Raw genomic sequence first — 942,766 nt, forward strand, 5'->3', positions numbered from 1 at the left:
ATAGTTTCAGCAGCTGCAGGTTTCCAACGACTAATCTTTTAAATTTTGGAATAGCGATCATATTCATCATATATCGTTAATAATCATGAACCAAATATGATTTGGTCGCCAAAATCTATAATATCATCGTTAGAACTTGTCGCTATTTTTAAACCTATCATTAACTTAACATAAGACAAACAAGACTTGGTTCTTGGTTACAACCACTAGTGATTGTAAAACGAATTATCTTAACTATGAAAGAGGTATCCTACAAATTAAAACCGCATCAAAACTTACCGTCAAACTTCTTTTAAATAATTATCGTCATTTACGCGTATCTAAAAAATGAATATATTATATCAACTTGAATAAGAATCCATCATTTGTAACAAGATCCCTTAAGCGAGACCCTATAAATACATCACATGCGTAGCACCAAACATTCACTAAAACTTCATTTACTTTCTTGAACTTGTCTTGTGCCCTCTTTCCAATACACTGAAATCCACTTCAAAATATTTATTTAATAAAAAGAAAAGAAAAGAAAAAAACTCTGCCAGGATGGCTTCTTTGATCACAACCAAAGCAATGATGAGTCATCATCATGTTTTGTCGTCAACTAGAATCACTACTCTTTATTCCGACAATTCCATCGGCGATCAACAAATAAAAACAAAACCTCAAGTCCCTCACCGGTTATTTGCTCGGAGGATCTTCGGTGTAACCAGAGCTGTAATTAATTCAGCGGCACCGTCTCCGTTGCCGGAGAAAGAGAAGGTGGAAGGTGAGAGACGGTGTCATGTTGCGTGGACAAGTGTACAACAAGAGAATTGGGAGGGTGAACTTACTGTCCAAGGAAAGATACCCACTTGGCTGGTTTGTCTTTTTATCATTTTTCTATATTGCTCCAAATATATAACTTATAGCTATATTCGTGGAAATTTTATACAAATATGTATCGTGCACACTAAACACACTCACACTGGCACATGCATATGTATATAATACAAGACAAACCCCATTCATCATGCATTATTTATAGTTATTCTATATATTACGTATACATTTTTCTTTCCTTATACATGATTTCATTACTAAGAAAGAGTAAGAGCTATTTGTCCAAAAAAAAAAAAAAAAAAGAAAGAAAGAGTAAGAGCTTAGGTTAGTACACCATGTTCGTATTTATATATCAATATATGCAGTGAGAATCAGAAGAAATAGAGAACAAAGGTTCAGATTTTAATAAAGAAGATATGCTAGTTTCCAAAAAGATATATATGCACATATATATTATTAGTCTAGGTTATATATGTTCTATTATTTCTACAAGTTTTGTTTTCTCTATTATTTTTACAAGACTACAAGTTCTAAACTGGTCATAGGCATGGTTGGTACTTCTACAAGTTGTACTCTTGACCATTGCAATCTAAAATCAGCATACAATCATGTTTCATAAAATACACCAACAATCATGTACCAAAAAATCTATTTTTTTTAGTTTTTGATAAATTAATAATATTTTTACTAAAACAAAACTCCATAAACAAAATCATCAAAATTTTTAAAAAAAGAAGTAAAAATGAGACAAGAAAACTAATGATTTAAAATGACATGCAGAATGGTACGTACCTAAGAAACGGTCCTGGTCTATGGAACATTGGAGACCACGATTTCCGGCATCTCTTCGACGGCTACTCCACACTCGTCAAGCTTCAATTCGATGGCGGTCGTATATTCGCCGCCCACCGTCTCCTTGAATCCGACGCTTACAAAGCCGCCAAGAAACACAATAGGCTTTGTTACCGTGAATTCTCCGAGACTCCAAAATCGGTGATCATAAACAAAAACCCTTTCTCCGGGATCGGAGAAATCGTCAGGCTTTTCTCCGGAGAGTCTTTAACGGACAACGCCAACACCGGAGTGATCAAACTCGGTGACGGGCGGGTCATGTGTCTGACGGAGACTCAAAAAGGATCGATTTTAGTCGACCATGAGACGCTAGAGACGATCGGGAAATTTGAGTACGACGACGTATTGTCCGATCATATGATCCAATCAGCGCATCCGATAGTGACGGAGACGGAGATGTGGACGTTGATACCGGATTTGGTTAAACCGGGTTATCGGGTCGTGAGGATGGAAGCCGGGTCGAATAAAAGAGAGGTTGTGGGGCGGGTGAGGTGTCGAAGTGGGTCGTGGGGACCCGGTTGGGTCCATTCGTTTGCGGTGACGGAGAATTATGTTGTAATACCGGAAATGCCCCTGAGATATTCGGTGAAGAATCTTCTTAGAGCTGAGCCGACGCCACTTTACAAGTTCGAGTGGTGTCCCCAAGACGGAGCTTTTATTCATGTCATGTCCAAACTCACCGGAGAAGTCGTAAGTGATACTTACTTTATACAGTCAATGGTCTTTCAAATTTTTAGGTTTTTATTGGTTATAGAGTTATATATATAGTACTATATATAGTAGATCATAGTTTATGGATGGTTTTTCTTTAGTTAACTATAACAACAAAATAATAGGATTCTTGATAATGTATATCATTGGAAATTAACCATGTAACAGAATATTGTTTGATGGTTTTTTTGGTCATTTGATTTGAATATACATAAAACCATAACGTTATATATGGTTAAAGGTGGCTAGCGTGGAGGTTCCAGCATACGTAACGTTTCACTTCATAAACGCGTATGAAGAAGATAAAAATGGCGATGGAAAAGCGACGGTCATCATTGCAGATTGTTGTGAACACAACGCCGATACTCGGATACTCGATATGCTCCGTCTCGATACCCTACGTTCTTCCCATGGTCACGACGTTTTACCCGATGCTAGGTAATGTATATAAGGGTTACTACTCAATACTCATCACCTACATTTTTCAGTTTTGATTATAGCTGGATTAATGTAATCTTATGTTAGGATCGGGAGATTCAGGATACCATTGGACGGGAGCAAATACGGGAAACTAGAGACAGCCGTGGAGGCAGAGAAGCATGGGAGAGCGATGGATATGTGCAGCATCAATCCTTTGTATTTGGGTCAAAAATACCGTTACGTTTATGCATGCGGTGCTCAACGACCTTGTAACTTCCCCAATGCTCTCTCCAAGGTAACTTACATACCCCAAACTATCGGTTTCCAATATTCAATCGTTTTGAATGAACCTTTTGATAATTGTATGAGACAGGTTGATATTGTGGAGAAGAAAGTGAAGAACTGGCACGAGCATGGTATGATACCATCTGAACCATTCTTCGTGCCTCGACCCGGTGCAACCCATGAGGATGATGGTTAGTTAAAAATTCTTTAGATCTTATTGGTCTTTCTTCGACGTGAGTTTAATAGTTTTGGTTTTGTGAAGGAGTGGTGATATCGATAGTAAGTGAAGAAAATGGAGGAAGCTTTGCAATCTTGCTTGATGGGAGCTCCTTTGAAGAAATAGCAAGAGCCAAGTTTCCCTATGGCCTTCCTTATGGCTTGCATGGTTGCTGGATCCCCAAAGATTAACTACAAAGTCTCAACAAAGATACCTTCATTATACAAAACACAACATATGTATAATTAATACCCTCTGTGCAGGTTTTGTAAATTGTTGTCCCTTATATATGCTTTTTGTCTATATATGTGATGTACAAAACCAAAATAAAAGGAACGGATTGTGGTGGATACAGTTATTAAAAATTGCACTAGACCGACCATTTCTTGCAATTCAATTAAATTACATCATCCTACGATACATCAATATACACCCAACTGAGAAACGCTATATTACAATTTACTCTATTTTCTTGTTTATTTCCCTAGGTGAAAACAAATTACAACAAAATGAAAAGAAAAAGTCAGAAAATTCAGACACTTCTCCTCTCTGCAGAAAATTCACCTTAGGTTATAATGGTGCTGCAGGTGTGGAGCCACAACTATCCCCACCCAGTGAATCGGGTATAATCACCTGCACAACCTTAGGAGCAGGTTCGGGTTCACTGGTTCCACCTATCAATTCGCAAATATGATTTTCAGTTTCATGGGGTTTGTTTTAGAACTTTAGAGTAAGAGAAAAAATGAAAACACTCTCTCTTAAGATTTTTTTTCACAAGGTTTTTCAAAACAAGTCCACAAGGATTGACTATGTATCCACTTACGAACATTCATTCTCTGCCATCAATAGGAAAATCCACACTGAGTAGCGTCGACATTTTTGCTATATAAGATGTTCCGAATCTTTCCATAGGATTCCCCCAAAAGTAATATCTTAACAAACCTTTGCAGAACGACCACAAGCACATAAACAAGGAGATAAAAGTTCCAGATAGATTAGAGTAACTAACCTGATTGAACCGAAGGAACCACTGATGAAGTTGAGGCTCCTCTCTTCATTTTTGGCTGCGATTGTCACAAACAATTTCTAAACGAATGAGTTTTAGCAACCTTCACTATCTAGCAACAGCCCTAAGAAAACAAGTTTGTAAATGAATGACTGTTGTAGTCTAGCAATCGTAACCTAGGTGAGTAAGTTTTACAAGTAGGTAGGTATAAACGATTCTTTGCAGGTAAAAGACTAAGACTAAAATAATGAGCAGACTGGTATTCCGTACCTTGGTATTTTCTTCCATATATTTCACGACCTGAGAGATGCTTCCACAATGTCCATGAAACAACGTGTAAGCCCACAAAAGAAGCTTCCTTGGGATGCTTACATCAATGACTTCAACTCCTTCATTGCCTGGAAGAAGTTCTCCAGCTGGTGCGAGTCGGGGCAGTGCGAAATAGAGGTTGATATCAGAAGGGAGTGTCACCGAAGCAGTTTCTCGGAAGAAATTGTAACAGCTTTTAAGTAGGGAATTAGCGATCTCCAAATTCCCCTCCACAACTTTATTAAAAATCAGTACGTTCTTAATCTTGGACAGAACAGGGCGCCATTTTGCCTCAAGCATTTGGGATTCTAAGGGATCCTCGAACGAAGAACTCCAGAATTCAGACTGGAGATCAACACAAAGCACCCGTCTGTTTTCCAGTAAACCAAATGATGGAGTTATTGCTTGACTTTCCTCCGAGGATACTGGCTGCAAGGGAGTTATCAGTGCCAAGCTTATAATCAGAGCTCGGCACCAAGCAAGAGAAGCATGTCTGCCAACTTTTGCCGAAAAACTATTAGACAACTTTGGATTCTTGAAACGCTTTCGAATCTTTTCATTTATGGTTTCCAGGGTCTCAACCTTGTTGTCTAGCTCAAGAGATACGATGTATTGATGTAGATATCTGCAAAAGGAAAAATCAATATCCGATAGCAAGAATCGAATGGTCAGGCTGAAACAAATTCATGCTTCATGCAAAATTGATCACCTGTATAAGCTGCTCTCTGAGGTTTCTGGACCTCTTGTTTCAGGAAAATTGCATATGTCTGGCCATATGCTTCCTTGTTCTATAAAGAGGGAAAATATTTTCTCTAGCTGGCTATCAGGGTTGATTATTGCTCCTGCAGACTCAACCCGACTCATCGAGGAAACCAGTGCTTTTACGTATCTTCCTATTGCAACTGGTACAAGGTCTTCAACGCATAGAGAGAACTGGGTTCAAAATTTGTAGAGTGCAACATTACCATTTAGCAAACTATATTCAGCTTATGACAATTTGATGATGACATAGCACGTAAAGAGCATCAAAACTTAATTCCTCTAATGCTACTGTAATTTAGGAGATGTTAGACACCAATGAAATAACTAAAATCTACCAAATTAAGCCTTCATAATACAACAATCCATTGCACAGGCTTTGACCACCCCCTTGGATCATCAGTCATCACCACAGTATCATGCAGTAGAAATCTAGAGGTTTCTATATGGTATTACCATCACCAAGTCAAAGCCTGACTTAGGGACGTTTATTTCCATAGAAACAGGATCAAATTTCATGTCATGTATGAAAAAGTGAGTACTAAGGGTACTAGCAAAGTATTTGATAGAAATGATCAAGTCCTTACCCTCTTATCTGATCGAAGAGAATTAAAGGCTCGTTCTAGTGTGTTGACATCTTCAGTTTCCTCCAATAGTCTCAAATAGAACAGTAAGTATTTGCGAATGCAAGTTATGAATTTCCGTGAACTTTCTGGCAGGTTAACTTCAAGAGCCTTCTTGTTCCCAGCCAAACCTGGAGTTTTTCGCCTAAATAGAAAGAGAGAAAAATGTACTTGAAATCGTCAGTGATTCATGATTGGTTCAGTTAGTGGAGCTAACTTTACATGATTGGTACCATTTAGTCATCCAATTTTATCATAATGTTTCTCAGAAGGTTATTCCAATCATCAGGGGATGATATCGTCAGTGTTACAGCCCCTCATAGTTCAAAGAATAACTCAAAAGTTTTCAGGCGTAAGAATGTGTCTGTACCTTCCCTTTTTAACCATGCCATCAATCTCCCACATATTGATCGTAAAACTTGACCGTGATGATTTGAAACAAAAGGAAAGTTCTTCCTTTGCTCTTTGCAGATCACTGCTCCCACCCCTTCTGTACAGACCTTGAGCAAGCATGTATCTCGCCTTATGAAAGTGTTTAAGATCTCCTTCTACACAAATTCCAAGTGCAGAGAGGCTGTCGTTGTAGAGCATATGCCATACCCCTTCCATCTGAATTGACCCCTCTCCAGATTTAGCATAACATGCTTCCAAGTTTCCATCTTGAGCTTCTTCCAGTGTACGAGAGGATCCAAAAGTCGTTGTGCCAATGATTGTCATAGCCGTATCCTTTATAGATTCATCAAAGCAATAAGAAGCGAGGACCTGAAAGGTTGAGACAGCGGAAATTATTAAGGACCACAATAGTGAACATCTTTAGCTGAAACTGAATTTTACACATGATTTTATTTTTGAAACCATGATGCGGTAGTTACAAGTTATATAAAAGACGCCTGTTTTTCTGCAAATGAGAAAGAGATTAACAGTAGAGCGTCAACTACGAACCTTTAAGGCTTCTAAGTTTTGTTTCCCGCATGCATTTAGCAGCTTCAAACGAGAAGCATGCATTCTATACACAGGATCTACGGCTGACGGATTCAATGTCATGGCTTGCTTATAATAGGATAAAGAAATTTCATACGAGTGCCCAAGCTTCTCACTGAGTTTTCCCATGTAGAATGCATGTGACCAATCTTGTCTGTACAGGATGGTTTAAGAAAAACAATTCTCAGCCTCATTAGTAATTGACCAAAGTAAAACACACTTTGAATGAAAAATAAACTATACCGATGTGAAAAGGCTTTGTTGAAATGCTTCATTGAGTTCTCACAAAATCTTGTCCATGTTGCATCCTTGGAGGGAAGCACAGACCGCTGATCATAAAACGGCACAACACTCTGAAGGCTGTCATAGTAGACCAGCGCCAAAAGCTCATGTATCTCAGACTACAATGGAAGATCAATACATAAACATCATCAACAACAGCAACATGTAGTTTTAATATACTACAGGAATAAAGCTGACAATTCTCTAACAACCCATTCCTCTATCAAAATACAAGCTGTACTAAGTTATTCCTGCAAGTTAAGCTCATTGTAATAACTTAAATGATATAATCAAGCTTATAATCTGTTCTCTCTATAGTAAGAAAGATTATCGATAACCTTAATCTTAACATCTATGGTCGACCAAATCTAAACATAACTGACAAATGGATGATATTACATCACATATCATTCTCACATATTAGCAATATCATCAAACTAATCGTCTATTAAGTGCTTTCCCTTTCAGTTTATTTTTAAATGTGATTTTCATGTCCCTATTGTATTCCCTTAAGTGGCACCACTCATAAGCATGGTAACTGGGGACATACTAAACAGCAACATCCAGTTTCTGTCATCCAGTGAGTAATTAAACCTGTTGATCTGGTGAATTTGCCAATGCCAAACTCATTAGCAGGCAACGTCTGCTTCTTCTTCTACTTGTCTCAACTCTTTGCGAAAGAGCGGAATTCTTCCTCCATCCTACAACATTTATGTGCTTACTCCCATCATTTAGTAACAAATCTACTTCCTGATTTAAGTGAAAAATAAAAACAAAAGGGAATGCAATTAATAATTAAAAATGATTAAAGACCCATTAATGATTTACTCCTTACTGCTATTTGAAGGTACATTTTCAAAATAACAGTAACAACAAGAACGAATGAAAGAACCTGCCTCGTCGTATATATTGCCAAGCTTTTCCCAACTCTCAAAGCGGAGAGGATTATAGAGCAGATCATATTTGAACAGATTTGTATTCTGCTGTTCAAACTCTTCTCCTTCCTTTGTCAGAACAAAACCGGGCCATTTATCACTAGCACTAACTTCTTCGGATTGAGCTAACAAAAAATACAAGTTGCGGTAGACATCCAGATAGGGGTCGGAACTGCAAGAAGTTTATATAACATCCTTATGTATTACAACTTCACATATATTCTAAAAATAATATATTCCGTTTTTGGTAGTGACCGAAGATTCTCTTTAGTGGTTCATCATTTTTAACGAGAACAAGAACAATATTCTAGGAAACTTATTCATCATACTTCTGCTTGTCACAAAAATCAAACATGTGAAATTTATAGACACATTTAGATCTAGAGATATACATAAACATTCATATCATCCTGCATGGTTATCTCTGCTAAACAATATATTCTTGATTATGCAAAAGAATCAGCTAAACGATATCAGACTATGGAAGGTATTTTTGGCAAGAGGAATCCATAACAAGAATGCTTTGACATACCTGTGAAGCAGTGATATCTTGTACTCACTTAGAGTTCTGCTGGGAATTAGACATTTAGTTATAGTTTCAAGGAAACCTTCAGAACCAGCCTCATATGAGAGTTTGTCTTCACATAATTCAGGGTCATCTAAGAATTTATCTATCACATTGCCAATTAGGAGATCATCTGGTGGTTGTGAAAAATGCTTTTTTATTGCTCTCAAGACTCTCCGGAGTTTAACTAGTCCAGTTCTCTGAGACAAGAAGGATATGCATAAGATTACCAGAGACTATCTTGAAAACACGACACATGTATTGAATACTGCTACGCAACACATTCTGTATTGAGTGCCCACGTGGTTTAAAGAGTGCATTCTTATAACTTACTCATTAAACCAAATATTTCTGCAATTTTAAGTTACATGAGTTACAATAGGTGTTTCGGAAACCAATGTCGGATATGTACTGAACACAACTGGCAACACATTATAATTTGTGTGTGCCATGTAGGTAGGCCATGCATGCTTAAATCTATATGCATTGATTGATAAACACCAGTAGACATGTGAGCCTAGTTACAGAAGTGAATAGCTGTTTTGGTAACTTGCAATACATTTTTTTTACTCGAATAGAAAAACCTTGAAAGCTACAAACTTGTGCTAATAGTTGTTACCTTCTCAGTGCTACCACTACAATTTAACTTTGATTCTATATAGATAAATGCACCAAGTACAAGAAACTAAACTTTGGCACGCACATATCACACACATGAAAATGAGCCTACCAAGTTAAGGAAAGATCACTCACAGATGAAGCTTTGGCATAGGGTAGTATGTACTGGAAGACATCAACACATTGTTCCTTGGTCTGATAATCTCCGCGGCTAGTGTTTTTGTGCACAGCAAGCTCATCTTCGTAGGAACCATCGACTCTCAGATTTAGACCATACAGGCAAAAAAAGCATTGATCTAAAGCGTTGTTGATTAACAACTCAAGTTCATCTTTTTCTTCTTCAGCAACTTCTTCTGTGTGTTCTGGAATCTGTTTGCTTTGTTGTTCTGACTGTTCTTTCTCCCTATAACCAACTTGTTCTTCAGAACCATCCTTCTTAGACTCAGTTTTGTTGTTTTCGTTTTTCTCAACATGCACCTCTTCGAGAAATGATTTTACTTCATTTCTGCATAATTTGTCAGGCAGTCCCATATCATGTCCAAGACCATCTGGGGAGTTAATACTGGATTTGACTTTCATGTCCACTGCCAATAAATGCTTAATCGCAAATCTAAGAAAAGCTCCTTCCTCCCCCGCACAATTTTTACCAGCACAGCAGAGCCCATATTCAGCAAGCAAATCATGGAGTCTTATGATCAACTCAACCTAAAAAATTAAAGAAATTCCAATATCACTAATCAGCAGACCAAAATAGCTCTAAATATCATGGCTGATAATCGTAGGCGATAACATTCTTAATTTGTCTCACCAAACAGACTCGCTTAACTATGTCAAACTGAGAGTCCCAAATTCCAATATCACCAAAAAAAAGGGAAAAACGAGCCCCAGTAAGCCATGTCTTACTTGGTATTTAGTAGATATAGTAGCATCAAGGTGCTGAAGTTTACAGAATCCAATAGCTGCATCGAGAAAGCAAGACTTCTTCTCTTCTTCAATCCCATCAGCATTTTGAGAATCTGAATATCTCTTAGAAAAAAAATGCCTCACGATATTTGACATAACTCTCAAAAGCAGAGCTTGTATACCAGCTACACAATCTCTTGGGGCAACCATGTCATCCTGCACATCAAACATACACATTGATAAACACGGCCACAATAATAATTTTTTCTAGGACCACCATAAAATGTTCTAATATTCATCCTTCTACATTTTACTGCCTAGTAATTAAACCATGCAAATCATATCTAAAACATTATACTCTTTGAGCTGTCTATAGTACAAGAGCCTGAAGATTGTCAAATTTTGAATTAGCATATCAAGCAAGGAATAAGCAGATAATGAATTTAAATGATTCAAACAAGCTCAATAACCTTCTGTATAATTTATCTTATACGCTTGTGCTAGCATGATCAGAATCACATATCCAAAGCAAACAAAGGTTATTAGCTTTTCAAATATTACTTGAGAACCATAACATATATGTCAGAAGAAGTTTCAGACTTACAGAGTTTCCTGACTGGTCAAGGGAGTTCTTCACTTGAGAGATACAGAGAAGAATTGCCTTGACTTCCTCCGCCACCAAGTGATCCCAACTCTCACTTGAATTTTTGGACGAGGTTTTAGGTGTCACAACAGATTCTCCCGTACCAGTTGAATCTAAGAGAACTTGCAACTTTCTTCTATGACAGTTCATATAAACCTCTACATCTATAGGCTTACTCTTCTGGCATGCTTTTATTAAAACCTCAAGTGCCGATAACTCAACAGAGGAGATCCCTTCTTCCGTTTTTACAGCGTATGCAGGCAAGATGTCTTTATCTGGAAACAAAAGAGGTGCCAGTAAATTTACACACTCCGAATAAAATTCTTTCTCCATCATCTCAGGTATGTTATTTTCCAACAGGAAATCAATCTTAAGCAGATTAATTTCATGAATGATTCTATTGATGGTCAGCTCTCGAACTCTTCTGCAATGAGGTCGCTGAATTAAGACAGGAGCTTCTCCGATACCTTCCCTGCCCAACAATGACAAACACCTGAGATATTCTTCAAGTGCTTTAGCTTTATTATCCTCCAAAATTGATAACCGTGCACTCAGCCAGAAATATCGAGCCCAGAAAGATCTTGTATCATAATCTAACACCTCCTTAGCAGCCTCATCACCTTGAAAACTCTTAAATGAGGAGTCAGAAAACATTTTCCCTCGAGAACTAGGTGTAGAGTCGATAGCATAATCAAGGGAAACAGATTCAATTATCTTAGAGAGATGGTATGTTACTTCTACCATGCATGATGGGGCATCAGGGATATCTGATCGTTTAGAGTCAAAGTCATGGTACAGCTCGGCGAGAAAAAGACTGCATTCAGGTTTCCGATCTCGGCCCCAATGTCTTGTAAGCTTTTCTAACTCCAAAATTTTCAAGGCAGTCTCACGACTCAATACATGTTCACATTTATTAGCAATATATTCTAGAAGCAAGTGACCCATATGATACGCACCATAATTTTCTAAATTTTCCTTCACAAAATTAGAAACGACGGCGTGTTCAGAAATTGGATCAGATTCTTCATTGCAGAAAGAACCAGCAGACTCTCTGTCAAAACCCCTTTTAAGGACAAATTTCTCAAGATATTGAAGGATGTCACTGCTAGGATCCTTACTGTTATCAAATTCTAACCCTTCCTTCTCAGGTTTCTGGTTCCGAAGCCGTTCAAGACGAGTACTCCGCCTCTCTTGGGGGTGTTCTTCAGAAAACACAGGCTCTTTTTCTTTTACAGAACCACCACTTTCTCTCTCGATGTTGCAATCCTTAACAGACACATTACTTGAATCTGAATCCACACAATGATCCTTCTTTTTCATACCTTGCATAACAGCCTCTGTACTAAGGGATAATTCAATGGTTATCGGTATATCAGCTGATATGCCCACAGTTTCACGCGAAGGATGCACTATCCCAATTAGAATATTTAGCAGTGCCACCCATGAAGCTTCAGGAAGTTTAAATTGCACTCTTTTTCTTAACTTCTTGGAGGTAGCATCCATGTCCTGATTCATGTCAGACACCTTTCTTTTGCCAAGAAATTTGAGCCGAACGTGCTGAGGTTCAAGTTTATCTATACCCTTGGGAGCAAAAGGAGCTGAATCTGTGTCTTCAATACAATGTTTAACATGCAAAGCACGAGAATGTGATGGCCAATGCCTTAAAATCAGATTTGCAACTGAAAGACAGGAAACTTCATCACCTACGGCAATGAGAACTTCTAGAAGTTTCTCCATGCAGTTCCCTGCACATTAGCCAATTCAATTTTCAAGAGGGAGGGAAGGGTAAATGCAATAGTCCATACCACATATGAGTAATGTGAACCCAAAAACAGAGAGAGAAAGAGGAGAACAGTGCGTACAGTTATTGGGGCTGCAGAGAAGTCCCTGTTCAAATGCCCATCGTGAAATACTCAGTAATCCCATAGAACATGATAGGGTTCCAAGATGGTTCCAGAGCACAGAATCTTTTGCATCTAAGTCTATAGCTTGAAGATAACAGTTTAGAGCATTCTCGTAGTGACTTGAACCAAGCTCAAGAAAGACAGTGGCAAGATTCTTCAGAGCCAAAAATCTGCAAACAGAAATTATTTATAGGCGAGACCACAGCACTAATGAACTAAAAATATATGAACTAGACAAAATCAATTAGTAGACATGTAACCAATAACTAGATGAATTAAAACGATGGAGCTTGACCTGAGATGATGGAGATGATTGTCGTTTGCAATAGTCTCCACCTGGACATAATGTCAATAAGAAGGTCATTCATCATCCAAAGAAATCATCAGAGTAAGTGAAGAAGATGATTTTACTTTGGAGTTGGTTATAATAGGATCTTTAAGGATAGATTCTAGCAGCTCCCGAGCCTTGTCATAGTCTTTAGCTTGCAGCTTGAGAAGACCATCATGATATGTTTGTGACAGATGAAACTCCTGAAGAGGGCAATTTAAAAAAAAAAACAGTTCAATATATTTTTCAACAATGAGCTAATCTAACTTCTTTATACCAAATTGAGAAGAAAGAAGCCCTGAATCAGAAGAAAACCTGAGCTTCTTTGCTAGGAGCTAAAGGTTCCCACTTCTCTGTGGACTCCGTATCATTGATCGCTGCAATCGAAAACTGAAAAAAAAAAAAGCGAAACAAATGCAAAAAAAATCAAAAACTAACCGATTAAAAGGGGGATCAAAATTAAATCTTTGCCCGAAATTATCATTACCATCTTGATACTCGAAGCTGGTAATGGTTGGGGTTTTCGAGTTCTTGGCGCGAAATTGGTCAATCTTCTTCTTCTTCTAACTAGGGTTGATGATGCACGTTAAACACATTACTAGAGTTTTAGATTTCACAGAATTCTTTTCTTTGTTTGGTCTGTTCGTCCTCTACTGTGTTTTTCTTTTGTTTTGGCTATTTTGCCGTCTGTTAAAAAATTGGGGTTTTCCGATAATGTATTGTATATGCCTGAATTATGGAAATATCACTAAAAACACTTTTTTGCACTTTTGTATATATTGCAATTAAGATTTAATTTTTCTATTTTGAAGACTTTTTGTTAAAAGAGAGATTTGCTAACTCAAAATTACCGGAGTTAATAAGTTCGTTCTCATCAGATTAGCAAAACATTCATCTTTAAAGAAATCTGTTTATCTCACGTAAAATTCTACTAATTGGCAGCAGCACACTACTTTAATGGGCCTATTACTATTTCAATATGCACTGAAAACTTCATTGGACTGTCCAATAACATTATAACATTATTAAAACTAAACTACATTTGTATTTGGGTTACAATTTTATAAAGAGTAAGACTCAAGATACTAATTGGGCTGCAGACAACTTTAAAAGCCTTACTACAAAAATCAAAACCATTCTTAATTAACTAACAACCAGGTAAAAATCTCAGTACAATATTTACACTAAAAATAGGTGCCACCCACTATGCAAAAGTTTAGGGCCACGAACAAAAAAACCTGTAAATTGTTATGTCTTCACAATATGTGTTTTAATACACATGAATTTTAGCTACGGTTAATGTAAATTTTGTAGTTAAATTAAGGCTAAACAATCTCAAATATAAATTGGTCAGGTCCACAGACAACAGCCTGGCAAGTGGCAAGCACTAAAAATTCGACCGTTATTTTTTGCCCCTTTTTTTAATATTTCGAAATTGTATCTTTTAGTTTTATTTTAAAGCTTTTTAGCCCGCTCCTCCTCCGCTCCACCTTTAATTTTTTCACCAATTGGATTTGGATCTGTCAAAAATATTGGCCTCTTTCTCTCTTTCTCTCTTGCTCTCTTTCTTTGTTGGGTTGATCTCTTCTTCCATGGCGATCCCTACGGAGACACAACACCAGGAGAAGGTACTCTTTCACCATTCCATGATTCCTTCGTGTCGTTTTTAGCCAAATCTTTTTTCCGTTTCTTTCGATTTTTCTTTGTTCTTCCTTTTCTTTTGCACGATTTTAGGGTTTGAAACTTTTGTGAATTTGAACAATCGATTTATGTTTGGAATAGAAAGAGAATCAATTAGGGCAGATGTTCAAAAATTGCTCAATTTCAAAGCAGATTCGTTTCTAGCGATGATCTGAAAATTGGTTTTTATCAGGAGGCTTCAGATGCTTCTGCAGCAGCTGCACAAAAGAGATGGACTTTAAGCGATTTCGACATCGGTAAGCCTCTTGGCAGAGGCAAATTCGGTCACGTCTATCTCGCCAGAGAAAAACGGGTCAGTATATAACAATCTATCATCTTCCACCATCTTTCAAATTTTTGTTGTTAAAATCCAAACTTAAGAAGCATTTGTTTTAGATCCTTGATTGTTTTTCCTTCCACCAATCTCACACATACATGCAAAATGTGAAACAGAGCAATCACGTTGTCGCTCTAAAGGTTCTTTTCAAGAGCCAGCTTCAACAATCCCAAGTTGAACATCAGCTCAGAAGAGAAGTTGAGATTCAGTCTCATCTTCGTCACCCCAACATACTCCGGCTTTATGGCTATTTCTATGATCAAGTAACTTTTCATTTTTCTCCTTTTTTATTCACAGATAATTGTTATCCAATCTACTCTTGAGCATGATTAAGTTCTTCATTTGTTGCAGAAAAGAGTTTATTTGATACTTGAGTATGCTGCTAGAGGCGAACTTTACAAGGATCTTCAGAAATGCAAATACTTCAGCGAAAGACGAGCTGCTACTGTTAGTCATTCCTTCCACATTTTGACCTCTCAAACTGATTTCTTGTATGAAAACTGATATCCTTTCTATGTTCATTGTGCCAGTATGTTGCCTCATTGGCGAGGGCTCTCATCTATTGCCATGGCAAGCATGTGATACACAGAGATATTAAACCAGAGAATCTGCTAATTGGTGCTCAGGTGATGATATAAGCTTTACCTTTTCCTTTACATCTATCCATTTGATTATGAAACTAGCTAATATTATTATTCATGGATCCTTAACTATTCAGGGTGAGCTCAAGATTGCAGACTTTGGTTGGTCGGTACACACATTTAACCGAAGAAGGACCATGTGTGGCACACTAGATTACCTTCCTCCTGAGATGGGTAAAGTTGAAGGCTTGCTAAAAAGTTAGTTCTGGTGGGATCTAAATTCTTTTTAACAGTGACCTTTTGGATTGTTTTACAGTCGAAAGCGTAGAACATGATGCTAGTGTAGATATCTGGAGCCTTGGGATTCTCTGTTACGAGTTTCTTTATGGTGTACCTCCTTTTGAAGCCATGGAGCACTCAGACACATACAGAAGGTAAACAGCATTTGAAATCTACAATTATAGTCTGTTTCTTGTGGGGTTTGTTTGATGATATTTGTTACCACCAATGATCTATATCAGGATTGTGCAAGTGGATCTCAAGTTCCCTCCCAAACCAATAATCTCTGCATCTGCAAAGGATCTTATTAGCCAGGTTATATTCTATACCTTCAATCTAACAGATACACTTTGATGCAAGTGCTAGTTATTGAATCTGAAGTCTCACATATTTTCTCAATTGTATGTATAGATGCTTGTCAAGGAGTCTTCGCAACGTCTGCCATTGCACAAGCTTCTGGAGCATCCGTGGATCGTGCAAAACGCTGATCCTTCTGGAATCTACAGAGTTTAAAAACAAAACGCTTACTGTTCTCGCCAATCTCGACCAAAACTGTTATCTAGAAACCCAAAACTGTATTCTTTCTTACTATTATTTTTCGCTAATTCATGTTCCAAATAATGTGTATTATGTAGTATGTACTAATACTATATGGCATTAACGGAAGAAGGAAACTCTATAAAGAGTTGTTAGCTGAAAAATGTTTCTAATTTCACCTATGACGATGAGAACTTCTAGAAGTTTCTCCATGCAGTTCCCTGCACATTAGCCAATTCAAGTTTCAAGAGGGAGGGAAGGATAAATGCAACAGTCCATACCACATATGAGTAATGTGAACCCAAAGACGGTGAGTTTGATGAAATGGTTTGCCTATTTGAAGGGTTATTTACAACCCGCGTGTTTATCCGTTTCCAGAGGCAAGATAATGACGATTTTTTACAAAACAATGTCAATGGCATTACTCTGTAACTTTTTACAAAACAATGTCAGATTTTGTTATAAACTTCTAAATTAATAGTAGGGATTAGTGCAGAATAGTAGAGATGAACTTCTCAGGCTTGGATAAGAGGTTACCAGAGACGAAGAAGATAACAAGACAGAATATCATTAATGGTGATGCAAAAAAAATCAAATGACGGAATGTAATTTTGCCAAAAAATTTTTGCTATTAGTCGGTAAACTCCGTGGTTCCTTTAGGAGGGTTCATGAAGCTGGGCTGGTTTGTAGATGACAACATTCGCGCCCACATTCTATCTGTAATCACAACTTTGTTCTGTCTTTCGGTTATTCGCTGCGCAGAGAAAAGGAAAGAAACAAAAAAAGGATTAAAGCTCGATGATCCAATGGCAAGGACATATACTTAGGCGAAGAGAAACTTACGTTAAAGGGAATGTAGGTGTGCCTTCCATTAACAAGACCAGAGACAAAGCCGGTATAGCCAGCCATTGCACCATGGACTGCGCTTTGGGCAAGGAGAGTTGAGTAGACGTTGTCAGATGCATTGGCTGGAATAGCTCGGATCATGTATGTCGGATCTGAAACATGGTTTGAGTCATATTTCTAATTCATGAATCTATGTAGCTCGACTTGAATTTGGGGAGGACAAACGTACCAATGTATTTAAGAGTAATGTCCATTACATTGTGCTTCGCAAAGTATTCCTGTAACAAGAGCCAGAGAAGGAAACAACTGTAATAAACCCACATAAATATCTTGTCTTTTAGGTGAAAATATGGGACTGAATCTCGTTGGCAATAATTTACCTTGATTTTAAGACTCATCCATAGTCCTACATCTTTAAGGAGCTTGTTTCCTGAAGCATCTTGTTGTTCAATGCTCTCTGCAACAAGATCCTGTCCTGCTCCTTCAGCAATCACTATAACCATGTGGCCATTTTCTCTGAGACGTTTTGCAATGAACTCATAGAGCCCTCCTTTGCCTTCAAGGTAAAAGGGTGACTCGGGAATCAGACAGCAGTCAACATCTCGGCTAGCCAGAGTAGCATACATTGCAATGAACCCTGCAGTGTAGAAGCTGTAAGATTAGATAAAAGCGTAGGGAGTAACATCATAAAGAAGATACTTCTGTGGTCTAATATTTGTATGCATTACTGCTCTCCTAGATTCTTCTGTGAACTTACCACTGTACCGACCCATTAGCTTGACAATTCCAATGCCGTTTTCCACACTGGTCGCTTCAACATGCGCTGCATTAATAGCACGTTGAGCCTCCTCAACCGCAGTATCAAATCCAAAGGACTTGTCAATGACCTAGATCAGAGATACTATCATCAAATTGAGCTTCTTGCGAACTAACCAGAATAGGAGAGGAGGTTAAGGTTGAGAGTGCAGACTACAATAATGATAATCTAGGACTTACTGGGATGTCGTTGTCAATGGTTTTTGGTATTCCTGCAACTGCAACTTTAAGTCCACGGCGCCTAATTTCCTGCAGCATCAGTCAAAAAAAATTTGCTTCACAAGATTAAAGTGCTTGTGACGTTTGCACACACAGAAATATCACGGTTTTACCCAGTCCATAAATTAAGAAAACTATTTTATGTCTTCAAGCAAATAAACGTTCATTTTCATAAGAGCAGAATGTCTTCACAGGAATTTAATTAGACAGTTCTCTTCAAAATATGTTTTAGATAGGTATATCCAACAATAATACACAACATTTCACTAACCTTATATATTGCATTTGCTCCCTTTTGGGTTCCATCACCTCCAATAATGTAAACCTATATCACAGATGCAGCAGACAAAGCAACTGACTCTTATTGGTATAACTATTCTCCATAGAACACAAACAAACTGAAACAACAAAACAAAATTTTTCTTGAATACCTGATTTATTTCACGATCTTGTATGTTGTCGACAATCTTTGATGTATCATGTCCCCCTCGGGAGGTTCCTAGTATGGTTCCCCCGCGCTTGTGGATGTCACTCACAGTCTTCGGCGTTAGTGCAACAGTGTTTTTAGAATAGAACCCGCGAAACCCGCACTGCGATATCAGAAACCAGATGAGTCAAAACAAATCCTACTCAATCAATAATGGCTAACATAGTATTTGCTTTCCATTGTAATTTGCTATTAAAACTGACATTGCTCTATTATGCTCTACTACAATATGCAATAGCAGCTATAGAACAAAGCATTCAGTCTACAAGTTGGGATACAATGAGATCATCATCCCTAGAAAATACAGTCTAAAAGCATAAATCGTAGGTACAAAAATTGAACTCACATCCACACCAATCACTTCTGTAACACCATACATAAAATGAAGACCACACACGATCTCCCTGATAACTGTATTAAGCCCGGGGCATAGGCCACCACAAGTGACAATACAGGCACGCACATCAGATGGCTTGAAGTACACCTAAACACAATATATAATCATATATCAGCAGTTTTTACATCATCAAATACAGAAGCTGCAGAGCAAAGGAAACTCATGGAGTAGATGAAGTACCTTTTGGCGCGGGCCTGCACGTCTAAAATGTGTCCCTCTAGGAGAATCCTTGTGAACAACAATCTATACATCACACGAAAGGGAAAATGAGCAATGTGCTAAACATATCACATGATCACTTACGAAGAGAACAAATGTAAGAAAGGAAAGCGTCAGTGAGTTTCACCTTTTCCTGGACTGTATCATCCTCATCAACAAAATACTGCCTGAAAATCACACAGAATATGAACCCTATTAACTAACCGTCATCTTTCAATCAATCAAGTTCATAAGTACAACATCAACTTACCTTACTACTGAATAAGCAGCATTTGATTGCAACGGGTTTGGATAAGTCTGTTAGAGAAGGTATCAGCAAAAGTGAATAAAGTATAAAATGAAACGAAGCTATAGCATGATTTGAAATATGAACCAAAAAGCTTTTTTTTTTCTCCATGGCAAGACTAATTTACAATCCAATTCTTCCATTACTCTACATGTATAAGAACCTCATTACATTAGCATCAAATTTAGAAAATAGTAAGTGATTAATAGATCTAATCAAACATTCGGTGACGAGTAAGCATATGTGCACCAATCAATTTCCACGTTGACATTGATTTAACATTTCACATTTGTATGCACTAATACGAATATAAATATTTATGTAATTCTCTCCCTGATAGAGACCAGGATCTCATCAACAGTCCGAATCAACATATAGGCTAAAAATAGGCGAAACCAATTATACAAACACAACTTTTGCATTTGCTATACACGAACCACCAAATCGGCAACAATATCAAATTCGTAAATCGTATAACCACCGATCCATGAAAATGTCGATTTCAAAGAATAATCGATGGAATCGTATAGAGATAGAGAGAGGAAGTAGTACGGGGAGATCGAGAATGTAATCGCTCAAATGAGGAACATCTTCGAGTACATAACCAGCAGGTCCTTCCACCAACTTAATCTGCTCGTCCACGCCATTAGAAGCCATCGAAGAAAACCTTATTCTTCTGAGTGTTTTTCTCTCCGGTGACGTAAAGCGACTGTGAATTTGAAGCGTATGTATGTATGTGAGTTTTAATTCTCAGAGCTCAGAGTGGTATAGAAGTAAGGAACGAGAAAGCGACGTCGTTTTGGCTCACCGTTACTTTATGATATACGGACATTACCGAAATACCAGCGTAAACGGCGGCTGGTTTTTCCTTTTGTCAATTTCCGGTTTTCAGATAATTGATTCGTGGATAAATGCAGAAGTATGGATAAAATCTCATTAATTATCTTTATTATACCTTTAAAGAAAATGACAAAAATTAAACGATAAGAATATCTTAATATTTACGAAATATATTCTTAGTAATTTCTCTATTTGGTGTCAAAAATATATAGGCAATTTTTCTATTCTTTAATTTCTTAAGATTTTTTTTTTTTAAAATCATTTTTTCTTAGTATATGGTATTGTTCATGACAAAGAGAGAAATATCATATCCTGTTGAGAAATAGCATTTATAAAAACTGATTTGTTTTGTAAAAATAATAATGTCAAGCTAATGTATAGATCGAATAGTTATTTTAGCTTAAAAATCAAATTTCTGAGAGGAGAAAATTTATCTTACAAATCTTTATAACGCTTAAGTATAAAAAAAAGATCTTAATACACAATTGTCCGAAAAAATCATTTTTAAACTATCAAATTATCGGTTTAAACTTTTTATTTGATTAACAAATCAATCTAAACTTTACAAATCTTCATGAATCAATTTAGGATTTAAATATCAAACAAGTGGATTCTAAAATAATAAAGTTTCCTCTCCAATTAGGAGTATAATGAATTACATATTTGGAAAGAAAAGATTCGAGTATTAATAAATTTTAGATGAATTTGATAAGTTTTAGACAGTTAGGAAAGTTGTTACTATTTGTTATTAAAAATATTTGCAATCTCCCTCACTAAAAAAAAATAATATTTGCAATCTCACAAAACCATGAGAATTGGGTCTTTGTAATTTTTAATCAAGGAAATCCATTATTACATCACTAATTGAAATTCATGTTTGTATATACAGCCTAAACTTTTGTATATACAGCCTAAACTTTTGTATCTTTTATTTAAAAACACTTTAATATGTTAAAATCCAATATAGTATCAAAATTATATCAAAATCTAATAAACAACACACCAGTTTTCAACTTTATCAATTAAAATTAACAGATGGTGATTTTAAATCAGTTGGTTTCCATCGACACATGATTTCTAGTTACCAATAATCCCACTAACCCCATTAAAATCTTTAAATTAAAAATCTGAACAAAATTATCTAATTTAGATTTGTTTTCAAAATGATTACAATGTTTTCTTGTTTTGAACGGAGACTTATCGGCTCCCTCCGTAAAATAATCATACACATTAATCCACTAATCAAAATTTAATTATAAAATCGAATCGCCGTGTACCTAATATCTTCCCCAACCTTTGCTCTCTCTCTCTCTCCATCTCCCTCATACCTCCTTCTTCTTCTTGATCCATCATCTCTCTCTCTTTCTCTCTTCTCTCTGTTCCTAGTCCATCGATTTAACCTCTTTCAGATTCTCCTTCTTCTTTGACTTTTTTTGACACCGTAGTCTCTTTCCCCTTCCATCGATTTAGGGTTTCCGATTTTCAAAATCTCCTTTTTATTTGTTTCCTCTCCTTGTGCAATTCCCGTCTCGAATCCATCTTGACCTGGGGGTCTGATCCGATCTCCCTCTAATCATATCGTGAAGCGAGATTATGTTTTTGTGCTGCGCTTCTGCTTTGATCGCTTAGGATTATCAATCGTGTTATGATGGTGGGTACTCAAAATTTAGGTGGTTCGTTGCCGCCGCTGAATTCTCCTAAAAGCTATGGAATTACGAAGCCGCTCTCTCTTGCTGGGCCTTCTTCGGCGGATATTAAGCGTAATGTGGAGCTGGAGAAGGTAAAGCTTTGTTTTTTTGTTTATACAAAAATTGTTCCACTGTTTAAAGGATTCGTTGATTTGGCTTATCTGATGTGTATTTTCTTATATGCTCAAGTACTTGGTTGATGAGGGACTCTACGAGAGCAAGGATGATACCATGCGGCGAGAGGAAGTTCTAGGACGCATCGATCAGGTGACTCAGCGTGTCTCGTTGATTGTTTGTTCTGTATATTTACAAGTGTTATCTTTTGATGGTTGTGCTAATTGGGTGTCTGAATCGACAAGAATAAAATTATTGTGTTTATAATGGTCTTTTAGGTTTCATTGTATTGGTTCTTACTCGTGTATGGTTGTTGATTTTGGGCTAAGCATAGATCATAGTTCAATATGAAATAGACTGGTCAGGCATATGTTCTTATGTCCATTGATTTACTTTGCTGTTTTTAAGTTTCTTCACATGCTGTTCATTGTGCTATTTGTCTGAAACTATCAATCTTATCTCCCACCTTTTTTTTTTAGATTGTAAAGCACTGGGTGAAACAGTTAACGCAGCAAAGAGGATATACTGATCAGATGGTGGAAGATGCAAATGCTGTCATTTTCACCTTTGGATCCTACCGACTTGGCGTAAGTGCTACTTGTTTACCGCTTCCTTGCTTTTATCTTGAAGCTAAAATGCGTATAATATGTTTTTTGCTATATGTTTGTGGATTACTCGAGAGATCGCTCTGTTTTTGTCTATGCAAATGCAATCTTAGTCTCTGAGGCTGAACCGACTTCAATTTTGTTCACTTTGCAGGTGCATGGTCCTGGGGCTGACATTGATACTTTGTGTGTTGGGCCATCTTATGTTAACCGGGAGGTGACTCTTGCTACCACTTATTGATGCAGAAGTTTGATTCTTTAGTTCTTAACACTTACTCTTTACAGGAGGATTTCTTCATCATCTTGCATGATATATTGGCTGAGATGGAAGAAGTGACTGAGCTCCATCCTGTTCCCGATGCCCATGTTCCGGTCATGAAATTTAAGTTTCAAGGAATACCGATTGATCTGCTCTATGCTAGCATATCACTTTTAGTTGTGCCACAGGTAATTTTCTGTGAATTTATTGTATCTTTCTTTGTTTTTGCTGAAGCTGTAGGGTCTGATAAATTTATATTAGCTTGTATATATTATGCTATATGTTGTGCTTGTTTGCATGTTGATGGAGACAGATAGTGTATTACTCATCCTCAATGGCTTATATAGTAAACAAATTTATTTTAGTAGTTTCTGGCTTGAGAGAGAGATCTGAAAAGTTTGCTGGCTATTTTGGTGCATCGGTTTTGATTTTTATATGAAAACTGAGCCCGTGAGCTGTCATGGTAGATTACAATCTCTTGCTGAATCAAATTTCTTGTTTTCATGGATTTGGTTTATCGACAGGATCTGGATATCTCCAGCTCTTCTGTGCTGTGTGAAGTTGATGAGCCAACCGTTCGAAGTCTTAATGGTTGTAGAGTTGCTGATCAGATTCTTAAACTCGTTCCAAATTTTGAGGTAAACTCACAGAATGCCAGTCATTATGTTAACATATGAATGAACTATGGTTACCTTCTCTTATCTTATGTGCAATTGTAGCACTTCCGGACAACCTTAAGATGCCTGAAGTACTGGGCTAAGAAGCGTGGGGTGTATTCAAATGTAAGATCATAGCTTTCTGAAATTCGTATTTATTGAAAACTTTCATGTCTAAGCTCTTGTCATATTTCTCATATTGGGCAGGTGACTGGATTTCTTGGCGGTGTAAACTGGGCACTTTTGGTTGCTCGTGTCTGCCAGCTTTATCCAAATGCAATTCCTAGTATGCTGGTTTCTCGTTTTTTTAGAGTATATACTCAATGGCGGTGGCCGAACCCAGTCATGCTTTGTGCAATAGAAGAGGATGAGCTTGGATTTCCTGTCTGGGACCGTCGTAAGAATCATCGCGACCGCTATCACCTTATGCCAATAATAACTCCAGCTTACCCATGCATGAATTCTAGTTACAATGTCTCTCAAAGCACTCTTCGCGTTATGACAGAGCAGTTCCAGTTTGGTAACAATATCTTGCAGGTAAGTGAGCAAAACTTTTGACTTGTTATCTCAACTATTTATTCAGGATCCTATACTTATGCATGATTTTTAATGCAGGAGATTGAATTAAATAAACAGCACTGGAGCTCTTTATTTGAACAATATATGTTTTTCGAGGCATACAAAAACTACCTTCAGGTTGATATAGTGGCAGCAGATGCAGAAGATTTATTGGCTTGGAAGGGTTGGGTGGAGTCGCGGTTCAGACAGCTGACCTTAAAGGTTGATAGCCTCCTCTTTTCATTTGATTTACAGTAATAAACCTGCTGTATATCAGTGTTTAATCATATTTGTTGTGGTAGAAAATATAAAATTATTAAATGTTTCTCGATTTTGTTTCTTTTCATTCAATAATGCAGATAGAAAGAGACACTAATGGGATGTTAATGTGCCATCCCCAACCAAATGAGTATGTAGACACGGCTAGGCAGTTTCTGCATTGTGCCTTTTTCATGGGCTTGCAGAGGGCAGAGGGAGTTGGGGGTCAAGAATGTCAACAGTTTGATATACGTGGTACTGTCGATGAGTTCAGACAAGAAGTAAACATGTATATGTTTTGGAAACCTGGGATGGATGTTTTCGTTTCTCATGTTCGTAGACGACAGCTTCCACCTTTTGTTTTCCCTAATGGATATCGAAGGCCTCGGCAGTCCAGGCACCAAAATCTACCGGGTGGAAAATCTGGTGAAGATGGCAGTGTTTCTCATTCCGGCTCTGTGGTGGAGAGGCATGCCAAGCGAAAGAACGATAGTGAAATGATGGATGTGAGGCCAGAGAAACCTGAGAAGCGTGCATCTCTTAGTCCACAGAGTCTAGATATAGTTTCTCCTGAAAATAGTGCTATCACAACTGGTTGGACTCCTCCTGTTTGCAACCTTAGAAGGCCACCAAGCGAGGAAATAGAAGCTGATAATTTGAACACTGAGTGTACTGAACTCACAGACTTAGCTCGAAATGAGTGTAACTCTGGCAGCGAGCAAGTTCTTGAAGTAGATAGTATGGCTGTAGTTCAAGAATGCTCTGATCCTGCTGAGCCTTTGGGAAAGTGTGTAACACCTGACTCTGTTGATGTGGTAGCATGTGTAAGTGGGCAGGAAGAAAACTTAGATCGTAATTTGAGGTCTGTATCCATCAGTGGTACTGACTCCCCACTTCTTCCGAGCAGATCCTGTGGGCAGAACCGTGATTATGAGGTTAGTTTTTTTTTTCTTTTTGTATATGTTTGGGGGTTCTGGTGTGTTATCAGAAATTGGCAATAATTGTTTGAACATACCGGGCATAGTAATGATGAGTTTTTACAGGGTTTCGGGTTTCCTGCTGCAAATTCAGATCCTATGGGAAAGAAAAACTTGTACTCTCAAAGCGGCATGTCGGAAGACCTTCAGGTTATTAAGCTACCTCACAGTAGTTATCATAAGATTAGTTCTGTTGAAAATATTTAATAGCTGGTTTAAAAATGAATGTCCAATGATATGCGAGCATCAATTCTCCACACTACATGGAATCTCATACTGGTTTCATAGTGTCAAGAAACATAGGATGGAGCTAAGTTTGAAATTTGATGGTTGTCCATAAACAGTACTACTTAAGAGGTCAATGTTTCTGCTGTGTTATAACTTGCCTTGTGTGATTTCTGCTGCATACCGCCTAACTAGTGCATATATATGATTGGCAGGTCCTGCACTGCAAAGCAACTCCGCTTGAAACTTATTGAATTAGACTTTTCTCTCTTTGATTAAGTTTTGTAAGGAATAAAACTAACTTATGTTGTTGCTCGTAATCTTGTCTTGTCTTAGTCAAACTCTTTGGTGAGCGGGATGGAGAAGTCGGAAGACAGAGCTAGGTCAGAATCTTTCCAGAAGTCACAGATAAGGCATGTGTGTTATGCAAAGTCATGATTTCTTTATGTTATTCTTGTTGTGTATTTGGTTTCATTGGTGCTTTTATAGCACAAGCAGGTTAAGCTTAAAGTCCACTGTGTGAACGTCCTCTAGGCTATTGACGTGAAGAAAACGGGGGATTTCAACTCAAATTGTTGCGTTGGACAGACGACAGAGTCCAGAAGCTTTTGGTAAGTGAATTTTTAATATGGAAAAAAGAAAAAAGAAAAAAAAAAGTTAAAAAATGACATTTGAAAAATTCAAAAAAAAAAAAAAGAATTAAGTTAAAAAAAAAAAGGTAACCAAAAGAGAAAAGAAGGTATAGGCAGAGAAAGCATTGGTGGTGGTATTTTGAGTGAGCTTGGATGATGACCAAAGCTCAATATGCGTCATCAGGATCATAACTTGAAGATTGAAATGATTTATATAATGTCTGGATGATGAATGCTTTTTTTTTTTTATTATTCGGCTGTTTCAGACTCTGGTCCTCTTAGGGCTTTGACTTGAATCGTTTGTGTTTTTTTAATTTTATTTTGCGGTTTATGTATATAAGATCTATGCCTCCTTGTCTCTCGTTTTTGGAGTTATGCTGTCAAAACTAAGTGAGAGTAGTTGCAATGAAAGGCTTTAAAATAAAGGTTTCTGATCTATATCAAAGTCAAAACACTGTTTCTTTTTTTCTTATGATGTAATATGATGGAAAATCTATAGAGGAATTGGAATAATTGGTGGTTGAACCGGGAAAGACAGATTCTCAAATTTAAATGTGTCGGATCTGCTAGTTCCAAATACAAGTTCAAAGCGTCACTTAAAATATAGAGGACCATGAATAAGTACAAGAGCTCTGTATTTGAAAACATGAATGGTTGGAATTCCTACCGAGACCAAACACTTTTTGTGGAGATATGTCTTGTTTGGTTGAATTATCTTTAATACAGCATGCCAAAGGTTTGAAGAGTAAGATGAAACAGTAGCCCTTTCAATGTTTTCAATATATATTGACTGAGTCGAAAATATGGGATTTTAACTTCTCGGGGCCAACAGATAAGAAATTTCTCGGTAGTGACCGATAGCACTACTAATATCTACCTTTTTAAGCATGGAAACCTTTTCAACTATCAAGAAAAAAACAACTTTAAAATTTTGATAGCCTAGTGGTTTGTATGTATGAAATAGTGATATTTGATAGCCTGATGGTTTGTATTAATATCGTCATTCTGTCACCTCCGGCGTTGAAACTAGTATAATGCATGTCCACAAAAGAAAAATAGAACTGAGCTGAGGCAAAAAAGAAAGAAAAAAAAAAATAGAATTTTAGGAAAGCGTCATTCTGAGCAAAACAACTAAATGAAAATCTAATTTTTTCGTTGGATTTTCCCAACATTTAGGACTGCAAATACTCTTTACACAGACGTAAGGTAAGTAACTAAGAAACAAAAAAAATTCTAAACTCATTCTTAAATAATCGCATTAGCGTCTCTATTTTGTTTGATCTAGATTATTTTTCTCTTTCTGTCTTCTCTTTTATATACAAGGGATACTGATAAGACAAAATCTAGACTTTTTAAGTTCCAGGCCTCTAGATTTTTAGTGGGATTTGGTGGAGAAATGCTATAATTCGTCGTATTTGCCTACAAATTTGGAGAAAGTTTTACGGAAACTTTTGACTTGTTCGACTACCAACCTATAAGTTACAATTGGTCTTAGCAGATATATAGTATTCCATCTTTTCTGTATTTTCAATGCATCGAAGTATAATTTTTATGATAAGTAGTTTTTAACGATGGGATATATGTTTCAAACATCGTTAGGTAACAACATATATAGGCTTTCACAACATTTTGTCGTTTTATGTCTATGCATAAACAGCCGGAGAATATTATACGACAAACAAATATCATAACATACATACATATTTACATATATATATATATATAATGCATATGGATATTTTCCCCAATCTCACCAATTAAGAAAAAAAATAACTAATTATTTATAGATGCATAATAATATATGAATACAACAAACGTACGTATCATACGTTAATAGATTACCAATAGAGGGTCAGGTCAATCAATTAGATCCATGTGTTTCGAGCCTGTAATTCCAACGTTAATATGATCATTAGATGGTAATATTTTATTTTTTTTGGCATACCTTTTTACAGTTTTTATGATTAACATAGAAATATAAAAGTTTATATACGCCCTCATATACACACAAAAAAAAACTATTTCGAAGATCGAATTTCCTACAATTTCATCCAAGCAGATCCCAAACACGATCATGGATTGCACAAAAAAAAAAAAAAAAAAAAAAAGAGAAAAGGGAAACAGAAAACTAAGGAGATATATACTACTACAAAGGAGAAATTAGAAAGTCAAAACAAGACTACCAAAGTTACCTAGAATACTTAATATTTTATTTTTCGATAAGATTTTTCGTAAAGTAAGTTACTGTTTTAAACCTCCTGAGCCATCATCCACTTCTGCAACCTCAGCTGTCTATAGAAACTCTGTATAAACTCCTCCGCAGCTCTGTCCACGTGGCAGCTTTCCATCGTACCGGTGCTGCTAGCTACGTCGGGAAATACTGCCGCCGCTACGTGTCGGTCCCAGATGGAGTCACGAACCTTGGGAAGTGTGTTGTAACGGATATACGCTTGGCGTTGGCGCTTGTTGATGAGCGGTCTGTTATGAGATCCGTTACTACGTCGTCCTTTGCTTACGGTGGTGGCGTAGGAACGTCTCGGTGGGGTGCTGCTGCAGCTGAACTCGTACTCTAGCTGGAGCGGGACAGGGGAGATGAAGGATGATCGCACATCTTGGTGGTCGGAAGGACGGCACGTGATGCGTGAGTGGGAGGTTGAAACGGCTTCGTTTAAGGATTTGCGTAGGATCTTGCCACGTTTCGCGAGTAGATGTGGATCGAGGGTTGTGAGGAGTTTGTGACGTGAGGCGTCTGAAACCTTCTGTATGGTGAAGAGAATTAGCTTGGCCAGGCTTGAGAGCTTCTTCGTTGTGACTGTTGAGCAAACCTCCATGTCGTCGTGTATTTGCATATGTGCGTGTGTGAGGGAGAGAGAGGGTTTGGCAATTAGGATTGTAGAGAGATGGGATTTAAAGAAAATAAAGTGGGATTAATGAAGAAACTGATGATAGTCTTTATATAACGGAAACATTATATTTATTCCGCCATATGAGTAATGGTGATATAATTAATTTATCATAAATTTATACAAAGTAGGAGAAAAGAAGTCGATGGGTCCAATAGTTTTTATCTCAACCGTTAAAAACATTCTCTGGATTTTATTAAAGTGGCTCTTGTTTGAGTCTCCCCACTATGGTATACTGGTATTGTAAAAACTAAAAAACCAAGTCAATGCTAATACTCAATAGTCTAGGGATAAAATTCCATGGTATACTGGTATTGTACTTTCAAACTATCTAGAGACAAATTCATGTTTTGTTGCCGTGGTTATAAATTCTTAAGTAACTATAGTTTGGATTTGATAATTTAAATTATCAATTCAAATTTATTGTTATCAAAGGATGGTATATTACCCAAGATTTCAAAAACTTTATATTAAAAAAGTTAGAATATGAAACCCAAAAGATTTTCATGTGTAAACGCAAATACAAACTATAATCCAAAATTATATTTTGAATCCCACTCATGAAATCTAGAAATGAGATCAACAATTTCATACATCAAAATTGAAAGACATCTCAAATATGCTTTGATATATTCTTATTGTAGTAAGTCCTCTAAAAATATAATTGATTAAATTCATAAACTCTAAATTTTATATAGTATAAATGTATAATTAATCCCTCGTAAATCACGTGTTGGACCATTGGAGGAGCAGATATCTGGTAAATACAGATACTGAAGATTGATCTAACCTTTTTATTATTATTTTAAAAAAAAAAGATTGATCTAACCATCAACAAAAGCGACTCGATTACTTGGAAAACAAATTTACATTTAAATTTAACCAATATTTAAATTATGTAATGATAACATCTGCATTATACAAGTTTTATTTGAACCGTGTCTGTCTTTATGGATTTTAATATTTGGTACCTTTTCTTTTTCTATGTCTTTACTTTAATTACATTTCTTTGTCAGGTCGAAAAATAAAGAAAGGAGAGATATATTAAACTAACTTTCTTTTTTGGTTATGTAATTGTATTACTCTCTATAAGTTGTTCGCATATGCAAAAAGTGTAATACGGGTAGGGATCCATTGGTCATATATTGTTCTATTCTAATCAAAAAGTTGATTTTGATTGCTTTATCGAAAGAGTTAAAATCTTATCGAGAAATAATTTAATTAACATTCTTTGTGGAAGAGAAAATCATGAACTGTTTTCTTTCAATCTTGGATGTCTCGGGCTACCAAGTTTCGTATAGATACTTCGAGGTCGACACTGACTTATATTAATAGAAACTTTGGGATATACCTATTTTTATTCGGAAACTCTGAAAAAATTAATTAATGAAGAATATAAGTGACCTACAAATATACTAATATATATATAAGAACGATTCATCGTGGGTTATGTAAAATGATGAATAAAAAAATGATATTCAAATTCTTGGTATTGTACTGTAATTGCAGAATTCAGTAAAAAAAGAGTTTTGAAATTTTTAAAAAATAATCAAAAAAACAAATCTTTAAAACAAATAAAAATAAAAAAATCTTAATTTAATTTAAAAGTTTATTTTATAAAAATAGGGAAACGGTGTTAACCTCCTTCTTTGGGTTCATCATCCAAAAAAAAAAATTGTGTAGAAATTTAACAGATGGATAATAGAATAATGACATTTTTTTACCTGACTGGATTTGTTAACTATGTTGACTTTTTGTTTCTAACTAATAAAACCTCATCACGTAAAGTTAAAAAGTAACTTTTTCTTCTTTTCACTTTCCCATGAAGTTACTTGTTCGGAGTACTATTTATCATCATTTTTGATATAATGACGAGATAATCATTACACCTAGAAGAAGTGTCAATGAGCTGGAGTTATAAAATTTCGCATTATTCGACCTAAAATTAGGCCTCGATATTGTAAATATTATGGCGGTGTTGAGCAATGAGTGCTTAATAATTTGCACACAAAAATGCCATGATTAGTTATTACAATTTCTCCTTTTTTTCTTAATAAAATAATGTAATTTAAGGTTTTGGGAATTGATGGGTTTGAGGACTGTGATGGATATGTTCAAAGGAAAGAAAATGGGTCCCTACGGTAATTGAAATAAACAAAGTAAGGCAAAGCTTTTTACATTTTCCAATTTGACAACTTCTTAAGCAAGGCTCTAAAGAATATCTATTAATTAATATAAAAGATGGATGGTATTTGCAAATATTAGAAGAGGATACAATGATTTAATTAAGTTTGTATAAGAGAGAAGAAGTGTACATATCATTTGTTTGATCCATCTTGGCCGATTTTAAAAACTGTTAGTCTCTATCATGATTGATTTCAAACATCATTTCTTCCGTACACCGTCAAAACGTTTGTGCAACATGGACGAATTGTTATCAGATGATGTAAATTTTGTGCTCACCTTTCTCGAAGCCATAAAGCATCAAGACATTTAGGACTTAAGCACAAAGATACAATCTTGTTTTCAAGAGTTTGGTATATGTCTAGATATTTCAATGCTATAATGTACTAATATCTCTATTACACTGCTTTCACCAATATATATGGATTAAATAAGGGAATGTTTGGTGATGTTTGGGAAAAGTTCATATAAATATCTCATAAGTTAGAGAGTACAATTCAAAGTGAAAACCTAACGCGTACGTAACTTTGAATTTGTTTGTCAGAATATTTAAATAGCAGTGTATTGAATTCATTTGTAGCAAGCCTGTAAATTAGGATTCGATATCTACGGACCGTGTACACGCATTCTTTAGTATTTTATAATGTCACAGCCACTTTTTGATGGGCTTCATTTCTATCAGTTTATTTATTTCCGTGAAACTCATGGTTCTCTCATCGGTCGATTTCTTACTGGGATAGTACAAAACGGTTTCGAATTACTCTGCAATACTATCAAAACAACCAATCCATGTTTTGTTCATACTTTCATGATATTTTAAATCAATACTTACAATCACTTTGTGTTAGCATTAAATCAATACTAACAATCACTTTGTGCTGCAATCCATGTTTCTTAATAAAATAAAAATCTCTTGAAAACTATTTATGTTTGACCCAAAAAAAAAGTTTTGCTATACTAATTATGGTACAAATGAAAATTAAAATGTATACGAAGATAAAAAGATTCCAATAACTCGCAGATTGACAAAGGAAAACTCATATTCACAAGTAAAGACGACTGATTGTGGTTGATATGTATAGAAAGAACTTCGATTTTTGATAGGTTGGTTCACAATCACGGAAATCCAAAATAAGTTTAACCGTTGTTGGATAGTCCTAGTATACTATAATTTTTTTGTACTTAGGCAAGCTAGTTCATATAGAATATTTTAGGTGAAATAAACGAGAACAACAAAACAATATGAAATAATCTAAATAAACACATAATCAGCGGTTGGTGAGTTCCTATGAACACCGGATAATACGCAAATTTATTGAATTGAATGATCGAGAAGCACTTTCCGTGGCCAACATTATCCTTTTATATTTTAATTAACAAAAGATTGGTTATAATTTCACTTTGTGATTATATATTTGTAAGGTTGCTGTAGACTTTGGTTAAGCTAATGATGACTAAACGATATAGGATCCGTAGCTACTTTGCTACTAGTATAATTTTAGTGGCTCGTTAATTTCTATATTAGTGGAGTATCTTTGCAGTGTCGGATAGTGGGTTTGAAAAGTTTTGGTTTGGAAAGAAATAGATTATACAATATACTATACAGTTTACTTTTAATTTATTGGTCATCCAAATAAAATATTTTGTTTTTTTGTCACCCATCGCATGGAAAAAGAAATAGACTTGAATTTTGTGCTGTTACCTTCATTAGTTATGAAAAAATAGTTCTTTCATAATCATAAGTTATATGTACTAATAATCAGATGACGAAATCCAAAAACTCAAAATTGTTGGAGATTTTGAGTTTTCACTAGGGTAAAAATATGCGGGATCTGATATATGATCCGATCCATTCCAATTTTGTTTTTTGATATCAATAATTTCTGCGCACGATACTTGGGGGACAAAAGTCATCTGAAAATGCATTTCTAGGCCCATCATCACAAATCGTCGATTAGCAACCATAAAAAAAATAGAGAAACAAATTATATTGCCTTTCATTTTGGGTTGCGTTGTGGATTTCACAAAGAAGTTTGGGCCATGCATTGTATTTGGGCTTGTATGGTTTATTGGATAGTAGTACTTTGTTGATTTCTAAAATATTGGTTATCTTTGTTAAGTATTAGAATATTGCTAGATTGAGGTACTTGTAAATACCAAATATATGTTACCTACCATTTCATAACAAGTGTGATTTCCTGATTAGTAAAAAAGTTAAACTATTAACATGTAAGCAGATCTAATTTAATACAGTATGATTCTTTTATGCAATATTTAGAAGTGTATCCAAAAGAAGTTGAATTTCAACATTTTAAAAGAAGTATAAATTTCTTTGACAAAAAAAAAAAAAAAAAAAGAAGTATCAATTTAGGTAATCATAGATATAAAGAGACAGTCCTATATCCAGAGAGTTAGACAAATGGAATAGATTTGGTTTTGACATTTTGTCCAATAAAGCGATAAAGATCAGTTGAACTTACACGTCGACAAATGTCAAGACGTGAGAACAAGAACGAGGGTAAAATTGTAATTATATCAAACCACACGCTCGCTTGCTTTGAGCATATAAATAGGTTCTTCTTCCTAGCAAACATTGCATCGAAGCAAAATCGTAGGCCAAATGGGAACGGAAACGGTGTCGTTTAAGTGGGAGGGTAAGAAAGTCGCTCAAGTCAACGGTGTCACGGCTGAGAAAGTTTGGTCGGTTTTTTCTGACTTCTGCAACGTCCAAGAGTGGTTCCCATCAGTCGATACGTGTTACCGAGTCCAAGGAACCGATGGTGTACCGGGTCTGATCCGATACTGCTCCACCACCAAAACCAAGGAAGAGGGAAGCAGGTGGGCTAAAGAGAAGCTGGTCAAGATCGATCCCATTGGACGGTGTTTGAGCTATGAGATCCTCGAGAATAACGTAGGGTTTAGATCTTACGTGGCGACAGTCCAAGTAACGCCAGTGGACGGTGAAGATCAAGTGTCTCGAATCGAGTGGTCGTTTGTTGCCGATCCTGTTGATGGTTGGAAGAAGGAAGACCTCGAATCATACGTTGACTTTTGCCTTCAACATATGGCCAACAAAATGGAACTCAATCTGTAATATCTTTTTCTTTCTTCGTTTGTGTGTTTTTACCGTACGTGTAAGACTAGTTGGTGGGTTTCATGTTAGTTGAAATTAAATAAAATTGGATTCGTACGTTATATTATTCTGCCATTACATTTTAGCTTCGATTTTTTTCGTCCGTTGCAGCTGATTTGCAAACAATAAAAGTAAAGTATTTGACAAATTTAAAATATATTCTAAAAGAATATCAACCATAAAAATATTCTAAAAGGATGTGAACCACGAAGAATTGTTCTCTAAAAATGTATTGGAAACGACAGCATTAATTACAAGCGTTATACGAATCAAATAGCTTTAAGAATTTATTATGTGAGTCTCGGGAATGGATTCTTCGGTCACGTGGCAGATATTGCCATACGTCAGTCTTCTTCCTTGTCGGGCTTATTTGGCCTTTGTTTGGGCCGTCATCTTTAACAACTTTTTTTTCCTTTTTTTGACATCAATATATTAACAACTTTTCAAACCATGAACATGAACAATGTGTTTAGAGGATTATGTAAAAGTTTCAAAGAAGAATTCACTTGAACTGTCTTGGGCTTTTCACTTGTTACTCTTAGGACGATACACAAAAAACCATTGTCGTCACGAACCAAATTGTCTTGGGCTTTTCACTTGTTATTTCTAACAGCCTTTAGGCTTGGCAAGACTAGTGGATTTGAAGTAAATGTTCCAATTTTAGAAAAAATATTGAATTTCCATACCAGAAAAAATGAATTTCCAAACGTAACTTGCCTTATCAACAACAGGCTAACACAAACTAGAGACTAGAGTGTTGCAAAGACCATAAAAGTAAGTAAATTCTTTCAAAATTAGAGATGATATAACTAAATACAAATTAACTAAGAGTAAGAGTATATATAAATATATCTCCGGAAAAAAAGGTCTGTGTTTTGATAATTAAGGAAAAACATGGAAAAAAGGTCATATAAAAGACCAGTTGAGGAACATGAAGCAGATACAATGAGGATCTTCGTCGTCGTTCAACACTTTCCACCCAACAGCCTTCTCGTACGTTACTGCTCTTCCCATGCTCGACATGCATATTCCTCCATCCATACACATAAACCCCTTCACATTTATTATTGCTAATTAGTATTTATGATTTCATCAATACCGTTACACAATTTCTTTTCTTTTTTTCTAACTTAAGCTAACTAAATGCATGACTCGGTTTAACGTACCTGTTGCATGATCTGAGGGAATTCGGAGGATAAAGTCTTCTTCCCGTTGTTGTTGTCGAAGATCTTGTCGAGAGTGATATCTTGAAGTGCCACCAACGTCGTCTCCAGCATGTCTAAACCAGCTTGGTTCGCAAATGTGAATACCGGAGATAAGGCCTGAAATGATCAAAACCAGTTCACTTTCCTTGTTATAGATTATGTATGAGCATAATCGATGTTCTTGAGTGAGTAGAAGTAAGAAAATTACCTTGAGTGAGCAACACATGACAGCGTCAGGATGGTGCCAAAGAGACTTGAGAAGATCAGTTCCATGAGGTTTGAGAAGATCAACGCCAAGGTAACATCTATAAGAGTGAGAGATCCAGCGAGCGAGAGTGTGAGCTTCGGGTGACGCGGGTGGAGGACGCAAGCCACTTAGCTGATGAGAAGAAGGAGAGAGAGCAAGTGCGACCCGTTGAACCGACGCGATCACACTTCTTACATACTGTCTAGCCATTGAGGCTACATTCTCTTGCATATGCATCTCAAAAGCTAGCTGAAACGCTATAGTCATAACGGACTTTGAGTTTCCTCTGCTTCCACATGAATCTCCGGCTGTTCTGCTCCCTACGTCTAGAGCCGACGCTAGGTCTAGCGTTCGGTTAGGACTCAACCCCTCCTATACATAATTCGATTTATAAATTAGTATTTGATTCAACTAAAGTTAATGATTTTGATTGTTATATGAATTGAACGTACTGATTTGGAATCTAGAGGAATGATGCGGAAACCGGAAGGAATGATTGGTGCATCATCAGAGAAAGATGCGTCGATTGGTGCAAATATAAGCTCTGCGCATGATTCAACTGCGTTCTCATCCACCCCACTGCACATCTATATCATCAAACAGTACAAAATTATATATATTAGAATCATAAAATTGAGTAGTTGCAACAAGACTAATAACGTCTCGCTATAGAGTCTATCAATGAGCAAAAATTATCAAAATAGATATAATCTTGAATTGGTGTTTGCCTTTAGAAATGTGTGTGTGTTTTTCAAATGAGACCACACAATCTTTGCGATTTTAAACACATTTCAAAACAGATGTCAAAAAATTGTTCTATTTATTTTTCACATGTTGGCACAAATGAAAATTAGGTCTTACTTGCAGAAGGAAGATATCAGCAGGCATCATCATGTCTTCTTGGTAGTGCCCCAAGCTCTCAAGCTTAATGACTTCCATAAACTGGAAAACAGAGGACATAAAAGGGCATTAGTTTACTTAGTTTATTCAAAAACGTAGTTACATTGATTTGACTTTGAGAATCTCTTAGTAGAGTACTTGCCTCTTCATTCTCTATAGTGTGAGCTAGAGGAAGAATGACTTGACCACCAAAGCTCCCTGGGCGAGGGATTGGTAAGCTACAAGGGCCTGCTTTGATGGCTGCGGCCGAATATGCATCGATGCTATTGTCTGCCCATTCTTGTCTATGTTCCCTCAAGAACCGCAGCAGAATCGAAGGTGGAACATTCTACACAAACAAAAATAATATTAGTGATGGATGAAAGGGAGTAAATTGAGAATCTCACTTTGAGATTTGATGAGCTTAATTACTTGTAATAACATGGAAGCTTTGGCACATAAGACCGCGCTAGGCATAGAAGTGTAGCCATTGGCAAATGGGAGACTTGAAGTCATCATCATCTTTGTGGGAGAGGAGTTCACAAGAAGAGTGACATCATCGATACCATCACTCTCTAGGATGGACCATCCTTCATCGCTGAACCCATTCACTGCTTCGTTGAATCCTCTGACATTAACAAAAACAATTTTAGGTTTTAGAAGACGTAATGTTTTTTTAAAAGTGTTTTTGAAGTGTGAGAAGCTCTAATTACTTGCTAAGCCTTTGGCTAAGTGCTCTAAGAGCCGCTGGTCTTCTTCCCCAACCTGTTACGTTAGGTTGTGAAATCTCTTGAGATATTTGCCTCAAATAGCGCAGAGCCTGCAAACACCATAAGTTATTTACACACAGTTTTTTTCTTTTCAAATACATGAAAAACAATGTGTCTTTAATTAGGAATCTTACGGCCATTGTAGTTCTTTGGGCGAGTAAAGTGGAGGACTCATAGAGAGAACGAAGAACTTCTGGCACACTCCATGGCTACAAACGATTTCAACCAGGTTATTTGAATATATATCATTGGCACCAAAAAGTATATAATAATGACTAGAGATAAAGAACGAATTGTGAAAACAGAGGAAACACTTCAGTTTTAGACCAAGAATTAGGTTTCTTGTGTAAGAAGAAAAAAATGATAAAACTTGTGAGGCTACCTCAAGATCGAAATGATCGACAATGTGAAGAATGGATCCACCTCCTTCGCAAGGTCTAATGAGGTAACCACTTGGTAAAATCTCTGCCCTAACGAAATGAGGAGACGGAGGCATACTTGGCCCGTTTTGTGTATTGTTCAGTGATCGTTCGCATATCTGCAATAACATCTTAAATTAGTATCATCGAATGATCAAAAGAGAAACAAAGCATCGATGTTAAGAGGATAATTACCACAAGGCTCCCGTCTTCCATTACAGATGTGTAACGTAGCATCCAGAAGTCACGAGCTGGTGCCAGTGTTGTCGGCGCATAAAGCTTTCATGAGAAAGAAAGAGAGGAAAATTTAGTTTTGTGTGATTCGATTATTTGGTTTGTGCTGAAGATAAAATCATCTTTAGGGTTCTTGATCATCAATACCTGCATGTAGATTAGTTCAAGGGTTCCACCATTTGCAGTGGATAGTACGTTAACTATATCCAGAGATCTGCAATCACGCAACCAACAAGGCTTATCCTTTAGGATCTCCGCGACCTGCGAAAAAAACAAAACAGAAATGTGATTTATGTTCTTGGTTGATCTATGAGGATGTACCTATTAGAAAGAAGTGAGAATAGTACTTACCCTTGTGGGATCAAGACCCACAAGGCCGCAAGCACGAGCAGCGATTCCCGTGCATCCATGAGAAATAGCAACGATTCCTATGGAATCCGGACCAGGCTGCAGATGAAATTAGTCAGTAAGGAAGTGAAAATGATTGAATCATAGATAAAAGAAGACGAGATAGACTTATGAGAATTACCTTCATCCCAGGCATTTGGACCCACTCGACAGCGGTTCCAGTCGCCTTGGAAATGAACTCTGTTAAAGTTTCATCCGCAATGGACAATAATCTGGAGATACACTCAAAGAGATTCATTGATTTAACAAAGATATATAGAAGCTTTAAATGGTGGCAGAGAACAAAAACTGACTCAAAAGTGTGTCATGTTATTTAAAGCCAAGAATTGTTGGTTCTAACTTACCCAGCAGGACTAGCATCACGAGGCTGATGTTGAGGGGTCAAGTGGTGTTGACCACTCGTCACCACTGACTCACAGCTAGTATCTGTGGTAGCCAAATTCCCCTGCTGAGAGCGACAGACTATTTCAATTCCTTAACTTATGTGTCAACTAATTAATGTGAATGAATCAAATAAATTAATCTATCTACGTTTTGAGGATGTTGGCGAAAATAGCTGTTCTCATAAACCAAGTGAGACACTTGCTTTTGCAAGCGGTCATTCTCTTCCATCAAAAGCTTGTTCATTGCCGTTAGCTTCCTATTCACAGCTTGAAGTCGTGACGCCTCTTTTCGCTGTTTTTCTCTACACCTGTATAAACTCACAGCGCCAAGAGTTATAAACCTAGAAAGTTTCTTGGGTGTCAAGAAATGATGAGAATTAAGAAGAAATTGAACCTGCGGTTCTGGAACCAGACTTTTATCTGTTTAGGCTCGATGTTGGAGAGGATAGGACATTCGCGGATTAGCTGTTGGCGGCGCATAGAGCTCGGTTTAGGACAGTCATTGTAGAGTCTCTCCAGAGCTTCCACTTGTTCAGGAGTGTACCTCACGTACTTCCCGTTGTCCATATTGTGACTATTATTGCTTCCTCCTCCCATCTTTGATCCTCTCCGATCTCTCTATTTAATTTTGTTCCTTTATTACAAAAGCAAATATTATTTAACACAACCTAAAAAGTTATGTATTCTTGAAAGTACTGATTTCTTTTGGTATATTTCAAAGAACTTTCTTGATATTCTCAAAAAGATCCGTGTTTTAACTTTCTTAGTGAAATTTGAAATGTAATCAATGAATGAACGTGACACTTGATGAAATCTTGAAAAATCTCAAAGATAAAATATAGATCTTGTTTAAGATTAATAACCTATATATGTGTAAATAGAAAGTGATTTATGAGCTTAGTATGATCTTGTCTCTTAATTAGGTCTTTAAAAGGTTCAACGACGGTACAAAAATTTTAACTTTCTTCTGCATATTTATTGGAACCTAAGAAAGATGCAAAAAAATTCTCTTTAAGGAAAAAGAAAAAGAGGGGAGGATTCTTATAGATACCGTAAAAATATTTGTTTTTGATCACGCTGGTCTCTGGAAGCAAAGGAAGATATAGGAGTTTCTTGCTCTTGCTGTGAATTCTCACAAACCCATCTGAGAAATTTCTTTCTCTATCTCCAAATCCCTCTTTCTCTCTCAGTGGATGAGTAACTTCCTTCGGAAAAAACGGTGAAGCATGCTTCAATGGGAACTACAAGATTCAAACCTCAGACTCTGCTACAGTTCAACCACTTTCTTCCTTACTCTTCCTCTCTCTTACTTATCTCTCTAGATAGATCCACAACGTGAAGAGTCAAGATTTGCGAAACTTGTATATAAGATTTGTAGTGGGATGAGAGAGAAAAGCTTTAGTTTATGGGTGGGTGTGCTTTTTGTTTTATAATTTTTATTTTAGGAAACTAATAAATAGAAATGTGTGTATGAAAAAAAAAAAAAGAGACATGTGTGTCGGGCTGTGTTGAAAAGGAGAGAAGTGAGTACCCTTAATACCAGACAACCACCACTTCTCACTTTTTCTCATTCTTTTTTTTCTTCATTTTAATTCAATTTTGAAGTGTTTCTTCTGTTACTTTTACTGCAAATTCGTTTAGCCTTCCTTTCAAAGTCACTATGAGAAACGCACAAATACGTCACATCAACATCATATATAACAAAACAAGTATTGAATTCAAAACCTTAATTCCTTTGTTTTCAGTATGGTAAATTCATAATTTTCATGGCTATTAGTTTGCTCCTTATTAGAACTTCTTTTGCCCTTCTAATCCAATGTGTATGTGGCAGCAGGCGCCGCCCCAACATCTTTATTACACAGAATTGGATAAATATATAGGTAATGTACATCTACACTCTACACTCCACACTCCACAAGTTAAAAAAATTCTCACTTAAAACCTATTTTAACACATGTATTAAAAATATACGACTTTCTTGGACGGTTATGCATCGCACAACCACAGGAAACGATTTATTAATATACAGATGGCTAATCCAGGAAATAATCTTATATGGGTACAGTTATAAAAAATCAATAAAAAGACATCAGCAAGGTTTAAACTTGGGTTAATGTGGGGCACCATTAAGTAAAAAACCACTAAACTAAATACATTTTTAATTACATAATGCAAACTTATATAAGATTTATAGAATTGAGTATCGGGCACATGCCCCACCCAAGACTAACGTGGGTCCGCCCCTGTATACAGAAACATTATATACAAATATTATCATTTGAAAATTGGTTTATCCGTACAGTTGCAGGCCATTTTAATACTTTGGCGCAAAGAAAATTTTGCATGCGTATTGTTATACATTTTTCGACCATTTTTAAAAATAACATATGAAATTAAGAAGTGGAAGTACATATCCAGTCCCATTTTTAATTAATTTCGGGACAAAGGAAGGTATATAATTTAAAGAACATACCTTATAATAAATGAAAATTCAAATGGTAGTTGAAGAAAGGACAGAATGATGAAAAAGTTGCATGCGTCCTTGATTTCTTGTAACGCAGATAAAATCCCATGTAGTTATCATCATTATCGTCAATCATCATTCCTGATATAAACTTAGAAATTTTTCATAATATGATCATTGTTACAGTCGTGATATTTATAATGAAATTTTTAGAACCAGATGAGACATGCATGCAAAATTTATCGACATTGTCCCCTGTGATAAGGCACACTATATTCAAGCCCATGCACGATTTTCTTATATTACTCATTATTCACATCTCTGGTTCCAAATTTTGAGGATATATTCTGCGTAAGGATAGATACTGTGTTAAAAAAAGAGATAGATACTGTTGATCTAATAACAGTTGAAACTCAAAATATAATATTTAACACACAAAAAATTAAGATCTTATATATGCTAGTAGTATTTGAAAACAAAAAACAAATAGTTAGCCTTTATAAAAAAAAAAAGTAAAAAAAAAAAAACATATATATATATATATCATAGCTCAAATATGACGATTACCTTGTCTTATTTTTTATTTTAGCGTTTGTGGGAATGTGATGTAGTTTTGTCGTGATTAACAAACAGGTTTTACAAAAACAAAAACAAAAAAACAAAAAACTCAAATATACTACTATCAGCTGTGTTTGAATATATTAAAAAAATGTTTGTTAATTTTTTATGCAGAGTTTGAAGATAGTTTCTACTATTCACTATCTTATAACAAAATGTTCAAGTACACTATGTATTTATTAGTTAAAGCTAGAATAAATATGCAAGAAAAGAGTGAAAATTAATAATGTAAAATATTGAGCGTTCCTCACTTATAAATTTCTCCAAGTGTTTTTTCTTTTGTTTTTATCATATAACAAATTAAATTATCGACTTTTCACTATAATTAATAAGTATATTTTTGATAGAGACATCTATTCAAGACTATAATGTGATGATGAGGAATATAATATCTGTGAATCTATTTCCTACCGTTTTAGTAAGCTGATGAATCTTCTTCTTTTCTTTCTTTACAAAAAATCTTATATGTGATTGATTACCTCAAGAACTTTCATCTCTTCATGCAATCTTAGGGAATATTCAATTAAAATATCAAGTTGAAGTCTCTTTCATAAGTAACATTATTTTGTTACGAAACTTAGCATTTAAAATAAACAATTTTTGTTCATTTATTTATGGTTTGATTAATTAGTTTAAAACGCTACATACTTTCAATAGTATATTTTAGGCTGTTCACTAAAATCTAGAATAAAGCACATACTTAGTTGTCACTCATCATAATTCTCTAATGGGTCTTTTCTTTTATCTTCGATCGGCATGTGATTATATGTCAACGGTGCCAAAGGACCGTTAGCTTTCTATAAAGAACAACGGGCGTATGTATAATGTATACATGTGTAAATATAATTTAAGCAATTATAGTTAAGAATGTATTATTTAAACAACACCTTTCTTAAAGAGTATACAAAAAAAAAAATAGTGGACCCTTTGATAATGAAATGTATGCATAAGAGTATAAAGCAAGCAAAGTCGAAAGTTTCCACTAATTTAGTGGACGTATGTTTTCTATTATTATTTTGCTCTCTTTTTTTTTATTGTAACGATGACATGAAACTATAATGACATATTTATATTAAAGAATGATATCTAATCTCTGCATTAATATTTTCTACTTGTTAAGTGTATATATGCTTCTAGCCCTAGGCATTCGTTTCTTACAGATCAATTGAGTCTTAATGATAACACTAAGTACTAATTAACTACACCAGAAAATTACTATAGATAATTATGGCGGGAGAACGTACGGCTTTTATAATCGCCAACCTAAAATCTACTTTACCATCTTCTAGAGAAAACATTAACAATTTTGATGCATTTTTATTAGATGTCTTTTGTCCTTTTATCAAAATACATAAATAAGACCTCCTAAAATATGAATTATCTAACTTCACTCTTCTTTCATTATAATAAGTTCAAGAGTACAGAAATTTCCGTTTTATTTAACTTTGGTTTAAATATCTTATTACAAAAAAAAAGTGAAAAACGAAAATGTTAGTAGTTTATAACCGAGTAGCTTTATAGTATGAAAAGATAATGGAGTACTACTTAGAAAATAAGAGAAAACGTTTTGGACTGGGATGTAAAATAAAATAAAATAAAAATTAGCAAAGGAGGAGTAATTTGAAAAAGGTGAAAATAAGAATGATAAACAGAAGGAATGTAACTTTTTGGGTGGGGGAAGATTAAAACAAAATTTATCGAAACGATGAGTAAATTGAAAGGATTAACCCCACACAGAAAGAAAAAAACAAAGGAAATCAACTTTTGTTTTTTTGGGTATCATTTTGTTTTCAACATTAAGGCAAAGAGTCAATGCCTCCCACCTGATTTGATTTTTGTCAGGTCAATGCTAAGTCACCTCACAACTACCATAATACTTTCACTTTTCATTTTAAGTTCTTTATTTTGTTTTCGTAAGAAATTTTTGATTATTTAAAAACAAATTAAACCATGCTATTTTGATAGTTGACGAAAACAATAAGGAAAAATGAACTTGATAAAGACGGTAATAATGGCAGACCAGGTTTGGTGGGTTTGCTTCTTTAACGAATCCAAGGTTAAGATAAAAGGGCTTTTATTACCCAAAGACTAGTTAATTGCATGATTTTAATTTTCTACTATTTAACCTTTTTATCTTGTTATATTATTTTTCCACATACATTAGAAAATTTATTAATAACATGGTTTGCATATATCTTTTACTGTTTTACTAACACAAGAAGAATGTTTCTTAAACATAACATTATTTCACATTATCTACATGTGACATATTAGATTTATATAAGAAATATATCAAATATACTTCAAATTTGTTACATATTCCGGAATTATGTAATTGAACTAAAAATCATAAGACACAATTAGTTCCGTACGTACCGGAGAGAACGATTAATTATATTTCTAAGGATGATGAATACTGAATAGGTTCTAAACTTTATTAATACTCTTAAGTCGTAAAAGATTGGAAAAAAAAAACTCAAAATAATACGAGATTGAATACATTCCTCGTTTATAATAAATAGATAGATACCAAATCCCAAGAAGTAAAAACGAGGAATGTATGTAACCATTAGGAAGAACACGAGCGCGTGAGAACAGTACACGTGTCTCATATTTTGGCGTGAAGAAGCTGGTAAAAAAAAAACTGGCTCCAGACACATTCCTTTCGACAGTCGTGTCGTCCGTTTGCTCCGTCACCGTAACGGATTACTAAAAACTACAGTATTCAATTCTATTTCCATATGAGGTAAGTTGATGACGATTCTCATGCTATTTTCCACTCGTTGGATCGCGATCATAATTAAGTAAAACTTTAAATGTTTCGGTTATTTAAAATGCTTGAAATAATCAAATAAAATTTGATACTAATAAATATGACTTCTTCTTTTTTAGTTTAATGTCATTAATCACTTTGTTGTGTCCATTCTATACTATTATTTATTTTATTTATTACACCTAATCATATTTGTTATGCACTATCGTTCAACCTTTAGTATCCTATCATTAGTTGGATTACAAAATAGGACTACTATAATAAGTTAATTTCTTAAAGTACTAAAATGTCTAGAGTCCAGATAGACATTGCAAAGAAAAAAACATGATAATTCATTTTTTCATAGAATAGAAAATAGAAGCCGTGAAACCAAAGATAAGAAAATAAAATTTAAATAGTAACAGAAACAGAAAGTTGAAAGAAAATAAAATAAAGAGGCACGCCAATATGCCAAAGGCGCACAAAGAAATAGAGCGGTGCTCAGCGTGGGCCGACAATTAAGTGGTGGGACCTTTTTTTAAGCTGCGTTCGAGGCTAAACGGGCCACCACGGCCCAGTACTGAATATTATTATTATTTTAAAATTGTATGAATTAATTTGTGGGTGATTCCGTAATTCTTTGATTTCTTTATCGATTTAAGAAAGTTTATGGAGAATATTCGGCGGCCGCACTTTTATGCCAAACCAAATCTCATCTTTAACAAAGTACTGTAGTGGTGAGATCTCGAATATTATATTTTAGCCGATTTAGCTATAAAGGCAATATCTGTATTGCACACTTATTCAATTTTCCTAAATACACTTAATAAGAAGATTACACATATAATGAATAATAAAACCTTTCATTTCATTGATAATGACAAAATTTTGAACCTTTCAACTTATCATTGATAAAATGATATGCATAAATAAAATTAAATGTTAAATTTTGTTTTGTTTTGTTTTGTAACTTAGACTTTGGGCTTTGCTCTAGACCATACATTTTTTTTTTTTTTTGAGAATTATGAGTTTGATGCCTATTGGGTTTATATTTTACATGTCCAGACTGAGTAAAACTCATAATACTCTTGCCCCCGTATAATTTGACAAAAAGGCCCATTTTATGTTTTGTTTTGAGAGCGAGATGGTTCCACTTTGGCATTTGGTTGCTCACTTCACAACTTAATTGTTTCTTGCATATGATGGCTTAAAACTGGTTGTGAAATATTTTGGTTTTGATCAGGATTCTATTTTATTTATTTATAATTATTGATCAGTATTCTAGTAAACACAAGTGTGTGATTTTGAAAATCATCATTTGCTTATTGAAGAACAATGTTCACTAATGAACCCAACACACACATTGATTCTAGGGTGTATTACATGATTTACATCGTAGATATTACATCTGAAGGCCGCAAGAAAAATAAAATGCTATTACATCTGAGATATTGAAGTCTTTAAGATTTCTAGTCGAAGATATTATGCATATATACTTACAAAATTATTCCATGTGAGTAAGTTGAATGCAACACTATACTCATTAGGAACCAACAAAGTTGTGATGTTGATGTTATGTACCACTAAAGTGAAGTTTTTCAGGAGGTTCTAATTCACAATAAACATCAAATACGAGGTCGATGTGGATGCTATAAAAAAGTGTTTTACGTGGACGATTAAGATCACATTGATAATGATGAGAGAAATTTACCAAACACTGAGTTCTGGTATGGTGATATAAAAGATCATTTTCAGCTCATGTAGAAAACATAGCTCATGGGGTTGTTAGCTTTTTTGTAACATTAAGTTTTTTCCAACATCTTCCTCATTTGAGATTTTCTTTTTAATAATTAGAAAATCCATAACACAATTGAGATAATGCGCTCTTCCGTCCCATCTCGCACCAAATCTCACTCTACAATATAGCATCTTTTATGGATCAAACTCGAGTTTTTATAATATGTTAAATTTCATAGTTTCTAACTCGATTAACCTACTATGACTCTGAATTATTAATCTAGTTTTCTTGCTATATGTATGATCTATCAGTCGTATCGGATTCATAGTATCGAAGTTGCAAATAAGAATCTTGTTTTTTTTTCTTTCTTTTCATTTTCTTTGGTTGTACGTAAAGGCGTAGACTCAAAGAGTACAAGTTCAAAATTCAAGATATAGTTAATTACAGAATTCAAGAGCTTGACCAAAAAGAATTGAAAATAGTTAAATGAATTAGTTATAAAATAATGAATAGTTTTTGGGATTCACCTCCCCTTGTTGTTAAGCAAATGTCTAACTTCGTTGGTTATAATTTTAGTAAATCCATTTAAGAATACAAGAAAAATAAAAAAGAGAGTAACACATAGTCAAAGCTCCTCTGTTTTAGCTGTCCTCTGTCTCGTTCTCATCTCTCACATGAACCATAACTTTCTCTAACATCACTCTCCTTTACACAACCCCAAAAATAGACCTCACCTCTCTCGTCTTCTCTATTCTCTCCGCTCCTTAATTTCCAATTCCAACCTTCTCTGTTTTGCCTTGATGGAAAAGATAGCTCCGGAGCTCTTCCTCGTCGCCGGTAACCCGGACTCTTTCGTCGTCGACGACCTCCTCGACTTCTCTAACGACGACGGCGAAGTTGACGACGGCTTAAACACTCTTCCCGATTCTTCAACACTCTCCACCGGCACTCTCACCGACAGTTCCAACTCCTCCTCGCTTTTCACCGACGGCACTGGCTTCTCCGACCTATATATTCCGGTAATTTTCCGTTATTATTTTCTCAAATCCACGCCAATATTTATGAAATAGTAACACTTTTTTCTTCTTCTTCTTCTTCTTATTTAATCAGAATGACGATATAGCAGAATTAGAATGGTTATCAAATTTTGTGGAAGAATCATTCGCAGGAGAAGACCAAGACAAGCTTCACTTATTTTCCGGTTTAAAAAACCCTCAAACCACCGGGTCGACCCTGACCCACTTAATTAAACCCGAACCCGAACTTGATCATCAATTCATCGACATCGATGAATCCAACGTCGCCGTTCCTGCCAAGGCCAGAAGCAAGAGATCACGTTCTGCAGCCTCCACGTGGGCTTCCCGTCTTTTATCCTTAGCCGATTCCGACGAAACCAATCCCAAGAAGAAACAACGAAGAGTGAAAGAACAAGACTTCGCCGGAGATATGGACGTGGATTGCGGAGAAAGCGGAGGAGGACGACGTTGTTTGCACTGCGCGACGGAGAAGACGCCGCAATGGAGGACGGGACCTATGGGTCCGAAGACGCTTTGTAACGCTTGCGGAGTGAGGTACAAATCAGGGAGGCTCGTGCCGGAGTATAGACCGGCGTCGAGTCCGACGTTCGTGATGGCGAGGCACTCGAACTCTCACCGGAAAGTGATGGAGCTCCGGCGACAGAAGGAGATGAGAGACGAGCATTTGCTGAGTCAGCTTAGGTGTGAGAATCTACTGATGGATATCAGATCCAACGGTGAAGATTTCTTAATGCATAATAATACTAACCACGTGGCTCCTGATTTTAGACACTTAATCTAGTTTTCTATTTCCACGTGGATAATTTCGCAATAATTTGTTCGTTTCGTTTAGCTTTATTTTTTTTTTTTTCCTTTTTAACATTTGTTTTTCATTTTCTGCAGACTACTTCTAGTACTATTGATATATTTGATAGCTTTTGTTTTTGCTCTTCGACTTCCCGAAATTTTAATTAGAAAGTTTATAAAATAAGAGAAATATGGTAGAAATAAAGGAGTTAATTAATGATATACATATCAATCTATTTCTGGTTTTTAATACTAGTCACGAAAATAATTGAATCCAACTAGAACCCAAAATAAAAAATTCCAAATAGTTGTTATTTCCCTTTCTCTACTGTTTTTATTTTCATAAAGTGTTAAGCGTGTTATGAATTTGGTTGCAATCGTCGTGTGTGATTAAGAACAATATATTCCATTCAATTTAAAATCAAATTCAAATAAAAAAGTAAAAAACGTTCTTATTCACCCAAAACACTGGGATCCGGAAGCTTAATAATTATTCACAGATGGGTTATTATAATTTATCAAACTTAATTATTCTCTGAATTTTAACTTCTTTCACGTTTTACATTCTGACAATATTCGAGGAAATCTGATGCTGTAATATTAATCTGAAATATATTTAGTATAGTAAAGGGACAAATACAAATTTGCACAGCACAAAAGTCATATAGAAATATTATTTAATTTAAATAAAGGGAAATGGAGCATAGATTGAGGTGCTCGTCACATGCATTCTCATGCAAACCTAACCAGCAAGTGGGCGAATTTATGATGTATAGTGTAGTATTATATAGCTATAATATCAAAATGGTCCTCTTCTTAACCAACATTCAATATTTTATTTTGATAGAGATATATAGGTAAAGGTCCACGGACTGTACTTGTAATGTCTAATTTCTTTTGGTTTAAGCGATCCTTATTATTAGATTTTTCTATGCACAAACAATTCTTATCACTCCATTCAACTTTACACGTTGAAAATTCAGTAATTTACCAAATGGTAGGCTGCCTTGAATTCCTTTTACAAAAGCCTATGCATTCCACTGTAAATGAGATATGTAATACTAAAACTCGTCGAAATTTCTCTCACTGTTTGTTCTTTTGTTTGTTAACTACCATCCAAACATAACTTAGAAACTGATAAACATTGATGATTATTTGGTTTTAAACATTAGATAATGTTGTTTATGTTGGTTTATATCATATCCAAAAAGAAAAGAAAAGAATACGTAAAAGCACACATATATCTAAATATTATGGAGTCATGTGAGTATGTTGCGTATACAGTATGCCATGTGATGCATATAGATATTTATATATAATAATGTGGAATCATAACGGTCCAACGTAGCGAGCTGAACTTTGGGGAAGACTTCGACGTCACTCAAAGAAAGTATCAAAAAGAAATCAATTCCAAAGTCACCCTATATGTTACATAAAAAAAAAGAAAGAATATAAAACTTAAAACATGAGAAGGACGATATAAGCTATATAAACACACATATATACTATATACAAAACGAAATAGACATAAGTAAAAACACTAATAAGAATCATTTCTAACAAAAGCACTGAGACATGTACGTACTAGAAATTGAGGTAGTACGACGGGAAAAAGGTGTCACCGTCACAGTACGTTTCTAGTAATGTCCGGAAGCTTTTTTCAATTACGAGAGAGTCAGAACAACTAGTATTGTTAGATTCTCTTAAAAATCATTACATATCAGTACAGGGAAAATATTAGATCTTTGATCGAAAGAAATTTGCCTATTACAAATAGAGTAGAAAATAAATGATATGACGATTTATTTAAGCTTTTTTAAAGATTAATATTAACGACCAAAATAATATATATACCACGATTATGATTTTTATTAACCTTTTATTTTGTAAAAAAAATACACTGTTAAAATTTTAACTTATTCAAGTTTTTGTGGAAGTCTACTATTGACTGCCGAGGGATCAATATAGCCCAGTGCTATCGGTTAGACCGATCAATCTTGGCACTCATGTATATGAGAATGTTTCCTTTATTAGTTAAAATATTGTTATTTTAACTATGAAATTCTGGTTGTTACTTTGGTTTTGGAAGCCAATACCCTATACTACAGCGGTAAAAACTTGAAAGTGTCAGAATGTAATCGAAATTTACATGAATTCAACTCCAAAAAACCGGTGGAAGAACTACTACAAGCAAATTAACCAACAACAAATCTAACATGTACCTTGAATAATCATTACACAACAACATTGCCTTGCCTGAATTAACCTTAATCCTGGAGAAATCAAAATCCCAGAGGAACTACGCCAAGAAAAAGCTCCTGAATCAGAGTAAAGCCAGCCTACCAGTTATGGAATCAACCAACTCCTTTGGTCCTGCACAAGAAAAGTAATGAACATGTTGAGGAACAACATCTTAGCTAAAACCGAATTTCAAAAAATTATTGTCTCTACCAGGTCCAACTGCAAGAACTGTTCTTGATCCAGCCGCAACCTGTTAAAGGAAGAGTTTTAGTTTCCAGAGAAACTTGTTAGCGTACTACTACCACAGAAAATTCACAAATAATTTTCATTCAAGAGCAGTCTTTTCGTGTTTCAATAGGTCGGATGGTGTTTATGTCTTCTATAGTTCTAACTATTTGATTAGTAGAAACTTTTAGATTTTCTTTTGAATAGGAGGAGCTCTGATTATACTTTCAGCCTCAATAATTGATCAAGCACGACAAACCTCAGTTCTTCCAGCATCAGCTACAACAAAAGTCGGGAGGCCAACGCTCTCAGCAGCCTCTGTGATCTTATTCCTGTGAGCAGAAAAGATAAATGTAGCTTTCAAATTTATTGAAGACAACTTATTAACATTTGTAGTAAAGTAATAATATGTCTTGAAGTGCGTTTTGTTTGTATCCCCCAAGATTTTCACCTGCTTACATTTCTTGCTGGTTTTTGCAAGTGACGACTATCTTTGGCTGCCCATTTTCCTCCCATCGCCGCAGAAGGTATCGGTCACTGAAAGAATTAAGATGAAAACAAAAAAAAACATAAACCCCGGACTGATGCATCATACAAAGCAAACAACTCATTTCAGACGAAATTACCTCTGCATCAACTCTGCATACATGCCGGTGGCAGCATCTGCGAATATTAAAAAGAAAGTCATTTTACTTCCAGTGTTCAAATTTCAAACACATTTCATAAGACACTTACGTGCACACTGTGACGCAATTTTGCCCGTTCTCATCTTCAAGTCTTGCCTAACTACCAGTACCTGTGATCAGAACAAGCTCAAATTAGTTACACAAATGTTCTGATTTTAACTTGTAATCTAAAAATCTGACATCATTGAAAACTCATCACCATCCTTGTATAGATTATGCAAGTCTCTTTTATGAAGCTAAAATTTCAATCATTTGATGGGTTTGGAACATAAATCAGCTTGCATTATCACTAGGTTTTGTTATAAGGATTTAAGTTATAATATTTTACTCCAAACCAATAAAATCTAGGGGCAGAGACAAGAGACTATCGTTACACTAGATGATAGACAAACCATTTTAAGCTCTTGGTCCTTGCCATTGCCTGGTACAGAACTCTGCTTCTGGACCTTGCTGGATAAAAGTCTGCTCCTTTTCACTGGGGAGGTCACTTGCTGTGATAAATCCAATATCATACCTATGATGAATCCTATCACAACCCCTGGTATGAGATTCTCTGCTCTAAAACTCACAGATATCGACTTCTTTTCTTGTCTCTGATCATATTCACCGGAAAAAAAAAAACAATGATACATTTTTAACTGTCCAACAAGAATGCTGGTTTAGTAAGCTACAAGAAAATTTCAGAACATGACCGAAACAACCGAGTAAATAAGCTCGTTTGTTGCAGTCTCAGTAAGATTTTAGAGACAAAAACATGATAAATTCTCGTTTGGGTGGTGAGAACTGAGAGGCAAACATTCAAATTTACACCACAAATCTCTCAATTTTATTTGCCAAATCAACCATAGACATACATATAAGAAACTTGTGCACTATAAAGCCAAACACTTACACTTAAAGCAAAGTACACTATTAAGAAAGAATCAGACTTTGACTCTTTGAGCTTAACTGATCTTACATCAATAACCAAAAGAAGAAAGAGCTCAGAATTTGTAATTTGTTTAGTTTCAAGTTTTCCAATTCACTAGCCAACTGATGCCATTCGGAAGTTTTGATCAAACTAGACTCAATTCCTCAGCCCGAGATAAATTTTGACAAAAAAGAAGCAACAAAACTAAGAACAAATTATCAACAGAAAAGACGGAAAATAAGTCGAAATCAATACCATAGCTTGAGGCTGCGAAGAGTTTCGAGACGAAGGCCACATGATACGCTTCTGGAGATTCTCCAAGGCGACAGAGGAACAAAGCTAAGCCTTTAAAATCGAATGCCCATGAGTATGATGAAGAAGGGAGATAAGAGCAGCCTTAGTAACCGTAAACGTCAGGGTGTTCATATCTCTGATTACAAAACGACGCGTTGTTTGGGGCTTAATGTACATTCTGGAAAAATACATGGTCCAATTAGAAAAGTTTTAACAGTATATAGCTACTAATGTAATTACTATAGAATATCTCTCGAACACACGGTGCGTTTTACTGTCGTCGCTCCTTTTTGTTGGTCTGTTTCCACTTCAGTTCTTCTCCCTCCGGAAAAGCTACAACCCCAATCTAAAACCCTAACGGCCATTTCTACCATCGGAGCTCCGAAAATGCCGGGTATGTCTTCGGAATCTGGCGGTGGAGAATTGGTTCTGTTTTCGACCAAGGAAAAAACTCCGGTGTTGTATCCTCTAAGCTATGGCCTCAAGTCTCCGGTTCACAGGCTCTCCATCTCCTGGGGTTGCGGAAACAACCTACGCGTCACGGTTTTAAGGAATCCAGAGTTACGCGATGATGACGACGGAGAAGTTGGTGGTAAGGTCGTAAACGTTAGGCTTAGCGGCGAGGATGGCGAAATCAGTGACCCACAGTGGCGAAGGATCGCTTATGGATCGGTATCTCCGTTCGCGCTTTTGCAGAGCAGAAGAAACTCAATTTCCAGTTTGTCTAAGATGGATATGAGTTCCTCTCTGTATCAGACTGCGTGGTGAGTATCTTCTTTGTAAATTCCCAGATTTTGCCCATTCAATACTGAAATACTGTTTTGGATTATCTTATGATTAGACTTCTAAAGCGTGTTTGAGCAATTCTGGATTGTCGTAATTTTAATCAGGTGGGAGTACGTAATGGAATACAGCAGAGATATTAAATCTCTCCTTAGTAATACAATATCTTTGCCCGCTCCTTTGATTGAAGACCCGAGATCAGTTATAAAGGTACGTTGGTCTTTCTGGTTCTACAATTGGTTAACTTTACTTGTAAATTTAACTCCTCCGCGAGTGAGGTATAGGTTTGAGTGTGGAGCTTTGTTAATGGATGTTCCTGTTAACATACATATGCAGAATGCTGAGGAACCAACTTCTTTAAAGGCTGCGTGGGAGTTGATGGAATTATTTTATGCAGATAAGACATGTCTGTCTTGGTTGCCAGAACGGCTCGTTGATTGGTTATCTGTAATTAGTTTTTACCTTCGACACTTGAGCTATCTTATTTTTTTAAACTTCTAGTGTTTTCTTACCTACCATTTATAACATGGCAGGAATACGATATACTCCTTTCTAGCTCACATCCAACAATCTACTCAAAGCTCCAGGATTTCCAAAAGGAACTTGTTGGCCTGCAGGTTTGCTCATCTCTAAGAAGTCGATAGTTCTCAGAAAATAAGTGATTGAAGAACCTGACTTTCTTAACGGGGTTATGTGCCATTGCAGGCCATCGAGGATGATCCAAGATACTGGGAAGTGATGGCTTCTGCTTTATCAGTTGGTTGGCTAGAAATAGTGGTTAGTACTTTTTTTTTGGGATTGGGGGTTCTTTGTAATTTGATCTTGAATGTTACAATTTGAGAAATGTTCTGCCCATACTTTTTATTTTCAGGTGAAGTTGTTACACCTACATGGTTCTTATCAACTAGACCAGCTGGGACATCGTGAGGTTAGAATGAAGTTGTTCATGTTTAGGTCCTTTGGGATTTATGTCATATGAAGTGACTAGCTACGTGCTAGTACTTTTGTATATGCACAGATTTCTGATTATTCATAATGTAATACAAATTTAATGAAATAGACAGAAAATGGTTTGGTAGAAGCGGTTGCTGTTCTCATTTCAAAAATGCCACGAATGCGGCCACAACTAGAAGATGGGAAATTTGGTGAATGCTCTGCAGCAAAGCCTGACTTTATGAAGGTATTTTAGAAACATGTATCATTCTAACTCTTTTTATTGTATCTGATTATGTGTCTAGACTCATCTTGCCGTTTTTGCCAGACACGAGAAAGATGGCAGTCTCAGATAACTAAACTAGAGTGCAGTGCCTTCTGGGTTCAATGTGCTCACCATCAGACCCGTGAGGGCTTGAGAAATATGTTGAAGATCATGATAGGAAATGCTGATTGCCTCAGAGCTGCGACATGTAACTGGATGGAGCTTTTTGTTTCACATCTTCTTTATCTCAGGCCATTTACGAAGGTGGATTGCTTTACCTGCTGTTTGTCTATTTAAATTCGAGTCTTGCTATCATTCTAATATTAAACTTGAAAATCAAATTAATACCATTTTGCATTGCAGGGATTAGATGGCATGCATAGCCTAGCCCAGAAGTGTGTTCAGTCAAAGCCAGTTAACACTTCCCATAAGCTTCTAAGACTGCTTATTGGAATTCTTGGAGAAAATACTGAGGTCAGTAGTACATCTTATACCTAGTCAGAGGTGCAACTGTTTCAGCTCTTCGCCACTTTCTAATCCAGCATGGTGTAATTAAATGATGCAGGTTGTTCTGGCAGAGTGTTCCAAAGAATTTGGCTCCTGGTAGGCAGGCGATGTTTGTTTCTGGTTACTAAGTTTATTGAGTACGCTATACTCTTATCTATATGAATCAGGACGAGACTTTTCATGTTTTTGTTAGGATGGTTGCACATGCCATGGAATTATTGACAGCTGGAAGCGAAGAAGGAGAAGTTCTTGTACATGAGGAACAGCGTAAGTTGGGTGGAATTAACATGGAAGAGCTCCATAGACTTGTTTATGCTCAAGTTCTTTCTTCTCATGCTTTGACTTGGCAGGTACCTTTCTTTTATGACTTATCAAGTACCTTCCCTGTAATCAAATCGGCACCTTTCTTATTGCGCTTCTTGTTATATCAAACTCTTCCATATTGTGTTTGAAATTTGCAGATAGCTCCTATTTATCTAGCATCGTGCGAGAAACAGGGATTAGGCTTATTAGAGCTGTTGTTCTACAGGCAGCCTGTTCAAGAGAATCAGATGCTTATTAAGGTTTCATTATTTCAGTTGCATTTGTACATCAATTCTAGTTCTGGTTTGTCGTTTACAATTCTAGGATCTTGTCAGAAGCCTTCACCTGGTACTTATGTTTCTCCTGTTGCAGAGCCTAGAGATTTGCCGTCTCTATGAACTCAGTAATGTCAGTGCTAAACTAATGAAGGTATTGATATATTGAGGCACTATTTTACGCTTGTATTCTCTAATCTCCAAATTGGGCGGAAAAAGGAAAAACAGATTTAATCTGAAGTTATGGTTTTCAGATTTCTGGAGTGCATCATTGGAAACATGGGAGGAAAGGCTCAGGGATTTTCTGGCTCCAGCAAGCTCGGGACGAAAATTGTCTCAGCGTGATTGCTCAACAGCTGTTTGATTCTGTTGGAAAATCATTGTCTGATGAAAGTCTCAAGGTATATATTCTCTAAGACATACTCAAAGCAAATTTCAGTATATAATTTCACTGTGGGTTCTTCTATCTGTGCCCTAGATGACGTTGTTTCATTTCATACATGCAGCAATGGGAAGGCCTAGTCGAGTTGCTGGGTTCGGAATCACAGATCTCTGGTGGTCTCGATTTTCTTCACAAGTAATTTGTCATCTCTTACTCTCTATGAAAATGACTTGTTTTTGTAAAAATCTACCCTACATTATTAATTGATTATTGATGCCATACATTCCAGGTATAGAGATTTCAAGAGATCGCTGAAGGTAGTCCATGATGGAAAAACTATAGATGCAGCTCATGAAGCCGTAGAGAGACTTGTATCGGTGTGTAGTACATCTTTCTTACACATTTTTCTCCACTGAATATTGTGAATTAATGCTATTTGAATTACTGCAGCTAATGAAGAGCCCTTCTACTCCTCAACGCTTCTGGCTTCCTCTTCTGCATGATTCAGTAGATAACCAAATCTTGTTTTCTTTCCTTTTATTTTCCAACTACGAGAATGCACCACTAAAAGAGTATTTGTTTGTGCAGTTGAAGCTGTTGAATTGGCCCGAACGTTCGCTGTTGAATGTAACACAGACCAACCTGATGTTGAACAAATTACAAGAGCTATCAATAGCAAGGTTAAGACCAGGCTTCATAGAATCTGAGTTGTCTGCTCAAGCTGTGGGTTCAGTGAGACTTGCTCTAGCAACAAATCTCGGACGTGCTTTTCTCGAAGAATGTTAGCGCGGGTTGAGGCTAATAAATCCATAGCTCGATATCTATTTGTGTGTATGGGTTTCGTACTACATTTAGTCTGTATTTTTCCATATCAAAATAGACTGATAGCACTCCAGTTTCCATCTTTCACTAGTTTGTAAGCTGATTGCAAAAGTAAAGCAGAAAAGAGAGGTGTTCTGACTGAAAACTGAAAAACAAAATTCGATTATTGTAAGTGGACCGGTTAAAACCGGTTTAGTTAGTCCTTGGAGAAAACGACACAGGCTGTGTCGTTTTAGAAATGTTTGTTATGAAGCTGGTCAATTCTATCTATTCATTCACAGGAGTCGAGAGAGAAATTAGCCATGGCGACCAGAGCTTTGCTCGCCGTTATATATGCGTCTCCGAATCGCTGCTACATCTCTCCGAGCAGGATCAAAATCCAATCTTTAACTTGTTCTTCTTCAAGTCATTATTACCAAAGACAGAGTAGAAAAAACCACAGAATAGCTCGAAGTTACTCGTCTGACTCGGATTCCTCCGTTCTTCAGCCGCCGGATGTGGCCCGTCTTGCTCAGACAGCTCGAATCTCTCTAACTCCGGCGGAGGTACTCGCTTTTTCTCTTTTATCGAATCTACTTTGTCCAGTTGAGTTCCGCTTCTTCGTCCATTGATCCTTTTCTTTTTTAGATAGAGGAATGTGAAACTAAAATTCGTCGAGTCATCGACTGGTAACTAATCTACCTCTTTCTGCACGAAATTGGCTTCCATGTTTATGTCATTGAACCAAAAGAGAAAGAATCAATGTGTTGTTGGATTGCTGAGAAATGCAGGTTTGGGCAGCTTCAACAAGTTGATGTTAACAGTGTGGAGCCAGCTATTAGAGCAGGTTAGAATCATAAACTTTTATCAATTATTACTCAACGTTCTTCTTTTATTTGGTCTACTGTATTTTTGATCTTATAAATTGGTTTCTGAAATCATTGGTAAAACTAGTTTGTAAGTAAGATTTGTTTGTTCTGTTTCAAGTAGAGAGACTCATGTCATGTGATACAGATTGGAGACTGTATAAGTCTTTCTAGTGTCTAGTCTAAGCACATTCTCTGACTAGGCAATATGGTTTTATACTAGTAAGAGGTCTAATTATCAATCTTGATCCGTTTTGGAAATCATGCTTATTTCAATATCTTGATGCCTTTATAAATCTCAAAAAACTTGTAGAAATGGATGGTGGAAATTTGCGAGAGGATGCTCCAGAAACATTTGACAACAGGTTTGATCTTTACACAATTTTCTTCATCTGCAATGATACCGGCTTTAAGATGAAAGCCATCTATTAAACTTAAGAGTTTTGATATTCCTCTAACAGGGACAGTATAAGAGCTTCCATTCCAAGCTTTGAGGACGCATATCTAAAAGTCCCTAAAATACTAAACAAAGAGTGACTTTTTCAGGTACTCTTCTTATCCATAGATGAGCAATCATAGTTTCCTGATTATGATCTAAGACCTGCCCATTGATTTTTTTTTTTTTGGGTGTATGTGTCTTTCATGTGCAGCTTCTTGGAATTGTTTGGCTGAAGAGATTCATTCTCAGATCCGGTTCTTGTTCCAGCATCTCTATGTTTTCTAAAATTGGTTAGCAGAAAACAAAATTGCCTCAAAATTGTTAAGTCTCACGTAGGCTATTATTCTACAACATTTTGTTCACAACTCACCACAACCTTGTGTGCATATGAAACTAAACTCAAACCAATTTTGAATAGTGTCTGTGATGGGCCGTTTTGATCCCAGCCTATTTTGAATCCTTTGCGTTTTTTTAAGCTCGATCCGTTATGAACTCGGACTGACCTATTGCTCTACACCATTCAAATTCATATCATTAGTAATTCCAAATGTCTTTCTTTTGTATTATGTTGCCCCCCGAATAGTTTTTTAAGTATTTGTTGAACACCGAACCAATAAGATTGAATTATAAATGGGCCCTAAGCCCAAAGTCCAAGCACACTTAAAAGTCAGCGAAACGCAGATAGTAATTAATTCCAGATCTGTGAAAAATATTACCACTGGCAATGAGAGCGCGTGCTAATAACTCGCTAAATTTATTTCAATTTCCGTGGTCTATATAGTCAGCCAAATCATCTAATTTTCCAAATATGCAAAAAATCAGCGCGTGAGGAGAATTTCACTGTTACAAACAGTTTGCGTCTTTTCTCTATTACCCCATTGTTTCAATTTTTGTTTTTTCTTTCACAAAATTAAAGTAATGCCAGAGTGATACTACGGGAAATTGCAGCATTTTCTGAGTTTCCTAACTGATCAAAAAAAAAAAAAAAAAAACTTACATTTGAGAGAGAAGAAGAGAAAGCTTGTAGAAATGGAAGGCCTTATTTGAGAAAGAAGTGAATAAAATTGACTCAAGATTGTAAAGTCTCACATAGGCATAGGCTATTATTCTCTACAACATTATAATTCAGTACCACAACCTTGCATATAGGGTGGTTGTGATAGGTCAGGCCGTTTTGAGCTTGGACCAAACTATTGCTCTGCAACATCCGAGTTCATACTTATCTCAAACCATGAGGTTAGTTAGTATAATGTGGACTAATGTATGTAGGAAGAAGGGAGACAACAAGAGTGCACCAACACAATCACCAAACCAGTAGAAGAGAGTATTCGTAGTGAAGAAGACATACAACATTTAAAACCGCAAAATAAACATCAAACTCCGGATCATCTGAGAGGTCCATCAATGTTACCAAAAAGAAAACAAGATGGATCTTGGCCTGGGAATCAAAATATAAGCGTGTGCTTTCCGGATTATTCTTTCCTTTTCCTACTTTCCTAAGAGTTAGCTATATTCACCTGAAAAATCTTTGAATCAGCTTGTGCACAAACCAGAAGACGCCTTTCAAATAAAAACGAGCTCCCTCCACCTTGCTTTGTATTAATTATAGTTTGGTTCGTGTCTCACGACTGCCAGAACAGCTCGGAATCATCGCTGTACAAGGAGTAATCTTGTATCTCGAGGTTTGCAACGTGCCAGTTTACGAGTTGGGATTGCAAGACTTTGCATAGAAACAAAGCGACTGGGAATATCCACCATTCGTTCTCGTCCCTGCAAAAGAAATATAAATAAGTTTTGATGATGCAAGAAGGAATCTGTAGTTTGGTTTGAGCTCAGAGTGAAGTTTGTTTTCTTCTCTCACATGCTAATGTTCCATGGCTGGAGATACGGGATCTTTTTCCCAGATGATGAGCCATGATAGTGAACATATCCACACACAAATGCCACAACCTGCAAAAACCCACCATGCACAAAGGATCTTTAATCAAGTAAGAGGAAGTTGCAGAAACTATAGAAGTCGAATTTTCAGATGTAGCTTTTGCATAAAGAGAGAAATACTTACGACATTGACCAAGGATGTGACATTCCACAATGCATAAACGCGTGTGCGACTAGCAGAGCGCCTTGGTCCGTGGCTAAACAAAGCGCTGACCCCAGCAGGGAATGGAAAAATGATGCTGAGAGGTAAAATAAACATAGCGAGAAAGACTTCCAGCAATGATATCGAGTAGAGTTGGAGTAGTGTGAGTAACGTTAGAGTTAAATCTCCTAGGAGTAGCACCGAGATAACCAAACCGACCAGATCCTGTTAACACCGCGGAAAATTACAGATTTCAAAACCCTCAATAGTAAAGGAAAATTACAGATTTCAAAGTCTCAGGGAGACTTTACCTGATGACCAACAGGTTTTGTGTTATGAATCAAGAAGGAGATGAGGGAAAGGACATCTTTTTCTTCTTTAAGAAATTGTAAGCTTCCAATGTCTATGATTTCTCCACACTCTTGATGCCTCACGTGGTTGATTTCGCTTCTTAGAGGTTGAAAATTCTCCCTGAAATCACCAGAGTGATTTTCAATTTGTGTCCCCCTGCATATTCAAAACTCAATGAACGTCTGGATGCTGCATATTCAAATAAACAACAGAGAGAATCAAAGTGACATTTCTTACCATGGATGCTGCTGTTCTGTTTCATCATCACTTCTTGTTGATGCGACTTCATCTGCAATGGTGTGAACAAGGATTCCATACTGGCAAGACGACGAAGACAATGCCTGAAACCTAGCTAGGTCAACACGTACACCATGTCTTTTCAAAGCAGGGTTTCCATGAGTTTCAATCCATCTCATAACAGAGCGAAACGTGGACCTCAGTTTCCCTTGCTGAACCAGACGTAGCTGAGCGTTCAGACCAGCGACAAAGCGGTACCAAGTGGTTGGTGGGACCAACTATAAAAGGGGATAAATTCATTACGTTCTTGCAGTCATAGGCAATAAACTATACATGTGAAGCAGTAAAATACCACGCCTCATTAATCAGTCTATATGAAACAAAAAACAGACCTGGCTCAGAAGACTGGTCAGAATATCGTCACTTTGGAGTGAGTAATAGGCCATGTAACTTCCGTCGCCTCCAAATATTAAAGGCATTGGAAGTCTTTGATGAACCTGAGGAGGAAGATCGCTTCTCTTTTCATCGCCACCAAGGAAGAAATCTAGATGAGCTAACATCAAATCAGGAGTAGCAGCTACCTGCACAGCACAAATTCTCATGATTCATATACTACAATCCTTTTTCTTGCCATCTGTAAACAATGAAATGGAGCCTTGTTTTCAAGAACACAAGCACCAACGTCTTGACTAAGATCCTATTAGAACTATGATGACTGCTCCACCAATTCTCACAAACTATGATTGGCCTTTTGTCTTTCTTGCTAAATATTTACAATGTTCTAAAGGTAGTCAGTTGAGAGCATAACTCAATAGATGAATATGTACCTTTAGCCCTTCATATAATGCCCTTGAACGACACGAGCGTAGACAAGAATGGTCATATTCTGATCTAACAAAGTCACGGAGTTTCTGAAATTTCAGCCTCCGGCGTGATTGCTGCCATGACCATGCAAGAGGATAGACTAGAACTGAAAGCATAATGTAAATCGCACCCTCCCACCACTGATATGCAGCTATAACATTGACTTCATCAACAAACCCATTAAACGCAGCCTCGTACCTAGAGAAAATTCAGGAGAGGCCTAAGTATTTCAAAAACTACGTTCAGAACATTTTATCACCAAAACAATCAACAGCTAATAACTTACACAATCTCTTTTATTTCCTCTGGGGGTGTATGAGAAAGATGCCAAGGTTCACTGAAAGTATTAGGACCTAAGAAATAGATCCTATGCATGTGGCCCTGTGACTCCTCCACTCTGCTCGTCTCCATCACCTGATACGATTAAACACAAAATTAATATTACAACAAAGACATCAACTATAAAAGGAGCACCTTAACAATTGTTTATAATCTACTGAAACAAGAGCGCAAACACAGGATAATAATTATGCATCGCAATCTATTTCAAAATTTCTCCTTCTTTCTTGTGAGTTCCGACGAGATATTTCAGATGTATCTGTTATTAGGACGACCATCTAATAGCAACAACAAAAAAATCTGGCGCTATTGTTATGTTTCCATTCACATGTTATCTTATCTCCCTTCAAAAACTTTCATCCAGACTCCGATAAAAGATAAAGACTAAGCAAACCTCATTCAACGACTCGAGGAATGGAAATGAGTGATCAATCTGAGAGCCATGCTGGGTCGGGGCAGACCCATGCAATTCGTCACCGCTCACAAATTTCATTCTGGCGACGCTGAAAACAAGTGCTAGTAGGAGGAGCACAACTACTAAAAGAACACCAAACAGCCAGGGTCCACCAAATGTGTATATTAACTCTTCAAGCGTAGTATAACAGTGTGGCATGTGGTATCTATCCGAAATGCATTTATATGGACAAGGCGTTTCTGCAACACCACCTGTCAAGAAACAAGTAAAACATAACAATAATTGTGTATCAGACACACTAAGGATAATATAAACAAAGACAGGGGAACACATTACAGCAAAAAATCATTATCCCTCAATCAGTGTTCCAAATAATTACCTCGAACAGTGACATATACAGCACGATGGGGAATATCATTAGCCGGACAAAGATGACAAAGAGCTTTATCAGATCCAGTAACGTTCTTATAAGTGCCAGATGGACATTCCTGTAGAATATTTAAATATGTAGATAGTTGAAGCATGTTTTCGTTTTTAAAAATTTTGGTCGACAATTAAAGCGTGTTAAACCAATGAAGTTGGAGAGCCATTGCTCGCAAGAAGGATGAACTACATTAATGTAATAGATATTGAAGTATCAATCTATCAACAAATAATCAAAAAGGACACTAAATACCTCTGGCCTAAGCAGGTCTGACATTATGTGGTTAATATACTTGCTATTGTTTGGTTAAAGAAAGAGATTGTAACATCACCTGAGACCATTTGAATAAAACCTAGTAGAGAGAGGAAAACTAGAACCCTAATCCATCCAAACATGTTTTAATGCAGAGAAACAATAACACATAAAGAAGTTTATCAGTACCTCGCAAAATAAACCATAGAGCCCTTCTGGACAAGCTTTGCCAGTCAAAGTTCCATTCCCTCCAATATTATCTTCAATGATACCCATCCCTCCTCTGTAAATCATTATTGAAATCACAGATTATATTCTAGAAACACATTAAGAAAAGAATCTAGAGTGCTTATATAACTAAGAAAGAATTGTGTTTCTCCAAAATAGAAATCGCAAATATGTTATCATAATATAATATAAAAGGTCGTTAAGTATGAACTTCTTATAACAAACCTTACATAAACTCTTCCCTTAACTATGGCAACGGGATGATAGACATCACCAGTGGGAATGTCTGACCAATGAAAATGAATCCTTCCACCACTTCCTCCTCCACCTCCCTTCAGGCTACCATTTCCTCCAATACTAGAGAGAATCGCAGACCTCCCTATCTCAAGTGTGCGCAAGAATAAAAGTACGGTTCCACCTGAACCACCACCAGGTCCTAGACTTGAATTACTTAGGCCTTTCAGCGTCTTCCTGGGACTTTCGCCATCAGTTGTTATTGAGCCTTCCAGTGACAAGCTTGAAAGTGGGTGCTCAAGTGAACCAAGCACTTCACAAATTGGTAGAAAACAAATTATTAGGAAGAGTTATATTTGAGAGACAGTCAGTATGTTGCAGGAAACAGGTCAAAGTGAACTAATCACTACACAAGTTTGTAGAAAAAAATATTATTCTAAAGAGATAAATTTCAGAAACAGTTGGTATATTGGTAGGAAACAGGTCGAAGTTAAACCAGTCACTTCTGTACAGAGATAGTGAAAAGATGCTGAAACCAGATTAGAAATAGTAAGCTTTACATGAGGTCAATAAATTACTTCAGTTTTCTCTTTTTAGAGTTCAAAATTAATCATGTTAGAACGAGGATTAAGTTGATACTATCTGAAATTTAAAACTTACCAATGATTCCTCCCCCAGCAACTGAATCCGTTGACTCTTCATTTCCACTTCCGCTGCCAAGTTCACATGGTAGGTCTGCATTTCCATAAGACTCGCCACCCTCAATGCAAGTATGATTGTAACATCCGCTTCCGCCTTTACCACCATGTCCACCACCACTCCCAATACCGCTTCTCAGAAACCTACCTGTCCCAACTCCACCTTTGCAGCCTGTGTGCATATTTAAATCTCTCAAAACTGGTTCACATTACATGTATGAAGGACAAAAAGTGAACACAAATCAGGAGAATCATCTTAAAAGAGTATGTGGCTTACCCATCCCGTCCGCGGATATTGTTCCAGAAGAGCGGACAAGTACCGTTCTTGCCAGATGGAATTGGATTACAGATCCTTTAATGAGACCTTCAACAGTAATATCCTCAACTCGGCAGATCTGCAACAGAGACCAGTTAGAACATGTAAAAACCTTCTTCGTAATGTTTTGTTTCCGCAAACAAGCACCTGAAGAGTGAATGGAAGGGATGAATTGACATTGCAATCCTCCGGTGGGTGGAGTAGTTCAACAGGGCAATCTTGGCGTTGACAGTAAAGCTTTGGAGTACTTTGAAATAAACCAACCATAAAGATTTTAGAGGTTCAATACAACAAAACAAAATAATAAAAGGAAAAATACTTTTGTGGAAGGATCGCTCGAACCTTCAGAACTTACAGGCCACCAGTTGATGCATTCTGCAAAGGACCACGCAAAACCGCTCCGGCTCCAACCTTCCCGAATCAAAGAAATAACTGTTAGCCAAGAATACTTTTTATCTTCCTACTGGTTCTCACCTATGTCTGAACTCACATATACTGATATAGAAAAGAGCTACATTTTTTCCTTCTTAAAGATAGTGAGGAAATCAAAATAGTTAATCCGACATAAATGATAATTTTAGCCCTGAACCGATTCACACAAAGTAGAACCACAACTTTCAGAACCTACACATCTCAGCCCACAGAAGGTAAAAAAAAGTCCCAAAAGCATGATATAGTTTCTTTTCCTTACCTGGATGCTATAAAATAGAGACAAAATCAGACGCTGTGCTTCAATTGTATCTCCTGTGCCTGTTAGATTCAACAGGCCCTGCCCATGTACTCCGAGGTTTCCATTGGATTGTATCACAGATGACTCCTAAATAAAAGTAAAGAGCATAGAATTGTACTTCAAAGTTGTCTATAATTCCACAGCACGACGAAGAACAAGTTACAGTATATTGATTAGGATACCTTGAGCACCAACAGATTACTAATTTCAAGCATTGAAGTTCCCAATATTGTCACACCACCGCCATCTATAAACATTCTTGACTTCAACATCAAGAACACCTTGACTGTCATACGTAAAGCCCCGTAAACCTGATACATAGCACAGAGGTTAACATAGTATGCAGAAGGAAGAAAAAATATACCTTTTCAAAATTAATCGAATACCTTGATTGCAGAATTACTCATCAAGAGTTCCTCAGCAAATAATTCAAATTCAGAGGAAGCATAACGTGGAAGACCAAAGTTCAACTCTCCACCATTTGACAAACTTATCAATCCTTGAACCTACACAACCGGGAAAATGAATAACTTGTTCACACTGATTACACTTGGCTTCAGTGGCCAAAAGATGATGCTTACAGTATCAAGAACCTATATTTACTTTCACAAACCTGAACACGGCTCCAACGCAAGGGAACAGCAACCTTTGCCATATTCCGGATATACAAATTAGTGAAAAGGCGGTGGTTAGGGAACTCCAGGAGAAGAGTGTCTGTATATGTTGTCTTATTGTGGTTGTCAATGGTTAAGCTCTCTGAAATAACATCATACAGAGTCCCAGCAGCTCCAGCATTTTCTGGACAACCAAAACTACGACCTCCTACAAAGAGTAAATTCGAATTGAACTGTCACAACCACAAATACTTAAACAAAAAAGGGAACTATCAAGATGAGTTGTTATCATCACAATATCTAATCAATTGAAAGCACAAATTTAGGGAATGATTGAAAGAACAAACTGGAGCTAACCATTGAAAAAGATTTTTGGATCAGAATGGCGGCTGTATATATCGACGGATACCCGTCCACCACCTCCACCAGCATACCCATCACCTCCAGATGCACTTAAACGACCATTTCCTGCCCTGTAGCATTAACCAACACAGTAGTTTCAGATATCTAATATTGAACCAAAGTTCAAACCCATTTTTGTGTCTTGGTAAAGCAAATTGTACTTCAAAAAGGCAAGATGCTAAATGCAATAATTAAGGATATCATTCATGGGCCACAACTCAAAGGAATTACAAAACTTAATTTCCTAGACAACCTAAGACCTTTCCATTATTAATTGACCAACAACCATCATCAAATATGGAACAAGAAGAGAAGAGTCAACACTTATTTTATTTCCAAACTTCAGAACACCAATGCAAAGCCTTAAGATATACCAAAACTCACTCACATAAAAGAAGGCAACCATTAGATGATTTAATTAAAGAGAAGAAAAGAAAGAGTGAAAATGACAAAAAGAGAAAGAAAAAAATATTTCGTTACATTTTATGAGCCATTACGAAGATGCTGCCGCCGGACCCACCACCACCTTTAACACCACCACTGGCCCCATCAGCTAAAACGCTGCCGTTTAAACTAATATACCCTAATATCTCTATCGCCACCGTTCCGCCGCCACCTCCACCGTAATCAACCTCATTACTCGTCGAACCACCTCTACTGCCATAAATCTCCGGCTTCTCCAAAGACGACCAACCATAAACATCACCACCGAACACATCTTCCGGAATCTTCGTAGTAGTATCCGACAAACAACATGCACCTCTTCCACCGTATCCACCACCGGCACCTTCCACTCCCTCCGGCGTACCGCTAGTATCCGGCGGAGGTTCTCCAGCCAATCCAGTGGTATCAACGGCCGAGCTTAGCCCAAATTCAGCGTTTTCCGCCGCGAGACGGAAAGTCCCGGCGATAACCGAAGAATTCTCAGCCAATGAGAAATTGCCGGAGATATTGACACTAATCGAACATCCCGGAAACTGGCAAACCAATCTAACACCAGGCAAAACGTGGAGATTACCTTTACCGGTGATGTTTAGGTCACGTGTGAGATTCAAATCAGCGACGAGCTTACACGTGGAATCTAAAGAGCCAACACCTCCTAGGTCATCTACACATGAAACCGACGAATCATCATCATCCGGGGAAGGCTCCGGCGCCGGAGAAGGTGACAGTGGTTCGAATCTAATCGCAGTCTCATCCCACGAATTGATTAATTTCGGATTTGCAGATACGAGGATGACGAACGCGAAACAGAGACAGAATCTCACCATTGGAATCGAAATCGAAATCATCTAGAGATGAGAATCCATGGTTACACAAAACAACGAAGACATTGGATTCGAAGAACAAAGAGGCTAAACAACAATATAACCGTTGCGTCTGTACGAGAATTCAAAATTAGAAGAAAAAAAACAGATTGAAGAAACAGAGATTACACGAAGAAACAGAACAGAGCTTTGAAAACAGAGCTCTGTGTGTAAAAAGACAGAGAGAAGAGAAAAAAAAAGATAAGTTTGGTCTTGTAGAGAGAGAGAGATGAGCAAAGAAGAGGTTGAAGGAAGGAAGCGAGAGGCGCGCTTTAGTTTGGTAAATGCTGAAGAAATTTTTTTAGAAAGGCTTTCGCGTTACACGTGAGACTTTTTTTTTTTGTCTACCAATTAGTTTTTGACACGTGCTAGTTTAATACCACCAAACTGATATTTATTTAGGCTTTGTTTTTAGTCTTTAAACTTTACTTTAATTGTTGTGATTAAGAGATCTTCTCTTTAATTTTGTTGAAACCTTCACTTGAACGAAAAACAAAAGGGGAAATGCTAATAAAATATCTTCTATCCAATTTTTACCAAATGAATCTCTATTTTTGTAAGAACTGTCATCACAACTCTTTCTTTAATTAAAAATTAGCTATATTTTAATTAACTCATTTTGACAAATTAATTTAGGGATTCAAAAAGGATATTTAGGGTTTTGGAACTAGAGGAAGAGATCAGGTTTTGGAAATGTAGGACTTATCTTATGAAATTCTATTTTATTATGATTTTTTTTTTTAGTTCAATCTTGGTTAACATGTTTCAATTCTAAATTGGTTTTTGTTTATGAGTTTAAGTTTTTGGTAATTTACAGAGACATTAACTTTTGTTTTTATAGTTACTTATCATCTAGATTGTCTTTTATGGATTTTTTTTTTTTGTCCTTTCCTTATCAATTTTGTTTTCTTTAGAGGTCCTAAGTGGTCTCTTAGAGAAGGATGGTTTGATCTTGATGTATCTGGCCATTTTCCATAAATCCATATTCACTTAACGGTTTCGATATATTTTTATAGCATCTCCTCAACTTCATTGTGGTGAAACTAATTTGAGATTAATCTTCTCGACATGTGATTTTTTGCTAACGTGAGCATCTCTCCAATATGTGAGACAGATCCAAAACAGAAGAGTTTTTCATTATTATTTTTCTGTTAAAGATGAGTTTATCAAGAATACTTATACGAGCTTCACGTCCCCAATTAACTCAATCGCGATTTTGAAGATCCTAAACCTTTGTCCCACATTCAGTTTCCAATCATCACATCTCCCAAATGTAAACCTCTCACGGACTTTAAGAGTTTCTCCAATATTTCCAACGTTCGAGCTCGTTTTCGTGTTGCCCACATTATGATTGCAAAACGACATGCAACTTTCAGTAGTTTCGTTTTTAAGTTCACCCAAAATCATGCAGGATTACATTATCAGTTATCACAGTAAAACAATGTTAACGTTGGAATGTAATTGTATGTTTTGTAACTTCATATATGTATCAAAATAAATCTTGCAAAATTTGGAAATCTGATATATATACCACTAAAACCTTCACGAGACAACGAAAATTCTTCACTTTAATTTGTTAAACAAAAATATTTAAAAGTATCCACATGCTGTTGACCGTAGAAAATACTGGGCGACAGTTTCACTTAAATTCATATTCACAACTCACAAGTCAAAGATTTTGATTGGAGTCACGTATCATATACTTCGTAGGAGTTATTTATCTTTTAAGTTATATGCGAACATAAGACGAAGAAAAAAAACTATTTTAGTACATATAAATATCAAAGTAATCACATGAAGTTTTTTGCGAAAGTGATAGTTTAACGGCTAATCATACAGGGGCCAAAGAGTACTCAATTTTATGATTATTTATTGAGTTCTGACTATTTTATGTGTTGGAGAATGAAGACAGTACTTGTCACGTTTAATGATAAAATACTGATTACAAAACAAAAAAGGATAATGGCGACAATAATGCAGAAGAAATGACGGAATTCAAAAGAAATAAATTGGGGATTGATTGGGGATGAAGCTACGTAGATGTACGTGTGGCTTTCTCTCAGTGTCGCGAAACCGACATGAAGCCAAATGGCAAGACACTAGATTGACTTTTGTACAACGTGTTTGGCTGTTGATGAGGATTCCTCTAATCCAGAGGTTGCGTGTTGGTGCGTTCCCACTACACCCACACGAGCTTTTACATTTTTTCTTTATGTTCTTTTTTTGGTTTTGTGCCATTTTGTGTCAACAATAGCGAACAAAGCGTAGCATTGGAGAAACCTTTTTCTATAAATAATTGTTTTCTTTAACATGTGTTTTCTTCTATCGTTAAAGAAGTTGATCTTTTTCCGTTGGTTTTTGCATTTTTTTGCCTATCTTGGTAGTTGGACTTAAGAGCAAATATTGGTTAATCATGGTTTGAATTCTTGATTGTGACTTACTAGGCTTGTAGTTTGCTAATGGTGTTTTTTTTAAAAAAAAATGTTGAGTCTAGTGCTATGATTTTGCTTTGAGAAATTAAGTTTAAATCCTAAGGTGTTTTATTTTAACCACTCAAAATCCTTAAGATTATTAAAAAACCTAAGAAATATCAAATGATACCAAATAGAAAACTTACAGGACATAAAACAACTAGATGTAAATAACTTGGGCTCAATTGCTTTCAAATTGGGCTTTTTCATATGTGTGCTTTTGGACTAAAAGACTCATAGGTCAAAAAAATTAAACGGGCTGAGACCAAATATTTGGTTTATAACGAAATATGAGTTTTTTGGGGGGCCATTCTGATAAATAATAAGAAGAAGAAGAATCGCGTCTGCAAAGCTTTAGTGCTTCCTAGAGCAAAGGAGAAAAAAAATGGTGAACTATGTGCTCAAAATCACCGCTGATCTCGAGAATCTCACTAATCTCCAGCCTTCCGGTGGCTGCGACGATTCCAACTTCCCTTACCTCTTCAAGGTTACCCGTTACCCTCCCTTTTCGCACCAGTTTTATGCTTTGGTTCCTCTCTTTTGATTTCCTTGGTTTCGTTTTAGCTGGGTACGATTGATTGGATTCCTTAGCTAGGCTCATGTTGAGAAATAAGTGACTTCCATGGATCTGAGGCTCATTAAAGCTTCTTAGGGTCTTCATTTCGCCTTGCGAATTAGAATTCTATGGAATTGAGTCTGACAGAATGGTATTATTAAGTGACTATCTAGGGTTGTGAGAAACAAAAACTCTTAGGGCTTATGTTTCTGCAAGTGTTCAAGATCAAATGTATTACTGCTCCTGCTTATTCTTGCTTGTTGTGTATGCGATTAAAAGTCGTTTAGTATTCTCCCTTCACATATATCAGTACGAAATATTAACAGAAATGTTTTTTCTTGCTATTAGTTGAAATGTGAAAGATGTGGAGAGGTGACTCCGAAAGAAACATGTGTGACTTTGAATGAGACTTTTACTCCTCCGGGAGGTAGGGGTACTTGTCATCTTGTTCAGAAGGTAATTTGTTCATCCTTACTCTTTAATATTGTATGTTTGAGAACACTCCTTGTGCTTTTGGGTTGAGTTCAGAAAAGATGTTAATGTCAAAATTCCAGAAAGCAAATATTGGCTCTGATTTGGTAGCAAAATTTCATAGTTTGCCAAGGAGTAGAGCTGTGTCGTAGCATTTGCATATTGAGTTCTATCTTCATTCTCCATTCTTAGCATATTGAATCTCATGATCTTTGGCATTAATTTTGATGGTTTGTCTCCATGAGTTCTTCTAGTGTAAGTTCTGTGGAAGGGAAGGGAATGTGACTATGATTCCGGGCAAAGGTCGACCTTTAACTCTGGAAGATTCTGAGGCTGGAGAACATGCCCCTCTTATGGTGTTTGACTGTCGTGGCTATGAACCCATTGATTTCGGATTTGGTGGATATTGGAAAGCTCAAGCTGTAAGTTTTAACAGTTGCACTTAGCTTTTCTGGTTAACTCATAGCTTCGTTTCCACTACTATTTGATGCTCAATACTACTTTAAGCTGTCGTGAATTGAGTTCTTTTGACCTTAACAGGAATCTGGAACCAAATTTGATGAGATTGATTTGTCGAGCGGGGAGGAATTCACAGAGTACGATGAGAAGGGAGAATGCCCAGTAATGATATCGAATTTCCGTGCAAGCTTCAGCGTCACCAAGTGAAGTTGGTCTCTGTTGTCTATTTTCTGATTCCCTACACACTTGGTGTATGTAAAAACCATGGGGATTATCATTTCTCAAGTTCTAATAAAATTCTCTTTTTACTATTTTCTTCTGCTGTTTCTGCTACAAAAAGTAAACCATCCATGAGATTGACAACTCCCAAGTTTACATCATAATATACAAACCTTCTATACATTCAACTTTAGTTCTACAAGCTTCTGTACATGGCAAATACATAATTTGAAATTACACACTGACGACGGAAATGATACTGAGATATACAGAGAGAATACTGATTTAATCATAACAAATCGAAATAGGAATATTTGGGGATTGGTGGTATAAACAAATGCGAAGACGGTTTAGGGTTTCTATGCACTGAATCCACGGTTAAGCGAGCTCCAAGGACCAGTTGGCAGTGTGGTACAAGCCTGTGAAGCTGCCTCCTCCATTTGCTCCATTTGAATCCCTGCATTGCAGATGTTTGCAAAAGACCTCATGTGCTTGATACCGTACTGAGACAGCGATCCACAGTGCCTCTCGAAAGCTCTCACCTGAACATACAATGAAGGTTATGCAGTTCTTCTCTATATGAAACATCAGTCAATGAGTTCATAATCTGAAACGTCCTAAAAGGATAAGAGTAAATAGAGTCCTGCGTCACAATCAGCCCCCTGCGTCCTAATAATAGAGTGCTGGGCTCCACAATCTATCTGAGATTTTTTTCCATCTTCCATTACGATGATTGATGTTATCCCATGAGGACATGACTATACCAATACGTTTTTCAATACTAACCACAAGGGCTGATGATAAGATTGACACAACAAAGTCTTAAGGGGCAAGTGGCCTATTTATTTACCTGATTTTTAAGGCAGTTCCAGTCATCGACTAGAGGTTGCCCAGCAGACCGTACTTTGTTTAGCACTTCAGGACCTCTCGAAATGCCAAACAAGATTTTTCCGACGAGTATCACGCTATTGTCAATATGAAGTCTGTGAGACATGGCTTCAAGTACTTGCTTCTGAGCTTCTGTTTTTCTTGCTGAACCTTCTGGTGCTTTTCGGTACTTCATGAAAACAATAACATGCAAACGAAATTGTATTTAGCAATCCAAGAAGCTATTAAGTATCCAAAAGATGCAAACAAGAAAGGAAAATAACCTTTTCCCAAAAATGAACAAGATCTGCATCACGCTGGTTTGTAACTCTTGAAGGTGGCTTTAGTGAATTCGCATCCGCAAAGGTAAAATTGTCATTGGCAGGGTTTGTTCCCATATAAAGATCGAGATTATCCTTGCTAATTCCTACATCGCCATATTGCATGACATGAGAACCATAAGAGTACCCAACAGGTGCAGTCCTCCTTTTCACCTGAAAACACAAAGACACACTTTATGATGCACATCTTTGCTAACAATCTAATTTACAGTTGAAAAAGTTTTAGCTCCATCATTACAGGCAAACCACAAAAACTAGAAACTTACAAGTTCATATTGCTGGTGCAGAGTCTCAGTCTGTAAATTGTGCATACCACTGTTGCATTTTAAACAAATCAGAATCAATATAAGGGACATCCATAGAGATTCATAAACATGAGAAACAGAACACTGCAACTCTTATTGGCGTATCTGGATTCTTTAGCTTACCTATCTTCCATCCAAGCAACACTGTACAAGTCACCTAAACAAGTTTCATACTCCGGTGGAGGACTGGGTTCCTCTCCAGGGCAATAGGTACCCCAACTGCTTTCTTCGGCGTTTGATGCAGTTGTGGCATAGATGTTCAAACCCTCAGGAAGAAGCCCTTCAAAGATACTTCCAGATTCGCAAGCTTCGAGATAAAACACCTGCAGGTTTGCCTTTTAGTATTACTCATAGGCAGCACCAACAACAAAAGTATTTCAGAGGAACCTTCACGATTTATACCAAGCTTTTATATGTTCCTAAAGCATGTTTCTTCTTCAAGACATCATTGAGATCATTTGCATATAGGTAAGGAGAAGTTGGCATCCCTGCAAATAAAAGACAGAATCATCAAAAAATGTTGGTCCAAAACCATTCAATTTCTGTGTGTATAACGGAACTCACCAAGAACTCCAGGACCACCATGGTCACTGTAGAATATGAAGATATGATCATTAGGACCACTATCCACAACCTTCCCACTTCCCCCTTTAACAGCAGTTTTGTCTCCAAGGATCACAGCAAATAGATTATCAACATTGACATCATCTCCAGTATAATCCTGCCATACGAAGAATAATCCCAACCAAATGAGTAAACACATATTGAGAGAATCAATCAAAAACGTAAGAAAGCAAAAGACCTTGGGAACTCCTTGATAGACATCTTTTCCATGAGGGCTGTTGATAATGGTTCCAGGCCTTGGATTCTCGTAATTGTTAGCAATATCATCATACATGAATACCACAATATTCTCCTCTTTCAATCCACCTTTCCTCAGAAGTTGATAGGCATGGCATATATCAGCCTAAAAAGTTAACAAACTCATTAGTATCTAATACAAAAACTCTACTACTATCCTTAGTTCATCAGATGCCAAACGTATCTAAACTCTACATGAAAAATTCAAAATATGAGTAGATTCAGCTGATCCTATCAAACTACACCGCAACTTTAGTATATAGAATCACACCAAAACACCACATAGCAGCAATCGGAGGCAAATTCAAAATTTCCGATTAGAGAAAAAGAGTCAAATAAACAGAGACTAGTCGTAACAGTACCTGATGCCTGTAATTCCAATATCCGCTAGATCCGGCGACTAGAACAGCCCACCTAGTACCGGAGTTAGAATCGTCGTCGTTTTCAGCAGGACGGAAGAAGCGAGAAGCCTGCGAAGGGAGTTTGATAACATCATCAGGACCGCTTCTCGCGGCGGAGACGGCAACCAGCGAGACTAAGAGAACAAAGAGGACGACGCCGACGGAGACACGTGTCATCGTTGTGGCCATTAGCCGGCGAGTGATGATGATAGGAATCTTTTTAATCGCCGGGCTATCAAATAAAATTGAATCTTTTTATCTGATTGGAGAGAACAGACACGTTGTTTATATAATGAACACGCAAAAGCTAGAATTGGATATTTACTTGTTTAGTTTTATAAATGGATATATTTGCACATTTAGACATTTCTTTGGAAATTTGGACAAAAGAAACCGAAAAGGACATATTTTGAAAATTCAGTTGCGTGATGTTGCTTCCTTCTTAAACATTGGTTCGTGAGTTATGGAGTATTATAAAGGAATTTGTCAAAAAAATGGACACATTATTGAATTCTTTCATTTGTTTCACAAATCCCATGAGTAAAAAAGACGAGTCTTTGAAAAGAAAAAAAAGAAAGAACATGAGAGAATCATGCCAAAGGAGAAAAATAAGCACTATTTCTTGTGATCATGTCAAGTGTGTTTAAGTTTGAACTTTGAACAATAAAAAGATGATTTAGTTTTGAAACTAAATTAATCTATAATGAAGTTTTTGGATTGACTATTTCTGTTTGGTTTAGATGGGATCAATTTGTTTTCGGACTAAATTCACTACTAAAAATAAAAAATATAGGAGCCTAATTTATTCCAAATTTTAGATAAATCCGAAAACTGAATATACTCTCTTAGTCAGAGATGGAATGCCAAAATTTGTGGGGGCAACAATATAGAATCTTTTTCTTTCACTCTATAGCAAACTTACAAAAATAATTATTTGTTTTGGATATTTCGGCAAATATCTATTTTTGTTTCTTTTTCTGCCTCTTGTTTTCTTCCACCATCTTAACTCTGATAAGCAATCAAACTCAAATAGATGCGTCATTAAATAATTTGGTTATAAACTATTGATCAAAATTATATCTTTTAACAACAACAAAAAAACATATTGATCAAAATCGATATTATTTCGTTATATGTTACTATTGTTTAACAAAAAAAAAATGTTATTATCAAATTTCTATAGCAATTACATAATCAATTTGAACTAGTCCAAACCAGTCCACACGACGTGTGTCCAAAATGTCATAATTCATTGTTGCTTTTATTCAACGACACACACCATTCCTAATTATAATCTATTGTTCTTCTTTTTCTTTTTTTTTCTTTCTAAATAATCACACGACTTAAGAATTAAGATACAACGGTATATATAGATTATATATATACAGTCACAATCACTTATAGGCAAAACACAAAAGTCTTGTGTGAGCTGTCGTGTCATGATTCTTTGATTAGAGCAAGTGGGTTTTGTTCATATTTGTGGCTGTGGATTATGCTTCTTGTTGAGAGAGAGACACACGACAGAGATATCGTCAATCTTAACCGTTGGAAATTTCTGGATCCACGCATTAGTCGCCGCCTCTGCCACCTCGTTGGCCGCTCCTGCCTCACTTGCTGACTTCATCACCACCGTTGCCACTTCCTCGTTACTAAGTACATCCCACACCTTTATACAAGAAACAAAAGAAAATCATTATTTAAGTGGGTCATTCAACTAAAACGAATTATTTTAAATGTGGGCTTTACTTTGGATTTGGTCGTATTATTTGGGCCCAGGTTGATTAATAAAAAGCCTTAAATGGGTGGGCCACAATTGAACATGGATTTTGGTTCGGTTTTAAATCAATAGTAACCAAAATACAAAAACATAGTCTCTCATATAAAATTAAAGTGTGGTGTGGCAGGTTTTTAGTTTATACTTAATAGGTTTAGATTTACGTACCCCGTCTGAAGCAAGGAGTAGAAATTGGTCGCTGGAAGTGATTTGATGCGTAGAGACTTGCGGAGTCGCAATGACACCGTAGCTTTTAAGGAGGAAATCACCAAAAGCCCGCGACATGGCTAGGCCTGGTCGGTTTTCGGTTGGAAGCCAAACTCTCAGAATGTGAGGTTCCGACTCCAAAGCTAACACCCTTCCGTTTCTTTTCCTTATTCTCTCCGCTTCGCCTACAAAATTAATTAACCCAAAAATGCTTAACCATAATGAAACCGGTACGTATCATTGTTTACAACATCACTTTATCCAATTAACTTCAAAAACTTACTTGGGACACTTGGCTTCAGGTCATTGGTCAACTGAGCCACCTTGGTTTCTCCATCCTCACTTGTTCCAATCATGACAGCCCTTGAATCCCCAAGATTTGCCACCATCACTTGATTTCCCTGTTCAAATTAATATTGTTGTTAATAATACACAATTTCGTAAAATGAACAATATTTTTGCAATGAAAAATAATAGATCCCCTAATATATAAAGCGGTATAAAACATTAAAGATATGAATAACTTACATGTTTAACGGCGAGAACAGCAGTAGTTCCAGAAGCAGAGCAATCATGAATCTTTTTAACTTTAAGAATCCTTTTGTCCATCTCCAAACACGATGTTTCGCATATGAGTTTCCAGTCTCGAGTCACTGAATGATTATTCATGTGGCCTAAGAGTATAGATGGCAATTGGTTCCTTACGTTCTTGCTCACAAACGCACCTCTCGGTCCATGCCCATCAAACACTCCACATAACGCTCCTTCTTCTGTTCCATATCCCTACAAATTTATCATTTCATTCCGTTAAAAACAAATTAATTGTTTTGAAGACAAACATATATATATTTTCAAAAGTATAAAGTACCAGGTGGAGAATGGCAGCATCTTGGTTCAAGCCCTTGCCTCCGGCTAAAGAAGAGACAGAGCCCAAGTTTTGAGGAACAACATGGTGGTCAGAGTATAAAACTGCATTTTCTTGTCCATAATCAGTTATCTCATAAATCTGACTTTTATCTGTTGATCCTCCTGAGGATAAACAAAAACAAAATCCCATAATTTTCTTTTCTTCTTTTGTGTTTTGCCTTTTTTTTTTTTTTTTTTTGGTTTGCTGTTTTCTGTATATGTAAGAGGGAGATGATACAACAAATGAAAAAGTTTGATACACGACTTTACTTATTGCATATACCAGTTATATAGCCCTTTGTGAATCTTATTTAGGAATATATTAATACATACTTTTATTTTCATCTCGATGACTTGTATCTTTAGGCATTTAAAAAGAATGATTTTTAATTCCGAGGCGGTCGATCAATATTTTTGTTTTTCATAACATTTTTTTAAAAAATTGAATCCTTTTGATAATTAGAATACTTGATTATAAATGAGTCGTTTCCGCCAATTATATTAGAAATAAAGAATATGTAAAATGTGTCGACTAGTGAGAAACCGAATTATTTGACATACTCCAGTAAATTAAGAAATTAATATAGCTTATGCTGTAATGTAAGGCAATTATGTGGCTCCTGGTGGCAGTGACAACGTATAACAATTTACAGTTAATTAGTTAAAAATATGATCTGGACCATCCCATCCCAATATTCATTTGAAAGGGCACATGACGTGGTGTGATTAGTATCTTGTTTAAACTACTAATTGATTTATTCCAGAATATAAATGAGAATTTGGAAGTTATCAATAGATTTTACCAACGGGATTCTTGTTCTTTGTCATTGCCAACAAGTTTAGACTCACCAAATATTTAATTATTTAAAGAAAAATTCATCCATCCGCTTGCTAACTAAGTATGTAATTTTAAAATAGAAAAAGAAAGAGAACTGATGAAATGGAGATTAATCTAGCAGACTAGTAGTCAGGGTATGCGTTTGATCTTGAAAGTTTGAGTACCTTAAACCAAAAAATAAAAAAAAACTTCTTTTATTTTTGATTTCGTGTAGTGGTTTTATCGTTAATAGAGTTTATTTTTGATCAATCTAATAACGTTTGATTCGGTTTTTAATCTGACAATAGACTATGTTGGGACACCAAGGTACATACATAGCACAAAACCATAGTTAATTTCCTCCAATAACCTTTTTTTTTCTATGTTAACTAACACTTACATAAAATTTACAGAAAATACTCCTCTTGCATTAATATAGTTTTACCAAAAATGTTTATGTAACACTTATTCTTATGTTGCAAAATGCTATGTAACAGTTATTGTTATGTTGCATATTAATGCAAGAGGAGTATACTTTTACAATTATTAAATAAATATTATTTTTTCTAAATTTTTGTAAACGAAAAGAAAAGAGTAATAATAAACAAATGTGACGTAAGTACTTTGTAATTACTAATTACTAATTAAGCCAGCTTTTCCTGACCTTTTGGACATATCAAACGATACAACAGGGTCAACTCTCACATCACATCCTTTTTATCAATAGTTTTCTGTACTTCTTTTAAAATATTGATGATCTAGTTGGTCTTTTATTCAGAAGTACAGAACTATATTATACATTTATTGTACTATACGTTATTTTGAAAAGACATATTTTAGTTTTAGTTTTCTTAGATTAGGTGTGAATTAATTTACCTACTCTTTATTATGTAGTTTTGGAATTTTTTAGTTAAGACTACTAATCATTGGTAAGATTCTAAGATTAATCAATATCGGCTCCAAAAATTAAACTAGTTGACTAAAAATTTTATGTACGTAAAATGTCAATACACATAGCAATTCGACATTAATTTTAAAATTAGTTTTATTCTTATAGACTACCCCGCTACTAAATTAGAAAGGCACATGATGTGTCATCTTGTAGGATTCCAATCTATGGATTCATAATTTAATAATTTAGTCAAACGTTATTAAATTCGTTTTTCATATTCTTCTATCAAAGTTAGGCCGTAATAATAATAAAAAGAAAAAGAGAAAAGAGAGAAGTTAGGCCGTACGAATGGGATCTAATATATATATAGAGAACGGATGCCGTACATGTTGCTGGCATCGTCATCTCCTAAACCCAAATGCATGGCAACATTTTGTTATTTTTATTTTGTTTTGAGATATATTTTAGGTTTTCCTAAAGTCGTGGTGACATCGTCCATTAGCTATTACCTATCCGAGAGGCATAATTTACGAACTAGACTGTTGCTTTAGCTATAAGGATAAACTTAAGGGAAAGCGAAACTAAATTACATGCATATATTTTCATGAAATCGTGAAGATTTTTCTTTTGGATAAGCCAATGGATTTTTGATGAATTTCTTCCCAAAGAAACATTGAAGATCATGCAATCACGATCTCGCCAATATGAATATCTACCCAATATATTAAAACATTGAATATCAACTTGATCGATGTATTGACTTTGCAACATTCAAAGCAATTTGTAATATTTCTTAGCTTCTCGTTCTCAAAGCCACACATTTCCATAAACTAAGATATCCATGTACACAATGACGTACTTTAATTTGTGCATTATCTATGTATTCATTCATATGAAAAGTTTGCTGATATGGTTATCGGGATAAAAGATAAGACTAGTTACATAATTCAATTTATTTAGCTCATATTAGACATTTAATTCATCATTAATAGCTGAAACAATATTGCAAATACCTTTTATTAGAGAGCCCTTGAGGACTTGATGAGGTATTTTCTCTTAAAATAAGAAAATCATTTATATTCATCTGGACATTTGAGTTTCTTACTTGATGGATCTAGAACAAGTTGTCACTACAGGTTTTGAGTATTTTTTTCACATGCGAAACTCACAACCATGTCATGACCAAAAGATACAAGAAAAAAAAAAAAGTGTTTCATTAGTTTATGATCTGAATATTGTTCCCATTGTGAGGATCTACAGCACTTGCCGCCTCAGTCACAGGCACTTTCTTTGCAAGAGACATGGGGATGTCAAGATCATCTTGAGCACATCTTTGTTGAGGATGAGTTAACAGCATTGACATTGGCTTGAAAACAGACCGTGCAAGCCCTTGACCGCTCTCAAATATGTAACCTTCATACTCTGAAACATGTTCTACTGCATCGACAAGAGAGTCATACACATCTTGTGGACAATTATCAGGACTTGGCTTGTCGTGCAGGTACATAACATCCAACGTGAAGAGCTTCTGGTTTAAGGGCCACTCATGGGTTGGTCTCATAGATGACCTACAGTATATGAGAATCTGCAGGGCGACATGAACAAAATCAGTAAAACATCGTTTATTTTTCAGGCTGTGGCTAGAGGAGATTGTAGTTTCACAAAATAAACCTTACCACCCTGAAAATTCGGTTCTGTGCTCTGGAAACTTTGGCTTCCTGAGCTGCTGCTCGGAAGAGAAGTGTGAGATCCGCTCGACTAGAGGATTTATTACCTGACAATCCTCTAAGGGAAGCAACAGCAGATTCAGCATCACTTGTGAACTCCTTTTTAAGCTGAAACATAAAAAGGCCTCAAGTTCAATTTTCAAATGAAACAATCAGCACAGATAATAGTGTAGAGAGGATCTAAACAAAAGTTTCATGAACCAAATTTGACATTATTTCCCACACAACATTCACCAGTGAAGCTTATGTTAAAGCATCAAATGTGATTCTCACAACACATCTAGAAGCTACAAACAGTAACAAGAACACCATTCTCAGGTGAAAAAACCATCAAGTTTCAATCAGGTAAAGAATGTTCAACAAATCATGCATCCATGAAAAACCAGGTTTAAGATTGAGGATTAGGTTCAGAATATGTTCAAAGCAAATTCAAATCTCCAAGATGCATACTGTATAGCTTATCATGAATTTCAAAATTTTCAACTAAAAATGCAAAATTGAGGAGCATAGTCAAAAATCAAAAGAAAGCCCCCAAATTGAATCACATAAAGAGAATCGGAGAGAAAAGTAATAGTATACCCAAGCGGCTGATTTGGCGAGCGTAGCGAAAGCAAAGCGATGATCAGGATTAATGGACAGCTTATTGTGAATGAAGAGAATAATGGCTTGCTTGACGCACTCCATCCTGATCAAAGGCCTACCATTAGTTCCAGTGGTCTTCATCTCCACCATCGATTCTGCATCTACATCGATACAGATGAGTATGTCCTCGCTTTTTATACGCCCCGGTTTAAGCGCGTATCGAGTCGTTCCTACTCCGGTCACGGCCACTCTCTCTTCCTCCATTCGCCGCCGATGTAGTGAATTCTCTCTTCTACTTTCTACAATTCTACTGGTTCGTCCGATATAAATAAAACGATGCGTTTTGGTGAAACTAAAACACGACGTCGTCGTTTAATGTTTTCTTTTTTTTTCTTTGTACAGAGAAAAAGTTTCAGCGTTTTGATTCTTTTGACTTTTTTGACGAATGGGAATGAGCAAAAATCGTTTCATTGAGTAGTTCCACTAGGACACAAGAGAGATTCTTTTACTTCTGTTATTGAGGCTATGCAGTTTCTTGGTGCTTTCTTTTGATTGAATCGATCAGTATTAGCAATTGCGGTAACTTCGAACTTTGTTAAATCATCAAAAAAGTGGTGCCTATAAGAACCACTATTGGTTTTTGACTTGACATTAAGAAAATCAACTGTCTTTAGACTTGAGCGAGTGATAACGCTATACAAAAAAATGACTTCTCTCTGGTTGTCAACTACGTTACTCAATCGTCCAACTAGTTTCAGGATACCAGTTGAGTTTGCAATCCACTTGATGATCTTCAGTTGAGGATTTTGTTGATTCCCGATATCTTCTCCCCTGTTTGTTCCAAACATCACATTATCAGAGAGACCTATAACCAAAAAGAAAAATAGACTCTTAAGTGTTCATCAGCATTCATATCACATACCTAACACATCGATTTCCAGGAGTGAAGCTTCTAGCATATCTTCCTTTTCCTCGATCTCAGATCGGAACTGTCGTACAATGCTTAAAGTGTCTGCAATGCTCTGTTCCTTTCTTTCCAGCTCACAGCGAAACTGTCTTACACTGGCTACAGTGTCTAAAATGCTCTGTTTGACCTTAGCCAGCTGTTGTGTGACAGAGCAAGGTTCAGGGAGGTTCTTAGGCTGCAAGTCTCCGGGCTCAGCACTCGATTTGTGGGACCGGCAAGAGGGTTCTCCTTCTGCAGCTTCCTTCTCCATCTCGCCATCAGCTTTATGAACGCTGGAGCTTTCGACTCGAGCTCGCTTGTATGTCTTAGTCTTAGTTTCTGCAAGATCCTCTTCTTCAGCCACTGGTTGTTGAACCATCTCAAGGATTTTGTGTCCATTCTCATTCATAGAAGAAATAGCTGATTTGACAGATGAATCATGAGGACAAACACTTAGTGACTGCTCCAGGTTCAGTCCCCTCTCAGGTACACAAGTTAGCTCAGGGGTAGAAACTTCTGCTGCTCTCTGTTGTTCCTGCTGATTGGAAAATAAGATTGCAATTAACTATCTACTTCCAACATAAGCGAGGATGACATTCATCTTCTTTTTACAAATGAAAGATTTCAGTGTTTCAATGCTGGTTTCAGGAAGAAAGAAGCATGCCTTTACTGCCGCTTCTCTTGGGCCTTGACGGTCCTGCAGAATACACAAATTTTTAGAACCGTAAGAGAACAAATGAAACTAGACGACTTGCATAACCATTGGTACTCAAAAACCACCTTCATCTGTATGAGACACATGATGCAAGTATATTATCTACAAACAATAAAGGTAGTTTGATACAGTGCACTAGTATATGTGAGAGAGCTTACTTCTTTTTCATTAGCAACAACATCTTCCTGCTTTAAAGCATCAAATGCCCTTCCACATATTGAATCCACTACATCACTGGGATTAGCTAAGGAGACGCTCGACAATTTCCCTGCTTCTGTCAGATACTTTTTAATCTGGCTAGCACAGTTACTGAGAACTTGTTCTGCCTGCCTCCTTGATATTTGGGGAACCTGAGGAAAATAAATGGAAAGAATTTAACAAAAGAGATTGGTTGCTGAAAACAAAATGGTAAGAACCTCTCTATATATGACCTCATCATCCTTTTTAACATTAGGTGGAAATGGTGAAAGCATCTTTGATTGCTTATTAGTTGACTGTTCCTTGCGTGTCTTAGCTTTCTTCTTCTGGGGCCTGCATGAAGAAACAGTAGCTATTCCAGTCTCATCCCAAGACATCGAGTTGATCTCATAAACAAAAATTCACATCGAGCTATTCCAGCACCACAAAAACACCAGAACTGGAGAAGTAATGCTTACATTGTGGAGGCTTCTTCATCACATCCCGTTTGATTAGCTTCTTTATCCTGCTAACAGAAAATGTGGAAGCATGAAACAAAATCCGGGGGATGAAACAAAACAAAAAACCAGAGATGAGAGATATAATTCCCCACCTTTGATGACTTTGATTCATTCAGAAAAATACCACTTTTCCTTTCTCATATTCAAGATTTCTTCATCTCCATCAATATAGCGAACCTGAAAACGACATAGCAGCAGCAGCATAAACAAATATAGCATATTATCAATGACCTGGATCAAATTAAAAATATGTATCACTTAGGAGAATAGACTAATGATTCACCAAAAACCAACGAAAATAGTTATGTAGAAGACTGATATATTTAGCTTTACCCGATGTCTCTCTTTAGCAGAACAATATGAAATGACCACAGCTTCATAATACCTGTGGTAAAAATCCAATACTCATTTACAGGCATGGTCGACAGAAATGCAACCAGCAACCATCCGAGGTGCTAGTCCAGATTCAGCTATTAAAGGAAAATACATAGCACAGAAAGAATAAATAAATTGAAGTAGTATATTAAAGCACAAACTACAAAATGCTTACGCGCGATCCAACGGCCACCAGATTTTAACCCTCGACCCAACTATCTTTTCATCATACTTTTTGAAATCAGATGTCTGTCAAGGAATTGATTCAGCATGAGTATACAAATTTTTCTTTTTATTTTACATTGTTCTTAGCAAATGAAACTAGTATATACAAAAGATAAAACAATGGATGTTCAAGAAAATAATATCTCCAACATGAAGAGAATAAGAAGCTGAAACCATGAATAGTTATTACTACAATTCGCAATTGGTAAGGTTCTTCCCAGAGTCTTTGATATGAGCAACAGTTATTAAACGTGAAAAGAACAAAAACATACTTTCTCTTTGCCTAGGCTGTGTATTCTCTTTGTGTTTGTCTTAGGTTTTTTTTCTAACGGTTGCTTCGCTCCTTTCGTTGAATCTGAGGCTGATTTATCACAGGAAACAGCTGGCTGAAACAAAATCAAAGAATGTCTGCATCAGCAAAAGAAGAGAAAAGTCATATAAGCATTTCTTAACCGCAGTCACCTTCTTTGCAGGAGGCTTGGGGAGATCAACTTGAGCACATCTTTGAGGAGGATGTGATAACAACGTTGACATACGCCTGAAAACAGACTGTGAAAGCCCATGACTGCCCTCAAAGATGTAACCTTCATACTCCGAAACACGCTCTATAGCATCAACAAGAGAGTCATACACATCGTGAGTACAATTATCAGGACCCGACTTGTCGTGCAGGTACATAACATCCAATGTGAAGAGCTTCTGGTTTATAGGCCAATCATGGGTTGGTCTCACGGATGACCTGCAGTACATGAGAATCTGAAGAGCAAAATATAAACGAAATCTGTAAAACAGATTCTTTTATCACGCTGTGGCTAGAAGAGATAGTATTTGCACAAAACAAAACTTACCACTCTCAAAATTCGATTTTGTGCTCTGGAAGTTTTGGCTTCCTGAGCCGCTTCCTGGAACAGAAATGTGAGATCCGCTGGACCAGAGGATCTAGTAGCTGACATTTCTCTTAAAGAAGCAGCAGCAGATTTAGCATCGTTGGAGAATTCCTTTTTAAGCTGAAACATAAAAGACCTCAACTTTAACAGTCACACTAGTGAAGCTTATGCAATACATCAAATATGACTCTCTCAACACATTTATAAGCTACCATAGTCCAATGAACATCACGAATTCAAAATTTGACATCTAAGGAGCATGCATACTCAAAAGCAAAAGCAACCTAACATAAAGAGAGCTGGGGGAGAAAGTAAGTCTTACCCAAGCGGCTGACTGGGAGAGGGTAGCGAAAGCAAAGCGATGATCGGAATTTCTGGAGAGCTTGTCGTGGATAAAGCGAGTAATGGCTAGCTTGAGGCACTCGAGCCTGTTCAAAGGCTTACCGTTAGTTCCAGTGGTCTTCATCTCCACCGTCGATTCCGCATCAACATCGACGCATATGAGTATGTCTTCGCTGGGTTCCACCGAGTCTCGAGTGGCTACAGCTCCGGTCATGGTGGCTCTGTCTTCCTCCATTCGCCGTAAAAGGCTCCGTCTTTACACTTTCTTCCTCAGTTTTAGCAAAGTGTCTTCCTTTTCCTACTTTCTATTTCTAATTGTGTCCGTACCAGATGAAAACGCTGCGTTTTTATTAGTTGACCGAAGATTCTCAAGTCAAACCAAAATACGACGTCGCTTGCTAGGAGATTTTCGTCATTATTCATTTCAGTTTTTGGAATAATAAAACTCACTTGTAAGAGAAAAAAAGTTAAATGCAAACGGTGAAATAAAACTTTAGGTTTGTATTTTGTAGTTTGTTTGAATAAATATGAAAATAAATCTTCAGTGGTTACATACTTTTTATATATTTTCATGAACTTAATTTTATTTTTACGTAAAAATGGTGATCATGAAGTTTAATGAGGATGATGATAATTATGATATAAGAATACAGGATAATAAAATGAAATAGTCAAAGATAAAGGAGTTGTATATACAATTATAACATACGTAATGATAGTCGTACATGGTTTAGGTTTTGGGCAATCATAGAGTAGCAATTGCCTAATTATCACAAAGTTGGTAAACACAATTGTTGTCTTATTTATGCATTGCTTGGCTCATCATAACAGATTTTGGCATTCGAAGAGTTGGTCCGTTGGGTTGAATGTGACTGTTATTGAGCTTCCTCTTGTTCATTTCCGCATACATCTCTTCTATCATCGGCTTCCATAGCCTAACCCGCGCATTTATAAACCAGTTTGATACCTTTAATCACACACAACAAAGAGACACACTCTATATCATTTGCCCGCTTTAACTTACTTCAGTAACAAAACATATGTGCGACTACAATCCTAGGACTTGAGTAACATTATTGTGAATTCAAGAATACATAATCTAGTCTCATTTGTAGTTCAAGAGAAAAGCTTGATTTTTTCCTAGCCCTAATCTCATCTTAAAATAACCAATACCGGTTTTTCAGACATGACTAGTATGTCAAGATATATATTACTCATTTGAATACCATATTTGCTATCATTGTGAGCAAAGATGTTATCAATAAGTCATTGCATAAGAAAACAAAGATCTTATCAATGAGTCATTGCATAAGAAAACAAAGCTTGTTATCAATGAGTCATTGCATAAGAAAACAAACATGAGACATTACCTGACTTCTTGTCAAGCCACTTCGTATAGCTAGAAGATGTTTCTCCGAATCTTTCGGGTAACTGCATTAAATAAAACATAACTTTGCTTATAAAATCGAGTTAACAATGTCATCATCATAAAGTAGATAGTTAAGAAGAGTAAGGATTGTTACGGGTGAAGGAAGTTTTGGAACATCCAATTCCGTAGAACCGAAACAGATTTCTCAGGCAAACCTCGTTGAGGTCTCCAAATCTGATGGTTCTTTCGTTTCAGCTGCTGAAGAAGGCAATGCTGGTGGAACATAGAGGTTTCTTGAGTCTTGTCTTTGCCTCTCTCCAATACAGATCCCATAGAGATTATCTTCTTGCAGATTCTCTCTCTCAGGTTCTTGTATAAGAAGGAAACGGTTTGGAGGGCAAACCGGGTGTGTAACTGTGGATCTAACTCGGTTGCAGCATGGAACGCTGATATAACCGTATGAATCTCATCTACGCAATGACTATATCGATCATCCACCTGAAGAGAAATATCAACTCATAAAACTTCATCATATATATCAAACCATTTTTTTAACTTATGCAAAAAAAGTGAATGAATATATTACATACCATTTGAAGAAGATCCAAGAGATGGGTTTTCTTTGCTTCTAATGCTCTCCTTTGAAATGTAGATCCGAAACCCGCCTCCGAGTTATTAGAATCACCATCAAGAAACTCAGTTATATTCTCAAAACGTGAAGTAAAGGCTGAACTAGCAGCTCCTGACTCGGTTCCTCGAGATGAATAATCGAGCGAGTATGCGGCGAAATGAGATAGTATTTCTTGAACAGAGTGAAGGTATTTTGAGCCAAATATAAGTTGAGAGAAACCTTGAGTAACAACGTTATTAGAAATGTCTTTGCTGCTGCAAGAAGCTTGCTCTGAGGCTAATCTTGTAGCTGCACAAAGACTTATCTCCGAGCATTCATCAGAAACATCTGATGCAAGACTCAATGAAAGCTCATTGTTTCTTTTATTCGAAATTAGAAACGGGAAATCTTCTTCACCGAATGTAGACATCATTGGTTCACTTGGACCAACTACACCTGAAAATGCCTGAAACTCACTATTTGCTTCAAAACCCCACATGTTGTTTGAGGAATCATCATAGTGTCTTAAATGATCCAAAGGATGAAGTGGAGGAGGATGAGGAGGAGGAGCCATGAACTCAACATTGCGGTTATCTTGAACATCGATAGACCGTGGAGAAGATGATAAGTATTTGTTAGTCAGCATAGAATTGAAAATATCAAAGCCACCCATTTGTAGAGGATCTGATCTGATGGTATTCCATGGAAGCATTGTTGAGAATGAAGTTGAATCTTCTCTTGAAGGTATAAAATCCATGAGAAGAGGATTTTGGTTAGTCATGACATTATCCAGAGAACTAAAAGTGTTGTTGTTGTTGTTGTTGTCCATTGGGTTTCTATGAAACTGCATTACCAAAGAAGACAAGTATTTAAGACTTAGACAAAAGATTTCAGAAAATCTAAGAAACCAAATCTTTGGAGAATAGTACTAAATGTAAAATGCTGCAAGAGACAGAGAACATCGCTCACTATGTCATTAAATATTTCATTAAAATATATAAAGAACCGAAACATGAGTTAATGAAGCCGTAACTAGGCTCAATGATACACAGACCAATAATATCTCAAAGCTATCTGTGATAAACAGTGAACTAATAAGTAAAAAAGAAAGCTTTAGATTACTACAAATGTCCATAGAACATTAAAAATGTTGAAACTTGCCTTTATCCTTCTTCTTCTGATAGAACCTTTGGGAAGATTTCAGACAACACAACGTTCCAAAGAGAATTTTTACATCAAAATTTCCAAAATGTGTGTTAAAAACTGAAGAAGAAGATAATGCTTATTTATCTTCTTTCTCCGTGAAAGAACAGTGTACTTTCATTCCGCAGCTTCTCTATGTTCCTAAAGAGAACCAAAAAGCAGAAATCAACAATAAAGTTAGTATTCATAAATTAAAGAGAACAAAATAATGCAACAAAACTGAAAAAGAGAAAAGTGGGTCTGATTAATCTCTTTTGCATGAACGCAAACACTTACAAAAAAAATTACTTACTTTTTCTTACAATAATTTCATGAAGAAATTCATAATCTTCATCATCTGCCTCACTAAAAGATTCAGAGCACTAGATCAACAAATAGCAACATTTTATAACTAAATAAACAAACCAAAAGTTGTATTATCGAGGGGAAAAATACAACTTTAATATTCAAGAAAGAAGAAGTTGAAAAGAAGGAGGGCCAAATCACGTACGGAGCTGCCTCTGTTTATGACACGAATCCATTTTCATATCTTTAAGATCTTCCGACCAAAAAAAAAGATAAATCAGAATCAAGAAAATCTTATATATAATCACTTTCTTAAAATGTCATTTATTTAAAATGTTGTTCATAGAGAAAGAGATGAATCTAGTAAAATTATCTAAAGAAAATATATGGTTGAAACAGAATCGAAATCCAAAAAAGAAATCCAAAGACATGAAGAAGACCGATGTGTTACTGTTTACTACAGAGAAGTGCACTCATTTCTGTTGCAGGCTTTAAATTAGGGAAGAGACCCTACATTTTACTATTTACATGTCTCTATATATATATATATGTATGTGTCTCTATTTATAAAATTTTATAAAGTTATAAGAAAATGGTGTTGTCTTCTTGTGCTGGTTTCAATTATCACAAATCAGAAAGAGGGAAAAAAGTAAAGAAGGGTGAGATCTTTTTTAGCCATTTAAGGAGAATTGATGAGATGTGTGATCCATTTGGGTTCTTGCTTTTTCTTCTTTCTTTTCTCACCACTCGTGTCTTTGTATTGTGCCATCAAATCTTATATCCATTTACGTATTTTTTTCATATAAGTTTTTTACGTAAGCTTTACAAAAATATCAATCAATTTGCTTGGCCTTTTCTTTGATTGTTCCTTTCTTATCATTTTTATTTATTTATTTATTTATTTTAAGTTCAATGTGTCGTTATGTGTTACGTCTTTATTATCATGGCTAATGATGATGGAATTGAACTCTATTACTCGTAGACTATATAGATTGCAACATCTGAAATTATGCTCTTCTTTATTACAACCAAAAGAAGAAGAAAATCTAATGGTACTTGATTTGATCTGTATTAGCGTGACTTGATCTGTATTTTAAATAATGTTAATGGTACTTGCCTAAACAATGACTTTCTAAGCTGGTATGAGACAAAGAAAAGGGTCAAGGACAAGTATCTTGCATGGCCACTCCAAGCAAAATTGGATATTGATTTGGTGAAACAGTTATTGTTGTTCGTATAGGACAAAATTATTTTCAATAGAAATCGATAATTATTGATATCATATCCTTATTATTGTTTGCTTACAAGTCTATATTATTTAATAGTTTGAAATTTTGATTTAGTAAAGCAGAATAGTATCAATAACACTAGGAACTATAGTACCGACTATTAACTGAAGCTGGAATGCATCTTTAATCATGCCTACGATCTTAATCAATAACACTTATTAATGTTAGACTATTAGACCCGTGCTCATAACTTTTGGGTCCTAGGCGAATTATAAAAGTTACTTTTTTTTGTTGTCTGATAGTCCAAACAAGAACTTGTAATGCTTTTTCTAAAATGAAACAAAATGTACGTTGGCTATGGAGCCTATCGACTCCAGCACCAGCAGATGCTTAATCTACTCCATAGACTAGAGCGCTTTTTATCTGAAGTCGTATAATTTCCCAAGTCATTTGGCTTAATTATTGTGTATCAACTTATACTATATGCTACTGATGTCTTGCTTAGAATATTATACAAGTTCATTGACTTAGAATTATATATAGGCAGACTAAGCAAAATGGGAATAAATGATCACAGAGGGCATTAACTAGTTCACTGAGGTTCAACAATCTACTTGATCTTAACTCCTTTCGAATTAATATAGAAGTCGAGCACTTGAGGATCAGAAAACACACATTCATTCTCAGTGTCTGAAGCACTTGAGGGTCAGAAAACACACATTCATTCTCAGAGCGGCGTATAATTTTAAGATGTCAATCGCTCTTACGTAAAGATCGATAGCCATCCACCTAAACATATGCAATACTCCTTCTGTGAACAAGAAATTTATTGATAAAACCAAGTGTGTTAGCAAGTTAATCTTTACATAGAAATCAAGGACTCACTCTTAATGACCAGCAAAGTGTGTTAGCAAGTTGAGTGACCAGCAAAATTCTAACCCTAAAAAAGTAATGTAGAAAGCAAGCCCTCATTATCACCTTTACCGTGACATTTGGATTTCCATCTCTATCACCACCCATCCAGGAACCAAACTTTAGTGGATTCATTGATGCAATGCAGATAGAAGAAGAATAGAAGATGATGCAATGCAAGAAAGACATCCCTTGAGAGAGCCCAAACCATTCACCTTATTCCAATACATTAAAAGGTGTGGTTTTTCCCAAAAAAAAATTAAAGTAAATTTTTACTTTTAGAAAATTGGAAAGAAAATTTACAAATCAGATAAATGAGAATTTACAGCTCAATATTTCCATATCTTCCAAATATTTTCCATAGATTTTATTTTATTGGAAAAAGTATCTTCTTAAAATACCTTGAGAGGTTGTTTAGACTTTCTAAAATTTATTGGAAATTAATCTTAACCATATGCTTTAACTTTTGTTATTTACCTCGACGGGCCGATATTATATATATAGCAAAATTTGATTTTCGTGGAACTTATAGGCTTCTCTGCTGATCCAGAAGGAGATGAAAGTGATGGATAAGAATTTAGGGTTAGAGGAGGTTCAGAAACTTGAAGGTCACACTGATCGTGTTTGGAACGTCGCCTGGAATCCCGCCGCTGACGGTGTTATTGCTTCCTGCAGTGCCGATAAGACCGTACGAATCTGGGAGCAGAGTTCTCTTACTCGTTCCTGGACCTGCAAGGTCTCTCTTCTCTCTTTCTTTCGAATTTGATGTTGTTAGATAATGTGTCACTAATGAACATGAAGCCTCGTGATTGGTCAGGCTGTTTTGGAAGGCGCGCACACAAGAAGTGTGAAGTCGTTAGCTTGGTCACCGTCTGGGAAGTTTCGATGGCAATACTTGCGTTTGGGAAAATTTTGCTACTGACTCCGAGTCTGTCTCTGTTTTACGGGTACTAAATGTACTATCTCAAAGGCCTATCCTTTATGTGTTTGTTGACAACTGAAATTTATTGTAGGGCTTTGATGTCCCTCTGGGTTTCTTGACTTTTTAAAATCTCGTGGAATTTTCTTAGGGACATGAAAGCGAAGTCAAAAGTGTATCATGGAATGCATCTGGTTCGTTGCTTGCAACTTGTGGTAGAGACAAGTCTGTCTGGATTTGGGAAATACAACCAGAGGAGGACGATGAATTTGATACTATTGCAGTGTTAACTGGTCATTCAGAAGATGTTAAGATGGTCTTGTGGCATCCCACCATGGATGTTTTGTTCTCTTGCAGTTATGATAACACTATCAAGGTTAAGAGAACAATGCTTCAAATGTGCTTTCATGAATTGGTGTCATATCTATGCATAAGCATTTAACTGCAATGCTTGTGTTTCTATTAACAGATTTGGTGCTCTGAGGATGAAGATGGTGATTATAATTGTGTACAAACCTTAAGTGAACTTAACAAGTATATCCTCTATTTGTCTCTTCTTTACTTCTCACATGTTGAAATTTTCCTACCTTGATGCTATTGTTTTCTTGATATTTCTTTTATGCGTTTAGTAATATATGTTGCCTTTAATCTTCACTCAGTGGTCATTCTTCTACCGTCTGGAGTATCTCTTTTAATGCTGCAGGGGACAAGATGGTCACTTGTAGGTTGGTGAATCTTCTCCCCATTGTTTCGGATAGGAGATTTCATCTCTGTTACCTGGTCTGTTAACATTTGGATTGTCTGAACTTTGCAGTGATGATCTAGCAGTGAAAATATGGAAGACAGATATTTCAAGGATGCAATCTGGTGAAGGATATGTACCCTGGTGAGGATATAATGGCATTCAATTATCACTTCATAGAGTTTAGCATATACATCTTTCCTCTTTTGAAGATGTATTTTTTGTTATTGTATGGTCTATAAGTTTGACATAAGATACATGCGGTTGAATATTCTTCATTTGCTAGGGATTTCATGTTCTAACTTGTAGCTAATGAAATATTTACGTGCTTGATTTTTGCAGGACTCATGTTTGTACACTCTCTGGTTTTCACGATCGTACCATATATTCAGTTCATTGGTCAAGGTATAGACTTGTTGTCACTTTTGAGGGATTTGAAAGAAACAATTGTAAAGTCCTACTATATTCCCATGCCAACCAAGAAGATGATTTCTTACACCTGATAAATGCACTTTTTTAATCTAGTTCATTGATCAAATAAAGCTAAATTAGTAATAAGCTTTGCTGACCAATATTAATTGTCTTCTATGTGTCCTACTGGATAGATCGACATAAGTTTATGATAAGATCTGATACCTTGATAGGGACGGTGTTATTGCTAGTGGAGCAGGCGATGATACTATACAGTTATTTGTGGACAGCGACAGTGACTCTGTATGCCCTTGTCCCTTTTACCTATAATCACAAATCCCTCTTTTAGTATCATTTAGAAAATATCATTAACCATATCTTGTCCGGTTTACTTCTTGGCATATGCTCTGTGTCATCATTGTAGCACAACACAAGAAACCAAAGCTCATGGTTTCTTGATTGAATTTTTCGTTTGCTTTAGACTCTAGCCAGTGATTTTTCATTACATACAATATACCTTGTGTACAGCCAAATTGAAAAGCTGGTCATCATTGTGTCAGGTTGATGGACCTTCATACAAACTTTTGGTTAAGAAGGAGAAAGCACATGAAATGGATGTAAATTCGGTCCAATGGGCACCTGATGTAAGTTCATTTCCTTTCCTAAGGAGTAATTGGCTAAATATGTAAACAAATGCAGGGTAATCTTACTCGTATGTTGGTACTGAGTTTGGTTCATAAAAAAAATTGAAAGCTTGATTTTCTTGTTTAAACTAGTTTTAGCATATACGGCGAATCATCTCTTGCTAAAGATTCTGAAATCGAGATTTGCATTGCAGAAGGAAAGCCGGTTGCTTGCCTCGGCCAGCGACGATAAAATGGTTAAGATTTGGAAACTTGCCTCGGAGCCATGACCAGACGGATACATATTCTTTTAATTTGTTGGTTTCTAACTTAGTTAGAATTTCTATTTCATTGTTTAAGTAGGAGGAATGTGTTCTCTTAGTTAGATTTTCCTTTAGTATACACAGAGATGCAGCTTTGCTTGTCAAAAACTAGAGAAAGGATATCTCTATTTAAATTAAAAAGGGTCGCCTGAATTTTCAGCCCTATACTAACATTCCACCCTAAATTTTTAGCCACTTGAAAAACCACCATAAACAATTTTAATCTCGATAAAACTACATGTACTTTCGGATTTGTTCTTAAAACTACGCCTCCAATTGAACCGACCAGTTAACCGATAATTATACATCCGGTTTGACTTACCCATAATTTATCCAAAACTAATCCGATTTTGACTCTATTTTAACCCAATTTATACCCAAAAAATATATTCTCTAGAAGAAAAATACTTTTTATTTATTTTTATTTATTTTTGATAAAAAATTAAAAATAAATTAATTAATTTTACCAAAATAATAAAATAACAAAATATACCGCAAAATAATATAACAAAATAGACAACAAATTCTTTTTATAAATACAATGGTGTTATATATATAAATGTATTTGGTATATACTCTAAATTTAATAATTCAAAAGCCATTTTCTTTTTAAAAACACCATAATCATATATAAATATATATATATATATATACATATATAACTCATCTTGAATATATAAAAAGAAAACTGAATCTATAAAGAAAAATAAATTTATAAATACCATAAGATATACTTTGATTGTGGTGTTTATGGATATCTATAAAAATAAATTTGGCATATATTTTGAATTTTATTACATATATAGAGTTCAAAGGTCATATATTATGATTTCAAGAAAAATGAATATTTTTGTTTAAAAAAAGACATAGCTTTAAATTTATAAAAAAATATAAATGATTGCCAAAAGGAAAATGTATATGTTTGTATATTATCAAAATTTTATAACAAAATGTAGCTCAAAATATAATTTGGGGTATATTTTGTCATATTAAGTTTTGCTAAAATTAAGTAATAATTTAATATTTTTAATTGTTTATCACAAATACAAATTAATAAAAATACTTTTACTTCTTAATAAGACAATTTATTTACATTTTGTGTGGGTCAAAATTAGGCTAAAATAGAGTCAAAATCAGATTAGTTTCGGTTAAATTAGGGGTAAATCAAATCGGATGTATAATTATCGGTTAACTGGTCGGTTCAATTGGAGGCGTAGTTTTAAGAATAAATCCGAAAGTACATGTAGTTTTATCGAGATTAAAATTGTTTATGGAGGTTTTTCAAGTGGCTAAAAGTTTAGGGTGGAAAGTTGAGATTCCAACTAGTATATGGCTGAAAATTCAGGCAACCCAATTAAAAAGAAAGATTATGAGTTTTGTTGAGAAGAAAACACGTGCAATAAAGAGCTTTTTGGTTTCTTCTTTTGTGTTCACTCTGGAAAAGATGTTTCAGAAACAGAGGAATTGCAGAGTGTAGCACACCCACTCTTATTAGCATCGTGCAAACCGCAAAAAAAAAAAGATCCTTAATCTTTTGCGTCGTCTAATCCACTTTGTGTATGGAAATATTGGAATGGCTAAAGTTGCTAAAATTAATCAATTAGCTCTTCAACTATAGAGTTTGATAAGACATGATCGTCATCGACTAAGTTGATCCATGACAACTGGCCGACCAAATAATATTTTAGCATTGAAAATTTCTACTGTATATGTATTTTCAAAATTACATTCAATGATAGGATAGTGACAAATATTAATCTGAAAATATAACATTGTCTATTGTTTTATTTCTAAGTTGAATGTAATTTTGAAAATACATATACGTAGAAAATAATATTTTAGCCAATAAAAACTAAAAAGCTCTATATTTATTCTTGTTCTTTTTTTTCTTCTTCACCAATATATATGTTTACCAGTTTAGCCATTCCATAATATATTATTTTGTTTAAAAAAAAAAAAAAAATCAAATGGGGACCACCAAGGACGGTACATTCATTTGATTTTAGAGAATGGTTCAAATGACGGATATATTAGCGTGACATTTTGATAAACTGAAAAAATAATAAGTGAAGCAGAATCAAAGTTGCCACTTAGTCCGGAAGACTGTGATTGTGATTTTGAATGAACTCATGGAACAAGTTTCCTCTGTAAATTTTTCTCACTACTTTGATTTCTCATTTCTTCTCTGATTTTGTCTTTTTGTAATGTTCTTGTTCTTGTTTTGTTTTGGTGAAACAGAGATCAAGCTCTCTCACTGTCGGAGAGCAATTCTGCGCCGTCTTTATACCTTTCTTTGCCATTATCGATGTCCTAGTTTCCTCCGTCGGACAATGCTTCGATTGCCGCAGCACATCGCCTCGGACATGTCAGCACGCGGATCTGGAACGTCTTGCTCGTGAATCTCAATGTTGGTTTTCTTTTTGTTTTTGCCTCTCTCTCTCTCTCTCTCTTTCATTTCATGTCCAATGTGTTGTATACGTTCTTGGATCAATGCGTCTTCGAAATGACTCTGTTTGGAAGTTGATAAGTTTGAAAAGTTTGTTTCTTTTTTGCAGTTTCAGTCAATGAAGTTGAAGCTTTGTATGAGCTATTCAAGAAATTGAGCTGTTCAATTATTGATGACGGCTTGATTCACAAGGTCTGTTTTTTCTCTCTCAGATATGTCTAGTTGGTGAATTTTTCATAGGTTGATGATCATCACTTGACTCCTTTTCCTTTATGTGTGTGATTCATTGCTTTCAAGGCATTAAGTTTGCTCTTTTTAGATGATAGTTATCTCTCATTATAATTTATGGTTATGAAGAAATTTGATATTTCTGGTTTCCTAGGAAGAGCTTAGACTGGCGCTGTTCCAAGCTCCATATGGTGAGAACCTCTTTCTTGATAGGGTGAGTGGCTTCTCATGGTTTCTTGGACTTGTTGAGATGAAAGTTTTTTTTACTTTATATTGATTGGTGTTTTGCAGGTTTTTGATTTGTTCGATGAAAAGAAGAATGGGGTTATTGAGTTTGAGGAATTCATCCATGCACTCAGTGTCTTTCATCCCTATGCATCAATCCAGGAGAAGACCGATTGTAAGGATCAATATTACTACTAATATAACTCCTTGGATGATCTCAAGCATATGCTTTTATTATCTGTGACAGTTGCATTTAGGCTCTATGATCTAAGACAAACTGGATTCATTGAGCGAGAAGAGGTAAATAATAATCTGCCATTGCAAGTTGCAACCCTTCTTTTCAGCTTCATAATAAGTTGGACTTGTTAGGTGCAACAAATGGTTTCTGCTATTCTCTTGGAATCTGATATGATGCTATCCGATGAACTTCTGACCATGATTATTGATAAAGTGAGTTCTTGAAATCCCATCTCTCTTAGTGTGATGTATAATATTTTGGTAAATTTAGTTAGCACATGCTTCTTTTCTTTCTCTACTTTGTTTTTGCTAGACATTTGCTGATGCAGATTCTGACAAAGACGGTAAAATTAGTAAGGATGAATGGAATGTCTATGTGCATAAACATCCTAGCTTGTTGAAGAATATGACTCTTCCTTACCTAAAGTACCAAATCCTCTCTCTTTTTTAGATTAGCCCTTCCATTTAGGATTTCCTTTACTTTATCATCAACCATATCTGTATTTGAATTTGAAGGGATGTGACGACAGCATTCCCAAGTTTTATATTCAACACTGAGGTTGAAGACTGAGGCACAACTGTCCATGCAACACCGGTCATCTTTTTTCTGCTTGGTCCTGTAATTCGAGTGAGATTGTCATAGCGCAAGAGCAGAACGAGGAAAGAAGGTTTTCCTTATTTTATTTTAAGCCAACGTAGTTGATGATTATTAGCTGTAAGTAAAATTGTCAAGCACTTTGCTTTGTTTTGATGACTTTACTGTAATTGTTCCATTGAAAGTAATGAAGCATTTTTCTTTTCATCTTGCGTCTATGGCAGTATAGTTGATTTAAGTCTTGATTCTACCAAAGTTTGTGTTTTGTTTTCGGTCAATTGTGGAATATATAATTTATAGAAGATGTATTCGAATGAAATAATAGAGTAAGAGACAGAAAGCGTATAATGAGAACACTATGGACAGAATGTGAAAGAGAAGAGTGCGTGGTGAGAGAAAGGGACACAACACAATGGGACAGAGCAGTAATCAAGCAGACACTGCAGCTGCGACTTGTTCTTCCTCTGGGAGGAGAGTGCACACCAGTTTCCTGTCTCCATATACATTGTCCACACGCCCTGTTCCACATTTCAATCATTTGTCACATATCAGAATTCCGAAACCAGAATAAACTGAATCGAAAACCAAATGTGCAATCTATATCTTGGATGGTCTAATACCTGTGGTGGGCCAGAACTTGGAGGAGCGGAGCCAAGGCGCAGGGAAAGCAGCATACTCTCGAGAATACGGCTTTTTCCATGTGTCTGCCATTAGCAACGATGGGGGATGTGGAGCTCCCTGAGAAAACAAACAACCACCAACGTATGAATCTCAACTTCTCCGAACAATATTATTATTGGATATAATTATGATAAGTCTTTGTTTTCCTAATTACCTTGAGAACGTTGTTCTGGACATCTGCATTTCCTTTTTCAATCTGTGCAATTTCTTCCCTGATTGAAATGAGAGCATCGCAGAACCTGTCTAGCTCCGCCTGCAAACGAATATTATTTAGTTTCATCAAGTTGATACACTGAGAGAAGAAAGAGTCAATGAGAGATCTGCATATATCCATATTTACCTTGCTTTCACTCTCGGTTGGCTCAATCATAAGAGTTCCAGGGACAGGCCAAGACATTGTGGGTCCATGGAATCCATAGTCCATTAGCCGTTTCGCCACATCCTCTGGTTCTATTCCAGCAGTGTTCTACAAATTCATATTTGAATCGGTCAGTGATATGCATACCCAAAACAACTACTTTAATTTCAGTTCACAACATTTTCATACCTTGAAGCCTCTCAAGTCTATGATGAATTCGTGTGCTACTGTTCCGTTAACACCACGGAAAAGAACTGGGTAGTGTTTCTGTAAAAACAAATCAAGAGGAAAATTAGACTCCTTTCATTCTCAAAAGATGAATAGGTAAATAGAAGACAAAGATGTTCTACTACCTCTAGGCGCTTTGCCATGTAATTGGCATTCAAAATTGCAATCTTAGAGGCATCAGTGAGCCCACCAGATCCCATCATGGCAATGTAAGTATAAGATATAGGCAAGATAAGCGCAGATCCCCATGGTGCAGCGGATATTGCACCCAAAGGTGCTGTCTTCTCGGGTTGTGGGATACCACCAGTCGGTATCTGTATACATGGAAATGGAAGAAACAAAAAATTAAGGAATTAATCATCAATCACCAAGAAACATAAAAGTGATGAAGGATAAAAGACTAACCACGGGGTGAGAAGGAAGAAATGGTGCCAAATGATTCTTCACACCAATGGGACCCATACCAGGACCACCACCTCCATGAGGAATACAGAAGGTCTTGTGGAGATTGAGATGGCACACATCCGCTCCAATAAAACCAGGGCTCGTCAAACCAACCTACACGTACCCAACACCATGCTCTTACAAATTAGAGAAAATTCAAGATCTCTGTGTTCTGTTTTAGTAAGATATTTCACCTGTGCATTCATGTTGGCACCATCCATGTACACTTGACCTCCATTTTCGTGTATTATGTTGCAAATCTCGTCGATGCCCTCTTCATAGACTCCATGAGTTGAAGGGTATGTAACCATAAGAGCAGCTAAGTTGTCTTTGTTGGCTTCTGCAGCTTTTCTCACCTCCTCAATGTTAATGTTTCCCTTAGCATCAGTTCCAACTGTAATAATTTTCATCCCGCACATAGCAGCACTTGCAGGGTTTGTACCGTGTGCAGAGACAGGTATGATACACACATTACGGTGATGATCTCCTCTTGACTGAAAAATGCATTCATTCATTCACTTTTCAGCTTAATACAATTGAATAGAAGATTGTTAGGTAGAATAAGATCCAAATTTAGGATAAAAGATGTTACCATGTGATATGCGCGGATAACCATAAGCCCGGCATACTCACCAGCAGCACCAGCATTAGGTTGCAACGAGAAAGAGTCAAACCCAGTGATCGTACACAAGAGGTCACCCAAATTTTCGAACATTTCCTACATACATGTGGACAAGATATCAGTTCATTGTTCAACTTTCTAAATCAGACCTCAGATGAATCAAGAAAGTCACTAACCTGATAACCTTGTGCTTGTTCAACAGGAGCAAAAGGGTGAATGTCAGTGAAACTTGGCCATGTGACTGGCATCATTTCAGTTGTTGCATTTAGTTTCATCGTACAAGATCCCAACGGAATCATGCTGTGGCACAGTGATAGATCCTTTGACTGTAACTTGTGGATGTACCTAAGCAACTCATGCTCTGTGTGGTACCTAATCATATTATCAAAATGGAAAACAAAAATGAGATACTGCCAATCCACAAGTAATAAGCCACTCAAGATTCAAAGAACAGAATAATACATGTTGAAGATTGGGTGGGTAAGATAAGGACTCTCTCTTGTTAGGCTAGAAGGAATGGAATTCTGAACCTCGGGTGCTAGAGATTCAGCCGTAAATGGAACCTGAAGCGAATTGAGATAGTCAAATTTCATGCAAGGATCCTAGAAATGATATATCAATAACAAAAAGAGGTATGAACAACACTCACAGGCTTGCCAGAAGCAAAAACTTTGAAAAGTTTATCGACATCATCCAAGGTGGTTGTTTCGTCAAAGGAAGCAGTAATCTGAATTAAGTAATCATATCCAAATATTCAAATCTGTATGATGCTATGAGAGTAAAAACCTTGAAAGGCCAAAGCAAAGGAGACTCACAGTGGTTGAGTCCACAACACGCAGATTAATTTCACTTTTGGAAGCTGCATCAGCAATTGCATGTGCATCCGAACACTTAATTTTAACAGTGTCAAAGAAAGGAAGTTCTTGAACTTCTGCAACCCCAAGCTTGTTCAACCCTAAGGAAAATATACCAGCGAGACCATGGACACGCTGGGCAATAGATTTTAGACCTGCAGGTCCATGGTAAACAGCATACATGGCAGCCATGTTGGCAAGCAACGCCTGCAGGAAAATGAAAAGATGAAGTACTCATCAACATGAATCAACATATCATCTAGTTATCTGAACGAACTAATAGTGAAAAGTGAAAAATGAGTAATCAGATACTAAGAAGTAATTACTTGAGCAGTACAGATGTTGCTAGTGGCTTTGTCCCTCCTAATATGCTGTTCTCTAGTCTGCATAGCCATACGCAGAGCTTGCTTTCCTGAAGAATCAACACTAATACCAATAATCCTCCCAGGCATCATTCTCTTATACTCTTGTGAAGTAGCCAAGAACGCAGCATGAGGACCACCATAACCCATCGGAACACCAAACCTTTGAGCAGAGCCAACAACAATATCCGCCCCAAATTCTCCAGGAGGTTTCAACACAGTCAAAGCCAGCAAATCCGTAGCCATCACAACCTTAACACCATTAGCATGAGCATTCTTAACAAACTCAGCATAATCCAAGACTTCACCTTCAGTACCAGGATACTGAACAAGAACCCCACAAACATCACCAGAGCTGTAATCTATATCCTTAAGATCAGAGGTGACAACTTTCAAATCAAACCCATCAGCTCTAGTCTTACAAACATCAATAGTCTGAGGGTGACAGTTACTAGCAATGACAAAGGTCTTCTTTTTACCCTTAAGAATGTTGTTACACATGGCCATTGCCTCCGCAGCAGCAGTGCCTTCATCCAGAAGCGACGCATTGGACATAGGAAGACCCGTGAGATCTGTGATCACGGTCTGGAAATTGAGGAGCGATTCGAGACGACCTTGAGAGATCTCAGCTTGATAAGGAGTGTATTGAGTGTACCAAGCTGGATTCTCCATGATGTTACGGAGAATGACAGTAGGGACATGAGTGTTGTAGTAACCCATCCCGATGAAGGATTTGAAAACCTTGTTCTTGGAAGCTAAATCAACCATGTGTTGAATCATTTGGCTCTCGGTTAAACCAGCGTCGAATTTGGAGAACTTCATGGAATCTAATCGAATCGATTTGGGCACCGTAGCATCGATGAGTGAATCGATATGGTCAAAGCCACAGAATTTAGCCATGTGGGTTTGTTCGTCTGGTGTTGCAGAGTTGTGACGACGAGGGAAAGTATCGCTGGGTTTAACAGCATCGACGGAGATGGAACGCGTCTGCTGGTGCCTCCCGAAAGCCGCCGTGTGGTTGACAGATCGAGGGGTGGAGATGAAAGGGGAAAGGGAAGAGACATACCTCGCCGGAGCGTGAGGAACAAGGTGAGGTGTTTCAGCGTTACGGTGTCGTTTTGTGTCGTTAACGAGACGTTTGACGATTCCTCTGTAAGCAAGTCTCCTTGCGCGCTCCATTGGGAAAAAAGGTTGCAGTCAGAAAACGAAGAGAGTAAGAGAGATGTTTTGAGAAAGATGGATGTCTTTTTTAGTTTTTCGCCATGAATGAAAGGAGGAGGTAGAAGCTAGCTACAAGGAGGGAATCTGAGAGAGAGTATATACAATATACACTCACGGACCGTTGAATATAAAATGTGTATATTCACGTCCCAAGAAATAGTTAGTTTATAAATACAGAGAAATTTTTGGGAAATAAATAAAAATCCTCAAATTTCGTGGTGTAGGCTCGGATGTGGTTGGTGAAAAGTTGCAGATTCCACGTGTATCGCATCTAAATCAGTAGTGCAATATTGTGCTAATCATTTTATTTTTATGATTAAATTGGATCTCCGACATCTCTTAATTATTTGTTTATTAGTAGCAGTTTCTCCAAACTATTTACATTTTTTCACAACAATATACAATATTTTTTATTGAGTACTAACTATTGTGATTTTAAAAGTAGGATTATTTAGTGTCTTTAGTTCGCAAATTTCTTATTTTCCTACAAAAACTGTAGTTCCCCTCTAATGGGACATACGTAAATTGTAAAGTTTAATCAATGTTAAGTTTTTTTGGTTCTGATTTACATATCCAACAAAAAAGTACGAAAAAATAGAATTTATGCACCAAATCCTTGAGATAATTTACAGGAATTGTGGGATATGCTGTAAAAGCACGAGATAAAATTTGAAAGGAAGGGAACTGAAGTGGAAGAGATTGGGTATCAGTGGACAAAAATGTTTGTCACCTTTATCACTCAGAAAGATAACAACAAATAAATATATATATGGCAAACAAATTTTAATTATTTTGGTTCACATGAAAATATATGATAAATTAGGTGGCGGAATGCGTTTCACAGAGAGTTTATCTCCACAAAGAAAATTTTAATTAAACAGATAAATATAGGGTTCGTCTTTTTCTTCATCATGCATGGGAACCATCGTCATCCATATATATATATATTCGACAGAAAATGAAATATTATAGTTTTCGACCTTCCAAGAATAATATATCTTAAAGATCGTGGAAAAGATTACTCATGAGTCATGACCTACTCTTTTTAAAAACACTTAGTTCATATATATGGTTCTATTATGGCGTTTCTTGAGCTAAATCAAAATGAAGGATTAGAATATGCTCGAAAAGGCGTCAAGAAAATCTTTGGATTTCAGTTGCATACTTGCTTGTAAAAACTAATTGTATTTGTTTTTGTTTTTTGTTCAAAAATTAATTATTTGTTTACCAGCTACAAAAATATATAACATGATTGATAAAGAGTGAATATCTAATAGAATTGATTACAAACATTATTTTGAAACAAATAGAGTGATAGGCATACCTATAATAATTCTGTCCAAAAGAAAAAAGAAAAAGGCATGCCTAAATTTATTACTTTCATAAACAAATAGTAATAATGAAAAGTGATCAAGCCCAAATTGCAAGAGCAGACATCATCCCAGCTCCAAGAAACAAAAAGCAATAAGAAACAACTTGAACTCTGAAATCAACACTCATCTTCTTGCTCAAGAAATCCGCAGCGATCAAATCCACAAGCGCCATGTACACAAGTATCCCCGCAGAGAGAGAATCGAGCACTCCTTCAGCCACCAATGCTGCAACGCTATAAGAGTTGTAAGATGAGGCAATGGCCGTTCCCACCGCTACACCGATCGGAGTAGTGATGGCGAAGAAGAAAGCCATCATGGCAGATCCACGCGGGGTTAGTCTGGCCTCTGCGACGCAGCCACCGAGGGCAAAACCTTCGAAGAATTGGTGGAAGGAAAGAGCGAGAAGGAGAGGACGTATGGTGCATGGGCTATGTGATACTCCAAGCGATATTCCTATGATTATTGAATGTGACACTATTCCCATTTCAAGTATCTGAATACAAAAATATAAGGGTATCATCAATTGATTTTGTGCATCGACACTATACAAGGAAATTATATAAACGGATTGGTTTGACTAAGTCACATAACGTCAAAATATATTAACACACACACACACACCAAAAAAAAAAAATGTTTCCACAATGCGTTTAAGTCGTCATTTGTATCTTTGGAAGAAAACTTAAATAATAGTATGATATTTTAGAATTATCTTATTTTTTCGTTTTCATATTAATAATGTTTTGGTAGAATGAACATGAAGTAGTACTATATATAATAGTTACGAAGATAACATTAAATAATTACTTAAACAAGCAATAAAATAAATTTTATTATTTTTTTCAATAACAAAATCTATATAGTGATTAGCAACTAACTAAACTTGGCATTGTAAAACTTTATAGTTGATTACTATAACAACTCTAAAACAGCTTATGCAAGTCATGTACAGTTATTAGAATTCATCCAATTGACTTGGCTACATTGTATATGAATGAAGTCAACTGCATTTGAAATAAATAAATCTTATTAGCATTAAAGAACTCAAAACTTAAAAGTCAGAGCTTACGAAAAACAAAGTCAAAGTCAAAAAACATATGAAGAAAAGAAAAAGGTCGTTTACCTGAGAAACAACAACGTGCCTCACACCACTGTCCAAGCCTACGTCCCCGTGGCCGTGGCTGTGGCCGTGTCCATGACCGGAAACACCACTTCTCTTAGAGAGAGCCTCAAAACCTTCGGCACCCATGGAGAGGCTATGACGGTGATGCTCCGCGTGAGCCCGCATCCCCACGATATGCAACGCCCCTCCATCTTCTTGATCTCTCAGAAAACCCGATTCAAGACCTGGGTCAGACATAACCGAAACTTGCGTACCAAGCGACTCGACGGACTGGTTCATCATCTTCTCCTGTTTCCTCTCGTAGTATCCCGTGATCATGAAATCCGCGAGCAGAGTAAGAAGCGCCGCGACCATGGCGAAGAATTCTGGAAAAGGGAACATTTTCCATGGAAACTCCGGCAGACATGGGTCGGACAAAGCTTTGGATCCGCCCGAGAGCATGTGAACGAACCCTGTTGCGAGGATAACTCCTGCTGCGAACGCTTTGGCTCCCCTCATTAAGCCACCGTTTAACGGAAGTAGGGTTCCAACTAGAGGAATCGAGACTCCGGCAGCTCCGGAGATAAGGATCGACGCCATAGCTGCGAACTTGAGGGTAAGAGCAGCTGCGTCATCTCGGCACGGGTCTGAGTCGCCCGAGTCACAGCTAGTTGTGAACGACTCTGTTTTGTTACATGCAAAAATAAATTGAGTTAACTTTGCTAAGAAAATCTCAAAATTTGCATTTAAGTGTGTTTAAGAGCGAAATGAAGTAATTGCTTTGAGATTTGAAGTGACAATACCTGTCAAACCAGATGATAATGGTCGAAGAAACTGCCAAAAATCCTGAAAACATTATGAGGCAAAATTATGTGAGGAAACAGGATTGAAGAAGCAAAATAACATTAAATAGATGAAGTGGAAGAAGTTTCAGACCTGTAAGAGAGACATTTACTAAATCCGATTAGGCGATTAAACTTGTAGAATTATATAAATTATTGCCAAGGAAACCAGCAAGCTAAGTATATATGGGTTATTAATATTATGGAGTTGTCTGTGTGTTTTATAAAGAAAGATTGGGAGAATGTCAATCAGTGCGAGGGTTTGTGTGTGCGTGCACGTACGTTAACAAGGTCACATGAGGTTCACGGGAATCAAATGACCATAGAATGTCGTCATTTTCATCTAGTACCCTCATTGACAAGAATATTAAAGTTTGGAAGATAATAACTACGAGAAAACAAATATAGAATTAGAGATGAGATGTATGAGAATGTTTTGTTATAATTGAAGTCTTTGTTCGTATCTTGCATCAGAAGTATGACTCTTGTTTGGTCAACTTGCAGAAAAATGACTATTACAATGCGAAATACTAGTAATGTTTTGCGTCTTAATAAAATTTCATTCAAAAGATTATGTAAGTTAGGTTTGCATTTTACAGTTGATTTTGTTTTTCTCCTATCTCATGATTCTCTGTTTTAATAATTAAAAGTTAAAATTTAGAAAATAGCCACAAACATATTCAAAAAGTATATATTTGGGCCAACCGGCCCAGTAAGGGAAGAATGTTCCTTAAGTTGCCTAAATGAGCGACTGAGAAACTGGCCCACAAAGGCCGGACCTGTATCATTCACAACCGGAAAACTTTAAAACTAATAAACCAACGTTCTTAAAAAAGCGACACTTTGGGCCATAATTTGTTGGGAAGGGAATAAGTAAGAATATGCTTTGGGCATATCTGATGATTTATATCTGTCTCATCTCATCTCTCATCGTTCCGGGAGAAGAGAAGAGAGACCCATCCCTCACTTCAAAGTTCAAAGTCTCGAAGGATCTTCTCCAACTCTCTCTAAACAAGATTCCAAATTTTCAAAGGTAAGCAATCGTTTCTTCTAATGAATTTCATTTCTCCGGTTTTGTAAGTTGAGTGATTTCGTTTTGAAGAAACTCTGAATATGATAGGAAATCAAAATTCACAGAGTTTTCATTCAGTTGGGTTTTCTCTGAATTTCATCAATGTACTTCTTTCTTACATTTACTTTAGTTGATCAAATAAATATCCAGTCTTTGACAATAGCTGATTTTCAGATTCGATAAAAGACTTCAAATTTCGTGTGTTTTGATTCTTCTCTTGTTATGGACGTAGCTGATTTAGGGGGGGGGGTGTGAAGATAAAGTTTCGATTTCTATTCATGTCTTTTTGGATTTTGATTTGAATTTGAAGTTAAACTAGAGAAAATCAGCTGAATCCTTACTTGTTATATGGTATGAAACATCTACTTGATATGTCTTGTTCTGCTGAACCAAATTATGTCTTGAAATCTTAGCTGCTTTTGTTTTTGCAGGTGAATTTGTTTGATAGAATCAAGAACAAACCTTTAAAATGGCGCATCTACTTTCAGCTTCATGCCCTTCAGTTATCTCACTTAGCAGCAGCAGCAGCAAGAATTCAGTTAAGCCGTTTGTTTCAGGGCAGACCTTCTTCAATGCTCAGCTTCTTTCAAGATCTTCTCTCAAAGGACTTCTCTTCCAAGAGAAGAAACCGAGAAAAAGCTGCGTTTTCAGAGCAACTGCTGTACCTATAACCCAACAAGCACCACCCGAAACATCTACCAATAACTCATCCTCTAAACCAAAGCGTGTTATGGTCATTGGTGGAGATGGTTATTGCGGTTGGGCTACTGCTCTCCACTTGTCCAAGAAGAATTACGAAGTTTGCATTGTTGACAACCTTGTAAGACGTCTTTTCGACCACCAGCTTGGACTTGAGTCATTGACTCCTATTGCCTCCATTCATGACCGAATCAGCCGATGGAAGGCTTTGACAGGGAAATCAATTGAGTTGTACGTTGGTGATATCTGTGATTTCGAATTCTTAGCTGAGTCTTTCAAGTCTTTTGAGCCGGATTCAGTTGTCCACTTTGGGGAACAGAGATCCGCTCCTTACTCGATGATTGACCGGTCCAGAGCAGTTTATACACAGCACAACAATGTGATTGGGACTCTCAACGTTCTCTTTGCTATAAAAGAGTTTGGAGAGGAGTGTCATCTTGTAAAACTTGGGACGATGGGTGAGTATGGAACTCCAAATATTGACATCGAGGAAGGTTATATAACCATAACCCACAACGGTAGAACTGACACTTTGCCATACCCCAAGCAAGCTAGCTCCTTTTATCATCTTAGCAAAGTTCATGATTCGCACAACATTGCTTTTACTTGCAAGGCTTGGGGTATTAGAGCCACTGATCTCAACCAAGGAGTTGTTTATGGAGTGAAGACTGATGAGACAGAGATGCATGAGGAACTCCGTAACCGACTGGATTACGATGCTGTGTTTGGTACAGCACTTAACCGGTTCTGTGTGCAAGCTGCTGTTGGTCACCCACTTACAGTTTATGGTAAAGGTGGTCAGGTAAATGACTTTCTTGATCTGTTTTCACATGAAATTTCAATCGAAAAATTTGAGGTTTTGATTGAAGTTTTTCCCTTTGCAGACGAGAGGCTACCTCGATATAAGAGACACGGTTCAATGTGTTGAGATCGCTATAGCAAACCCGGCAAAAGCTGGTGAGTTCCGGGTCTTCAACCAATTTACAGAACAGTTTTCAGTCAATGAACTGGCTTCACTCGTCACTAAAGCGGGTTCAAAGCTTGGGCTAGACGTGAAAAAGATGACGGTGCCTAACCCGAGAGTGGAGGCAGAAGAACATTACTACAACGCAAAGCACACTAAGCTGATGGAACTTGGACTTGAGCCTCACTATCTATCTGACTCACTTCTTGATTCGTTGCTCAACTTTGCTGTTCAGTTTAAAGATCGTGTGGACACGAAACAAATCATGCCTAGTGTTTCCTGGAAGAAGATTGGCGTCAAGACTAAGTCCATGACCACATAAAGTGCAGACCAATATTACACATAAGGAGAGATTATGAAAGAGATGATGTGTTGTTTGGTATCTTCAAACTTCATTTCTGCAAAAGACTTGCTAGGCTTAAGAGGTTTTGTCCATATTACATTGTGCAGGTTCTTTAATGTTAGATCTTAATTTCGATGAAAATGTTATAATGTTGCCTTAAATGTTATGTAATGAGAAAAACTATATTATATGAAAAATAAGAAAATGTTAAATAAGTAACAGAAAACCATCTTTTACTTCAGTTAAGAGAATCTGACGAATATCGATCAATGGTTGCAGAAAAATTTCTTCGAGATCTTAGACGAATAAAACTGTAATTAAATTTCTTCAATAAAATCTGGTTTAAAATTTATATAAGTTACGTAATACTTTTGGTGTATTAAATTTAAAATAATGGAGAGTGGTGTTGGTGGGTCATCGTCGTTGGCTATTTTTAAAAAATATTAATGTCTTTTCCAAATACGAAGGAAACTTGTGGGGTCAAACTCTAAGGAATAGAGTGGGTTTTGTATAATTATAATTGTAGCCCTAATGATTCTCTCGTTTTTTCGTATACTATTTTTCTAAAGAACAATAAACGATTCGATTACTACTATAGTTATAAAAAAAAAGAAACAGCTTACACATATTTTCACTTTCCCCATTTATTTTGTTTGACGAAAACCACATAACCAAAAGTAAGTCGATATCCCAATTGGCCAATTCCCATTTATTTTTTAATTGAAGAAAAATATGCAATATGATTTTATTTTTTTTCCGTCAAAATATGCAATATGATTATATGAATAAACTGCACTCTATCTGGACTCTGTGTTCCGCTTACGTACGTCTATGATTTTTTTTGCGTGCTTTTCTTTGAAACTATCAAATGAATCCTTAGTGGCCGAGCTGCCACCATATCTCAGAGTTACACGTAAAAGCGTATTGGGAAAATTTAATATTCATGTTGTGCGCCTCTTAACACATTTGTATCTACGATTTTGTCTCTGTTGTTTTTGCAGCATATCCGAAAATAGCACCAATGAGGAAAAGTGAGAGAGCTTGCTGTCCAAAAAGTGTATATATTTTTATTCAATTTTTTTAATGCTACTTACAAATGATATTGAAAAATAAAAGAAACTAGATATAAATAATAAAACAAGTGGATGGAATGATCAAATAATTGAACAAACAATTCTCCATAGTTAACACTTAACACTATTCAACTTAACTGAAATTAATAGTTTGAAAGCGTGGAGGCTTTTGGTGTGGAGGCACTGAGAGTTTTCTTTGCATTTTATTGCAAATATTAATATCATTATTTACTAAACATTTGTTGGAGAGATTGTTGGTTATGATTGATGAGCTCATCATCCTCGGCCTCCATCAGTATTCATCAACTTGCGAATTAAAAATATATACAAAATAGCATAACCTTAATTTCGAAGACATGTCACATGATCTCACACAAAATTCTTAATCCCACAAACTACCACCAAGTTGTATATAGGTCGGCAAGTTTTTTTCTTTTTTCAAGTTAATTTCGGATGTATGAACGTATGTGCATACACTTTACAGTATGGTTTTGAAACTTGAATATCAAAAATTTATCTATGGAAATTACTCCTTAGCAAATGATATCTGAGTAACAAAGAATAATAGTATTTTGTAACACGCACAAAAATATGAACTAGTGGAATATATTAAAAACGATGTCTCCGTTACTTCGCCTATACTGAAACTCGTTTGAGTTTTAACAAATTAAAGGTAAAAAATATATTACGCTTCGCACATGCAAAAAATAAAAATGACTGCATCCAGATCATCCGAAGCTCTCTCGGTAAACTAGCACTTTAGTGTGAGATCAGCACCTAACATTTATTTGACATAGGTCAACCTTGACCCTTGAAATGTGGAACTTGGACTTTTGACCTCATTTTCCTCAACCTACTAGAAAAATCGACCGGTATAAAGAAGCTACATATAGCATTCTATTCCAATTACCAACTCGAAAGAAGAAGAAGAAAAAAGAGAAATTCTTGGTCTTTTCTGAATCTTTGAAAAAGAAAATCAATAATTGTGGGGAGGACAAAAAAAGAGGGTTTGTTTTTGGAGATGCCACTTAAGCCCAGCGTCGCTGTCAAAACCCCCTCAATTATTGAAAGTGGGTCTTCTGATTCATTCATTTCCAAAACCCTTATGAATTTATAACCAAATAATTCAAAAATGTATATACAATTCCACAACTAACCTTTTTCTCAAACAAGATACGTTTGTTTAATTAAGGGAAAGATTAAGACATGGAAATTTCACTGAAACTTCTAATGCATAAACACTACCGACTTCGTACCTAAACGGGATCAAGAAACAATCACGAAATCGTCTGACGACTTAGGATAGTCATCTCCATTTTTTGAGAAAGATTTAGCTTTTGGTATTTTCAATTATACCGACGTTTATATTTGTTTTTTGTTTTTCTAAATAGAGAATATTTCCTTGAATAGGAAATTAACGTGATGCCGAGAGCTTGGAGACCTTACAAATAATAGTAGAATCTTCTTCCCTCGTTTTCTCTACTTTATTTTTCAGGAATATTAAAGAAAGAAACTTTGAAATTATCGACAAATCGTATTCATATCATCATCAGATTATAAAAGATTTCTAATTTACCAAAGAAATAATTACTCATAAGTCCGATTAAAATCACAACTACTCAGACGAATTATATATATCCAGATCCTATATATCAGAAGAAAAGAAAAGAAAAACAATTACCAATTCAAGTAAAAGGTTTCTGAGCTAAATTGTTAGATCGTTAGGTATAAACATCTTGCGTTTTATCAATAAACTTATATTTTGTATATGGTTCGAATCTCTTAGTCAAATATTGTGAAAAAAGGAATAAAGAAATTTCAATCATTAGATATACAACTAGATCATAGTTTAGTAGTCCTAATCAATCCGATTCATCATTAATGAGGCTGATGGATTCATACTTTATCAAAAGAAGCAAATCATATAAAATTTACTAATTACACATCTTTAATTATTCATAATTCATTTTCTACATGGGTGTTTAATTATGATCATCTGATGATAATCAGAATTTGGCTTTCATGACCAATTGAAGTGAAACCCTAATTTTTGTTTTCTTTTGATACTGCAAAAGCCTATTGATTTTAACACAAGTAAGAAGACGATGAAAATTACAATCATACCCAAAGAGCTCCAACTTGGACAAGCTTAGGAACAAGTTGACCACTTAAGTGAAGAGCGACAAGGGACTCAAGACCTCCGACGCACTCACGGCCAATGAAAACCGCCGGCGGAGGACCAACGACGGAGACGCCACCGGAATATTCATCTTGTAGAGCCGTGGGAAGAGAGGAAACCTCGTGATCATCGAGCTCGATGACGGTGGGGATTACGCCGATCGTTGCTAAGAGTCTCTTCATGACGTGGCACATGCAACATGAAGATCTACTGAAGATGATCACAGGATGCTCCGATATCAGCCGTCGGATCTTGGCTTCCGTTGATTCCTCTTCGTCGATGGAAAGAGAAGTAGATGAGGTTTGAGAAGGAGGAGTGAGGTCTAAGCGAACGACGTCGTTTGAGAAACGTTGTAAGCCTAATTCTTGCATCATAGCAGGCAATTAGAGAGAGAGAGAGAAACGTAAAGAGCTTTTTCAAGAAGAAGAGGAGATTTTGTATTTGTATATATAGAAAGAATCAAAAAGAAGTTTAAAACAAAAGAAGGAATCATAGAGGAAATAAATACAAGGGCCAATAAAATAAGAAGAGAATTATTGGGGAAAGAAAAAGAAAAGGACAAACAATGGGGAGGAGAAGAAGGGAGTGGTGTATGTGCTTGCTTACATCACAAAGTACTGTCTCGTGATGTGTTTCTTTTGCTTTCGTTTTTTTTTTTTGTAGTTTAGAAAATTTATTTATTCTGATGAGTTAAATGCATGGGAGTTCCAAACTTCCAATACCCACGCGCTAGATTTTATTGCCGATGTTGACCTTTTCAATAGCTAAAGTTAAAGGAAAAAGAGTATTCACAATTTGGAGCATAATAGGAGTTAGGACGACGTCTTACTCGCATCATGTATGGAGAATACATTTTGTCTAAGAGAAGTAAAGAATTTATCTTTTACATTAGAGTAGATGTATTTGAATACAAATGTTCATTAATTTAAATAATTCAATTTGTGTTCTTATAAATTACTAACATATGCATTAGAGGAGATGTATTTGAAAGTATTGCAATTACCGAATGATTTTGTTATTTTTCAAAAATTTACCGACTTGTATATTGGGTGCACAATTGATTGTTTTGCATTAGAGGGGAGTAGTTGCGACTTCTTTTGTAAGAGTACCGAATAATGTAATTAAAAGGATAAATTTTACAAAGAGAGAAACAAAAAAATGTGACTGGCCATTTTTAATATATCAGAAAGAATAAGAAAATGAAACTAGAATCTTTATTTATTTATTTATAATATTTTTTTATTTTTAGATTTCTCTTTATTTGAGGATTTAGTTAATTAATTTTTATTATTTTATTAGGTTTAACTGTATTTGAGATTATACTTTTTTAAGTGCTACAAAATGGTCATTGCATATTCTTTGAGCTTACACTTTTGCTATTATGACAAAGCATTAAGCAAATATGTTATCATGTGATTATATGAAAATATTAAAGTAATGGACCAATTCCAAGGCTTCTTATATTGAGATTCTGTTGCTGGCGATTCCGTCATTACGTAGCCCAGCCTGAGACTACTTTGTCGCCAAGAAAACTCCCAAATTTAGGATATCAACATATAAATATATGAACATATAATTAAGGCGTTCAGAAAAATTTTAGTCCACTTTCGTTTTCAAGTAGAATTACACCATTTAAGTTCTAAATGATAAGTTCTCCTGAAAACAACAGGACGAGTGAATAATAATCACAAAGAGTTACGAATCCATTTTTTTCATCTAAAATGAATAAACTCATATGGTCATGGAGTTTAATAGAAAAAGTTATCTCATGGGTGTGGATGGAAGGGTGGTTTTGTCCGCTTGTTCCAGTATATTTTGAAGGATATTTTAGCAGATGTGTCTCCCATTCAAGTATTCAACAATATAAAGTGTAAACTCATGTGAGCAATTTTAGAAAAATAATAACCAAATAAATAAATAAAAGTAAGGTAGAGGGTAATAACTTAATGAACTAAAGAAATGCATGGATCAAAATGCACAACAAATATATATGCCGTATAATAAAGGTTGCTGTTTATTTTTAATGTTTGAAATAACTAAAAAAAATCTGAATTATGTTACTAGTTAATTACCTTTATTCTAAGAATTTATTTTTTCAGAAAATATTGGTTGAAGTTATATCTTCACCACACTCAATATGATCAAAGATCATCATTTATTTGTTGTTCTCTTTGTTCTACAACATACAATATTAATATTTAAAAAGTAACTTAACATTGATAAATCAGCTAGTGTGTTCGAAAATTCAAGAAACGACAATGGTTTTTATTTTATTTTTAAACCGACAATAGGTTAGTCTCAAATTCATCGAGGTTATTGATCAAATTGCTTGATATAACAAAAGAAAATAAATAAAAGTATTGTTGAATATTATTTGGTTAAAACAATAAGTAAAAGTACCATGCACATACTATTCGAGTTTTCCACTGATGAGTAAAAATCTAAGGAAAAAAATTATAATATGATGTAAAAATGAAGAAGAGCAATTTTGGAGAAAATTAAGTAAAGACTTCAAAACAGAGTAAGGACAAGCATGAAGGGTGTGGAAATAAACGAAATGGAGCCCAATTTGAAACGGACTTTAGAGAGATGTGGTTGTAGGAGTACCGTCGATGGTGTTGTCTTCAACTTCGTGTCTGCCACATGTGCTCACGTAAGCCCATCTTTATTTTTAATTGTAATGACAAAAGTATTAGTTAACTAGTTTATTTATGTTTTCTCTTTTATCTTAGGTGGATCCATTTTCTTTTGTTGTGATATCTCTTCGAGTCTTTTTTTAATGTCCACCATGATCATGACGTATTCTTTTTATATTGGTCTCACCTAAAACATTATGTCCTAAGATTCTATATGTAAGATTCCATTTCCATCCATATTCTTATAAAATACAATAAAACGAATCTTTGTCAATGATTCGAATTGCGTTTGAGAAAGATCGTATACTTAGCTCCATTTACACCTACCCATAGAGTTCTCCCTAACTGGCTAAATAAATATGCTAGTGTTATTGGTTAAGAGGTTGTAATTACATATTGTATATGTAGATGCAAGTCTTAAGTCTAGAAATTTACATGTCTTGCTTTGCTTTGAATTTTAGAAAAGCTTCGGTAGAGGAGATTTCAAACCAGGATATCACACGGGCATTAATACAGTATCAAATATGATATATACCTTACAATATATAGAGTTGTTTCAAAAAGATGATTTTGGAAACACGCTAAAACCCCAAACAATGATCATGATTCAAAAGAAAGATATAAGGTATATACTCTGCATCAGTTTGAAATGTAAATAAAATTATCATAATGTTATAAGAAACAAGAAAAATAAAAGAAGAGAAGATGATCTAGACTACTAATTTAAGTGTATCGAAAGAGAAGAGAGACTGGAAGTAAGGAGCAAGGACCCAAGTTTGGAAGTAAGGCTCTGGCAAAAGTTTGATGGTCAGCGAGAAGCAAAGTCTTAGTACGAGGATCTTATTTGAGTAACCTTTCTTTCAAATCCCAGTGATTTGAATTATTTGGCCTCTTACCTTTAATTTTAAATATAGATAGACGTCTTATTGGTTAATAAGACTTAGCATAATCAAGTCATATCTAACAAGAGAATTTATCAAAAGAAAAATTCAAAACAACAAAATGTTGCAAATTCGAGAAATATACAAAAGGAATTAAAGTAGAAAGAGAAATGGAGGTTAGTTTCTCTTCTCTTCTTATAACCTCACTCTTTCTTGGATAACAAGTTTAAAAAATGTGTTTTAAATTTTAACACTTTACAGCCCTAGGGCTTGGGATTCCCATGTATGCCAAGCGTGGAGACACCCTCACTTTAGGACTAGGCCTTGGAGATGGAATTGGTCCGTAAGAATTAGCTGGTGAAACCCTAGGAGACAGACTGACTTGCTCCAGTGCTTGTGCTTGTAGCTCCATTGGATAATCTCTAACACACCCAATTCTTGGACCATATCCACTTGTCCATTTACAAGACAGTCTCTTTACAGGATCAAACACTGGTCTCGCTCTCTCTTCTTTCTCTGAAGGTATCTCAACTTCTTCTGAGACTTCCTTCCTTTCTTCTTCTTCATCTGCAGTCGATTTGAATGACGAATATTCCTCATTCACAGAACATCTCTGCAATTCAGTTCAACAACACTCGTGAATAAAAACATTCTCTTGATGCCAATAACACAAATACTAATCTCATAATATTTATTTCCTTACCTTAACATTGGTGAGATCAACATTGTGCTCCTCTAAGAAACTTATGAACTCCTTGAAGTTGTCTTCTGTTGGGAGATAATGTCCACTATATGGCCATATAGCCTGAAGAAACAGAAGGTAAATCAGACATTTTAGTTTACATAACATATTAAGAGAAGCAAAGACAGGTAGTTTCTTATTCAAGTACCTCAAGGATCCCATCGCGGGCGACTAACCTTCCTGCTGCGGTTGTGGCACCTCCAGATAAGAAACTAGAGTGCTGGAAAAGACCTTTCTTTTTAATCCCTACGTATAAGTTTCTAGTAGTACTAAGTACAAAAATCGACTTGGCTTCCTCTGTTGAATTGATCAGAGTCATGCCCTGTTTATACATTAGTCTCCCATCTTCTACTATCACTTCATATGCTTCTCTCTCCATCTGCAGGTTTCAAAGAAACACAGAGGTTAATGAGTAATCAACAAGGCAGAGCTAACTAATTAGTATAGTCGAGTCGAATCAGATAAAAAATCACACCGGTCCTAAGTATCTGATGCATTGTTTTTGCAGAACACTTCTAGGGTGTTTCTCAAGATTTACATCTTTGCCGTCTCCTATATCCAACCTTTAGTTTCAAATCAGTGAAAACAGAGTTTTAGAACACATTCAAAGACAGGAAGATCTTAAGATGGATTCTGGATTTAAGTCCTTACCAGTAAAAGAATGGTTGTGTGCTCTTGCTCGCTGACCAGACATCATAATAGAAGTGCAAGTTGTGGCCGTAACGATGACGTGGGTCAATCTGTAATTTCAAGAGATGGATCATTAGAGTATATTCAATGATAGCTTTGGATGTCAAGTAGGGTACTTGTCTTTGATATGAAGTTACAAAGATATTTAGGTTATGGGGACTTACAGCTTCAAGCCAATGCTGAAGAGCTAATTTCTGAGCCTTTTCATCTTTAGATAAGCCTTTCCCAACCTAAGAAAGTGAGACCCACGTTGGTTTTTCATATGAAAGAGAGATATTGAGTTCTACTAATAACACCTTGACTTATAAGTAAACAGAGATAAATTGATGTCAGACCTTAGCAGCTCGTTTTCTAGCTCGTGCCCATTTCGAAACAGCGGTCTCATGTTTTTCTTCTCCAAAGAAAGACACAGAGCTCAAATCCAAAGCTGCACCTTCCAAAGTCCTCCACCTACAACATTTCAAGCAATACAAAGGGTTAGTGTAAACATCTTTAAAAGACATTAAAAAAAAAGACGAAGATGAATCAAGTAACTCACCAGAGCTCCTCAACAACGACCGCACAATCTGCTAAGTTCCTTCTGGTCCTGTAACTCTTGTACACCTTTTGTAACGTAGTTGCAGCTGCATCAAGCTCGGTGACAGGTCTAGGAGAGAAGAACACAAATGGCTCTGGTGGAGTAACTGTAGGTTTCTTGATTTGGATTCTCTCACAGTTTCTTCCATTCAAAGTGTTAGGCGTTGACTTCTTTGTCTCCAAGACCTCAAAATCTGAATCAGTCTTGGTCTCTTTAGGAACCTCCCAGCTGTTGAAACTCAACGACCGCTCCATAGTACTCTTAGGAGAATTCTGGTGCCTATTAGTATCGTCTCTCTTGAAACTGTTGGTTCTTGATGTCAAGCCTCCGTCTTTAAGTTTGAAGCATAAGGACCCAACTTCAAGACCCATGACCACTAATATAACGAAAGGATAATTCCAAAGTATATTTAATATAGAAAATCCCCTGCACACATTAATTAAACAAACAGTAGTCGCATTAAAATTAGCTATACCAAACCAATTATTTGTCTCATTCAAACATTTTAACAAATAAAAGTACCTTGTGTGGGTATCAAACACAAAACAAACGTTCCTTGGTGTTTGTTTAGACAAGAAACAGAGAAGCTTGAAAGAATAAAGAATAAAAGAATGATTTTTGTTCTTTGGAGATAAAACTGAACTAGGGATATGAATATAATGATGACTAAGAGATCTTAACATAAATATAAGTAAGGGTAGGCAGTTGAAGACTATTGAGAGAGTAAGAAGTCTTCGTTTTTGCAAAATTGTTGAATATGGAAAAAATATTACGGAATATTCAAAGTTGGCGTGTTTGAATTGTTGAATATTACCAAAAGAGACAAAATAGTGAGAGGAGGCTAACTAGGAGACAGAGTATGTGGGGAGCCATAAGAGATGGAGGCTAACGAAGGTAAGTTCATGGAAGTTATTGAGATAAGGACAATTCACATAATCTTTTTCCAACATTAATTTTGTCGTTCTTATTTAATTATATAAATAACTACATATTTAGTACACAATAATTTTAAAGGGTTTACGTATTAATTATCTAACGGTGAAGTTTAGGTCACACAATGGTTCATGTAGAATTATTACACACGATGACACGAATGTCAAAATTTGCGAGGAGCATAAACGTTTTACATTTGAAAACTTTGTATGCACTTGTGTTGACAAATTAAATCTTCGGCATGTAGACATGTATGGTTGCTATAAAATTATCTGCTATTTCAGAGTTACTCAACGGGTTTACTTTTACATTTGAAAACAAAATTCTCTCAAATCCTTACACAAGGTCTATATCCAAGAAGAGGATTATGAAAGAATTGAACTAGGGTTTAATTCATCAAAAAGTCAAACGGTTCAAAGAAATACGTCAAGTTGTCAATTTGCGAATTGTCCAATATAAACATGTATTTTCTATCTTAGAAATACTAAAAATCAAATCGTGTTATTTCTTTTGTCAAAAACCTGTCTATCATTAACGTTCAGACGCAGTTTTATTTGTTCCAAAGTATAGTTTATGAGACTATTGAATACATTATCCTACAAATGGTCAAACATAACATATACATTTAAAATTGTAAAAGAATTTCTATTTCTACTGAAATTTTATATCTTTAAAGTTTCAATTGATAATTCAAGTCATACAAGTTCACACGATAGACAAAATTTTATTTTGTTAAGGAGTGATAAGGGTTACTTTTGGGTTTTATATGTCTTCATCGATATGAACATGTTCAACTCGTTTTATTTACATGGAATATGTCGTACGTACGTCCAAAATTTATAGAATTGTAGAAAATAAACTTCCAAAATTTTACCATTGACTTTCCTCGAAGCTATAGTAGTTCTGAAATTGGAGACTTTGAAAGATAAAAGTACAAAGATTGGAGTACCACTCAACTCTAGCTCGAAGACTTTCTTTAATTTCTGATCTTCCACGTAGTGATAGAGATGCATGGGATGTTTCCAGGAAATACTTCTACGGTTCTATTCTACCAAATCTGGAAAAAAATAAAATGAAAAACAAATCATCGGAAATACTTACAGATTTTAAGTTAATGGGCTGGGCTTAGATTGTTGAATTGGGCCTCGTGCTTTATCTATAATTAGGCTATTTACGAAACCCAGCCAATGAACCTGAGCTGAGACTGAGAGACATCTCGGTGAAGAAGTAGCAGAGATGTCGACGGTGTACGTGCTAGAGCCGCCGACAAAGGGAAAGGTCATTGTAAATACTACTCATGGTCCAATCGACGTCGAGCTTTGGCCTAAGGAAGCGCCCAAATCCGTACGGAACTTCGTTCAACTATGCCTCGAGGGTTACTTTGACAACACCATCTTCCATCGTGTCATTCCCGGTTTTCTCGTTCAAGGCGGCGATCCCACCGGCTCCGGAACCGGTAACTTCTACGCTTTCTGATTATTCTTAGGGTTTAAGACCTCTCATTTGTATCAAATTTTCTTCTGATTGCTCGCTGGATTAGGTCAATTGAGTTTTATGTGTGATATATGTAACAGGTGGAGATAGTATATATGGAGGTGTCTTTGCCGATGAGTTCCATTCAAGGCTGAGATTTAGCCACCGTGGGATTGTTGCCATGGCTAATGCGAGCTCACCTAATTCTAATGGAAGTCAGTTCTTTTTCACTTTGGATAAGTGTGATTGGCTTGATAAGAAGCACACTATCTTTGGCAAGGTAAAGCAAAATTACTTCTTTTGTTTTGTTTTTCTGCTTCGTGCAATTATTCTTTTCTAGTTCTTGATCATATTTAGCTGCAACTTGTTTTTAATTCTTTTAGGTAACGGGCGATTCAATCTACAATCTTTTAAGACTAGGAGAGGTTGACACGAGTAAGGATGATCGACCTCTGGATCCTGCTCCGAAAATATTATCTGTCGAGGTGAAGGATTGTTAATGCTTGATCTATTATAGTGTTCCATGTCTTCATATTGAGGACATTCTCTGATTGATACTGATTCTTTGGTGTGTCATTCTTGTGATTTACTTGATATTTTTTGATACTCTGTATATTTCTGTGACAGGTTTTGTGGAACCCTTTTGAAGATATTGTTCCTAGAGTGTTAGCAAAGACATCAGAAGAATCTGCTGCTGAAATCAAGGAACCCCCAACAAAGCCCGTGAAGTAAGATGTTATCCATGGTCGATTGATAGCTTTAGCTATAATTTTGCTTTGGCTGTTCTTTTGAGACTTTTTTGTTGTTGTCTTTGTGATAATTAGGAAATTGAATTTACTGTCATTCGGAGAAGAAGCTGAAGAAGAGGAAAAGGAACTGGCTGTTGTAAAGCAAAAGATTAAGAGCAGTCATGACGTATTGAATGATCCTCGACTTTTGAAGGCAGAAGCTTCAGATAAAGAGAGGGTAAGAATACAATTTATCTTGTTTGTGGTGTGAACTTTCCCATCTTTAATCTCCCCTTTTTTTCATGTGTGAAAGTGTAGGCTAAGCTGTATTAAAAAAACTGAGGCGACTTATTTTATCTGCCATATTGTGGAATACTAGTGGAGAGTTCCTCGTGGTTGCTATATGTAATGATGCGTACAGTTCTTTAACTTTCTTGCTGTGTAGTCTGCCTAGCAGTCTATCAGTGTGCATTAGATAGTTTTTTAACTTTATGGTTGTCGTTCTTTATTTTAACAAGCAATCTTGACTTTCTGATGTATTTTTATATTTCAGAACGCATCTGAGTCCAAGGAGGTACTATCTGTGCGAGAAGCTCTGAATGCTAAGAAAGAAGCGGCTCAAAAAGATAAAAGCTTTTCTGTATCTGATACAGTTGGAAATAGTGATGATGACGATGATGGTGAAGATGAGACTAAATTTGATGCAAAGATGAGGAATCAAGTGCTCAGCAGAAGGAAGGAGATTGGAGATACGCCTTCAAAGCCGACTCAGAAAAAAAGTAATTACGTTTTCCATCTCTCTATATCCTGATATCCTGAAATATTAAACTTATGGCAATTCTTGATTTGAATAATCAAATCTTCAATCATATTAAGCAATCATGTCTATGTTTAGGGATGTTATCTGTTTATCAACACGATTTGATGCTTTTAGGTTTGGCACCAAGTATTGCCAGAAATAATATACAGTTCTCTCCTCATGCGTGTTCTTTACATTATCTCTAGTTATGTCTGTATATTCTAATTATAATATACTTGTGGTTGTTTTCTTAACAGAGAGCTCTAGCCTGAAAGGCCGTGAAGAGTCTACGCAAAGGTAATGACACCCACAGTTATACGCTACGTCTCTGTATCATTTGTCTTCCAGTGTTTGTGGCTTAGTCAATATGTCTGATTCATTGTTCCTTAGAATACTATTAATCTATTCTAGCAATATCTCAGTGCAAGGCAAGCTCATACTTTGTGTGTTCAAAGTTAGGCTAACAGATACATACAGCACAGAGAAAGCTATAAACGCTTTTCAGTGACCTCTCCGTTTGAAAAAAACAACTATCAAATATGTCACGGATGCTCTCATCTGTACCTAATAACTTATTCTTGATTTATGATTTAGTAATAGAACCTTTCAGAAAAATCTACTTGCTTTTTTTGCATGAATGCTTGAATATGTTTTGCTTTGATTCATGATGGTGTAACCAGTGATGTAAGTCATTGACTCATTAGTTTTGCTATTCACAGGTCTGATGCTGTAAGTAGTGAAGATGAGAAACCAAGGATGGAAAAGTTGTCCTTGAAGAAAAAAGGAATAGGCTCAGAAGCCAAAGCCGAACATATGGAGAAAGGAGACACTGATTTACAGCTTTACAACGCTTCTGAACGCGCCCGGCAGTTGCATAAGTTGAAAAAGCGCAGACTGCAAGGAAATGAGGATTCTGTAAGTTGTTTACCAAATTTGTGGCTTAATTTTAAATTTATTTTCTGGCTTATTATATATTCCCCTTCTTCGTTTCCTAAACTTGTCCTTGCTTTATTGTGGCATACTTATTCCCTAAAAGTTAAATCTAATTTTGTCAGAGCAACTGTATTACTACTCATCTAATTCGATACTCTTTCAGTTGTTACTTGAACTGATCATCGTTTCCCTCCTGCGTTTTCTTCAGGTGTTAGCAAAACTCGAGAAGTTTAAGCAGTCTATCTCTGCAAAACCGTTTACCTCGAGTAATGAACCAGTAGTGTTGACCTCGAGTAGTGAACCAGTTGACAATAAAGAAGAAGATCTCTCTGATTGGAAGAATGTAAAGCTCAAGTTTGCTCCTGAGCGTGGCAAGGTAAATCTCTAAGGTTCCATCTCACTTGAGTGCGGATCTAATGGATTCATTACTACGTTGTTCTGTTTAGTTAACATTAAAATCGAAAATCCAGTAGTTCATAGGATAGTGCATGCTAATCACAAATGATTTCATCAGAAGGCTGAGCTATGTTTGTGTTTATAGTGTCCTGTGGAAGAACCTGACAGTGTGAAACTATCCTGCAGGATAAAATGTCACGCAGGGATGATCCAGATGCGTATATGGTGGTTGACCCTCTTCTTGAAAAGGGAAAAGAGAAGTTCAACAGAATGCAAGCCAAACAAAAACGAAGGGAGCGAGAATGGTCTGGAAAATCTCTTGCCTGAGTTTGGAAATCTTAACCATTTAATTTTGTTTTCTTATGTTGATCCTTAAGATGCCCGTTCACTGTCAAAATCTCTCCTGTTTAAACTTAGATACATTCAGAGACATGAATGAGCATCTTAAATAAGGTCACTAGCTCCAATGATACAGAACTAATGTGTTAATACATGTTATATGTAGGAAACTTAGCTATATAAGTGATATGATTTTAAGCCCTTCAACTGACATTTATCTTCAATAGATTGGTCATCCAGGTTGGATGGTATTCTTCACTAGGATATGTGGTTCAAAATTCTAGCAAAACATGGTTAGTTCGATTTTTTAGCAAGTTTAAATGCAAAAAAGATCATATGATATTAACCAAATTGATTTAGATTGAACCATTTGGATTTGTTCAATCTAATGAAACTGCAAAAGGAGCTTTACTTTATTCCATGATAAAGCGTACATGGAAAGAGATACTAATAAGTTTGAAACATGATTAAACCCAACGGTCGAAAAATCAACACTTATCAGAAAATGTCACTAAATTGGTAAGAAGCATTGAAGATTCTGTGTTGCTTCTTCTACTGAGGATTGGGAGGACGGCTGTTAGCAGCAGAGACGCGTGAGCCCCACTCAAGCAACTCTTTGCTCGTATCATCCTTGTGAAGAATCACTTCTATGAAACATAGACAATCTTTCTTCTCCGTCGTCGCTGTCGTAATCGCCTCCACTAACTCCTCTTCGTATCTCACCTGTCAAACACACCAAATTCATATGTTAGTTTATAACCAAAGTCTGGCTAAAACTCCATTGTCATCAATCTTTTTAATTACCTTTGCAGTCCAGCAATTGCCTTCACCGTTATGAATGGCGTCAACGAGACCAGTGTAGTTCCAGTTCTTAATCACGTTATAAGGACCGTCATGAATCTCTACTTCAATGGTGTAGCCACCATTGTTAATCAAGAAGATGATCGTCTTCTGTCCATTACGCAGCATTGTTGATATGTCCTGAACCGTGACTTGGAAACTCCCATCACCGATGAATGCCAACACTCGCTTCTCTGGTGATGCCTGTGCGTATCCTAGAGTTGCACCAACAGACCACCCAATCGATCCATACTGCATCTGAAACTCGTACCTACAATGAAGAAAGCAGGTTCAAATCTTGTGCCTACTTCACTATAATAAGTGTAAAGATTAGAGTCTCTTTTTTTTTCTGGACACTTACCCACATCCTTTTGGCAGCTTTAGTTTTTGGCAATTGAACCAAGAATCACCGGTTTCAGCAATCACAGCGGTTTCACTAGAGAGCATCTTCTGAATGTGCTGGAACATTGTGTTAACTCTCAATGGCTCTCTTGATTCACACTTCAATGGCTTACCTTCAGGGACAAAGATCCTATGGTAGTTCTCATATGCAGTCTCGTTACGCTTCACCCTCTTAGACAATTCCCTGAAGAAATCGCTCATCAAAATGCAACCAAAAGTAGGACCATTGGCCACAGTGATACGATCAGGTTGCACAACGATGGCTTTTTCTTTCTTGAGGAGAAGCGAGTAACCAACAGAGCTATAGTCGTTGAAGATTGGACCTGCAAAAATGTAAGCATCCGCAGATTCCACAATCTCAGAGCAAAAAGGAGTGCTCACTGCTCCCCAATAAGTTCCAATGAAATGAGGATGGTGCTCTGGTACAAAGCCTTTCGCAGAAGGCATCATCGCCAAAGCATAGCCTGAAGCATCAGCTAGCTCAACAAAGGCATCACAAGCTTTAGCCACACGCAACTTAGGACCACCAACCATAACTGGCTTCACAGCCTTATTCAGAAACTCCAATGTTGCTTCCACCGCAGCTTCTAAACCCATCTTGTTGCTCAATCTGATAAAACCATTTGTGAGTTTTAATTCTCGCAGAAACAGAGTATTGATCAGAGTTCAAGTATAAATTACCTTGGAGCTAGAGAAAAAGGGACAGGATCACGGCTAAATGTATGATGAGGAATCGCTGCTAAGTTACAGCTTACACTTATATACACAGGCTTGCTCTCTTTCAAAGCTGTTGATATTGCTTTATCAATCTGTTCATGAGCATCATCTAAATTGTTCACCACCGCCTGAGAAACAAAAACAGAACCAAAATCATTCATAATCCGACGCTAATTAATCTTCAAAATATTTCTAATTAGATCTGATTTTTTGTGATTACCTGATAACAAGTCACCGTTTGGAAGCACCTAAGCTCTTGGCTAAAATCAGGTAATCCAATGGTGTGATGAAGAATCCGGTTAGTGCCATAATCGTTAGAGTTAGGACCTCCGACGATACAGATAAGAGGAAGATTCTCGCTGTAAGCACCAGCGATCGCGTTTAAAACGCTGAGTCCACCAACGGTGAAGGTAACAACGCAAGCGCCGACTCCACGAGATCTAGCGTAACCGTCGGCAGCGTAACCGGCGTTTAGCTCGTTACAACATCCGATTAGGTTGAGGTCCGGCTCAGCCATGAGGTGATCAAGCAAAGTGAGGTTGAAATCTCCGGGAACAGAGAAAACATCCGTAACGCCGGCTTGGACGAGACGACGAGCTAAGTGACGGCCGAGAGTCGCGTCGCAGTAGTTGATGGTGATAGCGGAGGAAGGAACAGAGTTGTGGATTGTTGCGACGGTGCCGTTTGTTGGACTACAGACGTCGCCGTTCGTCGGCTTGCAATCATCGATCGATCCGATTTTGGTGTCCATGGAAATGGGAAGGTTTGAGTTCACTAACAGAGAAATTAAAAAACTGTCAAGTTTGTGTATGTGTGTGAGAGATATACTCTTTTTATTTTTGGGATGAGTAACAAAATGAGAATGGGAGAGGTTTTTATATAGTTGTTGGATTAGAGACTAGGAGGAATACATGGGTGGTTTTTTGACTAGTGGTTTTTGGTTTCTGTTTTCTTGTGCAAAAAGCAAAAAAATAATATCTAACTTTGAGATTTGACCCAAACATTCTTCTTCTTAATTATTGTTTATGTCGGTCTAAAATGCATTTACTGTTTTAGTATCATACTACTCCCAGTAAGGCTGTAACAGATTATTACCATTGGAAATATCTTAATTTTCCAAAATTGAACATCAATACATCAGTTATTTTTGTGATTCTCCTCTTAATTATGAACTAATTTGTTATACGTGGGAACAAAGTTATAATATCCCCATTCCAAATTTGAGTTAATTTCAGGTTTTTAGCCGGAAACAATAATTTGTATACTCATCAGTTATTATTGAGTTAATTCTTTGGGTTCACTTTTAAAGTTTCAATGAAGAAGTGTAATTGCTAGCGTCAAACGGCAAGAGACGTGATGCCATTTGCATTTGGTCAGCAAACTCTATTAGAAAAACATATTCGGACGATTATCGTCGTTGAGATGCAGATGGTTTTGGGGTTTGCTTCTTATAGTATAATCAGTTAAGTAAGAAATATCTACAAATTTTAAATTCACTTAATCGCTTTGGTTATATACTAATCACACAAAAGATACACGTAGATCTATGATGGAATCTTGTTTTTGTCGTCGTAACTTTCAAGATCAATAGTGATGTTACGGTAATTATATGATTAAGCTCACACATATATACTGTCACACATACATATAGTGTAATTCAAGGGAAATAGCTTACAATGTTTTTTTTTCTTTTTTTCTTTTCATATTGATATTTCCTAGAAAACTGTATATCAACATATCAATAATTTTTCATAATGTAATTATACATAAATTTATGCAATTTTCTTTTTTTTGGGTAGCAATATTAAGTATTTATGCAAAAATTATTTGACTATGATCACTTTTATTTTTTAGTTCTTATAGATTGAATATATATATATAAAATCCAAGCGTGCAATAATAGATTTTATAGTTTTGAGGATTGAGGTTAAAATAGTCATACCCAAAAACTTGTATAAAAGCAATATAAACAAAAGCTTTTACTAAATTAAATCATTTATGTATATAAGGGTACCTTATTTAAATAAAAAAAATTAAATCATTCAAAATAATATGAGCAGACCTAAAATATTGGGGCCACCGTCATTCTAAACCGTCTCATTGTTTGTTTCATAAACCAACGGAGTCGCCGGTAATCTCCTTTGCAACTTGATTTCTCAACAACTAATAATTAATTACTTTTCCTACCTTTTGGTTAAACACATGAAATTAATTACTATATCCCAAACCACTATGATCGTGGTTTTAAAGAACGTCGAAATAGGCCACAAAAGACCAAAAAAAAAAAAAAAAAAAGTACGTCGAAATAATTGAGCTGTAGCACTTTTTGTTTTAGTAAAGCTAATGGTAAGTGTTTCAATTGGTCAATTGATTGTTTTTATATGACCCGTTGTGTTGAGTGTTCTTCTACGTGACGAGACAAAACAGAAAATAATATTCTTATAAGCTTGAAATTGAAATACGGCGCATGTTCAATACTGAGAGGTGAAAACTTATGTGCTGCAACGGTGATACACGTGACCTTCATGCGTCTCCTAGTATTTCGTCTACGGCCCTAATGGTGACTCGTATGTCGTAACGTTAACGTATCCGATTCGACGACGACGACCAAGATTTCTTTTTCAATAGAATATTTAAATTTGTACAGAACTGAAGACGTTTCGAGAATCAAAATATATACTTCAAGAAGTAGCTTGCAACACAATAAAGTGCGTCAAATTTTATTTGTTCTGTTCCGAAAGCCCCACTTTTTCCCAGCGTTCAGGCTATTTGGACATTGGGCCTAATGGCCCTAGCTAGTTAAATGGCTAGGCAAATTTTCATTATGAATTAGATTTTGAAATGTTTTATAAGGCTTGATCATGATGAGCTTTCTGCTACAGAAGTCTCACATTATCAATTTCATTTCTTCGATAAGTGGAAAACTACATAATGCATTTGGTTGTCCCGTTGCATCCAGTTTATATAGCAGTAGGTTTTATAGCTAATTTGGGTTATAAAAAACGGATTGACTTTGGCATAGATTGATTAGAAACAAGGCCGTTTTTGTAGAGATATTCAAGATTCCTATCCAATCATGTAATCTTCTTCCCCATAAAACATTTTCAATCTTTAATATAAGAAAACAGTTCATATGGCATAAAAGTTTGTAAGTATACAATAGACAATGTAAATCGAAGACATATCGATTAAAAACTTAATGCTATCATCATTGTTTGCGCAAATTTAATCGGCTGTAAGATCTTAATGCTATCATCATTGTTCGAAATAAGCATTGAATAAATTACTGAATCCCTTTGTAGTTTAGTTTCCAAACGTTTCTGAAACGTTTTAATCCCTTTATAAGGGTGATTTATCCTACATCATAGGAAAAAATGCTAGACAATTCTAGTAAATAGTTTGCAAAACCCAAAGATCAGGCCTTACAATTTGACTACCATAGACAGAATACAACTGATGGATTATAGTCCATATGCCCTAATTATGATCATAGGCTTGTATTAACTAGAACTCGAGAGATGACCATTTTTCAGAAGTCAAATGAATAGTTGAGGGAACCTAGCTAGTTATATGTATTCGTGTCTGTGATATGTGATTGGGCTGTCAAATCTATGTCTATATGTAACGGTTCAATTCCCACGATTTTTTATGATAAAATATGTGATAGAAAAGGATGGCATGCCTTGCTATTAAAATTGATGTTTCATACTTCACCGCTGGTGTCGTCAATGGCTCTTTGCTAATAAACTACTACTAAAAGAAAATCATTGAGCTGGCATTTCTTCAATTGTCACGTAAAAGACAACAACAACAAAACACCAAAGCAATATTTTTTTCTCTATTCTATTTTCTTAAGCTCATTTTCTTTTATTTTTAAAGAGATTCCTTTCTCAAAATTGTACCGTATACATTACAGCTAACACGCAATCGATCATATTTAAATTTGAGTACTAATTCTAGGCTAGCTACAGCATGATAACAACTAAAAAAACTCAACTATGGTATTGAGTGTTATGGTTCGATTTCGTATACTATTTATTTTACTGTAATCGAAAATTTAATAGATAATTATGTGTTCGGAGTTAGGACCCATAACAAGAATTTACATAGATAATCATCATCATCGTTTGCTTAATGCTACGTTTTTTTTACATTATTTGCTTGGCTAATTATGCTCTTGACACGTTGTTTTAGCTTAACATTGAATTCTTACGAATATATGTTGAAAAAAGTTTTTATGTGGTGGGTCAGCACTCAGCAGCTTAGATATATATGCAATCACTTTGTGCATCATGCTATGTAGATTAGCTAACTCTCGGCAGCAATTCATGTAAAAGTAAAATACGAGTGATTGGTACATTAAAAACTTCACCATCCTCTTGCCCAATGTTGGATTTCTGCTTAGTCCTCAAATCAGTTGTTGGATATCCAGTATCCACATTTGAGTGCCATGTTTCTGCTTAATTAGTCCTCGAATTATTTTATTGATTTTGATGTTACACAATATTTTTAAAAATGAGGAAAAATACAAATTTCAAAAAATATCTGATATAACCTGGTTTCTCTTTTCTTTAATGTTTCATGGTTGTTTGTTTATTGCCTTTACAGAGAATAAACCAAAGAGTTTATTCCTGCAAATAATTAACGTTAGTTGTGTTATACACATTCATATGAATAGTGAATCTTCTGCAGTCGCATGTGTAACATTCAATTGCGCAACAAAGGTACAAAAGCCCACTTGCCCTTTTTAATCTCTTTTGAATTTTGATCGACCCTGGATTTTGATGAACTAAATTCCTAAAACCATTTGTGTTTAATAAATAATTTTCTGAAAATATATCAGCCATTGACGTAGTGACACGTGTAAGTGTGGAAATTGGACAAAACACTTTTTAACTTTTTTTTGATGTTTGTGAATTTCATTGTCTCTAATTATGATTACAACGCAGCATTCTGACGGTTTGCTCCCTCTTACAGCTAGACCACCACTACCTTTTCCTAAACGAAAAAAAAGAGATTACATTTTTCATTTTAAAAAAAAAATTTCCTCTGATTCATATAACCAAAAAAAGAAAAACATAAAAAACGTCTCTACCTAATTTTATTCCTAATAAATGACCTGAAATGCAATAGCTTTTTAAAGGCTATGATTGGTCAAACGATAACGGTTGACATTTTACGTTCTATGATTTCTTGAGTGGTTGGTAATGGACTAATGGTATATGTATCATCAGGTATTGAGTATATCTCTATATATATGCATCTTCATACCTGCATAGCATTGCAGAAAATGATACTAAATAAAACTATTAGCATAATTTTAAGCAAAAATTTAAGCCTTATTCACACCATCATTTTACTTTGAGACTCCAAATGATTCATTAAACTCAAACTCCTTTTTTTTTTGTCTTGAGTGTACAAGTTTAGCAAAAAACAAACAAACTTAAACTCATCTAATATCCTATGTTTTTGGAGAGTTAATGAAATTCTACCAAATTTTATATGAGATAACATTTACACAAAAAGTACAATATAGGAATATATAGTAGAAAATCCAGATACCATAGTTTAAGATATAATTAAAAAGGATAATTTTCTTGTCAAAAAACAGAAGGCATATATAAGCTGGATATTAATATACTAACTATCATCACACCCAACGAATCCTATGCGCGTGTGAAACCCACGATCCAATCACGAAGCTAAATTCTTCAGCTTCGTTGTATAATAAATTGTTAATCACGACCGTCATATTCCTATTATACCCTTTGACAGCGACACACTCTCTCTCCAACCAAACATATCTGGAAACTACAACCACGCGCACTCATAAGCGCGTGAGACTTCTATTTTTCTCTTTTATTCACTGACAATAATCGTTACAACTTTATCTGCTTATCAAATAAAAGCTAAATAATAATAAAAATATTTTTATATCTGAATACTTCCCAAATACAGAGAAGCCATTTCAACAGAAAATCGACACGTGTCCATCAGAGGTTCGTCTTCTGAGGGTAAAATTGTAAACTCACGTTGTCTCCTTCATCATCTCTCTCTTTTAAGAATTTCCAGAGCGAGAGAGTGAGAAAGAGAGAGAGGGAGAGGTGCTTTTTTAGTCGTTCTCGTCGAGAGACTTATTTATACACGAAAAAGGAAGAAGAAGACTGTTGAAAGCGAGAGAGAGAGAGAGAGAGAGAGAGAGAGAGAGAGAGAGAGAGAGATGGAGGATATACAGGAGGAAGAGAACGGTACGGACGAGGAGGTTCTGGGATCGAGCTTGACCATGGAGAAAGTGGCCGCAGCGAAGCAGTACATCGAGAATCACTACAAAGCTCAGAACAAGAACATTCAAGAGAGGAAAGAGAGGTACCAATCTCGCTTCTTCTTCTTCTTTCTTTCACTAAGAGAGATTTGAGATTTAGAATTTTGTTTTGATTTCGAGACATTGTTTAGGGTTTAATTAGTTGTTTGAGCTTGATTCTCTCTTAATCTCTTTCCTGCGAATCGTTTAGTTTTCTCTTTGATGATAAGCTTGCGTTGGTTACTTCCTTGTACTGTGAACGTTTTAGTCATTTGTGGCTATGGAAGAGCTCAGTTCTGTATTTAACCAACATTGTTTGATTTGTTATAGACGGTGGATCTTAGAAAGAAAGTTGGCGTCTTCTGGAGTGCCAAAAGAGGAGCAAATCAACATGATTAAAGACCTGGAGAGAAAAGAGACAGAGTTTATGAGGCTTAAAAGGAACAAGATTAGTGTCGATGACTTTGAGCTTTTGACTATCATTGGAAGAGGTGCTTTTGGTGAGGTTTGTACAACAGATTACTACCTCTCCCTTTTATTCTCACTTATTCTTGCAGCTCGAGCATTTACAACTTTACCGAGATTGGTTTCTGGGTCCTTTCTTAATGAGTATGGTACTTTTAATCTTAGAAATAACTTAATCTTATTTACAGGTTCGCTTATGTCGGGAGAGAAAGTCTGGAAATATTTATGCCATGAAGAAGTTAAAGAAATCTGAAATGGTCATGAGAGGACAGGTAAAATTCGTAAACAATTGGAATGATGTGCCACAGCTAAAACTGATTATATTTATGCTTGTCTCTGAGTTTACCTACATGTCTGTTTCTTCTAGTATAATATGACTAAAATGAGTGTACATTTTGCAGGTTGAGCATGTCAGAGCAGAGAGGAACCTGCTGGCTGAGGTTGAAAGCCATTATATTGTGAAGCTTTACTATTCATTTCAGGATCCCGAGTATCTGTATCTGATTATGGAATATCTCCCCGGTGGTGATATGATGACCTTGCTCATGAGGGAGGACACATTACGGGAAGATGTTGCCAGATTTTATATTGCTCAAAGTGTCCTGGCCATTGAATCCATACACAGATACAACTATATTCATAGGTGGCTTTTGGAACTTGCATGCTTCTGGTGTAAACTGTGATATTTACATACAATTTGATTGACGTTCTGTCTTCTCACTTTTGCAGGGATATCAAACCTGATAACCTACTTTTGGACAAAGATGGGCACATGAAACTCTCGGACTTTGGGCTCTGTAAGCCTCTTGATTGTAGAAATTTACCTTCAATTCAGGAGAATAGGGCCACGGATGATGAAACTATGTCAGAACCTATGGATGTTGATAGATGCTTTCCTGACACTGATAACAAGAGAAGCTGGCGCAGTCCCCAGGAACAACTTCAGCATTGGCAGATGAATCGCAGAAAACTAGTATGTTAATCTTTTGTTGGCGTATATAAAATTCTCCTCTCCCCTTCTTTTGTAGCTTTATCTCCATTTCTCTGATCCCTTTATATACCAAATGTGACTGGAGCATGTAGATAGATAAATCAAAAAGGGGAATAATGAAAACCAAACATGGTATTCTTCATATTGTAGGGGAGCGGAGAACACTTTTCAATTATCACCTGTACTGTCTGTTTATTAATTTGTGTGGCAAGTTGGCGACAACTGATGATAGTGCTCTCTGATTGGTTTCTCATTTTTTGAAAGGCATTTTCAACTGTGGGAACACCGGACTATATTGCTCCTGAAGTTTTGCTGAAGAAAGGATATGGCATGGAATGTGATTGGTTAGTCTTTTTCTTGAACGTTTATCATGTTTAGAATGAACTATAACCATGGTGCATGGTATTTTACTCTGTTGATAGTGCTTTAGCTATTTCAATCTCTCTGCTAGCAACCATTTCTACAGCTTGATAAAAATCTTTCATTTGTCATTATGCAATTGTTCCATAGCCTCCTGAGCTGTTTATTTGCCTTTGAAATCTTGTTTTTGTCTCTCAGGTGGTCATTAGGTGCAATTATGTACGAAATGCTCGTTGGGTATCCTCCTTTTTATGCTGATGACCCTATATCAACTTGCAGAAAGGTATAAAATCTTGCTTTTATGTTCACTATCCTAGTGAGTTTACTGTGTAGTATAAAACAGTGTGAGCAATTTGACTGGCGTCCTATGGAACTGAATATGACTGTTTGTATACAAAAGTGTTAGTCACATGGTAGGACCATAGGAGAGTGTTCAATTCTGTGACCAAATTTTGGATTATAAGGGTGTCAAGTTATGTAGAAAGGCCACAATTTTGCCAGTTTATGCGCGTCCAAGTTAGGAAAATGTTATAATATTATGTCCAGTCTTTTCATATAAATTTGACAACTATGCTTTGATATGTGGGTAAAATTTCCATTGTCAATTCCTTTTGTTTGTTCTTTGTGGATGCATAAAAGAAAAACAAGAGATTTTGTTTATAAGATTCACTGATCATGTTCATGAAGTCTTAATTCCTTCTGCTAGATCGTCCATTGGAGAAACCATTTGAAATTTCCTGAGGATGCGAAGTTTTCATCTGAGGCAAAAGATCTTATCTGCAGGTTGCTGTGCAACGTTGACCATAGGCTTGGTACTGGAGGAGGAGCCCAGCAAATCAAGGTAAGGATGCTCCATGAGAAGATTTAGTAGTATTTAAGATAACCTTTGTCATTTTTCTTTGTTAACTTGTACCTTAAATTTGCATCAGGATCATCCTTGGTTCAAGGATGTTGTGTGGGAAAAGCTCTATGAAATGGAGGCTGCGTACAAACCAGAAGTGAACGACGAGCTAGATACACAAAATTTTATGAAGTTTGATGAAGTATGCCGTAAATTCTTCTTTTTAATTTATCATGCTTTATTTAGAAAATGTTCTCTGAAAAAATAGACCTCCCTTATAATACTTTAAGATTTATCGTAAATTATACCAGTATCAAGGTCAACATATATTAGATTTTCCAAAATTCATTTTAATGTGTGTGGTTTATATCTTGCTGTGAATTGTACTGGTTATCCCGCACCCTTAGTTTCTGATATGCCACTGGTGATGATGGTGATACCTATCTGCCTTATATTCTGTTGGTCAGTATTTTGCAGAAATTTATATTGATAAAGGTCAACCACTCACTGATCCTTATTAGGGTCTTAGAGTAATAATTCAATTGAATTTGAGTAATTTTTGTATCATATAGGAGGCTTACTGAACTTCTTGATTTCATCTCAGGTGAATTCTCCTGCACCTGAAAGAACTAGATCAGGACTCTCCAGGAAGGTTTGTGATTATTATTTGTGTATACATACATTATCTAGCGCTTTTATTTGCAAGGATATGTAGTAATCGCAAACTGTAGTAATGTTGCTACTGAAGTGATAGACAGAAGTGCTCAATATGTATTATCGTCTGAGATGAAACCTTTTTTAGATGTTTCACTTTTGAACGAAACATGTTTTTTTTTTCATTGTGCAGATGCTTCTTGCTCCCAAGGATTTAAGTTTTGTTGGCTACACATACAAGAACTTTGACGCTGTAAAAGGATTGCGTCATTCACTTGGTAAATTCACATGACCCTACTATTATTAAATTATTTTTAATCTTGTACCTTGACTCGTGAATTCTCCTAGTCAATAAACAGTGCCTGATAATATGTTTTAAGTAAACGAGACGCAAGAATTTATTGTTGATGAAGACCTTAGGAAGAATTGACCCTTTTTTTCCAATTCTGTAGAGATGGCAAGAACTATGTCTCTAGATCGATCACCAGGTAACTTGTGTTTCAACATTGAAAACTTCCTTGCTTCGTTTATTTGCCTTTTTGCGTGTTCAGATCCATAAGCTTCTTTCACAGATATATATACATCCTGAGATTAGTTTTAAGTTCATGCGGTGTATAGTTTATACCACTTTGTATTCAAAAAGTGAACTGATATAATCAAAACTTTGATGCAGCTGAGGCGATGCCTGTGGAGCTGATAAGCGGGGAAGCAGCAGAGGCACAGATGGTATCATCGATGGATGATCCAATGATAATTTGAAAGAACCGATCAAAGATATAAGATCTTCCTCAGGTTTGGGATCTTAAAGCCTTCTAAAAAAAAATAACTGTACAGCAAGCCCAGAGGTTAAAGAGGAAGAAGATCAAAATGGTTTGTGTGGGAGATTGATTAACAATGTTAGCCTTTCCTGATTATTCTGTGTATTAGAAGAAGAAGACAAGAGAAGGGAGAAAAAGATTTAGAGGTATGAGTAAAAGTCTCAGTGTTATATAAAAGCTGCCCAGGTTGGCTGTAGTAATGTTGCCTTCTCTAGTGGCAGTTTTATTGCAACTTTTTTACTTTTTACCTTTATGTATGTGTGTGTGTGTATCAACTTCTATTTCTAAATTTGAAGACCCACCGAGGAGTGAGGACTTAGATTGTATATTTGAGTTTTGTTGGGAGTCCATTTCTAACCAAACTTGTATATTAAATTTAAAGGATCATTTTGCCTTAGGTTGATTTTAAGACTAAATTCTAATGTAGTTCTAGTGCCACATGAGAGATGATATTGTGAAGATAAGCAATTAAATTGGAAACTACAGACCTATTTATGTACATCTGAGTTTTCGATCCATAGTTCCATACAATGCACAGTGCACATCTCTTTCAGTGAGTATAAACGATCTTTTGACGATTGAGTTCTCTTTTTGAATAATTTACTCAATCACAATTTACAATGAAGTTACGGCTTGGTTGATATGGTTAAGATCGTTACAAAAGATATAATTGTTACCAAAAAAATTGCGTTTTTGTTAGCCAAATTGTATATGTTCGTTCGTTCACTAATTAAACAAGTACAAAAAAACTGTGACACAAGAAACTGTGTTTAATCGATCCGAAAAATGTTTGCATTATAAATTTGGATCATATCTCGATTTAAGCGTGTCATCCTTGCGCAGGGCACATGCTAATCTTCTCTGTATCGTTCCAATTTTATCGGATGTCCACGAAGGGACAATCATCTTAGCAACTCTAACTATATATATGTTCTTCCTCTTTCTACTGTATAACCGATGTGGGACTTATCTTATCGCTTCAGCTATAATGGGCCTTCCTTTCTACTTAGTTATGGCCCATTATAATATAGTATCTCACCGTATAAAAAAATCACTAGCGTTTTCCCCACTAAACCCATTTAAATGGAAAATTGACTGACCACAACAAAAAAAGGAAAGTCTGTTCATGGATTCTACTTCTTCTTCGTTATCTCGAAACTGGAGATTCCACGCCTTCCCGAGCTTTTGCGGAGAAGATCTTCGTAAAACCTTTCTAAGCTATTTCCTCAAGGAGTTGCAAAGGAAATGAATTCTTTTAAATAAGTCACTGTATCAGATTGTGTGTATTTTTAATTACTCACGAATAGTTATCAACTACAGTTAAGTTCTAGACTTTTATGATCCACTATACAATGAAGGTATCCCACGTTAGTAGTCCACGAGTCGGAGTCGGAACGGACCTCGAAAGGCAAACTTTATTGATGGCAAATCCAAAAGTTCGAAAAGTGCTTTTAAAATTCGGTGTTGAGAAGAAGAAACAACAGATGTTTTTGGCTTATAGAAAACATGAGCATCACGAGTCACAGATGATTAGTTAATTCTCGAGTAGCGGAGTTCTTTTAGTTTGAAGAGAGCTGAGCAACGAGCTGCGTGAGATTATCTTCCTTCTTGATACTCTCCACCCAATTGGCATTGATATGTACCCTTTCAATGCTCTGCTTCAAGGTTCTTGCCATCGAAGGCTTTGATCTTGTTGCAAAAAACTCCTCCACTTCTTTGGCTTTCTCAAACGACGCAAACTGAGACAATCAACATAAAGTGTAATCAATGGGAAAGGCCAGCGAGAGGATCAATAGCTATTTTATGGATATGCATAAAGGGGAGGAGGAACAAACCGGCGATACAACTGCACTTATGAAGCGTGTTATGAGAAATCCGGAGCCCCATGTGTTTCCTATATACTCCCACTTTTCCTGTAGCCATTTCCAAGCTACTTCACGTCCTTCCCAACTTACACCGGAAAGTCCATAAAGTGCATCTTGATTACGGACCTGGAAGAATAAGAACCTCACATCACATCAATTTTTTCAAGCGCAATGATATTGATTATTTACTAACTCTACAGAGTGGAAAGCAAAATCCATATAATCTACCTCATCAGACAATACGAAGTTAAGAACATCTTGAACTATAGTGGGGTCTGGGCAAGATGCTAAAGAACCTGCAAAGTCACAAAGGAAACATTACTACTTGAACCACAAATTTTTATTTATTTTATTTTTCAGGTACGAGACCAAAGTTTGCAGTCAAGTTACCTAAGATTCGTGTTTTCTCTTGGCTCAGGTCGGTTTCCCTATAAACTCTCAGAAGAGACTCATAACCAGATTTGTCTGATTTGTTAGCTCTCTGCATTACAGCAACATAAGCAGCCTGCAAACACAAAACCCATACAGAAATTAATAAAAAGGTTCACCATTCCAGTTTCAAAGTGTTATCGGGTTCTATGAAAAGAAACAAACCCTTCTAATGTCAGGAGGCAGAAGCGGAGTGTTCCTATCAGCCAAAAATGCATCAAATCTTCGAACTGCTTCCTTTAGTGTCTCATCATGCCCAAACACAGCAAGTGCAGTTAAGACTTCCCCTCTCAGCATAGCATCTAGATGGCTCTCGCCTTGCTTAGGATCCCAACCAAGTTTCCTGTAAGAACAATCAGCATTGTAACGACATTGTTTTTTTTTTGTTTAGTAAAACAGAACATTAGTCTAAATTCTGGAGATGCGTAAAACAGCTTACCCAGCAGCAAACTGGAAAACGCCAATGAAGAAATGTTTAATCCCAGACATCAGTTCTTGATTTGCATCTGCTCCAATCTTCACAACTTTGTAGCTTATCTGTATGGAAGAAGAGTAAGAGCCAGAAGCAAAAGCAAACTTATGGACCAGGGAATTTAAAGACAGAAAGGGGAGATCCTTACAGCAATAAGATTTGACAGCACAGTATAGTCAAGTTCCTTCTTGTAAGCACTACACAAAGTGAGCAATGAGGCCAGTGATTGCTGACGAGCCATAGTAAGTGCAAACGAATCATCCAAAATACCTGTGAAATACAAAGTAGGATATCTATCTCCAAAGAAATTTCATTCTGTCAACCAGAAAACAAAATTCTGCAAGGTTGAATTACCATATCTATCGATAGAAGTCAAGCTTTGGCTCTCTGTTGCATTTCTGAGTCCAGCCGCAAGGCTGTCATCATATTTCACCCTATAGAATCCAGCCTGATCAACATTGATTTTTATCCAAGAACATGTCCCATTAATTTTGTCGCTACCATCGGCAATGGAGCAGCCCAATAATTCCTTTAAATCATACGCTCCAGATTTGGATTCTAATAAGAAGTTTTTGCGCTTTTCATATGAACCACAACACAAGGTCACTGGTACAATCCATTGTCCTTCCCCAGGAGAACCACTTGACAAGAATCGAGACTGAAAATTTCAAATGAATTTCGTTACTTAATCATGCACAATATCCCAAAGTGGTATAAACAGAACATCCAGAAAGGGAAATAAGTCTAAGTACCTGCTCGAGTTCCAATTTTCCATCTTTTATTTTGGCTGAGACGACAGGATATCCTTTTTGCTTTGTCCAAGAACTCATAAGCTTGTTCACAGGTTCTCCGGATCCCGCTTCCAAAGCAGCCCATAAATCTTCTGTCTTCGCGTTTGAATAAGCGTGATTTTTAATGTATGCAGCAAGAGACTTCTGCTCACCAAAAGCCAAACAAGTAGGGTAAGATGTTTTGGAGACATTAGTGAAACTGGAACTAGAAGCCACCATATTTACATGCATAATATAAACGCTGCAATTCTTTTGTAACTGAAGAAATGGGCATGAGAGCGAACCTGAAAAACCTCAGCACCAAGATAGCTTTGTAGCATGCGGATGACAGATGCACCCTTTCTGTAGCTTATTGCATCAAATATTTCATCAATTTCAGCAGCATGATTAACCTCCACCTGGGGAAATTTATGGACTTATGACAAATAGGCAATAGGGTATCTCTGGGATCGATAGTGAAATTAAGGAAAACCGACATTATTCTGTGAAGACATATTGACAGCATTTTGGTTACCTCTATCGGGTGAGACTCCTCAAGCCCATCTAGCCTTAGACCCTCAGTAGATTCATCTAAAAACTGGGTCCAGATTTTCCATTCAGGGAACAAACTATCAGTAGCCAAGTAGCTGACCTGAAACAGATAAAGAGTAACAATATATTCACAACAAAACTCAAAATCATTGTTAATACTAAGACCTAAGTTTGCAATGTACCCAAGTAGCAAAACCCTCATTCAGCCATAGATGAGTCCACCACTCCATAGTAACAAGATTGCCAAACCACTGGTGGGCCAGTTCATGAGCAACTACAGTGGCAACCTAGCAGCAGAAATTTAACTGCTTTAGATAATTGCACAAGAGAGCACAAGACAATTTCCTCTAGAGAATAAATGGACATGTTTACAGTACCCTCTGTTTGTTAGAAGCAGCTGAATGTTGTTCATCATAGAGAAGAGCTGTTTCACGGTATGTAACTAAACCATAATTCTCCATAGCTCCGGCAGCAAAATCTGGTATTGCAATCATATCCATTTTGGGAAGGGGATATGGCACAGCAAAGTACCTACAAGAATGATTGGACTTATGCAATGAGATGATACATCCATTAAAGAAGCTCAGAAATATGCATGCACATAAAGTTTCAAATGTCAACGAAGGACCTACTCTTTGAACAGATCCAATGTCTTGGCACCAACATGCAATGCAAATTTCCCTTGGTCGGCTTTGCCCACTTGACAGTATACTCTGACTTTAATCCCTGAGAAAAAGATGAAACTTGATTTAGAGCTTCTCGACTTGACTAGACGGGAGATAATAATGGATAAAATTAATTTACCATCGGATGTATGATCTTCCACGTAGTCAAACAAACCAACAACAATTGCTACCAAATATGTAGACATGATTGGTGACTCTTGATAGGAGACAATCTTCAGATTCCCATTGACTTTCTCCTCCATTATTGGCATATTGGAGAGAGCCACCAAATCAGTTGGCACCTCTAATGTAATCTTGAAGGTAGCCTGTTGAACAATGTGTCAATATTGATAGATAAAGACAGAAGAAGAACAAAATCACCAACTTGATAAACTCATGCTGATAGAAAGAGGAGGGAATGAGAAAGAACAAGTGGAAACCTTGCAAGCAGGTTCATCCCAACATGGAAAGCATCTCCTAGCATCAGCTGGTTCAAACTGGGTAACTGCCATATTCTTCTTCTCACCGTTATGTTCATAAGTACTGCCACCAAGACAAATACAAGATCGTTCTAGAATTAATCTCGAGCTATCTAACAGTAAAAAAAGATCGAAACTCATTGCTTTACCTTCTGTAGAATCCCTTCATTTTGTCATTTAGTACTCCATTGAAACCAAGTTTCAGAACTCCCACTCCATGGGGAAGAATCTCACCAAACTCAAGCACGAGAATCTCATCCTCCTCAAACAAGACAACTTTTGGAGCTGCAAGCGCCTGCTTAACAAAACATAAGAAGCAACAACAAGCTAAATCTTTGCTGATTCCAGATTCAATTCCAATCCATGACAGTTTTCTAAAGTTGAGGATTGGTTTTTCAGTCGAACAGAAAAGTCTGGCTGAAACGTGATTGTATCTCTCTAGTTAATTTACCATTGGAATCAAAAATCATAGATGATGATATCCAAATACTCAGATCAAGAAGCTAATCATGAAAATGAATATCTCCAAGGCGCTAATTAGCTCAAAACCATAACTCCAATCACATTGCTAAAATCGGAATCCATAACAGCAAAAAAGAAACGCGATAGAGAGACCTTAGAGGAGGAAGGAGGAGTGAAGGAAACGGAGGCATCGTTGACGGAGAGATCAGCTGCGTTGAGAACGATGAAACGAGTATCGGCGACTATGTCGAGATCGATGGCTACAGTTCCAGTGAAGGTGCAGGCGATGAGATCGGGATTGAGGCGGAGATCGTAGCGCTTGGGGACGGCGAACTTGGGTAGACGAGGCTCACCTTTGAACTGATCCATTTTCTATTACTTGCAGATATGATTTTTTTTTGTTTTCTCTTGTTGGAGTTTTGTCTTTTATAATACGAGGGTTGTAAGCAATTGTTTTATGTTACGCCACGCGAGTGATTCGTTTCTAGTAGAGGACGCAACGTTAATAACATTTACAAAACATTCAATAATATCACTATCAAATTCAATGACGTTGGATTATCCATTAGCATCTCCAAGCTAGGCCGAATATGACAAAATGTGTTTTGACCAGTGAAGAAATGTTTAATCAGATTACACTTGTTCATAAGAAGATTCAATGTCACTACTACTCGTCAACTCAAAGTCCCGCGGATCTAGTTTGAACAACACACATTTAATCGTTCTATATCCTCAATCATCTCCTTGATCAGATTCCCAACATCCCCTGAGTCCCATGTTGTACTGATGACCAGGGTGATCTTCTTGGCTCGGCGTGTCCGTTTCTCGAGGAGCATCCGCCATGTTCCACGTAGCTTCATCAGGTTGTAGCCTCTGTCCCTTGGAGCTCGGCCATTATACTTAACAGTGAGATGAAGATGATCTTTATTCCCTTATTTATATCATCATAATAAGACTTTAAAATTTTGAATTGTATAGTTTCTCTTTTTTAATGTTAATTTCCTCTCTTTCTTTTTTTGGTCAACGAGACTAATTTAGTTTTCTTTCTTGCCTAGGGTTTTCGTCTTCTGAAACGACGTCGTTAGGATCTTTCCAATCGAGTTCTTCCCAAGCTTCGTCGTCGTCGTCGTCTAGGTCGGGTGTTTAAATTTACGGTTTCTGAGTTAGACGAGAGACTCTCAATCTCGGAGAATCTGAGGTTTTACGGGATATCCCGTTTTAATCAAATTCAGGGTAAATTTCAATTCTTTTTCCTTCTGAGATCTGATTTTTTTTCTTTTTTTTTTGGGTATTGAAATTCTATTATCCTTGAAAAGCTTCATACTTCTTAAAACTTTGCATTGTCTGAGTTTCATTTTTGATACAATCTCTCTATTTGATTCTTTCTGCAACTTTGGTTATGTTCATTTATATTTTTAGAGTATCAAAAATGAATCTTTTAGTTGTCTTTTGGTCATCTTGGATTATATTTCTCTGTTTGTGATGAATTCTGAAGCTTGTTGTTGTGTTAGATTCTTATTGTCTCACTGTTTACATTTTTATCCTTTTCTTAAGAGTGATGATATAGGTTTTTTTTTTTTCTGAATTATAGATAGATGGATTTTCAGAGTTGCTAAGGTGGGACAGAGTATTAGTGGTGATTGCAACGACAATGGGCTTATTGAAGAAAAAAGATTCAACTTCAGCTCGCTCCTCTACTTCTCCCTGCGCCGATTTGCGAAACGCTTACCACAATTGCTTCAACAAGTGAGTTTCGTTTGTTTCTCCTTTTGATGGATTTAGCTAGTTGCTGGGTTTAAGGGTTTAGCTTTGGTTAGCCAAATGGGTATTTTTTTCAGGGATTTCATTTCTGGTCTTTTGAAAGGTTTGGACCATTTGGATGGCATTGTCTTATTCCTTTTTCCTTTCTAATTCTTCCCTTTGGTTGGTGTATTTATCTGTCTGTCCAAAACGCTAAAAATTGCATCTTTTTTTCTTGATTTTTTTCTGCAGATGGTACTCGGAGAAGTTTGTTAAAGGCCAATGGGATAAAGAAGAGTGTGTTGCCGAGTGGAAAAAATACAGAGACTGTCTCTCGGTAACTCACTCTGCTTCTCTGCTTCATCAGCTCTATTCATGTTTCCTGTGATCTTTAATCAAATGATAAGCTTCTCGTTCCTGAGTTTTGATTTTCGGTTTTCATGTAATTAAACAGGAGAATTTAGATGGTAAGCTTCTCACTCGCATTTTGGAGGTAGATGGGGAGCTGAATCCAACAAAGCAAGCTACTGATTCAAAAGAATCCAGTTCATGATACTTGATCCCCATGTTTTTCGAGATAACATTGTCACTTTAAAAAGATTGAACAAACTCCTTTGGTATGAAACCATAACATCATAGAATACAAAGTAGAATGGGATTGTTGTATTCTTTATTGAAAAATTGGAAGAAAAATAAAGAAATCATCATCATTTCTTCTTGAAGAGGAAGTGTGCAACCATCCACTCTTCTCCATTGTTGTATCCGAAAAGCTCAGCAACCGCGATGAAGAAGGTTCTCCAGTAAACCATCCACTTCACTGCTTCTTCTTTCCCATAAGTCACTTCCATGATTTTTTTTACTGCAACTATCTCCTTATCCATTCTTTTTAGCCACTCTTCACTGCAAAATGTTGTTTAATTATAAAGTTACAAACATTACAAGATAATTCTCGTCTTCTCTAGCATTTTACAACAAATCTTCCGAGTTTTTTTACCTTGTTTTTGCATAATGCGTCCCGCTTACGAGCCAATGATCCACAATCGAAACATTTTCCTGAACAAAACAACAACATATTGATATATTTCAATTGATCATAATCTACTGAATCATACACAAGTTATAATGTATATTACTTGAAAATATAGCAGAAGATCTGCTGATGGCATTGTTCCTCCGCTGAAGAAGTGTCTTGTGATCCAGTCATCGTCATTCACATCCTATAGTGAATCAACACAATCTCAAGATTCCATTATTGCCAAGAAAACAAGAAGCTATCAAGTTAGACATTGATCCATACCTCAAAGTGGTAAGCAAATGTCTTATGGCAGAAATAGTGAACAAACAGAAGACTATCTTCCTTCATCCACTTTCCTATCTTCTTTAGTAGCTCTCCATAGTTTTTCATATGCTAATCACAATCCCAAGCCAAAGCTAAGATATAAACCTCTGATCTTTGACAGGCAAAAATATAATGAAGCACAGTACTTAAAGAAACAAATCCAAACCTCAAACATCTCGATGGAGAATATCCGATCGTATGTCCCTTCATGCTCAAAAGTGCTAATATCCGCGACAATGATTTCGATATTCTGAAGCCCGAGTTTCCTTCAAACCATTTGAGATTATATTAAGTTCCATTTGTAGCAGCTAGAACTCGAAGCTTAAGATGTATGAGAAACTTAGTTACCGGCATTTCTCATCGATAAATGCTTTCTGCGTTTTGGAGTTGCAGATACCGGTTAACTTGCATTTGCTGTACTTGCGTGCAATGTACAAAGACAAGGATCCCCAGCCACATCCGATATCAAGAACACTTTGACCATCTTCCACTTTAGCTCTTTCACAATAAAGAGCCAAAATTGCTTCCTCTGCATCTTCTAAGCTACTTGAATCGTTTGAGAAGTAACAAGAGCTGTACTTCATGTTTCTTCCAAGGACAAGTTCGAAGAAAGCTGTCGGTAATTCATAGTGTTGAGTCTTTGGCTTCTCGGTATGGATAGCTATAGGCATCTTCTTTATAGCTGAAGTATAGAACATCATTCATAAGAGATACTCGTTACATTTTGCAAATTTCTATAATGTGACAAACTATAAAATGTTCTAATTTTACAAATGTTTATAATTTTTCATTTGAATTAGTCTTATAGGCTTAGAGACGGGAGATCCAATGATCCAATGTAAATTTTTTAAAATTATACAAATATATTAAAAGAAGAAGAAATTTTGTTTTCGTGGATCTCTCAACAACAATATCTAAACTACTTTTTGTTTCACATTTCATTTTTACTCAAAAACTCAAACATCAACAAAAATTAATATTGTGCGGCGCTAAAGCCGTCATGTTAGTTGTTTGCGGACGAAGCCCCACAAGCGAAGTACGTGTAACAACTTGCAACACACACACACCAGATTGTTTCAAAATCGTCATAATAATCACTCAATAACACCAAAGCAAAATTAACAAAATCTAGTCTAAAATATAAATAAATTAAATCTAGATGTTGAAAAGAAAAGAAAAACGAGCTTTTAATTATATATGTGTCAGTGACACTTACAGTCAACAAAACGGAGGAGATCGGAGAGTTGCATCTCCGCCGTGGGTTTGTAACCGGAACGGAGACGACCGGCCAGAAGCAGACGTGTGAGCCGCCTAATGACAATATCCGGCAACAGATTCATCTCCAACAACGTCAAACCCACCTTCACTGATGCGCCATAAGCTACGTCAATAATCTTCTCCATCACTGACGCGCCTTCCTTTTTTTTTTGTCTCTTGAGTTTTTTTTCCCTAAGGTACGATCTTAATGAGTGTAACGTTAAACATATAAATAGACACGGACGTAAAGTAAATAAGAAACAAATCAAACTCGTGGCTTTATTTCTTAATTCAACGTTCAGCCCACTAAGGATTGTTAATTACCTATTTACCTGTATTACCTTATTCTTTTGTTTGACTTCCATGTGACCTAATTTTAGTTTATACGATTCGAAAAACGTATATCGCTATTAATTATAATTTTCTTATATTTAAAACTCTTAACAAAACCTTATCTTATCTTATCTTTTTGCAGTTGTCCGTGCTTAAAATCAGATATCGCCATTTTGCTATGCCAAAGAAAAGTTGGAACCGGGCCGGTTTACGACTTTGATGGGCCTTCTAGAATTTTATTTTTTGTTTTTTGGGGCCTTATATTATGTTTTTTAATCGGTAGTTAACCGATCATAACATAGATTAATTACTTTTATATCTTTTGTTATTCCAATTGTAGTTAATCAAAACCAACTCTGTAAGTTTTTTAAAATTTAATTCCGGATGACAACTACACACTAGTTCTTATTCTAATCAAAAATTATTATGATTCAAAACTTTAAAAACGGATACATAATATTCAATTGACGAAAATAGATATGTTCAATGTTCGACATTAACTAAAATATTTAAAAAATAATTTAGAATCGTATCATATATAAAATTAACATTAATAAAATAAAATGAGTTTTTTTGGTGGAATGAGTTTTTGATTAACATTAATAAAATATTAAAATATTATTATCTGGAAGTAGATGGTTAGCTGAATCCGACAAAGCAAGCTGCTGATTCAAAAGAATCCAGTTCATGATACTTGATCCCCATGTTTTTCGAGATAACATTGATAAATTGTCACTTTAAAGAAGATTGAACAACTCTTTTGGTAGGAAACCATAAAGCCATAAAATCACAGAATACAAAGTAGAACGAGATTGTTGTATTCTTTATTCAAAAAGTGGAAGGAAAATAAAGAAATCATCATTTCTTCTTGAAGAGGAAGTGTGCAATCATCCACTCGTCTCCATTGTTGTATGCGAAAAGCTCAGCAAGCGCGATGAAGAAGGTTCTCCAGTAAACCGTCCACTTCACTGCTTCTTCTTTCCCATAAGTCACTTCCATTATCTCTTTTACGGCAACTATCTCCTTATCCATTCCTTTCAGCCACTCTTCACTGCAAAATGTTGTATCATAAAAGTAACAAACATTACAAGATCATTATCATCTTCACTTGCTTTTTACAACAAATTCTTCAGAGTTTTTACCTTGTCTTTGCATAATGCGTCCCGTTAACGAGCCAATGATCCATAATCGAAACATTTTCCTGAACAAACACCAACATATTGATATATTTGGATTGATGATAATCTACCGAGTCATACACAAGTTATAATGTATATTACTTGGAAATATAGGAGAAGATCTGCTGATGGCATTGTTCCTCCGCTGAAGAAGTGTCTTGTGATCCAGTCATCGTCATTCACATCCTATAATGAATCAACACAATCCCAAGATTTAATTATTACCAAGAAAGCATGGTGAAGTAACTGACTAAACAAGAAGCTATCAAATTAGACATTAATTGATCCACACCTCAAAGTGGTAAGCATATGTCTTATGGCAGAGATAGTGAACAAACAGAAGACTATCTTCCTTCATCCAGTTTCCTATCTTCTTCAGTAGCTCTCCATAGTTTTTCATATGCTAATCACAATCCCAAGCCAAAGCTAAGATATAAACCTCTGATCTTTGACAGGCAAAAATATAATGAAATAAAAACCAATCCAAACCTCGAACATTTCGATGGAGAATATCCGATCGTATGTCCCTTCATGCTCAAAAGTGCTAATATCCGCAGCAATGATTTCGACATTCTGAAGCCCGAGTTTCCTTCAAATATGACATGTAAAACAAACCATTTTAGATTAAATTTAAGTTCCACTTACACTAGCTAGAACTTGAAGCTTATAAGATGTAATGAGAAACTTTGTTACCGGCATTTCTCATCGATAAATGCTTTCTGCGTTTTGGAGTTGCAGATACCGGTTAACTTGCATTTGCTGTACTTGCGTGCAATGTACAAAGTCAAAGATCCCCAGCCACATCCGATATCAAGAACACTTTGACCATCTTCCACTTTAGCTCTTTCACAAGAAAGAGCCAACATAGCTTCCCCTGCCTCTTCTAAGCTACTTGAATCGTTTGAATAGTAACAACAGCTGTATTTGATGTTTCTTCCAAGAGCATGTTCGAAGAAAGCTGTTGGTAATTCATAGTGTTGAGTCTTTGCCGTCTCGGTATTGATAGCTATAGGCATCTTCTTTAGAGCTGAAGTATACATCATTCACAAGACATTTATAAAACATTTCTTTACATTTTGCAAATTATATTATGTGACAAACTATAAAATGTTCTAATTATCCAAATGTATATATTTTTCATTTGAATTAGTCTTAGAGGCTTAGAGACCGGAGATCCAATTAACCCAAAAAAACTGACATCTAATTTTTTAAAAATTATACAAATATATTAAAAGAAGAAGAAATTTTGTTTTCGTGGATCACTCGACAACAATATCTCTAAACTACTTTTTGTTTCACAGTTGTGCGGCGCTAAGAGCATCTCTAATGTTCATCTCTATATGTTTTTCTATTTTAGAATTAACTATATTTTAGATATTTTTTGCTTTAATGTAAATTTCTAATATATAATTTCTTTTAAAATAGAGGAGAGACATTAGATTACTTTATAGAGATATACATTATCTTTCTCCTCTATTTTAGAGTAAACTCTATTTTAAAACATATATTAGAGTATTTTCAACTCTATTTTTATCTTTATACTATATTTTTGTATTTATTTCAGTTCAACTTATCTATATTTTTATTTCTAAAATAAAGATCCTTATTTTTTAATATATTTAGAAGAAAATAGAAACAACTATTAGAGATGATCTTAAAGTAAAATACCTTTAAAATATAATCGACTCTAAAGTAAGAAAAAATAGAGAAATAGACATTGGAGATGGTAAAAACGTCATGTTAAGTGTATACAGTCAAAACCCTACACAAACTATGTATGTGTAAGTGTAACAACTTGCAACACACACACCAGATGTTTAAAAATCGTCATAATAATCACTCAATAACACCAAAGCAAAATTAATAAAATCTGCTAGTTCTCTATAATAGCTTTGTAAACTATAATCTCAAATAAATAAATAAAATCTAGATGTTGAAAAGGAGCAACTATATATGTTTCAGTGTCACTTACAGTCAACAAAACGGAGGAGATCGGAGAGTTGCATCTCCGCCGTGGGTTTGTAAACGGAACGGAGACGACTGGCCAAAAGCAGACGTATGAGCCGCCTAATGACAAGATCCGGCAACAGATTCTTCTCCAACAACGTCAAACCCGCCTTCACTGATGCACCATAAGCTACGTCAATAATCTTCTCCATCACTGATGCGCCTTCCTTTTTTTTTTTGTCTGTTGAGTGTTTTTTCCCTAAGGTACGATCTTAATAAGTGTAACGTTAAACATATAAATAGAGAGAGACGTAAATTAAATAACAAGAAAACCAAACTCGTGGCTTTATTTCTTAATTCAACGTTCAGCCCACTAAGGATTGTTAATTACCTGTATTATCTTATTCTTTTGTTCGACACTTCCATGTGACCTGGTTTTAAAGATTCCAAAAACATACTATATATCGCTACTAATTATAACTTTTTTAAATATAATTTATACTACCATATATAAATTTTAACAATAAAACTTTAACAAAACCTTATCTTATCTTTTTAGTCCGTGCTTATAATCGGATATCACCATTTTGCTAAGCCAAAAAATTTGGAACAGGGCCGATTTAGGACATTAATGGGCTTTCAAAAATATTTTAGGACTTTGACTAACAAAATAGATAAAAGTTATTAATTTATATTATAATAATATAATCGGTAAACTACTGATTAAAAGACATAATAAGGCCCCAAAAACCAACTGTAATTAAAATTTAAAACCAACTCTTCAGTTTTAATTCCGGATGACAACTACACACTACTTCTTATTCTAAATTAACAATCATTTGTCAATTATCAGCACTTTCTTTGTTAATATTTTCAATGCAGCAATCACAATCTTCAGGTGTAATTTTATATTTTGGACAGGCCATAGTGTTTATCCATTAAGGCTCAATATAATTATAAACCTAACGCCTCACATTATCATTCTTTTAATTTAATCGGTAGTTAACCGATCATAATATAGATTAATTACTTTTATATCTTCTGTTAGTCCAATTGTAATTACAAAACCTACTCTTTAAGTTCTTAAAAATTTAGTTCCGGATGGCAACTACTAGTTCATGTTCTAATCAACAAGCATTAGTCCATTATCAACAGTTTCTTTGTTAATATTTTCAATGCAACAATTGTATGGTTGTTACAAATTTTAATAAGGTTATGATAAACTAATAGAGGAACCAAAAAATTAAAAATCTTACGTAATTTACTTTAAATCCAAGGGAGATGACTTTAACTTATACAACCAATAATCCCCTTAGTGATTATAAGCCTACCACAATGGATTCTATGCTTAGATGCAGAATACAATTAAGCTCCTCACTGCAGCTCCTCCTGCAGGGCATAACCCGTCCTATCAACCTTACCCCTTAGTGTATCTTTCTAAGATCTCAGAGTTCTTATTGAATAGATGCTCAGGGACCAGCTCGGTGAGTCTGAAAGGTGATTCTAAAATTAGAGGAGAAAGAGTTTGCCCATGGGTTGATCTCTCCAGCCAATATGGCTATCCCTAAGATCACATAATAACTCTTTGCTTCTTCATTCTACTTGCAAAGCTTCACTATCCAAAGAATCCACTTGTTTACTCTCTCTTTTCCTCGTCACCTGTCAAACCAGAAGGAATTATCTGTTTAGAAACTAGAACAAAAGAAGGCAGAAAACTTTGTAAAGAGAGTCATACCGACTTGTTAGGGAAATTTTGAGCATTAGTGAACTTTGAAGGAGCAGAATAATGAGACTTCTTTTGTAGAATCTCAGAGAGACGCCGCTCGTTTTTCTCTTGCCTAAGTAGATATCTCAAGGAAACTGATTCTTGCTCAAGCTTTGACACCGTGATTTCCAATATTGCTAAGCTATCCAAAAGCTCCTGTGCCTGAAAAAAATCTCTATAAAGTTATTAAAGAAACTCAATAGCAAAAACAACAAATAAGATTTTTATATGTCGGAGAAAGAGGATTGAGTACCTTATCAGGAAGTTCACAAGGCGAATCCATAAACGGTGAACTAGAATGCTCAACTGCGCTAGTTAGAGCTAACCGTAAGTTAATCTCCTCTTGTAACTGCTGCTGCAATCTCTTAATCTGTATCATCATCCCAAATATCATTAACCATTACCATTAGCAGTAGTAGTACAAACTTTTCAGTGGTTTCTTAAATGTGACTTAGTTCTATAAATAAGTACGACAAAGAGAAGCAAGTGAGGGATCTGAGTGACTTACATCTTGTTCAAGCTCACATTTGTACCATAGTTTGGTCTTTCCATCAAATCTACCACTAGTTTGATCAATCATCTTGCTTTCCTGCTTCCAAAAAAAAAACAAAAATGCAATTTCAAAACCTTTGGCGTGACCATAACCCCCTCAAAACCCTAGATTTACTAAATACATTCCAAGAAATCAGATAAGAATAAAAGGCAGAGATATATGAGAGAGAGAAAGAGGTACATTACATCGAGATCAGGAAAAAACAAAGAGCCATCACCAGAAGAGTAAGATCTTCTCGAGAATGTACCAGTCTTCTTCAGATATCTCCGGATCGAGCTTCCCCTGTATCAGAAAACATCAGCAAACCAAAAAAACAAAACAAATCGGGAGCATAGAGAGAAGGAAGAAGAAGTATAGATTTAGAGAGAGTATATATACCAATTGATGGGAAGACGAAAAGTGGCATTTCCGAAGGTGCGATCGGTGCTAGGAGAAGAAGAAGAGGAAGCAAGGTTTTGATCTTCATGAAGAGCTTCGGCTTTGATACAGAGCATCGTTTGTCACGGAGCAGAGAAGAAGAAGAAAGACTCTGAAGAAAGAAAGGTTCCAACTTTGAGGTTTTTTTATTATTGTATTGAAGACAGAAGAGTTTGGTTGGGTTCTCTCACTGCTCACACTTCACTCTCTTTCCTTTTTTTGGTCTGTCGCTTTTATGATTTTGTAACATAAAATTATAAGTAGAAAAAAGCTGAAAAGGGAAACGAAGGAATTTATTCGTGTCTCACACAATTTGACTAGGTGCTCCTCATTTTCATAATTTCATTTTACACACTTTTTTTTTTGGTCAAACATTTACATTGTCTCTATATTTTCTAGTAGTATATTATTTAATAGAAAAAGAGAAGAAATTTCGGTTTCATATTATTGCTTTTCATTTCATTATATTCCATTTCGGTATTTATTTTTCCATAAATTACGAAAAATGCTTCATGTGTTTTTGAGGACTCAATGTATCATGTGTAGGGTAAATGATGACGCAGATAAACAAACAGTGGAATATCTAACTTTAACATGTTCTTTTTCTGAATCGGACTCAAAAGAAAGACCTGATTGCAACATATGAGTCACACACTCACATAGAGAAAAAGATTCCAATCGTATCAAAGAGTGAACCGTATTATGGTTTAGTCAATTTGACACAAAACCGGATCAACCCAATCGAACCAGCCTCAATGACAATTTTGGGACCGACTTTTAAAGACGTGTGTCTCTTTATTGTCGCCGTTCAATTGGTAAGAGGCCACGGCGTAATCGTAGGACGACGACGAAACATATTTTTCTTTAGTGTTTATTTTATTTTTGTGTTGGGTTTCAGTTTCAAAGAGTCCCACCAATGACCAAAAAGTGCTCCAATGCATGATTATTACGTTGGAGCCTCTTCGATAGAGAGATTTTTGCTTTCTCAATTTATTATTTTTTGTGTCTCTCTCTCGCCCGATTTGGAGTTTTTAGGGTTTGATTTTTGTAATGTGAGAAAGGTTTCGTTATGTTAAAGAGGCACTCTATCGCCATTCTCTCCAGAATCGCAAGCTTCGATTCCCATAAAACCCTTATGTCTTCCTTTACCGATCCCCTTTTTCTGCGATCGCTTTACTCTCCTCGATCCATCGCCATCAGATTTCATGGAGATTTTGCTCATAGACTCTACAATCCCATTCAAATTTACAACAACAACAACAACAACAGTGGCTCTTGTAATGGTTTGTTCAAGGTTAAAGGTGGAGGAGGAAAGCCGAAAGGATTCACCTTGCGAAGTTGTTTTGATTCTCATAAGAAACCTGATCAAAAGGCTCGAGCTTTAACTCAACATCGCCGCTTTCTCCATGATCTGGGATCTGGGCCTAGTGAAGAACGCGCCGCTGCCGGAACTACCGACCTTGCCGATGGCCGTGGTGCATATCTGCGTACGAGGTTTCAAGGAAATGATAAGATTGTTGTGGCTGTTGACATAGATGAGGGTATGTTCTTTTAGTGTGATGTTTACAGGTTTGAAATGTCTTTGGGGAGATATCGTTTTATATGTTTTGTTGACTTGTTGAACTGTTGAATAGGTTCTAGAAAAGTTTAGAGTCAAAGAGTAATATAAATCATTAGCTGGGAAGTAGCTAAACATTCTGGATGGTATGTAGAGCCCATGCAATTGGGAAGATAGATCCCTGATTTGAGTAAAATATGTCTACTGATTCGAATCTGCGTAACTATACAATTGAATTTGCTAGTTTTAGACCAGGAACTATGTTGAACTGTTTCTTTAAAAAGGATTCCTTTTCATATGATGTGTGTTGAATAGTTTGGATTCTGTTTCCAACTCTAGTCTCAGTATTGTCTTGGTTAGATGGCTGATGCAAATGTTTAAGTTGCTTTGTTTTGCCGATACCCTCTATTCCTTTTCTTTCTTATATTGAGATCATATATTCTGTCTCTTCATTGAGCCATTAATTTAAGCATGCTTCATCATTTGGTCTTTTTATGTACGCAGTTCTTGGAAACTTTGTCTCGGCCCTTAACAGATTCATTGCGGACCGCTATTTGTCGAACCATTCAGTCTCAGAATACCATGTCTATGAGTTCTTCAAGGTATGAAGTCTAAGCTTCTTCTTGAACTTACATGAGAAACAAATTTTGCCTCTTCTTGCTCAACATGGAGGAATACCCTTTTGCTTTTAGCTGCTGGATTGTTTAGTTTTCTACTTCTAGGACCTCACATGCTTGGTTGAATGATTAAAATACTGAGTTAGCTTGGAATACGCCCTTTTAGGATAAGTTTGTATACTAGGTTGACAATTTTTAGTTGCTATCTTTAGCTTATGATAAGTAATGTTGTTCTTTGCCTCACTTATATAGCTCATTATACTGCCTGACACATGTTTACCTTCTATGTAAAAGTATTTTGAAACCCCATTGCTTTTAGAAATTTGAGTTGGTGAGGAAGTTTTCGTAAAGGTCTGCTACAATTTTTCTGTTACACTGATGTTTTCAAGCTATCACCAAAACATATTAAACTCAGGAGCTCCTCTTGCAATCAGGGTTTTGCGTTGCCTGTTACAATACAGATCTAACGTTGCTGGCTTCCCATTACAGATTTCTTGTTTATGATTTGCCCTTAAACTTGTGTCTTTTTTTTTGTGGCAGATATGGAACTGCTCTCGCAACGAAGGTATTTTCCCTCGCTTACTTGCAACTATGCATTAATTAAGGGACCAGCTGATCGCTCTAAAGAATTTTTGTGCATTCACAACTTTGGTGGATAAATTGAGACTAATGGGATATTAACTTTCTTGTTCTGCAGCCGACTTACGTGTTCATGAATTCTTTAAGACATCATATTTCAAGAAAGGGATCCATCCTCTTCCAGGTGCCCATAAGACTCTTCACAAGCTATCAAAATATTGCGACATGTCAGTTGTGACGTAAGTGGCTTAGGTTGTGATCTTCTCGTTGTTGAACGTTTCAAATTACCAGTTAGTTCTATAAAGTATAAACCGTATTTGAGTGGTTTTAATATCATTGGATAGGTCCCGGCAGAATGCGATAAAGGAGCACACACTTGAGTGGATCGAGATACATTTCCCGGGACTATTTAAACAGATTCATTTTGGGAACCATTTTGCTCTTCATGGAGAGTCTAGACCAAAGTCTGAAATCTGCAGGTGCATACAAAATCAACTGATGAATCTGACACATTGGCAATATTCTACTTGAAAACTAACAAAACACCACTTTCATATGATTTGATGGGCTAATCCAAGCATTGTAACTGCAGATCATTTGGAGCAGAGATATTGATTGACGATAACCCAAGATATGCCGAGGAATGCGCTAACATTGGAATGAAGGTTCTCCTCTTTGACTATGAAAATTCATACCCTTGGTCTAAGACAGAGTCTGTGGATCGGCATCCTTTGGTGACTAGAGTTCATAATTGGGAAGAGGTGGAGCAGCAGATTCTCTCATTGGCAGTGTCAAAGTGTTAAATATTTTCTGCAACAAGAAATGTTATTTTGCCAGTGCAGAATTATAGTATTGTACAAACTTGATGGGAGAAATAAGTAGCAAACAGAGATGGAATTAGCTTTAATTGTCCCTTTTTAGCATCATTTCAATCTATTTTTTTTTATAATTTAGTTTTGTTGTTGCAAATACATTTGATCTGATGTATATAAATTAAATAAAGTTTTTATTTCAAATTCATTTTGGTTTTCAAGTCAGTTATTCTCATAGGAAAAGAATAAACAGTTATATTTTCATATTTTGTTGGTTATATTTGGATCGATTAGTTACTAGGAAATTTCAAATTTGATATAATTACCTCTGCAAAATGTATAAATTTACAGATGTTCAAACTAACTACTAAGTCGTATATTTACTAGGAAAGTGACCAAGATAGATTATTGTTTGCTTAATAGAAGTAGTCTTAACTCTTAAGAGATACTCGGAGTAACTCAACGTATGTAAAAGTCAAAAAGAAGCAGAAGACAAATCATAAAAAGAGATAATTATCATTTATTTAAAGATAACGATTATTCGTAGGAGCATAAACAAACAAGTGTTTATGTCTTTAAGCACAACTAAAACACTCTTTTCACTTATTTGCCTTCTCCTTGGCATGAAGATTGTCAAAATAAGCCTTAGAGTTGGCCTCAAAAGCAGCTCTAGGGATCTGCGCAGAACCTCCAGAACCGGGCGCAACCATATTGCCTGCACCAGGAGCAGTGCCACTGCTTGAACCGCTGCTCTGAGCTACCGAACTAGCTTTTGCGCTGACATTCTTGTCCATTTTACGTTTTAACTCTTGAAAATGTGAGCTTGTTTAGAGTGAGTTTAAGACTAGATTATTTTTTGATTGGTAGTGAGAACAAATGTGGTGGAGAGGTGGGATGATTTTATAGATGAGATTTGTTCAAATGAGTCAAATTAACAATTCCCAAGGTATCACCATTTTGGTATAATATCATATCGTGAAGAGCAATTTAGTTAATTGCAAGGGAAATTGGAAAAGGGCAAGTGACTGTCTTGGAAAGCTACTTGGAATAACGTTTAGTAATTATTTTTGTTTATTCACTTTTTAAATTACTCCAGTTTGTATGCTACACATGATCACTTACTAGACATCTGACATCAATTGATATTTGTGGACACGACTTCTTCTGTACAACATAACATATAGTACATATAAACATATAGATACTCGTCACCCAAGGATCGAGGCTTATCTTCTTCCTTCTTCTTCTTTTTTTGCTGGTCTAATGTCTCTGTCTTCTTCAGCTTTGTCTCCAACTCCAAGTTATAGAGAGAAACAATATACAGAGTTCTTTGATCATTCTGCCTTCTCCATCAGCTTTATACCATATGCTTGCAATATATCCAAAGCTGTATGTATCACACCACATATCCCAAACACACAACAAATCAACATCATTGTCTTTATCTGCAACACACATCATTACTTTTGAAGCGGAATTCTAATTTACCTGGCAAATACACCTCTGCTTCGAGAGGCCTTAAGACTCCTCTTGTCTTGATCTTGTCTTCAATTAACAGCTGCAACACACAACATCATAAAACATACGCTTAAAACTTTCATTTTAGAGAAATATAGACAGGAAAAAGTGGTGATCAAAGTCTTAGTAAGGACCAGAGCTCCAATGGCTGCAGGGATCCCAACAGTCTTGGCCATAGCGGTTGTTGTTTGTCCATTCTTGATGTCCCCGAATTCCAAAAGAGTCGCAGTGTGCTTCTCTATACGTTTGCTTTCAAGGAATTCCACTTCTACTTCGTGATGCAAAAGCACCATGTCCTGAAAACATAATGCAAAAGATTGTCCAAAGTTTATGTCAGTAAGTAACACCAAATACAAGTGAGAGAAGAAAACTAATGCTTTCACATGAAACAGAGACCTGTTCATTTCCGGAATAAGCTAGTTTCTCTTCCATTAGGTAACAAGTTGCATCAAATACGCTTTTACACAGTGATGGAACCTCCCTCTCTTCGTTGAACCCCAAGAATCTAAGACACCACAAAAGAATTGGGGTTAGGAGTTTCGTAGAAGAATTGGAATCACACTGCAACATTCAGATTATATATCTTCATGGAGAAGCTTACACAATTGTTTTGGCAGCTTTGGCTGCAGTCTCCTTGGAATGTCCAAGCTTGATAATTCTCTTGCTTATCTCTTCTTCTCCCGCTAGGGGCTCTGATTCATTGTCTGCATCCTTATTTAGAATGTTACTTAAAAGAGCACCAAACGTAATCCTCTTTCCAGTGGAGAGTACTTGATTTGCTTCACTGTCAAAGAATCCAAGTTTCGAAAGTGTTGCCATTATCATACTAAACCCTGTACAAGCCAAAAGAAAACAAGTGTTAAGCCTTCAGATATGGAGAAGTGAGTCGTGAGTTGTGATTATGGAGTTCATGCCTTCATATCTGAGTGTTCCACGAAATATCGTTGTTGCTTCGCTCTCGATGCCATAATGTTCCCCGTAAACCAAGGAGTCACGATTTGGAAAACACTCCAATGCAAAAGCTGGAAGATTAGGTACTCGGAATCTTGCCGCGGAATCATAGAGATTCTTCCCTGCGATTTACATTGCTCGGTTAAACAAAAATGATGTGTAGTGAAGCTAAACTACTCCAACCTCTCCTGCATGTAGACATATTTTGTTTTTCATACCATCAACATGTATTATGTCGCCGTTGCTTTTGTATTTGGCGGGGTTTTGACCAGCTCGAATTGCTCCAGCAGGGTTCCAGCTGAAAATACCGAGATGTAATTGAGTAAGCGAAATTCTGAAAGGATGTCTAAATGAGTTAAACAAAACAAAATATGTTAATGGCGTAAAGGACTACCGTACCTAAATTTATATGCTAATGGATTATTTGCTGCAGCAGGAGAGGGAAGCCCTCCACAATAAGAGGTAAAAGACTTCACTTTCCCTTTTTTGATATGAGCATCGTTGATCATTTTCATCGCCATCATGTGATCTGAAAGATTCATTGTAGGATCACCTTCTCAGTTATCCGGGAAATATTTTGAAGATAAATGCACTTAAGTTAAATCAAGTGAACAAATGATCTTAAGAGATACTATGTTGTGAGATATCATACCGATTCCAGGGTCCAGTCCCATTTCGCCTAGAATCGTTATCCCAGCACTCTTAGCCTTCTCATGTAACATGGACGTTTCATCATCAACATAGCTAGCAGTGACGAGATGCTTCTTCAGCTGAGTGAATCAGAAAGAAGAAGCAGAGACATTTAGGAACCGGAAACTACTGAAAGAATGTGTTATGCAGAGGAAGTTTAACCTCTATGTCGAATAACATTTGCAAATTTCATAACTTCACTCGGAAAACGCATTAAACGTTAGGAATTTACCTCAATGCATGTCTTTGCTACAACAGCATGACAACTTGCAGGTAATAAACTTAGGACAACATCAACCTGCGTGCAATGAAAAAAAAATATAAGATCATGGAGAACAGTGGAGTTTGAAGTAAAGGTGATCTAAGAACAGAGAAGTTAGGAAAATACCTGAGAAACATACTTAAGGAGACTTTCACTATCAGATACATCTAGCCGAACTGCTTCTACATCTGAAATACCTTCAACCGTCTGCGGAAAATTTGATCATCAGTAAAACTTGAAAAGATTGATAGTTCATCGTATACACTGAATTACTCAGATGAAGCCCAAAGGCTTCTCCTACCTCTTTGGCATCCTTAAGATACAGAGACGCGACAATCACATGAACATCTGTTTTCTCTTCAGAGTCTGCTCCGAAATATGTTTTGTACCATTGCTGTGACGAAATGGTTCTAACTGAAGCTAGGAAATCAGCAGCTGGGCGACACACACGTCCAGCACCAAGAATCAAAACACCTGATTTTTTCGTCATTTCAGGCTTCTCTTTTATCTCATTTTCTTGCTGGACTTTACCAATCTTCAGTGAGATCTTATTTGCTTCTCTATGTGGGGATATATAATCTTCATTTGGATTAGCTAACCGAGTTAATGAATCAATGATTTGATCCAATACTCTCTTATCATCCGCACCAACCTACCAAGATAATGCAAGATGGGTTCTTTAACAAGTGGGAATAGGTTAATGTGGGGCCAGAATGTTTTTGGCTTGTAGTTTGTTTACTTGTTTTAAAAACTTACGAGACTTAGTGAAAAGGACATTGAACCTAAACGTGACATTAAAAACTCTTGACAGTTGTTCCATGTGAATGATTAGGTTTTATCCAGAAAGAAACTTACTTCAAGTTCTGAGTACGATTCAGCATCAGCGCTCTGCCCCAGTTCACATTTAGCCAAATGAAATGAGCCACCAGCCGCTTCGATCATATCAAGAGCTTCGTTTATCAGAAACTTATCAAATAGGTGTCCGCTCAGAGATACCTACAAATGATTTGTCTCAATCAAAATCATCACAAAATGCTGTGACAGATGTCGAAAAAGTATCAATCTTTGGTCAAAAAGTTGATAGAGATATGAATCATAAGTCTTGAACTATATATTTTCTTAATTCATTAGCTTAAATCATATGATTCGGAAACTAGTTATATATACTTTCTTCATCAAAACTAACCAATATGTTGAATGTTCTCTGGCTGGAAACCCCGTTGGCGATAATATTATCTTGTGCCTCTCTGCAGTTAAAGTGGGTAAAGATGAAAACATAGTTTAGAGAAGAGGCCTAAATATTTCAGATGAAGTAACGCTCGAAGCAGAACATACTCTGGATTTGACTTCCTCATACGTGGAATATACTCATACAAAGATGTCAATTCTCCCCTATAGCTTATGCAAGCCCTCTTCAGATGTGCTGGTAGATCTGAAATTTCAGTCATTGAAGCCAAACTACCGACAAATCCGGAAAGAATATCTCCAAAATGCTGGGATGCCTTTTTCAGGACACAAGAACTCCCACTCAATACAAGGTTTTTAACTTTAGATTTAATCTTAAGTACTATAACTGTAACCTTCATACATACCTCTTTTGCAAATTCTGTGGGTAAAATGTCAACAGCCATGCATAGTACGCCATCCCCATCCATGTCATCGTAGTATGAATTGTTCGAGGGATTAAACCTAGAGATAGTGTTTAGCTCGACGAGTTTCATCATAGTAAACGTAGATGACTCAAAAGAAAGCTCTTCCTAAGTATATATTACCTGAAGAAAGGGGAATCGATTAAAGTAGCTCGGTTAACAAATTCAATGGAGCCACCGATGTCACAAGTTATATCACATATGCCTACTAGTGGGAGTCCTTTTTTTGTTAAATCTTGAAGCTGTTTTGTGCTCAGAAGACAGGGAAACCTCTTCTCCCAGTACATACAGTTTACTGCACAGAAAGTCATAGGGGTTACACACTGGAACTAACCAAAATGAGATGGTCACAGTCACGGAGTGGACAGAGGATTTGCTTATATGTAAACTCTTGAGCTTTAAAGGTAAAACAGTGATCAGGATCTACCAAGAACAGACGTATATGGCGATATCTTTTCGTGGAAAACTGGATTGTAATGTTCCGGGTGTGCATAATAGTCGGCCTAAACATCATAAGCTTGAAGAATTAATAGGTATTCTACTTTAGCGTAGTGGAACAAAAGTCACAGCCAAGGAGCTAAGAAGGTAAGTGTTACTTTGTCGAATGACTTTGATGGATCTTTGTGTTCAACCATGTCTTGGCTGGTAATAATACAACCATATACTTGATAGACTCGCTTTGTTGAAATCCCATTTTGACTAATTCCTTTGTCCTGTGAGAAATATACATTTCAGAATCTTCAAAACTCTGAAACCAAATAAAAAGCAAAGCGTGACTTACTTTTACAAATAGTTCAGGAAGTTTGCTTGGTTCAACAAAAGTGTGAGGAAGAAGCTTGAAAATTTCTTGCGCCCCCAGAGAAACTGCGGATGAGAAATTTTTTAATGAGATGAAACATATGCAGAAGGATTCAAAGAACTCGCAGTAGAACTAAAGAAGATACCATTTCCTGTTCCGGTGAAGACAAATACAAGAGGGCAGATTCCTAATGGCAGTCCCTGGCTTGCAATTTCTTCACCAACAGAAATTACAGCGGCTTTTGCAGCAGCCAATGAGGAATACATATACGATGCACCGAGCGAGAGGAAAGGTGTTGAGTATCCTAGACTTAGATATCCTGCATCAAACATGGAAAATTACATCTCATCTTGTTCTGCACAGAAACATGTCCTGATCATCAGAATTATAACATGAGCTTACGCTGTCCAAGTCCGTGTAAGAAGTCAACAAGACCAGCTCTGCCTGCATATTTACCAAACGCCAATAATCGTTTCCCATGATCCCCAACAATGAGCTCATAATCACACAAAGTCACTCTCTCAGAAAGAATCTGCAATTGGATACCCCTTTTGTCAACATTCCTCAGTATCTTAGATAGGACTAAAAGGATAAATGAAAAGTGTAATACTTTATCCAACAAAGGCATGTTCTCTTTCTGTGCCTTATGAGTATGTGAAAAGAAAGCGTATGCTCTCTCTGGAAGAATCATTTCTAGCTGCAAACAGAATCAAATCTCATAAACTGATATATATATAGAAGAAAAAAAGGAACTCTTTTTAATGCAAATTCCCACACCTCAGGTTGTTTGATTCCAAGTATAAGCCCACAATCAGACAAATCATCAGAAATTTCACACCCAACATCTTCATACAAGGCATCATGATGGATACGCTTAGCAGATGGCTGAACCACAATGCGGGAAATGCCGGTTCTGTCTTTCCCACCGTGTAAAAGGCGAGCGCAATGCGATGGCGTCAATGGTGTTCGTCTCTCCCATTTGTTAACTGTTTCAGCTAGAATCCCCACAACTCCATTCCCCAACTTCTTCTCCTCCTCATGGCCATTTGAATTCATCTTTCATGTAAAAACATATAATCTCTGCAGATGAACAACAAACCCTTATTTTAAACACCCTGGAATAGATTCACAAACATTTCATATTTCGAGTTTCATCAACCAAACATCAAAAACCCAAACTTTAATGTGAAACTGTTGAAAATCGAACAAACTGGGAACAGAAATTTAACGAGTTGAGAAATAGCTTTTGCTCGAGCGATTAATTGAAAACTCAAATCAGAACAGAACAGAACAGAACAGAGCAGAGAGGAAGAGAGGAACGCAAATTATTAAATCCAAAGTGAAAAAATGAAGGCAGTGATTTAGCTAAAGCGCTCTCCAAATTTGCATTCCTCAAGATGGGAAAATTATGGAAGAAGGAATCAAAACGTACCTGATGAGTTTGATCATGCAATGCCTGTGAGCTGGTTTGTCAAGAAAAAATACAAGTTTTTTTTTTTCTTTGGAATTAGTGAGTTTTTTAGGCGCAGTAATAATCTCTTTCCGTCCTTTTTATAAGCTAAATTACGTATATGATTAATATATTGTGGGCGTGTTAGCGAAAGATTAAATTAATATAATATAATATTTCTTGTTATAATGTATGATGTGACAAGAATTCTTTTTGTTAATAATGATCTGTAATCAGCTATAATTATTTTCCCCTTTCTTCAGGTAATCATTTTTGTTAATAATGATCTGTCAAAAAAAAAAAAAAATCCTCGTGTTCATTTTTTTTTGAAACAGAACATAACTTAATTAAGCTCTTTCGAAAACTACTTTTAGTTATAACTTAATGTGGCTTTCACATAATGGATATGCTCCGAAACTATCTAATGCAATAGAGAGACATTAATTAAGTTTGTTGTATACACGAGAACAACGTGAGCCAGCCAATGTTGTAAAAATAATATATATAGTATATAATGCCATAGACAATAATAATGAAATCAAACGAAACAAATGAAATAAGTATTTTTACTATTTAAAGAAAGCAAAAACAAGAAAGGAACAAGCTCTTGTTTACGTGGATGGATACTTGGATAGGACCGAGGGAGGATCAATCCAATCGAAAATGTATTACGTGTATTCGAAGAGAAATAGACAGAGATGAGTGAAGACGTTTGCTCACGTAGCTACTATATCCTCGATGACGACGCTTACCAGTTACCACTTTCCGTGTTCTCTACGTCTCTCTCTTCTGAGACTTTTTTTAACATTATTAACTCTTTAATATGTTGGGTTACGTATATGATGATTTCAAGTTAGGGATATTAATAGATTCTTGGATGAAACGCACCGTTTTACTAAAAATTCCCAAGTATTATTTGCAGAGAGTGGGCTTGAGTTGTTGTCTTAATTTGGCCCAAGTTCCTTTTGCCTTGGCATTTGTAACCCAAAGAAGAATGAGAACAAGCTTCTTCAATTTAGGAATTAAGGAGTGCACAAAGGTGACTTCAAAATCAGTGTGTACGAACAATAGTATGGCCTAAAACGATTATGCTACCAACAGAGGATGCATGGGCCGCGGTGGGCAGACATACGATTCAACCTCGACAAGTGTTCTTCTTATGAAATATCTATGGGCCTTACCCAATAAACTATTTCAAGAAAAAACAATTTGAAAGTGAAACTTGAACATTGTTTTGGTATCAGTTCATCGATATCGCTGCAAGCTTAGATTTCGTTGACGGCTTTTCTTTTGTTTAATTTATTAGGTTTTCTTTTAAAAGTTTAATTAAATAGACGTAGTTAATTGGAGATGGCCTGGGAACAAGTTCTGGGCATTGACTTTGCAATGGCACAAAAGTCGAGATGCGAGAAGAGATTCCTCAACGAGGCTACAAAGTAACAGTGGTCCTATCCTTTTGCTTTTTACACCCATCTCTTTTTTTTTCATACATTTTTTCTCACAAATAAAGAACTTTTCTTCTTTCTTTTTTCTGCTATTTTTTTTAACGTTGTGCATGTGTAAATCTGAAACTCTCTAGTAAAACTTTTCTGTAATATCATTTGCTTACATAATTTGACTATGATTTTTTTGGTAAATGAAACATCATGCAACAACCTCGAGTTGAATGTGCATCTAGAAACATGATGTTGGATTTATAAATATTCACTTTCAACTCAACCTTTTACCAAAAAAAATAAAAAATATATTCACTTTCAAAGTGAGAGATTTCACAAACTCAAATAACCATAGAACAATAGCATTTGTATGACATGACCACAAAAGGTTGTTGTATTCTTGGATGGAGAATTCAACGCCAAGTTTGACAAAATGATAAAAGACAAATGTGACTTGATGCCCAAAAAAAAAAGAGAAAAGAGATTTGTTTGTTTTATGGAATTTTAATTTGATACGTATATATATAAGAGAAACACGAGCAAAAGAAAAAGTAGTTACTTTTAATTTATTATTCGAAAGGTAAAACTGTTTAAAATAAAAAAAGAAAAAGAAAAAGGAATGAAAAAAAAAGAAAGAAAGAAAGAAAGAAAGAAGAGAAGACAACCCACACGAATCGCCACTTTTGAAGAGAGAAGAGAAGAGAAGAGGCAGCTCCTAACTTTCTCTTTTGCTTTTGTCTCCATCTTTTATTTCACACCCGTGACCGTGCCATCTCCACACTCTCCGTGCGTTAATCCTGGTTTTATGATTTACTTTAATTCTCCTGTATGTGAACATCAATGGTGAAAAAACTTACGCCAACTAAAAAAGGTAGCTAGTTAGCGTTATTTCAGCTAACTCAAACAAAAGTTAGTTGGCCTAAGTTTTTCTTTTTGTTATTTTTTTAGTCAATTCCCTATTGAATAACTCCAAAAATGCTGTCATAAATTATTATTTTTGTTTTATGTACTTGTATTCTGTTTTGTCTCAATTATTTCTCCAATCAGACAAAGAATAGCAGTTTAAAGTCAATATTTATGTTCACAGGTTATAGTTTTGGTTTTGGGGATAGTAGTGAAGAAGAAGTTGCACAACACACAATCTTTCCCTTTTTACTTGTCTCTCTCTCCCCACAAGAGTATCTTCTTTGTAGGGGATTGTCAACGCTCTTCGATAGAGGTGCCCAAGAAGCTTCTCTTCTCTCTCTCTCTCTCTCTTCAATGCCCTCCTCTGCTACTAGCACATATCTCCTCTCTTTAAAACAAGTCTCTCTCACAGCTTCTTCACCACTCCTTCTCCAGCTCAAAGACCGTTTCTTTCACCAGCCAAAGCTCCTTAACATGGGATTCTCAACTGGGAAAAGAAAATCAAGAGATGAAGAAGAAGATAGAGTGAGCTTCTTCGCTTCTGAATTCCCCATGGATGACCTCAACGATGACGTTCTCGAGAGAGTCCTCTCATGGCTACCAACTTCTTGCTTCTTTCGTATGAGCTCTGTTTGCAAAAGATGGAAATCAAGCCAAACCTCGAAAAGCTTCAAGCTTGCTTGCTCTCAAATCCCTACTCGAGATCCTTGGTTCTTCATGATCGACAACGATTCCAATTCTTCCTCCTTCGTTTTCGACTCCACTGAGAACTCCTGGAAAAATCTCAACCGCCGCGATTTCCTCCACCACCACCGTCAAGATTTCATCCCCGTCGCTTCTTCCGGCGGCTTGCTCTGTTACCGCTGCTCCATCTCCGGCGACTTCCTCCTCCGTAATCCACTCACTGGATCTTCTCGTGACATTCCTTCTCAAGATAACAACAACAACAAACCTCTCCAAGCCGTAGCCATGACCACCACTACTGTTACTCCCTCCAGCTATACGCTCGTTACCATCTCCGGTGAAATCCCAAATCTCAGTTTCAAGATCTACGAATCAAACGCAGATTCTTGGAGCAAAGACCAAGAACTGGAATCAGTCAAGAACAATGATTCATCATTACATGATGATTATGATACTGACAGTGGCACAGTCTACTTTCTTAGCAAACAAGGAAACGTTGTCGTGGCGAGTAACAATCTTCAGAGAAGTCCGTCGAAGCAATACTCTTCCGTTATTACCGTTACAGATGAAGCCGAAATCGTCTATTTTCTCAGCTCTTACGGAACAATTGTAGCTTGTGATCTCACTAAACGATGCTTCACCGAGCTACCAAAGCTTCTTCCTCCGTTCCTAGAGTACTCCATCGACTTGGTGGAATGTGAAGGAACAATGTATGTGATTCTTCTCTCTGAGTTCTTTGAAAGCGCAAGTTTAAGGATCTGGAGACTTGACAATAACCGGGAATGGGTTCAAGTCGGGATGTTGCCTCCCGCGTTGTCTCATGAGTTATACGGTAAGAAAGGCGACATAAACTGCGTTGGAGGAGCTGGAAACAAGATACTCGTGTGCTTCAATGCTAGTCCTCCAGAAGTGTATTGTAGATACTTTGTGTATGATTTAGTTGCAGAAGAGTGGAACGAGTTGCCGAAATGCTTCAAGGATGGAGAAGCTGTGGATTTTGTTTCCGCTCTTTCTTTCCAGCCTAGGATCGAGGCTACAGTTTGAAATTTTTTAGCTTTTATTGTATGGATTGTGTGTATTCTTTCTATTCAGGAAAATGCAATGTAACTTGATTTGTAATCTGTTGACATTGGTTAGAACAGGAATGCTCTGTTTTATGCAAAAAAATATCAATGCTCTGTTGAAATTTAGCTTTACTTTCCAGATTCAAACTACCAATAATCACCACATGAGCAAATACCATCCTTGAACCGGTGAAACCGGTTTGCATCTCTAAGTACAATCTCTCTATTATACACCTTTGCTATATATTTCATCGCGTTGTGACAATCTCCACAGACGCGTAGATTCTTAATCACACGGATTGGTGTGGATGGAGGAGTGCTCAAAAGTCCGAAAGCAACTGCTAGCTTCTCACTGTGGTAGTACAGGGCACGCTCTTTCTCTTCTTCTTCCACATCTACAAGTGTGAAATCTGTCTCAGGAACATACCCTTCTTGTTTGATGTCTCTTATCATGTCTTTTACTTTCCTGTATATCAACTCGGTTTGCCGGTTTGACCTATCATCCACGACAAATATATGTATCTTGTTTTTCACCTCGATCCAACTGAAACCCGGGTCTTTTTTCACTTTGTGCCCTTTCATCATCGTCCGGGCAAGTTTCATCTCATCCCATTTGGAAGCAGCAGCATACATATTGGATAAAAGAACATAAGCTGATGAGTCCAGTGGCTCTAGCTCCAAAAGCTTAGTTGCCACTCTCTTCCCTGTTTCTGTGTCCCCTTGAACTCGGCAAGCTGCAAGCAAAGTTCTGTACATCGATGCTGAAGCTTCCATGGACATTGACTCGATCAAATTTTCAGCCTGTTTAACAAGTCCAGCACGGCCAAGCGCATCAGCCAAACAAGAGTAGTGTTCTATTTCAGGTTTAATGCCATAGTCTCCATGCATTGATCGCATATGCTTGTATGCCTCTGATACCAAGCCTGAGTGACTGCAAGCAGAAAGAACGCCGATAAATGTGACCTTATCAGGTTTTATACCCAGAGATTTCATCTGTTTGAAAAGCTGGAGCGTTTCTTTCCCTTCCCCATGTTGAGCTAATCCCACTAACATGGCATTCCAGGCAGTGATGTTCATCATCTCTATTCTTTTAAACAAACAATATGCATCGTCTATGCTTCCACACTTAGCATACATGTCCACAAGTGAAGTTCCAACGAAAGGGTCATTCGTACAATTCAACTTGAGGGCATTTGCATGAATTTGGCGCCCCTGTTCTAATGCCGTCAAACAAGAGCTTGCTTTCGCAAGTGTGGCTATTGTAAATTCATCAGGCAACACTCCCATGAGCCTCATCTGGCTAAAAACATGAAACGCTCTTTCTTCTTCTCCATTTTCTATGCATCCTGATATCATAGTCGTCCAAGCAACATCGTCAGGTACGGGAATACTATCAAAGGCAAATTGTGCTGCACTCATATCGCCACATTTTACATACATATCCAAAATCCCACTGCTGACCCATAGATCTAAGTCATATCCAGATTTGATTGCATAAGCATGGACTTGCTTTCCTTGATTTATGGCAAACAAGAAACCACATGTCTTAAACACTGTTGCGAGCGTGAAATCATCAGATCTCTCTCCCTGTTTATGCATCAAAGCAAAAAGCTTCAGAGTCTTATGACCGTCATGACTTTGGGTATAACCAGCCATCATGGCATTCCAAGCGACGAGATCAAAATTATGCCTCTCAAACAAAATCTCTGCCTCTTTCATACATCTGTTCCGAGAGTAGGCATCAATCAGAGCAGTAGAGACAAAACTATCAGAAACATTATTGATTTTAATTGCATGAACATGTACTTGTTTACTCAACGACAAGCCTTCAGGAAGAGAAGAAGCAGCCTTTAGAACACTCGTCATAGTATACTGGTCTGGTTTGAGGCCGCAACGTAACAGCTGCATAAACAGACACACTGCTTCTACTTCTAAGCCATTTTGAGCTATTCCGGCAATAACTGAATTCCACGAAATCAAATCTCGTTCACTCATATTGTCAAATACTGTCCTAGCGAAACCGAATTTTCTCAGTTTACAGTACATGTTTATTAGACTATTCGAAACAGTAAGCATCAAATCAAGTCCTAACTTCAATGCCATACAATGAACTTGCTGCCCTAATGCTAAACTATCTACTTTAACAGCTGTAGCTAACATTAAAATAAATGTGACTTGATCACATTCCACGTCGGACTCTACCATATCCGCAAAACATTTGAGAAGAGCTGAATACTGGCCTGAATGGAGATATTCACTCAATCCTTTGTTCCTGAATATTATTTCTGAAACAGAAGAAGCATCATTACCATTTGCAAAGGATTTCACTTGTCCTGCATCAGAATCATCACCTGAAATTCTAGCAAGTAAACGCAGAGTGATTTCATTGGGATTTAAACCACTTGAATGAAATGCAGAAGAGAGGTCTATTGCTTCTTCCTTAAAACCCATTTCCAGATAAGCCTTCAACATCAAGTTCCATAACACCACATCTCTATAAGGCATCTCCTCAAACAAAACCTTACCTTCCTTAACCTTACCAAACTTCAAATATATGTTAACAAGAGCTCCGGCAACAAATTCATCACCGTCCAAACCAATCTTGCAAGCATACCCATGAAATGACTCTGAAGCCCACACATACCCAGAATGCAAACAAAGTTTCAACATTGGAGACAGAGTCATTCGACTGGTATACACAACGTCCTGGCGTAATATCCTGAAAAGAAGAAAAGCTTGTTGAATGTTCTCGACAACGCATTCGGAAGACTGAGCATAGGCAGCTAAAATCGAGTTCCAGGAAACAAGATCTCTGTCAGGCATTTTATCGAACACTCGGCGAGCATAAGTGAGTGATCCACACTTGGAGTACATGGAGATGAGATTGTTAATCAGGAATCGTTCTGGGTTTTCCTCGAAGGTTAGGATACGTGCGTGTGTACATTTTCCGAGCATCAAGTCCGACGAGGTGATTGCATTCCGAAGAAAGCCGAACCATTGTGACGAAGACGAGGAAGATGAAGACGGCGAAGCAGCAGAAGTAAAACGCAGAGGACGGAGACATTGAACAATGAGAGATGTGTGAAAGGAGAAAGGGATGGCCTTGGAGGTTGATCGCATGATCGGGTTAAAAATGTAACCTTTTAAAGTTGAGAGGTGTTATCTTGCAAACCAAGCAACTCATGAGATGGTAACCGGTTTTTGCGTAATCTTGTCTCCGGAGATTCCAATTAGCATTTGACCAAATTAATTGGTTCAAAATTAAACCTAACAAACAAGTTTTCTTATTTAATCGACGCTTAGACAACCAATTAAAGTTTATTTAATCGGCGCCTATACAACCAATTAATTTTTCCATATGCCCGTTAACTTATATTCATGTGCTTTAAAAGGTTAAAAATACAACTATATTTTGATCAAAAGTTAATGTACGTGCCTAAAATAGTTTAAAAAACAACTGTAGTCGTTTGTGCTTTTGGTCCAATCCTTATAGCTTTTATACCTCTCTTTAAGTTGGGTTAGGTATCCCTTTATCGGGGTTGGGTCTTTTAAGTTTCAGTTTTTAAAAATATTTGGGCTTGACCCATTTTGTAATGTTCCATCTTATGATAAAAAGTCAATAAACAGATCTTTAGGCAAAAAAAAAGAAAAAAAAACTGTACAGTAGTGAACAATAAGTTACACAACAAATGAAATCTCGACCCACGCGCTGCAGGTCCTCTCAATTTTAAATTTATGAAAAAATCCCCAAAAAGGAGGGTTATAGTCCACGGATTATAGTCTCACGCGCTGCAACGCGCATGTGATGCGAGTGGTTTTGTATTTTTAATTCCTACACGCGTGTAGTTCTATTTGAATAAACTTCACCAATCACAACCATAATCGTTCTATGTTTCTTTTTGAATAAACACTTCGGATTTCCTATATTTCGGACTCCAATTCGGATTTTCATGGCTAAGGTTGTCTGAATAAATTAATTCCTATGAATTTAACACGAAAATAAAAATACAACTATATATTTGCTCGTATTAAAAACAAAAATATATAAAAGATTTTTTTAAAAAGATAGAAAACCCCTTAAACTAATACAATGTACGCTCAGGCAACCATGAAACACGTTTTAGGCTCCAACCACCTGAAAATCTGATCTTGGCCTAAGAATATTGGACATATCTAAACACAAGTTTTAAGATTTGACACGAATTTCGACATAAATAAGGCTTTAAATGGGGGAGATTTATCATTTGAGTATAGTTTTGTTTTTTTGGCAGCTGTAAAAATTTTGTTATTATATTTTTGGAATTTTGTTTTGAGACACAAAAATCGTAAAAACAGTTTTTGGATTCTCTACCAAAAAAAAACTCCTAGATTTTAGGAAAACAAAATCTTTAAGAAGTTGATTAGGTAATAAACTGTTTTTTTTTTAATAGTAAATCTAAGAACCGTTGTCTTTTTGTTTGGTTCAACTTCAAAAACCATTGTAATATCTAGTTTTTTTACATGGACTTTAGAAATCATTCTTGTACAGATTCAAGGAAAAACAATTATCGTGTATATTAAAGAATGGAAACAAATATAAAAATCACACCATTCCTTCAACGTTACATCCCTACACATTGAATACGATTATCTTCCATATTATGATCTTTTTAAAAAAAAAGATTTTGTCCATTTCTCACCCTTTCTCATACTCTCTTTTTTTCTCGGACAAGAAGGCTACAGAAAGATATGTCGCTGTCGTCTTACCTCAGCCCGACGCGCCTTCTAGAAGGCTACCTCCGCCGTTGTCTCAGGGCGGCAGGACTGACGTCGCAGACGCTTTCCATAGACTCTGAAACAACCATCCACTTCTGGGGCCCACCACCTCTAGACCACCGGAGCGACGATGACAGACCGGTTATGCTTCTCCTCCACGGCTTCGGTCCGTCGTCCATGTGGCAGTGGCGGCGACAGATGCAAGCCTTCTCTCCCTCCGCTTTCAGGGTTTATTCTCCCGATCTTGTCTTCTTCGGCGACTCTACCTCTTCCTCCACCAATCGCACCGAAGTCTTCCAGGTTTTATAAACCTATGTCTCTATCTCTCTATTTATTATAAGTATATGTTTGATTCCACAATTTTCCCATTAGATTTACCGATGATATTATTGTTTTTTTAAAACGAAACAGAATTGAGAATGATTACGAACGCTAGCATCATGACTCGGTGAAAAACAAATCAGATAAAGAACCAAAGAGCAAAAATATTTCAGAAATTTGTTTGTTAATTTGGATTTAGAATAAAGTATAGTATAAGAATTTCTTACAAGAAAAAGCTACTATATATATATATATATATATATATATATGTTCCTTTTTTGTTAAATATATAATCATTTGATTTCCTTGCTACAATGCTACTACATATTTTTAATATCTGAATCTCAAAACTGTGATCAGTATATTATGATCAATCCTTCATGCTCTCTAGAAAGTATCTCAAAAGTGAAATAAGCGATAGTCGTGTTTAAATAAAATATGTTTTGAACTCTTTTTAGTATTAAAACATATACGTAATATAAAACAATTAGGCGGAATGTATGGCAAAGCTAATGGCGAAAATAGGAATAGGGAAGTATAATGTGGCTGGAACAAGCTACGGGGGGTTTGTTGCGTACCACATGGCCAAAATGTGGCCGGAAAAAGTGGAGAAAGTGGTGATTGCAAGCTCCGGCATCAACATGCGAAAGTGTGACGGTGAAAGTTTATTGCAAAGATCCAATTGTGAGTGCATCGAGAAGGTTATGTTACCATCCACTGCAACTGAGTTTCGCACACTTATGGCTTTGGCATCTTCATGGCGGTTAGTTCGTATGTTTCCTGATGCTCTCTGGAACGACGTAATCAATGTAAGCAGCTAAGTCTTGACTGGTATCTTCTTCATCTACTTCTTCTTCTTTTGGCTTTAGGGTTAAAGAACAATTTTTTGTTTAACATTTTCTTCTCTAGCAAACTTTGAAACTAATGTAGACTTATGCAATGTAGAATTTGTATAAAAAGAATAGAAAAGAGAAGATAGAATTGTTGAAGGGAGTGACTTTCGGCCGGAGCGAAAATTTAAACATCGATTCTCTTTCTCAGGTATTATTCAAACATCACAACTTAAATGCGAAATGTTTTACGTAGTTTACTTCAACGTTAATTAATAAGAGTACTTAAAATGCGATTCATATGATATGATCTTAGGAGGTCCTAATTGTATGGGGAGACAAAGATCAGATATTTCCTGTGAAGATGGCTTACGAATTAAAAGAGTAAGTAAAAGTATATTTTTGTTCAAGTTAAATTGCTCCAACAAAATCGAAGCATAATATTAAAATGCTAGCTTTAATGGATGGTATACTTGTGTAGGATTCTTGGAGACAAAACGAAACTAGAAATCATTGACAACACTTCACATGTTCCTCAGATTGAATGTGCTCAAGAGTTCAACAATATTGTTTTGAGATTTTTGAAGGGTTCTTAAGAGCCGTAATTTTATTCCATGCTACATGATTCTTCAGTTTTTTTTAAGTGTTAAACTATTGGTTACGTAATTTTGCGACTTTACTTGCCATGCTTTCTCATTTTTCATGTAAGAACTTTATCCATTACTGTCATTGTAGAGAACTCTATTTATAGCAAAAAGCAATACTAATATGCAACTTAATTTTCGTGATACATGAAAATAATTAATATGCAGATTTATGATACAACTATTGGTATGAGTTAGTTAGAATGGAGTTATGAATTGGGCCACCAATACAATGACACAATTAAAGTGGTTCAACGTTGGTGGTTGCGAAACTGCCAAAACTATAAATCAGTCTCTCAAAAGTCAAAAAGTATCTGTTCAATTTTGTCGACGTTACCGAGTGAATCCCTCCCGGAAATGATGATGTAACAAACATATGTCGTTGTCTATTAACCTTTGAATAAAATCTGAGAGCATTTGGACAATTATGAATCTCAAAGAATGATGAGATCTCATTACTTAAATATTTACAAAGATGTTCTACCATTTACAGTCCAAACAAAAGAGAAAACTGACAAAGTTGCACAACTACAAACATTTGGCCATTATCATACAATATAATTCTACAACTACCAAGTCTAAGCTTCAATCGTTCAATCTCTTAAAGAGAAATTTGCAACACCAGATCATTTTCCAACTCTAATTGATGCATAATCAAGTTCAATCAAATGATCTGCTTTGAGGTTGAAGCTATGGAGGGTTTCTTCACAAGGGACTGTGCACAAGTATATTCTGATACGAATTTTGGAGGTTCTATTTCTGATGGGTCTAATACTGGAATAGCCTTGTCTATATCTTCTGCAGAGAAAGGAATGCTGCACACAACAACAACCAAAAAAGAGACTCATAAATGTTATGTAGATAACTTGTGAACTACATCTGAGTTAAGCAAGATTAACTTGATTAATGAGACTCTTAATCTTTCAACAAAACCCTAGAAATGTTAAAAGCTTTTCTCAATCTACAAGGATTTTCAGAACTTCTCATGCCATTTACCCTTCGTCAAGAGCTAGAGATATAACATTTCTGTTACTACCATATGAATCTATCTACCTACGTATAACTACACTTCAGAGTCGAGTAACTTTTGAGATATTTCATTTAGATGACACAGAAAAAAAACGGAAGAGAATAATAATACCTCATATCATCGTCCAGCAAGAACGAATTTGATGTTTGTTTTTGGTTATCCTTGTCCACAAGTACCCTCATTTGAGAAACCACCTACAGCACAAAGATATGTGTAAAGGTGTTTGAATAGACATTCAACCCAATCAAACCTCCCAGTAATAAGAGTTTAGACATTACTCACCTCACTTGAGACACTTTGAGTTCCATATTTATCATCCCAGTACATCGTACTTATTCGATATATTTGCCTTATAGTCAATACCTATAACAGAATTAAATAGTGCCAAGTTTTCATGAGATTGTAAAACTGCTTACAGCCTGGAATCGAATGGAACAAAATCGGAATTCAAACAATATATTAACGTACTGGGCATAGATCCTGCCTGATTTCATCCAATGATTTCTTTTTTTTCTGGTGTATAACCTAAGATGAAATTTTAAATTGCATAAAATACAAAGCAGTTAATGCAAGCTGAACTGAAAAAAAAGAAAGCAAACTTTTTTTTATCAGAGAAGAAGATGAGTTTTACCAAGAATCCAACAGCTTGTCTTATGTAATTTAACTCGTGCCAAGATGTTCCTGCAAACTGCATTCACAAAATTTTAGATCATTGATAGCATCTATATAAGATGCAACCAACGGGTATATAACATGGTGTACCTCCTCCTTCGCATTAGCTATCCACTTCTCCAATTCTGAAATCCCAGATTTCACATATTCCCCATTTGAAAATGTGCAACATTCACGACGAAGAAGAAGACTGAAGAAGAATTCAGATTATATATGCAGAAAACAAAAGTAATATGCGGTAAGTGATACAAAAAGAACTGAATTTTGGATCACATTTACCTGTTGAAAAGTGATAGGTTGATGAATGAGAAAACCTGAGTCACAAGTTTGCGAATGAAGAACGAGGGTACCTATCAATACAATAGTCTGGTTATAAAAAATAAAAATAGACATGGTACATGAGCAGTCAAATTCCTTATCCTCATATGTGGAGCAACAGGAAAATAACAAAGTAAGTACTATATCTAAGACAATAATTTAGAGCAATATAATCTACATAAACTCAGTAGAGTGAAAGTTTCTGTGGAAAAAAACAAGTCATATGAAGCAGAGCTGGTAGAAACGAACAGTATAATTGAAAGTATGGATGTGCATACATGATTTTCGCGTAGGCGAGACATGAGAGAATCCAAGAATTTGAGTATACTTTCCCATTGACTACTCGGTGATTGCTGCGGCACACCACCTGGTGATCTAGATTTTCCAGCAATCCCTCGTGAAGCTTTCGGTGCCTTGAGATTCATTAATGAAACTGTGAATATCCAATCAATAATCTAGAAAAGCAATATCAGTATCTACCTACTTTCAAATTCTCACCTGAATGCATGATCCCAGAAGCGGTGATAATTCTTTTTTCAAATTATCACGAATTAAACCATAAATCTTCTCCACACATGCTGTCAGCTGCTGTTTAAATAATAATGCTGGATATCTTGCTTCTATATGCGAAGCACCATCATCAGGTCCATGAAGTTTAAAAGGAGACTTTACTCCCTGGTACACAAAAAAACAAAAATTAGTTTTACTGAGGGAACGTTTTACAAAAATACTGAAACTCAATAACGATTTCAATTCCATAGAAATGAAACATGCAAACTACTCTCTAGTCTCAATTGAACTCACATATGCAGCCCTCCCAGAACGCTGAGCACTTGCATTTAGAAAACTATTTGACCGCAGATTTCTCTGCAAGAGGCATAGAAGTGCTGAAGCGTTTGAGAGCCAATATGGTAATACACCGTTCTCATCTCCGCCCTGAAATAAACATATAAAGCAAAGACGAAAATTATTACATGAAAGTGTTCCTATCAATTTATTTAAGGTAATCCAATTTGGAAGAAAGTAGTAACAAAATCCCTTTAAAAAAAAGGAGATTGGGTACTATATGTCACAACAAAAGGATCACCTTCAGGGCTTCATTGATTCCCTCAATAATGATGTTAAATATGGCTGTGCTCTCAGATTCAAAGGCACGCCAGTGCAGAAGACATTTGTATATTACACAGGCAGCCAGTGGCTTATCATCATTGAATCCCAAATTTTCCTTTATACACCTGGAGAGCAATTCGTAGTTCTCCTGCAATATAATGGTAGCTTATGTCAAAATTAAATATCCACTTTAGCCAACAATAAAAACGCATTATGTTACTATCACTACAGGAAAACAAGGTTCTTCCATCATAGTCAAACAAAATTGATAGCTCAATAAAAATCCAAGTGAATTTGTACCAGGTTTCTTTCTGCGGTTAATTTGGATCTACGCGACTCTGACAGGCTATGTGAAAATGGCATGATGTGCTTTGAAGGTGTTGGTGTCTCCTGTATATATTTATAACATTAGTAGAGTACTCGTTTCAAGTATTTACAAACTAGGAAGATACTGAAAAGATGGAGATAATGTAACAAATGAAGAAAAGATAAAGGTCAAAAAAAAAATGATGGCTTAGTTACTTACAAATACAGATCTCCTGTCATTTTGGGCTGGTACAACAGCACTAGAGTGTTTCTGCTGGGAGAAGGTTATAATAAACAGTTAGTAAAAAGTGAAGACCAAAGAAATCAGGATGACAAATTAGTGCTCAAAAAAAAATGAAAGCACATGTTTCCAAGTAATTTTATCTATTCCATAGGAGCTATGCTCGAAGGAAACCAGGAAAACTTCAATCAATTAACAAACAAGGTATTGGAACACATGGTTCAAATATAAAGGAAATTCCCAGGTGCAGTACTTCCGCACATGCATATATCAGAAAGTGCAGCAGAAAAAGTCAAAGATCACATACTTCACCAAGTATCTGTCCTATTCTCTCTGGGGATGTAATTAGCGTCTTTTGCATCAAGACCTGGTTCTCGTTTTCCAGATGAGAGAGTTTCTCCTCAAGACTGAATAAAAACAATTCAAAGCAATAAACAGATGCTTGTAGGAAAAATAAACTAGGCGTGACTTGAGAAGAGAACTGCAACTACAAACCTTTGAACACTCGTCTGGAGTTCAGAACACCTTTTTTCAGCTTCCTTCAACTTCTGTAGTGTATTATTGCAATTGGTTTTAGCATTGAGAAGCTCCTTCTCAAGAACCCGATTCTTCTTTTCCAAGGAGTTCATCGAATTCTGTGAATAAAAGGTGTTAGCAGATACACATGAACAACCAAGACGACAAGATTTGGGTCTCTAAACACAGAGGGAAAACATTATTAAAAAATCACCAATATGATGCTACATTGAAAAGCAGAGAGCAGTGAACAAAGAAAAGAAGAAGACAAGCTGATTGAAGATGTAGTCACTTTTGAGACCATTGCTCAGAATCTTTTACTACCCTTTCATAAACACAATCAATATATATCGAACTTCGCATTCTTCCGAACCTAGATCAAGTTAAAATAGTCGATGGGAATTTCTGTATAGCCAGAAATAAGAGGTGTCTATACTTCAAACTGCAGCCACCACTCTTTAAGCACAAACTGAGAACAAAGGAAGAGCATACAAGCATGAACAACCAGTAGATTAACTAAAGTATCATTGCAGTTCACCTAGGGGAAGAAACTCAAAGTGTCTTTATGACGAAGAAAGCTGAGATGCTATTAGTACACTTCCGGAAAGAAGTCCTGTATTTCTACATGCAATATCAGATTATCAGGTGTTTCAAAATTCTATAGACTTTCAGCAAAGTCTTTGCCAAAGAGAAAACCTAGGTAAATATCTAACTTAAAGAAAAATTAATGATGTAGAACAGAACCCTTAAACGTCCCTAGTCCCAAATCCTAAAACAACAAGCTGTTTAACATGTGTTCAATATAAAAGAGGAAAATTACCTTCAGCAAGGCGTTATCTTTTTTTAGTTCAACCATTCCATTAAGCTCTCTTTCAACAGCAGACTTCTCCTTCATGGATATGTCTAGTTGCTTTTCAAGTACCGCATTTTTATTGCACTCATTAATGGTAGCCAGCCTAGCTGCGTCTAGTTTGAGGCTGAAGGATTCCAATGTTTTCTGAAGCTTGGATATTTCACTTGACTTGGCCTCTTCACCACTTGTCTGTATTTAAAGCACTTTGTGGTTATATACTCTGTTTCAGGAGATCAATACAATATAAATGACAAAAATTGACAACATACTCTCAATCGTTTCTCAAGCTGCAACCGCCATTCAAGATCTTCTAACCGTTTTTCAAGTTTCGTTTTAGCTAATCGCAAAGCACCTGCTTCATTAGCAACCTGCAAGAGATTGATGTGCATCTTCATAGTTTGAGTGATAGGTTAACTACTTACTGAACTGAAATAATCCTGCTTTAGAACATAACTAAATCATACCTGTTTAAGTTTTCTAAACTCTCTCTTCGCAAGCTTCTGTCGCCAACGACACTGAATAGCAATAATAGATGACTGACGGTGCCTGAATGCTGAGCGAAACTTATGGATTCTCCAATGAGCCTAAAAGATTTATCATACACAATATTAAAGCACAAAAAATGAGTTAGAGACTGAAATCATGAATGAGAGGAAACTAGACGACTCTAGATTACCCTATATAAGAACTTAATTCAGTAACAGAAAAAGTCTTAATGCACATGTACCATACAAACTTGGAGATCGTATAAGTACCTGAATTAGAGAAGCAGCTCGATGCTCTTTCTGATGTGAAAACTTTAAGCGAGTTGAGTCAGCACGGATGCAAGACTGTAATACAATGGCAGCTGATACAAGTTTTACAAATGCACATCTTGACAGCCACCTGCGCACATGCTTTTGGACCAAGACAGCTGCCGCCGCATTCCTTCTGGTGGCATAAGCATTTCGAGACAGGCATCCTTGCCAACAGAGACTATTATTAGGCTTAGAAATAAAACACGGATAGGAAAAAAATACAATTGCATTAATTCAAAAGTGACAACGATTTGCATGGGTGATCATGTGAACATGTTTTTGGCAAAAGAAATCAATAAAAAAAAATCAGAGAATAGGGTGTTTGATAACTGAATATTTCTCAAGAATTGATAAAGACTACAAAAATTTCGACTGCAAGAGAAAATCACATGTACAATGAAAGAAGAAGAATAATAGTAAATAAGAAAGGAACCTCTACAGTATGCCTGAATTGAAATTGCAGAAGCCCGTGCAGAGATGAAGTTCTGATGCGTTACAAATGTTCTCAGTCTTCGCTGAATAAGTCTTGCAGAAGCATCAAGGACTTCAGCCCGCCTAGAGTCCAAAATGCCAATTTGACCAGCTCTTAGGAACACTTTTGTCCTTCCTAGCTGTGAAAGATATTCCAAGTATTAGCAAATCAATTAGAGTATCTAACAAGAGCCATGCAATAGCGAAAATCATTTGGTTTCTCAGCCCACCATACCTGATAATTCCCAAGACCTAATTTACTCAAGATTTTCTCAGTCAGTGCCTGCTCATCATTGCTGCATATAAATTATATATTAACAAATTACTCTTGCTTGACAATAAGGATTATCCCATGCAGGACACAAGAAATTAGAAACATGAATGAAATCCACGTCCAGGGTATTTGTCTTGTCTGGCCAAAAGCTATAAATAATGCTTATGTTTTCTAAATAAGTCACCTTGTTTTCCTTAATCACGCGGTCAGTGGTCACAGAAAAATGTCAAAGAACATTTGTACAGGTATCCAAATTTGCAATGACAAGTATAGGACGAATAACACTCTAACAATAATCTTAGGATCATCGATCAATAATCGTACCTCTCATCCATGAATTCTGGAGCTAGCAGACCAAAACGATCCACGAAGTCTGAATAATTCCTTCGAGTGGGATACCCTGCTAGACTAATCCGAACAGCTTCCAGTACACCCTATCCAAAGACATCATTAAAGTTAATAGACCAAACAAAGGAAATGGAAGATAAGGCAAGAACATGAAAAGACTAGTACAACCGGCTGAAGTGTAAGCCAAAATCACTTCAATTGGTGAACTATAAGGACACAATCAGGCAATTTAGAAAATGGGTATCGCAAAACATGTACTACAGCAGTTAAATAAGACAATGGCCTAGAGACGAGAACGCTAACATTACATTTTAATTACGTCAACGAATGTGCACAACGATAGTAATACCAACGATGTGTACAAACTCTATGTTTATATAGATGACCACGACCAAAAATTAATGAGCAAGAATATGAAGTTTATAGCCTGACATGACATACACATTCTACGACAAGAAAAGATATAAGCATGCTAGAAAAACTCGACACACATCAACGTTAAATATAAAAGAACAATGGAGACACCAGACTAGCTACAAAAAAGAAACAAATCAAAAAGCCTCTCTCATTATAGAAAGACCATGATTACCAAGGAAAATGAGAAGATGAATTAAGATCACGTAATCCACTAACCCCACAACGAAGTTGATGTAAAACACTAAGACTCTCAAACTTTTGAGGTCTGTTGAGTGAGTTTGGCTTCACACACCGAACATAGTGAGGCTCTGTTTTGCTGAGAGTTTCCATGAGGGCTTGAAGTTGTTGCTAAAATCAAAATTATATGATCAGATCGATGATTGGTTTTACGCTCAATAGTTCTTAATATACACAACTTACATGACAGAGGTCCTTGCAATGTGAAAAAAAAAATATAGCTGGAAAAATTCTCTACCTTAAATCTGGAAGATACAGAAGAAAATTTGTAAGAAGATCTGGTAGACTCCTCCGGGGCTGAGGGGAAAATTCCAGCAACAAAAGGGCATTTGGAGGAAGACAGCAGATTGCAATGCTCCACTATAGTATAATCACGGTTTTTATCCAAAAAGGCTTCAGTTTGATAAGTAACCTGCAGAAATGGCGTAGCACAAACTAATTGAGATCTTAACGAAACAAAATAACATTAAGCTATGTCCTCGAGCAAGACTTGCCTTGCCAGCATAATGAGAGAGAGTAAAATCCGTCTCTGAAAATTTTGGCTTCTCCAATCTCGGATGAAATCTAAAGTTCTGAAACAGCTTCATTGAAAATGACTCATGAGTTGATCTAGGAAACATGCTGCATAAAAGGCAAACAAATATAAGTCAGCGAGCGAAGAAAATACACGTATGTGGACAAACAAGATGAGACAGGAATATTGTACCAAGCTTCATCTAAGAGTGCAATCACCCCAATAGGCTTCTGCAGACAGCAAAAATAATAATAGTAGAATTAGAAGAAGATAGATCAATTTTACTGTCATGTCTGCTTGATTATAACAAAGCAAAAACATTAAAAAAAGGACACAATTCTTGAGGCTGGCAACTACAATAGAAAACTTGAAAAGAAGATACACTATTCTATGTTATCTCTGTTATCAAAGTCTACCATACCAGAATGCAATAAAACCATTGACCAAAAAGGGAAATGTCTTTCACAAAATTCTATCATTCTTGCATTTATAGACTGGGACCTTTATCATCCATATTCTATCATGGGAATAGCAATGGCAGCTTGAGTAACTTTAGACACGGTAAATGTATTGGCTACATTAACCAGCCCAACGTATGACACAGTACAATGTAACATTAGTGATACCGTTAATTTCAAAACTATGGAGTTGAGTAATGTCACAGGAGAAAAATTAACATTGAACCGCTCGAATTTTTTTGAGTTGACATGATTCAACAAATCCCCTGTTTAAAGGGTGGTGAACTCTTTACTCGACAATCTAAGTAAAACTATAATAAATAAATAAAACGACATGATATATTGACACCATGATCAAAATCCCATGTTAAAGGTCTGATACAATTTAAGCTGTTGCAAGTTTCAAAGATCACAAAAGGCGAAGGGGCAAGAAAGTAGAACAGAACAGGATCTAAAATCTTAATCTAATTAAAATAGAGAGAAACGTACCTTCTCAATAAGGTCCAAGACATCTTGGTTGTCAATAAACTCGATATAACTCCAATTAATTTCTTCTTTTCTGTACTCATCCTGCTCCATCTTGAATACATGCTGAAAACAGACCAGAGACCATAAGGAGAGGAAGCAATATACTAAATCTGGCAAAACATTTGAAAATGAGTTCCCTATATTACCTCGTTGAAATGTTGCTGCAGCTTTTCATTTGCAAAGTTGATGCAAAATTGTTCAAAACTGCAGAATGAATCAGCCCAGATAAAGTTTACACAGTTCACAGCTAAACATAGTGCACCATATATAACTAACAAAGAATTGGGGCTGAGAAAGGAAAGAACTATCATTTAATTAGTTCCATGGATCATCGCTAACCTGTTATTCTTAAAACATTCAAAGCCATAAATGTCCAGGACTCCTATTTGAAAACGAGATTCTGGATCTTGCCCAACAGACTTATTGATCTTATCAACCAGCCTGACAGAAGCATAAAACGAATAGTTCAAACATAAGTGTAGTACATCAACAAAACATCCATTAAATGAAAGGATTAAGAAAGTCGAAAGCAAACCAGTCAAATAGATGGGCGTAAACAGTCTTCGCGAGGGTATCCCGGCTAGTAACAGCAGCATTAGGGTCAAGTGCTTTGATAATGATACCTTCACGGGTCAGAATTGAACGTGTGCAGAGCGAAGCCAGCAAAAGATTTGCATCACACCTGATTAATTTTGCATGGATACAACAAAATAAACAAGCTATTTCTTCGTATGCATAATTAAAAATGAGTACTATCAGAAAATTTTATGTACTTGAAAAGATCAGCAGCCATCTGCAGATGATGTCTAGATTCCGGATCCTTTACCACTGAAGAGTCGTGCTCTCTCCCTGAGGAAAACTCAACATTTCCAAGATGTAGAATCGCAGCAAGTGTGCGAAATATCCCTTCCTGATAAATGATTTGTGCAGGAAACAAGCAAGGAATTTCAGAAGCTGGCAGAAGAAAAACATATGAAAATTCAATTAGAAGTCGTTATACCTGCTCATCCTGACTTATGCCCACAATATCCATTGCCCTCCTTGTATTCTTATACTCTTCTGCGCTGCTGACTCCTTCTAATTCATAGGTCTTGCTTTGATTTAGATAATGAAATTGACGAGGGTTGCTTAGTTTATATTTCTCAGCGTCCTAAGCAAAATAAGAACATTTACAGATTAGTAATTAGCGTAGGTAAATTGACAAACTCAGCGAGAAAAACCTGGCGTAGCTCAATCAGATAATAAGAAAACCAAAACCAATCTCTTATGACATGTATATAGAGCTGTAAAAAGAATTACATTCCCCGAAGCGCACAATTGATAAAAACAATGATAATTCCTCTCGGGGTCTGTTATCCGGACAACACGTGATCTCTCCAGAAGATAGGTTCTGATTGCGGCACCAGATATTCTACCATTTGTGTCAAACTGGATTTCGACAAACTTTCCAAAACGGCTGAACAGCAAAAGAAGATCAGTAGATTGGTCAGTAGATTCGTCTAAAAGCTAGGCACACAAAATTTCAACCAAAAGGTTTACTAAAACCATATCAACATCATAAAGTGCTGTTATCACTGGGTATTAAGGATACTATCATGAAAAATTTGTTGACAAATGACATAAGAGCAATTAAAGATACACCTCTCAATTTTCATTGAAAAAATAAACAGAAAGAAAAAAAAAAATCAATAACCCACCTGGAATTATCATTTCTAACTGTTTTTGCATTGCCAAATGCTTCCAAGAGAGGATTTGACTGCAGAACAAGAATACTTAAATTAGAATAGATAACTCGCAAATAAAGAAAGTCAAACATGATCACCCCTAAATATTTATCTGCAAACAAATACCAGGGGAGGAAAACAAAGGCATCTATCCAGTTCTTTTTTTCTCATTGAACAAGATAGAAGACACAAATTTTATAACCAAAATCTTACTTCAAGGACTTGCTGCTCAACACTTCTATCATCGTCAGTAGCACGTCCCCCAACAAATGTAAGATACTGCATGATTAGTTTGGTTGTCTCAGTTTTTCCAGCTCCACTTTCACCGCTAACAAGTATTGACTGACTTCGACTGTCGTCAATCATTGCTCTGGGTTATAAAGAATAACTATGGTTAATAGATTAACATGACTGATAGTAAGATTTTAAAAAATCAGAAACATTAGAGAAAAAAGAGTGGATCACCTGTATGCAACATCAGAAACTGCAAAAACATGAGGACTGAGCTCACCGAATGGTGCTCCCATGTACTGTTCCATCATGTGCCCATTGTAGAGATGTGGAAGCTTTTTGAATGGATTAACAGCGATCAGAATGCTTCCAGTGTATGTCTGAAAAAGAAGTCGAACGTATTTGTAAGAAGATAATGCAGTCATGAATGATTTACTATTGGAACTGCGTAAAAAGCTGACAGTTATGAGTGGCAAAAAGAATGATACAGGAATTATTACCACCAATACTTCCAACTAAATATTATCATCTCAATGGGGACATAAATAAATTAGACACCAAGCTGCCACCAAATGTTTTACAAAAGGGCAAGCCAGCTGAGTACAAAACTGTCTAAAAAATAGATACTTTCACCTACTAAATACGGAACAGAAGCTCTCCATAACTTTAGAAGGAATATTGAACCTACAAATAATTCACAGTCACAGGGCAGTCCAACAAACTAACAAAAAGTTGTTACGAATACACAAGGTTGATTATCCCGCTCCCGCCAATAATATTGTTAATATTGAAAAAAGCAATAGTTAGGGTTAGATCACAAGATGTTTGAAGTGCGATTAGATACCAAATAGGCAAGTAAATGCCTGTAATGATATATGCATTATGTCACAATAAATTTCTTCACTTCGATATCTATCTTTTTCGGCTAAATAATATATCAGGTCACATCTAGATGCATCCATCATAAAGAACCTGAATCCACTTCACATGGAAACATGTCTTACACCACATATTAATACACAAGAAACTCCAAAAGCAACAGTAACTCGTTCTAGAGGAAAACTCCGGCCAGTGAGTACACTAATACCACTACGAAAATGAGTAAACTTCCATACGGAATGAAATCCGACTCAATAAAGTACCCCCGGAAGTATAGAAACTAAAAATTCAAACTCCAAATATACTCAGAAAGACCTCTCAATAAACAATACCAAAGAAAAAAAGAGTGAAAAGAACTCACATAGATATCATTCAGAGCATATCTCCTCTGTAGATTATAAAGAACACCAGCTTCGTGCAAGTATGTCAGTTTGGTCATATCATCCACTCCATTATGCTCTTCATCGTCAGGATCCCTCCGAAATAGCTTTTCCGGGGAAACAAAAACCTAAAACCCCAGAAAAAAAATCGCACAACAGCAAAAATTAGCATGAATAAAGCATGAAGAAGAGGAAGAAGAAGAAACAGAGCTAATTCAGCAGAAATAACGGTTAATCAGACCTTCTTCCCAGTAGAAGTTTCAACATGGAGTTTGTTATCAAAAGAATCGAGGACATCAGCAGCAATCCAAGCCAAATCCTTATCTTCGACCCAAACCTTGTCGCCCTTGCGCAGATTCAATTCCATTGGAAGACAATTTCTCATGAACTCGTGAAGAGCTCGACGAGAAAACCCTAGAGAATTAGATTGGGGGAAGCAAGAGTCATAGAGAGAGAAAGAGAGTCCGTGAGGTTGCGCCAGAGAATTTTTCAAATTTCAAAATGAAGAAGAATTGAGAAACCCTAAGGAGATAGAGAGAGAAGGGGCGAAATTTTACTACTGTGGAGTTTTTTTTTTTTAAAGGTTCAAAGTTACTTAAACCGCTACCCAAAAAAGTTCCCAAAAGCAACAAAAAAAAAAAAGAGCATCAACAACAACAATTACTTCCCGCCCTCTCGGATTTTGCATTAAAAAACAAAAGAAGACTAGATCCAAAACAAAAACACAGAAGTTTTTAGGGATAAAAATTTACGTCACATTCCGGAGTAAATGCCAAGTTTATTATCTTTGATTCGAATCATTTATAGGGTTTAATCCTTACTCGCAAAATTGATTTCACATTAGTAAAACAAACTGTGTAGTTAATTTACTGACGCTAAAAACTTGTTATTTTTAGTAATTTAGCAAATTAAAAATAGTAAGTCAAAAATGTAGAAGGCAATATTTGAATATAACATTCTTAAACGATAGTTAGTGAGGTTTATTTATATTTATTATAATTACTAGATCTCTTTTATAGAGAAAATATTCCAAAATTTGTTGTCGATTATTGTTGTTGTAATTTCATATATGGTGATGAGAGTCCAAATAAGAGTTTGGGGGAAGAAGAAGTCCAAATTATTATCATCCAATACGCATGAGTCCAAATTTACATTCCAGATTTCTTCCTTCATTCATATTTTAGACTTTAGTTTCCAAAAAATATACTAAATTTTTCTTACCCCCTACTTATTCCAAAAGTTTTATTTAATTTTTATCTTTGTTATGTGAGTCAATGTGGATCAAAGCTTAAAAGGTAAATTGATAAGGTAAATATAAGATCTACATATAACAGTAGCAACAATATCATCAACCACGTACACAAAAAAAGTACTAATGTTGTTTAGGTTTGTGTCATCACACAAGCATCCTAAGAAGGCCACAGTACAAACTCCAGAGGCCTATATGCACTACTGAAACTTATGACTTGGAGCCATTTACAACCCAAACACCACACCACACAACACATTATTTCTATAATCTGCAGAAAAAGTTGTATATAATCAAACATTTGGCGCAAAACCCTAATCTTGCAAGAGATTTGGACTGCTGAAAACGCGTTTCAAACTAGGGCACACTGTTCGGAACTTTGACATGCTCACCGAGGATATCTGTTAATTCACCAAGACAAGGTTTTAATTGTTACATAAAAATGGATTACTTGCTAAGTTTTCAATATCGAAGTTAACACTCGTTTATTGTTAGTACCTTTGGACAGAAACGAAGATCCAATGTCTCGAGTGAGCTGCATCCTGATATAGCCGCTTCAACTCCTGCTTCGTCCATGTTACAAGACTACCAAAGACAAAAGGTACCAAAGTGTGTTTAGTGGTAACATATAGACCCAAGCTTAAGGTACCAAAGTGTGTTTAGTGGTAAAAGTTACGGAGCAAAAACATACCTGAAGAAAGAGACTAGCTAATCTTGGACAGCCGAGCTTCAATACTTCCAGAGAGCAACAGTTGCTAGACAATTCGAAATGGAATTAGCAATAGAATAAGACCACTCATTTCATGGAAGATAAAGAATATAAGTTATCTAGCAAATGCAAAAGCTCAAACCTTAAATTAAGTAAAACCAGGTTGGAACAGGTGAGATCAACCTCCTTCAGATTGACCGATAACGAAAGGTTCAGTGTTGATAAATGGTAAAAGCGAGCTGCAGGTGGTATCAGCACTTTTCTAATATTGGGGCAACCCACACAGTTTAGGTTTTGCAGTAACCGATTGGCTGTTTCAGCTGGTTCCTGGGTATTGTCACTAGAACTGTAGACCCCAAAGTAATCAAAAAGATGTACACTGGTTGAACCCCAATCCAGGTCATGCATGTTTACACATCCGTTCAAGCTCAAATGGGTCAAGTGTGTGCAGCACGCAAGTAGATCATCTATCGCAGTCTGACAGAGAGTTCCATATGACAGGTCCAACTCCTCAAGTGCCGGTAAAGCACCTTCTTTGTATAGAGGCTCCAATGATGAGTCAGTAAGATACTTACAGGCTTGTAATTTGAGTACCTAAACAATAAAAAGTCTCAAAGTAAGCCCAAAAGCAATATGAATCATGAATAGCTGATATACAAAGAATGCACACAACAACATAACTCAAGAAGTTTTCATTGGCAAGATAATGTATATGCTCTACTGCTGACGGAAAGGGAAACATCCAGCATCATACAAGTCTTAATGCCTTAATTACCTTAAGTTGAATACAGGACTTGAAGACGGGTTCCAAATTCATCAAGAAAGTGTACGATAAATCAAGAACAGTCAAATTTGGGAGCCCGTTCAAGGAAGACAAGCCATCAGAGCCAATAGACGGGCATGACATTAGCACCAATGACTCAATGAGTGGGCAAGAAGCAGTGGTTGCAGACAGACAGTCATCCCTCAGTTGACTGGAATGGGGGAAAATGATTAGCAGCACGATAATATCAGTCACATAAATAGAGAAAAAAACAAAAAAAAAAACAAATAATTACCTGCAGAAAGACGCATCTAAAGATGTTAATAAAGGACACATAATGGATGCTTCAGACAGTACACCACAACCTTTCAATTCAAGGGACACCATATAAGGTGCTTCGATATTGAGCACACTCAATTTTGGGCATATTCCTAAATTTAGAGACCGCAGAGCGACCTATTCACAACAAGAAGGAAGAAGCAAGAAATCCATCAGTTAAGATATGTTGGTTATTTGATATGAGAAAAGTAACACTCACAGGTTGGAAGAATGCAGTTTCAAGATGATCACATCCATCCAAACAGATCTGCTCTATGCGAGGGCACTTCAACTCAAGAGAAGTAACAGCACGACAGCCAACAAGGGAAAGACTTGCTAGCGATGAATTGCAGAACCGCACTGCTGTTAAACTCTACAAGATGATCAGAAAATTATAATCAATTAACCAACCAGCGAAATATCACCACCGCCGATTTTCATTTCAGTAACTGTTTCACTATAAATGGAAGAAACTGTATCACACCTCACAGTTGTCAAGAATCAATGACTTCAGCATTGGGCATCCACCATCATCACTAAATATTTTGCAAACACTGTTAGACAATGATTCACAATCAGAGAGATCCACTTCTTGCAAGGAATGGCATTGTAGAACTAATGTCGTCAAATTCTCCTGTTTCTGCAGGGCTAATCTCTGAAATCAAAACAAAGAATTATCAACAAGTTTATCAGATCAAAATTTTCAGCCAAATAGAACTGCAATAACAAAACCATCATAACTAAGTACATACTCGAAGGGCGTTGGAAGTGATTGTGATACGGCGAAGCGCTGGACAGTTTGAAACAGTGATCGACGAAAGCATGATGCTTTGCAAGTTCAGATCTGTAAATCTGTTAAACACAGCGAAAAGAAGATAACTGAGTGAAATAATAAGAAAGGTATGACTACTCATCACAATATCTGCAGGTTGAAAGGAAACCAAAGATGAGGACTATACTTGCGACAATGGACTAGGCTTATACTCTGCAAACGCGAGAGATGCAAAGATACAGTTGTCAACAGATTGCAATTATCAAGCTCCAAAACCTGCAACAGAATATATGTGGTTAACTCAACTGGAAACAGTGGTCTCTAGGTCAAGGTTGTAGAACAATATACATGTGTGTGGAAAACGGAAAAGCAATCACAAACCTCTAGTGCAGGGCTATTGGCAATCCAAGTCATAGACGCGGATGTTATACCCTCACAGCTATGAAGTTTGAGAACTGTCAACATGGGAAGGTGTACTGACTGCAAAGAGGAAAGGGCACACAAGTCAGAAATACAAGAATGAGACAGCACGAGAGGAAAGGGGGTGGAGAACGTTAGATAACAGGACCAACCTCAAGAGATATATTGGGGCAGTATGAAGCATTAAGAATATGGAGATTAGCACAAGCCTGGGCTATTTCACGCAAAGTTTCATCACTGACACAGGAACAGTTAGAAACGTCTAGCGACTCTAATTGAGGACACGAAATGGCTGCTGAACGGATAGCAGCATCCAAGAGCTTATGGCACGAGGCTATATCAAGAAGTTGGAGGAGTGGACAGTTCAGCATCGCCTGTGACATGTTGCTTCTTTTTAATGATAGAGACCTGAGCTGCGGACACCTAAAAGATAGAAAAATAATGATAATAATTAAGAATGAGATACACATAAATGAATGAGAATGAAAATGATTTATTGAAAATAACTTCACCTGATAGACAAACGCATAACGCGACATTTTGTAATTTTAAGTTCGCGTAGCCTATCATGACTCAGGTGTATTTCCTGCGCTCCATTTCCCAGAATAGCATCACTTACAGTCACACTCCTTAACATATTACACTCCCCCAATGCCTGGAAAAAGCTTTCACTGATATGACCCTTTCCTATTGTTAAGACCTCAAGATTCCTGAAACAGATCAAAAGCATTACGTTTGATATATAATAACTAAGTTATCGAAAGCATATCCGAGGGTAAACAAGACAGATACCTCAAAGTGGTAGCGGCTTTCATAGCCAGAGCATTAACAGCAGGAGCGCCATAAACATTAACTTCAGTAGCATTTGGATAGCGACTACACATGTTTTCAACTGCACATAAAGCACAGGAGGTTATATTGTATCCCACGTATATTTCCACAATTAGCAACTGTTTTTTTGTTTTCCTCAAACGGCAAATAACAGAAAAGACAGATTTAATGTATGTATGAAGAACAACTTACATTGTTCCATAGAAATCCTTATATTTTCAAAGTTCAAGACCCTCCAGAAATCCTCATGAGCACTAGCTACTCTCCACTGCCGACATACCATAGCAGAGCGACAGAGGTCGACATGATTCAAGAACGAGAATACCTGAAAGAAAGAAAATTTTTAAAAAAACAAAAAAAAGGATACTTACATGTATTTATCTTAAAATGCAAGAAAGAAAAAAAGAATACCATATGTAAGAGGTCATCAGTCAAATCAATATGAACTTCAAAATCTTCTGTGTCTGAAGAACCATTATCATCTCCATCATCCTTTTTCCCATCTTTCCGATTATAATTCAAGATGAAATTCTGGCAGAACATATCAGTATCCGTCCGGGAAGAAGAGGCAATGCCAAAACTAACAGTTCTCTCCACCGACGAAACAGAATTTCCAGCATCTGAAGATACCCCCGAAACTGACCTGCACTCACTGCAATTGAACTTCATAGTCAGAAACACATGAAATCAGACAGACGAATAAATGACAGATTAAGGATTGATGTCAACTAAAATATCACTCTTGATGACGCTGATAAGCCTTAAACAAAACAAAAATCCAAGAAATCGATTCTACACTAAAGTAATTGAACAAAACAGAGTTTACGAATCATGCATGATACAAAAGTAAGAGAGCTCACGCAAGCCCAGAGTAGACTTTGGCACGCTTGTGATACGAATCATGATCAGCTTCCTCCATCGTACAATCCTCTGCTTCTGCAACCACATTGCTACTACTCTCACCCTGAACCAACTGATTCAAGGGAATCTCAGAGGTCCAAAAGCGATCCAATTCAGCCCAAGCGGCTTCACTTTCCTCGGCACACAGCCTCAGCCTCCAACGTGGGACTCTTGGTGCCCTCTCGTTTTCACCGAAATTAACAAAATCACCATCGCCGTTACTGTTATCCATGGCCGTTGCTAAAGATTGTTTCTTCACTCTGCCGCCGTTATCGTCTTCCTCGTCTTCGTCTTCGTCGGTGAAGCAAGAAAAACACCAAATCCTCATGCAACCCCTAAGCCCACCTCCCCAAAAACGAAATCTTGTCTCTCGATCTACCACATTTATAGAAAACTTGCTCACAAAAACCAGAATTTGGGGAAAAGTAACGGAATTCGGAAAGCCCAGATAGAATTGAGAGGAAACAGAATTGAATCTCTAATTCTGGATTTAAAGTGACGGGAAGGAGAAGATCAAACGCTAATCTGATTCAGGATTAGGGTTTGAGAGAAATGAAAAGGTAGAATCGGATCAGATCTTGCGAGGGGCGAGTAGAGGCATATTGTGAGGTTTCTTTGGAAGAAAAGGTGGTCGATGATATAATCTGGATGCCGATTCGGAAGAAGAAGCAAAATAAAAATCGGCGAAAATGGAAAGGGAATGATAAAAATTAAAAAGACAAAACTAATCGCGAAACACAAGGGACTTTGGAAGTCTTTGGTTCTTGCTTCACCGTTGTTTTTGTTCAGAAAGGACGATGTAAAAACGGTGTCGTTTGACAATAAGTACTACTGTGTGTAAAGTAGATAGATAGATACTCTGAACTCTGAATACTAGGATATTATAACAATGTTTAGTTCGTACGATAAAATAATGGTTTAGACACAACCGTTTATGTTTGGGTCAAAGTTACAAAATTTGCGTCACGTGAGCAGTCGACTGAAAATCGAAGATAGTCAGGCGTCAGTAGGTAGACCGAGCCACAACTGTAGTATATTGTATTAGCAATTTAGCATACGTAACGTACAAATACTTGTTGTTTTAGTATTTTGGTGATGTTATCGTTTTGTGATTTAAATAAAAAAATTTTTGTTTTTATTCAATCAAAATTCTAAATTTTTTTATCAAAATTTGATATTACTAGTTTAAGATTTGTAAAAAATAATCTAAAATCTTCATAAATCTGAAGTTATTGGATTCATACTTTTATAAAATTATTTTGAAAAGTTTATATTATTTAATTAAAACAAAATAAAGTATGATTGCTAATTAATTAAAATTATTGTATTATTGATTTATGACTTTCTACCATTTTTTTGTGTTAAATTCTATCATTTTCTTCACAAAATAAAATCATCAAAATAAAGAAATTGATTGAAAAAGTTTCAAAATTATAAAAAACTAATCAACAATATTATATAAAACTCTGTGTTTAAAATAATTCATTTATTTACGTTCGATGATATTATTAAAGTTAATAAAGTTTGGGATCACTAATCAAAATTCATTTCCGAGTAAAAAACACAGACATCACATCACTGTAACTTTTGTACCAGCGAAACCCACATTAATATTGGGGTTGTTTCTCTTTATGGCCCAATGGCTATATCTTCGTTGTAACTAGGTCACGTGAGCCATTGACTTTTCGCCCAATATTTAAGCCCATTTAAAGGCCCAATATTTAAGCAACACTCATATACAACATGATGATAAAATTAAAACCGTTGAAGTATGTAATTAAGATTGAGATGACGGTGGATGTGTGAAACAGCTGCTTCCGGTGTGCTAGTGCCCCGATAGGACCAAAGCTGAGAATATAATTGAATATGTGGACGGTTGAGTTATAATTAGGAGAATCTCATAAATATTATTGAAATATCAACGATGAAGGAACGCAAATGTTGGGTGGGATAATGAAGTTAAGTCCCAATATTAAAGATTAGACTAACTGTTTAGAAGTGGACAGAGAGGTGGTTGGAATTTAATACATCTCCTTCTTTTATAGGTTCCACTGACTCGAGAAGATCTTCGATATCATCAAAAACCACAAAACTTTCTTTTCTTTTTCTAACTATTTTATTTATTATTCCTACAAAATGTCATGTTTGAAGTATTTCTTGATCTTATTGATGTTGGGACTGTGTGTCTCATCGGAGGAGAATTTTCAATATGACTACTTGAAAGTTCCGGCAAGCGAGTTTGTGAGCTCCATAAACACAATTGTGGTAGTGATAAGACAAGTGAGTTCAATTTTGTCTCAGTTCGCTGATTTCAGCGGAGATCGCCGGCTGCAGAATGCGGTTTCCGATTGCCTTGATCTGCTTGACTTTTCTTCAGAGGAGCTCACTTGGTCTGCTTCTGCTTCTGAGAATCCAAAAGGTACCTTAAAGGCTTAAACTCTAGTTTACAACATATATCAATCTCTCTAGTTTTATCACATCCTTATAGAGTTGGAAACTTTGAATGCATAAACCTTTTTTTAACTCTGATCACGAGGTCAAAATTACTGTTATGAGATTAAATCAATACATATTTTCTTGGGTGAAATTTGAAAAGATGATAATAACCAAATTTGAGTAATCGACAACTTAAATTAACAAAAAGAAACAAACAAACGGGATATAGATATGCTTATTGCCGGTATATGGAAAGTAGGATAAAATTGACGTTTGTGAAACTGGTTGCTATGTTTAGAAAGAGTGTGATTACTTGGTATATAACTTGTTGCCTTTTCCATTCCAACCAATTAAAAGAGAAAGATTTTTAAACTCAGTTGTTTATATTCAAATGCCATGATTTTTGATCAAATGACAAAGGAATGTTTGGTGCCCATTTAACAGTTAAGCGACTCATTAATCAGTCCAGATGTTCGGTTGATTTATTTGTAATAATTATATATACAAATCAGAATAATATAAAACAATTATACATATAAATACAAAATGTAATATAAAAATTTATAAATGTTTTTTTTTCTTCGATAAAAAAATTTAGATTATAAATGTTGTATTTTTTTGCTTTGATAAAGATTTTAGATTATAAATGTTATGTACATAAAACAGCAAAACAGCAATTACTGTATATTCTTGTAAAACAAGATATACGATGCACCTGTACAACAAACAACTCTATTGGTTTGGAATTTATTTAGTTAAACTCTCCACGACTCCAATAAAAGATGATGTACCATGCAAAAATAGAATAAATGATCGTTCATGGATCATGGTGTATCGTAGTAATATATAGTTATACAAGTTTATTTACATAGATATAGAAAAAGACTATTTATTTTGCACTTGCTGCATTAAATTTGAAAGCCGGCACAAAATTGATTGTGATACGGTTAGTAGGTGGTTCTTTGACCAATCATATTAGTATTATATTTTCAACTAATACAATTTTGCATCACAATTCACAACACAACAATATTGAATTTCGACCTGTATTTTCTTCATTTTTTTTTTTAATGTTATTTCAGCTTAGACAAAGTGAAATAAAAGAGCTGAAACAAAAATAAATCTGAATATGTGTGCTGGTGTGCAGGCTATATATTTAAAGTAGGAAATCTATTTATATCAAATCATTACCAAATGCATGTTTTTCTTTGAAAAAGCATTATTCGATTGCATATATCAGTCAATATAAATTTAGAAAAAAAAATTAATGTTAATTTCAATTTTAAATGATAATGTCAAGTGATAATGATATGTTACATCAACGTTGTGCATTCTCGTTAGTGAAATGAAAGCAAATCCTATAATCATTATTGTAAATGGCATGTGCGTGGTAGGGACACCGAACATGGATTTCAAAAAAATCTTAGATTTGTAATAAATGTAAGTGTGAATATATGAAAATGATAGTGTTGATTGATAAGAATAAAATCACGAGTATCATCAAGTGATTAATATAAGAGAATGCGTGTGATGATTTTTTGAATGGGACCACCAACCAGGTAAGGGCAACGGAACAGGGGACGTTGGATCGGACACAAGGACATGGTTAAGTGCTGCTCTCTCCAACCAAGCCACTTGTATGGAAGGCTTCGATGGTACCTCTGGTCTCGTAAAATCCCTTGTCGCTGGTAAATTAATCACTTCTTATTGTTATCTTACAAAATTTTGGTTCTGTTTATCCAAAAGAAGAATTAATTTATAATTTGGGTGACCATGCAATTTCGTTAGGGTTTCACGTTGATAACTTTCGGTTCAAGTCGGTATGATTTTTCTTTTTTTTTTAACGTTAATAATTTATCATTTCAGGCAGTCTCGATCAACTATATTCTATGCTTAGGGAATTGTTACCACTTGTGCAACCAGAGCAGAAACCCAAGGCTGTTTCTAAACCTGGCCCTATTGCTAAAGGACCGAAGGCACCACCTGGCCGTAAACTCAGAGACACCGACGAAGACGAAAGCCTTCAATTCCCAGACTGGGTCAGACCGGACGATCGTAAACTATTAGAATCAAACGGTAGGACTTACGACGTTAGTGTAGCATTGGATGGGACAGGCAACTTCACAAAGATAATGGACGCCATAAAGAAAGCTCCTGATTATAGCTCGACACGTTTCGTCATATACATTAAAAAAGGTTTATATTTGGAGAATGTTGAGATCAAGAAGAAGAAATGGAACATTGTAATGTTAGGTGATGGCATTGACGTGACTGTTATTTCCGGTAACCGCAGCTTCATCGATGGTTGGACCACTTTCCGATCAGCTACATTCGGTAATAAGATTTTCTAGTTGTTAATTCATGTTTTGATAACAATTGTTTTTTCTTTTCTTAATTCTAATGGTTTTGAAACATTGTGACACAAAAATTTCAGCGGTAAGCGGAAGAGGATTCTTAGCAAGAGATATAACGTTCCAGAACACAGCAGGGCCAGAGAAGCATCAGGCGGTAGCACTGAGATCAGACTCTGACCTCTCTGTGTTCTTCAGATGTGCGATGAGGGGTTATCAAGATACACTCTACACGCACACCATGCGTCAGTTCTACCGTGAGTGCACCATCACGGGAACAGTAGATTTTATATTTGGGGATGGGACTGTTGTGTTTCAAAACTGTCAAATTTTGGCTAAAAGAGGACTCCCTAACCAAAAGAACACCATCACTGCACAAGGCCGGAAAGATGTCAACCAACCCTCAGGTACATTAACAAAATCATAAATAGGGTTCCACTTTTAAGGTCTTGTTAGTGTGATAGTTTCTTGTCACTCAAGAAACTATCTAAACTGAAATAATTGATCTCTTGTGAATAGTACAAATTTACAATCAATCTATGTATTAACCATAATATAACGATTCTAACTTGGACCTTTTTCAATTTTGCTCACCTTCAGGATTCTCAATTCAATTCAGCAATATCTCGGCGGACGCAGATTTGGTCCCATACCTAAACACGACAAGGACGTATCTAGGAAGGCCATGGAAGCTATATTCGAGAACGGTTTTCATTAGGAACAATATGAGCGACGTTGTGAGACCCGAAGGATGGCTTGAGTGGAACGCTGATTTTGCGTTGGACACACTCTTCTACGGAGAGTTCATGAACTACGGGCCTGGTTCAGGACTCAGCAGCCGAGTCAAATGGCCTGGTTACCACGTCTTTAACAACTCGGATCAGGCTAACAACTTCACCGTTTCTCAGTTCATTAAAGGAAATCTTTGGCTGCCTTCTACGGGAGTAACGTTTAGTGATGGCTTGTATATCTAAACTGGCTCAGTGTTTCTATTGTGAATGTTCCTGTTTTTTGTTCCTTTTCATTTTGTTTTGCGTTTTCTTGTCATGTTCTTCTAAGTTGGTTTGTTGTGGTATTTCACGGTTTTGGAAAAATATTGATAAATGGGGAATTTAAGTCGATCGGCTGAAGTTGAACAAATCATATATTGCCCATAAAGGTTAATAGATTTTGTATGTTATAAAGAGATCAAAATTCAAATCTTACATGTTTTTCGCTATTATTGATTAGGAATATCATTCATTAATTACGAAAAGCCTTAAAACTTGTTTCGTGACAAAAGATTTGAGTAGAAATCAATCTTTAGAACAAAAAATTTAACTTTGCCTCAACTAAGTTTATGTTCTATTATCTTGTACTCCAAGGTGCAATTTGATCTTTACCCACATCAATTCAAAAAAAAAAAAAAAAACAAGGCACCACCTTACGTGTTTATTAAGCATCGTAAAGGCCAAGCTTAACCGGAGACCCTATCGCTTGGATCCATTCCCCTTGTAAGAATGGCCCCACCGTAAATTTCATCGCCTCTTCCTTGTTTAAAACCCTAAATCCAGGCCATTTAACCCTAGCAGCGGTTGCTCCGCTTGGACCATCATTCTTGTATTCCGCGTAAGACAATGTATCGATAGCAAAATCCGTCTCTTGCCATCTCAACCAACCAACAGGATCGATCACATCCTCGATCGTTGATTCCATCACGACTGTTCGAGAATGGGGTTTCCATGGCCGGCCGAGATAGCTCTTGAACTGGGCCTTTACGGGTTTAAGATCTTCGTTTGGAGCAACTGTACAGTTGTGGATCACAAAGCCTGTCGTCTGAAACTTATCCACTCGTCCTTGAGCCGTCACCGTGTTCTTCTGCCCCGGTAAACCTTTTCTGATAAAGATGTCACAGTTCTGGAAAATCGCGGCCGCATCACCGAAGATGAAATCAACTGTCCCGATAATGACACAACTTCTGTAATATTGGCGGTGAGTGTATGCGTATAACGTGTCTTGGTAGCCTTCAAATCGACAGTTAAGGAAAACAGATCGGTCGGATTGGACACGTATTGCGACCGCTTGGTGTCCCTCTGGCCCAGCAGTGTTCCGAAACCCCATGGATTGTGCCATGAATCCTTCTCCTTGTGCCACTATAAGTAAATCAAGCACAAATATGGTTATTGCACCTCAAATTCAAGCCCTAATTGTCTCTTTTCGTTCGTTAACACCTAGCACAAGCACTCTTAGGAAAACAGGATATACCAAATGTTGCTGTTAGGAACGTTCGAATTTTCTTTGCGTGGCTTTTGTTTCCCGTCACGATCGTCTTCTGTGATCCATCACCGACCATTGTAACATTAGGTTTCTTCTTATCAATAATCACAGATTCATCATAAATTCCATGTTTGATATAGATGGTGTACCTACAAAAACGAAATTTTACTAAGCAAAGATTTGGTAATATACTATGAAACCAAATAATTGAAGTACTGTGGTCAAATTTTAAGACCACCACTAAGCTCACTCTCTCTTTCTTTCGTTACTAAAAATTTCACATGATGGTTTCCGGGCCCAAGATGGATAAAGGGTCTCGAGGCGGGATCTATTGTTTATAAAATATGAAGAACTATGAGAATGGTTAGTACCTTCCTTGGTACTTGGCAGGCATTGCTTTAAGTGCAGCGTTGATGGTAGTAAAATTTCCACTGCCATCTTTAGCCACTGTAGCATTAGGTTTCAATGCTTTCACATCAACAGCTTTTAACATTCGTCTTTCCTTATTGCTTAGCCACGACGTAATATGATCTGTCTCTTTAGCAGAAGATCTTGCTTCAAGAAGAAGTCGCGTTTTAACCTTTGGAACCGAGGAAAGATATCCGTCTAAAGATTTTATCATCGCGAGTGAATTGCTTGTCAAAACTTGAGAAGAATTGAAATTCTTACGTATCTCCGTTTTGAGTTTCCCTTCTTCAAATCCATCGACACATGTTTCTTGATAAGACATGACTGCGCTTAGCCAACTGTCCAAATCGGGAACTATTTTTGCAAAGTTATTAACCTCTGAGTCGTTGATTCTTTTCATGGAGGTGCCAAGTTCTTCTTTAGCTTCATCCACAAGCAACTTACACTGGGCTATAGCGTCTTTGTCATCTTTGTTCTCTGTTTTCAGGCTCAAAACCCTTTTGAATACTTGGTCTAGATCGTCATTGACAGCTACAATGGCAGATTTTAACAGGCTCCTAGGATCAGTTTGAGGAGTATCTTTCTTTGTCTCATTTTTAAGAGTATTCTGGCAAGTTGGTTTGTAGAGAGTAGAATTGCAAAGTGTTTGGATAATCTTATCGACCTGGCCAGCTTTCACAGTTTGTGCTGCGGATGATGGCGGTTTCGGGCTCGGGCTCTCGCTTTTGGTGGGGCTATCCTTACTTTTGTTGTTTGTAGTTTTCCCTTGTTCTTGAGTTTTGTTTTCATATGTAACATAAGCAAAAGCACCTCCAATAATGGCAGCAGCAACAACAAGCACGGAGACGACTCCTAAGATGATTCTCTTCCTGAATTTACGTTTTCTCTCTGCATTTACGCGTTCTTGAATCTTGTCGAAGTCTTGAAAAGCCATTTTTGCTTAAAACTTTTTCTCTGTCTTTTTGTCACTTTGAGAGAAGAAAATTGAATTTTCCTCTGCCTTAGAAGCAAGCTAAGGCAGGGAGGTTAAAATGGAAGAAGATCAGTCTTTCTATTTTTTCTTGTGTTTATTTATTTTCCTCTGTTTTGATTGATGCATATTGTTTTGAGCCAATTTCACGCCTTCTAAGTTTAGCTTCCTATACGAAACTAAAATTTATGCGTTAAGACTTATAAGTGATGAGTCAAAATAAGTCCCTAAGATTCATTCGTTTGTTCAAGTTTCACTTAGGGTTTTTTGTTTAAGTAGAAATTAGAGAAACACTCTAAAGTTAGTTTAGTCCCCATGTGTGATGCATTTGGTTGGGACTATCTACAAAATTCAAGATGTAATTTTAGAACTCAATCTGATCAAACAACATATTTCTTCAAGGATCCCATCTTTAAACAAACGTTCGAGAAATTTAATAAAATGATTTGAGAGCATTTGAAAGACTAACCAAGAAGAATTGTTGATAAAAACATAAGTTACGACGAATAACAAACACTAAAAGATAGAAGCAGTGTCTGTACAATTGCATCTTTCTTTTATTAATTCTGATGCAAAGGCGATGGAAGAGGCATATGCCACACTTAAGGCCAAGGGTAATACATAAACACAAATTACCCAAAAGACCATTCCAACCAAAAAAAATAAAAACTATATTTGCTAACTGAATATTGTGTATGTTTGCTGAAAATACTTCAGGACTTGTTACCAACAGCTTGAGGATTGTCTTTCTCTTCTTCCTCCTTCACCTCTGCTGAAGAACTGTTGCTTGGCACAACCGCGGCAGGCGACCACTGGTCAGGAACCATCAGAAAATAAGCCGTCATCGCTTTCCTGAATCTTTTCTTGTATTGCTGCGGCGATATCACTGTGGGAGTTGAGTTCTTGGGTCCTCCAAGGAGCCCTGAAGTCTTGACCCAAGTCTCCAGATGTTTGTCCCAAGTGTATTGCCTCATGAAATCGATAATTCCTAGAACCAGCTCGTTTCTTTCCTCATCTACCCCGACTAGTAAGGAGTAATCCATTACGTGAATCGACTTCAGCCAGAAACAAACCAAGATCTTGCATCAGCATTACTATGTAAAGCTCAAGAACAAGTTCGGTATTTCAAAGCGGTTTAAAAGAAGAGTAACAACTGGAAACTTACAGCAAGAAATGATGTATCATTCCAGACTGCTCTTTCAAGAAGCCGTTTTGCCTTGCTCCCAACAAATATTGGAGATGTTGGCATTGCTTCGACAAGATTCTGATCCAGCAAAACTGTATTGCTACCACTTGTATCGGGATTGTAACGAGCCCGAGTGGAGCCTTTTAGGTCATAAAGCCTAGTGAAGTTTCGCTTGAACAGAAGATTCTCCATCACCAAGACGTCCATTTTGAACTCTTTTCCTCCTTTAAGGTGTTTGGATGAAACCTTTAAAGATTTAGCAAAGAATAACGGGTCTCGTCAAATGTCAACAAAAGAGATAACAAGAAAAATTATGTTTTGAGTCGAACAAAAGCATTCTCAATTATCATGTAGTTCAGAGAGATTGTTAGTTAAGTATTTTGTTATTTTTCGTACCTGATAGATTCCCAAGATCTTTGCAAGGCTTGTAGGGCTTTTAGTACTGATGGACTCAGTCAGGTATTTGAAGTAAGCTGGCCCAAATTTGATGAAGGACTCAAGCTCTGTCTTTGTAACTTGCTTGATGATAAAACGGTCATCCAAACTTTTTGCAAAGAAGACGTTGCTCTTTCCACCCTGGGCTCCCCATTTTCTACAACGACCAAGAGATCTAATGAAATCTGTTTCTGAAGGACAGCAAATCATCCTCAGGGCTTCAAACTCCTTAGCATAATAACACGTCACAGAGTACTTCACTTTCCCAGGAGGACCTTCATCTGTAAACGAAATCCTCGCATGCAGATCTTTCAAATACAGTGATGAATGTAGCAGCTGCGAGACTTGTTCATCAGCAGAGCTAAGACTTCTACTCATGTCGACCGACAAATCACTCAAAGAGTTCAATGAGAGAAGATTAACAGAATCAAAAAGTGAAAAGGAACCTCCACTATCCAAGCGATCTCTTGACTTATCTGATCCAGACATCTGAGCTTTATATTCTGATGATGTAAGGGCATAAGCTATGATACTAGTAGGTTCGTCATCATAAACTGGCAGTACTAAGTCATTACATCCCAGAGGAAGCAGCAGCCTTGCACCACTTCGCCATTCAAGCTCTCTATATGAAGAAACATAAACAGGCCGGTCTTCAGCCATGATATGCTTGCGAGAATTAAGCGAATAATTCTTGTTGAGTGAATAGTAGAAACTAGGAGAAGGCAACTGAACTTGTGTTGTATGTTCATCATTGGTAGGGCCTCCTTTAAAGTTCAGCTCACTTTCTGAACCCAACAGCCTTAAATCAGGGATCTGAGTTCCATTTGTTGAAGCAGCTCTGCTAGGCGGACGGAAAATACCATTCTCTGAAGTAGTTTGTTCACCTATCCATGCTGCATCAAGAGTATCAGATAAGTCTGTTGCTTGAAACTGGCTCTCGGTGTGTGCTGGTTTAACCACCTGCGAAGACTCTACAAAATTATCTTTACCACCTTCACTAGGGTCGAACTCCATCCTACAATCTGGGGGTCTGTCTGAGCCTACATCTTCAGGAATAGCAAATTTGCCACTAGTATCAGCAAATGATTTACCTTGGTTAAGACACGTTTCGTAGTCTGCATCCTGGAGAAGAGAGTCATTACAAATTGCAACATGGGTCGGTATCGACTTTACTTTTTCATCACTGAGCTTCTCTAAGGAGACGTTACGACCCATAACTTTTGGGGCTGAATTCTTCGGAGCTTCCAAATAGTTATTTCTTACCATATTGGCCGCCCCTGCTAGGCATTCATCCCAAGCATATGAATCGAAAATTATCAGCCTTCGAAGTTTATTTATCAGAAGGATATCAATAGTAGGTTGTCCATCCTTAACCACATTTAACATTTGCTGCAATGAATCCTGAAAACCAGCGACAGCCTTAATCGGTATTGCATACAGAGAAAACTGAAAAATCATCCTACAGTGAAGAAAGGACTCTAGGTACAGAGGCTATGTAAAAGACTCGTTCCTATAAAGGCCAGCAGATTATGAGACAAGCTTCTACAATTATTTATAAGAAAAAGTTTTGACTCTGTCTATATTTTACACACATGATTCGTGAGAAGTATGAACGTGGTGGGGGTGTGTATGAGTGTAGGTATGTGTGAATGTGTGTGTAGTGTGCAGGTGGGTGGGTTCTGTCTGCGTGAGTTAGAGTGAGTGTGAGTGATGTAATGCGCCAAATGCAACTCTATTTCTTCTTAATTCTAATGGTGTGTAAGTTACATGACAGGCTACCTTATATTCCTTTTTACGTTGCTCAAGAAGTCCTGCAAGTTCTTCAAGAGAAAGCTTGATCTTGTTGGGAGTGCTGCCCTTGGAACCTGCGCCCATAGTTTTCGCTGAAATTTGACTAAGAGCCTCCTGAACCTCATTAAAAAGGACTTCCGCTTTTTTAATCACCTATAGTATACAGACCATGACAATTAAGTAAAATAAGACTCCTGGCTTTGTTGAATATGTACAAATATTCGATTAAAAATGTGGGAAACTTGTAACCTCTTTTGATTCCTTTTGGAGCCATTCCTGGTTCTCATAGTTAAAATAAAGCTTTGCTGGTGGCAGAGTCACTGCGTAAATATTGATTGAAGCATAGCGGAAGCAAGCAACCATTCTCCCAAAACTGCATTAAGAAAAATTTAAGTGATACTCATTACTGGCGTGGTCATGGTTGTTTAATACAAGGCCACAACCGTCAAACATAGACTGACACTTGCCGTATAGATGACAATTAGAGAAGTGAATGACCAACACTACAGTACTACTTATGCAGAGCCTATCTAGACAGTACATCTGATGTAATATATACTAAGTGCTAAGCCTGATTGCATTACGCAAGATGCTACTTGAGAATCAGACATATTGGACGAGGGAAAATCAGTAATGTGTAATAACAAGTGAAACAATCCGCAGAAAATATTTATATTAGGAAGCATCTATTTATACCCGTAGAACCGGAGACAGTCTCTGTGAAGGGAATGACCACAGTTGGCCACACGACTAGCCGCTGCATGGTTAGAAAAGCTCAGCTCCAAAAATTTGCCAAAAGACAGGCCCCACGCAGCATCTGACATTACAATTCTGCGTGTGGCTGGAGGAAAGCCATTGATCCGAGGACATTTCAGGCACCGATGCCACATCCAAATCTTCCCTTCACGTTGCCCAGGTAGCAATTCAGGCAGTTTCTTAACAGATATTGTCAGACTACCTTGCCTATGAGTATAACAATGAATGTGTGCTTCCGCTGGCATCGTACATGACGGGCAGCACTGATCCTGAACAGGAGATTAATGCAAGGAAATTAATGCAAGCCTCAGCTATTAATAACCAGAGGCTAATTACAACATGATAGGCTTCATTAACTTTTGATCTTACAAACTTAATTATCCTGGAATCTTTAAACCATATTAATGCCATTTTTCTGCTTTTCCTTCCAGTCGTTCTCTTTCTTAAACTTACCCTCCGACTATTTCATGGATTGCTTTTATGACTCTAAATACCTATTTAATTACTTCCACAATTATTCATGTCAAAAAAATGGGAAAAAGTGCGTAACCATAAAATTTTAATTGGATTAGTTGGTCCACCTGGTTCCATCAGGAGTTCAGTTTCCTCACCATTGGCTAAAAGGAGAATGGTGTGCTACAGATTAAGAGATAAAAAAACACACTTAAAATGAATGGTACCTGATCAAAGAGATTATCCCTTAAAAACCGTCCTAAAGGCTTGTCAAAGCTCCCATAGTATTTGATACGGAGTAGATGAGCCCGCTCACACACAGATCCTTTCCATACGCATCTTGTTGATAAGGAAACCAATATACTTTGATGGTCAGAAGCTGACGGATGAAAGTCTCCTTTTGAAGATTCCATTTGTTCCTGTCTATTAAAATTTTGATTTCCTATTACTGCGGAGTCATTCGTGTAACCACCATCTGTTACTTGTTCTGTGGCACCGGATAAAACAGACCACTGATCTTTTTGAACAGAAGGTTCTTCCACGTGAAATGATAGCTGCCTGGATTCTAGAGTAGGAACTAACCCATCGTCCTTAGAGGTAATAGTTTCTGGAGGCTTACAGTAAACAGTATCCAAGTTGTGAAGCAGTCTTTCAGATGGGTCAATCCTGTCGTTTCCATCCAATTTCCCTTGGAAATGAGTCTTACTAGAAGTGAAATTACCAGTAAGGTCGCCATTGGCTTTATGTGGCTCACCCCTTAACTCAGTAGTTGGAGACTTTTCAGCACTTGACACAGTAAAACCAGGTATTGTGGATATTGATCTGTTAACCATTGATGGTTTATCAGGTAACGCCACAGTAATTGGGGTCTGCAGAGGAAGTTCGTGAATGGAAGCACCTTCATCTGCTAGGAAGGATGTCTCAAGAGCCAAGTGATATGCTGCAAAAACTCCATACTGAATCACATGTTTCACCTTCTTTAGCTCATCTTCATGTGCCCCCTTGAGCAATATCTGAGAAAGACAGATCAAGCACCATACTTAAGATTATTTCCTGATCAGACATACAATATGCATAGTCATAATAACAGGTCAAGGATCTAATGTCTTAAAACACCTTAAAATGTTGTGGAACTTACTGTACAACCCAAAGGTTTCGGGCAGCCATCAAAAAACATTAAAGTCTTGGCCATTTTCTTCGCAACTTGACAAGGACTAACATGTGTCTCCACAAACTTTTCCACATGGAACAGGTCACAATAACCTAGCTTTGGTGATGTGAGCTGGTCGATCGAAGGGACAATCTGCGCACCAGTACAGCGGGATATGCGCTCTAGAAGGGACCTTTTAATATTTAACACGAGAGATATGTCCTTCGCGAGAAGATATTCCTGCGCAAACCGCGAGACAGATTTCTCCACCAAGAGAATGTCAGGATTGTGAGAATCAATTTTGGCAACAGCCATCTTCAAATGGTCCATTTCCTGAAACACCAGAGATAGCCTTCAATAATGCAGAAAATTTAACCGCCTAAACCTCTGATGTGACAGAATTATGCTTTTCCTTTCCTTTCAGTCGAAGGATTCATGTCCATGGTTATTGGGAAAAATAAAGAAGATGAGAAACGATTCAGACCTGTTGCAACAAAGTGTCAAAACTAGACAGCTGGTTAGAGATGCGCTGATACTCCAGAGCTCCTCCAAGGATTAGCAGACGCGGCTTCTCGATCTTTGAAGTCATTCGCCGATGAGCCACATTTTTCTTACAAACAACTCCTTTCACGACCATACTAAAAAAATACCATCCCAGTTCAATCAGTAATACAGTGTTTACCAGCCAATCGACAGAGATATAAATCCTCACGGAATATTCACAACAAAAACATGAAGCTAATATGAAAGTAGAACAGTATGATTTCAACTAGACTTTATAGTGAAACTACCAATAACGGAGAACAAGGAGATAAAGCTCCAAATCATCCTGTAAGCTTTCGGAAAATTTAGTTGGCATACTTTCCTCATTGGGTACAGACAAAAAAATGAAAACAAATCTAAATAAAAGTAACCACTTTTCACTTTTAACGTTCATAATTGGAATCTGAATAGAAGTGTTAAACATTCGTTCTGCTACATATAGAAATTGTGAGCAATGAGATTATGATAATTGATGAAGGCAAATCCAGGACCACTGTCATTCTAGTTAATCCTAAAGGAGAATAAATGAACTTGTCAACTATAATGTTATTGCGTAGAATATCAATAGTACAGTTCACAAGCATGAATACTATTTGAAAACCCAAATGTACCACTGTATCTAGAACAAACATCAAGCACAATAAAAAAAATCCCATATAAAGGGTTCAAAAAAGTCACCTCTCACTGCGACGTCCACAAGGGATGCATTTAACCTTCACGTATCCTCCTGGATCCATTCCTCCACTTTTACTTGTATCTGGCTTGAGAAGCGTTGCAGCCTCCCAAGATAATGATGTAATTATATCAAGCCAGCCCTCTTCATCACCTTCGTTGACCATAGGTAGATTATCAACCTCCAAAAGTTGTGCTACCAAAGCCCTAAAGTGCCCTTCAACAACATTTTTCATAGCACCACTGGACTTGTCCTTAGAGTGGAAATCCTTCTCGTTAAAGCTATTTGATGGGCGAAGGTACCCCCAATCACCTCTATCACCTTCATCACCGTCATCATCAGATAGCACTGCTTCTCTTTCATCTTCTTCGTTCTCTGGCTCTGGTGGTAGCCATAAGAGCCCATCACTCTCAAAATCAACAACTTCGGGCTCAAAGGACTCTTCACAAGGAGGGCTTCCCTCCTTTACATCGTTCCATCCATTTTCTTGTTGTCTGGTTTTATCTATCGTCTCTGTATTCAGTGAGTCAAGATCTTGATCAGGGGGAAAGCCACTTATGTTTGGTTCTATTTTTACACCAACGTCATGAGCTTCATGTGACCCATAGATATGGTCTACTTCATCGAGGTTGATGGCACCATAGTAGTCATTTCCTTGAGCGTAAGATTGTGCAAAATCAGATTGATAATCGTCATCGTCATCAGCTTCACCATCACTCCTGCCACTACTAATCACGAAAATGAGCAACTCAACTAATAAATTCAAATTGAGACAATAGTGAATCATTTGAAAAGACCCAGTATAACACAAACAGTTGGTGATGGACATCATGCAAATCTCTTAAGCAATAGAAGCTACCCGGTCGTTTATATATATACACACACAAAAAGAAAAAAGTTACCTGTTGACAAAGAATTCAACTTGATTATCAGAAGAATCTAACACATGCCCATAATGATCTGAGCTCCTACGCGATTTTGCATTCTGCTGCTCAGACTTTTCAGAATCCATGTTTGACGAGACACGACGGCTAGCTCGGGGATTCATTTTGGGTCTAGGGGAAGGTCCAGCAGTTGAATCAATGGTGCAGTTGCTACTATTAGAGGTAGTACTTGCGACGCTTCTAGCAGAAGGCGATGAACTAAAATGAAGGCTAATAATAGAAGCCCCATTATCAGGGGGAACTATCCCCTGTTCCCACTGTTTGTAGCAGTAATTACACACCCTAATCCTTTCTGGTTCCTCATGACTATCCTTTGTTTCATCTGATGGAGATGGAATGGAATTTGCAGCGCATTTGGCACAAAAAACTCGACCACAAAGGCGGCAATGATGTCTTCGATTAAACACAGTGAACTGAGCATCACACTCATAACACACAGGACAGCTTTGGTCAGGCATCCAAAAATCCCTCGACATATTTGAGGACTCACTCTTTCTAGGGATCCAAGATTTGACTATGTCAACAAAGCCAGGTGCTTTGTGATCTTGTGAGTCCATTTATTGAATCTCCCCAACAACAAGGAGAGTCATCGTGAAAAACCCATTTGCTTAATCGCATTAAGTCTAATCCTTGATCCCTGAAGATGAATGGTAACCACGAAAATCAACATAAACTTCTCTTAAAAGAAGAAAGGAGCTTGAGAGAGAGAGAGAGAGATGTTAATGGATTTTACCTGGAATAAGATACCTCCGAGATTCAGACCAAAGTCACTGGGTCACTCTCAAACTTCAAAATCCAGAATTTATGCTTGATTCAAGATCAAAAGATCTCAAATTTCAATCTTCCAAGCTCGAATTCTTCTGTTGTGACCCCAGAAAACGAGCAACTCTCGCTGTCAGGAAACTCCAAATGCGAAAACTAACACGAGCAAGAAACGAATTTTTTAATAGAAAACAAAATAAGAAACAAAAATTAAACACGGAAACTCTAGAAAATTTGTTTAAAAACAGAAGGCACCAAATTTCTTCTGGATAAGATTTGAAATCAATTTCCAAAAGGGAACCAATTAACCATAATCTCAAAGAAAAGTGCCAAGCTGAGAACATAGAAAGGGGAAAACAGTTTTCCTCAATTTCTCTCAGATTAATACCCAACAAAGAAAGAAAAAAAAGCCACCTTTGAAATTGAAGAAATACAAGAGAGAGACGGTAAGAAGATTTACATAAACGAAGATTTGCAGTTTCTTTTTTGGTGCTCGTCTGGCTTTCTTTTGTTTTTCCTGTCTCTCCCGTTTTTATGTTCACGACTTGTCTGTCTGATCGTTTGCCTTTGTTTATTTCACTTTTTATTCACGTATTTATCACCCTTCTTTATATCCTCCACGTATCTTAATTAAATCTAACTTGTTCACTTCAATCACATATTGTATCTTCATTAGTCTTCATTATGTCGACTAAATAAAATAGAAAAAACAAATCATTAGGTTCATGATTGTCAAAAAAACAATTATAAATAAAACACCGTTCATTGTTGTCGATCAAATTGAAAATTTATATATTATATTCATAAAATTCAATTATTTATTCTGTTAAGCAATTCAAAAAAGTCTCATATATGTACAAAATTACAAAACTAGTTACATCAAAATCAAAAGTTATGATCTTGGGAATAACCTAGTTGTTAGTAGAATAATAGTATTGTTTTAAGCAATCATCTTAGATACGAGATGATCTAACTAATTATAGTTTAATCAGTCAAATTTATCACATAGGGAGCAGTCAAAATATGCATGGGAAAAGAGAAAATTGTGCACGTGACATGATTTGGTGTCAACATGTGAGCTTCCAAATGGATGGCTGTCAATCTTCGTATGTGATCTGTGTAGAGAGGACGACAAGACATAGACAGTCTCTTTGTATTTCAAACTTTCTCAATACAAATTTGCCGTGTCAGTTTCTATATTCCAAGAAACCTAAACAAAAGTTTTTTTTTTCCTTTGCTTTTTAAAGAAGACAATTGTTTGGGTTGTCTGAAGATTCGTTTAGTTTATTTAGATGTAATGAAGTAAACAGAAGATAATCAATCAGAAACGAGCCAATTCCAACACTTGTTGAGAAACCAGTATTGGAATCCATGGAAGGTAAAAAAAAAGGTAAGAAGCAGAGCTCAGACTATGAAGATCTACTAATTATGGCAAAGTCTCGGTCTACTAGATTTTTAAGAAAATCTGTCAAATTGCAAAGAGGAAGGCCATTGCCAAAATTCACATTACGGTGTCTTAAAAGTGTACATCACAAGATAACAAGAGACAAAAGGAAAATTTGCAGTGTTCTCATGAATTGGTTCAACCAAGGATGGGGAAGATGCGGGCAATGTGTTCCAAGGGAACATTCTCACCTGTATTTTTCTTGAGCTCCGGATGGTTAAATTCATTTTGTGGTAAGACAATACTTCCACCCTCTTTCTCAACAATCCATCCACTGTTAGTCACTTGCTGCTCGATGAATTTGTCTAGAGATGCACCATCCATGTTAACAGCCTGTGAAAATTGTCATTTATTGACAAATAAAAGGTCAACAAATTAGATTTCCAGAACTATGATGTGGAATATTCGTAACAGAAAATTATATGAGAAAGTAAAAGATTTCACATCCGAAGTTCTACTATTTTGATGACTTAAGCTATCCGTGGTGAAAACGAGATCATAAACCAAACATCATACCTCAGCCAGCACTGATCTTGGAACCTTTTGGTAGCTTAAGCTAAGAAGGTGACTTGCATATGCTTGAATAGCTTGCTCAAAACCTGCATTTAATCTCTCGCATATAAGACATCTACACTAGACACAATCATAAAATGAATAGACAGTACCATAAACCACTACTGAGGACTTTGTTCGTACCATAAGACATCTACACACAAATATCCTTAAGTAACAAATCTACATCTAGAAATTTGTTATTAGTAGACGATTTATTTATGATTCAGAAGTTAGTTACCTGGAACAGCCTCGAGAATGTGACGGTTCTTGGCAGCTTCATCCCAGAACTGTTGGAACCTCCCAGTCTGCAAAAGAAAAACAAGTGCTTTAAATACTCAATGCACACCTTTTCAACTCTCAACTAACTAATACTGATGTTTGCGTACCTCAAGGTAGTGTGATAGAACAATTAGTGACTTGAACTGCTCCTCCATTTGCTGAAACACACAATCCAAACAAGTACATTTATTAGTCCTCAAGAATCCAACACATTGAAACTCACACTTTATCATGAATGCTCAGTACACAGACTGAACTGACAGAAATAACTTGGAATGGCATAATAACTTGAGTCAGAAACATTTGAACAATCGTTTCTTCTGTATCTACGATAAGCTATATATGTAAGAAAGCAAAACATTGTGAAGTTAAGAGGAAAGAAGAATACCACTCTTTCGGGAATCAAGAAGAGGCAAAGGCTGAAGTCTGGAGTTGGCATAGCCATAAGAGCCTTGACCAAGATTCGAGCCACGATATGAGTGTTCATGCGCTCAGGCTCAAACTGCATAAAAGCAACAATACCAATTAACGAAAAGAGACACTAAAACTCTTGAATTTGGTATCAAAAGGTCCAGCTTAAGAACAACTAGAGCACCTGATAGAGCCGAAGCAAGCATAGGTTTACTTCCAGACTATACGTTTGCGATGTAACCTGAAAATCATAACGAAACCAACAACAATCAATGGAACACGATTTCTACAACAGAATCCGGCTTGAGAGAAAAGGGAAAGGAAACTGCACGTTAACGTAGTTTTCGAGATCAGGCAGGATTTCAGGGTTGAAAGGATTAAGGGCGACGAGCTGCTCAACGGTGTAAGAGCTCTGTTCCTGCGGCGATTGGATCTCTACTCCCATCTCTGCCTCTTTCTCCTTCTCCGTTTCTGTCCCTTTTGCGTCGGTCTCTTCGAACTTTGATAGATCACTGAGGAATGTGCAGAGGAGATTCGCTGATAAGACGAATCTAGGGTTTAAAAGCCAAAACGACAAAGCTTTGTCGTTTGGGCTAATGGTGCAATTGACAAAACGTTTGGGTTAAATTAGGATGACAGAGAAACTACAAAGGGTTGTTTAGTAAATAACTATTTTTAAGCCATTTTGATGCCACAGACTCGGTAAATAAATATTTTCTCAGTTTGCTTTTAAAGATTGATACTACACTAGAGTTTGCATTCGATTAACCATGGTCCAAAAGTTCACCAGTGAACATCTTTTCAAACAAAACTGTCAGCATCTACGAGTTCTCTGATCACAACTTCATGAAGTCTCACTTTGTTTCCAGTAGAATAATAAATGTGGATATCCTTCAAGAGTATAAAATCATAATCTTTCTTTTTTCAAATTTCAATATATACAAGTAATCTTTATATTCACGAAGAATGAATCCTTTGGTAATAAAATAAAAATAAAAATATATAGTTTCTTTTTGTAACAATCAATGGGTTTTCCTTGTTGTTTTAGTCTTCAACAGCTTCATCGAATACGATTCACATGAGAAAATGGCTCGGCAACTGCTTTTGGTGCAGCTTTTTTTGCAGTCTCTGGTACTCCAAAAACGTTCCAAAACCTCAGGGTCTCGTCTCCTGCTGCTGAAGCTACAGTACAACCATCTGGACTCTGTAGAAAACACAACAAACAACACAAGTTTAAGGACTGAATGACCTCAAAGACTCAAACTACTTCACCACTTAAAGAAATTGATGACGTTACCTGGGCCATATATAGAACTCTTGATGTATGACCAGTGAGCTCAGCCATTTTCACCATGGATGGGTACTTCCAAAGTGTAAGCTGATTCTGTGTAAACCCATGTGAGCTAAGCAACTCTCTTTCATTCTTGCTCCATAACAACGAACAAACTTGGGAACCAGTGTCTACTGAATTCAAGCAAGCCCCAGTGTGAGTATTCCAGAACTTTATCGTCCTGTCTCCTCCACCACCACCAGTTGCAAGCAAATTCGCTTGGAAAGGGCACCACGCAAGAGCCTTCACAGCAGATGTATGTTCCTCAAGCCTGTGCAGCCATTGTGTGGTTGAGTTTGAGGAAGCGACAGAACGATCCCAGATGTGTACCACATTGTCGTTGCCACCACTTGCTAGTTGTTGTCCAGATCCTGACCACTTGAGCCCACAAACTTCTTGAGTGTGACCTCTGTAAGTTTCCACAATGGGTGATCTGATCCTCACATCATTGTTGATGATCAGTCCATCCATTCCTCCAGTAGTAAGGATATGATTGTTCCATGCCAGTGATCCTACTCTTGACTGGTGACCACCCTTTAATGTTCTCAGCTGCAGAAATATGAGAAACACATCAGACTAAGAACACCGGATATTATATCTCAACATAAAAGAGAGAGAGTAGTAATTACTTGACGGTTGGATGCAGAATCCCACAGCTGGACTTCAGAGTTGTTGAGTCCAACTGCAACATGACGACCATCAGGAGCCCAGTTGATACTTGTGACAGGTCCCTTCTCCTCATCAATGGTCACAAGCTCAGATGTAGAACCAGTGGAAGCATCCCACAAGTAGACAGTGTGGTCCAACGCTATGGCTAAGACATTTGCACTTCCCCAGTCCAGCAAGTTGAGGTAGAAATCGTCAACAATGTCAGGTGCATCCAAGGTTCTCTCAGAAGTCTGTTAATCACAACAGAAAGTTTAGCAACAGATCAATACAACTCTAATGCAGCAACCAGTAAGTGAGCTTTAAGGATCAAACGCAATAAATACAGTACATACCTGAGGAATGTATCGACGAGGCTTTACAGATTTGGGTTGTTGGTGAAGAGAAGCAGAGTGATTGCTCGGAAGCAGTTCGACAGGAGCCTGAGGTTTGTTTCTGAAGGCGAGAATCCTTGTGTGGTTCAAGTTCATGGTCTCAGCCAATTGCTTCCTGTAGGCCTCTTTGGATGGTGAACTTACCGTTGCAGATTGATCCTTACCTTTTCTTTCTTCAGTGAGGGCAAAGTGAGCATAGTCAAAATTCATCGCTGATCTATTCGGTATGAACCTGTCCAGCTGGTAGAAGATAAAAGCAAATCAGTACAATTCATTCGATATCACAAATCCAATTTATGCAAGAAACAATCAATCAATTGGAAAGACATGATTTTTCTTATAACAAAACCAACAATTCGTTCATACAGTATCTGAATAAAGATTCATCAATGATATGGGTCAAACAATTTTGGATTCAGATGAACAAGTTGTTAATCAAAACACTAATTCTGTATCATAAACATGGTATTGAATCTGAAAAATTAAAGAGCACCCACACAATTCGAATCCTGATTCTCAACAGAGTACGGAAACAGGTCAAATCTGAATGATTGAAGAAGGATACTTACATTTTCCTTGGAATTTTTTCTGGGAAGAAAGTGTTCTTGAAGTGGGCACCGATTCAAACCTGCATCCATTATCACTAAACACAAAGAAAATCCCAAAATACAAACAAACAGAAAACAAGAATAGCGATAGTATACGAAACGGATTAGAAGATATAATGAGTAAACGAAATTAGATAAAGATGAGCCTGCAGAGAAGGGATCGTTAGTAAATTCGAGCAGAGAGATCAGAGCAGAGAGAGCGAAGAATTGTTGGTGGCTGATGATTGATGAGAGATGAGAGAGCAGATTGATGAAGTGAGTGAAAAGGTACGAAATTTTGGGTTGCTTATAAAGGGGTAGAGCCAATTTAGGGTTTTGGAGGACTCTAATTTCTATAATCGGAAAGTCGGTAACGGCTATATTTCTGAGAGAGCCGTTGATCAATTACGGAAAATGCCCTCTTTCCCTGAAACAATTAGCTTTTTTATGTCTCATTTTAACATTTGTCTATTAGACAAAAACAGAGACATGTAACAAAAATAAAAAAACATTAAAATACTTATAGATATTATACAAAACAAATAAAACACTGCTTACCACTCACTCAAAAAAGATACTGAAATAACTATTGGTACAAAAAAGAGGTTAACACTCACATAAATACCACAATTACCTTTAATCTAGAATTATTACTGAAAAAAAACAAATACAATAGTGAAAAAGTTTCATACGGTAAATAGACCATAATAACAATTTATCATCTACCTAATACCATCCAAAATTAGTTTCAAATTGTATACGAGAACCATCCAACGTATTTCGATGTATGGTCCTTGTAAATAATAATTTTTGTATTAACCTCGATAATATTTGGTTAGGTTATTGTGTGATTGAATATTTGCTTTATGGTTAAATAATGGTTATTGTGTGATCGGTATTTTTCACCTATAATATTGTTTTAGTATTATTTTAATCATATAAAAAATTTATATCCAAAAAAAGCATTTGTTAATCAATTCATTAACCTGAAAACATAACAAGTGGTTTAAAAACATAAAACCAAAATCTTCTAAAATCCCTGAAATTACATAAGCTAGCGGAAAAAATAAAATCTTCCAAAATCCCTAATCGAACACATGTTTCTACACACTAATGTGATTAGGTTAGTGTGGTTTCAATGTCTATTTTGATGTAGTTACAATTATCATCTTACAGTTTACAGTACTTAATGCTCCTGCTTCTTGTATCATCTGACATATATAATCAAGATCTTTCTTTCTATTCAAATGCAAGCAAATAAGTTTGACTCAACAATATATATCATTTACATATATATAATTGTACAATATGCACTTTTCTTGTCACTACAATTCATGAAGAATGAATCAGATGCAAAAAAAATGAATATTTTGCATCTGTATCATGGGTTTCCTTGTCCGTCAGTCTTCACAGCTTCAACGAATACGATTCACGTGAGAAAATGGCTCGGAAACTGCTTTTGGAGCAGCTTTTTTGGCGGTCTCTGGTACTCCAAAAACATTCCAGAACCTCAGAGTCTCATCTCCTGCTGCTGAAGCTACGGTACAACCATCTGGACTCTGTAAGAAATACAACACAAACAACACAAGTTTTAGGACTAAAGACCTCAAACATCTCCAACTACTTTCAACAGTTAAAAATTGATTTAGTTGTTTTCCTTTACCTGGGCCATATATAGAACTCTTGATGTATGACCAGTGAGCTCAGCCATTTTCACCATGGATGGATACTTCCAAAGTGTGAGCTGATTCTGTGTAAACCCGTGTGAGCTAAGCAACTCTCTTTCATTCTTGCTCCATAACAACGAACAAACTTGGGAACCAGTGTCTACTGAATTCAAGCAAGCCCCAGTGTGAGTATTCCAGAACTTGATCGTCCTGTCTCCTCCACCACCACCAGTTGCAAGCAAATTCGCTTGGAAAGGGCACCACGCAAGAGCCTTCACAGCAGATGTATGTTCCTCAAGCCTGTGCAGCCATTGTGTGGTTGAGTTTGAGGAAGCGACAGAACGATCCCAGATGTGTACCACATTGTCGTTGCCACCACTTGCTAGTTGTTGTCCAGATCCTGACCACTTGAGCCCACAAACTTCTTGAGTGTGACCTCTGTAAGTTTCCACAATGGGTGATCTGATCCTCACATCATTGTTGATGATCAGTCCATCCATTCCTCCAGTAGTAAGGATGTGATTGTTCCATGCCAGTGATCCTACTCGTGACTGGTGACCACCCTTCAATGTTCTCAGCTGCAAGTATATGATAAAACACATGAGACTAAGAACACCGGATATTATATCTCAACATAAAAGAGAGAGAGTAGTAATTACTTGACGGTTGGATGCAGAATCCCACAGCTGGACTTCAGAGTTGTTGAGTCCAACTGCAACATGACGACCATCAGGAGCCCAGTTGATACTTGTGACAGGTCCCTTCTCCTCATCAATGGTCACAAGCTCAGATGTAGAACCAGTGGAAGCATCCCACAAGTAGACAGTGTGGTCCAACGCTATGGCTAAGACATTTGCACTTCCCCAGTCCAGCAAGTTGAGGTAGAAATCGTCAACAATGTCAGGTGCATCCAAGGTCCTCTCAGAAGTCTGTTAATCACAACAGAAAGTTTAGCAACAGATCAATACAACTCAAAAGCAGCAACCAGTAAGTGAGCTTTAAGGATCAAACGCATTAAATACAGTACATACCTGAGGAATGTATCGACGAGGCTTTACAGATTTGGGCTGTTGGTGAAGAGAAGCAGAGTGATTGCTGGGAAGCAGTTCGACAGGAGCCTGAGGTTTGTTTCTGAAGGCGAGAATCCTTGTGTGGTTCAAGTTCATGGTCTCAGCCAATTGCTTCCTGTAGGCCTCTTTGGATGGTGAACTTACCGCTGCAGTCTGATCCTTACCTTTTCTTCCTTCAGTGAGGGCAAAGTGAGCATAGTCAAAATTCATCGCTGATCTGTTCGGTATGAACCTGTCCAGCTGGTGGAAGAGAAAAGCAAGGCAATCAGTACAACGTATTCAATATCACAAATCAAATCTATGCAAGAAACAACCAATCAATTGAAAAGACATGATTTTTCTTAACCAACAGAATCAACAATTGTTTAATCTAGTATCCAAATCAAGGGGAAGTTTATGGGACAGACAAATGTTAATGCAAAAAGAAGAACAACCCACAAATCGAAATCCCTAATTTGTCAGAAAGGAATCACTTTTAACGATCCTGACGAATTAACCAGCTAATGAAAACCCTAATTTTTAAATAGAAGAACTGAATCCTATAATGATAATCGATTCTGATGAAAACTAATAAAGAGCACCGGCAAATCGAAACCCTAATTCTTAATGACAGAATTAGACTTACGTTTTCCTTAGAAGGTTTCCTGGGAAGAAAGTGTTCTTGAAGAGGGCAACGAGCCTGCGTCTTGTAGTGAGAAGAAGTGTTGTTCATACCTGCATCCATTATCACCAAACAAAAACAAGAAAACAGAGCAAAACACACAAAAGCGATGATAAAAGAAACGAATATTAAAAGATCTAGAAGATTAAACGAAATCAGACAAATACGAATCAAATAAAGCTAGCGAAGAGGGAATCGTTCCGAGCAGAGAGAGAGCGAGTGATGAATTTCGTCGCAGATGATGAGAATCGAGAGTAGATTGGGTGATCGAGAATGTACGAAATTAGGGATCTTATAAAGCAGTGGAGTCAATTTTTAGGGTTTGCTCTAAATCTTACAATTGGAAACTGTAACGGCTATATTTCGGAGAGAGACGTTGTAAAATTTGGTTTTACGGTAATGCCCCTGGCGCTAATGTACACTCTTCGTTTATTTGCGGAATAAATCTGCAATTCTTAGGCTAAGTATAGCAACAGATCAGACCAATTTTACACACAGACTAGTAAATACTAATAAAATTACTGGTTATACTCCTCTCAAATCTTACAAACCAAAGCAAAAAAACACTTGGTATTACTTATATGATTTAACAAGACTAAACCAAAAGACAAAAAAAGAGTTGGTTTAAATATTGTGGCAAGCCCCAACACAAGAAAATAGGCATTACCAGAACCAGAAGAGTTCCGTTATATGCACCCAAAAAAAAGAGGCATCGTGAGTGAGAGATAGATTACACACATTCTTACGTTTACCTTTATATACAAGTTTTCATCTACGCTACATATACTTTACACTACAGGGTTGAGGAAAACGTTGTAGCCTTGCTTAGTTATTCACTTATTGTGTAAACCGGGTCAACATTGTTGGTTCTTTCCGTTTCTTCACCACGGAATATATAGACATTGAGATGAAGCGGTTTTGTTTCAGAATTGGCTGGCTCAAACACACAGACATCACCTTCGCGCAAGTTGTTGTCTTGTACAAATTTCTTCCACCCGGTTGAAATCCCACCACTACCACGAGCTCCGAAAATGTTAAACTTCATCTCCCATTTCGTTTGATCCACCTGCATCACCACTTCTTGACGTGTGATAAGCATGTTCTTCACGCACCATTTGTATGGGATTGTCTGTATCAAAAGAAAAATGTGACCTCTTCTATTTTTTTCAATAATCGAAGCTTCAAGGACTATACACAAAGCGATGCAAAAGTCTTACCAGAAAACACTTTGATACCACATGAGAGCGTTTCATGAACACCAAGAAACCATCCGGCGAAATGGCTCTCTTGGCCAGAGATAAGGCTTTCTTATTGCTTCCAGCTGAAATCATCTCCACGTCTTACGACAGTTGATAAGGTATATTAGTATTTTAGATGCATGATAAATGAGATAGAAACTGATAAATATATGGACTCACTCCATTATATAAAGTTATAAACTTTGAAGACAAATGGATCAAAGCCTATGGGTAGTAAGAAGTTAATAAAGTTTCGGAACAAGAAACTTTCTCTACTGAATGAGAAAGATGAGACAATTCTATAATCTCCACACCTAATATCCAGAATCATATAATATCCAAGACTAAGGAATCAGTTACTCCAAGCTGTTAGCAACATTCTCAAAACCTGAAACTTTAATCCCAACAGTTGCATGCAAAACAGAGTCTACAGAGTACAGACAGGGCTTATCAGATGAATACCAAGAAACAAGTGCACTGTGTAATCACTAAGTAAGAAGATTTTCATACCAGCTTTTTGATCGAGATTGTCATTACTTAATTCTCTTCGCATCTTCTTAAAACCGCTAAGGGGATACTTCCCTTCACTGACTCGTACTGTACTAGTTGGAGATATAACAGGAAGCTGGGCAGATGCTGTATCAATGTCAGAGTTAATATGTTCTTCTTGCTCATAACCGGTGTGAGATGCTACAAGAAGCGGATTTAGTATTTTATCAATATCAAAATCAAGATCAATGTCAATGAGGTCTTCTAGCTCATTATCAACTGGAGGAGATATAACAAGTTGCTGGTTTGGTGTAGTTTCAACATCATCAGGGTTAAAGTGTCTCTTAGGAGACCTCGAAGAGGTTGCATTAAAATCAATAATACCTTTAGTCTTCTCTGCATGCCCACATTTCCTGACGAAATAAGAAGTAGGTTTCTCACATAAAGTCTGTCCATCGAAAACAAGCACTTCAAACTCAGACACTCCATGGAACTTGAAGACCAATAGATCATTCTCCTCTAGCGAATGATCTTTCACAAACTTGTCCCACCCAAAACGAAAAGCCATTGTCTTTTCATCATCTTCCTCTACTCCCACATTATATGTAACGCCACTTGGACTTTTGAGAGTCACAATCTGAGGCAGCTTCCTTTTGCAGTGTGTTGAAAACTTTCGAGGTATGACCTGTAATAAATTGCAAAAAGTGGTAATTTTTATGCTAGAATTGGCAATCTTAGGACTCTTAAATCCGCAAAGAACTGATTTTGAGAGAAAAAAACAAAAATTGCTTAAACCCCTTTGATACATTTGAGTGTAAATCTCCAAATTAAAAGCCGGTGGAAAACAAAGGAAAGTGAATACATGAAGAAATTGAAAGAGTAACATGAATTGCTGATAAAGATGCATGAAGAAGAAGGTTCTTAGAGAAAGTGATAGAGACATACGAGGCGATTGTGGAAACCAGGAAGGAGGAGCTGAGTGAAATGGAGAGTTTGAAAATGAGTCCAGTAGAGTTCTTCTTCCCATTTCATGCAATCCTCGCAATTCTCTTCCATCTTCTCTCTTCCTCTCCCTGCTCTTGCCACCGAGATACTTGTATGTTGAGAATTGAGATGAAACTGGAGTTATTGGGTTGACACCAAAATATCATTAAAAGACCGACTACATTCTGAAGCCCACTATCGGCCCAGATTTGTTTAGGGCTTTTGTATCTTCAACTGTTATATATGGTGTACACTTGAGGAAAACAAAAAGCGTTTTTTTGAATGTAAATAGTCAAACCCTTGTTGCAATTTGAAACTAATGACGACGTCGACGATGATCACCGATCTTCCAAAGGATTTGATAGAAGAAATCCTTTCAAGGGTTTCCATGACATCTATGAGAGTTGTGCGATTAACTTGCAAAAGTTGGAATACTTTATCCAATAGTGAGAGCTTTAAGAAGATGCACATTGGTAAAGTTACATCAACGAGAGAAGGAGAATCTAGGGTGATCATGTTGATAGATTACAATCTTTTTTTGATGAGCGCTGTCCTCATGGATGACGTTGATCCATCTATAGAGTTTAAAGGTAAACTTAGTTGTCTTAAGGAACAAGTCAAGATATCTCAAGTCTTTCACTGTGAGGGTTTATTGTTATGCATCTTGAAAGACGATACTAGGATTGTTGTTTGGAATCCGTATAGGCAGGAAACAAGGTGGATCATACCTAGATATTCTCACCGTCCATACGTAATGAACAATATCAGATATGCTCTTGGATACGAGAATAATAAATCTGGTCGTAGCCTTAAATTATTGAGGTTTATAGATTATTGCTACACCGAAAAGCACATTTGTTGGCATGAAATCTACGATTTTGACTCTGATTTATGGACAACTCTTGATGTCACTCCACATTGGTATATATTGTCTAATTGGTCTTGTGTCCAAGGCGTCTCTCTCAAAGGGAACACTTACTGGTGTGCTAGAGAAGAAAACTCAGATGGTTACAATCATATAATCTGTTTTGATTTTACAAGAGAGAGATTTGGTCCGCTTCTGCCTCTACCGGTTAACGTTATAGATAATGAATATGAATATGTGACTTCATCTTGTGTTAGAGAAGGGAAGATTGCGGCTTTATTTCAGCACAACGATTCATATCCATATGAGCTTGAGATATGGATTACGACTAAGATTGAGGCGGAAATGGTGTCGTGGAACAAGTTCTTGAGAATTGACATTGAACCTAACAATAACATAATGGTTCCATTTATATATGGGGGTTTCTTCATTGACGAGGAGAAGAAGAAAGTCGCCTTGGGGTTTGATGAAGAGTTCGGTCGCAAAACATTTAACATTATTGGAGAGGATGGATATTTTAGAGAATTCGATCGCATAACATTTAACATTATTGAAGAGGCTGGAGAACGTGCAGGCGTAAACTGTGGTTCATATGTGTGCTCTTATGTTCCAAGTTTGGTCCGAATTAAGAAACCTGCACAAGGCAAAAGGAAAAGACAAAGCAGTTTAGAAAAGCTTCGATTTGATCAAAACACGTGGATATTTGACAGCATTTATCAAGCCACTGCCAGTCAAATACGTAGGAGGAGGCCAACAAGATGATTATTAGTCTCAGATTACAAAGCCTAATTTATTATGTTACAATTCAGAATAACAAAGAAATCTATCTCTTGTCTTTTAGTATTCTTTATTTTGGCATCTTTGTCGAGGAATTTGGAACAGAATCAGCTTTGTTTCACAAATCTTTTCAGTTTCTAAACTTTCATGTAGAAAAGAGAGAGTAGAAGTTTGTTATGAAAAGTTATCCTTTATTGAACTTAGAAATTAGAAAACAGAGTAGAAAGAGTTCTCTATACAAGCCATTTAACTTACCAGACTCTAAACAATGAGTTTACACTTTATTCGTCAAGCCAGTCTAGGCTGAAGCATTTCTCAGCAGCTTCGATCTTTAACCCTGGAACAGCCTTCTCAACTTCTTCCCACATAAATGCAACGTCGGTATCGCAGATTACATGGCGCAGAGACTTCAGTGAAACAGCAGAGCTCGGTCTATCCGAGAAGCAACATTCTCTCATGTCGATCTTCTCAAGCTTCTTTAGCTTTCCTATTTCCTCTGGAAGACAACTCAGGCTGACACATTGTGAGATGTCGAGATACTTAAGCCCAGGAAGCTCACATATTTCTCCAGGTAATGTCTTTAGCTCAGGGCAAGCATATAGCCTTAAGATTTCGAGAGCTTGTAGCTTACTGAGGTTCTTGGGCAATTCACCGAGGCGTGGACAATTTGTTATGCTTAAGCAGCTAAGGGAGGTCAGTCCGCAAATGCTTGAAGGTAGTGCCACGAGATCATCACAGTGATCTATTGTCAGATCGCCCAATTTTGGGAAGATATCTGCCACGTCAAGTCCGGTTTGATCAAAACTTTTATTGATCTTGCACAGAATCAAAGACATCTTGTGGAGATTTTTCAAGGGGGTGGTTGAGTTGGAGAGTTGAGGGACGTGAACCCTCTCTAGCCAGAGACTTCTTAGTTTCGACAAATGAGCAAATATTGAAAAGTCATGGAGAACCGCGGGAGACATGCCGTTGTTGATAATCACTAGGACCTTAAGCCGGCTCATCTTACTGATAAAAGGCGGAAGAACATACTTGTCTGAAGAGAAGTTCAATATTAGAATCTCTGCCTTGGGGAACTCCATGTCAAACCATTGCATTTCATTCATTTCCCCTGCAAAAAACAAAATAAAAAATCCATACCAACATTATGATCCTGGTGATTATTACATGAGAGAACCAAGAATATTTGCAGTGTAGAAAAGCACTTGCCAGTATGAATAGAGACAATCTGGGCAATGTAATGCTCATCATTGTTCCTTTCCCAATCTCCTGGAAGATCTAACTCTCTTTTCGGCATCAGCAACCGCTTTCTTCTGTTTACTTTCCCTGCATTGCTTAAATGAAGAGCTAGGTCTCGCAGAACATCATGCTGTGTCACAAATATATCATAGTGGCTTGCGTACAAAGAGCCAAGCCTGCAAATTAATGTAACAGTCATAATTTCAGAAGACTTTTTAAACCTTACAAAAAGTGAACTAAGTACAAGTTTTATGATCCCTCACCGTGGATCCTTCCCAAGAGTAAGGAGATTCTTGTGTGACAAATCAACAAGGATGGCAAAAGCATTTCCTTCATCTATATCATGTAACTCAATCCAAATGTTGATGAGAACATCAAGAGGAATCTTCCTGTCTTCAGGGAAGGCGCCAAGATCCAAGAAACAATCTTTGGTCGTCTGGTCGAGATTGTCTAGACTAGCTTCCATTTGACGAAGCAATCTACTCTCGTGAGAGTCATCAGCAGGTTCACCTTTTGATAACCTCTGCAATACGCCCTTCCAGTACATTTCAGGTTTGCCATTTAATGAAGCACCCGTGACTTTGAGAGCTAAAGGAAGCCCTTTACATTCATTAGCAACCTGAGCCAAACAGAGAACTCTGAGAATCGAAAAGCTTTGAATATTATGCTAGGCGTCGGAGAAGAAACTATTAAAATTACCTGCTTAACCAGATCTTTGCAGAAACCAAGAGGGATAGATTTCTGACCGAAAGCACAGAGACAGAAGAGAGAGATTGCTTCATCTTCACTCAGTACTTCGACATCATAAGTGAATTTAGGCTCAGTGAGTTTGGATCGTGAGACCACAAGAGTTGTGCAACCAGGAAACTTAAACGAGGTCAAGCGGTCCAGGGCCTGTGTGGTCCAAACATCATCAAGAATCACGAGCTTACGCGCGCCATCAAACGGAAAATTACAGTCAGGAACAGGATTTCCAGCTTCACAACCAGATAAGAAACCCCATATAAGTTCCCTCAGCTCCTCAAGAAGCGGAGATTGTGATACAGTCAGAAACAAAATCCGGTTCTCAAAGTGACCTGAAGAAAAACAAGTGTAAATTCACCATGTCACTCACTAAACAAGAGACTACTGTTTCGAGTCACTAACATAGAATCAGAGTCGGGACAAGAGAAGAGAAGAAGAAGAAGATGAGAGTAAGACTTACATTGGACTTCATGGTCCCGTTGAAGTTCTTTGGCAAGAGTGGTTTTACCAACACCGCCCATTCCACTGATCCCAAAAACCCCTCCTTGAGATTCGAACATCATCTTCTTAACCTTAACCTTTCCCAATTCCAATCCAACCCCAAATTTCTCCGAATCGTCGTTGGTCTCAATCTCCATAGCCTCGGCTCTCTTCATGGCCTCTGATATCAAGCCACCTCCCCCAATTTTCATGGAACCCACTTGCTGAATCACCCTGTCGAGGCTCATGTCAACCCGATCCAAACGCACACTGGTATCGGCCCGGAGATGATGAACGTCAGCGAGGATATGTGTAAAGACCTCATTTTTAAGGAAATTAGAGATGGTCTTCTCTAGCTTCTCCATTTTTCTGGCTAGGGTTAGCTGTCGATATAAATTCCATCGCTTAGAGCTAAGGACTTTGTCAGTGAGCTTCTTGCCTTTCTCTAAAGTATCGAAGAGCATACCGATTTGAGCTTGGCGGTGAGCAGGAAGCTCCACGCCGCTGTATTGAATCTCCTTGATCGTCGGTCGAATGCTATCGATCAAGGTGAGGAGTTGTTTGGCGGTGTTTTTGTATCTCCACGCCGTTGTAGATATCGTAAAGAGCTGCTTCAGGAGCTCCGTCGCAATTTCACCGGCGAAAAAATCGGTGATGGCCATTGGATACCACCAAGTCAAGTCAATGGAGCTCGAGAGAGAGATAGAGAGAAGACTAAATAAGCAACGAGGAGCAAGTAGTAGTGGAGGACCCCACTTGAAAATTTCCTAGCAATTCGCAGTGACACTGACAACATCATCAGCTTCCTAAAGCAACAAGCACGCGACAAGACTTTTTAAAACTATTTTAAAATAGAAACTCCAAAGAAGAAGAAGAAGACTATCCAATTGGTCATTCTAATATTACCATAAAGTTAATGGAGACTGGAAAGAAAAGGGTTGCAAATATCTCTATCGAGAATTTTTGAAAGTATTTTTATGTGTTCACATGAAGTTGATAGAATTTAGGGTGATTTGCAAGAATAGCTATATTTGAAAAATGAATTAAAATATAGCACGATAAGTGTAATAATAAAGAAACTAGCATGTGGGACAATGGAAAAAACCATTTTAGTGTTTTGCTGTATACAAAACAATTGGACTATACTATATAGAAGTGTATCATATTATACTAGATAAGGCCCGTCTATTTAGGCAGGTGTACTCGAAATTTTCAAATACTCGAACGGGTCTAAACTTTAAAACCCGAAAAATCTCGAACCCGAACCCGAATAGGTATCCAAACATATCTCAAATATAAGTATATTTTAATCGGTAACATACTCTCCAGCGTTTAGAAATTGGTTAATCGGTAAAGACTACGACCAATCAGTTAACAGCCGACCGCTCTACCACTTTATACTTATATATAGAAAATATTAGGATGTTTTGGATATTTTAGTTATTTTGTGTATTTTTAGATATATTCAAACAAAACTACTCGTGTTGTTTTGGGAATTTTTGAAATTTTCAAGTAATTTAATAGATTTGCACACAAAATTTGATATTTCAATATATAAATAAACTCGAACCCGAACCCGACCTAAAATCATAAATTACCTCAACGGGTCCTAAACTTCTAAACCCAAAAAACCGAACCCGAAATACCCGATCCGAATACCCAAACGCTTAGGGCTAATAATTAATAAAAAAAAAGAAATCCACAAAAATATTTAGAAACCAAACATTGTTGAAAATATATTTTGTATATATGTCGTAATCTCGTAAGTTAATTTTACATCATGCAAATTTATATTAAATGATTTAAAATTAATAAATGAAAATAATTGAAAAGTTAAATCCTATAAGCTAAGCTATTTTTCTCAAAATGTTTTATTTTTCACTTATGATTACATGAGTTAAAGACAAATTTGTTAATTTTCCTTTTGTTGAATAAATGTTAATTATTTATAAATATATAGACATATAAATTAGTATATGTAAATTTGTTTACTTTTTAAGATTTTCTATTTTTTTAGAGAATAAAAAAGTTAAATTTTGAATGACACATGTAAACATCTGATCGTTTGACTTGACACGTGGCACGATCCTATGAATTAGCAACTTTGAAAACTATACTTTATATAATAAGATATAAATTAGTATATGTAAATTTGTTTACTTTTTAAGATTTTCTATTTTTTTAGAGAATAAAAAAGTTAAATTTTGAATGACACATGTAAACATCTGATCGTTTGACTTGACACGTGGCACGATCCTATGAATTAGCAACTTTGAAAACTATACTTTATATAATAAGATACTTTAATTGTTCATAACAAATTCATTTAGTATGTAAAGAATAAATTGGACAATAGAAAACATAACTAGGAACATACATAATATTATGTTTTGATTGAATTAAACAAGAGTTTTGATAGAAAAAATATAAACCCTAAGAGAATTTAGGGAACCCAAGGAAACTAATTATAGACATGATCCAATCAATTAAACTCTAATTCTTTTATCCTCAAACTAATAATGATTTTGTGTTCTATATGATAAACATGAAATTAGAGAGTTGGACAGTTTAACTCAAGTTTAAGTATTAAATCAAGAATAAGAAGCTAACATTTATTGTTATAAGAAAATATCAAATTCAATAAAAACAAAAGACTTTGCATTTATAAAATAGTATAGTATTGCTGCCATGAGTGGAGATTTGAAACAGACAATAATAAGAAAAGAAAAAAAATCAAGTTCTCAAAGTTGATCATAAATTAATTGAGTGAATTATTGAAACATGAGCTGATGAATTTGGAGATTACGAAGTTATGAATGAACATGGTAACAAATCAACTACTAATGCTTGGAGAGGAAGAGCAAGCCGCCGTGTTCTCATGCAGCTCTCTATTATGGATTTTGATGTTGAGGATGATCAGAATATGGAATTGAAACGACATACCCATGATAGATCTAGTGATCTACAACCCATACGACATCTCCGAAATGGATTACGGCGAGCTCCGGCGGTAGGATTTGAAGATTCTGTGGAAGAGGGAGTCGAAAAAGAGTGGCGGTGGTGGTGGTGGTGAGAGTGATGAGGAGATCGAGGGTTCGAGTTGGGTTGCTGTGATGCCTCTGTTTCGGACTATGGCGGAGGAGAAGTCAACGTGAAAGAAAAAATAATTTGAGAAGAAGACGAGAGAAACAAAAGAGATGGAAGAATATATGAGGGCAAAATTGTCATATATACAGAAAATACAGAAAATATCTCCTTTTTTGGCAAGTGATAGTTTCTTAATTAAAGTTTTTTTTTGCGTTAGTTTCCCAAATTTCCCTAGAATTTAAGTGGTGTACACATTGCCAAGTCTTTTTTGGGTCAGATAATTCCACATAAAACAATATATTATCAAGAGACATAATAGCTTTTTGATTGAAAATAAATATATGGATGATATCTAGTTGTGACGTGGGTTCCAACCTTTCGCCTATTTCGCTTAAATATTCACAGAGAAAACTATAGTATATGGAGATGTATTTTTCTCTTTCTTTTTTTTGTGTCTCTGGCATTTACAAAACAATTCTTATTTCTTAATACTATTTCACTAATAAAAGGTTTAATATCTCCTCCAAAGTAGCCAAAGTTGTTCACGAAGAAAAACTACCTAAGGCGATAAAAAAAAAAAAAGGGCTAATGGGCCTCATTGCCTCCATCAAATTACGGTTAGCCCAACAATTACAAAAACTTTTTGACAAGCATATAAACGAACGTTGGAATCAGGGTTTGTACCTAGAGCATCTAGTGGATCCATGTCCTTGAGAGCAAGAAACTGGCGGAAAAAGGTGTCTGTGTCATCATCGGCCATAACCGTAGCACTCTCTGAGTTTACTGAGAAGTTCTTCTGCTGAAACCCACTGAACATCCTTTGGCATATGTATGATTCAAATGCATATTTCTTGTGAGGCCTCTTGGCGTAAACAACATCAGGCTCAATAGAATTGGCTGCAGAATCAAGATCCCATCCTGCTGCTTTCATCATGTTGATTAGCGGCTTGGAGAAATCATGCACAGCTTTAGCAGCAACTTCGTAAGTAGATACAAAGAGTTCAGTAGTCAAGTCAGGAAACTGTAAATTTCCATCTCCACCAGAACCTTCGTTTGTAGACATTCCTCTTAACTTAAGATTCTTCTCAAGCTTAAGCCGTTTCTTGTTTGCTTCCTCAATCTTCTGCAGCATCTGCGTGATCTCAGAATCCTTGTTCTGAATCTCAGACTGAAACTTCTTCACCATGACCTCATAATAAGTCTTCAACAAACTCTGCTGCTCTTGAATCTCTGCAGCTAAACGAGAGTCTTGTGGAGAGACACATACAGGCTTGGGGTTATTCTCTCTGTAAGAATGCTTCATTTCGGAAAGATTCTTGAGTTCAGAATTGACAACTTTGTCCGCTGCCTGAATCTTCTCGGGATCGTAAGGAGTATGAGCACTTTGAAGCTCGATATAAGCAGATTTCAAAGACGAGATGTTTCCAAAGAGATTGGAGATAAGTGCTTCCATAGCTTCATGATTCTGATTGATAGACTCTTCCATTGGTTGAGGATGGATTATGTATGTGTTTCATGTTTGGATCATAAAAATATAAGAGACAGTGAAATCAGCACTATGCATGTCACCAACAGAAAGTAAATAAGAGTATCAAATACTATAACAAGTACCTACAAATTTGCAAAAGAACGATCCAACTTGCAAAAAAGATTCTTAAATTCGAAAAACTATTGTCGCTTGGGGGAAAACAATGATAACCAAGAACTCACAGTCCCTAAAGTCAGCAAAGCTTTATTTATATAAGACCTTTCTTTGCGCCAAACCACTGGTTTCAGCCTTTGAGCTCTCAGAACCTGCCAGGTCAATGAGGTTCTGCAAATATATGTGAAAGTGAAATTATGGTCAGTTGTTCATCTTTAAGTGTTCAGACAGTGCAATAATAAACAGTTTGTCAGAGTTAATGAAACAGTAAGCTATTACCGAACATAAAATCACTTGATAAAAAGAAAAGATGTTATAGCAGCTCCACTTTCATTATTGTCAACCAATGTATTGACCATGGGTGTCATAAGAGAAAAGTTCTACTAGGTTGCAAAGTGTGTAAAGCAGAGAACTAACCTAAAGAATGCAACTATAAGCTAACTACAGTAAAAGTAAAGGTTTTATAGGGTCAACAGAACGACACTAGATACATGCATAATGTGAGTTTGATTGCCTGTCTGGGACCTCACTCAAGCATAAACCAATGTTAACAATCCACAGAACAAACATATCAAACAAAGTGACTGTGACATTTTCTTTGGAATGCAAAGCCTTAGGTGGTACCTGTATAATGTAATTGTGGCTTGCTATGGCTATCCACAGATGTCTTTGGATAAAGTTTTGAAAACGAGGTTGTTGAAGATACAGGGGAATCACAAAGGCTTTAACTTGCTTAATCCAGCAGTTGTATACTTTGATACTTGTTTAGATCCTATCACAAACGAAATTCCAACTTCCGGTGACTGAAAAAAAAGATGCAAGTACAAAACTTTATCAAATAATAAGAGCTAGTAACAAGTATACTATTGCATTTTTTTTTGAGTTTTTAAGCCAATCAGAAGGCTCTATTTCGTACCCACTCGCAGAAAGAGCGCGTTGAGCAAGTGAGGGCGATTCTGTGGGTAAACCCCTTTCCAATTCATGACTTTTTTTATCGACGCACATCTCTCCAAATTCTCCATCGCGTGACTCTTTTAGTTATTTTCAACAAAACCAATAAAACCGAACCGAAATCAGTTTTAATTTCAAAACCAATACAAACCAAACCGAATCAGCAAATAGTGTGAAGCAACAATTCTGGACAGAAAATTTATCAACATCTCAACAACGGGAAAAAGAGAAAACACCACAACTCAAAATCACAAATCATAGAAAAATATCCAAAAAAATCACAGTAGCCTTTGATTAAACTTTCAAATTGCAAAAATCTCAGAATCAAAGCCAAGAAGAATCCTGAAGATTTCTATTTCCATGGCATCCAATGGAGGAAGAAGAACAATCTACTGCTTCAATTAAACATGAAAAACGACTCAAAGAGCTTAGCTTTACTAGTTTTAGTAAAATTTCTCGGCAACAAAGTCAAAACAGACATGAACACATAAAAAAGATACTAAAACAGAACTGTATATTCGACAAGAACAAGGACGATTTGCAATAATTAAACAGATTAGACTCACCAGTTGAAATCTAAAAGCATGAATCTAGTTGTGAGCTCTTCGTGTTTGCCCCCCTTTATTATCTTTCTTGACAAGCATATTCAACTAGTTCCTTAAACAAACAAATTTGGTTCAAATTCTATATGAACAAAAGGCTTCGTATATCCTCGATCATGAGATATATACTATAGTGTGTTCTCCATCTCTTCAGCGAGGTTAATGACCTTGATCCCCTTCTCATCAAAGGCCAGACATTTCTCCAACTGGGCAGAGACCATACGAAAGTTTATGTTGGCTGCATATCTCTTACTGCCATTCCCCTTGAGGAGGACTCCTAAGTCCGATGTTATCTTTTATCACTTTCCAACCCATTTCTATTTTTAGAATTTTAGTTTTTGTTGTTTGTTTTTGAACAACAAAGTTATGTTTAGTTAGATCACTTAGGGATGTTTTTACTCATGAATAATATTGTAAGATACTCATAGACATGATCTACAAAGAACAAGAATAAAGAAAAGGTGGAGTAATGGGTATCAGTCTCGATATGATGTCTAAATACAAGGAAAAAACAAATTAACCAATCAAATAAGAACGACGTCGTCTTGGATCAGTGACATTGATCTTCCAATGATAATCAGTGGAACCTCTAAGCCTTGCTTTCCTCCTCTCCCAGTTGATCTCCGTTCTCCTCTTTTTCGTCAGCCTGCAAAACTTTTGCAATGCATCGTCCATGGAGTCGTGCACTTTCCACCACCTAACGTGAGCCGCATCACTAGCGTACACCAACTGCTCGTCCACGTCGTAGTTGCAATCGTAGTCCCTATAGCAAAGCCATGGTTTCCAACCTAAGTAGTGGACCGCGTAGACCTGAGGCGGCTCCGCGGCGAAGAGGTTGTTCTTGATGTTTCTTTCTTTGGTTGTGTTCGACCAGAAGTTCTTCAGAAAGTTTACTCGTCGAGGCAATCGGTGCCACCACACAAATATCTCGTTTAGGTACCTGAAAATATATATTTTCTTTTTTTGTTAATATAATTGTTAAGTATAAAGTCTATAATGTAATACTAAAAGTGCTAATTAATCACCCTTGATCTCCACCGTTGTATGAAACGATCTCGCTTCGCTGGCTCATGATTGTAGTAAACGTACAATTAGAAGGCTCGATGACCATGATGCCTGAATTATATATCCATACATCATTTCCGGTGGCCGACATCTGAGGAAAATGGAAGAGAAGATCAAGGTTACGTAAGACGATGATGTCGGCATCAATGAAGATCACTTTGTCGTAATCTGTCAATTGCCAGAGTCGAAACTTGCTGTAGTTGTATTCATTGTACGAGTCCTTCTCCGCAAGTGGGTTTCTGATTCGAATGATCCGACGAAGCTTCCATCCTGCGGCGGCGAGAGCTCGAAGTTTGGTAATGGAGATGGAGTCATCGTGGAGAAGGATAAGATCGCGTTTGGTGTTTGTCTGAAGGAGGCTTTGAGCCAAAGTTATGGCACCACAGACATAAGACTCGGAAGAGTGAAGAACAGTTACGTAGGCTTCACGTTTTGGTCGTTTTGTCTCTGCTTCTATCTTCGTTAGGTCATACACTTTGTCTACACCTGCTTTTTGTTTTTGGATAAAAAAACTCATTAATTCATTTAGTAAGGCCATTGAAAAAACTTCTTCAACGATTATTATCAAATTTTAGTTATTGCTATATATGCATGGATAGGTTATCAAAAACTACTTCATCCATTGCATTTTCTTAAACCAGCAAAAATTGCATTTTTGTGATTAGAATTTGAATTATCGTATTTATAATATTCATATTTAGTAATCTTAATTAATTGACAAACAAATACATAGAGAGTTGAATGTTTTTCTAATATATTAGCATATAAGCTATCATTATTAACCTGCCGTAAAAAAAAAAGCTATCATTATTAACCTTATTCGATGATCATTCGTTTTCTTAAACCACAAGCTATTTAGCTAACTAACTCGATCTACCAATACGAATGCTATTTTGGAAAGAAATTAAGGGTTTAATATCTCCTTAAAAAGTGTAAGGTAGCTTGTATGACAATTCATATTTGGTGGTTAGCAAAACGACATACCTAAAACACAACCACTAACATATCTAACTAATTAACACACATCAATCAATTATAAGCAAAGTATAGAAACATATCGAGTTGTTTTATATTACACCATACAGTTGGTATCTTTCACATCAATTTCACTTAAGCAGGTCCTTTTATGTTACAATGTCTTAGTCACTTCATAGTTCATCTGACACATTTCCGACTATACACCTTTTTACGTTTGCGCCACAAAACACGGTTTCGATTTCAAGTTCAGTTCAACATATATTTTCTGTTTGTTTAGTTTAATTACTTGGAAAAAGTAACCAAATTCAAAAACAAAAGAGTGGTCAAAATAATTTGCTAATGGTACTCTAAGTATATTAAAAACAAAAAAAAAAGATTTTTGGTTTCATCATAATTAATTTAGTTACTTTTGCTAAAACTAAAAATATTTAGCAAGAAGATTAATTTGCATGAAAGTAATTTTACCTTGTGGTGCCCACAAAGGAAGAGCAAGATTGCAAGATCCGACTGGCAAACTGAGTCTCTGTTGTAACCTAACCACCTCAGGGCGATACAGCCACCAATCTGCCTCTCTCTTCTCCAAATCATCACACCGGAAAATCTCAATCATCGGTTGACATTTGCTCCAAAACAACACTTTGCTTTTCCATCTCCAATCCGTCTTCCCTTTCTTGGCTGCCAAGTTAGCCGCAACTAGGTTCACTTGCAACCTCAAAACCTCTCTTCTCCACCCTTCTTCAGGGTAATTACAAGGCAACTTCACTACTACCAAATCCAACTTCTCTAAGCTTTCGAAATCGGGCATAGGTATCTCAGGACATGTGGGAACCTCGGTTTCTTCCTCTTCATCTATCCACTCGGGGAACAAGTCTTGCCATTTGAAGAGCTTCGAGACACGCTCAAAATGTATGTGAACCGTTTCGCCATAACGTTTCCAATTAGTAAGATCACATTCTTCCATGTTCACCATCCCTATCTTTGTTTTTCCTAACCCTCTTGTTAAAATCTCTTCCATGAAGCTTGGCGCCTCCAGCTTTGTCTGGTTACTAGCGGTTAGCAAATCTTTCTTGTTTATTTCGTTCTCTTCAACGAGTTCTTGCATCTTCACTCCTCTCACCACCTGATCACATAGCAGTATAAAGATATCTATTAGTCTAAGTTTTGATATAAGATTTACTCTGCAAACAAAAATGTAAACTCACCTTACCTTGGGAGTGCAATCACGAAAAGAGCATCCAACAAAGGAAGCTCCGCTGCTGAAATAGACTGATGAAGAAGGGTGGAAGAAAATGGCAGTGTAGAGAAGAAAAGAGAAACCCAACAAGACTAGATTAAAGCGTATCAGTGCAGATTTGGAAGGAGCCATCTTCATTATCATCGTCATTATCGTCATCTCGTTTCTGAATGACAAACATTTATCTTTCATCTTATATATATACACTCCTAAATCAAAATGTTTAAAGGTTTCACGAGAAATATGTGTAGGAATATTCTTTGTATGCGAACCACGTGAAGGGTAGAGAAAAAAACAAAAACATGGTAATTAGTACTTTAAGTAGAGGTTGAGTTTTTTTGAGTAGGACAAAAAAAACGTCTAAAAGAGTTTACATTGGACGTGTCAAAGGATTTTCTTTACTCAAACACAAGCCTGATGTATTATTATTAAACAAAGATATGTCGCCAACGATTGTGGTTGGATAATGACATGAGTTTGCGATACGTATGCCTTAAGATACGTATTTGCTCTCACCTCCAAACATGGGACCAAAATTACAATATTGTAAGGGATCCTTTTTATTTACTACATATATCACTTTATCTCATCCAATGCAAAACCCAAAAGGGATTTCATTAAAAGTTATCTACCGTCATTTGAAGGTTCTACTATTAATGGTGCTCCAGGACATTGACTTTTGTTACCACTTTATCTATTCACAAATCTTGGTAAATAATGAGACAAATTGTGAATGCTTGCTGTTACATAAGTTCGGAGAACATGTAATCTCCGATAAAGACTATACAACAACTTAACACAATACAAAAATAAAATAAAGTAGTAGTTACAGCTCAATTGAATAAAGGAAAATGTCATCAAAAGTAGGATAATAAACTACATATTTCCGCCCAAAAAAAAAAAACTAAAAAAAAACTACATATTTCCACAATTTGATGATCTTTATCAGAAAACGATGCAATCTATGTTAGAAAATAAATTATGTTACAGATTTGTTCACAAAACCTCTACCAACTACAACTTTTGAAAAATTGGTACAAAAGACCATAGGCTACAATTGGTTGGAAGAATAAAGAAGAGAAAAAATGTTAGTAGGTGCAATATGCGACGACGGAGGAAGTCAAGCAAGCAACAAGTTTAGTTCTGCTGTCAACATCGCTTACTTACGCTTCAGGAAAGGATCAATGCTTTTGAAACAATCTCATCTCCTTTTCTTTTTCTTACTTCAACTTGTTTTTTTTAAGGCAGTAACAATTAGTAAGGATGAAAATAATCACATTATCATTAAGCTGAGATGTCAAAGCGATTATGATGAGAGGAAAAGAAAATGAAAATAAGTATTGGTAAGACATCTTAGTTTTAATAATCGTATATCAACCAAATTTGATCAATAATTAGCTTAAACCAACATATCATTTTAGAGGCCTCAACCTCCTTTGAATAATTAGGCTGATACTACATTCTAATGACAGATGAATAACGTACATCTCCACTTTTTAAAACAAACAAGATTATGTTATTTGATTTAGGTATCCGTATATGCCAAATATATTTTTCTGGATGTAAGAACCACGAGTAACATGTTGATGATGTGTTTAAGTGGTAAAAGGAGAGGAGAAAACTAAATTTTGGGACTGTGTTGAGCTCTTTGGGCAATTGATAATATTGCAAAATCTCAAAAGAGGCTGTTTTTTTTTTATCAAGTAAAAATACACACATTGTGTCTATTATGGTTTTACTCTTTGATCAAATCCTGCATGTGTTGTGCATAACTTCTTCCCGGTGGAATGAATATTACATCTTCCCAACCTGAATTCTTCTCGCTCATCTACATTGATTCAATTCAGATTTTTATTAGACTACCAGGTTTTCATACTTTAAGGTTTCTTTAAACAAAGAAGAAGCGTGAGTACCTCCATTTTCCTCAACACATCTTCCAGACTCCCAACCTGCAAAACAAAAAGATTAGTTCCATGGTGAAGATAAGAAAACTCTTAACAAAACCAATGCTGTGAAATTACTTTATATATTGATCTCTGATATGCAACTTTGATAACGATAAACCTTGGAATTCATTTTAACTCAGATATATGAAGGCATGTACAATCTGAATTCCGCTCTTTCTAAAGTTTTCTAAGACTTTTCCCTTTCCCTCGCTGTTCCTTTGAAAACATGGTGTTATATGTTTGCAGAACATGTAATCACAAAAAATGCTAGAAATTACATATGATGCCAACACAGCTACTAGCTACTCCCACTTGTTAGTAAACCATGTCTTTAGATCAAGGTGTTTGTTTCTATCTTACGTGGCCTATCGAAGATTCAAATACATAGAAGGTAGGTATGAATCATTACCATAATTTGTTGATCTCCTCTTGATGCTCTCGTATATTTAGAAAGTTCCCTCTCTATATCTTCCTGAAAGTGGTCACGCAGAACAGGAAAGTAAGAGTTATCTTCCTCTGTTTTGGCTTATGAGAGATCTATTAGTATTCTTTAACGTGGGAGAAGAAACTAACCAACCTTACTGAAATATACAGGGCAGTAACGTCTATTTTTTTTCCTCACAACAAGAAGCTCAGACTGTAGAGGCCAATAACAACAGATAGATATCAAGAGAAAACAAAGCAAAAACACCAAAACATAAGGAATCCATATTGGTATAATAGAAAAACACAGAAAATGAGTATATCAATTTACCTGAAAAACCGGAACTCCATCAAACCCATTCTTATTTCCTGAGGATTTGAGCTGAGACGCAAGAAAATATAGCTTATGGATAAGATTGAAATGCCAAATAAATGCTATAGACACATATAATTAAAAGTCTGTTTAGCATGAGCCAACCTCTAACGCATTCTTTATTTGGATTGGATCTGGCAAGAAGCGAAAGGAAATCCCTTCAACTTTTAGCAAGTACACCTGTAAACAACATCATCTTAACTTCTGGGAATGTAGCTACCACGATTACGCAAATAACATCAAAAAGTTCCCTAAACGTAGTTATAACTTATAAGTTCCAAGCCATTAGAGGGATTATAATCATGCCATCGTTGCATTCTTTCTTGTGACGATGTTGTCAACATTGCTACGTGCACAAGAACACAATCTCCCGTTCATTCAAACTGCCAACAGGTGTTCCTATTACCGTATAATATAAACAACTAAAATGAGGCCAGACATGAACAAGTCTACTTAGAATTTGAGCTCCTGAAATTTGTTTGTTTCATTTGATTTAACCAATGGCTTCTTCCACATTGATCTAATGCAGTGATCATAAGGAAAGGGAACTACCTGGTCCAGAGTAATGGGAACAACCTTCGCATTGGTTTTCAATTCTCTTCTCCGAAGTCGCGCCTAAAGGAGTATATTAGAGAATTATGAGCTCAGAAACTTCACATTTTTTTAAAAAAGTTCGGAGGAGAAAAATACAACAAAAAGCGAAACCTGAGCAAGAAAAGCTTCAGCATCCTCTTGTCGAAAACAGAGCAAACCGATAGACTTGCCTCCGGTAGGATCCGAGATAAGAACGAATTCGTTATTGGTGTTACTGACTGTAAACACCGACGTCCCAGCGAGAGCTTTAGCGACAAGAGATGGACTCAACGTCGTCGTCGGGGTTCCAGACTTGGATTGTGAGACGGAGGCGAAAGGCGGCGGAGTAGGAAGAGAGAAACGTCGAGTAGCTAGGGTTTCGGCGAATCGTTTCGTGTCTTCGATTCGGGCGGAGAGGTCGGAGCTGAAGCGGGTACACTGGTGGTGAATGAAAGAAGAGAAGGAGAGGAAAGGATTGGGTTTCACTGATGACTCCATTTTTGGATTTGCAGAGAGAAGAAAGAAGTAGAAGAAGAAGAAGCAATTTTTGATACTATGAAGAGAGTGAAGAAAAAGGCTTCAGAGCAATTCGTTTGGGCTTTTTTATTTGGGCTTTATTGGACTTGATTGGTTTTAGTTTACGTTTAATATGGCCCTTGATCAAAAGTTTGGTGACAAAGCATTTATTAACTTTCTAAACTCAACTTCCACACCATTCTAAACACATGACATGACTTACAAAAAGCTTTTGTCACTCAAAATTCATGTCGATGACATTTTTTTCCTCCAAATTTCTCCTCCTTATAAAATACTTACTAGATCAAGCAAACAACACACTAAAGAAAACAAAATTGTTAAAACTCTCGTTAACTGAAAAATATGAGGAACATTACTACTACAACCCGAAAAATGTTACTACTTGTGATTACGATTTTATTGGGGATTGCGTATCATGGAGAAGCCATAGCATGTCCGCAGGTAAACATGTACTTAGCACAATGTTTGCCTTATCTAAAAGCTGGAGGAAATCCGTCTCCAATGTGCTGCAACGGACTTAATAGTCTAAAAGCCGCAGCGCCTGAGAAAGCCGATAGACAAGTAGCTTGTAATTGCTTGAAGAGTGTAGCTAATACAATCCCTGGAATTAATGATGATTTTGCCAAACAACTCCCTGCTAAATGTGGTGTTAATATAGGAGTCCCTTTCTCTAAGACTGTGGACTGTAACAGGTAGCTACTGCAGTTTCTTTTTAATATTGCCGAAACATGTGTAGTTGTGAGAGCTTCTAACTACATAATCCTCTAATTGACCTATTTAATTTGTTTTGTGAACACTGAACAGCATAAACTGAAAAGAAGATTGACTACCAACGGCCATGCAGCTACAATAAAGTGGATATCCTAAAAGATCAAAACCATCATGAACAAATTATATGGATACTTAGTATTTATCTTCTGATCATATATGTTATAGATGTAATCATATAGTTCTTGGCAGATAAAATGTGATTATTTCCCACATTTACATATTCCCTCTTTCCTACTCTCACACGTAGCTCAACATCTTAAAATATGATCATCAGCATTTGCACACAATGTTTCACATTTATTTGACATACACGATCAAAACGAAGCAGTTTTGTAACAAGATAAAAATCGATTGGGTTAAAAGTGTAACGGGAGAAGTAAAAATGTAGTCATCACTCATCATAGTGACTGAATTCAAGGGAATATTATTCTTCGAAATACCTGAAAGATGGGAAATTTGAATTTCAGTAGTGAATGACGCCCAGACTCTTCAACCAAGGGAGCATCTCCTCCAATCCTTCCTTTAGGCTTCGAGGGTTATAACCAAGTTCCAGCTTAGCCTTATCACAAGAGTATGACCACTGATGTCTCAGCACTGTCACTGTCTGTTCATCACAAAATACTAAGAGTTGAGATTATTCTATACCTAATAAGATAATCTATAATATGTGGGCAACTAATGAATGCAATTGAAACTCACCGGAGGACTGATAAGTGGAAGCTTTCCTGTAACCCGAGAGATTAAAACAGATAACCATCCGTATGCGTTGATGGCCCATAATGGAATGCTAAAGTTTGGCTTTTTGGTTCCAGTAATCAGTGCAGCCATGTCAAAGACAAGCTTGAAAGAAGCATTTTCCCCAGTGAGTAAGTATCTTTCACCAAGCCTACCTTTTTCCATTGCAGCAACATGACCCTCCACAACATCATCAACATGGCTGAAGGAGTATCTATCCGTCCCAGAGCCAATATATCCAGGCAACCTCCCGTTAAAGCGCTCGATCAACTAGAAGAACAACATCATGTGATAATCAACCACATACTGTCAATGTACCACTACATCATCCCACCAATGCAACTCTAATCAGCAAAAGGAAGAATCATACCATTCTAGCAACCATATTGGCTGAAGTGAGCTTGCCTGGACCAAAAATAACACCAGGATACAGCAAAATTATCGGCACACCTTCAGAAGCAGCATTCAAAGCCATCTTATCAGCAACAGCCTTGGATCTCTCATACTCAGTGCAGAAGAACCTCTCATTATGAACCTTATCTCAAGACCAGATCAAAATCAGAATCAAACATTACAAAACAAAATTTTGAAATTTAAAAGTATCATACTTGATTCTCATTAGCAACAGATCCATCGGTAGATCCAAGAGCGAAGAAGGAAGAAGTGTAGATAATCTTCTGCACGGTCTTCGTCTCCTTTACAGCTTCCAAGACATTCTTCAGTCCACCAACGTTGACCTGAGCTTCAAATATCACCATAACACATGATCTCTCCAATTTTGACCTTAAAACTAAAGATGTGGAACCAAAAGAAAGCTTACTGAGATGAATCGAGATGGGTCAGGAAGCCAAGGCTCAACTAAAGCTGCGGCGTGGAAAACGATATCGCAACCGGAGCAAGCATCCGTTAGAGAACGGTAATCCGTTACGTCTCCATAGGCGAGCTCAACTTCTGGAGGTAAGTCAGAGAGATCGCTGGTGCGGCGGACCAATGCACGTACGGAGTGGCCACGACGGAGGAGAACGTGGCAGAGTCGTGCGCCTAAGTAACCAGTAGAGCCGGTGACTAATATTTTCATATTTTCTGTTTCTGTGTTGGGCATCTTTGGGCCCATCGTTGCTTTTCTAAGCCAAGAAACCTCTAATTGGTTGAGAGGGTTTAATTAATTAATATTTAATACAAACATCATTGTCTGAAAGCTGGATCAACCAATAGCAAGATTCTTTTGTGTTTTGTTTTGTCACATACTACAGATAACAAAGAACTAGTAAGTTTCTCATTTGAGTGAAACAAAATTTCAAATTACAGACAGATCCACGAAAATACAAGATGACATAATGAGTAAAGAAATCTCAATTCGGTGATAGCTAGTTCGAAACAAGATTAGAGCACGAACCTTGAAACAAGATTACACCTCTCCTCTGTATCCATCAGAGCCAAAATGGTCTTTCCTAGAACTAGATATAGCTACACTCTTCTGATGTTCAAATTTTGGACACTGTAGAATCCGATGCCCGAGACCACCACAATAAGCACAACCCTTGACACCGCTTGCATTAGCAATGGTTTCTGTTTCTTCCATTGGACCATTAAGCTCAGCAAGGACAGGTGGAATCCTCTGTTTAGCTTCTTGCAACAAGTGTTTCAAATCGAGCAGCGTGATTTCGCTTTGGTTCTTGTTTATAAACGTAGTTGCTATCCCAGTTTTCCCACAGCGACCTGTTCTTCCTATCCTATGCACGTAGTTCTCAATCTCCCCAGGCATGTCGTAGTTGATTACATGTTGTATATCAGGGAAATCTAAACCCTTTGAAGCAACATCGGTCGCGACCAAAACGTCTTTTTTCCCAGCTTTGAACAAAGATATTGCGTAATCTCTGTCTTCTTGATCTTTTCCTCCATGGATAGCCACTGCTTCCACTCCTTTCAGTAACAAGTACTCGTGAATATCATCAACATCAGCTTTGTTCTCACAGAATATTAAAACCGGTGGAGTGGTTTTCTGCAGACACTCCAGAAGGTAAACAATCTTTGCTTCTTGCTTGACGTATTCAACCTCCTGTATGACATCGAGATTCGCAGCTCCAGCTCTTCCTACATTAACAGTTACAGGTTTCACCAGAGCACTTGTGGCAAAGATTTGGATTTTTGCAGGCATTGTGGCAGAAAACAAAAGTGTTTGACGCTGAGACTTAAAGTGGTCAAAGACATGTCTTATGTCATCTTCGAAACCCAAATCAACCAACCTATCTGCTTCATCCAGTGTCAACAACCTGCAAGCATCTAAGCTCATCTTTTTCTTGGCGAGGATATCCTTCAACCTTCCAGGAGTAGCAACAACGATGTGAACACCTTTCTTAACAACGTCCAACTGTGATCTCATATCCACTCCTCCAATGCATAGCAACGACCTCAACCGCGGGTATCCATCCTCGACTAAAGATGCCACAAACTGTTCAACCACATCGTAAGTCTGCTTAGCAAGCTCTCTAGACGGACAAATAACAAGCGCAATGGGACCTTCTCCAGCAGCTATAGGCATCATTATCTCCTCCTGCAGAGCTAATATGATCATAGGAAGCACGAAAACCAACGTCTTTCCGGAACCAGTGAACGCAATCCCAATCATATCTCTGCCAGACAAAACAACAGGAAGACCCTGAACTTGGATAGGAGTAGGGTGCATTATTCCTTTATCCTTGAGCATACGGAGAAGTGGACTCGGAAATTTCATATCCATGAAGTTTTTGATTGGAGGAGGAATATCTTCACCGTTAACTGTAATATGCCATTGCTTCCTAATCAAATCCATCTGTTTGGTTGACATCTTCCTAACGTGCAGAGGGGGTTTCCACCATGTTGAGAGAGGCTCTGTATAAGTGATACCTCTGGCTAATTCACCAACAGACATAAGCTTCTTCTTGTCAGATAAATGCTCCATCATCCCCTTCTCTTGTAAAATAATGGCCTCGGTAGCACTGACTTAAGGTACATGTCGCTTGAGCTGAGTTGCTTGAACAAGTAAGCTAGGTTTAGCTTCTTCAGTGAGCTTTACCTTGCCAGGTTCTTCCACCACCTTTCGCTTCATCTGCGCTAGACGCTCCTCTACTGGAACATACTCCACGTAACCATCATCTACTTCCATGATTCAAAATCCACTCGCCAACTTTTTCAAAGATCGAATCCAAACCCTAATCAGCAGATCTCTCGACTTTCAAGGAAGATCACGCAGATAGATATGACCGACACGGAGTTTTGGTTAAACCGGGGTTGGGGAATGATCGGGTGTGTTGTGTTTTCTGATTATAAGCAAAGAAAAGAAAAGCTACAAGAAGAGAGTCTCAATTAGAATTCGTATGTTGACAAGGAGCTAGGTAAAAGGTAGTTTTTCAAAAATTTAATTTCCATTTTTTTCATATATTGGATTGAAAAATGGCAATGACATGAATCATAGGATTATCACCACATTTAAAGATGTAGTATTTACATAACAATTGCAAGAAATAATACTACAAAACTTCCTATCTAGTATAGACGCTGCCAAAGAAATACATACGACGTTTTTATCCACACGCATTGATGAGATTGGTATATATCTCTGTCTCTGTCGAGTGAAAAATAAATTAATAGAGTAATAATTAAAAGCTCTCTCTCTCTATCTCCCACGATTTCCTTTTTCCGCCGGAAGAAGAAGCAAAAAAAAAAGAAATCGAATCTCTCTTTCAAGTGTTCGATTTAAAGCAAAAGTGTAATTATAATCGGAAGCGAGATCTTGAGAAATGGTGGGATGACGGCGGAGGGAGATGGCGAGGGGAGGAGGAGAATGGACCGGAGGGATCGCCGGAACCGGAGTTCTCTCTTTCAAAAGAATCACTCTACTTGTTTGCTTTTTCAACATTCTCATTGCTCTCTTTGTTCTTCGCTTTCTCTATGCTTCTTCTCTCCACATCTATTCCAATAACGATAATGGTTCCTACTTTTTATTTTCCTTTTCATTTTTGCTCTCTGATTCATGATAATTCGTATCTGAAGCAGCTCTGTTGGTTTTTTGTTATTCAGTTGTTAAGTACACAGCTGATGAGATTAGGAAAATGGAGGAATCTATTCGGATTCGAAGATCGAAGGAACCTACTCTGATTCTTCAATTGGTTAGTGGCTTTTTAAAATGGAACTCGAAGATGCACATTGGCTCTTCTCACAATGTTTGATTTCCTTGTTAGGTGAAGAAGCTCAAGCATGAGGTTTCCACTGCAGAATCTAGTACTGAACTATCTCCTAATGTTAAACACAAACTAGTTGATGAGATCCTCCAGCGTTTGAAAAGCTTTGAGGACAAATCTAATGTTACTCAGCTTAGAGGTTTGTGCTACTCTACTATGCCCATTAGCTTCATGACATTTATTTTTCAAACTGCCACAAACTTGCATTTCATGACTTTTCCTGATCTAGCTGCTTAGGATTTGTCTTATTACCTCTTTGGAATGTCATGGTGATTTGTCTTATTACCTAACCTGTGTAAGATTTTGTTGGTATCAATAGCTCAGTTTAGTAAATATTTCATTATCATTCATGTAGAAGTGGATTTTTGCTCAATAATGCATATGGTTATCAGGATAGTAAAATAGGCTCACAAATTTCAGACCTTTCTGCATGCACTATCACATACTAGACAGAACAATTGATTTTAGCGGGATTTTCAATGGAGATTTTTTCATGCCTAGTTTTTCTATTCTTCTTGTATAAGTTCATCAGGTCTATGGAACATAAGCTCTAACACCCACTTAAGTTCTGTTATAATCTATGCATTGATGATCATATGCTATGTACATGAAACATTTGAGCCACAGAAACTCTAGCGGTGGTGCCATTGTATACATAATCTTTTCGATGTTCTTTAGATTCTCAGTAGCTTACCTAACATGTTCGTATGTCTCAACATGCTTCTCTAATTCCTTTCTACTGCATCAGAAAAAGTATGCTCAAGAATTCCAAAAAGTCATGATATTTACCTTTTTGACTTGTTAAAAGTAGATTTTTCATTCTATTCACTTCACTTGAACAACTCTTAACATTTATTATGTGCTGACTAGGCTAATGCGCAATGTGCGTTAATTCTTAGTTATTTACAAGAGTTATTGGAAAAAGGTGGAAGGTAGGAATGGGTTAATTTATTTGGTTAGAGAGAGGTGACAAAATTCTAATAATCCAGACTTTGAAGACACTGGATTTCTTTTTGATGCTTCAAACTGAGTTCTATTGTTTTCCCTTGTAGTATTCGTAATGCACGTAGACTTGTTAATGTTTTCGCCTACAATAGTTTTCCTTTTGACACATTCATGTTATCTCTGTAGTGACCTTTAATACCTTCTTATCTTCATTTGGCAAACAGAAGTTGTAGAAACGTGGCGCAATGAGAAGCTGGAGGAAGCTAAAGAGCTAATTCAAGGGCAAAATGGAGTAAATTCCACCCTTATAGTGGAGGAAGCAGGTATTACTCCTTTAGAAAGATTACTGAGTTTCTCACCTTGAGCAAAGATTCATTTATGGAGTCCTCCCGATACTCTATCCTTGTTTTGTATAATTAGAGAGAAAACTAATTTTTGTTCTGTAATTATCTAGGGATGCTTGTAAGAGCTTTGGAGTTGGAGTGGGATGTGCTGTCTGAAGAAATCGGTTTCTGGTTACCTGCTGAGGTTACCAATGTAGAACATGATGATAAACCTGAAGGAGAGGAAGAGCCTGGTAATGTTTTCAAAATTTTCTACATTCTTGATCTCTGCTTTTGCATTTATTTGGGTGGAAAAGTGTGGTGACACTGGCGAATTCAAATCTCATGAAGTTGTGCATTTTTTCCGTAGAGGAAATATTGGCAGGCAGACCAGTGCCAGCTGTATGTAATGCAGAGCTTCACACAGATTATGGTGGTGCTGCAGTGAGATGGGGGCTTACACATCATAAAGAGAGTGCAGCTGATTGTTGCCAGGCTTGCTTAGACCAGGCAAAGCGTGCGAAACCTGGAGAAACGAGATGCAATATTTGGGTTTATTGCCCATCTGAGTTTGGTTGTTTCTCTCCAGATATTTATGAGCATAAACATCAGGAGTGTTGGCTTAAATACGTAAGAACTTACCTCGTACACATACTACTTTACCCAATTTTCAGTTTCCTTGAGATTACTCGTCCAAGTTGGACTGGAAGCTTGGCTCATATCCAATATGTCTATGTGAATTGCAGGCAGAGAAGCCAAAACAGAATTTCAAAGACAGATATTCTGAGACATACAGAAACAACCACCCAAAAGCGCCATCTATCGTTCCATGGGTTTCAGGTGTTGTAACGGCTTGAGCAAAACCCATGTGGACAGATTGATGGGAGAAATAGGAGATAGTTTTGGTTTTTTTTTCTCAGCTGTGTTACCATTTTCAGAGTCTTGAAAATTGGAGTACCGTACCAAAGATGCAAACATCTTTTGGCCAGATGTATACGAGGGAATAGAATGTTTTGTTGTTTTTGTTGATTGGCTTTAAACACTTGTGGTCGAAGTCGAATATGGTGTAAGGAATCATGTTTTTGTTCAAGCTTGTTCGATTCTATAGTGGATGATTAAAAAGCTATCTATAAACATGACGAATGTCTGTCTCCTGTTATATGATCAGATCAAATGTTTATGTCTGGTCTGTAATTATGTCACAAAACATCACAGTAAAACTCTGAAATGAAATAATGGTTGAAATATAGGAACTAAAAAAAACAAAGCAGAAATTACGGAGGGAAAAGAGAAAACAGAGGAGTGTGTTCATCTTTTGCTTCCGGGGTTGTCTCTATTCTAAATATAGACTTTCCAATTGTGTACCTCTCTTTTCTTGTCTTCTTAATCAGAAAATCAATAATTCTCTTCTACTTTCTTCATTTTTCCCTTTCTCTTGTAAGTCTCTCTTTTCATTGATTCTTTCTATTGGTGGCGAGCTTCGTTCAATCGTTTTAGCATTTCTCTTGTAAGTTTCGGCCTTGCTTTCCTCCGATGGAGGATTTGAAAACAACAGACGCACTATCTCTTCCAGTTGTTAGTGATAATGGTGGAATAATAGAGCCTGAGTTGCAGCTACCTCAAGCAATACCAACAGAACTTGAGAATAATGAAGAAGAAAATGGGACAATTCAACAATCTCAAAGTGAAGAAGATTCCGCAGAAAATGGGAAAATTTATATGGATGACACTTTTTTACCTTCAAAATCTCAAGTAAAAGAAACACAAGATTCTCCTACTACTCCTAGTTTTGTGTCTCCCTCTGCTGAGATTGTTCTGCCTCGCGTAAACACCAAGTATGAAGCAGAGGGCACAACAAGAAATGCAGTGTCTCCAAGACCTCTGTATTCCCCTAGAAGCATTGGATCTCCAAGAGCACTACTGTCTCCAAGGTTTGCAGGATCATCATCACCATTGAGCAATGGAACACCCATAAGTATGGATTCTTTCAGAGACTCAATTGATACAGCATCACCTTTTGAATCTGTCAAAGAAGCTGTTTCCAAATTTGGGGGAATAACTGATTGGAAGGCACATAGAATGAAAGTATTAGAGGTACATTTTACTTATGTTATGTCTACACATCTGTCTTTTTTGCCTCTGTATTGGCCAATAGTTGTGCTCACTGTTTTCGTTGCAGCGACGCAATTTTGTGGAACAAGAGCTCGACAAGATCCAGGAGGAGATTCCTGAGTACAAAAAGAAATCAGAGATGGTCGAGATGTCAAAAATGCTAGCGGTTGAGGAGCTAGAGAGTACAAAGAGGCTCATAGAAGAATTGAAGCTTAATCTTGAAAAAGCTGAAACAGAAGAACAACAGGCAAAGCAAGACTCTGAGCTTGCCAAGCTGAGAGTTCAAGAGATGGAACAAGGAATTGCTGATGAAGCTAGTGTTGCATCTAAAGCACAGCTTGAAGTCGCTCAAGCAAGACATACATCTGCAATTTCAGAATTGGAATCTGTCAAGGAAGAGCTACAAACTCTGCAAAACGAGTATGACGCCTTGGTAAAAGAGAAAGATTTGGCTGTGAAGGAAGCTGAAGAAGCGGTTATTGCTTCAAAAGAAGTTGAGAGGAAAGTTGAAGAACTCACTATAGAGTTGATAGCTACAAAGGAGTCATTGGAATGTGCACATTCTTCTCATTTGGAGGCGGAAGAACATAGGATTGGAGCTGCCATGTTGCGTGATCAGGAGACTCACCGGTGGGAGAAGGAACTAAAGCAAGCAGAGGAAGAACTACAAAGACTTAAGCAACATTTAGTTTCTACAAAGGAATTACAAGTGAAACTTGAATTTGCATCAGCCTTGCTGCTTGATTTGAAGAAAGAATTGGCAGATCATAAAGAATCATCCAAGGTAAAGGAGGAAACGAGTGAGACAGTAGTAACAAACATTGAGATTTCATTACAGGAAAAAACTACAGATATACAAAAAGCTGTTGCTTCTGCAAAGAAAGAACTCGAAGAAGTGAACGCGAATGTGGAGAAAGCAACTTCTGAAGTGAATTGCTTAAAGGTTGCATCCTCTTCCTTGAGATTGGAAATTGATAAGGAGAAATCAGCACTTGACTCATTAAAACAAAGAGAAGGGATGGCATCGGTAACGGTTGCTTCTCTAGAAGCTGAGATCGACATAACGAGGTGCGAAATAGCTTTGGTTAAGTCCAAGGAAAAAGAAACTAGAGAGGAAATGGTGGAGCTACCAAAGCAACTGCAACAAGCAAGTCAAGAGGCAGATGAAGCGAAATCATTCGCTGAACTTGCTCGTGAAGAGCTGCGGAAGTCTCAAGAAGAAGCAGAGCAAGCAAAGGCTGGAGCAAGTACAATGGAGAGCAGATTATTTGCAGCTCAGAAAGAAATTGAGGCTATTAAAGCTTCAGAGAGGCTGGCATTAGCTGCCATCAAGGCCTTGCAAGAGAGTGAATCTAGTTCAAAGGAAAACGCTGTTGATTCTCCGAGGACTGTAACACTGACAATAGAAGAGTACTATGAGCTTAGCAAGCGTGCTCACGAGGCTGAAGAAGCCGCCAATGCAAGAGTTGCAGCAGCGGTTTCTGAGGTTGGAGAAGCCAAAGAAACAGAAAAGAGAAGCTTGGAGAAGTTGGAAGAAGTAAACAAAGAGATGGTTGAGAGAAAGGCAACACTTGCAGGAGCAATGGAGAAGGCTGAGAAGGCTAAAGAAGGGAAGTTGGGTGTAGAACAAGAGCTGAGAAAATGGAGGGAAGTAAGTGAAAAAAAGAGAAAGAATGGTAGTAGCCATGGAAAAAGCATTCAAGGGTCGAAGGAGAAAGAAGCTGAGACTAGTGTATCTAACGAAACAGAAACAAACCCAATCCCACAGGTAAATCCTGTAAAGAAAAAGAAGAAACTTTTCCCAAGATTTTTTATGTTCTTGATGAAGAAAAAGTCACATAAGTGAGTTCGATGTGAAGAAGTCGATTGTGTAAAATTCTATAAATATTTAATCTATACTATTAACTTAGAGCTAAAGCTTCCTTAGTTTCAAAGATGTCTGGAACAATACATGAACCCAACAAGATCAATGTTTGTTTCTGTCATGAGTTAGTCAATGAATCAGAGAATACACATTTGTTGAACACTAACTTTGGCGTAAATTAGCGTCCTTGAATAAAAGCTAAGAAGAAATTGAATAAGCTTTCTTCATGATACATCTTCAAACATATCTTCATTCAAATGAAAACGAAAAAATAAAACGTCTACAATACGACCAAACATCTTAAAAGTCAAAGCCAGACCAAAGTAATTTAGCAACATTGCTAGGTGTCTTATCTCTGAATCTAACATCGTTCTAAGAGCCAGAACATTGTAATTTCACATGGTTACAAATAGACTAGAATTCAAATGAAAATAACTAGTGGTCCGGTCCATCACTTGCTTGTTTCATCGCTTGCTGGATAAGCTGAAAGAGCTGACTTTCATAGGCGTTGCAATGACCAAAGGCGCTTCAGGTGAACCAGAGATTGCAAAGTTGTCATTCATGAAGCGACTGTCCACTATAGATTCATTTCGAAGGACTATCTTGTAGCAGTAGCATTTCTTCAGCCCTTCCTGATCATGGTAGCATTCATGAGATCCATTCTTCACCTGCTGAAAGTTCCATATCACACTGAACTTGCCAACAGTAGCTACCACATGACGCTCCTGTTTCCCATCCTCCGTGACCTATATATCGACATTTTCAACAAGAAAAGATAGACAAAAAGAGTCAGGAATCAACTATTAGTAAAAAGTTATTTCAATTGATGAATGATTCAACAGTAGTAAAAGTTCCTCTATCAAAAATCAAGGTTGAAACACAAGGCAACTGAGGAACACTATAATTCAATTTCCACAAAAATTCTTAAGACTTCAATATTATATGCACTTATGCTATGAGCAAAACATGAAAATTTCAAGAATGTCACTTTCTCAGCAAGAATATACACTGCAACTAGAGTTCTGCTTACCCAAGAAAACTGAGCATTGCGGAACTTGTTGTCAGATCCAGCTAAATGTGCATCAAGAGGCCTCAACTTAAGCAACCTTGGTGCGGCAATCTTATTTCCCATGCGACCCTCGAAGCCGGTCTTTGTTTTGCCACTTTTGTCAGTGAAAAGGGTACAGATAACAATCAAATATGTGTCAGTTGTACCAACAATCCATTTCCCATCGAATGTAGCATCCACATGAGTAACAGGTGCACCAAGTCCAGGGAAAGCCGTCTTTGCCTGCCTCATAGTGTTGCTCGAGTAGAGTCTAATTTTGCCATCAAGAGAGCCAACAACAATTGAGCCATCACCAGTAGTTGCAAAGCACTGAAAGTTAGTCCCTCTAGAAAACTGATGCCCCTGTGCCCAATTCAAGACTGGAGTATTCGCAGTAGCAAGATCCTGAACCATCCCATATCGGTCACGCATATCCCACCTGCAAAGCCTATTGTTATCCAGACCAAGAAACGTTGACGCAGATGGATCCAATTGAGCACCTTTACCATCATTAGTAATGTCACTCATAGAGATATCCACTCCATCTTTCTCAAACTTCCACTCTGAAATAATTTTCCCGGTTTCAATGTCAAGCTGATGGATACCTCGTGAATGAGGCGTTTGGCTCATAGGACTCATGAGCAGCATATTAGTCTCAGCTCTCATGAGAAGAGCCTTCTTCGGTGCTGAAGAATGAGTTCGACCATAACCAGGCTCAAAGTTAACACAAACACCTTTCCCTTGAATCCCCTGTCTCATGTTCTTGAAAACCTGAATACCAGAATCTCCAACTAGAAAGCTATTATCTAAAGCACCTAGAGCTAAGCTATGTATGCCCTCACTTGTAGCTTCTTCAAAGGCCTCAGTCAAATCCTGTGTATCTCTAGCCGGAGTTGCAGATCCTCCTCCTGGGCTTTGAAGCAAAATATCATCAGCATCTTCCCACATGGAATCATCAGCAGCTTCAGGATTAGCCCACCCAATGAAATCTTTCCCATAGATTTTTGCCTTGTTAGCCTCATTAAACTCAACACCATGATTGTTCTCAAACAAGCAATTGTTATAGCTGCTTACAAAAACCGAAAAATCTTCACTGCTGGCGAATTTCATAGCCCAAACAGCTTTAGCAACGAAATCAACACGGCGTTGATCTTTATAAGCTTTCAATTGCATTTCATCTGATACCTTTTCACGGATCTTGCTTCCGACTTTCAAAATCCACCATTCGTTTTCCACATCTCCGTTCTCATCGTCGTCTTCATCATCTTCATCTCCTTTGTTAGTCTTGACGAAACAATAAGCAGTCAGTTTCTCAGCTGTGACCCATTTGGCTTTGGGAGTGTTGCCATTGATGTAGCGGAAAAGCCGAGCTGAGTTCTGAGTAGACGGGGCTGATTGCGTCAATGGGTATTTCAGCTTCAGGGCTTGGAGTTTTGCCTCAACGTCGTCGAGTGATGATGAAGGAGATTTAGGCCGGAGACGACGACCACCGGAGGAAGATATACCTAACGTATCATCCCGCGAGTCCTGAAACGTCTCTTCCTCTTCCTCTCCCTCTCTTCCTTCTTCATATTCTTCATATTCATCTTCATCGGAGGAACAGATCTCTAGATCTTCATGACTGTGAGATGCTCCCATATCGAAGAATCCTGGAAATGGGAAGAGCTAGAGAGAATAACGGCAATGAGATTATTCAAACGAAGGTGGGAAGTTGAAGAAGAAGAGAGAAGAGCGTAAAGTTCGAATTTTGAAAATTAGGGTTTTTCAAAAGCATGTGTTCCTGTTCCCCTTTGGACAGATTGAAGTTAACCGGCTATAGCCCGTAAATGCGGATCTGTAAGTACTTTCATATACCGGCTATAGCCCGTAAATTCGGATCTGTAAGTACTTTCATGTACCGGCTACAGCCAGTTGAAATTTTTATGATTTGTGGTTCATTCAAATTCAAATTAGAAGTGGTCCGATTTTTAAGAAGTACGGTTATGTTGTGATTTGGTGATGCTGTAACTTCGTCTTAAATATGTTGTCGTTTTGACTCGCATTACAATATGTTATCGTTTAATTTACGATACACTGTAATTAATTAATAGTTTCAATATTATAGAAACGTTTGGTCCTTTAGTCGGAGAGACTGATATGCGACAGAGGATCCAACGTCGCGACTGAAACCTAGATCCCAATTCTCCGTTTCCACCACTGTCTCTCCTCCGTCGTTAGGGTTTCTCAGGTGACACACTCCGCTTCTCTTCTTTTCCGTCTTGATCTAATTTTTCCGTCAATTGGTTTCTGCAATCTCTACGTTTCTTCTCTTTCACCTTAGATATTGCTTGATTCCCACATTAATTGTTGCTGAGAAGTATAATTAATTTCTTGATCGAATTTACCAGTTCTCAAAGTTTTGTGTCCGTTGAGTACAACAAATTCCTCGAAATTGAGTCATTGATTGAAATACCAACTTAATTTTTGATTTCTGGGTTTGTTATTAAAATGTAGACACACACTTGGATAACTGAGTTTCCTTAACTTCAATCTGGTTATAAACAATTTTAAATTTACCCTTTTTCTTAAAGAACTCAACTTTAGCTTGAGGTCTGAATTTTTGTGCCAAACATGTACTTAGTAGCTTAGTAACCATGTCTTGTGAACTATTATCTTTCTTGATGTCCCTTGTTCTGTAAAGTTCGTAAAAACTTAATCTTTTTGGTTTTAAGGTGGCTTACATGAGGTTTGTTGGTGTGATTTTTTATTTTACAGGTTCACATCTGTTGGAAACTTATTGCAACTCCTAAAGGCATTTCACATATTTGCTTTTATGCGTACGAGGCTTGGGGGATATTTATATAATCCGAAATAACTCTTTTCTTATCATGGAGACTCTGTGGACTCTTTTGTATTTGCTAGAACCTGCTCCAGCTACTCTCATTGTCACAGCTGTCACCGTGACATTTGCATCCGCTTTCCGTGCACTTAACTACGGGAAAGAGATGGAGAGAAACCGTGACTTCTCTGAAGCATCCATAACACTAGATAGCTCTCAGGCCTTGATGATCCCAGTTATGAGCTCTTGCAGTTTGCTTCTCATGTTCTATTTGTTCTCTTCTGTTTCTCAGCTCCTGACCGCGTTTACAGCCATCGCCTCTGTTTCTTCTCTCTTCTATTGGTTATCACCATATGCGGTATATATGAAGACGCAGCTTGGTCTATCTGATCCCTTTCTTTCACGCTGCTGCTCCAAATCGTTTACAAGAATCCAAGGATTGCTACTTGTGGCTTGTGCTATGACAGTTGTGGCATGGCTCATCTCTGGCCATTGGGTGTTGAACAATTTGCTCGGAATCTCCATTTGTATTGCGTTTGTTAGCCATGTTCGTCTTCCTAATATCAAAATCTGTGCAATGCTCCTCGTGTGTCTCTTTGTATATGACATATTCTGGGTTTTCTTCTCTGAGAGATTCTTTGGTGCTAACGTTATGGTGGCCGTGGCAACCCAGCAAGCATCAAACCCAGTTCACACAGTGGCTAACAGTTTGAATCTTCCTGGACTGCAATTGATCACAAAGAAACTGGAACTACCTGTTAAAATTGTGTTTCCTCGGAACCTATTGGGCGGTGTGGTGCCCGGTGTGAGTGCCTCAGATTTCATGATGCTTGGTCTTGGTGACATGGTACAGACTAATCCCTTCTTTGATTTTAAGATTGGTATGTCGTTATATGTGTACTAACTGTAAGAAATGTTCTCTCTCAGACTATAGTGACGAGGAGATAAAAAAAACATGTTGTATTGATTAACTGTTTTGTTGTTCCAGGCTATCCCTGCAATGCTTTTGGCTTTGGTCCTCTGCTTTGACCATCGAAAAACTAGAGATGTGGTGAATATTTTTGATCTAAAATCTTCCAAGGGACACAAATACATTTGGTATGCACTTCCCGGATATGCCATTGGCTTGGTGGCGGCTCTAGCTGCAGGTGTCTTGACCCACTCACCTCAGCCAGCTCTACTTTATCTGGTAATATTCTCCTCATGTGACTTCTTTGTTCCTCTTGGTCTAACATCAAAAGTATATATTCTACTACGTGTATTTGTGCACAACCGATATCAACACTTGATTCAACTGAAATTTTGTTGATAGAATCTTTGTAGTCTCAATCCAATGATTTTAAGAGCTTGATCAGTGTGAAGTATAGTGAGATTATGATGTATAATCTGTTTTCGATGTGGATATATAGGTACCATCTACGTTAGGACCGGTGATCTTCATGTCATGGCGGAGAAAGGATCTTGCGGAGCTGTGGGAAGGACCTGCATTATCTAATCCCATTGAGAAATCTCATGAAATAGAGATCTGAGTTTATTATATCAATCAAGATGATTCAGAAATCTAAAACATATTACATAAAACAAAGACGCTTAGTAGGAAAACATCAGATCAAGAATTCTTGTATTCTTAAGTTCCCAAAAAAAGAAAAAAAAAAAAAAAATTGGTCAGAAAGAGAGATGATGTCTTATATCCCTCATTTTTTTTGCGTTACTCAAAGGGAGGAAAAATAAACAATTAACAAGTTCTTTAATTTTTTCTTATGAATAGAGATACCAATACTAAAAAACGTTGGCTTTTGTAATGAAGAAGTTTTAGTGATAATATAAGTTAAAATTAAAAGTGTGTAACCAATTAGTCTTTTTTTTTTCCGTCAAAAAAAAGAAAAAAAAAAAAAAGACTAATTGGTTACACACTTTTAATTTTAACATATATTATCACTAAAACCAATTAGTCAATTACACAAATTTAGTAATAATACATAGGGTCTCTAATATATATTAAGCTTTATATAAACTAATGAGGAAATCTGTAAAAATATACAAATAAGAATTTCCAAAGTAGATCCTATGTAATTTCGAAGCGTATTACTGTGCATAAGACAGTGTTAACCAAAAAAAAAAAAAAACATTTCCGAGATGAACTGTGTTTTGTCCTCACCGGATAAGAAAGTGGAAGAATGAACCACTACAAAGTCCGCGTCGAAAGCACTCAGTTATAAAAGTAAAATTGACATGCGATTACATTAAAAATACCAAACTCGCTTGTCCATTTTTATTGATATTGCTTGCTAATGGAAGCCAGCTACATGTCCGCTTTCTTGTTTGACTTTCTTTCTTTTCTCTTTGAGTTCTCTTCAATATTAATAGATGCATTTTATGTTTTGCTTCTTCTGAGTAGCATCGTGAATCAAGTCGCCATTATCTTATTCAGCACTAATATAATTATATATAGCCAGAATTTCTAAATTTCAAGAATGTAGACAAGTTCTAGAAACGCCGTCCACAGTTCCATAAATTCTAGCTAGTTTTCTGTAATATTTCACATAACGATTCATAGACTTTTCTGTTCAGACAAATATATACTTTGCAAAACAGAACATCAAGCTCAGTAGCTCACAACCAAAATTCTCTGTCCAAATTTGAAGTAACGGAACCTAGTGTCTTGCTGGGTTTGAGACTTCTCAATCACCATATAGTCAGAAATACCTATGAATAAGATTATCTTGATGATTTTTTAAAAAAAGATTTTCTTCGTTAAGCTTTTCTTTTGTAATTAGTTATAAACCTTCTCACTTTCAATGAAATTCACATTCATATAAGTTTAAATTTTAAATTAAAATATTGGTCAGCTATAGACTATAGTAAGTATATTAAATAATAATAACATTTTTTGTGGACAAAGAGAATTCGGGTTTTGGGGTTTTGGCAAAGGAAAGAAATGGTCATATGTGGAACACTACGTGCCACTTTTCATGCAATAACATGCAAATATTAGGTCAGCCACTAGGAATAGAATAAGTTGAATAGTTTTTTACGATGATAAGAGTAAGCGGGAAGCCATAATAGACCACTATCCCAAAACTTTAATCTGCTTCCAACTCATTATGGGACCAACTAATACAAAATGATATGTATTCCATGTTCCAACCACTCCAATACGAATTACGAAGCAAGCGTGTCTCAGTGTCTGAGTGCGACTGCCTTCTCTCTATATATAAGAGATATACATAGTGAATTAAACATCTTAATTATACTGATCTTTATCATGTTGACTAGATTTAAGAAACAAAATAATAAGATGGTTAGGGCAAATATAGTGAGCATGGTTCTGTTGATGCATGCCATCGTTGGGTTTCCTTTTCATGCGAGGGGATTAAGTATGACTTACTACATGATGAGCTGTCCTTTCGCTGAACAGATTGTGAAGAACAGTGTTAACAATGCTCTTCAAGCCGATCCCACTTTAGCCGCTGGTCTTATCCGTATGTTGTTCCACGACTGTTTCATCGAGGTACTTAACGTTTTCTGTTTAATTAATTGTGTTTTTTTCGTAGAAAAACCCTTAAAATTAATGTGTAATTTTTGGTTCATAATAAGGGATGTGATGCGTCAATTCTGCTAGATTCAACGAAAGACAACACTGCGGAAAAGGATTCGCCTGCGAATCTGAGTCTACGTGGCTACGAGATCATCGATGATGCAAAGGAGAAAATCGAGAATAGATGTCCAGGAGTTGTATCATGCGCAGATATAGTTGCCATGGCTGCTAGAGATGCTGTCTTTTGGGTAATTTATTTGATCACGTTTTTGAATTACCTTTATGTGATTATAGTAAATATGATTAATTAGTGTACTTAACATAATTAGTAATTGAAATTGTTAGGCTGGTGGTCCATATTATGACATACCGAAAGGAAGGTTTGATGGTAAAAGATCAAAGATAGAAGATACAAGAAATCTACCTTCACCTTTTCTTAATGCCTCTCAACTCATTCAAACTTTTGGCCAACGTGGTTTCACTCCACAAGATGTTGTTGCTCTCTCTGGTCAGTTCTTTAAAGAACTAATATATGTGTATTGTGTGTGATAATCTAATTTGGTTTTAACTTAATAATTTGTGGGGATATATATATAGGAGCACATACCCTAGGAGTTGCACGATGCTCCTCCTTCAAGGCTAGACTTACCGTCCCAGACTCTTCATTAGACTCGACTTTTGCAAACACTCTCTCTAAAACATGCAGCGCGGGTGACAATGCAGAGCAACCCTTTGATGCTACGCGCAACGATTTCGACAATGCTTACTTCAATGCGCTTCAGATGAAATCAGGAGTCCTCTTTTCAGACCAAACTTTATTCAACACACCAAGGACCAGGAATCTTGTTAACGGCTATGCACTTAACCAAGCCAAGTTCTTCTTTGATTTCCAACAGGCCATGCGCAAGATGAGCAATCTTGATGTTAAACTTGGCTCTCAAGGTGAAGTCCGTCAAAATTGTCGGAGTATTAATTAGGCTAGACCACATCTACTTACGATTTTTGTATTTATAATAAGTTCTCTACTCTTGTTATATGAAGAATCATGAATCTTCTAGGCTACTATGTAAAAATTGTGTACTCTCGTAATATGCAGTTGTATACTTATTGCTTGTGTGGTTCAGATATCCATCAAAAAGTAATATACTTTGGTTGCATTTTCTTGTCCAATTGCTATTTAAAGGCAAAAGTCTCCTTTTCTTCTGAACAATCTCCGGATCTAGAAATCACATGATAACACAGAAACCGGTAAGAAAAGAAACCTGACGCACGGTGAAAAAGAATAATTGATGGGATACATATTTGTGAATCAAGTGCGCAACAATCCTCAAGTGGTGAGCTTAAGACATGTTTGGGTTTTAGCTTTCAACAACATTCAAATCCTTTTTCATCATATAACACTTACAAACCCAATCTGATCCTCATGTATTCACTTAAGAACCAATAATATGGAGCAGCAGAAGCTAAAACCCTCAATAAATACAGAGAAAAACAAAATACAGAAAAAACATTCGTGTTTCGAATCTTATCTTGGACCCGAGGGGTATTCGTTTTCGATCTGGGAAGTGGAATCGCCAATGATCCAGCCAGACACGGCTGGATGGTGGGTTGGGTAGTTGAAATCTTGTCTGAACATTTCCTCCTTTTGCCACTCTTCCCATCTCTCAGCTAAACCATCTCCTTCAAGCATTCTTACAACTTCAGACATTTTGGGTCTTTCCATTGGTGAACTCTGAGTGCAGAGTAAAGCCACTTGGATTAGCTGCTCCACTTCTTCGTCTTTGTAATTACCCTGAAGATCAACATCTACTAGTGCTTCCAATTTCTTCTCTTTTAACAACCCTTTCACCTGTCGAAATGAATAATTAACACAAATAGAGGTAACACAGATAATGAACTATACAAGTGGGAAACTCATATATGTATATACCCAGTCTAGTAACATGACATCATCATCATTCGCGAGGCGAGCAAGATCAAAAGCCCTTTGTCCAGTGATAAGCTCAAGAAGCATGACTCCATACCCAAAGACATCGGTTTTCTCTGATGATTTTCCAGTGGAAAGGTACTCAGGGGCTATATGACCAATTGTCCCACGCACTGCGGTTGTCACATGTGTGTCTTTGTAGTCCATGAGTTTTGCAAGTCCAAAATCCCCAACCACGGCTTCAAACTCTTCATCCAACAAAATATTTGCAGCTTTCACATCTCGATGAATAATCTTTGGGTCGCAATGATCATGTAAATACGCAAGCCCTCTTGCAGATCCCAACGCAATACGCTGTCTCTTTGGCCAATCAAGTGGTGGCTGGGACTCGGGACGTTCTAAGGAGAAAATAAAATATAAGATTACTACGGATAAAAAGGCAACCATTGGACGGAAATATTGCAGTCAAAGAAAAAGGCACAAGATGAGAGATACCTCTTAAACAGGAGGCAACACTTCCATTAGCCATGTAGGGATAAACAAGCAATCTTTCGGTTGGAGTCATGCAAAATCCACGAAGCCGAAGCAAGTTTCTGTGAACCGCCATACTAATCATCTCAACCTCTGTCTGGAACTGCAGTTCGCCACCTTGGGTGCGCTCCTCTTTTAGCCTTTTAACGGCCACTAAAGTACCATCAGCTAACCGTCCTTTATAAACTTTACCAAAACCACCTCTACCCAATATGTTCTTGTTGCTAAAATTATCCGAAGCAACTTGTAGTTCACGCAATGAAAACCTCTTCAGTTGTCCTAAATGAACTTCTGGGTCCTCTTCAGCTGCAAAAAGACGGTAATAAAAAAAAATCAGCAAGAGAAGTGTTAATGAGGAAACAGGTAAAGCAAGTTTAGCTAACCTGGTACATCAAAGAAGTGGTCCTGCGGCTTTTTCCTTCGCCACCAAGCTAGTGCAATGGCCGGAACAGCAAATAGAAGTGCAGCACCTGCAGCAACTCCTCCCGCAATCGCTCCAGTAATTCTATTACTCCCTGCAAGAATGAAATGAACAATCTCTTTCTTAATACTTAATGGATCTGCTTAAAATGTTTACTTATTCAGTTGAATAACATTTCAAAGACAAAGACATATACAAAAAAAAACCTGCAGGTGATGGCGGTGTAGGAGAGATAGGAGGCGGTGGAGATGCAGGAAGGGGAGTCAACTTGGTGTTGGCAAAACTGCAAAATTTCAAATAATTAATCAAACATTCTGACCTCTCCACCAAGATTTAAACTAGGAGCAGGATGCAAAACCTGATTGGAGTGAAAAGTGAAAAGGAACCATTAACAGGAATATCTCCGGTGAGAGGATTGTTTGAGAGATCCCTGCATTATAAGATGATATCATTTTCTGACTTAATGCCAAGATCGGCCAAACAATAATCAGAAACATGAACACAGAGGAATTTGAGAGAGATAAAGTTACACTCACAGAACTTGTAGCGTCAGGACAGCAGTCAAAGACCTTGGAATTTCTCCAGATAAGCTATTGTTATTAAGACGCCTAACCACCAATACAAAAAGAGAATGTCATGAATAAGTGGAAATACATTAACCAGTAATGAGTTTATAGTGAGAGCAAAAATACAAACTTTAAAAGACTTTCAAAAGTAGGGGTTGTTCTAAAATCTCATCCAACAGATATGAAGCTGATTGAAAAATCAAGTATATTTTCCTAATTAGCGCGACTTACTACTTTAGATGCGTTCACCCTCTAGATTTACAGAGCACTCACAAATTAATAAGTAACAATAGGGTTTAGCGCTTAAATTCTAAGGCAGAAGAATATTGTTATCTTTGATAGAATTTCATTCTTCCAGAACCAAATCGATTTCATACAAAATAAGCGAGTCAATAACTACCATTGAAGATCACAAAGGTGACACACGAGAACAACCAAAAAGACAGTCACCTGAATTCGGAACTTTGTGTTGTTCCAGTAAAATTAAGCGAACACAAGGATAGAGTTCTGATTCCTTTTACGAAAGCTCATAATTAAAATAGACCATATTATACAACATCCTAGTCTCCAAGAGAACACCTTTTCATCTAGTAAAATAACGTAGCATCTATTTGGCGACACTACTTTCTGACTCCTACAAATGTAACACGTTGCACGAATAGCTTTTACAGGAAGACAAACACGATCAAGGAAACTAAAGACAATAATTAGGCTGCTTATTAAAAACGTATTAAAAGAAGAGAGTAGAATATGGTGCATACAAGAAACGGAGTTTCTTAAGTCGGCCGAGAGTTGATGGAATAGGCCCGCTTAAATTGTTCAAGTAAAGATCCAAGCTCACCAATTCCGTCAGATTTCCAAGCTGTTCTGGGATTGTCCCAGTAATGTTATTGCTATAAAGCTCCCTGTCATTACCATTCTTTAATATTAATTTCACCATAAGATCGGAAAGATATATAACTAATAATCTATGATAATGCAAAATTATGCAGTTATTTGGAACATTGTAACATTTTTAACATCCCACATACACCAAAAGTTAAAAGACGGCCTTTTAAAGAAAAGATGACTTACAAGTACTGCAAGTTTGGAAGCTGACCAAGTTGCATTACGAGCTGTCCAGATAGATTTGCATTCCCAAGGTCACTGAGCAAAAATGAAGTTCAAGTAAATTCTCAGTAGATGCGAAAATCCGAATCATCTTGGCTAGATATAGAAAGAAACTTACACACGTGTAACACTATTGTCGCTATTGCAAGTAACATGAAACCATGTACATGGAGTAACAAGAGTAGCATCCCAACTTTGAAGCACCTTATTAGGGTCGGCTAAACTGTTTTTCAGTGCACTTAGAGCATCACCTACAATTAACCAAAGAAGAAGAAAAAATCAAACTTTGCAATCATCAAGTGTCACGAGGATACATAATCACTGGAATCAGTCGAAACAGATGTAACCCAAATATAACTCAAGTCAATACAGCAAAACAAGTAACAGATAAGTTAAAAATGCCTTCTTTAGGTGAGAACAAGCTCTCATAAGCCTATACTAATCAAAATACTCAACAAGGGAAACTAATTTAATTGGAAAGAATGAAAAATTGAAAGAGAATGAGAGAGAAAGGGGAAACCTTCGGCGTTGCCCGAGACTCTGAGAACCAAATCCAAAACGAGAATCAACCAAAAGAAGCAAGGGATCATTAATCTTCGTTCCATTTTATCCTCAAGAGATTAAAAACAAACCCTAGAACTATCCCTCATCAGAGAAAATCCATCATTGTTAAAACCCCTGATAAAAGGGATCTCGAATCCTTCGATTAAGCTACCACCCACACAAGGTAATACCAAGATGATGAAATTAGAAGCAGAATACGAGAAAAGCCCTCTCAACGCGTATCCACCCGTTGACTTAATTTGAAGAGAAAATCAAAATACCCAAATCGATTAATCGCGGAAACCAAAAAAGCAAAAAAAAAAGAAACTGAAGCTAGACTTTTCCGATTAGAAGGAACGCCGAGATCGCTGACCGTTGACTACTTAATGCTGAGAAGAGAGAAAACTGAGATAGAGAAAACGAAAGGAGGAAGAAGATATTTCCTGGAAATATACTAAAAAAGGGTCGAAACAAAGAGAGATGAGAGAGAGGAGAGAAACCAAGTTATCGCCGAGAGCAAGGAAGGAAGACGAATTTTAATTATTTTCTTTGCTTAAAGAAGGGATTTTACTGGGTTGAGTTGTTGTACTGTGAAAACTATATTAAAAAAATGACATTTAAGATTGAGAAAACGACAAAGAGGATGATGACGTGGACGAGCATTTTCAAAGCTTTTTTAGAGCTAGTCAAAGTCAAAGACGCACGACTTCATTCCGAATCATGTTTGTTATGTTCGCCCACCTTATCATCATCCATCATATGACATTAGATATAAACCATGATGGTCATGAACTCATGATAGTTGATAGTGAGTTATATACCATCATCATAATCCTAATTACCGGCCCAGCTCTATTTTTTCGGGCTTTTATTGTTTATTGGGCTTGGTCTTAATAGCAAGTTCGTTTATTCCAAAGATGAGCAAAAGCTTTTTTGATTTTTTTATTCTTTTTTAAAGATTATAGCTCTAAAAAATTACAATTCAATATTGAAAAATGTAAGCTGAATAATCCATCTGGTCCAATGAATTAAACAAAACAAAAAACATTATTGTATCATATATAATTTACTGGTTGATAGTTTAACTATTTATGCCATTTAATATTTTTAAAAGAACAAAAGTAATTTTGAGGAAAAATGAAATAAAAAACAAAAAACACAAACGGACAGAGTATATGTTGCCAGCAATAAAATACGGACATATACCTTAGTTTGGCATTAAAAAACAAAACAAAAACACAACAAACAACTCAGTACAGTAGGCTATTTAAAGGCCCATCAGATTAAGACTTGGAAGTCTGACGAGATTGTAACGCCTCACAATCCTTCCTACCCGTGAGTCCGTGACCGATTGTGTATCATCCATCTTCTTTCTTCTTCTTTCTTCTTCTTTCTTCTTCTTTTATATATAAACCAAAATATAATTCGTGAAGACTTTCACTTTCTCCTTGCCACTTTTTGACGATTCACATGCACCATCCAATATTTTAGTGCCCTTTTCACGACATATCTGTGTCTGTATCCAATTTTCTTATTTACTACTACTTTTTTCTATTTATATATACAAAAATAATCAAAGAGAGAGACGAATTTTCGAGGTAAGGTATCTATCGACTTTCTATCTTCCTCCACCTTTGTTTGTTGTCACCACCACACTACGCTAATCATTGCCACACACATGCATAATTCTCTCCAACCATCTAAAAGTCCCACTTTAGCATTCTTCTGTTTGTAATTTTATCTCAGAGCTTGCTTCATGGGCTTTTGAGTTTTCTCTCTGTTTCCAAAAAACAATGGAACCGGAGAAGAATCCGACCACAGTATTGAGTGCCATTACAAGACCTTCGTGGGCGTTTCTTCTCCTTGTTTTCACCGTCTTAGCGATTCTCTCTCTCCAAATCTCTTCCAATTCTTTTCTCCCTCTCTGGATCCCGACTTCTCAATATGACGACCCTGTTACCTGCTCCGGGTTTTTCAATCACGACCCGTTCCCTAACCGGATCGTTATGTCGATTACCGATTTCGGCGGTGTTGGAGACGGAAAGACGTCGAACACGGCCGCTTTCCGCCGCGCCGTAAGGCACCTTGAAGGTTTTGCGGCGGAGGGTGGGGCCCAGCTCAATGTCCCGGAGGGCACGTGGCTTTCTGGAAGCTTCAACCTCACCAGCAATTTCACGCTCTTTCTCGAACGCGGCGCTCTCATTTTGGGATCCAAGGTTATATCAAAGTTTTGAATTCTTTAACACATTGATAAAGTTTACTTTTTTTTTGCTTTGTTTGTTGTTGATTGGTTCTGAACAGTAGTAGTATTAAGAGAATTCAATTAGTTGTTGATTGCTCTGTGAGAATCCAAAATTTGGGTTTGTGATTGCTTTTTGATTTGTGGGTTCATAAAGTTTTGTTGGTAAACACTATATTCATTTCGCTAATCACGGTCAGTGGTTAAAATGGACCCACCATTGTTTGATACAGCAAAAAAGCTGTTATTTTTGAGTGGGGATAGTCTCTAGTAGTGCGAAATCTGGATTTGCATATCAAAAGTCAGTGTTTTGCATGAATTTTGTATTAACACTTGTTAATTTCGGATTGACTTGTTCAATGAATGTTCTTGTGATGTCTCGATAGTAGCTGTAACAAAAAAAAAGTCAAGTGGAAGAAACCATTTTTATATGATCATATTCCAAGAAAGGAGTTAGATGTATAGACAACTTTTGTCTGAAGCATGTTCATGTACGAACTAGATCTATCAGATTACTTGTGTTGTCTCCTAATTTAGTATTAAATTATTACTGAGTTTTTTTGCTGTCAAGTTTGATTCTGATTAAAAGTTTGTCTGCTAGTGTTTGAGCACATTTTCATGTGTCGATGTAAACTCAAAAGTCATCTGTACTTATATAGATACTTTGGAACGCTGTTTTTTTTAATTCTTACATTCTTAATTTTACGTTGTAAGTACAATATTGATATTTTTGTCTGGAATTATGGTTTGATAGGACCTAGACGAATGGCCGATAATAGAGCCATTGCCTTCTTATGGAAGAGGGAGAGAGAGACCTGGTGGTAGACACATCAGCCTCATTCATGGAGACAATCTCACTAATGTTGTCATTACAGGTACTTTGTTATTTCATTCATCAACAGTAGGCTTTTTGTTCAATCATTAGCTGGAGCTTGTATGAATTGTTGGGTTTCATTGAACAATTTGGCCTGCTTTCTCTGATTTGTTAAGAATACTACTTGAATGTTTCTGATACCTTGACATCAATTATAATTCTAGAATTCAATCCAGTATCCAAGTACGCCATCAACTTCTTGGCTTTTCTGTTTATTTTTCTCCTTGGTTCAGTGTCTGTACTTAGATTCTCTGTGATGATCAAAGTAAAATCAGTTTCTAATTCTAATCACATCTAAAATAAAAATCTGCAGGAGAAAATGGGACAATTGATGGACAGGGGAAAATGTGGTGGGAGTTATGGTGGAACAGAACATTGGTGCATACGAGAGGCCATCTTATTGAACTCAAGAACTCTCATAATATCCTCATCTCTAACCTCACTTTGCTCAATTCTCCTTTCTGGACAATCCATCCTGTTTATTGCAGGTTCTTTATTACTTTCAACTATCTTTCCTGCGTTTATACTGTGTTAGAAGTATGCATGGTTCGATGACCTCTGTAACTTTTGTTTTGCAGTAATGTTGTTATTAGAAATATGACCATCCTTGCTCCGATGAATGCTCCTAACACCGACGGTATAGATCCAGGTAAATCCTCTGTTCTGTATTACCTTTATCTTGTGTCTACTTTGTAATGACCCTTGTTTAGGCCTTGATTGCATCATATGCCAATCTCTGCGTTTTCTTTTTGCAGACTCAAGCACCAATGTCTGCATTGAGGATTGTTACATCGAAAGTGGTGATGATCTTGTAGCTGTAAAGAGCGGGTGGGATCAATATGGAATGGCTGTGGCACGTCCGAGTTCAAACATCGTAATCCGAAGAATCTCTGGTACTACTCGCACTTGTTCAGGAGTTGGGATAGGCAGTGAGATGTCTGGTGGGATTTTCAACATAACCGTTGAAGATATTCACGTCTGGGATTCTGCGGCTGGGCTCCGCATAAAAACAGATAAAGGGAGAGGTGGGTACATTTCGAATATCACCTTTAATAATGTGTTATTGGAGAAAGTGAAAGTTCCGATTAGATTCAGCAGTGGCTCAAATGATCACTCAGACGATAAATGGGATCCGAAAGCTCTTCCGAGAGTAAAAGGGATTTACATTAGCAATGTTGTGAGTCTGAATTCGAGAAAGGCCCCTATGTTGCTCGGTGTTGAAGGCACATCGTTTCAAGACGTATGCTTGAGGAATGTTACGCTTCTTGGGTTACCGAAGACCGAGAAATGGAAATGCAAGGATGTTTCTGGTTACGCGAGTGACGTTTTTCCTCTGTCATGTCCACAGTTGTTGCAGAAGAAAGGTTCAATAGCTCAGTGTTCATATAGATGAGGTTTGAGAAAGTTTTTTTTTTTGGGTAAAGATAGAGAGAGGAGGCCATGAGTTCGATCAAGTTTTTTTGAGTGAAGATTCATGGTCACTTACGAAAAATGTTAAATCTTGGATTTCCTTTTTCACATTTTTTTGTTCGTGTTTTGAATCTTGATTCTTTTTATACATACATTGTGTAACGAAATATACTTTGAATTATTCCATAAAAGATTTTTTCTTATTCATTTTTACCGTCGTGTCCTTCTCTATCACTACGTTTGTTTTTCACCCACTACAAAAAATATTGCATTTAGGTGCATGAAAGCGTCGTCCTTGGTCAATAGATTAGTTTTTCTACATAACGACGTAACGAATTATCTTAGAATGAAAATTTGAGTTATCTGCCGTCGTTTTTTGTATAGCTAATTGGACATTGGAAATAGATGACCGCACGGTCCGCACCAAAACAAATATTATATACGTTGGTTTTCAGCAAGTCCGTAAAACAAGCACCGAGAAAATGATTTATCGTCCGTCTCTTTGGCCAACACCATGCAAGTACTTGTCTAGTGATGGTCTAATGTAACTAACGCACTAAAAATATCATATGAAATGTGATTTCTGATACAAGCTCCCATTTAGATAACAATTGTGGAATACACCGTTTTTTTTTTTTTTTTGGGTCTAAATACACTTAGAAAAGTTAGTTAGCATATCTTTCTTTGAGCATATCTTTGTGTATACGTATTTGTTACATGATTCTGTATCAAACAATAAACCATGCATGCAATATACTGATGATATAGACAAACTTATATGTGTATGTATATTCACCAATCTTAATTAAGTGCATGTGATACACGTATAGATACACACCTACATGTTATGGATATGTATATATTTGAATGATATAGGAAATGAGAGTTATAATTGATAGAAGATCCATATGAGAGTTTAAGGAAGCAAAAGGCTGAAAATGATGCCTAACCCTAATGATAGAAACCCTTAAAAGCTTTGACTTGTGATGTTATAACCTAAGAAGCTAATCCAACACCAAGAAAATCAATGAAAGTAACATCGTTCTTCTCACCATCATCTCCCATGGATGGTCCATCTTCATTTGAAGTCATCTTATGATCTGGTGTGGCTGCATGAAATGTGTAATTCTGAGGATCCACCAACTCTTTCGACTTTCTCCTCTCAAGATAAATTTCGTGGTGTACGTTAGAGACAGATGAAGATCCAAATTGACCATTCGTAGGTGGTGAAACAAAAGAGTAAGGCCAGAGACCGCAACTCTTATCCTTTCGATACCTCCATAGCCCGAAATGGGATCTATTTAGCCTTGTAAGACTAGAACTAGGGCTCAAAACAGTATGCCAAGTTTGGTTGAACGTAGAAGTAGCCGTGGAAGAGAAGTTTTCCCGTTTGCGTCTAGCCATGATGACATGAAAATGGTTTTTGACAGCGTTGTCGGTCCTCCCGGGGAACAGTCGGGCTATGGAGGCCCAACGATTCCCTTGGATCCGATGAGCTTTAAGCAGTCTCTCTTCTTCCTCCTCGGTGAAGGGTTTCTTGGTGATGTTTGGATCAAGTTGGTTGTACCATCTTAATCTACAGCTTTTCCCTATGATTCCATATTGACGCTCAATTATTTATAAAACACATAGATTTAAGTAATATGATTAGATACATATATATAAAGAAATATCAATATATATATATTGATTACCTGATCTTCCATAGAGATGTTGAGCAATAAAATTCCAGTTCTTGGGACCGTATTGTTCAACGAGTTGCCGGAGATTGTCATCTTCAACAGGTCTCCAGTGACCTCTTTGGCAACTAGGCTTCTTATTGTCAAAACTGTTGCTTCCTCTAGACATCTCCATGGATGCTATCTCTATCTCCACCGTACCTATATCAAACCAATTAGCAATTGTTGAAGAAAGAGGTATAAGATAGATTAGTCTAAGGTGAAATGATAACAAGGATGAAAATTAATACAAAGAGGAAGAAAAACAAAAAGGAATAAAAAAGAGAGGGTTGGTCTTGGTTCTCTCCTCTAGGGTTATAGATGATAAGTCACTTTTCTTCTTTTTACAAGACACCCTCTCCTTTTTATATAATATAATTATTATACCCATCTCAACAGAAACTCTTTTTTAAGAACAAACTTATACTACTTCTTTGTACTAGTTCTTGTTTCATAGAGATATACATAATACTAATACCAACATGAGCCTCTACGTACTTAAGTTATGTAGTTCTTTTTATAATCTATATATACGTGTTTGTAAATAAATACCGTTTTGAATTGCTCTAGCTAGTCCCAAAGTACGTACTTTATATTTATAGTCGTCGCGTATATATATATATATGCATCTTACTACCTACATCTTACGAGGTTATACTAATCATTTTCAAAAAGAAGCTAATGATCTTGATGCTTCTGAACTTCAACAGCTAGCTAGATTTGATCACGACCAACCTGCATTGACGATCATTCTTATTATGTTTTGTTTATTTTCCGACAATTATACTTATTATTTTCCAAAACATGTTTATTTTGTTGTATTCCACTTTACTGTTGGTACTTTCAAAGATGCAAGTAGTTGTAAATCGAATAAAAAACAAACGACAAGTCTTCTAAATATAGCAGTCATCGTCATTGGTTGCTGTAAATAAACATGGTATATGTGATATAGATATACCTTTACAAGTTAAGCATAATTTAATATTTCTGTTAACACAGAATTATGCGATTAATTTAACATGTTAGGTGGTATTGTTTGAATGATATATACCAGAATTTGAGTATAAATCTAATGTGTTAACCATCAATCATAAGAATTATATAGTATAACATGATCTCGGACCTAGAGAGAATATGAGACAAAGATGTGAATTTTTGTTATTATAAGAAAACAAATAGATTTCTGTTACAATATAGTTATCAAAATGTCTCTTTTTTTTGGTAAAAATTATCACAATGTATCTTCTTTATTTATGTAGGTCGACTCATCTAAGTAAGGCCTCAAGCCTTGTGATATTCACATAAAAGTGAAGTAACCTTTCTCAGCTTCGGTGACGAATCCACTCTGCCTTTTGTTCTAGAATCTGTTTTGTTTTCTCAAGATTTATTACATCTTGGTAATACAGGTTACTAGCGATGCCCGTGGTGAAATTCTAGCATGATTAAAGACAAGTTTGGTTTTGGTATATCACTTTGACGAAGTAAATGGTATTAGTCAAAATAGGGGGCACACAACACATAATTTAGACTTTTTTTATGTATATTATTCATATACATAGTCACACATGCACAAAACTTTCTCTCGTAACTTTTTCTTGTTTTCTATAATTTAATTATACTAATCAATACTTGGGGACGTACTTACAACCTGGAGTTTTCTCCAAACATTCTTTATTTTCCCTTTGGGAAAACAGAGGTTTACTCGTATTCAACTCTAGTTCGAGCCCTCCTAACTACATTACCCTCTGCAGAGCTATATTATCACAATTTTTCACAAATTATTAGCAAATAATCGACTTTTCATTACCTCTATATATATATAGAGGTAATAAAGAAAAAAATCCTTAGCAAAGGAAGTTAAGAACCAATTTGATCAATGTAAGACGATTGTTTGGCTTTAATGAAATCTGAGATGGTGGCTGCATCACCATGTCTGACCACTCTACCGTTCTCCATATACACAGCTCCATCCGCATACTTGAGCTCCTCTAACCTATGTGTCACCCATAATGCCGTCACATCTCCTTTCTTTGCATTTATCAGATCTTTTACAGCTTTGATCACACCCATCTGCAGAACAAAAACCCCGAGAAAACAATATGCACTGATTAAAAAAGGCGTATACGTCATAACATATCTGTCAAATTCATTTCATTTCTTCTAGATACTATATCAATTGTGCAAGTTACTCACTTCCAATGTCTACTATAACACAATCATATGTCGATGTTGAAATATTCCAGTTATGGAAGGGTTCCCTTGCAATACTAGTTGTGTTTCATTAGCACGTTGTTAGAATTAATCAAACCTTACCTGGTCAGACTCATCTAGGAAAGTTGTGAGCTCATCCAACAATAGCACTTTGCACGCTTCAGCTAAAGCACCAGCAATGGCAATTCTTTGTTTCTGACCACCACTGAGAGTTTGAATCGGTCTCTGGAAACAACACCAAAATCTATACTTTAGTAAAAGGAACTAGAAGATATAAACAACTTATTGTTGTTCAATGTACATAAACTGACCTGCATATAATCACGCATACCAACAGCCTCCAAAGCTTTAATCACCCTAGACTTAACTTCTTCCTGATTCATGTCATGATACTTGCCAAGACCAAATGCCACATCAGCTTCCACTGTAGGCATCACTACCTGCGATGAACAAGAACGTTCAGATGTGACCAGAATGAGCGGTTTTACTTGAATCAAAATCCAACTGTTACTAACTGATCTCCCTCAGATGTGACAACAAAATGACTCTTCTCGATGTCATTAGCATATCTAGCTTTTCGAGGATAATTAAAGATTTGGATTAAGGCTGTCTGTGATATGGAAAAAGACGCTCAACCACACAAGCCTACTCAACTATAAAACAGCAATACAAATCAGAAAGAACACTTCACAATAAAGAAAACAAAGATGGGAAAAAAGTAAGATCCTTCAAGATAAAATCAAACACATGATTCACATTGCAAAAGCAAGAAACTTAACCTGATGATCAGGATTCTGAAATACAAAATTCTTCGGCTTCTCCACAAAGACAGTGCCACTGGATGGATTCACTACACCAGCTAAAATCTGCAGAGTTCCAAGCAGTTAATGTAGATCAAACAGTTTAACTGGCATTTCTTTGTAATCAGTCTTAGTTACACATACAAACAGCATCCAAAGATTTGAATGCTCTTTGAGTTTCATGTTATAAATGCCAAGATTAGCTATTGCACTAAACAGTGTGATGATCTAAGATTCTGCCCAAAGTAGCAACTAGCAAACCTAGTCTACACCAGATTGAAGGATGACTTAAGTAAGAATAATGATACTTCATTAACAAAAGCTTAAGTCTTTGCTCTGCAAATGCAATGTTTAAGAGAAAAGAGAAAGACCTTCAAAAGGGTGGATTTGCCACAGCCATTAGGACCAAGAATCATCCACAATTGTCCAGAAGGAATCCGAAAGGAGCAATCACGGAGAATAGGAACAGATATACCTTGTCTTGTACTAACGGAGAAACAGAGATTCCGACACTCAACGGCGACATTATCGGAGAATTTGATTCTGTAACTACCGGATGGAGAAACACTCGATGATATAGAGCGAAGAGGGAAGAGACGAGGAGGAGATGCTGCAAATAAACAGTGACCATTCATTTCTCTTAAGGATTTTCAAGAATTCTCTTTAAAGACTTGAAATTGCAGCTTCCTTCTTCTTCTTCTTCCTCGCAAAACCATAAAAATAAGCTTCGTCGAATCGACACACAAAAAATACAAGCAACAGAGAAACCGTAGATACTTTCTCTCGTTGCTTCGCTTGTTCAATCCAAGCCAGTCCGGTTTTCAAATCGATATCATCCGGTTCGGTTTGATACGGTTTGAGGTTTATTTCGAATTTTATTTCGGTTTTCTAGTGCCGACGTTACGGTATAATTTGAAGCTGAGCGTTTAAATTTCGAAATCACATGTAATCATGAATTTGCTTTCGAAATTTAATAATTGGGATTTGACTCACAAAAAATTAACCATCAAAATTATTTATATAACAAAATAAATAAATAAAAAAGGAAAAATAGCAGTGAAATATTGAATTTTAGTAAGAATTTAAAAAAATTGGAAGCCTATTCTGCCGATCTTGTTGACTTGGCTCCATCTTATGTTTTTCCTCTCAAATTTATCGGAACAATTATTTGGTTGTGTGGTTCCAACTAAATAAGCGAATATATTTATCACGAGAGTCAGACAAAATTTGGTTAAATTTTTCCAAGTAATAGAGAATATATATCATCAGTTTTTGAAGCATGGGGATGTGGTGTACTACTTTGTTTATGGTTTCTTGTGTTTCCATCTGTTTAATTCTAAGCCATGTTCAAGGTATTATATTAAACTCTTTTTTATTGACTGTTTGCAATTTGCAATCACCAAAAGAATTGTTGCAAACAAAGAAGAAAAGCAGCTCTAGAACATGTCGACGCAATTAAAAACTATATGGTATTACTAATTTTCTTATATCTATAAACTAACAATTTGTTTTGGTTGATGACAAATTAGAGGTAGAAGCTGGAGCACCTCCCCAAGACTGTTGGAATCTCGTCACTTTCCCTGCTAAATGCGGCATTCACGGAAAGAAGAAATGCTTCAAAGAAATGGAATCAAAGTATCAACAACGTTTTCTTCAGTGCACATGTAAAAACTTAAAACCGGAACCCAAATCACCCAAGGACGAACATGACTGCACTTGTCAAAGAGCTAATCCTTATGAATGTAATTCCTAATCTTATAACTTTTTAGAAATTTCAGCCATCAATACTAACATATTATTTATTAATTAATAATAAGAAAACTATGGTGTTAAGATCCCAATTTTTCAATCACAACGAAAGGCAATAACAATTTTATTTAATTAACATGTTTCACTATCGAGTTTTTTTTTTTGGGTCGGATTGATTTAGGTTCAGGTTGAAAGAACATGTATTCAAGACTTAGATACCATGAAAGAAATTTTTTGACGTAGATTATGAATTTACTATTTAGTCACGCCTTCGGATATATGTTCTTAAGATTGATATGTTCTAAAACCGGTTAGATTGTGCTTCACAATGGTTTTTCCTTCTTTAATGTATGTAAAAACATCTAATATCCTTTTTAAGTATTCAGATATTTACAAAAAGACCAAGGAGTATAGGAAAACTGAAAATCAAAGAGCCAAAAAAAAGAGGTTACAAATTACTAAATTAGAAAGGAGCGGTATGAATGTCCCAAGCATGAGGACTCATAAACATCATTCTTTCGTCTTCATAATCATCATCATCCTCCTCATCCTTCAGATTTATGCATCTCCCTCCTCTTTCTTCACTAGCTCGTAACCCCTCATGCGTCTCCTGCTAATTTTGTTAATTAATTAACGTTACGAAGAAAAAAAGAAAATTTGAAGGAACTCCAAAAACTAAAATTACTGTAAATACGTACCTTTGTAAAAATATCCATAGCTTCCTCCATTGTTTTTGTTTTCATCACATACAATGCTTCTTCTCGAGCATTTTCTAATTGATCGAGATGCAATGTCATTGGCTCTGTCTCTATCGAAGACCTCCTCTCTAACATGTCCATTCTCTTGCTTACTTCCATATCTCTCAGATTTTATAGCTTGAAAAACAAAACAAAAAGTTTTGATGAATATCTCTCAAAGTCTTTTGATTGATTCTATATATAAGAAGAAAGAGTGGATTTTATTGAATGTAATGAATCTTCGAAAATATCTAACGTTTTTATAAGTACGATGTGGGGACGTAAGTGAGAGACAAGAAGATATATGACGCAACGTGGCGTGGTGGGGCGGATTACGGCGGTGGATTGGGAACACGTGGCGTGTGAAGGATGGTGGTGACCATGCACGTGGCGGATTAGTTTGTGAGATTGCGAATGCGATTTTTCGATTTGCATGAAGACTGCAGATAGATAACGTAACGAGATAATTCTTCTACTACTTCTTCCCACGATTTTTATTCTTTCTAGTATTTTATTAAATGGAGTTGGTCGGCGTGATGAGATATTTTCGTTTCTTTTTAATAATGATACAAGAATAAGTACGTGGAACAACTTAGGTGTGACGGTCATCCGTTTTGGACTCATTTGATAGGTCACTAGAAATAGCTGTCCCTGATTTAAATATATAAGCAAAAACCATAATCATTTCTGTTTACATAACTTTAATTTTCTAATCAACAATGTTTACAATGATATTTTTACAAAAGAAAACATAAGTAGGCAGGCAGTTTAAGACGACTAAGATGCAGAACTTCTCAAACAAATTCACCTTATAAGCAATGAATGCTTTTGGCTCTCTGAATTGCATCTCGCACCTTTCTCATTGGTTCATCGTACAAGTAAGCTGGGTTATCAAACTCTGATGCCAAGCTATCTTCTCCAAGCAATGCTCGAAACGAGTCTGCCACAGATGATGAAAGTGATTCAAGATTGTATCCTCCTTCCAAGAAAAACACACACCGCCCTCCGCATACTTCTTTTGCTAACCGCTTTATATCTTTTGCCAATGAGTAGTATGTTGCGGTCGTGAACTGTAAATTTGCTAGTGGATCCAGGACATGAGCATCATACCTTAAGCAGATTAAAGCAATGAAGCAGAAGTGTTTGTAAGAATACGATGATATATTCAGTTCAAAAATAGATGAAAAACGTTATAAACTCACTCACCCAGCAGAAACAAGAATAATATCTGGCTTGAACCGTTGAGCACATGGAACAATGATTTCTTCAAAAACGGTTCTCATTGCAATATCACCTGAACCTCCAGGCAAAGGTAAATTTAGAGTGGTACCTTCACCTTTTCCTTTACCTATGTCACTGATTTTCCCTGTTCCAGGGTAGCTTCCGTCCTGCATTTTTCAGAAAATAAATAACTTTTGTTGATTTCTGAAATCTAATCCTAACTATGCGTTATTCAATCAATGATCTTAACACTTTAGTTGAACATTCATGTGTTATTTAGTCAATGATTTTGAAATACAAGGTATGGATCATTTGTCAATGAACTAATTAGAAACATGTCACGCAAAAATGTTAGAGGCTTACCTGATGAGTTGACAAAAAGAATATATCAGGGTCCTCAGTAAATGCATCATTTGTGCCATTCCCGTGGTGAACATCGAAGTCAATTATGAAGATGCGCTTCAGACCATGTGTGCGTTGGGCATGACGAGCTGCGATTGCCACATTACCAAAAACACAGAACCCCATCGGACCTTTTGGCACGGCGTGGTGCCCAGGAGGTCTTATCAATGCAAAACCAATGGGTGGATCTACGCTGTTTCTGGATGCTGCGATCTGAAACAAATAATCATATAAGAAATCTACAACCATTCCCAACATAATGAAACTGAAGCAGTAAAAGCAGACTAACATGGTGAGACGAGACATCACCACTGAATCAACTAAAGCCATTCCGGCTCCTGCTGCGATAAGTGAATCTTGGAATGTCTGGCACAGAGGGAAGATGTTTAGGTAGGTAAAATGGTTCCTTTGGAGATGTTACCGGATGAGCACAAAGCAGTTACCGTTGAAGTGGCATATGTTGGTCCAGAGCCTTCAATGAAAATTAGTCCCGAATCTGAAGCCTCATCCATTGCCTACACTAAGAATGTCTTTGTAATGGTCAGAATAAAAATCGTACCGTACATCCTCATTTTTCAATCCTACTTGCTTTGCTATATGTGTCAATGTATTGGTTATGAAATAAAAAGTTGTGAGTAAATGCTAATAATATAACATGAGTAAAGTTAATAACCTTTTCTAGGCCAAAGACATAAGCCTTGTCGTGAACATTTGCAATGTCTTCTACAGTTGCAGTCTTGAAATTTGCGAGTTCAAGAATCTGTGAGCCACGGAACTGAAATACACAAGGAAAAAAGATTCACATATGAGAATTCATTGATAGAAGACGTAGGTCATTTTCAGTAAATAGTGACAGAGATCTTCACCATCGAAGAAGCAAACCAACAAAAGGAAGAATGGTGTATACAACAAAAGCAGACCTATAAATACATCAAACATATTTCGAAAAGAATCTACTTGTTTGAGAAGAAATGTGCAAGTCTATCTAACTAACTCCAGAAAAGTACAAAATTTCAGCTAATGTAACTTTACACAAGCATTATGTTGGTCTCCATCCACTTGAGATTTGCCTTAAATATTGTAAATCACGGTTAACCAAACTTCCCTAGCTACATGTGCATAATATAGAAGAATGTCAGATAGAAACGATAGAGATGGATTGTTTCATACCTTAGGAGTGAGCTCATTCATCTCGAGAGCATTAACAATGGCAGGAACTCTAGCGCTGCATTCTGGATGTGATTCCTGCGAGTAAAAGATTGCTTAAATGAATGTGAAAAAAGGATTGAGAGGGACAGAAACAACAAAATATAGCAAGTAAAAACCTTGTTATGACCCAATGCTGCAGATACACTGTATATGAGACGAGCATCGGCTAACTGCTGGATAGATGGTAATAGAGGATTCTTCTCTGTACTAAATGAGCAATTAATGGATGATCCACTGGGTTTCAGAAGATACTTCCTCCATTGATTTTTCTTGCATATGTTTCTACTCCCAGAAATTCCAGCACTTCCTAAGGCAATTAAAATGTCATATATCATTTCATTTCCGATATAAAGAAAAACAGTGAGAACATGATATGGAATCTAATCACTCCTGTAGTTGAAACAATATGCACATAAAACCTTTGACGCCCATTTTTATGTTATAAAAATGAAAAGGAGGAGCAAACGAAACATCCCCAGAATCAGATTGTCGCTTTTCTTTACACAAATTGTTTAAGATCGGAAAATTATCTAATGGATTACAGAGAAGAGAGCTTTTAGCCGAAAACAAAGGCACTGAACAGAAGAAAGAAGAGAAAATTACCAGGAACAAAGAATGGCCGGACAATTAGCGCCATGGACATGAGTTTCCCTCAAGCTCAGAGGTTACTACTGAAGGCAGCCATAAAAAAAAAGATTAAAAGAAAAACAAGACTTTGTTTGATATTCTTTGTTAAATGGATAGGCTTTCTACGGTCCTACTCCCACAAGAGCTGAGCACGCATAACATATATTATTGATGTATTAGTGAAAACTGAAAAGAATCCTTCGGTTTACAAGTAGGTGCATGGTCATTTGGAGGGACTTCTGTTTCGGTAATGATCGAACCCAATTGTCAACAAGAGAGATTTGGAAAGGCAAAATGAGTTTTTCTAAGAGAAAATTTAGATTACATGGCATTGCAATTATGGAATACAAAAAGAAAGCTAAGTAGTCCCTATGAAAACATCAAATTCTTTCCCCAAGCAGTGATTCCAGGAGAGCCGCCTCTTCCTCCTGCACAAACATTACTTACCACGTTCAATATCATTTTATTAAATACCTCTTAACTTAAAAGTTTGTTGAATTCTCTACGTACCACCAAGGCATTGAATTCGGTTTCCTCGTCTATGGCGCTGATCACAGCTGGATCGTCTAAGAGTTCCTGCAACCACCCATTAACATTCGAGTGGTGAGCTTACTTCATTCATATTGACCATCACACACAAATCTTATTTAGGATTATAAGCACTCCTCTCTTCTAAAAAACAGAGAACCAATAATCACCAAGTTGTGTTTCCCTTAACTCTATATTGTCTACTAAACATCATTAGTTTGTCCGCCAAGACCTATCACAAATCTACTTGGATCAAATTCCAAAAGTCTCTTCTTTGGATGAATTCACAGATTTTCCAAGTCTGGTGGTGTAACTTTTGCTCAAAACCTTTTTATAACCCAACCAAATTGCAGAGGAGAAAAAGTACATAATTGAGGTTCGACTTACATCATCAGCGATTTGCAGCAGCCCATTTTGATCCTGCATAGATAAAATTGCCATTCATCACTCTGTTTTTATTCTACAGTAGTCCTAAGGTTCCATATTTCTTCTATAAAAGTAACATCTGAAAACTGCTACAGCTCGGCAAAACTTTCACAATAAACAACTAAAGATAACAAGCTTACCTTAGCAGCAACAAAGAGAAGTGGATCTGAAGGTGTGTAGACCATATAGTGTGATCCATCCTGAATCAGAATTTATATTTAGACGAGGAAAAAGGGGCCACATCATACCTCAAAGGTTTCATGTTCTACAGAATTCAAACAATAAAATTCACAACCAGTCTGTTTTCACAACCAGATTGCAGTGGTGAACTTTGGATCCACAATGGCAAATACAAACTTGGTTCAGAGATAAATTGAATGACAGGTTTAGTGTTTAAAAGTATGCTATAATAGTGATATCTCAAAAGATTGTTCAAAATACTATATAAAGCGCCTCAAACATATCAATAAGCAAAATGCCAAAAGCAATAGTATACCAGATGGAAACACGTAATCTCAACCCCTTCAGTTGGCAAGCCTTCAACATCTTGGCCATCATCTGCAAATAGTTGATGCTCGAAACATTTAGTAATATGAAAAAGTAGGACACATAATTTAAACTATAAGCATATGAGCAGACCCGTCAAAACACCTAACAGTTAGAACGAAGCAGATCGAGAGAACTAAACATAAGGAAGAATGAAGATAACCACATAATTTTACTAAGATGCAATTGCAAGTACACATGACCATGAGATTGAAATTTGACACATAAATATAAAATCATGATAAAATATATCCACCGTATATGAAGCCAAAATCATTTAGTGTGCTCATATAGAGCAGACGCCACAAAAACATTAATCAGAAGTATTTTCGTCATGCGTAAAAATCAGAAGAAAAGGGTGTTGCCTGTGCGAAAATCAAAGACATTATCTTCCGTGTAGCAAAAGCCTCCCCTTGCAGTGTAACAGAACCTGATTTACAGTGATAACCCATTAGATGGTATCAGACACAAAGAAGAGACATAGGATAATAAATGATGTCATGCTTGAAACAGGGCACGGTCATACCCGCTGTGTACTAGATGCATATGGATCTTTGCAAGAGCATAAGCAGCAGCAGGAAGAAGAGATTCGACCTCTTCATCACTGACCTAAAAGGCAGAACGATCCTAGATAAGCAAAAGACAGGTCCTGATCGAAGCAACTTTCATCTAGAAACTGACTATTCTACAATTAATTAATATTCGAGTTCTCAAAAGCATAGTGTCATGCATCCAGAAGGTCTCTCTACATCAGGAGATGTGCAGTCTTGAAGAAACACATGAAGAAAGATTCATTAAGGATAAAACTTACAGCTGACCATCCATCAATATTTGTGCTCTTCAAAATCTGAACTGGCCTGAAGCAAGAAATTAATCAATCAAACGGAAAAGAAGAAGTTGCTAAAATGGTAAGAGAAGAAGAAAAACAGTACTTACGTATCCACAGGGCAAAGAAGCATACAATCCTCTCCTTTACTACTTGTAAATACTCTTCTTATCACACAATCCAAAGGGCTATTGTTTGTTGGATCAATCTGTCTCACAACACAAACATTTTTAGATTCTCTTTTTCCCAAACACCAAAACTTATAATGTTCATGAAAAAAGTGACACTTTAGACTCACCACAGTGGTGATACGCTTCTTAGAGGCCATAAGAACCCTACCAGTTTCATTAATCACAAACCCAGCAGGTGGTTTGGGTATGGTAGGAGGAGAGTTAAAAGTTGCTAGAGAACTCGAAGAAGAAGAATAATCGGCATCATCATCTTCCTCAAAAGCGTCTTCTGAATCTCTCAATTCCCAATCCTCCACAGGTTTCGCAATTTTCCCCTTTTTCTTACGTTTCTTGTTCGTACTACTCTTATCACTACCGGTGGAGGCCTTCTTCGTCGGCTGTCCCGTCTGTGGATTCAAAGCGGAGGTGATGAGGAGACGAAGATGGCGGGTATTCTTCGGAGATGAGACTGATAACGAGACGGGAAACGAAGAAGACGGGTTGAGAAATTGATGGGTACTGGAATAGGAGAGAGTCGAATTTGGTGACGGAGAAGTTAAAGAGTATGAGAAAGCCATGGAAGAGAGAAAGTGAGAAACTTGAGTCTCCTTTCAAAGTTGAGAGAGTGAGCAAAGTGATTTCGCCGGCAACGGAGATATTTGTGGTAAAGTTGTGATTTTTTCGAGTAAGAAGAAACTTCACAACAGTCAAAACTAAATTTCTACTTAAAAAGTTTAAAGTCACTTTGTAATATAAGTATCATCATGTAACTCAATTGTCATAGGATTTGATCCAATCAGTACATACAAATATCTAATTACAACTATGAGCTCTTGCTTGTCCCAACTATATATAACATTCTCAGTATTCATATACTTGAGCTGCTTTTAGTGAAGCAAGTTCATCGCAATCCACTGGCATCCACCCGATTGATTGTTTCTCGTTATCGTAGATTATCATCTGATCTTGCATCGATATATCTGTTCAATAGAAAGGAGAAACATTGATTTAATCTCGAAACCAAGATAAGGAAATTGCCAATGTATGTAATATAAAGACTGTACCGCCGATGAGGTTTAGGTTCTGGAGACCTATTTCTGTGCCATTCAAGATTCCCAAACATACATTCCCCTTCATCTGCAACATTTTAATGAATCGTCCTTTTAGCATTGTGTGAGAAAACCAAACCTTGGAGCGGATAGTAAACCGGATGGAGTGATGCTTACAGAAATGATTAGATAAGCTTCTGGGGGTATCTCAAACAGAGTTTTTGATCTCCAGCCTGTTTTGAAGCTAAGAGCTAGAGGCTTGAAATACTTCTTGACTTCTTCAATGCTCATGAATGGTCTACGTCCTTGCCAGCATAGAGGCAGCGTGTGGTCATCCCGTGCTTCTTTCAACGGTTTTCCGCTTAGTTCTCTCTTTAGCTACAAACAGAACAAAAATACTTTATGAAAAACTGGTCTCTTCTCTCTTTATCTTCCAAGGTTACAGCAAGTTCCTTACCAAATATGTTACGGCTTGGTATGCCTTGGAATTGAAGTATGTGTAAGAACTTCCACTGTCAAATACTGTTAATAGATTCTTCAATCCTGTTGTTCTTCCCCCGAATAGAAGTTCCCCTCCCATTGCAGGAGAGTAGTGTTTTCTGAGAAAGAAAGTTTCAAGATTATAGCAAAAAGAGAGAAAGAAATGATCGGTAAACGATAAAAATAAGAGAAGAGCTATCTAATTACGAGTATTCACGAGACATTGGTGTCCATGAGACTCTTGAAGAATCATAAAGATCGTCGCCAAAAAAGAGAATTCCTCCACCTAAACTGCTTAGGCAATGACCGATAACATTCTTTACATAACCTTGGCTATGAAGCTGTGACAGAATGCTTACTTTCCCCCTACCAAGCCCTAATACTCCATCTAGAGGATGATGACTCGAAGCCCCTGGGATTTGATCGTATCCACAACTGTTACACAAAAAACTCCAATTAGGATTTACTAGGAACTACAATTGCTAAAATCAAACTGAACATTGCCGGTCCAAGATTGTAGAAATAGATATATACCCTAGAGCAAGACGGGGAGTGAGCCGGAGACCCTGTGTATAGTTCATAGAGAAGACATCTCTAACAAGAACACCGAGAGAAGATCCTCCATCAGCATACTCAACCTCATAGTCACATTGCTCTGGAGTCTCACATCTCTGATTACTATTCAAATGCAAAGCCTTACACAGTGGATCATTGCAAGGAATAAGATCACTACTAGGCTGATACAGTGGATGAGGCGCCTGAAATAAATAAAAAAGTTCGTAAGATGAAACTATGACATTGGATCCAGAGAATAACAGAACTGAAGATGAAATTATTATGATACCTCCAAGCAACGAACACAAGGAGCATCACATTGGAGCCAAGTGAGATCACTACCAGTATCAAGATCAAGATAATAAGGTCTTGGTGGTTGTCCTATGTTGATGGTTACATTATAGTACCTGTTTCAACCAAAATAAATTGTTTTAGAGAATTTCTGAAATGAGGGAACGCACGCAATAATTTTGTGAAGTTGAGTTTGCAAATATATAGATTACCCAAGAGGATAAACGTTGCCATGAACTGGGAACACGACTGAAGAAACAGCTCTGGTGAATCTATCTGAGAATCCTGCAGTTTTCCTCCATCTGAAATCAACTGCCGACGAAAAACCCAGAACCAGAGACATTACCATCAACACAATCATAAAACGGACATTCATTTTCTCCATCTTTTCACGGCTTGTGGCAAAATAATAAAATAAAGAGAAAATTTTATTTGTATTAGCCAATCACGTGATGCTGATGTTGAAGTTTGAAAACGACAAAGGCCAAGACATTTACGAATTGAAGATATTTATTACAAAGAATTGTCTTTTTGTTGATGCATAAGCAAAGAAACCTTTTTAAATTTGGTTTGCAATATGTAGACAGGTAATAAGGATTCTTGGCTTAAACCATAGGGGACTTGAGCAAAAAATATTCCAGGTTGTTTCTTAGTATCTGCGAAAATCAAGAATCGAGTTAAGGAATATTGCTGATGAGAAAGGGTAGAGCCAAAGTATATCTTGCAGCTGAAGTAAGCAATCTTGCAGGCATCTTCTTCGATTCAAATTGATTCAGAACAATGAGTGAGATTCACAATCATTAATCCATCCAAGTGAATAAGCACCTTTTCACAATCTTCGATTCTTCGTCATCATCATCATCATCATCAGTCCACTTCTAGCTTTCTGGATACAAATCTGCCATTACAGAAGAAAACGATAAATTTCAAAGCTCAAAAGCATCTTCATTTGGCTATTAACAAACCAGAGGAAAGATACAGAGACATAAAGATCTTACAGTGATGCGCAGAGAATGAGAGTGTAGATGAAACAACGGTCAAGAAAATCGTATGTTCATTCGACATCATCTTCATCATCCAATCCATCTCTGTAGCGAACCAACTCTGCATCAACCTTAGCCTTTCTAGGACTCATCAAAACAAGCTCAGCTAATCTCCTCCTAGCTAAATAAACATCATTCGGTTCTACCAATTCCCCTCTCTTATACCCCTCTCTAAGAAACACCGTATGAAGCTTCCCGTAATTTCCTCGAGTCGATATGTAAAATATCCCCTGATGTTGCAAAAGAAACTCTTTCAATTTCTTAGGCAAATTCATCACATTCCTAAAATGAGCAATTCTCTCAAGCGTGATCTTCTTCTCCACAGTCAAAGACAGCAATTCATGAATACAAGCAACAGATCTCTTCTCTAATCGATTCTGCGCTTCCATCGATCTCAAATCGTAACCCGATATATCCTCATACGGTGACCAATAAGGAAGCCTCTGCCATTTCCAAACAGCAATTCGAAAATACTTTCCAATCTTAAATCCAGGAGGAAAATTCACAACGAATGAGAATCGAACATCCTCTGCATCAATTCCTTTTGTTCTATACTCAATCTCTCTAACTCTCTCTATTGCACAAATCGATAAATTAGGATCCTTTTCCACAATCTCAATGTACTTATCTCGAGTCTCTTCACCATCAATGAGTCTAAAGAACTGTGGATGTTTCAGAATCACAGAGTACTCGAAATCTTCAGGGAGTCCAAACTCAGTCCGAGCAATCCTGACATGTTCAAGACGGATCCGACCCGTATTCGACATCATAACGAGTTTCCTCAACCGGGTCACGGCGTCGGGTATTTGGTCGAGAACAGCTTCGTGTTCGTGACGGATTTGATCCAAAGCTTTACGGGTTAATCGACAATAGAGGATTCTTTGAACTGGGTGCTCGTATATCTCAAACACGTGTGGGAACTTGAGGAGAAAAGCACCTGGTTCGTGTTGCTTGAAGCCGAGACCTAGACGACGAGCGAGCGTGTCTAGAAGAGAGATTGCGATTGTGTGGTTGGGTTGAGAGAGAATCAAGCTGTGAAATTTGACGACTTTGCGGATTTTTTTCTCCACTTCCATGTAATTGTCGTAGCCATGGTCACGAACTCGATCCTGTTTTTTGGGAATGGTGGTGGATTGAGAGAAGGGTTTAACGAGAATTAAATTGATTGAAGGAAGAATCGTCGTCGCTAGTTTTCTCTTAGGGTTTAAGGTTTTAAAAGCATTTCTAAGAAAAAGCTTCATCCTTTTTTTTGTTTTGTCTGAGAAGGCCTTAGAGCAAGTCACAAGGGTTGAGTAATATTGTACTGTGTTTACTAGGTTTGGGTCGGAAACTGGATATCGGGTCAGATCCAGGACTGATCCGGCTCACATATATAGCTCAGGAATGCAAACTTACTCCAGTGTACATCGTTTCAATGAAATTTTTGGAAAAACTAGAATGGTGTTGTGAATGTGTGCGGCTCTCTCCATTATTTACAATTAATAGGAAGATGCATATTTATGTAGAGACAATTTTCACGAATGAAATGATGACGGTAACAGCATCAAGTTTACCACCTTTGTGTCCATTGTATCCTTCTTCTTTAGCTGCGTCAGCAAATGGCGTTCTCTCTGTCTTAGATCGTCCTACTTCTTGTGCTTTTGCAGCTACCAACTCTGCTATTTTCTGTTACACCGCACAAACATTAATCAAACTCATATATCCCCAACACATTGATAACAGCACATTTCATCTCAAAACCATTTGAAAACGAGAGCTAAGTGACTCGTACACAACTAACACCCGCCGAAACTACTTGTTCAACCAAAAAGAGGAGATAATTCAAGACCATTGAGCACCTGAGGTTCCAGACTCTGTTTCAGTGACCCGCAAACTATTGAAACGATTTCTTTTTCGTATAAGTTATCAAAGAGCCCATCAGTTGCTGCGATGACAACATCGCCTTCTTCCAGGTTCACATGGTAAACCTGCAAATTGTGTAAAGCAAGACCACTTATGTTGCACATATTCTGGTGTAGATGAACCATTCAAGAGTGTCTGTTACTTGAAAATAAAGATTTCTTGCTTAAGTAACGACATCGTACCTCTGCAAGTTTTAGGACATCACAGCCTTGCGTAATATGCAAGGGAAAACAAAAATGATGAAACATTGGAGACGAATTCTGCAATACTGTGCCATCCCTAATGACCATGAATCCCGAATCTCCAATATTGGCTATGTGGAGTTCCTACAAAGTAATTTTACATGATCACAGACTGACTCTATCTCAAAAGGATTTCCAATGCAATATATATGTTAGGGACCAAGTCTCACATTATTGTCAAGATGAGCAATTAAGGCTGTTGATGATCCAGAGGACTTAGTCTCATTGACACTTCTATGGAGAACTTGAACTGGGTCACTTATCTTAGCAGTTTCATTGGAAATAATCTTTTCACAGTTGCTCATGAGTTCTTGAGCATACATTCCCTTATTGATTCCTGAAAGATGAATCAAACATATATTCGGCAAGGCCAAATACAAGTGACTGAGTTTCTGCAAGAATTTGGAAAACTATGTGAAAATACTTATATACAGTATTTACCTTCAAATGACCACTGAGAGACTCCATCAGCAATACCTATCCAATTGTGGTGAGAGATAAAATAAGCATCTTCCCGACCTGCCAATGCCTGGACATCATTATTTCTAAATTACTAACCACATAACATAAGTATAGGGATTTAAAATTCAAAAATTGTCAGAATGTTAAAAATGATGTTTTTGAGGTGGTTGGAAATGAGAACAAGATATGAAAGATCTTGAGATATAGAGTGTTAATAATTAATATTTCAACAACTGTCTCTTATTTTTGTGTATACTAAACAGAAAGAATTACAGGTACCTTAAAGGGGCTTTGGAGTGAAGCAAAACCAGAGTCCAAGTAAAATGCTTTGGACACAAGTTCTTCCCTGTTTAGATGTCAAACATCCAACCATAGCAAAACAATCATGCTTTTATAAAAGCTGCAATATGATTCCTAGCCCTGTATGAAAATATGAATAGATACATACATATATGCATGTAGCTGTATCTGTGCAAGACAATAGTACAGTTTGTCTAAGAAGAGTTAAATATATCACTTACTAACCTGCCAGAAGCCGCTTTAATGGGTTCAAGACTGGCCGTTTCAGGTACAGGAAGTTGGAGATCTTCCACTTTTGTGTCATCATTATTGGATATGCTACCACTATCAGTTATTGTGTCCCTCACAGTTATTTCATCTTCTGTGGTTGAAGCTACATTTTCTCCATCATTTTCCTTCATGAATGATAAGTAATTAGAGTGGTGGCACTAATTCTGTTCAACAACACTCTCTGATGTCTCTTTCCTTCTACACCTGTTAAAACTACTTAATGGTTTAGAGTTAGTACTCACCACATCAGACGTAACAACTACAAGCTTTTCAGTGCTCTCGTCAACGCTACTATGCACTGCTTCTGGTTCAACAAAAGTTTCCATAGGGTTTTTCTCAGACGTATCAATAATAGGCTTTTGAGCGATCTCATCAACGCTGTGACGTGTTGCTTCTGAAGTTGAAATGAGTTCATCAGAAGAGACAGCAGCTGTAGCTGTTGGTTCAACTACAGGATTCTCCTCAGCTTCAAAAGTGTTCAGAAGGTTTTCCTCAGACGTATCAATTACAGGTTTTTGAGCAATCTCATCAACGCTGCGATGTGTTGCTTCTGAAGTTGAAAGGAGTTCATCAGGAGACAAATCATCTGTAGCTGTTGGTTCCGCGACAAGATTCTCCTCAGCTTCAATAGGCTTTTCCGTCACATCCAAATTGTCATCAATTTCAATGGTGGATACAGGCGTAATTTCCTGTTGTGTAGACAATGACGGTCTTGCCTGAACCTCCATACGATTCTCTTGATAACCATTTGTCTCACAGTCTCCTATTTTATTGACAGAAACTTTCTTCATGGCTTCAGAAGAAAGAGGCTCTACATTATATGACTTAGCCGTGATTTCCTTCTCAACAACAGCTTCTTCTTCAGTAGAGCTAATTGGAATAGCTTCTGCTACACTAACTATGGAGCTCAGATTGGAAACACTAGCACTCTTGGCATCAATTTTATCTTCGCTCCGTGATACATTCACAGTTTCTTTCTTCTTCTTAGTAGGAGAACGAACCCTTTTACGATCCTTTATTTTAATGACATTGCTAAGATCGGAAGGAGCAGCTGTTTCCTCTTTCTCAGTACTTGTTTCAATAATAGAACTGACCAATTTCTTTTGTTTCCTTGAAACTTCACTGGCTTCTTCAGCAATCTTAGCATTTTGCGTTTCTACCTCAACACATCTCGCTTTTTCTTCAGCCTCGAGATATTTCTCAATCTCACTTGCATCCCCGAACCGAAAGACATGACTTCCATCTTTAAGCTCTGCAAGATCCAAACAACTATCAATATAAGAGTATAGCTCAGATTTCAAAGTAAATAACTTTTCTATTCTTAAACTTGAAACTAAAAAATATTTTAGGTTTTGATACTTGAATCCGAAGTAAAATTGGTTACAACCTAGTAATTGAGTGTTCAGACACTTCAAAAATTAGGGAAAAAACTAAAATTCAAAACTTCTCCGGTGAAGGAAGATAAAACAAAAGAAGAAGAGGAAACACGAAGACTTACGAGTGCTGGACACGAGATCGAACTTCTCTGGAGCAGAATTCTCCGGTGGAGAAGAAGAGGAAGCTGAAGACTTTGAAGGTGAAATGGAATTAGCCAACTGTAGCTGAGAGGACAATCGGAACTCAGGAACGGAATATCTGATTCCACCGGGAAATCTCCATGAACGGTGAAGAGAACAAGGGAAGATGAGAAAAGGAGGAGCTTGAAGAGAAAGAATCAAATGATCGGCCATAACTTAAACATTGAAGTCTGTAACAAAGAGTGTCACAGAAATGGTTTAGAGTAGACGAAGAAGATGATAATTGGGTGACGTTACAACCGGTGGTAACCCTCTGTTTCTATCAGATGTGTTCGCTTCACAGATATTTTGTGGCTACCGTTTTTTTTTCATAATTGGGCTATAAAAATCATATCTTTTTGACTCTTCTCTTCTCTATCCATTCTCTGCCGAACTAGTCGTCAATCGAAATCCCAAAGATCAGCGATGGTGACTCTAAACGCTTCTTCTCCTCTCACGACCAAGTCGTTCCTCCCCTACCGTCACGCTCCTCGCCGTCCAATCTCTTTCTCCCCTGTCTTCGCCGTTCATTCGACTGACCCCAAGAAATCTACCCAATCAGCCTCCGCTTCGGTTAAATGGAGTCTAGAGAGTTGGAAGTCGAAGAAAGCTTTGCAATTGCCGGATTATCCTGATCAGAAGGATGTTGATTCGGTTCTACAGACGCTTTCTTCTTTTCCTCCTATAGTTTTCGCTGGTGAGGCTAGGAAACTAGAGGATAAGCTTGGTCAAGCGGCTATGGGTCAAGCCTTTATGCTTCAAGGTGGTGATTGTGCTGAGAGTTTCAAGGAATTTAACGCTAATAACATTAGAGACACCTTTAGGGTTCTTCTTCAGATGGGTGTTGTTCTCATGTTCGGTGGCCAGTTACCAGTTATCAAGGTCGATTCTTTACCTGGAGATTTTTCTGTGTGATGAATCTCTAGTTAGGGATAGTTTATGATTTTGTGGGTTTTAAGTTTTCAGGTGGGAAGAATGGCTGGTCAGTTTGCGAAGCCGAGATCAGACCCATTTGAGGAGAAAGATGGTGTGAAGCTGCCGAGTTACAGAGGAGATAACATAAATGGTGATGCTTTTGATGAGAAATCGAGGATTCCTGATCCTCATAGGATGGTTAGAGCGTACACACAGTCTGTGGCTACGTTGAATCTCTTGAGAGCATTTGCTACTGGAGGTTATGCAGCTATGCAGAGAGTTAGCCAGTGGAACCTTGATTTCACGCAACATAGTGAACAGGGTGACAGGTTTATAAACTTCTCTCCTTGTTTATAATCTTGTTTGTTATGATGTTAACCAATTGAGAATACACTTTTCTTAAGTCAGAAACGGTTTCTTATTTCTTGATGTTGTTGTGACAAAACAGGTACCGTGAATTGGCTAATAGAGTTGATGAGGCTTTGGGATTCATGGGTGCAGCTGGACTTACTAGTGCTCACCCGATCATGACTACTACTGAGTTTTGGACATCCCATGAGTGTTTGTTATTGCCTTATGAGCAAGCACTCACAAGAGAGGATTCAACATCTGGACTTTACTATGATTGCTCTGCGCACATGCTTTGGGTTGGAGAACGAACTCGCCAACTTGATGGTGCTCATGTTGAGTTTCTGAGGGGAATCGCTAACCCCCTCGGAATCAAGGTATGTGATCATCAAGTCTCTTGGTTTGGTTAATTGGAATAGGAGTAAGTTTCATAGCTTTGTTCGTATAGAAAAAAACACTGAGATGTAGACTCAAGAACTGTTGTTAACTCTATAGGATACCCTGCAGGTCTCAATTGCCTGGTATTAAAGATATTGGAAAACCATTACAAAGAGGCTACAACAGATTTTTGTATGAGAAAATGACAGATGTTGATTGATGTACTTTGATGCAGGTGAGTGATAAAATGGTCCCTAGTGAACTGGTTAAGCTGATAGAGATACTAAACCCTCAGAACAAGCCTGGAAGGATTACGGTTATAGTGAGAATGGGAGCTGAGAATATGCGGGTCAAGCTTCCTAATTTGATCAGAGCAGTCCGTGGAGCCGGTCAGATTGTGACTTGGGTTAGTGATCCAATGCACGGAAACACAATCATGGCTCCTGGTGGGCTAAAAACTCGTTCTTTCGATGCAATCAGGGTAATCATTCGAACTTACTTCTTCATCCAACTCTATGCATAATCTTGCTTATGATTCATGTAGTTACCCATTAAATTATATGGTGTATCAGGCGGAATTGAGAGCGTTCTTCGACGTCCATGATCAAGAAGGGAGTTTCCCTGGCGGGGTTCATTTAGAAATGACTGGTCAAAACGTGACAGAATGTGTCGGAGGGTCACGCACCATCACTTACAACGATCTAAGCTCACGCTACCACACTCACTGTGACCCAAGACTCAACGCATCTCAGTCTCTGGAGCTTGCATTCATCATTGCAGAGCGTCTGCGAAAGAGAAGGCTTGGTTCCGGGAATCTTCCGTCATCTATTGGAGTCTAGAGAACAAGAAAATACTTATCCGAGCTAGGATGTGTGTGTATAGAGGCTGATCTCTACTTATTAAGTTGCCAAGTTAAATGAGCTTGTGTACTGTTAAAAGTAAGATATTGTTGTTTTTGTGTGTTGGGTTATGATTTTGTCTGAAATAAGTGGCTGACTTTATAAACCCGTAAATCTCTACGTCACGCTTGCAACAAAAATTCGATATTTGATTCAATCACAGAAAAGTCCTCCCATTAAGGTGTAAATTTTTGACTCAAATACCACAAAGCATAAACCTTTTGACAAACCAAAAGTTGTATGAAGAAAATTGGAAAACTCTGAATGCCATTTCCACACGTGGACACTATTCGTTTAGAGAACACTTAAACAAACGCAGGAGGCCTGGAAAAAAGAAAGATAACGGGACTCGAGAGATTGAGATTACGGAGCCACCCACTTTCATGGAGTCTACACTCTCAGCTTTCTCAACCGTCAAGGCAACAGCGATGGCTCGAAGTAGTGGTGGTCCTTCATTACCTCTCCTCACTATTTCTAAAGCACTTAACCGCCACTTTACCGGCGCCAGACACCTCCATCCTTTATTGCTCGCTCGCTGTTCTCCCTCCGTGCGACGTCTTGGTGGGTTTCATGGCAGTCGATTTACTTCGTCGAATTCAGCTTTGAGAAGCTTGGGAGCTGCTGTTTTGCCGGTAATCCGACACCGTTTAGAGTGTTTGTCGAGCTCATCGCCGTCTTTCAGGAGTATCTCAAGTGGCGGCGGTTCTGGATTTGGGGGGTATAATGGTGGAAGCGGCGGTGGTGGTGGCGGAGGATCGGAGAGTGGTGATTCCAAGTCAAAACTGGGTGCTAATGCAAGTGATGGTGTCTCTGTTCCGTCGTCAGATATCATTATTCTCGATGTTGGAGTAGGTTCTTCTCTCTCTTTCTATATGATTTTGGATTCACTCCAGTAGTGTAATGTTACTAACATGGATGTTCTGCTCTATTGAAGGGGATGACATGTGGAGGGTGTTCAGCAAGTGTGAAGAAGATACTGGAAAGCCAAGTAAGTGTCAAAGATCTTTACTTTACTTGCTCTTCTTACTCTCCTGGTCTGCTTCTCTCAGCCTAAGACCAAATTGATGTGTTCTGTCTCAAAGAATGGTTGCCCTTGCCCGATTATTTATATTAAAAATCTCTCTTTTCTTGTTTTTTTTTTTCTTTGCTGTATAGCCTCAAGTTGCTTCAGCTAGTGTTAATCTCACCACCGAGACGGCAATTGTGTGGCCTGTACCGGAAGCTAAAAGTGTACCTGATTGGCAAAAGAGTTTAGGCGAGACGCTTGCAAACCATCTGACCAATTGCGGGTTTCAGTCTACTCCTCGAGGTGAGAGAGGATGCAGTTTCTGTTTGTCAAGTTTTCTTTTTGAGAATGCATGCCTAACATAAGCAATTATTAGCATTTTGTTTGTGACTCTTAGTATTTTTTGGTGATCCTTTTCTTCTTCTTTTTTGCTGAAAGTAGCGTTTATACACCCTGCCCAAAGGTGGATGGAGTCATGATCACTTATTTTCCCTTACCTGCTTGTTTAGGTCCTTTCTGTAGTCTCACGGCTCTTGTTTGTTTCTTTGACCTGCATACTATATTTGTCTTTGTGTTTTGAAAATTTCTGAAACTTGTCGCAGTCTAGTGTCTAGAGGGTTCCTTTGGAATCAATCAGGTAACTAATCTAGAGATGAAAGCTTAGCTAGCATTCTAGCAAGATGATTGCATGAGGCAGAGCAAACTTTACGGGTGAACTTGGACGTTATTATAGTGTGCCTAAATTTTTCCCATAATTGGGTTAACTCTTGATGTATCGAAATATAGTACCAAGAGTTCTAGTGCTTCAATAATGCTAATTGACTTGAAGTAAAAACAAGAAAAACTCATCATCTTTTTGCAAATCCGGTGGATACTTGTGGGATAGGGGAAGTTCCTGAAGATATTGCAGGAGAGTTTGCACCTTGATAGTACAAAAGATTTTTCCAGCAGCAATCATTATTGATATGGTATGTTTTTTGTTTAAGGGATTTGAAAAGTTGTCCATTATCGATTTGAGTCTATTGTGGACTAGTTTTAACTCTACTAACTTGATTACTGCTCCTTTCACAGATGATTAAGAGCAGCTGCTCATGGCGAATGGATTGTAAACCTAAATTTCTGGTGCTAGTAGTTCCATTTATGTTGATTTTGTTGTCAGTCCTTGTGATCTAAGGGCGTGTATTTATCTTCTGTTGTCGATTGCTGACATACCTTCTCCGAACCAGACAGCATAACTCTGTAGTGATGATCTTGTTCTATTATGGTCGATTTTCCAAAAGAATACATTGAAAGCTATAAAATTCCATATTATTCCAAGGCATTTGATTTTTGTTTTGACAGTGGACCTTCGTTCAATCATGGTTTTCTTAACTGACCTGTCCACTTAATACAACATTTTAGCTTGGCTAGGGCACCCTCTTTTCTTTGTTCTTTGTAATCTGTTTCTTTTGTTATCTCATATCTTAGAGTATAGGTAGATCTGCTTATCAATCGCAGAAAAAATCTGGATGCCCCTGCTCTTTTTAGTCTGGGTATTTTACAATTAACTTTCTTGGTATGAGCACTAAGTATCTATATTTGTTCCAGATTTGGTGACAGAGAATTTCTTCAAAGTTTTCGAAACAAAGACAAAAGACAAGCAGGCTCGCTTAAAAGAGAGTGGTAAAAATGGTTTCCCCAAATTTGATATGTTCTTATAGGAAATTGATGTTTTGTTTCTGAGATTTGTATATCTCTTGATTGTTTTATAGGCCGCGAGCTTGCTGTTTCATGGGCCCTATGTGCTGTATGCTTGGTTGGCCATTTAACTCACTTTCTAGGGGTTAATGCTCCCTGGATTCATGCGATCCATTCAACGGGGTTTCATGTGTCTTTATGTTTGATTACGTTGCTTGGTCCTGGACGCAAGCTAGTACTTGATGGTATCAAGAGTCTTTTAAAAGGTTCCCCAAACATGAACACGCTAGTTGGTCTTGGTGCTTTGTCATCATTTTCTGTTAGCTCACTGGCAGCCATGATTCCAAAATTGGTGAGTTAACTACTCTTTCCCTCACACTCTCTACTTTCCAGTTGAAAGAAGTTTTGTTGTATGGTTCCAAGTGCTTGAAAAAGATTATTTGGAGTTGAATGAATGGTATGTAGTAGCTGCGTCTCCTTTTCAGTACAGGCTCGAATCATTCAACAGAACAGTTTGGCTGCATTAACATATTTTAAAATCAAAGGCATAAGTAATAATGCTTGTTTTTGTTTTCTTTCTGGATTTTTCCTTGTAAGCTGGGAGTATTTAAACCCTTGACCTCCATATCTATATTGGTTCTTGCGATTGATGGCTGATATTCCAACCTGTAAAACTGTTTTGACATCCAGGGCTGGAAGACATTTTTTGAGGAACCAGTTATGTTAATAGCTTTTGTATTGCTGGGAAGGAATCTTGAACAGAGAGCTAAAATAAAAGCCACCAGTGATATGACTGGCCTTCTGAGTGTTTTGCCTTCAAAAGCTCGCCTTCTGCTTGATGGTGATCTGCAGAATTCAACTGTTGAGGTTCCTTGTAATAGTCTCTCTGTTGGTGATCTAGTCGTCATACTACCAGGAGTAAGAAGAGAGAACTTTCATTCTCATGCATAGTATGTTGTTGTTTCCCATTTAGTGATATTTTACTGCAAGGGATATTCTCATTCATTTTTTTGCAAACAACAGCCTATTCAAATGTTTTTCTTCGTGTATCCTTTTTGTTGACGCTTGGGTTATGTTTTCCTTATTTACCAGGATCGAGTTCCAGCAGATGGTGTGGTCAAGTCAGGTAGAAGCACCATTGATGAGTCAAGTTTCACAGGTGAACCATTGCCAGTGACAAAAGAGTCAGGGGTAACTTTCTACTCCACCCCTATCTATATCTAGTGTAGCCTGAGATAGATGAGAATGTTATCACGACTGTTTGGGTTGTCTCTTTGCACATATTATACTCACGTTTTTTTTGTTAAAAAATATTTTGGGCTAGAGTCAAGTCGCAGCAGGATCTATAAACCTGAACGGAACTCTTACTGTCGAAGTGCATAGATCAGGGGGTGAAACTGCAGTTGGGGACATTATTCGTCTGGTTGAAGAGGCTCAGAGTAGAGAAGCACCAGTACAGCAGTTGGTTGACAAGGTCTCTCCTTCTTTCCTAGTGCATTTGAATATCAGTTTGGACTGACCTTGATTTCCCATGGAATAAAAACCTGTCAACAAAATTCAAATATATAACCAGGACTACAATTTTTTTGCAACTACAGGTCGCAGGGCGCTTCACGTATGGAGTGATGGCACTCTCTGCAGCTACATTTACATTCTGGAATCTATTTGGTGCACATGTTCTTCCTTCTGCCTTGCATAATGGGAGCCCAATGTCTTTGGCCCTTCAACTATCTTGCAGCGTTCTGGTATACTTCTAAGTTCTAATATATATACATATTGATTTTAATGTTTAATATTTTATGAGATCAAGAATATGCAAACAAAGTTTTTGAAAGCCTATTATACAATCCCTCAACTGCAGCCTATGATATCAATTGTAATATTTAGAGAGAATACGGAGGAAATTTGTGTTTCACTTCTGATTCTATTACCTTAGTAATTAAAATTGATCAAAGCAAGGATGGCTTAAAAATAGTTTCTCCCTCTTTTATTTGGATACAGGTTGTGGCTTGTCCTTGCGCCCTTGGGTTGGCTACTCCAACGGCAATGCTGGTAATATTTTTACTGCATAAACAGTTTTTCTGCTATGAATCAGACAGAATAAGACGTTGAATATCTTGATATATTCCTTAGGTTGGTACATCATTAGGAGCAAGAAGAGGATTACTTCTTCGTGGTGGTGATATTCTTGAAAAGTTTTCCTTGGTTGATACTGTTGTCTTCGACAAAACTGGGACACTGACGAAGGGACACCCTGTTGTGACTGAAGTTATTATTCCTGAAAATCCAAGGTTAGGCTTCTGGGCACAGCACTTCTATACTTTTAAATCATATTTTTGCTGAAGTCTTGTACTGTTTCAGATTAATTTTTTTTCTTTCTTGAAATTTTCTACATACTTCTGTGTTCTGTGAAAACATCTGACTCTTCATGTTCTTACGCAGACACAATTTGAATGATACTTGGTCAGAAGTAGAGGTTTTGATGTTAGCAGCTGCTGTTGAGTCAAACACTACTCACCCTGTTGGGAAAGCGATTGTAAAAGCAGCCCGGGCTCGTAATTGTCAAACAATGAAGGTAGGACTGTAAATGATAATTATCCCCCTATTTATGATAATTATTTCCCTAGTTTTGATGAAGTTAATGAAGTCCACCACTGCAGGCAGAGGATGGAACATTTACTGAAGAACCAGGGTCTGGTGCTGTTGCTATTGTCAACAACAAAAGGGTTACAGTTGGGACTCTAGAATGGGTCAAGAGGTATAATATGTTCATCCTTTATTCGTGGTTTGTTAACTAGTTTAGGAGTGATTTGGCACCTGATAAGTAGCCATTGTAGTCTCATATATCTTTCATGTTTAGTATAATTTATATCTGTATTGCTGTTTATACATTTTCCGTTGATGATGTTGTCCTTGCTGTCACAATTTGATCTACTTTTGCTGCCTGGCCATTAATCAAGATTATACACATCTTCTTTTTTTTTTCTCTCCAAAGAATTGTACATAGAGTACTTAAGGAACTTATGAAGCTGAATAATGAATAAATAATACATGATAAAAAATATTTTTGACAAGCATAAGGATGTGGCAGGATTTTAAACTAGAAGAAGATTTATTTTTAATTTGCTCTTCCGCTATGCAGACATGGAGCCACCGGGAACTCATTGCTTGCATTAGAAGAGCATGAAATTAACAACCAGTCTGTTGTGTATATTGGGGTGGATAATACACTTGCTGCAGTCATCCGTTTTGAAGATAAAGTCAGGGAGGATGCTGCTCAAGTTGTTGAGAATTTGACTCGCCAGGGAATTGATGTGTACATGCTGTCTGGTGACAAGAGGAATGCTGCCAATTATGTAGCTTCTGTCGTAGGAATTAATCATGAACGGGTATGTTCTTCTTCTTTAAATGGATTGATTCAACTTCTTCAGAAGTTTTGGCATGCATTGTTTGCTAAAAGGTGGTACTTGGTGAGAATTACCAAACATCTAAAGTCATGGCATTGAATCAGTGATTGGGCTGTAGGCATAAACCTCGTTTTGAACAAATTAAAATATATCTATATTGACTTTCATTAGCCAGATTTAGTTCCTGCATCTTAATCCTTAAAAAATGCCTGATCGAATTTGATATACAGGTTATAGCAGGAGTTAAACCAGCTGAGAAAAAGAATTTTATCAATGAACTTCAAAAAAATAAGAAGATTGTTGCAATGGTGGGGGATGGAATAAACGATGCTGCTGCTCTGGCATCATCTAATGTTGGAGTGGCCATGGGTGGTGGTGCAGGAGCGGCCAGTGAGGTGTCTCCTGTTGTCTTGATGGGCAATCGGTTAACACAGGTTTCGCATATTATCCCCACAACACTTGTACCTTTTTCATTTTATTGTGCTATAAAATGCGAGATCTGATTGATTACTACATCAAATCATATAGCCACTGCTTTATTGATGAAACTTAGAACATGTTTAAGATTTTTGGATTTGTCGTTATGCATCTTCATCTAGTTGTATAAATTTTTGATTGATGCGTAAAATCGCTGGTCATAGGAAACTGCATTTTCTTACTAAATCAATGATAATAGATGTTTCCCTTTGGCTTTCATGAATTTGGACACATGAACTTAGTAGTTACATGATTTCCATGCAGTTGCTTGATGCGATGGAGCTAAGTCGGCAAACCATGAAGACCGTGAAGCAAAACCTTTGGTGGGCGTTCGGATACAACATTGTAAGTTGTTCTGCATTTTCATGTCTTAATTTCTTGCTTTGAGTTTCAGTGTGAATATATAATTAGTTAATAATGTATTTTGTTTAAAATACCTATGTAGGTAGGAATCCCAATTGCGGCTGGAGTGTTGCTACCATTGACTGGAACCATGTTGACTCCATCAATGGCGGGGGCTCTCATGGGTGTAAGCTCTCTCGGTGTCATGACTAATTCCTTACTTCTAAGGTACAGATTCTTCTCGAACCGAAACGACAAAAATGTCAAACCGGAACCAAAAGAGGGAACAAAACAGCCACATGAGAACACAAGATGGAAGCAAAGCTCTTAGACGGGGAATTTCCACTTCACTGAGGCACTATATCATGATTTTTGCAGAGATAAATCTCTTTTTAGTTTTTTACTTTTCATTCTTAACGATAATTTCGGCTCTTGGTCTTGAGAGGGTTTGTTAGGACTTAGGGTATTGATAATTTGGAGAATCATCTCAACGTGATTTTTCAAACAATTGCTTTGAGCTTGTAACACAGCCACAGTAACACATGTCCAAACTCTGCATTGGCTTTGGCATTTGATACTCTGAAATTTGATTTTGTGTATAATTATAGTGAATAAGCAGCGGGATTTCAGTTATTTTATGTACCCAGCCGTGAATGATCATGTCACATACGAAATGGAGATACAAAATTTATGTCACGTAGCAAAACTCATTGCAAGAGCAAGTCCTTCATTCTATATTCCAATACTCAAGACTGGGACAAGCCAATACAAATCAATCAATAAATAACAAACACAGAATCAAATAGCAACTCTCAATACAAAAAAATCATTTTGTTTCTCCTGTACTTTTATAACTCCATCACACTTTTGCAACAATGTGTAAAAGAAAAAAAAAATCTCTTGAATTGGTAAGTGTTTCATGTTCTTCGACAATTCATGAGACTTGCGAGTAGATGAAAACCAGTAGTTTGATCGGGGTCTTGTTCATACCATATAAGTCATTCCAACTTGCATCAAATGTGTATGCGGAACGCTTAGGTTTGTTATCCCTCTCCTGGAGTTCTTCCTCAAGAAAGCATACAAGTAATTTATTACCAGCTTCTTCAGAAACCAAGAATCCTTAGTAGCCCTTATGTCCCCATGTCCCAGTAGATACACCACCCCTGACTCTTTCGCTTTGTGTATAAACGACAATTCTTTTTCTAGACTCTGCTCCACATCCAACGCCGATGAAGGACCTGCCCCAAAATCTATGCTGGCCTTTCTTCTCTCCATGGGTCGCTTGTTTGACGAATTCATGTGCTCAGCTAAGAGAGGCACTCCAAGTGAATACACACTTCCATTGGGTGCTATCAGAACTCTGGACAGAGTCGTATCATCCTCAGAATCTGTATCATTATGGTCTCCGTCACTCTCAAGTGCACGCTCCTGTGCTTCCTTACGTATAAATTTTTCTAGACTCTCAATCAGTATCTGCTCAAACGCCTGGTGACTTTCCTTCCGCACATCTTTGTATCCATACCTGTTTTAAATACACAGCACTTTATATATGAAAATTTGGTTATTGTACCTAAATTTTCTTCCATATCAAAAACGGTTCCTTTGTTTACCTGGCTACACAGCGGAATAAATGATAGCTTCTTGGGCATACACGTCTGAAAAGAAATCTCTCGGTCTGAGGCACACTTGGAACAGGGACATACTTTATACACACGAAGATAACCATGGAATGGATTGCAGGAAGGGTGGTTAGAAAATGACCAAATATTGCCGGAACTCCTTTAGCTAGCTCATTATAAAGTAGACCAATACCGGGTGCTCTAATTGTCCCAAGGTTACTGCCCAGTTCTCGTAGTAGGTCCATTGGTAGCTTTTTCTGGACTTCAGTTTCATACTTCAGTTTACTCCCGTAGTTCCAAACAAACATTATGAGAAACATAATTGTAGCAAAAACCAAGATTATCCAACTTCCATCAGCCACACTTGAACAAACGGATGAGAAGAAAACCAGTTCGACTATCAGGGAAACAATTGCAAACATGCTCACAACTATGATGTTCGTCTGCCAGATAAGAAGCATGATAAGGGTCACCAAAATTGTTGTAGTCATCATAATTCCCAGCTCTGCGATGCCTGAAAATCCAAATCCAAAACCACATGCATGAATGTCTCTAGGATTAATGGACAAGCCACAGAAAAAGTGGACATAAAAGTTAAAAAGTAAAGAACAATGACGGAAATTACATCATCTTTATAACACATTAAACATCATGTACCAGAACTTATGGTTCAACAACTTGTGCCGTAAAACTATTTTAAAGTAACTAAAACGGGTTCCAATTATTTCAACTTTCCCCAAATCAAATGCTACGAGAAGAAAATATTACCATAAGCGTTTCCAATCGCGAAGATATTTGAGGTAGAGCAGACAACGATCAGACACACCACCAGAAGGGACCAGTTAAGAACCGGTATATAAATCTGTCCAATGAATTTCTTTGAGGTGTGAATGATTTTAAGACGTGGGAAACAGCCTAGTGCTATTGACTGTTTGATGCATGTAAATGTGGCTGTTGTCATTGCACGACTGGCAATTAAAGCAGCAACATTAGAAATGAGAAAGACTGGCCAGAACAAAGAACCTGAAAATAAAAAAGAGTGATAAACAGTTAGAAACGTGAAATGAGAGGTAAAATCAAGCCAGCAAATGAAGGAATACCCTTGTTGATCTTGACGTACTGTGGAAGCTAGTGGATCTTACTTGGAACTGACGAAAAGAAAGCATCCCCGGCAGCGCTGAAGTTTTCAGAGAGGTATGCGGCTTGACCCAAATAACCCAGCAAGAGGCAAGGTAACACCAGAAGGATAAAAGTAAGCTGCAGATAAACACCAGTACTGAATCAAAAGTTCAGATGACTCTAAGAAAGACAACTATCAGAAGAGCAATAAATGAGTATTTATCTCCTTAAAGTACCTGGATAGAGTGAACAGAGAAATAGCTAAGATCTGCAAACATGGCCTCCGATCCTGAGACAAGATCCACATGTATAGAAATGAGCAATGACATTTAGTCAAAAAGTCATTCAATGTATTTAAGCTTTCTAAAATATTTCCCAGAATATGAAACTTACCAGTTGCACATAAAACGCAACCCCCAAGTGCATACCAAGCATTTACAGAGTTTCTCTTGAAAAAGAAATAGATATATGCAGGATTGAACGCTTTAAAAACGCTGCTGTCATATTTTACGAGGTTGTAAATTCCAATGCCCGCTAGACAAAAAAACCACAGAAGTAAAGCAGGACCCAAAACAAGCCCCAATTTGCTGGTTCCATATTTTTGTACACTGAACAAGATCACAAGAAAGCTGACTGATATCACGACCACCTGATCTGCAAATGAAGCCATAGTCAGAAACTTTACACAAAAAATAGTCACTAATCACTCATCAAGATAAGATTATGTTTTTTGAAAGCTTTGTACAATCATTAGCCCCTATTCAGGGGGCAGAAGAGTTTACCCTCTTCTTTGTTGTATCTATAATCTAATTGAAGTCAAGGGACCCAGGATGCAACCATTAAAGACCCATAAAAAGTTTTCTGGTCCAAGGAATACATATATCCAAGGAACGATTACAAGTTTTGAAAGCCAGACGAAATCATGCTCGTGACCATACATAGGCGCTAATAAACGTCAACTAGAATTAGTTACCTTGTTCTATAACACCAACTCCAACCTTCAGACCACCGATAGCAGACATTACTGTGTCCAAAAAAGAGGGTAAAATTTAGCTGCAGATTATTCATGCAACGATAATGCTCACATGCTTTTTCTCTATACTTGATATGTGACATAGGAACAAAAAATGTAGCCTGACAGCATATAAGTACCTGACATTGCTGGCGTAACAACAGCATCAGCAATCACCATAGCAGTGCCGGCAAGAACTAAAATCAGAAGAAGCTTTTTCAAGGCCATTGACGCCTCAAGTCTTTCTTTAATTATCAATGATCTTTCAAGTTCTGGAGACGGAACCTTCAAACCAAAGCCTGATATGCGAGCATCTGATGGAAGTTGATTTGGGATAAGGCTAACATTTGCATGCCGGCAGATCAACGAATACAAAGCAAACGTCCCACCTGCAATTCATTTCCAAAACTTAAACCTTTAAACCTTAAATGAACTTCAATCTACACCATATAAAGAGGAAGAGATATACCTTCGCCATCGTCATTGGCCCAAAGAACAAAATGTACATACTTTACAAGAGGAATCAATATTAAAGTGTATATAACCAATGACAAGGCTCCAATAATATCTTCTTTGTCGTTAATTGGAGATCTTCTGAACATGACAGTGAAGGTATACAATGGGCTAGTTCCAATATCACCAAATACAACCCCAAGTGTCTGCAAAGCAAGTATGAGTTTCTTTCCTATACCAGTGTCCTGAAAAAACACATTACCAAGTTCAACAACTCAATCAGATCGAAAAGTAAACAACATGAAGAAGAAGAAGAACATTCACACACAAATGCTAACCTCGATTTCGTTTTTCTGAGTTCCAGGAATCTCAAGAGCATCTACATCGAAAGAGTCAACGGCAGGGCTAGTGCGAATCAAACGCTGCTCCACATTGTCATCCTCCTCATCGGAATCCATTTCCGGGTGATTATGCTCATCATATCCATCATCGTCGTAATCTTCATTAACCTCATAATCATCTTTCTCATCGAACACCCATCGCGACAATGACGTCGTTGAATCGTCTCCGCCAAACTCCTCATCAATCTCAGACCCATCGCCTCCACTGCTTTCTTCTTCCACGTGAAACATCAATCACCGTTGGAAAACACTGAAGATCTCGAGATTGTGATTCAGATTCGTATCTCTGATCCAAGGAAACAGGATTGGAATTGGTGTTTTTGAGAGATTGAGAGATGGAAGAGAGAGATTGATCTACATACACTGGAGAGGACCTGGCACGAATGAGAAAGAAGCTTACACGTGTCCAATCATGATTGGATTCGAGACTCACGGTTTAAGGAAAAACAAACCAGACCAAATTAGGCTTAACCGCTAAAAAACCGGGTTCTCGTTTTGAAAGATTGAGAGAGACGATCTACAAAGGAGGACAGGACCCGGCACGAATGAGAAGAAGCTTACACGTGTCCAATCAGGATTGAACGATTTAATCAAGCTTAACCGTATGTAAACCGGATTTTAGCTGGGTCCACAAGTAGTCAAATATAGATTTTTTAATAGTCAAATAATTTTCATAGGGGCGAAGTTCAAGATGAGTTACTACACTCATCAAAGCTCACAAAAAGAGAAGAGAAGAGACGAGGATCAATCACCATTCTCATGGCTTCAGCTTCTTTCTCTGCGGTTTCTTCGCTCTCGTATCAATTCCGTTCAAAAGAAGCGATCTTTTCATCGAAAGCTTCCTGTTTTAGCTCGACGGCTTTATCAGGAAGGAGAGTGTTTGGATCTATCAAAGCAGCTCAAGTGACAAGCCATGAGAATCCTAGAAGACGAACTCAGAACGTCGAAGGAGATATATTTGTTGGTAAATAAAGTCTGGTTACTTTTTATTGCAAATTGAAAACAAAGAGAGATCATTAACGCCCTCTCTCTGTCTATCTTTCAATGGATTTTTTTGCAGACAATACTTGTATTGATTGTGATACATGTCGTTGGATGGTTCCGGTAAGCTTTTCTTCTCTGAAATCTGTAAAGCTCCTAAATTTTTCTGCTCTTTCCCCTGTCTTGTGGACCCTTTTGGTGGTCCTTTGAAATTGATGAATTGATTTAAGCATTTTGGGTCTATTGGTTGGTAGGGTAAAGTAGTTGGGGGGTTTTCATTTTGGGTATTGGGAAGTTGATGCCTTAGGATTGATCTCGAAGAAGGATATACTAACATTAGAATATAATCTGATTTGATCACAGTCATTATATGAGAACAAGAAGTTAGAATGTTCATGTTATAGTTGTTTGTTAGCAGGCCAATGCAGCTGTGAGAGCAGGATTTTACTTTCCCTTTACATTTTTTTCAGCCAATTCGTAAACAGCTTTTCTCTGATTTATCTTCACAGGATTTATTCACTCGAGTGGACAACATGTCTGCGGTTACAAAGCAACCAACTTGTAAGGAGGAAAGACTGAATGCTCTTCAGGTGCCTTAACTACGTCGATTTTAGTTTTCTTTCTATTTAATATCTGATGACATTTCATTGAGGATGTTTTTGAATCTCCTTGTTTTTTTGTCTTTGATAGCTTTTATTGTTACCTTATAAAACAGATAGACAAATTTTGTGGAAATGTCTGCTAGGATGTCATAGACTGAGAAATTTCTTATGAAGAAAAATATTTTAGTGAGTAAAATTTCTGAGGTTGTCCTGATTACTCATGGTTTCTTGATTCTTTCAGGCCTTACTATCTTGTCCGACGGGCTCTATTCGCACTCAAACTCCACCTGCTGACATAGGGGAAGCTCAAGAGACCTTTCCACTTGTAGTGGACAAAGACACACTTCCTGTACTTTTTAATCCCTTAAGCTTTCATTTTTTTAGGATGGTTATTAACAAGTCAACTAACTCTGATTAGATCATTGTAAGCATACGTAGGTTTTGAATAGATTTAGATACAATGACCTTAAGTTCTTAACTGATTTAGCTCCACTGAGGACTCTTACTACCTTGTTCTTATATGTTGTCTGCTGTCCTTGAGGTTTATAAAGTTTGAGATTTGCATTATGCTCAGGGCGTTTTTCATTGTGGATTTCATTCCAAGAAATCGTATGGAGCAACTTCTTACCTGATCCTTCATCGTGAGGGAAATATACTTGTTGATAGGTATATACCCTTGGGAGGAGGCATCATGAATTCTTATTTTCTTTGTTGTTTAGTATCTTATACATTGTTGATGCAATGTATTTCTTGATATACTTCGTTGTGGCTATTAACTCTACACAACTGATTAAACCAAGGTTTTGCTGTTTGCTGCAGTCCTAGGTACGTGGAGAAACTTGCTGGAAAGATCGAGATGAAGGGTGGTGTTCGCTACATGTTTTTGACACACAGGTAGAATTGATAACACCTAAAGGAGAAAATCCGTGTTTTCTCTTGTAATCTCTGTTAATCAGGATAAGCGATTTCATTGTTCAGGGATGATGTTGCAGATCACAAGAAATGGGCAGACAGATTCAAGTCTACCAGAATTCTGCATTCTGATGATGTATGTCCTTGAATTTTTCACACCTCTCTGCACATTCTTGATAGGTTTTTTCAACATCTAGATTTCGTGAAAAATGAAAAAGCTTGCTTACATAGTTACAAGAACCTTGGGCTGCTTATATGCTCTGTAGAAAATAGAAAAAGATTATGAGGTTGGATAAAAGTAAAAAGTAAACTAGCCACGCAAACAATTTTGTTACTAAACCCATCTCTGATCGACCATTAAGGGAATTTTTTTTTTGTTAGGTTGAACCTTCGACCTCTGATGTGGAGTTAAAGCTGGAAGGAAGTGGACCATGGAGTATCTATGAAGATGTCGAACTTATACACACTCCTGGTCATTCAGAAGTAAGTTTGTCCAACTGCAAGAACATACATAAAAACAAATGTTCAATTTTTGTTAAAAAGAATTCCATCATGATCTTGGGATAAGAGCTTCGTACAATTTGCAGGGATCAGTGTGCATGTTCCATAAGTCCCTCAAGGCATTATTCACTGGCGACCATGTAATAATGACCGAATCTGGATTGAGCATTTTAGAGCAGTACAATCACGGTTCAGGTAAAGACTCATCTGTTGAATGTCTTTGGGTTAATGTTTTTGAATATTCATTCAAGAACGTAGAAAGATTGATCTAAATGTTTTTTTTTTGTGTCTCTGGCAGTGCCTCTCCAGCTCGAGAACGTAGAAAAATTGATCAACCTGGATTTCAATTGGCTAATACCGGGTTAGTGCACTTTGGCTATATATATCTGCTTTACTACTGAAATGGACATTTTGGATGTTGATGGCGGTTTTGTATATCAGGACATGGAAGAAGAGTACATTTCAAAGATGGAGACGAGAAGGCGAAGAATCTGGAAGCACTTGTTCAGAAGCACAGAGAGAAACAACTTGTTTCCTTTAGCAAATCCGGGAAAGCTTAAGATATGTATGCTGATTCTAAACCGGTTAATCAAACTAAACCAGACCGAATGTCTCTACGGCCTGACTGGTCTATGTGTCAGTTAGTTCCCACGCGAGTGATGTATTTATTTCTACGTAACATTGTGAACCTGCTTAAACGCTTACTAGATTGAAACGAAGACCGTGAGTAATAAAGTCTCCTCTTTCCTAGTGCAAGTATGTCAGCTAAAGTGTTGCTGTGTTTTTTTACGATATTTTTCATGTTATTCGGAATGTCTTAAATCACAAAAAATATTCGACTTTTCACAAGCATCGGATGCATAGTTGTTTATTTGATAAGGGTATCTCCCATAGCTAGTTAAAAATGTTATTTAATATATTCGTTTTGGTACCATATGCTACAATAATCATATTATGCAGAGATCATCGAATAACATCACATAAGGTAAGAAAGTTCATGTAAAAAGAAAATGCACTAATAATCATTCACAAACTTAGCAGTAGATTAGCGATCGAAAATTGATGTCACCAAATTTAACAATCTTTAAAATGACATCTTTTAATTAACGACGTTCATTCGGAGACAAAATGAATTTCATCAAAAATGAGTCACTAAACTATTTTTCAACCACTCCACTAAAAAAGTTAAACCTCATTCAAAAACTGCCACGAAACATTCCCACCAACAAAAGATAACAAATAATATAGACTCCCTCGCCTTGTTGCTTCCCACTACAAAAGTAACAAGAAAAATTGTTACAATACTAAGCATAGTATTAACGTTATGCTATATATACAAATCTCTCGTCGGACCAAATATTCGCATTCATAGATTTCATTACAAATTAACGAACTATTCACAGAAAGAAATAAAACGAGATGGGAAGTGGCATGATAAGGACATTGGTTATTCTAGCAATAGCTTTATTCATGATCGGTTCCGACAACGTCCACGTGGCAAAAGCCCAGGTCTGTGGAGCTAACTTGTCGGGACTGATGAACGAATGTCAACGCTACGTCAGCAACGCCGGACCAAATTCTCAGCCGCCGTCTCGGTCTTGTTGTGCTCTAATCCGTCCCATTGACGTACCTTGTGCTTGCCGCTACGTTTCAAGGGATGTTACGAACTATATTGATATGGACAAAGTGGTTTACGTTGCTCGTTCTTGCGGCAAGAAGATTCCCTCCGGTTATAAATGTGGAAGTAAGTATCTTTCTTGCTTTTCTTATTATAGTTTCGTAATTGTTAAGCATATAATAATTTGGATTTGAATCTGTTATAGGTTACACCATTCCGGCGGCTTAAAAAGGAACGAAACCAACAGAATTTGGATTTGCTATAAAAATTAATAAAACGTATTAGTATCTGAATAATGATGATGATGGATGTTATCAGGATTTTAGGTCTTGTAGTATAAGCAAAATGGGGTTGATGGTCGGAAGATATAATTAATGAAAATATGTTTGTGTTTTTTTATTTTGAACACCTAAAGTAAACATCTGAACTAGCAAAACGAGCAATTAAACATCTGACCACATAAATAATCCATTTTTTATCTCTATTTTAACCTCGTAGTTAGATAATTAATTTATGACCAAAAAGAAAGTAAATAACTAAAATGAGAAAATGAAAACCACGAGCTCCCAAATTTCCTGCGGCTTCTTTAGCCTCTTGTTTCGTTTATGTACCACTTTCTCGACTCCACACTTTATAAACCAAATCCTCCACGAAACTCCAAACACATTGTCCAAAGATCAATACACACTGTTTTAAGAAGAATTTGAAAAGAAAAAGAAAAAAAGAAGATGAATGCCGGAAAGCAAGCTTCGTGGGCGGTGGCGACGGCGATCGCAGCCGTGGAAGTGCTAAAAGACCAAGGCGTTGCTCGGTGGAACTACCTTTTCCGCTTACTCCACAAAGAAGCAATGGCTCGCGTCCGTACCATTACAGTCCCATCTCGTCCCTCTCCTCCTACGTCTTCATCTTCGGCTACTTCCATCAGATCCAAACCTTTGTCCACCACACCCTTTGAGACATCCTTTGAGAAAGCTATGGGTCTTAGCTGCTTTGGTCCCACCACCGTTAGATTCTAGATCTCTATGTACTGTGTTGTATGTACGCAAATCAGAATGTGCATGCGTCTATGACTTGTTTTTGTTTACCCATCACATCATTAGCTAGGTCCACTAAATGTTGTACTTGTTGGAGTCATTATTCTAACATTTTGTTTTCAATATTGAAATAAATCTGGTTTTATATAGACATAACTAAAACAAACCGGAGTGTTTAAGCCGGTTTATATTTATACCACAAAGAATCTTAATCCGCTAAATTTACATCACCGAAGGATGGACCCTTGTGAGTCACACAATTGGTGTGCAAATTAGAAGAAAAACATCAATTCATTTTTTATTACATGGAAACAATTTTAGAATTTTTTTTGCTATGATACAATGTTACCAACCCATCATTATTTGATTTATGATAATAAATTTCATTATGTAAATTTTACACATGACCTAGTGTATAAAATAGACATACTAGCTGGACCATAATCAGACGAACTTAATATCGGTTAATACACTACCGGTTCATTAAGCATTTAGACAAAAAAAAAAAAGAAGAAGAAGTCCATATACATGCATATATACGAAAGTCACATCAGAAGATCAGACATACAAGTACAACGACTAGTCAGTGGACGCAGTTTGTTGTGTGGTGGGACAAGGTGAGAATATGCCCACAGATATCGCTATTGCTCTCTTTAACCATTTTGGTCCAAAACACTTTGCCAACTTTTTTAATAAAGACTGATACAAATTTTAGATTGATACAACTTAACATTAAAACCACCCAAATAAAACTTCGTAATATAGATAAGCATCATTGTACCACAACCACACACCAAGCCAATAAGTCAACAACTACTCCTAACCCTTTTAAACCTAATCAATACAATTTAATATTAGACCGACTACGTGATGGTGCATATGCTTCTTTTTACCAAAACATATATATTCAAGCAACAATTAATACATATTTCGATTCTCAATTTAATCAACTGAAGAAATTTCGGTCACTTGTTTTAATTTTTTTTTGTAAAGCTTATAATTTTTATTTTGTACCAACATTTAAAAATCAATTATTTTGGTGAAATTAGGATGATAGATACCGTCAACCTACTTTTGTTGACCAAACTTGATTCTAAAGAAAGAAAGCAAAAGAGAGAGAACAAAAACGAAGACAACTCTCATCTTCTTTTCTCTTTCTTTTTCCTCTTTCTCCATTGCTTGTTGATTGATGATCTTGAAGCAAGGATCATGAGGTTCCTTCACAGATTTCTGTTGGAGGATATGCCCAAAGAAACCTTTTCGGACTCTCTCTGTAAAAATAATTGCATCCAAGAGTTGAAAACTCTAGGATACTGTTCATCCTATTGTCTTGACGAGTGTCCTTCCATCTGCGAGATCGTCGTAATTTCAGGTCTTTCACCACCTGCAGAGATCCACCACGACGATAACTTAAAGAGGATCTTGATCATCTCTGCTTCATCTATCATCACAACTCTGTTTCTCCTTACTTTACTTGTTCTCTGCTTCAAGTTTTACTATAGGAGGAGAAGATCAATAACAACATCAAGAAGATGGAGTATGGAAGAAGCTAGGAATTGGGATTTTGATGGACCAGCACCTGTTATTGTTGATCATCCGATTTGGCATATCAGAACCATAGGGTTGAATCCAACGGTTATAAGTTCCATCAAAGTTTGTCAGTATAGTAAAAAAGATGGTGTTGTGGAAGGAACTGATTGCTCCGTTTGTTTAAGCGAATTCGAAGAAGAAGAGACGCTTAGATTGTTACCAAAGTGTAAACATGCTTTTCATCTTTATTGTATTGATACTTGGCTTAGATCACACACCAATTGTCCGCTTTGTCGTGCTCCTATCGTTGAGGCCAACACAATGATTGATGATCATAGTGAGGGGCTAGAGGAGATAAGTGTGATGATTCCAGAAGAAAATGGAGATGATACCGATGAAGAAATCGAGGAAGAAAGAGATGGCTTTGTTAGTAATATTAGTAGAGATCATGGTGAGTCACAACAACAGCGAGTGAGACGATCAGTGTCGTTGGATTCGTTATCGGGTTTAAGGGTAAGTGAAGTTGTTGTGGGTAGAGAAAAGGAGAAGTTGAAGAGAGGCAATAATATTGGATCTGGGAGGTCAAGTTTATTGAAGAGATCTATCTCTTACAGTGGAAAGTAGTACTAGCTAGCTTCAGTGCTAATAATAAAAACAAGAAGTCCATAAAGTAAGTAAGTTTCTTGAAGAAGAAAATCAAATCAAACCCAACAAGATATAGATTGTATTCATATGTATGAAGGTGATATAAGATTACGATTATCAAAGCTAGTCACTCTTGTAAAGTTAAAAGAGAGTTTTGACAACTTCTACTACTCTGCTTAGATACTCTGGATTTGTGGATTAAGTATAAATATACACCAAACTTCGTTTTGTATGTTACTTATTTATTGTTCCTCAAGAAATACCATCTGGATTTTAATTATTTTTAGATTCAACTGTCTTATGTGAATGGATTTACATTTGGCGTTGTGGATCTCTAACACTAACTATATGAAACGCTGCGTTTCATTAAAAGAAGGTAAAAACGACAAAGAGAATCTTCGTCTTCATCGATCATTGTTGTGTAAAACTCTTGTTCCTCTTCCTCTTCAACGTGAACACTTCTATTTCTCAGAGAACATTCACCTATATGTCTTTCTTCAAGGAGAAGTCTTCCTCTTTCCAGATTTAGGTTAGATTCATGTTATAACTTTTTCTAAGATTTCTGATTTCCGAATTTGAATTTTGTTTATGATTTAGTGTCGGTGTAGAACTGAATGATACTAATGCAAATGATTGAGATCGATTTGATGTAAAATTATCACCTTCTCGTGTAATTTAAAGGTCGAATCGTCCGGGGTCACATTGTCGCAGGTTTATGTTTATCCTCTAAATTAGGGTTTCTTTTGTGAAATTGGGGATTTTTTTTGTCTGCTTACAAATCATGCTGTTTTATTTCTCTTGAAATTAACTTCATGCTGTTTTTGACATAGAATACAACAGACAAACTAGATTTAACAGAACTGTTAAGATGAACGGAACATAAGATGACTTCTAAAAATGGATAAATTTTAGGTCAATTTTTCTTTCCATTTTCAGTTTTCTGACCCTAGGTGAGATTTGTTTTGGACTTTTCATGTATTGTACATGTGAGTTAATCAAATAAAATCTAGGTTCATGCATTTACAAACATAGTTTAGGAAGTAAAATCACATGTTAAGTTTTGATCTTAAACTCTTGTTGTTATTCTTGTTGTTGTTTGCTACTTGTTAGAATTATGAATCTTTGACCTATAGCAAATTTCCATAAAATCAATCATGTTAACCCTTAATCCAAATCCTCCATCAAAGAGTTTTTTTGCATTAGTTAGCTTCTCATGAAGCGAATTTGGTTTTGGGAAAAGAATTTGTGGGGTGGGGTCCAAAACTGACACGACACAAAAACTTTGGTTTCTCCGTCTTTGTTGGAGAAATGCATTCACATCCACTTCTTACCAAAATTAAATAAATCAATATTTAATTTTTTTAAGGCCTTCTTGTTTTTTCAGATGAACACTCTTCAGATGCCTTGTGCCTTATTGATCCAGATTCGAAGTACCCAACTTTACTCTCTAGACCTTTTTCATGGCAGCCACTCCCACACACTTCTCTGTCTCCCATGATCCTTTTTCTTCCACGTCTCTCCTTAATCTCCAAACTCAAGCGGTATGTTGTCAATTCTTCTTCCCCCCCTCCCTATCACACTGTTTCATCTAATTCTGACTATTGGTTTTCTTAACTCTGTTGCATTTTTTATTTCAGATCTTTGGTCCCAATCACAGTTTAAAGACAACCCAGTTGAGAATTCCAGCTTCTTTCAGGTAATTTCTTGGCTTTACTAACTTTTCAGTTTGGAATTGGGATAACGATCCGTAATTATGATATAGTTGTGAGAGAATCTATGATAAGAATCTTAGAGAAATCACTTGGTGATGCATTGTACTTTGTTGAAGACCCTTTTTGTTTGTACAGCTTATGTTTTTGTTTCTTAGGTTTCTATAAGTAGTGTGTCTTTTATAAGATTTGAAAAGAAGAGTCTTTTTTGTGATGCTTCAAATGGCAAAATCTCAGTGAAGATGTTTTTATAATAATCAAATGTTCAGATTTAGTATGTTTTTGTGGTGTTTGCAGAAGAAAAGCTACAAACTTGCAAGTGATGGCTTCAGGAAAGACACCTGGACTGACTCAGGAAGCTAATGGGGTTGCAATTGATAGACAAAACAACACTGATGTATTTGACGACATGAAACAGCGGTTCCTGGCCTTCAAGAAGCTTAAGTACATGTAAGTTGCAGAGTACCACCAATTGTCATTTTTCAATGGTTAATAGATTACTTATTTCCTTTCTTCTTCACCTGATGATATTCTCTTGAGCAGGGATGACTTTGAACACTACAAAAATCTGGCAGATGCTCAAGCTCCAAAGGTAGCTTTACTCTTCAACGAAATTTTATTGTTCATGGAAGGCTTGAGATATCTTCTGTGGTTTGAATTTTGTCTGGAGAAAGGAATTGTTACTAACAGTTTAAGCAACAGTTTCTGGTGATTGCTTGTGCAGACTCTAGAGTTTGTCCTTCTGCTGTCCTGGGATTCCAACCGGGTGACGCATTCACTGTTCGTAACATTGCAAATTTAGTACCTCCATATGAGGTATAACATTTAATGCAGACTACCATTTTGGTTTTATGGCCTGGTTCACATTTTGATATATTTGCATTTGCCTGTTGCGTGAAGTCTGGACCTACTGAAACCAAAGCTGCTCTAGAGTTCTCTGTGAATACTCTTAATGTAAGCATCTATCTTATCTCTTATAGTGTTTCACGTTTTAAATAGAGCATTTTTCACAGTTTAGACTGTTCTGTTTCTTGAAATTAGCTTTCTACAGAGTTTGTCTTTTCACTTAACTCAAATCTCTAGGCAACATAAACAGCATAGACACAATGTGTAGATACATTCATTTATAATTCTTGTCTCATTGATAAACTTGTAGGTGGAAAACATCTTAGTCATTGGTCATAGCCGGTGTGGAGGAATTCAAGCTTTAATGAAAATGGAAGACGAAGGAGATTCCAGGTTTTTACCAGTTCTTGATTCAATCTATCGAAAAAATCCATTAATTGTTGTTGAACTTTGCCCATATTGCATTTCCCTGGTAACAGAAGTTTCATACACAACTGGGTAGTTGTGGGAAAGAAGGCAAAGGAAAGCACAAAAGCTGTTGCTTCAAACCTCCATTTTGATCATCAGTGCCAACATTGTGAAAAGGTGATGTCTTTTGGCAAATCAGCGGTCTCTTATATGAATCAGTGAACTTATATTCAATATAAAACCTGCAGGCATCGATAAATCATTCATTAGAAAGGCTGCTTGGGTACCCGTGGATAGAAGAGAAAGTGCGGCAAGGTTCACTGTCTCTCCATGGTGGATACTATAATTTTGTTGATTGTACGTTCGAGAAATGGACAGTGGATTATGCAGCAAGCAGAGGTAAGAAGAAGGAAGGCAGTGGAATCGCTGTTAAAGACCGGTCAGTTTGGTCTTGACTTACGACTATCTCAATCTTCATAGAGTTTTTTTTCATAATTTATAGAGAAACATCAAACCCCTTTTGGTTGGGATTATCATGTGTTTGTTCCACTTGTGTGTTGAAGTCATTTTCCTTCTTCTGTCTTATTGAGGCAGGGACTAATGTTTGTTTTATCTTTCAGTTGTTTCGTTTAAATTCCACATTTGTGCAATGAACTGGTTGGTGTTTCTTTAAGATATAATCATTTTGCCACTGTAGTGAGATCGGAGGCATGCATTACAGAGATAAGAAAAGTTTAATACACCAACATAATTGAATGCAATTTATTAGATTTATGACTTTGCAATAGTATAGCTATGTTACAAATTGTAAAACCGAATAATGTTACAGTCAATACTCATCAATCTTACAGCCACCAGTATATAGTTAGTTAGCTTATGTTGATGATAATCTTCACATATGCCATTAAGTTTGGAGGAGACAACTTAAGGGATGGAAGTTGGAGTTCCAGGGAGAGAGGGGGAGCAGAGAGGGCCGTAACGGGCGATCCAGGCATTGCGGGCTTCGGATATTGAGAGAAAGGAGATGAGAATGGGAATTTTGGAAAACTTTGCCCCGGAAACTGAGGAAACTCGGGTGTAGGATTGCTCGGAAAACCGGGTCTAGGGAATTGAGGGAAAGGCATGGGATTAGTTGGAAAACCGGGTCTTGGGAACTGAGGAAAACTGGGTAATGCTGGATTGTTCGGAAAGCCGGGTCTCGGAAATTGAGGGAAACGCGGTCTAAAATACTTCGGTTTTAACGTTTGTTTCTTCGTAAATTGTTGTGCAGCGCGGCTTGAAGTGATCATAGAGGAGAACATCAGAGCCATGAGGAGAGAAGCGACTAAGAACATTTTAGATGAGGCCATAGTGTTTAATAAAAGAGCTCTTCAATTAGTTGTAGTGTGTTTTTTATTTGATTACTTATTTCTCTGATGGATTTGAGTTATATAGGAGGAAACTCAATAGAGATAACGAGTACAATTTGCATATCATTTGACTGAATTTTCTTTTTATAGATTTACCCCTGATGGTTTCATTATTAAGAATAGGAAACGGTTGATATGGTTACCATTTTGTTGCTATTAGTTTTGAATACATGTTTGTTGTATCAACAAAACAAATCCATAAGACTTAGAACTGACCCTGCCTCATCAAATTGTCATATGGTTATAATGTAGATTTTACATTGAATATCAACTACATACATCTAATATTGAACTATTACTGTGGTTGCACTCTGCAAGCTCTTTCATCTCTCTTATGCTAAACTTACCCAAAACTCTTCTTGCCCACTCGCCAAAATAAGTCTCATTGTATCCAATCATAGCGTTCTTGTAGATGGACATACACCGCCTGTCTGTATCGGGGAATTGACATATTTCGCCAACCGGGTCGTGCCAAGAGCCTTCGTGTCTCATCCCTGACCAATTAGCTCCCCATTGGAACACAAGCTGGCCAACTCCTGCAAGCTTAAGCCATCCTTTGGGGAAAAACTCCATTACACTACTATTTTTATCCATTAGAAACAAGTTAGTGAGTTGTGCACCGTGCGGTGACACTAACACATCGGTCTTCTTCATTAGCTCCACTTGCTCACAAAATGATAGATTATTCGAATATGAAACACTAATTTCACACCCATCTACTCTCTTACACTCTTTCTTAAAGACATCAATCACCATTGATTCATTTCTGAAAGATCTGGCTCCGGTTCTCAATAGTAATGTCATACCGATTCGCGGTTTTGATGCCACAGATGAGCTGATATTACAGTAATTCCTCGCTTTGCATCTAATGAGATCAAAAGCTTCCATTCTTCTCTCCCTTGACATTCCACCTTCATTATGTCTCATAACAACCGCCTTCTCGAAACAAACAGGCTTATCATCATCAACAAACCGTAAAAAGTCCGGTTCTTGACCGTAAGTGGCTGTGACTATCTCGCTCAGCCAATGCCCCATTCCGAACCTTAGTTCTCCCCAGTGGTATAAAACCCATTTTTGAGGCTTTTCACATTGATTTCTTAAGCTCCAAGCAATAAATGGAACTACTGCCGTTAGTCCATGCCACAAGTTACCATAATCATATTGATTGTAAGAGACAAACGTCAAGCCATCCTGAAGAATGGCATTGGTAGGAAGAGCTTCAGGCCAAGCCAGCGCGTAGGAGTTCCATGACCCATCATGTTCATCAACCCCTTTCAAACACAAAAGCCTTCCTTTCGAAGAATCTGAAGGAAATTCTTGATACTGAGCCTCACCTTTGGTTTGATTATCATAGAGAGAGCTCATGAACCAAGTATGACCTTCAAGTGGTTTGTTCGAAAAACGATAGTCTTTGAGTGGAAGGAATGTCACGGATTCACGTAGCTTCTCCACCAAGGAAGCCGTCTTGTTCTCTGATACTTCTTCATGATTGTGTTTCAGATACGTCAAGAGTGCAGGAGGGAGTGAAAGAGAACGTTGAGTAATTTGAAATGAACAGATTTGGAGAAGAACAAAAACAGTGACAACGAGGCACAAGACGTTCAAGTAGAACTTAAGAGAGGATAAGCAAGTAACTAGCCTTCGCCAAACACTAGCTTTAGTTGTCATTGTGAATCAAATAGAGTGAGGCAGAATCTGTTTAGTTTGATGGAACTAAATTTGTGAGGAACATATATGGTCAACGGTTAATATAGTCGTGGAAGATCTGGAAGTAACCAACACGTGCTCTCTCCGTTTTTCTCTCTTAGTTTTACAATTTTTAATACGAGAAGTTTTTCTCATCTCAAAGATAAGTTCACTACTCTGACTTAGATTAGATGCATACAATTATCTACTCGAACTATTTATATAATTTAAGCCACTGGTCTTTGTTATAGTTCCTGTGCTATGAGTCATTGATCATGTTTGTCGAATTTCGTGCTAGATCTATAGTAGCTGAAATAGATATAAAGTACTATATACCGAATAATTTTTGGATCTTGAACTAGAAATTTAACATTTTTTTTTTCTTTTCATATTTTACCTTTAGCTTTTTTTTTTCATTAAAGAGCAGTTGGCTACATACTCTGTTATTTCAACACCAACATCCATCTAGCGAACCATAACTGTGTTTGCGTCCTACAACATTTGCCATCTTTCTTTCTTTAAACTTACCCAAAACACTTTTTGCCCACTCGCCAAAATAAGTCTCATTGTATCCGATCCTACCGTTCTTATAGACGGACGACATACATCGCCTATCAGTATCGGGAAACTGACATATTTCCCCATCCGGGTCATGCCACGAGCCTTCATGTCTCATTCCTGACCACCTAGTTCCCCATTGGTACACAAGCTGACCAACTCCTGCAAGCTTACGCCATCCTTTAGGGAGAAATTCCATCACGCTACTATTTCTGTCCATTAGAACCAAATTAGTAAGTTGTGCACCGTGTGGTGATACTAACACATCGGTCATTCTCATCAGCTCCACTTGCTCACAGAATGTTAGATTATTTGAATAAGAAACTTTCAATTCACACCCTTCTACATTTTTACACTCTCTCTTAAAGATATCGATCACGGCTGACTCATTCTTGAATGATCTTGGTCCGGTTCTCATTAGCAATGTCATACCTATTCGTGATTTTGATGTCTCGGACAAGCTTATGTTACAATAGTGTCTGGCTTTGCATCTAATGAGATCAAAGACTTCCATTCTTCTCTCCCTTGACATTCCACCTTCATTATGTCTCATAACAACCGCCTTCTCAAAGCAAACCGGCCTGTTCTTATCACGAAACCGTAAAAATTCTGTGTTCTGACCGTAAGTCGCTGTGATTATCTCGTTCAACCAATTCCCCATCTTGAACCTGAGTTCTCCCCAATGGTATAAAACCCATCTTTGAGGATTTTCGCACTGGTGTCTTAAGCTCCAAGCAACAAATGGGACCATGGCGGACAGTCCATGCCACATATTACCGTAATCGTAATGATTATACGAGACAAATGTCAATCCCTCCTGGAGACTGGCATTGACAGGAAGAGCTTGAGGCCAAGCCAGTGCATAGTAGTTCCATGATCCATCATGCTCATCAACCCCTTTCAAGCACAAAAGCCTTCCTTTCGAAGATTCCGAAGGAAATTCTTGATATTGAACCTCACCTTTTGTTTGGTTATCGTAGAGAGAGCTCATAAACCAAGTATGACCTTCAAGTGGTTTGTTTGAAAAACGAAGGTCTTTCAGGGGAAGGAATGTTACCGACTCACGTAGTTTCTCCACCAAGTAAGCCGTCTCGTTCTCAGATTTTATTTGTTCAGGTTCTTGTTGTTGTTCTTTTAGATATGTGAATAGTGAAGGAGGAAGTAAAATGGGTTGTTGGGTAATGTGAAATGACCAGATTTGAAGAAGAACAAAAACTGTGACGACAAGACACAAGACGTTCAAGGAGAACTTAGGGGAGGCTAAGCAAGTAACTAGATTCCTTGAAACGCTGCGTTTAGTCATGTTTTGAATGGGAAGAGTGAATGAATGTGAAGACTGAAGAAAGAGAATGGTTTTTATCAGATGACATGGGTGAAATGAAACTCGTGAGGCAAAATAAAGCTAACTTTATTTGCCAAAGATGTTGATGCATTGCATGTTTGAAAAACGAACGTTATCACATCTGCGCCAACATTTGTGGCAGTTTTTAGCATCGACTAACACATGCGTCTTGTTTTATTTTCTAAATTTGTTCAGAAAGTTTTTAAGAAAGAAATATGTATTTATTTTGATAAATTGACAACCCGAAATTTTCATATAAACTTAAAGAATTTAGATAGTGTTTTACTGCAACTTTAACTAAAAATCATGCACTTATACCAACTTATACGTGTATATATCAAACGTCACCAATTTTTTTATATATTACTATGAGTAAAGAACCAAGTAAGCACTTTAACAAACCACAAACAAATTTAAAATACAACATATTAATAATCAAAAGGAAATTAAAGGTACAAAATACAAATCATCAAACGGGGGTATGCGTAATTAAACAAACAAAAACACACCACAATGAAACAACTAATTACAACAATCTTATAATAAAATATACATCATCAATCACATGAAGTGATGATAGTTCAAGGACTCGAAGTAGTTGCAGAAGGCGGGGGAGAGAAGAACGGAATGGATGGGAGACTAGTCGGCAGAGAGGGAATGGATGGGAGATTAGTTGGAAGAGAAGGAATGGATGGAATATTAGTCGGAAGAGAAGGAATTGTTGTTGGAAATGAAGGCAAAGTTGGCATTGGAGGCATTGCCGTGGGAATGGTGGGAAGATTTGGTTGTGGCAAAGCTGATGGCATTGGAAATGGAGACATTGCAGTGGGCATTGTGGGGAGAGTTGGTAAAGACGGTTGTGGCAACGTCGATGGCAATGGAGGTAGTCCCATTGTTGGAATAGGCAGATTTGGGATTTGAGGAAGAGGTTGTTGTTGGAGAAGGCGGCGTGAGGCTGAGCAAGTGTTGATCATCATAGAGGAAGAGAGGCACACTAGAAAAGCAATGCGGAAGAGCTTGTATGATGCCATTTTGCTTTGGTTGTGAATCTCTAATTATGGTTAAGCCTTTCTAATTGCTTCTCTTGTATTGCTTGCTTTGTGTTGATGAGAAATTCAAAGATATGCGATTGAGTTTATATAGCGGCAAGAGTCTCTATGGATAACAAAGACCTTTTATTCAAATATCATATATGGTTTGGTTAGGTGTACTTTATGGTTGGCTTGAGCTATTGTTAGTTCAACTTAATGTGTGTTTAATAGATTATTTTGACAATTCAAGGATTTTTATTGAAGTTAGTTCAACAATCAAAACTATCTAACTCTAATACACATGTTAAGTCTATAACCAAACTTTTAAATGTCATTTTAAGCTTATAAATACCAATTACCACCGTAAGTATATTATAAAATCTGATGTAACAACATAAATTTTGTGTAAAGCTATGAAATATGAAATAATCTCCAAAACACCAAATAAAACAAACAAAAATTATGATCATTATTTTGTCACAGCTGTACCAAAAACTCCAAAATGGAATTTCCCGGTCAAACCGGATACATGGTTTGCCAAATAAAAAACCGGAAAGACGAACAACTAATGGTTTGACGGATATGACCGGTCGAACCGGATAGACAAGCAATTGAATTTTGAAAATCTGTGGTCATTCCCGAAAAGTCAACCTAACTAGACAGAATCGAAATTCAAAATTCCGTCTCTTTGGTACAGAATACGCTTTGGACCTTCTCGAGCCCGTCGGAACTGTAACTCAGTATTATTCTGGCGCCGATGACTCTCCGGTCAGTTCAATCCCGAAGTAAGCGGAAACCGATTGATGTATTTGATTACTCTGACGAGGATGACCGTGTTGAAGAGGAGTCGAAGAAACTCCTTCGCAAATTCGATTCCCCAGTTACTAAAAAACACCACTGCGCCATCGATAAGTATGAATTCCTTCGATGCTGTGAGTGTTTCTTCTCTGAATTTCTCATTGAATTTTGTTTTTGGCTGTGTCCTGCAAAATATTTGGGAAGGAAGATCTTATTTCTCATTGAATTTCCCCAAGTTTAACATGGTAACACAAGAGAAGGAATATGTTATTTTTTGTGTTAATATCTTTCTATTGCAGTTGCGAAGGATACCCAAAGCGAGAGTAAAGTATTGCAACACATTGTTATTGATGTTGAAGGTAATAGTAGGAAAATTATATCTTGGAGAACAGTTCTCAACTACAAATGATGAAAATTGTGTAGAATTCCAAATTTTCAGATGCTAGTGTGTGTGGTAGAATAGAAATAACCAATTATGGTTTATGCAGTCCCAGTAAAAGAAGAACCGTCAAGATGTGAACTCAGCGGAGATGGAAATGTGAGCCTTTGTCATGCAGTCATGATGGAGTTATTACAAGGAATGAGAATGGCTAGAAATTTTCTAATTTTTGTTGTACAATATATTGCAGAGTGACCTGATTGATGTTATCTCCAATGGCTCCCATAGAAGGATTGGAATCGATTCATTAACGTCATCATCTCTGTCGGAAAATGATGAAGGTTTTTAGTATTCTCTATCTTTAGTTTCAGTAATCATTTCCTGTTTGTTATCTCAAAATTGCTTGCTCTAAAGAAACTGCTGAATTCTTTTAGTTTCAACTGGAGAAGCCACAAATCCTGCTTCTGATCCACATGAAGTTGTAAGTCTTTTCGAGTATATGCTGTTCTTTTAACTAGAGATAGTTAAGGATCACGAACAAAATGAAAAGCATAAGCTCTACTTCCTCTGAAAAGTTGTTGATATGCTGTTTGTCTCAAGGCTTATGCACTTGGGTTTATATGCAGACAGTAACTCATACTCTTTTTCTTTTTCTGCACATACAGGATCCCGAGAATGCACAAGTTCTTATTATCCCTGATGTTATTATATATGGAGATATATACTGTACAAACTCGAAGTTAACATTTTCACGCAACTGTATGAATGTTGAAAGTTCTTCAGTAAATGCAACTAAAGGGACCTTTAGTTGTCAGTGGACAATAGAAGATATCATCAAAATTGAGTCTCAGTGGTGTTTAGAGGTGAGTTCTGTAAGATCCTCATTTTATGTTGTATTTTTGAATTGTATTTTTAATGATACTTGAGTTGTATTTTTTAGGTTGAGACTGCCTTTGTTAACGTCCTTCTGAAGTCCAGGAAGCCTGAAGGAGTTGATATTGCGAAAGATATTTCAGGTCTACCATAAAGTTCACTTTTGTTTATGTTTGTGTGGCTTAAGTGCAAAGGGAGTTTTCAAGCGAGGGGGTTCCTTAAATCGTTAGCTGAATAAGAAGGGCATACACATCATAATCCCTCTATTGCTAGTTTTTGATGTTTACAACGTCAAGTCTAGTCTAACTAACATCTGTACTCATGCTGACAGGAATTGATCTCCTAAAATTTTCCGTGTATGACCCTAAATGGTCTAAAGAAGTAGAAACCATCAGATCGTTGGACTCGAGATACAAGAATATTTGGTTTGACACCATAACGTAAGTCACTTAGAAATACTATTGGCACCATTGTGTTGGTATATACATTGCAGTTCTCCCCACTTCCTCTCCTTCCATCATTATTATGTTGGTGGTATATGATATAACTGGTCTTTTGCTCAAGTCTTGAAATCTATATAAATTTCTTTTGTTTCCACATCGTTAATAGAATTGATGACATAGTGGACAAAATATATATGTGCTATCATATAAAAAATTCTCTTGCTTTCAACTGTTTCCTTGTTACCTAAATAGATTTCTTGGATGCTGAACGAATCAACATATGAAAAGCTTTTTTCCTTAACAAGGATCACTTATGTTTTAAATCCTGTAAAGGGTTTTGGGAGAAAGAAGTTACGAAGATAGGAAAACTATCTGGTGGGTTATAACTTCTAACTTTTAATTTGTCGTTGTTGAATGTTGACAGAGAGAGCGAGGAAATTGCTTTTAGTGGACATGATTTGGGAACTTCACTCACCAAGTGAGTATGAACTATAATTATCTTCGAATAATGCGGTTTATAATTATGTTCTTTGGTAAATGTAATCTGACAGTTTGGGGATGTACTCTTCTTTTATGTTATTTTATGACCTTATCTTACCTCTTGATATGTGCTGTTTGTATTCCGATCTTCAGCCTCGCTGATTCATTTGAAGATCTAGTTTACCCTCAAGGAGAGCCAGATGCTGTAGTAGTTAGGAAGCAAGACATTGAGCTTCTGAAGCCAAGACGTTTCATCAACGATACAATCATTGATTTTTATATCAAGTAAGTTACTATCTTTCCATATTAACTTAACATTAGAAGGAAATAAAAACAGTATCTGTAGAGCAGAGAATGCCTACAAGCCAAAAGCAAGGCTTGTCATATTATATTTGCTTTCATTTATATTTACCGTTTCCATGCATAACCTAGTTCGAAGCAGCTTGTAAAGTTGGGTTTGATACTTGCAGGTACCTTAAGAATCGAATTTCACCGAAGGAACGGGGCAGATTCCACTTTTTCAATTGTTTCTTTTTCCGGAAGCTGGCTAACTTAGACAAAGGTACACCTAGCACGTGTGGAGGAAGGGAAGCATACCAACGTGTGCAGAAGTGGACTAAGAATGTGGATCTTTTTGAAAAAGATTATATATTTATTCCTATAAACTGCAGGTGAAAATATATTTCACACAGATGCTATTTTTTCTTACCGCTATTAAGATGACTTATTCTTGCATTTGATTGCAGTTTTCACTGGAGTCTGGTTATCATCTGTCATCCCGGTGAATTGGTTCCTTCTCATGGTAAGATTAACTCGTTCTGTTATTTTCTTATGCTTGTTGACTTAGTTTTACAACTTATAAGTAAATTTTCACTCTTTTGATGATGAAGTCGAAAACCCACAAAGGGTTCCCTGCATCTTGCATCTGGACTCAATTAAAGGAAGCCACAAAGGTGGTCTTATAAACATTTTTCCGAGGTATGCTCTAACACGTTTCATTAAAGTTCACTGCCATTACATTTTACTTGTTCTTGACATTTGGGTTTCAGGAGACCATTTTAAGTCGTGATACTTTTGAATTAGTCTCGAGAGTTATTACTAGTTACTTCAGTGTTGGATGCACATTATGCATATGAGGTTGGATCTATTTTTTTGTTTGTTTGAGATCAAAGCTGGCTTAGGAGTGTTTGGGTTTCCAGTTGATGATTGATTCTTTCTATAGGAACTCTTTGTTAATTTTCTACCGGAACTCTTTGTTAATTTTCTACCCATTTACATCTTTTTATTATTTCGTTTTTCCACTTTTCCTTAGCATGCTTAGTCAAATATATGGATTTTATCATAACTATTTAAATGTCCATCATGTGGTCATAGTTACCTACGTGAAGAGTGGAAAGCGAGGCATGAAAACACAACAAATGATTCCTCAAGAGCTCCAAATATGCAGTCCATCTCACTTGAGGTATTGCTTCCTAACAAGGATGAAATGATCTTGATTTTTGAGGTCAGATAGAAGGCACATATCAAATCAGTTTTGGTCGGTAGGCTATTTTCGAAAAGCATGTTACTATTCTAGTGGAGTCAACTGATATTACCATTGTGGATTTTGTGAATTTCTTTAGTGCCTTTTCTGATGCTATTGCCTCATTTCACAAATTCAGCTCCCGCAGCAAGAGAATTCTTTTGACTGTGGCCTCTTTTTGCTCCACTATTTGGATCTTTTTGTGGCTCAAGCTCCTGCTAAATTCAATCCATCCCTCATCTCAAGATCGGCAAATTTTGTAAGTAGTCTTGTTTCCATCTCTTGAATATGATGAAGTTGCATCTGACATACTGAATTTACTATGCCATAGTAAGCAGATCGTTGTTAGTTTACTATTTTCTTAAAATTAAATGTGACTATTGAAACATGCATTTGAGAATACTATTTTATCTGTTTCACAAATGATATTTAAGAAAATTGAAACAAATTTTTATAATCTTATTTACAACTTAAGTTTTCTTATGATATGAAAGCACTCCACCGAGAAACAGTGATTTGAATGAGATGGTTTAATTTATTTTCTGCTTCTTTTCAGCTAACTAGGAATTGGTTTCCTGCAAAGGAAGCTTCACTTAAGCGTAGAAACATCTTAGAATTGCTTTACAACCTCCACAAAGGTCATGATCCAAGTATTCTTCCAGCTAATTCCAAAAGTGAACCACCTCATTGTGGAGTTTCCAACAGGAATGATCAAGAAACTGAAAGTGAGAATGTGATTGAGTGCTGTAACTGGATAAAACCATTTGATGGTTCCTCATCAACCGTTACAGACATTTCCCAAACGAAGACTTGCTCGCCGGATCTGATTCTTAGCAAAGAAGTTTCTTACAGCGGAGGTTATGACCCTCCGTCTTCTAAGCTCCGAAAGGTCTTCATGTCACCTATTGTGGTAAAATTTCATTTTCTATATCTTCAGTTTAGATTCTACTGCTAAGTATCTTATGTTGATAATGTTTCTATACAATTTCTCAAACCAGGAAGAAGTGCAAGAAAGTTGTGAGAAAAAGGACCATTTGGAAATGGACATACAGAAATCCACTGGTCATGAGATAGAAACATTGCGAAAAGAGGGATGCATGCTTTATATTGAGGACAGTGATGATGAAGAAGCTGTTTCAGTAGAATACGTCTCTGATTCTCAAGATTCATATGAAGTTGAGATGAAAGTAGAAGATGATGATGACGATGAGCTTATAGTTACTGGAGAATCTTCAGGGATTCATGGAAGCAGAGAAATCAAGTCTGATTCAGCATCGATCGAAAGAGTGAACAAAAGTAGAGATTCAACTGCTGCCTCTTGTTATAATGACTTTCTTCTTGTGTTATCTGATGATGAGAGGAGCTCAGACGACAAAGAAAACATCTTAATAAGTTCAAATGTGATGGCCAAGCCAAAAACTTGATACTTTAATGAAGATGAATATCGCCAATCTAATGCGATTATTATTTTTATGGTTTTCTAATCTCTTTGCCCATAATGAATATCATGTCAAATTTTATATTCAATAGTGCTCGTCTCTTATACGACCAGTATCAAAGCTTTGTTTTTCAACAGACAAAAAACAAAAGAATCTGCTGTTATTATCCAAGTGGGAGGATGAAAACCGAGAGCTCACACAATGCTTTAATACAAAAAGAAACTGATGTCGTCGTCCATTCACATTCACACGTCTTCGTCTCTACTCTGATGCTCCAGGAGCAATTGTTCCAACTCTTCCTTGCGTCGGGCTATCTCCTGCAATAAGGGTCAATGACTTAGAAACCATTTGAGTGATGATAATAATGATGCAGATAGACTATCAATTGACACTTGCCTCAAGATCCTTGACTGCTTGTTCTCTTGAAACTTCCTTTTGCTGTCGAGCACGCTTCAGAAAGCCGATGCAGAGAACTCCCTGAAGTTCAGACAACGATCAAAGATTGACAGTGAAAACATAAACGGGAACTCAGATATTGAAAAACAAAGGAAGTGATTGCCCAAGAAGCTCATTTTTCAAGTTAGAAATAGCCCTACAGATTCGCTAACCACCACATCAAGCATCTATTGTTCAGAGTTGGGAGTTATCCAAGTGATCCTAAAGGTCTGGGGACAAAGTGTCAACATGAGTTCTTACAACAAACCAAGAATCGTTTTCAAGTGAAATGCATTCTTATAAGCAAGATGCAACCACAAGGCACAAACTAATACGAAAAGATTCAACAATAAGCGAGAGCAGAGAGGGAATAAGCAGATGTGATATAATAGGATGAATGGTGATAGCGTACAGAAATGACATAGATAACACCACAAGCAAGAAGCAAGTAGCTTGCGATGTTCTGTAGAAGCAGGAGATCCTTCTTTTGAGTCATATAGTCAGGGAAAGCTCTTGTCATCACAGCAACACTGAAATGAACAAAGTAAAGATATATACATAAAACATAAAATCATACAGCAACCAAGGAATGGTCTCATTTTTGAGTACCTGGCCTGGAATTAGCTGAAGCAGCACTCAAAAAACACATCATAAAAGAACAACACGATCCATTCCAACACAAGAGGTACAAAAGAAGGTTACTAAGCTGTATAGATGTACTTACAAAATTTGAAGCATTCCTCTACCAGCCCAGTATTCAAGAACCTGTAAACAGATTTGCAAAATTAGAATCAATTCATGTTAGAAAATCAAAGGAAAGAGATAGCAAAAGATACGAAACCTTGGAAAATTTGAGAATGAAACCCCATTCAGTCTCAACGAGAACAACAAAACAAGCAATCACCACAGCATAACACCGGAATATTCCATCGAAGAGCTGCTCGGAGAGGAAAAGATAAAAGCTTTACACAGAGATCATCTTCAAGTAATCTAATGCCTGCGCAGCGAGAGAGGAAAAAGAGAGAGAGAGAGAGAGAGATTATACATCGTGGCTGTCACGGAAGGAGCGAACGGCAGCGAGAACGTTAACGACAACACAGAGAATGGCGATGAGAGAGGTAACGAGGCTGAAGCATCTACAAACAACAAGGAAAGGATCTGCTCTGTTTCCGAGCTTCAATTTCGCGGATCCGGAAGAAGGTCCGGCGGGGGATTCTTCGATTTCCTCAGTCCTATCCATCTAAAACCAATTTCCCGGTGAGAAAATCCGCCGTCTTAAGTGGAATTTGGAATCGAGACGCGAAAAACGAAATGGAGAAGCTTGTTGGTTAGGATTCAGAAGTGGTTAGTGCGGAAAGCTGAATTCTTTCTTTCACCGGACGTTCAAGCCTTGTCTTTTATTCTTCTTCTTTCTTCTTTGGGAATATTTAACTCTGCTTACTATTTTTATATATCAGATCATTAAGTGTTGTACAAAAAAACAAAAAAAACGTCATTGTTGATTTGTTGTAATGTTTAGAAATATGCTATTTTTCTAGATATTTTTGCAGTAATGCTAACAGGTATGCGATTTCTATCAGTTAGTATTCATGACCACATCATACTGCTCTCTCTAAATAATTCAGGGCTCCACATTACGATTTTTTATTATAAAATCTACTAGTACTTATAAGAAAGTAGAGTTAATGAAGTCGATGGGAACCACTTGGGAGAGTGGTTACAACACTCCAGTCTAGTCACATGTAACATGTTCATGGATACGACCTAGCTTCCTCTTAGTGAGGTTAAATAATCCTATAGAGCCCATTAGAAGTCAATGGGCTAACAAATATATGACTGGCTCTAGCTCTAGCTCTAGCTCTAGTTCTAAAACCAAAACCCAAGACCACAACAAACAATTTTTGCCGTAACACACTACTAATTTTCACTTTCATCTACAATAATCTCCAAAATTTTGTATTATGTAGAGATTTGAGTCTGAATACGCTAAAATTTTACTCAAAAACTGGACTATAAATTAGAAATTTTGGTCTTTTTGGATTAGCATTCCGTTCGAATTGATCCGCATACCAAAAATAAAATAAACGTTGCGGTTTGGTTGGTTAATAAACGGACATGACCACATAACACATAAGTCAGTCACGAGTCACATATTCCTTTTGGTCAATCAAAAGCCCATATCATCATCATCGTCCACACAACACAAAACTATATTCGATTTCTTCCACCACCACACGCTCTCACATCTCTCCGGCGATGCCTTCCTTATCCACCCCGCCGTCCCAAAATCTCGCCTTCTCCCCTGCCGCTTCTGCCACGTCATCCAGACTCACTCCCTCCTCCAAAAGATCTTTTTACCCTCATCGTCTCCCCGATCCCACCGCTCTCTGTCGCTGCTCCTCCTCCTCCGGCAGCAATTCTTCCTCTTCCTCTTCCTCCGATGATAACCCTAGATGGGACTCTGCGATTCAGGATGTTCTCAAGAGCGCCATCAAACGCTTCGATTCGGTTTTGAGCTGGTACGCTACTCTGGATAACGATGATGGTGAGCAAGGATCGGAGAATGTCGAGAAGATTGATGATGATTGGGATTGGGACCGTTGGAAGAAGCATTTCGATCAAGTTGATGACCAAGACCGTCTTCTCTCCGTCTTAAAGGTTTCCTCTTGATGATTGTATCTATCATTGTTGTTAAGAGTCCTGAAGAAATGTTTCTAATGCGGGGATTTTGTATTTTGGGGTGTACAGTCGCAATTGAATCGAGCCATTAAACGAGAAGACTATGAAGATGCTGCGAGGCTAAAGGTGGCAATTGCAGCTACTGCTACTAATGATGCTGTTGGCAAAGTCATGTCCACTTTTTATGTAATAACTCGAGTTGTGATTATAGTTTCTAACAACACTGTTTGGGATACTTACTTTTGATTCTGAAAGATTCCATTTTTGTATTTGTCATAGAGAGCTCTTCTAGAAGAGCGTTACAAGGATGCAGTATACTTGCGAGACAAAGCTGGTGCTGGGTTGGTGAGCTCATTATTTGTATTTTTTCTCGTTTCTTTTATAACTGTGGTTTAGCTTCTTATTGGTGTTACATTGTTTTCTCTATATGGCTTGCAGGTAGGGTGGTGGTCTGGTATTTCGGAAGATGTCAAAGATCCGTTTGGTCTTATTGTTCAAATTACTGCAGAGCATGGAAGATATGTGGCAAGAAGTTATAATCCTCGGTACTTCTGTCTTCTTTACTCATCGATTTATCTGTGGCAGTGTGGGTTTTGTGTATCAAAACGCCAAATTTCTCGAGGTCCTTTGTTGTTTTGAAAGATTGTGCTATATAACAATCCTTTCTCTCTTTCAGGCAACTTAGTACATCTGCTGCTGGTGCTCCTCTTTTTGAAATCTTTCTGACACTTGATGGGAAAGGGAACTACAAAAAGCAGGTTTTTTCCTCCTTAATCCTACTTAGATAGTGTCCAATTTGAGTGATTGGGGTATTCATTGGAGAATTATGTTCCGGTTTATTCGATGAAATTGGGAGTTTACTTCATTTTGGTTCTTTATAGGAAGCTGACCTTTTTGAGTAGATAGCAAAGTGTGATTTCTCTACGTTATCTCAAGACCAATGTGTCTAGAATATCTAGGTGGAGAATATATTTCGATGTTAAATTGGGATGTGTGTTTCTTCAGGCTGTGTACTTAAAATGGAAGGAGATTTTTCCAGACGTACCAACTATGCCCTCCAGAACTTTGACTCCTGGTAGGTTTTTGACTTCACCTGGAAGGAAGGAAGATACTGGTAATCTTGCAGTTGAGAGTAGTGAAGATGAAGAGAGTGATAACTCAGATGATGATTCTGATCTCCTTGAGGAATCTTCTGGTTTCCAGAGTTTCCTGCGAGATATGATTCCCGGGGTCAAGGTTAAGGTTATGAAAGTAACTGCGCCTGGAAGGGTGGATAAGGATTTCATCTCAAAAGTTATTGAGCAGATAGCTGATGAAGAAGATGAAGAGAACGATCTTGATATAGAAGATATAGATGTGGAAGATGACACTAAGGCTGAAATCGATGAAAAAAATGCTGACATTGAATTGGAATCTGTGACGGATGAAATCATTGACAACAACGGAGGAAGGGAAATCGCAGTGAAATTTGTGATAGGCGATATTGTTGATCGACTTTCTGGAAACCAACCTCTTAAAGAGTCACTTCGATCCCCTGCCAATCTGGAATCTGTGGAGAATTCTTCGTTTTATCTTCGGTTAGAGAAAGATTTAAACGTTAAAGAGTCTAAGGGTGTAGAAGGTACTACACTAGTTGATGGGAAAGGTAGCCGCCAGAGTAGACGTAGGATTGAAAACATTATGGGTGATTTGGCCAAATCAATTGAGAAAGAGAAGAAGATTTCTGTCAAGGTTTGTTTTGCTGTGTTTATTTTCTTCTTGTTTTACTGCAGAAAAGGAGTCGCAGCTTAATCTAGAAATTCACGTTGCAGATGCTTAAGGATGTTGGGGAGCTATTAAGCCTCACTCTCAGCCAGGCTCAAAACCGTCAACAGCTGTCGGGTTTGACAAAATTTCGTCGCATTGATGTGACACCATCACTAGATCCCCTAGACGGTGAGTGAGTAATTGATTGAATGTGGAGGTTGTTTTGTTTCTCTCGAAAGAACATAGAAATTGACATTGATGGCTCCTAAGCTATTGTAAATTTATCAGTATTGATTTCTCAGCTGTTAGAAGTTAATTTGTTGGGTATGACAAGTGAGTCGTCTCGATAGAATACTTTAAATTTTGTAACCCTTACCTGAAATACAAATTTTCTCACAGTATGAATTGGATTTTAATTATCTTTGTACTTATCTATCCAGGACTTTATATTGGCGCACATGGGCTATATACATCAGAAGTAATCCATTTAAAACGCAAATTTGGCCAGTGGAAAGGTGGAAAGGAGTCTAAGAAGCCAACAGATATCGAATTTTATGAATATGTTGAAGCTGTGAAATTAACTGGAGATCCGTATGTGCCTGCTGGGAAGGTTAGCTTTATGTTTGTTCTAGTATGAGGTATTAAGACAAATATGAAAACTTGTTGTTTTCATGGTCAGTGTCAAAAATTTGCGTACTCAAACGACTGTGTTACCAATCTAGTTAAAAAAAACGCTGTTACTTTTCTGCCTACACAGGAAAGGAGTATTATCATGCAATAGTCACTTGGATCTATAAATGCACACTCGCTTATTTTCGATATCTTTCTTCTTCCCTAATACTCTTTTGTTGCAATATCATGATGAGTGCCTTACCACAGTCTTATCCATGACAGGTTGCATTTCGGGCAAAGATTGGTAGACGTTATGAGCTCCCACATAAAGGACTCATCCCCGAAGAATTTGGAGTGGTGTGCTTACCTTACAACACTAATTCAAGTTTATCATTAAGCTCGGTTTTCGTTTAGAGTTGTTGTTTGTGTCGCTTCATAGTAGAGTTATTCTTACAAAATGCAGATTGCCAGATATAAAGGACAAGGTAGGCTTGCTGATCCTGGATTTCGTAATCCGAGATGGGTAGATGGCGAGCTTGTTATCCTCGATGGCAAGGTTCCTCTCTTCGTCTCTCAATATACTAAAACAAACTTGTCCATGGATTCAAACTCAAATAAATGACATGTTTTGTGTGATTGTTGAATTATGGTTTTAATGCAGTATGTAAAAGGAGGACCTGTAGTTGGATTCGTCTATTGGGCACCTGAATATCACTTTGTGATGTTCTTCAACCGCCTGAGGCTTCAAGCCTAGTTGTATTCTGCTCTACAATCGAGGAAGGGTTTTCTTCTGGCTGTAACCATTGTGTACGTATACTCCTAGATACACAGTAGATATGAAGTCGGTACTGAGAAAGGTATAACTGAAATGGTTTAATTATATGCAGATTCATGAGATCGGTTGTGCCTAAGATAAGATTACTTCAAGTTCAGGTCTTTCTGGACCAGTATAGAGATCCACGGTCTCGCTTTTTCTTCTGGAGCTTGGATAAAGGTACCTAAATTGGGGGAAGATTTAACACGCCAGAGAGTCTTTGATCAGAAAGGAAACTTAGATTGTAAAGCTTGACAAGTTTATAGATATATATATATATATATATATATATATATGTAAATTAATGTATGTTTCTCTGAGATTGCTGCTATATTGGGTAGAAACGTGGTAAGAGCTGTTGTTGTATTTCCTTTGTGTATTTTCAGTTTATATGGCAGAAAAAGAGAAGAAATCTTTCTTGTTAATAGTGACTTTGTTACTACATGCAACAACTTAAAAATATAGCTCAAGCAATGTGATCATGACAATAGAGAAGCAAAGGAATCATTGATCTTCAAGTTTATCATTTCATTACACTCAATAGTATAAAGATTAAAAGCAGAAATGGGAACTTAGGAGGAGGCTGCAGTAGCAGCAGCAGCTTGCGGTGGCGGTGGTGTTGGTCGGAGAGTGATCTCAACCTTATCGTGAACGCCTTGAAGCAAAAGTTCACCTTCAAATGCGACTATTTTGCGTTTCTTGGCAGCTCTCAGAGTCCCAACCAATGCTTCAAAGATGTTGGCACATCGATCGTCATTGAACAACACTCCAAACGTCACCTGTATTCAAAAGGAACAAATCAATCCTCATGATCAAGAATCAATCAACTGTGTTTGTTAGATCTGAGCGAGAGAAAAGAGTAAATGTTACGATCTTGATTCTTCAGATAAGAGTATTTGTTGATTGAAAATGAAATAATACAGATTTATTCCAGATATAGGGAGATCCAACAAGATTTGAGGAGAAAGAGAGAGACCTTGTAAGAGCCATCGGTCTGACGAGAACCAAGACGATGGATCTCTTCTTCCAGTTTCTGAATCTCTTCGTCTACGTTCATTCTTTCTTCTTCCTTAGAGATTTCAGGTCTCAACAGCCTAATGTTGTAAAAAGATTGGATTGAAGAAGAGACTCTTTCTGTTTCTGACGAAGACAGCTCGATGGACTCATTCTTGTCCCTCCTAATCCGGTTGAAAAGACCAAAATGCGCACACTTAACCGGTTTGAAAACCTTATCGTACCGATTTTTCTTCAACATTGAAAATTAACACACACCTCCGGTTTGAGACCTTAATAAATGATACGACATCAGCCGGTTTACCACGATTTTAACATTCGATTTTTCTCTATTTTTTTTTTCTTTTAGTTTATCCATACAAAAAATTACTGATGAAATAGCAAAAGATTGCGTTTAAGTTAACAACGAATATTTAAAGACAGAACAGAACTTCAGTTCCTCACTAAAACTGTATCTATAGATTTTTTCTAAACTTATTTGATTAATAAAAGCACAGGCTAATATTAGAAAGAAAAAAAGTTTTTATAAATTAAAAACTAATGTAATTAGGTAAATGAAAATGTTTATTCGCTTCTTTTGGACCATGGAGATTAAGGTGAAATTATTTAGTTGTTATCATTATAAATTAACAAAGGTTAAGTGAATATAAAATTAATTTGAATTATTTTGTTAAGTTGTGATTAAAGTTCAATTTCTTCTTCACGTTTTTAAAATTCTTGAGCAAGTAAAAATTATTTAGCGACTCTAATAAAAAGATCCTCCTCTCTTCGATAGAGATAGAGCTAAGCACGAAAATCCCGAGTAATTGACCTTCTCTTCTTCCCAGTGTTGTCTTCTCTTCTCCACGAACTTAATTTTTTCAAAACCCTAGCAACTTTGATTCATTCAAAATCCGATCCAACGATGACTATTGAAGAAGTTTCCGGTGAGACTCCTCCGTCTACGCCTCCTTCTTCTTCTACGCCTTCTCCGTCTTCCTCCACCACCAACGCCGCGCCGTTGGGATCCTCTGTGATTCCGATTGTAAACAAGCTACAAGACATATTCGCTCAGCTCGGAAGCCAGTCTACGATCGCGCTTCCTCAGGTTGTTGTTGTTGGAAGCCAAAGCAGTGGCAAGTCTAGCGTCCTTGAAGCACTCGTCGGCCGTGACTTTCTCCCTCGTGGTAATGATATCTGCACGCGTCGTCCTCTTGTTCTCCAGCTCCTCCAGACTAAAAGCCGCGCTAATGGCGGATCCGATGATGAGTGGGGGGAGTTTCGTCACCTTCCTGAAACTCGTTTCTATGATTTCTCTGAGATTCGTCGAGAAATTGAGGTTTTTTATTCCCTTCCTTGCTTTATTTGATACTCTATTGCTCTTCCAAGTTTGTATTAATGTATGAAATGCAACATCTTTGTAGGCTGAGACGAATAGATTAGTTGGAGAGAACAAAGGTGTAGCAGATACACAGATTCGTCTTAAAATTTCTTCACCTAATGTATTGAACATCACGCTTGTGGATCTGCCTGGTATTACCAAGGTGCCAGTTGGTGACCAGCCATCCGACATTGAAGCACGTATAAGAACGATGATCTTGTCTTACATCAAGCAAGATACTTGCTTGATATTGGCTGTTACCCCTGCTAATACCGATCTAGCAAACTCTGATGCCCTTCAAATTGCTAGCATTGTAGATCCTGATGGTAAGTTCTACTCACAAGTCCAATGACTAGTTTAATGGGTTGTATTTGACATTACTCATCTTCACCCTTTCATCTATCTATACTGTCTCCAGGTCACAGAACGATAGGTGTAATCACAAAGGTGCATATTCCCAGTCCAGACATTTGTTTTATTTCATCACCATAGGCGTCCCTGTCTTTCATGTGATTTACTATATGTTATTATCATGTTTTCAGTTGGATATTATGGACAAAGGTACTGATGCTCGAAAACTCCTTCTTGGAAATGTTGTTCCTCTTCGACTTGGATACGTGGGAGTTGTAAATCGTTGCCAGGAGGTAAACCTGTGGTTGCTCACAACTATTGCTTTTTAATTTATTTAGTGTGGCTCTTCTTTTATGTGACTTGAGCTTTATTGCTTCTGTTCTGTACTTATTTTTCTTATGATTCTCTTGCTATCATATAGTAGGCTGTCTCTTCTTTTTTTTTTTTTTTTTTATTATTCTACCTTTGGCTGTGCTTGTTTTTTAATTCTAATTTTATCACTTCGATGCTATTGTGACAGAATTTTTATTTTTTGTCTACTTTTTGTGGCGTCTGCATCTACAGTGTTTTGATCTTTATATTTTATAAACAGGATATTTTGCTAAACCGCACAGTCAAGGAAGCACTTCTCGCAGAGGAGAAGTTCTTCCGGAGTCACCCGGTATGCTAACATCATTTTGTTGATTCACTTTCTGATACTCTTGCTATTTTTTCTGATTAAAGCTGAGTCTTTTTGGTACCTATACAGGTTTACCATGGTCTTGCCGATCGTTTGGGTGTTCCTCAGCTAGCAAAGAAGTTAAATCAGGTATTTTCTGCAGTTATGGGAATTGGGAGTTCCTTTTTTCGTTATGTCAATCATTGTTCAGTAAGGCATAAGGGAGACGCTTTCTCTATGTTGAAATATCTAATATGGGATTATGGTGGAGTTTAAATGCATTATTCACTTTTTAAGGTTACTTACATGGCTGTGCGGATTCTACCCTAGCTTATTTTTTTGGCCTTGCATGTATATCTTTTTTTGTTTACAGACTTTAAGATACTTTAATATTAGAAAATGTCTGATAGAAGATGGCCTTTCTGTTGCATTTTTTTAGATCCTTGTTCAACATATCAAGGTCTTGCTTCCGGATTTGAAGTCGCGGATAAGTAATGCTTTGGTTGCTACAGCAAAAGAGCATCAGAGCTATGGTGAATTAACAGAATCAAGGGTATGTATTTTACTGCTCAATTTGCCATCTATTTATCGAATTCATTGTTTTGTTATTGGCTTTGGTACATTGCCATTTGTTCCATTTAATGGTGTGATTTGCTCAGTCTTTTCATTTGAATACAATTTTGCTCGTCCAGACTATTTTCTCATGTATGTGCTCAGGGTTCGTAAAGCCTTTTTGTTTTTAGACTACAAAAAAAATATCTTTAAGTCGTAGAATTAGCATTTAAAGGTGTTCTTATTTGTAGGGAAAGGTTGTTGGCCAATGGGTACTTCTTTTTTAACTTTTTTTTGCTTCATCTCTATGAGTTGTTTTTCTTTTTCAATTTTTAACTAGTCAAACTTATCTTATTCTATTGGTCTTTACTGTCCTTGAAATTCTTAGGCTGGGCAAGGAGCTCTTCTCCTCAACTTTCTCTCCAAATACTGTGAAGGTAATATGTGAAGACGATATTTCAGTTGAGACCATTGACATTTGTTTTATGTTTTCTATGGTTCATAGTGAGTCTCATGGGTAAATTTTTTTGAACAGCATACTCTTCATTGCTGGAAGGGAAAAGTGAAGAAATGTCTACGTCAGAGCTCTCTGGAGGAGCAAGAATTCACTATATTTTCCAGTCAATCTTTGTTAAGAGTTTGGAGGTTCGTTTGGGCAATCGTTAAACTTTTTTCCTTGAGCTTGAACAGTTGTTATACATTCCCGTTTCTTAACCTCGCCAATACTTTTGCGTACTTTCGGATGGTACACTGATGTTTACGGTTCATTTCATTGACATTGATAGAGAACTTTTACACTGCTTTGTTAAGCATTGGCTCCTCTATCTTATCTTAGTTTAGCTAGTGACATTATCCAAATGGAAATAATGTAGTATATTTCTGACGTTGAGCTCGTGGATCTCTGTAAATTTAGACTGATTGAATTCCTTCACATTGCCTCTTCAGGAGGTTGATCCATGCGAGGACTTGACAGATGATGATATTCGGACTGCAATTCAGAATGCAACTGGTCCAAGATCTGCATTATTTGTTCCAGATGTAGGTTTCTTAACATGTTTCAGCATATATGGAAGTTATCCTGGTTGTCAGGGCTTTCAAGCATTCATATGTTTCCTTGCCTTTTCCACTTCCCAGGATATCTAATTAGAGTCCCTTGATCTCGTTCAATTATGCATAGGTTCCATTTGAAGTTCTTGTTAGGAGGCAGATATCTCGTTTGTTAGATCCTAGCCTTCAGTGTGCCCGGTTCATTTTTGAAGAGCTAATAAAGGTGAGTGTTTTTTTGGTTTGTTGTTAATAAGTAATAAGATTACTTCATAAATTTGAATTTCTCTACAGATTAGCCATAGATGTATGATGAATGAGTTACAACGATTTCCAGTCCTACGAAAGCGCATGGATGAGGTTATCGGGGATTTCCTGCGAGAAGGTCTTGAACCCTCAGAAGCAATGATCGGGGATATCATTGATATGGAGGTCTGTATAATGAATTGAAAATCCTACGTTGAGTTGAGTTTCTCTATTGTGTATAAAGAGCCCAGACTAATATGTTGGTTGATTAGGGACCTTTTTTAATCTTGAGCAGTGATTTCCTCGTTTTTGATTGATTAGTTTCTTTGAACTAAAGTATTAGTGATGGTATCATAATTTCTTGAATGTCGTTTGCAGATGGATTACATAAACACTTCACATCCAAATTTTATTGGTGGAACCAAGGCCGTGGAAGCTGCAATGCATCAAGTGAAGTCTTCGAGGATTCCCCATCCTGTGGCACGACCAAAGGTATGAAGTACTCTGAGCAAATACATTAAAATTGGTTTTGGTTTCATATATACTCTGCAGTGTTTCTTATACATTTAAGTTGATATAGCAGGACACTGTGGAGCCTGATAGAACATCTTCTTCCACGAGTCAAGTGAAATCTAGATCGTTTCTCGGCAGGCAAGCTAATGGAATTGTTACTGATCAGGTATTGTCATTTTACATGTTATATATAATTAATTCTGTATATCATTGTGCACTATGGGTTTAGCCCTAAGGACCCATGAGCAAATTAGACATTTTCAAGATAAAGAGTGACTATTTGACACTTAACTCATGATTGTTCATAGGGAGTTGTATCTGCAGATGCTGAAAAAGCTCAACCTGCTGGTAATTTTCTCACCGCTGTCATTTTTAGCCTTCCATTTCGTGTTTTGGAAGATTTTTGGCTGTGTGATGAATCTCTTGCTATGTTTCAGAGACTGCGTAAACATGTATCTTGTCTCGATTCGCTAATAGCTTATAATCCTGAGTAGATTTTAATTGTGGTTTTGCTGACACATGATAGCAAATGCGAGTGATACAAGGTGGGGTATCCCTTCAATTTTCCGAGGGGGTGATACTAGAGCAGTTACTAAAGATAGCTTATTAAACAAACCATTCAGTGAAGCTGTTGAGGATATGTCTCACAACTTATCCATGATCTATCTAAAGGAGGTGTGTCTCCTGTGCCATCTTAGATGATTCATATTGCCAATACATGCTTACCTATTTGACTCATACTGTTTGCTTTGCTTTTCTGAAGCCCCCAGCTGTCTTGAGGCCAACCGAAACCCATTCAGAACAGGAAGCAGTTGAGATTCAGATAACAAAGCTGTTACTAAGATCATACTATGACATTGTAAGGAAGAATATTGAGGACTCGGTACCAAAAGCAATCATGCATTTCCTGGCAAGTACCCTCATCCCTTTCCCCAAGTTTCTTGCAGTATCTCAAACTTGTACGATATATCATCACCTTGATATTTGATTGCCCTTTGAAATTGTCTTTTGAGAGAGTTAAAATGAAAAGCCGTTTGTCCATCTTGTGTGTAATAATCTTGTTGCTATCTTACAGTAAATAAACTCTGAAGAATGAAGATGCTGATACCATTTCTTTTCTTTTTAATGCTTCAGGTAAACCACACAAAACGTGAGCTGCATAACGTCTTCATCAAGAAGCTTTACAGGTGATGCCTGTGTTTTTTAATTCCTCACATCTGTGTTTGGATTAGTAGTCTCTTAAAACTGACTAGTAGTTTCATCTGGTGCAGGGAGAACTTGTTTGAAGAAATGTTGCAAGAGCCAGATGAGATAGCAGTTAAGAGGAAACGCACACAAGAGACTCTCCACGTTCTTCAGCAAGCTTACAGGGTATGTTCTCAGCAAAACCTAACTCTGTACATCAATCGTCATAAACCTTGTTCCGTTGAACAATAAAGTCTTCTTTTCACTTAAAACTGTTTCTATGAAGAATTTATGTTTGATATTCATGTAACCATGTGGTCTTTGTGGGTGAAACAGACACTAGATGAGTTGCCACTGGAAGCAGATTCGGTGTCAGCAGGAATGTCAAAACATCAGGAGTTACTGACATCTTCAAAGTATTCGACAAGCAGCTCATACTCGGCATCTCCAAGTACGACAAGAAGATCGAGAAGAGCAGGAGATCAACACCAAAATGGATACGGATTCTAACATGATCCAAATATCTCGAATATCTCTCGACTGTGATAACGCATTTCATTCATTTAATGGCTCTTTCAGGTTTTGGTATTAAATTATGTGTTGGTCATATGAAGAATTTATATAGGAAACCAGTACACAGTGTGGGTTTTGGTCCTTTTGGACTCTGCATTGGTTGACTTGATAAGGGAGTGAAAGGTGATATAGTTTTTTTTTCCAATTTGTTTCAAATGCTCCCCCTGCAACAATAACGGGAAGCAAACACCTTTCACTCTAAATTTTTTTTTGGGGAATGTTTAATCAATAAGTTATATTACATGATCGGTCCACACGACCTTATAAATTGTGTAGTTTCTTCGTTTTTTGAGCAACGAGACGTGGAACATTCCCCTATACGAGTCACAGATTATGCTGGAAATTGACGATATGGTTAAGAGTTAGTTATGGACAGCGGTATTCACAAATTCCAAACCCACCTCAGTACTTTCTGTATAGATGCGGACCAAAATCCGATTTGTTGTCTAGTCCCTATCACTGGCTAAGAGCCAAGACACGATAATGTTTACTCTTCGGTTAAGAAGTGGACACGTCATTCTCCATTTTTTCCGTATTCGGATAAAATGCATATCTACCTACTGCCACGTATCTGTATCCAACATTTCTATCACACGCATTTTCATTTTCAGCATAATCTATAACTACTAATCAGAAATCAGAATAAATTCTCTTATTACTTGATGAGCTGCAGAAATTTGTGATACATATATAAAAGGCAAGACTAAAACCTAATTAAAGCGACAAGAAAAGAAAGTAGTAGTCACATGATATCACAACAATTATTGTATAAACCTCATAAGCATAATGAAATTAACAGACATACTTTTTCCTGAAAACTTAATCAAAGCATATAATGGTCGGGTCACAGCAACATTCATCCACCAAGCAGCAACAACACAGAGCTGCTAATCTGCAAACCAAAAACACACATTACCACCGACAAACATTGAAGTTCATTTATAAATTCCAACAGATCACTCCTTAATAATAGAAACAAACTAATATTATGAAACATAAAAACAGAGCACTTACAGTCCTTCAAGAAAACCAACTTTTCGTGGTGGTGGTGGAGGAGGAGGCGGTGGCGGTGGTGGAGGATAATACTGTGGCGGTACTCCCACCGGCGGTGGCGGACCTTGCGGGTAATTTCCCGGTGCCGGGTAAGGATATGCATACTTGGGATCGCTCATATTTTGGGGAGAAGTATACAAGAAAAAAAAAACTCAAAACTAAAGTTTTTGAATAGAAATGTTGTCAAAGCTTTGGAAGCAGGGGAAATAATTGTTGAGAGAGATAGAACACGGATTTGCAATCTTTAGAGCGCAAGTGTTGTCCTAGTCGACGTGTATTTATATTTGCCAAAGAACACAGCTTCAAGATAATTCTTAGATTAAAATTAAAAAAAAAAATTCTCTGTTTCAGTAAGAATTTTATGGAGTTTTGAGAATAATCTTCAAAGTACATTGGAAACGCAAAACACTTAAAAAGTGTTGACAAAAGTATAGGAATCTGCTTCGGTAGAAGATTCGAGAGAGGAGAGGAAGCATCGGTGGTTTTGGAGTTCCTTATTCTTCTCTTCTTTCCAAAGTTTTGTCATTCGCCAAGATTCCTTAAAAACTTGTTCACACATCATAATTATGCACCAATAGGTTATAAATCATAATCCAACAAGTTAGTCATTGGCTTTAATTTTAAAAAATCCCATAAGAGTAAAATCTTTTAGAAAGTTAATCAACCCACACATGGGCTAGAAAACCAAAAACCCCACGAACATTGAGATTACAAGAAACATTTTTAAGTCCTAAATGAGCCCAAGAGCATTGCTTAATGAAGAAGAACTGATATTAATTAACTAATATTAGGACACATAAAAAAATACGAAAACACCAATCTTCATGCCACAAAATCAAACAAAAACGAAAAAATCAATTTTCATGAAATGGATAAAGAGAGAGCGTAATTATCAGGAATTTGATTGAGTACGGTTGTTATGATGATCATTCACAATTATCTTTGATCTTGAGATTTAGCAATAGTTAATTTTCGGATGTTTTTTTGTTACTTGCTGCTCACTTCTTGTATGCAGATTAATTTATAAGAGAGACCAGTTACAACTCTTTCTTATTTGAATAAGATTTTATAAGATGTAGTGTGGCCATGTGGGTTTATTGCATGCAGCTCTCTGCGTTGGTCCCAAGTCCACGACAATAGAGAGTTTCTGCACTTCACGGTATCGTCGTCGTCACAAGTTCTTTACCTTATCATTGGCACAAGTTAGCCACCGTCTTTGCGCAAGTTAGCATGTTGTGCTACATACGTGTCATGAACTGATTGGTCAAATTTGGATATATTTTATTCCCGTCGGTTATGTTTGGATAAAAATATAAAACGGAAATTTCTGTTTCAGCCTTCCTTGGTCCCAAAGAAAAATACGCACACCTACTCCCTTCATTCTCTATCCTCTCCACTCATAATATATACATCTAAATGCAATCTCTCCAATTTGCACCCAATTTCTTCGAATCAACTTATCAATGGCCTCATCAGCTGCGATGTTCATGCTCCCTCTTCCTCTAACTCAGCAGATAACAACAAACAATACTCTGCAGACTACAGCCACACCGGAACCGTCAGCCTCCATAGTTAAATGCCTTTTTCCGGCGAGAAACTCATCGGAAAGTTCTGCTCGTTCGAAGTTTAGTCTTTGGCTATTTGGCAATCCCGCTACGTATGACAAGAGGTTCCAAGAAGCTATTGAACTTAGTTGCTTGTGATGGAGATTTGGAGATTTTTCCTAGTCTTTTTCTTGTGTTTTTTAAATGGACATATTGTAATTTCTTCCCAAGTCTCACCCTCCGCTGTAATTTATCTAATAATCAATTCGATCAAAGATGTTCCGACTGATTTTGATATCTAAGAAACTTTATTAATCATACCAACCAAACTTACACTCTTATTAACACAATGACACAACAACGAATGCATAAGCATTACAAGAAGCAAGACAAGAGTTTACCAGAAACACAAAGAGCTTCTTTTAGTTCTGATGGATTCCACTTGGCCATGTCAGATTCTTTACAGGCTCGAGAATAGCTTCAACCTCAGACAGAGTTTCTTGATCCATCCCCAGACTTTCAAGCTCTGTAACTGCTGCAACATTTTCTTCTACCTGTTTCAGAAACACACAAATTCTTTCATATTTAACTCCAACTTCCCACATAATTTGGGACTTGACAAGGAAATACCAAGCTTGAATACCTGTGAGACAGAGCTCATCCCAACCAACACCGACGAAATCTCCTTGTTTGCTAAACTGTATTGCAGAGCTAACTTTGTGATCTTCTTGCCCTTTGATTTGCAGTGAGCAACTGCGGCTTTGCTTGCAGACTACATAAGACAATAAAAGCAGCAACGGGTTATGACTTTCATATTTGAGAACAATTTGTTAAGAAGTCAGTATCTTCGTTTACTTCTCACTAAATCAAAATATCAAACAGAGAACAAACCAAAACTAACTCAAGAGCATCCCCTACTCTTCCAAACATCAATTCAACTAAATACCAGCGTCCATGTGAATCTGTTTAATTTTCTACTGAATACTCATCAAAGACCAACTAACATGTTAATACCCATTGGGAACTATCTGAAGTGTCTCTAATCTTGCCTATGAAGACTAATCACAATGATTGTACGAGTTAAGAAACAAAGATTGTCAGTCTCAGAAGTATAGCATCTATAGAATTTAACCTGCCTATGCTCGAGAGAATGCTGCACGAATGGCGTTTTAACACTAGTCTCTTATACGGTGTATCAATACAAGTGCTACAGAAATGTTAACAAGAATCACATTCTTTTGTAAAATGCCAAACCTTGAGCTCAGGGGAAGCAGGGTGCCATTCAGGAGGACCTTGTTCTGTAAGGAGGCCCATTGCTAATGGAGAAGCACTTATCACACCCACACCTTTGCTCTTCAAGTAAGGTAGTAAATCCAGCAACGTCGAATCATTAACGCCGTAATGACAGTATGACAATATCACATCGACAGTCCCTGGAGGCACTCGATCAAGAACATAAGTGAAAATATCTAACGGAAGACCAGTGATACCAATGAACCGGGTCTTCCCCTCTTGTTTCAGTTTCTGAAGAGCAGGAATTGTTTCACTCACAATCTGGCAGCAATGAATGAACACTTAGTAAAGGTTTGAGACACAAACAACGAAAGTGATAAACCCAAGAGAAATAAAGTGGTAAACCTGATCAAGAGACCCGAACTCAATGTCATGGCAATGAAGTATGTCAACATAATCAAGCTGAAGCCTCTCCAAGCTCTCGTCAATACTCTTTCTTACTCTCTCAGCACTGAAATCAAAACCTTCTTTATATCTACCACACTTAGTAGCCACAATGTAGTCACTTCTAGGGACTTGCAAAGCCTTTAGTCCCTTACCAAGCATTTTCTCAGACAGTGTTCCTCCATAATACCTTCACACACACAATAAATGCCAAATAAAAAAGTAAATATGAAACCTTCCAATAAAAATTTTGACTTTAACGATTAAATTAGTCTCAACATTCAGAGAATCAGCAATTAGTATTGAAGAATCAGTAATCTTTAGAAAATATAAAAGAAGAAGAAGTGCTTACGGGGAGGTGTCGAAGAAGTTGATACCGAGACGGAAAGCCTCGCGCACGGTGGCGACGGCATCATCTTCGGCGACTGGACCGAAGACACTTCCGAGCGGAGAGGCACCAAAACCAACGGCGCTAACCTTAAGCCCTGTGTTCCCCAAAGCTCGAAGCTCTATTTTCGTCATTGTTGATAGGATCAACAAAAAAACTGGTTCTCGTTGATGAGAGACGCGAGAAGACAACACTTGTGTTGTGTTTTTGGATATTTTTGCCCACACGGTGGCTCAACAAGCCTAAATTACGAAAACACCCATCCCGGTCCAATTTTAGATTTATTTAACCAATCCAATTTTATATTTTTTTGACGTTCTTCCTCAGTCCAATTTAAATATTTTATTTTCCACACTAGTTCACTTATTTGCACTTTGATTTCGTTGTTAAAATACTTTGCCAAATTGCTTGAAACACTGGTGTCAAAAGTGTCTTCTACAAATTCCAGAAAACAATGGAAACGACATTATTTTAACTCAAATCATGTCATTAAAGAGGGTGATGATGATGAGGAACGATTACAAACAAGGTTCTTCATTTGTAAAGCTGCTTGAATCTTCGACATGCCTCTAAGATGTTCTCTCTGTGACCAAAGGCACTGACACGAACGAACCCTTCACCCCCTGGTCCAAACCCACTTCCTGGAGTTGTAACCACATGAGTCTTCTCCAGAATCTCAGCAAACACATCCCATGAGCTTTGGTTCGGGAAGTGAACCCATACGTAAGGCGCATTCTTTCCTCCATATACATCATACCCGAGAGATGTGAATGTGTCAATGATTATGTTTGTGTTTTCTTTATAGAATCCAATCACCTTATGCATTGCCTGCAATGATTCAAAAGACAACAAAATAAATCATTTTGCATATCTGAACTAGTGGGAACTGGTTTGAGATCTCTCTTTAGCTAAGCTAACCTCAAGTCCTTCGGGTGTAAGGCAAGCAAGAGCACCAGCTTGAGAGATATTAGATGCACCATTGAAACAAGTGCAGATAATCCGATTGAAGTCTTTGGCAACAGGGAAACCGTCTGAATAGAGTAGCTTTTTCGGGATGACAGTCCAACCAAGTCGAACTCCAGTGAAACCAGCATATTTGCTGAACGAAGCTGTCTCCATAGCGACCTGTAAGCGGTTGTACACATGAAGAAAGATGTTGAAAAATGGACCTTTTAATGTTATAATCAATCAGTCTATTACCTCCTCTGCTCCAGGGATTTCGAAGATGGATCGTGGGTTATCATCAGACATGTACATTGCATAGGCGGAATCATACACTATTATAGAACCGTTCTTCTTTGCAAACTCAACTAACTGCGTTAGTTGCTCTCTCGTGGCAGCAGCACCCGTAGGGTTATTTGGGGAACAGAAGAAAATTATATCTGTCCTGCCAACGGTGGACAAGTCGGGAAAGAAGCCATTCTCTGGAGTGCATCTCATGTACTCGATGTTTCCATACTTTTGCACATCAGTGTTAAATTGCCCAGTCTGACCCATAATAACACTGGAGTCCACATAAGCCTGTATAATCCAAAAAAAACGAGACAGCATAGTTCCACGTTAAAATGGAGCAAAAGTAGAGAAGACTACAACTGCAATTTGGTTTCTATATGCCCAATTACCGGATATGAAGGATCCTGAACAGCAATTGTAACATTGGAACCAAACATAACCTGCAAGAAGTGGAATCAAGAAACAGCTGTTCATATTTCTTAATCTTGTATCAATTACAGATGAATAGTCAGCAATAAAACAAACCTGGAGACGTGAGATATCACATTTAGCTCCATCAGAAACAAAAACGTCATCATCCCCTATGCCAAGGCCACCGTAGAATGTTTTCGCAATAGCAGCTCTCAGTGGCTTTTCACATATGTGAAATCAAGGTTAGTTTGGATAAAAACTTAACAGATTAAGCTTTAAGATTTTACATGTAAGAAACAGGTTTAAATCCATCTTCTCTTGAATTTAGCAGCAGTTCAAGACTATCCATAATAAAATTGAAGTGACGTGCAAAGGCAGATAATAAAGAAATGATAACAACGCAATAAGGTGGAAATGAAGGGTGCACTGACCTTTGCACCTTGTTCAGCACCATAACCACTATATCCCTCTATTGTTGACAACTCATGAGCTTTCTGTCAGAGAAAAAAAACATGATTAATCTCTAGAGATTACATGCCTGTGTGAATAGTATAGCAAACAAAAAAACTATGCTACCAGAATAATTTTCATTGTTAGATTACAGAGAAGTTCTCGTTTAATAATCCAAATACGCCAAAACAGAAAATATGTTATACATTTTTGTCAAAATGAACGAAATAATACATGTTAGGGCAGTGTTAGTAAAATCAGTTTAAAATATGCTAGAGCCCAGAGAAGGGCAAAGAGCACATGAAGCTAAGTTAAGATAAGGAGGTACCTTTGCCATAGCAGAAGTGATCACTTCAGGAATTGGCTCAGTTGTGTCGCCTATTCCAAGACTTATAACTTGTGCATCTGGATATTTCAACAAGTGTGCAGACCTTCTTCTTGCAATCTGTTTGCATCCACACAAAAAAATAAGAGAGAGGAGCATTATATACAGAATCAATGAGGATATATTAACTTATTACACAGATAGTTATAATATTTCAGATCACTAGAAGCTTTCAAAAATGTTAACTTGAAATGCCACTCCTTTAGGTATTTGAAATCTTAAATAGTAGTACCAAGAGAGTAACAGGTAACAAACCTCCGGGAATAGGTATCCAGCCTGAAGTTTGGACATGTTTGAATTCCGTGACACTTTGGTCTTATACTCTACATACAGAAAACAAAATCATGTATTGTAAGAAACAGATAAACAGCTAAAAGACGATAAATCATTAACTATGTTACTAATCATTACAGCAAAAACAACATGGAGTAGGAACATTACCGATCTTCTCTTGCGGCGTAGCAACACATTTGCAAGTATTGACCCGTTTTGCCATGGGTAAGCAAGCATTTCGAGTTCTGAAGCCAAAAAGGAAAGCAAACCAATAAAAAAATGAATCAATGATCATCACAAGCAAATGCACTGTTCTCTGGCCAAACAACACCATCCAACATCGACTTAAAAACCAAAGGATTGAAATTTCCAAGTAAATTCATAACATACAATTAATTTCTGGAAATGAATCCAATTTCATATTCATCCTCACTAGATTATATCAGTAGCAAACAGAGAGTAAAAGAAAACAAAACGACGCACCTGAGATTAAAATTTGAAGGGGCTAAGAAAGTGGATGAGGAAGAAGAGATCATCGAAGAAACTAACTGATGGGTCGACGACATTTTTCCTGCTTCGCACAAAGATTTTTTCAGACAAATTTGCAGAGCAAATGAACCATGGGAGATAGTTGGTGAGACTGATAAAACTAGGGTTCTTCTTCGGTTTGGTCTGAGAGGAAATTAATCCGGTTTGTTCCGGTTCGGTTTTACTAGAAATTTTTGGGAATTTTCCAATTCAGTTCAATTTATTTATTTCTCTCTCTGGCTCGGACAATGATTTTGCTCTGCGCCTGCTGGAAAACGCCGAGGAATCGCACGATTTCGTGAAGCTGCTACTAGATATCTGTATCTGAGTCAATTCGATTTCGTGGTAATTAATCTCGACCAATAGGGTTCTCCAAAAATCCCCTTTTCGATTGTTGTGTGTTTACGTAATTTTGTTTGTTTTGCTTCGTTGATTTCGTTGTCGAAAGAACGTAGCTTTAGTGGAAGTTCTGTGATTAAGAAGCAATGATTTAGATAGCTGTAGTGGTCGAATTAAGTTCAACTCCATCTTTGTTTGATCTACCCAGATTGATTTGATCACATAACTTGATTAGGCTTATACTTTTTTGTTTTACCTTGGAGTAGATGGATCTGGAAACTGAAAATCGAATAGCTTCCATTCTTTTAAGAGAAGCAGCAGAATTGAGGAGACAAGCTGAGAAAGATGGCGTCAGAGCATATCTTGAGAAGCCTAATGTAAGGCATCGACCTAACTCTAGATTTCTCACTGCTACAGTTCTTGGTGTTCAGCAAGGTATAATCTTTTGTTGACAGACTTTGCTTCTATCCAACAAAATCTAGTTTTTTTTTAGTTTATCTCTTATTTGTTTCTTCTTTATTCCATTCAGCAAACAAAGCTGTGGAAACCAATGAGATGTGGAGTCTTCGGAGTAAAGAGATTGAGTTTGGTGAAAGGCTCAAAAGAAAATCAAGAGATGAGAGCAGCAATGGTCAAAGTGAGCAGAACAATAGGAGGGATTTTTTAAAGAGATGTACTTCAGTTGATGAGAATGTTACTACTACTAGTTTATCACCATCATCAAGCCGGAGCAGAAGCAAAAGATGGCAATCAGAGGATGATGATGATGAAGGCTTAGGAGATGTCGAGGTTAAGACTTTTCTCCAATCAAGGTATTTCCATTATACTCAGATGCTGCCTGATTATTTCCTTTACAATAATGATCGAATTTGGGATCGGCTTTTGCTGATAAAACTTGTGATTCTGGTCTATGATAGGGTCAAGCGTGGCAGAGGTTCTGTTGGTGCTATGATGGATGAACCGCTACCCTGTCTTCCTGAGAGGGAATTGTCAAGAACTTCTGATACAGGAGATCGGAAGCTAGTGATTCAGCCAGAGCGATCACCTTTATTGAGACGTAGGACAGATTCTTCTTCTTCCGACGAGGAGGAAGTTTACAAACGGGCTCATAGAAAGAGAAAGGAGCATAAGAAGAAACTTAGTAAGAAACACAAGTCAAAAGAGAAGAAAAGGGATAGGAAGAAGAGAAAATATGGTAGGGACTAGATCTTTCCGGACAAAAGTAATTGCCTTTTTACACCGGCAGTGATGTTGTATCCATAAGATGATCATATTTCATTAATTCTTGTATTAGTAAAATGCGAATAAAAACTCTTTGAAGTAAGGTAGAGAGTGACATATCTTAGAGACTAATGATATATAGGTAGTAGAGACAACTATTGGTGTGGCCTATGAGGGTTCAGATTTGGTAAAACTCTTTGAAGAAAGGAGAGAGCGACATATCTTAGAGACCAATGATATATATATAGAGAGAAAACATCTTGAAACCATAGAAAAAGTTGTTGTTCATGCCTACATTGATACACATTCGCCGGACAAGTGACAGTTTGAAAGTTGAAAACAAAGACTAAAGTTTTCGACATTCATAACCAGTTCAGTGGTCATGCACTCTGTGTTAGGAGTCTTCAAAATGGTGATCAGTTTCGTCAAAGATCTCCTCCTGCAACCACAAGCCAAGCAATAATTAATCCGTGAAAAAGAATTTTTGTTTTTAACTTATATAAGATTCCTTACCTGCAGAAGTTCTTCAATGACATCCTCCATCGTAATGATTCCGACTGCTTCTTCTTCCTCAGCAAGTTTAGGCAGCGGATTGCCATTCAATTGCAGGATGTCTGCATCATTGTCTTTTGACCACTTCTTGCTCTTTGACCCTCCTTTAAACGAACTTGCTCGATTCGGAAAGCTCTTCCACTTTTGAAGCGATCTTTTTGTCCTTAACATTCTCTCCTGAGGAGTAGGAGTTCCCTCACTATCCACATCCACTCGGGCTTCCTTAACACTCCCTATTAGAAACCAAAGCAAAGATTCTCAATACTTGTAACTCAGCAAGACATTGTTTTGTCGATTAATGAAGCAGTTTACCATTTTTAGAAGGTAATGGGTGGATTTTGTCACACTGTCTTACAACAACAGCCATGTGGCTGAGTCCTTTCTGGAATTCGTTCAATATGTCATATAAAGGCAAGATTTCTGGAACTCTAAAACAAAGCAAGAAATCAGCTTTTGAAGCACATTCAGTGGGGCTTAGTTACTTAGATTTGGAAGTTTCACCTTGGAATCCTTCTTATCGTGACATTCTTGACAGGTATTTCTTCATCTGGGTTGATAGTTAATAAGTTCTTCACCTGAAGATAATAGATATGAATGGTTAGAAGTGGAACCATAACACTAAAGAGGAAAATATTTGTGAAAAATGACTTCACAGAGAAGCGAGTCAAATTGTGGAAGTAATGCATGAGACTGGGAGTTACCAGAACAAGGCCGATTATGTTAGTTGGCTGCTCATAGTATACTGGAACTCTGCTATGCCCTTTCTCAAGAATCAAGTTCATCAAGTCTCTATACCAGAGGAACAAAGAAAAGAAAAGTGTTTAGCATGAGAAGTATAAAGACTCCAGGCAAGTGTGTTTCTGATAAGTTAGGTCTCCAAGGAATCACAACACAAAACCTGTCTAGTTTGGCATTGATATCAATCACAAAGATATCCGATATTGGTGTCATTGCATCTTTGACCATTTTCTCAGAGAGTTCAAGAGCTCCTGCAATGATTGTCGTTTCGTCATGAGTCAACTCCCCACCCTTTCCAGCCTGAAAGAAACAATACACTAAACATCATGACATAGATAGAAGGGGTACATAAACTTTTCAATATGGAAGATGGGATCAATGCATACCTCATTTCCATGAAAATCCACAAGTGTTTTCAGCTCAGCTCTTCGAAAAAGCGCTGCACGACGATGACCCAATAGAAAGTCCAGCAACTGGATTATTCAAAGGAGCAAAAATTTATTATAACAACGAGCATGATTGGTGGGGGCACTGGCTCCTACGGAAATCGGTAAAGTGTTTTTACCTTGCTTATTGGCCATGCAACAGGTAAGCAGATAAAGACTAGGACACGGACAAACGGAGCCACTGTTGCACCAATCGCTAAACCATAACGTGAACAAATCGACTGAGGTATAATCTGCAGTTGCAGTAAAGCCAACCATCAATGTTAGTATCCTGATTTGCATGCATTCACATCTGATATACAGGAAAGTGACTCAAAATGCTCATAGTCGTTTCCCTTATTGAATATTACAGGAAATGCTAATCTTACCTCACCAAAGAGAAGAATCAATGTAACTGAAATCAAAATGGCACCCCATGCCGTCACAAGGCCATCAAGAAAAATAGGAAGCGTCTGAAAAGATAAATCATCACTATCATCAAACACCATTCCTGAAACCTATAAATAATCACAGAGGCTAAGATTCAGTTTTGTAATTACCTCCATAGCAGCTGCATTGCATATAAGTAAAGTGACAAGCAACAAGTGCTGATTCTTTACCACTGGCAATATCTTTGCTGCAGCAAACAAAAACAACTCTGATCATCATTAACAGAGAGACAGAGCCTAAAAAGACATGAATTAGATCAAAGCAGGCTGCTCACAACAACTGAATCATCGATGACATAACAGCTATTATGTCATTAAACTTGGAGGCTCTGGCTTAGATAGCAAAAAATGATAAAAGGGTAATCTAGTCTTGATTAGTAAAGTTGTGATAAGACCAAAATCTTCACCAGTATAAACTAACACGCAGCAATTGAATATTACAGAAACCAAACTCGACCTAATTTGAACAAATGCTTTAGAAAGTTAATCAAAACGGCCAATAGATGAACTAACTGATAACCAAATTCGAATATGAACATCACAAACAAAAAAAGACCATCGCAACATCTAACCACACACGTGTAGGCCAATCAAAAACTGTCAATTTAGTGAAATAACAAAACTTTACTAAGCAAAATTGTCAATTGGTGAAAAATAACAAAACTTTAATAGAATCAGCGACAAAAGATTATACCTGCATATTTACGATGTTCAGGTGTACCGGATTTAGCGAGAACTTCAAGATCAACGAGACTCAAAGACATAAGACCCAATGTTAAGCCAGACATGAGTCCAGCGAACAAGACAAGAAACACAATCACAGCTATATGTATAAAGAAGTTTGGGCTGCAACATACATACTCCACCGCCATTCAAAATCGACTCTTTAAGAGAAAACAACAATCCCCAAGAGCTCAAAAATCGGAAAACACACTAAACCCTAGCTCACTCGCAGAGTTGACATCTTCTCCTTCTCCAAAACTTTCTTCAGAATCAGGAAATGAACAGTCTCCGACTCAATTAGTAACGACTAAGATCGGAAAACCAAGCACGAAGAGAGTTAAAGTGAAGCCCAGAAAATATCTGATTAAAAAAAGCACTTTTTGTGTTGTGTCTTTGCAGAGAAATCGAAGCAATTATGGAGAGATGATAAAACAAACAACAGAGTCTCGTGCGGTGGAGATCCACTGCCATATATAGAACGTGGCAATTAGATATTATAATGACAATAATACCCCTGTAGTGAGGGCTACGTACGTGAGATGACAAAAGGTGTTTTCGTAAATTTGACGGTCGTGTCCTTTTTTTAATGGTGACGCAGCAACTAGCTGGGTTTTCCCGCTATGACGAGGATTTTGATCCGATACGGATTCTCGCCACAACACTTTTTTATGTGTCTTCAAACTCAAAGTGTTTTTTGTATCTTTTTATTAAAATTAATTTTGTAAAAAAAAATCGTAAATTGGACTTGATCAATTACCATTTTCTTTTTTGAATGATTGGCTAGTGTAGTTTTGAAATTCTTATTATTATCAAAAAGCTACGTTACCAAATTTCTTTTTCCATATATTATGAAGAAGAGAAGCTTTCCTTATGAACTACTACTTTTTGGGTCGGCAAAATTCTTTTTAGCAAAAAGCATATTCGAGTTCTCATATAATATTTCATTGGATTGTAGGTTATCGAGCAAGATCATCTTTATCCGTTCACAATTGATAATCTGGTGATCGAATACCTACGAGATCGCCGTTAATTAGTAAAAGTCATAAGAATTAGATTAGTATAAAACATAGAAATTATTTCGAGTTGTCGGGATATAATTAGTGTTGTATCTATGGTGTTAGTAAAAAGGCAATTGCCTAAGCCACCAATTTTTTTTAATTTTTAGGCCTCAAATTTTATTTTTTAATGACTATTAGGCCACATTATTTTGTTAAGAAAATCATTCCGCCCCAATGTATTTGAGAGCTTCAAGAAAATCATTGCATCCCAAATTATTTCGTATTTATATTTTTTTTGAAGACTCTAAGAATTATTTGCCGTGGGTCAAACTCTTATTTAGTTTTAACGAATTTTGATACATAAAAACTAATGAATGTATTTAATATTTTTTAACATTAAATTTAAATATATATTTTTTATTAGTTGAATTAGTTATAATTAATAATATTTTATAATATAAAAAAGATACATTAAATGAGATAAGAACGAGTTTTCACAATAAAATGCATTATTTAATTAGCATCATCGCCATACATTCACGTGATCTACTAAATATCATAGAAATTAAACTAGCATAAAACTGAGAAATTATCTAGAGGATAAAAATAACTTTGAACGGTAGTATATTCTAATGATTTGTACATTTTTGTGCTTCAAAGTTTCTCCTTAATAATAATAAAATAAAAGCATACCAACGTATATAGAAAGATATGAAGAAATTGTCTTGGATTTTTAATACAGTAAAAATCATTTCAGTCAAATCCTTGTTTTAAATTTATTTACAAAGGGGCATTATCAAGGCTCTCTGACCCTTTCGCCTTATTGACTTGGTAAAACAGTTGATAATAATAATACAATTACTTACAAGTCGTGTCTTCGTTGGTAAAAAATATCTCGCAAGTGTTATTAATCGTCCATAAAATAACTCCAACCTAAACTCTATATAAATCCTCGTTTCTAAGTTCTAACCAATAACACACAACATAGAATAAAAGAGCTTACAGACAACTAAGAAAAAAAATAAAAATGAAGATGTTTATCTCTCCTCAAACCCTAGTACTATTGGCATTAGCTCTTGTCCTAGCTTTTGCAGTTCCACTGAAAGCCCAAGACCGGCGACAAGACTACCTTGATGTACACAACCATGCTCGAGACGACGTTAGTGTGCCTCATATAAAATGGCATGCGGGAGCAGCCCGATACGCCTGGAACTATGCTCAAAGAAGAAAGCGGGACTGTCGTCTCATTCACTCAAACTCACGCGGACGTTACGGTGAAAACTTGGCATGGAGCAGTGGTGATATGTCCGGAGCTGCCGCAGTGAGATTGTGGGTCAGGGAGAAGTCTGACTACTTCCACAAATCGAACACATGCCGTGCTGGAAAACAATGTGGTCATTATACTCAAGTTGTGTGGAAAAACTCAGAGTGGGTTGGATGTGCCAAAGTCAAGTGTGACAATGGTGGAACCTTTGTGACTTGCAACTATTCTCATCCTGGTAATGTTAGGGGACGTAGGCCTTACTAACTATATGTGTACGCAGACGAAAGAAACTTGTCCATAGAGGACGTGTGTGTTTTCTATAATTTGGAATAAATGATCACCATCTATCAGGATGTGGTGGTTCCTTTGTACGTTTATAGTTTGTATAATATTTTGTCATGGAATAATACTTTTTTCTTGTGTGTGCTTAAAACTGTAATTATCATTAGATGATGCATAATGGGAGTTATTAATATTTCAACTGGAATCTTGGCATCAAGATTCAGATTTCCGTGTATGAAATTAACACCGGATACTTTTGTTATATAAACCGTCAAGAATAGCTAACTATTTATGTAAGTGAAATCTAAAATATTATAACTTTATTTTTACTAATGCATGATATCAAGTATCGAATCTCTTTTAATTTAAGTCGTTCAATTAGATTAAACTATAACAGCAATTATTATGTTTGAAAACATTCTGTTAATAATAAAATGGCCATCTTGCAAAAAGAAAGAAAATAGTTAAATATGATCAGCCATCATCACAAATTAGTTTAAAACAAAATTATTCGTGGTGGCTAATATTATCAAGAGTTTTTTAGCCATCCTAGGTCGGGAAAACACAATAGTCAGCGATGTGAAACTCCAACAACTATGCATTTTTATGGAAAGGTTTCCTCATTTTTCAGCCATCCTAGGTCGAAAATACACAAAATCGGTATCTGAATATTAATGAAGATGCTCTCATATCGCTACACTCACCATTAACATCTTAATTAAACATAGAAATTTACCATCGACAACGATAGACGGATGATCCAATCCATGATACAGTATAAACAGTTACGAACATGGCAATTACTCTATCTACAACTACTATACGTACATATGTCAGGATCTCCAAAAACTATATACATAAGACATACTTTTTTTTTTGCTAAACTATATAAGACATACTGTAATCTGTATTATTCTCTACTAATTGTTAAGTTTTATACATAACCAATATGAGAATGCAATTCATCATATGATCAGAATTTCACTAAACACGTCAATTACTATGGCGTGTAGCTATGAAATAATTACACTTAATCAATTGGCCATTTGGCCTACTATATTAGACCGCAGATGTATACGTTTTCTAACTATAAATTTGTAAATTAAATTTTTGTTTGTGGAAAAAAAACTAAACATTATAAAAATGTATTCGAAGATACAAAACTACTATATATATAACGTGTTCAATCCTCACTTCAAAAACCCACAAAAACTTTAGAACGAAAAAAGATGAAAATCTTTAACTCATCTCAAAACCTATTCTTGGCCATAACCTTTTTCCTTGTTCTCATAGTTCATCTAAAAGCCCAAGACAGTCCTCAAGACTTTTTGGCAGTTCACAACCGAGCACGAGCCGAGGTTGGGGTGGGACCCTTAAGATGGGACGAGAAGGTGGCTGCTTATGCCCGTAACTATGCTAACCAGCGTAAAGGTGACTGCGCTATGAAACACTCGAGCGGGTCCTATGGAGAGAACATCGCTTGGAGCAGCGGTAGCATGACAGGCGTAGCAGCAGTTGACATGTGGGTGGACGAGCAATTTGACTACGATTATGATTCCAATACATGTGCATGGGACAAACAGTGTGGCCACTATACTCAGGTTGTGTGGAGAAACTCGGAGAGGTTGGGATGTGCAAAAGTGAGATGCAACAATGGTCAAACCTTTATCACTTGCAACTACGATCCTCCCGGTAACTGGGTTGGCGAGTGGCCTTACTAAAAGAAAACTCCATTTAAATGTTTTCGAATATATGTTATCCACATGTATATATGTATTGTTTCCATGTTGTTCAGTTATACCAATCATCTATCGTCAGCTAATAAAGATTGGTTTGTGTGGTCCTGGTCCGGTCCGGTCTTCTTTTGTACCACATGTATAATGTATGCGTGGATTTTTATAATGGAATAAGAAAAATGCAATGCTACGGCTTGCACTTGCTTTGTTTGCTATATGAAAATCTCCTCTCCTTCTATATATACACATTAATTAATACATGATTATTCAGGTTTTTATTCTTTGCATATCAAATTTTTGTATCTACGTACATTCAAAAGAAAACAACATATGTACCAGATTTCCTTTTTTACCAATAATCTCTTCTAGATTGTTAGGTTAAGAACAAAAAAGTCAAACGAAAGCGTGCTATCTTTTCCTCCGTTTGCGTTTTTAGCTAGGTTCAATATTAAAATATCAATTTACTTAAGAAAATTTGTAGAGATGTGTTTATTGAATCGTAAATTCAACTAAAAATTAAATTATATTAAATATAAATATGCAAACACAATCAGAAAAATCAACCGATAAATTGTTGAATTAAAATAATCAAACCCTTTACTTTTTCATCTCCATATGAATTAACAAAAAAAATGTTCCAAGCTACTTTCAAGCGATATCTCCATTAAGGAACAAAAAAAGTCGAAGCCATTCATTTCTTCCGAGAAACAGAGATTCAATGTTAGCATAATATGTTTTTGTGGAATTAATCTCCGATATTGTTTCCACTCCTTTTTAGTCTCTTTGATATTATTGTATAGTATCCCTGTATGAGACAGTGACTTTATATTCGGAAGATAAGCTATAGATGAATTATGTTAATTGTAAACAACGTTAGCTATAATAATATTTTCACATCGACATCGTCTGAGAGTGCCTCGGTCATCCGGCTGCTTGTGCGAGGAGGCTGCGCACTATACTACGTTGACTACTGTAATATTAAAGTTTAAACACATTTGTAAATTGTGATTGAATTAATATAAGAGAATATATGCCAAGGTTTTTAATCCGTTACGTTAGCTGAATTTTTGAAAATGATTTTACACCAACCATAGTTTTGGTTTGGATACTTTGGCTAGATGAATAGCCAACGAAGTGAACTTAAAATTTTCTCGTGTATATGGTATATATATTCTCCTCTTTTCTGTATGTTTTTAATATATATCTATCATGAATTTTTTTTCCTCACCATGAATGAGTATTTGCTTTATTTATATGGACCTAGCTAGGGTTGATTAGGTCCGCGCGCTACCATCTAAATAGTCCAGAGAAACGATTGAACAAAAAATATTATTCATAGCTATCTGAGACTTAAGCGATGAATGGTTAAACTTTATTACGTTCTTTATTGATCGGTTGAACGAAAAAAAAATACAAGTCCCATTTTATAAAATAATATCTACCAATCCATAGCCGAAACCAATAATTGTAAAGATATTATTCCACCACCCTTAGCCGACCGAGATACTCATCACTATCAACTCTACAATCATGCCACCTTTTTTTGTGCACACCTACAATCCTAATAATTAACGTGCGTACATCATTTCACAATGTTTGAAAACCTTTTTAAGTATAGTTTCTAATCCGATTTACTTCAAAACGTGACACCAACTAGGCCATTAACTATATATAATATATGTACATTCTATATAAACATCTTAAACTTTCTACAAGTATCCATCAAAACACACAAGAAAGTCATCTCACGCTATATTTGTTCCATACATTTTAGAAAAATGTTTCATAAGGTTGCTATTGAAACCTTGGTTCTCCTACTTCTCATCAATTACTTGACACAAATCGATGTTTCCTCCGCACAATACTCTCAGTATCCTCAGTCCCATGAATATCCTGACAGCTACCTTAGACCCCACAACGCAGCCCGAGCCGCGGTCAAAGTCAAGCCTCTAAGATGGGATTTCGGTATAGCCACTGTGGCTCAGGACTACGCAAACCATCTAGCCTCAGGTCCATGCAGTCTTGAACATTCCTCTGGACCATATGGAGAGAATCTTGCATTTGGCAGTGGAGACATGTCGGCCGCTCAGGCGGTTGCGATGTGGGTACATGAGAAGTCGTACTATGATTTTTACTCAAACTCGTGCCATGGTCCGGCTTGTGGACACTACACGCAGGTCGTGTGGCGTGGCTCAGCTCGTCTCGGTTGTGGTAAGGCTAAGTGTAATAATGGTGCCAGTATTGTTGTGTGTAACTATGACCCCGCAGGCAATTACATTGGAGCTAGACCATATTGATTTCAAATTCAATTGATGAATGTGTGTAAAGATTGTGGTATTGATTACTTTTTTTTTCATTTGAGAATTCAGTACATGAGAAAACATTACGTTAAAATTTGTGTAATTACAAAAATGTTCCTTTTTGATCGCATAACCAAAGATCACGGAGAAGGGACTTTCCATAATGCTATGGTTTATGCCGTTGTTATTAACAACTTGTTAAGCGCTGATAGTAGATATTTGATCTCATCATGCTGGTTTTATGGAGATTAGGGAACAGCCTCAGAACAGCCCATATTAACTCAGTTTTGAAATTTGAAATCCTTCTTATTGGGAATAACTATGTTATACCATTAATTTCGTTGTATAAAACCATTAATCTCTCTTGAATTCACTCCTGCTAAGTTCTTAATTATCGATGGTTTTATTGGTGAATTAGTATGCACAAATTTAAACGACATATTATATTTTTCATCTACTAGTTAATGAAAACATAATAGAGATACTACAGGCTGGGGTTAAATGGTTTCTAAATTAGATGATTAATTTAATTGAAAAAGTGGATTTTCATTTTTATAAAGTTCTAAGGAAAACTTGTAGTTGTGGATAACAAAAAGGTTTTTTTTTTTTTTTTCATTTGAACCATTGTAAAACCCAATAAGATATAATAGTTGAAGATTTTCCAAGTCCGAAATACTTAGTCACATTGATTGGAATAACAAAAAGACCTTCTGATAATTTAAAAAAAAAAAAGAGAGCATGTTGATAGAAAAAAAGACAAAGAGAACACATCAGATAATATATCAAATGTGTACTTGCTCTCTCGACAATTCTATTTCTTAGACTAATAAAATGGTCTTGTCCCCTTCTCTAGTCCACTTTGACCACTTCAAGAATGACTCATACACATTAGGTTACCTATAAACAACAATAAGAGAGCAAGGAAGTGGATTTCTCTTTTTTTTTTTTCAACTTTCAATATACACATAGGAGTTTATTTCATTTTTCTAACAAATAAACTAGAATGATCTTATTTTATTCTTTCCTTTTTTCATGAAATTGAAGAATTTGAAGATCATTGAATTATTGCAACTATTAATCATTTAATTTTTTAATTTTTTTTGTTATCAATAATTGCAATTATTAGAGAATTATTCCTAAAAATAATTAAAAAAATAATGGAGTAGACAATAGTCATAGCTTCACCATCTTTGCGTTGTCTGGGCCTTACCTCTGTCCTTCACACTCTTTCCTCTGTTCAAAGTTTTTTCTCTTTTTTTGGTTCTTTAACTATAATAAACTCGAAGCTCTAAAGAAAGCTTCTCTGTCTTCTTCTCTTAGATAACTCTTACTCAGGTACTCCCTTCCTCACAAAACTTTTGTTTCTTTTGAGTTGTCTCCGAATCTGATTCTTGTCCCTTCTATAGCTCATCTTTTCCTGTTATCTCTTTCTGGATGTTCTTGATTTTGGCTATTTTCAAGAATTGGTTTCTTGATTTGACTTCTTTTAGCTGTTTTAAATTCGAAACTTGTTCTTCATTGAATTTGTCTTCAAGATTTGGGGGTTTTAAGTACTCAGTCTCTGTTTGCTGATTAGGGTATCAACAGGATTGTAATTACTTTGATATATTTTCCTTTTGCATGTCACATCTTCTCTACTGTTCTAATTGGTTTTGAGGGGATTGATTATCTTTTATTCTATAAAAGCTGTTTCTTTATTGTCACAGGTTAAAAATATTGAGTTATGGTTTTTTGTATAGCAGCTGAGAAGAAGTATTGTTGAAGATGAAGAAAACATCAACCAGAAGCCAAAGAGGAAGCAAAGGTATCAAAGGGAAGCATGTCCTGCAGATATGTGTTCTGCTTGGAGTATGCATTTGGTTAATCTATCAAGTGAAGTATTCTCATGATAAGAAGAAGGAATTTTATGAGAAAGATGTCGAGAAATCGACGGTGTTGTTGTCAGAGGTTGAAGATGGAGTGGTGAAGCTTGGGAGGAAAGATCTTCTTCCTAAGAATTATAACCAGAAGGAAAACGAGAAGCACGTGGAAGAGGATGAGGATGAAGAAGAGATCAGTCATGGAGGTGAAGAGAAGGAGAAGAAGAGTAAAGTAGAGAATGGTAATCATGAGGAGGAGGTGGAGAAAGACGAGGAAGAGGAAGTAGCTGAGGATGATGAAGAAGATAAGAATAAGCAAGGAGAGGAAGTAGCTGAGGAGGATGAGGAAGAGAACAAACATGAGGAAGATGAGATTGATGAACAAGATCAAAGTAAAAATGCTGGAGATACTGATAAGGATGATGAAACACTTGAAGAAGAGAAAGAGAGTGGAATGAGTGAGAACGATGAGAAAGAAAAAGAGACTAATCATGCAGATGAAATTGATATGACAGTTGATGAGGCACGCGAGGAGCATTACAAGGCTGATGATGCTTCCAGTGCTGTGTCTCATGAGTCTCGGATACTGAACACTGAGAAACTGAAAGAAAGTTCAAATGAAACAGCTCAAGAGAACAATCCCAATGGCGCTACGAGCGAGGTTGAGATCCAGAAGGAACCTGACTTGAAGTTAGGAGAAGCAGAAAACACCAATTTTGTGAACAAAACAACCACAGATGTGAAAGATGGTGACAGTGAATCATCCAGTTCTGAAACAAAAAGCGCGGTAACTGAATCACAAAGTGAAACAGTTAATGGCAATTCGACAGTAGCACTTTTTGAAGCGTCAGAGTTTGTGAAGAACGAAACAGAAATCATGAGAGATCGGAGTCAAGGAGATGGTGCACTGCCTGCAGGATTCTCTGAACCACAGCCGCCCGTCTTGGAACTTGAGAAAAACCGTAACGAATCTGATCCCGACATCCCTATTTCTGCTGACATTACCAACAAAGATTTCATTCAAGATGAGTCTAGGAACTCAACTTCAGAATCTTCTCTACTTGAAAACATCGCTGGCTCAAACACGACCGAGGTGAATGAGAATTCAAGGTCTGAAGGTGATGATGATGAATCAGGTGAAAAGGAAAGTTCAAACATTTTCTCCACAGAGCTAACAGAGGAGGCAGATAATACTTCCGGAACGTCGATTTCCCAAGAAGAGATGGATGCTCTCACTGATCCACAAACTCTTCCTGATATAAGAATAGAAGGCAATGAAGAAGATGAAGAGGAAGCAATTGGAGCAGAGAGAAAGAAACTCTAGTGGAAAAAAGGATAAGTTAATGTAAAATGTTTTTATGCTTTTGCAGCCATGTCATTGTAAAAGCTAAAAACATCAGTCTGTCTCTGTTACTTAGTTTCGCAAATCTGTATATTATTCATTTGGAACTTGGCTACGGATTGCTTTCACTGCTCTACATGAAACTTGACTTCAACACTAATAGTAGAAGAGGAGCTCAATAGTCAGTTAAGTGTCCTGTGATCAACTCTGCGAGTAATTAAAGCTGCAGAAACTCAGAAGACATGAATATCTGACCAGGACTCGCTTGTTATAGATGCATTTGGAATATCAACTCTATAAATGATTATTGTGGGTTCATTACACTATGTCAAAAGTGGGAATTTTGCAAATCACTTCTGCAAATATTGTTTCAAAAAGGTGACATTGATAACAAATTTCTTTAAAATCAATAACCAATGATGTTAAGAGTAAACAGAAGATACAATTGTTTGTGTTGAGAGCTATTATTTGGTGCGGATGGAGAGATCTTGAAGCTGCTTTGGATCGACTTCCGAGGGAGTCCTTGTTAGGGCACATTGCGCTGTGGTTGTCTTTGGAAAGGCTATTACATCTCTTATGGAACTCGCACCTCCCAGCATCATCACCATTCTATCCAATCCATAAGCAATTCCACCTGTAATTTCATATCAAATACTAATGTTTCATCAACCATGCTTGACCAATCTTGTTTAACATCATCATCATCCAGTGTCAAAAAAGTTTAAGACCCCAATTTCTCTTAAAGATCCTAGGCAGAAACTTGTTCCAACACAACAAAAGAGAGGTTGAACCAGTCTATACTCTTAAGCATATACGTAACGATGTTGTATTAATCTATTCTTAAGTCTCAGATTTTTTGACCTTAAGAAATATTTACATACCATGAGGAGGAGCACCCATGTCAAGAGCCTCCAGAAGATAGCCAAACTTTGATTCAGCCTGTATGTAGGGAAAAAAATGAGATATGGATTATCTGCATATATGATAGCGCTGGCACTCTGAACAACAAAATGGATAGTTTCCAATTGATAAAAAAGGTGACTCTCACCTCTTCAGGTGAGATGCCAATGATCTCCAAAACCTTTTCTTGAACATCCCGCTTATATATCCTCAAACTTCCTCCACCAATCTATATACATAAGAATTTTTCTCAAAAGATCTCCCAAGCCATTGTTCTAGAGAGAAGAAATGGTCAAGCTGTTTACCTCGACCCCATTATAGACCATGTCATAAGCTAGAGCTCGTGCAGAAGGCAAGTCATCCATATCTTCCGGCTTAGGAGCTGTGAATGGATGATGTAATGCCTGAAGAGATATGCCTTTTCATATTAGACAACATATTTGGATATTAATCTCATCTCATGCAAGAAATTAAATTATGAAACGACATACCTCAAGCCTCTGCTCTGGCTCATTCCACTCGAACATTGGGAAATCTGTCACCCACAGAATTGAGTGCTTGGACTGTATAATATAGAAGAAATGGCATAAATCTGAGTCTGTCATCAAGTGGAACAAAAAAGTGTTTGGCCAATGGAAAAACTTACATGGTCAATCAAATCCATGTCATGGGCTACAAAGAGTCTTAACCTATCTAGGGTTTTATTAACCGAAGTAACAGGACCCACTCCAAATAATATAAGATCACCAGGTGCTGCTCCACATTGTTTCACAAAGTTTATTTTACCTGCTGAGTCTAAACTAGAAACTAATGCTGCAATTCCCTCGATCTCGCCTGCATCATAAGGTTAGACCTAATTAGAGCTAAAAGTACACAGAATTATTATATGACTATTAGGAAAAGAGAAAAAAAAATCGAAGAGAAAAAAGTAAGCTTGATTTATCTATTTACCATTATCCAAGACCTTCAAGAAAGGCAGACCCTTTGCTCCGGATTTCATTGCTTCATTGTAAATATCTCCTTTTTTGAGAGCTGAGTTTGAATACTTTTTAGCACCCAAAGGCACACACAATACCTTAATGATTCCACCACTTTCAAGGGCCTCTGTAAAAACCCTGAAGGACGATTCTGTGAAAACGTTTGAAACCTGCAATTTCAGAAGCTTGAGATTTTAACTTTAAAATAGACTTCAGCACAGAAAATGGGAAACAGCTCTAAAATGCTCTTCCTGGTTGAAGAAAAAATCCAGCATAAGCAATTATTCCCATGCACAAAAAAAAGCAGGCAAAGAGACATATAGATGCTTCTTTGTAACATTAGCTAAAAACCAAGATGTGGATAATATTACATCTTTCAACTCGAGATCAAATCTTGTATCAGGTCTATCGGATCCATAACGATCCATTGCATCAGCATATGTAAGCCTTGGGAATGGATCAGGTAGCTGGATACCTTTGATCTCTGAAAACACCTGCACAAGAAGGTCAAGCAATCAAAATTGCTGACAGCACATTACTAATTTAAAGAGAAGAGATCCACATACAAAATGAGCTTTGGAATTTCAGGACATAAAGGAATTACTAGAAACATATCAAGAAGCAACAAGTTTGTACAACATTGAGCCACATGCGTCATTGTCACAGAAGATACAAAGTCATAAAAAACAGTTTCAACAGTACTCTAACCTTACGGATAAGATCTTCATTCAGCTTCAGCATGTCCTCCATAGGCATGAAAGCCATTTCCATATCAAGCTGAGTAAATTCAGGCTGCCTATCAGCTCTTAGATCTTCATCTCTAAAACATCTGATAGTAGAAAAAACAAACGCATGAGAGAGAAATCATTTGCATCAGGAGTCCTGCTTTTGGTGGTAAATGAAGGTGATGAGCCATTTATGTCAGGGAGGCTTATGCTGAACCAAACTTAAGTGCCAAAGATCATATATATACCTGGCTATCTGGTAATATTTGTCAAAACCAGAGACCATTAACATCTGCTTGAAGAGCTGTGGACTTTGTGGCAAAGCATAGAATGTTCCTGACTTCGAAAGAAAATTAGATAGAATCAGACCTATAAACTATGATATAAGCTTATACTTCAGGGAAACTTAATTCTTTGTTGGGAAATACATTAGGATGAAAAAAGTATTGGCACCTGAATTCTTGACGGAACCAGATAATCTCGCGCGCCTTCTGGAGTAGATCTAGAGAGTATTGGAGTTTCAATCTGACATAAACAACAGACCAACATGAAAAACTGGGAAATGGCCAAAACTGAAAAATATAAATTAGATTTCAAATAGAGTAGGAACACACCTCAATAAAACCATGTCTGTCTTCTAGGTATCTCCTAATCAGCTTCACCACATTATGGCGAAGAACTATATTATTCTTCATTTGCTGACGGCGCAGATCAAGACATCGAAATCTAACATCATACAAGCCAAATCCAAAACATGAGTTAGCATTTGGAGATTCGATACGATAAACCAACCATGCAAGATCAATCATATATCTAATATTTCACCTTAAGCGAATTTCTTCTTTAATCAAATCTTTGTTCTCGTCTGCAGTAGTAACTAAGAAGGGAAGCTTTGTCCTCACAGGATTCAATATTTCAACATGCTCTGCAACTACCTAATGCAACATACTACACACATCAACGTTACATATAGGATATATAAAATGCAGCTGAGCTGAATGAGAAGGCATACCTCGACGAATCCCGTTTTCATTTTCTTGTTGACGGACTCATTTGGCCTACTACGCACAGTACCTTCCACCAAAACAACGTACTCAAGCCTCATGTCATTGATCAAGCCATGTGCCTCAGGAAACTCATCCGGAAGCGTCCTAACCTAAGATTATAAAACTTTCAAACATAAACGAATCATACAGTCCCCAAATATCCATCTTTGCGTTACACAAATTGGGTAAGAAAGAATTGAAAATGGTCGAATCAAGGATAATCATCTAGAACCAAAGAAGCAACTAAAGAGAAACTCAAGTAAAATCCAGGAATCGGATTGAATTAAACTCTACTCAATTGTTTCTTATTCAGATTCAACACCAATCACTGAGTAGAAAGTTCATTGCTGAGACGAAACTTCTAAATACTAATCTACTGAAACATTATGCTTCACGACTATATAATGCAAAAAAGCATTAGGTGAAACCTTAAACCTGGACAATGCCGGTATGATCTCTAAGATTAAGGAAAGTGAGGCCACCATGAACTCGGTGAAGGGCGACCCATCCGCAAAGGTGGACTCTTTTACCAACATCATTGACTGATAACTCGCCGCATAGCTCTGTCCGTGACACCCACCGGAGAACCGACGGAGGAGATGGAACCGGCTTCACTACTACATCGCCGGAGGCAGCTGCAACAGGGGAACTGGAGAAGGTTCTTCGAGTTCCGGGAAGTGGGTTTGTCCGTTTGGGTACGACGAAGAAATTAGTAGCGTTAGAGATGGATATGGCTGTGGCGGAGAGGAAACGAGTAGGTCGGAGAGGCAAAGTTCGTAGGAGGAGAGACATTGTTGGGTGGGACGAGAGTTAGATAAAGAGAGAAAAGGTTTAAGGGATTGCGTTTTTAGAGACGACGAAATCAATTCGATCGAACCGGTTAAGATTGATTCGGTTTATATAACGAACCGCTATGGTCAAAATAAGAATTCAGATATCGTTTGGTCAACTTTGGATGAAGAGACGTTTATTTCACTGAAAATTCAAAATCAGTAATCAAAACTTGTTTATCTGATACTGCTTCCAAAAGGGAGAGCTAAATTCTGTACAAATCCATAATTAGACATTTTATTATTTGTCGCTTCTTAGTAGACCATCTAAAAACTGCCGCCATTTTCTTTCATTTACAATGTTGTCTCTTCTTATATTTGACCTGCGCCAGATTTTGGAAGAAATCTACAAAGACTTGCTCGTAGTCTGGCAGTTTTCCGTAACCTGCAAATCGATATCAAACAGAGAAAAGTTCACTTCTCTGCTTCCATGAGAGAACTACACAAAAGCTTCAAAAATAAGGGAAAAACTTGCCAGGAAAATAGTTGATGTCAATAACATAAAACACGTTTTTGCTCCCATGTTCCCTGATCATGTCTATGTTGAAAAGCCGAAGTCCCTAATAATAGAAAAGCAGTTAGAAATTATGATAATCAAAACCGGATTTGTAAAGTAAAATGTGGAGAAAGGCAGCTAAAACTATACCAATAAGCTTCTTAGCTCTTTCACAAGCGCCTCGAGGAAAGGCTTTGGAGGTAGCTCAGCAACACGAGGGTCCAAGTCTGCGTTATCAGCTGAAGCAGCAGCTGATGAAACCCTTGGGAATTGGAAGACGCCATCAACTTTGGCTTTTTCACAATTACTCACATTTGGTAGAGAAAACCGTCTCATGACTTTTATAACATCACCCACCACAAATACCTTGAACATAACTCCACCTTCAGGCACCAAAAAAGATGCATTGAATTTTTTGAAAACACATATACATGGGACAACTGCGTATTGAAGTGTCATATTAACCAATACCATGATTAACAAACTCTTGAAGGACTAAAGGCGGATCAAGCTCTGCAAGCGAGCGCCTGTCATAAGCCAAGTACAATTGATGTGACTTTGCAGTCCCATCGATCCAGAGCGGCTTTGCAACTGGGACAAATTTGAAATAAACAAGTTTAAATTCATGATCATCATTTATACATACAAGAATATTCAATGCCAAGATAATATGTTCAACTGTACCTAGTGGAAATTTGAGACCAGCTTCCACAACTGCATCAGCACTAGCTGCTGAATCTTTCAAGACAACCATTTGCTTTGGAACAAAAAGGCTGCCTACAAATATTTACCAAAAGCAAAAAATCACTTCTAGAGAAACTTAGAAAAGGTCTTAAATTTCGATGTCAAAAGAACTTATTGAGGATTGTTACCACTGCAATCTGACAGTTTCAAATCTGCCATACCCTGAAGCATCGATTGTCGATTATATATACGCTGTATTGATCCTGGAGGATCAAGCACAGTCACTTCTGGGTGTTTTTGTTGGTAATCCTACAAAAACGGTGAAACAACATGAGATTGTATTTGACAACATATAATTTCCACAGACTGAAAAACTGCCCCAGCTTAACAGAAGTCTTTCAAATACCACTCAAGGGTTAATACCTTTACATAGTTCAAACTAAGAAACTCAAAACCAGATTGGTTACCATCTTCAAGCAAGAAACTAAAACCAGAAACATATAAGAAAAGTAGTCAGTTTTCCAAACCTCAATAACCTCTTCCCACTCTTTTCCCAACAACTACAAGAGAACAATCATATAATTCATTAGACTTCCAGCAAAAACACAGATTAAAGCTCAGAGAGTTCTTAGTTCTCACAAACCTTATGCAAAACAACATCAAATGGCCCTTGTTCAGATAGGGGCCGGTTCAAATCGATGGCGACAAAGAAAATGCCTTTTCTCCTGAAATTGACAGACACAAAAAGTATTACTAGCATTTTCTTGAAAACACTGCTGAAAGAAGAAAAAGAATGAAAGCTATGGGTTGATTAGAAAGAAGCAAAACAGAGACCAGACGTCAAACTAAACCAATAAGAAATGTTCTCTCTGACCTATTAGAGACATTCTAGAAGATGACATATTAAGTAGAACCAGTGATTGCTTTAACAAAAACACCCATGTGGTTGAAGAAGATTTCCAAGCCACAGAAAAGGCAAAACATCTAAGTATTTTATTTTTTAAAAGCCAGAGTCAAACCTCAATAGAGACTAATCCAAAAGGATTACACAAGGAATATTCCCATAGAAACATCCTGATACCACAAGTAGAGTATACTAGTGTAAGCCTAACCCTAAGCAAAAGAGCCGATTAAGGACAAAAACATGGCAGGTGACAAGACATGGCAAGTGGCAATGGTCCTCATAGAATCAGGCAAACCAATAATAGGTACCAAAACAAGAGTAAGGAAACAAGAACCAAATCTGGAAGAAAATGTCAAAGTCCTAAAGATCTTTTTGAAAGTAGAAAAGAGTTTGTCGGTTATGTTTAAACGCCAACAAAGGAACAGTCGTCTCTCAGGAAAGAAAAAGCAGAACCAAAAAAGATTGTTCAACAAATTTGGAAACTTTGCAATGAAAAATCAAAACTTTATAACTCCAAAGAAGCATTTTGGGTTTGTTATTGGTTACCTAGCAAGAAGTTCAAGCTTGGGCTGCAAGAAACTCTTCTTCTTCTTAGAAGTCAGAGCATACCCAACAACGAGCTTCTGCTGCTGCTGCAGAAACAAAGGTTGTTGAAACTGGAACGGCGTCGTTTCGTTCACCACCACTTGGTCTTCTTCCTCCTCCTGCTCTTCACCTTTGTATGGCACCATGTTTTCCCCTTCGAATCTCATAGCAAAGTCTTCAAATCCACCGCAGGAAACCCCTAAATTGGACGTAATCCCCAAATTACGGTTCAGTCTGGCAGTTTCGATTTCGCCGGAAGCAAGAGTCCCAAACATTAATAGAAACGGTATAAAAAAGAAGAAGCAAAGGGAGAATCTTTAAATATTCCTCTCAGATTCTATATCCGCTGACACACAACACAAGTGGTGAAATTGGCACTGCCTACAAACGAGATAGAGCACGAGACCGAGAGAGAGACAGAGAGAGATAAATCAAAATTCGAAGCAAGAAATCAGAGAGATGAGATGAGGAAATGTTGAGGGAGAGATTGGTCTGATGATCAAATATATTTATAGAGAGAATAATTTGCAGAAAAACAGATGCTACAGTGACATGGTCGTTCCCAAAGATTTGCTGCTTTTTTTGGTTATTCTTCTTTTCTGAATACATTTATTGTATTTTCTCTTTCTGTTTTTTTTTTTCTCAAGATGAAACCATATTACAAGCAACTTGAAAAGTACAAGCGACAACAAAATTAAAACTATATATACTTTTTTTTTTTTACAATTGTCAAATACACTAAAAAGCGGCTATAGTTTCCACGTATTCTCCTCGTTTTTTTTTCCCTCTTTTTAGTGAATTACACTTACTTCTACATCAAATACATCAATAGACTGACAAATCGTATTTTGAGTATTTTAATATTATTACTATAATGAATTTCGTTAGATAACGATGAATTGGCTTATTGTTAACTAGTGACTGAGCAAGTGAGCAGTACAGTAAACGAGCAGTACTTGTAAATTTGTGTAGCATGACTACCATCAAAACTGTAAATAGCCATAAGGTCGTGTGACAAATTTTCCAACTTCGATCACAACAAATGCAACAAGATTTGCTTGAAGCATGTTTGAGCCTTGGGGTTGTAAAAGTTAGAAACTTCGATGATTGACGTAATTACGTCACCAAATCTTTTTTAGTGGTGAGTTCCTATTCGCGCCTAATGGTCCAAAGAACCGAAAATGGACGATGTCTGCCATAAATGTTGGATATATATTTGAGTCCATAAATGTGTTCTTTTATAGCAAAATAATCGGAAAACAAATTCAAATTGGTATTAAAAAGGTAAATTATCAAAAAAAAAAAAAAGAGGTAAAAAAACAATGAAACCTATTGGAAAAAAAACCTTTGGTCAGCTGTTGTTGAATTATCATATGATTGATCCTTGCTAATTGTTGGATCCTGAAACATTGATGAGAAAAAATCTTAGAAACCTTTCGTTGATCTATTTTGTATATGATTAAGTGTCATCCTTCTTCATATACGACAGCGGTTCCATGATGATGGCTCACGACCGGCCCCCAGCGCCTTATTAAGACCTATCTAAATCATCGCATAGATAGTTGACAAAACTAACAGTGATGACATATATATTTGCTAATTTTGTAGAAAGCTAGTAATCAAATACAATTTGATTGTGATTTCTACTTGTAATAGTGCTTGGGCACCTTTAAGATTCTTGTTTTCCTCATGGTCAAAAACCTTTTTTAGATGTTTACATTGAGCTTCCATTCATGTAGGGTGATATTTCAGTGACAATTACTTGGTTGGTCCATAGGGTCCTCGATTTGACGACCTTTCTAATTCTGTGCTTTTCTAAGACGATTGATATTTGGATAAGCTTGTCTGGTTCTTAAATCTATGATCGTTCGCACACGCATGCAAATTTGATATACTAGTATAGTCTTACTCACCACTAGCCACTACTATAATTATTTTTTAAAAAACTTTTGGATTTATTTATTGTTGCACACAAAAGTTAAGAGAGAAAACAACTAATATTTTATGAAATGGATAAACAAATGTTGCAAAATGTTTTAACATATAACCTTGAGATCTTTTCTAGTGGATCAGGTCTCTTTAGATCACACCCAATTAAGAATTATTAAAAAAGGTAGAGGTAATCTACTGATTTCCAACTTAAATTATTGATAAATGCAATATACTTTATAGAATATGTTAACGATGAACAACATGCAAGGGAATATGCTCCTTTTTGTTAGGCAGCAGAGTATAGCTAGTCTCTTGTTTCTGTCAGAATCTTCCTTTAGTTTTAGGTAAATTTATAATATCAAACTAACATATATAAACCTTTTCCACGTTTAAAACTTTCTAATGTAATTACTAATTTAGCTATCATTCACAATAATACAGTCTATTTATGTTTCATATGTTTAATATATTTGGAAAATGATTACTTTATGTTATGTATATAATGTAAGTATATATATAACAAACAAACTTTCATTGATCAACTAATAAAGACTAGTACTTTTAAAATACATCATCATTATTTTGCAAAACACTATATATAAGTCTAGTGTATGATTGTGTTACCATGTATAAATAAATTCGTCCTAATATAGATAAACCAGTCACCATTTATTTTTTATTCAAATTACTAAAATACAACTTCGTATATGTTGTTTGACCTAATTCTTAAGTAGACATTTTGTGAGCAAATTTGTTTTTTCCCAAATTGAGATGTAAAAAACGGTAATATGATTTTAGCATTCATATGCATATGGTGCAGATAGAATACGATCCTTGACTTAACACTGACATAGACTTATCAAGTGCTGACGATTAACTAAATCTAGAATCATATACCGTGTTGACTTATCGCTTACCGGACATCAATGTTCATGTTTATGAGAATATAATGTGCCGTCAAATATATTTGCGATGGATCGTTACTTAAAAAGTAATGCATATGCTTTTATTCTACACCTGACACTGACAGTTGACTTCCATAGAAGCTGAGTCTACTTCTCTATTTTTGGTGAATGGAATATTTGTATACTTCAAAAAGGGAGAAAAAAACATCTCTCTATAAGAATATATATAATGACAACGTCACATGGAAATTATCCAAGTGCATGCAGTTATCCTTATTCGATAGATGGGTGTTGTTTCAACGGATTTGGATTCCATGCGGATTTGTCAAGAGTCAGATCATTTGAAATTCTAAGTCCTAATTAAGAAAGCAAACATATTAAGTAGGGCGACAGTACTGCTCGACATAGATTTCTATATTCTCGCAAGTAGACGAGTATATATATGTTTCTTTTAGAAAATTTTATTTTGGAGATAAAATATTATTAGTCTATTATAAAAACTTTATACATCAGTCAATATATATAAGTATATATATATATATATATATATATATATATATTGAGATAATGTGCAGTGTGTTGTGTCTGTGTATATATGTGAACCATTAAGTGGGAATAAAAGGTACATACGAACATCAAACTTCAAAATGCATCTTAGTGGAATTTCATACACCCACTAATCTTTTGGCATTATTGTCGACTTTTTAAGAATTTTGTGGGTGTTTAGTTTTGGTTTTTGTTTTAGATGAAAAATACATGCCTATGTATCGTAATTTGTAAGTGCATTAGAACATATCCGCTTTTAACATCTACCTTGTAAACATCTCTTCTCTCCATCGTTATTATTCTTTACAATAAGTAATAACACATGAGAAACAAAACGTTCTATAGATTTCTCTCGCTCATTTCTCCCAAGTAAAAAAAAAACAAGAACATTAATGGGTTTAACAAAAGATAAAGAAAGAAACAATATTGGTGTATTCAAATAGCTAGTGACTTATATTTAAGCCCACAATGGACCCTCTAGGCGTATAACGACTAACATATATTTAAATAAGCTAACAACAAATCCAATAGAAGGCAAATATATAGTCTTCTGAGCTGGCAAATAAATCAAGCGGAATCTGTACCAAACATTTAATAGCAAAACCGAAAAACAATTGTTTATAAATTCCTCGTTTGATCATTATTGTTCAAAACCAATCTAAAGCCTATAAACTTATGAAAGTTTAACATCCAATCTAAATCCTTTTTGTACTCAGAATAAGAAGTTGCCGCACACTCAAGCTAGAGCCTAAAAAAAACCTAAAAGCCTTGCATGAAGGTTGATATACTGTAGCGGTGAATGAAATAGAGAACGTTTTACTTGGCTAAGCGCAAGTTGTTCACTGACAAAGCGATTGTCAATGTGATTGGTGCGGGTGGTAGTGAACTGGATTGGAGGAGAGATGAATACAATTTTGGTTATTGGGCCGAGTAAGGCCTATTAAAGAGAAATTAAATAATTCATTTTAATCTCCCAATCAGAGAATTCTAACCATAACATACCGAATCGGAGCAAACCGTCCGACCATAATGCGAATTTTAATTTCAAATCCTTACAACAAATCGAAACGTTATACATTAAAACCGTAAAGGGCCAAAGGCCCATAAAGCCGCCTAATAATAACAAAGAAGGGTGAAAAATGGAAATAACAAAGAAGAGTTTTAAAAAAAGGAAACTTTGAATCCAAAAAACAGGAGTCTATAAATATAGAGAGTCTCAAGCCTTCTCTTCTCTCTATCTGTAATCGTTTTAGTTTCATTAAACAAACCCTTGAGAAATACACACAGAGAGAATTATAGAGTGGGAGAGATGAAATTACATACGCAATTGCTCTGATTTGTTTCTCCATTCTCTTCTTCGATTCCTGCTTCGATTGCTTCTATTTCATCTCTAATGATGCTCTGGTTCTTCTCCTTCCTTTGTCTCTCGATCATGGCGTAACGATAACTTCTCTCAGTCTCCGTCGTCGGAAGTTTTTGTACTTTTGTTTGACTTCAAAGGACGTCGGATTTTGTTTACTCTGTCTTTGGTTCATCGGAAGCTTTTGCGTTTCTCAGTCACGGACACGCTTTGGTTCATTGGATGATCGGATTATCGGAAGCTTTTGCTTTTCTCAGTCACGGACACGGTGGTGGGGAAAAAGGCCTTGGATTGCGAAAGGATTTTCAGCCCATGAATTATTTGAGGTATATTTTTCTGTCCCATCATATTTAATGTTTTTTGTTTCCTTTGTTTTTTTTTTTTTTTTTTTAATTTTATTGTTTTGATACTAAATTTATATTACGATATATGAAAACTAACCGGATTTTGGATCCAGCATTAGTTGTTAGAGATTCCAAATATTCAACTTGTATTTTGTAACATCGTTATGTAAATTGTTTGTATCCAAGTTTTTAATTCTAACTTTTCAAATAGCTTTTAAATTTTTTACTTTTTCTATTCGAATTTTTAAAAGTTTTTTGTATTTTCTTATTTTAATTTTAATGTTTTGATACTAAATCTACCTAATGCTATATGAAACTAACCGGATTTTGGATCCTGCATTAGTCGTTAGTGATTCCAAATATTCAATTTGTTTTCATATCATGGTTACGTTGATTTTAGTATCCAAATTTTTTAAAACAGTTTTAATTTTTTTATATCTTTTCTATTCCGATATTTAAAGTTTTTTAGTGTTTTTTCATAATTTAAATGTTTTGATACTAAACTAACCGGATTTTGGAGATTCTAAATATTCCAACTTGTTTTCATATCATCATAGTTATGTAGATTTAGTATGCAAGTTTCACATGAGATTCCCGGAAAAGTGCAGCTGAAGTATTGTACATCATCCACCAAACTTTGATATTGTTGAATCGGCCACCATGGGACTATTCTGGCGGCAACCTTAAGACTTGGTGTTGATTGGAGTAAATCAAGAATCGCCTTCTCTTTGTGAATGAATTACAATTCGAGAGCAGAAAATAGAAGCCAAAGGGGTGAAAAATTGAAGTCTACTAATTTTGGTTATATATACAAAACTAGAAGGAAAACGGTATGTTCTATATGTTTGGTTTATTTATTTAGAAACTAAGAAAACATGGTCACCATTGGCGACGACTTAGTTCCCAGTTGAGCTACACACCAGCATAGCTGACTTGGTGAATGCTACAATATTACACTTTTTTTACTTACTAAATCATCAGACATTGCCAATGAACATCCACTGTAACTGCTTTCTGATTCTGAACTCAGCTGTGGTTTTATTGCCTTGGAAGAACCTAAACAATTATGGCTCTCCCAAAAGTCAGAATTCTGATTTCTACAAGTGTAAAGCGAATTCATCAGGAAACTGGTTGCATCCCGTTCCATGCACGAGGATCATCAGCGAGTTCATTGATCCTATTGTTGCGGCTCTCTTGCATGTATGCTACTCCGGCCCAAAGTCCACGTATAAGTAGAATGCTCGTAAATACAATAGTTCCAAGTGTGCAAGCTACCTGCGTTCCACACCATGGAAATGAAAATAAAAAGCCAACTCAACAGAAAAAAGCTACCACGCTGTTCGTTAAGTAACACAGCGCATTGCCCCTTTCAAAGATATAAAGTTGGCTAAACATTGAAGAATATGAACAATTAGCTCAAGTATTCAAGAACACCATGGCGAGTCAAGTAATGAATTAAGATCCAGTCATTTACTATGAATGAGAAGAAGAAAAACAGAGAGATGTTTAAATTGACTTCAGTAACATTTTCTAATTAGTTAGACACTCTTAGCATGACTTTATATAATCCCTGACACTGAACTCAGTGCAGCTCATCAACAAAGTTCTAAGCTTGATGCTACCCTCTCTATTCATATTAACGGTAGATACAAAATTCTGTCATAGTCAGTAAATCCGATAACAAAGATATAGCAATCAAAGGGCAACAAAACAAACCACTCCTTGTTAACTTCCTAACGAACTAAACCAACTAAAGCATGCTAAGATAATCGAATAACAGGGACATTGATTCCAAGTTCAAATCTTTTAAGAACATCTAAGAACAATTCTTTAATTCAATGGACTTCAGAGTAATTACCTCGAGGAAAGCCTTCAAAATCCACAAAAAAGCAAGAATAAGTACTCCATTCACTGAAAACCCCACCTAAATTGAACCAAAACTTGGTAAGAACATTGTGATCCATAAAATAAGTCTCTTTAAGATTATAGATTTGATTGATCCATAAAGTAAGTCTCTTTAACATTATAGATTTGATTAGATACTCGAAGGGAACATCATTCATGAATGTAATCGAAGAATCAGCTAGAGACTTACGAGCTTCGTAGAGATCGAAACAGGCAAAATTGATCGGACAGCTTTCCTTGCTCTCTTAGAAATCTTTCTGAAAACATTTTCTACAAATCTAAGTAACAGATCCAAGCTTCTATCTTCTTCCTCGTGATCATCATCATCTTCTTCTCCATCGTAATCCTCATCGAACCCATACTCCGGTTTGATCTTCCGGTTCCAGCTCCTCGTATCGTCAGCGAAATCATCCCTCCCCTGTAGAAAACCCAATAAAAAAGTTCAGAAATTGAAGCTTGTACAAGTAGAGGAACAGAGAAAATCGAATTTGTTTACGTTGATGAAATCGCGGGATCGCCGGGAAGCAAGATAAGGGAAACCAGAGATCCTGGTTCTGGTGAAGATTAGGGTTTTGGGAGTGAAGATGAAGAAAGAGAGAGGCGATCGAAGAAGCGCGACAGAAGAAGAAGGCGATGAGATTGATGCGGAAAATGGCATCGTTCGTTATGCATCAACACGCTCACTTTTTTTTTCCTCTGGTCGATATTAATGCATAATACCAAAATATAATAAATCTATTAGAATGACGTCAAAATTTTATTAATTAGTATTTATCATTGTTGATTGAATAACTATATATTTATACTAAAATTGAGTTTTGATTTTAGATGAAAAATAAAGTTGAGTTTCCAATAATAAAATGATTTGCTAATTTTTTTTGGTCTTGCTATAGTTTTTGGTAAGATGTTAATTTTGTAATGAAGCTAAACTTTACATGGGGGCAATGTATTTTACACATACTTGATTAGAGTGAAATATAAGTGACTCAAAATAACTTTAGAGAAGGAGAATGCAACGCTTGAAGATTATCGATTGTCAAGAGAAAGGTGTAGCTAACGATCATGTGAGCTGGTGCTGGAAGTAGTGAAACTCTATAGTATAGTGACATTGGTGAATATCAGGATATTGTTAGATGGAATAAGTGTTTCCGATTTGATATACTATATATTAAGTGATATAAAAAAACACAAGGCGTTGAAGAAAATTACATCCAATATATAGTTTCATTATAGAGATAAACAGCCCAAGTCTATAACCAAATTTCGAAACATAGCCGTATGAAAACGGATTAAGGAGAACGATAGTGTCCACATAATTTATACTCGTTGTAGTAAAATAAGATAAAGATTATACAACTAAAATTATTAGAAGACATACTTAAGCAGCCCAATAACATGTGTGTTCAAAAAATAGTCGTCCCAATCGAGAACCTTTGGATCGAAATAAAACATCTCGTTTTCGACTCCCGTCTTCGATACCATTTTTCGCAATTTTTCTGTGTTTGAATCATCAAATCTGCGCATATACATAATCCGGTTAATTAGTATAATGTGGCTTAAAATCTCAAACCATATCAGACCACACAAACAATTAAGAAACCAAATTAGAAACTGAAAAAAGTTACTTACATTCCATAGAAAAAGAGGTAAGGCTGATAGAGATCAACAAGCCGGAATATAAAATTTATTTTCTTATTGAAATACTGAAATTCCTTCTCAAACAACTTGCAAAGTATTATGTTTACCAATTCAAGTCCCTGAAATGAACCATATAGATATTTAGGAACCATATAAAAACACTAGTTAATATATCATTAGATACTATTTACCTTCAATGCAATCAAGTAGCGTATGGTCATGTATCTATGGAAACTACGCATAGAACTCAGGATCTCAATGGCCCCGACCTTAACGACCTTCCCTTCTTTGTTGGTCCACGGTTTGATTGAGAAATACCGATACGCTAATTCAGGAAACTTTGAATTTTTCATCGGATTTCTAAGTGAAGAACCCACATGGTAAATAATCTCTTCTTGTTTACCGGCTTGAGCGGCCATTGATACAAGAATCGAATTTACTACCATATCTGCCGGCATCTGGTCCCATTGTACATGTCCGAAAAAACACAAATGAAGATGAGTAAATGATATTCAAATATTAATGTTAAATGTCGAATTACGTACCACATCAGAAACAGCATCAAGATCACAGAGGAAGCACGTGAGTTTGCCTTTGCCATATCCAACAGCTAAACTATCAATAGTCCTGTATATTAAAGAATAGTTATTTCATTGTCTTGAATAGTAAACTGTCTGATGAAAAAAAAAAGAATAGTAAACTGTCAATATCATTTATTTATTTTCTAACAAAAGAGCTTTTGATAATTTTACCTGATGCCCTCAGTCCAACCAGGAAATGGTTCTTTGAATGTGCTGGTAATAATTGAAGGACGAAGCAACACAAGTGACAGATTTTCTCTTTTTGTCCCTACCATCATCTCCCCCATTGCTTTGGTGAACACATATGTGTTTGGCCATCCGTACATCTTTGCCCTATTCATTATAATATCATAGCCACTTTATTTCAAAGTATTTAACACTAATTAACAATAAAATATATACGTAGGGATATGAACCGTCTGAGTCCGAGATCCTTCATGGTTTCCGTGATGGTTTCAGGAGCGGCTCCGATTACTCGGAGCTGGTCAAGTTTCTCCTGAACCAATTTTTTCTCGTAGTTGATGTCTAAACCGGTGGTTCCATTCAACGTCTCACCCATACGGTACGGTGTTTCCATTATCAAGCCAGATTTTTCTCCGCACACGTAAGCTTTGATACAAAATTCGTTAGTTGTTGGCATTTAGTTATATAAGCTTCTTTACTAGTACTATCCAAGAAAAAGACATTCCACAATTATGATCCAATAACATTTTTTAATTTTTTGATCAATGTGGTCATGTGGATAGTGGATACTGGATAGATTGGCAAAAATACTGGAGAGTTGCAAGTTTTTCTTTCATTTCTAATGTTGGTAGCTCATAACTTGTTTGTTGGTAGTTATATGTCGAAATCAGATAACTTAGGCTGATTTATATCGGTGTCCTAAACCCCTAATACTTAGTACATAGTCCCTTTCTATCTAATTTTCCATGTGAGGATGTTTTATATATATATATATATATATAAACCTATAAAACTCTCGCACAAATAAAAAAGAAGTATGAAACTCAAAATTAATGTATTAATCGTTTCATACTTCTAAACCAACCTTCTCGACCATAATATGAAATCGTAAACGTATATATATTGAAATCTTTCTAATTTTAAGATAAGGATTAGGAAATCGGATAGAGGGACTAAATATTTCACTTGGGTCTAATAAACACAATTTATTACAGTCTCATTGACAGCATAGTACTTTGAATATACCTGTTGATACATGAACAAGGATCTTAACCTTTGCACATCTCTTGGCAAAGTTCAAGACATTGAGAGCACCCAATGTGTTGATCCCAAGAGCTACATCGTATCTGCAGATGAATTAATTAACATTCCTTTAGTTTTACAGTATATATAAAAAATGTAACTAAAAATTATAATTTGTAAAACATATTCCCTCGGGACAATGTTGATGTAAAATCAATACCTTTCATCAAACTTAGTAGTTGCAGCTAAATTAACAATGGCATCAACTTGGTGGATCATCTCATGAGCCAAGTCGAAGTCTTGAAGACCTAAATCCTCAAGGCAAATGTCTCCGTCGACAATAGTGATTTTCTCTGATGTAAGTTGATTTAGATTGGGACCATACTTCTCCTTCAGCACCTTGAACAAATCTTTCTTCAAAATCTGCAGCGATTTTAAACACCTCAAAATTTATAAAACTTCCATGAATACCATCAATCCACATGAGCTTTGGAAATATTTGAATAACACTATATAACTATATTATATATTAAAATAAGGGATGTAATCATTTCATTTAAGGGACTTTTGGTTAAAATACACTTGTTTTATTTAGTTTTATATTAAACTAAAAATGTATATACATATATTTATTTATTTTTATAAAATTCTAGTTTTTCTTAATATTTGGTCAATTTCCGGAAATTAGTAAAAATTTATTCACTTTATTTCTGCTTAAAATTATAATATGTTTACTAATTGGTAAAATATTATAAAAAACCCCCATTTGGATATTTTTGTAAATTTTTGAATTATTAGGTGATGTTTAATGGATAAAATATAAAACTTCTATTTTCTAGGGTTAGTTGTCAAGGGAATTTGTTAGGGTTTATGTTAAGATATACATGTATATAAATATACACATAACAGCTAGGTTATCAATAGATGCGCAGTTTATTGTCGAGATTGTTTTTGTGTGTCATTTTTTAACACAAATACCAAGCCTATCTAACAACAACAGACATTCAAAGCCTAATTAGTATGTAGAAACAAACCTCGTCGTTAAACCTCTGGGTAGCAGATTTTCCTTTTGATGCTCTTAGAAGGAGATAGAGTTTCTTCACGTTTGGTGCCACCCTTAATATCTTCTCCACAAAGACTGCAATTTTATATAAACATATATAATCACACTTTAATAAATTTAAGAGCTAGTTTAAGTTGCTTAATAAAGAAAATGGATACAGTGTTAGTGCAAACCACTAGAATATTGTTGTAGTCACATATACTTTCAAAGTATATAATAACGTAATTGTTTAAGTGTAGCTCTACTAGTGTTTCATATAACACATACTTAAATCTTGAATATTGTCTATAACTTCATAACTTGTAAGTAGTAATGATTCATATATATATGAGTAGAGAGATAGAGAGATTTACTATTTGCTAAGAACCCAGCAGCTCCAACGACCAATATGGATTTGTTGTCAAGGTACTTAAGAACACTAACGACCTCCATTTCTGTCGACATAATTTATGTTTGTATATACGTTTGAGTGAGAGAAATAATGCAACAGAGTACAACTGACATATCACATATGTGTTACTAAGATTTATAGTTTTAGGCTTTACAAGGTGAAATTAATGTGAGCACCTACCTACATTTTTGTTTTGTCCCAACTACTTTAAAATAGCTGTCAACAAATTCCATAACATATACTTAAGTTATAAATTTCAACTCTACATATTCTAAATATGAACGTATTTAAATTAAACGTGGCTTAACTTAAGTATTTTTGAACCTACCAACGTTGAAAAGCGAAATAAATATTCCAAATTACAACTACCGAGACTAATTCATATATGGTTAGATATGATTCGATTCTGATATAATGGAAAACGTACATATATATATAGAAAGAAACACAAAACACAAAATTTAGATCAAAATGGTATTTAAACACATATTAACTTTAAAAATTGTATATTTCGAAGTATTAACAGTAGAAAGAATGATTTTTTTTTTTGCATTTGGAGGCAATTTCTGTTGCCACAAATGTATGGTTGGGTGAGATAGGATCCGACAGAGTAAAACAATAAGTAATATGAGGCGTCCAAAGATATCTAATTTTAGACTTAAAAATTAGACCGCCTACCTTCTTCGTTTGTAACAATACTTGAAATAGCGCTTTAAGTGGCGGTCTAGGCGCGCCATATATACAACCGTGACAATTATTTGATAGGTGCTAAATAATTGATGGCATTATGTGGTTTTAATCGACATTATACAGTTTACATAATCATTAATCTGTTGTCATTTGACTTTTTGTTCATTTCAGTGTAGTTTTTCGATTTATAATGACATAAAATTCATTATAAGTTTTATAACATAAAAAGTAGATGGCTTCTATTATTTGATGTCAATTGAATTGATTTTATGGTTATCTTTAAGTTGATTTCTATTGAATTTTTGATGTAGTTTGAATTTTAAATTTACTTCTAAAATTAAAACATTTTAAATTTACTTCTGTGAATCATGATATTTTATACGTTCTATTATGTACATAATAAACGCTTAATTAGACCATCTAAACTCGTTTAAATTCCAATTAAAACGTTTTAGATGTTAGACATTAGATCACCACCTATTTAATGTCTGCCTAACCATTGCTTTTAAGTAGTTACTTGTCATCAAATCCAAAGCAGTTGTCATCAAATCCAACTTACAACCATCTATACTAGTACGACTGGCTAAGGCATGATTCGACCCTACTCATGACAAACGCAAAACAGCCTAGCATATTAAAATCCTAAAATTAGATTATCAAAGTTGTAGTTTATGTACTCGTATTCGACATATAGAAGACAGAACAAATGCGGCAGCTGATAACACTTGGATTTTTACATTATGAAAGTGGTAGATTATGTACATTTAAATTTGGATCTCTATTTGGTTTGGTTTGGTTTTTACTATAATTTAAGTCAATTAAGTTTTTTATTTAAGGTTAACTGAAACACCCTCAACTACCAATAACCAATTAACCTTAAAAGATTAATTAAAGTCAAGAGATAGACAAAAGCATAATAATATAAACTTAATTTTAATTTTGCAATTAACTTCGGCCAAGCTCAGATGGACCAGAATACCATCAGGCCTATTCATGCTTGGGCCGGTTAACACCTCCAAAATCGCTAGTAACTCAAAAGAGCTACAAATAACGGACTTTAAACATGATCTGCTACAACAATCTGCAGAATCTCAAACACTGATGCATATGAAGAGTGACTATAAAAACAAGCCGATAACCAGATTTTGATAAGTTTCTATTTTCCCCTTTTATTGCGTTAGTGTTACGCATTCTTCAAGTGTTACTTTTAGGGTTAGCATTTTGGTTATATATAGGTTTTCGTGCTCTATTTAAAGTAATACGTTTTATTAGTTTCTTTATAAGTTTTGAATATGCCCTCTTTGTCATCTACTTCGAATTATTCTTTTGAGAATTTAGCAGCTCTGAAAAGAACCATTAAGATCATTTGTTTTGCTAGATATTTCTTGGAAGTTTTTTTCCCCACACAAAAAAAAAGCTTATTCAGGCATTGAAATTTGTTATACTATGAAAGAAAATTGCAATGGAAGTGAAGTGTTGTAATTTGTAAACCACGAGTTACATAAAGGCGGCTACAAGGAAAACTTGTTTGTGACGAAATTACAAAGCAAAAGAGAGAAAAGAATCAGTCCAGTTGAGATTTGAGAACCCTTTTTTTTTTTCGTTCTATATCAGTCTTTTGCTTAAAACTCCTTCCTATTTTTCATATTTGGGACGTTAAAGTTTCACTTTAATCACTGCTTGAAATGATTCAAGTTGAATCCATAAAAGCTTCACAAATGTCCAAAATAGCTGCTGCTCTTCATCAGTTTGATCTTCACCAGCGAATTTCAAAGTTAATTTTAGTCAGATTTGATATATTCTTTATAAAGTAAGAATAAACAAAGTAGTTGAACATCTACAGAAATAATAATAAAAAATTACTGAACTGGTTATTTAGAATCTGGTTTCCATATGCAAATAACCACACTGCTCTTGGAATGCTGTTTTGTCCTGCTTGTTTCAACACCCAAAGACATATATAGTGAGATTCTTGAGACAAGTCACGTGTACTCAACAGAACCTAACAGAGAGATAGTGAAGAGAGAGAAACCTGAAACTGAGTAGCCGAGAAGCCTTGTGAGTAATCCAATGTACTTTCTGGAAAGGTTTGCTCTATCTTATTACCACCAACACTTTTCTGCAACATCTACAAGATATATTAAAACGAATGTTAAATCCCAAAAAACTAAAGAACAAAACTTTTCTATTAAAAGGTAAAAAGAACAAAAATCATGGACTTCTATACTAGGTAAATTCTGTATAGTGACATGATTATTTGTTTGTGTTTACGTCTGGGTTTCTAATATGAGCTAATAATTATAACATGGAACGTAAACACTATGTAAACGCAACCAAAAGATAGATCTTTGTTCCTTGAAGAACAGAGTGGACTATTATCAGTTGGTTAACAAAATTCGTTGAAAATAGAAAGACTTACATGAGGGAAATTGAAAAGAGGAGAACTAGCAGTATCATCAAGAAGTGAGTTCATTTTCTCATAATCTCTTCTTTTCTTTTCTCTCTTGCATTGTTTCTTGAGACCAACAATATTTATCTTCTTCACAGAATCTTCCTCAGAAATATTCCTTGGACCAGAAGAAGCATCTGAAATCATTGACAAATCGTCTTCTTCTTCTTCCTCTTCTTGATGCACATAATTTTGGTCCCATGAATCTTTGCTTCTTCTTCTGCTGTCAAACCCATTGCTGTCTCTAAAACAAGAAGGACTTGGTGAAGAAACAGACTGGTCTAAATACAGAGTCCATCCTGACTCGCATCCGCTACTTGACCCCAACATTTCTTCTTTTATGTTTTATAAGAAAAGATATATATTCTTATTGAGATCGAACAGCTATGTTGAGAAAGATTTAAAGAAAGACTGTGGGTGAAAAATCGACTTAAAACCTATGTTCTTTCTCTCTATCTAATATTTATACTAACACATGCATCTATACCCCTCTTTCTCTATTTCATTGTTTAAGTTATTTATTTCAATTTTTGGTTTTATCTTCAATAGGTACGGAGTATAAACTTATTTTAACTTATTATCATCGACTCATCGCTCCTACTTCTTCTGCCTATTAATTTTCAAACTTTAGGTTGGTCTAATAATTTGGGCTTTTGTTTTGTCGTTATTAGGGCAAATTAATATGAACGAAATAAATTTTTACAGAAGATCTAATGGATAAGTCGGCGTTCTTAGGCACACTCACTTAAGCGGTCTTTGCAAGTCTGCAACATGTGAACTCGATTTAAATTGCATAATAAAGTCTTTTTCTTTTTTGGTTAAAATTCCATATATCTATCTTGTTGCCTTGTTGGTTAACTCTTGTCTTACAATGCCAGTTTGTAACATGGGAATGACATGCAGCGTTCGTATCTAGGCATTTTTCATATTTAATCCAAGTTATAACTTTTTTTTTGTCGTAATCCAAGTTATAACTTATAGAGCCAAAATTTATACTTCGGCTACAGAAAAATAAATTAAGAACGCACATATCTAACTAGAGTAAACTTAATACGTGGATTTCTATTAAATATCGTTCTAATAGAAAAGTTCCCACGTGACATATATATTCTCCAAAACTAGTCTTGAAGAGATAATTAAATACCCATTGATCGTATATTATATGTTTATTATTCACTTATTATGTATATTTATACTGTATTAGTGGGGATAATTAGATGGTGCATGGGTCAAAGCGAGTTCCACAGACAAGTGGTGACAAGAAGATCCGAGCGGTCTATTGACTACGCTTTTATGAGATCACATGTCCTCACATTTCGTTTTGCATTTTTTATTTCCTTTCGTACACTCTAATTTAATTCTTACCTAAATCTCTCCTGTCGAAAAGAAAATCTCTCTAATTATTTCTCTTTTATCTTCCTTTTCGTGTATTTGGCACTCTCTATATACCTGGGATAACGAGATATATATTGATTTCATTATAGCATGATTAAGCTTTGAAAAGAGTAATAATTATATAAATTTTCTTTGCACAAAAAAAAAATAATTATATAAATTTTCTAGAAAAAAACATTTGACAAAAAAATCTAGAAAAAGATTGTAGGTTTTCTTTCATTCTATATCACTGGGAAGTAACATAATGATTTGGTTCATTTTTAAATATAATGAAGAAAACTAAACCGAAACGAAGGGATCGGAATATAAGATGATAATATAGATGGATTTGATATGTGAGAAAATTTCATAAATTTTGGAATTGCTTCTCTGATTTGGCACACATGCTCTGTAAGTCCAAATAATTTAAGAAAAAAAAACAAAATTGATTGATTTTATTGAAGGGGTTGTACCGTTCTAATAGCTAGAAAATCAGGCATGCATGTGGGCACGTGTGCACGTAAAAAAGAGAAATACGCAAGGTTCAACAAATTCACACATGTGTGCACGTGCAACAACACGCATTTCGACCAATTTCACACTTTTGCAATTTTAGACTCTTAAATGTGTCACCTTCTGATCCCTCTCTTTTCAATTGCTGATAATTTCTATGCTTTCCCGATTTCGATGTTCTCGTCCTCCATGTGTTCTATTCACTTTTTATCTTCCTTTCATATATACATACATACATACATATTGGTGTGTTTCTTTCAAGAAAAGATCCGGTAGGAAGAAAACACGATTTTATAAAAAATGCTTTACTTCGAACAAATTATGTCTCTTTTAACATTAACACTTCAATATTAGTCTGTAGAAGATGAGTACAAGACGTTATGATTCATGGTAGAAGACTTTTCAAGTTTTATATGATTATTATGAATTTATGAAAATATCACATATTTTTAAAAGAATTCAAGCATTAATTACAACTCTAACCACCTGACGCTGACCCATCTCCTTAGTTACCTCCAAGCTGAAACTGGTTGACATGTTCTTCATCCATGGATGACTTACATTCACATTGTAATGTCCATGCAACAATGAGACCTCTTCTTCATCATTCTCGGAATCCGTCATGAAAATCTTGGGAATCTCTGAAGATTGCTGCCACTCCTTGAGCAACTTGTCAATTACATCTCCTGTTGCAGTGTTGTTGAAGTATTTGTCCGCAAGTGTCAGCTTGTCGAAACCAGACACCTCAGGCCCAGCAAATATTATGATGCCTTTAACCGCAGGATGCGAATACGCTTCCCTCAAAATTTCTTCAATGTATACCTCCTATCAAGCAATTGAAATAGTTAACAAATTTTAATGATTATGATAATGAAGGCTTTCTTGTTAGGCAAGGTAAGATGCTGACAAACCTGATTAGGGCACTTAGGCATATCAACCTCTGTAAGCCAGATAGGCAAACCTAGTGAGCCTAAAGTATCCAATGCAGATCTCATGTAAGCTAAGTTAGGCTGAGTTGGACGAAAGTGACCTTGAGCTCCAATAGCTCCTTTAATGTTCATGTTACCTGGGTAAGCAAGAATCTCCTCCATCTTCTCCTTCACCTTAACCGGCGTCGCGGTAACCTCTACACGGTTCTCTATCGTGTTGTACTCGTTAACGAACATTGTCACATCAGGATCAAGCTTAAAAGCCAAATTGTAGAAACTTGACGAAGCGTTGGCACCAAGCATTTTCTCAAAGTAATCCCAATGCACGTTCTCATTAACCACGTCCCACCCGGTTAACTTCCCTTTGTATCTCGTCATAACCGAGTTTATCCGGTTCAATGTCACATTCATCAAATCGTTTGGATCTTCTATTTTTGGCACCCAAGTTGGCTGCATTAAAGGGTCATCCCACAACACAGTATGACCTCTAACCAATATTCCATTCTCTTCCGCAAATTTTAACATTGAATCAGCTGCCGTGTAGTTCTCGTGACCACGTTCTTTCTCCGTTGTATACCATTTCATTTCATTGGTGAAGGATGTGATTTTAAACCGCGACGCAAACCAATTTCTGTACCCTTCGCTTTGTAGGATCCGGAAATTCATTGCGCAGCCTAATAGGAAAGATGGTTTGGTTTGTTCTATAGATATCACTGCGCCTTTTACCGCAGTTTTGTTCTGATAAGTTACTTCAAATCTCACCTTGCTCTTCCTTATCTGCAATAAACATAAATCATGTAATACCCAAAACAACTGGCCAGACCGGCCTTAAAAAAGCTAGTAGGTGGGCTGGTCAGAATCAGGTCGGGCTAGTTCGGCCATGGCTCTCCGAGCATGGTACATATTGGTACTCTTTTGTATATTGTGTGATGTGATTCGTTGGGTAAAATCAAGACCGAGTTTAACTTAAAAACATTATAGGCCTCAAATGGGCCAAATCAACAATGAATCGGGCTTAATTGAGCCGGCCCATAACAAAACCCTAAAAGGCTAAAACTATACAGATGACAGAAGATCAATGCTACCTTTTCAATTAGTTGGTCTTGTTTCAGTTTCCATTCTTGTTTACTGAACTGTTTCAGGGACACATCGCTTGCAGAAATCTTTGCTTCTTTGTCATCACTCTGCTTCCACATAAAACCGTGGTTGACGCAGTGTTATATATACATATAGGAATAAACATATATAGCTAGTTGTTGTACCTCGAAGAAAATATCTACAGAGCCTGAAACATCTGGCACAATGCCACCTTTAAGCAAAGTCCAACATCTTTTCTTTGCCCTAACTTCACCTCCATGAACAAATCTTCCATTTTCTGTCCTAAACACAACTCCTACTTTCTTATTGTTTCCTTCTCTCAACTTCACCCAAGCTGTACTTCCATTAACAAAGAAACTATGGATGGTCAATGAAACGATTATGTATTACACTGAAATCAGACTGAACACAACTATCAAGATTCAAGAATCTCTGGTTTGAAACAGTAACTTACTAGACAAGAAACCATGAAACGATGATGAATTATATTTATTATATATAAACTAGAGAGTGGGTTGCATGCATGTGGTACATATAAATTACCAGAGAAGCTGTAAATGTTTCCTTCGTGAAGCTGAATTCTCTGTGTCATTTCTCTTATGGATCCACTTCCATCTATTTTCCATTCTTCATCAGAGTCATCTTCGACAGAGCGGCTAAATTGTAATAATCCTTTCGTTTCACTGCTTCGTGGAGGCTTCATTACACACTTCATTCGTATATACCAGAATTTACCAATGTTAGAATGTTTGAATTTAATTACATAAATATATAAAAAATCACTTCTATTTAGTATTTATTGAGGTTTATCAGTTTTGGTTACCTCTGTTTTGAGTGAGTCGCTTGGGGAGAAAGGATCAATTGAAATCCCCGAATGCACAAAACACCAGAGGAGTAAAAGCATGCAGAGGAAGAAGCCATTGTTGATGTTCTTCATGATCCTTCCAGTAAAAACTGAAATATCCCTACAAAACCCAATCTATGAAAGCTTTGGGGTTGTTAGATTCTACTCTGTTATTATACCGAATAGGCTTTATATTGTAGATAACTATGTCTTATTTTCCTATTAAAAATGACTACAAATTCCACAATTCGAAACAAATATGTAAGAACTAACTACATATATAGACTAGTACGGTAAACTTAAAACTAGAACAAGAAGTAAACACGTACGAAATATACCTTTTTACCCCTAAATTGTGTATTAACTACCAAGTGTGTTGGAGATACGAATCCCGCATCTTTAGTGATTATTGTGATATTTATTGTTAGTATTTGACAATCTTTTATTTTAGAAAATTAGATATGATCTTCAGCATATACATGTATGTCTCGACACTATGATGAAATAATCCAGTTATTTAGAAATTTTCTCAACTCTTTTCCTCTGTTATTTTACAACGTGGGTACTAATCCAATAAAAGTACCTAAAGTATGATTCACTCGTAATAGTTAAAGAGGTTATATATGTATTTTGAAATGAAACGCTTGGAAGCAAATATTTTGTTTGGTTGGAGTAAAAGCGACCAAGAAGCAAAAGTATACCATAGCCGTTAAGCAATATATCGACAGGTTTCGTCCTCTACGTTAGAGCATAACCCTCGCGTGCCAAGGTGACAAGCCGTGGGCCGACCGCTAGCCCAGGGACCATTTGCTATTCACTTTTTTAAAATTATAATTTTGTAAGTCATTTAAGAGATACCAATGGATGGTAACAATATTTTTTGCTTTTGATGATACCAATGCATTATGCAGAACGAAATGCAACATACTATTGCCAACATTGTCTGGCTGGTTAACTCGATAGTGGGTGTGGTTGGAATACGAAAGATGATGCTTATACATACACAAATTCATATATATTGAGATGTTTTTTTCATTTGACCCAAAAAAAAAAAAGAGATGTATCATTAAATTTTCTTATATGACGAAATACTTCGATATATTTTTCTCAAGAAGTTGACCATACAGTTTTTTTTTTTAATAGTTTAATAGTAGGCAAACTTTTCTTCCTTTAAGAAGCCGTTTTGATTTATGGATTACAGTAGATGACTTTTCAAGTCTTATTTGAGTATGATAATCTCACTTTTTTTTTTTTTTTTTTTTTTTTTTGTAATTTCAAGCACTAATTACGACTCTAATCACCTGGTCTTGATCCATCTCCTTAGTTACCTCCAAGCTGAAACTGGTGGATAGGTTTGCTATCCATGGATGGCTTACATTCACATTATAATGTCCATGCAACAATGAGACCTCTTCCTCTTCATTATCAGAATCTGCTGTGAAATTCGTTTGAATCTCTGAAGATTTTTGTTGCCACTCCTTGAGCAACTTATCAATTACATCTCCCGTTTGTGTGTTGTTGAAGTCTTTGTCTGCAAGTGTCAGCTTGTCAAAACCAGACACCTCAGGTCCACCAAATATTATGATACCTTTCACCGCAGGATGCGAGTAAGCTTCCCTGAGAATGTCTTCCACGTATTGCGCCTATGGAGCAATCGAATTAGTCAACCAATTTTATGTTTATGATAACGAATAAAAAGACTTTCTTGTTAGCCAAGGTAGTTGATGACAGACCTGATTAGGGCATTTAGGCATATCAACCTCTGTAAGCCAAATAGGCAAACCTAGTGAGCCTAAAGTATCCAATGCAGATCTTATGTAAGCTAAGTTAGGCTGAGTTGGACCAAAGTGACCCTGAGCTCCAATTGCTCCTTTCATGTTCTTGTTTCCTGGATAGGCGAGAATTTCCTCCATCATCTTCTTCACCTTTATCGGCGTCGCAGTAAACTCTTTAGTGTTTTCTATCGTATTGTACTCGTTAACAAACAATCTCACATCAGGATCAATCTTAAAAGCCAGATTGTAGAAACTTGTCGAAGCGTTTGCACCAAGCATTTTCTCAAAGTAATCCCAATGCAGATTCTCGTTAACCACATCCCACCCGGTTAACTTCCCTTTGTATCTCTTCATAACCGAGTTGATCCTGTTCAATGTCACGTTCATCACATCGTTCGGATCTTTTATATTTTTCACCCAACTAGGCTGCATTTTTGGGTTGTCCCATAACACTGTATGACCTCTAACCAATATCCCATTATCTTCCGCAAATTTCAGCATTGAATCGGCTACCGTGTAGTTCTCTTGACCTCGTGCTTTCTCCGTTGCATACCATTTCATTTCATTAGTGAATGAAGTGATTTTGAACCGCGACGCAAACCATTTTCTGTACCCTTGGCTTTGTAGGATCCGGAAATTCATTCCACAGCCTAAGAGAAAAGATGATTTGGTTTGTTTTAGTGATATCACTACGCCTTTTACTGCGGTTTTGTTCTCATAAGTTACTTCAAATCTCACTTTGCTCTTCCTTATCTGCACACATATAGATATAAGAAAATAAGGCTCAAGGCAACCAAAGCATTTTATATGGATTCATTCATCAGAATATGAGATACATGTAAATTTTATATGTAGAGATCATTTCTACCTTTTCAATAAGTTGGTCCTGTTTCAGTTTCCATTCTTCTTTGCTAAACTGTTTTAGCAACACATTGTGTGCAGAGATCTTTGCTCCTCTGTTTTCACTCTGTTTTCGCATTAAAACCACATTAACACAGAGAATATACGTATGTATCTAAACATGTGAGTACACATTTACAGTGTTGTACCTCGAAGAATATATCTACAGGGCCTGAAAAATCTGGTACAATGCCACCTTTAAGCAAAGTCCAACATTCTTGATTTGCCCTAACTTCACCTCCATGAACAAGTCTTCCATTTTCTGTCCTGAACACAACTCCTACTTTCTTGTCGTTTCCTTCTCTCAATTTCACCCAAGCTGTATTTTCCATTAACAAAGATGTATGTTCAATATTCTAGTCCTAGATAAACATAACCGACCTGAACTTAAACCAAACTGAAATTATCATTAAATTGGTTTAAATGATTTTACTTATTTCCATGTCCTGAATCAAGAACCGAACCAAATTTCATTATCGTTGAAATTCATTCGAGTTGATAGAAACTAAATTCAAACGGTACCAAACCAATCTAGATTAGATTCGACTTGATTTTTTATTTATTTTTATTTTGTGTAATATACTTTCTAAACCAAAAAAAACTGGAAAAAACAATTCTACACTGAAAAATACTGAAACCATGAAATGATGATGATGCATTATTGTATAAACTAGAGAATGGGTTGCATGCATGTGGTACATATAGTTACCAGAGAAGCTGTAAATATTTCCTTGGTGAAGCTGAATTCTCTGTGCCATTTCTCTAATGAATCCATTTCCATCAATTTTCCATTCTTCATCAGAGTCATCTTCGAGAGAGCGGCTAAATTGTAATAATCCTTTCGTTTCACTGCTTCGTGGAGGCTTCATCACACACTTCATTCGTATATACCAGAATTTACCAATGTTAGAAAGTCTGAATTTATAAATCTATAAAAAAATCATTTTTGTGATATATCTATTTTATTGAGGTTTTATCAGTTTTGATATACCTCTGTGTTGAGAGAGTGGCTATGGGAGAAAGGATCGATGGAAACCCCTGAATCCACATGGCACCAGAGAAGAAAAATCATGCAGAGGAAGAAGCCATTCTTGATGCTGTTCATCTTCCTTTCAGTTAAAACTGAAATATCCCAACAAAACTTATTATATAAAGCTGAAATATCCCAAAAAAAAAAAAACTTATTATATAAAGCTTTAGGTACTTGTCAGATTCTACTGTATTCTTATACTGAAAATAGGCTTTATACTTAATACAAATATTTTCTTTTCCTATGGGAAACGACTATAAAATACACAATTGCCAAGAACTACATAGACTTCAATACGGTCAATATAAATCGTACACCTACCATTCAAGTTACAACAATATCCTAAAATATTTTTAAAAGACCAAAAAAAAAAATGGATTATAGTCACTTTTTACCAAATGATAGATATGTAGATTCTGCTGATTATTTATTCATTAAAAAGGAGATGTTTCATCTAATATGAAGAAATAAAATTTCCCAACAATTCTTCAACAATGCTTGACCAATGACCACAAATCAGTTAGTCTTTATTTTGTCATCTAATACATTAAATTGTTTGCTAAATAAATTATTATTTTAATGTCTAAACTTTTCATAATGCTTATATGTAAGTGGTTTGATTAGTTTCCAAAACATACGCATTTGATCAACCTCCCTGCGAGTTTGACAATTAATGTTGGGTCAATATTATCAAAAAAAGCTAGAGAACGTTCAATATTATTGATAATAAATCCATTAGTATATATTAAGGAAACCAACCCAAAGATGCTCACGAAAGTTACCTCTCACACAAGTATAATTCAAAACAGACTATATATCTGCCACAACTTTTCACTAAGAATCAGACTACTCATATACATAAAGTAGTTGTAAACTTAGCGCCTCAAACACGAAAGACAAAAGTTGATGGTTGGGTATGTAAAGAGGAGTCATCAGAAGTCAACGTAAAGTTGTGTGAAACGCTTGAATTGGTGAGAGGATGAGAAATATTGAGATCATAGTCACCATGAAAGAGTGAAGCTTCAAAGAATCCATCAGCATCGGTGACTTCAGTAGTTTGGCTGCGTAGCCCTCCCCATTCACGTATAAGCTTGTCCACAACATCTCCAGTTGGTAGATTCTTGAAGTTTCCATCGGTGAGGCACATGTGGTAGCAATTTGGTGCATAAGCTGTCCACGTCACCATTCCTTTCACATGCGGATGCGCATGTCCCTCTCTTAGGACTTGCTCAAAATACTTGGCCTGCAAGAAATGAATATTAGACTCGTTCCAAGTGCTCAAAACCTCAAGAATATATATATTTATATGGATGAAAAAAAGAGAATTCGAGACCAGATATTGTGGGAAAAAGATGGACCTGAGATTTTTATAGCCTACTTTTATAAAAGAATATGAATTACCTGATCACTGGAAGGAGCTTTAACGTCGATCTCAGTGAGCCAAATAGGCAAACCAGTGGCACCAAGAGTATCAAGAGCTGATCTCATATACGGAATGTTAGGAGTGCTGAAATGAGACTCAAGACCGATCCCCAATGGAATGTTTCCGCGAACCCGAATAGATTGAAGCTCCCTAAGCTTCTCCAAATACTTCGCTGGACTCGCTTTCAGATCTGTAGGGTCCTCTAATGTATAGAATTCATTCATAAACATTGTTGTGCTTGGATCAATGGCATGTGCCATCGCGAAGATGTTATTAGAGGCGTTAGGACCAAACTTGCTCTCAAAGAAGGAGTGATGGAGATTCTCATTCACAACATCCCAACCGGCAAGCTGGCCTTTGTATCGCGAGACCACCGAGAAAACCCTTCGTTTTACTGCATTGTATAGATCGTTACGTGACAGAGAAGTAACCCATTTAGATTGATACTTAGGGTGGTCCCATACAACATTGTGTCCACGTACAGCAATGCCATGCTGGTTGAAGAATCTCAACATTGCGTCCGCGACTGTGTAATTCTCTATGCCTCTTACAGATTCTGTGCTGTACCATTTCATCTCGTTTTCGAATGTAGTCACGGTGAATCTTTGAGTGAACCAGTTTTGGTATGCTTGATTCCCAAGTATGTTCTGTGCTACAGCGCTCCCGAATGGGAATCCGAGTCGCTTCTGTTCTATGGTAATGGATGCGTTTGGTATCTTCTCGCCTTTGTTATTGACGACTCTGATTCTGACAGGACCTTTTCTTGAATTGTCAATGCTCTGCTCCTGGTGAGCGTTCCATTCGTCTTGTGTGAATGGTTGCAAAGAGACACTATCAACCCAAATCTCAACTGTTGTGTCCTCGCTCTACACATGAACAATGAAATATGAATCATCATATATATGTTGAGAAAGAGCAGCTTGCAAAATGCAGACATGTAGACAAACAATGGAGAAAATGCGTATGTTTGTGTATAGATATACCTCGACGAAGAGTTCAGCAGGACCAGATTCATCAACAGTGAGGCCACCTTTCAGCATGGACCAACATTTGGATTCAGCAACAACCGAACCGGCATGCTTATATTCACCATTCTTCTTGAAAACGGCACTCACAGGAGCTTTTCCTGTGCTTACTTGTAACCAAGCTACAAGTATAACATAAAATACATCAGATGATAGTTTTAGAGAGTGTGCTCCAAGAAACAAAAACACGGAATTATTTTTACCAGAGAATGTGTAGAGAATTCCTTTTTCCAAGTAAACCTTCTGTGAGACGCTGTCAGAAGATTGATTTCTCTGTGTGGCAACAACAAACTTATTGCCTCCAAATTCTCTGAAATTGACTTTTGCATTTTCGAACTGTGACCAGCCTTGGGAACCATTTTGCATATCAGGATTCACGATGATCCCTCCATTGTACTGTGGTTTATAAGGAATCTCTAGACACTGCACCAAGACAAAAAGAGAATCAGAACAAAGTTTCCAACGAACATGTCTGAATGAACAGAGCATTGCTTGCCTCTATTGTTGCCGAGTAGTCATAAGGGACGAGAATTTCTTCACACCCTGCAAACATTTTCATAGAAAAATATTGGAGAAACTCTTTTTTTCCCATTGATAACTACGTAATAAAAAATTCAAAAGGGGTTTCCTTTGAAAAACATGAAATGCGAGAGAAAAAATAATAATCATATAGGACATTTTAGATAACGACAAGAGTATAGCTATAGTAAAATCAAAGAATAAGATGGAGAATAACTTGATAGAGAAAGACAGCAGAAAGCAAGAGGCAGCAGTAGTAGAAGCTTCATTGCAGAACTAAAGAATCACTTATTTTTAGTGATGATTAATGTTTTCCAATAATATATACTTTTTATGGTCTTGGTATATTTATTTCATTAACAAAAAAGTATCTTGACTATAATTTATTTTTGGGAAAGTTTTACCATATTTGTTTTCAGAAAAAAAGAAGATATTAACCTCCGTTTACATCTGCATATTAACTCTTGGGAAAATCTCATTTTTTGCGCGGAGGCCAAATATGGAAAGAAAATGCCATCAATAGCTTAAATTCTAGTCAATAGTCAACAGATACGTTTGGTCAGAGTTAAAACAAAAAAAGGCAACACTATAATTTTTTTGTATCACCTTAAATATTATTTTGTTTATCTTTTAATTGACTTTTTTTATTACTTTTGTAAACGATTTTATTTTATATTGTAAAATTATATAGAAGATGGCTGTTTCCATTGATATTCCGGCGTACACCACATAAAAAATCTGATGGAATCTTACATTTTCTACGAATTTGGCCAAACTTCCTGCGTTTTGACAGTAAATATTGGTCAAAACTACAAGTTTGTATTGAAATATTTCCCTAATATGTTCTCCCTGGGTGTTTTTTTTAGGAAAAATGATGTTTTATACAATGTATATTTTTTGTTAAAGGATTAATTAATATCTTCATTTTATAGAATTGTTTTTATATAATGCAAGTATATTCCACAATAGCAAAAATCAATAAACAAATGAATGATATATGAATTAGCTTTGGAAAAATGAATAATTTTACTATTTTAATTAACTCGAATAAAGAAAATGTAATGATTCAAGAGCTCAAAATACTTGACGAAATAGTTAAAGGAAGTTCAATATCATTGATAATTTTATTACAATATCACGGCTTAATTAAAGTATAAGAAACCAACCCAACGATGCTCATGGATATCCCATGGGAGTTTCCTCACACAAAGTTATAATGGAAAACACACTAATCTGCCAATAAGAATCAAACTACTCAAATACAAAGTAGTTGTAAACTTAGCTTCTCAAACACGAAAGACATATAGAGATGGTTGTTTCTGTGAGGAGTCGTCATCGGAAGTCAACGTAAAGTTGTAAGAAGCCTTTGAATTGGTGAGAGGATGGGATATACGGAGATCATAGTCACCATGAAAGAGTGGAGCTTCAAATAACCCATTAGCATCAGTGACACCTGTGGTTTGGCTGCGAAGCCCTCCCCATTCACGTAAAAGCTTGTCCACGACGTCTCCAGTGGGTAGGTTCTTAAAGTTTCCATCGGTGAGGCACATTCGGTAGCAACCTGATGGAGAATAACCTGTCCACATCACCATTCCATTCACTTTCGGATGTGCATGGCCTTCCCTTAGAACTTGCTCGAAATAGTTGGCCTGCAAGAAAAACAAAACATCAGAGAAGGAAATGAAAATTCTGAAATGATGATTTTTTTCCTACTTGTATAAGAGAATAATTAAGTTACCCGGACATTGGGAGGCGCATCAACGTCAATCTCAGTGAGCCAAATAGGCAAACCAGTGGCACCAAAAGTATCAAGAGCTGATCTCATATACGGAATGTTAGGAGTGCTGAAATGAGACTCAAGACCTATCGCTAACGGAATCTTTCCGGCAACCCGAATAGATTGAAGCTCCCTAAGCTTTCCCAAATACCTTGCTGGACTAGAAGTTAAATCCTTAGGTTGCTCTAACGTATTATATTCATTCATGAACATTGGTGTCCTTGGATCGACGGCATGGGCCATTGTGTAGGTGTTATAAGAGGCTTTAGGACCGAACTTGCTCTCAAAGAAGGAGAAATGAAGATTCTCATTCACAACATCCCAACCCAAAAGCTGTCCTTTGTATCGCGAGACAACCGAGTAAACCCTTCGTTTCACAGCGTTGTAGAGGTCGTTACCAGACAGAGAATTCACCCATCCAGGTTGGTACTTAGGATCATCCCATAAAACATTGTGCCCACGTACAGCAATCCCGTGGCTCTTGAAGAAACTTAACATCGCGTCAGCTGTCGAGTAATCCTCTTGCCCTCTTATTCTTTCTGTGCTGTACCATTTCATCTCGTTCCCGAAAGTTGTCACGGTAAATCTTTGAGTGAACCAGTTTTGGTATGCTTGATTCCCAAGTATGTTGTTTTCTACCGCGCACCCGAATGGGTATCCGAGTTTCTTCTGTTCTATGGATATGGTTGCATTAGGTATCGTCTCGCCTTTGTTATTCATGACTCTGATTCTCACGGTACCTTTTCTTACTTTGCCAATGCTCTGTTCGTGGTGAGAGTTCCACTCTTCTTGTGTGAAAGGTTGCAAAGAGACGCTATCAACCCAAATCTCAACCATTGTGTTCTCGCTCTACACATGAAAAAGGGATAATGGATCACCATATATAGGTGTATAAAGTAGCTTGCAAAATGCAGAAATGTAGACAAACAATGGAGACAATGAGTATGTTTGTGTACAGAGATATACCTCGAAGAAGAGTTCAGCAGGACCAGATTCATCAACAGTGAGACCACCTTTCAGCATGGACCAACATTTGGATTCAGCAACAACCGAACCGGCATGCTTATATTCACCATTCTTCTTGAAAACAGCGCTCACGGGAGATTTTCCTATGCTCACTTGTAACCAAGCTACAAGTATAACATAAAATACATCAGATGAAGTTATAAAGAGTGCGCTTCAAGAAACACAAATTCAAAATTGTTTTTACCAGAGAAAGTGTAGAGAATTCCTTTTTCCAAGTACACCTTCTGCGAGATGCTGTCAGAAGATTGATTCCTTTGTGTGGCAACAACAAACTTATTGCCTCCAAATTCTCTGAAATCGACTTTGGCGTTTCCAAACTGTGACCAGCCTTGTGAACCATTTTGCAAGTCAGGATTCACGATGATCCCTCCATTGTACTGTGGTTTATAAGGGTTCTCTAGACACTGCACCAAGACAAAAAATGTAATCAGAATTTCAAATGACCATGTCTTAATGAACATTAAAAAAAAAAAAAAAAAAAATGTCTGAACGAACAGAGCATTGCTTACCTCTATTGTTGCCGAGTAATCATAAGGGACGGATTGTTCTTCACACCCTGAAAAGTGTAAACGTTTACACGTAAAAAAAAAAACATTAGAATTTCTTTTCCCCGGCCCGTTGAAAATATAACAGAGAAAAAGATTCAAAAAGTTTTCTTGTGGACTAACAGAAAAAGATAAATTATGGGGAAAATAACTAGAACCTTTTCTCAAGACACTTTAACATATGAACAAGAATATAGTAAAATAAAATCATTTTAGACAAAAAAAAAATCGTTTATCAAAAGAAGAAGAAAAAAAAAGAAAGTAAAATCATAGGATAAGATGGAGAACAACTTGATAGAGATAGACAGCAGAAGGCAAGCAGCAACAGTAGAAGCTTCATTGCAGGATTTTTTTTTTTTTTTTTTTATTGTGGTAAACAAGAATCACAAGTTTTGCTGATGATTAAGGGGTTTCTGATATATATTGTACATTTTTAGGTAACAATTAACAAAATAAATAAATATTGACTATACTTTTATGAAACTTTTACCACACGTTTTTTTTTTTTCTTCCACCACACTTTGTCTTCAAACAAGAAATTGTCACACGTGTTCATTATCCGTTAACAGAAAAAGCAGCATATCAAATCTAGGAAAAACTCTCAAATAATATCCTTTATTGCACGGAGGCCAAATATGGAAAGCAAATGTAGTCAATAGTCAATAGATATGTCTGTTCAAACTTCAAATATAATGCAAGTAAATAAAATACGTAAATCATATCCTAAAATTTTCAAAAAACCTAAATGTTACCCAAATATTGCTTCCATTAATATTCCGGTTTCAACCACACAAAAAAATTCGTATGGTCGAACTTCCAGCAAATTTGACATAAATATTGGGTCAAAAATATAAGTTATTTCGCTCCATTAATATTTTTCTGTTTCTTTGTTTGTTTTGATGAAAATTGATGTTATACTATGTCAGCACACCTTAATAATAAAAATAATAAAATTAAATGAATGATATTTTATTTTTATTTTGGTCGGAACTAAATGAATGATATTTGAAATAGCTTTAGAAAAGTACAAAAATTAATCTCAAGCAAAGTTTAACTAAAGAAAATTTAAATGATTCAATAGCTCCATTTCCAAAGATTCAACGAAATAGTTAAGAGGAAGTTCATTTTTTTTTTTAATTAGAGGAAGTTCACTATTATGATCATTCTATTACAATATCAAAGCTTAAAGACTTAAACTATAAAAACCAACCTAACGATCTCATGGTCATGGATAGGATATCCCATGGGAGTTTCTTCACACTGTCTGCTGCCACTAAGAGTCAAACTACTCAAATACAAAGTAGTTATAAACTTATCGTCTCAAACACGAAAGACAAAAAGAGATGGTTGGGTCTGTGAGGAGGAGTCATCAGAAATCAACTTAAGGCATTGAGAAACGCTTGAATTAGTGAGAGGATGAGAAATATTGAGATCATAGTCACCATGAAAAAGTGAAGCTTCATAGAACCCATTAGCATCAGTTACACCTGTTGTTTGGCTGCGAAGTCCTCCCCATTCACGTAGCAACATGTCCACACATCTCCAGTGGGTAGGTTTCTGAAGTTTCCATCGGTGAGGCACATTCGGTAGCAACCTGATGGTGAATAACCTCCCCACACAACCATTCCTTTCACCTGCGGATGCGCATGGCCATCCCTTAGAACTTGCTCGAAGTACTTGGCCTACAAGAAACTCAAACATTAGACAAGTTACAAATGCTCAAAACTCCAAATCAATAGGGTTGGATAAACGGGAATTCGAAAATTGTGACTTTTGCCCTACTTGTATAAGAGGATATGAATTACCTGGACACTGGGAGGAGCTTCAACGTCAATCTCAGTTAGCCAAATAAGCAAACCGGTGGCAGCAAGAATATCAAGAGCTGATCTCATGTACGGAATGTTAGGAGTCTTGAAATGAGACTCAAGACCAATCGCTAACCGAATATACCCGGAAATCCGAATAGATTGAAGCTCCTTAAGCATTTGTAAATACCTTGCTGGAGTAGAAACTGGATCCCTAGGTTCCTCTAATGTATTGAATTCATTTATAAACAGTGTTGCCCTTGGATCGATGGCATGCGTTATCTCCTAGATGTCATAAGAAGCTTTAGGACCCATCTTGTTCTCAAAGAAGGAGAAATGGAGATTCTCATTCACAACGTCCCAACCCGCAAGCTGGCCTTTATATCGCGAGACCACCGAGAAAACCCTTCGTTTTACAGCGTTGTAGAGGTCGTTACCAGACAGAGAATTCACCCATCCAGGTTGATACTTAGGATCATCCCATAAAACATTGTGGCCACGTACAGCAACCCCATGCTGCTTGAAGAATCGCAACATCGCGTCAGCCGTTGAGTAATCCTCTTTGCCTCTTACAACTTCTGTGCTGTACCATTTCATTTCGTTTGCAAAAGTCGTCACTGTGAACCTTTGAGTGAACCAGTTTTCGTATGCTTGATTCCCAAGTATGTTCTTTTCTACTTCGCACCCGAATGGGAATCCTAGTCTTTTTTGTTGGATGGAAATTGTTGCATTTGGTATTGGCTGGCCTTCGCTGTCAACGGCTCTGATCCTCACGGCTCCTTTTCTCGCCTTGTAAATGCTCTGCTCTTGGTGAAAGTTCCACTCTTTTTGTGTGAATGGTTGCAACGAGACGCTATCCACCCAAATTTCAACCATTGTGTCATCGCTCTACACATGACCAGGGAAATAAGAATTGTCATAGGTAAAATTTAAAGCAGCTTGCAAAATTCATAAACGCAGACAAACAATGGAGAGGAGGACCAGGAGTATGTTTGTGTATAAACATACCTCGAAGTAGAGTTCAGCAGGACCAGATTCATCAACAGTGAGACCACCTTTGAGCATAGACCAACATTTGGATTCAGCAACAACCGAACCGGCATTCTTATATTCACCGTTCTTCTTGAAAATAGCTCTCACAGGAGCTTTTCCTTCGCTTACTTGTAACCAAGCTACAAGAATAGTAATAAAAAAATCAAATGAATTCTGAAGAGTATGCTCCAAGAAACACGAAATTATGTTTACCAGAGAAAGTGTAGAGAAGTTCCTTTTCCAAATAAACTGTTTGTGAGACGCTGTCAAAAGATTGATTCCTCTGTCTGGCAACAACATAGTGATTGTCACCAAATTCTCTGAATTCGACTTTGGCGTTTCCGAATTTTGACCAGCCTTGTGAACCATTTTGTAGCTCAGGATTCACGATGATTCCTCCATTGTACTGTGGTTTATAAGGGTTCTCTAAACACTACACCAACAAAATAAAAAAAATTAATAAGAACAAGATCACTTTCCAACGAACATGTATGAAGAAAGACTAATAAACAGAGAATTGCTTGCCTCTATTGTTGCCGAGTAATCATAAGGTACGAACGTTTCTTCACACCCTAGAATCGTTGTCATACAAAAATTAATTCACTTTTTTCATTGGTAATAACAGCTAGATTCAAAAGTTGTTTTCGCATTAGTTACAATCAGAAAATATATATATGGCAAAGAAAATCAGAACTTGAGATTCAAAAAGAATGAAAATCATAACTTTATAGTAGATTTAACATAATAACAAGAATATCGTAAGATAAGATGGAGAACAACTTGATAGACAGAGACCGCAGATGGCAAGAAGAAGAAGCAGAAGTAGCTTCATTGCGGAACTAAACAAATTGTGTTGCTGATGATGATTATAAGGATCTCCAATATATTCTACTTATATATTATGGTCTAGATATGTTTAATTAACAAACAAAATCTTCAACATAGTTTACTTTACTTTATGAAATTTTAGCATCATGGTTTTGGAAAATTAGTCAATTAATATATCGTCCATTAACCGTTAATAGAAACAGCATTACTAGATCTAGGAAAGTTTGCAACGACTATCCTTTTTGCGCGGGGGCCAAATATGTAAACCCTAAATCCACAAAAATTCTCAAATCCGCAAAAACCCTAGTAAAGATTTAGCACTTAAGCAAATGAAACTTGAATATTTACCTCCAAGCTTGTTGATACTTTATGCTTCTCTCCGAAACCACAACAGATCGCGATAGTTGAGAGAAGTAACCTAATGAACTTAGCAACACCTCTAGTTGAAGCTTCCGAGAATTCATAAATCGATCGACATTCCAAAGTAGTTAGAGAAAGTTAAATTCAATGTTATTGATAAAAGTCATTACAATACAGAGGCTTAAACATTTGAGAACCCAACAAATTGGTGCTCATGATAAAGCCTTTGGTGGTTTCCAGAGATACGGCTATAAATATGTACCATGTCTAGAATAATAACAAAACAGACTATTTGCCACCATTCTTGACTAAAGAATCAAACTAGCTAGCTCAATTATAAAGTAGTTTTATACTTGGCTTCTTAAACACGAAAGACAAAAGAAGATGGTTGATTCTGTGAGGAAGAGACATCAGAAGTCAGCTTAAAGCTGTGAGAAGCTTTTGAATTGGTGAGAGGATGAGCAATCTTGAGATCGTAGTCACCATGGAAGAGAGAAGCTTCAAAGTATCCATCAGCATCAGTGACACCTGTGGTTTGTCTGCGGAAGCCTCCCCATTCATGGAGAAGTTTGTCCACAACGTCACCAGTGGGTACGTTCTTGAAGTTTCCATCGGTTAGGCACATTCGGTAGCAACCTGATGGAGAATAACCTGACCACGTCACTATTCCTTTCACTTGCGGATGTGCGTGGCCTTCCCTTAGGACCTGCTCAAAATACTTGGCCTGCAAGAAAACTCAACATTAGACATATAGATAAGAAGTGCTCATAAGAACCAGAACAGTAGCCGGTGGAGGATATGAATTACTTGGACATTTGGAGGAGCTTCGACGTCAACCTCAGTAAGCCATATAGGCAAACCAGTAGCGGCAAGAGTGTCAAGAGCTGATCTCATGTACGGAATGTTAGGAGTCTTGAAATGAGACTCGAGACCGATCCCTAGAGATATGTTACCACAAACTCGGATAGATCTAATCTCCCTAAGCTTCTGTAAATACCTTGCTAGACTAGAATCTGAATCGCTTGATTCCTCTAACGTATTGTATTCATTCATAAACATGGTTGTCGTAGGATCAAAAGCTTGCGCCATCTTAAAGATGTTATATGAGGCTTTAGGACCCATCTTGTCCTCAAAGTAGGAGAAATGGAGATTCTCATTCACAACGTCCCAACCCGCAAGCTGGCCTTTGTATCGTGAGACCACCGAGAAAACCCTTCGTTTCACAGCGTTGTAGAGGTCGTTACCAGACAGAGCATTCACCCATTTAGGTTGGTACTTAGGATCATTCCATAAAATATTGTGGCCACGTACAGCAACCCCATGCTGCTTGAAGAATCGCAACATCGCGTCAGCCGTTGAATAGTCCTCTTTGCCTCTTACAACTTCTGTGCTGTACCATTTCATCTCGTTCGCGAAAGTTGTCACTGTAAATCTTTGAGTGAACCAGTTTTGGTATGCTTTGTTCCCAAGAATGTTCTTTTCTACCTCGCACCCGAATGGGAATCCGAGTTTCCTCTGTTCAATGGAAATGGTTGCTTTCGGTATTGGCTCGCCTTTGCTGTTCACGGCTCTGATTCTCACGGTTCTCTTTCTCTCCTTCTGAATGCTTTGTTCATGGTGAGAGTTCCACTCTTCTTGCGTGAATGGTTGCAACGAGACGCTATCAACCCAAATCTCAACAGTTGTGTCTTCACTCTACACATGAACAATGAAACAGGACTAAGCATGGCTGAAAAATAAATTCACGGAACGCAGAAACTGGCAACAATTCACAGAAAAATATACCTCAAAATAGAGTTCGGCAGGACCAGATTCATCAACAGTGAGACCACCCTTAAGCATGGACCAGCATTTGGATTCAGCAACAACCGAACCAGCAAGCTTATATTCACCATTCTTCTTGAAAACTGCTTTCACAGGAGCCTTTCCTTTACTTACTTGTAACCAAGCTACGAGGAACACAAAATACATCAGATTAGAATTGGAACAAAATCTTAAAGAGTGTGGTGCAAGGAACACAATCAGAATTATTTTTACCAGAGAAAGTGTAGAGAAGTCCCTTTTCCAAATAAACCTTCTGTGAGACACTATCAAAAGGTTGTTTCCTGTCTCGTGCAACAAAAAAATTATGGTTTCCAATTTTTCTGAAATCGACTTTCGCGTTTCCGAATGGTGTCCAGCCTAGGGTGCCATCTCGTACGTCAGGGCTGACGATGATTCCTCCATTGTACTGTGGTTTTAAAGGTATCTCTAGACACTGCACCAAAACAAACAGAGTAATTATAACAACAAGAATTACAACGAACATTCTCTAAGGTCAGGTAAATAGACAGAGCAATTGCTACCTCGATGGTTGCAGAATAATCATACGGCACGACTTTTGATTCACACCCTGCAAATGTTTTCAGACAAAAACATTATATATACTCTTTTTTCCTTCAAACAAAAGTGAGAAAACATTAACGAGAATGAAGAACAACTTGATAGAGAAAGGCTGCAGAGGACAACAAGCAGCAGCAAACGCTTCATTGTGGAATCAAAAGAAGAAACCGATGATGATGAAGGAGATGTAAATTCCTTCGTATATCTTGTTGTATGAATTTTCCAGTGATAAATAGTGGAAATCTTTACTATTCTTGATAATCGCGATGTATTAATTGAACTAAAAGAAGTTTTTACTTTTAGACGTTAAAAAATAAACTTTACTATTCTTGATATGTATATTAACTATTATGAACTTGTTACCATCGTAGTTTTGGAAAACAAAATTCAAGATATAACCATAACTATAGATAGAAGCATATTAACCTTCAGAACAAAACTTCTCACAACTATCATCCTTTTACAGATGCAAGATATAAGAAACAAATACACAAACATAGTAAGAAAAAAATAATAGTACTTAAAACGATAAAGCTCCCAAAAGAAATACACACTAACCAATCTAACAGGTAACAGCAAAACCAAAGCTATTGTTTGACATTATGAAGATAAAAAAAAAATACAAAACACAAAACCATAAAATAGCGATGTCTATCATAATTAGTAATCGTCATGCTTTGACATAATTTCATCAATAAAAAGGAGTGCGCCTTATTTGAGATACAAAAATTGGAAAAAGTAGTCTCTTATTTTTTATATAAAATGAAATTATATCTGTGTGCTTTAAGCATTGAATATATTGTTAACGTAAAATAAAGATGACAAAATCAAAATAGGAAATATCCAATTCATTTAGTACATATACTAAGAAAACCTAGAAGTACACGCTACTGATGAAAGTTAACATAATTTCAAGCATGCATAAGAAGATATAAAGAGACCACCAATTCGATAGAATCTGTAGTGGCCAAATACTGTAAGAAACATATCATTCATCTACCACTTCCAGGTGAGTTTTAACAATTTTCAGTTACATTCAATAGGGATTTCTTCTAATCAATTAAGCAAATATATCTGATAAACTTATAAGCAATAGTAGAACAAAGTAACTTGTAGATTCAACAGCACAAAAACATAATCAAATTAGTTCAATGTCGATAAATCGATTACAAGTTCAACGCAAAGTTTAAAACTCAAAAGACATGATGCTCCTGTGTGAACAACATCGATCATCAACGGTACTGCAAAGAAAAGGGCAAAACAAAACCAGAGCAATGAATAATCTATCCAAGAGCTTGAAAAAATGGCAATGAAGACTGATAAATCATAAAAGTATTTACCTTAATGAATCCGATTTCCTTGGCGTTGCTACGGAAACACTGTCTGCAGCAGTTGAGACCATACTTCCTGATTAGCCCATGGGAGTTTCCACACACACGGCTACAAAACAAATACATGAATGTTTAAGATGCTCCAAATCAACACAACTATTAACAGTAATCCATATATTTATTCACAAAACAATGTTTTAACGTAAACTAAAGTAAAAAATGGAATGAAGAAATCTAACAAGTCAACTCAAACAGAGCGGAGGAACATATCAATTTTCTATCCCATGGAAACTATTAAGATTAATACAAGATCTTCATGGATAAAGTGTTCTGCTTTACACACCTAAACCACCACACTTAACTATCCCTAAGCAAAATTTCACATCAAAAGTTTCACATAATCAATAAGGATCAGGTTCAGATAAAAAATCTTCCTATGTTGAAAATCTTTCGAATGATAAACATGATAAAAGTTCTTAGGCAATCCCAATTTCTCTAAACTAAACAGAATTTTTATTTTAAAAGAAAAGAAAGCCGAGAGATGAGAAAAAGATAGTACCATAAGCGAGAACCAGGACCGTATTTCTTAGGATGAGAATTCCAGACGTTGGAGTGACCCATGATTGTCGACTGCTCTCTGCTAACAGCTCAAAGCGATTAGATCAAGAAGACGAAATATGTGCGGCTCGAGAGAGAGAGCTATATAACCAAATTTGTAAACCCTAGTTATTTGTGGTCTTCAAATATATATGGGCCTTATATATATGGGCCTAAACACAAGTAGACTAGCCCATTCTCAACACTAACTCTGCCACATCTTCCTTATATTATTGAACGTTATATACCAAGCTTGTCATTTTTCTACCTAATTTAACACTAACTCATACGTTTAAGCATGCCTACCATTTTCTGCCGTCAATAATATAACAGAGCCTGCCCTTTTTTGGCACAAACCAAAGTGACATTTTCCTATCAAAATTTGATAAATGAGGTCAGAGCCAAAAAATGTAGTAGAAAAATTGGTGATGGTTATCATACACAATGAGGGATTGAACTCTCAACTTATTTATCAGCCTTCTGAAATCAAACTCAAAATCCTCAATTCAGTTACTACATATATTCGAAAACAAAATCAAATCTTATCAACAGGAGTCCGCTAAAGTGGTAAAAGAGAGATCAGTTCCTGGGGAGGGCCTTTGAGCAGCTTGTTCTCACTTGTCCTAGAGGACCAGTCAAGACATTATAGCTTGAAAGTTTCATCATTGACATAGCAAATTCTCTGCGGAACAACAACGGATCAGAAGCATATGCCCTCACCCACATCTCAGTCACTTCACTACCCATTAGTTGCTGGTCAGAAGACATCAACCCTTTATTCTGCATTAGTCTTCGGAAGTATCGTGTTCCAAAATTTTCATCACCTCCTTCATTGTTGTAGCTCAAGTCGATCACTTCATCATTCCTGTTTCCTGAGCTCATACCGTAGCTGTTTTCGGAATCTGATGCAGGTAAGGACGGTGGTAAACCAATGTCAGGGGGAGCAGATGGAGATGAAGTCGAGACAGAGAAGGGGCATTTCGTTTTCAGTTCTTGGAGGAACCCTGGATTGAGTTCAGGATCAGGCTTCCCGGTTGCTGAGAAGTTGTAGAGGCGGTTCTTAAAAAATGTGCAATGCGTGATGCCAATGCTGTGTGCTCCTGCATTAAGATCATTCAGAAGAAAAGAATCATGTCACAAAGAGAGCCACTCCCAAGAAGTGATATACCCCAATACGGAGAAGATTTAGCTAAACAAAGAGAGATGCTGACATCTAAAAGTGAGAAATTACCGAATAAGCTGACGGTTTCTCTCTCGTTGAATCCTCTGAAAGAAAAACGTTGAAGAATCACCGACAGAGTAGCGTCTGGTGCAGGAAGCTCGTGTTCTGCAAAATCCCTGTAGGCTGCTGCACTATCCTTCCTTCCAGTTTCTAGGGGATAGAATGGACCACCAGCCTGATAGTTTCAAAGACATGATCAAGCGTTGCAGCACTATTAACATGCACAAACCAGAAGAGAGAGTGAGAGAGGGGAAATTTACAACTAGGACGGCTTCTCTAGCTGCCAATACAAGTAGGTCAGCACAGGAAACAACTCCGGGACAGACATTCTCTAGCTCAGACTTAACGGCGTCAATCACATCAAACCCTTTCAAGGATAGGTTTGGAGATGCATCTTTCTCAGAAGTATGTGCTTCATCTGCGTCTAGAAGGACTGATGCATCACATCCCTGCAGCAAAAACACAGTTCCCCAAATAGCATCATGAGCAAACTACAAGAAGTGCTAAAGAAAACATAGAATTTGATATTAAAAACTGAGCAAATCTGAGGATCAAACAAATAACTTGTGCATATCCGTATTTGATTCACAAAGTATGCTAATAACATCAAATCTGAGTATCAAACACATGAGTTCTGCATATCCGTAGCCAAGATTGAGAGATTCACACTTAAAAATCTACTGACCAAGCATAATTACACTAACAGAGATGAATTCAAATCCGATACAGAGACATCACAATCAAACATTCCCGAAACAAGATCCCAAACAATCTTCCATAGATCTAGCTTAGCGAAATCAAAATTACAAGAAAGGGAAAGCCAGAAATCAGAAAATCTGACCTCGATGAAGCAATCGTGAAAGAGGAGACGGATAATAGGCGGAGCTACGCTGGGTGTGACATTGTAGATATCTCTGATAGCTTTCGCGATGATTTTCTCGGCGGTAGGGCAAGATTCACGGTAGTAATCGTAGTGGAGGTAAGATCGATCGATATCTTCAGCGATTGACATGTACATGAATTCGTCGTCGAAGGGAGATTTCTCGGAAACCTTAACTCCGGTACGAGTTCCCGGTGAATCGTACGCGAAACGAAATTCGACGTTAATCGCGAAGTAGATGCTGAGAGCGATAACGGAGCAAGTAAGTAAAGCGAACTTGTAGTCTCCGAGGAACCTCATCCTCTTCTCTTCTTCTCTCCTTCTTCTGATCTAGTTCGTCTGGGATTGTAATTTGTTAACACTCGAGAAGTGAGAAATTGGAGATGATGAAAGAAGCGGGAAATCTAAACGAAATTACCAATTTGCCCTTGCTCCTCAATTAGTCGGTTCGGCAATTTGTTACAGACGGTTAAGTTGTTTCGTATATTTTTTTGGTTACAGATATTTTTTTCCCAAATAAAGAGTTATATTTTTTTAATAACAAAGCAACAAAAAAAAGTACTAGTTAATATTAGAGGTTTTTTTTTTAATTTTTTTGTTTAAGTACAATCACTTTCACCTTTAGTCTATAGGATCAGTCAAAACATTTCTAGAATTTCACGAGCTTATGATTCAACAATTGAACCAAACGATGAAGGGTCTAGATTCTAGAAATCAAAAGAGAAAATTGGTTAAAGCATTATAGTCATGAAGGTGATCACATATAGTTTGTAACTTTGTATTGATGATGTTAATCTTTGGTGTACTTGTCTCCTACATCACGATTGGAGTATACTGTGAACTAGTTGGTTGGTCCAATAAAAGTTTTAAACACACAACTAAAAGAAAAAAAGTATTAAGAAAAAGTAGTGTATATATAATTTGTTTCTTATGAATTTGGAAGGTTTTGACAATAAAAAATAAAAAAAATTGGAAGGTTTTTTTATTAGCTGTCATTTCGATAAATAATGTTGATTGATTCTTGTAATTATAAATTATATCGAATTGAGTATATTTTAGTGAAAACTTATACTTGAGCGTATTTATTCCAAAGTTTTAATTATATAAAGAGAAACAATATGAGAAAGGTACAAAGGGAGAAACAGTCGCCGTTTATGGGCTTTGGCGCAAACAGACTACGAAATTCTAAAAACTCTTTAAAGTATTATAATGAACTAATCTTTAAGTATTGTCTTGTTAAATATCTTTAAAAATTGTTTATTTTAATTTTCTTATATAATAAAACTGTAGTATATGAGAAAAATTATATGACTTGTTCCTAATTTGTAATGTTATATTAATTGTAAAACAAATTCAAGTTATTCAATAATTAACATTTTCTGTAGCTGTTAACATCAAAAAAAAAAACTTCAACCATACAAATATATTCATGAACCGGTTGACAAAATAAAAATAATAATTCCATGAACGTAAGTCAACCCGTAATTTAAGAAGTGACCAGAAGCCAAAGTCAAATTCTACTTTGAAAACTATCACGGCAATTTTACAATATTTTTATATACAATTTTGCATTAAGCATTTTTTTTATCTATCAATCTATGTCCTTGAACTAGACTACCTATTATAATATAGCTGAACTTTTATTTTAAATTCATTAAAAATTTCTAGTAATATAAAAAATAATGGTGTTACAAAACAAATTAAGATCATAAAATAGATAGTGATACAACTAGAAAGGACAAAAAAAATGGTAAGATATGATAGTACAATAGAAAAATTAACATTTAAAATAAATTATCTAAAAAAAACACTCGTTGAAACTTGAAACTTTCAAGTTGAAAGTATTGTCCATAGTTTTTGGTTACTATATACTATGGTAGGCAAAAAGAATGGTACTTAATTCTATATATGTTTTGTACTGATTACATGTACTATTTGATCGATCGATTAGGCACTAAGCAATGCAACTTTTATCACCCTCTCTATGAGACACATTTAGAAGTAGTACAGTTTTTTTCGTTTTATTTGTTGTTTTTGATGGGTTTTTCAATAAATTCTAAGACTGAAATACTATAAAATTAGATATTCATTAGATTTCAATGCTATAAGGGTTTCATAATTGCTATTAAAATTGGCCGTTCAAAATATAGATAAAGTTGTAGAACAGTAGTTGTAATTTTTTTCTTCGCAACAGTAGTTTTAATTTGTCATAAATCCATCAATTAAGCAGAAATAAAAAATCAAATATCTGATATTGATTGCCATGAATATGATTGATTGCGATAATATTTTAGTGGGGAAATAAGTTGGATATGCTATTCCAGCCACTTTTAAATGCTTTGGACTATTAGATAGATATCTCAAGAAACTAATTTAATATCCTTTTATATATCATATATTCGAACTTTTGGCAAGGTATAACTGTTATTTTTATATACTATAAGGTCTAAACACAGCTATTGCATGGGAACAATTATACTTTTTTATAAATCCGACAGTGGAAAATCATATACGCAAAATTAGTACTGAATATTCCATTGTAAAATTATAAACTAAACATAAAGTATGAATTGGTCTCATTCATGAATATACGTGTGAGAAAGAAAATGTTGCGGCCGAAGTTTTTAAGTGGTCATATTTGATATTTCATCCTTCACAAATGAGTGCATTGATTAATTGATGAGCATTTGTTTTTCGCATCACAACTAATTTTGTAAAATAGGGTTTTACTCCTAGTGAAAAAGGATTTTCTTTGGAATGAACTTACCATTTTAATTAAGCCTAAAAAAAATGAAAACAAATTCCGCCTAAATATTAAATATCACACACATTTCAACCAAAATGATGTACATTCACATTTCTTAAATAGAAGTTACTTTGTTAAGTTATTATTAGCACATTCACATTTTCAACTATTACCTCTTTTGTCAGACCTTTCTTCATTCGTTTGTCAGACCTCTTCATTTTTTATTTTTTATTTTAATATTATAATAATAACTCTCCATTCATTAGGTATTCTTCGAACGGTGATCAGATTAAAAATAATCATATATGTCCCTTGATCATTAAATAAAACGGTGATCAGATTGAGTGTAAACTGTTTAAGGTATAGATCTTATGATCCTGATAAGTATTAAAACTATCGATTGAACAGATGAAACATAAGAATTGAAATGTAAATATGTGATATAAAAGAAAATGAAAGTATAAAAAAAATCGAACGTGACTCTCCATTTCTCTCATATTTGAACATCGTACGAGAATTTATAATCGAACTCGTCCGAAGGCGGAGAATATTAAAAAAGAAAAAGAATATTACATTTTTGGTTATATATAAGAGAAAATATCCAACTAAAATCACAAGTTTTCTGCTTCATCTCGGTGAGCTGAGACCAATGTCCATCCCATTGAAAGCAATCGGCGCATACATCCATAGATCATCAGAGCTCAATAACTGCGTAATTATATTTTAAAATATTAGTTAGATCATATTCATATAACAATTGAACGTACAAAAAAAAAACGATTTGTATTTAAAACCCTTGCTTACCTTAATTTGGAGCTGCAAAAATTTGACGTAATGAACTGCTTCCTCAAGCATTGTACTAATATCGACCTGTTACGTATTTAAGCAATTGTAAATGTTTAGAATCTTTATTAACAATTTCTTGTATAATTAATGAATTTGCATGTAAAAGAGCCATATCTTCTGCATGTTTAAACGTTTGCATGAGTTTTTTTTTTTACCTTTGTTCCATTGGGGACGAGATTTTGTAAAATCCTTAGTCTCTCGTTAATCCTTTCTCTTCTTTTCTGCACGACAAAAAAATAATAAAAAACCAAATTAATTTTTTGAAACATAATCTTCCATAAAAATTTGATATTTTATCTTTTTTGTGGGAAACAAACAAAGCAATTTACCCTTGCATAGAGGCTTTGAGGATCGGTGGCTGCACCACGACTGGCTCTTGTTTTACCATTGAGGTTGAGGGCCTTTGAGGGATCATCTTCCTTAGAGGATGAGTCTTCTCCTCCACCGTCTTGATCAGCGCAGTTTGATTCTTCCTCCGTACAGAAAGTGGTGCTTGAGTTCTGTCTACTCATCATTGCCCCATTCTTTCTTTTCTTCAACTTCGTCTCTCCTTCTTCCTCTTCTCCTTCATTGTTATCCCCACTCATCTCTACGTTCTTCTGGGCCCTCTTATTCACTCTTGCTCTCTTGTTTTTCTGAGTCCATGGCAAACCGTTTCTATATTAGTCACTAAACCAAATGTGATCTCTCTAGCTAATTGCCAACCAGTTCGAAAATTAAAGACTTACATCAGTAGATGTGGCACGGGATCTCTTTTTGGAGCCGGTGAGAGATTTTGTAGTAGTCACAGAGATCTCAGATTGCAACAAGCTTTCCTCGTCATCGTGGTTCTCCACTACGGTTTCCAAAGGCATAAGAGTCTTTCCAGAAGAGTATTTCTCAACGTCACACTCACTTGTCTCCTCACCAACAAGGTATGAGTTTGTATTGATGGTCACATCTTCCATCCCAAAGTCCATTGTCTCATTTTGGTTCTCTTCAACCGTGGGTGGAACAACGGTGTAATATCCGCTGTTCCCAGCGCTGTAGCTGCTGCTCTCTTGAGAGAAACAGAAGCTACCGGCTTCAGACACGAGGCTAAGGTGGTTGTGATGAGAACCAAGGTTCCAATACAAGCCTTGGTGGTCACCACTGGCTGCTGCGCCGGAGGATGAGCCGGTGCCAGGATGATCATAAGAGGCGAGAAGCTGGTTCATGAAATCGGCTTCCTCGGTTGCATAAGTGTACATTCCTCCGAGGTTGTTGCTCCATTCTCCCATGGCTTCCATTTTTATATGTTTTGTTAACTAAGCGTCTTAATTAAGAGATTAATCTTAATTAAGAAGATTGTTAGTTGGAAGTCTTGTGAGAAGTGAGGGAATGAGGAAGAGGAGTTGGAATGTATATATAGAGAACATGAGAGATAGTGGATAAATAAATGTCAACACATAATGACACTAGTTAATCATCTTTCTAATTAATTTGTAAATAACCAAGTCTGGGATACCATTAGATATGGACAGCTAATTATGGTGGGCTCTCTGCAACTTGGTCATCGAACATTAAGTTTAATATATATTTGTCGTTTGTCGTTTATGATTCTGCATTTCTGCTTGTTAATGGCTTCACTTATATATGTTAAATACATCGTTTTAAGTTAAAAACAAGATTATAGTTGGTTGATATACTAGTTCATATGAGAAATGATTGTGGTGGCCGTATTCACTGCATATTTAGGATCAAAATTGGAAGAGCTCTTAGCTTAGCTCATTATAATTTTATCGACTTCCATGTTTCGTTAGCATCCGAGTAATAAGAGATAAACAGATTTCTTAGCAAAAGTGTTTTTTGCAAACTCACTCGATGAAATAGTAGATGTGTTAAAAACTCATGAACGTATAGTTTATATTAATGAGTTTTTTTGCACACAACTATGATTCAAATTCTTGGGAACACTGAACTTACGGTTAGACCCCATAAACTGCTTTCTAATTGCGCCAATCCGTTGAGATCGCGAGTTTTGATGTTGAGTATCGAGTAAATACAATTCACAAGTGTTGATCCACCTTAAAAAAAACTTCATATCATAACGTCATATGATACCTATGATATGAATGTTTTTCCCCTAATGACATGTAGTTAGGTCCCCATATAGTTCAACCTGCCATGATATAAGCAAGACTTATTTTTATTTTAATAGTAAAAAAAAAAATTCTCCAATATTCTACATATAGTAAGAATATTCCTATATATTGATTAGCTATAAGTGTATTATAATTTATAGCTTAAACTAAAATTCTGCATAATTATACAACGCATTAAAGTATTAAGCATTTTTTACTTTACAAAGTAACAAACAATCGAGAAACTATTGGGTCTGAGTAGAAAGAATGATATTTTCCCACTCACCCGCTGACTAGAAAAAAAAATCAAAACTTATCCAAAATCCTTACAAATTTCAAATATATTATATTTAGATAGAAGCATATCCATATGCTATACGACTTCTAAAGAGAAATTATCTAACTAGAATACTGAATACCTATACAACACAAACACAAAGATATAGATTTATGTACATTGTCTCTTTCTACTTTTACATTTTTTTTCAATTTCTATATTTGTTGTCAGCTGTGTTTTTTTTCGAATATGCACTGACTAGATTTATGTGCTAATGTGATTAAAATAGATTACAAAATGATGCATACTCTATGGACCTAGACGGCTAGACATATTTCTCGTCTATTCGATGATTAAATCATGTAAAAATCTAACCTTGAACCAATCAATAACGGATTAAAGAGGTACGACGACTTACGAGAGAAAATTATTGCGTTTGTCAGTTTGTGTATTATGACAATACTTGGATTATCCTAATTTTTAGTTGTAATTATTATATCAAAACCGAAATAAACTAAGGAATGGAATATTTCGACATTAAGCGTAATTCACTTTTAGGTCAAGTTGATGCGAAATTAGAAACAAATGACAAATCAAGCCTATACTTTGAAAAACGCCAACTTGTAGTGACCCAAAAACCGGCCGGTTTTTTCCCATCTATTTTGTGATTTGAAGTTTTAATCTACATATATTGTTTAAATTTATTATTATTTTCTTTTGATATTGTGTTTTTGATGAAACATTTAAAAATTAACCATCTAATTTACGAAACTAAGAACACAAAAGCTCTTCCTCTAACGCCCTTGACAACTTAGTAGTTATTTTATATTAAAATAAGAATCGCGAAGTCTTTGGTTGCTTAAGTTGTCAAGTTCCATGGATAAAATAACTGTGTAGCAGAAAATAAAGAGTTCATGAGAATGAAAGAGAGAGAGAAAGGGATGTGAAATGGGAGAATCAGAGACCTGGTTGTTGAACGTGACAGTTTCTGCATCATATTAATGTTTTTAAAATAAGGGAGAAAGAATGATACTGAGTTATTTGGATTAACTATATTAAGTAATAATTGGTTAGGTTGAGTCAACCACTGGACGGCAGATCGTGCGCGTGGAAAGTCCAAAAGCTCATAAGCCATTCTTGTTATTAAAAAAAAAAACACTATCTATCTCAGTTAAATGTGTATGACATTTACTTCTACCATGTCTATGAAATTTACTTTCTGATCATGTAATACTTACTATGATTTACGTCATGTGACGACGAGCATATACTTTCAAAAATCTACTTAATTTGATTACAATCTCTTTTCTAATTATGATCTTGTAGAGAATGACAACAATAATTATTTCTCATATGCATGAGTTCTTTCTTTTATGGTTTTCATATGCATGTGTTCACAAAAGTAATTTTGTGGTATTTGGTCCCAAAAACTATTTGAACGAACAAAAATAGGCAAAGAAAGGTGACATGCAAGATGAGAGTGTATGTATTGGTGAGTTGATTTTAGCAAATGACAAAAAGATATGAAGTTAGGCGCATAAAATTTATCTTGTAATAAATTAGATTCCCGTATATAATGTGTTTTTATATATTAATGTTGTTCTCTTAGCTTTCATCTCTTGTCGTAGAGCGTAAATACTCCAAATATATAGATCCCAAGAAAACGGTTATTAACTCGCTAAGTGAATAAGGTAGTTTAATTTCCTTGGAAAATTAGAAATGTTAATCAATATCCTAATTAAACTCTTTAACATAACCTTTTAGGAGTATGCAGGAATCGCCTAAGAGACTAAATAAGCTTTTCGGTGACTGTTTGGGAGCTAAATGACGTAAATAAAATAACAAAACAAACCAAATATCGACCCTTATGCATAACTAAATTGTATTAGAGTCTCTTACTATTACACTTTTTTTGGTTAATTTATTCTTACTATTACACTTAATCAATTCAAACCTGATATTTTGGCTAAGGAAGACAGCTAACTAACTATCTGCGTTACTAAATATTAAGAGTACACCTATATATAAACCTTACTGTATAATTTCCGTTTCGTGTGTGTCAGTGTGTGAATTTATGTAGTACAAAAAAGTGATGCATGGCTTCATCAAACTAGAATTGAAAAAAAGAGAGAAAAAAAGACAGTAGAATGAAACTCAAGGAAATGCAACCCTGAAAAGGATATAATAAAGAAGAACATATAAAGAAGAAACTGACAGGATTTCATAAAATGATCTATGTCTAGTATCATACAATACACTTTACATTATAGTTTGCATAAAATTTATCTATTTTATTCTGGATTCAGTAGAATAAAATCTGTGCACAGCTCGAAAGACCCAATTGGGTCATCAGATCAGATTTTTTTCCCAGACTAATGATTAGAATAGATTAAAATTATATTGCTCGAACTATTTACTCAGTATTGTTTTAGGAGATTACTTCTTTAAAGCAATCCTTGCACGCACGACCAAACATTATTGCATATCAAACAAGTATTTGTTTTTTCTTTTAAAAACATGTATTATTTAGTTTAATAAGTAGTAATTCTTACAATTTCTTTGTTGGGTAGTTAGCTGGCAATTTGATGCCCCTAAAGAATTAAAAAAAAGAAGAAAGACAAACAACCACTTTTTTATTCTTCATAAAATTGTCGTTTCAGTTAACATGGACGCTATTTTGTAATTTTCAACCTAGTTATTTCTTGCGTTTGTTTAGTACTACTGTTTTATGGATATTAATTCTAAAGAACAAATACCGGAAGTTAATCGGACGAATAAAATTCCAATCTAACAGCTTTGTCTTTTCCAGTAATGAAGAATTTTTTTAGATGTTTATTCTGCAGAATTACTTGTAATTACTTATTCAACCCGTACATAAACATAAATAACCATACAATCAATTCTATTTATATTTATGAGAAAAAAAGAACTCATATAGGTGTTTAATTTATTTATTTTTGTTTCAAATAGGTATATTTTTTCCTAAGTTTCTATGCAAAATTAGATGACTACGAATGAAAGAGTTATATTACATAAATACAGGACGAAAAAAGATTTTTTTTTTTTTTTTTGGCAAAGAACAAGACGAAAGAAAGCTATGATGTCCCTATACAGGTCCTAACTATACAGTCTCAGATCACATAAAACCAAAAAACAACTATACAGTCTCAAATTATATAAACATTAAGTCTATTCATATCGGATAATATATATATCGCAGTATCTCACATCTATATTGTCATGCATCATATAGTTTCTTAGTTAAAGAGACTAACCCTAATAAATGTGAATACTATGAAAATGTGAAATACATTCATATAATGCATATGAAGTCTAATTGACATACATCATCACCGAAACGAACATTGCTTACAACGTACGTCAACCTCTTGGTTCTTAAGAAACGTTAGTCATTACCGGTATCAAACTAGGTGTCTATCCAGCTTTTTTTTTTGTTTTAATGTTTCATCTTTTGATCCGGTCGTCGGATTGCTTTATTTTGAATTGCGTATAAAAAAAAAAACTGATCCTTTTTACGACTTTATTTGACAACGTATAGAAAGTGAAATAGTGATAAAATAGCCATGAACTCATTCTTATCCAGCAAACCATGTAAAGTTTTTAGCTCCTTTCCTATTATTACAGATGAGAGCAACGCTATTTTTGCTGAAGTTATAGGGTATTATGGAGTCATTAATTAGTGAAATCTTCAAGTTTGGAAAGTAAGATTATTAATTTGCGATAAAACCATAATTAGCTAGAGATCAAGGTGCACAACGTGTGTCGGATATTCCTCAGCATCATTATTCATACTAAATTTATAAGTATGTTTATTAGACACACTTAAAATATAGACGTAGACGCAAACCACACGCATATATTAGAAAAAATGATATGCACAACACAATAATGAATCATCGGAAAATCACATCTGTTAACTAATATTAACTTGTTAAGAAAAGGGCACAACTTATATCAGAAAATCACATATGTTAACTGAATGATTTAAGTTATATTTGGATCATATACATTTCTGAATGAACTTAATTGATCTGATCAACGACGAAAATAAAAAAACATGAGACAAAAAAAAAAGCAGAATAATGTAAAATAAATTTAGATTTTTCGATGAAACCGGAATCTCGCGTGAACCAAGTAGTTGTCTTCTTTTAAAAAACAAAGTGATTTTTTGTGATCTTACCGTTCTAAGTGGCTATGAAAAACAAACATCTAACATTTAATAAATACCGTTTAGACACTTAAATCTATTGAAATTTTACTCTGTAAGACGTACAAACTAATTTCTCTGTTTAGCCTATCAACACGAAGCAATTATTTGATTTATCTTAATTAAATTTGATTCGGCTGACGATTGGTAGGTGAAGAGAATGTTTTTATTCGTTACTCTATATAATAATTTGAAATTATAAGACCACCTAATAATATATACTTCTAACTCTTCTCTTCTTTATATATGGTTTCTTGATTTGATGATATAAGCATACGATTATTTCAGAATCTTTTAGTTTCATTTTTAAACTGTTTGTTACGGTTTGCGTCCGCCTCGTGCATTCGTCTTTTTCCATTTGATTGACTTCGACGTTTGGTGCATTGATTGATGTATGACAAAAAAAAAATATGACAACAATAGTCTATAGGCAACAAGTAACACTAATATTATTGAACGGATAAAAAACATGAATATATACATTATGATAAATTTTGATCAAATCATATATTGGGCAGAGGAATATATGATTGTTTTGGCTACCGGAGTAGATCTCAAATCGAAACTTAGATTAATTTCCAACAGAAATTAACCACAATAAAATTGATCCATGAAATTGATCCAAACGACGAGTCTTCAACAGAAAACATAATTTTGTGATTCGAACCCATGACCTTCAAGACAAATCCACATATACATTACCAATTGATTCAATTGTTTTATTGTTATATATGCAGATTTTAAATACCTAAATATGTGTTACTATTAGGAAGATGACTTTCTACAATTTAGTTCAACAAAAAATGAGCCAATAAAGAAAATCCTACATTTTGTATCACAACTTCTTCTTTCTTCTTTTTAAAGAAACCGACATTAGTTTGTTTTAATTAACCCATCAAACATATATTTAAAAATATGTCAGTTCTTAAGAAATATTGTCTATTGATATTAAGAGCTAATATAACTTTTACTAATTTGAGATAATTTTTCATAGTAATTGTGATATTTTCTCTTTCTATTAAAATATTAGCTCATTGTAATTCCAGTTACTTCTAGATATCTTTAAAATATGCCTCTTTTGGATCTTGACAGCATTTTTTGGATTAACTTCTGAAAATCAAATACATAAAAACATGCATATACCAAAAAGAAATATGGTTCAATTTGGATATTCTTCACCAACTAATTCTATATACTTTTGACATTTCGTTTTGTAACCAGTTAGATTACAATTGACTTTGGTTTTTTTTTATCACCTATTAAATTATAATTGACTTTCGTTCAATGTATTTTAAATATTTTTATTGTCTTAATTTTTGATGTTAACAGCTAAGGCATAAATAAGATTTACAAATCGAATTATCAAATTCAACCAAAATAAAATAAAATAAAACAAATTACAAAATGGAGAACGGGAAAAGTCATTTTCCTAGTATTTGGGGAATTAATTAAACAAAACTATGCACCACATACACAAATTTCATACATATATCTATATGCAAAACTTTATATAAATTCACAACAGTCATAGTCTATTGTATGATTATTATTTTTATTATTTGACACCGAAGCTGATATTTGTGACTGTTCCTTGTTCATTATATATTCATCTGTCGTTTTCTTAACTTCTACTTCTAATACTTTGACAGTTTTTTTTTTTACAAATTTAAAAGATTTGAAATCGCTTAGAACCAATCATAGTAAATATGACAACTTTACTGAAATCTTCCCCAAATCATATTGTTTGTTTGTATTTTCTAAATATTAAAATAAAAAGCGAATATTGTGATTATTCCTAGTTTCATATCACTATTCAGAGCATTTTCGTGTTGTAACATTTTTAAATTTTGAGTTTGCTAGAAATTTTAGATGTATTAGATTTTTTTTTAAGAAAAAAAAATCAACGTCATTAATGTACTAAAATCAACTTTTCAGATTTATAGGTTATTTGAGAAAAATTATTCAGTTAAACTTAAAGTTTCCGCTACTTTAATCCATATAAAATGGGCCTGTAATATTCATCTGACTGAAATCTTCTTGCGGAAAAAAAAAAGAAGTCTTAAATCTTCTTTATGTCCATTTAAAGTGGGCCTGTAATATTCGGCCCACCATGTAATGAAAATGCGTTTCGTTTTGTTCCGCTCGGACCTATATAAACCAACTATGAGGGCCGTCGCATACGAAAATTGGGGTTTTCAATTTTATTTCGAGTGTTCGCTGTTGGTCCTCGTCTTCTAGCTTCGAGCTCTGAGAAATCGAAAATCATGGGTCACTCCAACGTCTGGAATTCTCATCCTAAAAAAATACGGACCTGGATCTTGCACCTGGTAATGTGCATGCAATAACCTCTGTTACTTATTGTGATCTGCCATATAGAATAAGTAGGAGCATGTTTTTTATAGTCATGGACTCATGGTTTGTGATGATTTTGAGGAATCTAATGGTAAGTTTGAAATCCATGGATTTTTGTAGCCGTGTGTGTGGAAACTCCCATGGATTAATCAGGAAGTATAGTCTTAATTGCTGTAGACAGTGCTTCCGTAGCAACGCCAAGGAAATCGGATTCATTAAGGTAAACATGTTGAATGATTGTCTTTTGTATCTCCATGAGAATGGTCCATGATGTTTTCTCACTCTCTTGGAAAGATGATTAACTCTTCTGGTTTTGTTTTCCTTTGTTTGCAGTACCGTTAAAGACCAATGGTGTTATGAGGAGCAATCATGTGAAACTTTCAAGCTTTAAAATTGTAATGGATTTATTTCGATAAGGCTTTTGAGCTGTTGAATCTTTTAGCTTTTTGTTTTAAACTCAATCTTGGTTCTCTACAAATGATTATCATATAGATTTGAGTTTCTACTATTTGAGATTTGTGTTGCTATTATCTATTACTCTGTTGATAGTTGCTTAAGAACCATATAACAACTGTTAAATCCTTCCACTAAGGGACCAAGTACTTTGGAATGGTGGTTTATTATAGATGACACTAGTGGCAATGTGAATCAAACAAAGATATAAGTATAGCTGTTCACAGTTAACGATGTACTTAACGATTTATCCACTTAACAAGACAAGTGACAAACAAATTAAAAGAGAGATCAATGAAGCAAAATTATCCAACGAATACAAAAGTTTAGTTTGAACCAGCAAAGTTATTGAGAAATCAGAAAACACTTCACTTAAGTTTACGCACGTGTGAGTTTGTCCAAAGTCCAACATGTTCTTTTACTTCTTAGTTTCTCTCACGTACGACGAAGACTTTCTCGTGGAAACACGGAGAACCAAAAAACAGAAGAGAAGCGATATGAAACGAAGAAACAAACAAGATCATCGTCCCTTTTGCCTTTAGGGCACAAAGGGGAAGCCTTTTTCACTGGGTATGTTTCTTCTCTAATGATCCATCTTCTTCTTCCCTCTTTCGATTCTCAATCTCACGAAATTACCTGTGACGCTTCGATCTCTTTCAATTTCTTCTTCGATTTCTCTATTCCTAGTTTATAATTGATTGCAATTTCGAAATCGTCCCAATTTTGATTATCGGAATCTGATTTTTCAGGTATGTGTTGAGAATTTGGGGTTTTTAGGTTTTTGGCTCAGAAGAGAGAATCTGGGATCTTAAAAATCGAAACTTTCTAGATGTGGTTTTAGTTCAACTTAGTTGTAGAAGATGGGATCAAATCAAGGTTCTTCCAGGTTAGATACGTTAGAGATTAAAGCTCTCATTTACCGGGAAATTGGGAATCAAAGAGCTGAGAGTTACTTCAATCAGCTCGGAAGATTCTTTGCCTTGAAGATCACCAAATCTGAATTCGACAAGTTGTGCATCAAGACCATTGGTAGACAAAACATCCATCTTCATAACCGTCTTATACGTTCCATCATCAAGAATGCTTGTATTGCCAAATCTCCACCATTTATAAAGAAAGGTGGGAGCTTTGTTAGATTTGGTAATGGGGATTCGAAGAAGAACAGTCAAATTCAGCCGCTTCATGGAGATTCTGCGTTTTCTCCTTCGACTCGTAAATGCAGGTCAAGGAAGTTGAGAGACAGGCCAAGTCCACTTGGTCCACTTGGGAAGCCTCATAGTTTAACTACGACGAATGAGGAGTCAATGTCAAAGGCACAAAGTGCTACTGAATTGTTGTCTCTAGGAAGTAGACCTCCCGTGGAAGTTGTGTCTGTGGAGGAAGGAGAAGAAGTTGAACAAATAGCAGGAGGAAGTCCAAGTGTTCAGAGCCGGTGTCCTCTCACTGCTCCGCTTGGTGTTTCTATGAGTCTTAGGAATGGAGCTACTAGAAAGTCTGTTTCCAATGTGTCTATGTGTAGCAGAAGTTTCAACCGCGAGACTTGTCAGAACAACGGTGAGCTACCTGATACAAGAACGCTGAGGAGTCGGTTGGAGAGGAGATTGGAGATGGAGGGGCTAAAGATAACTATGGACTCTGTTAGTCTTCTTAATAGCGGATTGGATGTGTTTATGAGAAGGCTGATTGAGCCTTGTTTGAGTTTGGCTAATACTCGATGTGGGACTGATCGGGTTAGAGAGATGAATTACCAGTATACACAGCAAAGCAGAAGGCTTTCATATGTATCGATGTCAGATTTTCGTGCTGGTATGGAGTTGAATACTGAGATACTTGGAGAAGATTGGCCTATGCATATGGAGAAGATCTGCTCCCGTGCTTCAGATAAGTAAAGAACAAACATCATAGGTTAGATACATAGCATTTGAGTTTTCTGGTTTGGTTTGCGCTGTTGAAAAAAGTTACTGGGATGGTCCAAGTTTCAATGGAAGAAGGTTTTGAAGAGAAGAAGGGTGGGTCTTCTTGATGTTGTACAAGTTCAGATAATAGAGTGAGATTTAAGTAAGAGTTTTTTTTGAAGTAAACGACATTTTGTTTAGCTGATTTGTTTTTCTCTCATGTGTATTTTTCCTTGTTTGCTCTCTGATGTAAACAAAGTTAATAATGAAAGCAAAAAAGGCTTCTTGAAAAGATTCGTGTGAATATTTCATTTGTCTGGTCAAAGTCACTAAATATTACATTGGAATGTTAAAACCCAAACTGAAGTAAAAAGCTTAAAACAAAAAGCGCAAGACATAATCATACTATGAGACATGTCCAAATGCCTCGAAGACAAACGATCAACTTATTTAAAAAAATGCATGGGTGATTGATTCAATTCACCAAACTGTTGCAGTAAGAGCATTCACTAATAAATCCACATGACGGTTTGGTCCACTGGATATAAACACATTGTCAAACCACTCAAGCGTTCCCCAAATTTCTCCATTTTGGCGTTTTTGAATCGCAATTTCCGCACACCAAATCTTTGTTTCGTCATCAACTAACACATACTCCTCCCAAGAAATCGCCAATTTTCCACAATGATCCGCCGATTTAAAATTTCTATAATAATTAGTAAAAGTAGGCAGTCCTTCCAAACCCTTCAAAGCTGCCCATTCTCTTTTCTTGAGGTCATACCAACGTACATCCCCAAGACTGCAACGGTAGAACACGTTCTCTATCACACAACAAGATGATGGATCCAGACTCCATCCATGATTCAGGCATATGTCTGCCCCTCTCCATTTACCTTTATGCATCTTGTAAGTGACATCTTTTTCCCTAGACCCTACATAGACGGTTCTTTGATAACTTATGCTTAAGTACTCAGAGCCTTTGCATACCTCCTCGCTAGGGATCTGTAAAAACTCCCAAGTTTGAGTCTTCGTATCAAAAATCTCCATCCAATTCATTGAATTGAGATTTTCGCAGCCTCCCGTAACATATATTCTCCCATCGAGGGTACAAGCAGATGGAAACACACGGGCCACCCGCATGCTTGGAGCTTCACGCCATGTGTGAGAACGAGAGTCCATAACCATAACGCTAGACAAAGCGTTATAAGTCTTTGATCCAGTTGCATTTATCGAAGCGTTTTTATTCTCTGATCCACCGCCAATGGCATATATCTCATGACCGACCACTACAAAACCCGGCAGGGCTGCGGAAGTAAAATTGGGAGATGAAATCGGGACCAAAACTTTTTTGGAGCTATTTGGTCCCTGGTAGATAATGAACCAATGTAGTTGTTCAGAATCGGTATGGAGTCGTACGCACACGTAAAGACAACTCTCCGTTCCGCCTAAGAGGATTCGGGTTTGGTAAAGCTCCTTTGAAGCAAGAAGAAAGCGAAATTTTTTGGAGACTAATGAGAGAGTTGGATAATGTAATCTTGAGACGCGAGCTAAGCAGTTAAATACCAAATCATCAGGAAGCATTAGAAATCTTTTAATCGAGGGTTCTTCTCCATATTCCATGGTTGTTGATCACTTTTTTTCTCTTACGGTTGTTGATAGAGAGCGGAAGCTAAATATCGGACGAGAACACAAGATCTCTAGGAGAACTCGGATTTACAAACGGATCTTGCTTAGAACGTCAAAACTTGATGAAGAAGCAATAGAGATAAAGTCGAGATCGGTAGTGATATCGACTTGGTTTTGCAAGCCCTTAGGGTTGAGAGTCCTCCTCTCTAGGCTTTATAGAAAGCTCTCTTAAAACTCTTTATTCAATAATCCAAAACTAATCTATTCTACAACGTAAGGATTCTTTAAATAAGAATCAGAAACAAAGACCCTAATTCTAAAAAGAAGTTAAAAGCCAAACACGTAAAGCCCACATCTTTAATAAAGTCCATAAACTACTAAATCATGAATGAGAAACAATAAAGAGGCTTGGTCACGACGAGGCCCATCAAAGGCGTGAACAAAGCAAAGATGCGCTGCATCAGTTGCTTATTAAGTAAGAACTTGCTTTTTTTAACAAAACAAAAAAAAGTAAGAAATTGTTTTTTGCATAAGCTTCTTTTTGTCTCGACTATTCTTGTCTATATTGTTTATATATAGATTCCTAATCTCATTGGGAGTTTTTCAACGTGTTTGGAAGTATAGTAAGTTTCTAATTTTCTATAACAAAACGTATATTCTCTTCACTTGAAGAATTTACTGATATTCAAAAAAAGAACTAGAAGAATTTACTTTTTTTTTTTATCATTCCTTTTTACTAAATTGTTTTGTTTTGTTCTTTGTGTGCTCTTTCTTCTGGTACAGATATATATGCGGACCTACGTACAAGAAAGGACCCTAAATTTCTAAAATTTTACTTACTGTTATGAGAAAACAATACATTTGGCATATCAATTTTTTTTGTTACAAGCTGTCGCACTGCTACCTGCTACCCTACCAATCTGGGACGCGTATAAGATTGAGAACAAAAACCATATTTTAGCATACATAGCATTTGGTTTGACTCCGTTGGTCTCGTGTAAATTTTCCGTCTTTGTTAACCGTACTGATGTAACTAAGGATTAATATAAAAGACTTGTGTCAACAGTTTCCTTTGCCTGGTAAAGACTCAAAAAGTTGATCGAAGCTAAAGAACCACCATTTTACTCAAATATTACATGGAATACTAAACATAGAATTGAATTAAATCTAAGAGTGTAAGACATGTCCAAATGCACAGTTTTCCCCAAAACTCCTTACATTATATCCTCCTAAAATCTGGAGAGAGGAAACAAAGAATGTTGAAGAATGCCCTGTTTCTTTTAGTAAAAGTGTTTTTTGGCTTCATTTCTTCATTTCTAAACTGAGAGAGTTTCCCAGAGAGCTTTTTCAAATTTCAATGGCGGTTGGCGTCGCACGGCTTGCCATATAAGTTATGTAGATTGTCCATAGATACGAAAACGAGTTGCTCACAAGTGGCTGCAGACAAAAAGAAACCAGACTTCAGTTGATAACCAAAACTCACGATAAGACAAAATGAATGCAGCAAATATATGATCTGTCTTGAACAAAAGGTTAACCAAAGTGAAGCTAAGTTGGAAATAAAGTGGTAGGTATCAATCATACATACCTGTAAATAAACAGGGCAGAACTTGAAAGTAATAAAATCACACAAAGGCCAATACATGACACCATTAAGCATTGTGGGAAGTAGGTCCCTTTTCAATCTAGCAACTATCTCTGAACCATTTTCACCTGAAAAAATAATTGAAAATCAGACTTTGATGTCATCAAGAATAGCTTAGGATCAAATTCTAACAACAATTCTCCTCTCTTCAAACGCCATTTAGAGAAAGAATGTAACATCAAACAACCTGCTCTATAACAACCCTTAAGATTGAAGGTCAACAGGATCTAGAGTTTCAGAAAAATCATACTTTTATATGTTGCTCAAAGAAGAATATATAGACTATAAGAAAGGAACCAGTTGATTATTTTTCATGTACAGCTGAAAGCTTACCCTGTAGGGCTGCATTCAGTGAGAAGAAAACAACATTCATGGCAGGCCCATAGACTGTCTGTCCCATGGCCATTTTCTTAAACGTTGTGATCAAATCTCGTTTTGGGAAGAGACTTGACATGAGATTGAACCAATAGTGAAGTGTAGGACCCAAGATTAATAACCCATATCCTCCCATCCTTGCTGTTCTTACCAAGTCATAAGAATCCACTGAAGCTTGTGGAATTGTCTGTTGAAAGATCAAACAAGTCACACTTTTGTCAACAACAATACAAGAACAAAGAAACGTAAGCAAATATAACAACTCAATTCACATAAAACCCGCTACTACATCCACATTACTAAGAATCGATCATTACTTCTTAATCTAGAAGTAATTCTTGTCCTATCTCAAATCTCTAAAGCACAATGGAGATACAGTGACTTCTACTATTACCATTTGTTAGAAAACACAATGGAATCTTAGGACTGAATCAACAAGAACATAATCACAGAATATCTAAAATCTGATTTGTAGGCTTACAAAACAAAAATGAGATAGATTTTTGAAATTACCTGCGAAGACAAATCGGCTGCTATGTAAATAAGCGAGGACGTGACGGATTTGGTAAGAACCGGCCGAGATTTCACCATTCCCAAATACCATCCGATGAATCCTGCTGTAGAGACCGTCGAAGAAGACGAAGACGAAGACGAACAGAAACCAGAGACACCTGTTTCCTTTGCTTTCCCGAGAAACTGAGGCGTACGATAAAAAGGCCTCGACTGCAATCGCTGGATGTTTCCTCCTATCGGTAAAGGGTCGAGCTTTCCAAAAGGATTCGTCATCGTTGCTCGCTGTAATCGAAAGATCCGAGCGGCGTCGGAAGCAGCGTTTCTAAACAATGCGCCGGTCATTGTCGTGTGATGGCTCCGAGAGTTTTGGGGGTTCAGGGAAGGGTTTTATATATAACGGCGGTGGAGAAGAAGAAACAGAGCTCTGTTTTTTTAAAAAGTTTAAATGCCAATAAATAATGAAACACACAATTTGTATATTTCGCGAGTATAAAGGTTTTTCTACTCGCGTCTCGTACCATTGCAATCGTTCTTCATAAATTAGTTTTGTTCTTAATAAATTAATTAATCATGCCTTTTCTAGATACAGAATTGTCGAGATCTTTCCTAATAACCGAAGTTTTTGTGAAAGCTATAGTGTTACTTAGCACATTGATTATATATAAGCCAACAAATTGATTATTATTTATTATTAGCTAATCACTCAATAAACTCAAAAGCCAAGCCAAATTATTGGAGAAAATAACCTTTCCAATTTCTATGTTAGGCGGAGGAAAGAGTGCCTGAAGGCTGAAGAGCGCGTGACCGTCAAAGGTGGACGGTTCAAAAACCAAACATCCCCAAACTGTTTCTGTTCTGTAGTGTTCTAGGGTTGTTTACACGTCCTGTTCACATTGGTTAGTGTCGACGTCATCACTTCTGACACGTAAAACTTAATTCAGTGACGCTAACCTTTAGTAGAAGCCACGTGTTGCGTTCGTGTCCCAAGTTCCGACTTTTAGCCACTTTTTATGAACTCTTTTATTTTTATATATTTAGTCAAAAAGAACGTAGATCATTGGAAGAGAAGATTCTCTTATTTTCTGTCGGCAATTTTTCGAAGATTCTAAACCAAACTAAACGTAGATGATGTCACACACACAAAAAAAAACAAAAATTATTATCGGTATCACTCATGACTCATGTGTCCACAAAAACTCGAATAAAAAGATGGTCCCTGGTGTGTAAGCTCAGATACATTTTTTATATATATAACATGGACAAAATAATTTTCCATTTAATAGATACAAATACAATCATACAACACATTTTGTTAAGTTATAAGGGAAAAAATTAGTACACATTGCAAATTAACAAGAGACTTGACGGACTCAAACGAGCAGTAAATACTCAATACCAAGTAATCAGAACACCCAAATCGATCCACACTTGTCATCACTTCTGTGTTAATCTTATAAGTTCTTATATTTCTTTTACTGAAATATCAAACAACAAGAAACTTCTATTGTTCAAATGATATTTCGAACCAAGTTTTCATTATCAGGTTTTAATTTTTGTATCATTCGCATTATAAGAAAGCTAAATAGTTACACTGTTTCAGCGAAGAACTGTACACGAGGGATCCAGCAGCAGATTTTTAGTCAAAAGATAGAAGCTGTGAGACTGAGATAGATATATGGAAAAAAACCTAACTTATTCTTCCTGGTCTTGGTCTCTGATCCATTTGGTTGCCACCCATTTCTCTCCTTTGGTCACCGGGCAGCTCCCGTGAAGCGAAGTCTGCAGAAGCATTGGAACCACAGCAAAGAGCTCCTATTAGCATGAACTAATCCAAGGAATAGGAGTCAAGAGAAGAAATGAAATGTGTTCAAACTTTGTTTACCTGATCAATCGTTCCATTTGGAAACACGGAATAAAAAAGAAGACCATCTCCTTTCCGAGGCTTTACTTTCAACCCAATACATTGCTTGTAATCGTATCCGATGCCCATATTAGAACCGTTCTGTTAAATAGAAAGCGTTTAAATGGAATCAAAACTAACGAAAGGGTCTGTATAATAAGTAAGCAAATAATATATTATAAACTGACCTCAAATGGGAACATGGTTTCACCGCCTTCTTCAACATCAGATAAGTACAACAGGAAGGAGGCAATCTGCGTAAATTCAAATGAGGTCTCGGGTTCTAAAGAAAGCTATAAATATGACAGATTTAAGGATTTTACCCTTTGGCTTGATTGTGGTCCATATTCTGTTGGGTTGAAAACATCATAGTGGGAATCATACTTTTGGCCAAGTTCATACCGTAAAATATTGAATGACTGCCAAAAACATCAAATCTCGTACAATTAAAGGGGTGATAAGCACTAAACCAAAGGCCATCAAGCCTACGTTTGCCACTTTCAACATGCCTTAGTTTTACGATTCACATAGATTTGGGAAGTAGAGAATCATACCTCTCCATGGGACCTTGGGATCATCGTAGCTCTTGCGATTTTCCTTTCAACAAAATCCAGAGCACCAGTACTCTCTTCTGAAGCACTGATAAAAGTTCCTGAGCTGTATAACAACAACACACCAGGCAAAAACACTGAGGCTACTGATGAATGTTCGAAACATGAAACTAGAAAGAAAGAAAGACCTTGTTCTAGTGCCCTTAGTGTTCTCAGCAGTTTCTCCTTTCCGGAGAGCCAAAGCAGAAGGTTTCAGATTAACCTTTGCTCTCTCAATAATAGCTTGGCATTGTTCTGCAGTTGCAAAATTCGGAAAATATATAGCCCTAGGTCTCCAACTAAGTACCTGCCAATTTTAAACCAAATAATCCATAAAGATGAAGTACTAAATTTCACTAGTTGACTAATTGCTAAAAAACACAATACTCTCACTCACACTCATGGTCACCACACATGAACAAAAAAACAAAGTTCAATTAGATAATCAAATGCACAATCTTGCCCTAACTAATCGATTTCACCTAATTTGCCAATCCAAACATCTTAAAAGTCAAAAAATTAGCAACAAAATCAGACCTGAAAAGGAATCGATCCAATAGATTCTTCTCCAGTAACACCATGAGGCATCGAGCTAGCTTCTTCTTCCCCATTCTCAACCATATCCAACATTCTCAACCTGGGTTTAACACGAGGCACATTCTGATCCCAAACATAGAACCCTCGATTAGTCACAAAACCAAGCTAAAGACTCCAATCACATCTAAAGAGTACAGAGTAAAAGATCAGAGAGTTTCCACACCTGAGAAAGTAGAGTGGAGCCATAGAAACCGAAGAGGAAACAGAGAGAACAGAAGACGATAACTGTGGCTAACCCTAGCTTCTTCCTCCTGTAGCTCTTCAATCTGCTCTTCATCGAGCCTTCTTCCTTCCGATCAGATTAAGTTTCCGATGGAAATCTTCGCCGGCGTAAACGATCAGATAAGTTTCCGATGAAAATCTTCGCCGGCGTAACGAACCTCAATATCGGGACGCCTTTCGTCGATCCAATGAAGCACCACAAATTTCTATTTACTTTAAAATATATTGTTTTATAGTTTAATGATCAGATCTCGTTGACCAGTTTGTCATTTTCTTCACTGGTCAACAAATACAAAAAAATGCGCCGAATTTATCCTTTTTTTTGGTTGAAGTTTGGTTGCGTAGAGTGGTTTAAGTTTTGGTTCGATGGAACTTGAACGTTTTTGTGATTTGAATTAGGTGGGCTTCTTTTGAGTTGTTTTGCTTCATTCAGGCTGTCGATAATGACTTGGAATCGATCTTAGAATGTAAGGTGGATATGTAGTCCAACATTGAATTGTGTTTATGGTTAAAAAGTAAAGAATGATTATTTATTAATTATATACAGTCAAATTAGAGAGTCTTAAGCCGAGATCAATACATTATCCAACGAAATTTCAAATGAGTTTATTTTCTTAACTAATAGTCTATATTCTTGCAACTTCTTTTTGATAACCAAATAAAATGTGTAACCATTCTACAAATGATTTTCATATAGAGATTTGAGTTTAGAAAAGAATAAGCAAGAAGAAGATTCAAGTAGCCTTTGTGTCGAGAAGAAGGTTCAAGGAGCTCTCTTTGTGGGCTATAGAACTGTTGTTTAAGAAAGAAGGTGACTCATTTAATGTTTGGTTCTTGGGGTTCACAGAGCATTGTTCACTGAAGAGAGATGTGATACTAGAGAGATTCTTAGTGAGCATTGACAGAAATAATAGTAGTACTAATTAAGTTTTTTTTTGTTTGATGAATCTTGTATGCATCGGTATAATATGAGTGGATATGCAAATGTTAAAAAAAATAAAATGAATGGATCTATATATGTTGAAAATCACCCTATGATCCATAACAACGATAAATACGCATCCATAATGTTATAAATGTAAAGGTAAACATCATGATCAAAAAAGTTCGACAACTTGGGCCAATGAATTTCCAGTTGCTTCCGCGTATATATATAAGTCCTTCCACGTCAATTTCTTAATCCCAAAATGCAAACCTTTTTATAACAACCAAATAAAAATGTGCCACTTGTAATTAAATATAAATTACTCCATAAGCAATAATATTCATCGTTTTAATAGTATGCTCTAGAACACAGCACACAAAGATTTGTTTTGACCAGAACATGTTTTTTTTCTTATACCGGAAACGGTAACGTGATAATAAAATTAGGTTAATAATAATATAGATACTAAGATGACTAGATTATTAGCAAGAAATTGTATTCAGTTGTTATCCGTCTTTCTTAGTTGACAAGCAAATATATCAGCTACACGTTGGCTACAGGTTACTCATCCTTACCCATTCATTATTCGCTCATTATAACAATTTCCCACTGATATATTCAAATACAAAATATATAAGACACAAAATAGAATTAATTTATTGCTATTTGCAGACGATGTAAACATTTTTGTAGACATGAACAATTTAATTGATTCTTTACTCATCGTAGACATGAATTTATATTTCAAAAGGGTCTACTATTTCTAAATAATATTCAAACATTGACTCTGTAAATCACATATAAATAAATATATATATTATACACTACATTAATATAATATCTCCTATTTCAAAAAGAAATAAAAGTAGCTGTTGAATTTAGATATTTTTTTGTTGGACCGAATCAGAATTTAAGTTTTTGAATTGTTCCAGAAGAAAGATATTTTAGTATAATATACGGCAATGACGTTTATGTTTGGGCCAAAACTTTGTCTATTTATTGAGAAAAATAAAGCTAAATGGAGAAGAATAACAAAAATAAACAACGCGTTGAAAAAAACTGCAAAAAAAAAGAGAAGGGGGAGGGCGAAATTAAAACAAAACGACGCGTAGTCTACGTAGCCTTCTAAGAAACGGCACAAGTACAAGTCATCTCTATCAATATTCTTCTTCTTCTTCCTCACGCGGTTTTCTTTTACCACCACCAACTCAACACACACACGAATCCCTTAAAACCGATCAGATCAAACAAAAACGAACGAATCAAAATTCAATAAAAAAAAACCTTTCGATTTCTCTCATCCAATCGAATCGAAAATCTTGTTATCTCTTTCTCTCTAACTCTACTGCACTCAGAATCTCTCTGTATAGAAAAACCCTAAGTAGGTTGTGATGTTGCGAGCTTTAGCACGGCCTCTCGAACGGTGTTTGGGAAGCAGAGCTAGTGGTGATGGTTTACTCTGGCAATCGGAATTGAGACCTCACGCTGGCGGTGATTATTCGATCGCGGTGGTTCAAGCCAATTCCAGGCTTGAAGATCAGAGTCAGGTTTTCACATCTTCTTCTGCTACTTACGTCGGTGTATACGATGGTCATGGTGGACCTGAAGCTTCTAGATTCGTTAACAGACATCTCTTTCCTTATATGCACAGTAAGTTATAATCCCACTCTTCCTTCCCTAAACTTGTTTTAGGATTCTTTCTTCTTTTGACTCTTTGACTACGTTTTTGATGGTCAAAACTTATGAGATCTCTATTACCCTGATCATTTCAATATTAAAAGATTCGAATTTTGCTATGAAGTTTTGGTCTTTGTGAACATGTTCAGGTTTGTAAATTGCCTCTTGAATTGATTTTGTAGTCATGTTCTTGTTAGTGAAATTTACAGGATTGGTTTTATGATTGCAGAATTTGCAAGAGAACATGGGGGATTATCTGTAGATGTTATCAAAAAGGCATTCAAAGAAACAGAAGAAGAGTTTTGTGGTATGGTTAAACGATCCCTTCCCATGAAACCGCAAATGGCTACTGTAGGATCTTGCTGTCTTGTTGGTGCAATCTCTAATGACACACTGTATGTTGCTAATCTTGGGGACTCGAGAGCCGTTCTTGGAAGCGTTGTTTCAGGGGTTGATAGTAATAAAGGTGCCGTAGCTGAACGGTTATCTACTGATCATAATGTTGCTGTTGAAGAAGTGAGAAAGGAGGTTAAGGCACTTAACCCTGATGACTCACAAATCGTCTTATACACACGTGGAGTTTGGCGGATTAAAGGCATTATTCAGGTATAACTTAGTTTTGCTTGCCTGCTTGTTAAATTGCGTGTGATTACATAGCATCTGTGATGAAGTTATAATATTTAAAAGGTGTAATCTGATGTTGTTTTTTCTTTTCTCTTTTCATTTATATAAATGGGGGCTTGCAATGTTCCAGGAATCCGTCACACGGGCTCCTGCAACGTTTCTTCCCCAGTGGATTTTGTGCTTTTCTAAGAATTCCCGGTAGTCAGAGCTATACATAATAATGAAGATACATGCTTTTTAGTTGCTTGTGACCTTTCCGTGAATGTTTGAGCTCGTTGTATATTAGTTAGCTAAATCGTTTTCATATACGCTTCTTTATAGGTATCGAGATCAATTGGGGATGTATACTTGAAAAAACCGGAGTATTACAGGGACCCGATTTTCCAGCGACATGGAAATCCCATTCCTTTGAGGAGACCCGCGATGACAGCCGAACCCTCCATTATAGTAAGGAAGCTTAAGCCACAGGACTTGTTTCTGATATTTGCATCAGATGGTCTCTGGGAACATCTTAGTGATGAAACAGCCGTAGAAATCGTCCTCAAACACCCAAGAACTGTAAGTTTTCCCTAAACTCAAGTTTGCTTTGTATCTTCACATTTATGTTAGCTACTTAGTTTATTTATTTATTAACTCTGTGTTCTACAGGGTATTGCCCGAAGACTTGTAAGAGCTGCTCTGGAAGAAGCGGCAAAGAAGAGAGAAATGAGATATGGAGATATAAAGAAAATAGCCAAAGGAATTCGACGACATTTCCATGACGACATAAGCGTTATTGTAGTTTATCTAGATCAAAACAAAACCAGTTCATCGAATAGTAAATTGGTGAAGCAAGGAGGTATCACCGCTCCACCGGATATCTACTCATTACACTCTGATGAAGCAGAGCAACGACGGTTACTCAATGTGTTATACTGACTGTTTGATTATGGTAAAATGGCTGCTTGGGAAAGATCCGAATAGGGAGAAAACTTGTTTACATATTTGTTTATTTGTTTTTCTACGAAGAACTGGTTTTTTTTTTTTTTCAATATTGGAGTTGGATTTGTATATTCTTTTACCAGCAAAGAAGGTCGAAACCCTTTAGTTTTTGGGCAAAGCAGTTTTGCTTTTGACACAAACAATACTTTTGTATGAAAATCTAGTGTGAAACCGTTGAGGACAACTCTTCATATATCAGATTGTTTTTTTTTATGACCTTGTATGGAGAGATTAGTATATTGAATTATTTGTCTATAATAACTAAATAAAAACATTATCGATCACAAACCAAAATAAGCCAACAAAATTCCAGATGTTGCCTAAATTTTGGAAAATATGCATGACAGACATTCGAAACTTCAGATCCAAATCAAACCGAAATTGAAATTTGTCAAATATCTAAACCGAATTGAACACGAGCGGTTTTTGAGAATATGAAATTGGGCAGAGCAATTCAAACTCAAAAATTCAACAATTCCAGAAGAACTTTCTCAGAAAAGTTTCGACGGAAGAAAAAGCAAAACGATGAACGTCACTCTTTTGGTCGCAGACGCCGTTTGGTCGAACATTGAATCAACCGGTTCAGGTACTTCACCATTTTACTACTTCTCTCTTTCCTTTTCCTTGTTTACGACATTTTATTCCGTTGAATTTTCCATCTTTTTCTGCAGTAACCGAAGAACAGCTCTCAATGTCAGTTCTCTCTTATACATAGCTGGGATTCTTTATTTTTCCCGAAAATATTTATTGATTTTTCTTCAGTCGTTTGGTATGATTAGGGTTTATCGATTTAATTTTGCAAATACAGCTTGCAGCTGTTGTTTGGTAAGAATCTTGAGAAAGCCACCAGAATAATCGACAAGAGAGGCGTCAAGAAAATATCTGGCTTACCCAGTGGAAGATCCATCTTTCAGGTTTCAACAGTTCTCTCTGGTTAATAAAAGCAATCATATTTGATTATCTAAGAAGATTTGTTTTTTTGTTTGGGTTTTCAGGTTGTGGGGGAATCTCAGAAGAGAGAAGAGTATCTCTGCTTCCCAGGAGATTACTGTGGATGTTATTCTTTCTTCTATGATGTTGTAAGCAGAGGAGAGCACCAATGTGTAAGATTCTTAATCAGAATGCTTCCTTTTCTGTTTAGAGATTTTGTATCAATGTTACTGACTTGTTATATTCTACTTTTCTCTTTTGGCTAGTGTAAACATCAATTGGCTGCGAGGTTGGCTTCTTCTTTGGGTACATACAACGAAATCGAGGTTTCTGATGACCATCTTGCCTTGATGCTCTCAAAGATCTGAAGCTTTCAATACAACTACATGTCTTAGGCTTATAAGTGCCAGTAACCTGGGAATGATCTGTGTCTTTGAGAATTATATGGATCAAGATTCTTCACATGTTTGATGAACAATGTTGCTTCACCTTTTATGTTTAACTTGCTGTATATAAGTCTTGAACTGCTATATTTTCAACTTCTTAATTCAGTGGAAGAAAACTATGAACTTTGTAAAAGTAGTATTCATGCATAAAACTTTTAGTGACTCGTATACAAAGATTAATTAATCAAAAAAGCGTAGAATGGAAACAAACTCAATGATCAAAGAAAGGAACAAGTGGATTTAGAGTTAGTGTGAAGAAGGGCGGGGAATGGGGTGGACAGAGAATTTCATGTTGTGGTTGCATTCGTTGTGGTCTCCACTGGCGAAGTAGTAAGTCTGAACCTTACGGAGAAGCAACTTGAAGCCTCTTGATGATGAACCTCCTCGTGCAACCAGCTTCTTGCCTCTGGCCACATTGCATCTCTTGAAGCTCTTCATGTCTGGGAGCAAGTAGACGTCGTTCTTCTTCTTGTTACGGTGCTTCGTCTTGGATTGGGTTTGATCATCGTTGTTGTACTTGAAAACAAGAACATCGCTGACGTAGAATGGGGCATGCTTTGCTGTCCATTCTGTGTAACCGTATCCGTTTTTCCATACAGTAACCGCAATCTTTCTTCCAGCCGGTATTGGAGCCGTGTGGTTGTGTGTAGAGCCAGTGATGCTGGAGTGGTTTGAGCCAGAGCTGTGATTGTTGTGTGTAGAACCAACGATGCTTGAGTGATTTGAGCCAGAGCTGTGATTCTTGTGTGTAGAACCAAGTATGCTTGAGTGGTTTGAGCCAGAGCTGTGATTGTTATGTGTAGAGCCAGTGCTGCTTGAGTGGTTTGAGCCAGTGCTGCTTGAGTGGTTTGAGCCAGAGCTGTAACCGTTGTGTCTAGAGCCATTGCCGCTTGAATGGTTCGAGCCAGTAGAGGTGTGACCGTTGTGTGTAGAGCCAGTGGCACTTGAATGATTCGAGCCAGAGCTGTGACCGTTGTGTGTAGAACCAGTGCCGCTTGAATGGTTTGAGCCAGAGCTGCTTCCCCAACCCCAGTTTGTATCTGTTCCGTCGGAGCTCCATCCCCAACCCCAGCTTGAACCACCCGAGTTGGAGTCTGAACCACCTGAACCCGAGCCAGAAGAACCGCCAGAGTTGCCGGATCTCCATCCCCAACCCCCGTTCGAACCGGACTGGCCAGAACCCCAACTCCAGCTCCATGCTTCAGCACTCCCGGAGAACACGAACGCAGTAACCATGAGGACGACGAGTAACTTACGTCCACAATAAAGAACCATCATCGTGTCTTCTTCTTCGTTTTTTTTCTCTCTCTTTTTTTTTTATGGCTTTTGTGAGCTCTTCAGAGTTTAGAGTTTCGGTATTTATAGAGTAATGAGAGTCGGTTCCCATTATTTAGTGAATATAATTTTATTTGTTTTTTTAGTAACAGTAATAGGATTTTTTTCTTTTTCTTGGATCAAATAGTAATAGGATTTTAAAAGTGGATAAATCTAGCTTTAGTTATTATTGTTTGAATTTTGATGAGTCTTTTTTTTTTTTTTTTTTGCATATACGATTAACATTGCTTAAGGATATTGTATATATCTTTAACACACAAAAAAAAAGATATAGTATACATAGTTTTGTTTGATATTCTTTTTATTTTCGCACAAAAAAAAAAAAAAAATCTTATTTATACTATAATGAATCTAAACATCTGTCCACCTTTAATCCAAGTACCTCTCCCAACTACTGCGACTAAATGACCCATTTGCCTAAATGTAGTCCTTTACCTTACTGAAAATAGCGAGGACAAATCAGTCATTCACCGCCCTAAAACACGCTTTGACATGTATTTATCCATTTACTGTTATTTTATCTGTAAGAAATCCAAATAAACTCATTTCTGTAAATTAGGAAACTTCTGAGAAAGTGACGAAAGCGAAGAAGGTTTCGGAAGTAAATATGTCTTCCTTGGGGAGCAGCAAATCCCTGAGGGATGAGATGGAGGTAACAACCGCCGATGTTTTTCCGGAGGTTAACGCCGCCGCTGTGACGGAAAATCTTGATCGGAACGAGCTTGTGCTTGCTGACGGAGTCGTGTCGGCTGAGGAAAGGAATATTGAGCCAGACAATCGTGGAGAGAGGAAGATAGAGAGCGAGTCGCCTCCAGAGGATGATGTTTGCCCGATCTGTTTCGGCTCCTTTACGGTTCCGTGTCGTGGAAATTGTGGTCATTGGTATTGCGGTTAGTCTTTTCATCTTTCTTCTTCTTCTTGATTCTCTTGAGCCATTTCATCTACATTGAAGTATCAAGCTTGTGTCTTTTTGGGATATTTCTGTTCGTCAGAGGTAAATTTGGAGAATTGTTTGGGTTGGAATTGGTTTAGGGTTCCTTTTGGTAGCCAAGAATGATTTATCACAACTGATTAACTTTTGAAAGTGTTGATTTTTAAACCATGCTCTGTTACTATGGAGTGTTGTTTGCAATGTCATAAAAAGATCTGAAAGTTTCTTAAACCGGTTGCTGATTTTGTTACAGGAAATTGCATCTTGCAGTACTGGAACTATGCTGCAATATCTAGGCCTTGCAAGTGTCCCATGTGTGTTAGGCACATCACGAAGCTGTCACCAGAACCATCTTTGCAAGAGCGTCAGGAGCAAGAGGTGAAGGAGGTTCTTGATAAAGTCCGTAGGTATAACCGTCTCTTTGTTGGAGGTCTAACTGGCTTTGTTCAGGTACGGTCTTTTTGATTCATGATTTTGTTTTGCTTCTCTTTACTGTTTCATGCATTTCTTATCTATGTATATACTTATTTCTCCTTTTTATGACTTGGCAAAACCACCATCTTTCGAATAATTCAGAAGGTGCATGAGCTTCCGTTTCTAGTGAAGAGAATGGTGTGGCATATGATGGATACAGATGTGAACAATCTGTATTTTCACGAAGTGCGCATCTTTGCAGTTAAGAACATCTTACCCTGAAATTTACATTTCATAGTTTAGTGTTTAGTTATATCTCTACCCACTTATTCTTGTTGTCATTTGTTGTCTGTACTAATGGCCAAGCAAGACAATCTTTGTAATCATCATAGGAGCAACTAGTTTGTATTTATTCTTGTTTTTAAAGGCCATTGAAAGATGAGAAACTAAGTTTCTGTCGGTGTTTGCAGATGTTCATGAGTACCCTTTACACTGCCGCAGAGTTTAACTTCATTCCAACGGGTAAGTTGCCTCACAAATCAAAAACCAGCAATGAAGGGTTAAACAATCTCAATGTGGTGTGTTTAAGGCTTTTAAGCTTTCCAAGATTGATTTTGCCCTCTTTTGTACAGGCGGGTTCAGAATAGTGACAGTTTTTGACTACGCTGCGATTGCTATGATCCTGATTCTACGCTTAGTAGGGATATATCGGAGGAGACGCCTAGCTCAGCAGGTTAGACATCTAGCAGCTGCAGCAATTGAGCCGGAATTAGAGCAAAGGGAATTGTAACAGACACGTGAATCTATTAAGTCTTGTGCAGTTTGATCCTTGTGGATAAGTTTGGTAGTAGATCATAGAAACCTCGAGAGTCGTGTGCAGTTTTACAGACAATGATATTGCAGACTTTAAAAGTATATACATATCTCCTTTTCTAACAGTGGAAATAAAATATTGATTGGAAAAGATCTCTCTGGAAAAGGATCTTAATCTTTGATTAGATGATCAAAGGGTTGAACAAATGTTCGAAGAGTAGAAGTGGATATTCTAAAAGACGAGTGATGAGTGATTTAAAGATTCAAAAATTTCATAATTATCTGAAATAAAATGATGGTAGAAGAAAGAAACAGTGCCTGTGGTCTCGAAACAGTGAAACGACATCGTTTTAATTTCAAAAAGACACCGTTTCTGTTTTAATTAATTGCTTTCAAATCAGTAGAAGAAGAAACATCGATTGAGCTTTCTACTTGAAAACCATCTTTTCCGATCTATCGAATCGGAGCGGCGAAGGAAGGAGAATGGGTGTCCGTACAATATCTCAGGAGGCATTCGACGATCTGGTTAGGGAAAATGTTGAAGATCTTGGTATGGATCCCTCCGAAGCTCTCGAAGACGCTCTCTACACTCTCAAGCTCCAAGGCGTCGATCTCTTTGGTCCGTTTACATTCTCTCCTCTCTTTTTACTTTCTCCAGAAATTGGCCTTCCTCTCGAACTGGCGTTAGTTCAATTTGTGTGTTTGTTTATGGTACAGGGATCATTACATGTGTTCCTGGAGAAAGTAGCGTTAAGGACAATCCGGTGATTGCTTGTTTAGATAGACTAAAAGAATTCGACAGTGTTTCAATAGACGGACCTCTTCGAGATGAGGTTTTCGATGAGATATCGAGTTTGTTCAAGAATCTCAATGAGCTTTGTAGCAGCCAAGAATCAGGGAACGCTGCAATTGCGACAAAACATGGTGCTGTGGATTTAACTTGCTCGATTTGTTCCAAAATCAAGATATCTACTAGAAGTAATCGTGTTCTTGTTCCTTGCTTTAAGGCTTTGGCTGTGTTGATCCGTGGTATGACTTCTGTTCTTGAATTAGTCGTTCTTGTGTGTTTTAACTTTGATTTGTGTTGATCATGTGTTATTCAATTGCAGACATTCAGAGCACAGAGAGATTCAGGAATTGTACTGGACCAAATATCGTTGTTGATCTCTTAAATGATTCCAGCTCCGATTCTGATTTGTTAGATGCTGGTTTTGCGGTTGTTGCTGCTGCAGCAACTGGTAATGAAGTTGTGAAACAGTTATTCATGGAACTGAAAATCGATGAACTTATTCTGCAAGTGTTGAATAGAGAGAGTAAAACTACCATTAGAGCTCTGTACGATGCTATTTGTGCTCTTTTGACTCCAGATGACTTCCGTGTTGTTGCTTCCCAAGTAAGTATGGTTACATTCGTTTGGTATATGCCACTTTTGACTGCGGGAATGAAATTAAGGGAAAACAGCTATATAGCACTTAGCAAACATTTATAATCGTTGTTTTTTGTGCTTATTCATGGACATGCTTTGAGAATTCAAATCCACTAGACTTTTGCTTCCATGTGTTTCAGGTTTATGGTTATGCACGAACTTTTGCCAAATTAGGGATTGCGACAGCCCTCACTGAAGCATTACAGGCAGGGATTGGCTCTGATAGTTTGGTGTCAGCAAGTACTGCGTTAAAAGCAATTGCTGTCAATGTAAGTCTCCTAGTTGAAATCTCTGTGTGATAACATTTATCTGGTTAGGTTCTTGCAAGTTCTTCATCTGGTTTTGCTGTAAACAGGATGAAATATGTAAATCTATTGCTGAATCCGGTGGAATAGATACACTTCTTCGGTGTATTGATGATAGCGGTGAGCAAGGCAACAAAACTGCTGCTAAGACATGTTGTTCCCTGTTGTCTAAGGTGAGTAGCTTCTAATATGCCCTGCAGGCTGCCTCTGTTGTCTTCATTGCCTTTGGTTATTCAAAATCCTTCTTTAAAACTCAGGCTTTCAAGTATTTTCCGCACCATATTAAGGAGTAGCTTATGTTCATGTGCTTCTAATAAATGCATGTTCTCAAATTTTAAGCTTTTCCAAAGCCTATTACTGATTTAGATTAGCATTGTAACCACGCATGATAAATGTTTATCTAAAATTTGTATTTTGATCTCTAGTTGGCAGGAAGTGACTCTAACAAGAGTACCATAGTTGAGAAGCAAGGTCTGGACAAGCTAATCACACTCGCACTACGATTCTCTGATGATCCTCTAGTCATACAAGAGGTAAGTATATAAACCAAACGAAAACCCTCTTATGACACTATGTCCCATGCGCAATTTTAAATCTTCCTGTCTAGAGAAGATACTTGTGACTACAGGTCACGTCTTTGGCAGTTTTCCACTAGATAGAACGTAATGTCGTGTGAAGAATGTTTCTTGTAGCATTAGGGTCTGAGTGCATAATCCTTGTGGTTGATCCAAGATATACTTGATTGGTTCAGGTGATGTTGATAATCTCTATAATCTGTCTGAGATCACCAGACCACGCAGCCAAGGCTATAGAAGCTGGAGCTGGTGATCTAGCGGTCCAAGCAATGAAGAGGTTCCCAGTAGCTGCTCAAATGCAGAGAAACGCTTGCAACATGATACGGAACATTGCTGTCAGAAGTGCAGAGAACAGGTTTTTGCTCTGTTTCCAATTCTTGTCATCCAACAATATGCACATATCGCAAACTCTTTTATAATATCAAGTTCTGTCTGCATGCACACTACAGAACTATTCTGCTTGCTAATGGAATCGAGAAGCTGATAAGAACTGCTAAAGCCAACAATGAGACATGCAGAGCCGCTGCAACTGATGCACTGAGAGACCTTGGCCTTGATAACTACAATAACTAAGGTCAATCTTTCTCCATTGGTTGGTACTCGCAACAACCGGAATGAATCCAGTTTTTTTTTTCAAAAATTTCATAAACAGTTTGCATTGAGTTCTCTCTTTTGGGTAGAAGGCATTCCGATCTAGTCTTTTTTGCAACGATTGCTTTTGTTCGAATGCTTGAACATGTAGTAAAATTGAAAGGAATTGATTGAAAATTTCGGTGAAAGGTACTCTAAATAGTAAAAAAGTAAATAGAGAAACAGAGGCTTCACAATGAGAAATTTTCATTCATTCACTAAAATCATTCGTTTAGTCAATGAATTTCCTTTATTTAGAAGAAATCGATTTTAGTTTGAAACAAGGACAAAATGTTTGTTTGACTAAAGGGAAGAGAAACAAAGACAAAATGTTCACGTCCATGGAATGATCGAGCTCTAGAAGAGTGTATTGGGAATATTAAGTACGGATATATGTTTTTAAAAGATGATTAAAAAAAAAGTTTGCAGCAAAATCGTCATGTGGATGCGCATAAACAAAAACTTTAGATAGTAAAAATGATGGGCTATAGTGATGATGAGTGCAACTCTATCGGTTTCAGCTTTTAGGTGAAGATCTGACAAGCTAGCCAACAATATCTCGACATTTGTGGTAACTTGTTTTTCTTTTATTTTCCGTTTTTAAATGCGGAAACCCTTTTTATATACCGAAATAGAAAGTAAATCTTTTTAGTGGTCATTAATACATGGAGGTTCCCATGATTAGCCATAAGCTTGTTTAATGCGAGTATATGTTTCATCAGCTCCGTTTCAGGACATATTTAAGGGGCAAAATTAATCCAGTAGCCAAAAATGTACATATGTAAGGGACATATTACGATATTAATATATAGATCCACTAACAGAAAAACTAATTGTTAATTTAAATTATTTCTATTTCATTTTTCACTGTGTTTGATTAAATTAAATTGGGATATAAAATCAATTCAAAATCTGTTATTTTAAATCTCATACCATTCTAGTGCTATATTTTTGAAAACTTAGATATTTTTAGTAACTGTTCTAGGCATAAATTTAATCAATTAATATTTTCATATTTTTTGCTATACTATTTACAATAAGACATATAATAAATCGGAAAAAATTAATGCATAATATTATGGAGAGATAAAACTTACTGAAAAATAAAGAGTAACAAATCACATAGTTTATACTAATACTTTGCCAATAAAAAGAAAGTTTATACTAATTAAAATATTATTTTCTATACTAGTCACGGTAAAAAAAAACATTTCTAAAAACTACAGGCCCCATTGTTTGTCAGAACGTTGTAAGTAGAAAGGGTAAATCCGTCATTTCAAACTATCTCCCATGCTTTGACAAATCACAATTCAACAGTTCACAGAAAAAGCGAAAACTTCTTCTATCTCTCTCATCTTTCTGTTTTGTATAGCTTACTTCAAGCTGTGGTTTAAACAGAACAGAGAAAGCTGTTTCCTTTTTATATTGACAGAGAAAAGGAAAGCTGATAGAGAGAGAGACAGAGAGAGAGAAACAGAGTTCAAGATCACGAGCCTTCCTTCTTCTTCTTCTTCTTCATCGAGAGCGATCAAAGGAACAAAAAGGATCTCAAGAAACCCACTTGTGTTGTTGGTTAGATACTTCACGGGTCTCTGAAAACGTCTCTTTCTCACAACCATAACTTGATCACCCAATACTCCTTTTCTCATCTTAAAGGCTCAAATTCATCCACGTCACACCGTTGTTCATTTCCTCTGATGTCTTGGTGTCGTTAGATATTGTCTCCCAAAAAAGAAATCTTCTTGACACAGAGATTGAAGTCGCAAAGAGACAGAGGAAAGAGGGGGAGAAAATGGATCGACCAGCAGTGAGTGGTCCAATGGATTTGCCGATTATGCACGATAGTGATAGGTATGAACTCGTCAAGGATATTGGCTCCGGTAATTTTGGAGTTGCGAGATTGATGAGAGACAAGCAAAGTAATGAGCTTGTTGCTGTTAAATATATCGAGAGAGGTGAGAAGGTCAGTTTATTTTCTTCTTGTTTTTTCTCCTTAGTCCAATTTTATTTTATGTTTCAATTCACTAGGTTCTTGAATTCAAAAGAAATCATTTTTGTGTGTTCATCATCCAATGAGAGATGTGTGTTTGGTTACTTTATGGTTATGAATGGTTTAACCCTATAGATTTACAAAATTGATTGATTTTTATGGAAGACCAAATTTGCTCTGCTTTGCTTTATGACTTATGTTGTATAGTGTTGTTTTAAAGGCTCTAGGTGTTTCTTTTGTTATGGAACGTGGTATTAATGGTGGGACTTTTTGTATTTGTACAGATAGATGAAAATGTAAAAAGGGAGATAATCAACCACAGGTCCTTAAGACATCCCAATATCGTTAGATTCAAAGAGGTTTGTTTTCAACTCTCTTTTAAGCTGTTTTCTTATTATTAACATTTTCAGGAAAAAAAAGGAATTCTATAATTTAATCCTTAGGATTGCTTCAGGTTATATTAACACCAACCCATTTAGCCATTGTTATGGAATATGCATCTGGAGGAGAACTTTTCGAGCGAATCTGCAATGCAGGCCGCTTCAGCGAAGACGAGGTTGTTCTCTCTTTTTTTTCTTGCTTTGATGATTAATCGAAGATTCAAAATGCTGAGGCTAATATATCGTTTACTATCATGTAGGCGAGGTTTTTCTTCCAGCAACTCATTTCAGGAGTTAGTTACTGTCATGCTATGGTAATGAAAAATGCTCTCTATCAAATCAATGCTTCATCCTCTGTGAAATTCAGCTGACTTAAGAAGTTAAATTTTATGTTGTAGCAAGTATGTCACCGAGACTTAAAGCTCGAGAATACGTTATTAGATGGTAGCCCGGCCCCTCGTCTAAAGATATGTGATTTCGGATATTCTAAGGTATCTTTGAAAACATTTCAGAAACTCTGAGTTAGTTAGTATCTCTAAGCTTTGTGTTTTCTTTTTCAGTCATCAGTGTTACATTCGCAACCAAAATCAACTGTTGGAACTCCTGCTTACATCGCTCCTGAGGTTTTACTAAAGAAAGAATATGATGGAAAGGTACTCCATTTTCATAGTTCCCAAACTAGTATGATAACCATATCTTATAGAAAGAACAATCTTTGTATTTTTATCCTCTGATTATAGATAGGGGAAACATGCTTTCTCTTGATGAAAGCTCACACAAATAAAACAATCTTGGCTCTTCAAGAATTTTGGTGAAGAAAGCTATTAAGAGTCTGATTTGTAAACTGATAATTCTTGAGTTTTGGTTGAATTAGTCAAATGCATCCTAATGTTCTTCTTTTTTTTCAGGTTGCAGATGTTTGGTCTTGTGGGGTTACTCTGTATGTCATGCTGGTTGGAGCATATCCTTTCGAAGATCCCGAGGAACCAAAGAATTTCAGGAAAACTATACATGTGAGCCTTTCACTTTCTTCATGCTTCAATAGTTGAAAAATGTAATTATGGATTTTATTACTTGCTAGCTAAACTATCTGTTCTCTTGTGAAAATATTTGCTCAGAGAATCCTGAATGTTCAGTATGCTATTCCGGATTATGTTCACATATCTCCTGAATGTCGCCATTTGATCTCCAGAATATTTGTTGCTGACCCTGCAAAGGTAAAGGAAGGATCATGAAAGCTGCATTTGTTGATTTATTTGTGAATTTTCTTTATAGTATGACTGAAAAGAGAACTTTGCATTTTGGCCCTCTTGGTTGGTTTCTTGGCAGAGGATATCAATTCCTGAAATAAGGAACCATGAATGGTTTCTAAAGAATCTACCGGCAGATCTAATGAACGATAACACGATGACCACTCAGTTTGATGAATCGGATCAACCGGGCCAAAGCATAGAAGAAATTATGCAGATCATTGCAGAAGCAACTGTTCCTCCTGCAGGCACTCAGAATCTGAACCATTACCTCACAGGTGAGACAACACAAAACATAAACTTTTCGATTTCTTGTCTTTTTTAATGCTTCTCAATGTTTGAAAAACTTATCATTAATGGATAAACAGGAAGCTTGGACATAGATGACGATATGGAGGAAGACTTAGAGAGCGACCTTGATGATCTTGACATCGACAGTAGCGGAGAGATTGTGTACGCAATGTGATACTATATATCTATTTGCATGGTTTCTGCTACAAAAATGTCAAACAAAAAATGTTGAAGAATAAGATTAAGATGTTTTGCTTGCTATTGAGTTGGCCCAACTTTGTCTCAATGAGTACACTTTGAATCTTTGATATGCAAAAGACTAAATTTCTAAACAAAAGTGAAAAAAAAAAAAAAAAACATTTTCATCAATCAGTATTTTATCTACTCTCTCTAGTATTTTTTGTTTGTTTTTCTAATAATACTAGAAACAAAATTGTTAAACTAATTTGGAGAAGTTGACAACTAAACAACATATAGGCTATGCAAAAGATAAAGAAATCGATATTCTGTAGTACTATACAGATTAAAGTGGGTACTTGATAATATCAAACTGAAGTAAATAGATGGGGCATATCTTGAAGACTTGAACTATATGGAAATAAGATGATATTCCCATTTTCACAAAAAATACAAAAACAGCATAAATGTAGATGGAACACATTCATTAATAATTTAATATGCATGTTATATGTTCAGAAGGACATACGTACGGTAATTCGCTTTAAATTAAAAAAGATGCTTATTCACGCATCTTCGTTTTTTTTCTTTTCTAAATATTTTTCGAATAATAAATTGATAATGAACCAGTACTTGATAGTTGTTCTTGTTCATTGAAATTAATATTATTCCTACTTTAAAAAATACTCAATGTTTTTAATTTTTTTAAAAAAAGGAAGAAGAAAACAAGCAGTTACAATTTGCAACGTTTTTATTAAGAAAATGGAAGCATGCATGGTTGGTCGACCTATGTGACAGTGTCTCTTGTACTGTAACACAACGTGAATGATTTTGAGTTATAGATGAGATATGTCTGCCTTAGCAACTGATATCATTATTGTCTTCTTATCTTCGTTATTTTCTTTTAGTTTCAAACTATTTTGTACCATTTATTTTACCTATTCACTCTGGATATAGGCATAGTGGATAAATAACATTATTAGTATTTTTTAAAATAAATTCTATTTTGGATTGGGAAAAATATTACTGACACAATATGGCTTTGGCCGATAGACAGGAGATATGAACGATTTTGACAAGATTTCCAAAGACCGTTGTGGTTTATGTTTCTATTTATGTTTTTATACTTTCACTACGAAATTTTATACAATTTCAACGGAATTTAGTTTTTTGGGTAAAATTATGACAAATATGTGTCGGATTTAGCGAAAGCATAATTTTTGTTGTCTCAATGTGAAAAAGATTTACAGAAAAATTTGAAATAAAAACTTGTACCAAAATAATCATATAAATCCATTGTAATTTCCGATAGATTGATTTGTCACTAAAATAAAAGTAATCATCAAGTATGATCTCCTCATTGCCGTCAGACTTGTCCAACGGTAGCCTTTTTTGCCATTGCAGAGTTGCTCATTATTTCCGTTCCGACACTTAATCAAGTAAATTCTGATTGTTATTTGTTAGTTTCTGCATCCAGATGGTGATATTCATAACAATCAAGTACATTATTAACTTGTTTTTTTTGATAAAAAAATAATTGACTAGAGTAGTTTGAAAATGACTAATTATTTATGGTGTGACATTGGCTTATTCGACATAGTGTGGGGACTGGGGAGGGATCTCTATTATGAGGATTCGACCATTTGTCTTGCTGGTGAGTGTTTCCATACGAAAACGATTTTCGACAAGCTAATGTAGACCTAATTCAGTTCATGTTACATTCTTTTTATTTTGGTATGTTAAATCGAATCCTAAACTAATATATCCTTTCAAAGTAGTTGAATTTGGCTTTAACTTTCCAGTTTGTCTGACAAGTATATTTCACTCAAGCTAAGTCAAGTGTAATCATATTTTTGGTGAGATAATATTTCTTATAGTTGAGACGAAAACCTATATATAGTTGAGACGATGATTGTTTTCTAATTAGTTGAAAGTTGAAACCACTTCTTTTCACAAAAATAACCCAATGCACTTATTTGAATCTTTAGAATGATATACATCGAATATCTATGATTGGAAATAAAAGTCAGTGTAAGAACTTGAAAGGTGTTTTTAACAAGAAAAAAAAAAAAGAACTTGAAAGTGAAAAACATTAATAATAAGAGGAAAAAAGGTGAAAACATTAAAGTGCCCATAGAAAAGTTGAAAAACATTATTAAATACCAAAGAAAAAAGTGAAAAAATTATAAAATTATAAACTCAGAATTAGGGTGTGAATTCAGATTACCCCAAATGCACACATCTCTCGTTTTACTGGATATTGTCGGTCGTGTGGAGGAGATAGATAGAGAGTCCCGCGTGAGTTAAAAGAATTTCGTCCTTTGGGACGTCCAAAAGCCACACGCTCCGAGAAACAGTTTTTTTTTTTTTTTACCAAAATGATTAATGTGTAATTGTGGAAATTTACTTTTTTGGGAGAATATGACTAGCTAATTTATCACACATTCAAATTTGTCACGTACCGAAAAAATAAAATTCCCATCAGAATTTTTGTTATTCATTTTTAATCCAATCTGAAAGCAGAAATAAAAAGGAACAAAATTTATCTTATGTTCATTTTTTTTCTCTTTCCTTCCTAATTTTTCATTTTTTTTCTTAGTCTCCAAAAAATATAAAAATAAGTAAATAAATTGAAAACTCATTTGGAGTGGGGACCGCATCAATGATAAATACAAGGAATGATGAAGTGAGAGTTAAAGAAAATCAAGATATTAAAAAAAAAACAGAGAAAAATGGTGATAAAAAGGATAGAGCTGTGTATAGAGCTAATGAAGATAGGTATGGAGTTTGTAGTGGTGGTGGCTGAAGCCGTCCAGATTGTTATGCGGCAACACCTCAACCACCGTGCTCCACCTCCTCCGCCTGTCCTCCGCCAGGGTCTTCTCCCTTATACCGCTTCTTACCCTTCTCCATTCCTATTTGGATTTCTCCCTTGAATACCTTTTTCTTGTTATGAAATTATTCTGCTTCTTTTCTTCTTCTTTTTTTTTGTTCTCTGTGTAGATATTTAGATCTTATTCTTCTTAATTCTTGTAACTCTGTATATTGCTTAATTTCTTCAACCAGATTTGCAGCTCTCTTACAATTTTTAATAATCAAGTGAACAATTTGGTTGAAGAATACGACGTGTAGCGGAAATAATCTGCCCCTAAGTCCAGGTTCAACTAAAAAAATTGTTGGTTTTGCCATGTTTCTTCATGATGATATTTTAGTACTTCACGTCAAGTTGTTCAATTAATTCTTTATACAAAAAAGATGATTTAATTAATTATTATATCATAATCTTGATTAGTCTTGGAGAGATGCCTTGGTGTGCTAGGTTTGAACATGGGTCGTTATATCGGTTAATGTATACTGTCTCCATAGTGAGTAATTTGGCAGTAGCGCAATTGACTTATCTTGGGGTTAATCCTAGTCAAAAATATCTCCTTCAAATCTCCACAGTTTTATTAAGATATTTCTTCTATATATAAGAGTTTCCCAAAAATATATATATATATATATATATAAGAAACATGTATGTTTTTTGTTCGTATACTTCTTGCATTATCATAATCTGTTTTTTTTTTTCAACCTTCATTATCATGGTACATATCCCTTTCACCGTGGCCCGTGAGAAAATATGTATGTTTATTGCATATATGTCCAAGTTCATCGAATATTTAGTTTTTCACGGTATGGTTGAAAAACTAAATAATCGGCATTTGGAATTGGAGTGTTTTAGTTAAGAGTTAACGGTTTTGTCTTGTACACGTTAAATACCAAGAGCTGGTCAGATGGGAACAGACTCAATTATTTGAAGTTGGGAGAGGAGATGTTACATAAACTTAATCAATGCAGTTGTAATGTCTTTCTCAACTAATTACATTATCTTTTTTGCTGCGAAACATTAAATTTTAGTTGAGAGTGTACATGAGACTCCTATATTAAAATGAGTTATTGGTTTACGAGTTGACTCTGCTAACATTAATCGGATCAGATTGACAATTTAATATATATACAGACATGTAAAACGTTAAATATAACTAATCACCGTTGGAACATTATAGAACATACATAAGAGACTGACTGACTGAGTAATTTAAGATTCTTCAAAAAAAAAAAGCGTCTATAACTTCTTCTTTTTTGGTATCAAGTGCGTCTATAACTCGCCATTACGAAATTGTGCATACTAATAACTCATCTATGTGTGTCTACATATTTCCTGAGAATATTACTTTTATATTTCGCGAGTCACGTAAAAAAACATCTCACATTAATGAATTAGTTGGCTAGCAGTATACAAAACATTTATGTCGTTATCAATTACAATATTTTTTGTTCATGTTTCCCGAGAATAATTGTTGAAATTAACACAGGAAGAAACATTATTAATATGGAGTATTAAAAGTGTTGCGAATGAAATACCTAGGCTAAGCAGGTCAAAATGTAATGTCATAGCTATTATTATATGTTATAGTAATATATATATAGTCTTAATTGAATTTAGTTCTGCTTAAAAATAATTTAGTTATAGACGCGAAGTCATATCTGCAATTCCAAAAGAAGACGGCAATGCAATATTAATGACGGTGAACATGGATGAGAAATGAGGCTGATTCAGTTTTGACATAAAAGACAAAATAGCTCTATCCATGCTCTTTTTTTTTTGTCGGATCCATGCCCTTTTCAATAATAAGGGATAACAATTTTATTCTATTTTAAATGGGCTTACTATTGAATTGCATGAGTCACAAAAGTTTACACAAGCCCATTATTAGGCCCAATAATAACAAGTTCATAATTAGATAATGGGCTAGATAATTTCTAAGGTCTTTTTTAGGAATTGCAAGGTTTCAATATCAATTAGAGGTTTTAGAAGAAGAGAGTATAATTGTGAAAAAAAAAAAGAAGAAGAGAGTATAAATCTTGATCGACCATAATAAGAAGTTTGTAATGTACAAATTTATACGACCTCATGTAACAATTCATTACCCTTCAAATTTTCTTCTTCTTTGTTTTTTGGATATAGCAAATTTGTTCTTTTCTCATCTTCTTCCTCGAATTTTGTTCTTTTTCATAGTTTTACTACAATTAGTCCAAGACGATGCAGTTGCTACTCATATATAGAATTCTTCTCTCTTCGATTGAGATCATTAGTAGCCTGCGAACATTGGCGGTGGTGGTGATGCGTATTGGTGGCCGATGAACGGTGGTATGATGAATTCATCGTCACTTGGAGCTGGTGCATGAGCCGGAGGGGTCTCTTTCTTTTCCACCGGTGCTGGCGGTGGTGATTGGACTGGTGGGGAGTTGATCTTGGGCGGTCTTGGCGGAGGAGAGTAGACTACTGGTGGAGATTGCGACGGCGGTGGAGAAAAGACCGGTGGTGGCGGTGAATAAACAGGTGGTGGTGGCGGGGGGGAATGAACCGGTGGAGGCGGTGAGTGAACAGGTGCTGGCGGCGGCGGCGAATGGACTGGGGGAGGCGGTGAGTGGACTGGGGGAGGCGGGGAATAGACTGGAGGTGGTGGTGAAAAGACAGGCGGTGGAGGAGAGTGGACAGGTGGGGGTGGGGGCGGAGGCGAATACACCGGTGGTGGTGGAGGAGAGTGGACTGGCGGCGGGGGAGAGTGAACGGGTGGAGGAGGAGGTGGTGGGGAGTAAACTGGTGGTGGTGGAGAGTTGACCGGAGCCGGAGGAGGGCTGCGCCTTTTCGTCACTGGAGATTGATCGTAAGGATCATCTGGTTGAGGTGACTCTTTTGGTGGTTGTGGTTTTTGAACCGGCCGAGATGGAACTGGCGATGGTTTGTCAACCGGCGTAGCTAAAACTGGCGATGGTTCGTGAACAGGGGTTGTTGGAACTGGCGATGGTTTTTGAACCGGTGTAGTTGGAACTGGCGATGGTTTTTGAACCGGCGTAGTTGGAACTGGTGTTGGTTTGTGAACCGGCGTAGTTGGAACTGGCGTTGGTTTGTGAACCGGTGATGGTTTCGATGGAGTAGAAGAGCCACCAGCGCACTTGTCCTTGCTACAATCAACCGGGCGGTTGATCACAACCGCACATTCTTGGGCGGATCGTTGCTCAGGTCGAGAAGCCAAGCAATTGCGTGTGTCATCCAACGCAATCTCCTTGCGACTACCACCTGGAACACAAGAACCTCCTTGTCCACTGAAGTAATTGTAAGAATAAGTCAAGTTCACCAAATTAGGCAACTGGCAAATGTTATGCGGTACAAGTCCGGTGAGTTTGTTCCCGGAGATATCAATTTCCTCCACGCTCGTTAACCCGACAAAGCTAGTCGGGAGACGACCTATGAACGAGTTCTTGCTTGCATCGAAAACCGTTACATTCGATAACTTTCCGATTTCAGATGGGAAACAACCTCCTAAATCATTGTCCATAAAGACAATCTCGTTGAGATTCTTCATGTTTCCGATACTCTTAGGGATACATCCGGTGAATTTATTGTTAGCAAAAGTCACAACCGAGGCCGGAGATTCCCCTAGAGATTCAGGAATCACCGAGGTGAATCTATTGTCGTTCAAGAAAATGGCGTCAAGTTCTTTCTTGAAAAGCTCAGGAGGGACTTGACCTTCGAAATCGTTGAACCTAAGGTCGAAGTATTTGACATCAGGCCAAGAGAGAACGACGTTAGGGAAAGGTCCAACGAAACGGTTGTTACTAACATCGAATTCGTGCATTAGCTTTAGCTTCTCAAAGCTTTTAGGTATGATCCCACAAAACCGGTTTGAATTCAAATGGAACATTGCAACATCTGTCATCAAACCAAGCTCAGCAGGCAAATGCCCTGCGATATCCGCACCGTTGAGGTCAACACCAGCTACAACCGTGACATCGGAATCATCAAGAGCTGGCGCACAAACCACACCGGTGTAGCCGCACACGTGTGGGCCATGCCAGTTCCCCGTGGTGTTAAATGGGTCTGAAAATATGGCCTTTTTCCAAGCCTGAAGAGCTATATAAGCTCTCTTAAGCCTGGTGTTGGCAAAGGTAGCCTTGAGATCAACCTCGTATTCGATATCATCAGGAAGTTCGCCGTTGTCTGGTAACGTTAAAAGTTGTCGCTGCACAATGAAGGCAGCTTCTGTATCGGTTAGGGCAAATGAGACAAAGGAAGAAGATAAGAAGGAGAAGAATAAGAGGAAGAAGCAGCAGCCAAAGGACGGAGGTTTAGCCATGGCTAAAACAAAAACCTTGGAAAAGACCCAAGGCTGCTTATAGAAGGGCATGAGAGGGTTCAAGGACACAAAGGTGTATTATTAATAAGCCAACGGTTTTCATTTTGCAATCACCAACGGTTTCCCTTAACATACTTTGTCTATAATTAGGGACAACTCTTGTTTTTAAGGATTTTGCTTCAGATCCAGAGGATATATTATCAAGAATAGAAATTGTGGTTAAAGAAAACAAGAGAGCTAAAGCAGAATCTCTAAAATCAAAACCGGTCACTATTATAGGACACAGCCTTGAAAACGAGTGGTTGTTGATTCATTACCGAACATCACGCAATGACAGAAACCCTATTTGTCTCACTATTTCACGTGTGCTGCAAGATACCTCCCTAAGGTATTAGATTACAATGTTTGTATGCAAATTCAAAGGAGTCAAGAAACAAACGATGGTAAATCCATTGTTTCTTCACATGATCCTCAAAAGATGATCTACCTAGCTTTCTGATATACAATCTCTTCTCTGCTTCAATTCCCTTAAACAATTGACTATTTCTTATTTCCTTTACTTACAAGCTCATTGATCAGTCACATCAACCTAATCGAGTTCCAAGATCCTTATGATCCTCTTAAATATATGTATGGATGCTCATAGACTATGAAACCTCGCAAAACAGTTAAAAATAGGTCCGCTAATACAGATCCTCAGGCACATCCTACATGTCAATAAGTTTCACTCTCTTGCATAAAACGTGAATCAGATTGATAATCGAACTCACCATTGGTAAAAACGTTATATTTTACTACAAGACAACAATTGTGTACCATGTTTCTAAATTGAATTTCTCTTAAAAGTCGCATGAAAACAAAAATTATTTACTAATAAAAGAAATTCTAAAATTCATAAAAAAAAACATTGTTCAAAAAATAAAGACATAAGTATAGTAGATAGATGTTATATGAATTCAAAAGAATAAAATTGCCATAAGATGCTAATACTATCAGATAACTTTTCCCCTAGTTAACATTAGACAAAATTTAACGAAAACAAACACCAATCCTATTTCCATATCCCATTGGATCCCTTTATAAGGAAGGCTCTCTTTAGCCTCACGCTATACAACAAACAAAACCCTCTCCACATTCGTAACCACACCTTCTTCTATTTCTTTATCTCTATTCATAGTATTTCATCTACACTTCCTAATGCTTTCACGTTCTGGGCTTCACCATCCTTACCGGCACAACCTGAGAATATGTAGCAGCCTCTTTAGCAAAACTTCACCAGTAGAAGTGAAATTGTTTCGTATTTGTTCTTTATCTATATTTACCTGATCCTCCTTCAATGAACTATCATCGTTATTTGCTTCTCTTTCTCGTTTTTTGCTCACCTCTCCCTTCTCTTCTTCTTCTTCTTCTTCTCTGAAATTCTGCCCTGACGCCTCTGTAGATATACAAGAAAAACCAATGGACGTCAGAGTTTAGACTTTAGACTTAACATAATTTACTACGATCCATCAGGCAGACGATCACACAAGTTCTAACAAAAGATATTCATGTGTGGTCGGGTGATCAATAGACAGCAGACCAGATCTCATACATGTCCTTCATTTCTCTGAATCTCCTCAAGTCATATCAACTCTATGTTTATGCAGCAAAGACTTATAAATCCAGTGCAGTGTTGACTCAAGGACATATTTAATCAAAAATTTCAGTCTAGTATAGTCTAATTGGGTACCAAAAACCAGAAGAAGAAAAAAGACAAAAAAAGGGAAGATGCCAAGAGGATTTAGATTAAACTAGGCTAAGCAAATGTTACCTGAGTGTTTGGTTTCGTCATGACATAACACATCTCCTTGGACAGTAGTTCCCATGGTGTAATTTCCGTTGGAATTTTCAGGCTTATTTCTCAATGAATTTCTGTGAAAACGAAACTCAGATGAAGTCTCCAAACAAGATTGTTTCTTTCCAAAGTTAACCTTCTGCCAGCAACCATTTTGTAGGACGGTAAACTGCAAACAAGGATGTTGTAAGTTCCACTAAAAGATTAACAAACTAAATGAGTTCACAGAAGAAACAGTAAGTAACCCCGAACCTGATCAGCTGATTTATGAGAGTTAGACTGCACATCACGAGTTCTAGAAAGTCTCTGAGTCCCACCTCCAAGCAAGGAGTATAATTGCCTAACAAACGAGCTCTCTAAATAATCAAGATATGAGTTGTGTTTCTCATTCGTCCAAGCAGTACATTCATCCTGCAGAAACAAACAATAAACTTTAGGCAGGAAGAATTCAATAAGACTATAAAGAGTGGGACTTTTGTCAAGAAAATAAACCATCACAACACGATCACGAACTCTAATCACTCGAAAACTAGTGTAAAGCTAGGATTTTTCGATTTTGACCATTGGAATGGTTTTGATTGATACAGGTCAAGGATTGTTAGTTAATAGATCTCAAGATCATCAGGCATCAAATTGCCTCGGCGTCCAAGACTTGTTGAACAATCGAAATCTTCTGCTAATAAGGGCAAGGAAAAAGAAACCCAAACAATCTCATTTAGTTGGACGGTCAGATTTGCTTGAAGAAGACAATTTTTCGACATTTGGTAGAATCAGAGATGATTAAAATTACCAAATCAAAACAAAATTAATGAGTATGCTCCTATACTCATATAGAAACAGATCTAAAGCTAACATAAATTAGTTTCCAAATCGATAAGAACAAACAAAGTAAACCAGAAGATATTTTTTCCCTCTTTAACTTTGCCTTTGGATTACGAAAATATCTAAAATCACGATTCGACAAGGAACCAAAAAAAAAAAAAAGAGATTTTTATTCTCTCATACACGAATCAAGTTCATATTCGACGAATCTCCTACATATCGAACCAAAAAAAACTATCAAACGAGACATGGTAAATAAACAAATTGCGAGAGGAAGATTTGATATGATACCAGTTTGGAATCAGCATCAGAACGAGAGGTCTCAGCCGTAACACCGGAATCGAGCGAGTTCGAAAGAGTCGACTCGCTCTGAGATTCAGCCGACGCCTCCGAAACATCGCGATCCTTCTCCAGAGAGACAATATTCACCGTGCAATCATTCTCCATCGTTGCTTCTCCTCCTCTCCGGTGCTTTAGAAAAGAACTGCGTCGTCTCTCTTAGGAAATAAAAATGGTTCTTCTTCGAAAGAGCCAAAGAAGAGAGCTTTAAGAGAGAGAGGAATGAGAGAAGAAGGAGATGAAAAGGAAAAAAAGAGAGAGACAAAAGGTCCACATGGCGTCGCTTTTACACGTGTCATAGTATTGCCACGTCATCTGGGTCGCTAATAATATCTCCGACAAATATCAGCCAGATATTTTTTTTTGGAGCTCAAGGAGAAGGGAGGTTGTGTTAAATAAAAATAAAAATGATCTTTTCTTTTGTCAACTTCTGATGATATATAGATAATGGATGCTCTTTTTTATTTTGGTAGTTTTGGTTTCTTGTCTTTTATGTCATTATTTCGTTGTTTTTTTTTTGACTTGTAGATTTTTTATAAGTTAAATTAAGATCAGATTTACACGAGGCCTCTTTAGCAAGTGGTATGATCACATGAATATTTTTTTGTTTTTTTTTTTTGTAAAGAAAGACCAGAATTCGTGTGAGCCTCTCTAGGGTTTGGTCTTACATTTTCTAGAATATACATATATATGGATGATGGATCAAATTGGCTTCATACGGATTTTGTAACAAATTTTATTAAAGAATGATGGATGCTTACAAATTTCAGAGTTTTAAGGTTAAGTACATCCTTCCTTATCAGTGAATTATTGGAGATGAGACAACTTCGTCAGCTCAAACATAAGAGATTCTCGAGAAAATGTATTTAACATTAGTTGGTCAAGCACGCAATATACTCGTCACAAATTATGTAGGTTAAGTTATAAAATGGATAGAATGAAGAAGAGTCTGAAGATGCGGTCTCAACATGATATAGTTTACTTCACGTGTCATTTTTGTCACAATTGCCACTATTTAACTAAAAAGTACAAGTAATATGAAAAATGAAAATGAAATGCAAACATGTTAAGCTAATTTTTATGGTCAAATTATGAGTTTTTTTCCTCATTTTCTTCCAATGCAGATGGTACAAACCATGGTATCTGGATAATTTTGTAACATCTCTAATATTATTTTTGTCAACTCGAATTAAAGAGAAAAAAACAACAAAAAAATATTAATAAAACAGTTACTTAACTTTCATTAAATATCATTTGAATTTGGATAATGAGATTAGTCCAAGAGAAATTAAGTATCATTATCTAAAATATAAAATGTTGATAGGATAAATTCGAATAAACAACTAATTAAAAAATTAGCCATTGGTTTCGCAAATATCCATTTGCGCTAAGAGACATTTTGCTGACGTGGGACAGTGGTTGCTTCAAAATATCTGCCGCTTCGTTCGTTACAAACGAAAATATCTGCCCTTTTCTTTTTACAACCTAAAACAAAATATCTCGCGGATAATAATAGTTTTCTAATGTAGACCACTTCTTCATATCCTAATGTAGACCACTTTGCTAATGGTTGGATGAAATGTATTATCTTTTTATAATCATATAGACTCCATCTTTAGAGATATGTACAAATCCATCGAGATTTTCTTTTTGAGATCCTCCTTTCTTGAACTCTATATAAATTTTGTACATTCTTATGAATGATAATCATAATATAAAAATTTACAAGTTCTGTAGTAGAATCAGAGTCTATATGAAAAAGAAAAGAAAAAAAACTAAAGATAGATCGATTTTCCAAAGTTTGGAAATAATTATATTGCCTCCACCGTCACCAACCGCGGATTCTCTCATTTCGGTGAACATGTCAAACATCAACCAATTAGCAATAATTAATCATCTCATGTGGAGCCAATTAATAAATATCAATAATCTCATGTGGAGCCAATTATGTTTTTCTAGATTCTCTATTTTAGTCTTTAGGTATAACATATATGTGTACATGTCCATCGAGATCATTCTCCTTAAAGTCTTCCTATCTCCTTAAAGTCTTCCTATGTACATTGTTACGAATAATATACAACTCTATAAGCTCTTGATAGCTATTACAACATACGACATTATTGTTATAATACAGCCATATTGATATAAATTTTTTTATTTTTTTTGTAATCCTATGGGGCTATGTGCCTATGCCTAAATCCTAATGCATATATCTAGTTGGGGTAGAGTAAATGATGTATATGTATATAAGTAGATTACTGGTTTTTTCTTCTCTGCAGTCTAACACTAACAATGTTCTGGTGGGTTTGAATCTCTTAACAAAGATGTTTTTCTTAAAATCCTATGTTCTGGAATGTTGTTAAACCTAGCTAACATTATCTAATTCCTTTAAAAATGTGATATCTACTCACTCGTACGTATACATGCATGACCAAATTTCACGTAATCTTGTTTGTGGATATTGATTTTTTTTTTTTTTTTTTTGTGTGTGTGTACCCCCTGTTTTTTTCTTTCTTAAATCTGTTCAATATAAAATTGCAAGACATGTCAATTGACTTGAAAACGGTTAACCATGATATTTGTACGTCATTGTTCTAGAAAGGATCATTTGAACTTTTTTTATACCATGTTTTGGGAATATTACTAGTAAATAAATTAAGCATGACATCCTCATCGTATAATCCTTGTAGTTGTAAGTTTTTGCACTGTGTACACACACAGGTTCCATTTTTCTCGTTTTGCTTAATCTCCAGTTAATAATTTGAGACATATTTGTCATGTCTTCTATCTGCGACTATTTTTGGTTTGTTACGTCTCGACTTTTCGTCTTTAGTCATAGTAATGCTACCATTTTGTGAACTTCATGAAAGAGCAAACCAACCGCCCACATATACAACTGGTCACCGCAATACATAATGACATCATAACTGAAACACTTAGCAACATAATTGTAATACTTGCTTGATAGCTTGACATAACAAAAAGAACTAAGAAGTGCTCATACTTGTACTTTTGGAACATCATTGTAATACTTGAATATACACATCCTAAACCTCTCACGATGGTTACATAAATTTGACGCGTACACTCTAGTGATATGATTCATATCATCATATCCTTAGTTAAGAGTACAATTCTTTCGACCAATTCCCAAAGAAGCCATAGAACTAACTTAATCGGTTCTCGCCATATAAACAAATAAACACTACGAAGTTACAAACACACACACACTAAATAAAAGAAAGCAAAGAACAATGACTGAAAATCACATTAAGAAGAATGAAATTATAATATTTTTGTTTGGTTAACCATTAGATTCAAAATTTGAATATTCTAAATTCGCATCTATTTTACAAAACTGTCATTCCTCTGTACATCACATCAGAACAAACAATAATTTCTCAAGAGGTAATTATAAAAAAATTAAAGGGATTATTATCCTTAATCATCATGATTCAAACATCAATTCGGTTCGCCGGAGAATTGCTTCACCGAACAAGCAACCACCTGAGCCCATTGCTTCAACCTCAGCTTCATCGTCTCCGGATCATCACCTTTTCAATTTCAATTCTCCACCGTCAGATTTTTTAAAAAACACAAATACTAAGAAAATAAAGAGGAATCAGAAAATTCAAAATTCACATACCTTGATCAACGATCGTCGTGCTGGAATTGCTGTTTTCACCTTCCGATGCGATCGACGAAAGAGACGAAGTCCGTGACAATCTGCTACTATACTGTTTATTGACGGCGCAGTATAAACCAAGAGCTGGAAGAGTTTCCGAGAGCCTCGGATCTAAATCAGGCGAATCCGGCTCGAATCCAAATCCAAGCTCGATGCATCCCTTGAGCTCTTCTAGATCTTCGTCCGTCACGCTCTTACTCCGACCGAGTCGGCCCAATGATTGCTTCCCCTTCTTTCGAAGCCAAGCTTCTTCTCGATCCGCGTCCGGTGACCATGAATGTTGTTTTACTAGCGGTCTAGGCGGTGCTTGAAACGGCGCGTTGCGTTTTGACATTATGGTTTGTGTTTGTGGAGTTAATCGCTCTTCCTTCGTTTGTGTTTTAATTTCATACTAAAAAAACGCGTGAAGAGCACTTCGAATCTTTATATACACGTATTTAATTTACTCAATCACCAAAAATGTTAAAATTCTAAAAGTGCCCTAAACTTTATACCATATTTTCAGATTTCTTTTAACTTTTAGTTTGACTAAAATTGTTAGCATGTGTTTGAGATATATAACTATTTTTTAATCATAAATGGGAATATTTCCCTGATATTTGAATTTGAATTATTATTTACCTTTTTACCAGCAACGAAGCAATACATTTTACTTAGTTAGATGTCATCATGATGTCTAGGTAAATAAAATTGTTACATTTATATTCACTAACTTCTGCAAATATATATTTATGCTAAAACAGAAGAAATAAAAAGATGAGGACCAAATCAGAAACATTCACAGATTCTGTGTATCAATTTATAAAAATAAAATACTTACATAGTAGAATCAAATAGTGACATCGTTGACCGCGGCAGAAGAAGTAAAAATGGAAGTTACCAGAGAAAGAAAGAGACTCTGACAAAAATAACCAATTTGGGTCAACTGGTTCCGGTCCACAGCTGGTAACATTTTTTAACAAACGTGGCCATTAAACTAACATAATACTAATGTTTTCTCATACTCTTCTCTATCAATAATTATAATTATTGGGGTTGGTGTAGTTGAAATTATACAAATTCAATAAAAACGATTGGAGTTGTCATGTTCATTTCTACTAAAATAATAAAGTCGTGTTATTATTTCAAGAAGAAAATCGATTACATTCGAATATAAATCATTGGATGTTTCATTAAACGATTACCACCAGCTTCGATGTGTGTTTATGTAATTATTACCTCCGACAAACTAATTAAAAAAAGACTGATTACATTGTTTCAACTAAATTGTTTACTCTCAAAAAGATATTTTCTTTTAAAGAGGAAAAACAAAGTTCCTTCTTTTAGGTAACTTAATAAACTATTATAACCAAACGTTGAGGATTCAACGATTGAAACCGTTCACACGTCTCGTCCTTTGCGAGTGACTTTCTGCTAAAGTAAACCACAAGCTGTCCACATGACTACGACAGGCTGTGTCCATGGCGGAAATAAAGAAGCTTTCTTTGTTGCGACTTAACCTTCGTAAGCAAAGTTGGAATCTTTTTCCCACCCAAAGTCTTCCTAGACCATGATTAACCGGTTCACAATTGAATTGGAACCGGTTTTTGGATATTGACTAATCGGTTTTCTATGCCGTCACCAGTAATCACCGCAAGAGCAGACTCCATTCTTGAAATGATGAAACCGGTTTGAATCCCTCACAATGATCTCTCTCTCAGTGATTTTCGATATGAACTTGGTTACGCTATGGCAATCGCCGCATACCCTTAGATTCTTAAAAATCCGAATCGTTGTCTTTGCAGGAGTGGCGATAAGTGCAAATGCAATAGCTAATCTTTCACTATGACTCATGAGGATATGCTCTTTCTCGTCGTCTTCAACATCCTGCAACACAAATCTATGGTCCGGTACATACCCAATCATCTTCAGTTTCGCTTGTAATGCCGTTAATTCTCTGTACATCTCTTCATACATTGGATGCGTTTGGTTTCCCGTGTAAAAGACTTCGACTTTGTTGTCTACTTCCATTGAGCTCCAACCCGGTGTCTTCCTCAAACCTTTGCCATGGGCTATTGAACGTATTTCATCAACTCCTTCCCATTTTCCAGCACTAGCATACATGTTTGACAATAGAACATGATACCCGACATGCTCAGGTTCAACCTCGAACAAATGTTCAGATGCGATCTTGCCAAGATCAACATTCCCATGGACTCTACAAGCGCTGAGAAGAGCTCCCCAAATGGATGCATCAGGCTGAAGCGACATACTTTTTATAAACTTCAACGCGGTTTCTAACTGACCAGCTCGACCATACATATCTACCATACAACCGTAATGTTTCAAGCTCGGTGTTATCCCATAATCCGTTTGCATCATCTCAAAGCACCATTGACCCTCGTCTACTAACCCAGAATGGCTACAAGCCGATAACAGAGTCACAAATGTAATGTGATCTGGCTTCACTCCTTCATCCAGCATTTCTTTGAACAGCATCACTGCTTTCTCGCCATGCCCGTGAAACCCGTGACACGCTATTAGGGTGTTCCATGGCACAGAGTTGACTCTTGGGATTTGATAAAACAAAGAGAGGGCATCCTCTAGTCGTCCACACTTTCCATACATATCAGCAAGGCTTGTAACAACAAAAACATCCAAATAAAGACCGTTCTTCAAGAGACGGCCATGGAGTTTCATACCTTGACGCAACGCTCCAGCCTGCGAACAAGCGGGCAAAACACTCACCCAAGTCCCTTGGTTAGCGGCTATTTCACCTTCTTCCTCCATTATGTTATACATTTCAATTGCTTCACTAGCAAAACCGTTTTGAGCATAACCCGAGATTATGGTATTCCATGAAATAACATCTGTATTCGGAAGCCAATTAAACACTGCTCTTGCTGAATCTACAAGGCCTAGTTTTGCATACATAACCACAACAGCATTCCCGATGGTAATATCTTCCAAGAACCAGCCTTTCCTCAAAGTGAAACCCTGCACAGATCTACAAGCACGAATGTCCCCTAACTGTGATAGTATAGAAGCCAAACTAATCAAAGTAAGGCAATCTGGTTGAATTCTACTCAACCGCATCTCCTGAAACAACGAAATCGCTCTAAGCGGCTGCTCATTCAGCTCGTACGCCTTAATTATCGAATTCCAAGAAATCAAATCCCTCACATACATCCTATCAAAAACCTTCTGGCAATCCCTAAGCCTACCAAATTCAGCATACAAATCAATCAGCTTGTTGGAAACAAACAATTCGGACTCCAGACCATGTTTTATCGAGTATGAATGAATAGTAACTCCTCTATTGAAATCACCGGCTTCAGTGCAAGCCGAAAGGAGACTCACAACGGTAACTGAATCCATAGCTCTCAACCCATTAGACAGAGTTAACGCCTCTTTAGCATTTCCGCTTTGACAATACCCAGAAATCATTGCATTCCAAGAACCCATATCTCTTACAGGCATTTCATCAAACAGTATACGTGCATTCCCCACAGCTTTATATCGAGAGTACAAATGAATCAACGAGGCAGCAACATAGACATCCCACATAAACCCAAACTTCAAAGCCAAGCAATGAATCTTATTCCCATCAATCACAGTCCTACAAGCTTTCAAAACCGAAGGAAAAGTCCTGTAATCAGGTGTAAGTCCAGAACTCAACATAAAGAGACTAAAACACCTAATCACTTCTGAAGAATTTCCCGCACGGCCATAACCAGAAATCATCAAATTCCAAGCGTATACATCTCTGTTCTGGATATGATCAAACGTGTGCCTAGCCAATGCGACATTGCCAAGGTAACAATAGAGATTAACAAGTTTAGCAGAGATACAAACATTTTGGATTTGTTTGGAGACAACGAGACGTGCGTGGAGACATTTGGCTGATTGCAAATTAGTGCAATATCTGAAAAGTGTGTGAACATCATCAATCTCTTTACTTTCATTCCCATTTTTCCAACAGTCTTGCAAAGCATTTGCAGATGCTGAAAATTCTCTAATAACTGATCCGATAGATTGCAAAACTCGTGTAAAGCGCCCACCTTTGCAGGTTGGAATTTGTCTGGGAAGTGAAAAGGTTCCAAATTTCATCAAATTTTCGAGGGAAGAAGAGAAATACTCAGAGAAAATCTATACATTTATATATATACCTCAACATACATGCAATTCAGGTGTCTTGAAAACTTTCGACGATTCCCACCAAAAGGTTTCGGTTAGCTTAGAGAAGTAGAGATGAGAGACTAAAAGAGATGGTATAATCGGGTTGGTGATTTTCGACGGTGAATTGAAGAGTCCGCCGGAGGGTTTAGCGACGGCCGTCAGCTTTTCTTCTTTGATTGCGGTTTGTAATTTAATTGAACCCGGTTTGGTTTTGTAAACCGTGCGGTCTAAAGCACTAAACTTTAAGACGAGTAAGATTAGAGCCCAATAAGGCCCAAATAGTTTGGTAGCTTGGTTAAGCCCAAATATATAGCCGTTGGCTAGACGCCTAGACGGAGTTTTTTGTACTGACCAATAGAGAATGGCTTGCAAGAGGGAAACACATGATCTGAACCAAAAGTATGTTTGTTTGTACACTTGAAGCGTATTTTTAGCATACGTTTGCTCAAGCAGGGCCAATAATTGACAATAAAACCTTCGATCCACGTGATTTGGATTGCGTGTTAAGAGGTGCAAAACAAATCTTCGTGCTCACATTATTCGGGCTATTCACTTCACATGCATTTGACTATGACAAATGACAATAGTTCTTTTTAAAAAACAAATCAAAGGAATAATACGTTTATTAGACTTCACAATCTTGCTATAATGGTCCCTCTTCAAAGCTTAGAGAATTTGTAAGATAACAAATTAAGATTGATTGTATTTGGGTAATAATGACTACCTCTTTTTGGCTTTTTCATTTATATAAATACTTGGAGTTCACCTCCTTACAACAACTTGAAACAAATCATGGAGCTTAACTCCTACAAACATGGAATCATGGAAAAGTGACTTTAGTGGAATACTCCACATTATTAGCAATGAAACAGAAATGCGAGAGACTTAGTCAAGTCATGACCAAGTCCTTAATCGTATCTTGGATTGGGCTTGCGCAGACGTTTGGGCCGAACGTTGATGTTGGGCTGAATGTCCTCATCATGCTATGCCTCATAACTCATTCCTCAAAGCTTTCTTCTAATCATAATTTATTTGTTTTTTGTTTTTTTAATTTGCATCGTGAGGTCTTCTTTTTGATCCAATCAATGGACCTCTTTCTAAGAGTTCAACTACTCTTAACAACTTTAGGTCTTCTAGACACATAGAAAGTAATAAATATATATGGGCATGACACTAAGGTTTCATTCTTTTTCTTTATTGTGGTTTAGGTTTTTGATCTAATTTTGTTATTGTAAGAATTATTTTGTAATTTTGTTATTATCTTACCATGGAATTAAGAAAAAGTAAATTTCTTCAAACTTACCCTGTTGTTGCAACTTACATATTAAACTCTCTCTTTTTTGTTAAAAAAAGGTTATATATCTTTTAACCTTCTAGGATTTTAGCCTAGCTGAAAAAAAGTTACACATTAAACTTGTTTTTGTTAACAACGTTTTAGCATTTCGGTTGTGTGTTGTTTCTTCCGGTTGTTATAGTTTCGTACTTTCGTTGGTTTTGAGTTTTGGATTCTTGAAAGGTGGTTATAATTTATACATTTTGTTTCTACACGACCTTAAAGAAGTAACTTCAATTAATTAAATCTAATTCGGGAAAGAGCACGTCTCAAAAGAGTCGTCGAGTCCCATGTGAATTCTATATGATAACATTAAACAAAATCACGGTTCCATATTTGTTTAATACTAGTATGTATTGCAGAGTAGACTTTCCTAATCCAGTAGATTCTTAAAGAAAAAATAATATAAAAAGATTGAAAATAGAAATAAAAGATGGGAGACACGAAGGGTCACTTGTATTGTACCGAGTCCAAATGTAAAGAAGTCTCAATAATGGTGTAATAAAATAAAGAAGTTGAAGACAAGATCACAATCACCATGTGAAGATCAACACACAAGATCATAATTTTATTGTATGTTTGCTTCATTTCAACTTTTTTAAATATTGTTAAGAGGGCAGGCATTGAGTGCGCCACGTGGCAAATGACCATCCCTTTGTAGGTGCAGCAAACGTGATAAAGATTCCGGACTGTTCACCCATTCCCTTCTTCCATTTGTTTCTTATTTTTTCTTACAAATCTTATCGTATCATAATTTTTTTTCCATAATGCGCTCCCTTGAATGGAATAACGTTGGTTATTTTGTTTCCAACCAAATTTTCATACCATTCGATCAAATAGGTGCATCAACTTACAAGAAATGAAAGTGTGATCCCTATTTTATTAGGTAGCTAAGTAAGTGTTAGTGAACACTACGTTAGATTGTTACTCAAATAACGGATCAACGAATCTCGTATTCATTACTATACTGCTAATGAATGCATCAATTTTAATTTTTATTGGTTATCTATCCTTAAAAAAAAGTTATAAGAATATTTTGATAATTTGTTCCAAGATGTAGTACTAGTAGTAGTACTTGGTCTCGTAAACGACGACGCCGTTTAGGAAATCAAACGGCCAAAAATGCTTCCACTTTGCGAAATTTTATTGGTGGGAAACGCAAATGTATCGATAATGATTTAAAGAAAAAGCGGCGTTTCTAATTGGACCACGTTGCCCAATCTCTACGGCTCACGCACGATCTGACGTCAAATTGGCATAATACTATAATAACCTTATCGAGAATAAAATAATAGTCGCATCCAAACAAAAGAAACCAACCCTTTTATATCACGACGAGTGTCACGCCATGGACACTTGTCCATCTCTCTCGCTCTGACCCCTTTCAGGTATCTTTTATTTCTCAAAGAGGAATTATTGATTTTCCATTTCCAAAGAAAAAAAATAAATTCGAAGGTCAGGAAAATTAACAAAAAACTTCCTTTTTTTTTTTGTTAGTTTGTGTGACTGAGCTGCTTCATTTTTTTTCTTTCTTTTTTTTTTTGGTTTGATGAATCGATTTTTGTTGTCTATTACTGATTGGTTTTCTTGTTCAGATTCACTGATTCGAAGAGAATCATGATTTTTTTTTCCCGCTGAATAATAAGCATATGATTGGGTGTTTTGGAGATTTGTTTACTGATTAAAAGGAGATTCCTTTCCATTTTCACCATTTGCTCTGTTTGACTTCATTGTGCTTATATTTCATTTAGATCTTTTGTTTGGGTTTAGCTTTGGAACTGATAAAAATCTGATTTTGTCTCACGGCTTTGGATTTGGTTCTTAAATTTTGGTACTTTAAAACTGGATAAAGATCAGTGCTTTTTTAGATTCTTCGTTTGTTGATGAATTTATGGATGTATGTATAATTAAACCATAATCTCTCTGCTTGTTTGTTTTCTTATAGGTAAATATCCAGAAGCTTGATCCTCCTAGTTGTACGAAAGCTTGAGTAATGGGGTCTAGATTAAACTTCAAGAGCTTTGTTGATGGTGTGAGTGAGCAGCAGCCAACGGTGGGGACTAGTCTTCCATTGACTAGGCAGAACTCTGTGTTCTCGTTAACCTTTGATGAGTTTCAGAACTCATGGGGTGGTGGAATTGGGAAAGATTTTGGGTCTATGAACATGGATGAGCTCTTGAAGAACATTTGGACTGCAGAGGAAAGTCATTCAATGATGGGAAACAATACCAGTTACACCAACATCAGCAATGGTAATAGTGGAAACACTGTTATTAACGGCGGTGGTAACAACATTGGTGGGTTAGCTGTTGGTGTGGGAGGAGAAAGTGGTGGTTTTTTCACTGGTGGGAGTTTGCAGAGACAAGGTTCACTTACCTTGCCTCGGACGATTAGTCAGAAAAGGGTTGATGATGTCTGGAAGGAGCTGATGAAGGAGGATGACATTGGAAATGGTGTTGTTAATGGTGGGACAAGCGGAATTCCGCAGAGGCAACAAACGCTGGGAGAGATGACTTTGGAGGAGTTTTTGGTCAGGGCTGGTGTGGTTAGGGAAGAACCTCAACCGGTGGAGAGTGTAACTAACTTCAATGGCGGATTCTATGGATTTGGCAGTAATGGAGGTCTTGGGACAGCTAGTAATGGGTTTGTTGCAAACCAACCTCAAGATTTGTCAGGAAATGGAGTAGCGGTGAGACAGGATCTGCTGACTGCTCAAACTCAGCCACTACAGATGCAGCAGCCACAGATGGTGCAGCAGCCACAGATGGTGCAGCAGCCGCAACAACTGATACAGACGCAGGAGAGGCCTTTTCCCAAACAGACCACTATAGCATTTTCCAACACTGTTGATGTGGTTAACCGTTCTCAACCTGCAACACAGGTGACTAAAGAACCTAAGCTACTACATTTTGTAGGAAATACAATCATCTGAAAAATATTAGACGTAGCCTTCATGTTTTAAGATAAGCTGGTTTTGGATATGCATGTATGTTTCAGTTATCTGAGCATGACTTGTTTTTACTTTTTTCGCAGTGCCAGGAAGTGAAGCCTTCAATACTTGGAATTCATAACCATCCTATGAACAACAATCTACTGCAAGCTGTCGATTTTAAAACAGGAGTAACGGTTGCAGCAGTATCTCCTGGAAGCCAGATGTCACCTGATCTGACTCCAAAGAGCGCCCTGGATGCATCTTTGTCCCCTGTTCCTTACATGTTTGGGCGAGTGAGAAAAACAGGTGCAGTTCTGGAGAAAGTGATTGAGAGAAGGCAAAAAAGGATGATAAAGAATAGGGAATCAGCTGCAAGATCCCGCGCTCGCAAGCAAGTGAGTGTTTGTTTAAATTTTGGAGATTAAAGAAACCTTAAAACTGTGACCATGTTATTTACTTTTTCACTTTCTTGCTTGACAGGCTTATACGATGGAACTGGAAGCAGAAATTGCGCAACTCAAAGAATTGAATGAAGAGTTGCAGAAGAAACAAGTGTGTCTCGCTTCTTCCCTATCACAATTAAGAATCTCGAGATTTTCATATTTTCTTGAGGTTGTATTCACTGACCAAATGTTTCATGCAGGTTGAAATCATGGAAAAGCAGAAAAATCAGGTACTGTCTTGATTTGAATATCCTCTATGGTTGTTGGCTAGGCTTTTAACTCTCACTCATAATGAATTACACTTTTGGACAGTATTCTAAGCTTTTGAGTAGAATAGTGTAAGCTATACCATGAAGTGAGACATATCATCACATTTTTGATTTCCCACTCTGCATAAAGTATTTAAGATTTGTGAATATGTTGCAATGCCAATTTGGATATTTCATGAGACTAATCTGACGAGCATGGATTTAACGGAAGTTGGCTCATTTGTTGTTGCAGCTTCTGGAGCCTCTGCGCCAGCCATGGGGAATGGGATGCAAAAGGCAATGCTTGCGAAGGACATTGACGGGTCCCTGGTAGAGCTTATAATGGCGTCTAAGGAACCCAACAAAGCGCCGAAGTTATAGAACAACTCAGAAGATAGAAAGCTAGCTTTGTACGTAGTTTAGGCAGGTTCTGTGGGTGATTGTAAATCTTGAAGTGTGGCGGATTTGACAGAGATAGATAAACACATATCTGTTCTATTTTCCTAAATCTTTTGGTTTTATCTTCCTGATGTAATGGATCTTTATCATTTGTCTTGAACATCTTTGTGACTTAACCAGAGTGAATTTATCTTGTATCTTGTCTGCAATTTTTTCTTTAGCTCATTTGGGCCCAAGTCAACACCTTTATTATAGAAGAGAGTAAACATCAAGTTTAGCATCAACATCTGGTAATCCAACTGGGCGTACAAAATTAGATACACATACTAAATTGGCAAAATTCTTGCAGATAGCATCCCGCTTCAGGATAAGGTGCATCAACGTTGAACAGATGATACTTGTGAAAAGTCTCTGGAGTTGAGGTGGTTTGATACCATCGGACCGTTATACTTCGGTTTAAGATCAGTAATGAGACATCTTCTAACTGTGTTTCTTGAACAAGATGCTTTCAAACGGTTACTGCCTTGGATACTCATGCACAAGCCCTTCTGAAACACTCCTTGCTCTAGCATGTCCGAACAGCTTGCTAACAATAGCCAGGGAAAATTTGGTAACAGTTGCGAGCCCCAAACTTGTAATCACGTTTCCATCTATAACAACTTCGGCTCCTTCGATCATTTGTTGATTCATAGGCTCGTCTGACTCTGAAGGATACACAGTCGTTCTCTTCTCCTAAAATAGGATTCCAATTGTTTATGGCGTTTGTCCATGTATATGACAAAGAAAAGAACAATAGTTGTCTTCACCTTACCTTGAGTAAACCATGTTTATGCAAAACGGTAGATGAAGAGTTGGTAGCTCCATATATTCGCCCAGATTCATGTTGTTCCCTGAGCAGTTTCTTGAGAATTTTGGACTTCTGCAGACGTTCTGAGCCAGTATGGCCTCCCTTGGGAATTTCCATCAAAGAAAAGAAATCATATTACTCACCATGGAACAACCAACAGTTGTAGTTTGTCTAAAAGCTTTTCCTAAGCGCATTGATTTGACATGGCATATAAGTTATACTGAAACATGTACATAGCAAGATTTATTTAAGAAGAAGTAAACTAGCGAAATGGTATGAGTTTATTATGAGACTAGGACATGCAGGGTTTTGCTTAAAGCCTTACCGGAAGAATGATTAGATCATATGATGACTCAGCAGCTTCACCAATCAATTTGTCAGTGATAATTTTGGTGCCTTGGAATGCCGTAATCCGCAAAGATCGTTCAACTGATGAAACCGTGACATCTACTTTGGCTCTTCTAAGAACATCTGCAATTGAGACCAGTTCAACCGCTTCAGACCCGTTGGCTACCGGGATAAGAACCTGGATTTAGATGCATCATTAAAACAAGTTTCTCAGCTTTCAAACTAAAATGAAATGTTCTTAGAATCAGCTAACTTTTTCATCTTTCAAAACTAACTGAGCGTGAAAGGAGAAGGAATGGATAAAAGAAAAAACTCCATAGGTATAGAAGATAAAACCAAGATCAGTTCTCATCATATATCATGAGATTACATGGAAATGCATTGATCATAGCTTCATGCGACTTACACGAGGTGTGTGGTCTAAAGACCAGTCAATGCTATTGAACTCTTTGTTCTTAGGATTCTGGTAACCATCACGCAGAAGCTGGAGAAATGATTGGAAAAGAAGACTATGAGAAGATTGTTGCATATCGAGAAGGATAAAGAAAAGCATGATCCAGAAAAGTATAAGTGAATAGGATATAGACCAGAAACTCTTCAATTGACTTGGCTGTGGTTTCTCCGAAGAGCTGCTCCGCCAAGGAAAGAGCAAACTGGAAAGAAGTGCCGGGTCCACGGCTAGTTGTAAGCTCCCCTGAAATCTGAATGTTTGTCTTAACAGCCCAGAATGTAGGAAGCTTCCCGAAAAAAGCAGGATGTCCCGTTGTCTTGCACGATGAACTACACCAAGTTTAGAAATCAAAACATGAAGAGAAAAGATTAGTTACTAGATGACATCAAAGATTTTGATTTATACCCTCTTTCTTGTCAAAAGTCCCCATGGAAGAAGAGTAATAGCTGGAGCCATGGATATAGCCCCGTATAACCGCTTATCTTCAGCTTGTCTCTTCATGATCTTCTCGAGAATTTCACAGTCTCTTAACCTAACAGCACCAGGCATGCCTCCCTTCACAATTTGTATTTCCAGACCATCCAGAAACAAATACACAAAACCATTAAAGTAAAGCTCAAAGACTGTCCTCACTTATAGTTTATGAATCAGCAAAAGAGGAACTTACCGGCAAAGCAACTAAATCATAAACTTGATCAGCACATTTCGAGATAAGAACATCAGCAAGCAATCTGGTCCCTGAGGATCCTTCAACCTCTAGCTTCTGCTCCACAGAAGCAACAGTAACATCAGCACCAGCTCGCCGTAAAACATCAACTAACACAACAGCTTCTATTTCCTCCGTCCCATATCCAATTGGAACAAGCACCTACATAGTTTCTCAGTTATCTCCAATCTCAATCTCTCTACACAAACAAGCTGGACAATTTTAGTTATAGATAACAAGAAAAAAGGAGAAACCTTTTTAGTAGTTGCAGAAGACCCGACGCCAACATCGGAATCTAGCGTTGTTACCATACCCGGAGACATGGAAGATCTAAGCTTTAAAGTTCGGTCCCTCCTTGTTGTCCCTAGTGAAGAAGAAACTACAGAGACTGAAGAAAAACTAGGAGCAACAGTCATCGAGACACAACCCATCGAAGAGATAAGCCTTGACTCCATCAAAGTTGGACTCAGCGAAGCTATCATTGAAATCGAATATCCTAAAGACCCCATTGACGATAGCTAATGCAGCAGTCTGATAATCCCGCCGCTAGACGGAGAGTGAGTTGCGTCTTATCTACTAGTATACACTTCTTGAAGAAAGCTAAAAACGTCGTCGTATCGTTGTCTTATTGCTTGATTGGATAAAGCTTCAATTTTTTCCTCCAATTTTTGTCGAAAATGTAACATTTTTTTTGCTTTCCACTGTGAGATTGTCACACACGATTCTCTAAAGAAATGAGACGAATTTTGAAAACGATTTATAAAAATAGTATTTTTGTTTCCTTGAGCTTATCTCCTCTTTTCTCTTTGGTTTGAGATATGAATTACAGACAATCAAGTAGTCAGTCACAACAGTGTGTATAAATATGTCTTTTAAGTGAAATCGGTTTCGAGAGACAGTGAGACGAAAATGTTAAGGATTTTGGGGAGAAGAGTTGTTTCAGCTTCGAAAGAGCTTACTAGTATTCAACAATGGCGGATCCGACCAGGAACCGATTCTCGTCCCGATCCTTTTCGAACTTTCCGGGGACTACAAAAGGGTTTCTGCGTGGGCATTTTACCGGACGGAGTCGACAGAAATTCGGAGGCTTTTTCTAGCAATTCGATCGCCATGGAAGGGATCTTATCGGAGCTTCGTTCCCATATCAAAAAGGTAAAGCCATCTCATTTATCGATTGATGTCTTAATTGTTTGCAGATGAATGATATAAGTGTATCTCGGTGGAGATTTGTAGGTATTGGCCGGAGGTGGAGAGGAAGCGGTTAAGAGGAACAGAAGCAGAAACAAGCTTTTGCCTAGAGAAAGGATTGATCGGCTACTTGATCCTGGTTCTTCCTTTTTGGAGCTCTCTCAGGTTTTGTTTTGTTTCTTTGTTTGGATTTAATGCACATTTGCAATCTAGAGTTTATTGTTGATTAGTACTTGCATAAGTTAGGAAAACAAAAGAAGATTAGGGAATTGGCATTGATTAAAAACTTGTTTGATGTTGCTGCTTACTGGATATGAATATGTTTGCAGCTTGCAGGACATGAATTGTATGAGGAGCCTTTGCCTTCAGGTGGGATAATCACAGGGATAGGACCAATCCATGGACGTATTTGTATGTTTATGGCAAATGATCCTACAGTTAAAGGAGGGACGTATTATCCCATTACTATCAAGAAACATCTCAGAGCACAAGAGATTGCTGCTCGGTGCAGACTTCCTTGCATATATCTTGTTGATAGTGGTGGTGCTTACCTTCCAAAACAGGCTGAGGTTTTCCCTGACAAGGAGAATTTTGGTAGGGTTTTCTACAACGAATCGGTTATGTCATCTGATGGAATTCCACAAATCGCCATTGTTTTAGGCTCCTGCACTGCTGGTGGTGCCTACATTCCTGCCATGGCTGATGAAAGTGTAATGGTCAAAGGGAATGGTACCATATTTTTAGCAGGACCGCCACTTGTCAAGGTCAATTTTCTCAAGTTACTTTCTCTCTCTCTCTCTCTCGTTCTAGTCTTAAGTAGTTTCTTGAGAATCTAACGCTAAATGAAAAAGCTTTTGAACAGGCTGCTACAGGAGAAGAAGTTTCAGCTGAGGATTTAGGAGGCGCCACTGTTCACTGTACTGTGTCCGGTGTGTCAGATTATTTTGCTCAAGGTACATATATTCATCTCTTTCTGCAATTTAATATGAAAACAATAATCGTGTTTTAGAGTTTAGACCTTAAGATGCTCTAAGCTTGCAGACGAGCTACATGGCCTCGCTATTGGAAGAAACATTGTCAAGAATTTGCACATGGCTGCAAAACAAGGGATGGAAGGAACATTTGGAAGCAAAAATCTTGTATACAAGGAACCGCTCTATGACATAAACGAGCTTCGCTCCATTGCTCCAGTAGATCACAAACAGCAATTTGATGTGCGGTCTATTATTGCCCGGATTGTTGATGGAAGTGAATTTGACGAGTTCAAGAAACAATACGGCACTGTGAGATAATGTTATTCGCCTTATTTTGTATCCAAATGTTACCTTTTTACTTTCTTATGTGGAACTTCTTTTTGGCAGACGCTTGTGACTGGTTTTGCTAGAATTTATGGTCAGACGGTGGGTATTATCGGGAACAATGGCATACTGTTCAATGAATCTGCACTAAAAGGAGCTCACTTCATCGAATTATGTTCTCAACGTAAAATTCCTCTTGTTTTCCTCCAAAACATCACAGGCTTTATGGTAATTGTAGTGTTTGTGTTGTGTTCTCACATTTGGCTATATAAGAGTGTCTCTATCTATCTTACTTGCTCCGTTTTTGCTTATAGGTGGGTTCTAGAGCTGAGGCCAACGGCATTGCAAAAGCTGGAGCGAAAATGGTGATGGCAGTATCCTGTGCTAAGGTATGTTTAATTCTTGGTTAAGAGTCTGAGAGATTTGATTAGGATAAGCCAGATTCTAAGCTCGGGTCTTCATTCAGGTACCAAAGATTACAATCATAACGGGTGCAAGCTTTGGTGCTGGAAACTATGCAATGTGTGGGCGTGCATACAGTCCAGATTTTATGTTCATTTGGCCAAACGCCAGAATTGGCATCATGGGAGGCGCTCAGGTAAACCAGAATGCACCGAAATGTTTAAACCGAAACCAAACTGAATCAAAATGTGTTTATAATCTTAGTGTAGCAGAACAAAATTCAGTTTGGTTTTGTTTGACGTTGTTATTGGCTTGGCGAAAACTTTGCAGGCTGCAGGTGTTTTAACTCAGATTGAAAGGGCTACCAAGAAGAGACAAGGAATCAAGGTACTGAATAAAACATTCTCTAAACCGATTTCAACTCTGTTTGTTCAACATTGATGAATTTGCGTTTTTCTTTGTGATGCAGTGGACTGAGGAAGAGGAAGAAGCGTTCAAGAAGAAAACGGTGGATGCGTATGAGAGAGAGGCAAATCCTTACTACTCGACGGCGAGACTTTGGGATGATGGAGTGATTGATCCTTGTGATACCAGAAAGGTTTTGGGACTTTGTCTCTCTGCTGCTTTAAACCGTCCTTTAGAAGATACTCGATTTGGTGTCTTTAGAATGTAAACAACTTTTAACCAATAAACATTTTCAAATAAATGTATAAACTTTTGTATATGAGCTACCAAAACTGGTTGATTGTCAATGGAGGAGAAATATGGCCAACTACAACAGATCGTTGACTGGTTCGAAACTTAATTTATTTACTAATTAATTTGATTGATAACGAACAACAAAAAGGCGCTCGTGGCCCAATGGATAAGGCGTCTGACTTCTAATCAGACGATTGTGGGTTCGATCCCCACCGAGCGTGTCTCTTCCAAATACATTTTTTCCCTTTTTCACAATAGAATTCATTTACCGCAACAATCAAACGATAACGAATCAACAAAAATTACCTGAAAAATATTAAAGCTAAAGAGCAATGACACTCTCAAATACAGAATTGGTACCTCAGATTTGAGTTGACTGACAATAAACAATGACTTATCATCATAATCCAACAATTCAAAAGATTGAGTCAATTGATAGTTATTATTCTCTTCTCCTATGTAATTCAACATGATGCTTCCACACAAGGATCGATCATTCATCACAGGCCCTTCCTTGTTTCAACTCTCTCTTGATATCAATGCGGGTAAGACAGAAGCGACCTCTTACGCGATCTCTTTTTCTCCTTTTTTCTTTCATTTCAAGGATCACAATAGGTTGGGAGGAGATAGGGAAAGAGGACGAGGATGAAGGAACGGTGCTTTTATGTCGATAAAGCCACAGTCTTACAAATTGGGCAGAGATTCTTGAGCATCAGCCATTGCTTGACGCAGGCAGTGTGAAATTCATGACCACATCCCAGTGTTCCAAGATCATCTCCTTCTGCATACTCTTCCTGTTAAAAATGCATCAAGGTTTTCACATCAGCTTCCGAGTTAAAGCTGAGTATCAGCTCAAAAATGGGAATATAGATGAACCTAACCAACCCATGTTACACACATGGACGGTTTAGTGTAATGTCAAGATAAAATGTGATAAATTGTGGCAGGTTTCTATCTACGTGATAATACATTACTCCTGTTTTGGCTTGACCACATCTACTACGGTAAAGAAGTGAATTTGTTGCAAACAAACAGCCATAAGAGACAAATAAACAGGTCCAAGGAGCCGCATAAAAGACCTTGGTGTAAGAGTAATTTCATGTCTTACCTGACAGACACAGCAAGGCTCCATGTCCTGGTGAGAGCCAGCAGCGGATGATGTATGTTTGTGCTGTTTCATTACTTTCAGGATCACCTCTTCGCTTAGACCAGTGCTCACATCTCCTATGCGTTCCCCAAGTGCCAATAGCTCCTACATTCCCAAACGAACCATGTTTAAAAAAATTGGTACATAGAGATAAAATGGTAAAAGAAAAATGAACACTCACCTCATATGACATGTTATCAACATCAAGACGCATATCCCGATGCCTATCATGCATCTCGGCCATACCTTGGTAGATCAGTGGATCGAATACCATATAATCCTATCAGATCACCAAATGAAAAATCATGATCCAAAAATAAAATGCTATTGGGGATGAACTTGCACTACGTTTTGTTTATACAAATGCCAATAAGATATGTTGATAGAGAATTGCTGCTTCTCACTACGTTTACTACAATGTGAGACCAATTATATTAGCAGCAGTAGATACGATACAGCTAAAAAGATGGTACACAACTTAGATGTCGACAGAGATCACATATAGTATACCAACATTCTGAAGATCTAAAACTAACACTTGAAGGCAAAAAGTGCGATGTGATTTTACCTGTTAACTGTAATTAAGAGGGAATGATTGAAATCAGTTATGTGACAAAATCATACCTCAAACCGTAAATTCTCCCCTCTTCGCATGGCACTCAACACCTGCCGTATCTGCCAATAAACAAGAGAGTACCAACTGAGTGACTGACATTACTAGTATCAGCAAATACCATCAACAAATAATTGACTTCCACTGAGACAGATGCCACATCAGCTAAAACTGCTAAAGAGTTCATACAGACCTCGGAAATCAGCCGGTTCCTTCCATCATTATCAGCAGCTAAGCTTCTTCCTAAGTGACGCAAATGGAGATGATCATTTTGCCTTTCCAGTAATAATCCCGATCTTCTTTGTCGAGAGCGATGACTACGACTACTAGATCCAGACGGCGCTGCAGCTTCATTCGAGGAAACAGAAGGCCCTGTGGGTAGTAATGGAAGAGAAGCACCATGAGTAGCAGATTCAGATTCGATACTAGGAAATAAAGACCACGGAGCAACTTCTGATATTCTTGATTGATTATGGGGAGTAACCCAAGTGGGATTCGGCTGCAAACCATGGATCCCTGAACTCGATCCTGCTCGAGGAACAAAGGGAGAATCTCCAGATGTACTAGGGTTTCCACGAGTGAAACTCCAACAAAACTGATCCTGCACTGGATTTCTCGTTTCATTTGCAGGTGTAGTAAAGACTGGCTGCTCTGAGTTTATTCTTGGCGCGTCCCATGGTGACAATCCCTCTTCAGGCATACTGTTTGCTCTCGAACTAGACGAAGCACTCCAAGCAAATTGGTGTATATTTCTTGTCAATGCAGGAAGGTGGATCATACTTGGCTGACCATCACCACTGCTTGAGCTACCTGTAACTGGTATTGCTCTTGCATCCAGAGGGTCAACAAAAGGAGAAGTTGCTGGTAACTGCTGTTGCTGACGCACAGAACTACCGGACTGTGTGAAGCTGAATGCAACTGACTCTGGTGGCTGCCCAGGATTTAACCGCCTGCCAGGTCTAGAGATGGTTTCCGTGCTTCTTGTAGAAGGAAAAGCACTTGCTGTAACTGCTCTCCCACCACCCAATCCAAATCTTGGTTCTGGTAGACCAGACTGATTATTAACATTTGGAGAATTTTGTGAGGGCATAGACAAACTTAAGCTACTTGAAGCATCATATTGAGCAAGACCCTCATTCCAAGCACCATTCTCAGTTTGAAAAAAGCAACCATGACTTTCACCAGGGAAAGAATGGCTAGGAGCTCCTTCAAGAGCCTTTCTTTTGCAGGATGAACCTAGACCACCCAACGAAGAACCTGGACCACTGCTTCTCTCCTCTGCGGTTTGACTTGAGCTTCCCAATGAAGTCTCGCAGTTATTATGGCGGATAACGACCCCAGAAGTCTGCAGACCACTACCAATGTCCATGTCCTTGCCCAGATTTACATGACTTAACATATGACTAGAGCTTGACCCACGCAAAAAGGACTCTCCAGGTAACAACATACCTGATTGCCCTTCCTCAAATCCATAGCCATCTGAGAGAAGCTGTCGATCAGTCTTTGAACCATTGGAATTTAAATGATCAGAAGGCCCCAATCTAGAGCTGGATTCACCAAAACTCCACCAGTTATGATTTTGAACAACATGCGAGCTAGAGCTTGCGTAAGTTGGTCGTCCTGAACCTGTAGTATTGTTTGGAAACTGAACATCCACTGGATTCAGGATGTTATTGGAAGTAGTCTCTGAATTGGTGCTACAGATGGGTTCTCCATCTGCATAATTTATTCCAGTCGATGAATCACCAGTGCTTCGTGGACCTTGCATTGGACTTATTAATACCTCTGACCAAACACACAACAACGCTCCAGGACAGAAACCAGCGAAAAGTTATTAAGTTCTTGAGGAAACCTAAAGCCAGACAAAAAGAAGGAGACACAAAAATTGAACAAACAATCCATTGATGAGAGTTTGGAAAGATATAACACAGGACTGAGAAACATATTCCCGGTTTACCATGTTGATTTCAAAGGGTCAGCCTATTATTTACTCCAGGCTAAGGAATGTAGCTCCAGGCCAGTTGGTACTCCAAGAACGGAATATCTGAAACGTCAGCGAGTAAACCATTAGTTTCAAAACATCCATCATATTTCACAAGTATCAATTTCATATAAGAGAAACTGCTAAAACACACTAAAAACTTCATCTGGAAGAACTCCATTAGTAAGCAAACAACAGAAACATTTGCAAAACCATGACTTTAGCAGTTAACTAAGAAACCAACACTTCTGCTTAACTCAGTAAACTTCATTAGGGGACTCACTGAAATATACGGAAAGAAAAATCAAAGTCCTTGCAACATTATCTCAAAATCTTGTCGGAAATAGAGAAAAGAGAGAATGTAGCTACAGATAACTAAAGCGAATTACAAGATTGCATCTTTATACATTCCGATTCATCACAAACAAAAAACAGTTAAGCACTAAAGAGGCTCCAATCATAAAGAAAGAAACCCTAAGGTTAGAGAATCCCGATCCTTTAGATTCACAGCTATTGCAATTGAATCAACACATTAAAACAAAAACCATTTCCACATAAAAAAAAACGATCCAGTAAATGAAATAGATTCAAGACCGATCGTCGAGCGGTAGAGAAAGTAAACAAAACAAAGACAGAGAATTGAAGAAACTGTGTACCTGCAAAAATACCAATCAGATGGGTCTCCGCCAAAGTAATCTGCTTAGAAGTTTTGTAAGAAAAAACAATTAAAGGCGTTTCATTTATTGAATTTTCCGGTTGTTTGATTCTCAGGATGAGATTGCCTATTTCCTTCAAAAAAGAACTCTTTAATTTACACAGAAAAGCTCTGAAAATTTCCACAGAAAATGAAGAAAGAAAAGAGCGTAAAAGGGGAAAGAGATGAAATGGGTTATTAAAAAAAGAAGCAGTGGATGAGGGAAGAGAGGATTAAGAGGCGTAGAGATTACATGTGATGAATGATACTATCTTTTCTTACAAACACATTTTCGTGTAATTAAAATTTAATTTGGTTCCAAAGATTTTAATCAAAAGAAGTTTGGTAAATTGAAACAGGCAGACATAATTTATTGTAAAGAGTTTTTATTTATTTATTCATGACGTTGCTTGATGGTGCTTTACCAATTTTCTTCTCCTACGTTAGATTTTTTTCACTTTTTTTTTTGGTGTTTGTAATAAATGTGAAAAATGGACCGTTTAAAAACTTAAAGACGTTTGATTACTATATAAAGTAATTGTTTATAATAGAAAGTTAATTGAGACGTGAAATGGTATAATATTATTGTGTAACAGTTGTGTACACGTAGCTCTCATGCAGTTTTAGTGGACCCATATGGCTTGACTTGTATTCTGTTTTTGGGCTATTAAAGTCCAAAACAGAGACCCCTCTCAAGCCCTTCCTATTAATCCATCTAGCTAATAGAAACTATAAACGTGTCCTCTCTCTCAATTAAATAAGCTAGAAACATACTCAACCATTCGCATTACGCACTTCATAGCGGTAGGTTTAGATTTGTCTAAAATACTTAAAAAAATTTTTGTCTAAGTTGTTGTCCGTTACAAAGTTTTTTTCTTTGTGACAACTTGACAACATTGACAAATAGAAAAATAAATTTCGATGAAACCTATGAAATGGGCTATGGCCCAACTAAAAAGAGTGGGAAATTAAAGATGGGATGGTTCAAGTGTATACTTCGAACTTCCGACATTAGGGTCAAAGGATTTTTAAAAGGCAACCATTTGTTCCACTTTCTCGAACAAAAACGAGCCATTTATTAATATATAGTACGGCTGAATTGGTTTTGTTCGTCATTGTGTAAACACAAAGTCATTCGAATTATGTTAGGGTCCGTTGATAATATAGACGGCCCATCCCACGCACATATTAAGTGTTCAACTCCATAGAATATCATATGGGACACTGTTTTTAATTTATAATCACCATTTAAAATGTTTAAATGTTTATGCAAATTGGATGGCTTCTTCACACAACATTTATTTATTGGCCTTTCATTCCATCAAAGTAAAATAGCTTTTCAAATACATTATACTCTATACTCCTATACATGTAAATAACCATATGCATATATATTTTTTTCAAATATAGGTCAACGCCATTTAATATAATTTTAAAAAAATTTGTTCGGAAAATATCACATTTCTTTCACTAGACAAGCCTTGTTACCACACAATGTATCAATATGATCTAAAGGGCAAACGAAAGATCCTGACATGAAACGTTTAATTCTCATTTTCTCCAAATTTTATTTTTTATGTGAAGTAGATAAATTAGTATATATATATATATACCAAACTAGTGTGTTATGTTATGGCAAATGTTATATCAATTCGAAGGTTCCGCTATTGCAATATTCATTAATTTTTTCATACCAATACTATTTTTCTTTCTCTTTTATTTTGTTTTTTAATAAATAAAAGAAATTAAGGATGATTAGTAAGGAAGTCGCCTACCAAGAGATTCACCTACCACGGTACACTTCAACACCGAAGCAGAGTTGTTGAATCCACTTTTTATTCCCTTCTCTAATCTCTACTCACCAAGTCTCCACTTTTTTTTCTCTTTATTATATACATTTAAATTATTTAATATACGCCAACTACATACATATCCAGTGTAATTTCTCGTTACGTCACACCCCTTTCGTAATCGTCTAATTTCAGAAAAATATCCAGAGGTTTAAATACATATTCCCATCATTAAATCTAGACATAAACACATCATACTCACAAAATTTGGCAGCAAACAGTTACTACAGACCCATAAATGAAAAAACGTATTCACTTGTTTTCAATTTTCACATAACCACTTCCCTGAGTTTGGTCTCAATTTGATTGCCCCGCCGAGGCATTACTACGCCAAGTGCGATTAAGGTCCCATACAGTGTAACGGGACCCACTATAAGACAGCGACCGACCAATTGCGTGTTAGGAGAGTTTCACCAACCCCGGACCGGTTTTTACCGGATATAACAGAACCGGTACGAACCGGTCTCATTATCTTCCATCTTCTTTATATAGACCTCATGCCATGTGTGTGACTCACCAAGAAAAACACAATCGTTTAATCTCACCCAAGAAGACAAAAACACAGAGAGAGAAAGAGAGAGAAATGGCGACGACAACAACAGAAGCAACGAAGACATCATCGACCAATGGAGAAGATCAGAAGCAGTCTCAGAATCTTCGACATCAAGAAGTTGGTCACAAGAGTCTCTTACAGAGCGATGATCTCTACCAGGTCTGTTTTTTTGTTTTACTCAAAAACTCTGCTTTTCAATTCAATTTCAGCAATCTAAATCTCAATTAAAAAAATCAACACAGTATATACTGGAGACAAGTGTGTATCCTAGAGAACCAGAATCAATGAAGGAACTCAGGGAAGTGACAGCAAAACATCCATGGAACATAATGACCACATCAGCTGATGAAGGACAGTTCTTAAACATGCTTATCAAGCTCGTTAACGCCAAGAACACAATGGAGATCGGAGTTTACACTGGCTACTCTCTTCTCGCCACCGCTCTTGCTCTCCCTGAAGACGGCAAAGTAAATCAATCTCTTCATCCTCCTCTGTTTTTTGGTGGGTTTTGTCGAACTTGGGAATTGAAAGTTTCATCCTTTTTATCATCAGATTCTGGCTATGGATGTCAACAGAGAGAATTACGAATTGGGTTTACCGATCATTGAGAAAGCCGGCGTTGCTCACAAGATCGACTTCAGGGAAGGCCCTGCTCTTCCCGTTCTTGATGAAATCGTTGCTGACGTAAGCATTCTTCTTTCTGACGTAATTAACAAAAAAGATGATGAAGATAATGAAATAATTAAAAACTCATGGCCTAATTAGGTTGATTTAATATCTTGATGAGAATTTCTGTATACGCAAATTTGTTTCCTTTTTCATAGAAGAAAGTGTGGTAACTGATTATTGTGTGTGGTTGGGTGCAGGAGAAGAACCATGGAACATATGACTTTATATTCGTTGATGCTGACAAAGACAACTACATCAACTACCACAAGCGTTTGATCGATCTTGTGAAAATTGGAGGAGTGATTGGCTACGACAACACTCTGTGGAATGGTTCTGTCGTGGCTCCTCCTGATGCACCAATGAGGAAGTACGTTCGTTACTACAGAGACTTTGTTCTTGAGCTTAACAAGGCTCTTGCTGCTGACCCTCGGATCGAGATCTGTATGCTCCCTGTTGGTGATGGAATCACTATCTGCCGTCGGATCAGTTGATTTGACTCCTCCCTACTCTGAGTTTGTCCACAGTGGATTACTTTCCATCTTCTTATACCTTTCAATCGCATTTTCACCAACCACTAAAATGGACCTTTTTATGTATTTGTGTTAAGTAATATCTCCATTGTCCTTGTTTTGCTTTCTTCTGAACAAAGAAATAATATGTACCTTACTTTTCTTCTTGGTCTCGTTCTTTTGTTTTTCTCCATGATACAACATCTAAAGAAATTATTTGTGTCACAGCAACGTAAGTCGATAAAATTAGTTGAACATATTGAGAAAAAGTTATCATAGACCTTCAATTGTTGAAAGTCGATGTTGGTATTTGTCAATTGATATTAGATTACCAAATAAATATTAGACAGTAAGAAACGAACAAAGTAGGAAGATGTAGGTCACCGGTCTTTGAAAATTTATCAGATAGAATTCATAATACACAGTTAGGTAGTTTCAGTTGAGAGTTAAAAGGGAAAAATATGTAATTGTGTGTGATAAATACGTCAAAAATTAGTTGATGAGCAAAATCGTAAACAAAAATACTTTTTTGCATTAGTTTTGTTGGATTCCCTATAAATACGGGTTCCCATATCTAACTCGTAGTTAGCATAATTATAAGCAACAAATAAACACAAAATACTGAATTTAGAAATTTTCCAGAAAATTAATTAGAGATTTTACATTATTTTTACAAACTTTAGTGAATTATTTCTTAAACGTATGTTAGTTATTTATTAACTGAAGTTTCACATATTTGATAGAATAACATTTAAATAAAAAAATTTGAAGTAAGGTTAGAATGTTCTTATAATACTTTATAACTTTTTTAAAAGGTACAAGCCAAAATTATCGCAAATGTAAATAATAAATCATTGTAAAAATCTTAAACTAATTAAAAGATCTAACGCAATCTAAACAAAGATTTGGTATCATCGCCCATTTATGTTTTGATATAATCAAAACTGGTTAATAATTAAATTAAATTATCAATTTCTTAATTAGTTAGAATTCTTGTTAATGTAATCAACTCACCATTATTTTAATTATTTAAAATATGGGTTAATATCTCTTAATCATATCTAAGATGATATTTTCTTCCATTTATGAAAAGAAAAATATGTTAATTAAGCATTAAAAAGAAGGAAAAAATAATTTAAATAATATTAAATATATATACATCGTTTTTAGAGTTCGAGTTCTTCCGTATTTACAGTTTCTCTTTTTTCCAAAGCAGGGTTTGGATTGGTAGTTTTTCTGGATTAATTTTGTCTCAAATTCTTTCTTCTTTTTATTTTTTTTTGTGAAATTCTTTGTTTTAATTGGTGTGACATCGTTTCCAAAATATTTTCAAATTTGATTGCTTTTGAAGTTTTTTTTTTTTTTCTATGTTTTGGAATTCATTATACTAGCGTTGTTGTTTTTCTTTCTGCAAGAGTAATGGAGTTTTCAATAGATCGAGACAAAAATCTTCTCATGGTTGTTCCAGAGACACGTATCAAAACAAAACAATTTGAAAAAGTTTATGTGAGAAGAAAATCTATTAAGCTTCCACAAAATTCGGTAATTTTTCCACATGAAATCAAAGATCGTGGTGAAGAAGAGAGTAAGGAGAAGGAATTTTTCCATCAAGGTAAACAAAATCTCTAATACCTTAATTACTTCCGTTTAGTAATTCTCCTTTTACTTGTTTTTTTTTTAATGAGAGTATGTGACAATTTCATAAAGAAATTAGTTGTTTGACATACGAGATGGTTTTTTGACTAATTATATTTTTTGTTTTGAAAGATTTCCAAGCTAATTTTAATGAGCATATTTTTGATTTTATTGATTGAGGAAATTTTCAGAATTTCGACATTTAAGTTTTTTTTTTGTTTTAAATATACTTTTGATTCGATGATAAGAGATTGGGAAAGCAGACTAATGATGTTTTGTTGTCACGTTCATTGATTAGAGATCTCTTATATTCATATTTGTCTACAATATATCATGCATGTGTTGATTTGTTTCGTTAATTCAATTTTTTTTTTTTCATGTTGACAGATGGTTCACAACACACTTATCAAAATGGCGAGACAAAGAATTCAAAAGAGCATGAAAGAAAGTGTGATGAATCAGCACATCTTCAAGGTAAATAATTTTAAATTCATTCTTAAAAAAGTTAGCTTATTGGTAAGTTCATTACAATTTATATTTAACCATCGTCACTTTTTATTTAACGAGTTTGATAAGCATTTTCAAAACCTGTCCTTCATCTGCCGATGCAGATGTGGTTATGTTCATCTTTGATTTTATTGATTGAGGATTTTTTCAGAATTTCGATTCATACTTGTCTGTAATATATCATCCATGTTGTTTTGTAATCAGTTAATTCACTTATTTTATTTTTAACTTTTATTGTAACAGATAATTCACAAACCACCCATAAAAAAAAGGAGAAGAAGAATTCAAAAGAAAAGCATGGAATAAAGCATTCTGAATCAGAACATCTTCAAGGTAAATACTTTTGAATTCATTCATTAAAAAAACAGTTTATTTGTAAGTTCATTACAGTTTATATATATTTAAATTGTTTATGATAATGTATTTTTGCACAATCGACTAATCATTACCCACTCATTCATTTATATTTTATTTTATGGTGAAAGATGATATTTCGCAACGTGTTACCGGAAAAGGAAGGAGAAGGAATTCAAAAGGGACACCAAAAAAACTGAGGTTTAATAGGCCTCGGATCTTGGAAGACGGAAAGAAACCAAGAAATCCCGCCACCACTCGACTGAGAACTATATCCAACAAGAGGAGGAAAAAGGACATAGACAGTGAAGATGAAGTTATACCAGAGCTTGCAACTCCAACAAAGGAAAGCTTTCCAAAGAGAAGAAAGAACGAGAAGATTAAGAGATCCGTGGCTCGGACTTTAAATTTTAAGCAAGAAATTGTTCTGAGTTGTCTTGAGTTCGACAAGATTTGTGGACCAATTTTTCCAAGAGGGAAAAAGAGGACCACCACACGACGCAGATATGATTTCCTTTGTTTTTTACTTCCGATGCCTGTTTGGAAAAAACAATCAAGAAGGTCTAAGCGTAGGAAAAATATGGTCAGATGGGCTAGAATTGCTTCTTCTTCAAAACTGCTAGAAGAAACTTTGCCTTTAATAGTAAGTCATCCGACTATTAATGGACAAGCAGATGCTTCTTTACACATTGATGGTAATCGAGTTTTTTTTTTGTTAATTTATCTGTTACATCAAAATTGTTTATGCTTATATCTAAAGTATCATTGTGTATTATTTTTTGCAGACACACTCGTGAGACATGTAGTCTCAAAGCAAACCAAGAAAAGTGCTAACAATGTCATTGAGCATTTAAATCGACAAATAACTTATCAGAAAGATCACGGTCTCTCATCTCTGGCAGATGTTCCTTTGCACATTGAAGGTAATCTAGTCTTATTTTTGTTCTTTTTTAATATATTGATTAAAAAGATTGTGATATATTTATTTAATATATTTTTGTTATATTATATCTATATTTTATTGTTTGTACTTTTTTTTTGTAGATACACTAATAAAATCGGCTAGTTCTGTACTTTCAGAACGACCCATCAAGAAAACTAAGGATATTGCTAAGTTAATCAAAGATATGGGAAGATTAAAGATCAATAAAAAGGTAACAACGATGATCAAAGCTGACAAGAAACTCGTTACGGCAAAGGTTAATCTTGATCCAGAGACCATTAAAGAGTGGGATGTCTTAATGGTGAATGATTCACCAAGCCGATCATATGACGATAAGGAGACGGAGGCCAAATGGAAAAAAGAAAGAGAGATTTTTCAAACCCGGATAGATCTTTTCATTAACCGGATGCATCGCTTACAAGGTACATTATTGTTATTATCATTATTGTTATTATGATCTATTTATACTTGTATTCTAAATTAGCTTACATATATATATAAGGAATCCAAGTATAAGTGAGTATGCTAAGTATATGATCATTTTTTGAAATTATGTTTCCTTCCATGATGTTTAAATGATTGTCTTGCAGGCAATAGAAAGTTTAAACAGTGGAAAGGCTCAGTTGTTGACTCAGTGGTTGGAGTTTTTTTGACACAAAATACTACCGACTATCTTTCAAGGTAAAATCTTTGTTTAAATTGTTAAGAAATTTGAAAAACTAATTCATATAATAGATGATCACTTTGATTGTGAGTTTCTACAGCAACGCGTTTATGAGCGTGGCTGCAAAATTTCCTGTTGATGCAAGAGAAGGTCTATCATACTATATTGAGGAACCTCAAGATGCTAAAAGTTCTGAATGTATCATTTTATCTGATGAGTCAATATCAAAGGTGGAAGATCATGAGAATACTGCAAAAAGGAAAAACGAGAAAACCGGTATTATAGAAGATGAGATAGTTGACTGGAACAATCTTAGAAGGATGTACACGAAAGAAGGATCTCGTCCCGAAATGCATATGGACTCTGTTAATTGGAGTGACGTGAGATTATCTGGCCAAAATGTTTTGGAAACCACCATTAAAAAACGTGGACAATTCAGGATTCTTTCAGAAAGAATATTGGTAAGAAAAACAAAACTTCTAATGAACTTTGTGAATAATTTATTCAAATGATTTAAGACTAACACTTTTTTTTTTTTCCTTGTTTTCTCAAGAAATTTCTTAACGATGAAGTTAACCAAAATGGAAATATTGATCTGGAATGGCTTCGAAATGCTCCATCACATTTAGTGAAGTATGTTTATGTTGGTTTTTATGTTCTCATAGATCTCATTATTAGTAAGCGATCATAAACTCTTTCTATTATTTTATCAGGAGATATCTGTTGGAAATCGAAGGGATAGGGCTGAAAAGTGCTGAGTGCGTACGACTGTTAGGACTTAAACATCATGCGTTTCCGGTATGAAAATATTATTATGATTTTTCATTTAACATATATTATTAATTTTTACTGATAAAACCCATGTGTTAATGTGTAGGTTGACACAAATGTTGGTCGTATAGCAGTTCGACTAGGTCTGGTTCCTCTTGAACCTTTACCAAATGGAGTTCAAATGCATCAACTATTCGAGTTATGTTTTCTCATTAATTTGATTAAGAAAATACATTACAAGTTACTAACAACTATCTCCTATCGATAAACATGAACTCGTTTCAGGTACCCTTCAATGGATTCGATTCAAAAGTACCTTTGGCCACGATTGTGTAAACTTCCCCAAGAAACTTTGTAAGTTCAAATGTTTTTCCTCAATTTAAGAAGCCAACTATTTTTACGCCATTTGAACACATATTACCTAATTTTATTTCTAAATATTTTTACAGATATGAACTACATTATCAAATGATAACATTTGGAAAGGTGTGCGTTACTTTTTTCTTTTTTATATTAATGAATAAAATAATATTGTTGGTTTAATCAAATTTTGTCAACTTTAGGTTTTCTGCACAAAAACTATTCCTAATTGTAATGCATGTCCAATGAAGTCAGAATGCAAATATTTTGCAAGTGCATATGTCAGGTACAATCTTTTTTCTCTTTCCTACTTTGATACTTAGATATAACTTAATTTGTTAATTCCATAAATATTAAAGAAAAATCTTAGAATAATCATAAAAAATAATTGCTAAACGTCTCAGCTATTTTATATAATAAATTTTCTAAATATTGAGAGTGAATTTGAGTTTTAATAATTACATTATATATATAAATATATAATGTTAGAATTGACAAATTGTGTTTTTTTTTAATAGTTCTAAAGTTCTTCTCGAGAGTCCAGAAGAAAAGATGCATGAGCCTAATACTTTTATGAATGCACATTCTCAAGACGTTGCTGTAGATATGACATCAAATATAAATTTGGTAGAAGAATGTGTTTCTTCTGGATGTAGCGATCAAGCTATATGTTATAAGCCACTAGTTGAGTTTCCTTCGTCCCCAAGAGCGGAAATTCCCGAGTCAACAGACATTGAAGATGTTCCATTCATGAATCTTTATCAGTCATATGCTAGTGTTCCTAAAATTGATTTTGACTTGGATGCATTGAAGAAAAGTGTAGAAGATGCACTTGTAATAAGTGGCAGGATGAGCAGTTCTGATGAAGAAATATCAAAAGCATTAGTGATTCCCACTCCTGAAAATGCATGCATTCCTATCAAACCACCTCGGAAAATGAAGTATTATAATCGACTAAGAACTGAACATGTGGTGTAAGTATCTTTATGTAAATACTGATTATACCATATAATTTATATGCATTTTTTGGGAATATATAATCTAATACTTGTTTTTTTTGCAGTTATGTGCTTCCTGATAATCATGAGCTGCTACACGATGTAAGTATACACATACTTTAAGCTACAAAAAAATGCAACTCTTTTGTATAATTAATTAGAAAATGCTTTTGGTTTTTTACATATATTATATAGTTTGAGAGAAGAAAACTTGATGATCCAAGTCCTTACCTTCTTGCGATTTGGCAACCAGGTATAATACAAGCATAATTTATCATTGTTCACATAACTATAAACTAAATTTTTCATTCGAATAATTTTTAGGTGAAACATCATCCTCGTTCGTTCCACCAAAGAAAAAGTGTAGTTCTGATGGATCAAAGCTTTGCAAGATAAAGAATTGTTCATATTGTTGGACTATACGAGAACAAAACTCCAACATTTTTCGCGGAACAATTTTGGTAAACAAAATTTACAATTTGATATTTTAACATTGGTGACTTGAAACTCACATAAATTCAATTGATCAGATTCCATGTAGAACAGCAATGCGAGGGGCCTTTCCACTTAATGGAACATACTTCCAAACCAATGAGGCAAGCATTTTTTCTTATAATTTTTTGTCTGAGTTTTTACTTAATGGTTTTAAAGAGAACACAATGGTTTATTTTTCCAGGTTTTTGCTGATCATGAGACAAGCTTAAACCCCATTGTCTTTCGTAGGGAGTTGTGTAAGGGACTAGAAAAACGTGCACTATATTGTGGTTCAACAGTGACATCTATTTTTAAACTTTTAGACACAAGACGGATTGAACTTTGCTTTTGGACAGGTAACAAACATAAATATATATTAAATTTTTTGTTGAATTATGAAGTTAAAATAACTGTGGAATGTTGTGTGGTGCTGTGCAGGGTTTTTATGTTTGAGAGCATTTGATCGAAAGCAACGAGATCCAAAAGAGCTTGTCCGACGTCTACACACTCCACCTGATGAGAGAGGGCCAAAGTTTATGAGTGATGATGATATATAGTTTCATTTTATTCTTTTTGGTCTAGTTAGCAAATTATTTAAACGAACGAATCTTTTCTTATAATAACAAGCGATTCAACGATTGAGTAAATGCACGTACGTATTGTTTCTTGATTTAAATGCATGTACATTATAATTATTTCACAAGTGGTTTTCATATAGTAGTTGTGGATGAAAAAGAAGAGAGCCCAAGAGTTGGTCTTATGGTTATGCCTGGGTTTTGGATTGGTGGCAGTGTCATTCAAAACCGAGTTTATGTTTCTGGTGTGAAGGTCCTTGAGTGAAGGATTTCAGGAACTGTCTTAATGCTTCTTCCCACTTTGTTGTGCAACTTTTATTTTCTCTTTGTTATAAGCAAGCCTATATGTATCAATGATACAGTATCATCTATTGTTCAAAAAAATTGGAATTAATATCTTCTTCGTCTCAACATCTTTGGGTCGATCGTTATTCGATGACAGTAGCAACTAGCGAGTCTCTTGTGATATATCCTAGCCAAGCGACCTCAAAACTTTTTTTACTTCGATTGTTGTCAGTATTTCTGTTTCAGACGTTTTTAGCAAAAAAGTTCTCATGGTGATAAAATTAGGCTTAAAACAGTATGACTCTGTCTTTAAGACTCAGTTTCAGATAGTAATAATAAAATTACATAAACAAAGAGTGGTCATAGACGTGTATCTGTAAGTGTTGTCAGAGATCTGTTTTAGCTTCTTCTTCTAATTAATGACACACACAACATGACCATAGGCAGCAGAAAACAATTGTTATGATCGATTTAACTGATTGATTGTTCAATCTGGATATGATAGCTCACATGACAATGACTCCTGCATCAAGCAACTCTTAGTTAGATAGTCTTCTTGTGTCTCTCTTGCCACCTTTTCACTCATCAAGCAACTTGACCACTTGTATCGCTTTGCCCTCTAAAATTCTGCAATGAATCTCTCATTATTGTATCCCCTGCTCATGCGCTTTCTCTTATAACAGCTGGAGAAGGTAGGCACTTGCATGTAAATTTTCTTACGATTTTTTTGTGTTGATTCCAGTAGTTTCATTTCATTCTCTTGAATCTTCTACTTTTTTCTCATACTTATGTTTATCACTGCAGCAAGTCATCTTGATTGAATTTTCGTGCACTGACAATATTGGATTCACAAGTATTGATTTGCTCAGCAGCAATGGAGCCATACAATGATGTTTACCATGGTATGTTTATTTATCTCTTTCAAAGCATGGAGAGATTTATTTCATTTCTAGCCCCCTGCATAGGTTAAACCAAGCTATGTTACCAAACAAATTTCTTAGGAATAGGTTTAGGCTTCAGCCTTCAGGGTAAAAAGTTTCTTGGCTCTTGATTCTGAGATTTTTGGAATTTGAAAGTTTAATCATTTCCTACACTTGTTGTAATGTGCAACGACTACTGTGGTTTTGGATATTTTTCTGTCAGTTCATAGTTTGTGATCATTTTGCGTTGGGCCAGAAATGCAAATTACAGTTAATTGTGGTTTGGTTTACATGGTTTTGAAATTGAAATTGATTTCGGTTTGGTTTACTTTGGTTTTGAAATTAAAATTGAATTTCGTTCGGTTAACAATTGGTTTTGAGAAAGAAAAAAAAAACTAAAAGAATCACGCGATGGAGAATTTGGAGAGATATGCGTCGATAAAAATTGGCATGAATTGGAAAGGGGTTTACCCACAGAATCGCCCTCACTCGCTCAACGCGCTCTTTCTGCGAGTGGGTACGAAATAGAGCCTTCTGATTGGCTTAAAAACTAAAAAAAAAGTGCAATAGTATAGTTGTTGCTAGCTATGTTATTATTTGCTTTTCGTCTTCTTCTCTAATTTTACGCAAAAACTAGATTCACGCTTTTAGATTTGGACTGGTGAGTGCTAAAATATGTATAAACCTTAATCATTGCTAATCTCTTCTTTGTTCTGGTATAAATTTTTTGGTTGTCCTACTCTGTTTTTACTTTGTTGCCGAGTAATTTTACTAAATCTAGTAAAGCTAAGCTCGTTTGTCATGTTTAATTTGGAGCACTAAATTGTTCTTCTTCCTCCAGTGGATGTGAATTTTATGTTTGTTCTTTATTTTCATTGTGTTGACTTGTCAGTTTTAGTGGAATGAACAAAATGAGAGTGAAACTGAGACTAGTCGTCCTCTGTTTCTTTCAGATAAAGAGCAACCACATATACCACATTGCAAAGACTCTGTGCATGAAAAGGTTTTGTTTTCTATTCATTTTCATGTCTTTAACTCTTTGGTGTATATTAACTAAAGGAAGGAGATGGATAGTTGGATACTTAATAATACTTTATTTGTCCTGTGACACATTTTGTATCAGTTTTTTTTATTTCGTCACCTTTTTTTTTCAAACTAAGTCTAGTTGATGTTACTTCATCCCATCCCTCTGAGCTGATCTCAAACTCGAGTCCTCTTAAGTGATGCATTCACAGAAAGAAAAAGCATATCAAGCATAGTGATCTGAAATTCAACACTTTTAGTTAACTTTACTAAACCATTTGATTGCCAAAGTATATGCTTCATAGTATTATCTAATGATGATATGAATATCTATTTGTGGCAGTAAATTTCAGAAACTTAACGAGCTGGTCCAAGATCTAAGGAGGCAGTTGCCGCAATGCAGAAATGAAAATCAGGTTGAGTTGACGAAGCTAGAAACTGAGCTTGATCAGCTGCTGTTAAGAGGTGTTCAGTCCATTTTTACAGGTACATTGTTTTCTCCTAGTACATGTGGTTGATTTCTTCTAACATATTAAAACTACTGTAAAGTGACTCATGATTGAAAGCATTCATCGACTTAACAGTTACTATTGATAAATTTTGGGATTACCTATTAATTTAGGTTTTAGATATGGTGGATGGCTAGAATCAATTTGATGCAGTAGGAGATATTGGATATGAATCTCATTGTTAGATGATCAGCTGCTACATTCATCATGTTTCACGAGTGCTTTGCTTGCTGTCTCGACCCTCGACCCTTTACTTTAGAGATTTCAATAGATCAGAAGAGAGTTAAGAGGTAGTTGACAACTTTTATAAGCTAGCCAGAGATATAATCAAGGCAAGTACCTATTTGCTTGAAGTTAAAAGGTTTCACTCTAGTTGATCATGAGTATTCTGAATTAGATCTTGGTGTGTGTGCAGGTTGATGCGTTCAACAGAGGATATCATCTTTGGAACAAATTAGAGCTCATGGTAAAATCTTCATTTTTTGGTTATGGATCATCAACTATATGTTTGGTTTTTTTTTGTAAGTGTGTAGCATTACAAAGGTGCCCAATTAGCCGATCACATATAAGCCATATATAGCTGCTTCTTTCTGTGATTGGTCAGTATGTCACCAATATAAGTATCTTGTTGGTAGCCTTTTCTGAATGTGTGCAAATTTGCGTTCTCTTTTCTTAGCTATTAACTGTACACAGTACACATTAAAGTACTCATTTTTACTCTCATTATGAGCCACATTCTCTTCAGCTAGTAAGTAGTTCCGAAGAATTTGTTTCTCTATATAACATCACAACATTATTTTGATATTTGGAAACTCTCTATAGGTGGACACGTTAGTCAGCCATATTGTTCTATATGTGGGTGGCGGTAATGCCCACCTAGATGTTTTGTTGGTGGCTTCTTTCACGAAAGTAGATTTCTGCTTTCACTTCCTAGCTACCAACTACATTTTTGATTCTAAAGTTTTTGATGGAGAAATATCTTACCAATCAGAGAAGAATCTCAAAATCGCCGGTGTGAATTTTGATAGAGAAATAGAGAGACGAGTCTATTTCTCTAGTAGTTAGTGGAGTTAGTGGCGGTGTTGAGGTAACAACATCAAATGGTCTATAATGGCAAAAAGATGACACTATTATTCCCAAGTTTAAGAATCAAACCCAATGAATCACAACCAAAAAGGAACCAAACACTTAATCACTTGGTAAGCCAAGGGTATACGTCAGGCGATGAAGGAAGCCTCGCTGTTAAAACCTCAACACCAGTCTCAGTTACCAATAGGGTATGCTCAAACTGAGCGCTGCGTTTTCCATCTGCGGTAACTGCAGTCCATCCATCAGGCCATGTTCGATCCCTCCATCCCCCTATCATGACAATGCCCTTATGGTTGTAAATAGATAACTCAAGTATGGAGTAACAAATTTAAACATTTAACGAATGCAGTTTAAGGACATTTAACATTGAACTCAACCAGTGGCGGATCCAGAAATTTTTTTTGTAGGGGGCGGCAATATATTTATATTTTATGTCTTGATTCTACTCGGTCAAGTTTAAATGATGTTATGTTACAGTTGAGAAACACTCACGATGTGTGTCCGAGGAATGTGTTGAAGCTTTGACCGTGTAAGGAACTGCGATACAACAGCTTCCACTCTACAAGCTCGTGGTGAGGAAGAGCTCCTCCAATATGCCAAGCGTATTCCTTCTTTAATAGTAGCCTATCTGAACTCACACTATCTTCATATAGCAGATCCGGGACTTGATATCCAGGTCTCACTATATAACAAGGTTCAGAGGATATAAAAAAGTGAAAAAAGGAAAATTTTGACCAGTTTTGTCAACAAGATATGAGTTAAAGACGAGAGAAGACAAAGAATCAACCTGGACCCGGGGGAATAAGCAAGCTGCCGAGGAACTTTCTGATAGTTGGAACGAGTGGGCACCAGCTTCTGAAGTCTTCAAAAGACATTCCTTTTTCAGAACCATCATCAGATTTTGAGAAAGTAGCGGCATCGAGTAGCGCATCTACCATCTCCTTGTAATCACTTGATTCCGCATCAGAACTCTCAGTGGAGAACACACTCTTCAAAATCACCACCAGGAACGACTCTAAATCAGACCTGAAGACATACTAGAATGTGTCACATTCAGAGAATAACCCCATCTAATCTAACAATCTCAATTCATTTTCTATCCAAATATGTTAAGTGGATCAAGAGACCAGTAATGGACATACAACAAAACAGGTAATGAAACTTGGATAACAGAAGCAACTTGAAGCCACAAGATGGATACCTTCTCAAGACCCCATTGCCATTAACATCCAAAGTCTGGTAAATAAACTCAGCAATCTCATCATCAGTTCCTTTCTCGTATGTTGCCTAAAAAGCAACAGGAATTGAGTTGAACACAATCGAATCTCTCAAATTCTATATCGAGTCCTAGAACTGCTAATCCTATTGAACTCTGCATTTTAAGATCTTCAAAAGCTCAGAAGAAGAAACCAAATGATTAAGAGGATAAAAAGACTTGAGTATACCTTAGCAATAACAAGATCTTCAAAAGTCATTTTATCATCTTTCCTGTGTTGAGTAACCATATCAAAGATCCTTTCTCCTAAAGAACCACTCAGACCAAAATACTCCTGTGAAAATCGAAATCCGACACACATCGTGTAAGGCTTAATTCAAAATTATCAACCACAAAAACCAGATGACAACAGAACACAATTTTTTTTTTGTCAAAACCTGGAAAACAGGGTACGAGACGTATTGGTCATTGCTCTGAGACTTGGAAGCGAGGGAAAAAAAGAGAGATTTGAGATCAGCGAGCTTCTTCTGAGTAAAAGCTCTGCAATAAAACACAAACACACAATTGATAAGATCGATTTTCAATTTAGAAATTAGAGAGTGAAAGTGAGATTGGTTCCGATGAAGACCTGGAAGCAGAAGTGAAGCAATGATCAACAGAAGACGAATTCGAATTTCCCTTTTTCGCCGGGTTTTTTTCTCCCCTCAGTTCTCCGGCAGGTTTCGTCGTCTCTGTTCTTCTATTATTTTTGATTGATCTTCCACTTCTTCAAAATTACAACTTCAACCCCTTAAAATCGAAATATTCTTAATGTACTCCATTACTTTTAATGCGTTGATCTCGAAGCAGCAGAGTAAAATATAAAAGTTGTGAGTTGAAATCACACAAAGAACAGAAAATAAAGGGGGGCAAACACGAAGAGCTCACAACTAGATTCATGCTTTTAGATTTCCACTGGTGAGTCTAATCTGTTTAATTATTGCAATTCGTTCTTGTTCTTGTCGAATATACAGTTCTGTTTTAGTATCTTTTTTTATGTGTTCATGTCTGTTTTGACTTTGTTGCCGAGAAATTTTACTGAAACTAGTAAAGCTAAGCTCTCTGAATCGTTTTTCATGTTTAATTGAAGCAGTAGATTGTTCTTCTTCCTCTATTGGATGCCATGGAAGTAGAAATCTTCAGGATTCTTCTTGGCTTTGATTCTGAGATTTTGCAATTTGAAAGTTTAATCAAAGGCTACTGTGATTTTTTTGGATATTTTTCTATGATTTATGATTTTGAGTTGTGGTGTTTTCTCTTTTTTCCGTTGTTGAGATGTTGATAAATTTTCTGTCCAGAATTGTTGCCTCACACTATTTGCTGATTCGGTTTGGTTTGTATTGGTTTTGAAATTAAAACTGATTTCGGTTCGGTTTCATTGGTTTTGTTGAAAATAACTAAAAGAGTCACGCGATGGAGAATTTGGAGAGATGTGCGTCGATTAAAAAAGTCATGAATTGGAAAGGGGTTTACCCACAGAATCGCCCTCACTCGCTCAACGCGCTCTTTCTGCGAGTGGGTACGAAATATAGCCTTCTGATTGGCTTAAAAACTCAAAAAAAGTGCAATAGTATACTTGTTGCTAGCTCTTATTATTTGATAAAGTTTTGTACTTGCATCTTTTTTTTCAGTCACCGAAAGTTGGAATTTCCTTTGTGATAAGATCTAAACAAATATCAAAGTCTACAAATGCTGGATTAAGCAAGTTAAAGCCTTTGTGATTCCCTTGTATTTTCAACAACCTCGTCTTCAAAACTTTATCCAAAGACATATGTGGATAGCCATAGCAAGCCACAGTTACATTATACAGGAAAGGTACCACCTTAAGGCTCTGCATTCCAAAGAAAATGTCATAGTCACTTTGTTTGATATGTTTGTTCTGTGGATTGTTAACATTGGTTTATGCTTGAGTGAGGTCCCAGACAGGAAATCAAACTCACATTATGCATGTAGCTAGTGTCGTTCTGTTGACCCTATAAAGCCTTTACTTTTACTGTAGTTAGCTTATAGTTGCATTCTTTAGGTTAGTTCTCTGCTTTACACACTTTGCAACCTAGTAGAACTTTTCTCTTATGACACCCATGGTCAATACATTGGTTGACAATAATGAAAGTGGAGCTGCTATAACATCTTTTCTTTTTATCAAGTGATTTTATGTTCGGTAATAGCTTACTGTTTCATTAACTCTGACAAACTGTTTATTATTGCACTGTCTGAACACTTAAAGATGAACAACGGACCATAATTTCACTTTCACATATATCTGCAGAACCTCATTGACCTGGCAGGTTCTGAAAGCTCAAAGGCTGAAACCAGTGGTTTAAGGCGCAAGGAAAGGTCTTATATAAATAAAGCTTTGCTGACTTTAGGGACTATGAGTTCTTGGTTATCATTGTTTTCCCCCAAGCGACAATAGTTTTTCGAATTTAAGAACCTTTTTTGCAAGTTGGATCGTTCTTTTGCAAATTTGTAGGTACTTGTTATAGTATTTGATACTCTTATTTACTTTCTGTTGGTGACATGCATAATGCTGATTTCACTGTCTCTTATATTTTTATGATCCAAACATGAAACACATACATAATCCATCCTCAACCAATGGAAGAGTCTATCAATCAAAATCCTGAAGCTATGGAAGCACTTATCTCCAATCTCTTTGGAAACATCTCGTCTTTGAAATCTGCTTATATCGAGCTTCAAAGTGCTCATACTCCTTACGATCCCGAGAAGATTCAGGCAGCGGACAAAGTTGTCATTTCTGAACTCAAGAATCTTTCCGAAATGAAGCATTTTTACAGAGAGAATAACCCCAAGCCTGTATGTGTCTCTCCACAAGACTCTCGTTTAGCTGCAGAGATTCAAGAGCAGCAGAGTTTGTTGAAGACTTATGAGGTCATGGTGAAGAAGTTTCAGTCTGAGATTCAGAACAAGGATTCCGAGATCACGCAGATGCTGCAGAAGATTGAGGAAGCAAACCAGAAACGGCTTAAGCTTGAGAAGAATCTTAAGTTAAGAGGAATGTCTACAAACCAAGGTTCTGGTGGAGATGGAAATTTACAGTTTCCTGACTTGACTACTGAACTCTTTGTATCTACTTACGAAGCTGCTGCTAAAGTTGTGCATGATTTCTCCAAGCCGCTAATCAACATGATGAAAGCAGCAGGATGGGATCTTGATACTGCAGCCAATTCTATTGAGCCTGATGTTGTTTACGCCAAGAGGCCTCACAAGGAATATGCATTTGAATCATACATATGCCAAAGGATGTTCAGTGGGTTTCAGCAGAAGAACTTCTCAGTAAACTCAGAGAGTGCTACGGTTATGGCCGATGATGACACAGACACCTTTTTCCGCCAGTTTCTTGCTCTCAAGGACATGGATCCACTAGATGCTCTAGGTACAAACCCTGATTCCAACTTTGGTATATTCTGCAGGAGCAAGTAGCTCCTCTTAGTCCACCCAAAGATGGAAGCTTCTTTCTTTGGAAATCTAGACCAGCGTGACTACGTGACAGGAGGTGGCCACCCGAGGACTGCATTTTACCAGGCCTTCTTAAAACTTGCAAAGTCGATATGGATCTTGCACAAGCTTGCTTACTCTTTTGATCCAGCTGCAAAGATCTTCCAAGTGAAAAAGGGTAGTGAGTTCTCTGATTCATACATGGAAAGTGTTGTGAAGAACATACATTAATATGGATTCAATCTGTGTACAAAACGAAATTAGAGATATGGTGTAATCCAGCTTCCTCATAACATTTAGCAATATGGTTTAAAGATTCGGACCAAGTTCCTTCGATAGAAGCCAAATCCAAGAGAAAAGCCGCAACATCCAACGCAACTTGGATTGGAGCTTTGCCTTTATGCAAATCTTCAAAACGACCTTCATCACTCACTTTTTCCCTTATGAATTCGATCTGCTCGTCTTCCCATTGTGCTATACTAGCAACCTCCTGCATGTTTTCAAGATACCATGACCATGAATATGTCTCTATGCTTTAAAACTCAGTACAACCGAAAAAGAAGAACAAAAAAACTTTTGTCATACCTCATACGGACATCCTAATGTCCACCACGGTGATCTCAATGCTACCCTAGCCGCATCTTTTGCTTCTACATTCCGCCCTACCCTGCGAATAAGAATCTGAAGATAAGTGGCTACATCTTTCTCTACGAAAATAAAATGGAGATATGTTTTAGGTATGTAAAGTTTACAAACTTCTGTAGTATGTTTGCATAATATACAAAAGGTCGTCCAAATCCTGGAAAGAGGTCTTTCTTTGTGTAAAATTCTCCTGTCACCATAGCTGAAACCTTCCATAGACAAAAAGAAGAAAATGTCCTGAAAAAGTGTCACAGAAGAGAGATTCATGATAATAGAATGTCATATCATATGCGTCAAATGTCTTACATGATCTCCTTCATCAAAATGCCGTAATACTTTCCGCTCCAACAAATCTGGAAACAGTCCAACCTAGACGATACAAAACAAAAGCAAATACTGTTTATTGTGGTGTACATAACCTTTTATCTATAAGTCATGAGTTTTTCAGTCTTGCCTTTTTCAAAACATAGACATCGAGATTGTCAATTTCAGATTCAGCAAAAGCACCCTTTTCGTAAAGTTTTTCACCTGCCTCTCCCGAAGCACGATATAGTTCTGTCAACTCTTGTGCATCTTCTTCAACTAGAATCCGGTGAATGTATTCATCTACCTGAATATCAAAAAATGTAAGATTGTTTCTTGGTAACACAAAAAAGACATAAATCCTCTTAAAAGGATAAGCTACGTATAAACAGAATGAGAAGTCTTTACATTTCTAGCTATAAGCCTGACTCCACTCCTCCAAACTTCCACAACCGGCATATCCATTCTGTTCTCGAATACAAAAAAGTTAAAAACCAAGAATAACCCAACAACATATTTTTACTACTGCAAGAGTTACCAAGAAAGAGATCCAAATCTCTTACCCTGGTGGAGCAGTAGGCCATCTCAAAAGCGCAGTAACAGAGCCTACTTAGACAAAAAAAAAAACCAGAAAAACAAAACTAAAGACAAGCTCCTGGAAAAAGCTAATGGATTCTATCGAAAGTGTGGTCTTACCTGACGAATTCTTCGAAAGCGGAATAGCAAGAGGGATCAGTCCCTGCTTAGCTCCAGGAGATATGATTGTCTCACCTGCAGAAGATATATGAAGCAACTGAGACTTTAAGAACCATAAGTTTCCCTTTCTCCATTATTACAAATCCAGAATAAGTGATGAAAAGAAACGAATACATAAGTTTGGACATAAATGAGGAACAAAATTGAGCATTATTTTACCTCTTGTTTGAAGCACTTTGAGTAAGTGATGAAGATGCATTGGAGGTTCAGTGGCAGCAACATCTTTGATAAATGATACATGCCCTACACAACAACGCTAATCTTAAGTCAATCCCAATGTGTCTCTTTGGAAGAATTATTACACATTCTTTTGTTAATTTGTTGTCTCCACCAAGAATAATCAAAAAGACAGTCATAGTCACTGCATTTTCCTACAAAAGATTGTTCTAAAATACTCAACAAAGATATAAGCTCAAGCATTTTCTCGATTTGAAAAGCCATCAAACAATCGACAATTACTATAATTCGACAATCACATGCAATTCTCACAAACGGAGGAAAAACGAAATTACCAGAAGAGCAACAAGAGACTCTAGCTCTGAAATGGCGTATAGGGAGAGCAGTAGAGGGAGTTATGTGCATCGAAATCGAACCCATGGCTTCTTCTTATCTCTCTATCTTTCTCTTCACTCTGCTTCCTCAACCTCACAGAATTTTCGTAATTCAGCAGTAGCAGCAAAAGATAGCCATTGATTTTGTTTCTGATTCAGCAAAAAAAAAAGAAAAAAAAATGAGATGGGCTTAGTCTGTTACAATTTAAGGCCCAAACCCAACAAAGACTAAAGACGCGTAACCGACAAAAACCGTCATTAAATGTGCAAGAGGGAAGGTCAATTTCGTCAACTACCGGTTTACAAGACCCGGTTAGGCCTACCATATAATCAATTTTCTCGGTGTCTTTGATTTTTTTTCCGATCTTTTTCTATTTTAATTCTCGAGGATAATAATTATTCGCGATAGACGACGCCTTTCCTCTTAGCTCGGCGTTATCAGACTCACCGAGTCGACTCGCTCCGCCGTTGCCGTCTCCGTTACCACCGTCTGCGCAATACGTAATTCATAGCCCGGATTTCTCTATGGAGATTTCCCCGGCCGATTCGTTGTCCATCTCTGGCGCGGCTGCTTCTGAGGTCGTCTCCGAGCCTTCCGTATCTTCTTCTTCTTCCTCTTCCTCGCCGAATCAGGCATCACCCAATCCTTTCTCAAACATGGATCCTGCAGTTTCGACGGCGACAGGATCGAGGTACGTTGATGATGACGAAGATGAAGAGGACGTTTGCAGGATCTGCAGAAATCCTGGTGATGCAGACAATCCGCTTCGGTATCCGTGTGCCTGTAGCGGAAGTATCAAATTTGTTCACCAGGATTGTCTCCTTCAGTGGCTTAATCACAGCAACGCTCGTCAATGCGAGGTTTTGTTTCTTTTCCTCTTTATTATTTGATTGTTGAGATTTTGAAGATTCGTATTCTAATTAAGATCTGGATTCGTGTTGATTTGAATGCCTTTTAGGAATTTTGATATGGGTAAATGAATGGGCAATTGCATATTTCTGTGTGCTCATATTCAACGTTGACAGTTTAAAGTCTTCTCTTTTAATATGTGTTTCTTAAGTAGGAGTTCCACATAGAAGAGAACACGTGCTTATTGTTAATTTCATCTCTGCAGGTTTGCAAGCATCCTTTTTCATTCTCCCCAGTATATGCTGACAATGCTCCGTCAAGGCTCCCTTTCCAGGAGTTTGTAGTTGGCATTGCTATGAAAGCTTGCCATGTTTTACAGTTCTTTCTGCGGTTGAGTTTTGTGCTTTCTGTCTGGCTTCTCACTATACCTTTCATTACATTTTGGATATGGCGTTTGGCTTTCGTGCGAACTTTTGGTGAAGCTCAAAGGTTGTTCTTAAGCCACATCTCCACCACAGTAATTCTCACTGATTGCTTGCATGGGTTCTTACTATCTGCAAGTATTGTCTTCATCTTCCTTGGAGCTACTTCATTAAGGGACTACTTTAGGCACTTACGAGAGCTTGGGGGACAAGAAGAGAGAGATGATGATGTGGACAGAAATGGTGCTCGTGCTGCAAGAAGACCTGCTGGACAGGCTAATAGGAATCTTGCTGGAGAGGGGAATGGTGAAGATGCTGGGGATCAGGGTGCTGCGGTTGGTCAGATTGCTAGAAGGAATCCTGAAAATGTTCTGGCAAGGTTGGACATACAAGCAGCTCGTCTTGAGGCTCAGGTTGAACAGATGTTTGATGGGTTGGATGACGCTGATGGTGCAGAAGACGTTCCATTTGATGAGCTGGTTGGAATGCAAGGTCCAGTGTTTCATTTGGTTGAGAATGCCTTTACTGTAAGTTGATGTTTCTACTTTTTGGCAATGTATATTTTAAATTCTATGTTCCTTCTTCTTCACTATTGGCCCTTATTAAATCTTCATGATGTGCATAATTTTGCAGGTTCTAGCAAGCAATATGATATTCCTTGGTGTTGTTATCTTCGTGCCCTTTACCTTGGGACGGATTATATTGTATCACGTGTCATGGCTTTTTGCTGCTGCTAGAGGCCCTGCTGTGGCTGCATCATTGCATCTTACAGATACCGGACTCTCATTGGAAAATATTACTCTGAAGAGTGCGCTGACTGCTGTCTCGAATTTGACTAGCGAGGGCCAAGGAAATGGGCTGCTTGGTCAGCTCACTGAAATGATGAAAGTCAACGGAAGTGAATTGAATGGAGCAAACAATACGCTATCAGTTGCTACTGATCTCCTGAAAGGTTCTACTGTTGGGGCCTCAAAGCTTTCTGATATTACAACTCTGGCTGTTGGGTACATGTTTATCGTATTTCTGGTGTTCCTTTACCTTGGGATCATTGCACTGATTCGATATGCCAAGGGTGAGCCACTGACTGTTGGAAGATTTTATGGTATTGCATCTATAGTAGAAGCTGTACCATCCCTCCTTAGACAGTTCTTGGCAGCAATGAGGCATCTGATGACCATGATCAAAGTTGCCTTTCTTTTGGTCATCGAGCTTGGGGTCTTTCCTCTGATGTGTGGTTGGTGGCTAGATGTTTGCACTGTTAGGATGTTCGGTAAAACAATGTCCCACAGGGTACAGTTTTTATCAATTTCTCCTCTGGCAAGCTCACTTGTTCATTGGGTTGTTGGAATCATGTACATGTTGCAAATAAGCATCTTCGTCAGCCTTCTTCGAGGGGTACTGTGTTGTCCCTACTCATTTTCATTCTAGAAATAGTTTTTTTCGCTGCTGCTATCTAAATATATCTTTTCACTTTGTGCCAATTGCAGGTTCTTCGTCCTGGAGTTCTGTATTTCCTTCGTGATCCAGCAGATCCTAATTACAATCCATTCCGAGATTTGATTGATGATCCAGTGCACAAGCATGCTCGGAGGGTACTGTTATCAGTTGCAGTGTATGGAAGTTTGATTGTGATGCTGGTATTTTTACCAGTCAAACTTGCGATCCGGATGGCTCCTTCAATCTTTCCACTTGACATATCGTAAGAAATATTGACTAACCTCTTGTTTTTGGAGATTTTGTGTTTGATTAGGTCTTTCCTAACTTGGGCATATATGCAGTGTATCCGACCCATTCACTGAGATTCCCGCCGACATGCTTCTGTTTCAAATATGCATTCCATTTATCATCGAGCATTTCAGACTTCGGACCACAATTAAGTCCCTTCTACGCTGCTGGTTCACTGGGGTTGGTTGGGCGCTTGGTTTAACAGACTTCCTCTTGCCAAGACCAGAAGACAACATTGGTCAGGACAATGGAAATGGTGAACCAGGAAGGCAGAACAGAGCACAAGTGTTGCAGGTCGGAGGACCTGACAGGGCCATGGCTGCGCTTCCAGTAGCTGATGACCCTAACAGAAGTCGCCTCCGTGCTGGGAATGTCAACACGGGTGAGGAATATGAAGATGATGACGAACAATCTGATTCTGAGTAAGTTCTTACTTTAAAAATAAGCTAATAGCTTGTTTGATATTAAGAATTTTGGCATACTTGAATAAATTAACAGGACTTTTCGCTTGGTATATAGAGTTGACTAAGTACTTTAAGACTCCCATTAGGGCTTCCCCTGATATGAATGTATATTTTTAGCAGGTACAACTTTGTGGTCCGGATAATTCTCCTTCTACTTGTTGCATGGGTGACTCTTCTTCTCTTCAATTCAGCATTGATAGTTGTGCCAGTTTCGCTGGGACGTGCTCTATTCAGTGCCATTCCCATTCTTCCAATAACTCATGGCATCAAGTGCAATGGTAATGTTTGTTAATTTTGATCTTCTGAGTCATTCTTTGGCACGGGTTACACATTATTAACAGTATTCCCTAAAAATATGTAGATCTGTATGCTTTCGTCATTGGCACATATGCCTTTTGGACTACCATATCTGGGGCCAGGTATGCTATCGAGCATGTCAAGTCAAAGAGGACTTCAGTCTTGCTTAACCAAATATGGAAATGGTGTGGGATTGTATTCAAGAGCTCGGTGCTGTTAGCCATATGGGTAAGTGTTTTGTGCTGTTAAATTTTCAATATACGAGAAACTCTAAACTCTACTAAATGTGGATTCTGTACTTTTCAAATGGTGATTGAACAGGTTTTTATCATTCCGGTGCTAATTGGACTTCTGTTTGAGCTTTTGGTGATTGTCCCAATGAGAGTCCCAGTTGATGAAAGCCCTGTGTTCCTCCTGTATCAAGACTGGGCTCTTGGGCTCATCTTTTTGAAAATCTGGACTAGACTGGTAAGTAATTTTCTCCAACAATCAGCAACTTATTTCCGCAGAAGAAGATATTTTGTCACTAAAAAACAACGTCAATGGACAGGTAATGCTGGATCATATGCTTCCAATAGTGGATGATAGCTGGAGAGCAAAGTTTGAGCGGGTAAGAGAAGATGGCTTCTCGAGGCTTCAAGGGTTATGGGTACTTAGAGAGATTGTGTTCCCGATCGTCATGAAACTCCTAACGGCTTTATGCGTGCCTTATGTGTTGGCAAGAGGAGTGTTCCCAATGCTCGGATATCCGCTTGTTGTGAACTCAGCGGTCTACAGATTCGCGTGGATAGGTTGTCTTTCAGTGAGCCTCTTCTGCTTCTGTGCAAAAAGATGCCATGTCTGGTTTAGAAACCTTCACAACTCTATCCGTGATGACCGTTATCTCATTGGTCGGAGACTGCATAACTTTGGGGAAGCTGCTTTAGCTAATCAAAACCAAAACCAAAGTAGTGAGGATGCAGGAGATGGTGTCTTGATAGGACGAGAGGGAGATGTTGATAATGGACTTAGGCTCAGACGTGCAATCCAACAAGAAGCTTAGAAAGAAACTGTGCACTGAGGCGTTTAACATTTTGTGTACTTAAGCCGTTAAGAGATGGCTTTGAAAGATTTATTATTAGTCGATGTGTAAATTATTATATCCGTTGATGATTCTCTTTTTTTTGTTTTTGTGTACGAAACTAAAAGATCTTTAGAATAATGCTTCGTTTGTCCATATGCCTTGTGTGTTTCTATGATAATGCTTCTAGAATACCTTCGCTTACTGCAAATTCTTGTCTTTTGTCTCTTATGTTAGTGCATGTAAGCCTTAAGGAATTGGCGTTGAAGATCTATTTGGCCGATGTGTGATTGTAGACATACTCGTTGATACTGTTTTTGGTTTTTTATTTTCCAACAGAATAAAAATAAGAGGAATGTTATAACCCCATTAGATAGATGTCCATATCAGGTTCATCTCAGACCCATATGCTTCAAGGGTTATGGGTACTTAGAGAGATTGTGTTCCCGATTGTGATGAAACTCCTAACGGCTTTATGTGTGCCTTATGTGTTGGCGAGAGGAGTGTTCCCAATGCTCGGATATCCGCTAGTAGTGAACTCAGCGGTCTACAGATTCGCATGGATAGGTTGTCTCTCAGTGAGCCTCTTCTGCTTCTGGTTTAGAAACCTTCACAACTCTATCCGTGATGACCGTTATCTCATTGGTCGGAGACTCCATAACTTTGGGGAAGCTGCTTTGGCAAAACCAAAGTAGTGAGGATGCGGGAGATGGTATCTTGATAGGACTTTAGGGAGATGTTGATAATGGACTTAAGGCTCAGACGTGCAATCCAACAAGAAGCTTAGAAAGAAACTGTGCACTGAGTCGTATTAACTTAGGCTTGGAAATATTTACTAGTCAATGTGTATCCCGTTGATCCTCTTTTGTTTGTGTATAATATCCAAAGGATCTTAAGAAATGAGTAATGACGCTTCGTATATATATATGCCTTGTGTGTTTCTACTTTCTATTGTAATGCTTTTTGAAATGATTGCGTATTGCAAAATCTCATCTCTCATCTTATGTTCTTTCGTGTCACAATTCTACTGGAAGGCCAATCGTGTATTAAGTTGAATTGTTTTGATAAGTCAAATCTTAACATATTGGTTATTTAATTAAGATACTTTTTGCATACCATATAAAATCGTGCGGTAAATATTAATATTAACAACTTTTACTTTAGGAAAATCAAAATTCATCAAGATCCAGTGAGAATATTGCTAATCAGAGTTAAGAAATGTTAAGATAAATCAAAGAAAATATCATCACTGTACAAAATTTTAACAAACTTGGTTACTAATTAGATTCGAAAGTGTCAAACACGCGCGTATCTGTTTGACTTTTCCGAAAGTGACGAGAAGGAAGACGACCTTATCAATTCACCAGCAACTCTAAAATCAATCCTACGATTTACTTCAGACTCGATCCAACGGCTGAGATCAATCTCACACTCCTAGGGTTCTTCTAGGGGAATTAAAGGTTTCTTTTTTTTGTTGGGTTAATAATATAAAAGCAAAGAAAAGGAGAAACCGTAATGCTTCTTTTTCATCTATCGTAATTGTGCTTGTTTCGCCTAGAATCTCTCGGCCCCCAAATATCTCACTCGCCGTCGCAGGCTTCGCCGCCGGCAATTTCTTACCCTATTTCATCTTCCCTCTCCTCTGATATACCCATAAAAACACAAAAAAAACGAAAAGATAAAAACTTTGGCTTTAGTTTTGTTGATTTTGTCATTCGATTCGATTTCTTTTTCTTCTTTCAAATTCTAGGGTTTTCGATTTGGTTTCAGTCTAATAACGAGAGGGGAGGGAAGAGTAACTAAAACCCCAAAAAAAGTCAAAAAAGTTTCGAAAATCCAAAAAAAGATAATGGCGCAGGTTCAACTTCAGGGTCAGACTCCGAATGGTTCGACCGCGGCGGTCACTTCTGCTCCGGCGACGTCAGGTGGAGCAACGGCGACCCAGTTTGGTAACACGTCGCTTTATGTGGGGGATCTCGATTTCAATGTGACGGACTCGCAGCTTTTCGATGCGTTTGGCCAAATGGGTACTGTGGTCACCGTTCGTGTCTGTAGGGATTTGGTCACTCGCCGATCTCTTGGCTATGGATACGTTAACTTCACCAATCCCCAAGACGGTTAGTCTCCTTAATTTTATTTGGACTTCTTCTTACAATTTCCAATTTTTAGGGTTTGCTCGATAGTACCAGTACTGGATTTGAATGAGGTGTGTTTTAAATGTTGATACTTTATGGTGTTTGTATGTATGCAATGTGGTTGGTGCTGTTGGAAAGCTTATCCCCTGCTTAATCAATCTTTTTAATGCTACTTCTGTCTTCTAATGGTACTTTATCTCGTGTCTTTGTTGCAGCTGCAAGAGCGATCCAAGAACTGAATTACATACCTCTTTATGGAAAACCTATTAGGGTTATGTATTCTCATCGTGATCCTAGTGTTCGCCGAAGTGGCGCTGGCAACATTTTTATTAAGGTACGCTTGTCTCTATCCTTCTGACATTTGAGTTGCTGTAAGACGAGATGATTGTTGCGAAAAAATTTGTATCTTGTATTATTCATTGAAAAGTCTGGCAAAAGTAGTTGATTTCTTTAGTTATGTAAGTTTTTTTATTGGGTGTTCTTTCTCTCTTTCTGATGCTAAACCTGGCTATAATATGCAGAATTTGGACGAGTCCATCGACCACAAAGCACTGCATGATACTTTTTCATCGTTTGGAAACATTGTGTCGTGCAAGGTAGCTGTCGATTCTTCAGGCCAGTCAAAAGGCTATGGGTTTGTGCAATACGCCAATGAAGAATCTGCCCAGAAAGCTATAGAGAAACTGAACGGCATGTTGCTCAATGACAAGCAAGTGTATGTGGGTCCTTTCCTGAGGAGACAAGAAAGAGACTCCACTGCTAACAAAACGAAATTCACCAATGTGTATGTGAAGAATCTCGCGGAAAGTACTACCGATGATGACTTGAAGAATGCTTTTGGCGAGTATGGAAAGATAACAAGTGCTGTCGTGATGAAAGATGGAGAAGGGAAGTCCAAGGGCTTTGGGTTTGTCAACTTTGAAAATGCTGATGATGCTGCTAGGGCTGTGGAGTCTCTCAATGGGCACAAATTTGATGATAAGGAGTGGTATGTTGGTAGAGCCCAGAAGAAGTCAGAGAGGGAAACAGAATTAAGGGTCCGTTATGAACAGAATTTGAAGGAAGCTGCAGACAAGTTTCAAAGTTCAAACTTGTATGTTAAGAATTTGGATCCTAGCATTTCAGATGAGAAACTTAAAGAGATCTTTTCTCCTTTTGGTACCGTTACATCTAGCAAGGTTCAATGTCCCTCTCTCTCTCTCTTTATTTGTAGTGAGTTGACTCTCCTAGTTCATTATTTAAGAAGTTCTTTTATTAAATATTACAGGTGATGCGGGATCCTAATGGAACAAGCAAAGGCTCAGGTTTTGTTGCTTTCGCAACTCCCGAAGAAGCAACTGAAGCTGTAAGTCAGTTGTATCGTCTTGTTGATTGTATTTATGAGGACTTTGATTGTTAGTAACAGTGGAATACTGTACAGATGTCACAGTTGAGCGGTAAAATGATCGAAAGCAAGCCACTCTATGTGGCTATTGCACAGCGGAAGGAAGACAGAAGGGTCAGACTACAGGTTTGCTTCTCTTGGAATCACCTCGTCTTGTGATACACTTACTACTCCTACTTTGCCTGTTGGAGTTTCAACTCTAAACAATTGGACCCATCATGTACAAGTCTTAGAATGTCCCACTGCGTATAATTATCAATACTGATGCTGATTCTTCTTTATAATCAAGTGCAACAATATATAAAGCATAAACAACATATGTCCTAGTATTTTTGTATCACAGAAAAATCTCTTTTTTCTCCTGCTGCTGAGTATTTGCATTGATGTGAATAGGCTCAGTTTTCCCAAGTGAGGCCAGTTGCAATGCAGCCGTCTGTTGGTCCCCGCATGCCAGTGTATCCCCCGGGTGGTCCTGGTATTGGACAACAAATGTTCTATGGTCAGGCCCCTCCTGCCATGATTCCTCCCCAGGTAATCTTCATGTTACTCTACTTTAAGTAGCCGTGTACGATTTTACACAAAGATATGCACATGTTTATTTTCTACCTTGGGTATAATGAATTACAAGCTGACAGATGCTTTTAAGTCACATGAAAAGTTTTTAAATTCTTTAGCTCTATAGTTGCTATACTCATACTTGAGCCTTTCCAAATCTATTTTGAAACTGCTGGGATAATATTAACCTGTACTTATGCAATGCCACAGCCTGGGTATGGATACCAACAGCAGCTTGTTCCTGGAATGAGACCTGGTGGGGGTCCTGTACCCAGTTTCTTCATGCCTATGGTTCAGCCACAGCAGCAGCGTCCTGGAGGAGGAAGACGTCCTGGGGGAATCCAACACTCCCAGCAGCAAAATCCCATGATGCAGCAACAGGTTCTTCTCTTTTCCTTATTTAATTGCAATAAAGGCTGCTTTGCTTGCTTGGCTCTCTTTTAATAGTTGATCGTATGGTTTTTCTGTTTGGATGGTGGTTAGATGCATCCAAGGGGTCGGATGTTCCGGTATCCCCAAGGGCGTGGTGGTAGTGGTGATGTGCCTCCATATGATATGGGCAACAACATGCCATTGACTATTGGAGCTTTGGCTTCAAATCTGTCTAATGCTACTCCAGAGCAACAGAGGACGGTGAGAGAATCTCTTAAAAACCAAATAGAGAGACTGGTTTTGCTTGGATTATAATAATGTGACCCTTTGGGTGTGTTTGTACAGATGCTGGGTGAGGTGCTGTACCCGTTGGTGGAGCAGGTTGAGGCAGAGTCTGCAGCCAAAGTGACTGGGATGCTTTTGGAGATGGACCAGACTGAAGTGCTCCATCTGTTGGAGTCACCAGAAGCTCTCAAGGCCAAAGTTGCAGAGGCTATGGATGTTCTCAGGAGTGTCGCTGCTGGTGGTGCAACCGAGCAGCTCGCTTCCTTGAACCTCTCTTAAATTGCTTTTTATCATTTGATCTTTGGCTTTTGTCTCTCCCATACAATTGGAGTTGTTTCTTTGCTATTCGTTTTCTCCCTGGGAATTTGGATTCCTCCACATAACTGCGTTTGTGTTATTTTAAACCTTCGTTTTTAAACCACAAAGGAAAAACCTATCTGCTTTGTTCTTTTGATTTAGTTGCGTGTTCTAGCTTGTTCGATCTAGTGTTCACGGAAGATGAATTTGATTACCAATAAGGCCAATGCTGGTGATCCCCCTCTTTGGCCTTTTGACTGTTGGTGGTTGTTGCTTCTAGTCATTTTTTTTACCAGTTTTTCAAGCTCTATTTTATGGTAAAAAGGTGTCCTGGTAAAAATGGATGAATGGGTCTCATTCTCAGCAGACAATGTTTGAATGAGAAAGAAATACATTTTAAACTTTTTATACACTTTGCTTCTAGATTGATTGGGACTAGTCGAATAGAAATCTTAGTAGAGGTCTAAGGAAACATGATACACATCTTGTTTGGTTGAAATCTTACCATTGTTTTTGGTTTCAGTTATTGATCTGGTTTTTGGACTACTTTTTCTGCAACTATTTGAGAATGAGAAATTACTTACCAAAAAAAAGAAAGTCTTCATCTACGCCAAGGATTTAGAATATTCGTACATGAATTTTGATTTCCAGTACATTGCGTCATGAACTATATAGTCTACTTGTTTTTTTTTGTATCTATTTGACATGCAGCAAAGCCAGCAACACATCTTTTATTGAGTCTGATGATATTTGTGAACTAATTCGAAAATATTTAAAAGATTCGAGTGTATGAAAGGTTTAACTATTATCAAAATCTCTAGATATTTCAACTGATGGCAACACTCAACAATCTCACAATCACGACATAAAAATCCAATAACACTTGAAACCAAAAGAGGGTTCAAATTAGGGTTTCTTGTTAAATCGAAATTGGACTTTTATTTATTTATTAACATCTGACTTTTGAGTTTTGACCAAAAAAAAAGATGGAAAATATCGCTTTGAAATTGAGGACCCAAAGGAAACGTAAATATGCCGACCAATCAACCATATACCAAAAATTGATATGTGGCTATGTCCCCACCACCACCACCTATCATATCACAAGTTCTCTCTACTTTTCTCCGAATTTTACCACCCAATCAAAACGCTTCTCTCTTCTTCTACTTCTTCACTTCTCTCTCCTTCAACAAAATTTTCTACCTTTGTTTCTTCTCTCAGATTTCATAAAGAAAAGATTTAATCTTTCATTGGAATCTGTGAGTAACAGAGGATAAGCGAATATGGGTTCAATCTCTTTATCCAATTCTATGCCCATAACTCGACTTCCACTACTTACATCACTCTATCATCAAAGCTTCCTTCCGATTTCTTCTTCATCTTTCTCTCTTCTTCCTCTCTCTAATCGTCGTCGCTCCTCCACTTTTTCACCGTCAATCACCGTCTCTGCCTTCTTCGCTGCTCCTGCCAGCGTTAATAATAATAACTCTGTTCCGGTGAGTCAACTTTGCTCCTTTTAGATAAATCCTTTTATTTACCTAATAACCCTTTTGGCTTATGGTTTGAGATTTGTTTTGGCTCTTTTGGGTGTTTCAGGCAAAAAATGGAGGTTACACAGTTGGGGATTTCATGACTCCGAGACAGAATTTGCACGTTGTTAAGCCCTCTACGTCGGTCGATGATGGTAATTATGCGGGAACAGATTTTCCATGAATTTAACAGTCAATCCTTGTACTAGTCTCGTAAAAATTGTCTTTTTGGTTGTCTTTCAGCGTTGGAACTTCTGGTTGAGAAGAAAGTCACGGGATTGCCTGTAATTGACGATAATTGGACACTGGTAAAACTAAGAAACTATATCTTTTGTCATTGTGTTCCTCTGTTTAGAGTCTTGAACAACAAGCTCGTGATTAAACTTAGTCATGAATAACAAGCAACGTCGGTTTAGTTACTGATTTATTGGATTTAGAAGTTAACAAAATATGCTTTGTCTTACTTACTCCTCTGCTGTAATTTCTCCTGCAGGTTGGTGTTGTTTCTGATTACGATTTGCTTGCATTGGACTCCATCTCTGGTAATATATACATGTTTTTTGTACTCAAAAGTATTCTTAGATCTTCTGTTGGTGTGATGATCACCACTCTTTCAGTTTCATTATAATCAGTTAAGAAGGGCTTAAGTCATAATCTACTTGTAGGATTTCACTTCTGGACTTCTGGTGGATCTTAGTTTTGTTGGCACATAGCTTTCATGTTTAGTTTTGTTGTCATGAACGTTTTATGGTTTTGTATGGCGCAGTTTGGTGAAAACAACTTAACCTCTTGTCCTTTGTAACAGGTCGCAGTCAAAATGATACAAACTTGTTCCCTGATGTCGACAGTACCTGGAAAGTATGTTTCTCCCTATCTGTTTATCTACGTTTTGCTTTATCTGAGGACTATTGTTTGTTTCATTTGCATGAATTTCCTTGGAATGAGGTTTACTTATATAATGCTTGAATTCTCTTTTGGCCAGACGTTTAACGAACTACAGAAACTGATCAGTAAGACATATGGAAAAGTTGTTGGAGACTTGATGACACCGTCTCCTCTCGTTGTCCGTGATTCTACCAATTTAGAAGATGCAGCCAGGTATCTTCTTCTTTATGTTTTCGCTTTGCAAACATTAAGTTGAGAGGCTTAGGAGGAATGAGTTCAATAAGATTTTTCTGGGGACATTATAAGCAACGTTCTTACAAGAACTGTAACCATTTGGTCTTCAGGTTGCTTCTGGAAACAAAGTTCCGAAGATTACCCGTTGTTGATGCTGATGGAAAACTGGTAAGCATCCCAATTCTTCTTCTTTCTGCAGTTTGATTTTGGTCTGATCTTTTCAGTTTCTAAACACTTCTTTTTGCTTTCCGTGCAAGAAGATTGGGATCCTTACAAGGGGAAACGTTGTAAGGGCTGCGCTGCAGATCAAACGGGAAACCGAGAACTCTACATAGCTAGGAAGCAGCAGTGATGGAGCAGATCTGAATCTGCCATAGTTAATAGCGAAATCTATTTATTCCATTGATATAAGTATATATGTAACCATTCTCTGTCAATTTTCGGTTTTCAGAAGCAATTTTTGTTACTTTAGGAGTAACATTTCTCAGACTCGGAACTGAAGACAAATGGTATATTTGATACATATATGTTTATTGTAGCACAGGTCTACTCTTATCACCAAGACAAAGACTAAGCAGAATCGAACTAATTTTCAATTTCTTACTGAGGTCTTTTCAATGAAGCTATTCAAATCGAGAAACGAAGACCCTTTTTTCTCCACCGCCGGCTTTGGCCATCACAGCCTCTTCTCTGCCATATTCTCTGCTTATTACGAGGTAAACTCTTCTATGAAGCTGTTTAGATCGTTGAAAGAAGACCCTCCTTCCACGGCAGCTTTAGCCATCTCTGCCAACTTCTTTGCCCTCTCCCGCCTCTCATCCGCCTCTTCCCCAACCAACACCTCCCTCACCGCTTTAACCACTTTCTCTCTGCTAATGAAATCTCCCGTAGTTCTTACATTCTTTTTCGCTCCCACGCTCACTCCTGTTCTGAGCACTTGCGTAACCAATTTCTCATTGTAGAATTGCTCCGCTGCTACAGGCCATGTCACCATTGGTAGCCCTGCAGCCACTCCTTCCAGAAGCGAGTTCCAGCCGCAATGGGTCACAAACCCACAAGTTGCTTGATGATCAAGTATGAGCACCTGTGGTGCCCATCCTCTTATAATCATCCCTTTTCCTTTCACCCTCTCTTCGAACCCTTCTGGTAACCATTCTTCTTTTTCAATACCTATGTTTTTCCTAACAACCCAGATGAAATTTGCTCCAGAAGTTTCTAATCCTGCAGCGATCTCGAATAGCTGCTCGTTCTTGAAGCAAGCCACGCTCCCAAAAGAAATGTAAATGACTGAATCTGGTTTCTTGGAGTCAAGCCATTTGAGGCATTCAACCTCATTAATGCTTGCTTTCTTTCCTCTCTCAGCCTTCTCCTCAAATCCTCTGTTGTAAACCGAAAGCGGACCGATATGCCACGCTCTCTTCAGTACAACACTCTTGTAAAAGTCGGCGTAATCAGGTTCAAGCTCGTAGAAGCTGTTTACAATAACACCTGAGCTCTTCACATCAGATTCTTTGACCTCAATCATAAACTTCCCCATCTCGCTTTCTTCGTCACGGTCTGCTATCTGTTCTTGAGTTATCACTATGTTCCCCGGGAGATCAGGAATCACAAATGGCTCGTACCTTGAAGCTACTATGTTTTGTGGGTTATGCACTCTGATGCAATATTCAGAGCATAAAGAAAAGTAGCCAGTACCGTGGAACACAAGTCTTGGCACATTGAACTTCTCAGCAGCTTCCGTAGCCCAGGGGAAGAACATGTCGGCGATAAGACAGTCTGGTCTCGTTGTCTCGAGGAGCTTCTCAAGCTGATCTTTGAAAAACCTTGTCGACTTAAAGAACTTCAAGGTCAGATACTGTCTATCATCATTGTTGTTTGAGGTGAAGAAATCGACGTTTTCGCATCCTTCTGGTAACCCGAGATCCACGCAAGGGAAATCGAAGATCTGGATGTCGATTTCGAAACTCGGATTCAGGTTCTTGAATCTTTCGATGGGTTTTTGGAAGATCTTGGAGTTGAGAGGTGTGGTGAGGATTGTAGATTTGGCTCCTCTGCTAGAGAAAAGCTTAGCCATGTCTAGAGTTGGTATCATGTGACCATAAGCCATGAAAGGGAAGAACACAACATGGAGCTTACGATGAGGATCACTACTCATGTTTGACTTTGATCGAAAAGAAAATTTAAAAAATAATAAAAAGAAATCAGAGATTTTGAAGCTCCTAGAAAAGTGATGTTTTCTTGTCGTGTTGAATGATGTGGTAAGAGCTTATACTTTTATACATATCTATATATAGCACATAAAATCCACACGGAAACTTGAATTCTGGGGAGACTATTTTGGGTAATAACGATTTTGACGTCGTGACATACGTCACTTGTTTCCGGTACGTCTTTGCATACGTCGCTTGTTGTTTAACTTATTATTTTGGTAAATGTCTTAATCATGACAATAAAGTGTTTTACTAATCGTCTATGTAAACATCTAGTACTTTATTGTTGTACATGTACGAAAAAATACCAAGTAAATAAAAACAGTTATACTTTTGTTTTGCCATTTACGGAATTATTTATTTCTCTAATGGATTGGGTCTGTATATTAGAGGAAAGTGAGACAATAATGTGTGGGTTAGTGGTCCACCAGTTAGAAGAATACAAATTGCAACTCGCCTTGTGTGGGTTAGTGGTCCACCATTATTGTTCAACAAATTCATTGTTAGCATTTGAAAATAGTGAATCTTGAACCATTGATTTTCTCCTAACAAAACAGAGGATTATGCTGAAGATAATAGAGACTTAGAGTGATGTCTATGGTAGAGGTTGCTGCCATTTGAATTTAACTCATATCTCTTATATTTTACATTAGCTTTCATCTTACTTCTGCTATGGAATTTCTAAATAGAATCTATATATATGAAGATTATGAACTAAACTCTTCCATGAAGCTGTTTAGATCGTTGAAGGAAGACCCTCCTTCTTCCACGGCAGCTTTAGCCATCGCCGCTAGCTTCTTTGCCCGTCTCCGCCTCTCCTCTGCTGCTTCCCCAGCCAAAACCTCCCTCACCGCTTTATCCACTTTCTCTCTGCTAATGAAATCTCCCATCATAACTTTCATATGCTTGCTCGCTCCCACGCTCACTCCTGTTCTGAGCACTTGCGTAACCAATTTCTCATTGTAGAATTGCTCCGCTCCTACAGGCCATGTCACCATTGGTAGCCCTGCAGCCACTCCTTCAAGAAGCGAGTTCCAGCCGCAATGGGTCACAAACCCACCGGTTGCTTGGTGGTCAAGTATCAGCACCTGTGGTGCCCATCCTCTTATTATCATACCTTTCCCTTTCACCCTCTCTTCGAACCCTTCTGGTAACCATTCTTCTCTATCATCTGTTCACACCAAATCTTGTGTCAGATTAAAATCAAAGCTACCCAAATTACAGCTATATAATATAGGCTTCAAACGTCAATTTCAATACCTTTGGTTTTCCTAACAACCCAAATGAAACTTGTACCGGAAGCTTCTAACCCTGCAGCGATCTCGAATAACTGTTCATTCTTGAAGAAAGCCACGCTCCCAAAGGAAACATAAATGACTGAATTTGGTTTCTTGGAGTCAAGCCATTTGAGGCATTCAGCCTCATCAATGTTCGCTTTCTTTCCTCTCTCAGCCTTCTCCTCAAATCCCCTGTTGTAAACCGATAGCGGACCGATATGCCACGCTCTCTTTTGTACACAACTTTTGTAAAAATCGGCGTAATCATGTTCTAGCTCGTAGAAACTATTCAAAACAACTCCTGAGCTCTTCACTTCCGATTCCCTAACTTCAGTCATAAACTTTCCCATGTCGGATTCTCCATCGCCATCTATGATCTGTTCTTCAGTTATCACAATGTTCCCAGGGAGCTCGGGAATCACAAATGGCTCAGAGCTTGAAGCCACTCTCTTCTGTGGTTTATGCACTCCGATGCAATAACCAGCGCATAAAGAGAAGTAGCCAGTGCCGTGGAACACAAGTCTTGGCACATTGAACTTCCCAGCAGCTTCAGTAGCCCAGGGGAAGAACATGTCGGCGATAAGACAGTCTGGTCTCGTTGTCCCGAGGAGTTTCTCAAGCTGGTCTTTGAAAAACCTTGTCGAGAAAAAGAATTTCACGATCATCTCGTTTTTATCATCATTGTTGTTTGAAGTGAAGAAATCAACGTTTTCACATCCTTCTGGTAACCCCAGCTCCACGCAAGGGAAATTGAAGATCTGGATGTCGATTTCGAGACCCGGATTCAGATTCTTGAATGTGTCGATGGGTTTTTGGAGGATCTTGGAGTTGAGAGATGTGGTGAGGATTGTGGATTTGGCTCCTCTGCTAGAGAAAAGCTTAGCCATGTCTAGAGTTGGTATCATGTGACCATAAGCCATGAAAGGGAAGAACATAACGTGGAGCTTTCGATGATGATGATCACTACCCATGATTGGCTGGTTGAAAAGAAAACTAGATGTTTCGAGAAATTTGAGAAAAATAATTAAGAGAGACGAAAGATTCTGAAGTTCGTAGAAAATAGTACTATTTTTCCTCGTTGTATATATAATAATGGTTGCAAGAGTGTGGAGTATATATAACGTATAAAGCACCAAAATTTGGGTTTAGATGATTAATGGGTAACGGATACTGACGTCGTTGCATACGTCTCTAGTTTTGGTTTCTTTGGTACTTTCTCTCTTAACGTGCCAGAGTAGTGTCAGTTTTCAAGGTCTTTTGGAACCAAAACCTTGTAACTTGTAAACTAATTTCCAGATTAATAAATCATGTTTAATTTATTATGAAAAGAAAAAGGGAGAAGAGAAAAAACATAAGGTATATATACAATCAAGTTAATCCAAAACAAAGTGTGGTTAATTGACCAATATAAAAAAAAATCACGGCCGGATTAATATTATTGTATTAATTATAACAATTATTTTGTTTTCCTGACTTTTTTAATCATGACACAACACATACACATACACACCGATAACATCAATACAAAGCAATGGGTTACTTGACTTGGTCAATGCATTGGGTTACTTGTCTTGATCAATTTGGGTCATTGCAATAGAGAAAAGTGAGGTTATATGGTCCACCGGTTTAGCAGGACTTAGAAGAACGTATATAGCCATTCGCCTTTTGGACTTTTAAAAAGATGAATTTTTAGCCGTATATATCGATGTGACTGATCGAAAGAACAAACCAAAAAAACTCTTAATGGAGTTGTAATACATAAATAAGACAAGTTGTTAGAAGAAAAACTGAAGTCGATAAGCATAAAAGTGATGTTATATAATATCATGGAGTCACCCAACAGATATGTTTCTTCTAGAAATAGTTTGACGATGCTAATCAAATAAAATGTCTTGTAATTTAAATTTCTTTTAAAATTATTTTACTTTTTAGAAAGAATTAAAGGTTAGGTATTTGATATTGGTGTGTACCAAATCTTAGTAGACTTTTATGGTTTTTGTTCTTTCTTTTAACAGAACGAACAAATCTAAACGGAACTAATGTTGGGTTTGCGTCCTGATGGCTCAAGAACCTAACTTCACATTCACTTACCAATACTACAAACTAAAAGATCATCCATTGTAAATTTGAATGAACAAATACAATCTTTTACTGTTGTAACTCAAACCATCAGAATTACAAAAACATTATTGTTCCATAACTTGCAATACATTCAACTTCTTTATACCTTCTCTTTTTGCAGTTTAACTAACGTAAGCTCTTCCATCAACCTATCTACCTCTAGATCTGAAGATCCTCCTTCTTTCACCGCATTTTTCGCCATTTCTGCTAACTCCTTGGCCCGTTTCCTCCTCTCTTCTCCAACCATCACTTCCCTCACCGCTCCCTCCACTTTCTCTCTGCTAATGAAGTCTCCAACTACTTGCATCATCTTCTTCACTCCCACACTCACTCCTGTTTTCAACACTTGTGTCACCAATTTCTCGTTGTAGAACTGCTCGGCTCCCACGGGCCATGTCACCATTGGCAGGCCCGCTGCCACCCCTTCTAATAACGAGTTCCATCCACAATGCGTCAAAAATCCGCCAATTGCTTTGTGCTCAAGTATCAGCACTTGTGGCGCCCACCCTCGGATTATCAATCCTTTTCCCTTGGTCTTCTCTTCAAACCCCTCTGGTAACCAATCTTCCTTCTCAACTATTTATATGTAATGCAAACGCAAAAGTTAGAGTTTGAAACAGTAGAATCCTAATTAGATCATTGGTTTTTCTCTAAAACAAAAACAGAGGATTTTGCTGCAAAGAGAGTGATGTCTATGGTACCTTGGCTGCCTTTTCTGTTAACCACCCAGACAAAATCATGTCCTGACATATCTAAACCAGCTGCAATCTCTATCAGCTGCTCGTTTTTAAAGCTAGACATGGTTCCAAAGGCCATGTAAATCACTGAATCACATTTCTTGGAGTCGAGCCATTTCAAACATTCATGCTCATCAATGCTTGCCTTTTTGCCTCTTTCTGCTTTCTCCTCGAACTTTCTATTTCCTAAGGAAAGCGGACCGATATGCCACGCTCTTTTCGCCACAAAGCTCTTGAAATAATCTGAGTAAGCCTGTTCAAGCTCGTAGAAGCTGTTCACCAACACGCCAAAGCTATCTCTCTCTGAGTCTCTTATTGCCTTCATAAACCTCCCCATTACAGACTCTTCTTCTGTCTCCATGACCTGTTCCTCTGTAATCAAAATGTCTCCCGGGAGATCAGGAATCACAAAGGGCTCAGAACTTGTTGCCACATTCTTAGGGAGCCTTATGCAATGAGAAGCACATAAAGAGAAGTAGCCTGTGCCGTGGAACACAAGTCTCGGTACTCCGAACTTCTCAGCAACTTTAGTGGACCAAGGGAAGAACATGTTACCGACAAGACAGTCTGGTCTCATTGTCACGAGGAGCTCCTCTAGTGGCTCTTCGAAATATTTCATTGCGAGTAAAAACTTTTGACTCAAGTCACCTACGTTTAGGTCAGGTGTGGAGAAGATGAAATCAGTATTCTCACAGCCATCAGGCAAACCAAGCTCTGTGCAAGGGAAATTAAGGATCTGGATGGTGATGTCTTCGAGTCCCGGGTTGTCTTGGTTGAATGATTTGATGGGTTTCTCGAAGAAGAGCTTGGCATTGAGAGGTGTAGTGAGGATAGTGGATTTAGCTCCTTTGGTGGCAAAGAGCTTAGCCATGTCTAGAGTTGGTATCATATGGCCATGAGCCATGAAAGGGAAGAGCAAGAAATGGAGCTTAGAGACTTCGACAGGAGTTCCCATGTTTAACTGATGAGAAATCAAGATCCTGGTTTTTGTAGAGCTAATTTGGGAACTCGTTTCAGAAAGAGATAAGAATGTGCTTAGGAGGTTGAAGCAAGAGGCAAGGTAAGAGAGTGAAGTTTGGGAGATAACGCTTGCTTTATATATACAGTATAACAAAACAACTACAATATATGGTAACGAAAGTCCGAAACTGCACCGTTTTGTTCAACAAGATATGGATTTAAATGTTGCTAATCAATCACGTGTCGCTTTTACAATCACAAAACGGACCCATAACCTAATGTTTTTTAAAGAAGTAAAGAGATCAATCGTTGCAGATATTTGAGAAACTTTCTAAAGTTGATGATATGGGAAAAATTTGATATCCTTATGATAGGAGTTGAATAAATCTAAACGGGCTTATCTCCAAGTCGGATTTGTTTTGTCTTCCTTATTTTGTCAGCAATGACAATGACATGTCTAATTACAACAAAAACAGTTGATAGGAATTTTGGTAGGAGTTGAATCTCACGTCATTGCATTCGTCATTCTTCTTCCCTTTTCTCACTCTTTCTCTCTACATACTTCTTTGAGTTATCTTCTATTGTTTTTTTCTCTTTCAACAACAATAATTTGTTAGGAATTAGGACTTAGCTTCATTGATTCTTATATTCAGTGTATGATTCTGGTAATAACTTCTTGCAATCACATTCCCTTTGACGATAACATGAGATGGTGAATGAGAAAACAATACAGTTAGAAAGACTTCACTAATAAAAGCTTCTGTCATTGACTTGGGTTTCTACTTGATGGGCCTAAACCTTACTGGGCCTAAACCGTAACACTCCGGTTTTTTAACAGTAAACCGTAAATTGGATTCGGAAACGAGAGATGGTTTTCCGAGTTACCCTCCTCCTCGTTTCTCTTCAACAGAACTGTAGATTCCAGTTTTTGAAACCAAAATTTGAAAAGCGATTATTGATTGAATCATCATCGTCAAAGTAATGATCTTTTGCTCAATTTGATTGTCCAGGATCTAGTTTCAGCAATCTTTGGTTGCAATCTTTGGTTGTTTCGTTGAGATTCCAGCAATCAATCCTCATGCCCGACGACGATAAAGAGTTGCAGGAACCCAAGGAAGAAGACTCCTACGTTTGGGACAGCGATACGCAGCTATATATCCATCACAGGCTACGTCTCTTCCCAAATCTATCGATTCTATAGCCTAATTTCCTTAGTTTGCTTTAGTTTTGATTGAATATAAGCAGAAATTGTCCATTGTGTTTAGGTTTGATTGTCTTAGTGTTAAAAGCTTTATCTGCTATTTATCGTTTTTAACTATAAAGAGTGATGAAAAAGGCAGAGACTTTATTGAGATTGATGCTTAATTCCATTGAACTAAGGACTCTATTCATTTTTGCATGCTAACTTTTGTTTCGATTTGTGAATTGCAGTAGTGGGTTTTACCATGACCCAAATGCTGGTTGGTATTATTGTAGCAAGGATGGTCGTTACTACAAGCATGAAAATGGCGAATATGTTCCCTTGGAATACGACGAGTCTTCGGTGAACCCTCCTGGAGATATTGTCACCTATGAGCCATCTGAAGATGACTTAGGCAGAAAATGTGCATTTTCTCAGGCTGAGAATGTTGAAAATGGATGTGAAGTTTCTCTGAGTAATCCTGGAGAAACTCCTTCAGGTAAATTTTCATCTAGTGTTCCGGTGGATTATTGAGTAGCATCTATAATATTTAACTGATACTGATAGACACGTTATTTGCTCGAAAGAGTCAACAGGGTGCCCAAATGACCAGGAACCTGAACATCGTCAACGACCTTCCTCATGGTTGGTGGTTATATCCTTTAGTAGATCATGGAGATTAATATATGTTTTTTCATCAAATGGTTTATGAAACTTTTTTATCAGGGTGGAAGATACACTAATTGAACTTTATCTGGATGGTTATAATCAACATCCCAGTGCTTCCAGCTATGAGAGGGCTTCTGGGGAAAATAATCAGGATTGTCAGATGTTGTCAGCTAATGGTCTTTGCCTGGGATAATGCTTATTAGAATTTTATATTGCATACGTTGGAATGAATTTGCTCTTCAAGTTTGGAATTTAAGGAGAGAAGCTACAAATTGTGTTTGTTCTCCAGGAGATGATGATGCTGAGGAACTTGAAGAGGGAGAATGGATTCCTGAAGAAGATTTTGATCCACAAGAAGAGAACTTTGGTGAAGGTTTTTATCTCTTCTGTTCTTTTCATTTGCTTTATTTCCGCTCCATATCAGCTTTCTTGGTCATGGTTTTTGATATATGAAGCTAAATAAATCCTTATTCCTCATGGTGGATAGTATTTTTCTCTCGTAAGCTGATCTTAAAATTTGAAATAATTAACTAACCCCCGTAGTGCTGTTTAGGGGGATCTTATTACTTCGATGATGTGTTTTCTTCGGCTCATATTCATAGCTTTCATGCTCACTGTTTCATTTCTAGCTGCTCCTTCAAGCGAGGAAGAAAGATGGCTAGCACAATATGGTCAAGTCATCGAATCCCCTGGGAAGACCCTGCCTGAGATCCCGTCTGTTGATTTGTGGGATTGGAAACTTGTATGTGAAACCAGAGAAGCTGACAATGAACAGGTGGCTAGGTTAGTAGGGAGGCTGGTCAGACAGTCGGCGAACCTTCATCCATCTGTGGTTTCTGGTGGCACACTTTTAAAAACTGCCCCAATTTGTGAAGCTCGGCTTCACCTAGTGCGAGTTAGGACAGGTTTACCATTTTCCTTCTAACCGAGCCTTGTTCCTGTGAAATGTGAATAAATATTGTGTTGCTGCAATCGATTTTTGTTAACCTGGTGTGCTCTGTTATATGGGGAAACGTAGAAAACGAATTTGATTTTCAAATGATTTATTCCAGGTCAGGTCTATAAACTTCGAAATCCTAGTGCCAAATACCTTGCATCCTTGTCAGTATATGACGCCTCCAACCCAACAAAAGATTGGGAATTCCCTGATATTTCAACTGAATGGCAAAATCCTGATACAAAACGCAAAGCCAAGAAGGGGAAACCAAAAAGGGCCAGCAAACTTACAGTGAAGCCTAGTGAAGTAGACATGATTGAAGAGGTACTCCAAATCCACCTTCATGGCTGAATTCTTGTATTTTATGTTTGAAAATGTTTGTGAAGGATGTAAACACCTCTTGAGATTCTGTCAAATATCTAGCAGAAGACAAAACGCAAAGCTAAGAAGGTAAAACCAAAAGCTGACTGCAAACTTACGGTGAAGCCTTGTGAAGTCGACATGTTTGAAGAGGTACTGCAAATCCATCTTCATGGCTGAATTCTTCTATTTTTTGTTTCAAACTGTTTGTGAAGGATATTAACACCCTGCTTCTTGAATTTTTGCCAAATATCTAGCAAGAGACAAAACGCGAAGCTAAGAAGGTGAAACCAAAAACTGACTGCAAACTCACAGTGAAGCCACGAGATGAAGTCAACATGATTGAAGAGGTACTCGGACCTCACCTTCATGGCTGGATTCTTGTATTTTATGTTTCAGAATGTTTGTGAAGGATGTAAACATCCTGCTGCTTGAACTTCTGCACAATATCTAGCAGGAGACATTTTTCTAAAGCTCTGTGTATGGGGAAATTCAGTGAGAAACTTAAATCTGTTAAGAGTATTTCGAAGGCATAGTTTAGTGTTATTAGAACCCTAGTAAGCTAGTATTTTCATTGTTGCTCCTTGTTGTTTATCAGCAGAGAAGCTGTTCATACAGAGATAGAGCCGCTGAGAGAAGAAATTTGCATGGTGGATATGGTGTTGGACCAGGTCAAAAAGGAACAACAGTGGACCATAACACGGACGAGCATTCAGTTCCCGACACTGGTTCTGAAGAGGATACTGTAGCAGAAGCATTGGAGCTATCATTTGGATCTGGAAGTTATGCAAGGAGGATAATGGGAAACATGGGTTGGAAGGAGGTAACTTGTGGATCTTATCACTTGTGAGTTGTGATGTTATTTGGTGTCACCGTAATTTATGATTACTGGGGAAATGCTAATGCAGGGTGAGACGCTAGGGAAGAATACAAAAGGTTTGGTTGAACCGATACAAGCAGTGGGCAACACTGGGAATGTAGGGCTAGGATTTCCTCAAAGGAGAAGGAAATAATATGAGGTACAAGATATTCAGTTTAAGGGACTCTTAGTGTTCATATATTACTTGAGAAATTGAGTTACTATATAAACTTGGATTGGCTTATAACAAGAGAGGTTGCAATAGGTAGCTAAATTTCATCTAGACTTGTAAGAGTTGAGAATCATTTACTTGCTGATTTTGAGAAATAGAATGAGAAATCGAAGTACCAAGCAATAGACAAGTTGGTTTCGATTTTTATTGGACCAAGCAATAGAACTGTATCAAGAAAACAACATATCGGATTTATGGTCCATTTTCTCTTGGTCGACAATTTTTTGAAATGGCGCGACGTTGAACAAAAATTATACGAACAAAGAAAGCTATTTCCAGGTTACTGCCTTTATATTTGGATGACTTGTTCCAAGGGGAAACTTTTTTTTTTTTTGTCTGTCATCTGATGATATTAGAACTTTCAAAGGAACCAAGATGATTGCAACAGCTACACTGTAATCTATAACCATCATGCCATTGGACGCATCCTAGTAAATACATAAGAAAGACACTCCCTTTATTTTGGTCTCCGTTCTTCAGCCACACCTTATAATATCATCCACAAGATAATAAGTGGTGTCTAGCAAATAACAAAGCGAAGCTATATCTATATTTATTTACTTATTGATTGTCGTGAATCTATCTTTAATGGTGACATGCCATAGAATTATCACTATTGTGTGGTTGTGCTTGTAATTGTTTGTAAAAATTTTGATTTTATGAATCAAAGATTATCAACATCTAGACTTTAATAGTTAAGGAAATAATAATATTTAAAAAACGCGTACCTAAATCTAATGAAAAGTCAAAATTACGGTCAACGCCTTACGAGACGCGTCTGGTTCTTGAAAGCAAGTTCTGCGTTATTTCATCATCAATCAAAGTCGCCATTTTATTTTTATTTAAAGTCTCACGTCACGGAATTATCTCTCTGAATTCATCATCTTCATCATTACCTTCTTTTTCTCAATCTCGATTGTTTTCTTCCAAATTCATGTCGATGATGGCGGGTATACAAGGCCAGATTCTCGAGGTCACTGGTTCGTACCTTTCTCACATCCCCAATTCTATTATGTTCTTCAACCTTATCTATGATCCGTTGAAATGTTAACTTTTAAAATTTCTGGGATTCTTTTGATTTGTCAGTTGTTGGGTGCCAGAAATTGAAAGACACGGAATGGTTTTCAAGACAAGATCCATACGTCGTCCTTGAGTATGGTGGCAGAAGTCACCGTACCAGAACCTGCACAGGTTATTTTTAATACCACCTCTTTTATTCATAATTTGTTCAGATCCAGAAAAAATTGAACAAAGTTAAGATCTTTCAATGAATTTGATTGATGGGTTTGTTTTTTCAGATGGTGGAAAGAACGCTGTTTTCCAAGAGAAGTTTATCTTCACTTTGATTGAAGGGCTTAGGGATCTTAAGGTTGCTGTCTGGAATAGCAACACTCTCTCCACTGATGACTTCATTGGCAATGCAACGTATGTGTCACTTCTTATCATTGCCTTGTTATGCTTTTTAATACCCGCTTTGGATTTGGAATTGAGTCTTTTGTTGTTTGGTTGTTATTAGGATTCAATTGCAGAAAGTTCTTTCTCAGGAATACGACGACTGTACCTGGACTTTGCAGAGTAAAACTGGGAGGTAATTACATTGGCTTTACTAGTTTTTGTTCCTTTTCCATTAAGTATCATGTTTGGTAATCTCGATTATTGCATGGTTCACATTTGTCTAGCTGATTTTGGTGCAACTTTTTGATGTGGTTTCTACTATATAGTGCTTGAATATATAGTTTCGCCAGTTGCTTTGCTTTGCTTTGCTTTGTTCTTGTCATTTACTTACAGTGCTGACATGGTTTTGCTCACTGATCAGAGTCGTTATGTGTGTTTTTGTGTCCTAAATTGTTAATCTGTGTGAACTACTTGTTCGAATGTTCTGTTTCTACATTGAGCACACTCACAATTGATGTAGCATTTTGATTAGGTTTCTCTGGAACTTATGAAAGATAACTAGACATTTTGACATAAATGGAGCTTCTATTGTCTGTTGTTAGGTTACCTCAGTAAAGAGATGTGAAGTTGCGTTTAAACATTGTAGCATCAAATTAGAATTTCTTAAAACTGGTCTCTTGAGGTATTCCATTTTTGTTTTTGAAAAAGAGAAAGTTATGTGTTTTTTAATCCATGGCTATGTGTTTTGTTTTCTTAAATTCCTGGAAAATCGGTTACAATGTGCCAAGATTTTGGTAGCTTGTCCTCAGCGATTGCTCCTTGTAAAAGATTACTTTTTTGATTAAAAGCCTTGTGAAAAACATCAACCTTTCTGTCTTGTAGATTCGCTGGAGAAGTACAACTCCTACTGCATTATGCGGGAGCAAAGGTAAGTCGAGCCTCAATTAGCAACATTGGTTAACATGTTCCATTATAAACAAAAGGCTAAACACACAATCCACTCTTGTATGCAGAAACATAATTACGGGTCTGCGCCATCAGCACCGTATGCACCTCACGTACCTCAATACTCAGCACCGCCTTCTGCATCTCCGTATTCAACAGCACCACCATACTCTGGACCATCTCTATACCCACAAGTACAACAATACCCTCAGCCATCAGGATACCCTCCAGCTTCAGGGTATCCTCCTCAGCCATCTGCCTATCCACCTCCCTCAACCTCGGGCTACCCTCCGATCCCTTCAGCTTACCCACCTCCTCCGCCATCCTCAGCTTACCCTCCTCAACCATACCCTCCGCAACCATCATATTACCCACAAGGTACCTTCCTTTCTTTCCTGTTCTATGCTGCAATTGATCGCATTTGCTTGTCTCTAACTATAGTCAGTGGTGGTTGATCTTTTTTCTTCTTGTTTCCAGGTCCATATCCAGGACAATACCCACCTCCTCCATACTAGAGCGTTTGGCGTTTAGAATTTGACGGGAAGTGGTCATGATGTATAGATTATAGTTATGGTGTTTTCTAGAATTTGGCAGACGAATTTCTTTGTTTTGTTTTTTTTATATCATCTTCCTTGTGCTATTGCTAGCGTGATGGTTAATTTTTGAGTTGGTCAGTGAAACTTATTGAGAAGTTTGGATCTTTTCATGTTTAACCAGATCGCAGATTATATTGAATTATTACTCTAAATCCTTGGTTTTGTGTGTTCATCATCCTCTTGAGTTAAAATTATGTTAAAAACAAAAAAAGGTTTTGGTTCTGTCTTTAACTTTAAGAAACGGAACTTATCGGCGTATAATCATCGCACTTGTGATCAGATGCAATTAGAAAAAGGTTATTTGGTCAATGTATAGCAATATCTTTAGGTTCTAACAAAAACATTATTGTTGACAAATAGCCCAAAAGTAGTAGAATTTAGCCGACAGATTTTACTGCACTTTGGTTTCTCGATCTCTACTCCAAATGAGTAAAAAGTGGGTAAAGCGGGAAACAGCAAAAGAAATCACACATTTAATAAAAAATAAAGAAAAAGAAATTCCACATTAAATAATCACAACAAGAAAAACAAATAATATATTAGTAAAAGACAAACGTAAAAACCATCTCTCGGCCTTCTCTCATAAATCAATCTCTCTTCTTATCACTCTCCGAAACCCACTTCCAGCTTTTTCCTCTCTCTTTCTCTCTCTAGTCTCTCTTTTGTAGCTCTCCCCTGCTAAGCTAACCACTGCACGTTTCCATAGAGAGGAAAGATGAGTCTCTCTCCGAGAGATTTTCTCTCTATCATCTTATCTTCTTCCGTGTAATGCTCTGAGCCAAAACCCAATAACTAAATCAACAACAATATAGAAGAGAAGAGAAAGATCTTATCTTTCTTCTCATTCTTGAGTTTAGTCCCCCACAATGGCGATTCGGAAGGAGGAAGAAAGTAGAGAAGAACAGAGCAATTCGTTTCTTCTTGATGCTCTCTACTGCGAAGAAGAGAAATGGGACGATGAAGGAGAAGAAGTTGAAGAAAACTCTTCCTTGTCTTCTTCTTCTTCTCCATTCGTTGTTTTGCAACAAGATTTGTTCTGGGAAGATGAAGATCTGGTTACACTCTTCTCCAAAGAAGAAGAACAAGGACTCAGCTGTCTCGATGATGTTTATCTTTCCACGGATCGAAAAGAAGCTGTTGGTTGGATTCTGAGAGTCAACGCTCATTATGGCTTCTCTACTTTAGCAGCTGTTTTAGCCATAACTTATCTCGATAAGTTCATCTGTAGCTACAGCTTACAGAGAGACAAACCATGGATGCTTCAGCTCGTTTCTGTCGCGTGTCTCTCATTAGCTGCTAAAGTCGAAGAAACCCAAGTCCCTCTTCTTCTAGACTTTCAAGTAAATGATGATACTTGCAATAAATTTCCTTAAAGTTTAAGTCTTTTATCCCTCTGTTCTCATCTCTCTGTTTTTTTGGGGGTTTGCAGGTGGAGGAGACAAAGTATGTGTTTGAAGCAAAAACCATACAGAGAATGGAGCTACTGATTCTGTCTACTCTCGAGTGGAAGATGCATCTCATTACTCCAATTTCGTTCGTAGACCACATTATCAGGAGATTGGGACTTAAGAACAATGCTCACTGGGATTTCCTCAACAAATGCCACCGTCTCCTCCTCTCTGTAATCTCCGGTTCGTAAACGACAAAAAGAAAAAAGCCACTCCATTTCGTTTTACCATCTGCTGAATCTGAGTAATCATCTTACATTCTTGTCTTATCTTCCTCAATTGTCTTTGTCAGATTCAAGATTTGTCGGGTACCTCCCATCAGTAGTTGCCGCAGCTACCATGATGCGAATTATAGAGCAAGTTGATCCCTTTGACCCTCTTTCATACCAAACTAATCTCCTCGGTGTCCTTAACTTAACCAAGGTTAGCTTCTCTAATCATCTCTCTACTTGTTTTCACTCAGTCATTTTCTCAAACAACTCTCGTGCATTAACAGGAAAAGGTGAAAACTTGCTACGATCTAATCCTCCAACTACCAGTGGACCGCATCGGTTTACAGATCCAAATCCAATCTTCCAAGAAACGCAAGAGTCACGATTCATCATCATCGTTGAACAGTCCAAGCTGCGTGATTGATGCAAACCCTTTCAATAGCGACGAAAGCTCAAACGATTCGTGGTCAGCGAGTTCGTGCAACCCACCAACGTCGTCGTCGTCCCCGCAGCAACAACCTCCATTGAAGAAGATGAGAGGAGCTGAAGAGAATGAGAAGAAGAAGCCGATTTTGCATCTGCCATGGGCAATCGTAGCCACTCCATAATCGAAAGCTCGATTTCGTTTATATGATATTTACTGTTTTTTTAAACTTTGAGAACAATCTTTGTTGTATTAAGCTTTACCCGTTTGCATATACGAAATGTCGCGAATGCCCTTACGTGCCATGGCTTGATAGAGTTAATGGGTAAAGGGTATTCATGACATTTGACTGCATGGGATGTGACGAAGGAGAGAATTAGAAATAATAATAATAATATTGCGTAAATTTTGAGGCTTGCCCAATCTTTGGGCCGTAATCTCCGGCGTTATTCATATTTTATTAATGTTTTATATTATGAGTAGTAGTATGTTCTAAAATCTGCTTTGCTGAAGGAAATAATAATTACATACATATTCTTTTACTCCTGTAGTTTAGGAAAGAAAAAAACGCATTTAAATCCGTGCTATTTGATAACTACATTTTTTTCGTCCAGAATGGTGGATAATACAAAATTTAAGAAATGAGATGTCACAATGTTTTAATATTTGAATGAGACTGTTGTGTTTATGATCGAAAGTGAAAGATTTAGCGTTTTTAGCTTTGACTTTTGGGAGAAGAGCCAATTGTTGCTGCTTTTTTTGTCAGTCTTTAAATATAATCGCTTTCAAAGATGAATCAATAATTAAAATTTTAAAACGGAAAGACAAAAATGAAAACGTAACACTATATTATTGCTTTAGATTTTTTGTCTAAAGTCTTGTCAAAACCTGCTCTACACTATATTATTGCGTATCAAATAACTAACTACACATGAACATGTAAGTTGTCGAAAATAACAACATATAATTATAAATGTTTTTAAAAATCAAACAGCGAAACTTAAATCAAATCTACAGAGTGTAGATCTTTCGTTGACCAGTAGATAAATTAACTGCGACAGACAGACACAGGACAAGAAGGAGGAAGTGAAGTAAACGCGCCATATATAGGTGAGTGTTGTTCGACGACGATAAAAATGTGGTGCAGCATTAGTAACAACACCAGAACCAAAGTAACCTGCTTCCACTCTGAGCACCTGGGATTAAGACACGTGGCAAAAAGTATCCAGCGTTACTATTCTTTTTTTCTTTTAATAACATCAAATAATCGTCAATTAATTACGAAAATTGAAGATATTAAATTTAACAATTTACTATTATAAAATCCCTTTTGTATCACGGAAAAGCTTATATGATAATGCGATTGAATCACGAGAAATTGATTTTTTTTTTTTAAACAAAACTTTAGGTTGTGTGAAAATCTTGGCTCCTTCTTTTACACTTTTTCTTTTCCAATTTTATTTTCTCTTTGGACTTTTTATTTATTTATTTTCTTGGCAATAAAAAAAGAGAATTTAAATCTATAACTTTTTTCACGTGTGACACGAATTTTCTACTTTGGGGGATTCAGATTCATCGTTCTTTTTCCTTTATATTCTCAATTTCATTTCGCTACTTAGAAAAAAAACGAATTGCTTTAGCTGATGTCGTTTCTTAACGCTCAGCCTCACGTCATCAAAGCATTTAAACTCCCCTCGTTCATGTAATCTTACATTAATACGTATGCGTAATGCGTTTATGTATTGTTTAAAACAAAAGATCCGTTCTCTAACTTCAACTAAAAAGTTAACATCCATGCATATGTATTAGAATATCAAATTAAGCACAAATATTAACATGTTAGCAAAAACATGACTCTTTATTTCTACAATATGTATATCGACTTTTAATCACAAGTTTACTGGCTGTAGAAAATAGGTATATTTGTGTATATACGATTGAAAGTGTTCATATATTATATATATGATATGTTTTATTTTTGCCGTTGTTCTTGAGCAACTATATGCTAATATATATAGGAAGAAATAATATATTCTTCTTATTATTCTTATTTTGTATTTTTAAAAATAATATTTTATAATTTGCAGAAGAACGGGAACAATGTGATATATCAAAACTGAACAAATAAAAATACTGAAATTTGAGTAGTTAATCTAATAAAAGAATCTCTAGTGCAAAAACACTGGTTTAAAATTAAACAATTAAGATGATATATCAAAACTTGCATACCAAACTATACAAAAATTATAATCGGCCACATGCATTACTATAATTTTATGATAACATTTGAAAATCTGGAGTAGGGCATGTAGCTACATAATTGATGAAAGGTGAAAAAGGATGTATGTGGAAATCGGGAGGTTTTCAAAATGGGAGACCAAAAAATCTTTGTAGTTATTCGTTTTCTTTTACAAATTTCAAATAATAAATATGTTGTGGAGAATGTGTTTTCTGTCCTTTTTTTTTTTTTTTTTTTTTTGTCTCTTCTAATGGTCTTCTCCTCTTTAAGGTATGTTATCAATATCATGGTACCATACGCATCTCGTGAACCATATAATGACTTGCCATAAATTATTTATTTCCTGAAACAAAGATAAGATGAAAAAGAGATTACTTGCTACGAAGAAAATAAGTTCTTTTAACCAAAAAAAAATTGGTCGAAAAAAAAAATTCTTCACATCTATTTACAGTCTTTACTTTTGGGTATAATATATACTCTTCTGGACCGAATAATTCATTCCCTTCCCATTCCATCCCATCAAATAAATGTGAAACTATTCTTAGTCAGCTTTGAATTTTGGTAGTTTTATTTTTAATTTTTAATTAATAGGTGTTAAAATCGATGCTTTTTTATTGAAGAAAACTCAGTTATTAAAAAAAGAAATCAAAATATATTTGTATTGGTAAAAACAAATGAAAAAAGTTTAGAAAAAATGGGAAAGGAAAACAGCTTGCACCCAACATGGAGAAAGGGCAAAGAGGTCAATGTGTCCCCACAACAATAATTATAGAATATTATTATCATTCTCAATGGCTTTGTGACCTTTATATCTTAAATATTTCTTCTTTTGACCTAGTCTCTTCCCTTTTTACTTCCACTCTTCTTTTTTTCTTTTATTGTAATTTGAAGTGACGAGAATGTGTGTATGGTCAAAATGTTATACCGGGGAGAAGATTACAATACATCAAAATTTGTTACAGAACTGCTGCATATGCTTATCAGTATTCTCTGAGAAATTAAGTAAGTTAAGATAAATCACAAGTAGAGTAAACTGTGGAAACACTTCTAATCTAGCGATTCATCGATATGGTTTAACATTATCTCTTACGATCGATTTACTTCACTAATTAAGTGAATGTCTTTTTTTTTTTTGCTTAATAGTCGAAAAAAGTTTGAAGTATATATAGGTCCATCATCTTTTCGGATCATTATTTTAATCCTCATTTGTTTTATCGGTGTTTGAATTCGTGTTTTTGAAAAACTCTTTCCTCCTGATAGTAAGCAAACTATCAACAGCGATTTAAATGCATCGTTTGTGTATGCACATTTTTTACGTCGTCTCATACCACGCGCTACTTGCCTATTCTATCTATGGCTCTATGCATACGAGTCTCCTTAATTAACGTTGCAACTTGCATGTAGCAATATTTGCTCCATGGTTAAACAAATAAACAATCAGATCAGATAGTCATTCATTGAAAGAATTCGGTGTGTTTATCGCTGTCTCCATCCTCTTCGTTCATATATGTACAATATATTTAACAAATTTTAAATTACAGATTTATTTTATGATACAACATAAATAACTTAAATGTTTAATAGTTTTTTTTTTATAGTGCCATAAATCTTGAGTTTGAATATGATCCAGAGTTTCAAAATTATGTGTCTCATTTAAAACTAAAAGAACTCCAAAAACACATCTCCATAGATTTCTACAAGCTATAACAAACAGATCTCCATAGATTTCTACAAGCTACTTTCATTAATTTGCCACATGCAATCATCAAAAGATTAAAGTAAGCCTTCAAATTGCTTATGTGTTTACCCATATAAAAGAATATACGCCGTGTTAAGAGTTTCTTAGAAGAAGTCATGACTTGAATTATTCTCTTTGTTGACGATTTGATCGAAGCAAACCAAAAGTACATATATATCATAAACTAATTATACTTTTACAATTGAGTACTGCACATACGTTTTTTACTAGTCAAGGGATGTTGACAAATTCACATGCATTGAAAATCAGGACATGATTAGCTTCAAAACAAAGGAAGTATAAAAAGAAGTAAAAAAAACAAAAACAAAGAGCTGCATTCTCAAAATTTGTATAGTCCATGATTATGTCTCACAGCTGCAAAGTCTATATGGTGGTTCATAAAACCAAGTAATCATTGGTCCAATGCAGTAAATAAAACAAAAAAGATATTCATATGTGGGAAATTATAACAAATAAACAAGGAAATATATACTGTATTTTAATATCATATGATCACATATATATATATATATATACTTTTTGAAGTGTCTCACAGTCAATATGGGATTAGAACTCAGGTTTTGATGTTATATCTTTCAACGTGGGTTGGTAATTTCTTTCCGGAAAATGGATGACATCCCGAGACACTATTTAGAATCTATGGTTTAGACTTTTTAGATAAAGATTATTTCAACTATAGTTGATAAACTACGTACTGACCATATTTCAACAGCTACGATCGGATAGTCAACAATTATCTTAAATGAAATACCACAATTTATTCAATGCAATGTATACTGACACGCCCATTTGTTAGTTTCTATTTTATCAGAAAATTTTATAATATACCATTTAAATTATTTTTATTGAAATTAATGATAAAAATAATTTAATTAATAAACAATTATTGAGGAAAAGGTTCTTCTAAGGATGAGCGAGTGGCGAATCAGACTCCTTCCTACTTTAATGAATTTTTGTAATAACTTTTTTTTTTACTGCAAATTTTTGTATTGATTAAAAAATTATGTTATCGGCTTCATATCGATGTATTCCGAATATTTAAGGCAAAGATGGAAAAAGGTGTAAGCAATTCATTAGCTTTTAGTTCCAAGCCATATACAAACTAAAACCAAACTGAACTATTGAGCTTTTTTATATTTCTGACTCGGTCCAAATTCTACATTTTTTTTTTTTTGTTTAGGCAGAGGTCAAATTCTGCATAGAAATTTAGAAAACTACATAAACCAATGAATATGTTAGAATATATGTAAATTAAACATGCAACATAAGACATAAATGGGATGCATCCAAAGATCTCTTCTAATGATTAGTAATTAATTGAGCAATTATGGCAATAATGATAGAAAAATGAAAATGAAAACTATAAGGGTTATAAATGAAGTAGGTCCAAAAATGAAATATAATATTAATGGAAAATAACAGAAAAAAAGAAGAAGAAAGGGTATAGTGTGAGCTGCAATTGCAGAACCTGTCGCTATGGCCCTCTCCTTAAGACAAATCAGACTGCAGGTCCCAAACCCTTGTTCTATTTCGTGATTCACATTATTGTATGCTTTTATCTCCACACTTCTCCGTTCTCATATATACATGCATATTTTATGTCTATTTTATATGACTATAGCCTGTACATGTTATCTTAAATATCCGTACGTATAAATATAATATATGCATAGCAATTTGAGCCTTTTAGACCATTTTCAATCAATATACCACACCCAAATGAATGTAACATTTAGTTGATTATTCTATTAACAGCCTCTTAGATAACGAAGATACCTGAAATTTTGTCTAAATGATGATGTCGAAAATATGAAGATTCATGATGTTGTGTCTCAAAGTCAAATATTCGTATATGAGGCTTTTAACAATACTATGATAAAAAAAAAAAAATTGATTCTGTTAAGTGAATTCACATATTTATGATAAATATATTGTTGGCAATTAAAAGTTACAGAAAATACATAAATGTTGTTAAATACATTGGGTGAACAAATAAAACGAGGTTAATTATGTATAGAAGACATGATGAGTAATGTGTTTTTTTTTCCCGGCGTACATGAGAGTAATGGTAATTAGTAAGATTAAAAAATGCTCACTACAAAAAATAAAAAGATAAAAATGTTATTGAATTATATATACTTGTTCTTTATCAAAAAGAGTATATGTTTAATGAAAGATTTTCTTATAAACAGACCGAACCCCAGTATTGCAACTGGTATCCAATGTGGAATTTGTGTATCCATATAATTCAATAGTGGTCACAATTTCATATATGAAGCCAAATCTATAGTCTCACGGTTTCACAAAGAAACATCAAGAAACATACAAAATGTCCTCAAACATTTTCTCCTTTTTTGCATCATTTATCGATTGGAGCTACAGAAACAGTTTCTTTTTGAAATTAGAATATTTCGATAGTAGCCACTCTACGATAAGTCGATAAGTTATTTTAACATCCAGTACTCCATGCATACGTTATACGCGCACAGTGTAGTGAATTAGTGATATATGTACAATGAAAGAAGCATATATATGTTAAGAAATACCACTTTTGTTATTATTTGGTTTCTACGTTCTGTCCATGTCCACTAGAAATGACATCAAGAGAGATTATCAGTTTTTAATTTTTTGGGAAATAAGAAACTACTGTAAATTAAATTGAATATATATAAATGATATGAATAATTGTAAGATTATTTTCGGATTTTTGAAGTTTAATATCTATAAAAGTAAATAAAGAAGTTTAATATCTATGTTATATTGGGATTTCGATTTTCATGTTGTCGTATTGGAGTAAGGTAATCATCATATATATGGTACAACAATTAGAGAAGAAAGGTGAAACTCACGAGATATGTATTACATGTTGTCCAAATTCGTGGGCAAACGATTCACTCTGAAATCGTGGTCACACAAAATAATTATGACTCGATCAGAATATATTTTTTTTTTGGTACGCTCAAATTTTTCATATACTTTTTTTTTCTTGGTAGATGAACAAAAAAAACTAAAAATAAGACATATATGTAGGTATAATGCATATTATGGAGTTGACGGTTGGATCGTACGTACGTATTACTTGAACAAGTAAATGTCGGGATTTTGACAGAGGAAGCGAATGAGCAAAACTATGCCAACATATTAAATAAAGTCAGAGCTTCGTTTCATTTTTTATCCTCATGAGTTGTAAGATTCATTTCAACTTATTTTTTTACCTACCATTACTACTCTTGTACTTTTGATATTTATTGAATTTTATCTGTTCATTTTTTATTTTATTACCTTTATTTTTGTTAATTTTATTACCTATAAACAAAAAATAAAGTATAATTTTCTAATTAGTATTATAAAAAGACTTATAGTATTACGTACATTCAACTCGTTGATACATTTAAATTTAAAGATATATATGAATCTTACATGTTCTTGCATATTTTTCTTCCATGTAAAAGCCATATATATCTCAAACTACAATACAAAATAAAAATTGTGGGAATTATCTACAAACATTTGGTTAGACAAGTGACAATAGATAAAAAAACTGTTGTATAAAAAAGGAAAGAATTTTGAGTTAATCTGAAACTTTTTAATTTCTGAATTTTTACTGTTGACAAATTTTAATTCTAAGTTGCCTTTTGAGAGATAACTATCTATTAAATAATAAATTAATTGATTTATGTTCCTATGTATATGGTTCGTATGGCAACTAATCCACCTTTGTGAGCACAGATTAGAGTGCTCGAAACGAAATTGAGTGTCTGTCTAAATGATTGTAGCTCCTTCTGTTTTTGGAATGTTCCAGAAACAATTAATATATCTTTTGGACAGTTAAATGTTAGATGGTTATATTCAATCCGACTGGTCCAGCTAGAATCAAAGACAACACATATATGCAGGGTTTAATCAAAGCTTGCATCTACGAAAATAGAAACAACATCGAGTCAAAACTTGCATGTACCCATATAAACTTGTCAAAGTAATTGAGTCGATAGAAGTATTTGGGAGGGTCAGTAATTGTTTCTAGCAAGGTGTGGGTAAGAAATTAATTGCAATAAGAAATTCGAGGTCAAAGAGTTGACAAAACAAAACAAAAAGTAAAATAAAACCTGAATGAAGCAAAGGGATTGGTTTTTCAACTATTACCATATTTAAAGTTTTATTATGACATACTAACATAAATGTGTTGATTCTGAATGAAGTAATGAAGAGGGTTTGGATGATGTCTCATCAGTCACCACTGCAAAAGGATGTCCTGTAATTTGTTTAGACAAAGATTTTGTGGGTATCTTCTCTCTCTACTACTTTTAAGATTGACCTATCTTCTCTATGTATATTTACTTTTACCTTATTTACATTATAGAAAAATAGATAAATAAATCTCTTTTTTGTTTGGTATGTGAAATAGAGGCATTCGCTCGCATGTCCTGGTTAAAAGCCCCTCATAACCTTAAATTTCTCTTGAAAACCCAACGAAAATTTTATTCAACGCTCGAACTCACTTGGCAGGCTTTAAAGCCAAGCCCATTCAGACAGTGGCATCAAGTGAGCCAATAGCTAGCTACAAATCCTAAGAGAATGGTTTAAGGAATAGAGACACCTAGCTTACTATAATTTGTCGTTGTCAACAAAAACAATATATATACTTTCTTAAACCCATAAATATGCTGATGATAAAATTAAGGAAAATATCTTAGTTAAAGAATATTCATATGTTTTACAAATTCACGATATTCAGGAAATTAAGGAAAATATCCTAGTTAAAGAATATCCATTTGTTTTACAAATTCACGATATTTAGGAAATAACACGTTGAGAATCCTAATAAAATTATGACTGAGATAATTCCCTGTAGAAAGATTTTAGGCGAGAAATTTGGAGACAGAAAAAAAGCTTACTTAAGGAAAAAGAAAGAGCTTCTTACTTGATAAGCAACCTTGACCACTCAAAGGGAAAAGGTGATCGGCAACCATGGATGATGGAGAAGAGCTACCGGTTAAAACAATGCTGATGCTTCATGATGATTTAATATTAAACTGCTTAGCGCGCGTCTCAAGATCAAACCATCCAACTCTCTCATTAGTATGTAAGAGATTTCACTCTCTCCTTGCTTCAGTAGAGCTTTACCAAACCCGAACCCTCTTAGGCCGCACCGAGAGGTGTTTCTACGTGTGCTTACGACTCCGTACTGATTCTAAACAACTACATTGGTTCATTCTTGGCCAGAGACAATATAGTTCCAGAAAGATTTTGGTCCAAATTTTATCTCCCAATTCTACCTCTGCGGGTATTGCAGTGGTTGGTCCTAATATCGATGCCATTGGCGGAGGAATAAAGAGTAATACTTTGTCTAGCGTTATGGTCATGGACTCTCGTTCTCACACGTGGCGTGAAGCTCCAAGCATGCGGGTGCCCCGCATGTTCCCATCAGTTTGCACCCTTGATGGGAAAATATATGTAATGGGAGGCTGTGATAATCTAGATTCAACGAATTGGATGGAGGTTTTTGATACGAAAACTCAAACTTGGGAGTTTTTACAGATCCCTAGCGAGGAGATATTTGGAGGCTCTGCGTACGAAAGCGTAAGGTATGAAGGAACCGTCTATGTTTGGTCTGAGAAAAAGGATGTGACTTACAAGCTACATGAAGGTAGATGGAGTGCAGCAGACATGTCGGCGAATGGTTGGGGTTGGCCAGGATCTTCTTATTGTGTGATAGAGAATGTGTTATACAGTTGTTTTGTCCACAAAATCCGTTGGTATGACCCCAAAGAAAGAGTATGGACACCTTTAAAAGGACTGCCTTCCTTGCCTTGTAATGGCCACGTTAAATTGGCGGATTATGGTGAAAAAATGGTGATTTTGTGGGAGAAGTATGTGGATGTTGATGAGAAAAAAATGATTTGGTGATGCGGAAATTGCGATAAAAAAACGCCAAAATGGAGAAATTTGGGGAACGGTAGAGTGGTTTGACAATGTGTTTATGTCCAATGGGCCAAACGCTTTAATGGGTTTAGTGCATGCGCTTACTAGTACGGTTTGGTGACATGAACGTGTGAACTGAATCAAAGTCACCCAAATTTAGTTTTATTTTGATTTTTCCTTTTTGATATTCTTGTCGAACCCGAGACCTTGGAGAATTGTTTGGTTATGATTTTTCTTTTGCAATTCGTTTGGCAACATCTAACAATCTAATTTTAGTGGTAAGCAGAGCTGGTTCACTTCTATTATCATTCAACTGATGAACCACGAGAACGCTCTCTTGTGCATTCAGAGGCTTCTCCTTGGTGCTAAGTACGCTAGCTTTTTGCAAGCTAGATGGGACTTGCATGTCTCTTTCAATATAATGGAATACAACCAAAACACACAGATTGTGTTTCCTTTTTCCCCTGTCCAAAAAGAAAACGTGCTTCAACTCCTGCATGCTTCTTTTCTTTCGATTCTACAAATTCCAAGACCATCTGTTTATTGCTTGTTCTGGAGAATCTGCTATTGCCTATTGTATGTTTAAATAATTTCTGGGTTGTTTTTTTGTACTTACTTATTCAATAAAGAGAGCTTGAGGAAGAATGCTATTGTTGCAAGACAGAAACTTTTGGGCCAGCAGTTACTTTGTTGTGTGAAGTGAGAGTTTCAGATAATATGGAGATGAGATTACCTTTGATTTACTTTTGGTCGCACGTCTAATCAGATTCATGCATTCACTGCAAGTGGTTATATTATTCGTTTGTTTCAGTCTAGGTTTATTATCATGTCCTTCAGAATTACAAATATACTGTCATACATAATACATTCACACGTTTATAAAGGTATGCTTCCTTTTACAACTGAATCATCACATCTGCTTCATGGGTTCTGAGATCTTGTAAAGTAAGAAGCATATTATTCATTATCAGTTTGGTATACTGAACAACTTACACAGAAGAAGAAGAAGAAGAACTGAATCACTTGATGAGAATGCATCTTGTCGGTGCTCCTTCCGCTCCAACTAATCTCAGCGGTAAGCAATGAAGCGAGTATGTTCCTACCTCCACACCATCCAGCTTCAGCGCTTCCACTGGGATTATATCCTGAAAACATGTGTATCTCACGTGTTAAGACGTAGTTCATCTCCCTTTTAAGCCTACCTATCTCTCTCACTTTCTTGTCCAGTGAATACCGCTATATTCAATCATATCCCATGGTTTGACATCCAAACATCACAGGAGAATTGGAAATGTTTAGGTACTTGAATATTTTTTTATAGAGAAAGATATACTAACCCGTCCTTTAAGTATAACCCTGTGTGTTGCAGGTGATTCCTCAAAAGCAGCAAATGAAAGATAATCAAGCCCTGGATTCCACAATGCAGAATAACCGGTTTCAGAAAAAAATGTGTAATACAAGCTATCGATCATGAAAAGCTAAGAAACCGAAATTGTCCATCTCTTACCAATAAGTTTGATGTCTGTATTCTCAACCAACCATTTAGCCCCATCGGTCATGAACCCAGCAAAGCTTGAATCAAACTCTTTCTTAAACATAAGCCGCCTAATATATATATCAAACACAGAGTGAGTAAGCTTATGCTCTCTAGTTGTTTTTACCAAGATTAAGGTAATAACACACACTCTCAATACTGAGACTCTTACTTGTCGGTGTTGGATGTTCTAAAGAGCACACGACGAACTCCTCTTTGTATATGAAGTGATTCCATTACCTCAGCTAATAAATAATAATCCAACCCAAACACAAATCATTAGACAAAAGATACTAACTTTAAATTTTCGTTACAAATTCAACAACTCACCAGTAATGTTCTTATCTCTCGGAACATCAACCAACAAAGCAGGACCTATATACACAAAAACCCCAATTTCAAAACTTTATCACTAACCCAACTAAAATCAATAAACACCAGATTCAAAAATTACCATTTAGGACTTGGAGATCAAGCGAATCAGTATCAAAACCAGCATCGTAATAATTATCCCAAAAGTGACCTGGAGCATCCACGTGAGTTCCAGAGTGAACAGATAGTTTCATCTCCGATACGTTAGCGAATGATCCATTCTTCATACTCGCGGCTAATCGCAGGAACGTCTTTCCCAATCCTTCCGAAGATTCCCAAGCTGGAATCTCCGGCGTGTAACGATGGCTGATGTCGTATATCTTACCTCCTTCGTAGACCTCACGGCGGATTGGTTTGGGATCGTCGGCGAGGAGAGAAGAAGAGAGGGAGAGTACAACGGCGAAGAGGAAGAGAGGGAAACTGACGGACCGGGTCATTGTTTCGGGTCGCCGGTTAACGGGTTCAATTTTTTATACTAGTGTTTAGTAATCAAATGATTAAGCTATGGTTTATATAATGGACTCCTTTGACCTTTGACTTTTGACTTTTGAGTTTGGCAAAACCGTCTATATTGACTAAAAATAGCTGAAATGATTTTTATTAAAACAATCTGAATATCATCGAGGATAAAATAGCTGTCCACATTTCACAAGCTTCATCAAAATATTGACGTCACGTTTCTTGATTCTCTTAATCAAAGTGTTGATGTCACGTTTTTAACTTGATGATAGAAAGGGACAAATTAAGAATCGGTTTAATCACAAAATGTTGATGTCACGTTTCTTGCAGAACGTATAAAAATATTCATAGCTTGATGTTACTATAGAAGCTTTATGATTTGCTTTATAGTTAATATATACTCCATTGTTGGCCAATTGGTGGAGAGATTGTAAATTTGTAATAATGGGGGAATTGAGTTAGTGGTGGTGGATACTGGACAGGCCTAGCCCAACATACAGGGACGGGGTTATTATACCTTTTGCCTTCCAAAATTGTTTTTGTTTTAGACAGCCCATAGTGATGGGCCGGCCCACCATGAGCACACTGATCCAGAGCCTCTCCCTTTTTTCAATGCATTTAGCTTACAAAAGCAAAAGGTCAGAGATTTGCATATGAATTTAATTGACTAACTCCAAAGTATTGATTTTGAACAAAGCTATGCATAAGAAACTTCTTGGTTACTGTTTTGTTTCAAAGAATCTGATGATGTTTGTAACATATGTGAAACTGCAACTTTCTGAAAGTTTATTTTTGTTGTTTATTTCTGATTCTAAAAGTAAACGGTTAGGTGAATTTGTTTGTTAGCGTTGTGATAAATTTTTAACACTTTTTTATTTATTAAAAAATGTTTTCAAACTTCTATTTTTGTATTATTACTATTAAAACTTTGGATATTTCTTTTTCAAATAATATTTTGGTTATTTTTGTTACAAAAATTTTGTTATGTTTTCAAACTTAATACATGTTATAGATCATGTATTAAAAATATAAAAATAAGATTTGGCCAAAAGACATGTATAGATCATGTATGTTGCCAAAAAAAACTAAGAATGTAAGATTCTCCACTGATGGATGTAGAAGTTACAGTGATATATAATACAAGATTCTTAATACAAGAAAATGATCCTCGGCAGCATCACAAAACAAGATTCTTGTCGATCAGTTTTTAGAAGAAGATTGGAAGATGAAAACCGCAGCTAGAACACCAACCAATGCTGTAACAGCTAAAGCAACCGTAGGCAATGGACTTGCTACTCCAAAATTCTGAAATAAGAAGACAAATCAAATCTTAAGTTATTCTACTTCTCTTACATTTCTCAAACTTTCAACTTTTATATAAGCAACAATATCAGTTATGATGTTTGATTACCTCAAGAAGTCCTTTTCCAGTGGAAATCTCAACAGTAATGGCAACTGCAAAACCAACCATGGCGCCACGACCAAGCCATATATCCAAACCACTGCTTCCTTCTGTACTTTGCTCACTTCTTATGGAAACTGATGCTGCTCTGTTTCCTCCTCTACGGGTCATACTCAACTTCAATGGCACTGAAACGGACACACACAACATACAAAAACGAAAGAAACAAAGTTTCAATTTTTCCATGGATTTACTCAGCTAACAAAGACAATGCAGAAAGCAAAATTAGAAAACTTTATGATAAATATTGTTGCCCCATATTTCAGATAACCAAACTATATATGAACAATTCAGTAATCAGAAATATCAAAATTTGAGCCCAATTTCAAACTAAACTTCAAAATGTAGAGAATTGAAGAATTTTCTCAGGGGCAAGGAAGACGTACAGAGAGGAGAACCAGAAGCGAAGGTGGATCGGATTCCAGCAAGTTGCGGAACATGAACCCGACATGTAGAAGTTGGGTTTGTGATTGTGGCTAGCTTTAGGGCACCAGAATCTGGAAACATGAAATCCGAAACTAGTCAGATACATACATTATAGAGACAATTGTACAACTAGAGGAAGAAGAAGGGTAGCGAAGAGAGAAAGAAAGAGTACTGGGAAGAGAAAAGGCGAGAGACGCAGACACTTGAGATAAGGCCATCTTCCTTCTACGTAGATATCACAAGACTCTCCCTTTCTTCTTCTTCTACTATTCTCCTTCCTTCGTCTTCCTTTCTCAAGAGTCGCAGAATTATCTGTTCAAGCTGAGGACACGTGTTTTCTCTCCACTCATTAAGTTCGTATCTTTTCGAGCTACACAGTTTTCCAAAACGGTGGCGTTTCACAAACAACTGCATCTCTTAGAGCAAACCGAACCTAATCTGAACCAAACCAAACCAATTTTGAAAAATTGGATTGGCTTAATTAACAGATTCTCTACGATAGTTACATCGGTTCGTTCAATTGGGTTATAAACCAATTTGTGGTCACTAATATTCAGGAAATAAATATTCAGAGAAGAAAGAAGCACTCAAGTAATAGAAACCATAAAGTTGAAACATCAAAGAGACACTACTCTCAACGTTACCAAAACTGTATGAAAGCCAAAATAACATTATTGCCTAAACCAACAAACAACATCAAATCTTCACCGGTGAGATTTAAGATTCAAGAATCAACAACACACCAAACTAGAGCTTGAGGAAAACGAACTCCTCAACCGCTGGAATTTCCCCAATCTTCTTCAGTGTCTCTTTGCTTGGTATGTCATCTACTCCAATCGCCATAATCGCTTGCTTCCTCGGTGCAATTCTCCCAACGCTCATGAAGTTAACATTGACATTAGACTCTCCAAGGATGCTTCCGACAGTCCCGATCATACCAGGTTGATCCACCTGCCTGCACAGTATGATACTACCTTCAAGAGTTACATCGACCTCAAAAGATCCAACCTTTGTCAAATGCGGGACTCCGTCTTTAACCTTTCCTTCCACTTTAACCTCTCCTGATTCAGACAGGGAACTGGCGAATTTGGACTCCACATTGCTTAGCTGAACAGTTATTGTCTCCAATGGGCTCTCTGGTGAACCATCCAAAAGCACACGTTCCTCTGAGAGTCTGAGACCTCTCTGCTTGGCTGTGAAATCAGCGTTGACCAAATTGACATATACGTCAGAGATTGGCTCGATGATTCCCTTGGTGATCATGGCTCGGAGAAGTCTGGTGTCAAGATCATCAGTGGCTCTTGCTGAGGCGTATGTGATTTTCGCGTTTTTCACACCGCTTCCTCCGGCCACCAGTTGCACTGCCAGTCTTCCTAGTTTCTCGGCTAGCACCACATATGGTTTCAGCTCGGTCAGAACCTGCAGATAGAATGCATGTAAGCTTGAGCAAATAACAAACATGGATAGTCTTAACAATTGAAATCTTCCAACTTGAATCTGATAAGAACAAAGCTATAAACCTTGCTAGTCTAAAATCCAATTCAGAAATCACAGAAACTTGATTAATGAGGCTCTTAAAACAAATCCCTAGAAAACCCACCCTCACTTCAACAATTTTGCCGCTCACTAACTTCTTTCTAACCAACTCGGAACAAATATAATTTGCTACATTCATTCCCAGGCTAGCTACAGTAAATAGGCTGATAAGTTTGCCTCTTTGAAACAACACCAATATGTGTGTATTTACTAGCACAAGCGAGTGCTCACCTCAGCAGAAACCATAGGTGCATTGACTGCAGTAGCAGCAAGCTCTCCATTCAGAGCTCCAACAACAGCTTCAGCAATTTCGATGGCAACTCCTTCCTGTCAAAGCCAAAACACCAACTATATAACAGAAGCCAAACAGAAATTTCATGATTAATTATCACCTGAACTGTAAAATGAATTGCACACCTGAGCCTCCATGGTACTAGCTCCAAGATGAGGTGTCACAGTGACCCTCTCGTGCTGCACGAGCTTGCTATCTTTAGCCGGAGGCTCTTTGGTGAAAACATCAAGTGCAGCCTGCGCAACAATACCAGCATCCAGAGCTCTCACTAACGCATCTTCGTCTATGACACCTCCACGAGCAACATTAACAATTCGAACTCCCTTCTTCATTTTGGCAAAGGTTTCGTCGTTTAGTATCTTCGATGTTGTTGGCGTAAGAGGCATATGAAGAGAAATGAAATCCGCGGTGGCAAGGGCTTCATCAAAGCTCACTAAGTCAACACCAATGGCGTGTGCACGGTCTGCTGGGGCATAGGGATCATGAGCAATGACACGCATACCAAGACCCTTAGCACGACGAGCAACTTCCGTCCCAACTTTCCCGAATCCCAACACTGCAAGGGTCTTTCCCACAAGTGAAACACCTACATACTTGTTCCTCTTCCACTCTCCTGCATTACAATGGTATTATTAAAACCAAGATCCACAAGTCAGCTAGATAACAGACAAGAATGATCAAAACTCAATTTCAAAAGAATCAGCAAATGTAACGATCCTAAATTTCACCATCGTCAACAACAGTACAGGAAAAGGAAAGCTCATGATACAAATTAATAAACACAACAAGCCATCAATCACAGGTATAGAAAGAACATAATCAATAAATATTTCGCAACATATGGAAAGTATGAAATTGAGGCAATGAATCAAAAAGGAACTAACCAGCCTTAACAGACGCATCAGCTTGAGCTACGTTCCTAGCCATGGCGGCCATAAGAGCGATTCCGTGCTCAGCGGCAGCGATCGTGTTCGCCGTCGGAGCGTTGACAACCAAACACCCAAACTCCGTCGCTGCACTCAGATCCACGTTGTCGATCCCAACACCAGCGCGACCAACAACCTTGAGCCGTCCGTGAGACGATTCGAACACCTCACGGCCAACCTTAGTCCCACTCCTCACGATCAAGGCGTCACAGAGCGAGATCTTAATGTTGAGCTCCTCAGGAGTCATGTTATACGAACAGTCGACATTCGCGACATCCTCCAAAAGCTTAATACCAGCGTCACCGAGCTTCTCCGCCACGAGAATCGTAGGCTTAGATCCGTCTCCAGTACTGCAGGAAACGAGAACGAGGCGTCGCTGAAGAGTATTGCGTCCACGGGAAGGGAAAGCCACGGAGATGGCTGATGGAAGGGGCGATCTGGAAGACAGAGTCACGTTCCTGAGAGAGTTGGTGGCAACGGCGATCGAGGAGGAGGCGGCGGCGGTGGCTGACATTGCTACCGCTTTTGGAGTGTGAGTGAATTGAGTAGAGAAAAATATTGTTGGTGGCGGAGTTATAACACGAGGGAGAGATCTAAAAGGTTTTATAGTCGGCTCAGGGGTTTGGTGTGATGTGATAGTATTTTGACGAAGGTGATGAAATCTCACGCGCATTTGGCTCGCGCGTGTGATTCAGTTTGGTTTAGTGATCTGCAAAATGTTTCGGCGAATAGAATTTGCATAGTTTACCGGAAAAATTGCCAAACCAACAAAAAATAAAAAAAAATGTACAACTTTGAGGAAAAGTAAACTTTATTTATTACATATCTCTCTGACCGAGAACAAAAGATTACTCGAAAATTATTTACAGCTTTGAAGATTTTTGACAATGCAAATAGAGATCTTGAAGAAGCCTTATTTTGATGGCATGAGGAGTCTCACGATGTCTGTCAGATAATCAGATCATTGACTTAAATACAGTATCTATAAAAGATTTTAACATTTATGTCCCAAATGAAAAGAAGACTTGTAATGTTTTTTTTTAATGTAGAGGAGTTACTATGTTTATAATATATCCAAATCATAAGTTTCCGCAGAAATTTCAAAATGAAGCAGGAAATTTCATAATTTTGTTTTTCTTTCTAAGGGAGTGTCTGTCCATGCTTCATGCTTGAATGCAACAAGTAGTAATAAAAGATTAAAAGGTCCCCGCACTACTAGTAAACGAGGCCATACACTAGAGGGAGAGCCGCACTTTTTAGTATTTGAAAACAAATTGAAGACTTCAAATTTAAATTGAATTGGACTTTCTTTTTGAAAAAACTCGAGAGTTTTAGTTTTCAGGGCAAGTGATTTGTTTGTGTCAACTTACACACATGTAAATACATCAATTGTGAGGAGGAATATTTGAAAGGATATACTGATGGCTGTGACGTAAGTATAATTTATTGCACGTGAAAGATTTGCTTAGTGTGTCTTTGCAACTGCTTAGATGCATTGTTTTTGGTAGGTCGACCTGTTGACACCCCCCGTATAGTATTCAACGCAGCCGCGCGTGGATGGGTGTACTGTTGAATCTTCGTATATCTTTTGGTTTATTTTGGTTTACTCAACTGAAATTACCTTTTATGAAAAATGAGTCGACAATTAATTTACTTTTTTTTTTTTTTTTTCATTCTTTCATTTTAACCCAACCATGGTAAAGTTACAACAGCATAATAAAACTCATATAAAGGCCCAGCAACATAAAATTACTTATTTCTTTCAGTTAAGGAAAATAAGTATTTCGTTATTTTTTTAATTGCTTTTTTTTTTAGAAACAATAACTATCTATATATACATTTTTGCAGCCACTTTAACAAATAAATCTTCACTTAGCACTTATTTACTATGGCATGCCATTGACATTTATTATTTTACTAAACTTATTTTTAAATATAAATATAAAATCTATTATGTTACTAAAATTTATGAAATTAAAAAAAAAAAAAACATTTAAATCTTTCCAATTAGCATTAATCACCCTGATTTTTCGTTTTACATCATTTATTTTCAGTTAATAAAATGAATCAAATCTTATATTACAATATATGCTTTAATATTTTCATTAAAAAAATAATTGCGTAATAAAATTTGAAACCCTAATTATTTCTCAATCAACATTTTTCGTTTCAATTGTACTAAATAATTTTGCTCTTTTTTGGCAAAAATAAATTGTACATGTATTAAGTTGATATTGCAGATTCAAAAAATATTAACAAATGCCTAAATTTAGGTTATTAAAATAAAAAATAGTTAGTTAAAAACACAAGTATATCAATCCCAAATTATGATTAAATTAAATATTTATTTATAATAATTTTTACCAAAAAATAACATTATATATATTAAAATTTTTGAAGTACTTTTTAAAGTACTTTTGTGTTAGTAAAGTAAGAATTTACAAAGAATGTCATCACATTAAAGTCAAAAACAATTATTATTTTTAAAGAATATTAGTGATATATTTTACCTTTATGAAACATTATTAATATTTAAACATAAAAAATTAAAATATCATGAGACGGGAAGTATAGCAGAACGGGTTTGGATTGATAGGAAATACATCGAGACGGGTTTGGATTGATATAACACAGGTAAAATATTTATTTTATTATTTTATCATCACTAATTTTTTTAATTACAAGATTAATATAAAATTATATAACTTTATTACTAAATATAAAATTATAAAATTTAAAATTATTATATATATAAATAAAATATTTGTCCGTAGTGTACCACGCGTTGAATTATAATATGTTGTTGTCACCGACTCTAGCTAGGGCTTATAAATACAAAGACGCATAGGGTTTCACAACTTCATCACCTTAACACAATTTGTTCGCTCTCTAAATTCTTAAATCTTTCATCAAATTTGCTTCACAGTGAAAAACCTCCTCCACAAGGAACACACAATGTCTTCGAAGATGATCGTGTTGATGAGCTCCGATGGTCAGTCGTTTGAGGTGGAAGAAGCGGTAGCAATCCAATCGCAGACCATAGCGCATATGGTTGAAGACGATTGCGTTGCTGATGGAATCCCTCTTGCAAACGTGGAAAGCAAGATTCTTGTGAAAGTGATCGAGTACTGCAAGAAACACCACGTCGACGAGGCTAATCCTATCTCTGAAGAGGATCTCAACAACTGGGACGAGAAGTTCATGGATCTCGAACAATCCACCATCTTTGAACTCATCCTTGCTGCGAATTACCTCAACATAAAAAGCTTGCTTGATCTCACATGCCAAACTGTTGCGGACATGATCAAAGGCAAGACTCCAGAGGAGATTCGTTCAACTTTCAACATTGAGAATGATTTTACACCTGAGGAAGAAGAAGCTGTTCGTAAGGAGAATCAATGGGCTTTTGAATGAGCCCATGAATCAAAACCCTAACTAGCTTTCTTTTTCTTTTTTTCGTTTTTTAGTGTTTTCTTTTTAACGTCTTGATCGATTATGATAACTTTGTCTACATCTTTATTATGATTTGTGTTTCTTTTTATGAGAAAAAAACTTGAACCATGAATGACTAATCCGTAGGAAAGTTATCGGCCATGTCTATTAGTAGTTGCAATGTAGATAATAATGTGACAAACGGAAAGAATATTATGTGTGCTCTACATGGATAACAAATTTACATATAATCAGTACCATCGTCCATCACTTAGACTGCATATCACCTCTTGGGAGATGTAGACAAACAAACATTAAACTGCTAGAACACACTGAAAATACCACAATTTCTCACCAATACCCGATCGTCAACCTGACAAAAACAATTATCCATCACCAATACAACATTAAACTTCTCTATGGTTTTATTTGACTTTCTAGTCTATGAAATATACTTATGTATAGTGGAGTGCAACGATATCATTATTCGTAACTTCAATTGATCCTAGAGTTATAATGAACGAAGGACTAAAACAGAGCTGCTAATAATATTTTAGATCGATTTCAGAATCCACCAGTATCTAGAGCAAACTAATTGTTCTTCACTATGAACATCAATGTTTTACCAATCCATTATTACAAAGTTTTGTGATATCCATATAACTAGTCCACCACACACATTCAGAAAGATTCATGAACCTTATCACGAACTTACTTGATTGTCTAGCAGAAGTTGGAAAGGTAAGCTTGAGCTAAGGAGAGACCAAGCTGGACTTGAGCCTCGGTGGTTAAGTGAAGATTGTCGGACTTTAGCGGCAATCCCTTAGCATCTACACAGACCACATTCGACAGTTTCAGTCCCAACTGTGCTTCTCTCACCTTATCTATGTATCCTCCTCCCGATGCTATTGCCACCTGCTTCAATCAAAACCATCAAGATTAACCAATGGAAATCTGACCTACCGATTTCTAAAAGACAAAATCACTTGCAACAACTGATATGTACATTGTAAAAGCCTAAAATTACATAATCTGCAACTTAACTCTTTCACCAATAACACAACGTCACAACCTATGTAGATGTGACATTGGAAGCTAAAATCGCACAAAGGATAGAGAGACCTGAATAATGGGAAGAGAAGGAAGGTTGAGATCATGACGGAGGTTCTTAATCAAACGATCCATATTGTTCCCGTAGCTCTCGGCGTCATGGATGTCCAACACGTCACTCTCTCCTTGATACCACAACACCGCCTTGATCTCTCCGCCGCATTTCCTACTCTCCTCCGTTCTCTTGACCATCCTCTCGTACAAGTGGCTTCCACGCTCCCACTCTTTTATCGCCGTTCCACCGGAAGCGCACGGCACCAACCCGATCACAGCCGAATCTGTTTCCAGGCGATTCTTCACCGCGTTAGCGAACGCCATTCCTGGACCTACTCCACACACTTTACCTGTGTCAATGTCAACGTGTAGTGGCTCGTGTGCTTCTTCCCACCGGAGATCTGCGGACAGGCGGAGGATCGATGAGTTTGGTGCGCATTCCGGTGGAAGGATTTTATCCCACACCCAGCGATTGTTGTGGTGGTCTTTGAAGACGCCGCCGCGTCCTGCCATATTGCTTTGTCCAGAGAGTATGAAGATCTGATTTGGTGGAATTGGAGATTGGATCTCCGGTTTATCTTCACCGGGAGTGATAGATCCTCCTTCCATAATTTGGTATCTCTTTGGTAGAGTGATGATATCAGAATACACTATCGTGTGATCAGACCATAGAAATAAGCTATCGAGATGTCTTGTCTGAATAGAAAGTAAAGTTTGGTGGGGTGAGCATCAGAGTTGATCGGAGAAGATGATGTTGAGGCGTGGACACTAGAATCTTGGTCCGGTTTGGGTCGGTCTGTTTAAAAGTTTGGTTAGGAAGTTAGACCGAGTTAATTTTAAGTGATTCCCGTTGTGTTGGTTTAATTGGCTTCATCGGTTAAGATTCTAATTTTTATATAGCTTTTTGGTTGTGATATAACATAACAAAACAGTGAAACACATTCTAAACTCTAAAGTAAGAGTTAGTATTATGCGAGGGTAAAGTAAGCATTAAGCAACACATCTAAAACATACATAACACATAACTTTCTATATTGCCAAAACGACTTAGGCTATACGAATTAAGAAATCAAACTAAAACACAAATTTTCTCCAACACTTGCACCAATTCTTTCATGGATGGTCGCTTCTGAGGCAAGGAAGAGACACATTCAATCCCTAACCTAAAGCACGCCATTGCAGCATCCTCATGGCGAGCGACATCACTCCTAATTGCACCGTCGATTAACCTCAAGAACCGGCCATTCTCTTCCGCTGCAGAGTCGGATAAGTTTGAGAACTGATCTATATCATGATCTACCGAGAACACTTTGCTTGTGAGAAGTTCTAAAAGTATGACGCCAAAGGAGTAAACGTCCCATTTAGGGTTTGGTTTCAGGCTTGTGGACCATTCCGGTGGCTGGTACGGTGAGCTCGAAGTTGGTCCAGTGGTGTGAGATTCACGCGCTGGTGTCATGAGGCGGTCTAGCCCTAAATCGGTGATGATGGGCTCATTCTCAGCGTTCAAGAGAATGTTATTGGGCTTGATGTTACCGTGCACTTGTTTCTTCTCATTGATGTAAGATAGTCCTCTAGCCATTCCTCTTGCTATCTTGAGCCGTGCTTCAAAAGTAAGAGGGTTTTGTAATGACGACGAAGAAGATGAGCTTGAGCTTGCCTTAGCTGTTTGTGAAGGACAAAAAAACAGTGATGCGTATTTTAGAGTGCTAATGTGTACCAAATGACTTGCGTATTTTAGATATGATACTGTGTTTTTTTTTTCGTGCGCTTACAGAAACAGAGGAACTTACTGGCGGTGAAGAAACAGAGGAGGCTGCCATTGGGAACATAATCGGAAATGAGAAGTTTCTCGTCGTCTCCCCAGCAGAACCCACGAATTCTGACGAGATTTGGGTGACGAAGCTTAGCGATGGCACGAACCTCCCTCTCGAATTCCTTGGGTTTCGCAGCCGCACAGCTCTCCGTCTCGATCCGCCTCACCGCGAATGCCGTGCCGTTCTCCAGCACCGCCTTATACACGATCCCGGTTCCGGTGGTTCCCAATATGTAAGCAGATGCCTTTAGCAGAGTGTCTAGATCTAGCCGAGTCTCGCCGTCGACTGTAACCAATTGAGTTTGGGAGCTCTGCTTCAGTTGCCCACCATCTGTTCGAGTGAATGCCTGAACGGTTTGTTGATTCTCTACGTCGCTCTCTGATGTCGATGTCTCGTCGTACCTTCCTCCGGTCAAGATAATGCATGAACCGCATGTCGTTTTGGCCTCTGGTGATTCTGGGACTGTGACCTCAGTGGTGCTTGGTTTCGATTTCTTGGCTTCGTTTTTCTCCAGACAGAACTTGAAGAAGCTAAATTTGCTAGATTCTGGGTACCTTCTGCGTTTCCTGACTTGGTATACGTAGAGCACGAGTAGACCAATGAAAGCTAGACCAACTATATCTGCAACTGTGATTGCGGCAATGGTGCTTGGCTTTAGCTTGCTTTTTCCTGTCTGATTTGGTTTTTCTGTCAAAGGGTTTATTGGAGCTGTACTTCTTGGTTTAACTGCTATTGCTGGTGAAGTAGTTTCAGAGATATTTGGAGGGTTTGAAAGAGTGGAAGGAATTGAACAAAGGATCTTCAATGGCTTCCCACAAAGCTCTTGGTTACCGGAAAAAGACTCAGCCTTTTGGTTAAGTAAAGAAAGGGAACTTGGGATTGGGCCTGTGAGGTTGTTAAAGGAGAGATCGACTGTGGCATTTGCTGGAAACTTCTCTGCAAAATTTGGAGAAATCTCGCCGAGGACTTTGTTGTGTGATAAGTTCAAGTAATGCAGGCTTTTTCCTCCCAAATCCTTGGGAAGAGAGCCGTTGAGAAGATTTGAAGAAAGATCAAGAATCTGTGCTGCTTCGAAACCACTTGGAATATCACCTGAAAAGGTGTTTTTTGACAAGGAAACGACCGTTAGATTCTTCAGAAGTGAGATGTTGAGCGGAATTTCGCCAGTAAATGCGTTAGCTGAGAGATTCAAGAGCTGGAGATTAGTCACACTGTTGACACTCTTGGGCAAATCACCAGAGAGATTGTTGCTTCCAAGGGAGATACTCTGAAGCTCAGTGGCGTTGAACACCGAGTCCGGGAGTGACCCGTTGAAGAAATTGCTAGACAGATCCAAGATCCTTAGATATGGAATCGAGAACAAGTCCGGAGTGATGGAACCCAAAAGGTGTTTGTTGGGAAGTACCAAGCTTGTGACTCTGAACATGTCTGGTGTGTTAGGCTTCCCAAGCTCTGTACATGTGACACCTGTCCACAAGCATGGTGTTGCATCATCATAGTTCCAATTGCGTAGAACAGAGAGAGGGTCAGTGAGGATGGAGTATTTGAAAGTAAGCAGAAGAACACCATCAGTGTTAAGAGCTTGGAGTTGTGTGGGGACAAAAAGAAAGTGGAAGAGGACTAATGAGAACAGGAGGTTGCTTCTGTTGGAAGTCATGGTCTTTCAGTTCTTGGTTTCTCCCTCTCTAACTATTACATTTGGCTTTGCATTTTCATGGCAGAAAGAGAGAGAGATAGAGGTTGAACCACTCAAGAGATAAGTTGTTCTGGTCACCAAATCTATGAGATAGTGGAGCAATCTCTGAGATGGTGAAGGAGAGAGAGAGAGAGAGAATCTTAAAGAGCCGGAGTTGATAAAATAAGCTTTTGACTAGACTTGACATGGGACAAGGTGTAGAATCAATGATTCTTGATCATATTTATTCATTAGTGTAAAACTGTAAATGAGCAGCAGCAGCCATATTTTCGCATTTAAAATCTACTTCATTCACTAAAGTAAAAGCAATTCATGGGGGACAGAATAATTATTACCGCTTGCTTTTGGGTTATTTTTGGTTTACATGAAGAAAAGCTAATAAAATAAAGTTAAAAGTCTAAACTATTGCATTTTTTTTCTGGAACATTTCGGTCCATAGAAAGTTTAAAAGGATAATCACCGACTATTATTACGACTAAGTACAGTATGTAATTGAGTAATTATATCTCAATGTAGTACTTTCTCATCTTAGAACTTATAAGAGAAAACCCGTTATAGGTTTGCCAAAACAGAGGGTCTCGTATGAAATGAACCATACATTAATCAAAGACAAAACAAGGGACACCACAAAACTGACATGTCAGTTATCCTCATCTTTTTTTTTATTTTTTTAATAATCAAAATTTTGGAAAAATGACCTTGCAGAGTTTGATTTTTGTGTAAATTGTTCACACACTACACAAGTTGGCAAACTGAGTTAGGCCTAAACTGAATCTTTCGAAAATCGAAAAGTTAAAAATATGGTCATGAAATTATTCCTTAGTCTAAAGACTCTAAACCAAGAAAACTATTTAGCCATATTAAATGAAGTTATAGCTGAAAATAAAATTAAAAATATCTAAGAATTGAAAGAAGCCAAAGCAGTAGCACAATCAAGGAGAAAAAAAAAGGTTTGGAGAACAAACATGAAAGCGACGAGAGAATGGGCTATGACCGCATCGCTTTCAGTGTAGCCTGTGGACGAATATATAACAGAAACAAGGCTCGAAGTGGTCCATCTTATTTGGTTTTGAGTGAGTCACATAAGAATGAGAATAATTGATGCGAAATAAACGAGTGTTGTCCGAGAGAGCAACAGTCACACAAAACAATTTTGTAAATTATAGTTTGTTGATTAAGATAATAATTAGGCATAAACATAAATTATCTTAATACATATTTGCTTGCTTCATTCGCAACAAGTAGGTAGTTAGGACAATTTCTTGTCGTGTATAAGTAGCATAATAATAATATTCATCAAAGGCTTTAGTTGAGTGTTAGTTATTTAAGATACGTAATTTGTGTAAACGCGGAGAAAGTTTAAATGGTGATCATTAAGAATCTCACATGTGCATTATAAAAGGGGCCTATGGATATGATGGGGATTAAACCTAGTCAATTTCTAAAACACATAAGATAAGATTTTTTGGACGTAAGTAAAAAATACAATCTATAAAGTATATTCATCTGGCTGGTCCTAGACGTAACGATCACGGGTTGATGTCGTTTATACAATCTATAAAGTATATTCATTCTCTTTCTTGTTTTTTTTTAGGTCTAATGTTTTTTTTTTTCGTTTTCACTTCATCCTTACCCCAGTGTAAACGTCTCATCTATAAACCAAAAGCTGTAAAGTTATATAGTTATATACATCCATTCAATGCCTTGGTTTTTTTGGTCGGAGGCTGATAGCTAATAATGTGCCTATGGCCGATCTGATACCCCATAAAAGATAATGTCATCTTTTATTGTAGACAATGGATCTTAAATATTTGACTATAGCTATAAAATATGATCTTAAGCGGATTTAATCTGTCGACATATTTCATGAATATGCCATGATGACAACGTTAGTGAATCCCAAGAACTCTGCACATATTATATACGTCAAGAATGATGGTCAGATTGTACTTAAAGAATGATCTGAGAAAAAATATTTGTTTTGACACAGATCCAACATATTACTCTATATCTTAGTTATGGACTCCTCATAGCTGGTAGATGTATAGTGTTTTATTCTTTAAATTGTTTTTGAATTCTCTTTTTTTTTTTTTTTTCTAATCTGAAATTTTAGAAATATTAAACAATCATCCAACCACTTATTGTAAAGAAGAGGGAATCGTATATAAAGCCCAAAAGGGTAACGAATTATCGACTTCAAATATAAATATCCACGCCATGCTCTCTTGTCTGGTCCAATAGAGGTTCTGACATAGCACCAAGAGACATCTCTTTATCTACCAACTAAGCATTTGACTAAGTTGCACACATTTGTAATTTCAATTTGCACCACCAATTGTGTATCAACATTTATACATGAAAAAATTATAATCAACGGTCGTACATCTAAATTAGTCTTCCTTAACCTACCACTCACTTTGATAAACATGAAATCGTCAACGATGCATACTATTGTAAAAGATTCAAGGACCAAACACTCGCATCAAGTTTCTTATACCACAGCTTACAAATATTAACGAATAAAATATAATATGCAAGTCGTACTTTGTAGTTGGATTTCGCTTTCAGTCACTGTTTTTAGTCCGAAGAATTGTGTTTCATATAGTAAGACTCAAACCCGACATAAGGGCAAATATTTTAACACATATATCATATGATTCATGATTAGAAATCCAATATCATTATATCTTTTACCACTTTCTCATGAAAAATAGTGACACACGAATGAAAAAGCTCACAAACAAACATAAGAGTGTTTAAATCGAGTATTCGAGTATGTATAAAAAGCCTCGAGTTTCATGATATCAAGCGTCGAGATTGCTTCCTTCGACATCAACGACGAACCTATAACGCACATCGTTCTTCTCGAGTCTCTCAAACGCAGTGTTAACATAATCCATCTTCACAACTTCGATAATCGAACTCAAACCCTTTTCTTTACAGAACTCAAGCATCTCCTCTGTCTCCTTCATGCTCCCTATGAAGCTCCCCGTTATCACTTTCCTCCCTAATCAAACCATCATCATCATCATTCCCAATTAGTAATCCTCTAAATCACAATCATTAAGAAAGGGTTAACTTTTTTAATAAGGGACTCACCAAGCATAAGCAGAGGAGTGAGAAACTGTAATGGATTGTTGATAACTCCCATGAGAATGAGTTTACCATCAAGCTTAAGCAGAGACAAATATGGCTCAAGTGCATGATGAACAGGCACCGTGTCAATTACGTAATCCAACGAATCAGCCAATTCGCTCATCTTCGCTTGGTCGGATCCGATCACGTAATCATCAGCTCCAAGATCTTGCAATGCCTCTTCTCTCTTCTTGTTTGATGAGCTTATGACAGTCACATGGTGACCCATTGCTTTGGCTATTTTCACACCCATGTGACCGACTCCACCTAACCCTAGTATACCTCCTCTTAGGCCTGGTTGTTTCAGACCAAAGTGGCTCAGTGGACTGTACACAGTCACACCAGCGCACAGTAGCGGCGCAGCCTGCTCAACCGCCATTCCTTCTGGAATCTTGACCACAAACCTGAACACAAGAAATTGACCCTTTAGCCAAACATACCCTACCCTGTTCCCCAAGATACCTAAACCAAAACCTAAAGATCCGGTTTGAAGCTTGATTTTCTATTAGATAAATTCAAATTCATATGCATCTCTTTGATTTTAGTATAAGGATATTTATGAGTAGTTAGTATATGCCAAAATCGTTAGTTGAACAACACCAAGATTATGTGTTGAAATTCAATCATAAACTTGGTGGGATTTTTGTATATTATGATTGAATTTCATCACATACTTTATACTAATTTTTTTAAAATCATTGATCAAATAGCACAAAGATTATTATCACTGGATTTCAAGATCACCGCAATCAAATAAAACCTGTATTAATTAATTTACGAAGATCAAGATAATCATAAAAGTTAAGAAAGAAAAAGAGTTGTACTTTTGGTGAACGACGGTGGCTTTAGCGAAGCCGCCTTGTGTAGGTTGACCATTGATGTAAACATCATTGTAGCTCCAAATCTTCTTTGGACAATACTGTTCCAGATCTCTCTCGCAGGGGCTACAACCTCCGCAACATCCAACGAGGCAACCAACTCCAACTATGTCCCCTACGGTGAACTTGCTCACATCTGATCCCACCTCCACTACTTCCCCTACCACTTCATGCCTGACAACATATCACTCGATCTCAGATTCTATTGTACTCTATATGTCATTTTCATCAGAATTGATCAAGAACAAGAAAGAAGAGATTATTATACCCAGGAACCATGGGGTAATTAGACATGCCAAGATCATTTTTAGTTTGATGAAGATCGGTGTGGCAGATTCCACAGCAAATGATTCTTATGTTCACATCCTCTGGTCCAGTCTCTCTGTAATCAAAACACACAAAAGATGATGAAACTGAAATAAATCAAAACAAAACACAAAGATGTAAAAGAAGAGGAAACTAATTAAAAACCTAAGAGTGTAAGTGTAAGGAGAGAGGATCCCAGATGGGTCTCTGGCAGCCCAGCCTGTTGTTTTCCTCTCTGCCTCCATTATTCCCATTTTTTGATGATTCTTTCTTCTTTCTTATCTTGATCTGCTGCTTTCACGCTTTTGCTGTTTATGTGTGTGTATTACTATATATATATATAGAGAAAGTTGGAAACGTAACGTATGCGTATGTGTGATGAAATAATTGGTGTTTCTGCATAGCACACATTTGATGGCTATAATTGAGTGTAAATTTGTGTATATTATTGACAAAATTAGTCAAAAGCTTAAAATCTTTTTTAGTCGTTGAAAGATCCTTCTAGAAAAAGACATTTTTTTTCTTCTTCTTTTCATACGATGGCTCATGGCTGTGTAGTTTATTAGAATTTTAGGTGAAAAAAATATTAGAAGCCAACAAAACTTAAATGAAATTTATTTGCATTCATAATTCATTTTACCAGTTTATAACAACAACGTAATCCAAAAAGTAAAATGAGAAAGAATGGAATTTGTGTACTTTGAAAGGAAGAAAAACCACTATTGACGTGGACACGTCGGCTAAAGGAGGGTCCACGGGGGTTGGTGAACAAACAATGTGGGGTCTAATCGTGTGTTTGCTTTGGTTTAAAATCATGGTTGGCCACGTGTTGATTCTTGACCTCTCTCTGACATGAAACTGTAGCATTGACGGCCCAGATCAGCTGCGAGAATACTTCCCACAACCATGGAAATTTTACGGCCCAGATCAACAAAGAATCGATTTGCTCTTTACTATTTCGAAGAACAAAGAGTGACAGTTATGAATAATAGAAAAGAAGGACAAAGAGTGTGTGAATGGCTTCACATTAAAACAAAAGCCCATTATGAATGACCCATTCACATTTCACACCCAGTTTGAAAAATCGACCGTCCAATTAAGTAACATTCAAAAACCCAAAAGATAAACCTCTAATTCACGAATCACAACAGCAGCATGAGCCGTTTCATCACGACGTTATCTCAGAGTTTCTTGGAAATAATTTGTTGTAGCGGACTTGTGGCTGTAAATGGGGCCAATGCTTAAATTTACTTGTCTCGTCTCTTCTACACGTCTTCTCTTCCGACCACACCCTTCATTCAATTCAACGTCTCCTCTCTGGCTCTCTCTCTCAAATATATAAACACCAATAATGTCTCCAATTTGAGATTTTTAACTGAACCCAAGTCATGACGAAGCTTCTAGAGATTAATCATATTCAAACCCTTTGTTTTGCCAAGGGTTTTTCTCCTGCCAGGTAACTTGAAAAACCTGCTCATCAGGGTTTGAGATTGACTTGTTCGATTCTGCTTCTCCAAACAAGCCTTCCTTTTTATGTGAATTGCGTTTTCGGTTTCTCGGTTTCCTGTATAAAAGAGTTACCTTTAAGTTGAATTTGGTCTAGAATGTTAATTGGAGCAATGGATGCTTCTGTGAATGATTTGGTCATTCAATATGATATGATTAGATCTAATTAGTACCATTTTAATGAATGGCCTCTTTTGTTGCAGATTAAATGTTGCAACTTCACCTTTTCGGATATCTCGTCGTGGTGGTGGTGGATATTGCAGCAATGCTTGTATCCCTTATCGGTTGAAATTGTAAGCACATTTCTTTATTCACCCATTTTACATATTTTATTCACAAAAGTGGTTTTTACATACTGATTTTTTGATGATTACCTTTCTATTTAGTATAGTGGGTTTTAAGTTTAAGTACAGTGGTATGAATAAATAATCGTGAGAACAGTTGATACTTATCCATGTTTTTTTAGTCTTATCCATGATTTTTAGTCTTAAAGTCTCTCACATTGCGGTTTTGGTGTCTTGAATCAGTACTTGTTATGCAACACTATCTGCTGTGGTAAAGGAGCAAGCATCAGACTTTAGTGGAAAAGAAGCAGCTTTGCTTGTAGATGAGCTCAGAAGCAACTTCAACTCTGGCAGAACGAAGAGCTACGAGTGGAGAATTTCTCAGCTTCAAAACATTGCTAGGATGATTGATGAGAAGGAGAAATGCATCACCGAAGCTTTGTATCAAGATCTTTCTAAGCCTGAGCTTGAAGCTTTTCTAGCTGAGGTTTTTTATATAATTTCAATGTCCCGTTTCTTCACTGCATTCCACTTATCCACTGTTGAATCTCTTTGGTATTTTTCTCGTTTTTTAGATTTCGAATACAAAATCATCCTGTATGCTTGCAATCAAAGAGTTAAAGAACTGGATGGCTCCAGAAACGGTAACTAGACCGTTCAAGCTTTGCTGCTTCATTGATATGTGTCCTTTCTAAAACCACTTGCTTTTTCTATGCTTGGACCTTTCAGGTCAAAACTTCTGTGACAACATTTCCCTCGTCTGCACAAATAGTCTCAGAACCGCTTGGAGTTGTTTTGGTTATTTCAGCCTGGAATTTCCCTTTCTGTAAGCTCAATTTTATTTATTGACAATTTTGTCTCAATTTCTAAACTATTAAAGTTTATATGTCTTCATGGTGCTTTGTTTTTTTCCTTAGTATTGTCTGTCGAGCCAGTCATTGGAGCTATTGCAGCTGGTAATGCGGTTGTGCTAAAACCTTCTGAAATTGCTCCAGCAGCATCTTCTCTTTTAGCAAAGTTGTTTAGTGAATACTTGGACAATACAACAATCAGAGTTATCGAGGGAGGAGTCCCTGAAACAACGGCACTACTGGATCAAAAATGGGACAAGATCTTTTTCACTGGTTTGTCCTCTCTCCTTTTCTTTCAAGAATCTTTGAAATGTTGATTAGGATCTCAGGAAAACATTATTTTAAATAGTTTAAAGTATTTCTTTAGGTGGAGCAAGAGTTGCTCGCATTATAATGGCTGCGGCTGCGAGAAATCTTACTCCAGTGGTTCTCGAACTTGGTGGGAAGTGCCCAGCTCTTGTTGATTCAGATGTTAATCTACAAGTTAAGATCTTTCTCTGCTTCTAAAGCATAAAATAGTTAAATTCAGGTCTCATACTCTAATTGTGGTGTTGTGGTTGAAGGTGGCTGCTAGGAGGATCATTGCAGGGAAATGGGCTTGTAACAGTGGACAGGCTTGCATTGGTGTTGATTACGTGATCACAACAAAGGATTTTGCATCAAAATTGGTAATGGCTACTTGAAATAAAAGCCAGTGAATCACAATGCCTTATATGTTTCTCTCAATCTTGCTGATGCAAAATCATGTGGTACAGATAGATGCTCTGAAGACTGAACTGGAGACATTTTTTGGGCAAAACGCATTAGAATCAAAGGACCTGTCGCGGATTGTGAACTCTTTCCACTTCAAAAGGTTGGAAAGTATGTTAAAAGAGAATGGAGTAGCCAACAAAATTGTTCATGGTGGCCGAATAACCGAAGATAAACTGTGAGAGAAACATGTTTCCATTCCATGACATTGTTTCATGGTGATGAAACAAACTAATAACTGTGTTCTGTACGTTCCTTTTACAGTAAAATATCACCAACAATACTACTGGATGTGCCTGAAGCATCTTCCATGATGCAGGAAGAGATATTTGGACCTTTACTTCCCATAATTACGGTACAAAAGATTGAAGATGGCTTTCAGGTTATACGTTCAAAGCCAAAGCCTTTAGCAGCGTATCTCTTCACAAACAACAAAGAGTTGGAGAAACAATTCGTGCAGGACGTATCAGCAGGAGGAATTACCATCAATGACACTGTCTTACACGTACAAAAAGAAGTCTTTTGTCATACAAAACCAATGTTCCATAATGCTAGCACTTATTAAAGATGGTTTGTTTTGTCTGCAGGTGACTGTAAAAGATCTGCCATTTGGTGGGGTTGGGGAGAGTGGGATCGGTGCTTACCATGGGAAATTCTCGTATGAGACGTTTAGCCATAAGAAAGGAGTTCTTTACCGGAGCTTTTCAGGGGACGCGGATCTTAGATATCCTCCTTACACACCAAAAAAGAAGATGGTGCTTAAGGCTTTGCTCTCTTCAAACATATTTGCTGCCATTTTGGCTTTCTTTGGGTTCTCTAAAGACTCATGATCACATGTTATAATCACTGAACTTGCTGGAATAGTACAACTGAGAAAGTTGAATATTTCCATAGAGAAACTAAGATCAATAAAACTATAGCCTCCCCTATATATGTAAACAGTGAATAATTTTAGTTACTTGAATAACAATTTTACATAGTTACTAGGACAGCTAATTATATATTGGAAATTCCTTCTGCTAACAAAGTGTCCTTCTGGCATTTCCACACAAATCTTGGATACCCTAATTATTAGTCTACGAGAACAAAATCTTAGCCTAAATCAAAGGTCACACCAAATTACAACAGAGAGCAGTTGGGTCATCCCTCGATTCCTCCAAATGACCACACCATGTAACTTATTATTTCTCTCCCACATAGGTTAGCTTAATCTAAGTGTTCTAGCTCTTAGGGACTAAATTTTATAATTAAGAGATAAATAGTAGTTATGATAATTGAAAATGTATTAATTAGAACAGCTGTTATGGGAAACTCTATTGGCTCTTCCAGGTATGATGGAGATTTGAGATCTACTAGTTTTCATAAATACGAGAAAAAAGGATAAAGGAAACAAAATTAGTTAGGGTAAAGTCATCCATAATGTCAAATCTCACCATGTTTTTATCTAACACGTCACACACAACCAAGTCATTATCAAACATAAATTTCAATTTAATTTGTTTGGTCATGAACAACTGGTAAATTATATGGTTCTCTTCTCCCCAACCATATCTCCTTCTACATTATACGCTTTGAGATCTGTGCACCATTCTTCATCTTTAAAGGAGTAAGTAAAAAATATCGAATATAAAATGTGCACAGCCCATAAATGACTTGTATCTACTCCTCCATTCCATATTCAATTTAATAATTTATTTTTGGATAGATGAAATAGCATTTAATGTCCTTTTTTTTTATCACGAAAGGAGATTATATTTAGGTGTATCTTTATTTTCCCTCTAGGGAATTTTTTATGTTGAATTCTGGTGTTTCTTTACTTATAGAAATAGACTACCAAGATTGATAGATTTTTTGTTAGGTTATGAGAATGTACTGTGTAACTTAAAAAGGTAAAAGCCCAAGTTACCTGACATAGACTTAATATTCCTGAATTCTTCTGAAGCAAAATGATGCGAATTTTATGGATATGAGTAAGAAAATAGGTGGTTGTTTGTTTTACTCGCATTTACTACCTTGAGTGTTGCGTCAATTTCGTTTCTGATTTGAGAAATGCACATGTTTGTTTTCTCGCATTTATCATTTTCTAGCATTATTTATAAAGAATGACAAATGTTATCAAGAGAAGCAGCAGCATATTTTATAACTAGTTTGTCAATGTCTTAAGATCGATATGTAGTTGTGATGTCCAATACTTTTGTGCATACACCATAACTAAAATCTCAACTAACATAGTGAATTTCGAACCACTCTACCATCATAAGTTGTTAATATTTATTTTTCTAATTAAAAGTGGTAAATTTTGATCATTTTTTGTGAGTTTTCTGTCGATTTATGATATCATTTACCGGATAATCCAACTAGTTGGGTCGGGTTGGCTAAAAGCATTGTCAGTGACCACGCATGCATCTATTCGTTGTTGAGAGTGAACTGATAAACGCCAAAGTGTCTCCATCCATATTTATATTCAAAACTTCAATACGTATATGTCTCCACATGGCTCGACCATCCTGGTCTGTGGTTAGCACTTAGCACCTTTCTAAGCCGTTATCTGGTTTGCGTGATCCGTGTATCCCCCCTAAACCGGTATATTGGTTTGGTTACATTGATATTGATTTTTCATTTGAATCCTTTTTTTTAATTGATTTTATGATTCGTTATAGATGAAAATGAATTTATTATTCCCAACAATGCATATGCCCTAAAATTTCTAGATACCTAATCTGGTTAGAAACTTGCAAACTTTGATTAGGTCGTCGTTATCCAAAGAAGAAAATATCACAAGAAATCATTCATGTTTTTGCTTATTTATTGCTATCATACATTCATTGCATGCATGTAGGGGACTCTCTCTCCCTTCTTCTCGACTCTCTGACTCAATCAACCTCTATAAATGTAAAACGAGTCAGAAGGAACAAAGACGCACATCAAGAATTTAAATCACTAAAATGGATTACCCCATGAAGAAGGTAAAAATCTTTTTCAACTACCTCATGGCGCATCGCTTCAAGCTCTGCTTCTTACCATTAATGGTTGCTATAGCCGTGGAGGCGTCTCGTCTTTCCACACAAGATCTCCAAAACTTTTACCTCTACTTACAAAACAACCACACATCTCTAACCATGTTCTTCCTTTACCTCGCTCTCGGGTCGACTCTTTACCTCATGACCCGGCCCAAACCCGTTTATCTCGTTGACTTTAGCTGCTACCTCCCACCGTCGCATCTCAAAGCCAGCACCCAGAGGATCATGCAACACGTAAGGCTTGTACGAGAAGCAGGCGCGTGGAAGCAAGAGTCCGATTACTTGATGGACTTCTGCGAGAAGATTCTAGAACGTTCCGGTCTAGGCCAAGAGACGTACGTACCCGAAGGTCTTCAAACTTTGCCACTACAACAGAATTTGGCTGTATCACGTATAGAGACGGAGGAAGTTATTATTGGTGCGGTCGATAATCTGTTTCGCAACACGGGAATAAGCCCTAGTGATATAGGTATATTGGTGGTGAATTCAAGCACTTTTAATCCAACACCTTCGCTATCAAGTATCTTAGTGAATAAGTTTAAACTTAGGGATAATATAAAGAGCTTGAATCTTGGTGGGATGGGGTGTAGCGCTGGAGTCATCGCTATCGATGCGGCTAAGAGCTTGTTACAAGTTCATAGAAACACTTATGCTCTTGTGGTGAGCACGGAGAACATCACTCAAAACTTGTACATGGGTAACAACAAATCAATGTTGGTTACAAACTGTTTGTTCCGTATAGGTGGGGCCGCGATTTTGCTTTCTAACCGGTCTATAGATCGTAAACGCGCAAAATACGAGCTTGTTCACACCGTGCGGGTCCATACCGGAGCAGATGACCGATCCTATGAATGTGCAACTCAAGAAGAGGATGAAGATGGCATAGTTGGGGTTTCCTTGTCAAAGAATCTACCAATGGTAGCTGCAAGAACCCTAAAGATCAATATCGCAACTTTGGGTCCGCTTGTTCTTCCCATAAGCGAGAAGTTTCACTTCTTTGTGAGGTTCGTTAAAAAGAAGTTTCTCAACCCCAAGCTAAAGCATTACATTCCGGATTTCAAGCTCGCATTCGAGCATTTCTGTATCCATGCGGGTGGTAGAGCGCTAATTGATGAGATGGAGAAGAATCTTCATCTAACTCCACTAGACGTTGAGGCTTCAAGAATGACATTACACAGGTTTGGTAATACCTCTTCGAGCTCCATTTGGTACGAGTTGGCTTACACAGAAGCCAAAGGAAGGATGACGAAAGGAGATAGGATTTGGCAGATTGCGTTGGGGTCAGGTTTTAAGTGTAATAGTTCAGTTTGGGTGGCTCTTCGTAACGTCAAGCCTTCTACTAATAATCCTTGGGAACAGTGTCTACACAAATATCCAGTTGAGATCGATATAGATTTAAAAGAGTGAGTGATTCTATTTATCGTTATTAAGTTATGATACGAATTAAGAAGATAGAGACGTATAGACTGGTTTTATATATCGACTATCGTACTTTAATTTGGTCGGTCCAAATATGTACAACTAATCTATCCGTTCTCTATGTATTGTTCTCTTTTAAGATTTCTTGTTTTTTTTTTCTTTGGTTGTTATGATGCTTAATTCCTCTCGTCAACTGTTTAAGAATAAGATTTGATGCGTGGTAGTGGACTTGTTTTCACACTTCGTATATATATGACCTTGTTTACTTTTCTACAAAGAAGTTTTATCACACATATTTAGACAGGGAAAACAAGAGGAATATATATAAATGTAAAACTTGCCTTCGTGTAGAAGAGAAAATGATTTTCTTAATTTGATCCGTAAAAATGAAGGCAAGTAAACTGGAGTGCTTGTACTTGTAGCATTTAAACAAACTCGAGTGTGCAATAATTCCACAAGCATGTTACTTTAAAGATGGGAAGATGATATTTAGCAGATCGATCTTGCGCGTGAGATGACGTAACTGTTCTCGGTAAGATTTGTCTTTACATGAAACAGCTTGAGAAGCCCATATCTAAATATCTCTTTAATCGTGTGCCAATCAATTTTCTTATGTTTGGTTTGTCTATATAGATATATGACCATTGTATTAATCATCACAAACAGAACAGTTGGAAGTAGATATATTAATTCATACCCAAATCTTTCAACAAATTTTTAAGTCCAACAAAATGTCAATATCACAAGTTGCAATTGATACCTAGGATTTTTCATTAATCAATATAAAAACCAAAAACAATCTGTAAACCCTACAGCCTAAATATTGTATTTATTATCAAAACCTATATAAAACCCTCAAGTCATAAAACCTTAATTAATATTATTAAATAAATATAAATAGATTTGAATCAAGATCACGTCATGTTTGTTTGATTTTATTTCGCTTCATATCATTGAAGAAAATCATAAAACCACATGAGATGAATATCTTCGACAACGAATACAATCAGCGTAATATACGGCTTGGATGATATGACTATAGATCTTTCAGTATCTATTTAAAGAAAAAATGACGAACCAAAATAAACTTCATTCGTTTGTTAATTAAGAGATTATTATTTTTTCTTAGATAAACGAAAGTCGGTGGATAGAAAAATATTAAATGCTCAAATTATTATGGTTGGTTTAGTCTTCTGAATTCGTAGAAAATTGAGATGAGCTAAGCAAAAATGTTCTTTATCCTCGTGAGCTGCTCCAAGAAGTGGTTGATGATGTAATGGACAAACTCGTTTCGTGGATCTTATCATTCTAGGCTATGGACCAATATGGTGCAGTCGACACGTTCGGGGCTTTGTCTGCATTTTGTGGTCTCGTTATTCTGAGTTGTGATCATCATTAATAAGTGAGTTGTAATGCATTACAAAATCGGTTTGTAGTTATTCATCCTTTCCAAATCAAAAGTGACATATTGACAATTTTGAGGCAAGCTTTTTGTTTTTATAATAATACTAATTAGATTACATAATCTTCAATTTATATTATTTTTAAAATTAGAAAAGAGCATTTTTAAAGCAAAAATTACATTGAATCATAAAGAAATATTGGTTTAATTTATAGAGATGAACATGTTGATAATTGAAACAAATTTATTTAATTATTTTTTGTATGCACTCAACTCTGTTTGGCTTCAATCATATAAGTATAAAATATAATTAAAATGTTTTTATTAAAATATTAGATTTCATGATTCTTGTTTTAGTATATAAAAAAAATTGATATCTCCATATCGCTAGTGAATAGTGCAGTATCTCTTTACGCGCTATTTCAAGACCAAACCTTTTCTCTCTTCTAGAGTGAAACTGTGGAAGCAACTCTCACAGAGCAGCAATGGCGGAGAAGTCGAGCTTCTTCGTTCATTTCAGCTGTCTTCTGCTTCTTCTAACTATCATAATAACATGTGGAGAGGGAGTGAGGAATCCGGTGAGGCCAAGATCATCGGAGAGAAGAGCATTGATGGACGGCCAAGATCTCTCGAGGCCATTGAAGCTGACATTTGGTGGGCCTTCTCGTAATTGGACTGACGCTATTCCCATCGGTAATGGCCGTCTCGGAGCCACGATCTGGGGCGGCGTCTCCTCTGAGATTCTCAACATCAATGGTAAATGTTAAAACGGCGTCGTTTTTTTTGGATTTTTGTCCTTTTCTCTCCCATTCTTTGTGTTGTTTTTTATTTTGGAGATTTGGTTAATAAATGCTATCTGCTGTGTTCTCTAAAATCTATTGTCAGAGATCAATCAATGTTCTTGTTTCTGAACAGGGGATTATGCTTGAGACTTGAAATAAATTGTGTAAATGAAATACATTGCTACAAAAGCATAAGCATTTCTGAATCTTGTTTCCGCTAAGATGATTTTGTGGATTTTGATTGATAGAGGACACAATTTGGACTGGAGTACCAGCAGACTACACGAACCAGAAGGCCCCTGAAGCATTAGCAGAAGTGAGGAGGCTTGTTGATGAAAGAAACTATGCTGAAGCTACTTCAGAAGCTGTCAAATTATCAGGCCAGCCTTCTGATGTATGTTCTATTCTTTTGGTGAAAATGTTGCTTTCACTTCTTGTTTTTTGTTTGTTATGTGTAAAGACTAATCCTTTTGTTTGTGGCCTCTAAAGGTTTACCAGATTGTGGGAGATTTGAATTTAGAGTTTGACAGTTCGCATCGGAAGTACACTCAAGCCTCTTATCGCCGTGAACTCGACTTGGAAACTGCTGTAGCTAAAGTAAGTTACTCGGTTGGGGCTGTGGACTTCTCAAGGGAGTTTTTCGCTTCTAATCCGGATCAAGTAATAATAGCCAAGATCTATGCAAGCAAACCGGGATCATTGTCTTTTAAGGTGTCTTTTGACAGCGAGTTGCACCATCATTCAGAGACAAATCCCAAGGCTAATCAGATTTTGATGCGGGGAAGTTGTCGCCCCAAGCGACTTCCTGTGAACTTGAAGAAAAGTATCAACGCGACAAATATACCGTATGATGATCACAAAGGATTGCAGTTTGCTTCGATTCTTGAAGTGAGAGTCAGCAACGGTGGCTCTGTGTCTTCCTTAGGTGGCAAGAAACTAAGTGTTGAAAAGGCAGACTGGGCGGTTCTGCTTCTGGCGGCTTCATCTAACTTTGATGGGCCATTTACTATGCCTGTTGATTCTAAGATAGACCCTGCAAAGGAATGCGTTAACAGAATCAGCTCAGTCCAGAAATACTCGTACTCTGATCTTTATGCTCGTCATTTGGGTGACTATCAGAAACTTTTCAACCGGGTCTCTTTACACCTTTCTGGAAGCTCAACAAATGAAACTGTGCAACAGGCAACTTCAACTGCTGAAAGGGTGCGATCATTTAAAACCGATCAAGACCCTTCATTGGTGGAACTTCTATTCCAATATGGTCGATACCTGCTTATATCTTCTTCAAGACCCGGGACTCAGGTGGCTAACTTGCAGGGTATATGGAACAGGGACATTCAGCCACCATGGGAGTGCGTTTTCGCCTTACTATCTTTTCTTGGACTTTCATAGCTTTTGTTGTATCACTAACTCCACTTCTTCTTCTGCGGTATTGCAGTGGTGCTCCTCACCTGAACATTAATCTGCAGATGAACTATTGGCATTCTCTTCCTGGTAATATCCGGGAATGTCAGGAACCATTGTTTGATTATATGTCTGCTTTAGCAATTAATGGCCGCAAGACAGCACAAGTAAGTTTCTATCCTTTTTTCTAATGATGACCTTTGCAATGCATTTGTGCTCCATCACTAGAGACATTAGTCTAAGTATCATTTTGTTGCGCTGTATAGGTGAACTACGGAGCAAGTGGTTGGGTGGCACATCAAGTATCAGACATATGGGCAAAAACTTCACCAGATAGAGGTGAGGCAGTGTGGGCACTCTGGCCCATGGGTGGAGCTTGGCTCTGCACTCATGCATGGGAGCATTATACATACACAATGGACAAGGTATGGACCTCAATTTTCTGATTTTCAAATCAGTTTCTTTAACCGGTACTATGTTTAATCAGCTTTTACTTGTTGATTCATTTCTAGGAATTTCTTAAAAAGAAAGGATATCCATTGTTGGAAGGATGTACGTCGTTTCTTTTGGACTGGCTGATCAAAGGTAAAGATGGATTTCTCCAGACCAATCCATCGACTTCCCCTGAGCATATGTTTACTGCTCCCATTGGCAAACCTGCTAGTGTTAGCTACTCATCAACCATGGACATTGCCATTATAAAGGAAGTCTTCGCTGATATCGTTTCAGCTTCAGAGGTAACATGAAGCAACAAAAACAACAAAACAATCATATCACCTCATGGATACTGAGCTTATGGTTTCTGGTTTATCAACAGATTTTGGGAAAAACAAATGATACTCTTATTGGAAAAGTCATTGCTGCTCAAGCAAAACTTCCACCCACTAGAATATCAAAGGACGGTTCCATTAGGGAATGGGCAGAAGACTTTGAGGACCCAGAGGTACATCATAGACATGTTTCACATCTCTTTGGCCTCTTCCCGGGTCACACAATCACTGTTGAGAAGTCTCCAGAACTTGCTAAAGCTGTGGAAGCAACTCTTAAAAAAAGAGGTTTGTGTGATTCTTTCTTCTCTCCCATTACTATTTCCACAATTTCATCGACGTGGTTGGAGCAATATATAATGTTCCACTGATTGACGCAGGAGAGGAAGGACCAGGATGGTCAACCACCTGGAAAGCCGCCTTGTGGGCAAGGCTTCACAATAGCGAGCACGCATATCGGATGGTTACACATATTTTTGATCTTGTGGATCCGTTGAACGAACGTAACTATGAAGGAGGACTGTATAGTAACATGTTCACTGCACACCCGCCATTCCAGATCGATGCTAATTTTGGGTAAGTTGTTGCAAACACTTACCTATAAGATATGTGGAATGTTTACATTCACATTCCAACGCACTATACCATTTGATGACTAGTCTAAACTTACACATGAGCTTTTTTCCTTGGCAGATTCGCAGCAGCGGTAGCAGAAATGTTAGTGCAGAGCACTACGAAGGATCTATATTTGCTCCCGGCACTTCCAGCAGATAAATGGCCTAACGGCATTGTGAATGGGCTAAGGGCAAGGGGCGGTGTGACGGTTAGTATAAAGTGGATGGAAGGGAACCTTGTGGAGTTTGGTCTTTGGTCGGAACAGATTGTTTCCACCAGAATAGTGTACAGAGGAATCTCTGCGGCTGCCGAATTGTTGCCAGGGAAAGTCTTTACTTTTGACAAGGATTTGAGATGCATTCGGACCGACAAGTTATAGAAGTAAGAGACTCAATCTGTTTTTGTTCATCTAATAGAGGAAGTCCATTGTTTCTCATCGTTCGACGAGTTATATGTGCAAGTGTAAGTGTGTAACACAAATGTATCCAAAAAGGTTTACAGTGAAATCATGTATCTTGGTATCAATACTTTTATTGTTATTTGGCTTCACATTGTATCAACAACATTAACATGAATCATATGAAATTTTTTCACATTCAACTTCCTAATTGTAAAGATTGACTAGCCTTGTTCAAAGCACATTACAACAGGAAAGAGAAAAAAAAAAACAGAAGTAAGAAGATAGTTAATGATGTCCTTCATAGTGGTAATAGACCCTTCTTCTTCTTATGCAGTTCAGTCACTCGATTTGCACTAAACTTGGAACGTAGGAGCAGACAACTAGGTCACAATGCTCGCATTCAGATTTTGTCAATGGAACCCGAGAAAGTATCTCACTACCAATTCATCTGGAAGATCGGATATCATCGTCATCGTTCAAGAAATTAGGGTTCCCAAATACTAAAGTGTAAATGACAAACCAAATCTCTATACCAGAAACCAAACCAATTAATTTTATTAAATCGATCGATTATAGCGAAAACAATAAACCGAACCAAACCAAACCGAGTCTCTCTCGCTCTCTCTCGTTTAGGGCTTATTTACTGAGTTTCTGTAGTCTCTTCTTTGGTTCCGTCTTCGAGATTGATCTGATTTGCTTTGTTGTTTTCTTTCTGCTACAAGTAGATAAAAAATGGCATGGCGCAGTGCAGCACGCTCTTTCGTCTCCGCTACAGCTAGAGCTCCGTCTCTCCGATCTCCGCCGCCAACGCTTCCCCGCCTCCGTCCTTCCCAATCCTCTTTGCCCCGCCGCCGATTTGCCTCTTTCACTAATCCCAGGTTTCACCATTTCTAAAATTGAAATCCCTAATTCCCGTTGATAAGAATTGAAAAATGTTTGATTTTATCATATTGAGATTATGATAGCATTGGCCAGAAAGAAACATGTTTTGTAATCGTGTACAGGAATTTGGGAGAGCTAGGATGCACAGAGTCATTCTTGCCTCTGTACAATGTTGTGGCTGCAGCGAGACTCACATCTCACCTTAATGTTAATCTGCGAGCTTTCTGCGAACTCTCTAACGGTACCTTCCCACGCACTTGTCAAGATCGCTAATTACTCTCCATTTGTGAGTGTTACTGCTCTTAGGATTTCATTTGGAGTGGCCAAGTTTTTAAAGTTTTGAAGTATTTAGAACAAATGTTTTCGTGTTGAAGTAGAATGAAAATGGATTTGGTCGTTTCCTTTTTGCTCTCTGTAAATCAAGTTTGGTGTTAAAGAACAATGGGCTTGGGATTATTGATAGGGAATGGAAAAGATGGGTGATGGAAGTGGATTTTCAGTCGCTGGCAAGAGAGGTGCTACTGCTTTGTAGGTTTCTTGTCCATTTTTGTTTTTGTGTTTTATGTTTAGGAGCTAACCAAACTTATATATTTCTCTTCATGTATGCAATCATACAATGCGGTAAAGCTTTGACCCTAGGTCTAACATCGTGTTCATTCATGCTCTTCATTCTAAAGATATGAGTTGTTATATGCACTGAGAATTTAGCAAAACTGGGCTTCACATAAAGATCCTGCCGTTTAGATCCTTAGAGAATTTTAGTTTAGTATAGTAAAGGTCATAAGCAATCTCGGGTACCTTCCCAAAAGAGAAGATGTTATGTGTTCATGATATCCAATCATTTGTTGTACTATATATGGATTTGTATTAGCATGTTGATGTTTTGAATGTCTGTTACAAGTTTGGTCTGAAGATCTGTTTTTTGTTCTCAAAGCTTTACCTGTGACTTGATGATGGCAGGTACTTGAATGCACAAAGTGGATGCATCAGTTATCTTGAAGCAGTTGGAGACTTGAGAAAAGGGGTGTACCAAGAAGAACTCATTGGTTGTTTTGTGTTCCATTAGGAACCAAAAACTATATACATTATTATCGATCTTCCTTCGCTTTTGTCAATTTCCAGTTTTAGAATATCACTGGATTTCTCTTCATATTTCTTGTTGTTTAGCCCAATGGCTTTAAATACTTGAGGGTAGATTCAGCAAATTCTTGAAGAACCATTGTTTCATCGTTGTATTTATAATGTTATGAACTCCCTTCGGGTTTCCTGAAAGGAATTTAAAGAAAACTTTCTTATAGTGAAAAGAGTTCGAGAGTCACCGTCTCTTCCAAAGTGTGATAATTGGCCGCAGGCTTTTAAATAACTACAACATTTGAACTTATGCATACGAGTCACTGCGTTATTGTGTATACACTAATTATAGAAATTCAACAGTGAGGGGGAATTATGGTGGGAACAAGGTAGGGAACAATAAGAGTGTAAGAACAACGTGAAAAGGGTTTGAATGTTCATATGAAACCACCACAATAAGTCAGTGGAGTAACTCCTTACATTAACAAATTCAATAGTAAGTAGTTTGTTTGGCTGTAAAGAAAGCTCATCGGTACGCTCTTTTAGATATAATTTGCAACTTTATAAACAGCTTAAACTTTACTAGGGATCTTCAGTTTCTGTGTCGTATGCTTAATCACTGGAAGCCTCTGACTGATGGAGCTCGGGTCGCTCCAGACTGCTAAGTCAACTGGATACCCTTTCTGCATATATATACATATTCAAGAGTTAAATCACGGGACCTTCTGTATTCACTAACATAGAAACATTGCAATATGTCATCGTCTTGTAACAAAAAGATTGTGGTTATTTGCTTGCTGATGGGAAAGAGACGGATTTGAATAAGAACAAAGATTGGAGATGGTAACAATATCTAGTAATCTGTCCTAAAAGTGAAGAAAACTAACCGCAGATAGAGACTGAAATGTTGCTTCTCTCCAACAGTTTTCACGAAGAACAGTTGGTGCCTCATCTTCGCCAAACCTATAATGCATTCTCGTCTCTCTCAATCTCATAAGCACACCATCAACTCTCAGCTATTAAAAAGCAAATGAGTGGAAGATGAAAATCGAAACGTCAAAACAGTCAATGAAGATCACATATTGGTGCGTAATGACTTTATTTTTCTGACTATGGATTTTCCTGATTGACTCACCCAAAATCGCAAGAGGAGGAACCATGAGCTTGGCATGACTCTCTGAAAAAACACAAACAGACACGCACGCACAGGTACTGAACTCATTCAAATTGATGTTATTGTGAAAGAATGTGACTGGAAAAACAGACTCGAAAATTTGATCTTTACCACTTTCACAGTCAGAAGTGACACTCCATTGTCAGCCAGTTCATCTTCATACAAAACTACCTGAAGGAGTAGAGAATAAGTACATCAAAGGGCCCAGAAAAATGTGTGTTTGAGTTTGTATCGATAAGGTGACCAACCTCATCATAGAAGAGAATAGGTTCTTTAAGTGAGAGAGCAGCCAAATCAATCTGATCTTCACAGTTCTCCCACTGAAGAGTAGCTTCCCCCTTTGGATTAGCTTTTGCCTCAACCTGCTTCACATTAAAAAAGCATACAGCAATGAGCATGAAAGTCACACTTGATTGATTATCGTGTGACAGACAGAAAAAGAGTGAAAATGAGAGCAAGGCGAACCGTTTCTTTGTCTTTCTCAACTACTTCACTTCCACAGTATGGCGTTGTAAACGTGTAATCATAATCTAGTATCACCTGCTGAGACGGCTTGCTGCAAGTAGATCAGAGTGGTATCAGATACAACTATCAAGCAAAGCTTCCCTATTGAAAAGAATAATATCTTTTGTGATATATTTTTCAGTCAAATCCTGAAACTTACCTCCTGAATTTCCATTGTGCTGCAGCAGGAACTTCAACAGGTGGAAGCCCTTCCTGCTTCCAACCAGCTAGTGCGTCAAACGCATTAAAATGAATCTTAGTGTTGCTACCTAAGTGTTTAAGGACTAATGCATTCTCGCCAAAAACCATTTCAGGTAAGTGAGATGTCTTAAGCTTTTTTTCCCACCTGTGTTACAATCAAACATCACATTCGTGAATCTCAGAAGATGCTATTTACATATTTGAGATAAACAGAGAGCTATACCAGGAAATGTGATGAGCAGAGATCGGAACAACTAAAATCAGTAACCACAAAAACTAAACCAAAGCAAATACGATTTTGATTTTTTCACAGAATAGATCATACACTCCACCAAAAACTAGGAAAAACTCGAAATCAAGGACACAATTCTGATTTCCTTCGATACGTTCCACTAATACGGTGTACACGAGCTCAAAAACCCAAACTACACTACTCAGTTCATCAAATTAACGACGAGCACAAATACAAAACCGTAAACACAAATATCACCTACAAGTAATCACAGACACCAACAAATTCATCATATATGATCGTATCTTATGAGGTGAGAGAGATAGAGATTAAGTACTCTTCGACAGCGAGAGAAGTGAGAATCGTGCCGCGGAGGGTTTCGATCTCCCAGTCATGGATGCGTAAACCTCGACGTCCGTCGGGAAGAAGCTCAGCCCCGGAAGACTTCAGAACATCTTTATCGACCACCGTCTCCATCTGAATCGCCGGCTAATATTGGCACTACCTTTTCTCCTCCGACGATGTCACTTGTGTGACCAACCGGACTATCCAACCAAGACATTTGACTTTTGATGGGCCGGCCTAGTTTCATTTTAGTTTGAAAAAAGAAGGTCAATTTGATTTTGGTCCTTAATGGGCTTTAAGTTTATAACGTAGGCCTTTTTCATAATAATGTAATATAGCTAGAATTTCATGCTTTTGGAACACACTATAAAAAAGGTCAATATTCAATGTTTCTTTTTTCATTATTAGTAGATTTGGCTAAATAAACCTCTAGAGGACCTAGACCAGGTTTGAAACCTGACATGGTGGAACACCACTAGCCCACTTGTTCTCTCAAGCTCAATAATATCCATATAAATCATCAAAAGATGAATCAATCACAAAAATTCACAACTAATTTGCACGATACACCTCATGAACAAAATATTCGTCGTCATTGCCACTATTAACGATTCAAAGTGGTAAAAAAATCAGGAAGCAGTGAAAGGTGAAACCTCATGAATCTCTAGACTCTAATGCATAAACATATTTCATTATATATCGTAGTAGAATACTGAGACACATTGACATATATAAGTATCAAACAGAAATTGTATAATGGTATCTTTATTTTATTAACACATGTGTGCGTCAATGTGAATCAGATAGAATTAGACACACTATCTTTTTAATATTTAAAGTTGGAGCCGTTTTGGTCAAAACTAATTTATGTGCACTACTCATTTATTTATAGGTTTTTTAAAAACACAAAAATTGTGAAAAAGCTTCTAAGCCAGGTGGCGGGTTTTGGTGCAAAGTCTTTGATATGTTCGGAGTTGCTGCTTCGTAGAGAAAAAACTTTTCTGATAACATCGGAGTAAAAGGAAAGTAAGTCGGAGTTTAATCATCTTAAGATTTGATTGAATGGCTACGCTCACTGAAATAGCAACCCTTGAGGAGAAGTGAGTTTTTTCTTTTCACCTTCTATTTCTATGTGTATATCTTATCTACTCTTTTGAAATTAAGACAGAAAAGTTAGAGATGTGTTCGTAGGATTGGGTTTTTGTCTGAAAGACTGAAACTTTGTAAATACCTTTTCTTAAAATTGATGAGTTTGGAGGAACGGTTTCAGTAAATTAGGTTGTGTTTCGATTCTGTTGTTTTTGTCGGTGTTCTTCGTGAGAATTTGTCTGAATTTCTGCATCTTCCTTTGATTGAGGATTGTTTTTTGATTCTGTTCTATAGCTTTTGCTCTTAAGGAATCAAAGAAGGCAAGTTTTTTTGTCAAGTCATGGCTTTTTTTCTGTTTCGGGGTGCTTATTAATTTGTTTAATTCTGGGTTATTTAGTTATAATGTGTGCTAAGTGATTCCTCTACTAGTATTCAAGTTAATGGATTTGATTCATCTTTGGTTTTAGGTATATCGAATTGTGCAAGATGCATGGAATCCTACCCAACACTGCCATTTTATCTGCTTTCTTTGAGGTTTGATTACTTTTTCCTTGTCCAGAAGATCTGTTTAGCTTAATCTTAGTGTTAGTCTGAGTATAAACTACGATTGAACCTGATCAACTGAATTTTAGGCGGAGGTTAAAAAGTCAAGGAATCAAAGATGCATTATGAACCTTTACGTGGATAGAGTGAAGTACGATGACTATCTCCCGCTTCTCGAGTTATGCAATGAGATCAACACATCTGAGGTACAAGGAATAGATCTATTTGTGAGATCCGCTTGTTCGTTAGAAGATCATTATGCATTGCCCTTAATCCGTTCCGTCAATCAAAAACTCCGAGTTGTTCATCTACATGACTCTTTCGGGAAAAACTTCTGGCAGTAAGCAATGGTTTTTTGTCTCTCTTTTTTTCTTTTTGCATTATTTCTGAAGTTTTCCATTTTCATTTTGGTGATTGGTTTTTTACTTTCAGGGACGTTTTCTTTCAAGGTTTGAGCTGCAAAGTGTTGAATGTGAGGTCTATGCATATCCATAAGCTTAACATCGTAGGAGAGTTCACACAGCTGCACACCCTTATACTCGATAAGAACCGTATAGTTGGTTTTGGAGAAGACTGTTTTTCTTGCATGCCCAAATTGACATATCTTTCCATGTGTGACACTCTAGTGTCAGATCTTTGGACATCAGCTGCTGCTCTCTTGAAACTCCCTTCTCTTAAGGAGCTCCGGTTTCAAATTTGGATCTCTTGCAGTGATTCTAGCCCACTCAATTCAGAGTCATCACCATCATCATCTACCAAGGATGATATAAACACATTTATTGAATCAGACCCTCCCGTTGAAGCAGATATGTGGGACGTTGCTGAACAGATGGATCCTAGTTTACCTGTCGAAGAGACTCTTCATAGCATGGATTTCTCGTATAAAATTCCTGAGCAAGATGATTTGGATTCACATGTCTCTGTGTCTGCAGGGTTGAATGGAGAAGTACTCATGAGGGAAAAGGTAAAAACAAAACAACCAATTTTTCTTGTTTGTAAGTCAAACAATGAGACAAAACACTGGGATGGTTAAAGCTTTTTTATACCATTTTGGCAGGTTAGGAGAGGGAAAATGCCGTACCAACCCAAAGATGTTTCACCCGTTGATACGTTCACAAGGCAATTTGGGAATGTTGGGTTGAAATATATATCCTCTAAAGCATCACCGATCTGTTCTGAAAAGCATTACAGGATGTACATGATAAACTCTCTGCCCAAATTACAAGTGTTGGACAATTTGGCCATCAGAAAGAGTGATAGAGATAAGGCCATTGAAACATATTCTGCAAACTTTGAGGACTTACCGTACAAGAGAAAGAAGGAAAGTGTAGTTAGAGTCCTTGAGAACCGTGAAAAAAGATCAAGCAAGGGGAAATCTCAGAATTCCTATAAAAGATCGCTTTGTGCAGCTAAAATGGGATCGCCTGCTTCGCCTCTCTTGCATTCACTTCCTTTTTTGAGTAGTAGGATTCAGCAGGAAGATGATAATAGTAGATTATGTCCAAGGCAGTTTGAGTATCATCCACTAGATCCTAGCCTAATGGTATTTGGGACTTTGGATGGCGAGGTGGTTGTTCTCAATCACGAAAGTGGGAAAATTTTCCGTTACATCCCATCTAATGGATCTCAAAGTACCATCTTGGGACTTTGTTGGCTCAAGATATATCCATCTATGGTAGGATTACAATTTTTCGGCTACCAATGTTTCTTTCAGTTATGTTAGTTGTTTATCTCAAAGTGTTGTTCTATTTCCAGGTTATAGCTGGCTCAGCCAATGGCTCATTGAAGCTGTACGACATCCAAAAAGCGTCATCCACGGTTACTACTAGCAGTCATTCCACTTCTGGTTCTGTCACTTTTGATGAGTTTGACCAATTAACGTCGGTTCATGCTAATTCGACGGACCAACTATTTCTTGCTAGCGGATACTCGAAGGATGTTGCTTTGTATGACATTGGTAGGGGAACACGCCTACAGGTTTTTGCTAATATGCATCAAGAGCATATTAACGTGGTGAAATTTTCGAACCATTCCCCGTTTCTTTTTGCGACTTCTTCTTTCGATAAAGATGTTAAGCTTTGGGATTTGAGACAAGAGCCATCCCGACCATGCTACACCGCTTCTAGTACGAAAGGAAATGTAATGGTTTGCTTTTCTCCAGATGATCGTTATCTTCTAGCATCAGCCGTAGACAACGAGGTACTCTAATGGACCATTTAGTTTTACTTATGAAGCTTTTTGCATCAGATTAGCCTTTTGGATATATTTGGCGTTGTTCTATTGATTTTTAACAACCCATTGACCATTTTCCCAGGTGAGGCAGCTTTTGACAGTAGATGGAAGGCTTCATCTGAACTTTGAGATAGTCCCAAGAGTAAGCTCGATGAACTATACTCGATCATACTACATGAATGGTAATGACTACATCATAAGTGGAAGCTGCGATGAGAATGTGATCCGTGTTTGTTGTGCTCAAACTGGAAGACGACTTAGGGATGTAACTCTAGAGGTAGATTGTTTCTTCTAAACTATAAAACATGGAAACAATCGTATAATATATAACCGTATGAATGTGACTTTACTTATGTGATTTGGTTTGGCTTTGCAGGGAAACGGCTCGGACTTTTCCATGATGTATGTTCAGTCTCTACGCGGTGACCCCTTCAGGGTAAGTTGACAAACTTTACCAATCAAATTTCCATTGATAAGAAAGTTTTATGGCATTTTCAAAACTTGTGTATTGCTAATCTCTTGCAGGATTTCAATATGAGTGTATTGGCTGCGTACGCACGGTCAAGCTCACTTTCTGAAATAGTCAAGGTAGCGTTATTAAAAAAACAGTGCTTCTGTTGTATCAGATAAAGTTCCCAATTCTTAGTACTGTTGATGACAAAAATGTTACTGCAGGTGAATTTGTTAGCGTCAAGAGATTCTACAGCAGAAGAATCTCATGGTCTCCGTTCCTACCCTTCAAGTAGCATGGGAGGCTGATGATAAAACCAAAAGAGAGGCTTCACAAAAAAAAACAAGTGACTCATGTATTGTTGTATTTATTGTACTAATAGAATACGATGAATATTAAAAAATGAAAATGTTATTTTTCGGTGATAAATAAAAAAATAGTTTAGGTCGAACGACGAATTTTGACTATATAAGCAAAACTTCCGAGGAAAAGGATAACACAAAACCTCTCGTCTTCTCAAATCCACTCTCATACACAGTCACAACAATGGCTCTTTCTTCTGGAATCTTCTCTACTACTTTTCTCTGCGTCGATACGGCGCCGTTGCGCAGCTCAATGTTGTCTCCATCTTCGCTCCGTTTGTCCCCTAATCATCCGACTAACCTGCGCATGGTTCGAGCTGTAACTTCCGCGGCGGCGGCTTCCTCCGACCCGACAACCACGACCAAGACTCGGGAGCCACGTGGCATCATGAAGCCTCGTCCAGTGTCCCAGGCGATGCAGGATGTCGTTGGCGTTCCTGAAATCCCTCGTACTCAAGCTCTCAAACGCATTTGGGCTTACATCAAGGAACATGACCTTCAAGTACTTCTTTCTCTCTTTTTTTACTCTCTCTGAAATGCTTTATGTGCTCTAATTTGGTTTTGGTTGTGGAAATTTTTTAAGTCTCTTGTGGTGATTTCTCATTAGGGTAAGTTTTTTGGTGTTTCAGAGTAGTTGTGGTTTTTGGTAGACAAAAGTAAAGTGGGTTGTTTGAATTGCTTATGGGTTTAGATGGAGAGCTTCTAAGAAATGGATAAGGTTGTCTTGTGGTGTCTTGTTATGCACAGTTGAATCTGGAGTTTCTTTACTGTTTAGTTTAGACTGAAACAGGTTCTTGTGATTAGTCGTCATGTTACTTACCGTATTTGTTTCTTTCATGTTTGTTATAATAAACTTTTGAAGGATTCAACGGATTGTGAGATTGAATTTGGGGTTTTGAACTTCTTTTGATATGACTGGTTAATTGCTTCAAATTATTTTATCATTGTTGTGATGATAAACTTTAGTGGATATGTTTTGGTAATGACTTTTGATGTTCTTTGATCATTGTACTTGACCAATGTATTACCTATGCATTTGGCATTATACTAGTCCCTGTGTAATGACTCTTTGTGCTGTGTAATGGAAACAAATGTAGACATGTCCATACTGGGGTTTGACCTTAAGACGTTAGTTTGTACTTTTTTCTCATGTTGTAATCTACTCTTACTTGTTCTGTATAGATTCTTAAGTGTTCATTGTGCTAAAATTTCAACAAAAGAAACATTTTTTATGACAATAGTAATGTATATCTTTTATCTATCTGTGTGGAATTTGTGGGCTAACTGAATAATGTTTCTTCTCCCAGGACCCACAAAACAAGAGGGATATACTCTGCGACGAGAAGCTGAAGAAGATATTTGAAGGCAAAGAACGTGTTGGGTTCTTGGAGATTGCAAAACTCATTGGTCCTCACTTTCTCTGAATGAATTTTGGCTGAGAGAAGACAATCATTGGCCTATGTTTTGCTGAGCTACTAAAGGCCATGAAAGATCAGATTACATATTAGTAAATTTAGGGTTTAAGAAGTTTTTATGCAACCAAGTAGTTTATAAGCCTTTGGAGGATATCTTATGTCGGTTATGTGCTCATTTGCTTTCCCATTGCAGTTAAAATATTCCTCTCTTTTTTTTTTTTTTTTGTCTTAGGACTTGAAATCTCTCTAATGCATGAAGTAATGCTTTTATCAAATACTAGTGTTTAAGAAGTTTTATGCAACCAAGTAGTGTTTTTCTTTTATCAAGCAAACTTAAACATAAGAAATCTTTCATAAGTCATATAACCAAAAGGTTCTTAAAATATCAAAAGAAAATTGAAGTGGAACACATTACACATTACCACTCTTAATTTTGTTAAAAACGAAATTAAAAAGGGAAATCCTTTTCACTATTGATTTGAGACGACATGATGAAAATTCAGATCTCCAATCCAAATTGGGAACCGACTCTCTAATCCACCCTAGTCTCTATATATAGAGAACCTTAAACTCTAAAGAGCTCACAATAACAAAAACCAAAAGAAGAGAAGATAAAGAAGAGAAAGTATCAATATATATATATCAAAGAAGAAGAAGTGATGGGTCTCTCAGCGGCACGCAAGCTACTTGTATTCCTCATGGTTACTGTGTTCCTCTTCTCTGGGAGTGCTGACGCGTGGAGCTGGAGTTGGGGTTCCGGCCAGTCTGGTTCAAACGGGGATTGGGGATGGAGCTCTGGCGGTTCTTTTGGCTCGGGTTCTGGTGGTTCAGACTCCAACTCGGGTGGTTCAAGCTGGGGTTGGGGATGGAGCTCGGACGGAACAGATACAAACTGGGGTTGGGGAAGCAGCTCTGGCTCAAACCATTCAAGCGGCACTGGCTCTACACACAACGGTCACAGCTCTGGCTCGAACCATTCAAGCGGCACTGGTTCTACACACAACGGTCACAGCTCTGGCTCGAACCACTCAAGCAGCACTGGCTCTACACATAACAATCACAGCTCTGGCTCAAACCACTCAAGCATAGTTGGTTCTACACACAAGAATCACGGCTCTGGCTCAAACCACTCAAGCATTGCTGGTCCTACCCACAACGGTCACAGCTCGGGCTCAAACCACTCAAGCATCATTGGTTCTACACACAATCACACGGCTCCATCGCTGGGAAGAAAGATTGCGGTTACTGTATGGAAAAACGGATACGGTTACACAGAATGGACTGCAAAGCATGCCCCATTCTACGTCAACGATGTTCTTGTTTTCACGTACAACAACAATGACCAAACACAATCCAAGACGAAGCACCACCATGACAAGAAGAAGAACGACGTCTACTTGCTCCCAGACATGAAGAGCTTCAAGAGATGCAATGTGGCCAGAGGCAAGAAGCTGGTTGCACGAGGAGGTTCATCATCAAGAGGCTTCAAGTTGCTTCTCCGTAAGGTTCATACTTATTACTTCGTCAGTGGAGACCACAACGACTGCAACCACAACATGAAGTTCTCTGTCCACCCGATTCCCCACCCTTCTTCGCACTAACTCTAAATCCACTTCACTTGTTATCTTTTTTCCTTTCAACTTCTAGTTTAATTTGTTACATATTCAGATTATGATGCTCTTTTTCTTTTATTAAACAGTCCAAATGCATTAACCTTCGGAATAAAATATATTCTGTTAATGAAAATATAATTTTTTTTAAGAACTAGAAAAATGTTACTAGACCAAAACCATTATTAAGAAGAAAGAAAACAGTAATAAATCAAAAATCTATAAACCGCCATGTCACAATTATTTCTTACGGGCACAACAACGCCAGAATCTTCCCCTTCGTTATCGCATATCCTCAATATTCCAAATGATACAATCTTTAATTCAAATAAAAACGTGAGAACAAATTTTAATTCCGAAAAGGACGCAAAAGAAGAAGAAAATAGAGAATGATTCGTCTCCGTTTCAATATTCTCCGATCTTCACACCGTCGTCTCTTCCACCGTCTTCCTCGATTTTTCTCCTCCTCTTCTGCGCCAACCAACGGTTCCTCAGGTCCTTCCTTGAATCTCATTAAACCTAAACTCACACCGTCTCCGCCGCCACACCAATCACGAGGTCTTCTCCGGTCAATTTATACCGTCTCGCCTTCTTCCTCCTTCTCTAAGAAATCCGTTTTTGTTCTCTCCGCCGCCGCTTTATCCACCGCTATTGCGTATTCCGCTGTTATCCCTTCTGATCATGATCAATCAAATCGTAGCCCTAGCGGAAACAGCCGTATATACGAGTCTATCGAGGACGCTGTTCAGAAATCCGGTAATTCGTTGAGGAGAGTGGTTCATCATGCTAGACAGACCGGTGTTGCGGTATCGGTTCTGTGGCAGTCGCTTAGGTCTGTGCTCTCTTCAGCTAATCATGAGGTGCGTGCGGGATTCGAGCTGCGTGTGGCTGCTCTTTTAGCCGATATAGCGTCCGCAAATGCTGCTCGTAGAGCCGCTCTCGTTGGAGCTGGCAGTGGTGCGGTGGTTGATTGGTTACTGGAGACGGTGGCCATTCCCGGCGACAGAATTGGGGCACAGGACGAAGCGGCTAGGGCTCTAGCTTATCTTATTGCTGATCCAACGGTGAGGAAAGACGCTCTAGGAAGGCCCGATGCAGTGCCCAAGTTACTGAAGTTCGTATTCTCGTGTCAACCAAAAAACAAAAAGGTCCGTTTTGCTTCCACTAGTTGCTTGAAATGATTAAATTTCGAGTGATTACTTGTTCTCGTTATTAAATGGATTAGTCTGGTTAGATCTAATGGATAGATACTAGCCAGCTGATATGACTCTAGGTAACATTTTTGGATTTAGAAGAATCAAAGCACATATCTATGATCAGCAAGTAGTTGTTGTAGAAAAATGAGTTTTGTATATCGCTAGGGTTGTTTATCATGTGTCAAGTTGTAGATTTCTCTTTCTCATTAACACACTAGAAGCTTTTTGATACATCTGATTCTTGATACTGTTATGCTTCTGGTTGTGTTTTGCCATTGATATATAGCTTTTCTTTGGGAGCAGCATTCAAGACGTAGTTCATTCGATATTTCTGATTCTTTGAAAGGTAGGAGCATGCTTGTGGCTGCCATAATGGATATCGTCACTTCCAACTGTGACACTATAGAAAAGACACCTTTCAAGTCATCCTTGCCTGGAAATGCTACGATGAGAGATATTGCTGCTGCAATTCAAGTAATTGAGGAAGGTGGTATGTATTTTGATGAGCCAGAAAAAGATGATGACAGTGACGATGGAAGAAGTGGGATTAAGGGAATTGGAATTAAAATCCTTGAAGGAACCACAGTTCTGGGATTATCAAGAACCAGTGGGCTTGCACCGTTGGGTGACCTTAATGCTAATGCGGGAGAGGAGACTCCTAAAACATTTGCATTGCTTAGTAAACATGATAATTCTTCACAAGCTAATTTGTCATCTGCCGTCATTCCTGGCCTTTGGGATGATTTACATTGTCAACATGTCGCAGTGCCATTTGCTGCGTGGGCACTGGCAAACTGGGCAATGGCTTCTGATACAAATAGATCTCATATTCAAGAACTCGATCGTGATGGGCAAGTTGTCATGACAGCTTTAATGGCACCAGAGAGGACTGTGAAGTGGCATGGGAGTTTGGTGGCTCGGCTGTTGTTAGAGGATCTCAAGCTTCCATTAAGTGATTCTGTTTCCGACTGGAGTTCCAGTTTACTTGCCACTGTTTCACATGCCAGTAAAACTGAGGATATCTCTCTGGCTCAAGTTGCGTTGTCTGCCTTTTTAGTTTCTGTCGACAGAAGTGACAAAGCACAGAAGATGGTAATGGAGAAGGGTCTTCATCTGATGAGAGATAGTGCTAGGAAAACGAGAAAACACAAAGCAGTGCAAGAAGGTTTGTCAAAGGCTCTTGAATTACTCTGTGCTGGTGACATGCATTTATCTCTTGAAGAGAGTCAGAAATGGTCCGGCATACTACTTTCATGGGTTCTTGGAAAAGTTGCATCTGATACTGTTCAATCTTCAGCAAGAAGAATCCTTTCACGCACCTTTGAAGACTATGGACCACACTCTGTCCCGATATCTCAGGGATGGTTGACCCTTATAATGAATGAGATTTTGAACCACAGTAAGACGGTGTCAGCTAAAGGAGCTAGCCTACCTAAAAACGAGAAACCTAAGGTTCATAAAATTTATGGTCATTGATTCTGCATCTGAACAGAGAATAGATGAGAATAATGTCTATTTTAGTTTAGTTATATCTTTCAATTTATTTTTGTAACAAAAGCTATTTTCTTTCGCATGCAGGTAGATCAGTCCAAAGTTACTTCTGCTACTCAGTCAACCAATCTGTTAGCAGTTGCTGTTGTTAATCTTGCCATGGCTCAACTGGGTACAGTCCCAGAGTCTGTCAATAATGTTCCACTGGCAGATCTGCTCCTTTCAGAGCCTTTTGCGGTACCAATTAAGAATTTAAAGAAGGATAGCCCCCCTAAATTTAATGCTGCTGAGTCTGCATTGGCAACCATTAAGGCAATCAAGTCACTGACGGATGTTTGTGCTGAAGATTCTGTATGCCAGAACAAAATAGTTGATTTTGGTATTCTTTGTTTACTAAGGCGCTTTCTGTTAAGTGATGATTATGAGAAGCTAGGTGCAATAGAAGCTTATGATGCATCCAGAGCCCTTGAGGCTCGAGACCGAACTCCAGATAGTCTTGGTGAATCTTCAATCACAGATATTCAGGATCCATGTAGTGTCAGAGTCCCAGCTAGTGCGCACATCCGAAGGCATGCTGCGAGATTGCTAACTATTCTTTCGCTTCTACCGCAAGTCCAGAAAATCATTTTAGCTGATGAGACATGGTGCAAATGGCTTGATGATTGTGCAAAAGGAAATATTTCCTGTTGCAATGACCCTAAGACACAAAGTTATGCAAGAGCTTCTCTGTTAAATGTATATTGCAATCAGCAAGATGGTAGTGGATCAGGAGACGGTGGCAGTTCCAAGCCAGACATCTCTAACATGAACAGCAACTGTCCTCGCTATGGAGACATGATATTTTTAATTAATCCCGGCCTACCCCATTGGAAGTGTCATGAAAAAGAACGTCAAAGTGGTAAGAAGAACGAATCCTCAAGTGAAGGTGAACCAGCAAATGTTACTGATACAGTCGGAGACCATGTTGTTGATGCTAGCAATCTGTCTAGCTCCATAGATCCTTCCAGTAGTGGTTCGCATGTACATGATCCTGAATTTGATGTTATCTTTCTTCATGGCTTGCGTGGTGGGCCCTTTAAAACTTGGCGAATTGCTGAGGATAAATCTTCTACCAAATCTGGCTTGGTGGAGAAGATTGACCAGGAAGCAGGAAAGCTGGGAACATTTTGGCCGAGCGAGTGGCTTTCAAATGATTTCCCTCAAGCTCGCTTGTTTACCCTTAAATACAAGGTATGTCTGAGTTTTAGCCTATTTTGTATGCATGCTTATACCTACTCTATGAGGATCTTTGTAATTGGTTGTTCGATCGATTTGCTGTGTACACATCTGTTCCATGTGGCATTGATAGTTGCCATTTTGATTCTCGTTGAAATATTTGATACAGACAAACCTCACGGAATGGTCTGGAGCTAGCTTGCCACTTCAGGTACAGTCTTTATTATTAATTGTTTCAGGAAATTATACCCCTTTTTTATTCATGTGAGTAAAATTTCTGCGGTAATTATTTAATAAATGAAAACACTTCTACGGTTACCATATGTTAAACCCTAGTTCAGATATAAGCTTGCTGCAGTTTTAGGACCTAACAACACTATATAGTATATATATAATCAGAGGAGTTAACAAAAGAGTTGAGGATTGTATCTGCACATTCGTATATTTTGAGAGGTCTTGGCCAGTATTTGTCAGTTAAACTGTCATAATTTTATATCTACTGCTAAGGGTTAGGATAATTTACCATTATTATGGATTTGATGAACAATTGTTGTCGTTTTTTTCCTGGAATGTGATCAGAGTTTAGTGAGTGGTTATTGATTACAGACAGCATTCCGTTTGTGTACTCTCTACTTCATCTCATTATCACTTAGCCTGCAGTTTCTTTTGTTGATGATGGAATTTTGCTAATTTGCAGGAAGTTAGTTCTATGATATTGGAAAAGCTCGTCTCAGCAGGCATTGGAGACCGACCTGTTGTTTTTGTGACTCACAGGTCTGAATCTCTTATGGTGTCTGACAATAGATATTTCCCTTTTGCAAACTTATTTGTCCTGTTCAGTGATTATACTGGCTGGTTTGTTAACTGTTAAGGCTTATATATCTTGGTGTTTTTCTCAGTAGTGAATTACTTCATTGAATTTAAATGTCGTCTCCTGGAACATCAATACATAATTTTTGATCAAGTAACGTTTATGCTGCAGTATGGGAGGTCTTGTCGTGAAGCAGATTCTACACAAAGCAAAGGAAGAAAAACTTGATAAACTAGTCAATAACACTGCTGGAGTTGTATGTATCAACGCATCATGCTTATCTGGTTTTCTGTTATCTTAATCATCATATTTCTATATCTTCTTGAGCTTTGTCTTAGCGAATCAGCTATTTAAAAGTTAATGTCACTTTCAGGTATTCTACAGTTGCCCACATTTTGGCAGCAAGCTAGCAGATATGCCGTGGAGAATGGGTCTTGTGTTACGCCCGGCTCCATCTGTTAGTAAACACTATTACTTTATTGAGCTGGCTTAATCCTTTAAACCATCACCAAATCTCTCTGTAACTAATGAGCCTTATGGATGTTGAATTGTGATAGATAGGAGAGCTACGAAGTGGTTCTCCAAGACTAGTTGAGCTCAATGACTTGCTTCGCCAGCTCCATAAGAAAGGGGTTGTTGAAGTCCTTAGTTTCTGTGAGGTTGTGGATTTATTCTATTACACTAATGAGTCTCTTTCTTTAGATTTGTATCATTACATGACTCTGTTCGAATAACTCTGTGGTGAATGTTTATCCTCTAATTGCAGACAAAAGTAACCCCAATCGTGGAAGGCTATGGAGGATGGGCTTTTCGGATGGAAATCGTGCCAATTGAATCAGCATACCCAGGATTTGGTGAACTTGTTGTAAGTACCTCCATTTATAAAATCCCTTAATAAAGGCTTAACTAAAATTTCAAACTCCAACGCTGTTGGTTTTACTTGAATATATGACACACAGGTGTTGGAGTCAACAGACCATATAAATTCATGTAAACCACTGAGCCGCTCGGATCCTTCGTATACAGAGGCGTTGCAGTTCCTGCGCAAGCTCAGCGCACAGCGATTAAAACCTCATGTTAAACGGGAACCTGGGATACATGATTGATTAACCATGGTTAGGTTAACCGAAGATGAACCAAAGGTCATTGGTTTTGGCTAATTGACGCTATAGTTTTTTTCATTTCTTGTGTGTACATAACAAGAACCACGCTTAGGCTCTTTTGTTTCATTTTACACATTGTTTCATCTGTATTACTGGATTACACAATTGGAAGTAAATATAAAGATTCTCAATTTCATTTGCCAGTGTTCTTAAACTCGTGATGAATAACGAACGATGATGATTTTAATAACAAGAAAAAGAATTAAAAAAATAATCACGTGACTTGTGGAAGCAAGCAAGGCAACGCGTTACAAAAGCACGTGACGTAGCGTATTGGTGGCAATTTCTCATTTTTTCCTCAGAATACTTACTTTAGAGCACTAATCCAATTATCATACGACGCGTGTCCCACGTTTACTTCCTTCTCTCATATAACAACAAACAACCCACTCCGAATTTTCTGGTATTATTACTAATTTGCCATTACGTCGTACTGTAGTGTTTTCTTAAATTTGACGTAAGAATGAATGAATGTTGGAAGAGTAAAAGAAAATGTTAATAATGTCCAACATTAATATAAACTGGTTTCATTTTCACATTTACCTTAAGTGATACACTGAGATCTTACATTTATTAAATTTTCTTCGAACAACAAACTATATTAATTCATAGATGATAGATCGAACTCATATTTCATGGAATGCTTTTGCAATTTTAAAATGAAAAAATAAAAAGAGCATGATTAAGGGTATTTTGGTCAATGTCTAAGAGAGATAGCTGTTTCCAAGACTTGTTCTCCAAGCTGGTAGTGCAAGATCTCGTTAAGTATAAAAAGGGAAGCTGAGGAACACAATTTTGATACTTTTGAGATACAACGTAGAAGAGAAGCTCTAAGGTTTTCAAGTTCTGCTCAACACCACTGCTTACTAATTAAGGTATCCAATGATTAATGTGTTCATCTATTTTAATCATTAGTTAATCTTCTTAACCATCATACTTCCTTCAAGCAAGCTCTAATTATTAATGTGTTCATCTATTATGTGGTTAATGATTAGTGTGATTACTACATTAAAGGCTTGCTTGGTATAGTTTCCATTATAATCCACTAAAAGAGGGAAAAAGAAGAAGAAAATGGATTGAATTAAAAGTTTGTTATTATTTTTTGGGTAAAAAAAGGGAAGCTTGTTTAGCACATTTACTCAGTTACTCGTCCACCAAAATCTTTTCTATGTTTTATTTTGGGTATAATCTTGTTTTCTTTTCACACAATCACACATCGATTTCGGGTAACCTAAGTTATAATATGTCATTGTTTTGCTTTCTGCACACACTTATATATATCAGCATATCGCTAATCATGCACAAATTATACATCACGATTTCTACCCAACAATGACACACTCATTGGAAAAATCCCATACGTATGCAAATGTGCATATCTTGATAAGAATAATCACATTTTATTGATTAAAAATATTTCGTTGAATAGAATGATATAGGCAGATAGTTTCTTCCTAAGTGTTTTTTTCTTTGGTGTGTCTCGTTTTTTGTTTGTTGCTTAATCTACATTTATACTCAACCCATTAGCCGCCCCTATATAATAACAAACACATATTTGCATGAATTTTAATTGTGTGATGCCCCGTTGCTTTTAATCTTGAAACTGTTAGAAATTAAAGAGAATATCTAGCGAGAGATAACAAAAATATATGGCTATATGCTGCATTTTTAAATATATAAAACAAGTCAACACAATTAAATACGAGACTTATCGTGTAAGAACTTAAATAACACACATTTTCAAATACCATTTCGGGTAGGGCCATATACATTTTAATCGTCACAATTCACATCGTCGTATCGATTATCACACGTTTGAGAAGATCAGAAAAATACTTATACTATTAACTCTGTGTGTAGATTCATGTCTAATATAGAGAAATACTCAAATACAAATAACTAATGAGATAAGGAGTTGATGACTCATCACATAATCATAACTATATATTGTCTAACTCCAGTGCATGGAAAACTAAAACAGTGCGTAACATTTTTTAGCCATTACATTATATATAGTTTAGTGAGTAAATACATTTTTATCAATTATATATGTAAATGCAACAATATTTCGAAGTTTTTTTTGTAGTTCTTTCATAAACAAACAAAAAAATTGTAGTTCTTTAACAACGAAAAAACAGTACTTTGTAGTGTCAATCCTTAGAAAGATTGTGTGTGTTTATTTTCCTTCAAAGAGGGATATTGTGAATACGTTACATATTGGTGACGCACACAAAAACAAAAACAGAAATGTATAGAATACGTTTAATATCAATTTGACACGCACACAAAAACAAAAACAGTAGATTGTGAAAAAAGATGATTTGTTTTGTAAGTATTGGCGTAGGCCAAAAGGCGGCTTAAGTAGAGAGTAAACGTTTGCTTCCCGCGTTATACAAAGCCCTAATTCTCATCATCATCATGCGTGCAAGCTATTTTCCATTTCCTTTAACGATTCTCATTCTTACTCTCTTCAAGCTTCTTCTTTCTTTCCCCAATATCTTTTCTCTTTTATATTCATTATTTTTCTCCCTTTTTCTCTCCCAAATCTTTTTTTTTTCTTTTTCCCGGAAAATTCTCTCTGTTGTTGTTGTTGTTGTTGTCTCTCTCCTGATAAGCTCGACCAAGTTTATCTCTTTCTCGCTAATCATTTCTCTTTAAACTTCTCTCATCGTTGAACCATTTTGTTTTAGTACATAAAGATTCTTCTTCATTCTTTTTGTACGCGTTTCTATGTTACAAACGCATTTCTATCATAAAAGTTATTATTACTTGAGCTCAATCTTCATTGGTTTATTCATATATTCAGATCAATCGAGTTCGGTACTGCGACGTTCTAATGGGAAACCAAACAAGCAAAAAGTCACAAGAGACATCGGCTAAGAGCGTGCACTACACAACGGAGCTGAGATCCTACGCGGCTGCGTGCAAAGCAGACACGGAGCTTCAATCTTTCGACACGTGTTTGCAAGCACGGACGAGTCACGTGATAAGCACGCTAGCTACGGGGGTTGAGGTTCGAGCGCTCTCGTTCGATTCCTTGAAAGAAGTGACGCAATGCTTGTTGGAGATGAACCAAGAAGTGGTGAAAGTGATATTGGATTGCAAGAAAGACATTTGGAAGAATCAAGAAATGTTTGAGCTTGTCGAAGATTACTTTGAGAATAGCTTGAAGACACTTGATTTTTGTGCTGCTTTGGAGAAAGGCTTGAGACGAGCTCGTGATAGTCATCTTTTGATTCTTGTTGCTCTTCAACAGTTTGAAGATGAGAGCCTTGTCCAAGGTATGACTTTTATTTCTTTCTTGTTTTTCATGGTTTTAATTAGGGATGGGAGTTATACCCAACAAAATAAATTTATAGGGATGGGAGAAATAAAGTTTCATCTTGTCTTGTTTTATGAAAATGCATTTTTCAGTTGAAATTTCTAATTTCAAATCCTGTTTTAAAATAGGAGTAATATTAATCATTAGTAGTAACGAGGCATTATATATAATTCATCCTAATTATTTAATTTTTTGACTTTAACACTCTTTTTTGGGTTGGCAGGTGGGAACGGATACAAGAAGACACTTGAAGAGCTAAAGAATTTCAAAGACGCAGAGAGTCCTTTCAACGAAGACTTCTTCAAAATGTTCCAATCTGTTTACAAACAGCAGATGCTGATGCTCGAGAAGCTTCAGCATCGTAAAAACAAGCTTGACAAGAAGCTTAAATGCATCCACACATGGAGAAAACTCTCCAGCATCATCTTTGTGGCTACCTTTGCCACTGTGCTCATCTGCTCTGTTGTGGCTGCAGCCATGGCAGCTCCTCCTGTGGCTGCGGCTCTCGCTGCAGCTACAGCCGTGCCGCTAGGCTCAATGGGGAAATGGATTGACTCGCTGTGGAAGAATTATGAGAATGCACTCAAAGGGCAAAAAGAGGTGATCAGTTCGATGCAGGCAGGAACATTTGTGGCGGTTAAAGATTTGGATAATATCCGAGTTTTGATCGAACGGTTGGAGATTGAGATCACGGGGATGGTGAAGAGTGCGGAGTTCGCTGTGGAACATAACGCGGTCAAGATTGGGATCGATGATATAAAGAAGAAGCTTGAGGTGTTTAAGAAGAATGTTGAAGAACTGGGGACTCAAGCAGATTTGTGTAGCAGAGATATAAGAAGGGCAAGGACTGTGATTCTTCAGAGGATCATCAAGCACCCTAATAATGCTAGTAGTAGCACTTGAATAATGAAATCTTGAATAGTAAAGATTCTTTCTGAGTTAATACTATCAATGTTTAAATAACTCGAATCTGTTTATTGTAAATGTATGTTGCGTTTTCTGTATTCTTTGATGATTGAAACTATGGGAGACAAGTCTTTTCATAGTTAACTTCTTTCTCTCTAATTTTCCTTTTTGCTGATCTCTATCAATATGAGAGTGGGCTGATATACTAAAACGAACTCAAAAGTAGAAAATTAGATCATGAGTTTGGAATCTGAAAACTAGGGAAAATGATAGGAGTCAAGCTGAAAAAACTCAAAATATGTGAGTTAAAATTTTAATTGATAATTATAAAATTTTGACAAATATCAATAGCTTTTAAATTTTGTTAATTTATGAGATATGGATTGTTTTAGATTTTTAAAAAGATATGACTATTAATATCAAATTAAATATTGAAAAATAATATGGAAAATATCAATAGCTTTGAAGTTTTATTATCTTAAAAAATCTAGAATTATTATTGTTTTTACTCTTATATTTATGTATACATAAATCACTAATTATATATTAGTTATGTGGATGCAGATTACATGAGAATAGAGAAAAGCTAACTCTATATATGTGTACAAGTTTTTTTTCTCTCTGTCTCTCCCAATCTGTTTTCTTGTCCTGTGTTATCGCCTCTCCTGGTACGCCCGACCAAGTTTATCTTTGTCTCACTGATCGTTTCTCTCAGTCTCGACCTAATTGATTAAGGTTTTGTTTTAGTCTATAGATTCTTCTTTAATCTGTAAACGCATTTCTATGTTTGAAATGCATTATTATCATAAGAAGTACTTGAGTTCAATCTTTCATTGGTTTATCTGTTTTATTCATATACAGAATCGAACTCGGAACTGCGTTGTAATGGGAAACAAAACAAGCAGAAAGTCAAAGGAGAAATCGGGTAGGAACTACACAACGGAACTGAGATCGTACGAGGCTGCATGTAAAGAAGACATGGAGATTCAGTCTTTCGACACACGTATGCAGGCACGGACGAGTCACGTGATAAGCACGCTAGCTACAGGCGTCGAGGTTCGATCGCTCTCGTTTGATTCCCTGAAAGCAGTGATTGGGAGTTTACTGGACATGAACCAAGAAGTGGCCAAAGTGATCTTGGATTGCAAGAAAGACATTTGGAAGAATCAAGAAATGTTTGAGTTCGTCGAAGCTTACTTTGAGACTAGCTTGAAGACGCTCGACTTCTTTAATGCTTTGAAGAGAGGCCTGCAAGGAGTACAAATTAATCACCTTTTCATTCTTGGTGCTGTTCAGCATTTTGAAGAAGAGAGCCTTATTCAAGGCAAGACTTTTCTTATTTTCTCTTTTGTTTTCTTCTGGTTTTGACTTTAACACTCATCTTTTTCTGGTTCGCAGATGGGAACGGATACAAGAAGACACTTCAAGAGCTGAAGAGGTTCAAAGACGCAGACAGACCTTTCGACCAAGACTTCTTCAAGATGTTCCAATCTGTTTACAACCAGCAGAAGTGGATGCTCGATAAGCTTCAGCGTCGTCAAAACAAGCTCGACAAGAAGCTCAAGCGCATTCGCACATGGCGAAAACTCTCCAGCATCATCTTCATGGCTACCTTTGCCACTCTGGTCATCTGCTCTGTTCTCGCTGCAACTATGGCGGCTCCTCATGTGGCTGCGGCTCTCGCTGCAGCTACACCCCCAGTGGGATCTATGGGGAAATGGATCGACTCGCTGTGGAAGAACTATGAGAATGAAATCAAAGGGCAGACAGAGGTGTTCAGTTCGATGTATGTAGGGACATATGTGGCGGTTCAGGATTTAAATAATATCAAGGATTTGATTAAACGGTTGGATACTGAGATCAGGGGGATGGTGAAGAATGCGGAATATGCGGGGGAGCTTGGTCCAGTCAAGATTGGGATCAATGCGATTAAGACGCAGCTTGAGGTGTTTAAGAAGAACGTAGAGGAATTGGAGATCCAGGCTGATATGTGTAGCACCGATATTAGAAGGGCAAGGACTGTGATTCTCCAGAGGATTATTAATGCTACTTGCAGCACCTGAAGAAAGCACAAAAGGAACTACCCGGTTTCTCTCATCTTCAGGTTCTTGCTACAAATGATGAAATGCTCAAAGACAATAAATAATAATAGTACAGATTCTTTCTGAATGTATATACCTATCAAAGTCCAATAACTCAAACTGTTTATGATGATTGTTGCATTTTCTGTATTCTTTGATGATTGAAAACAATGGGAGACAAGACTTTCACATTTGAGACTATCAAAATGATGGTTCTGCCAGGAGTCTATATATACTGATATCAGAGTGGTGGGCTAATAGACGAAAAACTAAATCATAAGTATGGAATCTGAAAACTAGGGGTGTTAGTTAAAGGAACTGTGATAGGATTCAGTTCTCGTAAACTCTTAAGAGGCTTGATTAACGAGAGAAGTAAGTCTCTTATCTATCGCCCAGTGTCCAAAGCAAAATCCTACATTAATCCACAAGGCCCCAACTCAATAACCTAGCTTTCCTTTCTAACCTCGAGCTCTCAACTAATTGACATAACATAATCTTAATTCTGATACAGTGATATGTTTCACACCCCATAAACATCACGAAGCAAAACACATGTCGACCAAAGAAAATATACTTACCTCAGACCACTTGACTTGGTTTGGAAATATAGCAATGATACAAGACTAAACTCCTTCCACACTGGTCCCTGGCTCCCACTCATGAGACATGAAACTGAAACTAACATTAAGTTATGTAACAAGAATCTCATGAGAAAGACATCATATCAATTGCCTAAAAGATAGGTTAGAAATTCTCATTCTTTCAGTCACAAAATCATAATCATAACATAGGCCTGTATAAAGAAAGGTTACAAATCACAAGATTAATAGTACGCTACACAGACTGTAATGAATCACTTATTTTACAACTGATTGAGGTCTACTGGGTTCTCCATACACTGTCTCAAAATGAACTCCGCTCTTCTTCTTTTGTCATCTCTATCCTCCTCACGCACAAAGGATATGGGTCTATCTTCACCCTTCATCTGTAGACTTAGATCCAAAGGTTGTCCGAGAAATTTCTTCTCGGTTCTGAGCTTAGAAAGAGCAACAGGTTTATTCTTCTTCCATTCAGTGTGAGCTTCACTAGAAAACCCATCTCTTGCAGCCTCCATAGCAGGAGCAAATGCCTCTATCACTGATAAGCCATCTCTATTCAATGATTCGACTTTCTCCCCGGACGATACAGAACGCAGTTCACTCTCATCATCTCTCATTTCTTCTTTCACACCATCCATATCTCCCCACACAGGATTCCTTGAGGAGATTTTACAAACAAGTTTCCTCTGCAAACTCAACAAAGCTCTCTCAGCCTTTCGTCTCTGCCTCGCTTGTTCAATCTTATCTCCCCTTGGATCTGATACTCTTTCGATCCACATAGGGGTTTCCTTATAAGTATGAGGATCAGGAAAAGCTGGTAGCCACAAAGGAATATGTTTCCCAGGTGGAGTTTCACCAATTTCAACAAAGCTTGGGATCATCTTCCTACTCCTATCACTTATAGCTACAGGAAAACTTGGCAATGGCTGCGAGAAAGGGACTTCTTCACTCGAATTAACGAAATCGATAATCTCCCTAAGTTTAATCGAACGACCTAATGAACAACTCTCAGACGAAATTCCTTGTTCGCCATTGTTATCAGTCAAATCATCCAAAGCGAGAATGATATCGAACACGTTACACTGACTCCTACCAGTTAGATTAGCGAAGGAAGTAGCGGTTTTACCTAGCTGAAGAATGTACTGGAGTGCGAATCCAGATAGAGATTCGAGAGCTGGATCCTTGAAATTCTCGTACCCAACGCTCTCGCAGACCTGAGCTACTGCAGCTTTAGCGGCTGCGTGGCTAAACTCGTAGGACTCGGAGCAGCCAGAGGAAGATGCGGCATCGTTCCTATCACCTTCTTGAGCTCTCTCTGTGTTCATTGCTCTAATTTGTTTCAAAAAGCTATCTAATCCCTGAAATTAGGGTTTTCTCGTCGGTAAGACCACATGGACCGCCGGTTTAAAGAGAATCGAAGAAATTTGCCTCCGTCAACGGAAAAGACCTAACGTCGACGAAGCACCGGGAAATATGAAGAGAGAAAGAGAGACAGAGAGAAATGCGTCTTGAGAATCCTGCCATCTCTCGCTTATATAGAGCTCCAACCCCAAAATTAACTACCAACTTTTTTTTTTTTTTTTAGACCAAAATTTTGGTTTAAAATTAAACAAATGTAAATTGTAGTAATCATAACCCAAAAAATTATTGGAAAATTTTATAAGAAATTGGCGTGGCTGATTTTGTTGAAAATAAGTTTTTCTGCGGTATTTCGTAAAAATTTATGAAGCTATTTTAGAAATTCGGATGAGTGATTCTGTTGAAAATGAGTTCTCCGCGATATTTCATTACATTGTTTTGAAAATTTTCCAAACATAACGAAATATCGCGGGAGAACTCTTGACAACTTCCCGAGTTTCGTTACATTAAACTATTTTAGAAACTCTTGTGGCTCGATTTGTTGAAAATGAGTTCTTTCCCGATACCGCGGAGATTCATAACCTAGTTGTTTTAGTGACAACTTCTCGATAATGACAGCCTTACACAGTCTCAAGTTCTATATCAGTCTAATTGCGATTATGGTAAGAACATTAAGTGGAGTAAGATAACGAGGATGTTGACTTTGAATTACAAAACCTCTTACAAAAGTTATAAAGACAAATCATACAACTACATATATTTTAGTACACTCTTGACATGACAAATAGTATTTGAATACGATCACAATGCCGAATCAAGCCAGCTGCAATAACTCTTCACGTTTAATGTCGAACACCTTCACCAAAGCATCTTCCACGACCTGTAATTTTTTCACAAATATTTTCACTCATGTTCGTGTGGGAAACAAGAGAACCAAACAAAAATATAGCTGCAAATATATATATACCTTATCCGGGGTTGATGCACCTGATGTCACACCGATTGTTATTGGTCCCTTTGGGAGAAAGTTTTCCTTCTCGACCAGTTCTCCATACTATCAATGTAAAATAGAAAAAATCAGTGAATGCAGTTTGGTAAGGAGTAAGTTAGTTTTGAAATGCGCTTACGTGGAGCTTATAGGCTATTTTATTCCCAGGTCCTATCCGTTTCTCACTATCGATCCAGTAAGATGGGATTCCCCGTGCCTCTGAGATTTCCTGAAGGTGAGAGGTGTTACTTGAATTCCATCCGCCAACCACTAGCATGAGGTCAATCTTCTCTTCCACTAGCTCATAGATTGCGTCTTGTCGCTCCTGAAGAGATTATAGTATTGATGAATAAACACTTCCTCAAGTGTAAAACTTGTCTAGATGCATGGTTTTTGAGGTATGGGAATTTTACTTGAGTAGCGTCGCATATTGTGTTGAAGCTGATGAAATGTCCGCTTACATTTTCCACTCCATACTTGCGCATCATTGTTGTCTCGAGTAATCTTCCTGTGGGGTTTTTGGCATGAGACTCAAACTAAGGTGTTTTTGTTTCCAAGGATAAAAGACGATTGTCATGTAAAAAAACGGTAGAGTAACTAACCTATCTCCTCTGTTTCTCCCTTTAGCATCGTTGTTTGGTTTGCAATACCAACTTTGACAAGGTCATTGTCGGGATCGAAACCCTTCGAAATTGCGTATTTGAATTTCTACAACGCCAACATAGAGATTAGAAAAACCAGAATGATACAAAGAATTAGCAAAATAAGCTTACATACCTCCATGAACTCCTCTTTTGTGGAGCTAGATCCATCGTATTGGCCACCGAGAATGTAATCACAAACGTAATTTGCCTGTGCTCAGTAATAAGGTACCCCATCAGTAACACATCTTGCAAAATTCTATGGATATCCAAAGTTTGACAATATAAAAGTCACACCTCTTTCATGTTCTTTACAATGATGTACTTTCCTGCAAAAGACGCAGTTGCAATCGTCTCTTCATGATTATATTTACCATGGATTACTGATGTGTATTCCCCCTTCTTGTGCTTCTCAACCGTGTTCCAGACCTTTAGAGTCACAAATGTCAAAAAGGAAGATATCAATAACCTATGCTAGAGATGAATGCGAGAAACAATATTACGGATTTATGGCCACAGGAGGAATGTACCTTTGTCACCCAAGGACAAGTCGTGTCAACAATTTGCACCTTTTTATCATTAAGAACATACATCTCGTCAACACCAGCTCCAAACGCAGGAAGGATAACCACATCATCTTTCTCTACTACATCAAACTGTTTCTTTGAATCCTCAACCGGAATAATTTTAACATCCATATCTTCCAACCTCTGCAATGTTCCATGCAATTCAACTACACTGATTGGCCACAAAGCAAAAGCATCTAGCTATGTTTACAGTAAGGTTACTGAGTATAGTGACGACATACCTTATTGACGGTCGGGTTATGAATGATTTCGTTAGTAATCCAAAGCCTCTCCTCTGGAAACTGCTTTCGTGCTTCATATGCAATCTGAACAGCACGCTCAACACCCCAGCAAAAACCATATGCTTTAGCGAGTTTCACAGTAACATCTCCCCAAGAATAAGTATACCCATTTGTTTTCAGTGTCTCCAATATATCACCTGAGCAAGATAAATCACCATCCAATTGATTCTTGTTCTTCAGAACAATATCTTATAAACCCCACAAAGATACAACTTTTCCCACTTCAATCCTGTTAGATTTGCCAAAACAATTTCTAATCCAAAACCCAATATTGCGGTCTTCACACTATTCGAAAGTCTAATCCTTTTTTCAACAACAAACCCAAATTTCGTAAATTTCATTACAGCTCAATCAACCCAAAACAGAGCATGCAAATCAGCAAAGTTGGGGGAACTTACTGGTGTACTCTCGATTCATGAGCTTGAGTGTCTCCTCCTTATGACCGAACCCTTTACGATTGTAATTATCGCTTCTCGTCAAGTTCTTACGGAACACCTTGGCGTCGAAATCGGAGTCCATCACCACCGATGGCGAAGGAGCGTTCTCATCGCCAGACGAGCACCGGACTGATAAAGCTTTCCGGCGGCGGAGAGATCCGGATCCAGAGAGATGATTCTCCCGCACGAAAGTATCCGGTCGAACGCATAATCGGCTGAATTGGAGCGCAACAGCCATGGAGAGAGTTCGAGAGAAACGCACAAGCAAGCAAAACGATGCTGACTGTTCACTTCAATGGACGATTTTGGTCCACGAGTTATCTCAGAGCCTCTTCCACATTTATAATAAAAAAAAAAAATAGAGATGTCAAAAAAAAAAAAAAAAATTGAATTAATATGTTTTTGGATAATTGACAAGGAAATGTATTTGGGAATTAGTGTAAAATGCAACGAACCACTTGGAATTGGACATGTGTAATTTTTTATGTCTTATTTTTTTTATGGGATTTGATTTCATATTTGGTGAGAAAATAATGGGAAGAGACATCCTACTAAAAGAGCGTACCTACGCCACAAAAAAAAAAAAATTGGGTCGCGAAAGTGAAAGTCTCTTGAAGTCGCAAATTTATGGTTAAACTCTTTTCTTTAATGATGTGTGATTGGTGTGAATATAAGATTCTGAGTTGTCACCTTGTCAACTACACATGTATCATGGATATTAATAAAAATTGTAATAAAAACAAGAATATTCATTTTTGAGAATGGCATATTTTTCATTGACAATAACATACATACATAGAAAATGTAGTCATTGGATAGGGTTTTTTTTTTTTTGTGTGTGCAAATCATTGGATAGGTTAAGTGTCGTACAAAACAAGGAAAAATATAGAATGAATTGATAATCGTCACAGGCAATAAGTCTGCTGATCTTAAATGATTTGGACAAAAGTAATCCGTTAAGACGTGAATAAAAAAAAAAAACAGAGACTTGTAGATGTAAGAAAATCACATGGGCTTAAGAAATGCGGCTGCTTTTATAGGCCCATATGTTATAACAAAACAAGCCCCCTTAACTCTTAAGCTAGTTTATGCCAAGATCAAGTCAACTGTTACCAATTCCATAAGAGTTAGTTAACTAGTGTGATTAGTGAAAAGGGGTTTAGGGTTTATTGGCTGAGCTGATAAGGAGGAGAATCGAGCAAGTCCAGCTATGGAGAATCCAAATTCCGTTGGTCCTCCTTCTGCTTTAACCTACCTCGATCCTCACTACTGGTAATCATGAATTGCATTCAGCTACAAGTAGTCTCCCTCTCTCTTTCCTGTGTTTCTGAATGTCTTGGAAGAATGCAGGGACGAGAGATTCTCTTCTGAAGAACACTATGAATGGTTCAAGGATTACTCTCATTTCCAGCATCTCATCATATCCAACATCAAACCCTCTTCTTCCGTACATTCCCTCTCTCTATCTCTCTTTTGTTATTAATCTCTTGATGATTGCAAAAAAAAAATTGATTTTTGAGTTTTCCTTGTTGTTGTAATGAAGGTATTGGAATTGGGATGTGGGAACTCTCAGTTGTGTGAAGAGTTGTATAAGGATGGGATTGTTGATATTACCTGCATTGATTTATCTTCCGTGGCGGTAGAGAAGATGCAGAGTCGGCTGCTACCAAAAGGGTACAAAGGTATTGCTTAAGTTATAATTTGTTTGAGTAGTTCTATAGGCATGAATGTAATGAAGAAGAACTAGAGTTAACAATGATTTCTGAATTCTGATTCTTTAAAACTAGACACTGACAATAGTCTATATTTAATTATACTGAGAAGTTTATTAGTTTCTGCTGGTTTAAAGTTAGATCTTACACTCGACGTGTTCAATATTTGATGTGATACTTTGATATATTCAGAAATAAAAGTGGTGCAAGCTGACATGCTAGACCTCCCATTTGACAGCGAGTCTTTTGATGTGGTTATTGAGAAAGGGACCATGGTAAAATCTGTAACTGAGCTACAACTTTCTTTCGATCCATTGTTTGTTTAGGACTTCAGATTTTTCAGTGAGGTTCTAAAGTATATATTTTCTTGAAAAGGAGAGATAGCTCATGATTTGTCCCTTTTTGTAATTAATCTCGTGTTGTAGGATGTACTGTTTGTGGATGCTGGTGATCCTTGGAATCCCCGTCCAGAAACTGTTAGCAAAGTCATGGCAACCCTTGATGGAGTTCACCGGGTTTTGAAACCAGATGGCATTTTCATTTCCATTACTTTTGGCCAGGTCTTCAAACAAAATATCTGATCTCATGTTCTTGCATTTTCTCAATTAATAGCTCTAAAAAAAAACTCTTCTTTTGTCAATGCAGCCGCATTTCAGGCGTCCTCTGTTTAAGGATCCTAAGTTTACTTGGTCCATGGAGTACAACACTTTTGGCGATGGCTTCCATTATTTCTTCTATATCTTAAGAAAGGTCAGCAATGTTTCTAGAATCTTTGCTTAAGGATTAACATTTGTTCTCTGTTTCAATTACCTTATAGTAGCTCTTCAGCAAATCCCCACAAGTTCTTAGTAACAAGTATTGCTTATTGCCAAAACAAATTGATCTTGGTTTATGGAATACTAATAGCTGAATGGAGAGAATCACAACCACATGTATGAAAAATGAATCTTAAGATCTGAAATCTGATCCTGCTATATTCAAAGTTAGGCATTTCTATAGAGGTTGCAGTCTGTGAACGATTTAAGCCTCCATATTTTCTGAAAGTGAACCTTCTCATATATTTTAACTAGTGATGATATTCTGAGAGTATTGAAAACTCGACATGTTTGGTCAGGGAAAGAGATGTAATGATGAGAAAGAAGATGAGAAATGTAATGATCCATCAATATCCCTATATCAAGATGAACTTGAAGGCGAAGACTACCTCTTCCGAACACGCATTGATGATGGCGAGGATTAGGACAAGAACAACGTGAGATTAGTTGTTGTTGCTCTGTAATGTTGATTGCTAATTTTAGAATCATTCTTTGTGGATTTTGGACAAAAGTAAAGGATGGCGTTGAACCACACCTCTGCTTCCGTACCAGACAGTTAACATTATAACACTTTAAAGAGATGTTTCTATGGCGCAGGAATCAATTAGGGTAAAAAGATTAATTGATTTTTGTTGTTAGATAAATTTCATGTGACATGTATCTATATTTGAACTGAAACTGAAAGTCATCCTAACTAACTTATTCATAGTATTTTACATTTTTACTATCTTTCTTTTTTTGTTGCCAACAGATTCAATTTTAGTTTGACTACTACTACTAGTAATATCCAAAAAAAAACGAATCTTCAAATCAAACTCTAATTGGTGATTAGAGTGGAAAGAAAAGAGGAATTGAATTTACGTATGTACAAAAAAGAAGAAAATATCCATCAATGCGCTTAGTATTAAAAAAAACTTTCACAATTATGGCAAAAAAAACACTTTCACATTCGGACCAAAACGACGACGTAACATAAATGTATCGTTTTGCATAAAAGCAGTAAAAGTGAGAGAGAGAGAGAGACAGATAGGAATCTTTGAGCGATTCGTCTTCCTCCTCTATCGCCCTCTACTCTTCACCGGAACTGTGATCTCACCGGAATATCCCTCCTTTATTTATCCTCTACTCATCCGTTTTACTCTCTCCCTCCGTCGATCTTCTCTTTCTCTTGATCGCCTCCGTCCATTCTTTATCATTTCTTAATTCAGAATTGTGATCGATGGATGATTATTTTAGCGCGGAGGAAGAGGCTTGCTATTACTCCTCCGATCAAGATTCTTTGGATGGAATTGATAATGAAGAGTCTGAATTGCAGCCTCTGTCCTCTAAAAGATCAAACACTCAGGTTCTCTTATATACACTCTTCTTCCTCTCTTCATTCTTCTATCTCTTTCTTCTTAATATCCGTGATTGTTTCATATTTGGTTGTTATTGGTAATTCTCTTCCCCCTCAATTTTTGTGGGTTGTTGATATTTCGTGAAAATTTTGAACCTTTTCAAAGTGAATTTCATTGCAATTGTGAGATTGAAAATCTGGTTCCGGCATCATTGTTCATCTGAATTTCTCATTTTTCACAGTGTTTAGGATTCTAATTTATTGCAGAATTGTTCTGTTCTGTTCTTCTCTGTTTGAAATTAGGGTTTGTTAACAGTTATTCTACAATTTTGCAGGTCATCACTCAGGAATCGCTTCTAGCAGCACAGGTAAAATCAGCAGAGATGATTTTACTCTCGGGTTTAATTTTAAGCTTTAGTTTGGTTTGAGTTATTGGTTTTCTGATGCAGAGAGAAGATTTGCTAAGGGTGATGGAATTGTTATCAATAAAGGAGCACCATGCACGGACTCTTCTTATTCATTACCAGTGGGATGTGGAGAAGTTGTTTGCTGTGTTTGTTGAGAAAGGAAAAGATAGCTTGTTTTCTGGAGCTGGTGTCACTGTCTTCGATTATCAATATGGCAACTCTTCCTTTCCTCAGTCTTCACAGATGAGTTGTGATGTTTGCATGGAGGATTTACCAGGTGATCACATGACAAGAATGGACTGTGGCCATTGCTTTTGCAATAATTGTGAGTACCCTCTTGCTGTAATTTGTTGCAAAGGTTGACATATGATGTAACACAGTTCTTGTTTCGTTTTAGGTTGGACGGAGCATTTTACTGTGCAGATAAATGAAGGTCAGAGCAAAAGGATTAGATGCATGGCTCATCAATGTAATGCTATTTGTGATGAAGATATTGTCAGGAGTCTAGTCAGTAAAAAGCGTCCAGATCTAGCTGCGAAGTTTGATCGTTACCTTCTTGAGTCGTACATCGAAGATAACAGAATGGTCAAGTGGTGTCCTAGCACTCCGCATTGTGGGAATGCTATACGAGCTGAGGATGACAAGTTGTGCGAAGTTGAATGTTCTTGTGGTCTTCAGTTCTGTTTCAGTTGTCTGTGTCAAGCCCACTCCCCTTGCTCTTGTTTGATGTGGGAGTTATGGAGAAAGAAGTGTCGAGATGAGTCTGAGACAATCAACTGGATAACCGTTCACACAAAGCTGTGTCCCAAATGTTACAAACCTGTGGAAAAGAATGGTGGATGCAATCTCGTGAGGTGTATTTGTGGGCAGTGTTTTTGGTAAGAACTCGAGCCTTGTTTCCTCAATGCTTTTTTTTCCTATTTTGCATTTGTTTTTTCTATGCTTTGAGACGATCAAATGTCAAATGGTGGAAGTGTCTCTCATGTTTGGTTATTAAAATGTACAGTTGGCTATGTGGTGGAGCTACTGGAAGTGATCACACTTATAGGAGTATCGCTGGTCACAGTTGTGGTCGGTACCAAGATGACAAAGAGAAGCAGATGGAAAGAGCGAAGAGAGATTTAAACAGGTATACGCATTATCATCACCGATACAAAGCTCATACAGATTCATCAAAGCTAGAAGATAAACTTAGGGATACTATCCATGAGAAAGTGTCGAAATCAGAAAAGAGGGAGTTGAAGCTTAAAGACTTCAGCTGGGTCACCAATGGACTCGACCGGTTATTCAGATCAAGGCGAGTTCTTTCATATTCGTATGCTTTTGCATATTATATGTTTGGTGAAGAGATGTTTAAAGATGAGATGACCCCTGAGGAGAGAGAGATAAAGAAGAATTTGTTTGAGGATCAGCAGCAACAACTTGAAAGTAATGTGGAGAAACTTTCGCAGTTCCTTGAGGAGCCCTTTGATGAATTTAGTAATGATAAAGTTATGGCGATAAGGATTCAAATCATCAATTTGTCTGTCGCCGTCGATACACTCTGCAAGAAAATGTACGAGTGCATTGAGAATGACTTACTCGGATCTCTCCAACTTGGCATCCACAACATCTCACCTTACAGATCGAAGGGAATCGAACAAGCAGCTCAGTTTTATGCTTCCTGGAATTCCAAAGATGCTGACAAATTCCAACCTTTGGATAGTGGTACAAGCGGTAATCAACTCTCGGTGAACGATGATCATTGTATTCTAGTAACGAATCAATGAATCAAAATCCTAATGAGTGATAAATATTTTTATACAGGAGTGACATCGAGGCCTGAGCAAGCTTCAGGATCAAGGAGCTCGGAAGACACCATTTGCTCATCTTCACAGAAACGTCCCAAAAAAGAAGGAAGTTTCTTAAACAACAAAGTCACTTTATTGGATTTGAACTTGCCAGCTGATTTCGTCGACCAGAACTGAACTCAAATCCTCTCTTGCTTAGTCCAAATGAGATATGATGACATAGCAAAAGGTGTTTGACTATATATCTATCACCTTCAAGACTCGTGACTCTGGACTGATTAATTTGTCTTTCTTATAGTTTTTCTGGTTTTCGTACAACTATAATTATGACTACCCCTTACTTTTGCTTCTTTAGTTATAGATCTTTAATTCAGCCTCTTTAAACTCTGCTGCTTCTCAATGTCTATGATGTCAAAAGAGTTATTTTATTAGTAACTAATTTAATAACTAAAAACATTTGTATTTACCGGTATAGCTTCTAGTTGTTATCTCATTTTCTGATTTGATCCCAAGTATAGAGAAGTAACCCACAAATTGTAATAAATTACGGTTAAGACAAAAGAAGTAAAGAAACTGGTCTGAACTTATTATCATGAGTTTGCGTTCGCTTTTTTTTTTTTTTTGAGTAATTAAGCAAAAGAAAGGAGCTTTGTGTTTTGTCATTGGAGTGGCCAAATATATCAAACTTTCAGAATCTGTGCTCGTTCGTACAGTACCCATCAGATGCTACTTCCAGCTTTTTCCCTCTTTCAAATAAAAATAAAACTCACTGCTTTCTTTGCCTCAAAAAGTATCAGGATGATAAAATGTTGGTTAAATGTTGAATTAGTATTAGGATGATTACCTAAGGAAGGGGATTACTGCTTGATAAAAATGGTTTTCTTCAACAATAAGTACTTTCTTTTGGTATAAATGGCATCTAGTCTTATATACACATCACCGCAAAAAAAAAATTGGTTTTTTTTTTCAAGAGCCCACTAAATAAAAACAAATAATTGAATTAAGTTTGCAAAGGATTATACATTATTAAGTTGTTAATGCTAAGATGCAACTTATAGCAAGAACAAAAGAACGATTTGCAATAGTAAACGCCAATTTAATGGAGATAAGTATAAATAGTTAGCAATTGATAGATAGTGGAATCATGCCTAAACAATTTGCCTAATCTTTTCAAGTGGTGTATAGTCTTCTTGATATGTAAGTATATGTTTAATTATAATTCGTTATCAAGAATATTTGTCTGGATATATCAAGTGTTGTGGCCTTGCGGGACAAGGACAACAAATGCTCGACAATATTGTACATATATAAGTATTTATCTTTTTAACCAAACCAAAAAAAAATGGTATTTTAGGCAGTAAAGCTATGTGAAATGAGTTATGGAGGAGATTTAAGTACCTTTCGGCTTGCGTGCCTAATATTCCAATGTATCTGAACTCAGATGCATTTTACAAAGGACGTTCTAATTCAATGTAATAGAGAGTACATGTAAAGCCCACGGAAAAGAAAACATTCGATGCATGGATATAGTTTAGGATTAATCATAGAAGCTTCCTCTATTAACAACCACGTGTGAAGCACCCCTATCACATATCACAAATGACCAATCTTTTGGATATTTCGTGTCTGTATATATAAGTTTGCATTTATAAGATCAATTCTCGCAACCCCATAAACAATTCCTCAAGAGCCGTTGACAAACCAAAAAACTTGTTAATTAAAAGTCAATATTTGCTCTAGACCCTCCAATTTTCCGTAAAAATCTCCATAAAAGTCTCTGTCCCTCCTTGCCAACCAAAAACTACAAACACACATCATCCTTCGACTATCTTATTCATAGCTATCACCACCCAAAAAAGAAATCACCCTAATCAAAAAAAAAAAGGCAAGGAGAGATTTTATCATTATTCTATTTTCATATTTTTTGAAAAAACTCAAGCAATTGACTTTTGTGATAAAGATTTGAAGAAAGAGATGAGGAACGAAACGGGTGGTACCATGGTCGTTGATCTCCAAACCGATCCATATAACAACATTCACAGTCGCCATAATCTGAGCTACGACCTTAGCGAGGGTCCCAAACCTAGGCCTAAATTTGGTAATATCTCGAAAACTGACCACGACGAGATATTCCCTCCCGACGATCCCATCATTATCAACAGCAACGTGACTCACCAGCGGTTTAGCAGCGTCTCGGCCTCGACCATGAGCAGCGGTCCGGCCAGCGGAGAAGGTTCTCCTTGCGTAATGTCGCCTTGGGCCCGCGTGTCGCCTCCTTGGGGTGCAGATTTCAACGAAGACAATGTCCTCGAGACCAACGGTCTCATTGGATCTATTGTTAGAAAAGAAGGGCATATATACTCGCTAGCCGCTTCTGGTGACCTTCTCTACACGGGCTCGGATTCGAAGAACATTAGGGTTTGGAAGAATTTGAAGGAACACGCTGGGTTTAAATCCAGTAGTGGGCTAATCAAGGCCATTGTGATATTCGGAGACCGAATCTTTACCGGCCATCAAGACGGGAAGATCCGGATTTGGAAGGTTTCGAAGAGAAAACCAGGAAAACATAAGCGGGTTGGAACATTGCCAACATTTAAATCAATGGTCAAGAGCTCCGTCAACCCTAAGCATTTCATGGAGGTACGCCGCAACAGAAACTCTGTGAAGACGAAGCATAACGACGCAGTGTCTAGTCTTAGCTTGGACGTGGAGCTTGGATTGTTGTACTCGAGTTCTTGGGACACGACAATCAAAGTGTGGAGAATCGCGGATTCAAAATGTTTGGAATCGATACATGCACACGATGACGCGATAAACTCTGTAATGTCCGGTTTTGATGACTTGGTGTTCACGGGATCCGCAGATGGTACTGTTAAAGTGTGGAAACGTGAGTTGCAAGGCAAAGGAACAAAACATACGTTAGCTCAAGTTTTGCTCAAGCAAGAAAATGCGGTCACGGCGTTGGCCGTAAAATCACAATCTTCCATCGTATATTGCGGTTCTTCGGACGGGCTAGTGAACTATTGGGAGCGTTCAAAGCGGTCATTCACAGGCGGAATACTCAAAGGCCACAAATCCGCAGTGCTTTGTCTAGGTATAGCGGGGAACTTGCTGTTGAGTGGTTCCGCCGACAAGAACATATGCGTATGGAGGCGGGACCCGTCTGACAAGTCCCATCAGTGTCTCTCTGTTTTGACGGGACACATGGGGCCGGTCAAGTGCCTAGCCGTGGAGGAGGAACGGGCTTGTCATCAGGGAGCAAAAGCCTCAGTGGCCGAGGGAGACCGGAAGTGGATTATATACAGCGGAAGTTTGGACAAGTCGGTGAAAGTGTGGCGCGTGTCGGAGAGAATGGCCACGTGGAAGGAGATGGACGAGCCAGCAGCATCTTCAGAGCGGAAGAGCTCTTCGTCTCCGCATGAAGGAAGTGGCGCGTGGAGTTCACGCAATGTGGAAAAATAAGAGTGGAGGAGCATAGTGTGATTATTTACGAGAGTGTCACGTCGTCACGAGAGCCATATTCACGCCGGGAAAGAGACAGAGGATTGATTTCATTTTTATGACTAAGTCAACGGAGAGGTTTGTGCCACGCTAGCTGGTGTGAGAATCAAAGTCGGGTTAATGGTTTTCACGTAATGAGTTTTTTGGTTATTTTTTTCTTTAAAAAAAATGTTTGAAACGAAATTGAATTATTTATTTATTTTCCATAAATTTGTAAGATAACAAGAACAAAGACCGAATCAAACATATATATTTGTTTTCTTTAGTGGTCTATGTCGTGGTTGCAACTTTATAACTTGGAATTTTGGATGAGTCGTTTTCCTCTTCATTAGAATTAGTCTTTCTATATTATTATAATATAGGATGTTGATATTTTTTAATTGATTTTCCAACCTGGAAATATCCACCCAAAGTTGTTAGAAATTACTAATCTTTGTGAATTTACTGTTACCATTTAAACCTAATCTATCTTTATGAGCAAAAAAAAAAAAGTCTTATTCAATCACTTAACCGAAAACATTTCCACAACCGGGATCATCATATATGTCTCTGCGCCTCTCTTTGATAAATACTTAAATAGGGTCAACACCTCCGGTTTTCTATTAACCGTGTAATTCGGGTTATGCGAACATTATTGCAGGACCGAAGATATATTTACGAAATTGCCCTCTCTCTTTGACTCCATCAACGCCTTTCGCAACGCATCGTTTTCAACTCCCCTAACCCGCGTTGACGGCAAGAATTTTCCCGGAAAATAACTCATTTTTCCTTTTGATTGCAGAGAAAATAAAAAACAAAGAGAAAGTCTTCCCCTTTTTTTGTCAAGTCCTCGTCTTTTACTAGTGTATACGATCCAACCCATCTTTCTGTCTTTCTTCTTTTTGTTTACTTCTTCTGCAAATTCCCTTTTCCCGGAAAATTTATTTGCTGATTTTTCTTCCTTCCATCGCCACTTTCCTGGAAAAAAAAACTAAATTTCGTCTCTTTCTTTAAGCTAAAGGAGCTTTCTGTGATCAATTTTTTCTATATTTCTGTAGTTGCGTTCTTATTTCACGCGCTTTGTGATTTGATTATTTAAGCCACTAATGGCTTAGGATCTGTATATTATCACTTCATGAATTCTCGTTTTCTCGGATAAGTTGTTAAGTTTCTAAATTAGGGAATTTTAGGAATTAGGGCTTTTTTGGGTTTGTATGTGTGCTTGATTGGGTAAGAAGATGGCTGCAGTTATAAGAAAGTTATTACCTTTCCCATCACCGAATCCTAAAAGGGATAATCGAGAAAGTGACGATGATGATGAAACAAGTAGTGGCTATCGAATCGAATATTCATTCGCCAGTGAGTATAAAGGTCCTCTTATTGCTAATGTGCCACGAGCTCTTCCCGTTGAAGTTGATCAGATTCCTACGGCTCTTCCCGTTTCCTTTTCTTCCTTGCGGAGTGGTATCTCTTACCCAGTGGCACCTCTCGTTATGACTAAGGATACCAAGAGACCACCTGATTCTGGAATAGAGAAGAAGAACGGTTTCGTTGACTCTGCAGCTGGTTCTAGTGTGGTTTTGATAGGGCGTGATGTTGTTTCTGGCTCATCATCATCATCATCATCAAAGAGGTTGGATGTACCAGAAGAAGTGAAAAGTCCTGCTGATTTTCGGTTATCACCATCATCACCATTGTCTGCATCAGCGAGAGAGGAGGATCACTTAGATGATGACAGAGTTTCGGATGTGGGACCTAGAGCAGTGAGATTCGTTGAACCTTTTCAGAGTAGTGAATGTGATGAGAGCTCCTATGTTTCTGATGGAGAAAGTATAGCTGCAACGCATAGAGCTGAAAGGAAAGGTAAAAGAGGATCGTGTTACCGGTGCCAGTTGGGGAACCGGTTTACTGAGAAGGAAGTCTGTATTGTCTGCGATGCCAAATACTGTTTCAACTGTGTGCGCAGAGCCATGGGTGCGATGCCCGAAGGAAGAAAGTGTCAAGCTTGCATTGGTTATAGGATTGATGAGTCCAAGAGAGCAAGTCTCGGAAAGTGTTCAAGAATGCTCAAGCGCCATCTCACGGATTCTGAACTTCGACAAGTCATGAATGCCGAGATCACCTGCAAGGCGAATCAATTGCCTTCACGACTTATCATTGTCAATGACAAGCCTTTAAGTGAAGATGAGCTTTACACGTTGCAGACATGTCCAAATCCACCCAAGAAGCTAAAACCCGGACACTATTGGTATGATAAGGTTGCTGGCTACTGGGGAAAGGTACAGTTTCTTATATATGTCTGCGTATCTATTATCGGGATTGTATTTTGAGTGCTCAGCTAAATCAGAGCCTCTATGTGTTTATTTAATCAGATAGGAGAGAAACCTAGTCAGATTATAAGTCCTAACAACAGCATAGGAGGATACATCAGTGAGAAAGTAAGCAATGGAGACACTGAAATTTATATTAATGGCCGGGAAATAACCAAGCCAGAGCTCACGATGCTCAAGGTTCTTTTGCTTTTCACCTTTGTTTTGGATAACAAATATGCTTAGTGTATGTGTCATTGTTCTGAACTGAGCGCTTCTTTGCTTTGATGTAGTGGGCGGGGGTGCAATGTGAAGGAAAACCTCATTTTTGGGTCGATTCAGATGGTTCTTACCGAGAAGAAGGTCAAAAGCATCCCATCGGGAACATCTGGAGTAAGGTATGGTTTCCTGATCACCAGCTTTTCTCGTTCACAACATTAAATATAAAACTAAAGACAACGAAGGATATTATTTTTACAGAAGAGAGCAAAAATTGCTTGCGCTGTGTTCTCTCTGCCAGTTCCTCCGGCTTCGTCTGCAGTAGAACCATATGATGTGCCCTTATATGAGCAGAAGATGCTTAACAAGCTTCTTTTGATTGGTAGCGAAAAAGGTGGCGCCACTACAATTTACAAACAAGTGAGCTATTCATCTTAATGCCTCCCACTTGAATGTTTCACATCTAGTAAAGAATCGGGAATTGACTTCTTCTGTTTCAGGCAAGGTCTCTCTACAACGTCTCATTCTCTTTAGAAGACCGTGAAAGAATCAAATTCATAATCCAAACAAATCTCTATACCTATCTGGCAATGGTTCTTGAGGCACATGAAAGATTTGAAAAAGAGATGAGCAATGACCAGTCTTCAGGTAATTATTATTGACTGTACAAACTATTAGAATAAGAATGCATTCATATTCTAATACAAACATCAGTTAACAATTGATTATTGAGGAAGACTGATCGAGTTCTTGGGATTTAGGCAATGTGGGAGATGAAACCAGTGCAAAACCAGGTAACTCGATCAACCCGAGACTAAAACATTTTTCAGATTGGGTTTTGAAAGAAAAGGAAGACGGAAACCTGAAGATATTTCCACCATCAAGCCGTGAGAATGCTCAAACCGTTGCAGATCTCTGGAGAGTACCAGCTATTCAAGCCACCTACAAAAGACTTCGCGATACACTTCCCAGGAACGCCGTTTATTTTCTTGAAAGAGTAAGTTTACATCAAGTTGCCTGCTTGCATATATAAACGCTCTTTCAGGACCTTAACACTTTTGTTTAAGGGGAAAAAGATGACTGACCCAAATTTGTTTCTTCTCAGATTCTTGAGATCTCGAGATCAGAATACGATCCTTCTGATATGGACATATTGCAAGCGGAAGGACTCTCCTCTATGGAAGGACTTTCTTGTGTGGACTTCTCATTCCCATCAACTTCTCAAGAAGAGTCTCTTGAGAGCGATTATCAACATGATACAGACATGAAGTTAGTTCTGTTCTTTTTCCTTGTGTTGCATTCCGGCTATATGAAAAACCGTTGAACTTACCCTCTCTCTCTCTCTCTCTCTCTCTCTCTCTCTCTCTCTCTCTTTAGGTACCAACTCATCCGGCTAAATCCGAGAAGCCTTGGTGAAAACTGGAAATTGCTGGAAATGTTTGAAGACGCTGACTTGGTGATATTTTGTGTCTCACTAACAGACTATGCAGAAAACATAGAAGACGGTGAGGGGAATATTGTGAACAAGATGCTTGCAACCAAACAGCTTTTCGAGAACATGGTGACTCACCCGAGCCTAGCTAACAAAAGGTTTCTTTTGGTTCTAACCAAATTTGATCTCCTAGAAGAAAAGATCGAAGAGGTTCCTCTAAGAACCTGTGAGTGGTTTGAAGACTTCAACCCATTGATCAGCCAGAACCAGACGAGCAGACACAACCCTCCAATGGCTCAGCGTGCTTTCCATTACATTGGATATAAGTTCAAGAGACTCTATGACTCAATCTTGGAACCCGTAAATATGCGTGGAAGGAGCTTTAAGCCAAAATTGTTTGTTTGTCAAGTGAGCTTGGAGAGTGATACTGTGGACAATGCACTGAGGTATGCGAGAGAGATTCTCAAGTGGCATGTTGAAGAAACTTCCATGTTCCAAGAGATGTCTACTACTAGCATAGAGGCCAGCTCGTCCTCTTGATATTTTTTCCTAAAATTCTTTCTTTCTTTGTGGAAATTACATAAGTTTGTTTCTCTCTCTGTGTGTATGTTTGTTGTATATGTAGTAGTGTGAAGATACATTCATGTGATTGATTTTTCAGGGGAAAAAAAATAGAGAAATAATAAAGTGAATTTTCCCGGTTTAACAGACATTTACTTATACGGTTATTGAGGTTGAACTGGACCGGAGTAGCAATAAATTATCGGTTCAGTTTGGGAGATCAAACCGTTTAAAAGAAAATAATTTGAAATGGCCACGCAGAATACGAGGGTCTGAGGATTGTACCTCCTTTCTCTGCAAAAACTTAAACGTTGATTTGACTCAAGCGTCAAGGTAAGGTACTCTCTCTTCATACAACATTTTAGCTTTACTTTTTCTCTTTACTCTTCTCTCTCTCTTTCTCTTTCTCTTTCTCTTTCACTCGTTCTCTCTCACTCACTCTCTTCACACACAGATCCAAGATGGCCTCTTCAATGGCTAGCAATGATTTCCAGCTCCCTCCACGTTTCTTCACTGTTTTCGTCTCCCATTTCAGCTCAGAGTTCATGGTAAGATTTTCTCTCGAGGTTTCTTCTTTCAGGTTTATCTGTTCATGAGCAAACGATTCTTGAACTGGGTAGATTCTCTTAGCCTAGTGGTTTCTTTGAACTATGTCTGATGGTTTTTATGAAACAAACACTGTGTTTATCTGCATTTAGCTTCCTCTATAGATTTTGCTTTTTCTGTTTCTAGGGTTTTGCTCTTATTCCTACCCTTTGGTTTCCTTTTTCTGACTAAAGATTTAAACTTTCTGTATGAATCAGCTTAATTTATGGACTTAACACTGGATATGTTTGGTTACTGGAACTAAATTTCATCAAAGTATAAAGTAGTTTTGCTCAGATTTTGTTTTCTTTTTCTGTTGATGAATAGAAACATTTGTTCTGCTTCTAAATGCTGAAAGATATAAAATTTTGAGACTGGATGCTTTGATTTTGTCTGGTTCTGGAAAGTTGACTCTTTTAACTGTCCCTACGCTTTTGGTTGAAACCAAATCTTGTTGTGTGTGGAAAGCCTCTTTAATGACTCTCTCCGACTTACCTTAAAGTTATCTTGTTTTTTTTGTGTCTTTACTTATCTATTGAGTGTTTGGCTTATAAGTTAAACAATTTTTCTGTGAAATGAGCAGGTGATCCCAGTTTCCTACTACGATCACATTCCACATCGTTTCCCCAAGACTGTGATTCTCCGAGGACCTGGTGGATGCTCCTGGAAGGTAGCGACGGAGATAAAGGATGATGAAGTGCTTTTTTCACAAGGATGGCCCAAATTTGTTCGGGATAATACTCTTAACGATGGAGACTTTTTGACCTTTGCCTATAATGGAGCTCACATATTCGAGGTCAGTATCTTTCGCGGCTACGACGCATGTAAAGAGATTAGCGAAGTCACTGAATTGGAAGAGGAAGAAGAAGACAGTGTTATATCTCTGAGCAGTGAAGACACAGACACTGGTGCTAAATCTGAGATGAAGAATACAGTCCCGGAAGGCAGAGACAAAGGTTCATTGTTAGCTTTTTTTCCCATCACTTGCTTTTATGTGATTTTGCTTGTTTTGACTTTTGAGATTTTTGTTTGCAGGAAAGTCAAAAGTGGAAGTTGTGGAGGATTCTGATGACGATGAGGAGGAGGATAGTGTTTATTCTGAAAGCAGTGAAGAAACAGAGACAGACACTGATTCTGAATTCAAGGTGGCCAAGCCAACAATACCAAAAAGCCAGAAGAAAGGTTTTAAACTCATCGTTAGCTCATTGCATAACTTGAATTGTTTCTTTATGTGATTGTTTTATATATTGACAATCATGTCTTCTTTGTTGAGATGTTTTCAGGAAAGAAGAAAGAACAAGTTGTGGAGTCCTCTGATGACGAGGAAGACGAAGAGGAGGACAGTGACAGTGATTACATTGAAACGTTTGGTCAATTGGATATTGAAGAGAATTCCATCAGTGAGGAGGACAGTTCTTATGCTCCTGATAAAGAAGACACAGCCACTGCCTCTTTTGTCAAACCAAAGGTTGCAAATAAGGTTGCTAATCTGAAGAGGAAAGGTAAAATACATTTACTTTCATCACTTTTAACTTCATTTCTTCCATGCTTATCTTAATGCAACATTGCTTTGTCTATGGAACCAGAGGCGGCAAAGAAGAGGAAGAAAGGTAATCACATTGTTGTCTTAATTAGTTCCATCACTTCATTATGTAATTGATTTTTGAGATGCTAATGCTTTTGTCTCTTGAGATTCTTACAGTCGATCCCATGATCAAGAATCCTGAGAGATACCTCGATGATCCTAAGAATATCCATTTCGAGACAAACGTGAAGAATAGGTTATACGAGCTGGTAAGAACTGCAACTTCTTGTCCTCATATACTACTACTCTTTTTAACTTAAAGATTGTTTTCATTAACGTTCTTGTCTGCTTTGTGTACGTATCTTTTTTACAGTTGGTTCATGCACAACTGGTGAAAGACTATTGCTTGAGGTTTGGAGACTATGTTAACTACATCGACAGGTTCGGGAAACTAAGTGCTAAAACAGCCAAATGGAAGGATCAGCGTGTTTGTATCAAAAGATGGATGCGCATATGCAAGAGGAACAAGTTGAAGAAAGAAGACCGCATTTTGTGTGAGCTCTTGCGCAAGGGAACTTTCGTTTACGCAATCAAACTCCATGTCATCCGCGGTAAGGATCTGTAGACGCTAGCAGTATGAGTAGAGGAAGAGATTTGGCTACTTAATTATCTCTCTGATTTCCATCTTGTTGTGTGATCAAGCAAACTTATGTGTTTCATTATTGTCTACTTCAGATTGTATGACCTTCTCTCTTGTTCTCTCATGAATCTATTTCTGAATACAATATCTAATCTTTGAGCTAAAGTTTAACTCTTAAACCCTTGAAAGAGTAAAAATCCTTGAAAAAAAAAAAAAAAAAAAAATCCTTGAAAGAGTAAAAATCAAAGAAAGGTCGAAAACTGTATATTTGTCTTAGCTTTTTCTTTCTACAATCTGTTTTTGGCAAGATTTTCTCTTGAAAATTCTGAAGAATCTAGGTATACTGGTTTCCACGGAATCTCCTGTAACAAAGATCAAAGTAGAAGAAACAGAGGACTCATTCACTAAATATATAACCTTTGAGGAAAACTAAATAAAATATGTACCTTCCTTCTTCATCCTCGTGATATCGCTTGTTGATTTCTCTTAAATGGAAGCTGCTTCACCAGAAGTGAGGAGAAACAAAGAACAAATTAGTGAGAGGAAGTGAGAAATGACCTTGAAAGCTTTGTGACATAATAATTGTGAATTTTGTGATATAAAACAGAGTAGCTACTCTGTTTTTAGTCCAAAAATAGTAACTTCCATTATCAGAGTAAAATATACTAACCAACATAAAGTTTGATTATTTTGAAAACTTTGACTTGGATCATTATTTATTTTATAGTTTACCATGTCGACGTTGGATATTTCTTTTGTGAATTTTTTGGCCTACAAGTTTTTTTTTCAATTCCAGTTTTGTGGGTCCTATCGTCACGTTTTCGAAAACCTCTTCTTTTTAATTGAATGTTTGCTTTCATCTTTACAAAACAGAGCAAGCTACTCTGTTTCGAGTCCAAAAATAGTAACAATCATTATCATAGTAAACATACAACTAAACCAACCCTAAAGTTTTATTATTTTTGAAAACTCTGATTTGGATCATTTGTTATTTTCTAGTTACATTACCATGTCGATAAGGGAATGATATTTATTTCGTGAATTTTTGGCCATACTTCCATTTTTGTGGGTCCTTACTCCTTTCTTGACGTTATTTTTTAAAAACCTATTCTCTTGAATAACTTTGATTTCTTCTTTAGCATAATTCTTTCTTTGGATATGCTCCACTTTTTGCACGAAAATAATCATTTTCTCCTGAAGATAATCAATTTTCGCAAATTGCATGTCAGTGTCACTATCTTTACAGAGCACGCTTTTACAGACTAAAATTTTGCACATAAAATATCTTAATTTTTTGTTCAAAAAAAAAATATATATCTTAATTTATTATTTATTTTCACATGGCGAACATTTGTTTTTTTAACTCAATGAGTTTGTATAGATGAAGTAAACATGAGGACAATTTAACGAAAGTTAAGTCACCTAACGCTTTGAAATCCAACCTACCAGCCTGAATTTATATTTACACCACTTTGAATAACTCATTTCTGATTAGAGTTTTTTTTGTTTGTTTGTTGGAAAGCTGACTAGTTGAAACGTTAGACTCTAAATAGCTTGTTAATCAAACTGGTTTCAACTATCTTCTTTAAACCACTTTGATTTTATAGCTACTAAATTTATTTACGGATTATCTTTAATTACTTTCCTCATATAATTAGTTTCTTAAGCCAACTATAAAAGAATCAAAAATTAGAAGACTAAAAAAAAAAAAATTAGAGTAATTAACAACGTGGGTTATTGTTACCAAAATTAAGAAAAATACAAGAAGTAGAAACAAACATTAAAATGGTCCAAAATCTGTTTAAGTAGAGATAATGGTGTAGACCTTAACCAGCTCAATCCCATTGTTGTTATCTCTTTAATTACTACAATACATTTTGGATAGTAATATTTCGTTATGCTAATTGCTTGTATTCGATCGACACCTATTATTACCCGATCTTTATCTGAAATGGACGGTTATAGACTAAAAGTTGTTGAGATATTTTTAATTAAAAAAAAAAAGTTACGTTGCAGAATTATTTCATAAACAATGAAATACAGACATTAAAAAAGAAAAACGATTAGAGTTGGTGATCGTTATTAATTAAATATCTTGATTAATCAGTGATTAGTACCAATCCATAGAATCTTACTGGTTAATAGAAAGTGGAAAACCAGTTGGAGAAAAGATAAAGTGAAAAAAGTAATGACGCGGCGAGATAATGAAGAAAAACGTTTGTGGTCAGCACAAAAAACGTGTTCTTATCATTTCGACACGTGCGTCTCTCTCTCTGCCTTTTTAGTGGCTTAATAAGTACTACTTTTCTTCTGGATAAAGGTATTATTAGGTTTATAAAGCTTTAACGTCTTGTTTCATTTTTTGTTTTTAACTTGTATAGGAGCCTGCCGCCCTTAATCACATAGTCGCATGCATTAATACTTACTACATAGTTTAATAACTATTTCTAAGTCAAAATTTATTCTTTGAAAAAAACATTTAAAAAAGAATTATAAACTCTTTCCCAAATTTTGGATAATTTGTTGACTTTTTTTGTTGTTAAAATAAATTGTTGACTTTATTGTCAATGATTATTGTCAATGTGACCATACTCTTCTTTTCTTGGTGGATTGACCATAATCTTTTTTTGATAAGAGTACCAAAATTAGTAAAAAGTTTACAGAAATTATAATTCCGAATTGTTGAGATATATCTACGTTTTTGAATGTTGTAATATAATTAGTCATAAAACTTTTTACTATGATTCTCTTTAAATTCAGTTCTTTTTAAGTTTAATGACAAAATGTGAGATTTTTTTTGTTTTCATTTTCGATGAACCCCATATGTTTTAAAATGAAAAACTGCTATCCTAGTAAAAGACACGATTGTATTAAACGTTTTGAAGTAAATTTTCATACATAATCCAATAACAACAGAAATTCTTCGTCTATGGATTTTTGAAAGTAGATTTATAGATGATATGTTTTCTTCAAAATCCTATATAAAAATAATCGAAGTACTACAGGATAGATTAGTTTGTTTTGTATGATTAACCGGTAGAGTTAAATATGTGTTTTAATTGGTTATGGGACAAAGTCAGAAGACTAATATGGCACGTGACGTGAATAGAGTCTTTGGAAGCGAGAATACGTGGTGGGTCAGCGTAGAGAAGGGTCAACACAGATTTATACTTTTTTTTGTTGTGAATTAATCCAGAAGCCAGCTCATCAACATCAACGCTTCAACTTCAACTTCTACATCCTTGAAATATCTGAGTCCTATATCATTGAGAAACAGTCAAACCTTCTCTTTCACTATGTACCTTTGACAAGTTAAGCTCATTTTCTCCTTCCACCATTTATATCCCAAGAAAGATCATTTTGTCTCATATTAGGTGAATTGCTCATATTGTCTTTTCTTTTTTAACTTGGATTTAACGGGTTTATAACAAATTAATAATGATTTTTTTATATAGGAAAAAAACGTTGTTGTATTATTTATTTCTCTTAAAAGGGACTATTACATTTTAGCAAGATCGAATTTCCAAGGTTTTAAACTTCAAAATGAAAAATATTAAGCAAAGAATTAGAAACAAAAATCGATTCAACGTTATGTGGAACCATAATGCAAGATTTTGGTAAACCGTGGAATGTCTCACCATGTGTACTTTTTTGAAAAAATCCCAAAATCAACAATTGTGAAGAGATCTTCATGAGCTTGATTCGACGTACTAGAGTATATAAAAAGGCAAAAGATAAATTTGAGACGATGGATCTAGTCATCAAGTAGAAAGACAAATTGATCTCTCTATTCATGACTGTGAAGGCCATTGATGATCAAATAGCATGTGAAATCATAATTTTGCACGTGATTTATCCTAAGCCAATCAGTAAGTTACCTAGCTACTTATTCCATTAAACGTGTTTAAATTTATATGTAAACTGTGTTAAAAAGGAACAATTGATAAGCGCAATCATAATAATACTAATTAAATTAACAAAACAGTAAAAAGAAGTTCTTGAAAATCGTCATGTATGATGAAATGATTAATACTAAATAATGTTTAAAGAAATGTCATGTCATTTAAACCCCCCAAAAAAAAAACAAAGACGTCACATTCAAATGTCAAAAAATATTCGAGGAAATAACGCACGTGTTTCCAAAAACACAGATCAGAATACGTCCCGTGTGAAAAGAGTGTGTGCCAGTTAGGCACGCCACGTAGATACTTGACAAAAACACGGAGCCATATAAATAGAGCTTCTTTCTCACTTTCAGTTTCCCAAACACAAACAAAACTCATATTTTCAATCTCCAGGTGCTTTACACCAACAGAGTCGCAAGAAAACAAAAACCAAACTCGGATTTAGTTTGACAGAAGAAGGAATCGAGAGTCGGGTATGCATTATCCTAACAACAGAACCGAATTCGTCGGAGCTCCAGCCCCAACCCGGTATCAAAAGGAGCAGTTGTCACCGGAGCAAGAGCTTTCAGTTATTGTCTCTGCTTTGCAACACGTGATCTCAGGGGAAAACGAAACGGCGCCGTGTCAGGGTTTTTCCAGTGACAGCACAGTGATAAGCGCGGGAATGCCTCGGTTGGATTCAGACACTTGTCAAGTCTGTAGGATCGAAGGATGTCTCGGCTGTAACTACTTTTTCGCGCCAAATCAGAGAATTGAAAAGAATCATCAACAAGAAGAAGAGATTACTAGTAGTAGTAACAGAAGAAGAGAGAGCTCTCCCGTGGCGAAGAAAGCGGAAGGTGGCGGGAAAATCAGGAAGAGGAAGAACAAGAAGAATGGTTACAGAGGAGTTAGGCAAAGACCTTGGGGAAAATTTGCAGCTGAGATCAGAGATCCTAAAAGAGCCACACGTGTTTGGCTTGGTACTTTCGAAACCGCCGAAGATGCGGCTCGAGCTTATGATCGAGCCGCGATTGGATTCCGTGGGCCAAGGGCTAAACTCAACTTCCCCTTTGTGGATTACACGTCTTCAGTTTCATCTCCTGTTGCTGCTGATGATATAGGAGCAAAGGCAAGTGCAAGCGCCAGTGTGAGCGCCACAGATTCAGTTGAAGCAGAGCAATGGAACGGAGGAGGAGGGGATTGCAATATGGAGGAGTGGATGAATATGATGATGATGATGGATTTTGGGAATGGAGATTCTTCAGATTCAGGAAATACAATTGCTGATATGTTCCAGTGATAAATGAGCTCTTTCTTGTTGGCGTTTTTTGGAGTTAAGTGCAAGAAGAGATTGACACTGTGGCTTGTTTAAAGTGAACAAGAACAAGAAAGCATGTAATTAGTAGTCTCATTCTTTTGTTTGTGGTCAATTCTATGTTTATCTCATATAAAATCTGAGTTAAACCTATCTGAGGAGAGAGTAAATAAAGAGGTTAAGAAACCCAACATTGGTCTGAATTATAAACGTAAGTGTCAACGTTGTTTATAAAGGAGAAAACTATAATTGGTGACAAAAGACATAAAGAAAAGATGTCTACTCCTACAAAGCATCGCGTGCAGCTATTCGACAAACAATGGCATCTCCCAGAGAGGAAATTCCGAGCTCTTGGCTAGTTATCTTGTAATGCTGAAAACATGAATGTATTTGAGTTTATTTCTGTAACATTGGAAGCGAAATAAAAGGGTTATCAACTGTTACCAAAACATTACCTTTAGTATATTGGCTTGATTTGCATGTGTCTTCAATTCCTCCAAATCAATCTCCTTCCCGTTGATCAATTTCGCCACCTCCTCCATCTGGTTTTGATCTCAAATCATGTCATGGTTGATAAAAAAAAACCACTAAAAAGAGCAACAACATGGATAGTCAGCTCTTAGATGGTTGAAAAGATTATAACCTCAACGGGAGAAGCATTGAACCGGGCAGCTAGAATGTAAGTAGTGTTCTCAGAAATCCCACATCGTTTCAATGATTCTGTAATCTAGTTGAAGAGGAAAAACAACATTAGAGAAGTTGAGTGAACTGCTATTCTTATTACAATTTACCAAACCAGAGAAACTTGATAAATGAGAGAATCTCAATACTCAACTAACTATCTCATCTTAAACCAACTCACAACAGCTAAAATCTACTGCATTAAATCACCATCTAGTTATAGCAGACCTGTAGCTAAGGCTTGAACAACTGAACTAGACACACTAACTGGTCACTAGCTAACTAACTGCTCTCTAACCAACTCAAAACAGCTAGAATCTGATGCATTAAGTCTAATCTAGTTATAGTCGACCTATAGCTAAGGGTGGAACAACAGAACTAGACCCATTGTTTATCAGAAGTAGACAGGAATAGGTTTAAGAAGGACAAGAAAAGATTGTACTTACGTGCTTAGATCCTGAGTAATTGTAGACAAGCTCAGAATGAAGAGTTCTGGTTGATAAGGAATCGCGTGATTTGGAGATAAGTGCTTTCTGAGCAGCAGCCAATAGAGGAAAAATGTCTGGAATCTGATGATACACAACAAAATTCGTTAAGATCAGGAACTCTTTAGTCCTTACGAAAGTTGAAATAAATGGAGTAAACAACAACGAAAAACGTACAAGTGATGCATTGAGAAATGAGACCTCCAGCTTCAGACTTCCGTCAAGCATTGAATTCAAGAGCTCCCTGAATACGACATAAACCCCCTAATGTTAGATTCACTAGGAAGATAAAGAGAGAGGCTTTAGCTATGCAGAGATTAAGTAAACAGATTTTCCCTAAACCCATAAGTCTCTAACTAACAAACAAAATCGAAAACGCAATTTTCTTTCTCATATAACCAAATCACGAATTGCTTAAGTTATGGAAAAAGGGAGAGAATTGAAAAATCGAGAGAAGGAGCGTACTTGGAGTTGGTGACACCGGAGAAGAGGGAAACAGAGAGAGTGTTTCCACGGTCAAGATTAAAAACCTTCATAGCTTTAGCCGGCGGCGAAAAAGAGGGCAAGATTTTTAGGGTTATTACGACTTATTACTTCGCCGGAGATCGACACACATTCGGCGAAGTCAGAAGAAGACTAGTCAAAGATAAACCCTTCTTCTAGAAGATCTTCTTTCTCTTTCATAAAATAAAAAAAAATAAAAGACTACATTACATACGCGCCAGGAAGGGGTCGAACCTTCGACTTTCTGCTTAGGAAACAGACGCTCTATCCACTGAGCTACAGGCGCTCTTTACGCTACCAAGTCGCTAATAACGTAGTATTAGACACTAAACAAGTCTTTTTACCATTTCGATTATCATATTACGACGTCGAAGCAGGGTATTAGACTATCAGTGTGATAGTGTGTATGTTAAAATCTCATCAAAACAAACATCGAAATCGGACGTACTTCAACATTGAATTTCTGATTAAATTATCGATGTTTGCCAAATATCTTTTGAATAGTAGACACTTAAGATTTCAAGTACCCGTAAAAAGGATGGAGTAACATACTCAATAGAAAACTAATTAATCTATTCCATCCAGCCATATCCCTTAAGTGGAATCAATGATCACAACTGCTTCGTTACAAGACAACACCGACATTTTGACTAACGATGTTGGATTTAGTGTACGAGCTATGAAAGTGGAAAGGAGCACGAAGTTCACTGAACCTTGTTCTTTACTATTATTGTGAATCCAAGATCCGACCTTGTACGTCGAGCCTTTGTTTTCTTACTTTATAATAATGTTTTTTATGCATAAATCATCACAACAAGACAAACCTTTCTCAGATTTTGTGAACTGCAAGAGACAACCTTTGTTCACTATATGGGAGACCATAGCAGAGAGACATACTCACATATTTATATATTTTCTTCCCTTTTTCTTCCCATTATCCATGTGAGAGATTAATGTGATCGATATTGCATTACTTACATCAAATTAACTAAGTTTAGCTTTAACAAAAAAAAAAAACTAAGTTTAATATCAAGATTCATGATTTTTGTAACTCAAAATCAGCAATATAATTTACTCCTTATATATTACTATATAAGGTTCAATCATATAATTGGTACATGAGGTTCTTAACATTTAATTTAGCCAACATGAACCTATCACCAAGTTAATTGGCAAGCTTCAAATAAAATGAAACTCCATAGTCGAGAAAAACAATATAGATACAATACAATAAGAAGAGTAGAGTTAATTAATTATATCCGTTTTGTCTGCAAAAATGGGGGTTCTTGGTTGTTGGGGTGAAGATGAAGAGCAGCGTCTGTGTATAATTTACTGGCAACGGCTTGTGGGAAACCTTGTTGCGTGGGAACTCAGATTAGTAGTAATTACACTGTGCAATTACAGCTATCATTGTCACATCATGGGTCTTTTGAGATGTGTATAAAGTTTTATACTACTATATATTATGAAGTTAACTATTTATTAATTACTCAGCCTCCAGTTTATCTGTTATATATGTGTTTGTTCTTTTCGATTATGATTTAAACAAATCTTGTAAAACCTTTGGAGACTTTGGAAAGCCAACAAATTATTACTATTTTTTTATCCCCATTTCTGCTAGAAGCATAAAACAACTGAGTTTGGGAAATTTCTCAGAAATTGCATGCTACTATTTTGGAAATGCATGTGCATCAAATTAAAACGTTCATGTGCTTAAAACATCCCTTTGCGTCAAATTAGGGTTTATCTTCCAACAATTAAATACAGGTAGTATTGTTTTTGTGATCATAAATGGCTCTTCTTGACAATCAAGAGACTAAGCTTTAACTTTTCCCCGCTGTTGATCCCAAAAATGAGCTATTAAGTTATTATTGAAGATAACTTACATATATTAAGAATCTAATCTTAGATCTCTATACTCAAAGAGACAACACTTATGTCTCTTTGTGTGTGTGTGTGACTATCAAACACAATAATAAATATATATTTCTATTAAATTAATATAAAAGAAGAAGATATGACTCCAAAATGTATCATATAAATACAAACAGTATCTCTATATATATAGAGACAGCAACAAAGACAGTAGAATACAAAAGAGAGAGAGATAGAGATGGAATGTTCAAACATGAAACAGCATCAGTACCACGGTTCATACGCAGAGCCAAGGATCTCATTCTCAAGCGGTTTCGCAGCGACTAAGCACGAAATGATCAAGTACAAGGAGGCACCAGTGTCGTCAGATGATTTTGAGTTCGGAGTCGAGAACTTCTCTATGACCACAGCAGATGAAATATTCTTCGATGGCATGATCTTGCCTCTAAAGGAAGAAGTTAACACGACGAAGAGAATGTCAACTCTGAGGGAAGAACTCAGTGAAGAAGATGGTGATTCGCCGAGAAGCAAATCAAAAGGATCGAGTGGTTGGTGGAGAGAGAGATTAGGGCTAGCATTCGTGAGGTCCAAGAAAGATCACAAGAAAAGTTCTTTTTATCACCACTAGAAGCAATTCGATTCAACCGTTCTTTTTATTATTTTTGTTGATGTTTTTTGGCTTCTTCTCTCCGTAGGGCTAATTTACTCTGTAATGTGTTTCTCTCTGTTTTCGTTTTTTCTTCTTCACTGTTCCTCTCCGATGTAAAAATTGTTTGCGGTTGAAGAGTTTCTTCTTTTTGTGTTTTTGATGCTTTTATTTCAGGAAAAAATAATCACAACATAACTATCGAGTTTATTTTCCAACTTCTCTTCACGCGATCTTTAACTAGAATTCACAAAAGCAATCTTTCTACGACACTCAAGAGTATTCTCAACACTTAGAAACGTTTTTTTTTTTTTTTGGCAATTTCATTTGAACACGTGTAGAAATTCAGATTTATTTGACCAAATGTCATTTCTTAAAACATCCGTAATCCATTTAGAATTTAGATCGACTAATTTTCAAGGTTTAATTTAGTTTTACCGTGGCCATTTTTTTCAATTGGGGCAAATAATTGATATTTATAAAATTATAATGTATATGTTTATTTATGCAGTAAATTGATTATTATTAACTCAACCAAACGCCTAGAAGAGGGAAGGTTACGACGGGCCCATGAAGATGCTACAATTCATTTAAAATCTCTTGTACTGTATTCGATTTTTTATGGTCATTCAAGCAATGTAGCGTAAGAGATTTCCCTACACTCGTCTTTAGTCAATTTTTTTTTGTTTAAGATGGAAATACTTTAATTGGCAAATATGTATTTTTGACCAAAGAAAAATTTATCAACCTTATGTAGGTGATATGACGAATAGAGATATCTCTATCTTAGAGATAGATACAACAGAAGTTACTGTATTAGCAAAATATGTAACTAAAGATTTGGGTATACCTCTTATGGCTTGTTCATATAGCCATGCATGGATTAAGTTAATAAATAACAAAAGAGTCGAATAATTTGGAAAACAAAAGCATAAGTCAAAGTCAAACCGATGAAAAAGGTCATTTGTCACACGAATTAAATAAACTCGTATTATATATAAATATGATTTTTAAATTAAAAAAAAAATAGATGGAGTCCAGTCCATAGTGTGAAGAATGGTGCATGTCAGCAAAAACGACATCGTTTAAGCTCGACCTGTTCGTCTCGATGTTTACGCTTTGATTAGTTACTATTTTTCTGCAATTCTGTTTCTTCTCTGTACATCACCAACAACATTTAAATTCCAATGGCGCATTTTAAATGTCAATAATAAATCGAGATCCGTAATTTCGAAGCTACAAGCAAACCTTCTTGTGCTTCTCTAATCATTGCGTTTTCCTTTTAAAGAGTTTCTCAAAGTTTTCCCTTTTTTTTGGGCATAAAATTGTTTCCTTTTCCTCCTATCAGTGTGTCTGAAAAAAATTCAATGTCTTTATGTTCTGTTCTTTTCTGATCTCTCTGAATCTCTCTCTATCGCGACAGCCATGGCCGAAGACCCTTCTTTCCTCCCCAAGGTACCTTTCGTTCTGTGTTCTGTGAGTGGTGTTGATCTGATTAGCTGATTTGTTCTCTAGTTTCAATCTTAGCTCTTAGTTATTTTTTTGAGTTATTTCATATTCTTATACTCTAAATCTATAAAACTTGATTCTTTCAGCATTATAAAATAAAAAGATTCTGAGATTTTCTTGATTTTATATAGACGAATCTGTGGTACCCATTTGACTTAAACAAACAAACAAGCTAATTAACACGAGGACATATAAATGTATTGTTTTTTTTTTTTAATGCAGGATGGTTTTGTCTTGAAGCTTCCTAAAAAGTCATCACTTGTATTGAGAATGGTCGTTCTCCTCTTTGTAATGGTCTGTGCTGTGTACATTTGCTCCATTTGTCTTAAGCAAATAGGAGTTAGTCCAAACTATGGTTTCTTGAACGTTGAAGTGTTTGAGAGGCCTTGTCCTGAGCCTAACATCGAACCGTGGGACATTCCTTTTGTGCATTACCCTAAACCAAAGACATATAACAGGTAAAGAGAGATACAAAAAGTTTGAGCCTTTATCATGTTTTGAGTCTAAAAGCTTGTATTGATTAGTGCTTTTGTGGGTTTTGAATGTTTTAGGGATGAATGTTCTTGCCACCCGGTTAGGTACTTTGCGATTCTATCGATGCAGAGATCTGGTAGTGGCTGGTTTGAGACTTTGTTAAACAATCATACTAACATAAGCTCCAACGGGGAGATATTTTCTGTGAAAGATAGGAGGGCTAATGTTTCCACCATTTTCGAGACTCTTGACAAAGTCTATAATCTAGACTGGTTGAGTAGTGCCTCTAAGAACGAGTGCACTTCCGCTGTTGGCTTCAAGTGGATGCTTAATCAGGTAAAGTGATTGTTATTCACGGACACTGTGACATATCTTTAGTCTTTCTTACTCATATGTTTTCGACTCGTCTCTGTTTCCATTTGAGTGCTTGAACAAAGAGATTGCTATATTCCATCCTTATCTGTTGGTCACTGTTGCTTATAACTAACTACTTGTGAATTTAAAGTGATAAGATCTTGTTCTGTTTTCTAGATAAGAGCAGCAACGTTTTCGTTTTACAAAAGATGTGTGTTGAGAATAGGACAATTTCTCAATAATGTGTTTGCTTTTGCTATATACTTTGTAAAGTTGATAAACACGTTGCAGGGATTGGTCTTAGAGAATAGGACTTCTTTTCTTCCCTCAGTGCTCTTCACTTATAAGGGAGTTTCCGAGTCAATGTCATTTGAAACTAACCTGTTCTATTTAGGTAGCTTCTTTCTGGTTGTTGATGTTCAAAAAAGTTGCCTGAATAAAAGTTTAGGTTGAAATAGTCTGTGATTTGATGTTGGAGGAACGGAAGATAGCTGATGTTCCCTTCTTATTTGATCCATAAACCTCGGTTCTATGTAGCAGTAATTGAACTGATAAATGATCACAGTTATTTTATCTGATGATGAATTATTAACATTGCAGGGTCTAATGAAACATCATGAAGAAATAGTAGAATACTTCAAAACCCGAGGCGTCTCTGCGATTTTCCTATTCAGAAAAAACCTATTGCGCCGCATGATATCAGTACTCGCAAACTCTTATGACAGAGATGCTAAGCTACTAAACGGGACTCACAAGTCTCACACCCATTCGGCCAAAGAAGCTGAGATATTAGCAGGTTACAAACCAATGATCAACACAACACTTTTAATAAATGAGCTGAGACAGATTCAAGAAATGACTTTGAAAGCTTTGACTTACTTCAATACCACTCGACATATCCTTGTCTACTACGAAGATGTTGTCAAGAACCTCACGGTAATTATTACATATTTTTTTATTGAACTAGTTCCAGTTACTGATTGTTTATTATCTTATATGTGTTTTTGAATGAAGCAGAGACTAGACGATGTACAGGAGTTTCTAAAGGTACCAAAACGTAAGTTAAAGAGTAGGCAAGTGAAGATTCATGGAGGTTCATTGTCAAAACATGTACAGAATTGGGAAGAGGTCATGACCACACTTAAAGGAACCAATTTCGAAAATTTCTTACACCAAGAATTTTAATTTTTTTTTGTATATATCAGACCAAACAAACCCTTGTAGGAAAGTTTTGTTTCACTTGCCTTTTTTCTTTTTTGCTGTTTGCTGTAGGGTTTGGCATTAATTCTCTTAAATATGAAGAAGATTTAAACAAAATTTCGTTGAAAATTGTTTCTTCCCCTGAAGAGATTTTTTATCTAAATTTCTTAAAAGCAGAAGAATCACAAAATTATAGTGAAACCGAAAGAAACCAGAGCGATTTAGTTTGATTTATTTTGTTCAATTCAACATCAATAACACCAAACCGGTAAAAACCGGAAGGCTAATTCGAGATTGATTGATTTAAACCGGACAAAACCACTCAAGCCGCGTGACCGAGTTTCCAACACATTGCAGATTCCAGTCCCAAAAAGAAAAGAGAGTTAAAAATGCAAAAACGGTGAAGGGGAAGAGAAGCGAAATTGGGGGATTGGGAATAGCAACGTTTTGCAAATGGTCTCTTCTTTGTAGCTGCAATTGCAAAGAACACTGAGAGAGAGAGAGAGTGTGTGTGTGACCTTTGAGAGATGGAGGAAAAACGACGCGATTCTGCTGGAACCCTAGCTTTTGCTGGTAGCTCTGGAGATTCTCCGGCATCTGAGCCGATGCCGGCGCCACGGCGACGCGGCGGAGGTTTGAAAAGGAAAGCGAATGCTCTTGGGGGTTCTAATTTCTTCTCTTCTGCGCCGTCGAAGAGGATGTTGACGCGTGAGAAGGCGATGCTTGCTTCTTTTTCTCCGGTACATAATGGGCCTTTAACTAGAGCTCGTCAGGCGCCGAGTATTATGCCCTCGGCGGCGGATGGGGTTAAGTCGGAGGTTTTGAATGTAGCGGTGGGTGCGGATGGAGAGAAGCCCAAGGAGGAGGAAGAGAGGAATAAGGCGATCCGTGAGTGGGAGGCTTTGGAGGCTAAGATCGAAGCTGATTTTGAAGCAATTAGATCTCGTGACAGTAATGTTCATGTGGTGCCTAATCATTGCGGTTCGTTCGTTCTTCTTCTTCTTCCTGTTTTTGGTTGAGACTAAATGCAAAATATTGATTTCGTTTTACATTTGTTACTGTTTTGCTTTGCAAATTTTGAAACTTTATGTGGAGAGACTTTCCAAAGTAGGCAAAGTAAAGAACTTTAGGTAGTCTAGGATTTATGTATCACTTCGTCTGGAAACAAGGAGAGATTTGGAATTGGGTTTGGTTCTAGAAATCATCATATGGCGGATCAAAGTAGAATGTGCATGCTCATTTTATCTAGTAGAATCTCATTGGAAAAAACTTAGGCTATGAACTGATGCTCCTAGTCCTTTTCTTGTGGTAATATGATATCTAAGTTAGATTTTGAGTTGTTGGTATTGTTGATTTTTCACAACTTCTCACCCTCGCATTTATGATAAAAAGGAGTTGTTTTTAATTTGGGTTCCTGTACTTCAAATTCTTTGAAGGTTGGTTTTCATGGGAAAAAATTCACCCGCTTGAGGAACGTTCATTGCCCTCTTTCTTCAATGGCAAGTTGGAGGGTCGCACTTCTGAGGTATATAGGGAAATACGGAATTGGATCATGGGGAAGTTTCATTCCAATCCAAACATACAAATAGAATTAAAAGACTTAACAGAACTCGAGGTTGGAGACTCGGAAGCAAAGCAAGAGGTGATGGAGTTCTTGGACTACTGGGGCTTAATCAATTTCCACCCATTTCCACCAACAGATACTGGTTCAACAGCCTCTGATCATGATGATTTAGGGGATAAGGAGTCACTGCTTAACAGTTTATATCGATTTCAAGTAGATGAGGCTTGCCCTCCTCTTGTTCACAAGCCTCGTTTCACAGCACAAGCTACTCCATCAGGGTTGTTTCCTGATCCGATGGCTGCTGATGAATTGCTGAAACAAGAGGGTCCAGCGGTCGAATATCACTGCAATTCCTGTTCAGCTGATTGCTCTCGCAAGCGCTACCACTGCCCGAAACAGGTGTTTTATCTCTAAACTGCATTTTTTTGCTAGTTTCTCTAATCGTTTTTTTGTAACTTATATGCTAATATTCAAATTTTGACAGGCAGATTTTGACTTATGCACGGAATGCTTTAACAGTGGCAAGTTCAGCTCAGATATGTCATCTTCTGATTTTATACTAATGGAACCTGCTGAGGCCCCTGGCGTTGGTAGTGGGAAGTGGACTGATCAAGAGACTCTTCTTCTCCTTGAAGCTTTAGAAATCTTCAAGGAAAATTGGAATGAGATTGCAGAGCATGTTGCTACAAAAACAAAAGCTCAGTGTATGCTTCATTTTCTTCAAATGCCAATCGAGGATGCGTTTCTTGATCAAATTGACTACAAAGATCCAATCTCAAAAGACACTACAGATTTAGCTGTGTCTAAAGATGATAATTCTGTCCTTAAAGATGCACCTGAAGAGGCAGAGAACAAGAAACGTGTTGATGAAGATGAAACTATGAAAGAAGTTCCAGAACCAGAAGATGGCAATGAAGAAAAAGTCTCTCAGGAATCTTCAAAGCCTGGAGATGCGAGTGAAGAAACTAATGAAATGGAAGCAGAGCAGAAAACACCCAAGTTAGAGACCGCCATTGAAGAAAGATGTAAAGATGAGGCTGACGAAAACATTGCTCTGAAAGCTCTTACTGAAGCTTTTGAGGATGTTGGACATTCCTCCACACCTGAAGCCTCTTTTTCCTTTGCTGATTTAGGAAACCCTGTCATGGGACTGGTAAGTATTTTATGTGACACAGAAATTTTGCAGTAAGGGAGAGATTGATCTGAGATTCTTCTTAATTTACAATGGCACCCTCTTCCCTTTCTGATCCTGCAAGGCTCTTTTTTTCTATAGGCAGCCTTTCTAGTGAGATTGGCAGGATCTGATGTTGCTACTGCGTCAGCTCGGGCTTCCATTAAATCTCTTCACAGCAATTCTGGGATGTTGCTTGCCACACGACATTGTTATATTCTGGAAGATCCACCAGACAACAAGAAGGATCCAACTAAATCAAAAAGGTTTTGTAAATATACAATAATCTCTCTCAACATTCTATGTTTTTATTCTGCTCTCAATTTTTTGGGAGATATTGGTTGTTGTTTCTTAAATCTGACACTAGTAAGACAGTTGCAGTGCTGATGCAGAGGGGAATGATGATAATTCCCATAAAGATGATCAGCCAGAAGAAAAAAGCAAAAAAGCAGAAGAGGTCTCCTTAAATTCAGATGATAGGGAAATGCCAGATACTGATACAGGCAAAGAAACTCAGGATTCAGTCTCTGAAGAAAAGCAACCCGGTTCTCGAACTGAAAATTCTACTACAAAACTAGATGCTGTGCAAGAAAAAAGATCTAGTAAGCCAGTTACAACTGACAATTCTGAGAAACCAGTGGATATAATATGTCCGTCGCAGGACAAATGTTCAGGGAAGGAGCTTCAAGAACCTTTGAAGGATGGGAATAAGCTTTCTAGTGAAAATAAAGACGCCTCTCAGTCAACTGTCTCCCAGTCAGCTGCAGATGCTTCTCAGCCAGAAGCATCAAGAGATGTGGAAATGAAGGATACTCTACAGTCAGAGAAGGATCCTGAAGATGTGGTCAAAACAGTAGGAGAAAAGGTTCAACTGGCTAAGGAGGAGGGTGCAAATGATGTTCTTAGTACTCCAGACAAGTCTGTTTCACAGCAGCCCATTGGATCAGCTTCTGCACCGGAAAATGGAACAGCTGGTTCGCTCTTTCTCTCACTCTCTGACACATTAATTACTTTACCTACATTGCATGATTCTTTTATATCTTATCGGTTTGTTATTGAAATGCTGTTTGCAGGTGGAAATCCAAATATAGAAGGAAAGAAAGAGAAGGATATTTGTGAAGGGACAAAAGACAAATATAACATCGAGAAGCTTAAGCGCGCAGCCATCTCTGCTATCTCAGCCGCAGCAGTAAAAGCAAAGAATCTTGCAAAGCAAGAAGAAGATCAAATCCGACAACTTTCGGGATCATTGATAGAGAAGCAGGTAAGATATTGTTTTTAAGTGTAAGCAGCTTAGATTCCGTTTTGATTATGTATTGTTCAGAGTTGTAACTTATGAGCGGTTTTTTCTATGTTTAAGCAGCTACATAAACTAGAAGCAAAGCTATCTATCTTCAATGAAGCTGAAAGCTTGACAATGAGGGTAAGAGAGCAATTAGAAAGGTCAAGGCAACGGCTATATCATGAAAGGGCTCAGATCATAGCAGCTCGACTAGGTGTCCCACCTTCAATGTCCTCAAAAGCATCGTTACCAACAAACAGAATCGCTGCAAATTTTGCTAATGTAGCTCAAAGGCCTCCAATGGGCATGGCCTTTCCACGCCCACCAATGCCAAGGCCCCCAGGTTTCCCTGTTCCTGGTTCTTTTGTAGCTGCTACAACAATGACCGGAAGTTCAGATCCATCTCCAGGTTCAGACAATGTTTCTTCGGTTTAGTGGTCCCACATTATAGTGTTAAGATTTGCAGGGTAGCTCTTCGTGATGTTCTCTATTTATAAGCCAAGGTACATTATCCCACCTTTTGCGGCTTCAACCTTTGAGCTTGGTTTCTTTTCTGAAGATTTATCGGAATTATGTAGGAGACGGTGATATGGGGAAGTTAGTTAGGGGTTTTAGACCCATCGATTAATGTTTAATGTAACTGTCAAATGAAACTTTCGGAGATCTGTGAATGTGTTTTTATGGTTCTTTCAACTTTAATGAATTGTAACGTTGACGAGAGATATATGATTCCGCAAAAGGTGGGAATGTCTTATTTTTTTCTTTATGGATTGTTGTTATACACAAACGCGTACATGTAATGCGTGTCCGATAATAAGTTTTAGGTTCTTGTTTCTTGGACAAGATTTGCTTGTGTCACAGTTGCAACGGTATATCAAACTCCAACCCCAATCACTTCTGGCTGTGACTTTTCCTTATGTAACCAACGTTATGAGCCAAACATTCTTTCTCTTATGTCGTTTGATTACTCCTGCCTTTTCCCGCTACTTAGCCACAGTATCATGGTTGGATTATTTTCTAAACCGATATGGTCCCAACGTCACAAACTTCAAACGGCACAGATGCAAAAGTAGTAGTAAGCCAAATTAGAGAGACTACTACGGTTTCTTGAGAGAGCAAATATAGATGATAAATGGTAGAGAAGAGACACGCTTTGTCCTAATTATAGCTAAATGAAAGTTTACATTTTTGTCAGAAGAAATCTCCTCCTCTTTCCTTAGGAAGAAGCTATTTCTCCACGCTGTTTCTACAATTTCTCTCTCCCTTTCATTTTCTTTCTAATCTTCTTCATCAGGTACTCATCAATCTCTCCAAATTCTGGGTTTCCATTGCATACGATTTGCTTCTTCACAAGTATTGGTTTTGCTTGGGAAACAAGGCAGTTGCGTCGTGGATCACCGGGGAGAAGGTTTCTCCACCGTTTGAGAAACCCTAATAACAACATTCAAAATGGCGGACTCACCGGTGGATTCATCTCCTGCCCCTGAAACCTCAAATGGGACACCACCGTCAAACGGAACATCGCCGTCTAATGAGTCATCGCCGCCAACACCACCTTCTTCACCACCACCATCATCAATATCTGCTCCTCCGCCAGATATCTCCGCTTCTTTTTCACCGCCGCCTGCACCACCAACGCAAGAAACGTCACCTCCTACATCTCCGTCCTCATCGCCGCCTGTTGTAGCTAATCCGTCACCGCAGACTCCAGAGAATCCTTCTCCACCTGCACCTGAAGGCTCAACTCCTGTAACGCCACCTGCACCACCACAAACACCGTCGAACCAATCACCGGAAAGACCAACTCCTCCTTCTCCTGGTGCCAATGATGACCGAAACAGAACCAATGGCGGAAACAACAACAGAGACGGCTCCACACCATCACCACCGTCGTCAGGGAACAGAACTTCCGGTGACGGTGGCTCACCTTCACCACCTCGGTCGATAAGCCCTCCTCAGAATAGTGGAGATTCAGACTCATCATCGGGTAATCATCCACAAGCCAACATTGGATTGATTATTGGAGTCCTTGTAGGAGCAGGGCTTTTGCTTCTACTTGCAGTGTGTATTTGCATCTGTTGCAACAGGAAGAAGAAGAAGAAATCTCCTCAGGTCAACCACATGCACTACTACAATAACAATCCTTATGGAGGAGCACCCTCAGGTAATTACAGTTTAGTATAACTGGAATTTAATTTGTAGCCTAATGGTGTTTGATTAGGTTTCAGAACGATCATAGTCTAATGGTTTCTGCTAGCTCCATATGGCAAAAGGATTAGATTTATAAGCTAAAGGAGATGTTGCATAGTGTAGGTAATGGTGGTTATTACAAGGGAACACCTCAAGATCATGTGGTGAATATGGCTGGTCAAGGAGGTGGGAATTGGGGTCCACAGCAACCTGTGTCTGGTCCTCACAGTGATGCTTCCAACTTAACCGGTCGAACTGCTATACCGTCACCTCAAGCTGCAACTCTTGGTCACAACCAAAGCACTTTCACATACGATGAACTGTCCATTGCAACAGAAGGTTTCGCTCAGTCAAATTTGCTAGGACAAGGAGGATTTGGGTATGTTCATAAAGGAGTTCTGCCTAGTGGCAAAGAAGTTGCAGTGAAGAGTCTTAAACTTGGAAGTGGACAAGGGGAACGCGAGTTTCAAGCAGAGGTTGATATCATTAGCCGTGTCCATCATCGTCATCTCGTTTCTCTTGTTGGATATTGCATCTCTGGTGGTCAAAGACTTTTGGTTTATGAGTTTATACCTAACAACACTCTTGAATTTCATCTTCATGGTACATTCATCTAACAGAATGTTTTCTTGTATTAACAAAACCTTTAAGTATGGTTTCTCTTTAATCAGGAACATGATTGAAATTTCAGGAAAGGGTCGTCCGGTTTTGGATTGGCCTACAAGAGTGAAGATTGCATTGGGATCAGCTAGAGGCCTTGCATATTTGCATGAAGACTGTAAGAAAATCTTTATCTCACATATTTGCATCAGTTTCTATCTCGCTCTCTACAATATTTGAAAGATTGTATATGTTACATCAATTATAGGTCACCCTCGCATTATCCACAGAGATATCAAAGCTGCAAACATTCTTCTTGATTTCAGTTTTGAGACCAAGGTATGTGTGTATATATCGACTCTTGTACTACTTTTACTTTCATTGTCTCTCATTTTTGTTTCCAATCTGTGTCGATGTGTGTATCAGTCTTATTGTGTAAATATATGCAGGTGGCAGATTTTGGATTGGCTAAGCTATCTCAAGACAACTATACTCATGTCTCCACTCGCGTCATGGGAACTTTTGGGTAAGCAGCTTTGTAAAATGTCTCAACTCATCCACACTTATTTAGTTTCTTTCACTTGTTTTTAACATTTTCTTGGATTCAGATACTTAGCTCCAGAGTATGCATCAAGCGGAAAGTTATCCGACAAATCTGATGTTTTCTCATTTGGAGTAATGCTTCTTGAGCTCATAACCGGAAGACCTCCTCTGGATCTAACTGGAGAAATGGAAGATAGCTTGGTAGATTGGGTAAGTCGGTCCCCGCCTCTTCGGTTTACTTGTTTAATCCCAAAACACTTTCCAAAGCAAAAACAGAAACAAATCTTACTATTGTTGTTGCAGGCAAGGCCTTTGTGTTTGAAAGCAGCTCAAGATGGAGATTACAACCAATTGGCTGATCCACGTCTAGAGCTAAACTACAGTCATCAAGAGATGGTTCAAATGGCTTCTTGTGCAGCTGCAGCAATCAGACATTCAGCAAGAAGACGGCCTAAGATGAGCCAGGTTCAAAAACTCATACCACTTGTTGGTTCTATTGTTATATTTTTACTCACAATTAATCTTGATGATAAATGTGACATACTAATGAATCTTGAAACATGTGTATGGTAAATGAAAAGATTGTACGAGCACTAGAAGGAGATATGTCAATGGATGATCTAAGTGAGGGAACAAGACCAGGACAAAGCACGTACTTGAGCCCCGGGAGCGTGAGCTCAGAGTATGACGCAAGCTCGTACACGGCAGACATGAAAAAGTTCAAGAAACTGGCGTTAGAGAATAAAGAATATCAAAGCAGTGAATATGGTGGAACAAGTGAGTATGGCTTAAACCCTTCTGCTTCAAGTAGTGAAGAAATGAATAGAGGCTCAATGAAACGCAATCCTCAGCTTTGAAAGAAGAGACAACACTTGTCATAATATTTCAGTTTTCTTCTCTGTTTTTCTTTCATTGTTTGTTCATTCTGCATCAAAGACGTGCAGTTTTTGACAGTCACAAAATTATGATGTTTGTAGGAGTAATTTTTGACCAAAAGAGATTAGAGTGTGGTTTTGTTGAAATGTTTAGTACAAAGCCTTAATCCATAAATACGTGGAATTTATCAAGATTGTTTATTATTGGTCTTATATAATTATGAGATTCTAAAAGTGTGATACGGTTAGGGTTAGGCGTATCCTTTTGTTACCGTTGTGATAAAATTTCCTTTTTGTTTCTGCTACTCAAATAAGAAAAGGAAACAATCAAAATTTCCTTTTTTCATTGAACAAACGTGTACTTATAAATACACCCCTTCTCTCTTCTTCCTTGAGAAAAGTCTCCATTCTCTCTTCTTCTTCCTGGAAACCTAAACCACGTAAGGATTTGCTCTGAATCTAAATATTGACGTGGAGAAGACGCGATCTTACTAATTCTCCATTCTCTGCTTCAACTTCACCGTAAGATTGAACAAACCTTTACTTATATATACCTCTTCTTTCTTGAGAAATCCAAATTCTCCATTCTCTCTTCTTCTTCCAAACCAAAACCTAATTCTCCATTCTCTGCTTCAACTTCACCGTAAGATTGATCGGTTGATAAAGCGGCTCTTTTTGGTGATTGATCTCTGTTGTGACTACATCTTAGGTCAATTCAGATTGCTTTCATATCAAGTCTCTCCTAATTTCACAAGATCAAAGATCCCGGCCATGGATTCAGTTGTCGACGGCGAAGGAGAACACAAACGACGACTAAGGATGCGAAAGTGGGAAAGAGGGATATAACGAAGACATGGACAATGAAAGCAACGAGCAGTATAGAACCAAATCAATGGATCATGATCTGTGTTTGGTACTAGGTGTTTCCTTGGCGTCGACGAGATCTTTTGAAAATCTTGTGTTTCGTCGATATCACAAGCAAAGGTATTTTCTTTTTTCCTTTTCTATTTTTAATGATTCATTTTTTACTAAATAAAAATTTATTTTTAGATTTTTTTATTAAGTGTTAAAATTTTCAATTTTGTGTAAATTAATTTAAATTTTTAACACTTGTTTTTGTTTTTATTAAAAACTGTTTTTAAACCTATATTTTTATACTACTATTAAAGTTTTAAGGTTTTTCTTATTAAATATTAAATTTTTAAATTTTGTGTAAACTAATTGGATACATCATCCAATCCCCTAAGAGGTGTTCTAGGTTCAATAGATGGTTTACACATCATTTAAATTTTTAACACTTGTTTTTTATATTTATTAAATAAATGTTTTTAAACCTAAATTTTTATACTACTATTAAAATTTGAAGTTTTTTTTTATTAAGTGTTGAATTTTTAAATTTTGTGTAAACTAATTGGATACATCATCCAAACCCCTAAGAGGTGTTCTAGGTTCAATATGGTTTACACATTATTTAAATTTTTAACACTTGTTTTTCTTATATCAAAAATATGTTTTAAACCTTTATTTTTATACTACTATTAAAGTTTTAAGTTTTTTTATTAAGTGTTAAATATTTAAATTTGTGTAAGCTAATTGGATACATCATCCAAACCCCTAAATAGTGTTCTAGTTTCAATATGGTTTACACATTATTTAAAGTTTTAACACTTGTTTTCCTTATATTAAAAAATGTTTTAAACCTATATTTTTCTATTACTATTAAGATCTTAAGTTTTTTTTTTAATTTTGTGTAAACTAATTGGATAAATCTTAACTCCTAAGAGGTTAGGTTCAATATGGTTTACATATAATTTAATTTTTCTTATATTAAAAAATGTTTCTATTTTTATTTTACTATTAAGATTTTAAATTTTTTTTTGTTAAGTGTAAAAAATTAAAATTTTGTGTAAACTAATTGAATATAACATTCAAACCTGTAAGAGGTGTTTATAGGTTCAATATGATTTATATATAATTTAAATAGTTTGCTATTTTGTTTAGAATCAAAATATTTTTAAATGACATGTTGTAATAATTGACCAAAAGAAATTAGTGTGTGATTTTGTTGAAATGCAGAGTACAAAGCCTTAATTTATACCAAGTTATGGTATCTATAACGTATATGAATACCAAAATTTTATTATTTTTAATTGGTGTTGTATTTTATAATTCGAAATAATTAGGGGAACGGGCAAAACCTCTCTGTTCTCTCGCTTATATTTTTTTTAGAGAGAAAGCAAATCAGTTTCAACGATCGGATATTTTCTGGTGTTAGCCGTCCTGACTTTTTGGGCTTTCTGTCCGATATCACCGGCTCTGGTAGCGGTGTTGGTTGGCTCTAGTCCGGCAGCGTCTTGTTCACATAACCGGTGGTTGCTGGCTCTTGGTTTCTCTCGTCGATGTAGATCGATTTTTAATCTGTGTTTTTTTATTTTCATGTTTTGTTTTTAATAATTCTCATCTGAGACATGTTGGTGATAGAGTGAATGCAATCTCGCTTTCTAATGCTTCTTATCCGATCTGTTCTTTTTTAAGTTTTGATTTACAGAAATTTTTGGAGAAATTTGAGAATGATGTTGAAGAAAAGAAGTGGATTCTGTTGTTAATTATCATAGCCTTAAGCTGTTGTATATTTAACATGAGCCTCGATTGCTTTTTATCGGTGAAAAAACAAAAAGATCCATGTTCTATGAGACTATCGACGGTGATTCTTTCACCGAAATCGGTGCTCAGACGGCGAAAATGAAGTCGGTTCGCTTTAGAGTACTCATCTGACACGTATATTAATATATCGACATGTGGTTTGGGATAGAGTCAAACTATAGTTTCTTCTTCTATGAAAGACTCTCTGTTGGCCTATTTGGTCCTAAATCGTTTCTGTAATCGCGGACTTTTCTTTAAGCTTTGACTATCTTGATTAATACAATATTTCTCTTGGGACAAAAAAAAAATAATCTTAGTATTTCTTTAATATTTTTTGTTTGGGTATGGGCTATTGGGCCGCTTCGAAAAGTTCACTTTCTCTATCGATCTCTCACAGTTTCTGAGTTCTCTGACTCAAAAACATATAGTAGAAGAAAACGATTAGAGATCTTCTTCTTTCTCCTGTTGCATCTGAAGATAAAGGAAACAGAAAGCGCGAGATCTGAGTGACGGAGTAATTTCAAAGGGAGGTTTTCGAGATCAGAAATGGCGCAACCCCTCGTGAAGAAAGACGATGATCACGACGATGAGTGTATGTGTTCTCTCTTAATCTCCTTATAATTTTCGAATCAGCTGGTTTTCTGCAAAATGTAGATCCAGATGTTAAGCTTCTAGATCTGTTATCATTCAACAGTCGTGATTGTGATTTGGTTGTGTAGATCTACAATCTCAAGTCCGATTTAGTTTTGTTTACCGCATTCGATCCCGGTGTGAATTGCTTTGCTTATTTCGATTTCTGATTTTTTGTTGGATCAGTGGAGTATTCTCCATTCATGGGAATTGAGAAAGGAGCGGTTCTTCAAGAGGCTAGAGTCTTTAATGACCCTCAGGTTGATCCTAGACGATGCTCCCAGGTCATTACGAAGCTTCTTTATTTGCTTAACCAAGGGGAGTCATTCACCAAGGTCAGTTAATTTTTTTGCTTATACTGATTCGATGTCATGCTTATGGAGAATTGAATTATTGTGTTCTTATCCTCTCGCGATGGTTGTTTGTTTCATATGCAGGTTGAAGCAACGGAAGTTTTCTTTTCAGTTACAAAGCTTTTTCAATCAAAAGACACGGGTTTGAGGAGAATGGTCTACTTGATCATTAAGGAGTTATCTCCATCATCTGATGAGGTCTGTAAATTTTACTCAATTTCAATACGAACATCGTCGCACTTATTGTAGGTATATTTTCTGATAAGTTGTTGGTTTTTTCGCCCATAGGTTATCATCGTAACAAGCTCTCTGATGAAGGATATGAATAGTAAAATTGATATGTATCGAGCAAATGCTATCCGTGTCCTCTGCCGGATAATAGACGGAACCCTTCTCACTCAGATTGAGCGATACTTGAAACAAGCCATTGTGGATAAGAATCCCGTTGTTTCAAGTGCAGCTTTAGTCAGTGGGCTTCACTTGCTCAAGGTACCTTTTACACACCAAAACTATTAGGTAGCTTCTTAATTGTAATGTTATGCTTATATTCGTATATTGCTGTTTTCAGACAAACCCAGAAATTGTTAAAAGATGGAGCAATGAAGTTCAAGAAGGTATTCAATCCAGATCAGCCCTTGTTCAGTTCCATGCCCTAGCTTTGCTCCATCAGGTTAGTTTGTTGCATTATTATCACCGAAGTCGATTGGTCTATGTTTCTACTCTTTGTTTAATTAAACAGCCACTGAGAAGAAGTATCTCGGAAAATGAGAGGTGTTACTATGTGTATTGGACTAGATTCATAAATAATAAGTTTTCTGTAGCAGCATCGTAGCTCTTTACTACGGCCTTTTCCAGCAATTTTAGTTTCTTGTGAGGTTTAATCTGTGTCTGGAGTCTGTCTCAGATACTGCTGATTCTAGCATATGTAACTAATTAGGTTGGTTAGGACAACCTATTTATGTGTCTAAGATGTACGAGTTACCAAATGATATGTATTGCTGCTGTTACGTTGATTTAAAATGACTCCCAACATGATACACTCTCAATCTTTGATCTAATAACTGTCAATCTTTGATCAACTTGATAATCTTTCATCATATTCAGATACGCCAAAATGATCGCTTGGCTGTTAGCAAATTGGTTGGTAGCTTGACCAGGGGATCTGTCCGCTCTCCCTTGGCTCAGTGTCTTTTGATACGTTACACCAGCCAGGTTATTCCTCTCTTCTGTTTGATCATTTGATAAGTGGCTGATTGTATATGTGTTATTTAGCTCTGGTTTCTAATATTCAGGTTATCCGTGACATGGCCAACCACGGTCAATCTGGAGAACGTCCGTTCTATGAATTTTTGGAGAGTTGCCTGCGCCATAAGGCAGAAATGGTGATCCTTGAGGCTGCCAGGGCAATTACTGAGCTTGATGGTGTGACAAGCCGAGAACTGACTCCAGCAATCACTGTTCTTCAGCTCTTTTTGAGTTCCCCCAGACCAGTGTTGAGATTTGCCGCTGTCCGGACTCTGAACAAGGTTTGCAATGCTTTCAACTGTTCTCTTTGTACATTGACACCGAAATGATGTTTTACTATTCTGGGTAGATTCATCATTACCTTTATCATGAGGATGAGGAGATATTTCACTGTATACTAAACACAAGTTTGAACCACAGGTTGCAATGACTCATCCTATGGCTGTCACCAACTGCAACATTGATATGGAGAGTTTAATCTCTGATCAAAATAGAAGCATTGCTACACTCGCAATAACCACACTATTGAAAACAGGGAACGAATCAAGTGTAGAACGTTTGATGAAGCAGATAACTAATTTTATGTCAGATATTGCTGATGAGTTCAAAATTGTGGTCGTGGACGCAATAAGATCGTTGTGTGTGAAATTCCCACTGAAATACAGATCCTTGTAAGTAAAGTTTTAGGGTTTGTTATTTGTAGTTTTGGTCTCGAGCATTTCTATTTTTTTGAATGATTAAATATGTTATGGTATCTTTTTAGCATTTGGCTTATGATTGATCTATCACCTTTTCATTTGTAGGATGACCTTCTTAAGCAACATTCTTAGGGAAGAAGGTGGATTTGAGTATAAAAGAGCAATAGTAGATTCTATTGTGACCATTATCAGAGATATTCCGGATGCAAAGGAAAGTGGACTGCTTCATCTATGTGAATTCATTGAAGATTGTGAATTCACATATCTTTCAACACAGGTAATTATTCCATCATCCATCTGGGGTTGCTATTAAAAACTTATGTGTTATTGAAATGTTTATTCTCGCACAGATCCTTCATTTTCTGGGAATTGAGGGGCCTAACACCTCAGATCCAAGCAAGTATATACGATATATATATAATCGTGTGCATCTAGAAAACGCCACTGTCCGGGCTGCTGCTGTTTCCACACTTGCAAAGTTTGGGTTTATGGTTGAATCCTTGAAGGTATAGTCATCATAACAACCATTATTTTTATTTTCCGTTTATCTTCTTTGACTGATGATAATGCTCGACAGCCCCGGATTACTGTTCTATTGAAGCGTTGCATCTATGACAGTGATGATGAGGTGCGTTCCTAGTCTTAGTCTAGAAAAGCATTGCTGTTTCTGTATGTCTGTTTGTTTTGAGTCGTTGCATCATCAAACATGCATGCATGTGTTTGCCTCTGTAAACATTTTCGGATGCATGCAATGCAAGTTGTTTGATGATTCCTTCCTTGCTCATGAGTCAGACATCTTTTTATCTTAAGGTCCGTGATAGGGCAACACTATATTTGAGTGTTCTTGGTGGTGATGGTACTGTTGACACTGATAAAGAGAGCAAGGATTTCCTATTTGGTTCCCTGGAGGTTCCTCTAGTCAACATGGAAACTAGTCTGAAGAATTATGTGAGTTAATCTATTTCTCGGTTTTCTCCTTTTCAATATTCTTAGGACATCAGTTATCTTATATCTGGGATTCCTGCAGGAGCCCTCTGAAGAAGCTTTTGATATCAACTCCGTACCTAAGGAAGTTAAATCTCAGCCCCTTGCAGAGAAGAAAGCCCAGGGTAAAAAGCCCACTGGTCTTGGTGCACCACCAGCTGCACCTGCTTCTGGTTTTGATGGCTATGAAAGACTTCTCTCATCCATTCCAGAGTTTGCCGCCTTTGGAAAACTTTTCAAGGTTAGGGGCTGATTTGTCTTCTGTGTTATTCTAATGTTAATGGCTTATCTTGTTTGCTTTAACTTGTACTTTCTTTTTCAGTCTTCTTTACCTGTGGAGCTAACTGAAGCAGAAACAGAATACGCTGTCAATGTTGTTAAGCATATCTTTGACAGTCATGTGGTGTTTCAGTACAACTGCACTAACACAATACCAGAGCAGTTGTTGGAGAGGGTACTGAACATTGGTGTAGAATATTAGTGTCAAGCATATCTTATCTTTCTTTCCTCATTTAATTAATTTGGCATGGGGTTGTAGGTCAATGTCATTGTAGATGCTTCAGAAGCTGAGGAATTCAGTGAAGTAACTTCAAAGGCCCTAAACTCACTTCCTTACGATTCACCCGGTCAAGCCTTTGTGGTTTTTGAGAAGCCAGCTGGGGTCCCTGCTGTTGGAAAGTTCTCCAACACATTGACTTTCGTTGTTAAGGAGGTACATGTTAAATAGGCTATTCACTTCCATCTTTTTATTTACTTACACTGAAAATGACCCCATAATACTTTGTGGAGAACTCTTATAAACAACGACTCATTTGGAGAGGAGTACCAGAACGACTCAAATTAATCACAGAAAACAAAGAAAACTCTCTAACTACATTGTTTGTGCTTTTATGAATGTGTTAAAACAGGTTGACCCAAGCACAGGTGAAGCAGAAGATGATGGAGTAGAAGATGAGTACCAGCTAGAGGATCTTGAGGTTGTAGCTGGAGATTACATGGTGAAAGTGGGTGTCTCCAATTTCAGGAATGCGTGGGAAAGCATGGATGAAGAAGATGAGCGTGTAGACGAATATGGCCTTGGCCAAAGAGAGAGTTTGGGAGAAGCTGTAAAGGCTGTCATGGATCTTCTTGGCATGCAGACTTGTGAGGTTAGTCTCTTCCACTTTTTTCTCATACTCTACTGAGACTTGAGGGCTAAAATTATTGTTGATAAAGTCTTTTTTGAGTATATGACCATTTGTTGTGTTCCTGAAATTGAAACTGACACTGGATAAATAACAGGGGACGGAGACAATTCCGCTCAATGCAAGGTCACACACGTGTCTATTGTCAGGTGTGTACATAGGCAACGTGAAAGTGTTAGTGAGGGCACAGTTTGGAATGGACAGCTCAAAGGACATTGCAATGAAGCTGACAGTTAGAGCTGAAGACGTTTCTGTCGCCGAGGCCATTCACGAGATTGTTGCCAGCGGCTAAAACCTCTTGCGTTTCTTCAGTATCAGAGAATGTCATCTATTCCTGCTGCTAAACCTCAAAAATACATCAACTATTATAAATAGCATAGTATTACTTTCTTTCTTTTTTCCTTGCATTATTACTGTCAAATACACTATGGAGGTTTTCTTTTTATTTTATGACGGTGCTTTTTGATTTCTCATTTCTGAATTTTATTATTACCCGTTTTCTCGCCAAGTTGGGAATCTACAGATCATCTTGCTCGGATTTGAAAACCACTACCGTACCGTACAACAGGCTAGGCTTTCTCCATAAGTTAGAAACTCAAAAATAGTAGCGTTTTATCGTCTGCGTTCAATATGAAGAGATGATAGTAAAGTAAAGACTGGTGGGTACACAATTGATTACAGAATTCACATTGAGTAGCGTGTTGAAGGAGTTTAGTTCCCAATGAAGAAATAAATAAATCAAAGCACACTACAAAAAGGGAAGTTTAATTCTTCTAACCACTCCACTATTTCAAACCAAACACCTTCCACAAACCGAACCTTACTTCCCGACTACAGAATATATTAACCAACAACTGGAGACGTGACTCCTACTTTCGTTAAATCTTCTTCAAATCACTCTCCTGTGTCCTCCAAACGCCCATATCTGTGTGAATTCAACGAAATTTCATCTATCCTCTAATTTCCTTACAAACATAACATGGTAAATGATAAGCAGAGACACTACTAAGTACTAACCTTTAGATTTGAATCCCAACTTCCTGTACACAAGGCACTTCCATCTGCTGACAACCCCAAACAGCTTATTCTATTCCTGTGTGAATCCTGCTGTAATCCCAAATCCAATACAACCTGCAAGAAAACTCCTCACGTTTCAATCATAAACCTTACATGAGCGAAAACAACTCTCACCACTCATTACTCAAATACTAATTGCTTACCTCTCCCAAGAGGGTATCCCAAACGTAGCAAGTGTTGTTGCTCGCATAGCCAGCGAAAAGAAGTCTCCCTGACACAGAGAATGCAATGGAGGTGACAGGTCCGTTCTCACCATCACCATGTGGCTGATAGACCTGGAGTTGGTGACCAGTCCTTATGTCATACAGCCTGCATGTTCCATCGTCTGATCCAGTCCCAAATCTATACCCATCCGGAAAGAACTTGACCGTATTAACATCTCCCTCGTGACCATGAAAGGTACGCACTGCTCGGCTTGCAGCACGAGTGTCCCACAACCGTGCTGTGGAATCGCATGAACCAGATATAAACCAGTTTGGGTTTGATCCACTGATTGAGACGCTGCAAGAATGGGGAATAATCACCAAGTAAGAGGGCGAGTTTAACTGACTTGCAATATATCATCCATGCTAGCTTTTATACACAAGTCAAATAAACGTATCTATTCAATAAGACCAAACCTATATGTTGATTCCAACACTCGATCCAAATGGTATGGTTCTGGAAGATTAAGTAGTTTTTCAAATATATTCTACTTTATCAAACAAACTGATGCCAATGAGCCAAGGAGATGAAAGCAATATCCATACCTTAGTACATCAGCAGTATGTCCAGACTGAAATTCACCGCCAAAAACAGAAGTTTTGAGACCAGTAGTTACATCCCATAAGATACAAGTTTGATCACCTGAACTGGTGATAAGGTGGGCATCCTCATTTGGGACATACTGACAGCACGAAACATATCCCCTGTGACCAGTGAGCATTCTTGAAACCGGTACAGTTCCATCCTTGTCCGCCGTTGAGCTAAGGCTAAAGATAGAACATACACTGTCTAATCCACCACACGCAACCGACTGACCATTTGGAGAGAAAGCACATGTCATAACCCATGCACAAGGGAGTTTAATAGCATGAGTTTTCTGACTCGTTAGAGCATTCCACACGATTAATCTCCCATCTTGAGATGCACTGACAATCCGGTTCCTCTCCGGTGTCCAATCTAATGAATAAACCTGCAAATCCCACATGTTAAATCAACAACAAGCTAACATTCACAATCAACTCTCCTGTCTCTACATTTCCGTAGGATCTTAAGCAAATCCTCATACATGATAACTGGTAACATCTTATAAACACCACCAACTAAATAACAAACTAGATACAACCCCAAAATGGAAGCTTTTTATCACAGGCTAGAAAACACTCCACAAAGAAGCATGCTTGAAGGATAAAGATGCAAACTTTGAGTCACCTTTCCGGTGTGTCCCTGAAGAGTACGACAACAAACCAGATCCGTTGCTCCGAAGCTCACCCGAGTACGTCCTTGCGCCGCTGAATACCTCGCCACTGGCAAAATTCAATCCAAATTAAAGAAGAAGAAGATGAGAGAAGAAGAGAGACGAAAAGGAATCCACAAACCATCGGTATCGAGGAGCTGGAGGCGTCTCTGTCTAAGCTGGTCACGGAGGTTATTAACGGTCTCCGTAGCGACGGCGTGGCGTTCTTTGAGCTCGGAGACAGACATTCCGGGATCAGACTTAGGCTTCTCCGTCGCCGATCAAATAAAAGGGGGAAACTTTGTGGGGTCTAGAAGAGAAGAAGGTTCATGATTGAGAGAGGGAGATCGAACCCTAGAAAGAATGGATTTGGGGGAATTACGTGGGAAAAGAGAGAGAGATTAAAAAAGCTTGAGAGAAGAATCAGTCAAGACACAAACACGGCTCTCTTGTTGAATGTTGATGATGGCTTCTCTGACCTGAGACTAGCTAGAGAGAGAGAAGAGGGTCAATAGACATTGACTGTTCCCATTAAAGTGGACCCTCTCACAATGATTAAACGATATCGTTTAAGAGCTATGATTGTTTTTGGTTTTGGACGAGATTTTCGATTCAATATAATGAATTTGAAGGATTTTTAACTACATATTTCTTTTTAAGAAACGTAATTTACAGTACAAGAAAAGAGAAAACATGTTAGTTATTTTGCTACGTGAATTTAATTTGTCTAATAGATTCTGTTTTTCTGAATTGGCTACAAGAACATCAATAATCCAATAAAATTAAGATTGTCTCAAGAGAAAATAAAATAAAAACACATTGGTTAAGCATATCAATATCCAACAAAAGATTATCTCAAGAGAATACAAATCAAAAAAAAAAATTTTAAAAAGTAGACGAAGTGATCATCATCTACATTATTGATCAAGAAGTTGCAAAAAAAAAAAAGAACACTAAAAGGAAAAAAGAAAAAGAAAGCTAGTTAGGTTTTTGATTCATGGGCTCATTCAAAAGCCCATTGATTCTCCTTACGAACAGCTTCTTCTTCCTCAGGTGTAAAATCATTCTCAATGTTGAAAGTTGAACGAATCTCCTCTGGAGTCTTGCCTTTGATCATGTCCGCAACAGTTTGGCATGTGAGATCAAACAAGCTTTTTATGTTGAGGTAATTCGCAGCAAGGATGAGTTCAAAGATGGTGGATTGTTCGAGATCCATGAACTTCTCGTCCCACTTGTTGAGATCCTCTTCAGAGATAGGATTAGCCTCGTCGACGTGGTATTTCTTGCAGTACTCGATCACTTTCACAAGAATCTTGCTTTCCACGTTTGCAAGAGGGATTCCATCAGCAACGCAATCGTCTTCAACCATATGCGCTATGGTCTGCGATTGGATTGCTACCGCTTCTTCCACCTCAAACGACTGACCATCGGAGCTCATCAACACGATCATCTTCGAAGACATTGTGTGTTCCTTGTGGAGGAGGTTTTTCACTGTGAAGCAAATTTGATGAAAGATTTAAGAATTTAGAGAGCGAACAAATTGTGTTAAGGTGATGAAGTTGTGAAACCCTATGCGTCTTTGTATTTATAAGCCCTAGCTAGAGTCGGTGAGATCAACCATTCCTTTTTTAAGAAGGAAATAGTTATTTTCCTTAACCGAAGAAAATAAGTAAATTATTTGTCGACTCCTTTTCATAAAAGGTAATTTCAGATGAGTAAACCAAAATAAACCGGGTCAAATTTTCATTTTTTTGTTGTAGGTTCGGCTCAAATCCTTATTTTCAGAAAATGTAAATTCAGTAAAGTGAACCAGCTAAACCGGTTTAAATTTACAATAGGCCCAATTATAAAGGTACGGCGTAAAATGTAACAATTTAAGAGGGATATAGATATACATTGGAATATAGGAAACTTTATCCAAAGATAATATTCAGATTCATTTATAAGAAACCAAAAGAAGTCTAGTAGATATAGCCGTTACAGACTATATAATACAATTGAGATAGAATGTGTGTAACCATTATAAACTAATAACAAACTCGATTACACTTAATACAGAGGAAGGAGAGGAGATTAACAAGTAGGCGTAATTAATTAATTACTTACCTCCAAGAGCTAATTGAGCCATTTACATATATACATGGAAGATAAGGGACAAAAAGATGAGTAGAAAAGATAGAGAAGAAGAGACTTTTGGTTCAGTTGCTCCATTCTTCTTCTCTACTTTGTCTGAGCTCACATACTTGTTCATTACTGCTTTACTTCCTCCTCCTCCTCCTCCTCCTCCTCCTCCTCCTCCCGGATATACGCAATTGTTGTAACCTATCAAATTCAGATTCAAGATAATTAAGAAACCCAATTAGTATAATAAAGCATGTAGAAAACCGATTATTTGGTCAATTAAAGCATTTACAAGGCCTAGCTACAATAAAACATAGTAGAAGAGAATTGATCATTACCTTCAACAAACAAAAGCAATTACTAAGTCTTTGTTACAACTTTTTATACTAAGTTACTAAGTTGAAACTACTATTGGTAGGGTGTGAAAGTAACGGGGAGAGAAATCTTACTAGGGTTTTGGGAAGTGACTGTTGCGGTTTTAGAGAAATCGCAGTCTGTAGGCTGCTTAGGAGATTTCTGAAAATACATATTCATGGCATATGCTGCGTGAGAGACCACATTGTTCGGCTCGAAACAAGCCCCTCCTGGTTGTATCGCACCACAGTCTATTCCATGTCCGCACGCCCAATCCAAGCTCGCTTGTAACTCCTCATTCGTTGCACCCTTCTTTGGTACACACCACCCCGACGATGTCACTTTTCCTGATGGTGTCTAATTTTATGATCAAAACATAACCTCACAAATTAAAACATTGTTATTTATCTGCATTTGCGTTTACATGTTATAATAAATTACTTTCCCTAAATAAAAACCACAACTTCTAGTATCTAACCTGACTACTGCTGCTACTCTTGGCAAGGCCAACATCATAGACCATGGAAAGATCAGTTTTGAAAAGCCCGAAAGCCCGTTCTGAAGATGGTCCAGGCTTTAGATTCTCATCATACAGTGCGAAAATGTAAGTGTCAACAGGTTTTCCAGGCATGAGAGGTGTGCCAACCATAGACCTTAGATGAGCTATTAGGTTTCCGTTGTACGCTTTGGCGTTATCCACGCTTGCTCCAACCTCGTTAGCGTCCCCTCTTGACGCCCAACCTGTTTCCGCCACCACAATCTCCACCTTCTCGAATCCCATCGATTTCAAAGCCGAGTGAACCGCATCAACCTAGTAGATAATGAAAACTCAGACACTGTAACTTGTGCTGCAAGCAACGACAATGAACAAAGACTTCCACTACTGCTTTGTTACGAAAACTTATAAATACGACCTGAAACTGAAACGTCACCATTTTTTTTCGTTTGTTTTATTGATTTAAGTCGACGCTGCTTACGTGGAATTAATGATGACTAATGCAAACAAACAAAACAAATGTTTCAAGAAACGTCTAAAAATAACTAGTGCGAATCCAGTCTGTCAGACAATGAGTAAACGAGTGACATGTCATCTCACGCATACTTATTCCCTGAGAAGATAATTATTAACATTAACATCGAATGAATTTAAAAATAAGTATTACAAGTACCAAATAGTATTAAGCAGAATTTATACTTTATAGATTGTGTATGTGAAAGAAAGTGTAATTCAGACACATACGTGACCAACTGTCTTTTGTACTATATATAATAAGAATATAGATTCCTTCTAAATGAAAAAGTAGAGACAGAACAAGTTCCTTGCTACAATCTAGTGCAAAGAAATTTTGAAAATAACATATAATAACCTAAAGTTCAAACTATAGATTCGTCCACGTGAATACAGCCAACTATTATTATTCTCATATTTTTGTGTCAACAACAATAAATTACTAGAAACTAACCGACCTAGATCAACTATGCTTTTAACGTCTACTTTGAAATCATTTAGATATAAAATAGTCCACCAAATTCATAACCAGAGACTAGCAACTTTTGTTAGAGAAATTTAGTTAGTTACCGAACACAAATTAATTGATTAATGTACCTGAGCATCGAACATGTTCGTGTATTTGATTCCGGTTTTGGAGTCGACTCGTCCGGCGTTAGGCTCAAAGAGACAAAACGCCAGCGTTTCGGGTCTCGGGTCACTTTGGTACGCGAAGAACGGGTACGGGTTAATAGCAAAAGGCGAACCAGTGTCGCTTAGAAATTGCAAAATTCCCTTTAAACCGGTTTGATAACCGGCCGCAAATGAACCGCTCGATGGCGGGTCTGAACTACCGAGCACCGTCATCGAGTTCACCGTCGAGACCTTGATTTTCCCGCCGAGAGACACCGCCTCAAGGGCTTTTTGGACATTTTGCATCGCCGGAAGTAGCTGGTTCACCAGATTTGGATCGTTCGACATCAGAATCTGCAATGATCGGAGAAGAATTAGAGAATTTTCCCTAAAGGTTTAAACTTTAACAATTGAATTTTGACGGACCTCGTTGCCGACGGTGATGAGCATGATTTTGGAGGCGGGATAAAAAGGAAGGACATTGGAGTTGATCCATTGAGTAGCGGCGTTAGGATCGGAGGCAAGAGAAGGAACGTCGCCGTTAGCAGCGCCGATGACGATACCGACCCCTGTTCCGGCCAAAGCTTTGATGATGGCGGGATCGGCGCCGTAAAGTCGAACTTTCTGAATTGAAGTGGATTGGAGGAGCTTGACGGTTTCTGAAGGCGGAGGGAGATTGTCGGCGACTTGGCCGTAGTTAACTCCGATGAAAGGCTCTGCATCTGTCGGTAACAAAAAACAGAGGAAGAGAGGAAAAAGGTTAGATGAAGAAAAGAAGAACGACGTCGTAGTGAGGAACTAGAAGATACTTACGTGAGGATGGGAAGTGAGAGAGGAAGATGAGGAGGAAATAGATGGAGATGGAGAGAGCCATTGATGGTGAGAGAGAGAGAGATTTAGGAATTGTGTTGTTGTTGCTGTTGTTACTTAAAGAAGAGGTTTTTTACTGTAACGGTTATATACAAACTCCAAAGACACGTCTTGTGCTTGTTTTTCCACACTACACGTGTTGACTTCTGTTCACAAGTCTTGAGCTTAAGTCTTCGTTTCGGTCTTTATTTTGTAATTTTATACTTTTGATTTTTCTCGTCATCTAATTTGGAAACTGAAAAGTGCTATTTCTGGAGAGGAAATCTTTAGGAGAATCGAAAAGAGAGCATTTGTTTTTTGAGTTTGCTTTTGAAGCATGAGGTATTCCATAGGATGATTAGTATCGCAAAACACATATTTCAGTGTGTAAATACACCATTTGTTCGTTTCCATGCTATTTCTCAGTAGTCCAAGTTAAACATTCTTCAAAGTTTCACCCACAACCACCAATAATTTTAGCTTTCGTGATTCCACAATGTACAACTCACAATTATTATGTTGACTGTGGTCACATCATATACAAAACAAAACCAAAGAAAAAGGTTAAATAAATAACTGCATATTCCAAAAACAGGATTGCAACTTTTTCTATCCATGATAAGTATGATTTGTGCACAACGTCATCAGCAAGGACTCGGGACAAGCCCACAAGTAAAAACAAAAGAAACGAGAAACCCAAATCCAAATCCAAAACCCCAAGGACGAACAAGACACAAGATGATCAGATCACACAAAAAAATCAAAAACCCACAACCTCCAAACCCAAAATTGGGGGATAGAGACAAAAGAAAAAACCAACAAACAAACAAACAGATTCTTTCCTCTATTATAATCTGAAGAAACAAAGTATATGAGTATAAAAAGGCCTGATATTCAAGCACAATCCAGAGTGATAATAGTTTCTCCTTTGCTTAGGCACCTGAATGCGAGACCGGTGTTGTCTCAAACTTCCCTTCAGTAAACACATGATTGTACTGTTGAGGCAGCGCATGTTCCACCTACAATGTTGCAACAAAACAATGTTGAGAATGATTCCTTCCATGAACAGTGTCACACACATGACTATCTTCGTTACAGTGGTGAATGAATCTGAAGAATATAAGAAAACCAAAACGTTTTGATGATTACAAAGAGAGGAAAGCCATACCCAATCTCCATCAGGGGTAGCACCGGGCACCATTACATTGATCTCACTTGATTTGGCTGTTGTTATAGCTGTCTCTAATGAGTCTTTGTTTAGATATAACTGACAGCCAGTTGTGTTGTCCACAGAAACTGTGGGAGCTGAACCCTAGATCAGCCATAGATGAGTAGCAAGAGCAATCAGTGTCTCGGAAAAATGTTGCATATGGTTAGAGCTATATCATGAGCTTGAGAAGCAAAAGAGATGGTCCTTAAGAATATACATCTGCAACCATTAGAAAAGCTTATAGAATCTAGAAAACAAACCTGACATTGCACTTCTACGTTGTTGCAATTCACAATCTCAAATGCAGCAACAACATCCTATACAGACATGTTATATTTTACTTTATTAGAAATCACATAACTGTATACTGTAAGAATGTAAGAGGAAACAGTATTATTCCACTCACCGTGAAAACAACACCCACTTTCGTGCATTTGTCAATGGTGATGTTATTCACTTTTCCTACAGATTAGGCAACAACAGTAAGGGCTTCATAGACTTTTGAGTAGATATCCAACTTTCACAGTGAGATTGGAATGGCGCAAAATTACCTTGTATTTGCAAGACAGAATCTTTGCAACCATATATGTACACAGACTGTTTGGAATCACACTCGCTGATAACCAAGTCCTTCTTCCCAATTTGGTTCTCAACAGCCCACCTAATAATACAGTAGAAGCCAACAATCAGTATTATAGCATTTTGATCATAGTTTTGAAAAACTAAAATATATAGTCATTGTTAGTAAAACCCACTTGCGACCCATTTGAAGTTCCATTTTCGGTGGTCCAGTTTTCGAAAAGGCCGGTTTACTGGTACGAGTTTCCTTCTCAACCGCACTAACAGCTCCAGATCTATCAGCACGGTTCTTTGTCTTCATATCATCCGTCACTTTTCTAAGACCTGGAAAGCAAAGCACAATGATTGTAAGCTACTAATGATTCACATTCTAAATAAACACCATGCCAGAAATATGAAGAGGTACAGCTTCAAACCTACCTGAGGTCACAGCACCCGAGCTGAGTTGCTGGAAAACAGCAGACATCCCTTGTTTCTGGTTTGACGATGATGATGGCTTTGAAGATTCAGCACTGAAGAGGGGTGCTGGTGGAGGAGCAGGAGCACCAGGTGGACCCTTTGCAGGAGCACTAGCAGGTTTCCCTGATGCATTCCATACAGGTCCCAAGGGGTAATGACTTTTGACATATTCCCTTAAACCAGGTAAATAAAGTTCTTTTAAGGCTTTAGCCCACTCCACATGATCTGCGTCTTTGTTACGATACTCCACCAGAACCTGAAGAAGAACATGGAGATCACAGAATTACCACTGTACAAAGAGCATCAAACAGCAATATAAGCTTCTGCAACCTGAACAAGTAACTATAAAGTCCTCGTTCGCTATTGTTTTCCATAAGCTCCTAACATCATAACATATTGAAGCATAGAGATATCGAAGATTAGCACCTTATTGTTGTAAAACTCAGCCATTTGCCAACTTTCTTCCACATGAGCTATTGGCATGCTCATACCTTGCAGACAAAATAACCAAGAAAGAAAATTTACATCATAAAAGTTTCATAAAGTCAGAATCTTTTTCAACATGATCGCTTTTTGCTTACCACAATCTTTCCCAGTGAAAGCAATCCAAGCCAATGCAGATAAACTATCGCATGCAGCCTTCAAGTGATTGAAAAAATCCGACCTTTTTCCTTCAGTCATTGCATTAGCTTTCATTGTAACATCATTCAACGGTTTGAGAAATCCAGCCAATCCAGCGAGGTCAGGCTTCTGTTCAAATCCGAATAAAATAGAAATCAACATCCAAAAGCACAATGACGAACCAAAACGAATTGGTCGATTACACCATGATTCAAAAACTAACCTGAGTTTGCTTGATGCGAACAAGCAGCTCCTTTTGGGAAGCAAAAGCTTCGGCGACTATCTTAGTCACATCTAGAACAGGTCCACCGATTTTCTCAGCGGCGGTCAGAGCCCTACCAACACATTGAGAAATCAGATCTTCATAAGCCAGAATCGATGGATCGGACGACGCGATATCGATTCCGGCGGCGGAGGAGAAATCTCCTCCGCGGGAAAGAGAAACTACTCCTCCTCCGTTGCTTGAGATCCCCTCAAGCCTCGTAACCGCAGCTTCAAGGCGCTTAATCAAATCCTCTTCCATTTTTTCGATCAACAAAAGCTCGAGTTTAGATCTGGATGAAATCGATTTAAGGAATGGATTCTGTTTTCCCTTTTTGCGTGGGGCTAATGATGATGGCGAAGTCAGGAGAATGTGTGATGACACGTGGCCTTTCTTAGATAATTTTACCAATCGCAGGTTAGTGGTCTGGTCGTGGATTGTCGGATCCAAATTCCGACACATGTGTTTGAGCTCGACCCAAACCGGATCCAAAATAGGTTTAAGACCGGATTAAGTTTTTAAACCCGAACTAAACCGTATACCAATCAAATTTCAAAGCAGAGCCGAACAGTTCTTCTCTATAAACCAAATTACCAAATTCCGGTTAGGTCCGGGTCGATATTATTTCTCAGGCCTAAATTGAATGGGAAAATTCACAAGGGAAGAAATGTTCTTAGAGTTCACTGTTTTATTATACAATATATGATATATTTACAAATTACAAGCGATAAATCTGAATTTCATCCTCATATATCTAATTTCACTTTTCCAATTTTCTCTTTTGCATATCAATCCTCTCAATATAAGAACAAACATGGAAACATCTATCAATATATGGCTGTGTAATGAATAGCATCAACGCTCAAGTGTGGTCTTCCCCAAGACATTATTGTTTGCCCAATAATCTTTCTTACTTCGATCTTTCCTGGTTTGATCTGTGTTCCTGTGTGACAACATGAAACTTAAAATCAGTAAATTGCATAAAGGATCAAATCTCTTTTTAGCTTTTGACACACTTACAGGACGGAATGGAAAATCTTCAGCCTCAAGCATGTGAATGATTTGTCCCATCTTTGGTCGTTTACTAGAGTCAAGGTCTATGCAACGCAAACAAACAAGCAAAGCTCTTTTCAAAGCTCTTGGAGGAGGTGATGTCTTGATTTTAGGGTCTATAACTTCTTCTCCACGTCTACTTGCAACCATTCCTTTGAACCAATCCACTAAGTTCATCTGCAAATGTTTCAACAAACAATTATTTGCGTATGGTCTTGGCAGGTAAAGGTTTTGTTACTTACAAACGTTTTCAATTACCTCGCCAGGCGGTCTTGAATAATCAACTGGGCTCCTTCCTGTAATGATCTCCATGAGCAGAACACCGAAACTGTAGACATCACTACACTCATTGAGCATACCAGTACTTGCATATTCCGGTGAAACATATCTGCAGAAAGTTAAAAAGGTGTAAGAAGATAAAATGTAAAGAAACAATATGAGCCTGATAACTGAAAGAAGAGAGGGTATCTATATATATACCCAAAAGTTCCCATCACACGAGTTGTCACGTAGCTTGTTTCAGATCCTAATAACTTGGCCAAACCAAAATCAGACACTTTCGCGTTCCATTTCTTATCGAGCAAGATGTTACTAGATTTCACATCACGGTGCACAACCTTAGGTTCAAGCCCTTCATGTAAATAGGCTAATCTGTTCATCAAAAGGCAGAGTTTCAAAGGCCAATCTTAGCTAAAATGCGAACTGAAAAGAAGAAGTAGAAAACAAAAGAAGTTGCACCCTTTTGCTGTTCCAATGGCTATCTTCATGCGGATATCCCACGTAAGAGGACTCACCGGACCTACATCACCGTGTAACCACTGCTCCAAGTTTCCATTATCAATATATTCATACACAAGCATCCTAATCAAGGAACAAAGAAAGAACTAACTGTTAGATTAATTCCAAATTAGAGTTTACTAATTCATTTGAGTTTGTTTGGATTAGCACCTTTGACTTTGAGCACTGTCAGCACAATATCCCATCAGACCAACCAAGTTCTTATGTCTTACTTTCCCAATTGCTTCTACTTCAACTTTGAACTCCTTCTCCGCCTGACCCCTGAATAGAATTATATTTTACCATCATTTAGCAGATTCATTTCTTATATCAAAATCTACAAAACTGTTTATAAAACAATAATATAAGAGTAAACAAGAAGAGAAAAAGTTTCATCCATGCCTCAGGACCAAAAAATTATTATATATATTTTTTTTTAAATGGCATCAAACTTCCAGTGGTTGTCCTGTAACCAACAACCTGACTCTGCTCAACCTAACAATGAATATAATAGATTTCTGTACCTAGATAAAAGATTTATTCATTTTCTTAACCATAAAATCAATCCATGGAGCTTTGGCTAATCAATCCCAAAGTCAGAACAAAGAAGTGACAATCCCACAAAGCAAACAGAGAAGATTCTTTGCAAGCTATTTGGTTCAATGATATCTCATGTTCCAGCAAGTTTTATACTAGTGAAGACCATCTCATCATCTAAAAAAGGTGACAAACTAAAACAAAAGAGATGATAGAGGTCAAAAGAAAAGGAAAAGATTAAAGAAAGCATTAATAGAGAATAAAGAACAAAGCACAACTAATTAATACTATTTCCTTTTGTTTTACTCTTTTAGCTTCACTACACCTACCTAAAAAAACAGCAATTATATAGTTCAATGGTCGGAAAAACATTTACTATATACTCTGAAATGTCTTTAAGTTACTAATTCAGGAGATAAAATGGTTACAGTTGGACCCTTATTCAATACAGAACTCAAGAATTTCATTGATATATTAAAGTCAATGCAGAGAAAGTGGTACTATCTAATTAAACACTTGTCGGAGAAATATAAAAAATCTAAGTTTCGCCATTTTCTTGGGTTTGAAAGCAACGAAGAAGACAACATTAAAAGCATTTTTAAAACCAAGTAGTAAGTACCAATGAAACCTTGACCCAAGAATTACGGAGTCCGTGAAACGAAGTAAATGAACATTTGTCAGAATGAGGCAATGATATATTTAATATACTACCCGATAAGATCCAAATTTCAAAAAACTTGAATTTTGCTCAAAATGATCTTAATCAAAATTAGTAATAATCATTAAAGACATTACTTGTTGTTAAGGAGATTCTTGACGGCGGCGACAGAACCGTCAGAGAAATCAGCTCTGTAAACGACACCGTACCCTCCTTCACCGATCATGTTATCATCAGAGAAGCCACGTGTCGCAATCTCCAGATCTTTCAAGCTGTACCATTTTCCCCATCCCATTGCCTCAGAAGTACCAACGTCACCGCTCGAAGCCACCGACAAAGTATCAAAACCACTTGTCGCTTCTTTGCTTGTGGCGGAGACAACAACAACAACTTCGTTTCCGATTTTACCCTTGGAATCGTCGGAGTTTATGAATTTGCCGACCGTCTTGATCTCCGAGATTTCTTTAGAGACGAGCGGGATCGAGCCGGAGCTGTGTTTAACGCGCATTCTACGAGCGCGTGAGACGCGATTCAAGCAGACGAAGAGGAAGATCAAGAGTGAGATCAAGAGTATGAAAACAGAACAAATCGCGATGACTAAGTAAAGGTTTAGTCCGAAAACGGAAGGTTTTGTTGTGGAGGACTTGTGAGAACCACCACCAGAGTCCGACATCGCGATCACGGAGTAGAGAAAGTCAAAACTACTTCTCTCAGACGGATTAGTTTGGTTTGCTGGAGATTGTTCCAAGAAAGAGAAACGTTAGGAGCAAACAAACAAAAGAGAAAAGACGATGATGACTGATGAGAGCTTTAACAAAAAAATAAAATGAGAGAGCTCAACGGGTAGAATTGTGAGACTTGAGAGAGTGTTTCCTATTTAAGGCATGCGATTAGTGTTTATTACGAGAATGCCACCGAACGAGTACATATTAATGTATAGTATGTTAATGATAGTCTAACTAAAATTTGGTTTTTATTGAAATAGAATTTTGTAAGAATAATGAGGATCTGTAATATAGCTGGATTTGCATTAAATCGTACGCCGTTGGTAATCGAAATTAGTTAAATAAATGTTTTAGCATATAATGTTGGTGCTTCCGACATGTTTATTGGACAATAATACCATATTTTTTCTTTGGGATCTTAAAAAAATTGAGGAAGAAAATAGTAAAATAGTCAAACTTAGGTTACATCATAATGGGCCAATTCTTTGAGTTGTGATTGATCTCCAAAGATATACATAGATTTACACAAGATCAAAAGAAAAACAATTGGGCCTAAACCCCAAGCCCATATCAACGTCCATTATCATTAAGATTCCTTTTTTTCTTGAAATTTGAAAATTTGAAATTCGATTCAAATCTACTCTCTCTGTTTTTTTCCCATAAAAATCTGAAAAACCAGAAGCTTCTTCATCACTTTTCCTCTTGATATCTTCCATTAGTTGGCCGATACACATGACGCCAAATACATCAATGGCGACTCTTCTCTGTTTTTTAGTTATATCAAACTCCCACCCAACCTGCAGAAGAAAAAATGGTGTCTATAAACACATCCCCTTACGATTTCTTCTCTATCTCTCTCACAGTATCTATATATACGCACACAAACCCAGATTCAGTTTCTCATCAGTATCATCAACAAAAATATCAAAGATTCTGCTTTAGAAACTGTCCATGGATGCTAATGGAGGACCTGTACAGATCCGGACCCAAAACTACGTCAAGCTTGGTTATCACTATCTGATCACTCACTTTTTTAAACTCATGTTCCTCCCTCTAATGGCTGTTTTGTTCATGAATGTCTCATTGTTAAGCCTAAACCATCTTCAGCTCTATTACAATTCCACCGGATTCATCTTCGTCATTACTCTCGCCATTGTCGGATCCATTGTCTTCTTCATGTCTCGACCTAGATCCATCTACCTTCTAGATTACTCTTGCTACCTCCCGCCTTCGAGTCAAAAAGTTAGCTACCAGAAATTCATGAACAACTCTAGTTTGATTCAAGATTTCAGCGAAACTTCTCTTGAGTTCCAGAGGAAGATCTTGATTCGCTCTGGTCTCGGTGAAGAGACTTATTTACCGGATTCTATTCACTCTATCCCTCCGCGTCCTACTATGGCTGCAGCGCGTGAAGAAGCGGAGCAGGTAATCTTCGGTGCACTCGACAATCTTTTCGAGAATACAAAAATCAATCCTAGGGAGATTGGTGTTCTTGTTGTGAATTGTAGTTTGTTTAACCCTACGCCTTCTTTATCCGCCATGATTGTTAACAAGTATAAGCTTAGAGGAAACATTAAGAGCTTTAACCTTGGAGGAATGGGATGTAGTGCTGGTGTTATCGCGGTAGATCTAGCTAGTGATATGTTACAAATCCATAGGAACACTTTTGCTCTTGTGGTTAGTACTGAGAACATCACTCAGAATTGGTATTTTGGTAACAAGAAAGCAATGTTGATCCCTAATTGCTTGTTTAGAGTTGGTGGTTCCGCGGTTCTGCTTTCGAACAAGCCTTTGGATCGAAAACGATCCAAGTATAAGCTTGTTCATACGGTCAGGACTCATAAAGGATCTGATGAGAACGCATTCAATTGTGTGTATCAAGAACAAGATGAGTGTTTGAAAACCGGAGTTTCTTTGTCTAAAGATCTTATGGCTATAGCTGGAGAAGCTTTAAAGACGAATATCACTTCTTTGGGTCCTCTGGTTCTTCCTATAAGCGAGCAGATTCTGTTCTTTGCGACTTTTGTTGCTAAGAGATTGTTCAATGACAAGAAGAAGAAGCCTTACATACCGGATTTCAAGCTTGCTTTAGATCATTTCTGTATTCACGCGGGAGGTAGAGCCGTGATTGATGAGCTAGAGAAGAGTTTAAAGCTTTCTCCAAAACATGTTGAGGCGTCTAGAATGACTTTGCATAGATTTGGAAACACTTCCTCTAGCTCTATATGGTATGAATTGGCTTACACGGAAGCTAAAGGAAGAATGAGGAAAGGAAACAGAGTTTGGCAGATTGCTTTTGGTAGCGGGTTTAAGTGTAACAGCGCGGTTTGGGTGGCTCTTCGCAATGTCGAGCCCTCGGTTAACAATCCTTGGGAACATTGCATCCATAGATATCCGGTTAAGATCGATCTTTGAACTCATAAAAACTAGTAGATTGGTTGGTTGGTTTCCATGTACCAGAAGGCTTACCCTATTAGTTGAAAGTTGAAACTTTGTTCCCTACTCAATTCCTAGTTGTGTAAATGTATGTATATGTAATGTGTATAAAACGTAGTACTTAAATGACTAGGAGTGGTTCTTGAGACCGATGAGAGATGGGAGCAGAACTAAAGATGATGACATAATTAAGAACGAATTTGAAAGGCTCTTAGGTTTGAATCCTATTCGAGAATGTTTTTGTCAAAGATAGTGGCGATTTTGAACCAAAGAAAACATTTAAAAAATCAGTATCCGGTTACGTTCATGCAAATAGAAAGTGGTCTAGGATCTGATTGTAATTTTAGACTTAAAGAGTCTCTTAAGATTCAATCCTGGCTGTGTACAAAACTACAAATAATATATTTTAGACTATTTGGCCTTAACTAAACTTCCACTCATTATTTACTGAGGTTAGAGAATAGACTTGCGAATAAACACATTCCCGAGAAATACTCATGATCCCATAATTAGTCAGAGGGTATGCCAATCAGATCTAAGAACACACATTCCCTCAAATTTTAATGCACATGTAATCATAGTTTAGCACAATTCAAAAATAATGTAGTATTAAAGACAGAAATTTGTAGACTTTTTTTTGGCGTTAAAAGAAGACTAAGTTTATACGTACATTTTATTTTAAGTGGAAAACCGAAATTTTCCATCGAAATATATGAATTTAGTATATATATTTCTGCAATGTACTATTTTGCTATTTTGGCAACTTTCAGTGGACTACTACTTTATTACAATGTGTATGGATGCATGAGTTTGAGTATACACATGTCTAAATGCATGCTTTGTAAAACGTAACGGACCACAAAAGAGGATCCATACAAATACATCTCATAGCTTCCTCCATTATTTTCCGACACAAACAGAGCAATGACGTCCGTTAACGTTAAGCTCCTTTACCGTTACGTCTTAACCAACTTTTTCAACCTCTGTTTGTTCCCGTTAACGGCGTTCCTCGCCGGAAAAGCCTCTCGGCTTACCATAAACGATCTCCACAACTTCCTTTCCTATCTCCAACACAACCTTATAACAGTAACTTTACTCTTTGCTTTCACTGTTTTCGGTTTGGTTCTCTACATCGTAACCCGACCCAATCCGGTTTATCTCGTTGACTACTCGTGTTACCTTCCACCACCGCATCTCAAAGTTAGTGTCTCTAAAGTCATGGATATTTTCTACCAAATAAGAAAAGCTGATACTTCTTCACGGAACGTGGCATGTGATGATCCGTCCTCGCTCGATTTCCTGAGGAAGATTCAAGAGCGTTCAGGTCTAGGTGATGAGACGTACAGTCCTGAGGGACTCATTCACGTACCACCGCGGAAGACTTTTGCAGCGTCACGTGAAGAGACAGAGAAGGTTATCATCGGTGCGCTCGAAAATCTATTCGAGAACACCAAAGTTAACCCTAGAGAGATTGGTATACTTGTGGTGAACTCAAGCATGTTTAATCCAACTCCTTCGCTATCCGCTATGGTCGTTAATACTTTCAAGCTCCGAAGCAACATCAAAAGCTTTAATCTAGGAGGAATGGGTTGTAGTGCTGGTGTTATTGCCATTGATTTGGCTAAAGACTTGTTGCATGTTCATAAAAACACTTATGCTCTTGTGGTGAGCACTGAGAACATCACACAAGGCATTTATGCTGGAGAAAATAGATCAATGATGGTTAGCAATTGCTTGTTTCGTGTTGGTGGGGCCGCGATTTTGCTCTCTAACAAGTCGGGAGACCGGAGACGGTCCAAGTACAAGCTAGTTCACACGGTCCGAACGCATACTGGAGCTGATGACAAGTCTTTTCGATGTGTGCAACAAGAAGACGATGAGAGCGGCAAAATCGGAGTTTGTCTGTCAAAGGACATAACCAATGTTGCGGGGACAACACTTACGAAAAATATAGCAACATTGGGTCCGTTGATTCTTCCTTTAAGCGAAAAGTTTCTTTTTTTCGCTACCTTCGTCGCCAAGAAACTTCTAAAGGATAAAATCAAGCATTACTATGTTCCGGATTTCAAGCTTGCTGTTGACCATTTCTGTATTCATGCCGGAGGCAGAGCCGTGATCGATGAGCTAGAGAAGAACTTAGGACTATCGCCGATCGATGTGGAGGCATCTAGATCAACGTTACATAGATTTGGGAATACTTCATCTAGCTCAATTTGGTATGAATTAGCATACATAGAGGCAAAGGGAAGAATGAAGAAAGGGAATAAAGCTTGGCAGATTGCTTTAGGATCAGGGTTTAAGTGTAATAGTGCGGTTTGGGTGGCTCTACGCAATGTCAAGGCATCGGCAAATAGTCCTTGGCAACATTGCATCGATAGATATCCGGTTAAAATTGATTCTGATTTGTCAAAGTCAAAGACTCATGTCCAAAACGGTCGGTCCTAATTTGATGTATCTGAGTGCCAACGTTTACTTTGTCTTTCCTTTCTTTTATTGGTTATGATTAGATGTTTACTATGTTCTCTCTTTTTCGTTATAAATAAAGAAGTTCAATTCTTCTATAGTTTCAAACGCGATTTTAAGCGTTTCTATTTAGGTTTACATGATTTCTTTTACAAAATCATCTTTAAAATACAGTATATTTTTAGTTTTCATAAAATATTTAAAGAAATGAAAGTTTATAAACATTCACTCCTATTCTCTAATTAAGGATTTGTAAAACAAAAATTTTGTAAGCATATCGATTTATGCGTTTTGTCTTAATTAGCTCACTAAATAATAAATAATAGCTTATGTTGTGGGACTGTTTAATTACCTAACTTAGAACTAAAATCAACTCTTTGTGATTGTTTGTTCATCCAGCTGACCAGCTCTGTCTGCCGTCTAGGTTATGTGAAGAAAGTTATATTCCTGGTTGTTTAGATTTAAATATAAAAATGGATACTTTAGTTTATGTATGATTTTGAATTGTTTAGATTTGAAAGTAGGGAAGCCCATAAAATTCAATTGATAGTTGAATAATTAAAAATGATAAGTGTCAGAGAGTTGGAGCAGTCCCCGATGAGCCTACATCAGCCAAAAAAAGACACTCATATTTTCATTCTTTTTTTTGGCTAAAACTCACCTTATATATCTGTTTATTTCAAAAGATGCGTTTTTCTTACTTTTTACAACATGAAATCTTTTATTTTAAGGAAATTATAGTAACTAACCGTAGAATACAAAAGAATGAAAAAACTAACTATGGAGCAACGGGTCAGAGACAATTTTTATACATTTTTCATTTATATAACAATAACTCATTTATCATTAAATCATTTTTATAACAATAACTAGTAACCATAAAAAATATAAATACTTCTTGGATGTTAAGAAAAAAAAACAATTCTTCTTTTGACGAAAAAGACTTCTTAGGAAAGTTGTATACCTTTAAAATACATGCAAGTTATATGAAAGTTTATAAAATTCACAACTCTTCTTTATTTTAAAACCCAAAAAAAAAAAAAAAAAAAAAGTCCTCTTATTTATACGTCTAATTCCCATGCATATATCGAGAATAACCCATCATATAGGAATTAGGCTCCCATCATGTGATCATGATTCATGAGTCATGACCATTGGATCTCCCCTCATTATTGTTCCATCAGAAATTTCTACGTCGATGATATGTTTCTAATTCTAATTTTTTTTACAGCAATTTCTAATTCTAATTAAGAACTCTCCCATATACAAATTGATATAGATATCTTTTAGTAAGTTAGTAACAACACTTAATTAAACATAGATAAATATACGTGCACAGATCAATTCTCCAGTTTAAGGAAAGAAATTGGATAGATGTATTTAAATACTTTTGTATAAATAATATAACTATCTCCAATACAACACACCGAATCAAATGTCAACATCTACATACATGTCGACATGAATTTATGAACATATATGTACAAGGTGATGGGGAACCCACAAATTAGGTGTGTGGCTTTACTTTTTTTAGTGTATGCATGTATAGTATGATAGGGAGGGAAATAGCTGATCATCATCTTCTATGGACTTAGTCCAAATTCATCACATCAAAAGGCAACGACCATGTCTTTGTTTCTAACAACTTTACACCCTCCCCTTTCCTTATCTACTAACTCCATGTATCTGCTTTAAAGGTTAATATATAACTGGACTAAGCAAAATAAAAGAGAGTTGGGTTTTCATTATAGAATCGAGAAGATTTCATGTCCCTATATCAATCACATAAAGCGTTTTCCAATAACATAAAAAGTCGGATAAATGAAAATATTTGAGAATCTAAAACAATGTCATATATACTTTAATGGAAGGTCCTTTTCTTCGAAATATTTGCTCACCGAAATCGGTGAAAGTGATCTAAGACTAAAACTAACTTGTGAGTAATTCATGTGATGGGCCTTCTGCATCGAAAAAGAGCATGGCGATCACGTGGCAGCCTCTCTTGCGCCGTCTCAGTATTAGCCTATCACGATAGAGTAAGCCAATGTATACAGCATGGCGATCAGACACATGATGATGATCGATCTGAATAACAAGATTCCGAAGGATGTAATAAATTCATGTGAACAGTGCTTCGTAGCTAAACTAAGACCAGAGCTATTGAAATGAGGTAAAGTGTTTTCTTTGTAACCCCATTTTAATTAGGTGAAATATCTAGCGCACACACCAATCTGATTCATATAATCATAACTAGCTTGTAAACTACAAAATTATTTTTCATTGTGTTACAACTAGACCATTCCCACGTGACCATTCACGTGCTCCTATAATGAAAGAAACCTAAAGAAGAGACGCTCCAATTCGCATAGACATCCCAAGCTTATCCTTTCTTAGTGAATCAAGATCCAATTTACACTATAATACATGCATATATTACGTAATAAATGTTTTATAAGTTTTCTGTGTCACTCACTATTTTTAGTTATTTTCTCAATTTTCAATCATCGCAAATATCAATTATCACAAAACATATAAAGTTTCCAGATTTGTATATGGGCCTACCTTATTAGATGCGATGAATATGGACTAAGTACAGAGCTGATGGTTTTTGTTATAAATATCGTTTCCTCTTCTACCCTCACCTTTACTCTGTTTCTTTCTCCACTCTCTCTCTCTCTCGTTGCAAGCAACTTGTTTTCTGAATCCAAAGAAGACGATAACGATGAATGGAGCTATAGGAGGTGACCTTTTGCTCAATTTTCCTGACATGTCGGTCCTAGAGCGCCAAAGGGCTCACCTCAAGTACCTCAATCCCACCTTTGATTCTCCTCTCGCCGGCTTCTTTGCCGATTCTTCAATGATTACCGGCGGCGAGATGGACAGCTATCTTTCGACTGCCGGTTTGAATCTTCCGATGATGTACGGTGAGACGACGGTGGAAGGTGATTCAAGACTCTCAATTTCGCCGGAAACGACGCTTGGGACTGGAAATTTCAAGAAACGGAAGTTTGATACAGAGACTAAGGTTCGTGTGTAAAGAAAACTTAAGTTTAAGTTCTATAAATGAAAAAGAAAACAGATCTTACTTTGAGATTTGGCTTATCTGTTTCTTCTGTGTGTGCTTTTAGGATTGTAATGAGAAGAAGAAGAAGATGACGATGAACAGAGATGACCTAGTAGAAGAAGGAGAAGAAGAGAAGTCGAAAATAACAGAGCAAAACAATGGGAGCACAAAAAGCATCAAGAAGATGAAACACAAAGCCAAGAAAGAAGAGAACAATTTCTCTAATGATTCATCTAAAGTGACGAAGGAATTGGAGAAAACGGATTATATTCATGTTCGTGCACGACGAGGCCAAGCCACTGATAGTCACAGCATAGCAGAACGAGTAAGAGAGCCTCATTAACTAAAATTCATTAACTTTGTTTTTTGTGTAATCATTGAGACTAATTATTAAAGTATTAAATTTGTGAAGGTTAGAAGAGAAAAGATCAGTGAGAGAATGAAGTTTCTACAAGATTTGGTTCCTGGATGCGACAAGATCACAGGCAAAGCAGGGATGCTTGATGAAATCATTAACTATGTTCAGTCTCTTCAGAGACAAATCGAGGTCTGAAAATTATTTCCATTTATAGAAAATATGTTTTAAAGACTAATTTTGCATTACCTTCCTAATTTGTTATCAAAATATTGTTTAAAACAGTTCTTATCGATGAAACTAGCAATTGTGAATCCAAGGCCGGATTTTGATATGGATGACATTTTTGCCAAAGAGGTTAGTCATTGATTTGTTTATGCTTATATGAAAAACAAAACTTTAAAGGCTATTTATAGATGAGCTAAAATACGCCATGTGGATTCAAAACCAGGTTGCCTCAACTCCAATGACTGTGGTGCCATCTCCTGAAATGGTTCTTTCCGGTTATTCTCATGAGATGGTTCACTCTGGTTATTCTAGTGAGATGGTTAACTCCGGTTACCTTCATGTCAATCCAATGCAGCAAGTGAATACCAGTTCTGATCCATTGTCATGCTTCAACGTAAGTCATATTTTTAATACTCTTTCATTATGATCTATCCTTTAGTTTAACTTTGGATATGATAATTTTTTACTAAATATGTTTTGATTGTTACAGAATGGCGAAGCTCCTTCGATGTGGGACTCTCATGTGCAGAATCTCTATGGCAATTTAGGAGTTTGATTAAGAAACCAATCCACAACATAACAATGTTCCCTAATTCAAATTATTCATCGGAAGAGAGAGCAAACCAGTAGCTGTTATTTACTAATTCCACTAGATTATTGACTTGAGATCCCCCGCCCATTAGTTGATGTATCAAAGAGTGTAGACATTATTGTGTATAATTTGCAAACCAGTCCAGTAATATATTTCTTATCGGTGGACTTGTGTCTTTAATTCAAGGTGTGTTCTCATCTTCTTGTGGTGAATGATCATCCATTAGTATTTTTTTTTTTAGTATACAATGCCACAAGTCATGCGACCATGAAATCAAGAAACAAGACACCAGTCGTTTAACGTTATGTTTTACATCTTATCACTAACAATCTTCTAATCTATGTTTTGGTTACTTTGAAAAAGCGGGACTAATCCCAAATTTAAAGCAATTGAATAAACAACACCTGTTAAGCGTGGCGGACAAAACGACGACAATGTAAGAGAACTGAGTCAGAGATTAAAACCTATGACCAACCCATTGGAACTAAACTATCCTAATTCTCTATACGGAGAGTATATATAAATGGAGGAGGAGAAGAAGAAGAGCAGAGTTTTGATCATCGGAGCAACAGGAAGATTAGGGAACTATTTGACCCGTTTCAGCATCGAATCGGGTCACCCGACTTTCGCTCTCATCAGAAACACCACTCTCTCCGATAAGCTGAAATCTCTCTCCGACGCCGGCGTTACCCTCCTCAAAGTCTCTCTCTTTGCAATATCTCTGTAATTTCCTCATTAGGGTTCTTCTGTAGATTCTTATTGGGGGACTTCTCTTTGAAAAAGTCTTGGCTTTTTTTGCTTGTTTTCATTTGGATTTGGTTTTTGATGGGTTCTAGGGTTCATTGGAGGATGAAGGAAGCTTAGCAGAAGCAGTGAGTAAAGTAGATGTGGTGATCTCTGCAATTCCATCAAAACATGTTCTTGATCAGAAACTCCTCGTCAGAGTTATCAAACAAGCTGGTTCCATCAAGGTCTCTTCTTATATCTTAATCATGGATTTTTTTTTGTTACACCAATTCGATCATGTCTTAAGTATAGATCACATTGTAGTATTGTTTAATATTGTTCTTGAATTTACTTTTGGCTGATGATGAGATTGAGAGGATAGATATCTAACTAGAGCAGAACATGGATTAATTACTGTTGCAGAGGTTTATTCCTGCTGAATATGGAGCAAATCCTGATAAAACTCAAGTCTCGGATCTTGATCATGACTTCTATTCGAAGAAATCAGAGATTAGGCATATGATAGAATCAGAGGGGATTCCATATACATACATTTGCTGCGGACTGTTCATGAGAGTTCTACTTCCATCGCTTGTGCAACCGGGGCTTCAATCTCCTCCAACAGATAAAGTCACAGTTTTTGGAGATGGAAACGTTAAAGGTTTGTCCTTATTGCTCAATTCTATAGCTACAAGTTTTTGCAAATATACAATCTTGTGGTCTGAAATTTGAGTGTTTCTTTTTTCTGTGTTGTTTTGTGTATAGCTGTTTTCGTGAATGATGTCGATGTTGCAGCATTTACTATCAAGACGATAGATGATCCTCGAACACTGAATAAGACCTTGTACCTTAGCCCGCCCGGAAACATATGTTCCATGAATGATCTTGTCGAGCTCTGGGAGGGCAAGATTGAGAAGAAGCTTGAGAAAACGTTTGCTACAGAGAATCAACTTCTCAAGAAGATCAAAGGTTCATCATCATAACATCATCAGCACATCTACTAACATATTTGCAAAACTGTTTTTTTAAACTTGAGCTTTGTGTTTCTATGATGCAGAAACTCCATATCCGGATAACATGGAGATGGTATTCATATACTCTGTCTTTATCAAAGGAGATCACACATACTTCGACATCGAGTCTTGTGGTGGAGTGAATGGTACTGAGCTTTACCCTGATGTCAAATACATGACCGTGAGCGAGTTTCTTGATACTCTTCTCTAGAATTATAAACCAAACAGCAAAGGGATCACTCTCATTTTTCAGAGTTTACCTTTTACACTTCCAAAATTTCTCTGTTTTTGAGGGCTGAATCAATCTATCTCATGTAGCACTATCTTTACCCTATTGATCTGAGTTTCGACCTTAATCGTGTAACACATTACTTCTGCAGTTCTGATGATGGTAAACCTCAACTGTTTACATGGTAACAAGATCATAGGTATTAGGTTCATGCCTTGATGTCTTGAAATATAGTAATTCACCACAAGAAAATCACACACTAAAGATCACAACAAGAATAAAATTGTTTTTAAGGATTTAAGAATTTGATTTACGAGAGGTTATTGAGAATAAACTTCCAATAGAGTTGGAGTCAAATCCAACTAGTTGGAACTTAATTAGAAGCAAGCTTAATCATTTACTTGAACAACAGAAGAACAAAAGTAGATGAAAGATATTTCCGATATTTTACTTAAGGTAGCAAATAGACACAGCGCGAAAGGAAGCAACTATGGCACACAACGGAACACGTCAAATGCGTATTTAAAAGAAATAGTTATATAAAAAGAATGTGATTCTGAGAGCGTAACCAAAATACGAGGTTAAGACTTCAGAGAATCGAGTGATCCTGGTTCTGTATATTCCGACAAGACTAACCTTTATTCCTCTGCCTCTTCTTTATTCTTTTTTTTTATTTTTCAAAAACAAATCACCAGTTTAAGTCTCTGTTTTCGTTTTCTTCAACCTTCAAACGCAAGATATTTTTGCTTGCAGAAAAAAACCGAACCTCGTCTTCGAATTTCGTTTTGTTCCTCCACTTAATCGGCCACTGACACTGTAATATTTCTCTCTAATCTCCCTTCAGTTTCAAGCATTTTCTTAATCTTTCTATGCACTGAGTTTTTGTGATTACTCTTTGTTGTTTGCCTGGATTCTTATCCGTACAAAAATGCTCTGTAACCAAAACAAAAAAAATGCAAGTGAAATTGACAGGGGTTATGTGTAATTCTATGAACCAAGATTCGAACTTGTGTAGAATTTGATGCAGATATGTATACACTAAACGGTATTTCACAAGTTGCATGATGAGATTGGGACCTAACCATGAAAATTTGGCTGAAAACTTGAGAAGTTTGATACACATGGTCATTGAGAATAAATGTCCCAAGAACATTTGTTTTGTTTTCCTGATGAGTGATTGGAGATATTTGATTTTTGTCTCTAATGAAACCAATGCCTTTACTTATATATGATATATCTTTTAGGTACAAATGTCTGAACATTTTATGGGCTTAAGCAAGATTAAGACAGAAAGTTGTGTTCATGGTTATGAATCTGCCTGGTTGAGTCGTTGGACTCCTAGTAACAAAAATGCCAAGGAGATTCACCTACCAGAAGATGGTCACCTATTGAAAGAGTCAACAGGTCCCATGAAACTAAAAGGAAAAATGTTGACTCTATTTCCTAATCTTGATTCACCTGTTCAAAGTGTCGATGTAATACCTGACATGAACAAAGAACCACCTATTGTTGCGGACAGAGAAAACTCGATAGATGGGGAAGAAGAAGAAGCAAGCAGTCAAGCTACTCAAAGTAAGAATGTGGAACACTTTCTCAACAACAACACCAACTTGCTCAGAGAGTGCAAGCGTATATGGTCGGACTCTGAAACCAACAGTAGATCACAAGTCAAACGTCTGAAGACAAACGCAGCAGATAACAGGGGAAATGAAACCAAGAACATGATGGTTTTCGAAGAAGGACCATCAGGGAAGAAGGTGAACCACTTCTTCCACAGTATATTCGGAATGACCAATCTCGGATCAAGAAGATATCAAAAATTCTCCACATCACAAAACAAGAATCTGAATATGGGAGAAGCAGAAGACGTTAACCCATGGATTCAGAGATGGTGTAAGAGAAAAGCTGCAGACGTTCATGAACCAAGAGGAGGGCAAGAAGTTAACTCAAATGGCACTGTGCTAGAGAAGCAGCAGTTTCCAAGTATTGCAGCAATGGCAATGATGAGGAAGGCTCTGAGCGGTATAAACCCTACCGGTTGTAGAAAGACCAACTCCCTCTTCGTTTGGAATGCTGAGGATTTAAGTTGAACAAATTCTGTCATGCCAATCTTGCTGGTGTCAGAACACAACTCAAAACTAGAATCTACCTACTTCAAATAAACTTAGAATTGTACCTGCAAAAGCTATGAGTATCAACTCTCATTACTGCTGGAATTATTTTTACTGTGTGACATATAAGTAAACTTCAGAGAGCTTTGTTTCCAAACAATGTTTTGAATGCGCAAAATCCATCTTTTTCATCTCCAAATTCTCATTGGGTTAAGTAGTATAGACCAATGTTTGCAAGTAAAGGTGCATTCTAGAAAGATAATGGTTCATAAAGACATTGAGTAAAATACAAGGAAACAACTAAAACATTCGAAGGAAGTTAGCCGTGGGTTGCCCTAGTGTAGATCTGCTGGCTTGAGTGAGCAGAGACCATCCTGATTGTTCCCTTAGCCATCAATTCTCTGATCGCCCTTCTAGCAAGCGATCCATTGATCTATACCAACACACAAGCGCATGTCAAAACTAGTAGAAATCTGGAAGTCATGTGTGGTCAGAGTTTTGCACTAAAGAGATATTTCTTACAGAAACAAGATATCAGTAAGAAAAGTCTGTCCACACGAAATGCAGTAATCAATCAGGGGAATTTACTAACTAGTCAAGCATCACTAAAAACACTCTTTTCACTACAAACGAGTCGAATCATACGCGATACAATCACTAATCGCAAAGAAGCAAATATCTAAGATCTTAATCCAAAGCTATCAAGTAAAGACCATTCGATGTTATCTATCAAGAAGTACTAACACACATTCTAAACTAATGTGTCAGCAATGCATATTCTATCAGACAAAAGTTTGCAACTTTCAGAAATCAAAGAAAGTGTTGTACCCTCAAACGGTCAGAGAGGATAGAAGGAGTGATAAGTTTGAACTTGGGAGCCTCAGAGAGAAGCTTGTCGTAAGTTGCTTGGTCAAACAAAACCATGTTGTTCACTTTCTCCTTTTGCTTTCCTTTGCTCCACTTCTGTTACATTCCAAACAAATAACAATCAAATTTAGTGTAGAAAAACAGGGGAAAATGGATCATAGCAATCAATTAATCTGATTTCATGGATCAAAATAGGACATTGCAAGACAAAAGATGAGATTTTTAGAAGAAAAAAGTGACCTTTTTCTTTTGCTTGCCGCCACCGGATTTGGCGGGTTTAGAGGACGGAGGAGGAACTTTGTCTTTCTTGGGTGCCTAGAATCAGACATAGAAGACATTGTAAGTAAGATTATCAGGCAAAGAAGGAGAGAGAATTGGATAGTGGAGAGAGTGAGAGAGCGCAGATACCATTGAATCTTCTGGAGTCTGGACAAGAGAGGAGCGGCGCTACGATGAAGTACTGGAACAATGAATTGAAACCCTAGACGATGGTGATTGTTCTTTCTCTCACGGCGAAATACTTTACTTTATTACTTTTTTTGATGACGGGAATTTATTTTAATTATTAATAAATAGTTTAATAACGTCTCAAATTATATACTTTTGTTCTGTTCAGATTAGGCCTAGTTTGGATCGAACAATAATAATGTTGAACTGGGCTTGTTACTTGGGTTAGTTACACAAGAAGAGATAGAACTCAAGCAGATAGTCACAGTCCCAAGTCCCCAACCAATCAAATCCCTTAGAAGAAGACATATCAAACTTAGAAATCCTTCATGACAATGGATCGAGTAAGTCAACAATGAATTAAGCGACTAATATGTAAATATGATGTGTATCACTAGACTAGAGCGGTAGAGCCATATATTCCAGAATCAAATCAAAGCTACTTGCTCAAGGACCATATGTATATGACCTTTTTCTTTCCGAGGGGTCCATACGTATATTAATTTCACCTTTTTACATTTAAAATTGTGTTCAAGAAAAGTTTCATAAGCGCCAGAATTCTGAATAAAGGAGAGAAAATTTTGGATGATACAAAGTCTACGAAACAAATGGATAATCTAAAGAAATGGGAGAGTTTTATCAACTTAGCCAGCCACCACATAATTTGAAAATTTCTTTTATAGATCAATCATGTCCATAACGGAAAGTTTAATAGGTGACTCAAAAACTATCAAAAAGAGAAGTTAATTGCATTCTATTTACAAGATGGGGTCTTTCATATTTCGGAAAAGCAAAGTTAAAGTCCATAAATTATTAAAGAGAGACACCAAAAAAAAGGACAGAAAAGTGTATAATGTTGAGCTTGTCTTAGTGAAGAAGGAAATCAGTCTCATTAAGTGTTCCACATTTACAAATGGGCTTTCTGCTAGAAGATAATCTTATAAATCTATTGGCAATATATATCTGTATAATTTGTGGAATGTACATTCTAATGTTTTTTCATAGTTTTAAAACATGTATCTCAGATTCTCATAAACAAGTTATAGGCTTCAAATAGACAGGATTTTTACTTTAGTTTTGGGTTTGAGAGTTTAGGAGTTAGAAATTTATTAGATCATCAAATTAACTTAAAATTTTCAAACTAAAGACTGAAAAAAAGAGCTTCTTACATCCAAATCCCATCCATAATGGCCTTTCAGATTTTTTGGGGGGTTAATTTAATTGTGGCCTTTCAGTTTGCGCTTTCTTTTTTTTTAATTTCCCTTTCCAAAAGAGTATCAAAATGGGATAAAAAGAAAATAAGGTTATGACTGTTAATTTCCTTTTCTTATCGACCAAAACTTTCTGTCGACAACGCCTGTTCATATCTATGTCGTTTTTACAGTTGCATGTGTACGTTGTTAGACATAGAGATCTTGTTAGATCATGTGTACGTAATTTGACGACGTATGTATTCATCGTAAGTGATCATGGGATATATAGTAGGACTCTTGTCACTCTTGAATTAAGAAACATATTTTTTTTGTGCCAAAGAACTCTTTACATGCATATACCTTTAATTAGTTATTTAGTTTGTTAAAGATCCTACACTTGCCAGTTTCCATTTGTATTCTCCACTTTCATAGAAGGCTTTTTTAAGTAACTGCTTCTTCTTGTATTGTTTTGCACGCATCTATAAAGTGTAAACGCCAACGTTTTGATTACATATATGTTATTTTATTTCATCTTTGGATTAAACAAAACACACTTTCTTGAAACAAAAATATTAGTCTAAATTGAGCACGTAAAAATTGTACAATGATAATTAACCTAAACACGACAAAGACTATTACAAATCTTCCGATAAATTTATGCAATTAATCTTTCACATTAATTTAGTTTCATAACAGCGTCTTTAGATTTATCTAGAAGATGCACGTATATGTAGAAGTGAAGATCGAATAAATGATGAAAACAAATCAGGGAATATGAAGAAGATGTGATTGGTCATGAGTTACCTCATGGGCGATGAAGGAATAGCTAGGACAGCTTTTGGGAGCATTGAGAATAATTTTGTGGATAAAGTAAAAACAAAAGAAAGCAAATGCTGTTCACAATTATTTAGATGTTTTTTTCCAAAATAAAAAGTCTTGGGAGAATTGAATTTTCTACATTTTATTGCAATAAAATTGATTTAATTTAAAATAAACTTTTTATTATTATCATGAATATTTTTCATAGTCTATATATAATAAGCGTAAGCAACTCAATCCAACACCTACAAGACAAACCCAAGAAAAAACACACAAAAAGATATAACAAAACGGAGCAAATACATATTCCCCAATCCTCTGTTTTTCTTAATGAAACATACAAACTGGTCCTTGTTCACCATGACTATTGTTCTTCTTCCTTTGTTTAATCTCCTGATGACAAAACTCTCTGCTACTCACTTTGTTTCCGTAAATATCACTTCTTTCGAGTGACCTAAATCACTTCCACGATCTCTTAAAAAAGCTCCTTTTCTTGCTTTTTTCTGTGTTTTTCTTTTTGCAAGAATTCATCTTGATGGATCCAATTAAGTTTCAACACTTGAAGATGGAGAAATCCAGAGGAATCTTGAATTTCCAAGCAATAAGATCGTTCACGAGCTTGTTCAGACTGTTCGAGCTTCTTCTTCTTGTAATCTTGATCTCCAAACTCTCTTTCCCTTCTGTAAAAATCTCTGGGGACATTTTCAAGGAAGCAGCAGTGTTTCTCGTTAGCCCGAGATTCGTTTTCTTCATCGGAAACGCAATTGTAATTACTCTTCTTGCGAAATCCGGACGATACAGCTCGAGTCACGAGCCTTCAAAGACAGCAACAGAAGCTGCAAGCAACGATCTTTACCAAGAATTTCTTCACAAGAGTGAGAAGAAGAAACCCGTAGTTTACGCTACGAAAACAGAACAACTAAAGAAGCCGAGTGGAGGGAAGAGGGTTAGTTTCGGGAGAAGCCAATCGCACAAAGCGTTTGAGGCGGTTAAGCCGCTGGAGAGTACCAATGGTGAGAAAAACATGAAGAGGTATGTGTCGGAGAAGCATATGAGGGTTTGTGACTCCGACAAGAAAGTAGTGGTGAGAGTTAAGAAACCAGAAGATGGAATGAGCAACGAGCAATTTAGGACAAAGATTGAAGCTTTCATCGCTAGACAAAAGAGAATTCAAAAGGATGAAGAACACTTGATAATCTAGCTAGATCCTCTTTGCTAGTGAATGTTTTTTTTTTTTTTTTTTTCCTTCTGGTTATAAACTTGAATCCTCTGTTACGTAATCTTGTAACTTTGCCTTAGAAATTCTCTTTATCTTTTACTCTTGTAAACCTTCAAGGTTGCTTAAGTAAATACAACAAATGGTAATTAAAAACAAGATTTGTAAAATAGCTACAGAACCATAAATGATTTAATCTCTTATTATAAATACAAATGAAGAAGTTAATGAGACTAGTTATTCAAATGTTACGAACTCTCCAAATTAACAATTCGGCCATTGACATAGTAAGAATCCAGAGACGTGGACGTCAAAGCATTCCAACTAAAGTTTCTAATTCTATCATGCTGAATGTTGTTTGTATCGTTTGGATTCATGGATGAACCTAGATATTTATTATCTAGTTGGGGTAAAACTGAGTCCATCTGATTGATGTAACATTCTAATTTGTGTAATGTGGTGGTACATACGAGAATAAAGATAATTTATCCACTATCTATTAAAGATGTGTGAACTACTGAATAAGCGATTTTCAATATCATGGGATTGATGATAAAACATAGATAAAGTTCTCGTGGTAATTTAGAAAACAATTAATTAAACTTCTGATTTTTCCAAAGTAGAACTCAACATTTTGACGATAGTTAAATCTTCATACCAAAATAGGTTTGAGGACATACAAATGCATGGTGACGGTCGGATCACACACCTCGAATTTAGGTTTGATATTAAATCAGACGTGGTTAGTTACACTAAAGCATCGAATATTTGATATACCCACACTAGCTAATGCCTAATCTGGAGAGAACTAATAGAAAGTTAATAGGTAAGAATATAAATGGTGTTTCCAAATGCTGGATAGCATTAGGGTTATGGATAAAAGGGAATAGAATTAATAACAGAGGAGAGAATTGTTGGTACTGTATATGTCGTCACGTTATCGATCTTGGTCTCACTTTTATTGGGAATATATTTCAATCCCATTGCAAGTAGTGTAGAAATACCCATAACGTATTTATTTACTTTCAAAAATGTGCTATTGATAAGCCAACACAAGAGTATTGATTCTTTGATATTTTAACTAACTAGAAATAATTAGGTAGCGGACATATGCTCGAAATTTATGCTAAAACCTGAATTACGTAACACTATATTTCAAGCATGTCCGATAAGAACACTGGTAAAAGAAAATGTCAAAAACATTATGAAATCTTGATTCATATATATGTTTATGTTTAATAATACATAATTAACGGATTAATTTTACCTAATATATTTGGAGAACGGAGTGTGGTGAAATTATCTTACGTGTAGGAACCAAATATCTGGAAAGGTGAAGAGGCAAGATACGCTTGCATGAGAAAAGATTGATGCCAATCTACGAAGGATACACGTGAGATAGCCATTATAAACCTGTAAGGAACATATCGTTTATTATAAAATACTTACACTTCATTGTTTACTGTATTTTTTATACGTTCTCCTTACATGTGAGTAGTTATTTATTAATTGGGAGGAAAAAAGAAGTTATATTGTTTACCAGACAAATTTGTTATGAATATTTTAATTGTTATACTCCCTTTTTTGTGGATAACATGTATTATACAAAGGTTAAACTCTAGCGATGACACAACGATGATACTAACACAAAGTATATGTCATACATATTTCCTAGTTAAACATGCTGATTTAAATACATACCATTTGAGTTTAGAGTATTTAATATAAATGTTTATATGGACCAAAACATTTCAGATGGAACTTGCATTATATAGTGATCGCCAATATAAATTGGAAAACAAAAATGACGAAAAGTATCTAATCAATATACAACATGAAGAGATTGAGGAGGCAGGTTGAATGAATTTATGCCATAACGTGTAGTCCATTTTAGGGTCATCAGCATCCCATTCATTTGCTCATGTTACTTAGACAAAACATCACTTAGAATCTCTCCTTTAGCATAATATATCTATTGTTAACCGAATCAAGTAGAATTGTCTAGATATTTTGGTAAAGGAAATAAATACCCTTAGGATTCTTGGATGTAGACTATCTAAACTAAACAAAAGTATCGTCACGTCGGCCGTGTCGTACATTTAGCTTATGAATAGCTTTTGTTAAGCTATATGAGTTCAATTTTATTATCAGGTTAAATAACATATTTTCATAATCATAATAAGATCAACAATATAAGTTTGTCTACTCTGAATTATTGTCCAACAATGTCTCACTCCATTTTCAGACCTCTTAAACCGTATCTATCATAGTCTACTTCATACAAGAAAAGATACATAAATCAAATTTCTTTTCAAATAAATTAAAATTTTATCCTATGAAAAAATATTCAGTTGTTCATGAGATATTTTTTTTCTTCACTTGAATTCCAAACTTAACTTTGTTCATGATAAAATTTTCTTATTCCAAACGATTTGATTCTCCACTTGGTAAAAGGAAAACTAGAATCATCCACATTCAATTAACTATGAAGTTCTGACTGAATAACAAAAGAAATTGATTAGGGGCTAAACAGCCATTTTCATATCTATTTTCTTGTGAGGATCATAGCCAATGAGCTCAAAGTCATCCGCAACAAAAGAATCTATATCTTTCTTCTCTGGATTTATCTTCAAAACCTGTAAATATCCCAAAGATAAATAAGCATATAGTTGCAAAGAATTATTGGTAGATTATGCATTCATCAAACTCAAACAAGATTGAAGAATCAGCAAATCATGTGTTTGTTTATACTCACAGGAAAAGGTTTTGGTGGGTTCTCAAGTTGCTCTTGCAGAGGCCTGACATGGTTTTTGTAAACATGAGCATCTCCAATCACATGGATAAAATCACCAGGAACAAGATCTGCATAATGTCAACAAACTATCAGACGATGACTGATATTTGAAATCACAAATTTGCTCCTTTTATAGTGGGAATTAGAACTTTACCGCAGACGTGAGCAAGAATGCATGTAAGAAGGGAGTATGAGGCAATGTTAAACGGTACGCCGAGACCCATATCGGCTGAACGCTGATACATTTGACATGAAAGTTCTCCATTTGCAACATAAAACTGTGCAAACATGTGGCATGGAGGAAGTGCCATCAGCTTAAGATCAGAAGGATTCCAAGCTGACATTATAATCCGTCGATCATCAGGATTGTTCTTGATCTTGTTAATTACATCTAAGAGCTGATCAAATCCTTGGCCAGTATAATCAGCATGCATATCTGTGTACCTGTAGAGAGAGATGAACAAAATGTCTCGACACAGAAATCTGTTTTGCCAAAACTCAGAAAGTGTCAAGAGATAAGAGAGAAGCTACTGACTTAGCACCAAAGTGTCTCCACTGAAATCCATAAACGGGTCCAAGGTCACCTTCCTCTCTCTCAGTCAGTCCAATACTGAAATTAAAAACTTTCAATTTATCAGTGTAATGGCCACAAAGCTTCAAGTTGTGAAAGAAAAATGCTGAATTAAAGTTTACCCATCAAGATATGCTCTCGACGCATTCCCATCCCATATACGGATACCCTTTTCTTGAAGTACCTGCCACTTACACAAACTTCTCAGAAAGAAAAAAAAAATCTAGTTCATCTACATATGCTCCACATCTTGATCAATCACGGTGCTTAAGGCATGAAAATGATGATAAATGATCTGTTTTCTTACCTTTGCATTGGTTGAACCGCTTATGAACCATAGAAGTTCCTCAACAACACCTCTCCAGAAAACTCTCTTTCAAGTGAAATGCAAACAGATCTTGTTAGTCCGGATATGCAGGGAAGACGAAGCAAACTCTCTTTGGGCTTAAAACATGAAAAGTCAATGTAAAAGTGAACATACCTTTGTCGTCAGAAGTGGAAAATTCCTGCGTAAATTGAATTTCATCTGTGGATCCAAAGATATGGAAATTTGTTAACTTTTGATAAGCAAACCAGAACAAGACATTCAGATACATATTATGAAGTAGTAACTCACCTGACAACCAAATTTAGATAATGTACCAGTCCCTGTCCTATCGTCTTTTAAGTTTCCATTTGAGATTATCTCTTTGACCAGATTTAAGTAGAGATATTCCTCATGCCGGTCAAAAATCATTTTAGGAAGAACAGAAGAAAACTTCTTCCAATCAACTTGAAGAACCTTTGACCCATCACTCTCATCAGAGGCTTCACCGGCAGAAGAACTCTTTACACGAACATGAGTCGTGAAGGAAAATCGAAGACCATTTTCACATATTGGAAACGACGAACACCAAGGCTGATATGCAGAAGTGTCAACCGTGGGAATAAATGTATCACAGTCGATACTTGTATCAATCTCAGTTATGTGGATGGCTTCACAGCTCGGTTTATTCAAAGCTTCCCTACAATACAACAAACATAACACGATCAAAGAGAATTAAAATCACGAAAAAAGGGAGAGTCTTGACTATAGAACACACACCTCAATATGTCGCCACCTCCTATTACAAACACTTTCTCAATGGACAGACTAAACGGAGGTGCAGCTAATAAGTCTAGAGCAGAATCTATGCTACTGCAAGTTACAACATTTTCAGTGTTGGCTATATCGAAACCGCTAGAACGAGACAAGACAACATTCAGGCGACCAGAGAGTGGCCTATACTTTTTGGGAATAGACTCCCACGTTTTCCTACCCATAACAACAGCGTTCTTCTTAGCAGAATCCGAAGTGGACAAAGTTAAATCCTTGAAGAACTTGAGATCGGTAGGCAAATTCCATGGAAGTTTTCCGTCTTTACCAATACCCATTTCCTTGGTTGCAGCTACCACAACTTGGTAAGTACTCTGAGGCTTTGAAGTCATGATCACATTTCCATTGAGAGTGTTTGCCATGGTTGAAATTGAAACCTTGAAAATGTTTGTCAATGAGGATGGCTTAGGAGAAAATTTACAGAACCACCTTTGAGACAAAGGCAGCAATGCCTGAAGATTGAACACAAATAAAAGTTGAGAAGATCACTAAGCAATGCAATTGCAATCACAAGATTACTTATTTCAGGACACTTCATTCAACATAGAACCAAGTACATTTTTCACTTCTAATAAACACCTAACAGGACTAATTGCAAACATACGATAAATTAATAACACACTCACAAATAAGCACTTATTTAACTGTAACTCCACCAGAAAAGGTAGACATAGGGCAATAGAACAAAAAACACGTAAAATGCAAACATAGTCAAGTTCACCACTTACCGATTTAAACGCTAAAGGTAGAGTCTTTGCGGAGTTTTGCAAACACCTAAAAAGAAAAACCAAAACTTCAGACGAGAATTACAGAATTTCAAAGACAAAACGCTCAAGACCAAACTCATATCAAAGTGTGAAATAAGGGGATAAGTCCTCAAAACAATGACAGAGATTCTTATGTTCTTCATGCATTTATCCATATAAGATATAATAAGCCAAGCTTTCTATTTCTGAATCTAAATACTTTATCAATTACTAAAACAACAACTCCATAACTAACCTCATTGGAGTTCACCAAATTCAATCCCCATTCAGAGTGAATCTACGCATTCATGATTGCAAACAGAGGCAAAATCGACAGAAACAAATTCAGCATTCATATTGTTTTTTTACAAAAAAAAAACTGAGATTCCAAAACCCTAACCTTGAGACGAAATCAAACGTAGCGTCTTGGCCGCTCGGGGCTTCGGAGAGGGTATAAACGGCGGGAGACGACGGCGACTGAGTCACACTGAGTCGTTTAAATGAAGAAGAAGAAGAAGAAAAATCAGCATCGACCCATTATTATATTGGGCCTCAACTGGACCGAAAATAGGCCCTTTTAGAAACGATTCCAAAGTTAATTATAAAGAATAGTTAATATTGAAATAGTTTGTCATGTGTATCACTTATTATTAGATCGAATTTTTGGCTTCTTGTACAATGTTATAATTCCTGTAGTAACCTATTGTATAATTGTGAATGATATATAATATGTGAACAAAAGAAACAACTTATGTATCTTAGCACCGTCTATGGGGAATATCACCATGTGGTGATGTATTTCAGGATATATCATTTACAATTAGTTTGAAGGGAAATTAAACCTTAAGATTCTTGGTTATTAATTGTTAATAGACTGTAATGATAATATTTATTTGGTTTTTCCATTGTTTACTATAAACTAAATTCACTGTATGTGTAAAAAGTTTAAATTTTGTAGATAATGTTACGATACAATCATACAAAAAAAAACAATATCATGAGATACTTGGGTTGACATCAAATGTTTTTTTATCATCGACAAAATGTTGGAAGTAGTGGGATGCACTTCTCCTAATACAAAGACATATTTCTCTCATATTTAATTTATTTACTTAGAAACGATTCGTTGTTCATTAGTTTAAAACTAACTCTATGTATTTATTTAATAGGATTAATTGGATTTTTTCTAAAAAGTATTTCTATATTATGGAAAACAGTAGGAGGACCCTGTCAATATATAGATTGTTAGAATCAGAACTAAATAGTTGTCTACATGTTTTCACCTTGCTTCAAATGAGCCTCTCCATTATCTTCAGCCTCCCTTACCTCTCCCCAAACAATCTTCTCCAATAGAGGTAAAAATAAAAAAATAAACTCTCTCAAATTCTCTCTAGCTTTCTCATCTTTGGATCCTAAAACACATTTTGGTCATTTAACTCATCTTGATTCTTTAGATTCATCTAATCATTTCTCATGCGATTTCGATCTAAGCTTTTCTTAAGTGATCTTTACAATGTTGTCTTGGTAGGTATTATCGCCGTGTGAAACAGAGTGCTTAAAACTCATCTAACCATGGCTGAGACCAAACCTGGTTAGTATTTTCATACATTTCCTGCCTTTATTCACAGAGATATTTCTTAAGTCTAATGCAAATTACAAATTGTTAATCAGAAATAGAGATGTCGGAGGAAGAGAGGAAGATAGTGAAGATAAGCTCGCTGAAGAAGAAAGCGATAAATGCATCCAACAGATTCAAGAACTCCTTCAAGAAAAAAGGTCGGAGAAGCAGCAGCAGAGTCATGTCCGTTCCGATTGAGGACGACATTGACGCAGAAGATCTTCAAGCTCTTGATGCTTTTCGTCAAGCTCTTATCCTTGACGAGCTTTTGCCATCCAAACTCGATGATCTCCACATGATGCTTCGGTAAAAAAATTATTTTCCCTATTCAATCTCTTTATTTTCTTACCTTATTCACAAAGTTATTTCGAGACCGTAGTATTCTTATAAGTCAATAAGATTAAAAATTTTGAAACCTGATTTGTTAGTTTGGACTAGACTATAACCCGAGAGAAAATTAGGTCAAAGATTATAGATATCTGACCATATTCAACAAATAAACTGCCATATGTATTATTTTAAAGATAAGAAGTTTTCAGCGATAAAGTTAAATATTTCATATTTTTCTGATTAATCTCATATACAGATATATGCATACATAAACTTTTTCAAATATTTTAAAAATCAAATCTTATTTTTAAATTCAGACCAAAAGGATTTATGGAAAGAAAATAATCGAAGCGAAGAAAGATTTGTCAACACTTTATTTCCTAACATCATTTAATACAATTTGAACATTTTATAAAATTAACTATGAAGAAAATGAAAAGAAAAACCTTAGTCTGTTCAAAAAGAAAAAAACTTGGTATATCAAATAATATTGAATTTCATCAAGAAGATTTATATTTTCGTATTGATGAACATAAACAGATTTTTGAGAGCAAGAAAGTTTGACATTGAGAAAGCTAAGCAAATGTGGAGTGACATGATCCAATGGAGGAAAGATTTCGGCGCTGACACAATCATTGAGGTGAATCTTTTTCCTAAAATCTCGGAGCATTTAATTGGATCCAACTTTGCATCTCTTGTGGGTTTAAAAAGTTCTATAATGTATGTTTCTAAATGTGATGTAGGATTTTGATTTCGAAGAAATTGATGAAGTGATGAAGCACTACCCTCAAGGCTATCATGGAGTTGACAAGGAAGGCAGACCAGTTTACATTGAGAGACTAGGTCAAATCGATGCTAACAAGCTACTCCAAGTGACAACAATGGACCGGTACGTGAAATATCATGTCAAAGAGTTCGAGAAGACTTTCAAGGTCAAGTTCCCTTCTTGTTCTGTAGCAGCAAATAAACACATTGATCAGAGCACAACAATTCTTGACGTGCAAGGCGTGGTACGTATTTAATAAATTCATTTCTTTATGATCTCTTTCAGTTCAAAAGTGGGTAAATTCAAAACTGTGCGTGTTTTCTGAGTGATTAGGGTCTTAAGAACTTCAGCAAATCTGCAAGAGAGCTTCTTCAAAGGCTTTGCAAGATTGACAATGAAAATTACCCTGAGGTATATATGTAGCTAATTAGAATAAATATGTTTTCTTATAAGCGCGTAAGTTGTTGATTACCGGTTTATCTTGTAGACTTTGAACCGGATGTTTATCATCAATGCTGGTTCTGGATTCCGGCTCTTGTGGAGCACAGTTAAGTCGTTTCTTGATCCCAAGACCACAGCAAAGATTCATGTTCTTGGGAACAAATATCATAGCAAATTGCTCGAGGTCATCGATGCTAGGTAACATCATGCTACTATAAAATTGTTGACTATATATGTTCTTTTTTGTTGTCGAAACTCGAACATTCATTAGATGTTTTGTATTGTAAACAGTGAATTGCCTGAGTTCTTTGGAGGTGCTTGCACTTGTGAAGACAAAGGAGGTTGTATGCGCTCTGACAAAGGTCCATGGAATGATCCTGAAGTTCTCAAGGTAACTAACAATTTACCAAATTAGGGACTGAAATTTATAAATTTGACTAGCTTTTCTGAATTTCATACATACAAAAACATGTTTTTAAATGGAAGCAGATCGCTATAAACCGTGAAGCTAAGTGTTCACCGATTTCAGAAGATGAACACAAGCATGTAGACCAAGGAAGATCAACTTCAGGTTTCGAAGTAAGTTAAATAACAATAATATCTTTCAATCAGCTAATTTATATAAGCTTATTGAGATTCTCCATTAACGCTGCAGAGTCTTGAGAGAATCAAGAAGAAAACCGATGAAGATAATGTGTATGAGAAGCAAATTGCAACCATTGACAAGTCAATGGATATGGCATGGCTTGCCAAAACTCAGAAAGCTGAAAACTTTCCAATCTCTAAAGGTATAACTAAACTCATGTAAGAAAGAAAAATGTTTCTTCTTCTGCACGCACTAAATCAAAGATTCTTTAGGGTTAGAGTGCTATGTTAGGAAAGGGGCACCCAAGAAAGGAGATGGATTACTTGTGGGAGGGGTCATGGCCTTTGTGATGGGAATAGTTGCAATGGTTAGGCTATCAAAAGACGTTCCACGCAAACTCACCGAGGCTGCTTTATATGGAAACTCAGTCTGTTATGAGGAATCTACAAAGTCTAAGCAGAATCAAGGTCAATTCGCAGCACCAGTCTCGAGCTCTGAATATATGTTGATGGTGAAACGTATGGCTGAGCTGGAAGATAAGTGCATGTTCCTTGACTTGAAACCTGCTCATGTCGAATCTGAGAAAGAAGAGAAACTTCAGGCCGCGCTTAATCGCGTTCAAGTGCTTGAGCAAGAGTTGACTGAGACCAAGAAGGTTAGGCAAAATTTAAACTACCAGAAATGTTCCGGACAATAACCAAATCTGGTTCTTTAACTAGAAATCGATGATTGAGTTTGGATTTATTTTTGGTTTAGGCTTTGGAAGAAGCACTTGTGAGCCAGAAGGAGATTTTGGCATACATCGAGAAAAAGAAGAAGAAGAAGAAGCTGGTAAGAACAAAACATTCACACACATCGGTTATTTAACTTCCAACACTTTTGTTTTCATTCATATATACTAACAGTGTTACATATTTTTCAGTTTTTCGGATTCTAACTAAGTGAGGAAAGAATATGAGATCATAAAGCAAGAGGCTGAATCAACCAGAGAGAGTTTGTTTGTGATTTTGTTTTTCAAATGAGGAATAGATTCAGCTTAAAAGCAACAGACTTGTACATTTATCTGAAGTGAAAACTATATTTATCTTTTTGGCTGTGACATATTGTTTGTGTGTGCATTTTCTAATTTCTCTATGAATTTTCTGTGATTTTATCCACGTGATTAAACTATATTCTACGATTGGTATTGAAGTTAAGTTTTATTATATCACCGTACCGTAAGTAACATATTAGTCCCAGAAATTATAGTTTTGTAAAGTGAAATAATATGGAGCTTACCCAAACATAAATAAGTAGGGTTTGTTGTTTGGTCATGTGATTGAGAAAGATAGAACACAAATTGAATTTTGTTTTCCTTTTTTTGCATTTGCGTTTATTACTTCCTTTAGTCCTCTCTCTTTCGTTGTCTTTCTTTTGGTAGTCCCCACACAAAGATTGTATGTACCTTCCATGATATTTACGGATCATATTTTTCCTGCAACAATATATAAAACTTTTTTCTTATTTATTTGTAACAAAAGAAAGCACCATGTCCGTCAATTTGTATAAGAAATTAGATATCTAAAAGCTAGACTTGTTGCCAAACGAATTTGGTTTCTAGTAATAACAACATTAAAAGGAGAAAAAAGGAAACACGTACGTGTAGATATATCAACCAAATCAATCTCTCGACAAGCTTTTTATATACGTGAATTATTGAAGATTTTGATTGTTAGATATAGCGAAATACACAAAGGGTTTCTTTAAAGAATATATATACACAGTTAAAACAAAAATATTCACAGAGAATCACATGAAGTCTTGAGACCATTTGTTTCCTTCGAAGGTCAAAAGATGTTCTACTGAGGTCTGTAGCCACTGTAAGAAATAATAATTGTACTTTGGGATTAAAATATCCAATTGAAACATCAAGCAAAATTGTAATCGAATGAACCGTGAACGTGTAATAAATGGACACACATGTACTTTCTCAGATTCTTTTTGAGGATTGCGGAGAGACGTTTGTCGACATTGGCGTTACATCATTATCAATGATAATGCAATTTAATTAAGAAAAAAATGATTATGCAAATTAAGATTAACGACGATGAGCGGTTGGTCTATGTCGGTTAGTTTTGTATAATGAGATTTCAAGATCCGAAGAAAATTTTGACCTTTTAAAAATTTAACCCAATTTTGTGAGAGTATCCCCGGAATTTTGGAGGTTGGCATGATTAGATATCAACTATCAAGTGTGTCGTACCATTCATGTAATTTCTTTTTTACTAATTTTGTTATATTTCTTTTTAACTGTTTTGATTTATTTATAAATAGACTAAAAAGTATGTTGAGTGAATATGTTTGGTGAAATTCATGCATCGTTTTTGGGAAGTGGGCTGGATCAGTGGATCTCTTCCACACTTTCCCAAACTAATAAAGAGAAACTGAAAATAAATAAAAAACGAAAAAAGTTAAATTATTTAATCGTAATTTAAATTTTGTAAAACAATTTTTATAACTAAAACACCATCTGTGGTAAGACGGTGGAATACATTAAGAATGTAGTATTAAATTACTACTCTACAAGTACTTAACTAATTATTATAATCCTTACATATTATCAGCATCTGAATAATTAACCCAGATTAATACGTATAAATCTTTCACAAATTGGAGAATAAGATTAGGAAATGAAAACAGCTGTATTGAGTCTGGAGAGTTCGTATCCCAACCTCACATGTCCCTCTCACCTTTTCTTCTTCTTCGGCCTACTTACACATGTTCTTCTCATTTTACTCTAAGCACAGATTCTTTTGTATTTCTTAATCTCTTTTTATTTTTATTTCAGGTTTTTTTTCATTTGATTATTCACAAATTAACTATTTTATTTAGTGTTGGTGGTAATTGATTTTTAATTAGTTTCATAGATTTCTGCAGACAAATTCTGGCTTTCATGTTTTTCTTTTTGCTTTTTTTTTTAATAATAATTCGCATTACAAATATATCATTAATTTTTCTTTCTCTTTTGTCGTTACGTGAAAATAGATTTGCTGTGTGTTTTTTTTCTCCCGACAAATATAGACTTAGAGCATTTCCATCGCGAGTTTCTGGATTCTGGTCTATTAAAACAGAACAAAAAATTCAAAAAATGTGGAGAGAAAGTAAAAACGTTTCTCACTTGAGAAACTCATTTTTGCTTTTGTTTTGTTTTGATTGGTTCAAATAATAATTAAAAAAATAAATAATAAAATAATAATAAAATTTATATTATTTTATAAAAATGGGTTTCTCACCGATGGAGATGGTCTTACTGTTTTACTGAAGAAGATTTAATAAAGTTCTCGCTTCTTTTTTCCTCTGAGCTTAACTTTTTACTTTTTGTGATAATAAAAAGAAGAAAACAAAGAAAAAGTTTTGTTTTCCTCTAAAACAAAGAATAGTTTTATCTGCAATCTTTGTAAAAGAAACTGTACTTTGTTTTTTTTTTCAATTTCTTTCCTCCTAAGAAATCACAGTACTAAACAAAACCAAAAGAAAAAAAAAAAAAATTTAGGCAGGTCAATTTTTAAGCTGGTCTGTTTTTGTGTGAGCTTTAATTTTCTGTCTTTGAAATATCTTTATCTACCACGACAGTTTATAAAATTTGAAAGGGAAATTTATTTGGTATTAGGTTTCTAAGAACTTCAATAAAGCTATATTTTCAATTACTTGTTATTAAATGCAAAAAAAAATCTAAATGGATGTTTAGGTATAACTGCAACAAAATTTATGGAAAAAACAAGACTTGATGAATGTATAATCTCAAGAGTTATTTTAAGCATAAATTTAAATCTAAATTTTCTATTTAAAATTATTTGATGAATTTTTCTATTTTTAATTATGATAAATGCAAGATTCATAGTATCTAAATTTAATACAGTATATGATTAGGCTTTTCATTAAACAATATAAATATTTTTTTTATCTTGACATAATGATGAGTAAATAATTTACCAACTAAATACATATAATTTTTGATCAATACCATTCAAAAGAAGAAAAAACACTTTCTCTTACTTATCTTTGAATTAATTTTGAAATATTTCATTAAGAAAAATTAATTGTTTAAAATATTGCTTTGATTAATGTAGACACTCTAGAAAACTTTTTAAAGGTTAGGGAAAAAATGTTACCAAAAAAAAGTTAGGAAAAAAATGTAAAAATAAAGAAAAGAATCTTCTTCCCCTAATAGAATCCAAACAAATGTATCGCTTACCATCAAGTTGCACAAACACTCAAAACGCTTTTTGATGATTTTTCTTCTATAAAATCTTTCTCCTCAACCATTTCAAAGCCCCCTCTTCTCTCCTTCTCTCCCTTTTCTCTCTCTCTCGAAGATATCGCCTTTAATTCCTTCTTCTTCTTCTGATTTCTTCAAAGATTCATTTCTTAGAGATCTCAGCTTCTGTAAGAGTAGGCTAGCTACCAAAAAAAAAGAAATAGAAAAAAACATTGATGCTTAATCAGCAGTTCTTGGTGTTTGAGACACATGTCTCCAATAATACTCAGTGAGATCTTTCTCTCTGGGTTTATGTTAAATTCCACAATCAGGCGCAGGACCCATCTTGTTCAATCTTTCTCTGTTGTCTTCCTTTACTGGCTTTACTATGTCTCATGATCTCTGAACTTATCTCCAGTTTTATATCTATACGCATAATTACAACAAAACCCTAGTTTCTTTTCAAATTTCTCTTCTTCGTTTTTCGTCATCTGGGTCCTGTCCTGTTCTGTTGTGTCTTGTTCTGTTCTGTTTTTAATTCCCCTAAAAACCCATTTTAAAATATTTTATCTCTCTTCTCTTAAAAAAAACTCTTCCCTGTTTTTGTTTGTGTGTTACTAAATGGAATCGTCGTCGTCGGGAACAACTTCGTCGACGATTCAAACGTCGTCAGGATCGGAGGAGAGTCTCATGGAGCAGAGGAAACGTAAACGGATGCTCTCAAACCGTGAATCTGCAAGGAGATCAAGAATGAAGAAACAAAAGCTCCTAGACGATCTAACGGCTCAGGTTAATCATCTGAAAAAAGAGAACACGGAGATCGTGACAAGTGTCAGCATCACAACGCAACACTACCTAACCGTTGAAGCAGAGAACTCTGTTCTCAGAGCTCAGCTTGATGAACTTAACCACAGGCTCCAATCTCTCAACGACATCATCGAGTTCCTCGACAGTAGCAACAACAACAACAACAACAACATGGGCATGTGTTCGAACCCTCTGGTTGGTTTGGAGTGTGATGATTTCTTCGTGAATCAGATGAACATGTCTTATATTATGAACCAGCCTCTCATGGCGTCTTCTGATGCTTTAATGTATTAAATGTGGACCTAAAAACCCCCTCGAAATCACAAAGAAATGGGGCCGTTTTTATTTGTCCGATTTAGAGACATGTCCAAAGAGAGAGATTTATATATAAAAATGGGTCTGTTGTTTGATTTGTTTCCATTTCAAATTTTTGTTTGTTTGGGTCCGTTTTAGGCGTTAGGTATCTCTAAGCATCATCGTTATGAGTGTGTCTGTAATAAAGGCTCTGTTGCCGCATGAGTACAAAGTGTTTTCTTAATATTGTAATATGCTTATTACTTTCTTTTTATTCTTAAGTACTAATCCCATTTTTATATAATTTCTTGAGCATTAATAGTAAAGTAATAAAATGTATCGTAGTAAGAGTTTCGCATGTAACGTACGCTCTACAGAATCATGTTTCACGCCAATCAAACATTATAGTAGGCAGATGAAATATCAATGATAAAATAGCTTGTAATTTTGGGTAATCTTCAACTCGCCAAAGTAAAATTTTAAAAAGGTGTTAATGTTGATTAAGGTGTTTTTAGTCATGAACGAGTGTGGATGATATTAGATTCAGTTTATAGATTTGGATCTATTCTTAAGAAGAAGACTTACGAAATTCAAAACTTTTAAGAATCTAGATGAATTGAGGGTTGGTAGGTTAATGTTGTAATAAGAAGAAACCTTATTTTCTTTTTGATCTGGAAAAAGATAAACAACATATAACATCTTACATAAAATCCTTTTATGTCTGAAGATCTCTCAGAATAAGAAATGAAACTGTGCAGATTCTTGTAAAATATTTTAAACTTATTTCTTGTGAATTTTGGAGATTTTTTTTGTGTGCTAGACTTATAGGTGAAATCATAGCCTCTTGTATTCTTTGCTTTTACACATCATCTTTTAATTGATTTTCTTATCTCAAATTTCTTTTTGGGATTTTAAATTTCACAGTTCCATTTATCACCAATAGATCCATATACAAGTACATCACAAAATAATGGTTATACTACATCGTGAGTAATAATGGGAATCCTATTCTACCCTTTTGGCAGAACTATACTTTTTGTTGCTGGATAGTTTGTTTTATATCCATTGATCACGGATGGTTCATTTCATAAATATTATAAATAGAAAGCCTCTTTTTATTTTATATGAAGAAGTCTTCTATTTGATAATTGCGGTATATATTTTTTACCTTTATTTCAAGTTTAGTATTCCTTCTTGAGAATATCGTACATGTGTCGACAGACTCGAGAGATTATAAAAAGGCATCTTATGTGTTTTGATCTAGCTAGGCTCTTAGGAACATTGAAAAGATATGTAATTCATTGCTTACTGTTTGTAGTTTCGAAGATAATAAAGACCCAAAACGTAAGTTAAGTGAAGGGGTTAATTATTAAAAAAAAAACTAACAGAATGTGAAGTACTAAAGGAGATAGTTGATAAAAACCAGAATATCATTTTATACTAGCTAGAGTATACGCACTAAATCACCATATGCATGGTAAAGATTTATTACAAAAAAAAAAGAAAAGAAAAAAAACACTATGCTAGAAAATCTGAAATTAGTGGGATAATAATCGTGGATAATTTTAACCAATAACATGAATTATGTAATACATTATTTATCCGATGATACACTTGTTATCATGCAAAAAAACACCTTATTCATTTTACGATTTTCCGATCATAAATTTTGTTTTAAATGATATCTTCTTCCATAAGCTTATATAGCAAATGCACCTTTTATAATAGCCGTTGTTAAAAAATTCAAAAACATAATAATTTGGAAGTGATAATCAATTATGGCAAATTTGTCATGTGCAGGGAACAATATTTGCCGGTACTTGACCTAAAAACACATGATAATTCAAAGACTTTAATAGTGGATCGCCTAATTAAATGATTTTATAACGTTTGTTAATTATCCTAGATCTACCTGAACAAACATAATTGATAATCAGTCGGTTAATTATGTATACAATATATATGCATCTAAAGAATCTAATATAAGGTTCTTTTCGTTATATAAGAGAATATATATATATATATATATATAAGTTTATTAATTATAATGGACTTTCACAAACAACTTAAAGATCTTTTGCATGACGTAATATAACAACCTATCAGCCTGAAAAACAGACAATCAAGAAGGTTGGAGGAGTCTTGGAGAAAAATATAGGAGCCACAGGACGGTCGTGAGTCAATCCATAGAGACATTTGGTTACATATATAGATTGTGGGTTGGTTTATGCCTAATTAAACTCGATGTACTATACTCTAATCCCACGAACAAAGACAGGCATTAACTTTTGATCTACATTAAAACATACACCAACTGATTTTACACGAATTGTCTGCAGATATTCTTGAAGATTCCCTCAGATTGAAAGATATATGCTTGAGAAGAGCTTTAGTCAAAGGAAGAGCTTTAGTCAAACGATTAGACAAAACTCAAAAGGAGAAAAAAATCCCAAAAAACATATCTATATGATTAAAAACGTTTTTAGTGATGCTCACAGGGCGAAACGAAGGTAATGTTTTGTCTGCTAGTGGATCACATTTCTTTTCTATTCCCACGTAACATGCAATTTTTTTTTAATTTTTTTTTGTACAAACATGCAAAGGTATTTAAGGTTGTCAAAATCATATTTTTTTGTTATCAAAATAATATGTTAAATTAGAGTGAAAATGTCATTAGAGTTGCGTAAGCGCGCAACTTTCCCAATTTTGATTAGTTCTCTCTAATAAGCCTCAACGATTGAACATAATTTCAACCATGTTACGGAGGTCAAGAGATGATTAAAAGACATAATAAATCGTCCTTTACAAATATTGAAATTCTTAGCCGTTGTACAGCTTATATACTACTTTTTTCACTGTCATATACTTCAATTTAATTAATATATTCGTAACTAAAATTCATTTATCATATTACTATATACGCTATAGACGTTTTATTTTTCTTTTAATGGAAAAGAAACTCAACCGTATTATAGGGACGGCAGCCAACAGTATATTTTAAATTTTAAAAGCCTCCAGTGTCAATAAAAGGCCTCCAGAAATAAAAGTCTACCCGGCTACGAGCCAATAATGGGAAGAAGTCGGTGCTTTTTGTATACATTACTCTAAAGAAAGGTTCAGAGCAACATAAAAAAAAAGGAGTGGACAAATCTAGACTTTGGCAACCAAACAAATTATGAATATTTCACTAGTAGTATATAATCTATTGAATTGTGTTAGTGATGTCGATGTATATTCATGCCGATTAAATTTGTGTATTTGACGCAACTAAACTTATGAAAATGTTTCAATGTGCATGATTAATTGCTTCTTAGCTAGATTTTGTATATGTTAATGATAACAAACAAGAAAACAGTAAGCAAAAAGGTGACATGGCTTACTTAATGTTGAAATATATGGTATTGGTAGGTAGAAGTTGGAAAACAAAACAAAACACTTTTTCCTCTTTACGATTTTCGGATTCTCCATTTTGTTACATCATGATATGAATACCACTACTTTTAAACTGCATATATATCGACGTATGCTTTATTCCTTCAAGTAAATTTTAATAATCGTGAAAGAGAATGTTTATAGTCAATTTATAGTACAAATGTGTCTAGTATTCTGTATACATGTATATGCCTTTTATATTCTCAAGTTTGTAGATTTTCTTTTTCTATAGTATGGTTCTCATTTCATGTCCATTGAGATATATATGTTCAAAATTTATGAAGATAATTGTATTTTTCTTAACGCAATTGCGCTCAAGAAATTCTTTAGCACTAGTTTTTTCTTCTTTTTTTGGTCAAAATTCTAATCTTTCATTATTCAATTTTTTCTTTAATTTTGTTTTTGGGCACTGGCCAACTAAGAGAAAAAGGTCATTATGTATAATCATCTCCTTGTTAGTAAAGTAAACAAATCAAATCATAATTAAAAGACGAGTATGACAAAACTTTAAACTTTAAAGTAATGTTTTTTGATAAACAGAGAATTCAGACATATATTTCACATTTCCTTTAGATCCGTGACTTAATTATATTTTTATTTTGACTTATGTATGTTAGGTTCCAAACCTGAATCCAAGCGTAGCTTAGGCTTCGAACCTCAAATGTCTGCATAAAATTTAGTTACCATTATTGTAGCTGGATAGTTAGATTCTCCACATTTATATAATTGTTTTTTTAAAAACTATTGGTTTGGAAGCCACCGATTTTCAAGGCCTAATTTAGAAACAACATTTTCTCCATGAACTCTTTTGATGCGTAGTCTTAATAGAAATCTTTCAGTATTATTGACAAGAAAAAATAAGATAAAAATAAATAAATAAAAAATAATGACTAACATAGATGTGAAAAGTCCTTATTAATATTCAAAACGCTCCAAAGGAATTGCACGACGAGACAAGAAAAGCAGGGGCGGCTAAGAGAGTCCTTTAGAAACCAATCTCATTCGAATAGTATTATGGTTTATTGAGAAAATTTATAATTTATGTACTAGGAAGTAAAAAGTCATAGCCGACGATACTCAAAACAGAATTTTCCTTCGAGTTCAAGTATTTTCTTGTTAATTAGTTCGGAATCGAAATTTCAATTCTAAGGTTTAAACTCTTTATTGTGAAAGTCACACACTCGTGTATTTAGACTCTAACATAGAGTCGAGAAACCATACATGTATAATGTATTAGTTGAATGGTTTCGTCTAAACTCTATGTTACAAGTAACAAGTCCATATAAATGAGTAGAACCCTACACCAAACTCTAATTCCTACTTCTTCGAAAGGATACCTAAAAGCCCGTGAAGTCTAGAAATCTTTGATTTTATCTACATGTATTAACTTTGTCAGCAACACACGTTCATACCGGATTTAAAGTTTTGGTGCAAGTTTCTATCGAGAGAGCTTTGCCCAACATCTTAATATAAGCCCAACCTTTTATAAATAAGCACAAAACAATTATAAAGCCTCACAAGTAAGTTAAAACATAGGCCCGAGGCAAATGTTAATGGTACAGTATGTTGTTGATTCTAATGTCTATTACGTGTACTAACTAACTACGAAGCCCATTCAAGAGTTTAACCGGCCCAACAGGTTTACTATGATTGTTTTGTATTAATATACAGCTTGACTCTCATTTTGTAATAGAAAAATATATAGCGGTGTTTAACAAGATAAATTATGCTATCTATAACATTCTAATCCAGAATTTGGTTCCATTTAAAAAATTAATTAGGCCGGTTTTCTTCTAAATGAGTTGTGGTTTCTTGTTAGGACGTGCACTCATACCAGCCTTAAAAAAATTAGTGACAAAACAAAACTGAAATTTTTAACAAAAATAAATAAATAAAACAAACAAAACTGAAATTAAGAATCGTGAGGGTACGGTCATCATCCACTACATCATCTTTACTCCTTTTTATGTGCAACCATAAAATAATACGTCGAACATTAATTATAGTGACGAATCAGTTCATTAAAGCAAAGTTCAAACAACTTTGTTCTCTTTCCATAATCTCAATTAATCAGTAATCCATTTAATTTATCATTGTGTGACGAATCAGTGCATCGAAGCAAAGTTTAAACAACTTTGTTCTCTTTTTTCCATAATCTCAATCAGCAATTCATTTAAGTTTAACACTTTTTAGCAAAAAATTATGAGAAAAATTTATGACTCTATCTTTCAGTAAGTATGTTATGATCGATTAATTTGAGTTAAACGAAGTAGTGTATCATATATAGTATATCACTATCAGATTTATAGAGGCCTAATCGTACATTATTCAGTTGGTTATAGCTAGCGATATCTCTTGATTGGAGAATAGGAATGGAACTTTGACCGATATTGAATACCTAGTCTTCAAGGATTCTACAATATAATTATGATGATTTGGTAAATTTAATTGGGTTATGATAATGAAGGCACTCATATTAAATAATCAGGTCACTAACCTCTTTAGACTTATTGTGGCCAACAATAGGAAAGTAGTCTCCTTTCAACTTTTTCTCCAATCCCACCATTTCCATGAACAATTTTTTTAATTAAAAGCATTAAGAGATATTTGCATTAATTAAATGATGGATAAATCAATTGTTGTTATGGTATTTTACTATTTTTATTTATTTGTAATTGATACAATCTAATTTTGAAACTCAAGCTAATCTCTATTTAAACCGGTTTTTATTGTTGCTTTTTATTTAAAGCATTCACGTTGGCTAAACAAATTAGTTAACTTTTAATCGTGTTATTTCTTTAGAGATTATATATAGTGATATACCAAACGCATTGGCTTCTCTTTTTTTTGATAAGGTACGTGTATCTAAATACACAAGATACAGCTTAAGGCACATCAAAAATTGAAAGGAGAAAGAAGATGGGTTTGTTGCCATTGGTGAAGAAACTAGGTTTCATCATCTTTCTTCTAGTTTCAGCTTCAGCGTTTGCTCTCTGTTCTGCAGGTTTGTTTCTTACTTTTTTTTCTCTCTCTCTATCTACATATTTATATTCCTTTGTTTGCAGCTTTTCTCTGCAACTTCATGTGCCTCCTACTGAGATCAGTCTTTTAGAAAGTAAGATAATAACATTAAGAGCTTGTGCTCTCCACATGTGTGTTAATGACGACTAAAGGAGAAAATTAACGACATAGTATGTTACGTTAGTGTTATTTGGATTGATTAATCTTGGATATAAAGAATAGACAAGCTTAAGTCTCTTTTTTTTTTCTTTTTTGTAGGCCGATCATCCATTTTAATCTATAGCCAAGAAGATGATCATCCCGAGGTATTCGTTTTAACTCCAAAAAAAGTTGCCAACTACCGTGCGTTGTATATCTTTACTTAGTAAAAAACCGAACAAATTGATAATCAAGATCGTAGTTATATGATTTCAAGAACAATTTTGTACGTTGGTGAATACATTCTATTTGTGGACAGGTAGTAGAAAGAAGAATACATGAGCATGAGAGAATTCTGAGAATGAATTCAAGAGACTATGGCCACTCCAGTCCTAAACCAAAGCTCGTGAGACCTCCTTTCAAGCTTATTCCCAACTGATCATGCATATCACCGATCGACTATATATAGATGCCAGACTTTCTGAGATGTATAATATATGTAAACCTAAATACTAACACTGCAATAAGTTTGAATGATAATCATATATATAAGTTTCAAGATATGTTTTCTAGTAAATTAATGATTAGATAGTGCTCTTTGCTATCATGCAGAATGTAAATTTGGTGAATAGTCATCATTAGATGAATATTACAATTTATCTGATAGAATCCTTATGATCAAAATTAATATTGAAATATTCGATTAATTCTGAAAACGGATACAGATTGTATATGTGCCAGACAAAAAAAAAGAGAAGAGAATTGGGAACGTTGCAGTTTCGTAGATGTGATAAGATAATAAGTCTACAGTGTAATGTCCATCTCTTGCAGATCTCAAATTGCATTTACCATATTCTGTTTGGTCCCAATGACCTAACCTCACTTATATTCTTGTACAAAAGAATGTTTACTTTATACAAATATTTCTAAAACTTTTTCTTCTGACCAACATTCTTCCACTACAGAATTGAGACTGATCATAAGTTCATCACACCTATGCTTTATTCCTCTCCATTGCTTACTTCTTCAAGCTACAAAATCATGTACCAATTGTGAAGAATTTATCCGGTTCTGGCGACTTCCGGGGTTTACATACTCCATTTCATCTCCCGGGATGGCATTCTCGTAAATATCCACCCCGGAAAAGTTGTTGTATGCCTCACTAGACATAGCCACAACATTGTCCTGTCCTTGAGAGTTTTGAAGCCCTAGAGTCAAGGACACATCACCACGACCCAATCTTGACGTATCAGCCACATGATATGTAGGCTCAACTGCCATGAACCGGCGACCATCCATATGACTGCCTTGGACCATGCCACGAGTTTCCTCGCCATATCCATGTCCATGGTCCGGTTTGGTCTGGTCTTGTGAAAACTCTCGAGCTCGATCTTCATCATCAGCAGCAACAGGTCCTATCTCAGACATTTTCGGTGTATTTTCGGAAGACGAGTTGGAATCATTCTCTGTGAATTCCTCCTTGTATATCTCCTCCACCATTGGCTTCCATAAACGCACTCGTGCATTTATGAACCAGTTTGAAACCTTTTACAAACATAAAACACACAACAATCAATAAATAAACTATACTATGAAGAGAAAGAAACAATCTTCAAATAAAACATTCCTTACCTGACCGCGGCTCAAGCCCGTTTGTCTTGCTAGCATGATCTTATCAGAATCCTTTGGGTAACTATTCATGTTTTCAAACAGTAATCATCACTATTTATGAAGAAAATGTGTGGAGATAAGATTCAAGGGAGACTTACGGGTGAAGAAAATGCTCAAAGAGCCAAGCACGGAGAATCAAAACAGAGTTTTCAGGTAGACCGCGTTGAGGTCTCCAAGCTTGAGGTTGCATAAAACCTCTTTGTTGTCTTAAATGTTGATCAACGTACTTAAGCCGGCTTATAATCCCAACTCTTTTCCCATCTGATCCATCTTGTTGTTCCCCAAGGCATTTACGTAGCACGAGGATTTGTCCGGATATCGCATCCCTTAGGCTACGAAAATGGCGAGAAATTGTTTGAAGGGCGAGTGCTGTGTATGGCTTAGCTGCTCCATAACCAGCTATCACATCGAACGAGGATACAACTATCTGCATCTGCTGGTAATATTGCTTATATCTTCTATCCACCTTTACCAAAATCAAGAAATATCTCATTTTCTTAAATATTCAACATATCCTATATATACCAAATGTAACAACATTATGGCTGCAATTTATTTAAATGTATGCTTTTTTGCATTTAAAATATTATAACAAAAGGCCTATAAAAGGTAACCATCACATGATCAAATTAAGAAGATTAGGTCTCAAGTTATTACCTCATCCAACATTGACAAGAGTTTTGTCAACTTGCTCTGCATTTCTTGTCTCTCCGACTGAGAGATGTCCGCAGGAGGATTCGTGCTCGAGTCTTGAGTGCTCTGATTCGGTTCTTGAGGGTTCTCATTGTTTTTATCTCCCTCTGCCTGAAACTGCTTTAGAGCTTTCTTTACATTAACAGCCTCATCTAGAAGCTGTTGAGCCGCCTTAAGATACTTTGAGTTGGGAATTGTTCTCACAACATCCAAGTTCTGATTCCCGCCCGGAAAACTCTGTGTTGCATACTCATTGCCTCTCGGCGCCATATTTTGATGGCTTATCTGATGAATTCCTGGAAGAATCTGTGAACCAAGGCTAAGGGACAGTCCCTGACCGGTCTGAAGAATCCCCGTGGCACCTGCCATCGCGCTCATTAGCTGGAAACCGTTCCTGTCACTCGCTTGATCTCTCCAAGAACCGAAATCTTGACCAATGTTCTGCATTTGTGGAACTCCCCCAAATCTGGACAATGCTTGCCTCTCTTGTGAGGCTGAGACATTGTTAGCTTCAGTTCTTCTTTCTCTACCGGCTGATTCCTCAGAGTAAGAAACTATAGCATTCTGGATCATTGAATCTCCGGGAATAAACTGTGTTTCTGGATAATTCTCCATCGAAATGGAGTGTTCTTTTTGGCTCACTTGAGTTCCATAGTCCCTTGTTTTCTGATCAGGTCGTAAGAACTTAACCTTATGGAGGAAATGCTTGACATTAAAGACAGATTCAAAAACAATTGAAACAGAGCAGGATCCATATAATCAGTGTATTGCTAAGAAACATGTAAGATTTCAACATGTCTTGAATATATGGTTATGCATGCAATTATGGAGATGCAAGCCAAATCCATAGACAACAAAAAAAAAAGAAGAATTGTATAGAAATAAAAAGATTAGTAAATTACCTGGAAACCAAACTGCTACTTCTGATGGATTGTTGAAGGAGACAACAAAATCTTGAAAAGAATTAAAAATTAGAAAATGTGAAAGATTTTATTGATATCTTAAAAGAAAGAAATCAGAAGGTTACGCCTCTTTCTCTTGGTTGTGTTTTTTTTTTGGTATGAGATATAATTTGAATTCATCATCTCATCAATGTCACACGTGAAAGACCCATATCATACTCTCCCTCCTCCGGAAGAAAGAAAGAATGGAAAAAAAAAACTTTGAATTTCTTATTTAATAGTATATAATATGGTAATAAGAAAATCAAATAAAAACTTTATTTTGTTTTCTGAAGATATTGCTTCAGAAAGCCATAATCTGGTTGGTGCTTGAACCTCCTGCTTCTTGCTTATTGATTCCTGGAGTCAAGTCTTTGGTAAAGAGAAGAAAATTATTGTGAAAATGTTATATAAATGTATGGTTAAGGAGTTTCTATCTTTAACAACCAGTTGGTCGACCTAAACCCCTCTCTCTTCATCTTTCTCCCAATCCTAAACCTAATCTTAATCCCAATCCTTATCACTCTCTGTCTCTTAATTACACATTGATTAAATCAATATCCTCCATATAATCACATTTCTATTTTCTTTACTTAAGTTGAAAAGTACAAAGAATCAAAGATGCTACTAGCTTCTTGACATAAAGTCATCTTAAATTTAAATTTAAATTCGGAAGTGTTGAGTTATATAGTTTATTTTGCAAGTAAACAATAAAAATTTAGCAGATTAGTAGATCGTGGTGAATTTTGATTAAGTATATATATCACAACTTGTTTTTCTGATGAATAGGTCATTAACTTATCATTATAAACACATAACTAATGTTTATTATGTGAGTTTTGATTAAGAGTATTAGCTACTTTACTTTTTAAGTAAGCCAAGCCATGATTGTTTCTTCTTCCTTTTCTTTATATATTTCTTTCATACTTTTTTGGTATCTGATTATACATTCGTGGACTCTGGTCGTCCAGAGGCTATGCAACTATTAAAGAAATAAGGGTCCCAAAAAATAACAAACACAACTTTTTCTTCTTTTTTATTTTCATTTTGTAAACACCATAAGTGCTCGTTTTCCCCACTGAGTTTTGTCTTTTCCTGGAAACAACTTGTAGATATTTATGGATTAGTACTTTTTCTTTCAAATGCTTCTAAACTTAGCATTCACTTTCTTGTTTGACAGAAGTCTATATCCTAAGTCCTAAGTCCTAACTTGGTAACTACTATAATCTTTAAGACTAGGGTCCAATACTGATTAGAGGCTGAGAGAATCGTTAGTTCCATGGGCGAGACTTGAGAGCAACAACACAAAGATAATGAGAATGACTTAGATAGTGATAGGAAGTTGATCAGGGTGGATTTTTGAAGAAATATAAAGTATTAGGTGTAGAATGAAAATAGAGGTATAGCTGTCTGAATAGGGACAGATGTTGCAGCGAGAGGGTCAGAGCCAGAGATGCCGTAATAATACGAACAATGAACATCTCTGAAGGAAGAGAGAGAGAGAGAGAGAAAGAGAGAATCTAATGGGATACGAAGCGAGAGATTTTGTTGGCCCAATAGAGCTGTAATGTCCCAAAGACACATCCTTTTTTCCATAACTATAACATTTTTATTAGAAGACCAATTTAGTTTGAAATAGATTATTGTCTAGTTACTAGTCTCTTGCATGTGTTTTTAACACATATAGACGATACAAATACATTTTGGCAGATATTGAAACCAAAAAGACGGAACAAAATTTTGAAGAGAAGCAATATAAGAGTTTCAGACCTATATGAGAATAAGAACTAATTTCAAGATCAACGAGATTATATAACTACTACCATGTAGAAGTAAAGATATACATAAAAGGTAAGAACGAGGTTCTAATGTCCAAGATCATATTCAGGCAGATAACTTTTTTTTTTTTTTTTTTTGAGCAAATATGGGCCTAATTCCTTTTTTTAGCATACAATCCAGATATTGAGAATGAATCTTATTTTTGAAAATATGGGCCTCTTACCAAAGCCTATTTAGTCTAAAGTGAGAATTGTTAAATGTAAAAAGGCATGCTCATATTAAAGAATAAAAATTCACCAAACTCTGTTGCAGAAAAGTCTTAACCAACATAACATTAAACTGCTTTCACATAGAAAGCAAAAGTCTTAAACAACATTACATTAACTCCTTTCACATAAACAGAAAAGTCTTAAACAACATTACATAAACTCCTTTCACACAGACACAAAAGGCTCTTTCTTGCTCAACGCATCAACACTCTTAGTTCAAGATTTCACCTGTAATGGGTGAAACATGTTGGCTCGTAGACTTCTGCCCATTTTTCGAACCGACCACTACCATAGGCTTTGGTGGTATCAAACCGGCCCTGAAAAGCATGCTTTCCACTGTGTCTGTTGGTTGAGCTCCAACAGATAACCAGTACCTGCATTATTCGAGTACCATAGAGTGAAAATCAATTTCTTTCAACAGTTGCACAAAATAAAAAAGAAGTTTAGTTAGACACCAAGAACTGTGTGGATTTAGACTTTTAAACCAGTCTAATCAAATCAATCATACAAGCAAAACCAAGCCTCACAGAAAACTTGCACCAGATGAAATGCATTAGGTGTAGAAACAACCAAACATGACTGAGAGAAGCAAATGAATTAAGGATTGTAGCCTTATGCAAATAGAGTTTTGGACACAGAATCAACAGAAAGCATCTCAATTTGTCACAATCTAAGCAATTAGGCAGCATCATTGTGGCAAGAACAAGTTTATGACCTTGCAGAATACTAAAGAGAATGAATTAAGATGATTAAAAGACAAACAAGAAAACACATTCATGAGGAATAATCAATCATATGGATAATGTCGAGAAAGAGACTCTTTAGTGTTTCAGTCTTATCAAACAATCATGAGTTTCACATCTAACTGGTGTCCTAAAATACTTGACACAATTATACAAGCAAACAGGAATATGAAGATGATAGAACAAGTAAAAAAAACATACTTGATTCTGTCGAATTTGAGGCTCACTCTATCCGCATCTTCTTTGCCTGAAGACGTACAAGTAGATTCATGATAGCAGAGACATTAGGAAGTGTTCAATTTTACTGAGAATTGAGAAATGTATATAGAGGAGAAATAACGAACCTTGGAGTGGATCATAAAAGCCTAACACCTCGATTTGTTTACCGTCCCTGCGCGATTTTTCATCGGCGACAACTACACGATAGAAGGGTCGGTGTTTACAACCAAGACGCGCGAGCCTTATCTTCACCGTCATCTCTGCTTGGAAATTGAGGTCTGAGAAGTGAGAAGAAAGAAGATAAGTAAAGGTTTTTATTTAAGCTGGTGGGTTTTGGCTTTTTCCCCTTATCTGTGTTCTCTTTCTTCTGTTACGATCGTTATTGATAAGATGGGCCATGTTGGGCCAGTTTACATTTTATCTCTTTATTCACATTAAGCCCATTAGATCTGCTATACGTTTCTTTTCGTGATTTGCTATACAGAAGTCACTTATCTAAAATCTCGGATTATCCAGAAATTCCAAAATATTCAATCAGCTTCCTGTCTTTAAGGATCTTCCTAAAAGAAATTGCTTCAAAATGTTCAATTTGAGAACACCAGCATCTTGTTATCGTATAGGTGTTTGACTGTTAGTAGAGAGATATACGAAGTCCATAGTGCATGCAACAAGTTAGATATAATAAAATAAAATAAAGTTATCTCCAGTCTCAACCACTCAGATGTCGAAATTCAGAGTGATGCGTACATCCTACGAGTATGACTTTTCAAACAACCACCAACATTCACAAAAATTGCAAAAGCTTCTACAAAGATAACCAAATTAACCACCACCAAACACAAACCTTCTTCCTGTTAAATCATTGCTACAGTTTAGCTGTCGTTTTCAATTCTAAGGTTCACACAAGATTAAACGAGCTCATCTATCAAGAGTTATTATGATCCATTCATCATCTTCTCCATTTCAACACTACAATTTGCTAACCCAAGATTCACAATCACAATCTGATCAACCAAATTAAAGAGCCATCAAAGAAAGCGATCAGTTAATGAACAATGAATCCTAAAATGCGAGTTATTTAATTTCCATCATGTACAATGAGATCTTCAGAAGCATCCGAATTACTTACTACTAAAGAGGAATTGAAATTGAACTAACAAATTTACACATCAATTAAACCCAGAAACTGAGAAATTCTACCGAGAGTTCTTGAAGAAACCATCCCATCGCCTTGTGAAACTTCGAAATCCCAACACAATCAGCACTTGAATTTCATGCCGAGACCATGCTTACCACGAACGATACCAGGCTTCAAAAACGGAGATATCTTCGAGGCATAGACCTTGGCGATTGCTCTTTTCCCCAGTTTCCTCATCCTTTGTCTCCCCACCTTCTTACTCACGCTACGCGGAACCAACTCTTCGTCAAGATCATACGAATCGTCGTACTCGCGATCTTCTTCGCCGTCGTCATTAACACTATCTCCGTACGTAATTCCAACAGAATAACCAGAACCTCCACCGAGAAACATCATCCGCTGCTGAGACCATCCAAGATCATTCTCATCAACTTCATCGCGAACGACATCATCGCCAACATCATCATCACCATCCAGATCCACGGCGAGATCACCACCGTCAGCAATAGGAATTATCTCATGCGGCGGAGAAATGACAGAGGGTGCGACAAAGGAAGCGTCGTCAAGAGATATGACGTCATCGTCGGAAAGACTATCGACGGAGAAAGAATCGTCGGAGAACTCGCCATCAGAAGGATTAACAACTTCCCAGAGATCGAGATCAACTTCTTGATCGAGAATGAGAGGAGACATGGTGATAACCCTAGATCGCTGCGCCATTTTCGAAATTGTGTGTTGTTTAGAGGTTGCTTCTTTGATTTTTCAAGACTGTTTGTTTTTGATAACCAGAGGAAGTTACCCTATTAATAGAGGCAAACCACCGAGTGTTATCTTGTGCTAATTGGTAGTTACACTGTTGAAGATACGTATTTACAACCAGTTATATGTTGCCACGTAAGGATTATTTTGCCACCTCAGCGTCGCCAGAAAGTTTGCCAGTAAATAAATAAGTGGACATGTAAATTTGATGTCGTACATTTATGATAATAAAAACTAAAAAGATACCTTTTCTTCCATTTTTTTAGAATATACCTTTTTTTCCTTTCAACATCTATAATTTGATCATTTCTTTCTAATTTTGTTAATTTCTGATTATATTAAACACATTTTCTCTGTTTTCTGTTTTTTTAATCTAATTAACACATAAGAAAAAGGGAGTTAAAAAGAATAAATGTACTCTCCATTTCCATTTGATGATATTCTTTAAGTTTCGTGGCTCTTTTTCAATTTCATTGGCTCTGACATTTTGTTTTTAATTAAAAAGGAAGAAACAAACAAAATGTGAATCCTTGTGAGTTGGCTCACTGGCAAAAAAGAAAGAAAAAAAATTCAGAAGCCTTTGTTTTCATCGATGAATAAATTAACAAACAAAACTAAAAAATAGGATATTCGCTGGCCGAATCGCGTCGATCCACATCGCAGGTGAGGGTTCCTGCAATTTATCCCTCGTGGTCTCTGAATCTCAGATCGTCGTCAACGAATCCTCCATTTTCTGAATCAAAATTTTCTGGAAACAATGGGGAGCTTGGGGACGATGCTGAGATATCCGGATGACATATATCCGCTCCTGAAGATGAAACGAGCGATTGAGAAAGCGGAGAAGCAGATCCCTCCTGAGCCACACTGGGGTTTCTGCTATTCGATGCTCCACAAGGTTTCTCGAAGCTTTTCTCTCGTTATTCAGCAACTCAACACCGAGCTCCGTAACGCCGTAAGTTCTTCTCGCTCTCGGCCTCTGTGTTGGTCAACGTCTTCAATTTTTGGAGGAATCCAGATATCTGACACTCATTTATTGTTGACGTCGGCGATGATTGGTTTCTTCTGTAGAATCCGATGGCTTTGAGAGTTTGTGTTCCACTTAGTTCAATATGAGTTATGCAGATTCTTATTAATTGATTCTGCAGTTTCTTCTGAGCTGCAGTAAATGCAGATTGTATTTTAGTGAACTATGATTCGATATGTTTCCACATATAAAATGGTGTGTGTGTTCGATCACATGCTATCAGTGTAGCTGTGTTCAGTCTTGCAGCATTTTCTTATTCAATTTTTTTTTTTTTTTCATTTTGTAGGTGTGTGTGTTCTACTTGGTTCTCCGAGCTCTTGATACTGTTGGTTAGTGTCTCTTAACTTTGCTTTCAAGATTACCTTGATACGATGAGGCTTCTCCAAAATCTGCTATATTTCTGTTTTGAAATGCTTTTATGTTAGAGCCATCTTTCTTCTTCGTGCTTCTGCTGCTAATATTATTTTTTGTACGACAGAGGATGATACTAGCATACCAACTGATGAAAAGGTTCCCATCCTGATAGCTTTTCACCGGCACATATACGATACTGATTGGCATTATTCATGCAAGTCTGAAGAGTCTCTTAACATCTTCATCTTTCACATTCCATTAATCTTTGACTGTCTAACTGACAAATTTTACTTGTTCAACTTTAGGTGGTACGAAGGAGTACAAGATTCTAATGGACCAATTTCACCATGTTTCTGCAGCTTTTTTGGAACTTGAAAAAGGGTTAGTTCTAATATTTGCTATACGCACTTCTGTTCTACTTTATAGATTTTTTCTGCTCATGTTGTCTCACGTTTATTGAGTTACTCAATTTGTTGATACTCTTATCTGCTTTCTGACAATACTAATTACCTCATTTTTAACATATGCTTTTGTATATGAAGGTATCAAGAGGCTATCGAGGAAATTACTAGAAGAATGGGTGCAGGGATGGCCAAGTTTATCTGCCAAGAGGTCTGTGATACAGAGCAGTTTTCGTAGTTGGATTTGTTTTTGAGTTATGGTGACAAAATGTCTTGAGCTGGACTGAGGTCTCTGTTTCAGTTAGAATTCTGTCATGCTTAATCTTTTCATAAGTCATAAATATTGGAATGCCTCATGTGATGCTTCTATGATATGACAAGTAGTAATTGTATTGAAAGTACCAAAACTTATTTATAAGTTTTGTAAAGAAATGAAATCATTTGTTTACCGATCCAGTTGATCCAGTTTTCACTATTATACACAGGTAGAAACTGTTGATGACTACGATGAATACTGCCACTATGTTGCTGGGCTTGTTGGTTTAGGTTTGTCGAAACTCTTCCTCGCTGCAGGATCAGAGGTTTTGACACCAGATTGGGAGGCGATTTCCAATTCAATGGGTTTATTTCTGCAGGTACAACAATGTATTTTGAGGTGTACAATGTTTCTTCTTCCTCAAATCTTTTGCAATTTCGGACAATTTCTATCATTGAATGATTTATAACACTGGTCTTATTTGCAGAAAACAAACATTATCAGAGATTATCTTGAGGACATTAATGAGATACCAAAATCCCGCATGTTTTGGCCTCGCGAGATTTGGGGCAAATATGCTGACAAGCTTGAGGTGCATACATACCACTCTCAAGCTCTCATCTTAGGTCTGATGTTACCCATATTGACTATTTTCTGACAGTGCCTTTTTGGTGATTTGTAAATTGTAATGTAGGATTTAAAATACGAGGAGAACACAAACAAATCCGTACAGTGCTTAAATGAAATGGTTACCAATGCGTTGATGCATATTGAAGATTGCCTGAAATACATGGTTTCCTTGCGTGATCCTTCCATATTTCGGTTCTGTGCCATCCCTCAGGTTAGAGAACGAAATATCACATAATTGTTAAGTCTTTAAACTTCACATTGAGAACTGTTTATATTGTTTTCCTCTTCATATGGAATTAGGTATTCTCCTCTTTAACTACGTCTGCACTAATATAGAATGCCTTAGAAGTTAATATTGCTTTGCTTGGGTGTATTTTCTTGATTAGATCATGGCGATTGGAACACTTGCATTATGCTATAACAATGAACAAGTATTCAGAGGCGTTGTGAAACTGAGGCGAGGTAAGATGTTAAGCCTTAGAAATTATGTAGGCCAATCCCTAATTTCTATTTATGAGAAAGGAAAACCCGTTATCTTTTATTATCAACGAGCTTGAGAACGTGTAGTAGCTAGCCTTATTATCTGAAGGCTAATATCGCTGAACAACTATCTATTGTTTAGGTCTTACTGCTAAAGTCATTGATCGTACAAAGACAATGGCTGATGTCTATGGTGCTTTCTATGATTTTTCCTGCATGCTGAAGACAAAGGTAGTCATCAGTTCCATGTTTGTGATTAGTTTTTCACTCAGTTTCTGTTTAAAGAAAAGAATCATATGTGAATTTTCTATCGACATATATGACATAGGTTGACAAGAACGATCCAAATGCCAGTAAGACACTAAACCGACTTGAAGCCGTTCAGAAACTCTGCAGAGACGCTGGAGTTCTTCAAAACAGGTACAGTCTTTTATTTAATCCCAAAAGCTGCATTAAATCCTCTCACTAAGAAACTGGTCACAAGCACCTATAACTAATCTTCCAAGTATTCTAGAATAGGATGATATTATCATAATCTTTCTTTCTGGTTGGGTTTCTGCTGAATCATTGTGTCTCTTCCTTTCAGAAAATCTTATGTTAATGACAAAGGACAACCAAACAGTGTCTTTGTAAGTTACATAGTTTCCCTTTTCCATATAAGTATCTCATTTTTAAAAAAATACATAAAACTTATATTCTATATATTCTACCCGAAAATGCAGATTATAATGGTTGTGATTCTACTGGCCATAGTCTTTGCATATCTCAGAGCAAACTGAGTGATCCATGTAAGCGAGTCTGATTGTATCACCATCATTCAAGATGTTCAGAGCAAATTTGAGTGATGAAGTAATCTAGGTTGATTCTTATTCACGCCACTGAATCCTAAGCAAGATTGTTTCCAGAACAAACAGAGTTTAAGCATGGTTTAGTCTAAAACCATGGATTCTATTTTAGTTACTACCTTCGTTATCTAAACGTGCATTTGTTCATCTATTTTTATTCCTTGTGTTTAAAGTTCTTTCTTTGTTTAGTTGCGTTTCTTCTTTCGTTCTCTTTTGGCATGTTTTAAGATTAATTTTACCAACAACAACCAGATAAAATCCAAATGCAATAAGAAAGAAAGAAAAATGACAATCGAAGACTGAAATCTCTTCTTTCTTTTTAGGTCGGCAAAAAAGTCTCTTCAAAGTATATAAAACAAAAACATGAATCAAGATTAGATTTATCTTTTTAACGTTAAGTGTGTAGCACGCGGCAAGCAATTTAAATGCAAAAATAGAACATAGTTGGACCAGTAACATGTATCACCGTGGCAAGCTTAAGAGCAAGGCTAATAGCGATTCTGTGGAAGTGCAAGGTATGCAAAGGCCGTGGGGTCTATTGATTTATTAATAGGGCCATATTTGTTGAATTATAGCACATGGCCTACCATTTTGTTCCCCAACAAATCCTCCATTGTTTCAAACGAGTTCTGTTTTTTCTCCTCTGTTTCTAAAAATGGGAAGCTTGAGTACGATTTTGAGACATCCGGATGAGTTATATCCGCTCTTGAAGTTGAAACTTGCGATTACGAAAGCTCAGAAGCAGATTCCACTTGAGCCACACTTAGCTTTCTGTTATTCAATTCTTCACAAAGTTTCTAAAAGCTTTTCTCTTGTTATTCAACAACTTGGCACCGAGCTTCGTAACGCCGTATGTTTTTTTTTTTTTCTATATATAGCTATGTTACATTTTTAGTTACAGCAATATTTCAAACATTTTCTTTGTTTTTATTAGGTGTGTGTGTTCTACTTGATTCTCCGAGCTCTTGATACTGTTGGTTAGTGCTTCATAACTATAGTATCCATATATTACCTTTGATTTGATGAGTCTTCTTCTCCAAGTCTTTTGGTTTTTTAATTCTTGATGATAGAAAAAGTTAGTATCATCTTCTCATATTTTTGCTACTACAGAGGATGACACAAGCGTACCAGTGGAGATCAAAGTTCCAATTCTGATAGCTTTCCACCGTCATATATACGATGGTGACTGGCATTTTTCATGTAAGTAATAAGAAGAGACTTTTCACATCTTAACCTTTCAGATGAAATTCTTTTCTTTTAACTTAATTACTCTTCATTCAATTTTAGGTGGTACAAAAGAGTATAAACTTCTAATGGACCAATTTCACCATGTTTCTGCAGCTTTTCTGAAACTTGAAAAAGGGTTAATTTGCTATATACAAATTCTGTTCTGTTTTTTATAAATGTTCTTGCTCATTTATTGATTGATCTACTGAATTTGGTGATACTAATTTTATGTTTTGTTTTACTAACTTATATATACAAAAAAGGTATCAAGAGGCTATTGAAGATATAACTAAAAGAATGGGTGCAGGAATGGCCAAGTTCATTTGCAAGGAGGTTTGTGATACACAGAATCTTTGTGATGTAGATTTTATTTTTTTCAGTTTTGAAGTTAAGCATCAAAACTTCTGAAGAGCTGAACTTATTTGTGTATTGGACAGGTAGAAACAATTGATGACTATGATGAATACTGCCATTATGCTGCAGGACTTGTTGGTTTAGGTTTGTCAAAAATCTTCATTGCTTCGGAATTAGAAATACTGACTCCAGATTGGAAGCAGATTTCAAATTCTACAGGTTTATTTCTGCAGGTATTCATTACAATGGTATAATATTGACATGTACAAGGTTTCTTCCTCAAATGTTTTTTGCAATCTTTGAAGTCTTTTGTATGTTATATCTTATTTGCTAGAAAACAAACATTATCAAAGATTATCTTGAAGACATTAATGAGAGACCAAAGTCGCGCATGTTTTGGCCTCGTGAGATTTGGGGAAAATATGTTGACAAACTTGAGGTACATAAACTTCACTCTCAAGCTCTCATCTGAAGATCTTATATTATAAAAAACAAATGTGACTCTTTCTAATAATGTAGGACTTCAAAAATGAGGAGAAAGCTACAAAAGCAGTGCAGTGTTTGAATGAAATGGTCACTAATGCATTGAATCATGTTGAAGATTGTTTGAAATCCTTGGCTTCACTGCGTGATCCTGCAATATTTCAGTCTTGCGCCATCCCTCAGGTTAGAGAAAAAAAACAAAATTCATCCCCTCTAATCTAATATTTTACTCTGCTTCAAATATCAACCAGAGAAATGTTTATGTTGATGTGACATTTTCTGTTTATTTGGATTAGATCGTGGCGATTGGAACACTTGCGTTATGCTATAACAATGTACAAGTGTTTAGAGGTGTCGTGAGATTGAGACGAGGTAAAATGTTTTATCTTGGGATTGGTTTTCAATCTGACACAATTTCATCATCTGAATCCCAAGGCTATTAACTTGTGAGTTATGTTCTATGTGAAAGATTATTTATTGACAAACAATTATATTGTGTAGGTCTAATAGCTAAAGTCATTGATCGCACAAAGACAATGGATGATGTCTACGGTGCGTTCTATGATTTTTCTTGCATGCTACAAACAAAGGTATGTATACGTTACTACATTTCCTGTGTATAGTGTTGGTAACTAGAAGATGAGATTGTATGTGTTTTAATATTAGGTTGACAATAACGATCCAAATGCTATGAAAACATTAAACCGACTCGAAACCATCAAGAAATTTTGCAAAGAAAATGGAGGACTTCACAAAAGGTAGACTGTTTTTTTTTTGGTTTCTTCTAGTTGTTCTATCAAATAAAAGAAGATCCAAAGTCACTTGACCAATCTTGTCATGTTCATTTATTACGAGAATGATCTTATATGTTTTGGTTGAGGTTCTAATGAATCTTTTTCTGTTTTTTCTTCTTAATGCTGGTCAGAAAATCTTATGTTAACGATGAAACACAATCCAAGGCTATCTTTGTAAGTTCAGATTTGTATCAGACTTCCATAGAAATTCTTTCATATATAGGATTAAGTTACTTATCCTCCTCCTCTAATCTACTCCTGAAATTGCAGGTTGTAATGTTTGTGCTTCTACTGGCCATAGTCGTTGTATATCTCAAAGCAAACCAATGTAAGTGACTCTGATTTTGTGAAGTCATCATGAACATAATTTCTAGCTTTTTTGAAATGTTTGATCAAATCTTGAATTGATAGTCTATTCAAGATTGTCTACGACTTCAACCGTCAAAATGTTCTGTTCTTTCTCTCTTCCTTTTCAGTTGTTCTGTTTTCTCATTTTTATGAAGTTATAAATTCAACCATCATGCTCATAATGTTGGTTTTCCGGAATTCTTACTGAAGTTTAAGTTTGATAAATTGCAGAGTGATATTTAAATAATGCACTAACACACTTAAGCGTATGATCATTTGCGTAAATTTGAAAAATAATCACTTCTTCATCAAGTTTCAAGGTTATCAAATGAAAGTAATTTGGACAAAAAATCACAAATAAGACCCGAAAAGAAGTGTATTCACATACGAAGATAAACAGAGATGTGGCGTTTACATCAAATGACAAAGAAAATATCCAAATCCAATATGAAGATAATACCTAAAAACTGAACTCTTGTTCAAGTGGCATCACTATTAGATTCAGAACATGGCAGAAACCCGCATCAACTCTGATCCTCATGCATATGGACTTCTGTTTTAGCCCGTGAATCTTTTCTTTCTTTTTCTTCTACAGAACACACAACTCTTCTACAGAAGCAACTCAATTCCATAACCAACAAAGAACCATAATGTTACCTTCAAATTCTCAGAAAACTTCGGACACTTTGCTAGCAAGAACTCGTTCCCGTCTTTCAATGTACCCATAAGGGAACCAACCAGCTTTGCCTTTGCATTCACCTTCGGCCCATCCACTGCCTGTAACCTGGCAATGACAAATAGAGAAGTGGTATATCAAACAAACACTACTGAATAACCGTATTGGTTAATATGAATTAAAGGAGACTTTGTTGGTTTTTCTCATGTGGGAGTTGGTTTACTATCGAACCTTTCTAACAACAACGTATTCACCAGTTGATAAGCTGAGCTCGACATCTGTCACACCGTGATATGGGAACAAGACCTGAAAACGTTTTTAAAAAGGGAAATAATATGTTATAATGGCACATCAATGAGGACCAAAAGGAATCTAGATGTAGCCTGTCTTTTTGGTTCTCTAATCAAAAACAGTTTATGTACATCCAGTTCATACGTGGAGAACTTATAATCCAATTATCTCTTTGATACTTTTACTACCAATATAAACCAAAGTTTTAACTCTAAAAGGAAGGTATTAAAGACTGAAAAGCATACCTCTCCTAAGAAGTAACCCATGCTATCTGTTGACGTGTCATGCATCTGAGATGCAAACACTCCATTAGCTTCCTCATATGATGGAGGTGGCGGCATACTGTCTGCGCTTGAGGGAGTAGAGGGAGCTTCTATACGTTGCCTCTCAGATACCATCTGTAGGTTCAAGAATGTTCCATTTTGTCCTTAGTTGACTCATATAATGATGAACTGATTGTTCGACAAGAATACTATTATCACAGGAAACTGAAAGCTGTAAAACTAATGCACACCAACCTCTCCTTCGAGCTGATCAAGTATTTGGAGGACTCTTTGATGGTAGGCGCGTTCAGATTCAACCTGTGATCAGGAATGAAAAATACAGTTGTTACATATGGGTAAGTAAATCAAAGTTGACCTAGAAATGGATCTTGTAACCAATCGCACTACCATTGAAAGAAGTCGTTCAAGAGTCAATTTCTGTTGTTGATCTTCAACGGAAGCTAAAGCAGAAGCAGCTTCTTTCCCCAATATTGTCATATTTGATTTTAGGTCGTGAAGTTTTGCTTCAGCAGATTCCAGTTTCATCAAGATGTCAGGATTACCTTGAGACTCTCTCGCCTTTGCTTGGCGTCTGGCAACTTCTGTAGCCTGTTTGGATTAAAGCAGGCGCATAAGTAAAGTTCTATCATGCGAATAATAAAATGACTAGTTCTTGGAAGAGGAAAAAACCCATATTCTACTAACGGTAATTAAATAGCTTCATGGTATTATCTTTCACCGTACCTGAGCTTCAGCTTCTTGGCGCATTCTGTCATAGCGTTGAGCAAGATGTCTAGCATCCTCCAATGGAGCTCCCAAAACCATTGCCCGTAATGGCTCAGCAACCTAACAAATTCAGGATTGACATATGATTGTAGTAGCCAAACCGCAATAAAGAAAGAACCAAGTGAACACCATGACATTAATTGACTTTTAAAGAGTATGTAACAAATTATTCCAGATAAAAGAAATAGATCTTCCCACAAATGGCAGTCATTCCACTAACAATGGCAGGAAAGTAATTATTTGTGTAGTTATATTGCATGCAACAGATATGTGCTATTGCTTAACACTTTGATGGAAGATGAAAAAGACAAACCTGTGTACCAAGAGCCTTCAACATATTTCCACGTTCCTTCTCCATTTGTGCTCGAGCACGCCCATAGTTCAGTGCAGCCCGTGTTAATACGTTACCATTCGTACATGTATTCTCTGAACCATATTTCCTGCTATCCTCAGACAATTTCGTACCTGATGAAAAATGAGTGCAAAATGAAAGACAGGCCTGTGAGCCAATTCAAGTCTATAACAGACATAAAAAAATACAATAAGTTAAAACTCAAAGGGTCAAAAAAATCACCTATTTCAACTTGTTTTGACCCTGTAACTATATAACCTTCCACACCACGAACAATATCTCTTTGGTAATGCTGAAAACGAAGAACGAATGAGTCCAAAATCAATAGTAATCAAAACTTCAAACTAGTCAAAAGCTTAAGAAAAACAACCTTAGCAGCACGAGTGGATATGTAAAGCTTTTCTAGCTTCTGATGCTGATTGAGTTCTGCTTCATCAGCTAAACCAGAGCCATATCCCCCTCCTCCAAATTGCTTAAAGACAGCCTTAACCATTCCACAAAAACTAAGTCAGTGTACTAATTAACCTCAAACTCAAGAACACAAACACCCAATCTCATGGTAACTTGGAACATGTAGCACCAATATGTTAATCTATCACTACAACATCTTTCAAATCCCAGCTCACAAAACTGAAACGGATTCTCACATAAAAGTATCCTAAATTACCCTTTGACAAAAACTTCTCCAATTCTACAGAATTTTACCCAATCTCACATCGAATCAACGTATTAATCACACTCAGATCCAATTACTCATTAAGTCAAAAACCATCGATCCGAAAAAAAGCTAGCCCCTTTATCATCATCACATTATTGATTCATTCACCAGAAACCAACGACTCAACGGAATCACAAGAGAAGATAAAAACAAAATCTAGAAAAAAAGATACAGAATCGGGATCTAAGCAAATGGGCAAACCAAAAGTTAAGAACTTTAACCTGCTGCTGTCTCGCAACTTGTTCTCTCAACCTGCTAGCTTGTTTTCTAATTGCATCCATTCTTCACCAGATCAAGAGCTATTCACAAATCTTCTTCCTTCTCTCTTTCTCCTATTCTTCCACTTTACGAGTTCCCTCCGATTACTTGGAACAACTCAGAGAAGACAGAGATTCGAAATCGTCAAAAATGGCGTTGAGCTCAGAACAAATTTCTCTGCTTTCGAACACGAAGAAATCAAAGATAGACAAAGTCTCTGTTTCACCAAGAAGGTTAATATTGGGCTCTCTATAATAGCCCATTGGGCTTGAAAATAAAATCCAGTAAGCTATAAATTTATATCATCTCAAAATAACTAAAAAGACGCAAAACCCTAGACATATATAAATGAAAAGCCAGTGAATTAGGGCTTTCTCTCACTTGTTGAAGCCGCTTCTTCTTCTTCCTCACTGTAGCTCGTCGTCGCTACACCATCTAGAAGACCCTTAACCATGGCTGTCGGGTAAATCTCTCTTCGCATCTCTATATTCCTTGCTTGTTTCTCCAGTCTCTGTATTGGAATCTCTCATTTGATCATAGCTTCGAGTATATCATGTTCTGATTTAAGGTTTTTGTTTGATCATATAGGAAGAACAAGAGGATTTCAAAGGGTAGGAAAGGAGGAAAGAAGAAGGCGTAAGTAACCTATGTCCTGAATAAAATTCTCAGATTTCTAATTGTAATCTGTATATAGTGTTCGTGATTGAATTGTTATGGATGGTGCAGTGTTGATCCCTTCTCCAAGAAGGATTGGTATGACGTGAAGGCTCCTGGTTCTTTCACGAACAGGAATGTTGGGAAGACTCTTGTTTCCAGGACTCAGGGTACCAAGGTAATGTCTTATGTCTTTCTATTACTATACTGGAGAAAGGTTAGAGCTTTCTAGGTTTTGAGTCTATAGTTATCTCATGGCATAGGTCATTTGCTGAATGTGAGGTGTAGAGATGGGCATTTGCTCTTGGTGGCTTTCATTATTGAAGTAATAGGAATTGCATTTGTGATAGAAAAGAGCGTGTTCCTCTTCGACAAATCTGACTTTGTTATCTGGGCTATCTCTTAATTTAAACAGATTGCCTCTGAGGGACTGAAACACAGGGTGTTTGAGGTTTCTCTTGCTGATCTACAAAATGATGAGGATAATGCCTACAGGAAGATCCGTCTTAGAGCTGAAGATGTTCAGGGAAGGAATGTGTTGACCCAGTTCTGGGTAAGATAAAGACCACTCCTTTACTGGCATATTGATACAGAGTGCGGTTTTTAATCTGTGATCTCTGTAGGGTATGGATTTCACAACCGACAAGCTAAGGTCATTGGTGAAGAAGTGGCAGACTTTGATTGAAGCCCATGTCGATGTGAAAACCACAGACGGCTACACCTTGAGGATGTTCTGCATCGCCTTCACAAAGAGACGTGCTAACCAAGTGAAGCGTACCTGTTACGCTCAATCCAGCCAAATCCGTCAGGTTACAACATTATCATACCATGTGCTTACTATTTGGCTTTCTGTAAACAGAAGATTAACATTTTCCTTGTAAATGTTTCTTGATTCTTGTAGATCCGCAGAAAGATGAGTGAGATTATGGTGAAGGAGGCTTCATCTTGTGACCTCAAGGAGCTAGTGGCCAAGTTCATCCCAGAGGCCATTGGAAGAGAGATTGAGAAGGCAACACAGGGCATCTACCCGTTGCAGAATGTGTTCATCCGTAAAGTGAAGATCCTAAAGGCTCCCAAGTTTGACCTTGGAAAGCTCATGGAGGTAGATTGAAGTCACATTAATTTCATCATTGATGCACTAGTCTTGGTTCCAAGGATGTAATGAAATCTAACTCTTTTTGTTTTGGTTTATCTTTAGGTGCATGGAGATTACACAGCAGAGGATGTTGGTGTGAAGGTAGACAGGCCAGCTGATGAGACAATGGTTGAGGAGCCAACAGAAATCATCGGAGCTTAGGGGATTATAGATTTGTTTGTTTTTTCGCTGGCAAAAAAAAAAAAGAACCTAATGTTATGTCGCCATTGGTGTGACTGGTTTTGGACTCGTTTTTGATGGATGATCTTTATTGTTTATCATGTTTTACCTTTTTTATTATATGTCTTAGTTCTTCACTTCTTCTTTTCATTTTTGGAATCTGGATTTGCTCTCTCTTCAAATATTTAAATGGACAAGATTAGGATTTACATCAAAGTCAAACTGTAAAAAGGTTAAAACTTTTGAGAAGAAGTAATCGAAATAAAATAAAATAATTTGCACTACCCCGATTTACCTCTTCAATTATTCGACAAACTAGCAATTTCCGCATCTCTTACACAATTCTTTTTGTATAATTTGAGTTATATAATTTGTTGATTCGAATAATGATCAGTTGTTACTTATTAGGTCCTGGTAAGACATTGAGATTTTGTTACATTTTATTCTGACTATGGTCCGTGATGAATGATTACGTATTCAAATGGATTATGCTTTTGTTAAAACGCAATGATTATGTTCTGTGTTAACTTTTTTTTTCGTCTCTCGTTTTCGTTTTGTCTTATTTTTATGTGAAAGAAAAAATCATTTGGATACATATCTTTTTTTTCCTCATTTATTTTACTTAGTGATAATATAGCAACTAAATTTCTAATATGCGATTTGATGTCATTGATTCGAACAATACATTTGCATCACAATGATAGATTGGATTTTAGGTAAATCTATTGAAGTTTTTAATGTTTTATTAGGTAAAACTTTATAATAGGTTAGATATTATTCTACATTTTTTTGCCTAGAGATATTGCGAATACAAGAATCATTAACTCAAAAACCACTTGCATTGATTACAGGACTTGAAACTCTCTCCCATTTTCTTGACGTCAAAAATGATAAAAACTACTCCATGTTTTATAAAAGATAAGAAAAGGGAAAGAGTGATGATGATGATGCGTCGTGAATCGACGAATAAGAGGAAAATGTGACACGTTCTCTTTTCCCCCATTACGCTCTCGTCACTCCTCACCAGCCTGCTCCCTTTTCAAACTTTTCTGTTTTCCCCCTAATTTTACGAAAATCAAAATAAGTTAAAATGGAATATATACCAACTTTCAAAATAAAAAATCTTCAAAACATATCAATGTGTATATAGCGACACGAGTATAAAGTCCCACACACACAATAAACTAAGGTTGGCAGAAAAAAATATACCACCAAACTAAGTGATCGTAACTACTCTTTCGAAAAAACCAAACCCTAATCTTGTTTTAAGACTAAGACCAATTATACTAAAAAGGAAAGATTTCATAATTGGAAGGAAAGTAGTATACTTTGATAGTTATTAAAAATAAAAATAAAATGTTCAAAAGATTTGGCTATAGTGGTTGCTTTGGTGAACTCCACTCCAACGGTGGTTTGCACCATCTCCATTCCCATCACTACCAAAAACCCACACTTCTTTTTTTTTTTCTTTCTTTGCGTAATGTGGGTTAAAAGGAACTTTATTTATGCTCTTGTTTTTGGGTGTTTGAATCGAATTTGAAATCAACATTTGTTTTTATTTTATTTTATTTATAAAAAATTTGTGTGTTTGGAAAGTTGTAAAAGGTTCAAGGGGTTTCGGTAGAGATAATCTTAATTTGGTTTTTAACACATCGACTTAATCCAAATTGACATCTCTAATAGGATTCAGATATTATTATATCTATCCTGTAATTTTCCATAAAATGTAATCAATATGAGATTTGGTATTAGGGTATGAACTTAATGTATCTTATCGGAAAAATGTTTTCTCCTTTGGGTTACCTAATCTCATATCTAATGCCAAAAATAGCATAACATAGAAGATTGGCTAGATCATATGTGGACATCACCGACTGCATGGCAATGTTTGTTTTATAATCGCGTAATACTTGTTTGTCATTTGCCAGTTCTCATAACAAATGCGAAAATAATCTTATATATCCTTGGTAATGCATGTAAAAATTAATTTTGCTTCATGAATTATTTTATATTCTTAAATTCATGACTGAATGAAATTTCTTATCTATATTCAGACGCAGTATATGGGACATCTAACTCAATTTTAAGATTCTAGATTGGATGATTTTATGTTGTTTGACAAAAAAAATAAAAAAATTGGATGCTTTCTATAAATTTCATGCTTTGTATTTTATTAAATTTTGAGCTATTATTGTATTAGTATAGAATTGAGCTATTATTGGATTGTTCTTATCACTTTGTTAATTTCATTTGGTCCTTTAGTTAGATATCAAAATTTTTAAAATTTTCAAAAAAGATCACAGGTTTAATCGGTGACTTTCAATAATACTAGTTTTAACACGACAAGCAAAATATTGTGCATGTATACTATTAAATTGTTAATGTTAGTACTATGAAATAACAAATTCATCACCATTGTAAAACTTAATGTTTCAACATTTCCTAAGAAGAAATGGTCAACCCTTTTGACAAGACAAGCTAAATTGGCATGGACAAGGAACACAGCATCATGATATAACCCTTCACAATAATTATAATAAAAACAATCAAATTTGTATTGAATAATGCGAAACAGACCTGACTTATCAATATGTGACGAAGGATAAGCCCACGCCAAAAACATCCACGTAAAGAACTCATTGATTAGGTCCAAAGAAATTTGGAGAAAATAAAACAAATCCTGACGTGAAAATAAAAAGAAATCATCACTTTTTTTTATCTCTTTTATTTTCTTCTAAATACAAAAATTGAATAATCAATTAATTTTTCATGTATGCAAACAATTTCTTAACAAGTCTTGTGAGCTTTAAATGAAATATAGAGGCGAGTGGATTAGACTTGATCCTGATCTTTTATTAAGCTGATCCATATTTTACATTGAAATAAAGGACACACCGTTTAACACGAAAATGAAGAGACAAATAAAGAAGAGGAAAAGCATTGATTCTGAAATACCAATATAGTATCATTCGTGAAAGAAGATTTTGTAATATTCCACAAACTTAGAAATTAGGGGAAAAGAAAACAAAAAAAAAAGATAGGAAAAAAGAGCTTTAACTTTTGGAATTGGAAGAAGCACAAACACACACAAAAAAAAAGTCTCTGTTTTACCTTTTAACCCCTTCAAGAATCCTCCTTTAAGTTCAGTGCCCTCTTACTTTTCTCTTATCGGAATATCTCTCTTCCTCTGTTTCTTCGCCATTCTCTCAGCTTTTCTCCTTCTTCTTCGTCTTTGTCAGGTAAAGAGATACGATGAGCATATCCCACATACCTCTCTCCTCTTCTCATCTTTTTAGTTTCTCGAAAGTTTGCATGCGCCGACTTTGTTATAGGTTATAAACTTTAGTTTTAAGCCTATTTTCGTATGTTTATGGTTGTTGTAATAGTTGAGAATTCAGAGTATGTCAAGTGAAACTTAAAAAGAATTCTATATGTATGTGTGTATGTGTTAAAGAGTGAATGGAGCTGTGGACAGAAGCTAGAGCCTTAAAGGCAAGTCTAAGAGGAGAATCTACTATATCTCTCAAACATCACCAAGTGATTGTGTCGGAAGATTTAAGCCGAACTTCTTCCTTGCCGGAAGATTTCTCCGTTGAGTGTTTCCTCGATTTCTCAGAAGGTCAAAAAGAAGAAGAAGAAGAAGTTGTCTCTGTTTCTTCTTCACAAGAGCAAGAAGAACAAGAACATGATTGTGTCTTTAGTTCACAACCTTGCATCTTTGATCAACTTCCTTCTTTGCCGGTAAATTTCTAAACTTCTTTATACCTTTTCTTTCTCTTCTTATAATCGAAAGATTTTAAGTTATATTTTTCTTGATTTCTTTTTTTTTGGGATATTTTTAGGATGAAGATGTGGAAGAGCTTGAATGGGTATCTCGTGTTGTGGATGATTGTTCATCACCAGAAGTTTCACTTCTCTTAACACAAACACATAAAACCAAACCAAGCTTCTCAAGAATTCCGGTTAAACCAAGAACCAAACGGTCTCGGAACAGTTTAACCGGTAGTCGTGTTTGGCCACTCGTTTCAACCAATCATCAACATGCAGCAACAGAGCAGTTGAGGAAGAAGAAACAAGAAACTGTCCTTGTGTTTCAACGAAGATGCAGCCATTGTGGCACAAACAACACACCACAGTGGAGAACCGGTCCGGTCGGTCCAAAAACCTTATGTAATGCATGTGGAGTCCGGTTTAAGTCTGGTAGGCTCTGCCCGGAATACAGACCGGCGGATAGTCCGACGTTCTCGAATGAGATTCACTCAAATCTTCATAGGAAGGTTCTGGAATTAAGAAAGAGTAAAGAGTTGGGTGAAGAAACAGGTGAAGCTAGTACTAAATCAGACCCAGTCAAATTTGGCAGCAAGTGGTAGATAAGACTTAGGTAAAACCTACTTTTTGTAACATTATCTGTAGTGTTGTAATTTAACAACTTGCTTCTTAACATTTTGAAACTGTTTCAGGAACTAGTCTTAAGTAAACAATGGTTTTCTATAAACAAAATTAATGTGTGTTTTTAATGATGTAAGACCACCACCACCACTACTAGTACTTGGAATGATTTTGGTCCATGTGTAGTGGCTTAAATAGACTTTTTGAGTAAACAAAATGCCAAATGGAAGAATCATCTTGAAAACTCCAACATTACTATATAGTATATATATTATTGATAAATCTTGAGATTCGACATATTTATTTGATAATCGATGCAAGCATAATTAATTTAGACATTTATTCAGCAAAAAAAAAAATTAGGTATGTAATTAATTTATACATATCGAATTACTAAAGGTTAATTTTCAGGCTAATCGTAGATAAACGATTTCGTTAAATCCCCATGAAAGTAAATTTAGGCAAATGTATGATGCTATGTCTGCCGCATAATTGTTTAATCTCACCATTTGCATATCAATCTTTAAGGGAAACATCCTTTTAATGTGTTTATGTGGCCTTGTCTCCGTTTTATTGCTACTTTGTGTCATACTCAAAATAAGTTGACTATAAAGCTACATGTATCTACACAAAAAGAGAGTTTATTTAGTATGCTTGCTTGGGAATAAGCAGGAGACAAAAGAAAACATCCAAGTTAAAACATGAAGCAGCAAAAGAGAGTGTTCATCCACAAAATGTGAGAGGTTTCTTAGCATATAAAGATATTGATATAAATCTAATCATTCTCGTAAGAACAAGAACAAAATGAAAGAGCCAAAAACTAAACCCATCTTTCACTTTTTAGATACGAGAAGTGCCACGATCTTTTGAAGATCTTCCTGATTTTGCTTTGCAACCTTTGTAATCTCATCAAGCCGGTGCATGTAGAGAGCATTTTTGGCACTCATCTCTTTCTTAAACTCATGGATAACCACACTCTTCTTGTTTATCTCCAACCACAAGTCGGCTAGGCTTCTATCCGTTTTAGAGGTGTTCCATAACCCCCAAACGAAGGAGATGCAAGTAAGAGAGCCAAAGAAACACCAAGTGAGAAACGAGGTATAGGTTTGTGAGAAATCTCTGGAGGCCTTACCTAGGCAAGTGTACTCCACAAAAGTTTGATGCTCCTTCCCTTTAGCTTTAGCCAGTAGTTGAAGCTTCTTAGCTTGAGATATGTTGATAAATTTGAGAAACTTCCATTTGCGTTTGACGCTCCTCTCGCATGATCTCTTGACCCCGATGTAATGAAGCCTAGTTGCTAAAAGTTTAAAAACCTTGAACCATGTCGATTGTGGATCGTCATTAGGTGTGTAATCATCATCGTCATTATTGCTGGATCCATCATCACTCTTTTTCCCATCGCCGGATCCATCATTGCTCTTTTTCTCACCGGATCCATCATCATCACTCTTTTTTTCACCAGATCCATCATTAGAACTCCTTACAATTTTATAATACTAAATTTTGAATAAATTAAAGTTTAAATTTTTTGTTGAATCCTTATATTTTTTATTGTTCAATGGTGGAATTCTTAAGTGGATTTCTTTAAAAAAATAAATATATAATATTATAATATATTTCACCAAACATAATAATTATTAGAAATATTAAAATTCTAAACATACATAATATAAAAACAATAAAAAACTATAAAAATGAAAAACTTGAACCACGATAAGTGTTAAACTTGATTCGTGCAAAATTTGTGTCATATATATTCAACCAAATCAGCTCTTTATTGTTCACGCTTAGTCTAATCACGAAATCAAGTTGAGTAATCCTTAAAAGAAAAAAAAAAAGTTTGATAATTTTGAAGTTTAGATTTTTTGTTGAGTACTTATAATTTTTATTATCGAATGGTGGAGTAAGTGAATTTTTTTTGGGAAAAGTGAGTGTATAATGAAAAGACAGATACGTAGTGTTAAATAATTTATTTCTTTGACTGTATCAACAGTCCGTTGTAGTCTAGCTGGTCAGGATACTCGGCTCTCACCCGAGAGACCCGGGTTCGAGTCCCGGCAACGGAGTTTGTTTTTACCTCCTTCTTTTTTTAATGGGCCGATTTTTGTCTTAATTCAAGCTCTAATCAAAGGCCCATTTGAAATTTTCTTCTCGGTCCCTCCAACGGAAACAGAAGGTTTTCCACTGTAAAAGATGAAAAGAGTGTAGAGAGACTCGAAATCAATCGGAATCAGGAAGACAAAAATGAGCGGAGTTTCGACGGCGGCGTACTTTGCGCGGCGAGCGGCTCAGAAGGAGAGAGTTCGAATCCTTTACCGTCGTGCCCTTAAGGATACTCTCAATTGGGCTGTTCATCGCCATATCTTCTACCGTGACGTAAGTCTTTTCCTCAGATCTCCGAATCGGACATGGACTTTTTGATTTTTTACCGATCTCTCATTTTGGTTTTTGATTCCATTTGATCTTCGTTACCTTTCAGGCTTCTGATCTGCGTGAGAAGTTCAATGTCAACCAAGATGTGGTTTGTTCTCTTCTCCTTTCATTTTGCATACCTCTCTCTTTGCCTTGTTTCATTGTTGATTGTTAAAATGTTTGATAATCCGTAGAAATGGAAATTGATATTGTTTTGTTTCATTTAATTTGGTAGAGAGACTTTAGAGATATGATGAGCATAATCATCTAAGTGTGTGTGGATGAGAAAATTGGGGACTTTTGTTGTGGAAACACCTCTACTGGATTTTCTCTTGCTAAGTTGTTTAGGTTCTTCGCTATTATAAAAAAAAAGTGAATAGGTAGGAGATATGGGAAATAGAATTGCTGTTCAATGATTTGTGTGTTGAGTTTGCATATTCCACTCATTATCATTCCAATATTGAATTCAAGTAAAGGATGTACCTTTTTAAACTGGAGTTGAAAATCATATTATGAAATTCTTTTTTCAACTACTGCCACAATGTACATTGAGTCTCTCATCTTTGGTTGTCTCTTGATATGGTCCTTTTGTAGGAGAATTCAAAGTTAGTAGGATTTAAGCTTTTAGAGCATTGTTAAGCTAGATCCAAAACATAGAAAATAAGAGTGAAATGAAATAGCTAATGAAAGCTTTTTATAGTGCAAAGGAAATAAAATTATTAGTCTTTAGATTGTTAACAGGAACAAATTCATTTTAGATTTGATATTTCATAAGGGAAAGAAGGAGAGATGCAATCCTCATCTTGCTAAGAAACCTGATTACATGGGCTTATGAACTTGTATTTGGTCATTCTTGGGCTTTATCAATGCTCTAATACCTTTGATTGGGGTATTTGTAGGAGGATGTCGACAGAATCGACAAACTGATTGCTCATGGTGAAGCAGAATACAACAAATGGCGGCACCCTGATCCTTATATCGGTAAGCGTCTCGACCCATATATGAATCGTGGTAGATTTGATAGCAAGAACTCTTTGTCAGGCTTATGGAATTCCTCGTAGATTAGATAACATGAGTAGTCCACTTCCCGAATTGGACACTAAATGACACACATTTTCTGTTGTAGTTCCATGGGCTCCTGGTGGCTCAAAGTTCTGTAGAAACCCGACTCCGCCTGCTGGGGTAATTTTTTGTTCTCAACACTTATCACTTTTTTCTTCATGATCTACCTTTCTTCTTCGCAACTGCTGATCTTTTATTGTGTGTGTGACTGATGCAGATTGAGATTGTGTACAACTATGGTCTAGAAGACAACCCATAATAAACCTAGCTTCCATATTGTCACACCCATCAATAAAGTAAGTTAGAGAATTATCAAATGCTAAGGCTGTATCCACAATAGTTTCCCTTCATTCTAGTAAATGTCCCTCATTATATCGAAATGTCGCAGTAGAACCACTAAGACGTTATGTTTCAATGGTGTTTGTTATATATTGCAGATTGAAGCATCCGGTGGCTATGGTTTGGAGATAAATTAAACTGACTTTCAAGGTTGAAACTTTGAGGGACCAATTGTTATTTTCAAAGATGTTTCGTTCCAGTAAGACAATTCTTGTTTCAACTTGGTTTATATCTTTCATCTAAAACATTTCCGGCTGCTCTTGAGTCATGGATGTTCGACCATGAAAACTTGTCAGTAAAACAACAAAATTGTGGTCTTTTTTTCTTTTTTCAACCTTGGCTGCAAATCGATACTGGTCTTTGAGGAGGCTATATCTTGAGAAGGTTTTAATCGAACAACATCTCATCTCACTCTCCCTTTACACGTCATTGCGTCTAAAAAGGGTTTTGTTCTTCTGTCTCTGTTGTTTTGATAATCAGCTTTGTCTTCCTTAATAATTGTGGAAACGCAGCGTATAAACACATTCCAAATCTGTTAGAGACACAATTTGAAGTCTTGTACCACATATTGGTAATTTTGGGTAGATAGGAATCGATTATCCAACTTGAGAATCGGGACCGATCCCTGCAAATTGATGTCGTCACGTAACACTTGGCATTTTCGGTGAGGACCATGGTCGGGAAAAGTAAATGCCGATTCCAAACCCAAATTGCGAAATTCAAAGCAAAGATGTTATAGGATTGGATTCTACCAACCTTAGCCCCTTTTTCACTTACATTGTAAAAGAAACGGCTACAATTTTGCAAACGAAAATAGAGAGCTTGAAGCAAAGATTAGTAGAAACAAGATTGAACATAATGTTTTGCAGTTTTTGGTTGAATTGTGAATCACTTAAGCTTTGACGTTTAAAGGTTTTAGATTTCGAGGAAGGTTTAATGATTCTCTCATCATTCTAAGAAAGAATGATAAATATATTTATAAGTTATGAATACAATATATGTTAATAAAAACACACCAAAAAGTGAAACGATCATCTACAAATTGACCGACATGAAGCTTAGTATTACCATATTCGTCAAACTTTTCACCTTTAAATTTGAATCCTTCCTTTTTCTCTACAGTATTATATGCTTTTTTTTCCACGATCGCCAACAACCGGACAAGTATAATGGAAACAACAACACGTTATCTCGAATATGCATAATGTCAAAAAATTACCTCCACGTAAAACGAAACCTGTTGCACACCAAGCCGTGACTTAAAAATAAAGACCACTATTCGATAATGCAAGATACGGCTAAAAACACTCAATCATGAGCCACATTATCAAATAATCATTTAACCGCTTCCCAAAGCCTAACAGATAAAAGATGTCAGTCGATAAAACACATAAATGTCAGAATCTAACATCTCCATGTGATACTTGTGTGTGTTGTCACATTCACTTCTTCACTCATCATAACAACATCGGCCCACGACGCCGGTTATAAGATGCGGCGAACCTGATCCGTTAAAAATACCACTAGACAATTTTTTATATTTTTTATTTAAAATTATTATAGAGTGAAAACTGAAAACAACTTATTCACGATTCATCGTTTATTTATTTCTTTTATGTGGTCAAACTTTTTTATTATTATTATTATAAATAAAACGGGAACGGCTACATTTGAAGGGGGAAATAAATATAAAAAGATCCGAATTTCACAAAAGGCTTTCATAATTCGGATCTTCTTACTTAAAACCTTAAACAACGATGGATCATGGATCTCATCATGTTCTTATTTAATAACTTTTATTTAAAGAAATCGTACAATGACGATTTTACGATAATATAATGCAACAACAAACCACACGACGACCACCTTTTCTCACGCAGAGATGTAATCGTAGACGTCTTCGTCGCAGTAGTAAAACCCAAGGTTACTGATCGCAGCTGAAAGAGAGTTACTTGGCGATGCCTGCTCAGTTGCAAGATACGGCATGTTGTGGAACGAACGGTCGAGAGAAGCCGCCACATTGTTGAACTCATCATCTTCTTCTTCCTCTTCATTTTCACCTTCGCTACCACCTTTGGTATGCATCATTTCCTCTGCTCGGTGCTTTAGGGTCTGAAACATTAGCTCCGGCTCATGCTGCATTGCTCGGAGAACATCCGCTGAGGACTGACCAGGCACCGCTCGGGTCACTGCAAAGCTGTGTGGTCCATCGCTCTGGGAGACCCGGACAACGCTTGGTCCACCAAACAGATTGTGGACTCCACCGAGAGCCTCCTCGTAAGCCCCTCCAAGGAACATACCCAAAAAGTACCTTCCTCCACTGCCATTCTTGTCCAGCTCGTGCAACGGCAAGCTGGATTCACCGCCTATGAACTTGTTGATCTTCCCGTCACTATCACACGTTAAATCTGAAAGGATTCCGCGAGCCCCGGGCCTTTGATCGAGCTTATGGATAGGAACTATAGGGAACAGCTGATCAATCCCCCAGAGATCAGGAATCGAAGTGAAAACTGATAGATTGATATTGTAAGTATGAACCGGATCCGATGCGCCTATAGCCTTCAACACCCACTCGCATAAACCATCAACAGAAGCTAACTGCTCGATGCTCAAAACACCTTCTTTGAAACCTTCAACACACCTCTGCTTCAGCTGATCGACATAAAGAAGGCAGCTTTCGTGGTCTCCACGCATCACAGCAGCATAAAGATCCTCATAATTGGCTCGAGCTTCCTCATTACCTTCAAGCAGGAACTGAATATCGCCGGGAGTTGCTTGATGAACCATTGGTTTATCTGCTGAAACAGCTTCAAAGATCAGCACAGAATGATGAGAGACTATCGCTCTACCGCTTTCGCTGCATATCACCGGATGTTTCACTGAGCTCCGGTCACACACAACCCGAACAGAAGCTACAACAGCTTCAGCATACTCCTCGAGACTATAAGCAACAGAGAGATCCGATTCTCCAGATTTAGACCCGTCGTAGTCAATCCCCAAACCACCACCGATATCAATAACTTTCATATGTGCACCAAGACGCACAAGTTCACAGTAAAGCTGAGCAGCCTCGGCGACACCATCAGAGAGCAACGAAGTCGACGGAATCTGTGAACCAATATGAAAATGCAGAAGCTGGAGACAATCAAGCATACCAGATTGACGCAGCTTCCTCACCACACGAACAATCTGAGTAGTAGTCAATCCAAATTTACCCTTTTCACCAGAAGTTGATCCGAAATGACCCGAATGCTTAGTCCTCAGCTTAGCCCTTAACCCAATGACAGGCCTCACATTCATCTTCTGGCTCAGCTCAATAACCAGATCAAGCTCTTCTTCTTGCTCAAGCACAATCACAGTATTCAACGCCAGTTTTCTCCCAAGCAGAGCCAATGATATATACTCAGCATCTTTGAATCCATTGCACACAAGAAAGGCATCAGGGCTACCTTTACACAAGCAGCTCATAGCAAGAAGGATCTCAGGTTTAGAACCAGCTTCTAATCCAAATCGAAACGAAGATCCAAACTTGACAATATCTTCAACAACGAATCGATCTTGGTTACATTTCACCGGATAAACACCTTGGTAATGAGAATCATATCCTTGACTTTTAATCGCGTAATCAAACGCAGATTGAAGACACTCGAGACGGTTCTTCAACACATCAGGGAAACGAACGATCAACGGAAGCTGCAATCCTAAACCACCGGAAGATTTCGGACCCGTCACCTTCTTAACGATTTTGAGCAAATCGATGTCTTGGTGAGGCAAAGTTTCAGAGCCATGAGGACGAACAGAGATGTTACCAGACGAATTGGCTATGAAATAAGGGGCTCCCCATCCATCGATTCGATAGAGAGACGATGAGAGCGACGGAGACCAACGGTCAACAACAACGGCGGCGGAAGTTGGTGATGACGCCGGGATAAAAACATCACCGGCGGTGTCGGAGAAGGCGTAGGCAGGAGGTACAAAGGACGTATCAACGCAAGCTAAAGCAGGCATCTTTATCTTCACCCTCTTATCAGCAAACGATCAACAATCTCACTTTACAGAAATTCTCGAACAAAACAAAAACTTTCGAGAGAAGAACAGAGCAAAAACTGAAAAATCAAACCTTTTTTTTTCTAATTTCCCAGAATTTGTAAAGGTAGGGGTTTAAAAACCGCCGAGGCCGGAGCCTCGGCTACCCCCTCAGGAGAAGACAGAAGATGAATCTATCCCCGCCGTGAAAACCACCTCTCGCAGCCCTTCCCGATCCGAGAATCTCCACGATGAATAATTCAGAAGAAACTCGAAAAAAAGGAAATTTTCCAAATCTGAACCCAACAACAACAAAAATTCTCTAACAGATTCTCCCAACCATGCAGAAGTGGATTTGTTTATGAAGAATTTGAGGTGGTGAGGAATTAAAAAGAGGAAAAGGAGAGAATGTGAAGGAATTCTGGGGAAAATGCAAGAAAAAACAGAGACGGAAACCTAGCGGAAAAGACGGAAATGAAGAAGAAGAAGAAGAGAAGGCGTGAGATTGATGAAGGCTATTGGCACTTGCTTATATAGGGACTAGGGAATCAGGAACCAACGTGAGAAGGTTATGACTGAGGCAAGTTTGATTTGGGCCATGGGGCCCATTTACGATTACGTTTTATACTTTTCTTTTTCTTTCAACATTGTATTTTTTCCCTCTATTAAAAGAAATTTACCCTACATTTCTTTAGGTGCTTTGCTCCAACAAAAAAAAAAAAAAAAGATTTTTGTTGGAGAACGATTTTTATTTAGAGAACAATTTTAAAATAACCTTTATATATTTACCGGACAACAACGGAAGTGGATTTTTTTTTTTTTTGTTAATTCTATTTTAATTTATAATCTTTTCGTTTCTGTATTCCCTACACTGAGAAGTGGGAATTACTGGCAACTCGTGTAACTCGTGTTGTGGTCTCGTCTACTAAACATTTTTGGTTTTTTCTGTAAGCCTGTTATGTATCGACATTTTCTTTTTCAAACCACGACAGCAAAAGAAATTAACTGTATTCAAAGATTGGTACAAGGAGCCTATGCTTTCAACTTGCGCTAGATGGATGGACCATTAATTAATTGAAGCTTAGACTATATATGTCTATCACCAATAATTGCGTAATTTGGTAGTTGCATGTGCTTAATGGACCATTAACCCTAAAACAATGTCTCTTTATCTCACACACACACACACACACACACACAAAATTGCTTTTGTGTTTTAAGACAAATTTCCTTCTTTTGTTTTGTTTTTTTTCTTCACGACAAATTTCCATGTTAGCAATAGTAAAAGTGTTCTTTTGTTGCTGATTAAATAATGTATTATATTAGGGAAAAACATATACATTAAATACAGGGATAATTTTGTTGATGCTGTCTGGTTTGAAAAAGAAAAAGCTTTATTCATGAACACTCGGCTACGAGGCGCCGCGTGGCGCCCTTACGTGGGAAGTGGTTGTGTTATGATGTTTCGTCTCTGCTTCTTCTCCTTTTGCCCTTTTTAGGTTAAATTTTAAAATTGCGCCGCTCGTCTTTTCACGTGCGAATGAATATATAAGTGTTCGTGTACGTGTGACGTTATTATCAAATCCGACGATATCCAACGACGAGATCTATGATTCTTAGTCCAACGGATAAGAATTTGCCACGGTATCTGTTTGTTCTTGTTTTTCCTTAGGCATAGTTAAGTGCGAAAACATTAGAGGGCCATATTTTTTGATTGCATAAATTTTGGAAGCATGTAAATAAATGTAGTGACCCTCTCTTTCAACATGTTTTTGTTTATCGCATACTTTCTTAGATCAACATCGTGTATCTGGTCGATTTCTTAAACCTGATACCAAAGCATACTAATTTCGAGAGTATCTGGTCGATTTCTTATACTCGATACCAAAGCTTACTACTATATTCGAGAGTATCTGGTCGATTTCTCAAACTCGATACCAAAAACTATAATGTTTGAGGGTTGTCATGCTCTTTGAAATTAGTTTTCTGTAAACTTACCACAAAATAATCATTTAGGTCAAAAAGGTACAAGAGTTTTAGTTGGCCTCAACAAAACAACTTAGTTTATATACAGTGGAAATCGCAGGGGAGGTGTGATCCCTTTCCCTTGGATCATAGCCCGACTATCTCTGGTGCATTATCTTGTTTGGAATCTTCTTTTGTTTTTCTGCGTTTAACGGTGATATATTATACGAATTTGAAGTAGGACGGTAGCACATCAATAACACTAATACAAACCACTATATTACATGTCATATTCGTTTTCATTTGTTATAACATTCTTACGAGAGCTTAAAATTGTAGCCAAAAGAACCAAGTATTCACAAATTCTTCAAAGACAAGAGAAAACATAGAACTATTAATAAAAATGCGAAGAAGTATCGAGTTCTGGAAACACTAGATCATTTGGACGATTCACAATAAATTGAGTTGTTGAGAAGGTACACTAAATTATAAATCCACTTTTTTGACAAACAACTTGATTTTTGTACTAGCAAAGATAAAGAAAAAAAAGAAGAAGAGGAAATCGATTAAAATTAGTAAAATACTAATTACATAAAAAGTGGAAAATGCAACAAATGATCAAAAGGAGAAGAAGTGGAATATTCAGCAATTAGTATAAGGAAAAAGAAAACGCGTTGACGGCGGTAAACGGCCGTTTACTGAACGCGGATGGTACACGTACACTATTGGCTTTCGTACGCATAGTGCTCTTTCATTTCATCTTTCATGCAAACTATTCCATTCCTCTTTATCTTCAGAAGAGATTCAAACTAATGATATTCGAATTGAGCCACAGTACTGGTTAATTATAAAGTCTCATTTGAGTCGTAAATCCCAGTGACGTGTTATTTGGAGAATTTCACTATCATGTGGTTGTGATGGTCAAATTAAGGCTACGCAATCACTTTGATACTCTCGATCATCTATTCTTACGTGCCGTCTCCAACGTTATATTTTGCTTATCATAAGCATACATCTGTCCTCTTTTCGTCATGTTCTAATCATTATATTTGATGCAGTAATCAAACAATTTTACCATGTCAACCAAACAACATTTTCCGTTGATTGTTTGCTTAGTGTAATTGTGTAAATTATGGTTATCATTTATCTTTATAAAAATATATATGACTATGGTTAAGTGTAACTTTTATGTGTATAGATGATGAGATAATTCAAGCAAATAGTTGTGAAAAGAATGGAATAATGAAGAAAAAGAAAGATAACTAGGATCTTGCGATAAAAAGGCAAAAACATTCTATCAACATGCTAGCTATATCACCAATTTCCTTTACTTTTGAGATATTTGATCACTTGATCCTACTATAATTTATGAGATTTTATTTTAATTCAAATTGATAAATTGTGTAGTTTTTCACACACAAAAAAATAAAAAATAATTGTGTAGTTCTTAATTGATACGAGTTCTTTTCACTCTATGGTAATTCGACAACTAAATGAAAGCAATTGAGTAGTTGTCCTTTAATGTTTGAGACTTTATTGTTTTAGCGCTTAGGTTTCGCCGCGTATTGAACGGCATCGTGGACGATGGGATTGTGAGTAATAGTGAGTGGGACAAGGCAACCCACATAAGTTTCATATGGTAGATTCTGACATATTTAATCGTTTTATTTATTAGACTTTGGGAAGCAGTTGAATGATTGATTGATATGTGGGATATATATGGGCCATATGGCTCAACGATTGAGTTTTTTTTTCTTTCTCTTATGTATTCTGACATGTATGTGTGTTATTACTACTAAAGATAGTTGTAATTGCTAAATTCGTTGATTGTCTTTACTATGTTAGTAAGTATAGCAAGTAGCAACGGATTCCAAACCAATATATGTCACTAACTTTATTGAGAATTACCAATGAAATTAACGATAACATCCTCTTCTTTTTTTTATTGCGCGGCAACAACTTAACCTAAAATTAAATTATTCAACTAGAAACGACATTTTAATAGTTGATTTTGGTCGAAATGCTGTGCATGCGCATTCGGTTTTCTGAATACGACAATAAACAGACTGTCTATAAAATTACTTCAAAATGAGATAACAACAAATTTGTGAGTGGTGTAGAAATACAAGAAAATAGGTTTGTGATCGTCATTTAACCCTACAATATATATGTCCATATGAACATTTGAAGCACGTTTATAATAAATTTATTATATTACTAATATATACACCAAATTTATTACGACGATAAACATTACAAAATTCTAGATTTTTTTTTTTTTGCAAAGAATTCTAGAAGGTTTTTATATTAAGTGTAAGTCTTGCATATGATGGTTGAAGTTTTTTTTTTCTTTTTTTTTTAATTTTTTCCATATGGTTGAAGTTAATGAACATTATTTATTTGCCACGTGAAAAGACTGCCTCGAAAAGGTTAAATTCATATAATTTCCTCTTTGATTAGCCCCTTTACAGATTGAAAATCTTAAAGTGGACCTGAAACTGCAAAGTAAAACTGAGGACAAAGGTTTCTTAAAGCAAAAAAAAAAAATGAAAAACAAAACCGCGATGATCGAATTGTTGAATGATTGATTTAAAGGCTGGATGACCTGAGTTCGAGTACTTCTACAACGATTTCATTCATGATTAACTACTGTGAACATTTTGAGTTGCAAGATTACTCAACCTTCGATCCAAATTCTCTTGGTTACAAAATAAAATCTTTTGTTTAGGATTTGTAGAAAATGACTTTGGTTTTTGTTTCCAACTCCAGTTACACTCTAGATCAATAAAACATAAAAGCAAATTTGTGGTCACGAGATCTCATGACAAAAACGTGGCGTTTCTGCACCACAAAATTAAACATAATGGTCAAAAAATTTTAACATATCCCTATATCGCCAATACTTAAATTTGTATCCATCCCTCTTTAATTTGGTCAGTATACACTACTAAATTGTTTTTGCTGCAAATAATTTACTATTCACGTGAACGGTTATCAGTACTAAATTATTTTTGCTGCAAATATTGATAGTAAAATTAAAACCTGCGATCTTTTTAATTATTGGTCTTGATCTGTTCATGTTTATGTAATAGAATTATTATCTGTATTAGAATAGTATAATTTATGAGATTTTTTTTTTGTTGACCGTATTATAAATTGATAATTATTGTTTAAAAGCATTATAAATTGAAAAAGTTCAAAACAAAAACATGAACAAAACTTTTCCTGACCGTTTGTGTTTATTTTTTGTAATGTAAAACTTTTAACAAAAGAGTTTTGAAACATTTTTTTTTTAATCGTTGACATATTATCGCAAAAAAAAAATACAAAAACAAATTCATCAAAAGGTGTGTCAAGGCTCAAGTTTAACTTGTTTTCCTTTAAACTTTTGTCACAAAAACGTTCAACATGAATTTTCTAGTAAATCATATAAAAGACACACAAAAGCAATATACATCGCAGGATAATTTCAAAAGAAATGGTATCAGAAAAGCAAACTTCTTTACAAATAAATGTATTTAACTTCCTCAGGACAAATACAAGAATACAAAAACATACCAAACTCCTCAGAGCTTCTTTATTACAGAATCAAACAATAAAATTCTACATCGGAGAGTAACCACCGGAAAAGAAAAGGAGAATGAAGATAGGCGGTTTTGTTTCCGAAACAAATTTCCAAGAATCCAGTAAAATTTTTGGTTCCCGATGATACATCATACTAATCACGATAAAACAAAACGCACACAGAAGTAAAGGAAGTACCTTTGAGCAGTCTTGTGGTTTAGATTCTCATTCAGCTCTAGACTGGCCAGCTCGTGAGGAAAGAATGATTCCTACAATAAGCCCGTAAAGAGCAAGCGCTTCTGCGAAAATAAGGATAAGAATCATCCCAACAAAGAGCTTAGGCTGCTGAGCATTTGCCCTGAAAAAGAATCGCAAAAGGGTAAGTCAAACACCAATGTTACATATCTTCCATAATACCTCAAAGCGTATCAGTAGCAGGAGGACGAGAGACAAACCTGACACCGGCATCACCAACAATCCCAATGGCCATTCCAGCTGAGAGACCAGCAAGACCACAAGCAAGACCAGACGAGAGATGTGCGTATCCATCAAAGAGGTAGTAAGACTTAGCCTTGGGGTTAATCCCGGTACTGATGATAACAGCAATGATCAATCCATAGATACCCAACACTCCAGCCATAACAACAGGGACAATAGATTTCATCACCAACTCAGGTCTCATAACTCCCATAGAAGCCACACCAACACCACTCTTTGCGGTTCCATAAGCAGCTCCCATACCTAATAACATCCAATGCAATCCAAGGATTCAACATGGTTTCGTATGATCATATAAAGCACCCAATGAGGTTCCAAAATTCGAGGAATGCACAAGAGAATCGAATCTCTATCTCAGATTTACAGCCAAATAAGACACAAAAGCATTGCTCAATCAGATTTTACTAGCTCAAATGCAAATCATATCCCATAAATCACCAATTCCTTATTTTTGCAGATCGAACCTAAAAGACTCATTCTTTATATCTATCACGATCATATACGCAATCTGTAACAAATTTCAGAAAATGGGAACACGATCTCACGAAGAAAGAAACAGATCAAAATGGGAAAACAGAGAGAAAATGAAATTACAGGAGAAAACGAGTGCGGCTGCAGCGCCGAGGAAGCCGAAGAAGGGAGCTGTTTCATCGCCGCTGAACGTAGACATGTCGGAGTTTTGTATCTGAGATCTTAAATCTGAAATCGAGTCGATGAAAATCTGGCGAGAGAGAGAGAGATGAAGATATATCGCTGTTGAATTTATTTATTTTGTTTGTTGTTTTTGTTTTCAGATGAGTGGAAGGGAACAACGCTGCTTGTTCTGTAACAAGGACGACCACGTCATTTTGGCTTGGGCCTATTTTAGATTAAAAGCCCAATTTCTAAGATACCGATGTAGTATAAGTAACATAAACAATGGATTAGGTTCTGATTTTTGTTTGGGCCTAAAATGTTACTGCATACATGAGATACGGGCCCAATGACACAAGTACACAACTCATCTAGGCATATATGAAACCGAATCGGTTAATTTCTACTTGAGTCATTGTGAGAGCTGACATTAACTGTAACACCAAACAAGGACAAAACATTGAAACAACGAGGCAGAAACTTGAGCTCATGACCAAACCCTTACACTGATATTATCCAAAATAACAATTTGTTGGAGAGATCCCCGAGTAATGGACCAAAGAAGCTTTCAGGCTTCATAATGAGTAACTACCATCGGTATTCATCTTCTCCGGTTCTCCATTCCGCCTTAGTCTTGTCCAACAACTTCACACAAAACATGGAAAATGATTCTCTTCAGAGTCATGCGTTGATTTATTAACACTTGTTTCTATTAGATGCTTTTCAGCAGCATATATTATCCAATGCTTTCTGTTCATATGACTGACATGCACTAAGATGAATGATCTCTCCTAAACCAAGCTCATAGATGAGTTGAGCACATATGATGACTTACCGCGGAGCGTTCTATCAGAGTAATATGCACTCGTTGCTTAAACGGCTTCAGACCATTACTTTACATAGATTATGTCTTCGTCGGGGTCATCCACTTCCCAATCTTGATCATCTTCTGTTGAGTCAGATGGTTCTGTTTTCCCTTCACCGCTTCCTTTCTCAGCTTTTATTTTGTCCAGTATTGCAATTACCTGAAACAGTCTCCAATTCAGTTTCTGCTCATAGTGATAACCGTACATGGTATTACAATTGCTTGACTGACTATATCAGCATCCACCAAGTTCCGGTTTCTAATATAGCACAGAAGAGGTGATTTTCAGAGAAGACAATCAACAAGATCAACTAGTTCATGACTCAACACTCATGACTATGAATGCAAGATAGAGATTTTGACCGCATCATTGAGACATTCATTTACTAACTGAAGACTAAATTTCATTAAACGCTAGTTTACTTTAAGTGAAAGATATATTAGAATCCCTTACCCTGCTTCCTCTTTCCATGGCTTCATCCTCAATAAACCTGACCTCAGGCGTCAATCTCAACTTCATTCGCTTCCCAAGCTCACTCCTAACGTACTTAGCTTTCGATTTCAACCCCGCAATTGCAACGTCTTTCCCTCTATCATCTCCAAACACGGATACATATACTTTAACCACCTACAACCCCAAAAGAAACCATTTTCAGCTTCTAACATTACTCTGAAGTAATAATACTCTCAAACCAGCGGCTAGGTCCAGCACACAAATCATAAAACACATAATACGAATTGCTTCTGTCAAAAACTGATAAAAGAATCAGGATTCAATCCGTGCAAGCCACAGTATAGCATAAGTTTAATCAAAAGATCAAGTTAAGCAATTCTGGAATCAAATATTTCGAAAGACCCTAAATTTCCACTCCAGCTGCATAAATAGAGCAAGACCCACATGAATACATTACACAAGAGTTTCCAATTAGGGTTTCTCATCACCTGCAAATCATTAGAGACTTCAACATCGCTAATGGTGGTGAGAGAAGAGAGGTAGCGGTCAGCTCCAAGTGCAGCTTCAGGTAAGACAGCGTGTTGTAAAACCGTGTCTGTTAGAAGCATGTCGGAGAGTTCTCTCATTATCTGCTTAGCCACCATCTTAACTCTCCTCGGGTTCGCCATACACCGTACGGTCCTGCGCACGGAGAGATTCGTACGGAGGTTGACCGGCGCCATTGATTGCGGGAAGTGGAAAGCCTGCGTCTTTGAACTGACGGTGTAGATTGGCGGATGATGGAGGAAGAAGAAGTGAGATTGATTGGTGTGGAGCAAGTTAGGCATCGTCACAATGGTTCCTTAATCTCTTATATTCCTCTGTTTTGGATTTGAAAAGGTCTCTGAGCAAGTAACGAAACAAGAACAAATTATCCAGTGTTCTAAGGGTATAGTAGTCGTTTCACAAAATCTAGGTGACGTGGAAGAGTTCAATCCACGAAAACCGGTCCGAGTTTCAAATTAAACCGAAGTAACTAAAACGAGAACCGAATTAATTTTTAGTATCAGCCAATACATTTTCGATTCAGAAATTCTGATCAAGTAAATTGCATAAAACAGAGATTTGAATTCTAAATGAGACAAAATTAAACAAAATATTTCAAAAAATCAGACCAGAACACCACATTATCCATACCAACAAATAGAAACTATTGAAATGATAAATATTGTTTTAAAAATTCTAAAAGTGAAAATTCGAATACTAAAATCTATGCAACAATGATAAAAGAACAAGTTGAATATTAAGAACTCTAGAGACTAATGATGGATGCAAAACACAGCTAGTTTTTAAAGATTTGAAAAGCTTTTTTTATAATCTAAATAAAAAACATGGATAATAAAATTTACATAAAAATAATATAAAAATAAGTTGAATGTTTGGTATGCTAACGACCCAAAACGTATCCAAATTTCGATTAGTTATCATATATATATATATATATTTAAATTTAGTATAAAACAAAAAAAAAGCCTTAAAAACTTTTATAAATCTAAATAAAAAATATCAAAATTTGAAAACCTATTTTAAAAACTTGGATACTAAAATCTACATAAATGTTTGAAATTGTTAACGACCGAAGCTGGATCTAAAATCAGATTAGTTTTCATATATATTTTTATATAAATTTAGTATCAAGACAAAAACAAAAACCTTAAAAACCTTTGAAAAATTCGAATCAAAAATAACAAAATTTGAAAAGCTATTTTAAAAATTCAAGTTTTTATGATATGAAAACAAATTGAATGTTTGGAATCGCTAACGACCGTAGCTGGATCCAAAATCCGGTTAGTTTTTCATATATATTTTTGTAAATTTAGTATCAAACAAAACAAAACAATAAATCAGAAAAAACTTTAAAAGTCCGAATAAAAAACTTTGATACCAAAGTTATCTAAAAATGATATGAAAACAAGTTGAATGTTTGGAATCGCTAACAACCGAAGCTGGATCCAAAATCCGGTTAGTTTCATATATCTTTATGTAAATTTAGTATCAAACAAAACAAAAAAAGAACAAAAATTTTTTTAAAAAATCCCAACAAAAAACTTCGATACCAAATCTATATAAAGATGATATGAAAACAAGTTGAATATTTGGAATCGCTAACGACCGAAGCTGGATCAAAAATCCGGTTAGTTTCATATATTTTATGTAAATTTAGTATCAAACGAAACAAAAAAAAAACAAAAAAAAACTTTTTAAAATTCCAACAAAAAACTTCGATACCAAATCTATATAAAGATGATATGAAAACAAGTTGAATGTTTGGAATCGCTAACAACCGATGCTGGATCCAAAATCCGGTTAGTTTTCCATATACATTTCTTGACGTAAATTTAGTATCAAAACAAAAAAAAAAGTCATAAATTTTTTTAAAAATCAGAATAAAAAACTTCGATACCAAATCTATATAAAAATGATATGAAAACAAGTTGAATGTTTGGAATCGATAACGACCGAAGCTGGATCCAAAATCCGGTTAGTTTCATATATCTTTATGTAAATTTAGTATCAAACAAAACAAAAAAAAAAAAAAAAAAAAACTCTTAAAAGTCCGAACAAAAACCTTCGATACCAAATCTATATAAAGATATGAAAACAAGTTGAATTTTTGAAATCGCTAACGACCGAACCTGGTTCCAAAATCCGGTTAGTTTTCCATATACATTTTTTACATAGATTTAGTATCAAAACAAAAAAAAAATCTAAAAAAAGAAACACAAGAAAAAAAATCTTATAAAATTTAAAATCTTTTATTAAAGAAAAAGAAAATTAGGAAAGCGCAAACCTTGGTTCTCGCTGGTGATGATTATCGATCGATCGATGAAACACAAATTTGTCTTCTTCCTCCGCAGTCGAATTGTAGTTTTAAAGCCTACGAATCTGCCAACTGGTCGTTAATTTCACTATCCCTCTCTTGGCCATAGTCTTCCGCGCATCCTTCTCCGTCGTGTAATCATCTCCTTCGCCGCCGTTGAAAGAATCCTTCGGTGAAAGCGTTTCGGTGGCGAGATCTTTGATCGTGTGAAATTAGGGAGTCACGAACTAAAAAGTGAACTCGATTGATTGAAGATTGTTGTCACGAGAGAACGAAAGCACATCAGTGATCAGTCTCTCAGGGAAATTGCAGGTATGAAAAAGAAAGAAGAAGAAGAAGAAGAAGAAGATAAAAGATGGTATTTTGATTTCTCAACGAAGAAGAAGATACGAGAGTTGGAGTATTTATAAGCAAACGCTCCATTGAAAAAAGGAAATTGTCTCTTTTTTCTATGTTTTGCGAAGAAAAGGAAATTGATCAATGTAACAAAAAGTCAAATTAAGTTACCGTTACAAGAACAAATATGTTTCTTACTACCTACGTAATTTATTTGATGTTCACAAATCACAATTTAGAGTGTTTGTTGAAAGAGATGGAACATCAACAAAACAAGCCTTGTAAAGTAACACAAATCTATAAAAGTCAAACCTAGTCATGTATTAACATAATGCTCGAAACAGAATGAAAAATATGCCACTAGCACAATCTTACTCAAACTACAAGCAAATTCACAACACAACACACACATCTCCTAAACGTATCACTACCTTTCCAAGCAAAAATTTCGTAGAACTCGCCACAAGCACAAGCCCCCATAAACCAGTTGCTCTGCTTCCGTTTGTAATGACATGGTCAAAATGTCAATGGCTTATCTAGTCGGCTTACTCTAACTTTCGTGTATCTCATATTTGAAACAGACAAGCTCACCATTCAAAAGCTTGTTTAGCTGAACAACACTCAAATGTATCACCGTCGTTTACTCAAACTCATATAGGAACCTACCTACCTAAGACTAGCTTCTCAATATCCAAGCAACAATGTCTGATGATGGAGGAAGAAGAAGTGAGATTGATGGGTGTGTAGAAACTTAGGCATCGTCACAATGGTTCCTTAATCTCGTAAATTCCTCTGTTTTGTGTGTTTGGATTTGAGGAAGTAACGAAACAGAACAAATTTATCCATTGTTCTGAGGGTATAGTTGTCATTTGGCACCATCTACGGTGACGTGGAATAGTTCAAACCATATTCAACCGAAATAACCAAATCGATAACCGAATCAAATTTTAGTAAATAGAGAGATGTCTCTCATATACCACATCACCCATTACATTTTCTGATTAAGTAAAGTGCAATGAAAACAGAGAGAAGATTTGAATTCTTAACGAGACAAAAGTAAACAAAACCTTTCAAAGATTCAGACAAGAACAACCCTTAAATCTTAATCCATCCCAGACTCAATAAAATAGTAAAAATGTGCCAGCAATTAAGGTCAAATGGAACACAAAATTCAACAAGATATCGTCATCATCTTACTCCATTAGTACCCAAAATTGATCATCATAATGCAGAACTTGAATATCTGCTATCTACCGTACCCAACCTCCTTCAATGTTGTGGATTCCTCCAACGAGACCATCATCGATAAAATCTCCTCCTCGCTTCACCTTATCCTCTGTAGGCTTCACCGGATAGTCCCCCGTGAAGCATGCATAGCAGAAGCTTCTAGAATCTTCCCCCAAATGTTTCTTTAACGTCTCAAACGACAAAAACGCAAGGGAATCACATCCGATGTAATCCCTGATTTCATCAACACTCATCCTATTCGATATCAACTCATTTGAGCTAGGCGTGTCCACTCCGTAGTAACAAGATGCAATAATAGGAGGACTCGCGATCCTCATGTGAACCTCTTTCGCACCCGCTTCTCTCAATAAACGCACAATCTTGGACGAAGTTGTTCCTCTAACAATCGAATCATCAACAACAACAACTCTTTTCCCTTCTAAAACTCCTCGGACTGGCGATAGCTTCAGCTTCACTCCAAAATCTCTGATTTTCTGAGACGGCTCAATGAAAGTCCTTCCAACATAATGAGACCTAATCAAACCTTGCTGAAACGCTACACCAGCTTTAGCCGCGTAACCAAGAGCAGCCACAACACCCGAGTCAGGCACAGCGATCACCACATCACAATCAACAGGTGACTCAGTAGCTAAAATCTCACCAAAGACATGCCTAGACTCATACACAGACCGACCAAAGACAATCGAATTAGGCAACGAGAAGTAAATATGTTCGAAAATGCATTGCTTTGGCTCAGGATGAGGCATCAAACACTGACATTTGACACCATCTTTATCCACAACTAAAACCTCACCAGGATAAACCTCTCTCTCATAAGTAGCTTCAATCAAATCAAGAGCACAAGTCTCAGAAGCAAACACAACAGCTCCATTACTTCTCCTACCCATAACTAAAGGCCTAAACCCATGTGGGTCACGAACAGCAACAAGCTTATCCTCAGTCACAAACACCATCGAATAAGCACCTTGAAGCTTCTCACAAGCATCAACAATTCTCATGAAAAAGGGTCTAGCTTTAGAAATGGCAATCAAATGAAGCACAACCTCAGTATCAGAGCTAGTATTGAAAATCGAACCATTTTCCTCTAAATCAGCTCTCAATTTCGTGTAATTCACTAAATTGCCATTGTGAGCAACACCAACAGAGCCAAATCGATAACCAGCAACAAACGGCTGAACGTTCTTGAGCATAGAAGAACCAGCAGTCGAGTACCTGACATGACCAATGGCTATGTCTCCTGGTAATTGATCGAGTTTGGATTCACTGAAAACCTCAGAGACCAAACCAACACCTGTAATGGTCTGAAGAACCTTATCTTTACTAACGGTAACAATACCTGCACCTTCTTGACCTCGATGCTGAAGCGCATGGAGAGCTAAGTAACAGAGTCGTGAAGCTTCTGAGTCACCGTAGATTCCGACAACTCCACACTCTTCCCGAGGCTTCTCGTCATAATCATCGTTGTCTGCCGCCAACAGGGTAAGAGGGTTTGAAACTCTGAGCGGAAACGAAGGAGAAGAAGAAGAAGAGGAGATAGAAGCCGGAAGAGGAGAGAAAGAGGAGGAGGAGGGGTTAAGGAAGGGATTACGGAGGAAACGGTGAGGCTTATTGTTGTTGTTGTTGTTAGAGAGCTTGTTGGGTTTAGCATTGAGAGATAGAGAAGAAGAGATGCTAGAGGTGGCCGCCATGGATGATTTTTGAGAGCAATGCGAATAAAAATTTGCTCTTTTAGGTTTATTTTAATTTTCTTCTGATTTGTTTTTGGTTTTGGGGTCAATTTGGGGAAAGGGTTGTATTTGACTGTGTATGTATAGCACACGTCGTCAGTGAAGTGACCGCCTCACCCTTTTTTTTTTTTTTTCTGCGAATCTTTTTAAACAATTTTTCTTTCGGCTTTAAATTCTTTGTACTTTGATGATATTTTAGAAGAGAATCTCTATTTTTTTCGTGGTGGGTCCCCTTTTCTGTGGCTCAAAATGCATTTTTAAAACGAAACGGGTCGGCTTGATACAAAGCGGGTCGGGCGCACACAATTAGAGAAAAGCAATTCTTAATTCATCAAACCAAAGCCATATGGGCTTTTCTTTGAGGCTTTGTAAAAAGCCTGCTCTTTCAAATTCTTAAGGAAAATCAAATAAAGAAGAAGATATCTGAGTATTTATTAATTTTCTTTTATGTGTTGAGTAAGATATTATATATTAAAAACAAAAAAATTGATATATGCATCAATTCAATATTCTTACCAAAAAAAATACACACAAACCAATTATGAAAAGTTGACCAATTTTGTTTCTGAAAAAAATTTGTTAAAAAGAATGAAAACAAAAACAGAGCTATGAATCTTTTATTTATAAGATAAAGAAGGAAAAAAAAAGAGAAAAAAAATCAAAAAACCATAAATAGAGAAGAGTAAAATCGTAATTTAGCAAACGTTAGAGGGGCAAAATGAAACCTAAATGATTAACCTTTAAATACCGTAACGCTCCCTTCAATATTCCCCTGCTTGCCGTATTATTCCAAAATTTGGTGAAAGCAACGCCTAAAGCAAAAATGTCTCTTCTCTAACCTTTTTTTTTTTTTTTTTTTTTTGCTCTCCAACTTTCCCTTCATTTTCTGGGGAAAAGCGAGCCAAAAAACGCAAAAGCAATCCACAAGAAGCAATTGTTCGATATCAATGGGGAAGAACAATAAGATCGGAAGCGTTGTTCGGATCCGTCAGATGCTTAAACAATGGCAGAAAAAAGCTCACATCGGATCTAGCAACAACGATCCTGTTTCCGATGTACCTCCTGGTCACGTTGCTGTTTCCGTCGGTGAGAATCGTCGGAGATACGTTGTCCGTGCTAAGCATTTGAACCATCCGATTTTCCGACGGCTTCTAGCTGAGGCTGAGGAAGAGTATGGATTCGCTAACGTTGGTCCGTTAGCGATTCCTTGTGATGAATCGTTGTTTGAGGATATTATTGCGATTGTGACTCGGTGTGAGTCGTCATCATCATCTGGACGAGGTAATCCTCCGGCGGCGACGCTTGAGGATCTCCGGAGGTGTAGTCATGTTGGATTGGCGAAGAACAACGTTGAATCTCGTCCGTTACTTCCTGGGATTGCTGAAAAATCTGTGTGCTAATGAAATTTGCAAACGGAATGTGATTGAAACTTTGGTTAGAGATTTAATTTTGAAAGTTTTAATTTAATTTCGTTGCTATTTTTTTTAATGATTTTTGACTTTGTTTTTGGGAAGGAGATGGCAAAATTAGGGTTTGATATTGTTTTTGGTTGTCGCCAGTGTCGTCGTCCCAGAATGATGAAGATTTGATGAAGGAGATAGTTTTTTTGGAGAGAGGAGCCCTCAGTTTTTAATTTAGATATTTTTGATTCTGGTCGAGAGATTCTTATTTATATTTCTCTTGGCTATTTTCAATTTGTATATTCAGATTTCTGAATTTTAACTGAGGAATAATAAATTAATTTGGAATTATTGTTGTCAATTTATTTGTTTATTGCTTAAAGAAAGATGCTTTTTGATTTTCTCATTATAGTTCTTGACTTCTTGTTACCGAAATATTTGGTCAAGAAGATGATTTCAAACCTAATTTGCAGTTTATACAACCAAAGATGATCTGCAAAATACCTTTCTGATTTCAGAGTTACCGTTTCAACACTATTTTCACTAATTAGAGTAACATTACTTAACAAAAACAGTAAACATCTCTGATTTGATATGAGAAACCAAAGAAAGTAAAGAAAAACCAAGTTACATTTTTTACCAAAAAAAAAAAAAAAACAAGTTACATAGAAAACAAAGATATTATATATATGATTCTCACCAAAAAAATATATTTACGTTTACTATATGAAGAATAGCTACTAAGTCAATATCATACAAGCAAATTAATGTTTGTAGATATCTATGCAAAATTATGTGATATTATTAGCTATACTGGTGTATTTGAAAGAGAAAAAAGTTATATGTTTGGTCAAAAATACCTTCATAATAAATGTAAATGTTTTAGACCGAACATTTTTAATCACATTAGAAAGTACTTTTACTTGTGGAAAATTAGAAAATAAATAATCGTGGACTATTTGTCTCCTCTAAATTTTAAAATTATCTCTCCCTACCTTGACCAACATTATCTAATTTCCATTTGTACGGTGTACGTGGTACGTACCTCCATCAAATCATATCACCTAAATCTTACGCTGATTTAACAGTTGGGAGTATCGCCCACTTGCATTTTCTCCACCTTCTAAGAAAAACAAACATATGACTTTAGTAGGAGTATAAATTTACAACAACGACAACAAAATAAAGTATTATCTACAAAGATCATCTCGGATAAGCTTAGCGTTGTGAGAAATGACTAATGATTGTGAGAAATGACCCTCTTCCTTCATTTTAAATTGACCACGAACGTGATCAACTTCTTACTTACTGTTTCCTTTGGGTTTTCACTTTTACTATATAACCTAATGTTCTCTAAGGATGAATTGATGATGAACACATACTGGTCTCTTTCCACTTTTTTAATATGTGATCACTAAAAAGGTTCTTTGCATAAGCTCAGTGTTGGAGGTTTTTAGAAAATTTTCATGATTTAAGAGCTATTTCCTTATAGATAATAACTATTTTGTTTCACTAGCTAGAGAAGAGTATCCGGATTTCCGAGTATATCGTAGAAATTAACCAATTAATATTCATTAAAAATTGTTGACAGATTGATATTGTGCTTTTACTAGACAGGAATATCTTGGTAAATCACATTGCTTTTGCGTGAGTATTCATCAAAGCACTAACTAAGCAATTCAATGATTTTTAACTCATCAAGAATATCTTCGGAAAGTTACTATTTTTAACCCATCTTTATTAGATTTTAGTTAACTATCATACGAAGCCATTACTTTTCGAAGGTTTTCGACCATGGCCCTGCCAAGATTCGTAAAATATGGATCGGATTAAAACTGATCCTGATTTCTCTCCATAGCCTAAAGATCGGTCAAGGCGACACAAATAACATCGAGATTTAATATATAATCTGAAAAAAAGTCGTGCAGACCTAACCAACTCTAGTTGAACCTAACAAGTTTACCGTCTGAATCTTTGGAACTCTTTTAAACAAAAAAATCCAACCGAATTAAAGGTCAATAGTTACACTAGCTAGGGAGAAATGATTTATGAGCAAGTTGAATTCCGACGTTTCGTAACCTACTAAAAGTAAGACACTATTTGCTGTTAGGTCGTTCGTTGCTTAGTATGTGTCGTCATAATCCTTATAAATTATGATGCTTTGCTTTTCGAAAAGTGGCGAGGAGAGATCATAGTGTCTAGTTATAAGATTACATTCGTTGCTTTGTTTATTACAACTTGCAAGCAAACTATTGTAAATTAAACCACAAATCCTAAATCTTAAATCAAACCCAATCTCCATTTAATAAATTAGACCCTTACATAAAAAAAAGAATAACAGATTACGAATATAAGTAATGTCACGTAATAGTTAAATGAAATATCAAATCTTTCAAACGTGTCAAGAAAATAGACAAACGAACAATCATTTTTTTTTAACAATCATATTTGTTTGCAATGCTATTATTTTATTTTGCATCCATTCTTTTTTCGTTAGTGGATGCAAATTAAATGCTAACAAATTATCATCATTTCGTAGTCCTGTATACTTTTACGGTTTTACCTATTCTTCGTAATCTCTCGATCGACTATAGTGATGATTTAGCTTTATATGTACCTAACAACACTGCGTTAATTATGTTGATAAAACCAACGAATCTCGGAATGCGTGATAAATCTTTCATAAAAATTCGACATTAACGACTATTCAAAAGAGATCCAAACAAAGAATTATACAGTTCGTTATAATTAGTAGTATTATTTTTATAATGGCGCATGGAAGGTCTAACCTTATTTAACGATCAATTAAACAAATGTTTAGTTACAAGCTTTAATTAATTGTACGGAACGGGAAAAAGCCGTAGAAGAAGGAATCGTTTGATAGCGCATGCGGTACATGTATATGCATATATATTGCTGACTCTAAGAATGATTAAGGGACGCAATATTTGGAAACAGCTCAATATTATTTGTAAAGTCCTGTTTTTGATACAGCTTCCATTACCATGCATGAGTCATTTTCTCTGCTTTATACGGCTGTATGTTTATATAAATGAGTAGTTATTTTCCTTGCTTTACACTTTTGTATATTATGAATAAGTAGATTATTTAAAAGTGAAATTCAGTATTTCTAATGTGTAGCTTTTTATCTAGCTAGTTGATAAAAAGAAGTCATCGCTTTTTTGGGTGAGGAACGAGTCAACTTTCACTAGTATATATGTTTTGATTAATAACCAAAATTAGTTAGAGTTTTGGTAGTATAAGAAATGTATACCAAAGAACCTTAATTCGGAAGAAACTAGAAATATTCGAGAGTACACGGAGCAACAAAAACCAAATTGAAACGTCTTGATCTTTTTCATCTGGAATAATGTACCACATTTTTTTTTTCACAATTACCACAAATTCTAAAGTATATAAATTGATGTTGAAACTTAATTACTAGCACTTGATACTTACTATTGATGGTTGATAATTTATTTAGCAGTTGTATGTATATTTTTGTTTTTTTGAAATAGCAATTAATGTTTACGTTTAAATAAACAGTGGTTAGTGCGGTCACCGGTCACTTTAAATAATACTACTATAAAACATGCATTACAGTCAAAGTAGTGAATAGTAATAAATAATAATGGTGGGAGAGTAGTAGTTATAGTCACTGCATGTGACTATGTATATACACAATATAGATAATTTTTCTCAGTGGAAAAAAGGGTAATTTTTCTCGAAACAATTCTATTGAATTAGCCCTTTACACATATAATATTGGTGGCCTAACTTTCGTCTCAAACACCGTTAAACATAAACGTTGCTGAACGTTACCAACTAATTAGAATCTTATAAACCATTTTCTTCAAACGAATGTAGAAATCGTCTTATCTGGTTCCGTACATGATAAAGTACCCCACATTCTCTGACAAACCCATGTTCAAGCATGCACTTTCAAAACCTTATGTATCCATTGATATGATCATTTGACATAAAATTTTCCTCTATAAGAACCCTAATGATTTAGCAATTACATGGAAATTTAGTCTTAAGCGTTTGTTTAATGCTTACAGTGTCATACCTATATTTGTTTGTAGGAGATAAATGACAAAACAAAAATTTGCACAAGAATCAATAGAAAATATCAAAATACCAGTGAAATATTAAACAAATGGATCGGAGGAATACTTTCTCTTGCATTAAATAACTTCTCTCACAGAACGAAGATCTGTGAGGAAAACATTACAAACTTTATTTACAGATCTAAACCCATAGAATCTCTATCTCATACGGATTTATTTCTAGTTAGACGAGTCAATTAACTCGTAAAAAAAACCCTAGATGGGCTTAAAAATAAAGGAAAAAAAATCTTAAAAAAAGAGAAGAGATGCTTTTTTTGTATGAGAAGCTTTTCCGCTTCTTCTTTAACCATCTCCTTCTGCTTCTTCTTCAAATGATAAAATATCATCGGATCATGGATGTTAGGGTTTGAAAAACGAGTTCATCACAAGGAATGGTGAGACCCATGTCGTGATCGAATCCAAATTCTTCCTCGGCTCGTTGTAAGAGAGATTGGAACTCAGGATGTGTCAAGAAGGAGATTGGGACAATGTATCTGCTTCTGTTCTCTCCGACATAGACAGGGAAGTGTCCCTTTGGTACGTCAAGCGGAAGGCAATCTTCATCGTACCCTCCTCCATTCTTCTTCCCTAAGCTCGAGCATCTCTTCAGAATCTGCTTCAGCATTGCTGTTTGAGTGAGTTTTGAAGTTTTCTTCATTATAGCCATTTGTTTTTGGGGTTCCTGAGAGATAAAAGTCTTTGGTTGTGTTTAGGGAGAGAGAGAGAGAGTTATGGAGAAGGAGATGGGTGGATATTGAGGGAGTTGAGGAGTATATATTTATAAATAAAGATTTTGTAATGGGCTATTTGTCTGTACATATTTGTGTAGGTAACGTATAGAGAGAGAGAGACATGAAGACATGTGCATATGTGTGGAAGGAGATGGTGGGAGCCAAAATGTTAAAGGCCAGCTGAGGATTTAATTTCATTGTTGGTCCTCTTTGTGACATTGTGGCCCCTTCTGATCTCCTGGTCCTTACCAAGATTACACCATAAATACTATATCCTTTTCATTTCCTACTTTCTTTTTCTTAGTTAAATACACTTCAAACACGTATGTGACTACTTGAATAAAAATAAGGGCCTAAAAATAGTTTACAAGGAAAAACAGTCACGTATATTTTTATATTTCTTAACTCAAATACTATAAGTGATAACCACCCTTCTAAAACCGTTACTATCATGTAGAAAGACAATGAAAATTTTATCTTCCATATATATACTAAATTGAATCATCGAAAATCTTCAAAATTTAATGGTAGAAGAAAATGTACACATGTAGTCTCTCTCTGTTGAGAGGTGTCATCGAAGAGCGTAAATCACGGACTTTGGAAAGAGTAATGTACTGAAGGGTACAAAGTAGAAGAAGAGTGTTTGGAGTGTTGTTAAATGTGGTTCGAGAGAGTGTGCCTGTGACACTTTCAGACAAATTTCTTCTACCTTTTTTTTGCAGGCACCCATGTGCATCTCTCATACTCTATTTTTTTTTCTCTCTTTTTATTAATTTCTGTGTTTTCTGATCGTTTTTCTTTTCCAACGGTAGACGTTGCAGTTAATCCTCAGCCTTCTCTTTTTCTTTCTTTTTATAATCAAATATCTTTTCAAAATACTCTTAAATACGCGTCTTGGTATTTACAAATTTTAAAAAGAAACTATTTAGGACACACAAAAATATAAGGATTAGGTCTTAGTCACCGTTTGAAGTAAGTTTTCTTCGCAGCATGATGTTGAACTGGAAGTACAATGCTGCCGACGTTTGATATACGGAAATAATATTTTACAAATGAACTTAAACTCTTCTTAACACTAAAACCAAAAAAAAAACTTAAACTCTTCTTTCCATATTCCATGTGAGGTTTCACTGTTTTAAATTGCTCACCAAAAGGGCTTTAATTACAATTTGAATCTATTTTACTACAAAACGATTAGTTTACTATCAGTGGCTCTAAATTCTACTCTAATCAAATTAATAGGTTACACAAATTTGTTTGCTATAAATACATATAAATATAATCTGATATACTCTTATTATTTATATTTGCAATATTTTTAGTTTAAAGCCCTAGGTCAATCGGAAAACCCGTAAGGGTGGTCTGGCTCTTTCTCCACAACCAAGAACCTGACTTTCTTCAACCAAGAGCCTGACTGCACTTTTCCCATGAGATAATTAGTTGATAAAAGTTCTATGTTTTTATCCTCTTTTCTTCGAAGTAAGGTAAGGTAACACTTATGATATTTTCAATAGATGTCTTATCTTAACTAGATATTGTTCGAAAGAGCAAACTGCAATGTTTGTTTGATAGAGTTCATTTACTAGCTAGATAGCCAAATATTGCAATTTATCTGTAAAAAAAGGCAGTGCTAAAATCATAAATAGTGGATATTGTTTTTTCGCATCTTTAAAATATATAGTTGTGTGATATCATGTAAAATAGTTTATCAAACAAGAAAGAGATTATATGTTTTTAATAGAGCTACACATCATGACTTTTGTTGTAAACACTTGCTTATTTACAGATTTGCAAAACATTATTTTTAGAAGTACACCTATAGAACTTGACTATCTAGTGCATCTTCATAAATATCGTAGATATGTATGGTAATGTTTTATTAATTCGATCTGCACACTCTCAAGAAAAAGAAAATCTTCGGACTATTATTTTAAGATACGCAGGACACTTTTCTTCCCATTCCCCGATATATACAATCTTTGACTGAAATATAAAGCTAAAAATGCTATTGTCAATATTAAAAGTGCTTATATTTGCATAAAAACTGAAAATAATTGATTGGGACAGTAACAAATCGAACCCAAAAACTAATTCTATAGACTGGAGCTTAACTAATATTTGCTCGTTTATATAAAATACTATGAATATAAGTATATTTGTTCTCTTCATTTGCGTGTGCGGACCAGACCCAATCAATAGATTCGCTCATATTACCCAAAAAATTGAAAAATGCTGATATGACTCTGTTTTGTGCCTAAACACAGAAGCTTTAACGGTTGGACTCAAGATGTCAGTGTGCTTTATTTCTTTTTGACAGCAAAAGTCAGTGAGCTATTTTAGTTTTGAAGGTTTAACTACTTTGGTTAGAGACGAGAAATTTATGTTTTTTTAGCTAAAATGAGTAAGTGGGAAAATAAGTTGTTTTAACACCTACGGCATATTAAGTGCGAAAAGAAGTTTTTTTTTTGTTCAACAAGTGGAAAATAATATTTTTCCTCAAAATATACTTTCCATAGTCGACGGGATTGGTTTAGTCACAAAACTTAGAAAGTTAGATAGTCATAATCTAAAATTAATTATTATTAAAGCAAACATGGTTTTGTCTTAAACAATCCCATATGCACTGTCTTGGGGGCTACGGCCCATGCGTTTAGGAGCCACCTATGTTTATTAGGTCCTAATCATCTTTGTCCTAATCGACTCTTGATTATTATATAAAAATTTGAAGCTTTCCCTTTTTTTTTTTTTTTTTGTAGCTTACTTTTTGATAATTGTGAGATTCATTTTGTATAAAAACTTAATTAAATCTTTAATTGACAAGTTTTTGTTCAATTTATGAGTTTGTAAAATTTGACGATGAATGTATTGATCCACGTTCTATATATATATTATTTACCATTTAAATTTATCTTAAATATAGGATTATTTCTAACACAACTTCTCAAAATAAAGACGGTCAGAATTGATATATCCTTACTTCCTTAGGAAGACGTCTTGATCTAACACAACGATAGACGTTCTCTTAGATAATACAACCGAGAAAATCAGGAACTCTTTTCTTCTTTCGTATTGTCTTTCACTTTCGTGAAATTTGTTTCTAATATATTTTTCTATATACATTCATTAAGTTCTAAGGTTGTTTGCCAGTCTAATCTAATCTAATGTACGTAATTTATCCAGTTTTAAAGTAATTAACGACTAGCGTAAAAGTGTTTTTCTTTTGTTACAATTTATGGTGTACGCGATTACAGAATATCCACCATCATCGTAAAGTAAACTATCTCTCGCAAATTTAGCATCACAATTATTGATTATAAACCATTTTGTTTCTGTTTTCTTTTTTCTCTAATTAACGACATATTTTGCATTTCTTTTATCAATCACTATTTTATGCCTAATGTATAGACTCTTTACGTTATTTCTTTATGTCTAAAATATTGATTTGTTTTCTCACTTCAAATTTTTAAGAAAATATAAACGATCCCCCAAAACTATTTTCCGATTGTATCTTTTTTTTCGTAATACATTACCTCCCAACCTTGTCATAGGTTGTATTATATAATACATATGTATAATTAATGAGATATAAGATATTCTGAACCAAAAAAAAAAAGAGAAACATATAAGAGATAAATGGTAGAATTATAAAGCAAAGGTGGTCCAAGGGAAACATCGTGACTTATCTCTTGTAGGAGCAGCATATGTGTATTCCTATTGACGTTTTTACTGTGTTGTCTTTTTAGGTATTGTCATTTTGTCTTATAGATTCTGGTTTTAATATGCTTCAGTTAAAACTACCATGGCATCTGGCTAGGGTTGTGCCTAGACTTTTGGGGTCAAAGAGGGAAAACAGGTTTATTGTCGACGATCAAAAGGATGGGAGGGTTAGTAAAGAAAAATAAATAGACGTAGAGGTACGTAGTCATGCATTTTATTTGTTAGGTGTTGGTTTGCATGTTCTGTGACACAGGATGGATCGTGAGAATACGTGATTGAAACAAGATGACCATGAGCATATGGGACCATATTGTTTTTCATTTTATTTATTACTAATTATTATATTTTGTTTATGTTTTTTTCTAAATTTTCTATTGGCTGGTAAATCAAATCAATTGAATAGTTTTATTTCCACAGTAAATGTTGTCGTTCTTCGTTGGTGATGTTGTTTGATCGTGACATTAGGGTCAGTGTGAGGCTGTGAGCACATGAACGCCATGTTACTCCTTCACCCCTTTTCTTTCTTACGTAGATAACTTTTTGTCATTAATATGTGTTTTATGAAATTATTTTCTTTACAAACCATAAATGAAATCAATTTGAAAAATCAGTAAAATTTCCAAACTATTTTATTATTTTGCGGAAGCCGGAAGTATACGTCACACAAAACATATTAAGTTTCATATTTATAGTCATTACCGTGCATGTATTTTACACTATTATTGGTTAACATACGATTCGTCTTACTCACCATCAGTTATAATTTGAGTTTGAATTACCCATGAACTTATTACAGACATTTTTTTTTTAAATATGTTGTTGTTAAAGTGAACTTATAGACTGTTATGGTCATAATGTTTTGAAAGGTCAATGATTCGAGTTATACTTAATATTTTTGTTACTTATAATATTCCTATTTTTTCTAATATTTAGAGCATATTCATCTTAAAGCTAAATTAAGGGCATGGCAACTCGATTTTGTATATAAGTATTAGACATGCTTACCATGCAATTTTTTTTCCTTTTTCTAGTCGATTTTAAAAAAAATAAAAAAGCTACTTTCCACTGCCTCGTCTTATCACATATTCCTGTCACGATGATCATGATTTTTTTTTTATAAAAAATTGATCATGAATAATTACATGCGAATATATACGGGTGCATCAAAAGAAAACCAATGAAAAGCATTTTTTTATTGAATTGGATTGAAATGAATTAGGACAGCTAATTCCGGACCCATCCATATATATATCATAAGCGTCATCAGTGTTTATATATCCAGCTAATGTTGGTACTTTGAAGGCGTACGTCAAAAATATGTCGTTGCTTCTCCTTTTTTTATGATGTGATGTTGTCTACTCGCATTAACAAATTGAAAAATATCAACAGAAACTTTTTAAAATATGATTATTTGAATACATATCTTCTTCTTTTCTTTTTTCTTTTTTTTTTTCTTTTTTGTCTAAAGAAAAAAAAACTTTTTTTTTTCTTTTTCTTATTGTAGTGACAGCAAAACACCTCACCATTACAACTAGAATTTGAAAATTTTCCTTAAATTTTTTATTCAATATATTATCACATTTTAAATTTATGGAAGACTAATAAAACCGTATCAATAAAAGAATACAATGTAAATTATATACATAATAATGTAATTTGACATATCTGGATGTGTTTTGATATAAGAAACTCTAATAAATCATTTTGAAAAACACATCCAGATATATCTGGATAGTATTAATTCATATTATTATTTATTTTTATTAAACTATATATTCTTCATCCCCTGCCTCTCGTAAAATGGCGTATAAAGAAATTTAAAGAAGGACAATGAGTCAATGACAAAGAAAAAACCTTATCCGGGAAAAAAAAAAATTAGGGGTTTTAGGTTACTTCATATCCAATAGTCTAAATGTTTGGGCCAGTAAATTACGTGGATGGGCCGAAGTTAAGTAGATCCATTCAAGCCTTGTTTTTCAGATAGATTTTTTTTGTAAATATGTTTAGGTCATTCTTTCGTACATCTTTTGGGTAAAGAATCAAAGCAAACGTCACACGTTGCTTGGACTCGGATATGTTTTGACATTGTCTATACTCTATACTTCTCAAAAATGAAATGGCATTTATTTTAATCGTTTTTTCAACGGTCATTTTTTTTAAACAGCCAACGGTCATTTATCTTTTTTTATTAATTACCAATAAGTATAAATTGCATTTATACATAATTTCGTCTCAATTCGTTTTCTTCTTGTTTACGGTTTAATCATTTATCCAAAGTTCAAACGAATTCACAGCATATATGTACAATACGATTTATTTCAGTTCGATACAAAGTGTATATGGATAAATTAAAAGGGTAATTACATTTTCGGCAATAACATGCATTATCGAAGTTACTATTTCCCTCCAACAAATAAAACACGTCCCATATCTGCCAATTTATATTTGAAAAGTTGTCATATATTAGACGCCCCCTCTGTAATTTAGTGGGTCACATCACATGCTCTCTAATTATTTCATATGAGAAGCCATTATCCGAAAAAAAGAAGATGATAGATGTAAAGCCACGAAAATGAGAATTGCAGAAACATGGATATCCACGAATGGACCGTCACAAGATCTTCCAATAATATTTAGCTTTTTTCAGTCAAACGTAGATAGTCAGTGAGTTGATGATGAAGCCCTCGTGTTGTACGTAGCTGCCAAACACTAACATATTCAAATCCACCCAATTAATAAAGCTTCGGAGCACAATAATTTTATTTGCCTTTTTGACCTCCATTATGTCAATAGGGTCAAGAGGTCACGAGGATATAAACAAAAAAATACTTGGACATTTCTATTTTTAATCTAAACTATTATGTATAAATTTCTTTAATTATATTTGGAGAAAAAATATTTGAGCTATTGGAAGCTTTGTTTTTTTCTGCTCTATTGGAAGCTTTCATGAACATTTGCAAGTTGTAGATGCATCTAAGTCACAAGTGGTGCATGCAGACTTGCTACGTTTATATAATTCATTTGAAATTTATTCGATATATTGAATTGATCGTTTCTAGAACATAATGAAGTTAATGTAATTCAAGAATAAGTTTTTTTAAAAAAACTCACAAATCTGGTTTAAGAAAAAAAAAAAAAGCAGAGTTCTTCACACCGAAAGTTGTACGAGTTCGATACGGTGATCTATGTTTCGGCTGAAACGAAACCAACAAAAAGTATTATTAGACAGAATATTAAAACGTTGTTATTTTATTCGTATGGAATTGAAGTATATATGAAAATAGTAACTTTATTTAATTTCAGAAATATAGCCACCTTTGAGAGAAAGCATGACATATGAGGAGGTGGTAGATATATGGGGACAGTCTTTTGCTGATAATGAGAAATAACTAAACAAAGAGCCATTAATTAGTTGCATTTGTCTGAAAGAATTTTGGATTTTGTTCATTTAGCTTTTTCGTTATTGCTTTTTATGGGTATGTTCAATTCATCTATATATATGCAAAGCATTATCTACAGTGGTTGCAACAAATGCAGATGCTTTTGTTCCCAAATAATTAAATAATTTCCACGGATGAAAAATATCGATTAAATTTACATACGTACGCCATACTTCCAAGTTACAGTTCACTGGTAACCTAAGTTTTTTTTTTTTTTTTTTTTAATAACCTAAGAACTTTTCAACATTGAAGTAATTGCTTAAGGGATGCTTGAGCCAAAAGTATGCTTTTCTTTCATGAATTTTGTATATTTTCATTTATTTTGATTGACAGGATTAATGAATTTCTCATTCAGACAATTGCTTTAGTTAGTTAATAGGTAGTCTAAAATATTTTAAAACTGGCGGATTAAAGGCCTCGGATTAGGATCGGATACTGTTAACTAGATATCATTTTTGTTATTGACCCTGTTTTTTAAGATAAGAAACATTTAATCGTCCAAATCTGGAACTGCCAAAAATTGTGATAGACAAGTAGCCAAATGGTTCCCGTTCTCTCATGTTCATATGTATATGTTTTAAGGACAGTCTTAACGTGGAACCAAATAAAGTTATTCTAATAGTACTCTGGGATTGGATTTAAGCTTGTATAGAGAATCGATATGGGATGATCCGATGTTTCGTGTATAATATATTCTCTACCTCTCGCATGTGGCCTTTTGAAAGTAATGGGGGCTATGATCGATCATATGCCTCACCCCACAAACAAAAGTCTAAAATTTGAAATAGTTTGCTTAATATGGTACGTCAAATCACTCACGCTAAGTATCTAACAAAGCAGTGTATATATCCAATTTCCGAATCATATTTTAAATTTAACATATATATGGAATGTATAACGTCTTTATCAAAAGTAATAATCTCTTACAAGTTGATTGTGTTAACATGTTTCCACTTTCTTATTTTGGTTCTATTCATATAAGAGATGGTAGGGTCTTATAATTCATATATATTAGGAATGGTAGGGTCTTATAAACATGTTTCACGGAAATGAAAGAAAAACAAAGTGGTTTCTAAAAGGACAAGGCATAAGCATGTGAACTTCATCCATTAGCTCCACCTGATATGTTCCTCAAACTTTTACACTCTTCAATAACTTGCGGTCAAAATTTCAGTAGATTCTCTATATATACTTATAAAACTAAGAGAAACTTGCTTACAAACCTAACCCATTTCAGTAGAAGCCCAAGACATTCAAACATTCTTGGTCAAATATTCACCACCTAAAAAGTTCTTTCAAAATCTCCCTTCTTACTCATTTGCATTAGTCCTCAAAGATGGGTATCCAATTGATCGGACTCTCTCAGGCAAAGCAAAAGCTTCAAAGAAGCTTATCAGCGAGAATCGCAAGCCTCTTGGCTACGTCGGGTACTAATAATGTCCCAAAGGGTCATGTGGCCGTCTATGTGGGAGAGACTTATCACAGGAAGAGATTTGTGATACCTATATCGTATTTAAACCACCCATTGTTCCAAGGTTTGTTGAACCTCGCGGAAGAAGAGTTCGGGTTCGACCATCCCATGGGAGGTCTCACCATCCCTTGCACTGAAGATTACTTCACCGCTCTAGCTTCTATTCTAAGTGGTTCATGATAAGGGAGCTCATTGATCATCACAACATTCATTAAGTTTCTTTATACAAATCTTTGTGTTTCTCTTAAAATGTATTTAAGGGGGGAGAGAAAATAACTCGAGACTGAGAAACTAAGTGAGTCTCTTTCAATTTTTGATCTAAAATGATCTTGTGAGTTCTTTTAACCATTCCATTTGTAAAGAATTCACTATCTGAAAAATTAATCTATGATTCTTTTTGTCCATTAACAGTTATAGCCTTTGGATGTGAAATCTCATTAGCATAGTAAGAAGTATCCACAAATATATATGCCTCAAACATCTCCTGCAGGAGCGTACCTTGGAATATCAAAATATATACTAGAAACACACAAATATTAAAATTTACATAGATAATATATGTATAATAATGTTTGTAGCAATATCTGAAATATTATTGGATTTGAGAGTACTCGTAAACTAAAACAATGAAAGATGATCAAATCTATTAGTGAATTACATAAATATATAGTACTGTTAACTAGAGTATATAAAACTGTTCCAAGAAATCTATATTTAATAAAGTTTTAGATTTTATGTCTACAGTAGTTTTCTCGAAATAAATAACTAAATCTTTGTATAATATTGGTAAAAGAGAAATTTCCCAGCTAATTTTCTTTCTTTTATACATTTTGGTTTTGATTTTGCCTAGCCTCAATTACACATAGACAATAACGGCTTTACCAAACGGACAATCAAATACTAATACCAATTAATTAATTTCAGTACTAATAAATTTATTACGCTTCAGACGAGAAGTGATGTCAAGAAAGACATCTTTAGCACAAGGAATTGTGAGGTATGTCCTCTGATGATCTGTGCCAAATTCATCTTCGGCTTTACGCAACAAGGCTTGGAACAAAGGATGGTTTAAGTAAGATATTGGAACCACAAATCTCTTCGTCTCCATCTCGTCTTCTCCAACATATACCGCAAAGTGACCCTTTCGTACGTTGATTATGTGTCTTAAACGCGATATCTTTTTATCGAGTACTCTCTTGACTTGAAAAACTATAGTCTTGAATCGAATCATATCTATCTTTCAAATGAACTGACTTTTGTATAGCTTGAACGAAGATACATGCGTAGACTTTGTGGCTTTATCAATTTTATAGGGGTGAAGGTTTGTTGCTTTTAGGAGTAGTAATTCATTGTTATAAATATTAAAGGATTTTGTAACATATAAAATAGTAAATGAAATAAATAATGGATATGTAGCATCTAAAATACATATTGTGATAAAATTTGTATTTTTTTCTCTAACTTTAAGAATTAAAAATATTATCTTCTATCTTAATTTTTAAAATGAATCTATCACATTTTCTCATTATATTTTTTTTTTTCAACTTAAAATTTGCAAACAATATAAGACTTCACAAAAAAAAAAAGTTATCTAATTTAAGATGAAACTCATAAATATTTATGAATACATCAATTAGAGTATTAGCTAATCTTCATTTATATATGTTTCCTTAAAATTTTAGAATCTACCAACTGTATTAGTGCGGGCCGCAAAAATGGTATCAGATTAAGGTGAACTCTGAATATTATATATGATTAAGATCTTAAATGGATATACTGTATAAATTTTCCTTATAAAAATACATTTTTATGTTTAAATAGATATTTGTGGAGAATTTTTGCATTCGCAGACACTTGAAACTCACTAATTGAACTTCCTTTCACTCAACAGAAACAATATAATGTGAAGTCTTAATTAGTGCATGATTTTTTTTCAGTAAAAAGCAGTAGTAAATTAAATTAAAATTGTCTCATTTTTGAAAAATTGTATAAAACAAATGATTGTTTAAAAAAATACTCATTATATTTAAGATAAACACAAAAAACTTGTTTAGATCACTCATGCGTTGATCGCGTGATTACACAAGCCTAATATTTGTTATGTTCAATTTCTCTCTGCAACTCTTCTCTTCCCAAACACTAAACCATCTATCTATGTCAAGCAACTATTTTAGGCCTAAATGCGAAGAACATGCATCTACACAATCAAAAAGATAAGAGAAAAAAGGGATAGTAGGCCATAGGCAGCAAATAGCTATAGATCTATGGGGATTTTGTTTTCGATCTATATCGATCACTAAACAGTACTATGTTGTTTGTTCAAATTTCAGTCTAGCCACAGTCACAATCATCCTCATAATCACATGCAAAGATGCGAGATTCAGATCTTATCTAATGGCAAATAAATTGATCAAAACTATCTATGGAGCTGAAAATTTAACAAACAAATACATCACACATATTTTAATATAATACTAAAAGATTTGTTATTTCAAAATTATATATGGAAAACCATCTCGTTACTCATCTTTCGTCCCAGCAGTACGGCCCCTAGTTTGAGAGCGAAGGAAAATATACTTTAAAAGACTTTGGAACTTATTATACATACTCTTTCAACTATAACAATCTCCAATATTGCTAAAAGTGGCTCAAGAACTGGACCCACTTAGTCTGATCCAAGTCACATTATTCACCATTTCGAGGCTCTAATTTAATATAAATACCTAACTTTTTATATATATTTGCAATCATATACAAGAAACTTATGTTATGTGCATTTTATTTTTATATAAAGATGAGCTAAGCCATGTGAGCCAGATGGATGACGGGAGGGCCCAACAGCCCACAACTTTTTTTTTTTTTTTTTAGTAATCAAAATATCGCATCGTACTGTTTTTTTAGCATTGAAAGTCTTTTCCTTATCTTGAAGTTACATACTTTAAGTTCACTACTATAAATAGAAACTTCTTCCCCTCGTTGTCTATCAAGTCATTTACTTTTTAAAAAAATTTACCTAAACAAATTGATAAGTTCCAAACATAAATAAGAAGACATGGGTTTAATGAGGTCGATGCTTCCAAATGCAAAGCAAATCTTCAAATCACAATCTATGAGGAACAAGAACGGATCATCCTCACCATCAACAACAACAACAACTTCAGGGCTTGTTCCGAAAGGTCACGTAGCGGTTTACGTTGGAGAACAAATGGAGAAGAAGAGGTTTGTGGTTCCAATATCATACTTGAACCATCCTTTGTTCAGAGAATTTCTTAATCGCGCTGAGGAAGAATGCGGATTTCATCACTCTATGGGTGGCTTGACGATACCTTGTCGAGAAGAGTCGTTTCTTTATCTCATTACTTCTCATCAGCTGCATTGAGGAACGCATTAAGTGATGTAATAGTCTTGAGGGATTTAATTAAGCTGTTTTTCTTTCCTCTTTTAAGAGGAGAATTATAGGGAAGTTACTTATGTGTGTATATGGTGACACTTGTTCAGAGCTTAAGTTGTATTTTGAAATAAGTTTTTTTTTTTTTTTTTTAAATAAGATTTGAAAAGCTAGTTGAGCTAAAATTTATATTCAAATCATTAAAAGCTTTTAACTTTTAGTCTTTTACAGTAAAAATGGTGGAAAATAAACGAAACTTTAAATGCGGTAAAAAAACAAATTATTATATATATCTAATGGTTGAAAAATCCATCTTACAAAGATGAGAATTTTTTTGAAATTATCACACAGTAAATCATCATTTGATGATCTCCTGCAACATGTGACATGCCTAGACGTTATTTTACTATCTATTACATTAGCGTTTAGAAAAGCATCATATAATAAAAACAGAAAATTTTCACATAATGGAAATCTCAATTATAAGTTTTCATTTGTTTTGTATTTTATATACCCAGCTCTGACTTACATCATAAATATAGTATCTCAAAAAAAAAAAAAAAGGACTTTTTCAAGGAATTGAAAGTATTTTAAAGGATGGTGGATCACATGCACTCTGAAGAAACTAAAATGGGTTGTAAGTGAATAAGTGATTAATAACATTAGTATGATCTATATATGTTCTTCAAATGCATAAATCATATTTATTGAAAATGATTGAAACAGTACTGCACAATTTTATCATAGTGAACTTTGTCACAATAAATGAAATAAATCATATCCAAATTATTGCATATTTAGATTGTCAAGCTCATGTTACTCTCCGTTATTAGGAAGAGATAATTGTGATCACAATAATGGAAATGAAGCGGAGAAAAAAATAAATAATGGAAATGAAACACGTGACCATTTTTCAATAACAACTGAAATTTCTTAGAATAAGCGTAATTGCACTAATTTATATATACGTGCGAATAATAACAATTTTCATTAATTTATGTGGATCAAACATTGGGACTTACTGATTTCAAGTAGCAGTGATATTAACTCAACTGATTAATTTTGTTTTATTAAGAAAAAAATCATTTCGATCTTACCACCGTAATATTGCAGATAAGATAACAAATTAATGATGGTCTTAAGTAAATTCATCCTGGACAAAAAAATAAATAAATCATACAATTAACTTGATGTTGTAGAATCAATAATTAATGAGGATATCGATTGAACTATTGTTGTAAGTTCTGGTGTTATAACGGAGGCGTTGAGTCCCAAAACTCATGATATTTAACTTTAATTAAGACCAACAACTTCTACCAATAAATGTTTTCGTGATCTTGATTCAACATTCTAAGAACCCTAAGAAACCATGCACGTTCAATGTTTCTCATTTTCATGATTCCAAGCTTAATAGTAAAAATTTAATAATATAAAGTTAGGTAAAGTCAATTTTACTTAAGATACAAAAGGGTCCTCTTAAGTGGGCTATAGGGCAACACAAATAGACTAAAAAGCCACCATTTTCAAGAGCCAACAATTGACTTGTCAAAATGTCTATTTTCATCAATAAGGACACTTGTTTCTGTTGTCTATTCATGAGAGCCAATAGGACCAAACTGGTTTCATGTAATGGCCAGAGATTTTAATAAGTGACAGAGTGCATGTGAGTCCTGTAACAATGATGGGTCCCTATCTGATTATATTCATTCTTAAGTCATACAGAAATCAGAATCAGCTTGATGCTTTTTCTAGGTAAACCCTAGTTTTTTAAAAGTATACCATGTGAAACTCTGCAAACTCTTAATATTTTAATCTAATAAAATCTGTTGTATCATTAAAACATGACTTTGAAATTTGATTCCTTACCTATAAAGAACTCTATATATAACAACAACAACCGAAAACACAACTCCACCAAAAAGCATCAATCTTTCTCTGATTTCATAAAACAGAATAGAGATTTATAAAACTTCTTGCTTTTAAAGATGGCGATTAGATTGTCGCGTGTGATCAACTCTAAACAGTCCCAAAAACAGCAATCTCGAGTCCCGAAAGGACATGTTGCGGTTTATGTCGGAGAAGAGATGGAGAGCAAGAAGAGATTCGTGGTTCCGATTTCGTATTTGAACCATCCTTCATTTCAAGGTTTGCTTAGTAGAGCAGAGGAAGAGTTTGGTTTCAATCATCCAATCGGTGGATTAACGATTCCATGCAGAGAAGAAACATTTGTTGGTCTTTTGAATTCTTATGGTTGTATTGTTTCAACTTGAGACAACTTTTTTGGGAAAGCCCAAAACTTTTTTTTTTCTTTCTATAGAATTACTTTTTTTGTTGTTGTTCCCTTTGTTTATTTCTGCAAAGGAGAACATATTGATTCAGCATGTAAATATGTTGTGTAACTTGTCAAATCAGGTTATGCTCTTATGTACTTCCAGAAAACATTGATGAAAAATATTTTCATGTTTTCGAAGATAATAATAACATATGAATTCATCCGAAATATTCATATATAGCTTGATTGATGAATTGTACGAAGAATCAATAATTCACCCGGGTTTAAACCTGACCTAATCATGCATTCTGTCATATCATTTACATTTATCTTCTGTCCACTACATGGCCATTTTGAATATAGAATTTTTCTTTTCAAAAACATTTAATTGTTATGACTTATTCAATGTGTATAAATCATTAAGTACTATACTCATTGCAAATTAATTATAGAAGTAAACCCATAGACCCTTCATAATTAATTAGATTATCTAGGGACGACTTAGAGCATTTGATAAAAATCACAGTTGTCTTAACACAAAAATATTATTTTCTAAGAAAAAAAACCCTCAAAATTTTAATAGAAAATGATCAAAACCTATTTTAAAACAAAATAGCATAACGCTTTTGAAACAACTGAACTGGCCATGTTCTGGACAAATGATAGGTATCTTTTTAATAAGCTTCCTTTTATTACTTTTTTTTTTCTTTGCTGATTGTGATGCATTAACCTCTGTACATGTCAATTTTCAGAATGTAGAGGTCTGTGATTTGCAAATATTTGTAGACTTGTAGTTTGAGTGTACATGGTAGTTTGGTAGATAGGATCATGGCAGTTACATATCGTGCATTAAAAAGACGTTAGAGAGAATGACATTCCAACAAAAAGATCACAACAGCCCTTTAGAACATCTTAAAGATTTACAAGATGCGGATCAAATCAAGACAACAGATCAATGTCATACTCTAGTTCATGATGACTTCCTTTATGATATAAAAAACACAGTCGTATATATCAACATCTAACTAATCCGGATAATTACCAAATAGCAATATTTATATAAGAAAATCTATCCAAATAACCATACATGTTCCGATCGATGGTCAACTCGAAGAGCCATATATGCTACAAAACCGTACTAACCTTGTCATTTCAAAGAGTTTTAAATATTACTGAACATTTGTTTTAGAGACGTTAATCAAAGATAACAATTGTGGAGTTCTGCAACTAGAAAATTAAGAAACATTTCCAAGAAGAGTCCATGTGATTAGAGACTGAATTTGGGTGATAGATACTACTCAACAAATCAAAGATCAAAATCTCAATTAATTGAAGTTATTTGCGGCCGTCATGATTTGCTACTCAGAAGATTCGCATCGATCAGACGAAACCAATCCAATGATTAACCAAATTGAGCATTTATTCTGTATTTAAATTGGAAATATGAGATTGGTTACATGTATCCTGAATCTTTGCTTCATGTTCATTGCAATTTCATCCAATGTGCCAAGTTGCTCTCTATCTTCTTTCTACCTTCTTTGTCCACTTGTTATTATCTTTTTAAAGCACATCTTCTATGTTGAAGAGAAACAAATGATAGTCAGAACTTTCTCAGAAAATTTAGATTTAATATTCAAAAACAGTATTATAGTGATATCTTGATTTTTCAACTTAGTTTTATTATTTTTATATTAGTAAGAACAGATAACTTTTTGTTGGAGAACTTGATGAATGAGTTAAGCCATGTGAGAAGATATATAAGTCAAACAACTTACACGAGAAATAAAATAAAATAATAAAGCCCATTAAATGTCCTTAAATCATTGAAAAGCTATGAATATATATTATTTCAAAGATTTCGATTAGTATAAATAGAGGCAATCGTCACCACCTTTTATCATCTCAAACATTGTGGTGTATGAAGAAAAAAAAACTTTCATTCAAAGCAAAAAGAAAGATGGGTCTGAGCCGTTTTGCGATATCAAATGCAACAAAGCAGATATTGAAGCTAAACTCATTGGCAAACAGAAACCGAACCTCATCATCATCATCGGATCATGTCCCTAAAGGACACGTAGCAGTTTATGTAGGAGAACAGATTGAGATGGAGAAGAAGAGATTCGTGGTTCCAATATCGTTTCTGAATCATCCTTCCTTCAAAGAGTTCCTTAGTCGAGCAGAGGAAGAGTTTGGATTCAATCATCCAATGGGAGGCTTGACCATTCCTTGTAGAGAAGAAGTTTTTCTTGATCTCATCGCTTCTCGGTTACAATAAGAAAAGTTGCAAGTTTTTTTTTAGTAGAATTGTATTTATAGAGATCTTGAGGATTTTGTTTCTTGAGATTAAGAATGTATCTTTTCATCAATTTTCTTCCCATGTATTTTTTTTTTAAATCATGGAGAATCAAGAAGAATTGATCTATTTCTATGAGTCTCTTAACTAACAACTCTTGAAATGGAATATAACGAGTTCTGATATTTGTTAATATATTTTCCTGATTACATTATAAGAATCATTTACTATATTATTTTCAAGCGAAAACGAATAAATACAAAGTTTTTTTTTTTGTAGATATACAGAGACCAACTGCTTTACCATGCAATTAACTTCTTGTCAATATGCAACATCCTCATGCAAGAACTAAAGCTTATGCAGAAAAGTAATGAAGCAAAACTTGAATCTTCACCTTCTGCTGCGACGCTGGAGGAATGCTGTGATGTAACATGTACTGAGTATATATATGAAGTTCCGTGGAACTACTAATCCTTCAAAACAAAACAAAAACTCTCATAGGTTAAGGATCAAAATGGGGACGCCTTCTCAGTTTCTCACTCAAGTGACAGGTTCCCTAGTCGAATGCTGCGTTGCTGACGACTGATTTGGTTTCCTAATGGTACTTGCGATGATCTTAAATCCCCTGGTTTCCCACCAGAGAATGGCGAATCGAGCTTTGGTTGAAACCAGTTCTTCAAAGAAACACCATTGATTCTTAATCTTGAATCCTTTCTATGATATGGTATATCTAACCTTCTCAACAATGCACCAATTTCCTGTCCGACCCTGTCAGCAAAAGGGAGGGATGATCTTAGGATCTCATATGACTCAGAATATACGATTTAACAGTAAACATCATCACTGTATACTAAAAAAGAAATAGGATACTCTTGATTCACCTTCCTGTAAGGTCAATTGTCTTCTCTCCTTCAGGAGTCCTAATTTCCTTCTCTTGAATGGAAATGATCAAATTAATGTGAGGTATCTTCGCACCTGAAACATATATGACCTCAACGCCTTTCAGAAATTTAATCAACTAGTTTGATCTTCACAACTAACAATTTGGTTAACTAAACCCAACTAAACTTATCCTACTTTGAAAAGCAATGGTTCTAGAGAACAAGTTATCTTACCAGCAGCAAGGCGATGCTTAAGACCTTTAAAGATGGTTAACAGGTAAACCTGTCAAATTATTCATGACAAAGTTAGATAAATGAGAATCCCAAAACTGCTGAAACAGAGAGATATTGATATATGCTCCTTTTTGTTTTTCAACTACAGTTTGATGTAAATTTTAAACAGTTCATGATCACTGGAAATTTGAAGCAAATATCAAAATGAGGAAGAAAAGGAGGGGCCAGAAAGAAAGGGATCCTCTGTCAGGAACATTTAGGATCTAACAACCTTCCCAGCTATGAATATCTTTGGGAACCAGAAGATGATCTTGCAAAGACATGTAAAAGTTATTCAACCAATAAAAGGTTATTTACCTCAGCAACGTTTTTCGGCAATTCTGTCGTGTCAAAAAATAGTGGAATTTTATTGAATGACACAGAAGGAAGAACTCCAAGAGAAGTAGCCTCCTGCATAATCATGAAACATATAAACTCTGTACATCTAATGAGACCCAGAAGAATCTATATATCTAAATGAAGCTACCAACAAACCTCAAGCAGTGAAAATGCACGAGGATCATACTCTCCAAATCCATCGACTAGTGGGAATATGTTATGTTGTTTTTGTGAAGAAATGTTTATGCCTAAAGTCGAAATCAGCCTATCCCGCAAAGCAGCATCATGTGGAAGTTGCAAGCACCCCAAAACTTGTGAAACTACTTCTGTAGTAGGAACCGTTCCACCTGAAATTGTCTCGCGGTAAACCATCAAAGCCATTGATGTCCTGAAAGAAAGGGAAATTTATCAATATTAACCTGGAGTTGGTTTCTGGTGTATGTCTTTAGTGAAGAAGAGAGAGTAACACAACTATATGATCAAATCCAACAAATTTACTGAAACCTCAATCAAGAGTGCTTTAACTGGGAAGTATCATAAGATTTTCTCGACCCCTTCCCAACATTATGAAGAAGAGTTCCACACTTAATAATTGAAAAAGGAAGCAATACTGACCATTTATTTTCAATTTGAGGGCGCCCTGATTTGAAGGACACAACAGGTTCACCACCAGCGCAAGCTTTCTCAAACCTTCGTTTGCATAGGCCTTTACAAAACAGCAAAAAAGACAAACAAACACTTTCATATCTGACTGCATCATGATGGACACAGATACATCTAAAGAAATATTAATTCTCTGAGCCTCAAAGAATGAGGAAAGAGATGAATACAAAATACAAGCTTACTGGTTATGCATCTGCACATGATCAAGTTTGGTGATACTCCATCTCCTTTTGCTTGAGAAAGGAGCTTAAAGCTTACCTCAAAGTCATCCTTTCTACAAAGGGAAAATTCAGAAAACAATGAATTCTCAAATCTACATAGTGATCAACGAGCCTAAATAATTCAACTAAAAAGAAGATACCTCTCACTTGCCAGCATGAGCATAGAGTAAGTGATAGTATTTGGTTTTAACCCTAAAGTCTTTATCTCATCAAGATATTCCATAGCCTTGGGCAGTTGATTACCTTCACCTGTTGATAATTTAAGGAGTCATACCACTAATGATATTTTGTATGGGATACTGCAAGTGTAGTAATACCATAACACATTTTCTTTTCAATCTTATACTATATCATCTTTCTCTTTTGTTTTAGGGGAAAAGATAAAGATAGCATTGAAGGAGGTCTTACACAAAGCAGTTATAAGGGCATTCATTGTTGAAATTGTTGGTCTAAGTTTGATTGACTTGATTTTTTCATAGAGCTCCAGTGCTTTCTTCCAATCTTTCGCCTAAGTAAAAAACAAAATAAGATTATCAGTATTTTCTCCATAAAAGTTTAATCCAAGAAAGTCAATGCAATCGCAACATTCCAAAACCCTAAGATAATGTAAACTACATCTCAAAAACTACTTTGATCAAATAAGGATCTTTTGATGCTACATGTTCACCAAAGTTCTGTTTCTCCTTAATCCACCACGTATTCTAATGATTTGACGTAGAAAGCTCAAAACTTGTAAGTAATAATAAAAACTCCTGCTACAGCAATAAAAGGCACATACGTTACAACAAGCTCCCATCAGTGAGCTATATGATATAGTTCCAAGACGTATCCCTTGAGATTTTGCATCCTGAAGAATGCCAAAAGCCTCGTCTAACATTTTTGCATGTCCTGCAACATCAATCAATGCACTAAAAAACACCTGCATAAGATGAAAACCAAGATTCAATAAATATGTATGTATAAATTCTTGTAATTAAACACTTGCCTCAGCGACTTTCATGAGTTTTAGCAGATATGTCTTATTTTAACTCAAAAATGAATTTGTTAGACATACCTCGTCAGGGGTCACGTCTTTTTCTTTCATGTCCTTGTATATGCTACACGCAAAATCCCAGTCCCCAGACTTGCTGCAACTATTCACAGCAATGGTATACACTTCTGGAGTACCCCTGATTCCATATTTATGGATCATCTGGTAAACTTCTTTTGCTCGTTCGACCTGCAAGAAACTTATTCTCAATCAGATGGAAAGAGCAAAAAACAGAAGAAGTAACAGGAAAAAAAAAGCCACACACCTGACCAGCATTACAGCATGCTTTCATCAATGCACCGATCGAGATATGATCAGGGTCTATAGGGTGCGTCTCAGCCTTCATTTCAGCTAACACATCAAAAGCACGGTCGACAGCTCCTGATTGACCACATGCAGAGATGAGGGCATTGAATACAACCCGGTCTGGCTTAACATTCTACTGCATCGAACATGTCATCAATGTAATAATTGATTTGAGATTCCAAAGCAGAAATGAACATATAAGCAGAATTAAAAAAAAAAAAAACTGTAGCCATGAAGAAATAGGGTATTTTTTGAAATCTAAACACATGATAGGAGGGCATCCAAACTTGTGGCATGCTTACCTTAGACCTTAAAATTCCATACGCACCAAATGCCTTAGCTACTTGTCCAGCTCTAGCACAGCCATCAATAAGTGCACCAAATGTGTGAAGATTGGCTTCCACTCCAGAATTTGACATCTGGTGGAACACCTGACAATATAACCACACAGAGAGAAAGAGAGTTAGAGCTATGGAGTTTGAGTGCAGTCATATTTTGAAGCTTGATTAGACAATAATAACATTTCCTCTGTCGGGAACCAAGAATAACATACAGAACCATTCAGACAAACATTAGACTAGTATCAGTGATTTTCCCCAGAAATCTATCATGCATCATGATTTTGACAGAGATTCAAAGAACCAGCCAAATATGTATCTTTGTCCAAAATAACTTTCCGGCACAGGAAGGTTTCTATACCTCGAACATTGCATCAACTTTTCCACTTTTAGCACAACTTGATATTAAAGTTGTGTAAAGTTTGCAATCAGCAGTCATACCGCTCTCTTGTACCAGACGTAACACTCCCCGAGCTCCTACATAAGTAACAATTCAACATCTAGGAGAATAAAAAATGAATAAGACCAGTGATTTAATACTGGAAATATGAAATATCACCTTCTATGTCCTGGGAGCTTGCGCAGACAGACATTAACATATTGAATGTGCTCATGGTTGGATTTAGAATCAACTTGGTAAAGCGAAATGCTTCCTTGACAGCCCTTTGCTTCTTGCAGGCTTTAAAGAAACTCGCATGATAAATCTGATGTGAGGAAATTGGGAAAAACAGATCAGTGACAAACTCCCAATAGAAGCAATACTAAAGGTTTCATCCATATTGCTGAGGAAAGCAGTCGTACCTTGTCCATGTCCAATAGATCCCTTTGGTCCAAATCTTCGAGCAAGCTTATGCAATCCTTTATCCTGTTATAATAAATATTAACACTCTCAAAGTCAAACAATCTAGAACTTCTCATTGGTACTAAAACATCCAAGTAAAGAATTAGCAGTGACAGAAGAGGAAGGAAAGGAAAGCCAAGATTCAAACCAGATAAAACTTATTACCTTCCATCTCTAAGTAAACGGTTGTAAGCATCACTAGTTTCTGGAGAACGTCCATTACTATTATGTAGCTCAAAATTTCGAGCAGGGAACTGGGGCATGCTTTCATCAATTTGGTGACCCACATGCTTCCCATCACTTGGAAATTTCCAGTCTCCTTTAACATCTTTCCTAATGTGGGATACACCACCGTTACTGTGTGCCACAAGGTTTTCTTCTTGCACATCACCTGAAACGGAAATTAACTTTAAGGAAACATTGTAATGGATTGGCAATGCAAGCTTCTTAGAAAGCAAACATAAGATTGTGTCAAATCTGACACAGTAAGTACAACATTGTCAACGTACCAGTAGCCTGACCAGAACTCTGTCCTGGGAACTGAGTATCAATTACTCCATTGTTCTTGTGGTCCAGGAATAAACTATTAGTTGCAGAAGTAACAGCAGGAGAGACGGCTTTAAGACTTGGCAACCGTGATGACTTGGCTGATGAATGATTAGACCCATAGAATGTGTGAATCTCTTCTCTCTTACTCTCGGCAAAGATGCTGTACTCGAGAGGCTTCTGGAGCAAACCATTGTACTCATACTCTAGAGCACGTGTATCATCTACCACCTGTGGAGAAGCAATCGAATGAATTCCCACCACTGCCTGTGAAAAATCATGCTCCAAACCCTTCTGATCTTCGCTATTTCCAACTTGTTTTTCAGGTGTTTTTACTCCAAAGGTAGCTGATTCCAAAGCAACAGACCCATTAACAATAGAAGATGAAAAGGATTCATCTATTAAGGTATGTGCCGTGGCAACTGTGGTCACACTAGCAACAGCAAACTGAGAATCCTCAGCTGAAACTGAATCATAATCCATCACAGCAACTTCATGGATTTGATGAGCCTTTTCTTCCTCCAAAAGATTCACACTTTCTTCCTCTACCTTTCTGAAACCTACATTTATTTCCACAGGATTGCCTTCATGAATATCTCCATGAATTTCCCGCCGATTCTCAGCACTATTTTTTCCGCCATGAACCGTTGCAACCTGAAAAGCTTAGCTAGTCAGAACCAGAATTCTTATCGAATTTTACAAAAAGTCAGCAACTTTATGCACTCTAATGAAACAAAACTTAAAAATTAGTTAAAACAAGCAAAACCCTTCGCTCAGAAATTTCAGTTACCTCATCGGAAGATTTCCGCTTCCTGAAAGTACTTTGGCAATAAGCGAAAGCAATGGCAGAGAACGCAGTGACAGCAACAACAATAAGAATCAAACCAGAATCGATAGAAGCTCTAACAACTAAACGAGGCGATCGAATTGAAGAACGACGAGAATTGCGTTTCCCGGCGCGAGTTCGAAGATGAGGAGAAGGACGGAGACTATGACAACAACCAAGAAAATCACGGCGGAGAGTAGAAGCCGGAAGAATCACCGGAGAGTACGAAGTTAAGGTAAGGTATTTAGAAGATCTGGTAGTGGAGATGAAGGTGGTGGAGGTAACCTCCATTGGAGAGGCTTAGAGAGAAAACGATTAGAGGATAAAGCTTCAGAGAAGGAAGTGAGGATATGAAATAACGAACGACTCTCTTCTTCGCATTGTGGACCCCTTGCTTACGTGGCATAAACGGCCGTCAAGTCGTCAACGTTGTTTATATTAAAAAAAACATATTTTATTAATTATGCTAAAATTTTATTGGGCCTGGGTCCGAGTAGTGGATAGGATTCGGGTCGGATCCGGGTTTTTGTTTTCCGGGGGAAATCTAGAAATTTGATCTTGACGAATCGCCGGCGACGGATTCTCAGACGCTGCTATGGAAGGTGTTATGGGTCAGGTAGAGAAACGGCCGATTTCTACCATCGTCTTCATCGTTGGTACTATTTTGTCTTTACTATTTCTCGAATTGTGATTTTTTTTTCTTCTTCTAATGGGTTTGTGTATTAAAAGCTATGCAAAAGGAAGCTCAGCCTCTGATCAACAGATTACGCCTCGTTGAAGAAGTTAATACTCCGTGAGTTCTTTGACCTCTTTCAATTTTTTATTTTGATTCGAAATCAAATGTGATAGCTTTTTTGTAGGTTTCCAAAAGAGGTGACTTGGATTATGTTTAAGGGAATGTATAAAGACTTGAACATCAATATAGTGTGTCCTGGAAAAGATTCAACTCTTGGTATGTGTATCCATGTGGTTAAGTGATTGTAAGTGAAATAGTGTTTCAAGATGTTTTGTGAAGTTCTTGATGTTAATTCGTTTTTCAGGGGTTGAGAGTGTTGGCACAGTTCCTGCATCACTCGTGACTTATGCTTCCATTCTAGCAATTCAACCAGACTTAATCATTAATGCGGGAACCGCTGGTGGCTTTAAGGTATCAACATTACAAATTTCTCTACATAGTTCTCGTTTCATGCCTCTTATGTGTCAGAAATAATGAACACCCTTCCTTGTTTTTAAATGGTCTTTTCAGGCCAAAGGAGCATGTATTAGCGATGTTTATGTTGTCTCTACTGTTGCTTTCCATGACAGAAGAATACCTGTTCCTGTAAGTGCTCCTTTGTATTGTTCATGTATCAGTATGAGTTGCAAAGTAAACCTGATGTTCTTGAGTGTTATACTTGCATTCTAATTCCATATATTTTTGCCCTTTCCTAAACATTTTTATACTTTCTGCAGGTCCTTGATATATATGGTGTTGGTATGCGGAACACCTTCCCCACACCCAACCTTATAAAGGAGCTGAACCTAAAGGTGTATACTTTATTAGTTGCTCTGAGTTCACCATTTGATCCTCATGCAAGATTTTGGTTATTTCTTGATATGGTTTGCATAAGTGGTAGATTTATGATTTAGTTGCAATGTTCCCAGGTGGGAAGATTATCCACTGGCGATTCTATGGATATGTCTCCACATGACGAAGAATCCATCACAGCAAATGATGCTACAGTTAAAGATATGGAGGTCAACAATCCATAAGTTTCCTGTGTTGATGTACCTGGCTCCATACTATGTGTTTGTCTTTGTGTCTTTATCAGTTACTACGACTTATTTACGGATTCTTGGCATTTCAGGGAGCAGCAGTGGCCTATGTGGCTGATATCTTTAAAGTGCCTACGATTCTAATAAAAGGTGTGACTGATATTGTGGATGGCAATAGACCAACTTCTGAAGAATTTTTGGAGAACTTAGCTGCAGTCACTGCCAAACTTGATGAGTCACTTACCAAAGTGATTGACTTCATCAGTGGGAAATGTCTCTCAGACCTCTAACAAGTCATACGTATTAAGTTTCATCTGTTCAGTATGTGCATTGGGCGAAGAAAGCATATGAAGATTCAAGCAAAGGGCGTAGGTAGGGAATAGGTTTGAGCAGAAATTTCAACTCTTCACCTTTTCTCATTTGTTCCTCTATTTCTTTTTGCTGTCTTTCTATTGATGATCCATCATACATGTAGAAACTCAGCAAATTTGATACCCAACAACAGAGTCATAATTCTTTAATATCAATTTCGAATGATTGATGTTAACAGAAGAAAAAATTTAGTTAGTTTCTCTTTCATTCTTTTTAAGTGTGAAGATGTACAAAACAACTATAACTATAACACACCTTTGTGTTGGCTTTTAACTAAGCCTAAAGACTATGTATCAAGAAAAAAATCTCAAAGAACTGGAGTTGGATTTTAGAAAGAGCCAATGCAATAAACATGAAGCTTCTAAATCTCACACCTACTCTTCACCAAATATCAACTAGACAGAAATACCGCACAATATGCAGGTCACAAAACTGCAAAAGCTGCAGTGTATATATATGCCTTCACTTTGAACCTTATTTACAGACCCAAGATTTGAGTCTTCAACAAACAGATACAAATGGGAAGCATCGATGCTGCAGTGTTGGGTTCAGAGAAGAAATCAAACCCGGGAAAAGCCACAATTCTTGCTCTGGGAAAAGCCTTTCCTCACCAGCTAGTAATGCAAGAGTACTTAGTCGATGGCTACTTCAAAACCACCAAGTGTGATGACCCTGAACTCAAACAGAAACTTACTCGTCTCTGTAATCTCTTCATTTTAACCTCTGTTTTCAACTTTTTATCTCATTCTGTAAGCTCCTGCAACAGCAACTGAGGTTTGTTTGAACTGTTCGTTTACTATATACAGGCAAGACAACAACGGTGAAGACAAGGTATGTTGTGATGTCAGAGGAGATTCTCAAGAAGTACCCAGAACTTGCCATTGAAGGAGGATCCACAGTGACGCAGCGTCTAGACATCTGCAACGATGCAGTGACCGAGATGGCAGTAGAAGCCTCCAGAGCCTGCATCAAGAACTGGGGACGTTCTATTTCCGACATAACTCACGTTGTCTATGTCTCCTCAAGCGAAGCTCGTCTTCCTGGTGGGGACTTGTACCTGGCCAAGGGGCTTGGACTCAGTCCTGACACACACCGTGTTCTGCTCTACTTTGTTGGCTGTTCTGGTGGCGTTGCAGGTCTCCGTGTAGCCAAAGACATCGCCGAGAATAATCCGGGCAGTAGAGTTTTGCTTGCCACGTCTGAGACAACCATCATTGGGTTCAAGCCCCCAAGTGTGGATAGACCGTATGATCTTGTTGGGGTCGCGTTGTTTGGTGATGGAGCCGGAGCTATGATCATTGGATCCGATCCAGACCCGATCTGCGAGAAGCCTCTCTTTGAGCTTCATACTGCAATACAGAACTTTTTACCTGGTAAAAGACCACAAGATTTATGCATCCAGTTATGTCTATACCTTGAGACTATTCTTGGATAAATATGGATTTTCATTTTCATGGCGCAGAAACAGAGAAGACGATAGATGGAAGGCTAACAGAACAAGGGATAAACTTCAAGCTATCGAGAGAGCTTCCACAGATAATAGAAGACAATGTGGAGAATTTCTGCAAGAAGCTAATAGGAAAAGCGGGACTGGCTCATAAGAACTATAACCAGATGTTCTGGGCGGTTCATCCAGGTGGACCAGCCATCTTGAACCGGATTGAAAAGCGGCTTAACCTGTCGCCTGAGAAGCTGAGTCCAAGCAGAAGAGCTCTCATGGACTATGGCAATGCGAGCAGCAATTCAATTGTTTATGTGCTGGAGTATATGTTGGAGGAGAGCAAGAAAGTGAGGAACATGAATGAAGAAGAAAACGAGTGGGGTCTGATTCTTGCTTTTGGACCTGGTGTTACATTTGAAGGCATTATCGCTCGAAACCTTGATGTCTGAACAATAAGTTTTTACCTTGCAGATCGAGAAAGAACCCCTTATGCTTTAATAAAGACATGAAGCTAAACATACGAAATATTTTTTACGATGCTTAAATCTTTCATAGTCTAAAAATATTTCACAAAGCAAGCAACGTAAAATTTGCAATTGAAAAATGAAGAAAAGAGTCGTTATCAGCATTAAAGCCAGGAATCACGAAGAAGGTTCTTCTTAGCTCATCTCTTTCCAACGTTTTCAACAAGTCCAGGAGTTGGATCTTCTCATAACGGGTTTCATCTGTTTGTCTTCCTCAAGACAAACCATACCAACATGTGACGGATCTTCCAGCATCATCTTGGCTACTAAGTATCCTGCGACTGACCAAGTCTGGTTTTTACGCGACTGTTTCCCCACGTATCTCCCTACCTTTCCATCATAGTATTCAGGCCAGTGGTCCTTATGAAGCCTAGCCTCTGCTACTTCAATTGCTCGTCTTGCTATTTGAGGTCGACCAGTTTTGATACAAGCAGCCGTCAGAAGCCATAGCAGCACTGTGTACCATTAAACATAATTACATCAATAAGGGTCAGAATAGCAATTTACTAGGATTAAGATACCACAGAGGAACCAGAAGAACACTGGGAAAGGAGAGATTCCTTTGTAGTCCAATCAAAAGTACAAGAGAAAAGGCAAACCTGGCCACGATCCTCCATTGTGGTAGCTCCACCGAGTGTTTTTGGGGTCACAACCAGTTACTATTCTCCATTCATGGCTTTCTATGGCGGGATAGCAAACTTTCAGTGGCATTTCTCCAACCAACTCTTCCCAGCGAGATTCTATCAGATCCATAATTGCTGTCGACTGTTCAGGTGTAGCCAAGGAAGACAATATTGCTATACAATTACCCAAAGCAAACCAACGGAAATCCATTCTTGCAGGGCTAACGTTGCCAATAAAGAACCCTCCGTGAGGCGGCATAAAGTCGAAAACCCATTCTGGAAGAGAATCAGGGATTACGTTGAACTTGTTGACAGCAGTGTGAGAGTATTCCTCTGTCTTATATCGGTAAATGTCATTAAGCTGCTTCAAGTCTAGCCAAAAGTAGCTCCTCATGTGGTAGCTCAATGCATGAAGTCGCTTCACTATCTGTTCCACCATTTCTTTACCTTCTCCGTCATGTTTAAGCAGGAGCAAGGCACACCTTAAGGCCATAAAGAAAAGGGCTTGAATCTCTATCGGGTAACCATAAACTCCCTACAACAAAAAAAGCACAAAATTAAAAGATGGAAAACTGATGAAGCACCTAGCTCAAACTCTCCTTGTAGAAAGAATCACTAGAAATAACTAATAAAGTAAATTTGCTGCTTACCATCCTACGATCAATCATACAGCAACCATCAGCACATAAGAGAGTGGGGAAGGTATCAAATCCCTCAGACAGACACAGGCTAAGTATCAGCCGAATACCCTTCTGGCATTCAGGCATGTCAGCAAGAGAAGAGTCTCCTGTAGATTTTGTGTAGGCTCTGAGCAATATAATCCACCAAAACCCTGAATCAACCGGCGCTACTCTTCCAATAGCACTCTCGCCAAAATCAGCTATCAGCGTTTCATGGTTTCTAACAGGATCATGGAAAACTTTGAAGCTAGCAGGCATAACACCCTCACCAAGCTGGAATCTATCAATCTTTTTCTCCCAAGATTGAAGACGAAGAGTCTTCAAAAGGAAGTTTTTAACTATATCTGGCTCTCCATTCATCAAGAATGCTAAAGCACTTGGTACAAAATCTCTCACGAACACCTTAAGGATAAAGTCAATGCAGAGATACAAGGTCAATGACAGTAAAATGTGGTTATTCAGAAGTTTTCAGAAGATATAAAGATTCTTCACCTGATCATAGTTGAGTTTTTCTTCAGAATTATCCACAGCAGCAATAGTGCCAACAGGTTGTCCACGAAAGTAAACCATTGAGCGCCTCAAAGCATCCCAGGCCTCACCAACCATAGGATGAGACTCAAATCCAGGCTGTGACCTAGGAGTATTGAATCCAGACCTCCTACCAAAGCTTGGTGAAATCACATAATCCGCATGATCAGGGGCCCGAGAAGCATTATCCGCATTTCTAAGCTGTGGTGAACCAGTTAATTCAGTAAGAGACCTTTCGTCAAGTGATCTCAGTCTATCAATATTCAATGGCCTTGGCTTCTCTAGCAACTTGGCAAAATCAATGTCATCAATATCGTCCAATGTAGATAAAGAATCAACATTCTTGATATTCCCATTCTGATTCACATCTACACTCAGATTAAAACTCGACATAGCTCCAGGTTGATTCAAATCTTAACCAACAAGTCCAATTATCAATGCCCTGCATTTCCACAAATCAATCAGATCCATTTAGCTCGCAATACAGAACAGAGGTCTTCTATAATTCACTAAGAAATTGAAGGAAAACAACACCAAAACAATGTCATGATCAAACGTGTAAACAGGTTATAGACAAACTGGATTGGGCATCCTCAGTTGAAAAATGTAATCAAACCTTCCTTCAAGACTGTTCTATACAAGATTAATGTAAACCGGATCAAATCAGAACACAAACAACAGAGAAACTTCACGAACAACAGAAATTGAACATCGAAACGTCGGATTCCATGTAATCACAAAGAACAAGAAAACAAACCGGAGAGATTTCGACTCGGTTTTAACGATATCACGCACAGAAACGATCGGAAACAAAACTCTCGTCAAGCTAAAGCACGCGGAGAGATCCGGTGAAAGCAAAGCAGGAAAAATAACTTCATCAACCGTAACGTTCATAACCAGAGGAAGACGTAGATAGATCACGAACCTTATGAATCCAGCGTCGGATGAAGAGAAAGAAGACGATACGAAACGAGCTTCGCTTTCTCTCTTCTCTCTCAGAAGCGAGAGTATCACTGAGTTGATAGGTACAAGTAATTAAACGAGAGAGAGAGAGACGAAACGGCCAAAGGTATAAGACGATATCAATCAGCTAGTGAGCTTAAAGAGGATGTGGGTCCACGTGTACGGACGAGATGTGACTGTGATGGGAAGATAGAGACTAGCACAGTAACTCTAGCGATCGGGAAGGTGAAGCCTAAACCCTTTAAGCCATGCATATGATATGATTTGCACGGAGGTTGTTTGCTTTTTGTATGCATTTTATTTGTAATTTGATTTATTAAAATGTTTTTTTTGCGATTTACCTACTAAACTATAATTACAAGTTAAATAATTTTTAGTGACGTGAGAGAGTATCTTTGCAGTGAGTAAAATGTTTGGTTGTCCACGTGTGCGGTGGCAGTGGATCTCGTGCCCTGCGCAGCCTGCTGCATATTGGTTGTTTCTTTCTGAATTTTTGTTTTTTAAAACTTTGAATTTTAGTTTTGGCAAGTTTGTCCTTCAAAATTAGTAATAGTCATTGTTGTTGATAATGACACTAAGAAAAGGTCGTATAGTTTGCTAACGTTGGAGAAAGAATATTACTAGCTTTAAGATTACTAAAATGATTGTGTCTATTGGACAACTCCAAAAGTTTCTTTTGCGATGCTTTGATTTGATTTTACTTTTGGAATTTAGGGACATAAATACTTCTTTTGTTAAGAACTTAAGATTATTCGAATCTAGACAGTAGTGTGATACTAATAGTGTATAAAATATGATGAAAATTGTTGAAAGAAAGATTCCGGCTATAGACCATTGTTAGGAGTCGCTGATCCAAAAACCATATGTTTAAGAATTGATGATGACTTCGTACTTAGTTTTTTTTTTTTCAGTTTGGACTTTGGATTCACATATTGATGTGACATGAAAATAATCAAATCACTTTGCCAAACTAAACAAAGTGGCCTAATCTAGTAAAAAGTAAAATCTACTAATCCCACCCAAGGCATAATTAGTCTCATTCAACGCAAATCATTACTTACATTTTCTGGCTTTCTTTTTGTTTAAGGCTTTAATCATTACTTATCTTTGTCTCCAACATTCTTATTTTGAAGGATATGAGTGGTCATAGTCTACCAACCGATGTAAAGGAAGTGGATCAAGGTCAATAAGCAAAAAAAGAAAGAAAAAGAGTGAATTGTATAAAAGAAGCGAAATAAGCAAAAACAAAAGTGAATATTCAGCTCAAAACCTCCCTCATTATTCTACTTTTTATTTGTTTTTCAAGTAAATCGACGTTAATGTAACTATGCAAGTCATAAGTAAGATCATTGTTCGAAGAAAATAAGATCGTGAATCCAGTAAATATCCCATCATACAAGCGTTCACGTGCAGAAAGATAATCACTACCTAAATGATTTAAATGGGAGTGTCAATAGAATCGGATAACGAGTGTTGTGGCAAAAAAATGCTCAATCATACACCAAAAAATTGTAATGTTAAAATAAGATATTGGGCTTTAGGCTTTTGGAGTCGGCCCACCTAAACTCCAACGCCGTAATTCTGTCGGTCCATCTAAAAAGAATCAAATCAATTATGGAAAGGAGCCTAGGATCCACGCGACTTCAACCCTAGTCAGATCCGATTCAACCACGGTTAATTTCCATATCATCACAGCTCTACACGTGTCATAAATCAACGGTCACCAACATAATTTCCATTTTCAGATTCACCGTTTTAGAAATTAAATCCTCTCTATAAGAACCTCTCCAAAAACCCTAATTTGTCATCATCACTTTCACAATCTTCTTCATCGATTTCTCTCTTCCAAATCTCCCAAAAGATGTCGAACCCTAGAGTTTTCTTCGACATGAGTCTCAGCGGTACTCCCATCGGACGGATCGAGATGGAGCTTTTCGCTGATACAACCCCAAACACGGCGGAGAATTTCCGTGCTCTCTGTACCGGCGAGAAAGGAATGGGAAAGCTAGGTAAGCCACTTCACTTCAAAGGATCGATCTTCCACCGTGTGATTCCCGGATTCATGTGTCAAGGAGGTGATTTCACCGCCAAGAACGGAACCGGTGGTGAATCGATCTACGGTGCTAAGTTCAAGGACGAGAACTTTATCAAGAAGCATACAGGAGCTGGGATTCTCTCAATGGCTAACTCTGGTCCTAACACTAACGGATCTCAGTTCTTCATCTGTACCGATAAGACGTCGTGGTTAGATGGTAAGCACGTTGTGTTTGGACAAGTTGTTAAAGGCTTGGACGTCGTGAAGGCGATTGAGAAAGTTGGATCTGATTCTGGAAAGACTTCCAAAGTCGTTACCATCACTGATTGTGGTCAGCTTTCTTAGATCTGAGTGAGAAAGTGAGAGACTTTGATCTTTATGAGTAATAATGGTGTCTTTTGCTTTCGGTTGTTCTTCCTCTTACCTTAATGGATTATTCTGTTTAGGGTTTGAGTTTTCGTTTCAGAGTTTGTAACAAAACCCTTTTGTGTTTTCTGGGGTTTGAAATAATTATGAGCTTACCCAATTGCTTCTTTGTGTTTTTGCTTCTATGAACAAGTAGTAACTGATTCGTCTTCTGATTCTTCAACTGAATCGTGAATCTTGTAAGACTGACTAGAAAAAAGAAGACTTTGTTACACGCAAATCTGTTTAACAGGAAAAAAAATACAATCTTTTTGAGGAGATGATTGATAAACCTTAGCACAACTCTCAATCTTAAATTCAATCGTTTCGTCTCACAAAAGCTACATAAATGAACGTCAAATTTTCATACTTGTATGAGTTAAAAAATGTAATGCAAGTAAAGTACACTCAAATATGTAACACAGTTTGGTTGATTTTCGTTAACGATGTTATCAAATCTCGTTTAGTAAAGCAATCGAGTTATTGGCGTTGACCATTTTCCTTTCTCTTTCTCTAGCCATGGTTGCTCTGCGTTTCTTCTTCTTCTCATCTCTTCTTATTCTTCTTATTCTTTCTCAAGCTCTTATTATGTCAGTTGGATCTGCCTCTCAGATCAGGCTTAGCTCAACGTTCTCGATCCAAGAAGCTACCATTGAAGACATTAGAGTTGCTTTCAACGAGAAACGACTAACATCAAAGCAGCTTGTGGAGTTGTATCTCGAAGCAATCTCCAAACTTAATCCAATACTCCACGCAGTCATCGAGACGAATCCTGATGCGTTGATCCAAGCAGAGATCGCAGACAGAGAACGTGACCTTAAAAACACCACTAAGCTTCCTATCTTGCACGGTGTTCCGGTTCTTCTCAAGGATTCCATATCTACCAAGGACAAGCTTAACACCACGGCTGGCTCGTTTGCCTTGCTTGGTTCGGTCGTGGCTCGAGACGCGGGTGTTGTTAAAAGACTGAGAGAATCTGGTGCTGTGATCTTGGGCAAAGCCAGTTTAAGTGAATGGGCTCATTTTCGATCTTTCTCCATCCCAGATGGTTGGAGCGCACGTGGCCTCCAAGGAAAGGTTACTTTCTTCATTCATGACATTCATTTCTCTATAACTATTTGGTAAACCAAACATCTTACAAAAAGATTCTAATGCTGCAGAATCCATATGTTTTATCAGCAAATCCGTCTGGGTCAAGTAGTGGATCAGCTATATCTGTAACAGCCAATCTTGTGGCAGTGTCACTAGGGACTGAAACTGATGGTTCCATTCTGTCTCCAGCAAGTCAGAACTCTGTGGTCGGGATTAAACCGAGTGTCGGACTCACGAGCCGAGCCGGGGTAGTTCCTATCTCCTTGAGACAGGACAGTATTGGGTGAGAGACTAAGACTCTAAAAGCACCCAACCACTACTAACTGTTTGATTTGTGTACCATTTTACCGAGTGTTTCTCTATGTTTTGCTGTTAGGCCGATTTGTAGGACAGTGTCGGATGCTGTTCATCTCCTTGATGCTATTGTGGGTTATGATCCATTGGACGAGGCCACGAAAACTGCGTCCGAGTTCATACCTGAAGGCGGTTACAAGCAGTTTCTGACAACTAGTGGCCTCAAAGGTAAGAGATTAGGGATTGTAATGAAGCATTCTTCTCTTCTTGATCATCACATCAAAACATTAAGGTAAAATGCGTTATAAGAAAATTTTCATCATCTGAGAACACCATATCTAATTCTAGTTCTGGTTTTCCTTGGATAAAGACGAGAAGGCGCTATTGTCATTAACAATCTGACGATACCAAACATCGAAGTCATTGTGGGTGGGACTGATAGTGGTGAAGAGATAGCACTTTTGGCTGAGTTCAAGATGTCTCTCAATGCATATCTTAAAGAGCTTGTGAAATCACCAGTCCGGTCCTTAGCAGATGTTATTGCCTACAACGAGGAATTCGCTGAACAAGTAAGTACTAAGCTTCAAACGATTTCGATTTTTTCTTGTTTGGTAGCTGAACAAATGTGATCATTGAACTGAAAAAAACACAGGAAAAAGTGAAAGAATGGGGACAAGAGGTGTTCCTTACAGCAGAAGCCACTAGTGGAATGGGTGAGAAAGAGAAAACAGCGTTGCAGAAAATGAAAGAACTATCGAGGAATGGAATCGAAAAGCTAATTGAAGAGAACAAGTTAGATGCAATAGTGACACTTGGTTCAGATTTGAGCTCTGTCCTAGCCATTGGAGGGTATCCAGGAATCAATGTCCCTGCAGGATACGATAGTGGAGGAGTTCCATATGGGATTAGCTTTGGAGGACTGAGATTCTCAGAGCCAAAGCTCATTGAGATTGCTTTTGCCTTTGAACAAGCAACTCTTATTAGAAAGCCACCCAAGTTCATAGCTTGAGTCCCCATTGGAGGGTATCCTCTGCTTTCAAAAGTTTTGTATCATGAAATGGTTCTAGTCACTCGAATAATTTACCTTGAGATTTGACTGTTGTAACTTTTCCCTATCGTTTTTACCTTTTTAATGATTACATTATAACTACATTTAATATTAATATATAATACGTTAAAAGCAAACCAACTTATTCTTAGAAAAATGGATCGGAGTGAAAAAAAGTCTCGCTCTCTTCTCTCTCTAACATTCTTCAGAGAGGGAGACTTTATCCTTATTCTGCCGTTCGGACGTGGTCCGATATCGCCGTTAGTTTAGCCGTGACACGGCTTTCCGTTGCCGCGTTCTTTGTCGTCCGGTTTCATGCCGGCTTATGTACCAAATCTCCGCGATGGTCAGCTCTCGTCTAGCACCGCTTAGCTTCTTCAGCAACGGTGGCTAGCTCTTGCCCGGCACGACCGGCTATTCTAGCGGTCATGGCCGGTTTATGTTCTTCTTTAATTTCTGAATTTTGTTTTAGTTTTGCTAATAATCTCATCGGATTTATGTTGGGGGTAATAATCTGTCATATCCTCGATGGTTCTTTTCCCTCTCTATCCTTTGAGTTTTCAAGATGGGTTTCGCCGGATCGTTTTTTGAACTTAGGATTTACATAATGGTTTCAAAGAAATTTTTCTCTTTTGTTGAAGGATTGAAGATTCTTCCGTCGTTTATCACGATTCCTTAAGCCGTTATCTTTAATTTGGAGCTTTGATGTTTTCATTCTGGTGCAAAACACAAGAATCATCTCACCGGAATCAGCTCAACGGCGAAGGTTGTTGCCGGAAAACTTTTGATTATTCATCCAGCGTGTGACGTGGTATATCCCGGTTGTCGACATGTGTTCATGGATGGAGTTCCGATAGAATTTCTTCTGCAGAAGGTTATCTAATGGGCCTTTTTTGGGCTTTATGTAATTCCAAAGTTGGAGCTTTTGTTTAAGCTCTTGTATGATATGATGATGTTTAATAAAACTTATGAGACAAAAAAAAAAAACTTATTCTTAGAATATTTTCTGGGAATAGCTTTGGAGGATTGAGATACTCTGCATCAAAGCTCTTTGAAATTGCTTTTGCCTAAGTTCAGAGCTTGAGGCACTTGTAGTCTATAAAGTTGTTGCTTGTGAGAAACATATCTTTATAAATATATATAGTGTATACTGCTTGGTAAATGTATCTTTACAGATATGTTACATTTATATGGAGACTGAAAATAAGTTACAGATATGACTTTCTCACAATAGATTGATCGATCTGTTTCCCCTCTGATGATGTTCAAAGCTCAAACACTAAGATTAGGGTAGAAATCTGAATTTACAAAAGGAGCTGAAAATTCGTCGAAACAAGCCATCCTGATACGCTCTGGAGTGGCTGGACTCTCTAGAGGGAACCAGTCTGTGAGACCCACCTCGGTTCTAGCCGCTTTAATAGCTTCCTTTATCGCAAAGAAAACCGATGATGCAAGAAAGAATGGTGGCTCACCCACTGCTTTAGATGAATGTATTGCCTTTGTATTCGGATTCCCCTGATTTAATACAGTATAACCTCAGGTTCAGTTTCAAATGTGTTGCTACTACCAATTTAAAGCTTGGTCTCATAGTTACAAACCTTGAGAAGCGAAACATTGAGGTTGAACGGCATGTCGTTGATGGAAGGTATTTTGTAGTTTCCGGGTCCGCAAGTGAGTAAACTTCCTGGTTTAATCCATTTATGAGCTGCATCTCCCCATTTGAGTTCTTCTAAAGCTACCCAACCCAGTCCTTGTACAAACGCTCCTTCTATCTGTAAATAGTCATTTCAGATACAACACTATTCTTCTAAAAGATAAGAAAGTATAGGAGGGTAAGGGAAGAACACGCACTTGTCCAACATCAATGGCTGGGTTAAGAGAATATCCGAGGTCCAACATTATATCAGCTGCTCTTGTGTGGAAATCACCAGTCAATGTATCTATCTCAACTTCCGCAAAGGCAGCTCCATATGTGTAATATCTAAAGGCGTTCCCTTTTCCAGATATCCAGTCAAACCCAAGATCAGGAACTATGTGAAAACCATGAGCTGATAGGTCTATCCGTTGAAAGTAGCAGGCACTTACTAGCTACATATACTCAGAGAGAAGGACATTTTTTTCATCAAAATAGGCATCTAACTCTTCTGAGTTTATATCACGTTGCAAGATAAAAAAAATACCTCAGTAAATGTGTTGAAATTGTGCTTAGATGCAACAGGTTCCATTCTTGCTATAATCTGCTCACAAGCGTCTAAAACTGCAGCACCATACATATCAGAGCTCGCAGAAGCAGCAGTTGGTGACGCATTAGGAACCTATCAAGAGACCATCAAAACGATAAGAGAGGAAAAACATTTTTGTCTGATTATGTCTCGGCCCAAAGTGTGCAGCTTTGTAATTGACTTAGATGTACCTTGTCAGTGCTTGTCTCTGACACGAAAACTGAGCTAAGTGGAATGTTAAAGGCGGATGCAGCAACTTGAGCGACCTTTGTATGCAATCCTTGACCCATCTCCACACCACCATGAGTCACTAAAACAGTCCCGTCAGTGTAAACATGAACAAGAGCTCCGGCCTGTAACATCCCCATAATGTGGAGGGAAAAATAAAAGATAAGTATTTTAAAATTTAGATTCTAGCTTTGCAAGCAATGGTAGTGCATTGGCGAAATTTCCATGGCAGATTTTCTCTTATTGTTCCAGTTTCTCGACAGATAACTAACTTGAAAGAAAAAGGATCCATGTCAACCAAAGATAACCTGATTCATGAACTTTGTGGTAAATGATATGCCAAATTTTGTGGGAACCATAGCTACACCACGCTTTTTCCACCGATTATGACTATTAAATTCGTCAGCTTCTCTGCGGGCCTTTAAGAAGTTGCACGATACTTTCAGCTCTTTCCAGAGCTGATGCAATGTGCAGTGCTGAAGAGTCTGACAGTAATGGGTGACTGATCCTTCCACTTGAAAGTTCATCTCCTAAAGTAAAGTATATACACCAGAAAATATTAAGATAAGAAACTGATAAAAGGAGGACAACTTCCTATAAACTTTCAGGAGATGGAGATGTTTAGAAAATATTCAACTCACTTTGATTTCTTCAGGGCTTTTATTAAGCTCAGCTGCGATTCTTTGAATCCAGTTTTCAGTTATAAGCATACCTTGGGGGCCTCCAAACCCTCGGAAAGCAGTGTTGCTAGGAAAATTAGTAAAGCAAACATTCCCAACAATCCTTACATGCGGGATCTCATAAACGTTATCCGAGTGAAACATGGCACGTTCAAGAACAGAAAGGGAGAGATCCAAAGAGTTGCCACCATTGTTGTAAATTTCAAGGTCCAACGCCAATATTTTTCCTTCGTTCGTAAATCCAACCTTTAAGATAGCAGAACACAATAAAAAAAGGAATTGTTTAGTTTGTCTAACAATCTATTCCCACTGTTTCTTCTACTGACAACCGTTTCTTTCCATTTCATTGCTCACTGCCTAAAAATTCCGGGGAAATAACTGGAAATACCTTGTACTTTCCAAGAAAACTATGACGATGACCAGTTATCATCATGTCCACATCTCGGTCCAGTATGAGTTTCACAGGTCGATTCAATAGGTAGGAAGGAACAGAAGCTGCCGCAGCAATGAAAGCTGATCTTGTTTCTTTACCACCAAAGCCACCACCAATTCGTTTGGTTTTGCATACCACTTTAGACATCGGAAGACCAAGAACATGCGACACATATTTCTGGTGCTTTTGAGGAGCCTGCATATAAATCACAACCACCAACATTTGCTTAAGCAGAGACAACATTATCATATAATATCTTAAACTAGCTGATGCCTAATAGTTTTCTTGTACAGAGACTTAATGGTCATGTACTGGTCCGACAAACCAAGAATAAAAATGAATTCCACTCAGTAAAGTATATGGCAGTACACTAATAATATGCTTACCTGTGTGGATGAAATCATATGAACTTCGCTGCCCCCATCTACTGTCCAAACCAAACTACCATTAGGCTCCAAGTAGAAGTGTTCCTGACCACCCATTTGAACCTCTCCCTCTATTACCCTGTCACACTGACCAGATTGAAAACACAGCTCGACATCCCCTTTTCTTAGCCTTTTCTCTGTGTTCGGATGGAAACTTTTAGCATTAATAGCCTCCTTGATTGATAATATTGCTGGTAGTTCCTCATACCTAACGTCAACTTTTCCTGCTGCAGTTTTTGCATTTTCATGTGTATCCGCGACGACCACACCAATGACCTGAAATACCAAAGTCAATTTAATGAAATAATTGAGACGTAAGATATACATATATACTAGATCATATGAGAACTTTCATTTACTTTTTTAAGATATAAACAGTACTATTAGAAAACTTTGCTCGTTTACTTTCTGGTGATCAGAAGCATGCACCAAAAACAGATTTGCTTATAAAAAGCATGTAAAATTTCTTCTGAGACACAAGGAAGTTCTAGGCTCCATTGAAAAGCTAAGAAAAAACGTGAAAATTTAGGTTTCAAATTTCCTTACTTGTCCCACACACGTGACCACATCTGTAGCAAATAATTCTTCGTCGGGAACAATTGGTCCAATCATATTATCCCCAGGAATATCTTTGGCAAGAAACAGACCAACAAAACCAGATGAAGATTTGGCTGCCGAATCATCGATTGAAAGGATGCGGGCATGTGGCACTTTGCTTAGCACAAAGGCAGCATGTAAGGTATTAGGAGGTACTGGAGTATCATCAGTATATTCCGCTTCCCCTGTGACCTACATAAAAATAATAAGTGTGTTGAGATAAAATGGTACGCTCTTCTCTACTCAACAACTTATAGAGAATTACACCAAAAAGAGACTTTGATGGGATAGAGGTTCTTAACTATCAACGACAAAACCATCCCAAAGCCAACAATATCCAGACACCAAACTTATCATTTTTACCAAGCTTAAACATATTTTAGAGTTAAGCTTATGGAGTTGATAATGGTGAAGTTTGGAGTTGAGAAAATATGAATACCAAGGAATAAAAAAGATACAATTAAACAGTAGACCTATGTTATATCCTGAAGTGGCTAAGAAAACAACCAGAATGAGAATCAAAGTGGAGAACCAATTTGGGTAAATGGACCAACATACCTGCATTCTCGCTGAAAGATGCACCTCCGACGAGCCAACAGATGTTCCCTGCTTTACTGTCTCATAGTCTTGTTTTCCAATTCTAGATAACCGAGGAACAGGTTGCACAGCTGACATATGGGAGGGTGGGAAGGTCTCTATCGCAGAATTTGCATTATTGACATTATGAGAAACCCATAAGAAAAATTTAAAGAAGAAGCTTAGGGTTAGAGATTTCCGAAACTCCACCATTCCCCCAGGAGCATCTTCCTTAATCACGACATCGCTCTGTATGACCTTAAGCGCATCCTGCAGAAGATCTTTATTCCAATTCTTTCCAATTAGAAACTCTTCAGTCTTTCTCGCACACAAAGAAAGAGGAGCCACACCTCCATAAGCAATGGATGCATCAGAAACGAACAATTGTTGACCCTTGTCTTCAAGAAACACACGCATTCCACCATTGACAATAGCTATATCATCATCCCTGCGATGGGCCTGCTTAAATTCTTTCACATACTCTAAGGGTCTTGTCCATGGAAGGAATACCGACAACAAGATCTCGTTGCTCCCCATATCCACTTTACGATAACCGAGGAAGAAATCTTTTGCAGGTATAGACCTAACATCTCCATTGCAGTTGGTTATCCGAAACTCTGCTCTTGAAGCCATCCAAAGAGGATTTAAATCAGATATTGGACTAGCTGTACAGATGTTTCCACCAATGCAAGCAACATTTCTTATTTGTGTCCCAGCAAACCACTTCAGCTGTTCGATAAAAGCCTTGCATGCTGATGTTTCATGTGCAGGACGCTCCTTTACTATCTTCCTGAATAACCTCAGGAGTTCAGAAAGTCTCAAAGCTGAACCAACCTCTATCCCATTGTCATTGACATTCAATGCGTTGAGTTCTGGGACTTGAGCAACAGAGATCAGCACCTGATACTGTAACCTCTTCAATCTCATTTCGATTCCCACCTCTGTATTACCTACCAGTAGTTTTGCATCAGGATAATTTGCTTTGAGCTCAAGCAAGTTCTGAAGACATACGGGTCTATACCAGGTAATCCCCCCATTTCCCCTTAACTTTAAGGGAGTTAACTTCCTCAGCAAAAGTTCAGGGGGGAAAATAAGCTCCTTATCTGTATACTTAGCTCCATCTATATCACTATAAGAGATTGACTGAAATCTATCTTCATTACAACTGGCAACTTCATTTGTTGTTTTTGATCCACAAGAGCAAGGTTTGCCAGTAGATGGGCAAATAGTAGAACCATCTTGAAGGCTAAGTGAAGATACACCACAGTAGAGAGCATCATCAGATTTTGCAAAAACCCGAAACGCATCAACAATGGGTCGATAACCAGTACAACGACATAGATTTCCTGCAAGACATTCTTCAATCTCCTCCTCAGAAGGTGAGTTTTTACTTGACCTCAACAACGAATACATGGACATGATAAACCCGGGAGTACAAAACCCACATTGGGAACCATGGGAAGATGCCAAAGACTCCTGAGAGAATCAAGATCATAACAGTGACAAAAGAATCTCCGCAAAATAAGAAGAAATAGAACCTGAGAGAAGTAAATCTTACCTGGACAGGGTGCAAGCCAAGTTTGCGATGCCCAAGTCCCTCAATGGATATTACATGCATCCCTTCTACAGAATAGAGAGGTGCTAGGCAAGCGTTGACAGCATAATGCCTGCAATAAAAGTTTCCGTATGAACAGAGAAAGAATCAATAAGAAGGCGCAAATATAAACTAAACAAAGCCAACATATAGGAGGGACAGATACGCACACAGAGGTCTTTGACTTCCTGTCATAACTAGACACCATCACCGTGCAAGCCCCACAACCACCTTCGCCGCATCCCAGCTTTGTACCGGTCAATCCTAAATCTACAAGAAACATCTGTAAGTTAGAAACTACTTCATGATCGTTTAGAAAAAAAGATTGATCTCTGCAAGTCATTTTTTGTCCCCAAGCGAATCTAGCAATTGGAGCATAATCTTACTCAAATAAAGACAGTGGTCTAAAAAAACAAAAGAACAGTGGATCAAACATAATCTCGATTTTTTTAGAATCCAGAATCTATAAGTCAAACATAAGCCTTTTTCTTTAACATACTAGAGTAAGAAACTAGGAATCCAAAAAACAGAATCTTCATAGAGAGTATCAGTTCAAAATTGAATTGAAAATTAAACTTGTTTGAGTACTTGAAATCATCCCCAGCAATTGGATATTAATCAAAGAAGTTGATACGCACCTCTGAGATATTCGAGAAGTGTCATATGAGCCAATCCATCAGGCAAGACTCTACGAACGCCGTTAACGTACAGTAACGCCTCCGTAAACTCATCTCCGATCTCGCCGTCCTTTTTCAGTGAACCCATTTCTCAAATTGAGAGAAAACTCGATTGGGATCGAAACAAAAACGAAGATGGCGAAGTTGATTACGCCAAGTCAAGAGAAGCAAAAAAGGAATAACATTTTCCTTTTTTAATAATAAAATTCGTGTTCCTTTCCGATAGCATCCACCGAATGAATACGCATCTTCATCATCATCACTTGTGCAGTCAATTTTTTTTTTTTTTTTTTTTTTTTTGTAAAGAACCCAAAATAGAAAGAACGAAATTTAAGTTTGAACAAAGTAAAACAATTGAAGCCTATATGATGTTTTTACAATGCCACTTATATATTTGTTTAACTGAATTTTGCTGATTATGTTTCGTTTATAAATTGTAGTCTGATTAGTTATGACTAGTGTGTTATTGTCTTGTCTTAAGATTTACTTTAAAAGAAATTTTGATGATATTGTTTGTTTTATTTTTGGTTTTGATATATGATGATGATAAGCGTCTTGCATTGCTCAGCATAACTGCTTCACATTCTTTGCTCACTTGAAGTTAGAGGTTGTTCAGAAAAAAAAAATCTGATATTTTATCTCGATGGCGCGCGCATTTAGTCAACAAAGTTGCTGCTTTGAAGAAACATGTATCATGTTACATCATGTATTTGGAGACTGGAAGTAACTTACATATATGACTTTGACAAAATGGATTGATCCATCTTTCTCCCCTCTATTAAAGTTTAAAGCTCAAACACTAAGCTTTGGGCAGAAATCTGAATTTGCAAAAGGAGCTGAAAACTCGTCGAAACAAGCCATCCTGATACGCTCTGGAGTGGCTGGAGTCTCCAGAGGGAACCAGTTGGTGAGACCTACCTCGCTTCTAGCCGCTTTGATTGCTTCCTTTATTGCAAAGAAGGCTGATGCTGCAAGAAAGAACGGTGGCTCACCCACTGCTTTAGATGAATGTATTGCCTTTGCATTTGGATTACCCTGAGTATAATCTCATGTTCAGTTTCAAATGTGTTGCTACCAATTTAAACAGCTTGTTCCTATAGTTGCATACCTTGAGAAGAGAAACATTCAGTTGGAACGGCATGTCGTTGATGGAAGGTATTTTGTAGCTTCCGGGTCCGCAAGTGAGTAAACTTCCTGGTTTAATCCATTTATGAGCTGCATCTCCCCACTTGAGTTCTTCTAGAGCTACCCAACCTAGTCCTTGTACAAACGCTCCTTCTATCTGCAAATGGTGAATTTCAGAAATAACACTTTTCTCTATGATTTTCTTGGATTTTAAACATTGCAAAAGGCCAACGAACAGCTAAAAGCGTAGGATGTTGAGAGAAGATTGCGCACTTGTCCAATATCAATGGTTGGGTTAAGAGAATATCCGAGATCCAACATTATGTCTGCTTTTCTTGTGTGAAAATCACCAGTCAATGTATCTATCTCAACTTCAGCAAAGGCAGCTCCATATGTGTAATATCTATATGCGTTCCCTTTTCCAGATACCCAATCAAATTCAAGTTCTGGAACAATGTGAAAACCGTGAGCTGATAGGTCTATACGTTGAAAGTAGCAGGCACTTGCTAGCTACATACACTCAGAGAAAAAGAGAGTTTTGTTCATCAAAATCTTCTGAGTTTATATCAAATTGCTAGAAGAAAGAAAGAATACCTCAGAGAATGTGTTGAAATTGTGTTTAGATGCAACAGGCTCCATTCTTGCTATAATCTGCTCACAAGCGTCTAAAACTGCAGCACCATACATATCAGAACTCGCAGAAGCAGCAGTAGGTGACGCATTAGGAACCTGTTACAAGGCAATCAAAACGACAAGAGAGCAAAAACTGTGAGGCATTTGGAACCTATTAAGAGACCACAGAAATGATAAGAGAGAACAACAACAGTTTTGTCTGACTACGTCTTGGCCAAAAGTCCACTGCTTGTAACCGAGTTAAATGTACCTTGTCGGTGCTTGTTTCTGACACAAAAACCGAACTAAGGAGAATGTTAAAGGCCGTTGCAGCAACTTGAGCAACCTTTGTATGCAACCCTTGGCCCATCTCAACACCTCCATGTGTCACCAAAACAGTCCCATCGGTGTAAACGTGAACAAGAGCACCGGCCTGTGACAGCCGTTTAATTATATATTGGATTAAGTATCTCAAAATTCAGATTCTAGCTTTGAACGGTAGTGCAATGGTGAGATTTCCAAGGAAGCTTTAGCTTAATCTTTTCAGTTCCTCGACAGATAACTAAATTTGAAAGAAAAGGATTCACATCAAACAAAGATAACCTGATTCATGAACTTTGTGGTAAAGGATATGCCAAATTTTGTGGGAACCATAGCTACACCACGCTTTTTCCACCGATTATGACTATTAAACTCGTCCGCTTCTCTACGAGTCTTTAGGAAGTTGCTGGATACTTTCAGTTCTTTCCAGAGTTGGTGCAATGTGCAGTGCTGAAGTGACTGAAAGTAATGTGTGATCGATCCTTCCACTTGAAAGTTCATCTCCTAAAGTAAATATCACCAGGAAACATTAAACTAAACTTACAAAAGGAGGACAGATTCCTACAAACTTTCAGGAGATGAGTATCTTTAGAAAATATTCAACTCACTTTGATTTCTTCAGGGATTTTATCCAGCTCAGCTGCAATTCTCTGAATCCAATTTTCAGTTATAAGCATACCTTGGGGCCCTCCAAACCCTCGGAAAGCGGTGTTGCTGGGAAAATTAGTAAAGCAAACGTTCCCAACGATCCTCACATGTGGGATCTCATAAACGTTATCCGAGTGAAACATGGCACGTTCAAGATTAGAAAGAGAGAGATCCATAGAGTTTCCACCATTGTTGTAGATTTCAAGGTCCAACGCCAATATTTTCCCTTCGTTCGTAAATCCAACCTGTAAGATAGCAGAGCACATTTAAAAGGAATGATTAGTTTGTCTAACAATCTATTCCCACTCTTTCTTCTACTTTCAACTGTTTTCAGTCATTTTTTGATTGGCCGCTCATTAATGGCCACTGCCTAAAAATTCAAGGGAAAAAGCTGGAAACAACAGAGAAAGATACCTTGTACTTTCCAACGAAACTATGGCGATGACCAGTAATCATCATGTCCACATCTCTGTCCAGTATGAGTTTCACGGGTCGATTCAATAGGTAGGAAGGAACAGAAGCTGCTGCAGCAATGAAAGCTGATCTTGTTTCCTTACCACCAAAGCCACCACCAAGTCGTTTGGTTTTGCATACCACTTTAGACATTGGAAGACCAAGAACATGAGACACATATTTCTGGTGCTGTTGAGGAGCCTGTATATAAATCATAACTACCAATATTGGCATACGCAGAGACAACATTATCATTTAATATCTTAAACTGGCTGATGCCTAATGGTTTTTTGTACGTTATTCTAAATGATGTAAATACTAAATAATATGCTCACTTGTGTGGATGAAATCATATGAACTTCGTTGCCTCCATCTATAGTCCAAACCAAACTACCATTAGGCTCCAAGTAAAAGTGTTCCTGACCACCCATTTGAACCTCTCCCTCTATTATTCTGTCACACTGACCAGATTGAAAGCACAGCTCGACATCCCCTTTTCTAAGCCTTCTCTCTGTGTTCGGATGGAAACTTTTAGCATTAATCGCCTCCTTGATTGATAATATTGCTGGCAGTTCCTGATACCTAACGTCAACTTTTCTTGCTGCAGTTTTTGCATTTTCATGTGTATCCGCGACAAGCACACCAATGACCTGAAATACAAGATTAGCTTAGAAATAAGGGAACGAAAGCAGTACATGAAAACTTTTTAAACTTATTTGACGTAACAAAATCAATACATGCTCCTTTACTTTTCTGGTATCACTTCTTCTAAGATACAGATAAACTAAAAGTTCCCCATTGAGGTTTATTTTCTTACTTGTCCCACACACGTGACCACGTCTGTAGCAAATAATTCTTCGTCGGCAACAATTGGTCCAATCATATTATTCCCGGGAACATCTTTGGCAAGAAACAGACCAACAAAACCAGATGAAGATTTGGCTGCCGAATCATCAACTGAAAGGATGCGGGCATGTGGAACTTTACTTAGCACTAAAGCAGCATGCAAGGTACAAGGCGGCAATGGGGTATCATCAGTATATTCTGCTTCCCCTGTGACCTAGATGAATATACAAGAGTGTTGAGATACACTCTATGGACCTTCGGCGAGCCAACAGATGGACCAAAATACCTGCATTCTTGCCGAAAGATGGACCTCTGGCAAGCCAACAGATGTACCCTGTTTTACTGTCTCATAGTCTTGTTTTCCAATTCTAGAGAACCGAGGAACAAGTTGCACAGCTGACATATGCGAGGGTGGAAAGGTCTCTATAGTGGGATTTACATTATTTACATGATGAGTAACCCATAAGAAAAATTTAAAGAAGAAGCTTAGGGTTAGAGATTTGCGAAACTCCACCATTCCCCCAGGAGCACCTTCCTTAATCAAGACATCACTCTGTATGACCTTAAGTGCGTCTTGCAGAAGACATTTATTCCAATTCTTACCAATTAGAAGTTCCTCAGTGTTTCTTGCACGCAACGAAAGAGGAGCCACACCACCATAAACAATAGATGCATCAGAAACAAACAATTGTTGCCCTTTCTCTTCAAGAAACACACGCATTCCACCATTGACAATAGCTATATCATCATCCCTGCGATGGGCCTGCTTAAATTCTTTCACATACTCTAAAGGCCTTGTCCATGGAAGGAATACCGACAACAAGATCTCGTTGCTTCCCATATCCACTTTACGATAGCCAAGGAAGAAATCTTTTGCAGGTATAGATCTAACATCTCCATTGCAGTTGATTATCCGAAACTCTGCTCTTGAAGCCATCCAAAGAGGATTTAAATCAGATATTGGACTAGCTGTACAGATGTTTCCACCAATGCAAGCAACATTTCTTATTTGTGTCCCAGCAAACCACTTCAGCTGTTCGATAAAAGCCTTGCATGCTGATGTTTCATGTGCAGGACGCTCCTTTACTACCTTCCTGAATAACCTCAGGAGTTCAGAAAGTCTCAAAGCTGAACCAACCTCTATCCCATTGTCATTGACATTCAATGCGTTGAGTTCTGGGACTTGAGCAGCAGAGATTAGCACCGGATACTGTAACCTCTTTAGTCTCATTTCGATTCCCACCTCCGTGTTACCAACCAGTAGTTTTGCATCAGGAAAATTTGCTTTGAGTTCAAGCAAGTTCTGAAGACTTACGGGTCTATACCAGGTAATCCCCTCATTTCCCCCTAACTTTAAGGGAGCTAACTTCCTCAGCAGAAGTTCAGGGGGAAAAATAAGCTCCTTATCTGTATACTTAGCTCCATCTATATCACTATAAGAGATTGACTGAAATCTATCTTCATTACAAGTAGCTGCTTCACTTGTTGTTTTTGATCCACAAGAACAAGGTTTGCCAGTAGATGGACAAATATTTGAACCGTCCTGAAGGCTAAGTGAAGATAAACCACTGTATAGAGCATCATCAGATTTTGCAAAAACCCGAAACGCATCAATGATGGGTCTATAACCAGTACAACGACACAAATTTCCTGCAAGGCATTCTTCAATCTCCTCCTCAGAAGGTGAGTTTTTACTTGACCTCAACAAGGCATACATCGACATGACAAAACCGGGAGTACAAAACCCACATTGAGAACCATGCGAAGATGCCAATGACTCCTGAGAGAAATAGGGAGAATTAGGATCGCAGAAATGAGAAAAAAAAAATCTGGAAGAAGTAAAACCCCACCTGAAGAGGGTGCAAGCCAAGTTTCCGATGACCAACTCCTTCAATGGATATTACATGCATCCCTTCTACAGAGTAGAGAGGTGCTAGGCAAGCGTTGACAGCATAATGCCTGCAATAAAAGTTTCCGGTATGAACAGTATAAGAAGGCCTAAACTTAAGCAAAGCAGATGCAACCTATGAGAGAAAAAGATACGCACACACATGTCTTTGACTCTCGGTCATAACTAGACACCATCACGGTGCAAGACCCACAACCACCTTCGCCGCATCCGAGCTTTGTCCCGGTCAATCCTAAATCTAAAGGAAACAAAAAACGTTTTCAAGAATCCCACCACACAACAACCTAACCCTCTAAATTTTGCTGCATTGTACAATTTGTGGCTTCTCTACTCTATCTAAACTTAGATTAGATATAAGCATTTGAAGAAATCAATAATATAGAGTTAAAAGCACCTCTGAGATATTCGAGAAGCGTCATGTGAGCTAATCCATCAGGCAAAACTCTACGAACACCATTAACGTACATTATTGCCTCCATGAACTCGTTCTGCTCCATCTTCACTGAACCCAGACGAATAACTGTTATCCAATAATGGCAAATATCCAATAATGGCAAAAATCCAATAATTGCAAAATCTTCTCTTTTTAAAATGTTTTTTTTTTGTTTTCATTTTTCGACAAAAAATAGAAAAGCCCAATTATTAAGCCCATAAAGAAGAATGTAGCCCAAAATAAGCCCAATATTGGAGTCATCAATCAGGTCTGGGACATTGAAAAAACTCAGTAACAGTCTAACAGAGGAAACGCGGCGGAGGAGGTTTTACGACTATTTTCCCTTCACTTCTTCATCTTCTTCCTGCGCCGCTTTTCAAACCTATTCGACCAGACAAACTCGGAAATTTCATATTCCATGGGTAAGACGAAGTTAAAACCTGTGGAGGATGTGAACTCGGAAGTGGTGGACGAAGTTGAGAAAGCAGAGGAAGTTGAGGAACAGAGAAACGACAGAGAACAAGAAGAAGAGCAAAAAGAAGAAGAGGCACCTAAAAGTTTCGAAGAGCTAGGGCTTGATTCTCGTCTAATTCGTGCCCTAACTAAAAAGGGTATAGAGAAACCAACCCTTATTCAGCAATCAGCCATTCCTTACATTCTGGTAATGATAATAGAAAGTCTCTACCTTTTTTTTGAGTTTCGTGGCTACTTATATAATCTTGGGACTGATGATTTATTGTCTCTGTTGTTCTTATATAGGAAGGAAAAGATGTGGTTGCTAGGGCAAAGACTGGTTCAGGTAAGACTTTGGCTTACCTTTTGCCATTGCTCCAGAAGCTATTTTCAGCAGATTCTGTGAGCAAGAAGAAGCTTGCTCCTTCTGCATTTATTCTTGTTCCATCTCGAGAACTATGTCAGCAGGTTTGTTTTGGACCATTGTTTCATATCTCTCCTACTTTCATTTATTTCAGTAATTGATGGGAAATCTTGTTTGATTTGGAAAAATACAGGTTTACACAGAGGTTTCATCGCTTATTGAGCTGTGTAGAGTTCAGCTAAAAGCAGTGCAGTTGACTAGTAGCATGTCTGCATCTGATATGGTTAGTATTGCATTTCTCATCATGAAAGCATTCCATTGTTTTTTTCTAATTTTGTTTTGATGTTTCATTTGCAGCGTAATGCATTGGCTGGACTGCCTGAGATTCTTGTCTCCACACCTGCTTGTATTCCGAAATGTTTTGCTGCCGGAGTTTTAGAGCCCACTGCTGTCAGTGAATCACTTTCAATTCTGGTTCTTGATGAGGTATGATATATGTGCTTCAATTATAATAGTGGCTTTGTTAGAGGTTGTTTTAGTAGTCACTCTTTTAAGTGGAAGTCTCATGATTTGATTTTCTTGGAAGAACATGTAGTTTAAGCATTTCTTAGTGGTTATATCTATCATGTTTTTCCTTTATTCCTCCTCTCTTTGAGAGTTGATGTTGATAATATTTTTGTTATCAGGCAGATCTTTTGTTGTCATATGGATATGAAGATAATCTAAGGTCGGTAACATCAATAATCCCAAGGCGTTGCCAATGCCTTCTTATGTCGGCTACCACAAGGTTAGACATATATCGATAATAATGATTCTGTTTAGACTCATATTTTTCTCCGAAGTTTGTCTTGCATGGTTAACTGAATAATATTTTTGCAAATTTTTAGCTCTGATGTCGAAAAATTGAAGAAATTGATTCTGCACAACCCAATCGTTTTGACCTTGACAGAAGATAATGACAAGGAAGAGGCCGTCCCAAGTAATGTTCAGCAGTTTTGGGTATGATTCGGTCGCTTAGATATTTTTATAAGTTCACATTTCTGGGTCTGATTAATGATTATAAGTGTATTATCTTGTCTTAGATCTCTTGCAGTGCTCAGGATAAACTGCTTCACATTCTTGCTCTCTTGAAGCTAGAGGTTGTTCAGAAGAAAATTCTGATTTTCATCAATACAATTGACATGGGATTCAGGTTGAAATTATTCTTGGAAAAGGTAACTTGTGGGCACCTATACGAGCATTCCGATTCTAAAAACTGTACCTGTAATAATAATATTGAATTAGTCTTTTGTTTTGTTTCTTCCAGTTTGGAATCAAGTCTGCAATTTTAAACGGGGAATTGCCTCAGAATTCTCGACTTCATATCCTTGAGGTACATCACCAAGTCATGCACCTAGATTTAGTTTTTCCGGAAGCAGCTGCGTTTCATAATTAATCAGTGTATATTTTTTTGTATACAGCAATTCAATGCAGGACTTTTCGATTACTTGATTGCAACGGATGATAATAGCCAGACTAAAAAACAAAAGGAAGAGGCTAAAGGTGAGGCTAACAAGGAGAACAAGAAAAATAATAAGCGTAGCAAACCAAAGCTAGATGCTGAGTTCGGTGTAGTTAGGGGAATTGATTTCAAAAAAGTTCACACGGTATGCTACTTGACTTTTGCTAAGGGGGTTTTCTTTTCTTTGTTTTTGTACTCTTTGCTGCTTGGGATATTGTAAGAATCCTTCTTTTCTTTGCTCTATACTCTTAACCTTCCCTTAAACCTTTTTTATGCACAGGTTATAAACTTTGATATGCCTCAAAGTGTTACTGGATATATCCATCGAATTGGGCGTACAGGGAGAGCATATAGCAGCGGATCTTCCGTTTCTCTTGTGAGTTTCTCGTCTAATAATACTGTTGTTTGGCATGATCTCTTTAAATTTTGCAAGTCTAATGCTCTGCTTTATTTGGCACAGATTTCTCCTGATGAGATGGAAGGGTTTGAAGATATAAAGTCCTTCTTAGCAAGCGACAAGAACAAGGATATTGATATTATCACACCCTTTCCTTTGTTGACCGAAAATGCTGTCGAGTCTCTTAGATATAGAGCTGAGGTGAGTAATCTCTGTAGTAAGATGATTACTTCTTTCATTAAGTGAACAGTATTAAAAGTTGCAATTTGTTTGCAGGATGTGGCAAAGAGTGTTACAAAGATTGCGGTTCGAGAGTCTCGAGCTCAGGATTTGAGGAATGAGATAATCAACTCTGAAAAGTAAGCAAGAACATAACTACGTGTGTGATGTGAATTCTCTTATTTTTTTCATCTTCTTAATTTCTCTACTTCTTTCTTCAGGTTAAAAGCTCATTTTGAAGCTAATCCAAGAGACTTAGATCTGTTGAGACATGACAAGCCTCTGAGTAAGACTGCACCTGCACCACATCTAAAGGACATCCCCGAGTATCTAGTGGACGCAAAGACTCAAGAAGCAAGCAAGATGGTAAAGCTAGCTAGAGCCGCAATGGGCAACACTAGGAGATCTGGTGGAGGCGGTGGTCGCAACAACAAAAACAAGAAACGGTCTAGAAAAGGCAGCGACCCACTCAAAACCTTCAACCCTAATGTAAAACACAACTGAATTTCTCCATTTCTTCTCTGTTTTGTGTGTATATTTGTGCTAATTTTTTCTATGTTGTTTGCTTACTTCAATCAACCAGGGGTCTAAGAGAGGAGCCGTTGGCCAGAAGGATGGCAAAGATTCTAGCTCGACCAAAAAACAGAAGACAGTTTAAGTTATTTCGTTTAGCGTAAGTGTAACCAAATTTTGACTCGTTATAGTCAATCACACAAAAGAACGGAGACGAGAGCATCAATCTTTGTAGCTCTATTCATGTAGCATCAGGAGACAAAGTTTTGTGAGCATATTATTAGCCTTTTGAGGTTTTTATTGAAATAGATTTTTGTAAGCTTATGAAGACGATATCTGCAGGGTTCAAAATACTCAAATCCACATGGTTTTGGACCCATTTAGATATTTTCGAAATGAATTGGCACATTATATGCTTGCACGTTTTTTGTTCCGAGTATTTATGCCACATGTGTCATCTAACTGATTGTGTATAATCAATTAAGTATACCAAATTGGATAAAATTTACCGATTGAAAATTAGTTGTTTTACTTGTACATCGTGGTCTATATATATCATTTTCCAACATAAATTATACACTTGAGAATAACACTTTCTGTTGAGTTGATTTCTTATATTAATGCCAAAGCTAAGACTAAATAAATTCTACAAAATATTTTTAAAAATTTTAACTTTTGAAAAGCTAACTTCAAATACTAAAATATATACTATTTGAAATTGATTAATATTATATAGACCAAGTTGGATTTTGATATAAACCACATCGCATATTCGTTTTATTAACAATTCATGTTTATCATGACCTAATTAGTTCTCTTAAATAGTTGTTGGCAACTTTTAATTAGATAGCCAATCAATTTGAATAAAGAGGTCAAACTCCAACCAATCCCACAACAAATAATTGTCTTTGATTTAACGTTTTACACTTAAAAGACAAACACTGCACGATATCTCTCTCAGATTTATAAGTGAACCCTACAAAGTACAAGTCGTAAACTCAACCACAAGAGAAACCTTATCTTCTTCTTCTTCTTCATCATCAATCTCTCAAGACATGCTCTCTTTTTTCTCTAACCAGATCGACCGGCAAAAAGATGTGTCTAATGAGGAAAAAACCCTAACCAATCTCGAAAAATCTGACGGTTCACAATTCCCTGGCGATGACTACCGTCCGTCCGATCGGAAAAACTGGATGGCTGGTCTTACGTTGGAGAAACTAACTCTAAACAAGATCGTGTGGCCAGGAACGCATGATTCAGCCACCAACGATATCGGAATACCTCTGATCTCTCGTCCTTTAGCTGAATGCCAATCGCTCTCTATCTACGAGCAGCTCGTCCTCGGGACACGTGTCCTCGATATCCGTGTGCAAGAGGATCGCCAAATCTGCCACGGGATTCTGACGTCATACGAAATTGATGTTGTCATTGATGACGTTATCAGATTCTTGTCGGAGACTCACTCGGAGATTGTAATCCTGGAGATAAGGACTGAGTTTGGACACAAAGATCCTCCGGGGTTCGAGACTTACTTGGCAGACAAGTTAGGTCAATTCTTGATACATCAAGATGATAGCTTGTTCAACAAGCCGGTATCAGAGATTTTGCCGAAAAGGGTTATATGCATCTGGAAACCTAGAGAGTCTCCAAAGCCGAGCCGTGGTGGAATTCTCTGGAACTCAGATTATCTAAAAGATAATTGGATCGATACGGATCTTCCATGGACGAAATTTCAGAGCAATTTGAAGCATCTGAGTGAGCAGCAGCCGACATCTTCTAGAAAATTCTTTTACCGGGTTGAGAACACGGTCACGCCGCAAGCAGATAATCCGGTTGTGTGGGTTAAACCGGTGACTGATCGGATCCGAAAACACGCCAGACTATTTATTTCTCAGTGTGTTTCCAAGGGATGTGGAGATAAGTTGCAGATTTTGTCCACTGATTTCATCGAAGGAGATTTCGTTGATGCCTGTGTCGGCCTTACTCACGCAAGAATCGAAGGAAAGGTTTGATAGAACTCTGGAACGATCGATGGTTGATCTCAAGCATTGGAACCAAGATTATTTGCTTTTGGGTTGCGTGTATCTTAAGTTATGCTATGTATTAAAGTGTGTAATTTAAGTTTTCTATGATTGTACATTATATCTGTTTTTCGTTATCCGTCCTGTTTGAAGAATCAAACAGAGAGATAAAGAGAAGGCAGGGGAATTTATTCAGTTGCTTTATTTTGCTCAGATTCTTGTACCAAGTTACATATCCTAGTGAAATTTCGAAACCCTTTTCGGCAAGATTAGCGTCTCAATATCCAAAACGCATCCGCCATCTAATGACCTCTTCAAGAAAGATTACTCATATATATGTTTTGGAGCAGCTTTTCTAAGCTCACTCAAATAGATTTGGATTTTGGACCACAAATCATTCACAGACCCTGCCTAAAACCTGACCATCTTTCTCTTTTCGGATTTTTCAACTATAGTCTTATTTTGGAGCGTCGGAATAATTAAATTTTGTTTATCTTGTTGATTAGTTATTGACTTATTTCAAAGCCTGATTAAATATTTATACAAAAGTAAACTTATAATTAGGAAGAAAAAAAGTTAAAATAAAGAGAAGGGTGTCTAAGAACATTCTGACAAATATTTTATCGAATATTGGATTATCGTATGAAATAGTTGTAAATAAACACATCGCATGTATATAGCTTGTCAACAACTTCATATATAATAATAAAGAACAACAACTTGATATCTTATATATGGTTTAGAAAGGAAAAGTCTTAGTGACGGAGTGGTGGCCAACTTCGTTAAGTTGAGAATTTAACCAGAAAGAACCTAAAGAAAGTTCTCATCTCTCAAATAAACATGTCTTTTTTCGGAAAACTCGCAGACACTGTGGTATCTTTTGCAAACGATTCTGCGAAATCTGTTGTAGAAGAAGTGGTAAATCCAACGGTGTCTTTTGCAAACAATTCTGCAAGAACTGTTGTAGAAGAAGTGGTAAATCCGACGGTCTCTTTTGCAAACGACTCTGCGAGAACTGTTGTAGAAAAAGTGCTAAATCCAACGGTATCGTTCATCGATAGCCAGCTCCAGCGGCCACGGGACGTCCTTGTGCAACAACAAATCCTAGACAATCTCCAAGAATCGAATGGTTCGAATTTCCCTGGGGATGACTACCACTCGCCTGACCGGAAGAACTGGATGGCCCATCTCTCTGTGGATAAACTAACCCTTAACAAGATCGTGTGGCCAGGAACTCACGACTCAGCCACCAACGGAATTGGGGACCCTTTGGTCACTCGTTGGTTGGGTGAATGTCAAACGCTCTCCATCTTCGACCAGCTAGTTCTTGGCACACGTGTCCTCGATATCCGTTTCCAAGAGGATCGTTGTGTCTGCCATGGAGCTCTTTCTTCGTACAACGTTGATGTCGTCCTCAATGACGTCATCAGATTTGTGTCCGAGACCCAATCTGAGATCATAATCTTGGAGATAAGGACCGAGTTTGGAAAGAAAGACCCTTTTGAATTCGAGACTTACTTGGTTGATAAATTAGGTCAATTCTTGATACATCAAGACGATAACTTGTTCAACAAGCCGGTATCAGAGATTTTGCCGAAAAGGGTTATTTGCATCTGGAAACCTAGAGAATCTCCGAAGCCGAGCCGTGGTGGAATTCTCTGGAACTCAGATTATCTAAAAGATAATTGGATCGATACGGATCTTCCATGGACGAAATTTCAGAGCAATTTGAAGCATCTGAGTGAGCAGCAACCGATATCTTCTAGGAAATTCTTCTACCGGGTTGAGAACACGGTTACGCCGCAAGCAGATAATCCGGTTGTGTGGGTTAAACAGGTTACTGATCGGATCAGAAAACACGCTAGGCTTTTTATATCTCAGTGTGCTTCCAAGGGATATGGAGATAAGTTACAGATTTTGTCCACTGATTTCATTGAAGGAGATTTTGTCGATGCCTGCGTCGGACTCACTCACGCAAGAATGAAGGGACAGTTTGATAAGATATCTCCAAGTTAGACAAGCATTGGAACCAAATATATTTATTTGCTTTTGACTTACGTATACTATAAGTTACATTATTTACAAAGGCGTGTGTGTGATTTTCGCCGATGAACTTTATGCAAAGTGTGTGTGAACCCTTTTTACTTTTCCTTGTTCATAATATCTTAAATTTGTAATGTTTGAGCTCTACCGTTCTCCTTAAGTAAAAAGAATATGTTTTAGTGGATGTCATGACTAAAGAAGTATAAAACCTAATTATGTACCACTTTAACCATTAGGTTGTTAGAAATTTCTAAAAATTAAAATTGGAGCACGATGTTTGCTGGATTAATAAAGAGAGACAAGCTGGTGTCCTTGACTGTGTTATGTTGTGCCATAATTTGCTTGCATCCAAACGTATCAAGAATCATGAGTTATTAACGAACAAGAAACTCTTCACAATCAGACTCAATGCATTTATGTTATTACCTACCACAAGCCGTGCCAACTTGGACAAGCCCGAACTTTGACACATATGGACATAATCTCATCTTAGTTAACCTAAGGCTTCAAATAAAACCCACCCTCATGGTTATTACAATTTTCTTCGTCCTCTTCATTCAAGATTGTGATTTTGTCCTGCATATACAATAATTTCTTGCTTTAACATTAAATATGTCGGGCTAACCATGCATGCACAACATTGCGTATTTGTTGATTACAATACTAATTAATCTATACAGGAATTTATCAGTTTAGACTTTAGTCAGCATTGGACCGTTATACATAGTCTCCACCAACATTCGAATAATGTTGTTGCTATAATTATACTAAGTATCCGATTCAGTTTCTGTATATAAAACGTCTATTTTTGGAGAGCCTTTCTTCTTCCTTGAAAAATTCGGAGAAATTAACGTTTCACCAATATTTCATTTTCCTCTCTGTCTCTCTCTCTCCCCGCCTCGCTCCACCGTCGTCTCCGGCGATCAAAGCCACCATCTTCATTAACTTTCAATTGGATTACACAAAGAAAATCTGAGTTATAAGAGTTTCTTGATTGTTGTTTCTCATGGCGGATATTGTGAAACAGATCTTAGTAAGACCGATTCAATTAGCGGATCAGATAACTAAAGCGTCAGACGAAGCTTACTCATTCCGTCAAGAATGTCTAGAGGTCAAAGCCAAAACGGAAAAGCTCGCCGGTCTCCTCCGTCAAGCGGCGCGTGCAAGCAACGATCTCTACGAACGTCCCACTCGCCGTATCATCGACGATACAGAGCAAGTCCTCTTCAAAGCCCTAGCCCTCGTAGAAAAATGCCGCGCCACGGGACTGATGAAACGTGTTTTCACCATTATTCCCGCGGCTGCGTTTAGGAAAATCACGATGCAGTTAGAGAATTCAATCGGAGACGTTTCTTGGCTCCTACGTGTCTCTGCTTCAGGCGATGACCGTGACGATGAGTATTTAGGTCTCCCTCCGATCGCTGCAAACGAACCAATCCTCTGTTTGATTTGGGAACAAGTTGCGATACTGTTCACAGGCTCTCTCGATGATCGATCTGATGCAGCGGCTTCCCTGGTGTCGCTTGCACGTGACAATGATCGATACGGGAGGTTGATTATTGAAGAAGGTGGTGTACCTTCGTTATTGAAACTTGCTAAAGAAGGTAAAATGGAAGGTCAAGAAAACGCGGCTCGAGCCATTGGGTTATTAGGACGAGATCCAGAGAGTGTTGAACAGATTGTGAACGCAGGTGTGTGTCAAGTGTTTGCGAAGATTCTTAAAGAAGGTCATATGAAAGTTCAAACTGTTGTTGCTTGGGCTGTTTCTGAATTAGCCTCTAATCATCCTAAATGTCAAGACCATTTTGCTCAGAACAACATCATCCGTTTCCTCGTGAGCCATTTAGCTTTTGAGACGGTTCAAGAACATAGCAAATACGCTATCGTGAGTAACAAGCAAACATTGTCGTCGATCCATACGGTTGTTATGGCGAGTAATACGAATCCGGCGGATAAGAAGGAGAACAATGAGCAAGATGAGACAAAAAGCAATATTTCACATCCTTTGAGTAATCAAACACCGAGCCAGATGCATAGCTTGATTGCTAACACATTGGCAATGAAGGGTTCAGGTCCCAGTTCAGGTTCAGGCTCAGGTTCAGGTTCGGGAACTAACAAGAATCAGATAAAACAGAGCAATCAACAGCACCAGAATCATACCAAGGGTGGTTCAAACCCTAGAGGGAACAATCCTACGCATGTTTCATTAATGGGCACAAGCATTAAAGGAAGAGAGTATGAGGATCCAGCTACTAAAGCTCAGATGAAAGCAATGGCTGCAAGAGCATTGTGGCAACTCTCAAGAGGGAATCTCCAAATATGTAGAAGCATAACAGAGTCAAGAGCATTGCTCTGTTTCGCGGTTCTGTTAGAGAAAGGAGACGATGAAGTCAAGTCATATTCAGCTTTGGCAATGATGGAAATCACAGATGTAGCAGAGCAATATCCAGAACTGAGACGTTCAGCCTTTAAACCAACCTCTCCTGCTGCAAAAGCTGTAGTAGAACAGTTACTTAAGGTGATCGAAAACGAAATACTGGACCTACTAATCCCGTGTATCAAATCAATCGGTAGTCTTTCAAGAACGTTCCGTGCAACGGAAACTAGGATCATTGGACCACTCGTGAAGCTTCTTGATGAAAGAGAAGCAGAGATTGCAATGGAAGCCGCAGTAGCGCTTATCAAATTCTCATGTACCGAGAATTTCCTTCGCGATAACCACTCTAAAGCGATTATAGCAGCTGGAGGTGCAAAGCATTTGATTCAACTGGTATACTTTGGAGAACAAATGGTTCAAGTCCCGGCTTTGATGCTACTTTGTTATATCGCTTTGAATGTACCGGACAGTGAGACTTTAGCTCAAGAAGAGGTTCTTGTAGTACTTGAATGGTCGACAAAGCAAGCTCATTTGGTTGAAGCACCGACGATTGATGAGATTTTACCAGAAGCAAAGAGTAGATTGGAGCTTTACCAATCTAGAGGGTCAAGAGGATTTCATTGATATATGACGAAGCTTCACTCTCTAGTATGAACATTCTTGCCTTAGTCTGCATTTTGTTTTCGCCTCGCAAGTTTTGTTTCTTCTTTGCTGTGTTCACTTATGTCTTCTCCAAGGTTTGATGAAGCTCTCTGTATATATATACGTTGGTGATGCTCATAGACATTGTTATAAATGTAGACTATGTTGTAAGTCAAAACCACTATAGATTATATATCAAATAATATTCCGAGTTATGTTTGTTTCGTATTCTTGTTTATCAGTAGACTCTAGAATAAGTTTAACCGAATTACAATTATTTAGATGGTTTTGTCGAACAAGATGTGTAAATTAGCAGAACAGAAAGTGCATATAAACAAATAAACAAAAATTGTGGAAAAGGTTTTTATCATCCGAGCCAGTCCCTATCATGCAGTTGATTCTTATATTATTTTCCCTCCTATGGAATTGAAACTGTCCCTTCGTGAATTTGTCCCTTCGGAAATTGAAGAGAAATTGATGTTCGATGTAATGTGACTATGTAAGTCTCATTCCAATTAAATGTCTTTTGTAGGTTCGTGAAATTGTAGATTATTGACATCCCATTTTCTGAACTTTAAGCCATACTAGCTGGTTAAGCACACTTAACCAACCGGCTTTAACAATAGTAAGCATAAGTGTAGTACATACAATCATCCCTTCCTTTGATATGGAACATAGAAATTCTTTCGAAAATAGACACAAGAAATCTACATATTACTATAGAACTAAAGATACCCAAAAAATGATTTTCACCAAAAGCAAAATCCACTCTCATCGAAGATTACCACCAGATTTCTTAGTCTTCTTGCTCGCATGAATCTTCGCATAGATCCCCTTGGTTCTATACGCAAGCAAAAGGTCAAGACCGACCCCAATGATAGAAGCAAACGCCATTACAATGAAGACGATACGGAAACAATGAGCTCCTACACACGTATTGCCTCCACCAGGAGTAGGTGTGGCTTCAGCATCGTAGAGTAAACCCGCGAGTAGACCCGAGAAGAGGAACGATCCTAGAGGCATATTAAGTATAAGGATGTTGTAGATGAGTCCATAGTATTTGAGACCGAAGAGTTCTGATGCTGTTGGTACGGTTATCGCTAACCGAACTCCATAGCATACCCCAACCACCATTGAACCAATATAGAGTGAACCGGGCAAGGCTAAAGCCATCAGTAGATATCCCACGGCCATAATGATTTGAGCTGCTGCATTCCATAATGGTCTTGGTGTTCCAGCTTTCCTATAAAGTTAAAACAAATATTCAAGATTAGTCTCAATAGCAAATATTATTCAAGGTCCCACGATCTTTAGTTTTCAAATAAAGACGAAAGAAAATCTAAAAAGATATTTTAGCGCAAAAAGTATGTTATGGTCCCCCGCACAAGCTATTGGACCGGTCTAGTGTTAGACAAGGAAATTTCTCCATATGGAAACTAACATGTCAAGCTTTAATTGAAAAATCGTTAAAAGAAATATCATGTAAATGGAAAATATTCAATTCTAAGTAACGGAAGAGGAAAGTAATATACTCTGCCTTAGCGACAAAGCAAAGGTGAAACAGAGGAAACTGACATCACCATTCACAGAATAAATTTGCATTTGAATGCGTGTGCGTAAAGTGATCAATAAGAATATTCCAAGTCACGATGATCTATGTTAGTAAAGTGACTTACTTGATGAAGTGCTCGGAGATAGTACCGGAGAGAATCCGACCAAAGAATCCCCAAATGCTAGTCATGGAGACAAAAATGGAGACATCAGTGTAACCAAGCGCAAGCCCGATCTGACCCATATTGTTCATAACTGCTAAACCAGTTCCTACTCCACACAAGAACGACACGAACAACACCCAAAAGTCAACGGTCAACATAGCTTCCATTATGGTGTGTTCTTCTCCAAGAACCGGTCTTTTCTTCTCCGTCGTCACTATAGTTCCGTGATTCTCTTCCTCCTCGTTACTTAACGGCTTAAGAGACGGTGGCAATTCGTTATCCGCCGCCGCTGCAGCACCTACGATTGTTTCCTCCACTTCAATCTCAGATCCTGATCTTAGTAAAGGTTCATCTATTCGTCCTTCTACGTCTTGCTCATCATGAACTTTGCTACGGATAAAAGCGTGGAAAGGTACAGCGACAGGAGAGGCTAAGAGTATGAGAAGTATGGAAGCGAATGCGATTGAGAAAGCTCCTGTTTTGATTCCGATGATGTCGTAAGACTGAAGGTACACAGCAACAACAACCGCAACGATGTTAAACACAGCAAAGTATTTAGACTCTTCGTTATCCTCGGCGAAGGTAGTAGACGGAGGGATTTCACGGAGGAAGAAAACCGCCGTGAGACAAACGGCAAAAGGCACGACGGAGAGGAGGACAAGAAACGAAGCTGGGTCAGAGGAAAACAGAGCATTACATAGATCCGTGAAAATCGCAGTACTTAAACCAACGTATCCTTTAAGAATCCCTGAAACAGGACCACGATTTCGCCGGAAGTTTCTTATACAAGTAACCAGAACCGCCGTGTTCATCCACGTCGTACTGTTTCCTCCCATACAGAGAAACACACACATCTACACACAAGAAACAGTGACCGTCAAAATTGAGGCAAATTAGGGTTTTCAATTTAGAAATTAGGGTTTGATTAAGTACCTGCCAATAAGGTATAGGTTGAATCGTGCGGCTAACGACAAGCCATTGTACACCATAACCAAGAAGACCTTCGAAAGAACCGATGAGGAGGATCACCGGAGTTGAAAGACGGTCGGAAGCAAGTCCGGCGAGGATTCCGAATGCTTTTCCGACGTCTTTAGCGACGGAGAGACTGTTGAGTTCTAACTGAGTGAGGTTCATTAAGGATTTGAGTGCGCCGGAGTAATTTGAGAAGGTGTAATTGTTGCCGGAGATGGATTGGACCCAAACGGCAGTAACGAAACCTAGCCATTTCAGAGCTGAGGAAGAAGATGAAGAAGAAGATGTACCAAAACCCATTAGGAGATATTGAGAAGAATGAAGAAGAAGGAGAAAGAAGATATTTTTAGAGTGTGTTTGGGTTCGTTGAGCACTCTGCGTACGGTTTTAAAGGTGAAATGTTACGTTTATTTTATTTTATTTTTCGCAACTTCGATGTTATAATATTTTAGACTTTTAGTAGAAAGTATTTATTTTTAATATTAATTTAATAATTAAACTATTGATTTTTTTGTACTTTATAATTAGAATGACAAATAGTGAGAAAGTACGAAAGAGACACGTACGGTGAAGGTGTAGAAGCGGTGATGAATTTACGATGTGCTCCTTCTTGTTTGTGTTATATAAAAGTCGACAAGGAATTAACTTTTTATATAATGCAAAATTGTTCTCCATGGGATATTTTTCTTGAATGTGATGATTACAATATGCTCAACTAGGATGATTACTTCATTAGTTGTATTTAGTGGATGGTTTTGGCCAGTAGTTTCTTCCAGGCATGAAAGTTCATGCTTCCGTTACTTTTTTTTTTTTTTTTTACTTATTAGAATAGTATATAGACGACCACAAGGTTTTTTTTAACGAAAAATATGTATTTTTTTAGTAAAGTTATATTTTTCAACTATTGCTTATGTTCGAAGATGTAAAGAGAGCGATAGCCAATTAGCGGCCAGTAGCTTATTTGTCTCTCAGTGTTTGGTAATGGAATCAGGAAGAGAATAGAATAGTTAGAACGGAATATCTGAAATTACATATCTTTTATTTTGGTCATTACTTTTTAGTTTTTGTAATGACGATAAATCAAAATTGTGATTTGGAATAAATATATATAATTAGCAAAATCCAGTGGAATGAAGAAAATATTCTATCATACCATATAGTATAACCTGCCGTAATTAAAGTCCAAATATTAATAAATAAACATTAAATAATAATGGGAAACTGGAAACTGTTGTACGACACATGACAACATGAAATGAGTGAAAGTATCGTACAAACTACGGCAGTGGATATTCGGATCTTCAATTGAAGTTTGAAATTCGAAAGTGTGACTTGTGAGTTGTGACTAGTACGGCTCATTATCTTTGCTAGAAGCTTCCAACTCGGTTTGATTTTCGGTTCAGACGAAAGACCTTTTTTGACATAAAAAGGGTCAGATGAAAGTAGTTGCTTGAGAGTTTTGTTATCATGTTATGAAGCAGTGACCAGTGAGCCAAAGTTGCTATATTGTATTGATATTCTGTTAGAATCATATTCCAAATCTACGGCAAAAAAAAAAAAAAAAAAAAATTCGAAAGAGTTGGAAAAAAGTTCTAGTTACAAATATTTCTCTAATTACATCTCGGGACTGATACCGACTAGTGCATACCACAAAAGAAAATCCAATATTGTACTTACCAATGAAATGGAAAGTGATAGAATGTTTACCCGCTGAGTTACTTCATCAAAAAATGGTCGTATACATTGCGCGCGCAATTACATGCAACATGTCTTTGACCGTAAATATCACATTAAAATAGAATGACAGTCACTTTCTGATATAATATATTAATATACACCAACCAGCATGACTAGGATCAAGGTGTACAACAATTTTTTTTTTGAATTTATCAAATTCACACAAAACATATCGTGTACAACTCTAACGTACGTTTCACATCGGCTAAGCCTTGTATTTCTTTATTTGTAGCTTGTACGGAACATTTATAGCTTGCAACACTGACAATTTTGCAGATTAGTTGCTTTGTTCTGATAAAGATGGTTTAAGAATTTAGTTATTCCGCGGTTTACTTTCGTATGGAATACAGCAGATACCACAATTTAAGGTACCAACTTGGAAAGAGTCATTCGGATCATCGGATGAGACAACTATTTTCATCGACCAAGTAAAGAATATTTCATCGATCGGTTTAGTTTTGTTAAACATAATTGCAGTATATGTGTGTTAACCGTCAAAAATTAGAGTGCCAATAAATCTTTTTTTACTCTACCAATTAAAAAAATAAAAAAATAACTGGAAGTGAAGAAAATATCATTTGCAAAATAAATTAAATAAAACGTAACGTACGCTAATATGGAGGAGGAATTTCGGAATTTCATCAGTTCTTTTTTTGAAGCTTATCGACAACGCCTGACGGCTTTGCTGGATGAAAATATAGCTGGATAACATTTATTTTTAAGAAGAACAAAAAGTGTAATAATTATGTGTTGTATAGCGATTGTAATTCATGTTATCCTTAGCCGCCTCCTTATTATTATGTAAGCAATATTTTCTTTGGCAAAATGAAGTTCTAATAATCTAATCCAAGAAAATTCGTAAGTTACTCTATCCTGTGATACAAATTCAGACACGCATGAATAAAGGAGATTAAAGGTTGCATGTATCTTTAAAAAACCATCATTTCTTTCAACGGGTTAAAAATGAGTTATTCACAAATAATTGTTTTGCATTGCATAATTAGATTGAGTTATATATGTTATTCGATTCCGTCAGGTTTACATGATCAGATCAGCAGACAAAAGATTAACCAAAAAATGAACGTCGGTGGATTACAGATTGAGAAACAAAAATATGTTCAACAAAGTCGTGTTGTATTTGACAGCTTAAACCACTTGCCAGATGTGGTTAATGATAAGAGCGATGTATATTTGATGGGGCCAATCCGGGATTTTATACAGTAAGTGAGTGATAAGGATATGTTTCTTTCTATCAGCTAGTGCATAAATATTGTGGGCTAAATTATCACAAATTGTCGAATAAGTGATATGATTTGTGGGCGAGGTTATCACAGATTCACAATTTGCTTATCACAAAAGATATTTTTTTGTTTGTTTTAGAAAAACAAATTATTTGTATGGTATCACAAAAAGACATTTGTGTATGTTAATGTTGTAGGATTCCAAAAACGACTTCATAATAATAATATAATGATCATTAACAAAGAAAATGTGGCAACGGTTGAGAATGAAGGACAAAAATATTTAATAAAATAAAAAAGATAATAGCATGTACTAGTAGCAAACAACATAAAAGAAATGAGTAACTATCGCTTTAATTAAAAGTGGGACTAAACATGTCTCTAGACTATTGAAATATTCTTATTGATTTGAATTTTCTTATTGTAAAGATAACTTTGAAATTCACTCTTTAATTATTTTCTTAACGAGTTTTTGGAATGGATCCGAATGTATATATATATATTGATTTGTGTTTCTATTTATCTAAGCTTGTGGTAACTTTATTGGCGATGGTTAATAAAAAACACGTTGGGTGCGTATATGCAATATTCTTGATACTCGAATTCATTCCTGAACATGAGATATTAAGATAAACGACCTACTACTTCGTGATTAAAAAACATAAGTTAAAATTTAAATGTCCGAAGGAATCATAGTTAAGTGACAGCATTTAAGTTGTCTAAAAATTGCCATTTGCCACTCGCATCAATTTGTAATTTTGCAAAGTGCAATTTTATGTCTCAAGATTTGTTTCGCAGTAAGTAATGAAATAACATAATCAATGTTCTAACAAAATATCTCACCTACCAGCCACACGAGTGTCAATTTAGTTTACATTTGAACCAGAGACCTAAAAGTTTGAACTACCAAAATAATGATTTTGCCGACAAAATAGGAAAACTAAGAAAGTAGTAATGAATATCAGATATCTGTTTCTTCAGATCAAAGCCTACTAAGGAACGCAAAAATATATAACTAAACAAAATTGCGTAAATTTAGAAACAGTGATTAAAAGCCCATATTTGATTCAATAGTAATTGAAAACAGCATAAGATAATGGCCCATTAGCCGTTATTTAGGCCCGTTATCATATCACAAAACAAAACACGAATCATCTACGACGAAGACCTGAAAAAACACACTGCAATTGAGATCGATTTCGACTGTAAGTGAACTTTGATTGCCGCGAAGATTACTCAAATCGCCGGACACAAGTTTTTCAGTGAATTCCATTGGCATAGAACTCGAGAGAAAGAGACACAGAGAGAGAGAGAGATCTAACAAGAGTCAAAGTTTCTGACTTTTTCGCATTCTTTTTGAGATCGAGTTCTGTTTTTGTTGGCGTGTGAGATGAATTCTTAAGAAGGAAGAAGAAGAAGAAGGAAAGATGCGTAGAGAGATCTCGTTTTTGCTACAGCCCAGGTGTCTTCTTCTTCTCGTTGCCCTAACGATTTTCCTCGTCTTCGCGCTCTTCAACACCGGAAAAGTAAGCTTTTTTCTCCGACCCGTTTTCATCTTATTTGTCACATTTTCATGTGGATCTCAAATTCTTGTGTTTCTTCAGAAGATCTGATTCTCTTGAACCCTTTTGTGGAGTTACTTTCTGAGTAGTGTTTTTTTGGATTTGGTTATTAGTAGTAGTTTCACTTTGATTCAAATCAACATTTTATCTCCAAGTACATTAAAGTGTTTAAGTGAGTATCACACACATTATAAGCTCCATGGCAAATGCTTGTCAGATTCTTCTTATGATGGTTTTGAACTTTGGGTTATTGTACCAGAATAACATTGTTGAACTTGGGTTAGCTTTCTATTTTCCGGGTCTGACATATTATTGTTAGGTTTCTCTTTGTTGAATTTATGGTTGCTTGGTTAGTGAGAAGGTTTAATAGAGGAGCAGCAGAATGTGATATGCCTTGTGTATGTTTGCGCCTGATTTACTTCCTCTCTTGATACTTAGGATGAGGAGAAGCAAGTAATTGAAGATCATGAAATCACCAACAGGGTTTTTCTCGATGTTGATATTGATGGCCAACGCTTAGGTAAATGGACTTGACATATTGGCTTTTTAATGTAATAAATGTTTTTGGAGTCAAACTGTTCTTTAATTATGTGTTCTAGGGATCACTTCTTTGCCATTAGCTTCCATCAACTTCTGTTGATTTCGCTTTCTGTGATTGAAATCTGCAGGCAGGATTGTTATCGGACTATATGGCACTGTTGTACCCAAAACTGTAGGTATGTCTTTGGCATCTTGAATGCAAATCTCGGGATTTGGTTAATTGTTTTAAATAGTTTCTAATGTAAGATTTCTTTACTTTTTGCAGAAAATTTCAGGGCTTTATGCACAGGGGAGAAGGGTAAAACCTCAAGCGGAAAGCCTTTACATTATAAGGGAACACCATTTCATCGTATAATATCTGGATTTGTAATCCAAGGAGGAGACATTATCCATGGTGATGGAAAAAGTAGTGACTCAATCTATGGTGGAACCTTTCCTGACGAAAATTTCAAGATACAGCATTCACACGCAGGTGCGCATATACATACTTTACCAATTTATGAATTTTGAAGAATTGTTCCGGAAAATGGTTTTAGAGCATTTTGCGCAAGCAATTTACGTATACTTGTTGTTCATAGGAAAATGAATTTTGTATGTGTAGGTATGGTAGCAATGGCTAATACAGGACCGGATTCTAATGGCTCGCAGTTCTTTATCACTACTGTTAAGGCTAGCTGGTAAGCTCTACTCTCATAATAACTCTCATGCACAATGAGTGTAAGAACTCCAAATTTAAGGCAGGCACACTCAGTTTCACTTTTGGTCTTGGGAAAGTCATGTAACTATCCTCTGGGATCGAACCTTGATGCACCATGGACAAGATTATGCATTCGAATTGTACTCTAGAATAACACGTGAATTCAAAACACATGAGATAATCTTGTGGATTTCAGTGTTGAATTTGTAAAAGGTAAATTTTGATGATTGTGAAAACTGTGTTGCAGGTTGGAAGGAGAACATGTGGTGTTGGGAAAGGTGATACAAGGAATGGACAATGTATTCGCCATTGAAGGTGGAGCTGGAACTTACAGTGGCAAACCCAGGAAGAAAGTTGTGATTGCTGATTCTGGAGAGATCCCTAAAGACAAATGGGATGAAGAGAGATGACAAAGACAAACCTAAGATACACAGCACTACGACAAATCTGGTTCTGTTCCTGTGAGATTCTGTCTCTGTATTTTCTTTCTATTTATAGTTTTGCACATGTGATGATCTGAATTCTGAACGCAATGTCACTGTAGTTAGTGTTTAAAGCTGGGCCTGGAAGCATCTGTAGCTTTTCACTTGAGGTTTTTCTAGACTTTATTTATATGATTTTTAGTTCACTCTACTTCAGTTATGTAGATATATTTATTATGAGTTGAATTATTGTATACATTCTATCATTATTTTCACCTCTTACGTATGATACAATTCTGACATACATAAACATCCAAAAGTATCAAAACAATTTGCCAACTAGTTCTTACTATTCTTCTACTCGCTTTTCCGGGAGAAAAAAAAAATAAAAAAAAATTCGTTGATTAACATTTTTAATAAAAAAAATTGTTCCTGAATTATGCCTTTATTAGTTGGGTTAAAATATAATTATATTGACATATCTAATTAAACCTCTTTACACTCAAATCAAGACCTACAATTTCACAAGTTTAAGGTTGGGATTACTCGATATATAGAATGAAACTATTGCAACAAAAAAAAATAAAAAAATGAATGAATAGGATTGATGGTGTGATAAAAGAAGAGATGAATACAAAGAAGAAACGAACACAAGTATTGTGAACAAGTCAAAGCCTAACTATTGAACAACTTTAGAAGACAAGCCACCAAATGTACAAACAAATCCTCCCAATAACAAACTACAAAAGAGAAATTAATCAATTAGAAATCATAAGACATATCGACACATGCTAATGGTATTATCTACTTACACCTCATCAAACTCGTGCATGGGCTATTGTTATCCACATATGTATACAGTCATGGTTATGTCCCCTCAATCTCTTCCAGCTTGAGAACTATTTGTAAACCACTAGTCAATTATTTCATATTCAGTTCATAGATAGCCTATAAACATTACATATTATATCTCTAGAGATAACAAAGGGGAGCAGGAAGTGTTAGTACTGTCGACCTTATGCGCCCATATAATTCTTCCATAGCTTTAGATTTTAGTGTTTGGGCTATTTTAATTGCACCCGAATAATGACAGGTAGGGGTCCATGCAAACTCATATTCATGTGCATATCATCATAAAATATCCAAAAATCTATCTTATCTATATAACTTCATTGAACAAAACATATATATATTCATGCAGACGTATGGCATGATACAGTTAATGGTCTGAATTGCTCAACGTAAACCATACATGCACTAGACAGTTTCATGGGAAGACTAAGATTTTGGGACTGCAAAATTCTTCTTGGAATTGTGTAGCGGCTTTCAACGTATCTTTAGGTTATATTCGGTGAACCCTTTATTTACCGGCACAGAATATTACGGTTGATATTCAATTGATCAAACAATGTGAATTAGACGTCTAATTATTGATGGTCGCCATATGAATATCTTCTTCTTCCTTTTCCAAACCAACACCAACATCTTTTAATCGATAGAAGTGTCAATTCGAGCTCGACTCTCACATCTAATGCGTCATTATAAGATTGAAAATCAGAGACTTGAAGTTTTCGTTTAGGAACTTAAAATGAAGTTTATAACTATTGCTTAACGTTTTTGTTGTTCATCCCAAGAAATAATTGACGTTTTCAAGTTAGGTTTTTCCAACCCAATTTATTTTATTATCCAATAATATTATAAATTCTCTAGTGAAATTTCATTCCTTAGCTTCCACGCAAAGGGTCGCTTGAGTTTTGAGTAACACAAGATTGGAGAGATCAATGAGAATGTTGGCATTGGATCCAATCCTACTATTTGGGACCAGCTTCACTCGATTCATCGCGTCCTATTTTTGTCCGTTTACACATCTTCGGATCATTCAATTCTTGTTTAATCATCTTCATTAGTAATAACGTTGCCACTTTATTTTTAAGACGGATTTATCTTCTGCAACTCCCAAATTCATATTCGCTAAATCTTCTCTAAACTCAGCATAATAGTTAACTTGAAAAAGAAAAAAACGAAAACGATAACTAAGATGGTGACCACTCGCATGGTTTAGTGATGAATTTAGTTAAACCGTATGTTAATTTCCTTGGTTAGGCTCTTCAAACAGAAATTCGAAAACGATATCAAATGCTCCATGATAAGTTTATGATTTCTTAGCATTGTCTAATCTAAGAGACTAGTAAGAACATGAAAACAATATTCGTTAAACCAAGTGGTAAAACAACTATATACAGTATGTGTTTTTCGATTATAATGTTGTTAACTTTTAAGATTATTATATTTTATATTATTTCTTAAAATATGTTGAGGTTTAAAAGATTTCTTTTCAGAAAAGGATTAATGTCTTCAGCAATATATGCTAGTAATTTACTAAGTGATATTTTGCAAGTTTGTTGGCAATATTTAACCTTTTCTGAATAAAATAAATTCAATATTAAGAAACAAAATTATATACATATAGTAGTATTTAATTGTTATCTATTTTTAAATTATATGTGAATAAAACAAAGCAAGTGTAACTGTGTAATTATAACATTGGTACACGCACGGGAAAAAACACAGCTAGCAAATTGAAACGTTAATTTGGTAAAGAAGAAAAATATTTTATTTTTAAAAACACTTAATATAGTTTTAATTGGTGATTTTCCCAATTCTGAACATATATATGATGATAAGTTTTCCATCCCAAGTTGTTTTTTCTCATTAGTCACTGGAAACATTAATTACCAGCAATCAGTAGTTACTTTGGTATTCCCCACACAAATTCAAATTTAAAAGAAATAATTAGTAGTACTTCTTATGACTGTTTTTTTTACTGAATAAAAAAGAACTATATATAGGTTGTTCTTAACTATAACCACTAAAAAAAGGTTCTAAAATTAATTTTAAAAAGAAAAATATATGAAGTTAACTTTTATATATTACACATCAAATTCCAATTTCAGGGGCTGGTAATTTGGTAATAATTAAAGAAACTCAATGGCAATGATTTAAGCACTTCTTTATATAAGTCCACCAAACTACACTGATCTCCTCAACACCACACACAGCAAAACAAAAAGCTCTCTACACTCAAAATATAACGAAAGAACAAGAAGACATCATCTTAGCTCACTATGGCTTTGAAGACGGTAACAATATACAAACTTTCTCTATTTTTTCCACTTTTGATTTAATGAATCTAAAAGAAAATATTTTGGATGATTGGTATATAGGCGACGAGTGGTATGTGGATGACGGATGATTGCAAGAAATCGTTCATGGAGATGAAATGGAAGAAAGTGCATAGATACGTCGTTTACAAACTCGAGGAGAAGTCTCGGAAAGTCACCGTCGACAAGGTTGGTGCCGCCGGCGAGAGCTACGACGATCTCGCTGCTTCTTTGCCGGAGGATGACTGTCGTTACGCCGTGTTTGATTTCGATTACGTCACCGTCGATAACTGTCGTATGAGCAAGATCTTCTTCATAACTTGGTTAGTGTCACTATCTCTTGTCTTTTCGATTTCTCGAATTGTCGATTTTACCCTTTTCCCACCATATAGTTCTATCGTCTCACTCGATGATCATCAAAGGATAAAATGGTCATTTGGATGTCCTAAGCCCAGGCTTTTTAACCCAAGGCCGGTTTGATCAAATATAACCGTACCGAATAAAACCAATCAAGATAATTGATTCTGTTTGGTTAAAAAATGGTTTACTTTATATCTTAAGTCGAAAAACTAGTAAAACCACTGAAACTTAATCAATCCATAATGTGGTTGTTATTGGAATAGGTCGCCGGAGGCTTCAAGGATAAGGGAGAAGATGATGTACGCGACGTCGAAGAGCGGACTGAGAAGAGTGTTGGATGGTGTTCACTACGAGCTTCAAGCCACCGACCCAACCGAGATGGGATTTGATAAAATCCAGGACCGGGCCAAATGATCACAACACATAACTGGAGTTATATCGTCAGTAACTAGCTGTTCTTAACAGTTATGACTTATGAGCAGCAATTAATTATCTATTAATGTTATTTAGTGCTTAACCTCTTCCCTTTGGTTGTCAAACAAAATGATTTACTTCTATTTTGTTGACAATAGTACTAAACTATTATTAGTGTTTCAGTTTAATTGTTGTTGTTTAGTTTTTTAAAAACTATGTTGAATGTTATTTTGTCTCTTTTTGTCACTAATGCTAATAAAAAGAAAAAAGTTTTAATATGTTTGACTTGAACTGAGGCATGAGGATAAAGTTTTGATTTTTGTAAGACAGTTCAAGCAAGGCATCAGTAAATTTAAGTATCAAATCAAATAGTAAAAGTTACTAAAAGTTTTTCGGGTTGGGTCTAGTTCTTGTGCTGAATATCGGAATTGAGAAATAGATCTTAAACAACTCAAATTGTATTGTTCATCTACAAGCCCACGTCCCATGATCCAAATCTTTCAATTCTCAAATTGAATTTTTGTGACGAGGCAATGAAACATAAAATAGTTGGACCGGTCTACACATTTGTATATGAACTACACTCACTTGAGTCTAGGCCCAATAATTACTAAAACTAAAACCCAACTCAGCCCAAAAACCTTTTCTAGTATCTATTTAATTATATAGAATTCTACTAGCTCAACAGAAAGGCTCTCGTAGCTCAGTTGGTTAGAGCACCCGTTTAGTAAGCGGGAGGTCTTGAGTTCAACTCTCAACGAAAGCAGAATTAATTTTGCATCTCGTTTTGGTGGGACCCACCCACATTAACCTCGAAATGATGAAATTGTACGTTTATTGATGGGAGACATTTAACTTCGAAATCTTTAAATCTCAATTCAACATTTCATGTGCCACTTGACGAAAACAAAAAATCAACATTTCATGTGCCCCATCATTTACATTTTTTGCAAACTTTAGTAGCTTCCCTATTTTAGTTGAGACACAACTTTTTTGTAAATATAATATTTTATAACAAGTTAAAGTTTCAATCTAATTGTACTTTTAGCAGATTTAATTACATTGATAAGCAACTATTAGTAGATGCAATGTCGAAGAACGAACCCCTTTTATAAAAGCTTACAACTTTTACGGTTGAAAAGGGTTACACTTTATATATCAATAATAATTTTGTTGATACCGCTGGCCTGTCACATTGGACCCATATAAGGTCCACGAAACTTTCAATCTTCGTCCCACAAAGAACTTGATTTTTGTTATCTTCTATAAATCCACACTTGGTCAGGTTTTTCAATTTCACAACTAGGAAACCACCAACCCAAATTCAGACTAATTTTCGTGATTTCTGAAAATTTCATAGTACTAAATTATGCATGGGTAACTCCGCTTCTGAGAAATCTGAATATTTGTATGACCATAAATATCAAATGGTTAGTTGGATGCTCATATTGGCATGTGAAATTTATTGAAACGAAATTTCCATTTATTGACTACAGAATTAGGTTCCATTCCGACATGTGTGTGCCTTTCAACCCCTCTTTCACATCCCTTTGTTTGCTCACGCAAGGTTAATGAACTTCACCAATTGTTACCATTTCTTGGACCAACTTTCACATGAAATTTACGATATACTACTTAGTTACTAATGAGTAATGACCATGTATAGAGCATGCTAATCACTAAATCATAATATAAACAATGAACTTACCAAATTCATTTTCCCTAACTCAAAATATGAGTTGCTTAAGTACTTGAATCTTTTACATGGTGTAGCTATATACGGCCTATCATTTTTACTAGACGCTACAGAATCTATTTATAGATATTAATGAACCCAAGTAAAGAAATGGGTCCTCACTGCTTATTGTTTTACTGCTTATAATATTTTTTAGGTGGGAACTCAAATAAACGTCAAAGTATCCATGGACCATAGTTATGAATGCCACTTTGCTCAGATCAATCATCTCTGTTTCCCATGTCGAAATCAATCATCTTCTATCATTATGTTGTCTTTATATCATCTGGGGTCTTAAATCGTTCTAATGCAATGATTCCATAAAATTTGTACATCATTGATCTTTCAACTTCTATTTTTTTGCCTTCATAATTTCTTTTTTATAATGAATACAAGTATTAAACATTGTTTCCTCTCATTTTGCTTAACTATAGATAAAAGATAGGATAAAATCTCATTAGGAATAAGAAAAACACAGAACATAATTAAGATTATAAATAAAAGCCAACTAACTCAAAATTCTACAGTTATTGCTACACCACATAAAGGGTTTACGATCATGAGTCATGACCGCATGATCATCCCAAACCCGACCCGGAATCACAACGTATCCATTTGGGTCACCACGATGGGGCTCCGAACCACGTGTTTCCCACCATCAAACCACGTGACTGACCCAAACACAGCACCTGTTTCTCCCAACACAACATTCCTTGTATTAACCGTCACTGTAACCGCATAGCTCCGTCTCTTAACGGCCGAAGTAAACACAAGCCTAGGTGGTTTCACTGTCACCGTCACTCCTCTCGGCGACTCTATCCTCGCCCGATAAACCGCCTCAGCCTGCCCGACATTCGTCGCCGTCCTTATAACAGTTTTACTCACCAATCCTCTTCTATTAGTAGGAAACACCGCCGTGATCGAAGGATAATTCAAATTCCCGGGAGACGGTTTCCTGGTCGTCGGACATCTCACCGGTGTTCTTGTTATCACTTGGATCGTCTTTGGTCCGTACCCGATGGAGCAAAGAAACGTAATGTAATCATCATTAGTTATATCGTAGACAAGACCCGGATTCATAGCCCGGCCCAAATTTAAATGACCCGACCCGTAATCATAAGGCGTAGCCGATTTCCCGGTGGATTCATCGATCAACGAGCGGTTAGAGTTATCGACGAGGTTAGTCGTTGTCATCATTGCCGATCGTATCACGGCAGGGCTCCAATCTGGATGAGCGGATTTGAGAAGCGCCGCCGCACCACTAACGTGAGGACATGCCATTGAAGTACCGGAGAGAATGTTGAATTCCGTTTTCCTTGGATCTGACGGCAAACCTGTAGGTCCAACAGCGTCTGTCCATGCGGCGAGGATGTTAACTCCGGGAGCAATCAAATCCGGTTTAAGAATCTCCGGGCTTAAACCGTTTGGTCCTCTACCGGAGAAAGAAGCAATAACCGGAGCCGGTTTAATCCCAACTATAGTTCCTCTGAAATCAATTGAAGCAATTGGATTCGGATGTGAAGAAGCATATGCTTTGATTCTATCTCCTTCGTTTGATCCAACGGCACAGGCTGGAATAAGATGAGCATCTCCGACTAATCCTTCACCGTTAGATGCTCCATTAGCGAGAATCATTCCGACACCACCTGCTTTCTTCACAACCAATCCTTTGGCTACGCGTGGACTGCTTCCTCTATCGCAGATTACTATTTTACCCCTCACTTGCTTCGGATCAAGCGTGTTCTCCATACATAGAGACGCTGATGACATTCCCGATTTACCGGGATAAACCACCGGAAACATACGACCGTTTAAAGGTACTCCAGCGTAAAGAGACACTCCTCTGAGACGATGTCCGTCGCCGAGAATAGCATCCGCTGGGAAATTCCGATCGATTGTACTAGCACCAACGGTGGTTACCCACGGCGCGAGGTTCGTAACTGACATACCGTTAGGTCCTTCGTTTCCGGCAGAGGAAGAGACGAAGATTCCTTTCGACGCGGCGCCGTACGAGCCTATAGCGATTGGATCGAGGTAATACGGCGAAGTAATCCCGTCTCCACCACCGATTGAGATCGATATAACGTCGACACCGTCTCTAACAGCGGCATCAAAGGCGGCGAGAATATCGGAATCGAGACAACCGGAATCTTTCCAACAGACTTTGTAGGCGGCGATACGAGCTTTTGGAGCAACACCTTTGGCTACACCGGAGGCGTAACCGGACATACTCGCTTTAAAAGCGTGACGGCCAGCGGCGGTTGAGGAAGTGTGAGTACCGTGTCCATCGGCGTCACGAGGAGATAGAAACTCAACGGTTTTGTTGATTCCTCCGATTACAGCGGCTTGTTGTCCCTTAGCGAAGAATCTTGCTCCGATAATTTTACGGTTACAGTTCCGAGGACTGAATCTGGCTCCGGATTCGCAAACGCCTCTCCACCTTTTTGGAATTGGACCGAGGTTAAGATCTGAGAAACTCCTCCGCTCCGGCCAAATTCCGGTGTCAAAAACGCCAATGATTACGTCTGATCCGTAATCAGATTCTGACCATAGTCCTTTTTGGTTTTGTAAACCAAGAAATTGAGGAGAACGTGTGGTGTGAAGCTCTCGACGTCGGTCTTCGAAAACAGCAAGAACTGCTGGGTGGTTACGGAGATTATCTGCTTCATCTGGAGTAACAACGGCGGAGAAACCATGGAAGACTGTGTGGTAAACATGGACGATTCGAGATTCTTCGGCGAACTCGGTGCTATACCAATGGTAGTGCGTCGGGAAAATAGAAGGCATAGATCCACCATCGATACGGAAAATGAAAGTCTTCGCGGCCTGAGAAGCTGCGAAAGAGATAAACGGAAAAGAGAGGAAGAGAAGAAGAACGATGGTGGAGGAAGCCATTGAAGGAGTGGAGCGAGTGAAGTGAGTGGGGGGAGTTTTACCGACATGACATTGGTGCTCTCATAATTATAAAGGAAAATATCATTCTTTACTTCTTTTTTTCATTTTTGATTAATAACTTTTATAATTGTTAGTTTACTCAGATAAATCATCAACTTTGGATATTTCTTCTGCGAAAATATTCCTAGTACTATGTCGCTTGTATGATTCTGGGCAATAATATAGTTGTCTGATTAACACAAGTGAGAGAAAACAATTTTGATAAATTTCATTTGTTTGTAAGATAACGGAAATTTCATTAGCGAATGAGATAGGTGGTCTTTGTGGTCGTGGACAGTGATATTAATGAAACGACAGCGTTTTACGGAGATACTGCAAGAATGAGTCATCGCTTTGTAGGATTCAATGTATTTTATTCATTTTTATACAATTTTGGTTAGAGAAAAGTAAACATCGGAACTGCGGAAGTTACCTTTCATCACCAGGAAAAGTGTGATCGTTCACATGCAAGTGAGATCATCATAACTATATAATACGATCCATTCATAACGGTCGATTAGTTTCTCTTAAAACAATCAACACCCTCTAATCGTAAACTCATCACATCCTCTGTTTACTATTAACATGTTGATTTTGTCAACACAATTACTAGTAATCAAAAACTAATCATATAGTAGATTAGTAGGCTTTTTAAGTATTAGTAGGCTTTTTGTTTATCTCTTTTATGGTGGAGGAGCGGAGAGTTGAGCAGAGAATCTGAGTCACTGCAATTGGACAATAAAAGCGACGGAACAGAGACTTTTAGTGATTCTCAATATTACTATATTCGTCCATTATATGAGCTTACAACGGCTATAATTTCAACTTCTGATGAAAATACTATTTTATGTTTCTCAGAGATTAGGATAATATAGGTTTTACACAGATGGGCATGCCACCAACCCAGTCGCATATCCCAATGTTGAAAAGCCCATTTGATGCATTGGGCTACTCATACTAGGCCATTTATTTTGATAGGCTGAATTTATTGTTTTGGACTTCAACCAAGTTTTGTATATCATGCAGAAGTCAACTTGTATGATTTGTTTTATTCGTTTTGAGTTCTAGCTTACTTACATCATTCTGATTTGCGGTTCAAATCTATTTGAATTAATTTGATAGTCAGTAAAAGCTTACAGGTAGTTTGTGTCGATTTATGGTGTGTTTACTGTTTAGTAGGCGTCACCAAAATTTAAGTACAAACTATACATTGAAAGCTAATTCGGACTGTTTACAGAATTCCTCTCCATATTTTGTTGCTCATATAGGTTATCCTAATCTTGAGTTTACATTTTGCACTTTATTATATATGAAAATATCCATCAAGTAGGTCAAAGCAATATAACTCATATATCTATTTTGATATCGTTCAATCTTTGATATATGTCTCAATATACATTTCTTGAAATTTCGTATCTTTAACACTATCACATGTAGAAGAACCTAATTATGCCCACTAGCCTGATACTAAACTAAACTCCAAAGTTTTAGGTTGATGTCCGTTGTTTTACATAAACAAACATTTGGAAAAAACCAAACCACACTAGTTAAGTTCTTATATGTATATATTTGTATAGTTTTGGAAATAAGGTGAGTGACTTTTGTTTAATATAGTGAACAACACATTAATGTGATAAAGACATTTTACCAACACAGTGAATGCTTTGAATTAGTACTAAAAATAATCAAACGAAATATGCCAAAAGGTTGCAATGAATAGAAAACATGTACACTTTCAATCGTTCTCACGCTTCTCATCCTTACACAGCTTATCCACTTCATTGATATGTCCAATCTCTTGGGAATAACCATCGACATACATTTGTCAAACATTGGTTGGATTATCGAGTAAAATTCTAGAAATATACCAAGGATCGAATTTGAATGCATATGTCTTGTCAGCAAAGCATTACACCCATGCGACACTTACAAATGGCGAACATTTTCGCATCTTTTTAGTAGATTATCAAATATGACGACAGATCCTAACAACTATGATATGAATAAAATTACTAGTTATTAGAAAAGTTGAGAACCATGAACGAGTCTGTTAATAGCTTTTATATCACAATTCACAGCTATAAATTGATTAATATAGTATTTCATTTCATTTCATTTCCAAAGTGCTAAAATCCAAAACCCTAGTGTTGTTTAGACCCAAGAAGTCATAACCAATGCTACTACTAATGTCGGTTGAAGAATAACTGCTGCTACTACTGTCCTCTGTTTGACATTTCACATTATTACAGCTACACTCCTTGCCGTTCCCGAATCCAAAACGGCACGCACTGCACCTATACTTCACTCTCCCAAACCTTAGGTTCCTCTCATCATGGAGCTTGTCTTGCCATGGTGGACTGATCCTAAGCTCAAGATTCAAGTCCAGACATCTTTCTTCAACAACTGAGTACTCAACTCTCTTTTGAATTCTCTCGTCCCCGAAATTTGCTATTTTCTCCAGCTGAGGACCAAAAGAGAGAATCTTGACAAGAGGGTCCTCTGTTTTACTAGAATCAGACGAATCTTGAGAAGTTTTGGTCTCGTTGATAGGTCGATGAGTCGCCGGATCAATCCCTTTTCTTAATAGCTTCCTCTTAACATGTGTGTTCCAGTAATTCTTAATCTCGTTATCTGTTCTTCCTGGTAATCTCGTCGCAATAAGAGACCACCTGATAGAAGAAAAAAAAAACAGAGTTTAAAAAACAGAGCTTTTTAACATAACAGAGGATAGTAAAAAAAACAGAGGAGTTGTTTTGTGACTCACTTGTTACCGAGAAGGCTATGTAGTTTGATGATGAGATCATCTTCTTCGAGGGTGAAGTTACCCCTCTTGAGATCAGGTCGGAGATAGTTAATCCATCGGAGACGACAGCTTTTTCCGCAACGTTGAAGACCGGCGGATCTAGGAAGAGAACGCCAACAACCTTCACCGTGAGCTTTGATGTAAGAGATGAGCTTATCGTCTTCTTCCTTAGTCCAAGCTCCTTTGTTTGTGTGGTCTTTCTCACAGCAAGGAGACCTTCCCATCTTTCTTCTTCTGATTCTTGTGATGAAGAAATTAGGGCTTTATGGAGAGACGGTTTGAGAAAGAGAGAGAGAGAGAGAGGTTGGAAGAGGAAGGTGAAGCCTAATTTGTTTCTAGAAGAGAGTTGGTAAGACACGTTTGAAGGAGTGGCTAGTGGGCTCCGTTCTCTTTTTTCTTTTTAATCTAAGATTAAATTGTGTTTTTGTTTGTTTGTATCAAAACTAGAAACTGCAACATTCACACGATCGTGTTCGCAGTTTCAATGAGAAAACGCTATATGGCTTTTATGGTTTTTTCAAACCTGAGTCTAGTTGTCTACTTATTTACTTATTAGCCTAGTTGTAGGTGTGAAACCATAATTATGAATGGCGACATGCGTTTTGTTGGTGATTTTAGCAATAGAAACTGTGATCAATATTTCACATTTCCTAAAGAAACTTTTCAAACTTTACCAAATTTAATCATATTATATTTAAGTAGTTAGATAGGTGAAAATTTGGTTCATCTTGTTTTTTTCTATATTTTAGTTTCATTAATAACGTAAGAAAAAAAAAATCATCGAGTTTGTTCGATATGATTTTATATCGCAAATAATAAATTTGTTTGAGCTAGGGTTGTAAAAACAAAAGTAGAGGATATATTTACATTAAAGTAAATAGTTATAAGGATTTTGTTTTTGGACAAAGTTGGATGGTTTCGTACTGCAACGAATTTAATTCAAATTATGGACATTTATGTTACAATGGAAAATAGTATATATTTGCCATAGTGAGTTTGGTAAGGAGGTTGTAAAGGGCATCCAAATGACCAAATTAAGTATATTCAAATCAGTATAAAGATAAATTCGTTAGAATTTCTAAAGAAAAAAGGAGAACATGTTAGTTTGATAATTTTTTTGGTTAATCAAAAGTTTGGAGGATTAATCTAGAAGACACAAACAAGGTTGGTTTTGAGGGAAAGTTAATTTCATTTTTGGGTACGGTTTGGTGTAGATTTGGCTGCAATATGGGGAGTGGTTCGTGACCTTCCACTTTATCCTACTTCCTTTAAGAAGTGTTAAAACATATCTCAACAAATCGTTTCGTATATATAAGAACTATTCAGATAATGTATCAACCGTTTAAATTTTAATATCCATTTTCTCTTCACCAAAGTAGTGAGATATAGCATTATATAAGTAAAACCTACATCCTATACTAATATTTAGCTACGCGCTATATGATAATTACTTGTGAGTAATTAACACAAAATCAGGAGTTCCTACAATCGGTGAAACCTCACGTGGAGTTTGTAATGTAATGAAAATGGAGAGTGCATTTCTACCTGCTTTCTCCTTCTTCCATTAATGATTTGCCCTAACACGTGACCTTTTTACTTTCTCAACTACCATTTTACCAATCTCTTAATTAATTCCTTATCTTCTTTTCCATCAATTCAAGGTTTCTTATTTATCGTAACGACCAACTAATTCTTAGAAAAAAATCATAGTTTCTTGAGAAACGCTTTTCGTAAGCTAGCTTATCATTTGAATTGATATCTATGAATTTATCCGACGTATCTATGTTCTTGACAAGTTACAAAGACCATGGCCTACAAAATATTCAAGAATTTTGCTGTCATCACGAGCTAATTAAGCTAATATCAGTATATATGAAAATACGACGACTCTAAGAAAAACATTCGTGAAATGCTTTTGTAAATAGGTAAGGGGATATTTTGAAATAAGTATCGATAAAAACATATCGAATAATGATTGTGGTTTTTATTCTTGTTTGGAGTTCTTTATTTGGAAAAGGGAAAAAGCTTTATTGGTGAAAGTTTGTTTGATACCTGAAAGACAATCTTAAAAGAGTTTGGTAGATTTCATGGTGTACATTTACTCTGAACTCCTACCGACATATTTGTATATTTAATAACGAAGAAAATAGAAATGGGATAGAATTGACATGTGATTTGTTATCTACACACACACCAAACAAATCTTAAAAAAATAGGTACATTATACGACTTTTAGAATGTATACAAAGTGCAACATGTAACATATATTTCCTAATTATTAAAAATGTATGGTTTATTTATTTAAACTACTTACAAGTTACAAAACCTTCGTTCTTGCCAAATTTAGAAGACATGCGTTTCTTTCTTTTAGTTTCTTATATAAGTTATTGTTAGGTGATTTCACATTCTGTTAAAATACAGTACACTTCTTTTACGTAACAACAATTCTTTTATGTCAACTTGAATAAAGCTATTTGCTACTTTGCGTCCATTACATGTCATCCCGAGCCTATATTTAGGTAACTGGCAACCAACATCATATATTATCTTCTTTAATGAAAATACGAAAGCAAAAAAAAATTTAATTTTAATTTCTTAGTAGAAGTTTCCTACCTAACTAAACCTACCACTACCAGGTTAGGTCAAGTTTCAGGTTATGTCCCCACTTTGGTAGATATCGACCGATCTTTGTTTCTTTCTTTTTTCTTTTTCTTTGGTACTAATTAATAAGTGAAACGAACATTGCAATGAACAAATATCGCAAAAATGAATCACGGACCCAAAATATTGACTTTTTAACTTTTTTACTACTAAACAGTAGAATCGTGGATTCAAAGAGTTTAGAATCTTGTAGCAGCAAAATAGATTCGATAGACGATTAATAGTTTCTTTAATACCCAAATAAGAGCATCGTTGCTTCGTGTTTTACTTCCTATTTCGTTTACTTCATCCTCTTCCGGATCTCGTAAAAGTAACCAAATGCCACAACCGCAGCAGCAACTGCAACCCCGAACGCACTCTGTGCCAGAATCGTGCTGTCTGCAACTGCTTTGCCTGCTGAGGAGTTTGGGTTGAAACCAAGCTCAGAGAGTTTCTTGTGCGATTCCGCGTAGTCTCTGAAGAATGCATCTTCATCCTGCCACCACAAACTGAACTTGTCAACACATAACAACACTTTCTTATCTTATTGAAACTTAATTAAGCAAGGAAATCATAAAGAACCATAGGAATTTCTGTTTACGGTTCTAACAAAAAGCTAATATTACAGTTCTCACTGATAGTAGTAAGAGTGTTCATTTTATCATTTTGCAACATCAGCAACTATAAAGGCGATAAGGATCCGTGGGGTTCTCTAGAACAAAACCCTAGATAATTTGGTTTGTGATTCAGTGTGTGTGCTTGTGGATTCAGTGAAAATGTGAAACCAATAAAGGAAATCGAGTTATGTTCCAATGGTTATTATAGCAACGCAAGAAACAAATGGCAAAGAGGCAGAGAAGATCTCCAGTATATTATACCTTTGCATAAAGCTCAACAAGACGACGGAACTCCGGGTCTTCCAATAAGGTCTTGTCAGTTGGAAGTTTCAACAAGCCCTCTGATTCTCCTTTCAGCAGTTCCCTGGTACCAAAACAGTAAATAATCATGGATAACCGATCATGTAAAAAAGTATCTGTTTGCTGCTTTTATTTCTTGGAGACACAAACAGAAAAGATTAAAAAAATGCACAAAGAAAATCTCTGAGGATAAAGAAATGAAAATTACACGAAGTAGGAGTTGTCAAACTTCAGCGGCTCTTGGGTCCATGGTCCATCAAAGCCTGACCTCTCCGGGTGAGCCCTTCCCTAAACACCCAATGTGGTCATAAGCACAACAAGCATATTTGTTCAAAAACAACGGAAGTTAAGTAAGTGACCAATGAATTTACCAGAGTATGACCCCCTGAGAGTGCCACAATATCCTTATCAGATAGTCCCATGCGGTAGAAGACATCTCTGAGATGTTGGAAACCTACAGAGATATAAACAATGTGAATTCATAGAAAAAATCTTCCAATTCCAAAACAAGATTATCAGTAGAAAACATGAAAAGTTTGTTATAATTGATACAAGAATTTAGTGTACCTTGTTTGGCATCAGGAAGTCTTCCTTCCTTGGGGCAGACATTTGAATCCTATCAAGAAGAAACATACAGTAATTATGTTTGCTTTAGTGTTAAACTGATAAGCTGTTATAATGTCTCAAGAGATGAGAAAGTATACCTTTCTCCCGGGAACGAACACGATGTCAGGTCCACCAGTAACCTCAACTGCTACCACACCAGCAAGCTGAAACAAAACACTTAAAAGTAAATAATTCATACCCAAAACTTAATTGCCATTAAACTGGTACACTTCTATTGGGAATTCATAAATAAAGCCTCGACCTTGTAAGACCAAATATAAAATGGAGAAACGGCAATACAAACAGTCGTAGAGACAGGTTATAGGTACAGACGACAGACATGTGACTTAGGATGGAAACAGATTGACATTACATTACAGTTTCCTTCTTGGTCGTTTGAATTCATTCAGTGTATATTTTACTTGAATTTAGCTATTACTGCAAGAGATAAAAGTTCTAGTTGAACAACATAGTCAATCTATGATTTTTGTAAACCAAATCACAATCAGTAACATCTCCTGAAACAAATTACAACTGAAACCATATTTACACAGCTGCTCAACTATCAACTAAGTCTCCTAAACAACAAGCTCAAACCTGGGACGAGGTAATGACACAAGCCGAATACAGTTCCAGCGAACTTTGAAAAACAAATGTGCAGAAAAAGCAACAAGGACATCAAAAAGATTTCTCTCACAGCCTTAACTCACCTGATACAGGTCTGCGTATGTGATTTTGGGATGCTTAGCTTTCACGCCCTCTGAAACATCAAAGATAGGATCTCATAATTAAGCGATACAAAGTCCATTTCCAAAAGCATAATGTAATTATTTTGAACAGTGTTCTTAAACCACAACATAAAACGGATACATCGCATGAAATTATCCAGAAAGTGAATCTACAAAAACTAAATCAAAATCCTACCACAGAGATCGAGAGCGATCTTCAAACCACTGTTGGCACCATGAGTGTGCTCTTCTTCGTTCCTGATAGAGCCATTAGGTCCACCGGTCTTCGATTGAGCATCATAGGTTCCAGCATCGTGCCATCTTCATAAAAACCAGATGATACAAACATTTCAACATTCAAAAACAAACAAAATCGATTCTACAGCCTAACTACAATCGAACGATCTCCACATGAATAAACGAAATCTGTAACAGTCAACTCGACGAAAAACCAAGGAAATCGAAAACTTACGCCAATCGGAGCATGATAGGAGCACAGTTCTTGTTCGCGATGAGAGAACGGAGCTCACGGCGAGCCTTAGTGATCTCTTTCAAGTACTCCGCATCAACAATCGGTGCAGCCATAGCTCCTACTCGTTTAGGATTTGTGAAGAAGAAAGAGAGCGATGAACAAGAAAATGGTCAAGGATGTGTGTGAAGATTTTTTTTGGTTACACCGAAATTTGGGCCAAAGAGATAAAACCACCCAATGAGAAACGGGATTTGAATGGGCGGTGTCAGTTATCTCCTGTTTTCCTCAGCCACATCTTTCGGTGGACCTCATTGGCTTTTTAGATACGATTGTTGGCACGTGACTTGCATGTCATTTTGTTACACAAAAAACGGCACACGAGTTTGCTAGTTATTTGTTAAACAGCGTGCATGTTCATTCCTTAAATTTTGTAAAATGGAAACATTGAATAAAAATGGACATAAACCATTATTTTTTCCGGTGATTTATGTTTTCTGGATCATATTCGAATATATTACTCGTGTATTAGAGTTAAATTGAAGAAATCAAATACAAACAGAACGACAAAAATCGATGTCACAACACTTTGAAATTGGTCTACTAAACACAATACATGAACCATATGTAATGTGATGATATACACTCTTCAGTTCTTCTTCCCACGACCACACTTGACTTGCACGGCAAGCATCTTCACAACGTTCTTACATGAATCCTTCTTGTCTTGTTGAAACGTGCTCTTGTTCACCGGAATCACACATTCAGCTTTCCCCAAACAGTGCTGCAATAGATTTTTTTTATTGGTTACTCCTATCATAAGGTACAAACTATATAGCAAGAAGAAACAAGATATAATATTTTACCTTCTCGATGACTTGCTTTGAAACAGGAGCATTACAAGTACCAAGTGTGAAGTTTCCACAAACACCAATAGGGTTTCCGAAGCTAGCGAACTCAACTGCTGCGATCTTCTTAGTGCCTGAGCATTTAAGAGTAGCCGTGAGACTCACGTTATCTGTGATGGCTTGAACTTGATCTTTCTTCCTAGTCCAGTGTCTAACACTTGGAGTGTAGTTTTCTCCAACGTAAGAACAAACAGTGTCTCTGTTAACGATGGCAAAGTCCATAAGCTCAGGCTTCACATTAGGCTCTTCCTCAAAGATAACAAGAAGGTTCTTCTTGGGCTTTAAGAAAGATCTAGGGATGTGATACTCTATTTGTGTAGGTTGACCTAATGGAGACAAGAACGATTGCCAATATCTTCCAACGCCTTCTCCGTTCACCCAAATCAACCCTTTTCCCATTCCATGCATGCGAATCGTTGCTGCGCTTACGCTCTCTGGTGCATCAAAGTATGTCTGCAATGTTTCACATTCCTTAGAAAACTTCTACATATCATACCAATCATACTCTGTATAGTTTGATTTTTGTTTTTGTCTCTTACCTGGTACCATGTAAGTCCTGGTGCTTTTCCGGTGAATTTTTTCCATTCGACCTTCTTTAAACCTTCCTCAGTGTGGATTCCAAGTTTTTCACCTTCCATACCGATCTAATGATCGAAAAAAACGGATCAGAAGAAGGAAATGCATACTCAATGTTGAAATACAATAACGGAGAAATTGTTTATAAACCTTGTTTCCCCATTTGCTGCTCTCAGTGAGATCAAGTGTTCCAGAAGTCAATCCTAAGATGGAAATACCACGAGGACCGGTGTATCTATGCTCCATGTAAGATCCACTGTCCTGTAAGAACCAAAAATCCCAAACATTAACGAAACAAATCTTCATCTATAGATATTGAATTATGTTTGTTAATTACTTACTGGGAATCCTGTGAGAACACCAAGCATTACAAGATGATTCTCTCCTGCTTTTAGTGTAACCTGTTTTTGGAAAACAAAACTCTTCTCTTCGTGGCTTCCATGTCCACTTCCTGTTAAGAAGATATCATTATTATAGCTCATTGTTGTAGTACTTGTAGATCATTCTTGCACAAATTCTTACCAAGGTATTCTCCGTTAAGCCAAGCGTGCAACGCGTGTCCAAGACTAGCAATCCTCACAAAAGTCTTAACTCCTTTCTTGGTAGGTAAGTGATTCTTGTGAACCTTGAAGCTGCAAAGCAAAATTCAACTTCAAAATTCTCTTCTTTTATATATTCAATAAACAATCACATAAAAGTAAATTCTTTACCTTGTTGTGTACCATCCATAGTCTGTCTTGTCTTTAGTCAAACCATAAAGCTCAACGGGTATGTATGAGTTACCTTCGAGTTTACTAGGCAATGTCTCTGTGAAAACTTTGAAATCAAACTTCTTGTTTGCCTTTTTAGACTTCATAAAGTTCCTTGAAGTGTGTTGAGAAACAATCTGGTCCAATAACAAACAAGAACTTGTTAAAACTCTGTTTTTTTTGCTCAAATAAACCGGTATTTAATGTTTTCTTCACCTGTGCAGTGTTGTAAACAACAGTTTTACAATCGGGAAGAATACTAATAGAACGAGGCGCGATCACGTATTCTCTGCCCTTGAATTTGATGGTTTCTGCAGCTTCAGTATTGTTGTTAGCCAAGAAAGCAGCACAAGTTTTGGTTCCAGGTTGTTCGTAGTATCTAATCTGTTATTACACACCAAAAAGTTGAATCCTTTAAGCATTTTGAAAAAACAAATCAGAGTCTGTTTGTATGTGTACATGCATATATGCTAATACCTCTGTATCTTTTCCAGGTTTCTCGGTTTTAGGCTGACCCCAAAGAAGTGGCTTCTTGCAGAGGTTAAGAGCGTTGTGAAGATGCTTAAGATGACCATACTTAGGCTCTTTCTCTAAACCATATTCATCAAGAGGTGCATCATCGTAGTATCTAGTGGTCACATAATGTGCAGAGGTTCTTCCAAAGTTAGTCCCTCCGTGGTACTACAAGATTAAAGAACCATTTTGAGAATTTTGACAATCATTTTTGCATATATGGTTAACTCGAATGGATCATAATTTTTACCATGTAGTAGTTGACATGGGTTCCGTTCTTGGAGAAGAATCGAGCAACTGAATACGCGATATCTTCTACTGATCTTTGAGTTGGCGGATCACCAAACACGCGGAACCTATTGAAGAAATTGGCAAGATATTCAACACTTATATGAATGAACCTAAGGTTTTTACATGTTTAATTCAAGAGTAAGAAAAACAAACTCACTGAGTAGTCCAATTCTCAGTCCATAAAGATGGTTTGTTTTCTCTGTTTGGACCGGGGAAAGTATCACCGCAATGTCTTCCATTACAAGCATTGATCTGTTTCCACAGTGTTTTCAAATATTTTAAAACTTTCTTCCTCATTCGGATAAAACACAATCATGTAAAAATGAACTTTACCATAGGATCAGGAGCGTCGTTCTGCTTGCACATAACCCATGGGATCCCGAGTTTCATTGAGTCCACCAAATTAGATGCCCATTTAATGTAGTTTAACCCGTCTTGTTTATATGCACGTTGAACCGCGCTATATTCGTTTTCTATCTGCAATTCATATTCATTCCAAAACTCATCATTTTATAACATTTTTCAAATCATATATAAATATATAGGTTTCTCTTTTCTTTGTTGTCACCTGTCCTAATATAATGGGGCCTCCTTGTGACGCAAACAATCTTTCCTCCTTCATTTTGTCGAGTATCATCCGTACATACCTTTCTGTATGCTCCTGCAATATTTTTATGGTCATATCTTGTAATATATCTAATTGTAACAAAACACACATTGACATATATATAGTAATTCTATGTATAATACCTTGAATTGTTTATTGTCTGTACGGAAGAAAATTCCAGGAACTTCTCTAAGCCAATAAGGAAGTCCTCTGATCATCACAAAGAGATCATATAAAATGTTAAAATGAAGATCTTGAGAACGCCGAAAAAGAAGAAGAAGCAATGCATTATTACCCATGAGTCCATTCAGCTTGGATGAACGGTCCAAGCCTTAAGGTCACATACATTCCATTCTTTTGAATCAACTTTATGAACTTCACCAAATCAGCTCGTCCCGAAAAGTTGAACTGATGAACGCAACACAAAATACATTATGAATCCTAAAGATTCATGCATGCGTGTTTTATATGTTCTATATATAGATCAGTTTTTGGTTATGAATTACCTTTCCTTGTTGAGGCTCATGTACATTCCAGAAAACGTATGTCTGAATCGTGTTCAAACCGCCTTGCTTGGCTCTCTTGATGATACTTGGCCACATCTAAACCAAACCCAAATGACACAATAATCTCAATATACAAAAAAAAAAAAAAAACGTTTTAGAAAAACAGAGATTATGTGATTCAATAAATACTTCCGGAGTGCTTCTCGGGTAATGAATAGAGCCAGAATAAAGAAGCTCTCTTTTGCCATCGATGATCAAAGAGGTTCCATCATATGTCACCTCCTTATTACTCTTCTTCTTCTTCTTGGCGTCCTTCTTGGCCGCGAAGGAGGAAGAAGACGAGAGGAGAACGACAAGAACAGCTGTTAAAAGCCATCGATCAAGAGAATGTTTTCTCATTGAACTCTCTTCTTTTTCTTTTTTGAATTAATTTTTGGTGTCGTACGTAGAACAAGAAGCTAAGTTCTCTTGGAACCTCGTCCTTGTCGGAGGAATAAAAAACAAGGAGAGCTCAAATAACAAGCTTTCAGAAAAGAGGATGATATAAGAGAATGTTTCGCACTCAGGTTTTCAGGTTTCCGGAGAAATTTACGCGTCTGAAATAGAATCCACCGTTGTAACTTTGAAACTCTCTTCATTTTTCCTTTTCGATTTTTTTTTTTTAATTTGTTTTTGCTATTTTTAAATGTTGGTTTCACCCTATTCTTCGCCTATTATGTTGGACATAACATAACAAATTAGTGAAATTACCATTCGTTTTTTTTGGGTCCCCATAACAGATTCTTTAACGGTCAATAAGTGTTTTTAAAATTAACGGTCAATAACTAGCTAGACAGATTCAAAAGGTAAGCCTTTATACCGTGATTGGTTATAAAAATATTAAATATTGACCTTAAGTTCACGTTTTTTTTAGTGTCTCAACATTTATTTCTTAGAGAAGTTGTATGTACATTTTTAATGTTTACTTCAACATACCGGGACAAAAATATTATCATTTAACATGTAACAGAAGAATATGTATCCAAAGGAGGCTGATCAATAAAAATTAACACTCCAATCATATTGCATTGTAAAACCAGCTATATTTTTTATTGATATTTAAACCATAGTTGTATAATCCTAATGACACATCGGAAAAATCCTCTAAACCAGTCAAAATTTAGCTAAATTTTTTATTGATATTTAAAGATCAATCTAAATATGTATAGATTTAGGCATTTAGTATATGGGCTGCATAGTATTAGATGAAAACGAAGTTTAAAAAAAAAAAAAAAAAAAAGTACATAGAAATTATTATTATAATTTTCATCCCATAAATTTTTGTAGGGTCTTATGTTGGGAAACGCACTATCTAAGAAGAAATGCTATTTTATAAAATTTTAGTAAAAAGAAGAAAAAAAAGGAAGAAGAAGACCAAGAAATTGAGGTGCATGTGAGGATGAGTAGTAAAAATTAGGAAGACTCTAGTCTGGGAGAGACTTTCAGCAGCTATTTCTTTGTCTTCTTTCTCTTTAAAGAACCTCACTCTCTCTCTCTTTAGTCAAAAATCCCCAATTCGTGAACAAATTAGGGTTTTTGAAGTTTGAAGAAGGAGAGAAAGATGAGTGCTTCAAGGTTTATCAAGTGTGTCACTGTCGGCGACGGTGCTGTTGGAAAGACTTGTCTTCTCATCTCCTACACTAGCAACACTTTCCCCACGGTTAGCTTTAAAGTTCTCTTCTTTTACTTTGATTTCGTGAAATTTTAGCTTGGTGAAGTTGGTTTTGTTGTTGAAGCTTATGAGTTGGATTTAGTCACAAGTATTTGTTAGGTTTTCTTAAAGTCTTCTTCTTTCTGCTACCTTAGTGAATGTACTGATGTGATCTTTAGGATTTGAGAGACTCAGAGATTCATGTACCGTAGCAATGTTGTTGATCTGTTTAATGATCTTAGAAAGAGTGTTAGGTAACTTTCTGTAAGGAGATTTTGTAGCTGATGTTTTAGTGGAATTTTCTATGTGACAGGATTATGTGCCAACTGTGTTCGATAATTTCAGTGCCAATGTGATTGTTGATGGCAACACTATCAACTTGGGATTGTGGGATACTGCAGGCAAGTTGTTACCTTGGATTTTTTTGTCTTTTGAATTTCCTCCTCTTCCAGAGAGTCATTTGTGTTTTTGACTTGGTGAAACAGGGCAAGAGGACTACAATAGACTAAGACCTTTGAGCTATCGCGGTGCAGATGTCTTCTTACTTGCATTCTCACTTGTCAGCAAAGCTAGCTATGAAAATGTTTCTAAAAAGGTTTGATCTGTGGTCTTCTCCTGAAACTTCTTTCCTGTTTTATTCAGTTTACATTCAGTGATTCTGATAGAATACATTTGGTATCTTGCTTTTGATTCTTAGTGGGTTCCTGAACTGAGACATTATGCTCCTGGTGTTCCCATCATCCTCGTTGGAACAAAGCTTGGTTGGTTTTTTCTTAGCTCAACTCTTAATCGCCTGATTATCGGGGGTTTTCTGTTTTGGGGAACTCTTCTGATATTTTGATGACTGAGTCTCGTACAGATCTTCGAGATGATAAGCAATTCTTTGCCGAGCACCCTGGTGCTGTGCCTATCTCTACCGCTCAGGTACCTTTCTCATTATCTTTCTAAACTGAATCCTAGGTGTTAATATTCTGCATGTTTCATATTTTGATGGTATCAAAACAGGGTGAAGAACTAAAGAAGCTGATTGGGGCGCCTGCTTATATCGAATGCAGTGCAAAAACTCAACAGGTATTAACCTGAGAGTCAATATCTTTATCTAATCTTTACCTGTCTAAAACCGCCAATTGAATCTGCTGATGATTCCTATATCTGTTATCTGTTCAACAGAATGTGAAAGCAGTGTTTGATGCGGCTATCAAGGTCGTTCTCCAGCCACCAAAAAACAAGAAGAAGAAGAAGAGAAAATCTCAGAAAGGTTGTTCTATACTCTGATTCAACAAGAAGAAAGGAATCAACAGGAGAATTAGAGCTATAAGTATTTGTTTTCTCCTTTTTCATAACTTGTTTACCCAAGGAATCAAAAATCTGTTGTTTGTAGTCTGAAAATGACAAAAGTTGAAGAACTAGTAACAAGTATTTGTATTCTTGTTTGCATTTTGATCTGTAAATATACCACGAATCCTTGATTTCTCTGTTTCCTAGATTCACACCAATTGTCTTAAGGATTATGTTCCAAACCTAAAGACAATGAGAGCTTACACGCGCGAACCAATGAGAATGAGAGAGCACTTGTCTTTCTTGGACAATAGTATCTAAACCAGCTTATTTGAAACCTTCTGAATGAGCCAGAGTGTCTTCCATACATATCAATTCCACATAGACCTAACCTGATCTTTAGACTATAATCTTCAATGATTTCAGAACCTCAAAACTTTTGATTTTACATTTTTAATCAAATTTATTTGATATTCATTTTGCTTATTGACTAGACGTTTTCCCCTTGGAGATAATAGAATGATTGATTTTAACTCTCACCGGAAAAGACAAAAAAAAGGAAAAATAAATCATTGATTAAATAAAATTTATGGTGAATAAGCTTGGCTTCTCTTTACCAAACATATATGTTTGTTGATCAATCTCTTTCTTTGCGTTATCTGCCCCTTGATTTAGACCCACGTATTATTCGATTCCTAAACTAATTGAAATGATTAGATATGTGTCATGACGTTTAGTGAACTAATATTCACCTAATATGTCTTTCAATCACTTAAGAATTTGCATTATTCTTGTGAAAAACATAAATTCACATGCTGCTAGTAAAATATGTTAACAAATCAATTAAACATCAGAAAATAATAACTGAGATCTTCATAAAGAAAGTGGAAGTTTTTTTAAATATATGAAGAAGAAAAGTGCGTAGTGTGCACGGGACTTAGTTCATTTAATTCTCGAGCCATTGCCGTACGGAGGAGGCTGCCTTCAAGGCTTAAGTCGAGGCGTGTTCGTTACGTTTAACCCGCAATAGCCGGTGGCTACACACTCACAAATCCCCTTTGACTCACCGGATATCGACGGTTTCCCGCTATTTTTTCCCCTAACTAACTTTTTTTCCTTTTCTTGTAAAACTCTTAAAAACAAAACTCGGTGTTGTCTCTTTGTTTGCTCACTCCTTTTCTTTCTCTCTCTCGCCGACACTTTCATTCTCACTTGTGTTCGTACGTAATGTTCTTGATCCGGTAGGTTTTTATTTGATTATAAACTCATTTCATTTAACAAATTGAGTCCATCTCTCTATGATTCACCCATAAGATGATAGAAGAAGATCAACATTTACGTCTGAGATAAATCATGTCCTTTAATGTATATTTGTTTATTTTCTGGTCAATCATCGATCTTTCTTAGTCGTAGCAGTTACACAATGCTGATGGTACATGGCGGCAGATTTTCGATTCTTATTATTTAAAGACCAAATTTAATAATAGATGTATGTACAACGAGTTTTGGTATCACTATCTTGTCCGGTAATGCTCATTGTTTATCTTTTAAATCTACGTCTTCTTCTGCATAATTGACACAAATCACTTGTTTCAATGGAGTTTTTGTTTGTTTGATTTCCTCTGTTACTTATGCAGCAAAAGAAGAAATTGAGTTTAAAGGAGAAGTGTGAGAAGGAAGTTTCAGGAAGATGGGTGAAGAAAAGAGGAGAATTTCAGGAAGATCAGTTTCACTTCCATCGATAGACATATTACTAGACGAGAAACCAGGTTGGCCATTTCTTAAAAGAGCAAGTTTAGGGACACCACAACAAGTTCACAAATGGCACACACGAAAAGTCTCAGTGGTCAATTGGGTCATGAGCTTACCTGAACGGTTTCCAAATCATCAACAGACTCTAAACTATGAGACAAGCTTGATAAAGAAACAAATCAAGGACATATTGAGAGACAATAACAAATGGTTCAACTACAATGTTCTTAGGAAAGCAACATCAGATTTCTCTCAAGGTACTCTGTTTTTTTTTTCTCTGCTTCTCCTGATGAGTTTGTATTGATATTTGCTTTTACATGACAGAGAATGTGATTGGGAAAGGAGGATGCAACGAAGTGTACCGAGGGATTCTTGAAGATGGAAAAGGCATTGCAGTGAAAATCTTGAAGTCATCATCTAAAGAAGCAATGACAAATTTCGTTCATGAAATCAACATTATCTCTTCTTTGAGTCACCAAAACATCTCACCGTTACTTGGTGTTTGTGTCCAAGACAATGAACTAATCTCCGTTTACAATCTTTCAAACACAGGAAGTTTAGAAGAAACCCTTCACGGTAAACACAACACTCTCAACTTATGTTTAAGATTCTGATTGATTTGGTATAAAGTGTGAAATGTGTTATGATTGATTCTGCAGGTAAGCAAAAGGGAAAGTATGTATTATCATGGGAAGAGAGATTCAAGATAGCTATCGGGTTGGCGGAAGCATTAGACTATCTTCATAACCGATGTTCTAAGCCAGTGATTCATAGAGATGTCAAAACTTCTAACGTCCTTCTATCACTTGAGCTCCAACCTCAGGTAATGTAAGCTTCTAGCTTTGATTTATATGTTAATTTTCATAAGAGACCGAGTGTATTTCTTATGATTATGAGAATAGCTGTCAGATTTTGGTCTGTCGATGTGGGGACCGACAACATCTTCTCGATATTCGATACAAGGTGATGTGGTGGGAACATTTGGATATCTTGCACCGGAGTACTTCATGTATGGAAAAGTCAGTGATAAAGTTGATGTTTACGCCTTTGGAGTGGTTCTGCTTGAACTCATTTCTGGAAGAAATCCTATTTCACCTCAGAATCCTAGAGGACAAGAGAGTTTGGTAATGTGGGTAAGTTGTTTTCTTCTGCGCTGGTTACTTGTAGCATAAGCAACACTTCGTGAAACCTAAGAAAAGATACCTTGGAATGCAGGCAAAGCCTTTGATTGATACCGGAAATTTAAAAGTACTGTTGGATCCAGACGTTACAGATATATTCGACGAGTCTCAGTTTCAAAGAATGGTACTTGCTGCTTCACATTGCCTCACAAGATCAGCCACACATCGTCCCAATATAAGACAAGTAAGATTTTGTTTCATTCCTTAAGAAAGCTAAGTCCCTCATGCAAGAACTAATCTTTAACGTTTCTTCAGATACTGAGGCTACTAAGAGATGAAAACGAAGCCGGGAAATGGATTATGGAAGAAGAAGGAAATGAAGATTGCTTCGATGACGAGGTTTACCCGAATTCCAGCACAGAATTACACTTAAACCTTGCGATGCTTGAGGTGGAAGACGATGAAACTGCATCAATCAGCAGCATGGAGAGAAGTAACAACAGCCTTTTTTCTTCTACTTGTTCATCTAGGGAGCTTCAAACATAAGGAATTATGCTTTTAGCTAATAGAGAGGTTAGGTACTTAGGTTAGAGGTTTGTTTCTTAGTGTATGGAGTTTACTTGATAACTTTATGTTAGACCTGAGCTCCCTGCTGTTATCTGGACCAGAAAATTCATTCCCAAGACGAATCATTCTCAATATCAACTATGCCTATCTTTATTAGGCATTTCCTCAAAGTGCCATATCTTATGTTTTCGTTTTTCTGAATTAATCAAAATCGAAAAATTCTCTAAAAACCTACTTTAGATCTAGGGAATGTTACTAAGTTTTCGGATGAAATACTAACTTTTTAAGGAAGCACTCACAAACTTGAAGTAACTACATATATGTTTAATTTCATCGAAGTGCGTAATTTTGTTTAACTCTTATCGAAGCAAATTTATGTAAGAAGTCTGGTTAGAATAAATTGATGGCTTGAGACATGCCACATTATTTTTCGTATATATATTTGTCCGTATGTATTCGGGTTGCTTGAGATCTTTAAAATCTGACTATTTCTTTTTTTTGTTAAACGGTTTTCTTAAATAAATGAAAGAAAAGTTTACAAAGAAAAAATACGAAACTGTTACAACCAGAAAGATAAGAAAGAGGACTAGCAGACTATTTCATGGTGTATATAATCATTTTTTATTTTGTCAAACATAATCATATATATTATATATATAACATGAGGGATTATATTATTGCTTGGACGACTTTCGTAACATATAATAGTAACTATATATATTATTCATTATTACATGTATACGTCAATGGGTTATGCTAATTTATTTGGCGTTTACGGGTCGGCATAATTTTTTTTTTTGTTCTAATGGTAATGTTGGCTCTAATGTTCTGAGTATTGTTTAATTTGTTATCAATTAAAATATTTTATATTTTAAGCTAAATAGGAGTACAGGACTATAGAAGGCGAATGGTCTACAAATGTGAAATTGACACGTTAACTAAGACCTAATTCGATTTGAGCATCTTGGTATTTTCTTTAATATTCGTAGACCTCCGCAATGCCTGAAATTAGAGCATCTTACTGTCGCCTAACATTTATGCGTCTTCTATATTAGTGTTCATATGTTCAAGAGGAGATCTACGTTGTACGAGTTGTTTTTTTGTAATGGTTAAAATGAGTATATCTTCACACATCTACAAATCTAGAGCTTAAACAGGCTTAAAATCAGATCTCAATAAATCATCATGTATCCAAAGCCAAAGGTAAGCTGATTTCAAAGGTGTCGGAGGAAGAACCAAAAACATAGAGAATATCGAATACATAAATAAATGAATTAAGTACCCCCACTTGCCACAAGAATATAAATTTGCATCAAACTTTCTCTTATTTTACAAACCCTAAAAGAGCTACATCTTTCGCGATCACTAATGTTTACATCAATCAACTATTTAAGTAATAGAAGCTTTCCAAAAAGAAAAATAACAAGTTGAAGATAGTCGATAGTGATTATGATTAAGTCTCACTTTTTTTAATACAAAAGATAAAGTAGGTCTGGTGATAAACAATCCATTTGATTTTTAAATCACAAAAGATATATTTGTTTTTTTATAACAACGGAACCTACTTGTGTTATAAATATATGAATTACAACAATACATATTGGGAATTTTACAACACTTGGATATAATCTTACTAACAAAAGCTATATTCAAGTTCTTCTTGTGAATCTTTGTTATTTGGTTTTTGAAAAACATTATAGATTATAATAGAATTTTATGCGCTACATGATAAAAAATTGTCAACGGGTATATGAGTAAACACATATCACATATATATATGATATGAACGTCGAAGCTGTCTTTCTACTTTTTGTGGTCTTCAACATTTTCGGGTCGATGTCTCAAATGTTGTTTGTTTTTTACTAAACAAAAGAAAAAGAAATCATAGAACTTATTAGTAAGGACTATAACTTTTTAAAAGATTTTGGTTGTAGAAATTAGGCTGATATTTATTTTGTAAAAACTATAAGATTTTGAATTTTTGACTTTGACATGAATATTAGTAGGGTATTACGTAAAATTTGCAAGAAATGAGAATTCAAAAAGAGCCAACAAAACCAAGTCCTGAAAATGGACATGACTAATTAAAGAAAGAAAATGAAAAAACAAATAAACTTCCTTACTATAGAAATTATTGTTTCTTTTTAAGTCAATGGTTTGTTTTTTTTTGGTTTTTTTTTCATGTTACTTGTTTGTACATCCATATTAGTCTTCTATTATCATCATGATAATACAAAGTTTTGACTCTACCAAATTATAAAAATCATAAAAGACGAGGAGCTCCAATCACGTTCAAGTAATAGTATAGATATATGGAAAGGAAATAATTAAAAGACCCTAATTAAAATTTAGTTCAAGACCTACTTTAAAGCCTTTTACAAAAAAAGAAAAGAATTCTCTAAGTCGAAATCGTTATCGTAGTACGTTCATGTCTTTTCTCCGGCCACCGAAACGATGCCATCTGTTTAGTGCGCCTTTATAATTCAACGACCCTTTGTACTTTTCCGATTCCTCTTTCTCTATAACTTCATCTCTCCCATTCTCTTCACTCTTCTCAAAAATTCGATCTTTAGGGTTTTTCTTTTATCCTCTTATCGCTAATCTGGAGCTCTATAGAGACTATAAAGGTATGTTTTTTTTTCCTCAATTACAGGCTCGGATGCTCAAATTTTGTAAAAAATGACTATTTTCTATTGCTGAATTGCTCGAATTGTTGTGAATTTAGGGTTTTTGATTGATTCGGGAGCTCGAGATTTGACTTCTTTTAGCTGATTCGGCAAGTTTGTATCTAGAAAGGATCGATTGGTGAGGTCAATAGTGGTTGGTGGGTTTTAGTAATGGAAGACGGTGAGCTTGATTTCTCCAATCAGGAAGTGTTTTCGAGTTCGGAGATGGGTGAATTACCACCTAGCAATTGTTCGATGGATAGTTTCTTTGATGGGCTTTTAATGGATACTAATGCTGCTTGTACCCACACTCACACCTGTAACCCCACTGGACCAGAGAACACTCATACTCACACGTGCTTCCATGTCCACACCAAGATTCTCCCGGATGAGAGCGATGAAAAAGTTTCTACTGATGATACAGCTGAGTCTTGTGGGAAGAAGGGTGAAAAGAGACCTTTGGGAAACCGGGAAGCGGTTAGAAAGTATAGAGAGAAGAAGAAGGCTAAAGCTGCTTCTTTGGAGGATGAGGTTGCAAGGCTTAGGGCGGTGAATCAGCAGCTGGTGAAGAGGTTGCAAAATCAGGCTACCTTGGAAGCTGAGGTTTCGAGGCTTAAGTGTTTGCTTGTGGATTTGAGAGGAAGAATAGATGGAGAGATTGGATCTTTTCCTTATCAGAAACCTATGGCTGCAAATATTCCTTCTTTCTCGCACATGATGAATCCTTGTAATGTACAATGTGATGATGAAGTTTATTGCCCTCAGAATGTGTTTGGAGTGAATAGCCAAGAAGGTGCCTCGATCAATGACCAAGGGTTAAGTGGTTGTGATTTTGATCAGCTACAATGCATGGCTAATCAGAACTTAAATGGAAATGGAAACGGATCATTCAGCAACGTCAATACATCTGTCTCGAATAAGAGAAAAGGTGACACTTTTATTCTGTACCTTAGAGTTTTCTCTGTAAATCGTTCTGGTTTAGAACCGGAGGTTGTTTACTCACTCTGATTATTGGTCAACTCTTGCCTTAGTATGTCTTATAATGTGAAGCAAATTCGTGACGTTCTCATTTAGTTTGCCTCATAGAATTTGTATGAACTCACTTATGTTTTTGACTCATCGCTTAGGTGGGCATCGTGCATCAAGAGCAGTTTGAAGCATCATCAAGCTTGTACTATCTATTTCCACCAGCATAGATATTGTATTCCAAATAAGTTGTAGAGTTCAGCTGCAGGATCAGCTTCGCTCAGGTTCCTTTGTATCCTCATTTTTGTTTTTTGTTTTCTGACTCTCTTTCCCTTCCATTGTATTTCCTTGTTGAGCTTGACAAACTAGAAGGATGATATATTGTTAATACAACAAACTCAAATGTTCTGTGTGTTCTTGCCATTTGTTTTCATACTTGAGCTGCTTCTTCTTAAGTTTATGTCGAAGAAGTTGATTGAATATTGTCTCTATGCATGACAAGTAGGAATTGATTTGACTACAAAAGTTATTGATAAGATGCATGAAATTTTTGTACCTGCTGAATTACAGCTTTGAGGGGTTGGTGGTGTGGTCTTTCTTTGTGGCACGAGTGAGATCTCTGGACAGGTGAGTTTTAAAAGATTCACTTCCTGAGATCTCCTACCTTATATGCACTAAAAAAACAACTATATTTAAGGATTCTTGAATCTTGTTGATTAGAACCCAGATTTAGTAGTAGTAGAGGCAGGATTTCGACTTCCACTAACCATCATGTTGCTTGGTGAAGAACAAGGTATGCCCATGAAGCACACTGTTTTGTACATTGAGCTTGAGGGGCTGTCTCTGATCTAGCCTTACTGTAACATTGCAACGTTCTCACAATTGTGATCCCAAGTTGCTTTGTTGACTTAAATGTGATAATATAGCTTAACTTTTACTTGAACCAATCTCATGATCAGGCTTTGCAATAGGGTTTACTGAACTATTATTAAACTCAAGAATCATAACAGACGTCCTGGAATAAACGAGCGTTTCATACTTAGGGTAGCACATACACCAAACTTGTTTATTATATATTGGCTCAAACACGTTAACAACAACAATTGTAAGTCATCATCATCCGCCAAAGACTTGAATCATTTCTGGTTTTCATTGGAATGTTGTGCATTTTGGTTGCCTTCATCATCATCATCCTCATCCTCGTCATCTTCGCGGTAGATGCTTTCCGCCATTTGCCAGACTTGAAGACTGTTGTCTTCAGCTACACTTGAGATGACCCAAGGCTCGTCCTTGTTCCAGGCAAAGTCTGATATCTTGGCCTTGTGGCCTCCATGAGAGAAGAGCAGCTCAGGTGGACCATCTTCTGCATCCAACTCTATTTCAAGCTGCTCATCCCCAACCCTGAACGATCCACCAAATTGAAACTAACTAATCCAATTTCAATTTTGAATCAAATGAAAAGGGAAATATCGACTATGGTACCTGTTGATATCCCAGACCATGAGTCTTCTGTCCTCGCCAGAAGATGCAAGCACTGTTTCATGGTTGGGATCCCACTCCACTTGGAAAACTTCTCCCCTGTAACAAAGCCCTCCCAGTCCTCAGTTATCACTTATCATCAACATTTGATCAAATAATTTTAAATAGAAACTATGAGAGAGGCATACTCGTGTTTGCTCAGGACATGTAATGGCGCAGTCAGCTTACGAAGGTCAAACAAGGCGACAGTTGAGTCTGAGGAAGCTGTGGCTAGTACCCATTCATTGAAGGGATTGAAAGAAAGATAGTTTATCTGCAAAACAGAAGATAGTGTTGTAGAATGGTCACTTGAGGGTTTACCAAGCAAAGCTGGCATGTCTGAGAAATTATCTGCTCATAACTTCGAATTATCTATTCAAACGAGACATTAATCTTGGGTATATAGTAATTATCCTCTAATTCGTAGATTAGATATAAGAGGGAGGTAGAAAGTTAAGAGATGGTTTATACCTCTCTCTCGTGAACTTTGACTTGGTGTTGCATTTGGTTAGTCCGTAAGTCCCATATCACCAATTGACAATCATCACCCGCAGACCCGAATATGTTTTCATTCTTCATGTGCCATGCTACATCTTCGATGATACTTTGATGTCCCTAAAACCATGTCTCAGGGATCAAATCAGATGCAACAAGCCCAAATCTTCTGTGATTCATGAAAAAGATAAACAAAGTTACTCCCAAGTTACCTCATACACATGCATTGGGTTCAAAACTTTATCAGTGGCAGTCGCTGAGACATCCCAAAGGCAGATTCTCTGATCTTGTGAGCCACTCAAAAGATAACCCTCCTTAAAGGAACTCCAAGCCAATCCATAACCTTCTTGTTCATGTCCCATTAGCCTCAGATCAGGATCACACTCACTTGTTTGGGGCTTTCCAGAGAGTCTGGCGTAATCAAACAGAAACACCTCAGAGCCACTTGTTTTAGCACCCACAAGAGTTGGCTTTTGTGGCATACACCTCGCTCTGTTCACTTCTCCATCAACACGTATCTTCTGCTTAATCTCCACCTGCAAATGATAGAGTTTTCAGAAACTCAGTCTCCAATAAGTTTTCACATATTTTCAAGTGCCTAAGAAATTGTCCGAATTTATATAAAAGCTGAATTCATGAATATTTTCGATAAGGAAAAGGCTAGTCCTTTTGTAGAACACTCAAGACAGTTGTTGATTCCGTCCTCACTCAAAGCTAGAACTTTCGTCGAACACATGGTGTGCACAGAACACAACTTATAAAAAATCCGCAGAAAGTGAAGAAATCTCCAGGAGTAAATTACCTTAGGGACGATAGGTTCCTGATCTCTTCCACCTAATCCTGGTTCAGCGTCGGGTGTCGGAATAACGACATCGGCGACCATTAGAAAATCTTGGGCACCACCGGAGGTATGAGTCCCAAGGATAAGCTTATGGACGGCAAAGTAAGGATCTTTCGAGTACGGAATCGGCGTCGAAGGAACCCAGTGGAGAGTAAGAGAAGGCCATTCTAGTGGGTGAGAGATCATAAGATCGTAGAGAAAAGGTGTGTTCCTTTTCCAAATAGAGAACTCTTCTTCCACCTGATCCAATCCCGCCTCATCTTTACCCTCTTCTGCCGCCATCACTCTCTCTCTCGCTCTCGATCGTTCTTCTTCTCAGTTCTCACTCTTGAGGTTTTTTTCTGGTACAGTTTCCCGCCCAAAAAGAGAGAGGAGGAATGAAGCGGGTAACAATGCTGTTTTCGATGTTCTATACGAAAACGCCATGACGTTTATTTATATGAAAAACCGCATACATTGTGTTTCAGTAATGTCAGGACGACCTGTTGTTACGAAAGTTATAGCTGAAAGGCTGGAAATTGAAATAGTATTGGACTATTAGCTGGGAGGCCCACTAAGGATCCACTTCATTTAATTTCCTAAAATTATTCTATTTAAAACCAATTATCCTCCTAGACGATTTTTTTCTTTTCTTTTTCATAATAAGTTGGGTTAGTTTTTACTAAAAGTAAAAACCTCTTTGATCTAGTAGTTTAGTGGTTTCACATTAAAATTTAGGATTCAATTTCGTTAAAAAGTACGAATTTTTGCATATTAATGAGGACAAAAATCTCGAACGTAATGCGACCAATCCTATCCACATTTGAGGACAAAATACTTTAGAGAAAATCCTCTGCTAGCTTGTCACATTGATAAAGTTAAGGACCGAACACGCTATCGATGTCTAAACCAACCCTTTGTGACAATTAGTGACAACTAAACTAATAAGTAATAATTCAACTTTATCATGCATGGCTAATGATCACAATTTGCATTATCTTTTCGTTATTAGTCAATTCCACCGAACTAGCTCCAAGGGCTAACAAACTGTGAACTTTGTTAATTCTTATAGTACGACAAAATTACTTTTCTTCTAAGCACAATTATTTGGGCAGCTTATACCGTATCATTTTATAGTTTTGATTTCTTTTCCTAATGTTATAAAGTAATAATTAATTCTGATTTTGTTGTACACTATTATGTCGAATATTAAATCCCTTGCTCGCATTATTTGGTCACCGGATTATTAATTATCATATTTTTTTGACAACTTTGTTTTAACCACCAATTCATCACCATGCAATTTACATTTTTTTCACTCGTTCTTATCTTAAATACATTCGTGATGGAAACATAAACAAACATCAACATCCAAACACAAAAAATAATCCCAGTAAAAAAAAATTAAACCAAAAAAAAAAAACATCACATAACAACACAAGCGGAGGCGTTCTCGTCGCTAAACGCCGTAGTATAACGAACCTCAGTGGAGCTAGCACGTGCGAGACGTGACACATGTGGATCATACTCGGTGTTCCTAACGTACCCAGTCGGGGCTCTGTTATCGTAAACACCAGACGCGTAAGGATGAGCCACAACGTCGTAAGGAACGAAAGGATATAGCTCTGCTCTTTTACCGGTTCGGTGAATGATACGAGCCACCACTTTGTTTGGTTCAACGTACCCAACCACTGTCACTTTCTGAGCATTTGGCTCGATGGTTACATCTCTTATTCCTCTCATTCCTTCTAAAGCTCTCCTTACTTTCCTCTCGCATCCTTCACAATCTATCAAAACCCTCACATCCACCGTCTAGTATTTTCCAACCACAACATATTATAATAAGGATTTGATTATAAATAAACGTAATTATGAATGGATGCAGAATTTAATTACCTGTAGACTTTTGTGTCTCTTGGAGCTTCCATGAGAACAATCGAAATATTCAGAGACGTGATCAAGAACACCCATTTTTCTTGTTTCTTGGTTTCTTCTTTCTTTTGGTTTGGCGAAAAAAGTTAGACTCTATATGTTGAGATATATGATATGATTTTCTTTTTTTGTTATTGTCAACATAAAAATTGAGTTTAAAATGTTGAAAATACGACCTACCAAACTCTATAAGTAGTTTTCGACCATATATTTAGTTATTATATGCTGATATTTTGTATCAACCTTCAGTGAGTCGTGTATGAGTTTGACTCTCAAACGGCAATAATATATATATGTACGTGTATGTGTATTGGTGGTTACTGGGTGTATATGAACCTGTTATAAAAGGACTTTAATCTATATAGGTCGCTTTTGTTATATATGCATCACCAGTGTGGCAATAATTAAACATTGACAGATAGATGAAATAGACATTTGTTATACAATTCATGTTTGCTATTGAATGAAGTTTTTAAGATATCTCTATTCGCAATTATTTCAAATCTGACTAAACAATTACAGAATTGATGAATATTTTGGGATTGGAAGTTGGAATCTCTTAAGACGGACTGTTCATGTTACGTATTGGTGGACCACCCTTGACATGTTTAATTGTTTATGCAACAAATATAAATGTTTCAAGTTTCAACATCATTTTTTTATGGTTTCAAAATTAATAAATAATAACTCAATGAAAACCACATCTCATTTTCAATCTTCTTTTTAAATAACTTCTATAGTTTAACAATTTTAATTAGTATATGTCATGAGATAACCATTAGTCCATATTAAATTACAAAACGATATTATTTTGCGGGGCAACCATCCATAACTAATTCACTAGTCTCTGGGAGAGCTTTCATATCACCTTAAAATAGCAAAGGAGTATAATCTATATGGGTATACTAGAAAACAAATCACATTTACTTGTAAAATAAAAACTGCATGGTTAGTTGTAACTTAATACAACGTGAATGATGTAACGATTTTGTCATCACAAAGATTCATATTACTTGGGAAATCGGAAATATGTGTTTGTATATCTACTATCTACTAGTCACTCATAATTGGTTATGTTTGCTTCATCCATGTGTTCCTTGTGTTGTTTGCATTTTTAATTAAAAAGGCTAAACTTCCGATTTACATTTATTAAATATACCTTATTACCACTGAAAATCATCTAGAGGTAAATTATATACAATGGTACATGATAATTCGGATTAAACATCACAATCCTCGTCTTCGCATCATTTTGCTCACAAATTAGGCCTGGAATATTGATATATCTGACGACGATAAGCATATTTTGATCATGTTTTCTGTGTAGAAATTTTGTGAGAGTCAACCACACCATCAAATTTAATGGCCAAAATCCAAGTTCATGTAATTTGCTCGAATATTGTTATGTTTAGAAAGAGTGTCGGTCCTCTGAAACCCCAAACAAACGTGATTTACTGATTTTCATGCACTTTTCTCTTTTGAAACCTAACATTAGTTGGAAATAAAAAGCCCAACATTCGGTAGAATTCACTATTCAGACGAGTAAGCCTTGATAATGGGCCCATATTAGTGAAATCAAGGACTGCTAGGCCCAATGTATACAAGGTTATAGCTTTACAACCTTGAATTCTCAATTTTTGGGCTTTAACCAGTGTATAGACTTAATATTGATATGAACCAAACCTCTTCTGAATCATATTCTACAAATTATATTGGAACATCATGGTCGTATGTGGCAGCTATTGAATATATATATAGTTTGTTGTACTGAAAATGATAGTTAGAGGAATATGATGAAATTCATTTCTTAAGTAAATGGTGACCATTTGAAGCAACTAAGAACTATGGGAATATTTTAAATAAATAATAGAAAAAATAGGATGTATTTTATAGAGAATTGTATGAGTTTATAATTTTTAGTTAACTGTGGACGATTTATTAAAACGATTTTAATGTTGTAAAGAAAATGGAAAAATCAGCCAGTATATGCAGTGGATTCCACTCCAAAATCCAAAAGAAAGAGAATCTGTTGTTTTACGCTGGTCCAAAAAAAACGAAATGAAAAAGCAATTCTTTTCCCTTAAGAAAATTCAACTTCAATGGTTAACTTTTAAAAGAACTAAATATATCCCTTTGAAATTCTTGCTTTAAAAATCACTACTAGTCACAGCCGTGGTAGTGCACGTTGGATGAAAAATGATATACTATGGATTTAATTTTCTAAATATTTTTCCTCATAAGGTTCGTTTTTAAATAAATAAAATTTTAAGAAGAAAGGAAGAACTAATGGAGTGGGACAAAGAAATGAGGGAGTAGGAACTAGGAAGATAAGTAAAATAAATAGCCAAAAAAAAAAGAGAAAGATTACGTAATTGATGCAGAAGTATGGAATATTGTGTTGTGTGTGACAGGTCGTGGCCTCGATACTTTAAGCCTCTTGGAAACAAGAATTAGTCCAGAGAAAAAGATATATACGTTACCAACAACTTCTGCTTTCTAAAGATTTTCAATATTAATTTATTTCAACACCGAAAGAAACTAAACCGGGAAAGTTGGGAATCATTCAATGCGTCTGTCCGATCATCCGGTTATTGCACCAAAAAAGTTCACAACCATCGAAGACAACTAAAATCATTATATCTAAAGACTTTAACTCTTTCATGAACAAAGTCTACTAGGTCAGCTTTTATTATACGTTACCAAAATGGTCCATTGATTTATACTAGTCAATTTGACGAAGAAAACAAATCAATCAATTCTCGTATATATATAATGTACTTGATTTGTCAAATTTTTGTTACTCGTGCCAAGTCTATGTCGTATCAAAACGGTCTTCACGTAATACTCGGCCGACTTTTGTAAACAATTCATAAGTTTTTAAGACAATCAAAAAGTCATTTGGTCTTCAAAGAAATGTGACAACCGAAGACATCGAATTTTGTATCATATAAAGAAAGGTACATACAGTTAATATGTGAAGAAAAAAAGAAAGGTGAAGATGAATCCTGTTTTCTAGTCAAAGTTGCACGAGAAACTGTTGGAAATTATTTTAAATATATTTGTTTGCTGTTTTTTTGGTCCAAGGTGAAAATCTTTATCTGTTAAATGAATCTCTTTGTCCTTTTCTCTATTTTTCTTTTATGAAGAAACCAGAATAATTATGTTTACTGTGTAAAAAAGAGGAAATAACAATGCTTTGCCTTTGTCCATTTTGGTTCATTTTTCTCGAGAACAGAAGAGAAAGTGAAAAGAAAAGAAAGAGAAAAATAAAGAGAAAGAACAGTTCACATGAGTTTCGTGTGTCGGTGTCCATCGTAGACTGTGACACGAAGCTGACACCTTTGCATGGCCACGGGAAACCACCCCCACTCTCTTAACTCTTAACCCTAATTTCTTTTTTCCCTTTTCGTATCACTTTTTATCTCAATTGTCATGATGAATTTTTTTTTTTTTGGGTTTAGATAATGAAATTTAAATTGTCTTACAAAAAGATACATTTAAAAAAAATGTTAGATTTATTGACTTTTAAGCATTCTATATGTTTTATTGGATATTTTTGTTTCGTGAGCTTTCATTTTTATAGATATGATTTCTAAAACAATTGTACTATATTTTGGGCATTTATCGACGTGGACAATATAGACAGATTTCGGATATCATTTAATCAGTTGGGACGATGGACCATGTGTTTGCAACATATGCGACAATGCAGGATCTGTAATGCAGTCAATGATACCTTACATATGTAGGCATCGGTGAAATTTATAGTATTATTTTGTTGTCCATCATTAAACCTGGGAACTCGAACCCGAAAATTGTATATTGTATAAACAGTATAATGTACATAAAATCATAAATATATACACGTAATCTCTAACGTACGTCTAAACGTATATTGTACATATTATAGGCCATAACGTAATATTGTATGGCTTTGAATGCGTTTGGTGATGTCCGAACATACCGAACGCCGATGGCAAACGACTATTCGCGACAGTGAGGGCCAAGGCTTCTATTATCGCATGCATGTGGACTTTTTTTGTGTGTGGCATGCATGTGGACGTTATAGGCTAATATACAATTTTTTATGAACTATTTCTTTAAAACGTATACTATCAACAAAAATGGGTATGAAAATTGCTTGCTACTGATGACTGAAATCCGAGAAAAAATAACAAAAAAATTTTAAAAAATTATGTTGTTCCATGGACTTTTCCAAGGAAAATGACTAGTGACGAAATAAAATGCTATTTTTGGCTCTTTTAAAGTATTTCTATATAACTCTTTTAATTGAGACTAGTTAGCTACATTTTTTGTAATCTATCAGTAATATGTAATTTTATCATACTCTTTACATTTATGCAAAAACAAAATCTGATATTAAAGAAATCCAAAAAAGATAACCGTATTTGCTGTGAATGTACTCTTGGTCTTGGAAACTAAATATACAATAATGAAGGGAAAAATAACATAGAGTAATGGAGGAAAGTGATGTAGCGCGCAGTTGTACGGGGTAAGAGTAAGACAAGCTAAGCAAACAGGCAAATGCAAAACCTTTGCTTCTTGGTGTTTCTAGTCCTTTAATAGACTAATAATTTTAATTTTGAAGTATATAATATTCTTTATATGTAATTATTGTACTTTGTTTATATATTTCAAAATATGTAATATGTTCTCGGTTTATAATAATTCTGAACTACGGCTACGTTAATACGTAACATGTTCTCAGTTTATATGCTTGAGATTTAGATAATTAAATGGTGTGAAGCTGGACCAATCGGCAAAAACGGGATTTGGGTGAAGATGAGAGTGGTGTGTCACGATGCGTATGTGAAGATTTGATCGAACGCTTCAATACACGCATGTTTTTACATTATGCAACAGCAACACGTACATTTAGTGTAAATTTCGTAGTAATCACGGATTGAGTAAAAACGACGAGTTTAGATATATAAATATCTTTTAGGACGAAACAAAAAAGTTGTCGGGGTTGGTGTCGTTTTGTGCAAAGATTTCAAAAGTAAATTAGGTTAATGTCTGTTTTCACCAAAAAATACACGAAATGTTCGATCGAGACCTTTTTTTTGCTACGATTGAATAGTGAGACCCCCTATTTTACAGTGATTTATGACCACTTTGTTTAATTTCCTAACGTCTTTACATCACTAAACTAATCAAAGCTACATAAGAAAATATTAAATTATATAATGATGTGGTCATTCGTGTAATTAGCATTCAAAGATGGTTGGTACGAATCGATGATGTTTGATAAAGTGTATATTAGCAATAACTAATGGTGGCTAAAAACTCGTATTAATACTAAGTTTGTAGACCGTATCTCACAAAAATGTGAACTTAGCTAGGTCTAATCAGAATATTAATGCACAATTGTTTTTTTTTTCCTTCGCAGACAATATGCATGAAGATATGTTTAAACAGGTAGTTTTCATTTAGTTCACACCACACCACCACAACAATGATCTGTTCTAGCTAGCGTTGGAGATATGTGCAAACTGAAAGTTTTTAATTTAAGGGTTGATTTTTTTTATATTTTTTTTCTTTCTATCCATCCGCGAAGATTCGAAAGATACCCCGACCTATTGGTGCTTGGAGAACTAGCGGCGTCCATATATCGTCCAAAGAGTCTTGCATCACGTGTACTTAGTAATCAGTATTCCCTAATGTAATGAAAGTGAGATAAGTATGAAACAATTCGTGACTATTGCTAAGTAAGCATTGGGTTATGGATATGTGGAAGATGCAATGCATCGAAAACGTGTCGGTAGATACGAAAGGTGTGTCAAATTTATTTATTTTTTGCGGGGGAAACATAGTAGCACATCCACCTCCCAAGAAACAAGCGACACACACTCGGATGATAACAATAATAGCCAACAAGTGTCTCTAAGTCATCATCCATTATATATCCAAAGCATATAAAATACTTGTTAGATAGAGACATATAATAGTTGAAGGATATCACATGGTTTGCACCATTCCTCTAGCATGAATTATGACATTATTCATAAATATGGACCCTTCTCTCCATGTTTTCTTTTCTTACCGCCCAAAAGCCAACCCATTAAATTAACAAATAGAAATACAACCATATAATAAACCGTTGCACTTTCCTTCTGTACTATGATGATTGATGAAGGTGCTAAAAACAACCATATTATATTAATACGTACGGTCCAACGATTTTCATTAAACTTCTTGCTTTAGCACCGTTTCCTCCTTTTTCTTTGATCCAAATCATAATGCACAACTAACGACACACACAATCATAATGGTAAATTGGTAAGTTAAGTGTGTATGACTATTAGAATGAAGCGTAACCACAAGAATGAGTATCGCGCGGAATATCGTTGTAGACTAAAACCCTACGCGTGACCCAAAGTTCTAAATCTCACTAAATATTGACTAAGAGATAACTAATTCTTATTAAAAAAAAAAAAAAAAAAAAAAAAAAAAAAAAAATCTTATAAACGTTATTGTCAACATAACGTTATCATTAATCCTTTTTGAAACAATTGGAATCTAGACATTTTTAGAAAAAGTCCTAAATTAAATCATAATTTTTTGTGAAAAAAGAAAAAATAAATAAACCCGATTTATTCATACATATCGTTACAAGATAGTTTGACGTTTTTTTCTCTCTAAAGTAATATGATGGTATAAAATTAGGTTTTTAACAGTTGTACTAAAAATAGGAAAAATCCATTTTCTGTTTAATTTGCCACAAACTCACAATAGGAGAACATCTTATAATATAAATTACTTAAGCCATATTTGACCAGAAATTTTCAGTGGTCAACTAAAGCGTTTTGGAGTAGTATATGATTTCATTGAATAACAATGAACTTAAATCTGGTGCGTTTTAATTCATTCCAGTTCACCAGACATTTTATAAAAGTCAATGTTTCTGAAATTTGCCATATTGATTATACACACTTTCTTGAAAAATGCAAAGAAGAATCCAGATAAAATAAAAGTTACACTGTAATATCCTAATTTTATTAATATAACAGCAAGCAATATATACTTTTTAAAAATATACATGTCTATGTTTGTCTAAATGTATTAATTTCAAAGGCAGTATGATGAGCTGTAAATTAAAATAGTAATACAACTTTTGTTTTTTTCCCAGTTTTGTTTCTTGTGCACATCTAAAATTATGCCTATGGTTGTGGATAACAACAAAAAAAAAAGCTTTAACGTCAATAATTTGTAACAATGGTGTTATATGGCTGTTTTCGTTTCCTTATAATGGCGTAACCTTTTGTAGAACAAAATAATAGGTAAACTAAGCCATTGTTTGACTAAGAAAATTACAATTACTTTTCATAATTAGAAAAAGAACAAAAAAAGTGGTAAAAAATAGAACCAAAAATCAAATAATTCAGGCGTTCCAGATGACCCAACTGACCAATTCAGTAAACAATAAATTTCAAATCAGAGAAAATAGAAGTAAATAACCAAAAAATAGGAAAAAGAAAAGAAAAAATCTGTGCCCTGCCATAATTCCACTTGGACTTGTATAATTTTTACACATTACCGAAAAAGCCGAAAAGAAATAATTAAATAAAATAAAAACTAGTACTACTAATAAAAGACAAAACGGCTCTGGCAAAATCTCTGACCTTGGAAAGATAAAAGATAGTTCAGTCACATAATCAGCATGTGTACGTCGTTTCTTTAGTGCTTAATATTATAAATTAAGAATACTTAAAACCAAATCTTTATATAATATTGATTGTCAGATAAACATTAACCCAACAAAGTCTCTCTCCCTCTCCTATTCAACTTTTTCAGTTACTTTACTCCGTTCATCTTTTATTTTTCTTTTCGTCGATTCTCATCAATACTACAAAAATATATACTTCTATATATCGTGCAGAGGTTACATGCATTGTACAATTTTGTTGTCCCGAGAAACAAGCGGATCAGAGACAAAATCAGAGTCGGTTTCCTGCTTTTTGATTCCTCTTTATTAATCAGCAAAGATCGATTCCACTTCTCCTCTCTCTCTCTCTCTCTGTTCTTTAATTTAGAGAGAAAAAATAAGCATTCTTCCTTCTCTGTTTTCGAGCGGGAAATTCTGGAGATGGCTATACAAGCGCAGTTGAATTACAACGCTCCGAATGCGAATCAAATCGGTTTTGGTGGGTCCGAGTTTTCTTTGATCAACAACAATGGCGTTATCGGAATCGGTAACGATCAGTCTTATCTTGTCAATAATCTCCAGTTGCAGAAAGATTTCAACCAACATGCTCTGTTTCATCATCAGCATCATCAACAACAACAGTCTCCTTCTCAAAGCTTTTTAGCTGCTCAGATGGAGAAACAGAAGCAAGAGATCGATCAGTTCATCAAAATACAGGTTCGTTATTTCGTAATCCAAACCAATTTTTCATCGAAAGTTTCGGTTTTTAAGACGTGGGTACTGATAAAGATTCAACCTTTTTTGCTTTGTTGATAACAGAACGAGAGGTTGAGATATGTGTTGCAAGAACAGAGGAAGCGAGAAATGGAGATGATTTTACGGAAAATGGAGAGTAAAGCTTTGCTTTTGATGAGTCAGAAGGAAGAAGAAATGTCGAAAGCATTGAACAAGAACATGGAACTCGAAGATCTGTTGAGAAAAATGGAAATGGAGAATCAGACGTGGCAGAGAATGGCTCGTGAGAACGAAGCAATTGTGCAAACGCTTAACACAACGCTCGAACAGGTTCGCGAGAGAGCCGCCACGTGTTACGACGCTGGTGAGGCAGAGGTGGAGGACGAAGGGTCGTTTTGCGGCGGAGAAGGAGACGGGAATAGTTTGCCGGCGAAGAAGATGAAGATGAGTAGTTGTTGCTGCAATTGTGGGTCTAACGGAGTAACGAGAGTTCTGTTTCTGCCGTGTAGGCATCTCTGTTGCTGCATGGATTGCGAGGAAGGGCTTCTTCTTTGTCCGATCTGTAATACCCCCAAGAAAAGCAGAATCGAGGCCCTCATTTTCTAGGGAAAATCCTTTCTTTTCTCTCACCGGAAAAATGCTTGCCTTTGTGTTCCGGTGAACGGAGAGTTTTTACTCCGGGTAGATGACGTGGCAGGGTAATTTGGTAAAAATAGGGGAGGAAAGGAAAGTGAGAATAGGGAAAGGTTAGAAATAGTAAAAGGTTATCTCAAGAAGTAAATTCTGATTAGGGTTTTCATTTTCCCTTTTTGTTTTTTGGTTCTTTTTCCATTCAATGGAGAAAAAAAAGGAACCCAGCTGGATTTGATGAACATAATTCATATTTTCCTTCTATCTAATGAATTTTCGGATATAAAGTTTGAATGCCATTCTTTCTATTTCAATGATAATTAACTTCTTAGGATTTTTAAACACATTAGTATTAAATATCTTAATATACATTTTCCTAATGATTATATGTATAAGATTTTCCTATATTAAACACTTCCTAATAAGCAAAAAACTAGAAACTTTTGACCGAAAGAATAATAATTCTAAACTAATATGAAATCCAATTTAAACATATCTTTTAAAAAATTTCATTTATAAAAAAATCAATTAAATCAAATTTAAACATATGTCTTTTAATTTACATAGAAAGCAAAACAAAAAAAGTTATATTCTTTTGAACAAAAAAAAGAAAGCAATGAAAAAGTAAAAAAAAAGAAAGGAAGCATTATATATTAATGGGTTTGTTTTGATGTAGGAAGATGGTGAAAAGAGGTGGTAGTAGAGGCCGTAGACACGCGTATTGGAGGAAGCTGTAAGTATTATTGGGTTGCTCAACAATCAATATAGTACAGTGACATGAGAGCACAATAGTAAGTAATAATTCCACATTAAAAAAATAGAAATTGAAAGAGAATCAGAGTTTGGCCTGCCATAGGATTTGAGTTCTCGCACTTTCCTAAACAGAAACATGTTTCATTGAACACTTGGGCCTTTCTTCTTCCTTCATTAAGGATTCTCGATCTCTGTTTCGACAGATCTGTGCTACCTAGGTTTTCTAGATACTCCCTAATACCTATAAATAAACAATAAGTATAACCTTATTATGTAATTAGATCGTACTACTATCAATAAACAAGATTGTAGAAAATAGTGAAAAAGGCAACGCATAAAGATTAATTAAATCTTATTTAAGTTTCATTTGGGACAATTTAAGATTATTGTCTTGTTCATAGGATTTATTTCATCTATTAGTATTACAAACTTTTTTACGCAAACATTATTATCTCTATGTATAGAATGATTTAAACTTTTAACGTAAACACAAATAAACAGTCAGTCCTATGTGCTATGGATGAGGTGATTAGCATTGTAGGGTGTTTCGTGTCATATAGCTCTACTAGTAGAGATTTTGTGTGTCAGTGTGTGTTTATTTACGGCTTTGAGTCTTCAAGACCCAATTAGCCTTAAGACCTTAGTGATTTTAGACTCTTTGTTGAAAAGCTAGAAATTGCAAACCCAAACCGCCTAATGTTGCTATAGGTTTTGATTTCCGAAGTGGGTAATTAATTATGTGGATTACGTATAAACACATGGCCCGGCCCATTTTACCCCCCAAGTGCTCGGCCCAAATTGAAAGTGGGACTCACTGGATTGCCAACTAATTTTATTTAACACGACGTGAAGTTTGGAACTAATACGTCAGGTATTAAAAGTACATAAACATCATCATTACTCAATTTGCTAATGGACGAATAGAGACGGAATCAACAAAGTAACAAACGACTTCAATATTTTTTTTATATGTTACTATGATTCGACAAAGGATTTTTTTTTTGTTATGAACTGAAGATTATTGGATTTTTAATCACAAGATGTCAATATCAAAATTCAATACCATGTCTCGATTAGGGATATCAATATCATGATATTTTAACAACTTTAACTATGTAATTTAATTCGATTATCGTTTTTGTTTTAACCTTCGTTTGATTTGTAGATGGTAGAGGTATTTAGTTGTTGAACTCTTCTTTATACACATGTTGTTTGTTTTGCTTCTTAAAAGGATAATAATTTTTAAACTTATTACATGTGCACCACTGGTCGCATTCGTAGTTTTCCATATTTTATGCGAAAGAAATGAGGATATCTTGGGAAGATACAAATTATTGGGATTGTTTTGCAATAACTCCAAAATGTTATGTTTAAGAGTTTTTTGCTTACGTATTTCATATCAAGCCACGTAGATGCATTTGTAATCTCATAAAACATTTCGATTATTATTAACTTACTGCACCATATTAAAAAACAAATTTCGATATCGAGATTGTAAATTGGGCAATTAGGAATTAGGAATTGAGGTAGGTAAAGTTTATAAGCAGATGAGGAAATAATAGCAAGGAAGAGAAAGAAAGTGGATGCGTCGTGGATTCCATATTTATGTGCTTTACTTTTCCTTTTGGTAGGCGAAAATTTTGACATTTTCCAACAAACATCCTCATGTATTTCACATATTGGCCTGACCAACTATTATGCATATTTTATACATTTGATGGATTAGGCTATAACATGGTTTTTGGAGTTTACTTTTATACGTTCGATCATAGGATAAACATACGTCTTTTATTAAAAGCTCGATCTAACTATGGCATGTTTTAAAAGTTCACATCTTTTGTCTCATTGCTAATTAACGTAAGAATATTAGGCAAGTCGGCTTTTTATACGCAGTTGTCGAATCCAACTTTTACCTAAACCCTTGAAAAATCGAAATTAAGCATTTTTATTTAATAGTAAAACTCAACAATTTTTAAGGTGGTATAGTGCAATAATTTAAAGATTTATCTTAATTTTTTCACTGTGATTTCAATTTTGAAATATAGTAGATAAAAAAAAAAAACAGAAATATTAATTCGTTAACAGTATTATTATTATTCTTATTTATATAAAAATTCCTTTTTTTCAAAAATCGTATATCCTTTAAACAGAGCATCGCACGTACTCTCTTCTATCTCAGTTTCGAGACTCATTGCCTCGCCGAGAGAGAAGGAGACGCCATGGAAAGGCTTCTTCAACCATCTTCTTCTTCTTCCTCAATTTCTCCTTCCAAATTCCCTTCACGGACTTCTCCTTTCCTTCCCCGTCTCCGCTCATCGGGTCTGAGCTTTGTCTCGACTCACCGGCCCGAGTCACGCCGAGTCAGCTCAATTTCCTGCAACAGTTCCCAGATTCCGTCACTGTATACGCCTATAGGATCTAACACAACTAACAATTCCTTCAATGGGTCTCCCAAATCGGATGAATCGAAACCTAATCCCGGATTTCTCACACGGATCGCGACGTCGGCTTCTGAGCAGCGAAAGGTATTCAATTTCACGTTTTGTTCAGTGGTAATTAGAAATCTCTGGATGCTTACGTCGATGCTTACTAAATGTTTCAATTTCCACATTTTCGTATAGTTTTGGGGACGAGCTTGGCTTACATTAGATTTGGGGTTTATGGGTTTTAATGGGGTTTGATTTTATTCAGGAAACATATGAAAAGTTTGTATATAGTTTGCTCGAGAAGAAGATTCCAAGAATTACAAAAAGTTCCAATTTTGTAGGGTTACATATGTTACTATCCATCAGTCTCTAGAATCATGGAATCATGTTCTCTCTGTTTTAGGATTCGGGAGCTAATTCGATATTGTTGACATTGAACTTGCTTTTTCATGTTAGATATTGATAGTCCCTAATTTCAAGCTCCACACTTGTTGGAACAATAGAACTCAAATCAATCTAGTTTCTTTTTTGTTTGATTAGTCTGTGTGTTGGAATTGTGCTTGTTCGCTGTCCTCTTATGTAGTCTCATGGATGTTTACCAGATCAATATATATCTGTGTTTCTTTGCAGACGTTATCTACTGGAACCGTTATACTAATCTCTGCAGTAGCTGTGCTTTTGCTTAACCCGCTTCTTGCACCACCTGCTTTCGCTAGCTTTCAAACTGCAGCTAAATCCGGTTGGCTAACAAGTGCGTGGACCGGTTTCCTTGCTGGTTGCTTGCACACGCTCTCAGGACCTGATCACCTCGCTGCTTTAGCTCCGCTTTCGATCGGACGCAGCAAAATGGAAAGTGCTGCTGTTGGAGCTCTCTGGGGATGTGGGCATGATGCTGGTCAAGTCATCTTTGGTTTACTGTTTCTGCTACTTAAAGACCGGCTTCACATTGAAGTATTACAAACTTGGGGTACAAGAATTGTGGGATTGACTCTTGTTATTATCGGTGCTATGGGAATCAAGGAAGCTTCTGAGATTCCAGAACCTTGTGTCGCTTTAGAAACCGACATCAGCATGGTATCAACAGAGAAAGAAGCCTTACCACTGCCCAAAAAGAAGAAGATCGGGTTTGCTACATTTGCAACTGGAGTGGTTCACGGGTTGCAACCGGATGCTCTGATGATTGTTTTGCCTGCATTAGCTCTCCCATCACGGTTAGCAGGGTCTGCGTTTTTGATAATGTTTCTGGTTGGGACAGTTATAGCGATGGGAAGTTACACAGCGTTTATTGGGTCTTGCAGTGAGGCTTTGAAAGAGAAAGTTCCAAGGATCACAGAGAAACTAACTTGGGTTTCGTCACTTGTGGCTATTGGTCTTGGATTGGGAATTGTCATCAGCCCTTTCTTTGGTTTTAGCCTCTACTGAGAAAGTAAAAGCTTCTTCAGGTAAATGAGACAAGTTGAAATCTTTGTAGTTCTTATAGAAGAAAGAGAGGTTTTTTTGGGTCCATATCACTCGTATTATTGTCACCTGTACGAACAAAATCTCGTAATCTTGCTTCAGAAACTCCTCTCGGAGAAAACCATTTGGTGATTCTTTTTATTTTCCTTATTTTTAAGAGAAGTTTGGTTTTGGTTCTGAATTATCGATCAACTGCATGTAACCATACTTTGTAATATTATCAAATTTTAACTAAAAAGTCATTCTTGTTTATATCATTTGAACAGTACTTGTCACAAATACAAACCCCAAAATGTCAAAACCAAGTTTATTTTCTAATGTCAGGATGTCAAAGCAGAGTTCAAATCCAAATTGTCAGATTATTCACACCAAATCTAAAGACTCTCGACACCCCACACTTGATACAACGACGTTATACACAAATGTGGCCACTGTTACAACACATATTGACAACTATTGTAAATTCCCTAATACCCACACATAAGAATTTATGGATTTTCTTGTCTTTTTCGTTTCATACTTTGCTATTCCCTTTCGTCCAGAACATGCAGACTAAAAATCACGTCTTTGTCGACAGCTCTTACGGGATTACATTCGTTAATATATGAGAAATATATAAGAATATGTCACAATCTTTCAAGGAAGAAGGAGCTTTCATCAAGTAACACCACGGATTATAAATCTTCAATGTATAATGTATTATTCTGATAAACGAGAGACACAACAACACACAAGGTTCTTTTGGTCTTTAAACAGATACTATTATAACATAGCACAGAAGATCCACATGATGAAGATTGTATTATCGCAACTTTGATCTCTTCCCATTTTCTTTTCTCTGCTAATTAACAACCACAGAAAGGCCAATCAAGAATTCTTTCACTCGTTTTAGATGCTTGGTCTCACGTTCAGACGGCTTGCCAGCTTCTGTCCCAAAGACTTATCAGCCTGTTTCACACATTTTTAACCAATCAGTCAAAAATGTTTAAAACTTGACAACTTTTCAACTGCTGAGACTTGAAGAACGAGACAATGACAGTAACAGAGATCAAGATTTCAGACCTGAGACCAGTAAGAGATCCAGATACTGCGGATTTCATGCGTGATGCGTGGGTCGGATAGGGCATCAATCCATCTCTGGATGAATCGTTCTTGCCTGAAGTTGAAAACATACCGTAAAACGTTAAGAACACAGATGTTCCTTTTATGCATTAAGCATCATTACAAAAATAAAACAATTAGTACCTCTCTGGTGTAAAGGTACGGTATCTCTCTCCAGGCTCCTTGAAGTTGTTCTCTTTCTCAATAATGCACTGAAAAAAAAACAGATTTCGAAACTTTTAGATCATATGTTCTTAAGTGAACCAATCCATGGGAAACAGAAACAGAGAGGAAAACAGAGTTGATTACTGACCCTCTCACGTTTTCCAGAACAGACAGCAGGCGGAGTTGGATACTTCTCAGCATGACGAACCTGGTCATACCTCGACGGGAAGTAGTTAACCTGTAACAACAGCTTCTTGTAAGACTATGGTATTCTAGCTTCAAGTTCGATATAAAGATATTGATAGTGTACTATTAAGTACCTCCTCGTCCCTGTGCATGAAATTCATGAATCCCTCATGGTGGTTGTTGTGGTGAGCACATTTTGGAGCATTGACTGGCAGCTGAAGGTAGTTTGGTCCAAGACGGTGTCTCTGAGTATCGGCATAGGAGAAGACACGGGTTTGAAGCAGCTTATCATCTGAGTAATGTATCCCTGGGACAATAATTGCAGGACAGAAAGCAAGTTGCTCATTCTCTGCAAAGAAGTTGTCAATGTTCTTGTTCAACACCATACGTCCAACAGGTTGAAGAGGCAAGATATCCTCAGGCCAGGTCTTGGTCACATCGAGCGGGTCAAAGTCGAACTTGTCTTCATCAGCAGGATCAATGATTTGGATAAAGAGCTTCCATTCAGGGTAGTTTCCAGCAGCTATAGAGTCATACAAGTCTTGAGTCGCATGACTGTGGTTGGTTCCTCCAACACGAATTGCATCTTCTTCCAAAAGAGACTTGACTCCACAAGTTGGTTTCCAATGGAACTTCACGTAGTGAGCTTTGCCAGCTTTGTTGATCAACATGTATGTATTGACACCTGAACCATCCATGTGCCTGTAATCTTGTGGGATACCGATATCATCGAAGAGGAAAGTGAACATGTTCAAACTTTCAGGGTGGTGGGAGAAGAAGTCAAGGATTCTCCAGTTCTCTTGGATGTGAGATTTTGGGTTCGGCTTAAGAGCGTGGACCATGTCAGGGAACTTCATCCCATCGCGGATGAAGAAAACAGGAAAGTTGTTTCCAACAAGATCAAAGTTCCCCTGCATACAAAGAATGATCATTTGCTTAGTATATAAGTAATTGCTAGCATTCTTAAATGTTACAAACTACTAACTGACCTCTCTGGTGTAGAACTTGACTGCAAAACCACGAGGGTCTCTCAAGGTCTCGGGACTTCCACGCTCATGGATAACGGTGGAGAACCGGACAATGACAGGAGTCTGAACACCGGGAGCTCGGAGAAAGTCAGCACAAGTGAGGTTAGAGATATCATGAGTGACCTCAAAGAAACCTTTAGCACTGGCTCCTCTGGCATGAACCACACGCTCTGGAATCCGTTCCCTGTCGAAATTGGCAAGCTTCTCAACGAGATGGTAATCCTCAAGAAGGATAGGACCTGCCCAAAAAAACAATCAGAAATGCAACAATAACATTGAGGAGAACAGACTTATTCATGGGAGAAGAAGAGGTACCTCTGGGTCCAACGGTCATGGAGGAGTTGTTGTTCCATACAGGAGCACCAGAGTTGGTGGTGAAGAAGGGAGAGTTGTAAGAACTAGCTGGACGATACTGCATCATCATCATCAATTGCAAAGGAAATTAAAATTAACATCAGAGAAAAACCACAATGATTCGAAAGAATCACAAGTCAAAAGGCACATGATCTTAGAGCAATGGAAAGACTTAATTGTATATTTGCAGATTCGAGTAGAAAAAAAGGTCAAAACTTTGGGTGCAATTCCATAAGCTAATAACAACGTTTCAATCCAGTTTATACGGAGAAATTACAAAAGACGAAAAGGTTAGAGAGAAAAGAAAGAAGGGTTTACCTTGTAAGGATCCATGGTTTGATGAGAAGAGAGCTTGGAGAGATTCAGAGATTTTTATCAAAACGAGGAGATGGTACTGATGATGATGAGGCACTATTTTATATTCACTTGCCTTATTTATAAATGGCGTGTGTATTACTGCCTTTTTAGCTTTTTATTTTTTTCTTTATTTTGAGGGGGGAATTTTTAAAGGTTATCGTTTTTTCTTTATTTTAGTTTTTTCATGTGATAAATACTGGAAAGAAAAAAACAAATGTTATATATTGTGGCGAGAAATTCAGGAACGTCAAGTATTATTTATGATCACAGTACCACGAATTGTTTCATATATATTTTTCTTAATCCAACCACCGGTTACCTACTATTTATTCAAATTCAGAAAAAGTAGTTTTAATTTGTTTTATTCGCTCATTTTTATTTTGTTAATTGGATTATAAACTAATCTAAATGAATTAGTGCGACTATCTTTTAATCTCAGACACTCATAGCAAATAACTGTACTTTTGATTTACATCACATTAACAAGTTTAACAAAATCTATTATTATTAGAGAATGTAGAATAATGATTAAAACAAAGTCAACCCTTACAGAATTGAATCTATTCTATGATGTAATAGAAGATGAAATCCATGGCATTGGTTTTTATTTGGTCCTGCCAAATTATATCGTTTTACGTTTTTCTAAAAATTCGTTGAACAAAGCCAACTTACATGTAGTTTTTGATAAACGATTAATTTTGAACCTTATAAACTAACTGGCTGTGGTTTGATAGATCAACATCGTCAATGCGATCCGAATTTAGGTTCCCGAGAACTTAAGATAAGCTGAACCCACGATTGCGATATTGTCATATATATATTCTGTACTTAAAAAAAAAGTTTTTTTTATATGGTAACAAAAGCAAGGAAGAAGGACGACAAAAGAAATAAATATTAGGCAATTCAATGAAAATAAAATAAATGAGGACGTCATTGGGCTGTGGTTCCTTATCCGGTTTTTTTGGCCTTTTAGCAAAACCTTTTTAAGTGGTTTAGTATGGTCTTGGGTGACGTGGCTGCTTTGTTGGATTCCACGTGTGATGAGATAGTGTGAACGCCCCAAGCGGGAAGAATATGCCTTTTGAATTGATTATTTCTTAAGTTTTTGTTTTGCCCCTTGGGAGATGTGACGAGATGAGATTTATCAAGTTCCCAATGGCCCACCTTGGAACCCTCTGGCTCGCTCAGAAGTTCATCTGATCAAGCTGTTGATTTTGGACAATAGAAGAAATTTTTAACACACATATTTCTTCATCCACCACCTATGGCTATGAGTGCTTGTATTTCTTTTAAGAGATGGCATGTGAATTATGGAATATATGGTCGGTTAAGAAAAACATATACATGGTACTGAATTGCCGAATTCTATTGGTTATAAAGAAACCAACAAGTAGTGAACGTACAAGTACAACCACACAGGTTACATGCAACAAAACAAAACTAATGTATCGTACGTTATTAAGACCTTAAAGCCAACGGATTGAAACATGTCGACCATACATAATTAAACATGTGATCTTGTTCCATACGTTCTGAAAAAAAATAAGCAGGCTCAAAAATGTGCTGAAGAAACAATGAGATGATTGAAACCCATTACGAATAGACTTAGCCCAAAAATGCTATCAAAAGAATTGTCGCTAATACATCAAAATGGGCTGAATTATCTGGTCTAGCCCAACTCTTAAAGATATACAACGATTAAGTAGCTAGCTACTACTTCCATTTCCAATGTCAAGGATCAAGAACATATTTTTCTCAGCACGTGTCGTCTTTTTGAAAATTTCAACTAATCTTGATGTAAGTTCCTTCTTGGTTAAAAATAAGAAGGATACACAAAACAAACTCACCTTATGGTTAATTTTTGTTTTTTTAATAATAATTAGACCAAAATCCATAAACGAATATAGCTGGTGTTTGCAACCAGCTAAAATATGAATATTAGGGAACACCAAACTTAAGGATGATCGATTACTTGTTTTATACATACTTTTAAAAAGTGCTAATCTAAGACAGCATTAATATTGAATCTTTTCAAAGTTATTGTATGTACTATTTTCTGAACTGAAAAGTTCAAAAATGAAATATGAAGGTACAATATAGCCTAAAAACAATGAATAGAAAGGAGTATGTTCTATGTTTTCTTTAGTGTAAATAATATTAAGATATTTTAAGAATAATTAAGCTAATCCCTTTATTATTAAAAGAGAAGTACAAATTGAAATTTTGTATAATTTGGTCTCAATTTTGATTTTAATTTTGGATTTTATTCTTTGCTATTCAAAATTATTAAGGGTAGTTTGGTCTTAACAATTTTCTAAGCTTTATATGATCCAATTCAATCTAAACCGTTTAATAAAATTAATTCTCTTTAATCTAAGCTATTCAACAAAAATAAGGAATCTATATCGTTTTTGAAATCAAAATATAATCACATTTCATCTCTAAAAACAGTATATTCAATCACGAAATCAATAATCAATAATATCCAAATCATTTATTACGATTCTTCACTAATCACTAGAAATTTATATTTATAAGTTTAAAATATCAAATTTCTTCAAATATTTAGTATAAGAACCAAATAAATTGATTGTCTGCGGTAAACCGCGGGTTAAAACCTAGTTAAGTACATAAACATGCTTAGTTTACCATATGTGTACTAAATGACAAGATAACTAATTAAAAAACAATCCACAAAAATAAACGCATTCACTACTAATTAAACAAATATACTGCTAATCAAAATCAAAAGCACATTCTCAAGGCATAATTGAACCATAAAATTGATGTAAAAAAAAAAAAAAAACCGTAAAGCATACGGTAATCAAATGTAGTGACCGTTGGAGGGGGAATCGGAAAAAGGAATTGCGAGAAACGAGGACCATTATTTAAAAGGATGGAAAAAGACAGATGTTTATGGATCGTTCTAGCCGTTACCAGATACGATACACGTGGGATGATCTGTATGGATTAACGAAGAGATCTGACCTGTCTTTTGCCAAACTGATGTGGAAATTGTGACCTGGATGTTTTAGAGATAAAGATTGGCTGCCCCTTGTGGTAGGTCAGTCCCTTTCTCTGAACTATATAATATACTCAATTTAATTTAACTAGACTAGTTGAAATTGTTGAAGTTCGCTAACCATAATGTACAAAAATCCTTCATGTTCCGGGAAAATAAATCATAATTAACGATAGGTATAGTAGCAGCAAAGATAAGATGGTGATCCATTCTCACATGCAATGATTCGGATGAAGTTTAGCCAAATATTATTATTATCCAACCTCTTCTGCACCACGAAGAGACTTTATTTACGTAATATATTTGATGGTCCAGTACTACTATCCAGACATTATTGTTTTCGTTTCCAAATCATAAAACTTGAAATCTTATTGATTACTACTAGGGTCGATATCTCACTATTTGGAAACCGCAGGCTCCCTATTTATTAGTTTCAAACTCAATTGAAATGAAAATGTGTATTGGTGGTTTTAATGTTTGCACTGCGTAATGTTGCCTGAACTGTATATTTAATAAATTTACCACAACTTAGCAGATATAATTTTGTTATACGAAATCGTATAGTCTTCTTCATGGACAAAGAGGAAGGCAATCATCATTTTCTATGATTGCTCATCGACCTGGCATTTCCATTACCAAAGGCAGCATAATATCAAATCAAATATTTCTTTGTCGTACTTTACTTGAATTAATGATATTATCGTGGGTCGACTTAGGAAGTAAAGTTACTTCCATTTCATATATCTAAATCACATTTGCGTAAAATTTAAGTATTACACAAAGTGATAAAGTAAATTAAGTAATAATTGGCTAGGGATATTAACAAAATAAATAATTTTGATTAGGGCTACGAGGATAAGGACAAACGTCGTATTAACGTATAAAAAATGTGAAAGGAAAAGAGTAAACTAAGCTTTAGATATTAACACTCATTACGGGATTCCTAAATTGCCAGCACTTCGGATTATCCGTCAGTCCACTATTTATGCTAGTTTTTCTTTTCCTTGTGAGCTTGCACTATGGATTTTTCTTTATGCAATTCTCAATCTAAATGACCATTAAACTTTAGAAAAAAATGACCATTAAGTTTTAATGTACATTTGTATCAACTTTCTAATATGCCACGTCCGTATTGCTATATACAAACATAACCATTCAAATTAATATGGCTCTCTCAAAGGAAAAAAATAAAAGGAATAGCAAATGAGTAGATAAATTTTTTGATCAAAAAGAATAAGATGCACTAGTATTAGTATATACTCCCATACATCATTTAACCAAATTTTAAAATTGATTATAATCCATAAATAGTCTTCAAATTTCAACGACAAACACATTAATGTGAGTATAAATTAGCATAGACTACTATATAGTTTATATGCGGGGTGAATGTTTGTCTATACAAGTTTCGTCAAAAAAACGGCACCAACCATAATTAATAGACTCTTATCTTTTGCTGGTATATGAACTCTTTTTAAAAATTGCCGCGAATATACCTTCTTCGTAGATTATTAATCTTTTTCATGTACAGTTGCCTTTAGCAGATTATCATATGTTACAAACATTTGACCTAATTTGAAAAAATGTTACCAAAAAAGATTTGGAAAAAAAGACAAAGATATTGAGATAACCGTTGAAGAGAGTTTGGGATGACAGGCTGACGAGAAAACCATACACCTCATTTCTATCATTAACCCTCACATGGCTTATCTGTACATCTGGACCCCACCACCTTCTACTTTTATCTCCCATTTTTTTTTTCAAATTATTACTACCCAAAAAAATATTCAACAAACCTACAAAAACACATGTCTTATTTTTATTTATTTAAACATTTGTGTATTTATCCCATTGTTCCATATTTATTAGTAGGAAAAATATTCACATTTTACAGAACTGCAAAAGATTTGGCCATGCAAATTATACCCCACTTTGATTGCTATTTTATACACTATATCATACAGTACAAGAACAAAAATTTGATTGGGCCAGTAATAATGCATATAACTATTGATGTTAGCAAGAGAAAAAAATGCATTAAAACACAAATTTGACTATTATTTTGCAGGAACATTCGTGATAATTTTGACTATTATTTTGTCAGTAATAATGCATATTAATCGTATGTGATTTTAACTAAAACTGGAAAGTTCCAAGGAACATTTAGTAGTTTATATTTTTAGTACTAAGTTAGTTTAGAGGGTTATTAACTATTTAATCGTACTAATAATGATTATAAGCAGAATTATGTAGACTATACAAATAGTACGTAATACCGAAAGTACCCTTGGTTTATCCCTGGCATTACAAGGGTTTCCTTTTTCCCCTTTAAAATGGCAGAAGAGATACACTGTCGTCGTCACACAGCACCACAAACTCCATAGCTAGCTAGAGAGTAAAAAGAACAAAGATGTCGAAAGAAGTGAGCGAAGAAGGCAAAACCCACCATGGAAAAGACTACGTGGATCCTCCACCAGCTCCTCTTCTCGACATGGGTGAGCTCAAATCCTGGTCTTTCTACAGAGCTCTCATCGCTGAGTTCATCGCTACACTCCTCTTCCTCTACGTCACCGTCGCTACTGTCATCGGCCACAAGAAGCAAACCGGTCCTTGTGACGGCGTTGGTTTACTTGGTATCGCTTGGGCTTTCGGTGGTATGATCTTCGTCCTCGTCTACTGCACCGCCGGTATCTCTGGTAAGTTTGAATCCCACCAAAAACCCTAACTTTTACTTGTTTGGTTCGTTGGTTTTATTGTTAATCTCGTTCTTGTTCTCGTCTTCTCGTAGGTGGTCACATTAACCCAGCTGTGACTTTCGGTCTGTTCTTGGCCCGTAAGGTCTCTTTGGTGCGAGCTCTTGGTTACATGATAGCTCAGTGTCTTGGAGCCATTTGTGGTGTGGGTTTCGTGAAAGCTTTCATGAAAACTCCTTACAACACTCTTGGTGGAGGAGCTAACACCGTAGCTGACGGTTACAGCAAAGGAACTGCTCTCGGAGCTGAGATTATTGGAACTTTCGTCCTTGTTTACACCGTTTTCTCTGCAACTGACCCTAAGAGAAGCGCTCGTGACTCTCACATCCCCGTAAGTCTCAAAAAGCTTGAATCTTTAATTGAGTTTTTTGACAAAGTTACTATGAATCTGATTGGGTCTTTGTAGATTATGATAAAGGTTGAATCTTTTTAGGATTTAATGATAAAGTTAGTATGAATATAAAATGGGTCTTTGTAGATTCTGATGAAGTTTGAATCTTTTTATGGTGTAATGACAAAGTATGTATGAATCTCTAAGGATCTTTACTTTGTAGATTCTGATAAAGTGTGGTGGGTTTTCTTGTGATTAGGTTTTGGCTCCACTTCCAATTGGATTTGCTGTGTTCATGGTGCATTTGGCTACTATCCCCATTACTGGAACTGGTATCAACCCAGCTAGAAGCTTTGGTGCTGCTGTTATCTACAACAACGAGAAGGCGTGGGATGACCAAGTAAGTGTTTAGTTATTATCTGGATTAGGTATTCACTAATCATTCATGACTTCATGTCCTAATGTTGGTTCTGTGTTGGTTTTGGTTTTGCAGTGGATCTTTTGGGTTGGTCCGTTCTTGGGAGCACTAGCTGCAGCAGCTTACCACCAATACATATTGAGAGCTTCAGCAATTAAGGCCTTGGGCTCGTTCCGAAGCAACGCAACCAATTAATGAAGGCTTTTTTTAAGATAATGTCAAGAAACAACTTTAAGATTTATATGCTTTAATTATTATTTGTTGTTCTTTTGTGTGTAATGAGAGAGATGGTGGATTGATGTTAATTATGAAATGGCTCAGTGACTTCTATTTCCTTCTTTAGTTTTTGATTGTCTTTGTTAATCGTTTGCCTTTGGTTTCTCTTAGTAGTTACAAATTCATGTTTTCTCTTCATGTCAGTTCGTAAATATCGAACAATCCAAGTTGGAATTTATTATTCACAACATCACAAGATCCTTCAATGTACATTATTACAGCTAGCGTCCAATTAAGATACAAATTTCGGCTGAACATGGTGTGTGGGTCTTTTGGTTATTATCCTCGTGTCGACTCTAAACCATCGGGTCATATGTAAACCATTCATTAATTGACACGTGTTGAGAAGGAAATATTGGATTCCATTTGCTATGTGGTTACATTTTCGTTAGTTGACAAGAAAACAACTATTTTCGCTCCATTTGCTTTAGTCTTTTTTTTCGATGTTACTTGTTAGAATTAGTATTGTTTTTAAAAGAAAAAGAACTCGTGCGAGTACCTTTTGTTGTTTTTGTGAAAGGATAAAAAGGAGTGGAGCCAATAGAGTTGTAACAACCAGACAAGAAACGAGACATTAAACCCATTTTTTCCACCGCACTCTAACTTTTCTTAGGCCGCGTGTCGCGTAGCTCATGTGTTTATCACATGGGTAACTTTTCTGCGTCTAGTTACCGTATTGTTATTGTTATTGTTATATAGTAGACTCCTTTTGGCTAAGAGTCTTTAGACCCACCCAAACGCATATGTGTTTGGATGTATTAGGAAATTATTTGTATAAAAGACTTTACCAACTTAATTGAATAATGCATTTGATTAAAGAGAGAAAAAAAAAAGAAAATGCTCATGGAAGCAATAAGCACTAAATTTGTCTATGGGATGTAAATTGCGACAGTGAGAGTTGGCTTTAAAATAGTATGAATACAAATACGAATTTGTCTACATGGAATAGTAGTAATAATTCACGTCTCGTCTTTTCAGAAAAGTGAATGCAGAGGAGACAGAGAGAGAGAGAAGGACCACAACGATGGCCTTCACGCTTTTACTGGTTAATACGCCTAGTGTCTCAGTTTTAATTTTAAATACTTAGCCGTTATGATCGATTCTTCGTTATCTCTTCTTAGCTTCAATATGGTCCACTCATTTTGAACTTTGTAAACCCTAGCAGCTTATGAAGTATGAACCATCATATAGTTGGGCCTTAAATTTTGTTTTATAATAGCTATTGCTTTATTGGTTCTGGATAATAGCAATTTTGCAAGTTGCAAAATACCTTATGTGACCGGCCGGTTCACCCCTCTGCTTATCCCTAAACCGATTTACTTTAACCGATCTGATGCTGTATAGCTAAAAACATAAACTTGAAACAGACAGCAGCTGAGTGTGAAACTTAGTTGTCTGTCCATTTTTTTGAAAGAAATGATGTCATAATATGTTGACAAAAAACATCTTCAACTTTGGATATAAATCACTAATTCAGACTTTTTAAAAGTTGCGAACTTTTTTAATCATTCCATGTTACGGATTATTTTTTATGTGTCTGGAAAAATTGGCTGTCAAGGTGATTTCACGTGATAACTAATTTGTTTTTTTGAGGTCATTTGCCATCTTGTGAAAGCCTTTGGAGCCTACTTAAAGATTTTATTTTATTTTTTCTAGTAAAGACGATTGAAGTAACTGCTGTCTATTAGTTAAGATCTGAATCTCCAATGAGGTTATTTATAATTACTTACTCACATTGTGCAACAAAACCAAGCACAATTTGTGGTCCACAAACCTTTATCTGGAGGTTTCTGGTTCAACTTCTCCGGTTTACACTTAAATCTTCGTTTCGTGAGCAAACCCAACGGGGAGCTTCCCGTTGGGCCATGTTTCAGTGGGCTCGGTGTAAAGCCGACATGAGTAACTGAAGCCCAGTAGCATTGTCGCAAATAACAGATTGATTTGTCCGTTGCAAACGGTTTAAAAGCAGAGTACGATACTTTGTTACTTTTAAAAATATCAAATCTAACAATTATGTAACAAAATCAACTAGTGAATAACATAAAAACATAAGATATATTTGGCTTTAAAATCCCCTAAAAATCATCGTTATGGAATAACATCTACTTTTCGACAAAAACAAAGTAACAAAAAAATCGAAGAGTAGAGCTCAAATTGAGTGTAATAAAGAATGAACTCAACAAAATTATTCATTCCTTTATTTTGCAAAAGTGTTGTTTTGACATTTTCTATACACATATTTAAAAGAACTATACTATACAATATTCAACAAGTTCTGCTATAACTAACACAATAAATATAGTTGTGAATTTAATTTTTAATAAACAATCTTTCGTTTTCCAAACTCGAAGGCAACTTGTAATCTTTCCCATTATAGAAAACGAAAGAAACCAAAAAAAAAAAAACATAACCAAAGAAAAATGCATCACACAAATCAAAACGTATTTATTAGCAACAACCAAATATCTTAATATTTTTTATAAGTTACCAATAAATACCAGCTTTCCCATAATACTTAAAAACCCTAACCTTAAAAACTCATTTATTAGAGCATTTTTGATTTTGTGCTATTACCTACTACCCTTGGCTTACTACTAACAACATCACACACAACTCAAACTCACAGAAGCTCATCTATAAACGATTTCCCTTTAAATTTCTCCATTTTGAATCCCATTTTCTCCATCCTCAACCGTTCTGCTTCGATCTCAACCATCTGAGCCCGCGTCTCCTCAATCCGCCGCTTCACTTCCACCACTTCCTTCTCCATCCTAACCAAATCCGTTTCTTGAGCCTCAAGCTCTTCTCTCTTAGCCTTCACTAAACCATCATGCCTCTCTTTCTCATTTTCTACATCTTCTTGAGACTGCGCAAACTCTTCAAGAACAGAACGTAGCCAAGCTACTTCAATGTTCACAGACTCCAAGTCTTTGAGAACCGCAAGCATCTCTTTGACCTTGACTTTGCTCAACTGCCCTACCGGGGTTGACCTAAGTTCCTGCATCAGTGAGCATAAACACTCGAGGTAACGTGATCGCATTGAATCCGATTCCAGCTTACAGTTTTGAGCAATGTCTCCGTGCTTTTCGATGACAGCACTTAGTATAGTGGATGAACCCGATCTGACTCGGTATTTCCCGACAGAGACAAAAGTGTCAGACATTACTGATTCGAGATCGAGCTCTACACCAATCTCATTGTTGTTTTCGTCATCATCATCAGAAAAATCATCATTGCTCTCTTTTCCAGGCGATCTTGGAAGGCTTAGGAAACTAAAGAGTCTAGTTTCGCCGCCTTCTCCAATCTTCCCATTGTGTTCTTGTATTCCCGGTTTAGGTGATACCACTTTGCTTTGATCAACCTTCATAAGATACAAGAATCTTGATGTTTACAAATATGGTAAAGATATGGTGGTCGAAATCATGGAAGAGAGTAAAGGATGAGATACCAAATTGTTTGATGAAAGGGGAATGGTTTGAGAAGGTTTCTTCTCTGGTTTATGGTTGAAGAAATCATCCGGATCACCGGATGATGAAGAAGTGAAAGAATTTTTCGTTTCAGAAACAATCTTCTTCTTCACGGAAGCAGGTGGAGCTACAGAATGATGAACCTTTGGGGAATTACCATTTGCAAAACCGCCTCTGCCGTTTTGATAAGGCCTTGCGGATAGCGGTGTAGGCGGTTGTGAATTCGACTCCTTCTTTTTCCTACCGAAACTCCCTGAGAAGCTAAGAAGCCTTGAACCTGTAACATAACAGAACAAGAATCAGAATCCATAAAGGAAAAGTTTTTAAAATGGCAAAATCAAAAGCAGAAAAAAGTACTTTGCTTCTTAGTGTTCTTCTTGACATGGCCTTGAGCAATTTTCTCTAAACAAGCTGAAGCACATTCATGGAAAGGATTATCCGCATATACGCAATCTGGATGAGCTTTTCTATTGAAATCCATAGCTTTTTGATGAATGGAACAACTGCAACAAAATCAAGATAACTAATCAGCTCAAAGAAGACAAACTCAAAGAACAACACAAGAACTTCAAATTTGTGGTGTCAAAGGACTGAACATATCACATTAAGGGTAAGTAAGTGGTCAAACCTTTACACCTTAATTTCAACAAATAGTTCAAAAAGATTAGACACTAAAAACTTATAATATACAACAACCTCCCAACGAAATTGGATTCCATTCATATTTCACCAACCCTTTATATGATGAAAGAAAAAAAGTAAAGAGGGAGATTGTGAGAAGCAGAGAGAGATTCACCAAAACATATCCATAAAGAAATTTCTTACGAGTAATAGTGAAATTGATCCCCACAAAACCAATCAAATCATAAAATGTATAGGTATAGAGAGATACAAAAAGACGACTTTTGGTTTGTTTCTTCTCCTTAATACTTTCATGGACCGACCATGCAATTTCCAAGTACAATTTTCCAGTGAGATACTAAATTTCAACGGTGGAAGCACTCAGTTATTGACTTAGACCAGAGTTAAAAGGTAGATTATTTTGACCGGCTTGTTTTCTTGAACAGACAAAAACTTCCAAGGCCCACCCTTGTGGATAATATTTTTTTAATAGGTTGAAATTTCGTTTTCCATGATTGTCGTTTGTCACAAAATTTCCTTAGAACAGAGCAAAGAAACAGAGCATATGACAATAAAACAGTATCAATCAGTTTCATCATCGATCATTGAATTAATTCTTAAAACAAAAGCAAACCCACGATTCTGATCGAGATCAAGAATCTATTTGTGGATCAAAGAACCAAACTTTTAATTCACACAAAAATGCAATCAATCAACAAACAGAGAAATAAAGAGAAAGAGAGAGAGAGATATACCAGGAGAATCGGAAGAGGGAGAGAAATGTGATGAGCGGAGAAAAATGAATAAAATGTTGATTTTTATTTTTGTTTATAAGGTATAACAGTTGTGTATATTATAAGGTTCATGTGACATTGTCTTTGGTATAATAATAATATGATGATGATGATGAATTGACCAAAGCCAATATTACCAATTGAAGATAGAGAGAAGCATTTAATTGAAAAGAGGTTGGAAACGGCAATCAATCACACACCTCACTTATCTTCCAGAAGTGGACAACAACGTGGGACGGTTATACAAATACGAGTGAGATTTTTAGAGTCGACGAGAATCGAAAGTAGAAATCTGTAACCACTTAAAGGAAAAGAAATTTAAGAGACAAAAATAAAGAAAGAAAGTTGTCAGTTAAAACGCGTTATTGCGTGTCATTGTTTGCATCACACGTGAGGTTCTTAAGAATCTCAAGTTCTTAACCATATTGCTATATCTCTTGTCTAATTTTATGCATAGAAGTTATCTTTTTTTTTGCTGTCCATTATTACTTAACCAATAAAACTTAGACATCTTTCAATTAATAAATATAGATAATATAAAGTTATGTTTACATTGGATCTCTTAGTATTTTTTCTAATTGTTGTTGCAGATAAGTATAAATCAAATCAAATATATAAATATCATTACTTGCGAATAAGTGTTGATACCAAATTTTCTGATAATATTATGGAGATTGCTTAGGTAAAACATATTTTTATGATTCAATCCGAAGGAAGGAAATTTTCTACCCGATTTGTCAAAGTGCATGCATGTTGATCCGATAGGAAACAACATTTATTATAGAATCTGATAAAAGCATCTTTTTGTTATTAATTGTGTCATCTTTCGTAAGTCGTAATTTTAGTATTAGTACAATATAGTTTCGAAATGCGAGTAGCTTATCCAGAAGCGATAAATGACCATTTCCCCAAAAATACTTTCATCCTTTTTTGTTGGGGGTCAGACTTCATATCATGAAGAAGAAGAAGAAGAAATACATAGAGTCAACTCTAGAGCGTTGGCTTTTAAAAAGACATGAAAAGATTTTGTTAATACTATAATGCACATTCTTTAAATAAATCATTTAGCAAACTACTCTAATACGACCATTCTTTTTCATTCATGCAACATGTCTTTTTCTTTCCCTGTTGTTCTCTAATTTTATTTTACTCTTCATTCATTTGTCTTCGTTGGTGTTTCTTTTTTCTCTTTTTTTTTTCCAGAAAATTAGATATTTATGACCAAATCCATATTTTTCTAATAAAAAATAGAAATATTGTCAGTATACCTGCACAATCGTGTGAACGAGTCACCTGAAACATGATAAATTCTTCTTTCCCCTAAAGCTTACTCGTGTCTCCATCAAGAAATCTTCCAAGAAAGAGACTAGTTTAGTGCATTGTTAGAGAAGTCTCAAATCCTATGACTATGAATCATCAAGCAAGTTACATTGTGTAAGTGTATCTTTCTGTCTTTCATTTTTTTTTTGTGTATACATGTACATTTGAAGGTATACCAAAATCAAGGGAGGGATCTTAAAAAAAGTTTGAAAGCAGCATAGAAAAGTTCTTTATACGATAAATCCATAGATTTTCTTATACGAATTTGGTGAGTTCGGTTTAAAAAACTGAACACCGAAATTCCAGTAACACAACATAATGTATATATAACGATGTGTTGTTAATTGTTATCGTTTTTAATATTACTTTAGTTTTCAAACCGGTTTTAACAGGGTTCAATACTGAAATCTGTTTTAAAAACGGGCGATTTGGTATTTTATTTTAATTCAGGGGACTTGTTCATTAATTTTAACTAAGGAGAAAATATTTCCTTTTTACTATTGTCTTATATAAGACCTAATTTGAGACCTAAAACCTGAGCTTAGTAAACACGGTATCGTTGCTATGGACACCGCCAAAGTAGAACCACCTCAGGAAACGAAGAAGACGATTCTCACAGCTCAAACTCCATTATCTATGTCGATTTCATCACTTCCAGATGAAATCGTTTTAAGTTTCTTAGCCCTGATCTCTAAATCGTACTACCGTTCCCTCTCTTTAGTCTCCAAAAGCTTTTACTCTCTTCTCTCTTCTACAGAGATCTACGCGGCCCGATCCCACATCGGAGCGACAGAGCCTTGCCCGTACGTGTGCCTGTGGTTACCCAAAAAACATCGCTGGTTCACCCTAGCCGAGATTGAGGGTAAACTAAGTTTAGAACCGGTAAGGCTCTCTTCCTCTTATCCTCGTACTCGAGTAAACTCAACCACTGTAGCTGCTGGTACCGAAATCTACAAAATCGGCGGAACTGTCAAGGGCAAGCGATCCAGAGCTGTTTTTGTACTTGATTGTTGGACTCACAGGTGGCGTCGTGCTCCTAACATGAGAGTGTCAAGGGTAGGCGCCAAGTCTTGTTTTTTAGACGGAAATATATATGTAATAGGAGGATGCAGAAAGAGTGAGGAAGAATCCATGAATTGTGGTGAAGTTTTCGACCTAAAGACTCAGACTTGGAATCCGCTGCCTAGCCCTAGTGTTAATTATGCCGTCCATTCGAATCACAAAGTTGCAGTTTCTGGAGAAAGGCTATACGTAATCACCAAGCGTAACAACTATGCATATGATCCGAATGAAGGAAGATGGCTACCAGACGTGGGGTCTGTGGATTTACAACCCATAACTGGACCTTGGTCCGGCGGTATAGAAAAAGTTATGAAACCTATAACTGGACGACCTTGGTGCGTTATAGGAAATATAATGTTTGCTGATCATGTGTGCAGGAAGTACACGTGGTATAGCTCAAGTCATCGAGCGTGGCAAAGAGTTATGGGTTTGGATGTTCTATACGATAAGCGTGGTTGTGGCTACCGTACGATTCAGTTAGTTAACTATGGTGGGAAACTGTTAATTATATGGAGCGAGTGGATCATGATTCTAGACGGGTATTCCCTTATTCGCAGCCAAGAGAAGGAAATTTGGTGTGCTGTGATTAGGTTGGAGGAGCGTATGTCTTATTTCGGACCCCAGATTTGGGGGGAGGTTGAGAGCTGCAATGTTGTTGTGCCTAGCGTCCCCAAGTCTTATCAGCTCTCAAGTTGCCAATGTGTTTCGGTCTGAAACTCATCTTTGCTTTCAACACATTATTTGTGGTTTTGTTTCTAAGATTGCTCACTGCAGTTTTTGTTTTGTTTTGATTTCTTGCTATTTCCTTTAAATCAGAGACAAGCTGGCAAGCTGTTTCATAAGATTTTTAATATCGTTTTCTAGGTGTTTGATCTTGCTAATTAAGTAATTTTTTAAAGATCTTTTAGAACTTTTTTTAGTTAGTTGTTTAGAGATGGACCTCATTAGATTGTGCTTTTGGGGTTAGTTGACTATCTCTGTATTGATCTGAATGCCAACACCAAATCCAGCTCCATCCTCTTTTCTCTTCCCATTTAAACCACTCTTTCAAAACCACTTCTCTTCGCATTAGCAAGTTTTATCTATCTCTATCTATCTCTCTATCTATCTATCTCCTTCTTAAGATTTTTTGCGATTCTCTCTTCTTCATTGTAAGCTCTAGCCAAAAAGCTCTCGGAATTTTTCGTCTTTGAAAAAATCCAGAGATATTCTTTGATTCTCTCTTGTAGCTCTAAAAGCTTATCAATCCTCGGCTCCTCGCTATAACTGTTAGCTTAACCGAATGGTCCGGATTTAAAATTTCTAATTTAGTAACAGAACCATCCAGTCAAACCGGTTAAACCCAAATTTTTTAAAACAGGGTATACTATATACTATTTTATTGTTTTGATCAGGTCTTTCTTTTTGAACAAGATAGGTTAAAAAGGTCTTTCTTTTTGAACAAGGAAAACAATCTTCATTTCTTTACATGTATGTTTTGAAGACCTAAAAAACCTAGTAATTACTATATCTCGTTGCTATGGACGCCAAAGTAGAACCGCAGCAGAAAAAGGAAACTATGATATCTCCGTCATCTCCATCGTTTTCATTACTTCCAAATTAACTCATTCTAAAATGCCTACCCCGAATGTCGAAAAGTTACTACCGTTCCCTCTCTTTAGTCTCCAAGAGCTTCTACTATCTCCTCACTTCTCCGGACATTTACGCTTTTCCACCCCAAATCAGAACCACATAGGTTTGACTCTACATATGCCTTAAATCACCCACTTGTCACCATAGTTGGATCACTCTTGATCAAACCCTAATCAGTAACGGCGACGAAATTAAGGATGAGTTAAGTTTAGAAACCGTAAAGCTTATGTACATTTTCGATAAATGTAAAACAAGTGTTAAAAAAATAAATTATGTTTAAACCATATTAAATAAGTGTCAAATAAAGGATGGGTTTGGATGATGTAAATAGTTTACACAAAATTTAAAAATTTAACACTTATCTAAAAAAACCTTTAAAATTTTAATAGTAATATAAAAATATAAGTTTTAAAACATTTTCTAATCCAAGAAACAAGTGTTAAAAATTTAAATAATGTGTAAACCATATTAAACCTAGAACACTTCTTGTTGTTTGGATGATGTATCCAATTAGTTTACACAAAATTTAAAAATTTATCTCTTATCTAAGAAAACCTTCAAAGTTTAATGGTAATATAAAAATAAAAGTTTTAAACCCTTTAAAAACAAAAAAAACAAGTGTTAAAAATTTAAATAATGTGTAAGCCATATATTGAACCTAGAAAACGTCTTAGGGGTTTGGATGATGTATTCAATTAGTTTACACAAAATTTAAAAATTTAACTCTTATCCAAAAAAAACCTTCAAAGTTTAATAGTAATATAAAAATAAAAGTTTTAAACCCTTTAAAAAAGAAAAAAAGAAATGTTAAAAATTTAAATAATGTGTAAACCATATATTGAACCTAGAACACTTCTTAGAGGTTTGGATGATGTATCCAATTAGTTTACACAAAATTTAAAAATTTAACTTTTGTCCAAAAAAAACCTTTCAAAGTTTAATAGTAATATAAAAATAAAACTTTTAATCCCTTAAAAAAAAGAAAACCAAAGTGTTAAAAACTAAAATAATGTAAACCTAAAAATAAAAAGTTTCTCCAAAATAGTATTTGAAAATAATAATAAAAACCTAAAAATTTAAATAGTAATATTAATATAAATTTTGTTTTAAAAAAAATTAGGAAAACACAAACCTAGGGTTGTGGTGATGATGATCGATGAAACACAAATTCGTCTTCTTCCTCCGGAGGCGACTCGTACTCTAAAACCATCAAACAACGAATCTGCTAACTGATCGTCAATTTCACCATCAGTCTCTTCGCCATCGTCTTCCTCGCATCCTTCTCCGTGATCGCCGTCGAAGAATCCTCCGGTGAAAGCGTTTCGGTGGCAAGATCTTGGATCGTGTGAAATAAGGGAGACATAACTTGAACTCGATTGATAGAAGATGTTGTCACGAGAGATCGAAAGCACATCTGTGATCTGTCGCAAAGCTTTGATCGAGACGAGAAATATTTGCAGGTCTTCAAAAGGAAAGAAGGAGACAAAGATGAAAGATGTTTTTTTTTTTGGTTTTTGATTGATATCGAAGAAACGAAATTTATAAGCAACGGCTCCATTGAAAATAAGGAAATTTTGCTCTTGTTACATTACCGTTACAACGTATCATATCTTTCTTACTGCGTAACAATATTTACCAAGGGTAATTTATTTGATTTTTTTTTTTTTTTAATGTTATGCGAAGAAAAGAAAATTGATGAGGGTATATTATAACCGTTACAAGAATCGGATTGATCAGTCTCTCTTAAAAGAAAGGATGGTCAAGATCAACTTCGTTAGCATGAGACGCTCCACATGGATCATATTTCAGTAAACGATACAACAAACCATCTGCAAATCTTTTTTTTACAGCCTTAAAATACTCTCTCCAAGGTTGCCTCCTTCAGGCCAAAGAAGCCTATACCCTTTTCTGGATGAGAAAATTGCCGGTGAAGCTACCAAGGATTGCAATACAAGACTGAAATTTTCTACATTCTCAGCTTTTTTTTTTTTTTTTTTGTTCTGTTTTTATAAATATTGTTACTCTGCTTTTCCTCTGTTTTTCTTTGAGGGTTTTAGCATTAATAACTTTAGTTGCTAAAACATGTTTTCTTCTTTTTACATTAGTCTGACAACATACATATACCTACTTTAGCCACAATCTGTGTTTTCACCAGTAATTTCCACACGAGCAGCGACCATTGGAGAAGTGATGAAAAATCTTGGAATCTCCCACAACGATCTCTCTTCTCGTCAATCTCGAAGCTTTTTCCAAGAACTCGTGACATTTTCTGCAGATTCTCGTGTTATTCCTCACCGTAACTCTTCTTCCCGTTTCCGTAGAGATCAATCCAAAACACGTGGCGAGCCTTACCGAATGTCTTCTTGGTGAATTGCTTCTGCTCTTAACTAGAGTCTCTGGTCTCAACCTCGAGACACAGTGAACATAAATGTCTTCTTCTCCAACCATCCTCGAGACGACATCTAAGACTTCATAGATCTTGTTCGTCGCCACGTGGGATCTGTCTCCATTTGTGAACACATGACTTTTGCCCTTCGCCTCAACAGTACTGCGACTTGATGTTCTGGATATGCCTTTGCTCTCCATGAGAAGCTTAATCCTATTTACATCTTCCCATCTTCCAGCTTCTGCATACATGTTCAAAAGCAAGACATAACATCCCGTGTTATCGTGTTCCATCTTAAATATCTGTTCTGCCGCAAATTCAGCTATGGTTATGTCCTTGTGGTTTCTGCTTGCGTTTAACAACGATCCCCAAATCCTAGCTGTTGGCACAAATGGCATTTCTTCAAGGAATCTCTTGGCTGCGCTGAAGTTTCCTGTACGGCCAATGAGATCCAGCATGCACCCATAATGCTCTATTCCAGGATCTATCCCGTATTCTCTTTTCATCGACTCGAAATATTCCCATCCTTCATCAACCATACCAGAAATGCTACATGCTGCTAATAGTGAAGCAAAGGTGCTCTTGTTTGGATTTACTCTAGAAGCAATCATCTCAGAGAATAACCAAACCGAAATTCTCCCAAAACCATGTACTGCATATGCCATGATGATGCTGTTCCATGAAACAACATCCTTTAACAAGATGTGGTTGAAACATTTTCTTGCATCCTCAAGGTCACCACACATGGCATACATGTGAACAAGTGAATTCAAGATGATGGTGTTTGACCAGTATCTAGACTTAACAATATAAGCATGGATTTCTCTACCTTCACTCAAGGATAGAGATTCTGCATAAGCTGGTAGAATACTAGCAATTGTTGTGGAATCAGGTACAAGCGATGAATCCCAGAGCTCTTGAAATAGCTCCAAGGCTGAATAGTTCTTCCCGTTCTGCACATAGGCAGCAATAATCGAGTTCCATGAGATCACATTCTTTTCAGCCATTCGATCAAATATAACCTCAGCTGATTTTAACTGCCCACATTCTCCATACATATCAATCAGAGCAGTTTCCAATACCATATGGGGAAGAAAGCCTCTCCTCATAGCATACCCGTGAATCGTTCTACCCTCTAAGATCGCAGAAGCAGGAAGCAGATTAATCGATGTGATAACATCTGGCTGCAACCCATTTTGCTCTGACATTTTCTGAAAGCAGAGGAAAGCATCAGTGACTCGGCCATTTCTAGCATAACACCCTATCATAACGTTCCAAGCTACGATGTTCCTCTGGATCATACCGTTAAATATCCTCTCCGCATAACTCACTTCACCATATTTACTGTACATGTCAAGAATTGATGTCATTACCATAACATCACCAGTTTCAATCCTACTTCGAACAGCGTGGCAATGTATCTCTTTTCCCATTTTTGGACTATACACATGAGAACAAGCACCAAGAGCACTCATGGTACTGAACCTGTCCGGTTTAAACCCACATTTCAGCATTTCTTTAAACAGCATCAACGAGCTAAAGCCATCTCCAAGCGCAAGATATCCAGAAATCATGGAATTCCACGAAACAATGTCTCTCTCAGGCATTTCTTCGAACACTTTCTCTGCATCCCAAGCACACCCAAGCTTCATGTATAAAGATATAAGAGAATTACAGACGTAAACATCTGAAACAAACCCAAGCTTAATCACCATCGCATGAATCTTCTTCCCTTCTTCCAATGAGGAAATTCCCGCAACCGATTTAATCACGAAAGGATAAGTAAAGGTATCAGCTTTGACCCCTGCAAACACCATTCTGCTATAAAATTGAACTGCTTCAATGTACAACCCACAGCTAGTGAAACCTTTAATCATCACATTCCACAGAAAAGCATCAGCTTTGTTCATTTCATCGAACAGTTGGAGTGCATCCTCCATAAGACGGGAATCAGCGAAACCACGTAAAGCCCTAGTCAGCGCAGGATCATTGACCTGCTTAGTTACCTTGTATCGGTCTCGAAGTACTAGCCGTGCTGGTTTCGAAATTCCCGAGTCGAATTCGAGATTTCGATTCCCATTTCGCTTCCCCGTCGTCTGGTGATTCTCAGAAGAAACACACTTGCACGCATCGGAATTGTAGATACGGTAGCATTGAGACAGCAGAGTCGCAGCCATGGATTCCGGCGAATTTTCACCGGAAAACTGAAAGAATTCAAGCAAATTTGTCTTTCGTCGTCGTCTTTTGCATCTTCATTTTCCCGCGGAAAATTGTCTACAATGACGTAATTAACCCTATTATTTTTCTCTGTGTTCTTAAAAGAAGATAAATTCCGAATTACTACAAATTCGCCATTTTTAATGTCTATGAACCTTAAAAGTATATGATTTATGCAACGAATTATGATGATGAACGTGTATGTATAATTACAAGAACATATAATGTTGAGACTTTATTGAACAATGAAAAACCATGTGGTAAATCAAAATACAAAAAAGGTTTTAAAGGGACTGAAAAATATTTACAAATTCTTCCAGATGAGTGTTTTCTCTTAAGAGAAGAAGTCTTCATGGCTATTACCATCATCATCATCAGTTGCATTTTCATCGTCGCTCTGATCATTGAAGGTGAGGATAAGATCAAGAAGTTCTCTTCCAGTGGCTGAAGAAGATTCTCCTTCTCTCTCTGGACTACTACTGCTTCGGTTTTGCAGCGAGAAGAGTTGCGCCAATAGTTCATGCGGTGAAGAGACACGATACATCCATCCCCTAGGCGTTCGCTTGCGCTGGAACACACAAATTTCAAACAATATTCAATCATCATCATCAACATCATCATCTTGATGACTGCCACTAATACTATCAACATTCGTCTCACTACCACCATCACCATTATTATCCATATTGTTGTTATCAATTTCAATAAAACATTCATCATCACTATCCATGTCATCAACATCATCATCATCACTATCCATGTCATCATCAGAATCATTATCATCTAGATCTACTCCACTGCTATAATCTGAATCATCATCATTATCCTCAGCATCATCATCAATTGATTCATCTTCCCCCTCGTTCCCATCAATACCAATATCCATACCATTACCAAATAATTCGTCGTCATAATCATGGAAGCTAAGAAACGATAACCAAGGAATGCGAAACCGACTCGGTAACTGGAAATATTTTCAAACAAAGCAGCAGATCAGTTTAACAATCCACTTCTACATGCATGAAAAACTCTATTCAGCTTAACCTATATATAGTAGAATATGGGTCTAGCTTTACGCTTTAATACTTTAAGTGAGGTGGTTCTATCAGGTCAGTGACAAGCAATAGCATACTATGGCCACTTCAAAAGTGAAAATAAATACAAACTTCCCCAGAACAAGGAGACATGAAATTTCCTAGAAACAGATTTGGTTATGCAAGTATTAAAAAGAAATCCTATTTCTCAATCATAGAGACAACCACAGGGTACTGCACCTTATTGGTTTCATTAATTAGAGAAGGTTCTAGCACGAAGGAAAATAAACTAAAACAATCAAATGCTAGTTAATGGAACAGTTAAGCATACCAGTTCGATGTTTTCAGGTAACGTAGCTCTCTCAGCTGCCTTTGACGTCCACACCTTAATGTCACTTTCAATTCCACTGCTAGCAAGCACAGGAATATGTGGATGAGGCTCAATACAGTTAACTACATGCCTATCTGCTTCCATAACACGGATAAGCTCCCCACCCTTTTTCCTCCAAATAAATATCCTCCCACAGTCTGACCCACTAACCACATATTCAGACCGAGGTCCAAAAAAGTTCACACCCTTAACTGTCTCACAGTTCTTGTGCCCCTTATAAACCAAAGAAACTGAGTGTTCGTTCTCATCTTTTGGGGAAGAAGATGATTCTGATTTTGATACAGGACTCTTGGATATCGGGGAGGATGGGATAGGGTTAGACCCTAATCCCATACCGGGTGTGAAGAGATAGATGAACTCATCATTGTATGAAACAAGAAGCTCGCTTTGCTCTGAGAAAGCCAACCCCGTTATTCCAACATCTTCATTGCCAATAAGATGTGGAGGACAAAAGTGATCTGCAGCTCGGGTAAAACCATTTAAACCCTCACCCTGAAATCTACGGATATCATAAAGACGAGCGTACTCTTCCATTCCCCCAACAGCAAAGAGGTTAGAATTTCTCGGGTCGATCGCAATCGCATTTAGCTGGATGGCGTCCATGTTCCTCCTCCTAGGATCAACTGATCGGCAAGTGAAAAGTTCTGTAGGGGCTTCAGTCCTCAGATCAAACTGAAAATGGGCAACAATCCAATGTCTTTAATCAAATTATAAGGATACTAAAGTAGATATCAAAACAGTGATGCAGCTTACTACTCACACGTTGTACTAATCCATCTTCACCACATGTGTAAAATATATGTGGGTTTCCTGGCTCTATACATAGTTTATGAGCTCGTCCTTGATGCAATCCCAAGAAAGACGTCTCCACTTTATCACCCTCAAGAATACTTGCACGCCGAACCTAAAGATGTTTGGAGATTTAATCTAAGTAAAGTGTGACACTAACAGAAAACAACAGAGAGTTTCTTAAAGCAACTCAAAGGATTTTACCATTCCATCAGCAGCACAGGTTACTATCGTTCGATCATCAGAGAAAGGCATAAACTTTGCTTGAAAAACGTTATTAGCGTGTCCTGAATGGAAGGAAAGCTTCACATTCCCAAGTTGCCAATCCCAAAGAACGACACGCCGATCATCGGAACCAGATATCAGAACATCTCCTTCGGCATTGAAACTCACGGTGTTTACACACCCTTTGTGCTTCTCTAGCTTCTTGTATATCTCTAAACGCAGAACCAAATTCTACATATACAGAACCAATATAAGAATTGTGAATCATAACAATAATTAGTCAATTGAACGATACGACTAAATCCACCAATGAGACTCATAGAAGAACCACAAATTTCGAAACTTTCGAATCCAATAGAGAAAACACAAACCTCGGAGGCGGAGAAGCGATTGGAGAAATTACGAGAGGAGATTCCACCGACCTCTCGTCGCCAAAAATCAACAACAGGGTGATGTAGTCCATTAAAGTTTGATCGACCTCTCCTCGCTTTCTCACTCATCTTCCTATGAAATAAAATTTATAATAGGAGAAAGTTTTTCACGGTAATAGACCAGAGAGAAGATTCTCTAATTGCTCTGTATCTCGCCGTGAAATTACTACTTCAGAAGTCCCACAGAGAGAAGACGAAGAAGCGTAGTGTGTATTTGTAATGCGTAACTGCGTAAGCCCATCGCCGGGAGAGAGAAGATTGTTTGGCCCATTTAAAAGGTGACGACGCGTGTTAACATCTAATTAGCATTGGGCTTTTTGGGCTTCTTATGAATCATCATCACCATAATGGGCTAAAAGTTCATGAAGTAAAAATGGGAATTTATCAAAAGAAATGTGAAAATTCAAATAAACAAGCCTTGATTTAATTTATCACGTACCATTAAACCAAGAATCACAAACTTATTGAGGTTTTTCTCAAAGGAAAATTTGGTTTAGCTCTTCCTCGGTTATGATTCATTTTTCGTATATATGATCCTTTTAAGATCGATATGCGATGATAAGAGACTGAACATCATCAAAGTCTCTAACCTCATATCGAGCAAAGCCAGCTTCTGTAAGAACAAAGTCCCATTCTTTCAAAGTTCGTTCTTTGCCTGTGCTTGTGTGAACCATCATCACCATGTCAAGCTGCAATCTCACGTGCTCTAACTTGTCATCTCTTTCTTCCGCTATCATCGTGTTTTTCTTCTCTCCGATAACACACTCCACTATCAACACTTTGCCGATATTTGGTAGAACAGCTTCTTTGCAATTCTTCAATATCTTTATGCAATCTTTGTCTCCCCAATCGTGTAACACCCACTGCACCCATTCAAGTATCACATTTTACGTATTAGACCACTTACGTCAAGTCCTGAAATGACTTTATGAGCATTTCTCCATGTTTTTAGTAGTGGTTGCTTTATTTCTTGGGTACTTGATAGTGGTTGTACACATTAATTTCTATCAATTGATTCGCTACTTTGGTGTCGTATCTAAATTATTCATGTTTTTTTTTCTTGCAAGCTGGTAGGAAATAAAAGAGAACTGAGATTTGAACATCCAACATTTTCAATGTTTTGTTATACATCCAAATCATTTTTCGTACGATACTTTATTCATGTTTTTTATGTGTGTGAAATATCATAATTATTTTAAAGAGTAATTTTATCGAGTAGAGTCTCGTATCAGTTTGTTTTTGAACACTAAATGAAAGTTGTAAAAAAGAAATACGCTAAAACAATTTCTTCTTAATTTTAATAGTTAAATCAAAAGAAGATAAGATTATGGAAATAGATTTAACCTTGATGATAACAGCGTCGCTTGCCGGAATAGAATCAAACATATCGCCCTCAACATTCTCAACACCGTCCAAGACTTGAGCAACTTCAATAACATGAGGAAGGTCAAAGTTAAATCCTTTGATCCAAGGAAACTCCTTTACAAGTATTCCCATCGTCTCTCCGGTACCTCCTCCTACGTCAACCACCGTAGCCACGCCGTCAAACAAGCCTTGACAAGCTCCAGCTACACGTGGCACCACGCGCCTTGCATCACAAGCCATGGCCTCGTTGATCAGCTGGCTGTGGCACAGATTATCCTGTGCGAACGCCCACAAGTCCTTACCATGCACTGCATCAAACGGCGGTGGAGTTGAAACATTGACCGGCGAAGAAACGACTGAGCTCAGCTTCAACCATGGAGCAAGCATCTCGGGACTTGTTTCCAAGAGAAGCAAAGGAGCTTCCGACTTTCACGTTTTGTGATCATCATACGGCGAGAGAGTGGCGTGTTAGTGTAGCCAGTGGCTAAACCATCTTTTGTGGGGACTTCTTTGAAGAGTCCTTGGTGCACAAGAAACCGCATTATACGGCGGAGATGTGAAGGAGAAGCAGAGACGGCAGAGGAGAGTTCGGATAGTGTCACGGGCTGTGACGAAGGATGGTTTTCAATGGCTTCTGGTATTTTGAGATCAATGGCACACTTTGCAGCTGCAATATCTGCAAACCCAAAAACATATCTCCATATGTCTAAAGAAGCTTTCGCTTCTTCATCTAATAAATTCCTTTTACTTTCTTCCATTTTGTTAAGTAAATTAAAAGGCAGGTTATTTGGGGTTTGAGGAATTAGGTTTCTTTTATAGTTATTTAAATTTGGGGGCACATAAGTAATATACTAATATTGATCTTACACAGAATAGTAATTCAAGAATTCAAACTTAGTTGATCACTGTATTTCTCAAGTTTTTTTTAAAAAAAATTTTTGTTTGGATTTGCTAAAAACATTGGTAAGTTAGCCATTACTGAATGATTATGAGTTAAAAGTAGACCTAGTCAAATTAGACTTTAAACCTTGCAACACCTCTTAATAACAATACTGCCCGCAACCGCAAGCCATTAATCTCAAGCTGTGTCAACAAACGAACACATATCAGCTACGCTGTCAAATTGTCTCGGACACGTTTATATATGAACTTTAGAGACATGTCATGTGCGCTTCAAAAGAATCCTAATGCAGAGTGTATAGTAGCGTAGTGTAACTGTGTAACAGTGTAAGGTGTACGCGCGCGCCGAAAAAGGGAGAGGCGATTCTTGGTTCAGTAAGAAGGTAACATGTGTAAGTTACCCTCATTAGTAATGGGCTTTTGGGCTTCATTATGAACTTTTTGAGAGATTGAATCTAGTTGAAACCAAATCAAAATTTTGTATCGCTGGGAAATGTAATGATTTGGATTGGAGTTGGACCTCTTCTTTACGCTATTAAGGTCCTGTTTGTTTTTCCATCCAGATGGATCATATAGATAGAGATGAAAAATGATATTTGTTTTTGACAAATTAACAGCTCATTTGGATGATTCATTTGGATGTTCCATCTGAATGACTTTGTAAATTTAAGCTAATTTGTGAAATTCATTTGGATGGACTTGGTAGAACCATTTGGATGGAGATGATTTAGTTCAAAAAACAAATGACAAATATACCCTCTTTTAATAATATTATTTTTAATAGATTTCTTATTTAATATTTTTTAAATTACCTATTGTACAAAAAAAACTCTAAAAATTGTAAAATCACTAACTATTATTTTACGTCAAAATTGTAAATTCGTTTTTCTCGCCAAAACTGCAAAATCATGTTTTCCGTCAAAGCCGCAAAATCATGTTTTCCCGCCAAAACCGCAAAACCATATTTTCCTGTCAAAACGTTAAAATCATATTTCCCACAAAACCGCAAAATCATATTTTCCCGCCAAAACCGTAAAATCATATTTTCTCGCCAAAACCGTAAAATCATATTTTCTCGCCAAAACCGTAAAATCATATTTTTTTCCGCTCAAACCGTAAAATCATATTTTCCCACCAAAACCGTAAAATCATATTTTCCCGCCAAAACCGTAAAATCATATTTTCCCGCCTAAACTGTAAAATCATATTTTTCCGCCAAAACGTTAAAATCATATTTTCCCGCCAAACCGCAAAACCATATTTTTCCGCCAAAACGTTAAAATCATATTTTCCCGCCAAAACCGCAAAATAATATTTTTCCTGCCAAAACCGTAAAATCATATTTTTCCCGCCAAACCCGTAAAATCATATTTTTCTGCCAAAACTACAAAGTATATTTTCCACCAACCGCAAATCATATTTTTTATGTTAAAATAATAATTTATTTCGTTGTAAATGTATTTTACAGCAATAATTAAATTAATATAACTAAAATTAAAGATTAAAAATGATATATTTGGTAATGATGTTAAATATTTGTCATTTGTTAAAATTATAACATGGGTATTTTTAGTCATTTTTATTAGAATGAGAATGTAGATAAATTAAAAAATAATCAAGCAAAGAAATATTCATTTAAATACATTATTTAGATAAAATACCAAATGATCAAACAAACATCATTCACATGAATCATTCACATGAATCATTCAAATAGATCATTTGGATGTAAATGTCAAATGATCAAATAAACATGGCTTAGCATGTTTTTATCAAGTCTTTATCTCCCCAATCGTATAAACCCCACTGCCACTCTCATCGTAACCACGTAATATTTGGGTCTATTCGTTGGACCACTTGTTTATGTTTGAAAGTATGATTGAAGCATTTAAGACTTTAAGAATATTTCTTGATATTTATAGTTTCTTTTTATATCAATGATTATACCTTTCCACTAAATCAAGATTTTACAAGCAAATTTACATAATTTTGAAAACTTAGCAAGTTTATTTTTAATTTGTTTTCATGTTCATAATGTAATTGTAAGATTTGACATTGTATAAGGTTATCTATCTTATATAGCCTATAACAATTAAAAAAGTAAATTAGAGGTGCCACTCACAAGGAAATTAATGATAAAAAAATGTGAAAAATACAAATAAAAAACAACTCTGCTGATACTGAAACAAGCCTTACTTATTATCACACAACACAATTATTCACCCACACGTCGTTCTGTATAAAAACACCAAATCAACAATCACTAATTTATTGAGTTTTCCTCAAAGGAAAGATATATCTTTCATGTCCTCCTCTTAAGACCGATACGCGATTATAAGACTCTGAACATCATCAATGTCCCTAACCTCATATCGAGCAAAGCCAGCTTCTTTAAGAACAAAGTCCCATTCTTTCAAAGTCCGTTCTTTGCCTGTGCTTGTGTGAGCCATCATCACCATATCAAGCATCAATCTCACGTGCTCTAACTTTTCATCTCGTTCGTCCACTATCATCGTCTTTTTATTCTCTCCGATCACCGATTCCACTATCAACACTTTTCCGATATTTGGAGGGACCGCTTCTTTGCAATTCTTCAATATCTTTATGCAATCTTTGTCTCCCCAATCGTGTAACACCCACTGCGCCATTCATTTTTTACATTTTTTGTATTAGCAAAACAAATCCTTAAAGTGAGATTCTGTTCAATTTTCCTTGTTTTTAATATATTAAAGATCTCTCTTATGTGTACTGTATTGGTTAATAATATCTGGGGAAATTAGTAGTGGTTGCTTTATTTATTTGATACTTGATAGTGATTGTTAACTTGCTCTCAGTTGATTCGCTCGCTACTTTAATATGTCATATCTAAACTATTCATGTTTAATGTTTTAATGGAAGAGGGTAGAAAATAAATACTGAAGTCAACATCCAAATATTTTCAATTCCTTTTGTCTGTACAAAATTTTTAAAAAGTCGGATTTTAGAAACAGTAATTAAGCTCGACAATTATTGACAAAAACAAAAATGTTTTTACGGCAACAAATCAACTTAATTAGAATTAAGAAAAAAAAGTTAGTTTATAACATTAATTCATTTTTTTCTTGTCTTTTATGTGAAATTTGATTTTGAACACGAATTAAAGTTGTAAGAAAGAATAAAACTAGATTTTTAGTGATATTTTTTTAATCTTTTCATTTATGTAAAATTTGTTTTGAACACTAAATGGAAGTTGTAAGAAGAAGAAAAAAAGTAATCATAGTGAATATTATTATTAATCAAAAGAAAATAAGAGTATGGAAATGAATTTAACCTTGATGAAAATGGCGTCGCAAGCCGGAATAGAATCAAACATATCGCCCTCAACATTCTCAACACCGTCCAAGACTTCAGCAACTTCAATGACATGAGGAAGATCAAAGTTAAATCCTTTGATCCAAGGAAACTCCTTCACAAGCATCCCCATCGTCTCTCCCGTACCACCTCCTACGTCAACCATCGTAGTCACGCCATCAAACAAGCCGTGACAAGCTCCGGCTACACGTGGCACCACGCGCCTTGCATCACAAGCCATGGCCTCATTGATCATATCGCTGAGGAAGGGATTATCCTGCGCGAACGACCACACGTCCTTACCGTGCACTGCATCAAACGGTGGTGGAGTTGAACCGTTGACCGGCGAAGAAACGACTGAGCTAAGTCTCAACCATGGAGCGAGCATCTCGGGAGTTGTTTCGAAGAGAACAAAAGGAGCCAGCGATTTTCCATCACGTCTTGTGATCATCAAACGGCGAGAGAGTGGCGTATTAACGTAGCCTGTAGCTAAACCATCTTTTGTGGGGATTTCTTTAAAGATTCCTTGGTGTACAAGAAACCTCATTATACGGCGGAGATGCGAGGGAGAGGCGGAGACGGCGGAGGAGAGTTCGGCTAGTGTTACGGGCTGTGAAGAAGGATGGTTTTCAATGGCTTCTGGTATTTTAAGATCAATGGCACACTTTGCAGCTGCTATATCTGCAAACCCAAAGACATACTTCCATATGTCTAGAGAAGCTTTCGCTTCTTCATCTAATACTTTTCTTTTATTGTCTTCCATTTTGTTTCTATCAAGGAATTTGCTTAGTTGATCTGAAGACATGGTGAATTAGAGTTGAGGAATTAGGTTTTTTTTATAGCGATCGGAAAATGGGGGCACAATAGTAATTTGGTTTTATAAAGACACAGTAGTAAATTTCTGAACCGGACTGAACCCAACATGTTCAATGAATTTAGTGTTTCAATAAAAAAATATTGTTCCGACATCAATATATATGACATTTAAGAATTCGATTCAATATTTTTTTTCATAAGATAGAGTTCAGACCACCTGGTATTTTGTTAGTTTACTGTCTTTTATTTTTATTTTTTTGTGAAGGTTTACGACTGTCGACCGCCGAATACTACTATAGATATATATATATACATATGAATTATTTGTCTTTGGATTTCCAAAACAGATCCATTAATAAATAATATTGATTTATTTTGTGTGGACTCCAATCAGATTTAGTCTCAAGCTAGTAACAATAATACTAGTCGAGACAAAAGGCATCGACAAGCTTGCTTCGGTGTTTTTGGCCAACCAACTTTGATCCATCATTCCGTCTTGTATATTACATGAAACTTAGGAGTAATGCTTTTTCAAAAATAAAAACAAAAACTTAGGAGTAATGTCTATGAGTTAAATTCTACCGAATATAGACTTAAATCTTCCCTTATAAAAAAATGCATTCTCAAGCTCTGTCAACCAAACGAATACATATCAACGTAGCTGTCAAATGTCTCGGACATGTGTCATTTGTATATTAAAAAAAATCATCATGCAGAATGACTTCTAGTATACACGTACACATGTACATCATGGATGATGTTTTTATTGAAAGTTGATAAACTACACTGACTATGTTTTCAGTTCAATTAGCTAGCCTTGCTTCGAATATATACTTTGGTGTAGTATCATCATTAATTTGTATATAGTTTTATAATTTTTGATTATGGAGCCTGTGCGTGTCTTGGTTTCCTTCGATATATTAATGGTAGTGCCAAAATAATGTTTAATGTAATTTTGCCAAGCCAGAAAATTACAGATCCACAACTAGCTAGTGTGGGGTTGTTAATAAGACAACAAATTTTTTAACCGTGTTTACTGTCACTATAGATAGGCATGTACGCTAGTTAAGTGAAGTCACACTGATTACGAAAGGATGATTAGATTATACTATATGATATATCATGCATTAATGTAATTAAAAAACTTGCGATTTCATTCACGACGCTTTGTAAGAGAGGATTTCTTTCAATATATTAATAGAAAGCTTTAAAAATGGAAGTAATGAAATTGCGTTAATCTCGTGTGTTCTGTGGACGTCAAAGATTTTTTAAAATAAAGATTACACTCCGTGAGTGTCGCTAATCTCGTGTACTATTACTTTTTACAGTGTCTCTTTTCTCACATTTTATATGGTAATAACAAAAAAAAGGCAGTAAGATACAAGATACAAGATTATAGTTGACGTCAATAGTAAAACAGAAAACATAGGCAATAGTTAGAAAAAAAATTAAAAAAATTCAAGGAGGTTTATCAGTTTGTGAGTTTTAACAGATATGTGTCAAGTTGGAAAAACAAAAGTTCAAATATGAGGGTGAAAATTGTTATTTCGAACGCATTTCTAAATAATAGTTAAAATTTACATATATCATTTTAATTCCATTTTTTTAGCTTTGTAATATTCATTTTTTTAATAAAAATCGAAAACTTTCAAGGATTTTCCAAATGACCAAATCAATGAAATAATACGTAGTCAATAAATTCCTCTAAACATGAAAAGTAAAAGAGGTTGCTTATTGGGATGGCCTCTTTGATATATGTAAACACAAAAAATGTTGAATCAGAGCATGGACGGCATAAACACACATAACCTACACATCTGATCACTTGACCTTGATCTGAGGTCCTATTTTAAACATGTTAAAAACAAGGTTGGATTTTTCGAAAAACTTTGCAAAGAGTTACGCACACAAAAGTTGAAAGTTCTGGTGTGACATCTATTCTCGGTGGGAAATATTTCCAAAAACACCAGTACAATATTTTGTCTGAGCCATTTTGTGCAGGGACCATGATCATACTCGATTATTAATTATGTCTCTTGCTTTCATTGAATATGATATTTTTTCTCATAAATTTGTTGTTGTCAACCAAACTGTTCATGTAGAGTGGTTTGCCCTTTACAAACACATTTAAGTCTTCACATCTTCGGACCTATTCCTGAAATTGTTTTCCATCAAATATTATTTTCTTATATGTCTTTAATTTCAACACCATCACATCTTCCGTTAGTCAAACCAGATAATTAAAAGGACATAAGTTATTTAAGAAAGCTTTAAAAATTTTCCGTTGCTTATATGTTATAACTATTTTTGATAAAGACAAAAAATATGTTATAACTTATAAACACTTAAGTACTCTAATTAATTACATAATTTAATACAGTTTTGTTTATATTTTATTTTATCCTATAAATTCTAAACTGTTTTCCCTACCCAAACCATCCAAATATCAAAGCAAATAGAAGTCAAAGATAGATGGGAAACAATTCAAGAGCTATTTTCTCTTTATTCTTGGTTGTAGCCTTATGTGCTGCAATTTTAATCACCCCCGGAATAGCTCATGATGAACAACCACCGCCCCGCTCACAATTTCCACCGGATTTTCCTATTGATGTGGAAAAATGTTGGGCATCACTTTTCAATACTCAGGGATGCGTATTCGAACTTTTAAAGTCAGTTTTTTCTGGTCAGTTTGGAAATGTTGGAGTTGCATGTTGCAAAGCATTGTCGACCATAGATGCTAACTGTTGGCCTCATATGTTCCCGCTTAACCCGTTCTTTCCACCTCTGCTTAAGGACAACTGTGCGCACATCGTCCCCAATTCTCCCTCAAAGTGAAAGCGGGAATCAAGTGACTTGATGCTTTATAATATAGTCGAGTTAGTTTAGTAATCTAAAGAAATTCTCCTATATATGTTCCAAGTGCCTTATATATGAATAAAGGAAATTCTCCTATATATGTTCCAAGTGCCTTATATATCCTTTAATTTACTCTATTCTGTCTTTGTTTACAAATATATATGGAAATAAAAGATATAATAACTTAGTTAGCAACATTCAAGAGAGCATACAGTAAATTAGCTGAAGTATGTAGATTAGTTGGTGGAAATGGTGAAATAAATGAAGATCTTTTGAAGGTCTCTGTCATACACAATCAAGACGATGTTTTATGATCGCAGTTGATTGGAAAAGGACTTGTAACAACCAAACCTATATGTATATCCCTGGACATTTCATTTGTACACTTACCAAAACTTGACCAACCCACTACTTGAATCCGAATATATCCAGTTGGTAAACCGAGTCCGAGAACCGGACCAGAATCAAAAACCAAAATCTTAAACCGAATATATCAAATTTTAAAAAAACAAAATTATTTTCAAAGTGAAACAACGACTTTAATATTAGACTTGAAGGCACGACATTAACTCGAGGTTGATTTTAAGAAATTAATTCGAAAAATATTTTCTTCAAATTGGAATGCTTATTTGACTTTGCATTTTCCCTTTAAGACAAACCAACAAAGAAATAACGTTTCCTTCAAACAATTTATAAAAACATAGACCGTTTCAATCGAACATTTTGTCACCTCCCACATTTGACCTAATATCACAAAACTTAAGGTATGTAATTCTGTATGATATAATTTGCAATTGAGATATTTCATAAAAATGATATGTTAATTATCGCGTATTTTATAATGGTAAAAATAATAATAATAACACCAGTGAATGTGTCATATTTCGCGATCATATAGCTTTTAAAATTAGTGCTGAGTATATAGTTACTTGTAGCTTTTGATCGATTGGCCATCTATTCTTCAGTTTATGTTTGATTGCAGTTTTCTTGATTACGATATTCTTTTTTCTTGGTCAACATCACCCGTTACTCTCAATAGTAAATTCTTTCGTTTCTTGCACTGATTTCCCATTTCATTTTCCCAACTTCTAAAATAGAGATCATAACCAAAACATTACAAAATTTCCAAATCAAAATCAAAAGCTTAATTTATTGAGAAGGAGATGATGACGTGGCCGGCTAGATCATCGCCGCAAAACACGAGGAAGCCAGTTTACGTCGTGCATAGCCCACCGAACACAGACGTAGACAAGATATCGACCGGTTCAGGTTTTAGCCCATTCGGGTCACCCCTTAACGATCAGGGTCAGGTCAGCAACTTTCAACATCACTCGGTGGCCGAGTCATCTTCGTATCCACGATCGTCAGGACCATTGAGAAACGAGTACAGCAGTGTCCAAGTGCATGATCTTGACCGTCGAACTCATGAAGATGAAGATTACGATGAAATGGACGGTCCGGATGAGAAGAGGAGAAGGATAACGAGGTTTTACTCGTGCTTGTTGTTTACGTTGGTGTTGGCCTTCACTCTCTTCTGTCTCATTTTGTGGGGAGTTTCCAAATCTTTCGCACCTATTGCCACTTTGAAGGTAATTGATAGATTTGATCGCTTGGAACGTGAAAATTTTACATTTATTTCTGTTTTCAAAATTTAATTTTTATGAAGTATAAAAAGAAAACTAGTTTCAGTTCAGATTGTGTGTTAGCTATTAAATTCATAATTTACCAAACAAGAAACAATATTTATTGGTGACAATGACAAAGATTATATTTAGTCTAAATTCATAAATTTAATTAGAATATTTTGTGGAGTTATGATTTTTTTAAGAAAATAAAAAGTATTTGCAAGTAAATGATATATATATAAACTTATTGATAGAGGTATTATTGTTCAACACAGACGGTTGGGATATTTAAGAAATAATGTTGTGTAAAACACAAATTAATCAGGAAATGGTATTGGAGAACTTGAATGTGCAGTCCGGGAACGACCAATCGGGAGTGCTCACAGATATGCTAACTCTAAATTCAACGGTCAGGATCTTATACAGAAACCCCGCAACTTTCTTCACTGTCCACGTCACCTCCGCTCCCCTCCAGCTCAGCTATTCCCAGCTTATCCTCGCATCCGGTCAGGTAAACCATTTCACATTTTATTGATTTAACCGGGCCGGTTCTTGATTCTTGATGAACTATTTTTTTTAACGTGTGTGACTAAAATAGATGGGAGAGTTCTCTCAACGAAGGAAAAGCGAGAGAATCATTGAGACCAAAGTATTTGGGGATCAAATTCCTCTGTATGGAGGCGTACCGGCTCTGTTTGGCCAACGAGCTGAACCGGACCAAGTCGTTTTGCCTCTTAACCTGACTTTTACGTTGCGAGCACGAGCCTATGTGCTCGGACGATTGGTCAAGACTACGTTCCACTCGAATATCAAATGCAGCATCACTTTTTATGGCGATAAACTTGGCAAGACACTTGATCTCTCCAAGTCCTGTTCTGATCATTGATCAAAATGAACAGCATAATGATGATTTAGAGAAGATTAAATTATTTCATGACTTAATCGGTGAGATATACATGTAAAGAGGGATGGAAATGTTTTACTTTTGTATATACCACATTTTTCATTATTATAGTGCGTAAAGATATTCAATATTTTGGAATTAACAAGTTGAATAGTGTTGTCATCAACTGACGATTTTCTCTTTTTTGAGAGAAGTATACATTAAAATATCATAATTACAAAATTTAAATATTTCAACTGAACATGTTAGTAGTCCCAAGTTTACCACGTGTGCCACAAATTCTAATTACATTCTAACGATTGCAAGGATGCTTTAGGGTCTGAAGAAGTTAGCATGCAAACCCTTTTGAGCCAAACGCATAGCCGAGGCAACCAGAAGCAAAACGCTGAGAGAAGCACCTAGGCAACCCACCAAAACGTTAAACAACCACATTGGGCTTTTCCTTTGGGGCTTTTTGATAGAGATCCACATGAAACATGGATACGTAAACGTCACAAGCAAGGCTATTGCTCCAATAAGAACCGCTAGATAAGGCAAGAACGGGAATCCAACGGCTATAGTGAAACAAACCAAGCTCAAAAACACACGCAACATCATCCGGACAATGATGGATGCAGGCTTTTTCTTCTTGGTTATGTACACCATCTCTATGTTGTCACACGCCGGCATTAAGTTTATCGGATATGAACATAAGCAAGAGAAGATAAACGTGAGGTGTATGAAACAGGCTGCTCGCTTCGAGTGCTCTTGTGTGTAAAGTTTCAGATAGTTGCCCACGGGACCTCCCGTCGCCGGAATCTATCAAAAAAAAAAAAATTCTATTCAAAATGTAAATGCAAACATATACACCTACAAAAAATGGAATAGTGTTTGGTTTTGACATATACCTTGTCTCCGTATGCCCAATATACAGCAAACGTTAATGGAAACATACAAATCGCGACGAGAGCATGAGAGATCATCACTGCTCTCCACATTGTCTTACATGAAGGGTTCTTTGAATCGGAAGGAAGAGTACCCTACAAATATCACCCCAAAGAAACCACATTATTAATACTAAACGAAAGAAGAAAATATATTTTGAAAACGTCTAAATCATGTTTTAACTGCGAGTTAGTCAAAACCTGTATCTCAAGGACGAGATTGTTCCCGCGATATACTAGAGCTATCAATCCAATAGCGTTGAAAATGTGAACGAAACTTTTATCCATTGTAGCGTACGAGACACTGACTTGAGTCCTTTGTGAGTCACTAGCTACAGGTAAAATCCATATCACGGTGCAATACGCAATTCCCATAAAAGCACCGATCAACGAGACTCCAAAGAGAGAATTTAGATTCGGAAACTGAGACATGATCATCGCAATGCAACTAAAAACCAAGAAGCATTGCACTGAAGTAAGTGGCGCTGTATTGTCGTCAGACATAATTTGTAACAGTTGTTGTATTGATTTCCCTCCGGTTATAACCAGAATCGTACAAGCTCCTCCTGAGAGATACATCACAGGGAATATTCCGAGAAGTTTCCCAAGCTTCACACCTAATTATATTGTTTCATTACAACAACATCAGAAACGGTATCGTTTAACGAAACTGAAGTTCTTAATAAATTCCAAAACTCAAAAAACGACAAATCAAGAGAGAATTAGGATTTTTGTTAAATAGTTACATACCAAAAGAAGCAATTGCGAGTCTCACGTATCTGCTGATACGAATTCCCGGAACCGCTTCGTGGAGTTGAACAAGAAGCCACGTCGTGTAGAGCTTCCATACAAACCCTACCGTTAAGATTATCGTTCCCCATACCCTAGAAAAATAAATAAATAAAATAATCAAAACGGTACTCAAAGCAGAGATTTCACAAATCGGACAAAATAAAGAAACTAAAGAGAATTATGAATAGAGTTATTACCATCCGAGTGCTGCGAAAGCTGCAGGAAGAAGAATCACTTGGAGACCAATTCCCGAACAGAGAAGATGAAACGTCGCCGTATAAACATTTCCTTTTCTTGATTCTGTGATCGGCAGCCACTCTTCTACCGGAATCCTACCACCATCGCCGCCGTTTTTTTCGCCGGAGATTGGTTGTGGATCCGTGGAGGGGGCTGGTGACATAAATAAAGGAGAACCACCACTTTCTTGTGATTCCAAATCAAATAAGTTTCCCAATGCTATAGACATTGTATACAAAATAAACTTTATTTTCCTCTAACGACTCCAATCGCGTTATTTACGTCGAGCCACAAATTGTATGGCTATATAAATGTTTACTCTGCTTTCATTGGATTTATATAGAGTAATTTGTTCGGTGGCTGTGTATATTGACTTTGAATCTCTTTTTCCAAAACAAAAAAAAGGAAGGTATTTTTCTTAGGGAATTGTTTTTTTCTGTTTAAGTGCTCAAGAGAATCTCAATACTTTAACACTAAACAATTCATATCTCTAATTACCATATAAGAAAATATATTCTGAACGGTAGAAATTATTAGCTATGACGTAAGCATTAATGACACGAGAAAGATGACGTAATCGGTTATGTCACTTTCAAATACTCTCGAAAGCGAGACCCATCGGTATAAATCGAAGTCTTCTAATTTTGTTCGGTAGCTTAAAACTCAAGCCAGGCTAAAAAGTAAACCAAACTAGTTTGTGTTAGATTGTGTTCATTGTTCAATTGGACTTTGTTTGCTCTTCGGATGTTTTGGTCAACGCAAGGGTCAACTTTGAGCTGATCTTCCTTCATCGTCTCTTTGTATACACGATTAATAAGTATTAATCAAGTAGTTAATTAAAGATGATAAACGTGCGAGTTGTTTTTGACTCGACTTTTGTTATGAGCAAAAATAATTAAAAAGTATATAGAGTAGGCATCTAGTCATCTAATTTTACAACTCTAGTTATGTGAGACCAAAGTTTCAAAAGTAGCTTCAAGTCTAGTGGTAAGTGAGAATTAGCTTCAAGTTTAGCTTCAAGCCAAAGTTTGAAAAGTAAGTTTAGTGGTAAGTAAGTATTTGTAGTTTGGTTTTAGATCAATACTATTATAAACCGAATTAAAGGAAGAAACTTGTATCAGTCAAGAAGCCCTTTGATACAAATCTATAAGACTTAAGAAACAATCTATTAACTAGTACTACATTGCTATCTCATTTGGACATTTGGTGATTTTTTTTTCATTTTTTTCTTTCTAGGTCTGGTAATAAGAAAAACTTAAATAAGTGAACTAGTCAACGAACACCAGTCAAGTAGTCAACTAAAAATTTATGAATTCAGTTTTCTTAAATCGAGTTGATGATGACCAGCTAAAACATTAAAATATACTCCATGAGTTTTGAATAATCCATTTTTAAATCCTTACTTCAGTACTCTTTATCTTCCATACAATATTATCTCATCTCATTATGCAGTTGCGAGTTGTAAATAGATTTTTAACGAGTAATGGCGCAATAGTGAAGTTAAGCAAACCTTCTATTTGAAAATTACGTTGTCAAAATTACCCAAATCACTATCTATGTTAGAACTTACAAAATTGAATTTGAATTCCCTTTACGTATTCATCGTGAATCGTGATCACATATTGAAGTATTGAAAAGTCTTAGCATACGATTAGGAAATCACCCAGTATTGCTCCTTTTTGCGTGTTTTTCCTTTTGAAAGGATAACGTCCGAAGTTGTTGTTTGGACAGGACGATAATGTCCGAAGACACTATGCAAGTGTTTGCTTTTAAGTTTTAATAACTAAAAAGAAACTAAATTTATTTTAGAAAAATTATAAAAAGAATGTCGTTTCGTCGAACGCCACACAAAAGCTCATCAATTCCCACTAACGAAAGAAAACGAATCAGACATGAAAAATAATCAGAAGAATTTGTAAACATGAGTGAATTTTACGAATTTGATTGACGCAAAAGATGTATTCATACTATTTCTCTTTTATTTGTGAAACGATAGAAATAATGTTTCTCCACGTGGATTCCGTGTCGGGTTGAAATAATGTTGTCCTTATTTAGGAATGTAAAAAATATAACGTAAACAGTTATGTCATTTTCAAATACCAATTACTGTCATAACCTTAGCTTTCGCTCTCGTTGTGATATACAAGTGGTCATGTGTGGCTAAGCTCAAGTCAAAGACAAGGTTGGTTTGAGTTAGATTGTGTCAAGTTGAATATTTTTGATGAAACAAGTCAGATTTGGCATTACAAGATTTTTTAGGTGTCGGTCGAGCTACTAGTTGATGGTACTTTTGACTCAGCATTTTCTTTATAAAAAAAAAGTTGTCAAAATAAAAAATAATAATGTAGCAGTACTCTACTAGAGGTCGAAGTTCCAAAAGTAGCAATAGGTAAAAGTGGTGCTCAACTGAGGATTGGCTAGTAGGTTCCGTTTCTTTATGTGATGTATAGGTTATATGAGAAATATGATAGCGAAACAATTATACATATTAGTATCATATTGCTTTTAGTAATGTAAAACCGACATAATTAAAGTAAAAGAAAAATAAATCAATCACTTTAAAATATACAAAAGTGAACCTTTATATTCATGGTGTTCTGATATACACAATTGCGACGACTGTAGTAAACAAAATTGACTGGAATGAAGCAATTGACTTGCAAAGACCAAATAAAACCGAACCAAAACCAAAACATAAAATAATTCCAGTTACGAGCAACCAACTTTAAAACGTAAACTAATTCGAGAGGGACATATTTGCTAAGCTAAAGTGTGCAAAACTGCAAATAGTTACATCAGCTAGGTAACAAAGACAATTGACTTCTTTAATCTTAGTTTTCAAGCATGCATCGGACCCATCGGATATTCACACTAGATGGCTATATTTTATTTCATAAATCCGTACACCGCCAAAGCAAACAATTTGATTTTCGATAGAAATCGACAGCACACTAACTTTATTGCAAGAAAAAAGAAAAAAAAAAGCTAAAAGAGAGAGGTTGGCGCATATTATTACAGTATTATTTACTTTTTAGTTTGTATTAATTTTCATAAAAAATATTTGTTTCACCATGTCTATAAGAGCTTTAGCATTAGAGAAACTTTTAGCTAAACAAGTTCTCGTTCAGTCAACAATTATTGATTGTATTTTGCATCATATTTTGGGGAAAGTAGTAAAAATGGGAGTTCAGCATTTCTGTGATCGAGTTTAGGCATTGATCCGAAAACACGTAATGAACAAGTACGTGCTGTTCTGGTTTAGAAAAGTAAACTACGACGTCGTTTTAGATACAGCCCTACCAAAGTTGCAACTTGCATGTACATGTAATGTGTAACCAAAGTTACCAAACAAACTAATAATGGAAAGCTGTGCAAGGAGAAGAACCCTACTTGTTGACACATATACACCAAGAGTATGGGTCATGATGTGGGATCCATCAAATTTAGTCATTAGTCTGGATCAACCCGAATTCGACACGTAGAGCCAAGGACGAAACATATTGAATGGAGAAAAGTGGAGAAAAACGGTTCGATGATGATGAACCATTTTCCTAGAAAAGAAAAGAAAGATATACTTTAACATTTTTGTTGTAGCTATACTAGTAGCTAGTGTATTCAAAGTCACTTGGCTGAACGAGTAATCATGCCCTGCTTCCTATGCTCTTAGAGTAACGGCATGGTACTGGTTGAGAATCATTGGGACTAATTTGTTTCAAACTTACAAACCAGAAGTTTTATGTATAAGTGAACTAGTTTACTGTTTGAGGGAAACTAGTTAAAAAAATTGCAGTGTGGATGGTTATTTGACAATGGTTGTGGGAAAAAGCCGATGAGGTCGGTAAAATCTCGTGGCAACGTACCTTATATGGGTCAAATTCAGGTAAGGATGGATTCACATGGTCTATTGGCTACTACTACTACTCATGAAGCCTTTTCTTATTCAAGAATTTTGTGTTTTCATACTCGTCGTACATTCAAATTATACCAACGCGTTTTCCTCTTTTGATAGCCTGTCTGATAACAGAGCAATTGATGAAATAGTTGGTCACGATCTGAATTTTGAAGTTGTTCTCAAAGTGAAAGCGAATATCAACATGAAATTCAATGACCATATACTTACTTATATATATAAGAGCGTGGCTTACAAATTCACCTCGCTAAAAGCCATCACAAGCCAAGAAGTTTTCTGTTTGTCCCATACACATTTCATGATCGAGAAGGGGGACGGTGATGAGATAGAGATGGTGCGAAATCGCGAGCCGCTCTGCCAACACGTTTCGCATCATGTTGTTCACAGAATCGCTTAATTAGGGTTTCTGATTCCCCAGCGTCTTTGAATTGATAAATTAGGGTTTCAGCGTCCGTATAAATTTCAGTCCGGTCCGGTTTGGGTGTAGAAGTTGTTTCCAGGATGACAAACCCTTGTTGGTTTAACTTCAATTTGGCTTTTCTACAATTTCAATCTATTTGGTTGTGATTTATAATCTTATCAGAGCCGATTGATTTTTGTCCTTAAACCGAATAAACCGGTGAATTCTTGGTTTCCACGCGATTGTTTTCCATTTTCATGAGATTATGCCTTCTAAAGGCAGAATCCGCACGAAGATTTTACGCAAGCAATATACATATAATCAAAATCAGAATTTTAAAATTTAGGTTAGTGTTTACATATGTGTGTACGTACGTAAACGTAAAGGTTTTGTCATGAGATTATGACTGGATTCTTCAAATAAATTGATCGAAAAGCAAAGACAGAAAGAAAAGTTGATGCGAAACGCTGTTGCTAAGGAGAAAAGTTGTAGTGACTTACCTACAAAATATCTTATAGAGTCATGCATCCAAGAGCTGGAAAAAGATGGGCTTGAAACACTCTCAAACTTGTCACTGAGCCTACAAAATTTTGGACAGATGTTTAAATAGATTAAGAGTTAATGTTGGAGAAAACACTGAAACACAGAGAGTCTTGTTGGTGGATCATGTTACAATCAGCAAGGAGACACAGTTGTGAACTAATTAGGGGTTAAAGAGTGCATGGTGAAATTCGGAACTATCACATCCTTGATGGTGTGTGTTCTTTGATGAATAATGAATTGATGACCAAATACAAGAAAAATAAAAATATAAAGTCATTCACAACTCCAATGTCTATATCAACTAATATTATGATCTAGCTAGTCACTCGTGCAAATACCATTGTCTTCACATGAGACATTGAATATATTAGTAAAAGCTTGATTGACTGCATTAACTAGCTCTCTCTTAAGAGCAGAACATGAAAAGTTTTGAAGGTAAATCTTCTCGACAGTTCCTTGTAACATAAGCAAGGACACACTTTCATACACAACACAAGGGATTGGATCTAGAGAATTTCCAGAGCACTACTGAGCGTACTTAAAGTCATTAAAAAATGTTTTAGATATAGACAACATCGAAGATCAAAGCTTGGAGATGTTAAACTAGACTGAAGCCATGAATTTAGTTTCAGTCAAACCAGAGTCTGGCTCAAAAACAGAGTCTCTGTCCTCAATAATGCATGTCACAAAGAAACAGAGCAAAACATAGTTAAAAGGTTTAACTAATCTTCATAGTTCTGGAAAAAAGGTTCACTGAATGTTCGGTAGGTGATATTGATAATGATGAGATTTGGTGCATCATGCTTGGAAAATGTTGTTAAAGTGGAGCTAACATTTCTTTGACCTAGTCAAAGTTAGGCATTGACCAGAAAAAAAGAACTGTATGCTGTTCAGATTTTAGAAAAGTAAACTACGTGTCGTCTTTGATACAATCCTACCAAAGGTGCAAGTACATGTAATGTGTAGCAAAACAAACTAATAATGGAATGTTGTGTCAGGAGAAGAACCCTACTTGTTGACACATATACACCAAGGGTATGGGGCATTATGTGGGATCCATCAAATTTAGCCATTTGTGTGGATCAACCCGAACTCGACACGTTGAACCAAAGGACGAAACATTGAATGGAGAAAAGTGGAGAAAAACGGTTCGATGATGATGAATGAGCCATCTTCCTAGAAAAAGAAAAGAAAAAGATATACCTAACACACAAAGGTCTTATGACATCATCACACCAACTTTGAAAATGAAATTAGGAACGAGAGAATTGGATGTTCGTTTCCAAAGATGATTAATAAATGATAACTTCTTTCCCCTGTTTGATTATTAGAACTTAAGAGTTATTTTTGGTTTTTGTCAAGTTTCCCTACCTCTGAATGCTTTTAAGTTTCTTCTTGTAGTTTCTTTTGAATTTTAATTGATCCTAAAGTGTTCTTTTCTTTTTATTTAACCATAAAAGCAACCACTCTTTCAACTATTAAAAGGAAAAGGAAAAAAGCTTACTTGATAACAATTGGATATATGGAACAGTAGTGTCTTTATTGCTTTGTTTTGTCTATATAATTTGTTGTCTCATTGTCTAAGCTGCATCACAAAGTGAAACAAGAATGAGTTAGCTTGAACCACACGTTCATCTTCCGAGAAAGAAACCTACTTTCTCTCAAATCCACAAAAGAGAGAAAAAAAAGAAAGTAAACTGATTTGGCTAAGAAAATGGAAATAGTGAAGTCGAGGTTCAAGAGGGTTTGTGTGTTCTGTGGTAGCAGCAGCGGAAAGAGAGAGTGCTACAGTGATGCCGCCACTGATCTAGCTCAAGAGCTGGTTCGGTTATGCTTAAATCTTAATGAGAGTCTTGAAAACCTGAAATGGGTCTTGATTTTTATCTCTGTTTTCTCTGTTTTGTGAAACAGGTGACGAGGAGATTGAATCTTGTGTATGGAGGAGGAAGCATTGGTCTCATGGGTTTGGTCTCACAAGCTGTTCATGAAGCTGGAGGACATGTACTAGGGTATGCTCAAATCTATGACCTCTTCACTTTAGTTTTTTCCCCTATACTGCTTTATCATTGACATAGTTGTGTGATTTACTTCCATTTTGCTCTGCTTTTATGGGCTAGGATCATACCAAGGACTCTTATGGACAAAGAGGTAGGCGTAAATTACGTTTTAGGTGAAATGATTACTTTGTTTTCAAAAAGAGTTGTCCCTGAAAAGTGATTCTATAACAGATAACCGGAGAAACATATGGTGAGGTAATAGCTGTGGCGGATATGCATGAAAGAAAAGCCGAAATGGCACGCCACTCGGATTGTTTCATTGCTTTACCAGGTACAACATAATAACTAACTAACTTAGATACTTTGTAAAGCTTGAAAAATGTTTGTCATTCGTTAGGTACAAATTTGAAACTAGGTACAGTTTGATCTTTCTTCCAAAACAAGACTCATTTTGTAATTGACTTTAAAATTGATCTGTTCTTGCAAATGGTTATCAGGTGGGTATGGAACACTGGAGGAGTTATTGGAAGTAATAGCATGGGCACAACTTGGAATTCACGACAAGCCTGTAAGTGAAATAAACCGGTTCACTTTCCACTGTTGGAATTGCTCTCTGAATCACACACTATAGCCAAAATATAATAAAGTCTTGATCATTGTTTGTTTCCACTTTGGGGGAAAAAAACCTGCAGGTGGGTTTGTTAAATGTGGATGGTTATTACAATTACCTCCTCACTTTCATTGATAAAGCCGTTGATGATGGCTTTATCAAACCATCTCAGCGTCACATCTTTGTCTCAGCCCCCAATGCCAAAGAGCTTGTCCAAAAACTTGAGGTGGGTACCCACCAAAATATTGCTTTGCTTTTTGTCTTGAGATTCTGATGAAGATAAACAAAGACAAAAAGTTTGATTCGGCAATTGATCTTTTGTTTTTTGATATTCCTCAGGCATACAAGCCAGTGAATGATGGAGTCATAGCTAAATCTAGGTGGGAGGTTGAGAAGAAAGTGCAACAGCCGCAACAACAGCAACAAGTAGTGTTCTGTTCTAACACAAGCATGCAGACTGAGATTGCCCTTTAGACTTTTAGAGGGTCTTATGGTTAAGAATTGATCAATGTTTAGGGATATAATTATGAGAAATATTAAAGTTTGTTGTTTTCTGGGGTTTCTTTTGTCCCTCTTGAAGAAACCACCTGTATCAAACTTTCAACAAACTGATTCCACCAAAATGCACAACCTGAAAATATCAGCACTGAATCTTGGCCAATTCTTTGTAGAAAATGAACACACAATCTCTTGTGCTGTATACCAAAGAGTTCATTCCCTCAATTATGAAGATCAGAAAGAACAACACAAACCATCACAATGATATTTTGTGGTTGCAGCGGGATCCAACTTTCCCCAAATCTTACGGAGCAGGAATAGGCTGTTCCATTGGGTCGGAGAAACTCTCTGCTCTGATGAATTTGATATATAAATATATAATTGATACTATATTTTTTGGTACCGAAAGACTTTTTAATTGAACCCGATAAAATCAACTTCAAAAACTTTAATTAAACCGAACCTGAACCGGTTTTGACTATGAAACCGAGATATATAGTGGCTTTCGGGTCCCAGTTTCTTTGGGTCCTAGTATATGAGATCGGATTGGCTTCCTTGCGCTTACATCGAGTGACAAAACCAAGACATATTATTTCCTATTGCGTAAGAAGACATAGTTATTTTTTTTGGTATGAGGTAGATATTTCAAATATTAAAGCCAGTAATTCACTTTGGTTTACTCAAGTCACGTCTATGACCTGTCTGATTCACTTCTGTGCCTTTTTTTTAATCTCGCATACCGATCATTGTTCCATATTTATGTGCTTTTTGCTTGAAAGGGTCACGAACTCTTTTGGACAAATAGACTACTACTGTTTATCTTAAAGACTGTTGTTTCCATTGTACACTACCAAAGAGTTTCAACAACTTCTTTCTTGTTTTCTGAACTTTTTTTTTTGTTGTTCTTATATTTCGAAAGAAAGAAGAAATGAAAGAGCATAGTCATATGAAAGAATCTTGTATTAGTATATGTATGTTAACATTTATATCTCCTATTTGTACAAAAATTTGTGGGCACAATGACTTATTAGATGTTAAGGATTGAAACTCTGTATTTGATTAATGATTTAGAGAGTGACTCAATTCCATCTTCAAGATCTTGAATGCATGACTCTAAGTTCTGCACATCCTCCATCTGCAACGACTTTTCGGATTGGAACTCAGAATCGATCCTTGTGAATTCATTTGCTTCTGCTTCACATGTAACTTTGTTTTGGCTCATCATCTTTGAGACCAATGACCATTTCCCACAAGCCTTTGATCCGGACATGAAGCTAAACAGAGATTCAAACAGAGCCATTGTTACAGCTTCTGCTCTTCCAAATACAACCAAAGATGCATTGGTGGAATCTTTGCTTTGGCACACTTTCAAACTCTTGATTACTTTTTGGAGTGATTTCTTGAGGAACTTTCTTGAGACTAAGTATTTCTTGACCTCTCCGGATAGATCTCCAGGCTTTCTTCGTAGAATAGATTGGATCTCCATGAGACCTTCTTTCATCTGTGAAATCGCATCCTTGGCTATATTGCACAAATCTAAGATCCTGAGAGATCCATCAAGAAGTTTCTCAATCTGATCTTGAGATAAAGCTAGGTTGGTGACAGACAAGCGAATCATCTTTTCAAGAGAATCATGTAAATCTTGAAGGTTGCTAAGTCTCTGGCAGATAGAAGATGAAGAGGCTGAATCAGAAGATCTCAATCTGGTCAATTGCTCATCGACATGAGCGGCTTGAGGGTGTTGTCTCGAAGGGTAGCTGTTAGATCGAACATGGAAGGAGACTGCCATTTTTGTTGAGCTTTTCTTCTTTGTTTTGAGAAGGCTTAAAGAGCTAAAAGATGTATTGTTCTGCTTTCATAATCTCTTTGGTCATCTCATATATACACCTTTGAGTGGGGAGAGACAAGAGGAATCTCAAAGCTGGCTCAGATTTAAATCATAAAATCCTATGTTTGTGCAATGTCTCCCTCCAACCACTTATCTCAATGCATAAACAATAAGAAAAAAGATATGATTAAGATATGGATTCTCATATAAAATGCAAAATAATCTTATAAAGAATGCAACCGCACGAGCGACTCTGCACTTACACGTCTAGTTTTCATTAGAAAATGCAGAACCAGCTTGGCTTTTGTCTCCTTGGTAGCAAGATCCTTATTCCTCGATTTTGACATGTGAACTATCATACTCACTACAACTTGTGATTTTGTTTTTATTCTATCATATTTGTTGTTTCCCAACACACCAACATTTTTCAGACTTATTATTGTAACAACGTGTGTATTTCAGAGATGCCTTTATAAAAATACATATAAAGTTCAGTGGCCTAAGCTGTTAAACACACATAGTTAAATATTGCAAATTATGTTTATCCTTGACATTTAAACTTGTTTTTGTTCATAAGCTTTTGAACAGAGAAGAAAACAGAGCAATTGCAAGTGCTTCTGCTTCTCTGTAATTACACAACCAAGTGATTCATCATCCATGTTCTCTTTATTCTAGAAAACCTTAAACGACTTGATTACTTTTTGGATTTTTTTATATATATAGAAGCCTTTGTCTCTTGAATACAAGAAAAGGCCATTACAAGAAAAGACAACTACTTCTTCTGCATTCATCGCTTTTGCAGTCCATTCATATATACAATCAAAACTGGAAGACCTCATGAAATTTTTTCTTATTAATGACTATTAGCGATGTTTATGAATTTCCCCCCTCCATAAACATATGATGTGATTCACATTCAAAAACAAAATGCAAAATACGATTTGAATATAAAACAAGAAATGAATGTGCACGACGGATTCTGCACCTTATTGGCATAGTTTAAGGCAAATCCAGAAAGGCTTGTCTCCTTGGAGTTGATGGTAACAACACCATGATATTAGTATATTACAGTTCATGACACAACTACAAGAGCCTCATAAATACTTGAAACAAATCAAATTTTGCAGTGTAGGAGGCAGACAATATCTAATACATTGATGTATCCACGAGTGGTACTAATATCATATTCTTTATGGAGACAAGCCTTGCTGGTAGTGCATGTTACTACACCAATAAGATGCAGAATCGTAGATAATCCATGTGATCATATATATTGCTTTTGTACGTTGGATGATGCGTTATGGTGAGTAGTTGGAGGGAGACATTGCACAAACATCGGTTTCTATTATTCAGATTTGAACAACCATAAGATTCCTTCCTTAAACGATGTATATATGTCTAGACCGGAGAGCCATTGAAGACAGAACAAACATCTAAGCATTTTCTTCATCTCAAAAACAGAGAAAGAAAGCTCAAACAAAAAAAATGGCAGTCTCCTTCCATGTTCGATCTAGCAGCTACCCTTCAAGGCAACACCCTCAAGCCGCTCATGTCGATGAGCAATTAACCCGATTGAGATCTTCTGGGACAGCTTCTTCATCTTCTATCTGCCAGAGACTTAGCAACCTTCAAGACTTACATGATTCTCTTGAAAAGATGATTCGCTTATCTGTCACCAACCAGGCTTTATCTCAAGATCAGATTGAGAAGCTTCTTGATGGATCCATCAAAATCTTGGACCTATGCAGCATTTCTAAGGATGGTTTGTCGCAAATGAAAGAGAGTCTCAAGGAGATCCAATCGATTGTAAGAAGAAAGCGTGGAGATCTATCCGCTGAGGTCAAGAAATACTTAGCCTCAAGAAAGTTTCTCAAGAAATCATTCGAAAAAGTACTCAAGAGTTTAAAAACAAGCCAAAACAAAAACGACGCTTTGGCTGTGTTTGGAGAAGCAGAAACTGTAACAATTGCTTTGTTTGAAAGTCTATTTAGCTTCATGTCCGGATCAAAGGCTTGTGGAAAATGGTCACTGGTCTCAAAGATGATGAGCCAAAGCAAAGGTACATGTGAAGCTGAAGCAAATGAATTCACAAGAGTAGACATGGAGTTCCAATCCGAAAAGTCGTTACAAATGGAGGATGTGCAGAACTTAGAAATATGCATTCAAGATCTTGAAGATGGGATTGGGTCACTCTCTAAATCATTGATCAAATACAGAGTCTCTATTCTTAACATCTAATAAATCATTGTACCCACAAATTTTTTGTACATATAGAATACGTAAATGTTAACTAACACAAAACTAATACAACATTCTTTGAAACATTTAAGTTCTACCATTTCTTCTTTCTTTCTCAACATAAGAACTCAAAAATTCCAAGGAACAAGAATTTTACAACTTTTATGGTTGCAATTGTTACATATTTTATTATATTGATAATTGGAAAAAATTACTTTATGGTATGAAATTCTAGTATCGTATGCTTCAATGAGACAATGGGTTTGCTACTTTGCTTGCATGTGTCAACTAGTGGACTTGTTACTTTCGCACCAAGAAACGATTTGCTCTGTTTTAATTGTCATGACGATTTGGGCCTATAATTAATTCAGGCCCATAAATTAAACAACCCCAAAATGGTCAAAATCAATTCATCTTCTTCGTGATGATCGTAATCACCAACCAGTGACCTAACAATGGCCGTTCCTCCATTATTCTTCCTCCTCACACTCCTCTCTCTCCCTTCTCTTCTTATCTCCGCCGGTGCTTCCAATGCCTATCCTTCTATTCCCGGAACCGCTCCTATCGACGGAGGTTTCACCGATGAACTTAAACCCATTCGCCGTGAAGTCTACGGGAATGGCAAAATCTATGACATCAGTCACCGTTACACTCCGGAGATGCCGTCGTGGGACTCATCGGAAGGAATCGGACGGTTCCTATGGTTAGCTGCGAGTATGAAGAACGGATCTCTTGCTAATAACTCTGAAATGAAGATTCCCACGCACACTGGTACTCATGTTGATTCACCTGGTCACGTCTATGACAAGTATTACGATGCTGGCTTTGATGTTGACTCGCTTGATCTTCAAGTCCTCAATGGTATGATCTACAAATCCATTTTTTTTTTTTTCATTTTTGTATTATCTCTCAATTTGGTGAAGGATTTGGATTTTGCTTGTAGGTCTTGCGTTGTTGGTTGATGTTCCAAAGGATAAGAACATTACTGGTAAGTTGCGACTTTGATTGATTAGATTGATTGACTTCATAGTTTTGTGTGAGGTAGTGATTAGAAGACAGTGATGAGTGCTAATAAGAAGTTTGTGTTTAGGCGATGATCTTGTTCTTTGTATTGATTTGATTGTGTAGCTGAAGTGATGAAATCTCTTCACATTCCAAAAGGAGTTAGTCGTGTGCTTTTCAGAACATTGAACACTGACAGGTAGTATTGATTCTAGAACTTACCAGTAATAAGCTTTTGAGTTTCTGAAATGAGTGAAAACGTTTCAGGCGTCTTATGTTCAAGAAAGAATTTGATACAAGCTATGTCGGATTCATGAAGGATGGTGCGCAATGGTTGGTAGACAACACAGACATCAAACTTGTTGGTAATGAAGATTTCTGTTCTCCTTGTTTATATGAAGATTTGATTTTTTGACTTAGAATTGTTGGTTGTGTATTGGTGAAGTGATCTCTAAGCTGAGTTTTGGTGTATCAATGTCAAAATATAGGGATTGATTATCTATCAGTAGCTGCATATGATGATCTTATTCCATCCCACCTAGTATTCCTAAAAGACCGGGTAAGCAAGCATTATTGTCCTTAAGTCTTGCTAACTAGATGAATCCAAAACAGTGTAGATTTGATATTGATGGTTGAGAAAATCATAAAACCTTGACAGGAGACTATACTCGTGGAGGGGTTGAAGCTGGATGGTGTGAAGGCAGGACTCTACTCTGTCCATTGCTTACCTCTAAGACTGGTTGGAGCAGAAGGGTCTCCAATTCGTTGCATCCTCATCGATTGATTCTCTCCCATCACAAACCTGCCAAATCCGAAATTGTCCGTAATCAAAAGCTTGCTTAGCTTATGAACTGAATATCAGTTTGTGCTAGATTTATGCAACCAATATGGAGATTGAAGTAGGAAGAAATAAGAGAGATGCAGAGAAGACCAAGTTGATGATAATGAAGCACCGAAGAAAAAAGATTTTTCATTTCTATGTATATGTCAATAAATAAATTAAAAATTCTCTTAATCTGTCAAGGTTGTACTAATTATCAAATAGGGAAAAGTTCATAACATATAAATCCTTGTTGAAATAGGTTTTTGTTTTCCTGATCATATTCAGATTTGGTTTTATGTCTTCAACCGTCTCTAATCTCTATAAATACAGAGGGTAATACTCGTAACCGACCGGAATCTTGCTTGCTGTCTCAACCATATATCAGTGTTTCGAGACTTGTGACAAGGAAAAATCCAACGAGTGAGGCTACTTCGGGCTCTGCAACATCAAACATTCCTAAAGATGTAACTTTAGTCTATTTCTGTCAACATATTCTTAAGATGTAACTGTTTTTGTTCTTTCAATACAACGTCCTATGATTTATGTCAATAAAATAAACAATTTCTATAGACTGCAACGAGATGAATTCCCCCATTAAGCTTATGTATTTGAAATTGAGCTTTACTAGCTTTGTGTTTACTTAAAATAAAAGGCTTTATATTCTTAAGTTGGGAATTATGATCAATAATGTTAATTGGGCTTACAAAGAATGAGAGGGAGAGGCCCATTTAAGTTATTAACAATGACAACCAATAAAAAGTCCCACATCGATTACGTGAAGAGCAAAAGCTGCGTTTATAAAGCGTTGGAGTGATCTAAGTCATTGTCCCTTCGGAGACATCCGATAAAATTGGAACGATACAGAGAAGATTAGCATGGCCCTGCGATGACACGCATAAATCGAGAAATGGTCCAAATTTTTTTTGCAAAATTTTCCACAACGATTCTTTTGGATTTCAAAATTATCCGAAAGAGAATCAGTACAATCTTGCTTACTAATGCCATGAGTCTTAACATTGATTTGGAAAGCAAAATCACTCCACTTACACCATGTTAAGTCTGAGTTTGAAGAGCAGAAGAACATGATCGATGAAAAGAGCAATTTGTATTTTCGAAACATTTGACCATTAAAACTTACAACATGTATTGCATACAAACAAACATTCAATTGTTTTCTCTCCCTATGGTTACATTACATCCCCAATCAAACAATCCAGCAACAAGTTTTTAACCGTATTTTTTCTTTCTCTTCTTCTTAAAAAGAATTCTTGAAGCTCATCAAATTTTACAACAAGATGTAACACTTTGTGTCTCAAGAATCAAGATCCTCTGCCGCCTCGTTGTCTCTTTTCTTCGAGCTGAGCTGCTTCGTTCAACATATCGGCTGCGTCTGTGTTCATGTTCAGCTTCGCTAATGCCACAGACTGCATGTAGAAAGCTGTTGGCCAATCCGGATACACACACTGCGCTTGCATTGCGTCGCGTAGTGCTGCATCTGGTTGATCGCATAGTAAGTAGCATAGACTTCGCCGACCAAATACAGTTGGAGATACCATTGTTCCAACGTCAATGAACTGTCCACAGAAGCAATGTATGTAACCATATGAGTTCTACTATATCCAGATAAACAAAATTTTTTTGGCAAATCTGGCTTTAACCATAACCAAAAATCCGATACTAATACTGAGCGGAAATGTAAGAAGAAGTAGCCAGAAATCAAGACCTGTGAGTAACAGTCGATGGCTGTTTTGAAATCTTTCTCGCGGAAAGATTGATCACCGCGTTTCCGTGCATCAAGCATATCTTTCATTTGTTGAGTCCATTCTTGGAATGATAACTGAAATCCATAGATAAACCCCAAAAGTTAGTCAAGACTCTTTTTAAAGCATTTTAGCAATTGAAACCAAAACTACCATTTGATTACCTCGTTTGTGCCCTCGTCGTCTCTGTAATGTGTCATGACCAAAATCTGATGAATAGCTGTGAGATCCATTCTTGAGCAGGCCTCACCTAATGGCGAAAGTGGTCTCTGTGGAGTCGAAGGTGCCTCCTCTTGCTTCTTTATTCCAAGCATCACATAAGATGGAACCTGTACCCAAAATATTTAACACTTAAAAGACGAAATTTAAGAACTCGGTCAAGATTGGGAGTTTCAAGATGTCTAGCTTACGTCTGATTTAGTTTGCAATGGTGCAAGTGTTGCAACAAGATCTTTTGTATTTGGTCTCTCTCGAGGCTCATATTGTAAACATTGAGAGGCGAGTTCGACCACTACAGTAGCCTCTTCTGTTGAGAACTTTCCTTCGAGGTGTGAATCCATCAACAGAATAATATTCTTGCCTCGTATCATATCGAGAGCCTAGAGAAGAAGATAATACCACAAATCTTATTCAATTGATACTATATGACATGGACATTTATCAAGATTAAATATGCAAGAACCAAGAATCACTAATACCTTGCCCATAATACATATTGAGAGCTAAATCTGATAGACAGTGGTTAAAGAACAAGAGCGTGGCACATATCTTAGCTAATTTCAAGAGAGATGATGACAGAGCAGTATTATACAGTTTCTAGAAACCATGGTCAATGACCTACTACGAGAGCTTCACATAACTTAAAACAAAAGCATGACCAATGAGAAGATAATTTCACCAAAACACATATTAGTAGTAGTACAATTCATCCTACTAAAACATAAAGATAGGAACTTACATGGCTTGGAGGGATGTGTTTTCCGCTAAGCAAATCCAGAAGGACAGTTCCAAAGCTATACGTAACACTTTCAGGTGTCACTCTTCCTGCAACACAAAATTTATCACACTGAGATCCATCTTTGCTTCAAGAAGTTTCAGTGCAAAAACTATAAATTTGAGTTTTATGTTGATTGTATAATAATCTATAGAGTATAAACAAGTTGCTTTACCATTTCTTAGATATTCAGGTGGTGTATAAGCTAAATTTGTGCTATAACTTTTACCATCCCTACTGTTCTTCATCAAGCCAAAACATGAGAGACGAGGATCACCATCCTACCATATTCATTCCAATATACTTGTTAGGCACCGCAACGAGACAGGGCATCTCTTAAACACGAAATAAATAACTCTTGAGAAGAAAATAATAATACCTCATCAAAGAGAACCCTATAAGCATTCAAATCATGGTACAATGGACGACCCTCAGTACTACAATAATCCAAAGCCTCAGCTATGTAATATCCTACTCGCAACCTCATAGCCCACTCAATTGTCTGATTTTCCCCTGTGAATAACCAAAACAACAACAAGATAAGAAACAAAAATTCACCTTTTAAGACATTATAATTCACCTAAAGTAGTCTCTTTTCATCCATCTAACATAAACCATAAATGCAAGCTCCTAATATCAGCAAACATTACTAAAGTTCCCAGCTTTAGACAAGAGGCAATAAAAGAAGGAGAAAAAGCATACAATGGAACAAATGCTTAGCAAGAGTATCATTAGGCATGAACTCAGCAACAAGAAGCCTCTCATCTCCATCACAACAATATCCAATCAAATTCGCTAATCGATTATGCCTCAATTTCCCCACACCCCATGCTTCTTCCTGAAACAAATTGAAGAAACAAAACAAAACAGATTTCAGAAAACAAATATTCAATCAAATTAAAAGGTTCTGTTTTTTTTTTTAGCTTACCGCAAATTGTTTAGGCTCAGGCCAAGCCATCTTAGTAAACTTCTTGACAGCGATCCAACGACGGTTCTGAAGTCGGCCTTTGTAGACAAGATTTGGGGCTTTCTCACCACTTTCTGATACGATGTTGTCTGAGCTAAAGTTGTTTGTAGCTGCTTTAAGGTCAGCGAAAGAGAACTCAGAGAAAGATGGGATTCCTCCTCCTCCTCCTCCGCCGCCTACACCACTAGCTCCGCCGCTTCCGCCGTTATCAGCCGTCGTAGCTCCGCCGTGATTGTTTTGAGATAGTGGTTGCGGCTGAACTCCATCTTTCCCAAGTGGGTTATCGCCGGAAAACAAGGATTGACAACAACCCATCAAACTCTTTTTCCTTACCCAAGTCGGAAAGTGTTTCTCTTTCGCTCCTTGTAAGAGAGAGAAAGAGTTGATAGTGGTCGAAACAAATATAAAAATCCAATTTTTATTTCTTCTTTTTTCTTTTCAATTCTTCTGTTTTGACTCCTGAGGTAAGTTTCTGTGACATTGTCTCCTTCTTGTCAATATGGTACCACTAATATTAGATTATTAAAATTCAAAGATTAACACTTTGATTATAATTATGAAGTCGAATTATGTTTTATTTTAAAACAATGGATTTGAAAACTGCAGAGCCAAAAAAAAACAGAAGAAGCCAACTTCTTTTGTATACTACGATACTATAATACAATAAATTGATTCCGATGTCCAATGATTTAAAACATTGTGGTACCAAAAGAGATTTTGGAAAATCACATTATTGACAGCTCAAATTGTTTGTGAATGGAGTGACTTATCATCAACCATTCCTACTTTTGCTTTCTCGATTTTTTTCTTATTTATTCAACGAACATTCCCATTTCAACCCAAAGTTTTTTGTTTTGTTTTTCTTATAAATATTAAGTACCTAGCAACTTATTTCAAAAGGTAATTCGTACTTTGTGTATAAATGTAAAGAGAAGCGTGTGAAGAAAATATGAAGTTTTAGAAGTTGACTTTGTAACCTTGTGATATTTTGGATTTATGTGTTCTTTTGCATTATCGCATGCACTTGGTTTATTTTTCTGAATTATTGACGTGCCTTCTAAATAGAGTAGAAGTGAATATCAATTTTCTTAATGGATTTGACAGACTGACATATTTCTTTCCGTTTGAGTTCTGATTATCTTGTTTACCAAAAATGATTATTTCTTTGTGTTATTCCTAGAAATAAACTGGAATCAAATCTCTTGGAATTAACCTTATTTTAAGAAGTTTACTCTCAAGGCAGAAATCTTTCTAAACCATAAAAGACAGTTTATTTGCCTTTGGAACTATGTATTATTTGGAACCTAAGACAAATATGGCTAAATGTTATAAATTCTTTAAAATATGATTTTGCTAATTTAGAACCTCATATTAGAGATTACCAAATTTGAACTAGATGTAGTTACGCGGTACTTTTTTTAATAAAGACGGCTAGCCTAGTACTACAAAACATGGTCAAAATATGGATTAAGCTTCCAAACTTTCAACGGTTTACTTGTATATATTTTATTAATTATAGATAGATTATGTGGATATAACACCAAAATCCTACAGAAAATACACCGTAAAATTATCAAACATTTGTACTTTCATTTTAATTTAGTTTGGAAACCTAGAAATACTATTTTTCAACATTAAAATCAATTATTACATTATATACACATTACTATTAAACGATAAGTTGATATTTATCTTAAAATAATTTGATTGAGAAAATAATATAATAGTATCATTTAAAAAATGATCAAAGGTTTGGAAAAAAAAAACTGCAAAATCTTAATGAATAAACTCCAATGACCACCCAAAAGGACAATAATTGGTATATTCTCAATTTAGATGTATGGAAATGAAAAGTATGCTTGCTATTTGTAATACCCATCACATATAGCTTTGGGGAAAACAGAGCTTTAAGCTTTCAAGAACACAAGAGCTGTCTCTTTGTGTAGAAAAGGCAAAGAGTGAAGTGATCCGATGATTCTCCAGAGTAATTGGCTTTTCTTATATGATTAGATGCTCAAGCACTATCTCTACTTATATTTTAATACTAAATAAGTACTGATTATTTAACCTTTGGTTGGATCGCAATAATAACTTCTGGCACTTATTCTCTGCATGTTATTAACTTTATTTCATTTTATTATTACTAATAAAGAGAAACAAAAAAAAAAGATTGACACATGAGACGTCAAGTTCACGCTATTCATGTTAGGCACGGCAGCTTCAAGACGAGAACTATTGGCGCATGGACTAGTCGAGATTACTCTTGAGACCACTGGGTTTAAATATTGTTATAGTTTCACACGAATCATTGATGTTTGAAGCTGGCCAGAGGCCAGGCTAATGATTGGAAATAGTTCGCTAATCATGTTAGGCACGGCAGCTTCAAGAACCGAGAACTATTGGCGCAGGTATAGTCGAGATTACTCTTGAGACGATTGGGTTTAAATATTATTATAGTTTCACGAGAATCATTAATGTTTGAAGTGGTCAGTGGCCAGGCTAATGATTGGAAATAGTACTTCTCTATTTTATCGTACTATAGTTATCTAGCTAAGCCTAGTATCTTGTTGGCCATGCATAATTGGATATCATGAAACACTAACTTTTAACGAATATCTCTTTCACGTAAATCGTTCACTACTTTTATCTCCGATCTACATAACATGGTTTTTTAAGAGCCAACACGAGAACGATGAGGCAAAACATAAAACTTCGCATGTTAAATATCAGTATTTATTTGATAACTAATTAGATTAGTTTATAATGCTGCGTACGTTATATAGTTTCTGCAAATAGTTCGGTAAAAAGTAAAAACAGAAGGCGACCAGTATGATTTGAAAATCATGGATGTGATTTATTTACTTTGCAATGGTACAAAATTATCGTTTACGAAAAGTTGGAAAGAGACGTGTGATGTGATCACTCCGAGACGTGAAAGAACAGAAGTTTTGTGAGTTTTATTTTTGGAGTTTCAGAGTTAATTGTAAAAATCTCATGTTGCAGTTTTGTGCGGAATGTATCAATACTATCCAAATGAACAACAAAGGCAAGGGAAGAAAAGTAAGTTCGTTTGGATTTACTAAAGTAATCGATGAGAACAAGATTCTTATGGATGATCCTTGTTCTGCCACATTGTATTTTGGAACTTGTCCATTGTGATTGCGATTCTTTTGAATAGTATGAAATTTTCCAAATCTAATAAGATTCGAATTGGTTTTTCTGTTTTGTCTTAGAATATAAACCGAACTTTACTCCACACTAAAAGTCAGTCCATTTGCTCAAGAACAAAGCATATTTGGACAGAGAAATAATACACCGAGATCAAAAAAAAAAAAAAAAAAAGATTTGCCTGAGCTATATATATCCTACCTTAGGATTTTACAAAAAGAATTGTTGAGAATTATATCATAAGTTTTGTCCTAAGCGTCTTATCTACAAAGACCCAAACATTAAATTATTAGACTCAACTCATATCTGTGACTTGTGTCATATGTGGCTACTAACTGTCAAGTTATCACAAACCTTTCTCCACCATGGCATCAAAACCATCCGGTTCAAAGCCAATTTCATAAAATGCCTAGGTTCACCAGACGGTTCCTGCCTCCTCTTAGATCATCATCCTGAAAGGCGCTTTTTGCCCGAGTCTCAGACGCGCAAAACCGAGTATTCTGGCATTGCAAGATCAGCAAACAGCTCGATCATGGGATTCAAATTGAATTGACAAGCAAACCTCTTCTTCCTGTTTTGCTTTTTTACTCCTCCTCTTCTTCCTCAAGTTCCCGTGGTGCAGTTTCTTCATTGGTGCGCTCTAAGAGATCCTCATAAGCTCTCATCGATTCAGCAGTGAATCTCTCCATAGCTTCAAAAATCCGTTGCAAACTACCTTGTAAACTATCGCTGCTAGTATCGCTTTGGTAAACAACGTTGCCGGATATCGAAAGACTGTTACCATCACCCGGTGCCACAAGAATCATTTTCTTTTCCAATGCTTGAATCTCTCTCTGTATCCTCTGTTCTTCTCTGTCCATGTTCCTGACTTTCTTCTCTGAATCACCATGCCCCGTCATCATCGTATCTAACCGATCTTGTTCCCAAAGCTGAAGCACACTTGTAGTGAAACTACGCATTGCCTCAATAACTTCCTTCTCAGATATCCTATCCAGAGCTTGAGACCATTGGTTACAGATGACAAAGATAGGTGGAGCCCCAATCCTACCAGGTGAAAAGGGAACTATCCCATCAGGTGTTTCCTCAGGTTCATACAGAAGACATTTCATGAGCCATTTATTCAACTCTTTTACATAACCCTTCTGCGCACTAACCCAGCTAGAGAATCCCAATATCCAATTAATAAGTTCATGTCCAAGCAAACTCGTCGCTTCTAGATGTTCATCGCCTAGTTTCTTGCTTGCTCTTATCGGGCCTAAACCTTGTGCTTCCCTAATAGCTTGACATTGACTTTGATGACATTCAAGCATTGTTTTCCACATTCTTGTAAGCCTAATTAAAACCGATATCAACATTTGATTAGCGCTACAATTGCAAATATCTAGAACATTGTATATATTTGGAGAAGACAAGTTTATATTTACCCTTGAATCAATGCATTCAGTTGCGGCCACAGGTCTTCGTCTCTTATCTTATTAATCGTCACGGATATTTTGTCGACAACCTGAATCGCAATCCGTATTTTTGTGGACATATCTCTCACTAATTTCCGCGTTTTATCTACTTTGATAGCCTCGGCACCTCTTTGATCCAAACGCTTTAGCTTCCTAAGCTTTTTCTCGTGAGCTAGACGCAGTTTCTCCTCGGCCTACACAAAGAACAACTCTCTCTTCAGAACAAAGGAACAGAACAGAACCGAACAGTGTTCTAAGATCAAAGATTTGATACAAAAACAAAATCAACCATTACCTTGACTTCATGATAAAGCTTCTTCTCCCAAAGATGGAGCTTGTGCAACGTCGAAGAAAGATTCCTCGACCTCGAAGCAAGCTCTTCTTCAATATCTGCATAAGTAGGTGGCACAACAGCAGCAGCAGCAGACGAAGAAGTTCCTCCAGAGGTAGAAGGTAACGAAGGAGTAACACCGTGCAACATCTTCGAAGCAGCTGCTTCCAATTCACACGACACAAAACAAATACAAGTTCAAAACTTTACTTAACCAATTACAGAAAGCTGAAAACTTTAAGTAACAACATTGTAAAAAGATCAAAGCTTTACCATGTTTACGACCATAAGGATGCTTCCCAACTTCAAGTAACTTAGCAATCTCACTTCCTGACTCTGCAGCTTTCACGAATTGATTCTCAATCTCTTTCGCAACTTCAGGCACCGCACGTGGCCCTCCTCCTCCACCACCACCACGTGTCGCCGTGGCATTACTCCGCCGTTCCTCATCTTCAACAACCTTCTTCTCAACAACGTGAACTTCATACTCCATCCCTTCTTTCTCCACCGACACACTTGGTCTAGACTGATACGCAGATGCATCTCCGACATCACCTCCACCGCTAGTACTAGCACCGGATTTATCAAGCGGCGGAGACGGGGACTCTTCCCTCATCATGTGTACGGCGGCGGGATTTGGTTGGTGACCACCACCGGCGGCGAATTTTGGTTTGCCGTAAACTTCTTTAACAACTTCGTAATGTGAATCATCGTCTTCTAAATCCGGTATACCTTCTTCTTCTCTTAACTCTCTCGAATCTCGACTCGGAGTATACGGAGGATAATAAGTATCAAAGGGATTCAAAAAATCCCAACCGTTAGACCTAGGCGGCGACGGTGGAGGTGGTGGCGGTTTTGTTGCTGCAGCAGTTGTAGAAGCAGAAGAAGAACCGTAGTATCCTGGTCCGGGTCCGGGTACTGGATTTGAGTATCCAAAATATGAATTTTGAGGAGGATATGGATATGAAGATGATGATTCGCCTATGTAGACTCGTTGAGGACTAGTTGGTCTTTGCTCATAGACAACTGAAGGAGGCATGGATTTGTTCTTCATGTAATTCATGTGCATATAACTTCCTCCTCCAGAGTAAGGATGCCCCATCATATCTGGATTCGGGTACGGGTTTATATAACCCGGTTGTTGTTCCATGTATCCGCCCATTGGTGCTGATTCGGGAATAGGGAAATTGCCGAGATGGTGGTGGGGAGGAGAGTGGTGATGCAACGAATCCAAATCCAAGTCGTCGTCGTCTTCTTCATCTTCGTCGGAATCTGAATCGAATTCGAGATGACCCGAATCAGAACCGGAACCCGAGTGAGCGTGGTTGTGGTTGTGGTGAGAAGAAGCAAGCTTTTGTTTTTTTGGGGAATTTGTTGCTTCGTCGTCAAGGTCACCTTTTCTCTGAGGAGGAAGATTAAGTCGAGGAGAATCACCGACGTTAGCGCCGCCGGAAGCGACGAAACGGTGGTGGTGATTGATGAAAAGATGGAGAGAGTGACCGATTTCTCGAAGCGAATGAGTGTAAGCCACGTGTGATTCAGCTAAAGCGTAACGTTGATGAATAGCAGCTTCTAAGAAAGCACAGCGTTCACGGCAAAGAGCAACCGCCGGAAGATCGTCAAGCTTAGAACTTGTACAACCCATAACACTCAATAATATGATTCCAAACCCAAAACAACAAAGAAAAAAAGAAACAAAAAAAAAAGAATCAACTTAAATTAAATTATAAAGAAAAAAAAAAAAGAGAGAGAGAGAGAGAGACCCAAGATTTGAAATCAGGTGTAGAGAATTGAAATTAAAAGACTTTTCGTAAAGAAAGAGAAAGAAAGGTAGGTGAGAGGAATAAGAGATGGAGGCGCATAAGGGGCAAAGATGGTGTGGGTTGATGTTGATAGAGATTACATACAAATGAAAGAAGTGATTGTTTTCTCTATAAGATAAAAAAAGAGATAAAAATGAATGATATTAGCTGAAGAAGATGAAGAAGAAGAAAGAAAGAAAAAAAAAACAGCAAAAGGACTGTGAAGGAATCTTGCCAGCACCGAGATTTTCGTCCGTTTCTTCCATAGGATTGAGTCGGTGTTTTTTTCTTTTCTTTTTTTTTATAATTTACCATAATCTCCTTTTTCAGAAAATTAATTAACCTGAAAATTCTTACACGGTAGATTTTTTTTGTTGGGAAAATTTAACCTTTTTAGGACAGTACTTTGAGAGAGATTCAGACATGGATCTTAGAAAAAGAGATACGGTAGTACTACTAGTAATTTTTGATCTTTATGTTAATAATAACGTGTAAGTATAAGTGGACTACTTTTCTACTTTGGCTTTGTGGTTTGGTTTGACGGTAACTTTGACTCGTTTTGACCATTTTTGTGTCATTCCCTTAATTATGTTCTTTAATTACGTAACGACAGTATTTGATTTGGACAATTTAAATTCGACATGTTGATGGTAACGGGTAACGTAAGAAATTAAGTGATGAGATTCGTATTGAACTTATGTCTTGCTATTAATTAGTAGTAATTGATTTATTGATTATTCTCAAAGGAATGTAATGGAATTTGTTTTGATTTAAAATAGTACTACAGTTGTTGGTTTGGTGTGTTCAAACTAGAGACGTAACTAAAATCGATGTTTGTTAGCTTTCAGGCACTTCAGGCTTCAGGTGTGATGCTAACGTCGTCATGTTTCTTCCTCTCTCATTGACTAGACTGACTCTTTTTTGTTGAATTGATTTTTTATATTATCATCTGAACAAAACAAGCTTATTAGAAATTTAATTAGCATCTAGTAATCGATATCGATTGGTGAAACCAGCACAAATAAAAACTAGTCAGAGTAAAAAAAACAGTAAACGAATAGTATAAAATAGTTTAAAATCTTAAGAGATAAACGTTATTAACGTTTTCGGTATTGCTATTTGTTATTGAGATCGGTACTCCGCAAATTAAAACGGTATATATACTTTTTATCGTAGCATTAAAGGGTCAATTTAAACAAAATTGCAAGAGTCAACCATGTGTTTTGGGATTTTTTTAAAAAAATAAATAAATTTGGATCTTCACTCTATAACGTTTTTTTGGGCTGAAACAACGATGAGGGATTTTTTTTTTCTAATATAGAATTTGTACATAATTCTGATAGTTACTGCTAAAATAACATTTCTTTAACTGCTTGAACTACTTATATATAAAATATTATGGACCTAAAAATCAAAATGAAGAAGGCTAAAAGTGCGTGACGAGGTGTGTGGACAATTTAAATGTAAACACACGAATAAAAGCTTGTAGCGAGAGTTGCAGGAGAGAAACTACTTGATAGCGCACTCAAGTATATAGTAACCCTTTAACGACATCGAAATCTTTGTTCTAAGGTGTTATGTTACTATCTTCAGATATCTGAAGAAACACGTGAATTTTGTTTGCGTTATATATGTTACGCACATTTATTTACATAGATATGTTTTAAAGAACATGCGAAAGACATGTTTCTACAAAACAAAACAAAACAGATATATTTTGATTAACCGGATTCACAATTTCGCACAACAACGATTTTTTAAAAACTTGTGTCGACCGACTAGAACGAACAGTCTAGAAGATATATATTACTGTATTAGTAATGACTATATATGCACATTGTCACAAGAAACCAAATCAGGTCCGTAGCGACAAAAAATGTGGTGACGAACTATATATATCACAAAAATAATGTAGAGAAATCAAACAAAGCCTTCGGATATTTTGACATCCGATAAGGATGATACTTAGCATGGAAGCCTTGTAACTGATATATAAATGTTATTTACGCAGAATAACTTGATGCAGAAGCAACTCTTTTTGTCCCTTCTGTTTTCTTTTAACTTTTTTTTATTAAACTCTTTTTTCCTTTTTATATTTGTCTTGTTTTTTTTGGTCATAATATTTGCCTTTTTGCTGCATATATGCTAGATCCTTTATCCTTTCCAAAATTAAGACAAATAAATTTGGTGTTTCACTTAATTGATATGTCTGCTTTTTTATCGCACATGGTAACTGAAAGTAAAAAAAGAAAAGAAATTAAAGTATTCCTATTTTAGGTTAGTGTTTGAGTTGAATCAAATGATAAAAAAAGCTTATACATCTTTAGATTTAGCGCTAAGATTTCAACCAAAAACAAAATAATGCGTGTGATGATTTCGAATTGTAGTTGGCCATTTTAATGTTTTATATAGCAAAAATCCATGTGTTTTCTCTACACAAAAAAAAAAAAAAAAAAAGAAGAAGAAGGGATAATTGGAACCATATACTGCTAAACAAATGAACCAACTTAATAAATTTCCGTTTAAAACATTTATTGTAACGAGACCAAATAAATCTTATTCACTGTATTGCAGATGATTCAATTAGTAATTGGCACTACTCTCTTTAGAAAAATGGTCCCTTGAATCTCTATACTTTTACCGTCCGAGATGAAAATGTTGACAAAACTCGTAACATCTCATGCCAACTCGCATGAACGAACATAATAGAGTATCCAAGTGCCACACTGTTACGAATTCATGAAAAGAGGATTATATAAATGGTACGTACGGGGAGTGTGGACAAAAGCCCAATTACTCAATAACATATATAGGTGGTTTCATATGGCAAAAGTTAATTAGTATTCATGCTTTACCTGAAATCCAAAATAGTTGAGATCATATATAATTGTCATGCAAAATTATTTGACAAATGTCCAAAATCTTAGTGATGTTAGGTGCAGAATATAAGAAGAGGCCTGTTGATTCAGAGGTAAGGATATTTTGAGAAAGTTATACTTTGGTCCCCTACCCAACTTCAATAAGTCAATTGATTGTTACATTTTGGGGAAAGAGTGATGAAGTAAATACTTTATAGTATACTTGAAGTGTTTGTAATGTAGAAGTGAAATTTAAAAAGGAATATTTAACAGTACTGTGCTAAAACATTGAATTTAATGCATTGTGACGTCTTCTTCGTCTTCTTGTCCCTATCATTTTATTTTCCTCACTTTCTTTAGCTTATCAAGTTAAGCACGTTCAAGCTCAACACCATTACTTTTTCCCATTCTGGGATCTAGATAACACCGTCGTTTTTTTTTTGTCTTTCTTTGGCTTATAATGAAGGTCCAATTATTTGATTTGCTAGTGCACTTTAATTTTTACTATACTCCACTTCGATCAGATTAATCATCATATTTTATTTAATCATTAGAATAGTATAGTACAAAAATTATACAAAGTAACTAAAAAATTTGCAGTAAAAACTTGGGATATCACCCATTCCGGAGATTCTAAGTGTTGTGTTAAGCTGCTGATATTCATTTGGTTTCCAGTTTACATATGTACACACGAATTATGTAATGTAAGTTGTGGCCAAAATTAGTAAAACGTTGATGTATTAAACTGAGCCATAGAGAATACATATATAAATTTTCTAAAAAATTAACGCTGGTAAAAAGTTGAGTTCTTCTGCCAATTTAAGAGCAAAGTATCTGCATGATATATTACCTATTGTTAAGATAACGGTTCAATTTAAGGAAGTACTTATTCAAATGTCACGATTTCATATGCAAATCAGTAGAATACAACTCCATTATAGACTGATAAGTTTTTTTTTTTTTTTTTTTTGGGCAAATACTGATAAGTTCTGATCATTTATCTATACTTAACGCAATCGTATATGCCAGTGATAGATAATGTTATGCATTATTAACGCATACAGAAACAAATCTAAAACTAGTATAATCCATACAACTATTTTATTCCTCTGCTGTTTAGTGGTGAATTTGGAATAAAGTACTGGTGAGTAAGATATATTTATGGTTATTAATGCGATGGTCATTAATGCAAGGGGATTGAATTTAGGGTTTATAGGAGGAATAAAGAGAACACAGAAGAAAGGGTTGAAAGAAGGAGAAAATTCGGCACAGAATAATTGGGCGACGACAGGTGACACATTTCACTGGCGTAAAAAGGTTCACTATACACATGCTTTTTTTCACTTAGCTTCATATTTAATTATGTGTGTATATAGTATTAATTATGTGTGTATATAGTATTAATACTTGTATTAATACTATATAGTCTTAGGGAGGGTACAGTAATTTTTTAGTCATGTTATGCATGCAGTACATACAAGTACTTAATTAAGGAAATTTTGGGTTTTTGATACACTGTTCCTTTTTAATCGAAATAAGTTTTTTCTTCTTCTTCTGAGTTGATATATTTATTTGTCTGGTGGTTCAACCAAACCATCATGTGCTATGTATGACTTTGAGGTGTCGTGTGTTTTCGATAGAAACCTTTAATAAGGAAAAAGAGAAAATCCAAGTGTTGTGAATTATAAGGGAAATGTTTCCATTGCTGCGAATGTTTTGGGTGGCTTGTTGTGATCCGCACTGCAAGAAACTCTCCTTCTATATATGACAGTAGTGGATGAGATATTTTGAGGTAACTTTTGATTTTTAATAACAAATTTCTTTAGGTTGATTAGACAAAAGTTCAAGCTTTAGATTTGATAGAGAAACTACAAAGGTGTGACCACTAACCCACTTATATGTTTCTCATAAAATAAATTTGCAAATCTAGCCTCTAGGTATATCAGTATATGAATCTTTAAACTAATTAATGCCGCTATAGATCACATGGCAAAGCCTACATTATAAAATTCCCAGTATTCTTGTGAATATTATACGACATAACTTCAAAAAATAATGGTCAAGGAAAAACAAATAAATTACTAAAATCGATACAATTAGTTAATTACAGTAAAAGAAAAATATTTAACAAAGGGTCCTAAAACCAAAGAGTATATTCTCGTGAAGCCAACGAATAGAAAAGCTTCGTTTTTTCCTGTAAAGGACAAAAAAAGAAAGAAGCAGAGATTTCAACTCGAAAGAATCGCTTTGACTTTCTTCTTGTTCCTCCTTGGAACCAGAGTTCTTCTCATAAGCTTTGCAGACTCTGCTTAATTGTTTTTTTGGAGTGAACGACTTTGCTTTTTGTGTTAAAATTATTTAAACTCTTCTATTTCTAAAACAATAAGTATCGTTTTAATACTTATTATTTGAATATAAAAAATTGGTTTCATGAATTATATAGAATTCAGTTTATAAAATCACAATAATTATGGAAAAGGTTAAATATTTATGCGAAAGCCATGTCAAAAGGAAAAGAGAATATCCAACAGAAAGCAACTGTCCCTCCCAATATCTAAATACCAATTAACAAGAAAGTATATATAGTAAAGAAAAATAAAGACTGGTCTGATCTGATTGTGAAGAGCATTAATTCATTGGATTTTATCTTCTTTCTCTGCCACTAAAGTTTTGTAGTTGGATGGAGATCACTTTGGTCATCATGCCACTTATATATTTCCATGTGTCTATGTTTATTTTTTTTTATTCATTTACTCCTCTATTATTGAGATTATTTTTCCTCCTACGATCGACTTTCAAGTTGAGAAACAAATCAAAATGATCTGAAAAGTTTTAAACAGAACAAACGTGTACCTTTGGCAATTTGGCATTAGTGAAGTGAGATATATCAATAATGCATACCTAGTATTTTTTTTAACTCTATATGGACTTAGTTTATGTAGTCGTGGACTTTTTTTTTGGTATTAATTAGAAAATAATGTGTAAAAAAATGTAACTAATTTTTATTCATAAAACGGATCGATTGTCTTTGGTTAAGCATCGGGGTCGCTGTCTAGGTAGGCCAGAACAATTAGGGGAGAACACAGAATGTGAATGTGGTTTCGAGGTTTCATGTTATTTCTTCTTTCATTACTTTTAATACTAGTACTACATCAATGGAATAAAATCAATGAAAATATAATACGAAAAGACATAGACAAGACAACCTAAATGATAATCAACGACCTAACC

The 942,766-nt window shown here is 36.6% G+C and overlaps 266 protein-coding genes, 33 long non-coding RNA genes, 13 other non-coding genes and 3 pseudogenes across 558 annotated transcripts, besides 1 other annotated feature; 160 read left to right on the plus strand and 155 right to left on the minus strand.

The window, feature by feature from the left end:
• The first annotated feature begins 423 nt into the window (after positions 1-423).
• On the plus strand, positions 424-3,688 carry CCD8 (carotenoid cleavage dioxygenase 8). Of its 2 annotated transcripts, NM_119434.4 has the most exons (6): positions 424-858; positions 1,600-2,361; positions 2,624-2,820; positions 2,908-3,097; positions 3,176-3,278; positions 3,350-3,688. In NM_119434.4, the coding sequence occupies exons 1-6, from the start codon at positions 544-546 to the stop codon at positions 3,493-3,495; spliced, it is 1,713 nt and encodes a 570-aa protein (NP_195007.2). In that variant the 5' UTR covers positions 424-543; the 3' UTR covers positions 3,496-3,688. The 2 variants fall into 2 exon arrangements, with proteins under 2 accessions (NP_195007.2, NP_001329787.1); NM_001342177.1 differs by having other exon boundaries at positions 2,908-3,278.
• On the minus strand, positions 3,359-13,852 carry AT4G32820 (Tetratricopeptide repeat (TPR)-like superfamily protein). Of its 3 annotated transcripts, NM_001160810.2 has the most exons (20): positions 13,648-13,839; positions 13,476-13,550; positions 13,244-13,363; positions 13,128-13,168; positions 12,791-13,002; positions 10,890-12,673; positions 10,286-10,501; positions 10,191-10,217; positions 9,518-10,087; positions 8,732-8,964; positions 8,161-8,371; positions 7,859-8,014; positions 7,226-7,383; positions 6,944-7,136; positions 6,372-6,763; positions 5,966-6,146; positions 5,329-5,552; positions 4,581-5,244; positions 4,314-4,368; positions 3,772-3,978 (listed from the first exon to the last, which is right to left on the minus strand). In NM_001160810.2, the coding sequence occupies exons 1-20, from the start codon at positions 13,648-13,650 to the stop codon at positions 3,875-3,877; spliced, it is 5,619 nt and encodes a 1,872-aa protein (NP_001154282.2). In that variant the 5' UTR covers positions 13,651-13,839; the 3' UTR covers positions 3,772-3,874. The 3 variants fall into 3 exon arrangements, with proteins under 3 accessions (NP_195008.6, NP_001328748.1, NP_001154282.2); NM_119435.7 differs by lacking the exon at positions 10,191-10,217 and having other exon boundaries at positions 3,359-3,978; positions 13,648-13,852; NM_001342178.1 differs by lacking the exon at positions 10,191-10,217 and having other exon boundaries at positions 3,675-3,978; positions 4,128-4,368; positions 13,648-13,843.
• A 786-nt stretch (positions 13,853-14,638) lies between these two features.
• Positions 14,639-17,061, plus strand: AUR1 (ataurora1). The gene is made up of 9 exons (NM_119436.3): positions 14,639-14,788; positions 15,034-15,153; positions 15,294-15,440; positions 15,529-15,624; positions 15,708-15,803; positions 15,896-15,992; positions 16,075-16,192; positions 16,280-16,352; positions 16,449-17,061. Exons 1-9 carry the CDS (start codon positions 14,753-14,755, stop codon positions 16,548-16,550), a joined length of 885 nt encoding a protein of 294 aa, NP_195009.1. The 5' UTR covers positions 14,639-14,752; the 3' UTR covers positions 16,551-17,061.
• On the minus strand, positions 16,772-20,748 carry PFK6 (phosphofructokinase 6). The gene is made up of 13 exons (NM_119437.3): positions 20,397-20,748; positions 19,809-19,855; positions 19,686-19,725; positions 19,520-19,582; positions 19,289-19,426; positions 18,887-19,045; positions 18,727-18,780; positions 18,417-18,485; positions 18,178-18,307; positions 17,801-18,057; positions 17,650-17,698; positions 17,418-17,572; positions 16,772-17,328 (listed from the first exon to the last, which is right to left on the minus strand). The coding sequence occupies exons 1-13, from the start codon at positions 20,499-20,501 to the stop codon at positions 17,206-17,208; spliced, it is 1,389 nt and encodes a 462-aa protein (NP_195010.1). The 5' UTR covers positions 20,502-20,748; the 3' UTR covers positions 16,772-17,205.
• A 1,158-nt stretch (positions 20,749-21,906) lies between these two features.
• Positions 21,907-27,390, plus strand: nPAP (nuclear poly(a) polymerase). 17 transcript variants are annotated; one of them, NM_001036701.1, is made up of 14 exons: positions 21,976-22,464; positions 22,562-22,639; positions 22,966-23,073; positions 23,246-23,308; positions 23,377-23,538; positions 23,875-23,988; positions 24,070-24,132; positions 24,214-24,543; positions 24,622-24,786; positions 24,924-25,757; positions 25,866-25,949; positions 26,088-26,156; positions 26,240-26,437; positions 26,523-27,064. In NM_001036701.1, the coding sequence occupies exons 1-12, from the start codon at positions 22,330-22,332 to the stop codon at positions 26,100-26,102; spliced, it is 2,151 nt and encodes a 716-aa protein (NP_001031778.1). In that variant the 5' UTR covers positions 21,976-22,329; the 3' UTR covers positions 26,103-26,156; positions 26,240-26,437; positions 26,523-27,064. The 17 variants fall into 17 exon arrangements, with proteins under 17 accessions (NP_974669.1, NP_849561.1, NP_974670.2 ...); NM_179231.2 differs by lacking the exon at positions 26,088-26,156 and having other exon boundaries at positions 26,361-26,407; positions 26,514-26,635; positions 26,743-26,905; NM_119438.4 differs by lacking the exon at positions 26,088-26,156 and having other exon boundaries at positions 26,361-26,407; positions 26,523-26,635; positions 26,743-26,905.
• A 1,279-nt stretch (positions 27,391-28,669) lies between these two features.
• On the minus strand, positions 28,670-29,636 carry AT4G32860 (Avr9/Cf-9 rapidly elicited protein). Its single transcript, NM_119439.4, has one exon. The coding sequence runs from the start codon at positions 29,503-29,505 to the stop codon at positions 28,906-28,908; it is 600 nt and encodes a 199-aa protein (NP_195012.2). The 5' UTR covers positions 29,506-29,636; the 3' UTR covers positions 28,670-28,905.
• A 4,676-nt stretch (positions 29,637-34,312) lies between these two features.
• Positions 34,313-35,010, plus strand: AT4G32870 (Polyketide cyclase/dehydrase and lipid transport superfamily protein). The gene has a single exon (NM_119440.3). It carries the CDS (start codon positions 34,364-34,366, stop codon positions 34,835-34,837), a length of 474 nt encoding a protein of 157 aa, NP_195013.1. The 5' UTR covers positions 34,313-34,363; the 3' UTR covers positions 34,838-35,010.
• Positions 35,011-35,534: 524 nt separating this feature from the next.
• Positions 35,535-40,846, minus strand: HB-8 (homeobox-leucine zipper protein ATHB-8). The gene is made up of 18 exons (NM_119441.5): positions 40,473-40,846; positions 39,816-40,055; positions 39,570-39,729; positions 39,383-39,486; positions 39,160-39,250; positions 38,982-39,077; positions 38,778-38,891; positions 38,592-38,675; positions 38,360-38,515; positions 38,112-38,186; positions 37,921-38,027; positions 37,640-37,835; positions 37,371-37,556; positions 37,190-37,270; positions 36,781-36,915; positions 36,290-36,700; positions 36,043-36,198; positions 35,535-35,929 (listed from the first exon to the last, which is right to left on the minus strand). Exons 2-18 carry the CDS (start codon positions 40,016-40,018, stop codon positions 35,783-35,785), a joined length of 2,502 nt encoding a protein of 833 aa, NP_195014.1. The 5' UTR covers positions 40,019-40,055; positions 40,473-40,846; the 3' UTR covers positions 35,535-35,782.
• Positions 40,847-47,537: 6,691 nt separating this feature from the next.
• GATA9 (GATA transcription factor 9) lies at positions 47,538-49,023 on the plus strand. The gene is made up of 2 exons (NM_119442.3): positions 47,538-48,012; positions 48,104-49,023. The coding sequence occupies exons 1-2, from the start codon at positions 47,794-47,796 to the stop codon at positions 48,809-48,811; spliced, it is 927 nt and encodes a 308-aa protein (NP_195015.1). The 5' UTR covers positions 47,538-47,793; the 3' UTR covers positions 48,812-49,023.
• Positions 49,024-50,764: 1,741 nt separating this feature from the next.
• On the minus strand, positions 50,765-53,278 carry AT4G32900 (Peptidyl-tRNA hydrolase II (PTH2) family protein). 4 transcript variants are annotated; one of them, NM_202942.5, is made up of 8 exons: positions 53,134-53,237; positions 52,361-52,561; positions 52,018-52,078; positions 51,909-51,945; positions 51,742-51,819; positions 51,542-51,614; positions 51,268-51,307; positions 50,765-51,189 (listed from the first exon to the last, which is right to left on the minus strand). In NM_202942.5, exons 1-8 carry the CDS (start codon positions 53,173-53,175, stop codon positions 51,140-51,142), a joined length of 582 nt encoding a protein of 193 aa, NP_974671.4. In that variant the 5' UTR covers positions 53,176-53,237; the 3' UTR covers positions 50,765-51,139. The 4 variants fall into 4 exon arrangements, with proteins under 4 accessions (NP_974671.4, NP_001328355.1, NP_567907.4 ...); NM_119443.4 differs by having other exon boundaries at positions 50,929-51,189; positions 51,734-51,819; NM_001342186.1 differs by having other exon boundaries at positions 50,828-51,189; positions 51,268-51,614; positions 53,134-53,246.
• Positions 53,279-53,440: 162 nt separating this feature from the next.
• Positions 53,441-57,714, plus strand: AT4G32910 (nuclear pore complex Nup85-like protein). Its single transcript, NM_119444.4, has 18 exons — positions 53,441-53,936; positions 54,063-54,165; positions 54,292-54,402; positions 54,489-54,572; positions 54,661-54,732; positions 54,827-54,883; positions 55,016-55,135; positions 55,217-55,417; positions 55,517-55,627; positions 55,719-55,756; positions 55,854-56,010; positions 56,122-56,223; positions 56,336-56,392; positions 56,493-56,639; positions 56,745-56,815; positions 56,910-56,997; positions 57,071-57,127; positions 57,209-57,714. The coding sequence occupies exons 1-18, from the start codon at positions 53,560-53,562 to the stop codon at positions 57,404-57,406; spliced, it is 2,151 nt and encodes a 716-aa protein (NP_567908.1). The 5' UTR covers positions 53,441-53,559; the 3' UTR covers positions 57,407-57,714.
• A 1-nt stretch (position 57,715) lies between these two features.
• Positions 57,716-59,240, plus strand: AT4G32915 (glutamyl-tRNA(Gln) amidotransferase subunit C). Its single transcript, NM_119445.4, has 6 exons — positions 57,716-57,987; positions 58,070-58,110; positions 58,213-58,268; positions 58,601-58,652; positions 58,749-58,833; positions 58,938-59,240. The coding sequence occupies exons 1-5, from the start codon at positions 57,745-57,747 to the stop codon at positions 58,822-58,824; spliced, it is 468 nt and encodes a 155-aa protein (NP_567909.1). The 5' UTR covers positions 57,716-57,744; the 3' UTR covers positions 58,825-58,833; positions 58,938-59,240.
• A 225-nt stretch (positions 59,241-59,465) lies between these two features.
• AT4G32920 (glycine-rich protein) lies at positions 59,466-68,541 on the minus strand (the record flags this gene model as incomplete). 3 transcript variants are annotated; one of them, NM_001203965.1, is made up of 23 exons in its annotated part: positions 59,466-59,718; positions 60,138-60,496; positions 60,588-60,676; positions 60,789-61,031; positions 61,118-61,313; positions 61,395-61,672; positions 61,787-61,975; positions 62,222-62,456; positions 62,545-62,672; positions 62,992-63,263; positions 63,392-63,500; positions 63,878-63,971; positions 64,142-64,463; positions 64,811-65,020; positions 65,126-65,243; positions 65,312-65,411; positions 65,520-65,575; positions 65,856-65,981; positions 66,077-66,205; positions 66,281-66,400; positions 66,508-66,716; positions 66,866-66,981; positions 67,391-68,202. In NM_001203965.1, the coding sequence occupies 22 exons, from the start codon at positions 68,200-68,202 to the stop codon at positions 60,349-60,351; spliced, it is 4,299 nt and encodes a 1,432-aa protein (NP_001190894.1). In that variant the 3' UTR covers positions 59,466-59,718; positions 60,138-60,348. The 3 variants fall into 3 exon arrangements, with proteins under 3 accessions (NP_001190894.1, NP_001190893.1, NP_567910.1); NM_001203964.1 differs by having other exon boundaries at positions 60,012-60,496; NM_119446.3 differs by lacking the exon at positions 59,466-59,718 and having other exon boundaries at positions 59,766-60,496; positions 67,391-68,541.
• A 2,438-nt stretch (positions 68,542-70,979) lies between these two features.
• On the plus strand, positions 70,980-72,485 carry AT4G32930 (uncharacterized protein). Of its 2 annotated transcripts, NM_001203966.1 has the most exons (5): positions 71,031-71,175; positions 71,593-71,700; positions 71,799-71,822; positions 71,970-72,137; positions 72,256-72,485. In NM_001203966.1, exons 1-5 carry the CDS (start codon positions 71,074-71,076, stop codon positions 72,379-72,381), a joined length of 528 nt encoding a protein of 175 aa, NP_001190895.1. In that variant the 5' UTR covers positions 71,031-71,073; the 3' UTR covers positions 72,382-72,485. The 2 variants fall into 2 exon arrangements, with proteins under 2 accessions (NP_567911.1, NP_001190895.1); NM_119447.5 differs by lacking the exon at positions 71,799-71,822 and having other exon boundaries at positions 70,980-71,175.
• Positions 72,466-75,719, minus strand: GAMMA-VPE (gamma vacuolar processing enzyme). The gene is made up of 9 exons (NM_119448.4): positions 75,130-75,719; positions 74,709-74,873; positions 74,471-74,627; positions 74,309-74,394; positions 74,030-74,229; positions 73,868-73,916; positions 73,545-73,754; positions 73,244-73,450; positions 72,466-72,935 (listed from the first exon to the last, which is right to left on the minus strand). The coding sequence occupies exons 1-9, from the start codon at positions 75,355-75,357 to the stop codon at positions 72,753-72,755; spliced, it is 1,485 nt and encodes a 494-aa protein (NP_195020.1). The 5' UTR covers positions 75,358-75,719; the 3' UTR covers positions 72,466-72,752.
• Positions 75,720-76,277: 558 nt separating this feature from the next.
• On the minus strand, positions 76,278-78,295 carry AT4G32950 (Protein phosphatase 2C family protein). Of its 2 annotated transcripts, NM_119449.2 has the most exons (5): positions 78,018-78,295; positions 77,678-77,932; positions 77,433-77,550; positions 77,111-77,334; positions 76,278-76,834 (listed from the first exon to the last, which is right to left on the minus strand). In NM_119449.2, exons 1-5 carry the CDS (start codon positions 78,204-78,206, stop codon positions 76,640-76,642), a joined length of 981 nt encoding a protein of 326 aa, NP_195021.1. In that variant the 5' UTR covers positions 78,207-78,295; the 3' UTR covers positions 76,278-76,639. The 2 variants fall into 2 exon arrangements, with proteins under 2 accessions (NP_195021.1, NP_001329271.1); NM_001342188.1 differs by having other exon boundaries at positions 76,326-77,334; positions 78,018-78,254.
• Positions 78,296-80,767: 2,472 nt separating this feature from the next.
• Positions 80,768-82,488, minus strand: AT4G32960 (BRISC/BRCA1-A complex protein). Its single transcript, NM_119450.4, has 3 exons — positions 82,071-82,488; positions 81,441-81,599; positions 80,768-81,349 (listed from the first exon to the last, which is right to left on the minus strand). The coding sequence occupies exons 1-3, from the start codon at positions 82,335-82,337 to the stop codon at positions 80,981-80,983; spliced, it is 795 nt and encodes a 264-aa protein (NP_195022.1). The 5' UTR covers positions 82,338-82,488; the 3' UTR covers positions 80,768-80,980.
• Positions 82,489-82,540: 52 nt separating this feature from the next.
• AT4G32970 (BRISC/BRCA1-A complex protein) lies at positions 82,541-86,552 on the minus strand. Its single transcript, NM_119451.5, has 12 exons — positions 86,242-86,552; positions 85,881-86,039; positions 85,495-85,788; positions 85,305-85,418; positions 84,983-85,056; positions 84,766-84,817; positions 84,391-84,437; positions 84,166-84,265; positions 83,893-84,084; positions 83,684-83,716; positions 82,996-83,554; positions 82,541-82,904 (listed from the first exon to the last, which is right to left on the minus strand). The coding sequence occupies exons 1-12, from the start codon at positions 86,494-86,496 to the stop codon at positions 82,867-82,869; spliced, it is 1,917 nt and encodes a 638-aa protein (NP_195023.3). The 5' UTR covers positions 86,497-86,552; the 3' UTR covers positions 82,541-82,866.
• Positions 86,553-86,865: 313 nt separating this feature from the next.
• ATH1 (homeobox protein ATH1) lies at positions 86,866-90,349 on the minus strand. Of its 2 annotated transcripts, NM_119452.4 has the most exons (6): positions 89,736-90,349; positions 89,402-89,584; positions 88,221-89,084; positions 87,785-88,128; positions 87,632-87,692; positions 86,866-87,228 (listed from the first exon to the last, which is right to left on the minus strand). In NM_119452.4, exons 3-6 carry the CDS (start codon positions 89,067-89,069, stop codon positions 87,061-87,063), a joined length of 1,422 nt encoding a protein of 473 aa, NP_195024.1. In that variant the 5' UTR covers positions 89,070-89,084; positions 89,402-89,584; positions 89,736-90,349; the 3' UTR covers positions 86,866-87,060. The 2 variants fall into 2 exon arrangements, with proteins under 2 accessions (NP_195024.1, NP_001328067.1); NM_001342189.1 differs by having other exon boundaries at positions 86,918-87,228; positions 89,402-90,240.
• Positions 90,350-91,496: 1,147 nt separating this feature from the next.
• AT4G08715 lies at positions 91,497-91,731 on the minus strand. Its single transcript, NR_142223.1, has one exon. It is a non-coding gene; the product is annotated as an other RNA (long non-coding RNA).
• A 694-nt stretch (positions 91,732-92,425) lies between these two features.
• Positions 92,426-95,206, plus strand: AT4G32990 (Transducin/WD40 repeat-like superfamily protein; the record flags this gene model as incomplete). Of its 2 annotated transcripts, none has more annotated exons than NM_001342190.1 (10): positions 92,426-92,605; positions 92,730-92,816; positions 92,940-93,164; positions 93,258-93,322; positions 93,448-93,513; positions 93,603-93,674; positions 93,873-93,935; positions 94,175-94,391; positions 94,502-94,585; positions 94,780-95,206. In NM_001342190.1, the coding sequence occupies 8 exons, from the start codon at positions 92,426-92,428 to the stop codon at positions 94,269-94,271; spliced, it is 855 nt and encodes a 284-aa protein (NP_001329096.1). In that variant the 3' UTR covers positions 94,272-94,391; positions 94,502-94,585; positions 94,780-95,206. The 2 variants fall into 2 exon arrangements, with proteins under 2 accessions (NP_001329096.1, NP_195025.5); NM_119453.6 differs by having other exon boundaries at positions 94,175-94,244; positions 94,780-95,045.
• Positions 95,207-96,544: 1,338 nt separating this feature from the next.
• CBL10 (calcineurin B-like protein 10) lies at positions 96,545-98,861 on the plus strand (the record flags this gene model as incomplete). 6 transcript variants are annotated; one of them, NM_119454.2, is made up of 9 exons in its annotated part: positions 96,545-96,592; positions 97,126-97,294; positions 97,443-97,525; positions 97,716-97,775; positions 97,853-97,961; positions 98,034-98,086; positions 98,156-98,236; positions 98,337-98,449; positions 98,540-98,824. In NM_119454.2, 9 exons carry the CDS (start codon positions 96,545-96,547, stop codon positions 98,592-98,594), a joined length of 771 nt encoding a protein of 256 aa, NP_195026.1. In that variant the 3' UTR covers positions 98,595-98,824. The 6 variants fall into 6 exon arrangements, with proteins under 6 accessions (NP_195026.1, NP_849485.1, NP_001329200.1 ...); NM_179154.2 differs by lacking the exon at positions 96,545-96,592 and adding an exon at positions 96,915-97,034 and having other exon boundaries at positions 98,540-98,861; NM_001342193.1 differs by lacking the exon at positions 96,545-96,592 and adding an exon at positions 96,915-97,034 and having other exon boundaries at positions 98,353-98,449; positions 98,540-98,861.
• On the minus strand, positions 98,848-103,618 carry GLDP1 (glycine decarboxylase P-protein 1). Of its 2 annotated transcripts, none has more exons than NM_119455.3 (14): positions 102,132-103,618; positions 101,767-102,012; positions 101,601-101,678; positions 101,414-101,514; positions 101,128-101,323; positions 100,922-101,047; positions 100,524-100,823; positions 100,291-100,443; positions 100,011-100,199; positions 99,847-99,924; positions 99,640-99,765; positions 99,454-99,552; positions 99,239-99,356; positions 98,848-99,136 (listed from the first exon to the last, which is right to left on the minus strand). In NM_119455.3, the coding sequence occupies exons 1-14, from the start codon at positions 103,344-103,346 to the stop codon at positions 99,048-99,050; spliced, it is 3,114 nt and encodes a 1,037-aa protein (NP_195027.1). In that variant the 5' UTR covers positions 103,347-103,618; the 3' UTR covers positions 98,848-99,047. The 2 variants fall into 2 exon arrangements, with proteins under 2 accessions (NP_195027.1, NP_001119106.1); NM_001125634.1 differs by having other exon boundaries at positions 98,866-99,136; positions 99,239-99,352; positions 102,132-103,528.
• A 997-nt stretch (positions 103,619-104,615) lies between these two features.
• On the minus strand, positions 104,616-106,958 carry ZIP9 (ZIP metal ion transporter family). 2 transcript variants are annotated; one of them, NM_001342195.1, is made up of 4 exons: positions 106,800-106,958; positions 106,667-106,709; positions 105,885-106,546; positions 104,616-105,254 (listed from the first exon to the last, which is right to left on the minus strand). In NM_001342195.1, the coding sequence occupies exons 1-4, from the start codon at positions 106,812-106,814 to the stop codon at positions 104,799-104,801; spliced, it is 1,176 nt and encodes a 391-aa protein (NP_001329099.1). In that variant the 5' UTR covers positions 106,815-106,958; the 3' UTR covers positions 104,616-104,798. The 2 variants fall into 2 exon arrangements, with proteins under 2 accessions (NP_001329099.1, NP_195028.1); NM_119456.2 differs by lacking the exons at positions 106,667-106,709; positions 106,800-106,958 and having other exon boundaries at positions 104,723-105,254; positions 105,885-106,509.
• Positions 106,959-107,568: 610 nt separating this feature from the next.
• On the plus strand, positions 107,569-110,029 carry SQD1 (sulfoquinovosyldiacylglycerol 1). Its single transcript, NM_119457.4, has 3 exons — positions 107,569-107,738; positions 108,209-109,278; positions 109,361-110,029. Exons 2-3 carry the CDS (start codon positions 108,247-108,249, stop codon positions 109,760-109,762), a joined length of 1,434 nt encoding a protein of 477 aa, NP_195029.1. The 5' UTR covers positions 107,569-107,738; positions 108,209-108,246; the 3' UTR covers positions 109,763-110,029.
• A 2,394-nt stretch (positions 110,030-112,423) lies between these two features.
• On the minus strand, positions 112,424-113,689 carry AT4G33040 (Thioredoxin superfamily protein). Its single transcript, NM_119458.4, has one exon. The coding sequence runs from the start codon at positions 113,407-113,409 to the stop codon at positions 112,975-112,977; it is 435 nt and encodes a 144-aa protein (NP_195030.1). The 5' UTR covers positions 113,410-113,689; the 3' UTR covers positions 112,424-112,974.
• A 2,705-nt stretch (positions 113,690-116,394) lies between these two features.
• EDA39 (calmodulin-binding family protein) lies at positions 116,395-119,268 on the minus strand. Of its 6 annotated transcripts, none has more exons than NM_001342196.1 (9): positions 119,084-119,268; positions 118,523-118,987; positions 118,320-118,434; positions 118,149-118,214; positions 117,946-118,034; positions 117,770-117,857; positions 117,443-117,673; positions 117,256-117,357; positions 116,395-117,165 (listed from the first exon to the last, which is right to left on the minus strand). In NM_001342196.1, the coding sequence occupies exons 1-9, from the start codon at positions 119,242-119,244 to the stop codon at positions 116,800-116,802; spliced, it is 1,683 nt and encodes a 560-aa protein (NP_001328068.1). In that variant the 5' UTR covers positions 119,245-119,268; the 3' UTR covers positions 116,395-116,799. The 6 variants fall into 6 exon arrangements, with proteins under 6 accessions (NP_001328068.1, NP_974673.2, NP_001119107.1 ...); NM_202944.3 differs by having other exon boundaries at positions 116,512-117,165; positions 119,084-119,222; NM_001125635.2 differs by having other exon boundaries at positions 116,512-117,165; positions 117,256-117,673; positions 119,084-119,222.
• A 1,382-nt stretch (positions 119,269-120,650) lies between these two features.
• On the plus strand, positions 120,651-124,451 carry AT4G33060 (Cyclophilin-like peptidyl-prolyl cis-trans isomerase family protein). Its single transcript, NM_119460.5, has 10 exons — positions 120,651-120,950; positions 121,069-121,247; positions 121,351-121,452; positions 121,595-121,695; positions 121,792-121,933; positions 122,249-122,474; positions 122,752-122,791; positions 123,214-123,409; positions 123,636-123,803; positions 124,010-124,451. The coding sequence occupies exons 1-10, from the start codon at positions 120,731-120,733 to the stop codon at positions 124,148-124,150; spliced, it is 1,515 nt and encodes a 504-aa protein (NP_195032.2). The 5' UTR covers positions 120,651-120,730; the 3' UTR covers positions 124,151-124,451.
• A 1-nt stretch (position 124,452) lies between these two features.
• On the minus strand, positions 124,453-126,999 carry AT4G33070 (Thiamine pyrophosphate dependent pyruvate decarboxylase family protein). The gene is made up of 5 exons (NM_119461.4): positions 126,342-126,999; positions 126,086-126,249; positions 125,364-126,014; positions 124,967-125,273; positions 124,453-124,885 (listed from the first exon to the last, which is right to left on the minus strand). Exons 1-5 carry the CDS (start codon positions 126,870-126,872, stop codon positions 124,715-124,717), a joined length of 1,824 nt encoding a protein of 607 aa, NP_195033.1. The 5' UTR covers positions 126,873-126,999; the 3' UTR covers positions 124,453-124,714.
• Positions 127,000-128,637: 1,638 nt separating this feature from the next.
• Positions 128,638-128,885, plus strand: AT4G08725. Its single transcript, NR_142224.1, has one exon. It is a non-coding gene; the product is annotated as an other RNA (long non-coding RNA).
• A 3,216-nt stretch (positions 128,886-132,101) lies between these two features.
• AT4G33080 (AGC (cAMP-dependent, cGMP-dependent and protein kinase C) kinase family protein) lies at positions 132,102-137,015 on the plus strand. Of its 2 annotated transcripts, NM_119462.4 has the most exons (13): positions 132,158-132,487; positions 132,753-132,927; positions 133,076-133,159; positions 133,289-133,530; positions 133,617-133,860; positions 134,143-134,222; positions 134,437-134,521; positions 134,945-135,079; positions 135,168-135,281; positions 135,684-135,731; positions 135,927-136,011; positions 136,186-136,221; positions 136,407-137,015. In NM_119462.4, the coding sequence occupies exons 1-13, from the start codon at positions 132,342-132,344 to the stop codon at positions 136,490-136,492; spliced, it is 1,560 nt and encodes a 519-aa protein (NP_195034.2). In that variant the 5' UTR covers positions 132,158-132,341; the 3' UTR covers positions 136,493-137,015. The 2 variants fall into 2 exon arrangements, with proteins under 2 accessions (NP_001031780.2, NP_195034.2); NM_001036703.3 differs by lacking the exon at positions 136,186-136,221 and having other exon boundaries at positions 132,102-132,487; positions 136,407-136,618.
• Positions 137,016-137,229: 214 nt separating this feature from the next.
• On the minus strand, positions 137,230-137,451 carry AT4G08735. Its single transcript, NR_144098.1, has one exon. It is a non-coding gene; the product is annotated as an uncharacterized misc_RNA (transcript).
• Positions 137,355-137,454, minus strand: U6.5. Its single transcript, NR_142225.1, has one exon. It is a non-coding gene; the product is annotated as an other RNA (small nuclear RNA).
• Positions 137,455-137,788: 334 nt separating this feature from the next.
• APM1 (aminopeptidase M1) lies at positions 137,789-142,753 on the minus strand. Its single transcript, NM_119463.5, has 18 exons — positions 142,399-142,753; positions 141,933-142,078; positions 141,745-141,847; positions 141,444-141,630; positions 141,272-141,365; positions 141,017-141,170; positions 140,822-140,926; positions 140,623-140,739; positions 140,393-140,506; positions 140,070-140,252; positions 139,672-139,975; positions 139,466-139,587; positions 139,285-139,382; positions 139,011-139,188; positions 138,807-138,921; positions 138,645-138,712; positions 138,387-138,542; positions 137,789-138,290 (listed from the first exon to the last, which is right to left on the minus strand). The coding sequence occupies exons 1-18, from the start codon at positions 142,612-142,614 to the stop codon at positions 138,111-138,113; spliced, it is 2,640 nt and encodes an 879-aa protein (NP_195035.2). The 5' UTR covers positions 142,615-142,753; the 3' UTR covers positions 137,789-138,110.
• A 551-nt stretch (positions 142,754-143,304) lies between these two features.
• Positions 143,305-144,685, plus strand: AT4G33100 (protein phosphatase). Its single transcript, NM_119464.3, has 4 exons — positions 143,305-143,478; positions 143,837-143,991; positions 144,238-144,322; positions 144,440-144,685. Exons 2-4 carry the CDS (start codon positions 143,897-143,899, stop codon positions 144,536-144,538), a joined length of 279 nt encoding a protein of 92 aa, NP_195036.1. The 5' UTR covers positions 143,305-143,478; positions 143,837-143,896; the 3' UTR covers positions 144,539-144,685.
• AT4G33110 (S-adenosyl-L-methionine-dependent methyltransferases superfamily protein) lies at positions 144,519-146,993 on the minus strand. 2 transcript variants are annotated; one of them, NM_001203967.1, is made up of 8 exons: positions 146,923-146,993; positions 146,541-146,773; positions 145,673-146,006; positions 145,491-145,590; positions 145,283-145,393; positions 145,119-145,202; positions 144,980-145,038; positions 144,641-144,885 (listed from the first exon to the last, which is right to left on the minus strand). In NM_001203967.1, exons 2-8 carry the CDS (start codon positions 146,725-146,727, stop codon positions 144,693-144,695), a joined length of 1,068 nt encoding a protein of 355 aa, NP_001190896.1. In that variant the 5' UTR covers positions 146,728-146,773; positions 146,923-146,993; the 3' UTR covers positions 144,641-144,692. The 2 variants fall into 2 exon arrangements, with proteins under 2 accessions (NP_567912.1, NP_001190896.1); NM_119465.1 differs by lacking the exon at positions 146,923-146,993 and having other exon boundaries at positions 144,519-144,885; positions 146,541-146,809.
• Positions 146,994-147,538: 545 nt separating this feature from the next.
• AT4G33120 (S-adenosyl-L-methionine-dependent methyltransferases superfamily protein) lies at positions 147,539-150,332 on the minus strand. Its single transcript, NM_119466.3, has 7 exons — positions 150,065-150,332; positions 148,786-149,119; positions 148,582-148,681; positions 148,385-148,495; positions 148,195-148,278; positions 148,057-148,115; positions 147,539-147,965 (listed from the first exon to the last, which is right to left on the minus strand). The coding sequence occupies exons 1-7, from the start codon at positions 150,249-150,251 to the stop codon at positions 147,773-147,775; spliced, it is 1,068 nt and encodes a 355-aa protein (NP_195038.2). The 5' UTR covers positions 150,252-150,332; the 3' UTR covers positions 147,539-147,772.
• Positions 150,333-151,184: 852 nt separating this feature from the next.
• AT4G33130 (rho GTPase-activating protein) lies at positions 151,185-153,009 on the minus strand (the record flags this gene model as incomplete). 4 transcript variants are annotated; one of them, NM_001342198.1, is made up of 6 exons in its annotated part: positions 151,185-151,698; positions 151,775-151,966; positions 152,058-152,174; positions 152,313-152,396; positions 152,543-152,639; positions 152,736-152,974. In NM_001342198.1, 6 exons carry the CDS (start codon positions 152,849-152,851, stop codon positions 151,633-151,635), a joined length of 672 nt encoding a protein of 223 aa, NP_001320120.1. In that variant the 3' UTR covers positions 151,185-151,632. The 4 variants fall into 4 exon arrangements, with proteins under 4 accessions (NP_001320120.1, NP_001328066.1, NP_195039.6 ...); NM_119467.7 differs by having other exon boundaries at positions 151,188-151,698; positions 152,313-152,393; positions 152,736-153,009; NM_202945.1 differs by having other exon boundaries at positions 151,246-151,698; positions 151,775-151,979; positions 152,313-152,393; positions 152,736-152,851.
• A 577-nt stretch (positions 153,010-153,586) lies between these two features.
• AT4G33140 (Haloacid dehalogenase-like hydrolase (HAD) superfamily protein) lies at positions 153,587-156,548 on the plus strand. The gene is made up of 6 exons (NM_119468.4): positions 153,587-154,315; positions 154,837-154,934; positions 155,490-155,514; positions 155,647-155,767; positions 155,873-156,007; positions 156,121-156,548. The coding sequence occupies exons 1-6, from the start codon at positions 153,844-153,846 to the stop codon at positions 156,329-156,331; spliced, it is 1,062 nt and encodes a 353-aa protein (NP_567913.1). The 5' UTR covers positions 153,587-153,843; the 3' UTR covers positions 156,332-156,548.
• Positions 156,549-156,838: 290 nt separating this feature from the next.
• Positions 156,839-157,260, minus strand: AT4G33145 (uncharacterized protein). The gene has a single exon (NM_001125636.1). It carries the CDS (start codon positions 157,132-157,134, stop codon positions 156,940-156,942), a length of 195 nt encoding a protein of 64 aa, NP_001119108.1. The 5' UTR covers positions 157,135-157,260; the 3' UTR covers positions 156,839-156,939.
• A 109-nt stretch (positions 157,261-157,369) lies between these two features.
• On the minus strand, positions 157,370-163,829 carry AT4G33150 (lysine-ketoglutarate reductase/saccharopine dehydrogenase bifunctional enzyme). 4 transcript variants are annotated; one of them, NM_179155.4, is made up of 25 exons: positions 163,642-163,829; positions 162,987-163,289; positions 162,820-162,906; positions 162,612-162,741; positions 162,355-162,528; positions 162,192-162,274; positions 162,007-162,123; positions 161,838-161,913; positions 161,534-161,705; positions 161,354-161,450; positions 161,097-161,263; positions 160,948-161,008; positions 160,617-160,757; positions 160,063-160,413; positions 159,888-159,968; positions 159,732-159,797; positions 159,462-159,579; positions 159,209-159,338; positions 159,028-159,107; positions 158,773-158,931; positions 158,460-158,691; positions 158,255-158,363; positions 157,993-158,154; positions 157,829-157,898; positions 157,370-157,727 (listed from the first exon to the last, which is right to left on the minus strand). In NM_179155.4, the coding sequence occupies exons 2-25, from the start codon at positions 163,263-163,265 to the stop codon at positions 157,675-157,677; spliced, it is 3,195 nt and encodes a 1,064-aa protein (NP_849486.1). In that variant the 5' UTR covers positions 163,266-163,289; positions 163,642-163,829; the 3' UTR covers positions 157,370-157,674. The 4 variants fall into 4 exon arrangements, with proteins under 4 accessions (NP_849486.1, NP_567914.1, NP_001328161.1 ...); NM_119469.4 differs by having other exon boundaries at positions 157,385-157,727; positions 162,987-163,265; positions 163,642-163,732; NM_001342200.1 differs by lacking the exon at positions 163,642-163,829 and having other exon boundaries at positions 157,397-157,727; positions 162,987-163,398.
• Positions 163,830-166,152: 2,323 nt separating this feature from the next.
• AT4G33160 (F-box family protein) lies at positions 166,153-167,881 on the plus strand. 2 transcript variants are annotated; one of them, NM_119470.4, is made up of 1 exon: positions 166,153-167,851. In NM_119470.4, exon 1 carries the CDS (start codon positions 166,173-166,175, stop codon positions 167,727-167,729), a length of 1,557 nt encoding a protein of 518 aa, NP_567915.4. In that variant the 5' UTR covers positions 166,153-166,172; the 3' UTR covers positions 167,730-167,851. The 2 variants fall into 2 exon arrangements, with proteins under 2 accessions (NP_567915.4, NP_001320121.1); NM_001342201.1 differs by having other exon boundaries at positions 166,215-167,881.
• A 15-nt stretch (positions 167,882-167,896) lies between these two features.
• Positions 167,897-170,992, minus strand: AT4G33170 (Tetratricopeptide repeat (TPR)-like superfamily protein; the record flags this gene model as incomplete). Its single annotated transcript, NM_119471.2, has 1 exon — positions 167,897-170,992. Exon 1 carries the CDS (start codon positions 170,867-170,869, stop codon positions 167,897-167,899), a length of 2,973 nt encoding a protein of 990 aa, NP_195043.1. The 5' UTR covers positions 170,870-170,992.
• Positions 170,993-172,210: 1,218 nt separating this feature from the next.
• On the plus strand, positions 172,211-174,465 carry AT4G33180 (alpha/beta-Hydrolases superfamily protein). Of its 2 annotated transcripts, NM_119472.4 has the most exons (5): positions 172,211-172,804; positions 173,317-173,634; positions 173,771-173,866; positions 173,972-174,039; positions 174,137-174,465. In NM_119472.4, exons 1-5 carry the CDS (start codon positions 172,478-172,480, stop codon positions 174,249-174,251), a joined length of 924 nt encoding a protein of 307 aa, NP_195044.2. In that variant the 5' UTR covers positions 172,211-172,477; the 3' UTR covers positions 174,252-174,465. The 2 variants fall into 2 exon arrangements, with proteins under 2 accessions (NP_195044.2, NP_001329348.1); NM_001342202.1 differs by having other exon boundaries at positions 172,302-172,804; positions 173,317-173,866.
• Positions 174,466-174,661: 196 nt separating this feature from the next.
• XI-I (myosin) lies at positions 174,662-187,177 on the minus strand. Of its 4 annotated transcripts, none has more exons than NM_119474.5 (38): positions 186,845-187,177; positions 186,585-186,731; positions 185,579-185,724; positions 185,327-185,483; positions 185,087-185,145; positions 184,689-184,845; positions 184,390-184,539; positions 184,163-184,299; positions 183,925-184,071; positions 183,729-183,830; positions 183,536-183,593; positions 183,351-183,452; positions 182,596-182,633; positions 182,384-182,510; positions 182,128-182,301; positions 181,869-182,000; positions 181,212-181,321; positions 180,849-180,909; positions 180,576-180,753; positions 180,101-180,306; positions 179,810-179,929; positions 179,615-179,713; positions 179,313-179,534; positions 178,472-178,611; positions 178,284-178,383; positions 177,956-178,006; positions 177,730-177,819; positions 177,407-177,577; positions 177,124-177,255; positions 176,818-176,994; positions 176,598-176,732; positions 176,281-176,351; positions 176,092-176,191; positions 175,961-176,017; positions 175,798-175,854; positions 175,612-175,692; positions 175,441-175,523; positions 174,662-175,114 (listed from the first exon to the last, which is right to left on the minus strand). In NM_119474.5, exons 1-38 carry the CDS (start codon positions 186,986-186,988, stop codon positions 174,964-174,966), a joined length of 4,569 nt encoding a protein of 1,522 aa, NP_195046.3. In that variant the 5' UTR covers positions 186,989-187,177; the 3' UTR covers positions 174,662-174,963. The 4 variants fall into 4 exon arrangements, with proteins under 4 accessions (NP_195046.3, NP_001190898.1, NP_001190897.1 ...); NM_001342203.1 differs by having other exon boundaries at positions 174,694-175,114; positions 177,956-178,009; positions 186,845-187,165; NM_001203969.1 differs by lacking the exon at positions 177,730-177,819 and having other exon boundaries at positions 174,671-175,114; positions 186,845-187,143.
• A 658-nt stretch (positions 187,178-187,835) lies between these two features.
• SLOMO (F-box family protein) lies at positions 187,836-193,426 on the minus strand. The gene is made up of 17 exons (NM_119475.3): positions 192,526-193,426; positions 192,077-192,317; positions 191,858-191,990; positions 191,627-191,726; positions 191,347-191,544; positions 190,987-191,257; positions 190,796-190,894; positions 190,602-190,690; positions 190,395-190,494; positions 190,127-190,297; positions 189,863-190,015; positions 189,620-189,780; positions 189,337-189,535; positions 188,704-189,155; positions 188,544-188,607; positions 188,351-188,437; positions 187,836-188,253 (listed from the first exon to the last, which is right to left on the minus strand). Exons 1-17 carry the CDS (start codon positions 192,891-192,893, stop codon positions 188,167-188,169), a joined length of 2,973 nt encoding a protein of 990 aa, NP_567916.2. The 5' UTR covers positions 192,894-193,426; the 3' UTR covers positions 187,836-188,166.
• A 1,038-nt stretch (positions 193,427-194,464) lies between these two features.
• Positions 194,465-198,624, plus strand: PME44 (pectin methylesterase 44). 2 transcript variants are annotated; one of them, NM_119476.7, is made up of 5 exons: positions 194,465-194,984; positions 196,561-196,689; positions 196,868-197,335; positions 197,436-197,759; positions 197,953-198,624. In NM_119476.7, the coding sequence occupies exons 1-5, from the start codon at positions 194,702-194,704 to the stop codon at positions 198,324-198,326; spliced, it is 1,578 nt and encodes a 525-aa protein (NP_567917.4). In that variant the 5' UTR covers positions 194,465-194,701; the 3' UTR covers positions 198,327-198,624. The 2 variants fall into 2 exon arrangements, with proteins under 2 accessions (NP_567917.4, NP_001328318.1); NM_001342204.1 differs by having other exon boundaries at positions 194,564-196,441; positions 197,953-198,572.
• Positions 198,511-201,075, minus strand: AT4G33230 (Plant invertase/pectin methylesterase inhibitor superfamily). Its single transcript, NM_119477.2, has 3 exons — positions 199,980-201,075; positions 199,597-199,757; positions 198,511-199,484 (listed from the first exon to the last, which is right to left on the minus strand). Exons 1-3 carry the CDS (start codon positions 200,948-200,950, stop codon positions 198,787-198,789), a joined length of 1,830 nt encoding a protein of 609 aa, NP_195049.1. The 5' UTR covers positions 200,951-201,075; the 3' UTR covers positions 198,511-198,786.
• Positions 201,076-201,404: 329 nt separating this feature from the next.
• FAB1A (1-phosphatidylinositol-3-phosphate 5-kinase FAB1A) lies at positions 201,405-210,520 on the minus strand. Of its 7 annotated transcripts, NM_001342207.1 has the most exons (14): positions 210,140-210,394; positions 209,651-209,835; positions 208,876-209,554; positions 207,979-208,701; positions 207,242-207,395; positions 206,746-207,090; positions 205,835-206,620; positions 205,095-205,423; positions 204,648-204,771; positions 204,387-204,551; positions 203,699-204,008; positions 202,569-203,578; positions 202,152-202,418; positions 201,419-202,041 (listed from the first exon to the last, which is right to left on the minus strand). In NM_001342207.1, the coding sequence occupies exons 3-14, from the start codon at positions 209,472-209,474 to the stop codon at positions 201,700-201,702; spliced, it is 5,154 nt and encodes a 1,717-aa protein (NP_001328749.1). In that variant the 5' UTR covers positions 209,475-209,554; positions 209,651-209,835; positions 210,140-210,394; the 3' UTR covers positions 201,419-201,699. The 7 variants fall into 7 exon arrangements, with proteins under 7 accessions (NP_001190899.1, NP_001328750.1, NP_001328749.1 ...); NM_001203970.1 differs by having other exon boundaries at positions 201,405-202,041; positions 202,569-203,996; positions 210,140-210,263; NM_001342206.1 differs by having other exon boundaries at positions 201,415-202,041; positions 202,569-204,008; positions 207,979-208,692; positions 210,140-210,243.
• Positions 209,975-210,361, plus strand: AT4G08775. The gene has a single exon (NR_142226.1). It is a non-coding gene; the product is annotated as an other RNA (long non-coding RNA).
• A 326-nt stretch (positions 210,521-210,846) lies between the features above and the next one.
• On the minus strand, positions 210,847-213,004 carry EIF3K (eukaryotic translation initiation factor 3K). The gene is made up of 7 exons (NM_119479.4): positions 212,700-213,004; positions 212,553-212,609; positions 212,346-212,459; positions 212,065-212,115; positions 211,917-211,983; positions 211,640-211,722; positions 210,847-211,456 (listed from the first exon to the last, which is right to left on the minus strand). Exons 1-7 carry the CDS (start codon positions 212,811-212,813, stop codon positions 211,262-211,264), a joined length of 681 nt encoding a protein of 226 aa, NP_195051.1. The 5' UTR covers positions 212,814-213,004; the 3' UTR covers positions 210,847-211,261.
• Positions 213,005-213,201: 197 nt separating this feature from the next.
• CDC20.2 (Transducin family protein / WD-40 repeat family protein) lies at positions 213,202-215,745 on the minus strand. Of its 2 annotated transcripts, NM_001203971.1 has the most exons (6): positions 215,308-215,653; positions 214,700-214,978; positions 214,328-214,597; positions 213,666-214,247; positions 213,523-213,572; positions 213,270-213,466 (listed from the first exon to the last, which is right to left on the minus strand). In NM_001203971.1, the coding sequence occupies exons 1-6, from the start codon at positions 215,374-215,376 to the stop codon at positions 213,391-213,393; spliced, it is 1,326 nt and encodes a 441-aa protein (NP_001190900.1). In that variant the 5' UTR covers positions 215,377-215,653; the 3' UTR covers positions 213,270-213,390. The 2 variants fall into 2 exon arrangements, with proteins under 2 accessions (NP_195052.1, NP_001190900.1); NM_119480.4 differs by having other exon boundaries at positions 213,202-213,572; positions 215,308-215,745.
• A 619-nt stretch (positions 215,746-216,364) lies between these two features.
• Positions 216,365-219,133, minus strand: CDC20.1 (Transducin family protein / WD-40 repeat family protein). The gene is made up of 5 exons (NM_119481.3): positions 218,688-219,133; positions 218,024-218,302; positions 217,652-217,921; positions 216,989-217,570; positions 216,365-216,884 (listed from the first exon to the last, which is right to left on the minus strand). The coding sequence occupies exons 1-5, from the start codon at positions 218,784-218,786 to the stop codon at positions 216,741-216,743; spliced, it is 1,374 nt and encodes a 457-aa protein (NP_195053.1). The 5' UTR covers positions 218,787-219,133; the 3' UTR covers positions 216,365-216,740.
• Positions 219,134-219,329: 196 nt separating this feature from the next.
• Positions 219,330-221,586, minus strand: AT4G33280 (AP2/B3-like transcriptional factor family protein). 3 transcript variants are annotated; one of them, NM_119482.4, is made up of 5 exons: positions 221,396-221,551; positions 220,835-221,135; positions 220,472-220,651; positions 219,941-220,062; positions 219,373-219,852 (listed from the first exon to the last, which is right to left on the minus strand). In NM_119482.4, the coding sequence occupies exons 1-5, from the start codon at positions 221,504-221,506 to the stop codon at positions 219,553-219,555; spliced, it is 1,014 nt and encodes a 337-aa protein (NP_195054.2). In that variant the 5' UTR covers positions 221,507-221,551; the 3' UTR covers positions 219,373-219,552. The 3 variants fall into 3 exon arrangements, with proteins under 3 accessions (NP_001327989.1, NP_001327990.1, NP_195054.2); NM_001342210.1 differs by having other exon boundaries at positions 219,330-219,852; positions 220,472-221,135; positions 221,396-221,586; NM_001342209.1 differs by having other exon boundaries at positions 219,330-219,852; positions 219,941-221,135; positions 221,396-221,586.
• Positions 221,587-221,768: 182 nt separating this feature from the next.
• AT4G33290 (F-box and associated interaction domains-containing protein) lies at positions 221,769-223,061 on the plus strand (the record flags this gene model as incomplete). Its single annotated transcript, NM_119483.1, has 1 exon — positions 221,769-223,061. The coding sequence occupies one exon, from the start codon at positions 221,769-221,771 to the stop codon at positions 223,059-223,061; it is 1,293 nt and encodes a 430-aa protein (NP_195055.1).
• Positions 222,652-228,722, minus strand: ADR1-L1 (ADR1-like 1). Of its 2 annotated transcripts, NM_001036704.2 has the most exons (7): positions 228,483-228,722; positions 225,520-226,345; positions 225,015-225,391; positions 224,579-224,934; positions 224,286-224,491; positions 223,332-224,187; positions 222,652-222,933 (listed from the first exon to the last, which is right to left on the minus strand). In NM_001036704.2, the coding sequence occupies exons 2-6, from the start codon at positions 226,199-226,201 to the stop codon at positions 223,358-223,360; spliced, it is 2,451 nt and encodes an 816-aa protein (NP_001031781.1). In that variant the 5' UTR covers positions 226,202-226,345; positions 228,483-228,722; the 3' UTR covers positions 222,652-222,933; positions 223,332-223,357. The 2 variants fall into 2 exon arrangements, with proteins under 2 accessions (NP_001031781.1, NP_001320123.1); NM_001342211.1 differs by lacking the exons at positions 222,652-222,933; positions 228,483-228,722 and having other exon boundaries at positions 223,247-224,187; positions 225,520-227,284.
• Positions 226,779-228,807, plus strand: AT4G08785. Of its 2 annotated transcripts, none has more exons than NR_142227.1 (1): positions 226,779-227,229. It is a non-coding gene; the product is annotated as an other RNA (long non-coding RNA). The 2 variants fall into 2 exon arrangements; NR_142228.1 differs by lacking the exon at positions 226,779-227,229 and adding an exon at positions 228,193-228,807.
• AT4G33310 (uncharacterized protein) lies at positions 228,352-228,612 on the plus strand (the record flags this gene model as incomplete). Its single annotated transcript, NM_119485.1, has 1 exon — positions 228,352-228,612. One exon carries the CDS (start codon positions 228,352-228,354, stop codon positions 228,610-228,612), a length of 261 nt encoding a protein of 86 aa, NP_195057.1.
• A 426-nt stretch (positions 228,808-229,233) lies between the features above and the next one.
• Positions 229,234-230,112, minus strand: AT4G33320 (myosin-4 protein (DUF641); the record flags this gene model as incomplete). Its single annotated transcript, NM_119486.1, has 1 exon — positions 229,234-230,112. The coding sequence occupies one exon, from the start codon at positions 230,110-230,112 to the stop codon at positions 229,234-229,236; it is 879 nt and encodes a 292-aa protein (NP_195058.1).
• Positions 230,113-231,949: 1,837 nt separating this feature from the next.
• Positions 231,950-235,447, minus strand: PGSIP3 (plant glycogenin-like starch initiation protein 3; the record flags this gene model as incomplete). Of its 5 annotated transcripts, NM_001160812.1 has the most annotated exons (5): positions 235,072-235,266; positions 234,330-234,984; positions 232,847-233,372; positions 232,358-232,761; positions 231,950-232,059 (listed from the first exon to the last, which is right to left on the minus strand). In NM_001160812.1, the coding sequence occupies exons 1-5, from the start codon at positions 235,255-235,257 to the stop codon at positions 231,950-231,952; spliced, it is 1,881 nt and encodes a 626-aa protein (NP_001154284.1). In that variant the 5' UTR covers positions 235,258-235,266. The 5 variants fall into 5 exon arrangements, with proteins under 5 accessions (NP_001154284.1, NP_001328036.1, NP_001328035.1 ...); NM_001342213.1 differs by lacking the exon at positions 231,950-232,059 and having other exon boundaries at positions 232,208-232,761; positions 235,072-235,447; NM_001342214.1 differs by lacking the exon at positions 231,950-232,059 and having other exon boundaries at positions 232,208-232,761; positions 235,067-235,361.
• A 1,185-nt stretch (positions 235,448-236,632) lies between these two features.
• Tic22-IV (Tic22-like family protein) lies at positions 236,633-239,093 on the minus strand. Of its 2 annotated transcripts, NM_119489.4 has the most exons (8): positions 238,546-239,093; positions 238,393-238,455; positions 237,946-238,020; positions 237,799-237,849; positions 237,622-237,681; positions 237,454-237,516; positions 237,012-237,047; positions 236,633-236,926 (listed from the first exon to the last, which is right to left on the minus strand). In NM_119489.4, the coding sequence occupies exons 1-8, from the start codon at positions 238,909-238,911 to the stop codon at positions 236,834-236,836; spliced, it is 807 nt and encodes a 268-aa protein (NP_195061.1). In that variant the 5' UTR covers positions 238,912-239,093; the 3' UTR covers positions 236,633-236,833. The 2 variants fall into 2 exon arrangements, with proteins under 2 accessions (NP_195061.1, NP_001190901.1); NM_001203972.1 differs by lacking the exon at positions 237,454-237,516 and having other exon boundaries at positions 236,808-236,926; positions 237,637-237,681; positions 238,546-238,963.
• An 89-nt stretch (positions 239,094-239,182) lies between these two features.
• Positions 239,183-240,016, plus strand: AT4G33355 (Bifunctional inhibitor/lipid-transfer protein/seed storage 2S albumin superfamily protein). Of its 2 annotated transcripts, NM_148392.8 has the most exons (2): positions 239,183-239,642; positions 239,755-240,016. In NM_148392.8, exons 1-2 carry the CDS (start codon positions 239,293-239,295, stop codon positions 239,762-239,764), a joined length of 360 nt encoding a protein of 119 aa, NP_680758.3. In that variant the 5' UTR covers positions 239,183-239,292; the 3' UTR covers positions 239,765-240,016. The 2 variants fall into 2 exon arrangements, with proteins under 2 accessions (NP_680758.3, NP_001031782.1); NM_001036705.4 differs by having other exon boundaries at positions 239,198-239,915.
• Positions 239,868-241,570, minus strand: FLDH (NAD(P)-binding Rossmann-fold superfamily protein; the record flags this gene model as incomplete). 3 transcript variants are annotated; one of them, NM_001203973.1, is made up of 6 exons in its annotated part: positions 240,004-240,128; positions 240,216-240,325; positions 240,421-240,726; positions 240,827-240,991; positions 241,065-241,193; positions 241,277-241,563. In NM_001203973.1, 6 exons carry the CDS (start codon positions 241,532-241,534, stop codon positions 240,113-240,115), a joined length of 984 nt encoding a protein of 327 aa, NP_001190902.1. In that variant the 3' UTR covers positions 240,004-240,112. The 3 variants fall into 3 exon arrangements, with proteins under 3 accessions (NP_195062.1, NP_001119109.1, NP_001190902.1); NM_119490.2 differs by having other exon boundaries at positions 239,868-240,325; positions 241,277-241,570; NM_001125637.1 differs by having other exon boundaries at positions 239,868-240,342; positions 241,277-241,570.
• A 294-nt stretch (positions 241,571-241,864) lies between these two features.
• Positions 241,865-243,601, minus strand: AT4G33370 (DEA(D/H)-box RNA helicase family protein; the record flags this gene model as incomplete). Its single annotated transcript, NM_119491.1, has 2 exons — positions 241,865-243,403; positions 243,512-243,601. The coding sequence occupies 2 exons, from the start codon at positions 243,599-243,601 to the stop codon at positions 241,865-241,867; spliced, it is 1,629 nt and encodes a 542-aa protein (NP_195063.1).
• Positions 243,602-243,935: 334 nt separating this feature from the next.
• Positions 243,936-247,190, plus strand: AT4G33380 (dimethylallyl, adenosine tRNA methylthiotransferase). Of its 2 annotated transcripts, none has more exons than NM_119492.3 (7): positions 243,936-244,425; positions 244,516-244,604; positions 244,677-244,815; positions 245,846-245,944; positions 246,076-246,198; positions 246,315-246,574; positions 246,691-247,110. In NM_119492.3, the coding sequence occupies exons 1-7, from the start codon at positions 244,260-244,262 to the stop codon at positions 246,799-246,801; spliced, it is 987 nt and encodes a 328-aa protein (NP_195064.2). In that variant the 5' UTR covers positions 243,936-244,259; the 3' UTR covers positions 246,802-247,110. The 2 variants fall into 2 exon arrangements, with proteins under 2 accessions (NP_195064.2, NP_001190903.1); NM_001203974.1 differs by having other exon boundaries at positions 243,998-244,425; positions 244,683-244,815; positions 246,691-247,190.
• Positions 247,191-247,286: 96 nt separating this feature from the next.
• AT4G33390 (WEAK CHLOROPLAST MOVEMENT UNDER BLUE LIGHT-like protein (DUF827)) lies at positions 247,287-250,072 on the plus strand. Its single transcript, NM_119493.3, has 2 exons — positions 247,287-248,038; positions 248,124-250,072. The coding sequence occupies exons 1-2, from the start codon at positions 247,478-247,480 to the stop codon at positions 249,900-249,902; spliced, it is 2,340 nt and encodes a 779-aa protein (NP_195065.1). The 5' UTR covers positions 247,287-247,477; the 3' UTR covers positions 249,903-250,072.
• A 21-nt stretch (positions 250,073-250,093) lies between these two features.
• On the minus strand, positions 250,094-252,917 carry AT4G33400 (Vacuolar import/degradation, Vid27-related protein). The gene is made up of 2 exons (NM_119494.4): positions 250,951-252,917; positions 250,094-250,666 (listed from the first exon to the last, which is right to left on the minus strand). The coding sequence occupies exons 1-2, from the start codon at positions 252,604-252,606 to the stop codon at positions 250,385-250,387; spliced, it is 1,938 nt and encodes a 645-aa protein (NP_195066.1). The 5' UTR covers positions 252,607-252,917; the 3' UTR covers positions 250,094-250,384.
• A 38-nt stretch (positions 252,918-252,955) lies between these two features.
• On the plus strand, positions 252,956-255,594 carry SPPL1 (SIGNAL PEPTIDE PEPTIDASE-LIKE 1). The gene is made up of 4 exons (NM_119495.3): positions 252,956-253,195; positions 253,723-254,633; positions 254,775-254,975; positions 255,196-255,594. The coding sequence occupies exons 2-4, from the start codon at positions 253,836-253,838 to the stop codon at positions 255,313-255,315; spliced, it is 1,119 nt and encodes a 372-aa protein (NP_567918.1). The 5' UTR covers positions 252,956-253,195; positions 253,723-253,835; the 3' UTR covers positions 255,316-255,594.
• Positions 255,595-256,908: 1,314 nt separating this feature from the next.
• Positions 256,909-258,584, plus strand: AT4G33420 (Peroxidase superfamily protein). 2 transcript variants are annotated; one of them, NM_119496.4, is made up of 4 exons: positions 256,909-257,297; positions 257,384-257,572; positions 257,670-257,832; positions 257,922-258,492. In NM_119496.4, the coding sequence occupies exons 1-4, from the start codon at positions 256,911-256,913 to the stop codon at positions 258,299-258,301; spliced, it is 1,119 nt and encodes a 372-aa protein (NP_567919.2). In that variant the 5' UTR covers positions 256,909-256,910; the 3' UTR covers positions 258,302-258,492. The 2 variants fall into 2 exon arrangements, with proteins under 2 accessions (NP_567919.2, NP_001320124.1); NM_001342215.1 differs by having other exon boundaries at positions 256,954-257,297; positions 257,922-258,584.
• BAK1 (BRI1-associated receptor kinase) lies at positions 258,507-263,028 on the minus strand. Of its 2 annotated transcripts, NM_001203975.1 has the most exons (12): positions 262,400-262,973; positions 261,998-262,130; positions 261,844-261,915; positions 261,531-261,674; positions 261,263-261,403; positions 260,740-260,811; positions 260,562-260,633; positions 260,410-260,486; positions 260,166-260,297; positions 259,747-260,088; positions 259,255-259,649; positions 258,507-259,173 (listed from the first exon to the last, which is right to left on the minus strand). In NM_001203975.1, exons 1-12 carry the CDS (start codon positions 262,482-262,484, stop codon positions 258,850-258,852), a joined length of 1,989 nt encoding a protein of 662 aa, NP_001190904.1. In that variant the 5' UTR covers positions 262,485-262,973; the 3' UTR covers positions 258,507-258,849. The 2 variants fall into 2 exon arrangements, with proteins under 2 accessions (NP_001190904.1, NP_567920.1); NM_119497.5 differs by lacking the exon at positions 261,263-261,403 and having other exon boundaries at positions 258,546-259,173; positions 262,400-263,028.
• A 702-nt stretch (positions 263,029-263,730) lies between these two features.
• Positions 263,731-267,161, plus strand: AT4G33440 (Pectin lyase-like superfamily protein). The gene is made up of 5 exons (NM_119498.4): positions 263,731-264,638; positions 265,416-265,536; positions 265,849-266,023; positions 266,114-266,184; positions 266,291-267,161. Exons 1-5 carry the CDS (start codon positions 264,216-264,218, stop codon positions 266,926-266,928), a joined length of 1,428 nt encoding a protein of 475 aa, NP_195070.2. The 5' UTR covers positions 263,731-264,215; the 3' UTR covers positions 266,929-267,161.
• Positions 267,162-267,587: 426 nt separating this feature from the next.
• Positions 267,588-268,970, minus strand: MYB69 (myb domain protein 69). The gene is made up of 2 exons (NM_119499.4): positions 268,640-268,970; positions 267,588-268,534 (listed from the first exon to the last, which is right to left on the minus strand). The coding sequence occupies exons 1-2, from the start codon at positions 268,797-268,799 to the stop codon at positions 267,942-267,944; spliced, it is 753 nt and encodes a 250-aa protein (NP_195071.1). The 5' UTR covers positions 268,800-268,970; the 3' UTR covers positions 267,588-267,941.
• Positions 268,971-270,265: 1,295 nt separating this feature from the next.
• On the minus strand, positions 270,266-272,636 carry ABCI10 (ABC transporter family protein). The gene is made up of 5 exons (NM_119500.6): positions 272,046-272,636; positions 271,654-271,740; positions 271,186-271,314; positions 270,977-271,099; positions 270,266-270,733 (listed from the first exon to the last, which is right to left on the minus strand). Exons 1-5 carry the CDS (start codon positions 272,307-272,309, stop codon positions 270,521-270,523), a joined length of 816 nt encoding a protein of 271 aa, NP_195072.2. The 5' UTR covers positions 272,310-272,636; the 3' UTR covers positions 270,266-270,520.
• Positions 272,637-272,904: 268 nt separating this feature from the next.
• SCRL22 (SCR-like 22) lies at positions 272,905-274,147 on the plus strand. Of its 2 annotated transcripts, NM_001342216.1 has the most exons (3): positions 272,905-273,026; positions 273,204-273,416; positions 273,810-274,147. In NM_001342216.1, the coding sequence occupies exons 1-3, from the start codon at positions 272,954-272,956 to the stop codon at positions 274,016-274,018; spliced, it is 495 nt and encodes a 164-aa protein (NP_001328489.1). In that variant the 5' UTR covers positions 272,905-272,953; the 3' UTR covers positions 274,019-274,147. The 2 variants fall into 2 exon arrangements, with proteins under 2 accessions (NP_001328489.1, NP_001031783.1); NM_001036706.2 differs by lacking the exon at positions 273,810-274,147 and having other exon boundaries at positions 273,204-273,537.
• Positions 273,656-274,416, minus strand: AT4G33467 (uncharacterized protein). 2 transcript variants are annotated; one of them, NM_001085017.3, is made up of 2 exons: positions 274,122-274,416; positions 273,656-274,033 (listed from the first exon to the last, which is right to left on the minus strand). In NM_001085017.3, the coding sequence occupies exons 1-2, from the start codon at positions 274,278-274,280 to the stop codon at positions 273,887-273,889; spliced, it is 306 nt and encodes a 101-aa protein (NP_001078486.1). In that variant the 5' UTR covers positions 274,281-274,416; the 3' UTR covers positions 273,656-273,886. The 2 variants fall into 2 exon arrangements, with proteins under 2 accessions (NP_001078486.1, NP_001078485.1); NM_001085016.2 differs by having other exon boundaries at positions 273,660-274,036; positions 274,122-274,392.
• Positions 274,417-274,790: 374 nt separating this feature from the next.
• On the minus strand, positions 274,791-277,746 carry HDA14 (histone deacetylase 14). Its single transcript, NM_119501.4, has 9 exons — positions 277,596-277,746; positions 277,109-277,299; positions 276,954-277,028; positions 276,457-276,558; positions 276,227-276,298; positions 276,093-276,149; positions 275,745-275,996; positions 275,367-275,548; positions 274,791-275,270 (listed from the first exon to the last, which is right to left on the minus strand). The coding sequence occupies exons 1-9, from the start codon at positions 277,633-277,635 to the stop codon at positions 274,970-274,972; spliced, it is 1,272 nt and encodes a 423-aa protein (NP_567921.1). The 5' UTR covers positions 277,636-277,746; the 3' UTR covers positions 274,791-274,969.
• A 19-nt stretch (positions 277,747-277,765) lies between these two features.
• AT4G33480 (BTB/POZ domain protein TNFAIP protein) lies at positions 277,766-280,842 on the minus strand. Its single transcript, NM_119502.4, has 10 exons — positions 280,244-280,842; positions 280,056-280,153; positions 279,931-279,976; positions 279,646-279,728; positions 279,485-279,549; positions 279,070-279,131; positions 278,714-278,773; positions 278,535-278,567; positions 278,130-278,195; positions 277,766-278,047 (listed from the first exon to the last, which is right to left on the minus strand). The coding sequence occupies exons 1-10, from the start codon at positions 280,691-280,693 to the stop codon at positions 278,000-278,002; spliced, it is 1,011 nt and encodes a 336-aa protein (NP_195074.2). The 5' UTR covers positions 280,694-280,842; the 3' UTR covers positions 277,766-277,999.
• AT4G33490 (Eukaryotic aspartyl protease family protein) lies at positions 280,839-283,073 on the minus strand. Of its 2 annotated transcripts, NM_001203976.1 has the most exons (8): positions 282,703-283,073; positions 282,489-282,606; positions 282,179-282,402; positions 281,852-282,079; positions 281,622-281,763; positions 281,342-281,542; positions 281,180-281,252; positions 280,839-281,095 (listed from the first exon to the last, which is right to left on the minus strand). In NM_001203976.1, exons 1-8 carry the CDS (start codon positions 282,873-282,875, stop codon positions 280,977-280,979), a joined length of 1,278 nt encoding a protein of 425 aa, NP_001190905.1. In that variant the 5' UTR covers positions 282,876-283,073; the 3' UTR covers positions 280,839-280,976. The 2 variants fall into 2 exon arrangements, with proteins under 2 accessions (NP_001190905.1, NP_567922.2); NM_119503.2 differs by having other exon boundaries at positions 280,955-281,252; positions 282,703-282,872.
• RPD1 (Ubiquitin carboxyl-terminal hydrolase family protein) lies at positions 282,908-284,800 on the minus strand. The gene is made up of 2 exons (NM_148393.3): positions 283,489-284,800; positions 282,908-283,388 (listed from the first exon to the last, which is right to left on the minus strand). The coding sequence occupies exon 1, from the start codon at positions 284,772-284,774 to the stop codon at positions 283,545-283,547; it is 1,230 nt and encodes a 409-aa protein (NP_680759.1). The 5' UTR covers positions 284,775-284,800; the 3' UTR covers positions 282,908-283,388; positions 283,489-283,544.
• Positions 284,801-284,819: 19 nt separating this feature from the next.
• On the minus strand, positions 284,820-288,579 carry AT4G33500 (Protein phosphatase 2C family protein). Its single transcript, NM_119504.4, has 9 exons — positions 288,208-288,579; positions 286,952-287,961; positions 286,665-286,834; positions 286,419-286,485; positions 286,119-286,206; positions 285,848-286,014; positions 285,618-285,761; positions 285,372-285,500; positions 284,820-285,198 (listed from the first exon to the last, which is right to left on the minus strand). The coding sequence occupies exons 1-9, from the start codon at positions 288,437-288,439 to the stop codon at positions 285,031-285,033; spliced, it is 2,175 nt and encodes a 724-aa protein (NP_567923.1). The 5' UTR covers positions 288,440-288,579; the 3' UTR covers positions 284,820-285,030.
• On the plus strand, positions 288,567-291,021 carry DHS2 (3-deoxy-d-arabino-heptulosonate 7-phosphate synthase). 2 transcript variants are annotated; one of them, NM_119505.3, is made up of 5 exons: positions 288,567-289,147; positions 289,232-289,509; positions 289,629-289,905; positions 290,142-290,387; positions 290,479-290,993. In NM_119505.3, the coding sequence occupies exons 1-5, from the start codon at positions 288,692-288,694 to the stop codon at positions 290,743-290,745; spliced, it is 1,524 nt and encodes a 507-aa protein (NP_195077.1). In that variant the 5' UTR covers positions 288,567-288,691; the 3' UTR covers positions 290,746-290,993. The 2 variants fall into 2 exon arrangements, with proteins under 2 accessions (NP_195077.1, NP_001320125.1); NM_001342217.1 differs by having other exon boundaries at positions 288,643-289,147; positions 289,629-290,387; positions 290,479-291,021.
• A 4-nt stretch (positions 291,022-291,025) lies between these two features.
• Positions 291,026-298,347, plus strand: PAA1 (P-type ATP-ase 1). Of its 4 annotated transcripts, none has more exons than NM_202946.3 (17): positions 291,026-291,653; positions 291,740-291,793; positions 291,961-292,114; positions 293,399-293,473; positions 293,563-293,840; positions 294,179-294,406; positions 294,581-294,679; positions 294,813-294,962; positions 295,087-295,233; positions 295,490-295,540; positions 295,622-295,779; positions 295,931-296,063; positions 296,149-296,246; positions 296,631-296,877; positions 297,126-297,329; positions 297,637-297,717; positions 297,818-298,347. In NM_202946.3, the coding sequence occupies exons 1-17, from the start codon at positions 291,189-291,191 to the stop codon at positions 298,043-298,045; spliced, it is 2,850 nt and encodes a 949-aa protein (NP_974675.1). In that variant the 5' UTR covers positions 291,026-291,188; the 3' UTR covers positions 298,046-298,347. The 4 variants fall into 4 exon arrangements, with proteins under 4 accessions (NP_974675.1, NP_567924.1, NP_974676.1 ...); NM_202947.1 differs by having other exon boundaries at positions 291,092-291,653; positions 297,637-297,721; positions 297,822-298,346; NM_119506.4 differs by lacking the exons at positions 293,399-293,473; positions 293,563-293,840; positions 294,179-294,406; ... (9 more) ...; positions 297,637-297,717; positions 297,818-298,347 and adding exons at positions 292,698-292,779; positions 292,883-293,149 and having other exon boundaries at positions 291,051-291,653.
• A 27-nt stretch (positions 298,348-298,374) lies between these two features.
• On the minus strand, positions 298,375-302,804 carry KUP5 (K+ uptake permease 5). 2 transcript variants are annotated; one of them, NM_119508.4, is made up of 10 exons: positions 302,256-302,804; positions 301,934-302,162; positions 301,605-301,853; positions 301,426-301,476; positions 300,846-301,106; positions 300,689-300,741; positions 300,476-300,590; positions 300,102-300,356; positions 299,325-299,847; positions 298,375-299,236 (listed from the first exon to the last, which is right to left on the minus strand). In NM_119508.4, the coding sequence occupies exons 1-10, from the start codon at positions 302,547-302,549 to the stop codon at positions 298,699-298,701; spliced, it is 2,568 nt and encodes an 855-aa protein (NP_195079.2). In that variant the 5' UTR covers positions 302,550-302,804; the 3' UTR covers positions 298,375-298,698. The 2 variants fall into 2 exon arrangements, with proteins under 2 accessions (NP_195079.2, NP_001329920.1); NM_001342219.1 differs by having other exon boundaries at positions 298,415-299,236; positions 301,605-302,162; positions 302,256-302,780.
• AT4G33540 (metallo-beta-lactamase family protein) lies at positions 302,789-306,165 on the plus strand. Of its 3 annotated transcripts, NM_001342220.1 has the most exons (12): positions 302,865-302,920; positions 302,996-303,282; positions 303,379-303,422; positions 303,809-303,889; positions 304,143-304,250; positions 304,476-304,567; positions 304,721-304,795; positions 304,880-304,949; positions 305,195-305,296; positions 305,401-305,509; positions 305,613-305,675; positions 305,756-306,156. In NM_001342220.1, exons 2-12 carry the CDS (start codon positions 303,078-303,080, stop codon positions 305,872-305,874), a joined length of 1,068 nt encoding a protein of 355 aa, NP_001328731.1. In that variant the 5' UTR covers positions 302,865-302,920; positions 302,996-303,077; the 3' UTR covers positions 305,875-306,156. The 3 variants fall into 3 exon arrangements, with proteins under 3 accessions (NP_195080.2, NP_001328731.1, NP_001328732.1); NM_119509.5 differs by having other exon boundaries at positions 302,789-303,282; positions 305,756-306,165; NM_001342221.1 differs by lacking the exons at positions 302,865-302,920; positions 302,996-303,282; positions 303,379-303,422 and adding an exon at positions 303,569-303,729.
• Positions 306,166-306,561: 396 nt separating this feature from the next.
• AT4G33550 (Bifunctional inhibitor/lipid-transfer protein/seed storage 2S albumin superfamily protein) lies at positions 306,562-307,330 on the plus strand. Of its 2 annotated transcripts, NM_001085019.2 has the most exons (2): positions 306,562-307,058; positions 307,138-307,330. In NM_001085019.2, the coding sequence occupies exons 1-2, from the start codon at positions 306,734-306,736 to the stop codon at positions 307,158-307,160; spliced, it is 348 nt and encodes a 115-aa protein (NP_001078488.1). In that variant the 5' UTR covers positions 306,562-306,733; the 3' UTR covers positions 307,161-307,330. The 2 variants fall into 2 exon arrangements, with proteins under 2 accessions (NP_001078488.1, NP_195081.2); NM_119510.3 differs by having other exon boundaries at positions 306,636-307,252.
• A 22-nt stretch (positions 307,331-307,352) lies between these two features.
• On the plus strand, positions 307,353-308,117 carry AT4G33560 (Wound-responsive family protein). The gene has a single exon (NM_119511.2). The coding sequence runs from the start codon at positions 307,661-307,663 to the stop codon at positions 307,946-307,948; it is 288 nt and encodes a 95-aa protein (NP_195082.1). The 5' UTR covers positions 307,353-307,660; the 3' UTR covers positions 307,949-308,117.
• An 827-nt stretch (positions 308,118-308,944) lies between these two features.
• AT4G33565 (RING/U-box superfamily protein) lies at positions 308,945-310,483 on the plus strand. Its single transcript, NM_119512.8, has one exon. It carries the CDS (start codon positions 309,017-309,019, stop codon positions 310,118-310,120), a length of 1,104 nt encoding a protein of 367 aa, NP_567926.4. The 5' UTR covers positions 308,945-309,016; the 3' UTR covers positions 310,121-310,483.
• Positions 310,447-313,820, plus strand: BCA5 (beta carbonic anhydrase 5; the record flags this gene model as incomplete). 3 transcript variants are annotated; one of them, NM_119514.4, is made up of 10 exons in its annotated part: positions 310,447-310,670; positions 311,526-311,682; positions 311,779-311,837; positions 312,148-312,300; positions 312,394-312,442; positions 312,553-312,666; positions 312,751-312,804; positions 313,007-313,089; positions 313,176-313,281; positions 313,353-313,820. In NM_119514.4, exons 2-10 carry the CDS (start codon positions 311,602-311,604, stop codon positions 313,557-313,559), a joined length of 906 nt encoding a protein of 301 aa, NP_567928.1. In that variant the 5' UTR covers positions 310,447-310,670; positions 311,526-311,601. The 3 variants fall into 3 exon arrangements, with proteins under 3 accessions (NP_567928.1, NP_001031784.1, NP_001328574.1); NM_001036707.1 differs by having other exon boundaries at positions 310,556-310,670; positions 312,391-312,442; NM_001342222.1 differs by lacking the exon at positions 310,447-310,670 and having other exon boundaries at positions 311,394-311,682; positions 313,353-313,559.
• AT4G33585 (uncharacterized protein) lies at positions 313,731-314,541 on the minus strand. The gene has a single exon (NM_001085020.5): positions 313,731-314,506. It carries the CDS (start codon positions 314,451-314,453, stop codon positions 313,974-313,976), a length of 480 nt encoding a protein of 159 aa, NP_001078489.1. The 5' UTR covers positions 314,454-314,506; the 3' UTR covers positions 313,731-313,973.
• A 151-nt stretch (positions 314,542-314,692) lies between these two features.
• AT4G33590 (uncharacterized protein) lies at positions 314,693-316,220 on the minus strand. Its single transcript, NM_119515.3, has one exon. It carries the CDS (start codon positions 316,179-316,181, stop codon positions 314,781-314,783), a length of 1,401 nt encoding a protein of 466 aa, NP_195085.1. The 5' UTR covers positions 316,182-316,220; the 3' UTR covers positions 314,693-314,780.
• A 366-nt stretch (positions 316,221-316,586) lies between these two features.
• On the minus strand, positions 316,587-318,099 carry AT4G33600 (uncharacterized protein). The gene has a single exon (NM_119516.6). It carries the CDS (start codon positions 318,058-318,060, stop codon positions 316,648-316,650), a length of 1,413 nt encoding a protein of 470 aa, NP_195086.4. The 5' UTR covers positions 318,061-318,099; the 3' UTR covers positions 316,587-316,647.
• Positions 318,100-318,422: 323 nt separating this feature from the next.
• On the plus strand, positions 318,423-319,269 carry AT4G33610 (glycine-rich protein). Its single transcript, NM_119517.3, has one exon. It carries the CDS (start codon positions 318,673-318,675, stop codon positions 319,018-319,020), a length of 348 nt encoding a protein of 115 aa, NP_195087.1. The 5' UTR covers positions 318,423-318,672; the 3' UTR covers positions 319,021-319,269.
• A 520-nt stretch (positions 319,270-319,789) lies between these two features.
• On the plus strand, positions 319,790-325,152 carry AT4G33620 (Cysteine proteinases superfamily protein). The gene is made up of 17 exons (NM_001342223.1): positions 319,790-320,062; positions 320,228-320,287; positions 320,417-320,466; positions 320,558-320,648; positions 320,742-320,788; positions 320,973-321,170; positions 321,248-321,323; positions 321,512-321,620; positions 322,048-322,101; positions 322,257-322,388; positions 322,574-322,774; positions 322,850-322,905; positions 322,994-323,081; positions 323,478-323,565; positions 323,765-323,884; positions 324,182-324,535; positions 324,624-325,152. Exons 1-17 carry the CDS (start codon positions 319,888-319,890, stop codon positions 325,047-325,049), a joined length of 2,325 nt encoding a protein of 774 aa, NP_001320126.1. The 5' UTR covers positions 319,790-319,887; the 3' UTR covers positions 325,050-325,152.
• On the minus strand, positions 325,104-326,938 carry AT4G33625 (vacuole protein). Of its 3 annotated transcripts, none has more exons than NM_179156.3 (6): positions 326,545-326,938; positions 326,341-326,436; positions 326,224-326,264; positions 325,912-326,029; positions 325,461-325,541; positions 325,107-325,381 (listed from the first exon to the last, which is right to left on the minus strand). In NM_179156.3, exons 1-6 carry the CDS (start codon positions 326,737-326,739, stop codon positions 325,310-325,312), a joined length of 603 nt encoding a protein of 200 aa, NP_849487.1. In that variant the 5' UTR covers positions 326,740-326,938; the 3' UTR covers positions 325,107-325,309. The 3 variants fall into 3 exon arrangements, with proteins under 3 accessions (NP_001329604.1, NP_849487.1, NP_001119110.1); NM_001125638.1 differs by having other exon boundaries at positions 325,122-325,378; positions 326,545-326,918; NM_001342224.1 differs by having other exon boundaries at positions 325,104-325,381; positions 325,461-326,029; positions 326,545-326,933.
• A 549-nt stretch (positions 326,939-327,487) lies between these two features.
• Positions 327,488-331,774, plus strand: EX1 (UvrB/UvrC domain protein (DUF3506); the record flags this gene model as incomplete). Of its 3 annotated transcripts, none has more annotated exons than NM_119519.4 (12): positions 327,488-328,157; positions 328,248-328,364; positions 328,458-328,523; positions 328,617-328,723; positions 328,855-328,936; positions 329,184-329,909; positions 329,990-330,113; positions 330,365-330,534; positions 330,819-330,893; positions 331,000-331,092; positions 331,198-331,343; positions 331,424-331,774. In NM_119519.4, the coding sequence occupies exons 1-11, from the start codon at positions 327,756-327,758 to the stop codon at positions 331,288-331,290; spliced, it is 2,055 nt and encodes a 684-aa protein (NP_567929.1). In that variant the 5' UTR covers positions 327,488-327,755. The 3 variants fall into 3 exon arrangements, with proteins under 3 accessions (NP_567929.1, NP_849488.1, NP_001328575.1); NM_179157.3 differs by having other exon boundaries at positions 331,198-331,393; positions 331,470-331,773; NM_001342225.1 differs by lacking the exon at positions 331,424-331,774 and having other exon boundaries at positions 327,638-328,157; positions 331,198-331,290.
• On the minus strand, positions 329,405-329,750 carry AT4G08795. The gene has a single exon (NR_142229.1). It is a non-coding gene; the product is annotated as an other RNA (long non-coding RNA).
• Positions 331,744-332,685, minus strand: AT4G33640 (costars family protein; the record flags this gene model as incomplete). Of its 2 annotated transcripts, none has more annotated exons than NM_119520.4 (2): positions 332,327-332,590; positions 331,744-332,129 (listed from the first exon to the last, which is right to left on the minus strand). In NM_119520.4, the coding sequence occupies exons 1-2, from the start codon at positions 332,405-332,407 to the stop codon at positions 331,923-331,925; spliced, it is 288 nt and encodes a 95-aa protein (NP_567930.1). In that variant the 5' UTR covers positions 332,408-332,590. The 2 variants fall into 2 exon arrangements, with proteins under 2 accessions (NP_567930.1, NP_001329390.1); NM_001342226.1 differs by having other exon boundaries at positions 331,923-332,129; positions 332,327-332,685.
• AT4G08805 lies at positions 332,109-332,348 on the plus strand. The gene has a single exon (NR_142230.1). It is a non-coding gene; the product is annotated as an other RNA (long non-coding RNA).
• Positions 332,686-333,019: 334 nt separating the features above from the next.
• On the plus strand, positions 333,020-339,190 carry DRP3A (dynamin-related protein 3A). Of its 2 annotated transcripts, none has more exons than NM_001203977.2 (20): positions 333,020-333,682; positions 333,768-334,050; positions 334,143-334,171; positions 334,267-334,368; positions 334,668-334,736; positions 334,824-334,883; positions 335,173-335,286; positions 335,674-335,722; positions 335,821-335,930; positions 336,231-336,323; positions 336,463-336,555; positions 336,624-336,761; positions 336,954-337,067; positions 337,156-337,254; positions 337,397-337,436; positions 337,615-337,763; positions 337,852-337,998; positions 338,223-338,275; positions 338,360-338,459; positions 338,610-339,111. In NM_001203977.2, exons 1-20 carry the CDS (start codon positions 333,269-333,271, stop codon positions 338,781-338,783), a joined length of 2,430 nt encoding a protein of 809 aa, NP_001190906.1. In that variant the 5' UTR covers positions 333,020-333,268; the 3' UTR covers positions 338,784-339,111. The 2 variants fall into 2 exon arrangements, with proteins under 2 accessions (NP_001190906.1, NP_567931.1); NM_119521.5 differs by having other exon boundaries at positions 333,034-333,682; positions 337,159-337,254; positions 338,610-339,190.
• A 262-nt stretch (positions 339,191-339,452) lies between these two features.
• AT4G33660 (cysteine-rich TM module stress tolerance protein) lies at positions 339,453-340,907 on the minus strand. The gene is made up of 2 exons (NM_119522.4): positions 339,861-340,907; positions 339,453-339,738 (listed from the first exon to the last, which is right to left on the minus strand). Exons 1-2 carry the CDS (start codon positions 340,016-340,018, stop codon positions 339,666-339,668), a joined length of 231 nt encoding a protein of 76 aa, NP_567932.1. The 5' UTR covers positions 340,019-340,907; the 3' UTR covers positions 339,453-339,665.
• A 336-nt stretch (positions 340,908-341,243) lies between these two features.
• AT4G33666 (uncharacterized protein) lies at positions 341,244-341,731 on the plus strand. The gene has a single exon (NM_119524.2). It carries the CDS (start codon positions 341,363-341,365, stop codon positions 341,600-341,602), a length of 240 nt encoding a protein of 79 aa, NP_567933.1. The 5' UTR covers positions 341,244-341,362; the 3' UTR covers positions 341,603-341,731.
• AT4G08815 lies at positions 341,414-341,635 on the minus strand. Its single transcript, NR_142231.1, has one exon. It is a non-coding gene; the product is annotated as an other RNA (long non-coding RNA).
• AT4G33670 (NAD(P)-linked oxidoreductase superfamily protein) lies at positions 341,719-343,827 on the minus strand. Its single transcript, NM_119525.6, has 5 exons — positions 343,473-343,827; positions 343,082-343,310; positions 342,698-342,997; positions 342,087-342,215; positions 341,719-341,997 (listed from the first exon to the last, which is right to left on the minus strand). Exons 1-5 carry the CDS (start codon positions 343,640-343,642, stop codon positions 341,866-341,868), a joined length of 960 nt encoding a protein of 319 aa, NP_195093.1. The 5' UTR covers positions 343,643-343,827; the 3' UTR covers positions 341,719-341,865.
• On the plus strand, positions 342,195-342,721 carry AT4G08825. Its single transcript, NR_142232.1, has one exon. It is a non-coding gene; the product is annotated as an other RNA (long non-coding RNA).
• Positions 343,828-343,876: 49 nt separating the features above from the next.
• Positions 343,877-346,919, minus strand: AGD2 (Pyridoxal phosphate (PLP)-dependent transferases superfamily protein). The gene is made up of 10 exons (NM_119526.4): positions 346,744-346,919; positions 346,429-346,505; positions 346,243-346,310; positions 345,931-346,047; positions 345,584-345,646; positions 345,267-345,371; positions 345,131-345,181; positions 344,709-345,029; positions 344,427-344,633; positions 343,877-344,336 (listed from the first exon to the last, which is right to left on the minus strand). Exons 1-10 carry the CDS (start codon positions 346,824-346,826, stop codon positions 344,043-344,045), a joined length of 1,386 nt encoding a protein of 461 aa, NP_567934.1. The 5' UTR covers positions 346,827-346,919; the 3' UTR covers positions 343,877-344,042.
• A 32-nt stretch (positions 346,920-346,951) lies between these two features.
• Positions 346,952-348,524, plus strand: AT4G33690 (G patch domain protein). Its single transcript, NM_119527.4, has 4 exons — positions 346,952-347,133; positions 347,394-347,562; positions 347,657-347,939; positions 348,045-348,524. The coding sequence occupies exons 2-4, from the start codon at positions 347,394-347,396 to the stop codon at positions 348,331-348,333; spliced, it is 741 nt and encodes a 246-aa protein (NP_195095.2). The 5' UTR covers positions 346,952-347,133; the 3' UTR covers positions 348,334-348,524.
• On the minus strand, positions 348,428-351,677 carry AT4G33700 (CBS domain protein (DUF21)). 3 transcript variants are annotated; one of them, NM_119528.4, is made up of 11 exons: positions 351,207-351,677; positions 350,624-350,700; positions 350,453-350,536; positions 350,204-350,317; positions 350,025-350,111; positions 349,799-349,938; positions 349,602-349,689; positions 349,402-349,475; positions 349,213-349,328; positions 348,862-349,133; positions 348,428-348,787 (listed from the first exon to the last, which is right to left on the minus strand). In NM_119528.4, exons 1-11 carry the CDS (start codon positions 351,382-351,384, stop codon positions 348,743-348,745), a joined length of 1,275 nt encoding a protein of 424 aa, NP_195096.2. In that variant the 5' UTR covers positions 351,385-351,677; the 3' UTR covers positions 348,428-348,742. The 3 variants fall into 3 exon arrangements, with proteins under 3 accessions (NP_195096.2, NP_001328097.1, NP_001328098.1); NM_001342227.1 differs by having other exon boundaries at positions 348,472-348,787; positions 349,213-349,282; NM_001342228.1 differs by lacking the exon at positions 351,207-351,677 and adding an exon at positions 350,788-351,099 and having other exon boundaries at positions 348,472-348,787.
• A 1,530-nt stretch (positions 351,678-353,207) lies between these two features.
• On the plus strand, positions 353,208-353,972 carry AT4G33710 (CAP (Cysteine-rich secretory proteins, Antigen 5, and Pathogenesis-related 1 protein) superfamily protein). Its single transcript, NM_119529.2, has one exon. It carries the CDS (start codon positions 353,261-353,263, stop codon positions 353,759-353,761), a length of 501 nt encoding a protein of 166 aa, NP_195097.1. The 5' UTR covers positions 353,208-353,260; the 3' UTR covers positions 353,762-353,972.
• A 966-nt stretch (positions 353,973-354,938) lies between these two features.
• AT4G33720 (CAP (Cysteine-rich secretory proteins, Antigen 5, and Pathogenesis-related 1 protein) superfamily protein) lies at positions 354,939-355,815 on the plus strand. The gene has a single exon (NM_119530.3). The coding sequence runs from the start codon at positions 355,009-355,011 to the stop codon at positions 355,498-355,500; it is 492 nt and encodes a 163-aa protein (NP_195098.1). The 5' UTR covers positions 354,939-355,008; the 3' UTR covers positions 355,501-355,815.
• Positions 355,816-357,239: 1,424 nt separating this feature from the next.
• AT4G33730 (CAP (Cysteine-rich secretory proteins, Antigen 5, and Pathogenesis-related 1 protein) superfamily protein) lies at positions 357,240-357,850 on the plus strand. The gene has a single exon (NM_119531.2). It carries the CDS (start codon positions 357,294-357,296, stop codon positions 357,810-357,812), a length of 519 nt encoding a protein of 172 aa, NP_195099.1. The 5' UTR covers positions 357,240-357,293; the 3' UTR covers positions 357,813-357,850.
• Positions 357,851-357,884: 34 nt separating this feature from the next.
• AT4G33735 (uncharacterized protein) lies at positions 357,885-357,905 on the plus strand (the record flags this gene model as incomplete). The annotated part of the gene is made up of 1 exon (NM_001349599.1): positions 357,885-357,905. A coding segment is annotated over exon 1 (18 nt), but the record flags the coding sequence as incomplete, so codon positions are not given.
• Positions 357,906-358,986: 1,081 nt separating this feature from the next.
• On the plus strand, positions 358,987-361,319 carry AT4G33740 (myb-like protein X). Of its 5 annotated transcripts, none has more exons than NM_001342230.1 (2): positions 358,987-359,150; positions 359,522-361,319. In NM_001342230.1, the coding sequence occupies exon 2, from the start codon at positions 359,580-359,582 to the stop codon at positions 360,996-360,998; it is 1,419 nt and encodes a 472-aa protein (NP_001329806.1). In that variant the 5' UTR covers positions 358,987-359,150; positions 359,522-359,579; the 3' UTR covers positions 360,999-361,319. The 5 variants fall into 5 exon arrangements, with proteins under 5 accessions (NP_001329806.1, NP_195100.4, NP_849489.4 ...); NM_119532.6 differs by having other exon boundaries at positions 359,558-361,319; NM_179158.4 differs by having other exon boundaries at positions 359,026-359,150; positions 359,555-361,203.
• A 20-nt stretch (positions 361,320-361,339) lies between these two features.
• On the minus strand, positions 361,340-365,514 carry AT4G33760 (tRNA synthetase class II (D, K and N) family protein). Of its 2 annotated transcripts, NM_119534.5 has the most exons (15): positions 365,100-365,514; positions 364,631-364,774; positions 364,444-364,553; positions 364,233-364,344; positions 364,072-364,143; positions 363,867-363,958; positions 363,602-363,722; positions 363,265-363,387; positions 362,868-363,063; positions 362,563-362,750; positions 362,408-362,479; positions 362,222-362,320; positions 362,065-362,145; positions 361,898-361,955; positions 361,340-361,650 (listed from the first exon to the last, which is right to left on the minus strand). In NM_119534.5, the coding sequence occupies exons 1-15, from the start codon at positions 365,454-365,456 to the stop codon at positions 361,481-361,483; spliced, it is 1,995 nt and encodes a 664-aa protein (NP_195102.2). In that variant the 5' UTR covers positions 365,457-365,514; the 3' UTR covers positions 361,340-361,480. The 2 variants fall into 2 exon arrangements, with proteins under 2 accessions (NP_195102.2, NP_001329757.1); NM_001342231.1 differs by lacking the exon at positions 365,100-365,514 and having other exon boundaries at positions 364,631-364,883.
• A 54-nt stretch (positions 365,515-365,568) lies between these two features.
• AT4G33770 (Inositol 1,3,4-trisphosphate 5/6-kinase family protein) lies at positions 365,569-368,838 on the minus strand. 3 transcript variants are annotated; one of them, NM_119535.5, is made up of 9 exons: positions 368,125-368,838; positions 367,318-367,399; positions 367,202-367,234; positions 366,863-366,983; positions 366,675-366,767; positions 366,462-366,581; positions 366,141-366,373; positions 365,970-366,054; positions 365,569-365,879 (listed from the first exon to the last, which is right to left on the minus strand). In NM_119535.5, exons 1-9 carry the CDS (start codon positions 368,436-368,438, stop codon positions 365,785-365,787), a joined length of 1,176 nt encoding a protein of 391 aa, NP_195103.3. In that variant the 5' UTR covers positions 368,439-368,838; the 3' UTR covers positions 365,569-365,784. The 3 variants fall into 3 exon arrangements, with proteins under 3 accessions (NP_195103.3, NP_001328707.1, NP_001078490.1); NM_001342232.1 differs by having other exon boundaries at positions 366,863-367,234; NM_001085021.2 differs by having other exon boundaries at positions 365,609-365,879; positions 367,318-368,147.
• Positions 368,839-372,410: 3,572 nt separating this feature from the next.
• Positions 372,411-373,203, plus strand: AT4G08835. Its single transcript, NR_142233.1, has one exon. It is a non-coding gene; the product is annotated as an other RNA (long non-coding RNA).
• Positions 372,559-373,002, minus strand: AT4G08845. The gene is made up of 2 exons (NR_142234.1): positions 372,870-373,002; positions 372,559-372,657 (listed from the first exon to the last, which is right to left on the minus strand). It is a non-coding gene; the product is annotated as an other RNA (long non-coding RNA).
• A 653-nt stretch (positions 373,204-373,856) lies between the features above and the next one.
• Positions 373,857-375,848, minus strand: AT4G33780 (ATP phosphoribosyltransferase regulatory subunit). Its single transcript, NM_119536.4, has 4 exons — positions 375,652-375,848; positions 375,346-375,573; positions 375,109-375,174; positions 373,857-374,525 (listed from the first exon to the last, which is right to left on the minus strand). Exons 1-4 carry the CDS (start codon positions 375,811-375,813, stop codon positions 374,370-374,372), a joined length of 612 nt encoding a protein of 203 aa, NP_567935.3. The 5' UTR covers positions 375,814-375,848; the 3' UTR covers positions 373,857-374,369.
• Positions 375,849-376,291: 443 nt separating this feature from the next.
• CER4 (Jojoba acyl CoA reductase-related male sterility protein) lies at positions 376,292-380,152 on the minus strand. 2 transcript variants are annotated; one of them, NM_119537.7, is made up of 10 exons: positions 379,997-380,152; positions 379,615-379,718; positions 378,801-379,003; positions 378,584-378,684; positions 377,791-377,983; positions 377,546-377,707; positions 377,339-377,420; positions 376,985-377,251; positions 376,785-376,912; positions 376,292-376,671 (listed from the first exon to the last, which is right to left on the minus strand). In NM_119537.7, exons 1-10 carry the CDS (start codon positions 380,085-380,087, stop codon positions 376,521-376,523), a joined length of 1,482 nt encoding a protein of 493 aa, NP_567936.5. In that variant the 5' UTR covers positions 380,088-380,152; the 3' UTR covers positions 376,292-376,520. The 2 variants fall into 2 exon arrangements, with proteins under 2 accessions (NP_567936.5, NP_001329220.1); NM_001342233.1 differs by having other exon boundaries at positions 379,817-380,152.
• A 2,031-nt stretch (positions 380,153-382,183) lies between these two features.
• On the minus strand, positions 382,184-383,622 carry AT4G33800 (uncharacterized protein). 2 transcript variants are annotated; one of them, NM_119538.7, is made up of 4 exons: positions 383,144-383,622; positions 382,757-382,852; positions 382,593-382,656; positions 382,184-382,478 (listed from the first exon to the last, which is right to left on the minus strand). In NM_119538.7, the coding sequence occupies exons 1-3, from the start codon at positions 383,501-383,503 to the stop codon at positions 382,600-382,602; spliced, it is 513 nt and encodes a 170-aa protein (NP_567937.1). In that variant the 5' UTR covers positions 383,504-383,622; the 3' UTR covers positions 382,184-382,478; positions 382,593-382,599. The 2 variants fall into 2 exon arrangements, with proteins under 2 accessions (NP_567937.1, NP_001328608.1); NM_001342234.1 differs by having other exon boundaries at positions 382,184-382,656.
• A 1,747-nt stretch (positions 383,623-385,369) lies between these two features.
• On the minus strand, positions 385,370-388,506 carry AT4G33810 (Glycosyl hydrolase superfamily protein; the record flags this gene model as incomplete). 5 transcript variants are annotated; one of them, NM_001342235.1, is made up of 7 exons in its annotated part: positions 385,370-385,885; positions 385,972-386,766; positions 387,075-387,173; positions 387,252-387,421; positions 387,631-387,796; positions 387,911-388,066; positions 388,270-388,506. In NM_001342235.1, the coding sequence occupies 6 exons, from the start codon at positions 388,022-388,024 to the stop codon at positions 385,520-385,522; spliced, it is 1,710 nt and encodes a 569-aa protein (NP_001329678.1). The 5 variants fall into 5 exon arrangements, with proteins under 5 accessions (NP_001329678.1, NP_001329681.1, NP_001329679.1 ...); NM_001342237.1 differs by having other exon boundaries at positions 385,386-385,885; positions 387,911-388,075; positions 388,270-388,493; NM_001342236.1 differs by having other exon boundaries at positions 385,386-385,885; positions 387,911-388,493.
• Positions 388,507-388,605: 99 nt separating this feature from the next.
• On the minus strand, positions 388,606-388,998 carry AT4G08855. Its single transcript, NR_142235.1, has one exon. It is a non-coding gene; the product is annotated as an other RNA (long non-coding RNA).
• Positions 388,999-389,199: 201 nt separating this feature from the next.
• On the minus strand, positions 389,200-391,721 carry AT4G33820 (Glycosyl hydrolase superfamily protein). Its single transcript, NM_148395.2, has 6 exons — positions 391,598-391,721; positions 391,316-391,481; positions 390,756-390,925; positions 390,575-390,673; positions 389,665-390,459; positions 389,200-389,574 (listed from the first exon to the last, which is right to left on the minus strand). Exons 1-6 carry the CDS (start codon positions 391,709-391,711, stop codon positions 389,206-389,208), a joined length of 1,713 nt encoding a protein of 570 aa, NP_680761.1. The 5' UTR covers positions 391,712-391,721; the 3' UTR covers positions 389,200-389,205.
• Positions 391,722-392,384: 663 nt separating this feature from the next.
• Positions 392,385-394,877, minus strand: AT4G33830 (Glycosyl hydrolase family 10 protein). Its single transcript, NM_119540.3, has 6 exons — positions 394,821-394,877; positions 394,581-394,627; positions 394,288-394,507; positions 394,043-394,206; positions 393,038-393,925; positions 392,385-392,879 (listed from the first exon to the last, which is right to left on the minus strand). The coding sequence occupies exons 1-6, from the start codon at positions 394,870-394,872 to the stop codon at positions 392,520-392,522; spliced, it is 1,731 nt and encodes a 576-aa protein (NP_195109.2). The 5' UTR covers positions 394,873-394,877; the 3' UTR covers positions 392,385-392,519.
• An 819-nt stretch (positions 394,878-395,696) lies between these two features.
• Positions 395,697-398,349, minus strand: AT4G33840 (Glycosyl hydrolase family 10 protein). The gene is made up of 6 exons (NM_119541.4): positions 398,243-398,349; positions 397,916-397,962; positions 397,591-397,810; positions 397,347-397,510; positions 396,342-397,229; positions 395,697-396,252 (listed from the first exon to the last, which is right to left on the minus strand). The coding sequence occupies exons 1-6, from the start codon at positions 398,289-398,291 to the stop codon at positions 395,890-395,892; spliced, it is 1,731 nt and encodes a 576-aa protein (NP_195110.3). The 5' UTR covers positions 398,292-398,349; the 3' UTR covers positions 395,697-395,889.
• A 922-nt stretch (positions 398,350-399,271) lies between these two features.
• On the minus strand, positions 399,272-401,620 carry AT4G33850 (annotated as a pseudogene). Its single transcript has 6 exons — positions 401,569-401,620; positions 401,314-401,360; positions 401,002-401,221; positions 400,765-400,928; positions 399,757-400,644; positions 399,272-399,633 (listed from the first exon to the last, which is right to left on the minus strand).
• Positions 401,621-402,103: 483 nt separating this feature from the next.
• On the minus strand, positions 402,104-404,561 carry AT4G33860 (Glycosyl hydrolase family 10 protein). Its single transcript, NM_119543.3, has 6 exons — positions 404,457-404,561; positions 404,322-404,368; positions 404,014-404,233; positions 403,762-403,925; positions 402,784-403,671; positions 402,104-402,700 (listed from the first exon to the last, which is right to left on the minus strand). The coding sequence occupies exons 1-6, from the start codon at positions 404,503-404,505 to the stop codon at positions 402,338-402,340; spliced, it is 1,731 nt and encodes a 576-aa protein (NP_195112.2). The 5' UTR covers positions 404,506-404,561; the 3' UTR covers positions 402,104-402,337.
• Positions 404,562-405,240: 679 nt separating this feature from the next.
• On the minus strand, positions 405,241-406,469 carry AT4G33865 (Ribosomal protein S14p/S29e family protein). Its single transcript, NM_119544.4, has 3 exons — positions 406,249-406,469; positions 405,699-405,798; positions 405,241-405,599 (listed from the first exon to the last, which is right to left on the minus strand). Exons 1-3 carry the CDS (start codon positions 406,308-406,310, stop codon positions 405,591-405,593), a joined length of 171 nt encoding a protein of 56 aa, NP_567938.1. The 5' UTR covers positions 406,311-406,469; the 3' UTR covers positions 405,241-405,590.
• Positions 406,470-406,714: 245 nt separating this feature from the next.
• AT4G33870 (Peroxidase superfamily protein) lies at positions 406,715-408,688 on the minus strand (the record flags this gene model as incomplete). The annotated part of the gene is made up of 4 exons (NM_001342239.1): positions 406,715-407,386; positions 407,518-407,683; positions 407,769-407,957; positions 408,350-408,688. 4 exons carry the CDS (start codon positions 408,686-408,688, stop codon positions 406,866-406,868), a joined length of 1,215 nt encoding a protein of 404 aa, NP_001320128.1. The 3' UTR covers positions 406,715-406,865.
• A 2,870-nt stretch (positions 408,689-411,558) lies between these two features.
• On the minus strand, positions 411,559-413,365 carry RSL2 (ROOT HAIR DEFECTIVE 6-LIKE 2). The gene is made up of 5 exons (NM_119546.3): positions 412,709-413,365; positions 412,310-412,615; positions 412,136-412,201; positions 411,939-412,004; positions 411,559-411,842 (listed from the first exon to the last, which is right to left on the minus strand). The coding sequence occupies exons 1-5, from the start codon at positions 413,246-413,248 to the stop codon at positions 411,762-411,764; spliced, it is 1,059 nt and encodes a 352-aa protein (NP_195114.2). The 5' UTR covers positions 413,249-413,365; the 3' UTR covers positions 411,559-411,761.
• Positions 413,366-419,106: 5,741 nt separating this feature from the next.
• On the plus strand, positions 419,107-419,311 carry AT4G03345. The gene has a single exon (NR_144042.1). It is a non-coding gene; the product is annotated as an uncharacterized misc_RNA (transcript).
• A 1,479-nt stretch (positions 419,312-420,790) lies between these two features.
• Positions 420,791-421,281, plus strand: AT4G33885 (uncharacterized protein). The gene is made up of 3 exons (NM_001342240.1): positions 420,791-420,914; positions 421,060-421,159; positions 421,273-421,281. Exons 1-2 carry the CDS (start codon positions 420,852-420,854, stop codon positions 421,099-421,101), a joined length of 105 nt encoding a protein of 34 aa, NP_001328893.1. The 5' UTR covers positions 420,791-420,851; the 3' UTR covers positions 421,102-421,159; positions 421,273-421,281.
• Positions 421,282-421,809: 528 nt separating this feature from the next.
• AT4G33890 (transcriptional regulator of RNA polII, SAGA, subunit) lies at positions 421,810-423,579 on the plus strand. 2 transcript variants are annotated; one of them, NM_119547.5, is made up of 2 exons: positions 421,810-421,962; positions 422,142-423,579. In NM_119547.5, the coding sequence occupies exon 2, from the start codon at positions 422,253-422,255 to the stop codon at positions 423,279-423,281; it is 1,029 nt and encodes a 342-aa protein (NP_195115.1). In that variant the 5' UTR covers positions 421,810-421,962; positions 422,142-422,252; the 3' UTR covers positions 423,282-423,579. The 2 variants fall into 2 exon arrangements, with proteins under 2 accessions (NP_195115.1, NP_974677.1); NM_202948.1 differs by having other exon boundaries at positions 421,918-421,966; positions 422,142-423,575.
• A 188-nt stretch (positions 423,580-423,767) lies between these two features.
• Positions 423,768-424,907, minus strand: AT4G33900 (Galactose oxidase/kelch repeat superfamily protein; the record flags this gene model as incomplete). Its single annotated transcript, NM_119548.1, has 1 exon — positions 423,768-424,907. One exon carries the CDS (start codon positions 424,905-424,907, stop codon positions 423,768-423,770), a length of 1,140 nt encoding a protein of 379 aa, NP_567939.1.
• A 1,040-nt stretch (positions 424,908-425,947) lies between these two features.
• AT4G33905 (Peroxisomal membrane 22 kDa (Mpv17/PMP22) family protein) lies at positions 425,948-427,956 on the minus strand. The gene is made up of 4 exons (NM_119549.3): positions 427,447-427,956; positions 426,892-427,120; positions 426,502-426,626; positions 425,948-426,350 (listed from the first exon to the last, which is right to left on the minus strand). The coding sequence occupies exons 1-4, from the start codon at positions 427,786-427,788 to the stop codon at positions 426,261-426,263; spliced, it is 786 nt and encodes a 261-aa protein (NP_567940.1). The 5' UTR covers positions 427,789-427,956; the 3' UTR covers positions 425,948-426,260.
• A 933-nt stretch (positions 427,957-428,889) lies between these two features.
• Positions 428,890-431,170, minus strand: AT4G33910 (2-oxoglutarate (2OG) and Fe(II)-dependent oxygenase superfamily protein). The gene is made up of 8 exons (NM_119550.3): positions 430,697-431,170; positions 430,474-430,596; positions 430,086-430,243; positions 429,901-430,003; positions 429,670-429,765; positions 429,535-429,600; positions 429,329-429,448; positions 428,890-429,225 (listed from the first exon to the last, which is right to left on the minus strand). The coding sequence occupies exons 1-8, from the start codon at positions 430,808-430,810 to the stop codon at positions 429,139-429,141; spliced, it is 867 nt and encodes a 288-aa protein (NP_567941.1). The 5' UTR covers positions 430,811-431,170; the 3' UTR covers positions 428,890-429,138.
• A 1,506-nt stretch (positions 431,171-432,676) lies between these two features.
• Positions 432,677-435,250, plus strand: AT4G33920 (Protein phosphatase 2C family protein). 3 transcript variants are annotated; one of them, NM_119551.4, is made up of 4 exons: positions 432,704-433,330; positions 433,587-433,963; positions 434,303-434,539; positions 434,630-435,250. In NM_119551.4, the coding sequence occupies exons 1-4, from the start codon at positions 433,072-433,074 to the stop codon at positions 434,897-434,899; spliced, it is 1,143 nt and encodes a 380-aa protein (NP_195118.1). In that variant the 5' UTR covers positions 432,704-433,071; the 3' UTR covers positions 434,900-435,250. The 3 variants fall into 3 exon arrangements, with proteins under 3 accessions (NP_001329290.1, NP_195118.1, NP_001329291.1); NM_001342242.1 differs by having other exon boundaries at positions 432,716-433,506; positions 434,630-435,245; NM_001342241.1 differs by having other exon boundaries at positions 432,677-433,963; positions 434,630-435,177.
• Positions 435,232-436,422, plus strand: SSN2 (zinc finger SWIM domain protein). Of its 2 annotated transcripts, NM_001160814.1 has the most exons (6): positions 435,433-435,548; positions 435,634-435,655; positions 435,771-435,876; positions 435,958-436,065; positions 436,159-436,218; positions 436,288-436,422. In NM_001160814.1, exons 1-6 carry the CDS (start codon positions 435,488-435,490, stop codon positions 436,303-436,305), a joined length of 375 nt encoding a protein of 124 aa, NP_001154286.1. In that variant the 5' UTR covers positions 435,433-435,487; the 3' UTR covers positions 436,306-436,422. The 2 variants fall into 2 exon arrangements, with proteins under 2 accessions (NP_567942.1, NP_001154286.1); NM_119552.3 differs by having other exon boundaries at positions 435,232-435,548; positions 436,159-436,422.
• A 42-nt stretch (positions 436,423-436,464) lies between these two features.
• On the minus strand, positions 436,465-437,616 carry AT4G33930 (Cupredoxin superfamily protein; the record flags this gene model as incomplete). Its single annotated transcript, NM_119553.2, has 1 exon — positions 436,465-437,616. The coding sequence occupies one exon, from the start codon at positions 437,614-437,616 to the stop codon at positions 436,585-436,587; it is 1,032 nt and encodes a 343-aa protein (NP_195119.1). The 3' UTR covers positions 436,465-436,584.
• Positions 437,617-438,198: 582 nt separating this feature from the next.
• Positions 438,199-440,080, plus strand: AT4G33940 (RING/U-box superfamily protein). 2 transcript variants are annotated; one of them, NM_119554.4, is made up of 5 exons: positions 438,215-438,563; positions 438,858-439,054; positions 439,181-439,279; positions 439,489-439,540; positions 439,651-440,080. In NM_119554.4, exons 1-5 carry the CDS (start codon positions 438,281-438,283, stop codon positions 439,806-439,808), a joined length of 789 nt encoding a protein of 262 aa, NP_567943.1. In that variant the 5' UTR covers positions 438,215-438,280; the 3' UTR covers positions 439,809-440,080. The 2 variants fall into 2 exon arrangements, with proteins under 2 accessions (NP_001329714.1, NP_567943.1); NM_001342243.1 differs by having other exon boundaries at positions 438,199-438,563; positions 439,181-439,540; positions 439,651-439,983.
• AT4G33945 (ARM repeat superfamily protein) lies at positions 440,080-443,121 on the plus strand. Its single transcript, NM_119555.4, has 8 exons — positions 440,080-440,450; positions 440,549-440,860; positions 440,941-441,224; positions 441,398-441,526; positions 441,613-441,735; positions 441,988-442,095; positions 442,314-442,492; positions 442,587-443,121. The coding sequence occupies exons 1-8, from the start codon at positions 440,315-440,317 to the stop codon at positions 442,708-442,710; spliced, it is 1,395 nt and encodes a 464-aa protein (NP_567944.1). The 5' UTR covers positions 440,080-440,314; the 3' UTR covers positions 442,711-443,121.
• Positions 443,122-443,940: 819 nt separating this feature from the next.
• On the plus strand, positions 443,941-447,021 carry OST1 (Protein kinase superfamily protein). Of its 2 annotated transcripts, NM_119556.3 has the most exons (10): positions 443,941-444,730; positions 445,042-445,116; positions 445,212-445,313; positions 445,398-445,451; positions 445,536-445,628; positions 445,698-445,790; positions 446,046-446,150; positions 446,256-446,354; positions 446,467-446,665; positions 446,756-447,021. In NM_119556.3, the coding sequence occupies exons 1-10, from the start codon at positions 444,560-444,562 to the stop codon at positions 446,851-446,853; spliced, it is 1,089 nt and encodes a 362-aa protein (NP_567945.1). In that variant the 5' UTR covers positions 443,941-444,559; the 3' UTR covers positions 446,854-447,021. The 2 variants fall into 2 exon arrangements, with proteins under 2 accessions (NP_567945.1, NP_001320129.1); NM_001342244.1 differs by having other exon boundaries at positions 444,113-444,730; positions 446,467-447,018.
• Positions 447,022-449,477: 2,456 nt separating this feature from the next.
• AT4G33960 (uncharacterized protein) lies at positions 449,478-450,092 on the plus strand. The gene has a single exon (NM_119557.4). It carries the CDS (start codon positions 449,588-449,590, stop codon positions 449,789-449,791), a length of 204 nt encoding a protein of 67 aa, NP_195122.1. The 5' UTR covers positions 449,478-449,587; the 3' UTR covers positions 449,792-450,092.
• Positions 449,990-452,322, plus strand: AT4G03355. 2 transcript variants are annotated; one of them, NR_144043.1, is made up of 2 exons: positions 449,990-450,013; positions 451,918-452,322. It is a non-coding gene; the product is annotated as an uncharacterized misc_RNA (transcript). The 2 variants fall into 2 exon arrangements; NR_144044.1 differs by lacking the exons at positions 449,990-450,013; positions 451,918-452,322 and adding an exon at positions 450,409-450,731.
• On the minus strand, positions 451,137-454,244 carry AT4G33970 (Leucine-rich repeat (LRR) family protein). The gene has a single exon (NM_119558.3). The coding sequence runs from the start codon at positions 454,088-454,090 to the stop codon at positions 451,991-451,993; it is 2,100 nt and encodes a 699-aa protein (NP_195123.1). The 5' UTR covers positions 454,091-454,244; the 3' UTR covers positions 451,137-451,990.
• Positions 454,245-454,476: 232 nt separating this feature from the next.
• On the minus strand, positions 454,477-457,425 carry AT4G33980 (uncharacterized protein). Of its 2 annotated transcripts, NM_001203978.2 has the most exons (6): positions 456,987-457,255; positions 456,126-456,284; positions 455,850-456,042; positions 455,362-455,474; positions 455,247-455,278; positions 454,477-455,114 (listed from the first exon to the last, which is right to left on the minus strand). In NM_001203978.2, the coding sequence occupies exons 1-6, from the start codon at positions 457,140-457,142 to the stop codon at positions 455,069-455,071; spliced, it is 699 nt and encodes a 232-aa protein (NP_001190907.1). In that variant the 5' UTR covers positions 457,143-457,255; the 3' UTR covers positions 454,477-455,068. The 2 variants fall into 2 exon arrangements, with proteins under 2 accessions (NP_001190907.1, NP_567946.1); NM_119559.3 differs by having other exon boundaries at positions 454,814-455,278; positions 456,987-457,425.
• A 1,421-nt stretch (positions 457,426-458,846) lies between these two features.
• On the plus strand, positions 458,847-459,083 carry AT4G08865. Its single transcript, NR_142236.1, has one exon. It is a non-coding gene; the product is annotated as an other RNA (long non-coding RNA).
• Positions 459,084-460,307: 1,224 nt separating this feature from the next.
• Positions 460,308-461,167, minus strand: AT4G33985 (membrane insertase, putative (DUF1685)). Its single transcript, NM_119560.3, has 2 exons — positions 460,681-461,167; positions 460,308-460,588 (listed from the first exon to the last, which is right to left on the minus strand). The coding sequence occupies exons 1-2, from the start codon at positions 461,051-461,053 to the stop codon at positions 460,497-460,499; spliced, it is 465 nt and encodes a 154-aa protein (NP_567947.1). The 5' UTR covers positions 461,054-461,167; the 3' UTR covers positions 460,308-460,496.
• A 651-nt stretch (positions 461,168-461,818) lies between these two features.
• EMB2758 (Tetratricopeptide repeat (TPR)-like superfamily protein) lies at positions 461,819-465,112 on the minus strand (the record flags this gene model as incomplete). Of its 2 annotated transcripts, NM_001342245.1 has the most annotated exons (2): positions 461,819-464,779; positions 464,868-465,112. In NM_001342245.1, the coding sequence occupies 2 exons, from the start codon at positions 464,873-464,875 to the stop codon at positions 462,337-462,339; spliced, it is 2,451 nt and encodes an 816-aa protein (NP_001329766.1). In that variant the 3' UTR covers positions 461,819-462,336. The 2 variants fall into 2 exon arrangements, with proteins under 2 accessions (NP_001329766.1, NP_567948.1); NM_119561.2 differs by lacking the exon at positions 464,868-465,112 and having other exon boundaries at positions 461,882-464,808.
• A 2,417-nt stretch (positions 465,113-467,529) lies between these two features.
• ABF3 (abscisic acid responsive elements-binding factor 3) lies at positions 467,530-470,481 on the plus strand. 4 transcript variants are annotated; one of them, NM_119562.5, is made up of 6 exons: positions 467,577-467,665; positions 468,156-469,091; positions 469,244-469,537; positions 469,623-469,694; positions 469,786-469,815; positions 470,087-470,451. In NM_119562.5, the coding sequence occupies exons 2-6, from the start codon at positions 468,204-468,206 to the stop codon at positions 470,165-470,167; spliced, it is 1,365 nt and encodes a 454-aa protein (NP_567949.1). In that variant the 5' UTR covers positions 467,577-467,665; positions 468,156-468,203; the 3' UTR covers positions 470,168-470,451. The 4 variants fall into 4 exon arrangements, with proteins under 4 accessions (NP_001320130.1, NP_567949.1, NP_001031785.2 ...); NM_179159.4 differs by lacking the exon at positions 467,577-467,665 and adding an exon at positions 467,748-468,041; NM_001342246.1 differs by having other exon boundaries at positions 467,530-469,091; positions 470,087-470,481.
• Positions 470,458-473,195, minus strand: DJ1C (Class I glutamine amidotransferase-like superfamily protein). 4 transcript variants are annotated; one of them, NM_119563.5, is made up of 8 exons: positions 472,839-473,195; positions 472,546-472,746; positions 472,284-472,433; positions 472,015-472,194; positions 471,834-471,911; positions 471,405-471,605; positions 471,044-471,181; positions 470,458-470,964 (listed from the first exon to the last, which is right to left on the minus strand). In NM_119563.5, exons 1-8 carry the CDS (start codon positions 473,091-473,093, stop codon positions 470,749-470,751), a joined length of 1,419 nt encoding a protein of 472 aa, NP_195128.2. In that variant the 5' UTR covers positions 473,094-473,195; the 3' UTR covers positions 470,458-470,748. The 4 variants fall into 4 exon arrangements, with proteins under 4 accessions (NP_195128.2, NP_001031787.1, NP_001329000.1 ...); NM_001036710.1 differs by having other exon boundaries at positions 470,461-470,964; positions 472,546-472,641; positions 472,839-473,134; NM_001342247.1 differs by lacking the exon at positions 472,839-473,195 and having other exon boundaries at positions 470,461-470,964; positions 472,546-472,777.
• Positions 473,196-473,222: 27 nt separating this feature from the next.
• On the plus strand, positions 473,223-476,295 carry MCCB (3-methylcrotonyl-CoA carboxylase). Its single transcript, NM_119564.5, has 10 exons — positions 473,223-473,736; positions 473,818-473,937; positions 474,102-474,536; positions 474,635-474,725; positions 474,814-475,055; positions 475,134-475,298; positions 475,385-475,459; positions 475,537-475,668; positions 475,803-475,859; positions 475,942-476,295. Exons 1-10 carry the CDS (start codon positions 473,494-473,496, stop codon positions 476,143-476,145), a joined length of 1,764 nt encoding a protein of 587 aa, NP_567950.1. The 5' UTR covers positions 473,223-473,493; the 3' UTR covers positions 476,146-476,295.
• Positions 476,296-476,319: 24 nt separating this feature from the next.
• Positions 476,320-476,392, plus strand: AT4G34035. The gene has a single exon. It is a non-coding gene; the product is annotated as a tRNA-Arg (tRNA).
• Positions 476,393-476,410: 18 nt separating this feature from the next.
• MBR2 (RING/U-box superfamily protein) lies at positions 476,411-480,997 on the minus strand. The gene is made up of 7 exons (NM_119565.4): positions 480,569-480,997; positions 479,889-479,975; positions 478,125-479,783; positions 477,943-477,993; positions 477,500-477,598; positions 477,280-477,423; positions 476,411-476,965 (listed from the first exon to the last, which is right to left on the minus strand). The coding sequence occupies exons 3-7, from the start codon at positions 479,697-479,699 to the stop codon at positions 476,834-476,836; spliced, it is 2,001 nt and encodes a 666-aa protein (NP_195130.1). The 5' UTR covers positions 479,700-479,783; positions 479,889-479,975; positions 480,569-480,997; the 3' UTR covers positions 476,411-476,833.
• Positions 480,998-482,604: 1,607 nt separating this feature from the next.
• CCoAOMT1 (S-adenosyl-L-methionine-dependent methyltransferases superfamily protein) lies at positions 482,605-484,504 on the plus strand (the record flags this gene model as incomplete). 3 transcript variants are annotated; one of them, NM_001342249.1, is made up of 4 exons in its annotated part: positions 482,605-483,168; positions 483,252-483,476; positions 483,562-483,693; positions 483,876-484,504. In NM_001342249.1, the coding sequence occupies exons 1-4, from the start codon at positions 482,959-482,961 to the stop codon at positions 484,167-484,169; spliced, it is 861 nt and encodes a 286-aa protein (NP_001328048.1). In that variant the 5' UTR covers positions 482,605-482,958. The 3 variants fall into 3 exon arrangements, with proteins under 3 accessions (NP_001328048.1, NP_195131.1, NP_849491.1); NM_119566.5 differs by having other exon boundaries at positions 482,964-483,168; positions 483,876-484,466; NM_179160.1 differs by lacking the exon at positions 483,252-483,476 and having other exon boundaries at positions 483,011-483,130; positions 483,632-483,693; positions 483,876-484,169.
• A 1,057-nt stretch (positions 484,505-485,561) lies between these two features.
• On the plus strand, positions 485,562-491,622 carry DML3 (demeter-like protein 3). Of its 5 annotated transcripts, NM_001342250.1 has the most exons (21): positions 485,562-485,799; positions 486,210-486,296; positions 486,573-486,662; positions 486,815-487,378; positions 487,469-487,606; positions 487,728-488,048; positions 488,217-488,307; positions 488,391-488,751; positions 488,844-488,923; positions 489,004-489,088; positions 489,168-489,259; positions 489,347-489,415; positions 489,511-489,547; positions 489,625-489,707; positions 489,940-490,395; positions 490,485-490,521; positions 490,615-490,672; positions 490,744-490,880; positions 490,950-491,015; positions 491,096-491,249; positions 491,332-491,622. In NM_001342250.1, exons 1-21 carry the CDS (start codon positions 485,607-485,609, stop codon positions 491,448-491,450), a joined length of 3,318 nt encoding a protein of 1,105 aa, NP_001329149.1. In that variant the 5' UTR covers positions 485,562-485,606; the 3' UTR covers positions 491,451-491,622. The 5 variants fall into 5 exon arrangements, with proteins under 5 accessions (NP_001329149.1, NP_195132.3, NP_001119112.1 ...); NM_119567.4 differs by lacking the exon at positions 485,562-485,799 and having other exon boundaries at positions 486,045-486,296; NM_001125640.1 differs by lacking the exon at positions 485,562-485,799 and having other exon boundaries at positions 486,199-486,296; positions 491,143-491,249.
• Positions 491,623-492,174: 552 nt separating this feature from the next.
• AT4G08885 lies at positions 492,175-492,636 on the minus strand. The gene has a single exon (NR_142237.1). It is a non-coding gene; the product is annotated as an other RNA (long non-coding RNA).
• Positions 492,637-493,256: 620 nt separating this feature from the next.
• AT4G03365 lies at positions 493,257-494,985 on the plus strand. Of its 2 annotated transcripts, NR_144046.1 has the most exons (5): positions 493,257-493,334; positions 493,627-493,676; positions 494,040-494,182; positions 494,319-494,537; positions 494,621-494,985. It is a non-coding gene; the product is annotated as an uncharacterized misc_RNA (transcript). The 2 variants fall into 2 exon arrangements; NR_144045.1 differs by having other exon boundaries at positions 494,040-494,537.
• Positions 493,536-493,685, plus strand: AT4G34065 (annotated as a pseudogene). Its single transcript has one exon.
• On the plus strand, positions 494,181-494,452 carry AT4G08915. The gene has a single exon (NR_142238.1). It is a non-coding gene; the product is annotated as an other RNA (long non-coding RNA).
• A 294-nt stretch (positions 494,986-495,279) lies between the features above and the next one.
• AT4G34070 (Calcium-binding EF-hand family protein) lies at positions 495,280-497,491 on the minus strand. The gene is made up of 8 exons (NM_119568.4): positions 497,397-497,491; positions 497,139-497,276; positions 496,948-497,050; positions 496,740-496,844; positions 496,496-496,581; positions 496,082-496,320; positions 495,787-495,976; positions 495,280-495,564 (listed from the first exon to the last, which is right to left on the minus strand). The coding sequence occupies exons 1-8, from the start codon at positions 497,447-497,449 to the stop codon at positions 495,537-495,539; spliced, it is 942 nt and encodes a 313-aa protein (NP_195133.3). The 5' UTR covers positions 497,450-497,491; the 3' UTR covers positions 495,280-495,536.
• A 454-nt stretch (positions 497,492-497,945) lies between these two features.
• Positions 497,946-499,036, plus strand: AT4G34071. The gene is made up of 3 exons (NR_142389.1): positions 497,946-498,068; positions 498,181-498,364; positions 498,819-499,036. It is a non-coding gene; the product is annotated as an other RNA (long non-coding RNA).
• A 42-nt stretch (positions 499,037-499,078) lies between these two features.
• AT4G34090 (cyclin delta-3) lies at positions 499,079-502,420 on the minus strand (the record flags this gene model as incomplete). 3 transcript variants are annotated; one of them, NM_119570.4, is made up of 10 exons in its annotated part: positions 502,222-502,420; positions 501,869-501,952; positions 501,650-501,724; positions 501,517-501,559; positions 501,362-501,419; positions 501,105-501,260; positions 500,957-501,019; positions 500,765-500,859; positions 500,594-500,675; positions 499,079-500,498 (listed from the first exon to the last, which is right to left on the minus strand). In NM_119570.4, exons 1-10 carry the CDS (start codon positions 502,304-502,306, stop codon positions 500,247-500,249), a joined length of 993 nt encoding a protein of 330 aa, NP_567951.1. In that variant the 5' UTR covers positions 502,307-502,420. The 3 variants fall into 3 exon arrangements, with proteins under 3 accessions (NP_567951.1, NP_001190908.1, NP_001320131.1); NM_001203979.1 differs by having other exon boundaries at positions 500,127-500,498; positions 500,594-500,689; positions 500,761-500,859; positions 502,060-502,411; NM_001342253.1 differs by lacking the exons at positions 499,079-500,498; positions 500,594-500,675 and having other exon boundaries at positions 500,716-500,859; positions 502,222-502,408.
• Positions 499,148-499,993, plus strand: AT4G34080 (myosin-4 protein (DUF641); the record flags this gene model as incomplete). Its single annotated transcript, NM_119569.4, has 1 exon — positions 499,148-499,993. The coding sequence occupies one exon, from the start codon at positions 499,148-499,150 to the stop codon at positions 499,991-499,993; it is 846 nt and encodes a 281-aa protein (NP_195134.3).
• Positions 502,421-502,561: 141 nt separating the features above from the next.
• CER9 (RING/U-box superfamily protein) lies at positions 502,562-507,443 on the plus strand. 2 transcript variants are annotated; one of them, NM_119571.5, is made up of 9 exons: positions 502,562-503,121; positions 503,376-504,059; positions 504,166-504,927; positions 505,020-505,231; positions 505,311-505,679; positions 505,839-505,999; positions 506,083-506,246; positions 506,340-506,486; positions 506,569-507,443. In NM_119571.5, the coding sequence occupies exons 1-9, from the start codon at positions 502,786-502,788 to the stop codon at positions 507,058-507,060; spliced, it is 3,327 nt and encodes a 1,108-aa protein (NP_195136.3). In that variant the 5' UTR covers positions 502,562-502,785; the 3' UTR covers positions 507,061-507,443. The 2 variants fall into 2 exon arrangements, with proteins under 2 accessions (NP_195136.3, NP_001119113.1); NM_001125641.1 differs by having other exon boundaries at positions 502,663-503,121; positions 505,842-505,999; positions 506,569-507,270.
• Positions 507,444-507,533: 90 nt separating this feature from the next.
• AT4G34103 lies at positions 507,534-507,865 on the plus strand (annotated as a pseudogene). The gene has a single exon.
• Positions 507,866-508,486: 621 nt separating this feature from the next.
• On the plus strand, positions 508,487-512,510 carry PAB2 (poly(A) binding protein 2). The gene is made up of 9 exons (NM_119572.7): positions 508,487-509,195; positions 509,429-509,547; positions 509,735-510,391; positions 510,481-510,558; positions 510,634-510,723; positions 510,991-511,128; positions 511,363-511,533; positions 511,636-511,785; positions 511,870-512,510. The coding sequence occupies exons 1-9, from the start codon at positions 508,928-508,930 to the stop codon at positions 512,086-512,088; spliced, it is 1,890 nt and encodes a 629-aa protein (NP_195137.5). The 5' UTR covers positions 508,487-508,927; the 3' UTR covers positions 512,089-512,510.
• A 592-nt stretch (positions 512,511-513,102) lies between these two features.
• Positions 513,103-515,314, plus strand: LEJ1 (Cystathionine beta-synthase (CBS) family protein). The gene is made up of 8 exons (NM_119573.5): positions 513,103-513,602; positions 513,703-513,790; positions 513,879-513,943; positions 514,129-514,177; positions 514,441-514,493; positions 514,618-514,733; positions 514,865-514,922; positions 515,015-515,314. The coding sequence occupies exons 1-8, from the start codon at positions 513,390-513,392 to the stop codon at positions 515,087-515,089; spliced, it is 717 nt and encodes a 238-aa protein (NP_567952.1). The 5' UTR covers positions 513,103-513,389; the 3' UTR covers positions 515,090-515,314.
• On the minus strand, positions 514,156-514,462 carry AT4G08925. The gene has a single exon (NR_142239.1). It is a non-coding gene; the product is annotated as an other RNA (long non-coding RNA).
• UGT73B3 (UDP-glucosyl transferase 73B3) lies at positions 515,253-517,014 on the minus strand. The gene has a single exon (NM_119574.3). The coding sequence runs from the start codon at positions 516,907-516,909 to the stop codon at positions 515,464-515,466; it is 1,446 nt and encodes a 481-aa protein (NP_567953.1). The 5' UTR covers positions 516,910-517,014; the 3' UTR covers positions 515,253-515,463.
• Positions 515,722-516,004, plus strand: AT4G08935. The gene is made up of 2 exons (NR_142240.1): positions 515,722-515,900; positions 515,982-516,004. It is a non-coding gene; the product is annotated as an other RNA (long non-coding RNA).
• A 331-nt stretch (positions 517,015-517,345) lies between the features above and the next one.
• Positions 517,346-519,630, minus strand: UGT73B2 (UDP-glucosyltransferase 73B2). 2 transcript variants are annotated; one of them, NM_119575.2, is made up of 2 exons: positions 518,225-519,560; positions 517,346-518,135 (listed from the first exon to the last, which is right to left on the minus strand). In NM_119575.2, exons 1-2 carry the CDS (start codon positions 519,210-519,212, stop codon positions 517,672-517,674), a joined length of 1,452 nt encoding a protein of 483 aa, NP_567954.1. In that variant the 5' UTR covers positions 519,213-519,560; the 3' UTR covers positions 517,346-517,671. The 2 variants fall into 2 exon arrangements, with proteins under 2 accessions (NP_567954.1, NP_849492.1); NM_179161.2 differs by having other exon boundaries at positions 517,454-519,630.
• A 562-nt stretch (positions 519,631-520,192) lies between these two features.
• On the minus strand, positions 520,193-522,399 carry UGT73B1 (UDP-glucosyl transferase 73B1). The gene is made up of 2 exons (NM_119576.4): positions 521,064-522,399; positions 520,193-520,938 (listed from the first exon to the last, which is right to left on the minus strand). Exons 1-2 carry the CDS (start codon positions 522,052-522,054, stop codon positions 520,463-520,465), a joined length of 1,467 nt encoding a protein of 488 aa, NP_567955.1. The 5' UTR covers positions 522,055-522,399; the 3' UTR covers positions 520,193-520,462.
• Positions 520,300-521,314, plus strand: AT4G34139 (uncharacterized protein; the record flags this gene model as incomplete). Its single annotated transcript, NM_001342254.1, has 4 exons — positions 520,300-520,361; positions 520,484-520,697; positions 520,734-520,917; positions 521,028-521,314. 4 exons carry the CDS (start codon positions 520,300-520,302, stop codon positions 521,180-521,182), a joined length of 615 nt encoding a protein of 204 aa, NP_001328546.1. The 3' UTR covers positions 521,183-521,314.
• A 258-nt stretch (positions 522,400-522,657) lies between the features above and the next one.
• Positions 522,658-526,630, plus strand: AT4G34140 (D111/G-patch domain-containing protein). Of its 10 annotated transcripts, none has more exons than NM_001342256.1 (11): positions 522,658-523,226; positions 523,491-523,738; positions 523,827-523,884; positions 523,966-524,084; positions 524,198-524,281; positions 524,538-524,813; positions 524,961-525,169; positions 525,272-525,358; positions 525,463-525,555; positions 525,807-526,028; positions 526,114-526,630. In NM_001342256.1, the coding sequence occupies exons 1-11, from the start codon at positions 523,138-523,140 to the stop codon at positions 526,216-526,218; spliced, it is 1,590 nt and encodes a 529-aa protein (NP_001320132.1). In that variant the 5' UTR covers positions 522,658-523,137; the 3' UTR covers positions 526,219-526,630. The 10 variants fall into 10 exon arrangements, with proteins under 10 accessions (NP_001320132.1, NP_001329510.1, NP_001329508.1 ...); NM_119577.6 differs by having other exon boundaries at positions 522,672-523,226; positions 525,804-526,028; positions 526,114-526,498; NM_001203980.1 differs by having other exon boundaries at positions 522,976-523,226; positions 525,269-525,358; positions 526,114-526,437.
• Positions 526,631-527,052: 422 nt separating this feature from the next.
• On the plus strand, positions 527,053-529,656 carry AT4G34150 (Calcium-dependent lipid-binding (CaLB domain) family protein). The gene is made up of 7 exons (NM_119578.4): positions 527,053-527,276; positions 527,383-527,487; positions 527,595-527,721; positions 527,813-527,884; positions 528,574-528,619; positions 528,705-529,014; positions 529,114-529,656. Exons 1-7 carry the CDS (start codon positions 527,231-527,233, stop codon positions 529,149-529,151), a joined length of 744 nt encoding a protein of 247 aa, NP_567956.1. The 5' UTR covers positions 527,053-527,230; the 3' UTR covers positions 529,152-529,656.
• Positions 529,617-531,761, plus strand: CYCD3;1 (CYCLIN D3;1). Its single transcript, NM_119579.3, has 4 exons — positions 529,617-530,572; positions 530,662-530,863; positions 530,973-531,103; positions 531,177-531,761. Exons 1-4 carry the CDS (start codon positions 530,099-530,101, stop codon positions 531,498-531,500), a joined length of 1,131 nt encoding a protein of 376 aa, NP_195142.1. The 5' UTR covers positions 529,617-530,098; the 3' UTR covers positions 531,501-531,761.
• Positions 531,762-540,282: 8,521 nt separating this feature from the next.
• On the plus strand, positions 540,283-541,221 carry AT4G34170 (Galactose oxidase/kelch repeat superfamily protein; the record flags this gene model as incomplete). The annotated part of the gene is made up of 2 exons (NM_119580.1): positions 540,283-540,480; positions 540,538-541,221. The coding sequence occupies 2 exons, from the start codon at positions 540,283-540,285 to the stop codon at positions 541,219-541,221; spliced, it is 882 nt and encodes a 293-aa protein (NP_195143.1).
• A 331-nt stretch (positions 541,222-541,552) lies between these two features.
• On the minus strand, positions 541,553-543,725 carry AT4G34180 (Cyclase family protein). The gene is made up of 7 exons (NM_119581.4): positions 543,225-543,725; positions 543,101-543,145; positions 542,943-543,015; positions 542,744-542,841; positions 542,574-542,644; positions 541,853-542,381; positions 541,553-541,753 (listed from the first exon to the last, which is right to left on the minus strand). Exons 1-6 carry the CDS (start codon positions 543,577-543,579, stop codon positions 542,256-542,258), a joined length of 768 nt encoding a protein of 255 aa, NP_567957.1. The 5' UTR covers positions 543,580-543,725; the 3' UTR covers positions 541,553-541,753; positions 541,853-542,255.
• Positions 543,726-544,528: 803 nt separating this feature from the next.
• SEP1 (stress enhanced protein 1) lies at positions 544,529-545,932 on the minus strand. Its single transcript, NM_119582.4, has 4 exons — positions 545,662-545,932; positions 545,450-545,560; positions 545,013-545,191; positions 544,529-544,906 (listed from the first exon to the last, which is right to left on the minus strand). The coding sequence occupies exons 1-4, from the start codon at positions 545,705-545,707 to the stop codon at positions 544,802-544,804; spliced, it is 441 nt and encodes a 146-aa protein (NP_567958.1). The 5' UTR covers positions 545,708-545,932; the 3' UTR covers positions 544,529-544,801.
• EDA9 (D-3-phosphoglycerate dehydrogenase) lies at positions 545,927-548,862 on the minus strand. Its single transcript, NM_119583.4, has 4 exons — positions 548,202-548,862; positions 547,443-547,930; positions 547,257-547,352; positions 545,927-546,908 (listed from the first exon to the last, which is right to left on the minus strand). The coding sequence occupies exons 1-4, from the start codon at positions 548,755-548,757 to the stop codon at positions 546,237-546,239; spliced, it is 1,812 nt and encodes a 603-aa protein (NP_195146.1). The 5' UTR covers positions 548,758-548,862; the 3' UTR covers positions 545,927-546,236.
• A 2,336-nt stretch (positions 548,863-551,198) lies between these two features.
• On the plus strand, positions 551,199-551,724 carry SK11 (SKP1-like 11; the record flags this gene model as incomplete). The annotated part of the gene is made up of 1 exon (NM_119584.2): positions 551,199-551,724. The coding sequence occupies one exon, from the start codon at positions 551,199-551,201 to the stop codon at positions 551,655-551,657; it is 459 nt and encodes a 152-aa protein (NP_567959.1). The 3' UTR covers positions 551,658-551,724.
• A 74-nt stretch (positions 551,725-551,798) lies between these two features.
• Positions 551,799-553,645, minus strand: AT4G34215 (carbohydrate esterase, putative (DUF303)). Of its 2 annotated transcripts, NM_179162.4 has the most exons (3): positions 552,798-553,645; positions 552,391-552,590; positions 551,799-552,048 (listed from the first exon to the last, which is right to left on the minus strand). In NM_179162.4, the coding sequence occupies exons 1-2, from the start codon at positions 553,386-553,388 to the stop codon at positions 552,399-552,401; spliced, it is 783 nt and encodes a 260-aa protein (NP_849493.1). In that variant the 5' UTR covers positions 553,389-553,645; the 3' UTR covers positions 551,799-552,048; positions 552,391-552,398. The 2 variants fall into 2 exon arrangements, with proteins under 2 accessions (NP_849493.1, NP_567960.1); NM_119585.2 differs by lacking the exon at positions 551,799-552,048 and having other exon boundaries at positions 552,273-552,590.
• Positions 553,646-553,668: 23 nt separating this feature from the next.
• AT4G34220 (Leucine-rich repeat protein kinase family protein) lies at positions 553,669-556,664 on the minus strand. Its single transcript, NM_119586.3, has 2 exons — positions 554,570-556,664; positions 553,669-554,441 (listed from the first exon to the last, which is right to left on the minus strand). Exons 1-2 carry the CDS (start codon positions 556,248-556,250, stop codon positions 553,849-553,851), a joined length of 2,274 nt encoding a protein of 757 aa, NP_567961.1. The 5' UTR covers positions 556,251-556,664; the 3' UTR covers positions 553,669-553,848.
• Positions 556,665-557,669: 1,005 nt separating this feature from the next.
• Positions 557,670-557,926, plus strand: AT4G08955. Its single transcript, NR_142241.1, has one exon. It is a non-coding gene; the product is annotated as an other RNA (long non-coding RNA).
• Positions 557,927-558,826: 900 nt separating this feature from the next.
• CAD5 (cinnamyl alcohol dehydrogenase 5) lies at positions 558,827-561,136 on the minus strand. Of its 2 annotated transcripts, none has more exons than NM_119587.4 (5): positions 560,774-561,136; positions 560,571-560,684; positions 560,249-560,476; positions 559,389-559,828; positions 558,827-559,296 (listed from the first exon to the last, which is right to left on the minus strand). In NM_119587.4, the coding sequence occupies exons 1-5, from the start codon at positions 560,860-560,862 to the stop codon at positions 559,094-559,096; spliced, it is 1,074 nt and encodes a 357-aa protein (NP_195149.1). In that variant the 5' UTR covers positions 560,863-561,136; the 3' UTR covers positions 558,827-559,093. The 2 variants fall into 2 exon arrangements, with proteins under 2 accessions (NP_195149.1, NP_001031788.1); NM_001036711.1 differs by having other exon boundaries at positions 558,915-559,292; positions 559,385-559,828; positions 560,774-560,915.
• A 487-nt stretch (positions 561,137-561,623) lies between these two features.
• ALDH3I1 (aldehyde dehydrogenase 3I1) lies at positions 561,624-565,038 on the plus strand. Of its 4 annotated transcripts, NM_119588.6 has the most exons (11): positions 561,624-562,064; positions 562,318-562,407; positions 562,642-562,885; positions 562,974-563,042; positions 563,128-563,224; positions 563,316-563,522; positions 563,617-563,732; positions 563,813-563,917; positions 564,005-564,177; positions 564,264-564,504; positions 564,587-565,038. In NM_119588.6, the coding sequence occupies exons 1-11, from the start codon at positions 561,997-561,999 to the stop codon at positions 564,827-564,829; spliced, it is 1,653 nt and encodes a 550-aa protein (NP_567962.1). In that variant the 5' UTR covers positions 561,624-561,996; the 3' UTR covers positions 564,830-565,038. The 4 variants fall into 4 exon arrangements, with proteins under 4 accessions (NP_567962.1, NP_001329319.1, NP_974679.1 ...); NM_001342263.1 differs by having other exon boundaries at positions 561,763-562,064; positions 562,642-563,042; positions 564,587-565,020; NM_001342264.1 differs by lacking the exon at positions 561,624-562,064 and having other exon boundaries at positions 562,073-562,407; positions 564,587-565,020.
• A 1,757-nt stretch (positions 565,039-566,795) lies between these two features.
• KCS16 (3-ketoacyl-CoA synthase 16) lies at positions 566,796-568,899 on the plus strand. The gene has a single exon (NM_119589.6). The coding sequence runs from the start codon at positions 566,945-566,947 to the stop codon at positions 568,424-568,426; it is 1,482 nt and encodes a 493-aa protein (NP_195151.1). The 5' UTR covers positions 566,796-566,944; the 3' UTR covers positions 568,427-568,899.
• Positions 568,900-570,190: 1,291 nt separating this feature from the next.
• FUC95A (1,2-alpha-L-fucosidase) lies at positions 570,191-574,314 on the plus strand. Its single transcript, NM_119590.4, has 9 exons — positions 570,191-570,596; positions 570,871-571,016; positions 571,112-571,974; positions 572,061-572,193; positions 572,293-572,451; positions 572,539-572,763; positions 572,844-573,081; positions 573,174-573,369; positions 573,487-574,314. The coding sequence occupies exons 1-9, from the start codon at positions 570,326-570,328 to the stop codon at positions 573,785-573,787; spliced, it is 2,532 nt and encodes an 843-aa protein (NP_195152.2). The 5' UTR covers positions 570,191-570,325; the 3' UTR covers positions 573,788-574,314.
• A 10-nt stretch (positions 574,315-574,324) lies between these two features.
• Positions 574,325-576,019, plus strand: AT4G34265 (uncharacterized protein). Of its 6 annotated transcripts, none has more exons than NM_001342265.1 (4): positions 574,325-574,686; positions 574,813-574,976; positions 575,154-575,218; positions 575,651-576,019. In NM_001342265.1, exons 1-2 carry the CDS (start codon positions 574,541-574,543, stop codon positions 574,961-574,963), a joined length of 297 nt encoding a protein of 98 aa, NP_001329244.1. In that variant the 5' UTR covers positions 574,325-574,540; the 3' UTR covers positions 574,964-574,976; positions 575,154-575,218; positions 575,651-576,019. The 6 variants fall into 6 exon arrangements, with proteins under 6 accessions (NP_001329244.1, NP_567963.3, NP_001329243.1 ...); NM_119591.4 differs by having other exon boundaries at positions 574,813-574,931; positions 575,651-575,986; NM_001342268.1 differs by having other exon boundaries at positions 574,461-574,686; positions 574,813-574,931; positions 575,154-575,205.
• Positions 576,020-576,039: 20 nt separating this feature from the next.
• Positions 576,040-578,499, minus strand: AT4G34270 (TIP41-like family protein). Its single transcript, NM_119592.5, has 8 exons — positions 578,210-578,499; positions 577,600-577,785; positions 577,401-577,491; positions 577,184-577,297; positions 577,047-577,106; positions 576,897-576,938; positions 576,649-576,777; positions 576,040-576,444 (listed from the first exon to the last, which is right to left on the minus strand). Exons 1-8 carry the CDS (start codon positions 578,347-578,349, stop codon positions 576,334-576,336), a joined length of 873 nt encoding a protein of 290 aa, NP_195153.2. The 5' UTR covers positions 578,350-578,499; the 3' UTR covers positions 576,040-576,333.
• Positions 578,500-579,136: 637 nt separating this feature from the next.
• AT4G34280 (transducin family protein / WD-40 repeat family protein) lies at positions 579,137-582,981 on the plus strand. Its single transcript, NM_119593.4, has 10 exons — positions 579,137-579,317; positions 579,774-579,840; positions 579,939-580,189; positions 580,282-580,813; positions 580,907-581,524; positions 581,605-582,048; positions 582,164-582,358; positions 582,458-582,517; positions 582,607-582,669; positions 582,757-582,981. Exons 1-10 carry the CDS (start codon positions 579,280-579,282, stop codon positions 582,838-582,840), a joined length of 2,352 nt encoding a protein of 783 aa, NP_195154.2. The 5' UTR covers positions 579,137-579,279; the 3' UTR covers positions 582,841-582,981.
• Positions 582,982-582,986: 5 nt separating this feature from the next.
• On the plus strand, positions 582,987-584,581 carry AT4G34290 (SWIB/MDM2 domain superfamily protein). Its single transcript, NM_119594.3, has 2 exons — positions 582,987-583,396; positions 584,202-584,581. The coding sequence occupies exons 1-2, from the start codon at positions 583,079-583,081 to the stop codon at positions 584,316-584,318; spliced, it is 435 nt and encodes a 144-aa protein (NP_195155.1). The 5' UTR covers positions 582,987-583,078; the 3' UTR covers positions 584,319-584,581.
• Positions 584,582-584,968: 387 nt separating this feature from the next.
• Positions 584,969-585,911, plus strand: AT4G34300 (Cupredoxin superfamily protein; the record flags this gene model as incomplete). The annotated part of the gene is made up of 1 exon (NM_119595.2): positions 584,969-585,911. One exon carries the CDS (start codon positions 584,969-584,971, stop codon positions 585,908-585,910), a length of 942 nt encoding a protein of 313 aa, NP_195156.1. The 3' UTR covers position 585,911.
• Positions 585,912-586,169: 258 nt separating this feature from the next.
• Positions 586,170-591,931, plus strand: AT4G34310 (alpha/beta-Hydrolases superfamily protein). Of its 10 annotated transcripts, none has more exons than NM_001342271.1 (10): positions 586,170-587,067; positions 587,402-588,567; positions 588,694-589,836; positions 589,991-590,032; positions 590,519-590,595; positions 590,804-590,888; positions 591,006-591,089; positions 591,190-591,291; positions 591,399-591,497; positions 591,592-591,931. In NM_001342271.1, exons 2-10 carry the CDS (start codon positions 587,470-587,472, stop codon positions 591,736-591,738), a joined length of 2,877 nt encoding a protein of 958 aa, NP_001329732.1. In that variant the 5' UTR covers positions 586,170-587,067; positions 587,402-587,469; the 3' UTR covers positions 591,739-591,931. The 10 variants fall into 10 exon arrangements, with proteins under 10 accessions (NP_001329732.1, NP_195157.2, NP_001329733.1 ...); NM_119596.4 differs by having other exon boundaries at positions 587,419-588,567; NM_001342276.1 differs by having other exon boundaries at positions 586,176-587,067; positions 590,804-590,916.
• A 631-nt stretch (positions 591,932-592,562) lies between these two features.
• AT4G08965 lies at positions 592,563-592,762 on the minus strand. Its single transcript, NR_142242.1, has one exon. It is a non-coding gene; the product is annotated as an other RNA (long non-coding RNA).
• On the plus strand, positions 592,612-596,182 carry AT4G34320 (transmembrane protein, putative (DUF677)). 2 transcript variants are annotated; one of them, NM_001342278.1, is made up of 3 exons: positions 592,612-592,670; positions 594,602-595,076; positions 595,341-596,182. In NM_001342278.1, the coding sequence occupies exons 2-3, from the start codon at positions 594,632-594,634 to the stop codon at positions 596,018-596,020; spliced, it is 1,125 nt and encodes a 374-aa protein (NP_001328759.1). In that variant the 5' UTR covers positions 592,612-592,670; positions 594,602-594,631; the 3' UTR covers positions 596,021-596,182. The 2 variants fall into 2 exon arrangements, with proteins under 2 accessions (NP_001328759.1, NP_195158.1); NM_119597.4 differs by lacking the exon at positions 592,612-592,670 and having other exon boundaries at positions 594,032-595,076.
• Positions 596,183-596,640: 458 nt separating this feature from the next.
• AT4G08975 lies at positions 596,641-596,868 on the plus strand. The gene has a single exon (NR_142243.1). It is a non-coding gene; the product is annotated as an other RNA (long non-coding RNA).
• AT4G34330 (transmembrane protein, putative (DUF677)) lies at positions 596,820-598,105 on the plus strand. The gene is made up of 2 exons (NM_119598.2): positions 596,820-597,308; positions 597,422-598,105. Exons 1-2 carry the CDS (start codon positions 596,909-596,911, stop codon positions 598,084-598,086), a joined length of 1,065 nt encoding a protein of 354 aa, NP_195159.1. The 5' UTR covers positions 596,820-596,908; the 3' UTR covers positions 598,087-598,105.
• On the minus strand, positions 596,912-598,086 carry AT4G34332. The gene is made up of 2 exons (NR_142390.1): positions 597,221-598,086; positions 596,912-597,103 (listed from the first exon to the last, which is right to left on the minus strand). It is a non-coding gene; the product is annotated as an other RNA (long non-coding RNA).
• A 573-nt stretch (positions 598,106-598,678) lies between the features above and the next one.
• Positions 598,679-600,209, minus strand: TAF8 (TBP-associated factor 8; the record flags this gene model as incomplete). 2 transcript variants are annotated; one of them, NM_001342279.1, is made up of 2 exons in its annotated part: positions 599,830-600,209; positions 598,679-598,776 (listed from the first exon to the last, which is right to left on the minus strand). In NM_001342279.1, the coding sequence occupies exons 1-2, from the start codon at positions 600,026-600,028 to the stop codon at positions 598,679-598,681; spliced, it is 297 nt and encodes a 98-aa protein (NP_001328816.1). In that variant the 5' UTR covers positions 600,029-600,209. The 2 variants fall into 2 exon arrangements, with proteins under 2 accessions (NP_001328816.1, NP_567964.1); NM_119599.1 differs by lacking the exon at positions 598,679-598,776 and having other exon boundaries at positions 598,835-600,206.
• On the plus strand, positions 598,874-599,381 carry AT4G34345 (uncharacterized protein; the record flags this gene model as incomplete). Its single annotated transcript, NM_001342280.1, has 2 exons — positions 598,874-599,157; positions 599,194-599,381. Coding segments are annotated over exons 1-2 (333 nt in total), but the record flags the coding sequence as incomplete, so codon positions are not given.
• A 393-nt stretch (positions 600,210-600,602) lies between the features above and the next one.
• Positions 600,603-603,340, minus strand: HDR (4-hydroxy-3-methylbut-2-enyl diphosphate reductase). The gene is made up of 10 exons (NM_119600.4): positions 602,958-603,340; positions 602,500-602,696; positions 602,222-602,401; positions 601,989-602,120; positions 601,828-601,902; positions 601,653-601,758; positions 601,464-601,558; positions 601,190-601,375; positions 601,030-601,116; positions 600,603-600,942 (listed from the first exon to the last, which is right to left on the minus strand). Exons 1-10 carry the CDS (start codon positions 603,232-603,234, stop codon positions 600,877-600,879), a joined length of 1,401 nt encoding a protein of 466 aa, NP_567965.1. The 5' UTR covers positions 603,235-603,340; the 3' UTR covers positions 600,603-600,876.
• Positions 603,341-604,111: 771 nt separating this feature from the next.
• AT4G34360 (S-adenosyl-L-methionine-dependent methyltransferases superfamily protein) lies at positions 604,112-606,241 on the plus strand. The gene is made up of 7 exons (NM_119601.4): positions 604,112-604,268; positions 604,347-604,443; positions 604,540-604,678; positions 604,901-604,983; positions 605,134-605,268; positions 605,354-605,458; positions 605,823-606,241. The coding sequence occupies exons 1-7, from the start codon at positions 604,207-604,209 to the stop codon at positions 605,946-605,948; spliced, it is 747 nt and encodes a 248-aa protein (NP_195162.2). The 5' UTR covers positions 604,112-604,206; the 3' UTR covers positions 605,949-606,241.
• Positions 606,242-606,475: 234 nt separating this feature from the next.
• Positions 606,476-609,611, plus strand: ARI1 (RING/U-box superfamily protein). 2 transcript variants are annotated; one of them, NM_119602.2, is made up of 6 exons: positions 606,498-606,868; positions 607,195-607,227; positions 607,309-607,591; positions 607,664-608,144; positions 608,273-608,982; positions 609,073-609,585. In NM_119602.2, the coding sequence occupies exons 1-6, from the start codon at positions 606,743-606,745 to the stop codon at positions 609,231-609,233; spliced, it is 1,794 nt and encodes a 597-aa protein (NP_567966.1). In that variant the 5' UTR covers positions 606,498-606,742; the 3' UTR covers positions 609,234-609,585. The 2 variants fall into 2 exon arrangements, with proteins under 2 accessions (NP_001320134.1, NP_567966.1); NM_001342281.1 differs by having other exon boundaries at positions 606,476-606,868; positions 607,309-608,144; positions 609,073-609,611.
• A 1,053-nt stretch (positions 609,612-610,664) lies between these two features.
• AT4G34380 (Transducin/WD40 repeat-like superfamily protein) lies at positions 610,665-612,837 on the plus strand. Its single transcript, NM_119603.3, has one exon. The coding sequence runs from the start codon at positions 611,031-611,033 to the stop codon at positions 612,516-612,518; it is 1,488 nt and encodes a 495-aa protein (NP_195164.1). The 5' UTR covers positions 610,665-611,030; the 3' UTR covers positions 612,519-612,837.
• Positions 612,838-613,281: 444 nt separating this feature from the next.
• Positions 613,282-617,213, plus strand: XLG2 (extra-large GTP-binding protein 2). Of its 2 annotated transcripts, NM_001342282.1 has the most exons (9): positions 613,305-614,815; positions 614,909-615,046; positions 615,139-615,243; positions 615,326-615,484; positions 615,565-615,712; positions 615,826-615,858; positions 615,976-616,061; positions 616,170-616,333; positions 616,442-617,213. In NM_001342282.1, the coding sequence occupies exons 1-9, from the start codon at positions 613,775-613,777 to the stop codon at positions 617,034-617,036; spliced, it is 2,469 nt and encodes an 822-aa protein (NP_001328987.1). In that variant the 5' UTR covers positions 613,305-613,774; the 3' UTR covers positions 617,037-617,213. The 2 variants fall into 2 exon arrangements, with proteins under 2 accessions (NP_195165.2, NP_001328987.1); NM_119604.4 differs by having other exon boundaries at positions 613,282-614,815; positions 615,826-616,061; positions 616,442-617,202.
• A 123-nt stretch (positions 617,214-617,336) lies between these two features.
• Positions 617,337-620,018, plus strand: AT4G34400 (AP2/B3-like transcriptional factor family protein). 2 transcript variants are annotated; one of them, NM_001342283.1, is made up of 8 exons: positions 617,337-617,395; positions 617,512-617,605; positions 618,226-618,598; positions 618,678-618,824; positions 618,926-619,144; positions 619,229-619,252; positions 619,345-619,436; positions 619,541-619,969. In NM_001342283.1, the coding sequence occupies exons 2-8, from the start codon at positions 617,519-617,521 to the stop codon at positions 619,790-619,792; spliced, it is 1,194 nt and encodes a 397-aa protein (NP_001320135.1). In that variant the 5' UTR covers positions 617,337-617,395; positions 617,512-617,518; the 3' UTR covers positions 619,793-619,969. The 2 variants fall into 2 exon arrangements, with proteins under 2 accessions (NP_001320135.1, NP_195166.2); NM_119605.3 differs by lacking the exon at positions 617,337-617,395 and having other exon boundaries at positions 617,404-617,605; positions 619,541-620,018.
• Positions 620,019-620,029: 11 nt separating this feature from the next.
• AT4G03375 lies at positions 620,030-620,331 on the minus strand. Of its 2 annotated transcripts, NR_144047.1 has the most exons (2): positions 620,254-620,331; positions 620,030-620,169 (listed from the first exon to the last, which is right to left on the minus strand). It is a non-coding gene; the product is annotated as an uncharacterized misc_RNA (transcript). The 2 variants fall into 2 exon arrangements; NR_144048.1 differs by having other exon boundaries at positions 620,033-620,299.
• Positions 620,332-624,071: 3,740 nt separating this feature from the next.
• On the plus strand, positions 624,072-625,456 carry RRTF1 (redox responsive transcription factor 1). Its single transcript, NM_119606.2, has one exon. It carries the CDS (start codon positions 624,188-624,190, stop codon positions 624,992-624,994), a length of 807 nt encoding a protein of 268 aa, NP_195167.1. The 5' UTR covers positions 624,072-624,187; the 3' UTR covers positions 624,995-625,456.
• Positions 624,261-624,921, minus strand: AT4G08985. Its single transcript, NR_142244.1, has one exon. It is a non-coding gene; the product is annotated as an other RNA (long non-coding RNA).
• On the minus strand, positions 625,156-626,829 carry AT4G34412 (EKC/KEOPS complex subunit tprkb-like protein). The gene is made up of 6 exons (NM_148397.2): positions 626,641-626,829; positions 626,353-626,419; positions 626,137-626,259; positions 625,653-625,736; positions 625,465-625,551; positions 625,156-625,381 (listed from the first exon to the last, which is right to left on the minus strand). The coding sequence occupies exons 1-6, from the start codon at positions 626,709-626,711 to the stop codon at positions 625,295-625,297; spliced, it is 519 nt and encodes a 172-aa protein (NP_680763.2). The 5' UTR covers positions 626,712-626,829; the 3' UTR covers positions 625,156-625,294.
• Positions 626,830-626,892: 63 nt separating this feature from the next.
• Positions 626,893-626,965, minus strand: AT4G34415. The gene has a single exon. It is a non-coding gene; the product is annotated as a tRNA-Arg (tRNA).
• Positions 626,966-628,714: 1,749 nt separating this feature from the next.
• AT4G34419 (uncharacterized protein) lies at positions 628,715-629,465 on the plus strand. The gene has a single exon (NM_001203983.2). It carries the CDS (start codon positions 628,793-628,795, stop codon positions 629,180-629,182), a length of 390 nt encoding a protein of 129 aa, NP_001190912.1. The 5' UTR covers positions 628,715-628,792; the 3' UTR covers positions 629,183-629,465.
• Positions 629,466-630,263: 798 nt separating this feature from the next.
• AT4G34420 (P-loop containing nucleoside triphosphate hydrolases superfamily protein) lies at positions 630,264-632,877 on the plus strand. The gene is made up of 5 exons (NM_119607.5): positions 630,264-630,655; positions 630,932-631,167; positions 631,261-631,519; positions 632,138-632,473; positions 632,555-632,877. The coding sequence occupies exons 1-5, from the start codon at positions 630,626-630,628 to the stop codon at positions 632,720-632,722; spliced, it is 1,029 nt and encodes a 342-aa protein (NP_195168.3). The 5' UTR covers positions 630,264-630,625; the 3' UTR covers positions 632,723-632,877.
• A 225-nt stretch (positions 632,878-633,102) lies between these two features.
• CHB3 (DNA-binding family protein) lies at positions 633,103-637,720 on the plus strand. Of its 4 annotated transcripts, NM_179232.1 has the most exons (8): positions 633,116-633,718; positions 634,174-634,700; positions 634,786-635,454; positions 635,575-635,738; positions 635,848-636,446; positions 636,546-636,736; positions 636,836-637,257; positions 637,333-637,519. In NM_179232.1, exons 1-7 carry the CDS (start codon positions 633,265-633,267, stop codon positions 637,187-637,189), a joined length of 2,958 nt encoding a protein of 985 aa, NP_849563.1. In that variant the 5' UTR covers positions 633,116-633,264; the 3' UTR covers positions 637,190-637,257; positions 637,333-637,519. The 4 variants fall into 4 exon arrangements, with proteins under 4 accessions (NP_849564.1, NP_849563.1, NP_974682.1 ...); NM_179233.2 differs by having other exon boundaries at positions 633,103-633,718; positions 636,836-637,720; NM_202953.1 differs by having other exon boundaries at positions 636,833-637,519.
• A 205-nt stretch (positions 637,721-637,925) lies between these two features.
• PERK5 (Protein kinase superfamily protein) lies at positions 637,926-641,235 on the plus strand. 2 transcript variants are annotated; one of them, NM_119609.3, is made up of 9 exons: positions 638,024-638,048; positions 638,133-638,918; positions 639,068-639,547; positions 639,636-639,722; positions 639,813-639,883; positions 639,994-640,070; positions 640,153-640,297; positions 640,391-640,552; positions 640,669-641,162. In NM_119609.3, exons 2-9 carry the CDS (start codon positions 638,204-638,206, stop codon positions 640,942-640,944), a joined length of 2,013 nt encoding a protein of 670 aa, NP_195170.2. In that variant the 5' UTR covers positions 638,024-638,048; positions 638,133-638,203; the 3' UTR covers positions 640,945-641,162. The 2 variants fall into 2 exon arrangements, with proteins under 2 accessions (NP_001320136.1, NP_195170.2); NM_001342284.1 differs by having other exon boundaries at positions 637,926-638,918; positions 640,669-641,235.
• AT4G09005 lies at positions 641,199-641,842 on the minus strand. The gene is made up of 2 exons (NR_142245.1): positions 641,517-641,842; positions 641,199-641,383 (listed from the first exon to the last, which is right to left on the minus strand). It is a non-coding gene; the product is annotated as an other RNA (long non-coding RNA).
• Positions 641,843-642,931: 1,089 nt separating this feature from the next.
• Positions 642,932-649,217, plus strand: AT4G34450 (coatomer gamma-2 subunit, putative / gamma-2 coat protein, putative / gamma-2 COP). Its single transcript, NM_119610.4, has 17 exons — positions 642,932-644,197; positions 644,422-644,570; positions 644,673-644,786; positions 644,877-645,077; positions 645,157-645,258; positions 645,693-645,800; positions 645,881-646,114; positions 646,254-646,504; positions 646,637-646,808; positions 646,882-647,037; positions 647,109-647,159; positions 647,342-647,479; positions 647,559-647,756; positions 647,838-647,969; positions 648,054-648,227; positions 648,424-648,663; positions 648,797-649,217. Exons 1-17 carry the CDS (start codon positions 644,152-644,154, stop codon positions 648,989-648,991), a joined length of 2,661 nt encoding a protein of 886 aa, NP_195171.2. The 5' UTR covers positions 642,932-644,151; the 3' UTR covers positions 648,992-649,217.
• Positions 649,218-649,226: 9 nt separating this feature from the next.
• AGB1 (GTP binding protein beta 1) lies at positions 649,227-651,816 on the minus strand. 4 transcript variants are annotated; one of them, NM_119611.5, is made up of 6 exons: positions 651,357-651,816; positions 651,190-651,284; positions 650,526-650,950; positions 649,920-650,277; positions 649,717-649,830; positions 649,227-649,624 (listed from the first exon to the last, which is right to left on the minus strand). In NM_119611.5, the coding sequence occupies exons 1-6, from the start codon at positions 651,460-651,462 to the stop codon at positions 649,589-649,591; spliced, it is 1,134 nt and encodes a 377-aa protein (NP_195172.1). In that variant the 5' UTR covers positions 651,463-651,816; the 3' UTR covers positions 649,227-649,588. The 4 variants fall into 4 exon arrangements, with proteins under 4 accessions (NP_195172.1, NP_001078491.1, NP_974683.1 ...); NM_001085022.1 differs by having other exon boundaries at positions 649,332-649,624; positions 651,190-651,269; positions 651,357-651,702; NM_202954.3 differs by having other exon boundaries at positions 649,332-649,624; positions 649,717-649,841; positions 651,357-651,702.
• A 387-nt stretch (positions 651,817-652,203) lies between these two features.
• On the minus strand, positions 652,204-652,812 carry SK12 (SKP1-like 12). Its single transcript, NM_119612.2, has one exon. The coding sequence runs from the start codon at positions 652,674-652,676 to the stop codon at positions 652,218-652,220; it is 459 nt and encodes a 152-aa protein (NP_567967.1). The 5' UTR covers positions 652,677-652,812; the 3' UTR covers positions 652,204-652,217.
• Positions 652,813-653,082: 270 nt separating this feature from the next.
• AT4G34480 (O-Glycosyl hydrolases family 17 protein) lies at positions 653,083-656,427 on the minus strand. 3 transcript variants are annotated; one of them, NM_119613.8, is made up of 6 exons: positions 656,124-656,427; positions 655,737-656,032; positions 655,296-655,664; positions 654,168-654,500; positions 653,785-654,046; positions 653,083-653,536 (listed from the first exon to the last, which is right to left on the minus strand). In NM_119613.8, the coding sequence occupies exons 1-6, from the start codon at positions 656,182-656,184 to the stop codon at positions 653,343-653,345; spliced, it is 1,515 nt and encodes a 504-aa protein (NP_195174.6). In that variant the 5' UTR covers positions 656,185-656,427; the 3' UTR covers positions 653,083-653,342. The 3 variants fall into 3 exon arrangements, with proteins under 3 accessions (NP_195174.6, NP_001328502.1, NP_001328503.1); NM_001342285.1 differs by having other exon boundaries at positions 653,088-653,536; positions 653,785-654,500; positions 656,124-656,300; NM_001342286.1 differs by having other exon boundaries at positions 653,130-653,536; positions 655,737-656,230.
• Positions 656,428-656,665: 238 nt separating this feature from the next.
• CAP1 (cyclase associated protein 1) lies at positions 656,666-659,770 on the minus strand. Of its 2 annotated transcripts, none has more exons than NM_119614.6 (10): positions 659,252-659,729; positions 658,989-659,157; positions 658,834-658,898; positions 658,369-658,663; positions 658,125-658,272; positions 657,921-658,030; positions 657,776-657,831; positions 657,630-657,686; positions 657,328-657,471; positions 656,666-657,178 (listed from the first exon to the last, which is right to left on the minus strand). In NM_119614.6, the coding sequence occupies exons 1-10, from the start codon at positions 659,549-659,551 to the stop codon at positions 657,092-657,094; spliced, it is 1,431 nt and encodes a 476-aa protein (NP_195175.1). In that variant the 5' UTR covers positions 659,552-659,729; the 3' UTR covers positions 656,666-657,091. The 2 variants fall into 2 exon arrangements, with proteins under 2 accessions (NP_195175.1, NP_001329504.1); NM_001342287.1 differs by having other exon boundaries at positions 656,685-657,178; positions 659,252-659,770.
• A 128-nt stretch (positions 659,771-659,898) lies between these two features.
• AT4G34500 (Protein kinase superfamily protein) lies at positions 659,899-663,250 on the minus strand. Its single transcript, NM_119615.5, has 7 exons — positions 662,453-663,250; positions 661,292-661,402; positions 661,082-661,204; positions 660,824-660,994; positions 660,602-660,731; positions 660,311-660,520; positions 659,899-660,233 (listed from the first exon to the last, which is right to left on the minus strand). Exons 1-7 carry the CDS (start codon positions 662,986-662,988, stop codon positions 660,201-660,203), a joined length of 1,314 nt encoding a protein of 437 aa, NP_195176.2. The 5' UTR covers positions 662,989-663,250; the 3' UTR covers positions 659,899-660,200.
• Positions 663,251-663,887: 637 nt separating this feature from the next.
• KCS17 (3-ketoacyl-CoA synthase 17) lies at positions 663,888-665,958 on the plus strand. The gene has a single exon (NM_119616.3). The coding sequence runs from the start codon at positions 663,992-663,994 to the stop codon at positions 665,453-665,455; it is 1,464 nt and encodes a 487-aa protein (NP_195177.1). The 5' UTR covers positions 663,888-663,991; the 3' UTR covers positions 665,456-665,958.
• A 442-nt stretch (positions 665,959-666,400) lies between these two features.
• Positions 666,401-668,038, plus strand: KCS18 (3-ketoacyl-CoA synthase 18; the record flags this gene model as incomplete). The annotated part of the gene is made up of 1 exon (NM_119617.2): positions 666,401-668,038. One exon carries the CDS (start codon positions 666,401-666,403, stop codon positions 667,919-667,921), a length of 1,521 nt encoding a protein of 506 aa, NP_195178.1. The 3' UTR covers positions 667,922-668,038.
• A 2,548-nt stretch (positions 668,039-670,586) lies between these two features.
• CIB1 (cryptochrome-interacting basic-helix-loop-helix 1) lies at positions 670,587-672,370 on the plus strand. Its single transcript, NM_119618.3, has 6 exons — positions 670,587-670,964; positions 671,068-671,328; positions 671,416-671,550; positions 671,644-671,715; positions 671,810-671,980; positions 672,077-672,370. The coding sequence occupies exons 1-6, from the start codon at positions 670,662-670,664 to the stop codon at positions 672,140-672,142; spliced, it is 1,008 nt and encodes a 335-aa protein (NP_195179.2). The 5' UTR covers positions 670,587-670,661; the 3' UTR covers positions 672,143-672,370.
• Positions 670,587-674,370, plus strand: AT4G34540 (NmrA-like negative transcriptional regulator family protein). The gene is made up of 10 exons (NM_119619.2): positions 670,587-670,964; positions 671,068-671,328; positions 671,416-671,550; positions 671,644-671,715; positions 671,810-671,980; positions 672,077-672,878; positions 673,015-673,149; positions 673,328-673,565; positions 673,670-673,873; positions 673,962-674,370. The coding sequence occupies exons 6-10, from the start codon at positions 672,702-672,704 to the stop codon at positions 674,126-674,128; spliced, it is 921 nt and encodes a 306-aa protein (NP_195180.1). The 5' UTR covers positions 670,587-670,964; positions 671,068-671,328; positions 671,416-671,550; positions 671,644-671,715; positions 671,810-671,980; positions 672,077-672,701; the 3' UTR covers positions 674,129-674,370.
• Positions 674,371-674,727: 357 nt separating this feature from the next.
• Positions 674,728-676,450, plus strand: AT4G34550 (F-box protein; the record flags this gene model as incomplete). Of its 2 annotated transcripts, NM_001342288.1 has the most annotated exons (2): positions 674,728-674,962; positions 675,391-676,450. In NM_001342288.1, exon 2 carries the CDS (start codon positions 675,397-675,399, stop codon positions 676,234-676,236), a length of 840 nt encoding a protein of 279 aa, NP_001320137.1. In that variant the 5' UTR covers positions 674,728-674,962; positions 675,391-675,396. The 2 variants fall into 2 exon arrangements, with proteins under 2 accessions (NP_001320137.1, NP_195181.1); NM_119620.2 differs by having other exon boundaries at positions 674,943-676,236.
• On the minus strand, positions 676,426-677,679 carry AT4G34555 (Ribosomal protein S25 family protein). The gene is made up of 4 exons (NM_119621.3): positions 677,533-677,679; positions 677,365-677,439; positions 677,086-677,220; positions 676,426-676,690 (listed from the first exon to the last, which is right to left on the minus strand). The coding sequence occupies exons 1-4, from the start codon at positions 677,533-677,535 to the stop codon at positions 676,577-676,579; spliced, it is 327 nt and encodes a 108-aa protein (NP_567968.1). The 5' UTR covers positions 677,536-677,679; the 3' UTR covers positions 676,426-676,576.
• A 2,132-nt stretch (positions 677,680-679,811) lies between these two features.
• AT4G34560 (uncharacterized protein) lies at positions 679,812-681,020 on the plus strand. The gene has a single exon (NM_119622.3). It carries the CDS (start codon positions 680,119-680,121, stop codon positions 680,782-680,784), a length of 666 nt encoding a protein of 221 aa, NP_195182.2. The 5' UTR covers positions 679,812-680,118; the 3' UTR covers positions 680,785-681,020.
• A 2,108-nt stretch (positions 681,021-683,128) lies between these two features.
• Positions 683,129-686,568, minus strand: THY-2 (thymidylate synthase 2). Of its 5 annotated transcripts, none has more exons than NM_119623.5 (12): positions 686,446-686,568; positions 686,302-686,343; positions 686,028-686,073; positions 685,249-685,751; positions 684,781-685,168; positions 684,646-684,690; positions 684,472-684,537; positions 684,287-684,348; positions 684,129-684,203; positions 683,748-684,037; positions 683,555-683,661; positions 683,129-683,435 (listed from the first exon to the last, which is right to left on the minus strand). In NM_119623.5, the coding sequence occupies exons 2-12, from the start codon at positions 686,304-686,306 to the stop codon at positions 683,325-683,327; spliced, it is 1,698 nt and encodes a 565-aa protein (NP_195183.2). In that variant the 5' UTR covers positions 686,307-686,343; positions 686,446-686,568; the 3' UTR covers positions 683,129-683,324. The 5 variants fall into 5 exon arrangements, with proteins under 5 accessions (NP_195183.2, NP_001328948.1, NP_001328947.1 ...); NM_001342291.1 differs by having other exon boundaries at positions 683,164-683,435; positions 685,249-685,676; positions 686,446-686,546; NM_001342290.1 differs by lacking the exon at positions 686,302-686,343.
• A 729-nt stretch (positions 686,569-687,297) lies between these two features.
• On the plus strand, positions 687,298-690,942 carry COW1 (Sec14p-like phosphatidylinositol transfer family protein). Of its 2 annotated transcripts, NM_001342293.1 has the most exons (13): positions 687,298-687,400; positions 687,574-687,636; positions 687,717-687,969; positions 688,534-688,633; positions 688,737-689,003; positions 689,093-689,170; positions 689,247-689,398; positions 689,492-689,591; positions 689,690-689,779; positions 689,856-689,988; positions 690,059-690,441; positions 690,543-690,617; positions 690,709-690,942. In NM_001342293.1, exons 2-13 carry the CDS (start codon positions 687,618-687,620, stop codon positions 690,721-690,723), a joined length of 1,665 nt encoding a protein of 554 aa, NP_001328041.1. In that variant the 5' UTR covers positions 687,298-687,400; positions 687,574-687,617; the 3' UTR covers positions 690,724-690,942. The 2 variants fall into 2 exon arrangements, with proteins under 2 accessions (NP_001328041.1, NP_195184.2); NM_119624.3 differs by lacking the exon at positions 687,298-687,400 and having other exon boundaries at positions 687,583-687,636.
• Positions 690,943-694,056: 3,114 nt separating this feature from the next.
• Positions 694,057-695,426, plus strand: GBF6 (G-box binding factor 6). Its single transcript, NM_119625.3, has one exon. It carries the CDS (start codon positions 694,645-694,647, stop codon positions 695,122-695,124), a length of 480 nt encoding a protein of 159 aa, NP_195185.1. The 5' UTR covers positions 694,057-694,644; the 3' UTR covers positions 695,125-695,426.
• Positions 694,294-694,422: a sequence feature (AT4G34590.uORF1).
• Positions 695,427-701,253: 5,827 nt separating the features above from the next.
• On the plus strand, positions 701,254-702,424 carry AT4G34600 (uncharacterized protein). Of its 2 annotated transcripts, NM_119626.4 has the most exons (3): positions 701,254-701,560; positions 701,836-701,882; positions 702,035-702,424. In NM_119626.4, exons 1-3 carry the CDS (start codon positions 701,476-701,478, stop codon positions 702,152-702,154), a joined length of 252 nt encoding a protein of 83 aa, NP_195186.1. In that variant the 5' UTR covers positions 701,254-701,475; the 3' UTR covers positions 702,155-702,424. The 2 variants fall into 2 exon arrangements, with proteins under 2 accessions (NP_195186.1, NP_001329855.1); NM_001342294.1 differs by having other exon boundaries at positions 701,836-702,424.
• A 117-nt stretch (positions 702,425-702,541) lies between these two features.
• Positions 702,542-705,558, minus strand: BLH6 (BEL1-like homeodomain 6). Of its 4 annotated transcripts, none has more exons than NM_119627.4 (5): positions 704,982-705,558; positions 704,044-704,769; positions 703,485-703,852; positions 703,348-703,408; positions 702,542-703,260 (listed from the first exon to the last, which is right to left on the minus strand). In NM_119627.4, the coding sequence occupies exons 2-5, from the start codon at positions 704,692-704,694 to the stop codon at positions 702,742-702,744; spliced, it is 1,599 nt and encodes a 532-aa protein (NP_195187.1). In that variant the 5' UTR covers positions 704,695-704,769; positions 704,982-705,558; the 3' UTR covers positions 702,542-702,741. The 4 variants fall into 4 exon arrangements, with proteins under 4 accessions (NP_195187.1, NP_001328815.1, NP_001119116.1 ...); NM_001342296.1 differs by having other exon boundaries at positions 704,044-704,784; positions 704,982-705,230; NM_001125644.1 differs by having other exon boundaries at positions 704,044-704,745; positions 704,982-705,197.
• Positions 705,559-707,050: 1,492 nt separating this feature from the next.
• Positions 707,051-708,420, minus strand: SSR16 (small subunit ribosomal protein 16). The gene is made up of 3 exons (NM_119628.5): positions 708,156-708,420; positions 708,013-708,058; positions 707,051-707,442 (listed from the first exon to the last, which is right to left on the minus strand). The coding sequence occupies exons 1-3, from the start codon at positions 708,286-708,288 to the stop codon at positions 707,280-707,282; spliced, it is 342 nt and encodes a 113-aa protein (NP_195188.1). The 5' UTR covers positions 708,289-708,420; the 3' UTR covers positions 707,051-707,279.
• A 436-nt stretch (positions 708,421-708,856) lies between these two features.
• Positions 708,857-710,160, minus strand: AT4G34630 (prostatic spermine-binding-like protein). Its single transcript, NM_119629.3, has one exon. The coding sequence runs from the start codon at positions 709,886-709,888 to the stop codon at positions 709,289-709,291; it is 600 nt and encodes a 199-aa protein (NP_195189.1). The 5' UTR covers positions 709,889-710,160; the 3' UTR covers positions 708,857-709,288.
• Positions 710,161-710,384: 224 nt separating this feature from the next.
• Positions 710,385-714,220, plus strand: SQS1 (squalene synthase 1). 2 transcript variants are annotated; one of them, NM_119630.4, is made up of 13 exons: positions 710,385-710,879; positions 711,238-711,280; positions 711,430-711,519; positions 711,611-711,686; positions 711,848-711,917; positions 712,192-712,341; positions 712,450-712,554; positions 712,657-712,803; positions 712,979-713,054; positions 713,215-713,303; positions 713,401-713,492; positions 713,659-713,701; positions 713,795-714,220. In NM_119630.4, the coding sequence occupies exons 1-13, from the start codon at positions 710,685-710,687 to the stop codon at positions 713,849-713,851; spliced, it is 1,233 nt and encodes a 410-aa protein (NP_195190.1). In that variant the 5' UTR covers positions 710,385-710,684; the 3' UTR covers positions 713,852-714,220. The 2 variants fall into 2 exon arrangements, with proteins under 2 accessions (NP_195190.1, NP_001329728.1); NM_001342297.1 differs by lacking the exon at positions 710,385-710,879 and adding an exon at positions 710,898-711,146 and having other exon boundaries at positions 713,795-714,122.
• A 217-nt stretch (positions 714,221-714,437) lies between these two features.
• On the plus strand, positions 714,438-717,390 carry SQS2 (squalene synthase 2). Of its 2 annotated transcripts, NM_119631.3 has the most exons (13): positions 714,438-714,767; positions 714,852-714,894; positions 715,028-715,117; positions 715,205-715,280; positions 715,408-715,477; positions 715,582-715,731; positions 715,833-715,937; positions 716,018-716,164; positions 716,278-716,353; positions 716,483-716,571; positions 716,648-716,739; positions 716,907-716,949; positions 717,046-717,390. In NM_119631.3, the coding sequence occupies exons 1-13, from the start codon at positions 714,573-714,575 to the stop codon at positions 717,109-717,111; spliced, it is 1,242 nt and encodes a 413-aa protein (NP_195191.2). In that variant the 5' UTR covers positions 714,438-714,572; the 3' UTR covers positions 717,112-717,390. The 2 variants fall into 2 exon arrangements, with proteins under 2 accessions (NP_195191.2, NP_001328690.1); NM_001342298.1 differs by lacking the exons at positions 714,438-714,767; positions 714,852-714,894; positions 715,028-715,117; positions 715,205-715,280 and having other exon boundaries at positions 715,350-715,477; positions 717,046-717,317.
• Positions 717,386-720,690, minus strand: AT4G34660 (SH3 domain-containing protein). Of its 3 annotated transcripts, none has more exons than NM_119632.4 (10): positions 720,431-720,690; positions 719,862-719,975; positions 719,714-719,783; positions 719,453-719,604; positions 719,098-719,199; positions 718,762-718,962; positions 718,609-718,671; positions 718,336-718,488; positions 718,031-718,105; positions 717,386-717,907 (listed from the first exon to the last, which is right to left on the minus strand). In NM_119632.4, the coding sequence occupies exons 1-10, from the start codon at positions 720,488-720,490 to the stop codon at positions 717,791-717,793; spliced, it is 1,107 nt and encodes a 368-aa protein (NP_567969.1). In that variant the 5' UTR covers positions 720,491-720,690; the 3' UTR covers positions 717,386-717,790. The 3 variants fall into 3 exon arrangements, with proteins under 3 accessions (NP_567969.1, NP_001190913.1, NP_001190914.1); NM_001203984.1 differs by having other exon boundaries at positions 717,393-717,907; positions 719,862-719,906; positions 720,431-720,649; NM_001203985.1 differs by lacking the exon at positions 718,336-718,488 and having other exon boundaries at positions 717,393-717,907; positions 720,431-720,649.
• Positions 720,691-720,795: 105 nt separating this feature from the next.
• On the plus strand, positions 720,796-722,745 carry AT4G34670 (Ribosomal protein S3Ae). Its single transcript, NM_119633.4, has 7 exons — positions 720,796-720,930; positions 721,056-721,103; positions 721,194-721,299; positions 721,537-721,674; positions 721,745-721,930; positions 722,023-722,223; positions 722,320-722,745. The coding sequence occupies exons 1-7, from the start codon at positions 720,920-720,922 to the stop codon at positions 722,416-722,418; spliced, it is 789 nt and encodes a 262-aa protein (NP_195193.1). The 5' UTR covers positions 720,796-720,919; the 3' UTR covers positions 722,419-722,745.
• Positions 722,746-725,340: 2,595 nt separating this feature from the next.
• On the plus strand, positions 725,341-727,068 carry GATA3 (GATA transcription factor 3). 2 transcript variants are annotated; one of them, NM_119634.4, is made up of 3 exons: positions 725,341-725,675; positions 725,891-726,177; positions 726,279-727,068. In NM_119634.4, the coding sequence occupies exons 2-3, from the start codon at positions 725,896-725,898 to the stop codon at positions 726,804-726,806; spliced, it is 810 nt and encodes a 269-aa protein (NP_195194.1). In that variant the 5' UTR covers positions 725,341-725,675; positions 725,891-725,895; the 3' UTR covers positions 726,807-727,068. The 2 variants fall into 2 exon arrangements, with proteins under 2 accessions (NP_195194.1, NP_001031789.1); NM_001036712.2 differs by having other exon boundaries at positions 725,341-726,177.
• Positions 727,069-727,658: 590 nt separating this feature from the next.
• Positions 727,659-728,293, minus strand: AT4G34690 (uncharacterized protein; the record flags this gene model as incomplete). The annotated part of the gene is given in 2 exon segments (NM_119635.1): positions 727,659-728,273; positions 728,285-728,293. 2 exon segments carry the CDS (start codon positions 728,291-728,293, stop codon positions 727,659-727,661), a joined length of 624 nt encoding a protein of 207 aa, NP_195195.1.
• A 525-nt stretch (positions 728,294-728,818) lies between these two features.
• AT4G34695 lies at positions 728,819-728,891 on the plus strand. Its single transcript has one exon. It is a non-coding gene; the product is annotated as a tRNA-Glu (tRNA).
• Positions 728,892-728,933: 42 nt separating this feature from the next.
• Positions 728,934-731,230, plus strand: CIB22 (LYR family of Fe/S cluster biogenesis protein). The gene is made up of 6 exons (NM_119636.4): positions 728,934-729,201; positions 729,305-729,346; positions 730,137-730,218; positions 730,364-730,419; positions 730,517-730,595; positions 730,737-731,230. The coding sequence occupies exons 1-5, from the start codon at positions 729,070-729,072 to the stop codon at positions 730,556-730,558; spliced, it is 354 nt and encodes a 117-aa protein (NP_567970.1). The 5' UTR covers positions 728,934-729,069; the 3' UTR covers positions 730,559-730,595; positions 730,737-731,230.
• A 995-nt stretch (positions 731,231-732,225) lies between these two features.
• Positions 732,226-735,240, minus strand: ADC2 (arginine decarboxylase 2). Of its 2 annotated transcripts, NM_202955.1 has the most exons (2): positions 734,759-735,127; positions 732,258-734,661 (listed from the first exon to the last, which is right to left on the minus strand). In NM_202955.1, the coding sequence occupies exon 2, from the start codon at positions 734,644-734,646 to the stop codon at positions 732,511-732,513; it is 2,136 nt and encodes a 711-aa protein (NP_974684.1). In that variant the 5' UTR covers positions 734,647-734,661; positions 734,759-735,127; the 3' UTR covers positions 732,258-732,510. The 2 variants fall into 2 exon arrangements, with proteins under 2 accessions (NP_195197.1, NP_974684.1); NM_119637.3 differs by having other exon boundaries at positions 732,226-735,240.
• A 2,216-nt stretch (positions 735,241-737,456) lies between these two features.
• AT4G09015 lies at positions 737,457-737,729 on the plus strand. Its single transcript, NR_142246.1, has one exon. It is a non-coding gene; the product is annotated as an other RNA (long non-coding RNA).
• Positions 737,730-739,987: 2,258 nt separating this feature from the next.
• AVA-P1 (ATPase, F0/V0 complex, subunit C protein) lies at positions 739,988-741,530 on the minus strand. Of its 2 annotated transcripts, none has more exons than NM_119638.3 (3): positions 741,286-741,530; positions 740,649-740,934; positions 739,988-740,551 (listed from the first exon to the last, which is right to left on the minus strand). In NM_119638.3, exons 1-3 carry the CDS (start codon positions 741,359-741,361, stop codon positions 740,419-740,421), a joined length of 495 nt encoding a protein of 164 aa, NP_195198.1. In that variant the 5' UTR covers positions 741,362-741,530; the 3' UTR covers positions 739,988-740,418. The 2 variants fall into 2 exon arrangements, with proteins under 2 accessions (NP_195198.1, NP_001329512.1); NM_001342299.1 differs by having other exon boundaries at positions 740,649-741,199.
• Positions 741,531-741,563: 33 nt separating this feature from the next.
• Positions 741,564-746,151, minus strand: AT4G34730 (ribosome-binding factor A family protein). 3 transcript variants are annotated; one of them, NM_119639.3, is made up of 5 exons: positions 745,474-746,151; positions 743,132-743,526; positions 742,644-742,817; positions 742,160-742,349; positions 741,564-741,969 (listed from the first exon to the last, which is right to left on the minus strand). In NM_119639.3, the coding sequence occupies exons 2-4, from the start codon at positions 743,468-743,470 to the stop codon at positions 742,215-742,217; spliced, it is 648 nt and encodes a 215-aa protein (NP_195199.2). In that variant the 5' UTR covers positions 743,471-743,526; positions 745,474-746,151; the 3' UTR covers positions 741,564-741,969; positions 742,160-742,214. The 3 variants fall into 3 exon arrangements, with proteins under 3 accessions (NP_195199.2, NP_001328511.1, NP_001328512.1); NM_001342301.1 differs by lacking the exon at positions 741,564-741,969 and adding an exon at positions 741,971-742,074 and having other exon boundaries at positions 745,474-745,876; NM_001342300.1 differs by having other exon boundaries at positions 741,592-742,349; positions 745,474-745,905.
• Positions 746,152-746,739: 588 nt separating this feature from the next.
• On the minus strand, positions 746,740-748,949 carry ASE2 (GLN phosphoribosyl pyrophosphate amidotransferase 2). Its single transcript, NM_119640.3, has one exon. It carries the CDS (start codon positions 748,773-748,775, stop codon positions 747,090-747,092), a length of 1,686 nt encoding a protein of 561 aa, NP_195200.1. The 5' UTR covers positions 748,776-748,949; the 3' UTR covers positions 746,740-747,089.
• A 426-nt stretch (positions 748,950-749,375) lies between these two features.
• On the plus strand, positions 749,376-750,648 carry AT4G34750 (SAUR-like auxin-responsive protein family). Of its 2 annotated transcripts, NM_001203986.2 has the most exons (2): positions 749,376-750,248; positions 750,374-750,604. In NM_001203986.2, the coding sequence occupies exon 1, from the start codon at positions 749,762-749,764 to the stop codon at positions 750,212-750,214; it is 453 nt and encodes a 150-aa protein (NP_001190915.1). In that variant the 5' UTR covers positions 749,376-749,761; the 3' UTR covers positions 750,215-750,248; positions 750,374-750,604. The 2 variants fall into 2 exon arrangements, with proteins under 2 accessions (NP_001190915.1, NP_195201.1); NM_119641.4 differs by having other exon boundaries at positions 749,376-750,648.
• A 3,730-nt stretch (positions 750,649-754,378) lies between these two features.
• On the minus strand, positions 754,379-755,271 carry AT4G34760 (SAUR-like auxin-responsive protein family). Its single transcript, NM_119642.4, has one exon. The coding sequence runs from the start codon at positions 754,988-754,990 to the stop codon at positions 754,667-754,669; it is 324 nt and encodes a 107-aa protein (NP_195202.1). The 5' UTR covers positions 754,991-755,271; the 3' UTR covers positions 754,379-754,666.
• A 1,133-nt stretch (positions 755,272-756,404) lies between these two features.
• Positions 756,405-756,672, plus strand: AT4G09025. Its single transcript, NR_142247.1, has one exon. It is a non-coding gene; the product is annotated as an other RNA (long non-coding RNA).
• Positions 756,673-761,060: 4,388 nt separating this feature from the next.
• On the plus strand, positions 761,061-761,534 carry AT4G09045. The gene has a single exon (NR_142248.1). It is a non-coding gene; the product is annotated as an other RNA (long non-coding RNA).
• On the minus strand, positions 761,227-761,467 carry AT4G09055. Its single transcript, NR_142249.1, has one exon. It is a non-coding gene; the product is annotated as an other RNA (long non-coding RNA).
• A 1,840-nt stretch (positions 761,535-763,374) lies between the features above and the next one.
• AT4G34770 (SAUR-like auxin-responsive protein family) lies at positions 763,375-764,106 on the plus strand. Its single transcript, NM_119643.3, has one exon. The coding sequence runs from the start codon at positions 763,548-763,550 to the stop codon at positions 763,860-763,862; it is 315 nt and encodes a 104-aa protein (NP_195203.1). The 5' UTR covers positions 763,375-763,547; the 3' UTR covers positions 763,863-764,106.
• Positions 764,107-764,516: 410 nt separating this feature from the next.
• Positions 764,517-764,943, minus strand: AT4G34780 (SAUR-like auxin-responsive protein family). The gene has a single exon (NM_119644.2). The coding sequence runs from the start codon at positions 764,911-764,913 to the stop codon at positions 764,593-764,595; it is 321 nt and encodes a 106-aa protein (NP_195204.1). The 5' UTR covers positions 764,914-764,943; the 3' UTR covers positions 764,517-764,592.
• Positions 764,944-766,557: 1,614 nt separating this feature from the next.
• On the plus strand, positions 766,558-767,349 carry AT4G34790 (SAUR-like auxin-responsive protein family). Its single transcript, NM_119645.3, has one exon. It carries the CDS (start codon positions 766,735-766,737, stop codon positions 767,059-767,061), a length of 327 nt encoding a protein of 108 aa, NP_195205.1. The 5' UTR covers positions 766,558-766,734; the 3' UTR covers positions 767,062-767,349.
• Positions 767,350-768,835: 1,486 nt separating this feature from the next.
• AT4G34800 (SAUR-like auxin-responsive protein family) lies at positions 768,836-769,564 on the plus strand. Its single transcript, NM_001342302.1, has one exon. It carries the CDS (start codon positions 769,056-769,058, stop codon positions 769,338-769,340), a length of 285 nt encoding a protein of 94 aa, NP_001320138.1. The 5' UTR covers positions 768,836-769,055; the 3' UTR covers positions 769,341-769,564.
• A 1,589-nt stretch (positions 769,565-771,153) lies between these two features.
• AT4G34810 (SAUR-like auxin-responsive protein family) lies at positions 771,154-771,764 on the plus strand. The gene has a single exon (NM_119647.2). It carries the CDS (start codon positions 771,261-771,263, stop codon positions 771,615-771,617), a length of 357 nt encoding a protein of 118 aa, NP_195207.2. The 5' UTR covers positions 771,154-771,260; the 3' UTR covers positions 771,618-771,764.
• Positions 771,765-771,792: 28 nt separating this feature from the next.
• MRL1 (Pentatricopeptide repeat (PPR) superfamily protein) lies at positions 771,793-778,331 on the minus strand. Its single transcript, NM_119649.5, has 19 exons — positions 777,864-778,331; positions 777,037-777,727; positions 776,693-776,918; positions 776,488-776,551; positions 776,246-776,390; positions 776,048-776,163; positions 775,651-775,779; positions 775,308-775,481; positions 775,067-775,231; positions 774,791-774,931; positions 774,421-774,520; positions 774,153-774,261; positions 773,974-774,065; positions 773,744-773,834; positions 773,285-773,516; positions 773,108-773,200; positions 772,751-772,799; positions 772,517-772,610; positions 771,793-772,403 (listed from the first exon to the last, which is right to left on the minus strand). Exons 1-19 carry the CDS (start codon positions 778,188-778,190, stop codon positions 772,172-772,174), a joined length of 3,270 nt encoding a protein of 1,089 aa, NP_195209.2. The 5' UTR covers positions 778,191-778,331; the 3' UTR covers positions 771,793-772,171.
• Positions 778,332-778,410: 79 nt separating this feature from the next.
• AT4G34840 (Phosphorylase superfamily protein) lies at positions 778,411-780,488 on the plus strand. 5 transcript variants are annotated; one of them, NM_001342303.1, is made up of 8 exons: positions 778,411-778,515; positions 778,629-778,692; positions 778,760-778,851; positions 778,940-779,046; positions 779,146-779,220; positions 779,352-779,426; positions 779,544-779,636; positions 779,747-780,220. In NM_001342303.1, exons 2-8 carry the CDS (start codon positions 778,631-778,633, stop codon positions 779,942-779,944), a joined length of 702 nt encoding a protein of 233 aa, NP_001329682.1. In that variant the 5' UTR covers positions 778,411-778,515; positions 778,629-778,630; the 3' UTR covers positions 779,945-780,220. The 5 variants fall into 5 exon arrangements, with proteins under 5 accessions (NP_001329682.1, NP_001329683.1, NP_195210.2 ...); NM_001342306.1 differs by having other exon boundaries at positions 778,418-778,555; positions 779,544-779,666; positions 779,747-780,488; NM_119650.4 differs by having other exon boundaries at positions 778,418-778,555; positions 779,747-780,488.
• On the plus strand, positions 780,400-782,025 carry LAP5 (Chalcone and stilbene synthase family protein; the record flags this gene model as incomplete). Of its 2 annotated transcripts, NM_119651.4 has the most annotated exons (3): positions 780,400-780,728; positions 780,833-781,399; positions 781,489-782,025. In NM_119651.4, the coding sequence occupies exons 1-3, from the start codon at positions 780,545-780,547 to the stop codon at positions 781,914-781,916; spliced, it is 1,179 nt and encodes a 392-aa protein (NP_567971.1). In that variant the 5' UTR covers positions 780,400-780,544. The 2 variants fall into 2 exon arrangements, with proteins under 2 accessions (NP_567971.1, NP_001328609.1); NM_001342307.1 differs by having other exon boundaries at positions 780,509-781,399; positions 781,489-781,916.
• On the minus strand, positions 781,942-785,103 carry A/N-InvB (Plant neutral invertase family protein; the record flags this gene model as incomplete). Of its 3 annotated transcripts, none has more annotated exons than NM_119652.3 (5): positions 784,748-785,103; positions 783,787-784,264; positions 783,265-783,696; positions 782,591-783,149; positions 781,942-782,446 (listed from the first exon to the last, which is right to left on the minus strand). In NM_119652.3, exons 2-5 carry the CDS (start codon positions 784,213-784,215, stop codon positions 782,151-782,153), a joined length of 1,716 nt encoding a protein of 571 aa, NP_195212.1. In that variant the 5' UTR covers positions 784,216-784,264; positions 784,748-785,103. The 3 variants fall into 3 exon arrangements, with proteins under 3 accessions (NP_195212.1, NP_001031790.1, NP_001329737.1); NM_001036713.3 differs by having other exon boundaries at positions 784,580-784,819; NM_001342308.1 differs by lacking the exon at positions 784,748-785,103 and having other exon boundaries at positions 782,151-782,446; positions 783,787-784,308.
• Positions 785,104-786,399: 1,296 nt separating this feature from the next.
• Positions 786,400-787,509, plus strand: ROC5 (rotamase cyclophilin 5). The gene has a single exon (NM_119653.4). The coding sequence runs from the start codon at positions 786,647-786,649 to the stop codon at positions 787,163-787,165; it is 519 nt and encodes a 172-aa protein (NP_195213.1). The 5' UTR covers positions 786,400-786,646; the 3' UTR covers positions 787,166-787,509.
• A 77-nt stretch (positions 787,510-787,586) lies between these two features.
• AT4G34880 (Amidase family protein) lies at positions 787,587-789,782 on the plus strand. 2 transcript variants are annotated; one of them, NM_001342309.1, is made up of 5 exons: positions 787,587-788,302; positions 788,386-788,600; positions 788,694-788,903; positions 788,982-789,180; positions 789,264-789,780. In NM_001342309.1, the coding sequence occupies exons 1-5, from the start codon at positions 787,745-787,747 to the stop codon at positions 789,618-789,620; spliced, it is 1,539 nt and encodes a 512-aa protein (NP_001329257.1). In that variant the 5' UTR covers positions 787,587-787,744; the 3' UTR covers positions 789,621-789,780. The 2 variants fall into 2 exon arrangements, with proteins under 2 accessions (NP_001329257.1, NP_195214.1); NM_119654.2 differs by having other exon boundaries at positions 787,737-788,285; positions 788,507-788,600; positions 789,264-789,782.
• A 21-nt stretch (positions 789,783-789,803) lies between these two features.
• Positions 789,804-790,769, plus strand: AT4G34881 (uncharacterized protein). The gene has a single exon (NM_001125645.2). The coding sequence runs from the start codon at positions 790,088-790,090 to the stop codon at positions 790,265-790,267; it is 180 nt and encodes a 59-aa protein (NP_001119117.1). The 5' UTR covers positions 789,804-790,087; the 3' UTR covers positions 790,268-790,769.
• XDH1 (xanthine dehydrogenase 1) lies at positions 790,769-797,387 on the minus strand. Its single transcript, NM_119655.4, has 14 exons — positions 797,053-797,387; positions 796,585-796,684; positions 796,379-796,487; positions 794,803-796,296; positions 794,194-794,436; positions 793,609-793,923; positions 793,178-793,417; positions 792,751-793,035; positions 792,418-792,639; positions 792,073-792,234; positions 791,840-791,974; positions 791,511-791,747; positions 791,258-791,431; positions 790,769-791,174 (listed from the first exon to the last, which is right to left on the minus strand). The coding sequence occupies exons 1-14, from the start codon at positions 797,177-797,179 to the stop codon at positions 790,932-790,934; spliced, it is 4,086 nt and encodes a 1,361-aa protein (NP_195215.2). The 5' UTR covers positions 797,180-797,387; the 3' UTR covers positions 790,769-790,931.
• Positions 797,388-797,712: 325 nt separating this feature from the next.
• On the minus strand, positions 797,713-803,566 carry XDH2 (xanthine dehydrogenase 2). 3 transcript variants are annotated; one of them, NM_119656.3, is made up of 14 exons: positions 803,400-803,566; positions 803,144-803,243; positions 802,947-803,055; positions 801,383-802,876; positions 801,068-801,310; positions 800,586-800,900; positions 800,212-800,451; positions 799,758-800,042; positions 799,432-799,653; positions 799,100-799,261; positions 798,811-798,945; positions 798,490-798,726; positions 798,200-798,373; positions 797,713-798,126 (listed from the first exon to the last, which is right to left on the minus strand). In NM_119656.3, the coding sequence occupies exons 1-14, from the start codon at positions 803,500-803,502 to the stop codon at positions 797,884-797,886; spliced, it is 4,062 nt and encodes a 1,353-aa protein (NP_195216.2). In that variant the 5' UTR covers positions 803,503-803,566; the 3' UTR covers positions 797,713-797,883. The 3 variants fall into 3 exon arrangements, with proteins under 3 accessions (NP_195216.2, NP_001329029.1, NP_001329028.1); NM_001342311.1 differs by having other exon boundaries at positions 797,719-798,126; positions 798,490-798,662; positions 803,400-803,535; NM_001342310.1 differs by lacking the exon at positions 803,144-803,243.
• Positions 803,567-803,635: 69 nt separating this feature from the next.
• On the plus strand, positions 803,636-807,345 carry AT4G34910 (P-loop containing nucleoside triphosphate hydrolases superfamily protein). Its single transcript, NM_119657.3, has 14 exons — positions 803,636-804,099; positions 804,198-804,359; positions 804,449-804,538; positions 804,613-804,741; positions 804,942-805,042; positions 805,143-805,254; positions 805,338-805,469; positions 805,562-805,627; positions 805,716-805,901; positions 806,037-806,132; positions 806,217-806,354; positions 806,430-806,512; positions 806,594-806,861; positions 806,956-807,345. The coding sequence occupies exons 1-14, from the start codon at positions 803,857-803,859 to the stop codon at positions 807,028-807,030; spliced, it is 1,881 nt and encodes a 626-aa protein (NP_195217.1). The 5' UTR covers positions 803,636-803,856; the 3' UTR covers positions 807,031-807,345.
• A 354-nt stretch (positions 807,346-807,699) lies between these two features.
• Positions 807,700-809,179, plus strand: AT4G34920 (PLC-like phosphodiesterases superfamily protein). The gene has a single exon (NM_119658.3). It carries the CDS (start codon positions 807,941-807,943, stop codon positions 808,895-808,897), a length of 957 nt encoding a protein of 318 aa, NP_195218.1. The 5' UTR covers positions 807,700-807,940; the 3' UTR covers positions 808,898-809,179.
• A 338-nt stretch (positions 809,180-809,517) lies between these two features.
• On the plus strand, positions 809,518-811,158 carry AT4G34930 (PLC-like phosphodiesterases superfamily protein). Its single transcript, NM_119659.5, has one exon. The coding sequence runs from the start codon at positions 809,747-809,749 to the stop codon at positions 810,920-810,922; it is 1,176 nt and encodes a 391-aa protein (NP_195219.1). The 5' UTR covers positions 809,518-809,746; the 3' UTR covers positions 810,923-811,158.
• A 563-nt stretch (positions 811,159-811,721) lies between these two features.
• On the plus strand, positions 811,722-814,146 carry ARO1 (armadillo repeat only 1). Its single transcript, NM_119660.4, has one exon. It carries the CDS (start codon positions 811,956-811,958, stop codon positions 813,948-813,950), a length of 1,995 nt encoding a protein of 664 aa, NP_195220.1. The 5' UTR covers positions 811,722-811,955; the 3' UTR covers positions 813,951-814,146.
• Positions 814,147-814,337: 191 nt separating this feature from the next.
• AT4G34950 (Major facilitator superfamily protein) lies at positions 814,338-817,124 on the minus strand. Its single transcript, NM_119661.3, has 3 exons — positions 816,617-817,124; positions 815,645-816,537; positions 814,338-815,211 (listed from the first exon to the last, which is right to left on the minus strand). The coding sequence occupies exons 1-3, from the start codon at positions 816,953-816,955 to the stop codon at positions 814,740-814,742; spliced, it is 1,704 nt and encodes a 567-aa protein (NP_195221.1). The 5' UTR covers positions 816,956-817,124; the 3' UTR covers positions 814,338-814,739.
• Positions 817,125-820,723: 3,599 nt separating this feature from the next.
• On the plus strand, positions 820,724-823,225 carry AT4G34960 (Cyclophilin-like peptidyl-prolyl cis-trans isomerase family protein). Of its 2 annotated transcripts, none has more exons than NM_001342312.1 (6): positions 820,724-821,159; positions 821,634-821,715; positions 821,864-821,911; positions 822,001-822,207; positions 822,337-822,589; positions 822,680-823,225. In NM_001342312.1, the coding sequence occupies exons 1-5, from the start codon at positions 821,061-821,063 to the stop codon at positions 822,414-822,416; spliced, it is 516 nt and encodes a 171-aa protein (NP_001328824.1). In that variant the 5' UTR covers positions 820,724-821,060; the 3' UTR covers positions 822,417-822,589; positions 822,680-823,225. The 2 variants fall into 2 exon arrangements, with proteins under 2 accessions (NP_001328824.1, NP_195222.1); NM_119662.4 differs by having other exon boundaries at positions 822,337-822,412.
• A 2,674-nt stretch (positions 823,226-825,899) lies between these two features.
• ADF9 (actin depolymerizing factor 9) lies at positions 825,900-827,151 on the plus strand. The gene is made up of 3 exons (NM_119663.4): positions 825,900-825,994; positions 826,079-826,338; positions 826,639-827,151. The coding sequence occupies exons 1-3, from the start codon at positions 825,980-825,982 to the stop codon at positions 826,787-826,789; spliced, it is 426 nt and encodes a 141-aa protein (NP_195223.2). The 5' UTR covers positions 825,900-825,979; the 3' UTR covers positions 826,790-827,151.
• Positions 827,152-827,481: 330 nt separating this feature from the next.
• Positions 827,482-827,555, plus strand: AT4G34975. Its single transcript has one exon. It is a non-coding gene; the product is annotated as a tRNA-Thr (tRNA).
• Positions 827,556-828,817: 1,262 nt separating this feature from the next.
• SLP2 (subtilisin-like serine protease 2) lies at positions 828,818-831,682 on the minus strand. The gene has a single exon (NM_119664.3). It carries the CDS (start codon positions 831,417-831,419, stop codon positions 829,125-829,127), a length of 2,295 nt encoding a protein of 764 aa, NP_567972.1. The 5' UTR covers positions 831,420-831,682; the 3' UTR covers positions 828,818-829,124.
• A 1,614-nt stretch (positions 831,683-833,296) lies between these two features.
• Positions 833,297-834,745, minus strand: MYB32 (myb domain protein 32). Its single transcript, NM_119665.3, has 2 exons — positions 834,223-834,745; positions 833,297-834,127 (listed from the first exon to the last, which is right to left on the minus strand). Exons 1-2 carry the CDS (start codon positions 834,483-834,485, stop codon positions 833,566-833,568), a joined length of 825 nt encoding a protein of 274 aa, NP_195225.1. The 5' UTR covers positions 834,486-834,745; the 3' UTR covers positions 833,297-833,565.
• A 2,174-nt stretch (positions 834,746-836,919) lies between these two features.
• Positions 836,920-839,917, minus strand: APX3 (ascorbate peroxidase 3). Its single transcript, NM_119666.4, has 9 exons — positions 839,625-839,917; positions 839,349-839,473; positions 839,135-839,184; positions 838,523-838,588; positions 838,386-838,434; positions 838,190-838,272; positions 838,027-838,106; positions 837,780-837,882; positions 836,920-837,397 (listed from the first exon to the last, which is right to left on the minus strand). The coding sequence occupies exons 1-9, from the start codon at positions 839,735-839,737 to the stop codon at positions 837,203-837,205; spliced, it is 864 nt and encodes a 287-aa protein (NP_195226.1). The 5' UTR covers positions 839,738-839,917; the 3' UTR covers positions 836,920-837,202.
• Positions 839,918-840,032: 115 nt separating this feature from the next.
• Positions 840,033-844,384, minus strand: BGAL11 (beta-galactosidase 11). The gene is made up of 17 exons (NM_119667.3): positions 843,961-844,384; positions 843,772-843,867; positions 843,561-843,673; positions 843,409-843,475; positions 843,227-843,319; positions 842,992-843,135; positions 842,816-842,910; positions 842,618-842,723; positions 842,332-842,535; positions 842,071-842,238; positions 841,816-841,991; positions 841,628-841,737; positions 841,447-841,556; positions 841,256-841,366; positions 841,069-841,173; positions 840,488-840,982; positions 840,033-840,405 (listed from the first exon to the last, which is right to left on the minus strand). Exons 1-17 carry the CDS (start codon positions 844,168-844,170, stop codon positions 840,271-840,273), a joined length of 2,538 nt encoding a protein of 845 aa, NP_567973.1. The 5' UTR covers positions 844,171-844,384; the 3' UTR covers positions 840,033-840,270.
• Positions 844,385-844,387: 3 nt separating this feature from the next.
• Positions 844,388-846,985, plus strand: RAC3 (RAC-like 3). Of its 5 annotated transcripts, none has more exons than NM_001203988.2 (9): positions 844,388-844,439; positions 845,028-845,050; positions 845,162-845,470; positions 845,775-845,862; positions 845,947-846,056; positions 846,159-846,222; positions 846,321-846,385; positions 846,467-846,532; positions 846,632-846,985. In NM_001203988.2, the coding sequence occupies exons 3-9, from the start codon at positions 845,372-845,374 to the stop codon at positions 846,734-846,736; spliced, it is 597 nt and encodes a 198-aa protein (NP_001190917.1). In that variant the 5' UTR covers positions 844,388-844,439; positions 845,028-845,050; positions 845,162-845,371; the 3' UTR covers positions 846,737-846,985. The 5 variants fall into 5 exon arrangements, with proteins under 5 accessions (NP_001190917.1, NP_001190916.1, NP_001327974.1 ...); NM_001203987.1 differs by having other exon boundaries at positions 844,388-844,616; positions 844,980-845,050; positions 845,155-845,470; positions 846,632-846,967; NM_001342313.1 differs by having other exon boundaries at positions 846,159-846,385.
• A 587-nt stretch (positions 846,986-847,572) lies between these two features.
• AT4G35030 (Protein kinase superfamily protein) lies at positions 847,573-850,402 on the plus strand. Of its 9 annotated transcripts, none has more exons than NM_001203989.2 (7): positions 847,573-847,980; positions 848,377-848,748; positions 848,816-849,067; positions 849,151-849,314; positions 849,394-849,624; positions 849,707-849,856; positions 849,928-850,402. In NM_001203989.2, exons 2-7 carry the CDS (start codon positions 848,430-848,432, stop codon positions 850,156-850,158), a joined length of 1,347 nt encoding a protein of 448 aa, NP_001190918.1. In that variant the 5' UTR covers positions 847,573-847,980; positions 848,377-848,429; the 3' UTR covers positions 850,159-850,402. The 9 variants fall into 9 exon arrangements, with proteins under 9 accessions (NP_001190918.1, NP_001328962.1, NP_001328964.1 ...); NM_001342317.1 differs by having other exon boundaries at positions 847,578-848,265; positions 849,928-850,374; NM_001342318.1 differs by having other exon boundaries at positions 847,578-847,980; positions 848,156-848,748; positions 849,928-850,374.
• Positions 847,724-847,945, minus strand: AT4G35025 (uncharacterized protein; the record flags this gene model as incomplete). Its single annotated transcript, NM_001125646.1, has 1 exon — positions 847,724-847,945. One exon carries the CDS (start codon positions 847,943-847,945, stop codon positions 847,724-847,726), a length of 222 nt encoding a protein of 73 aa, NP_001119118.1.
• Positions 850,403-852,404: 2,002 nt separating the features above from the next.
• On the plus strand, positions 852,405-855,077 carry bZIP19 (Basic-leucine zipper (bZIP) transcription factor family protein). 4 transcript variants are annotated; one of them, NM_001342323.1, is made up of 5 exons: positions 852,519-852,806; positions 852,905-853,773; positions 853,973-854,095; positions 854,382-854,438; positions 854,532-854,754. In NM_001342323.1, exons 2-3 carry the CDS (start codon positions 853,017-853,019, stop codon positions 853,999-854,001), a joined length of 786 nt encoding a protein of 261 aa, NP_001328011.1. In that variant the 5' UTR covers positions 852,519-852,806; positions 852,905-853,016; the 3' UTR covers positions 854,002-854,095; positions 854,382-854,438; positions 854,532-854,754. The 4 variants fall into 4 exon arrangements, with proteins under 4 accessions (NP_001320139.1, NP_567974.1, NP_001328011.1 ...); NM_001342321.1 differs by having other exon boundaries at positions 852,405-852,806; positions 853,973-854,438; positions 854,532-855,077; NM_001342322.1 differs by having other exon boundaries at positions 854,382-854,754.
• Positions 854,776-857,124, minus strand: MSI3 (Transducin family protein / WD-40 repeat family protein). The gene is made up of 6 exons (NM_119671.3): positions 856,627-857,124; positions 856,037-856,360; positions 855,801-855,944; positions 855,479-855,603; positions 855,294-855,389; positions 854,776-855,212 (listed from the first exon to the last, which is right to left on the minus strand). Exons 1-6 carry the CDS (start codon positions 856,945-856,947, stop codon positions 854,948-854,950), a joined length of 1,275 nt encoding a protein of 424 aa, NP_195231.1. The 5' UTR covers positions 856,948-857,124; the 3' UTR covers positions 854,776-854,947.
• A 683-nt stretch (positions 857,125-857,807) lies between these two features.
• Positions 857,808-859,014, minus strand: HIPP25 (Heavy metal transport/detoxification superfamily protein). Its single transcript, NM_119672.4, has 2 exons — positions 858,541-859,014; positions 857,808-858,456 (listed from the first exon to the last, which is right to left on the minus strand). Exons 1-2 carry the CDS (start codon positions 858,613-858,615, stop codon positions 858,070-858,072), a joined length of 462 nt encoding a protein of 153 aa, NP_567975.1. The 5' UTR covers positions 858,616-859,014; the 3' UTR covers positions 857,808-858,069.
• Positions 859,015-866,239: 7,225 nt separating this feature from the next.
• Positions 866,240-867,907, plus strand: AT4G35070 (SBP (S-ribonuclease binding protein) family protein). Of its 2 annotated transcripts, NM_001085024.2 has the most exons (3): positions 866,345-866,789; positions 866,867-866,959; positions 867,062-867,894. In NM_001085024.2, the coding sequence occupies exons 1-3, from the start codon at positions 866,772-866,774 to the stop codon at positions 867,581-867,583; spliced, it is 633 nt and encodes a 210-aa protein (NP_001078493.1). In that variant the 5' UTR covers positions 866,345-866,771; the 3' UTR covers positions 867,584-867,894. The 2 variants fall into 2 exon arrangements, with proteins under 2 accessions (NP_195233.2, NP_001078493.1); NM_119673.5 differs by having other exon boundaries at positions 866,240-866,959; positions 867,062-867,907.
• Positions 867,908-870,462: 2,555 nt separating this feature from the next.
• AT4G35080 (high-affinity nickel-transport family protein) lies at positions 870,463-872,602 on the plus strand. 3 transcript variants are annotated; one of them, NM_001203990.1, is made up of 3 exons: positions 870,530-870,885; positions 871,052-871,123; positions 871,417-872,517. In NM_001203990.1, exons 1-3 carry the CDS (start codon positions 870,580-870,582, stop codon positions 872,206-872,208), a joined length of 1,170 nt encoding a protein of 389 aa, NP_001190919.1. In that variant the 5' UTR covers positions 870,530-870,579; the 3' UTR covers positions 872,209-872,517. The 3 variants fall into 3 exon arrangements, with proteins under 3 accessions (NP_567976.1, NP_001190919.1, NP_974685.1); NM_202956.3 differs by lacking the exon at positions 871,052-871,123 and having other exon boundaries at positions 871,417-871,997; positions 872,085-872,517; NM_119674.5 differs by lacking the exon at positions 871,052-871,123 and having other exon boundaries at positions 870,463-870,885; positions 871,417-872,602.
• On the minus strand, positions 872,508-875,700 carry CAT2 (catalase 2). 3 transcript variants are annotated; one of them, NM_119675.4, is made up of 8 exons: positions 875,397-875,700; positions 875,040-875,136; positions 874,686-874,963; positions 873,831-874,607; positions 873,659-873,748; positions 873,490-873,557; positions 873,307-873,400; positions 872,508-873,192 (listed from the first exon to the last, which is right to left on the minus strand). In NM_119675.4, exons 1-8 carry the CDS (start codon positions 875,409-875,411, stop codon positions 873,133-873,135), a joined length of 1,479 nt encoding a protein of 492 aa, NP_195235.1. In that variant the 5' UTR covers positions 875,412-875,700; the 3' UTR covers positions 872,508-873,132. The 3 variants fall into 3 exon arrangements, with proteins under 3 accessions (NP_195235.1, NP_001031791.1, NP_001328611.1); NM_001036714.5 differs by having other exon boundaries at positions 872,538-873,400; positions 875,397-875,482; NM_001342324.1 differs by having other exon boundaries at positions 872,546-873,192; positions 875,040-875,682.
• Positions 875,701-876,354: 654 nt separating this feature from the next.
• Positions 876,355-876,816, plus strand: AT4G09065. Its single transcript, NR_142250.1, has one exon. It is a non-coding gene; the product is annotated as an other RNA (long non-coding RNA).
• Positions 876,817-878,284: 1,468 nt separating this feature from the next.
• On the minus strand, positions 878,285-878,496 carry AT4G09075. The gene has a single exon (NR_142251.1). It is a non-coding gene; the product is annotated as an other RNA (long non-coding RNA).
• Positions 878,473-878,682, plus strand: AT4G09085. Its single transcript, NR_142252.1, has one exon. It is a non-coding gene; the product is annotated as an other RNA (long non-coding RNA).
• Positions 878,683-880,556: 1,874 nt separating this feature from the next.
• PIP3 (plasma membrane intrinsic protein 3) lies at positions 880,557-882,603 on the plus strand. Of its 2 annotated transcripts, NM_001203991.1 has the most exons (5): positions 880,748-881,153; positions 881,246-881,541; positions 881,801-881,941; positions 882,035-882,230; positions 882,303-882,485. In NM_001203991.1, the coding sequence occupies exons 1-4, from the start codon at positions 880,868-880,870 to the stop codon at positions 882,152-882,154; spliced, it is 843 nt and encodes a 280-aa protein (NP_001190920.1). In that variant the 5' UTR covers positions 880,748-880,867; the 3' UTR covers positions 882,155-882,230; positions 882,303-882,485. The 2 variants fall into 2 exon arrangements, with proteins under 2 accessions (NP_195236.1, NP_001190920.1); NM_119676.4 differs by having other exon boundaries at positions 880,557-881,153; positions 882,035-882,603.
• A 1,872-nt stretch (positions 882,604-884,475) lies between these two features.
• On the minus strand, positions 884,476-887,310 carry AT4G35110 (phospholipase-like protein (PEARLI 4) family protein). Of its 6 annotated transcripts, none has more exons than NM_179164.2 (4): positions 887,079-887,310; positions 886,060-886,205; positions 885,684-885,979; positions 884,476-885,596 (listed from the first exon to the last, which is right to left on the minus strand). In NM_179164.2, the coding sequence occupies exons 2-4, from the start codon at positions 886,181-886,183 to the stop codon at positions 884,856-884,858; spliced, it is 1,161 nt and encodes a 386-aa protein (NP_849495.1). In that variant the 5' UTR covers positions 886,184-886,205; positions 887,079-887,310; the 3' UTR covers positions 884,476-884,855. The 6 variants fall into 6 exon arrangements, with proteins under 6 accessions (NP_849495.1, NP_001119119.1, NP_001329328.1 ...); NM_001125647.2 differs by lacking the exon at positions 887,079-887,310 and adding an exon at positions 886,499-886,951; NM_001085025.2 differs by lacking the exon at positions 887,079-887,310 and adding an exon at positions 886,399-886,987 and having other exon boundaries at positions 884,611-885,596.
• Positions 887,311-889,001: 1,691 nt separating this feature from the next.
• AT4G35120 (Galactose oxidase/kelch repeat superfamily protein) lies at positions 889,002-890,213 on the plus strand (the record flags this gene model as incomplete). The annotated part of the gene is made up of 2 exons (NM_119678.1): positions 889,002-889,834; positions 889,877-890,213. 2 exons carry the CDS (start codon positions 889,002-889,004, stop codon positions 890,211-890,213), a joined length of 1,170 nt encoding a protein of 389 aa, NP_195238.1.
• A 735-nt stretch (positions 890,214-890,948) lies between these two features.
• AT4G09095 lies at positions 890,949-893,110 on the minus strand. Its single transcript, NR_144099.1, has 2 exons — positions 892,264-893,110; positions 890,949-891,300 (listed from the first exon to the last, which is right to left on the minus strand). It is a non-coding gene; the product is annotated as an uncharacterized misc_RNA (transcript).
• On the plus strand, positions 892,371-892,732 carry AT4G09105. Its single transcript, NR_142253.1, has one exon. It is a non-coding gene; the product is annotated as an other RNA (long non-coding RNA).
• Positions 893,111-893,139: 29 nt separating the features above from the next.
• AT4G35130 (Tetratricopeptide repeat (TPR)-like superfamily protein) lies at positions 893,140-895,861 on the minus strand. Its single transcript, NM_119679.2, has one exon. The coding sequence runs from the start codon at positions 895,692-895,694 to the stop codon at positions 893,280-893,282; it is 2,415 nt and encodes an 804-aa protein (NP_195239.1). The 5' UTR covers positions 895,695-895,861; the 3' UTR covers positions 893,140-893,279.
• A 17-nt stretch (positions 895,862-895,878) lies between these two features.
• On the minus strand, positions 895,879-898,832 carry AT4G35140 (Transducin/WD40 repeat-like superfamily protein). 2 transcript variants are annotated; one of them, NM_119680.6, is made up of 5 exons: positions 898,545-898,832; positions 898,153-898,404; positions 897,920-898,063; positions 897,100-897,831; positions 895,879-896,302 (listed from the first exon to the last, which is right to left on the minus strand). In NM_119680.6, the coding sequence occupies exons 1-5, from the start codon at positions 898,671-898,673 to the stop codon at positions 896,069-896,071; spliced, it is 1,491 nt and encodes a 496-aa protein (NP_195240.2). In that variant the 5' UTR covers positions 898,674-898,832; the 3' UTR covers positions 895,879-896,068. The 2 variants fall into 2 exon arrangements, with proteins under 2 accessions (NP_195240.2, NP_001329237.1); NM_001342327.1 differs by having other exon boundaries at positions 895,879-896,698.
• Positions 898,833-899,143: 311 nt separating this feature from the next.
• AT4G35150 (O-methyltransferase family protein) lies at positions 899,144-900,727 on the minus strand (the record flags this gene model as incomplete). The annotated part of the gene is made up of 3 exons (NM_119681.1): positions 899,144-899,467; positions 899,949-900,277; positions 900,403-900,727. The coding sequence occupies 3 exons, from the start codon at positions 900,725-900,727 to the stop codon at positions 899,144-899,146; spliced, it is 978 nt and encodes a 325-aa protein (NP_195241.1).
• A 2,171-nt stretch (positions 900,728-902,898) lies between these two features.
• Positions 902,899-905,119, minus strand: AT4G35160 (O-methyltransferase family protein). The gene is made up of 2 exons (NM_119682.4): positions 904,180-905,119; positions 902,899-903,508 (listed from the first exon to the last, which is right to left on the minus strand). The coding sequence occupies exons 1-2, from the start codon at positions 905,002-905,004 to the stop codon at positions 903,185-903,187; spliced, it is 1,149 nt and encodes a 382-aa protein (NP_195242.1). The 5' UTR covers positions 905,005-905,119; the 3' UTR covers positions 902,899-903,184.
• A 2,199-nt stretch (positions 905,120-907,318) lies between these two features.
• Positions 907,319-908,079, plus strand: AT4G35165 (egg cell-secreted-like protein (DUF1278)). The gene has a single exon (NM_148398.3). The coding sequence runs from the start codon at positions 907,488-907,490 to the stop codon at positions 907,848-907,850; it is 363 nt and encodes a 120-aa protein (NP_680764.1). The 5' UTR covers positions 907,319-907,487; the 3' UTR covers positions 907,851-908,079.
• Positions 908,080-908,952: 873 nt separating this feature from the next.
• AT4G35170 (Late embryogenesis abundant (LEA) hydroxyproline-rich glycoprotein family) lies at positions 908,953-910,633 on the plus strand. Its single transcript, NM_119683.2, has 3 exons — positions 908,953-909,460; positions 909,822-910,007; positions 910,095-910,633. Exons 1-3 carry the CDS (start codon positions 909,035-909,037, stop codon positions 910,380-910,382), a joined length of 900 nt encoding a protein of 299 aa, NP_195243.2. The 5' UTR covers positions 908,953-909,034; the 3' UTR covers positions 910,383-910,633.
• Positions 910,031-912,797, minus strand: LHT7 (LYS/HIS transporter 7). Of its 2 annotated transcripts, NM_119684.4 has the most exons (5): positions 912,313-912,797; positions 912,074-912,207; positions 911,525-911,940; positions 911,288-911,419; positions 910,031-911,198 (listed from the first exon to the last, which is right to left on the minus strand). In NM_119684.4, exons 1-5 carry the CDS (start codon positions 912,579-912,581, stop codon positions 910,713-910,715), a joined length of 1,437 nt encoding a protein of 478 aa, NP_567977.2. In that variant the 5' UTR covers positions 912,582-912,797; the 3' UTR covers positions 910,031-910,712. The 2 variants fall into 2 exon arrangements, with proteins under 2 accessions (NP_567977.2, NP_001328042.1); NM_001342328.1 differs by having other exon boundaries at positions 910,031-911,419.
• Positions 912,798-914,344: 1,547 nt separating this feature from the next.
• AT4G09115 lies at positions 914,345-914,555 on the plus strand. The gene has a single exon (NR_142254.1). It is a non-coding gene; the product is annotated as an other RNA (long non-coding RNA).
• Positions 914,556-917,178: 2,623 nt separating this feature from the next.
• On the minus strand, positions 917,179-917,387 carry AT4G09125. The gene has a single exon (NR_142255.1). It is a non-coding gene; the product is annotated as an other RNA (long non-coding RNA).
• A 997-nt stretch (positions 917,388-918,384) lies between these two features.
• On the plus strand, positions 918,385-920,651 carry LOG5 (Putative lysine decarboxylase family protein). Of its 2 annotated transcripts, NM_119685.3 has the most exons (7): positions 918,385-919,027; positions 919,117-919,214; positions 919,323-919,353; positions 919,434-919,533; positions 919,700-919,770; positions 919,895-920,038; positions 920,152-920,651. In NM_119685.3, exons 1-7 carry the CDS (start codon positions 918,920-918,922, stop codon positions 920,284-920,286), a joined length of 687 nt encoding a protein of 228 aa, NP_567978.1. In that variant the 5' UTR covers positions 918,385-918,919; the 3' UTR covers positions 920,287-920,651. The 2 variants fall into 2 exon arrangements, with proteins under 2 accessions (NP_567978.1, NP_001328997.1); NM_001342329.1 differs by lacking the exon at positions 920,152-920,651 and having other exon boundaries at positions 918,721-919,027; positions 919,895-920,117.
• A 606-nt stretch (positions 920,652-921,257) lies between these two features.
• AT4G35200 (hypothetical protein (DUF241)) lies at positions 921,258-922,160 on the minus strand. Its single transcript, NM_119686.2, has one exon. It carries the CDS (start codon positions 922,097-922,099, stop codon positions 921,338-921,340), a length of 762 nt encoding a protein of 253 aa, NP_195246.1. The 5' UTR covers positions 922,100-922,160; the 3' UTR covers positions 921,258-921,337.
• A 1,259-nt stretch (positions 922,161-923,419) lies between these two features.
• AT4G35210 (carrier protein (DUF241)) lies at positions 923,420-924,435 on the plus strand. The gene has a single exon (NM_119687.2). The coding sequence runs from the start codon at positions 923,624-923,626 to the stop codon at positions 924,374-924,376; it is 753 nt and encodes a 250-aa protein (NP_195247.1). The 5' UTR covers positions 923,420-923,623; the 3' UTR covers positions 924,377-924,435.
• Positions 924,436-924,766: 331 nt separating this feature from the next.
• Positions 924,767-926,674, plus strand: AT4G35220 (Cyclase family protein). Its single transcript, NM_119688.4, has 6 exons — positions 924,767-925,237; positions 925,320-925,364; positions 925,505-925,577; positions 925,646-925,743; positions 925,867-925,937; positions 926,037-926,674. The coding sequence occupies exons 1-6, from the start codon at positions 924,832-924,834 to the stop codon at positions 926,160-926,162; spliced, it is 819 nt and encodes a 272-aa protein (NP_567979.1). The 5' UTR covers positions 924,767-924,831; the 3' UTR covers positions 926,163-926,674.
• Positions 926,675-927,032: 358 nt separating this feature from the next.
• Positions 927,033-927,127, plus strand: U6.6. Its single transcript, NR_142256.1, has one exon. It is a non-coding gene; the product is annotated as an other RNA (small nuclear RNA).
• A 160-nt stretch (positions 927,128-927,287) lies between these two features.
• Positions 927,288-930,554, minus strand: BSK1 (BR-signaling kinase 1). The gene is made up of 9 exons (NM_119689.4): positions 929,884-930,554; positions 929,658-929,793; positions 929,335-929,468; positions 929,131-929,236; positions 928,920-929,005; positions 928,372-928,560; positions 928,126-928,290; positions 927,925-928,038; positions 927,288-927,775 (listed from the first exon to the last, which is right to left on the minus strand). The coding sequence occupies exons 1-9, from the start codon at positions 930,235-930,237 to the stop codon at positions 927,521-927,523; spliced, it is 1,539 nt and encodes a 512-aa protein (NP_567980.1). The 5' UTR covers positions 930,238-930,554; the 3' UTR covers positions 927,288-927,520.
• A 1,687-nt stretch (positions 930,555-932,241) lies between these two features.
• On the plus strand, positions 932,242-933,074 carry AT4G03385. Its single transcript, NR_144049.1, has 2 exons — positions 932,242-932,330; positions 932,926-933,074. It is a non-coding gene; the product is annotated as an uncharacterized misc_RNA (transcript).
• Positions 933,075-933,132: 58 nt separating this feature from the next.
• Positions 933,133-939,283, minus strand: AT4G35240 (DNA-directed RNA polymerase subunit beta, putative (DUF630 and DUF632)). Of its 4 annotated transcripts, none has more exons than NM_119690.2 (6): positions 939,116-939,283; positions 935,149-936,588; positions 934,840-935,036; positions 934,515-934,738; positions 933,679-934,422; positions 933,145-933,590 (listed from the first exon to the last, which is right to left on the minus strand). In NM_119690.2, exons 2-6 carry the CDS (start codon positions 936,518-936,520, stop codon positions 933,530-933,532), a joined length of 2,598 nt encoding a protein of 865 aa, NP_195250.2. In that variant the 5' UTR covers positions 936,521-936,588; positions 939,116-939,283; the 3' UTR covers positions 933,145-933,529. The 4 variants fall into 4 exon arrangements, with proteins under 4 accessions (NP_001328300.1, NP_195250.2, NP_001328299.1 ...); NM_001203992.1 differs by having other exon boundaries at positions 933,156-933,590; positions 939,114-939,283; NM_001342331.1 differs by having other exon boundaries at positions 933,145-934,422.
• Between the last annotated feature and the right edge of the window lie 3,483 nt (positions 939,284-942,766).

Source organism: Arabidopsis thaliana, chromosome 4, assembly GCF_000001735.4.
Source record: "Arabidopsis thaliana chromosome 4, partial sequence".
NCBI lineage: Eukaryota > Viridiplantae > Streptophyta > Magnoliopsida > Brassicales > Brassicaceae > Arabidopsis > Arabidopsis thaliana.

Coding starts and splice junctions, on each gene's coding strand:
- CCD8 (NM_001342177.1), top strand. CDS start 544: ATGGCTTCTTTGATCACAACCAAAGCAATGATGAGTCATCATCATGTT. Junction 859..1,599: donor GAAAGATACCCACTTGGCTG/GTTTGTCTTTTT, acceptor AATGACATGCAG/AATGGTACGTACCTAAGAAA. Junction 2,362..2,623: donor CCAAACTCACCGGAGAAGTC/GTAAGTGATACT, acceptor ATATGGTTAAAG/GTGGCTAGCGTGGAGGTTCC.
- AT4G32820 (NM_001160810.2), bottom strand. Junction 13,364..13,475: donor CTCCTAGCAAAGAAGCTCAG/GTTTTCTTCTGA, acceptor TGCCCTCTTCAG/GAGTTTCATCTGTCACAAAC. Junction 13,003..13,127: donor AATCATCTCCATCATCTCAG/GTCAAGCTCCAT, acceptor TTCTGTTTGCAG/ATTTTTGGCTCTGAAGAATC.
- AUR1 (NM_119436.3), top strand. CDS start 14,753: ATGGCGATCCCTACGGAGACACAACACCAGGAGAAG. Junction 15,154..15,293: donor ATCTCGCCAGAGAAAAACGG/GTCAGTATATAA, acceptor AATGTGAAACAG/AGCAATCACGTTGTCGCTCT. Junction 16,353..16,448: donor CAAAGGATCTTATTAGCCAG/GTTATATTCTAT, acceptor TTGTATGTATAG/ATGCTTGTCAAGGAGTCTTC.
- PFK6 (NM_119437.3), bottom strand. CDS start 20,501: ATGGCTTCTAATGGCGTGGACGAGCAGATTAAGTTGGTGGAAGGACCT. Junction 19,726..19,808: donor GCTGCTTATTCAGTAGTAAG/GTAAGTTGATGT, acceptor TGTGATTTTCAG/GCAGTATTTTGTTGATGAGG. Junction 17,573..17,649: donor CATTACTCTTAAATACATTG/GTACGTTTGTCC, acceptor ACCATGTTTCAG/ATCCGACATACATGATCCGA.
- nPAP (NM_001036702.1), top strand. CDS start 22,330: ATGATGGTGGGTACTCAAAATTTAGGTGGTTCGTTGCCGCCGCTGAAT. Junction 23,539..23,874: donor CACTTTTAGTTGTGCCACAG/GTAATTTTCTGT, acceptor GTTTATCGACAG/GATCTGGATATCTCCAGCTC. Junction 25,758..25,865: donor GGCAGAACCGTGATTATGAG/GTTAGTTTTTTT, acceptor GAGTTTTTACAG/GGTTTCGGGTTTCCTGCTGC.
- AT4G32860 (NM_119439.4), bottom strand. CDS start 29,505: ATGCAAATACACGACGACATGGAGGTTTGCTCAACAGTCACAACGAAG.
- AT4G32870 (NM_119440.3), top strand. CDS start 34,364: ATGGGAACGGAAACGGTGTCGTTTAAGTGGGAGGGTAAGAAAGTCGCT.
- HB-8 (NM_119441.5), bottom strand. CDS start 40,018: ATGGGAGGAGGAAGCAATAATAGTCACAATATGGACAACGGGAAGTAC. Junction 38,892..38,981: donor TGGGTCTTGATCCCACAAGG/GTAAGTACTATT, acceptor TTTTTTTCGCAG/GTCGCGGAGATCCTAAAGGA. Junction 38,187..38,359: donor TCGATCATTTCGATCTTGAG/GTAGCCTCACAA, acceptor AATCGTTTGTAG/CCATGGAGTGTGCCAGAAGT.
- GATA9 (NM_119442.3), top strand. CDS start 47,794: ATGGAAAAGATAGCTCCGGAGCTCTTCCTCGTCGCCGGTAACCCGGAC. Junction 48,013..48,103: donor TCTCCGACCTATATATTCCG/GTAATTTTCCGT, acceptor TTATTTAATCAG/AATGACGATATAGCAGAATT.
- AT4G32900 (NM_202942.5), bottom strand. CDS start 53,175: ATGTGGCCTTCGTCTCGAAACTCTTCGCAGCCTCAAGCTATG. Junction 52,079..52,360: donor AGGACCAAGAGCTTAAAATG/GTTTGTCTATCA, acceptor TTCTGATCACAG/GTACTGGTAGTTAGGCAAGA. Junction 51,820..51,908: donor TATGCAGAGTTGATGCAGAG/GTAATTTCGTCT, acceptor TAATTCTTTCAG/TGACCGATACCTTCTGCGGC.
- AT4G32910 (NM_119444.4), top strand. CDS start 53,560: ATGCCGGGTATGTCTTCGGAATCTGGCGGTGGAGAATTGGTTCTGTTT. Junction 55,757..55,853: donor TCCAAAGAATTTGGCTCCTG/GTAGGCAGGCGA, acceptor TGTTTTTGTTAG/GATGGTTGCACATGCCATGG. Junction 56,640..56,744: donor TGTCTGATGAAAGTCTCAAG/GTATATATTCTC, acceptor TCATACATGCAG/CAATGGGAAGGCCTAGTCGA.
- AT4G32915 (NM_119445.4), top strand. CDS start 57,745: ATGGCGACCAGAGCTTTGCTCGCCGTTATATATGCGTCTCCGAATCGC. Junction 57,988..58,069: donor TCTCTCTAACTCCGGCGGAG/GTACTCGCTTTT, acceptor TTTCTTTTTTAG/ATAGAGGAATGTGAAACTAA. Junction 58,269..58,600: donor GGAGCCAGCTATTAGAGCAG/GTTAGAATCATA, acceptor AAAAACTTGTAG/AAATGGATGGTGGAAATTTG.
- AT4G32930 (NM_001203966.1), top strand. CDS start 71,074: ATGGTGAACTATGTGCTCAAAATCACCGCTGATCTCGAGAATCTCACT. Junction 71,176..71,592: donor ACTTCCCTTACCTCTTCAAG/GTTACCCGTTAC, acceptor TCTTGCTATTAG/TTGAAATGTGAAAGATGTGG. Junction 71,823..71,969: donor CAAATATTGGCTCTGATTTG/GTAGCAAAATTT, acceptor GAGTTCTTCTAG/TGTAAGTTCTGTGGAAGGGA.
- GAMMA-VPE (NM_119448.4), bottom strand. CDS start 75,357: ATGGCCACAACGATGACACGTGTCTCCGTCGGCGTCGTCCTCTTTGTT. Junction 74,230..74,308: donor TAGGAACATATAAAAGCTTG/GTATAAATCGTG, acceptor GCAAACCTGCAG/GTGTTTTATCTCGAAGCTTG. Junction 73,451..73,544: donor TTGTTCATTTTTGGGAAAAG/GTTATTTTCCTT, acceptor GTTTTCATGAAG/TACCGAAAAGCACCAGAAGG.
- AT4G32950 (NM_119449.2), bottom strand. CDS start 78,206: ATGGGATTTTGTTTTTGTTTATCCTCAGGAGGATCAACAGATAAAAGT. Junction 77,551..77,677: donor CTGTTCTCGCCGTTAAACAT/GTAAGTTATTCA, acceptor TAATTTGAACAG/GGAAATCAAGTGATGGTGGC. Junction 77,335..77,432: donor CCTGAAGCCAAGTGTCCCAA/GTAAGTTTTTGA, acceptor TTAATTTTGTAG/GCGAAGCGGAGAGAATAAGG.
- AT4G32960 (NM_119450.4), bottom strand. CDS start 82,337: ATGGAGGAAGAGAGAGTGGCCGTGACCGGAGTAGGAACGACTCGATAC. Junction 81,600..82,070: donor TCGCCAAATCAGCCGCTTGG/GTATACTATTAC, acceptor TTTATGTTTCAG/CTTAAAAAGGAGTTCACAAG. Junction 81,350..81,440: donor AGAACCGAATTTTCAGGGTG/GTAAGGTTTATT, acceptor GTCGCCCTGCAG/ATTCTCATATACTGTAGGTC.
- AT4G32970 (NM_119451.5), bottom strand. CDS start 86,496: ATGGAGGAAGACAGAGCCACCATGACCGGAGCTGTAGCCACTCGAGAC. Junction 85,789..85,880: donor AAAATCGAATTTTGAGAGTG/GTAAGTTTTGTT, acceptor TTTGCTCTTCAG/ATTCTCATGTACTGCAGGTC. Junction 84,085..84,165: donor ATGTTAAAAAGGATGATGAG/GTCATATATAGA, acceptor TATTTTCCTCAG/GTTCCCCAAATATCAAGGAG.
- ATH1 (NM_119452.4), bottom strand. CDS start 89,069: ATGGACAACAACAACAACAACAACACTTTTAGTTCTCTGGATAATGTC. Junction 88,129..88,220: donor TCTTGGATCTTCTTCAAATG/GTATGTAATATA, acceptor ATTTCTCTTCAG/GTGGATGATCGATATAGTCA. Junction 87,693..87,784: donor TTCCAAAACTTCCTTCACCC/GTAACAATCCTT, acceptor TATTTAATGCAG/TTACCCGAAAGATTCGGAGA.
- GLDP1 (NM_119455.3), bottom strand. CDS start 103,346: ATGGAGCGCGCAAGGAGACTTGCTTACAGAGGAATCGTCAAACGTCTC. Junction 102,013..102,131: donor GCAACATCTGTACTGCTCAA/GTAATTACTTCT, acceptor ATTTTCCTGCAG/GCGTTGCTTGCCAACATGGC. Junction 101,324..101,413: donor ACCCACCCAATCTTCAACAT/GTATTATTCTGT, acceptor TAATATGATTAG/GTACCACACAGAGCATGAGT.
- ZIP9 (NM_001342195.1), bottom strand. Junction 106,547..106,666: donor ATTATCATCTGGTTTGACAG/GTATTGTCACTT, acceptor GTAACAAAACAG/AGTCGTTCACAACTAGCTGT. Junction 105,255..105,884: donor GGCACGTTGTTGTTTCTCAG/GTAAACGACCTT, acceptor TTTTGTATTCAG/ATACTTGAAATGGGAATAGT.
- SQD1 (NM_119457.4), top strand. CDS start 108,247: ATGGCGCATCTACTTTCAGCTTCATGCCCTTCAGTTATCTCACTTAGC. Junction 109,279..109,360: donor TTTATGGTAAAGGTGGTCAG/GTAAATGACTTT, acceptor TTCCCTTTGCAG/ACGAGAGGCTACCTCGATAT.
- AT4G33040 (NM_119458.4), bottom strand. CDS start 113,409: ATGATGCAAGAATTAGGCTTACAACGTTTCTCAAACGACGTCGTTCGC.
- EDA39 (NM_001342196.1), bottom strand. CDS start 119,244: ATGTTAAGATCTCTTAGTCATCATTATATTCATATCCCTAGTTCAGTT. Junction 117,358..117,442: donor CCCGCGATGGGATCCTTGAG/GTACTTGAATAA, acceptor CTGTTTCTTCAG/GCTATATGGCCATATAGTGG. Junction 117,166..117,255: donor TTGATCTCACCAATGTTAAG/GTAAGGAAATAA, acceptor ACTGAATTGCAG/AGATGTTCTGTGAATGAGGA.
- AT4G33060 (NM_119460.5), top strand. CDS start 120,731: ATGTCGACGGTGTACGTGCTAGAGCCGCCGACAAAGGGAAAGGTCATT. Junction 121,696..121,791: donor CCCCCAACAAAGCCCGTGAA/GTAAGATGTTAT, acceptor TGTGATAATTAG/GAAATTGAATTTACTGTCAT. Junction 121,934..122,248: donor AAGCTTCAGATAAAGAGAGG/GTAAGAATACAA, acceptor TTTATATTTCAG/AACGCATCTGAGTCCAAGGA.
- AT4G33070 (NM_119461.4), bottom strand. CDS start 126,872: ATGGACACCAAAATCGGATCGATCGATGATTGCAAGCCGACGAACGGC. Junction 126,015..126,085: donor CCTTTTTCTCTAGCTCCAAG/GTAATTTATACT, acceptor TGGTTTTATCAG/ATTGAGCAACAAGATGGGTT. Junction 124,886..124,966: donor GCAATTGCTGGACTGCAAAG/GTAATTAAAAAG, acceptor TGTGTTTGACAG/GTGAGATACGAAGAGGAGTT.
- AT4G33080 (NM_119462.4), top strand. CDS start 132,342: ATGGAGGATATACAGGAGGAAGAGAACGGTACGGACGAGGAGGTTCTG. Junction 135,282..135,683: donor ATTTTATGAAGTTTGATGAA/GTATGCCGTAAA, acceptor ATTTCATCTCAG/GTGAATTCTCCTGCACCTGA. Junction 136,222..136,406: donor GTCTCTAGATCGATCACCAG/GTAACTTGTGTT, acceptor ACTTTGATGCAG/CTGAGGCGATGCCTGTGGAG.
- APM1 (NM_119463.5), bottom strand. CDS start 142,614: ATGGATCAGTTCAAAGGTGAGCCTCGTCTACCCAAGTTCGCCGTCCCC. Junction 141,366..141,443: donor GGAAGATCATACATCCGATG/GTAAATTAATTT, acceptor TCTTTTTCTCAG/GGATTAAAGTCAGAGTATAC. Junction 139,976..140,069: donor GAAAATTGGAACTCGAGCAG/GTACTTAGACTT, acceptor TGAAATTTTCAG/TCTCGATTCTTGTCAAGTGG.
- AT4G33100 (NM_119464.3), top strand. CDS start 143,897: ATGGGCTTATTGAAGAAAAAAGATTCAACTTCAGCTCGCTCCTCTACT. Junction 143,992..144,237: donor TACCACAATTGCTTCAACAA/GTGAGTTTCGTT, acceptor TTTTTTCTGCAG/ATGGTACTCGGAGAAGTTTG. Junction 144,323..144,439: donor AATACAGAGACTGTCTCTCG/GTAACTCACTCT, acceptor GTAATTAAACAG/GAGAATTTAGATGGTAAGCT.
- AT4G33110 (NM_119465.1), bottom strand. CDS start 146,727: ATGGAGAAGATTATTGACGTAGCTTATGGCGCATCAGTGAAGGTGGGT. Junction 146,007..146,540: donor TCTCCTCCGTTTTGTTGACT/GTAAGTGTCACT, acceptor TCTATACTTCAG/CTATAAAGAAGATGCCTATA. Junction 144,886..144,979: donor ACGCATTATGCAAAAACAAG/GTAAAAAAACTC, acceptor AACATTTTGCAG/TGAAGAGTGGCTAAAAAGAA.
- AT4G33120 (NM_119466.3), bottom strand. CDS start 150,251: ATGGAGAAGATTATTGACGTAGCTTATGGTGCATCAGTGAAGGCGGGT. Junction 149,120..150,064: donor TCTCCTCCGTTTTGTTGACT/GTAAGTGACACT, acceptor TGTATACTTCAG/CTCTAAAGAAGATGCCTATA. Junction 148,682..148,785: donor TTTATCGATGAGAAATGCCG/GTAACAAAGTTT, acceptor TCATATTTGAAG/GAAACTCGGGCTTCAGAATG.
- AT4G33140 (NM_119468.4), top strand. CDS start 153,844: ATGTTAAAGAGGCACTCTATCGCCATTCTCTCCAGAATCGCAAGCTTC. Junction 154,316..154,836: donor GGCTGTTGACATAGATGAGG/GTATGTTCTTTT, acceptor TTATGTACGCAG/TTCTTGGAAACTTTGTCTCG. Junction 155,768..155,872: donor TGCGACATGTCAGTTGTGAC/GTAAGTGGCTTA, acceptor ATCATTGGATAG/GTCCCGGCAGAATGCGATAA.
- AT4G33145 (NM_001125636.1), bottom strand. CDS start 157,134: ATGGACAAGAATGTCAGCGCAAAAGCTAGTTCGGTAGCTCAGAGCAGC.
- AT4G33150 (NM_179155.4), bottom strand. CDS start 163,265: ATGAATTCAAATGGCCATGAGGAGGAGAAGAAGTTGGGGAATGGAGTT. Junction 161,009..161,096: donor ATGAGGAAGTCAAATCCAGA/GTATGTTCTGCT, acceptor CTTTAACTGCAG/AGAGGCACAAGATAATATTA. Junction 157,728..157,828: donor AGCAGAGGTGTATTTGCCAG/GTAAATTAGAAT, acceptor TGATACATACAG/CTTTGGATATATTGCAAGCA.
- AT4G33160 (NM_119470.4), top strand. CDS start 166,173: ATGTTCACAGGTTATAGTTTTGGTTTTGGGGATAGTAGTGAAGAAGAA.
- AT4G33180 (NM_119472.4), top strand. CDS start 172,478: ATGTCGCTGTCGTCTTACCTCAGCCCGACGCGCCTTCTAGAAGGCTAC. Junction 173,635..173,770: donor TCTGGAACGACGTAATCAAT/GTAAGCAGCTAA, acceptor TATGCAATGTAG/AATTTGTATAAAAAGAATAG. Junction 173,867..173,971: donor ACATCGATTCTCTTTCTCAG/GTATTATTCAAA, acceptor ATATGATCTTAG/GAGGTCCTAATTGTATGGGG.
- XI-I (NM_001342203.1), bottom strand. CDS start 186,988: ATGAGAAATTGTCTTCCAATGGAATTGAATCTGCGCAAGGGCGACAAG. Junction 178,384..178,471: donor CTCCAGACGAGTGTTCAAAG/GTTTGTAGTTGC, acceptor GTTTTTATTCAG/TCTTGAGGAGAAACTCTCTC. Junction 176,733..176,817: donor TTCTGGGATCATGCATTCAG/GTGAGAATTTGA, acceptor ATGAATCTCAAG/GCACCGAAAGCTTCACGAGG.
- SLOMO (NM_119475.3), bottom strand. CDS start 192,893: ATGAGGATTTGGTGTTTTTCTTGCTTCACCGACGAAGACGAAGACGAG. Junction 192,318..192,525: donor AAAGTCTACTCTGGGCTTGC/GTGAGCTCTCTT, acceptor GTTCAATTGCAG/TGAGTGCAGGTCAGTTTCGG. Junction 190,895..190,986: donor GCCCCAATATATCTCTTGAG/GTTGGTCCTGTT, acceptor TCCTCTTTGCAG/TCAGTACACCTTCCCATGTT.
- PME44 (NM_119476.7), top strand. CDS start 194,702: ATGTCATGTTTGAAGTATTTCTTGATCTTATTGATGTTGGGACTGTGT. Junction 196,690..196,867: donor CGTAAAATCCCTTGTCGCTG/GTAAATTAATCA, acceptor TTATCATTTCAG/GCAGTCTCGATCAACTATAT. Junction 197,336..197,435: donor TTTCCGATCAGCTACATTCG/GTAATAAGATTT, acceptor CAAAAATTTCAG/CGGTAAGCGGAAGAGGATTC.
- AT4G33230 (NM_119477.2), bottom strand. CDS start 200,950: ATGGCTTTTCAAGACTTCGACAAGATTCAAGAACGCGTAAATGCAGAG. Junction 199,758..199,979: donor CCTGCCAAGTACCAAGGAAG/GTACTAACCATT, acceptor TCGTTTTTGTAG/GTACACCATCTATATCAAAC. Junction 199,485..199,596: donor GTTCCTAACAGCAACATTTG/GTATATCCTGTT, acceptor ATTTACTTATAG/TGGCACAAGGAGAAGGATTC.
- FAB1A (NM_001342205.1), bottom strand. CDS start 209,474: ATGGACTCACAAGATCACAAAGCACCTGGCTTTGTTGACATAGTCAAA. Junction 207,091..207,241: donor TTGACACTTTGTTGCAACAG/GTCTGAATCGTT, acceptor CTGGTGTTTCAG/GAAATGGACCATTTGAAGAT. Junction 206,621..206,745: donor CGAAACCTTTGGGTTGTACA/GTAAGTTCCACA, acceptor TGTCTTTCTCAG/ATATTGCTCAAGGGGGCACA.
- EIF3K (NM_119479.4), bottom strand. CDS start 212,813: ATGGGAGTAGAGATCCAATCGCCGCAGGAACAGAGCTCTTACACCGTT. Junction 212,116..212,345: donor TCTTGATTCCCGAAAGAGTG/GTATTCTTCTTT, acceptor TGTGTGTTTCAG/CAAATGGAGGAGCAGTTCAA. Junction 211,984..212,064: donor TTCTATCACACTACCTTGAG/GTACGCAAACAT, acceptor TTTCTTTTGCAG/ACTGGGAGGTTCCAACAGTT.
- CDC20.2 (NM_119480.4), bottom strand. CDS start 215,376: ATGGATGCAGGTTTGAATCGGTGCCCACTTCAAGAACACTTTCTTCCC. Junction 214,598..214,699: donor CTCGTCGATACATTCCTCAG/GTATGTACTGTA, acceptor TGTGATTAACAG/ACTTCTGAGAGAACCTTGGA. Junction 214,248..214,327: donor ATTCTGCATCCAACCGTCAA/GTAATTACTACT, acceptor ATATTTCTGCAG/CTGAGAACATTAAAGGGTGG.
- CDC20.1 (NM_119481.3), bottom strand. CDS start 218,786: ATGGATGCAGGTATGAACAACACTTCTTCTCACTACAAGACGCAGGCT. Junction 218,303..218,687: donor GGAAACCTTCTAAGGAAAAC/GTAAGTCTAATT, acceptor CTCTTCCACCAG/CTGGACAGGTTCATACCGAA. Junction 217,922..218,023: donor CTCGTCGATACATTCCTCAG/GTATGTACTGTA, acceptor TGTGATTAACAG/ACTTCTGAGAGGACCTTGGA.
- AT4G33280 (NM_001342210.1), bottom strand. CDS start 221,506: ATGGAAGAGAATTGCGAGGATTGCATGAAATGGGAAGAAGAACTCTAC. Junction 220,063..220,471: donor CAATCTCGATCAAAAAGCTG/GTATGAAAATCT, acceptor AACTGTCGTAAG/ACGTGGAGATGATTTCAGCT. Junction 219,853..219,940: donor TGGTATCAAAGTGTTTTCTG/GTAAGACTTTTG, acceptor CTTTTGATACAG/ACAATCCCATACAAATGGTG.
- ADR1-L1 (NM_001036704.2), bottom strand. CDS start 226,201: ATGGCCATCACCGATTTTTTCGCCGGTGAAATTGCGACGGAGCTCCTG. Junction 224,492..224,578: donor ACTCTTGGGAAGGATCCACG/GTGAGGGATCAT, acceptor ATTAATTTGCAG/GCTTGGCTCTTTGTACGCAA. Junction 224,188..224,285: donor GATTGTCTCTATTCATACTG/GCAAGTGCTTTT, acceptor TGTTTTTTGCAG/GGGAAATGAATGAAATGCAA.
- Tic22-IV (NM_119489.4), bottom strand. CDS start 238,911: ATGGAGTCATCAGTGAAACCCAATCCTTTCCTCTCCTTCTCTTCTTTC. Junction 237,850..237,945: donor AAATAAAGAATGCGTTAGAG/GTTGGCTCATGC, acceptor CTTGCGTCTCAG/CTCAAATCCTCAGGAAATAA. Junction 237,517..237,621: donor GCCCTGTATATTTCAGTAAG/GTTGGTTAGTTT, acceptor GACCACTTTCAG/GAAGATATAGAGAGGGAACT.
- AT4G33355 (NM_148392.8), top strand. CDS start 239,293: ATGAGGAACATTACTACTACAACCCGAAAAATGTTACTACTTGTGATT.
- AT4G33380 (NM_119492.3), top strand. CDS start 244,260: ATGGCGAGGGGAGGAGGAGAATGGACCGGAGGGATCGCCGGAACCGGA. Junction 244,605..244,676: donor CTACTCTGATTCTTCAATTG/GTTAGTGGCTTT, acceptor TTTCCTTGTTAG/GTGAAGAAGCTCAAGCATGA. Junction 244,816..245,845: donor TAATGTTACTCAGCTTAGAG/GTTTGTGCTACT, acceptor TTTGGCAAACAG/AAGTTGTAGAAACGTGGCGC.
- AT4G33390 (NM_119493.3), top strand. CDS start 247,478: ATGGAGGATTTGAAAACAACAGACGCACTATCTCTTCCAGTTGTTAGT. Junction 248,039..248,123: donor ATAGAATGAAAGTATTAGAG/GTACATTTTACT, acceptor TTTTCGTTGCAG/CGACGCAATTTTGTGGAACA.
- AT4G33400 (NM_119494.4), bottom strand. CDS start 252,606: ATGGGAGCATCTCACAGTCATGAAGATCTAGAGATCTGTTCCTCCGAT. Junction 250,667..250,950: donor GCAATGCTCAGTTTTCTTGG/GTAAGCAGAACT, acceptor GTCGATATATAG/GTCACGGAGGATGGGAAACA.
- SPPL1 (NM_119495.3), top strand. CDS start 253,836: ATGGAGACTCTGTGGACTCTTTTGTATTTGCTAGAACCTGCTCCAGCT. Junction 254,634..254,774: donor TGCTTGGTCTTGGTGACATG/GTACAGACTAAT, acceptor TTGTTGTTCCAG/GCTATCCCTGCAATGCTTTT. Junction 254,976..255,195: donor AGCCAGCTCTACTTTATCTG/GTAATATTCTCC, acceptor GTGGATATATAG/GTACCATCTACGTTAGGACC.
- AT4G33420 (NM_119496.4), top strand. CDS start 256,911: ATGATATGTATTCCATGTTCCAACCACTCCAATACGAATTACGAAGCA. Junction 257,298..257,383: donor TCCACGACTGTTTCATCGAG/GTACTTAACGTT, acceptor GTTCATAATAAG/GGATGTGATGCGTCAATTCT. Junction 257,833..257,921: donor AGATGTTGTTGCTCTCTCTG/GTCAGTTCTTTA, acceptor ATATATATATAG/GAGCACATACCCTAGGAGTT.
- BAK1 (NM_001203975.1), bottom strand. CDS start 262,484: ATGGAACGAAGATTAATGATCCCTTGCTTCTTTTGGTTGATTCTCGTT. Junction 261,916..261,997: donor GACAATAGTGTTACACGTGT/GTAAGTTTCTTT, acceptor ATTTTTGCTCAG/TGACCTTGGGAATGCAAATC. Junction 259,650..259,746: donor TGTTGCCTCCTGTTTAAGAG/GTATCTCTCATC, acceptor TTTTCTCCTTAG/AACGTCCCGAGTCCCAGCCA.
- AT4G33440 (NM_119498.4), top strand. CDS start 264,216: ATGGAACCGGAGAAGAATCCGACCACAGTATTGAGTGCCATTACAAGA. Junction 266,024..266,113: donor ATCCATCCTGTTTATTGCAG/GTTCTTTATTAC, acceptor TTTGTTTTGCAG/TAATGTTGTTATTAGAAATA. Junction 266,185..266,290: donor CACCGACGGTATAGATCCAG/GTAAATCCTCTG, acceptor TTCTTTTTGCAG/ACTCAAGCACCAATGTCTGC.
- MYB69 (NM_119499.4), bottom strand. CDS start 268,799: ATGGAGATGTCTAGAGGAAGCAACAGTTTTGACAATAAGAAGCCTAGT. Junction 268,535..268,639: donor ACATCTCTATGGAAGATCAG/GTAATCAATATA, acceptor ATGGAATCATAG/GGAAAAGCTGTAGATTAAGA.
- ABCI10 (NM_119500.6), bottom strand. CDS start 272,309: ATGAATGGTCACTGTTTATTTGCAGCATCTCCTCCTCGTCTCTTCCCT. Junction 271,741..272,045: donor GCAAATCCACCCTTTTGAAG/GTCTTTCTCTTT, acceptor GGAACTCTGCAG/ATTTTAGCTGGTGTAGTGAA. Junction 270,734..270,976: donor TCCTAGATGAGTCTGACCAG/GTAAGGTTTGAT, acceptor TTTGTTCTGCAG/ATGGGTGTGATCAAAGCTGT.
- SCRL22 (NM_001342216.1), top strand. CDS start 272,954: ATGGGGATGTGGTGTACTACTTTGTTTATGGTTTCTTGTGTTTCCATC. Junction 273,027..273,203: donor AATTCTAAGCCATGTTCAAG/GTATTATATTAA, acceptor ATGACAAATTAG/AGGTAGAAGCTGGAGCACCT. Junction 273,417..273,809: donor AAGAGCTAATCCTTATGAAT/GTAATTCCTAAT, acceptor TTAAGTATTCAG/ATATTTACAAAAAGACCAAG.
- AT4G33467 (NM_001085016.2), bottom strand. CDS start 274,280: ATGGAAGTAAGCAAGAGAATGGACATGTTAGAGAGGAGGTCTTCGATA. Junction 274,037..274,121: donor CTATGGATATTTTTACAAAG/GTACGTATTTAC, acceptor TAACAAAATTAG/CAGGAGACGCATGAGGGGTT.
- HDA14 (NM_119501.4), bottom strand. CDS start 277,635: ATGTCCATGGCGCTAATTGTCCGGCCATTCTTTGTTCCTG. Junction 277,300..277,595: donor CCGGCCATTCTTTGTTCCTG/GTAATTTTCTCT, acceptor TAATTGCCTTAG/GAAGTGCTGGAATTTCTGGG. Junction 275,271..275,366: donor ATTATTCTTGTTTCTGCTGG/GTGAGTGAGTTT, acceptor AATCTGCTTAAG/GTATGATGCTCATGTCCTGG.
- AT4G33480 (NM_119502.4), bottom strand. CDS start 280,693: ATGGCTTTCTCATACTCTTTAACTTCTCCGTCACCAAATTCGACTCTC. Junction 279,977..280,055: donor CTTCTTTGCCCTGTGGATAC/GTAAGTACTGTT, acceptor TTCTTGCTTCAG/GCCAGTTCAGATTTTGAAGA. Junction 278,196..278,534: donor TGCTGCAAATCGCTGATGAT/GTAAGTCGAACC, acceptor GGGTGGTTGCAG/GAACTCTTAGACGATCCAGC.
- AT4G33490 (NM_001203976.1), bottom strand. CDS start 282,875: ATGGAGAAAATGAATGTCCGTTTTATGATTGTGTTGATGGTAATGTCT. Junction 281,764..281,851: donor CCAATGTCTCGTGAATACTC/GTAATTAGATAG, acceptor TTTCTTTCTCAG/AAAACACTACTCTCCTGCAA. Junction 281,543..281,621: donor ACCAAGCCGTAACATATTTG/GTAAGGAACTTG, acceptor TTCTGTTTGTAG/CTAAAGAGAGAACTAAGCGG.
- RPD1 (NM_148393.3), bottom strand. CDS start 284,774: ATGAAGCTTTTTCTTAGAAATGCTTTTAAAACCTTAAACCCTAAGAGA.
- AT4G33500 (NM_119504.4), bottom strand. CDS start 288,439: ATGGCCGATCATTTGATTCTTTCTCTTCAAGCTCCTCCTTTTCTCATC. Junction 287,962..288,207: donor CGATCTCGTGTCCAGCACTC/GTAAGTCTTCGT, acceptor TGGATCTTGCAG/AGCTTAAAGATGGAAGTCAT. Junction 286,207..286,418: donor CACTCCAAAGCCCCTTTAAG/GTACCTGTAATT, acceptor AATGATGTCCAG/GCATTGGCAGGTCGGGAAGA.
- DHS2 (NM_119505.3), top strand. CDS start 288,692: ATGGTGACTCTAAACGCTTCTTCTCCTCTCACGACCAAGTCGTTCCTC. Junction 289,906..290,141: donor CTAACCCCCTCGGAATCAAG/GTATGTGATCAT, acceptor ACTTTGATGCAG/GTGAGTGATAAAATGGTCCC. Junction 290,388..290,478: donor GTTCTTTCGATGCAATCAGG/GTAATCATTCGA, acceptor ATGGTGTATCAG/GCGGAATTGAGAGCGTTCTT.
- PAA1 (NM_202946.3), top strand. CDS start 291,189: ATGGAGTCTACACTCTCAGCTTTCTCAACCGTCAAGGCAACAGCGATG. Junction 291,654..291,739: donor TCATTATTCTCGATGTTGGA/GTAGGTTCTTCT, acceptor GCTCTATTGAAG/GGGATGACATGTGGAGGGTG. Junction 291,794..291,960: donor AGAAGATACTGGAAAGCCAA/GTAAGTGTCAAA, acceptor TTTGCTGTATAG/CCTCAAGTTGCTTCAGCTAG.
- KUP5 (NM_119508.4), bottom strand. CDS start 302,549: ATGTTTCACGTGGAAGAAGAAAGCAGTGGAGGCGATGGGTCTGAGATT. Junction 301,854..301,933: donor GGCCAATGACGATGGCGAAG/GTATATCTCTTC, acceptor AATGAATTGCAG/GTGGGACGTTTGCTTTGTAT. Junction 301,477..301,604: donor TGTTACGCCAGCAATGTCAG/GTACTTATATGC, acceptor TTTTGGACACAG/TAATGTCTGCTATCGGTGGT.
- AT4G33540 (NM_119509.5), top strand. CDS start 303,078: ATGGCTTCAGCTTCTTTCTCTGCGGTTTCTTCGCTCTCGTATCAATTC. Junction 304,796..304,879: donor TACATGTTTTTGACACACAG/GTAGAATTGATA, acceptor TTCATTGTTCAG/GGATGATGTTGCAGATCACA. Junction 305,297..305,400: donor ACACTCCTGGTCATTCAGAA/GTAAGTTTGTCC, acceptor TACAATTTGCAG/GGATCAGTGTGCATGTTCCA.
- AT4G33550 (NM_119510.3), top strand. CDS start 306,734: ATGGGAAGTGGCATGATAAGGACATTGGTTATTCTAGCAATAGCTTTA.
- AT4G33560 (NM_119511.2), top strand. CDS start 307,661: ATGAATGCCGGAAAGCAAGCTTCGTGGGCGGTGGCGACGGCGATCGCA.
- AT4G33565 (NM_119512.8), top strand. CDS start 309,017: ATGATAGATACCGTCAACCTACTTTTGTTGACCAAACTTGATTCTAAA.
- AT4G33585 (NM_001085020.5), bottom strand. CDS start 314,453: ATGGCCTCATCTAAAATGTTCTTAGTCGCTTCTCTCCTCATGGCTCTG.
- AT4G33590 (NM_119515.3), bottom strand. CDS start 316,181: ATGACAACTAAAGCTAGTGTTTGGCGAAGGCTAGTTACTTGCTTATCC.
- AT4G33600 (NM_119516.6), bottom strand. CDS start 318,060: ATGACTAAACGCAGCGTTTCAAGGAATCTAGTTACTTGCTTAGCCTCC.
- AT4G33610 (NM_119517.3), top strand. CDS start 318,673: ATGATAGTTCAAGGACTCGAAGTAGTTGCAGAAGGCGGGGGAGAGAAG.
- AT4G33620 (NM_001342223.1), top strand. CDS start 319,888: ATGACTCTCCGGTCAGTTCAATCCCGAAGTAAGCGGAAACCGATTGAT. Junction 320,649..320,741: donor TCTGTCGGAAAATGATGAAG/GTTTTTAGTATT, acceptor GAATTCTTTTAG/TTTCAACTGGAGAAGCCACA. Junction 321,324..321,511: donor TATTGCGAAAGATATTTCAG/GTCTACCATAAA, acceptor TCATGCTGACAG/GAATTGATCTCCTAAAATTT.
- AT4G33625 (NM_179156.3), bottom strand. CDS start 326,739: ATGGATAGGACTGAGGAAATCGAAGAATCCCCCGCCGGACCTTCTTCC. Junction 326,265..326,340: donor TCATTCTCAAATTTTCCAAG/GTTTCGTATCTT, acceptor ATCTGTTTACAG/GTTCTTGAATACTGGGCTGG. Junction 326,030..326,223: donor AGAGGAATGCTTCAAATTTT/GTAAGTACATCT, acceptor TGTTCATTTCAG/TGTTGCTGTGATGACAAGAG.
- DRP3A (NM_001203977.2), top strand. CDS start 333,269: ATGACTATTGAAGAAGTTTCCGGTGAGACTCCTCCGTCTACGCCTCCT. Junction 335,931..336,230: donor TCTTTGTTAAGAGTTTGGAG/GTTCGTTTGGGC, acceptor TTGCCTCTTCAG/GAGGTTGATCCATGCGAGGA. Junction 336,762..336,953: donor GGGATATCATTGATATGGAG/GTCTGTATAATG, acceptor TGTCGTTTGCAG/ATGGATTACATAAACACTTC.
- AT4G33660 (NM_119522.4), bottom strand. CDS start 340,018: ATGAGCGATCCCAAGTATGCATATCCTTACCCGGCACCGGGAAATTAC. Junction 339,739..339,860: donor GTTGGTTTTCTTGAAGGACT/GTAAGTGCTCTG, acceptor TTTGGTTTGCAG/ATTAGCAGCTCTGTGTTGTT.
- AT4G33666 (NM_119524.2), top strand. CDS start 341,363: ATGGCCTCATCAGCTGCGATGTTCATGCTCCCTCTTCCTCTAACTCAG.
- AT4G33670 (NM_119525.6), bottom strand. CDS start 343,642: ATGACGAAAATAGAGCTTCGAGCTTTGGGGAACACAGGGCTTAAGGTT. Junction 342,998..343,081: donor AGTTCGGGTCTCTTGATCAG/GTTTACCACTTT, acceptor CATTGCTGCCAG/ATTGTGAGTGAAACAATTCC. Junction 341,998..342,086: donor GGATGAGCTCTGTCTCACAG/GTATTCAAGCTT, acceptor TTTCTGAAACAG/GTAGAAGAAAATGTTGCAGC.
- AGD2 (NM_119526.4), bottom strand. CDS start 346,826: ATGTCGTCGACCCATCAGTTAGTTTCTTCGATGATCTCTTCTTCCTCA. Junction 346,311..346,428: donor TACGCCGCAAGAGAAGATCG/GTAATGTTCCTA, acceptor TTCTGTATGTAG/AGTATAAGACCAAAGTGTCA. Junction 344,337..344,426: donor TTACACCCGAAGGACTTGAG/GTTAGCTTAGCT, acceptor GAATCATTGCAG/GCAATGCATAAGGTGATTGG.
- AT4G33690 (NM_119527.4), top strand. CDS start 347,394: ATGGATCTGGAAACTGAAAATCGAATAGCTTCCATTCTTTTAAGAGAA. Junction 347,563..347,656: donor AGTTCTTGGTGTTCAGCAAG/GTATAATCTTTT, acceptor TATTCCATTCAG/CAAACAAAGCTGTGGAAACC. Junction 347,940..348,044: donor AAGACTTTTCTCCAATCAAG/GTATTTCCATTA, acceptor GGTCTATGATAG/GGTCAAGCGTGGCAGAGGTT.
- AT4G33700 (NM_119528.4), bottom strand. CDS start 351,384: ATGGCGGTGGAGTATGTATGTTGCAGCCCAAACTTCTTTATACATATA. Junction 349,329..349,401: donor ACGATAAGAAGGATTCCAAG/GTGAAACTTCCA, acceptor GCTTTGTTTTAG/AGTTCCAGAAATCTTGCCTT. Junction 348,788..348,861: donor TCATTGAAGAACTTCTGCAG/GTAAGGAATCTT, acceptor TTGTGGTTGCAG/GAGGAGATCTTTGACGAAAC.
- AT4G33710 (NM_119529.2), top strand. CDS start 353,261: ATGAAGATGTTTATCTCTCCTCAAACCCTAGTACTATTGGCATTAGCT.
- AT4G33720 (NM_119530.3), top strand. CDS start 355,009: ATGAAAATCTTTAACTCATCTCAAAACCTATTCTTGGCCATAACCTTT.
- AT4G33730 (NM_119531.2), top strand. CDS start 357,294: ATGTTTCATAAGGTTGCTATTGAAACCTTGGTTCTCCTACTTCTCATC.
- AT4G33740 (NM_001342230.1), top strand. CDS start 359,580: ATGAAGAAAACATCAACCAGAAGCCAAAGAGGAAGCAAAGGTATCAAA.
- AT4G33760 (NM_119534.5), bottom strand. CDS start 365,456: ATGTCTCTCCTCCTACGAACTTTGCCTCTCCGACCTACTCGTTTCCTC. Junction 364,144..364,232: donor ACAGACATGGTTTTATTGAG/GTGTGTTCCTAC, acceptor TGTTTATGTCAG/ATTGAAACTCCAATACTCTC. Junction 362,751..362,867: donor CTTGAAGGTCTTGGATAATG/GTAAATAGATAA, acceptor CTTATGATGCAG/GCGAGATCGAGGGAATTGCA.
- AT4G33770 (NM_119535.5), bottom strand. CDS start 368,438: ATGTTTGGGACTCTTGCTTCCGGCGAAATCGAAACTGCCAGACTGAAC. Junction 367,235..367,317: donor TTGATGTTGTTTTGCATAAG/GTTTGTGAGAAC, acceptor GTTCTCTTGTAG/TTGTTGGGAAAAGAGTGGGA. Junction 366,055..366,140: donor AAGAGCTAAGAAGCTTATTG/GTATAGTTTTAG, acceptor TTCTATTATTAG/GGACTTCGGCTTTTCAACAT.
- AT4G33780 (NM_119536.4), bottom strand. CDS start 375,813: ATGCCATTTTCCGCATCAATCTCATCGCCTTCTTCTTCTGTCGCGCTT. Junction 375,574..375,651: donor GATCCCGCGATTTCATCAAC/GTAAACAAATTC, acceptor GGTTTTCTACAG/GGGAGGGATGATTTCGCTGA. Junction 375,175..375,345: donor TTTCGATCTCTACGAAGCTC/GTAAGTCTCTAG, acceptor GGTTCAATTTAG/GTGGGGTTTTCAGTGAATGG.
- CER4 (NM_119537.7), bottom strand. CDS start 380,087: ATGTCGACAGAAATGGAGGTCGTTAGTGTTCTTAAGTACCTTGACAAC. Junction 377,984..378,583: donor CCTTGTTCATGTATCAACAG/GTATATTCAAAG, acceptor TTTGTATCAAAG/CTTACGTGTGCGGAGAAAAA. Junction 376,913..376,984: donor GCTACTTGATTGCATTGAAG/GTAAATAGTATC, acceptor GGTTCATTTCAG/GGACTTGAATTGGTAAACAT.
- AT4G33800 (NM_119538.7), bottom strand. CDS start 383,503: ATGTTGGGGTCAAGTAGCGGATGCGAGTCAGGATGGACTCTGTATTTA. Junction 382,853..383,143: donor CTCTTTTCAATTTCCCTCAT/GTAAGTCTTTCT, acceptor TATATCTTGTAG/ATGTTGCAGAAAAGTGTTGG. Junction 382,657..382,756: donor TCTCGGCTACTCAGTTTCAG/GTTTCTCTCTCT, acceptor TGAAACAAGCAG/GACAAAACAGCATTCCAAGA.
- AT4G33820 (NM_148395.2), bottom strand. CDS start 391,711: ATGAACAGCATCAAGAATGGCTTCTTCCTCTGCATGATTTTTCTTCTC. Junction 390,926..391,315: donor AAATATTTACAGCTTCTCTG/GTAACTATATGT, acceptor TGGAAAATACAG/CTTGGGTGAAATTGAGAGAA. Junction 390,460..390,574: donor AGGACCAACTTATTGAAAAG/GTAGAAATGATC, acceptor ATATGTGTGCAG/ATAAGGAAGAGCAAAGTGAG.
- AT4G33830 (NM_119540.3), bottom strand. CDS start 394,872: ATGAAGCTTCTACTACTGCTGCCTCTTGCTTTCTGCTGTCTTTCTCTA. Junction 393,926..394,042: donor CTGCTGAACTCTTCGTCGAG/GTATATCTATAC, acceptor GTTCATGTGTAG/AGCGAGGACACAACAGTTGA. Junction 392,880..393,037: donor AAGCTCCTTCCAGTGATCAG/GTAATTCATATT, acceptor CATTTCTTGCAG/GCCAAGTATTTTGAGCAAGT.
- AT4G33840 (NM_119541.4), bottom strand. CDS start 398,291: ATGAAGCTTCTACTGTTGCTGCTTGCCTTCTGCTGTCTATCTCTATCA. Junction 397,963..398,242: donor CTGCTGTCTATCTCTATCAA/GTTGTTCTCCAT, acceptor TACACTTTTCAG/GGTGTGAAGAACAATCCGTC. Junction 397,811..397,915: donor ATTACTCGGCAACAATAGAG/GTAAGCAATGCT, acceptor GTCTTGGTGCAG/TGTCTAGAGAACCCTTATAA.
- AT4G33860 (NM_119543.3), bottom strand. CDS start 404,505: ATGAAGCGTTTGCTGCTGCTTGTTGTCCTCTGCAGCCTTTCTCTATCA. Junction 404,234..404,321: donor ATTATTCTGCAACCATCGAG/GTAGCAATTGCT, acceptor GTTTTGGTGCAG/TGTCTAGAGATACCTTTAAA. Junction 403,926..404,013: donor ACTTCTCTACACTTTCTCTG/GTAAAAATAATT, acceptor TGTTCCTCGTAG/CTTGGTTACAAGTAAGTAAA.
- AT4G33865 (NM_119544.4), bottom strand. CDS start 406,310: ATGGGTCACTCCAACGTCTGGAATTCTCATCCTAAGAAATACGGTCCT. Junction 405,799..406,248: donor GGTCCTGGTTCTCGCTTATG/GTACTATCTTTT, acceptor TTTGTTTTGTAG/CCGTGTGTGTGGAAACTCCC.
- RSL2 (NM_119546.3), bottom strand. CDS start 413,248: ATGGAAGCCATGGGAGAATGGAGCAACAACCTCGGAGGAATGTACACT. Junction 412,616..412,708: donor CCCGTGCCACATCTACTGAT/GTAAGTCTTTAA, acceptor CCATGGACTCAG/AAAAACAAGAGAGCAAGAGT. Junction 412,005..412,135: donor TCGTCCCCAATGGAACAAAG/GTAAAAAAAAAA, acceptor AATACGTAACAG/GTCGATATTAGTACAATGCT.
- AT4G33885 (NM_001342240.1), top strand. CDS start 420,852: ATGGGTCACTCCAACGTCTGGAATTCTCATCCTAAAAAAATACGGACC. Junction 420,915..421,059: donor GGACCTGGATCTTGCACCTG/GTAATGTGCATG, acceptor GGATTTTTGTAG/CCGTGTGTGTGGAAACTCCC.
- AT4G33890 (NM_119547.5), top strand. CDS start 422,253: ATGGGATCAAATCAAGGTTCTTCCAGGTTAGATACGTTAGAGATTAAA.
- AT4G33905 (NM_119549.3), bottom strand. CDS start 427,788: ATGACCGGCGCATTGTTTAGAAACGCTGCTTCCGACGCCGCTCGGATC. Junction 427,121..427,446: donor CAGCCGATTTGTCTTCGCAG/GTAATTTCAAAA, acceptor ATCTTTCAACAG/ACAATTCCACAAGCTTCAGT. Junction 426,351..426,501: donor TCTGCCCTGTTTATTTACAG/GTATGTATGATT, acceptor TTTTGTCTGCAG/CCACTTGTGAGCAACTCGTT.
- AT4G33910 (NM_119550.3), bottom strand. CDS start 430,810: ATGAAGAGCAGATTGAAGAGCTACAGGAGGAAGAAGCTAGGGTTAGCC. Junction 429,601..429,669: donor GACCACAATCAAGCCAAAGG/GTAAAATCCTTA, acceptor GAATTTACGCAG/ATTGCCTCCTTCCTGTTGTA. Junction 429,449..429,534: donor AAACCATGTTCCCATTTGAG/GTCAGTTTATAA, acceptor TCTATTTAACAG/AACGGTTCTAATATGGGCAT.
- AT4G33920 (NM_119551.4), top strand. CDS start 433,072: ATGTTGCGAGCTTTAGCACGGCCTCTCGAACGGTGTTTGGGAAGCAGA. Junction 433,331..433,586: donor TCTCTTTCCTTATATGCACA/GTAAGTTATAAT, acceptor TTATGATTGCAG/AATTTGCAAGAGAACATGGG. Junction 433,964..434,302: donor GGATTAAAGGCATTATTCAG/GTATAACTTAGT, acceptor GCTTCTTTATAG/GTATCGAGATCAATTGGGGA.
- SSN2 (NM_119552.3), top strand. CDS start 435,488: ATGAACGTCACTCTTTTGGTCGCAGACGCCGTTTGGTCGAACATTGAA. Junction 435,877..435,957: donor GTGGAAGATCCATCTTTCAG/GTTTCAACAGTT, acceptor TTGGGTTTTCAG/GTTGTGGGGGAATCTCAGAA. Junction 436,066..436,158: donor GCAGAGGAGAGCACCAATGT/GTAAGATTCTTA, acceptor TCTTTTGGCTAG/TGTAAACATCAATTGGCTGC.
- AT4G33940 (NM_119554.4), top strand. CDS start 438,281: ATGTCTTCCTTGGGGAGCAGCAAATCCCTGAGGGATGAGATGGAGGTA. Junction 439,055..439,180: donor GTCTAACTGGCTTTGTTCAG/GTACGGTCTTTT, acceptor CGAATAATTCAG/AAGGTGCATGAGCTTCCGTT. Junction 439,280..439,488: donor ACGAAGTGCGCATCTTTGCA/GTTAAGAACATC, acceptor CGGTGTTTGCAG/ATGTTCATGAGTACCCTTTA.
- AT4G33945 (NM_119555.4), top strand. CDS start 440,315: ATGGGTGTCCGTACAATATCTCAGGAGGCATTCGACGATCTGGTTAGG. Junction 441,527..441,612: donor TAAAAGCAATTGCTGTCAAT/GTAAGTCTCCTA, acceptor TGCTGTAAACAG/GATGAAATATGTAAATCTAT. Junction 442,096..442,313: donor ATCCTCTAGTCATACAAGAG/GTAAGTATATAA, acceptor TGATTGGTTCAG/GTGATGTTGATAATCTCTAT.
- OST1 (NM_119556.3), top strand. CDS start 444,560: ATGGATCGACCAGCAGTGAGTGGTCCAATGGATTTGCCGATTATGCAC. Junction 445,314..445,397: donor GCCGCTTCAGCGAAGACGAG/GTTGTTCTCTCT, acceptor ACTATCATGTAG/GCGAGGTTTTTCTTCCAGCA. Junction 445,629..445,697: donor GTGATTTCGGATATTCTAAG/GTATCTTTGAAA, acceptor TTTCTTTTTCAG/TCATCAGTGTTACATTCGCA.
- AT4G33960 (NM_119557.4), top strand. CDS start 449,588: ATGGTGATAAAAAGGATAGAGCTGTGTATAGAGCTAATGAAGATAGGT.
- AT4G33970 (NM_119558.3), bottom strand. CDS start 454,090: ATGCCCTTCTATAAGCAGCCTTGGGTCTTTTCCAAGGTTTTTGTTTTA.
- AT4G33980 (NM_001203978.2), bottom strand. CDS start 457,142: ATGGAGAATGATTGCACGGTGAATATTGTCTCTCTGGAGAAGGATCGC. Junction 455,279..455,361: donor GTTCATTGAAGGAGGATCAG/GTAAATATAGAT, acceptor ACATATTCTCAG/GTTGTGCCGGTAAGGATGGT. Junction 455,115..455,246: donor AGGATGGTGAAGCCCAGAAC/GTGAAAGCATTA, acceptor TTCCTTATAAAG/GGATCCAATGGGATATGGAA.
- AT4G33985 (NM_119560.3), bottom strand. CDS start 461,053: ATGTCAAAACGCAACGCGCCGTTTCAAGCACCGCCTAGACCGCTAGTA. Junction 460,589..460,680: donor CACGACGATCGTTGATCAAG/GTATGTGAATTT, acceptor GAAATTGAAAAG/GTGATGATCCGGAGACGATG.
- ABF3 (NM_001342246.1), top strand. CDS start 468,204: ATGGGGTCTAGATTAAACTTCAAGAGCTTTGTTGATGGTGTGAGTGAG. Junction 469,695..469,785: donor AAGAGTTGCAGAAGAAACAA/GTGTGTCTCGCT, acceptor TGTTTCATGCAG/GTTGAAATCATGGAAAAGCA. Junction 469,816..470,086: donor TGGAAAAGCAGAAAAATCAG/GTACTGTCTTGA, acceptor TTGTTGTTGCAG/CTTCTGGAGCCTCTGCGCCA.
- DJ1C (NM_119563.5), bottom strand. CDS start 473,093: ATGGGGTCTTTAGGATATTCGATTTCAATGATAGCTTCGCTGAGTCCA. Junction 471,912..472,014: donor AGTCAATTGAAGAGTTTCTG/GTCTATATCCTA, acceptor TCATTTCTCCAG/CTTCTGCGTGATGGTTACCA. Junction 471,606..471,833: donor CTTTAGACCACACACCTCGT/GTAAGTCGCATG, acceptor ATCTAAATCCAG/GTTCTTATCCCGGTAGCCAA.
- MCCB (NM_119564.5), top strand. CDS start 473,494: ATGTTAAGGATTTTGGGGAGAAGAGTTGTTTCAGCTTCGAAAGAGCTT. Junction 474,726..474,813: donor GTCAGATTATTTTGCTCAAG/GTACATATATTC, acceptor CTAAGCTTGCAG/ACGAGCTACATGGCCTCGCT. Junction 475,299..475,384: donor AAAACATCACAGGCTTTATG/GTAATTGTAGTG, acceptor TTTTGCTTATAG/GTGGGTTCTAGAGCTGAGGC.
- MBR2 (NM_119565.4), bottom strand. CDS start 479,699: ATGCAAGGTCCACGAAGCACTGGTGATTCATCGACTGGAATAAATTAT. Junction 477,599..477,942: donor GGGAGAATTTACGGTTTGAG/GTATGATTTTGT, acceptor GTGATCTGATAG/GATTATATGGTATTCGATCC. Junction 476,966..477,279: donor AGCCTTGCTGTGTCTGTCAG/GTAAGACATGAA, acceptor CATTTTTAACAG/GAAGAGTATGCAGAAGGAGA.
- DML3 (NM_001342250.1), top strand. CDS start 485,607: ATGGAGTTTTCAATAGATCGAGACAAAAATCTTCTCATGGTTGTTCCA. Junction 488,924..489,003: donor GCTCCATCACATTTAGTGAA/GTATGTTTATGT, acceptor TTATTTTATCAG/GAGATATCTGTTGGAAATCG. Junction 491,250..491,331: donor TGAACTTTGCTTTTGGACAG/GTAACAAACATA, acceptor GGTGCTGTGCAG/GGTTTTTATGTTTGAGAGCA.
- AT4G34070 (NM_119568.4), bottom strand. CDS start 497,449: ATGAATCTAGTTGTGAGCTCTTCGTGTTTGCCCCCCTTTATTTTCTGT. Junction 497,277..497,396: donor CCCTTTATTTTCTGTTCTTT/GTGTGATTTCAA, acceptor GTAATTTTGAAG/AAGTGGAAGATCAATCAAAA. Junction 496,845..496,947: donor TCTCGTACCCTGTTTTCCAG/GTTTTGACAAAA, acceptor CGATTTTCACAG/GAGTATTTTGGTCTGAGTGG.
- CER9 (NM_119571.5), top strand. CDS start 502,786: ATGGAGATTTCCCCGGCCGATTCGTTGTCCATCTCTGGCGCGGCTGCT. Junction 503,122..503,375: donor GCAACGCTCGTCAATGCGAG/GTTTTGTTTCTT, acceptor TCATCTCTGCAG/GTTTGCAAGCATCCTTTTTC. Junction 506,487..506,568: donor TGAAAATCTGGACTAGACTG/GTAAGTAATTTT, acceptor GTCAATGGACAG/GTAATGCTGGATCATATGCT.
- PAB2 (NM_119572.7), top strand. CDS start 508,928: ATGGCGCAGGTTCAACTTCAGGGTCAGACTCCGAATGGTTCGACCGCG. Junction 509,548..509,734: donor CTGGCAACATTTTTATTAAG/GTACGCTTGTCT, acceptor TATAATATGCAG/AATTTGGACGAGTCCATCGA. Junction 511,786..511,869: donor CTCCAGAGCAACAGAGGACG/GTGAGAGAATCT, acceptor GTGTTTGTACAG/ATGCTGGGTGAGGTGCTGTA.
- LEJ1 (NM_119573.5), top strand. CDS start 513,390: ATGGGTTCAATCTCTTTATCCAATTCTATGCCCATAACTCGACTTCCA. Junction 513,944..514,128: donor TTGACGATAATTGGACACTG/GTAAAACTAAGA, acceptor TTTCTCCTGCAG/GTTGGTGTTGTTTCTGATTA. Junction 514,923..515,014: donor TTGATGCTGATGGAAAACTG/GTAAGCATCCCA, acceptor CCGTGCAAGAAG/ATTGGGATCCTTACAAGGGG.
- UGT73B3 (NM_119574.3), bottom strand. CDS start 516,909: ATGAGTAGTGATCCTCATCGTAAGCTCCATGTTGTGTTCTTCCCTTTC.
- UGT73B2 (NM_119575.2), bottom strand. CDS start 519,212: ATGGGTAGTGATCATCATCATCGAAAGCTCCACGTTATGTTCTTCCCT. Junction 518,136..518,224: donor GGTTGTTAGGAAAACCAAAG/GTATTGAAATTG, acceptor TGGTGTGAACAG/ATGATAGAGAAGAATGGTTA.
- UGT73B1 (NM_119576.4), bottom strand. CDS start 522,054: ATGGGAACTCCTGTCGAAGTCTCTAAGCTCCATTTCTTGCTCTTCCCT. Junction 520,939..521,063: donor TAACAGAAAAGGCAGCCAAG/GTACCATAGACA, acceptor ACATATAAATAG/TTGAGAAGGAAGATTGGTTA.
- AT4G34140 (NM_119577.6), top strand. CDS start 523,138: ATGCCCGACGACGATAAAGAGTTGCAGGAACCCAAGGAAGAAGACTCC. Junction 524,085..524,197: donor TCAGATGTTGTCAGCTAATG/GTCTTTGCCTGG, acceptor TTTGTTCTCCAG/GAGATGATGATGCTGAGGAA. Junction 526,029..526,113: donor GAAACATGGGTTGGAAGGAG/GTAACTTGTGGA, acceptor ATGCTAATGCAG/GGTGAGACGCTAGGGAAGAA.
- AT4G34150 (NM_119578.4), top strand. CDS start 527,231: ATGTCGATGATGGCGGGTATACAAGGCCAGATTCTCGAGGTCACTG. Junction 527,722..527,812: donor GACTTCATTGGCAATGCAAC/GTATGTGTCACT, acceptor GGTTGTTATTAG/GATTCAATTGCAGAAAGTTC. Junction 529,015..529,113: donor ACCATCATATTACCCACAAG/GTACCTTCCTTT, acceptor TCTTGTTTCCAG/GTCCATATCCAGGACAATAC.
- AT4G34180 (NM_119581.4), bottom strand. CDS start 543,579: ATGACCCGGTCCGTCAGTTTCCCTCTCTTCCTCTTCGCCGTTGTACTC. Junction 543,146..543,224: donor TGATCTCCAAGTCCTAAATG/GTAATTTTTGAA, acceptor TTGTGTATATAG/GTCCTGCTTTGTTGGTTGAT. Junction 542,645..542,743: donor TACAGACATCAAACTTATTG/GTAAGAGATGGA, acceptor TGTGGAATCCAG/GGCTTGATTATCTTTCATTT.
- SEP1 (NM_119582.4), bottom strand. CDS start 545,707: ATGGCCTTATCTCAAGTGTCTGCGTCTCTCGCCTTTTCTCTTCCCA. Junction 545,561..545,661: donor TCTCGCCTTTTCTCTTCCCA/GTACTCTTTCTT, acceptor TCATGTTTCCAG/ATTCTGGTGCCCTAAAGCTA. Junction 545,192..545,449: donor CGCTTCTGGTTCTCCTCTCT/GTACGTCTTCCT, acceptor TGTCCGTTTCAG/TGCCATTGAAGTTGAGTATG.
- EDA9 (NM_119583.4), bottom strand. CDS start 548,757: ATGTCAGCCACCGCCGCCGCCTCCTCCTCGATCGCCGTTGCCACCAAC. Junction 547,931..548,201: donor TGATGCGTCTGTTAAGGCTG/GTTAGTTCCTTT, acceptor ATTGTAATGCAG/GAGAGTGGAAGAGGAACAAG. Junction 546,909..547,256: donor CACCTATGGTTTCTGCTGAG/GTGAGCACTCGC, acceptor TTCTATCTGCAG/GTTCTGACCGAGCTGAAACC.
- AT4G34215 (NM_179162.4), bottom strand. CDS start 553,388: ATGGAAGGAGGATCTATCACTCCCGGTGAAGATAAACCGGAGATCCAA. Junction 552,591..552,797: donor CTTCTCTTCCCATTATTCAG/GTCTCTCTATCC, acceptor TGATTGAAGCAG/GTGGCAATAGCATCGGGAGG.
- AT4G34220 (NM_119586.3), bottom strand. CDS start 556,250: ATGACTTCCAACAGAAGCAACCTCCTGTTCTCATTAGTCCTCTTCCAC. Junction 554,442..554,569: donor CCTCTGTTTCTTCACCGCCA/GTAAGTTCCTCT, acceptor CTTCACAAACAG/CTAAGGCAAGCTCAAGCTCA.
- CAD5 (NM_119587.4), bottom strand. CDS start 560,862: ATGGGAATAATGGAGGCAGAGAGGAAAACAACAGGCTGGGCTGCCAGA. Junction 560,685..560,773: donor CCTTACACTTACACTCTTAG/GTTTTTAATTAG, acceptor TTTTGATTACAG/AGAGACTGGACCAGAGGATG. Junction 559,829..560,248: donor GCCACCGTCGTTCACCAAAA/GTACAACTCTTT, acceptor TCTTGTGTTCAG/GTTTGTGGTCAAGATTCCAG.
- ALDH3I1 (NM_119588.6), top strand. CDS start 561,997: ATGACGAAGCTTCTAGAGATTAATCATATTCAAACCCTTTGTTTTGCC. Junction 562,065..562,317: donor AAGGGTTTTTCTCCTGCCAG/GTAACTTGAAAA, acceptor CTTTTGTTGCAG/ATTAAATGTTGCAACTTCAC. Junction 563,918..564,004: donor AGGATTTTGCATCAAAATTG/GTAATGGCTACT, acceptor CATGTGGTACAG/ATAGATGCTCTGAAGACTGA.
- KCS16 (NM_119589.6), top strand. CDS start 566,945: ATGGATTACCCCATGAAGAAGGTAAAAATCTTTTTCAACTACCTCATG.
- FUC95A (NM_119590.4), top strand. CDS start 570,326: ATGGCGGAGAAGTCGAGCTTCTTCGTTCATTTCAGCTGTCTTCTGCTT. Junction 570,597..570,870: donor TGAGATTCTCAACATCAATG/GTAAATGTTAAA, acceptor TTTGATTGATAG/AGGACACAATTTGGACTGGA. Junction 572,194..572,292: donor ATGGCCGCAAGACAGCACAA/GTAAGTTTCTAT, acceptor TGCGCTGTATAG/GTGAACTACGGAGCAAGTGG.
- AT4G34265 (NM_001342265.1), top strand. CDS start 574,541: ATGGCATGGCGCAGTGCAGCACGCTCTTTCGTCTCCGCTACAGCTAGA. Junction 574,687..574,812: donor GCCTCTTTCACTAATCCCAG/GTTTCACCATTT, acceptor AATCGTGTACAG/GAATTTGGGAGAGCTAGGAT.
- AT4G34270 (NM_119592.5), bottom strand. CDS start 578,349: ATGGAGACGGTGGTCGATAAAGATGTTCTGAAGTCTTCCGGGGCTGAG. Junction 577,786..578,209: donor ACTTCTCTCGCTGTCGAAGA/GTACTTAATCTC, acceptor ATTGTAACACAG/GTGGGAAAAAAAGCTTAAGA. Junction 576,939..577,046: donor CACTTCTGACTGTGAAAGTG/GTAAAGATCAAA, acceptor GTGTTTTTTCAG/AGAGTCATGCCAAGCTCATG.
- AT4G34280 (NM_119593.4), top strand. CDS start 579,280: ATGGCTACGCTCACTGAAATAGCAACCCTTGAGGAGAA. Junction 580,814..580,906: donor AAGTACTCATGAGGGAAAAG/GTAAAAACAAAA, acceptor CCATTTTGGCAG/GTTAGGAGAGGGAAAATGCC. Junction 582,518..582,606: donor TACGCGGTGACCCCTTCAGG/GTAAGTTGACAA, acceptor AATCTCTTGCAG/GATTTCAATATGAGTGTATT.
- AT4G34290 (NM_119594.3), top strand. CDS start 583,079: ATGGCTCTTTCTTCTGGAATCTTCTCTACTACTTTTCTCTGCGTCGAT. Junction 583,397..584,201: donor TCAAGGAACATGACCTTCAA/GTACTTCTTTCT, acceptor TTCTTCTCCCAG/GACCCACAAAACAAGAGGGA.
- AT4G34310 (NM_119596.4), top strand. CDS start 586,309: ATGATTCGTCTCCGTTTCAATATTCTCCGATCTTCACACCGTCGTCTC. Junction 590,596..590,803: donor GTTGTTTTTGTGACTCACAG/GTCTGAATCTCT, acceptor TTTATGCTGCAG/TATGGGAGGTCTTGTCGTGA. Junction 591,292..591,398: donor AAGTCCTTAGTTTCTGTGAG/GTTGTGGATTTA, acceptor CTCTAATTGCAG/ACAAAAGTAACCCCAATCGT.
- AT4G34320 (NM_001342278.1), top strand. CDS start 594,632: ATGGGAAACCAAACAAGCAAAAAGTCACAAGAGACATCGGCTAAGAGC. Junction 595,077..595,340: donor AGATGAGAGCCTTGTCCAAG/GTATGACTTTTA, acceptor TTGGGTTGGCAG/GTGGGAACGGATACAAGAAG.
- AT4G34330 (NM_119598.2), top strand. CDS start 596,909: ATGGGAAACAAAACAAGCAGAAAGTCAAAGGAGAAATCGGGTAGGAAC. Junction 597,309..597,421: donor TAATCACCTTTTCATTCTTG/GTGCTGTTCAGC, acceptor TCTGGTTCGCAG/ATGGGAACGGATACAAGAAG.
- HDR (NM_119600.4), bottom strand. CDS start 603,234: ATGGCTGTTGCGCTCCAATTCAGCCGATTATGCGTTCGACCGGATACT. Junction 602,121..602,221: donor CTTGTCCTTGGGTGACAAAG/GTACATTCCTCC, acceptor GTGACTCTAAAG/GTCTGGAACACGGTTGAGAA. Junction 601,903..601,988: donor TTGTAAAGAACATGAAAGAG/GTGTGACTTTTA, acceptor TACTGAGCACAG/GCAAATTACGTTTGTGATTA.
- AT4G34360 (NM_119601.4), top strand. CDS start 604,207: ATGGAGAATCCAAATTCCGTTGGTCCTCCTTCTGCTTTAACCTACCTC. Junction 605,269..605,353: donor TTTCCATTACTTTTGGCCAG/GTCTTCAAACAA, acceptor TTGTCAATGCAG/CCGCATTTCAGGCGTCCTCT. Junction 605,459..605,822: donor TCTTCTATATCTTAAGAAAG/GTCAGCAATGTT, acceptor ATGTTTGGTCAG/GGAAAGAGATGTAATGATGA.
- ARI1 (NM_119602.2), top strand. CDS start 606,743: ATGGATGATTATTTTAGCGCGGAGGAAGAGGCTTGCTATTACTCCTCC. Junction 607,228..607,308: donor AATCGCTTCTAGCAGCACAG/GTAAAATCAGCA, acceptor TTTCTGATGCAG/AGAGAAGATTTGCTAAGGGT. Junction 607,592..607,663: donor CCATTGCTTTTGCAATAATT/GTGAGTACCCTC, acceptor GTTTCGTTTTAG/GTTGGACGGAGCATTTTACT.
- AT4G34380 (NM_119603.3), top strand. CDS start 611,031: ATGAGGAACGAAACGGGTGGTACCATGGTCGTTGATCTCCAAACCGAT.
- XLG2 (NM_119604.4), top strand. CDS start 613,775: ATGGCTGCAGTTATAAGAAAGTTATTACCTTTCCCATCACCGAATCCT. Junction 615,244..615,325: donor TCGGGAACATCTGGAGTAAG/GTATGGTTTCCT, acceptor TTATTTTTACAG/AAGAGAGCAAAAATTGCTTG. Junction 615,713..615,825: donor GAGCAATGACCAGTCTTCAG/GTAATTATTATT, acceptor CTTGGGATTTAG/GCAATGTGGGAGATGAAACC.
- AT4G34400 (NM_001342283.1), top strand. CDS start 617,519: ATGGCCTCTTCAATGGCTAGCAATGATTTCCAGCTCCCTCCACGTTTC. Junction 618,825..618,925: donor ACCAAAAAGCCAGAAGAAAG/GTTTTAAACTCA, acceptor AGATGTTTTCAG/GAAAGAAGAAAGAACAAGTT. Junction 619,145..619,228: donor TGCTAATCTGAAGAGGAAAG/GTAAAATACATT, acceptor CTATGGAACCAG/AGGCGGCAAAGAAGAGGAAG.
- RRTF1 (NM_119606.2), top strand. CDS start 624,188: ATGCATTATCCTAACAACAGAACCGAATTCGTCGGAGCTCCAGCCCCA.
- AT4G34412 (NM_148397.2), bottom strand. CDS start 626,711: ATGAAGGTTTTTAATCTTGACCGTGGAAACACTCTCTCTGTTTCCCTC. Junction 625,552..625,652: donor TCAATGCTTCTCCCGTTGAG/GTTATAATCTTT, acceptor GATCAAAACCAG/ATGGAGGAGGTGGCGAAATT. Junction 625,382..625,464: donor ATCAAGCCAATATACTAAAG/GTAATGTTTTGG, acceptor TCATGTTTTCAG/CATTACAAGATAACTAGCCA.
- AT4G34419 (NM_001203983.2), top strand. CDS start 628,793: ATGGAATGTTCAAACATGAAACAGCATCAGTACCACGGTTCATACGCA.
- AT4G34420 (NM_119607.5), top strand. CDS start 630,626: ATGGCCGAAGACCCTTCTTTCCTCCCCAAG. Junction 630,656..630,931: donor ACCCTTCTTTCCTCCCCAAG/GTACCTTTCGTT, acceptor TTTTTAATGCAG/GATGGTTTTGTCTTGAAGCT. Junction 631,520..632,137: donor TCAAGTGGATGCTTAATCAG/GTAAAGTGATTG, acceptor TTAACATTGCAG/GGTCTAATGAAACATCATGA.
- CHB3 (NM_202953.1), top strand. CDS start 633,265: ATGGAGGAAAAACGACGCGATTCTGCTGGAACCCTAGCTTTTGCTGGT. Junction 634,701..634,785: donor GCTACCACTGCCCGAAACAG/GTGTTTTATCTC, acceptor AAATTTTGACAG/GCAGATTTTGACTTATGCAC. Junction 636,447..636,545: donor ACCGGAAAATGGAACAGCTG/GTTCGCTCTTTC, acceptor TGCTGTTTGCAG/GTGGAAATCCAAATATAGAA.
- PERK5 (NM_001342284.1), top strand. CDS start 638,204: ATGGCGGACTCACCGGTGGATTCATCTCCTGCCCCTGAAACCTCAAAT. Junction 638,919..639,067: donor TTATGGAGGAGCACCCTCAG/GTAATTACAGTT, acceptor TGCATAGTGTAG/GTAATGGTGGTTATTACAAG. Junction 640,071..640,152: donor CGCGTCATGGGAACTTTTGG/GTAAGCAGCTTT, acceptor TCTTGGATTCAG/ATACTTAGCTCCAGAGTATG.
- AT4G34450 (NM_119610.4), top strand. CDS start 644,152: ATGGCGCAACCCCTCGTGAAGAAAGACGATGATCACGACGATGAGT. Junction 644,787..644,876: donor TATCTCCATCATCTGATGAG/GTCTGTAAATTT, acceptor TTTCGCCCATAG/GTTATCATCGTAACAAGCTC. Junction 645,078..645,156: donor GTGGGCTTCACTTGCTCAAG/GTACCTTTTACA, acceptor TGCTGTTTTCAG/ACAAACCCAGAAATTGTTAA.
- AGB1 (NM_119611.5), bottom strand. CDS start 651,462: ATGTCTGTCTCCGAGCTCAAAGAACGCCACGCCGTCGCTACGGAGACC. Junction 650,951..651,189: donor TTCAGGGACACACCGGAAAG/GTGACTCAAAGT, acceptor TGGGATTTGCAG/GTTTATTCATTAGATTGGAC. Junction 649,831..649,919: donor GGGATACCCTCTTGGGAGAG/GTAAGCAATTAG, acceptor GTTTTCTTGCAG/GTTGTATTGGATTTGGGATT.
- SK12 (NM_119612.2), bottom strand. CDS start 652,676: ATGTCTTCGAAGATGATCGTGTTGATGAGCTCCGATGGTCAGTCGTTT.
- AT4G34480 (NM_119613.8), bottom strand. CDS start 656,184: ATGGCTCTCTCCATCTCCATCTATTTCCTCCTCATCTTCCTCTCTCAC. Junction 654,501..655,295: donor CGAACATGTTCGATGCTCAG/GTACATTAATCA, acceptor ATTATCTACTAG/GTTGATGCGGTTCACTCGGC. Junction 654,047..654,167: donor AGAGTAGCAGCAGTAGTCAG/GTTAGATACTAG, acceptor TCATAAAATTAG/ACACCATCAGGAAAAGTGAC.
- CAP1 (NM_001342287.1), bottom strand. CDS start 659,752: ATGTGTCGGAATTTGGATCCGACAATCCACGACCAGACCACTAACCTG. Junction 658,664..658,833: donor CTGAGTTTTACAACAATAAG/GTGCTAATCTTC, acceptor GTTCTTCTTCAG/GTTCTGGTGGAGTATCGTAA. Junction 657,472..657,629: donor ACGTAGAAGTGCAATGTCAG/GTTTGTTTTCTA, acceptor TGGCTGATCTAG/GGTTCAGCTCCCACAGTTTC.
- AT4G34500 (NM_119615.5), bottom strand. CDS start 662,988: ATGTCGGACTCTGGTGGTGGTTCTCACAAGTCCTCCACAACAAAACCT. Junction 661,205..661,291: donor GACAGTGCTCAAAGTCAAAG/GTGCTAATCCAA, acceptor TTCCTTGATTAG/GATGCTTGTGTATGAATATA. Junction 660,995..661,081: donor GCCATTGGAACAGCAAAAGG/GTGCAACTTCTT, acceptor TTTGATGAACAG/ATTAGCCTATTTACATGAAG.
- KCS17 (NM_119616.3), top strand. CDS start 663,992: ATGGATGCTAATGGAGGACCTGTACAGATCCGGACCCAAAACTACGTC.
- CIB1 (NM_119618.3), top strand. CDS start 670,662: ATGAATGGAGCTATAGGAGGTGACCTTTTGCTCAATTTTCCTGACATG. Junction 670,965..671,067: donor AGTTTGATACAGAGACTAAG/GTTCGTGTGTAA, acceptor GTGTGCTTTTAG/GATTGTAATGAGAAGAAGAA. Junction 671,716..671,809: donor ATGACATTTTTGCCAAAGAG/GTTAGTCATTGA, acceptor ATTCAAAACCAG/GTTGCCTCAACTCCAATGAC.
- AT4G34540 (NM_119619.2), top strand. CDS start 672,702: ATGGAGGAGGAGAAGAAGAAGAGCAGAGTTTTGATCATCGGAGCAACA. Junction 673,150..673,327: donor AACAAGCTGGTTCCATCAAG/GTCTCTTCTTAT, acceptor TTACTGTTGCAG/AGGTTTATTCCTGCTGAATA. Junction 673,874..673,961: donor ACTTCTCAAGAAGATCAAAG/GTTCATCATCAT, acceptor TCTATGATGCAG/AAACTCCATATCCGGATAAC.
- AT4G34555 (NM_119621.3), bottom strand. Junction 677,221..677,364: donor GCGGCAAGCAAAAGAAAAAG/GTCACTTTTTTC, acceptor GGAATGTAACAG/AAGTGGAGCAAAGGAAAGCA. Junction 676,691..677,085: donor TCCTCTCTGACCGTTTGAGG/GTACAACACTTT, acceptor GTGTTGGTATAG/ATCAATGGATCGCTTGCTAG.
- AT4G34560 (NM_119622.3), top strand. CDS start 680,119: ATGGATCCAATTAAGTTTCAACACTTGAAGATGGAGAAATCCAGAGGA.
- THY-2 (NM_119623.5), bottom strand. Junction 684,538..684,645: donor TTCCACTTCTGACGACAAAG/GTATGTTCACTT, acceptor TTCACTTGAAAG/AGAGTTTTCTGGAGAGGTGT. Junction 684,349..684,471: donor GCGGTTCAACCAATGCAAAG/GTAAGAAAACAG, acceptor TGTAAGTGGCAG/GTACTTCAAGAAAAGGGTAT.
- COW1 (NM_001342293.1), top strand. Junction 687,970..688,533: donor GATCTCCACATGATGCTTCG/GTAAAAAAATTA, acceptor GAACATAAACAG/ATTTTTGAGAGCAAGAAAGT. Junction 689,780..689,855: donor GATCAACTTCAGGTTTCGAA/GTAAGTTAAATA, acceptor TTAACGCTGCAG/AGTCTTGAGAGAATCAAGAA.
- GBF6 (NM_119625.3), top strand. CDS start 694,645: ATGGAATCGTCGTCGTCGGGAACAACTTCGTCGACGATTCAAACGTCG.
- AT4G34600 (NM_119626.4), top strand. CDS start 701,476: ATGGGTTTGTTGCCATTGGTGAAGAAACTAGGTTTCATCATCTTTCTT. Junction 701,561..701,835: donor GTTTGCTCTCTGTTCTGCAG/GTTTGTTTCTTA, acceptor TCTTTTTTGTAG/GCCGATCATCCATTTTAATC. Junction 701,883..702,034: donor AAGAAGATGATCATCCCGAG/GTATTCGTTTTA, acceptor ATTTGTGGACAG/GTAGTAGAAAGAAGAATACA.
- BLH6 (NM_119627.4), bottom strand. CDS start 704,694: ATGGAGAATTATCCAGAAACACAGTTTATTCCCGGAGATTCAATGATC. Junction 703,853..704,043: donor TCTTGTCAATGTTGGATGAG/GTAATAACTTGA, acceptor ATTTTGGTAAAG/GTGGATAGAAGATATAAGCA. Junction 703,261..703,347: donor CGGGCTTGAGCCGCGGTCAG/GTAAGGAATGTT, acceptor TGTTTGTAAAAG/GTTTCAAACTGGTTCATAAA.
- SSR16 (NM_119628.5), bottom strand. CDS start 708,288: ATGACGGTGAAGATAAGGCTCGCGCGTCTTGGTTGTAAACACCGACCC. Junction 708,059..708,155: donor CTTTTATGATCCACTCCAAG/GTTCGTTATTTC, acceptor GTACGTCTTCAG/GCAAAGAAGATGCGGATAGA. Junction 707,443..708,012: donor CTCAAATTCGACAGAATCAA/GTATGTTTTTTT, acceptor CGAATAATGCAG/GTACTGGTTATCTGTTGGAG.
- AT4G34630 (NM_119629.3), bottom strand. CDS start 709,888: ATGGCGCAGCGATCTAGGGTTATCACCATGTCTCCTCTCATTCTCGAT.
- SQS1 (NM_119630.4), top strand. CDS start 710,685: ATGGGGAGCTTGGGGACGATGCTGAGATATCCGGATGACATATATCCG. Junction 710,880..711,237: donor ACACCGAGCTCCGTAACGCC/GTAAGTTCTTCT, acceptor TTCATTTTGTAG/GTGTGTGTGTTCTACTTGGT. Junction 712,555..712,656: donor AATATGCTGACAAGCTTGAG/GTGCATACATAC, acceptor ATTGTAATGTAG/GATTTAAAATACGAGGAGAA.
- SQS2 (NM_119631.3), top strand. CDS start 714,573: ATGGGAAGCTTGAGTACGATTTTGAGACATCCGGATGAGTTATATCCG. Junction 716,740..716,906: donor AATGGAGGACTTCACAAAAG/GTAGACTGTTTT, acceptor AATGCTGGTCAG/AAAATCTTATGTTAACGATG. Junction 716,950..717,045: donor CACAATCCAAGGCTATCTTT/GTAAGTTCAGAT, acceptor CTGAAATTGCAG/GTTGTAATGTTTGTGCTTCT.
- AT4G34660 (NM_119632.4), bottom strand. CDS start 720,490: ATGGATGCAATTAGAAAACAAGCTAGCAGGTTGAGAGAACAAGTTGCG. Junction 718,106..718,335: donor TGGGTTACTTCTTAGGAGAG/GTATGCTTTTCA, acceptor AAACGTTTTCAG/GTCTTGTTCCCATATCACGG. Junction 717,908..718,030: donor AATACGTTGTTGTTAGAAAG/GTTCGATAGTAA, acceptor TGTCATTGCCAG/GTTACAGGCAGTGGATGGGC.
- AT4G34670 (NM_119633.4), top strand. Junction 721,300..721,536: donor CCAGGACTCAGGGTACCAAG/GTAATGTCTTAT, acceptor TAATTTAAACAG/ATTGCCTCTGAGGGACTGAA. Junction 721,931..722,022: donor AATCCAGCCAAATCCGTCAG/GTTACAACATTA, acceptor TGATTCTTGTAG/ATCCGCAGAAAGATGAGTGA.
- GATA3 (NM_001036712.2), top strand. CDS start 725,896: ATGGAGCTGTGGACAGAAGCTAGAGCCTTAAAGGCAAGTCTAAGAGGA. Junction 726,178..726,278: donor ATCAACTTCCTTCTTTGCCG/GTAAATTTCTAA, acceptor GGATATTTTTAG/GATGAAGATGTGGAAGAGCT.
- CIB22 (NM_119636.4), top strand. CDS start 729,070: ATGAGCGGAGTTTCGACGGCGGCGTACTTTGCGCGGCGAGCGGCTCAG. Junction 729,347..730,136: donor TCAATGTCAACCAAGATGTG/GTTTGTTCTCTT, acceptor GGGTATTTGTAG/GAGGATGTCGACAGAATCGA. Junction 730,219..730,363: donor GCACCCTGATCCTTATATCG/GTAAGCGTCTCG, acceptor TTTCTGTTGTAG/TTCCATGGGCTCCTGGTGGC.
- ADC2 (NM_119637.3), bottom strand. CDS start 734,646: ATGCCTGCTTTAGCTTGCGTTGATACGTCCTTTGTACCTCCTGCCTAC.
- AVA-P1 (NM_119638.3), bottom strand. CDS start 741,361: ATGTCTACGTTCAGCGGCGATGAAACAGCTCCCTTCTTCGGCTTCCTC. Junction 740,935..741,285: donor AGCCGCACTCGTTTTCTCCT/GTAATTTCATTT, acceptor GGATGTTATTAG/GTATGGGAGCTGCTTATGGA. Junction 740,552..740,648: donor GTTGGTGATGCCGGTGTCAG/GTTTGTCTCTCG, acceptor ATTCTTTTTCAG/GGCAAATGCTCAGCAGCCTA.
- AT4G34730 (NM_119639.3), bottom strand. CDS start 743,470: ATGCCTAACTTGCTCCACACCAATCAATCTCACTTCTTCTTCCTCCAT. Junction 742,818..743,131: donor AAGTCTCTAATGATTTGCAG/GTGATGAGAAAC, acceptor TTGGGGTTGTAG/GTGGTTAAAGTATATGTATC. Junction 742,350..742,643: donor CCATGGAAAGAGGAAGCAGG/GTAAGGGATTCT, acceptor AGACTGTTTCAG/GTAATTGCAATACTGGACAA.
- ASE2 (NM_119640.3), bottom strand. CDS start 748,775: ATGGCGGCCACCTCTAGCATCTCTTCTTCTCTATCTCTCAATGCTAAA.
- AT4G34750 (NM_119641.4), top strand. CDS start 749,762: ATGGGGAAGAACAATAAGATCGGAAGCGTTGTTCGGATCCGTCAGATG.
- AT4G34760 (NM_119642.4), bottom strand. CDS start 754,990: ATGGCTATAATGAAGAAAACTTCAAAACTCACTCAAACAGCAATGCTG.
- AT4G34770 (NM_119643.3), top strand. CDS start 763,548: ATGGGTATCCAATTGATCGGACTCTCTCAGGCAAAGCAAAAGCTTCAA.
- AT4G34780 (NM_119644.2), bottom strand. CDS start 764,913: ATGATTCGATTCAAGACTATAGTTTTTCAAGTCAAGAGAGTACTCGAT.
- AT4G34790 (NM_119645.3), top strand. CDS start 766,735: ATGGGTTTAATGAGGTCGATGCTTCCAAATGCAAAGCAAATCTTCAAA.
- AT4G34800 (NM_001342302.1), top strand. CDS start 769,056: ATGGCGATTAGATTGTCGCGTGTGATCAACTCTAAACAGTCCCAAAAA.
- AT4G34810 (NM_119647.2), top strand. CDS start 771,261: ATGAAGAAAAAAAAACTTTCATTCAAAGCAAAAAGAAAGATGGGTCTG.
- MRL1 (NM_119649.5), bottom strand. CDS start 778,190: ATGGAGGTTACCTCCACCACCTTCATCTCCACTACCAGATCTTCTAAA. Junction 775,232..775,307: donor CATGCTGTAATGCTGGTCAG/GTGTGTGGCTTT, acceptor AGTTTCTTGCAG/GTCGAACGAGCAAAAGAAGT. Junction 773,201..773,284: donor GTGCATTTTCACTGCTTGAG/GTTTGTTGGTAG, acceptor ATGATTATGCAG/GAGGCTACTTCTCTTGGAGT.
- AT4G34840 (NM_119650.4), top strand. CDS start 778,495: ATGGAAGGTGTTATGGGTCAGGTAGAGAAACGGCCGATTTCTACCATC. Junction 778,693..778,759: donor GTTGAAGAAGTTAATACTCC/GTGAGTTCTTTG, acceptor GCTTTTTTGTAG/GTTTCCAAAAGAGGTGACTT. Junction 778,852..778,939: donor TGGAAAAGATTCAACTCTTG/GTATGTGTATCC, acceptor TTCGTTTTTCAG/GGGTTGAGAGTGTTGGCACA.
- ROC5 (NM_119653.4), top strand. CDS start 786,647: ATGTCGAACCCTAGAGTTTTCTTCGACATGAGTCTCAGCGGTACTCCC.
- AT4G34880 (NM_001342309.1), top strand. CDS start 787,745: ATGGTTGCTCTGCGTTTCTTCTTCTTCTCATCTCTTCTTATTCTTCTT. Junction 788,904..788,981: donor CATCACATCAAAACATTAAG/GTAAAATGCGTT, acceptor CCTTGGATAAAG/ACGAGAAGGCGCTATTGTCA. Junction 789,181..789,263: donor ACGAGGAATTCGCTGAACAA/GTAAGTACTAAG, acceptor AAAAAAACACAG/GAAAAAGTGAAAGAATGGGG.
- AT4G34881 (NM_001125645.2), top strand. CDS start 790,088: ATGGCCGGTTTATGTTCTTCTTTAATTTCTGAATTTTGTTTTAGTTTT.
- XDH1 (NM_119655.4), bottom strand. CDS start 797,179: ATGGGTTCACTGAAAAAGGACGGCGAGATCGGAGATGAGTTTACGGAG. Junction 794,437..794,802: donor ATCTTTCAGCGAGAATGCAG/GTATGTTGGTCC, acceptor ATTTTTATGTAG/GTCACAGGGGAAGCGGAATA. Junction 791,432..791,510: donor CAGCCATTGATGTTGGACAA/GTGCGTGTTCTT, acceptor GACTATTTACAG/ATAGAAGGAGCGTTTGTACA.
- XDH2 (NM_119656.3), bottom strand. CDS start 803,502: ATGGAGCAGAACGAGTTCATGGAGGCAATAATGTACGTTAATGGTGTT. Junction 801,311..801,382: donor ATCTTTCGGCAAGAATGCAG/GTATTTTGGTCC, acceptor ATATTCATCTAG/GTCACAGGGGAAGCAGAATA. Junction 798,946..799,099: donor CAGAAACAAGCACCGACAAG/GTACATTTAACT, acceptor GCCTTGTAACAG/GTTCCTAATGCGTCACCTAC.
- AT4G34910 (NM_119657.3), top strand. CDS start 803,857: ATGGGTAAGACGAAGTTAAAACCTGTGGAGGATGTGAACTCGGAAGTG. Junction 805,470..805,561: donor TGAAATTATTCTTGGAAAAG/GTAACTTGTGGG, acceptor TGTTTCTTCCAG/TTTGGAATCAAGTCTGCAAT. Junction 805,902..806,036: donor ATTTCAAAAAAGTTCACACG/GTATGCTACTTG, acceptor TTTTATGCACAG/GTTATAAACTTTGATATGCC.
- AT4G34920 (NM_119658.3), top strand. CDS start 807,941: ATGCTCTCTTTTTTCTCTAACCAGATCGACCGGCAAAAAGATGTGTCT.
- AT4G34930 (NM_119659.5), top strand. CDS start 809,747: ATGTCTTTTTTCGGAAAACTCGCAGACACTGTGGTATCTTTTGCAAAC.
- ARO1 (NM_119660.4), top strand. CDS start 811,956: ATGGCGGATATTGTGAAACAGATCTTAGTAAGACCGATTCAATTAGCG.
- AT4G34950 (NM_119661.3), bottom strand. CDS start 816,955: ATGGGTTTTGGTACATCTTCTTCTTCATCTTCTTCCTCAGCTCTGAAA. Junction 816,538..816,616: donor AACCTATACCTTATTGGCAG/GTACTTAATCAA, acceptor TCTTGTGTGTAG/ATGTGTGTGTTTCTCTGTAT. Junction 815,212..815,644: donor ATCTCCGAGCACTTCATCAA/GTAAGTCACTTT, acceptor TTAACTTTATAG/GAAAGCTGGAACACCAAGAC.
- AT4G34960 (NM_119662.4), top strand. CDS start 821,061: ATGCGTAGAGAGATCTCGTTTTTGCTACAGCCCAGGTGTCTTCTTCTT. Junction 821,160..821,633: donor CGCTCTTCAACACCGGAAAA/GTAAGCTTTTTT, acceptor CTTGATACTTAG/GATGAGGAGAAGCAAGTAAT. Junction 822,208..822,336: donor GATACAGCATTCACACGCAG/GTGCGCATATAC, acceptor TTGTATGTGTAG/GTATGGTAGCAATGGCTAAT.
- ADF9 (NM_119663.4), top strand. Junction 826,339..826,638: donor AAGATCTTCTTCATAACTTG/GTTAGTGTCACT, acceptor TTATTGGAATAG/GTCGCCGGAGGCTTCAAGGA.
- SLP2 (NM_119664.3), bottom strand. CDS start 831,419: ATGGCTTCCTCCACCATCGTTCTTCTTCTCTTCCTCTCTTTTCCGTTT.
- MYB32 (NM_119665.3), bottom strand. CDS start 834,485: ATGGGAAGGTCTCCTTGCTGTGAGAAAGACCACACAAACAAAGGAGCT. Junction 834,128..834,222: donor CATAGCCTTCTCGGTAACAA/GTGAGTCACAAA, acceptor TTCTTCTATCAG/GTGGTCTCTTATTGCGACGA.
- APX3 (NM_119666.4), bottom strand. CDS start 839,737: ATGGCTGCACCGATTGTTGATGCGGAGTACTTGAAAGAGATCACTAAG. Junction 838,435..838,522: donor TGTTCGTTCCCGGGAGAAAG/GTATACTTTCTC, acceptor TCTTCTTGATAG/GATTCAAATGTCTGCCCCAA. Junction 838,107..838,189: donor TCTCAGGGGGTCATACTCTG/GTAAATTCATTG, acceptor TTGGGTGTTTAG/GGAAGGGCTCACCCGGAGAG.
- BGAL11 (NM_119667.3), bottom strand. CDS start 844,170: ATGAGAAAACATTCTCTTGATCGATGGCTTTTAACAGCTGTTCTTGTC. Junction 843,476..843,560: donor CAAGCTGAATGGACTCATGG/GTAATAATGCAT, acceptor TGTGATGATCAG/AGGACTTCCTTATTGGCTTA. Junction 842,536..842,617: donor CCCATGTCAACTACTACATG/GTAAAAATTATG, acceptor TTAATCTTGTAG/TACCACGGAGGGACTAACTT.
- RAC3 (NM_001203988.2), top strand. CDS start 845,372: ATGAGTGCTTCAAGGTTTATCAAGTGTGTCACTGTCGGCGACGGTGCT. Junction 846,057..846,158: donor ATGAAAATGTTTCTAAAAAG/GTTTGATCTGTG, acceptor TTTGATTCTTAG/TGGGTTCCTGAACTGAGACA. Junction 846,223..846,320: donor CCTCGTTGGAACAAAGCTTG/GTTGGTTTTTTC, acceptor AGTCTCGTACAG/ATCTTCGAGATGATAAGCAA.
- AT4G35030 (NM_001203989.2), top strand. CDS start 848,430: ATGGGTGAAGAAAAGAGGAGAATTTCAGGAAGATCAGTTTCACTTCCA. Junction 848,749..848,815: donor AACATCAGATTTCTCTCAAG/GTACTCTGTTTT, acceptor TTTACATGACAG/AGAATGTGATTGGGAAAGGA. Junction 849,068..849,150: donor TTTAGAAGAAACCCTTCACG/GTAAACACAACA, acceptor TTGATTCTGCAG/GTAAGCAAAAGGGAAAGTAT.
- bZIP19 (NM_119670.5), top strand. CDS start 853,017: ATGGAAGACGGTGAGCTTGATTTCTCCAATCAGGAAGTGTTTTCGAGT. Junction 853,774..853,972: donor TGTCTCGAATAAGAGAAAAG/GTGACACTTTTA, acceptor CTCATCGCTTAG/GTGGGCATCGTGCATCAAGA.
- MSI3 (NM_119671.3), bottom strand. CDS start 856,947: ATGGCGGCAGAAGAGGGTAAAGATGAGGCGGGATTGGATCAGGTGGAA. Junction 855,604..855,800: donor TCAAAGTTCACGAGAGAGAG/GTATAAACCATC, acceptor TCTGTTTTGCAG/ATAAACTATCTTTCTTTCAA. Junction 855,390..855,478: donor CATGTCCTGAGCAAACACGA/GTATGCCTCTCT, acceptor GCTTTGTTACAG/GGGAGAAGTTTTCCAAGTGG.
- HIPP25 (NM_119672.4), bottom strand. CDS start 858,615: ATGGGTGTTCTTGATCACGTCTCTGAATATTTCGATTGTTCTCATGGA. Junction 858,457..858,540: donor AGAGACACAAAAGTCTACAG/GTAATTAAATTC, acceptor GGAAAATACTAG/ACGGTGGATGTGAGGGTTTT.
- AT4G35070 (NM_119673.5), top strand. CDS start 866,684: ATGGCTATACAAGCGCAGTTGAATTACAACGCTCCGAATGCGAATCAA. Junction 866,960..867,061: donor ATCAGTTCATCAAAATACAG/GTTCGTTATTTC, acceptor TGTTGATAACAG/AACGAGAGGTTGAGATATGT.
- AT4G35080 (NM_001203990.1), top strand. CDS start 870,580: ATGGAAAGGCTTCTTCAACCATCTTCTTCTTCTTCCTCAATTTCTCCT. Junction 870,886..871,051: donor CGGCTTCTGAGCAGCGAAAG/GTATTCAATTTC, acceptor GATTTTATTCAG/GAAACATATGAAAAGTTTGT. Junction 871,124..871,416: donor TTACAAAAAGTTCCAATTTT/GTAGGGTTACAT, acceptor GTTTCTTTGCAG/ACGTTATCTACTGGAACCGT.
- CAT2 (NM_119675.4), bottom strand. Junction 874,608..874,685: donor TCAAGTTCTACACCAGAGAG/GTCAGTTAGTAG, acceptor CTTTGTATGCAG/GGGAACTTTGATCTTGTTGG. Junction 873,193..873,306: donor GGATCTCTTACTGGTCTCAG/GTCTGAAATCTT, acceptor TGTGTGAAACAG/GCTGATAAGTCTTTGGGACA.
- PIP3 (NM_119676.4), top strand. CDS start 880,868: ATGTCGAAAGAAGTGAGCGAAGAAGGCAAAACCCACCATGGAAAAGAC. Junction 881,154..881,245: donor CTGCACCGCCGGTATCTCTG/GTAAGTTTGAAT, acceptor GTCTTCTCGTAG/GTGGTCACATTAACCCAGCT. Junction 881,542..881,800: donor CTCGTGACTCTCACATCCCC/GTAAGTCTCAAA, acceptor TCTTGTGATTAG/GTTTTGGCTCCACTTCCAAT.
- AT4G35110 (NM_001085025.2), bottom strand. CDS start 886,421: ATGGAATCCAATTTCGTTGGGAG. Junction 886,206..886,398: donor GAATCCAATTTCGTTGGGAG/GTTGTTGTATAT, acceptor ATTTTGTTGCAG/TTGTTCCATTCATCAAAAAG. Junction 885,597..885,683: donor CCCTTTCATCAAACAATTTG/GTATCTCATCCT, acceptor TATCTTATGAAG/GTTGATCAAAGCAAAGTGGT.
- AT4G35130 (NM_119679.2), bottom strand. CDS start 895,694: ATGGCTGCGACTCTGCTGTCTCAATGCTACCGTATCTACAATTCCGAT.
- AT4G35140 (NM_001342327.1), bottom strand. CDS start 898,673: ATGAGTGAGAAAGCGAGGAGAGGTCGATCAAACTTTAATGGACTACAT. Junction 898,405..898,544: donor ATCGCTTCTCCGCCTCCGAG/GTTTGTGTTTTC, acceptor CTGTATATGTAG/AATTTGGTTCTGCGTTTAGA. Junction 897,832..897,919: donor AAGATGGATTAGTACAACGT/GTGAGTAGTAAG, acceptor GCCCATTTTCAG/TTTGATCTGAGGACTGAAGC.
- AT4G35160 (NM_119682.4), bottom strand. CDS start 905,004: ATGTCTTCAGATCAACTAAGCAAATTCCTTGATAGAAACAAAATGGAA. Junction 903,509..904,179: donor GCGACGCCATTTTCATCAAG/GTTAAATTCATT, acceptor TGAATGGCGCAG/TGGGTGTTACACGATTGGGG.
- AT4G35165 (NM_148398.3), top strand. CDS start 907,488: ATGGGAAACAATTCAAGAGCTATTTTCTCTTTATTCTTGGTTGTAGCC.
- AT4G35170 (NM_119683.2), top strand. CDS start 909,035: ATGATGACGTGGCCGGCTAGATCATCGCCGCAAAACACGAGGAAGCCA. Junction 909,461..909,821: donor CACCTATTGCCACTTTGAAG/GTAATTGATAGA, acceptor CAAATTAATCAG/GAAATGGTATTGGAGAACTT. Junction 910,008..910,094: donor TTATCCTCGCATCCGGTCAG/GTAAACCATTTC, acceptor TGACTAAAATAG/ATGGGAGAGTTCTCTCAACG.
- LHT7 (NM_119684.4), bottom strand. CDS start 912,581: ATGTCTATAGCATTGGGAAACTTATTTGATTTGGAATCACAAGAAAGT. Junction 911,420..911,524: donor ATCTCGTCCTTGAGATACAG/GTTTTGACTAAC, acceptor TGATATTTGTAG/GGTACTCTTCCTTCCGATTC. Junction 911,199..911,287: donor ATTGGGCATACGGAGACAAG/GTATATGTCAAA, acceptor TTTTTTTGATAG/ATTCCGGCGACGGGAGGTCC.
- LOG5 (NM_119685.3), top strand. CDS start 918,920: ATGGAAATAGTGAAGTCGAGGTTCAAGAGGGTTTGTGTGTTCTGTGGT. Junction 919,028..919,116: donor CTGATCTAGCTCAAGAGCTG/GTTCGGTTATGC, acceptor TTTGTGAAACAG/GTGACGAGGAGATTGAATCT. Junction 919,771..919,894: donor TTGGAATTCACGACAAGCCT/GTAAGTGAAATA, acceptor AAAAACCTGCAG/GTGGGTTTGTTAAATGTGGA.
- AT4G35200 (NM_119686.2), bottom strand. CDS start 922,099: ATGGCAGTCTCCTTCCATGTTCGATCTAACAGCTACCCTTCGAGACAA.
- AT4G35210 (NM_119687.2), top strand. CDS start 923,624: ATGGCAGTCTCCTTCCATGTTCGATCTAGCAGCTACCCTTCAAGGCAA.
- AT4G35220 (NM_119688.4), top strand. CDS start 924,832: ATGGCCGTTCCTCCATTATTCTTCCTCCTCACACTCCTCTCTCTCCCT. Junction 925,238..925,319: donor TGATCTTCAAGTCCTCAATG/GTATGATCTACA, acceptor TTTTGCTTGTAG/GTCTTGCGTTGTTGGTTGAT. Junction 925,744..925,866: donor CACAGACATCAAACTTGTTG/GTAATGAAGATT, acceptor GTCAAAATATAG/GGATTGATTATCTATCAGTA.
- BSK1 (NM_119689.4), bottom strand. CDS start 930,237: ATGGGTTGTTGTCAATCCTTGTTTTCCGGCGATAACCCACTTGGGAAA. Junction 929,006..929,130: donor ACCTGAATATCTAAGAAATG/GTAAAGCAACTT, acceptor TTTGTGTTGCAG/GAAGAGTGACACCTGAAAGT. Junction 927,776..927,924: donor CCATCGACTGTTACTCACAG/GTCTTGATTTCT, acceptor TTCTGTGGACAG/TTCATTGACGTTGGAACAAT.
- AT4G35240 (NM_119690.2), bottom strand. CDS start 936,520: ATGGGTTGTACAAGTTCTAAGCTTGACGATCTTCCGGCGGTTGCTCTT. Junction 934,739..934,839: donor AGCTTTATCATGAAGTCAAG/GTAATGGTTGAT, acceptor TTCTTTGTGTAG/GCCGAGGAGAAACTGCGTCT. Junction 933,591..933,678: donor CTTGAGGAAGAAGAGGAGGA/GTAAAAAAGCAA, acceptor TTGCAATGCCAG/AATACTCGGTTTTGCGCGTC.